This window comes from Hesperophylax consimilis, chromosome 4, assembly GCF_061612785.1.
Source record: "Hesperophylax consimilis isolate HC1 chromosome 4, BYU_Hcon_1.0, whole genome shotgun sequence".
Taxonomy (NCBI): Eukaryota; Metazoa; Arthropoda; class Insecta; order Trichoptera; family Limnephilidae; genus Hesperophylax; species Hesperophylax consimilis.
This window is the reverse complement of record NC_142839.1, coordinates 17,176,873-18,330,305: the sequence shown is the minus strand read 5'-3', so window position 1 is coordinate 18,330,305 and position 1,153,433 is coordinate 17,176,873. Positions and strand designations below refer to the sequence as shown.

The following is a 1,153,433-nucleotide window of genomic DNA, read 5'->3' as shown; positions in this document are numbered from 1 at the left end:
ATCCAAAAAGGAGGATTTTCTGTAAAAAAGGACATTCAGAAATTAAACGATTTTTTTATATTATTTTACTTTATTTTAATCATATTTAGCTGAGCTGCCAATTTTGGAAAGAAGTTCTCGGTTTTTTAACCAATAATTATAAAAATCTTCACATTTCATGTTTTTGAAGTTGTATGGAGTAAAAATTAAAGATTTAACTGATTGCACACTTACTATATTCCTCTCTTTGCTCCACTGAGTATTAATCAGTGAAAAAACTCTTTCCACATTTGCGTTATGTGCGCTTATACAAAAATAAAACTGGCAGATCTTGAGCAGTTCTAAGAAACAATTAATGTTTTTAACACTTTTGAAGTAGATTGTCCACTGCTCGTGCAACTTCAAATCATAATATGCCTAATCTTCATCTGATTTTTATTTAAGAAATGAAATCAAGTTACGTAGTTCGTAGCTACTAAAGCAATAGTGCCTTTAATAATAATAATAATAATAACATAGCATTTATATAGCGCAGTTTTGTGTTGTTTCACTTCAAGTGCGCTTAGCTATAATAAACTTAAAAATAAAATTTCCTATTGTGATCCTTTAAAAAAAATTATAACATAATATGAAATAAAGAATAAACGGTTTACACAGAAGCAGAGAATAAAATTTAACAATAACAGTGCTATTTTAGTAGAGGACAACAATAAAAGACAATAACAGTGCACGAAAAATAAAAACTTTAAAATTAAAATATTATATAAAACAGGAAAACATTAAAATATTACATAATAGGTGGACATTAAACATAAAAGTACAATAAGGAGGAAACCGAAACCAAACAACTACCGGAAACTTCAAAACCTGGCTTATTATAGTATATTGAAAAGAAGCTTAGATTCATGAGAGTGTAAATGATATGATTTTTTGAATAATTTTGTTTTTAAAACCCGTTTAAATTCAGCCAAATTTTCTATATTGGTAAGGGCTGGGGGAAGTTTATTCCAAATGAGTGGGCCAGCTACACAAAAAGAGCGATCATAGTAAACAGCTCGATTTGACCGAGAAAGTTCGATTAAACGATTGGTAACATCTAGATCTGCTGATCTCAGAGTAAGCTGTCTATCGCTTAGGTTTTGTCGGACACATAATTCCGATATATAGGCTGGCGCCATTCGCTGCAATGCTTTGAAGGTCATTAAGCAGATCTTGAACTCTATTCTTTCAGGGCATCGAAGCCAATGAATACGATCCCTTAGAAGCGGGGTTATACGACAATGCTTAGATTCACCAAAAATCATTCTCGCCGCAGCATTGAAAACGGACTGGATTCTGTTGAATTGTTTTTTTGGTAGGCCAGCATATGCACTATTACAATAGTCCATACGTGAGACAACGAACGAATTTATGAGTGATTTTGCTCCATCAGAGGGAAGGCATCTCCTAATTGATTTTATCTGCCTTAGATGGAAAAAGCCAGCACTTACAGTTTTTGAAATTTGCGATTCAAGAGAAAGACAATTGTCTAAAGTGAAAGTGATTTTATTTCCGTAGAAGGGATTATATTTGTATTCTGAATACGGATTGGACTGGAGTCGATGAGGGCTTGTCTTCCAGGAGAAGCTATCCAAATAAATTCCGTTTTGTCGGATTAAGTTTCAGTCTATTAACAGACATCCAACTTGAAACCGTGTCAATGAAACTAACCACCTCGTTTTTAAGGACGTCTTTTTCATCCGAGGAGCAAAACTTGAAAATCAAACGATCATCCGCGTAGCTTTGTGATTCAAAGCCAGCTGAGTGAATGAGTCGTTCGAGACGATTAGTATATAGAATGAAGAGAATGGGACCCAGTACAGAACCCTGGGGAACTCCGAATTCGATGGGAGTTTCAGGTGATGTATATTTATTGAAAGTTACTGAAGCTACTCGTCCAGACAGGTATGATGACATCCATTGGAGTACATCACCTCGAACGCCAAATTCGGTTTCAAGCACATTTAATAAAATACTATGATCTACAGCAGTGATGGGCAAAGTACGGCCCGCGGGCCAAGTCCGGCCCGCCAGGCTAGTCAATCCGGCCCGCGACATTGTTTTGAATAACCCTACCACAATTTACCATTTGAACAGAATGTATTTTCTACGTAGATAGAATAGAATACTTAACGGTTTCCTTCTCATTGTGTTTTAAGTACGGTATTATTTCATCTAATATTAGTTTGCATACAACCTAGCGCTTTGCAGATCGGTAGCATGGCGAATGCATGGCGATGTGAAGTGCAATGCGTGTGTTGCTCGGCTAAGTTCGGGACGAATCGGGCGCTACCATTTTCGTTTCCTCTGTTGTCAAGGTCAGTGTTCAATCGTTCAATGTTCATCAGTGTAGTTCGGACAGTCACGACGCGACGTCGCGTGCGTAGTCAGTGTCAAGTCACCTCTGCAGCTGTATGCCTAGCTTGTGTTTCTATGGTTGTGCTTTTTTGGTAGTGTTTTTGACAGTTTTGATCGTTACAATGGCAAGTAAAAAACGTAAAGTTGATTCAGAATGTCGTATTTTTAAAGATGAGTGGACTTGGAAATACTTTTTTATACATATTAAGGATAAACCTGTGGTCAGCAAAATATTTTTAAAAAACAAAGCTGTTCTCAAAAGCTAGCTACACATACCAGTTACGTTGTAGCATACAATATTGCAAAAAGTAACAAAGCATTTTCTGATGGTGAATTTCTAAAAACTTGTATGATCCAAGTATGTGACATTTTGTGTCCTGACAAAACAAAGAATTTTGAGACAGTAAGTTTGTCTCGAAAAACAATTTCTTCTAGAATTGAAGTAATTGATGAGCAGTTTGTCTCACAACTAGAGTCAAAGATAAGCGAGTTTAAATACTGTTCTTTTGCGTTGGATGAAAGTGTGGACATAATTGACACAGCTCAGTTACTGATATTTATAAGAGGTGTTGATGACAACTTTTGTGTTACTGAAGAATTAGCTTGCATGCGTTCATTAAAGGGAACGACCAAAGGATCAGACATTTTTCAAGAATTTCAAGAAACTATCACGTCTTTGAAAATACCTTTGACCAAAATTTGTAACATCACTACTGATGGAGCACCGAATATGACAGGAACGAAATCTGGTTTCGTAGGCATGTTTAAGGAATCATTTCCTGGGAACGTTTCTTCATTGTATCATACATCAAGAAGCTCTGTGTAAATCTGCTCTAGACATGAAACATGTGCTTGATGTTGTTATTAAGCTTTTTAATAGCATTCGTTCACGAGCACTCAATCATAGACAATTTCGAGAGTTTCTTGAATCATTGCAGTCTCAGTATTCTGATGTACTTTACTACACTAAAGTAAAGTGGCTCAGTGCAGGACGAGTTTTCGAACGAGTTTGGGATTTAAAAGACGAAATAATCTCTTTCATGGAAGAAAAAGGAATGGACGAATGTGAACATATGAAAGATATTATATAGCTTTCAGACTTTGCATTTTTTACAGATCTTCTCAGTCACATCAATAAATTGAACCTTAAACTCCAGGGAAGAAATCAATTAATCAATAATATTTGGGATCATATCAGGAGTTTTAAAATGCAATTAAATCTATTTTCTAAACAACTAGTCAAGAAAGACTTTACCCATTTTCCAAAACTATTGCAGTTAGGGAGGACCAACATAAGAACTATGAGAAAAGCGTGAAATATCTTTATGAAGAATTTGAACGAAGATTCCAAGACTCCAAAGTTATAGAACAGGACCTGGACATTTTTAGCATGCCATTTAATATGGATTGTGAATCAGTCAAACCAGAATTGCAGCTCGAATTGATTGAGTTGCAATGTGACACTGAATTGAAGCAACTGTTTCTCAACGTTTCCAAAATTGAGTTCTACAAGGCCCTGTCAAAATCAAGTTTCCCAAACCTGAAATCTCACGCTCAGAAGATAATTGCGATGTTTGCATCTTCCTACATCTGTGAACAGGTGTTTTCTACTATGAAGCTTCGCAAAAACAGTGTTAAGAACCGATTGTCTGACCACCTTTTAGTTTCACTACTGCGAATCAGCTCATCCCAGTTTTTACCAGATTATGATAAACTTTTAGATGCTCAGCCACAGTTTCATCTGTCACATACGCCTTCATACTCTTCAAAAGAATAATCAATTTTTGTTACTTTTTTACCATTTTAGCATATAATGTACTCAATATTATGCATGATGTAAAAATTAAAAAATAAAGTACTTATATCACTTATAAAAAATTATTTTATTAAATTTTTTTTCCGGCCCGCCTAGATATTTTTTTATTTTATCTGGCCCTTTCCTTAAAAAGTTTGCCCATCTCTGATCTACAGTGTCAAATGCCGCACTCATATCAAGAACAGATACCAAACCCAACTTACCTGCTTCCATCCCGATGATAAAATCTGAAATTACCCGCAAAAGGACAGTTTCCGTTGAATGAAACTGTCGATAACAGATTGATTTTTGGCAAATAGACCCGCCGAGTTCAAGTACCCCACCAATTGTTTGGCAACGATTTTCTCAAGCAGTTTTGACAGAAATGGTAGTTTAGATATTGGCCTGTAATTATTTGTATTGTCTGTGTCAAGATTTTGTTTTTTTAGAATCGGAGTTATAATTGATTTTTTAAGTGTTCCCGGTACAAGTGAATTTACTAGTGATTTATGGATAATTGCGGTAATTATAGGCGTTATATCCGGAAGACATTTCTTTAAGAGCCAGGTAGGTTTGGGGTCTTGTGTGCGTTGTTTATTAGGACAAGACATCACAGCACGCGTGACATCTTCTTCCGTTACAGCTGCGAAAGTAGTGAAGTCACCAGAGAGCGGACTTGGTGCTGCGACAGAAGGCGATCCTACTACACTGAGGGCCCGAATGTTTTCAACCTTATTTCTGAAGTGTGTTGCGAGGCTGTTTGCTTCAAGGGAGGAATCAACCTTGATGTTGCTCTCTCCAGACAAAGTCTTTATATTTTTCCAGAGCTTTCGAGGGTCCTTTTCTGACTCAATGACTTTTCTGACCTTTGTTGCCCACATCCACATGGCAGTCGTAAACAGAACATTTTTGGCGTCAAAGTCGTCTCGCCCGCTGGTAAAACATGGGTATTTGGCTGTTTTATTAATATTTCGGATGTTTAGCAAAAAGGAGGACTTACAGTAGGTAAGGAAGGACGGGAGGACAAAACATGGAAAAGGAGGACATGTCCTCCTTTTGGATACCATCTGGCAACCCTAATTGGAGGCAGTAGCGGCTCGTGACTTTTGGGTTACAAGAGTGCTAATATTACAAAAATGGCATTATTGATGTTGTTGTAGCTGAAAACGATATTTTTTTTTTCGAAAAATTGATTTTTTGTATGAAGATTTTCAGGAATTCCGTGCGGCGCACGGCTATACTGAAATTTCCTGAAAATCTTCATACAAAAAATCGATTTTCGAAAAAAAATAAAAAATCGTTTTCAGCTATAACAACAACAGAAATGCCATTTTTTTTTTAAATATTAGCACTCTAGTACACCCAAAAGTCACGAGCCGCCACTGATTGGAGGGGACCCACCGTTTCCCAACGGCTGTGTGAGGAAACTGATTGTTTAACCTCCTTAGCCGCACACGTCAGGACACTAATTTTTTTTGTAAAAAGAAGCTACATTTATTTTAAAACGATTCTAGATCCTCCAATGTCCCTGCATGCATGATTGTATGCATACTTACTTTAATAGTAACACAAAATAAGAACACATCAGAGATGTGTTCGCCTGGTGGTTTGGCATCTAAAATTAAATAATGAAGAAGGAAAACAATATTTACAAGTGGAAGTATGATTGACACATAAAAATATACAAGCTGCGTATCGAGGGCAGTTTACCCCACTATCACGGGGCAGTCCCGGCAAGAATGAGCGTGGCGAGCGGCCTGGACACAACGAGCCCAAGCACCCGCATCCCATAGCCAGTTTTCCGAGAGTACCCTCGAAGAAATGTAAATGGGGGGGTAGGGAGATACTCCCAAAGACCCTAGGGAATGAAGTGAGCCTCAGGTCACCGGAGGTAGGAAGGAAGGGGACCGGGCTCGCGCAAACATTCTCCAGGTCCGTTCATAATGCCCGGGGAGGCACCTGTGGTTCGTGGGACGGCCGCACCGGATTAATGTCACCTTAATGGATGCAGGAACAGGGTCTATCCGCCCCATGGTGGGGAAATGAACAACACAGTATGACAGAGTTCATTTTGGAGGAGGCCCACCACTTCCCCGCCCTGTTTTAGGTACTGATGGTACCCCTTCAGAGCTCTCGCAAGGACGCTAATTTTTTTGAAAAAATGAGTCTACATTTAAAATTTCAAAACAAGACCTCCAAAATGTCCATGCATACGATGTTATTCGCAGTATGCAAGTGCTGTGTTTTAATAATTTTAGTAAGTTCTATTCTACTTGGTTAATATAATAAAAACACATTTACAAAATGTCAACAATAGGTAGAGAAGAATTAAAATAATACACAAAAAGAACAAAAAAGAAAAATGGTAAAGTATGCGCCTCTTTCTGTGGTGAAGGGGGTGTCGATACCCACTAACAGGCAGACCTAGGGAGAGAAAGCTGGGCGTTGGATTGGCTTCACGAGAATCAGGTTCCGCGCCCCTAAGCCAGGAAACCGGTTGTGCCTCGACGAGAAGTGTGAGTTGGGGTTGGGAATATCCCGAAGACCATGAGGAGAAAGCGTCGGAATACCTGGAGGCAGGGCGGAAGGTTGCCGATCCACGTTCGGCCCATCCTCAGTCCAGTTCCTGACCTCAGGGGAGGCGCTGCGAGCAGACGATGACACAGACCCCTCATCGTGATTTGATCTTGAAGTTTGATATGCACGGACGAGGTCTTCTGTCATCCCAGAGTTGGGGTACGCCGGACTGACACAAGAAAAATATAAGTTCAGTGCTACTACCAGCAAGCAGGTCACTCTATAGTAGAAAAGAAAGAACAAGATACAAAGCAGTGTATAAAAATAAAAGAAAATCTTAAAAAAATTATAAGCAGAATCAGTCTGTTACAAAATATCCAAAATAACCTGCAATAAGAGATAGAAAGTAAACATTAGATGCAAATAATAAACATTAGTATAATCAGGAACAGAAAATTTGTAGAATGCTAATTAATACAGTAAATAAACAGAAAGAAAAGAAAAAAAAACAGTTATAAATATGTACATGAAAACAATTGTCTCGTAGTCCATTGTGTCCAGGAGCAACACCTGGCGTTAAAGCTATCGTTTTTAGTCTAGTACTCGACTCTAAGATCAGACCATCTCTCAACCCAGATCTTTGTATACTTCCTCAGACACTCGAAATTCACTTTGTTCGAGACGAGATCGGAGTTCCAAACCGGTCTCGTTGTTACTTCCAAACCGGCCAATAATTCATCTCTTGCATCCATCATAATCTCACAGTGCCACAAAATGTGCTCAGCGGTTTGATCAGAACTACCACACGCGCAGTTTGGATGTGGGGACAGGGAGAGTCTATGTAGTCTCCCCCTGAACTCACCATGTCCTGACAAAATTTGGGTCATGTGATGATCCAATTTAATGTGGGCTCCTTCCATTCTGATTTTAACTGATGGGAAGAAGGAGAAAGTCCATCTTCCCATATTCGACCTATCCCAGCGAGATTGCCACTCGTTGAGTGACAAATCACTCATTTGTCTAAGCAGTCCAGGAAGAGTCCCGACACCGCCTGGCGTAAGAGTTACGCCGAGATGGGTAGCGGGGAGTCCCCTGGTCAACTTTTTCTTCGTTAAAACCTCCCTAATTTCTAGATCGATTGGCAAAATACCGGCCAACACGGGCAAAGCGTCTGAAGCAACGGTTCTATAAGCACCGGAGAGCGCCAGCAAGGGGGTTCGCTGACCCCTCTTGAGAGCCGAGAGTATAAGCGAATTCCCCAAACGGTGCTCCCACACGGAGGCAGCATACGAGACTTGCGCTACATATATACCCCTATAAAGTAGTCGCAGCGCTGGGGATCGCAACCCCCACTCAGCTGTAGAGATTCTTCTCAGTTTCAAGAAGAGGGCCTGGGCCTTGCTGGAGACCTCTTTAACATGAGTTAAAAAGGAAGACGATCGATCTAGTGTTACACCAAGATATTTGACAGAGTCTGCAAATTGAATAGTGGAGGCTCCCATTCTGATGAAAGGATTTCTTCCTCTACTGAGGGTGCCTTTCATCAAGAGTCCCACGGTCTTTTGGGGGGCAAAGTTCAACTTGTTCCTCTCACCCCAACTGAGGATTGCTCGCAAACCTTCTTCAGCCTTTCTTTCCACTTCCCTTCTGCTGTCCCCCGAGACCAGATACAACTTATCATCAGCGTAGTCGACCGATGTGCATCCTTCAGGAAAGGGTAACCTGGAGGAGTCATCAAAATTTATATTCCAATATTTAGGTGCCAATATGGAGCCTTGTGGGCATCCCTTATCAACCTTACGCACTATTTTCTGATCACCATAAACGATCTCTATTGTGCGATCATTTAAGTAATCGCAGTTGATTTTAAAAAGGTCTGGTGGGCAGTCTCTATTTTTAATTTTGGTGATCAACATCGGCCACCACGCGTGATCGAAGGCACCAGTTATATCTAAGAAGATTCCAATGACATACTTCTTTGGACAGACCTTCACCCATTCAAGCGCATACATAATGGCGTGCTCGGTAGATTTCCCAGGGACGAAGCCAAATTGTCGCTCACATGCTGGTGAAAGATATTGCTGCAACCTGTTATTTATTAGTGTTTCCAAAATTTTGCTGAAAACAGGCAAAAGGGTGATTGGACGGTAGGCCTTCACGTCCGTCCTGAGTTTGTCGTTTCCCTTTGGGATAATCTTGAGCACACCTCTCTTCCATTCCGTAGGGAAAACTCCTCTACGCAGACATGTTTCCATAACCTGGAACAACTCTTCCTTGGCATGGATCCAGACGTTCTTCGCTATTATACCATTAAGACGATCGTGCCCTGGTGCCTTCTTCGGACCCAAACCCTTAATTATAACATCAATTTCAGCCTTAGTTACTTTTAGCGTTCAAACTCAATGCTGGTATGATCAAGTAAGCGTAGACAGTGATAAAGTAAATATTTGCATTTAAAAAATTCTATATCCGCTTTCCTTTCTATTTGATTCTTTTGTTATGATGCTGAAGAATTGAAAAGACATAAAAACAAAATTGTCGAATTGAATCGAATGAAGTATCTACGCATTTCTATGGGATTGTGGGAGAGTGTTCCAAAGTGGATTGAACCTCTTTGAAACATTCGATATTATCGGTGTGCAAAAATATTTGCCTGAACCTATCAATTATTACACTTGGGAGCTAGGTTTGGTGCTTTGGTGGTATTTATGTGAAAATTTGAAAATGAATATCTAATTTCGTTTAAGTAATAAAATGACTGAATCGATAACTGTACTCACTGTTTACGAATATTGTCCATGTAATCGATAATAAAATCCACGGCGGCCTTCCCGAATTCCCGGAACTGTTCACTATCCATATCGATATGGATGGTCACAAGACTACAGAGGAAAGAGCTACCAAGCGGGAGATGAGATGTCACAGCGCGCCCGTAATAGCGAATGAAGTTTCGGTGTTGTAGCACTTACTTTTTATACCACTGTCAAAGCGTAACGACACTTGCACACCAAAAAGGAAAATAAAAAACACTACGACACAAATACAGGTACATTACAGGGTCTGTGTTATTCAGGCTGTACCGACACTGTTCGTGATTGATATCTCAAATCCGTGATTTTTTTCGATTTGTTATAAAATGTATTTACTACTACAGCAACTTCAAAATAAGATACCAACAATCTTCATAGTTAACATTATTTTATTTCTTCTAAAATAGGCACATGCCACGTACTCCAAAAAAATATGAATAGTCCCAACTGCACCCTACAGCCTGGGGCCAGTGGGACTACATCAATATATGGGGTATTGCTGAAAGTAGTGAGGAGCGGGTATTCAGATGTCATCACCAAACATAGCTAAAGCCATTTCGATTTCGAATAGTGGAATTTCACCAGGGTGATGCTCAAAGTAATCTCTATATCCGATCATTGGATTTCCACTCAAGACGCCGTATGGCCGTATATCCTCTCAGCATACTTACTTTACCGATGAGGAAGTACAGAAAATATAATGCTTTGTCCGAGTAAACAACTGGCAGAGGGATCTACTGTCCGAGGAATCGACTGGCCAGAGGGGTAAACTGTTTGAGGGATCAACTGTCGGGGGATCAACTGTCGGGGGATCAACTGTCAAGGAATCGTTTATTTGTGCGCTCATGGCATTTAAAATCTCTGCAACTAGTGCAGGTGAAACAGGGTTAGATAAAAATAACAAATTTCGTGAATTCAGTAAACTTTACACGTACATCATCCGCCCAAAAAATTGACGAAACAACCCTCTAGGGGGAGGGGGAGGGAGAGGGGGAGGGAGAGGGGGAGAATATTAGAAAAATACACGTTTACATAGAAGGTCGAGTGAGGTATCGTGTACTAAGTTTTAATTCGTGCTTAATCTAACAAAACTGTATTTTTTATAATAATATTTATTATTGCAAAATAAAATTGATACCAATTAATAGAAAGAATAATCACCTTGAGACATAGTGGTTAACAGACGCCTAGATAGTGATCACTGTAATTGATAACATTTGGATGATTCGTGCTTTTTTGGGAAAATTATATAATGAGGGAAATGTTTATGTGCGATTAGTTTTCGAAGATTTGCTGAATAAAAATGTATAATTTTTAAAGCAGCTGTTAAAAAATATATATTTTCAAAAAATTGTTTCTGTTTTAAAAAGCCTAAGCAAAAAATAAATAAAGTGGCTCGTTTTGTGTCATCTGGAAGTATGTAGGTACTCATCACATAAAAAAGGGATTTACACCCATCCTATTATTTTGTATTACACATTGCATTTAAGGCATTTTGAAATTAAGTACATAATTTATTTTGCAAAATTTATTGAATTCATTATTTCTATTCAATTTTTTTCAAAAGGTTAGAAGGTCTTCCGTTTCGGAAAAAAACTGTTTTCTTAACTAAAAAATTTAAAAATATTAAAAAATAATTACATAGTTAGGAAAAACAAAACTTTAACAAAATCCTGTTAGAAAGTTTTTTTGCGACACACATAGGTATTGTTTCAAACTTCATCTCGCTAACGAATAACTTTATACTAGCAGTGTAAGCATCAAAACAAAGATGTCAGTAGTATCTGATTCCACATGCGTCGGTACGAATTGCATTATAATACATATAGGCTTTTTTATAGTTTGTGGGTTAGTTAGGTACAATATTAGGTGTTTCATAAATTTCAGATGAATCGATGTTGCGATTTTTTTATTGTTGTTGATTTCAACAGATTAATGTAATTATATACTGCCACCTATGAAACTTAATCCAAATCAAATGCATACTGCGTTGTGGTACGAGCGGTTTGCGTCCTAGACAATACTCATAATGGAGGAAAACTACTGTTCCTTGCACTGAAATAATTTATTTAAAAAGTATTTAGCGCTGAATTACAATATTATGACACAAAAACAAAATATGGAATTGATGTAAGAATGTTTTTTTTTGCTTTTCCACTATATATGCTTTTCCTAATTTCAGAAATAGTTAATTTGTTTCCTCACATTCTAGCTAAAAATACTTTTGACGATTTTTCTGAAGCACGAAGTATCAAAATGATAAATAATATATAGTTTAAACAAAATTAAAACGTTATGACAAACGAACCATTATAATAAAACTAATGCCTTTAAAAAAATATATTACGTGCGCTTAGAAAGATCGTCGAAATAGCAATTACGTTTCAGGCACAAAACGACGAAAGAATCTCTTCGTCTAATTTGTTCGCTTTTAGGGACAACTTATATAAATCGTATTAGAAAAATTATATTTTATCTAAATGGTAACAAAAAAGAGAAAATAATTCAAATCTAAAAGTTAACTACAGATATAGTAGTCTACAGATAGTTAATACAAATAATAATGATCTTTATTCCAGAAACTAATTACATCATGTATTATATATATTATAGCTCATTTTACTTACAATATATATATTTTTTTCCTACTTATCTTGATTCTGCGTAAAATACATCATGTAATATCTACAATAATATAATGTACACTCCTCTTCCAACCACAAGCTAATGCTTTTCTGGAAGAGTAGTATTAAATATTGTCATTTTTAATTGTAAACCTTATTACTAATATGTACTTTTTCCTTTAGTAAATAAATAAAAATTTAATAAAATATATAGATATATATATTAAAATCTACACCTCTATAAACATTTGTGAATTTTTTAATAATGACAAAAAGTGAAGTGGCAGTAATGTTGATACTATTTGTTTTTTTCGGTACTGATGTATTTTTAGTTAGTTATAATTAGAAAAAACGTAAGGTGAGCAATTTTCACAAGATTTTTACTTTTGTATTACAAAAAAATTATATGTTATAAAACTTATTTCTAATTATTATTAATTATTGCTAATAATAAAATTTGAAAGCGTATTTCACCACCTTTCGGAAACAGTTTTAAGTTTTCGGATGATTTTAGACATATTCCATTTATTTGGATTTTATTTCAAAGCTGAAATGAAATTGAAAGAATATGCCAGAGACCTGAGGAGTTAAATGACTTGATTATGTTTTATTGTTTTGTGTACCTATATATGGACCCTAAAATTAACTTTTTTAATTTAAGGCCGAGTGTAGTTTTTTATTAATTTAAAATAATGATTATATTATTAAGCAAATCGATTATGATAGTGTTTTCAACAAGTAAAAATTTTTTTATACATTTTTTAAATTAACATAGGCTTAGTAATTATCAAAATCAAATCGAAAATATGACCTTTTTCAGACCGTAATACGTGCGTTTTAAAAAATACTATTAAAGGCTGAATATCGTCAAAAAATACCTGAAGGGGTTTTCTTTAAACGTACAAAAAAAAAACTAAAAAATAAATAAAATAGGTTCGTAGTTTAATTTTTTCATAAACTCTAATTGTACTTGTTTTTAAAATGCAGATTGTAAAACTTTGGATACGTTTATTTAACAAAACTAAACGATAAATTACTGGTATTATATTTTTCCATTTTTTAAAGTTAATTTAATATTTTTTATACTACAATTTAAGAAAGAACTTTTAGATTTTTAAATTACTTTTAAAACAGGCCGTCTGCTGGCGCCTATTTGAAATTTTAAATACGGTAGAACATCGAACTAAAAGCTTCTTTTAAATATCCCAACAGATGGCGCTATCATGGTTCGCTATTGACTCTTCCCATGTCATAAGCCAATATTCAACGTATAAATCGGTTTCAGTTATTCAAGCCAAACGGCCACTGGCTTAGGTTATGCTATTCTGTACACTATACTGTAAAACTCTCGCCTCGAAGTTTGCGGGATCGAATATCGGAATGGGCAAGTAAATTTTATTTGGTTAATTTGTGTTATTCACAATTAATGAATTAATATACGTATGGTATATGCGCGGTACGTTCCATAGTGAAAGATACTCTCAGTATCGCCTGGTGTAAGACCACCATTCAGAATTGAAATGTTGCTTGAAATGGCTTTAGCCGTGTTTGGTGACCAAATCTGAATAGCCAGGTAGATTCACTTATTCAATAAATAATACCCGTTCTGCGGTCTAAATTTAAATAATGATTTGTGGTCTTTCATCGGGGCGATACTGACAGTATCTAACGCTCTGGAAAATGCCGCAAATATAATACTTATGTACATTGTGAAATAACACAAATTATTAAAATAAAATGTAGGTTGGTATTCGTGCACGCCAAGATTGTAACCCGCGACGTCACAGAGGTCGTCATCCTGTTGAGTCGGGCCATATCTCGATATTTATTATTGTTTTTGTAAATTATTCTAAAAAAACATGAATGAAAAGACAAAAAACAAATAACCTGACATTTTTAGGTCGGGATATCAATTTACCGTCCACTGTAAAACAACTTACAAAAATGTCCACCCGCGCAAGGCGCTTTTTAGTTCTGAGTGCTATGTGGCATCGTTGTAAATGAACTGAATGTTGCCAAATCTGAGGTTTTGCTTCACCAAGGACTGTTGAATACAAGCGAATTTTGGGCCCGATGGCGTTTCTGTGGCCCTTAGAAAACAATAATGTTATTTATAACGCTTATTGTTGACCGAGGTAGAACGAACAGAGGTACTCTGTTTTTTGACCAGATGTAGGTATATTTTTTACAATGCGTGCATCTGACGGCCGGCCTGTCCGGTGGTGAAGCTTTGGACTCCCATTCCGAAGGTCGCGGGTTCGAACCCGGTGTACGCAAATAAAGAAGTATTAGCATTTATATCTGAACCTAGATATTTATTCTGGACCACAGAATCAATAAAATTTTATTTTGTTAAAAGTATTTTGGTATTTAAAATTTTAAGTACTTAAAAAATTATTTATTTATATTATTTCATTTAATTCATTGTTATCTATTGAATTTAATGTGTTAATTATTGTGCATAAAACTATGTAAAACCAAATGCCAAAATGTTTTTAATAGAGATATACATAATTAAGAAATTGGCACATACATCATCATACATGTCATAATATGGAAAATCAGGACTAAAGATATATGAAGAAATAATAATAATATAAGCGATTAGTCATAATAGACCCGATATAGTTTTACATGAAAAAATTAAAAAAATTAACTAATATCATTGATGTCGCTATACTAAATTCCTGTAATATTCAAAAATCTGTTAGCGAAAAAATAAGAAAATACACAGATTTAGGAAATGAAATAAAAAGAATTTGGCATTCTCAGACTATAAAAATATTACCATTCGTTATTTCGGCTACTGGCATTATACCTAGCTCTCTAATTAAAAATTTAGGCGTATTAGATCTTTCAAAAAAATTATATATAAAGATGCAAAAGTCGGTCATTTTGAATACATGTAGGATAACAAAAGATTTTTTAAATATTTATGTTGAGGGATCAGTAGGATTTATAGGCCCTGTTAGAAGTTCTACCGAGCCGAACCCTCTGATATGAAAATATCTGGAGTCGGTGAATTATTTTCCCATTTGATCTTTTGTGAGTTGACGTGTTGTTCTTGTATTGTTTTGTATTTATTTTGCTTATATAATGCACTTACATAATGTTGATTGACTAGATGATCATTTGTGGAAAAGTGAGTGGAAGGGTTTAGTTTTTCCTATGGGGAAGATTTAACCCGGACAACAAAATCGGAAGCATAAAAAAAAAGAAATGTCAGGCTTTCTGTAAAAATATTAAAATACATACAATTATATTAAATGTTACCTTGTATATATTCGTTTATATTCTAATTAAATAAATAATACAAAAAAATAGTGCCATCTGGTAACTGAAATTCATAACTTTTATAACGAAGATTTACACTACCGCCATCTTACTGTTTTCAGGCAAACGTTTTTAAAATAAATTCTAGTTAGAAAAAATATTGTTTTGGAAATGAACAACAGAGTTCGTGTGTGTCGAAAATAGTTGATTTTGTCAGGTATACAATCACTCTTAAGACAACTGATAAACAACCATTAATGTATTATTAATGGTTGTTTATCAGTTGTGTAAAATGCAAAACAAGTTTATTAGTAAGGGGATAGGTCTATAGATAACTTCAACTCTAGCGAATATTATCAGCTTTCTGCAAATGCTCTGCGATCATTTCTTCCTGGTTCCACACAAAATCAGGCAGTAATATTGTATCCCACTACAAGACTCTAAGGACGGATTGTTTCACAAAATTAGAATAATCAAATTTCAAAGTTGTTTCACTTAACTGAAATAATAATAAAACTTAAATAAATTTCTAATTTGATGAATTGTTAAAATTCTGTGAAATAACTGACCGTAAGTAGTTTCGCAGAAATTCATGTGTGACAAAGTGATGGCCATTCACATCCATTTTGTTTTTTTGAAATATGAAAGGTCCCCGTTAACGTCGATTCTAGATGCGTTTCAGCTTTCTATCAAATTTAATAAGCTGAGATGGCTTAACAATCTGATAGTTGTCCTTTTCAGCTCATGACAATTTGTTCAAAACCCGAAACGGATCTAGAATTGGCATTTAACTTGACCATTTGAGGACAATGTTTCAACAAAAACTATGGAATTCAAACTTGCTTTCGATTTATGTGCCATTTTCAAAATTGTAACTGATTGTGTCAAGAATTCAGACAAGCGAATATCAGAAATTACATTTGAATATAAAGTACAATTGAATATGAATAACAATTTTTACGATAATATATTTTAACTGTCATTTTCAACTGATTTCTCAAGAATTTAGACTATGCCGTGATTATTCACGGGTCTGCGCTTGAATTAAATAAAATACAACGTTTTTCTTTATATTGATATTATTAAAATATAACGACATATGAAATAGGCATGATATAATACAACTCCTTCATACATACGTATATGTCTAGGAAATTCGCAAAATTAATATCATCTGTAGAAAATAGTAATAATTCTCTGCGTGTACAGGTTTTTGTTAATTTAATTAAAAACTATATAATATTGGATCACTAAATATCTATTTAGACTTCTCGTTCATATTGCTGTTAACTGCAAATCCGTTTGTTGGTTGGAACGTGTCGGCAGCATCCATTTTTTCTTGAACGCTGGTTTCCGTTTTTGTACCTAGAGCGAAGTCCGCCTGTGACTGTATTTCTTTCCACGCATATTCGATGTCTCTAACTTCACAAAGTCGACTGCAAACTACGAAACGAATAATGAATTTAGTTTTGTAGTGACAAGATACAACGAATATATTTTTCCTTTCCATTAACTTGTCCACCAATGCCTTTGATGAACTATTGTCACCTTTAAGTCGGAAACAGACGAGCCCCATACTGACAGTGAGTATTTCAAATCTGCTGTCTTTAAGAACAAGAGAAGCAAAGTTTTCTGCCAAGGAAATCTGTTTCCGGATATGATTTCTTAATCCACTCGCTCCATACAACCTAAGAACGGCCCACAACTTGATAGATCGGAATCTGCGCCCAAGAGGAATCTGCCAATGTCGGTAGTCAGGGATTTTCTGTGACTTGTTGTCTTTCAGGTATGACCTCTGGACATCGAAAGCATCCACCAAATAAGTGGCATCTTTGACCCACATGGCGGAGCAATCGAAGTTAACTAGCATCCACTTATGCGGATTGAAGTTGAATGAGTCAGCGTGCTCAACACCTGCCATAAGGTGTCTATATTCTGGGCAAATGAAAGCCGCTCCTGCGTAAGCAGCATCAATGTGAATCCACACGCCATATTTCTGGCACACTGGAACTATTTCTTCCAGGCAATCGAAAGCACATGTCCCTGTTGTTCCGAGATTAACAACGACGTAGCACGGTATAAGTCCCTTCTTCATATCTTCTTCCATAGCGCTTTCTAGTGCGTCTCCTCTCAATCTGCAGCCATCGTCTGTCGAAAGAAGTCTCATAGGAACTGCTGCGATAATTCCCGCCTTCTCCACTGAAGAGTTGGCGCCCTCCGATGTGTAGGCGACCAATTTTGCTCGCACAACGCCAAGGTCAATATCAGGGTTCTCATTTTTCATTCGGTTGAGCATCCTTTCCTTTGCGGCCAGGAGACCAACAAGCGTGCTTTCACTGGCAGATCCCTAAAACAAGAAGAAATAAATATTTATGTGATATTGATCAACCTTAATTTTATAACTAGTTGCAAATATTCACACAAAAGAGAGGCAATATTCACTTGAATAATTCCTCCTCCTGGACCGTCGGAGCAGTTGAGGAAGTCTTCAGGAAGGTCTAACAATTTTCCAAGCCAATTCATCATCTCAACTTCTAATTCTGTGCAAGCTGGTCCCGAAAGCTGTAAAGAAAAAAGACGATTCGAATTATTGATTTTTCAAATTTTGATGTAGAAATGAGCAACTAATATTTTTTTGCTTGCTTTAATCGTCACCAAAGTTCAAGTTACCGTTTTGTGTAATTTCGTGACTAACCTTAAGTGAGATAAGTCTTAGCTACAATAGTAACTAAATAAAAGTTCGTAAAATAGGTTGTGGGATCTTACCCAACTGAAGCCAATGGAGCCGAGACCAGCACTCAGCATCTCTCCTACAATTCCAGGGTAGCTGTTGGCCGTGGGATAGAAGGCATGAAACTGCGGGGAATGCCAATGAGTCATCTGGAAAAACAGAAACAAAATTATTAGTACACCTTTGACTCGTTTAAAGGAATTAATTTGGGAGAGGTAAAGGTTAAAGATATAAATACGTAGTGTGATAAATATAGTAGCTAGTGGAATACATTATGCCCTTCACCAGGAAATTACAGTTCAAGGAAGATGATATCTCGTTAGGTGAGATTGAAAAGGTTCCAAATGGTGTTGTCAAGTTACAACTGCGCCTAAATATTAAAATTAGATTACGTTTGGATTGATAACGATTCAACAACAGTCAAAACCTTATTTGGATCAAATAATCTAATGTTTAGTTCGATAAGGTTCTAACTAACTTCATTCAAAACTTAATTTTGTTTTTTAATCCAAAATTAATGATCTTTTATAAAATTAGAAGTACATGGAATTTTCTATTACGTCTTGCAAGCTATTTTGTATTTTTTGTTTTATTAATTTCAAAAGAGATCAGTGGCACATGTAAGTTTTTTTTACATTAGCTCCACACAGGAGGCCATTAGGAAAATAATTTTCCTCAGGGCCTATGTCATCTTTAGGGATGCTGTAAGGAGGCTTTTTTAAGGAAAAGGAAGGATAAGAGGTTCTGGGATGGATAAAGGTATGCGGATGAATCCATCCCTCCCACTGCAGTGCAAGGCAATGGATCGAGAGAATCTGACTGGAGAGGTGAAATGGTCTCCCGCAGCCGGCAACTCTGGGTGCCGTAGTGGTGGGCAGACGCATCCAAGAGCATCGTCAAGATCTGGACAAACCTCATCCCATGAACCAGGGTACCCCTACTAAAGGTTAACGTATCGGCGGTACCCATACGGCGGGTATGAAGTGCAATTGAAATTTATAGGCGATCATAATTTTGTTCTCTTTGTGCAACTTGAGATTTTTAATTTTTTAATTTTAATAATAGAAGATACAATATAATAAAATAATACATAACAATCTTAATTTACAAATTACAATTCCCGGTTAGTGGAGAATTATTCTCGAGTCTAACTGGGTAGGTATATTATAGATATTCACCGACTTAAGTTATCACCGTACAAGTACGCATAAATTATTATGTTTATGTTTAATTACAAATAATTAATCCCGGAAAAAGATAATTTGGAACCAGGGACACTTTCACCCTCAAAACTAAAAAAAATTAGCAGATAATATCTGTATTACAATTTTTATTATAAACCATCGGAAATTGCCTCCGTAAAATGCACTTGATCATCTTAATTTGATCAAAATCTAACGGGATGAAGGACAACGTTTCATGCAGAATTTAGAGTTATTTCTGATTAAAAAAATCATCAATGTTGGTTGCATACTCAAAATATCATTTTATCTCATTCAGATCTTTATCCTCTTCCAATATTGATAATTATACTCTTCCAATGCGAATGCAGAGGAATTCCTAAGAATAGGCCACAGCCGACTCCTTCCTAATCCCAACACAACACAAACAGACATGTACGTAATATATGACCCGATGATGCAAAAACATGCAATTTTAGTAGGGTTTTTTAGGAAACAATTTTTTCCCTACCGAGAAAACACAAGGCCTCTAAGTCTATAATAGCCAGGTAACATTTTAAACACCCATTTGAGGTAAAAATTGCGAGGCGCATACGACGCCGTTCTATTTGTAGAACAGTAACATTAAATTCAGTAAATTTAAATGATTCACCACTTCATGGAAAATAAGAATCTAGAAAATGAAAAACAAACAACTAGATTAAAAAAATATTTTTTCGCAAAGACGTTTTATTGTTGTATCGAATATTAAATATATTGCCTGTGCAGGCCTTACTATGGGACAAAATATTGATTTAGCATATATCTGAATCTGAATTTAAAAATAAATTGGAACATGAACATGATAGTAGGTTCACAAAGAATGGAGGCATGCTTGTTCGAAAATAAAACAATACATAGGACCAAAATGTTCAACATGTTGCTAAGTAACATCAAAAAATTGTAAATTCCCGAAGAGATTCAGATAAATGCTGAAAACATGGCTCATAAGTAGAAATACTTTATACTAATCATCACAGTCAATCAGTAGTTATTATTTATTAGCATGTAAATTAAGTGTTATTTTAGATTATGTGTGCCAATAAAAATTACAGTGAGTGGCAAGCATACGCACGACGGAAGTGATACTTTTAGTATTCTTTTCTCTCTATTTTCATTTCATATTATTATTATTATTCAGAATGCTGTTCATTATAGTTTTAAAAAACATAAATTTATTTATAGGCGTGTTGTTAACAAATGAACGTTTAACTAGATTCATAATATTGACATATTTATAAGTAGCATGTGATAAAAAAAAATTAAAAGTTATAAAAATATGGGATTCGAACCCGGGTCCTGCATAACGAATGTCGAACGCTCTGCCTCTAGACCGCGAGGAGAAGTATCTCACGCGACGAGAACCGCGTATACAACGTGTACCTACTCCTCTTTTTCGTTTTCGTTTTCAAACACGGCAAATGAATAATATCACATAACGTCTCGTTAACGCTTTATATAGGGTCGAATCGAAGATAATATCGGCAGTATGAAGTCATATCTGTCGTTTTTCAAAATATTTCCGTATATTTGTCCGTTTTGGAAAAGATCTATCGTGTTTTAACAGTCTCATACCCGTATGGAGTCTGAATTTGAAAAACATTTCTAAATTTTGAAAAACTCACTTACGGCTGTGTTTTTTACTAAAAAAACTTGTCACGCACGTCTGCGAGGGTAATTAGTCGCGTTATCGGCGTTGATTAGTAATTTTAATGATTCAAAATAAAAATAATTAATCAAAATACCGAGCGACTCTACCGGCTCGATTTGTAAGCTATATTTCGACCAAAATATCATATATGTAGTCAAAATATCTAAAAGTCGCAGCACGAGAGCATTTTATCACTTTTCCTCGTATTAAAAAAATCACAAAAAGAAAAAAAAAATTAAAGCGGGGATTGAACCTCGGTTCTTCACAACGTCAGTCGGGCGCTCTGCCTCTAGACCGCGAAGCTGAGTTTGGAGAGTGACCTAAACTAGGTTTACTAGGTAATATTAGCTAGGCTCCTATAGCGAAATGATCACGGTTTTTCGTGACGGTCATGAGTCGGTTTTACTCCGGTCCTCGAAATTGCATGACGCGCGTAAAGAAGTTTCACTTCAATAATAATCTGAATATCTTATAACTAGTAACAATATTATATAAATTTATAATTAGTAATAATATTATAAATACATATTTACATTGTAACTGAACATGTACATCCTGTTGAAAAATTGCTTAATTGTAGTTTAACGGGATAAAACTCTGAAGAACAATAAAACGAATTAATAAAAAACATTATAAATCTTGAAACATGATTGATTTTTTTAAATTTTCCCGAAAGAAATGGATTAAAAAATAGATACACATTTAGAAATATATATATTTTTTATAAATGTAAATTAACCATTTCTACACAAAAGATAGCAAAGTCGATCTTGGTACCTTTTGTGGTGTAATAATTTATAATTACTTACTATGGTTAATGTCATGTCATTACCGAGATAACTACCCGTACCCATCTCATTGAAATGTCAATAAAACCACGACCTTAGCACGAACAGGCAAACTAATTAGGTAGGTAATCTGTTGCCATTATTACCGAGGCAATCTTATTTTTTATAATTATTACGGCATACTTATTATTTCAATCTTGCATTGTGTAATATACACCTATATGTAGATCGATAATTTATTCTATTTCATGCACATTTCTTGTAAAATTGTTTTATAAAAGTTAATATTTTTATCTTTCGGCAGTTAATGTTTTATAGATGCTCTAATTACAATTTTCTCAAAACATATCTCATTGAAATAAAAGTTTTTTAGATTCTATGGGGGAACATTCCCGTGCTAAGTTAGCTACTACCAACCAGCTTTGTAAGTACTTGTAAACAAAATCCACTGCGAGTAATGTTAGGGGGTATTTCACCATCCTCTCGATAAGAACTATCCTTTGGATAACGTATTTTTATTTTTTATTTATAATATACACAAAAAGATAAACGAATTACAAATAAATATAATTACATATTATATGTATTTGATGTGTCCCCATAAATAAGCAGGGCTTGGCTTATATTTTTGAATTTCGATTTAATCGTTTATTTATGTACAAGGTTCGAATTTACAATTCGGAATGTGGCTATACGAGTATATATCGGATAAGTTAGTTAGTTCTACCTTTTTATATTACAATGGATAGCTATCGAGAAGATGGTGATATACTCCCTTAACCTACCTACCTATAAAATAGTAAGTAACATATTAGGTTAAAAATAATAATAATATATAATATAATCGAAGATTTCTTATATATTGAAATATTGAACGAATTGATACAATTTTATTGCTGTTTCTGGAAGTTTAACAATTTATGTCTATCGTGTAGATTTCATCAAGTGATTTAACAAAAAGACCGTCACCTCTACAGAAAGCTCCGGAAACCTAGCAAAGTAATTTGATTCTTCGAAATAGATTTATCAACGACTATCCCTTATAGTGTTAATTAAAATGTTTTTTATGAACATACCCCAGGCATGATGACTCTGTCCATGTCCTTCATGAAGTCCTGCCAAGTTTCTGGTTCCTCAGGCACTTCATCAGGGATGAGCTCCTTCATGTAGCCAGGCTCCACAGCGGGTAACACGGATCTTTAAACATTAAATTATCAACGTCAATTTTATTAGTTTAATTATTTCAACTTTTGCCTCGAAAAAAATATATGTTTGAGTAAATACAATTATTATTTCATGCGCTTAATAACAGCTGTAACTTTTTGTACAATATATATTTGAATTTCACATAAGAAATGTGTTTTCAAACATACCTGTCTCTCAAACTATCCATATAATCTGCGATGTAATCCACAGCCGCCTTACCGAACTCACGAAACTGTTCACTTTCCATTTTTAAGGGCAGAAATCCCAGAAAAAAAATTAATCACTGGTGAAACACTTGCGATGAAACTATGCAGATCAATTTATAAAGAATAATAATATAAGATGTTGGTGGGCCAGTTAGTCACCTCTGCGGAGAGCTTCTAACAGGTTGCTATTGAAGAACTTAAGGAGAATGCCTCTCCTCCGCTCCGGGAGGCCTTTATATGGGCGCGAATAAATCGCAACGCACGTCTCAGACTGATCTAATGCTTGTTCATCTGTGACCATTGTTTACGTTCTCAACTAAAACGCTTCGACATTTCCGGATGGCGATTCGTTTATTATATAACAACATTTTTTTTGTCACCCTGACCGCCGTCACTGCTAAGGTCTTGGCATCTGATTCTCGCTAGTATTAACGCAATGAAAAAAAAAGTTCGTGAAGAAATTTTTGTTACGTTTTTAAACAATGTTATAGTATTTGTGAGATAATCTGCAATAACGAGTCGTTAAGCGTTTGTATATTTTTATAATGCTACCGCATTGTTTATTTTTGATGGTGTACAATGTACAATGATTGTGTTTTGATTATTGTAAATATATTGTATTTATGTTAAGTTAGCTATGTAAAATAGCGATTAATTCCAGCTTTATAAAATGTGTTCTGGTTTCAACCGCTTAGTAAAAAGTGCCAATGGGTATCAGGAGGGTAGCAGTAGTTGATATTATGCAGTTAATTGCTGAAATATAAGACAAGACACCATAATATTGTGTCATAATTATTACAATATCGAGCAAAGCCTATAAGTTTGCCAGTCAGTTGATGAAACGTTGAAAATTTTTCCGAAAGAAAAAGATTAAACAAGATTACCGCCAAAGGGTCAAAGTAAAAACATTTTACGATTGTAGTAGAATAAGTTCGTTACTTAAAATGTGATGATTTTGAAAGGAAAATCTTTTCTACACAAGTTACAAAAACAAGAGGTATTCATCTATGAACAATTATCAAACAAGCTATTTTCAGCAACAAAATTATGCCGTCAGAATATGATAGCTATTTCATATTAATTATTATTTTTATTTATGTAGGTACATAATATTACAACATTAAAGCCTATGTAAAATTACCTAATTGGTTGTAAAAGTACCGTTGATATATGTTTACTCCATTACTTATAAACGTGTTTTAAATTTTACACAATTGATAAACTTTAATATTTAATATACACTTTATCTTACATTAATGATTGTTTATCATTTGCGTAAAATTTAAAACCCGTTTATTAGTAAGGCCCTTAGTCTTTTATTCTCTTTGTAGTTTTCAAAGAATACATCGAATTTGTCATCTAACATGTTTGGATAGCTGGTCACTCTTCCCTTGGGTGAATTTTGGTAAAGGTTTGAACAACTCGCTTTACAATACAATACGTATTTATAAGTTATGGCGAAGTCCCCAAATGTGAGACTCCGGCACAAATAGGTCGATTTGTGCCAGAATCATACAGTTCGATATGTGGATGATGATTTAAATATGTGTATATTTTAACGAAGCAAAAGATCTACATGTTTCCAGTGACTGGTAATTTGTCACACATAGAATATAATGAGATGATTGCAAATATGAATATGATCCATACAGGAAGAAAAATACAAAAAGGAAAATTTTACGAATTATTTCAACGTTTAAAATGTAAGATGATTCGTACATTTATGGGTATGTGTACACATTTAGTTAATTGATTCGTAAATTCAGAACGTAGTAGGTGAGTACATCCGATAATTAATAACAAAGTCACGTGAGACTCTGTTAACCAATGATAAATTAAACACGGCTTAGTTTTTCGTAACGAAGCAAGCGAGTACATCGACATTTAAGTGCTAAAAAAGTACTATTTAAAAATAGTTTCTGTTGTCGGTTTAGCAAGAGTATGGAAAAAATTATAACACATTTAATACACACAGATTCGAGACATTGTAGGAAGGTCAATCATTAAATATTCAATGTTGAACAGAAGTAGCGCAAATGATTCGAAAAAAACAATTATGCTTACCAAGAGAAGGGACTTTTCATTTAGTATTAAAAAACAAAGTATTATATTATGCTGTACGATTGAGAGATACGGATGTAGATCAACTATGCAAGATAAAGACATTAGTGGATAAATTTTATTTACTACGAAGATTTAAAAAAATACCATACCTAGGAATTTTTAATAATAGTACCAGTACACAATTCGAAAGCCAATAATATTGTTGCATTCGTGTTTTTATCCAATTGGTTGGCCTTTGTACAGAGTACAGAAACAGTTGGAGTGCTACTATTATTGGAGGGCTCTTGGGGGTAATTTGGTCACCCCATCTCGCCCCTCGGAACACTTATACTCACCCGTTTCTAGCTTTTTGTCTCCTTTGATGGATGCAGCTCTTGTCGGGTCTAATTATACAAGACACAGCGTACAAGATATATAAATCATCAATTCAATATTCTAAAAATAATCTCCAAATATATATATATATATATATATATTGGAGATTATTTTTAGAAGATTGAAATATTTTTTAAAACGGTACCAAACCGGTAAAAAACCAATTCACCTAAAAGTTTGGTGAGATGTAAGCAAACATTTCATATTTTATTATTCATATTTCAAACAACAGTTGATAAATTATGTTTCATCGTGGCAAAAAATACAAAATTCATAGAAAGTGCTAGTAAATTTCTCTCTAACTTTCACTGTAAATCTGCCGAGAAATCCGTGCGAACCCAGAAATAGGCGATACGTTCAACTCTGATCGTTATTACAACATAGACACATGTCATTATCACGAGGCTTCCTCGCGAGTTCATCTTCCGCTGCATATATGTACACGTATGAACCGAAACGCGGCCGAGCAACGGATTAAACGAACGAAATAATCGCAAGCGGCGCGGCGTTTCGCCCGTTTGCGATTGCTTCGTTCATTTCCCATAATTCATTGCTCGGCTCGCGTTTTGGTTCATACATCTACACGCAGCTTTATTGAAGCACATTTTACGAAGAACAAAACGATGCACACATGCGCTAAGTACAGTTTTAAGTAAAAATAATGTCGTGTTTTGAAAAGCATTTATCTAGATTACTTACTTCGTAAATAGATGTTTTGTCGGAAATTTACATTACTTATTTCATCTAGAATGGATAAAAAATGGATATTTATTTTGTCATATTTATTATATAATTATTTTGTAGCTTTAATTAACTGGAGTATTGTTATAAAATGAATTTTCAAATTGCACTTAACGCATGTGTTGGTTAGGCCATGGATAATATTATTTAATATGTAAAGCATTTATTCCCGGATCTTAACGTTCTCCGAATAGATTACAATGGAAATTGTGTTGACTTGTAAATTAATAAAGGCAATATACAATTTGTTACTTCTATTTATACAATAGTCGTGATACATTTATTATCACATTAAAAATGAATAATCTGCAATTTACAAATATTTATTATAATATAATCGTTATACATTTATTTAGTTCGTTTTGGAATAATTATAATAATTGAACAGGTAAAAAAACTCATAATATTATATAAAGCTACATCTTGTTAGATGTCTAGGCGTAGGTTTTTAAAAGTAACATAATGAATAATATTATACATATTATGACTATGGAAAGGAAAAACCCCGTTTCGAATCAAGGATTCAGGAGAACCACCCCAGATATCTTAGAAATGTGTTCCCCGCACACGAACCATTCGCAGGGCATTTAACGCCGACAGACTACAGACTACAGACTTAGTACAGGCTATAGAGGTTAGTTCTCACGCCCGCTCTCCTTGCCGGTGATTAAATTACTAATTCACAAGGGCGTCGTTTATCTTCCGGATCACAGGGGCCCTCCCCTGGCTGGGAGCAAGAAACTCAATTCAGGCTTATTTAATAAGCCGTTTCTGCCTGCTATCAACGCGTTGCGTCGTAAGCAAATTGTATTTTTGGCAATATTGTAATTTAAAATAATAAAATGATAAATACGTTTTTCCCTTGGTATTTACTTGAAATAGACGCTCAGTTAACATCGAATATGTTTTCTAGTTGCCATTTATACATAAATTAAAGACATTCAGTCTAAAACTGCTGGTAGGTAATAGCTCGAATGGTGTGAGTGGAAACGAGCACCGCGAGTATGAGAAGAAAATAAACACTTTTGCTGCCTTATTTTTCAATAATTTGAATGCCTGTCTATTACACAGAAATCTAAATCACAGAGAAAATCTTTAATAATGCAACAAAATTCAATGTGGTAGAAAGCTTGACATACTTATCTCTGAATTTGGACAACAGAGGATTATCGAAGAATCAAACTACAGGATTTTCCAATAAGAGGTGTTATTTTGATATTTAATCGTAAAAATCAATGGTTTCGTTGCTTGTGTGGCACGTAGCGCTGTCCTGTTGAAAGTAAACGTTATCTAGATTAATACCATTCGATTCCGACCATAAAAAATCATTAATCATCTCTCGATAGCGCAATCCATTCACCGTAACTTTTGCTCCAGCCTCATTTTCGAAAAAGTATGGTCCAATGACTCCGCCGGACCATACACCGCACCAAACAGTCACAAATTGAGGAAAGAGAGGCTTTTCAACAATAACTCTTGGGTTTTTCGAGCCCCAAATGCGACAATTTTGCTTGTTGACGAAGCCACCGAGGTGAAAATGGGATTCATCACTCAAAATGATTTTCATTTGATTCACTCACTTGAATTTTAATAATTTCAATGCGTTGTTGAAGCATGTATCGTTCCATTTTTATTAATGGCGTAGTTTCTACTTGTCAAATGTCAAAAAATGACAGCTTCAAAAGTAACATCTACCGAAATAGCGGGCTGTTCAAAATAACACCTCTTATTGGAAAACCCATTTTATAAAACAGTTTTAATTGCAGGTGAAAATATATTTCATTAATCCAATTTCTGGAAACATTCCAAAAATAACATAAAACTTTTGGATCAAATATAAAGTGTTATGTAATAATATTTATTGATTAGTTTAATTTTATACCGTGATGATGCTTGTGTTACGCAAAACTGGTCGGTCGTAATAAATAAATTAAATTCAAGGTCACAAACAAAGTTACAAATTATTGTTTTATTTCATTAAAACCTTTTCCTTTAAGGAAAAATGTAAGGCGCAGAAATTAAACCGCCTAAGTCTGCTAAACAACGTCTAAAAATTATGAATACTCGGATCTCGGGCGTTAGTTACTCATTCCAAAACTGTTATTTTATATTAGCGCAGGCCGGTGAATTATCACGGGACATTATAATTTCAGGATTTGTGAAGCTGAAAGTATTTATAAAATATTTGCCTTTCGAAAACAAATATGTTCAATTTTCTTTATATTATCTATAATTATATTTCTTTGTTGATAAATTATAGCCATCTAAAATTAACCTTTCGAAACAACACGGTTTTATATTATTCGCCAAATACACTTTCTTTAAATCTTTTTGAATTTCACTTTCCTTTTTTGGGAATGAATGAATGGATGAAAGCAACTCTTGAAAGCGATAATTAGCTCACTTTCCGATATTTGATCTACCTGAAACTCGGCATATATACTCGCTGTCGATAACAAAGCATTATATCACGCATACCTACACGGACATGTACGGCGTACGCATTTCTCTGGAATTGAATGAGATTGCAGCATTTAATAAATTAAATAAATGTCGGTCTTATCCAATCAGGATTTGGCGCAGTTGTCAGCACAGTTGACTCTAGTCCCTCGAGAGGAAGGTTCAATCCTCAGTCAAACCATTTTTTGTTCTTTGAAATTTGCTTCTAGCCGGCCCAAGAAATGGCGCAACTAGGTCGAAAATTGAAAATACATGTATCATAGTAAAAAAAAAACTTATCACATAGTCTGATGATGATTAAATGATGACATAAATACATTTTTGTATGATGTACCTGTGAGCAAAGCTTCTACTATGGGTTTATATTTCCAAAGTAATGGCTGTATAAGGTATAAAGCTAAGGGTGGAAAGGGTGTGGTTTGTTCAGCCAGGCTATGGGGCGAGGAGGAGAGTTTTCAGGGGTTTCCCAAGGATGGGAAGGGAGGGTGGTTTCCATGGCAACCAGCGTTATCCAGCTCTAAGCCGGATCGGCGGGTGGGTATGGCTTTATATGCTCATAGGTATGTTTAGTATGTATAGATGGGTACTAGTACTACTGCGTTTTACTCTTAAAAGTATTTATCTGAAATTGATCAAATAATATCGCATTAGAAAATCGTTAAGATCAGGCTGAAAATTTTTGGTCAGTCAAATTAGATCTCATGCAACAGTTTCATAGATCATAACATAAAATTATAACGTTTATTTAACACACGAAATTTGTGGCTGAGATAATTCTTTATTTATTACATATCAAGTAAAGTAATCGTCATTTATTGCCGTAATAAGAAATCGACTTAAGTTAAACCTAGTTAAAAATGCATTTTCTAACATTAATCTTTACATTTTTGCAATACGAGAGACAAGGTCAAAGTAGGTAAGACCTATGACGAGATAATATTTAGTGCTTAATACACTTAATGGTTGTTTATGCAAGTTACACGCCCGCATTTTATGATACCTACGTTAATGCAAATTGCAAAATACATTTTAATTAAAGATTTGATGCGAATATATTATTGTATATGCAGGTATAATAATATTACTCGAATACATGGAAATATTACCACGTGAAAGAAACGCTCTCAATCTATTTGCTGTAACAGTATCTTTTCAATAACAACATTTATGTTCAAAATTGTAAATGGTAGTATAGACAGTCCTGATTTAATTAACCTCATTGAATTTCATATACCCACGAGAGCTACTCGTTCTAAAATTTTGTTTAAATGCAACAATATCAGGACTGAGTATTCCAAACACTCGCTTGTACCTAGGTTGCATGAAGTTAGTAATAGATACGCAGATGTGGCAGATCTATTTAACTGCACGCAAGGTAGGTACAAGAGGGCTATGCTATCAAATCTTTTCAATCAATATTAATTTCATCTAATTCTACCTTATTTGCACTATAGAAACTTATGTACTTGTATCTCTTGTTTACTTACTTACTTACTCTCTAATGTCATTTCACAATCAAATGCCACATATATTTGTAATTCTTTTTTTAAAATATTTCTACGATTTTAACTGTGATATGTTATCATTGTTTATGGTATATTTATACCGTTGATATTAAATAAATAAATAAATAAACTTGCTACTGTACCTATAGGGAAGAGACATATAATATACAAAAGTGTAATACTCCCACATTTTCCGTTTATCTTAAATTATTAATTGTTTTAATGGTAATAATTTGATTTATTGATACTTACAACGGTTGTTCTAATGTCATTGTTGTGAAAACCATTTAAGTTAATCTTCAATAACAGGAAAAAAAATATTAATAAAATAAAATAAGCAAACATAAAACGGGCATTGCAGTAATATCGGGAAACAATTCCTAAAAATACCATTAAAATGTAACTGAAATTTAAAAATTAAAATCAGAAGTCTATAGGAGGGATCGCAGAAAATAACTCCACCGAATCATGCTCTTCCAAATACATACAAGAAAACTTACTAGTCAAACAAATTCCACGATGGTTTCAGCTTTGCACAATTCATTCCCAGCGTGTTGAAAATGAATAAATGAAGATGAGATATTATCAAAGATTTCTGTTGGGTTTGGGTTACAATGGTGGGCGGGGCGGCCAGGGCGGGGCGGGGCCACAGGGCGGGTGGCAGGGCGGGTGGGCGAAGGGCGGGATGCGGAGGCGGCGACCCGAAGCTACACTGCCCGGAACTGTCACCATGGCCGCATAGACCGAGCGTCGTGTTTTTCCACATTTTTCTTTCGACTTAGCTTTTTTAGAAACCGCTGCATTGTTTTGAATGTTTAGACACGGTGACCGGTTAACCTCAATAATGTGATTAAATGTCGGTAACCTGCCGTAGTGTAGTATGTAACGTATGCCTGTACATATTGAAGAAGAAAATTAATAAGTACGTACATAATTATCAAAATATATTTAGTTAAAGTTAGTGAGAAATGAGAAAAAACAACATATTTAAAAATAATTAAATTACCCCTGACATAAGTTGGGACAAAATTGTCAATTTGGTATAAAACCTTAAATCGATATATAATCAGAAAGTGAATCAAATAACAGAGTGTAAACGATAATCGTCGCAATTAGAGTTGATTTAATGGAAAACTTACATTTTTTGTGATTGAAAACGTTTTATAGACTAAAGTGACAAAAAGTGAAAAGATCAATTAAAATTCCACACCGTGTCAAAAAAAGCCTCAACCATTTTGGGCTCAGCGTATCCCTTGTCGGGGGCGGATGTGATAGGCGGCATCTACCGCTACAGCGTGCGGGGGCCCGAGTGCGCGACGTGCGGGGGCCTGGGCGGCTGCGGGGCGTGCGGCCCGGGCTCCACGGGCCCCCCACCGCCCCCTCCGCCCGGTCCGCCGCCACCACAGGGCGACCACCCTGACCCGGACCTGCTGCTGGCACTCATTGCGAGGAACAAAGCTTTAGAAGGTAAATTATTATGAAAAAAATATTGACAGAGTTGTAGAAATTATTGTAATTATTTATTTATTCACGTCTTGAAGGATTTTACATGTATACGCTGTTATAGGTAAGTTGTTAAGGAGTACAATAATGAGTGCATAGTACATAACAAATTATACTGTGAATGAAAGATATAAGCACGTACAATACAAGTTATAATAGAGAGTTGTGTTGGACAGAGAAGTTCTATAATTGCATATAATAACAAGAGTACAAAATTCAATTAAGAAGAGTACATAATTGAATAATTGTAAATAAAAACAAGAGTACAAAATTAGTATTTAAGGGACTATGAAATAGTAGCAGTTACAGAGCAATGTGTACTAATTTTGTTGATATTTATAAAAAATGAACATGAACAGTTTGTTGTATATCATGTTTCTATTCAGTAATCCTTCATTACGCCAGATTGGTTGTTTTAAAGAACGTAGCTAAATTAATACAGCGATCAAAGGTGCGTATGAAAAGTATGAAAAATATATTGAAAGTTTAAGAAAGGAGTTAAGTATGTGTGTTATAGTAATATAATAGGTAAGTTTAATAGTTTATTTAAGTTGTGTTGTAAAGCATTACAATTAAGTGAACTTTGTGGAGATGCCGGCATAGTCTTGCCGTTGAGAGCTCTTTTAAAACATCTCCGTCAAATACTTACTTCGATTGTGAATGTGAAATTTATGATTGAATAGATGATTTAACCGGTTGAATTGGGTACTTAATTAGATGTTCATATTGAATATCAAATTAAATTTTAATAAGAGTCTGGAAATCATTTCTTTGAGATTTAGTGTAAGATACCATCTTAATTTCGTCTTACTATTTTCGAAGGCACTTTCGTTTTTTTTTAAATATAAAATGACACTGAAATATTACTGTTAATTTCATTATAATTTTAAGCCTAATCATAATATAAATGGTATTATTTTAAAATGTATTAAATATAATGCTGGTTTAAGATTTTATGTTTGATGATGGAAGATATAAATGCGGTCTGGATTGCGAAAACTTATTGGCAATGTTTGATATACAGACTTATCGTGCAAACAATTATTTATGAAACGACCGATAAGGTTTCTTGAACTGATTCAGATAAAATAAGGAGAGTAAATAAAAATAAAACCTATTTGAAATACAGAAAAATATCTAGATTCACGTACATATGAACGAGCAAGCGTATTATAAGGTTTGTTTTGTTTGTAAAAAAAAATCACTGAACAATAATCTCATGTGACAGATGTTTGTTTGACTTCCAAAAGAGTTGTATTTTGTGCTGTGACAGATTTTTCACTTTTTTGGTACCCAGGAATCTACTTCTTCTTTGTGCCTAAGAAGAATTATGTTTTGTGCTGTTAAGGATTATTTCACTTTATGGCAACCGGGAGTCAATTTCTTTTGTGCATTACTTGAGTGCGATGTTTTTTTGTAGTTTTGTGAATATCTTCAGTGAGTAACTATTTTCTTTATCAAGGAAGTTGTATTTTGTGCTGTGCAAGGACTTAAGTTATACAAATGCTGAAGGAAATGATTCTGGAATTTATGGAATTAAAAAAAGGTATGACGGTTTTTTAAGGTTATAATTGAGTGGTTATTGAACTAATTGAAAACATAAGTGACGACCAAATTCATGGTAGATAATTTACACTTCATGTACTTTTGGTAAATATGCAAAGGCGCGCCTCATCCAATACGCGCAAATTATAAAAAAACACACACACACACAAAAGTTTGTTAGGTTCTATAAAAAAATAACCTTCCAAAATAGGTTCTAAGGTAAGTTAAAAAATATAAAAAACTAAATCCCATAAAATGTTATAACGAAGTAAAGGTGGCCGCAGATCGAATTTATTAAGAATCTCTTCAAATTATTCGTTATCCGGTTAAAATGAGATTGCAGGCCCATAACAAATGAATTGATAAGTTTCCTGAAAAACTATTGGTAAAATACAAATGATTTGTCACGATGCATAAACACATGTTTATAAAAATCGGAAAATGTTCGCATTTCGTCTGTCTTAACTATTGTTAAGACAAACTCAGGTGAATGAATATGTGTCTGGTATTCTTACGAATTTACTAAAAGTTTATCAGGAACCGACCTGCAGTCCCGTTTTTAACTAAATTACATAAAAATAAGAGGTTATAAAAATAAATCAGCAATACTCATTTTTCTGCGTGTGTGAACTGAATTATTTAATGTTTTTCCTTATTTTAATAAACAGATATTAATTTATGATTTGAAATTTTCACGGAAAAAGTTTTATTGTGATTTATTTTATGGGTATAGTGCCGTATTGCGCTACTCCTACTTTAGCCAAAGTTTCGGACAGCATATCAGTGTCCATTATCGCATCACACACTGATGCCATTTTTGTGAACAATCAGACGATATTTTATATTTATGAAACCTACAAACTAAAGAAAAATTATGAAATATAGATGCATTTATTGATTTTAAACGACAGTTAACAGTTTATCTATTTTCGTATCAATATTTGGAGGTGTAATTTTTTTAATTAACGCGTACGAATTCAAAACCAAACGTATGAAGAACTGCAGGGCTTAAAGCATTTTATTGTAAATCTCTAGGCGTGGAAGTTATTGAAATATTCATTAATTTTAATAATTTCGGAATGTTTTTTTATTTTTAACCCATATCTTTTATTAAAAAAAAACATCTACGTACATAATGTAAATGTCTTACTTATTTTCTAGTTAATAATTTCCTATTTTCTGCGTAAAGTAGGATATATGACACTTGTCTTCTTTTGCGTTGTTGTTTTTTTTTACTTACTTTACCTTTCGTTTGGATGTAAGATGTCTTATATCAAATTAAAATGTTTTTAGGTTTCAATTAAAATAAAAAAACTATAACCATAGCTTTATTGTTATTATAAAAACGATTAAAAATTGCAATAAACATTTTCATCTACTTAAAAAAAAATCACCAGGAAATATTTAAATAAATCTTCCCTCTCTCACATTATTAACATAATTAAAATTTTTATAAAATAATACTTTCAATGTTCGTTTGCTATTTAACAATATAATAAAAGATATGATAAGAAAGGAAATTCTTGAGGATTTGTGTTGAACACTAATTGCTATTAAACCACTCCAAAAATGTCTTTATTGTGAAATCCCGACAGATTCCAGATTCAAGCATCGCAGCACACTGGAGAAAGGTGTTGGCCCCGTCAATCTAATGTTTAATTTGTTATTTTTTATTATTTTCGTCACATTTCGTCATATTATTGTAATATTATTGTATTATTAATGTATATGTTTTATGGGTTGTATGGGATTGCACAAACCTCCACACATTCCGAAATAAACTGGTTATTATTATTATCCTATTAAACAACAAGGAAAAATAATTTGATATGCGTAGGATCATTTAAAAAAAAATTTTTTTACAACTTTGCAAATATAAGGCAGAAATTCTCGATATACTACTTTTTAGCAGTTTATCGGAACTTTATTGCACTATAATCTGTGAAAAAACATCACCTTGGAGAAACTATTTTTAATCAAATCCTTGCTCACACATTCTATTGCCACTATACAAAAATGGTATCGAATAAAATCTTTGAGGAACTATGTTTATTGATGATCAGAAAAATAAGATTAAAAAAACAGCATCTTCACGTTACATAAAATTTTAACTGACCATCTCATCTCTAAAAGAATGAATACTATTAAATAATACATAATGTCACATTCTAATATATTATCAAGGACGGGTTGTTACAGAGAATTTGAACAATTCTTCAAATTTTAAAGTTGATTTTCAAGTTCTGTGAAAGTTCTTTTCAAGTTCTGTTATTATTTCAGTTCTGTCATGTAACTGGTCTGTGATGATATAATGACAGAACTTAAATAGAATTCATTCACAGAACTCGCAAATGAAGGTTGAAACTTGATGAATTGTTCGAATTCTATGAAACAACCATCCTTAGTGTAGGTATGTAATTTATCATTATTATTATACAAGCTTGAACTAACGCCTTGACATTAAGGACAAGTTGTTTCGGAGAATTTAAACAATTCATCAAATTTCAACGACTTTAATTTACGTCGTTACTTTAACTATAGAATTGAAATTTTCAATTATTTACTATTTCAGTGCTATCAATGTTTTCTGGTGACTAGCGAATTTCTGGAGATTTTATTTCCCAACAAAATCCCCTGGAAATGTGAAAATTCAAAAATTTTAGTACTTTCTCTATGAATATCGGTAGAGTTTAGCTGATTTCTATAGATTTTTGGTAGATTTGATAGAAAATTTCGGTTGGTTTTCACAAATTTCGATAGATTTTAGCAAAAATCGGTAGATCGAAATTTCAGAAGGATCGATATCACTGGCCGCGCGGAGTACACAAATACAAGTGTCACTTGTGAATGACGCACGAACAATGTAAAAACGAACATATTAACATGTCCGTATATACGTGGCGTTATTTAAAAAGGGATTTTTGTTCGTTTTTACGTCTGTTTTTTTGACTAAAAAAATAATATTTTTTTGGCCAAAAAAATTTTTATAATATATATTTTTTTTAAATTTTGTATTGCGCAGAAGATGTATGTATGTCAAATGCATTGGTGGAAAAAAGACAAAAATGCATTTTCATTAGATGATCAAGTTTACTTAGGGACCGTCGATATATACAGTACATGCAGCATTTGGTTTCATGGATTTCTTTCTTAGATATGTTTCCATATAATTCATAAAAAGTTTTGACATATTTTCTACTATAGTTAATTTTAAGCAAAACAATTTATTGAATTGCCTTTTTTACAGATATTTACTTGATATGATCACCTCAAGATAAGATAAATCATGCTTGTAAAAGTTTTCGTTGTAATGACCTATCGTTTCACTGATAACGTTATAATATCAATGGGATTAACGATTTATTGATGCTACTGATTATTTATTATAGAGGCTTTGTAAGAGTGTTAGTATCGAAATAATTCTTTCATTACTGTGCATTTTTTAATATTTCTTATTGCCTGCATATATTTAGGTTTATACTCTCAATAATTAAATATATTTTGTACCTACACGGTGTTTTGTACCTACACGGTGAATTGTTTGTCTATGTAGATTTATTTAATCTTTGGGTTTCATTGATTTTCATGTTATTTTCTGTGAGTTTATGGTGATGATTTATTTATATTTATTTTACTACGAATCTTTGTTGAGCTTTTCAGATAACCGTCAACAGTTATCTTTCTGATTTGAAAAAATTCAAATTGTAAAATATAATAAAAATAATTCCAATCACAGTCGTAAAATTCGGATAATGTTATTAGTATTATGATGGCAAATAATAAAAATATATTTTGAACATGCCGAAGAAAAATAAACCAAATCAGAATTTTGACATACATTTAAAATAAATAAGTGCAGAGATGCGTGCATATTAAAATATAAATATCGTATTGTACAAAATATTACATATTACTAGGGAACATTTCTCTCTCTCCCTGTGTCAACTGGGGGTGGAGGTGAATAAATGAGGAGGTAACCTACCAGTGAGCGGGCTGCCTTTTGCTAAGGCTTTTTTTACCATAATGTTTATAGCGAATTGTACTTTTTTTGTCAATCTCTATTTCGTCAAACTGAAGATATAAGATGGAACTTGGGTGAGGTGGAGAGGCTGGGGTTCCAACGGCAGAGGTTGGAAATGGAGAGATTCGGGATTGATTCTAATTTTGAGATAAAGTGGAGGATTTTTTCTAAGAGATAACATATTAAGTAAATATGATTCACATGTTCTAAACAAAATAAAAATATGTTTTAAAATAAATAAAAATCTAAATTGAATGAAACAAATCAAATAAACCGACTTATTGCATAATTTATTGATAAAATAAATGTAGAAATAGTGTCGCTCACGTTTTTCCACCTCTATTTACACCTCCGACACGGTCTTTCCTATGATCTGGAAAATAACATACGTAAATTGCAGATATGCTAACTATATTTGAAAGTGTTTTAAAATAATCAATTATTCATTTTAAATAAGAAATCTAATTGATAAATAATAATGCCGACCTTCACAATTGTTTATACACCACACTTTTTATAAATCACAATTTTCTTCCATAAAAGTAATTTTTAAGCAAACTCAAAGACTGACCATAACTTAACAACACACGTACATCGGTCATGGGCATCGGCATCCAACGTGATGACGAACACTTTCTTCACAAGAATACATGAATGCCTTGCGCAATGCAAATGACTATCAGATTGTTCAAGAGACAGTTGATGACAACACTTAAGTAATAAATTCATTAGCTACTGGGCTTTTGCAAATATGTTTCAATTTGTATGACATGTGGTTTAGCCGGCTTAAGTTAATACTTAATTCGGGTTATTCATGAAAAAATACTTATAATTAGATTCGCCTCTCTGCCAAATGATAATAAAATGCAATAAAAAAATAAAAGCCATAAAAAGACTGCACAGTTTCCGAAGAACCGTGATAAAACCACAAAAAACACTGGTCTCCATAATCTTGAACCAGATAAGGAGCATTCATGGGTAATCAATCGGTTTGCCCAATGACGTCTTCTAGCCACTGATAATTTCTATCTGGAAATCTTTATCCATGTTTAGTAGCGCGTAAATTTGTGTTGTGATTAAACACGATGTAATTTATTGTTTATATTTATTTATCAATTCAATAAATTTCTTTCGCTGGACGTTGTGTACACGGCGAAAATTGTCGATTCGCCAAAATTTAAAGATATTTTTGTTAATCGAACGTTCTCGAATGGTGTACATTTTTTAGACGTGGAGTATTGGATTTGTGGAGTTAAAAGTGTTTTGTGAACATTCAAGCAATTAAAAGGCTGAAGGAGTGCATTCCACCAAAACGTGTTTTAATGTTAAGTGATAGATGAAATCTTGATAACGATTACAAAATGATAAAGAAACTTCAAGTTAAGCTTTTGAGGATCGAAGAAGACACATTGAATAATAGAAATCCAGGTGAGTTTCGTTAATTTATTCATTAGACTAATTGAAATGTGATCAAATGTTTTATAAATAATTTACAAAATTTTCAAATGCTTGAAATTGACGTTGAGGAATGTTTTTTCTTCAAGTTTATTAAAAAAGTGTTTAGGTATTTACTGAGAATATAACAACGAATGATTAAGGTTTAGGTATTTAACATAAAATTATTGATAATCTTCACGCATGGCATTATAGTATTACGAAGGGAGTTACTTATTTAAGCGTTATATTATAATCTTAGTGAAGGTGTCAGATTTAAGAAATCTAGGTAGGTAACAGAGAAGAAGGTGTATTACCTAGAAAACATAATTTAAATCACCGGTGACACAAACTTTCTTTGGAACTCTCTTAGCTTATGGACACCTTTTTTAATGTATTTATAAAATATTTGTTAATTTCGAGAAATTTCTTTTTTGGGTTCTCTATATACGTATCTGGACACCGTGTGTATTCAAAATTTACAAAATAATAATTCGCTTTCTACTGATGAAAAGTTCTATACGAATTATATGTTAACATAATGAATCTTTTTATATCTTGACTACGAAGTTGATTTAATGCCAAACACCTTAATATTAATAAAGAAGACTAATAAGATTTTATTTTAGTGTATTGGGGAATTAAACAGTTTTAAAATTTTATATAAATACTTACATTTTACATGTTGCATTAACCAGTAAAATTTCCATATAAAATTCACGTAACATACAGAAAAAACACAAATAAACAGAAAAACGTAAAAAACAAGTTAATGTAAATTAAACTGAGATAACTTCGATATCTTACACACCTTAATGAAAACACCTCAATAAAAATAACCTAGATATCTTGGATCTCTTACACACAGCAGGAGAAGAGGGTACGTAATTAACAATTTGATTTAATTTTCTCCAATATGCATTTAGTAAACTGAACCAAGGACAAGTGGAAAATATCGGAGTCTGAAAATATATTATTGTATTTTGTGCACGTTATTCTGAAAAATGAATGTTGTGTGTAGTTTGTTTTTGAGTTTGGGATGTGGAATAGTTTGTTTGACCGTGTGTTTCGAACTGGACCGTAGAAATGAACATTTTCCAGAAGATAGTCGTTGTCAACGTTACGGATAATTTAGAATAAAATTTTTGAGATAAACAGATTACACTATTTCTTAAATATGTATACTATATTAGACCGTTATATTAAAAACCGTTCGCTCTTTATTATTTCCCGAAGGCACCGCTCAAGTTTTACTTTTGGTAGTAACGTAATTCCAAGAGTCTAGATTTTGTCTTGACGCCATATTGTCGGAAACGTTTTCCCGGGAAATAAACAGCCATTCCCCGTCTGAGTTACGGCGCAGCCGGGAGGGGAGGAAATCTTTATACAGTCCCGGGAATATAGTGCACGAACGCAATTATTTAAAGAATTTACTCTCCAACTTAAAGCAGTTCAAAATAACAAGAGAAACACATTTATCGAAAAGTTATACAAAACCTCACCAATTCGAAATACGTAGATTCAATAACTTACAATATTCTGCTGCTTATATTTCCATATAAATTCGATAAACACAATGAATTCATCTGTAATATTTTACGTTTTTTTAACAACAATCAATCAGAATATGAATTATTAAGAAGTAAGTGAAATCAGCCCGAGCAAGGTTACACTGCTATTATGAATAATGAAGTGTCTATAAAATATAAATTAACACATATTCATGTGGTTTTGACTGAAATGAATATATAAACAAAATGCCAAATAAACGTAGAGATAGGACCGGCGAAGACCGCGATTAAGGTATTGATTGAGATGAATATGAGGTTCGTTCAAGCTCTAATCTCCTCCATAATATTTAACGGTGTGGAAGTATGGATATAATATCCTGCAGTAGGAAAATGTTTCGCCCTTGAAGGTTTGATGCTGATGAACAATGTTTTAGTTGAAGTTGGTTAACCTATTGGACTGATATTCTAATAACCTGTGCACATTACTACCAGACACCTGTATAATCACTTGTAAAGTGGTGGGAAAAACTACGGAAGATCGTTGAAATGATTTACACAATCTATATTAACAATCTTTCGGAACATAATGTATTGGGGGTGCCTGGGTCATCAGAGAGAGTAATACAGTGATCATTAGCCTGAAGAATGATAGAATTAACAGGTATTTTTTCAACAAAAATCACGCTTTACTTTAAAAATACATACAGAAATAAGGTTATTTTGTTGATCGTTTCAAACCATCGGAGCAGAAAGGGGCGAGTAACCTCGAGGTATTATTTTACCATTAAATAAACTGTTGTCGCCGCGTGTCAAGCGTCGCGGCCTCCCCTCGCGCTTCAGGCGGTCGCGTGCCTCTAAAAAGCACTCGAGTCGGTACCAAATTATTGGAACTTATCATAAAAACCCACCATCATTACGAGGACGTCCTCATACGTATCATATTTCCCGATAATATTTGTCTATATTACGGACTAAAAAATGTATGGGAAAGTAAGCTTTGATAGTGCAGCAGATGACTTAAGTGCCTTAGTAGGTAATATATATATATATTATATATTATATTCGACCGTAGTATGCTGTGTGCATCAAATTTATTTAAAAAAAAAACTATTTAGAATTTCGCATCTTGGACGCAATCACAATTATTATAAATCACTGTCATTCTTGCTCAAATGTGCCGACTATTATAAAACATGATATCCACCGTAGTATTCCGGATATATTTAGCGATAACCCACAGAACTTAACACTAAATTTCTCTTGTTCTCTCTTGACCTAAAGTTTATTGTATCTTAAGGCGATGCACTACGTCGTGTAATATTTTAAATTGAGTCGCTATCAATAATAACCCTTACATAGATGGGGATAAGGTTTAAATTCCCGCTTAACACCGTCCGCCTGTTTTGATTTATGCAAGAAAAAAACATGACCAAAAAGTGCCTTTTATTTTATTTTGTGGATGTTCAGATAAATATTTTTTTTTCGATCATTTTATAAATAACTTATTTGTCATATCATGCAATACAATCATTACCGAAAATGGGTTCGTAAGCAGGAGATTTTGAACTTTAAAGCAGTTTTCATAGGCCTAATGCATTTTTTTCTGAGCTTATAAAAAGACTTATCTAAAAAATACTCGATTAATTTAAAGGCCAAGATGTATTCTACTCGCAATATTTAATTAAAGCACCTGAAGCATTTCTAGGCGACCAAATTTTCAAATCAAAAACACATGATTTTGCATTACCACGTATGGCATCGCCTTAAACAACTATTTAAATTTTTTTCTCTCTCCAATGAATGAATAAATAAATTAACGAAAAAATAATAAAATTAAATCTAGGAAGTACTAATTAACCCACTTCCCGACTCGTTGTCGATGACAATGCATTCAATCAACTTTAGGTGGCACTCCCTCACATAAACGCGTACACATATGCTTTTCTCTGAAATATGACATTATATAAATATATAGCAGTTAATATGTGAAATAAATCACGGTACCATCCAATTAGGATTTGGCTAAAGTGATAGCGCGGTTTACTTATTTTAGTCAGTTCCTAGAGAGGAAGGTTCAACCCTTAGTCAAATATATATTTAAAGTTTTAAAATACATTTAAAAAGTTCACATCAGTCTCTGGGGAGGAAAGATCAATCCTCAGTCAAACAAAAATTACTATTATTTTTATATTTATTAATTAAAAAAGATGTAGGTATTATAGTAAAAAACTTATAATATGATTTTTTTTTGTTTTGCGTTTTGATATTTTTGTTGCTATTTTATTTTTTAATATTGTTTTGCACTACAATTGGATTTTTAGTATTTATTCTTTGTCAATTCTTGACAATACTTTAATGCGAATCCTCTTGTCTATTGTGTACCCTTAAAAATACATATATTTAAATTTCTTAATCTGAACCTTTCAAAACGACAAACAAAATGCGGTCTATGGTCTATAAATTTAAGAATACATATGTCCTATTTTCGTAATTTCGTGACACTTAGGTACTGTGCGTTCGCATGTATATCCAGGAATTAAAATTTATTGGCTCTGTAAAAACTGTTATTCCTAGCCCCTAATGTTCTCTTAGTAACTACATTCGTATGATAACAAGAGGGCTGTTTATAAATGGTAACTAAATATTTTTTAATCTGCGGAAGATCTGGGCCACGCCATGTCTGAAAACAATAATCAAATTTCTGGGTCACGTGGCCGCCTCTGGGATGCTGCGCCCTCCCAAATTACAGGGCGCTCCTCCCCGGACACGGGGTGGCCTTTGTTACTACTTGTTATATTCCATATCTGCTTTTAGACAAACAATGTCGCGTGAGAATATTTTACCAATAACAGTGTTTATAATGTACCTATATTATGCATAGAATAAATAAGAAAACTAGAAGTGCCTTGAATAAAAATTTAAATGAAAACAAATGTGCCACTGACTTCGTACCTTGGGGTTCTAGACCACTTAGTAAAAGGGTTGAAAAAATATAAAAGTAGGTTATTGAAATGTTTCAGAAATCTATTGATGGAGAAATCAAGATAGTAAACCTTATATCTGAACATATAGCCACTTGAGCCATTGGTTGTATACATATACATTTAACATATTATTTAATTAATATCGTTCCTCGAAAACCTTGGTTTAAAGGCAATGAATCTATCTAAAGTAATTTATCTCAAAATTTTAGGTTATATTAATTTGGTACATACAAGCGATCGCTCAAAAACGTGAGCTTGAACATGAACTTGAGAGTTCTAGAGATTCAAAGGTAGGAGATCTAGAGAATACGTGTTCTAGAAATTCAGATATGTAAAGATCCATTTATGTAGAGATCCGAAGATAGAGTTCTGGATTTCCAGAGATGTAGAGATCCGAGTTAATTTTTCAGGAGATTTTATTATGCGTTACAAAATAAGCTGAAGATTCTGAATAGATCTTTAGATAAATACTATCAACGATCAAAAAACATTGAAATAATATCTAAGCTATAATATAATCAGAGAGATTGTAATGAAAACATATTTTAAACCTAGCTACCGATGCGATGGAGCGATCAATAAACCGAGCAGTTATTTTTGTGGATTCAGTAATAGCACAATCAATCAAATGTAATCTATTTGATTATCTCAAGTGTATACTAAGTTTGTTAAAAGTTATGTTTTACTAGTTTAACAAATAGACGATGTTTTTTCATTATTGTAATGTATTTTATTAAATTAAAAAGTCACATAGATACGTAAATATAATCAGTAGTTAGATCGATCTGTAGCATAGACTAAAGTATTATACATCAACGATCTGTAGTCATCGATGACTACAGATCAGTTTAGTGGAAGCATATTTTTTTCTATTTTTGATGCTCACACTTAGTTATGAATTTCTATTATAAAACAATTTGGAAACTTTCAACCATTTTATTTTTATTTTCGACCGTTCACGATTTCACATAAAATTTATATTACGTATGATGTTTAAAATGTCACAGTTCTTACTTGGCAGTTAAAACCAAAGTTTTCAAGATAATCATACTGTACTGATTGAAGATCCATAAATATTATATATCTCCAAGTAAACATAATTCTTCGATACAGAAAGTTTGTGATGGTTATTTATTACTACCACAGACCCGTGAAAAACACGCGATTAGCAAGTGAAAAAATGTCACCGTAATTACGGCATTATTATTATTTTTGGGTGCCTTAAATGCCATAAAATTGAAGAAACAAAACAATTCATTTTGTTTACCTACATCGTTATTGTACGAAACTTGTATTAAGGACTTTTGCCAACAGATGGGGTTGTAGTGATCAGTGATCAGTGATCAGGGCCCTTGAAGCCCAAACCCTTTGTGGAACTTAGCTCTATGCATAAGGCACTCAACGGGCGGATCCCTTTGTAATTCTCAAGAGTCTTGAAACACAGAAGCTTACTGTAAATAGTCAATATTATGTTGAGTCGAATCAACGCCGATGTGATTTCGGGATAACAAATTATGATGGTTGTCCATATTTACATTCTTTGTATGTTATGTTAAATCAATATTCTACCTATTGTGTTTCACCTTCGAGTTAAATTCGGGAAAAAGCTTTCAGATGACACGTGGCAATTGTTGTCGAAAGAAAACAATTTTTTTTACCTTCACCTTTAAATGCTTAAAAAAAAGTGAAAACTACCACCCTAATTTTCACGGGAGCATTTTTAGGCTAAAGTAACGCCATAAAAGCCATTCAGAACCAGTTACCAAAGGAGGTTAAAGCCTTTTCGATTTCGAATTTAAACAGAGACATAATACACCGTTGCTGTTTCAGAGTGCCAAAATTTTACCTGTTAAGGCTATTCTATGGCAAAAAATCATAATTCAATATATATTTACCCCGCAGCATAAAGAAAAATTAGAACATAAATACAGTACTAGATTCACGCGCAATGACGGGTTAATAGTTCCGAAATTTAATAATAAATACGGACAGAGAATGTTTGAATACAACATACCGAAGATATTTAATTTATTACCTGACACTATAAAGCAATGTAAATCTATGAATAAGGTTAAATATATGGTGAAAAATTGGCTATCGGAAAACAAATATTTACTTTAATATGTATGAAAAATTGTATGAAAAAATTGTTGATTCTGTAGATATAAGATGTAAATTATAACTTATAAAATGTATATGAAACTAAACTTTAAGCACCTGTTGACTAGCCAATTCCATTGGCTTAGCAGGACTTGTTTTTTGATATGTATTAACTATTTATTCAATAAAAAATATTTTTTTTTTTTTTTTTTTTTTAAATAAAAAAAAATTCAAGGGATATTTTTTATATGTTTTGCTCTACCTAGATTATTTGTTAACTTTAAATATTAAGGATGAATAGAATTGTTTTCAAATAATTTCGGAAGTTCATAGTTTTTTTTCTCGAAGATGAACTACAAAAACATAAATTTTGGGTAGGTATTTGGTGCACATCAGTTTTCCGAACTTAACGCTATCCTACTTACAATATGATACATACCTTCTTGAAAAATGTACCTACGTATTATTTAAATTTAAAAAAAAAATCACATATTTTTTCATGATAATGACGATTGCATAGTTTAGGTAGGTACTTACGCTTATTGAAAAATTTAGATTATGAGAGTATCTTCTTGGGATGAATTCCATGATTGATTTCCAATTAGAGTTGTATGTGTATAAATAGTTATAGCTTAGAACCGATGGGTGGTGTGGAAACTCTCCCGAACTCATCCACCTCAGGGTGATCAATGAGCCCCCAAAAGCCGCTAAGCGAAAAGGTTTCCTGCCACGTGGCGGCACGTGGACCGCTGATTGTGGTTTCCGAATAATAAGTTCCGCAGCGCCGAATGTAAACACGGTGCTTATTAACTGAAAACGGTCGATTTATGGTTAGTAAGCAGATTTTTTCGGGAAATAAAAGGCTATTTAAAAAAAATTACTATCATTACTCGAAAACAATTGCATTTGGAATTTAAAAAAAACGTGGCATGGTTCTTGATAACAATCATTTTACTCCGGAGAACAAGAATATCAATAACATTTTATGTACACATAGGAGGGTACTGGAGGTTTAAAAAAGTGTTATACGAGTAGGTAATCGCTATTTTGTGAAAAACCTTTTAATAGGAATTGAATTACTAAACACTGAACTTCATTTTATTCCTATTTTTACTTTTTACTTAGTAGAAAAATCTAATCGCTACACTGGGCCTCGTAGTATAGGAAGAGTTTTTGCCCAAATGTTGTATTTGTAGTTTTGCCCAAATGTTGGATATATGTTTGACCCTGAGATCTGGTTTATCTGTTAGTTCGTTATTCAGTGTAAGTTGTTATTTCTTGTGTTTTGTATTTATGAATGTCAAGCAGTATTTTTTTAGAATAGAGTTGCGTGACATAATGTTAAGTTTGTTGAAGATTTCGTCAATAACTTTTAATATGGCTTTTTGGGTTTTAGTGAGTGATTTTACGATATTGTCATTTGCACTTCCCCATCCGATAAAACCGCCGGGGGTGAATGCAGCGGGCATTTGTTGATCACATTATCAAGACCCTACCTGTGCATCATGTGGGCACAGCGGCTGTGGGAGGTCCTTATCCTATTGATGGCGGACCACAGTTTATGTAGCAATACACGAGATGGGCATTTCGAACGTCAGTCGATTGCCACCGGAGTGAGAGGTAATCGGAGTAGTCTTTCTCCTTCCATCCAGAAGGGACTTTAATCAGCATTCAAGGTGAGAGACGACAATATCATCGTGTAAATATATTACGCTTGTAGGTAGATACTAAATACAACATCCACGCACTTACTAATAATTACCAATTCAATAAACGAGTAATCGTTTGTTTTTATTAAAAGTAGCTTTAAGGTAGTCGCCTATTAAATAATGAATGACCAATATTCCATCATTAATAAATCACACGAAGCATGCTTCAATCAGAATACAACATCACATGGATTCGCCATGGGGTTCGGAACAACAATAACTTCCTGCCGGCAGATGACTCCCTAGTATTCCAAATTGCTCCAACAAAAGGCACCTTTCCACGCAAATAGGGGTGTGAACAGCGAATCAAATATTTATTAACTTCCGGTTGCAACCGATTTCGTTGTGCTTCATATGAACATGATAATCACTGGCTTTTGATTGAATGATAAACAGATTTAAATGCACGGTGGTAAAAAATTAATTGGTGGGTAGTGGGGTAGTGGGTAGGTTATACTCAAAATCAAAAACCTTGCAAAAAGCTCTCGACGCTTTTTTCTGTGTTGTGATAATGCTAGTATAATATATGTTACTAGGATAGACGTGTGAAAAATCACGGGATATTATAATTCTAGGAATTGTTGAAGATTGAAAGGGAGGCGGGTTTGGCCGCCCCGGTAACTATTTATTGGACATCTAACACCTCTGCCATAGGTCACCTCAAGTTTGGTGATTTAGTTTGGTGGGTGTCCAGGTTTATTGCCCATCAGCTGCGTGGCATGCCAGATCGGGAGAGCCTGTTTTGAGAGCCAGTATCCACTCTGGAATGTGCCGCAAATAAACCGATTTCAAATGATTTTATCGTGAAATAACACAAATTAATCATTATTTTCTTGCACACGCTGAGATTTGAACAGGCGACATCCGGATTTCCAGTCGCGAGTCATACGCCTCAACTACGGAGTTACTAACTACTATTGGCATTTGTAAAAATTACAAATATTTGTGGGTAACATCAAATTTGATCTATTCCAACCAAAGACAATAGAATATAATAATTATATTATCTTGTATCATACTATATTATCTTTGATTCCTACCTTTTTAGTAGAATTTCTAATTCTGTCACGTGGTTCATTGGTAGACTGAATTGAACCCTCAACCCTGGGCGCCAACAAGGAGTTTTATTTTTCAAACCGTTTGATCACCGATCGTTAAACCGATCATTAAAAGTGATCCAGGTGCCCAGGTGGAGTTTTTGCCAGACTTAACGCGATCTGATTTATTTTACAATATTGCACCCATAGACATATGAATATATGTCTGTGATTGCACCCAACTTGAGAGCTATTTTTACATTATGCACATGGTGTTTGTAAATTAAAAGTTATGCTACCTAAGAAATATAAATGTACTATAAACTATAAAAGAAACATCTTTCAATTAAAACTTTAAAAAAATCAACCCATAAGTACGTTTATTAATTATTTATTTATTAAAACCACCTTTAAATACACAGAATAATTTTTTTTATAAAAAAGATTACCATAAAAATTACACAGTAGCCAATAATAAAATCCTAACTTATGTATTATTAATGCGAAAGTGTGTCTGTTTGTTTGTCCTTCTTTCATGTCGCATCACATCAGACCGACCGATCGCCGTGATTATTTTGTACAGGGGTAGTTTGTTAGAGGACTGGGAATTAACATATGCTTCTCCTCATCCCGGAAAAAAATAGATTTGGTGGTAAATTTCTTTGTAGAAATATTTCTTCTTAATATCACGCGAGCGAAACAGACAGTGCAAAGGCAGTGCTGTTTTGAAAGGCTATTAAAAAAACAGTGTAACTTACAAAAATGGGGTATATTTTGTTTTATTATACATCATGCAGTTTTATGCAGCAAGTCTTGAAGATTACATCAGAAAGATGATGGCCTCCAGCAGCGATACATTGATGAAGGCGATTTCTGAAGTTTTCTGCCGTATTTTGGCTCATCTCGACGGGTATAGCGGCGAGTTCCTCCCGAATTCGATTCTTGAGTTCTTCCATGGTGTGAGGCTGATGTTTAAAAATATTTACCTTATAAGGCGGGCTGGGTGGCGACGAAAGGGTTCTAGGTTCCCACCCTTAACGTTCGCCCTTCAAAATTGCACTGTCTGTTTTGCTGCAACCTGTATAATTATCCTACAAAAGAAATAAATCTTTCGGCGAGCCCTCATTTCTGTAGGAAATTTAAAGCCGATATTTTGTTCCCAATGTCATTACAATCATTAGTTATGCATATTTCCAATATCCATATTGGTAATTGTCTAGTAGGGTGTATCGATTTTTAACTTTTTTTTGGTTTTCAAATTCCAAGTTGAAAAAAAGTTGCTACTAGGTACCACAACTTACCACAAAAAGTTTTGGATTTTTTAAAAAATGTTTAGGTCTCCCGCACAAGGCCTAAAGTTTTAACTTTTTTCAAAAAATATCATTGTTTTTTAAATTTAAAAAAATAAAATCGTAACTTTTGTGTTTATTCCAAGTTAAAAAACAGTAATATTAGGGCATAAAAATAAGTAAGAAACGATTTTTTTTATAAAAAAAATGATTTTAGGTCTCCCGCACAAGCCCTAAAGTTTGTTAATTTTGATGAAATTTTGTAATTTTGTGTACATATAAAAACCATGTTTTTTTTAAAGTTTAAACTACCTATTTATTTTTATTCCCTAATATTACTGTTTTTTAACTTGGAATAAACACAAAAGTTACGATTTTATTTTTTTTAATTTAAAAAAAAATTGAAATTTTTTTGAAAAACATTAAAACTTTGGGCCTTGTGCGGGAGACCTAAACATTTTTTTAAAAATCCAAAAAATTTTTGTGGTAAGTTGTGGTACCTAGTCGCAACTTTTTTTCAACTTGGAATTTGAAAACAATTCCAAGTTAAAAATCGATACACCCTATTGTCTAGGAGACTTGTTTTTCAAATACATCTACGGTTTTTTTCCGACATTGATGAAATCTTGTACACTTCACCTTCAAAACCAGAGGAAGATTACTTTCTACATGAGAATTTTAAAAACCACGTAATGGGAAGATATTGAATATGTGTGGTGCCAGGTAATATTGATGTTTCTTGCGAAAGTTGATTTGATGTAGTGCTACCATCTTAAACTGGGATAAAATATTAAACATCCATTTTTAACAACAATGTTCGCGATTATTACCCCCATTCTACCTTAAAAATCATTCTTGTGGGTTGGTACATATCTGTCGTATTTGATACGTTAACCGTTAACCTATAAAAACAAATTCTAGCACCCTGTGCGATACAAATGGGCATATGGGTGTATGACTGGATGACCCTCAATTCGCCGTAACGCGTTACGCGGAGTCAGTGGACGCCGATCGGCCGATCGCATCTATTGTTTTTAGGGCCCCATAATGATAGCGGAGTAATTTGTTTAAAGTCATTCTGCTGCAATATATCTACAACAGCTGCAGGGGGACGGATCGATCCTGGTGATGAGCAAGGATGGATGACGCAATCGATTTGTTGATCGCCACGCAAGATATTTATGATTTTTTTTTGTAAAAAATTACAATTTACCGTCAAAAGAAAGAAAAGTTTGATTCACCCTTTGATTTGATTGATAAGAAAAAAATTTGAGGAAATTTTTTCGAAGTACTATAGTTAATATAATCTTAGCTTTAGACATAGTTTCTAAGTCAGATGAAATATAATTTAAATAACTGTTTTATAATCAATATCGTGTATATTGATAATTACGAGTATTACAGTATTTATTTTGCCTACTTAGCTTATTCCAGTACATTAATAAATTATTACCAAAAGATTTTGGTGTAGATTCTCAGTTATCAGTCAAATATTTTTATTAATTAAACGAAGAAAACATGCAATATTCTTTTAACATACCACTTTGAATTTTAAATCAACAAAAAAATGTCACGTGTCCTTCGCGTGTATTTTTCACAATAAAAGTACTTCGGTGTACTTGTTAAATTTGAGAATAAGACGTTTCTACGTCTGGTTCTTGTGCTCAACAGTTCGGCTCATACAAGTGGGTCTTGTCATTACCCAGATTCTCTCCTTCCTTTCCTCAGAAAGACCCTCCTCACAGCATCCCCAAATAAATTACTTCTCCCAGGATCTCCCGTAAGGAGATAAATAATATTAAAAAAATTTAATCTTTTCGATGTTTTACGGTTGAAAAAATTGTAGAAAAGTGCAAAGTTTTAATCACAAACTTTTGATACTAAAATGCCTAATTGTGATTAATTTAATGAGAATATCCGTGACAAATATTTATTGCCCCTCAAAACATTATTTTATTGATTTTATAAATCATTTTTCTTAATTCCTTGGAGAGTTGGTCCATGTTTATGAATCATATAAAACATAGCTATAGATCGGCATCACAAATTAAATAAAAAGAGGGTGACCGCGCCCCCAGGGCATGATATATCTTAGCGAGAGCATATTTTGAAATCACCATGGCATAACAATACGATGCATTTTTTAAAATACGTTATACTTTTTAAATTACAAATATATATATACATAGATCATATGAAATAATATAGTTAAAAATATATAAATTGGCGATTTTTTTAATTATACCAGAATAAAAATATATTTTTTAATGGTCGTTAGAAAAAACTGATAATATTTCGCCCACATAAAATTTACCAAATTAAACTTTGTGTCATAATAATAAATGTTTCAGTACCTTCCTTTTTTGTAACAAATAGAGATAACGATATTCTTACTGGGATCTCCCGTGCTGGGGATTTCATCTACATGTTATTAAAATTAAGTGGTATGAATAATATCAAGTAATTATAAATATGTTTTGTGTGGCTTTTTCTGTTATATATTACATGTTGTTTTTTTATGGGCAGTTGAGTGGTTTCGGTTTCAGACTGTTTATTTGGTTTGGTAGTAGTATTTTTTTCTATTTGTGATTTAAATGTATAATATTCCTGTGATTTTTGAATTAGAGTGGGATTTCCTTGTAGAGTTTAATACCATTATAGGATAGGAAGCTTTTTTGTCCAAATTTAATATTTGTAGTTGCTCGTTGGCTGTGTTTTGGGCCGTGAGATCTAGTGTTTCTAATATTATACGCATTAGTTTTTATTTCTTGTGTTTTGTATTTATGAATATAAAGGAGTAATTTTAAAGAATAGAGTTTGTTTCATTGGCATGATTATTGAAGGTTTCGTCAGTTCTAGTTCTTACAGGGACTTTCAGAATAATTTTCATTCTAAAAAGAGTGTATTTGGGTTTATAGCCAATTAGCACAGCGATCTACCACGCAGGTATAAATTTTCAATTATTTTTATATTTAAGAATTTTGACTACGAGCGAACATTAATATCAGTATGTAAGCAAGTTTTCAGTATCCGATTACAAACAATAACTTTACTGTTCATTTGGTCTGCTCAGTTGTAATCACCTACTGTTTTTGTTTGCAAAATGGAACACTTGTTACCGCGATGAAAGGATTCGAACAGTTGTACGGGCCCATTGACGTGACTTTAGGTGATCAGCGGAGCGTGTTGTGGAGTGCCCCATTAGGAGCCGGCCCCTCCGCCTAGACCGGCCGGCCCCGGCCCCAAACCGCCCCTGTTTCATCTGCGGCGCGGCGGGGGGCCCCATCTGCACCCGGCAATGCGAGGCACAGGATGATTAAATTAAATTACTCGTATACTTATTGAATTAGTATTCTTCATTTGATCTCTGGTAAAATACGAAGTTGAATTTAGACTTTGGAAATATGTGAGCAATCTGTGACAATGCTTTTAAATGACATTGTTATTGTTTGTACTTATATTTTAATGTATACTTTAGCCGCGTTAGCTTATAAGATAAGACTCACAAACATTTTATTAAGATATCTTTTTTTATTTGACTAAATAAGTTATTAACCATCACGCCATTTATCTGCGGAGGTAGGTAGAGCGGATATACCGTCACGCAACGTTTACATGCTCACACTCATTTATATTCATAATCGGCTCATGCATATTCTTCAGTTAATCGGACATCGACCGACTCAAGTATTTGATTAACTTATTATTATTTAATATAACAAAATCAGTGATGGAGATTTGTGCAAGTGAATTGTTATTTTCATTTCCCAAACAAAATTTCAAGTGTGCATAAAGTTTGCAAAGAAAATTCGAGATACAGTGGTGCCTCACACAACGAACGCCTCGCACAGCGAATGCTGCACACAACGAACTTCCTTTTCGTTCATTTCACGATTCATACAACGAACTTCGCTTCACACAACGAAGTCGCCCGATCTTCTACGATCACTGCCGATTAATTGCATCCTCCCGCGCAGGCAGTCGTTAGACTCGTTAGTCACTGCGTAGTACGCTTAACTTACGCACGTATCGCAGCAATCGTTCTTCATTACGAATTAAATCGCACACGTATCACGGCAGTCGTCCTTTTAAGATAAACTCAACATTTTTTTTATATGATGGGTTCTAAAAAAAGCAGGAAGGTGATTTCTCTTGAAATGAAACAGGAAATAATTAGAAGGAGTGAATGTGGGGTAAAACAGTGTGACCTCGTCAAAGAGTTTGGCCTCAACAAGACCACCATTTTCACCATTTTGAAAAACAAGGATGCAATAAAATCAGCCAAAGTAGCCAAAGGAGTATCAAAACTATTTAATGAAAAACATAGATCTTCAATCCACGAGGAAATGGAGAGGCTATTAGCGATTTGGATTAAGGACAGGCAGGTGAAAGGTGACGTAACAACCCAAGATATTATCTGTTACAAGGCCAAGATAATTTATGAAGATCTAAAGAAAAACATCCCTGGAAGTAGCAGCAATCAAGATAATAAAGAAGATTTCAAAGCCAGCAGGGGGTGGTTTTTTAGATTGTGAGGCTGGCAGTGCTGATAAAAAAGAAGCAGAAAAGTTCTCTATTAATTTTCAAAAATTTATTATGGATGAAGGATACTGCCCACAACAAGTGTTCAATGCCGATGAAACGGGTCTTTTCTGGAAAAGAATGCCGAGCAGAACATTCATTACAAAAGAAGAGAAGAAATTGCCAGGACACAAAGCCATGAAGGACAGACTTACCCTTATGATTTCGTCTAATGCCAGCGGAGACCTCAAGATCAAACCTCTATTGGTTTATCACTCTGAAAATCCAAGAATTTTTAAGAAAAATAACGTTATTAAGTCCAAATTGCCCGTCCATTGGAAGTCCAATCAAAAAGCCTGGGTGACCCAAGTTATCTTCAACGAATGGATTCTGGAAACCTTTGCTCCTGCCGTGAAGGAGATGTTGAAGAAAAGAGAGAAACAAACGACTTTGGACAGGTTTTTCACTGCACCATCGGCGGAAAATGGATGAAGATGTGCAAGATTCGATTATTTCTTAAAATTAAAAAATGTGTGTTTTTTTCATTATGTTTTTAGATGTATCTAAATAAAAATAATAACAAAAAAATTATCTTTTTTTTATGTCATCTTACCATATTTTATGCTACAGAACGAATTGTTTTTTTTAACATGTATTGTTATGGGAAAACGCGTTTCACATAACGAACTTTTCGCATAACGAACTTGCTCCTGGAACGAATTAAGTTCGTTGTGTGAGGCACCACTGTATCTATATTTTATTTACAAAATGTATTCTTGGGTGGCCCTCTTTTTTAAAGTTTCTGAATACAGCCTTCTTCTTCAAAAAATCATAAATAAAATGTAAAAGTAAAACGTCATAATTTAAAAATATCTCTTTTTTATATAGAGTAACGTGGTTATCGTGAATTTGAGGAACACACTGTGCGCTTGTTCAATAATCAACCCTTGTCCCAAAACACCCAGCTGAAATATAATTATTTATTGGCGTGCGCTATGATACGGTTATCTGTGTCCGGATGTGTATTGTAATGTTTCAAGTATCCTCCTCACCAGTCCATTGTTGATTTAGATCACAAGTAGTATCGAATCGATTAATGTTATACGTACTCCATTGCCGAGATCAAAAAGGCGATACATGTTGGTGGTCATTAGTTTTGAAAGATATATACACTCAATGTGTAAGTTTTTTATGTTATACCTAATTAATTTATTTTATTTTTCTTTTATTGACATTTAAAAAATAGTAACTATTTTTTTACTTATCAGTAGGTGTGTATTAACAACATTATATATACACCGCATTCCACGCTCTTACGGCGAAAGTTTGAGGGTACTTATTCATGATAATCTAAGAAAAAAAAATCTATTAAAGTAAAAAAATATATATAATTATCCAAAATCCAAAAAATTTTTATAGAAATTATCAAGGTAAAAATAGCTTTAATCTGTCTAATCTGTTTAACATGTCTAGAAACAGCGGCTATTCATTTGTAAACATGTTACATTTATCACAAGATAAATAAAAGAGTATATCTTCAAAATCAATATAATTTATTTTCAACAGGACAACAGTACAGCTGAAAATAATAATAAGAAAGGTATGTTTATACGGACGCTTATAACTCCCCTCGCTTATGACGCTGAAACGCAGAAAAATAAGAATTTTTTCTAAATAAAAAAAAACCTGGTCCATCACCCCCCCCCCTCCTCAAAGTTTCATCAGTAAAACTTGTTATCAATTCACCAACGTAATAGAGTTGTTCAATAGGTAGTCGTTAAAATTTGCTTCGTTTTCGAAAAAATGAATTTGGTTCATGGGGTTAGTTTTGTTTGAACAAACCCAACCTCGTGAACTCGGACACCCCTGCTAAGTCACAGAACGTAGCGAACTTCTCAGAGTGCCTATGGCAGATGTGGTGGTTGTCCAATAAATGGTTACCGGGACGGCGGGTATCTTCAACTATGTAATCTCATCAAAACATCAAATAACAAGATTACATGATAAACACCAAGCTTGATTTAAATATCTACAGATTTCAGTCTTGTGATTATATTAACATAACTTTATACATTTCACTTTCCCGGATATTTAATTCTTTTTTATTTATTCTATTCTGTTCTCGTACAAACATTTTTCAGGTGATTACAGTTTTCATAGATGATATACAGAAAATGTTCATAATCGAAAACTGCATGTAAATAGGTTTTTTTGTGTAAATTTTTAAATTTGATTTTAATGGTAAAGTGTGTACATGATGTAGGTATAAAGAATAATTTAAGTATACATTCTTTTTTTTCACAGTCCCCTCAGTGGGGTTTCTTGTTTTTAGGCGTTCTGTGGTTTTATAAACTTTTGTATTTAGTTTCAAGTTATCTTTACATCGTATTCATAATGTCTATAAGTTGATTATCACTTTGTTCTCTCAGCCATGTTTTTACGTGTGTTTTAAATATATTAATTTTTAAGAGATGTATTCAAACTCGGAGTAACGAGTTTATTTTGACAATTGATCTAGTTGAGTGTTTATGTTAGGCAGTGGAGTATTCAAATATATTTTTTATGTTTCAAATAAATATTTTTTTTATCAAGTTTTTGTAAATTGTAGACCTTAAAGTTTTTAAATATTTATTCTGTATGAGTTCTAATGAGAACTTTCTAAATTGTCTTTAGAACTCATTTTTGGGCTACATTAAGCCGCTCTGTGTGAGTGCTCAAGGCAGACCCCCATGCAGCTATCCCGTACTCTATTAGTGATTGACGCAAAGCGTAACATACCTACTTTGTAGTGTCATTTATGTTGTGGATATTACGGATGTTCCTAAAGAAGTATATGTACCTGGTGAGTTTTTTGTAACTGTTTCAATATGTGAGTTCCATCGGAGATAATCATCAATTTCATTTCAAAGATATTTGATGCTTTTGCAGTGTACCATAGTGATGAATACTATAGAGGCATGATATAACTTGATAATCTTGATTTAGATTCCTCGGAATGTATGTAATTTGAGATTAAAGTCATCCGGCAGCTGTTTATTGACATTAAGTGAGGATAGTTTTTCAACCAGTTTTGCGGGAGACCAAGTCCATGTACTCGTTTTTTTATAGGTACTTATCCAATCTCTTTCTTCAAATAAATTTACTGTATCGTAAACAAAACAAATGATTTTTTCCCCCTCGTTCCTAGTTTAAAGATATCATTGATATATATTAGAAAAAATATCGGTCCTATTACGCTTCCTTGCGGAACTCCATGGTAGAATAGGAGAGGTTTACTTATTCTCTGGTTAATTTGAATGCTCTGTGTGCGCTCCATCATACTATAGCTGTTTATTAAGAAACAGTTGTATTTGAAATACAATTTTTTGAACGTTCTATGAAGATTACCACCAATGTTTTTTCTCCACTGTCTAAACTTTCGGTGAACATATCTGTAATAGTTTCTATGGCGTCACCAGTACTTAAGGAGGATATAGGAGTTATTTTTGTTAGAACTCTCTCCAATGTTTATGAAAATGTATTGGCTTATTGGTGGATAGTTTTTTATGTCATTTTACATCCATGTTTAAATATTGGTATAATAATAGCATTTATGAGAGCGGTGGGTGAAAACGCTTTCAGTTTTAGACAGATTAACTAGGCATGTTAGAGGTACAATAAGTTCCTAACAGATATATTTCATTGTATTGGTTGTGATCACATCCCGAAGATACCTTTGATTTTAGAGAAGAAATTGTGTTTTTGATTTCAACAATTGTGATTTGTTTAAACTCCATCTTCTTTCCTTGCTCAGGAGGCTCATTTATTTATATTGCTTCGTCACATTGCGTAGCTTACCTGGCTAAATTCGATCCTATATTTATGAAAAATTATTGACATATTCAAGAATTTGGTCAGTATTTTCAGCGTATGTTATGGAGACATTGTTTATATTCAGCTCGTCAATTGATATAACGTCGGTAGATTTGAAAAAAATTATTGAATTTTTAATTTGCCACATTTGCATGGGATTTTGTTAACAATCTTCTATTTTTATCTCATAGTAGGTTTCTTTTTTAGCTGTGATGACTTTTTGCATATATTTCTATATCTTTTGTAGTATCTTGACATGTGTATATCGTATGGATTTAAAAAAAAAATCTTTAAAAACTTGTCTCTTTTTCTAAGATTTAAGTTTATAAGATTCTGTGTGATCCATGGTTTAATGTTAGCATTTTTATGTGAGTTTTTCTTTACAGTTTTTATGGTATTAGAGAAAATGTTATGCTGAATGAGTACTATGAAATAATTCCATGCCATGCATTTGTATTATTTTAACTTGCTAGTTTTTTTCAATCGGTACACTGTAGATTATGTTTAATGGAATTTATAGATAGTTTCTGTTGTTAGTGGTTTGGATGGCGATAAGGTTTAAATTCCCGCTTAACACCAGCCGCCTGTTTTGATTTATGCAAGAAAAAAACATCACCAAAAAGTGCCTTTTATTTTATTTTGTGGATGTTCAGGCATAAATATTTAATTTTTTTCGATCATTCTATAAATAACATAATTTTCCACATTAAACAATAAAATTATAACCGAAAAAGGGTTCGTAAGTAGGAGATTTTGAACTTTAAAGCAGTTTTCATAGGCCTTATACATTATTTTTTTCTGGGCTTATAAAAAGACTTATTTAAAAAATACTGGATTATTTCAAAGGCCAAGATGCATTCTACTCGCAGTATTTAATTAAAGCATCTGAAACATTTCTAGGCGACCAAATTTTCAAACCAAAAAACACATGATTTTGCATTACTACGTATGGCATCGCCTTAATTGAAAAAAAAATGCTACCGGACAGCAAAGTGCCCATAACATTTTTTACTCCAAATGTGCTAAGGAATAGCTGGTTAAAGTTTGTCGGGTACGTGCCGATACACCCTGTATATTTCGTGAAAAAAATATTTAATAAAATCTTATTATCTTGTTTATAATTCGATAGAACATGTTGATATTCCGCAATGTTTGATCTTTAATATTTCCGGTACCATCATTCGATAACTTTATTAGCTGAAAATATTAGCTTTGAAAGAGGGCACTCGAGCATTTATTACAATCACAAATATTTGTTGTTTACTCTGTGGGGTTCCCCCCCCCCTTCCCACATCCCTTCCACTCTCTTATTGCCCTTCCACAGCAGTCCTGTATCCCGCGGTGTCCCGCAGGAATACCATTACAAATAATAATATTGTTTACCATGACGGCAATCGGTACCATGGTGATCCCTCTGTTAAAGAATATACTTGCATTTTTATAATTTTAATTAATCTACATAACTTAATAACTGCCTACCCACAACACAAATTTATTTTTTATATATACGCTTAGGTGGCTTTTCGCAGGTCATTGTCACATTAATTCTATTCAATTCAATTTGGGAGGCGGGTCAATACTGCCGCCCGGGAACCATTCTAACCAGAACCACTCCAAGTGGTTCCCTACGTTTGGTGATTTAGCAGGGGTGCCCGGGTTTATCTGGTGAGGAGTGTTCAGGGTGCGCCTGCCCACCAGCTTAGTGGCTTGCCAGATCGGGAGAGGCTGGTTTGGGGAGTTCCTTTGTCCTCAGTGGAAGGGATGTATTAATTTGTCCGTAACTCTCACCTTTTATTTATCAGGGGAATAATTGAATCCATGCCATGACTCCAAATGTTCCTTTTTTTTCAGAACACATTTTTTTAGTTGAAAATTTGGAGCAAACAAAGCAGGCTTCATTCGCACTGCCTATATCATCATTTTTAGGAAATCGGGAATTTATTACCCAGTGACCAGGTACATTTACCTTGTAAGATTTATGTAGTTCTGGTCTTTTGGTATGTTTTCTGACAAATGGCGCATGCGCGCGGGTTGGCACCACCAGATATTTAACACAAGTATAGATTTTCTATAAATAGCTCTAACAACTTTTAAAAGTTCCGGAAAACCAACAAAAAACCCCAACTTTTTATTTTTATTTATTTACTCTTTTTATACGCCAATGGGGCTCTTACATTGGTTACATTGAAACGTTTACAATTTTTTACATAAAGATTATTAACAACGGTGACAAATACATATTTACTGACGGGAAGTTTATTAAAGTTATTAATCCTTCTCAGCAAAAATAGTAATGTTTGTAATGTGTTGTCTATTGTGTTTTCTATGTGGTCTATAAATTTTAGTTTTTCATCAAATATACCTCCGAGGTCTCTAATTTTAGTTAAGGCCTCCGTTTGAAAGGAAGATAAGTAAATACGAACGTTAGAGGGAGCGCGCTAATTTTAAAAAACGATAATAACTAAGCGAAAATGGTGAAAATATTTAATTAAACACGACTCGTTTGAAATAGAGCAAAAATCTCTCTACAAATCTACAAATGCTTTAGTTACATTTAAAGATACACTGCGACTTTTTTGCCTATAACACGTTAAATAACAGAAAAAAAGGTATTTTTAATAATTTTCTGAGCTAACTTTGCGATTTTTTTCTATAGAGGGATTTTCATATAATTAACGTTTCGGCAAAACAAATGTATAGATATTTTATTCAAAAATAACATACATTTTTTTAAACTTAAAAACTTAAAAAGTTAACGAGAAACTTATTATAAAACGGTAAAAATTGGGTATGTGGGGATTATTTATTAAAGTTATTGAATTAAATTTGTAAATATTTAGAAATAGATTGTTATTTACGCACTGGTTATATAATTCATTAAAATTTGATTGAAGTTAAAGGTTTATCAAAATTACATCGTAAATTGCCGCCATTGAAGACAAAATAATACATACTTTGCATCCCGATCCAATTGAATCAATAAGAATGAAATAGTACATATGTTAAAAAGTAGGTAAAATGGAGAAATAATATAATTTTCATCCTCTTCCATAACAAGGAAACACTCAATGTCTTCATTATCTTGGGTAATCATCTGATCAATTATTTACATTGCTTTTTCAATGTCATCGTCGTGCGGAACATTTTCGTGTGATTGACCAAAGCAATTCTTACAAACGATAGAGATAGATAAAATATAAAACCAAAAGGTCAAACGTCTAATCTTCATGCAAAAACTTTTGTTAATGATGTATGTGCAACTCTTTTAAAATTGTAAGTACCATAATAAAAAATATGTTAATGAAATAAATTGCACAAAATTTAGTGCTCTACAAAAAAAGTTAACGATGATTTTTTGGACAAACTTTTTAAGAGTTATTTAGCGAAAACTTAAAAAAGTGGCTATATATAGATTGAGACGACCAGCACGAGCGCGCCTCGCGCGATTGTCAGAAATATTGGACTTTTATGTACAACCTTAAGTGCATACAACATACCAAAAAACCAGAACCACATAACCATTTGCAAGTTAATCCCCTTTTTATACTTCATTATAATGAAACCATTTGCTAAGCTTATGCTTAGTACAGTTATTTTAGCCATTTCAATCAATGTTTCGATTGGTCAAACGTTGATTCAAACGATGGTCTCTCACTCGGGCGACACTGAGGGTGTACCATCCATTTTAATAGTTATATTTTACACAAATAATATACAAGTAATTTGGGATGCGGGTATGGATAAGGTCGACTCAGGAACTATTTATTGGATAACCAACACTCCTTTTATGAGTCACTCTAAGTGGTTCGCTGCATTTGGTGACTTAGCAGGGGTTCCCGGGTTCATGGGGTGATATAAGGGGTTTGTATAAGTTTTTGCAGCGGATGTGAGTGCCCACCTACTGTTTAGGGAGACCTTTTGACTTATCCAGCCGGACTCTCTCTCTCGACCCATCGCCTTGCACTGAAGTGGAAGGGACGGATTCGTACGTCCGTCACTCCTGGACACATTGACCCCCAAATTCCTACCAATTCCTCATATCTTTTATTCTCATAACTTTTTCAAGTTCTTAACAGAACTTCCTCTCCCTCCTTTCCCTAAAAAGACCCCCCACACAGCATCCCCAAAGATGAATAGGCACTGAGGGATTTGTTTTCATCTAGGCCTCCTGTGTGGAGCTAACGTAAAAAAAGCACGAAATCTTTTTGCCAAAAAATTAAAACGTTCATAAAGGGTTTTTTCGGTGTCAATCTGAAATCGCACTGGTGTAATTCTCTACACGTGTAATTCTCTACACGTGTAATTCTCTACACGTGTAATTCTCTACACGTGTAATTCTCTACACGTGTAATTCCGTCCATATGCATTTCTGGCAGTGTTATTTGCAGTTTTATCGATATGTGAAAATCACGACTCTGTAATTTCGTCCACTTTTTAAAAGTTACGAGAAACAGCTGTTTGGTCTATTGTATTGTTGTAAATATATATTTTTAATCAGGTACCAAAATGAATTTTCCGTCTTCCTGCTTCCTTTTTCCAAAATAGGCCCAATAAAAGATTATATCCATTGTAAATTCAATTATTATATTTGGGTTCGAGATGTCAGTATTTCCCTGAATGAAAAGAGCCAAACGGATCCGTTGTTGCATAAAGTGGTGTGGCTCGGCCATTAATAATAACATTGACGAGGGTTTAGTTCAGCTCATTCAGATATTATATTTTCACCAGTCATCGATTTAGTGCCATAATTGGTTGTTGAAATTATTTGATAATATTTCGTGGGCGCTGATGATCCATCAAAATCTAGGCCAAATTAGTAATTATTTTAAAAGCATTTCCATATTATACAGCATTAAACACAATAATGCATAGTTTTATTAAAAAGTTAGATAATATTTAAACCGAAAGAAAATTAATTTTCTTGGCACTGCGTCCATTATAAATGTATATTCATACGAAATGTATATTCATAGTAAATGTATATTCATACTAAATATATAATCATACTAAATGTATATTGATACTAAATGTATATTCGTACTAAATTTATATTCATACTAAATGTATATTCATACTAAATGTATATTCGTACTAAATGTATATTCATACTAAATGTATATTCATACTAAATTTATATTATATTCATACTAAATGTATATTCATACTAAATTTATATTCGTACTAAATGTATATTCATACTAAATGTATATTCAAACTGTATACTGTATTATTAGTCTACAGTATACTTTATACAGTATAATTTATACTGTATTTTAGTGAAGTTTTTTTCTTACTTTTATACTTACCTTTATATATTATTTAATACTTTTTTTACTTACAGGAATACTTATATTTTAGTTATATTTTTATACATTACACTTTATACTTGTAACTTTATTCTTATGTGTAAATAAGATAAAACTGTGTTAAACCAATAAATACATCGGATGTATTGTAAACTGTTGTAAAATGTTTGGCATTAAAATTAAAATTAAAATAACACTAATCAAATATTATGTTTGCAATCAAATGAAATGGGGCAAAAAGTTTCTGTTATGTTTCTTTACAAAATTAATGTTTTTATGAACCAGGGAACATGGTAGTCAAAAATTCACTGCAGAGACAACGACTTCAAATCTGAGTTTATTTGGACCGGATCTGTTTGACCTTGGGCATCTAGAGACAGTCTGGATAGTCGGATAGTACATTTCTTATCCCAGATATTTTCACGAATTTCACGAAAACCCACGGCAAGATCAACCTGCCATGTAGGATTACCCTACCCAGTGCCAGCAGCCCTGTATGTATTCAGTACAGAAGTACAGAAAACCCACGGCAAGATCAACCTGCCATGTAGGATTACCCTACCCAGTGCCAGCAGCCCTGTATGTATTCAGTACAGAAGTACAGAAAACCCACGGCAAGATCAACCTGCCATGTAGGATTACCCTACCCAGTGCCAGCAGCCCTGTATGTATTCAGTACAGAAGTACAGAAAACCCACGGCAAGATCAACCTGCCATGTAGGATTACCCTACCCAGTGCCAGCAGCCCTGTATGTATTCAGTACAGAAGTACAGAAAACCCACGGCAAGATCAACCTGCCATGTAGGATTACCCTACCCAGTGCCAGCAGCCCTGTATGTATTCAGTACAGAAGTACATAAAACGCACCCCCAGTAACGCTAGTTTCCCCGCACCCCTCGTTTTTTAATCAATCACAATGTTGGATTAAGGATCTCCATTGGAGGCTATTCGCCGGAGAAACCTCCGCAACTTTCTGTTCTTCGGGAACAATTATTATTTGTTCCTCGTAAACGTCATAAATTTTAAGATACTTCGACATCTTAAGGTTTCATTTTATTGCGAAGCTTAAAAATATTTTTCCGGGATATCTTTCAATGGGAATTTAATATGCCTGTGATGAGTTTGCGACCTTAAAAAATCCCATAAAAATGAATATTAGAATTTAATAATCAGCTGGGCCCGAGGAAGGTATGGGCAATCGTTAATGATAATTATAAATAAATAAATAGTGTCATCAGAATACTTAGTAGATGAGCGGATGTAATTTTTTTTCACGTGCGGTCACTGTCTGCCCGGGTTAGGTTTTTTTACAAGAACCTTTATTAATTTGCGCTGTTTATGTTAAAGCAGCAGAATGATACTTATATTTACTTATTTATTTATTTAAACGCCATAAAATGGCTCTTACAATAAAGTGATACATCGGAGTATAAGCATGCAGTGGTACACAGGAGAATATTAGTAATAAATTATAAAACAAGTAATGTGTGCAAAAATTTTATTGCAAGTGATACAGTTGTTAATAGAAGTGCAGTGAGATAATACATAATTAAAATAAATATCTACTAGTGTATTAATAGTTGAATGGATACTAGGTTTATTATATGTTATATAATATTATGACCGGTCAGTGGCTGAGTTAACATTGAGTTGGAGTCCCACACAATCATAATGAGTTCAATTCCTCGGATGGCTAAGTTTTCCATCACGACACAAGCAACATTTTCCGCTAACTGTTTTTGGTAATTCCATCAATTCCATTCAATTCCATTCAATTCCATCGATTCCATTCAATTCCATTAATTTCCATTCAATTCCATTCTGTTACATTGAATTCCATTCAATTCCACTCAATTCCATTCAATTCCACCCAATTTCACTCAACTATACTACTCATGTGTATGTAGTTATTCTACCTTTTTGCAAATAGACACCCGGTATATCTAGTGCCTGTGTGCAGAATAATATTGTAGGTATAGATTCTAATTGAAGTCATAAAAAATTGCTATGCATTTTAGTTTGTTTACAGAATGACAACAAGCTTGTCTAATATACATGCAGGAATCTGTTAATTTTTTGCCTTAAAAATGCCACAAGGTTAACGTGTACCTGTGTCTTTGTTGTTTTACGTGTGCATTTGAGACTTTCAAAGTTTATTTTTCACAGCAAAAAATACTGACTCTTTTCGGTAAAATACGAAAACGAAAAAATATACATTTTTTATTACTGTTTATTTCACAGCACGTTGCACTGCAATTCACTGAAGCGTGAAACATTGTGTTTGATAAGATAAGATTGCACTCAGTACATTTAAGAGGTGGTGGCTGAGCAGGAAGGTTTTGATAAAAATAATTTCTAAGATTTAAAAAAAAAATATTGAATAAATAATCAATGAAAACATTTGTTTTTTTTTTAAATAACTGTAGTTTTTAAAAGGTCGAATTTGTATATTTTAACCTATTGCAAAAAAACGACGGCAAAAATATATTTCGATTTTTTTTTTTTAATTTGTTAAAATTTTATAATAGCATCTTTTCGCCCGAGCTGCGCGTGTATTATATCTTACACGTTTTTACACAGGAAACCGCTTAAAAACAATAAAATAAATAAAAAAATCATTAGTTTTTCTGCAAGTAAGCGAATGCACCTTCATTTTATTTAATTTAATGAATACCAGTGAAATAAAAACTTTTTATAGTTTTTACAGAATGTAAGGAAAAATATTAAACTATATTATGTTAGTACTTTCCATATCCTTGGGCCCACGCTCAACCGCCCACCTATTGAGTTTTTTTTATTCTAAAGCTTATATTGTAGTTCAGGAACAACAGAGGCAGTTGGTTGTCTAGCGAGCGTTTGTATTTTGGCATATTAGCGTTTGATTACTTGGCTCCCCTCTCAGAATCTACTTTTCACGGTCGGGACGTAAGGATAAAGGCAGAGGTAGGTAATGAAGCGCCGGTTGTTGGGGCTGTAGTTGATTACTCCGAATTCATTCAATCAGATAACTCTTCAATGTACCTGCTGGTGCTTAATTAACGTCATATCTTCTGTGCTATGGTTCTAATTTGTGTTTATGGCTGTTCTAATATTTTTTAAATCCTATTATTCTTTTACATGCATTTTTAAAATAACAATTTACGCACGAATCCTTAAAAAAACTCCAATTGAAGTACTTTTTTACATTCATATAAGGGAATCTAGGAAATGGGAATCGTTGGAATTAAAAAATAATATTAATCAAGAAATTCATTTTACAGAGGTAGGTAATTATTTCAATCTCGTTTTCCATGAAAAAACTTTTCTGAATAAAGTCTTATTTGGTCCAGAAAATTTATAAAAACCAAATAATATATAAGGACAGTCTCTAAAGTGACGGCGAATGTTCTTCTTGTGATCAATGTTATATCACATTGTCAAGAGTTGAGAAAATGCCCTACAAAATACTACTAATACATAATGATATTCTGGCAATATTTTCTGCTGGCTTAAAATAAATATTTTAAGAGAAAAAAGTGAAGATAAACTACAAATAACATGAATAAAATTCTGTTGTCATGAATACATTTTGATTTAACTTTTGACTTTAAAACGCATAAACTGGTGAACCCACACTTGCACTTTGGCATTGTTTAACTTAAGTTCGGCCGTTAAAATTTAAGAGAGCATTATGATGTATATTTGATGCTGTAAGAAATCTGTGCGAGGCTTGGCTGGCAAGGGCGGGCATGGCTGGTGGGGGGCGGTAATGGTGGCCATTCCCGCCCAAGCTCAGGCGCAGGTGTGTTAGTCACTGGGACGGTAGAGGGTGAGGATTTGGTAAAAATATGTATTTTGGTTTCGTTTCCCAACTAGACAAAATCCCGATAGTCTTTTAAATAAATGAAAATATAGTGGCCTTTTTTATTGCAAGCGGTTCTCACTAATAAAGCATAAGCCTTAATAAGATTTAATATAGTTATGGATTTGACAATGTAATGGGTTCTTGTTATTACTGATTTGAATAAGCAATTTAGTAAAGAATATCTTGGAATTCAGCAAAGGAAAATATAACAACATGTATTAAATCATTGCAATATGCAATATCGTGTGATGTGCACAATCAATCGAATATTTAAATCATTGTAAAATAATATAATGTGTGATGTTAACAATCAAACGAAGATTTAAATCATTTTAATATAATATGTCGTGTGATATGCACAATTAATCGAAGATTTAAATCATTTTAATATAATATGTTGTATGATGTGCACAATCAATCGAATATTTAAATCATTGTAATATAATATATCATATAATGTGCACAATCAAACGAAGATTTAAATCGTTGCTATACAATATATTGTGTGATTTGTACAGTCAATCGAAGATTTAAATCGTTGCTATACAATATATTGTGTGATTTGTACAGTCAATCGAAGATTTAAATCATTATCATATATAATATATTGTGAGATGTGCACATTTATTCACATCAAAAAATTTTATTCTCAAGCTTGTAAACGCAAAAAGTTAATTGAATTGCACTTGGTTTTATTTTATGGACAGTTCTGAAAATCCGACCAACTTAAACACATTCTCCTTCAGTTGTGTTGAATCACCATGTATTGTGTAATTACACAATAAATCGGATCTGCGTTACACTTTTTAATTACACATCACATTTTGATTTTTACTTTATTATATCAATCAACTACCTAAATCCAACCATCACGTAAAACGAGTAGTATTGATAATTACATTATCATATCATAAACTACCTAAATTTAACCGTCACATAAAATGAGTAGTATTGATAATTATATTATTACATTAATCCAATCGTCACTTAAAATAAACTGCCTAAATCCAACCTCCACATAAAATAAACTACCTAAATCCAACCTCCACATAAAATAAACTACCTAAATCCAACCTCCACATAAAATAAACTACCTAAATCCAACCTCCACATGAAATGAGTAGTAAGGTCCAAGGAATAATACATATGGAAAATTAGTTTAGGTAAACGTTAAAAAAAGCTTACTCATTTTCGTTAGAGCTTTTATATTCGGGGCTTATCATAGTACTCGTATCGATGTATTTACAGTAATAGCCGATGTTTTTCATCACTTTCCTGTTATCGATAGGATGCTAGTTTAGGTACAAATAAGTACTTAGGAACATTAGTAAAATTAACCAAAATTTAAATAATCAGAAGCAAAAGCAAGATTTAAATAACCAAAAATTCTAACATTGTCTGTTTGCGTAACTCTTGTTCAATGAAGACAAAAGCGTTATTATTTACTAACTAAATAGTTTTGCTAGCATAATATCCCGAGATTTTTCAAGGATTTGCGGTAGTAATAAATTGAAACTTTTGTGAAATCAGAAGATGCTTTACACTTAACACGGAGTTCAGGTACATTTTAGGCACCTTCAAAGTTTCGCAAAGTTGATAAATTGGTTAGATAAGATTCATTGCAAATAAGGCAGTACCGGTGAATTTTTTAGCGTCATATTTAAATATTATTTTCCTGATGTTTTGCTTAAACGTTTAATAATTTCGAATTTTCATATGACAGTACAAAGCGAAACATTATTTTCAATTTATTAAAGCCCAACTTGCAGACTATCAATTATGCCTTGAAACGATAATAAAGGAGGACGAGTCGGTCTTTGATTACAGAAATAAGAATCCTTATGGATGCAAGAGAGGGCCTGTTGGAACTTTGAGAACAGAGAAGGACGGCGAAAGGAAAGCAGAGATAAAGAGGAAAAGGGAGGAAAATAAAGAGACGAGGGAAAACGGGCTTACGGGGAATAGAGGTTTGGTTTGGGTGGTTGGGGCAGAATGGGGGGTGTAATCAAGTAGAGTGCGGATCCACGCACCCTCGCTTCACTTTCCGAGAAACGCACGAATATTACTGTCTTATGTGCTACGCTATATTCACTACAGTTGGTCTACAAGTCTACCTTCGTAGTATACTCATGTTCGCAGTCATGTTCAGTGTTTTAGTTTGTAGGTTGCAGACTCAAGAAAGATGTAGAGTTAAGTATGTTAAGGTCATTCCATTTATCTACCTATCAAAATGAAAGAATATAATTTTAGCAGTATTATATTAAAGTTATATATTCAAGCTTCATTGATTTTATTTATAAACTAATATTTAAAAGAGAATTTTGTTCTTAAATTTCCGGAGCAGTTATTTAATTTGAATATTTATGAAGATAGGGTAAAAAATCTTCTATATATACAGAGACCGGTCAGTGGTTGAGTGGGCATAGCGCTTGGGTCTCACCCGAGCGTCGCGTGTTCGATTCCTCGGCTGGCTAAGTCCTCCATCACAACACAAGAAACATTTTCGGCTTTCTGTGATGGTAGTAGGAGATTTTCAAACATTGTTGGGTTATTCGTAACCCGGGAATGTTTGTCTTTCTTTAAAAAAAAAAAAAAATAAAATACATTAGTATTGTACTTGGAAGTTGTTTGAACGAATTTTTTGAAGTTATATAATATTTGTGCAGCCCTTTAGACTGAATATAATTTGTTCAGATGAGGGAGTAAGTCAGTGCATACTGCTAATATCGAATTCGATCCGTACTACTGCTAGCCGAGCGTCCTACCCATCTGGCTATCAACCAACTATCAATAAATAAAATTTAACTAGGCATCTGAAAATTTGAATGCACTAAGCGAGACGGAATTAGAATCAATCGCGCACCCCCAATAGAAATCATCTGAGGATATTCATCCGCTAATGTATTAAATCAACTCTTTCAGGATTTATTTGCCATATTAGGGTGGAATGACAAACGCGTTACCCTCCGTTTGGCGGGGACACTTACTCTAAGGGTTTATTTCGGTCGGCCGAACCTGTTATACGCACCTTCATACTATTCCCAGTAAATGTTGTTATTGATTGGCACATTCAGTCAGTGGTGATGGAATCGATTTATCGCCTGTTCCAATGACTAAAAATGATCGATCTTATAATCATTGTACCGAAATAATAATCATACCGGTTGACACATTACTGGATTATAAATCGCAGTGATTGAATATATTTGAAAAAATGTTCACCTTGAAGCCATTTCATGAAATCCACGAGGGAATCGATTGATAAAATATCTTATACACATATCTAAAATAAAAGTATTCTGATCGAGGAAAGCCATCTGCATTTAATGAATGATCTCTCGGTTGCTGATAATATTATACATTCCATCACGTAATAATAATAATAATAATATTGGACAATTTTTATAGCGCCGCTTTTGTGAGTTATCACCTCAGAGGCGCTTTACAGTTGATGCAGGTATTACAAAACATATAAATATTACCAAAATAAAGTGAAGTTAAGTAAAGTAAAATGAAGAACAGGAACAGGTGACACGAAGACAGAAGATGGAGACTCTGCAGCAAGAATCCTAGGTGGTGAAGATGCTGGACCAGCTGCTGCAGCGAGAGAGACTACCGCGTCCACCAACTGTGCCAGCACGAGGTTTGTCATCCATTCAGGTATGTGTCTGCTGCTAATAAAGCGTTGACACAATATCCTCACATAGATAACAGACCTTAGCAGCACCGCTGTGACGTTCGACGAAGATAGAAAATGGAGACTCTGCAGCAAGAATCCTAGGTGGTGAAGAAACTGGACAAGCTGTTGCAGAGAGAGAGTCCTCCGCGTCCACCAACAGTACCAGCACGAGGTTCGTCATCCGTTCAGGTAATTTAATTTATCCTCCAGTGATTGGTGTCATATATATAAATTTACCATATTATTTAATTATTATCATTCCTCAAAATATTTATATTAAAATATATAAAAAATGCTTACTGCGGTTTAAAGCTAATGAATCCACCTAGATTTTGCTGATATCCCATATTTTTAGGTTATATAAATATGGCACATTATGACAAGCAATCTGTCAAAACGTTTTAGAAAAATGAAAAAATTTGCCATAAAAAGTGATTACTCCATTGGTTATTGTTTCTTTATTAGTCTGGACTGTAATAATAAGTATTTACATATTTTTTATATACCATCATTTTTTACTTTTTTATTTTTATAATTATATTCAAATTAATTAAATTTTATTTACCTGTATTGTTTTTTTATTTATTCAAAATTATTTTTGTATAGATAATAATTATTATAAATTGCATGTTAAATTTTTTATCATACCAACTAAATATCAAATGAAGTCGAATTCTTGCTGCAACACAGCCCAAGCTTGCATGGCAAGTAGGGAAGATTAGTAAAATGAAACAAAAAATATAATGAAAGAATTAAATAAAAATGTAAATACCTCAGAACAGGTTACACCTGACGTAAATTTAATACTTGTGTTGCATGAAACCGTTAAAACAATATTTCCATAAACGCCAATGTATTGGTCCTGAAAATGGAAAAATATTTTTTTTTATATGAATGTACTTCTTAAATATTTGTTTGAATAGAAAACCTTAATTCTGTATGACATGCTTAAACGATTTGTACTTTTAAAATAAATATGCCCGTGTTCTTTTGATCGCACGGGGGATGATAAACAAAATACTGTCATTAGAGTGTACTTAGTATAATGAAACTCAATTTCTTTTATCAAAATACCCACCCGTTTTAAACACTCGAAAGCCATTTGCCGATTAAAGGTATACAAATAATTCCCCACCCTCGGCAGTAGGTGAGCATGGCTGGTAACAGAACGGTCTGGATTACCGTGACCATCGCGAGTTTTGTCGCCATGTGGGGAGGCGCATTACAATACCCGAACCATTTCAATTCATTACCCCACCTCCCCCCCCCCGGCGTGGCCAACCCTCGGAGTCAGCTTTGTCACCCTCCAATCCCTATAATGTCGCGCGGTACATCCATCATGGTATAACACTTCTCCGATACAGTCATAATGTCAGTGCCGTTTCAAGGCGTACAACCGACTCTGAAAAACCCTCCTGAAGTAAAATATTGATTTCAAATATAAGCCATATTCGTACTTGAGTGAGACATGTAGCAAGCTTTACAGATCTGGCAACAGTACGTGGACGTTATACAGGCCATGTGAAAGGTGTACACATATTATGAAATTTGAAAAAAAAAATTATTTACCTGTTTTGCCTTTCTTAATCGTGATCAGTAAACCAAGTCTACCTTGCGTTGAAATTGTTTGGTTCAATTTCATCTTGATTCGGTCGTAGATGATTTTACCATACAAACGCCTAAGTAAACCAATTCATATTGGGGTTTTTCAAGTACCTAAAGGTTATCTATATGCTGCCGCATTAACTTTTTCGTGCATTCTTATACATTTGAAATTTATGATTCGTATTTCGGCCATAAATATTTTCACCGTTTTCACCTCAGGGCGCTCATTTTTATATTTATTTTTAGATTAATCATTCTTATTTCGGCTATAAATGTTAATACTATTCACATACCTTAGTGAGATCGTTATATAATTATTTTAAAATACATACAAAATAAGCAACCCCCTAATTTTGGCCGCCCGTTTGCGTAGCACACGTAGCATATGATGATACAGCGCCCCTGATGTTCAACGTACAGTACTTACCCTGTTCAATGGGACACTGGCACTTGTTCCGCAAGATCGACTCGGCAGGTCAGCACCATTTCACGCTCCGCTCCTAAAAGGCTTTGGCCATATGGCGTGCCAACATTACCAACATTGCCAACAGAAGAAATGTCATCACGTTAATACGTCATTGTCTGCCGGAGAAATGTTTTTGCTCCCCGCGGCGACATAATGGACTGTAAGCGATAACAATAAGTTTTAATCTCTCCCATTCATGGCGTTTTTTATTTATTAGTGTTTTATCCACCTGTTTTTATTTGCAAACAATGCAAAATGGGGGAGGATGAATGAAGTGATGAAAAGTGATTTGTGATGGACATATCTTCTTTTTTACTGCTGAAATACGGAAATTATATACTTATAACTTATTATATCATTATTTCACTGATATTTATGCAAATATTTAAATGCCTTCGAAAACAAATGCGTTTTTTCTATCCTACGTAGAGGGCTTAATGTATTGAATGTAATAAATAATTAACCTTCTCGTATTTATTACTTTCACAGCAGAAACAAAAAAAAAATTGTAAGGCAAAGTTAACCCACAAACAATCTAATTACTTACATCAAAACAGTTAGGTAGAGTTAACCCATAAGCAATCTAATTACTTACATTAAAACAGAATACGTGTAATATTTTTACTACTTAATATTTATAAACAATCATTCCACATAATATGTACTTATTTAATTGTAAGCTTACGCTTTAATCTGCCGCGACCTAAAGCCATTGCCGTTAATAATTAATATGAGTACCATCCGGGTCTCCAGAAATTGTCAATAAATATGCTAGTGAGGACGTTAAAAGCTCTTAGAGAATTTTACGCCAATTGCCAGCAAGTGGGTTGTTAAGGCGGCTATACGAACTGCTAATCCGGGCTAAAGCTCTCGAGCGGTGTGAGGGTAGTTTCCACCCCCAGCCCCCATCCCCCATCCCTTCCGCCAATACAATTCCACCAGCGCCGCAAACCTTATGAATAAATTATTTGCCCATACCGCATCGCCTGTTTGCGCACACATTCATACAATGTTAATGGATTGTGGCTGTAAGGGTAAAAGGGGCTAAGATTTTAGTGACTGCTTAAAACATTCACCTTTTTAACTGCTAGTTAACGTTTACGGCGTACTGAGCTTAGATTTAATAAGGCGCACCGTATTTCCGTGAATAAATAATCAATGTGGCCCAATATTGCGGTTTAATCAGAGCGTTTGTTGATAAAGGATGTAAGTTGAATGGATTAAATCACGTCTTTTATTTCATTGCTATAAAGATAAGATATTAACTGGCATTGTCTTTTATGCATATTATTTCCTTCATCTGAGTCATGAAATTATTACTTAGAGCAAACTCATTACATAACATTATCGGATAATAATTTTGCATAGACCTTTGTAATGTTTAGCAACAAAATGCAATGATTGAAGGAGTGGAAATATAAATGGTATTGTTTAATCTGCCCCTCAGTTAACTGCTCTTTGATTTGTGTTAGGCATTTATCATGACCGGCAAAACTTCACTTTAATATTATTATTAGTGGAGGCAGCAAGTTATAAAGTTTTATTGATTTGTATTCTCCTCCTAAGGGAGCTGCAATGAATTAAAATCAAAGGGGTGCATTTAAATATTACTAGCAGAGTTTCCCAATCAGTTTAATATGTCGACTTAACTACTTTGTATTTATAAATAATTTAACCTCTAAAGCTTCTGACATTTTGCAATGTACCTCTCATATCTGAGGAGGCTTTGTGAACAATTATTTTGCAGAGAAAAACGCCGAGTACTATTTGGATGGATTGGAGAGATGGCAGCATTGCTGGGAGAAGTGTGTAGAGTTACAAGGAGACAATGTAGAAAAATCAAAAAAGACTTAAGAAAAAATTCTTGTTTCATTGTTCTGTCGGAAACTTTTCAGACCACCCTCGTAAACTGTCAGAATGCAGATTGCCGGAAAATATTTTCGCATTCCATTCGATTCCAGTTAAACACGCTGTTCAGTTATTCCAAAATAAAATAGAATTTTTTAAAGCAAATGAAAGACTCATTCAGATTTTAGTATTACAAATAGGCATATGTAATTATTTTTTTAACGCACACATAGATAAAGTGATCAAAGTTGCTTGTCGATGGATTTATCGTGTAAAATGGAATTGTCACTTTACAAAAAACAAAAAAAATATTTACCTAGACAAAGCTATTATAAAAGTTACCGTGAATTTGGTCAATTTTGGTATGCACACTGTAAGCGTGTTATAGACGCGAGATATATCTCCCAAATACCCTACGGCTGTTTGTTGACTATGAAGAATATATCACAAAATTACTCAAGGGGTTGACGTCTAATACTTACTTACTGCCGATGGCCACATACTCTTGAAAAGTTTCAGTCTTCTGTCAGTCATCATACCGTACTCCTTTTTGCTACAAGAAAACGTCCCACCTGAACTTCTCCAGGTCAGCCAACATTTTGTCCACGTTTTAGTCTGTCTTAAGGACTTACACCAAGTACCCTGGCTTTTTACAACATTTTTTGACATCAAACTCTTCTCCTTTCGACATATATGATCTACGATAACCAACTGGCTCTCACACCGCTAGTTTTATGGGCCAAGAAATATATTTGGATGCTCCTACGTTCCTTCGAAAATTCATATTTAATCTCGGGGCAAGGATCATACTTTACACTGCGATGTTTTCAAGCTAGAATTTTCTCTGTTGCTGTTGTAGAATCATAGTCCAAAATTCTGCATCATATTGTATAGTTATTATTTGACGTTTGACGTATGTGATGTTTAACGACTATGGTATTTTGTATTGTGCTTCCGAAATGATAAATTGTACAGATGAAAAGTATATTTTTTATAACAGTGAATGTTTTGGAACCTTCTCAGTGAAGCTGGTGAATGCTAAATAGATTTTCCGCCGAAGCCGGATAGTTTTTTCGGTCCGGCTGCGCCCCTACCGAGATGAATGCAATTATCACGGTGTATTTACAGCAATCTGCTTCCATCAGCGTTGGCCAGGGGTGTAAGCGATACTTGTGAGATATCGCTTTATTGTTTTTTCTCGTGCAACTTTTTGGCTGACTGGTTGTTTGCGTTACTTTTTGATTCCGATGGGGCTACTAAGTGGATCACTTTATGACGAAGTAAATATTGGGAGAAAAAATCGAGACTTGAGATGTGTTGTATCTTGTATCCTTTAGTCAAGTACTTGATTATTTACATAATAAAACATTTTACTGTGTATCCATCCACAATTATATTACTGATATATACTAATTTTTAAAACTATAATAAATCGTGATTCATTCTTGGAAATTTCCACGGAATTACAATATTTATACGCTTTGCCAATAAAAAAAATTGAGTGTTATCTTTAAAATCATAACAGACTAGCAGCAATAACAGAAGATTATATAGGCGTCGTAATATATAACCTACACAATATATTTCAATAAATTACGAACCTAGAAAGGAATATCTAAGTTGTTCTTGAAAATATAATCCCTACAATGGTCAAGTAGGGATGGATGGTATGGATTGGAAGAAAATCATAAAGTAAAGCAATTTATTCGTTTGTTTCATCTAAAAACAGCGGTGAAACATGCAAATTAAAATTTGATTATTTTTTAGGGAGAAGTCATTTAACAGCAGGTTTTATTAAGTTTTATAGTACAATTATGGCGGTTTCCTCATGGACCGGTAATAAATCGACATAAACCAAGTGCTGTAAGACCCTGCGCAGATAAAGATAAAAATACAAAAAGTAATCCTGCGAATGTAATCCTTCATGCATCCATCAAGGCCGCCTTTCCAGTATTTAAGAATTCTCAATGTCAGGAAATTATACCTCGAGGTGTAATCAATGTATATTGCCCATAGTTAAGACAAAAGAGCAAAAATACAAGTTAGATTTTTGGTACTGAAATATACGACAACCTTTGCTCAAAAACACCATATATACATATGTTTTATATATACAGCGCCTCACACATACAACAAACTGCCAATACAGACCATAGCAAAAACTAATACAACGTATTCCTTTAATAAAAACATCGCTGAGTGGCTATAAGAAAAGTTCACGAGTAAATTGAAGACCTTATGAAATAGAACTTTTAACTCTTTATGTATTGCTATCAGTACTGTCTTACATTTTCACTTTATGAAATATATATATCTTTTGTTTTTTTCTCTAAATATTACATAATTTTTATATTTTTGGTCATATTTAAAAATGAACTCCTTTTTCTTCTTCTTTTAAATACTACATATCTACCTTATTAACACTCCTTCAAAAATCTAAATTAACACAAGGTAATCTGTCAATAAAATTGCAATGAAATATTTTTACTGTACATTTTTATAACCTAACTCGGTATGTAATATAAAGCATGCAAATATATTACATATAAAATTAATTATGGTACCTAAAAATATTGTCGTTTGAAACTGTATAATTATATTTCAATATACGTCGACTTATCGGCACTGAGCTGAGCTGAACTGGATGAACTTCATAAAATCTTCAAATGAAATACATGAAATTATTCATCGTGAATAACCTTATATTCCATTGGAATAAATCAATAATTGATATAAAATATTTGCTGAAAGAAACACGTTTATAGTTTGTTATATAATTCGACCTTCAGCATTTGTAGGAATTTGCGACTGCAATAATTACAGTTGATAGAGTATAATGATTGTGCTCTATTGCACGAAAGTTTGCGTCATCTATAATTGCATTGTTCTTTATCTGAATTTCTTGTACAATGGGAGGAAAGAGGAGACGGATTAATGTGTGAATCAGGTAAAAATAACTGCTATGTTACAATCTTATAACAAAAATATAAACTCCCGTGATTTTTTCAATTTAATTAGCTAAGTTTTGTAAAGTTTCATCTAAAGTGCGTTTTAGCCCGTGCGTCGTCCCGCTGGTTCGGTAACGGTAAGGAATCTTCAAAAACCAAAACCCTGCACAGAAAAGTAAAGATCACTGCGGTTTTTCAGCGCAGCAATTGTCGGACATTTCAGCGCAGTCTCCGGTTATTGTTGATTCCTTACCGTTACCGAGCCAATGGACGGCCTTAGAATAATAACATAACATTTTTCGTATTGTACAGTTTCATGTTATTTCGCTTCAAATGCGCAAAGTAAGGTAGGCGAGATGATTTTGGTGGCTGAGCATTAAGTTCCTTGGCTTTAGAACAGAGGTCACGGGATTTGAATCCGGCACTAGCAAAGGTTTTTTGAAACATTTATGGCTTCTTTCATAAGTTTAGGTAGAATTGAAATTACTAATTTCATGTACCTATATTTGCATGTGGTCCCGAAGTGAAAGACAATTTCAGAATTGCCCCTGTGAGAGACCACCATTCATATCTAAAGTGTTGCTTAAACTACGCTTAAGAACAGATATATACTTTAAGCCATTCTTCCACCTCTCCTCCCTCAATTGCTTAATCCTCAATACTCCAGATTCTCTTTCGAATGAGAAATCATATCAAATCTATTAGCCGCAATTTAGTCTTATTGGACATTTCCGTCTAATAGGCAATAGGCAATAGGCATAGTCTATCTATCATAAATCTAGTTAGCTGTCGTGTGAATTGTTTATCTGGATTATTTCCCTATTCTGACAATTTCTGAAGATTTCTTATCTATTAGAGATAAGAAATCTTCTGTAAACTTTAGCAAATGAAGAAAAAAACGTGTCGGTAAACATTAACACCTAAATAAATATTTTTTTATGAAAAGTAAACAGCAGAAATTCGAATGCATTTGTATTTGTAACAAGTAGTGCGAAATCAATATACTTGCTCGTAGTATCGCAAACAATAACTTATCCAATACAGAAAAGCACATTTATTATTAGTCACTCCTTTTTTCCTCAAATGTTACAAAATAATAGAAAACATAAAAAATGGTCCTTTTACTATTATTGAGGAAACAAAAAGATTTTTGAAAGCTCGTTTTATAAATTTTGATTCCAGCTAAATAAATTTATATTTGTCTAGAAATTTCACAATGTAAAATCCACACAAAGTTCAAGACGTCAGAGCTCACGTTCCAGAGTTTGCGCTTCCTTAGATATTGCACAAATGGACTTTCTGCTGGAAATGTAAATTACTAAAACGTATTAATATGTAAACTTCATAAATATCCAGAGTTTAGATACCTACCTACATGTTGAGAAGGGAATCGGTTGATACATGAAGAAAACTAACTTATTTATTTATTTAATATCAACGGTATAAATATACCATAAACAATGATAACATATCACAGTTAAAATAGTAGAAATATTTTTAAAAAAGAATTACAAATATATGTGGCATTTGATTGTGAAATGATATTAGAGAGTAAGTAAGTAAGTAAACAAGAGATACAAGTACATAAGTTTCTATAGTGCAAATAAGGTAGAGTTAGATTAAATTAATATTGATTGAAAAGATTTGATAGCATAGCCCTCTTGTACCTACCTTGCGTGCAGTTAAATAAATCTGCCACATCTGCGTATCTATTACTAACTTCATGCAACCTAGGTACAAGCGAGTGTTTGGAATACTCAGTCCTGATATTGTTGCATTTAAACAAAATTTTAGAACGAGTAGCTCTCGTGGGTATATGGAATTCAATGAGGTTAATTAAATCAGGACTGTCTATACTACCATTTACAATTTTGAACATACATATTAAGTCGGATATAATTCTTCGATCTGAGAGTTTTAATAAATTTAGATTTTTCATCAAGTAATTATAATTTATATTTTCAATGGGAATACCGAGTTTAAAATTAATGTGTCCTAGGAATTTATGTTGAATTTTTTCGATTGAATCTGAATGTAATTTGTAGTGGGGGGACCAGATCGAGGAGTTATATTCGACTTGACTACGAACCAGGGATGTATACAAAATTTTTAATGTTGAAATATTCTTGAAACTTCTGGAATTTCTTATATGAAAAATTGTTAATTTATTAAAAATCTGGTCAAATGATTGGTTTTTCTGCTAAAAATGGGACTGCGTGCCTATAGCCAATAAATTCATAGAACAATATCAGTAAAGCAAGAATATGTTTTTCGAGATATGTGTTAAATATTAACACATATCTCGCTACGATATTTATTCCTGAGTTGACCACGTGAGATATGTTCTGAATAACTGATGTATTATTAGGAAATCGTCGGGCAGTCACATGTTTAGCAGTATCTTGTTAAAAAAAGCCGTATTCATTTTTCTCCGTGTAGGTACCCGGTGTGAGTATAAAACTTGACCCATTCGACTGCTAGCATAGCGTCCTACCCACCTGACTATCGACCACCTCAAATTTAACCCATTTCCACGAATTTTGGGCAGCGGTTACTAACCCAGTTCGAAATAATGGTCTATATACTTGAAAATTCTGAATTTTGGCGCACCTGTAAAACCAACCAGGCTAATAAATCAGGCCATTGATTGCCGCAACACTCCCAGGATGTGATCACTGTCAGGCGACCTAGCTGCCCAGTACTAGCCATTATCATCTACCAGCCATTGTATCTGGCCATCCGTTGTTATCATCCGGCCGCAGCGATTATCCAGCAAGGTGCGATGGGAAATGGGACGAACATTGTGTATTGATGACGCGGCTCAATGATGGACCGATGGCTCTATGAAATCTATGAAGGACATGGTATCTAGGTAAACTGATTAATGTATCGTTTTATTGTCAATGTTTTGAAGGTGACCTAGTTTTAAAAGTTGCATCCCACACACCTAGGAAATCGCAAAGCATTCGGATTGAAGAAAAATGCATTTCGTTAAATAATATTTACACGACGAATTATGAATTCCGGTCTTATTTATTGTTTTGCATGCCGATATCGCTCAACATCAACAGATGCGACTGAATATTATTTGAAGGTGGGACATGTTTTCACAATCAGCTCTTAGGATATTATTAGTATTACTGCTATAAGTGAAGGTTTCTTCAAATTATTTCATATCTAGTTTCGTCGTATAACTATTATCCACTGTTCCGCCTCCAGATCTGAATGAATATTTTGGCTTTCACACAAGCGATCTTTGCCATGTATAATATCAATTATTATTAATCTACCTTTTGTGTTTTTGTGGCGTGTCCAATTTCTAAGTATTATTAGTGTGGTAAGTGTTAAGACGCATGTTGCAGATAAATGGTACAGTTGACGAACCTGATTGAAATGCATTTTTCAACAGCCTGCGGTTTAGGATTTTGCTCGGTCATGCCTAGTTATCTCACGTGTAAAAATGATTAATATTTATTTGTCATTACATTGAGAACGGTTTCAAACACGATAAGTACAAGCAAGATACAAAGGTGAACTCGTAAAAAGAATCCCATTTCAGTCGTTTTGCCGCTAGCCTAATGCGTTACGAGCTACTATCTGTTACATAAAAAAACACACGCAAACAAGACCATCTCGCCTTTGAAGACTAGGCGAGCAGATAAAAACACAAAAACAAAATGACTGTTCTCTTTCCCGGTATTTCCAGTCAACGTACTCGTAAGATATAAATATGTTGTCGAAGTAGCCATAATAAAATGATTTTGTTATGGCCTAATTAACTTTAACTGGAAAAGCCTAGGTTTAAATAGTTGATTTAATAAAAATAGTTATGTGTCCTGTATTAAATGGGTGAGGTCACTTATGTTCATTTGTTATTGTTGGTATTCCCAAATTGTTTTTTTTTTTCTACAAACTGAACACTTAAATATTTTATTCGCAAACTACTTCAGGTATCTTTTTTAATGTTGTTGTCTTGTCCTGTCTAAATAAATCGCATTCATCGTTCAGCAATGTACGAGTATATTCTCTATACGGAAGCCAGATGGAGCACCACCCGCAGAAGTTTAGGGCAATAAATATTGCTTCCGTTCTTCCCGTGATCTAATTTGCACAGATTTGCCCCAAGGTTCCCTTCCCGCCAAGCCTCGGCCGGGCCAATAATTCTTCTCAATCTAGAAAAAGGTTACGCCGGCTCAGTAGTTGAGAGTTGATGTCATTATCAGAGTTCATCCTTTTGTCGCTATTCCGCACTGTTTTTATTTTAACCTCAGTCAGTTGGTTGTCATGGAAAGTTACTCTCGGAGTTATTCACTTTGTGGCCCTGTATCTGAAAAAGTCCACATATTTTTGGAACGGAATACTTTTTACCAGAAGATATTATTTCCGAATTTCATTTGTATCTGAATTTGATGTAGTGGTTTATAGTAAAAGATTTATTAACATTTTTAAAACGTGCGTGGTTTTCGATTGTCTAAAATCTTAAGATATTTTTCAGTAGTCAAAGTCAGTAGTATCAGATCTTTATACATCCTAAAAATATTATGGTTTTTTTTCTACAAGTCATACTAAAATGTTCATGTTGTATTATGTGTTGGTTCCGATTCTCGATCTTTAGATCTGTCCTTTTGTCAAACAGGTTTTTTATAAAAGGTACTTTTAGATATATTGTCATCGTAATAAATAATTGGCTATTATGGCTTATGGTAGTATTTATTTCTGCAAATCGTTAATTCGTTGGTCTTGAATCTCGCCGACTAAAAATCTATTATTTTTTCAGGCAGTTTAATACTTTTTACGACTCTGCAAATCATATTTTATTACTTTTTTTTAAACAGTAGACGTCGTTTTACGTAGATGTTTCGTTTTGATTTTTTTAATAAATTTCGTAAACAAACTTGTTATTTTAAGGTAACTTTTTAGTGCTGTTAAATTGGTATCTTATAAAAGTGATAACTGACCGAGCGAGTGTGGGGGCTGAATAAATGATTTTGTATACCTATAAACACGATTTTACACATAAACACCATAAAACATAGGCATGATGGTATGAACTTTACTAACAAGGCACTTTTTTACCTGTTCATTACACTGAAATGGTTCCGTAAATAACCATATGATTTAAACGATACGCGGTAGTGAGCGAGGAGGGTACGGGGTTTCGCTAACCGCGCCACGATGCTCGGTTTTTTCGGTAGTAGACGGCGGTCGGCGCTCTGCCGGGTGTAATGGACGATCATGCGTTTTATGCGCGGTCGATGTTTTACCTCATTTTCAGCACTGATACATTTTTCCTAATTTTTTTATACACTACACGTTTTTAAGATAAAAAAACAATTTTTTTAATTTTATTTCAGTACTTAAAACAGGCATGATGCCCAAACATTATTTTTATTTTTGAATAACTTAATGAGTAAAACCTCAAATTGTAATATTGAAGACAATATTCGCGATTTCTAAACGAAAATTTGAATCAGAAAAATCAGAAAAGGATACGGTCACATCTAGGACACGAACACTTACTACGTGAACTAATAGACAGACATATGTTATTGACTTAAATAACTTTCCTATGCAGTCAAGTTTAGAGATGGGTCTATATTGTTTTTACATGCCTACACATTTTGAAAAAAAGGTGAAAAACTATCAGGACCTGTACCCGATTGGTTCTCAAATTCTTACATTTACTATATATATTTAAAGGCGATACATTGAACCTTCCGAGGCTTCCGTTAAAGATATCTGTGGTTAATAGTTTGCATTGTATGATTTGTAAAAACATCGAAAGTGCCTATAAAAAAGCCCACAGATAACTTGACCTTGGATAGTCATTATATCAATTAGGTGCACATACGTATTTTGTTAAATAAAGGTATGTTAAGGGAACCCACAGAGGCACTGCATGTTTTTGAATATAGTAGATCACTAATTACCTCGGTATTAAGTGGTTTGTTAAGTAGACTGTTAGTTTTTATTATTGACTGATAAAAGTGATACGCACCTAATAACGTTGTTAACATAAAAAAACGATTTACATTTTTTTTAAATAACATTTCTATGGATTTCGTAAAGTTACTTGGTGTTTAGGAGGACTAAGAAAAACTTGAAAACTCATACGTACATAGGTGCCTAATTGTAATATAACAAATATAGTATGTATAACACATATACTGCCGTGGTAAGTAAATGCACAGTAATTCACATTGGAGTCATTCTCCAGAATCAGGGGTCAAAGTTTCAATCTTTTAGCATACTTATGCCTGGCCTAAGGTACTGATTTTTTGTCAAAACACTTGTAGACACTTGTAATATATTATCTATTTTAAAAAGTTAGTAAAATACATATCTGTTTAAAATATGCGTGTAATATGCAATATGTAGTCTAATTTTACTTACCAACTGTAGTGCCTGTAAGTAAAATAAAAAAGCATTATAAAAAGAATACGTCACAAGAGTCGCAACTCCTCTGAGCCAGTAAGACTATGGCAACCACGAATGGGTTATGTTGTAAGGTGAAAGGAGTGGGGAAGGGAAGGTATCACTTTTGACTTAACTTTGGGAAGTACTTAACTATTCAGATCTAGCCACCAAACACATCTAAAGTAATTTCAATCAACGTTTCAATTTCGTCTTTTAAATCTACCAACGTGCAGCAAATATATTTTATTTTATGTTATTGTTGTGGTACTTTTCGTAATAGTTGTTATTTGGTGGTTATGGTGGTGGTTTTGGTGGTGGTTATTGTGGTGGTTTTTGTGGTATCGTGGTTGTTTGGTGGTAGCGGTGGTGGTTGAGGTGGTGCTTATTGTGCTGGTTTTTGTATGGTGGTTTTGGTGGTGGTAATTGTGAAGGTTGTTGTGGTAGTAGTTGTTTGGCGTTTGTGGTGGTGGTTATAGTGGTGATTGTGAAGAGTTATTGTGTTTGTTGTTGTGGTGGTTGTTCTGCAGGTTTGGTGGTTGTAAGCTCAAAAATCTAGTATTAATAATTAATTGTTATTTCATACTGCGATAAAACACAATTATTTTAGACGTAGAGTAAAAGATAATGCAGCGTCAGTATGTATTTCAATACAAATCATATTAAACATAATATATAATGCGACGAATAAAAAAACAATTTAATAATTATTTTTTTTTAAATATATATATACATTATTATTTTTTTGATAAATTAATGTTTTAAAGACAAGATTTTATTTATGCATAGCACAAAGGATAACAATTATTTTTATAAGCAATAATTGTTCGCCTGAAACACTCATCCACATTGAAAAAATCTCCTGATAAAAAATACATGTTGGCGTCATGTATTTTTTATCAGGAGATTTTTTCAATGTGGATGAGTGTTTCAGGCGAACAATTATTGCTTATAAAAATAATATATATACATATTTATTTTTTCTTTCTTCACACGCCTCTGTAAAATTCAAAGGCAATATATTGTGTTTTATATATGGTGCTTATTCACTTAGTGTAACAGCCAATCTAGTAGTTAATAAGGAGTCTATGCCCCAACTACTGGCCGCTAAGTGCCACCTACCGACCAGGTGGGCAGGGGCGGATAGGGCTGGATAGCGGGTAGGTGCGGCCCGCGGCCCCTGGCGCCCGGGTTGTTGCTCTGATGATACCCATTGACATGCGATCAATACCGCGGCGAAGCTCATCATCTACCGAAGCATGGACATGGACAGCGGGTGGTATATAAAAGACTAAAGTCACAAATAATATGCTAAAAAAATACATTTTATGCATATGTATTGCGAAGCAAAATAATATTTAAAAAGTACGAACGTGTTTGAATTAAGAATAATTTTTTGTCGATGTTTGTTTTTTTACAACTTTTAGGTGTTATCTTTTGACGTGTAGATACACAGACATTCAAATTAATAGACTTGCCTTGACATGAAATCTGGGTATCATTTTGGCAAACCACATGACCACATTTTAGCACCGGTTGGGTTTGAGAATGTTTTAAATAAACTATGAAATCAACCATTGACCACCGAAGAAAATTGAAATAAACAGACCATGCGCATAAAAGTAATGTTCGTTAAAGTAGACAAAGGTTTACAGCGCTGTCTACTATGGGACTTTTCAGCGCAGGATCTGAATGTTGGTTTTTAAAAGAATCGGTTGGCGTAGAGACGCAAGAATTGAGTGATGGGTGGGTAAATTATAATGCATTTGTAAAAGTGTCTAACTTAACAGTGTAACAAAATATTAAATTTTGGAAACAAACCTGCACTTTTGTTTACCTAGTTAAATTTTTTACCCAGCTGGAAATTTGCGCACCATTGTAAAAATGAATAGTAATTCGAAAGCAGATTTTATTTTCGAGGACAGAATGGTGATATTACAATGAGAGTTCCCTGTATACAGTCAGATTCATTTATTGACAAATCGCCGTAAGTAAGTAGGACAGTCGCTCAATACAAGTTGTTTTTTCCCCCTTTCCCTGTTTGACTTGTCTATTAATTTTAATGTCTATGTGTATGTACATAAAAAATAGACCAAGATTATATAACTAATCTGTTAGAAGAACGAATTTTTTGCACGAGAATATAGTAGCTTTTACTGTACCCTGCCAAGAACATAGATTGATCAATATAAGAATATTAAAATACATTATCTAATGCTTTCATACAGGGGATACACAGTGTCGTAGCGACAGCCCGTTCAGCCCAACGCGACAGCCCGATAGCTTGTCAAGCTGGGACATCCCGGGAAACCGGTCTTTGGAAGAGCCCATGCTAAAACGCATTCGTAATTAATTATTATAATACTCACAAAGACATAATATGAAAAGAAAACCTATAATCTTCCTGTTTCTTGACCTTCAAGGTTAACATACCATCCGAAATCTTTTTTTTATGACAAGCGATATGCTTGCAGCATATTCTATAAGTTTTTAAATTTTTATTTTTATTATTGATACACTAATATAATATATTTTTTTTAGTAATGTGAGCCTCACTGGATGCTTTGCCCGTGCTGAGCCCCCCATTTTACAATTGTATGTTACAAATTATATGGGTAAATAAAAATGTACTGTGTTGAAATTATCTTAATTAAACAAATTTAAATGAAATATCAAGCAAAAAATAAAAGAAGTTCTATAAAATAAAATAAATACGGCCGTTATAAACACTATGCGATACTATGTAAATTGATGGTCGGTTGTGTATAACACGGTATAACTATATAACTAGGTCCAATGAAGCATTGTTTGCTTGGCGGGTGACCTACATAATAAATCATCATTTTCAGTTGTTTCTCTTTCTTTTCACTTTATATACAAAGCTTTTTCTTTTTTTTTTCAAATGTGAAGGTTAATTTCCTTTTAAACACGAGTAGTTATACTCTCGTGAAGGTAAATATGTTTTACACTGAGACAACTTCTTCATAAAACACATAGCATTAAAAAAATGTTTTAAAAATATCTTTAAATTATTCGCATTCCTGTTAAAAACAGTATTGTAGGCTACTAACGAATGAATTGATAGATATCCTAAAATCTTTATAAAATACTAATGTTTTGTCACGATGTCCGAACATGTGTTCTTAAGAGTCGTCACATTTTTACATTTCGTCCTGATATATTGTCATACATTTTCAATATGTCGTATAATAATATCACTCATTTTTACCATGTGATAAATCTAATAAGAGCAATTAGATTCGTAGATTTTATTGGATTCGTGGGACACGACGATACTGTTTTGCGTCAGAGAGATTTTTGATAAAATAAGAACAACATTCTTTTAATAATCAATATATTTGGCATATAAAGCCAGGGAGAGAGAAAAAGAGAGGAATTTTACGAACGCAAGTTCTTCTGGATTGCAGGAAGCACTCTCCTCCAAGCGTGTTCTTATAGGATCTCTTCTGGAACCATGGCAACGAGGTCCATCTCTCATGTCCGGGAATCAAGTGGCAAACCGTCTCCGATCTTTTCTCTGCCGAATGCGTACATATGAGCGAGACCATGACAGTGTGGCTCTCGGCACGATTTCAGGGCTTGTTTTCAACACCGATCGCGCATCCAACAAAAGAAACCCTGGCATCAACCATGGCAGCCATTTTTTCTAATATCAGTAGACAATGAACGCAGGAGAACACGCCGTCAGTGGGAGGAACCACGAACTTGTTTGAAAAGTCCTTTAAATGCCATCACTAGGTAGAAATAAAAACACTCCTTTTAAATCTGCATCGATATTCCAGGCAAAATCTGGCTTCAATCTCGCCAAAAACCTGAGCCAGACCGCAAAAACCCAAATTCACGTCCATCGCTATTTTGCCACTCTTCCGCTGTTCTCTCTTCGCCGATAAACTTGCCATGGCATAAAAACAAGGTGCATCAACATTTCTTGAAGTAACATTACAATAAATTTAAAAAAACGCAGGTGGATGAACACATGTTCCGATATAATAACGAATTTACTAAAAATCTATGAGGAAGCGGCCTACAGTCCCGTTTTTAACAGGATGACTAATAATTTGAATTGATTTTAATAAATTATCGTTACTCATTTTTCTTCGTGTTTAATCATAAGAAATACTGTATTATTGTGTTATTGTAAAAAATTACGTAGTAAATATTGATGAAAATAATTAGAAAAGACATTTTTTTCACCTATTTAAAAATAATAATATTCAACATTATTGAAATAAGTTGTAAAAATTGGAATTCTTTTTCGGGTTTGCCCGGGGGTTCCGTTGTCGCTACCGCACTTGTGCACCGGTGTTATTAATATAAAACCTACTCTGGTTTTTATAATATAAAACATCCATTGGTTTTTTCATGAGTTCCATGAAAAAGCGGTTAAACTCACGTGGATATGACAGATCTATATATTTTATTAATCATGGATGAAAACACCTGCCTGTTTATAAAAAGTTCTAGTAAATTGAAGGTGAACCACATTTGAATCCGCGTGCAAATCAGTAGTTACTAGCTAGGTATCATTAGTAGTCTTGCTGCTGTGTTTTATTTTTAGTTTTACATTGTAAATCTTCGTGCTCGAACAACACGTATTAACTCATGGCAGTAGATAAATACTGTATTAATATCTTGGAAAACAGAACAAAAATCACGTTTTTTTCCCTTTGCATCTGATTTGAAATGCTATTTTACTGGTTAATCGGGTATAAAAAGCAATTAACTTTGAATTAATATAGTTTCATACATAAATTTTTAAAGAGGTTAGCTTTTATGTGCCTAACAAGTACACTATTTCATAATGCACCAATCAACAGAGCAACTTAATTGATTAACGATTCTGTATTGACCATCGACATTTTCAACGTACAGACAGCTCAGCAACTATCTTTTGACGAATGTCACAAATTATTAAAACCGCCCCCATGACCTTTTTTGGTTATATGTACCTCAAATTTTTAATATATTGGTGTATTATCGTTTAATAGAGAACACGAAGAAATAAATTATGATACCATATAACTTACCCGAATTCCCTTGAACTTAAGTATGCCTTTAGTTGTTACTAACTGAACATTTGATACTATAACTTGGACAAACCCGGAGAAATCTTACTGATATAAAATATTGTTAATTTATAAAAATCTCTTCAAATTATTCGTATTCCTGTTAAAAACGGGACTGCAAGCCTTCAACGAATGAATTGAGAGATTTCCTAATAAATCAGAAAAACACGAATGTGTTATGGCGAAAACGTATTCGTAAAAATTCTAATATTATCGCATTTTATCACTATAGTAATTACACGTGTTTCGATATATTATGAAAATACTTATAATTTATAAGGAAATGGCCTGCTGTCATCTTCTTAACAGGATTTTAATAAATCAGCAATACTCATTTTTCTCCGTGTAGTTATATTTTTATGCATTTCGAAATCATCAATTTGATAAATCTAAGCATTTCGATATTAAGTAATTAGCTATTAAAGTACGTTAAAACATTTCGTTTTTAAGTAATTAGACATTAAAATAAATCAAACGTTTATATTAAAAAAACACAATCTATGTTATATATTTGCGTAAATTCGGAACATTTTGATTCGCTGCAATGAATAATCGACTATTCGAAGACAAGTCTACTACACTACATCGCAATATTGGTTTCATCGATTTTTAGAGAAATAATGCGGTATGAAATCAGCCGTTCAGCATTCTTGGTTTTTAGTAAATAAAAATAGGCAATGTAGTCCTAATCCGAGCTTTCCATTTTAAAGATCATTCGACAATCTAGTATTCAAATGTTTCATTTACCTTTGTATATCACTTGTTATAAGTTCCAACTACAAATCTTTGTTCCTGGCAGATTTCAATGGTCAAGGCCAATAAGTTTTTAATTAATGTAGTGGATCAAGAGACTGTCACTGAGAGTCCAATTTTGATCGAATTGATTTTATTTACATCTAAATGTACTACTACTAATGTCACTAATGACCAGATTTTAATAGACTTCCCCTCCCCGCCCTTCTCACCTTTCACATAATATAATTTAGATTCAGTCTTCACTATTTTTAAAGTATGTATTAGTGCAATCATTGGCATGTTTTGGAGGAGCAACGTTATAACTTTATGACGTATATAATTTATTTAATTAATTTATTTATAAAATATATTGAATCACCATACTAGGAAAATACCTGTTTCACGGTTACCAATACATTTAAGTTATTTTGAATAAAGGGTAAACAATACAGAGTAAGATTTTGGGACTTGCTAATAAACTGTACCCTATACAAATGATAACAAACCCTTAATGTACAGTAAATGGTTGTTTATCAGTTGCACAAAATCTAAAACACGCCCATTAGTAAGGGGGGTAAAATATTTAAAAAATTGGGAAAAATATAGTTTTGAATTAAAGTTTTAATATCTTCTTAAAAACGCCTTTGTCCAAAACTAAATAGGTGAAATATTACCTACTAAATAAAATTTTAAAAAAGTAATTGCCCTTTTTTTAATTAAAATGCTAAAATAAAAATTAGCATTTATAAAGAGAATAGGTGAATGTAATAATTAGATAATAACAAGATAAGTAATCATGCTGGAAAGAGATGAATGGAATTAATGTTTTTAAACAAAATAAACAAATATAATGAAATATGACGTATACAGTACGATATAAGTATACAATTTTTTATAAATTTTTGGAAAAGACATCATAAACATTTTGAATTGAGTCAATTCTTTAGAAAATAATATCTTGTTTGTATAACAGGCTTAGATCTTAGTCAGATTGGATAAAATAAGGTCTTAAGTTTGTTTCTGCGATACATTTTTCAATAGAATTCTTCTCAAAAATAAAGCTTAGCTATTGGTGAAATTTACTGGTGTCATCAAAAAAACACACTTTCCTTTGGTAAGAAGAGATCATAGCTGCCTATAGATTCTATACTATAGCATTTTATCTTAGGACTTAGAGAAATAAAACCAATAATAATATTCAAATTGTACTGACAAATTTATAAGCAAAGTGTCGGACTAAATATCTATAATAGCATTGGAAAAAATCAGTTCCAATTAAATTCAGTCAACCGGTTAGCTCCTGTAAGATAACTATTAGATTAGGTGTTAAATAATACTTCGAATGAAAAAACGTTGTCATTCCAATCCTACCATAACATGTTGTTATTGAATCTCACAAAATCAACAACCTTGACCGTGACTAGGTAGCAAGAGATGTGTTGTTGCCGCAGGCCCTTTGGTATAGAGATGGCTAATTATCAGGTAGGCAATCAGGCGTCAGAAGTGAGTCAGAGGGCCATCTGGTGAGGGCAGATGGGCTTATTCTGGGACCCTTTGCCCTTGCTCCAGGGATAGGGCACGCGCCGAAGCCCCGGAATATCGCGTGGGGCTTCTGACTCGACCTGGATACAATAAATTATATTATCTTATTTTACTATCTCAGAATATTTTAATCTATGTTTAACTTTACACCCTTTGGTCACTAAACAGAAAATCAACATTTGATTTAAAATGTAGGAATAAACATAAATGACTGAGCACAGCGAAATCCTGATTCAATCCGATAGTTTGTCATTTTATCCGTCTGAAAATTTGTTGGTACTAAAATCAGCCACATCCACTTTATTATTCAAGCAAGCCTTTCTTTGACTAGTTGGCTAACTTTGAATAGATAGTCGACTGATTAGGGTTTTCTAAAATCTGCTGTATCCACTTTATTATCCCAGAAAGCCTTACTTTTACCAGATGGCTAACACTGACTAGGTGGCAAACTTTTTTAGGGCTTAATAGCCGTAATCGTACCGTAATCGGTACCCGATGAAAGTTTGATAAAAGAATTGAGATATTGAGAAATAAACGTTTTTTTGGACAAATTGTATAAATACTTACTTGAAAATTAAAAAAAAAGTGATGCATGAAATATATGGTTTATTATTAAGGAGGTAGGAATTTAAGTACTGACTTATAAATTTTATGATTTCAGAGGAAAACTAGAAACATAAACTTTTTTGGACGCGATATCTACTGCTCAGTGTTCACAGAACTACTAGTATATTGTGATGTACTCAGCCAAAGAAGGTACACTGAGAAATACAACACAAGTTTTAATGCAATAATAGTTATTGTTTCCTGTAATATTTTGATTCAAAAATTTTAATTATCTTCAAAGCATTTACGCATGCACCTCGCTCGATTTTTTTGTGGTCAGTTATAATTGTATTAGTTTATTTCCATTTGATGGTATCTCTTTTATTAGCGCTGATTGCATTAGGAGCAAAAATATTTGGTTCTGTATTTTAATCAAAACTAGAAAATATATGTTTTCGTTTACTGATAATTTATCTGGAACAGGAAGTTCTTGCTTCATTAATTTTTAACAGCTTTTTCGTCTTGAAGCTTTAAAATTACAATTTGACAGCCAGTCAAGTTACTGTATTATTTTTCCACCTGATTGAAAAAATAATAGCAATGTTGAAGAAATAATAGCGATAAAAAGTGGATCAATTCAATCTGTGAGTATTTCATGCATAGGTATACTAGTTATAGGTATGTGAAAATCGAAATGCTTACTCGATTGGATAATGTATCTATAATCTATAATATTATTATGTTAGCGTCTGGACGGTCTAAGCCCTCTGATTGGTCGAATTCAAATCGTATGTTTCGGGTAAATTCCGCGTAGGGGGTCTGCAGGCAAAAAAATACCACTCTGGCCCTCAATTTTAACCAACCGTAAGGTTCATTTCGGTAATACGAGATTTCTTCGAAAACATCGTTTCTGATCATATAATTTTTGGATAATATCGAAGTAAATATATTTTAGAATGTTCATAATCCATCGGATTAATTAAATTACAGTGAAAATTATCCACACCTACGTTATTATGTTTGACGTTTATAAAAAATCACGCGTTCCTTGAATATGGCCGATACGCACGGCGGCTATAGATGGCCGACAGAGCGCACTTCTGGCGGTATATAAAAATGACCAATTAACAAGCGTTTAAGCGTTTTAAGATTTCTTCTGGAAGCTTATCAATTTGTGATGGCATTATTTATTTTATTAAAACACAAATAACTTTGTTTACATTACTTTATTATATACAACCTCTACATGTTTCATGAACGAAGTTCACCTCATCAGGAGTATACACTGAAGTCAAAAACTAAATATAGATTACAATTGGAAAGAAGAAGTGGAAGGAGGGAGGAGGGGTAAGAGTGAGCGGAGTTTATCAGAATTAAGAACTACAGTATCGTTAGACGGGAAATACCAGTTGAGTGGGAAAATATTTAAAATAGGGTTTATATATTTTTTTGCTTTTTAATTTATTTAATTATTTAATTTTTTTATTTTTTATTTAATTTAAAAAAAAAAAAAAAAGATTTTATATTGACATGTTTTCTAATTTCTAAAATTTCAAAATTATTTATTTGCGATGCTTTATATCCTGAGTGAAGTATTTTAAGACCTGAATTTTTATCGAAAGTATGATCACTATTCAAAAGATGATTTGCAAACTCATATTCACTATTTCCATTTAGAGCCCCGAGATGTTGTTTAGTTCTGACTTCAAAGTTGGTTCTACCTTTGTAAAAGAAATTACAATCATCCCAATTGAGTTTAGAAACTCCTGATTTTTTTGTTTGATTTTCGCTATCTTTATGATTAAGAATATATTTCTTCATTTTGTTATTAGTGTAAAATGCCGGTTGAATAGTACCAGGAATTTTTTTATATATAATTTTAGAAGTATCGTTATCCACAAATAGAATTCTACGCCATTGTTTATTTCTATCTTTATAAATAGGGTAAATATACCGTTTGAAGAGAATATGTTTAATTTTTTTTTTAGTATTTCAACTGTCAATTTATTAGAATAACCGTAATTTAATGCTATTTGTTTTATGAATATATTGTTTTACGGTTATATGCTATTTGTTTTTTCAGGTCTTAAAATACTTCACACAGGATATAAAGCATCGCAAATAAATAATTTTGAAATTTTAGAAATTAGAAAACATGTTAAAAAAAATAAATATAATTCACATGAATTTTTTTTACAAACTCTCTTTTAAATATTTTCCCACTTAACTGGTCTTTCCCGTCTACGATATTGTAATTCCTAATTCTTATAAACCCAGCCTACTCTTACCCCTTCCCTTCCTTCCACATCTTCTTTCCAATTGTAATCTATATTTAATTTTTGACTCCGGTGTATACTTACTCCTGATGAGGTGAACTTCGTTCATGAAACATGTATTGGTTGTATATAATAAAGCAATGTTAACAAAGTTATTTGTTTTTTAATAAAATAGAGTTTAATCGGATAACATTTTTTAAATTTTTTTTTTATTTATTATAAATTTTTAAAAATACAAGTTTTATGCAGTCCCACAAAGCTGTCACACATGACGGCTTATCTGTAGGTTCTACAAATAATATATATAAACATTTTTAATTTTTAATACATGTATGACACAAAATTATACAATAAACAATATCACAAAATAATATATCTCAAAGTACCTATCTATATACAAATTATTTAGGCAGGTACGTTGAGATGTTCAGGAATACATCAATAATAAAGTTCAGAGATACATTGATTCGTCGCTTATTAGCCAACGCTTAGTGTTTTTGGGGCAGGGTCTCTCATTATTCTGAGGTTTAAAAGAATTATTAAATTTATTGAAAATCTCTGGTGTTAAATATTTAAGCGTTCGGCTTCCATACTTATTTGTTACTCTTGGAATAATGAGGCCCTTATTTTCAGTGAATCTTGTTGTGTGATTATGCACCGGTTGCTTTTTATATTTGCTATCTCCCTCATTATCCATTATAATAATGTACCAAAGAAGACCCTTTATTGGAAGTAGGCCCTCAGAACCATACAGTAGTTTTATATTACTTCTTTGTCTGTAAATATTCGGTGGTACAATTTTTTTTTATTATAGCAATTTGTAAGTTTTGTATATATTTAATATAAATATTGCTTGAGTGCCCCCAAGTTCGTATGCCATATCTGAGTATGGATTCGACCATAGAAAAATAAATTATTTTAAGAGTACAATGAGGCAAAACAAATTTCAGTTTATAAAAATTACTTGCAAATGATCGGAGCTGGTTACAGATTTTAGCCACTTGTTTATCCCATTTAAATTTATTGTCTACTATTAGTCCTAGATAAGTATATTCGTTAGTAAAGTTAATTGTTTCACAGTGGCAAATATTTTCAATTTTTCTATGAATACATTCAGAATTATGAGCAATTATTTTGGGTATATTCCATATTCCCAGGCTTGGTGATTTTACATACATACATTTTGTTTTTTTAACATTAATAATTAAACCAACATCATGAGCCCATTTAAGTAGCTCGTTAAAGTCACTTTGCAATTGTTGAATAGCTATGATAGGATTTTCATTGGATACTACAAGTGCAGTATCGTCAGCAAAAATGAATCTAAAGGCCTTTTTAAAGAGTTTTGACATAACAATAACATATATAATGTACAATTTTGGACCTAAAATTGATCCTTGCGGTACTCCTGATTTAATATGTCTTCCTTTACTCATATCATTTAAAATCTTTACGTTCATTTTTCTATTAGTTAAGTAGTTTTTAAAAAATGAGAGGAGTTTACCCCGGATTCCAATATTTTCAAGAACCTTAATTAATTATGGCTGAGAGTGTCAAAAGCTTTTGAGTAGTCAATAAAAAGCACCAGTACATGTTTTTTAGAATTAAGTTGAGAATTTATAAAATCAGAAAATTTTTCCAGCAATTTATCACAACTTTTTTTTTCTGGAACCCGTACTGGCATTCATCTATAATATTCAAATTATTCAAATATTTATCTAAATTTATCGAAATATATTTTTCTAAAATTTTTTCTAGTGCCGGGAGAATAGAAATTGGCCTGTAATTGTTAATTTCGGAGTGATCTCCATTTTTGAAAATAGGCCTATTTCCGTTGTATATCAATGCATATGTACACAATAAAATGTAAACATTATATTTATTTATTGAACAATTTGCATAGCGCCGCTTTTGTGAGATATCACCTCAGGGATGCTATATTGTAATAATCTATCTTTACATATAGAATTTTAGTCTCCTGATGAAGGTGTATATATAATCTAACTTTAAACTTTATTAGATACAGTAACAGTTGTAGGTAAAGAATTACCATCAGTTGGAGTAAAAATAACACCTTTTAATTAAACCGACTGCTAATCTCATACTCTCCTTTTATTCATAAACACGGGTACAATTAATCAATATGTAATAAATAATAATCTATGGTTTCAGTCAACTTTGTATGGGACCTCAGCACGGATAAAGCACCCACTAAGGCTCACATTACCAAATCTATATAAATAAAATGTAAATGTTCGTTTGATCAAAATCTTATATCTTATACCGTTGCATTCGAATACGCGTATAAGCACTTATTCTGTTACATTAGTTACCTGTTATTAACTTAAGTAACATATTTTTTTGGAACAAATATATATTAAGGCGAAGCTTAGTGCTAAATCACTATTTTGATTCATTTTGTAACGAATTTGTGTACATTATGAATACCAAAAAATATTCTTTATATAAATTAAAGGTTTTCCTTTCGTTTTGCTTGAGTAGAATACAAATAAAAAAATAAATTACTCAATGAAAATATAAATGTAAACTACATAAATATTTTTTTCAATATAAATGTATGAACGCGTACAGGAAACAACTTATAAAATACAGTATTATAGCTAAGATTATCTTTGACAGTTTCACTTGGTTAACTTTTTTGCTTTCTTATAAAATTATTTACAAAATAAATAAAAAACAGTTTTATGATTGAAATCGAACGTTTCTAAACTCCGTTTGTGAAGTGATTTTAATGCATATTACCTACAATATAAGGTATACCAAGAATATACACATTTTTGGCTTGTATCTTCCTCTTAAGGAACAGATATATATTATAATCTTAAAACGTGCTTCTTTGTTATAAGTACAAGAACCAAGCAATAGCTTTTTTTAAAGAGATCATTGATGCGAAAATAGTCATGAATCTAAGTTGGTACCTATGTGTATAAAATAAAAGCGAATAAATGTGTATGTTTTTTAACGCGGAACAGACGGTTTATATTTTATTTCATTTACTAATCTTATTAAACTGTTTTATCAGGTTTATAACCACATAATATTTCCTATTGTCATGTCTCGATTTAATTTTTGCACTTTAAAGTAATAAATTAATATGACGTGCAATTTCGGGATATAAACTCAAGTTCGTTTGCATGTACATAATCGACTATATCTATACTTCATATTCCTGTGCCTTCTCCCATCAAAGATTGGCTAACATTTTCTTAGAATTTTAATTTTAATATATTTAAGAAACAAACAGTTGTATACAAATAATTTACTGGGTTGTTTATTGGGTTGGATAAACCAGTAAAGTTTCCGCATAAATCACATTTTTACAAAAATATATAAATGAAATATAGTATTAGTAATTATGAGGAAAAATTAAAAAAAAAAACAGATAAAAATAAAAATGTAAACACAATGAAAAAATATAAACAAAATAAAGAAAGATAAACAACACAAAGAAAGTCAGAAAAATAACTTTAGGATTTGCAGACAGCATTTTTTTTTAAATAGAAAATATCATCGTCTGAAAAGACATTATTTTATTCTGTGCATGTTTATCTGAAAAATTAGTGCTCTGTGTAAGTAGTTGGTTTTTGTAATGTGAGATTTGTAATTAAAAAAAAATATGTGAATACCGCACAAGAGTCCCATCTGGAGCCAGTGAGACTACAGCATCCCAAAATTGGGTATTTTGTGAGGCTGAAGATTGAGGGGAGGGGAAGGAAACAGAGAGGATTAAGGTGTGAGAGTACCTGGCTATTCAGATCTGGTCACCAAACAGAGTTAAAGCCAATTCAAGCAACGTTTCAATTCGGATTGGCGGTCTTATACCAGGGCGATACTGAGAGTATCGTATACAATTTTAGATATGAACTGAAATCGAGCAAGAATAGTGTTACACTAATTATGAGCATTATTACTTATTCATTTACTCGTAGAATTTTATATACATATTTTATCACACCTAAATAAATACAATGGAAAATTTTAACTTAAGCGAAATTGATAAAAATCTAAATATAGAAGAATACGTATGTGAAGCAGCCAGTGAATGCAATAAGATCTATGACAATATAATAAATAGACTAACAATCTTGCACCTAAACATTAGAAGTATAAATAAAAACATGGATGAACTTTTGGTATCCCTAAATACATTATGTTCACAGCCAGATTTCATAATACTATCCGAGGCGCACACACATGCAAACATAAATATACCAATCATCCCAAACTACAAAAATTACAATACAAATTATCAGATTAATAAAAATAGTGGAATTGTAGTATACGCTAAAGAAAAATTTACTGATATCAATATTACCGAAATACACATATGCAAAGCAAACTGTTTGTCATTAAATTTTGTTTTAAATAATATGCCATTCAATATAATCGCAATATATCGAACACACAGTTCTGATGTACCTTTATTTATAGAAGAATTAAAAAAAATACTATGTAACAAAAACCATCTAAATTGTATCGTAATAGGTGATTTAAATATTAATATTGGTCCTAATAACCACTGTAAAAATAAATTAGATTATATAAATGCTATGAATGAAATGAACTTTATATCATGTGTAAATAATTTCACAAGAGAATTTGCAAACCAATCGCCATCATGCCTGGACCACATATGGAGCAATATTAAACACACAGAAAAAATTAAATCTATTATATGGAAAAATGATATAACAGATCCATACAAATATTTTTATTTATGATTTCAATAAAAACTTAGGATTAAATGACTCTAGAAAAAATATTAACATAATTTCCAAATTGAACAATGTAAAATTAAACAATAAATTAAGTAACGAATCTTGGTCCTCAATACTAAATTGCCAAAACCCAGACATGTGCGCAAACTTCTTTGAAGAAACTTTAAATGCTCATATCGCAGACTGTACAACCTTTATAAATAATCAACCAAGTTCTAAATTAAGGCAAATCAAACCATGGATTACGCAAGGATTACTCATATCTATCCGGAAAAAAGAAAAACTTTTCATAGACACAAAAAAAAACCCTACCAGTAGCCAAGTAAAAAACGAATACAAAATATTCCGGAACAAACTCATTAAAATTATCAAAGACACAAAAGAAAAATATTACAGGGAGAAAATAATCCTCACAAAAGAAAACCCTAAAAAAACATGGAACACTATAAATGAAATAATGAATAAAAATAAGTCTACAATAAATGTCATAAACAATAATGGAACTAACATAAATGCTATCCGTGAACCAAAAATGTGCGCAAATATTTTCAACAAATTTTTCGCTACCGTCGGTCAAAAACTTGCATATAAAATTGACCAAAATTATCAACCTGATGACATACATGAAGATAAAATAACAAATAGCAATCTTTCAAATTTTAAACCGACTTCAGAAAAAAATATTGAAAACATAATACAATCACTTAAAAATGGTAGTGCGCCAGGATACGACGGTATAACTACAGAAATCTTGAAAAAATACTGCAATTTTCTAACCAAACCGATTACGCATATAATTAATGTAAGTACTAAATACGGAATATTCCCGTCTAACTACAAAAAAGCCATTATAATCCCAGTATATAAATCCGGAGATCCAAAAGAAGTAAACAATTACCGCCCAATATCCTTATTATCCAACATTGCAAAAATACACGAAAAAGTAATAAAAAAACAAATTACTGATTATACAGATAACCAAAAAAGTATTAACCCTAGTCAATACGGTTTTAGAGATAAACTTAGCACACAAGACGCAATTGCAGAATTAACTAAGATTATTTACAAAACATTAGATAGAGGCAAAAAATGCTTAAGTATATTCATTGACCTCAGTAAAGCTTTTGATAGTGTCTCACATTCAAAATTAATTAATAAAGTAAATAATATAGGAATTACTGGCAAAGCTAAAACATGGTTAAAAAGTTATCTCTATCAAAGAACTCAACAGGTTAAAGTAAACAACGAATTAAGTGAAATAGAAAATATAGATTTTGGAATTCCACAAGGAACTGTTTTGGGACCTTTACTTTTTATATTATATGTTAATGAACTTTTTCAACTCCCAATCATTGGAAACATCATATCTTACGCAGATGATACAGTTATAACTATTGAAGGAAATTCATGGAATGAGGTCGTAGTATCAGCTAATAATGCAATAAATATCGTTAAACTATGGTTTGACGAAAATTTATTGACACTGAATGTCGAAAAAACCCATTTTATACCTTATAGCCTAACAGGGAATAACTCAAATGTAAATCTAAACATAAAAATTCACGAAAGAAATTGCCTCCTTAAATTCGCACCCTGTAATTCAAACTGTATAAACATTAGTAGTAAAAAAGAAATAAAATATCTTGGAATAATTATTGATAATAACATTAAATGGAAAAGTCAAATAAATTCCACAGTAGACAGAATGAGAAAACTAATCTATATATTTTTTAGACTAAGAAATATTGTATCATTAAAAATACTAAAAGATATTTATTATGCATTGGCGCACTCTGTCCTACAATATGGAATCGTGGCTTGGGGGGGTGCATATAAATCATCCCTACTCCCACTGGAAACTATTCAAAAAATACTAATAAAAATCATCTTAAAAAAGCCATATTACTACCCAACTATAAATGTTTTTCAAGATTTCCCGGTTCCCCCACTTACAAAAATTTATGACAAAATTGCACTTTTACAAATACATAAAGATTTCTTTAGTCAAAATAATTTACCACAATTGAATATTAGCAAAAGAATAATATCTGTTGGAGGACTAACCGTGCCACTAGCACGAACCACAACAGCACAACATCACTATATATTCAAGGGTGTAAAATTATTTAATAAATTACCCCTTGATATACGATCGGAAGAAAACTACGAAAAATATAAAAAAAAAATTAAATTAAAATACTCTTGTACCACCTCATAACTTTACTTATTGTTTAGAAATATGTTTTTGCCTTTTAAATTCTTTGAATCATTTATTAACTAACCTATATTTTTATTACTTTTATTGTTATTTTTTGTGTTATTTTTTGTTTTATTACTAATATTTTTTGTTTGATTTAAACAAATGTAAAAATATTTTTGTTGTCCTCTCCTAAACACAAGCAGCTGCTTTATTAGGAGAGTGATTGATATATTTTTGTTTATATTGTTAAAAAAATTGTAACCTTGTTTATATGTTTCAATAAATAAAAAAATAAAAAATAAAAAAAATCTTCCACATTGAATAGTTGGTTTGGGCGTGTGCTGGAAAGTGGCAATTTTTATCTTGCACTACCTGGAACATTTATCAGAGTAAATGAAAGTAAGTTTCGAGACCGCGAAGTGATATTTCTTGAATGTATCTCTGTAAAGTCAAATAAATTGATTGTGTTGCTCCGTGAATATACACGTTTGTGGCGTCGAGAATAATCCATATTAAATAATTAAATAATTAATTAATTAACAAGTCGAAAGTTCGCGAATGATCCAGATCGAGCGAGTGTCTTCGATTTAGTTGCCACTTAACTACCTGCTGTCGCCACCGGCCGAACAATATAAATAGGCCCGACGCAGCGAGCATATTATCAGTGTTCAGTAACTACTATCGTTCGGCTGCACCTACCTACGATTTACTACGGCTTAGTCTCGCGCGCATTCCTAGTATTTGTACACAACAAACGCCAAATATTGTGATTGTAAAATCAGCTGACAATTTATCAATAAACGCTATACTGAGTGAGAGATCTTTTCATTTATACACCACGATAACCACACGTTCATCGATTATTGAATATTTGTGCCGTAATGCTTGAAGGTGAATTCGCTTCCCTTCGAATCAATACACCACAAGTGTATGGTATCGAGTATTTATTTGTCTTTAGGTCGTACACAGCTGAAGAACATTTGCGGTCGTTAATACAGAAACAATGGTCCAGAAGCAACATAATCAATTCGCCACAGATACACCGAGTTTTCTGAAATAACAAGAGGTGGATTCTGGCTACACACTTGGTGGTATATGAATTTGAACTTATGAAATTAAAGGTAGGTACTGCCTGCATTTTTATAATAAAATTGAGTACCTGAAGGTAATTATTTTGGGCCTCCTGTGTGGAGTTAACGTTATATTTTTTTTAAACGTTTGAAGGTTATAATCATTGAATAAGTAGATAATACTAATAATTTTAAATGAAATATAAAACAGAACAGGACACTTAAAATAAAAAAGGGAATGATCGCAACTGGGATTCGAACACAGGATATCTGTCTTACATAGACAACGCCACAATCCACTAGGTAACGTTATTTTTTTACGTCGTTTTTGTCGATTTCATATTTCAAATTCAGAATTGACAATATTATCTTTAATTTTTTCACATACACAATGACTGTTCGATTCTCATTTGCAACATTTTTTCATGTTTCTTTAGATTTATTAGTATTATCTTTTTCTTCAATGATTAAAATAAATACAAAATAATTGTTTGTCATTCCAAGAACGTCAGTAATTAGTTAGGTACCTACCTCCCATTACATATCTTAATTTTCTCTTTTCCCACCCCTTCACTTCTGCCGGCTTCTAAGCAATCCTAAATTGAGGTTGGATTAGTATATATCACCAAATACCTTAGAATACTCCATTAAAATACTTGTATTGGTTGGCTATTCTGACCGTATGAAAGGCTAGTGTAGCGAGGCACAATCATTTATAAAATCCTTTAAAATATATGAAATATATGTAGCTAACTGCCATCAACGCATGGGAATTGTCATATGTTACAAATCAGTGTATGTCGGAGGTATAACTACCATTTTACAGTATTTATTAGCTCTTAACCCGAGAAATTATGTAAAAAAATATTAGGGCAGGTATATCTAGTAAGTCATATTTTAAGTTTTTCGAAATCTGGATAGTAATTATTATAAATAGATAATGAACACAACTTTATGATGAATATTTTTTTTTATCAAATTGACACAATGTGCTTAACGATAAGAAAATCAACATTCAGGTTTTGGTTCAATGAGCTTAATACTCAAGAAACAATTAAATGCTTTGAAAGCATATTTTATTTATCCTTGATTAAATAAAACAAACTGATTAGAGACGCATTGCATTGAAATACTATTGAACAATGGTGACATGGTGAATTTATTTTTATTCTCACGCTGCGGTTAAAATTATGCAACGTTGACACAGGGAAATAACAATATTTATGTTCGATTTGTGTTTTTGCGTTATTAGGATCTGTGGCATTACTGAAGCAAAAAAAACACAAAGAATTAAGAGGTACGCTTGACCTTGGCTTTCATTGCACCTTGGTTTGTCAGACCAGGGGGAGAGGGTATAATACAGATGTTTTACAAATTAAAGGTGGTGAGTGGTGCATGTTTTGTTGCCTACTTTAGCGCATAGATGCAAAAAGAACTCTTGCTCAATTGTTCTTGACCAGAAACATTCGAATTTCATGGTCAATTGTGTATTATAGTCAATAGTGTACAATAGGCGATGCACCACGTCGTGTAACGCTTGGAATCGGGTCGCTAAGAATAACACTCCTTATGTAGATAGCGATAAGGTTTATATTCACGCTTAATCCTGTCAGCGCTTCATTAGCAGCAGACACATACCTGGACGGATGATGAACCTCGTACTGGTACTGTTGGTGGACGCGGTAGACTCTGCTGCAGAGTCCCCATCTTCTATCTTTGTTGAACGTCACAGCGGTGCTGCCAAGGTCTGTTATCTATGTGAGGATATTGTGTCAGCGCTTCATTAGCAGCAGACACATACCTGGACGGATGATGAACTTTGTGCTGGCACTGTTTGTGGACTCTCTCGCTGCAGCAGCTGGTCCAGTTTTTTCACCACCTAGGATTCTTGCTGCAGAATCTCTATATTCAATCTTCATGTCACCTGTTCTTGTTCCTCATTTTACTTCACTTCATCTTTGTAATATTTATATTTTTTGTAATACCTGCATCAACTGTAAAGCGCCCCTGAGGTGATATCTCACAAAAGCGGCGCTTTACAAATTGTCCAAATATTATTATTATTATTATTATTTATACCAGCCGTCTGTTTTGATCTATGCAAGAAAAAAACATCGCCAAAAAGTTGTGTTATTTCTTACAGATTTTAATTTGCCACATTATACAATAAAAACACACCGAAAAGGGGCTAGTTAGTAGTAGGTTAACATTAAAGAATTTTTTTAGGCCTTGTGTATTTGATAAGATGTATTTTATTCGCAATGTTTAATTAGCGCATCTAAAATATTTTATCTTAACTTTTTCAAACCAAGAACACATGATTTAGAATTACTACGTAGTGCTTCGCCTTAAGCAATATTATCGCATTAACCAAGAGTGGAGGATTCTGTAAGTATCGGCATGGTAAGAAACCACTATTCACAATATTGAAATTATGCTTTTAAAAATGTTTTTGTGATACTGCACAAAAAAAAACTTTCTGAAATAATTAGAACTAAGGCATTTTAATTTTAAAAATGTTGTGATCTTGAAGATAGTGGGAAAGCGGAAGAGAAGGTTGGAAGCTACTTGTCTATTCAAACAGATAAACACAGCTAAAAAATTCAAGAATTTCTGAGCCAAGGAGCCAACCGCTCCTTGAAAAATTTTCTTCGATTGGCATTATAAAACATAAAACTTTAGAAAGGAAGTGCAGGAGTTTGTTTTAGATTTTTTAAATTTCATGAAAAGACTGTTGAACATTTTTGGTGTATTTTTTCGCCCTTGCCTCTTGAACATGGCGGACGAAAAATAAAATACGCTTTATTAGAGAATGTAGGCTATAAAAATATAAAATCATTAAATAAAGTAGAGTAACCAGTATTGAATTGCTAAAAACTATCTAATCATGGCGTTTCCAAATTGAATTGATTCTTCTTTGTATGAAAAAGGATTGTGCTAATCAATATCAAATCTTCATTCCTTCCTACGGGTAAGTAGGTAAAAAATGTATATTTTATTTTATTTTATTAAGTTTGCCACAGTGTTATTATTAATGCATTAGCGCGATGACCTTCATAAAATGTAAGTACTTACTTAGGACGGGTTGTTTCGGAGAATTTGAACAATTCATCGAATTTCAACGTTCATTTTCGGGTTCTGTGAAAGTCCTATTCAAGTTCTGTTACTATATCATTGTAGGCTAGTTGCTTGAAAAAACTTAAATAAAAACAGAACTTGAAAAAATCTTTCACAGAGCTTGAAAATGAACGTTGAAATTTGATGAATTGTTCAAATTCTCCGAAACAACCCGTCCTTAGTGAATCAACAAAATTCGTTAATCGTAAAGATTTGTTAGAATGTTACAAAACAAGCACGGAACACTAAGGATTTCAACAATAATGACTTATGGGAGTTGGTGGTAGTTTTTAGAGGATGCATTACGATTGCACCAGGCTGGGTGTCGAGCCAGAACAAATGGTCGCCACGTGTCATGCACCTGACAGGCAGACTGCCGCTAAATGGAAAGGCTCGTCTAAAATCACCTCCCCTAACTAGCACCATGCACGCTACCCGCTACATACGCGCATCGCCATACGTGGCTTCGCGCAGGATTTCACTCCATATTTATGGCTTTCCAACCCCTTTCCAACGCCACATGCGAAAAGTCATGCTCTCAGATAAATTGGTGTTCTCCTTATTCACACATAAGTATGCTGTATTCACATTCGTCTTACTGAAAGCTTAACATTACTAGCAGTCTGGTACTATAACATAATGCATTATTCAATACAGTTTAGATTTATCGGATATTTACGGTAATATAAATTTTAACTGCTCTTGTGGAATTATTAATATTTGTAAGAGAATTTCTAGGCAGCCTTATTTACGTTGATTATGAAATGAATCCTGAATTTCTGAAAAACTGATAATTCATAACTAACGATTCCTTTAGTGGATTGTTCAATGTGATTCCGCCGAGTTGAAACTGCAAGGGGGCAGTGGATCTAGGGCACCCCATTTTTACTGATGATAAAGGATGCGAGAGGTGTAGAATAGAGAGAATAAGGTAGTACAATTTTTGAATATTCTGATCTGGTTACTAAACGTAGCTAAAGTCAATTTAGGAAATTCTTCGATTCTAAATAGCAGTCTCATTCTACAGCGATATAGTACTTTTCATTCCGAAACAAGTTGCAAACATAAAATAAATCTTATTTGCTTAAACCGCGCTGGGAAAATCCGAAACATTTGGGTTCAAAGCATATGTGCTTACCGCTCTTAGCGAAAATCTTTTAAAAACCCATTTAAGTAGAGATTTCCTACATTTAAATCTCATTTGAATTAACAAGCACCGTCCCTCTCACGAATGCTCACATCAAAATGATGACGTGGGCACGCGTCACCCGTTTCATATTCTGTTATTGCAACAGTCTATAAATTCGCCGTCGTCCGAAGCCAGATTATCTTTGTATCTGTCGTGTGATCACGAAGCCATTAAAACCTTATTTCTCCTTTGTTCTCCTTCCGAACCTCCCCGAGCCCGATTCCACCCAACCCCCTCCCCAACCCCTCGCAGCTCGCAGCCGACACGCGCCGCCGTGCGGCCACACTAATTGAAGTGCTTTTGCGGAATTACTGTTATTATATGTAAAGAGACTGGTGCCGTACAGCGGACGTGTAATTCTTTATCAGATAAACACACAAAACTGTGTGCTTTTGTGATTAGAACTCGAGTCAAAGAATGTTTTTGTATGCGACATAAAGGGACACATTAGGGCTAGATGTGTTTACTAGCTGAAGGAACGCGTGTCAAGTTTTGTTTATGATGATTGTCGTGGGATCTACAGAACACTTGAAGCTTTCAAATAGGTACATATTAAATATTTAAAAACTCTTATTATTGATGAATTGTCAAAAACAGGACAAAGACCCGCAATGTTTTTCATACATTTATCTTATTCTAGATACTTAATCAAACTTTTTAAACGATTACATTTTGCAACATGTGGGTATGTGCTATTGGTACGAGTATCATAGTTACAGCAACAAAACAACGATTTTAAAGATTATCGTTCACATTTAACATTGCACTATTTTCAAGGCCTTAATAAAAATAAATGCAATAACTCTGTGTGGAGCCATAATTATGATTATTGTATCAAGATTTGAGATTTCCGTGAGATAATACTATTATATAAATATTGCCTTGTAATAATTTGCGCTCACGCGATTTTTTTAGGGTCTAATAATGTCCTATATACATATTTTATTATTATTATATTTTTTAACAATAATTATAACAAATAATTGACGTGGTGAGGGATAAGCCAATATTAATAATTTTAATACTAATTTAGCAATACCGGGTACAAATCTCAGCGTGCGTAAATAAATTTTATTTGATTGTTTTGTATTATTTTATATTTTAATAATTTTAAATAATATTAGGTGTTTTCGCGACACGTCCCGGGGTGGAAGTTAATTTCCACCATTTAGCATTGAAACGTTGCTTGAAATGGCTTTAGCGGTGTTTGATGACCAGATCTGAATAGCAAAGTACTTTTCCACCTTCTTTCCATCTCTTTCTCCTCCTCCCTACCTCTAGTCTCATTTGGGAATAACATAGTCTCACTGGCTCCAAACGATTGGGAGCAGTTGGGACTCGTTTGCGGTGTTCACATAAAAAAAAATACAAAAAACGATGATTTAAAAAATATATATTTTGGTTTCTTAATTTTAGGAATGTGGAAATGTTAAGTTTCGTAAAAGGAGTTGTTTGCCTTTGTGTGAACGAATTTTTAATAGACATAATTAATATATTTAAAAATACTGCACACATTATAAATAAAGGTTTTATTTTAAATTATCTGGTATAATGGCTGATGAGAAATCACCTCAGTGGTCTCATTATAAAATAGTAAAACTATCTAAAGAATACCTGAGAAATTAAACCATGACTTAATCTGTGTTAACAATCTTTTTCATGATGAGTATTGCTAATTTATTGAGATTCTCTTCAAATTATTCGTAATCCAGTTAAAGCGGGATTGCAGTACCTTATCCAAATAATTGATTTGTTTTCTGTTAAACTTTTATTAAATGAGGAATATGTTATCACGATGTTGGACCACGTTTTCAACTATTTCCCACAAATAATAATAATAAATGTTTTATTAACTTTTTTTGTAACAAAACGATATCCGCACTGGGATCTCCCGTGCTGAGGATTTCATTTTCAGGATATTACGAATATGTACATGCACTCATATAACAGATTACATATGAAATATTTAAGAACTTACCACTTATAACATACAAATAGTGATGAAAACCAACAGTTGTTACCTTATCTCCCTTAAGGCGATGCCATACGTAGTAATGCAAAATCATGTGTTTTTGGTTTGAAAATTTGGTCGCTTAGAAATGTTTCAGATGCTTTAATTAAATACTGCGAGTAGAATACATCTTGGCCTTTGAAATAATCGAGTATTTTTTAGATAAGTCTTTTTATAAGCCCAGAAAAAAATTATGTAAAGGTCTATGAAAACTGCTTTAAAGTTCAAAATCTCCTACTTACGAACCCATTTTCGGTTATGATTTTATTGTACCTATAATGTGGCAAATAAAGTTATTTATAAACTGATCGAAAAAAAAAAAATTATTCCTGAAAATCCACAAAATAAAATAAAAGGCACTTTTTGGCCATATTTTTTTATTGCATAAATCAAAACAGGCGGATGGTGTTAGGCGGGAATTTAAACCTTATCACCATCTACGTAAGGGTTGTTATTGATAGCGGCTCAATTTAAAATACTACACGACGTAGTGCATCGCCGTAAAAATGAAATTATTATTTTGACACAAAACTAGGTTGATCAGTTCGGCACCGGTGCGTAGTCTGGAAACACGCCCAACTTTTATACACGGTTGACATTTGTCACATGAGAACGGGAAAGACCACAGACTTTTGAATATATAGACTAGAAATTAAAGATGAGGGGTAAAATCAACTGTTGAAGAACGAAGGGGGTAAAGCTGACTGTGATTCGTCAATAAATCGATCTGACAGTATATAGGCATCTCGCATTATAATAATACCATTTAGTTCTTAAAAGTAAAATCTGCTTTTGAATGAATAGACATTTTTACATGGGAGCGCAAATTACTCGCCAGGTTATGAACAAATTTGCGAAGTCCAAATTCGGCAAAAAAAATTCTTCTATTTTCAGAGTCGAATATTTCGTTTACGTATTTAGTTAAGACACTTTTATAAATGTTCATAATTTACTTCCCAGCAACCAACCAGCTTTGTGTTCAGACGTATCTCATTGTGATAGTATATGTTTCTACAACTGATTTATATTATACGATGTGAATATGCTTAAAATAAAGTAAAATAATGCTTATATATGGAATGTAATACGACAATTGGGTTTATTCTCTTTTTCACATCTATTTTTACAAGTTTTCATACCACAAGCAACCATTTTGCCGTGTTATTTCGTAAAATGCCTCGACCATAGCTCGACGCTAGTTCGAACAAGAATGATGACGTCACATTCTCAAGATTCACGGGAAGCCATACGCGAGCCCAGCCGGCTCCAATGGAACCGGTATGGGGAGTGGGGAATAATACGCTTTTAATCACTTAGGGCAGGTCTACTAAAATTCATATGTCTATGGGAAAGACTAAGTTGATTCTCAGTTCAACAGCTCGGCCGTTAAGCTATTTTTTGGTGGCTTCTGTGTTTTCTTCCTCCTGCAACAGAGCATAGACGGAAAAAAATGAGTATTGCTAATTTATTGAGTATCTCTTCAAATTATTCGTAATCCTGTTGCAAATAGAATTGCAGTCTCTTAACGAATGAATTGATAGATTTTCTGTTTAACTTTTACCTAAAGAGGAATGTGTTATCACGATGTGGAACACGTTTTCATAAAAATCATAATATTTTCGCATTTCGTTATTAAATATTATGAAGGCAAATGCAGGTGCATGAACGTGTTTCGATATATCTGGAATGTACTTAAAATTTTTCAGGAAACGACCTGCAATTCCGTATTGAACCGGATTACGAATTCTTTGAAGAGATTTTTAATAAATCAGCAATACCCATTTTTCTCCCTGTGAAGAGAACCAGAGTTAAAACAACTTAGACCTCACTTTTTACAATTCAATACCAGGTAGGGGTTGATTTATACAAAAAGCACTGGATATAAGGACATATAAATGTATGTATACATAGAAATAAGCCCCCATAGCTCAGTGGTCAGAGCTTTCGACCGGAAATCGAATGGACACGGGTTCGAGTCCCGTTGGCGTCATGTATTTTTTATCAGGAGATTTTTTCAATGTGGATGAGTGTTTCAGGCGAACAATTATTGCTTATAAAAATAACATATAAATGTGTTACTGACTGATGAAACAATCATGCGTATCTTCAATGGTTGTTTACGTATCGTAAATATTTGGTTTTAATAATTGTGAAATATTTTAAATACGTGTATTAGTAGGATAAGGAGGTGAACCTTTACCGATGACAAAAATATCTTTCAATAATGTTATAAGGATTTTCGAAAGCTATAAAATTCCTAAAAATGCAGTTCGCAGAACATAATAGTAGGTATATTTTGGTACTTACCCATACAATACGTACGAAAATGTACCCTCGTCTCCTATGGCCCATTAATGCCCCAATCCACTATCAATATTTTTATTTGCACTTGACTTAGCGGATCGCTTTTATTGGTATTTTTATTTCATTGATCACTACTTGCGCGTGGGATTTTATTGCAGCGCGGAATGAAGCATTGGGCATAAATCATTATAATTTTATTACTGCATTGTGCCATTTATTGCTCTCTCGTATGTAACGTTAAACGTGTTATGTCGTCTATATTTGAATATAGACTTTTATCATTTATGAAGAATAAATTTATATATTTGTGATTGAGATAAATTCAATAGCAAGTAAAAGGCATAATGATAGCTTATATACAGAGATTCTCGAAGCTCTACATACACGCATTTATTAAGAATCTCTTCAAATTATTAGTAATCCGGTTGAAAAAGGGATTGCGGCCCTTTAACGAATGAATTAACAGGTTTCCTGATAAGCTTTTAGTAAATATCGAATATATTATTACGACGAAATATTCCTCATTTATTAAATTAAATGCCCTGATAGGCTTTTAAATGATACATATTTTACATGATTTACTGCATAATACAGTGCCAACAAAAGGTTTGTATTTTATGAATGAACAAAAAGTTTTTCAGGAAATGGCCTGCAATCCAGTTTTTTAACAGTATTATCAATAATTTTAAGGGATTCTTAGTAAATTAGCAATACTCCTGTATCTCCGGATACCAAAGACAATCAGAGTGGATGATAGGTAGGTATCTAACTATTGCCTTGGTGAAAAACCACCATTTATAATAAAAACATTGATAGAAATTGCATTAGCCGTGTTAAATGACCAGATCTGAAATCCTAGTACTTTCTTAACTTACCCTCTACCCCTTTCCCTCCCCATTCCATTTAGCCGCACAATATACCCCAATTGAGGTTGCGGTAGTCACAGTCTTTCCGAGCAGTTGGACCTCACAGAAAATTAAAAACATAACAATACCTTAGAATTTCAAACATTACTTTATGTGCTACTTCTGTATACGAGTATATAACACATGTTGAACTGTCCAAAGTTAGTGGGATTGTGTCAACCCCCATCTGGAAAAGAAATTGGTCGAAAAGGAGAAGTACAAAGTAAAGCATTACTTGATTTAATCTTTTCGCTTAACAAAGCAACGGTTCGATACTGACTTATGATCTCTCACTGAGAAAGTACATACATAAATATTATTTCTGTAACTAAAAAGAGACAAGTGAGTTGACATCGCGTTTGGGTCCCACTGCTTGTGCGTATTCAATTCTTCTGCTGGGTAAGTTCTCCATCATAACACAAGCAACATTTTCCACCCTCTATGGTGGTAGTAGGAGATTTTCAAATATTGTTTGGTTATTCGTAACCAGAGAATGTTTGTCTTTCTAAAAAAAAATACTTATTTTGTTTATTAAACTTGTGCATGCGAAGAAAATTTTTACTAAATATGATTTGTTATCGGGTTATGAATCCGCGGCCTCGAGGCTGAGAGAAAATTATAAGGCCCATGGAAGATCATTTTAATCAGGGATTTAATTATCATAGTAGATAATTAGCTACATAGCTACTTTTAGTGCATTATTCGGAAATATGAATCTTGTACCATCACATCTCACCCCGAGAGTACTTGCAATATTCTCCTCTACCTTTATATTGTACTTTCCCAAGAAAGAAAAATACCGCGATATCGGGGGCGCATAAAGCCATATGATGCACTTGCTACGCGGCAGCGGTGGTGCCCGTGAGCGGCGCGGGCGGAGCGTCGCGGCGGCGGCCAATAGCAGCGTCCCGGCCACGGCGCCGCCCACTGCGGAAGGGATGAACTCGGGCGCCGCGATCAGTAGGGGACGCGCACGCGCCGCAGTAACCGACGTTCACAACGTCACGTCACCACTCGTGCTAAGCTTTAACGTGACATTGACGACGATATTAAATTTTAAAAGCTGTCAGATAGGTGTTACAATAAACGCGTTTTGAAAGAAGTGTTTCTTTAATATAATTAACCCCCTTTTTATTTTTTATATAATAAGTAATTTAGAAAAGGTATTTTGAATTAGAAAATTCTTTGTGATATCGGAACCAATGAAATTATGTGCAACGGGAGTGTTAATCGTCAAATAAACTAATTTTGTTAGCTTTCTTAATGTTAATGTTCGTATTTTTAAGAGTTGTTATTACCAAAAATGACAACATTGGCGATGTATCGTGGAGAAAGTCTGTCTTATTCGGATGATTTTCGGGTTCCACCGATCCAATTGGAACACATACCGGAAGTGTTGCTTTGTAAGACTATTTATTTAATATTATTTTTTGTTTTCATTCTTAACAATATATCCTGATGCTAATTGTTAATACACAACTGCAAGATATTTATTCTAAAAGAGTAAAGGCATTTATTCTATTTAGTGACATACTCAAACAAAACTCAAAGTTTCGTTATCTCTGAAAATGTACAGGTATATATGGGTTACAAGATACGCAATTGGTTGCAAACTTTGTGCTTTGGTTTAAACTGAAAGTTTTCAATAAAGTAATATTTATAATTATCGGTGATTGTTTTCTTCTACATATGTATGCATTGACACACAAAACAAAAGCTTCGAGGTCAAGTTTAAGTTTTAAAAAATGGCATGTTACAAAAAATACACAAATGAGTTAGAATATCATCAAACATACTAATTTCGGTTGTACGTATTTCTGTGATGTAAAACTGATTCCATGAACTCGGAATTGTTTTGATTTTTAGTGTCATTATTAAAACTAAAAATGATGTGTAAAGAATCCAAACGAACTATAAAGTGCCTAATTATTTTAATTCTGTATTTGAAATACGTATTTCTAAATTTTAAGGTTAATTTTGACAAGTAAAGTCAGATTTCGGGATTTTTCAATGGTCAGCGCCTTTTCCATTTTCAGGAAAACCTAATTATTTGCTGACAAAGAATATTTACCAAATAATTATATTTATATGCCATGATTTTTTGTAGGACTGCGCTAGTTTTAAAATAAAATAATAAAATTATTTTTAAATCAAAATTTTAATTCAACCAAATGTGGAGATAGCAAGCAGCATTTAAGGTCATTAATATGAGAATCCAGGATTAAGTTAACAGAATATTTTTTCTATATAAATCTCAAAAATTTTCCCCACCCTTGTCATTTTATTTGGCTTGACCTTGACCATTTTGGAATTATGAAGTTTTAAAGAAATTAACAAAAATGTTCTTTTGTTATTTCAGCGAGTATACCAAAATGCGGAGGCTGTCAGGAACTCATCTTAGACCGATTCATCCTGAAAGTCCTGGAAAGAACCTGGCACGCCAAATGCCTTCAGTGTGCAGAGTGCAGAGCGCAGTTGGCTGATAAGTGCTTTGCAAGAAACGGCCAGTTATACTGCAAAGACGACTTCTTTAAGTAAGTAGCATCCGTAATAGAGGATTTAGTTCTGTCCTCGTTTTTAATATTGTGTTTATTTAGTTTGATTGCACAATATTATAGTTTATCCTAAAACAAACCTCAATATTTAATAGAATAAAATATTTTTTATGTTTGTCAGATATCGTGATTTTTCAAGGGTGAGCGCCTTTTCCATTTTCAGGAAAACCTAATTATTTTCTAAGAAAAAATATTTACTAGCATTATTATATTTATGTACCGTGATGTTTTGTGGGTCTGCGCTAGTTTTAAAATAAAATCAGTGAACTTTTAATAACCTACCAGTACGCTCTTTTTCCGCGGGGGTAGGCAGAGATGATAGACCGCCACACGACTCTGTTATGGCACACACTTCTTGCTTCATTCACATTCTTACATCTTCTCTTGCATTCTCTCATGTTATTATGACTCTTGTCACGACTCAACACAAGGATTTGATTCACTTGATTGTGCTATACTATGTTAAACGTAACTTAATTTCTTTTAATATAATTTTAATCATCTGGCAATTCGCCAATTATATTCACAACTCACTTACATTAATGAGTTGTCATTTTGTGATTTTTGATTTTATCTATATTTTTTCATTCATTGCGTCATCTTAATGACAGTTGTTCTAAAAATACTTTTTAAACAATATTCGTGGACATTAAGTCATTTTGAGAATATACCACACTTAAATAGATCAATTAAGATGTCGGGGACGCCTCCAATAAAACATGGCATGATTAAACAAACTTTTAAAAAATAAATCTTCGCCAATATGGCTTTGCATGGAATAAATTTATTCTTTGAAATGATTAAACTCGTAGGTACTTATCTCTATGCAAATTTAGATGGTTGTTTATTGTTAAGTTAACAATGGGTTGACCCGCCTGATTAATCAGGGTCAAAGTTTCCGCCATGTTACCTAACACTTTACTTCATCCATTTCGATGAAGTAAATTTATTGAAACTCGAAAGTAACATTCGATAGTTGGAATATATCTAAATGTGTATACAAATTATATTATATCTGAAGTTTGATTGCCTTGCTAGCATATGAGGTTTACGAGAAAACATTAATGCATCTATGAAAGCTTATTGAACATAATTAAAGTTGCTTGTTTTAAATATTTACGGGTAAGTTGTTTCATAGAACTTGAACAATACCCCATTAAATTTTTAATTTAATATTCAAGTTCTGTGAAACAACTGACCCACAATACAACAGTAAAAGAACTTGAATAGAACTTTAACAGAATATTAATTTTATCTTTGAAATTTCACGAATTTTTCATGTTCTGAGAAAATACCCACCCTAACAAATACTTCAGGTGGCGTATTGAGATACTGAAAGAGCTTACATTATCAATAAAAAATGCCTATGTAAAGTGCAAAAAAAATCATCCCGTCAAAAACAAAGTTATTTTTTACTATAATACGTCTACTTTTATTAATGGATTTATTTAGAAATACGTATATATGCATATTTTGTTGTTGTTTGGGTGATGATTCGACCCCCAGAGACTGGCTCTTAACTGCTGTGAACTTTAAAACATTTAAAAATTAAATTTTTTGTTTGACTGCGGATTGTACCTTCTTCCACGGGCAACCGCACTTAAAACTAAGCCAAATCCCGATTGGTTAGAATCGACATTTATTTCGTATATTACCTGCTGTGTCATCCAATTTCAGAGAAATGCGTTTGTAAGCGTGATGGCACCAAAAGTTCAGCCTGCTGAGTTTCAGCTCGATCGCATGTCGAAAACTGAGTTTATTTACACTTCCAAGATTAAATTTCAGCCATATATTTAATCATGAAAACAAAATCAAATTCAAATAGATGTATTTAAAAATAAATTAAAATGTTCTCTGAAGTCTTATAATAATCCCATCTCTGTGAACAACTCACATTTTCCCCAATTCCTCTATTTTCAAAGCATATATTATTATACATGTAACAATATAAATAAAGTGCTATTGTGTGGTTGCGCTGTGGGTGCAGGCGGTTCGGCAGCAAGTGCGCCGGCTGCGCGCAGGGCATCCCGCCCACGCAGGTCGTGCGGCGCGCGCAGGACCACGTCTACCACCTGCCCTGCTTCGCCTGCGCCGTGTGCGCGCGCCAACTTAACACCGGGGACGAGTTCTACCTCATGGAGGACCGCAAGCTGGTCTGCAAGACGGACTACGAGGCTGCTCGGGCTAAAGGTAGGATCTCCTTCATGTGATAAGCTGCTTTAGTAGTATCCCGCCCACAAATTGTGAAAAAACTTCCCGAGAGATCCCTATAGAAACATCTGGGATTTTAGTAATACGTTCAACAGAAATAATTTAAATAGTCCCCACGGAAATTCAATTTGATAGTGCAAATTCGACCATAGGTCTGTCCATTACGCCGGGTTGCGCACCTAATATTGTTTTTACACGACTTTATCACTTATGTCGTTATGATTCCCATTTTATTTTAGAGATTTGTAAAAGCAAATTCAACTGTAGCGCTGTCCAATGCACAGGGCCGAGTGTCGCATATTTTTTGCATGGCTTCCTCATTTACATCGTTAAGATTATAAAAGTTATTTTAGGGTATTGTCTCATCTTTAGAAATTTAGAGATATATCAGACTCAGAGACAAAATACAAACCAAACGGTGCCACTGATGCTGGCTATTACAGTACGTAATCAATTGCATGACAATTTTTAAGGTTAAATTTAAACTTCACCATTATATTTAATTATTGAAAATAATACCTAGCAGCTCGCATTGAAAATATGAAAACATAATAAAATATTAAAAAAAATAATAATGATCGCATCCGAGACTCGAACCCAAATCATCTGGTTAGTCTAGTCTTATTGGAAGCAACACTCTACCAGTTGAATTTTTGATTCGTTCATTTTTATCGATCTTTTCATTTCAATTATTTGAGAATTTACTACTTACATTATCCAAAACTATTTTTTCCATTTCTTTGGAATGATTGCAAAGATCTTACCAGAATATATTTGCAACCTCCTCTCAGATAACCTAACCGACTTGTATTTCATTGGAAACTCCTTACTGAAGTATTTAGAAGTAGAAAAATATATATTCTGGTAGATGTAGTACCTATTGATAAACATAATTATATTCCACAAATGTACATGAAGAACATTGGTGGCGTGGTGGTCCACATATGTACTTATCTTTGATTACTGATTTGATTCCCAATGACAATGTAGGTAGGTAACTTGGTGTTTAATTTATTTTATATAATATAGAATATAGATAATGCCAAGTCTAGATGTAGAAAAGTTAATAAATTTATATTGTTTCTCTGAACCACGTCAAACATTTAAAAGTGTACCCACGAAAATAAATATTATTAAAAAAACATTATATGCATGTAATTTTGCGAATCTTCTTCTTATGAACCTTCTGGCATCATGCTTTCGATATGAACCACCCTCTATAAACCTATCTCATCCATCCAAAGCCGGAAATTTTTTTCCAATGGTAAGCCCAATTTCGACAAAGTCAATTTAATAGTAACGCATACTACAGTTATGTCATAATTACAAATGATATATGCACGGTGTCTAGAAACTCGTAGTACGAGCGGGAAACTGATGAATCCACAACACGTTTGGAGTCGTTTTTTTGTTTAAACTTTATTTGATATAAACTTTCGTTTTCAAGTAAATTAAGTCTCGGAAATTTGAATAGATATAAAATTTGAAAAAAAATCTGTTGCTAGGGAGTTAATATCAGCTGTTTTTCAAAATGTCTTAAAATGCGTCGATGCATTGACCCGGTTAGAAAAGTTTTTTTTTTAAACATTTATTATTTATTTTATTACCAATTAGAACTATTTGAATAATCACAACGGGGTACTTTCCCAAACTATGAATATCGTTAAAATGTGCCGAAGATTTAAAGTTTTTTTTTCCGATTCTATATAATAATTTAATTTAATAATGATTTAAAAACCCATATAAAACAGCACATTCCGAAACAATACCAACTTGTTAGAACGTCATTATGACGTAAAAATGCCATTGGCTGGTATGACGATTGTCACGGACGTTGGCCGGTGTGGCGTCAACAACGCCATATTCACGAACAAATCCAATGGCAAATCAAAAATGGAACATTTTAAATGTTTATTAAAAAAAATTTCGTCAGCAAAAAAATTAAATAAAAGTTTCTTAATTTTTCGAGACTAAAAGAAAACAGTGAAAAAATCTTATTGAAATCTCCCCGTTTTTGAGTAACTTTGAGAATCAGACTGCATTAATGTAATGTGTAAGGTGTTCTGATGCTAGATGGCGGCTCCCTGGACGGTGACTCGCCCAACAAGAGGCCGCGCACCACCATCACGGCCAAACAGCTGGAGACGCTCAAGAGTGCGTACAACAACAGCCCCAAGCCGGCGAGGCACGTGCGCGAGCAGCTCTCGCAGGACACGGGCCTGGACATGCGGGTGGTGCAGGTCTGGTTTCAAAACAGGTCAGTCTCAAATATACACTAATACACTAGAAAAATGATCATGTTAAAAAAGTGATACATATGAATATTTCCAGATAAAATATTAGTCATTCAGAATACATCGAGAACACGTGTTCTTTTCCTAGTAAATATCATGATGCAATGCGAAAATATCGGTATTTCAATATCAATATTTGTATGAACACGTGTTCCGCCGTCCTCATAATGCAATGCTTTTAACTGATTCTTACGTAAGTATGCTAAACAAACATCAGTTAACTTGTATGTTTTAATTTATTTTTTCTTTTAGTTCTCCTCTTTTTTTCTTTTCTCTCCTTCTTTGTGTACATATGTAATTTGTAAATATGTATGCTAATTCTTTAAATTTTGACTGTCCTAAAACGGGAATTCATCCTAGTTGGACAGTCAAAACATTTTATAAATGTATAATATGTATTTCCTGTACTAAATAAATAAAAATATTCCGAAATCAATTTTTTTTTAAAGTAGGTAATTAAATACCTACATTTTTTATTTGAAACGCACAAAGTCCCAACTACTCCCAACCGCCTGGAGCCAGTGAGACTATGGCACCCCAATTGTGGTATGTTTTGAGGATGCAGGTAGTGTCGAGAAGAAGGAGATGGGGAAGAAGAAGGAGATGGGGGAAGAAGAAGGTGGGGTAGTACCTATTCATATCTGGTCTCCTAATAAGAACGTTTCAATTGTGAATGGTTGTCTTTCATCAGGTAAGACCACCATTCGGTAAGCAGGTACTAGTTACCATAATATTAAAAAAAGTCCAATAGGAAAGTGCAAATACACACGACGATTTTACAATTTAAAAAAATAACCCTAACCTGACAATAGTCAAAGTTAACCATCTAGTTAGCCATGACGCAATTTTTTGCGCCATTCGAGCCAAATTCGGTTTCTTCGTTCCTTTACCATAATTCGTGGTTCAGCTCGCGTGTGTACCCTTATATTTTTTACATTTTAAAATATAAATATTAAAGAAATGTATAATATTTTTCTAGTGCTTCTCACTAAGAGTGCTGAGGCTGACTATGTTTTGAATAGTTTTCATTAGCTTTCATGACAATGTCCTTAAAATACTAGCCATCTCTTTTTCCGATAATTCCTTAAGGCGATGCACTACGTCGTGTAATATTTTAAATTGAGCCGCTATCAATAACACACCTTACGTAGATGGCGATAAGGCTTAAATTTCTGTATTTATTGTTTTTGTGTTTAATTCGTAGAACTCCATTTAATTTTTTTTATAAATTTAATTTAGATTAAATAATATTATCAAATTTAATCTAAATTAAATTTATAAAAAAAAAAAAAAAAAAAAAAAACTTAAATTTCTGCTTCACAACATCCACCTGTTTTGATTTATGCAAGAAAAAAACATGGCCAAAAAGTGCCTTTTATTTTATTTCGTGGATGTTCAGGCACAAATATTTAAATGTTTTTCGATAATTTTATAAATAACTTAATTTGCCACATTATACACAAAACAGAAAATGGGTTCGTAAGTAGGAGATTTTGAACTTTAAAGCAGTTTTCATAGGCCTTTACATTATTTTTTTCTGGGCTTATAAAAAGATATATCTAAAAAATATTCGATTATTTCAAAGGCCACTTTGTATTCTACTCGCAGTATTTAATTAAAGCATCTGAAACATTTCTAGGCGACCAAATTTTCAAACCAAAAACACATGATTTTGCATTACTACGTATGACATCGCCTTAAGCCGAGATTTGATGTACTCACTTAATTTAGTGATTTTTGATGGGTGGTAGTTTTTATGTAACTTTACCCAAAGAGATATTGATATTTTCCACAGTACCTTTAAACCTTTAAAAATTAATTAACCTTAGGTACAATGTATTTAAATCAAAACTGTTATTCTTTTATTTTTCTTATTATAATTTTTTGTTCTTAAACTATGTTAAATTATAACTTTTAATATCTACATGGTTCCTAATGTTTAACCAAAACACAGATTATTGTCATCTTTTTTATTTTATATTTCTCATTAAATGCAAAATTTATTCACATGTTACTGTATATTTTATGAATAAACTTAAATAATAATAATAATAACAAATTCACAGCTCAAAATTCAGAGCTTTTTTGTTCAAAGGTAGCATTAAACTTAAATATTTTTAGCTAATCTCACGTGATAATTTGAAGTGATTGCCTCTTTGTCTTTTTTTAGGTGACAAACCGTAATATTTTTGGGAAAGATTTTTCCTATACTTGAAACAACTGTTTAAATATTTTTGCTTAACAACGAAATTTCTTCGTATCGTCGTGATATAATCAAAACAAATGGACAAAAAATTCTAAAATAATTTGTTTTAATCAAACAATTTAAGAAGATGTAAACAAACGGTTAGTTAATCGTAGGCTAAGAAAAACTCCCATGAGGAGCTGAATATTTTCGATCCCCGGCTGATATATCCACAAATCTATCAAATAATACAAATTGTTAAAGATCAATTTGTACCAATGGTATTAGTGGTATACTTAAAATAAATCATATTCTGCCCTTTATAGACGTCAAATAAAAATACAATATTGGATTGAATCACCTATACAACATTGTACGCATATGCCTTACTTGAGAGAATTGAGTTTTTAGGCATACAAAACTATGTATTCATATCTCTATTGCATATGTACGTACGCCAACAAATAATTCGTCTTTATATTAAAGCATAACTTGCAAAAAATTTTTTTTTTCATAAAATAATAAAATTTACGCCATCTATGAATGCGTAGATTATAACGAACGGTACGTATGAACTTTATTACGTAAGTTGCGTATAAAATTATTTTTCCCAAAATATTTTTTATGCAAGTTGAGCAGCATGAGTATGCAGGTAAATAATATTATGCTGATACATAAATTTATCCTTAAATGTATAACAAAGATATTATACCAAATCCTAACAGCCACAATCAAACAGCGAGATTAACATAATATTACTATTGCTTATTTCACCAATTTTGCGTTGCACATCCAACAAAGCATAAATTGGCGCATTGTCTTGCATAAAATTATGAAAATTCTTCCTTTGTGTTGGAAGCTCAGGTTTCTATAAAGATTTCCCTCTACGCTGGCGTAAGGCGTACTCAGCCACCCACTCCTCCCCCCTTACAACCCCAACCTCTCCTCTCGTCCTGCAGACAACGCAATAAAAGCAGACGGAAGAAATGAAATGGGAGGGTTTATCGGGTACCAAACCAAACCGAAATGACAAAATGGCGGCTGATATTGATTTTCCTACGTGGAAGCGCGTAAGGTTTTATGTATCATGTACATTATTGTGGACCTGAATACAGAGGTGGTTCGTAAAGACTTTTCGGTACAATTTTCAGAATATTATCACAAAAGTTACCATGAAAATTTCTCGTACATAAGTTTTTCTAAGTACCTACTGATATTACGAGCAGGTTTAATATACCTACATGCTATTCTGAAAACGTCCATTTCGTCCGTTCAAAGTTAAAATAATGAACAGTGTGCTGAATGGATCGCCCAGGGTGTGTGTTTTTAAGATAAGATAAGTTATAAAAATCGACAGCTTTAAGTGAAAGCAATCGCTATCGAGTTTTCTGATATAAGTTGGACAAAAAACTATTATGGTATCTGTGCAATTATTGCTACTCTGTGATCTGTTGATGAACTGTTGTAGAAAAAGTTATAATATATTTTTATTAATTACGGCTTCTCTTAATTGTTGTTTTTCTTTCTTCTACAGACGAGCAAAAGAAAAGCGATTAAAAAAAGACGCTGGCCGCACAAGATGGAGTCAATACTTCAGGTCTATGAAGGGAGGGTCCTCACCCAGACATGATAAACTCCTGGATAAGGATGAACTCAAAGTGGACCTGGATAGTTATAGTCATCATGGTGAGTGCAGGATTTTATTATTCATTATGCGGAATTCATTGATGAAAACTTTGAGCCATTATTTCTACCCGCATTTATAACGGTATGGGCACTAAATACTATTTCTACAAATACTCGTTAAGTTCTCGATGAAAATCTTGTGATATATAGTAGATTCGTGTGCCTTGATGTATCTATATTATCATGGGGCATGGTCAAATCGATAACTTAACAATATCGGATCGACAGGCTTAACTTCCGACGATATTATATCGATATCGCGAAATAAATAAGAAATCCTTTTACGGTGGCAACACTGCCTAATCTCAACATGGATTGACATTCCTAAACGTCAAACGTCAAAGGGTTATGCAAAAAATTGACAATGTCGAATTGAAAAAGTAACTTTAATAAACATTGGTAGTCCGTATGTACTTTTGACACTGAAAAGGGGGTTAATTAGTTAGTAAGGTATTTAGCCATAACTTGTAATATTTAAACAACTTTCGTAACTCCAAGCTCGAACGGACAACACGAAAAGTTGTGTATATTGACAGTTAACCGAAGTTTATCTGACACCTAGGAGGCCGCGCTAAAAGCGGTGGCTTTTGTCTACCGACTATCGGTATCATGTGCTGACCGTGCTGCAAATATCGCCAACTGACCATAGTTAGCAAAAACGTGACTTGACAGTGACTAGACACTGACCATTATTAGGTAGATACTACAAGAAATGACTTTGAAAATCTGAAATGATAGTCCGACCTTTGTGCAAAATTGATTAAGATTTAATAACTGATTTAAGTTTTGTTTATTTATTGGTACAACGACAAACTGTGATTTCCGTCTCTTTTGCCGCATAAGTGATTCATTGACTTGTCATGTATAGTTTTGGAAAAACATTACTAATGCAGATACTTTTTTATGTCCAGATCTCAGTAACGACAGTTACAGCACCGTGCACATGGGCCTGGACGAAGGCGCGTCCCCGCACGCGCGCTACATGCCCGGAGGCGCTCACTCCCCGCCCTACGCGATGGGCGGCGCGCACTCCCCGCCCCTCCCGCTGGGAGGACACCCCTACGCCTACAGCGACCAGATCGTATACACATCTATCGGTAAAAAGCGCTTTATAACCATTATTAAATTTATACCTATTTATTAGGAGATATTATTATAGTATGCATAGATGTAATTATAATAATAGTTTAGATACTGTTTTAAATATAAATTGTGGAAGCAGAGCTCTTGAAAGATTGATTTTTGAATCGATTGGAGTGAAAAGCATCTATCTTGATCTTCCTTGAACCGTATTTCATACATACGTCTTTTGTTAGATCTGTTCTTCTCGTACCTACGTTTGGAGAGTATGTGCTAGAAAAACATTTCCAATGACACATTACAAAGAAAGGTCATTTTGCGACTGAAAATATTTTAAATTGACCGTTTATTATAATGACGTACCATCAGCCCTAATCATTGTATACTTTTATAAAATTCCGAAATTTTGTCTGTTTTCATACCTATCTAAACACCGTTGAACATGAATGACTGCATTGAAGTTGATTAATTTTAACTGTTTTGTATTTTACTGATTCAACCAAAATATTGAATTCCGAGTTAATATCATTGAACATACACAAATATGTACTTTGAGAAAGCACCAAAACAAACTTTCTTGACCTACATTGTATATTAATACAAAATATTTCGATTTCTGATTAGGGTTTTAGTTAAAAATATTACCTCATACAAAATTAAGCTCGTACAAAAATGATAACTAATTATATTCCTAATAATAAAATAATATCCTTACCTACTAAATAATATAGAATAAATTATCATCCTACTAAATTACATTCTCACAATATTAAATTTCTACTAAATTATGCTCCCACCAAATCATATTACTACTAAATTAGACACCAAGTAAATCATATTCTTACTAAGATTATAAATTTGTTCCAGGTCACTCCGGCGCCGGCGTCCACGGCCTGGGCGGCGGCTCTGACCTGAGCAGCGGCTCCAGCCCCCCGCACTACCCCGACTTCCCTCCCTCGCCAGACTCCTGGCTGGGCGAGGCCCCCGCGCCGCGCTACTGACCCCGCCCTGGGCTCCCCGGCCCGCCCAACTTCTACAGATAGTGCGCCACTGAACTCGATCCTGAATTTTCGTAGTTAACCGGGCGGCCCTCGAGCTCGTGCAGACAGTGCGCTACTGAACTCAAACCTATGGCTGGAATTTTAAACAATGATGAATAGTTACTCAAGTAATGAATGCACAATAGAGTAAATATTAAAATAATGTTTTAAATTTCATACAATTATTATTGCTGTCAATCAAACACTATTGTTAGAAAAGTGACTTTATTATTTTTATTTTTTTAATTGCTACAGAAAATTGCGTTCTCGGAGAGTTAAATAAAAAAATAATCAACGTTTAGTTTGCAGATGCATATTTTTAATTCTAATTTAAACATTCTAAAATTGTGAAGTGGTTTAGGCGCTGCCGTGATGTCGTGTTTTTTACCAACCTTATTTTATTTATTAGCTGACGAAGGTACAGTTTTGCTGAAATTGGTTGGTGTATTGATATAAAATAAAGTTATGTGGAAAAAGTAACTAATTTATAATTGTACTTGATCTTATCGACATAAGGTTTTAACCAAAAGTATATATTTTTCTCACATATTTTGTAAAAATTAAACGAAGATTCAATTGATGAGCACGTGTTTAAACAAATTACACAATTGGATGATATCTAGTCACGGTTTGAAATTATGTTTGTTGTGTAATTATAACTTTTATTTATTATTCACAATACTAAACAGCTAATAAACCAAATTATTTATATTTAAATATTATTTTTACCGTTATTGTAAAACAACCTATCGAAAATTCTTGATAGCGTATAAGCATGAGATAAAAAATTTACCACAAACATTCAGATATTAAAAAAAATATTATATCATGTATCTGAATAAATTGTAGATCCGCGGATTCTAAAACAACTCATTATTCCCAAAGAAAAAAACATCATTTGTATTGTATAAATAAGATCAAATTCGTACGTGACTATTCGCAATCAAACAATCTTTGACTTTAGTCTAAAGAAAATAAATAGGTCGGTTTAAAAATAAATGTTATACAATAGTACAAAAACGAAATTTTATCCAAGTCGGATGTACGAGTAATGTAGGTGTATAATCCATATTTCCGTCTTGATTACATAATAAAAATAGATTTTAACAATATTATTACATAAGTATTAATTTGTCACTCTCCTAGTCTAAGATGTGATTCTTAAAATATTTGTCGTCTGAGTGCTCGTCATATTATGAATTTTTGTACATGTAAATATTTTGCCATGTTATTGTTTTTAGGCTTATCTGTTACATAAATTGACATTCACCTTTACCTTGCAAACTATATGTATCAGTTTCATAATGTACATACAATAAATTATTGCTGTTTATAAAATATAATATATTGGTTGGTAGACATAATGATTTAGCACCAAACTTAACATAACTACTTATGTTTGTTTGTAAAGAGTGTCGAGAGTCAAAGAATTAAACCTCACTACGCACAGCATTGCATAAAATGTTTTCACTGTGTTAATGTAGATATAATATGTCCAAAGATTAAGTATCACAGCATAGACATTCAAGTTTTATTTGAACTTATCTAGTCGTATGAATAAAGAAAGGTTTCAATTCTAAAATATGTTTTATTTACATTATATTCACATTCATTATATACTAATCTACAAAACAACACTTTAGCAAATACGTATTTAACATCAGGAAGGTGTCTGTTTATAATTCCGTAGTAGCAACGCCCCAATATTGCTGCATTCTGCCATCTTGATCCAAGGAGTCCTGGGCCCCGCGTTCCTGAATAACTGCGAAGTCGTATTCCAAGTTGTAAGGCATCAGTCGCTGCAGTGATCCAAAGTAAGCAGCGTGTGGTCCACCGTTTAGCTGAGATCTTCCAGAACCAAAGCGCATCTCTGGCTTGAAAGCCATGGGGTTGTAAGATCTCGCGCTCCCGAAGTGCCTGGATAGCAATGGAGGCTGAGGGGGTGGCGGTGGCATAGTCAACTGCGGACTACTCGTAGACAGATTACGCAGGTTTCGAAGATTGGCGTTAGGGTTCCTCGTAAATCCTTTAGATAGCGTGTTTAGTTCCTTATCGAATAATAGCTGCGTGTTTTGTTCTAGCATGTATTCCCAGCATTTGAATTGTTCCTCCGAGACAGCTGAATCTGATTCTTCCCTTTCATTTTCTCTCTGTTCTTCTATACGCGCCCTTATGGCCCTGGCGACCCCTCTGTAGCTGCGCCGTTCGCTAGATATTTTACGCATGCTATTGTCTTGAATAAATAATGGAGGCGGAGGAGCTTTGGGGATTCCGGAAAGCTTTACTGTGCTCAAGTAGTGGTTCAGGTTTTTGGCATTACCGTTGATTTGTTTGTCCGGCTGCACCGATTTAATGGTCACTTCCGCTGTTTGATCACTTTGACCGCTTGGTGAAGATCTGTCACTTCCTTGGAGTTTCGTCGGTGTTTGGTTCAAACTATGACAGCAGTTGTTTTGATATTCGCAACAGCATCCGTTTTGACAAAGTGGTGGAGGGACACTATTGGCGAGTGACTTACTTTTCTTTATCGTGTGCCTTAATTCTCTCATCAGCTGATCTACGTCAGAACCGGGTCCGTTAAACTTCAAAACCATTATTGATAAATTCTCTTCCATCCCATAACCTTGAGCTAAGTCTTGAAGTCTTTTAGCGGCTAAAATGACATTGCTTTCAGATTTTACTTCTTCGATTGCTGATTCTACATCGATAACGTCCCATAACTTTTTGTTAGCTAAAATTAAAAATTCATCTGATTCCTGTAAAATAACTTGAATGATTTCTGGGTTTGGAACAACGTGAGGGTATCTGTCGGCATATCCCACACGATGGTAGGTGTGCTGAGGGGTAAGCTTGATTGGCCCCGATGGGCGGGATAATACTGCTGTGGCTTCCCCAACGCTTGCCACGCGGAGGACATAGCGCCTTGGCGTAGGTGCAAAACCCAATTCTTGTTGTGGTTTCAACCTCGAAATATGACAAAGCGTAACACACGCACCACTTCGTTGACCTTTTTCCTTCAACTCTCTATGTGCAGATAGAATTGTGTATTTCATGTAATCGTTCGCAGTTTCTTTTACCGCTCTTTCTTCAAGAATGATTCTTGGAATTGATTTCGCAACAATCAAAGGAACCTCGTTATCATCACCACCATCAAAAAGGCCAAAGAGTCCTTCGGTATTGCAAAATGCTGGAAGTCGCAGCTGAGATACACATAAATGTGATTTACTTCCAGAGGTTTCGGAAAATCCAACTTTCCAAGGTGGTTCTAGGCTCACTTCACCTCCTTCGTAGTTAGGCCAAGGTTGGGTTGGCAATGACGGCCTATTCTGACCTGACACATCAACTAAACTCATAGGTCTTTGAGATCGATACATATGAAATTGTTTCGGATCAACCCTTAGTTTAATGTTGCATGATAAATCTAGAAATTTAAGTTGTTTGGGTACAAGTGATACTAAGTTTATCACATCTAATTCATTATGTGCTAAATCTAAAACTTTCAATGATGAACTGTACGCAAACGTTGGAGTACTCTGTAGTCTATTGGAATGTATCCTTAAAACTTTTAGGTGTTGTAGTCCAGCTAAATTATTTGGTAGATGTTTAATATTATTTCCAGATAAGACTAATTCTTCCATTTCCGACCACGCCGCTATACAATGCTCTGCCAGGATTGTGAGGTTATTGTATGCAATATGCAGTACTCTCAGGCAGTGAAAGCTTCCTAAAGTTTCCATTACATTGTCATTCAAACAATTCGCTGTCAGATATAATTTCTCTATTTCTAAAGGTTCAACAATTCCCGGCAAGTGAGTGAGGCGATTGTTAGAAAGATTTAAAGACTTCAACTGATCACATGCGGCAAAAAAATTTGCGGGCAACGATTGTAGACAGTTGCTTTGTAAAAATATCTCTTGAAGCGGTATTCGTAGTCTGGGAACGGAAGGTAATGTGTGAAGTTTGTTGTATCCGAGGCGAAGCGTGTGGAGAGAACTGAGTTCGCTGCAAAATAAATGTTCGGGCAAGCTCGTGAGCTTGTTATGATTGGCAAACAGAATCCTTAATTCATGACAGCTTCCCAACCAATCAGGGAGGGTCGTGAATTCGTTATGAGACAAATCCATGTGCTGCAATCTTGATGGGGCAGGCTTCACATGTAACCTCTCAATACCTAGAAATATAAAACAAATAAATAATAGAATAATCTTCCCATTTTAAAGCTTATTAGGGGATAACAATATATGGATTCTCAAGTCTTACGATTGCAGTCAGCAACGAGTGATATCAAGCAGCGTCCATTAAGGAAGATTTCTTGTAACTGGTTTTTTGTGCACTGAACAACTTCCAAGTTTCCCAAAGCACTGAGGTCAAGCTTTTCAATGCAGTTTTCACTTACATCGAGTTGAGTTAGATTCTAAAACAGAAACACGTCAATTTTACAAACTCATCGAAATACAGACATTTTGACTTCCACACTAAATGGAAATAAATATTTATATCCATTACAGAAAGATCTTCACTATTACCCCGTAGTTGCCTAGAATGATGCTTCCTTTGAGCTGGTTGTCCCTGAGGTTGATCCTGCTGAGGGGCCGCGAATCCTCACTGTTGAGATTGTTCCCGGGGATGATTCCATTCTGGCAGTAATTGTTATTGTTATTGATGTGTTTCGCGCCATCCACCCTAGCGTTGTGGATATCCTAGAATGTGCAGAAAGATTATTTTAGTATTTTATTTATAATTATCTTCCAATGGCGTTATGTGATCACTATTGCTCCAATTATATTATAGTGGCCTAAAGACTCTTCGGCAATAACACACATTAATAACAACGGGAAGCAGAGAGAGAATTTTTACAATGGTAGATAGAAGATCTCCATTTGAGGGCAGAATCTGAACAGTGAACTTGCTGAAGGAGAATTGGAATGAACTTGTATATTACTAGCAGAATTCCATTTAATTATGACTGAAGATTAAGGCGATGCACTACGTCGTGTAATATTTTAAATGGAGCCGCTATCTATTGTCACGTAACGAATCGGACACGTTCAAAACTCCCGCGAATTCAAATTAGTCAGCGGTGAGTTGTTACCATTGTCGCTGTGCGCGCGCGCCTGCCTTGTGCACGGCCAAGTTGGTAAAACTGCTCTACGCTCGACACGCCGGCCATTCAAATCACCAACCGCACACTCACAATCTAGCCTTGGCCCTGTCAACATGTCTGTTTTGCTATCAACCAGGACGCCATGATTGCGCGCCTAAATTAACGGCCGCTTTGTACAAGTATTTTCGAAGCCTGTACCTAATCGCTGTGCCTACTCACCATGGAGAAATGTACGCGTAATAACGCGTACAGTACGGAAGATAACCCTCCTTTTGTGGTTCAACATGTACGCGAAACCTACTACAAATTCATGTAAGCGGATTAACTATCTTTACCTTTTATGTGCCTTTTGTGACTTGAATTATGCCTACACACACGCTTGCCAGCCAGAACCTAAATTATCAAGAGAGATTGTTCCTAACGAAACGCTAGGAATATTTAGGATGTAAATGACCCATCTCATTTGTGTATCTGTTTGTAATTGTGCTTTGTGAATATACTATCATACCCCATTAATGCGTTTCCTTTGACGAATTCGAAGTGGTTTGTTTGGCAATCAGTTCCCCGTGTAAAAGCCGTAGCTGACCTGACGCCTGATGATCATGATCTCAACCTCTACCACCTGAGCTAACGCCGATATGTACTAAGGCACCCTTTTTGCAATGGACCTCTCACAGGGAAATTGCGCCCTTTACACTATCTGCCCTTACGTAGATGGTGATAAGGTTTAAATTTCCGCTTAACACCATCCGCCTGTTTTGATTTATGCAAGAAAAAAACAAGCCAAAAAGTGCCTTTTATTTTATTTTGTGGATAAATATTTAATTTTTTTCCGATTATTTTATAAATAACTTAATTCACCACACAATACAATAAAATCATAACCAAAAATGGGTTCGTAAGTAGGAGATTTTGAACCTTAAAGCACGCCTTATATATTATTTTTTTCTGGGCTTATAAAAAGACATACCTAAAAAATACTCGCAGTATTTAATTAAAACATCTGAAACATTTCTAGGCGACCAAATTTTCAAACCAAAAACACATGATTTTGCATTACTACGTAGTGCATCGCGTTAATTAAAATGCAATTATATTGGTTATAAACGTAGTACCTGTTCATTGAAATTATTAGACATGTTCAATTTCTATGTTTTTAGGACAGAAATATTGATTGTTTTCACTTTTCTGAATGGTGATCGGAATAATTTAAGGGTTAGCTGGAAGCGTTAAGAAGGTTTGATGTACTGACCAGTAAGCCTAAGGTCCTCATATCTGTTTTGAAATACACCGGCAGCTTCTGAAGACGGTTGTGGGAAAGGTCCAGCGCCCTCAGACAGCCCAGCTGCTGGATCTGCTCCGGGATGCGAGTTATCTCATTTCTGGAGAGATGCAGTTCTTCAAGACTGGAAGTCAAGGTTAAAAAATTATGTTTCAAGTGATCGATATTTAAATTAATTTAATTGAAAAAAGCCCACAATACCTATTTTTGTGTTCTTTTACATTTTATCTTTAAGAGTGATTTAAGTATATTATGGCAATCTTCCGCAATCACCTTTAACTTTTGTTGAAATGATAATAGTTTTCGAAAATTTACATAATTTTTATCGATTTCTTTATGTCAAAATAATTTAGTTTATAACCTTGTAATCTAGATAAGTGATCATGAAACCTTCATGGTGTCTAATAATAATGTCTGAGAAAATGACGTACTGAAACGTTCACCAAAATTCAACATCCGAAATAACATACACACATACACATGTGTAGTAATTAATATATAGCCTAATAATATATAAGTGTCCGGAAGTATACATCCTTGTACTAGTGAGTACAAACTTGACAAGCGTTTTCTGAGATGTAATCAAAAAGACCTTGCATTTTCTTTTATTACTTTCCAGACATTCTTGTCTGCACACGCTGACAATAGTCAAGTGATTTGAGTCAGTATTGTGATAATTATAAATATTATCATAAATTAATCAAAATTTACATATTAATTCGCAACCAAGGAGATTTTATGCTTTCAAAGATTATGTTGATAAATTGAAAACAAATTTCCTAGAAAATATCAAGAACGTGAGAAAATGTTCGCATGTTTGATGTTTGAGAAATGCATGCAAACATCCAATGGCAAAATAATTTGTGTATTTTGGCAATGATTTGGTAAACACCGTATTTGTTATCAGAACAACGGCAATATTTCATTATCTCTCTACGTAATAATTATACATCCCTAGTTAGGTTAAGTGCAAGATATTGCAGTTAATTATTAGGTAATCATTCTTGACGTATGAACGGAATGGCCTTTTACGTAATGACGAAAACGAAAGTGGAAGTAAATGGAAGTAATTGGAAGAATAGGCGATATGAGCGGCGAACAATAGAATCAGAGATAGTGGATGATCCAAGCCTTAGTGTCGTAAGGAACCGTCGCAACGGTCAGTGCGCATGCGGGCCGCGGGCCGCCGCTTGGCTAACACCCGCACCTGCCGATTACCATCGCCAGCAATGGCTAGCTATGTGCTTGTACTTTACCTTACGCCTGCTTTTCATTTATGATTCTCGGAGACTCCGTTCTTACTCTTAGCTAAATACATTCCATATTGTAACCAATTAGCAAAAAACATTCGGAAAATGCAGTTGCATTATTTTGTCAAAACATGTGGTGGAGTTATTTATTTTCTAGTTTAAAAACAAAGACATAGGACACATTTAAAAAACTTCAAGTAGCCTTGTTTGTAGAATTTATTATTATTTTAATAAATATTGTATACAAACATTAGTTAGCTTTATGTTTTAATCCATTTTTTATTCTTTCTCTTATTCTCTTCTTTTTTTTCAATTTTGGTTTTGTACAAAATATGTAGGTATGCAAATTTATTCAAATTTGATTGTCCTAAAACGGGAACTCCTCATAGTTAGACAGTCAAAACAATTTACAAATGTATATCCTTTACGTAAAAGTCCACTGGGCGTAAAATAAAAAATAAATAAAAACAATTTTCAGAAACCCACAACCAAACACAACACAAATTAATTGGCACGTATTTTACGTTTTTAGTTCAACTAAATAGATTATTGTTGTATAATTATTTGATAATGTTAAAAAATACCTGTACTAATGTCGATAATCGTAATCGGAAAACCTGTGGTGAAGTTGGGACTTTGTTTTAAGTTTGTAAACATTAGAATATTATTATTAATTAAAATGCAAAACAAAACACAAATTGAAATACTCCTATTTTTCTGGTACAGCTATGAGTCTGCGTTCTTATTTCTTACCTAACTAGGTACCTAGTGCCTACTCAATGCTAATACTTCCATATTGAAGCAGTTAAAAACCTTTCAGAAAATAAGTTGCGATGTTCTTTTGTGAAAATAAGTGTGTGGAGTGGTGATATTTGTCTTTAGTTTACAACAACAGTGATACGACAACAAACTATGTTTAGTATTGAACTTGTAACAGTATTCCCGTGAAAAATTTTTTCAGTAAGAATTTTTATATTTGGTTCAACGCTGTTCGTTCGATTTTTGTCATTCTTGATTTCAGTCGTGCCCTGAGAGCAGTGCTGTAAAAAAACTCAAGGGCGCTGTATTAAGTATTGGGTATTATCATCTCCTTGGCTCCTTAGCGCCCCGGCAAGTCGGCGCCCGGAGCAGACTGCTCCAATTACACCTGCACTGGGCCGGCCCTGCCTAAAAGTGATGGCTAGCTATGTGCTTTGTACCGTAACTTAGGTTTACTTTTAATTTACAAAGCCCTGCAGAAATGCTCGTATGTACGAGTATGTTCTTACATAAGAATCTACTGCCTAAACTCAATGCTGATATTTAAATATGTTTTGCCAAACCTATGGTGGGGTGGGATTTTATTAACTTAACCAAATGCCGAAAATTTCAAAAAACACCGTAAACAATACATATACCAATTATTAGAAAAATACAGCAAATTACATTTTTGGAATTCTTAATTTTAAAGTGGCATAACATATATGTATATAGGTAATAATATATTATAGAATAATTTCCATAGTTAATAATAAGTAAAATATGGTGGAGTACTTTATGCTAAAAGGAATTTTTAATCCAAAAAATTATTTATCAGTACATTTCTTTGGTTATTTCGAAAAACCTTAGATGAAATTTCTCAACCCTCAAATTCCTCACAATAATAAATAAAAATTGTTTATCAACATTTTGAAAAACAAATGGATAATTTCTTATAAACTTCTAAACTCAAAAATAGTTTTACAAATCTCATATGATTTTTAGTTAGCAATACCAGCTAGCTAAAGGTACCGAGTCAAATCTCGATTGGTTTTATCGTGAATTTTCCATGATAATACCCATAATATGTTTTATTTATGATTTTTTTTAAATATTTATCCTGACAAAAAATTTATTGTTTTCAAACTAGAATAAACATCAAGGAAAATGAAGGCTTTTTCTGATTTTTTTCCAATGTTTTATTTCACTTATAAAAAACGAGTATATTTTCATGTTCCCGAATAATCTTTGATGTACAAAACATTGTTTCAAACAACCAATTCCTAGTAATTATCATTAAAGTTCGACGTTTCATGGTATGTGACAAAAAATTGTTTTCCATGAAATTCCAAAGTTCGTGCTGCAAAATTATAAAATATAGCCATAAATACTAACAAAAAGTGCTCAAAAATAACAAAAGCTGTGCAGTCATGCTCGAAAGTCTCACACATTCATACTTCGTATAATAGCCGAATAAATAAAAATAAAAACCAAAGCAGGTAGATACCTAACTGTTCAATTTTACCGTTTGTTATGATTCCATAAGGCACTCTGGCAATATGATGTGCGAATATCACGTCACTGGCTTATAAATAATAATAACAACTCCCATACTACATTATTGTTTACAGCAAAATGTTGCACTGGACTTGCGAATTGCAACCCTTTAATTGTCACGTCACATCTTTGATCGTAAATATGAATGGTTTGAAAATATATATTTTTGAAATTTTGTGTTAACTTGCTTATTTGTTTTATTTTTTTATATTTCCACTATGTTCAAAGTTCTCAAACTTTTTACGTTGTCCAATGGCCGACTCTTTGGGCTGGACTGTTACGCCGATAGCCAGTGCTTCCGTCGCGGGTCTACGCTCCCACCAGTCGCTTTAACGCAATATAAGCGGTAATAACTTGAAAACCGCCGGGTTTTGAGACAAAAGGCTTCCACAAGAACGTGGAGAGGAAGAGGTGAAGGGCTGGTTTATTAGGACCTTTGAATGCAGTGGCTGATTGTGGATGGTGGTCATCGTTCCACTCGATGCGCTCTGATTTAATCCGCCGGACGCTGCCCGCCTAATAGGATCTTCTTCTCCAGGCGATGCTTATGAAAACATGCTTGTTATATTTTTCACCGGTTTATGACAAATAGGGGTTTACCCCTTAAAGATAACCATACAGAAATGTTGGATCCCTTTTGGTACTTGTATACATTTGACGGCTATTATAATATAATAATATTTATATACAACACTATAATCATATTCTATTATTTATATTGGCCATGTATTTCCCACCTAGCAACGGTAGCTACTTACAGCTTTCTAATAAAAACCTCAATGCTAAATCACTATTTTGATTAATCTTTATTATAACGAATTGGTGTACATTATGAATACCAAAAAATATGCTTTAGATAAACTGAAGGTTTTCCTATCATTTCGCTTGAGAATATAAAAAAAAATGTAAGCTACTAAATAAAATATTTCTTCAATAGAAATGTATGAACGCGTAAAGGAAACAACTTTTTAAAAATTTAATATTATAGCTAAGATTATCTGTAACAGTTTCGCTTGATTAACTTTTTTGCTTTCTTATAAAATTATTTACAAAATAAATAAAAACTAGTTTTGTGCTTGAAAGACTCCGTTTGTCAAGCGATTTTAATGCCTATTACCTACAATATAAGGTATACGAAGAATATTCACATTTATGGCTTGTTTCTTCCGCTTAAACGGTGTTTTAGTTGCGAATTGAATAAATGCTGTAAAAGCTCTGTTTTAAATTCTTAGTAATAAATATGCGAGAGCGCATTTTATTTTATTTACCGCGTGAATTTAACGAGAATTCCATAGAATGTGGTTTGTTTTTAATATCATAAATGCCTAAGCATGTGTTGGTAAATATCAAATCACAATACGTTGTTACTTTAAGTATTGCTAATAGCGCCAGCTGTCGAGACGTGTAGGCACGGGAATATGTTCTAGTATTAGTACCAACGAAATTGAGACGTTTCATGTGTGTGTTGGGAAAGGGCGGACACTTTGGCGTAAGCGAAGACGTGCAGTAGTATTGGTTAATAAAATCGGCGACATACAGTTCCATAGAAAAAAACACTTAACAGCATATATCTTCTTGTATTCTAATATCTTAATCGAGTATTTTTTAGATAAGTCTTTTTATAAGCACAGAAAAAATAATGTATAAGGCCTATGAAAACTGCTTTAAAGTGCGAAATCTCCAACTTACGAACCCATTTTCTTTTATAATTTTATTGTGGCAAATTAAGTTATTTATAAAATGATCGGAAAAAATTAAATATTTATGCCTCAACATCCACAAAATAAAATAAAAGGCACTTTTTGCCATGTTTTTTTCTTGCACAAATCAAAACAGGCGGATGGTGATAAGCGGGAATTTAAACCGTATCGCCATCTATAGCAGTTCGATTTAAAATATTACACGACGTAGTGCATCGCCTTAAAAGTTAAAATATACGCGGTTTTGTGTTCCATCGTGTTTAGGTTTGAATTAAAAAGATTCCAATTTATAAATAATAAAATATAGTTCAAATAAGACTTCCTAAAAGGTAATTTTAACTCGTTTCTAAAATTTTATTTGTTTTTACTACATCAAAAAGAATAAATATATAGCAAATTCAAAATACCTTGGAAATATTTCGAAAATCGCTGAAAAATTTCACAATAGATAAAATTCCCTTTACAGCTCTATAAACAATAGGTAAAACTACGTAAGGCGGTTAAATATCAGTTTGGTCAATTTTAGTTCATCAGTAAAGTTTTTACATACACTGTTGTTCATTAATTGCATAGAATTTACACAACGTTTATTAGTAAAGCTGCCAGTAATTGAATAAGTTTTATGGGAACCTTCATCAGGGTATCTAGCACGGTTGATCGATAATTTCGATATCTTATATATAGAAACAACATTCCATTCGGAACGATGACAAGTTACCGACAAGATCCTTTATCGTCCGACCGTATACCCTGAAATACTTCACAAAAGAACAGTTTCAAAGGCAGAAACACATATACAGCAAACAAACAAATATTTTTTTCTGTTTTTTAACGGTAACATTTGTATGTCAACCTTGATTAAAAGTTGCAAGGGGATTCGTTCGATGTTGGGTAGGCACTAAAATATTATATAACATGTTATAATATTGTTTATGCACTCTTTCAGTACGTTAATAGTCGTTCAAAAAAATATTATTTATTTTGTTGACCCAATAACCGATAAACCCAAACAAACCATATACAATACTGCAAGTAATTATTACAGCAATTGCCTTATGAGACGACTAGATCCAAATCATAATAATTTGTGGAAATGAAGTGCTATAATTTTGAAGAACATCAATGACTGAAAACAGGTGTTGGGAAATATTTCAGAGGATGTTTTGCAAACTTTTGAGTGATTTCTTTTTTTTAATACCCACCACATCCGGCTAATTTAGAGAATCCAATAACATGACGATGGTTACGCAAGAAAGGTTAAATTTTACTACGCTTGTTGATTTTTTCTTCAATCAGCGTTTTAATCTTCTGTGTATTATATTATCTTAAACAAAATAAAACGTTTGAGAAGAATTTTTTGCCGATATAAGAATAAAAGTGTTTTTTTTTCGGTAAGGCTGTTAATAGATGCAGATCATAGGTTCTCAACTAATTGGTCGCGCCCCAAATGGGGTCGCTAAGGGATTTCTGCGGGGTCGCCGCCCGAAACAGTTAAATATAATTATGATATTTCATAAGGAATAATTATAAGTCTGAAACACCCATACACATTGAAAAAACTCTCTAGAGAAAAATACATGCCGCTGACGGGAATTAAAGCCGCAACATTCTGATTGCCGGTCAGCAGCTTTACCATTACGCTACGTCGGCTTATTCGAAACCCGCTATATATCAAAATCTACTCGGTGAAAATGGTTTAGAAAGAGTAATATTAGATGTGACTCGGGATGAAATATTGAATGGAAAAATATTAAATCATGTATTGATCATATTGCAATACGTAACCGCTATAACACTATATTGTCATGTATTGTAACTAATAAAATATCCGACTATTATGTAACAGGAGTAGCAATAGGGAAAGAGGAACTCAAAAAATATTTAAATTAAATTAGTTACAAAAATAATGATAATACCTTTGTATATTAAAACATTGTAAAAATTAGAGATTTCTTACAATCAAACTGATTAGGTACTATATACTCAGTTTTGAAGACACTGTAAAATAAAATAAAAAAATAAAAAATAACTGAATAAAGAAATCATAATTTTTTTAAATAACTATGTACTAGTATTTTTCATTCAACAATTATTGCTTTTTTGATTTTTTCACTTAAAAACAACCAACTTTATTTTTGTAGGAAAGGCATTGCTAATGCTAAATCTCCTACTTGATGGCGTCGAGACATATTATAGCTTCATTATATATCAAAGGATAACAATAATAGGATACGATAAATAGATAATAAAAAAACCTCGTCTTGTAAACATTGGTTTATCAATAAAAATAATTTTAAAATTTTTTAATTCGTTTTTAATCAGTGAGTACTTAGAAGTTTGAACAGCATGATCTAGCTAGGTTTATCTTTGCAGAAAATATTATGTTTATTCCGATGAAGGTGATGTAATCAGCAAACTGATCAATATTTACGCATGAAAAGACGCATCTACACCTTTATTATCATTCATGTCATCGCGTATAGCCGGTGAGGAGATAAACCATCCTACCAAAACAGTAAACAACAATTAAAACACAAAACTATGCATGTCCAGGTCATGCGGACGATCGTAATTACTCGGTATCTACAGGCTATAAAGTTTTAGTAAGAAAACCATGATTTTTCTATATCTAGTTAGACTATTAGTTATGTGTCCAAAATGCATCCAAGAAGTATTTTTCCAATTTTCTCCAAGTTAATAAATCAAAACCAAAATTTCCTCTGAAATCAAGACTGTAGATGTTTAGGTAAATACGTACCTACTTTATAAACCATTAATATTTTACGTAACATTTTTAAAAATTATAACGCATTACACACTTTTTCCGGCTGGTAGGTGCCATAATATTGATTATTAAGATTTGACAGCTCGTAGTAGAAGCCACGATCGAGGGATATTTGGCTTGGTAAAAAGGTCGTATCCAACAAGGCCGCCATCTTGAATCGGAAAAGAAACGTAACAATATTTCATCAACTGTTTACCCTGTAAATTTCTTTGAGCTATCTCTAGGCGTCATACATAAAATCCTTCGAAAGTTTGACAAGTCCAAAATACCCATTGAAAACTGTGAGTTAATAAAACGCAATAATAATTGTCATTATTATTACACTTTGGGATTCTACATTTTTTATGGCGCAATGGTTATCAGTTTTGTTACTACAAGACCTACTATTCAACTAATTTTTTAAAAAAATCGACCATGAATCTCAATCATTCATGTCTCTGTGACCAATAATCTCTTGTAAAAAATCATTACTCGAAAACCACAAAAAAATCGCCGAACACATGGGGGTGAGCCTGTAAATTTACACGGTGTCCGGGGGTAAGACCAAAAACTTCGGGGGTGAATTTGCATAATGGTACAAATAAAAAAGATATATAACTTTTCCCGAAATTCCGTTTACCACATTCTTTTTACCACACATAAATATTTTTCCATAGAATGATATTATTTTCTCCATACAAAAAATTCAACCTTTCTACCTGAAAACTACCTTAAAACGTTGAAGTATTGTAAAAAAGTTATTTTTTCTGTTTTCACGTAGAATTACTTCCTTCGGGAAAATAAAATTACTTCTTTCATTTGTGCGTCTTACCCTCGGACACGGTGTAAATATATATACAGAGTGTCCCAGAAATAGTGTCAAGCCACCAATTTACCACTGTAGTTTCAATTTAATGTACAGGTTTTTGGGGGGGTATAGTGCATAAAAAATTGTGCATAACTATCCCATGTAGTTTCCCCAGGACAGCTACATATATTCAGAGAAATGTTATTTTTCTCTTGAACGTGCGATGAATAAATACGAAAATATTCTTTAGTTTTAGGTTAGTATGAGGTAATACACAAGTATCATCATTCCTCATATTGCTTTTAAAATTAAGTGCACAGAAATCTCACGGTATCAGATCCTCTTTATAACCACAGTGTTTGGCGTCGTTTATACGAATACCATTCCTAAAATATTAATATGAAAATGTATGAAACAGCTTACTGCAGTTTAAAGCCTGTGATTCCTCCTATATTACACTGTTTATACCATATTTTTAGGCTCTAGGAGAATTATTACAAGCGATCTCTCAAAACGTTTTGCAAATTCATTCCAATGGATAAGGATGAAGATTACCTCCCTAAAAATGTATATTCCTAAGTGAATTCGTTTATTGCTTTTAATTGCCATGAACAGATAAAGGAAGATTTAGAATTCTTTGGAATCCACTGATCATAATTAGACGACTGCTCGCTGGAGGCAGAATAGCGGCGGTGGGCGGCGGTAGGCGGCGGTGGGCGGCGGGGCTGTGCAGCCTTGTCACGCGGTCGCGCTAGGGCGGCCGACCGGCACGGAAACGGAAATTATTATTGGCGGCACAAGCCTGGCGAGTGGCGAGTGGCAAGTGTAGGGACTTAAAATATTTCGCAACATTGAGCTCATTCTAGAACTAATTATTTGTTTACCCCAAGGGCCAATATGTTAACACTTTACAGCTATTCATTTTGCACAGCAAACTTCTATTAAGGTAAATACCTTTCCCAACAAGATCTAAATGGAACGTCCTGATTCCGTAACAAAACTGCAAATAACAACTAGCCACTTCAAAAGTTATTTTTTTATGATATTACGAGTAATATAACATACACGTAAAAACACAAGGGAAAATTAAAAAAAAATATGTTTATACATATACATACAGTTTGGGGCAAAAGTAATCACCCTATTAGAAAACGCTATAATTTTTGCAAATAGTGCCAAATGTCAATTCAGTTTTGACATTTGTGAAGTAAACAAACGCAGAATAAAAATCTACAAGACATAAATCGGTTAAGTTCGCAAGAAAGTTAAATAACAAGCAGTACCAAAGTTAATCATAAAAAAAATTACAGCAAAATAACATCGGGTGATTACCTTTGCCCCATCCTGTATAATGATTTTAACAACTAGTTTCATATTGATATAATAATAACCAAATGGAAATACCCATTCATACTTTTGGTAGTCTATTTTTGTAAGCAGGTTGATTTTTTGACGCAGTTAATATTTTTTATATATAATTGTGACATTGGCGAAACTGCGAAAATTAACTCAACCCTGTGACATTTCTGTGCTGCTTGTATTTTGTTCCTATCGACATGATCACCTTTTGACGTTTTATTTATTTAAAATACCTAGCAAAAATCACAGTATATTACAATTGTGGGATTAGTGAAGCTGGAAGAATTTATACAATATCTTTAAGAGCTTTGTCTTTCAAAAACAAATGCTGGCAACTTTATTTATCAGAAATTAACCTTTCGAATGAACACCGTTGGCAAACTTGATAAATCAGAATATCTGTTTGGTAATCTAAAAAAAAATTAAACAGAAGAAACACATATTTTAAAGAGAGAATTAATGAAAATAAAACAATTTTCTGTTTATAGGTAGGTACCTACTCGTTGACCTTAAAGCTTTGAGCTTTGGGCTCTGAACTCTAGCGAAAGAAAACATCTGAATTTGTTACAAAAAATTTCACGTCGTGTACATTGACTTTTTATTAAATTCAGCATTTTGTACCAGAGACACAAAATGTTGAGGTATTATGTTATTTAAATTCCCACTGACATTGACATTGGTTAATATGGATAAGTATAAAAAGATCAAAATTATTATTGAAATTCTATTGTCATGTTAACTAATTCGTTATTCGTGAAATACGCAATAAATTTACTGAATACTTAAATATTATATGTAATAATAATTACATCACTTTTATCAGAAACATAAAAAATGTTGATCTCGATATTGTCGTTTAAGCGGCAACACATGACTAATATAATCTAATGTTTTTAGTCTGCTGTCTGAGTTGCCATGAAAATTGGTCGTAATATCATGCCAAATAGTTGACTTGTGGTACCTCTAGCGGGAGTTTGTTGAAACTAAGTATACTGGTCGATACAGAAGGAAGCCACGAAATTTTTTGCAGACTTTTCACTGTTTGGTAAAAACGTGTACGTGTTATTAATTTCGGGATGAACCCTTTATTTGGATTTGTCTTTACTCAAAAATATAGGTAGGTAACATTTGAAGTACCTAACCCTTTGTTCACAAAGACATTTAACATCAAGTTTTATAAACCCTTAATAGAGGTAATGTGAACGTCAGGCTGTCACCATACTAGACCAAGATTGCTATGTAGCCGCGATTGAGAATTTATTGTTTCTCTAATGATATGTGAAAGGGAATACGCAATATGCTATCTGCCCAAGCGTTCATTTGTGTGAAATAAATTTTAGCTTGTGGTTTGAAATGAATACGGATGTTTCACGCTGCATGGTGGTGGTTTCTGATTTCCCTAATTACATCTTCCCGAAGAAAACGGTATAATTGATCGAATATGTAAATCATAACATAGGCCCGGTATATCAGTTGATTCTAAGTTTTTAATGCTTGCTTGGAATGTCGAGCTTAGCGTGGCTTGGAACATAATCCGTAATTGGTCGTAAGCTAATATCACTAATATTATACGCATTGTCTATGATTTTAATAGAGTATCGTATTTCTTTTTTCTTCGTTAAATCAAATTTCTGTCAACTCGAGTGGTATATCTATGCTTTATACTGTCACCGCGAAATCGCAATCTTTCAAAATGTAAACGATAGAAGCTGTTTATTTTTAGGCAGGTTCAATTTACGAGTTGATTTTTGATAAAGTTCCGCAATTCTATCAGCATGGGACTATTTGGGAGGATACTAATTTTAAATAGTATTTGTTTTGCTGGAGTCAGTGCACTCTTCGTGAAATTATGAAGAACTACCAACGAAAACAAACTGTCCTAGGTTGAAATTTTTAAAATCCCTCACCGACTAGATTAATTATCAATTAATAACTGCTGAAATATACGTACATTTTGGTGAATTGGAAATATGCATTTATTTAGGTAAATCTCTGATTTGACATGTGACTGTTAGCGTCGCGGTGTCTAAAAAGGAACATTTCTACGGTTTATCAAGGCTTGAGCAGCCAATTTAGCCCGCTAAAATTTGAGCGAGGAATGTCGTTCTCACATAGCGAGGATACGGACTAACTGATATATCGGGCCTTATTGTTCAAATTAAATGATAGGGAAAGGAACTTACTTTTTCAGAAGTCCAATTCCATCCGGGATCTTTCTTATCTGGTTATCCGCCAGGTTCAGGATTCTCAGGCAAGCCATGGTAATAAAAACTTCGGGAACTTTGGTGAAATTGTTGGCGTTCAGCTCGACAACTTTCAGTCTCTTTAGGTTTCCTAGATTGTCCAAGGAAGCTTGCCCCAAGGAGTTGTGGCCTGCAATGAACTCCTCCAGGTCCTGGTGCAGCAAGGATTCGTCTGGTAACTCCTCGAAACCAGCTTTGGTGATGTCCAGCTTTTGGGAACTGGACATGTGCTGGGTGGACTGTGAAATGTTAAATATATTTAAAATTTCTGTAATGTATACATATATAGCGTTTACATTTTTTTATAAATTCTTCTAAGCTTGTTATGAGTGTTTAAAAATCCTACTCTTCCTTCCTACTCTATCCTGCTCTAACCTTCCGATTTTCCTTCTAATCCATTTGTTAAACGAACTCAAACTTATCCGATATACCGATCCCAATATATTTAAGGTTTTAATAAAACCTTATTAATTAAAAGATAATAAATTCAAATGAATTTTGTGTTTTATTAATATTGTATATGGGAATTTGTACTCGCTAAGCTACAAGAGAAAATGAATAAAATACAAAATGTTTGACCGGTCGGTGGCTGAGTGGGTGGCTGAGTGGACATCGCGTTTGGGTCTTACCCAGGCTTAGTGTTTTCAATTCCTCGGCTGGCTAAGTCCTCCATCACGACACAAGCAACACTTTCCGCTTACTGTGGTGGTAGTACGAGATTTTCAAATATTGTCAGGTTATCCGTAGCCCTCGAATGTATGGCTTACTTAAAAAATAAATCTTCATCTCGTAGTCAATTTGTTGGCTTTTCGGAACAGTTCATATGGTCTCTTGTTAAATCGTTGTGCCTCCCTTGCCGTTATAATAAGAAAAATTAACTAAACGGTGTAAGAAAGAAAAACACAAATGCAGAAGTTAACCACAGAATAATTTAAATGTTCCTCTACGAAACCAAAGGTTATTACCGCATTTTGAAAAAAATTAGGAAACTTTGTGATTTTTTTATATGAAACGACAAAAAAGTGAGGTGGCAGTAATGTTTCTAAAACATACCTATGTCTAATAAAATATTTTTTTGTGTGTTTTAATGTGTTTGTGTTTTTTTGTTGTCAGTAATTTTCAGTTCAGTGTTTAGACGATAAAACGATAGGTGAGCTTTTTATGATAGATTTAAAAATATATATATAAAATGATTTTTATTTCTAATAATGAAATAGTATTTTATCACCATTAAAACCGTTTTTAGTTTGTTTTTTAAAAGATACATATAAGGGTGTATGTATATACAAACCATAGGTTTAGATTAATAGGTTCAATATAACATCGTCACCTCAACCTGACTAACGTATCACCCTACTGGCAAGCATCGAGCAGTGGTGTAATGCATAAAGTACGCACCTTGTTCGACATGACGATGGGTTCGAGGGAGTCCTGCTCCAAGCCAGAGGTGATGCTGAGGTCATCACACTCCAAGAACGTCACACGCGACTTCATCTTCATTCGCTCGACATGCACCGAGCAAACGGATAATAGCATATCCACCGACACCGACACTTTTTGTGTGGTTTTACTGTTCTACCACATTTTACCACTAACCATTATCACACCTCATACCCACTAAATATACATTATATCTAAATATGTAGGATTATACAACTAAATGCTGCTATGTGTTCATTTTTTTAAGATTATCCGACCGATATACACAGCCCATAGTGTAAATTTTCCAACATATTTATCTTATTTACATTCATATTTGTGATTTAAGATTCCCGTGATTTTTGTAGAATGCTTAAAAATATAACGTTTGTGTTGTTTGACCAAGTCGTTGAACCTAAGAGTTCACTTCTACAAACAATAATAACTTCTGACTTATCTTTGGTAGATATCAATGTTTCCGGTCCGCATACAATAGTCCACATTATTCATTTCCAATCAAACCGAGTTTTGGTTAGTTAACAATCATTTTCACGGATTAAGTAGCATGAATCATATGTTTTACTGTTTGGATTTTTAAAGTTACATCAGATTTAAAAACACCTTTTATCACGTCCTATCCAACTTTGATAATGAATCACAATCACAGAACTTTAATCAAAAGTCAAAGACAACACGTGAAATTTACTAATTGTGAAAATTTAAGTTTTTTTTTGCAAGTCGACCAATCTTTAACGGAAAATACCTCAAAACTAATTTGATACTATTGAACACGACACATTGAATAATATTCGGAGAGAAAATTGATTTTCAATTTTGCAATACATTAATTTTTATTAGTTGTAAAATATATCATTATTATTTGTCGTCTTTGCTTAGTTAACTGAGGAAGTTTGGTTACAGTCGGTTGTATCTTCGCTACTGACTCAACCTTCCTCAGTAGCTGTCACTGAAGGCGAATGTCACTGTTTATAATGACATCTCTGAACAATGCACATCTTCATATAAGTATGATGATCATAATATATGGGCTGGAATCTAATAGTCTCTACCGGGTGTATTCTATAATTCTAGATACTTGGTTTTATCGTCTAATACGATTTGCTTTTACTTTTGTGCAATATGAAATTATCAGTAGAATGCTCTATTGTTTCGTGAAACGTTCAATACATTGCAGTTAGATAAGTACTTATTGTTGAACATCAATCATAATTTAAAAATGTAAAAGAATGTGATCCGTTATCAAGACAAGATTAATTTACTTTTGCACGATAGATAAATTTCTGTTTTGGAATATTGGTACTCTCATTAGATTTAAAAAAATATATTTTAATGTATTCAAACCTTAAAAAATATAACAATATGATTTAAGATTTTCACGGCCAAAAGTATTTTTGCTATTTGTTTTTGGGGTGTTTTGCCGTGTTTCGCTAAACAGAAAAAGATTAGTTATTTTAAAAGATTAGTATATTATTATTTTAGCGAAACACGGCATAACACCCCAAAAACAAATAGCAAAAAAAAATAACAATATTCAATAAATTAGCTGAATTCTGGTGCACGCTTAATACTCAAAACAAATATAAAATGTACTTGGTTTCAACTTTATTACTACAAGACAAAACTATTTATGTCGTGGAAAAAAGATACATTAAAGCGCATTTTTTCATTCAAAGTTATGTTTGAAGGTTAGGAAATAACCTAAACTAATATCCTGAAAACTTATTTATGGATGGTTACTAAAAGTGTTGTTTTTTTAAATAGCTTTTGTATGCAGCGGAATTCGACAAATTTACCCAATATTCTTTGAAATTAGTAAATCACGAACATATGAAAACTTGCACAAACAAGCAATCTATTTAGACAATAGAAATACATTAGAAATTTATGATCACGGTCGTTTTTTTGTCTCCAAAATTATAGATATTCTAATATTACTCAACTCTGAAGTATATATATCCTCACCTCGGGAATAGGTAGGTATAGAGCTGCAGGCGATAATTAGATATATTGAAGATTCTTCAGGTAAGAAAAGTTTGTTGACTTTAGAAAATAATTGTTCATTTTGTGGTGAATATTATAGCCAATACATCAAAGACAAATTAATTTGTTGCAAAATAGCCATCATTGCGATTTGGGATCTTACCGATGTATGACTAAAAACGATGGAAAATATAAAATCAAAAAATAAAAACAAACAAAATACTATTTATCGCTCGATAAATTTAAATATAATTATTCATTAATCAAATTAATCCTCTCCACAAAAAAAAATCTGGAAGTTTTTACAGTCCTCAAACTGTTTACAACTCCATCACTGTAATCTGTACCTATCATAGGTTTGCAAAGGAAGATGAAACCTAGATCTAGCAAAGTACCCACTTAACTTTAACATCTAAAATGTATGCCGGGTAAAATTCATAACTATGAATCAATTTCATTTGCAAAATCTTGATGAATATGGAACAATAATCTGTAGTCACCCAATTGGAACTTGTTACTAATATTATAATGATATGAAGAGGAAAATGGATAGAAAATATTGAAATAAAATTTCTTTTCAAATTACCTACTTCTTTTTTGACCTTACGTTAAATTGGCAGAAAAATATAAATTGGCATGGGTACTCTCCTAACTGTATGGCGAATTTAAAATCTGGAGCAAAGCAATGATGACATTTGACACGCGTCACTGGCCAAAAATCACAATAATATATAGGTACAGTAAATAATATTATCTAAATGGTGGATGTTGTATGGTAGTTGATGTGAAACGGTAAAAAACGTATTTGTTTATTATTTATCAAAGTTCTTCACGATATCTCATAGTCAGCTCATGCAGCTTTGTGGCATAGCTGTATTTTATTTATGATCCAAAAACTATAAAACAAAACAAAAATGAGAAGTTTTAATCTGTTTTAGTGCTGCGCAGAAAATAATTTTAAACTACCCTCGAAAACACAAAGATTTAGTTTAATGTGATGTTTTTTTTATGTGTAGAATAAATAAAAACCTGCAGAGATGAACGTCTGAACTCGGACAATACATTTCGTTATAAGACTAATTATTATAAATGTAAAAAAAATGGTCAACCAATTGAAGACATTCGTGTTGAAAGTTAAATATACATATCGGTGAATTAAAATGAAAACTATAAAAAATTGATTGTCGAATATTTTTCATTAACTTTCGCATATCCCAAATGTACAATATAATATAAGTTTGAAGGGTTATGTTAGGAAAAATATTTATGTAGAATAATTCAAATTTTTTTTTTGTTATAACAAGATCGATAATGACAATATTATTAATATTTATATAAACATGTCGATGACAGAGATGCTCAATGTGCTACAATAACAACAAAAACAAAATAAAATAAAATATAAAAATCATTTTTTTAAAGTGTGAAACCGCACAAGAGTCCCAACTGCTCCCAACCGTCTGGAGCCAGTGAGAATATGGCATCCCCAATTGGGGTATGTTGTGAGGCTGAAGATAGTGGGGAGGTGAAGGAGAATGGGAAGGAGATTGACGTCAATATAAATGTCAATTTTTGAATGAACACGTGTTCCGCCGTCCTCATAAAACATTTACTTTTAAATGATACTTTGTAAGTAAGTCTGTAAATTCATTCGTTAAAGGCCTGCAGTCCCGTTTTTAACAAGAAAATTAATAATTCTAACCAGATTTTTAATAAATTAGCCATATAACAAAGCAATGATGTTATGAGGACGGCGGAACACGTGTTCATAAAAATACTAATATTGTCGCATTTCGTCATAATATTTATCAGAAAGAGGGCATCTCCATGAATAGGTGTTCCTAAATATTCTGAATGGAGTTATATTTTACAAGGAAATTAATTGTCATCACGTCTTTATCAGGATTTCAATAAATCATTTTTCTTCGTGTACAGACGATCTATTTATTATTACATGTAGGTACTTAAAATGAAAATCAAAATGATTCTATTTTTATAACGGTCTTGTAAACCGAATCCAGAGTGGAATGTACCCTCAGTATATTTCTGGTGAAAGACCAACACTCAGAATCGAAACGTCGAATATCTGATATTCTGATTCACCCTGTCCTTTTTTGTTGTTTTTTTAATTTTTAATTGATTTGCTTATGGTCAACGACATCTATGAAAATATTACTAAGCTAAACCATGTTTTAACTAACTCTGGCGGAATTATTTATAACTACATCACTAATTGCAAATGTTTTCTACTTAAATTCACAGATGGCACTAGTGAATGTTCTTCATAGTATTTTCAAATAATCTGAGAAACTTTACAGTCTGTTCTAAAAATACGTAAGTTTATATATTTATTATTTTAGACCAACTAATGAGATGCTAAATAAAGATAAATTATGAATAAATCTATTTTTTTTATTGTACAGTGTGCGAATATTTTATCCGACCAAAAAACAAACTCATTCGACAAAAACAATCATAACACTTGCAAATTTGACGGAGGCCATGACGTCATGAATTAACATTTAAGTATATTATGAATGAATATAAATGAATTATTATTACAATACCAACTTACTAACCAGACTTTTTTTGTTTGACTGAGGATTCAACATTCATCCCCAGGGATTTTAGTCAACCGTGCTAACAAATTCCAGTTGTGAAGGATTTATTTATGTTGTAATGTCATCCAATTTCAGAAAAATACGTATAAGTCCATATAAAGAAATAGTATATGCCGTGATAAAATGCAATATCATCGACAACGAGTATATCTGCCGAGTTTCAGCTCGATCGGATGTCGGAAAGTGGGTTCATTTCCATTCATTCATTCACGAAAACGAAATTCAAATACATGTATTTAAAGATGAATAAAATTCACCTCTTTAATCCATGCGAACCAGAGATTCCTCTCCCAGTAGTGATCGAACCCAAGAAAGACGTGCCTGTCCTTCTGGTTTAGGGGGGAGTTGGGTGCTGGCGGGGGCGCGGGGGGCGTGAGGCGCAGCACCAGGCGGCTCGAGCGGGGGCCCCGGAGCTCCACCTCCCCCCCGCCAAGCTCCACCACTTCGGGGGGGCCGTCTAGGCTACCTGGAAAATGGGTAAATAAATGGTAATGAGGTGATTGATTTTTTCTTAAACAGTTTTGATTCAGAATAATATGAATTTTCTCTATTCAATGGTTTATAAAGAATTTTGGATAATTAATCTTCTTAAATTATTTTGTGAAATTCAGCGAGTAGAACACATCTTTGCATTGTATCAAATTTAAAAAAATACATATTTTATAAACCTTCGAAAATCAAAATCAGGCCAATAAAAATGCTAAGAACCGTTGGATTTTCAACTAAACCCATCCTCCCGCACAGGGCCGGCCCTATGTGGGCGCAATTGGAGCAGTCCGCTCCGGGCGCCGAATTTTCAAGGCGCTGATAACCTAACCTAACAGTCCTAAAACATCGCGCTCTTGGGATTATTTTTCACAAAAACGGCGCTACACAAAAATACAAATCATCCTAATATTAATGATTTGAGTGATTACCTACCTAGGCGTCTACCGGTTTTGACTAGCGGCGCCAAAATTTTACTTGAGGCCGGTCTTGGTCGCACGGGTCTGTAAACAATCGACATAAGCCGAATGCTGCAAGACCCTGCACAGAAAATTCATTTCGCCATAGTAAGGCAGCGCAGTTCAGTGTGGAAGCACAGTTAATGCCGATTCCTTACCGACCCGTGGGACGACAAGCTAAGCTCAGGCTGAGATTGGGATTTGTCATCCGTAGACCATAGTACGGTAGGCTCTTTTGCCCAAATGTTATATTGCTAGTTGTTTTTGGATATGTTTTGGACTCCGTGATCTAGTGTTTCTAATGGCGTGAATACATTTGCAAGCCGAGCCTCGAATTATGGGAAAGGAACGAAACAACAATAGAAGTGCACGAAACGCCTTGCGGTTGCTTTGTTCCTTTCCCACAATTCCTTGTATTGCTTGCGTTTCGGCTCGCAAATGTATACGCAGCATTATGTATGTGTTAGTTGTTATTTCTTGTGGTTTGTATTTATGAATATATAGGAGAATTGTTTTAGAATAGAGTTGTTTAACAATTATTTTATAAGCAATAATTATTAGCCTGATCCACATTGAAAAATCTCCTGATAAAAGATACATGACGCCAACGGCACATGAACCCGTGTCCTTTCAATTTCCGGTCGACAGCTCTGACCACTCTCTTATCCGCGAAATAATTCAATATATACTAGTGTTTCATTCAACAATTACTGCTTGTTACTTTTTTTTTTCACCTGAAAACAACCAACTTTATTTTATATGGGAAAGGCATTGTAAGTGCTAACTCTCTCACTAGATGGTGTCGAGACAAATTGTCTACATTTTTAGGTGAAAATACTAGAACTTGTCAAATATTAATTATTATTTTTTTGGTAAACTAATGTTTAAGACAAGATTTTTTATGCATAGCTCAAAGGGTAACAATTATAATATAAGCAATAATTATTCGCCTGAAACACTCATCCACATTGAAAATCAGGAGATTTTTCAATGTGGATGAGTGTTTCAGGCGAATAATTATTGCTTATAAAATAATTGTTACCCTTTGTGCTATGCATAAAAAATCTTGTCTTAAACATCAGTTTACCAAAAAAATAATAGAGTTGTTTAATTGACATGGTGTTAAGATTGTTGAAGATTTCGTCATGCCAGTTCTCACAAGGACTTTCAGAATAATTTTCATTATGCCTTAGTGGTTTGAGGATATTTTAATTTTCACTGCCCCATCCGATAATACTGTATTCGAACTTCAATTTAATTACCGCGAGTAAGGACGGGTTGTTTCATAAAATTTGAACAATTCATCAAATTTCAAACTAGCCTATAATGATATGATAACAGAACTTCAATAGGACTTTCACAGAACCCGAAAATGATCGTTGAAATTTGATGTATTGAAAATAATAAATAAAATAAATATTTAAAAAAAAAAAAAAAAAAATTCTCCGAAACAACTGGCCCGGAAAATACATAGTAGGTAGGTACAGGTGAATCATTATATAGAGATTCTTGTGTTGAATACAAAATAATATACAAAATGTGTACAAAACATTTTTTTAAAGCTTGACATATGGACGCAAATGTAAACAAATTTGAAATAAATCTTAACTGTGCAAATAAAATTTGAAGAATGTGTATAGCTCGTAGGCTCACAGGTCATTATCTACCTACATTATATTTCTTAAATTTAACCCAATAAACGAAAAGTTAAAATTAATATTTGTTATAACTTTAATTAATATTTGGACTGTGGAAAAAAAGTGTAATTACACCTATACCTTCTGTAATCATACATACGTTCTCCAGCTGTTTTCTGTCGACCATCGTCTTGCATCGCAGGGGAAGGGATAGATTCATACGTCCGTCACTCCTGGACACACTTACCTCTAGATTTCTACCCACTCCTCACACCCTTTTCCTTCCCAGAAACTCCTCTCCTTCCTTTCCATAAAAAGACCCTCCACACAGCACTCCAAAGATGTCATAGGCTCTGAGGGAAATTATTTTCCCTATGGCCTCCTTTGTGGGTTTAGTGAAAAAAATATGTATAAATGTGTGTGTGTGTATATCGCGAGTCTAATTGTGCTGTCGAGAGGTGCTGATGCTAATATTAATAAAATAAATGCTTCTGATTCAATTATTATGTTTTCAAATCAACAGATTAATTAATAATCGTCACAACTTGCCCAGTATCTTTAAGCTACTGCGGGGAGGGTAAGAGGGTACTGGGGACAGTTGTTCCACACTATTTAGTTCCACAATTTTTATTTTTTTACTTTTAATACTATCGGTGTTTTAAATGTGAGCTCTTGTACATACAAAGCCATTTCAAAGGTGAGTTCTTGTACATATGAAGCTATTTCAAATGTGAGCTATTGTACACGAAGTCATTTGAAATATGAGCTCTTGTACATACAAAACCATTTCAAATGATAGCTCTTGTATATACGAAGCCATTTCAAATGTGAGCTCTTGTATACATATATGTATAAAGCAATTTCAAATGTGAGCTCTTGTACCTACATACGAAGCCATTTCAGGGTAAATTTAAAAATTTACTTCCTATTTGTATCGGGAAGAGTATTGTCGTATAAGCATACTTCTTTGCTTCAGGAAGGGTTTCAGAGAGTATAGAGAGTCTTTCTCTCCAACAGGATGTGGGAGAAAATACTGTAGTACGAGTACAGCCTTGAGAATCGGAGGCAATGCAACATAAAGGTTTTTTTATAGGTGGTTGAGGATCGAACATTTTTTGTTAATTTGGTAAGCAACAAAAACTTATCTACATTTTTTTAAATGTGTGGAGATACTTCATATTACAGAGAATATTATAAAGTGCAAAAAATATATATTATCATTCTTAATGTAATTTTTTATCAATTGCAACGCTTTAGCAATTTAATTCATTGGCGGTATCCTATTTTGAATAATAGATTGGACCCCCTCAATTTTTTAACCAAAAAATATTAGGAGAAAATTTTTTGCTTGGTTCAAGGCTTGAAGCATTCAAGGAACAACTAAAGTAAAACCTACTAATTGGTGGTGAACATAACTGTGAACATGTTTCCAGTTTAAAATATCCTACACGTTCCCTCCTCCTCCATGACCTATACATAAGACGAATAGTTTTGTCGCGTCCTCCAGATCTTATGAATGTTTCGAACGTGCTGAAAAATTCTTAGAACCCCTTTCTATGCCATGCAAAATGTACATATTATTGAAACACACTACACGCTTCTCGCTTCCTCAAAACATCCACAGATTGCATAATTAATATTATTCAGGGCCGCCACAATAATGTATTCGGTATATCTTTCCAGGGCCGACCCTGAGCAAACGCGCCGCCTGGCGCGATTAAAATTTCGACGTCAATTCCAGTAGACGCCAGGAAGGTGATCACGGTAATCAATAATATTCGGATGATTTATATTTTTGTTTAGAGCCGTTTTATTAAAAAAATAATCTCAATGGCGATATGTTCGGACTGTTAGGTGGTAGATATGATTAGCGCCTTGGCGCCTTAAAAAGGACTGCTCCATATTCACCCGCATAGGTCCGGCCCTTTACCTTGCTCACATGGACCTCTGATACCTAATTACCATAATTTTACAATTAGCTGAAAGTATTAAAATAATTTGTCTTAGCTCTTAGCATGTCAAAACCCTCAATATCATCAAAATGTTGGTTATTAATAATTATAATTGGATAACTTGTATAGCGTCGTTTTTGTGAAAAATGCTGTTGTATGTTCATTTTCAAAATTGTAAATTGATTGTGTGAAAAAATCTGACAAGCGATAGAGCGGGTACCACAGATATTTGAATGACTATAGTGGGTACCAACTACCTCTACCTACCTACCTGTAATATAATATTTTAACAAATTTCTTTTTCAAATTGGGAATTTTAAAATGTGATTTTTTGACGGTCTGCGCTAGATACAACCTACAAAAGTATTGATTTTATATGAACCCTATCACGTATAAAATGATTATTATTATGTATGTTTGACCACATTTTATTGTAAGAGCGTAGGTACCTGGTGTTTAGATTAACATAATAATCACGTTTTTGTGTGAATATTGTTATTATCTTTATACTCTCACTTTCACGACACGGTCAACTCTATTTCTGTGTTTCATTCGTGTGAAAGGAAACTCATTGCAAGTTGTACGACTACATTAACGTATTCGTCAGTGATTTGTTTTCATTGCCGAATGTTATAATTAATACGGACGACTTACATTGGTACTAAACGTATGTTTTTATATAATTTATTAATCTGTCTGAATCTGCGAGTAATGTGAGTAATCTTAGGTACTGATAGTTAAAAAACACACTTTAGCCAATGACTAAAATCGCTACCACGATGACCATTGGCGACAATTTTAAGAAGCTATTATTGAATAGGCCTAGAGGCAATTATATAAAGACTTCGGGTACTTTTAATGGCCAACTAATAATATGGTTTTGTTCGAAAATCTAAACATTCATATTTTCCATGTAATAAGGAATAGGGAAAATGTGGTTTGTCCATAAATGGTCTCCATTTGGCAATTTCCCGCTTTCCTCTGAAACTTACACACATTACTTGATTTTTTTATCAGAGCTTATATTTTGTTTTGTTATTTATGCTTAAAAAGATGTATGTGTGCTCTTTAAACTGGCGCTTTTTTCTCCACATTTCAAAAAGTGGCATTCTGTACATTTATTCTGTATACACAACAGGTACGCATTATTTTAAAGTAATGCGTACCTGTTGTGTTACTAAGTACCTAGTATAAAAACTGTTTCCAGTTCTAATCAACTAATGTTTCCGGACCAAACAACCTTCCAATAATTATGCTTTATAGCTACTCGTGTTCTCATCTACATGGTCATCTTAAACTACAACATTGTTTAGACATTTAAATATGTGCCATATAATTCCATATAATTTATCTACTACCACCAATACACAATTACCTGGATATAAAAGGAGCTTTGATCCAACCAGAGCAACTGGTCTGCGTTTCCAGTTGGGGAAGACTAGCCCCTTCAAGACCTGTAAGGGTGCCGATCTTGGAGCTACTGGTAGACCAGGAGGTGGTGGGGCCGGACCCCCATGGATCCGTATCAAGAAACGAAGATCCGGATCAATCCCCATCCTTGACCTCCTGGACATGTCGTGGAATCCGAGCTTAATCAAGAATTCATCTTGCAACTTCAGAGGACACTCGTGATCTGGGAGCCGTCTGGAAATTCCACTCCCATACTGAATCCAAATAGTCAAATTAGACGGAAGGAGTAAACTTTTGGCTACGGATTTAATATCTGAATCCCGATTTAGGTAAAGAAGCTGACTTTTCATGTCCGCAAAGGGGTCTGGTCCTGCGTATACCCTCACCCATCCAGACTGCTGAATTTCAGACTCTGATAGTTTTTCTTTAATATCCTCATCATAAGGAATTGATTTGAGTCCTCGCGTTGATGCTAATCTCCTCAAAGATTTCTTCCTCACTGGTAAGACACCTTCAACTGGCGCCACTCGTTCGTCCTTCATCACTGCGCTTGTAACTATTGTTATTGTATTGCACACCATTTCACCGGTCAGTTTACACAAGAATCTCGATTCAAATTTCACTTTTCTCCGACAAGATTTACATCTAGCAGATGCATTCTTGTCATGGTGCAGTAAGCAGAAACACACATGTATTAAATAAGGCACTTATAATTTCGATGCATTTTTTCACATCTCAATCGAACTCAGAACTCTGATTTAAAAAATCACAAAGCAGAATGTATTATTTAAAACATTTTTGAAAAGTAGTAACGCAATTAACAGTGTTACAAACAAGTGGTCTGAATGACGTAAGAGAAGTAATGGAACAATGGTAGAACTTGATCCAAAATTCCCATGCATTGAAGCAGAAGAGCAGTCAGGTTTGGCGGACTCAGACACGATATAAACAAAGCCATTCACAACTAGCAATGACCCCTCTCACACAGTCTACAGTCCACGGCGAGTCCAGTGGCAGGAGTGGTGTCTGTGCAGTGACGCGTGAGCAGAATACTGTTGCTGTTGGTGCTCGGACTCCAGGGGGGCGGAGGTGGGGAAAGGCAGGGGCTGCAGGTGCCTTGCTATTAGCGCCGGAAGTGGAAGAAGGTGCGGTGACTCAGTCTAAACCCTTCTATCACCCTCCTTCCGGTGGCCTTCAGAGAACTTTACAACGGAAGAAAGCTTCGTTCCCACACTATCAACATTGTGCTTTATGCTCGAAAGACGTACAACGCAATTATCATATGAACTGGTTTAGGAGCTTCCATCAACATTTTCATCAAACGTCTAATGTATATGTACGATAAAAGATTTTTTTACATTGTCCTTAAAAATCTATTAATTTTCGTAAATTGCGTCGGAAATGCTTTTAATAAATTATTTAATAAAACGAAATATTGTTTGGTGTAAATCTGAAAACGGGAACGTGTTTCACCTGTTTTAATTTTTTTTAGATATCTTTATATAAAGTACCTACCTACTCTATTCGTGTTTTATTATTATGACCAACAACCTGTAGCTTTTGTTTTGTTAAAATAATACTTTCATTCATATAAGTAAGAATGAGGCACGCTAAGAAGAGGAATAGTCCTTTCTACCAGTAGGTACCCCTTGATTCGAAATTGAATGCTTTTCATGTAGTTCGTATGGCTTTAATTACAAAAAGCGACGAGCATGATACTAGAAACAGAAAAGAACAATCAGAATCATACTTCATGTGTGTGTTTTGTTTTTTGAGTTCAGTCTTCCATCTAGGGTCCAATTGTCCAATATAATCCAGAATGGCGCTAAACCGAGCGGAACCCGTCGCGCCTTCCTGACCACCTCCAGTACTTGTCTATAATGTCTATACCACCCGACCCAAACCAGACCTCAAACCATTTATAGCCGAAGGGTTCTTCGTTATTCTTAATTTAAATATTTACTCCAGGTGCATTTCTCAAAGCCGCATAATTAAAAGCGTATAATATCACCGTTAAGTCCAAGTCGGCGCTTCAAGTAGGAACTTCCTAAATGTTTTTATATTTCTTTAAAATGTGTGTTCCTCCAGCCGTAAAGAGTTTTTTTTTGATTCCTTTGAGGCTTGACTTGAAATATTTAAGATTAAAGATTAACGGGTGGGTTTTAGAAACGGTAATTTTATTTACGTGTATACTTGCGTACTACAATTATTAATGTTTTTTCAAGATTAGTGCAGAATATAGAAAGATCCTTAAGTTTTCATGAAGGCGATATCAACAATTACCGTGAACGGGATTTCCGCGAGTTTCGCGTACGGTCACCGTTGCACAGGGAATCGAGGCTGCTAGCTCCTTCGAGCAGGCTCCATTGAAATACCTGTGGAACCGACTCAGCATACTTACATACTACATTGCGTCTGTGCATTAGGTGCACCGCCGTCCTTAGCACAGAACCATTCAGTATAGAATAATTTATTTATTTGGATTTACGCCCAGTCGGGCTTTTACATGGATTTTAAGAACAGAACCTACCTCGTGAGTTGTCCAAAATTATACAAAAAAAAATTAAAGCATGATATAACAGTAAACTGATAAACTGAATATGAATCAATATTAGTAAAACCTGTAACAGTAACATAAAATAATATATATAAGACAAATTACTAAAACTACATTACCAAATCTAATATAATTTATAGTATACAACAAAGTGCTGGTATAGATTACGCTTAGTTCTATAAATGAAGTCAATAAATACATATATCAATAGTACCCCCAAACTTGTTGCCCAGATCTTTCATCCTATTTGTTAGCGAGTGTGTCTGATAGTTAGTTGTGTATATATTGCAGAAGAATATTATATTGTTTTCTTGTATTCCTTGTCGGCACATGGAATTTAATAGTGGAAACAATGGCAGGACTATCAATTAATTTGTTAATGGCTCTGTGTAACACAACCAGGTTTGACATAAATCTCCTGTCAGACAGTGTTATTAGATGCAATTGATACATTCTGAGCTTAAAATTGAGTCTCCTGTAAAACTTTACCATTGTGGATAACGTTGTTTGACTTTTAAGCCCTAGTATTATAGTGAAGGTTACCCAAGGTATAAAAATATATTAAAAGCGTTATATAGTGACACAATACCATAATTATTTTTGGGTTATAGGTGCAACCTTGGCCTCTTTTTTTGATAATTACATGAATTTTAATTTTTCAAAATATTGTCAAGATAATCACTCCTTCGTCGTTAGCGGCAACAGATTGAAGGAAACAATCCGGAGGTCACTGCTAATGGAGGATGTTTGATAACATCGTAAATCACAATGTTACCGAATAATAAATTCGTCACAAAGTATATTTTTTGAGGAAATTAATTTGTCTCATGGCCTCTGGGAATGTGTGTGGATGATATTTTTAAGAAAAGGAACGAGAGGAAAATCTGGCATAGAAAATAATTGCAGCTTCCCAATACCGTTAACATCTTCAAAAATAATACATGTATACAAATTTTAGGTACAAAACATAAATCTTTGAAAAATAATTTTTTCTTTCAGAAATGTAGATACCTATCTACACATTGTGCTTGAAAATATTTTTAGATCGCTTCGGGCGTTGGAGCGTTGAAATATACATTTTTTCGCTAACAACAAACAAAATACGGTTCAAAATTGTTTGCTCCCTTTTCATTTGATTAGTAAGTTTTAAAAATCGATAAAGGGACTTTTTAGTGCTAAGCTGGAAAGTAACCTCCCGTGATTTGTAATTCCCATGAATATAGATATATATAAATATATATTTGTATATTTTTCAAATTGCGTCCGCACCTCAATATACCAACCTATTCAAGTAATATTTTTTCCATTAGTTAATAATAATGTGTAAATTCAAGTATTTTTCATAAATAAAAGTAAATTGAGTAAAAAGGCTTACACTTATCGGAAATCTTCGAGCGTTTCGATCCATTACATTAAATTTTATTATGGCCCATAAGCTAGATTCTCGGAAAAAGTATGTTTAAAAATATCAGCAAAACCAGTAAGCGATAATTATTAATATTAATTCGAAAAACCACCTTACCTACTAGAATCTTGTTTGCCTAGTAGAAGAAATAAGAAATTTAGTATCAGAAAGATATTTTAAAAGTCCTACCGCTGAGAGCTCCGTTGGATGTTCCTTTTGGGTACAAGCGTCGTTATTAAGGCGAAGCTTAGTGCCAAATCACTATTTTGATTAACCTTTATAACTAATTGGTGTACATTATGAATACCAAAAATATGCTTTCGATAAATTGAAGGTTTTCCTATCGTTTCGCTTTAGTTGAATACAAATAAAAAAATAAATTACTCAATTTAAAGGTAAACAACAAAAAAAAAAAAATTTCAATAGAAATGTATGAACGCATAAAGGAAACAACTTTTAAAAATACAGTATTATAGCTAAGATTATCTGTGACAGTTACAGTTGATTAACTTTTGAGCTTTCTTAAAAAATTATTTACAAAATAAATAAAAACCAGTTTTGTGCTTTAAATCGAACGTTTCTAGACTTTGTTTGTCAAGCGATTTTAATGCCTATTACCTACAATATAAGGTATACCAAGAATATACACATTTTTGGCTTGTAGCTTCCTCTTAAAAAATAATGAATACGGGTACTAACTGTCCGGAGCCAATGAGACTATGAGAACCCCAATCAGGGCATGGTAGTGAGAAGGGGAACACGATAAGGAAGAGGAAGGTAGGGTAGTACTGAAATAAAATATGACTTTTTTTAAGAACTGGTCCCTCAGGGCCTATGACATCTTTGGGGATGTGGTGTTGAGGGTCTTCTAGGAAAAGGTAGGAGAGAAAGTTCTGGGAAGGAAAAGGGTATAAGGGGAAGGTAGGAATCTGGGGGTCAAAGTGTCCAGGAGTGACGGACATATGAATCCATTCCTCCCACTGCGGTGCAAAGCGATGGGTCGAGAGAGAATCCGTCTGGAGAGGTTAAAAAGTCTCCATCAAACAGTCTCTCCTGATCCGACCCACCATCCAGAAGGGGGGCAAACGCTTCCACCCTCCAAGACCTAGACAAACCTCACCCCATGATCCCGGGCACGCCTGCTAAGTCACAAAACGTAGCGAACTTCTTGGGGTGACTTATGACAGTTTATTGATTATCCAATAAATGGTTCCTGGGGCGGCGGTACCCATACCTGCCTCCCAAATTGATGAAATAAAATTATTACCATGCACACTTTACATCAAATGTTTGTGATGTAGATACTTTATAATATAAAATATGTGCAAGTATTGAATAATATTGTACAATTTTGAAACTAAAAACGGTTTTTAGGCACGGTTTAGGTACAACGGAACTATCAGCAACGTGCCTTTAAAATAATAAAATGGTATAGTACCTAAGTACCTACCACAAAAAGAAGAGTTTTTCAGAACAAGATAAATTCTTAGATATAAGCTTCCTAATGTATTTTAAATTATCATTTCTCCATCACACTAGTTACAGCTTACAATTCTCTCCTAATGGTTTCTGAACATCATCTTGTCTGAAAAGCACGCAGGATTGAAGTTAAACCGTAGAACGTCAACCAATGCTGTGAACAGTGAGACTGTTGACCCCAGTTACACGAATCTGAAATTACGGAATCGGAATTTAAATGAATCTGCACCTACTTTCGGTATGAAATTACCTATTCAAGAGTGTTCTGGGATCACCATGTCGCGGCGTTAGGATATTTAATCTAAAATTGGATTGTCCTTTAAGCTCTTATTATTTGAAACCGCAATTATTATAATATTTATTTCTGTAAAAAGAGAGAGAAGTGAGGCATGGTTAATAAAGCATTTAAAGAAAAAGTTTGATAATAATGAGAACTAAGTATTTAACACTTTTATTATTATTTCCGAAAATGGAATATAATGAATTTAAATAATAATTTCGTTAAAATTAAAATCGATTGAAGAATAAAAAAATTCGTCTCTTTTTTAACCCAAAATAACCTTACAACCTTAAATACGTTATTGGGTTCGTAGTATGGATTAAATCAAAAAATAAAAACAAAAACTCTTCTAAAAAACTATTTTAATATTATTATTACGAAATTAAAATGCGATATTTTCCATTTTCGAATACTGAAATAGTTTTTTCTCATTGTTATCTAACTGACATTTTTTTAACAAAAAAACTTTTGCTAAAAATGTACATATTATCCTAACCGTGTGCTAAGTATTGGTTAAACCGGGAATCGAACCTGGTTATTAAATTGGCTAAGCTCAGATAAAATGGTAGAGAGATGAGGCTCGTGTACTATCAGGGGCGGGCAGCTTCTTTGGTCATCAGGCTCGTCCATCGGTTAGGAGGTCAAAGGGTAGGTTTATCACACAATAATTACACATGAGTAGTAAGGCACAAGGTATATTAATTGTCTCGAGAAATACAGGTTGACATAGATCTCCCTACTAACTCTCTCTACTAATTTGTGACGACCAGATAAAGCGTGGATTCTACATGAATTTACGAGAATTGAACACAAGAAAAGGGGGAAGGTTGAAAGCTTACGATTCGCCTTGAGATGTGGTACATCATGTTGACCCAGGTTTCCCGCGCTTAAAAGGCAGCGGTACTGATGGTGTGGTAATATGCACTCGGGATTTTACACGAGAACGGGACTCCATTGAGTTTAGTTCGAACCGAGATAATAAACATGACTGCTAGTTTGATGGCGAAATGTATCTAGTTAAACTGGAACGAGATCGCGTCCGTTATTGCGTAATCATGCAAGCCATGCCCGCGAGGGGTTTTCGCCATCGTGAGCGACCGTGTTGCTAAGACCAAGGTCGGATTTGCACTGCCGAAGCGCGCTTAGGGCCGCCCGTGTTGACCGCGAGCAGTCTGGGTGGTCCAAGTCGATCACGTATTTCGACCATCTGGTCGCGTGTGTCGCAACTAGTGAGGGGAAATTGGGGCTAGTGTGCATCCTTTTTATAGGGTAACTTGTATTACGTAACACATTCCCCCTCCGCCAGTAAAAGGCGACGTGGTAATGAAGCTTTAGGCACTAAAAATCCTCTTCATCTTGTCGTGAGGTGAGTAGAGAGAGAAAAAAACAGTGTTGATTTGCAAAAAAAACAAAGAGAAAAAAAAATATGGTTATGCAATGGTGAAAAGACAAAATACAAGGTTATGCAGTGATGACAAGAACAACATACAAGGTTATGCAGAGATGACAAGAACAACATACAAGTTATGCAGTGATGAAAAGACAAACATACAAGTTATGCAGTGATGAAAAGACAAACATACAAGGTTATGCAGTGATGAAAAGACAACAACCTGACTCTAAAATTTTCATTGGTCTGTAAGCTAAGTTTGAAGAGCGTAGTGTTCGTTGAGTACCAAGTAGACGTAATTTCACTGAAGTTATTAAAGTTACACTTTCACTGTAACTTGACCCATTTGAGATTGCACTCAAGTATCACTAGGGCCATAGAAATTGAACTGTGCTTCTTGGTTGTGGTTGAGAGATGGTGATGCTGAGGGCCAGAAGTATCCGGGTTCTGATGTTGTACCAGCGTGAATTCCATTATGCTGATGTGGTGGGGCAGTGGTTGTCAAGGTGAAATGAAGTTGGTAAAGACATGGAGTAATACCAGTAAGTTGATTGATGATTGATGCGTGTGATGGCTATTATGTTGAGTTTGCGCATCGGCAAGTGGTTGATTTGTACAATGGCCCGTAGTTGATTGTACGACGGCAAGTAGTTGATCTGTACAAATGGCAAGTGGTTGATTGCACAATGGCAAGTAGTTGATTGCACAATGGCAAGTGGTTGATTGCACAACGGCAAATAGTTGATTGCACAACGGCAAGTGGTTGTTGCTCAAACGGCAAATAGTTGATTGCACAACGGCAGGTGGTTGATTGCACAATGGCAAGTAGTTGATTGCACAATGGCAAGTGGTTGATTTGTACAAACGGCAGGTGGTTGATTGCACAGTGGCAAGTAGTTGATTTGCAGGAACATAGCTAACCTTGAGCTGGCATGCTCTGAGGTTGGTTCTTTTGAATGTGGTTTGAATGATGAGACAACTTGATTTGCTACTGCACGCACGACTCACACCTAATTTGGGTGCGGTCGGGTGTTTTTGGTACGCAGAGATTGGAGAGAAGTGAGTGATGGAAGTGAAGGCGGCAAAGAAGTGAAGCTCAGCTTGCAGGTGATGAGGAGGGCTGCTGGTCTTCTTTTTAATCCGGGGACAGGTTATTATTATAGTCAAAATTCTTGAAGTTTACCTGCCTGGTAGACCAATGATGAAAAAACGTTTGGAGAGAAACAAATTGTGTTCAAGAGAAAAGACAAAAAGATAAAAAACGTTGTTGGTTAGAGAGGAGAGAGTAGAGAGAGATCTAGTGTGCTGACTATACCATGAGTATCCCGAGATTGGGGAGACAAAAACTATCACGTCTAGCGTGAGGTTACCTATTTGATTTACAAGGTACAGGTTGGTGGTTGTGCCGTAGTAACACCAAGTTTCTGAAAGAAGTTGGCCTTCCATGGCCGGTGTTAGCGCTTGAGCGATAACAACTTACGACTTTCAAAATTACAAGAAATGTGTTGATTACCTAGGAATGGGGTGAAAAAGGAAATATTTGAAGCAAATTTCATGGATAAAGATTGTCTTAAAGACAGACGATACGCTATGTGCGTAGGGTACACCTTCCAGATTCATGAAATCAACCTCAAGAATAATGAGGGATGAGGAAAAAATGGCGTTGAGCGAGAAGGTCTGCTGGTGATGGAGCTAATTCTCCGTTCGATCTCTTTCAGAGAACGAAATGTGGTCGACCAGCAGATTTCTTAGCTCTTTACAAATATACATGAGTTTGATGGAAGGGTGAAGGATGGAGGGTTTGAGTAGCGAAAATTGATGGTGACTGAGCTAATTCTCAATTCGATCTCTATGTGAGGACGAAATATATCAACCAGCAAATTTCCTAACTCTTTACACATATACATGAATTTGATGAAAAGGTGAAGGAGAATACACAGTAATAACAATCTAATCTTTCACGTGTATTTGGTGAAAGATTAGGGGTCGTTTTTAATCTTCTACAGTTTGTGAGAACATGACAGACCCTTGCTCAAGCTTCACAAACCTGGGAGTTTTTCTTATTCGTCTCCCAGACAACGAGTTAGGTGGTTTTGTGTCACTGTCTCAATTAACTCCCACGACACGATACCTCATAACCAACAGTGAAGCTGATGGCTAGTCCATGGTCAATGGATAGTGGATGGTTCTTGGGTCCGCTTGACAAGAAGTCCACAGGTATCAGTTAGCGTAAAAAATTGCTGAATGCACAGCTTCATGTTTGTTTGAAGAGAACAAAAAATTCTCACTACAGTGAAGGACATTTCCCTCAGTGTCATGAGTAATACAAAAGGGTCCCAATTAAGGGCGACAAGTCAGGGTAAAATGATCTACGTCTGGTAGAACAAGTACATAGTGTCAACTTATTTAAAGAAAACAACAACAAGATATTGTATCGTTCGCACGAATCATGGTAAATATTATAACGTTTCCACGTCTCATGTAGAAATTGAACGAATTACGAAAGAACCCTAGTATTGAAAGGACGGTACAACATAGATATTTATAACCATTTATGGAACAAATTATCTCTTTGGCCACAGTGTATGTGAGCCAGTAAAAAAAGTAATTATAACGAACTTCTCGTATCACGGTAGATATTATAACATTCTCATGTATAGTGTTAGATTTTATAACGATCCCTCGTCTCATGGTGGATATTATAACATTCTCATGTATCATGAAAATAACATATCAACGTTCAATAATAAAAAAGTACCATTTCAATACCGGAAAAAAGATACATACACAATGTCAAAAACAATCAAGTAGTGGCTATTGGTATTATCAAAAAGACGATGGCATAACCTTTGGTTGGGTTTATGCTTTAGTTGGCAATAATACAAGACATATGCCTAAAGATGTCTTACACAAGACACACGGTATAGCAGAAGAGACCTATTTGGTTTTACTAACTCTTTGCTTACAATATGTTGAGATGGCATAACCCTTGGTTGGGTTTATGCTTTAAGTTGGCAATAATACAAAACATATGCCTATAAGGATGTCTTAAACAAGACACACATATAGCAAAAGAGACCTACTCGGTTTTACTTACTCTTTGCTTACAAAAAGGTTTGTAGTGGTTTATTTAAGACCTTTTTTAGGGTTTTACTTACTTAAAATGACCAAACACAAAACGGGGAACACACTTGGTGTTGCCAAAATTGCCACAAACACGAATGTTGTGAACTTTATGTTACAAGTAGATACAAGAGGCACCTAGAGACACAGGATGACTTAATATAAGTGACCTGGCTCGGTGTATTTGACAAGGCAAATTAATGTCATTTAAGTCAAAATATAGTACATAATATAACAAATTGGGGTCAGAAAGTTGAGATCTTAAGATTTTACATACTCAATGTGACCGAAAGGTGTTATTGTTATTGATGAGGAGGACAAAACGGCGTTTGTTCTCCTTTACAACAACCTTTTTCAGAATTGACGTGTCAATATCAAATTCTGAAAAAACAACAAATTAGAGCAAATGGGAATATTGAGCGCCATTCAATTTTTTAGACAAAACTGAAAAAACTTTAAAAAAGGTAATTGTAACTTTTATTTGTTACACCTTTGTAAACATGAATCAAATGACGATACCAAACTGGAATTTACACATGCATTATGATTACAAGTTACAGGGGTAGAAAATTCACCTCAATTGGGTGTATGTTGCAAGGGGTCATTGTTTAATGTACGATGGAGCCCAATGGAACAAATGTGACGAACAAATGTGAAAGAACAATGTGAAAAAACAATGTGAAAAACAATGTGAAAAAACAATGTGAAGAACAAAGAACATGAGAGAATTAAAAAAAGCATTTACATATAATGTTGTACGTGACTTTTTGTGGTAGTTATGACAAAAAAATAGTTATATACTTAGTGTCGTAAGTGTCAGAATGGTGACGACTAACAACTGATGTCCAGGGTCATGACTCCGGGAGCATCAATCGTTTTGGAGGTGGAAAAAATCTCTTGACTGGAATGATCAGTTCCAGAGAAGAATACGTACAAAATATGAGTACAATTTATATACATTACACGGTGAGGTGTGACAAAGAAACAAAAATAACAAAAGGTTTATACAAAAGAGCATAGTAGTACATGTATGGGTGAGAAATGATTAAAAGCCACAGTTGACACTTCTGTGTTTTTAGAAAAAATGAGAAGGTTACCTTGCAGAGGTCGAAATGCGAGTTTTTATATGAAACTAACGCGATAAGACATGCTGTTTGTCTGCACGAGGGCCAAATCTCGTGGGACAAAGGTAGAGCCAAAAGTTTGTTAGCTATGTGTGTGTGACCTAGTGAAGGTGGTGTCTATTGTGTCCACGCTTCCTAGTTTGACAATATCTTTCACATGGTAGTTACCGATGTGTTTACCAGAGGCGTCTGATAGGGTATACACTACATCTGAGATTTTTCTCAGCACTTTTGCTTTAACAAAGCGAGGAGCTAGTTTTGCAGAGAAGTACAAAGCACCTTGTGAAAGTGTGTTGTTGCGTCTCCAAACTGTGTCGTTTTCCTTAAAGGTAACATGTTTCCTGCGTAGATTGTGTCTGTTTGTGTCAGCAATTATACTGCCGGGTTGAAATTGCAGCCCTTTTATGTATTTCCTGTTGTGAAATGCTGCGTACTTAATCAGGACGTTTTTGGTTTTGTTGAAAGGAGAAATATTCCTGTCTTTTAATTCCTTTTCTAAACTTTGAGTACTTTGAGAGCAGATGTTGGCTATTATGCCTAAGGTGTTGTTTTGAGGATTCATTTTGTGGAAGTTGATTTAGACTTTGTGAGAAGAAAAAAGAATTGTCTGAGTGTGTGGCTGGTTGTTTTTCAAAAAAAATACCAGGGGTTTGCTTGTGATGGTTGGTGAAGAATTTTGTGAAATTTTTCAAAGTCCTAGTATGGAAAAAAAATGGCCAGCGGTTTCCTTGTGTTTTTGATGGAAAAATCCCTGAGATAGTGCGCTTTTGAAAAATTTCCGAAAAATTTTCAAAGTTCCAATTATGGAAAAAAAAATGGCCAGCGGTTTCCTTGTGTTTTTGATGGAAAAATCCCTGAGATAGTGCGCTTTTGAAAAATTTCCGAAAAATTTTCAAAGTTCCAATTATGGAAAAAAATGGCCAGCGGTTTCCTTGTGTTTTTGATGGAAAAATCCCTGAGATTGTGCGTTTTTGAAAAATTTCCGAAAAATTTCAAAGTTCCAATTATGGAAAAAAAAATGGCCAGCGGTTTCCTTGTGTTTTTGATGGAAAAGTCTCTGAGATTGTGCGTTTTTGAAAAATTTCCGAAAAATTTCAAAGTTCCAATTATGGAAAAAAAAAATGGCCAGCGGTTTCCTTGTGTTTTTGATGGAAAAGTCCCTGAGATTGTGCGTTTTTGAAAAATTTCCGAAAAAGTTCAAAGTCCTAGATGAGTGAAGAAAATTTTTGAAAAAAAATTTCCAAGTCTTTGATTTGAGAAAAAAAACGGCCAGGGGTCTCCTTGCAATTTTAGTGGAAAAGTCCCTGAGATTGTGTGTTTTGAAAAAAATTTCCGAAAAATTTCAAAGTCCCAGATGAGTGAAGAAAATTTTTGAAAAAAATTTCCAAGTCTTTGATTTGAGAAAAAAAACGGCCAGGGGTCTCCTTGCAATTTTAGTGGAAAAGTCCCTGAGATTGTGCGTTTTGAAAAAAATTTCCGAAAAAGTTCAAAGTCCTAGATGAATGAAGGAAATTTTTTGAAAAAAAATTTCTTCCGAAAAAAATTTCAAAGTGCAGATTTCGAGAGAGTATTGTTTGTTTCTTTCAACAATTAATTGGAGGGTTGTTTGTGATTCGAGACAAATTGTCTGAATTTAAGCAGAACCAGTGTTTGGTTATTTACTCGTAAAGATTCCCTTTCCCTTGGACAATCGACAGGCCATTGCGGAGAAGCGCCGAGGGTCCGGGTTTACGTCAATCGCGAATCTCAATTATATGTAAAGGGTAAGTCGGCTTTCAAGACTTTTCTTTCAAAAAGGATACTCTACCCACCTTTATTACATATAAAGCGGAATTATCAAATGACAGAAGGGCGTTAGTTTTCCTTGTCTATGTATTTTGCAGAACGATGCTGGCTTATGGCTCCACTAACAAGGAATTTATTTTGTATCATGTACAAGATTTGAAACTGTTGAATTGTAGATTATTGTAGTTCATTCTCTCTAATAGTTGCACTTGGAAAGTAAACCATTGTGGTTTTGGATCACTATGTGATGTTTGAGATGTCCGAAAAGAAGTAAATGTTGGTTGCGCACCTTGTGATGGAATACCGGTACTTAAAATTTTGTCGAGTGACGATTCGTAAAACTTGTAATTTGACACCGAATGGTTTTAATGTGACACGGTTGTTTTAAATTTGACGCGATGGTTTGTAGAATAGCTAAGATTTATTGGAAGAAAACATTGTTATTCAAAGGTTAATACAAAACAAGGCATGAAAACAGAGTGAAGGAGTACAAGATTATTTCCAATTTGACCTCCCGATGGACGATTAATTACCAAAAAAAACCACGTTTTTGCGCCAGTGCTAAGTATTGGTTAAACCGGGAATCGAACCTGGTTATTAAATTGGCTAAGCTCAGATAAAATGGTAGAGAGATGAGGCTCGTGTACTATCAGGGGCGGGCAGCTTCTTTGGTCATCAGGCTCGTCCATCGGTTAGGAGGTCAAAGGGTAGGTTTATCACACAATAATTACACATGAGTAGTAAGGCACAAGGTATATTAATTGTCTCGAGAAATACAGGTTGACATAGATCTCCCTACTAACTCTCTCTACTAATTTGTGACGACCAGATAAAGCGTGGATTCTACATGAATTTACGAGAATTGAACACAAGAAAAGGGGGAAGGTTGAAAGCTTACGATTCGCCTTGAGATGTGGTACATCATGTTGACCCAGGTTTCCCGCGCTTAAAAGGCAGCGGTACTGATGGTGTGGTAATATGCACTCGGGATTTTACACGAGAACGGGACTCCATTGAGTTTAGTTCGAACCGAGATAATAAACATGACTGCTAGTTTGATGGCGAAATGTATCTAGTTAAACTGGAACGAGATCGCGTCCGTTATTGCGTAATCATGCAAGCCATGCCCGCGAGGGGTTTTCGCCATCGTGAGCGACCGTGTTGCTAAGACCAAGGTCGGATTTGCACTGCCGAAGCGCGCTTAGGGCCGCCCGTGTTGACCGCGAGCAGTCTGGGTGGTCCAAGTCGATCACGTATTTCGACCATCTGGTCGCGTGTGTCGCAACTAGTGAGGGGAAATTGGGGCTAGTGTGCATCCTTTTTATAGGGTAACTTGTATTACGTAACACGTGTCACACTTTACTGTAGTTATTATTATTATAACAGTACAGATGGGAAATGAGCTAGGTTCAGATTTACAGTTATATATGTATATATACATTTTTTTTATTTCAATGGTAACAAAGTAGTTATCAGCATTTATTCCATCCATCTACTAAATATTTACAGTGTTCATAATTGTATTTTTAATAGTATAATTATCATTGTATTGACCATTCATTATTAAATAAAAATCATATCACTTTACACACATCTGTAGCTGTATTGTATTTTTTTATTTTTTTTGTGCTGACTGCCACGCTGCGTGGTCCACGGCCAAACAGGCAGCACTAGCGCGTACCTCTCTGGCTCTTATCTAATTTCAAGTTTTCATAATGGTTTTTACACACGGCTTGCAAAACGTCTCTGCCGATAAAAAATACCTCGTAGGCCTGCTTGGTTGATGGTACGCATCGAAAATAGCGAAGGTGTTATTATATTAGTGCAATTTAATTCACTTTTAAAAGGCGCCAAAATGCAAGCTTTTCCAGGCGTCATTTGCTTAAGGCCGAGATTGGTACACAATAATAATATAATCGATTGGAAATTACGACACGTACACAGTAACGTGCACGCCATGATCTACCAGCATCCTTTGAATGAATGGCAAAAAAGTTTTCCTGCATCCTGTAACAATTGCACACTTCTTTTAAATACTAATACCTGTACCCTATTTATTGGCATACAAATGATAAATTATGTTGTACAGGTATGTGAAGTGTGTAAGGTAATTGATTCTATAAAGTGCTTTCATAATATGACGTGTTGAACATCCACACGCACGTCAGTGGATATCGAAACCCTCATGCAATAATCGACAGAAAAAGCATATTAATTGTTGAATTCTTGCACATTTTTGTCCGTTTTCAGTACTGCAGCAAGACTAGCAGCGAGAGTTTTCAAAGATTCTTGCATAGTACAAGACCTTCGAAACCTTCATTGGCTTCAAGGCCTTGAGTCTTGAGTAGATTCAAATCAAAATTGTTGATTGGTTTTCAAGGCGATTCATGAACATTAAAACTTTTCTATCCAAATATCATTAAGACTAGGTAAGTAACTTTGTTAAACATCTTCATCAGTCGTACTTATGTAGACTCTCTGAACCCATACGGAAATCTTAACACAAAATTCGGAAACCGAGCTATCGATCTTTTTTCATATGAATACCGCACAAGCGTTCCAACTGCTCCCAACCGTCTGTGGCCAGTGAGACTATGGCATTCCCAATTATGAGGCTAATGGTAGTGGGGAGGGGAAGAAGAAGAGAAAGAGGAAGTTAGGGAAGGAGGTACATGGCTTTTCAGATCTGGTCACCAAACACGACTAAAGCCATTTCAAGCCATTTTTCAATTCTGCACGAAGAAAAATGAATAATGCTGATTTATTAAAAACATCTTCAAGTTATTGGTAATCTTGTTTAAAACGAGACTGCAAGCCGCTTCCTGATAAAGTGTTCTTCCATTTGCGTCTGTCTTAACAATATATCGAAACAACGGTGTCATTAAATTTTCTTTTTTGGGTTTAAATTTAATGTTATTATTATATTAAGTTTACATATAAGTATTTTTAAATGATGTAATTATAAAGCTGGACATCATTAAAAACTGTTTTGTGAAAAAAAAAAAAAAAATGTCATGACGAAATGCAAAAAAAATATGCAACGTGTGAACACGTGTTTGGACGTCGTGACAAAACATTAATTAGTTGATGGCCTACAATCCCGTAGCAAATAAATTAGCAATAATTATAAAATAATTTAGCTATCATTTTCAGTTTTTTTAAGAACCGTAGCAAGTTTTATTTACCAATTATCAAAAACGATTACTGCACGCCACTGCTAGATAAGTAAACTGACTATTATCTTCTTCATTTTATAATGTTTTGTGTACAGTATTTTTACGTCCTGTTATGTCAGTTGTATGCGGATATTTTAATATTCCGTATTATGATAAGTTGATTTATTCTTCATAAAATAATATTATTCAAGACAGGGCCGGCAATTAAGTATTTTCATTCCATGCCGCAACCACATCTTCCTGGAAAACACCGCCATTAAAAAAAACACAAATCAATAATAACGTTCAGAAGTGATAATCAGAAATTCAATCCGTGAGACGTATGTGATGTAAAAAAAGATTCACAAAGAAAACTGTTGAATTTACCTTAGTGGACACCAACGTTAAGAATCGAAACTTGGTTTGTTTAGGCGACATAAAGGTGATTTGTTCGACGCTCACATTTTGATTATCTCTGATTACTGTATTACTAAAATTTCGAATGTTTCTAGAGGGATCCCTATGAATGTGAGTTATTTTTATTTAGCATTAATAAAAACAGGACCTTACCATTAAAATGTTTTTATTTAAAACGGTTCGAAAATTTTATAAAATGTTTTTCAACTTTAATATTAGCGGTAAGAACCAGATTTAATTTTCTAGGCGATGAATGAGTTACTCGCCGAGGGATCCCTCTAGAAACATTTAAGATTTTAGTAATACGTTCATCAGAAATAATTCAAATAAACCGATTTGTTAACCGAATCGATGTTTCTGGGCCTGTTTGGGCAAAGTCGACCGCAGGTCCGTCCACTACGGCGGGCCGCCCGCCGATTATGGTTTTCACGCGACTTTATCACTTATGTCGTTAAGATTTCCACTTTATTTTAGAGATTTGATAGGGAAAATTCAACAGCAGGTCTCTACAATACATCAGGGCCGCGCGTCGCATATTTTTGTGCATGGCTGCTTCACTTACGTCGTTAAGATTCTGGATTTATTCTATGGTACTGTCTCGTTTTGATGGCTTTATCTGCTACTAGACTAGATTGACTAGACTGCTAGTGACTAGATGAGCCTCTCATTCCTGTCCCACACTTCCTTCAGACTCAAAATTTCACAAAATATATGTGCATACATATATCGTCCACAATAATATTGTCGTGCAGAATAATATACCATCTGTGAATATTTTTTCTTCATAATTCTGCAGCAATTGTCAGTGTTCTGACGTTTCAGCTTCATACATCCATTTATTAATACGGCTCCTACAATCCAGCTTGAATCTATCAATTGGTGCAGACTTCATGGTTTCCATCAGCGCAGTATATTATAGTATTCCTTTGTACATTAAACTGTTTAGCGTATTGGCTTACCTTTTTTGGTAGCCTAATTTCCTTGCACCTTCTTATATTATGTTTGTGAATGTCCTTGTTGTACATTAATTAAAAAGTAATTTGGTAATAGGTTATTTATTATTTTATACTTAAATATCATCGTGGTGAAGGTCAGCATCTGTTTCACTTAGACAATTTAGTTCCTTTAACATGTTAGTAACTTGTTTTATGTTGTTATATTAGTGCTTTATTTTGTTCTCCAAATTATAAGCAGATTAAATGGCAAGTGTTATTAACACGTTATCTGGAGCCTGATTAATTTTAGGCCTGATTAATTGAAAAACATAACAATATTTTGATTTATAACCTCTTTATGATCGAAGCATAATATGCAAAACTCTGAAATTATAATATCCCCTGATTTTTTATATATGTATATATATATATTTTTAAAGAAAGACAAACATTCCCGGGTTACGAATTACCTGACAAAATTTCCTACTACCACCACAGTAAGCGGAAAATGTTGCTTTTGTTGTGATGGACGACTTAGTCAGGCGAGGAATTGAACACACTACGTCTGGGTGGAACCCAAACGCAATGCGAACTCGGCTACTGACCGGTCTTATTAACATGATGGCATACTATAAAGCAAGAAGTTTAAGTCAGATTAAATTTACGAAGGTTTTCATTGTCTCTATCTATACTTACGTACCGTACGTGCCTTCTGCGGGAAACAGCTTTTGTTAGGTAGGTGGGCCAAAATGCTTAGACATAATCATTGGTTTCTCGTCTCGTAAGCGAAATAAAATGATAGGCCATTCTTTTAAAGTTTAATGGCTGTGTTCATTTCCTCTGAAGGTGGTTGCCTCACCGACTATTGATATGTACAAGTAAACCTACCTCTGAGTACGCACCAGCAGGAGTGCGGATACCCGGCTATAGCCGGTGCCACACCGGACACAATGCAGCCCTGCTTCAGCAAACCAACATTTAGCTGTCATGGTCCGCTTCTCCTGGTATTGTTAATGTTCAGTGTCCTTCGGTACAGCAATGGTTGTAATGGTTATTCGATTCGAGTAAGTGCTTTATATGAGTGATGTTTGATAAATCAACGTGAAAAGATTCTTTAAAAAATCAATCAGTCAAAAACAATTTATTTTACCATAATATACCAATCTATTTTCAATTTTCGACCAAGTATGCCATCTCTTGGGCCGTTTAGTAGCCAATTTCAAATATTTCAAAGGACCGACATTTATTTCGTATAGGTATTAACTGCTGTAATGTATTCCAATTTCAGAGAAATGCGTTTTATGTCCGCATACATGCGTGCGTGATTGCGAGTTGATAGAATGCATTGTCTTTGATAACGAGTCTATCTGCTTAATTTTAGCTCGAACAGATGTCAGGAAGTGGGTTAATTTCCACTTCCAAAATTTGCATTCATTCATTCACGAAAACAAAAATAAAATTCAAATAGATGTATTTAAAAGGGTAAAGGTTTGTTTATTAATAGCCAGTGATCGTGTTAGGTTAGGTTAGGCCTCAAAATATTGATAAAAAGATTAAATGCTTCTAAAATAAAAGGCCAACTCATATTACGCCAATTTTTATTTTTGCAACCTAGTCACAGATCAAATAATCTAGTATTATTTGTATCTCTAAAAATGTACGGTTTGTGGATTATATTAATATTATCTTGATATGTATGTAACAATTCTTGGATTTTTACATAAACCGATCAATTCGCTAATGATTTGTTTTAAACCTAATTATCTCAAACGAGTTTGCCGGGTTTTTTCTTATTAATTAATTTACATTACATAGTAATACACTAATAATAATATTTTAAAAAAACATAATGTAAAATTATAAATGTGTTTACTTACGTATTACATACGCAATTTATTTATTCAATTAAAACATCACATACATTAATCCTAAGTTAGTACATATTCTCAACACAGCATAGTTCTAATGTTTATTTAATGACAGCTGCAGGTTTGTGGCATATTCTTGGTGGATTAAAAAAAATTAGATTTGCACTTCTTACACACCATCAATAACATGTTTAATATAGTTTTACAGTAACAAACGAATATATGTTTTGTTTCACTCGCAGTTTAAACTCTTTTGCAAAACAACTCAAAGTACATACTATAATTAATTTATCAAACTATCAAGTCAAAACAAAATTTTTTAAGAACTTTCCTAGCTCAATTTTTTAATTTTCTATTTTAAATTAATAAAATAATAAAACCAACCTAGTGCTGGGACTAAAAACTAACGCAACAACGGAAATTATAATGTAGATACTAGATACCTATCCCTTGTGCTAAAGCCTAGGTAATCATCCGTGAAATAAAAAGTGCCTTCCTACCGGAAGGTACGCATATCAGATATTTTGCTAATATTCTCGGTTTCATGGTAACGATGTGTAAACTGAAACCATAATTTACAATTAAATTTTGTTTGTATCTGTTTCAAAGTGATAACGTACCTGGCAGAAAACTTAATATTTTTGAAGTGAAACTTCTTTAGCCGCGTAATGAATTTTCGGGAACGTAGTAAAACCGAGTCAAGATCGAAACGAAAAAGCGGGTACCCCCACCACCGCTCACCGTTCAGAAAAATGGTGTACAAAATTCGTTGTAATTATTAAACAAGTTAAATAACGTATTTTCGCACAATTTCGCAAGTCCAGTATGGTCTAGTGGCTAGGATACCTGGCTCTCACCCAGGAGGCTCGGGTTCGATTCCCGGTACCGGAAATTATTTTTGGTCAATTTTCTGAGATACTGTTTTATTTAATTTGTGTTTTGATTATTTCAGGTGATATTTTTAAGAATTCATTTTATTAAATACAAGCAGTGACTTGAAAAAAATCATAAAATTGTTAATTTTTCAATATGGACTTTTGGCAGCCGGGATGTATTTATAATTTCACAATTATTTTAGGAATGCGGAAGCACATCATGCAAGATTCCCATTCTTGCGACCCGGGTTCGATTCCCGGGCAGTGCACTCCTTTTTTATGGAGAATCATTATTTTTCAAAGGAAGGATATTTTTGATATAGTAAAATATAAATGCTTCTTAGCTCATCTCGACAACTGGCGTTGGTGGTGTAATGGTCAGCATAGTTGCTTTCGAAGCAGTTGATCCGAGTTCGATTCTCGGCCATGGAATATTATTTTTTTGTTTTTAAGGAATTTTTTTTTTTTAATGGTTGACCATAATATCAATCCACTAAGTAATATTTTAGGCCTGTAGCATAATTGAAAAGTTAAAGAATGATATAAAATTTTTTATGATGTTAACGATAAAAAAATGAAAAAAAACATAAAATTAAAATAAAAAATGGGCCAACGGCACGCGGTGTTCCCAAGCGGTCACCCATCCAAGTACTGACCGCGCCCAATGTTGCTTAACTTCGGTGATCGGACGAGAACCGGTGTGTTCAAAATGGTATGGTCGTTGGCAAAAGTTAAACAATATTAATTTCTATTCTACCTGCCAATAAATATATGAAAATTAGTATAAAAAAGCCCTAATAATATTGAAAAAATTAGCAAGGTGTGTGCGAGGTTGATAAAAATAATCATTACATACGCGCTTGAAAAAGATCGTAATTACATTAATAAGTTTGTAGGAATTTTTTTTTTCAATGGTTGACCATAATATCAATCCACTAAGTAATATTTTAGGCCTGTAGCATACTTGAAAAGTTAAAGAATTTTATGATATTATTAATTATAGTAATGATAAAAAAATAAAAAAAACATGAAATTAAAATAAAAAATAGGCCAACGGCACGCGGTGTTCCCAAGCGGTCACCCATCCAAGTACTGACCGCGCCCAATGTTGCTTAACTTCGGTGATCGGACGAGAACCGGTGTGTTCAACATGGTATGGTCGTTGGCAAACGCTAAACAATATTAATTTCTACTCTACCTGCCAATAAATATATGAAAATTAGTATAAAAAAGCCCTAATAATACTGAAAACATTAGCAAGGTGTAAATATTATATACCTAGTTTAACTCACTCTCCTAACTCATCTTCGCTGTCTACAGGCAGAGCGCACGACTGTGGTCGTGAAGAACCGAGGTTCGATCCCCGCTTTAACTAATTTTTTTTTTCTTTTTTTATAACTTTTAATTTTTTTTATCACATGCTACTTATAAATATGTCAATAGACAGAAAAAAAGAGAGAATGAAATGAAAAGAGAGAGAGAGAAGAATACTAGAAGTTTCACTTCTGTCTTGCGTAGGCTTGACACACCCATTTTTCTTAATTATTAATACTGAATCAGTTTATAAAATATTACTGTATAAACTCATACATATCAAGATATGTAGATATATCATTTAAACATAGATTTCGTTATTTAGTTAGTATGCTTAGGTACTAAAACCCCTCGATCAGTTGTACGTCCAGCTCCCTTGTCAACGACGACGTGCCAAATTGGAAATAAATAATATTATTGGTGTTGCTTTGGTATTCTTTCAAAGCCGGATGATTAATAAATTACAGGTATTCTTGGAACACCCTTGGAAGAGATCGTCTCAACTTTTTTAGCAAACCTTTAAAGTTTGTTGGTTCAATGACTATAATTAAACAGGGATGAACTGGGGATGAAAATTCTTGTAACGCACAATAATCCTCATCTTCGATATGACCTTTACCCTCACCACAGATTGCAAATATAACGTAATCATCGACTTATGTAAGTAATGAACTACGGATCAACGCCACGGTTTAAAAGAATGGGAACTATTGAACCTACGGTCTTTGAAGAGAGATTTTTTCCACAAATAATAAAAAAACGAATACCACAAATAATTTTCTAAAAGTACTCGTAATTATTTGAGCGCTTTTTGCGAATTTTTTAGGTAAGTTGCCCGATTTTTTTCTTATTTTTTTGCCAATTTCCCCAAAGAGGCCACATACACATATTTTAAGAACAGCTTGAGGTTGCAGCAGAGAAATTATTTTTTTTTCCAACATGCATTTATTTGAAATGATACATTTTATTGAAATATTCTGCGATTTGCATATTTTCAATAAATATTGTTACTTGAATCAGTATTTTTTTGCATGGACATTTTATCTAATTGGTACCGGGTATTGATTCTGAGATATTTTTATATATTAAGACGCCACAATACTCTAAAAACGAGGGTTGCTCAAGGCTCAAATTTTAATTATTTCGGAAGAATTTGAATTAAATAGAATTTTTTTCAGACGGATGCTCACGGGATGTAAGTTACTTATATTTAAGATTAATAAAAACAGTACCTTAACATTAAAATAAAAACGTTTTCAAAATTTTGAAAATTAGATGTAAGCATCAGATTTTATTTTTCTAGACGATGAATTAGTATCTTCCCGGGAAATTCGGTTAGAAACATCTGAGATTTTAGTAATACATTTTTCAGAATTAAATAAAATATGAACCACGGATAGTTCCATTTTATAGGACTGCTATGGCAAATTCGACCATAGGTCTGTCCGATACTAGCCTTCTTCACTTACGTAAATTACGAGTATTGTGTCCTCTTAATAATACGTTAACCGCAGATAAGTCAAACAGTTTTTTTTGCAAAAAAGGATAGTTAAGTTATTATAATGTATGGCTAAAATGTTTTTTTTTGTTTACGAGGCAATTGAAAAACAAAATCAACCGGTCGTAATTTTTTCAAAAATTTTCCGAGCTCATTTTAATTGTTAGTCTGTCGCTGAACAATTTCATTCTATAAAAGTGATTTTCGTTTGAATTGGTTTTAGATTTTAGTTTTGATAAAATAAAACTTATTTTCATTGCCAGTTCGCCTCTGCGTCAACTATTGCCATGTAATTAACCCTACCGCCACTCATGAATTTGATTTTTGCAGTTGCAAGTGGCCCTGCAATGGTTGAGTCGATCCTTGCCGCTCGGGGTTTTGGTGGCGCACAGCCAACCACGCCCGACGCGCATCAGCTCCTTGCAGTTGCTCCACTGGTCGGCGTATTTGCAAGGATTGGTGCACAGCTTGCCCACCTTGCAGGACTTGGGGCAGAGGCCGCACATCTTACCGCGCTTGTAGGGCCGCCCTAGCTTGTCGGCCCAATTCCCACTGCAAACATATTAAAAAATTACATTACTTCAAACATAATTTTGATTTTTTTTATATCACGTTTATTACTACAATATATTGTATATACATTATCTTCATATATATATAGGAAATATATTATTAATGTTATATTATTAACAATTAAAAAAAAACTCAATGATAATGAAATCACCAAACCCATCGTGGTATATAATATTAGACATTCCAGTGATAACAATGAAGAAAAAAATTCTTAAAATTCTAAAATTAAAAACAGATATATCTTATTTTCAGCACATAAAAATGATGATTTAATATAATAGTTGATGGGTGGTGTCAGCATGGTCGATCGGGGTTCGATTCTCGGCCGTGCGATTTAACTTTTAATTTTATTTTATATCCCGTGATTTTTCACGGGCGTGCGCTAGTAACTTATATACATTTTGTCACTTTTTTATGAAACTATTGAACATGGCGAATGAAAAAAAAAGATTTTTATATCGACTTCACTCCGGATTACGGTAGATAGGTACTTAAAAAATACTCATTAAGAGAAATTACGAATTACAGTTTATTAGAAAACTTAGTTTAATTATATTGTTTTCGCGGGCAATCTGTTGACACAATACGCCATGCAAACATCACTTTTACAATATGTGAAATAAAATAGGAGCTTCGAAATTCAGACGCCAGATGTCCAACATTTTCCTCACAAAGCCTCTATCAAGCTTCGCAAAAAAATCAATAGAGCCCGGAAATAATAATTTTTCCTAAAATTTTTCCGGGGAATCACTTATCAACATCTATAATTTTAGAATATCCTAAAATATGTAACTTACATGGGACAGTAGTTGCACACGTAGTTGAAGAAAGGTTTCCCACCTGGGCCCCCATAGGGGCACTTGGTGAAGCCGCAGCCTACTTCGTGTGTGGTAGCCCATACCATCTGTGTGTAGTGCCCAACAACATGTAGATTATTGTTTTGGGAACCGTAAGTGAAATTCTGGTGCTCTACAAACCAGGATTTAACGCCGAAAAGCCTGAAATAAACGTTAGAAAGCTGAATATAACACGTATGGACCTTTATTTAATTATATGTATATGAATGTTAACTTTGTGTCATATTTTTTCCTTGAGAATGGAGGGGATTAAATAAAGGCAAATAGAAGTTCCCATTGAACTTGTTGATCGATAAAATGTGATTCCAAAATATACCGATTATCTTGTTATAATAGTTTATTTATTTATTTACGCCCTAATGCGCTTTTACAAAAGTAGTTAACAAGTAATACAGTTGTGTTACATAGTTTATAATAAATTATGATTTTCGATTAAATTAAGGTAAATTCAAATTAATAGTGTGGATTACGGAAAGCTAAATATGTATTAAGGAACATATCCATATAAAAACAAAAGTGTATTCACTACGGAGTTGTGAATTCATACATCTCAGTAAAATGATTAAAAAGATTTCGTTTTATAACTAATACGGAATCTTTAAGCATGTCTACAATATTCCTAAATTTATTACCAAAATGATGTAGTCTATTTATAGGTGTATGAGCTTCATAGTTGGTTTTAAAATTGTCACAGAAAAATGTAGCACTTTGCCTCGTATTTCTAGTCGGTACGTAAAATTTTATTTTGGCGAGAATTTCAGGGTTGTCAATGGAATTATTAATAATTTTATTTAAAAGTACAAGGTCAGAGATGATCCGCCTATCTGATAGCGTTATTAAGTTAAGTTGTTTCATCAAAAGAACATAGTTAATATTTTGAATTGGAATATTCAGTTTAAAGTTAATAAATCTTAGAAATTTGTGCTGTACCCTTTCAATATTGTATTATTTATAAAAATAAAATAAAAATCAACTTTGATCTATATATTGGAGTATATTTTTTAATTGTAAAAAATTGTCTCGAATCAAAGGACACTAAAGAGCCCTGTTATTGCAGAGCTTTAATTTACCAATTACAATAAATGTAATTTTCATATATACATTAATAATTGCGATTCATATGTACATTACAACGGACAAATATTTCTTCCTAGAAAAGGGTTTTTATATCTCCTTAGCTGCCGCTTACCCGGCATTGCTCGGGGTTGTGAATCATTTGGAGTAATGTTTTGAAGTTGTGAATACTAAGACAAACATCGACTTTTCTCTACTTTATACATATATAACATGTATGTATCATAAACATAAACCTTCCGGAAAAAAAATCTCTAAATTATGGTGAAAACCCTATCAATATCTGTTGCGTAGTTTAAAAGAACTATGCTCAAAAACAGACAGACGCGGATGGCGACTTTATTTTATACTATTTAGAGATATTCCACCTGCATAGAATAAGCACATAAAGGGTGTTAGTAGAACACGTTTATTAGTAAAGGGGATAATATTTATTTAAGAAGTTACAGGAATTATTTTTATTCTTAAAATCAAAACATCTACTTCGATGCTAGTCAAAGATAAAACATTATCCAGGTGAAAGTAGAGCGAATCTATTTTCAGTATTATTTGTTTATTTTTACTAAATTGAATCTGCTTTCCGAGATGTTACACATAGATAAGGTATATGTATAATGGTATGATTATATGGCCTTGACCATCTCAGCGGACGGAAAATAAACATTGTTAACACGGTTGGCTAATGTCCGATAAATTGGCTTCTAATTATTAGATTACTGTATGTTTTGCACAACTTAATAAATATATTATTTTATACGACTCACAAGTAGTCTCATTCAATCTAAATCCATCCTAAACGAGTTTCGCAAAAAACCTTTCCATTCGTACTGACTACTGCTGTTACATTTTTTAATATTATAATCGACATGATGTAGGTATTTATCAATTTATTTTACAATAATATTCACAAGTAGTTGTAATATATAACTTCTCCTCTCCTGAGCACAAGCATCATCTTTATCAGGAATATCAGTCAATATTATTATGTTGTAATCAAATTTATTATGTTTGTAAGTAATAAAATTTTATGGAGAAATTAAAAACATATTATACATGTTAGTATGAATACTTTCACAAATAAAATATTTGATATCAATTATTATTGATGGGTGTCTCACAAGCTCTATTTTGTGCCTAGTAAAGAAATAAATTAAAAAACAACTCATCGGAATTGTATAGAATTGGCTGTAGTGTAAATTGTTGAGAAGCTAATAAATCAGTAAGGGAAGTGCGTGATCCAAATCCCCTACTGAGATTTAATAAAATCATGTTGTTTAAATTTCATTTATCTTTTCTCAGTAATATTCTATTACTTCCAAACATTCAATAACAAGTTTCCAGAAAAATATGTATTCAGAAGTGGGATAAACAAGTGGCAAAAATTTGTAACCAGCTCAGATTCTTAGCTTGTAACTTTTACAATTTAAAATTTATTTTACCTCATTGCACTCTTAAACTCTTCTATTTTTCTATGGTCGAATCCATCCTAAGATACGGAATTCGAACTTGGGGACACGCAAGCACTATTTACATTAAATATATTCAAAATTTACAAACTGCCATAATAAAAAACATTGTCACATCTAATATTTACAATCAGAGACATAACTTAAAAGTACTATATGGATCAGAGAGCCTGCTTACAATAAAAGGTCTCTTATGGTTCACTATTATTATGGATAACATGGGGGAAAGCTCATACAAACACCCACTGGTACACAAACATACCATAAGATTTAAAGAAGGAAAGGGTCTAATAACTCCTCGAATATTAAATATATATGGAAGCCGTACTATTCAATATGTAATTCCAGTGATTTTCAATAAAATCAATAAAAATCTTAAATTTGAAAAAAATGAGAGGCATTTCATGTATCCTTGAATTTTTTTTGATGTATCTACCTATATGTATAACTTGTTTTTAGTAGAATGTTTAATTGGTAGAACCTACAGACAAGCTGCCATATGACAGCTTTGTGGGATTACCTTAATTTTGTACAAAAATTGTTTCTATTTACTTAATAAATAAAAAAAAAGAAACCCGCTGGACGACAACCCTGGGCATGATCATAGTAATATGATAACATTGATGTATCACATTTGGATGAGGCATGAAGCGAAAAAATAGATTCCACTTTTTGACCTCCAACTGACCTCCAACTCTCCCAACGCTCTAACTAAAACTACCGATTCCGGTCTACATTCACCGCTTATCGCGTTCTAATGGTGGAACAAGTTTCAACGAGATATTAGTATGCAGTAGCGCGACTTATTTTAGCTCTATGTATGATAACAGAATTATAATCAACATATCTTATGCATAGATCGATTTTACATTTTGATACGAGCCTCCATTAATTCTATAATCTTTTCAGTCGGTCGAGATGATTTTATTACTATTTTATCCTTCATCGTAATCATTACTCATCGCAATTTAAATGAGAACAATATATTGCTTACCAAACAAAGTATATAGAATGGATGAATTGTATTCAGTCAATTTCCATACACTGGACGTTCGACAAATCTACGTCTATCAACACAATATTATTGTACGATAGTGTAACGTTTGTTAAATTGTCTAGAACGAGTGTTCGCGACATGACGCTGGTACACATTTGACATTTTAAATAAGAAGAATGACTTATATATGTATTCAATAGCCCCTCAGCTGTTCTTGACACGCAATATTACTCTCCTAATTATATCAGCTCAATCTATTATCATTTCTGATTTCTATATTTAAACAACAATTTTATAAGACTGATGTGACACGGACACGACAGATATTGAATAGTATTTTTCAGAACATTTCGCTATTGTTTTTATAACACATACAGAAAAGAAAACAAAAAAGGGTTTTTTTAAGTTTTTTTTGTTTAACGCATTTGATTTTGTTTCAGGTTGTTGAAGATTGCAGGTTCAAAATGTTGTTTTTTTGTTGTTGTTAAAGATAGATCAATACTTTTGGATTACGTGACATTTTTTAAAAATTCAACCAGCAGACGAGTGAACCCATGACTCCTGGGTGGAAACCTGACACATTTGTCTACACAGCAACTAACCGGTCAAATTTAATTTCATATGCGGGCATTGTTAGGTCTAGGAGTTGTGATGTTGCGTTGGTTGAGTTTGATGAATCTTACAAATAACACTTAACTGGGATTTTCGACAAATAATTAATAGCTAATATTTATCCATTTTTCCGTCAATTGATTCAAATATACCTATATAGAGATTGATAATGATTAAGCTTTTGTTTGTAGGTTCTTCTCTAATAGTGCAGTTTGGAATCTATTCTACAGTAAAGGCATGTAGAAATCAAATCTGTATTCAGTTGAATAATAAATCTCGACGTATGTCCGTGCGATGTTAGTCAATGCAAAGAACACATAAAATTAAGATAAAAACTATTTTTTTATATTTCTTTCAATCTTCTAACCATGTCACGTCAACAGTTTTTTAACTTTATTTTACATCAAAGTTTTCTAATGTAAAGTAAATAAATATTTGGATTTTTCGAGAGAGAATAGAATAAGTGAAGCTATTTAGTTGCTTGTTAGTATACTAAATTCCACACTTGTTTCCTATAAAGGGTAACAATTAATTAAATATAATAAAATATCTCCTATAAAGGGTCATTTAAATCTACTAAGAATTTATTAATAATCTCTTCAAATTATTATTAATCTTGTTAAAAACGGAAAATTTGAAGAGATTTCGAACAAATTATCAATACTAATTTTTCTTCGTGCGCACTACGTAGAATCTCATTATTTGTTTGCGGTTAAGTTTTCCTAAATATCACAAAACTTTTTTCTGGAAAATTGGCACGATTTACTAAAAATAATAAGAAGTATACAATATAGAGCAATTAATCACCAGGATGTGCGTTATAGGGAAATAATCATCGGATTAAAACATAATGTATGTGGTTGAACTGTTTGTGGTAAAAACATAGGTAAATCAAAATTATGTGTAAATATTAATTGTCAGACTTACTATCGTCATTAAAATAATATAATTGGGCCATATTTTATAACCTCCTATCAGATATTCCATTTGATGTTTTCCTCAAAAATAGGTATAAAAAAGTTTATAGTTTTGAGATAGGTATATTAGATTCAATAAAGTAAATAAAAATCTCCCAAATCAAAACGCTATAAAAAAGCGCCCTTATTGTGATTAAAAAAAAACGAAGCTGTTCAAATGATAAAATTATTATTATTTGATTTCTCATCTCGCATAATATCTCACCTGTTAATTTACAACTATGGGATTATTAAATATCACACAAACAATAAATGGATAGTTTGTTATTGAAGGGATGAACATTTCCTTTAAATGGCATCTGGTTAAAGGAATTCTTACCATGGCACTTGGTGTGATGAGACGAAGATGTTCTGTCCGCATGTTCCGTATTCCTCAACATGCCTACCGATTGGCGGGTCGTGGACCAAATACTGGCAAGCATCAGCCCACCTTTGGGCGGCACGAGCTGCTCCCTTGTGCCACTTCTGGAAGAATTCATTATAAGAAACAATGTGAATGCCTTGAAGACGGAAAGAAATGTGTATACGGGTTATATTTTCATGACTTGACTTATTTCACTACATCGTAGATCACGATATGGTGAAATAGGCCAAGCCATTATAGTATAGCGCGTGTGAAACTGGCATCATTCGTTATCTTATTACTTATTACTCATATGTAAGATTCTGAAGTCTGGCAAGTGTCTAGCGATGATTATGTTATTTGGTTTGGATGAGTAATGGTAAGTACCTACTTATGCACAATAATTGGTTTAATAATACTTGACCAATTATAACTACACTGTCATTTTAGTCAAAGGCGCTTACAAAAGCAAATAAATTATATAATATTTTTTGTAAATGTAAAATATTAATTTTCCTGATTTAAGATATTTTTATTTAACGAAAACCTGTATTACCGATTATGCGAATATGATAATTATTTTTTGTAAAGCTGGGGAAAGAGACATATCTATGAACGAATATAGATCAAATTTGAGAAAAAGAATTTAATATTTATTTTTCGGAATAACTTTATTGGGAAAAACCTCAAATTGTAATATTTAAAATATTGAAGACAATATTAGTGATTTCTAAACGAAAATCTGAAACAGAAAAATCAGAAATAAAGATAGTTGTCAATAAAAATGTGCGGTGAAAAAATGAAGACAATGTTAGTTGTTCTTATTCGAAGTATGATACAGTTAAAAGTGACCGAGGGGAATAGGGTCCCATTAGCTCAGTTGGTAGAGCACTGTCCCGGAAAGACAAGGGTCCTGGGTTCGAGTCCCAGATGTGACCGTTTCCTTTTCTGATTTTTCTGTTTCAGATTTTCGTTTAGAAATCACTAATATTGTCTTCAATATTTAAAAGAATTAAAATTTATATCGCGAAATGTTAAATTATAGGTCTTTTATCTTGTACCTAAAAGCTGTGTAGATCATTTTTAAGAAAAAAGTTATTCAGCTAATTATTTTATAGGAATTTTCTATCGCCCATAATAAAATATGGTTGTAGAAACACAAAATATTATTCAGCAATTAATGCAAGTAATGAGATATATCTAAATGACAATAAAATAGGAAATCATCATTGAAACAATTTACTTTAATAAAAAAAATATTATTACTCATTGTATCAGCGCATACGCAGAATGCCTGCGTATCATCGGCAGCCTTGCCCCTTGTATACACAATGGCATTATGTCCTACATTAATTATGACAATCTTTATAACAATCGCGAAAATTATTCGCCCAAGTGCTAACTGGGCTAGGGAGACGAGATGGGAAGATGACTGTCTCAGGTCTCAGGGCTGTGAGTTGGGTGGTCGCGGTCCATTAATGTGTTTGATTACGAAGATATTGAATGTGTCAGAGTAGAGCACAATAACCGCACATGATTTTTATTTTTATGCGTGGCGAATTGATCCTAAATAACAATATTTAATGTAGGTAACGTATACTTGCGTCCAGCTCCTCACATCGATCCTATCTGTCAAATTCCTAGATTTTTTGATGATAAATAACATCAAATAGTCACCGGAGATCAAAATTTCATTATATTTTCTACTCAAAATAATGCCAGGAATCACTGGTTAATTTAATTCAAGTACGTCCCTTTACACCCTGTATATTGTAAGCCTATGAAATTATACTTATTGTATATTATGCTCTGGTGGGTTTGAATCGAGGTAACCCACTTCTCGTTGAGAGAATTGTATGATCAAGAGATACATTTACTGCCATGGAATAAAATTGGTAGTGCTCAATTTTTATACTACATAAGACATTAGTCTCAGGTAGTATAGACACACTTAATAGTGTGTAAGAACAAATAATATGCAATATAAGCTGTGAGATGAGTGTAAATTGAAGAAGGTACCTGTGTGCGTTTTATTGGATTAATTTCAAGAGATTGTTCCACTTGTTAAGTGGAGCATACCACACCACAAAAATAATTGGATTTTGGAATTGCCTTGAGGAAAATAATTTCCCTCGTGGCCTATGTCATCTTTGGGGATGCTGTGTAGATGGGTCTATTTAAGGAAATGAAGCAGAAGATATTCTGGGAAGGAAAAGGGTATGAGGGGTGGGAAGGGAATCTAGTTATCAGCGTGTCCAGGAGTGACGGATGAATATATCCGAGACGATGGGTCGAGAGGCCAGCAGGAAAGGTCAAAGGGTCTCTCCAAACCAGCCACTCCAGATCTGGCACGCCATGCAGCTGGTAGGCAGGTGCATCAGCCCGGAAACCACTTCGGGTGATCTATGGGAGAGGTGTTTTTTATCCAATAAATGGTTCCCGGGGTGGCGGTACCCAAAACCGCCTCCAAAATTGTTTCCAGTAAAATAAAATAAAAACCTATTTTTTACTTCAACGGAATCGAGCTAGTAACATTTTTGTGCTGGCCTCAATTTTGATATACCTGCATACATAGTTTAGCAAATGAATATACCAATAATATCGACATTTTTAATGTAATAAATTCTAGCTTTGAAACATACATAAGGCTAGCTTTAGACTTTTGAAAATCCAATATGCCCATTGGCTAGAAGTCGTAAATTTACGAAAAAACTTACAAGTCTAAAGCTAGCGTAAGAAATAATTGTGGTCGCATAAAAAGAGTAAATAAATAAATTTAAAAATATCGGTCTTGGAAGGTAAATATTATTAAACAGTGTATTTACGATGTGGGTACATTTCATTACTGACAAAATGTTGTATAAATGTCGCAATACCTAGGTGTCTGTTATTATAATGATTTTATTGTTTTAGCAGCCTCAAGATCGCGATCAAGTAATATTATCACTTGCAACATTATGAAGTGACACTCTTCATTAGAATACTGTTTATTTTGGTCTTGGTAGTTGTAAAGCTTTAACTGGAAGTGATTGATGATTGCAGAAATATGGCTAATAGACTGGCGCTTCTACTTGAATATTTACACATGCTTAATTATTTCTAAACACTAGAAGCGCCAGATCAAACACCGAGATTCATAAATTATTGCTTTGTAAATAAATAAAGTTGAAACTTAAAGTGTGCAAAAAATACACAAACGAAGTGGTAAATAAGGGGGTTGTGGTTAGTGTTGAAGTGTGAAAAAAGTGTAGGATAAAAATTATGTTATCATAATTATTTTCTATTTATCATCATGCAATGCTGTAGTGCAAGGTGAATTTTTTAACATAATTAAACTTCAACGTGGACTGTTGTGTTAATTTTAATTTCTTCGTAGTGGTCTTTTTGAAAACTTCGAGATAAATTAACTGCAACGTATATATATTGTGTATACTAACCATTGTGAGCATGTTTGATGCCATTAATTATATATGTAAATATGTATTGTTTATACTAACCATTGTGAGCATGTTTGATGCCATTAATTATATATGTAAATATGTATTGTTTATACTAACCATTGTGAGCATGTTTGATGCCTTTAATTATATATGTATACAGGGTGTATCGGCACGTACCCGACAAACTTTAACCAGATATTCCTTAGCACATTTGGAGTAAAAAATGTTATGGGCACTTTGCTGTCCGGTAACATTTTTTTTTAATAAAAAAATATCATTCATATTTTCACCACATGTCACCAATGTTTTATCATTTGTCAAAGTTTGAAAACCCATCTGGCCATATTTTATTCGAGTTTCGTTGAATAATGTACGAACGTACCTACATTGGCGCGCTTTTACAATCACAACGTAATGGGATGGCACCATTCGTCTCATTTTTAACTATTATTATTTAGTGTGTATGAAAGAGCGAGGACGCACGAGAAACAATGCCAATGACAGTGACGGAGTGTGGATTTTTTTATAATTTTTTGTTTTTAATTGAAAAAAATTTTACCGGACAGCAAAGTGCCCATAACATTTTTTACTCCAAATGTGCTAAGGAATAGCTGGTTAAAGTTTGTCGGGTACGTGCCGATACAACCTGTATATGTATTGTTTATACTAACCATTGTGATCATGTTTGATGCCTTTAATTATATGTGTATTGTTTATAGTAACCATTGTGAGCATGTTTGATGCCTTTAATTATATATGTATTGTTTATACTAACCATTGTGAGCATGTTTGATGCCTTTAATTATATATGTATATATGTATTGTTTATAGTAACAATTGTGAGCATGTTTGATGCCTTTAATTATATATGTATTGTTTATACTAACCATTGTGAGCATGTTTGATGCCTTTGGGCGCACTTTCGTCCTGAAGAAGTTGTGGTAGAGCACTAGTTTCTTGATGACTTTAGAAGTGTTTGGTATCAACGCAGTGTTTGGAATTTTATCACCATAAACCTTTGGCCCTAAGAGGATAATTCATAATTAATTCATATATTTATAAATATTAAGCAGACGGTCGATTATGATATATTGATAACTTAAATAGAATTTCTTTTATTTTTGTACTAAAATTGCTACATAATTCAATTCCTGAATATCTAATAGTTTGAAATGAAGTAGGTATGTACCTTCATAGATATTTAAAATCATTATTGAAACTCATTATGCTCCTGCGGACAAATTATTTTAACGAACGAGAAAGAAAACGTAATTTGAAAAATTTATTACAAAACTATTTAATGATTTGGCTTACTTCTGTCATACCGCCAATTTTTCATATCACTGAGTGCTACAACACAGAAGAGCACCAACAAGATGGGAATCGTCTTGGACATCATAGTTTGTGTTATTCTGAAAATGAATGTTTTCAAATCAATTATATCTGTAGACACCTATATGTATATTCTATTTTTACCAATTTTTCTCTTCGCAGTATCAAGTTGATTAAAAAAATCATACGATTCACGTGTCTTTCAAGGCGGTGAGAATTTATGCGTAGTTCATCAAATTCCACGATAAAAAAACGTGTAAGAATTCAATATTTTATTTTTCCGTGGCAATCGAGTCTACAACCTCTAAAGAAAAAGCGTAGGTCGATGTTTTTCGAACCTGTTCTATCCACACTTTTCTCAAAGCAAATCAGGTAGTTAGGTAAGTAAAAATCGCGTATAATACATAATTACGAATTAGATGGTACCTATGCACAATTACAAATTACTTTTAATCTTTAATTAAAAAGGGTACCTCAATGCAGGTATAATAAGGTAGAAAAAAATAATTTGTGTGAATTAACCTAATTTAGTTTTTAATTGGGGCATTAAAACCAGCGCATTAAATGATTCACCAATCACCAGACTTTATATATGAACCTGATTACCGTTAAAACTCATCCACAAAATCTCGGACAATATTCATGAATTTGATTGTGCCCAGTTTGCTGGAATCCAGTGATTGAAACGGAATCTGTGCCATTTTAATCTTACTAAACCCCTTCACCCAATCACAAATAAATTACTCGACTGTATTTTGCATAAAGACTTTGCTTAAGGTTAAACGCGACGCTCGTTATATTCTACATGTTCACAGATGGGGTTAATTAATTTATTTTACTAAGATCCGCTTTTTGCAACGTATTGCTTTAAAATATTAACCAATTATTTGTTTGCACCCGTACATACGCCATATGAATATGAATAAATAGTTTTGTTCGTTTAAAAACTCAATTCTTTCGAGAGAGATACACAAATACAATATTGTACCGATGATTCAATCCAATATTGCATTTGTATGCCTTTCCTGAAAGAATTGAGTTTTTTTTTTAGAGATTCTGGGTTCAATTCCTAGTTGTGATCGTTATCTTTTTTGTTTTTTGTTTAGATTTATCAGTATTATCTTCATCTTCAATGATTAATTGTATTGCTTTGTAAAACGCTCTTTTGGGAACAGTTCAACTAGTTGAACTTCTTGTGGGAACACTTCAAAACGTTACCAATGACAAAGTGAAATACAACAAGACTAAGTCGCGTGACATTTGTAATCAGGCCGCTAACAATAACACTCCTTATGTAGATGGCCATAAGGTTTAAATTCCCGATTAACACCGGCCGTCTGCTTTGATTTATGCAAGAAAAAAACAAGCCAAAAAGTGTGTTTTATTTTGTGAAGTTCATGCCCAAATGTTTAATTTTTGAACGATCATTTTCTAAAGAATTTAATTTGCCACTTTATACAATAAAACAATAACCAAAAAAGGATAGTAAGTGGGACATTTTTAACTTGAAAACATTTTTTATAGGCCTAATACTTTATAAAGTATATAAAAAGACTTATTGAAAAAAAGATTACTTCAAAGGGCAAGATAGGTTCTACTCGCAGTATTTAATGAAAGCATCTAAATTATTTCTAACAGATCAAATTTTCAAAACAAAAACACACGATTTTGAAATACTACGTAGTGCTTCGCCTTAACATACTTGAGCCGCGCACGAAATATATAAACATCGTTATTTCACTTATTTTATCATTAATATTAATTTCATTATTTTTGGAAAAAATTTTCAGAGTTTGAAACATAAAATAATCAGACTTAAATCCAAACCTAGTCAACTTCAGCACAGGACCGCCCAGTGAAGCCTAGTCGATTACTTTTGTTTTACTGTACTACGTGGAATTTACATTTTCGTTATGGAAAAAAATCAGAATTTTTTGAATGACAATAATTTTCTGGAATTTCAGTCTTTTTATAGTTTTCAATAAATGTATGGCCATCGAAACACGGAAGCTTCTATTCAATCTTGAAATGTATCAAGAAATTTAAATAAAACGCCATTATTTAGTCTACAAAAATTAAAACATATTTTTTTAAATATCAATATCAGTATACGTGTCTATTATTTGGCGGTTCATTTATGTACTGAGTGAGGTGCAAACGAAATACATAAAATGATAACAAAGAAAGAAAAGAATAAGATAAAAAATTACATCTACGTCCAACATCCCTCCACTTGCATCACTGGGTCCATATCGATGTAGTAGGTACTTTGTTGCAATCGAGAAACGAGTTTCGATATTTGAGTTATCAGGACATCGACAAAATATTTACAGTAAAATACATTTAAATAAAATTAATTACGAACAAAGATTTTACGATGTGATTATACGACTCAAAATATTTCAAATCAATTCACAGTAGAACGGTTTACGACATACTCAAAATAGCAGATACTAGCGCAGACCAGTGAAAAATATGGAATAGTCAGAGAAGCGCTATGGCGTGCTAATATATCGTCGAAACGTGTTCCACTATCATTACGCGAGTAGCAGTGCGCGGGGACAGGATTCGGTAGTAAACGCAGAAAAAAGTATTTTTAATTAATATTCACATCGATTTTCTTTACAAAAACACATTTGATAAATTATATTGCTTAACATTCCGGGAAAGGTTGACAACTTTTAAAATAAGTCTCTAAAAATATTTAATTTGTTTCAAACTTTGTAAATTATTTCATATTTTCTCTTCGTCGGCATGATTGATTAAAAAATAAAATATTTACAAAATATCAGTATATTTATAAAAAAAGTCACACATTGCATTTTTTTCTGTGGGAATAGATTGCATAATAAGGTTCCAATAAATCCCATTTAAAAACAGTATATGGTGCATTCACCTCTTAGATTGTGAAAAATGTTAATTTCGCTAAAATTAAAATACCTGTCTTCAAAGCGTGAGATATAGGTACCTGCCAACATTTTGCACGATGGCATTAAATATAAATGTAAGCCAAAAATTAACTCTAGATTTCTGGCATTTATGGCAAGATTCAATTAGTACTTAATAATTTTTTTGTTGTTGTTATTTCGCAGATTTGGATGGGAAAAAACGGAAAACATATCCCTCTCCAAACACAAGAGCCTCGTCTCTTTATGGTGAGGAAATGTTATTTTTATTTTCCGTTATAACACTGCATAATACCGAAAAATTGTATATTTATTGTAAAAAGTCAAATACACAATATTATAATGACGAAAAATATTTTAAATATACCTATAATGTGAACTAAATGACAAAACATACCTACACATACGATAATTATATTACGTGAATTATTTTTAATGTAATAATATTACGTGAATTATTTTTATTGTAATAATATTATGTGAATCATTTTTAATGTAATAATATTATGTGAATTATTTTTAATCTAATAATATTGTGTGAATTATTTTTAAAATAATAACATTACTAGCTGACCCAGTTGCTCGAATTTTCACTACCTTTAATAAATACAATATCTATAAATCTATATATCTATAAACCTTCCGGAAGAAATCCTCTAAATGATAGTAAAACCCTACCAAACTCCGTTGCATAGTTTAGAAGAACTAAGCGCACAAACAGACAGATGCGGATAGTGACATTGTTTTATACTATTTAGAGATTATGTGAATTATTTTTAATATAATAATATTATGTGAACTATTTTAAATATAATAACATTAATCTGATTTTTTTTAAATATGAATGATATTATGTGAATTATTTTAATAATAATAATATTACGAGAATGAAGTGTAAAAACAAACATATTTATACATGGCATGTTTCTAAATACATTAATGTTATGTGAACGAAATGAAAAAAAACAATCATATTAATATATTGTATGTTTCAATATATAATAATATTGTGTGAAGGAAATTACAAAACAAACATATTTATACATGGTATGTTTCCAAATATAAAAAATATAACGTGAACAAAATGACAAACATACCTATACATGGAAGGAAAATAATATTACAATGAGAGGAATGAGATTATCTTCAATTTTAGCTATCAAGAAATTTCATATGAAATAAATTAGCTTTTGGGTAGGTATAAAAAAAAGAAGAATCTATAATTCTGAAATTTCTGGGTACATATACATATATGACACCTTTCAGCTCGCAACGTCATTTCTATAATTAGTTTTGAATATCCACCACACATTATCACAATAAATGTAAAAAAAATAAGACTTCATAATGTTTGTTAAATTATTATTCAATAGAAAGAAGAATTGGAGGAAAGTAAAGTTGAAATTCTAAACTCTGTCGAAGCGGGTAGAAAAGCTCATATACCATACAAATAATAATAATAATACTTACTAGTTACCCACCTTCTTTAGCAGACGAAGTTCACAAAGCACAGTAATGATAAAACTTTATTATTTTGTCAAAGTTAAAATGTATAACACAAAAGCGTCCGCAGCAGTGGCAGTCGTTAACCCATTATCAAATAGATATTCTCACAGTGATTCCAGGCTGATTACTGACTGACACTGATTACCTACTGGCCTTATCGATATGGCGATTTAATTTAGTGGCTCCGTTTGCCGCGCGCGCGAGTCTAACTCCATTTAGTGGCCCGATCGTCTGGTGCCTTCCCTTTTATACCGAAGAATGTATAAATGATGCATATTCATATGGTATGTATTATATAGATGGTAGTCACAGCCATGCTCCTCCGTTCAAATTAAGATTCGGAGAGTAACGTTCCCACAGACCAAGAGAAGGAAGCGTTCCCAATCAACACCTAAACATAAGATCGTGTTGTTGCACAGATTTTGAAAAATTTATAAAAAGTTCATGTTCAAGTTCTGTAAAAGTCCTATTGAAGTTCTGTTATTATCCAAGTACGGTGAAACCGGCCCACGGTGAAATAATAGCAAAACTTGATGTTTTATTGCTATCAAGTTTAATTTGTAAAACTCCAGTTTGTTAATGCCTTCAAAAGGCGGAACAGCTGTCACGCGTAATAATAATTACTCATCAGAACTTGTTCATATTTTTTTAATAAATATGTATACGTAAAAGAAAAACTTACAATTGAATAGAACTTTCATAAAATTTGAATTTTAACATTGAAATTTGATGAATTGTTCCAATTTCAAAGATAAAATTCAAGTTCTGTGAATGTTTTATTCATTATTTCATAGTGGACCGGTCACAGAACTAAATATTAAATTTGATAAATTATTCAAATTGCGTTAAATAACCCGTCCTAAGGAAGCTAACAGTTGAATTATTGCGAAGATTTTATTGGAAAATAAATCACGTGAGGTCAACGAGTAATTTGACACAAAAAATTAAAATTTTAAGTCGTAACCAATCATTAAAAATATAGTCTTAAAGAAAAAGTATTAACCCTATTTTGGAGTTTGCTGATGGTACACGGATAAAAATGTGTGTTGCTAATTTATGAAGAATCTAAAAAAATTGCATAAAGATTACAAATTATTGGTATCCGGTTAAAAACGGGACTTAATAAACTCTTAGTAAATTCCTAATATACTGGAACACGTGTTCTTACACCTGCATTTGCCTTGACAATATATAATGACGAAATGCAAAAAAAATATGATTTTTATGAATACTTGTTCCGAAATTGTTAGAAAACATTTGTATTTTACTAAAAACCTATCAATTCATTCGTTAAGGTCCTGCGTTTTAACCGTATTACGAATAGTTTGGAGAGATTCTTAATAAATTAGCAATACTCATTTTCCTCCATGTATGCTAATTAAATTATTCTATAAAGTAATATTTATTTTTTAACTAGTGTGAAAATTAATATCTGCGACTTTATCAGTTTTTCCTTTCGACTTGTTTATCCCACAAACTGAACCTTATCACAGTCCCCAACATTTGAAAACAAAATATTTTTCATATTTAAATGTAATCAGCTGAGAAAAAAAATAATTTAAGGGGATTCATTTAAAGGTATTTAATATTACACACACACAATAAATACGTATAATAAATAAACCGTTAATTAAATGTATCGAATATAACTGGAACGTAATAAATTTATCACAATATAATTCTAATTAACTGGAAATAGTAGGTAGGTACAAACACAAAAGTAAAGTTCCTTTAAATCAAAATAAATCACCGTTGATGCGATTTTTCATCAAAACAGCCCTTCAAATATACCTACCTACGTACCTACCTCATACTATAGGTACCCTTTCTTTCAAAAACAAGTTTACCAAGAAAGGGTTGTTTCACAGCATTTAAACAAATCATCAAATTTCAATTTAACATTTTGGTTCTGTTATTATTTAATGATTATTATGTAATCTTTGTAATTTGATGATTTTAATTTTCCATTTCATTTTTTTTCCGCAGACAAAATTTTAAAAGAAATTCTGTAATAAACAAAAATGTGATTAAAACAACTATAATTTGTAAGTATGATTGCATACTCAGAGGGGTTTATGTGATGCATTTAAAACTTTTGTTACAATTAACATAAAAATGATAGTTGGAATTAATAAATGGTACTTACCTACCTTCTAAGAATTTTGTTTCGTACAATACCTAGGCAATAGATAGGTATAGGTAAAAATAAAATGAATCAATTATTGTCCTTTTCAAAACGGAAAACCCTGCGGGAGATTTTAAATTATTTAAAATACATAATCAGTATATTTCTTATAATCTTTTTAAAAATTCGCTAACCTCAGCCAATCCAATTACATGTCGATTCCAAAGTTTTTTCAAAAAAATTCTTACTTTTAGTTTAGTTTTATTTTGTATAAGAGTTATAATATTTTATAATGTATGGTAAAATATCTATAATTATTCAACGAATAAAAGGTTTTCACTTGTGTACGGCAGTGAAGCATGGCACTGACAGAGGAAGGATGAAAGTAGACTGAAAGCTGAAGAAATGAGATCCCTAAGACGTAAGCGTGGTAAGTATGACTGTTACAAATGTGGAGATCCGGAATGAATGCAAGACTTTTTTATTATTATTAATTATACACTTTACAAATATAAGGTAAAAAAGTCCCGATAAACTGCTTTTTAGCAGTTTGTCTAACAAGTTTTTTCATTATAAATCTTATTATAGTGAGTTTACAGTTACATTTTTACAATTATATGTATAAAACAAAAAAATTAAAAATTTTACAGAAATATAGCAAGAGAAAAATTATAAAAAACATAAATAACAATTTTAAAAGTCTTTAGAATAATATATCATTGTAAATGATTGAAATAAGTCTTTCAGTAAGCCAAGTCTTCAGTAAGGTCACCAATTATTGTTTGTTTTGGGCACAGTTTTTAATTTCAGCAGGTAACATATTAAAACAACTGGGATGATGTAAGTTTAAGGACCATTAGATGATTTGGGATGAATAGTTTAGAATTAACGAAGAAAGGAGTGTAAGGATAAGATTATGACGCTAATGTTAATGGCAGAAGAGGTCGGGGACGCCCGAGGAAGACATGGCAAAATCAAGTGAAACAAATACAATGTAGTGCAAAAGTAGTGTCATAGTGTGAATGTGCCATAATTTTTTGCAAATGGCGTCAAATGTCATTGTGCTTTAACATTTATGTTGTAGTCAGATAGAGAATTAGTTGACAACAAGCAATGGAGCGATACACACCTGAAGAACGCGGAATTATTGTTACTTCTTATTTAACCAATTTCCTGTCTGTTGTTTGTGCGCCGTTTGTGTCACCATGTGCGCAAACAATTAAGTGTTTGCCAGAAAAAATATGTATAAATGTGAATGAAGCAAGTAGTATATGCCAAGGCCTGCGGTCCGTCCTCCCTGCCTAACCCTGCGGAGAAACCCGATGGTTTATCTCATTGGTTGGAACTTTTAGAAGGTTGGACTTAGACCAAACATTCGCGTTAAATTAATCTAAACGCCTACAGCGAATGTGCATACGTATGGAGTAACTTTTGACGACGGTAATATTTTATCTTGGTAATAACGTTATTATTTGTTAGTAGCTTGTGGTGATTTTATTATTTTGACCAAGTTCATTAAAAAATATATGGTCGTAACTTTGACGATTTTAACAAAAAAATCAATAAGAGATGTTATACGTAATACATTCTAAAATGGTCAGTAGAAATACTAACAGTAGATATAAACATTCTAGGTATAAACCTACTTGTAATTTTATTGATGGCACAACATACCTATTTTACCTACTGCAAGATTCAGCTGACAATTATTTAATCAAATTTGTAATAAAATAAAAATACCAACCCATATTTATTTTTTGGCTAAATTTTTTTTAGGCTTCCTATGATATTTAGTACCTTGTGACGTGACGTTATATTTCACTTTGGCGTAATAATAATATGTATAGTAGGTCAAAGGATCCGGAAGAAATAAGGAAATATTGAAAGGAAAAACATAAACAAAAAATCTTTTACATTGTATATTTTAGTTACTGCAAAATTACTAGAATTCCAGAAAGGTGATGATAAAAAACTAAATGTTTATGTACAATTTTAATGATTATCAAAGATCTTCTTTACTTTCTTAATAAAAAAAAACGAAAAGTTTTTACTTGCCCCCAGAGAGATTTGAACTCTCGACCCCTGGTTTACAAGACCAGTGCTCTGCCCCTGAGCTATGGAGGCACGGCCGGGAAGTGGCAAAAGTTGGCACATACCTACACTAAATAGGAAGAAAAAGCGATATTATTTCACAGGGGTTGGTTTTTTCATGAAAGCTTTTGAAGAGTTAAAATTTCGTATTTTTAAAAATGATATCGAATTACATTAGATTATAAATGAGTACAGTTTCATTAGAAATTCGATAAAAAAAAATTATTGGCTAGGTATAATATTGGGTACCTAGTTGCCTACACTAAAAATTCACATAGTCAAATTCTCTTGTCATTCGAAGAGTAAGTGAGAGTTTTTCATCATCTTGATTCCAGTTAGCTTTCGATAAATCAGGATCAATGGGGTGTGGAAGCTGTAAGAAGAGCTTGTGCGAAAATCCTGATAAATTAACGTCAGTTTTGGTCACATCTAATTCCAATGCGGTGAAGACTTCGCCGGGTAAATGTATGCTCAAAATCATGTCCTCACAACTGGCAGTTGCTGGGGTTTTGGCACCCATTTGCAAATAAATATCTTCAGGAGTGACGGCTTGCCTGTATTTTATTTCGTAGGTTGCTTCAGTTCTACCATCGAGAAGTGCTTGAGAAAATTCCCTTTCTTGTTGTAGTTCGTATTCCTCTATTGTTTTAGGCACTGGCGCTTGGTCAATTTTCAAATCCCTCCCTTGACGAGGGGGACTAGGTTTTTCGAGATGGTAGCCTAAAATGAAACGAACAAAAATGAAGTTGACAAATAAGCTTGCGAGTGCATTTAGTGATATTTTAGTAATGCGTACTTACCTGCTGTCGGCAAATCATCATTCTGTTGAATTATTACTTCTTCCTGTGTAGGTTTTAGTAACTCAGCAAGTTTAACTAGATCGATCCCACTTGAAAAGTCCATATTGAAACCATACACAAATAAACCTTATGTACTATATTGTTGAAAATCCATAATCAGTCAACAAATAATTATTTACTATGGAAACGTAACATCGACGATTGCCTTGGTAATTTGAATAAAACAAATTATACATCACTGCCATCTACATACCATGCTTCGTAATAAAATGCAAGTTCATTGGGTTTCGGGTAAGCACTCTTATAATACTTTCTCCCTCTGGCTTGCTCCCCAACTCCCAAGGTCAGGGGTCATAACCTTTCCTTTTTTGCAGTTGAACTACTAAACATCAATGTCATAATTTGTTTCGTAGATTATGAATGTGGAAGAAAGAGAACAACTTTCCAAAGAAGAAAGAGCACACTATTTTCCCAAATGTTGTTTTTTTTTAATTTAAGTTATTATAAACCGACATTTGAAAAATTCCAAACCGAACATGCACAGAAGTCGTTTTTGTATTAAAATCAGCATTGATAATATTTCCATAAGTGCATGAAGAAATCGACACAATATTGAATATAGGACATGTAAAACTTTGTTTTTATGACAATGTTCAACATATTTTCAAAATTATAATAATATGCACATGTAAAATGTGACAAAGGATTTGCCCTAGTTTATGTCTATCACAAGGACGGGTTGTTTAACAGAATTTGAAAAATTCATCAAATTTCAAAATTAAAATTCTGTGAAAGTTGTTATTATTTCATCATGGGCCGGTTGTTTCATAGAACTTGGATAATTACAGAACTGAATAGGACTTTCACAGAACTTCAATTTTACCTTTGAAATTTGACAAATTGTTCAAATTCTGTGAAACATTCCTCCCTTAATGTTAATACTGCACAAGAGTCTCAACTGTCCAGCGCAAGTGGGACTATGGCATCCCCAAATGGAGTATGTTGTGAGACAGTGGCCGAACCCGTGATGGTAAATACAAATATACCACTTGAGCGAAGGCGCTTTAAAAAAACCTACTTGAGCAATGGATATTTCTGGGCATTTGGTTTTGGATTCGGCTTCGCTCAATCAAAAAATCATACCTCCGAATATTAGGTAAACGTAATGAATGTTATAATCTACATGTTCATATGGCATTAATTTAATTATTTTATGAAATATGTACATTCTCAGAATGAATAAATAGTTTTGCCCATATTAAAAATCAATTATTTCAAGAAAGGCATACAAATACAACATTGGATTGATAGTGTGATCTATTTACTAATAATTTCTCATCTTCTTATAATTCTCCAACTTCTCCATCCTCTTCTTGCAACTCAAACTAGCTGTACATCATTTTTCTTTTTTATATTATAGTAATGTATAGATTCTATGTCCCGCAAACTGTAAAATTCACCCGCCATAACACAGGGTCATCCCTAGCATGGAGGGTGAGATATCACAAAAAAACCACATGTACCTACTCTCTAAATCATGAATCAATAAAATAAATAAATAAAAATCACCGATACTGTATGTATAGATATCCATCTCCATCTCTTAACTTACCAAGTATATTGTATTTCCTGCTTTATTTTTTATGTTTACTAATTGTACCCCCCTACGCGTTCCTGTGGCTCAGTGTGTCCGTGCAGATAGAGTAACAATAGATCGTTTTGTTTTATGTCCAAAAGATGGCACTGTTTTTTAAAAAAAAACATGTTTTTTCCTGTCACAGGTGACATCTATACAGGGTGTATCGGCACGTACCCGACAAACTTAAACCAGCTATTCCTTAGCATATTTGGAGTAAAAAATCTTATATGCACTTTGCTGTCCGGTAACGTTTTTTTTTTAATAAAAAATTTATTATTCATATTTTCACCACATGTCACCACTGTTTTATCCTTTGTCAAAGTTTGAAAACCCATCTGGCAAATATTTTATTCGAATTCCGTTGAATAATGCACGTGTGTACTTATATTGGCGCACTTTCACAATCACAACGAAATGGCACGGCACCATTCGTCTCATTTTTAACTATTATTATTTAGTGTGTGCGAAACAGCGAAGACGCTTTTTGACATACTTGCTTATAACAGCTGTTGAACACGAAACGCAATGCCAATAACAGTGATGTAGTGTGGAAATTTTAATTTTTTTTGTTTTTAATTGAAAAAAAAATGCTACCGGACAGCAAAGTGCCAATAACATTTTTTACTCCAAATGTGCTAAGGAATAGCTGGTTAAAGTTTGTCGGGTTAGTGCCGATACACCCTGTATAATATAGGTATATAAAAACACACGCGTATTTGAATGCAACTTTGTGTCAAAATTTCAAAGCAATCGGTAAAAAACTTTTGGAGATTTAAGATTTTGAACAAACAAACATTTACTATTTTATTTATATAGATAGATTGTGTTATTTTTAACTTAATTTTGTTAAGTTTAAGGTACTGTTGTTTTTAATTTAATTTATAATTATATTGTAAAAGCCCAATAAGGCGTTAATCTCTAAATAATACAAAATAAAGTCGCTATCTGCGTCTGTTTGTGCGCTTAGTTCTTCTAAACTACACAACGAATTTAGTTATGGTTTTCACTATCATTTAGAGAATTTCTTTTCAAAGTTCAAAAGTCTTTTCACAAAATAATTAAATTAACTACATGTTACACTACACTACATGAAAAATATAAAATGCATTTTGTCATTTAAAGCCATGTACCCACCCATATTGCATTGTTTATTGCATATTTGTTGGTTTATAAAAAATGATTTAATATCTTAAAATTCATAAATGTGTGAAATTTTTATGTTAGTTACAAGAAATCACCCTACCTTGAACTTATTACTGCATATTTATGAACATGTTTTTAAATTTCCTAAAATAACTATAAACAAGTTTAAAAATAAGACACAATATATCAATTACTTGTAGGTTTTAACCCTAAAAATTATCTTAAAACAATTAATGTATTCCTATGTAATCAATCTAACTAAATTAATATATAAAACTGCACAATTGTAAAAATAAATAAAACAAAATGCATGGCGCTCTTAAAAACAGAAAATCAACTTGACAATCTTGCACTTTATTTTCAATCCCAGAACACCAGGACGGGACTTTAAAATAACTTTAATTAAATAGAAAATTCAAAAATGAACACATCGATGTATAAAATGTAACAGAAATTAAGTAAACGTTCACACAGGTATAATCAAGCAATTTTTTTTTGTCATTTGCTGACATTGGCCATTAACTATTCCAGTACAGGACATCTTTTAAAACTCTAAAGAAACTGAATCAAGCTAGCAACTAAACATTTTAGCCGTTTGCGGGAAATTCAATTTAATTCATAAAAACCATTTACATACCTAAATTTAGGTAGACATCGCTCAAGGGCTAGAGCGGTGTGACCTAATTTTAGGTAGCCATCGTTTGACTAGCCATGATAAAGAATTCTTCTCACAATATTCTTTAGAGAGAACCACTTTGATATGCACTAATTATTTTATGGATACTCACCTAGCTCTTTTTGTGGACATTAAAGCCATGCACATAGTGTTTTTTCATCCAGCATCTGCGACATCATTTGTAGGCCAAGATTAAACTGTTATTTTGCAGTATTGCCCAATACTGATATATTGGTCTGCCGGCATTAAGAGGGTATTACAAGACGCAGCTAAAAATTGGTAATATTAAATCGAATTCTAGAAGTATCGATTCTTTTCTACAAAAAAAAAATTAATTTCGAAAGTTTGTTATTTTATCTAGTAAAGTCGCTATTTAAATTTTTAAAAATAATGTGACTTTTTATTATAATAAAATTATACCGTTGGTCATTACCACAGACATAGGAATTAATAGACGAGAAGATAATGGCGAGGGGTAAAATCAACTGTTGATGAACGAAGGGAGTAAGGCTGACTGTGATTGGTCATTAAATCAATCTGACAGTAAATAGGCATCTCGCATTATAATATCACCATTTACTTCAAAAGTAAAACCTGCTTTTGAATGAATAGACATTTTTACATGGGAGCGCAAATTACTCGCCACGGTATGAACAAATTTGCGAAGTCCAAATTCGGCAAAAAAATTCGGTTCCATTTTCAGAGTCGAATATTTCGTTTAAGTATTTAGTTAAGACACTTTTATAAATGTTCATAATTTACTTCCCAGCAACCAACCAGCTTTGTGTTTCGCGTCCAGACGTTTCTCGATGTGATAGTATATGTTTCTAAAACTGATCTATATTATACGATGTGAATATGCTTAAAATAAAGTAAAATAATGCTTATATATGGAATGTAATACGACAATTGGGTTTATTCTCTTTTTCACATCTATTTTTACAAGTTTTCATAGTACAAGTCAACATTTTGCCGTGTTATTTCGTAAAATGAACCGATGATGCCTCGACCATAGTTCGCACAAGAATGATAACGTCACGTTTTCAAATTTCACTTGAGGCCATACGCGAGCACAGCCGGCTCCAATGGAACCGGTATGGGGAGTGGGGATAATACGCTTTTAATCACTTAGGGCAGGTCTACTAATATTCATATGTCTATGGTCATTACGCTCTTTTTTAAATTTTAAATGTAATGTTGTATTAAAAAAATTATTCATGTCATATAATTATACAATATTATAAAATAACTAGCTGACGTGTTCCCGGCGTTGCTGGGAGATATCCTCAGAAGGTAGACATTTACCATCGCGGACTTTTCTGTAGGCTTTTTCAAGATATACAATTCTGTAATACGTTTGATGTATCTCATAAGGTTTAGCCAGGGTTGGCAGTGTAAGCGCCATAAAATGTATTTTTTACAATTTGATTACAAAACATCGACTTTTCTCTACTTTATATAAATATAATATGTTCCATTATATATACCAACCTTCCAAAAGAAATTCTCTAAATAATAGTGAAAACCCTATCAAAATCCGGTACGTAGTTTAGATAAACTAAGAGTACAAACAAACAGATGCGAAAAGCAACTTTATTTTATACTAATTAATTATTTGAGATAAATTATTTATCATTGGCATTTTTCAAAATTTTAATTTTACTCCAAATAAAATTATTATTAATGAAAGACGCATTTTGCGATTAAAATCCCTCAAACTATCTATTTATTTACGCACTTAGAAATTGATATAATTTAGATTTTTTTACACACATATTTTATTAAATTACATATTAATATTATTAAAAAATTATGACCAAAAAATTATTTTTAAAAGTATATTATTCTAAGGAATTTACAATTCGCGTTTACGCATTTTTTATTTGTATTTGCCGTGAGCAACACACGCTCGAAACACGCCATTATCCACCGGAATTCAGTGGCGACTGCTCGTGTGTTCGCGGCGCTCTTGTTAATCACATTTTAAAGATATTCCTTTGCTAAAAGATTAATCAGAAAATACAATTCACGATATCAAAAACATTTCTGGAAGAAATATTATGATAAAACAAAGATTAGTGATATTTAATTATCCATCAACAATGCATTTATACGGTACAGGGTCGTCTGAATGAATCAATGGTATCCAGTGTTGAGTACCTCATACAAGATGCACTACAAATGACCCATACAAAAACGTAAAATGTTCCATCATCTCACAAAATATATTTGTCCCAACTCTTTTTCTTTGTAATAATACAAAAGAGGTGAGGGAGGGTATTTTAATCATTTATTATTATGTGAATACCGCGCAAGAGTCCCAACTGATCACAGTGGTGGGGGGGAGGGGGGTTAGGCCAAGGTTTTATTTAATTTTTTTATATTGTTTATATGAGTACCGAATGGTCCCAACCTGAGTCGGAGCCAGTGACTGACTCAACACTACTCATACAACAGTAATACATACATTTGCAGCAAGAGGTGTTTTATGAAAACCCCCCCTTGTATTATCTCATACAAACTCATTCTGATATCACCCAACACTAATTCAGTCAGATTTATTCAATACACATATACACACACATATATATATTATAACAATAATATCTTATCTTAACAATTATTCTACATTAAAGGTAATTATAATTTTGTTCACTTATCTTACGATTGAAGTTTTTTTATAAATTTATTAATTCGAATCTCCGTTTCAGGAAAGATATTCTGTCGGGAAGGAGATTGCAAAGGAGTTTGTAATTTGTCAAATTCAATTTGCCTATTGCTTTCCGGTAGGTTGTGGAGGTATTTTTCCCTGTTATTATTTAAACACATTAATTTCAGTAATAATTATATATTTGAAATTATATATTTGTTTCGTTTAAATTTTCGTGAGTTGATTTCCAAGCGAGAAATGAAAATTTTTGACTTCTCTCTAATTTCTCGACAACAAAAAAATATCACTATCAAGTAAAACTTTAAAGGTAAGTATTAGAAATAAAATTTCCCAACAAAACTTATTATGAAAACAAATAAATATGTAAAAATTCTCATAATCACACTGATTATGTGTCAAGATCTAAGTAAAATACAATTTAAAAAAAAAGAAATTTATAAAAATTAGCCTCAGCCGGCCGCAGCATGGGTAAGCCATCCAGTACCTATATTATAATTTATAATAATTTGTACCTATTTTATAACATTTATTTATGTTTACGCACTTCCATGTCCAAGTTACAAAACTTATTTGGAAAAAAATCTGAAACCAAAAATTCAACATCTGAACCATACTGTAGATATCGCCAGTCGTGTTAAAGTGGAATGGATATAGTATTTCTATCACGCTCTAAAATTGTCCCAGCGAGAGATCAGTCTTTTAACGAAATCTGAGTTTCCGTCCGCTGGTTATTTGGCCTAAAGATATATTCACTATTCCCAGATATTAGGAAAATACATGAACGTGGTGGAAGCGTCCCCATGAGAGTCGCGGAATGAAGTGGCGTCTTTTGTCAACGCTTTCTATACAGTACGTAAATCAAAATGGTTAGTTGGGTGTCGTAGGTACTCGTTGTAATGAATAAATATAATTGTTTTTTTAGACATGATTATTACTTTTTTAAGAGCTTTCTTGATAGGGGCCGTTCAAGTATTATGTAAGCACTATAGGGGGGCAGGGGGTCTTTGCTTTGCTTATTTTTGATGACATGAGGTGGTCGAGATAGTGATTACGTCAGCACTGCTCAGCAGTAGTTATTTTTTTTTTACACATTGGCAACCCACACATTGTCTGTTTGAAAACCGAATACATATTGGGGGATTCCCACAAATAATTAATACGTTTAGGTACTCGCTTAAAAAACAGAAAAATGCATATAGGTACCAATTTTTACGTAAGCATGGGAGGGAGGGGGAGGTAAGAGCTTTGCTTACTTTTGGTGACAAGGGGGAAGAGGGGGTAAATAATTGTAATAAATCTGCTTACGTAATACTTGAACAGCCCCATACCAATAAAACTAATTGAATAAAAACTTCGAGTGGTGATTTTTTACAAAGACGACGTTGCATAGATCATCCAATTATCATAGATTGACCAAAAACAGGTTAATTTTTCCAAAACTAAAAAAAGTTTCCTGTAATTATTATGATTATTCATAAATAATAACCTTATATTGTAAATTCCTTTAGACTAACTAACCATCACGCAGTCCGCGAGGGTAGGCAGAGAGGACGGACCGCCAAACAACTCGGTCTTGGCACACACTCCTTGCCTCATTCACATTCATACATCGTCTCATACATACTCTTCTATTACTCTGACTCTTGACATGGCCCGACTCAAGTATCTGATTCACTTGGTCGTGCCATGTCTTCCTCGGGCGTCCCTGACTTCTGCTACCATTCACATTCACATTTTCCTTTAGACTCAATATGAACATAACAGCCTCAGATCTCAGAGCTAGTGTGCAAAAAAGGAGTTGGAACAATAGAGCGCCGATAATCAATATAAAATATTACACCGATACTAAATATTTTGCAATATCAGATATTATGGTGAATACTAAACCCTAATAACGGAGTAGGCAGCGTGGCGAACCCATTGCTCAGGGAGTGGAAACACAACCTGCAATAGCCATCCCAAGCTAAGGTGTGAGCTGCCATGCTCAGGCTGAATGACCTGGGGAACAGTGTCACGAACAGTGCCTCCGAAAAACAGGGTCGCATTTCGGAGTATTTAGACCTTACCCCAGCACTCGGGGCTCTGCTGGATTGGACTTTCTATTTCCCTAGATACTCGTGGAACGAAAACTGGCTCATTCGAAAACTCCCTCTTCCCTCGTGGGGCGTTCAGAGAACCAAGGGGAAGTGAACTCCTCCGTCGGGGGGCCTTCAAGGAACCAAGGAGGAGAGGACTCCTCCGTCAAGGTGCCTACAGGGAGCTAAGGAGGAGTGGAGAGGAGAGACGAAGCCCTCTTCCATCGTGGGGCCTTTAGGGAACCGAGAAGTGGAGAGGAGAGACAAAGTCCTCTTCCCTCGTGGGGCCTTCAAGCAACCGAGGGGGAGTGAACTCCTCCGTCGCGGGGCCTACAGGGAGCCGTGTAGAGGATTAGTGGAGTGTGTAGAGGAAAGACGAAGCCCTCTTCCATTGTAGGGCCTTCAGGGAACCAAGGAGGAGTGGAGAGGAGAGCTGAGGCCACCTCCATGAACTCTTCTCTAGTTGGGCCCTCAGGGAACCAAAAGTGAGTGGAGAGGAGAGATGAGGCTCTCTTCCCTCGTAGGGCCTTTAGGGAACCAAGGGGTAGTGGACTCTTCCGCCGTGGGGTCTTCAGGGAACCAACGGGAGTAGACTCTTCCCCCATGTGGCCTTGAGGAACCAAGGAGGAGTGGAGTGGAGAAATGAGGCCCTCTTCCCTTGTGGGACCTTAAAGAAACCAATGAAGAATGGAGAGGAGAGATGACGCCACCTCCAAGAACTCTTCTCTTGTGGGGCCTTCAGGGAACCAAAGGGGAGTGGAGAGGTGAGATGTGGCTTTCTTCCCTTGTGGGGCCTTCAGGGAATCAAGGGGGATTGGAGATGAGAGATAAGACCTGGGAAGACACATTGTGGAAACAGAAGACATAGCCACATATCCAGTGACAACCCTGTGGAACTTTACAAAATGGGACTGGGTGACTGTGAAAGGAATGAGGTAAAATGGGAGATAGCGGGAACTATATGTAAACCGTCTCCACTCTATAAATAAAATTTAAAAAAAACCCTGAATGCTATCAATATCAGAAAAGAATTCGATAAGCAACAAAACATATGTTTCCTTTTAACCACCCTTGGACGTAGGACCCGTGGCAAGGAAGCATGGTTCTCCCACTCTCAGAAATCTTTCGCATACCACAAAATATGTTTGTCTCTTTCACTCCCGTGGCATTCGGCAGTGGAGAATCGGCTCTCCCGCTTACACACTCGGAACGTATTCAGCAACTGATACCTGTGGATCCCGTATTCATACATTCGATATTGTGATATTTTCACCGTTACAAATATATTAGGCCCAGGCCTAATCATTTGGGATGTTATTAAAATATGTATTGATGTTTCAAATATCATTTATTTATTTTTTTCTTCTTAAATAATGTGAAAGTAAAAGTTAATTATTTCGAACACACTCATTACAAGATAATTTACAAATATATCAATTTGATGAGTTAACTAGTATATATACCTGTATATACATATACAAACAATCACAAATAGCATTTATTATGAACTAGATTTGTATTATTTACATTGACTATGAGTGTGCAGCCAGTGACTGAAGTGGTTGGTTGGTTGGTTGGTTGGTTGGTTCCAGGTGTCCAGTGTCCGGTACACAACAGTGTGAATCTGATCAGTGCTGGCTGTTTAACGTAACTTAACCCTGAGAACATCACTCAAACACAAGGATGGCTAAAAGAATAAAGGCGCGGCGCTAATGGCTGCGTACGTCTATTGTTTAAAACGTGTACGAGTAGATAGAGAGTATGGTGAAATTCATGGCAAAACACTTATGTTACCTAAAAAAGTCACTATAAAAATGGGAATAGTAATTTAAGAATTAGATCATTAATATAATAGTTAGTAGCCGTGATGATAATCTCTCTTGCTTAGGAAAACATTCAGCTCCCTTCATTGCCTACTCTATGAATAAATTTATTATAAAAACATAACTTACAAAGTATAAATTGATGTGTATATTGTATAAATAAGCATTTCTTGTTGTTGTTTAAATGGCTTCAAAAATAATAAATGCCCACACACAAAGCAAGTATTCTTCCAATTATCACCCTGATCATTAAGTCTTTGAGACATGAAAAATTTGATAACAAACATTAAAATATCTAAATCATCATTCCGCATTACGGTAGGTCCCATCGGCGATGAATAATATTCCGACGCAACTTATCTAATACATTTTGAACGATCAACAGGCAAAAATAAGATACATAACTAATAAAAACTTATTATTAACATTATTTGTCATTAGTATCCGGAGGGGCCGTACTGTAATCCAGCTGGTAGACGGTGGCCCGCGTCATGTCGTCGATGGAAGGCTCCTTGCAGTCTGCTCCAGAGTGGCCCGTAGCCCCGCAGTTCCAGCAGGACAGCTTGGGCCGGGCATACAGAGGCACGGGCAAGAAGCCCGGGGCGTAGGGCGGCGCCGGCAGGTAGCCTGTCTCCCCGTTGCCCGGGAAGGGGGAGGGGGAGTAGCCGGGTCTGTAGGACGGGGGGAAGTTGGAACGCATGAAGGGTGGTGCTGGCGATGGCACCTGGCGGGGCGGGGAGTGCGAGCCCGTGCTAGAGCCAGAGTCGCTGCCCGAGGACTGGTGTGGCAGACTGGAGCGCAGCTGCTGGGTGCTGCAGTATGTGTTACCCCCGCCTGAGCCCCCTCCCCCTCCGCCCCTACTGCCCCCTCCCCCTCGCCGACCACTTAATCGCCTGATTCCATTCTGGTTTTCTATGGACTGCAATTGCATTATTGCCTTCAACTGTAGCTCTGGATCCATGAGTGGTTTGTCTTCCTCCAAGTGCCTCTGAAATGAAAATATATCACATTTCAACTGTATTCCTTCACGGGATGTTTTCACCCATCGATTAGGTCTGGATAAAAAATATGTAAATCTTTTGGATAACCTGACAACATTTGTTAATATGTGATGAATGTATGGATTTTCTGAAATTTCTGGTAAAATTCGGGTTATGCCCTTCTGTTATCTTGTGAGATCTGTTGTGTCACTAAGTTCACTTATTATTAAAGCCGGGTACTTTTCCAACATCCTCCTCTCATCTTCTTCCCCTCCCCACTACCTTCAGCCTCACAACAATTGGGGATAATACAGTCTCACTGGATCCAGACTCTCGTGCGGTATTCCCATTTTGAATTATTTTAAGAAAAGGTTTTTTTTCTGTTTACTTATCAGCCTACAATGGAGGCAAAGCAATACCTACCAATTATTATAATTGATTGAAAAAATATAAACTTTGTATTTAATTACGTAGCAGCCAACCATATTTTCTGCAACAGCTGTGTGATGCTAGTTTTAAACATTTTTGGTGACAATATGCAAACTCAAATCAGGTATATTGACAGGATTCAAATTCACAATTTCCTTGCATACATAAGGTCTGCTTAAAAGCAAATATCAAAAACGCACTGTGGTGAGGGAAATATTTGTAGCCATGGATATAAAATGACTGTCAACTATTTGTTTTCCTAACTAACTAACCATCACGCCGTTTCCCCGCAGGGGTAGGCAGAGAGGACGGACCGCCAAACAACTCGGTCTGGGCAAACACTCCTTACCTCATTCACATTCATACATCGTCTCATACATACTCTTCTATTGTTCTGACTCTTGACATGGCCCGACTCAAGTATCTGATTCACTTGGTCATGCCATGTCTTCCTCGGGCGTCCCCGACTTCTGCTACCATTCACATTTGCATCGTATATTTTCCTTACACTCCTTTCTTCGCTCATTCGCTCTACATGCCTAAACCATCTAAGCGTCCCTTTCTTGATCTTACTCATTACGCTTACATCAGCCTTGCACTCTTTGCGGATCTCCACATTCCTCACACGATCATACATGGTTTTACCACACATACGCCTCAGAGATCTCATTTCAACAGCATTCAATCTACTTTCATCCTTTCTTTGCCAGTTCCATGCCTCACTTCCATACATCAGGGTAGGCACCAGCACTCCATTGTGGACTGCTAACTTCGATTCTTTGGACAATTTTTTGTTAGCGCCAACTGCGTTCAGTCCTCCATTAATGGAGTTACCTGCATTTACTCTTCTTTCAATATTTCTGTCAGCCTTCCCATCTCTCGTAAACATGCTTCCTAAATACACAAACTCATCCACCTGCTCCAAGTATTCCTCATTCACAGCTATATTGCACACTGTTTTCGTACTCTCTCTTTCAAACACCATTACTTTAGACTTACTTACATTCATCATTAACTCATTCTTCATGCATACTTCGTTCATCCTAGACACGAGAGACTGCAGATCATCCATACTATTAGCAATCAGCACCGCATCATCAGCATACAAGAGACAACATACTTTAAAATTACTCAAATTCGCGCCCAATCTCACCTCTTTCAATTCTTGCATACATGTATAGATTGAATAACCATGGTGACATTACGCAGCCTTGTTTAACACCTTTTGTGATATCAAACCACCCCGTAAAATCACCGTTCACCCTAACACATGCAACGCTTCCCTCATACAGAGACGCAATTGCCTGAGTCAGATTCGTATTCACTCCATACTTGGACAACACCTTCCATAGCTTTTTCCTGTCGACTCGGTCGTATGTTTTTTGTAGATCTACAAAGGCACAGAAAAGTTTCTGGTTTTTTGCCAGAAACTTCTCGGTGAGCATACGCAATGAGAAGATCTGGTCCATGCACCCCCTTCCACTCATAAAAGCACCTTGCACATCCCAAATTTTATCCTTTGTTTCCTTTTTTACCCTTTCAATCAAAATTCTACCATACAGCTTGCCAACTGAACTTAGCAGGCTAATAGCCCTATGATTCCCACATTCCATACGTGACCCTTTACCTTTGTATAATGGCCTGATCACTGCCCTTCTCCAATCTAAAGGCGTGTAAGCCTCCTTTAAACATTGGTTAAAAAGATTGCACAACCATGTAAGAATTATACGGCTACCTCCTTTAAAATATTCAGCAGCAATATTGTCGTAACCGACAGCCTTACCATTCTTCATACACTTAATTGATCTTTCTATCTCATCCATGCTAATTTCGGTAACATTCACTCCATCATCATTCATATCTGATTCGCCGCTGGAATCACTGTCACTCACTTCGCTTTCGAAGACTTCCTCGAAATACTTCATCCATCTCTCTTTTATTTTTTCCTCATTCGTCAACATTTTTCCATCTTTCGATTTTATCACTTTCATGTTTCCGTTTTCTGGGCCACACCGTGACCTTTTGACTTCCTTCCAAAACAACTTAATATTTTCTTGGAAATGGTTTGTCATTTTCATTCCTTTTTCCTCTTCCAGGCGTTTCTTTCGTTCTTTCACTCCAACTCTTACCTTTTTCTTACATTCCTTGTATACTTCTTTCGCTCGATCCTTCTCTTCACTGGAAGCACTTCCAGTCGCAATCAGACATAACCATGCTTTCTTCTTCTCTGAGACCAGTGCTTTAATCTCATCATCCCACCATGCATCACCTTTCTTCCTACCTTGCGTACTTATACCACAAACTTCTCTAGCAGATTCACAAAGACTCACTTTTATGTGGTTCCATGTTTCGTCTATGCTTAGGCCGTCCATTTTCTTCTCATTCAATCTCATCTCTGCACAATTCACATACTTACTTCTTTCCAAAGGATAAAAATGGTTTATATGTTTTCATGGATACAAACGATCCATTACAATGTACAAAAATTTATAAAGAATGGTGGTCTCTCCCTAGGATGTATATGTATCCACCACTCAATTAATAAGATCATTTTACATATATATTTATCTCAAATCACACGAGATATATGCGTTCATAAATTAACAACCCCCATTCAAGCATAACTTTTTATGGGGTACTAGTTAAAATTAATATAGATACAAAAGTATGCATAAAATAATTTTATATTGTAAATTGTATTTTTTTAATAAATAAATTTCTGATATTTCTTTTACAACCCTGCAAACCAGCGACCACTGAGTTTTACTGCTCTGCCAAGTAGGTCATCATTCATGATATAAGCAATACAGTAAGTTTACCTTGCTCTTAAACATTGTACGAAATACTCACAATATTGAAGGTTAACCCTAGAACGCTCATGCAATAATTTGTATGTTTTTGTTAACGTTGTTTGATGTCAAGCCCTTGATTATAATAATTAGGTTACAATGTAACTGCCTTAGAAAATCGATTAAGGACTTTTGCGCCACCTTGTACTTGTAAGTTAACTGACCTCGTTGATGGTCAGCGCGTTGAATCCGGTGACATAGTGGTGAGGGATGGGGTGTGGCTGGGGGTGCGAGTGCGGGGGCGGGGTGTCCAGCGAGGGGCGGCGGTGCGGCTGATGCAGGTGGGGTGGAGCGGGGGGCGCGGGGCGCAGCACTGGAGGAGACGCGGGGCGGCTGTCGCAGGGCGAGGAGGGCTGCGACAGCACAGGCGAGGGTGGCTGGTACGTCAGCATCTGGAAGTTGAGCTGAATTGACAGGACTGCTGTTAATCTTGTGCTCGGTGAGTACAAGATGAAGCGTATTCATTGTCCTCAAATAATAACAACAAATACTGGTAAATATGCAGCATTTAGACATATTCTTAACTAATTAATTAATTATGTAATTTTTATTTTACACAAGCACAGGCAGTGTCTTTATTGGTTCCCTTAACTTACGTTTTAACAATTCATATGTATGTAATAAAGTCATGAAAAGTGATGAAACAAAACTAGGTTAAATAAGTTACATAGATAACTTTTTTTTTTATATGTGTTTATTCAGTTTTTTTTTTTTTTGTCATTATTTTCTCTTACTTAGATCTTACGAAACTGATCAATCAGTTTAATTGTAAGAAATCTCTCACTTTTTCTATTTATTAGCTTATAATAATATATTTAATTTCAACTTGATATCTTGATCCACAATATTAATTATTTTTATGTTTGACGGAGGTAGAACGATCTAATTTTCGTTTTTATTTTTGAATAACATGTCTCATTTTTAATATCTTCTGGTAATGAGTTAAATAATTTCGGAATTTTATGTCTTTTTGTTCTATCTCCGTATACATTTTGCGATATTTTAATAATGAACATTTGTGCTTCTCTATGCCTAGTAGGGTAGTTATGGTTTACAGGTTTTTTGAATTCTGTGTTCCAGAATTCATCTAGCGTTAGTTGGTAATCTATCCTACTATGTATAGAGAGAACATTACACAAAGAAAATATTTTTTTATAATCGCCTTCACATAATTCTATTTTTTTTTTGCCTGATATCAATTTTAGGAAACGGATTTGTAATTGTTCTATTTTATTTAAGTACGTTTTATACGTTAATCCGTAACTATTTACTCCGTATCCTATAATTGATTCCGCTAATGCATTATATATACAGCCAACTATTAAACCTAGTTTTTGTTTCATTACTTTTAATGAATCTATATCACTTTTTAAAGGTGTGTTGAATTTTCATTTTGATGAAATATCATGGAACTGTAAATTTTTATCCTAAAATTATTGGGAAATAATAAAGGAAAGGAAAAAAAACTTCATAATTTCAATAAGAAACACCACAAAATATTGATTATTTCAGAGTTTTAAAATTTTGAAAATGAAACTTTGAACTTAGTTAGTTTTTTAGTAATGCCACAACTTAAAGCCACTTATGCTTATAATATAGGAAATATTTAACATGAAAACACACGCGAACACTTTTTGACCAGCTCGGGGGAATGACCTTTATAATTAAAAAATGTCTAATATACATACCTCAATGGGTTGATTTAATGAGGACATCATGACATGCCCCGGGGGTTGCCAGTGGCCCTGCCCCACGGGGTTGTACTCCATGGAGTAGTGCTGCATGGCAGCCATGCCCTGCATGGTGTGAACCCCCTCCGTGATGATTGAGTACATGGGTTCCGGAGGCATGGGCTGGTTGGCCATGCCCACCACTGGGTTTATCAGCTCACCCATCTGCTCGGAGACAATGGGCTGGCCCAGGAATTGCAAATGTTATTAAGATAAAGATATCATCAATTTTAAGGGATGAACCTAAAATGTTTACATAATTATGATCACTACAGGGCTATAAGTAGAAATATGAATTGATGTTTTAATTGGTATTTCTGTCGCCCTAAGTACCTACTAAAATAAAAATACAGTGAAACCTCTATCTATCGTTCCTCGAATAATCGTTTTCCCGGATGTATCATTTATTTCTTCTAGTCCGAAATCATTTCATACAAAAATAGATTGCATCGATCGTTTCTATGTCCACCATTTTCCCGCATTCATCGTAGGAATTACGTCGCGTATTTGATATATTTTGTCTATGTTTAAACGGCGCCCGACGGTACTCGTTACGATGCGCGAAACTTTTGAGAGAGAAAGAGAAAGAATAACAGTTTGTCACCGCCATCAGTCGCTAGTTGTCGTCAGTTGTCGCTAGATACCCGAACTTAGTGGAGTGTTTGCAGTTATCCTTTTGAGCTTTTAAACTATCTTCGAAATGAGCCGTTTGATGAAAAAAGTACGTTCTCTTACGTACGAAAAAAACCCCGCTGAAAAACGCGTCGACATAGCCAAGCGTTTAGGAATCGCGGCATCCACGTTAAATTCTATTTTCTTGAAAAAAAACGAAATTCGGGAGCAAATTCAAAAGTGCGGAAAATCTTCGAAAACTAGAAAAACCAGTAAAGAATCAAAGTTTAGCGAACTGGAGAAAATTCTTATCTCTTGGTACCAAATTTGACAAATTTTAACAATTTTGTTACTTTCGACGACAATATTCTAACTTGTGGGATAGAAACTATCGAAAGCTTGTGTGACGCAAGATTGACGGAGACAACAGAAGAGGTCGATATTGATGAAGAGGAGCCGCTGCCTGTACCTTCATTTTCAGAAGCATGCACCCTCTTTGAAAGATTGAAAACTTTCTACTACGCACACTCAATATCTGATGCCGAAAAAAATATCATTTGCAAAGCTGAAAATATACTGTTGACTTGCGGAAATAAAACAGTAAAAAAAACAAATGTCGATGAAAGATTATGTATTTACAATGCAATAAATTTTTTAAAAAAAATGGTTCTGTTTAGCTTTGTATTTTTTTAAATAAATACATTTATTTACATCTAAAACTTATTTTCTTCTTATAATTTTAATCTACCAACGGTTATGCAGATTGGGAGGACGGTAACTTTACTGGATCGTATCTCCTTGTGTTTTGTCCTCTTAATCCCGCATTCATTGTTTCCCCGCATTCATCATTTATTTCGATAGGTCCCTTTAAAACCAATAGATAGAGGTTTCACTGTAATTTATTTCAATGTATGTCATTTTATTTCAATCTCAAGGACAAAAACTTTTTGCAGTATCAAGATGACAATTCTGAAAAATATATTTTACTAGATATTTACATGATATTTTTTATGATAATGAAATTTTATTTAATTGACATTACGAGTAAAATTGTTTCCACCTAAGGATCGGATTAGTGGGAGTCAAGGAAATTATACCTTATTTATTGTAGTCACTGTTTAGGTGTATTAGTGGTGGTTACATGCTGATTGGACAGTAGTTCAGATGGACGATAACTATTCAATATACATATGTAAACGTGGAAGAAGTCGGGGACGTCCAAGGAACACATGGCACGATCAAGTGAATCAGATACTTGAGTCGGGTCATGTCAAGAGTCAGAATAATAGAGAGTATGTATAAAAGTGAATGAGGCAAGGAGTGTGTGCCAAGACCGAGTTGTTTGGCGGTCCGTCTTCTGGCTACTCCTGCGGGAAACGGCGTGATGGTTAGTTAGTTAGTTTGTTAAGCAGTTGTAAGAGTCTGGATGAATAGAAGTTGCTTTTGACTTGTCTTTCTTTATACCTAGCTTGATCATTTTTTAATTTGCCTGGCCGAGATAGGCTAATTAATTATCTAGTAATAAAACATAGGCTGTCATGCTGAAAAATTTGTTGTGATTATGGTACTGATGTACCTACTGACTACATTCTTGAGGTTTCATATATTGGGATAAGAAGCATATACCCCAATAAAAGTCTATTCATTTAAATAAATATGTTGATATGGCAAAATGTTAATAGACACAAAAAATGGTAAAAAAATATTTTTGAACGTAAAACAGGAACACAAAATAAACTGCATTTAAATGAAATTTTTTATTGACGAAATTGCAAGATTTTGTCCCCCCTGAACATTTTGACGAAGGTTCTTTTCAGGGTAAAATAATATTTAGATGATTTGTATAGCGCCGTTTTTGTGCAAAATATCACAAGGGCGATATCTATATATATATAGGTATATATTTTTTTTTTATCAATGCTTTTAGACACTTATATTTGCATCCTTTATTTTAGTTTCAGGATAGGAAAAACAAGACGATTTATTTGTGGTAACACAAGTATAATTGTTTACTTTATCGTCAATGAGAGATATAGGTAATCTTTGCAGTTCAAGATAAAATTGAAATTCTAATGAAAAAATAATACACAGTTATTACTGCTTACAAAAAAAAAGATTAGTAATAGTTTACTAAACACAATAAATGGGGTTAGTCTTTTTGGACAAAGGAACAGTAATATTAGAATTGAAGACATGGGAATATCTTACCTGTAGAGGAGGCGTCTTGACGTAAACTAGAGTATTCATGGGAGCTAACCCTGACACACTGGGTGGAGGGATGGAAAGGTTTGGCGCTACACTGGTATGTAAAATACAGCTATTGGTAGATTGTGCTATGTTGATGGTGACTGGTGGTGGATTGTATCGGTTCCTTTCATCTTCTAATTTGAGTTTTTCTAGGATTTCGCCAAAGTGAGTGTGCTGATCAAATGTAAATGCCGGATGGTGTAGAGCCATTGTGTATAATAATAAGAGCTCTTCCAAGGGATCCCCGTATACTCCTCCCAAAAGACCAGACTGTTCCAATCCAACCATCACATTGTAGAGGGTAGATGCACAAGCGTAGTTACACGACCGGAGTAGAGAGACATACAGTGCCATTTTTCGACGTGTTCTGTGATCTGTATTAGCTCCGCCAATGTCAGCAGCAAGATCTGCGTTGCTGTTGGCCCTGACTTCTGCCCCACGTAACTCCTGGAAATCCCGCTTTCCCAGCTCTTCTAGGTATGTGCCAATGAACCTTAATTCAAACGGGAGGCACATGTTTAAAAGACTACACATTGCATCGATACGTTTATAGCTTTCTAACTCTTTAAACCATGATACCACGTCCTCTTTGCAAACCATTTCCAGAACACATTGATACTTCAGGGTGAAAGTCTATAAAATATCCGTCAGCTCAAATTGAGATGTACTGATATTATTTAATGTCTCGAATCATGCAATCCAATACACCAAAAGATTTCAGAATTATTTTTCACTAAACATCAGTAAATGAACGACTTCAGACGAGCAAATAATGCTTGCCAGTATTGGTTACGCTAGTTTACTAGGCAGGCTGCATTTGGCCTTCACTTCATACCTTTTAAAATAATTTATCTATGGAATTTCAAGAATTTTTATTAACAATATGAACAGTTTAATATTTTATTTTGACAGAAGAAATATATAATCTATATCCTTAAAAAATATGTAGCTTTTTTTCATAGCGTTAGGAACAATCAGTGGTGTACACCAAGATCCCTAGTTTTCGCAGTTATGAATCCCTAAAAATATAATATTTTACAACATGATTGTTTTCTTTTTTTTATTTATATTATGTTCGTAGTACGTGTTGTACGTTTTTTATGCTTATCCATAAATAAACCACTCTTGCTTATCTCAAAAACTCAATCAACTTTATAAAGTACACACTAAATTTGTTTATATGTTTTCAAGTGTCGAGATAATCAACTAAAATTGAAATGTCTGCACCCGCTATTAGTAACCAGTAATTATTAAGAATGATGATCAAAATTATTATTGTTACAAAAATACAAAATTGTATACTGTGCACACCTGAAAAAAATATTATCGAGTTTTTTTACCTGTCCTCACAGGGCCTTTGTCATTTTTAGGGATGTGGTGTGGGGAATCTTTTTGGGAAGAGGAAGGAAATCCAGGAGTGACAGGTCAAAGGATATCTCTCAACCGACTTCTTCCGATCTTGCCCGCACGTAGTTGATAGATACTTTATGTAGTAGATTGTATAATGATTGTATAAATCGGATATAGCGGGTATAGAAATTATAGGATTCATATATATTATACATTAACACTCCTGCTACTTCACCAAACGTGGCAAACTACTTGGGGTGGCCTATAGCAGAAGTGCTAGATACTAACAAATGGTTTACGGGGCGGCGGTACGCATATACGCACTCCAAATAATTAGACTTTTCCAAATATTGTGTTAATACTCGCCACAAAAAATAGTAAATTAATAATACACAATTAGCTTAGTACGTAGAAAGGGAACTTTTTTTTTAGCAGGTAGTAAAAATGTACTTACAATAGGTGCTTTTATATTTTCTTGACATAATAAATGCTCGCACGCTCGCTAAGGGAAATATTTACGTATGTCAAGTTGCGCCCTGGTAAAATAAACCGAATTATACCATTGCTAAAAGTTACTGCTATACCGGCTCAAAGATCATTGAGTAGGTAGAGACTCCATATTTCAGTTGCGTACAGGACTGGTAAAAGACCAGGCAAGATATTATAAAGAAACCATAATAATACTGATAAACCGGTCCATAGTGGTACTTTTCCTTTTATCGTATTTTTTTAGTCGAGAGAAACCATTCGTTAAGAAAATATTTTTGTAAATGACGTTTATCCACGTACATCACTACGTTCCATAAAATATCATTGTCTATTACAACAAAAAATCTATGGTTCTTACATTGCAGTTTTTGACGTGATAGTTGTTTGTCATTCATCTTTCTTTTTCGCTTCTAATTCCAAGTAGAATCGACATTTTATGAAGTTTTTTGTGGAAATTAAACATATTTAGTCGCTTGTAGTTCTCATATAATTCGAACAATATGGGTGGTACCGAGGTTCAGGACGTGGAGATGAAGAATGTCGACAGCCCGATTCCTGTCGAAGTTGATCCCGCGGACGTCAAGCGCGACGCCGATGTCGTGAGTGTTCAGGATCTCAGGGAACATTCCCGACAAATCGACAAGGCTGTAACATCCAAGGAGCCCAGGTTCATTCTCAGGGTGCTGCGCTCTCTGCCTAATACTAGAAGGAAATTGAACGGCGTTGTTCTCCGTGGGATCATCTCTCAGCTGTATCCTGCAGGTTCAGACAAGGAATCTCTCTTGGCCTTTGTTGAAGAATTGCCTGCGGGAACCACTGAACCAGAAACACCGAGAGTGCGAAGTGCACCCAAGGTACCAGTACCAGAAGTGGATGCCTATATGCATTTACTCATTCTGTTGAGATTATTAGACACAAATAAATTACAAGAAGCTGTTACATGTTCTCAGCAGTTGATGTCTAAAGTTACTTCTCAAAATCGAAGAACTCTCGACCTTGTGGCTGCCAAATGTTATTTCTACCATTCACGTGTTGCTGAACTCACTGAGAAGTTGGATGGAATAAGAGGATTCCTCCACGGGCGTCTGCGTACATCTACTCTGCGAAACGATTTCGAAGGACAGGCAGTGTTGATCAACTGCCTTCTGCGCAATTACTTGCATTACTCTCTCTATGATCAAGCAGATAAGTTAGTGAGCAAGTCCGTGTATCCTGAGACAGCCAGTAACAACGAGTGGGCTCGTTTCCTGTATTATTTGGGGCGTATTAAGGCAGCCAGGTTGGAGTACAGTGAGGCCCATAAGCACCTCGTGCAGGCCATGAGGAAGGCCCCACAGACAGCGGCTGTTGGTTTCCGTCAAACTGTACAGAAGTTGGCCATCGTGGTGGAGCTGCTGCTGGGAGATATTCCCGAGAGACAAATCTTCAGGCAAGCCGCTCTCCGTCGAGCCCTCGCTCCTTATTTCCAGTTGACCCAAGCCGTCAGGTTGGGCAACCTTCAGAGGTTCGGCGAAGTGCTGGAAAGCTTCGGTCCTCAGTTCAGGGTTGATCACACATTTACTCTAATCTTGAGGCTGCGTCATAATGTTATTAAGACGGCTATTCGGTCTATTGGATTGTCTTATTCTCGCATTTCGCCTCAAGATATTGCCCGCAAACTGGGACTTGATTCAGCTGAAGATGCAGAGTTTATTGTTGCTAAAGCCATCAGGGATGGAGTCATTGAGGCGACTCTGGACCCCGAGCGTGGTTATATGAGTAGCAAGGAGAGTTCCGACATCTATTGCACTCGAGAGCCACAGCTCGCTTTCCATCAGAGGATCTCTTTCTGCCTGGATCTTCACAAGCAGAGTGTGAAAGCCATGCGTTATCCTCCAAAGTCGTATGGCAAGGAGCTTGAGAGTGCTGAGGAGCGTAGGGAGAGGGAACAGCAAGATCTTGAGTTGGCCAAGGAAATGGCCGAGGAAGACGATGATGGCTTCCCTTAAACATGCACCTATTCAATACCGCTGGTACCTACTAATATTTAACTTGTCTCAATTTAATGTAGTTTTGTTGCAATTGTACTGGACTACTTCCTGATAAGTTTGTATTTTGAGCATTATCAAATAATAAACTAAGATTTTAATAAAAATTATTTTATTATTGAAAATTTTAATATTGCCTGTATTCTTTGACTTTGTAACGAGGATTACAGGACATTTTAATGTATGTATATTATTTTTATTAACTTTGAAACATCCTCTGGCTTGGTGGAAATTTTTCTTTTTTATATGGACGATTGTTTGCGAGCATTTGTATGGATGTTTACATGTTGAGCATGTTTCGTCAGTACGAATGCATGTCTTGCACACTACTGCATCAAATAATAAATCCTGTTTAAATAATTTTTCTTATGTACTGGAAATAAATTTTATTACGATAAAATGATTGCTTGATTTGACAATGCTATTATTCCATTATGACATTCTGCTTGTTTCTTATTGCAACAGTGGTTTGAAAAAGTGGCGGTTTGAGCAATGAGGAAAGGGAGTCTGTGCCTCCCCTAAAAATTGAGGAGAAAGGAGAAAAAAGATATTTGTATACATACTTCCAAAACATACTTCAATTTAAATACTAATATTCTAATCTATTAATAAATTGTGTAAACCTTTTAAGATTAATTCAATTTAAATACAACCCATTTATATTTTAGTATTTCACTAGGACTGTTTTGTCTTTATATTATTGTGCAATTCATCATGCCGGCCGGTTAAGCGTGGATTTCCGCTCACCGAGTTGCACAATGCAGTACAAATGTAAGTAGTATTAACACAATGTTTGCGGGGGGTTTTTTAATCAATCTACGCCGTAAAGCGGGCAATTTTTATCATGTTCGCGCGCAAAATTCCGTTTCATGTAAAATAGCTATAACTTCTGAACTATTGATCAAATTTAAATAAAATTTTCAGTATTTTACCTTATTTGAAATTTTTTATTATGATCTGGTCACAATTTTTTATATTTTTGAAGAAACAATTACGATATATAAGTTTAAATTAAAAAAATTGAAAAAACTGCACTTTTGTCGTATTGTCTATTTAGTCATTTTATGCACATTCAACAAAGTACAGTGGTGCCTCACACAACGAACTTAATTCGTTCCAGGAGCAAGTTCGTTATGCGAAAAGTTCGTTATGTGAAACGCGTTTTCCCATAACAATACATGTTAAAAAAAATAATTCGTTCTGTAGCATAAAATATGGTAAGATGACATAAAAAAAAGATAAATTTTTTGTTATTATTTTTATTTAGATACATCTAAAAACATAATGAAAAAAACACACATTTTTTAATTTTAAGAAATAATCGAATCTTGCACATCTTCATCCATTTTCCGCCGATGGTGCGCAAAAGAGAAATCACCTTCCTGCTTTTTTTAGAACCCATCATATAAAAAAAATGTTGAGTTTATCTTAAAAAGGATGACTGCCGTGATACGTGTGCGATTTAATTCGTAATGAAGAACGATTGCTGCGATACGTGCGTAAGTTAAGCGTACTACGCAGTGACTAACGAGTCTAACGACTGCCTGCGCGGGAGGATGCAATTAATCGGCAGTGATCGTAGAAGATCGGGCGACTTCATTGTGTGAAGCGAAGTTCGTTGTGTGAAGCGAAGTTCGTTGTATGAATCGTGAAATGAACGAAAAGGAAGTTCGTTGTGTGCAGCATTCGCTGTGCGAGGCGTTCGTTGTGTGAGGCACCACTGTATATATATTTTTTTAAATACACACCACTAAACACTAATATTGTTTGAAAGTATGAAATCGTTGGAAACAATTCCCTTCATGTAAAGGTACATCATAGAATTTACACACGTACCGGGTTTCGCTAAGTATTTTGTGTACCGTGCACACACGACATCGCTTTCGCAGATTCTTATTTTTACCAGGGCCTTCAATCTTTTCCAATATATGTTTTCGCATATCCATCGATAGTACCGATAGTCTTCCTGGAGGATCAGATTTTGAAGATTTTTTTCGGATACCAGATGTTGATGGTGTTGGTTCCGAGTCTTGACTATTATCTGACGAAATCTGATCAGCCACCCAGTGCTCTGCGATTTCCTTAAAAAAATGATTATATTTTATTTTCCTTTCTTTTACGGAGTTGTACACAACAAATGAGTTGAATAATTCACAATTTGTTATATACATCGCTAGCCTTTTTGTCCATTTAGTGGTTTTTCGTAAAATAGAATAATACGAAAGATATTGGTCTGCTAGGTCAATGCCTTTCATATATTTATTGTAATCGATTATCATTACCGTAGTCCATTTTATAGGGTATTTTTTATGAAAAAATATCCCTTTATTATGTAACAAATAAATTTTCGAGCACAGCACACAAATACTTTGTACAAAATTTTTAAAGCGGAATGTAGACAGAAAAGAAAATAGAGAACGTCTTGAACGAAACAATATCGCTTTAACAATGAAGAAATATAAAGATTAAAAAAAAACGAAATATTTATCTTACAGTTATTTTATTTCAAGTGCATGTTTTATGACCACAGTCGGCCGTCCACCCGACTCAATTCCACGAATTGCCAGGTACCTAGTACACGTGTCACGAGAGCTGACGCATAATTTTTACTTCACAGAGTAACCAACATCATACGTTACTCGTAATATATTGTTACTCTAAGTGTACCTACAACGCATTTTGGCGTCTCCCGCGCTTTACCAATAGTGTACAAATACGAAAAACGCTTTTAAGCGTCTCCCGCTCTCTACCAACAGTACGCAAAAGACGCTTTTAACTCTTTGCACGCGGCCGTATCAACTGTAGTTACGGCAAAAAGTCTATACTCACACGCGGCTGTATCAACAGTTGATACGGCAACTTTGACGGCCGATATTCCCGCTCTCTTTCGTCATAAATGTATTTCTTGCTCACTTGGACATTTGTAGAACTATCACGATGCTGACATCTACAAGAATTTCTCAAAAATAAAATTGTATTTCATAAAAAAAGATCGATAACCAAGTGCGCCTCTTCGCGCCTTTTAGTCCTTTAGTTTACATTTTTGTCAACGGATGGCGTTAGTACTAGTTTGTCATTCACAACTTTTCATAACTAAGAATGATAAGTGATCATGGTGTCCCACTTGTGTCTATAAACACAGTGGCCTAAGTACACACACACCGAGAGTGGTTTATTTATGACGCCGAGTGAATGGCGGGACCACATTCAAAAGATACGGTACGTCTTTGTGTGAAATTTTATGTTTTTGTTTTTATAAACATCTAAGAGTGTTGACACACGAAGATTTGTTTTCATATTGTGGAGAATAATCTGTTCTGTCTATATCGTCCAATAAATCATGCCAGAATGCTATAATTTGACATTTAATTGCATGCATAGGTATTTGAAAATATGTACCGCGTACGGGTATAGATAAAACGGAGCAAATTAACGCGTTCAAAAGGTTAAGCGTCTCCCGCAAACAATGTGTTAAGTGAGGCATGTGTAGGGTCCGCCTCCTAGATCCTCTGATTTCAGGCAGGTGGAGGGAGGTGGGGAAGTTGCATGGAATCGAATTAAACGCTACCTGATATGGTTACGTGATGTTTAATTTGAGGCATTCTTCACAACACTTGCGAAGTAGCACCGATCATTTACGATAATTTTCTTTTTCTTTATTCAAGTGATGGTTTATTTTTTATTTTATTTATTAACATTCAAACCTGCTAAACTATGTACTTATGTAGTTTGTCAGCAGGTACATAATGACAACATTTTTTCAATAACATGGTACAATGGTAAACAGTATGTAGGTATGTATAATGTTGATGATAAATTAACAATAAATGGATAAGTTGGTTAAATTACAGAATTGTATAAATATAAATATGTAAGGCTAGCTTTAGACTTGTAAGTTTTTTCGTAAATTTACGACTTCTAGCCAATGGGCATATTGGATTTTCAAAATGCAATAATGCCCATTGGGTAGAAGTCGTAAATTTACGAAAAAATTACAAGTCTAAAGCTAGCCTAAGAAGCAGTATGAGCCTCATATAACAACACAAGCACAAATTAATTTAATATGAACAAATGAATATAATCAACAAGTACTTCTATGGTTTTAATATACATAAGGTAATACAAATTTATAACGATTTTCCATTTCCCTAGAATGTGAATTCCAATTAGGAAAACAAGGTCTTCAGTAGTGCATCAATATAAATCCTCATTATCTAATAGCCATTTCCTTAGATTATATTTGACTTTGGCTGTAAAAACGTTTATATTTTTAATTGTCATTGGTAGTTTATTAAATATTCTGGGTACAATAAAGTTTAGGGTTCTTTCACCGTATTTATTGGTACATTTCGGGACCACCAATCCTTCATTTTGGGTGAATCTTGTATTATGCTTATGGAAAACTCTTTCCCTATACAAGGAATCAGACAATATAAGATGTTGACTTACAATATTATAAAACAATAATCCTCTGACAGGTATATTACTTTACTATTATATTACTTGTATATTAATTTAGTGTCGCTTCTGTGTGCATTGGTATATTTATAGATTAACAATTTTGTAAGGGAGTTTTGTACTGTTTGGATATAACTTATATTAGTTTTACAAGAATGTCCCCAAGAAGTGATTCCATAACGTATTGTGGATTCAGCCAGAGATAGGTAGATTAATTTTAAAGTACTTATAGGCACAAAATATTTTATTTTATAAATTCTACCCACAATAGACCGTAGACGTTTACAAACATTATTAATGTATACATCCCATTTCATGTGGCAGTCAATAGTAACACCCAAATATACATAATTTTTTGACAAAATCGATGGTTTCACATGAACAGGGCTGTGCAACATTTCTATGTAAGCAGTCAAAAGTATGTGTATATAACGAAGGGATTAAATTGTATCTGGCGTGTGGTGATCTTATGTGCATAATTTTAGTTTTTTTGGCATTTATTATGAGACCCGCGTCATGAGACCATTTTAGGAGAGCAATAAAATCAAGCTGCATAAGGTTCATTGCAGTAATAAAATCCTCGTGTGATATTACGAGTGCCGTATCGTCTGCGTACACAAAATGTTTAACGAAAGAAAACAATTTACTCATAATTGAGACGTATATAATATACAGGGTTGGCCCTAAAATTGGCCCTAATTATTAAATTGTTTTGAATTTAAACCTCCATACTATGCGCATACCTGTGTTATGGCGATTGGATTAGTTTGCCGTTTGATTAACCACTGGAGCGTTCCGCTATATATGTAATCAATTTCTGCCTTGAGCGCTCTGATATATATATCCTACCCTCTTTCAAAAAAATCATACCTTCGAATTTTAATACGGCGACATATAAACTTCCTATAGTGTCAGAGAGCTATTGAATGTACCTATATTTGACCGTTAAACTCATATTTTTAGGATTCTTAAAAAACTAAAAAATCGTAAAACTTACAGGGCGCGTGAATTCTGCGTATTATTTACTTTAAACCTTTCAGGCCTCTGGCATATTGAGCGTTATATTTCTTGATGTTGTCAGAAAGTTGTAGAATTTGTGTGTTTTACCACTTATTAATAAAATCCAAATAAATGAGATTTCTGAAAGTATCCAAAAACTAAAAACTGTTTTGAAAGTTAATTAAATATGCTTTCAATTTTTATTAGTACAAAGAAACATATTCTTATTAAATATTTAAATTTTTAACCACCGCTTATGGTTGGTTCATTTCTTGCCTGTAATTAATGGTTCGGATCGCAAATGTATATGCAGCATTAAACGAGTAACTTAGGTTCACAAAAGACTTAAGATCTGGCTTCTGTCTGTATAGAATGAAAATATAGATCAATAAACGAAGTGATTGACTTTACAAATTAAGTTTTTTTAAAGACTATACATGATTTGATATTTTCACAGCCAAAAGTATTATGTATAGTGATTTATTTTTGGGGTGTTATGCCGTGTTGCACTACCTCCTTCAAGTTAAAGTTTCAGACATTCACTACTTTTTCAATTAGGACTATTCATTGTGCTTTTTTTAATTGCTCCAAGTTTTCAATTTTTGCAACAATATGAGAAATGGAGTTATTGAATGCAATGTAGTCATTAATTTTATGTTCTGCTTATGAAAAAAAAACTACCTGGTTACAAAGAATGATAATTTTCAATTGGCTTAAAATGATGGAATGCTTAACTTAAGAAAATGGAATTAAAAGATTATTAATTTAATTTTGATGACCTAATTAGGTTAGGAGTAAAATGATTAAATCCGCGATGCTCAGGTCGCTTCGAGTTTCGGTGCGTGACTAAAGTTCAAAGCTTAGATAAATTTTTTTGGGTTTTTATTATTTTTCATCATGATTTATTAACATAACTTTAAAATAACAATATGAAATACAATAAATCGAATTCTTAGAATCATTGTTTGTGTTTTTTATAAAATTTATAGCATCTGGTTTATTGTCCTTTGTAAGTCACCGAACCACACCTCCCATAGAAATCTGTCTCGGCTGATTGAAGCCAAATCTTCTCCTTCATTTTATAATAAGAAAAATAATAGCGTAGTGTCGAGTACTGAGTTGTGTTTCTGCCGGGGCTAGTGGCACAACTGTTGAATCCACTTAGAGCACTGCCTGTGTAGCAATCGGCTGACTATCGCATAGTGTGCCAGGATGCAGCCCAGTCCGATTGAACTATCGGCCGGTCGTTGAATCTGCAGCCCGTGGCCACTCAAATGAATGAAGAATTATTATTATGTAGGGTTTAATATAATTTTAAATTAAATAAAAGACAATTCGGTACAATTAACATTATTTGCTTTATTTAATTCTTATTGTAAATGTATACGGCTAGAAAATCACAGTTCAAATAAAAAAATACAAACATTAAAACACTAAATAAAAAATGATGGTAGAAATCTCAAACTAGAAGCACATGTTCTTTCGGAAGCAAAAGTAACTTACAACCTGCATTAATGCTGATATTTTAAAGAAATTTTCATAATTTTAATAAAATGTTTTAAAGTAACCCTTGAATTCTTGAACTACTCATCTGAATCAACAAATTCTCCAACTACTAATCGGATGTTATCTTTTGTGAAATACTTAGGCCTGTGTTCTAAAACTCTTTCCATTTAAATAAATGTTGCGTATGAGTAGGTGCTTGAGCGCATTTCTCGCTCGAGATTTTCTTTTAAGTTTCACATTTTCAATGAATAATACTTGCCATAATTTCTTTAGTTCTTGAATTAAGAGTTACTACAATGTGAAACTATATGCTAGAAATGGTAGAATGAAATAAAAAAATAAAATAGTGATGCTGGAACTATTTATCTTAATATCCATCGAATTGGCAGTGTAGACAAATAACATAATAACTGACGTTAACATTTACACCTTTAGTAAAATATTGAGGTTTTTATTGACTATTTCAATCTCGAGCAATCGTTACAAATTAACATTACTATATAAATACAGTAATTAAGTTGACATTGTACAAAATCATCTCTTCGGGTGCAATAATTCACTTAGGTCTAAATTGTGTTTTCTACTACATGTATGGATTCAAGACTTATGACTTATTTTGATTTATTATGTATTAAAATGTGTTGATAAAATCTCGCAAAAACCAACTTATACAAACATCCACTTGATTATGATCAGTCAAATTGTATTATCATTCTAAAAAACCATTCACACAAAGGAAATAAATCAGGGAAAACACAATAATATAATTCTTTATTAATTACAACTTTACAATAATATTAGTCTTAGCTTACAGAATATCAATACGCAGATCATTGTTTAGATTCTATAATAAATATTTCCGAGTGCCATCTATCAGTGTATTCGATTACATATTATTATGAATAAATAATTGAATAGGTGCAAACACTTTCCATCTACTTTTAACATTACAATATTTATCTAAAATAGTTGGCACTGGCTCTCGCAACACAAACATAATGATTATCAAATGACTGGTTCATTTCTTCAAAGTCTCATTCAAAGTCAACTTTCACACTAGAGAGCGAACCATACTTGACCAGAATAATACAATTAGGTCTTAGTGCAATAGTACTCACACGCAACGTTACTGTTAAACATCTATATACATAACTACACGTTTACCTACTACATTGTGTCCTAAAGTAAATGAGAATTATTGAAAGTCATTACTAAGTATAGTGCGCTCCAGACGGTCGCGGTTGTGCTCCTTCTGGCTCACAGTGAGTAGTAAGTAGTAATTAGTAATGGTATTGGATCTCTTTCTCCATCTCCATTTCCATACAACTGACAACTGGCAACAATTCAATTAACTACAACTTTAAGTGAATAATGAGATGCACCGTTGATGTTTTGCAGTCTTAAGGGCTAAGTTTTATACTGGCCTATCATACAAGTACAAAGCAAAATGATTTATATTCAGCATTTAAGTGAAAAAATTGTCTATCAAGATGACTTTTACTAATATCAAAAGATCTTATAACATTGCAAGTTATGTACTTTGAAATGTATTATATATATATACAAATGGATTGATTACATTAATATAATTAACTTAAGAAGATGTTTATTTGGTTGATGCGCAATGTGACGAATTGTCCATTTTCTACAGCTCCTCCTCAAGCTCTGTTTCCTGATGCGGGCCATACATGTCAGCCAGTTTGTCGAAACGCGGCCCCCACGCACCGAGGTAGTCGTACTCGTGTTGTTCATCGTCAGTTCCTGTGGATTGTACAATATAACTCGTTTATTGAGGGAAACCAATCTTACCAAGTACATATATACTTGCATCTCCAATCTACGTCAATCTTACCAGACGCCAGGGAACTCAGGGATCCTGCAGTGCTTCCGCCTCCTTCATAAGCGTAGTTGCGCAAGTCGTCAAATGGTGGAGCGTTGGGATCGCTATCAGCTCTCTTCTTGTGCTCCTCGATGAACATGCCGACATTCGGTTCCTGGCCAACTCCCAGCATAGGGACTGGAAACAATAACAAGTTATTTAGACAAACTCTCACAGAAAATAAAATACTATAACAAATACATACTTAATGTATCAGACGTAATCGTGTGACACACAAGACTGTAAGGGGGCCGGTGATCCCAATCTGTGGAGGCGGAAGGCGTCGTCCTTCAGTGGCGTGGAGGGGTAGAACGGGGCCGTCTCTGAAGCCGCTGTAGAGCTGGTCCGTTCGCTTGTCGCTTGTTCTTGATACTGATTCCGGGTCTGGTCCAAAGAGGTAGGCAAGTCCGTGGTCCAGGGTGAGGCGAGGGTCAGAGTGAAAGAAGGCGAGCAGAGGCAGAAGTCGGAGCGAGGTAGAGGGCAGAGCAGAGAGAGAGGTGTAGAGCTGGTGGTGGTTTCTGGAGATCTGACGTTTTGAGGGCCTGTTGCCCGTTTTATAGCCGCCAGCGGGCGCACGACGCGCACACGGGCTCACTTTCTCTTGGATTCCTGGAATCCGTGAGCCGTGTTTGCGACGCTATCGCGGCGCCCCGCCGCTCGGCCGGTAGTTTCGGGCCGTGGCCGAACGTGACCACGGCCTTCCTTTGGTGGGCACGATCCTCAGGACCGTGCCCGTGGGACGTAATGACGGCGTACCACCGGTCATTTGTGACGCTATGACGGCGCATGGCGCACGGCACGGCTTCCCACTACGTTTTGGCACGGTTCTAACAATCGTGCCCGAATTAAATTATGATTTTACCAGCTCTCACAATACTTCTCTGCCCGTATACCTCTAGCCAAGCTCCGACGTTCATTTATTATAAGATCACAAAAAACATTTTACATCATTTTACAAACAGAGGGTTATAACAATTTATCTTTTCACACATCAGCATTTTACATTCTTCAATTTAACAACAGGGCAAATATCAAATTTTAATATGGGGCGACCGCGGCCGAGCCCGGAGCAGTACGTCCGTTACACTTAATTATTAATTTATTTATTGACAGCCCAGTTTAGATTTTAAAATTGAGCATGTAGTAAATTAAGTAACACAATGGGTTGCTTTTGCACTTCATTAATGCATACCAGTTATGCACAACACTACTACACGTACACAGAGCTGAGATTAGAACTCCATTATAATATATATTTACTAAAATTTTAAAAATTATCTTAAACAATTACTAATTGTTAGCAACATATAATATACCAGATTAGTTTTCATATACTATTATTTAGTATATTAGTTTGATATTATATTAACTTTATTATTGTAACGGACGTACTGCTCCGGGCTCGGCCGCGGTCGCCCCATATTAAAATTTGATATTTGCCCTGTTGTTAAATTGAAGAATGTAAAATGCTGATGTGTGAAAAGATAAATTGTTATAACCCTCTGTTTGTAAAATGATGTAAAATGTTTTTTGTGATCTTATAATAAATGAACGTCGGAGCTTGGCTAGAGGTATACGGGCAGAGAAGTATTGTGAGAGCTGGTAAAATCATAATTTAATTCGGGCACGATTGTTAGAACCGTGCCAAAACGTAGTGGGAAGCCGTGCCGTGCGCCATGCGCCGTCATAGCGTCACAAATGACCGGTGGTACGCCGTCATTACGTCCCACGGGCACGGTCCTGAGGATCGTGCCCACCAAAGGAAGGCCGTGGTCACGTTCGGCCACGGCCCGAAACTACCGGCCGAGCGGCGGGGCGCCGCGATAGCGTCGCAAACACGGCTCACGGATTCCAGGAATCCAAGAGAAAGTGAGCCCGTGTGCGCGTCGTGCGCCCGCTGGCGGCTATAAAACGGGCAACAGGCCCTCAAAACGTCAGATCTCCAGAAACCACCACCAGCTCTACACCTCTCTCTCTGCTCTGCCCTCTACCTCGCTCCGACTTCTGCCTCTGCTCGCCTTCTTTCACTCTGACCCTCGCCTCACCCTGGACCACGGACTTGCCTACCTCTTTGGACCAGACCCGGAATCAGTATCAAGAACAAGCGACAAGCGAACGGACCAGCTCTACAGCGGCTTCAGAGACGGCCCCGTTCTACCCCTCCACGCCACTGAAGGACGACGCCTTCCGCCTCCACAGATTGGGATCGCCGGCCCCCTTACAGTCTTGTGTGTCACACGATTACGTCTGATACAATTATATTACATTAGTTTATTTTTATTTTTTCTCTTTCTTTTCATTTTATATGCATAACTAATTATATATTTTTTTCAAATATGTATATTAAGTCATAATTTTATTTCCCCTTTAGACGCGAGTGGTTTTCTCTCGTAAAGATAAATATGTTTTATTTATAATCTAAAATACTGTATTATTATGTTATTGTATTAACTTACATTGCAAATATTAAAAAAATAATTAAACAAAAAACAGTCAAAACAAAAATTACTTGATTAAGTACTGTAGAATAGTAATCTTTAAGTTCTGACTATCTCTCATCTATGGACATGGCGATTCTTTATTTAATTTTAGTTAATTATTTGCACTCTATGCATTTTTTTTAACCAGTCTTCAATAAACTCAGGATTTAAAAGATAAAAGTGGGTAATAGAAGAAGATTTAAAAGTACAAAATAGTGAAATAAGGTTGAAGGTATAACAGTAAATTCATTTTCAAACTGAATTGTACAGGAGTATGTACATATAGAGAACAAGATGTTGAATCTAATTTGAGCGAGTTCTGGGGGTTTAAAGTCTGTTACATTTCATATTTTTTTAATCGATTGTCTTATTGAATACTAACATGGTATCTTTGTAGGTGGATGGTCAGGTAGAGGTCCTCCAATGGGTATTTGCAGCGGAGTTATATCGAAAGCAGTCATATCATCCTCGCCGCCTCCCTCGTCATCGTAGTTGATGATGTTTTCACGCACATCGTCGTCCGGGCCTGGGTACTTGATGTGAGCCTCACGTCGGCGGTTGTACACAACAAACACGAGCACGAGAACTGCAAATTGGTATTGAAATTAATATTTACAAATAAAAAGGAACACGAAACTGTAATGGCTTATTTTTCAAAACGGTTTTTATGAGATCTAAAATGATCATCAAAATGGATATTGTTGACAGAGAATAAGACATTGTAAAAGTTTAGCAGTTTGGAAATGAATTTAATTGTATAAAGCATAGATAATGCTGCTTGTTTTTGCATTCGAATTTGTTCATTGGAATAATAATGATAATCTTTAATAATAAATTTGTGTATTCAAATTAATCTGTGCTGTCTAACACATAGTACAACTAACATTAAGATTTTTTCCTCTAAGAGGTTAAAACAAACGGTGGATATTTCAAAATCAACGGACTATCCCATTTATCTAGAAACTTTATTTTGAAAATAAACTTGCATTCGGGTAAAAGTTTTACAATGAAGATAGATGGGATGGCCATTAAATAATATTTTGTGCAAACCCTTCCATGCAATTTTTTCTCAACACAGTTAGAAAAATAGGTGTATTCACACCCTTTTTGCTATTTTGAAATTTTTTTCAAAATATATAAACTACAATGTAGGTACTGTGTCCAAATATGACTAGCCGTTGAAAATAATAGCTATATTCCTTCAACGCCCAACACTATTGAAAATAATAGCTATATTCCTTCAACACCCAACACTATTGAAAATAATAGCAATATTTCATCAACGCCCAACAGTGTTGAAAATAATAGCTATATACCTTCAACGCCCAACACTATTGAAAATAATAGCTATATTCCTTTAACGCCCAACACTATTGAAAATAATAGCTATCTTCCATCAACGGTCAACGCTATTGAAAGAAAAATGCGGCAACAGTTATAATATAATTCCTGTATCATTCTTGTCCAGAATTATGCCAGCATTTTCAATAAAATTCATATTTATTTAAAATTGAAAGAACACTCATACCGTAGATACCGTGTCGCTGACACATAAAAGATATTTAATTCAATTAACTCTATCAAATAATATGCCATATGTAATTAGCAAATAGTATTACATGCTGATATAGTAACAGATCATGAAACACATCTAAAGAAACATCTATCTCTTCACCTGGAGCCACCAGACGAGGAAATGACCGCCGCCAAGGAACTGCCTCAGTATTTATGTCCCCCCTCCACTGTTCACGGGATGGAATTTGAACTCTCAATAGCCAAAACCTTCAGCCAATCACAGCAAAGGAGAGTAATTACGAGTTTAAAATAACCATTTCTGATAACGTCGGACTAAATTACGGGAGACTGGTCCTAATTATGACCGGGAAATAAATATCAACATCAAAAAATTACTATAACAACGGGCTATAATAAAAAAATATAAATCACTAGAAATAAAATAACTCTATACTATAACTTATTTTCAATGGTAATTTTCAACAGTTGAAAATCTCCAACGAAATCAGCGTTGGTGCTGGACGGAATTATCTTCAACACCCAGTACTAGTAGATATTTTTGCACAATACTTATTCATTGAATTTTAATTACAAAATACAGATATGTTCTTCTTATGAGAAAAGAAATATAAAATAATTGTACATAGCAACAATTATGAATATTCTCCATTTAATAATTGCAAAATGTTTGATGAAAAAAATGCATGGTTACCCTCACATAATGTGTAATCTTTATTAAATAATTTTGATGCAATTTCACTTATTGCAAATTATATATTTAAGGAAACATGAAAAATAAATCATTGTGTGAGGTAGAAAGAAACAATGCATCAGAACTAGACCTGTCTAAACCAAAAGAGGACAATCAGTATTCTTTGATTCGTGATTTACTTTATTTGGCAATAGCAAAGTCTACCTCTGATCATCAGAAATGTGATAGCTAAATCATACTGACCCAATAAAAGGAACAAGCAAACAATAATAGCTATGATGAAATCCCTAGAGGGTGTAATGACTCCAGAAGCTAGCAATTCTAGTTCACAGTTATGCCCCGTGAATCCTGTAGGACAGATGCACTCGTAGCGCATTGGGATGTTCAAGTCAACACATTTCCCTCCGTTTTGACATGGACGCCATTCGCATTCGTCTTCGTTGACGCAAGTTGCTCCCGAGCTTTTCAGTCCGGCCGGACATCTGTTTTGATGAAGTTGTAAACAATGCAACAGTTAATACATATATTTACTTACCAAGTGGGTCCGCACTGAGTTGTTAGAGATACATTGTTTATCATGCAGATGTTAGTTATATGAATACACATTACATTTTAGTGTTACTACGAATACAGAAAATTCAAGAATATTATGGATTACTTAAGATGAATGAGAAGATATTCCAAAATGTAGAGGAGACTTTCATTCAGCAAAGTGAAAATGTTTATTCTCAAATTATTCTTAAGGAATCTTTAAACTCTTGAAGTTCTGTACATCTAACATCAAGAATAAAATATAATTTACATAAATTTACATGAATAGATGATAATGTGCGTAAAAGTAATGGTTCATGCAATTTGATAATAAGAATGTATACCAATATTTTAAGCTATATTTAATAGGATTATATTGTTTTGTAAGTGCTTCTGACTAATCACACTTTATTATATAATATACATGTTGCAATACATAAATATATTGTGTATATATTTTTAATAAATATTGATTTGGAGTGTTCAATATTTCAGAAATTGGTAAAACATAACTTTTTATAACCCTTGCATGAATGTGTATAGATGATTTTTCCATATCCTTCTATGAGAAATGCAGTGCAATGAGAAATTAGTGAGTATTTAGTGGATGAAGTCATTATGTCATATGAAAAATGGTGGGAACTAATGATCTAGCACAGCACATGGACTAAGAGTGGTTGAGTTGGTTGGTTGGTCTAGGTAGGTCCTCACTAAGTATGATGAGAAGACAGACGAGTATTGCAGCCAGGGCGCCCATGCTGAGCTTGAGGGTCTGCCCCTCCTGCACCAGCTCGCAGTTCTCCCCCCAGAACCCGTCGGGACAGATACAGCGGTATCGCAAGCGAGGATCTTGGTTGATACACGTTCCACCATTCAGACACGGTAGCTCCAAACACTCATTCTTATCGGTGCAACCTTTCCCGTCCGGTGCCATTATACGACCCTCTCCGCAGCTACATCAATATTGTTAGTTTTAAAGTACATATTATAATATATATGGAGCATGTTATGAAATGTAAAAAGTTTTAAATAAAATATATACAGATAAATAATTATTTTTAAATTAAAAATAAAATACAAAATAATCAATCAGGACTCAGTGCGGTTGTAAAGGTTACATATACTTGAAAAGGGGGATTTAAAAACATTAACGACATTAATAAATTTACACAAAAAATGAAGAAATTTGCTGATGGCAATAACATTGATATGTTTTTAAAAGAGAGCTTTGATTTGAATGAAATTTCAAAGATAAAATTCACTTAGAAAAAAGAATATAAAATAAACTTACGTGCACTCATACTCGTTCCACAGATCAACACATTCAAATGGTTCTGGGCAAATGACATTGATGCAAGGGCTGTTAGAAGCGCAGCCACGTTCTAGATTTCTAGCCATAGTTGCCTGACCCCACTGCGTACCATTCATGGCGGGTGGTAGAGGCAAGTGCTTTCCTTCCAAGCGAATGTCATCCAAACAACCCTTTTGGAAGTCCGCATAAACTTCAAATGTTCGAACTCCTGTGTATTCTGCCTTTCCACCAGCGTAGACACCTTCTTGCTTGTCTACCAACAGCCATTGATGTCCTTCAAAGCTGAATGTCTCGTTGAAACGTCTTCCTTCACCTCCATCTAGTTCCAGAGTGGCAGCACTTCCATGGCGGCTCACTTTAGCAACGTGCCACTGTCCGTCATCTACTCCAACTGCGCTCAACCAAACATCACGCTCCTCAGTCCTCAATGAATTCAGATTGTATCGGAAGTGCAGGCGGGCATCTTTAACTTCAAGTATTCCGTACTCCCTATTGTGTTGGTCACTGACACGGAATAATTCACCATGTGGCTCGCGGGTACGAAACCGTAGCTGGATCTGGGTGCTGAATCTATCGGGTTCAAAGCTGAGAGCAAACTTGACGTAACTCTGTGGCCTAAAAGTAGTTGGTATCGTAGGAGTAGCGCAAGCTGGTCCAGTCCAACCAGGTCTGCATTGGCAACGGGCTTCCGAGAAGCTTCCCACGCATGTTCCATGTTCCCAACAACGAGCTGTGTTTTCTCCCTGATTGCATACCTCCTCAGTCTGAGGACAGCCGGCTACTGAATTCCTCGACAAGCCTGGATGAGCCAAATCGTACAACTTACTATTGTGAACTAAATTCTTCAGACAGCCATCAAATCCTTTTCCAACGGGCATGTACTGCCAATGGTAATGTGTTGGATCAAATTGTTCAACATACAGTCCTCCAAGTTGAAGTGGGGCATTAACATTAAGATATTCATTAAATGGTGGGATTGTTCCACGGGCTTGACAACTTGTGTCATCAAATTCAGGTGGTGTTCCATCTTCCAACTCCTGAATATCAGCTGATTTACAGTAGTCCACAATCATGCGAACATTTTCAGTATCCCAGAATATGTCAAGCCTATGCCATTCTCCATCATCCAAACTCTTCTTAGTTTTGACTCTCAGTTCTAATGTTCCAGAGCCAAAGTCAATCAGAAGTCTCGGATAACCACGCTCTAACTCCACTGATATGAAGTCAGAAACCATAGTTTCATCAGCCTCAGGTGGTACTATAGGACCGTTATACAGTAAAATTCCATCAGATTTTCTTGTAATGAATTCAAAACTAAGATGTGAGTTGTCGCACATTTCTAGAGCAGGATACCAAGCCCACCCATTTCCTCGGAAGCTTCGGGAAGTTTGTTGACACCTTGGACCACTGTAGCCAGCAGGGCAAGAACACGATAGTCCATACTTGCCTTCGATACAACGACCTCCATTGTAGCATTGGTTAGTTCGGCATGATTCAAGCTTACTGAAGTTCCTAGCACCGCAAGTACATTCGGCTAGTACATCTACTCTTACTCCAACCAAAGCAGTTTTGTTTGCATTCACCATGTATGGAAGATTGCTGATATCCAATACATTTGTACATGATCCTTCACACATTTGGTTTTCATAAAGGCATTCGTCGATTCCAACCATCGTAATGTTAATTCCAACGTCTCTTTCAATTTCTTCACGGTGCATGAGGACAATACCATTGAGTCTTACTGGTTTGTAATAGGGAGAGCCATGGGCAGCGAACCTTATATCTGTAATTGGGGGATGTTTTCTTCTTAATTGTACACTGAAGACATCCACATTCTCTTTGTCAGTATTCAACAGATCAGCTAGCTTATCCCTAAATCGATCAGCCTTGCTACGAGTTAAGCTTTGCGTTCTATAGTTCCAAACTCTGATAAAGTCCTCGTCCGTGATACCGGCGATTCTAATGGATCCTGAATTCAACACAGCATCATGAGGTATTTCACGTACGGTAACTGTAACATTGGCAGGAACATCAGTTTGGGTATGCTTACGGTCATAAACTTTAAACCGCAAATGATATTTGCCATCCTTAGTGCCTTGTTTCATCTGTATCATACCAGTTTCTTCATTTAGTTTGAATCGTGGATGCTCAGTACCTTCCCAATAGAACTTCTTGTCTGGAAGATCCCAATCATCCAAGTCATATACGTAAACTCTTCCTATTTCGGTATCCGGTGCTTGCCCTTGATAATTATATACAAATATTTCTTTGGATCCTGGCTGCATTTTATTGTCATTAACATCACCTATAACTACAGTCAGAGTACTAGTGCCTGTCATGGCAGGGTTTCCGTGATCTTTGATGATAATTGGAATAAGGTATTCCTTCTGCTGCTCCCTGTCGAAGGACCGAAGTGATGCCACAATCGCCATACCATCGCCGTTAGCACCTTTCTGGTCTTGTTCTACTTTAAAGGAAGCTCTTATGATATCATCTGCTCCAGGATCGAGACGGAATTGGAAGGGAGGACCATTGCTCTTTGATCTATCATCATCATCAGTGGCTAATATTTCAACGACTTTCCTGGGAGGAACATGCTCTGGAAGAACAGGCCTGTAGTCTTTAAGGAATGTGGGAGCATTGTCATTGATATCTTGGACTATCACAGTGAGGGTGGCCGTAGCAGTTTTGGGAGGAACACCATCATCAATAGCCAATATTTTAACTTGATGTCTTGGTGTTTCTTCACGATCCAAAGTTCGTTGTATGCTGACAGTTCCTTCTTGGTTGATTGAGAATTGGCGCTTCCTGTCAGAAGATCTGTCAATAGCGTAAGAAACTTTACTTTTTCCTCCCTGATCTGGATCAGTTGCTTTGAAGGTTTCCAAACTTTTTCCTACTTCAGAATTCTCATAAACGGACACTTCAATATTAGGCCTTTCAAATTGAGGCTTGTTGTCGTTAATATCACGAAGCTTGACAACGACCCAAGAGTATGCCACGTGATATTTATCATTGTCATTATCTTCCCCTTTGTCATTGACTTGAATCCTAAATCTAAACCCATTACTTTGAAGCTGATCTTCATAATCTAACGGCTGAACTATTTTGAGAGATCCAGTACCGTCATTATTGCGCACCATGGTAAATTTATCAGCTCCATAACCACTATTCTCAATAACCTTGTACTGGAATTTGTTTGTTTCATCTTCGTCATGAACAGTTACTGTTAAAATGGGCATCTCTGGAAGATTGGTTCCATCAGTTTCATCAACTTCAGTGAACCATTCGTCTTTGGTAAACTGCGGTGGCATGTCATTGATATCTTTGACCCTTATAGATGCCGTCCCCGTGCCTTTTAACCCCCCTCCATCCATTGCAACAACTTGTATAGAGTAATCTGGAGTTCTCTCACGATCCAAGCAGCAGACAGCAGTTTTGATGACTCCTGTATCGGATTCAATTTCGAAAATTGGTGAGCCGGTTTCTTCTTCGATGACATTTTTTTCAATGGAATAAACTAATCTTGCATTTGTTCCTTCTGATGGGTCGTCATAGTCCACAGCTGTCATTGTCATTACAACCATTCCAGCAGTACCATTTTCTGTGACGTTTCCAAAATAGACTCCTTGAGGGAATATAGGAGCATTGTCATTGATATCCTTAAGGTTCACTTGAACATCAGCATAACCCACAAGGCCTTCTCCGCCTTCATCTTGAGCAAATACTGTAAATCTCCATTGTGGACGTCCATTGGGTTGATCTCTGTCAAGAGGCTGAAAATCAAATAAAGATAGAGTTAGCTCTTGGCAACATATGGTGATTATGATATTCACCTAACAAGGTTCATAAACAACAACATAAATAATGAGTTATTAAGTTTTAGGTTGTTGAGGAGAAGTTGGCCTGTAAAATATTAAAAATCCAGACAACCTTACCTTCAACACAAATATTTCTCCTGTAGTCCTGTTGATATCGAATTTGCTATTGGCTGGGTTATCGGGATCTATTCCCTGACCTGTGAGGAAATAGACAATGTTTTGCGGTCTATCTTTGTCTCCGTCTGTGGCTGTGACCTGTTTAAGTTCAAGTACAAATTCATTAGTACAGCAAAATGGATTATAAATCTCTAATTTTAAATATAATTTTCACAAAATTTGTTCTTCCAGAAAATATGCATTTCAAATGCAAATGAATTTAGATATTTTTTTTAGATATTGAATGAGTAGAATATATAAATATTATACGATTTGAAAAGAAAATAGAATTATGTAACATACTGAATTTTTAAATTCATTGTAGAAAAACAAAAAAAAAACGGCAAAAATACTACCTACGTACTGAAATGATATGTAGTTAATCAAAAAATAAAAAACGTGCTGAAATGTTAAATAAAACTGAAAGAAAGCATGCACACACTACGGCAGAGAGTTAATCAAATACCTACACAAATATACTATTTATATTCTAGGTTATTAATTATTCAAGTATACCTAAAGAAAATTGAATTTATTCTCGAACTTGAAAGAAGATAAGCTCACCTGCATTTATTATCTCAGATAATACTAGCTGTGGGTAAATTAATGTAGGTATGTAAGCATGTACCAGTGATGGTATGCCCAAAAATTTTATTTCCCTAGAATTTCCTCCAGAATATTTTGGGGATGGCTGGATGATTTCAGGAAAAAAATATTCCCCAGCTTAGGCTTGGCTAGGGAATTTTGAAAATTCCCCAGAATGTTCGAAATTTTAGAATATGCTCTAATTTCATATTATATAAATTTAATATTTTTCTCCCTAAACTAAATTTACTAAAAACTCTAACTAAATTTACCTAGACATCACATCACTGGCATGTATGGATGCATGTATTCTGTGTGTACAAAATGGAAGGCTTATTATATGATTAATTTATTGGTTTACCCACCAAATCTGTATTTCGGATTATTTATTCATAAATGCGTATAAAATGAAAATTTTATTCAATTCATATTTCAGAATTGGCTAATACTCTATTTAAAACATATCATCGAATTAAAAATATGATTTATTCAACAAGAATATAACCAATTTTTTGCTTTTCCCACATTTCACGCACAATTTAGTGAATTTTTGAATTTACAACTGAGTGAATTTAAAAAAATAATATTTTGTTGCGATAGTTATATGATTACATTTTGAAAGGAGATCATATTTTATTTTCCGATTGGTTAGTAGAGGATTTGAGGGTAAAATAAAAGAAAAGGACCTGCAGAAGACTATAGGGGTGCGGTCCTGGAAGTTCCTCCTGCACCAGGGTAGTGTAAGACTTCCGTTCGAATACTGGCGGGAGGTCGTTCACGTCGTCGATGTGTATTATCACCTTTGTGGAATTCTCGTTCAGGCTGTCCGACGCTACTAGGGTTAACTCGTACTGCCGTACAACACAAAATACTTAACTCAAAGAAATACCAAGCGGGACGAACAGGGTTAAACAATACTCAAAGAATAATGGGAAATTAAATCAAGGACAAAACAAGAACACAAATTAATATTGATCGAAAATAGCATACACAAACGATAAATTGTCAACTGCATTCTGCACTAGCCTAAGCCTAAACCTAGACTAAAACAAACACAAAAATATTTAAAAAAATAATCAGTGAGTTTTGATAAGTTTGAAGAGCGTGTTCTCGAGAGTGAAAGACTTTTTTTCTACTTGAAGTGATGCCCAGATTGTCCAGTGACAAAAGCATTTCGCGAAATTTGAACAAATAAGGGGAAACACTTTGGCAAAACAAGTACACGTGCTGCTCCACCAAAACGCTGATAAATCACTATTATGTAAGCGATTACTCTGGCAAATACTGTAATGGCTTGTTATAAGATAGCGGCCTACAGGCGTCGTGAATTTAAGACCATAATTCATTAGCCAAACAGCGTCGCGGCCGTGCCAATTCATCTGAGAATATTGTGTGATTGCCGAAAAGAAATTCTATTTATCATATCAAAGCCCCGACGAGAATACAAGCCTTGGCTTAGAAAACACGTTCCTCCCAGTCTGGAGTCTGGTGTGGAGGGACCGCGACTACCCACGAGGGGCAGGTGGGAGGGATTTCGTGGACACCCGCAAACAATCTCACTAAGATATCCAAGCTTTCACAAGTAAACAAAGCTTTTTTTAGTCACTTTAAATTCTTACAGCCAGATTTGATAAAAATACTTTTAAACGAAATTTATGGGCTTAGTTTTAATATTGGGGAAAAATAAGGGTCCACTCTGATCCAACCTTCAAAACAAACATCAATAATAACAAAAATAATGATTTAAAAATATCCCTAACTACGAAATAAATAATCAAATATTAAAAACTGGAACCTAAAAATGAAATGGAAAAAAATAGCAAAATCAACAAAAACAAGGCGGCTACTAAAAATGTAGAAAAGAAAATTGTTATTTTCAGCGATCGTCAAGTGGTTGACCTGAAGGACCCGCTTGGGCAGGTTGCGGTCGTCCTCCTCGGTGATTTGCGTGCGGTAGGTGGGTCGCTCGAACACCGGAGGGTTGTCATTCACGTCCTTCACGTGGATCACCACCGTGGTGTAGTTCTCCTTCAGGTTGTCGGACGCAGCCAGCCGCAACTCGTACTACAAATACATTCTCGGACATTGAATTCCAACATAATAATGTGATTACACATAGGGGCACCAAATCCTCATATGCGATGATTGCGGCGCACATGCAAGGCCGAACTAAGGCAATCAAGTCTTTGCACCGGCCGCCATTTCATTCGGCAGTCTTATCATCATTCATTTCGGATCAAATGTTATACAAAGGTGTACAGACATAATGTGTAAAACTATAAACAAATTTATATAACTATATACGACATTCACGTAGCGTACGTGCGGTAAATCCATTTATGACTGAAGTATGAATGTAAAGATTTAAAAAGACGTAATGATTCATGCAGATTAGAAAAGTCAAATTGGTCGTTCGCAGTTGAAGAACATTCACAATGAACAAATTTTACAATATTGCCAGATCTTCAAAGCTTGCGATAGCTGTCTCTCTCCTACATTTACTTATCTTTATTTTTATCTTAGAGCGGCTCTCTCACAAATTACACCCCCAATTAGCTTTACATAACATTTTTTACATAGGTAAACATAACATTTTCAAGTTTTGATAATCATTGTTCAATCGTGGCTGTAGATTGCAAACCTAAGACATTTTTGAAAGCAAAAACATTTCTGATTTCACCGATAATACCGCCTTTCCCGATTTCACGCCTACCGGAAAAAGGCATGGTAAGAACTGAAAATTATTGCGGTGATCGGAAGTGGCGAAATTGTCTTTGGCTACTGGCTAGCTAGTTTACAGTCCAATGCCACGGCAGAATACCACTTATTTGCGAAAATAATAATTGGCTTTAACGGCAACTGAATTGGTTAAGTCTCGGCGTCTAGACACGCAAAGGAATAGAGATATTAAATTGCATCGATCGGAAATATAGTAAATTAATGTTGTTCAATTTATTAATACGTACTATTTTCTATAAAGCACAAAATCTGTTCATGTTTCTGATGAAATTTGTGTAGTTTCAATACGCTACGTCTTTTTCATGAGAAAAATAGAATTGAAATATTAATAACTGTTCAAAAAAATAGGTTGTATATAGGTTGTTCCATAATAGACAAGATATCATATAGGTTGTTCAATAATAGACGAGACGTCATATGGGTTGTTCAATAATAGACAATACGTTATATAGGTGGTCCCATAATAGACAAGACGTTCCATAATAGGTTGTTACATAATAGACAAGACTTCATATAGGTTGTTCAATAATAGAAAAGACATCATATAGGTTATTCCATAATAGACAAGACGTCATATAGGTTGTTCAATAATAGACAAGACGTCATATAGGTGGTTCCACAATAGACAAAACGTCATATATGTGGTTCCATAATAGACAACACGTCATATAGACTGTTCCATAATTTTTATTAGTTCAAAAGGAAAGAGAGTGATAAAACTTGGGCAGTCAGGCAGCAACTGTTATTATTACATAAGAATACGTAAAATTGCTTCTAGTAAAATAATCAAGCTTCTTGTCATTTTTATAGAATGAAAACAAATATTTTAGGCATATTATCTAGTATTTTAAAATTCGTTGGGGTAGTCAAATAATAAAATAAGATGGCAGCAAAAGTTTTAAGTTCGTCTGATGAGGACTGCCGCTCTGAAAATTTGGTATTGCAGTGGCGTAAAGACAAACCCCCGGGTCCTTAGAGAGTTTGTTTGTAAACCAATATAATCATGAATGTAATTATATATAGAGAGTTCAATTTATAGAAGCCCAGGAGATGGTTGTCGTAAATCATCGACAAAGAATGTCATCATAGTAAATTCCTCATTATTTATTATCATCTCTCCCACTTATTTTAAATGAAAACGAAACATATATGAATATCCATCGTGTTTAAAGTTTCCAAAGTAAGTTATTTCTGATTCGTGATTTTTAAAACAGTCCGTTTTGTGCAGCAGATAACCCTGTATCTGAAGCATCATCACATTTAAGAAATCAACCTGCTCGCAATATTCTAAAAGTAATCGACCGATTTCGCAGAAAATTTTGTTCTTATTTATACCAGGAGTGTTTAGACAGTTTTTTTAATGTTAGAAGAAGTCGGGGACGCCCGAGGAATACTTAACACAATATCTCTGCACCGGAATGAGATACGGAGTCGAATTAAAACCGATGTAATATGTAATAATGGTATACAGAAGTGAATGGTGGAATAAGTCGGAGACGCCCGAGAAAGACATTAGCAATAGCGAAGCATGACGGGGTCCAATGGTAATTAATAAAGCTGTTAAAATGATGATTATGCGATGGCTTATGATGGATCTCTCTCAAATTCGTATTGCGCTGCAGGTGCAATTTTTCAACAATCATTCGCCTTGGGGAAAAATAATGGGGCTCAGGCTATCTAGAAAGTCGCTACGTCACTGTGACATTAAAATAAATGTGCCTAATCTTTTAATGACTTTGCTTTCGTAATTGCGTAGTAAATCTTGGAAATCTTCATGGCTACCAATTATCCCGGAAAATCTCTCAATAATTACGACACTTAATATAAGTATCTTGATAATAGATTGCGAAAAACCTTGATTTTAATAATTCATAGATAGAACGGGGGGTTATGATAGAAATGGAAAAAAGATTAAAACGTTGTGATTTCACCCCAAAGTTCAGATGGAATTCGTGCCCCAATTGGAGTGGAAAAATAATTGGTTGGGTGAATAGCACCGAAAATTGCACGTATTACAAGTTTCACCGAATTGGATAGGTAAATACTGTGATATGCGCGCGATTACTTGAACGTTTTTACAAATATTCTGCTAATAAACACGGTTGAACAAGAAAGTGAGAGCTTCGGAAAAGCTCTTTAATTCGCTTGATATAAAAATATATTTCACCAGCCGAACAAGTTGTACTTTTGGCTATTTTAACTCGTCTTTTAAGAAAGTCATATCCATAAATAGATAGGTATCTAATAGAGTTGAGTACCTTACATCAAAGCTAGATCGTAGTAAATTCACTAATATAGGTACATATCAAATATAATAGTTATTTTATCTTTGGTACATATATATTTTTGTAATAAAATTACGCCTTTTTAATTTTTAATTTTGACATTTTATCTCATACATAAAATAAATAAGAACCCAAGAAATGCGACGTGGGCGAGCTTTGTTATCCAAAAGTCTGGCCAATATAAAATTTACAATACAAATCTGCGATTCTTCTTCATCATGGAATCAAAATGGGATGGATATATACGATATCAGGCAAGTGGAAGTGGGACAGAGCGCGTGCTAAATGGACAGGCACCAAAAGGTAATAACTCAGTTACGGCATTGGTTTCCATTCGAATCTATTGTATGTTCATTCATCTCACAAATCCGAACATTTTATTAGTTCGCGTCATCATCTCTAGATATGTAATATTTGTAAATTCATTATATTGACTTACTGCCCTAATTCACAAATCCTCTAATCCAGGGGTTCCCAACCCCGTGCCCGCGGGCACCGTGGCGCCCGCGGAACGATTTGTATGTGCCCGCCACTATTCGACAGTGAAATAATTTTTTCATAAACATTAATTGAAAATGTGAATTATTTTTATTTATTTGTTAGAGTTTTAATTTTTTTGAGTGCCTAGGTTTATTAAATACGTTCGTATGTTTGCGATATTGTATGTATGAGTGGTTCCTTTGCTGACAGTACTTGTCGCAACCTGTCTAGCGGCGAGCCAGACTACACTTTTCACGCTAGCCTGGAACGGAGAGTTCTATTTGCACTTCACTCCTTGTACACTAAGAAAACCCGAAGTGAACGAACGCCACGAACTGAGCCGATGAACGCCGAAGGCACCAAAACACATGGCACATGGCTCTGCCAGCTCTGTCTGTCAGTGAAAGCAATAAGTATTGCCCCGACAGCCAAACTGACAGTAGTCGGCGATCATCGGCTCACTTCGGGTTTTCGGCGTGTACAAGGAGTGATGTGCAAATAGCATTCCCCGCCTGGAACCGCGTTGTTGTCATTTTGATTGCGATTGCTGCCCCGAGTTTGTCGATTAAAAATAGGTGGTGCCCGCCACCCTACCGATATTTTAGAATGTGCTCTAGAGTACAAAAAGGTTGGGAACTCCTGCTCTAATCCAATAAAAACTTGTAAGAACTTAAATCTGAAAGGTTGGACGTCACATTTGATAAATTTTTGAGGAAGGGGTTAGAAGTTTTTAAAGATTCAAATGTATCTCTAGAAGTAGAAGTTCAAATTTGAACAATTTTTTAACTACATATATATACAGGGCGTTAAGGGATGCACCTGACTTACTTTAACCAGTGATTCCTGAAATTATTTGGAGCACAAAAATGTAAATTAAATTTTTTGTCTCCCGTGACAATTTTGACGTTTTTTTTCAACTAGAAACATAGAAAATTGGGTCGATGTGAGGGTTTGGCGGTTACTCGGCTGAGTGACCAGTGACGACATAAAAATACCATCAAAAAATAGCAAACGTAAAACTTCTACAAGCTCTTATACAAGTGTGTTTTTCCGAAGTGACCTGCTAGGTAAGTATGTTTTCTAATTCTGTTTGTAAATGATAAATATAACAAGATAGAGCCCAAGAACAAAAAATAAGTTGTTCAGCGCCCTTGAGGTGATTTTTTACCAAAACGATGCTATACAAATTATCCAAGTATTAATATTATTACTATGGGATGTGTGGGATTGCCATAACCTCCCCACATCCTGGAATAAAGAATTTATTATTATTATTATATGTTTAAGTGAATTACTAGTAAAGTACCAATGCGCTACATGAATATAGATTTAAATTTCGGAAAGTTGCCTAATTAATTGAGTAACATAAGAAGAGGAAAGGAAATCCTTGGAGGAAAAACCCTTACATCCAATTTATATGAACCAGTACACCGCTCTGAATTCCACCCAGATAGCTCTGCGTAATTTCTTGAAAATAATTTAATTGAACAGAATTTTGCCTTTAATTCGTGGCAGAAAATATGTCGAACACAATCAGGAACCATGATAATTTAATAAGTAGATTTATACGAGCGGATGATATTCCCGCTCGTATCAATCAGGTATTTGAAGTTATTTAAGCGCACTTGAGGTGAACCATCACAAAACTGTGCTATTTAAATTAATCGTTATTTTTTATCATTATTACAAAGTTGATGTTGTCGTCCATGGAAACAAAAAATATTGGAATTAGTTTGCAACTAAATGGTTTATTTTCAGTATTGCCCTGGTAAAAGACAACGATTCAGAACAGAAATGTTGCTTGAAATGGCTTTATTCATGTTTTGTGATCAGATCTGAATTGCCAGTCCCTCGCCTCCCTTTTCCTAATCTCCTTCCTCTACCCACTACCTTCAGCCTCACAACATTCCACATTTGGGGATGCCATAGACCAATTGACACCAGATGGTTGGGAGCAGTTGAGACTCTTGTGCGATATTCACATGAAAAGGCTTTTCGTGTGTATCAAACCCACAGTCCACACAACCAAAGATGAATCAGTACATCACAGTGTATGAATTTCCACTTGATATTTTTATTAGGACGGACCTGATAAGCCTCAAAACCGCCTCCGCTAGACTAATGGTAAATATGATTTCGACATGTCATCATGCATTATACATCGTATCTTAAAAATGTTTTCAGTGGTTCGATAAGCGTGACAAGCTCATATGAAGTTCTTAAATAAATGTGAACTAGCCCTGCATGCATGCAAATATTAGCATCTCTGTTTGGGTGGGGAGATGGGGACTATGATATCTCTGGGAAAATAGAAACACACCAACTGAATGTTGGGGGGATGCGAGCGCGGAGTTTCGGGTATTTAAGAGTAAACTTTCCGATTCAAACTGCGGAGTACATATAAGGTCCCACCCACGTTATATTATGTGCTCCTCGTACACATGACTGTGTATCAGGAATATATGAACTGTAATGACAGAAGTTACGCCAAGTTTGAGTATATTTTAATTAAATAATGCTGTTTGAAAATGTTGAGAGCGAACCAACCGAATGAGCTAATAAAATAATTAAAAGCAAAATACAGATGGTAGTTAATAAAATTAGAGATTATATTATTGTTACCGTGTAACTGATACGGCATCATCGGAGAAAACAAAATATTACTATCAGTTCTGTAAACGACGTAATTTTGATTATTCTGATTTGACAGCACGTCTGCCAGAGTACATGAGCGCGCTCCGGCGGAATAAAAAAGTACAATCAAACACGGCTACCACATTGACAGGATTCACTAGACTCCTGCAAAGCGAAAGAGTTGAAACAGGACTTCGTTACTCTTAGTTAATAACTAATTGGAGTTTTGAATTCGCTGATATGTAGGATCTATCTTTTTTTTTCGACACGAAATGTTGATGCACGAACATATTGGAAAGCATAGAGTTAAGAAGAAAACCTTGTTTATATTAGCTAGCGTCTACTCCCATATTTTTTTAACAGAGAAAATTGAAAAAGTATTGAAAAATAATCATACATTCTTACCGTTTATTTAATTCACTGCCCACGAGTATCAATAACATTCACATCCATAAGGGTAGTTAATTTTTTTTTAATTTCTGGTAGCTAGGTACGTAAATGAATTAAAAAATGTCAAAATAGTACCTATCTATTCAAACACTAAGCAACCGTTATCTAAAAAAAGGCAAATAAAATTGTCAAAAAATAATGTTATGTTATATCTATATAAACACGTGATGTCTAAACATAACCATGAGAATATAATATTTGGTATTCATATAATTTGTGAGGCGGGTATGGGTACCGCCGCCCCGGGAAACATTTATAGGATAACAAATCCCTCTGCCATAGGTCACCCTAAAGTGATTGCCACGTTTGATGATTTAGTAGGGGTGTCCGGGTTCATCGGGTGAGTTGTTCGTCACACTGGTCCCTAGATTCCTACCCAACCCTCATTCCTTCCTCTATTCCTTTCCTTAAAAAGATCCTCCACACAGCATTCCATAAGATGACATAGGCCCTGAGGGAAATTATTTAATTTTATACTATTGACGTATGCGGTTGACACAATCTACCGGTTTAAACTATGCATTTTTATAATAACATGGAAAGTATCGTAGGTAATATATTATTATTTAATGAGCATGGAGCATTCCTCTGATGTGCTCATATCTGATTTCACTGTAATTTAAACAGTAATTAAGTTATGACAGCTTGTATAAGTTTGTTCCATGCATCCACAACTGTGTTTTCTAGGATTGCATGGAAAAGGTGTTTTATTGTTTTTTTTAGTGTCTACGGAGACTTGTATTTTTGTTGGTGGTGAAGATTTATTGGATGTCAGGGCAACTATAATGTCCAGATCAAATTTTATAGGTCTCAACCATGTCACCGATGTAATTATGTACTTTCAAAGAATTTCTGGAATGCTTTAAAAATCTACCTATTACAAGGTTTACCCCCCGGAGGTAAAGTAAAAAATATTAATAATATATTTCAACGTTTTAAGTTAGTTTTCAGGTAAAAAAGTTAAATTGTTTGTATAGAGAAAATAATATTCTTCTATGGAAAAATATTTTTGTATGGGAAAAATACAACGGAATTTCAAAAAAGTTTATATTCTTTCTTACTTCTACCATCATGTAGAATCACCTTCCAATGTTTGTGCACTTTACCCCCGGACACCCTGTATATTGCGTTATTTCAGGAATTATATTAATAACTGGATTTTTACTTCCTAAAAGCTTGAAAGGTCCAGTCTGAGTGGAAATTAAATGCTTAATATCACGAAATTCGCTGCATAAATGAAGGTTTATTAAAAGTTTCTGATAAAATAATAGGAATGCATATTCTTGGTACAGAATTTGACTGAATATTAGCATTTCCAGCAATCGCTGAATATTACGTGCAGAAAATAATATGTATAGCGGAAAACACCGCCGAACTAATGAAGGGTTACTTGATCGGCGGCGACGGACTAAATGAAGCGCATAATTAGGGAAAGGGGTGAGATGGGGAGGGTGTATGGTAGAGGGATGGATAAGGGGGGTGCGGAGGCTATGGTCCAGAGAGAACTGTACCAGATTAACCAAGAAACATGTACCGTTATAAACTTTACCGACCATTCTCCTGAAAAACTTATAGTAAGAAGTTTTTAAATAGAATTAAAATTGAGTATTAAGTTAGATAAAAGCCGGGCTCAGCAACTTTCCCCCATCGTTAATAAGTAAAACCAACAGTTAACTAAACAGATTACCGACACATATTTTACAACACTTTTAATTTTAAATGAAAAACCTGGGAAAATATCACCGCTAAACAAACGAACCGCGAACGAAGTGAATATTTAAGCAGCTAAAGTATCCAAAGATTCAACATCGCTAAGCAAAAACGAACTAAATTTCTTGAATATTGCTTCCACGTTTATCTCGACTGAATCAACACAAAATATTACAGTTTACATGCAAAATTGAACAGTTTTATGGTGTAGGAAACGGCCATCCATTTGAGTATTAGAGGATGTATCTGGAAAAGGTATTGGACCGGCGCCCATTTTCGGGGATTAAACACCTGAAAGGATTAATGTTTTTACGATGATCGCTATCACCAGCCACCGGCGATGTCATAAAAAGCGATATGTATTTTCTCCTCAACGCACCGGGAAACTGGAAATGTAATTGAAAACCTTTAGGAAGGCTTTTCAAAAAATACTCGCAGGTCTGTCTTGATAAATGAGTACGGGGAACGTACATTCCTTTCGCAAAATGTTAATAATTTTCGCCGTTAAAAAAATGATAAAAGGGCGATCCCTACTCCCTACGCGATTACTGTAAATTTCTTTTTCAGGTTTTCAGGAGGAATTATGAAAAAGGTATACTGAAAGCTTTAGCGTGCATGCCTGAAGGCTACATATCATATTTTATGACAGAAGCAATTGAAATTCGCGAGGTTAACTGTAGAAAAAAAAACGATTGATCAAAATGTTTCCGAATAATACAAATTCATCTTTAGGATCTACGATTTGATTTATTCCTGAAAGCTTAGTTAAATTTTCCCAGGATGGGTCATTTAACTATAGTTGATCTAAACCAGCTACACGGCCAAGCTGAGGTTTATCGGAGCAATAATTCAGGAACAATCCTCTTATTCTGTACTTCCTGGAATATTAAACCAAATGTTGTTTGGTAATCGCGGCATGTGCGGTGCACTGAGAAGCCGTGTGCTAGACCACGTCAACTGCTGAACGGAACATGGAGGAACCGTATAAAAAGTTTTAAATTCTACCCCTAAAGGTTAAATTCTTAATTTTAATAATGTAACCCTTTTTACTTTGGGCTTGCAACATGATCCTAGGATTAATTACTCAGGAACGAGGTTTGACGGAGCCACACTGTGCAGTATTGGGCGTTTGTGGCGCCGAATGTAATTTTCGGGGTTCGTTGTCATATATGCAATATAAAAAAGCTTGAAATGATAATTATTTATAAGTACACTTGAGAGATAAACACAATGGGAGAATGAACACAGCTTTCATTAAAGCGTTAGTACAACAGTTATAAATTATAACTCTGATGTTTACATGTTATATATATATTATATTAGCACACCTTCACATTTATTCAATAACTTATGAAGATGGGTTCTTATTGTTTCTTTATTCATTTCCTTTCTCTTACTTACAGTTTACATAATAAGTTCCACCAAAAATGTAAATAATCAGTAACTGTTTGGGTTATTAGTAGTGTTTTGTGTAACACTTACCTCACCAGAAAAACCTGTGCTGAGATGTTCGCAAAATTTATTTGTTATTGTTATTATTCCGTCATAAGTAAAAATACAGTATCGTTCTTGAGATTCTCAATGAGGATACTGTGGTACCACCCATTGCGACACTATTGTATATCAGGTTAGTAGCAGTGAAAGTACATAAGTCATTGTTTAAATTATGATTTTTTATTTAGGTTTGTGCATTGACCGGATTTACAAGGAAGTGCTTAAATACTCGCAATCGTAGGGATGTGAAAGGACTACTTTAATTATACAACACACGGAGCGTTGCGGCTTTTCAAACGTATGCATATCTAATAAGGGTTAAAAAGAAAGTTTGGTGCTCAGTGTTACTGAATAACGCATAAAGTCACCATCGTAACGGTTTTAGGTAACTTTTTGGAAACAATTGAAAAAACACTGTAATAGTATAACAGACTGTACCAGTACCATAATACTGCATTAATAATATTACATAATATAACTACATTATATAATTCACGCAAAGTAGGCTCCCAATAAAATGTTAGTAGTACTGGTAGAACACACCGAATACGATTATTTTATACAACATACGAAATATAAACGATTGGGCCATATATTTTATCGTGGGTAAATAAATACTCGTTAAGTTGTAACCCACAAAGTGTATTATTTAATTCACAATGTTGTTCACAACTCAACACACGAGTAGGAGTAGCAGCAGGCAGGTAATGTGGGTTCTTCCACTTCCTCGGCACTAATGGATGGGTCCTGCCCCATAACTTTGTTCTGAGTAGCAAGTATTATATTTGTACGTAGAATGGTACGCGGGAAAGCATTAAACTGGACGTAAATCAACTACGTGAGTCGGCAATGTAACTTACGATGATATTATTCAAAGACGGAAAAAATAAAACACGGAAACATACTTCTCACAAACAACCAAATTTAAATGAAACGATATAATGCATCTATAAAAAGTATTGTCTTATTCACGTATGAAAGAGGACAAGCGTGCTCAAAAAGGCAGGTTGCCGAGAATAAATTTCTGCCAAATGTGGAAGGTAGAAAAAATCAGGAAATCTTAGAAAAGGCTGGAATTTTTTCTTCTTTTTACTATCACCGTATTTCCATCAAGACGTAATTGAGTAAAAAAATAAAGAATGTATGGAACCCCACAAGTTTCTTGCTGAAAAAAATGTAAACGTAAATATGTATATTCGTACGTTCATTTAGGGGCAAGGAATTCTTGTTGTCAGCTGTCATATCTCGTTGTGACATTATGGCAAGCGTTGAAATGTATTCAACTCGAGGTTAACACTCTCTTTTTATTAAATTTTTAAGCACGCTGAAAACCTTCATTAATACGAATGAAGGTAACAACTTTGTCATCGTTTAGTTTAAAACTTTACTAATTTGAACATTTTTATTTACTCTCCGAAATTGAGAGCGGGTACGCACATGTAATATGGATACATCCCTTGATAAAAACACACTCACCCAGTAATTATTTACATATTCTGTTTCCACGGGTTTTGGAAAGAACCTCGAAAAACCGAGTACTTTAAACGATTTGTTGTTAAACACAAAAGCGTGTTGAGGCAAATTAGAAGGATTCCATTAAATTTCATTTCCATCTCCATGGAAGGGTGAAATGGGAGAATGGAAACTGAAACAGAGCATCGAGTATCTATCTATCTCGAGAAATCCCTTTAAAGTGGACAAAGTACGAAATTTTCCGCTGTGACTTGACCCGAGTTTACTCACAAGAACGGTAATTGACGCTAAACGACTTGAGCATACTTATTACCGAGCAGTGGCTTCATATTGACTTTCAGCAGAACCTACCTAGTGCCGACTGCTAAAATAGTGAGTATTAAATCTTTTGTCAAAGTTGTGGCTGACGGTCGCTATTGCCTACTGGTCTACGCCGTCTATATAGTATATAGAGCAGGGTAGCTAGCAAGGTCGATTCATAAAGGCTTTATCGATAATGTCGGTAACTTGTCATCGTTCCTAAGCTTGATTACAGATCGCCAATGAACACAGAACACTTAACAACGACTAAGTGATCTAAATTCATTCGACTAGTAGGTACTGTTGTTTGTACGTTATCTGTAGTCGTGCTTGGGCATGATGATACCCACAAATTATAAGGATGCGATTCTCTTAGCACTGAAAGAGTATTATTTATTGAATTTGACATAATATTTATAAATATTTGTTTATCGAATAGGTTCACCTAAAATAAATACAGGTCAACAGTTTTGTTTCTCTAAAAATAAATGACTTTATCATCAGAAAGTACCGTCTTTGAGATCTGCTTGTATCTAGTACGAGTATATACTATCCAACCTACATTGATGGCTCACTAGATTTTATATTTATGGATTGGCTTAGCCTAAGAGCCAAGCCAATGAATTCTTGTTTAAATATGGATGTAACAGATAAGGAATAATAACCTCCTAAAAGTCTGTTAACGGAAGTTTTATGGGTTTACGTAGCTCGCAAGTTGATATCCAGCCAACATTTATATCTGTATTTAATTAAAAGCACAACAAAAAATATTTTCAATTGAAAAAGGAGTAACTTTATGATAACCCTAACTAATATTGTAAATGCGAAAGTGTGTTTGTTTGTCCTTCTTACGCATGGCAACTGAGCGACCGATCGACGTGACTTTTTGCATAAGGATAGTTGGAGGGCTGAGAAGTGACAAAAGCTATTTTACATCCCTGAAAAGCATTTCATTCCCGTGGTAAAATGATTTGAACAGTAATTTCTCCCTAATACCATCGTTACGAATAACCTGAAAATATTTGAAAATCTCCTACTACTACCACAGTAAGCGAAAAATGTTGCTTGTGTTGTGGTGGAGGACTTAGCCAGCCGAGGAATTGAACACACTACGCCTGGGTGTGACCCAAACGCGATGTCAACTCAGCCACCGACCGGTCTTATTCCAACCATATTCTTAAACCTTTTGTTTACATCATACACGCATGTATTTTTATCTATTGTAATTTTAATATGATTATTTCTTTCTCATGTTAAAGTTATACTACTATTGACGTAAAAGCCCTCTGGGTGTTAAATAAATAAATAAGAATCCCCGACTTCTGCTACCATTCGCATTTGCATCATATATCCTCCTTACACTCCATTCTACGCTGAATCGCTCTATATGCCTAAACCATCTAAGCGTCCCTTTCTTAATCTTACTCATTACGCTTACATCAGCCTTGCACTCTTTGTAGATCTCCACATTCCTCACACGATCATACATGGTTTTACCACACATACGCCTCAGGGATCTCATTTCAACAGCATTCAATCTACTTTAATCCTATCTTTGCCAGTTCCATGCCTCACTTCCATTAATCAGGGTAGGTACCAGCACTCCATTGTGGACTGCTAACTTCGCTTCTTTGGACAATTTTGGGTTCATAATATAAAAATATGTGTTCATTACAATTATTATAATAATTATTTAAGGAATTCCATAATTTATTATTGTAGAAAGCAATCACTTTGTGGTTTGACATATTTAATAAAATAAAATACTTTTTTGTTTTAAAACCAGGATATTTATTAATTTAAGAACCGACCGGTTTCGCTTTACTTAAGCATCATCAGGGTACAAATTAATACTAGTATTAATTTTAGTTAGTTATTAGTATAAATTTGTACCCTGATGATGCTTAAGTAAAGCGAAACCGGTCGGTTCTTAAATTAATAAATATCGTGGTTTTAAAACAAAAAAGTATTTTATTTTATTAAATTCCATAATTTACTAAAGTGTAAATCGTGCCAAAAGGAATCAGGTCACTTTTCTAAACGAAAAACAAAATGTAATTTTGTGATATATGGTATTAAAAATACGTCTCTGGCCCATTCGTATGCGATGCATGTTCGGTGCAAATTGCTGGAGGCAGTAAGGGAGCGGAACACGAGATTATATCCGTGATGGGTGAGCTCAAGAGAGCGATACACCCGTAAAGCTCGTGCGCGGAAATATGACTGCATGCCGTATTCGTTTCTTTCAGGGGCTTATATTAGTTCAAGACATACATAAAGTTATGAAATGTTAACGTTTCGAAAAAACAAATACTTTATGTAAACACCCCTTTATGGTCCTACCGCTGAGATCTCTGTTGTCTGCTCCTTTCTGTTACAGGTGTGATATTTGTGGGAGAGAGATTGTCTCATATTTGCCATCTTAAGGCAGATGTTGTAGGAAGCGAACACAGAACCGATCAAATGGTAGGTATACGTTTGCGAACCAAAACGCGAGCCGAGCCACGAATTACGGGAAAAGAACATAGCAACTGCATGCGGCGTTTTGCACCATTTGCGTTACATCGTTCCTTTCCCATAAGTTGACGTTCAGTTCGGCTCGCGTATGTATACGTAGCATAACAATGGCACACCTTCTATTGGTGACTCATCCACCAATAGCGGACGTGACAACTGACAGTCTGACATGGTCTCCAGCATCGCGACGGGACTTAACAGTTTAAATAACAATATTAAATTATGTTTGTTAATTGATCATAACATATACCCGTAAATAACTTTGATGGCGTTCTTATTTGATGTAATATCACACAAACACCCATGTATTGTTTTTGTGATGGTTTGTTTTTTTTTTAAATAAATAAAATAAAATCTTCAAATATTATATAAACAGGGTTTTAAGGGACGTAAGTGACTTATTTTAACCACTGATTCCTGAAATTATTTGGTAAAAAGGTTAGTTAAATTATGAAATGCGGTGACATTTTTGATGATTTTTTATATGTAAAACATTATAAAAATTAGTAGTTGGAGAGTAAGGATCGGGGTCCGATGCAGAAGAAAATTTTGATCAAACTGGAAGAATTTTTTTGTTGATTTTGAAAAAAAATAAAAAAAGTCACCGGATACCAAAATATTGTCAAGAATCACTAATTGAAGTAAATCAAATACGTCACCTTAACACACTGCATTATTTATATTTCATCGACTTATTAATGTTTACGATATCTGTTCTAAAGCGTTAATTATACAGAAGGGTTTGATTAATATAAATGAATGAAATACAATTATTGTAATTAGCTTATAATACCCATATAATGTATATACAGCTGGGGAAGTAGTATTAAGTAAGGACACCCCTGAATAGATTCTCAGTTGATTTATAGTAAGTATGTATAGCTATAAGGATTCAGGGCGCTAGAGGTGAAATATCACTAAATGCGCTACACGGAGAAGACTTACTCATACAAAATATTTCCAATTTATTAAAAACCTGTTCAAATTATTCGTATTCCTGTTAAAAACGGGACTGCGGACCTTAAACGAATGAATTAACAGATTTCCTAACAAAATATACACCTGCATGAACACGTGTTCCGATATATTCTGAATAGACCAATATTTTATCAGGAACTAGATTCTCATAATTTTTTTACCGGGATCAAATCAAATCAGCCATATCTACTTATTTTTTTTCCGTGAAGGTATATAAAAATGTTGTTTTATTACAAATCCAAAAATTATTTTTGCCCTGAAGAATGTACGGTTTTTGTCCGAAACTAGTTGCCTTTGGGACATCAATAAAGTGGTGTGTTCGAAGATATAGATATTTATTTACTATATTTTTTATCAGCACTATTTTCCCCGATATTTTAAAACAAAGTAAAAATAATGAAGTTGTCGAATGACGCCTTTCAATTTAAAGTAAATGTAATAATAGCGGTATTCTTATTGATCAACCGAATAAAACAACGGTGAGGTAAAAAAAACCTTTAAATTATAGGACACACAAAAACGACTTTTGTAAAATGAACAGCCTTTCCTACAATTTATTTTATTGGAACCCATAAATCGAATAAAGATTAGGCACAATATATTAAATTCAGCTTCCTGTATCTGAAAAGAAAATATCATGGGACAGGAGTAGAGAAAAGTCAGGTGGTTGTGCAGGAACATTACTGGCGCCGAACAGCGGCACATTGGCATGGCGGAACATTGGCTCAGTGGTACGACGGAAATGTTCAGTGCCTAACTCCTTTGGGCGGGTGACGCGCTCCACTGAAATAACAGATTGATTAATGATGTCAGTAAAATCATTCCCTCGTCGGAAGAACAAAAAGCGATATTTTAATATTCATGGCAGAAATGACGGGGGTTGAATAGGCCTAAGTTGAATAGTTTTGACGAATATGTATTAATGTTACCAAAAGCAAAAGTGAAATTATCCGAAAGAGATTTTCTGTAAACGAGTTGGATATTCAGCTGAAACCATTTCCTTCCTTGTTTTGTAAGGTGTGGTACGTCGTTTCAATAAGCCAACCACAAATTCCAAGCTTTTATATTCCAAGAGCAAGACAAAACAATTTTTGAAACTTTTGGGGAGGTAAGCCATGTTGTTCTTCCTTATCGTTCTCGTGTTTGGGATAGCTTTGTAGTAGTCGTGATGAGAACTGATGTGATGCCAATGAGATGCACAACATTTGTCCCAATGATGGACACTGTTAGGCTTAGAAACGTGGGCTTAAAATTAAAAGGAAGATGAAAAGCAACACGTTTTTTTTTCAAATGCTTCAGTTTTTCGCCCCTCAAGGGTGTTCTACGCCATCACTTCAAATTATGGAGAGAGGGAACGTGAAGTTATATAATAATTTTATTTAAATGGCAAATGGCAAAAAGACGAGAAGCACGGCTTAATACCCCAAAAGTTGAAGAACATAATATACAAACTTTTTCATGGAAAAAAATTATAACTTTTATATTAAATTATATTAACTATTAGACTTTTTTATTAATTTCCAGACGTGTTTCACCTGATGACGTTTATCTTCAGACCGCTCAATGATGCAAAAGTGGAATAAAGTTATAAAGGTGATTTAATACATGAAACGTCGTATTAAAATGTAATACTACCAAGAATTTTATTAAAGGTATGAAAAATTATTATTAATAACAAACAATATTGGCTGTGAGAATCTCAAACCATATGAATATGAAAAGCTTCGTTGTCACTTTTATTAGATATAATAAAGCTGTGGGAAGGGTGTATATTGAAGAGAGGGAATTCATAAACTGACATCTTTGATAAAATTTCCAGAAATATTAATGTCACCATATCGGAGAACGAATACATTTAGTCGAATGCGAGTCTGCCGCACCTTCTGCTGTAAAATAATTCCAGTGAGTTTCTCGTGATTCAAGACTGTACCGTACTCCCTTAGCAACTTAATCTTTGATATCATAAATTATGCCCAAATCATAAATCTGTTGGAGTTATCAAGAGCGCGCACATAATCAGAAATGTAAGATTATTTCTGGTTCAAAATGAATGAATGTTGTTTTACACAAAACAGTAATTGATTATTTTCGCTCGCGAGGAAAATCTTACAAAATCACGAAGATACACAAAAATAAATGTTCCTTTGGTTATATTATCACAATGTTTTATTTATTAATATATTTTTCCTACAAAAAGTTTAAGGTTCTCGTATATTATAAGATTTAAATAAAATTGTGATAAATTCGACCACGAAATATTATACTACATTTGTTCGCTCAAACGACAAAGTGTCATTGTATCAAGCTGTCGAATTCTGGAGCCGTGGCTTAGCAGAAAAAGCTTCCCTTAATGATTCTATGATTTTGGATATAAATTATGAATCAATCAATCACGTAGTCATGAAGTCGGAGAAGAAAATTTACCGAATCATGTCAGGAAAATTGCTTCTGACTTCAGATCACATTATTTGTTGTAGCAATATTTTGCCTTCGGGGAGGTTAAAATGTAAGTTTGTTGTAAAGTTGCTTACCCTCTTTCTGGTTTCATAGTCGAGTGCTCCGGCCACATAGATAGCGCCTGTCATGTTTTTTACAGCGAAAGCTCCTCCTATGTTACCGCTCGTGATCTCGTATCGAATACGCGACGCTGAAATTAAACAATAACACCAAATAAGTAATATAATACAATATCAATTTTAAGTACCCAGAGTTACAATTTATTAAAATTTAGTAGGGAAAGGTGTAAGTTTATCAAGATTGGAGTAAAAAGGTTTTGTGTAGACAAAAATATTATGCGTTGTTTTATATAATATATTTGATTGATTTATTCTAAAAAATGTTTGTTTTTTTAAGAACACTTATATAAAGATTATATTACGACATAGATAACTATATACCCATTTAAAATATCACAAATAAATAAATACATCATAGCATAGATTAAAGGTCTTAATATTTTTTAGTATTAGGTACCAATCCTGTGAAAACTTAGTGGATTTAATATGCTGGCAAGGGTCCAAATGTTATTCAATTAAAGTTAATTAAATATCGTTTAAAAAAATGACTTGCACAATGGAAATATACATAATTTGCTTAACATAAAGACCCTGTACTCCATTTACTGCATGTGACATTGCAGAATGTTTATAAAAAAACATCACATGCTCAAGGGCCATATAAAGTTAAGACTTAAAATAAAATAAAAAGTTCATTTTTGCTTAAGTATGATAAGTGTGATTTGTTATAATTTTGCCGAGCTCTTACGCAGATATTACACTTTAATGAAAACATTCAGCCGCCGAGCCGGCGTGCAATTAAAGTTTGAAATTAAAGGCCACCGTGGAAGCCGCGATAGCAATGCTTTATGACAATGGGAAAAACAAAGTCCTCCGCAGCCGTATTTCATCTGACCCAGTCGTCATGAAATTCAAATGAAGTCCAACGGGTTCCACTTGGAACCAGCATTCTGTCCGGCTAGGCTGTGTAGCATCGTGGATTACCAGTAGTACCATTCCGACTTTCACAAGTCTCCGGTCTGAATTTCAGTTTTAAGACTATTGTCTTCGTGAGTTTCCAGGTCAAGAGACGATCCGAAAAAATCGAGATCAATGACAACGTGAGTAAATTATAGAAAAAATCTCGATCATTCTCCCGACTTTTCCATTGAAAATCTGCATATTTCAATGATATAAATTGTACGTAAATCGCGCAACTTTCTCCGTTATGCGAGTCTAGCGGTGGGTAAATTCGATTAAATTTAGATAGCAAAATTACCTACCTACGTTGTTTTATTACGTGGACTATATTGAATAAATGAATATACTCCATATCTAGGGTTCCGATAAAATGTTCTGCCCCAGAAATAATGCTATAATACATTAAATTTAATCGCGCGTGAATCCCAGAATGATGATGATAATGTTTTGAATATTTATATTAACACACAATATGAAAATTATCTGTCCGTTAAATACATAGAGGAAATTTAAATGCGAAAAGTAGCAAAACGTAGAGAGTCCTGATTCCAAATAAGATAGAAGGATTAATCTGATATGGTTCGGCAAGCAACCTCACCGTAGGCAATTCCGGAGTGATTAGGCAAGGAATTAGGGTTTAGGAGCCAAAAGGCTGTGAGACCAATCTTAAACCCGGAGAAACCTTCCGTTCCACAGATTGCTATATGAGGGAATGTTTAATGTGACTTTTGAACGCAATTGCTTAGTACGAGTATTGAAGGCGGACCAGTTAATGTAATTTCGGAGCCTGCTCCATGGTAAAATGATTAATCCATTTAGCGGATTGCTCCGTAAGAGAAATTCTATTTATATTCGATAACACACCTCAAAATAAGAGATAAAATTAACAGTTTAGTTGAATTGAGACCAATAACAGCAGTATAATCCCCACATTTTTAGAAATTGAGTTAATAATTTAAACTTTAAGGTTTACCTATTATGACAAAATGGGAAAAAAGACATAGTATCATAAACACTGCTTTTGTAATAGTGGTCTAACAACCAAAATATGCTTTAACTTTTTTTTTTCGTTATAATTTTTTTTTTAAAACATCTACAAAAAACCAGATTGACTACAAAGTAAGACTCCGATCAAAAAAAGGTTTCATTATCATGGGATTGAAAACATTAAATAAATTAAACCGATGAATTTTAAACAATTTAAAATTTATTGTGATCAACTTAAGATTGCTAGTTAAAGACTCCGATCAAAAAAAGGTTTCATTATCATGGGATTGAAAACATTAAATAAATTAAACCGATGAATTTTGAACAATTTAAATTTTATTTTGATCAATTTAAGATTGCTAGTTAACGACACGGTTGTGTCGAAACTGGTAGCAAAGTAAAAAAAAAGCACATTGGAAAATAAAACTCACTTAAATGTCTAGAAAAAGTTACATAGATAATGCCCAAGAAATAAAAAAATAAAACAATGAAACGTATGAATTCAATGAATTCAACAAAATCAATTAAATCAGTGATCGCAAACTGCGGCTCGCGAACTACATGCAGCTTTTTTGCTACCAGAGTGCGGCTCTTCGATGAACGACGCGTATAAAATAATTAATTAATGCATTTTTATTCAATAGTAAACCAATAAAATTTTCAGTTTGTGAGTAAAAATAAAATCCTGAAAGCAGTTTGCTATGAAATACATGATGATTTTTAACACCTGGAAATTCCGGGCTCATACAATCAGTGAAAAACTAGCATTTCCTCTTCCTTTACTATTCGGCTTTACATATTTATGCGGACAATCGTTTTCATCGAGAAGTCGTCTTATTGACGAGAACCTGGAATCGTGCCTAAAATTAAAAACATTAAAAAACATAACCTGACTTATCGAAACTGTCCAAGGAAATGCAAGGCCATTGTTCACATTAAGCATTAGAATGTTTTAATTTTAATAAAAAAAGTATTTTTATCAATTAATAAGATTATTATAAATCATGATTCACATAAAGTTTTATTCAATACTTATAGTTTTATTCGACTTCTAAAAACAGGGTTCTTGTATAGTAATTTGGCTCTAAAAGTTATATATCTAAATCGTTGCGCTGCTGACATTTGGCTCTTTTGACTAATGAATTTGCCAACCACTGAATTAAATGAATTATATGAATTAAATACGTTACCCACAAGATTCTTATACGCCGGTTCAACGTTGATATGGTAAAACCGTCCTGAAGCCTGGTTTAAAGCCATTTTAACTATACAAACGCCATGATAGTTCTGACCTCACGCGGAGCGTAATATTTACACCGCATTTACCTATAAGTACGGGGTAAGTAAATTAAATGCGACATTTAATTTAAAATATGATTCACATTACAATTGTCTGCTATAATAATTAACGTTATATTTGTTATTGAATGTACTTTCATTTTTAAAATATTTTAGTTAAATGTCAACGTCTGTTAAATCATTGGTAACGTGAGCAAACTCAAGTTTAATAAATAAATACGTGATTAATAAATAACATATTTTAATTTAGGGTTCGATTATTTTTGCAACCACTCATATATTCAGTTGCTTGAAAAAAATCGGACAATTGACTATGTTACAAAAGCGAATGAATAATAAACTAGAACGAGGAGTATCCATATAGAATGTAGATATCCCTAGTTATAAGGGCGTCGAAATCTCTTTGTGACATTATCAAAACGTTTTAACAATCGTAACAAGGCCGGCACGTTATTTGAATTGTGGGAAAAAGGGAACGTAACGCAAAGATCAAAGGGCCATTTGAGAATGTCGTGGCCAGACAGTCAGCCGTGGCGATAGCTGTATCACACCGCGTGGAGTGAGCAGTGAAGAGGTTAAATAAATTAGGCATCGCTAATGAGAAGGTCTGGAGTTAATACTTAATTCCGACGAGTGTTCTGTTTGATGCGCCCTTCAAAGGGAATTATTATTACTATCGCAATCACCACGGTACTTCAGTAAAATAATTAATGTTCGTATTTATTTAATCGCTTATTAAAATAACAATGTGTGAATAACGAGTAAATTGAAAACGCTTGATAAAAAATTGTAGTGTAAATATTTTTAGCTTTGCTCTGTGGCAATTAGTTTGTTAGATTCCCATTTCTTGACTGATTGTTATCATTCAATCATCGAGGACAGGGGGGAATACTGTTCAATCGGTATTTCAATGTAATATGCTCTGGAAAATTAGAGTAGGTAATTGATCGCTTCGACATCAGTGCACAGTCGAGTATCACACGCGCCCAAAATTCGTTTTTAAAATTTTTATTGTGGCTGTTCGTAAAAAAACATTAAAACTTTTTTTTCAAAATCATGAATAAATTTGTACTATAAAGCAGTAAATCTGTTTGCTGGAGCACAGTAAAAAATGAGCTCTGGCGTCATGAAATTGCCAGAAATTTCAGTCTGGAATATCTACATTAACTATTTATAGTCAGCCCTCGACGCTTTTTCCATCATGAGCTATAGAAATTGAAATATACGTTTTAATGTGAAAAAATAAGACGAAATTCAATATTGTTTGAAAGATGTTAGTCAATAAGCAAAAAGCAATCTCTGGCGAAGCCAGGTAGTAAAACAAGTTATTTTTAAAATGCAGAGCATGCTATCATTAACACGATACGTGATTATCTCAACGATAATATACTCTCTATTCGATGGATTATCTAATGCAAATCTATGGAATAGTTATTGAAAATGATAATTCAACTCAACATAAAAAGTGATAAGAAGTCATGAAAGTGATGAAACAATAAGTTAAGTAGGTAACTGAGTTATCATGAAACTGTATGTAAATGGCAATTGTGCCGTTGATTACAAAATATAAAATGAATGAATAAGTAAATTAATACAGGAATTACTATTTTTTCTTATCCATTTTATCGTGCATATTTATTGGTGCTCGTTATCTTAAATTTGGGAAAATGTATGTTTGTATGTTTTACTAAGAAATGGCTTTAATCGTGTTTGGTGACCATATCTGAATAGCCATTGACATTCCAACCTTCATTTTATCTATCTCCTTCCCAACTCCTCACAGTCTCACAACACACCCAATTAGGGATGGCATAGTTCCACCGGAGAGTTACAGGGAGCAGTTGTGAGGTATTTACCTAACCAACAAAAATAAAATGGTAAGCTTTGGAGTTATTAAATTTCCAGAGTTTTTCTCGCAATTTTCTCTGATCGCAAGTGTTGAACGAGATATAAATTTTGCTGCAAACTGTAGACAAAGATGCCATATTGTCTACATTACGTATTTTTCATCTGTTTCTACTCCAAAGTATACTAGTCCCAGTAAGAGATCATACATAACGTAACCGTTCTTATATCTGCTGTCTTTTTCGTTTTCAAACCAGACTTTGAGAAGAAAGAGGACGAACGTCGATAACGTCCGTACAGGCTTTCGCTGGGACTAGTTTACCAATTATAATTAATACCAATTACAATTAATAAGTAACCCACCTATAATAGTAATCTCGCAAGATATTAGTAGAGTATAAGAATATTTATCTTCCGATATGATTAAAATAATTTTAATTACCGAATGCAGAAGATAAATATTCCTTTACGTTGTGAGTAGCGTTGTACATATTTTAAGAATTTGTTTTTTAAATTATTTTTCCCGCTGAATAGAGTGAGGGCATAATATAAAACTTGACCAAAAATGCCTGTATTTTATAATGATAAATTTCCTACGAGTAAGTAATGTACGCCACGTAACTCGTTTAGCTGTAGAGCAGGAAACAATTTTCCGTTGCAATTAGACCTGATCAATATAGGGGTAGATAATACTGGTTTAAACCAGAGCGCAAAATGTTTTGGCGGTTAAACATAAAATGGCAACACCTGCGCGGGAGCCGTGGGAAGGTGCCGAGGAGAGGGGGAGGTAGCCACCCCACTATGGCGTAATTGTTTTGTCGGATAATTGCGTTACAGCATATGTAAAACACATTATCCGGGAATCTTGTAACACTGTGTAGCCGTTTAATTTATTAGGCGCGCTCAGCGCTATATAACTGTGTACAATACACTAAATGTCCTCTTTTAAAAATGTTAATCAGCTTGGTAGAAAATGCGAATTAAAGTACGGTAGGAACATTCCAGTTGAACAACTTAAATAAATAATTGCTCCGTAAAGTAAGATCGTTTGAAGTGTCTTGATAAACACCGATAAAACCTACAAACTTGGCAAAATACTTCAATTGCCTAAGAACTCGTATTTAAGTGATCGCTCGATAAAAAAAACTATAGGTACATTGGTCGATAATATAGGTTCCCCATGCAAAGTCGTATGTAGTAAGGTTCCATTCTAAAATATTACGTTAATTTTTTTACATTACCTCCTCACACGGGCCTACGTCATCTTCGAGGAAGCTGAATGGGGTATCTTTTTAAGGAAATTAAGTTTAGGGAAGGAAAAATATAAGAGTTGGGTAGGAATCTGGGGGTCGATGTGTCCAGGGGTGATGGACACATGAATCCATCCCTCCCACTGCGGTACAAGGCGACGGGTCAAGAGAGTCCTGCTGGAGAGGTCAAAAAGTCTCCCTAATCTCTCCCGATCCAGCCTGCCACGCAGTAGGTGGGCAGACGTTTTTGCCGCCAAGACCTAGACAAACCTGTAACGGGAACACCTGCTAAGTCACCAAACGTAGAGAGCCACTGGAGTCGACCTACAAGAGAGGTGTTGGTAATCCAATAAATGGTTCGCGGGGCGGCGATACTGATACCCGCATCCCAAATTGTATAATAATTTGACAACAAGACCGGAATCCACATAACCCACAGTCGAAAGGTTAACAATTCATTTGCTCCCAATGGATAATTTCCAATAGGAAATGGAATGTTTTGAAACGGAGAGATTTATTCTGAACCTTTCCCAAACATCCTCCGCCGAGCACAATGCACAGTTTTTCTCTTCTCATCCGACCATTTATCCCAATTCTTCTGTGCGCTGCGGAATATATCATACTTTAACAGGCGAGATAATCACGGGAAACGGGGAACGTTTATTGCGTAGTGAATGGGCGGTTAGTCTCCCCCCCGTCGGTCATATCCCTCAAGCTTTTAGTAATAGGGCTCAATTATTATTCTCTCTTCCCGTGAATTAAATATCACTTATCTAAGTGAAAACTGTAATGATTCAAGGGATGTAATAATCATCCTGCGGCGCATATTCAAACCCGCCGTTTAATTTGGGAGGCTGTTGCTTAGATTACTTTTAGTTGGTAATTAATGATTAAGCACTAAATACCTTGTTTGTTTAACATCCTGAACTCTTCCTTTATGATCCACAATAGTACAGTACCTAATTTATTGTAAATTAAATTATTATTAAAGAGCTGCAAAAGTAGAACATTATTCAGCGTTCTTATAAAACATGTTTTCGTGAGTATAGCAAATTTTATGTATACAAAATACTCCCAACTTTAATATTAATGAACCGACAGTTTTGAAAATGAAGTCTTAATTGCTGAATGCTACACGTAGGAGGCAGCAGAGTTTGACTCGAAAGTCACGTCCATCAATCGTGAAAGGTTATTGGAGCCAGGGCATGCTCGAGTATAATGAAATTCAAGTCAGATTGCAAGTAGGGCTCGATGACATCACCGTTCATACTCGATTATCCTCGAAATCCAATAATTCTCGGAGCCGCTCCTCACTTACGAGGGCGTTTCATACCAGTTCCGAATGTATAGACATTAACACAAGCAGTTGGCTTCCTATTACCTACGACTTATCTACCAACCAACCAATCGGGGGAATATTAAGAATACTATCATTATAGTTACCAGAACTTTGCTAATTACGTAACAGTCTACGAAATAGGTTACGAATAGTTTGCGGAAATGATGGGTTCAATTCTAGATGCAATACATTACTTTTCTTTTCGTATATGGGCAATATGAGCAATGACAGTTAGGGTGTCATAATATTGGTTCATGGAGCTTGTAAACATGATTTTACAGAAATGTAAAGGGACGTAATAAAAATTATACGTAGGTAATAAAGAGATTAACATTATTCCATAATACACTATTTCTTTTGGACCGTACAATGTACAAATTTGTACCATCGATAAATATACTCTTGCTGTATTTCATAAAGCGTTGCTTAATGTAAATAGTTTGTTTGCTATTATATAGCTTTGTAAAGCGCCTGTGAGGTGATATTTCACAAAAATTATTGTGTAAAAATCAGGTTGTATATTATTATTATCATCATTATACATGTTTTTTAAAGCAGCGAATAAATTTGTTTTAATTAAAGTTTTGTTATTTCACATTTAATTCAAAATAAATAATATATAGTAAATATTATACGTGCGGAACATTCCGGAGTAGTAAATACTCTCAGTATCACCCTGGTGAAAGGCCACCATTCAAAATCAAAATTTTGCTTAAAATGGCTTTAACCGTGTTTTGATGGCCAAATCTAAATAGGTTCTTCCCTACCTTCCTCTTCCCCAGTTCATTCCCATCCCTACAACCTTCAGTCTCACAACATACCCCAATTTTGGATTCCATAGTCTCACTGGCTCCGTTTAGGAGGTAGCAGTTGGGACACATGTGCAGTATTCATATTAAAAAATATATATATAAAGAACAACATTATATACTCCAAGTATACAAGAACAAGACAAATAGTATTACTTAACGAATTGAGTGCTTTCCAGTGGAGTATGTTCATAACGAGAAAACCGTTTTAAATTTCGTGGAAAACGGATAAAATATGTTTTGCATACATAAAACACGACACGGAAGACAAGCAGGAAATGTTTGTATCGCCTCAAAACATCCAAACTACACATCTGCTACACGCGGGAAGAAAGTGCAGTGGGGCGGTGAAGCTCACTACACGATTTACTTGGAACATTAAATTTTAAATTACCACTGAGAGTTTTCCGGGAAAAGGCATATGAAAACACTTGCGAGCGCGAGAGGGAAACATCCTCGATGTAAATAATAACTCAACAGAACTTATTGAGATTAACGTTCTTTTGTTTGTTAAGTACCTACCAACGGTTTTATTCAACATCCACATTTACGCTTCATAACTCGTAATCTAATGTTAATCGCAATTTTAGAAAGTAAAAGCGCTCTCATGATAAAAAAATATACATGGTAATTATTATGAAAAGAAAATAGGGTTATTATTAAAACGCAAATCCTAAATAAAGTTCCCACTTAATTTTAACTAAGCTTACTCGAAAGCGAGTAACTTAAAAAAACGGGCTACGGGTAGTTGTAAAACGTAATGATAAAATACAAATTAAAAAAAAAATGAACAAAAAATCTGTAATAATTTTTGTTCCTCCCTTTGTCTATTTAACAAAGGAAAATCGAAGTCAACGTTAAAAGGTTGAAAAAAAACGAACAATGTGGAGAATTTTAACGATCGCGCAAAATACCTGCATTCCATTTTCAAAATTAATATACTTTTTAACTTTTGTGTTAAAACAAAGTTTTGACGTTATTTAGCTGGAGCTTTAACCGCAATTTGTTATTATAGCGATGATCTATTGTATTGTATATGAAAAAAAGATTTTATACCCGGCTTTGCCCGTGTTTTATTCCCATTTATAACCTATCACTTAAAGCATAACGACCATATTGTTATATACGATTTATTTATGTTGTAACTAGTGATGTAGACCCGGGAATATTCCCCGACCTGAAATAAATTCCCGAAAACGGGGAATTTATTTTATTTTTAATAAAATGGTTTCTGCACTTCTCTTGGATGCTTTCTTGAGTGTTAGCATGTAAAGTAAGCCTGCAAACATTTGCAATAAACGAAGCTGCCTCATCTTTACCTCGTGATATGAAGAACAGCCTGTTGGACGATGATGTTTACTGGACAAGAGTGATATCATTAGCCGATGTTCTGCTACCGATTGTTTCCTGGATTACACAGCTAGAGGGAGACGATCCACTAACACACAAAGCATTGTATGCTTTTGAGGATATTGAGAGCAGTCTAAGTAAAACTCTTCCAGCGTCTCTACTGTCACATGCCGAAGAGAAGCAAATACTGGAAAAGGCGGCGCAGCGCAAAGAATTTGCTATTGCTCCAATACATATGGCTGCTGCTCTACTAGATCCAGGTTCCCAAGGACATCTGCTAAGCCACGCACAGCAACTTGAAGCACTTAAAGTTATTGACCAAGTAGCAAGTCATATGGAGACTGTTGATAGTGCAAATGATCTTGTTGATTTAGCCAATTATAGGGCTAAAGAAGAATCATGGAGCAAGGCATTCCTATGGAAGTGTGTTGATAAAATCACGCCAGTGACCTGGTGGAAGGGGATGTGCGGATGTTATGATTTGTCACAGGTTGCCATAACAATATTGACTGCTCCCATTACTTCAGCAGCCACTGAGAGATCTTTAAGCACGTTTAGTCGCATTCATACAACACGGAGGAATCGTCTAACAACTCAAAGAGCAAGGAAAATAACATCTGTGGCACATAATTGGAAACTTCTTTCCTCTGAAAGAGGCTCTCAAGTTGCTCCCAAAAAAACCCTTTCTTCCACGGATGAGCAGATTGCTTCGCATCATAACGTTTCAAACCTATCTGGTACTCGCAAACGCAAACATCCAATTGACTGTGCTGAGGAAGAAGAAAACTTAGATAATCCTGAGTCGGCAACAACTTCGTCCGGGTCGGATGAAGAAGAAGAAGAATATGAAGGTGTAAGTGGAAGCGAAGTTGATAGTGTCAGTGTCCAATCGGTATCATCAGATGAACAGTAACGATCTGTGAAGTTGTGTCATTTTTACAGTTTTACCTTTGATTTTTTATATGTACCGTTTACTAGCATAAAGTGTATATAGGCTACTAATACTGTACAGTATACAATTATAGAGATACTACTCACTTTAAAATAATTTTGATCGGTGTTTTTTTGTTATTTTTCTCTTGGATCCTATTCATATATATATGGGAATAGTTTTTTATGGATCTATCCTGCTCTATATGTACCATATGTGTGTATGTTTTATTTTTTATTTAATAAATACTATTCTTTTTGAGGTATTATGTTGTTAAAATCAAAATTCCTAAAATTCCCCGTCCAGGGGAATATTCCCGGGAATGTTCCCCAGAAATAAATTCCCGGGAATTTATACATCACTAGTTGTAACTTATATTGCCAATTATTCTATTGTTTCGTTCACCATAGCATGAAGGAATTTGAATGCTCTATCCGTGACAAAAAATATGACAATGGGAGAATAAATTTCTAATCGAAAAAATTGTATGTTATGTTAAATAATTCTTTCTTTATTCTAAATAATACTATTTGATTAAAATTGAACAAACATTGAATTATTTTACTTTTGAAAAATTGGAAATTTCAAAATATCTCCTGCGTTTGTGTGCGCTCGTAAAACTCGAAAATTAGTCGACTGATATCGCTGAAAAATTCAAAGTTTGTTCTTATTAGTGCGAGGAGTGTTTAGAGAGTTTTTTGAATGCTAAAAGAAGTCGGGGACGCGCGAGGAATACTTTACGCTATAGCTCTGCACCGGAATGAGATACGGAGTAGAATTAAAGTCGATATAATGTAGTTTTTAACAGTAACATTGTGGTATGCAGTAGTGAATGGTGGAAAAAGTCGGAGACGCCCGAATAATACATTAGCAATAGAGAAGCATTGCGGGGTCCACTAGTAGATTAATAATATACCAGCTTCAATCGAGAATATATGATGGTCTAATGTATTGGAACTGTTATATATCACATAGATCACGATAGAAATTATGTTTAGAGCAGAAAATTCGTTAATTTAAATATACTAAAAATTCATTAAGAAATAAATAAATAGTTTTATGATGACAAAGGTCACTGATTCGAGAGTTTTTGCTGCTTCAGAAAACCGATTTTTACATTTAGTCGAGTAGGTTTTAATTCTTATATTGAGTATCAGAAGCAAAATTCTGGTTGATAAAAACGTTTTAAACCCTAATAACAATAAAAAAATTCCACACGCAGTCGCATCTTAAATCTAAATTCCAAAGTTCGCTGACAATTAACGTATTTCCAGAAAATCTCTGCAGTTTCCCTTCCAAGGCGATTTCATTTAAATGCCGAGTTTGAAACATTAAGTTGGAGGCTGAAAAGATCGAAGATCGAACTTGAATTCGTGATTAAAACTATTAAAATGCGGCCAGAGTGCTTCACCAGCCAAAAACAACTCCTTAAAGGAAGATCAATAACGTTTTCCAATAACGTTTAAGGGCGGCTTGTGTAAGCACTTGCGTGTCTAGTTTTATGTGTATGAGCACTTGCTATCAATTTATTATTATGACTCCTAAAAAAAGCTTACGGTAAAGCATTTTTCTACCCTAAACACACAGAATCAAGGTAGCATTAACCGTGATAGAATCCATGATCACTATTGTTTTAAGTATCTAATTAAACTAAAAAAGATGTGCGCATGTAAAAAATTATAAAATTTAAATTATAAAAATGATATATTTAAAAAAAAATGAACAGGCAAGATGAAATAAATCACTTAGAGTGGTTCATTTAAAAAAAAAAAACCATATACATGGGATTAAAATAAATGATGATGTAAGAAGCACTTTATTCCTAAAGATACTAATATTATGCCTGTTGTGTACATTCCATTTTAAAAATGACAACGTATTTGGAACAAACGTTTCAACATAACATTAAAAAAACTTAACTCAGTAGAAGGTTGTAAACGAGAAAACACGACGTACTTCATGACGTAAAAATATATATTTAATTAGCTTATCCTGTTAAAGACATGCAACATATGCTTATGTTACCACAGAAAGAATTCCGGGAAAAGTCCTTGTTAAATTATAAAGAATTAACTGGAAAGAATACATAAGTATTGTGCACTGATCAACGCGAATAGTAAATGTATATCATCACTCAATTTAAAAACTCAAACCACATAATTTTTTTAGACTTCGTAATAAGAGAATGCCTATTTTTTATTGCGACATTATTTATTATAAGTAATAAAGTTGCATAGAATATAATAATTGGGACTTAAGCAATCCAGTCTAACAGGAAGATAAATGAGTTCGGACAAAGAGAAAACTCCAGCTTGATAATTTAAGGCGGAAAATAAAAAGAGAAGTAAGTTCCTGTAGGCGGCCGATAAATTGAAACCACAATTTGCTCCAAAATAATGTTTGGCCACAGTTTGGAAGAAAACAAGATAAAGCTTATGTGATAAAATAATTTGATAAATTCACCTGCCGAAAACCCAAAGCTGTTTACAAAAGATTATTATACTAATCGAGAAATTATTGGGAACAATATTTTGTGAGGATTTAATATAAAAAAAATAAAAGATATATATTTACGTGAAATGATTAATGGACCGTTTTCAAGTCGATTTATTACCTGCTGGTATATTTTTGATAAATCATATTATTTAATGTCGCAATAGAATTTATTATAAATATTCTGCAAACACTTTCAAATAACAAAGAAAAATAATATTCTTCCGAAAAACCTCAACTCGTTCAGGCGATACAAACATTTTTCTCGGTGTAAGAATGTAATTTTTCCTTTCGTGTTTTGCTGATAAATCTTATAGAAAAAGTGGCAGAGACTGACAAAAGAGAAGTTGAATACAGATCGGGGAACAGAGGGGCCGACCTTTTCATACTTGACTTATGACGAAGAGAGGTCCCGTCCTTTTTTGTCGGGTTCCCACCAAGACACGTACGGTATAAATCTTAGGTAATGTCTAAAGGTCTTCGACTGTGTTCACTACTTCACATTGTGACCTCTCCAGCTATAACCTCCGTGTATCACAGTATATATATATATATACGGCGTGTACCTCCAGTTGCCCTACCTGGCATCACCACCCTCCTCTCTCTATTCTATCTCTGCCCATCCGGATAAAAAACCCCGCAACCCGGGAATGTAATAAAGAATTTGCAATAAATTACCGAGCGAATGACGTTCGACTCGATACTGTTTTTGATTTATAAAACGGATACATTCGTACAGAGCTGATACAATTTTAACAGTTCTGATTAAAATCGTCTGCTCCAGAAGTTTCAAACGTCAAAAATATAAATCACGTTGTTCATTTTACAACCATTTTTATAGGACCTTTCACGGGATCGCAAAAATTCAGGTACAAGGATTATAAATGAGAACAAGAAAGAAATAAAGGCACAACAGAGAAACTAAACAATTTTCAAATATGCATTTTCCAAATGCAATTCACACTTAAAGGTGAAATACATTTAACAGAGAGTCTTTTGTCGAGTGATGTATTTATGTAAACATCCATACATACATATTACAGTCAATACGATTCCGAATGTTCATCCGAATAAAGCGAAGAAGAAACACAAAATAGTAGGTAGTAAGTAGTGATGTCTGCGTAGAACAGGATATACATAGTACATCCAAAAGTCATTCAGGCGAGAGCTAAACAAGATTACCCCGAGACGTGAGGAACAGTACCAGCACCAGTTCTACTCGAACCCAGCTTTATCGAAAACATTTATTGGGTTCCACTGTAAATTTTGCTCAGAAAACTTTCAAAATAAATCCTGGTAACATAAAAATTTTTGGATTAAATTTTACACTACGCCAGCGAAAGAAAACTACGGCATTCCTCAATTACTTTTATGGATGACATTGCGTGTACAGTGGATAACAAGGCAACGATGATTTACGTTACATTTATTCCGAGATTTTAGCTTTACTGGACACAGGGGGAAGCTGAAACTAATATATTAATCATACATATGTAAAGTTACCCACATTACAAGCGTGCTCTAAAACTCTATACACTCATGGTTTTATTTGAGGGGTATTATTTTGGAATAAATGAAATGGGGGTAGCTGGAATTGCCAAAAACGAAAACACACAAATTTACAAAATCAAATTTCTTCCCTCGGTCCACTGGCCATTTGCCTCGAACGGATGTAGTTTTATATTTGAATTATACTTATTTAGTTATTAAATGATAACAGTCTTCTCTTAAACCAAAAAAACTATCAGTGATCAGCCGAGAATTGAAGTAAATACTCACAATAGACGAACGCGTCGCGGGTTAAAAAGCGCAAATAATCAAATAATACGGTACAAAAAAGCCAAAGAGGTTTTTGACAAAAGAAATGAGTGAAGGACATTAGGCTTAATAAAAACGTGATTTATAGGAGTACGGGGCTTTGGGCCCCTTTGCAATGGAAGGCCGTCAAGAAAACAAATCTTTTCTCAAGCCTTGCAATTATTTATTGTGTATAAAATTCCCCCAAGATCTCCGAAATGACAATTAAAGGAAAATCTAAGAGTGGAAAACGGTTAGATGGGCTATAACGAGAGACATTCAACTCGGGGGAATTATTGGTTTAACTTTGACGAGGCTTTTACCAAAAAGAATCATAATTTATTGCGGTAACTTGTTATCCTCTAATATATTGTAAATTTATTAAAAACGTTTAACACACGTCGTACGGTAAAGTGATTTATTTACGAAAGCCACACGCAGGAGAAAAGTAACAACACAGTAGTAAAGTAGACAACTAACGACAAAACAGAATTATAAAAGTACCTACTCGTAAATAGCATTTTGCTATAAAATATCGAACTACCCGATACCTGTACGTTTATTTATTTTCGGCGAGTTTGCTCTCAGGTTGTTTTGCAGCACTTGGATTCTAAAACCCGGTGTTCCAAAGTGCAAGGAAAGGGCGGTATTAAATGGTGGCGCGCGGAGCACAGTGACTTTGGGAACTTTATTGTCATGGACTTGCCACATAAAATTGTCGGCACTTGGCGCCAAAAGGTTTGGGCGGAACCATCTTATCCAGAAACATACCTTTCAAAGCGAACACACTAACAACCCGTTTCCTTTGATTCTCATATCAAAAGATCTCAAAATTAATAATATCACGTTGAGAAAGCAAGTCACCTACATAATGAAAACGGAAAAGCAATGAATTAATCAGAAATTCTTTTGCCACTTTAGTAAGAGGTGTTCTCAATAAAGAATCATGTTTCCTACTCATAATGTTGTTACGAAACTTGGACGTAGGTAGGTACCCATTGTAAGATTTTCTTTTCATTTAAATGTGTTCTATTTATCAACTACTAAACAAAAGAAAAGACTTGATTTAACAGATGGATCTTTGGAGGGAAAAATACGAAAAGAGACGAATCTTACTTAAGAATACAATATACTTATACCAGTTTACTTTAAAATCATTTTGTATGCAAACCTACATTTGAGAGATAGTTTTTTTTGTGGCACATGATTGGCCGAATGAAAAAATCGGAAGCAAAGTATATGGCAGTCGAAAAGTAAAATTTCAAACAAAAATAATTTTTAATTTCTAGCACGATAAAAATTATAATATCACACCTTCGGTAAACATGAATCACATGGTAATTTATTACTCACGTAATTAACATGACACATAAATATAGGAAGTATTATTTTAAGAATATTATATACCTGCAGTGATGATTACTCCCTTTAAACAAAGCTACCTAAAATGAAAATACTGCGGTGTGTTAGTTCGCAGGTGTTTATTAAACATACCTTGAGTAATTCCATTCTACAACGATAATTAGTAATCATTAATTTAGGAAAATTAATTACTTGAATAGGGAGGGCTGAAACATTCTCGGCACGATAGCAAATACCCGAATATTATGAAAATGACTATCTGATCACAATATTTAGCAGTGAAAATAAACATTTCTTGCAACATTACCATGAAGAAATTATTTAGACTTTGGACCAATTTTAGTAAACGATTTTTTAATTACCGAAAGAGAAATACTTATACAAATTAAACAATATATATTTATTATTATATTTTTATATATCCTTACTTTCCTTAAAAAGGACCCTTCACACATCATCCCAAAAGATGAAAGTAAAGATATGAAGTTCTGGGAAGGTAAAAGGTATGATGGTTGGGATGTAGGGATTGGTGTGTCCAGGAGTGACGGAAGTATGAATATATCCCTCCCACTGCGGCGCAAGGCAATGGGTCGAGAGACATGTTGGAGAGGTCAAAGGGTCTCACCAAACCAGCCACACCCGATTTGGCAAGTGACGCAGTTGGTGGGCAGGCGCATCCTGAACACACCTCACCCGATGAACCCGGCCACCCCTGCTATATCACCAAACGTAGCGAACCACTTGGGGTGACTTGTGGCAGAGGTGTTGGTAATTCTATAAATAATTCCCGGGGCGGCGGTTCCCAAAACGCCTCCCAAACTGGGTTAGGTTAATGTATACTTCATGTAGATACTTACATTTCGGTTTAAGGTGGAAGCGTTTCACGAGTAAGTGTTTCTTTGCAACCGTATTGTGCTCTATTAGAACCATTTCCTAGGCCTAGTTACACGTTTTTTTAAACGGATATCCCAAAATCCATAAAACTGTTGCAACCGTTTCTGAACTTTAACACTTGAAACAAAAAACTGTTTCACCTTATTTTACTCACCTCTAGTTAGGAAGCAGATGTTATAGACACATTGCAATTGAAAGCTTTTGGCCAGTACATGAACACACTAACAAGTGCATTAAAACAATGTGTAAAGGATAATTTTTGACCTCCATTGGTGTTGCAGCGCGTCGCGATGAATTTTTGCAGACACTAGGGTGCATGCCTTGACGTGACACTGAGCAGCCGGGATGAGACTTCGCTACAAGAAGTCAGAGAATATAATAGCTTTTCCTGACTGTCAGCAAATGGCGTAGTTCTCCCATACACTAATGATGGATAATGTCGCTCAAGCCACCATGATGTTTGAAGTCTAATTAATTTTATTTTTTTATTGTTGTGTTTTATATTGTGTGCATTGATATATATATCAAGCGAACAAGGTATTACACCCATAAAGTAGTTTCTGTTGAAAAAACGTTTTTTTTGTTCGTATATTTTTCGGGTCGATTGTCAGTCTTTATTTTTTACCGTAGTATTAAAAACTTTTTTGTAAAAATATTCATCACTAAAAAAAATATGTATATAAGTCTACATAGAGTAAAGTGAAAGGAGGTGTTGTTCCTAGACATAAATACAGTGTGTAGGCTTTCTTGCGCATTAGTAAACATCTTGCTTATTTGGCTTAGTGTACTATACACAAATAAAAACCATAAAACGTAACACCTTCTACGTATGGGTGCGATCCCTCAATGGACGTAGCTGCAGACAGCGTATCAACACTGTTAACAAAGAATATTGGGCGGTTTTCAACAGAAAACAATTATTTTTAATATCTCCGCGAGTTTTCCATTAAAGTTAATAGTCGAAGGGAGAAAATAAATTTTAAAAGAGATAGAGATAAATTATTCTTCGGAACTCTACTGGGCACAATAAATTTATCTTATTCTGGACTAAGGAGGCGTAAGACAATGTGTCAACGTAATGTTTGGAACCGAAAAAAAAACAATACTAATCCCTTGATTTACGAGTTTACGGAAAAAATATCGTGTACCGAAATAAATGGGTCTGCAAGTATGTACATAGATATATACGATAGGCGGAATACACTTTTAAAAGGCTCCAATACTAAAGATTTGGTATCATATCATTTTTCTTCGTCTTGTTCATTGAGGTCCCTTTCCTTAGACGAAGAGATTGGCTGTCAGGAGAATCTTCATCATACAGTTTCTATCCCTAATTGATATATATAAATATAATGGCTCTAATAGAATAGATCTCAAGTAAAAAGTGTTCTCTTTCCAGTCACTTCAATTTTGGAGCCACGAGGGGCAGCGTTTTCCAACTATTTTGTTCTGTTTTATTTATATTTTATATTTTTAAATACACCTATCATTACAAAGGCACATCTTTTGGTATAAAACACATCACTGGGCTAAGTCCGTTTCAAGGTGGTAGAAATTAAATTGTATTTGCTTATAAGGAAATTCGAAGAAAAAAGAAATAAATTAAAGCAGTAGGAGAAACAGAAAAGAAATGAAAGAAAGAAATTAAAAAGAAAAGCTAAAGAAATGAGAAGAATGAGAAAAAAGAGAAAAATGTAGGAGTGAAGTTGTTATATTTTAGAAGTTCTGTGTATTTGTCCGCAGTAGATAATGCCGTTGTTTGCTATCCATTTATGCATTACGTGTTTAAGATTTACATTTGATGTTTTCAATTAAATTACATATTTTGGATAAATATTTTAATCATTTTTATGTCCATAGGTGGTATTTATCTTCTATGTATATATTTACGATCCAAAAACCCTTTCTCCCGATCTTTCCATCTTTCTATCTTGCCAAAATTAAAATTTTCGATTATTACGATTTGAAGTGTAATGACATTTATATAAGATTAAACATGGCAGGACTCGTGACGTGAAGTACAAATATAATTAAATATTTCCTCAGAATTGATACCTCCGTAGTATTTTCAATTTGCATTGTTTTAGGCGCAGTGTGTTGCACATTATGGAATGTCGTGGCATAGCTTTAAAACGCATTTTAATTATTCCCATGATTTTGCGATTCGGAGGAACAATGCTATAGAACGGGAGCCCAGTGCAAGAGCTATGGCAGAACTATAGAGTGTATAGAAATGTAGAGGAAACGACAATCCGGGAACAAAAGCCGCCGGAATAATGAAAAGGCGCCATATTTGTAGGGTCGTCAACTCGACAACATTTTGTCCTTCGGATAGCCATATATGATATGCAGGTATGTTTATAATATGCAATATTAAACCAGCTGCGAATAGGTGCTGAGGCTATCTACAACTAGATTATAGTCAAGGATTTAATAAATGACATTTTGACGAAAATCACCACATACCTCTTTGTAAGTCTTATAATCTTACAGCCTTACTAATAAAAGTGGTGTATATTTAATACAATTGATAAACAACCGTGTATGTGAAAACTTTACTAATAAAATAAAGTTGGATAAACTGATATTAAACAGGCATAAAAGTTATACACATTGTTTATACAGCGGAAGAAGGTAGTTTATTTGTTGCGTAAACTTGAAGTACTGGAAATGGAATATACGAGTATCTACAGTAAGTATTTTAAATGTCATATCTTTATTTTTTTTAATGTGTGGTATAATTTTAGAAACAAGATAAAATTAATTTTGTATTTGAAATATTCAGTAATATTTATAAATTGGAATATTTCATTTTATATTATATTTATATGTATTTCAAACAAGAAAAAAATGAAAAAACAGCTTAGCGCGCATGTTTTTACGCAAAATTAAACTTTAAAAAACACTTTCAATTTTTAAAATATTTCAAACAAAAACAATTTAAATTTAAAAAACACTTTCTTTTATTTAGAGAATCTGCAAGAGAACTGTCACTTCAATTTTTACATCGTTCATACAATAAATTTACTTAGAATTCTCAGTAATAACAAAAAAAATCCGAGCAAACGCGCATTCGTAAATCAGGCGGTGTTGCCAGTTAATTCGCAACACAGTCAAATAAAAAAAAATCTGTAAGAATTCAAAACAAAGTTTGTACAATATTTATTTGAAGCGTAACTAAAACACTGTTTAACGGTCAGGAAGTGCTTTTTTTATTCATTTATTAGTAAGGCGTTTGATTTTTGTAAACCTACCCATAAATATCAAACATTTACCATAGGTTGTTATAAATGAAAAGTAACTATAATTCTAGGAACACACTCTGTTCGTGGAAACAGGAAATAACAATAGCACGCAATTGTGCAGCGTATCGTATTTATGTATTGTAGTCTGTATTACATATTAGTGTAGATCTTTGTGCTCTCAAGAAACCTAGTTGAAAGTAGGACGGGTTCGTAGATAATTAAATAGCGCGAGACACAGCTGAAGCTACCGAGGAAGGTGGGTGGATGGGGAGGGGTGGAGAGGGGGGGGGGGGGTGGCTGAGAGAAAGATCCTGAAGCTGGCCAATATGTTGGCTGAACTCATCTCACGCTAGGGACGATTAACTACGAATCTAATGCTGTGTCGTCGTCTGAAACAGTTCATGAAAAGATCGCTGGCTGAACAATTGGAGACAGCTATGAGAAACGGACATTTGTCTGAAATCTAAGGAAAGTGAAAATGCCCTTCAGGCAATTTTTCACAAACGCTGCGCTACACAAATTATCCAAAAAAGTAATAAAAAGGGATTGAATACCATCTTAAGGGTTATACCTTTTTAGTGCGTGCCGTAAAATAATATAAAATGCAAAATTAATAAAAGCTTTGAGAAACAGACATTTGTCTGGAACCTAAGGAAAGTAAAAGTGCCCTTCAGGCAATTTTTCACAAACGCTGCGATATACAAATTATCCAAAAACGTGATAAAAAGGAATTTAATTCCTTCTCAAATGTTATTCATTTTTACTGCGTGCCGTAAAATAATACAAAATGCAAAATTAATTTAATTGAAATATTACAAGTTAATTGCTCAATAAAACGTATAATGGTCTCTTCAGCAGGATTGTGGAGGACATAAAAAGTGTTTAAAGATTCATAACAAATGACACTAAAATGAATGAAAAAAACGTTCTGTTTAAATAAAAAACGCGTAAAAATAGAATTTAATACCGCTTACATCGCAATTTTTCATCGAGCACAATGAGCAAGGTTTAATTCAAATATTGAGGATAAAATGCCGGTATTTGCCAACACTTTGCTAATACAGTTGTAAACGGCTGGGGATATGCGACGACGCGATGAAGGAAGCGCGATGGCCCTCGGGTGACTATGAATATTCAGGATTCTCGTCAATTCTCACATTGCTTCACCATCAAATTGAACTGTCTGTAGCCGTAGGTGGCTCCCACATTCCTACTCTCGATCGTGTTTTATCTCCGGTTACTGTTTAAACTTCCCCGATGATGTTCAAGTAATTCTCGGGGGGGTTTTTCATGAGCTGATTCAGCACAATTGAACGCCGGTCGCTTGTTGTCCAATTTTGAGGGGCGGAAATTCAAGTAGACATTTTAGTTTTGTTGTCAAAACACAAGTACCCACACAAATATATCACTTTATTATTTATTTATTACACGCCCTAGTGGGCAATTATTTAAAAAAAATACAAGCATTTTGTATCAGAGTAAACACTTAAAAATCAATACAATAAAGAAGAATGTAAACATAATGGCAAAAATGAATCCTCACGCATATAATTGAGTTTAAAAGATTCAACAAAACAAAATAGTAGACGCAGAGAAGTTATATGGGTACATAGGTCTATTTGTGTCTAGAAAAATAAAAGTGATAGAATATACAATACTTTGATGAGATTAGAATGGATAATTATAATGGGGAGATATTTGATTGCAGATTATTGAATTGCATGGAAAACACTAATAAAGAACCGTATTAAGGGATATAAAAATAACCTAACGGTTCATAATTTTAATAATTGATCAGTAAACATGTACCTCAAAATAAAAATAAAAAACATTTTGTGCGGCAAAACCTTACCGATCATAATCAATAAAATTCTTATTTACCGTAACAAATTTGTGTCATAGCTGTTGAAAATTATAACAATCCACAAAATATGGAGATAAAATATGCCCCATAAAATTTTATGACCTGAAAGCACGATCCCAAAAAATAGAGCTATTATTAAGCTATTTTTTTGTTATTGGGTAGGAACGTCACGCGAATACTCCACCTAGGACGGGTGTATGGAGTTCGCGCATAAAATGTCGATGGGAATTTTTTCAAAGTAATCATGAAAATATTCACCTAATTATGAATATTTAAATCATGCCATATACTGAAAAATGGATAAATGATAAAAGGTCCTTGGACCCTTAGTACGTGAATCGTCACTCCTTTACGAAAGAGGAATGCTTTGATAAGTCTAACGTTAACATTCATAGTTAAACAAGTGTAGATTTTACAGGCGGAGTCCGAGTCGGAGTCCGAGTCGGAGTCCGAGGTGGAGGCGGAGTCCCAACTCAAAATCGAAAAAAACGTGTAAACCTTATTAAGAAAAGACTAACTAGTTCAAATTTCAAAGAAGAGTTAAAAATAAGGATGAAGAGGACACTATTAACAACTCTTACTGAAACATAAATTATACAAAGACACAAAAACAAACCAAAATACCTCTTTTACATCCCAGTCGCGACCGCCAGCTTTTTATTCTTCTGTATCTTTATTTATTTCAAACATCACTGAGAGTTTTGAATATTATCTCCTTCACTGATTAAATTTGATAATGAGGTTTATATAAGCTCTTTTAAAACCCATCAGTACTTTCAAAACTTTTGTTCAGTTTGCAATGTTTTCTGTGTATTTCAAATGCGCTATATACATCGTATTTTTTTATTTTTTCGTAAAAACAGATACTGTTTTAGAAACTAAATAAAATTATGTTTCCGGTGTACCCATTTAAAATAAACATTATTATTGGTAAATAATAAAATTTTAATATCAAACTTGAAAAACGAAAAAAATACCACAATTTTACTTATTTTGTTACTCTAATCGTCAAAAATTGTGGGAACACGAAATTTCGAAAAAACGTTCATTTTGTTTGTGGAATTTGTAAGAACACTATAATTTCACTTTTTTAAATTATGAAAAAAAAATTTTTTAAAGTAAAACTGATTGTTACTATATCAGCGCGAAATATGAATTATTCATTTTGTCTATTTTTTAGGATTTTATTAATGGCATCCAGTATAAATATTTGAGGCAAACTGGAAAGAATTATAATTTTTCTTTTTAACGCCAATAAATTATGTATTTCCGCATGATAGAAAATAGATAAATAAATTTTATAAAATACGGATTCCCGGTCATATATAACCCTAAAACGCCGGAGGGGTTAATAAATTGAATAATAAAAGAAATCTAATTTCATTGATGACTAAAAATATACTGAAGACACAAGAACAAAACTAAATGCAAAAAATTGAATAAGCCAAGAAATGGTAGACAATGGAACCAAAGTCATCACAAGGGCAGAACCTACTTGGAAAATAATAGGCTACCTTATTGAGAAGCAATCGTAACAATCTCGAGCAAGACATGTTGCCTCGAGTTGGGAATATGCAAGGTCGAGGATTATTTGATACGAAATATGAATTTCAATATGTAATATAATATATTTTTTTAAACAACAAAGAAGACAATAAAACGTTTGTAAGCATATAAGATAAATTGGAATAAATTGCTTTACCCTTAAAGAAGCGATTTATCAAATTTAAGACAACATTTGCCACATATGCCCTAAGTTAAGGTAGTACATGGTATGAATTTGTCATCATCAGAAATAGAATCTCAAGGATATGTCAAAGTAAACTTTGATGCTGAGAAAGTAATTATATCTGAGTCGCATTAGGAGGTCCTGTCGTGGATGGCGGGGGTAACGAACACAGTTCCTATTGCCAAAGTTCCCTCAACAGGAAATCACAATATGTTCGCGAGCCGACTTCGGGGAAGCAAAATTTCAATAAAATATCACTGCCTACTTTACGTGAATATTTTATGTAGGCTATAAAAACTTTACGCACGGATCATGATTTGAATTTGATAGAAATGTTTTATATTTAAACTTTCGATTTTCAGTAGATGCTTTGATATTATTTATGAAGGTTTTGTTTTGATATATAATGAGAATGTCTCAATGTTAAAAATGTCTAGAATATTTTCTGGTTGTGCTTTTTCGCTTGATTGACTCTGTTAAGAGGGAACCGGAATCTATATGACACATCCCGATACGACGGAATAAGTAATGCCGGTCGAGGGTACGTTATATTGTAATGGAGTGTTTTCGAATAACAACCCTGGGAAAGTAGATTTATATTTTGGGGATGATCGCCCAGAAAGTGTAGAGAGACTATAATTAAAATGTTACTTTAATTGCATAGAACTTGTACAAACTCTTTGGTAAGGTATATGTAAGCATTTTGATAAAAAGTCTTGTTTTAGTAGCCAAGGGCGTCGTTGGACGTTGGACGTTGGACAGCCCCACGGATGAATACCGCTCCGGGGTTAAGCCGACCCGGTCCGCCCCAACAAGCCCAGGGACAAGATTAAAAAACTACCCTGCCGGAATTTTAAATGCCAAGGAAATCCGCCTTTCCGCACCAAACGAGAACAAATTAATTTCTTTTGTAACAAGGTCCGCCTGCCCCAATACCCCACGACGAATTACTTTAGCTAAAATTATTAATCACAATTCACATCTTTTATAGGAATACTTTCGCTTGTGCCAAGGAGTGTTTTCTTCACCCGATTCACAAACATTAAATTACTTCCAAGTGGAATATTATAAAATTTAGATTTCTTTATCATTCTCTAGACCTACAACTGCTTAAATATCTTAATGAGAAATGCTTTAATTGAAGTTCATCGTTTCTTTTATCGGAGGTGACACGAAATGAACAGCAAATATTATTTCAAAAGGTTACACGTTTTATCCTCCAAAGAACTTGAACTACCCACTTGAAGAATTTCATAAAATGGTATTAATACAAACAATTTTATCTAAGAATAAATTGAGGATATATACATACATGCCATGATCTAGTTAATTAGATAATTTAGTCAGGTCTTGTCAAAAGTCGGAATAATGAACGGAGAAATGGTATGATTATAGTGAAATAATAATTTGAGGTATAATTACGTATTGATTGCGTCTTAAATTCACAAAGCTACTAAAGGTAACATTTTATTATCTAATGTTCAGAATTTTTTAGTGAAATTACGTGCTGATATTATGGTATCTTTGTATAAAAATTTCCAAGACATACACATGAAGTAAGCCCTTCAAGGCGTGTGGCATATATAAAAACGCAACGTTGTAACATTAGCGCAGTTGTTCTGGGCAGTAACACTATGTAAAGTGTTAGCTTAGGCTAAACCTATATAGACTTTTTAACATGGCGACCCGACACCTCCGCATAGAGCAGTGCTTCTTGCTCATGCATATGCGATGGACCGCGTTGCTTATACACTGCACTCGGGGAATTACAACACCGCCGCTGCCCCTCTCACGCAAATATATTACTCAAGATTCTCTTACCTCCGTCGACTGTAGACTGTAGACACTGAATTAGTTTAAGTGGAAAACTGTGTTAGAAAACTTGCTATTGCAATGGATGTGGCGTGAGTAGGAAAACTTGCTGATAGATTTTCTATTCAACACAAAACTGCACTTCTGACCTACAAAAGCAGCAAAGAAATAGATGTTTATTTAGTAAAATATACCTATTACTATTTTTGGTATATCTTTCTTCATTTTTGTAATACTCGTACATAGATATTTTTGTAAAAACATTTAATTTTTTTTAGATTAAAAAAATATTAAAATATATACAGGGTGTCCGGAAACTCGTAGTACAAGCGGGAAACTGGTGAATCTACATCACATTTGGAGTCGATTTTGTGGTATATTTTTTTTTTATTTGAGCTTTCGTTATCGAGTAAATCGAGTTTGAAGTTGATTTTTTTTTTTTTTTTTTTTTAAATCAAATTCTTATAAATTATTACTGAAGATCAAAGTACCCAACTAATTAAAACTATTTGAAAGTAAAACAAATGAAGAAACTCGGATTTGAAGCATTATTTTGAAATCACCCTTCATTTAACTCAGTGTAATCATAAAATATTTCTGCTCTGCAGGGTTAAAACATCTGTTATTCAACACTAAACACCAGAAAAAACTTTAACCCTAAAATAGCCGAAAAATTTTTTTTTTTGGTTTTTTTTTTTTTTTGAAAATGCTCAAATCAAAAAACTTTATATTTTTTTGGGTTCCCCATGTGGTGTAGATTCTCCAGTTTCCCGCTTGTACTACGAGTTTCCGGACACCGTGTATAAAGGAAGAATGTAAAAAGGTAAAATTCTCACAAATTTAAGAATAAATAAATAACTTTGTTCCTAAATAATTATTATTCGCAAAAGGAAAAAAAATTGAACATTTAAGTATAACTTATGTAGGTATTAATATTAATGGATAGGTTAAAAAATCTCTTTGAATGGGTTTCCACTGTCTATAATATTAAGTAATATTTTTGTTAAGAATTCGCTGAGATTAAAGGCAAATGTGTATTTAGATACTTAATTAAAATGTTTCCCAATTAAAAATAATTGTGTCAACATGGAAGCAATGAAAGAAATGATTTTAATTACGCAGTTTGTATAGCTCAAAATTAAAACATCTTCGCCAACTATATAAATAAAGAGTATCACCGTCATAAAATAAATATATGAATTAATGTCATATGTAAAAAAAAGATTTTCAATCACTTATAATTTACTAATGGATACACTTTGCACTAAGTGCAGTACTACGATCATTTGCAAACTTGAGCCGAAAATATTAATTCACAGAGAATGAGAAATAGTAATGATATACGTTGTATGTATGTATTTGAAAGAAGGCTGTAAAATCTAATCTTACAGTTGAATACAAGTTATACAAATACCCACACATAAATAATTATTGCTTTGATTCGTCTTAGCAAACAAATAAATTTACAAGTTTGCAGCGAAACAATGTAGCAAATGCAGTCGACAAATCCTCCAAGACAAATAATTTATTCTTGTTGAGCTCCGTTATTTTTGCTAAAACTTGGCAGTGCTATCGTTCGCCAGAACATGCCACCGAAATCCAGAACAAAGTAATATAAAATACCACGTAGCCCAATGCGCCCGGCTGACAGCTACGGTAAAGGTACTACGTAGTACGTTCTACGAACCACAGAAGAGATAAGTAGCAGCTATACCCTTACACCAGAAGTAGTACTACGGATGCGCTTAGATACCAACGACGGCCATATCTCTCTTAAACTATTGATATCAGAGCAGCTCTCAAATATGATGTAAAATTTTGTTTTCTATCTGAAAATACTGGAGCATAAAGTGGAAACTTGGTTTATTATTGCCTGATCAAAACAACTTACTTACTTGAACATAAATCAGATAATATATTTGCACAGCGAAAACATTATTGCCCCATTTCCGGTGTACAAATTAAATGGTAAATTTAGAAATAAATAACGTGTTTGGAATTTGATAGCATCAGTATTATTAGTGATTCGCAGAAAATGAAATGAACAATGTCACGCATTTTTTTGTCGTGAGAATTGACATGATAACATGAAGCCTTGTTGAACCTTCTCAGGTTTGCGTGGGGATACTGCTACTGTCTTCAACCAGAGGGAAGAGGATCTCAACTTCCTTGTTAAATAAAATATTTAATTAAAGAACAAACTTTTAATAAAATATTAAAGCGATGTAAATTTTTTAGTGAATCCCGAGTAGAGACGATCATTTTTACAGACAGCTAAAAGTGTTTAGAAAAAAACTGTACCATAAGATTGGAATGGGTTGTTGGTAGTAGGCATATTTAGGAAACTATTGGAGTATAAGCCACACCTTAAAAAAGGGATTTCAATACGAGACATTTCATTATCAACTGTTCAAAACTCGAAGGAAACTTTTCTATAACATGTAAAACAAAGTTCTGTGTTCACGTTAAGCGGGTCTGGATAGGTTGGTAGTAGCGTAAGGTGCGGAGTCTTTGGAACTTTGCAGGATAACAAACACTTTGCAAGAATTGGGTTTCGGGAATCTTGCAAAAACCGTTCGTACTTTAGACCTCCTGCAAATACTTCTCTTTGTATCTTTTCCCCAAATCTGAAGAAACACTTTTTTGGAGTGTGCAACTTCTTTGTTTGGAAGAAAACTTATATAGGTACATACATTTAAAATATAATACTACCATTTAATATTTTTATTGATTTCCATAAAATATGTCCTAGACCAATACATTGAAGATAGGTTCACAAATTTAGAACATATAAAGGTATAGTAAATGACAGGTGAAAAAGAAAAAAAACGTAAAGAAGTAGTAGGTACCAAATAGTTAACAATGGAAGTAAGCAAATGACATGTGTACATTGAAAATTTAAAAAAACTAAAGACAAAAATATCAAGTGAATATGCAGAAGGTTACATGTGTATGTTACGTCGGCACAGCAAGAAAAGGTAATGCATACATAAAATCTCTGCTTTTTCATCAGAAAAAAACCGCCTTATGATTTAATCTTTGCACACTGTGGACCTTGTCATCAACTATAACAAATCTTTATCTAAAAGAAATTTATATCTATGGGAGGAAATAAAAAAACCGTCAAGTATGAAACAGAATACAAAAAAAAGCGTGAACTTGCTTAGGAATCTACTTTAGTACAGGTTTTTTAAAAATGTATTTTTAAACACAAGTCCATATTTTGTTCAGAATTAAGAAGTAATACGTTAATACAAGTGAGGAAAAGGAATCTGCGAATCCTTCTACGAAAAAGACCGACACATAATGTGTAGTTTAGGCATGTTAACGGAGCACCTTCATTTATTATTTTCAGTAAATTCGTAGAGATGCAATCCTTTGCTTTCGCAGTTAATGTGATACAAGTTGAGGATTTTATCGTTAAAAAAGGTGACACGAGGTTATAAATAATATACGTTTGGTATGGAGCCTTCGATCAAAACCTTTTTTAAATTTTGATGGGGAACTACATTTTTAATACGATCAGGAGCATCCCGTAAGATATTTATAAATGTATATGAATAAAAACACCACGGTAATCCGACTGCTGATGAAAACATGTTTTCAAAAACTGTAATGAATTTCGACACAAGCCACTAAACTATGGAAGTGGTCATACATTATCCTAAAAATACAAACTGATTGAGGCCTTGCGTTAAAAAATAAATATATGTGGTAAAAATATGAACATGTTAAGAGCTATTGGCAAGAATACCAGAAAAAATATGTTATGTAAAATATCACGAGCTGATTGAGGCCTTGCGTTAAAAAAGAAATATATGAGGTAAAAATATGAACATGTTAAGAGCTATTGGTAAGAATACCAGAAAAAATATGTTATGTAAAATATCACGAGCTCCTTGCGACCCCTGATCAATCGATTCCAGTCAAACAGATCGATTTTGGGAAATCTCAATGTGAAATTTGGTAGATAATAAGATAATTTCACGTAGTCTTAAATAAAATTAAACTATAATATGAAACAAACAAACAAAAAAACACGCGTCAGAAATACTTAAACACAATTAGATAAGTTATACTTCAGTGAATTTAGACACAGATATACGTTATAATTCGGTGAATTTAGACACCGAGATACGTTATACTTCAGTGAATTAAGACACAGATATACGTTATAATTCGGTGAATTTAGACACTGAGATACGTTATACTTCAGTGAATTTAGACACAGATATACGTTATAATTCGGTGAATTTAGACACTGAGATACGTTATACTTCAGTGAATTTAGACACAGATATACGTTATAATTCGGTGAATTTAGACACTGAGATACGTTATACTTCAGTGAATTTAGACACAGATATACGTTATAATTCGGTGAATTTAGACACTGAGATACGTTATACTTCAGTGAATTTAGACACAGATATACGTTATAATTCGGTGAATTTAGACACTGAGATACGTTATACTTCGGTGAATTTAGATACAGAGATACGCTATACTTCAGTGAATTTAGAGCAGAAATCCATGCGGTTTATTGAGATTATTATTTCAAAAATACTAAAAGCAATCCTGATTACAAGTGAAATGGATTTTCTTTACAAATTTGATTTTTATTCAAGTAAAATATTCATTAAATAATGAAAACTCGATTTGGAAACTTAGAGAGAGATGTTTAAATTAAGTCAGCATAAAACTTTAGAGCAGAGCCCAGAAAACATGACCTTACTGGTATTAAAAGTTAAAAGTAAGAAGATTTTGTTTATACATATTTATTTAAAGTTGCGTCCACGGAACTTAAAAGCGACTTAAATGAGCTTCAGAAAAGTATTCGCGAAAAGACTGCCTAACATTAGAAAGTCATGTTGGCGTTGTTATGAAAGAGAAGTTACTTACACTTTCATGGAAAAGCTTTGTGGCGGAGCATCTTTATTGTAAAAACACTTCCAGGGGTGTTTGGAATACTAAGAAATCCTAAACGTTAGAGATTTTGATGTCATCAGAGAAAGGCAGCGTTAAAACGTGGTACTTAATTAAATTGCAAATTGCGGCAAAGCTTACAGTGATCAAGATTCATATAAAATTCTCTAGATTTAGGAATAAGCAATTTTTTATTTATCTTTAAGAATAAGTAAAATTCTATTATTATAAATTTAGCCAAGCAGTTTTTGTTCAATTAATCAAACGAGTTTGTCAACGTTATATATATTATCAATATATATATACACCTAAATACAACGTTCATTTTCAATACTTAATTGAATTTTTGAAGTGCGTTATTTGATAATGTTTTTGTAGGTGGCTTTGGTGGGGGAAATAAATTTCACATTTGCTGCTGACTTTAATATTATGAAGAACCGTCAATAGAAATAAATCACTTATCATAACAAATGCCATAAAATGAATAGAAAAGGAGAAAATCAATTTCCGAAGAAAACGAAATCAATTGAGTCCATAGTGGAGGTCAAACAATTTAGTCGTCAGGCTAGCAAGGCGGAAAATCTCATATTAGTCGCCCGCAGGGTCCAAGGATTGCTTCCACTTTATTATGTCCTCTTCAAAGAGATCCATCAAAGCGAGACTACCAACCACCATGCTCCGCATTTTATTACAAGACTTTAAGCTTATGAAATTGTTATAAACATTCAGAACACATTTTTCTACTTTCTACTCTTTCTAACACGAGTCTCGTGTACCTATTCGTACAGCGCATAACATCTGTCTTTCTAGCAACGCTGATACGGTCAAAAGTGAATCAATTTTTCATCGTATTTTTTTACGTCTTATCGAAAAAAAGGCTTGAGAAAATTGTGTTACGTGTCTCGGTCAGAATAATATATCTCTTTGATAGATGATTAATATAATTTACAGGGTATTTTTCATGGAATATCTCCGATACTGTCTTCTGAATTTAAGGCCTGTGATATCTGATTAATCTTACAAAACATGATACTGATGACGCAAGCGTTAGAAAAGCTAGTATAATCAAATGTCATAATAAAGTTAGGGTAATGTTAGAATAAAAACTTAATCATCAAGTCTCAATAAATTTCTACATTGTTCCGACCTTTCTGATAAAGCGATATAGGATGACAATGTGGGTGAAATTGGATAAGCATTATGATAAGAATCCAGCAGTAATTAATCACTCCATTAGCTCATTAATCAGTATTCTCCGAGGTTTGCCAGGCGACAGATATGCGTATCAGCGGAAAGGAAATGATCATTTAGGAAGACGATCTTTGACGTGGAGATAAACGAAGACACGGAAGAAGATGACGAGGGGCCTATTACATTTGAAAGCTGCGGTATTAAAATGATCTTCAAAGCATGAGCTTAGGATGACTGTAAGGTGTTAATGGAAGGCAGATAATTTATTTTTTGTCTTTGAAACCAAGTAATACATAATCGTAACGGTTTGAAACACGCATCATATAATATTAAAAGCGGTTCTGAAAATGAAAGTTCCCAGATTTACAGATAAATTAAGATCCTTTCTAACTTTATAATATGAAGTGCGGTGTACTGGTTGTGCTTTAGGTGAAGCTTGAAATCAGATCGAAGATCGCCGAACCTAATTATCTGAACTAAATACGATAATGATCAAATTTAAAATAAATGTTGATGTTGGTTCATCATCCCCTGGAAAAATGTAAATTAAATTTTGAATGAAAAAGCAGATTTTTTTAAAAAGAAATCTTTTAATAATAATACCTAAGATTTAATATTTAAAAATAACTTTCAAATCACCACCCGCCACTTAAAATCGTTCAAAAATTTCTACTTAGTTTTTACTGAATTGTAATGCCCATTGATTTAAACATGGTCAGCAGCAGAAAGCGCCATTAGCAGCCTAGCAGAAACGTAAGACGTGGAATGGTTTCCGGTTGCAATGGCAAAACTTCTACCGCCTATCCATCGAGGAAGTAAACTTAAACCGATTTGCTGGTTACATCAATTTGTGTTTGAATCTTCAATAAATAGTTTTATTCGAAAAGATCGCCATCTGTTGAAGTAAAAGGAAAACGCGCTATTGTTACTTTATCTGGACAGAAAGACTGAGCCACATCAACGCTAGTATTAATAATAAATACATAAATAAAGGAAAAGTAGGTTCTCGTAGGTATAGGGAATTCGTATTACTGCTAATGGGATTTTCTTAATAACCTATATTCCGTGCATTAGTAACTAAAGATGATGTTTAATTAACCGAATAGAATATTGAAGGTGTTAGCTAATACATCGCATCTCTCTCGTGACATAAAAGCAAGCTTCCACTATTCAATATCTAAAATTTGATCAAATAATTCCCAGTAATGGTAGTTACGTCTGTTCAGGCGCTTAGGCGGCTGGAAATACGGCTGCATGCCGTATTATAATAACAATAATGTACGTAAAGTCTTAATCACCAGTCGGAGTAATGATCTAACTGTGAGAAGAGGATATCGGGGCAGGCTGGGGCCGTGAACCTTGCGCCTAATGCTACGTATACATCTGCGAGCCGAACTAAACCTCAACTTATGGGAAAGAAACGAAGCAACCGAAAATGGCAGTTGCTTCGTTTCTTTCCCGTAATTCGTGGTACGGTTCGCGTTTAGGTTCGCAAATGTATACGTACCCTAAGTATTCACCACGCGGGGAGCACACATCTCATGCATCCCTTGCTTCTGGCTTCCCAGCCATGATTTATGTTCGAGAATAATGTTTATAGACAGTCTAACTTCTGGCCTGTTTTATAGAACGAAATAAAGTTTTTTAATAAAGATTTTTACAGTCTAATTTCGTAACTGATAACTTACTTGAACACTTGAATTCCTGTACTTTCCAAACAATTTGCATAAGCTGTTAGTAAAAAAAACTTTAGTAAAATAATAAAAAGCAATAATATATTATGTACCTCCGATGAGTTGGAATGTAATAAACCCGTTTCAGGAAGGAAAATATCAAAAGCATCATAAAATGGAAAAAAATATGCAAATAAATATGAAGAAAAAAAAACAGCAGTAAACCTTATTAAGTAGGATACCAATACATTTTGTATGAAAAAATCGTAAAGTGGGAATATTTTCGAATTTAAGTTTTTGATTACAACGATTTCAATTTATAATTTAATGTAATATTATGTTGGGTGGTCGTGTTTTATGCTCAAGAACTGGTTTAGTTTTAAGTTTTAAATATTATTATTTTATAAAAAGTGGTTTATTAATCGAAGTTTCTTTTTCTGATCGTGATAAGGCTGATCTTAAAATAAATAATTTTAAAATTTGTGTGGGCCAGTAAGACTTATTTCCACAGTTTACTTATATAAGTACCATAATTTTCCACACTGAAATAAAACCTGACTTCTAGTATTATGTAGTTAATTTTATATAGAAATACCAAGTCAGTAAAAATCCTTCTGTCGGAAAATTTAAAATTTTTCACAAGACGCCCGTCCCGGTAAGACAAAAGATCTCGGGTTTGATTCCTAGTTGTAGCCGATATCTTTTTATTTTTTGTGACTGGTTCTGTTTCTTGTTTCGTTCAGATTTATTAGTATTATCTTCTTCTTCAATCATATATTACATGAATATTCATTTAGACTTTTAAAAAGTCAAGGTACTCCATATAAATAAAAATCGGATATGTTTATCTAAGACACTATCTTGGTTACAAACCAATTTCATAAGAAACTTTGTTTCCATTTAAAAAGGCAGATTCCAAAACACATGGGAAAAATTAGTTGCAAGATGATATTGTTAATTCTGAACTTGAAATATGACGCTTAATAAATAGGTCCCAATGGTCGAGTAGTTTAAGACAGCTGTCCCGGTAAGACAAGAGATCCTGGGTTCGATTCCTAGTTGTGACCGTTATCTTTTTATTTTCTTTGTCTTATTCTGTTTCGTGTTTTGTTTAGATTTATTAGTTTATCTTCTTCTTCAATGATATATTTATATAATTTAAAAGAGTGTTGTAGATCAACTAAATTGCTGGATTACCCATTTTAAAACTTAGAAAACGTAATAATTTATTTTGTATTCTTTCAATACTGTAATTTATTTAAATAATATACTGTACATGAATATTGTATTAACCTAGTTATGAATACAAACATTTGCAAGCCCTAGAAATTTACGTTATGTGGCTAACAAATGAAAAATATTAAGACGTCAAAAGAGTAACTAAAAACAGCACACTTTTTCAAAATATCGCGTTAATATTGAATTAGTTTTTGTTAAAGTTTTATTTATATATTATATATAATATATTTCAGATATTAAGTTTATTTTATAAATAGTTACTAAATGTAGACGACTGAAAATAATATAAAAACATATTTTTTTAGTGCTAGCTAAAAGTAGGCAAATCAATTGTATTTAAAAGATAACACATTTCATAATAGGTAGGTAAATCAATTATTTGTAAAAGATAACACATTTAATCAATATGTAGGTAAATCGATTATATGTAAAAGATATCACATTTAATCAGAAAAAATGTGTACCGATTGAATGATAATACTTGGAAACAAAATATTAGACGAAAATTCAATAAAAATGTTATTTTAAAGACTAAATAATTATTTTACTTGCGAGAGATTATTAACACTCCTTGGATTTTTAAAAGCAATTCTTTGAACAAAAACAAAAATTACATTTTTAAGGTCATAAATATCTAAAAAATATGCGTCAATTTTGATTGCTAAGAGTTTAAACTTAAACGCGTTTTAAGAATTTCGCTTCAAGGTAATATTATTTTGAAACGTGAAGGAACGAAAATCGACATAATATGTATTATAATTTTTACATTAAAGACATCGCGGTGATCCAAAAGCCAAGGCTGACCGATTTTGATACGTGACGTACGTACGTATAAATTTTGATACGTAGGTACGTCGTAAAGAGCGTAATACTCAAGAATCGATTAAAAATCCGTCACCTAAATCCCCGTTTAACACTAGTCGTCTATGCCAGATATTTTTCGGAATCATCGTAGAGATATTTTTCCATAAAATGAAGAGAAGGAAAATAATTTCACTGAACAAACGGAACAGACTTATAATATATATCTTAAGCCATTAAAAGGAACGGCTGCGCGACCTTTTTCATAAAAAGTTCAATTTTGGATTTGATGCTAAAATACTCATCAAAACTGAGTATTTTTTTTAAAAATAAACAAGTAAAGCATATATATATATTATTTGTGTTTTAAATTATAAAAAAAGACCATTACAGAATTAGATTTATCGTGCTTTGCAACTTTGGAAATTATTTACTAAATATTTAAAAATAATTATTTTGTCTTATCTACTATGAAAATATGACCAAATACATTATAGTACAAAAATAAACGGCATTAAAAAATCATTTCTTTGAAAATTCCCATAACTCACAAAAAAGCTAAGTTGCCTCTAAAATCATGAAAAACGAATTATTTAATGGCTCATATTATTTTATAATTTAAAACACAAATAAATACAATAGCTCATATCGGTACTAGATATTTGCCATATTAAATAATAAATGATTCAGTTCGATAGGGTATTTTGGTCTAACATCCAAAATGAAGTTTTAAGTAAAATCCGCGCAGCCGTTCCTCTTAAGTCAAAGCCGGCCGCGGCCTAAAAGGTTGCGATAAACCGTTCAATTGTCCGGAACATCTATTGTATAGTACCGGGCGCCGGTATTGTTCTCCTAAATTGAAAATATTCTATAAACTCGCGTATATTATTTATGAACCATTTCGAAAATTGTTTGAAACATGAAAACTTTTGGAATAACGATATAAAGAGGCAGCGTAGTGCGAAAATTAAAAATTACAGCTTTTCAATAAAGATGGGAAAACAAACAAATTGAATGTAGGCATTGTTAATTAGTCAATTAGCTAAAAGGTGTTGTTTATTTAAAGATTTATGGTAGTTTGCTCAAACATGAAAGTTGTAACTATTTACAATGTCGTACATAACAGCAATAAGATAAAAGTTTAGCGGACTTTAAAAAAATATGCTGCATTGTATTGAATCGATCCAAACAAGATGGATATTGTTTTGGAAACTTATTTTTAATATAAAGCTATAGCAAAAATTATTCCTTTTTATTTTATAAGAAACAAATAGTTTATATATTATATTTATATGTACATGGAGTTTAATAAGATTTAGACAGAATAGTATATTATATATAATAAGTTGCTTAGATAAGTGAGTTTTATTATCCTTTAAAACTAATAAGTAGGTAAGGAGGAGAGAAATACTAGTAAAGGATATGGGTAACCTAAAAAAACTTACATTTTACAGTCTTTTTCAAATATTTTTTCAGAGATAAATGTAGGTACTAACTTCAAGAGATATACAAATCTCTTAATTTATGTAAATAATTATTTTAAATTTGCGATGCCATACTGCATATCAATACGGTCTGAGAAGCCTTTCTGATTCAATAAATTTTGATCGAAAAACTTCACAATCATAGAAATGAGGAGACCATCCTTTGTGCAAACTAATCTGTTGGAGAATAGACAAAAACATTTTAGACAATTTCAGACGATGGTGCATGAACGAATAATAATGCATCCTGGTTATACGAAACTTCTGTTTGTAAGCAGTATTTTATTTTTTATTAAGTTTAAAAGAAATATACGTTTTCACTTTCTTAACTTAAATACACATCAAAAACATCTTAATATATTTGTTTACTACCCAAGTAACATTTTATTCTGATATACGTAAATTTTCATTTTGCTGACTAATTTTAAGGTTAAACAGTTTTTCTTCAATATGTTAATTCTTTTTTCTGTTTTCAGGATATCGGGAAGGAGATTGCATGTACACCCTCATGGCCTATGTTTATTTTACAATTTTCAGTCTTTACTAATATAGTGGATAATTTAGTACGTTGTTTTGTGTTTCGTTCATGTACTATGTTTTCATAAGTGTTGTGTTCGTGATTATAAATCCTTTTTGGATTTTGTAGATTATTAAGCACATGTTATATTCGTATAGTTTTCTGATTTTGAGTTTTAAGGTTTTTTTTAAGGATTATAGTTAAAATGCATTTTTATTACTTTATTGTGTTATTATACGTGATGTGCATATTTCTATTAGATAATTTTGTTGGGATTGGATTAAAATATAGTTCATTGCCCTCTTCACTTACGCTGGTAGAAGATGAGTTATTTTACCAAATAAACAAATTAGTGGGATATTTTTTCTGTTAGATTTTTTTCTATTCTTCTCCTTCTTATATGTAGTGTATAAATAATGAGTGTTTATCAGTGTGAAGGTCCAGGAATTTTTCATTATCTTAAAGGTGTAGGTTTTTTTCTATTTATAATGGTTTATGAGATATGCGTTAATAATACGAATAATTATCACTTACTGTTTGGACGCTTCTTGCATCATCAACACTAACTTCATAATTATTAGCGGTAAATATATCCTTACTATTTTTTTTTGGTAAACTAATGTTTAAGACAAGATTTTTTATGCATAGCGTCATGTATCTTTTACCAGGAGATTTTTCAATGTGGATGAGTGTTTCAGGCGAATAATTATTGCTTGTAAAATAATTGTAAATATATCCCTTTGCGGTCTTGTATGTGCTGCTTAAATGACTCATGTTTGCAAAAGTAAAATATAGCAGTACCATCTGCATACAAGAAGATTTCGTCATTAAGGTTTATTGACAGATATCATTTACACACATTTGAAATAAGGGTGGCCCGAATATGGATCTTTGAAGAACTCCCTTGTATATACTATTGAGTTGACAATTTTTGTTATTTAAACTAGAATTCAGTTGTTTACCTATTATTTAATGAGTCGGAGAGCAAAGCCATTTACACCGATTTTTTTAACAGTGTCTCATGCATCGATCGCTTTTTGAAGGTCTTCGAGGATTGCTATAGCACAATTTTCATTGTCTATAGTGGTTCTCAGTTTATTTATCAGGTTCTCTCTGTAATAAATAATTATGATATTGGAGGAGCCAATATTAGTTTGGATAGATTAAGTAATGTTTTACGTTTTAGTGCTCAGATTCAGCATTTGCATTTGGTTTAAGAGATAAATAATTCTATTTTTTTCGAGCTCCGTGGTGGGTTGAATGATATTATGCTCTAACGTTGTTTCATTAGCTGTATTATGTGTGGCGATTATTATTTATTTTATCAGCTAAGTAGGACCCAATGTTGCGAAAGAAGTAGTTGAAATGGTTGCATGTGAGTAGTGATCACAAGCTTCTATAGTACTTGAAATGATTGTATGTGGTTAGTGATCACAAGCTTCTATATTAAGATACATAAAGCGGTAGCCGCGTGATTTTCACATAAAATTATTCAATTATTACGTTAATTATCGTTCCTTCTAATGCATAATATTGCCGGATAAAAAATGCCGTAAATCAGTCGATCATCATTACCGAATTTCGGGAATAACTCAGACATTTTACAACTCCAATAAACCGATAACTTATTGGAAACCTGATAGACTCTTGCAGAAATGTGGTTCAGCTGGAAAAAAAATCAAGGATAATTACACCTCATGAATATAGAGTAAATGATTTTTTTCCTCACGATCACATTACTTGGAAGGCGGTGCCGTTAACGAACCGCACCTCACAAAGGGAGAATTTCATTTTTATTAAAAATTTTCACCGTTACGATAAGAAAAAAAAATTCGACATGCTTTAGTGGAAAGGATTTGAATATTGATCTTAGTAAAGTTATTAATCAACTTTAGTAAAGTTTCCAAGACTTATATGTGAAAGTACATTTGAAGGTGTAAAAACTAAACATTTTTTTTTGCGAAAGTTATTAAAAATATTGTATAATTCATGGACTTGGAAATTAATGTTTGTGTATTTTTTTGTTCAATGTAGGTACGGAGTCTTTATATTTTAAAGGTTTGACGATAAAGCAGCTATAAAAGAAAGTAACGTCTATATTGGCTATAATACCATAACATTATGTTAAAAAACCGAAACGAATGATACAGCTAGTTAACTTTTGACCGAATGGCATACCCGTCTAAGAAACTTTAACCCAGCAAAAGTACCATTTGATGAAAAGTACACTGCAAAGCGTAGAACGTTAAGCATTTTTACTTTTATTACGGTCATACTCGTGGAAATAACACGCCAGGAGCAATAATATCATATCATGTGAACAGAAAGATGTCGCTAGACCTTATTCAAAACTTGAACAAACTAAGTATGTAGGTAATGGTATTGGCAGCAATCCGGCGGGAAACGATTCTAAAGCTCAGTTTTATAGATCTGCTGAAGTTTAGAACGACTTCTAAAAATGAAAAGCTCCCAATAGTTGCGGTTCCAAGTTTCAGATGAACATAGAATGAAATTCATGACTGATAATGAATTATATTGAAATAGACGTTTCTACAACTTCATTTTAATTTATCTCCTATCACAGTGATAAAACCAATCAACTGAATGTTTTTGCTTCAACGGTAATCTATTTTTATGGCGGATTTAATTGCAAAAGCTATTGACTTTGATTATTTCGGAATTGTCTTCGCCGTAACTAATACATCTAATTTTATGGCTGGGCAAACATTTGGAAAGACGTTAAGCCAAATAAATTCACTTTCCGTGAAGGTTGAGGAAAAAGTGATTTTATTCATTGCATGTTGCTAATGTAATTTCTTACACGGTCGTTTCGCAGATGAGAATTTAGGAATAAATATTCTTCAGCGAGTCGTGAAATATTTTTTTAACGGGATTTAAGACTTGTTCGTTTCCTTTGTATAAAACTTGGTTCCGGAAAACTCCGAGTAGCGGCTTGTTACCATTCTCCCTTTCTCTCCTTTTTTCTCCCAACGAAAACATTTCCTCCTCTTCCAGGTAACAAAATTCCCTTTTCATCCATCTATCTTGGAAGAAAGTAAGAACAAAAGGCCGCGGCGGTTCTTAGACCTGACTTTTGTAAACAGGCTTTGGTTTTATTATTATTTAACTTTGTGTGAACTGCTTTTAAAAACTTATATATTTAATAAATATTCAGAAGCCCTTAATATAATGATATTTAATGGGTAGATTCGACAGTTAAATTCACCGTCCTTATTATTTACACTACAATTATTATAAGCCGTATTCAACAACAAAAAAGTGAACGCAACAATGTCCAGATTAAAAATATTTTAAACTGACGGGCTCGTTTCTACCCAAAAGTCTTTTTAAAAAATCCTTGAAAAACCAATATTCGATATATACGTTAAATTTACGGATAGTGGGAGTACTCCACACAATACATCGATAAGTAGTTTCTAATCATTGAAGACAATATTTGCTAACCTCAAATGAAAATTTGAAACAGAAAAATCAGAAAAAGATTCAATGGCATCTAGGAATTGAACCCAGGACCTCAGCCTTGCCGGGGCTTTACTCTAATACTGATCTAATTCGAACCTAGCCCTTTCAGTCATATTTATACTTCAACTAAGAACTATCAACATAATCTTTATTTACTTAACCCATATGTTTTATTAGCTGCCATCTTTATGTATGATTGCAAGATTCTGCCGAACTAAGCGCAATCTAGATAGTATATTAGATAAATATATCCACTTTAATTGTAATGTGCGACATCTGTTGACTCCTATAAGTGCTGATATATTAAAATATGTATTAACAAAAACACTCTGTTAAAGGCTACGATATAGTTAGTAATTGGCGCTATAGAAATATATTATATATTCGTACAGTACACTTGAGGTGATTTTTCTCAAAAACGGAGCTACACAAATCATCAAAACATAATTATTATTATTAGCGATGTGATTTTGAACAAAATCAGTCGAAGTCAGAGACAATAACTAGTTTTAATATAATCTAAATGTAATTTAATAAACTAATTTGTCGATTGTTTTTGGAAGCATTTCCAAAAAATATTTTTTCTTTAACTTTATCTTTTGGAAACTGAAATGATTTCCAGGAATGTACCTAATATTTTTTTTAGGGAAATGATTAGTTCAAAGCAGAATTCCTATAGCAAAGATGTAATCACATTATAGAGTTCTAGTGCGCACAATGTCTTCATATAATAAATAAATATAAACAGGCTTCTTAAATTCTTGAGGCTCCAAATTAATTCACAATAAAGAGGTAATAAATGAAATTGATGAGAATTCTATGAAAGCTATCGGAAGAAAACTCTGTTTCGCGAGTGTACTCGAAGAAGCTGAAGTATTGAAGCTTTCATTCGCCGAGGTAAGGCTTGTCTGATATGCCGGGAACACATGTTGTGGAGGAGCACTTGGACCCGCAAACGTTACAAGGCTACGTAAGGTCAGAAATCAGGACGAGGCATATTAAGTGGGGAAGCTATTCGGAGCCGGTGAAGAGCAAACTCAACATTGCTAACAAAGGGTATACATATATTTGACAACTGCTGTATTGTCTCTGCATCTTGAGAATGGGACAGATTTAAACCAAAAACATAAAATAATAAAAAAAAATACTGTCAACATTTGTTCAAGACAGATAATAGTCTCTTAAAAACATAAATCCGTAAAATGGTTTAAACCATACTTCAGAGCTAACCTTCCGTACCTATTCTACTTATAATATATATTTTTTTATTTTACAATTGTGCGAATTTGGAATTTTCGTCTTTGTAATTTTACAATTTATCTTAGGACCGGTTTGTATCGGTATTTGAACAATTCATCAAATTTCAACGGTCATTTTCGGGTTTTGTGAAATTCCTATTCAAGTTCTGTTATTATATAATTATAGGATAGTTGTTTGACATAACTGAAATAATAATGGAACTTGAAAAAATCTTTCACAGAACTTGATAATTAACTCAAATGATCCGAAACAACCCGTCCTTAGAGTCATAAAAAGAATGAAAATTTTAACTACAGTTTCAAGCTTTATCTTTTAGCTTCGAGAAACGTCCTTGAAATGTTGAGGTCATACATAAAAGGAAACTATTATTTTCATCTGTAATTCCAGGAATGAAATCATTGAACAAGAATAAACAAATGGATTATTATATTTGCATATTTTTGATGAATGATTTAATTTATTCTATGGAAGTGGCAAATACGGAAAATTCTCATTTCTAGAAACTACTCTAAGAAGATCATGACTGTAAATTTTTTGATCATGAAAATACTGAAAGATTTAGGCTTTTAATAGTTGGTTGTCTTTTGTTTAAATTTTTGATAGAACTATTTATTGAGGCGTTTTTACGCGCATGAATTTTTACATAGAAATGATTAGTTAAATTAACGAACAATAACTTTTGCTAAGCGGAAGGACTACATAAGTTTTTTTATTGCTTTGGAACCTTTCCGGAGAAGGTTAAGATTTTATACACAACATCGAACGCAAAGACTAATAAAACTCAATCTCAAAACAAAATAAACATCTAAGTGCCTCACCGGATCATTCTACAAAATTCTCAGGAGACAACAACAGCAAAACAGCTCTTATAAAGTAGGCAGGAACCACGCTGAGTAACTTATAATAATAAACAAAGAGCAAGAACTTAGACCCTCCATAAAACATTTATAATTCAACACTTTAACAGGAAAACGTTTATTTCGACAAACGTTAGTTAGTCCTCGTGTTTCAAAACGGTCTGGGAAACGCGATAAAATAAATAAAATTCGTGAAGAATCAAGGATTATAACGGTGCCGCAAAAAACACATTTTTTTAGTGATCCGTTTAAACTGTTCAGACATATATTAATTAACTACAGATTGATAGAATTTAAACGCCATTAGAATTAATTTCTAATTAATTTAATTGATCACCGGAATTCCGATAAGGCTCCAAAATAGAAATTTTATCCCAGAACGAGATAATTCACTTTAAATGAATAGGTTAGGTTAGTTTCATACTATTGTTTAAACAAACATAATAATTATATTACTTACATACATACTGGAATGTCTCAAACTCGTTCACATAAATTTGATGATCCCCCAAACGACGAACATTTTTAAATTTAGCGTTTGGTTCCCGTTAGAGGCCAATTTACCGGTTATTTTACTTTTGTTCAATTGTGACATTTGCTGATGCTGACAAATATAACAACATGGCTATTGTGCTAGGGAACTGACTGGGAATTTGATAAATATATGAAAGGTGTTAGGATTCTATATTCAAATGTCAAAAAATCTAAATGGCGCGGGCGCTGGACATCAAATGTGATGCGTGTTTGAAACACCTCAACCTTTTTTTTCATAAAAAAAAATTCCAGCAAGTTTCAATCTTTATTTTATTTTCTCCACCATGTTTGCCCACCTTCATAGATAAACCTTATTCATCCTTTTTTAATTTGTTAAAATGTGTGGTGTAGTCTTGTAATTATCGGGTTGTCTTCGTCACAAAGGCCTAGCCTGAAGTATTAATAAGGGTAATAATGAGGTACAGGAATAGAAGGAACTTACATTCATCGTGATCCTTGGCGGTGACAGTGAGCACGGTGTGTTGGATATCCTCATTCTCGTCCACCTCCGCCTCGTACAGCGCCTTGTCGAAGTATGGTGGGTTGTCGTTCTTGTCGGCGATGCCAATACGGATGAATTTCGTCACTGAAAACAAAAATTACAGCCATTTACCACAATGGTCAAAAAGGTACAACTTACGTTTAAATACACATGTATCGATTTTCTAATTCATTGGATAGACATCTCCAATAACTTAAAAGTTTAGAGCTATCGAGGATAGCAATATTCTTATAGTCACAATAAATAAATATTATTACTGTTTTTTCCTGTTGTATTAGTGATTTTTTTCCATGAAATATTGAATAGTTGAAAATATTAAGGTGTTACTATTGATAAAGATCTAAATTGGAAATCGCAAATAAATAAAACTATCTCTATATTCAGATATTTTACGTACATATTTTAAAGACTTAAAGAACTACTCAATATTGAAAAATTGAAAATGATCTATTTTTCTTTTTCACAGTCTTCAATCATTTAGTATTTTTCAACGTTTTAGGATGGGGGTGGTGCGCTTGATGCATTTTAAAGCTTTCACAAATAACTCAAAAGCATATTATTAAAGTTTTATATAAATGGAATAGAACCTTCTCTACTCGTTTTTTACACATAGACACTGAAATATTTAATATTCGTTATTTATTTATCCTGATAAAATATTTATTTAAAAGCAAAAATAATTTCGAAATAAAAGAAAAATGACCAATAATCTACCTTACATCCCCCAAATAAAAATCAAATTAATGCACACAGCAGTTTTATAGATCCGCATACATTTATTCTTCTACCAAAACAAATACAAAAGGCTACCAAAATATCATACTATGTAAAATAATGAAAATTATGGGAGAATGATTTGGATGTTGAAACACTATTCATATAAATTCTTTGCGAATCTTCAAGTTTCATTTTCACTACAGCATTAAAATAACTTCAAAATTTACATTATGTGTATACCTACTTGTTGAATGTTAAAAAAAAATAAACTTTATGTTTCACTTCTTCACAACAATATTACTATTTTTATTAATATTACATTACTATGCAGTAACTTTAAAATTTACATTACAACTATTTTATTTTGTTTAAAAAGTTACATTCTTATTTTGCAAGTATTTTTATTTTATATTACTGAAGCACAGGCATTGCCTTTGTGGGTTATTTTAACTTACCTTTTTTATAATTATACAGGGTGTATCGGCACGTACCCGACAAACTTTAACCAGCTATTCCTTAGCATATTTGGAGTAAAAATCTTATGTGCACTTTGCTGTCCGGTAACGTTTTTTTTTAATAAAAAAATTATTATTCATATTTTCACCACATGTCACCACTGTTTTATCCTTTGTCAAAGTTTGAAAACCCATCTGGCAATATTTCATTCGAATTCCGTTGAATAATGCACGTGTGTACCTATATTGGCGCACTTTTACAATCACAACGAAATGGCATGGCACCATTCGTCTCATTTTTAACTATTATTATTTGGTGTGTACGAAAGAGCGAAGACGCTTTTCGACATACTTGCTTATAACAGCTGTTGGACACGAAAAGCAATGCTAATGACAGTGATGTAGTGTGGAATTTTTTATTTTTTGTTTTTAATTAAAAAAAATGCTACCGGACAGCAAAGTGCCCATAACATTTTTTACTCCAAATGTGCTAAGGAATAGCTGGTTAAAGTTTGTCGGGTTAGTGCCGATACACCCTGTATACTTATGTATTTTTTATTCTAAAAATGTGTAACTTATTTGTAAAAAAAATATTGGGAAAAAATAAATAATAAATAACACTGGAGATATTCAACGAGTGTCCCAGAAATGTAAATCTTTTTTAAAAGTTTATCGGCATTTTAAATTATTTGGATGCATTTATGATTACAATCTGAGTATTGAACCAGATGGTGGGTACACTTTTACGTACAACTGCATATTAAAGATTTTTCGTGTTTTGGTATTTATCTGACTAATGAACTAAATGATCGACATGGTGTCCAAACTAATTAAAATAAGTTAGGAAAGGGCTGCCAGTGGATATTAATTAGAATGAACTCATTACTACATACCTAGTTATATAAAAACCATACAATTACGCCTAGTTCGGATGAGACCGTGTAAAGGTTACGGATAAATCAATATGGCAACTAAATAACTATCTATCAGGTATGATCAGGTATTTTTAAAGGGCCATTTTTGTGTCAAATCAATCCAAAGGGAACACGGTAAAAATGAAGTTTAAATGATATTTAAAATACTTTTGCCTTGCGTTTTGATTTAACGAGGCTTAATGAAATAAACAATATTTAGGATAAACTTTTTAGGAGGTGTCACCAACTGTGAAAAGTATAAAATAGGATAAACCAAAACAAAATATTATTCACGATTGGAAGGTACAACAAAATCATTTCGCAATTAATTTTCTCTTTTATGGTGGCTAGTTTACTGGTCGCGTGTTCAAATCCCGGCGTGAAAAGGTTAATTTTAATTGACTAAATTGTGTTATTTATCAATTTATTAATTAAAATTAGTACAAAGTGCGGCATGTTCCAGTGCGAAAGATACTGTCAGTATCGCCTTGGTGTAAGACCACCGAACTGAACTGAACTGAAACGTTGGTTAAAATGGCCTTAACAGTGTTTTCCGACCAGATCTTTTATGCTTATTTAAATCGACTAAGTAACATTCCCGTAATGTTATTATTATTAATATATTGAAGCACCAAAATTTCGAATAAAACATAGAATTTTTTTCACTTCCATAAATGGTGATATGATGAATGAAATTTATCAAAAGATAATTTAGGATTAATTAAATACAACATTTAAAAAACAATCTCATGACCAATAAACTACCATTTAACTAAGAATTTATACAGCACCCTTGATGTGATATTTTACCTAAAACGGCGAGATAAAAACAGTCAATCATATTTTTTTGTTATAAGTCTTCTCCATAGATGTTTAAAATTATATAAAACGTAACTTCATTGATTATCATCACCTGATGAAAAAATATTGTAAAACATAAACAATAATCAATATTTATAACAATTTTCCAATACATGCTGTATAAATGAACATGCCTCATAAATAAAAACCATGACATTCCCGATAAATAGTCTGCGGTGGATGTCAAATTGTCGAATGTAGATTCTAACTAATTAATTAATGTAGTTATGAATATTAAAATCAGTTCATTACCGGAACTGTGTTTGGAAACGTTTGCATATTTCAAAAACAATAAGCACAATTAATTATTATAAATGAGTTATTAAAAATTCTCAATGATCAGCAACGATGTTTTAATAAACTCGTAGGTGCGTGGTTATTTTATTATGTTTATTAATTGAATTATTTGCGACTCGGCGAGAACTAACTAAATATAAAATCCCACCCTTGCGGTATTCAACACTAATGCACAAAAATTTTGAAGGTTGACATTATTTATTCTCAACTTTTAGGTACCAGGGCTGCCACGGACGTTGGTAGTTATTTGGAATTACTAACTACCTACTGCTCGAGTTGTAAATTAATAAAAAAACAACAAAAGCTTCCGGCTTCCAGGGAAATCCCGGAGTGTAAAAGTTAGCTCGTAAATAAAAAGACTTTCGGAAGAAACTCATGTTATGATAAACTTGAATTTGCGTAGCATTATGAGTAGGTATCTACTGTATTTTATTAAAAATCTTCTTAAAGTAGAAAGACTGGGTGAATTCCGTGAAATTTTTGCGTTTCCGTGGTGGGGAGTCTAAAGAAATATTGCAACGTTCAGTGAAAAAATAACACGATTTAGAAATGAATGAAATAGGCTCATGTTTTTTGATTGATTTCAGATATAACGGAAACAATAGTCGAAGGAAAAACTGAAAATAAAATGCCATAACAGATTAATATCCGCTTCTCCGCCACCTATATCCAACAAAAACACCATACAGCCTGAAATCGTAGCCCCGGTTGCATTACACAATATTTCCTGCAGATCGTGATATTCAAAGACAGTTCGGAAGAGCGGCCAGTTCTGTAGCACGCTAACCTTACCCATATCGCTCTACAAACAGGCAACACAATTACGTACACTTCAGTAAGTTCTTCATTTTTTATACTCCTAATCTTATTCCGATATATCCCCGCGCTGAAAAACCGTCAAATAAATTTCGCTAGAATTTCGTGGGAAATTGAAAGGGATCATTGAAAATAAAAAAAATCACCTGGATAGAAATTTATAAAGCTCGACGAAAAATGAATTGATGTGGTTCCTATAAACGTTGGGTGCCAGGAAGTGCTGTGAGAACCAATTGAGCGGGGATATTCCCTGATAAAATAACACTTTTTTCTCCACCTGATTCGCAGTAGTCATTTCATATTTTTTAGCAGGTAGACTTTTCGATTATTTTTCATTTCAGTATTTTTTCTGTACGCTAGTGGAGTAAGCAATCCAATTTTTGGTAAAAGCGAAATGAAGAAAGTGCTTCTTGTTTTCTAAAAACCATTCGGATTGACCGAGAGTCAGAGAAATCCCATTTGAATAAGTTTTTCGATACACGGTAGAGTATTCATTGACTTTTATTAAAAGAAATTAGAATAAAAATATTCTTTTTTTTGCATAATTCCAAGATAAAAAAGAAATGTAATTTGATTAGTGAACAAAGTCACAAAATTTCATTTCAGATAATATTCGTTGATTATAGCAGTATGTTCTCAAATACAAAAAAAAATCGAAAATATATATAATAATGATTTTAATAATCTAATGTTTCGGACCAAGTAACATTCCCAAGTATGTTTCCTTTGTGTTCGTATAAAAGCAATTAACTTTTGCCGATGGAAGAAAAAAATACTTACCGATGTACCCACCTACTTTAGCAGAGTAAAACCTTGGTGGCTTTGCGTTGAATATCTGACTTAAAATAGCCCTGGGCGGGCGGACCTAATTTGTTTAAGATAACGACGTCTGTTTTTCACAGACGGAAAACCGCAGAAAGGTCACAACGTACCAAGGCGTTAGGATGGTAACTTTCCAGGAAAATTATCAGATACCATTCTCCTCGATAAAAAGAATAGGTTATCTTTGTGTTCGATTATTTGGAAAGCGGCCAGTGGCTAGCACTCTTTAATATAAATAGGAGTCACAAAAGTAGTGTTGAACATCCTGGTTGTGGAGACAAGAGGTCGAAGACTTTCATATAACTAACAACCCACATAAATATATTATATTATAATAGTCGGCCGCGCTTGACACACGGAAGCACTTTGTTGTGTGTGCTTTTGGGTAAAAATAGTGAACTAGAGGCAATTACATAAGGTACAGAGCCTGCTATCTTAATCGGATCACTCCTTCATTTATAGAAGGGAACCACCAATCATATTTTTATTAACTGTAAAGTTGTCATTTTGGTTCTATCTACGGAAAATTGAGCAATATTCTAGTAAATTTTAATGAATTACGAGTCAATACACAAAGATAGATTTTCAACGGTGCCTGGACGAAAATAATAATAAATAAAATAACTAATTTAGTTTTTATTTCTTTTCTGTTTATAATGGAGGAGTATTGAAGAGTACATAATTTCTACGAGCAATCTGACCGAGATAATTGAGTAATGCTTAAAAATGAGTACCCAAGTAAGAAAGATTGAACTTGGATTCGCTTTATTGTCTACATTACTTCTAATGTACACAGTTAGAACTGGTAACTTCTCAGGGTAATAAACAAGGAGGCCTGCCCTTCGACCTATCGACAAGTTAAACGTTAAAAAGTTTCTTAAAGCGTTAAATAAAATATATTGCCATTCTGCAAGGATAAAAAAATTAGGAAAACTCTTTTACCCCTCGACGTGATCTAGTTTGGAAGTTTTGGTTTCCGAAGGCCGTGAAGAGGTTGGTGGAAAGTTAGAGTTTCACCCAAGCGAAACGTCGACAGCAGGAAACAGTCAACGCCACAAACAGAATGTGTTGTCTATTGATAACATATTATTTATAGTTTTTAGGGGCTGTTTTAAAAGTATAAACTTATTTTATCTAAACTTGTGTTCAAAATCTTTGAGAAATCCATAAAATGTTACTCGCTTGGATTTAGTACGCACACCCATATGGGTGGATGAGTTCCAAATAAAATGAAATAAATTCCATCGTTCACAAATAATAATGAACCAAAACTTGGTTCAAAATAAGGTTTATGTATGCGTGTGTAAAGGAAAACTGTCCAAAGATTTCAATTTATATTAACTCCTCACGGTAGGTTATCTTTGTAAATATTCGAAGGGCCTATGCAAGGAAAGGACGAGTGAACCTGGATCTCGCAAAGACGAGAATTAAGAAGCAAAAAAGCCGGCTGAGTAACTTGAAATAATACGGCATATCTCAGTCAATACTCGCCGCCAATAAGAGACCAGTTAAACGCACACAGAAATATGAATTAATTATATTTGCGCCGAGTTTAAGTAGAGCATCTTAATTTTAACCTCTCAGACTTAGATTCTGGAGTACGGATTCCGAGTAGTGAGACGAACTGAAGCAGCGGAAAGTTTAAAGTAATGCTCAGCAGATTACCTGCTGGAAGTACCGCCGTGGCCGGGGCCTAATGCCTACAGACAACAAACATAACTCTAGAACATCGGTGCGGTGACGCACTTAACCAGGAATTGGGGTTTATTATAAATTCACTACAAGTTTCTCCGCGACTACTCCTACAGTGTACACGGCGCGGCGGTGTGATTTCTACCTGGATTCAAATTAATCATTTCTCATGCAATGGAGCAAACCTCATTTTAGTATAATGTCTGATATCATTTGAAGATTTTTACACAAAAAAAACAACTCAAGAGGGTTTTACAACGAATACAATCAAACCAAATTATATAATTCATTAGTTAGTATAACTCATCTAGCACTAATATGAAATTTCATATAAAACCTAATCATAACTATTGAAAATTTGAAAGATTAATTAGTAACACATCGCTACTACGAACTAATCAATCATCAAATAAAGTTATCTAGGCAATGTAGTTGATTAATGATATTGTATGCAATAGAACTCATTATTCATTCAGATTATTTAGGAAAACGGTAAATATCAATGGTCTATAATATCAAAAAACATAGAAAACTAAAAAAAAGGAGTCTTTGGAACAATTGAATCAGCTTGTATACTTATCTTATGTTCGCGACGAACGGGAAAGCTAATATAGACATGACAGAAGAGTGAATATAGGACAAACAAGTCATGGATAAACTAATGCAGTATTCGCTTATATGCAAGTTATCAAAGCAAGCAAGCCAGTAGTCCACATCGGAGTTCAGATCAACCCTGATGCGGCAGTGAGGTGTGGCATTGACGGAGGAAGGACTAAAACGGATTGAAAGCAGTGCAAATTATTCATTTCGTGACCGTAGCACAAATGCGACATTCAGACAAAACTAATTAAAATTTGCAAAATAGAGGAATTGGAAATAAATTTTCTGCGAGTGAGGATGAAGTATTTACATTTTATTTAATAAAAATGACAACCTTCCCTGGGTGACCCGGATAAGCTGACAATATTATTTAAATAATGATAAACGTCCCTGGGTAACCCGGATAATCTGATGATATTATTTACATCTCACTACTCTCATAAACAAAAAGTAATTGTCTCGAACATTTGGCATTTCAACTGTACGTAAATTTGTTCTTATGTTTCGTTTCCGGATTCGAAATTCCGGATTGACTAGATGGCTAACTTTACAACATTATGGTACCTAACTGCCTAAAAAACGTTTGAAAATAGTATTTTTATCGAGACAGTGAAGTTTCTTTGAAAAAAATTGTATAATTACCTATTTTAAATAAAAATTTAAATGAAACAGGTGCATAAAATCTTATATTTATTGTTCACATAAAGAAGGTGGGTATTTAAGTAACTACTTACAAATTGGAGGAAGTTTTGGTTTTGGTTAATTAATTGAGAGTAAATTAGGAACATATTTTTTTTTTTTTTTTTTTTAAAAAGAAAGACAAACATTCCCGGGTTACGAATAACCCAACAATGTTTGAAAATCTCCTACTACCACCACAGAAAGCCGAAAATGTTGCTTGTGTTGTGATGGAGGACTTAGCCAGCCGAGGAATCGAACACGCGACTCTCGGGTGAGACCCAAGCGCTATGCCCACTCAACCACTGACCGGTCATTATGGATACACTATAGGTCTACTGTTGACAGAACTATTAATTGTAGCTCGGACTATGATGCAGAATTACTGGCGCAAGTAAACCATGATGTCAACAGTTATAGCTCGGGCTATGATGCAGAATTACTGGCGCAAGTAATCCACGATGTCAACAGTTATAGCTCCGGCTATGATGCAGGACTTACTGGCGCTAGTGGCGCTTGCACCAGTAAACACGATGTCTACCGTTATAGCTCGGGCTATGATGCAGAATTACTGGCGCAAGTAAACCACGATGTCAACAGTTATAGCTCCGGCTATGATGCAGGACTTACGGGCGCTAGTGGCGCTTGCACCAGTAAACACGATGTCTACCGTTATAGCTCGGGCTATGATGCAGAATTACTGGCGCAAGTAAACCACGATGTCAACAGTTATAGCTCCGGCTATGATGCAGGACTTACTGGCGCTAGTGGCGCTTGCACCAGTAAACACGATGTCTACCGTTATAGCTCGGGCTATGATGCAGAATTACTGGCGCAAGTAAACCACGATGTCAACAGTTATAGCTCCGGCTATGATGCAGGACTTACGGGCGCTAGTGGCGCTTGCACCAGTAAACACGATGTCTACCGTTATAGCTCGGGCCATGATGCAGAATTACTGGCGCAAGTCAACCATGATGTCAACAGTTATAGCTCCGGCTATGATGCAGGACTTACTGGCGCTAGTGGCGCTTGCACCAGTAAACACGATGTCTACCGTTATAGCTCGGGCTATGATGCAGAATTACTGGCGCAAGTAAACCACGATGTCAACAGTTATAGCTCCGGCTATGATGCAGGACTTACGGGCGCTAGTGGCGCTTGCACCAGTAAACACGATGTCTACCGTTATAGCTCGGGCTATGATGCAGAATTACTGGCGCAAGTAAACCACGATGTCAACAGTTATAGCTCCGGCTATGATGCAGGACTTACTGGCGCTAGTGGCGCTTGCACCAGTAAACACGATGTCTACCGTTATAGCTCGGGCTATGATGCAGAATTACTGGCGCAAGTAAACCACGATGTCAACAGTTATAGCTCCGGCTATGATGCAGGACTTACGGGCGCTAGTGGCGCTTGCACCAGTAAACACGATGTCTACCGTTATAGCTCGGGCTATGATGCAGAATTACTGGCGCAAGTCAACCATGATGTCAACAGTTATAGCTCCGGCTATGATGCAGGACTTACTGGTGCTAGTGGCGCTTGCACCAGTAAACACGATGTCTACCGTTATAGCTCGGGCTATGATGCAGAATTACTGGCGCAAGTAAACCACGATGTCAACAGTTATAGCTCCGGCTATGATGCAGAACTTACTGGCGCTAGTGGCGCTTGCACCAGTAAACACGATGTCTACCGTTATAGGTCGGGCTATGATGCAGAATTACTGGCGCAAGTAAACCATTATGTCAACAGTTATAGCTCCGGCTATGATGCAGGACTTACGGGCGCTAGTGGCGCTTGCACCAGTAAACACGATGTCTACCGTTATAGCTCGGGCTATGATGCAGAATTACTGGCGCAAGTAAACCATGATGTCAACAGTTATAGATCCGGCTATGATGCAGGACTTACGGGCGCTAGTGGCGCTTGCACCAGTAAACACGATCTCTATCGTTATAGCTCGGGCTATGATGCAGCATTACTGGCGCAAGTAAACCACGATGTCAACAGTTATAGCTCCGGCTATGATGCAGGACTTACGGGCGCTAGTGGCGCTTGCACAAGTAAACACGATGTCTACCGTTATAGCTCGGGCTATGATGCAGAATTACTGGCGCAAGTAAACCATGATGTCAACAGTTATAGCTCCGGCTATGATGCAGGACTTACGGGCGATAGTGGCGCTTGCACCAGTAAACACGATGTCTACCGTTATAGCTCGGGCTATGATGCAGGACTTACTGGCGCAAGCGGCGCTTGCACCAGTAAACACGATGTCTACAATAAAGCAAATTACAATGAATCCAAATATGTTGACAAATACTATAAATCTGTGAAGGAGCTAAATGTTAGTTAGGATAATGATGAATATAAATTTGCACAAGTATCTATTTTTAATGTCTAAACACGAAAGATATTAAATTCGAACGATTAAGTATAGTTGTTTTCCATATTACAGACTCGCGAAAATAACTATTTATTTTAATTATTTTAAGGGCTTGGCGAAATTGAATAATTCATCTCCAAAAATACGTGTTAGTAAAATAGAAGATAATTCATTCGTCATGTCCGAAGTTATGGAAATTTTCTTCTAAACTAAGTGCTGGTGTGAAAGTAGAGTACTGTAGCAACAAAGGGTCAAAAGAGTTATTTGTTATTCTGCTCGAGTGCTCCGGTCTGTATCCGGACAGTATTTTCAATCAAATTAAAAGCGTCCATATTGTTTACTACAGTAGCCTAAAGAATTTGTAGATTCAAAATAGTAATAAAAAAAATTTCGAAATAATAAAGATAAACCATACCTAGATGATTAAAGGTAAAACGGTTTCCTTAATTTAAAAAAAAAACCTGAAGACTGGTTGGGAAAACTAAAGTTTTGTATTGAAATGCATGATGAATTTTCATGAAACATGGATTAGTTGAAAAACGTTAATTTAATGTTTTATCGAAATTGTGCAAATAATCTTTATAACAGAACGAACCTAATAATTTTATTACAAAACTGAAATAAATTATCTTTTTAAATGGTTACTTAAAATAAGTTTGCAAATTGTACGACTTGGAAAAAAGATATACAAATATCACAGGAAACTGGATTCGCGTAGTGGCGGTTTATGCGAACTGATAAACTGTAAAATTATATTCATATAGTGAAATTGTACAATAAGTCACTATGCGCTTTGTCCAGACAATCAGAAGCCATAACGCAAGTCGCATTCAGAAACGAAAAGCAAACTCCTAGCCAAACTCGTGAATTATTTACTAACATCCTTTGTGTCATTGTTAGCTCTATGAAATATTTCAATATTTACTCAAGTCGATGGATATAGGTACCTACTTGCTTAACAAATATTTTGAAAGTCGACAAAGGGCGGTAGGTGATGAAGAAAATGTATCATTTTATTTCCAGGTAAACTTGATGTGAAGTTTTGACTTGAATCAAATAAACTTCGTCGACTTTCCGTATAAATATAATCTCAATTTTCAATGAAGCAATATATTATAAAGTGGTAAAATATAAATAATTTGATAATCGAGCACAGAATGTATTGAGAGAGAGATTTATCTGGAATGATGACGTACCTAATATTAAATAAAAAGTGAAGGATTTAGAAAGAAATAAAGGTTTCTGTATTGACTTTTGTTGAAAAATATAATTTTATAGCCAAATGTGAAACAAGATAATAGAGGAAACCGCTCAGTTCAAATACATGGTAAGGATAATCGTGGGTCGGCAGAGAACAAACCAATCAGCACCTGACCTGTCCCTTAATCAGGCGCTTGAATAAAATAATTCCCAAGTTTTTTAGCTCCAGAATCAACTGCGAACCGGGTAAGCCAGAACAAAGAGACCTGTTTGCTGTTTGCCTTGACTCCGCGGGCGGCAGATGAAATAAAAGGCGATTGTGAGCGGCGCGAGACGGTGGCGGTGGATCGGGCGGGTGAAAAATGTGCGGAGAACGAATGTTTTTCCCTTTTTCAGAAAAAATATTTCATTGCCAAAGAAATTTTAAATTCATAATAATAGGCCTTGCATGAATTCTGTACTGTGAACGCTTGGGTTCGAATCAGTGGTACAACAGATCCAGAGTCAAATAAACAAACCCTCTACCGACATGGGGTACAAGGTAAAGCATTTTAAAAGAAAATGGAGCGAGGTGAAAGAGTGATTATTGTATTTTTACAAGGATTAAGTTAGGTAAACAGTAGTAGAAGGAGCGAAATAATGGTAAAATAGTCAGCGCTGCAGGTCACGGAAGCAGTGAATGGAGTTTTAAATTAGAAACATTCCCACTTTCCAAGAATTCCCACTGTAACCTTCCGGTAAAATCGTTACTTTTTTAAATGTGGTACCTTTCGAAGGGCTAAGTATATTACACAATCGGGTCTTATATTATTGTGGATAGAAATTAAGGTTTAAGTTGATTGGGGTCCTATTGAATAAAATGGTACAAAGGTTTCTTAAGGGAACGTATGAATTTCTACGAGGTTAAAAAGAGATTTCACCAAAGGAACACGTTTAGTAGATCAGACTTTGATAATCACACGGGTATACAGAAACGCTTTATTTTATTTCGTGGAAGATTTCGGAAAACAAATAAAACCATTTTCTCCATAACACGCACCAGCAATCAAATCCAAAGTATAGTCACGTGGGCCCTCTAAGTTGAAGAAGAAAAATGCTATGTTTAAATTGAAAATATTTGCCAAACTAATTTTTACGTTTATATTACGAAACAAATGTGCCTGGAATTCTAAACTAAAATACCTCCGAGAGGTTTAAAAAAAAACAATTTATTTCAAATAAATAATAAAAACACATAAATTTGTTTTTGACCACGATAGTTTTATTTTCACTCTACCGGTTTCGGAAGATCCCTTCCTTCGTCAGGAGAATATTTAAAACTCTCCTGACGAAGGAAGGGATCTTCCGAAACCGGTAGAGTGAAAATAAAACTATCGTGGTCAAAAACAAATTTATGTGTTTTTATTATAAATTATGATGAGCCACAAAGTGAATGCTTTTTACAATTACGTATTTCAAATAACTCTATAAAATCTACATAAGGAGAAAATATATGTAATATTAATCAGAACGTTCTTACAAGCGAAAAAAGTTTGGGAGAATTATACCATTTGTAGAATGTTCATATTAGTAAATAAAAGGTAAACTTATTTCAGAGGGAATATTTCTTAATAATAATAGTAGTAGTATGATTTATGTGAAAAATCACCTCAAGACCGCGGTACAATTTAAAATTTTTTTTATTTGTTTTTTCAAAACCATATATATTTATTTAAAATTCGAGAACGCGTATCTAAGACTCAATTGAAAGTAATATTATAATAATAATTAACTTATCCAGAAATGATCAAAATGGGTAAGGTCAGTCTGCTTAATGTTTTTGGTAAAGAGCTAAAGCTGTTTCTAAACTATCAATAGTTTATTCAATTTTAAAAGTTTCGAAACTGAAACTGAAAACAAAGCAGAGCACACATCGCGCGCACGAGGAATAATTTTATATTAAAAAAGTTAAATGGGCCTTTATTTTTAGCAAAGCATTCACGTTTCATTGATGCTTTTATTATCCTACAACGAATAGTAACAAAAAGGTCGAATATTACGGAATATGATGCAGAAATAATGATAAAATCTGATGGCAGTGGAAAACCAGTAAAAAAGTAAAATTGTAAAATTAGGTCATTAAAGAGAAAAAAAACTTTTACATTCGTGGTTCGTTCTGTATCCATGAAAACCAGATCTGATTCCGTCTAGCGATAGCAACATTCCACTGTTTCAGACTCTAGCTATCAGGAATCAGAGCAGATATAATTTAGCGATGGGATTTGCGATATGAATTTAATGTTTTGATTTGCGTTTTATTCGAATTAGATAAATATAATGCCAAATAGTGATGGAGCATAGATTGCAATTTATTGTAAATCAAAGCTAATGCTTATATTGATTATTTATCTACCGATCGTGAGCCGATACAGAGAATTCAATCAGTTTTTATAAACGAGAGGGAGGAAAATATTTATTCATTTTTTTTCAGTTTTTACGCGATAACTTTGGTGCAAAAAAATATTCAATAAACTCCTAAGCTGTTACATTATTTAATGTACATGCAAAGGACCGGATATTAGAGATATTTATGTAATGAGAAAATTTCATTTACCTAAAGTTGTACTAAGGGTATGATTAAAAGATGTTTATATATGTATAGTTTTCACCTTTCTTAGATTGTGGTAGTTTACGCCGATATTCGAAAGTGCAATCTCCAAACTTCGACTGTGCTTTTAATCCTTCATCCTTCTGACAGCTAATATAACGATGCTAAACTTTTCAACATTTATTTATTTATTTATTAAACGCCATAAAAGGCTTTTACAGTAATGTGAAACATGGGATTATAAGTACACAGTTCAGGGCTGTCAGAGACTTGACAATTAGAAATAGCATTTTTCATTAAAATAATACATCCACAAGCAGTTTTTATTGATGCTATACATATACATTTCACATATATGTATATATGTGGAATGTATATGTATAGAACACCATATATATGTTACACATAAAGAAGAACACAACAGTCAGTATGATGCAGTACAAACAGACATTTAACATTTCACAAACATATCAATTACATTCATAACCAAGTATTTTTGCCTTGATGCAAGACGGTGAGGTTTTGAAAATATCAAAAAGGTCTGTATACGTGTTGGCAGTGCGGTGAAAACGCGCCAACGGTGAATGATACAAATAGTTAGTGCTATGATTGTCACTGTGGAAAAGATGGTGGAGTCGAGTTGATTTAACAGGGACACGAAAATTTATAACACTTAACATTTGAGGGCAGTCTATGAGATTGTTCAGTAATTTAAAAAGTATAAGAATGTCATTAATAGTTCGCCGGGTAGAAAGAAGTGGTAGATTTAGACCAGACATTAATGTATTATAGCAGATATCAATTACAGGCTGTCTCAATTTGAATTGAACGTATCGAAGAAATTTTCTTTGTACTTTCTCCAAGCGGTGTAAGTTACAGGTATAAATCGGAGACCATACAGGAGATGCATATTCTAGGTGCGATCTCACAAGAGAGCAGTAGAGTAATTTAATTGACTCAATGTTTTGAAAAGTCCTTGTGTTACGCATTACAAAACCTAGAATTTGCATGGCCTTATTGGAAATTGTTTCACAGTGACGATCAAAGGTAAGTTTTCTGTCAAAAATAACACCAAGGTCTTTGATAAATGGTACTAATGCAATTTCATTATTGTTAATTGAATACGATATGGTTATTGGAGTCCGTGAACGGTAAAAACACATGTGGAAACACTTTTTTACGTTTAGGAATAATTTGTTTATTTCACACCAGCTAGCAAGTCTATCTATATTATGCTGAAGGATAAGTGCATCATTTAAACATTTTATAATCTTAAAAAGCTTTAGGTCATCTGCAAATAGAATGAATTTGACATTTTCGAAACATAAAGATAAATCATTTATAAACAATACGAAGAGAAGTGGGCCCAGATGAGAGCCTTGAGGAACTCCAGATGTTACTTTAAATTTATATGAGACTTTATTATTTAATTTTACCATCAGTTCGCGGTTACAGAGGTAACTATTCAACCATTTTAGGAATGATCCATGTATACCAAGGGCTTGCAGTTTCGCGAGAAGGATATTAATATTTAACTTATCAAAGGCTTTTGAAAAGTCAGTATATAAACTAAGAACATATTGAATTGATTTGAAAATAAAGTTTATAAAAGATTTATATTGTGAAGATTAAAGATTATTAAACGATTTATAACAATTTCTTTTCACATAACCTCATTTTCATGTTACTACAAAAATACATTATTCACTTTCCAAATAGTACCGAAGCAAGGATGAACGAAGTGTGTATGAAGAATGAGCTAATGATGAATGTAAGTAAGTTCATCGTTCTACTAGCTAGGTAACGGTACGAGATTGACAAAAACTGGAGACCCTGCGTATAAAAATCACACAATGGCTGCTTTGCAAACCGTGGTGAACTTTACTTTTCTGCGAACGGTCTCCGGTTTTTGTCGATTTCATACCGTTACCGACCCTGTGAGACGACGGGCTAGGACTAAAGTTATAGTGTTTGACAGAGAGAGTACGAAAACAGTGCGCAATTTAGTTGTGAATGAATACTTGGAGCAGGTGGATGAGTTCATGTATTTGGAAAGCATGTTTACGAAAGATGGGAAGACTGATATTGATAGAAGGCTAAATTCAGGCAACTCTATTAAGGTAGAACTGAACGCGGTTGACGCAAACACAAAATTGTCCAAGGGAGCGAAGATTGCATCCACAAAGGAATGCTGGTACCTCATCTGATGTGTGGCAGAGAGGTATGGGAACTGGCTTATATTGCTATCAGGACAATCTGATGGTTTGGATACGTAAAGCGAATGAACGAAGAAAAGAGAGTAAGGAGAATATATGACGCAAATGTGAACAGTACAAGAAGCCTGGGCTTTCCGAGGAAGAAGGAAGACATGGCATGGTCAAGTAAATCAAATACTTGCGTCGAGCCATGTTAGGAGTCAGAATAATGAAATAATATGTTTGGATGTGAATGTGGCAAGGAGTGTGTGCCAAGACCGAGGTCCGTCATTTCTGCAGACCCCCACGCTGAAACGGCGTGATGGTTAGACAGATAGTTTCAATTTATTTTATTTTAAGAAAGAAAATAAACAAAAGATAAATAGAACAAACAAAATACATTGATAAAACAATTGAAATTTTTGTAAGTGAGCGGGAGGGGGAGGGGCTCAATAAACAGAAGCTCAATGTTATTACGATAGACTATACAATATTACACAAATGGTAACTTAATTTATGGCAAAGGCCTGAGAAAGTTATTAAGATAAAATGTTTATTTTTTAAAACATGTTTATTTTACTGTTGAAGAAACTGGAGAGAAGGTTTTTTCAAATAAATCTAACATTTTTATTATTATCTTCCAGAAGGAAAGGACTGTTATTTTTAAATACTGTAAATTTAAGTGTCTTTTGCTTTGATAAAAACAAACAAAAAATTTTCGACTTCTTTCAATTTTATTTTTTACTCAAATAATAATAAAATATAAGATGTCTAAGTAAAAAAATGTGGCACTTTTATAAGTGAAAAACATCATATTATAACACTTTAAAGAACACTATCATTTTAAATTTTGAATAAACGGGGAACTTAATTTTTACCGAAATAAAGAAGTTTTCAAGTTCCATATTCACAGAACTGTATTTATTACTCACGTGAAGTGGAACTCCAAGTATCGAATGTTTGTTATTATAAAAACGACGGGAATATCGAATATCAGATTATGATAATATTAAGTCCCTTTGAAAAGAAAATCACGCAAAAAGAATGCTAATGATAGCAGTTTTTTCCTTTGTTCATTTTCTGCTTAGGAAGAAATGAAGCCTTATTATCTGCCAATCAGAGGCTGATCAGCCTGATGAGTTCACTAGCGGAATATTAGTAATATCTTGATGAAGCAAATAATGAACAGTTCACTTTCCAGATTTTTCCAACGTGGTCTAAAAGTATGTACAGAACAATCTGAAATTGATTGAAATGTTTAAAAAAATTACGAATCAATTTTTTTATTGTGTAATATGGATAATTAATAGTTGAGATGTTAATGAGATAATTGACACAGAACGGGAAAGGGAACAAACAATTTTATAAAAAAAATATTTTTAAACTCACCTAAATAAGTACTATTGGTTAAAACCCAAAAGATTTTAAGCGGGTCAAGCATCACAACACTAGTATTTGCCCAGAAACTGAGCTAACATCACTTGTGATCATTTCAATCTCAAACTTTTTTAAACGAACAACTTTTGTTCAGTTACAGAAATAATAAAAATTATTCCACATTTATGTAAACATTATTATTACATGCACTTCTTCGGGCTACACACATCATAAAAAACGAAAAACTTTTTTGTAACCGATTGTTTTGAAATTTCGGAGGAACAAAGAGACTGTTGCGATGGTCCCGGTGCTTGCACCACGCTGTCAACAAGGCCCGACGTGGAGTGACGACGGTTGGGAAGGAATGAGGGACGGCAGTGGCGTGGCGTGGTGTGGCAGGGCGCGTGGCGGGTGGCGGGCCGCCCGGCGGGAAGTGGCGGGCCAGTGCCACGGGCCCTGTGCCACGGGTTGTCCCGGCGTGGGAGTTGAGCGCCTGCGCCGCGACGCCATACATGTTCAACTCCAGCCACTATCCCGTCAGATTTTTCAAATTAGATTCTTTTTTTCGTAGGAAGAGTACTTTGATGTTTCAAGAGTGAATGTAATATCATCATGATGTGCTGATGAGTGGAATTAAAAGGACTGTTCTTTCGTTACTTTATTATTTTTTCGAAAATAAAACGAGTGACATTTTTTGTTTCAAAAAATATTCCTATCTACCTGTGGTTTTAAATTTGAGGTATTTCTTTACGTAACACGGCAATAAATAGTAAACAACTTATTAAAATGATTATTATTTGATATAAAGAAGAAAATAATCAGTAAGGGTATCGTTTTATAAAACCTAGACGAAATAAAAATAAACTATAAACATATCGGGATTTCCTTCGTTTACCTCGAGCCCATGTTTAACTTTTCCGAAGGCCTCCAGGCACATTTTAGCCAACAATATTTCTTACAAACGCAGCGTTGATTTATCGATACGTATTCATTTTGCTTTCATAACATCGTGAAATCGGATGACGTATAATATATCTCAGTGTTCGTAATATTTTAGAGCATTTAATTGAATTAAATGTACACATCAATAACTGGGAATGCCATTTAGCCAAAGTGAATTTGGGGATTTTCGGCGCTAGCAGAACCTTATTGATGGATAGCGGTTGCTTGAATTTCTCGGCCTGTGTTTATGGTCCATGTTGACGTTTTGAATTATACCTACGATCCATTGTCGGAGCAGACAGCTCGAGACACTCTTCGCCAAGAAATCCGCAGAGTAAACCGAGATAACAACAAACACACGGAGAATTAACACACCTTTATCCGCAGGGCGGGTGCGGGTGGGGGTGGAGTAGTGTCTGTAACAGAGACATTCTCGTCCGCACGCAAACACCTACACACATAAACACGCTACAAGACAATACAAATACCTGCTTGTATTTGTTACTTGGAAAACTTCATTTATATGCCTACAACAGTTACAGTAATCCAGATCAAAACTTTAGTCCGACAAATAGAATCGTGCACGCAAACTAAAATTATTATTTGAATTGTTTAGGCATTTAAAGGATGAGGCGTAAAAGCATCCCAGCAAATGTACATTATATTATAAAATATATTCTGTTCTTAGCTATTTCGAATATCTGTACAATCCATGTTTTCAACAAATTTCAATTTAACAAATGGCGTGTACCGTATTTACTCCGTGAAGATGTTACGAAAAAAACAACATCATACGTTTTCCATACCACGCCGTCATGTAAAATATATTATTACCTCACCCGAGAAGACAGATAGAAAAGAAAATGAGTAATGATAGAAATCTGTTTATTTTAGTTTAGAATACAATGATCCATACATTCAGATGTATAGAATAGAGGCCTAGCTGTGTAAATCGTTCCACATTAAAATTCAACAAACGTCCGTAATAAAACACCTGGAACGAATTCCGCTTAAGTAATGTTACAGAGATTTAATGGCAGCTATAGGCCATGAATCATTCCCGGATATTATTTTCTTTTCACACAGCGATTGAAGAGTTAAAGCGAGGCAAGGAAAATAAACGATATTATGATTTTCATGACGGTCCGTAAAAAAGAGAAAAGTTTATTTCTATAATTTCAAATGTCTCTCTGTTTAAATAAAAATCGAAACTTTTTATCGGCCGTAAAGCTGATGAATGTTGTTACGCATGATCAAGAAATACGTTTAATATATGAATAACGGACCAAATCTCGGCAAAGAATTTAAGCCAGTACAAAATAATTATCGCTGCAACTTTACTAAACAGATTATAAGTTTTAATAAGTGGCTGCGAGTTTTATACAGATAAAAATTCTTTATGAAACCAGAAACTTACTTTACGAGTCTCCGTGAATAAAAAGCGCGCTTCAAAACTTTCCAGATTGTCGCGGCGAGGAAAATTATTCTAGTTTGTTCCCACTTGTCGGGATGCACTACCCACGGTATATATCTGGACGAATTATACATTTCGGTGAACACGGAATTGAATCGAGGAATAAAGGAGGGCTTAAATGAAATCTCCGGTAAACCCCGCTGTACCTACGCGGAATTATCGGAGGCGAGTGGAAGTAGTTGGGCCAATTCCGCCGCGATGTATAACCAAACATAATCTCCGGAGATAATTTGCAAGCTAGTCCTGGTCTGGTAATAGAGCTGCACTCGTTTATTTCCTCGCAAGGATTAGGTTACTGAAAGAGGATCAAGAGATATGGCGCATTAGCTGTAAAACATTACCGTAATCCGCGGACCTATTTATTAAGAGACAGATTACGTTAACAAATGGAGTAAAGTGGGAAAAGAATGTGAATTAAGAGGTTTTTCGATGATCTGTTAACGACTGGATTGACTTTTGGTAAGTTTGCTAAAAGTTTTGAGCGATCGCTTGTAATAATGTACCTTATTTATAAAACCTAAAAATGTGGGATAAACGGATGATGTTTGCATAATAATTTTGAGTGGAATGAAATTAATTAAATAATCTGGTAAATGTATTTATATATATATATATATATATGTAACCAATCGCTGGAATGGCTATGAAGAAGTGATAAAACCCCATTTCAATAAATATTTAGATAAAATAGGAAGCGAAAAAAGCATTTCCATATTTAAATGAACTCGGTAGATTGAAATTGAAAGGTTTCGAAAAAATATATAAGCATGTTACTACGCCGAAAGCACTCTACGTAAAATAAACACATTTATATTAACAACGAAAACTCACAAACGATAAAACTAAATCTATCCCCATTGAATAATTAAATAATGGAGCGTTTGATAAGCGATCTATATCGCGTTTTTTCGTTCCGTTAACGTCATTAGGTCTATTCTTCTCAAACGCTTGTCCCAAGGCGATTATTCGTGCGAGGACTTAGGAGAACTCAATCTTATAAGAAGTCTCCATCATACGCACTGCTTATTGTGTTCTAGGAAGATAGATGCCAAAGAAGCGAGTATCTGGCACAAATCAGGCCGCGGCCACTTACCATTGAAGAGTAGCTCTCCACTCCAAATTTTCAGTCTTTGAAATAAAACTTCGGTACCCAGATACGAGTATAACGAGCCAAGCATCAATACGTATACTTCTTTATAGCGGTCTTATTATTGAAGTACACGACAATGTTCCATATTTGATTTTTACGACGGCATCCGACTTTACGGCATCGTAAATAATAGATGTGAAGTGAAAAAATGATAACAAAATATTCATTTTTCAAATGGCGAAATGATTTGATTTGCAGCACTCGAATGAAGAGTTGTTTATTCTGATTGAAATTTAACTTTTACGATTAATTTTTTATACAATGTAGTGCATAAAAAACAACGACAAACATTTTCCGTCGTTATTCGTTCATGTTCTATCCATGACACCGTATTATTCACTGGCTTCGATTTACGTAAAGAATCAAGTTTAAGCTTCGCTGAATGGTATTTCAAGTAATTATCTGAACGGAATTTTTACATCAGCAAAATCGTCAGATAAGGTGAAGGAACCAAAGTGTACCTACTCCAGATACTGAGTAAGGAGATCGCGCTTTCGAACTATCAAGCCGTAAATCTTGGAACAGAACACACGAACTTAGACCGATTAAACAGAATTCAAATGGAAACTTAAAACTCATCTTTACAGAAGGCTGTATACGTAAATAGACTATGACGGAGTTAAATAACTAACTATCACGACGTTTCATCGCAGCGCTAAGCTCAAAGGACAAACTGTGCAACAACTCGGTCTTGACACACAGTTTTTGTTTCATTCGCTTTCATACATCAACTCAAGTATTTGGTTCAACTGATCGTGCCATGTCTTCGTCGGGCGTCCCCGACTTTTTCTACCATTTACATTCACGTAATAAATATACTCCGTTCTTGATTCATCGTTCTACATGCCGAAACCATATAAGTTTCCCTTAATTAATCTTACAATGTAATGACATTGTGGACTGCTAGCTTCGCCACTTTAGAAAAAAAGTCAATGAAAACAAAGATGAAAAGCTTATTTTCATTGCAAGCCCCTAGTATGTAGGTATTCTCTTTTTGCACACTAACGCAAATCCGTATCTTCAGTAAAATATTTTTTCAACGCATTCATGGTCACAAGTAGCCTTGACCAGTTTACAGCCTACGACATTCGTAAATAATTGTATTTGTTGACTTTATAAATCATCGATTACTTCAATTAAATTTACGGAGAATTATAAACTATAGATTGTAAGAGACAATATATATTTATTTATGTAAATTAGAGAAACATTATTATTTGTATGAACCGTAATAATGAAGAGTTTGAACTCTCCCGTGGGAGATGAGGCTGCACAATTTGGATGGATAGCTGGAATTCCGGAAGGCCGGATCTGGTTGGCCAAGCATGATCGGAGGCAAAAGGCGTTCTATTGAGATGCAAATTATTGGCGTCCTATTTACCAGCGCTGTTTGTGGCATCATCTGACGCGACGGAGAAACGGACTGTAACCCATGAATTGAAGATGAGGCGGGCGCGAGGTTCGAAGCGCAGTTTATCACGTAAGGTTACTTCTCTAGATGGAAATAAACCGGGCTAAGGGCGCGCATTGTTGGAAGGTGTCACGCTCAGGTGTCTCAGCGTGATTTTGTCAAATTACCCTTTTTCAAAACCTTTATATTCTTTCAAATTGTGGCGTTGATATAGTAATAATAATACTTATCTGATTTATATAGCGCCGTTTTAGTGAAAAATGACCTCAAGGGCGCTGTACAAATATATGTATTGCATAATAAATAAAGCTGGCTTACCACTAGGATTCATTATAACTATTGACATAAATTTAAGACTTAAATCTAGTAAATTACGACTAAGGCTTATAGCTACTAATTAAAACCAGTGATTAAAATAAAAACTTATATCTGGTGACTTCCGACTAACCTTCTAATAGGTGATCTGTGTAAGAAGCAAACACAGAATTTTCAAAGAGGAACACTAATATAAAGGTTTAAGTAGGTCTAAATATAGTTGTTTTATGAGTGACTTTATTGAATGACAAAAAAAAAGTCAACGTTTTCTTAACATTTACACCTTATTTTTGTAGATAATCAAAAGGAAATAAACATTTCAAGGGATTAATTTGGCGTGCACGCTGAAACATTGAAACATTTAAGATTTTAGTAATACGTACATCAGAAATAATTAAAATGTGCGCATCGGGGCAAATCCCCGTTATCAGGGTATTGTGTCACCTTAAGGGATAATATTTTTTCTTGTTATGCGAGAGCTTATCGGTAAAATACCAGCAAATGGGGTATGTGAACGTAATTATTCCCATTGCGATATGGAGTAGGTGGCGGCTTTGTGAAATATCACAAAACTGCGCTGTGCAAACGTATGTAATAATTAATGAAGCAACTCGGTCTTGGCACACACTCCTTGCCTTATTCATACTCAATTTCGTTTCATATATACTCTTCTATTATTCTAACTGCCAACATGGCCCGACACAAGTATCTGATTCACTTGATCGTGTCTTCCTCGGTCGTCTCCGACTTTTTCTATCATTCAAATTTGCGTCATATTTTCTCCTTACACTCCTTTCTTCGTTCATTCGCTTTACATGCCCAAACCTTCTGAGCGTCCCTTTCTTAATCTTACTTAATAATACAGCAACAAAAAAGTTAAGTAAATTATAGATAAAATATTTAAAATTATTATTATTCCGAACCAAGTTTAAAAGAGACGAAAAACAAACATATTTTTAGCCCAGTTGAAAAGAAAGCAATGAAATAGACCCGGAGAGGTCATCGTTACCGATTTACTCCCTTCTTTCCTGGAAGTAGGTAATTGGGATGATAGAAAACAACAAAGCTTTTTGACTTGAAAACTCGGAACAAAGGGACCTCACGAAACTTAAGTCTTTCGCGGAAGAACAAGCGGGATGCCACATGAAAATGTTGTATTTTTTTAATTTGAAAAATTACAACGCCACACAGCCCATTACAGCGGGTGCACATTTATTATTTAGGATGGACGTTAATGACCGCTTGACTCGCAGAACGAGAAACTCGTAAAATTACCCGAAAGGGCAGGACCTTGTTAATATTATTATGATGAAATGTCACAGAAATTCTGTAATTTCCCCAAACGAAGCAAACAAAAATCATGCTTTTCCCCCTCTTATTTCGAGCTTTGTTCACAACCGAATAAGAGAGATTTAAATTAAATAAATTATGTTTTAACCACGCTGTTGCTTAATCTAATATTTGTAACGTTCTTTGAAATAATTAGATATTTGGCGGTGCATCCTTTCTGCATACCTCTGCGGTAAAACGGCATGGTTGTTAGTAAGTTACTTAGTTAGAAACAAGGAATTAAATTTAAAAAAAAACTGATGTTTCAGTAGAGGTTAAACAAAGATGTGCAACTCTTAATTCGCGCAGTACTTATACTAGAATTAAATTATAAATAAATATATGGGCTTAGTGAATTTAAGGAACGCTCTTTTAGACAGTTGATTCACATACTTCGAATTTTTACACAGTTTTAATAGCTTAAAAAATAACTAAAGTCAACCTATTTGACCCTACAATTAAAAGAACAAGATATAATATAAAATAGCAATAGAAAATAAAGTGAGGAAGAAAATTAATTTAACAATCCTCTCCTTCACCAAACCGACTACTAAATAAAGTTATGGAACACCCTTGGAGATAATTCGGACTTTTTTATGACTCAGACATATATAATTTATGTATCTATGTAACAGAGCACATGTTGTGCGTAAACAAGGGGGCCTTATATTATCACAACAAAGTCATATAAAACAGGCCCTACAAACACTGCCGCAATGTGCAACTATGGAGATGGTCTACCGTTGACATGGTTTAGTTTGTTAAATCAAATTTGCACACTCTACCGCAAATTTAATAAACAAAAACAGTGTTTCCTAGATCCCTCGATTAAATTAGTAGGTACATTTTTATTTATTTATATTTGAACCTTTGTGTCATTAATTAATCTCTGTCTGGAATTAAACACCGATTAATATCATACTCCAAGGTCCATCAATAATAAAGCATCCTTTGAGAATGATTAAATACATATTAATATTGTATAAATTGGTAACAGGCTAGAATTTAATTCATTTCAGGTATTAGTTTTATGTTCGATAAAGTTAAGGTCCCTTTTAAAGAGATATCGAATATTGTCAGTCATTTTATGAGTACCTACATAATTAGCAACGATCTTTAGGTAAAGCAAAACAAAATTACATTTTTTAAATAAACAAATAATTTGAATAAAGCACTATTTTGGATATTTTTAAGCGAATGCACTAAATAATATTTTAAGGAAGACCGGAAAAATAACAAATTCATTCCTCGAGCAAGGAAAAGTGGTAGTGAATCATTATAATAGGTTCCATTAGCTACTTTCCATGAACATATGCCAGCCATGAAAAGATTTTACGCATTCGGGAAGACATTATTTGCTGCTCCCGGAAGTGTTATCAACAAATAATATCTAGGTAGGAAGTATTCACAGACGAATTAAAATGGCTCGTGTTTTTCATGCAAACAACGGGTTCCCATTTTCAACTAGTACTTTTATTACCCAAAGGATAAACGTTGTTCATAGATTTTTTGTTGGTTTATTTCAACAACGTCTTCTTGGTGCCAAATTCTAGCGGATTACCAGCCACGTGCCGTGACTTTGTTTTTGCTATCCAGAACAAACAGTATTCGGTTGATATTTTTATGTCAGCTTTCTTCATAGAAAATATATTTTTGGTCATAAAAATACTTTCAGAAAATAGTTAGTTCTAGAAAAGTAAAGTCCCAACTGCCACTTAGAGTACTTTGAAGATATCGTACTTTTAATAACAAAATAAGGAAAACAGTACAGTTTTTATTATTTCTTTCAATAATATATCGATAGATTGAGGTGAATTTTTAATTAAGTGCTTTACTACATGTTTTATTTTACTTGTAAGTACTTCTATTTTATTATTGCCCAAACAATAGCATGGAAGCATAAAAATTCACCAGCAAATTAATTTATGTTTTTTAACAAGAGATAATCCTACATCCATAGGCATCGCCCTAATTGCATTTTCACGAAGTTCGTAATTTCGCACATCAAGAGGAATCGAAACCACATTCTGCAAATTCAGATTCATTTCCCTAAAAAATTAACTAGAGGGGTCGAATTATTATTAGATTGACCCTTACGGGAGGTACTTTAAATGAAAAATAATCTACCCTAATTCCATGAATATGAACGCAGGAGGCAAACAAAATTGAGGTTAATAATATTATCATGTCGGGTTAAAAGTTACAAATGGGCGAAATAACCGTTGGAGGGGTTAATGAGAGCAAATACAGCAAATGTACTGAGATTAAATGATAATAGGACTTTCATGAAACCTGAAATTCGCGGAACCCTAACAATGACTGAAGGCAGCTTTCCGATGCAATGTGAGTTGTTTGTAATGTCAGCACTCGACATCTTGTCCAAATTCAGACGTTCTACGTTCATTGCACGTCTAGCAAGTCAAATCGTAGGTGAGTTCATGTTCAGATTTCAGATATATGAATATTATGATATGAACTATTGATTAAATTAAAAATAAATATTCGTGCGTAGCAGCAGAAAAGTCCGAACTGTCTCAGCCAGTAGAACTATGATATGAGGCAAAAGGATGTTGTGGAGAGAAGAAGGAGAAATAAAGGAATTGTATATCTGATTAATCAAATATTATCAAATATAACATACATACTATATATAGTTGTACAAACTTTCTATTAAATGGTCTACTCTGAAACGAGTTGCAAATAAAAATATTTACCTAGTATCGTTAAATGGGATTTACAAAATTTGTAATTGCGAAATGTTATTTACCTACTTAGTTATATGGGATTTACATAGTGCAAAATATGTTATTTACCCACCATCGTTATTTCCTCATTTTATGGAATTTCCTCTCTTGAACCCTGGGACCAGTGTCGAGGAATTTGTCACTATAGTATACCTACAAGTCGTCGCACTATAAAACCTTACATGTGATGTTAAATAATGTAACGTTATAACTGTATTTTTTATACGTAGAAAAAATGTTAACAGGAATTGGAATATAAAAAAAAAAATTGGAACAAGCGTTCTAATTACATAAAAAACGTAAAAGACTCTTTTGTGTATGTCTCCTAGTAAACAGAATAGAGGGTGTTCAGCAGTAACATTAAATTTCGCAGGCTGATGGTTAGAGGGTGCGTGAAAATGACGAATAGTAATCCCTTGTTGTTACGCACATTGTGTGACCGACTTCTTTCGCCTGCGTGCATGCAAATGTCGTCATATTAATTTTAAGTGTTAAAATGTATGCCGTGTTTTAACGTTTCAGTTGAAGGATGTGCGGTGTTAACAGTCTCTATGGTTATTTTACTAAAATACATAAGACGGGTACTAAAATACGGGTGGAGTATCTGCGGAGTCTGCTGAAAAGCTTTACAAGGGGATTCAAATTGGTATTTTCATAGGGAATTCGTATCAAAATTGGAACAATAGTAGATAATGAACATCAAATAAAAATAAAATACAAAAACGTATAAAAATATTGCAGGGACCGGGATTTGACGAGATCTCGTGGTAACTAATCTCACGACTGAACTGTCTTAGCATTCTTCAGACCGGACAATAAACGTACGTTGTTATGGTGTTTTAAAAATAAAGTTATTATTAATGTGAAACAAAAGATTTTCAAACGGCTTTAAAATAATTTTGAACACCATACTACATGTTGAAAAATATTATGGAGAACAGTAACAGAAAAAAAAACAATGGTACTTAAGTAAAAACTACGACTATTCCGAATCAAAAATATAGTTTCTACGTTCTTCGATTAATGTAAAACGCAGCTAAGCATATAATGAACATTATATCTCCAACCTTCAACCGTAGGAACCCTAAAATTCAACTCTTGATGGGCGAACGATATTATAATATTTAGCCGCTCGTATGTATGAATTTAAATTGAAATTTCGCGAGAAGTTCTATGAAATTTAATACTGAGGCAGTGCAGAAGATTATGCACTTCGTGTTACCGTGAATATTTCCAGAAGGTCGGACAGGGTCGAATGTACTCGGATTATGTTCATAAGATTGAATCTGGGATACGTAGAACGTAGTACGAAGCGTTTACCAGTTCGCTGAGAAGAATAAATCTGTATTGGTAAGTTTTCGTAGAGAAAGTGCAAATAAAATACATTATTACCTAAGAATTAATTCGCATGAATTTGTAGAATTGTATTAGTCTCGGGTAAAGTACCTAACTTCTGAATTATTTCGTTTTCTATACTTTAATCACTTAAATCATTACACTGCTACATAAATTACTTCCGCATACTAATATTATATAACTAATATAAAGTTAAATCTTTTGGAAATTTGTAATGGAATATTATTAAATCAAACACAATTGCATGTTCATAAGTTTAATCGCTATTAGGCGTGAATAACAAAAATTATGGATGTTGGTACATATACAAAGTTCTGGTGTTTAATTTGAAATTAAATCGCTAAAATCTTTATTCTACCTATAATGTTGCATTATTCCAGCTTCTTTTCCGGGAAATTATTATTTAATATGTGAAAATTATATATACCTAATATATAAATTTCACAAATGTTTTTAGACGTTGATTAAATAGATACTAACATACTTAGTTGTCAAATTAATCGAAGACTTAAACAGGACGTGAATCATTTTTTTGTTTTCTGTGCATTGAACAAACTTGTAAATATTTCAAAACACAATACACGTACCATTTTTTTTGAGTATACATTAAACGGCACAAAACTCAGTGAGTTAGAATGTATCGGGGACCTTGGGGTAATGCCAGATGTTTAATTAAACTTTATCCAACACACCGATGAAGGAAACAACAAAGCCAAAAAAATGCTGGGATAAATCGTATATCAAATCCTATTCGCGACATAAAGGAACTGTATCCCTCTTACACCGAATATTGCAAACAGATCTAAACTCCTTTCTACCAAACCTATATTAAAAGAATAAATATGTATATATAAATTACAAACTAAACTTATACTTGTCAACATCGAATCCATTAAATTTCACAACTTCAACTCCCTTCATACACGACGTTTAATTTTGGATACAATTTCGTTATTAAATTTTTTTAATAGAGGCTCGGTCTCGTCAGAGTTTACCAATTCAATAATAAATCATTTGCTGTGAAAATCAACACAATAAACCAATTTATTTTATTTGCCAACAAGTAGAACCAACATTAGAAAAATATTACCAATTCCCCCACATGTGTGCAATATAAAACAAAATATTATAATAAAATATATCAGAAATATCGAACAGAAGTAGCGCTTGCGTTCGTAAATTAATAGGTAAGAACAGAATGTATTCGGAGCATCTCCTATCCTATATTCCTCTTTCTCTGTCCCATACCAAAAAAATATTTTAAGGCGATGCACTACGTCGTGTAATATTTTAAATTGAGCCGCTATCAATAAAAACCCTTACGAAGATGGCGATAAGGTTTAAATTGCCGGTTAACACCATCCGCCTGTTTTGATTTATGCAAGAAAAAAACATTGGCAAAAAGTGCCTTTTATTTTATTTTGTGGATGTTCAGGCATAAATATTAATTTTTTTTTAAATAACTAATCATTTTATAAATAACTTAATTTGCCACACTATACAATAAAATTATAACCGAAAATGGGTTCGTAAGTAGGAGATTTTGAACTTTAATACAGTTTTCATAGGCTTAATACATTATTTTTTTCTGGGCTTATAAAATGACTTATATAAAAAATACTCGATTATTTCAAATGCCAAGATGTATTCTACTCGCGGTATTTAATTAAAGCATCTGAAACATTTCTAGGCGACCAAATTTTCAAACCAAAAACACATGATTTTTGCATTACTACGTATGGCATCGCCTTAAGACACAATAAAACACCATCTCTAACACCTTTTAGCATAATTTTTATTTTTTATTTCAACTAACTACACATTGTATTTTCCCTTGTACTATTTATATTCAGTTGGTTCCATCAAAATAAATTATTTGTTACCGCACAAGATCTACTGAAATAATCAATGATTCCGTACTAAAATTAAGCATAAGCACCTATAAACGATCCTCATTATGGTTAATATGTATAAAATACAATAAGTTCAATACAAAAGTTCGTTGCAATGTGTAGAATAAAATTTATCTAATAGTTTCGTTTTGATTTCGCTTTTAACAAAAAAAAAATGTCACCGAAAATGTAGTATGGAAAAATATGTCATTAAACTCGGGTGTACGAGCGTCGTGTCACTCTTGAGGTTTTGACTGCGTGAGTTATGCAGATTATTCGTGAGATACACAGCTCTGGTAGACAGTACGCCCGGCAGACCAGATGCCTGAGCAGGCAAGCTAATGCTAATCCGACACACAGGTCTGGCTTTTCTGTTCAAAAACGTGGCCTGACCATTCATTACGAATAATGACGGATGCGGGTCTCGACATAAAAACGGGTAAATAAAATACCGTAGCTTTTCTTGGGTCACTTTTATTGTGCGAAGATGTAAACTGGTTTCGGTACAACTGCGCCAGTGTCAAAACAGATTTAAACTGATATCTGAAGGTGAATAAAATCGATTTTATATAAATAGTCAAGGTGTTTTTAGTAAAGTTTGATACTTGTTTCTGAATCAATAAAAAATTATTTCAACAAAAAAATGTTCCAATTACGAGATTAGATTAAATTATTAAGTGTTAGGGTCAGCTCACAGAATGTGAAAAATTCGTCAAATATCAAAGTTAAGGACGGGTTGTTTCGGAGAACTTGAACAATTCTTCAAATTTCAAAGTTAATTTTCAAGTTCTGTGAAAGATATTTCAGTTCTAGTTCTGTTTTTATTTCAGTTCTGTCAAGCAATTAGCCTATAATGATATAATAACAGAATTTGAATAGGACTTTCACAGAACCCGTAAATGAACGTTGAAATTTGATGAATTGTTCAAATTCTCCGAAACAACCCGTCCTTAGTTTCAAGTTCTGTGAAATTTCTATTCAAGTTCTGTTATATCGTTAGGGGCCAGATATCTCACAGAACTGAAATTGTTCAAATTCTATGAAATAACTGTCCTTTATAAATAAGGGCAGCCTCCGTGGTCGAAGGTATTATGAAATACTTTATTTCGCATACATATAAATTATTTAACTTGTTATAACTCGCCCCGTCATCATGTAAATAATCTATCATAAGACATACATTTTTATTTCCAATTAGCTTGCGATTCCGGTGAAAGCACTTTTTGAATGGGCACGATTTGGAAAACTGTGCGCGTTCGACGTGTCACAAGTAAAATCTTAAAAAAAGATGATTCGATATCAATCGGAACGTCAAGGGCGATGTGATTCAAATATTGTGTACAGTTGCAAGTAATTGAAATGTTGATAAAGTCAGTAGTTTTTAGTCTGCGGTAGTATCATAATTGGAATGGTGGACGAGAAACGCCATAGTGGATGACCAAGTTGATCGCTATTAGCGAAGTTTATCTCATCCATCGGGCAACTTACTTGCCGTAATCGTGAGTTGATCGCCACCCCCGGCTTTATGAGGTTACTTTTTATGGTTTCTGGAGCAGATCTTTAGAAAACTACCGACAACTTATGCATTAGAAATGCCCAGTAGCTGACTTGTTTTGACCGTCATATGACTCATTTACGATGACGGGTTCCCTGTATTTTCATCACCACCCATAGCCTTGCCGTGGAAAGCAGCTCCTGGCACTTCATCACCTTATCGGTTTGCCTGACGGCATAGTTGAATGTTTTTATTATTATAATATACTTATAACTTGTTACATGTGGCCCTGTGCCCTCACCTTGTCGTTGAATCTCATGCTTTACTACTAAAGGTTTAATCCTTATCAGGATTGGTGGCGCCATGTTTCTTTACTCTAAATTTTAACTAACTTAGCCTTCAGTCTAGTTCGGCTGTTTGGGGCCTATATCCACCTAACTTACTCAACTACTCCACTAAGAAGCGCAAAACATAAAATCTACCTATCAAGGGGTAAGGCTCTGTAAACCGAAGGTCGTGGGTTCGAATTCCGGTGTGCGCATTTAAATTTTATTTTTTTTATTTTTTGTTATTTCACAATTTATTAATTAAAAATAATATATATAAAAATAGTATACTTGAGGCACGTTCCAGAGTGGAATGTACTCTCAGCATAGCCCTGGTGTAAGACTCCGATTCTGAATTGAAAGGTTGATTGAAATAACTGTGTTTAGTGGCCAAATTTGAATAGTAGGCTACCCTCCCCCACCTTCCTCTCCTCCGTCTCCTTCTCCTCCTCAATACCTTGCAATGTACGCCAATTGGGGATGCCATAGTCTTTTGTTATGAATCCAACTTATGAATGAAAAGAAATTTCGATTAATTTTTAACGAATTTTTCGTTACAAAATTGATTAAATTTTCACCGCCAATAATGGCAAAAATCACGATCGAAAAAGTTTGTCGGTGGGGTTTTAGAATAGGTATTACCAATATTCCCGATAACCAAACAAGCAGAGTCGGAAGTCGCGCGGGCACGCATAACCCACCGCAGTTATTGGTCGTTGGGCGGCCAATCAGTATGCGGCTCACGGCGACCTGCGGCGACTGTCCGTGTCCCCTGCCTCCAGCCAGCCCTGGTATTTTTGTCGCAAGAGGCGCATTGGGGATTAACATCTGTATGATGCTGATACAATGCTGCAGCGAATTAGGGGTGCGCGAATGAATATGGAATTAGTAATGTGAAAAGGGTACAGGAACTTATTAGTTAACAATATAAAAATACAGTAAGCTGCATTAAAGCAGTAAGCTTATTGACTTTGCACACCGAGGTTTAAAAACACGTGGGATTTAAATAGCCAGCATTTGCAAAAAAGATAGTAAAATATTCAATTATTTTATTTGGGATACTGTTATCAATAATTTTGCAACTGCTAATTCGTGGCGGAATGATTTTTTTAATGAAATTATGATAAAACCTACAAAAGTAGTTATAATTGGTGCGCCCCGTTTCATTTGGAGATATTTTTAAGATCGTATTGATGGAAGACGTTGCTTAAAATAGTTTTATCATGTTTAGTTACTAAATTTGAACGGCAGATCAAACGTTTCCCAAATTTTGTATTTCGCTTCTTCTTCATAAATATTTATAACAAGAAACGCTCCTTAAATAGGAATGCCTTATGTCCAATGGCTCCAAATAGGACTATAGTGTGACTACAAATTTTTTTTTTTGTAATCATTTGGAAAACCAAATGTGAACCTACGTTTCTTAGAAAAGATACAAGCACAATAAACATAATAGATAAGAAAGACACTTCAAAAACATGCTATTATTAACATTTAAAAAAATAAATACAAAGTAGCATTTACTATAGATTGAAAATGTAACTTTTAACGCTAGTCCATAACATAACGGTACCGATAACATAACGTAGTTTTAGTATGGTAGTAATTCAATAGACATGATGAATAATGTCAACCTCCAAAAAAAATAATGATCGTCAGCAAACACAAGGTGACGCGATGGATAAAATAGTTTACGTTTATTTTGCTTTGTTATATTCTTTGTTAATATTCAACGGCAAAGACGTGAAAAATACATAAGTTAAGAAGATCCCCGACGCTGCACGTTGCCAGCGTTCAGCGGAAATTCTGGATTCTGACGTCCGGAATAGTAAGCGTCTTTTGACATGCTCAAATTAAAACGAAGTGCTGCGAGAATGTAATTAAAAAATAAAACAAAATGAGAACCAGGTCTAAGCGAGCGGTATTATGAATTAGTACGAGATGTTGGAACCAAAGAGCTTTATTACGATGCTTTTTAGAGTTTGTTTGGTGAAAAAATGTTAACTTCGCGTTTGTACAAAAAAGTCAACAAGGGCGTTTTCCTCAAAGGTTTTGCATTTATTTTGTTTTTAGTACGGATATTGTTAATTTATTCCGTGACTAATTGGCAGTATATTTATTTATTTACGACTCTGAAATTAAATATCAACGCTGTTAAAATAAGAATTAAAAATTCGAACCCAACGTTAAAGGTTCTTTACTATTTTGAACCATATTTTTAATTGTTTACCTATCTGAGGTTGACTATCATTAGGCGCTTTGCAGAATGCAACCAGACAAAATTATCATTAACTGCACTCGTACCAGTCACGTAAGATTCGACGACGTGAGGTGCGACGTCTTAAAGTAATCTTTCATAAATCCTCACCTAGATTTTCAGCTGGGTAATCTTATATTTATTTATCTTAAGAAACCATCGAAGTTTTCATAGTTTTATATCTAACATAATTTCTTCATATCTGTCAAAGCTATTTTGAGGATTTATAGATGGGTCCAATTATTATGTGTACATTCAGCTCCTTTTAACTGTGGGTATCTAGTAATAAATCATATTTCATCTCCAAAAAATGTTTTGTCCACAACGTCAACTATTATCATACTGATGAACTATCTTTATTTTCATTTTGTAAATCTGTCGGGAATGTTTCGGCATTTCGGATATCCGCCTGCTGCAGTAATGAAGTGTCCGACACACAGGGGCTAGCTAACTTCCAGTTCTGTGAAAGCGGAAGTCACTAGGCCTAGGCTACGATCAGCGCCGATACAAGCGGACAAACATGACCTTATGGCGCACAAGTGAGAAGGAAACAGCGCAGCGATGAAAATGAAATTAAATAATACAGAGATTATTAAGATGACTGTATTAATTGAAAAGAGTGTAACTATGAACATTAGTTTTAGTATCTGAAAAACTATAAATGGGTTAAAGTTGAACATTGAAAAAAAACCTTAACTTAGACACCGAAAAATTTGTGAAATTTCTTATGTTTTATGAGAGTGGTGGGAGGCAAACTTCGTAGGTCAACGTGCTCGCAACAAATAATGAAATTATAAATTTTTTAGTTCTGAATTGGAACCACAATCTCGCAAATAATATTATTGGGTTAAATTTGATAAAACTGGGAATATTATCAAAGGTATTAGAAAAAGGAAAACAAAACTATGTTTCCATTGGTACGGAGCGAGAACACAAACAAGTATTAAACTAACTAAACATTTAGGCTGAAAAGGCAGGCAGGATTGTTGATATTTAAAAATATATATATTTAAAAATATTTTTTTTATTAAATAATGCAAAAACCAAAACTATAGCAGAAATCTTTTTACTAATTATTGTTCAAACCAATCCTGATCTTTCACAGTTAAGTAGATTTTTTGCGTATTTCGGAAAAAAAAACGTTTGAATGTATCTGTCACGCGTAAAAACAAATATAGGTAATGGAACTTTGAAATCTATTTAATAGTATATTAAAGTATAAGTGGATAAACAGGTCTTTAAAACACGCGCGATTTTTCGAGCACGACTGCGTAGCCGAGTGCTCGAAATAAAGCAAGTGTTTTAAAGACCAGTTATCCACGAATACTTTACGCTATTTTTTTATTGGTACACTTTGAAAACATAAATATTGATATTATTATTAAAAATTTGGAAATAAGAACTATTAATGAATTCGTGATGTGACATCACAATATCTTCTTGTCATGGAAATGAAAATCACAAACATTAATTTGTAATCTGTCATGTCAGATTTATAGTTAAAAGTTGACATTTAGACTTCACATTTTGTTGATTTGTTGATGTTGCCATGGTAACTTTATAAACGCACGTTCCATAAAGTGCGATTTAAACACGCTAGAGCGTACTTTAAATGAGTATAAAAGGGCACCAATAAAAAAAAATAGTTTGATTCTGTTAAACAATTTTACAAGTGAAACGGAATTTTGCAATTCTGTGCACATAAATGGATTTAAAAATCTACAATTGCCAGGATTAGCATATCAGAATCATTATGCCCACGCATTTACGATTCATCCTCTGCTCCTCTACGAACTTAATAGTTTTTCGATCGCTGCACAAAACGTAGTTGATATTTTCGAGGTTGTTTTTCGGCAAGCGGGATTAACGAGCAGTCCGCTGTTTACCGCAAATTAAGAGCATACGTGACAACGAAGCGGACCCTGCCTTTTGAAATCCGCACATATTTCACGCGACTGAAATTAATATACGACGAAAAAAAGAATCGGGGTGAGTTTTAGTGGGAAATTAGCATTTTATTTTTAGTATCAAAAAATATTTCCACATAAAAAAACTAAAAACAATATATGGATGGCGCAATCTGCCCGCGTACGGTTCTTGCTTGTGTGGTTATATTTAGCCGCCTGTTAATTAAACTGTATATTTTCAATATTGATTTGAAAACCAGACATTGAATTAAGCAACCTTGCTTGCTAAAAAATTAATTAAAAAGAGTGCAAGACCTATTTTAGTTTAATTAGAAAGATTCAGAAAACCATTCTTAAATAATTTTAAAACGAACAGTGACTTGACGAAATGCCAGAAGTATGTTTATAATCATAAGCAAATTGATGGAAGAGGTCGGGAATACCCGTGGAATACGTGGAGTCTGGTCATGTTAAGAGTCTTAATACCAGAAGAGTGTGCATGAGAAGATGAAGCAAGGGGTACGTAAGAGAAAATAGTGTGACTTTCCATTCTATTTGCCTATTCCTTGAGAAATTGCGCGGTAGTTAGTTTGTTAGCCTTTTCATAATTTTTAATCAAAACGATAATGTTTTCAGTACATTCAATATGCTCACTGAATAAATAATTATTTATTCCACGAGCGTGCTCCATATTATTATATTATGATGTAATATTGAATATTATGACGTACTTAATTTGTTGCATCCGAAACTGCTTACGAATTACAGCTTCAGGTGAACATGAAAGTGGACTATAAATAATTTAAACGAAATGAAATGGAAGTTGTTGGAATTTGTGATAGAAATTAACAAGTTATGGAAGAAGGGAAAACGGGATTAAAAAATCACTCCACCGTATCTCTGCGATGGAGCACACAACACAATAACAATATAGAGAGAATATACCGCGATACCTCGATGTAAATTACCGCCACAACAGAACGAACGAGTACTTAAAACGATATTATGCACTATCAAGATAGTCAACTTTCTTATTTTTACTTTGAGATTATGTACACGAAAAACACCGTCCCAATCCTTCTGTTTTCAAAACAAAATGCACTCGATTACACTATGTTCTTGCCATTGTTCCAAATTTCAAATACTTTTCCAGCAAGGTGTGGTTAGAGATAGGTAGGAACTGGATAAATGAAATCCCGGTAGCTACTAAGCATATTCTCATTTCAAAACCAAACTGAATTCTTAGTAATATAATGTAATGTAATTCTAATAAGTAATTTCCAGCAAGGTGATGGTTTGGGATAGGTAGGAACTTGATAAATGACATCCCGATAGGTACCAAGTATACTCTCATTTCAAAACCTAACAGAATTCTTAGTAAAATAATGTAATGTAATTGTAGTTTACTCCAAATTAAACAACTTCTACTTAAACATAGCTGATGCATAAAACGAAATATTGAATTCAGAGAATATGTAATCAATTTCATTAGAGCTTAGGAGGTTCAAAATACGCCGTGGGAGGGTAATTCCTCATCTTGCGCATAAATTAGATAAGTCGCAAGTCAAACTTGTGGGCGGTTTTTTCATAGGCAACTTCTAGTCTATTTCTTTTCTGGTTTAGACAGGTCGCCGTGTCTAAACCAGAAAAGTAAAATGAAAAAAATTGAACAGTGAATTTAAAATTATATTTTTGTTGATACGTAAACACAGCTGTATTGTCTCAATGAAGAGTTAAAGTCAATTTAAAATTACTAATATAAATGACTATAGATAAACATCAGTTTCTACCTTAGAAACGATCAAAATCTGCCGAATGCTCGGCCGATTTTTCGGCTCGGAATGAGTCACCCGCTTTGTTACTTGGCCTAGCCTAGCAACTTATCGGAGAGTAGAGGTGATCAATTTTAGGAAAGATAGTGGGCGAGTCAGTTCATTGGGATTAATAAGTGCTGTTAACATGGTTTCGCGATGGAGGGAAAAGAGAAAAATTAAGATAGTTTGGCAAAAACAAAGTCAAACATTCCTCAAATATTCAAAATATTTTAAATTTTGAATTTTATTTTTTTCACTGACTGACTCGGCTGTTCGCACTGACCGAGTGGAGAGCGAGTAAAGTGCCGAGTAGAGTATGCAGGTGGAGGGGCTACTTACTGGACCAAGTCCTTTGGCCTTGCTGCTATCCACTGTCTCGCCTGAATTACTGGTCTGCTACTAGGCTGAGTATTGACCGTATTAATCACGCCAGCCGATCACCGAGTCGAATGCACTGTCTCGGCCGATCACTCGGCAGGTGTAATTCAGGCATTATATCAGTGCAATATCTGTTTACATCTATATATTCCATTTTTTATTTAAAAAAAACTGAATTTGGTTTTCAAACTTCGTTTTAATCATATTTATTTTTACTACTTATTATTTTTACCATATTTTGTACTCAAGGAAATATTATTATTTTTGTTCCTTTTTTGTTACTACCAGATTATATTAATGGTGTTTATTTGATTCAAGGATTTTTCACAAAATGCTGGTTTTCTCGAAATTTACGTAACTGGAGTTACACAATTATATTCAAACTAAGCTGCCGCGGGTGGAACACCTTGACTTGTTATTTTAATAAAACTTCGAAACCACTTGAAAATCTCAAGGATTAACATAAATAATATTAAAATTGAAAATAGCTGTATGTGCCCATGTAAGTAACTAAAATATTATCTGAGTAGGTTTGTTTTGCTTTCACTTGCAAAGACAAAAAGGGATCAGTATTAAAAACAAAAACCTACCAAATTTTTAGTTTATAAATAAATAAATATTATTTAGCTTTATAAATAATTATTTATTTGTATATAAACTTTGATAAGATTTTCTTAAAACACACAACATTAAGATTGTTTCTAGAGTAAGGCTTTTAGTGTCTAACATAGTTAGAGAAAAAAACAGGAACTTTCAAGAAAAAAGGGTTAAAAAACAAACAATGATCAGAAGTAATAAAGGTGTGTTAAATTTGTTCTGGCACAAACTAAACAAAGAAAAATGTTACCACTTCATTGTTTTGTTTTTAAAGTGAAAATTAGATGATGTCTTTGGAAATAATTAATTATTGCCCGTGTCATCAGAAACTACAAAAAACTTTAATTTAAAAAAAAAAATTAAAATTTCGGTATAAAATGTAGTTCAAAAATTTCCTACGAATAATTTTCGTTATTATATGTAGATAAGTCCATAAAAAGGCCAGGGAGCAATGTTACATCTAAAGAAGGAAGGGTATTTTAAATCAAACTGTCAAACTATTTATTCCAGACCATTTGTAACAGATTGTCTTAACATTAGAAGAAGCTGAGTACTTCTCTGTATCCTATTCTTCCTTCCCTCCGTCTTCTGATTAGTACGGAGCGATAAAAAGGGTATACGTCCAAAATTCGTAAAAAAACCTGAATAATATATGCTTTGAAGGGAAAATACATTGTGTTTATGAATTATGAATTCGCGAAATCTCTCGTGAATAAAAAGTCCCGCGAAAATATGTGAATTCTGTGCATGCAATATTTCACGTTAAAATATAAATAAAGAAACGTATCTTCAATGAAATAATTTTTAAAGATTTTTTTACGGAATATATTAATGCGCGGGTTTTTGTTTGAAATTGTTTTGTTGATATTATGTAGTTGATTTTTTAGATTTGAGGTAAACAAGGCCATTGTGATTTAATCATTACCAGATTCGACTTTCAATAGTAGTTGGCATAATATTAGATAAAAATTATTAGTTTGTGTTTTTCATAATACATTTTCAATGTTTAGTACAACTACCCTAACCTAAAAAAATCTTAAAAGTAATAATACATATTTTCATTACTAATCCGTCGTTGGAACGTTATTTTTCATTGTTTGTTAGCAAGGAAACAATTTATTTAATATTCTTTATATTCCTAGTTTAAACTATCAGAACCTTCAAATTTCTCCAATTATCTGAAAATTTTAATGCGTTAGATTTTATCCTAAGTATTATTGTATTATAACTCTTAAAGGAGAAGTTTTTTGATAGGTATTTAGGAGACATTGGAAATTTGAAACATTTCCCCATAAATATCAACTTAAATTTATCACAAATCTTTAAGCAAAGCTGATAAACCATTTCAAATTTACTTCGAAGCGAAAATAAATCAAAGTAAAATACAATAGCTTATAATGTTATACAGAAATTGTGTAAATTCCTAACTGATCAGTTTACTACTAAAAAATGTTAACTGATTCTATGTTCTATCAAACAATTAAGACAATTTATTTTCAGCTGGTAGATACTTTCAAAGTTACATTTCATTTTAAATTTTATGGTTTACTAGCGCTGACCCGTGAAAAGTCATGGGATAATCACAGAGACGCTATTGCATACTAATATCTCGTCGAAGCAGTGGAACCATTTTTTTATACATCGATGGGGAAAATCTTAACTCTCCATAAATTAGTCACAGTTTTGAAAATGGCAATTGTCTGTTGAAATATTAATTACGGGAATGTAGGTATCTCTAAGTAAGGTATCTCTAACGTAAGTTATGTACCAGGTAGGAACTGTAGCGCTATCACCAGGTAGGTGTTGTATCGCTATCGTATAGTATGAACCAGGTTGGTACTGTCTGTGTACTATCTCAAGTTATTTCAGGTAGGTACTGTATCTCTATCGTAAGGTATGTACCAGGTAGGTACTGCTAACGCTTATCTGAATTATTCAAACAATCAATTAAAATTTTAGAAATATGAAACATAATATATTCTAAGCAAAAGTCATTTATTTCAATAAACCAGAGTTAGAGACAGACAAATTTTAATTTCATAAGTCACGCACATAAAATATGATAAAAGCAAAATGATACTTATCTTATTATCTAAAAAATTCAGGCGTCTAAATTTCATCGCAATAATAATTGTAAAATACACCAAAGAAAACGTTGTTGGAACCAACCAAACCAAATTGGGCTGAAACAATAAGTTTGAAGTTTTGCCAGACTATGTTTCACTAACTTTAATTTATTACACCAGGTATCTACCTACTATTGAACTCTTGTCGAAAATTATGATAATTCACTAATGATGTTTTTAAAGTTTTGTGCAAATCATTTTGACCAAAAGATAGCATAAAATTTAACCAAACCATAGATATCTATGTGTGTGAACCAAGCCCATTATGGTCTACTTCTTTGGTTTGTACCAAAACTTGGACTGTGCGCCAGCCGCGGTGAGCTAATAGTTCGCTAAGGAAACTACACGGGCTCTTTAGCATACTTTAGTAGGGAGATAAAAGATGGCAAATGAATCTGAAAAATCTAAGGAAAAAAATGAATGTTAAATTTTAGAGTAAATCCGAGCAGTTTACAAATCAGTAACGTAAGCAAACATATAAAAAAATCGTCGGTAAAGATGCAATGTTCTAAATAGAACTAAGGCATTCAAGCCACGTTTTGATGTTAAATGATGGGGGCGATATACCCTAAATTTATTCCACATTTTCCAGTTGTTCAATATGAAAAAATAGAGTTGAAACTTAAGCGTACAGTGCTGGCTAGTATTCTGTAAAAATAAACGAAGTGAACACAAGTGATTTTTTCAACATAAAAAGTTAACTATTCAATCAGCAGGTAGCGTGGTAAACATTGTTTTCCTTGCGTAAATTGATTTATCACATTATACTCCATTGTGCTGTAACAGTCGCAGAACTTCACGGTGATAAATTACATGTGTAATCATTGCGGTCTGTCAGAACTCGAAACAAACGACAAACACGGACACCCTTGACAGAAGTGCATTTGTTTACCGAGTGCCGACTGCTTTGAAGTCCCCTTGCGTTTGGCAATCCACGTTCACACCGCTACGGTGTTTGTTCCGGATAATGACGCCCATCAACGTTTCTGCGATCCCGGTCGCCGTACGTGACCTGACAAACTAATACCCAAAGTACTGATTGCTCGTGCGCTCTTCGAATTACCCCAATGTCTTGATCCACATTGAATACTTAGCAAGACACGCTATTAGCCAAATGGTTAGCAGATAGAGATTTTTCTGTATAAAGGCTAAGATTTAATCTTTAGAAAAGAAAGACCAGCTACCGATATTCTTGTAGTAAAGTAAAATTGAGGGTGTTTTTTTATACGAGGTTGGTTTGAAATATTTTGTAAAAAATTATGTAAAACAGGTTTTTTTTTAGGAATTAACATTTTTTTCTCATCTTTGTGTTTTTTGAGGTCTCACTCTATGTCAAGCAACCCTGCATATTTGCGACCAGTTAAAGAAGTATTAATTTTCTCCAGATTCGTCGATATCAATCTTTCAGTTTTGGGTACAAGGAAAGTTTCATGGGTCATGAGAATATGGTGATTATCATTCCCATTTAAAATTAGTCGATCGTGATGATTCCTTGAAAATAAGTCCCACCTCTGGAACACAAGCGACGTGACCTTGCTAATGCAACCCCCTTAGCCTTCTTTGGCGCTGATTCACCTGTAGGTGATGAAGTGGACTAAAATATATCAGTATAAGATATTTTATTACATACATTTCCTAAATGCTTGCTGAACTGGTTAAATCACTATAGCAAGAAAATGTGTGTTCCGATCACCGATAACATGATTTAAACAAGGAACACCGTGTCGTGGAGTGCAAGACGTGCAGTCACTCGATGAAATGTGTTTGTCTCGATGCGTTCACGGAAAAAAGTTAATCTTGCAAACACGTTTAACAAGACAAACAACCCCTAAATTAATCACTAACTAATAAAAACGAGCCGTTAATAAGTTTTTATGGCATTTGTAAGAAACGATTCACCAGCTACTGATATTTCGGATAGCTGTTAAAGAGACATAAAGTTATATGTTCTTGATGATCATCAATTAATAGAAAATACATAAAAAGAGAAATTAAATTACTCAGAAACGAATACAATTGGGTTAGTTTTTATTACATTAGATAGATAATGAAACGAATGCGTGTTACGAAATGTTTGTAATTAATTAAGTGTCAATTAATTATTTATTTATAGTCAATTTTCAAGATGAAAATGTAGATGAAGATAATTCCAAAAGCAATACCTACCTACTTTGGAAGATGTAAGTTATTTTTTTTACGTTCCTAATAGAGATAGAGGAAAATAATATTATATAATACAACCTCCGTAATGAACTTCGTGGAGGTTTTAGGTTTGAATCTCGTGTATGAAATATATAAACTGCCAGGTCTTAATATTATGATTGACTGCCGAATAATATATCTGGTTTAGTAATTTTGTATAACCTACCTACGAAAAGCCTGTAAGTAGGTAGCCATCTTCTATAGAAATGGACATCGTAACTTCATAATGATTAAATATAATGCCGTGAAGCGGAATTAGGTCTATCTGTCAAGTGAATGTAATATAATATTATACATGTTTCCTTAAGCATTTAGGGTAATTTGCACTATTCTGTAAATAGGTAATGATAATGGATATTTTCTGAAGTAAAGAACTTTGTGGAAGATGCCTTCATTGTGAATGTAAATGAAGTTTAAATTGTGCGTAAGGGCATTAAGATGGTACGAGTTCATGAGTCTTACTGTACAATAGGAAGGTATCGTTAGTTTATCTTTTAAATTGTACTCTTGACTTTGAAAATTCCCTATCTTTACGGACGGTATATAGGTTTTAGAACATAGACGACAGGTGAGAATGTTATGCTTATTTTACTGGTATTTTAATGGAAGCTATTCTGGAGAGTTAACGTAATTTAATAAACTATTTGCTTTAAACCTGAATAAACTATTTGCTTGGTGTTCAGAAAATTATTTGCAACTAAACATTAGTAAATGCCAGATTATTAGTTTTTGCAAAGGTAAAAATCCTCCTCAGTTTTTTTATTTAATTAATGGCGCAAATCTACTTTGAGTTTCACAGATTCGTGATCTCGGTGTCTTATTCCACGAGAGTCTGCAATTTAGCTTACACATCGATGAAACTACAAGCGATGCGATGAGGATGCTCGGTTTTATTTTGAGAATGGGGGCAAATTTGAAAAATGTGTTAATAAACATCTATGTTGCTCATTAGTACGTAGTAAATTAGAATATAATTCAACAGTATGGTCACCATACTACAAAGTCCATTCACAAGCCTTAGAAAAGGTACAAAATAAATTCCTTCGGTACATCAATTCTAAAACGAATGTTTCCATAGAATTTATAAATTATAATAACTTACGTACCGAAACCAGACTTTTCAAACTATCAGATAGAAGAGTTTTAAAGAATATATTATTTTTATTCAAAATTATCAAATCTCTAATTGACAGCCCTGAATGATTGGAATTAATTAATATGAATGTACCTGCCAGACGAACTCGAAGCAGACACTTTTAAATGTAACAATAACCTCAATCCTGACTACTCTATTCACCAATTCGAAGAATTCATCACCTTGCAAACAAGCACTGTGAACTTATTGATTTATTTGGTGTTAATAATTTTGTGAGTTTCAAAAGGCAACTAATTTCAGACCTATTTGCTAATTATTAACTTGTATCATTTATAAGCTTTAAAAAAGTCTTGTTTCTATATCTTCCAACGTTTAAATCACATACTCCTTAGTTTATTTGTTTTTTTTTACACGCATATATATATTTATTTTTATATACCTTATGAGTAAACTATTTTCCTGTTTTCAGTTTAACTAGTTTGCAACAAACATGAATAATTGTATGCATATACGAATGTACAATGTACATACTTACCTGTATATGTAAAACTTAGCTTTATTTACAATATCAGGTGTTATTATTTGGATTTGATGTTAATCTTAGTATTAGCATTTGATTTTTAATTTTTTGTAAATAGTAATGCTATTTTCCATGTATTATGTTATTTAGTTCATACATAAAATGTCAACTTTCTCTGTGAAAGCCCGATAGGGCATTAATGAATAATAAATAATAATTTCGACAACGTTTCAGTCAGGAGATGCGCCAAACGCTTGCCTAATATTTGACACGGTTGGCATTGCCAGCTGAGATTTTACGACTTCATTTTTCCTAATAAATGCTAGGCTGTGATTTCCATGCTTTTATGTGTCCTCTCTTCAAGACCCAGGTTAACGTCTCCCTTTTCTTAAGACCTTCCACATAGCAACCAAAATGATGAAAAAGGCCATACGATTGCCTTGAGGGAAATCACAAAGAAACTGTAGAGGTTTATTTATTACCCGACAAAATCAGTAACATAAATAAAAATTAAAATGCAAATTATAAAAGTAAATAATGATAAAATAAAATAGCTGTCACTGGAGACCTGGTATGTGAAACATCTAAATTGATTTTTAATTGACGGAAATAACAGTAAACATGTCTTCATATTTTTGAAAAAACATATTTTTTATTATAATTAAAATAAAGACAAAGATAAATATAACAAATAAAAAATTCAACATCATTGCCAATTTTAGCAAAAATAGAAGCAAATTTAACCGCTCAGAGTTTTGGCGGCCGGGCGAAAAAAGACAATGTGTTGCTAGGCTCAATTAGGGTCGTTCCATTTCTGTGCAAGAGCGTCGTCCCGTCTTGCCACGCTTGGTACGCAAGAGTCGATATTATCTCTCAAGGCGCGCCAAAAGATGTCAGTAATGATATTTAAATAATGAAAGGAAGGTTGCTGAGACCAGAAGATAAGCGAGTTAAGGAAGTTTGAAAATATAATTTTCATCGAGACGTTTATTTAGCCGTATCAAATTATTCGTTGTGTTCGTACTTACAGGATCAAGTACGTGCCGAACTGCCGGCGAACGCGATATGTCGTCGAGTTTTTCCTTTCATCTTTCACAATACGAAAGCGTGTTATAAGCCATTACGCCAAACGGGTTTGAGTTTTCAATGCGAAGCCATAAAACCGGGATAGGCCGGGGTAGGCCGGGGTAGACCAGGGTAGACCGGGGTAGGCCGGGCCAGCAAGGCATAGCTTCCTGAATAACACACGTCCGGAAAATGGATGAGGAGTAAGATTGTAAAGGTTAATATATCGACAGTGACAGTAGACAGATATTTGACAAGCAGAAATGATATGGCTGGCGATAGAAGTGAAAATATTTTTTATTACATGAAAGAACCATTCGATATTGTTCTAAATTCAATAAAAATACATTCTAATAAAAATTAATTTTCTTCTAAAATATTCTCACATCACATAATCGATTTAATACTGGAAATCTTTGGCTAAGAAAACAAGCACTTTTACGGGTAGAGTTACAGGTGAATTGGTCTAGTAAGATTAACCTTACAATCTGGATATGTAATCGGATTCCAACTGCCATTTAGGAAATATTACACGTTTTGTGCAGGAATTCTAGAAGAAAAACGTTCAAGATGAAATATTATAAAGATCCATCTAATGATCTAGGAGAATGTCCAACTAATCTAACAATTGGTGGCATAAAATGACGGATTGGAATAATACATTAATATTTTATTTTGGATGTCACGAATCTTTTTAAGACTATGAAAGATGAATTATCGAGCGTTTTGCATATGAAATCCCATTGTTGACAGTAGATTTATCGCAGATAAAGTAAAATGTTATCGATTTGGGAGTATTTTAGCAAACGAAAAAATATTATTCTCATTTTCTCAAATAAATGGGGAAGTCGTTGTTCCGGGCGACAGAGAAAGGAAAGACACAATACATGCAAAGCATTTCTTTTGTAAGTCTTTCAGTGTTGACTTAGAATACAATGAGACTACTTCAGCCTAATACTCGGAGGCCTGGGCTACTTACTTATTTATTAAATACAAAAATACTGAAAGGATTTACAGAAGAAATCTACTAAAATATTTTCATAAGAGATGTAATACGTCACGCTGATTTTATTAGACCTAATGGAGAAAAATTGACGACTTACCAGGATATGACAGCTAAACATCAGAAATAAATTAGTTTTCTCAATGAAAGTTTAAGGGATTCGGATAAATAATCACGCGACGCATGTGTTAAGTATTTACCTTCCCGTTTAGATATTATTATAGGTTGTGTACCTGTATTAAACGAACGAATATGAATTTGTATGACTGGTGGAAAGGGTGAGGGTCCGTTAGCGAAACTGTGTTCCGGAATAAACACAAAAGAATGGAAATATCGACAATGGCATTTCCGCGGAAGGAAACAAAATGTAAACATTCACAGACTTTTATCAGTACTCAAATCCTCTTCTGCTCTTTAGCTGAGAGCAACACAAATAATGGCATACATTGAATGTTATTTGCATCTCGATCTCTTGTAACACAATTAGTTTTTAAAAACATGACAAATATACATACGAGTACATTAAGTTATATTCAAGTACAATTAAACAATAAAAAAATATTTGAAAAAAATCACTGAACAATTCAGTAAAAAATATTACTTTAAAATATGAAAACGGAATCAAGTTTAAGTTTTTTGTAGGGTCCCTCCGATAAACGAGAATAAAATTCGTACCTGATTCAATACTGGGATATATAATATATGTTTATACATTTTTTATTAGGTTCAATTTAAGCTAAATTTGAACTTGATTATTACTTAAGTGGTGATTACAATAAGTTTTTTTTTTGCATAAGAATAATGTCACAGTCCTCCTCACTCCTTCTAGGGTTTCCTGTTCTGAAGCGGCCATTAGTAGTTTTTTTTTGTAAATAATTGTATTCATGGTCTAGATGTCTTTACATTGTCTCTGTCATTGTCCTAATGTTTGCAAATTAATTATTACTCAGTTCTCTCAACCATGTTCCTATTTTAGTTTTTAATACAATAAAAAATGTTGTTATTTTTTGGTTATTTTGGTGGTGCATTATATAGTTACGCACCCTACAATTCAACACTTTTCAGTCCAAAAGATATATTAAAATTGGAAATAGCCAGTATATATTAGCTTATTGCTCAGGATCAGAGCTGAGGAGTATTCAGATACGTTTTTTGTAAGTTTAAATAAAACATTTTTTAAGACTGAGCGAAGATGGTTCTAGTGACAATAATTATGAACAGTTGTCGTTAAGGTAGATCGTTGGTTCTTTTAAGTAGTTTAAATATAGCATACCAAATTATACCTCTCGTCTGTTCTAAGGGCAGAGAGATTTAAGACTACAATATAAAGGACCTTTGCCCCCTGACTGTCTAAGCTCACCGCGATATTTCCTTCAAAATAAATTAGACAACGTTGTGAATAAGGAGTTTTATTTCTATATTAAAATCCAATAAATACGTATGAGCACATAAAACAAACTCCCGTACAGCGTAAAAGCTTTGCCAGCGGAAAATGCAGGCACGTACATTTTCACGGTAATCGCAGGAAAATGGTCCCGCTTTGGCAAAGCCGAGGGACTTTGAATAATCCAGTTAAACATTTTTGAAAGCGAAAAAGAAAACACACATGTGCCAACCTAAAATAATGCTTTAAAAACTTTACTTGTTACTCGGGTGATGAAATTTATTGAATATGGCTCACTTTAAGTTGTATTGAACTTTCAGTCCAGAAGTGTTAGGACCGGTTGTTTCGGAGAATCTGAACAATTCATCAAATTTCAACGTTCATTTTCAAGCTCTTTGAAAGATTTTTTCAAGTTCTGTTTTTATTTTAGTTTTGTCAAGCAACTAGCCTACAATGATATAAAAACAGAACTTGAATAAGTCTTTCACAGAACCCGAAAATGAACGTTGAAATTTGATGAATTGTTCAAATTCTCCGAAACAACCCGTCCTAAGTGTGTCACCTTTTCAAAGCGTCATAAAGATCCCCTTGTTCAAATTTTATTTATAAACTCTCCAATCCCCAACGGTTCTGAAGTTAAATTTTTGAGCGTAACATTTGATGGGAAACTAAAATGGTCTTCCCATATTCATAATATTGTTATTAAATGCGTAATTTTTGAAATATCATCAGATCGTTAACTAAAGTTTGGTGGGGTGCTCACCCTATTTGCATAATGTTGCTTTACAGTGCAATTATTCAAAACCATTTCGACTATGCGTGACCACTCTTTACACTGCATCAAAAAAGTACTCAATAAATTAGACAAAATTCAATTTAAATCTTTGCGAATAATAACTGGTATAACAATCGTAGCCCATAAATTTCTCTTCAAGTAGAATTTTCTAATCCCCATCTTTACATAAGGTGGCAACTTTTTTTGAGACACATTTATTCTTAACGCTTAAATTTAGATCTAGAGCTCGAACTAAACCTCCATTCGTAAAAAAATTCAGTATCTCTCAGATTTTCAAATTATCCAAAATGATCTTCTCTTAGAAATTGAAATATTGTCACGTAATTATAAAACCAACAATTTTAGAAGGGATCGGCATTCTTAAAAGCCATTCCAATCTCCTGGCCCGTACTGCCAATAATATTTTAATGACATTATTTCATCTAAATGGCACTCCTCCCTTTTATTTACCGATGGCTGCAAATCTCCAGACCCTTCTAACTATGGTTTAAGTATTAATGTGTACCACAATAATTCTAATGACAGGATATTTCATTCAATTTCAAACCGATTTTTAATATTTTCAGCCGAGTCCATTGCAATAATCGAATCCCTCAAATATATGAATAAATATAATTTCGAACCTTTTCTTGTTCTCTCTGACTCTCTCAGTTCCCTCCAAAAATCTAAATCCAGTCCTCTTCTTCATCTTGATGATCACTTTGTATGTCATTTTTAAGTGCTGATAGCCTCCATTCAAAGCTCTGGTAAAACTCTGATTTGGATTCCTAGATATGTTGGCATCGTGGGTAATGATGTAGCAAATTTCTTCACAAAACAAGGAGCATCCAACCCTATTGTTACCCTCGTAAATAAAATTCTTCTATCTGACATTTTATCCAGTCTCAACGATAGATCTCGTAAAGTTTGGTCAGATTATTGGCACATTGCTAGTCAATCCAAGGGAGCCTGCTATGCCTCAATACAAAGGACTATCCCATCAAATCCGTGGTTTCAAAAATTCTCCTATTTCATCAAAAAAATTTCCTCACTTATTCGAATGATGATTGTTCCTTCTAATCGTTTTAATATTCATATGCTTGACTCCTCAGATTGAAAATTTTGTAGTCTAAAAGTGGGAACTACTACATATTTTTACATACATCAATTTTTTTGGATATCCTGATTTCTAAACAAATATTCTCTTTTCTATCAAGCCTTATCTAAAATTGCCTCCCTTCCATCTGTTCAAAGTCAGAATTCGACTTCCATCTTAAAAAAATTAAAAAGTTAAAAATTTCTAATTTTTTCGCAATCAGCCTCGAAATATCTACATTTGTAAATTATTGTAATGTGTTTATATATTCAATAAAAAAAAAATAAAAAAAATCTTCGATATAATTTTAAATTTTTTTCGCATAACCAAAACCTTCACATTTACAAAACCTTTTTTATATTACACATACATGGGTGGTTTTCTGAAAATCAGCAGTTACGCAATGAGGTGATATTAAGTTAAACATTTATTAGTATTTTTAAAGTGTATTAAAATTATGTAATATATAAAATGCAATAAAAAGGTTCAACAAAATATACTAAAAAAACGATAAAAAATATAGTTTTAACACAACCATTAAATCAGCTCATAGTTAGGTTCACTCCGTTCAAGACGAATACATCCTTGGGGTGAAGTTCCCCGCTGAGGGGTAAATTTGCAAGTTTTGCTAATGATGCAGAAGTGGCGACTCCGCCGCTCCGCATCCTCATTTAAGTTTTCGATTGCAAGAGAAAGGAGCCTGACACGTCATAAAGTTAGCGTTAATTTGCCACACTCCAGATTTGGGAGAAACTTCGCGATTCTACCCTCGTCCCATCTATCTACCTAAATTATTCTGACTTATACCTACTGAAACAAACAAGTTGATCAAGTGAAAACAATTTACGCACAAATACAAATTGTTATTAATACTGAGCTTTTTAGAGCATATTTGTAATCACCACAAGGTCGATTTACAAAGCTAGAAAATTATTTAGGAATTATACTATTCTTATATTCTATTTAGATTAATCGAGGCTTTCAATATAGCAATAAAATTATATAATAAACTCCCTCTCAACATCAAATCTCAATAAGATGTAAATTATAACTTTAAAAAATGTATTTGAAACTAACTTTAAGCACCTGTTGACAAGCCAATTCAATCGGCTTAGCAGGACTTGTTTGTTGATATAATGTATTAACTATTTATTCAATAAAATAAAAAAAAAAAATAAAAAAAATAAATAAAACAAAAAACAAAGGAAAACGAAAAATAACTACATTAAGGACATCAAATCTTGGCTTAAGGAAATATCGGAAGAAGAACTAGCTAATATATTTAAAACATCATCTTAGTCGCTGAAAACGTATACTAACAAATATAGTCCCCCTCAGCACAGGATCTCCTAGTGAGGAGGACTTCAATGATCTGTTTTAATTTTATATAGATATTTTATTTCATGTGCCATACAAAAATGTACTTAATTATTTAAAAAAGTAACTAAATAAAAAAAAAATTAAAAATATTGAATGTAACTTACATATTTTCAGAAATGCGATTATTAATAACTACAAAGTTAAACTGTCAAAACGAAAGGTTAAGAAAAAAACATCAAAAAAGTTTTTATGTACCACAGTGCTCTGAAAAAATACTACCATAACTTTATTATGCATTTATGGAATTGGGTAAAGCGAACAAATAAAAATAACATCAAACCTCGCCATACAAATTATTACTATTGTAATTATAATTTGTTATTTTTTTTTAAAACCGCACAAGAGTCCCAACTGCTCCCAATCGTCTGGAGCTAGTGAGACTAAGAATTTAAGAATGGTGGTCTTACACCAGGGCGATACTGAGAGATCTTCCACTCTGAAACGTGCCGCAAATAAGAGTAATTTGTGAAATAACACAATTTTATCAAATAAAATTTACTTGCGCACACCGGGATTTGAATTTGCTAGTCGAGAGACTTACCCCTCCACTACGGAGGCTGACTGCCACGTAATAAAAATGGTTCCATGAGAACTCAACACAGTGACAATTCAACACACTTTTAAAAAGTGCTATATAGTTATTAGAAACGATGAAAAAAATTAAACCTAACCTAACTTACTTAACCCAGTTAATAAAGTTTTTGTTTCATCACTTTCCATGACTTTAACTTTTGAAATATTTGATGAATTATTATTTTGATGAGTTATCCGGTCACCAATAAAAACATACGTCATCAGGTCTTATTTCGTGGTACTCTATTCAAAGCCTTAGGGCCAAATACTCCGAAAACTCGGGCTGTGAACTCAACTTCTTGGTTATTATCATACATTTGGAAATACGACATGAAATAAATGTAATATTTTTTGTATTAAAAAAGCAGTAGGTAGAAAAAAACAACACCATGAAAACTTATTGTTGCGTATTTACAAGATGGGTATATTTTAATTTAAAAAATGAAATATTCACTCAAATAAGCTCGCGTATAATTTAATTTGCTTTCTTTATCTCCCACGCAAGCGGGTTACCCGAGTTGATTTTAAATGAAACATTTGATAAAGTTTGAGGTATTTGTATGACAGACAGAAGGGGATTGGATAATCACAAGCTGCCTATCCGCCTGACCCAACGTTTTAGGCTAATTCGAACGGCTGACTCTGCAAACTAATGCCAAGAGAACAGATACCCAGCTGATGGAAAAACCTGCACGGAGCAAGTAACATCAGTTTGAAAATTATTAAAGCCGTGTTTACAATTTTGATCTTTAAAATCTAGGTCCCCGTTGGTTTACGTGGCTTGAAGAGTTTCGATTTGAATAGTTTTGTTGAGATAAGTGTAAAAAATACATCGGAAATACCATAGACATCCAAATTGAAGGACTTGACAAACATGAAATATATATCATTTCGACGAGCTGGAGGCAAACCACGTGATCTTAAATTAATCGCCTAAAGTAGTGACGCTAAAATTGAATTAGGTGGCTAAATTATAACACATTTGTAAAAGTGTACAACTAAATGGTGTAACAAAATATTAAGTTTTGGAAACAAGCCCGAACTTTTGTTTGTTTTGTTTTGTGTTCCGATTTGGGATAAGTAGTTAAGTTTTTTAGGCAGCCAGCAATTTGCGGGCATTGTAAAAAGGATTAGTTATTCTCAGGCAAATTTTATTTTGAGGACCGAATGGTGATATTACAATGCGATTTTCCTGTTTAATGTCAGATTAATATATTAATAAAGTGGAACGGTCACGCCACCTCCCGCGCTCCTCGCAAGTGGTTTGTTCCCCTTTCCTTGATTGGCTAGTCTATTAATTTGAATATCTGTAGAAAATTCTAAATTAAAATAAAATTTTAATCGTTACCAAATTTGAAAAGCCTTCTCAGGTCAATTCCTAATATATCGGAACACGTGTTCATGCACGTGCAGTTGCCTTAATAAGATATACTGACGGAATGCGGAAATATTAATATTTTCATATACACGTGTTCCGAAATCGTGAAAATATATTCGTCATTTTTTTCTTGATGATTCAATTCGTTAAGGCCTGCAATCCGTTTTTAACCAAATTAAAAATAATTTAAAGAGATTCTAAATAAATTAGCAATACTTTCTCCGTGTATGTTAATAATTTAAAGGGGTTGGTTGGGTATCCCTAGCAGTTACATAATCATAATCTCAGCGATGGCCAGGAACATGTACAATGTACAGTGGTACGTAAAGGATAGACGCACATTCCCTTTCCCAGGATAACACAAAGGATAAGCGGTGAATCAAGTTTGACGCACGTCTGTGGTTCTGGAAACCTAAGATAGTTTAAGAGCTTCAGGATTACTGACTCTCAAATTACATACTCGTACATATGTGGAAAGCTGCTAGTCTACTTTTGCTTTGGACTCGGAACAAAGTTAAATCGATCGGAACAATAACGTATGCACGAAGTTGCGGAAAAATATAACTATTATGGCTTCGAATTTGTTCAAAAGTGTGGTCCGCGTTAAGATACGGAAAATTTGAATGAAACTAAAAGGCTTTAGGGCTTTTGGTTTAAACAAAACAAACTTTCAAATTATACACGAGGAAGTTGCTCAACTCTTTCTAAAATTTTCGTAGGAAGTTAAAATACGAATGAGCAAAATTATCTATGAAGCATGAAATCTGTGTTTATATAGCAGAAAAAAACGATAAGTGAGCTCAGGCGTCACGAAATTTAAAAATTGAAATTGTTTGATATTTATAAATAAAAAATATAATATAATTGAGTGACAAAATTAAGTGATGAAAAAAAAGTTGAAAAATTATGCCAAGTCACTTATTCTCATCAACGCTATTATTATATTAGTGAATTTAACTTGATATGAATAATATGCCAAAGACGGGAATATGTTGAGTCAGGCAAAATAAATCGTATTTTTGACTGTCCAAAAAAAACAACACTGTCTAAAAACTTCTCAGTTCAAAGTTCTCTAGGGAACGGTGGCTTTTGAACGCCAGTGATTTATCTCTTAGTTCAGCTGAGACCGTAAATCCTCCCTTAGCCATGCCGATAGTGGAAAATAGGTTTGGTGATTGATCAGTTTCCAGAGCGGTTCTTGAGTCTGGGATAGACATCATCAAGCTATTCGGTAAGCTACGAATAAAACTTACTAACGTCAAAACAATGAGAATGTTATCATTTTATGTCGATGGCTGATGAAAATATGTAGTAAAAAATATTTATCGTATTCTATCACATTCAAACTTTCATAAAACAGTCTAGTTTTACCTTAGCTATACTATTTGGTTTTGTCGAATTTTCCTACTTTATTTTCCAAAAATTATTTCTTATTAAAACGTCAATACCAGTGGTGGGTCGGGAATAACCCAGTCTTTGCAAAATTATTAATTACGAGTTAGATATTTCTTTAAGGCTGATTTCCTTTTAATCTAATCAAATTTTCAAACATTTTGATTTAAAAATTAATACAATCGGATAAAGATGAAGTGAATTATTACTATAATCGAAATATGTTTGACGTATGAGGAACTGGACAAAATCGCATTGAAAATTAAAGATATGGATAAAAATTCAGTTGAAAAGCAGTTAAATTCGGTTTTTTAGGTCTACCTGTACCCATCACCCAGGTTTGGGTTTTGTTTTGAACAACCGAAGTCGACGTGTTTTAAATTGATATTGTCAATAATTTACTATCAAAAAACTGAAAGCGTAAAAAAAATCATTTGGCATCCTGCTTTATTTTAACAGTAGAACGAATATTTCAAATCTCCATGCGTCCTAATTGAAATGAGTTGCTAGCTCAAAAAAGTTGATCAACACATTTCAGACACCTTTTTTCTTAGTGAACAGTTGAAAATTATGGAACAAATAACAAGGCGACTAGTTTTATTTTTTGACACTTCGACGACTATAATGGATATCATGTTGTTAGCCGAGTGGGGTGGTGAATGGTAATACACATTGCCTGACTATCTCCGTCCAAGAGTTTTTTACAGAAAAAAAAATCGTGAAGTATTCAGAAAAAAAAAACGATACAAACTTTATTATTGAAATGAATTTATGTAGAGGGACTGATTTATTTTTTAAGGAACAGGATCTTTGTGAATTTAATTAATGGTAGTGTTTTCGTAATTTACCTTTGTATTAAAATGTGTCCTACAGTAAAGCAAAACGGAGGAAGCTGACATCTAATCCGAGAAGGAACTTTAACACTTACGAAAGGTATTTTCGATTATCCCGGACGGAAGTAAGCGAAGAAACATTAAGGATTCCTCTTAGTGAGAGCGGAGAGATGCAACAAGGGTAGTTGGTGGTGGTGGGGGAGGGGCAATATCAAATAGTGATTATCCCTCATTAGGGATAAAGTGCAATGGTATTAGTATACCTAATCTAATCTGGGACATCAAATTACTCTCTCCACCCTAGTTAGAAACTATATCGACATAATATAGAAGTTAGGAGAATATTGTGCGCAGTAAGGAAAAAAATAGGCTGAAGGCTCCGGATATGAGATCTCTGAGGGATATGTGTGATAAAACAATGTATGTCCAAAATACGAATGAGTAGTGTAATCGAAACGGTTGATTAAGGAAAGCCCAATGGTTGGAACTAGTATATTGGGTAAAATATGAACGGTATATCAGAACAATAAATTACGCGGAAATAAATATTTTGGACACTTAAGGAAGACATGCCACGATTTAGGTAATCAAATGCTAGTGGGTCATGTCAAAAGTCGGAATAACAGAAGTATGTATGATTGTATGATACAAAATATGAATCCGAATGGAAGGAGTGTGTGACAGAGTTGTGTGCCGTTCCAATATCTCTGCCTACCTCTGCAGAAATTGGCGTGAATATGAGGCATTATTATAAAAAAAGATGCCAAAAACTGTAAGATTTATAGTAAAGTACGCTTCACTAGACATAGACCCACTACGAAAAATTACTATCCATGTCTATATCTTATTTCAACACTCTTTATAACTTTTTATTATTATTACTCAGTCTTACACTTGCTGTTAATAGCGGTAAAGAAGCATATAATTCTTATTTCAGACAGCATATATAATTTTTATTTCAGAAAATATTAAGATATTGTATGTAACAGGATCCGTCCAACCATTATACCGATCAAGCTCCCGATCACGTCAATGATGGTTAGTTTGCAAGATAAAAAAAATATTGAAAGTTTTTTCTCCGTACGACAATGATTGGGCTCGTAACTTTGTTATCTATCGGTGTTAAAAATAAATGGGTGAGAAAAATAAAAGTGTCATAATAAAGTTGAAACGCCACCCGACTTGAGGGCAAAGTTTCCAGATGTCATAATTCAAGTGCGGTGATCGTTCGAACAATTTTAGAAGTGACACTGCATCGTCTACGAACCGAAGAACGATTGAAATCGTCCACGGGGAACATTACTCCAGCCAAGTTTCGTCTTATAAATCCGCCCGGCGAGACAGGTGGAAAGTTACCGGGCGGAGAAAACACAACGCGCCGGGGAAATTCCCGAAGGATGGGCGACTGAAGTAGAAAAATTTAGACGAATTGCTAACGAAGTTCTGAATCAGCTAAAGAAAATTGATTCGTCGGAAATTGGTGAAGGATCACCTTCTCTCACTTTAACCGGGATACTTTTAGATTTATTGCTAATTGGTAAATGTAAAACACTATGATGCGTATTATTTGAGTAGTTTTTTAATAGTTGTTTTATGGTTTACCAGTAGTTTACTGTTTTCTCATTGAACAGATGAAAATTAACAAAATTTGTGATGTCTTGCTTTATATGTCGACAGTTATATAGATATTTTTAAGCTCGTGACGGCTATAACTTCGCCAGCTGAAAAAAGTTGCCTTGTCCTAGAAACTTTAGATATAAAAAAGCTGTTTACATGTCAAAACGTCAAAGTTCTCTGTCGGAGAGTTTTTGCTGCTTCAGCTCACAGATCTTCTCTTTTACACAGTTCAGAAGAGATTGTAATTAAATTTTGGCCTGTTGGAGCTTTTATCAAGTCAGGCATTTAAGATCTAATTTTCCAGAACCATTTAAGGATTTGGCGACTATAAGAACTAATGCTTTCTGAAATATTTTTGAAATTTGAACAATAAAGGCGTAAAGGCGCCTCCTGCGCTTTATTATGGCTGTTTGACAACAAAATAGCAGTCGAACATCGAGAATATAAAAACGTTACCACTACGAACAGCTAGGGAAACTTTTGCCATCTTGCATAAATATTCTACAGGTTTGAAACACAAAATTAATAGTTGCACTAAGAAGTTATGTTAATTTATTCACAGTGATAAATTATTGCCAATTTGCTGAATATTCTACGTTTTAAGTCCAGACAGTAATTTATATTTGAATTAAATAACATTTTCCCTCCCTTCTTCTAAGAAATCTTTTAGAAATTTAGAAAACCAACATTAGTATTGCACTCCCGAGTCATTCGGGACTCATTATGGTGAGTTAATATACGCAATTGAAGTAAAAAAACATGACATATACAACTGTTTCCTAAAAAATATCAATATTTTTTCAAAACCAATGGTTTCTTCATCAGGATATTTTGTAACAATTAATACATACAAGAATAGACCCACAGAGAAAAATGTTACAATAAGGGGTGATTAATTAGTTATAATTATAAAAATATTTATATGAATCAACATTTATTATTGTAAAATAAACATTGAATCAAACATTTAAAAGATTTAATTTGAAAACGTAAAATTTTAATGTAGAAATTTTTCTATGATAATTTTACATTATTTTTTATTAATAACTGATAAATTATCATAAGTAATAATTATAAGCCTGAAACACAAATATAAATTGAAAAAATCTTCCGAGAAAAAAAAAACCGCCTACGGGAATTGAACCCGCAACTTCCGATTGCTGGTCAGGTGCACGGAACCACTGAGCTACGTCGGTTATTTTTTAACCGCCAAATAATTCAATAAACACTAATAATTCAATAAACATTTCATTTAACAATGACGGTTTTTTGATTTTTTTCACCTGAAAATAACTAACCAGTTAACATAAGTTAACCTGTAATAAAAAATGATAAATCGCCGCTCATCGTAATAATTTCAAGAGGCAATTATTTGTTCATTCTTTTTTGTATTAAGCTTAAGTATAATTTGTATCCTGACGAAGAAACTATTGGTTTCGAAACATTTTAATCTTTTTTATTAAATAGCAGTGTAACAAAGCTTGTAATTTGATCAAATTAAAATGACGCCACAAGCTGATTATACTACTGTCGAAGAAGTCAAAATATATTAATTACGTAAGTAAAATATATGACTGACATGTACAAAATTATACATTAACTTTACACAAAAGGCATTACCCCATATTTCTCTAGAGGCCTTCTTCATCTTTACACAAGAGACCTCCTCATTTCCCTAGAGGTGTTCTTCATCTTTACACAAAAGGCCCCTGCATTTCCCTAGAGGCCTTCTTCATCTTTACAGAAGAGACCTCCTCATTTCCCTAGAGGTTTTCTTCATCTTTACACAAAAGGCCCCCGCATTTCCCTAGAGGCCTTCTTAATCTTTACACAAGAGACCCCTTCATCTCCCTTGAGGTGTTCTTCATCTTTACACAAGAGGCCCACGCATTTCCCTAGAAGTCTTTTTCATCTTTGGAAATGTGTAAAGAGACAGTAAATTATTTATTTATTTGTATATTTAAAACATGTTCAAACGGTATCGGAAAGTTGAACTAAAAATAACTTATAACTCAAGCTTCTCACTTGGATTAGTCATTAAACGTGACGATATACGATACATTGCCTATATATTGTAAACCTTTCATGAAATTACTAATTTTGCCGTTAGACTTTCTTTCATGCACTAACGAATAAAACATCTGCCTAAAAATTTCTAAATAACATTATATCACTAATCTGATTGACTTTAAACAACAGCCAACAGATTGAATGTTAGAATACAAATTACGTACAAAGTAAAAGTTGGAATAATCCCTCACTCTAAATAGAGCAATAATCCAGACAGCAAATCTGTGGTTTAAAGTAAAATGCACCTCGGTGGAGGTTTAAATGATCGGTGGCGTAATTTATCCGGTCGTAAAAAGCTCTTCACAAGTACTGCTACTGGTACTGGCGCAGCGTTCCACATAGAATGCGGCGCATCTCTAATCTACTCTCACCTCCTTGCTAGTACCTCGTAGCTCGTAGCTGCTGTTCTGCGTAGCGTCGACGCTCTACGTTCTGCGTACTCGGAACGTGAGCGAGATTTATTTATTTATTTTATTTAGTACTTCATAAGAAAAAAAAAAAAAAATTCAGTGGAATTCAAGAAATATTATGGCAAGTATATAGTGCAATGTGGTTTTGTAAATTTGTTCGGTTTATAAAAACGGTTAAACATTATGTTATTTACTTTCATTGTCAAGTGGTTTATATTAAAATTTAGGAAGATAAATCTGCTTTTTTCGAGGAAATTCAAAGTGCATGTTTCATGTCGATTGAAGAAATGTTTAAATAGGTTGCTATCTTTTTTAATACAACAGCATTTACTAAAAGCACGCATATTGTTTGCGCTGATATTTTAATTAAAAAAGTGATATCTTGTAAATATATTTCCATGCTACGAAAAAAAAGTAACCTCCAGACCAATATGTGAAGAACGGCCCCGGAAGGCAGTGCTCTTTAAGTATTCATACATCTAAGAAACAATTTCTCAAGAGCTTCAAATAAAGGTCAGAAAAAGTGTCATACCGTGACCTATAATATTTAATGATTAAGAGGAAAGAGTTGACAGATAAACAGCGGAAGCGGAGAGCGGATAAGGTCGCCGGATACTGGCGGGCATAAAAGGAAATCAGTTAGCAGCGCCAATGGGGGGGCAACGTTGCGTTTCACTGGATTCCAATTAACGGAAATACTAATGGGCAAATATCACCGGAATGCGGTAAACCAGATAAGCAACCATACAACTACATGCGAGGGATGGAAACAAAGATGCTGAAGAGTTTCGGACCATAAATCATTAATTGTAATTTCCTTTCATAATCTGACTTCACATAACCAAAACCTTCCCAGTGATTTTACTACAAACAGTGATATGCTTACGAGAAACTGATGCGCGACCTTTTCCAAAGAAAACATATTTATTTGGATTTAAGGCCAAAATACCCAACCAAACATTCAGTTTGGTCAAGTACTTGGCCTCAAATTCAAATTTAAGTTTTGAATAAAAAAGGCAGCGCAGTTCTCCCTCTGAAGAGGGATGAAAAATATTATTCAAGTTCGCATATCTGATATCCTATTACTAAGGCCGGAAAATCAGACCCATTGTCAAATATCTATTCTTTCTTCCGACATAAATTGAACCCACAATCTCTCGATCGGGAAGTGAAATCTTTTCTACAATGACTATTCAAAAACTATACAACAAAGCATATAGTACTTACTCATACAATCATAACACAAGGAAAATTCACAAACTCTATGGACCGGTTGTTTCACAGATTTTGAATAATTTATCAATTCTGTTACTATCCAAGTACTGTGAAAGAACCGGTTCATGGTGAAACAATATCAGAACTTGAATAGAACATTCACAGAACTTGAATTTTAACTTTGATGGATTGTTCAAACTCTGTGAAACAACCCGTCCTATTTTACTAGTGGTTGTATTTATATAATGTATTTAAAGATTCTTCCAGAGCATCTTAAGTAACCATTTCATTGGGTTGGTAAAGGTAAGGAATCGACATAAACCGAAGACCCTGAGTAGAAAACTCCCATAATGGCTACGCAACAAACCATAGCGAACTTTACTTTTCTGCGCAGGGTCTTACGGCACTCGGTTTACGTGGATACCTTACCGTACCGTGGGACAACGGGTTTATTGGCAGAAGATTTGCAGTACAAACCTGGATTAAAAACAACTTATGGCTTGGATCTATTCAAGTCTTTCATTCCTAATAGCACATAAGTGAATTCTGAAGTTGAGCAAGATGACTTATAATATAAGTCAATACAAAGGTAAGAACAGCCCAATGATTCCGTCTCCAGGAACTGTTTCTATTTCTCCAACTTATCAAAAATGTCTTTATAAAGACGTTTGATCCGGAAAACGTTATTCCATTGAAACGTGTTTTTATTTGTATCCCTACCCTAGCGGTACATTTTCCTAATTGCAGGATCTGAACATGAATGATGGACGTTATGATTAATTGCCAACTAAATATTCGTAGCCACGAATTCATAATATTTCACATACAAGAGTTCGAAAATTCATTTAGTGACCATTTTTTTCAACATATTTTTAATCGGTGAAATATTATAACAATGATAATTAAATTACTATAAATGTTGTCGTAATGATGTTTCAATCATTATAAAACATTTACGTTTTCAGCTCATCAAATAAATTAAAATAAACAGTAGTCAAAATTGTTATTTGATCATGAACGTTAATTGTATTTGCAATTAAAAACCCATCGCAAAATATTGAGAAATGGTTAGTTTCAGTAAATTAATCTGTTGTTACAGAGTTGGTTTTGTGTTTAACAGAGAATTGGGATCGTGTTGACAAAAAGCTATGCATTCGGCATCAGAATCGGATTTGTGTTCCAACATAAATACTGATATAGGGTTTGACGGAGTTCCGCTGCAATATATCGGTCGCAAAAACAAACAAACAGAAAGTAGGTAGCCGTTTGTTTCAGAAGTAGCTTAGGTTTGCAAAAAAACTGGAGGGGTCGATACGGATTACGAATACGAGTAGCGTAGTTGATATGGGATTAAAAGCTTTTTTCTTATAGTATGTACAAAGCACATGTTTGTTCAATAATTCATTTACGTAACTACTAAAACATATTTATCAACTGGAAGCTTGAACTAGAAATATATTTTTAAATATTTTTTATTACCGTGAATAAAGTATTGATGATAAAATATCAAAAAAAACATAGGCTTAAATTTGAATTTTTTGCAGAGGAAATTTTTGCAAACATCAAATTATTCAAAAAGTCAATTTTTTAGACTCGGCAGAGAATTGTTTTACGTTAACTAGGAAATATTTAATTACTGAAAGCTTAAACTTAAAATATATTTTTAACGTGATTGTTAATTGTTTCTTTATATGGTTACATTGTTTATATTTTAATTTTTAACCATACTGGACCCTGCCTGAGGTGAGATTCATAATTTTACAAAATAATAAAAATAACACAAAATTATATATGTATACTGAACGAAGAATTTTGCTTTTTGCAAATAATGGATACCTATTGAGCTGAAGGAAACTCAACAGGTTCAATAATAATAATTCAAAATTCAATAATTTAGCAAATATTTAGGATGGCAATGTGTTGATATTTGATTGGAAATAACATATTTTGTTATTCATTTAAAAGAATAAAGATGAAAAGTAAAAAAGTAATAATCTTTGCGACTAATTTAAAAGGGATAAGGTTCATAAAAAATACACAATAAATTTTGACGTAACTACCACGAACAACTTTCCACGCGCATTTTAAAACATTTTATAATTTGTTTGCAGCTGAATTGATATCTTGCGATGACAGGACTGACTGCCATGATTCCTCCTTTAATTTGACCTAAAAAAGATTGTCATCTATGACTGTTTTTAATTATTTCATTATCATTTGCTATTTTCGTTAGTCCAATATAATATAAGAGGTATGTTTTATATTGGTGATAAAATACTGAAAACAAAGTACTCTTAAATTGTAATTTCTTTCAGATGAAATATTTACAAAAAATATCTCAATAATTCCTTATCAATTGAATATTCATCCTGAAAATATATGTGCGCTGCTCCAGAATTGTGCCCGTAACTTCCTCACTCAAAGCAGTTTGTGTAAACGTAGTTAACTGTTCTATGAATTTTAGGTTTTTTTTTCTAAAGAACTGTCGTAATGAAACGTATGTTCCATTGAGTTGTTAAATGGATTACAAGATTTTATGGTTTACATCAAGGCCTAAAAGATTGCTCTCTGAGCAACGAGAATTGCTATTTTTACAGTCATTATAAATAAATGTTCTTCCGCTGCCAAAATAGCTGTGTTATTTGCCTAAAATAAACTCCATTCAACAGCGCATCACGTGACTTATTGGTCTGCAGTTTTGAATTCGGGGCACGAGTATTTTGTTGTTGCACGACTTGTCAAAAAGGAAAAAAATAGATGATACCAGACTTGTTAAAATGTACATGTCAGCAATCTCCGAGGGTGGGGCGTCAACGCGAAGGGTGGAGAGGGAGGCTGCTAGGGTGGTTGAAGAATTCACGGAACTTACCTGCAATAAAAAATACACAAATTAGAATGGGAAGACACTTACAGGAATCTCAATTTGATGAAATGAATTATGTTCATTGGAAAATTATTCAAAAAAGAAAAAGATTGTGACAGATTGTACGCAATTTATAAGATTTTTCGGCGAGAACATAAAATAAGATTTTCAAAGCTAGTGATGTAAAATCGCAAAGAAAACGTATTTATGTGATACCCTATAAAATACCAGAATTTTACGAGCTAGAAGGCTATAGCACTCTCAATCAGATAAATGGAGTCTAACTGAAGGATTAATACTAGAAATTTTATTGGGAAATGTTTTGAGGATGGTGGAGTGGGTAAAGGAGGTAATTTTAAATAGAAGGTGATTAAGAATGATCACATGGCTACGAAAATTTTGTTACTAAAATACATACATATGGAGCCATTAACGCAAGGCTTCGAATTGGAACGGCGAACTCTAATCAGGTGGATACTGAGAGTACCTTCCACTACGCACTCGGGGAAGTTATGAAGCGGAAGGCAATGGACGTGATCACTCACTAGAGGGCTAGGGTGTGTCTCCCACTCAGGATTTTCTGTTCATTTAAAAAAAAACAACAGTGCCTAATAACGGTAAAACTTTTAGCTATTAGGCACCATAAATTGAGCTTATTGCGCTACTAAAACAGAAAATCCATTTGCCTATTTTTTAAAAGGTTTCAATTGTTCCATCCACAATATGCAGTTTTTCTTTAATTAGTTTTTTTTCTATTGATATCATTGAAAGTGCAGTGAGCCTTTCCTAGTGTCATAGTGTTACGTTAAAAATGTTTTGACGTGTTTCAGACTAGTTGATCCTCCAACTTCTATCCTAAGTAACCAATTTATTGCCATAAATTTGACACTTAAAGCATTTGGCCGAAAACACAATGAAAGTATTATAGAATTCTCAATTATTGAACGATAATATTTATGCAAAAATGTAAGATAATTGCTTATAATACATATTATAACACTCGTAAACTGCCAATATACAACGATTAACGAACCCGAATATACTGTTGTCAATAATAATTGATGTTATGATTATCCTAGATCATAATATCGTTCCCATTTTTAATTTGTACGCGGAAAATTTATAAAACCAACGAAGTGGTGAGTTTTGCCAAATAGAGAACGAAAGGTCAGGCAAATAACCCAGCTTGCAATAGTAAATATGTATATATTTTTTTATACGAAGCCGCACAAAGGTCCTAAATGCTCACGACCGTCTGGATCCAGTGAGACTATGGCATCCCCAAATTGCGAGGTTGAAGGTAATGGGAAGGAAATGAGATGGGAAGAGGAAGGCGGGAAAGTACCTAGCTATTCAGATCTGGTCACCAAACATGGCCAACGTTTCAATTCTTATTGGTGGTCTTACATAAGGGTGATACTGAGAGTCTTTTCCAATCTGAAACGTGCCGCAAATATTCCATATATTATTTTTAATTAGTAATTTGTGAAATAACACAAATAAAAACGTATTTGCACAGGCCGGGGTGGAATCCGCGACCCCGGCTTGCTAGCAGATAGCAGTAATTAATTACATATCACAAAACGGCGAATGACTTCGCGGCAACAATATGAATTTGATTGCTTATATTTGAGGTATTTTATCATTTTAAGATTAGGCATATCTTAAAATATCGATAAATATTATCTACAAAATAAAGGACGAAAACTCTATATTTTAGAGCAGTTGGAAATTAATAAAATGTCTAATAATTCTAAAGCTAGTTTGATAAATGAACAAAAAATATAATTCCCTCACAGCCCCGAGATATATTTAAGCCGAGTTTAATTATTATAGAACACAAAAATGCAAGTTAGTATAATAATGTAGGGGAGTTTCTTCATTTAGCATATATCCCAGACGACAACCAAGACTCGATGAAAACATAACCATTCATAAATGTAAATCTATAAAAAAACTGCTTATGAAACCCACTAACACGGACACAGGTAATTTAATACTTAGGCATTTAGATTGACAACTATTTTAGATAAACAGAATAAATAAATAAAACAGCTGGTAAAGTTAGAAAACATATGTTTCTTTAAGAACATACGTAACATGAAACGAAGACTCTAAAAACAATATATTAAGCATGAGCCCAATCAATTATAACTCGCGGTATGATTGTTTGGGGTGGTGCTGCTAAAACTAATATGGACCCTCTTGACAAAGTTTAAAAAGCCTTAATTAAAGTTATCACAAAAAAACCTTACAGATTCTCGACAATACAGTTATTTAAGGACTTCACCATGCTGAACATACAGCAAATATACATAAAAATTATAACTCTATATTACTTAAATGACAAAATTAACCATTATACTGTACAATACAATTACGAAACAAGAAACAGACATCAACACATGACCACCAAGATAAATACCACCTATGGACAAACACATTTTCATAATCCGGCTCCAAAATTTTTCAATTTAATTGAAAAAGATATTAGACCTGGCAATAAGTGTAAATCTAAAACACAAAATTCACATAATATGGATAATCAACAAAGGCATTGTATACTGAGGACAGATAACATCTACAATATTGGAAATTATAACACACTCCACGCCTGTATTTTTCTCTTTTGTTCTCATTCATTTATTTGTATTTTCAATTCTTTCTGATGTTTTTTTTTTAATTTATACCTAATTATTTATCTTTTCTATGTACCTTTTTTATTTATCTTTTTTACGTATCTTTTAATTTATTTTTCTGGTGTAAATTCTCATTAAATAAAATTAGATTAAACTCCCGCCACCTCGGAACAGGCTCAGCCTAGAAAGGTGGATTATACAAAAAAAAATATTTTATTCGTTAATAAATAATAATAAAAAAACCCAAATCATTAATTTCGAAACACCTTATTTTAACGACGTTTCGTCAATTTAAAACTTTACATTTACTGGAAAAACATTATAGGGTAATTAATAATCGTTAATATTTTCCTATGTTTTACCCGGAAATCATAGGTAATCATCAGAAATACCGGAAAATTGGATATCAGATGGTTTGAATTATATTTTTGATTCATAAAACAAATGGCAATTTCGCGTTTTTTTATTTTTATTTACTATATAGAAATAATAAAAATAAATCATCTGTAAGTGGCTTCATCACATTATGATAATGTTTTCAGAGGGAAAAACAGCTGTCACAGCATTACACAGCAGAACTTTTTTAAAACTCTTTTTTAAAACTCTTTTTTATAAATTGATTTTCGATTTCCCGAAAATGAATAAATAAATAAATAAATAATACATATAACATGAACCAGTAAAGTTCCCGCATAAAATTCATGTATAATATAAATAATTGAAGAAAAATATAAAGTGACGTTGACAGATAATATTATTGAACATTGAAAATAAATATAAATAAATGAAATATTTATAAAGGCTGCGTGCACAAGAGCCTTTGTTGAATAACTGCCTCTAGTATTGCAAATATGTTAATTTACCTTCAAATACATTTTATTTGCACATCACTAAATTTGAACTCACGAGTCCAACGCCGCGCCGCTCTAACCAGTGTATCGCCAAGGTCGTAGAAGTAATACAAAGGTCTTTGATAAAGCTTTGGGAATGAATGTTGTGAAAAACAATGCCATAAAAGGATGTGTGTTTCTGTTTGTTTACCCAGCCTACAATAATGATCATTAGAGTAGAAATAAATTGAGAGGCTAGGAACTTCAAAAGGTTTATATAACAAAGTGTTCCAAATTTACATACGAATGGATATGAGGGGTTTAATTAATTAACACTTAGATATGAATAAATTATCCCCGTTCATAAATCTCCTCGTTGAAAATTATAATTCAGCAGTGGTTTCTGCTGATATACCTACAAACTGTTAGTGTCGAGAATAATTTCAAAGTTTGGAGACTTCATTACTTTGTGTTAAATAGCTGAATGAATAAATGTCCACATTGCTTACTATTAAAACAAAAACGCGGTACCTACACCTACATAATCGAAATACTAATTGGGTATCAGATGGTTTGAATTATATTTTTCATTCATAAAAAAATTTCGCGATTTTTAACCCTTTATAGGACAACTTTTTTTTAACGATACGCCCTTAATTGTTTTATTTATGTATTCTATATTCATTTTGATGAACAGAAAAAACAATTTTTTTTTTTGCTTTTTTTGTAATTTTCAATTTTCCAGCAGTCTTTTTTCTGACCGGTGTCCACATAGGTGAAAAAAAAAAAGATTAAAAATTTTTGTTTTCATTACAATAAGACAGGTCAGTAAGGAAAAATGTACTTTTATTTATTTGCGTTACAGGAGAATAACTGCTTTGATAATTTTATAGAGAAACTGACCAGGACACGGTTTTTGTAAATTTACGCAACATGTGCGAACTTCGGGGCGGTTGGTTCTATTCAAAACCTCTGTGCGTTACCACAGAATGATTACAACCCATAAGGGTATCGTAACTTGTAAACATAAAGAAATATAGACCTTAATGACCTTATAGACCTTAAAACCTCAAATTACATTCATGCCAAGGAATTTATCAAAAAAACCAAAGCTTATCATGCCTCTGTCCCACTATAGCACACTCCAAAAGCATCAAATATCTTGGAATTGAAATTGATGATAATCTCCGTTGGAACTCACATATAGATGTAATTACAAAAAAACTAACCAGGTACATATACTTCTTTAGAAACATTCGCAATATCCTCAATATAAACGATATTAAAAAGTATACTATGCTTTGTGTCAATCACAAATAGAGTACGGAATAACTGGATGGGGGTCTGCCTTGAGCACTCACACAGAGCGGCTCAATATAGCACAAAAAGGAGTATTAAAGACTATACTGAAAGTTCCGCTTAGAACTCCGACAGAAGAAATATTCAAAAACTTCAATGTTTACAATGTACAGAAACTATATTCAAAAAATATTTTATTTAAACTGAAAAAAAACATATCCGAATACTCTACTGCCCAACATAAATACACAACTAGGGCAAAAAGCGAAAATATCCTGATTACTCCCAGTTTGAACACATCCTTTGGACAGAGAAATAATAAATTCCATGCTATAAAATTGTTCAATGCTCTACCAAATGAAACCAAAAAAATAAACGAAATGAGTATATTTAAAACAAAAGTCAAAACATGGCTTAGAGATCAAAGTAATAATCAACTTACAAACATTATGAAGACAATGTAAAGACAATTCAAAACTAAATACAAAAATTTAAGAAAAACTACAGGCCGCCTCAGAACAGGAAACCCTAGTGAGGAGGACTGTGAAAAAAATACAAAAAATATACTTATAATTTACTTTAAACCTACATAATGTACAAATTTTGCTATTGATATTAATAAAAAAAAAAAAAAAAAATGTTGCTGGTCTCAAAACTATCCGTTTTTAGTTTATGACCTATAAAGGGTTGAAAATTTTATTTACTAGCTGTACCCCGCCACGCGTTGCTGTGCCTCAGTTTGTATGTGTAGATAGAGAAAAAATGGCGCTGTTTTTAAAAAAAGCATATTTTTACCCGTAAAAAGTGACATCTATATAATGTAGGTATATAAAAAGTAGTAGTAGCTTTTACGTCCAACAGATAGCATTATTTAAAAAAAATTTCAAGGCATTCGGTGAAGAATTTTCGGAGATTTAAGATAAAGAACAAACGAACATTTAAATTATTATTTATATAGATATATTGTTTGAAACATTTACAGAGTGATAACAGTTATTATATTAATGCAATTACCACTGGGATTTGCATAGATATTATTACAACCGAATTTAAAATTATCACAGCCTGCGTAAATTATGGTTTGTTGTTACTATGTACAGATGCTACCAGTGAAATTATATAAATAATAAGTAAAATAAAATATAAAACACCGTAAGTACAGAGAAAGAGAAAATAGAAAGAATGGAAATAATAACAAAGCATGTATAATATATAATACAGCAATTAAATCACATTGTTCAAGTAATTCTATTTACCATGACATCATATAAGCTTATAGCTAATACAATTAGCACATGTTTGTTTTTAAAAATACGAGGCTATTATTTATAAAGATGTCTATATAGTTACATTCTACAGAATTATACAATTTACACATTCGAGGTATTGGATAGAATTTTATAAATTCTCAGTGGTATGAGCCAGCTAAATTGGTTTTAAGAGTTACAAGTATATTAATTGACAGTTGATTTCTCTATCGAGTTGGGCATTAAAGCTAAAAATACAATATTTTTATGTATTGTTAATTTATTAAAAAACTGGTCAAATTATTAGTTTCTTGTTAAAAATGGAACGAATGAATTGAAAGAGTTCCTAATAAAGTCAAAAGCAAATGTATTGTTAGTGCGGCGAAAAACGTGTTCGTACAAATACTGATATTGATAACATATTTATATTGTATCATTCCGGCATGATATCTATTAGGAAAAGAACACGTGTTCTCGATATATTCTGAATGACTAATATTTTATCAGGAAGTTTGCGAGCTGTCACCTTTTTAATATGATCATTTCCCTTCGTGTAGGCAGTTAAAGCTGTGTCAAACTGTTAATGAGAAATTACGCTATATTGTTCCTGCCATATTTTGAAGTGTGTCCCCGGTTCAGGCAGGAGAGTAAAAATGAATACTCAATATAAATACTAGACAGAAAAAAATCTAATGATCGATACGCCATATAACATAATACATATAGAACATAAAGTTTCTATTCTCTAGCATAGCTGCCATGATAAGGGCGCTACGGTAGGAAATACCTACGTTCCGGGCGCAATTCATCTTTGTCATTGAGATTTCTTCCCAAAACGTGATCAAAAAATATTCCTTGGAATATTGAGGCGATAACGTCACCGTATGTTAAATGATGAATCGGTTCACAGAGCAAACACTTTTATTCCGATATTTTCAAAACTGTCAAAAAGGTATTCATCGATCGTAATATTTTCTATGTGTACATTAAAATTCAATAAATATAAATAAAGCTACCACAGTCTTCTTAGAAATAACGTTACGTATCTATTGGTTTTTAAAGCAAGTATGCCCATTGTCTTGCAAACTGTAGTAATGTCATCTGGTGGATATTTTATACCCGACGCAAACGATTATGCAAGTTGAGAGCCCTTTTTAAAAAAAAACTCATAGTAAAATCACCAGTGCCACCTTTAGTTAGTTTTCCGAAATAAAATGCTATGAAAATATTCTTTGAGACTCTATCGGTGAATGTTGAAACTACAGGAATGTTTTCAAGAAAACCATGCAGGATTTTCTCCCGAAGAAATTACAGCCCTCTATGAAAATTACAGAGCAACTAAGCTGAGCAATTTCTGGTGGTAGGATTCTTGGATAAATGGAAAATGAGGCACCCAAGACGCAAACCATCGAGTTGAAAAAATAATTCAATAGGGGATATGAAAATATATTTTTAAAGGGCTAAAAAACATCATGCAAAAATAGTACGTTACATCATATATATTCTAATATTTAGGTAAAGTAAAAAAATGGCAGCCGGAATTAAAAATATATCTTCAATCTAGGCTACGTCGAAAACAAAATCAACAAGTCCTCGATTTTCCTTGATGTCTTTAATTACGTAGTTCATTATGAGAAAAATATTTTCATATTAATTAGTTCATTTTTTTTTTTCAAGTAAATATGATGTCTGTTATTACAATAAATTGTAGGTATAGTTTATATTGTCATCCACGCTATCAAAAAACGGCACTGTTGGTGAACATTACTTTGAAAAACGGTCCTTAATGTTCGTGAATATAATCACATATTATGTATATTTATATTTGATTTTTTATCATAGAGCGGAGACGGTTTACATATAGTTCCCGTGCTCACTTAGGCCATAGGCCCATTGTGCTATCTCCCATTTTACCTCATTCTTTAACAGTCACCCGGTCCCTTTTATAAAGTTTACCCGGGTTTTCATTGGATATGCAGCTATGTCTTCTGGTTCTACAATGTGTCTTCCCAGGTCTCATCTCTCCTTACCAATCATACTTAGTTCCCTGAAGGCCCCACAAGGGAAGAGAGTCTCATCTTATCGTCTCATACATACTCTTCTATTATTCTGACTCTTGAAATGACCCGACTTAAGTATCTGATTCACTTAGTCGTGCCATGTCTTCCTCGGGCGTCCCCGACTTCTGTTACCATTCACATTTGCATCGTATATTCTCCTTACACTCTTTTCTTCACTCATTTGCTCTACATGCCCAAAATATCTAAGCGTCCCTTTCTTGATCTTACTCATTACGCTTACATTCTTGCACTCTTTGCGGATCTCTACTTTTCTCACACGATCACACATGGTTTTACCACACATACGCCTCAAGGATCTCATTTCTACAGCGCATATACATACCAACATTGGTTGAAAATGTCAGTAAGATCTCCATAGGAATACTGACAAGCAATGTTTTAATCTTTGAATTTTTTCTTCCCTCATAAAAACACGTACCTAATTGCTTCGTAAACGCGCAGAAGGGCATTGCTCGTTGTGCTGCAGTAGGCACGTAACTACGAGTACTAGAACTGATGTCTTTGGTATTACGACACGTTGACGGAATTCGAGAGCAAAGAGGAAAATTCCCGAGAAATGAATTGCGTGCACTCTAATTGCATTTCCGTACTTCAAGGCATTACAATATGACTCGGCAACAAACAATATTATTGTGGACCAAAACACATCATTATTCCGGTATAATATTTCTAAGTAACCTGATTTCATGAAAGAAAAATAACATATTTAAAAGAAACGAAAATAAATAACGTTATTTTTAATTTCAGCAAGTACGAGAAATTTTTTATCATTCCAAAACTTTTATTTAATTTTATTATATAATAAATTTATCTCGTAATTTAGTTTTTTTTATAATTGTAACATCTGTTTCAAAGCCACCATCAAAGTGGTTATGCCATATTGTGTATTTTCATGATTTTATTTACACCTCCGAAGTTTTTATTTTTAGTATGATGCTTAAAGTGATTTATTAGCATTTTTGGTGAAAACCGATTTACTCAGAAAATCCATAATTGTGAGTCGTTTATCGTTTTTTTCCCCCCTTTACTGATGGCAGATTTGTCTGAATTGTTTTATAATTACGTAAAAACTGGCAAAACTTATCTAATAATAACATTATAAAATTTGTCCTACTGAAAATTAGTAAAAAATTAAATGGTTTTACGCGAATTGAACACAATAACAACAAAATCAAATTTAAGAATATCTAACTATTAAATATGAAACATATTTATTTTCTTTGTCAAGTCACTGAATAATAGATACTCATATTTTATTTGCGCTTTGCAATCAATCTAATCGAATCGCAAATTGTAGAGAGCTACTGACGAAAGTTTGGTTGCAAATTATTGACCCTCCTGATGAGCAGCAAGGATAAGGGCAGCAAATTGATCGATGATAAGCCCGTCAATAATGACTAATGAATATGAAGAAGCTATTAATATGTACATTATATTCAGCACATTAATGGTTAATGGGTTTGTCTTTCGTTAGCTAATATAATTTGTTTTATTAAAATTTTGTTTGATTTTACGCCCAATATACAAGAATATACTTAATGAGCTATCGAAAATTATACACAAAGTTTTTAAAGCATGAAATAATATTCGAAAATTATACACAAAGTTTTTAAAGCATGAAATAACAGTAAAGTGATAAACTAAATATGAAAAATTATTTTCTTACACTCCTTTCTTTGTTCATTCGCTCTACATGCCCTCTATATCAGCTTTGCATTCTTGGATCTACACATTTTTCATGCGATCACCCATGGTTTTACTATACATACGCCACTTTGACAGCATTCAGTCCACTTTCATCCTTTCTCTGCCAATTTTTTTTTCTCACTGCCGTACATTAGGGCAAGAACCAGCACTCCATTGTGGACTGCTAGCTTCACTTTATAAGGCATTTTTTAGCTAGCGGTAACCGAGTTCAGTCCTCCACTAATATAGTTACCTGAATTTACCGTTCTTTCAATAGTTGTATCAGCCTTCCCATCTCTATTAAACATACTTACCAAGTACACAAACTCATTTAGCTGCTTCAAGTATTCATCATTCACATCTATGAGTATATTGCACACGGTTTTCGTACTATGTTTTTCAAACAATTGACTTTTCACCTTACATTCACCATTCTACATACATATTTCAATTATCCTCAATTCATCGTCATACATAATCAATAGTCATATTCCGCGTGTACATCCGCCAATAAATAAATTAAAGCATAACGTGCAATAAGTGTTTTTTTTTAATATTGTAAATTATAATGTCAAAGCCTTTTGAGTGATTGCGGAATACTCCAATGCACATTTCACCTCGTTATTTTTATAGTTTTTTTGTAGTAATCGATAACTAAAACAATGGTAAACTTTTATAAAAAATGTCTGCGTGACAGAATATGGATTAAACAATTTTTTAAATTTAAGTTTTGATGTCATTATTGGCAGTTTTGCATTTTAAAATGTTGGAAAATTTGAGAATTTTTTGTACAGTTAAAGTTAAAGCTACCAAATAATCATATTTTTGTCTCGTTATTGATTTGGCAGGTCAAGCGGTTATTTTTTAATGTTTTATCTATTTTAGTAATTTTACTTGGGGTTTTTGCGAATGTGTCAGAGATATTAAAAATAAATTATAAGGAAGACATAAATTTTTTTTAGTACACGTTTGTATACGTTTCATATCTAGGAAAAAGCACGGCGCCTAGTCGTAAAATTTTATAAAACGAAATCGTTGATTTCGTGTGGCTATAATATACTACCACTATTTTCAAATCTACATTACGAGCCAAATAGTTTTGAAAAGTAGTACAAATTTCAAATGTCACAGCACTCCCATGAAATATAACCGTTATGTACCTACCAACATCGGATTATAGAAAAAAACGGTTATGCTCGTTGAACCCACCCGTGCGACACAGAAATCCTCTGGGAAAAGGTCCAGATGTAGCTACCCCTGAAAGTAGTTGGAGAATGCAGAGTTACGGCCGCTGAATGTTCGCGAGATTATAATATTAAGGAGAACTTTATAAGTTTACGAGAGCTTCGGCTGCGCTAAGTTTCTCGGCCGGCTCGGCAGAAGGCGCGCGGGCCTGGCCGACTCTGCTCCCTGCTCTCTGCTTCGTGCTATCTGTTCTCGTGCCATTTGTACCCACTATTATCTGTATCCATCTCCACTGGAGCACAAACTTTTTACGAAACAACCGGCGCCGGTTAACCGAGAAGATCAGCGGGGAATATCTATTTAACCATTACGCCGATTTTCTGCAGCGGTAGGGAAATTTAATGGAACGCCAAACAATTTTATCCAGCCGCATTCAAACTGCTCCATTCACATACATTGTTTCATACCCTCTTTTCTGTTATTCTGTTGTGTCTTATGTCTTACTGCAATATCTAGACTTAGTGATCTCCATATATTTTTATTAAAATTCTTCAGATAACTTGAAAATAAATAATCAACCCGAAAGACTAAACTAAATACTAAATGCCATTAAGAGAGATTGAAAAAAGATAATTATCATCTCCAGATTAGGTATGTTTCAAGCTGTAGTAGATATGAATAACGAAATAAAATCAATTAACAGAAAATTGCGTAATATGTAAATAATGAAATTTACCTTCCTCCCCAAAGTTGTTTTAAAGTGAGTTATGATAATTGGAAATGTTTATGCAGTGTAATAAAACATAAATTCTTATCTTACGGGACAACACCCTCCCTATCACACAACAAGCTAAACGCCAATATGATCGGTGTGTTTATTTGCTGAGTATACATATTACTAAATACCCTATAATATCAATAATACGTCCAACTCCAGTGAAATAGTGGCAATTTAAACACTCTAGCCGCTAGTGTAGCACTTTGACTTTGACACTCCTATCAATGGCGGCAAATTGAATTTATGTAGTATTTCGTGGCGGGGTTTTAAATGATTTTGTTAATTCCTAGCAAATAAAATGTCCTTCATTACGTTAAACGTAAAATAAAAAATGAGAATATAATAGTAAAATATTTTAAGGTTAATTCAGCAAAGCTGTGTTTGTTCCATGTAGCATTCTGTATTCAAATCGATGTTATAATCATCAGTTGATGTTCAAAACACATTTTGTTTATTTTTATGTGACACCTCATAAGAGCGCCCCTGTCTGTACAGTATAATGGCAGGGGAGCTATGTCACCACCCGATTGGGCAGCCTTGTGAGGCGGGTTAAGGTATGGGATGTAGGATAGGGTTTATTAATAATAATAATATTAGTAACACAGGTCTGCAACGTTTTTTTTTTCTTTGAAATAAGAGATAATTCCCATGTATTTTTGGTTGCTGAATTCGGGAAAATTATCAAAAAAATTTCATCACGTAAGGTTTTTCCGCAAAACGCAAAATACTGTGGGATTGCCTATCTTAAGTCGCAAAACGGGGTTTATTGCCGAAATATATATTTTTTTATTATTTAAAACTTATTATAAGATAATATTAGGTTTTATAGACTGAAACAAAACATTTAGTAACTCATGACGATAAAATTAGTCAGCTTTGAATCATATATATTGGGAGAGAGCCTCGAAACCACAGCGATGACTGCTACTTTTGTTCGTGCAATGTGCAAGGGTATAGTACCAAAAATAAAAAAACAAATTTGTTACGCAAACATGGATTCAGCACTCCGCCCAGTCCCTCACGGACCTGGCATTCCTACACCACAAGAACCCCAAAGCCTGGACGATTTGCCATCATCAGAAAGTGAATCAGAAGAAAGTTCTAGTGACGAGTTTCAAGTAGGCGACTCCAGTGGACCTCAACAATTTTCTCAAGCTGAATTAAATGACATTTAAAATCTTGGTGCAGTTACTGATGACCAAGGTGAGAGGTTTCACCAAGATATCAAGGAAATGGAGAGAAGGTATCAAGGTCGATGGGATACAAATATGATGGGCGAATACTGCTGGATGCTGCATAGGGAAAATATAACGTCCCACAAACGAAAAAGCACAAAACGAAGCTTCCAAACTAAAAAAAGCATATTTTATAAAGATTTATAATTGCATATAATGTAAATAAAATATATTATGACTTAAAATTAATTAAATTTGTATAATTTTATGATTTTTTTTTCTTTTGAATATTCCCTACAGAAGTAGTGTAAGGCGGGTTTTGCCTATATTTTAATTTCCACTTTGCGGAAAATTCTTACGTGATGGGTCAACATGGATGGCATTCTCGAATTCAGCATTCCGAAATACATATAATTCAACCATTACCATTTAAAAAAAAATTCAAAAATGTCAATTTGCAGACCTGTGTAATTTACAATATTTTTGCAAAATTCCTCCCAATTATGTTAGTATTTTTTTACCTTTCTAAACCATCAAAGCCAGAGTTACTAGCCGCTTTAATATTTTTTTATGTATGAGCAAAAAATCAGTATGTGGGAATTCAAATTTAAAAAAAATTTTTCGACTTCCATAATTTATTAACGTAAAATGAAGAATGTTGTTTCACATCAAATCCATAAAAATGTATGAGAGAAAACCAAGGCGCACAACTCGTGCCGCTAGGAGGTGCTAGTGTAGCAGGTTACAATCAGAATCAACGGGAAACGTCAGAAGTTGGAGGTATTATTCATATTATAGGATATTTGATATTACTTACACGATAAATAAACAAACTTGTTTGAAACAATTGACCTTTAATGATTTGCACTCAGAACAGGTAATTTCATAATCTCCAGTGGCACGTGGTCAAGTTTCGTAGAAAATATTTAATATATTTAACAAGGTTAGCTCATCGAGGGGGTAGAGCGGTGATATATTTAGGCCAGTGGAACTATGGAGTTTCTCCCAATTTGGCGAATATCACAAGAATATTTATATATAAATTTAGTTAGAAACTTTCACTGTTTTAAAAAATAAATTCACAAAATACAGTTTTTAGTATTAACAAAGTGTGAAGCTTTTAAGCTCTCGCTGTGACCATAAATTGTTGGTTCTAGTGTGGGAAGGTTCTGTCACGGCCACTGGCCACTACACACTACACACTTCAACGACGCGGGCCAATGATATATCGGATTACAAATCCTGGACTATTCCACTTTCATCACCCACCCATATTGTATTCTATAAAAATGGTCACATAGATTTCCCACCCATTCCGGGTGATCAATATATATGAAAAACATTCATTTGAAAAATGCTCTGACGATTTTTTAATAAACTTACTTGTGATGTTAAAATAAAATAATAACTTAGTAAAAATACCACTTTTATTTTTATATGTAATGCCGACAGGGTTTCGCTAGTTTGATTTACGTTACTTTGATTGCTGATGACCATAACAACAAACAATCAAATCAACCCAAATAAAAGTCCAATGCTTTAATTGTTGTCTATTGGCAAAGACCTCTATCATCCTAGCACCTTACCTACTCATTTTCTTGCAACCTTAAGTGTAAGTTTAATATGTTGGTAACACATGTTATTTGTAGATTGTAGATTTAAAATGTAAAATTTAAGAATTCAAATCTCCAAGTATACAACCTTGAAGAAGTTACGGTTGTAGCGAAACCCGGTCGGCACTAAGTATAAAAAATAAAAATTGTGTGTACTAAGTTATTGTTTTATTTTGAATTGAAATTAGGTACTTGCATTCATGTGATTTGCGTACAATGGTTTGATGTTAAAATAATCATTTAGCTAATAAAATATTTAACATAGTTTAATTATTTTATGTGATGCATGTGTCGCATAAAATTACTTGAAAGTGTTACATTGCCATTTAGGGAATGTTATGATGCTAAATAAAGTGATAGAGGGTAAGAAGAGGTGAAACAGAAAGGTAAGGAACAATCCGCCTATTCAGACCATTTCAAGTAGTGTTTCGTTTTAACATTGTCATTTCTAACCAGGGCGGTAGTGAGTAGGTCTTCAACTCGAGATAATTCAATTAAGTGAACGGTGCAACAAAGATCAAAACAAAAACGACCAGAGAATGAGTCAATCTTATTTTTTTTTATAATTCCTCCATCTTTGCTCTTAAAAACATCTGGAAAGCATAAAAAAGATTGGTAAGAAAAGAGGAAGAAAAATAATATTAAATTATTTTCAATCCAAGCAGTGCTTCCAGATAAAGTTCAGATGGTTGACTGACTATTTCGTTTACAAAAACTTTTCCATCACAAGAGAAAACTGGAGAGAAAAACTAATAGATGTAACAAAATGAAAGCAAACCCAGAAATTCGATCCTCTCGTTTTGAAAGGAATCATCATATAAATAATAACCGAGTCAAAATTACTACATATCCATCAAATTAGATTTTATTAAATTACTAGATAGAGACGGAACGCTGATAAGAACATTAATATAATGGTTAATGAAAAAAACACAACTATATTACATTTTTCCTGATGACATACCAAACTATCGGGCTGACATAGTTAATAACATTGTGTTTGTGATTTTTTTTAAATAGTTGATAAAGGTATTGAAGTAATCTAGCAGTAGTCCATGACAGAGTTCTAAAACCAACCATTTCTGTTGCATTTATAATATATGAATATATTACAAAAATATGGCAGTGAAGCAAGCAAATACATAAGTGAAATTGAGGAAGGAGGACTACCTGTAATAAATATTTATTTACTTACGCCTAAATTGAGTTAATAATTTCAGAAAATTTAAGAAATTAATAAGGGCTATAATAATAAGTTTTTTATCAAAACATTTTCTTTAAAAGCACATATATATAAATAATATTTTATTTTATTTTATTTTAAATATATAAACGGCTATACTGCCTTTTATAAATATACATATAATAGAGTACAAAGTAAGACAAATAATATCATTACATTATAGTAGTTTTAAACTTAAAAATAACATACAATTATTTTGTGTATCACAACCAAAAATAACAAAAAAATAACAATGAGAAATATCATCATTTCATTTCAACATCTCCATATTGCGTATATAAAGTTACATTATGGAAAAATAATTTTTGAGTGCATATTTATATTGCGCTAATTTTAAGAAATAAATGTCGCCGATGTTGGCATGTTCATTTCCCAAAATGTGTAATCGACTGATTGGTGAGTAATAATGTGATAATGTATGTGTGTTATTATAGTAGAACGATAGAGTCAGTCTATTGTTAGCGCGACCAGGGCAATGAAATCGTATTAGTTCTATTAACCCTAGAATGCTAAACATCGCCTGTGAGGCGAAGCAATTTTTTTTTGGAGTGATATCTCCTGATCGCTCACTCGTATCAAAGCATGCGCTCGCGCCAACTCAGTTGAGTGTTGTACGAGCTAGCGCACAGACGTTTTTTGGATTTGCTCGGCTGCGTTGTTGAGATACAGACACGTGTGGCGCCTGTGAGGCGAAGTTTAGCATTAAAGGTAATTTTTTTGTACATATATGTTTGTGGTTTTTTTTTTGATTTTTTGCTAAAAATTAAAGTTTGAGTATAATTTTTATAGTTTTATGAAATGGCAACGTCTGAAGCGCAGCTACTTAAATGGCTGGAGGAAATATCGGTAGATGGAAGTGAAGAGGACGACGATTTAGGAGCGGATTTTGATTCAGATGACAGTGTGGATGACCCCAATTACGTCACTGAGTTAGACGATGACTTGCAGAATATTCATGTATCAAATCAAATTCATGTCGATGTACAATCCACACCGACTCATGTTCAGGAAGCTTTAGCCACGGCGCAAAATAGGGAGCAGCCGGCTTGTGAGAATCGGATAATTACGCCATCGGCATCGATTATGAGGGGAAAGAACAAATATATTTGGTCCTCAGAACCTTCTTCGTCACAACAAAAATCGAACAGAACTCCTTCGAGAAACATAGTCCATATTGTGCCAGGCCCAAAAGAAGGCGCCAAGGGCATTGTTGATCCCATGAAATGTTTTGAACTGTTTTTTACTTCGGAGTTGATGGACGAAGTACTTTTGCGGACTAATGAATATATTATACAAACAGCTACCAAGTATAAAATTCAGAATACTACTACATCACAGGTCAGAATAGAAGAGCTTCGTGCGCTTCTTGGCATATTTATCTTGAGCGGAGCGTTGAAAAATAATCACTTGACAACAAATGAGCTGTTTGATCCTACGATTTGTGGATCCCAAAATTTAGCTGCAATGAGCTGTGAACGGTTTGAGTTCCTTGTAAAGTGTCTGCGTTTCGATGATCGTAACACTCGAGACGACAGAAAAAAAACTGATAAGTTTGCGCCTATCCGAAATATTTGGGAAATTTTTATCAAGCAATGTAGAGATCTGTATAAACCAAGCTCATACGTGACAATAGATGAACAACTTTTGGCATTCAGGGGACGATGTCCATTCCGTATGTATATTCCTAATAAGCCGGCCAAATACGGAATAAAGATTGTTTTAGTGTGCGATGTTAGATCAAAATATATGTTTGATGCCTCACCGTATTTGGGAAAAAACCTCGGTACAGCTATAAACGAACCATTAGGCTCTTACTATTGTAAGCTGCTTACAAAGACTATACATGGCACAAATCGTAATTTAACTGCCGATAACTGGTTTACTTCTATACCGCTAGCTGAGCAATTGCTTCGACCACCATACAACCTTACTCTTATTGGAACAATTCGAAATAATAAGCAAGAAATTCCACCAGAGTTCAAACATAATTCATCACGCCCTGTTGGGACATCTCTTTTTGGATTCCACGAAAAGCTCACTCTTGTTAGCTACAAGCCAAAACCTCAAAAGACCGTTCTTTTGCTCTCTACGATGCACGACAAGCCTTCTGTTGACTCCGTTTCCGGTAAGCCGACAATAATTCATTCTTATAACGAAACAAAAGGTGCTGTGGATACTTTTGACCAGATGTGTGGTCACTCAAGCTGTAGCCGTAAAACTAGGCGTTGGCCACTTTGCATGTTCTATGGAATGTTGAATATGGCTCTACTCAATAGCTTTGTAATTTATGTATCCAATTGCGAAGCTTTGAAAATAAAGCCAATGTCAAGAAGAGAATTTCTCAAGATATTAAGCAAGAACCTATGCAGCGACTGGTGCGCCATCCGTTTGGAAGAAAGGCCACGTATGCAGAAAAGAGTCCGTTCTGCAATTCATGACGTGGTTGGTCATAATACTGACACTGATTCAGATGAACCATGCATAAAAAAGGGAAAAAGATCAATGTGTGACTTCTGCCCCCCGAAATTGAGGCGTATGAGTATTTATTTCTGCGCAAAATGCAAGTTAACATACTGCTTAGAACACCGGTCTCCAAACTGTTGCAAATGCGACAAAAAAAAGTAGGTGGAAAAAACCGAAACTTTATTTTGGTCTCAATGAATATTTTTAAGTTGTAAGCTGTTAAATATATTTTTATAGACTTAGTACATCTCAGGTCTATAAGACCCAGAAGTTTTTTTTTTATTTCCAATTGTGAATTTTTTTGATTTTTTTTTTTGTAAAAGATCTCTGTATACCACGAAACAAAATATATGATCTTAAAATAAGCTTTTAATATATTTAATGTATTTAAAAAATGAATTGTGTTATTTTTTTTTTGTTACCCAATATGTAATAAAAGTGTTTTTGTTTTTGTTTTAATATGTTGTATTTTTTTTAAGTAAAATATGGTTTTTTTTATAAAAGTCGCCTCACAGGCGAAGTTTAGCATTAATGGGCTAAAAAATATGTTTAGTATTCTAGGGTTAAATCAGGGGTATCCAGGACCGAGTGAATTATTTTATATAATATTAATAGATCACAGATTTTTCTGCGATCTGATAAATTTACGAGATTAGTCCAGTTCAATAACAAATTATAGTCCACGGATTCTCTTGGAATACCTAATTTAAAATTAATATACCTAAGGAATCTATGCTGGACTTTTTCAATCGCTTGAATATGGATATTGTAATGTGGAGCCCAAATCGTAGAGTTATATTCCAAAATGCTTCTCACTAGCGTTATGTATAAAATGCGAATAGTATCAATGTTACAAAATTGTTTGGTTATTCTAATAAAAAATCCTAAAATCTTCATTGTTCTATTAATAATATTAGTTATATGGCTAATTAATGTAAGTTTTGAGTTAAAAATAATACCTAGATCATTTATTGTTTCTACTGAGTTTAATATAATTTTGTCAAGATTGTATTCATAAATTGTCGGTTTCTTTATTTTATAAAATCTTATTATTTGACACTTACTAATGTTAAGTGCCAGTTTATTGCATATACACCAATTAAACAAGTTGTTTAAATTTTTTTGTAAAATTATGCAATCAGAAATATTTTTAATTTTTTTATATAATTTTAAATCATCAGCAAATAACAGGATATCAACATCGGAAAAAACGTCTACAATGTCATTAATAAATAAAATAAACAGTATTGGTCCTAAATGGGAGCCCTGTGGCACACCACTAGTGGCAGAAAAGGCATCTGATATTACGTCATTTAACTTTACAAAAATTTGCCTATTTGTTAAATAACTCTCTACCCATTTAAGAAAGTTCCCGGTTATACCCATACTCCTTAATTTATTTAACAATATTTTATGACAAACTTTATCGAACGCCTTGCTGAAGTCAGTATATATCGAATCTATTTGACATTTATCTGCAAAGGCATTCGCTATAAAGTTTTTATATATTAGTAGATTTGTCAGAGTTGATCTATTCTTCATGAAACCGTGTTGAAACCTTGTTATAATCCCATTTAATTTAAAACTAATTTTATCCAAAATAATTTTTTCAAATAGTTTTGGAATAGTTGACTGTATACACACAGGTCTATAGTTGCGTACATCGCATTTGTCACCTTTTTTAAATATGGGTGTGATGTAACTATTTTTCCATGCAATTGGAAAATATCCCGATGACAATGACATATTAAAAATTAAATAGAGGGGATACGACAAGGCATGTATACAGTGTTTCAATAGAATTGGTGGTATTTTGTCAGGACCCGAACTTTTTTATATCTAATTTGTTAATATGGGTTTTAATTTCATTTATATCTATGTGAATGTTAGAAATTTGTAAATTGATGTTAGATGAAAAAAAAGGAATTTCACTATTATCAATTGTGTTGTCATATACATCTTTAAAAAATGAAGCAAATAAATTAACAATAGTTTCTGCATTATTTCCATTTATGCCGTTATAATACATGCTAGCAGGTATATCTATTTCATTTCTTTTTAATGACTTTGAATACTTCCATAAAGTGTTGATGTCGTTATTTGCAATTGAATTTTCCACATTATTTAAGTATTCTTTGTAACAATTTTTAGAAAGATCGTGACATTGGCGTCGAATTGAATTGAATTGAATATAATCTTTAATTGATTTAGAATTTTTGTACTTTTTATGTATTTTCTTCTTCAATAGAGTCAAGTCAATTAAATCTTTATTGAACCATATAAAATGTAAAATAAAATTTAAAATATAAAATAATATAAACATATCGTCTGTAGGTGGCTTCACCACAGTTTGAGAATTCCTTCGGAAGCTGTCACGAGAAATAATAATTAGATCTTGTTTAGATCGTTTTATTTTTCAAATTCGAAAAAAAGAGTAAAAAAATCTGAAGCATTTGAAATCAGAAAATCTCTAAATAATAATTCAAGTATTTTGTATAACCAATTAAATTTTTCTATCTTGACGTATTTCCAGTAAGCCACTCCATTCTCCCCGCACCTCCCCTAACTACCCTTCACCTTTTTTGACCTCCCACTCTAACCCCAATATATATGTGTCAGTATTTTGTATTAGATATATCTTATATTAGATATTAGAATTAGATAGAATTGATTTTATTCATTAATTTCATTCATTTAACATATATATCCAGCTAACCATAAAACACCCTAATATAATGGAACTTCCTTCTTCTTCTGGCGTTAGTAAGATTAGATTGTTAATATTAATTTTAGTTGTAAGTTGCTAAATATGTAAATACTCGTATAAATGTCGTTAAGATAGTAGTTATAGGCCTTAGTCGTAAGTCACTAGATATAAGTCTTAGAGATAAGTCAGTAGTTCTAGTATTAACTATTTAAGAAATATATTTGTACAGCGCCCTTGAGGTGATTTAAGAAATATATTTGTACAGCGCCCTTGAGGTGATTTCTCACGAAAACGGCGCTATATAAATTAGCCAAATATTATTATTATTATTATTATTAGTTGATAGTGTGCTGATGAAGAAAGGGTAGAACAATATGAAGTCGATAGAGCAATGTATTAAAATAATTTTTTATCATATTTATGTATTTCTATCGTCGAATTAAATTTTTTTAGAATGACAATATGTACTATTAAACATGATAAATTTTTATATTCAATTATTATTATATTTAATTCCTTTATTCCTGCTACTTTAACATACAGGATAATGAGACCATATTTTGTCGGTGCCAGTACGACGCGCGACGAGGTGAAAATTGTCCCCCAGCCTAATCTAATAGAAGATCGCTATCCGGAGCTCGCTGAATGAAACTGAGAATTTGACAGATTGAATTTTAAAACCTGTTATAGGTAAGTACAAATAAAATTCAATTTACCAAAATTCTCATCCTTTATAATCGATCAAATTATTTTTAGTTATTGTTATAAGCCCTCAGATTTATACAGCGGTCTTTTCCTAACGTTATCGTAGGTAAAAACAACCTTATTGGAATTCAACATAATATGGGAGATTCATTCTAAATAGGTCGAAGTTAAAAAATATTGTTTTTATTGTTGGTGAAATATAGCTTTAAATCTCTAAAAAATTGTCTTAGAAATCAAATTTTCACCATTTTAGCGTATTTATCTGTGTTATAAATAGGGTCCTTTTAATTAAACTCTGTTATTGAGAGCAAACTGAATCACTTCATTTAACAATAAATATACACTACCGCATGATATGACTAGGCACTTTTTACAGTAAATACTCAGATACAGGCTAGTTCCTGTGGTTCTTTAGGAAAGGTGAAACCTTTGATTGTTTTTGAGCAAGAGAGAGTTTTTAAGGAAACCCAACCTTTTATATGACAAAGACAGTTGACAAACTTCAAATTAAAAAGGTCGCAAAACAGGATTCGGCCTTGCCGATGCGACTTAATTACAAACAAATAGCATAGGCGAGAAGCTTTCATAAATACTATTACCTAACCTTCATAGGTGTCACTAGTCGTACATAATTACTCTGAAAATTATACAATCTGTTCGCACACAGATGTCTAATCCAGTTCGCTGAAAAGTCACAAGCCGCGCCTGTTATTATGCATTACGCTGTCGTGATTTACAGTATTTGGTGGAAAAGATTAATCTTCTAGTCTCATTATCTCAAAATCAACTTTAATGGATTAGGTTCACTTTAGAACTGTGCCCCCACACTATAAAGAAATTTAATAAATTAGTAGTACATACGGAACTAGCTGCAGAGTGGGGGAAATTTTGAGTATCTCACTATCGCACTAATTTTAGTTATAAGTTTCTACATATGTAAATATATATTTTATTAAGATAGTAGTTGTAATTGATAGTAGTCGTAAGTCTCAGCGTAAGTCACTAGTTTTAAGTCAGTAGTTCTAGTGTTAACTATTTAAGAAATATATTTGTACAGCGCCCCCTTGGGGTAATTTCTCACGAAAACGGCGCTATATAAATTAGCCAAATATTATTATTATTATTATCGAAGCGGTACCTGAATTGACTCAGTAATGTTATATGAGATTTTGACGGCCAAAAGTATTAAAGTGATTTATTTTTGGGGTGTTATGCCGTGTTGCGCTACCTTCTTCTTTAGCCAACGTTTCGGATAACATTACAGTGTCCATCATCATGCAGATGTGTGACTGCCTGATAATGCAAGGCATAATATCCCAAAAATAAATCACTTTAATGACTAAGTAATGTTTACAGGAGAGACAAATATTTCACCTACCTCTTTCATTTCACTTCCTCTCTCCCACCGCTCTCATCGAAATTTTTTTTTCAAATGAAATTTGAACCAAAATTTTCGAATCAGCCGCTGGCGCTGGTATAGTCGGATACCATGCCAACAATCAGTCCTATGTAATGGCGAATTTTTTAAAGCTAAATGTGATAATAATAGTAATAAAGCTCTAATTAACTTACCGCTTTATTTTGATTTTATACTCCTCGATAACATCTTGACATTGGTTTCCAAGTAATGAACAATTAAGAAAAACATGTATTGTGCCTTAAAAATACATAAATATAAAGCAATAAAAAATTTCGTTAATGTTAATAAACCTAAGCATGGTCTAATTTGAGCAAAAAGCTATTTTATAGCAACATAAACATAAAGAAGCAATATTCAACCTCACTTTTCAAAATTTTGGCCCTAACTATTCTAAAAATTGTTATTTCTGTCATAAGCCGCCAACTGAAATTAAATAGCCAAATTTATTTCCCATCTTTTCTGTTAAAATTATTTGTTTATACATAAGGTCGTAGGAAGTCATTCTGAAATAGGTTGCGGCTATAAAAACACCAAATTTATCTTTTTCCTAACTAGTTTTGCATTTATATTTCAAAATTATTTATTTATGAACTCCCCGACACTGCAACCACCATATTTATGAACCATTGTTTTTAAACGCCTTTCGATCTTTAAAGCAATATATTTTAAAGCGTGTCACTTGCTGTCATGTCACGCAAATGATATCCAACCACACCAGCGTCGTCAGCTTCGAGCTTTCCAGGTTACCTGCCATTGAGGTACCCTGAGCCAGTGAAACTACTATTTGACTGATTCCAGGCAGTTCGGCGCGTTTCGTTTCTACTAAATTTAACTTGTTTTATAAAGTAAGCCGGTATCTTTTACGGGATTCAAACTCGATCAATCTGATTGCTAACTGAGCGTCCTACCCACCGGGCCATCGATCTCTTCATTACGTTAGTACTTCAATGTACTTTGACACCTCAGAAATGTATTGACGGTAATTGAATATAAAGTTCATACCAAAACACATTCTCTGGTGAATCGTGCGACAACACGTATGGTGTCAAAGGTCTTTCTCTAATCACTGCTGAACGGAACTCCTCTCAGGATCCAATTTACTCTGGGAACTCGAAACAACTTTATTCCACATAGTTATTATAAGCATGTTAGTTTTGGTTTGTGACTAACCTCTAATCAGGATGAAAGTGTTTTAAATGTATCCCACATAAATAGCAATAAATTATATATAAGAGATATAAAGCTTTCACTTTTTTATATGACTAGTCCCAACTGCTTCCAAAAATCTGGAGCCAGTGAGACTCTGGCATCTCTAATCGGGGTAAGTTTTGAGGCTGAAGGCAGTGGGATTTGCCTAAAAATGTTGTGATGCACCTACATACTAATCAGTAGTATATGTAGTTAATGCCTTGCACTATTCATTAGTTCCGCATGCTTATTCTAAAAACGGCTAACGACTTCATGTACATATTAGTTTATAAGTGATGAAGGATACTGAAACCGAAGCGGACACCTAGAGCCAGCGAAACAATGCGGATACATGCCCTCGAATTGTGGTGCTGGAGTAAAATGCTCAGGAATTCATGGATAACCAGGCGCACAAATCTATCCATTCTGGAAAAGCTAGGCATTAACAGCAGGGTTTCAACTGTCTACCTACAACGTATTTTACGATGCTTTGAACATGTTGCTCGCCAAACTGAGGAGAAGCAGAGGAAGGCTAACAATGCGCTGGACTGACCAAGTATACTGGTGTTCGGTTCATCACTGCCTGCAGATCTACACGTAACGCAGAACCGCGAGGAATACAGGGCCCGACATAATACCCTAAAATAAAGTCGGAATCGACGTAAGTTAAAAAACCATGCATAAATATATGCGACGCTCGGTCCTGTGTATTAGACAGACCTTCGATTGAATTCGCCCCATCAAATCTCTAAAATAAAGTAGAAATCTTAACGACATAAGAGATGAAGTCGTGTAAAAAGAATATTCAGCGCGCGGAATGGCGTAATGGTCGAATTTTCCCTAGCAGGCATAGAAAAATAATCTTTCCATGGGGCATATTTGAATTAATTTTGATGAATAAATTACTAAAATTTCAGATGTTTCTAGAAGAATACCTCGGAAAGTTACTAATTCATTGTCTACAATAATAAAATCTAATAATTGCTAATTTTACTGTCGATAAACGTTTTATAAAACTTTCAAGCCGTTTTACATATTTTAATGGTAAGATGTTTTTATTAATCTTAAACAAACACAACTTACTTCCGTAGAGTTCGCTGTAAACATGTATATTATCGTTACGAATTCGTCAGAATTAATTAAAATATAAGCCTTGAGCAAACCACCATTGTGTCACCTTCAGGAAATGCACTTCTATATAACACTTCTTATGTAGATGGCGGTAATGTTTAAATTCCCGCTTAACACCAGCCCCCTGTTTTCATTTATGTAAGAAATAAAAACATCAAGCGAAGTTCAAAAACCGATAATTTGCCACATTATACAATAAAACCATAACCGAAAAGGGGTTCGTTAGAAGGAGATTTTGAACTATAAAGCAGTTTCTTGATACTTAATTTTTTTCTGGGCTTATAAAATTTTTAAAAAATATGCTCGATTATTTCAAAGGCTAAAATATTTCTATGCGATCAAATTTTCGAAACAAAAACACACGATTTTGCAATACTTCGTAGTGTTTTGCTTTAAGAAGAATTTTCTATTCTTGCTACATGTCCTGCCCAGTTATATAACACTTTGTTCTTGACGGGTTTTTAAACAACAAAAGTAGAGCTAAGAGCACTAACCATACGAAAAGGCTTAGTTAAAATAAACTATGTTGCCTGTTGAGTAAGATAAATAATGTTTTTCAGGTGTGTTTTCTAAACATTTCCATTGCTTGCAGAAAAAGCAATTGGCGCGCCATGTTTGAATGATGAAGGTTGCGGTAAACAAATTGTATTTGGCTAGGAGGAAAATATTTCCCAATGGGGATGGATGCAGCGTAGAAATTGACGAATTAAGCCGTATGTTGAAGCAATTGTCACATTTAGAAGTCCTAAGGGATTTGGTCGACTAAGCGTAGAATGGAAGGTTTTCCTACAGATTATTTCATGAATACGGTTAAATGATTAAAGCATGTAACCAAAAAAATAAATTATTAAAATACGTCCTTTAAAATTTGACTTGATTTTAAATTTCAATAAATATATTTTTTTAAATTTTAGACAAGGTAACATCATCATTGTTTTAAATTATTGTACTGAAATCGGATTTAATATTTTCTGATATACGGTAGGTAAATTATGTAAGCTTGAATGATATATTTTTTGCGGTGTATGTTTATTTGAAAATACTTATACATAATCCCATTACATTGCACATAAATGAATAATTAAAATAATCTTACTTAAACCATTTTTATATTCATCAAAACTCGCATTATAAGTTAAGAAATAAAATATTCTACAAAAATACTTGTTACCAACTGAATGGGTAATGAAAAAAAAGAGTCAACAGCATTACAAAATTAGTGAAAATAAATAGAACGCCAATTGACCAAAATGTGGCAAAGTGGAAATAAATATAAGATAAAATTAAACAAAATAATGCATTCTTACTCTGTATATTAACAAATATTTAAGCTTAACAACACTTAAAATGTTAATAAGACCGAAAACAAAATAATTTGAACCGGCTAAATTAAAAAGTATATATTTAATATTTATATATACTCGTATATTATGGAATTCTACCATTTAAAGAACAAGAAAAAAGTAAAAAACACACCCTCTTTTAATCTTCCTACGTGAGTTTTTCCTATAAAACTGTTGGTTAAAAATTTACCGCATGGGACAACTGCATACAAAAAAGCACGAGATTGAATTTTATTTCGAGCTGTATTTTCCCAGAGAAAAATATATAAATTAACTTTACGGAATACATTTGGTTTGATGGGAGATTTAAGCCGGATTTTTATTTAAAGTTCACTTCAATATAAAAAAACACATACAAAAAATGCACTGGATGTTAGCTTAGGTCCTCAAGATAGTGAAAAAAAAGGAAAATGCCATTGCGTCAGAATCATAGGACAGAAAAAAACACGTGCAATCAAATAAATAACACTGATATTTGCAAAGCTTTTTTTCTAAGTTATTTTTATTAGTTAAAAGTGCGTGTGATTGTATGTGTAGGTACATAATACACCTGTATATGAGTTGCTTTTTTCTTCTTCTAAAGCCCTCGACGATCCATATAATGGCCATAATAGGACTGCATGGGAAATATAACTATTTTCCATTGCTTATTGGTGTTTTGGTAATTGAAACAATCAGTTTTATTCATACTCTAATTTTTTAGTGATAAACTAATGTTTATAAGACAAGGTTTTTATGCAAACTAAAATATAATAAGCAGTAATTGTCGATTGAAGTACTTATACACATTGAATTATTTAACGGGTTGGGAATAAGCCGACGTAGCTCAGTGGTCCAGAACACCTGACCGGACACCAGAAGGTGCGGGTTCAATTCCTGTCAGCGGCATTTATTTTTACTCGGGATATATTTTCAATTTGTTTAGATATCTCAGGCGAGTAATTATTGCTTATAATAATTTGTTACTCATACTCATTTACCATAATAATAAAAAACGAGATCGAAAAGTAGGGTGGGTAGTTATTTCGGTCGTGTGTAGAATTTAAATATTTTAAAGTACCTGTTCATCAGAAAATCGTGCACAATGACATCAGTGTTGAAAAAAAGGTCAATGTATTAATATTGCAAGGTATTTTTCCACAAAAACTACTCTATAAAAGAGATTATTATGAAAGTTCCTTACATAAAAGCAGATTATGTTAGTCTTATTGTATCAAGTCCCGTTTAAAGTGAAAGTACTTTCTGTCTTCCGCTGGCTTTTTTAGTAGCCTTACTTTTTTAGTACAAAATATTTTGGTAATAAAGGTAAACTTCCCCTATTCTAAGCGTCTTTTGTACCGGTCGGTGTTGGCGTTTTTGGCATTTTTGGCATTTTCCCAATGCCAATCCCAATGCCCTGTCTTTGTTACTTTAACAATACGCTTTGTTTAAAATAAATCAATATGACTCCCGATAAGAGCTTCAAATGATGTATAAAGCTCATGATCCTTATGTTTAATCATGCGTGTTTTTCGTATAAACACAACGAATTAATCAAAAATGGAATTACTAAGTATTTGTGGAATGGGGTTGTTAATTTGTTCCTTCACCAAACATGTTAGATATATTATTTAGACTTTTGAAAAAATTCCACATATGTTTAAGTTGAATAAACGATAAAATTATTTTGAAAGATAAAATTTCACTTCAAAAACAAAAATTCATGGAAATTAAAATTGACGCATCTTAGTTTAATATCTGTAACATGCTTTGATGAAAATTAGTTTTTAATTTGGAACACATTTTATCGGTTAAAAAATAATATTTGAGTAGGTACTGTAAAGATTATGAAAAGTAAGTATGTTACAATCTGATTAATTTCTGATACATAATATGCGCATATGATTGTGTCTAAGCATAAAGTTTGAAATGTTGACATACCTATAATTAGCCTGAGCAGGTTCGCCGCTAGCAGGCTGAGGTCCGGCGAGTGCCCCATGAGAGTGGTCAGGTCCCCTGAGATGGCCATCGGACCACGCCTATTCCTTGCGTCTCCATTACACATCCAACTACGTCATCGGACTGCGTCAAGAAGCACAGTGTCAGCGTTCACTATGTTCACTGTTAACCATTCACCACCCCAACATCATTCAGTTACGGAAGCGGGGAAACATGCTTTCCGGGAGTGCACGAGGCGCCAGTTACGAGCTTAAAGCTTGGAGCCTTGCACTACTGCTGCCAAACGGCACTTAGCATAATTAACAGAATACCGAGCAATTACGTTTTCGGAATGCGCTCGACAGTGTTATTAAATTTTAATTTAATATCAAAAATAACACTTTGTTTAAATACTTGTTGGAAATCTTTCACAAGTTTGAACACATATTTATAATTTTTGATTTAAATCACTGCAACTTTTATATTGGGTACACTCGCTGACTGTGAATTATACATTAATGGTTATAAATTGCAATTTTCTTCATTGAAAACAACGGTCATAATCTGTTATGAAATTGCATCTACTCTGCATTATTTCATTACTTACATGAGTTCTCTGAGTTTTGTTTTCTATCTGTTGAATAAACGCAGTTCATTCTGCAAAACGTAATCCTCGTTTCTCTGGCACTTTTTTTAGAGAAAAGAAAAAGAGATAAAGCAAATTGAAATAAATATTATTTTTAATGGCATTCAGTACACGCTAAATAGTAGGTATCTGTGTTTAACCGGTCCACATCTAATAGCTAATAGCGCACCGGTACACAAGCTAATAGCGCAATTTGAGCTTGTTTTAGCTTTCCTATTTAACGAAGATAGCTAAATCATTTATTTATTTATTAAAAAAAACAGTTTTCAACATAAAAAACGTACTCTGTACATCTCACTAGGGCATTCCTGTATCAAGATGTGCAGCATCATTACGTAAGCTGTATAGTTTAATTTACCGGAAATATATGTAGTATGGCGTTGGATAGTATTTTGACGTCTAGCACAAAGGAAATAAGTAAATTAACTTATTACTAAAACTAATAAATACAAAACACGTATTTATCTTTTTATCAATTTAGACCGCCTGGATTTAAAATCTTCAAACAAAAAAGATAAGACTTCTGTGTATTTTTTTTCGCTTCAGTGTTGTCTTTTCAGCTATAATACTAAAGCACTTACCTCATTTCAATCTTAATCCTAGATGAATAAAAGGTTATCGGTTGAAATTTTATTAGTATTACCTACCAATACTAGCCAAAAATATAATCATTACACGAAAATAAGATGTGTTCAGAAACTTTAATGAAATTTTGGCTGATTTTGGAAAGGTTGTTGTAAAAAATTAGCTATATGTTACTATCTCACTCAACACATAAGTCAGTATACGGAGATAATACTTGGCAAAGATGTAGAATGATTTTCCATATTAAGGAATATGATATAACTATTGTTGTTAATTCAAGTTTACGAAAACAGAGCTTGAAAATATCAAGTTTCTTTGATTTGGAAGGTAATTAATGAGATTCGTGGAAAATGAATGCTTTGGGTTGGTGTTACAATCTCGCAATTAAGAAACCTGTTTTGAATTTGAATCGGTGGCAACCCAGCAGTTGCCTATTTGGAAAGAAAGTGTGTGAGGCGTAACTATTTTTCATATTCCCCTTTGATTGATTGAAGAATCAACTTACCTACACTTGTATAAAAACAATAATGAAGATAGATCATGATAGATCCGGCAACACTGCCAAAAAATTTCCACCTTCTTAAATAATACAACAGAAAAAAAGGTTTCTTCATTGCTCTCAGCACGATACAAATGTTTTGATTCTCGTAATGTCGAATTGCACCGCCATCCAATTATAATGTAAATTCTGACACGCGTGAAACTTGCATACCTCCGCATACTAAATTGTAACTTCTTAAGGAGACTAATAAGTAGAATTCAACTACACAATAATCCCGTGAATATTCCTCCATTATTAGAAATAATGACATTTTATGCATAAAATCAAATTGTTCAAATGCATAAAAAATAACGGTATTATATTTTGCGAAAGACCTAACAGTTTCTAAGCTGAATGCATTATTGTTCCAAGTATGAGTTATTCACATAAACACATTTCAAGCATTCGAGACCTCAAACCTGTATTCTTATTGTAGTTAAACAGGATGGTTGCTTTTTATGAATGTATGTTATCCTAACGTTCATAATAAATATAGCAGAGGAACGTTTGTAAATTACTAAAGGAACGTCGCGATAAATATATTTGTTTTAAATGTGAATGGCGACTGGGTTGGCGAACAGTTTACAAACTTTGATAACAAAAAATGATGAAATTTCAAATTTTACTAATTCTTGGTTTTTATAGATAAAGAGCCATTTGAGCCTAACCTTAACCATCCGAAATGTGAATTCCTAAAAATATAAATTCACTCCGGTGAACTCTTATGCTACGTATACATCCGTGAGCCGAACTGCCAAACTGAACCTCAACTTATGGGAAAGAAACGACGTAAACGCCGCTTGGAGTTGATTCGTTCTTTTCCCGTAATTCGTGGTACGGTTCGCGTTTCGGTTCGCAAATGTATACGTACCATTATATGTAACAACAGACTTATCAGTACGGTTGTTAGCAATCAGTCTCCTCAGAAAGTCATGTTCGTTTTTTTACGGTTAATTACACATTTATCTTTTAATAAAGTTTTAGATTATGTGCTACCTCGTATAAAGCGTGAAAGTTGAGCTGATTATTGGAAAAAAGTAAGTAAAGGTATTAAAAATTACATATTATAGTATTTGTAATTTTTTACAGTTGCGGGGCTTGAAAATGTGTTGTTACTTTACTGACTATAGAGTAGCTTTGTCTTCGGCTAAAAATTATACCAATTATTTTTCCAATCGTCAAAGAGAACATCTGATGCTCCGGCTAATACTCGGATATGATTTAAGTACTCGGGTGTGATAAAAGATTGTGTAGGCGGACCTTCGGATGAACAGCTTCCTTATTAGATTACGCAGATATGACGCCCCATCAATCAAACGTTATTAACGGAGGAACAAGATAAGCAAAAATATTTCCGCCTCTGCAGTGATAATGAAACAATATTTTGTGTATCAAACGGGATCATGCCGTTTTCGACATAATTGTCAGATTAAATACACATCAATAGTGAATCTGTTAGACACAAGAATATCCATCAAACTAATTAAGGGGAAGACAGTCATATTTCGTGAAGACAATATAAATAATATACATACTTATATTATGAAATTCATATCTTCAGTGTTTTATTGTTACAAATAGCCTCGCTCGAAATTTTAACGCCCTTTCTTATTGAGTAAGTATTTGAAAAGATGAAAGAAACAATATGGTGGAACTTTATATTTTTGGCAGAAATTGTTGGAAAGCTTGACGTTTATGAGTTATTGCTGTTTCAGCATACAGTTTTTTTGCGTTATAGTTAAGATTAGAAATATGTATTATTATTGTTAGTTCTTGCAACAATAAACCAGTTAGTTTTGTAAAATATTACCTAAAGGGCAAAGATAGAAAATAAAAAAGCAATTCATTAAAAGTTAAGAGGGGACTTAATAAAAAAGAGTTGCGGTGTTTAAAAAAGTTCACATGTCTGTGATAAACTAGAATTAAAAATGTTGCAATATTCGGGAGGAGAATTTCTTTAGGTGTCAGGAAATCAATTGGTTAATAGTGATTAGATTGTTAGTAATAAGACGGCTTCCGTAGTCGAGGGGTAAGGCTCTCGACTAGCAAGCCGAATGTCACGGGTTCAAATTCCGGCGTGCGCAAGATTTTATTTGAGTAATTTATTAATTTTAAATAATATATAGAATACTTGCGGCACGTTCCAGTGTGGAAGATACTCTCAGTTTTGCAGTATGGTGTAAGACTATCATTCAGAGATAAATCATTGCTTGAAATGGCTTAAGCCGTGTTTGATGATCAGATATGAATAGCTAGGTACTTCAAAACTTTCCTCTTCCCCATCTTCTTCCCCTCTCTACTACTTTCAGCCTCAAAACATACCCCAATTGGGGATGCCATAGTGTTACTGTTTCCAGATGATTAGGAGCAGTTGTGACTTTTGTGCGATATTAACATAAAAAAATACTTCACTCTCTTGTGTCTCAATATCTGTTAAATCAAAATGCTTGGACCTTAAAGAAAGTTTCATAAAAAATAACAAAACCCTTTACAGCAAAATAAGAAAAGAGAAAAGGTAGCCCCAAATTGTCAAAAAAATGATGACGATACTTAATTGAGAAATTGATTCTGTCGGCAACTGTCTTTTATAAGCTGAAAATTTCCGTGTATTTTACGAAAACAGCAAAGGTAATTGAATTATAAAATACCTCCGATATTAGAAGCATGGGGTAGATGAGGCAAGAGTTATTTTTTAAAGATGTGAAACTGTGTAACGAGAAACCTGGTGAAGTGAAATGATTTGATTTTTTGAATTTCGCTTATCGTTTTAGATATCGCGTGGTAATTTAATCTACGGCAAAGAGTTTATGGGATTAAAAATGGTTACTTTACATGGAATGATCTCTAAATTCCGAGAAAATAAGCAGGTAGATTAAAAACCATAATTGTGTTGACAACTAGTAAAATTAAAGAAAAGTATGCCATTAATTTTGCCGGTAATAAAGGATTCTAGGGGGTCTAGCACAGTAAAGTCGATAACTTTACAATATAGGATCCATAAGCGTTTCTACCCATTTCAATCTTACTGTTGAATAGAATCAATTCGTATATGGACATTTTTTAGTTTTTTTTTTTTTTTTTTTTTTTTTTTAAATAAATTTAAAATAAATCAAATTTAATAATGTTAATTAATTAATAATCAAACAAAAATGATCAATTCTCCCCTGCTTAATATTTTCAAAAAACCCAAACAATATAATTCCTTAGCATTATCACCCACGTACCAACAATTAAGAAAACCCTTAGGTCATTAATTTTAACAAGTGTGCAAACACTGCTGGATTACCAAATATTTTGGTTATTCCAATTCTTAATGAATCTTTTTTGACCATTATAGAAATTTAAATGGGTGGGGATAAATAAAATCATATAAATATATAAGTCGTCGCCGTGTGGACATATCCACAGTTTGATAATGGCCTCAAAAGCCGAAACAGCTGTCACATTAAAAACTGTAAAAATAACAGAAATACTTGCAGAACTTAATAATTATTATAACATTATTAAATTTGATTTATTTAATTTATTTTAAAAAATTAAATGGAGTTCTACGAATTAAACACCAAAACAATAAATAGACATTTTTTAGCATTAACGAAGCTGCCTTTATAAGGCAAGTCATATTATTACAAGTATAGTTGATATACCCACTGTTTATATTTACGTAAGAATTGTTATTAGGAAATGTTTTAAAAAAAATGCATTAAAATGAATAATTTTATAATGTTTTTAAAATTAATAAACTGAATTGAATTGATTTTTCCGAGCACGATCGCGATGTTGATAACCAGACCGATATTGATAATGAAATACATAAGGGATCAATATACGCTTGCAACACTGGCACATCTGTCTATGAATTGACATTTCAAAACGTCAGACGGCTACGTAAAAGATAAAAAAATACCAATAAATTGACAATGTCTAATTGTAATATTACCTTTAACATACATTGGTAAAAATGGAGTTAATTAGTTCACGAGAATATAAGTCATAACTAACAACGTTTGTTTCTCGTAGCTGGAATGCAAGCTAAACATATAGTTATTTATATTTGATGAAGTTGTTAAACAACCATGTTCAATATTGTCTAACAACCTCCACAATCCCACGGTACTCAATTTGTGGACTTTTGATAGAGTGGCGTGTGAGTTTGTTCGACACCCTGTTATGCTTTGCATCCCGTCGGCGTCGGCTTGAATAGCCTATGATCGATCATCCTGTATCGTTGACGTTCCAAATACGTAATTTATGGATCACTCCTGGGATATTTATCGCACTTTAAAGCAGCTATTACAGTTAAATATGCTATGGATATATGCAATTTTTTTCGTAAATTGTGACGTAAAATAACATCAAGTACGTATAATTTATTATTATTTGATGGAAGTAGAAGCGACTACTAGTTTTTGATAGCTTATTGAGTATTTATTTAAAAACATACATTTCATATATTCATACATATAATGCATATTTTTAAAACGGATGATTTTTTTTATAGTGAATACCTCACAAGAGTCCCAACTGCTCCCGTCTGGAGCCAGTGAGACTATGGCATCCCCAATTGGGGGATTTTGTGAGGCTGAAGGTAAGTGGGGAAGGGAAAGAGGAAGGTGGGGAAGTACCTGGCTATTCAGATCTAGTCACTAAACACGGCTAAAGCCATTTGGAGCAACGTTTCAATTCTGAATGGTGGTCTTACACCAGGGCGATACTGGTAGTATCTTCCACTCTGGAACGTGCCGCAAATATACTATATATTATTTTAATTAATTAAATTGTGAAATAACACAAATTAATCAATAAAATTTATTTGCGCACGCCGGGTTCGAACCCGCGACCTTCGGAATAGCAGTCCAATGCGTTACCACTGGATTATGCCGGCCGTCGAATAATGGAAATAACCATTGTAGTGAACGATATACCATATAAGCAGCCGTTTTAAGAGTTATTTACGCTAGTAAAAATGAAATTACTGTAATAACGTCATCTCGAGTGTTTTTTTGATGCGTATAATTTGATTGTTTCATTTTAGGTTAAAATGGAAAAATAGCAATCAAATTAACTACACGTTTTCAACTTAACATCATAATAGTGTATCTAATTATTATGCAGCGTGACGTCAGTTACTAGTCAAGGTAAACCATGAAAAACCCAATGCATTATGATATGCATGTTCAAAAGCCATTATGTATTATTTGCATAGTGATATAATAGACTAGAAATTAAAGGTGAGGGGTAAAATCAACTGTTGAAGAACGAAGGGGGTAAAGCTGACTGTGATTCGTCAATAAATCAATCTGACAGTATATAGGCATCTCGCATTATAATATTACCATTTAGTTCTTAAAAGTAAAATCTGCTTTTGAATGAATAGACATTTTTACATGGGAGCGCAAATTACTCGCCACGTTATGAACAAATTTGCGAAGTCCAAATTCGGCAAAAAAAAATTCTTCTATTTTCAGAGTCGTATATTTTGTTTACGTATTTAGTTAAGACACTTTTATAAGTGTTCATAATTTACTTCCCAGTAAAAACGATGCGCACACTTGAGAATCTCTACATTCAACCAATGTTGGCTCGATGTGATAGTATATGTTTCTACAACTGATTCATATTATACGACGTTAATAGGCTTAAAATGATGCTTACATATGGAATGTAATACGACAATTAGGTTTATTCTCTTTTTCACATCTATTTTTACAAGTTTTCATATCACAAGCCACTATTTTGCCGTGTTATTTCATAAAATGCCTCGACCATAGCTCGACGCTAGTTTGAACAAGAATGATGACGTCACATTCTCAAGATTCACGGGAAGCCATACGCGAGCCCAGCCGGCTCCAATGGAACCGGTATGGGGAGTAGGGAATAATACGCTTTTAATCACTTAGGGCAGGTCTACTAATATTCATATGTCTATGTATAGTAACGAAATACTTCGACCATCCTCTAACCAATGGCAGCCAATGATAGTATCGTAAAAAATTTACGGTATGTAAACATAACTAATATCTACCCCTCGTATTTACCCCAAATGGTAAGGTTAAACAAGAATAATGTAATAAAGATACACCCTTAGAGCCGACTTAATCATTACTATCGGAGAATCGTTGGTGTCCGCTCGAGCCTTAAGTGTAAGTCATTTTGGAGCCAACCCTAAAGCCAATTAATGTAAAATTAGTGATAGCATAAAACGAAATGATGGCAAATTTAAAGCTCATAAAGTAAAAGACAAAGATACGTATAGCCGTTATTCAAGCGGGCTGAGGAGGCATTACGTGATCCTTAAAGGATTCCTTGGAATTAAGAGAATATTCCAAGAAACTCTTTGAAATCTCTTAATCAACAATTTACTTTTGTTCAGGGATTAAAACAGCCGTTCAGGTTCTAATACACTTAAATATTGAACATCAATTTAGCCATTTAGAAATGGTAATAATATTTTGATCTCAGGATAGATATTACGGGAGAGGGAATTCACCCCTTTCCAACGCACAGGTGTAATTAGAGAGGTAGTCGGATTCAGTCTCGGCGGATTGCTCTATCTTAATTGGAAAGAAGGCTTTGGGCGGTGGAGGTTCGATGGAGGCCGCAACGGATATCAGAACGTAGCCAACTTGTGAGAGCAATATTATATTTATAGATGAACCGCAAGGTACATCATTTACCCCAAAGTAATACGGAAAATCATTGAATTTCACAGATTTTAAATAATAAGTGTACTTAGACACACCAATTTTGGTTTAAACCTAGACAGAGTAAATACTTAGAATTTTGTTACTTGGAGAATTGTTAAGGCACAACCGAAACAGATATATATTTTTTGAAATAAGATATAAATATAGATTGCTTGTAAGTAGCTTACAGTAGTTTATTAATGACTTTGGAAGGCGAAATTGCTGTAGTAATGATAATTACCCAGCAGAACTTTTTTTATAAATAAACCATTTAAATTTTTTTTAAATAATAATATTATTAAAAAAATAAATTATACCTTTCTACCTGATTAAGGCATGATTGCACCGACAACAGTTCCTGCGAAAGCGAAGTTCACAAAATTATAATTAATTTGAAAACATTATTATTGAAATATTCACACCGATGGAAACAATTTAAAGTCGCGACAAAACTTTAGAAATAAGGAACTTTAGGTGGCAAACATTTGGAAATAAACCTATGCAAATTTGGTTCCAATTAAAAAGCCCTCAAACCGCTGGGAAACAATGCGGCGAACCACGTAGAGCCCAAAGTCTACACTGACACCTTGCGTGTGAATAATTACTCGCCCTAAGTGACAATAGAGCAAGGGCCATAACGCCGGAGTTTTCTAATTTATTATACTTGAGGTATTCTTCACTCGACTGGGTAGGTGGCGAACAGGAAAAATGGCAAAGAAAACGTTCCGGGTACGTCGCATTCCTTAGCGGGAACAATGACGCCCGTCTCCAACCGTACGACCAACTATGCCTAACTCAATAAAAGCTCTTATGGCGGTCCGTGAACCATTTGCCGATATTATGTACGAGTCCTAGCGGTTGGTGAGCTGTTAGCTGTGAGCTGTGAGCTGTGAGATGTTGGATGTTTACCCGTGGCAATAAAGCACAAACCAGGCTCCCTACAACATTTAGTTTGTAGTCCTGCTTAAGCACTATGAATAAAAGCGGCTCTTTTCAATTTCAATTAAAAAAACGCTTAGCAAATGTATAGACCTTTCTCCACAATCCTTCAAGCAGTGTACTTGTACATTTCTATTGAAATGTATGTGTATGTATGGCGATTTGAAACGATATGACGGGTTCCTGAAATGTGAGGTGATTGACGAGGGGTGTGATAAGTTGCAGAAACGTTGGATTTAAATGAATAATAAGGAATTTATTTCAAACGTTGAGTTTAACTTTGAGAAGTTTGAAATGAAAAAAATCTTAGTAAAATTACACGATAAAGGAGTGAAGTGTTTATTTACTAGTTTTTTACTCGGAGTTTTTTGAAATTAGATTTTCAACACAGCAATTTTCCTCTCATTTTGAACATCAAGCATCATGAAAGATGAAGGGTGGTTTTTGGAAATTTCATGTAGACAAATAACATTCTTCTTAGTTTGAAAGTCATGTTTGCAAATAATCTTCAATCTATGAATATATATTTTAAATAAAAGTAGAGTAATTATAGTGAAATAACTTCTCAAATGTAAATATCAGTTTTCTGCTGTACCAATGCAATAAAACCTGTAAGAGAGAACATGGAGTGTTCACAAAATAAACATTAAATTAAATCGTTGATTATATAGGAAAGCAGGAAGATAAAACTGCAAGGCATCACTTTTTCAAGCAAATTAACAAGACACGGAAGTACGTAAATAAAGAACAAAGCAGTTTACGGCATACTGATAGCTACTATCATTGTATTTCAATGAAATAAAGTGAGAAATTAGAATTTTGAGAAGAGTAACGAAGATGTCAGAAAAATTCAATGCACATGATACTACAGTTACAAGGGTTAAAGACACACAGGAAGTTTGTTATACCCTTTCTACTTACAATTACCCCTAAGGCGATGTAACGTGATGTTATGTATCTAAAGTAGGAATCAAATATGCCATCCGCGAGTGTTTATTGTAGGGATAGGACGGGAGAATAAGAAGTAAACTAGCGGAAGATTCATCGACAGCGAAACATAAGGGTTGTCAGGGTGTCATTTGTCAGCTGCGGGCCCGAGATAGTGCCACCTACTAGCTACCACCCCCTTCCACCGTACTCTTCCTGTCGGTGCCACCTATCACCTAGCAGCAACCAACAATCCCCGGAGGTAGTGGTTGGCTGTGCGATGCGCGTTCCCCTCCATGTTGATTTATTGCGCGGAAGCCTTCGGAAGCACTTCCGTCAGGGACACAATTGCCCGGAAGGAGCTACGACTTCCAATTAATCACCCATCGAGTCATGCATATCGATGGCCGCCGATCAAATGAAACGGCCACACCAAACACTTAACTAAAATATACCACAAGGAAAAACTTTTTCATAATATGATCGCAAAAGCGAAATCATAACATTTAAAACTAAATTATTAATCAAAGTCAAGGTCTTACTAGAGAGCAGAGATTATTTGAATATAATGTTTCCGTACACTAGTCTCAACCTGAAATCTATTCTACGTAAATCTATTTGCATTTTGAAAGACCCTCAAAAGAACACCAGATACGATTAGTATGATGTATTTTCTTGATTTTTATATGGGTTATCACCTTTCAGACAAGTTTTCTTTTTCATTTTATAGTACCCTAGATAATAGATCTCGGCTACCTGGTAAAGTCTTTCATAGCCATTCATATGCATAAAAAATAATGTAATGATATTTTGATGGCTCTATAAAAATGTGCGTACCAGGCATTTTGAATCGTGCTAAAGGGATCGGGTATCCTGAATACCAATCGAGAGCCAAATCACAAACAAGATTACCTTTTATTCGTGTAATCATTTCAATACGCTGGGATTTTTCTCCCCTCGGATGACGAGTAATTCGTAAATATCTACCGCAGAATTTACAGCCGTGAAGGTATGTGTTTTCCAATCAATTGGATGATTAAAATTCCACAAGAATACCCTGTGGTGTTATTTATGAAATTACGACTACGAAATTGTTGAAAATTTAAATGATAAGATTAAAAAACTAACTCAATTTGGAAGTTCGATATTCACTGAGTAGACATTCTGTATAAGACAAATAATGTATTTTAATCCATATTTATAATCAAACAAAAATATGTATTCAAAGAGAATATATGTACAAATTTTCAAGCAAAATAAGAACAGTTACGTTAAGTTTAGTTAAGAACGGTACTAATAAATTTTCAAAAAAACACTTATAACTAGAAAATATATATCAAAATTATCGGAGATAGGGTTAACATAAAACGGTTCTCTGATGTTCGACGTGAATGATTATATCTATGTTAAAAATGAGCAAAGGAAGTTAGATATTGTGTAGTCTTTGTGACTAGCAGTCTTATGTCATATATCTTTGTAGCTTTCATTCGATCCGAAGGTTCTGAAGTCTAACTAAGGTCGTACACAAATATTGAATGGGAGTTCGGAGCAAAGTGACACACACTAGACACAAATATTGAATGGGAGTTCGGAGCTAAGTGACACACACTAGACACAAATATTGAATGGGAGTTCGGAGCTAAGTGACACACACTAGACACAAATATTGAATGGGAGTTCGGAGCTAAGTGACACACACTAGACACAAATATTGAATGGGAGTTCGGAGCTAAGTGACACACACTAGACACAAATATTGAATGGGAGTTCGGAGCTAAGTGACACACACTAGCATGCCAAAATATTTCCCAGTAGGTTACTATGCTATAAATTACACATACCTACAGGTAATAATTTGATGGCGGTATTACTATTTACACTAAAAGCAAGACCCTTTGATAGGATAGATATACGATTAAGTGTGCATATTATATATTCATAATAACAATACTGTACGTTATGCTAGTAGAGAGCTGTAAGGTTGTTCAGTTTGTTTCTTTGGTAACATTCCTTGGTGATATTTCATTTCAAAGACCGACTAAGCGGCGAGGAAGAAAAACACGCCGTGATTGATTCAAATTCAAGGACCTTCGGGCTGTTGAAGGATTTTTTGAAATTTATTAGTTAAGGCCGTCGGTAAAATTGCGAAAGTTAAATTAAACAGTACGGTGAATAATGAAAAAGGGATCAGCAGAAATGTGGTTTTGCAAAAAAAAACGTCATACCGTAGGAACGGCGCAGAGGAATCTCCATTCACAAGTCGCTAGGGAAAAGTTTTAGAATTGTGCCAGGTCACGGCACGTATTTTGGACAAAAAATCCCCAAAATGACTGGACAAATATTTTGAAGTGCCATAATTATTTTTTCACCTTTTTTCAAAACTTGAGTGTTTCTGATATTACTTAGGTAGTAACACTATTGAATTTAATCTGTAGTTTTCATAATGGCTTTAATAACCTGCAAAGACTCTATACTAGCAGAACGTGTATTATATTTGCGTGTTCCTTTCGGAGACTTTCAAATGGTTAGTAATATCGAATTAAATTGTTTTGCTTTGCCATTGAATTTACACTTCGAAATATGAGATAGTACGTCATTATTTAAATTGATCAATATTAATATTAATTAAAATATCGAATCTTTGGCAAATCAAATACTTAGCAACAAATAACTATAGTCTTACGTAATCATTGAAAAAGAATATAATGTTAATAAATAAATATAATAATATTGTTCTATAAAGTTCTCAAGTTATTCAAAAAGTTATTCCAATCAAATAATAGTAATAATTTTTATTCGAGGATTTGGGAAGATATTATTATAATTGAAAAGCAATCGCAGTCATACCGTAGTTCATTTTGAAAATGTCAAGAGAGTTTAAACTAAGCTTAAAAATCTAATAACGGAAATACCGTCAGAGGCTTAAACTCCACCACCGTTTCCGACTCCGGTAATTTAAATGTCTTTATTGACTTTACAGTACAAAACAGAGTTAGTTAATATTTCATGAAAGAGAGTTGTAAAACTAAAAATTAATAAAACATTTAGAAAACAGAGTTTGTTAATATTTCATAAAAGAGAGTTGTAAAACTAAAAATTAATAAAATATTTAGAATTCAGAATAATATAGGAATAGGTATGACATTTCAAAAAGTAATTGTTCGCTTGATAAATGTTGGAATATACAAGGAAGTTTATATCCACTCGGAGACGATTGCGTATTCAAATGCGGGTTTGGCTGACTTGGTAGACAAGAGGTATTCATTCGAAGAGAATTCCTGAAATGCACCGCCTTCCCAGGATGCAATGCAATATAGGGATCGCAGAAGAATGAAAGTCGTGTCTACAGCAGTAAATAATAGTCGACTGCAGGACGGAGATGTTTTTAATAAAGATAGATACGTGGAAATAATACAAGAAAAAAAATGAGCGGTGATACAAAGCGAGCATTTTAAGGTCGTTTATACCTAAAAATGCACAACGACAAAGGGTCCATTCGTTACGCTTACTCAAAACAAAATAAATGCAAGATAGCTTTTAAGCAAACAAGTAACTGAGAAAAGGTCTAAATATCTAAATCCCGGGTACGTGCAACCCTTTGTCGCCCGGGTACCCTTCCCGACCCAAATGGTCGTGTTATTTTATAAATTGTCGCATTTATTCCCGACAAAAAGTTCACTGGTCCGCGAGATTTTTTTCTTGGTGACACAGCACACATAACACCCGTCCTAGTGTACAAACACAAATACATATACGTGTACATGAGTGGGTTTAAGGAATTGTTTGCCACCGGGACAAAAGCATTACAAGGAGGGAGGATTGGAATAGAAAATATATCGAGAAGGGAAGGCTTCTTTTACTAGAACTCAGTTACAATGAAAAAATAATAAAACACTAAGATACTTTTTTATTTTAAAAAATCACCATAAAAGATCATCTGCGTAAAAAAGCAATAAGGAGAAATAAATACAAGAAAAAGAAAAGCCTCTTAATGTAACGTTTTAATAAAAGGGTGCAATAAATTATTTTAATGTTGGAAATCGGTTTAAATTTCACAGAAATGAATTCCAACCAAGAAATCTCGGGAAAATACTAGTACGTTTAATGAAAAAAGTAGGCACAAAGTTACGCGGGAACCCATTACAGAGAGAACATTTGGGACATTAACGTTTAAGTGTGTCGTTTTCCAGGTGACTAAGTTTATTGTAGTTGTCCCTAGTAAAATGTATTAACGTTTAATAGATAAGCAACACCTTACTTGGATTATGTTAATGAAACCCAACTGTGACGAAGTAATTAGAAATACAAATAGGTAGTAATCTTAAATTTAGCACTGCAGATAAGCGGAATGGAGCTGCGGCGCGATCTTTAAATAATTAGACGGGATAATTAAAAGATTTACCAAACGTATTTTACCTGCCTGAACTTATAAAATCTGAACATAGAACGTAATGAACATGAATCCTTACGAACGGCCAAAGGATGTATCCGAAAAAAGTAGTAAATTTATGGCTTGTTATAATTATTATAATAAAAACACATATTTTTAATCGAAACCATTTTATGTTAATAAAGGAATGGCACTAATACATCACTTTAATACTTCCGAAACCGGTACATAGACCAATGTATTAAAATAAAGTGGTTTCGGTCAAAAGATGCTCTAGAAATATACGGATTGCCTGTTTGAACATTTTATTACGCTGGGTTAGTGCTAAAACCAAATTCAAAAGGGCGATATTCAAATTCACGAGGCGGTTTCAGATAAGAAGTACAACTTATGGAGGGAAATGTCGGTTTCGCAATGATACCCGGGAAATTTTCTAAAGCGTTGAAAATTTAAACATTTCCTAATAAAATATTTATATTTGATTCTGCTTTCAAGTAAAAAAATAAACAAGGTAATGTAAAAAAATATTTTTAACCCAAAAAGATACGTCTAAAAATGCAAAAAAAAGGTCGAGCAAACACTTGACTTAATAATTTTCATTTCAATTTAAGGTTATGTAAGTCAAGGCAGAATGAATAGTCCAAATAAAAGCCAGCAGGATTTATTACAAGCCGGCTTGTCCGGTATAAAACTGCGATTTATTTTGCGTACGTTCGTTTACTCTGTAGCAAGCCGGATACCTTCTACTGAACGCTCATTTTTAAAGACAAGCTTAGTCGTCATTTCCCATAAGAATATTCTTTTTGTACACATTTATAAATATTATCGTTTAAGCTCTAACATCCATGAAAACTTTACTTTGGAATTTAAAGACAAAAGATGTTAATTCTCTCTGAGAGCCAGATACCTTTAAAAAATATAAAGTTTAGTATTAAGAGCAGGCAAAGAATTGCTACAAAAGATTTTTTTCTCACTCAACATAATAATGTCACATTAATCGGGTGAGGCAACTGGATATTAATTTTAACCGTACTTTTATGGAAAAAGAATCATTCATACCAACTCACATTATGTTGGTTAGAGAAAGTACAAAAGAAAACATAAAAATCAATTCTTCTCGGAAATTTTATGAAAATAATACATCAGGAAATTCAACGGGATTATTTAAAATATTCAGGAAGTTTGGCGTTGTTTGTTTAAAAATTAAAATATTCTAAACAAATCATCAGGACCGCGCCCGCAGCGTCCGCGGAATACGGTATTTACAAAAATGAATTTATCTTTGGAGAAAACAAACGAAACTAATCCAATAACACAAAGTGAGTAAATAATAAAGACAATTCATATTCAGAGCGCAGAGCAGATGGTAGAGTAAGGTAGTAGGCAGCAGGCAGTGGGTATCAGGCAGTAGGCAGTACCGCAGGCACAGGCACTCGGCACCTGTGTTAGCCGTGCTGGTGTTTTTAATAACTCCGAAAAGGGCGAGTTTCTTGGACATTAGGTAGTGGAGTGAATGTAGGCTCTGGCGGTCGGCCAAGCAATTAATGCGGCGAAGCAGCCGCTAATATACGAGCTTTTTCATTTACCCAGAGAGGTATTTACCTGACGCGTTTCCCCACAATCCCGTGCGCGCTACACACACCACACACACTCCACTCCGCGAGTGCCAAAGCAAAACAGGAAAAGAGGTTTAAGAGCTTTTCCTGCCGTTTAAGGTTGTTAATCAGACTGAGTGATGAAAGACTGTAAAGTTGCAGAGTAATCGGCTGACTAAGGCTTTTCTAGTGGAAAACACATACATTACAGTAACATAGGTAAGTGTAGGAAGAATGGGAATCTCTCATTATATTATCATTAACATAATATTAATAAAACATGCGAAGTACATAATTTGCGTAAATGCCAGAATGCAAACAAAAACTCAGCATATACAATTTTAATTGGCCTATTATCATTTCTTCGAGTTTCTATCTCATCTTGTTTTTTTGGTCCCTGCTTATATTTTATTTTAATAATGATTCCGGAAATCAATCAGATTTCCCAGAAGTTACCGTTGGGAATACATTTTTGTAAACTTAGCAAATAATGTTAAGGCTCTTCGTTTACTATCGATTCTTCAAGATGAACGCACACACACTTGCGCACTTTTGTTCCCGTGGGAAACAGAATAAGCTTCACGTCATGAAATCTGAGATGAGTCAATTTTTCTTTTGATGTATTATTAATACGAAGGTTCCTGCGGAAAAACAACTTTTGAACAGCAAAAACCTTAAGAAAATCTGATTCTGTTTTACGCTTCCAGAAAATGAATTCCTACGAAGTTTGATTCTCTTTTTTATGACGAGGTTTATAGGCAGAAAAACTCACTTACTCAATTCTAACTGAATGTGCGGAGAAAACCATTTAGATTTTATGGATTTTGGGCAATAGTATATGGAAATATAAGCATAAGATAGAAGTTCAGAAACAAAATGTGACGAAATTCTCACCCGAAAACCATTTCGACTATTTGATATATGTTCAAGCATAGGGAATCAGACGCACGTTTAAATAAAATAATATCAATGGAATATTTATAAAATTTATAAACATTCATATAAATTAGTATGTATAAAAATATTGTTATACATATTTCATTATTAAATATGGGTACCCAAATTATTATTAATAATGCAGATATCCAACCGTTGTGAATTTGAATTAAGCTGGAGTTATATAACATCTTTTCAGCAATGTTCAATTTATACTCTTTGCTGACGACATAAAAAATTACAAAAATACTACCCATTGCAAGAGCTTTAATCGAATTTAAATAAATTAGTGTGTAAAATCTGTGTTTTCGTCATAATAATTGATAATCACCGATCACTTATTCCGTACACTGTCAGTGTGTGTCGTGTGTGTGTTTAAGCCGACTATATAAATCTGTGAGTCTATATAACATCCCGTAAATATTTCTCAATATCAGGTCCACTTGCCATATTACTACTTCATTTCGTGTTAAAATTTTCCATCCCTTGGAAATCTAGTTGGTTGACACATAAAACCACGGTCCTATGAATACAATCAGCACCCCTAAAATTGTTTGAATCCTGTGTTTAATTTATCCATCAGTACTAAAAGTAATAGATAAAAAAACAACACGGATTTGTTACTGGGGGGTCAACAGTAACTAACCTATTACTAACCAAAAACAAGTTGACGGTATCTATACAGACTTTTCAAAAGCTTTCGGCGAAGTATCCCACAAGTTATTACTCAGTAAACTGTATGCATTAGGACTGAGAGGCAAGTTGTTGGATTGGTTCTCGAGTAACTTGTCTAACAGAATCTTATTGGTCAATATTAAATATTTTAAATCAAAGTTATTTTATGCAACTTGCGGTCTACCGCAAGGAAGCATTACTAGCCCCATTCCATACCTTATATTTATAAATGATATCATAAGTTGTTTCGACGATGTAGAATATCTGCTTTTTGCCGATGATATCAAATTATAGAAAAAAATCCAATGTTACCGACTGCCTAATCTTACAGTCAAACACCGACAAATTATACAATTGCTAACAACTTATTCCTCAATGTTGACAAATATAAGACACTAACGTTGCCGAATCAAGACCCCCATATCATATAACTATACTATAGTAAGTTTACCAGTATTAAAGGCATAACTGAATGTTTTTTATGTGCATTATATTATTATTTAAGAGAATCGCGTAAAAGCAATTTAATCTACTTCTTATTTTACGTTACTAGTATTCACCAAATTGTAAATTGCGTATTATGAACCTTTACTATTATTTTTATGCCATCTGCACTTTTAAAACTGATTACAGATTTATTTATTTTTCTCTTTTTAAATATATACAAGTGTTGTGTACATTTAAATGCAACTTTATATGTACCATATATTTTGAAGTTTTTTTTTTGTTATTTAAACATTAAAACACTCCTGTTGCCACTGTATTATTCAGTAAATCTTGTAAAATATATGTCGTATAAAATCTCATCAGGGCGTTTTTAATGATTTTTTTTTTAGTTATTTATAAGTTAAAAGAAATACATATTTCGCTTTGTTGACTTAAGTATACATTGATTAAAGCAAAAATCATATATATATATATATTAATAATTATGGTTTACTACCTAAGTAACACATTTTTCTTAAGTAAGAGCATTTTGGTTTTGCTCATTGATCTTGAGGGCAAACAGTTTTTTCTTAAATATATTTACTCTATTTACGGTTGTCAGGGTATCGGGAAGGAGATTATATATGTGTACACCCTCATGGCTTATGTTTCTTTTACCACACTCTGTCTTTGCTGAATTTGTGTATAATTTATTATGTTGTCTTGTGTGGTGGTCATGTACTTGTGATGTTTTCATAAATGAAGTATTTGTGTGTATGAGGCCATTTTGGATTTTGTGAATTAATAGGCATATGTTGTATTCGTACAGTTTTCTAATTTTAAGTAAGTTAGTTTCTTGGTATACTCTTTTGGTGGGGGTATCTGGTCTATAGTTAATAAGTTTTTTTATAAATTTATTTTGTATTATTTGAATTTCGTTTAGATATGTGATGTTTTTGTTTGTATGTGGTGTTTAAAAGATAAGTGTTTATCGATATGAAGTCCCAGGTATTTTTCACTATCTGAAATTTGTAGGTTTTTTCCTTCTATTTGCAAAGGTTTATGAGACGGCGTTTTTATTTTTTGTGAACTTAAGGTCATTTAATTTGTTTTTTTTTTTGTGTTAATAGTTAATATATTTAGCCAGTTATTTAATTTATTAAGATCCAGTTGGGCTTTTTCAAGTAAGTTTTCTAAGTTTTTACCAAAGTAAAATATAGCAGTATCATCCGCGTATAAAAAATTTTCCCCATTTAGGTTTAACTGACAGATATCGTTAAATATTTGAAACAAGAGAGGCCCTAATATGGATCCTTGAGGAACACCATAATTTATATTATTTTGTTGACTGTTTTTGTTATCTAAACTGACATATTGCATTCTACATAGCCAAAAAGTGTATTTTATTTTATTTTGTGGATGTTCAGGCATAAATATTTAAATTTTTTTCGATCATTTTATAAATAACTTAATTTGCCACATTATACAATAAAACAATAACCGAAAATGGGTTCGTAAGTAGGAGATTTCGAACTTTAAAGCAGTTTTCATAGGCCATTACAGTAATTTTCTGGGCTTGTAAAAAGACTTATCTAAAAAAATCCCGATTATTTCAAAGGCCAAGATGTATTCTACTCGCAATATTTAATTAAAGCATCTGAAAAATTTCTAGGCGACCAAATTTTCAAACCAAAAACACATGATTTTGCATTACTACGTATGGCATCGCCTTAAAAGTAAATTTAATTTATTTGTGAATATTAAGAAATGTAAATCAATAAGTTTCTGACGAAAAGAAATTTCAATACTATTCAATTATTCGATAGACCATATATGTAATATGGATATATGAATTGAATTAATACCTGGATATATGAATTGAAACTAAGCTTCTCTTTCAAAATTTTATATTCAGACCTCGACTCTTGCGAACTACTAAATTTGTTCAATTTAAGAGTACCTACACAATTCAATTATGTGTCAGTCTCGCTAATTCCTCGCCCACAAGTTTAGCAAATGAATATACCAATGATATTGTCATTTTTAAAGTAACACATTTTATGTTTAAAACATACTTAAACAAATTTTATGTCAAGATATTATTATTCTGTTAATTTCAGTTTACAATTATTATTATGTAAACTTTGTCTAACCACTGAAATGTAAGAAATTATTTTTACGTATAAATTTTTCTTGCAACTACTGTTTATAATAAGCTTAAGCATTTCAATGTGCTCAATGTAAAAGCTCCATGAGCGTACAATAAGAGTAAATTAAATAATATATTTTAGAACTGGACGAAATATGGCACAAACATTCTCAACCGCCGGCGCCGTATTCCTTCAACACGTGTACATGTGGTCAACGAATGCCCGCTCCATTCATTCCCCGGCGGGATTGATGACGTCCACATGGCGACGCCTGAGGCTCTAGACTGGCTCGCAGACCTAGATGTCCCCCTCTGACCCCCCACCATACGAAAGAAGAAGAAGAAGACGTGTAATATGGTGCAGGAAAATGTTCTTTATTATCAACATCGTTATATAACCTTTATTTATTGAGGTGAGTTGGTTAAGTCACTAAATAACCGCTGGATGGGTCGACGAATTTCTTCCGGCATTCTTGTACTGTTTATTTCAAATTGTGCTAAATAACATTGAAATATGTATTGTAATTTTCTACAATTTAAAAAAAAAGTTTTCTGCATTTGTCATTTGATGTAGAGAGCATATAGAGGTAGTCAATTAATCACCGCTGGTTTATGCAATATTTTTTTTATGATTCAAAACAATTTCATGTTAAAGGATTTAATTCAATTAAAGCATTTTATAGGTTCCATATTGGCGCGAGCCGAATATGCATGCAAATACCGATTCAAAAGCTCTATGATGTTTACCAAAGTAATGCCGATATTAAAGCGGAACTATACTTTAAACATTGCTGTTTATATTTACATTCGATATTCAGCGGGAGTTTTATATTACTTTGATGGTTTTGGCCACAGAGCGGTTTAGGCGTGTTGCATTACGGAGGAGGGTAATTGTGTGGAAAATAGCGCGATTACCTTCCCCTCTGGCAGAATGAAACTCAGCTGGAAATTATTGAACAGTAATCACATCCAGTGGCGGTTTTCTCTAAGTGCGTTTGTGCGGTAAGCCCCCATTAAAAGATGAGAAATTTTATATATTTTACAAAAACTTTCATTATATCAGCACATTGTAAACATTACTCCATTAAAATTCTGCCTTTAAAATCCACGCGACCAAAAAGTCCGGTCGAAAAGCAACCCGATATTCACAACATATAACAGCATTAAATGATCGAAACAAAAAAATCATAACAATACAATCGGCCTAACGGTGTATGCTATGCCAAATTAAAACTATAATTGTGCGCCGCGAACCATTATGTTTGACCTCCGGATATTAATGGATGACGCAACAGGCCGGTCTTTGCATACAATAAGGATGCTCGTTAAATGTTATTTATTTTGTTTTTTTCTGGACTTTTTACAGTACTTGTAGTTAATTTTTTAAACATTATTTTCTTTTCATCTGTAAATCTACTACCATATTTAAATTTTAACCCTTTTTTAGATAAGATGATTCCTTAGTTAATTTTACGAAAGTTTTGGCAAATGTCGTATTATCTTAGTTGCTAGTTATACAATATTGTATTGAACTTACTCCAGTATACATCGACAATAACAGTAAGTATATTTTCATTATTTTCATTATTTATATCTTCGCTTGAATTTCTAAATCGCCGGATGAAACGACCACAAACCGCCACTGATCACATCTAACGCCCGGGGTCCCTCAACCCTTTATCGTCTATCCACTATATTATTATATCTGATGATATTAGCTCCGTACGTAAAAGAGTTATGCCAGAAAAAATATTATCGTAAAATTTATATTACTGCTCAGATCTCGTCTATTTATCACAAATATCGGTATTCAGCATAATCCAAAAGCTTTTCTTAAAGGGACTGTTCGGTTTAGTTCGCCTCCCTTTACTTAAAGTTACACTTTTACATATGAGAAATAATAGTTATCAAACTATTTTTTAAGTAATGTAATACATTTTCCAATTACGTAAATAACAAAAAATTTATATGAAAATCAAATAATTAGATTTTTATTAATTAAAAGCGGTTTAATTAAAGTGTTTCATTTTTATATAATTAAAATGACGCCACAAAGTAATTTTGCAACTATTGAAAAAAAAGATAATAATACTACTTTTTGTGTGAGTTAAAAAAAAATCCAACTACAGGCATTGGTTAGCGTACTTGGAAAATGATGAATATATACAAAAAAATGGTTGAAAGCAAACATAAAAGTGAATATCTTTACTTTAGAATAAATTTATTTTCTTTAGTCACCAGATTTGAACAAAAATTAAAAGAAGGGGCAATTCAGTCACAAGAGGAGACGGTCATTTGAAAACAATAAAGTATATCTCCAGCAGCTTCTTCAATATCCAGGGTAGCCCTGGAATTAATAATTATCCCTGAATAAGGTTTAACAGAAGCGTAAAGTTTCATTCAAATGAAATGGCCTTTCATTTAAAGCCATCAGAACAAATACCCTGCATTTCATAAATGAAACGGTGCAATACCGGGGATGTAATTGAATCACTCAACTGAAAGTTTGCCATTAGCCAGGGAATGAGAAATGCTTATTTCATTTACTAAATGCTTTAACATTCGCCATTCCCGAGATACGGTTCGTGCGTGTGAGCCCGAAGAGCTGAAAGGGCATGTTGTTGCATTGATTCGTTTACACATACATCATATATTACAGTGGAGCCTTTCAATGGTGTTACAGACACTCAAACCCACCGCTAGGTAATTACAAAGGTGAATGAATACTTTACAAATAACATTTTGTCGCAACTCAATTTTACGAATTTCGAATTTTACGAATTTTACGAATTTCGGCGAATTTTATAAAATTATAAATTTGTAGAATTTTTACCGTACGCTGTAAGTATATTATTAAAAATCATAATTTAATAATAAAAACTCCCAGCTGGTACCTTAAAAAAATTAATAGATTTATATACGAGTACTTTAAAACTTTTGCAATAATTACCATTTCCAAATTTACTGTATTTACGTGGATAAATCAGCATTCGTGCGAAAAAAATGATTATACCTATAGAAAATCTAGAAAAAGACAATCGGAATAATTTTATGTTGTAAAAAGTTTATAAAAGTTCATAAAATTTCAATGCCTTCAGTCGATTTTTTTTCATCGAATCTTGCCAAAAAGGAATATTCTAAGCGAATATTGAAATGTATATTGATAAATTGTTAATAATTTTTAGGAATGATGTCCCGTTCCAATAACACGAAACCCTCCTGGTAGTCTTTAAGTAAGTATTATTGAAGCAAGGTAAAGTAAAATAATAAATCAACAAACTCGTTTATCAATGTAACTTTCCGAAAACAGTATTTGAAAAGTTCTCCACGGGTGTAGTTATGATTTTTCAGAAAATCTTTTTCACTGTAATTGTGTTGTTGTTTGTATTATTTTAAAACGATTTGAATATTTGAATTTGAATTTGAAGAAAAAATGAAATATTTAATTTTTACTATTTATTTTTAACGCTTCATTTGTAAAATTGAGTTTTAATTTACTTTTTTATATTTCATGATATCATTATTTTTCAATAAAATAGTGTGTTTAGTAACAAGTTCTCGTATGTAATTTTTATTACTGCTGTTTTGATATCTTGAAACATATTTAAAACTTTTTTCACTTATTTTGTTTTTCAGTATCAAAAATATAAATATATTTAACAGTTGTTAAACTGTTAACAGTTGGAAATTTTTAAATATTATTATTAAATATGAAAATAAAAGTACGAACGTTAAAATTGAAATGTTTCATATTGAAAAATAAAGTATGAATAGAGAGAGACTCCTTGTCCTTAAAGGATTATAAAGACATAAATATGGTTTTAATATAATATTCAGAAAAAGATTAACGTGTAAAATAGAAATTACAAAAGCCAAACTTGAAACGGTTTACGAAAAAGAAACATAAATTGTGTGCAATGACTATATTTTAAATAGTTTAGTCTACCGGTTTAGACACGACCTACCTTCAGCGTGAGAATTCATAATATTCTCCTGATAAAGAAGAGTATTCAAACAAATTTATATGTAACTATAACCATCCTTAAAGTAAATACTTATTTCGTAGAAGCTTTGGGTCTGTGAGAGAAGCGTTTTTTTTAAGACAAAAATATAAGTCAATAGCGTTGAATACAGGCAAATAATAACGTAAATATTCTCAACATTTCATCTATAACCACCTCATTATTACGAAAGTTGACCATGTAGAGGAGCATTTTATGTTAAAAAAGGGTTGTAAAGGATTGGTAAAATGGGTAAATAGTGTGTCGATTCCTAAAGGTGGAATTAGGGGAGATAAATGGGGGTCAACCAAATTTCAAGTTAAGAGGGTACGTAGTTAAACAAATCGGATTCATTCAACGACATCCAATATCTTTTTCTGAGAAATTCAACAAAGTGCACTATTTCTCAGACCCTTTAAAAATTTGTTACAAATTGTAGAAGCAGATTGCGAAAATAATGTGGATGTTTTTTTCCGCTTGAGATGCGTTCTCTTCAAGTGAACGTTGTGAATGTTGTCAGCATCTTTTAGAAACATAGGAACATACATTTCTGGCCCGGCCGTTCTCACGGATAAATGACAAAAAAATATAGCCCGACCAAGAACTTTTTTAAAAATAAGCTCTACACAGAAGGCCGAGAGGAAAATATTTCCCCTCAGTGCCTATGCCAAATTTGGGGATGCTGAAAGTGGAGAAAGTTCTGGAAAGGAAAAAGGTATGAGGGTTGGGTAGGAATCTGGGGGTCGATATGTCCAGGAGTGACGGACGTATGAATGCGGTGCAAGGTTATGAGAGTCCTGCTAGAGAGGTCATAAGTTCTCCCTCAACCAGTCTCTGCCGATCCGACCTGCCACGCAGTTGGTGGGCAAACGTATCTGTCACCAAGACGCGGATAAACCTCACCCCATAAACCTTGGCACCGCTGCTAAGTAACCAAACTTAGCAAAATACTTGGGGTGATCTATGGCAGAGGTGTAAATTATCCAATAAATGGTTCCCGGGGCGGCGGTACACGCACCCGTCTTCCAAAATGATGACTGACGTTAAAATCAATAAAAATGAAGCAATGCACAAAACACATTAAAACGCAAAACAATAAATTTCTGTGAAAGGATGTCGATGATCTATAAAAGCTTCATTTAAATATTAAATAAGTGTCGAGTCTGTTTGAATATCCCAAAAAAACTAAAAAAAATGTGTTAAGAATTAAGTGAAGATTCAAACCAAATTAATTTTAATTTAGATATTGTTAAAAGATAAATAATTATTTTATTCAGTCATAGATGTCCGTATAAGCGATGTAATTTCCCATTCTCAAAGGGCTAATATGATTGATTATAAATTCAATGAATTTAATTTAATTCTCTCTCTCTACCAAAAGCCTCAAAGATATAACAATCATTTTGTCCGTTGGGCGGGGATTATATTTGAGTCAGTGTGATGGAAACAAGTAAAAAAAGTGCTAACAAACTGTATATTTTGTCTTGAAAAAAAGTGAGTTGATTGAAAAATCTTTCTGCCTAACCAACAAGTCCTAAATATTTTACAAATGTGTTCTGGGTTGATGAAATTCAAAAAATCGAACAATAAACTTGAAACTCGGAAAAATCCGGTTGTCAACAACCAGTTATTGAATGAATATATCCGTTGTTATGTTTCCAATATTTCATGAACTTTATTAGCACAGTAGTTTAAATCGATCCATTTTTATTAAATTCGTGTCACACATTATCCGAGAGAACATTAAATATTATTTTCATATTCAAGTATTTGTTACTTCCTGCTTTGAACGACAAAACAGCTACAGCTACATCCTAGTAGAAGTTCATATCGCCCTTCCGGAATTGCGAAACAAATAACCGGAACAGACAATCCTTAAGATCATTAAATGATGCTGCAAATAACAGGAACAGTGCTCCGCAATCAGAGCCTCTCATGGAGACGCAATAAATCTTTAGAAGGGAGACTTTAAGAGACGTTAAAAAAGTATCAAAACGCTTCTTGAAATTACGGTATTGCTCGATTTTGGATTTTTTTGGGTTGAAGGGTTGGACTAAAGACATTTACAGACATGCAACTGATAGCTTTGTTGTTACCTCTTGCTTTTTCTAATAAACGACGTCTGCAACTGAAAGGGTGGTGAAAACGGAGCTCTCAGAGGCAGAACAATTCAAACAACAAATTTGTAAAACTTAGACAACACTAAAGATAAACCGAGGCGGAATGAAATGATGGCAGGGAAGCAGTAGAGATGAGGAAGGATTGAAAGTAACTAAATAGTTATTCAGATATATTTACTTACGATACGTAGTTAATGTCATAACTGAATCTTTGGAGATAATACCTTTAACTTTTTTTCTTGGAAGTGCTTATATACTACAATATATTTATGCTATTATAATACAGTGCCACTCTGGAGGTCGCATGGACGTAATGTTTTTTTAAATCATAAGAATTTTTGAAATAACTTTGCCAAATTTTAAAGCCATGAGTTAAATATTAATAAATTCTTAATATTTATAGCAACAAACTATAACACTTCTCGAAAAGACAGCCAATTGGTGTAACCTGTACCTATATTTATACGCTATTTTCCATGGAGGTTTTATAATACTAAGCTTCAATTTTAACTTTTATCACTTTATTATTTAACTAAGTTGTGATGGGTTTTGTTAGGTACTAAATCTTGATACAAGCGCAATATTGTGTTATTTTATGTCGGGTCTTGCCGGTAATTAAAGAAGATCGAAATTTTTCCTCACAACATTAGTTATTACAATAAAGAGTATTTATACCATGAATGTTCTAACATTATACATGTTTATTACCATGCATAAATAGAAGGCAAAACAGTGTTATTAATTTTAATATGTAACTCGGTTGTTACTTTTGGGTAATTTATCATCTTAATTTAAAATTAAATACTACAATTTTTAGCTAATTTTTTGGTACAAATCGTTATCATAAGGTTTTGAAGTTTATTTGTATTAAATGATGTTTATGGGAATGAATTCTACAACTTAAATTATTAAATATATAAAAATATGTTACTTCTTTTTCTTCTCCTGCAAAACCACTCTCAACAAAAAGCTATCTTCAACACTTTGATACCCATCAATTGAAGGATGGAGTTTTCCACTCTTCCTTTCAGGAACAAATAAAATATTACTGTGTTCATCATCTTAATCCATCTGGATATAAATATGAAGAAGATTGTTGCTCTTAGATTTTATGTGTTAGATGGCTCTTTAAATGGTAATAAGTTTAATGTTGTGATCGAATGCGACAAATGTATAATAAATAATTAACGGTAGATGCCGCTCTTCAAGTTGTCTAATATCAAGGAACGAAACAATTTTCACAGTCCAATAACTTGCATACGAACATTTGAAGCCAGCGATGTATGCGGCGAGATTGAATTTGAGCCACTCTCAAGTGGGAAAGTTTGCGACCGTCAACTCAGCGACGCGTATTATTCCTTGAAGGTTATTAAACAATTCAAGTGGGAATCATTTCTTGAGGCGAAACTCGTAGCAGACTCGTGCTTGCGGGCGGCATGCACTATTCCTCTGTACTGTAAAGACTTGCGAGTCGAGAGATGACGAACTTTTTGACTGAGATATTATGGAAGATGAGATACTATTATACATTCTAATGATATAAAAACTGCGTCGGTGGATAAAAATCTAGTTTTGCCTACCAAATACATGTACTACTCGGTGAAGAAATAACTAATAATATATTACAAACCCTATAATAAGTGTAAAGGGCAATTATATGGAATTTTATTTACATTAGGTACGAGCACAGTTCAAACAATAGCAATTATAAAGAAATATATACATAACAATGTATATATTGCTTGTATGTATCTGTGTCTTGCTTTTAAAAGGGTCGAAGTCGGTTTTCGATACGTATATTTTTGCATGTTCTCCTCAAAATTGGGTTACCTATCGAATTCTAAAAGAACCTTTCGATTTCTGAACAGGATTTTTCCTTTGGGGCAGTGACAAATTCAAAAGTAAACAAGAAAATTGCTTTCGAAAAAATTAAAACAAGCTAAAAAGAGCGATATTCCACACAGCAAGGCATAATATGATTATCTCAGCTTTTGATTAAAAACGGTGGATTGTCAAAGATTGGTAAATACATAAATTGTCCGACGGTAATTTAAAAAATAGCGCTATACTCATACATTAAGGCAAACGGAGTATAAAACATACCATTCCAAACAAGGTAAGTAAACCACCCTTAACGGCTTACAACACTTCTCGGTAGGAAGGGAGGAAGGGTACACAACAAGGGAGGATGTGGCCAGCGGGGGTAGTGTGAGGTGCGGTGGTAGAGCAGGGCTAAGAGAACAGAGGCTCGGGCCAAAGGGCTAATTGAGATCAATGACTGTTATAGGCCACTTTACCAAAGCCAACCTTCCTATAGCCGTGTTGTTGAGAAATTGCCGTGTGGATTTAACGTGAGAAATATTCCTACCTCGCCTAGTTTTTTTCAATTCACCACGGCATTATTTATACTGTGAAGGTCGGAAAAATCCATTACAGCTCTAACGAAAACGGAAAGGTTATATCTTTTGTGTACTTTGGGGTTGAAGTGTTAAAAAAAACTTTGGGAATTATATAAATAAATTATTTGCTCGGCGGATTCGCGCGGGGGATAAAACTTTGAAGCTGCGCACTAAAACTAAAATAAAGGTAAATAATCACGTTATTTTCTTTTCTAGTCACTTCCTAATCGCTCCTGTATGGAATTTATATATTTTCAAAATTATTAATAATAGACAGAAATAGAAAACATTTCAAACTTTTTTTATGACCTGATATTTGAACACAGTAGTGTACGCAATATTTTTTTTCATTTTTTCATACAATAGTATGATAATAGTAATAATAGGGTGTAATGTGTGTAGAAGTAATTCGAACAAACTTCTTCTGCGGGTATATCCACCTGTTTCAAGCCATTTACAAGCGAAGGATCAGAGCATGCGGAATGGGGAGCCGTGTCTTATTATCGTGAGAAAACTTTGAATTGAATAGAACGAAAATAGAAAGAAAACTCCGTAGTAACTTAAAGTCATTTATATTTATCCAATGCATATTTTTGCCATTACCAAGTTCGCTAACTATAAATGCCCCTCAATGCTGGCCTACACCATATTTTTTGAATCACAACCCAAACAAAAGTTCGCAAAAAATCGTAAAAATAAATGGAATAAAAAGATTAAAAAAGCAATTCCAAAATTGAGAATGAATTTCAATCTTATTATGTCGTTTGCAGGAAAACCTTTTGTTTTCTGATTTCTTGGAAATGAGAAAAAAATCAGAATTACGGAATGTTCAAATTGTTATATTATTTATTTTCTTATTTTTATACATGAGTAAAAAAAACACAGGAATATATAATATATATCTGAAATGTGGAAATACGAGTATAACAAATTTTACGAATTTATTTGAATGGTAACCGGGTTAAATCTGCTCGGTATTCCGCTAATTCTATTTTTTAAACACGTTTGGGGTATCTGGGTTATGATTATAGGAACTAATATTCCAAAAAAACCTTAGTAGGTGTTCACGATTTAGTACGAAATTAATGATGCTGTAATCATTATAGTGCGCTACTGCAAAATAATATCCTTTTAAACGAAATTGAACTGTACCATGTTCCGGTAGATATTTATTTGTACCTATATTCCTACACACTTTGGCGATATTCTTATGATCGTCAAAGTCGCCCACTGTTTAGTAAATTACTTATTCCCGAATGATTTATTGGGCATAGTTTGAAATATAGTAAACGGGCTTTGTGTCAAAATTGATTATTTATTAGCCTCCTTTCAAAAATGAAGAATGAATTAAATTATCCTTGCCGATGTGGTTGGAGATATTACTGAACAATCGTATTTGTTACTTGCAGTAACCCAGCTGCGGTTTCAAGCCACTCCAAGGCAGATCACTTAAGACGAAACAGAATATTTGCTTTAAAAATAATATGAACATGAAACGTGGTGGCTTTGTGGGAACAAAGAAATTACCACACATAAATCAAAAACGACTAAGCTTAGTGTATATATTATATCACATCAATTTCAGCAACGCTTTTGCAAAACACACTTTTTTAATATTGTCATTCGGTGAGATGCTCATTAATTTTTTTTTATATAGTAAGCACGTACTCACACAAAGAAATTGCCATTTCCAATGCAAAAGTTGAGTAATGTCAGCTAATTAAAAAAATATATACATCGTTTGCGGAACTTTATCACATGAAAGAGTAATCCAATTCCGAAAAAATAATCTCGTTAAATTAAATTTATTTTTAATATCTGGAATAAAAAGAAAAACAGAAATGCTAATTAATTAATGGCGCTCAAGGGAACGGAAGTCAGGCCATGTCAGGAGTCAGTACAACTGAAGAGGATGTATGAATATGAATGAAGCTAGGACTGTAAGCCAAGATATAGTTCTGAGGAAATCCATTATTTGTACCAAACCACACGAAAAAATAGTTACATGGTTAGTAAGTTACTAGGGTTGGTAACATTTTATTGAGATCAACCATAAAATGGAATCCGGATACCCGATGTATGAATGTGAATGAAGCAAGAAGTGTGTGCCAAGACCGAGTTGTTTGGCGGTCCGTCACCTCCACCTACCCCTGCGGGGAAACGGCGTGATGGTTAGTTAGCTAATTGACATTCGACAAGAATGCATAGCCGCTGTTAGAGAAATGAACAAGATAAAGAAGAGTCGGTTAGATGGTTTTGAATTGTGAATGTAATCAATTGGAAGAAAAGAGAGTGAACAAACGTATTAAATGAGACAATGTATGAAAGTGTGTGTAAAGACAAGGTTGGGTGGCATTCCATCCTTTCTCCCCATGTTCGGCGTGGTGGTTGGTTAGTTAGTTAAATATAGTAATTTTTGATTGACATAAAATGCTAAGGGCAGAAAAAAGTATACGTTATTATAACAACCCATCACTCACGATGGACATTTACAAGAAAAAAATCTCTCGGTGATTTGCCGATGACAGTACAAATAAACTTTATAAAAAAGAGATTGATAAAGACACCGACCCTTCTAACACAACCTTGGAGCAGACGGGACCGATATGCCGGAACATCAATCATCCACCCTATGGAAACAGCCACGTGCCAAACACACACCGGAAAATACATTCCGCTAACAACTTGGACAACTTGAGTTCGCACTCGATTCGTAAAGGCTATCGCATTTCATAAAGGTAATGCGAAGGTAACAATCTGTGATTTTATCGATTTTCCTTAGATGTTATCGAGATAGACGATCGGAATTATGCTGAATAATATCCATAAGAAATAATACATCCAACTAAATCACTTCAGTCTGCACTTCATTCGTGATAGCTTACGCATGCAATGCAATCTGTGATCATCTCAGTAGTTTACGCGTGCAAGCGAAACTTACAATTAGCGAAAATAACAATCAGTGATTATCGCGACAGTTAAGTATGCCATAAAGGTAACAATAAAAGTGGTAAGAAGTCACAATCTGCGATTATCTATTATCCGTGAATTTTACTAATGGATTTGCCTTTGAACAACTTATTGAGAAGGACGCGGACGGTCAGAATTGTGCTGGATAATCTACCCAAGTGAAGTAAAAATAGAACATCGTCTGCTAAACACAGTTTAATGTCGAAAATAAAAATCTGCGAAAAATAAGGCTTCAAAATAATAAACTGATCAAATATTAAATACAAATTAAAGGGTATTTGAAAAATTATGTATTTTAAATGTTTGTTTAGTGTGTGGATCATGATATTAATCAAAAATATCATTTATATAACATATTGAGAATTTAGAACTAAAGATCATTTATTTTTAAATTAATGAATTGTGTAAATCAAAAATAATTGAAAAATTAAAACATAATTCTGAAAAATTAAAAAAAAAAACCATAAAAATATACAGTTACAAATCAGAAGATAATACGTGTGCTAAAGCAGCAAAAACTGTTAACATGCGCCATGATTTTCAATTTATTTATTATTTTATCGAAGTGAATTGGTTTTATAACAAATCATGTTTTGATTTAGAAGTATCAAGTAAAATATAATGGTAATTTGGGAGCTTACCTACGACAGCTATGCTTCAAAATATGATTTAAAACAAAAACAATGTTTGAATATATATTGTGATAAAGAACAAAAATTAAGAAAAGAAAAAATAAGCCAACGTTAAAAGCTTAATTTCATAATGACTCCTGGATGTAAAATGTAAACCTACTCAGTCTTTAGTGGTTCGCGGATTAAACATAAAATAATTCAACACATAAAGCCAAACTTTGTTCTAAACTTGCGTTCCACAAATGTAGGGGTGGAATAAAAAGTAATGAACAGATTCTGGCATAGTTAGGGCCAGTAGTAAATCGGTGATTACAACACTGTGGAACAACATAGAAACTAGAACCATTTATCAAAAAAGCGTCAAACTTGTCTACTTATGCATTTCGTTGGACTTTATTATTTTATAGAAGGAAACATGATGAAAAATTACGAAAATGAGAGAGATTTTCAAAAATGTTACAAAATTATTTCAATATTGCTTTATTGAGTAATTAATAGAATTAAAAAAATATCACGGAAAATTAGGTCTTCCGAAATTAATTTAAAGACAATATCTAAACAAATCAAATTGCAGATATCTAAACGATTAAAAGAAAATTGGAAGTTAATTGAAAGTAGGATCATTGAAAAATATGAAAAACAAATTAAGGATACGATAAAGGGTGAAACGTAGGGACGGGTGTTGGCGCCATACTGTCGGGCAGAGTACCAACCCTCGCAGATTCTTCTCACTGCCGAAACCCGCCTAAAATAATTCAAAGCAGAAATGTGCATAAATCTTTCCGAAGCTCGGAGACAATGTTCAATCGCCTTGGATGAGCAGATAAGCTTAATTTGAATTGAAATAGTTTGGGTGCTCTGAACTCGTAAAAGCTTTTCAAAGTACGTAAATAAATACAACTTGATTGAATACATGAAGTGGCGGTAAATTATGCAAACTAGTATGTAGTTTACAACAAACCAATAGTATCTCTTTCTGTACAATTGAAAACATATACATTCCACTGAACTGCCTTGGTGGGGCGTCTAATTTTTCGTTTAAATATTTAAAAAAAATATCGTTTTAAAAAAATATTATTGTGATAAGTGAAAAGTCAAGGATAAATGGTAAGTCAGGGGTCAACTAATTTTTAAAGTGATTTCAAGAAACAAGATTGAATTTTTTTAACAAACCAGTTTAATCTAGTTTATTTTTTTGCTCTTTGTACAATTCTTTTCATGAATAAGGGTGTGAGATAAATTACAATGTAATAAATAAAAATGATTTAATAAACTACAGTAAGACTTAGCCACTATGAGTTGATTGATTGGCGTTCAAGTAGGAAATTTTTCGCCCTCATAAAAAAATCATACCTCTGAATTTTAATACTGATATATATAAACTGATTATTCAAATATATTTAACCGTTTATCATATATTTTTAGAGTTTATAAAAAAATATAAAAATTCACGAATTCTGCGAGTCAAAAATGGCATATTATGGCGTTCGAACACTCAAGACGTTTTGAAAACTAGGCATAATATGCCAAAAATCACTCGAGTGGTTATACATAATACTTTCAAATAGAACATATTTAATTAATATTTTCATAAAATACGAATTAAAGCGACTTTTAAAACTTTTGCAAATAATTATCAGTCATTTATATTGACATATTTATACATTTTAGCGTATTACTATCGGAGTAGTTTCAGGATATCTATTATATCTACTAGATATAATATCTATTATAATATCTCAATATTGTATCGAGTACGTATCAATCTACCCTATTACTCTCTATCTACAAAACCGTATACTATAATTCGTATTATGGATGGGTATACCGTATATTCCATGTAAGGCAATTAATTTGCGAGGTATAATATTGAAAAAAAAATTGAAATTCTTAACAAAAGTTTTACAGACTAAGGCTCCGTAAAAGAGTATTATGATAGAAGCGTATCACTTAACAGATATGTACACTACCTAAAACCATCTATGAAGGAACTTTAAACTACCACCGTCAAAAGATGGAATCACAACGAACAATATTGGCACACGTACTCCCACACACGGGATTTGTCACAAACTTCTTATACCCGTGTAATTGTTGATTTATCGTTACATTTGAAATAAAAAGTTGTGCTTCTATCGTTTGGCAGATTACTTATTTGATAAAAGTAATTGTATTGAGTGTATTGGAACCAACTTAAAAGTTTTTATAATTTTGTAATTATTTTAATTATGAAATGAAATTTAAGCGCCACTACGTAGAATAAATTCAAATGATCCTGAATTATCTGGAAAACGGATGTCCGGCTTACTCCTTGGTTGAAGAACTAAGCGGAATATACGACAAAAAAATTAGAGAGGAATATTAAATCCTTTCAAATTTGATATAATAGGTTAAGAATTAGGTACTAATAAGTTACCTACTTACCTAGCTAAATACTTACTTGCTATTTGAAACAACGCAACGTTTTAAATATTTTCTGTTTGTTAATACAAAAGAATTTCGTAACACTGGGTACTAAATATCAGTTTTCAGCAACTCTAACGAGCAAAATAGCATTTCAGTCCCTAAACAAGTATTATAAAATTATAGCTAGAATAATAAAGAGTTTTAATCACAAAGAGAAAAAAGTAAGAAAATAAAAATTACAAAAGTATATTATTATAATATTGGTATGTAATATTAGACATGTGTTGTAAAAAAATAAGTTAGCTTTCATAATTCATGTATCAGTTGAAAAGTCTGCTAAAAGCTTGTTGTTCATTGATAGCTTTGTAGTAATATTAGTTATATGTCAAAATAAATAATAAATTACTGAATTATAGTTTTTTTTAGTTTATGGGTTGTATGGTTATCTAAGATAAGGGGTTTATGTCGTAGTTTACGAGTTTCCACGGCAAAAACTTAATGATTATTCGGTTAAAAGGCTTAGGAAATATTACTAAAAGAGTTTCAAATTAAATATCAGTTCTTTATTATTATACGCAAAATAAATAGTTGTAGCTGTTTTAAAACTAAAAATAATATTTATAGGTATATCATTCTATTTATTTACAGAAGTATGTGAATATTACTAAATGACACACAGCGTGAAAGACGCACACTGTTTGCTTCATCCACATGCATGAGTAAGATTTTTTCTGTTTTTTCGACTGTTGAAATAAACCAACTCAAGTACTTGACGCACCCCGGGTAATCAATCCACTTGCGCGTTATACTAAACTAAAAGCTCAGATTCTTGAACCGATTTTCTTGAACACGATGTTATTACATAAATGGATTAAACGGAAACTTTTGATATGTTCACTTTACCTAATTATTTCCACCCCTCATCCTAAAGGATTAGTAAAATCTGAAAATGCCTATCACAGTTAAGGGTTGTACGCAAATAAAATACAAGATTACACATTAATATGACATGAAATGCGGGTGGCAAGCAAGTCATTTGCCTTAAGGCGAAGCACTACGAAGTAATGCAAAATCATGGGTTTTTGGATTTAAGATATAATCGCTTAGAAATATTTCAGATGCTTTAATTAAATTCTGGCCTTTGAATAAATTAAGCGTTTTATAAGCCCAGAAAAATATAAAGTATCAGGCCTATAAAAACTGCCATACAGTTTAAAATCTCCTACTTATGCACACCTTTTTGGTTATGGTTTCAGTGTATGTATAATGTGGAAAATTAAGGTTTTAACAAAATGAGTCAAAACAGGCGGCTGGTGTTAAGCTGAAATTTAAACGGAGTAATTTATATGGAGTATTTCTGTTAGCGGCCCGATTTCAAATGTTATATGGTTTAGTGTATCGCTTGTTCTTGGTGAAAAATTACATAGTTAGGTACCTGCTCAGAAGATGGGTTGTATTGACGTGAACTAATGTAAATGTAAGATTATGTTAGTGTTAGTAAGTAATGCAGTATCTCCTGTCGTTAAGCGCACCTACAGATAGTGATATCGCCGTACAAACATGCCAACTAAGGGGGTATTTCACTATGTCGGGCTAAATATCTGACTAGCTATCCGTTGGCTGGCTTTAAATATCAGAATAACTTCGTTATTCAACGGCGACCGTTTCACCATTGTTTCGAGCTTCCGGATAGATAACACTCGAAATAGTCTGGCAATATCGCAAAATGTTTGCAGTTAGTCCATCTACTGCCACGGCTGTCATGCGTCACAGTCCGCACACCGCGAAGTGTGCATTTTTTTGGTTATGTTATGTTGATTATCAGGTCATTTTAGATAGATTCGTGTCGAATTAATACATTGTTTCTTATTTTGAACACAATCAAATAATTCAGGATGGATCATACAAGCATTCAAATTCATTCTACAAAATTCGACTCACTTCTCAGCTGTTAAACTCGGAATGTTTTGACGCCATCTTTGATTCGAGGAATAGCGCCTAACGTGAAGTTCGAGCACTGATTAGTCAAATCTAACTTTAACCCGAGCGTTAGCGTAATTCAGATATAGTGAAAACGAAAAAATGACTAATCCGCGGATTAGTGCTTGGTCAGAACATAATCAGAGATAGTGAAATACCCCCTAAGAGTTACACTGTAAAGAAGATTAAAGCGATCCAATACATCATGTGTTTTTTGCTTGAAAATTTGATCGCACAAAAAATTAAAGATGATTTAATTAAATACTTCGAGTAGAACACATCTTGGCCTTTGCCACAATTTAGATTTTTAAGCCAAGAAAAATAAATTAGGCCAATAAAAAGTGCAAAATCTCCTGATTGCGAAGCCTCTTTCGACCATGTTTTATATTAATAAAGTTAAGTTATTCACATTACGTTCTGAAACGTTTTAATATTTTTGCTGAACTTCACAAAAAAATGCATTTTGGTGATGTTATTTTACCGGCGGCCGATGTCAGGCGACACTTTCATCTTTACTGCTTAAGGAGTGCCTGACTTCGCCCGATTTACAAGTCGAGGTGAAAAGCTTTAATTTAAAATTACTCTTTGTTTTTTATGCACGCCACTGGGTGAAATTTAATAAAACAGAGTTTTATAATTTCGACGTAATGAAATTCTTAAGTAAACGACGTCCCTAATTAATTTTATATTGATTTTTGTAATATGCGTGAAAAACATTTTAAAATGTTTCCTAAAATTTATATTTTTTTGAGGAAAAATTTACTATTTAAAATGGCAATGAAACTCAAATAAAAAGTCTGGGAAAACTGATACAAGAGTCCCAACTGTTACAGACCGTCTGGAGCCAATGAGACTGTGGCATCCCCAATTGGGGTATGTTGTGAAGCTTGAAGTAGTAGGGAGGATAAGGAAATGGGGCAAAGGAAAGGAGGGAAGTACCTGAATATTCAGATCTGTCACCAAACACTGATAAAAGAATTTTAAACCGCGTATCAATTCTGAATGGTGGTCTTACACCAGGGCGATACTAAGAGTATCTTCGACTCTAGAACGTCCGTAAATATACTATACATTATGTTTTTAAATGAGTAATTTATTTAAAATTAAATATAATAAATAAAATTAACTTGCGCACGCCGGATTCTTAACCTGCGACCTTAGCTTGCTTGTTGAGAACCTAACCCCTCGACCACAAAGGCCGGTTTTGTTGGTTTTATTTTTACCATAAATTAGTAAATTTTATTAATTGCTTACATAATAAAGTAAAAACTCCACAATTCTTTCAAATACGTATTATTAATTATTTAAAAAATCTAACAAAGAAGAAGACAGATAAAATTAAAAAAGAGTAGCCGAGTTATGCTTGTTATTACAGTTATTACTTGTTTCTCCTTCATTTCAAACTTTCTGTCGTTATTTTATGATCAAATGTCACAGTTAATTGTTATTCTGCGACATGAATTATAATGTATGGTATATTTGTACCGTTGATATTAAATAAATAAATAAATGGATTATTAAAAAAACGAATTCAGTGAAAATTGTTGAAAAAAATTGGTGATTCATTAATAAAAACTAGAATGATATCAATGTTTTTAACAAAATATATTCTAGTTCGTTTGATAATTTATGAAGTGTTTGTGTACAGACAAAGTGAAAATTTGGTCTGATCCATCACAAAAGAAAAATGGCGATGGCAATTGGTAAATGAAATATTTCCTAAATATAAATTTGTATCAGAATGAAAAATATATCTACGGGACTGCAGTGTGATTTATCAATTCAGTTCAGCAGGAGGCCGGTCATTACGCGGCACGAACAAAGGCTTTTAATTTAAACCTTAACAAAAAAGTGACAACAAAAGAGGTGGTAATGAGTAATAACAACAAAAGTGTACATTATATGCATTCCTTTGAGCAAGAACGAATGGAACGCGTTGGTATTTTATACAAACAGTATTTTTTATCCATGAAAAAAGAAAAGCTTCCACATATTTCAACGTCTTAGAATAATCCATTATGGTTGCTGTCTGTTGGACACATTTACGTAATAAAATTACAGTGATGAGAGAGGTCAATTTGGCAACATGACAAAATATGAATAAGGGTCGTTGAAGTCCCTGTTTTACGTCTAGCTCTAATTGTATGGTTTTTGAAGGAAGTTCGCAAAAGAACCACGTATTTACCCGTAAAAATAAAATTCCTGAGCGGTATCACGAAATTAAAATATCTATGTAAATAATTTTGTTCAAAAATTTAATTATCAGTGGTTTTATAAATATCACATTCAAATTTGTAAATTTGCAGAACCATTATTTGGATAACAGCTATTTAAAAATTTCGACAGTAAAATTTTATTACATTCTGCAAGTTTCAGGTACTATGTAAATTTCTAGTGCTTTTTAAATTTCCGATAGCAATATTATAGAATGAATCAGATATGGTAAAAAAGTAAAGATTTATTCTTAATTTCTGCGTCAGGTCATAATGACTTTGAGCACGTGAAATAACAAAGGATTGAACGATTTAAAGGCGTGAGACGTGACTGATCGAAATAATCTTTCTCCGTCCTTCCAATCACTCATAAAGATTCGTGATGAGCGAAAAACAAACCCTACATACGTTGCCAAATGCTTGTGGAGTATTATTTACTTCCTGATGAAAATTCTTTTTAATAGATCAGAAGAAGGTGAAAGCTCGCTAGATGACATCGATGATCCATTGTGCGTTGTAACAAACGTTTCGATAAATGTTAAAATATGTAATTTTGGTACCTATATCAAACGTAATTTTGTTAAGATATATATTTTTTTAATAGTATAAGATAAAATATAAGAAAATAATACACAACAATCTTAATTAACTAATTACAATTCTCGGTTAGCGGAGAATTATTCTCGAGTCTAACTGGGTAGTTAGACAATTTACAATTTTTTTTGTACTCCCATAATAAGCATTTCGTGTGTATGGGATGAGGTATTATTTGTTTAGTTTTTTTGATTTATTTTTTAATTAATTTTTTAGTTTTTTTTATTGTTTTCAGTATATTTTTTTCATTGTGTTTTGAATTCTTTGAATCTATCATTAAGTGATCTTATATTTTTTGGCAATTTATTGAAGAAATTTGTTCCTAAATATTTGTAATTTTGTTGACCCTACGTTTTTTTACAAATCGGGATTGGTAACATGTATTTTTGCCTCAGATTTGCTGTGTTTTTGAATTGTAGGGTTTTGTTTAGGGTATCCTCTTTGTAAACTTGTAAGGTTGAGTGATACAGGAATAGAGTATTTAATTTTCAAATTACGTTTGATATAGGTACATAAGTAATACATTTTAACAAAATAAGTATTGTAAGTGTTTACTTTGGTTGTGTAAGCATCAGTTACTACTCGAATAAATTATTTGAAAATATGTCGAGCGAGACAACCCTGAGACAACACCTCACACCTCATACCTCATACCTCACACCTCACACCTGACACCTCGCACTTCACATCTCAACACGGAGAAGTAATGTTAAGTGCTCGCTTAATTATAAGCGAAAAGTTGGTAATGGTTGCAGCGGTTGGGAATGAAATAATGATAAGGCACGTTTCTCTATGGATAAAATAAAATATGCGCGAGTTCACTACAAACAGGGAAAACCAACGTGCCATTTTACCAACGAAATATCGGAATAATGTGCGCGGCACAGGAAAATAGTTTTATCTATTATAATAAGTCAGCAAAATGATAAACGCGGTGAACTGGAAAAAAAATGAACAATATATGAAGCACAACGTGTAACGTCAAATTTATTATCCTGCGCGTAAACTCGGGGTAATTTATGTATCTGAATATGAAAAAAATTAAAATTCAGTTCATTCTAAAATTTATGCAAAAATTGTTAAATCTAGGTTATTTTTATACGAATTAAATAGGTTAACAGAAAGAAAACATATTTGAAAAAAAGGGTAAAGAGATCGTACGTAAAATTATCGTTGTCGATAAATTCTAGTGCCGCTTGCGGCCACGATCAGTGTCAAAATAGAAATCGGTCGAGCGTTTCATTACGTGGACAAGAATGATAGGTTTCCTGGCAAATGTAGCTTCATAAATAATTGCTTTCGACCCGAATATGCGACCTATCTTTGAGGATAGCCCAAAAGGACTTATGCGTGACGTAGAGAATGAAAAATGAATAGATCCCGATCAATGTAAGAACACTAAAAATATTTTAATGAGAATTTTTCCGTTTCATGTGTCGTCATATTCAAAAGAAAGGATGTTTTTTTTTGTAAAATAAAAACTGGTAAGAGTCAAGTTCATATTTTTTTATCATATAGTCTTCTTCTTTTAAATATTTATAAAATAATCATTTTATAAATAGGTATCATGTTATTTTCATTTAGGTTATTTTGGGTTTTGCTCTTCGAAATCTATATCACGCTGTAATTGTATCAACATTAATATTAATTAAGAGCACAATTATTACAATAAGCTATATAATTTTAGTTGTGTATATATTACATTCAAAAATGTGTGCTTAATTATGAAAATTAAAAATACATAATACTTACACCCACTTGAGCGATTAATGTCATATATATATACACTGCATTATTTAAATAGTACCATTCCTCGAATATGGAAACATGAAACTGCTTACTGCTATTTAAAGTTAATGAGTTCACATAGATTTCAAGGCTTGTCACACATATTTAGGTTTTATAAATTTGGCTCATTATGGCAACAGATCGCTCAAAAGTTGTTGCACACTTGGCATAATATGCCAAAAATCGCTCAAGTGGATTTTCAGTACATTAATAAATAATGTATTCAGTCATTCTTAGAATAGTTGGTGTGTAAATGTCAGCGTAGTTGCCTTCCAAGCGTTTCCAAACATTAATTTTATTTTTATATCCCGTAATTTTCACTGGTCAGCGAAGATTGATTAATATAAAAAAAAAATACATTGGTACCTTACATTTAATTTGTGTACCTACTTGTAATTTTATTCGAGGGAAATACACAATTACGAATAGCAACAGCTTAACACAAAGATACCGTAAGTCCACACAAAATAAGGTAAGTATGATTCTTTCCAAAAACGTAAAATTATCAAAAAAAAGATTAATATAAATAAAAAAAGAGCCGAGCAAAATAAACAAAAAAAAACTCTTAAAAATGGGCATGGTAACGTTGATTTAAATATCACATTCTTGGAAAGCGTGTTTTATTCGCCTCCTCAAAACAGATTTATTTTATCTTTTATTTGACTTTTTATGTAACGATAGTTGTCAATAAAAGGATAAGAAAGCTCTCGAATACGAATCCGGATGTCGCGGCTTCAAATTCCAACAAGCGCAAGTAAACTTTATTTTTTTTTCACTTAAAACGACATGCAACATATTTGCGGCATGCTTCAGAGTGAAAGGTAAGCTCGCCGTATTGCCCTGGTGAAAGACCACCATTAAAAAATGAAACGTTGAATGAAATGCTATTAGTCGTGTTTGGTGATCAGATATCAATAGCCAGATACTTCTCCACCTTCCTCTTTCTCATCTTCTAAAAAATCGAGTAAGTTATGGATAGGATGTCAGCCTTGCATTTCAGTATTTCAACATTTTGAAAGATTGCTTTTGTAAATAAAAAATTCACTCTGATATTGTCAGTGGCTGGCAATCATTCAACAGGGCGCACAGAAAGACCCCACGCAGCGGGGGAGGGGCGGGGGGGGTAAATCGAGTTATTTTCCGTGTACTGGAATTAATTTGATATCTGTCTTTGTCCTTTTATTGAAATCTACTATATACATTAATACTGTTTATACGATTATCTGAATATTACTGTAAATCAAAAAACATTTTTTTCTATACTTGTGTTTCTTATGTGAAGGTTCATGCCGAAACGAAACCAGTTGGTTTACATTTTCAACTACCTGAAGTCCCGTTGCCCAGAAATTGGATATGGACAGCGACCTCCCTCTTGTTTTGAAGGTTAGGTGTACAAAATTTCATGACAGCTGGAAATAAAACTATAGATTTGAATAAAAATAAAATCCACGCCATCCTCCCGGTGTCCGCCACGCAGCCCCCCTCCACAGACAATCTTCATTATTATTTTATGGATTCCCATGAAAGTTATTTTTTTAATGTTTCGGCAAAACAAATCGAAAGGGGAGAATTAAACGATGAGTTGAAATCGACTGAAAACCAACTCGGGCAAAGCCGTATAACAAAGTAAGTAATTCATTAAACCAACGCTCATTACAGAACTTCTCAAAATAAGATAAAAAAATTATAATATCCTGTAGTAAAATAATAATAAATAATATTGTCACTTGCGCAGTGGCGATATCGTAACCAATGAGGTTTATCCGAGGTGCGATTATTGCTAGTTGAAAACTTTTTAATAAAATAATAATAAATAATATTGTCACACTAATTTAATTCAATATCAGCAGAAAGTTTATAATTGGCATAGATTCTATTCTTATTATTATATGTAAGTTATATTTTAAGATTTGCTGTCAACTTTCCGAAAAAACTAATTATTCTATTACTAATAATATCACATTCAAGTTCTACAATTATTTATTATTCAACTTGAGCACAAAACACGATAAAATATATGATGAATAAAAATTTATCGTGTTTAAAAACGATTAAATAAATTTATATGAGACACGTGCAAAGCTGGCTAGTAACTTCTACTCAAATAATAAAACAAGTTAGTTAGACCATAAAGACGAGATATTAATATAATAAAATATCATATTATGAAGAAGATAGGAATGTGTGCTTCGTTTTAATCCCCGTGATAGGAAGAGTAATATTTTAAGAGTATTACAGTCTAGAAGTTAAACAGCGAAAACGAACAGCGGCAAATATTTTTACGTAGAATTGTGTGGGGTAATATTTCCCGTGCGCTCAGTTTACATCAGTTTAGTTTTCCATCACGTGTATACAGCGGCACGTGACACGGGGAACATCACGTATGAATTAATGTTGTTTGATATTATTTTCTGCCGCTGCGGATGGCTTCGCGCATTTAGGTGTCTGTTGTATGCAAATAAGTTATCTTCCTGAACGCTGATCCCAGTAGAAAGGGGTAGTTGAGAGGGGATGAATTAGTAACAATTGTCCCCATGGCCGGACAACGTGACACAGTCAGTTCACGTACGTTGGGCGTGATCTGCGGAGCGTGGATGCAACACAGTCATACATTGTTTAATTTACGTGTTTTAGATAACGGATTTATCAATTCCATTGAAAGATAAGCGCTTTCAGAATAAACTGAAATGAATTATTGTTATTTATTTTTATTTGTATCTCACGCATAACAGTGTAATATAAACGCTTTGATAAGCTGGCTACTGTTTATTTTACAATATGGTTAGATTAAAAATATAGCTAATTTAGATAAAATACAATAATAGTTTAAGATAATATTATAGTGCCTTCTTCAGGGCAGACTCTATAATATAATCTAAATACAACCGGCATAAGAGAGGGAAAAAGAGATTGATACCGAAGAATCATGGATAAGATGAGGTAAGCGGGGAATACACGCATCATGCAAGCAAATTAGATTGCCAACAAGAAAGAAATCAAGCACCCAGAAATCTCTTATATACCAGGTCGTCAAACTTTATAACAAAATCCCGAATGAAATTGCTGAGATTGAAAATAATGATGAATTTTAAAAAGGAATTAATAAAGTATGTCTGCTTCAAATATTGATGTTTTGTGTGATCGAATATACTTAAATTTAAAGATATATTATGTTTGCCAAAAAATGTAAATTTTTATGTATCTTCATAGGTTTTTAAAATTATTAGCACACACGACGATGTGAGCTTACTTAAATAATATACGAGTTTGTAGGAAATAATGTAATAATAATAATATTACGTTAACAATGGATCTAATCATCGTGTTGAAATTTCTTCATGTCAAGTGCTTCGAAATAATTTTAAGAAATTTCTTCATGTCAAGTGCTTCGAAATTATTTTAAGAAATTTAATTTGCATCATGAAACTTCATGAAACATAAATATGTCCCCAAACATTTGCTCAACATCAATATATGTAGGTACATGTTTGAATTAAAATATTCCTTCCTATATAGTCATTTGTACTATCACCTGCCAAATCAAATTGAGAATCTGAATCCTTTGAGCCCGGAAATCTCTACACAAAGTTTGTAAAAAGGATAATTTGATCAGATTACAAAAAGTATCTTTTAAACTATCTCGAGAGTTTCAATTACATTACATTCCGAGGGAATAATATATTACGTAAAAAAAGGCAGAGAATGGTTCAACTCTTCATCCGGGCCTAATGCTGACCTGAACATTATCCAGAGATGGTAAGGAACTTCGGAGAACGTATTGTAATGTGCGGAAATGAAGTCTCTGGAGGCATTATCGGTCTATCACTGACTTAATGTCTGACGTTAATTGATTCAGCTTCTTTCATCCACGTTGTGGTTTTAATCGACCAGCGCACATAAGGCAAAATAATAAATCAAAAAGTATTTTGTGTTTTTTTGTTGACACAAAAATTTAATTAATTTTTGCAAAATCATTCGTATCAATCATTTTTGACACGAACGACTCTCGGTTAAGCCAAAATGATTGGATTTTATAAAGGGATAGTGGTTTATTACTGGAAAATGAAACCAATATACCAAGCACTATGTGCGTTTCGTTTGAGAAATGAACCACTTGTATTTATTTCTAAGAAAAATCTTTTACGTTATTACGCGGCTATTAGAAATAGTGAAAATAAAAGGTAAGGTATTAAACCAGAAACATGAAAATCGATATGATGCGATGCGATACGACAGTACGACTTTTACTTAAATCTTTGCGACCACCGTATGAATTTTGTACCGAATTTCTACAATTCCAAAATAAACGGCCAAATATTCGGCGGAACACGTATTTTCCGGGCATCTACGGCTGACAAATACATTTTTGAAATTCTAGTGTGTTAAATATATTACGGAACCGACAGGAACGCCATTACTTTCAATGTAGTTGACACATCATTGCTTCGATGATAATCGTACAATATTTATGTTGGTTGTACAGGAAAATTGTACCATTTGAATGCGATTTATTGTAGAATGAAGAACATGTACCTTTGTAAATCAGCGGTCCCTGGGGCCGCTCGTAATAAAAGCACCAAAGAGTAATAAATTAATTACGTCTGTAATTCTACCTGGATACAGCCCCAATTGCGTTCTATTGCGAACACCCTGAAGGGCCAATCAGAATACTTGTACTGCTGGAGTATCACCTCCATATGCTAATTCCGCGTTTACACCCATTGTAGCCCCTAATACGATTATTGCTTGATTAGAGGCTTTATCGCATTATAAACAACAATTAATGGCGATGCGAATATATCATTACTTCGCGAAAGTACTTAAAACATTATTAACCAATAACCAAGTATTCATGATTTGCTTTAAGATTTATTAACGGCCTGCGTTATAATGGCGTATTGCTCATTCTCCGAGTATTTTCAAGGTGATTAAATTAATTTCAGATATTTTCTGGTTTTGTAGCTTTTGAGGGTGATAATAATTTTCAAAAAGAGCACCATCAAAATTAGCCGAGTGTTAGGATTACTGTTAGTGTTATGGATTATTAATATTTATGTAATGTATCGAAATCCTTTCAACAAAAACTAATACCTCTTCAAGCCTTTAATAACATTATTTAATGAAAGATTAAAATCTGTTACCGCAGATATGCTCTATTAAATTTAATCAAACAAGGCTAAGCCGAATTTGAACAACTTCAAACACGAGCAGTAACTCCTTTATATATATTTACAATATTATGTATTTAAGTAATTGAGTGCTTATCGAAGTAAAATGAATATAACCTTACCAGTGTTGATTATAAAATTATGGAATTTACGTCCTAACGTGAGAAAAATCAATACCACTTAATTCCCCTTAAATTAATTTGAAGTGTTCTGAAAATAATTACGTTGCGTAATAACTAAAAATAGTTAATATATCACGTACCCACGAGCACCTATCAGGCTAATTCTGTTATTTCACAAAATGATAATAGGTTTTCACGCATCCCCCTTTGTCCTGTTATTATGAAAGGAATAAATGGTATGAATAATTGTTGAAGAAAAAAATAATATATCGTTATAAGGAACAAAATCATGAATAGGGTACAATTAATTTTCTTAAGAGACATTGTCCTCGAATATTCACCCTTTTCGTTAAATAAATTATAATTTTTTAAGTGGTCCAGAGAAGCTTTAATTTTTTTCTCAAATCGCACATTAATTGGTAACTATACGAGCAAATAAATGTATAAAGCATTATAAAGAAACTTCGGTGCATCATTCTCCACAAAAATAATTTTACTGCACTTATTAAAGTTAATATTATAAAATTAAACCATTTTAATAATTTGTCCAATTAATAATTTTACAATCAATAATTTATACAATTAATAATTATACAATTTAAAAATACACGATTAATAATTATATAATTAAAAAAATATACAATTATGCAATTAATAATGTACACAAATAATTAATTAATTTCACATGTTATTTTACGATGATGTTAATTGGAATCAGGTCTGGTATAGATTTTAACAGAATATAGGAGAATACACGATGCAAATATGAATGGTAGCAGAAGTCGGGGACGCCCAAGGAAGACATGGCACGACCAAGTGAATCAGATACTTGTGTCAGGCCATGTCAAGAGCCAGAATAATAGAAGAGTATGTATGCGACGATGAATGAATGTAAATGAGGCAAGGATTATGTGCCAAGACCGAGTTGTTTGGCGGTCTGTCCTCTCTGCCTACCCCTGCGGGGAAACGGCGTGATGGTTAGTAAGTTTGTTTAAATGAACCTATGTCGAGGGCTTTACTAATAAAATTGTTTAAATTTTTGCACAACTAATAGATAACCGCTTACCTCTCTTTTGTCATTCATAAATGGTTGTTTATCAGTTGTGTAAAATTTTAAACACGTGTATTAATAAGGGGTTTTAAATTTAAATGAAAATAATAAAAAAATTCTACGTGTTTTAAAACCAAAGATTTCTCCATCAAAATAAAAAAAATACATGGTAAATTGAGACATAAGTATAGACAAATAAGCATAGATAAATAAGTACACACGAACAAAAATATAACAATAAGCGGTGGAGGATTAATTACATATTTTTTAATGTTTTTTTAAAGACAACCCATCAAATAGTCGTAACTTTGTTCATAAAGATGAAACGTAGCACCATTCTACATGTTTTTTAAAAATATCGAATGATTATATTTAAATAAGAATTAATTCATGAAAACCATGTATTGCCAAAAAATAATATATTTGTTTTTCATCTGATCTTGAGTTGAACATACTTGTCGCATAAGACATTCTAATACAAAACTTTTTTTTTTACCAGAAAGACATAAAAAAACAATGAAATATTTCAAACCTATTTTATTTATACTCTATTGCCTGTAAAGTTCTATTCAGAAATACTACCAAGAAACTATTAATATAGTTAAACCAAACAACTTATTACGACTTGTGTCGTCGCATTGATGGTTAGTACTTAGTTCCATTTAAAGTAATTTTCGGACACGTATATGAATTATTTAAAAAAATAATACAATGTGATATGGATATAATAATTGAAGGCACGGACCTCATAAAAAATTTGTACAGTTGTCGCAAGGAATAAATTGAGATTGACGGTGCGGTACTTCATTTTTTTGTATTTTAGATGACAATCTGCGTATTGTTGAGGGAAATAGTGTTCTGAAGTCACAAAATGCTCGCAGATAAATTTTCCTTTATTGAATTTATAGGTGATTAAGAGTCAAAAATGTCGCCATACACTATACAACGCTTTGTAATCTGCTAAATTCTATACGGGTAATGCATGAGAAAAATGGTCAAACTGCAATCTTTTAAATTCTTTGAAATGCATACCAAAATGTCTATAAATAGGTGTAATTTTTTAAATCATTTTTCATTCGAACATTTTACTAAAATTTAAAGTACGTATTTTATGTAGAACTTCATAGCTTACCGTCGTAGAACTTTTTCATTCGAAACCTTATACACTTTACTAATTTTATAACTTACAGATAGTCAGTTCTTCACTTATTCGTAGTATTTTTCGAAGACTACAAAGGGTGTATTTTTTGGATGCTGAACGTTAATTATATCCAGTTCGTAATTTCCATTACGAACTATACACCTGTAAAACATTCAATACAGTCTTAAACATAAGTCCCGACGCAATATTATTTTATGCACATTTTACTGTTCAATGAGAAAGAAATCATTAAATCATTAATCATCCATTTAAGTCAATCGATAATCTGAATGTTTAAATAAATAGAAAAAAAGTTACACCTCATTTTTATATAAATAAAAAATAACTTATAATCATTTTTACAAGTTATCAAAAATACCCACACGAAATGTGCGAGATCATTTTTTTTCAATGCCGATAAATCGGCGTCTATGAAATATAAATGTTAATTTTCACACAAAATAAGAGATTAACATTATTAGAAGATACCATAAGTAATTATCTATATAATTTGATTGTATTTTTTACATTACCTACCTCACTAGGTGTGATCTGTTCTACGGTAGGTGACAGAAATGAGCAGTAAACATATTTCATTGCCATGTTAATGATAGAAAATTAGGAAATGTTAAATTTAGATATCAGCCGTATTGGCTTATTCGGTAACTATTGCAAACATCTTAAACTATGCAAAGAAATCATGGGATTGTTAAACCTTTATTGCTGACCCCATTGGTTTGCGACGTCGAAAGTGAAATAAGAAATAATCCACTTAAAAGAGGCCTCATCAGCACAAATACAATCGCAAGGAAATGTTCATTGTTTCCTTAATCGTTACACTGAAAACACTTTTTAACAAGTTCAAGCTAGAAGTATAAAAAAATCACAAAAAAGTTTTATAAATACGGCGGTATAAATTGAAATGATTTCGAATGACCTTTTAAAAATAATACGTCAAGTATCTTACATTTTGTAAGCGTTCAAGGTAGAAATTATTATTTTTTAAGTATGTACTGGTGTTACTCTATTGTACTTAGTTCAATTTAACATGAAAAAATCATGTCAAAGAGCTTTTACAAATAGTTCTAGATTAACGAAAACTTATAATAAAATTAATTCTATCACGGACATGCTAATTAGATAAGACTTGAAGTATGTCATTGAATTTTTTTAAAAGAATGAAGTTTTCATTACAAAGACCCAAAACGTTATTTAACTAGTATATTAAATTCATGGGAGGTTTTTTTATGAATATTTTAAATAAATTACAGTTGAATTAGTAATGTCACTCATTATTATTAGTTACATGTATTCGCTCCAGATGAGTCTAAGTGGTTATAAATAGTTTCGAATCACGTTCACAGACACGTGAGCTTTGTTTGAACGGAAGCGGTTGTTCGCGTGTTTGCAGTTCACCGCGGGGAGATCAACGCGGAACGGAGGCTGCTGTGGCACTGAAGGCTGCGAGGCGCCCCCGCTATCCTCCCTTCCTCCCGCGCCCTCGCAGCCTCCTAGCGCCAAATATCCCCCGCCCCATTTATTTATTAGGAGTATTCCACTGTCCGAATATCGTCAGTTTGATAGGAAAGCGCCAGGAATTTTACCAAACAGCCGGGAATTTCATGAAAGAGCTGGGAAATTCAAACGCTGCTTTAGGTAAATTCTCAATATTGGTGTGATGTTTTGTTCCGTGGTTTGTTTAGTTTACGGAATGGCACGCGTTGACTATTTATTTACTTCATCCTATATTTCCCACCATGGAATCCGCACTGTTGGATCACCATATATTATATAGCTGTGATTCACACACTAATGGTACCTCAAAGAAGCTGATAAAACTCATCTACTTCTACAAAAAATTACAAAAGATCTCGTCTATAAAATCTAAAGATGGTACATTATGCTTTATGCCACTCTCATTTGGAGTATGAATTTAATCACATAGCATAGAAATACAATTTAAAGGCCATTTTATAGGTCTTCGTTAAGACATTAACACAAAAAAAAACATTTATCAATTCGACGTTTCAAATATGCAAAAACAATGTGCATCCATCCATCCAGTTCAACATTAAAAAAAATGCAAATACTTTACATAAATCAAAAAATCAATAATGTTGAGCCATACAAGTCGCTCAAAGCCTTATATCCAAAACCTAGTTGGCCTCAAAAAAGGATTTCCTAATGAGGAGGACTGAAAAATAATCACGAGTAATTTCCATTTCACGTTTTATTCTTGAATTGATGAAATCACAAGCTACATTAGTCTTTTCAAATAGAAAAGAATCAGAGAGCGAAATAATACATAAAATATCACTTGGTCGCGACCGGGATTGAGCCCAAATCTTTCAACAATCTGGCCTCTTGCCAATTAAGTCATTAACTATCTATCATTCGCGAAAAACTCTTCGTTAAAATAAAATAATATAAATATTTAAGCATCTGAAAACCGAGACGTAGAATATTAGGTATTTACATTTTTTAAATATTTGCTAGTAACAATGATATCGAAAAGTGCCCTAAAATTAAAATTCACAACGATGTGGCCATAAAAAATGTTGTCTCTGCCCTTACCTACCAATAGAGAAATATGGGTCAAAATCATTATTCAAAACGAAGATGGGATAATCTCATCAGCTGTTAATATAAATTCGTGAACAGACGAATATAAACTTTGACTGTTGACTTTTCACATATACCTATAGATAGTATTATATTTTTTTAGCACTAACTTAAAGTCAAACAGTTAAGTGGTGCGAAACTGACCGGTTTTTCTGTGTTTACACTATTTAGTAAGGAAGTAGCGTAGTTTACAAAGATAGTGACAGGCGTGATTGGAAGGCTGCCAATGTTTTTGAATATTAGGAAATGGCGAAAACTAAATGTTTAAAGAATAGGCTGACAAAACGGTTAATAACGCTACCTCACGATTTAGATTAAGCTGTATTAAAGTTGAAGGACTTACAATATGTGATTGCTGTAAACCATAATTCATTTGAATTAAAGATGCCAGACAAATAATATTTCACGATATCTTCTGAGTTCTGTAAAATTTCCCCACGGAAATTTTCTCGGAAAGGAATTTTACTAAAACTAAATATTCGATTCCAAGAAACAATCTTCTTTGTTCAGACATTCGGCGAAGAGTTATCTTTGAAATTGTTTTGAGGAGAATATCGGTCACATAAGTAGATACTTTAAGATATGTGATATATCAAAGAACAAGTTCGGAAAAGTGCCGACGTCGCATTTCATGCACTTTTATGACATCGAAATCGCAAGTTGGTCATAACGTTCGCATTATGTAAATGCTTTCTTGGTAAACACAAAATTATCAAAAATTCAAATATATTATAATAAATCAAAAAAAAAAACCGAAAAGCGAAGAAATATTTTCACGAAAATGAATGTTGGTTTTATATTCTCAAAAGGATGCACGAAGTCTGTTACACTGAGTTACGTCACGTTAAATAAATGAAAGCCTAACTACTCCTTTGGGAAAAGCGGAATAAAACGAAAAATAATCTTGCCCCTTCTATTTCTGCTTAGGCTGCTTTATGAGATGTAATAATATCACATCTTGGGGGAAAAATACGACTGGTTATAATTTGGCATGAAAAGTTATCATAAAAAATCAGTGAGAAGATGAAGCAGAGTTTAAGGATGTCGCGCCCTGCTTGGGTGCGTCGCGCGTCGTTCTCTCGGATTGGGGAATGTACGAACGACTTATTTTAACTGATTCGGAAATTGAAATTCTTACAAAAAAGCTTCCACCATACTAGATAATAATAATTGTGACTCGTATAACACATAAAAAGGTAATTTATTTAATGAAGAGCGCCGTGTTATTTGCGCGGAAAACTTTCAGAATTATTACATAAGCGATGCCATCAAAATGCCATGTGAGTAAATCAAGTACTTACTCCAACAGAGTATTATGGCTAATTCACCTTATCGAATAATGTTTTAGACAAAGTGGTTTCCTGAGATGTATGTGCGGGTTTTATATTCATTCACGAACTTTCAAAGTTGACACGTAATAATTCTGTATTCATATTACATTGTTAACCGAGTTTGAGAACTTTCTGTACTTTGTGTTCTGTATTTTAAACACATATAAAACTTTATTATATAAAACGTAGTTTGTATTTTTCGAGATAAGTATGAAAATGATAAAATTCAGAAAATCAGCTTCTGAGTTCAAAAGATATCTTCTGTTTTCCCTAAAATTCAAATATAGTTTGAAAGTGAGTATTAACCGTTATGATTTAATAAAATAAAATGCAGTAAATGAAATCTCATTTCATTTCCGCATCAAAAACATCAGTGAAGTAGGGAGAATTTCAAGGATCAGAAACGAAATAAAAATGTAGAGCACATCGATGTTTATAACGAATAATAAATGTGATAAACTTCTTTAATAATAAGTACGTATACTAAGGACGGGTTGTTTCGAAGAGTTTGAAAAAAAAATTTTTTTCAAGTTCTGTTATTATTTCAGTTCTGGCAAACAACTAGCCTATAATGATATAATAACAAAACTTGAATAGGACTTTGACAAAACCCGAAAATGAACTTTAAATTTAGTGTTGTACTAATGAAGTATTCAATAAACCTATCCGATTCCCAAACCATTTACTAAATAACGAGTAGACGACACTATCCCACTATATATGATAAACAGCCATACATGTTAGGAAAACGGTTGTGCAAAATTTAAAACACAGATCCTATAAATTTTTACATTAATTTATTATAACCGGTCAACGTTGGAAATAATTTAAATTGTAAATAATTAAATTAGAAGTTTCGTTTTGTATGTTTATTAAATGTTTGAGCAGATTTTTATAAAGAATCATCGAGAGAATTTCCGTATTGTTATTTTATTTATTAATAAACTGCCTTTTAAGGGCTTTTACAAATAAATATTAAAAATAATACATTACTACATTACGTTTTTATTATACATAACTAAACTGCGTCAGTAACCATCTTTTGTATTTTTTGAGTGATAAATTAAAGATGTCCACTGATTCGATATAATTTTTCCCTCTATAAGTATTCTGGGCAATGAGATTCATATGGTAGTTAGTACAAGAATTTCTGTGCTGAAAAAAATCCAGACTTGTAGAATTACGTAGTGGAATCCGAAACAATGAATGTTATCTTTTGAAATAAACGAGTTATTCATAATGCCAACATTTGCAGACATTAAAAAGTGGTCAGATAGCGCCGATTAACCCCAACAATCACCATGTATAACAAGCCTAACCGTATGGTTCTGGTCTTGCTCCTAAAAGCTTCGTAGTAATCTCTTTTCTGTTTACATGTACTCTTTATTAGATAGAGTGAAAGGTTACTACGTAACTCTCGGCGGTAAGCCTACACACGAGATCCCCAGCGAGATAAAGGGCGAAGTAAAAACAATGAAAAGGTTTTAAGGCGAGATAACGCTAAAACCCTGTTTACATACATAATTATTTAAAACGCGTGCATATTCCAGTTCATTAAATAAAAGTTACGATATTATATATTTATATAAAGTAAATGAAAACTCTAAACACGGCTCTTAGGTGTGTGAATTTGAATTCTTTAATCTCACCACTGTTATAGTATTTTACATTACATTATTGCGAAGAGATAACTTTGCCAAGGACTGAAAGCCGGCTGTTTTAAAATATTGGAATGTTTAATGTTGCGTGAAATATATTCCATAGAAAGAAAATGTATTTGCGTCGTTGATCTTTATTAAATTCTACTCATACATTTGTAAAATAAGTTGTTTTTTTCAAGAAGCACTAATTGAACTGAACTTATATTAAGCCTGGATGGGAGACAGCTGACTACCAAGTAGGCTTCTCTCTAATAAGTCTGCAGGACTAAGCAGAGTTGGGAAACCTATGCTGAAAATAGTATATAATCTACCATTAACAGTTTCCCCAGAAGATTTCAAATATTTTTTTTGGTTATTTATATGGATACGGAGGCACTCGAGAGGTTTAACGGTACCAAACATGAGATTTTAACTCGACTTCAAATAGTATCGGAGAGTCCTACCCACCGGACTACCTGAGCACTTCATGTAATTATCTGATACCTGAATATGCAGGTATGTATGTATGTGATTCACTTACCTTGCAAATAAAATCGTCACTTACCTTACCAGCCAAACATTCTGAGAAACAATCCATCGAATTTCTTACCTGAAAAAAAGAAAAGAAAAGTGTTATTATAATATCAAAATATCTTGTGATTTATTTATAATTAATAATCGTAATTTCAAAATTCTGAGAGACTTCCCAAGTTCATAATAGAGAAAATTATTTAAATAATATTTATCTACAACGTCTTTAATTATTTAAATGATGGTTCCATAATAACTTAACACGATGACAATTCAACACACCGTTAAAAAGTGATACAAATTCAATAAAAGCAATGATTTTTTTTTTAATAAATACAAACCTAACCTACGTAACATATTTAGCCTAGTTTTTGTTTAAGATTTTTATGACTTTCATATACGGTTAACATTTCAAATACGAAAATTAGCAGCTGTCTCCAAATGAGGTCAAATTTCGTGACAGCAAAAATCAAAGTACCTACTTCGTGTCTAATAATAATTAATGGAGAAGAAGTCTCAATGCACAAAGCGGACGTCCGTCGGGAAGTTTTGTTTGGTGGGAAGATGTAAATAGTTTGCATGTCGACTGAACAGACAGGCGGTCAATGAATATTCATGGGCGATACCGACCCAGGCCCAGACAGATCCCGCTCAGCTTCCTTGATGCTTGAGATGGAGAGTTAAGAAGGGTCTAGTGCGGAAGATGGTCTCCAATAAGTCACTATTATTACTTGCGACAGCTAAGCTGCGAGGAACCCACAAACAAGACACGTTGATGACATATCGATGCTCGATGAAGAATAATTAAACTGCAATCAACGTTGAAGGAACGGTTGCCCGGCTTTTTGACGCTAAAATACCCTACAATACTGAATATTTAAATAAAACCTAAAAAGAACGGATATACTTTGTTTTATTTATTTATGTTATAAATTATAAAATATAGACCATAAAAGGATTTGATTTATCATTATTTAAGATAAAAACTTACACAATTATTTGTAACTTAATGATAATATTAAAACAGGTATTGCTCTACCTAATGCATAGGTAGAGCAATACTAATTACATAATACATATATATTTGATGAAATATATAACAAAAAAATGTTTAAACAAATATTATTCATTAGTTTCGTTTTTGACGCGTTTATTAAAATTTATACCCAAAAAAAGGAGATTGGGAAGAAGAAGTAAACTAGAATCATTCGTGCCATTTTTAGACGTAACGCCACTGACTACAAAACCCTAACGAAACTGGTTTCAAGGTCACCTTGGCTATTTTTTCACCTTCACACCACAGAATTTCATAAAGCGTTAAATCGAATTAGAACGTTACAGAAGTCATCGTAAACAATGCAGGGAAATTTTTGATTTTTTTTTTGGAAAGGTTAATAATTTTTTTTAAATTCCATTATCTTACACACCAAACCAATGAAAATCAATGTATACAGACCTAATATCTAGAAAAGGGTGTTAAAAATAATCTGTCAAAAGCGCGTAAATTCCTCATCAAAACCAATAACTTTTCCATGAGAAAAATAAATAATCTGAATAGCCCGATACGATACACCGATGAGTATAAAAGTCATTGAATATCATTTTTGTTGAATAATAAAAGTACATTAGCTCTCATAAAAGGTGAGTTATTTACAGGTCAAAAGATTCCAATAATGTTCCAAAACTGTCCGATATATTTTATGTTTTAAATCTATGTGTTTCGTATATTATCTTTAGTATGCGCTGTTTTTCCATTAAAAAATCATTGTCCGATATTATGGACAAACTCGAAGAAAAGTGAATGGAAAAAAAATTGGGGTGTCTGAGGCAAGAATGGCAAGAAATGGCAAGATGGAATGATAAAATAATGTAATTTTTAAGTCAGGTGAAGAGTTGCCGTAACCGGAGAATTGAGACAATTTATGAATTTGAACAAAGCAGGAAGTGTGCTATGAAATAGTTTTGTGTGGTCTATTACGTATAATATTATCTACGCCTCAAATCGGCAACCAATGGAAACCTAATGGCCCCAATTCACTGCGTATTATCGACCAATGTCAGCGCATGATCAAAGTTTGAAGAGCTGTCAAACACAACGGACACCTACACTTTTCTTAACAAAGCAGGATTTAGAGTTTGAAGCCTACATGAAAATCGGTGCTAATTGTACATTGTGGTCAGCCTACGCATTAAGAACAAATAGAGCTTTGGTTAAGAACACTATTTTTTACGTAATAATAATTTGACAATTTGTATTCGCCATCTTTGTGAAAAATCACCTCGAAGGCACTGTACAATTTATTATGAGTTCATAGTCTCTACCAAATTTTATTATTTACAAATAGATAAACACACTTTTATTAGAAAATTTACGACTTTAAACAAAGAGAACACTTTAGTAAAAACACTGGACAACTGGAAAAACTTGATTTGATATTTGTTATTGTTACCCTCCAATTCTATTGATATAACATTTATGAGAAGATTAGTGGCTTTAAAAATTCTGAAGAATAGGTCATTTGGCACTGTTTTTTATGGTTGAAAAAAATTACAATAATGAAGGTATTTTTTATTTTCAGATTAACAACTATAACGATTTAAAATGCGCCATTTTCGATTAGCCACCTAAACATGTTCGTTTTTATCCGTGAATTCAGCGGTGTTGACGTCACGCCGGTGGCGTCGGTGACAGCCATTTCACTAGACATTGGCGGTTCCTGTCAAAATGACGTTGTAGCCAGTTGGAACCGTTGGAATGTGCGGTTTTAGATCGTTTTTGAAATCGATTTAATGAAAATTTAAAATTACATATTTTGAGTACGGTAATCATAATCATAGAAAAACGTCAATCTTATACAAATTTTAAATGGTATTCATTATTATTATACCCTATTTAAGACTCTTTAGGACTGGAAAACTTTTATGAAAGCTTAGAAATTCTTAGTTGTTCACATTTTTTACACATTTAGTTGTTTACTACGTCAACCGATAGAGGGACCCATTAGGTATTAATATTCGAAAATAGTGGGTACCCTCAAAAGCACACTGCCGTTTTTTAAATGTATATGGAGAATTCAACGGAATGGCTTTATTAAAATGCCCGGAAACAGAAGATAAGTAAGTACCTGGGCTAACTAAATAACTACTAAAAGTGTAGACCTATTCATTAGAGCCGCCGGTGTATTAAAGTGCAATATGGAGAAGGCATAAACGGAATGGAAGAGTTCACTTTAGAGAGGGAGTGCATGAGGAGGAGGACTGTAATGAGCACAGAGGCAGTGGTGTGAGATTCAAAGGGTTAGGTTAGTTAGGGTACTGAATTATTTCGGCTAGAATAAAAGGCGAAAATTTTAGACTCGAGGCAATTAACGAGTAACATTAAATGTAATTATGAGAGAAGGAAATTTGTATTATAAATGTGTGAAAGAAGCACGCTATATGGAGATATCATAAGTAGGTAAATATTATTTTTTGCATTTTCTGCTAAACTATCTAATCTCATTAAGGTTCCGCCATATATATTCACATAAAGAAGAGGGTCTGTGGCGGGCGTGGATTTGATTTTTACACAAATTACAGTTTTATTCCGAGATCGATAAAATTTTGTATGGTTAATCTTTAAAACAAGTGGAAGGCCACGTCTACATACGATTTCGGGACTTCAACAAGTTCTTCAATAAACTATGCAATTGATTTTTTTTTATTCTAGGGTAACCATAAAAGATTTTTTTTAAATTAATCTAAATGAGAAAACTGGAAGTTATACATCGAAAGACACAACAATATAAAAATCCTAAAGAGTAAAGTTCTAACTTGTACTTACTCTAATCGCAAAAAGTTTTCCGAGAATCAAGCTCAGATAAGTAATGAAAAATACAGTTCTTATGGAGAAAGTTTCCAGCGGTTGTCGTCTCGTAACCTGTGAAGCGAGTGTTTTCAAGGACGGAATAGCAATCCCGAAGTCCGGGCATAGTTCCGTAGACTTTCGCAAGAGAATGATAAGGCACGTATTGGTATTGTTGGACACTGTGGGCCAGGGAGCCGTGGTCCTGGGACACTGTGGGTCTGGGAGCCGTGGGGGGCGGGCGGTGGGGTTTGCGGTGCAAACTATGGCGGAAACTTCATTAGCGCGCGCAACCGGAGGCGGAAATTGAAACTGGCCGCTGAAATGCGGCGGCGAAATGCTGCGGGACAATTTTCAGCGCTAAAAATAATGTTACTGAAAACATATCGTTAGAGTGCATTCAATTGATCCTGTGTGCTTGTCAATGGTTAAAGGTTTTGTTACTCATTCATTTGATTGTACCGATTTAAAAAGGTTTATATGCATATTGACGTGTAAACATAAACCATCATGCATTGCATTATTTTGTAACCGGGGATAATTCACTACTAATTTTAAGATTTTTTTGTTGTTGTAAAACAGCTTGTTAACTCTTATGCGTAACACAAAGGTTCTATCTTCAAAATTACTATCTGAGAAAATATGCTTCAATCGATTAGAGGAAAGCAATTTTCGCCACCATGTATATATTTTATATGTGTAATCTGATGGAGTGAGTACGCACTTGGGAGTTGTTTTGCGCCGGCTTCGTCAAAAGTTTTTTTTCCCTAGCTGGCTAGTAAAAACTATAGAGCCTAGAGTTAGCTAGACATCGATCTGAGCATCTGTGATTATCCACCAGCATTTCTTAATTTTTTATGTTCCAAATTCAACAAATTTTGATTTAATCGACTAAAATTTGCGATCATTTGTGAAAAGTCTAATATAAGCTGCTCGCGTATGTATTCTGACAAAAAGTGACTAGCATTAGTGTTAATAGCCGAACGCCAACTTCCCCGCCGTAAAAGTCTCCATTCCGAATATTTTTCTCCCAACTGAATGAAGTTCAGCCGTCTGAGAATATTTAACTTCATGACTGCAATATGTGGTGCTCTTTACTTTGGTATATCTCCTCTTGAGGAGAAACTATGAACTACTCGTACCAGCAACCAGGGAACATAAACTCGCATGTAAGAATGCTCCCAGAGTGCCAGTTCGCACGAGAATCCACGTTTTAAGTGTTTAAGTTTGTTCATTTTCGAAAAAAGCAAACTAGAGGCAGAAGTCGCTGTGCACTTCAAGATGAAAATAGATTGCTTTAGATATAATATTCACATGGGTTCTTAATGCTGAAAGTTGAACGCAAAAGACGTTTGATGAAATTATGTTAATACCCCTAAGAGGCTTTCCGCCTTCAGCGATAGGATTTCCATTGGACTGAATATTATTATAAATGCAGTCTCCGAACTAAGCCCACACAGTACCCGAACAGATACTAGCTACAAGGCTGTCAGATGGATCTCAGTTATTATATATCAAACTACAGAGGCTTACAACTTGATAGAAAATAGAACACGAAGGGTGGCTCGCAAATTTGATGCAGTCAATTAAAATGCACAGCTGCGCTTTCAACATTTCAAAGAAATTTCAAAGTACAAACAATATGATGAATTAATTTATTCCAATAAACTTTAAATCAGGTCTGATCCATGCTTGCCTCAGCACACTTTGCGAGAGAGCGCAATCTCAAATGCAAAATAATAATTTTACATAAAGTAAAAGCAACGACTCCCAAATGCACGTATCTGACAGGGTTATGGAAATAAACAAAGCTAGAGTGCACGTCCTGCATATCGTTTAATGTTTAAATACATTCTTATAGCTGCTATACTAAATGCGTCATTATGAAAACATCAATTGAATAAAAAGTATTATTGAATTCGTGCATACAAATTTCAATATTTATTTCCCGTAATACAACGGGATGGAATATCTTCGAAAACTCGTGTTATTTCATAGAAACCCAGCCGGAACGTCCATGCAGTGCTTATCGTGAATTTCAACAATGTCTTCCCTCGTGGGTTGATCACATATGCATATATTGTACATACAGATTAATGCTGCATGAATCGGGCACATAGAGATATCCCAGAGTTTAGAACTGGCTTGGCCGAGATGTGTGCACTCGTGTAGTGTATGGTGCTCGCATCAGACTATTACCGCCCGTCGTTACCGCTGTTTATTGTCCTCGGCTTTCAGCGAGTAAAACAACTGGATGACATTTAACTGCCACTAATACAAAAGTGCATTGCAATGCTTCTGCGCTCGTGTCATGTGCCCGGTACCGGAGGCGGCTGCATTACACTTTATGACGCAACGGTGCATCGAGCGGTTCCAGCAGATTGATAACATGGCTGAAAGTTGGTAAACTTAAACAAACGAATTATTCATTTGGACCAGAATTGTTCGCAAGTATAACACGAGACACAGCTGTGACAAATGACGTTCACATACTCAACAAACATACCATTGCGCTGAAAGTTTAGTTAGCCAACAATTAGTTGACATCATGGATCAAGTGTTAAATAAATTAACAGTTTCTTAAACTGTTGTGAAACAATGAAAATAAGCACGGTGGGTAAAGATTGAAACATAGAAAGGCTTTGGTTTAAACATCTTTTGAAGAATAAGGTTGACAATCTCTATAAAAAATGCTTTGTCGCTCTGAAAGACGTTAATAGTTTGGACGGTCGAGTAGTCAGATGTTATATGACCCCGGGGTGCAGTGTGCTTACAATTAGGAATAAAGAATGGGACATTAAAACATGGTTCAATCTCAGTCAACTCACTTTTAGTACTGTTTCAGGAAAGCGGTTGGTTGTTTTTAATGTAGTGATTTTATGGTATCTATTCGATTTTCAAGAGCAACCAATAATATTTTATATAAAAATGTAATGTATGTAATAAAATTCTACAATAAAGCAATATATCTAAAATATTTGCTGTTCGTAGGAAAATGTTAGATATTTTAAATTTTAACTAATTTTAATCTGTCTTTTCAAAAGATATGTTACCAGCGGGCGACTTCGCGCAATAATCTAAAAATTCAAACCTTTTACTCATCTTCTTTTTATCACACTCAAAACAAAAAAAATAAAAAAAAACATATTAATCAACACAGAACTGCCTATGGAGAACAATAACAAAATGCCAGTGTACTAATATAATATCAATGTCATTGTATTTTTGTTCCATATTACATTCGTACACGTAGTCGTTAAGCAAGACTCCGTAATCGTTTTCTAAGTGGTGGTAATAACAACCCATCGTCGTTATTACAAGTCGCTTATATTTCTCACTGCTTTCGTATAAAACTTACTGAAATAATGTAAGAGTTTCGCGTTTCTCTCCAAAATTCTAATTGAATTGCACGGTATCATAAATGATGTGTCTGAGCTCTAAATCAAGTTGTGTTTATATTGGATCGTTGACGGGTCTAACTCGCGTGCACCAGCTGGTGGCCACCTGCCGGTCCGCATGCAAGTTCGCGGCTTTACCGGAAATCCGAACTTCTGGTCCCGAAAGCACTCGCCCATCACCTAGCTCCGGTCGCGGCTTAATCCCGCCCGTAAAGTGCCCGGCACACTCAGCGCGGAACACCGTGTGACGAGCGCTCTGGGGATTTGGGACAGTGTCCATCGTTCAGAGTGTTCGGTGAGCTCGGTGTTCGCTTTAGCCAGTGTGCCTGTGCCTGGACATTTGCAAGTGCCTGTGACCGGTCGCCGCATATACTCCGCTTGCATGTTGGTACATATTAGCCCAAGTGCATGAATCTCGTTAATTCATTTGAATCTACGTACGAATGACAAAAAAATATTCAAAACATAACACAATTCACAGCAAAGCTCAACTCTTCATAAAATTATATCCATAAATGGCTAACCGGTTAGCACCTACGTACAGTCAATAAAAAGAATATAAATGATATTATGCAATAATGCGTAAATACCGCTAAACAAAAAATTAGCCGTCACGGGACGCCTGGTAGATGGAAAACGTCGAAATTGATTTTTATTGAAGGAAGTGAAAATGCGCGTAAACATAGCAGTGTTATACTTCTGAAACTAAAACAATTTTTTAATTTTTATTGAAATACACACAATGAAATATATTACAAATTAAAATTAAATACATTTATGCAATGCGGTTAATTTGTATCATCAGTTGTGTCGAAAACTAATCATTTTTCAATAAAGAAATACCACAGATTATTCAAGAATAATATTGATGATTTTAATGAAAACATTGAAATCAAAGAAAGTCTATCTGCGCAACAACAAACTTTAATTTGAAACGAAGAAAATATTTTAGATTATCTACAGGACAACAAAACATCCCACAAAGTTTACTCTCCGATGATTCTTCCTCGCACGGAGTTTTGGCAGCCGGGTGGAAAGAGTCTACGGGTTACGAGCGTCGTTCCGTACTAGAGCGTCGTCCAGAGTCGGTTTTACCCCCCTAGGCGCGCCAAACGATGTTTCTCATCAAAAGTACTTAATTAACGGTTTTTTAACCAACAAAAACAATTCGTCTTATCTCTACTCTGAATAATTATAAAAACAAACATATTTACCAGCGGCATTTTAGGAATATTAATTTCACCCCAAGTAGACTTTACTGTATACATTCTGTCCGTTAAAGTAAATTTGTAAAATCTACACGTTTAGCGAGATTTTACAGATTCATTCAATTACAAAGTAAATCCAATTCACCGCGTAGAATGTGTATAATATTATGAAGTGTAAAGTAAGAATGAGGTTGTACATTTTAAATGATTTAAAATATTTATATTCGTGAATAATTACTAGCTTAAAAACTTATCGAAGTTATTTAATTTAATACTAGTATTTCTGCATCAGCATGTACACTAATTATTCCAGAAACCTGCAAAGTATTTTATAATGTTGGTACTAGACTTAGAAGAGATTATATTTTACAAGTCGCTAGAATCACTGAAATATTTTATAAAATATAAACATAAATGAAAAAAAGGAAACAACAAAAACATTAAATAAAATAAGTTATATTGGTAGAAATGTGAACACTAAGAATAGAAATGAAAACTAAGAGATCACTCCGACGTATTCACCCCATACTTGATTTACTCTATAATTCACCGGTAATGATATTCAACATAACATAAATAGTAGAAGGTGTATACATACATCTATTTGTGCTCAGAAAAAAACAGCATTATTTTGAGGTGAAATAGATAAATGTGGAAATTCATTGTTTACAAAGTATTTACGTAGCACAAACAATCCACCCAACAAATTTGTTCAAATCGAATTTTGTTCAACGATAAACATAAAAAAAATGTTAAATCAATAAAATTTTTACTTTTCAAATTCTTTGATCAATCACCTAATTTTTAAAACACAAAATTCAACCACGGTTCAAAATATTTAATTTAAAATTTATCCAATGTGTTCTAGCACGACAATAATAACATAGATTATTATTATGTATCTTGTTTAAGATCTCTATACCTCTGTACCTCAATACACTCCGGCTAAAAACATCATTGTTGTTTCCGACGTTGTGTTACGTGAGCTCGTCGTCAGTTACGGCAAGACATCGAGCAAGTCGAGGGCCAAAGTTGTCGGAACGTTGTTAAGAGTTGGATGTGAAGTTAAGGGAGATGATGGGAGGATGGTCCGAGATGGCAACTACATAATGCTACATCACCATACTGGGGCAAGAACTGTAAATGTAAAGCCACATCCTCCGCTAATGTGGCTGACCAACATTATCACGCGAAAGCTCCGACGCCGGACTGGGAGGCTAAACTTTTTACTACGCACTCAGCGCAAACACAAACTCGTCGAGTTAGGGCTAAATACTAAACACAAAACAGGCAGTTACACAATAAGTAGATTAAATTATGCGCAAGAAAATTAGGTGTTAAGTCAGTGAATTGTGATGTCCAACAAAACCTTAATCGACCCTAAATTATGTCTATTTTTTTCACGATCTTTTTTTTTCAGATAAAGCAGATGGTTTGGGATGTGACATTATAATTAAACATACTAAACTCGGTTATCGGTAAATGAGTGCTTTTTTGAATTTTAAAGTTTTATTCCTGCGTAATGCATAAAATTCCATGATCAAGTTCCATGAACTTCTAATTTTCTAAATTGGAACTAATATGCATAAATCGTAATTTCGGAAAAAACGATAAAGAAGGTATAAAAATATTAATAATTGGTAATAATAATTCCATATTTGAAATGTGTATTTCTTATTTTTTTTCATTTTTTCAGATCTAATTCTGAATAACGATTCTTAAAGTTCACTAACGGTGTTCATTCGAATGATAGATTTCTGATCTTCTGTAATATATTTTTACTACTTTCAGCTATACTTTATAAATACTTTCAGCTACATAAATCTTACAATCATTAACCATGACTTTCACAGGACGCGCTAGTTTAAAAAAATAAAAAAATACTGTTTATGTACAGTTTGTATTTGATTCTATTTTTTGAAAAGTAAGAGTTAAATCTCCTTTATTTCTAATTGATGTAGCCAAGAAGTTGTTAATTTAGGAAGAACATCTGTGTTTTCCTTTTTCAAAGCATCAAGTATGAAGTTGTATAATTTTGGCCTTTGACTGATATGACTGACATATCGATGATATCATTATCTAGTATAATGAAACGGCCCTGAAGAAGCTACGGTAACAGCGAAACCCGGTCTGAAATAAATATAAAAATAAAAATAATGTAAGCGAATATACTTGTTCATTTTAAATTATTAATTAATACTATCGCGAAGCGACCTTCATTAAAACAAAACTTACATTTACATAGGCCAAAATACCCAACCAAACTGAGCAATTATTTTTTGAATTGAAAGATATATTAAATATCTAGTAACTACGGATATGTGCTACGTTATTTATTTGTCTATTAAATTATAAAATTTAGGCCATCGAAGGGTTTGATTTTTCTTGATTTTATAGACTACTTTTGCAATTATTTGTGAATTGAAATTTAAAAAAAAATTTTTTTGATTAATTTACCAGACATAATAATAATAATAATAACATAGCATTTATATAGCGCAGTTTTGTGTTGTTTCACTTCAAGTGTGCTAGACATGACGTCATACAATATTTAAAATCAAAATTGTTAAAAATAGCACTTTGATGGGAATTGTAACACAAATTTGCCTGTGATTCGTAACATTATTTGGAGTAAAAAATGATTTTTTTGATGTTTTTTTTTTTTTTACTTAAAACCTAAAGAATCAGTAGGTATTTGACACTTAGGATCGGGTCGGTTACTGGGCAGAGTGATGAGTGACGACATGTGGACAAAAAGGTACCGAATTCCAAAATTTCATTAACATTTTTTCCTCCAAATTGCATCCAGCGGTTCGTCACGAATACAAAACTACATTTACAATGCATTTGATTATTGAACGTGATGCTAGAATGCACATATATTATTATTAATATATCATGTATGTGGTGTACTGGATCAATCAATTAAATTTAAATGGAATTCATAAAAGTCGTGATGCACCAAGTATCTTTGGGTGTTTTCAAAGATTTTTCTGTTGTGCAAATACACTCAAACGTGTAAAATCTAATAAGTTAAATGGCTTAGTTCATAGGTGATTAACTTTATTTTGTTTCGTGTATACATTCCATTAAAAAGTATTTTACCTATACTTCATTTAAAGTAGCTCTTCATCTGTCGTAAATATTACGGATACAATTATAATAATTTTTAAAAGAATAACATAAGTTACTCATATAAAAAAGTTCATGCATGTACGTTGCCTCTACAATCACGATAAATCTAATTCTTTAACGGCATTTATTTTATAATTAAAAAAAGTTCATGCATGTACGTTGCCTCTACAATCACGATAAATCGAATTCTTTAACGGCATTTATTTTATAATAAAAAAATAAATAAATAAAATCTGTTAATATCCGTACTAGATATTTGCTGTACGTTTTGATTTAAAAAGTGATTGTTCAGTTTGGTTGGGTATTTTGCCCTCAAATCCAAAATTAGCTTTTTATGAAATAGAGTTCATAGGCGTTTCTCTTAAACAGCAGATATTTCTTATTATTTTTTTAACTGAAATAATTCATAAACACAAGTACACCTTAACAAGAAATCAAATTTTCTTTATAAAACCAACCAACCAACATGACTGACAGCTCCAACATACATATATATATATACACAACACACAGCGATGCAATACGTCGTGTAATATTTTAAATTGAGCCGCTATCAACAACAACCCTAATGTAGGTGGCGATAAGGTTAAAATTCCCGCTTAACACCATCCGCCTGTTTTGATTTTTGCAAGAAAAAAACATGGCCAAAAAGTGCCTTTTATTTTATTTTGTGGATGTTCAGACATAAATATTTATTTATTTTCCGATCATTTTATAAATAACTTAATTTTTCACATTATACAATAAAATCATAACCGAAAATGGGTTCGTAAGTAGGAGATTTTGAACTTTAAAGCAGTGTTCATAGGCCTTATACATTATTTTTTGCTGGGCTTATAAAAAAACTTATCTAAAAAATATTCGATTTACTTCAAAGGCTAGGATGTATTCTACTAGCAGTATTTAATTAAAGCATCTGAAACATTTCTAGGAGATCAAAAACACATGATTATGCATTACTACGTATGGCATCGCCTTAATTTGACGATCTCGTAACTGGACTGGGATCAAAGTCAACTGCGAAGAACATTACGCCACATAAAGAAACGGAGAAGTTTATATAAAATGTTGAATTTATTGCATTTCTGTGCTTTACCCACTTTGCTTATTTAAAAGAATATGTGTTATTACTTAGTAGCTTAACAAGGAAATAAAAGTTCACACAATACCACCTGATTTATATCATAGGTTTTATTATGTATTATCTTGCGGCATTACCTCCGGACAAAGAGGATCATTTAGACAGATTGTTGGAGCCGAGTACAAATTGTGAATAGTTCGTTAATCTCAATATGGAACTTTTTGATATGACGATAACAACCATCCTTGGAAAAATGCTCAGAAACAATGAACAAAATTAATTTATTTTTAACGTACTTGCTTCCGTTCTTAGTCCGGACGTGTGTTCTCGGTAGCCTCGCATAGCCGACATTCTAATGATAATATTTGAATGATTTGTATAGCGCCGTTTTTATGCAAAATCACCTCAAGGGCGCTGTGCAAATATATAATACATTTCTACAAATATACATACATTTTTATACTTATTTATTTATATTTTGTACAGGCTGATAATACACAGTACCATTCTTTCCTGGGAGCTCACTTGAGATTAACACTGTTTATTGTTTATGAGAGAAATTTAGATACGGTTTGCACGCACAGGACATAATTGGAATTTATGGTATTTATTTGAATAATATATATTAATCTTCTTTAATTAGCGTGTTTAGGAAAGGAAAAGCATGTTTTATGCTGAGCGGTACAAGGTTTTGATCGGAATTCAACTTTCTAAAGGTGATTCATCCTTCGGTATAATACAGATTTCGAATAATGTAAATCTAATATGAAAAGTAAATAAGCACTTAATTACCAGGCTAATACGAGACAGTTTTAATTGCAAAAAAACGGTTCTGAATTTCTGACGGTACACCTATTGATTTCTAGTATTTCTCCAAGGAAAATTTTAAAAGCTTCCATACTGAACATTCAGTAAATAAAGGTCAAATGTGACATTTCGTACTAGTGGTCATCGTTTTCAAAAATTAATATTAAATACTGCAAGAATATACCCAATTGGAAATATTAACCTGACCCAAACCTTACCTAACCTACCTTGACCGCCCTTATGTAACCTCTACGAAAGGTCGGAAATAGCCGAGTGAATAAAATTAACCAGTATGTTTGAAATATTTAACTTGATATATGATTTTATAGGAAAAGCAGCAATATTCGAAATATTAATTAAATTTAACGTTTTCAAGAAAATCTTGTCCCAAATCCTGAAAACATTTACATTTTCAGTATTTGAAACAAGAAATATGAATTTGAAGGTGACAGGAGAACTCATCGAAATGACAATTCAACACAACTTTAAAAAGTGATATAAAGTCATGAAAAGTGATGAAACAAAAACTAGATTAAATAGTTAATGTATTTATGTGACTTTACATCATTCCATAAACGTATGTTGAATTGTCACGGTGTTGAGTTATAATGGAACCATTTAACCTATAATCATTAGAACCTCTCGCCGTTCCAAATGTTAAAGTACTATACTACGGAACAACTTTTTCTTTTTAACTTATTTTCGAGGTTATATCCATCAATGTAAGATATCATTGAAGAAGAAGATAATACTAATAAATCTAAACGAAACATGAAACAGAACAAGACACTAAAAATATAAAAATATAACTCCATCAAAAAGTATTTTAGAGAATGTCACACTAAAAATCTTACTTGTTTTTCTTCTTACTGAATACATATATGTTTACATATTTTAGTTAACGGGTCTGATTGCCATGTGTCTATATTACCTACACATACATATATATTGAAATACATGATTATAGTAAATAGTAATTGTAATTATATGAAATGTATTAACTGTACACGTGACTTTATTTGTACATAATATGTGAAATGTTAACTCTTCTTCCATCCACAAGCTAAGGCTTTTAATGGAAGACCAGTAAAATTATAATATAATATATTATAACGGTCACATCTAGGAATTAAACCTAGATCACTTGTCTTACCATATAATATCGATATATTTATCATATCGTCGGTTAAATAATAGATCCCAATGGTCGAGAGGTTTAAGACGCCTGTCTCAGAAAGGCAAGAGATCCTGGGTTCAATTCCTAATCGTGACCATTATCTTTTTTATTTTTCTGTGTCTTATTCTGTTTCATGTTTATTTAATTGTTTAGGTTTAATAAAATTATTTCCTTCTTTATTAATCTATTATACTCCGTTTTACATATGCATATTTTTTCCGTTTTAATGTCCGGTTTAAATGTTCCCCACAGGAAAAACTAAACCCTACCACATAATTTTCCACAAATGATCATCAAGTCAATCCACATTATGTAAGAGCATTATATAAGCATAATAAATACAAAACAGTACAAGAACAAAACGTCAACTCACCAGAATGAATGGGAAAATAATTCACCGACTCCAGATATTTTCATATCAGAGGGTTCGGCTCAGTAGAACTCCTAACTGGAACTATAAATCTATAAAATATATATTATAATTATTTTTATATATATATTAGTTATTTTATTTTATACGGCTGACTTTGTATTGCACACACACCATACAACTACACTGGGATGAAAACCTAATCATTATTATTGAACATAATTTTAAGCGATCCAGGCTATTTAGAAAAGTTAGCCACACGTTGCCTAATATTAACATGCCTCTGATAAGTTATATTACTCCGTTTACAAGTTTAATCGAGCGAACCGAGGCAAATTCACCCCAAGTACCTAATTAAACTTCGGAAAATTTTGTGCACAGAGTTAACACTCAAATGATCAACCATTTTCAATTCCTGGCATTCCAATCACCAGCCTGCGTAAAAGCTTTCTGCTACAAAGCTCTCTGTAGCACAGTAAGCAGCAGCGTTATTAAATTGTGTTCTCGGGTACTTAATGAAGTAAAATGGGAAATAGATTTTCTGCAGTAATAATAATTCACCCACAAAAAAGAAGGCTAAATTATTTATTAAAATATATTGTGCATCACACATCGACCATAGTTCATACATCGATGGAATCACTTCTTGTTTCTGGTTTTTTCACTGAGCGTGAGAGAAAATACAAAATTACATGTCGAAAACTACCTACCACTATTGACGACATATTTGAATATAGTTTGATATTCTAAGCATACATCATGATTTACATAGCGTTTTAACGTGCACAGGAAATAACGTGTTAAGTTTTTGTTTTTGAAATTTGTTTCATTAATTTTCAAAGGACTGTAATCATTAAACACAAAAGTTTAATAGAGAAGTGTCCAGAACAACCAACTGAAATGTTTCAACCCGCGCTTCTTAGATAATTAAATGAAAACTTCATAAGGTGTCAATTTCACTTTAACACGTTTTCAGATATTTATTAAAATAGCACTCATTTACATAATTGAAGTAAATTTTCACGAATAGCAGTAATATATTATATGATTTAAACAACGCTGTTTACAGTACTAGGCGCGTGTATCGGCAACAGTATCGGATACACCATCAATATTTACGACCAATTACCCTACATAATGAGACGGTTTATAGTTCCTGTGACAAACGCAGGTGACTGCCTCTAGATTGGCCACTACACCTGCAAACACAGCGGATAATCGTGGCAGTTGTCCACGTTCAGCATACTTGTACCCGTATAACGTACATGGATCGTATACCTAAAGCTCACGTATTACATTAAACTAGAGTACCGACCGAAATTATGCAAGATACCTTAATGTATTGAGATACACTCGTACAAGACATGACTGTGCTCTTAAAATTCACCATGATAGAAGGAAGAATACGTAAATTCTTATTATAGTAAATACAGGGATGAAAATATTGAGCTGTTGGAAAGTTCGTCAAAAAATGACGATTGACTTCTTAGCATTAACTTTAATTCAACGATTGAAGATATTCAATGGTATTGAAGTCGCCAAATCAATTTAGAGGGGCGGTGTCGTTATTAAACGAGATTCCTCGGACTTTGTTGGATAGAGAGTCGAATGATAAAATCCTGATTTCTATTGAAATAGAATGAAAGATTTGTAATGTTTGATAGAAATCGTCTAAATCGTAAAATTGTCTAAAGGCCTCCTAGACGTCTCCGTCAAAATCAAACAAAAGGATACGTCTGAAAAATATTCGATTTTGTACTAACCAAAAATGTACGAACTTATGCACAATCCATAATTTACAAATGAATCAGTGCCTAAAAAAAATATTATGGAATAAGGGAAAATACAAAACTAGTCCCAAATAAATGAATGGAAGAATATAAATAAAAATCGAGAGGCAAAATTGTTTGGCAGAGTTTCAGAGATACCGAGATCTAGATTAAATTAATAAGATGAATTCATTTCTAAAGGTTAAAAGCCATCATTGTCCATGGCCGTACTTGTCTTTTTATAATATTTGTAACCATTCAATGTGAAAAAAACACTGAGGAGGTATAAATAGATATAGATAGTATGCACATGGTTATTTGTAATCATTATAATATAGCAATGTTGTTAAACATTTTATTATTTCGACAGAAATAGGCGCAAAGCATTGAATGGTGTTGTTTGATTAATTAAATTTTCAGTAGGAACGGTTTAAGTACTAAATTCACAGCATATTTAACTGAACTGTTAAGAAATATGTATGGAGTCGGGGGTGGCGAGTATACAGATTAAAAAAATATGAATATCTACGGAAATGTACACATATACGTTTTTACAACTGAAATAATAATAATAATTGGATGACTTGTATAGCGCCGTTTTTGTGCAAAATCACCTCAAGGGCGCCGTACAAACTTATAATACATCTCTACAGTGATCTATTTTATTACTTAACTATTTATGGAGATAATATACAGTACAATACTTACCTGGTAGGTCACTTGAGATTAACACTTAATTAACATTATATAATTGTTTGTTAGCGAAATTTAGATACAGCATTTAGGACATAATTGGAAAATTGAATATGACTGGACTTTTTCTTAGGAATGGTATATTTAATTTAAGGGTACGACAGCTTAAAAAGGTAAGTTTTTAGTTTAGACCTGAATTCTGTTGGACTTGTATGGATCTTAGTTCCGGAGGAAGTTTATTCCAAGCTTTCGGCCCAGATACTCCGAAAGCGCGATCACCAAACTTAGTATTTGGCTTGCGCATAGGTTCTATCAGTCTGCCTACAGCTGATGATGTTGCTGATCTAAGAGTTGACTGCCTCAGACCAGTGTTTTCCGGGACGCATAGTTCAGAGATATAGAGTGGGGCCATTTCATTGATGGATTTAAACACCATCCAGCACAGTTTGTACTGGATTCTTTCAGGGCACTTGAGCCAGTGAAGGTTACGAAGGTGTTCTGAAATGTGCGAATATTTTGAAACCCCGGTTATGAGCCTTACTGTTGCATTAAACACTGATTGAAGTTTGTCAATTTGATATTTTGGAAGGCTGGCATAAATTCCGTTGCAGTAATCGAGACGTGAGACTACGTAAGAGTTGATAAGTAGTTTTGTTGCTTCTGTAGGAAGGTTTGTTCGGACAGACTTGAGTTGTCTTAGGTGAAAAAAAACCGGTGCTTACAGTCCTATTTATTTGACTTTTAAACGAAAAGTCTGAATCTAAATTGTCACCGAGAAGTTTGACTGTTGTTTTTGGGATGATATCGCTGCCAGAAATAGTAATAGGTGAATAGTTTATGAAATGTTGACGTTTGTTTGTGGCTGCCCAGAGAAACTCAGTCTTAGATGGATTGAGCTTCAGCTTGTTTGAAGACATCCAACGAGTTATTGCTTCTAGACATTCAGTTATACGGATCTCGAGTAATGCACAGTGAATACATAACTTTTAAGCTCTGTAGAGTAACGATAAGTATCTATGAAAGTGATCGCCTTAAATTCTGAACAACAATATAACATGATGGTCATTTTCCTAGAAGGTCATAACATCAATGAATCATTTAGATTGTGCGTGTGTCCTACGTTACCTGTGGTTGAAGTTAACCGTGAAGAATAAAATTCGCAGAACTAAGTAATGCATCAAAATAATGGAAGAACTATGCAAAATGTTATCACGGTCGTTGTAATATAATTATAAATTTGATAAACGGAAGGGTGTATGTCAGAACTCTAAAAAGAGTCAATATCCATCGTACTTTGAGCGTCCTTGATTTATCTAAGGCTCCGCATTTCGTCGAATATCTTATTCAACCTGAACCTTTTTGATGAAAAATGAAACATATGTCTCCTGATTTCACAGGGCATATTGGACGTCTACAAAACGAAACATTATCAAGCAGAGACAATGAGCTCTGTCGGCAATTTTCCAAAGCTTACGGAGAGATTTTTCTAGAGCTTCTGTCTAACCCTTGGAATCTTCGGCAATATTTTTTTGGAAAAATATAATATTTATGATAACCTTTCACATTGGAAATCCTATGTGTTACATACCGGCGGCCGTGCGTCGTGTAGATTATTTATAATTACGCATAATTTTGATATATTTTCATTAATCTCGTAAGTCGGTGATATCCGTAATTTATTATAGCTTGACCACAAGCAAAAAAAGTTTGCAGTTGCCTTTGGGGTCTTACGTCGAGACATATTTTGATGCTGCACCAAGATGGGTAGGGTGGAGGGATGGGGAAGAAGAACCTGGTTATTCAGATCTGGTCAGTAGCTTAAGCATTAAAATAAACCTTTTGATTCTGAATGGTGATACGAAGAATCTCAAAAGTCAGGTCTTGGAAACGAGGCGTTTAATTTTTAATACACCACATTTGAATTTAGCAACTAAAAATAATAATAAAAAAATAATGTATTTGCCCCAGTCAACTTTTGAATCCATTACCTCTAGTCCCAATAACAGGAAGCTTACAGCTTTGTTGCGGAATTCACCCAAAATGATACGAATGACTAAATAAAAAATTGTATTACATTTAAACAAATATGTTAATTCTCAAAGAAAATATTCTATCGTGATGCTTTACAGTGAAAAAATTGCAAATTACGGTAAATGATAAATAAATAAAAAACAGTAACTTCTATACAAATATTAATGAAAACAAGAAAAAGTTAAATTTAGCCCAATATCCCAGGTCCCTGTTTCACTTGCATTCCCCTGACATCGTAGATCTACCTCTACCCCATTTGAATTTCGTGAACATAGTTTTGTATTGGAAATTAAAGTCTTGTTTGGGCACATATTTGGATCACGAAACACGCCCACAAGTCATTTTTAAAATTCTTTTTAATTCTACCCGTTTACTTCGACAGTATTGGGATTTTTTGTTGGTAGTAGAACTACCTCACCAAATATTTTGATTTTAAAGATATTGCTTGACCCAAGAGACCTTAAAATGGCGTTCAGCGTGTGGCTTCTTTGAAAATGTAATACGTAATACGTGTGAAACCCTTTCCGGAGGCTACGAGAGTAGAACTAGCAATAGTTACAGTTATTACTAAGTAGACACTATATAATGTGACAGGTAAAATGCCTCGAGAAATTGGAGTTCAATCATTTTCCTTCGGGGAACGAGGAACTGAAATAGGATCACGGCTGTATTTGGGTCACAAAACATGACAACTGAACTTCCAACTAAACTGGAATCAAGTCATAAAAAAGAGTTCTGAAGTGAGAAAGTTTATTGTATTTTAGATAAATTCATCCGATTTCTCACAATTGTTGACATCTTTTAGAGCGGAAACAGAAAAGGTATTAATATTTCTATTTTTGATACTGACTATTCGTGGTGTAAATCCATAAAAATGATATATTGAAGTAATTTAAAACTTTTTTCCACTTATTGGTCAAAAAATAAAATGGAAAAAAGTTTTTAAATTGTTTCAATATATCATTAGAATGGGTATTATAAGCTTATTTTCATATTTGTGTTGTTATTTGAAACATATGCAATTAAAACTAGGTGAATCAGATTAAAATGTGTGACATAGCACGCCTTATAAAGGCATTATCAAACATCATAAGAAGGCGAAAAAGTTTTATTTGAAAAGGAACTTTTCTGATACTTAAAATTTCAACATCATATTAACCATTTAAAAGAAAATAATTAACTGAATAAAATAGAATACATTCCTCGAGTAAATTTTCACAAAATATTCAACTGAAAAACGAAAATGGTGACTCAAGGAAATTCTTAAATTTGATGTACCATCACGTCCACGGATTAGATTTATTTATGCGAAGTCACTCTGAGAATGACGACGGCCTTTATTATTTACAGAGAAATTAGTACTATTTGTCTCATTTGTATTCATTCCCGCAAAGGTGAGTTGGAATTCTATGAGAAGAAAATATTAAAGTATGTTTGAATAATTTACGATGAAATTTCATTTCATGATAATCTTATGTTATATTAACAATTGAATTTAAATACCTACTGAATATCCCAAAAGTATTTAGCGGATTTAAATACAATTCCAACCAATCATAATTAATTTACATTAATATATATTGCGATGCAGAAATGTAATGCTTCAACTGTACCTATAATTCAACATTGTAAAGTTTACAGTCAAAGAAGACCAACCTTAACTGTTTATCTAATTATAAGGTATTTAGCGGATTTTTAATATTTTGAATATAACATTAAATTGTATCCAATTTTTACTTTAGCCTGTACAATTTTATTCAATATTTATTTACAATTAAATTACATTACATTAATAATATTGGTTAATAAAAGGAGAATTGATACAACATAGAATAAAAAAATAAAAAATATAAATACGAAATAATAGGGAACACAAAGACAGTAAAAATAATATCGAGTCAAGACAGGAACAAGGTTTTGATGAAGTTCACGACTTCCCCCAAAAAATAAAATGATAATCGGTTTCCATGATTGAAAATGATTCCTCGCAGTAAACAGATAAATTATTGGAAAATTATATTCAATCGAACTTATTTATCGCTTAAAATGTCATTCAGTATGTATATACCTGCACAACCACATAATTTTTGTGAATTTTAACAATTTCATGTGAAGCAAATCGCAAATAAAGGATTTCACGATAATTCCTCACAAAAAACTCTGATTCAATGTAAAATTATATTGCGTCGAAAAAATTAACAGGTTCACTGCCAAAATTAGCCAGTGATGGCTTGGAAATTTTCGACATGTAAGTAAACTTGGAACGCTCTGTCACCCATATTCAACATGCTAAAACTAAAGTAGGTAGCCAAAAACCGCTTTCGCACCATTTGTTTTGATTCTTTCAAACACTGGGCCACATAGAATATTATTACATCAATGCTGGGCCAGCATAAAAACACGTCGCAATAGTTGCCGGGTTTACACTGAGCATTGAATATTGTATTGAAGCACACGCCAATTGGCGGGTGCAGAATTTCGAACTCAGCCATATAACGGAGTTGGCAGTGAACTTGATAACGGCCATGAATCGATTGTTTAGGCTACTCAACCAAAATGTTGATAAAACCAACAAATAATCGAATGTCACAAAAAAATAAAAATAAAACACACACAAAACATAGTAGTGCTTTTGTGGTTTCGTGGAACAAAGCATTTTATATCACCTTCGCATTACCAACGCAGCCTCGTTTCGTATTGTGGGACAATAGATTCCGTCGCACCCGCCCAAGTGTGAAGGAATCGACCACGATTAATTTGTTTCGAGATTAAATTAGGGGCTAGCTCCTTTCTTCTTTATATACGGAACCGGAATGACCAAACGTAACATTACGGTTAAACCCTTTGTTCTTTAGCCGGCCACAGTGCAAGGAAGCCTGAAAATGGTTTTACCTCGCTGAAACGATCGGCAATACTCACGTAGTGTTTTTCACTCAAACCCTTTTTAAAAACTATTGGTATTTTAGCTTTTTTATTTATGATTTTTAGATAGATGTTAATAACGTTTGAAGTTAAAAAAACTGCAATGTTGGTTTACGATAGGAAAGTATATTGATTTTTCAAATTTCAACCGAATAAATTCAGGAAAATGCATAATTTTGTACAACATTTTAACACAATTGGCTTAACTTAACTTTATTTTGGGAACTTTAATAAATCTAACACATTAACTGTGTGTTTATCGCGTAAACAAACGCGGCAATCGGATTAATCGCGCTTTCATCAGGGAAAATAATGATTTATACCAATCGTAAAAGGCAGGTCTTTTATAACTTTTTGCGCCCGTGTACAGAATGCAGGTACTAATGGCGTTACCTTATCTCATTTTGTAGCTATAATCAAACCAACTAGAAGGGAGTCGCGCGTCATTAAATGTTTAATATGCTCAATTATTTCAGAATTATGCTCCTTCTCACACGTTTTGCATAAAAACGAAAAAGACAGAAAATACCAGATTTTCGAATATTTCTAATAAAACTTCCATAGAAATAAAAGAACACATGTTTTGATAGTGGAATTTAATTTACGAATGGCCAGTTTTAGCGAATTCCATAAAATATTAGTAATACCTACGTTCAGCTCCAGTGAAATAGTGGCAATATCACCAACTCTAGTCGATAGAGGCGTTGGTGTAGCACGTTGACTTTGACATTCCTATCAATGGCGGAAAATTGAATGAATTTAATACCTACTTAGTTGCAGTGTTTCGCGCTTTCTAATTTGTATTTTGATAACAATAGCCCCTTTAATATAGATAACGAGTGAGCAAAATAAAACAGTAAAATCGTACGTGGGTTACATTTTTTTCGATTTATCTAATTAACGTAAAATCTAAGATTAAAGTAATTTCAAAAAAATATTATATTCACATAAAATCTATAAATGTTTCCATCAGAATTTATGGGAAATGTCAGAAGTTGGAGGTGTTATTAATTTTATAGAGTATGTGCACTTAAGAATAACCTCTCTCTCAAGAGGTCTAATATGCCAGCTTTAATATAGCTTTCTTACAGAGCTTTTATAAACCCAATGATTTTTAAACTACATTATTTTATATCTACAAATAGTTTAATACATATATATTATCTGCAATGATGAAGGTCTCAAAAAGTGAACAAACAATCACTAATAAAAATATCTAGTAATGATCTCGAACAATTTTACAATTTTCTTGTACCGCAAAAATAATTGACCTACGACGTAATATACCACAGGCTAAAGGCACCAACGTTGACATACGGAAAGAAGAACCTAAACGACGTATTCGCAAATATGAACGCAATATCGCGATATTGAATTCATAGTTGTTCATTCCGCGGAATGAAGATATTGTATTTATGGCGATTTCAAAACGGTTCAAATTGGCCTGATTTGATTGATAACGTGTCCTGAATTTGAAATTGCACCCCGCGATGAAGTTAGTAACAGAAGCCAGTGACGAAAAGTAGTGGCAGGCAATCTGGCAAACTTAACGGTGTAGTATGAATCAAGTGTGCCATTATTAATTACGGGTTGTTTCACAGAATTTTAACTATTAATCAAATTTTAACGTTAATTTTCAAGTTCTGTGAATTTTCTATTCAAATTCTGTTATTATATCAACCTGGGTTTCACAGAACTGAAATAAAAACTGCACTTCAATAGCTCTTTCACGGAAATAGAATTTTTACTTTGAATTTTGAACTATTCATCAAATTTCAACGTTGATTTTCAAGTTCTGTGAAAGTCCCAACCAAGTTCTGTTATTAAATTATCATGGGCAAGTTGTTTCACAGAACTGAAATAATAACAGAACTTCCATAGAACTCTTACAGTACTTGGAAATTAACTTTGAAATTTGATGATTTTTTCAAATTCTGTGAATTCAAAAAACCCATCCTTAAAGTTAATGATATTAATTAATTTACGAGACTTTCGATTCTTTCAAGAGCAGCTCTCGCGTGATGGGCTTTTTTATCTGAAATTCAGCCATAAACACATCAATTTATAGCTCTTATTTCGGAGTATTTGAACAATTCATCAAATTTCAACGTTCATTTCTGGGATTTGTGAAAGTCCAATTCAAGTTCTGTTATTATATCATTGCAGGCTAGTTGCTTGACAGAACTGAAATAAAAACAGAACTTGAAAAAATCTTTCACGGAACTTGAAAATGAACGTTGAAATTTGATGAATTGTTCAAATACTCCGAAACAACCCGTCCTTAATATCGTTTCAATCATTAACAAGAGCGCATTGAAATAAACATTTAATGCTATTAAATATATGGGTGTTTTCGAAAGGTTGTTATTCGGGCGAGGGCGGGTAGTAACTAATTGTTTTATAATATATTCATTGCTAAAGTTAAATACTATACTGAAATAAATCACTTGTCATTGGTTTAAATCGAACCCCAGAGGTCGTTTCAAAGCACCGTTGCCACGGAAACGGACTACAAGTTGGAGATAAATAAAGTGCAAATAAATCTGTTTCGTAGTGTTGTCTGGCATCTTCGATTAACCTTGAGTGAAAATTTGTGCCATCGATCTTTAAAAATCGACATAATAAAAAAATGTTAATCTCGATAACTTGACTATCAATTTCAAGGGTCGTTTTTACTGTTAATAGTGTTCAAATGGGTTCCAAGCTAACTCAACACAGTGACTATGCAACACACCTTTAAAAAGTGATATAAAGACATTAAAAACGATGAAAAAAAATTAACATAACCTAACCTACTTAACCCAATTAATAAAGTTTTTGTTTCATCACTTTCAATGACTTTATATAACTTTTTAAAGATGTGATGAATTATAATTTTGATGATTTATCCGGTCACCGTTCAAATGATACAAAGAGATAAAATTTAACACCGATAATACTTTAAGGCCAAATATTGGATAAGCTATGGATTATATAACAAACCCAATATTTGATGTAACAAGAACATTATTTATCGTTATTTACAAGAAATGCGTGATTTATTTTATTATCATATGGTAAATCAGGGTGTTGCTAGTTTGGGTTTTCTTTGTTTTTGTAAAGTCTGATAAATTTTGAATGGCGTTACAGCAGATATGAGAAATAATAAATCAATTAAAACAATAGTTTCATCAGAAAGAGAAAAAAAAAAAATTAAACTAATGAGATCGACAAATAATTAAAAACTATCAGACACAAAAAACACAATAACGTATTATTGTAAAGTGCACATTAATATTATAATAAGAGAATTTCGAAAAAATTAGAAACTATGAAGAAATTTGAGGAAAAGGCAAATAATTTCCGATTTTATGTCCGGGTTAAATCGTCCCCAAAGGAAAAACTAAACCCTTCCACACACTTTTCCACAAGTGATCATCTAGTCTATCAAAATTATGCAAGTGCATTATATAAGCAAAATAAATACAAAACAATACAAGAACAACACGTCAACTCATCGGAGATCAAATGGGAAAACAATTCACCGACTCCAGATATTTTCATATCAGAGGGTTTGGCTCGGTAGAACTTCTAACAGGGCCTGTAAGTCCTACTGATCCTTCAACATAAACGACATAAACGGAGACTAGAGACTTTTGAGATGTGGTCCTATAGAAGACTGTTAGGAATTTCCTGGAGAGACCATATTACAAATGAGGAGATTCTCCAAAGAATCGAAGGAGGAAGGCACCTGCTCAGGAACTTGTCCGAAAGGCGTGCAAGATGGGTCGGCCATGATATACGACAAGAAGGCCTCTTGCATGTCATAATGGAGGGTATGACCGAGGGGACCAACTCTAGGGGACGCCCACGCCGAGAGTACCTGGAGGACCTGCTGGTGGACGTGCGCTGCTCATCATATGCAAAAGTCAAAAGAGCCGCACAAAACAGGGAAGAATGGAAGACGAGATCAGATGAAATTGCTGCAAACCAATCCCAGGATTGAAACCAGAGAGAGAGAGATTTAAAATGACTGATTTTTGCATTTTCAGATATAATTTTTTGATAGATTTAATACGCCTACACTTTTAATGAGATAGCTAGTTATAATGCCACTAGCCGAAATAATAAATGGTAATATTTTTATAGTCTGAGAATGCCAAATTATTTTTATCTCATTTCCTAAATGTGTTTTTTTTCTTATTTTTTCATTAACATATTTTTTAATTTTACACGAATTTGGAATAGCGACATCAATGATATAAGTTATATTTTTAATTTTGTCGTGTAAAACTATATCGGGTCTATTATGATTAATCGTTCGGTCTGTTAGTATAGTTCTATCATAATATATTTTATGAAATTCGTTTTCTAAAAATGAATTTGGTTCGTACTCATATTATGGTATTATATTACGGCATTCAATCAAGTTATGTTTAATTACCAAACTTTGGTGATTTATTATATCTTGATTGTGCCCAAATGTAGACTCGGACGGTGCTAATAAAGAACATCCCGATATAATATGTTCTATAGTTTCCGGAAAAACCAAAAATTTTCTACATAAATCATCAATTTGATTATATGCTTCCTATAATTTTTAGTATTAATGACTCTTTCCTGAATGGAAAGCATAAATCCTTCTATTTCTGCGCTCAAATCTCCAATACTCAACCATTTGTTTGACGAAAATTTGTCAACATACGTTTGGTTGAGATAATTAAAGTGTTTCTTTTGTAAAATTTATTCAACATACGTTTGGTTGAGATAATTAAAGTGTTTCTCTTGTAAAATTTTATTTGAACAGGAATCAAATAATTCCTGGTTGGGATTTATAAAAATGATGGCATTCTAGTCGTATAAATTTAAAGGCGTAATTTTTTTTTTTTATTGTACGACAGACAGGTAAGTCCAATTATGGTACAATTTTATTAAAACTAACAATATACTAAGTAATGTTTCTATCTGCCTCGCTAATTATTTTGTGCATTTCTGAGCTATGAGCTTTCCAATGGAAAAAAGTTCTTTCTACCTGATTATGTTTTAAAAAAGTTATTTTGACTATACCTTTACCTCCTAAATTTCTTGGTAAATTAATTCGTTCTATAGCTGAATTTGGATGATGGCAATTAAACTTTGTAAGCGTAGTTCTAATTAATCGTTCTAAGTTATCTAAATCTGTAATGGACCATTTAATTATGGCAAATGAGTACGTCAATAGAGTATTTATTGCTTTTACTAAATTTTTAGCAGATAGATTGCATTTTAAAATTTTCCTGATCCTAGTTTGAAATTTAATCCTCATATAATTTTTAATACTAGTATGGTCTAATATTATTATTTAATGAAGATGGAAATCAAACGAAGAGAAGAAAAACAGATTATTATTATTAGAGACCTTTTCCCAATAACATTACGAAGAAGTTTCATTCCCTAAACATTTCGTAATAAATACGGGTTATTTTGACCAAAATCTGTTTACTAAGTAATTTTCATAACAATAAGCTTTCAGAGCTCGGGTTGTAATACAGCCAAAATATTCCGCAAAGATCACATGTTAAATGTTGAGCATCATCGGATGAAATTGAAATATCATGTTTACTGTGTATAGGTAACAACCACGTTTGGAAGGAAAATACGAGAAAACCAAAGCCATAACAATTATTTTCATGTTTGAAATTAAATAAAGCAACGGTCACGGAATATGGAATACTCAATAAAAAAGTGTTTCTATTTTCGAAATTTATTTTTTTAAATGTATGCCAATCCAACAACGTCCACAAAACGCAGTTATTTTTTTTAAACATGAAAATCGTTTCATTTCTTTTCTTTAGTGAGTATAAATTTCGAGATCATAGTTTAAATAAATAATTTAAAAAAAACTAAATTTCGGTTGTGGCTCTGTCTGTAATTTGGGTTCAATGAACTCTAGAACTTTTGCTTCGAATTGAGTTTCATTCTCAAAATTGGAAGCGCTTGTTTGGAGAATTCAATAAAGTACCTACATAATAATACATTATTTTTTACAGAAAATTATATTAATTGCCATTTCAAAAATTGGAACTGATTTCTATACTAGATTATTAAGGCGCGTCTACGTTTATGGTAATGTAATTGGTTATCATTTTTCTTTTTTATTATTTGGTTGCCCACTCAGACAGGATGGCATTGTGAATTGACGTGCATTTCCACAAAAATCTACCAATATAAAGGTTTACATCTTCTAGCGAATAATACTATTAAATTATGCAATCAGTATACAGTAGTGTCATTTCATAAATATTCTTGCTTGTGTAGTAGTTTACTGTATCTGTACTACTTCGGCGTAAGGGGGTACTGCGGGCGGGTATTCCAAACTATTTAAAATCATTTTGAACCACTATCGTTGTGCACAAATATATTCAATATATGCGCTCTTTAAATGAATTGTCTGGCTAGAAAATATGTCAAACCAAAAGGATAAAATGTGTATTATTCAAAGAAACGTGACATATTTACTATAAACAAAGATAATACACGTTGGTAATGCTCAAAGCGAAAGATAATCCCATTTTTGACATTTTCACACCAATCTTTGACAAAATTTATTTTGAAACGTGTGCAAAGTTAATTAAAAAACAAAAGTGTTGACTGCTTTTAAACATCCAACACACATGAAATTTAATTATCTGTGTACAGTGCACAGTGCACAGTGCGCGGTGCTTTACCGTAACACGAGAATAAAATCACACGGACTGTCCGAGAAACATTTGCAGCGTTTAATATGGAGCCATTTTTAAATCCCGCAGATTTAGGCCGTCACGTACGTTCAATAAAAATGGCGATGCGTGCCCCGCATTTAGTTTGGGCAAGAACAGGAAATCCGGGTAGAGATCCACCCACAAAAGTAACTAGGAAGTAACGAGAGGTGAATACGGGGAAGTAAGGCCGGCAGTCGGCACCCCTACGGAAATCTAAAAACCTGATGAAATTCAAATAAGATTCAACCTTTCATAAAGGACCGCCCGGATATAGATGACAATCGCCAGTTAACCTTTCTTCCTCAAATTGAAAAGGTAGCACAATAGTTTTAACGTTAATTTTGATAAAATACAGAACACTGAACAAGGGCTATGTTTTATAAACAAGTAGTTTTATCAAATCGTTTAATTTTCCATTCATAAATTTATCTCATTGAAAGGCTTTATTAAAACTTGTCGTAAGGCGGGATATTGTACGTGCAGGACCTATTGTAATGATTGAGCTCGCTTACCTTTGTTGAAGTGAAACTTCTTTAGGCGCGTAATGGATTTTCGGGGACGGAGTAAAACCGAGTCAGGATCGACACGAAAATGCGGGTACCCCCACCACCGCTCACCGTTCACTGTCCCTCTCTCACCATATGCGCTTGTTGAGGTGGGGGAGCCGCTCACGAACGTTCTCTCTCTTCTCTTCTTTCCTCTCTCTCAGACACCAGCGAACTGCGCCACGCCAAGCATCAGCTGCTTGGTTAGTATACTGCGTCGTGAGAGTAATACGAGTGAAATACGTAATTGATTGTGGTTCATACGGTTTGGTACAGAATTTCAGTGTTAAAAATGAGTAGTGACGAGATAGAGGTGATGAACACATCAGTGGCACAAGAGGAAATATCCCCTGAGAATCACCAAAGAAGAGGAGAGTCTGATTCACACAGTGATGACATTAACATAAGGTAAATATAACCTATAAGAGTTGATAAATATTTCACAATATAGTAGTATTGTTGGAATAGGATTGTTTAATATATTGGCGAGATTATATTAACAGTGAAATATGATGTAGGAATGTCGTTACAATCAAAGCAATGGCCAACAGGCGGTACAGACAGCGGAAAAAAGAATTAAAGCCTCCCAAACCTCAAGAGAGAGAGGAATACTAGAAGTTTCACTTCTGTCTTGCGTAGGCTTGACACACCCACTTTTTTTGGAAACTCGGCTCCGTCGGAATGTAAGTGAAGAATAAATATTGTTTATTTATTTATCAACATACCTGTAAAAGGGAAATAATAAAAGGTTAATAACATAGACAAGGAATATAACATAGAAAATTAATTAAGTTAATAATTATCTAAGAATAAAAATCTGTTTAATGGTTTAAATTTTCTTCAAAAACAATTAGGAAGATTTTAAAAATTCTTTTTTTTTCAATATTAACTCCACACAGGAGGCCTTGAAGAAAATAATTTCCCTCAGAGCCTATGTCATCTTTGGGGATGCTGTGTGGAGGGTCTTTTTGTGGAGAGGAAGAAGTGAACATGGGTCTTGAAGAGTCCCATGTTGTAGGAGGGAGGAAACACAGAGGCCGGCAGTTCGTTCCACAGCCGAGCTGTTGAACTTAAGAACGAATCGTAGAAGCGACCCGTTCTCATGTGACAAAGGTCAACCGTGTACAAATGTTGGGCGCGCGTTTGGCGTGTATCCCGACTACGCACCGGTGCCGAAGGGATCAATGACGCTAGTTCCTCAGAGCATCTTCCATTGTAATACCGATAGAACAAGGACAGCATCCCTACCTGACGCCTGTGCTCTAAAGATTGCAGTCCGTTTGTTAAGATTGGGGAATCTATCAAACGGACCGCCCGTTTTTGCACAGAGTCAAGGGTTTTTTCAGGTATTTAGGGGCTCCGGACTGCCAAATTCGACAGTAGGGCGCACTTGCGATTTGTACCTACAGGGTCAGCAGTTGTGTACTATTAAAGTATCTGCGGGCCCTGTACAGTACGCCCAGCTTCTGAGAGGCCAACTTTACTCTGGCTTCGATGGAGCCCCCGTACCTGAGCTGGTCACTTATAGTTACACCAAGCATATCAATGGAAGGCCTGTTCGGAAGATTGCTTCCGTTGAAGGAGACTAGATTATCATTTGGATCCCTTTTAGACGTAATCAGACAGGATTGGGTCTTTGAAACATTAAATTCGACGACATTATTTTTACCCCAGGAGGAAATACTCTCGAGATAACCGTCCATTCTCTGCTTCAAAGCCCTCCGAGCCGTTGGAGTTTGTGTGCCCTTTGGGGGCTTGTCAAACAAAAAGCTATCATGAACTGTACTGTCATCCGCGTAACAATGAATCGGAGCACATGTCAAAAGGAAATTATTTATACTATTTGCAATTTTCGAGAATTCTGAAAAATGAACTAACTATGTACATCGTTTTTCCAAAAAATTGTGTTTAAACTCGGGTTATGTCGGAGAGTAAATGCTAGTAACACTGTAAACCAACCAAAAAAGTTTAAATAAAATTTGTCGTCCGGGTAGAAGACGAATCGGTATTTATAGAAAGTATTTAAGTACAACTGGTTGATTGGATTCCTTGGGTGACGTCATAGGGCGGAGAGTCGAAATGCAATAAGTTGGAAAGAGAAGTCAGTGAACGCTTCAGTAAGCCGAAGTAGCGAGATATTTCAAATCCGGTTAATGGAAGTCATCGAGGCTTGAGGCACGGGAAAGAAAAGCAATTCGCCAATGCGACAGGAAGAAAGACACACTTTCTCCTTAGCAAAGCTCAAAGAACAAAACAGGGAAACAAAGACATTATTTTAATCGAAACGTCGCTTTGAAATTGCAGAACAAAAAAAAACTTTTTGGGAGTAGTGTTTTACCCTGTAATACTTACATAGTAATTATTAATTAATTAGTTAGAAACTTAGGTCTATCGAATGATGATATTGCCATTCTGATAAATATGTAAACTGTCTGTATCGTCAGATAGATCAAATCCTCGAAAATTTTGTGATAAAAATACTTTTGAAATACCATTACTACCATGAAACCTGTAACTGAGAATAACTCTTGTAAATTTCGTATTAGCTTCAAAACTTATTTTCGTAACTGCCAAAAGGCAATGAAGGTATAATATTTGATAGATTGCTTTATCGTAGCTTCTAAAGGAAACTAAATTTCAAATAATAAATTTTAAACCAATTAAAAGTTTACTTGCTTCTTCCTTACATAGTATACATGAAAAAGTGGCCGACATATTCAAAAGATAAGTGTTATTTAAAGGAAGTACTAATGATTATTTGGAATAGACGCGAATCAAACATTTCAGCAAAAGTTTTTTAGGAAGCCATTATCCCAGCCAAATTGTGCAATATTACAATGATTACAGGCGTCTTCGATGTTAGATAACTGGCTTCACCTCACAGAGAACAGACCGAACTATAATTTGATATGCATGATATCGAGGTTAGGACGAAATTATACAGGCGTGAATTTCATGTAGCAATATAACACGGCCAGAATTACACACGGACGGAATTACACTCGTAGAGAATTACACCTCCCTTAATTAAGCCTGCCGGAAAAGACATATTAAAAAATAAAAGGTTTTCATTTTGAGGGTGTGCTAAATGAAAATCACATTATAAAATTAACTAACGTTAGTTTTAACGAAACAATCATATTTAAGTATTTTGGCGCTTATTTTTATTATTTAAATTTTCTGTTCATGAAAATTACGGATATAAGTTAATTCTGCATAGTTACTGATGTTGATATCTTTCTGAAGGTATACTTTTGGGAAATACCGATCCTAATCGGATTTCAAAATTCCAAGAAATTTTATATCCCAAAAAAAGTGTGTCGTCGTGTGTGAATATCGGTGAAATATTTATTGCTGTTATTTCAAATAAAATAATAGGATTAGAATCACCATTTCGAACCTTTATATTTCCCACGTTGTTTCAAGTAACCATTATGTTATTTTATCACTAAATCGATGGGTCATTAGTAACAGAATCTCATAAATGCTTACAATCTTCTATATAAAGAAATATATTAATATTCGTTTGTTTAAAATCATAAATCTCCGAAAGTTCTTCACCAATTGCTATGAAATTTTGACACAACGATGCATTAAAATACGTGCGTATGTATTATATACCTATATGTCAGGTAAAAACATGCTTTGAAAAAACAGCGCCATCTGCAGGACATAAAAGCAAAACGCGCTTTTGTTTCTCCATCTGCACAGACAGACAGAGTCACAGCAACGCGTGGCGGGGTACAAAAAGTTAAATAATATCAGGGCTCAATGTTTATACCATTTTTTGAAGATAAAAATAAGGCAAAAATGTTACTTTATTTTTATTTATTTATCAATTTACGAACTGGCTGGCTTATGGAGCCCGCTAGTTCGTGAATAGATAATTGAATGAATGAATAAATATATACACTAGCTTTTATGTGTCGCATAGATATTATGTTAATACAACTACCACCTAGTATGTACATATAAACTTAATATTTGAATAAACAATTTTCGTCTTTATACCTTAGAAGTAGGCATATTCTTATTTTCTTACAACAGACTTATACCTACAAACTATCATGTTTACATTTGCTTTTTGCTTGCTTTTATATGTCAAATGGTGATGGTTATATTATTACTCTTACTATTCTAAACTATGTAAAATATGTATGTAAAATGGCAGACCGGACGCCCTTGATTTAACAGGCCACGATAGCCTGTCTAACTCTCAAAAATTATTTCGTTAACTTTCTAATTCAAAGGCCCCATACACTATGTGTCGTATGATATCATGTTACTGCTGCCACGATCTAGTATGTACATATAAACTTTAAATTTATTTTTACTAATTTACGTTTGTATACCTTACGAGTAGGCATATTCTTATTTTTGTACAGGTTTATACCTACAAATAATTATTGTAGGTATGCATTTACTATTTACTTGCTGTTATAGTATGTCAAATGGATATGGTTATATGTATTATTACTGTTACTATTGTGAACTTACAATCTTCAAAATATTTTCTTTATTTACTATGTATTTAAAAGCCCAATGGGCGTATAAATACAAAAATAAAAAAAAAAACGAACAAAATTCATCAACCATTGTAGATTGAAGATAAAGTCTATACAGGTTTGCTCCGTATCGTCGGTACCGATTAAATAATATTATTCATCGTTCACTGAAAATAAAAATTGAGATAAAACCCGAACGGCTTAAGTTAAGCATTAACTCTTCTAATTAAACTGATTTATAGAAGCCTCAAGTTTTCTAAAGAGAAAACTTGAGGCGAAGTGTAATTTTAGTATTGCCTTGTTGCGAAACAAACGTTTAGTAAAGCCGCCCCCTCGCTTAAGGCTTTAATGTTTAGTGACTACATCAAAAATGCAAATGATTTTTTTTAATCTTTTGCTTTCCTTCGATCTCACACTGTACAAGTAAACGTTGAGATATATTTAATTCAAGGATGATCTGCTGGAAAAAAATGTATTATTACGAAAACAAGCCATTAATGATATCAGCAAAGAATTTTCTTTTACATTTTAAGTCGGGTAACGCTTTCAACGCTGATATTTCTACAAAATGTTTTAAACAGCTAATTTCTGACGCAAATTTAAGTCTTCAATAAATTAGGAATTCAAAACGTTAACTGTTTTTATGAACAACACTCATTAACGTAATAACCCTACAGAAATTGGGGCTATTCATAGAGTCTTTAAACGTATTGCTCCGCACACGATTCCACAAATTGCTCGGCGTTAATTGCGCGAGACAACAATAATAATAAAAGTATTTTTCTCAGAGCTTTTGGCTGGGGCCTGCAGGAACCTAATTTACTTTTCAAAACTGCACAAACAATTATGAAATTTGCAGTCTTCACTTTATGGATATTCTAACAGAAGGTTACGAAGAAGATTTATCTACTTCTTTAAAGTGAAGCGGCAGTAAAGCGAGGACTTCTAGAAGTGGGAGAAAATTAAATTGAATCTATTATCTACATTCTTTCTGTTCAATAAAAATAAAATTTGGAAGTTGCAAAATAATTGACGTTTTGGAAAAGAAGTAATCATTTTTTAAACGATTTATGGGGTGCTGTCTTTATTCGGTTCTGTCTTTGCCAAAAACAGTACTTGTTTTCGTCACAGTTCAATCAATTTACCAATAAAATGCATCGCATTCGTGATGGAACAAGGCAGTGAAAAATAGTAGAGGAACGGTTGAAAATTTTGAAATCCGATTAAATCAATAAATTCGGCAGTGATATTTTGATAATGTAATTTATTGTGGTATTGATTTTGTTTATTAGCTCCCTTTGCCTTCACCGATATCTCTCCTTTGATTTTATTTTATGAAAATTCAATATTGAAAAGACACTCTGTTTATTTAAAAACATTCTGAAATAGGAATAAACAAAACTTCGAAGAACTATTTGAAGTATAAACTGAATGTAGTATGAAGTAACGACTATGAATAACAGCCGATTAGAGTCACCAAAACAAGATCAAATATCCGGAAGATAGAAAGAAAAACTTACCTACTACCAGGGGCGGTTCTCCACTTAGATCGATTGGTGTTTGACCCCCAAAATTGTAAGAAAACAATAAAAATAAATTGCATAAAAAAATGCATAAAAACAATTGGTTTTTTCTTAATTTATTTGAAATTTACCGCAAAATAGCAGGGCTGCGAGCGATGGCGGTGAGTGACGAGCAGTAACATCTATTGTCTCTAATAGAAGTTTTCATTCACAAGTCCACACGATTCGCTAAGTCAATTTAAAGAATGTCCCCGGCTTTGGACTCTTCTGTCCCTAGGCGCGCCATTGAATAAACGAGATGGTATTTTCGTCTCAGTAAAAATTAGGCACCGAAGAAAGCTTAGAGACGTTTAGGTCATGGCAGTGAGGGAGACAGAACAATAAATATTATATGTTTTAAAGAAATGGTGACATAAACATATGTCGGTTTTTCATTTTACACGCTTGTCGTGTGTGGGACAGTGGTTGTTTTTCAATTGGACAGTTCGGGAAAGGTTTCGAATAATTCTTTATGTTGTTATCGATGTAGAATGAAGCTGAAGAATGAAAAAAAAAATGAAAAAAAACGTAAAAGATCATTATCAAATAGAATTGAAAGTTTAAATTTAAATTGATATCTTTGAATACTGTGGACCGGCGCGGGCGTTTTAAAATCTTATTTTATTTACTTTAATGTTGTGCACAACTACATTAAAACGTAATCTCTTTAAAATAACTTTCCATAAGTACATGGATTTTGTAGTTATTTCCAATATACCGACAATTTACGACTCACCTACGAATTGATATAGATACGTGGGAAATTTTCACAATATCAAATAAATATTAGTCACAATTTTTTTTCAAATGAGTAGGTCACCCCTGGATCCCTAGAGCCGCCTCTACCTACTACTAATAATATTTATAAATAATATATAATGTTCAACAACTAAATGGGAGAGCAAATAAATAGAATTAATCGAAAAAACGAAGGCACTCAACATTAGGTACATTTTACAAGAGAAGTGTTGTTTGGCTCATATTGTAGTTGTCATGTGCTTAATGCGTTTTTAACGAGCACCTGATGCAAATGCGGTGTGAATAATGTACGGTTTCACCAACCCAAAAATGTATAAAATTTCACCGAACTGTGGATAAAAACGGAGGAATATAATGACAACATTTTTAAACACGAAGTCTATAATTTGTCCTGAACGGCTGTCTTTACGTTATGATCTACGCATTGATTTGGGATGTTAGGTGTTCGATTCCAAGATTAATATAAAAATTATATTCTGTTTTTAAATTTAAAAAAGATAAAAAGCGGATAATCATAATAAATTAGTTGATTTACATCTTATAATTAACCTGAAATATTCTTATTTTTTGAATATTCAAATTGCACTTATTACTTGTGTACGCTGGGCCATCAATATTTAGGCTGGCCTGGTGACCAGATCTGGAAAGCCAATTTTTTGATTCATTTGATTGATTTTTTGATAGTTAATAGTTTCACTAGCTCTGTACAGAAAGTCTATTGTTCAGGGACTCTTACAACAAGAGATAGGTTACATAAAATATTTTTTTAAATCCCAGTTTACTGATTTTTATTTTTTTTTATTTTTTTTATTTTATTCACATTTAAACCCGCTAAACTACTTATGTAGTTTGTCAGCAGGGACATAGAGACAACATTTATAAAATCATAAGATACAATTTGAACGGTACATAATTACATAAATTGGTTACATTGCAGAAAAGTTTAAATAGCAGCATAAAAAGCCTTATATAATAAGCAAGTAAAAATAAATGTATGAACAAATTAGTATTATCAACAAGTACATCAATAGTTTCATAAATAGAGGTAGGTAGTCAGGTATTACAAAATAATTGTTTTTCCATTTTCTAACAATATGAATTCCATTTCAGGGGCATCAGTATAAATCATTATTATCCAATAACCATTTCCTTAGATTATATTTAACATTAGCAGTATACATGTTATTATTTTTAATTGTCATTGGTAATAGGTTAAAAATTTTGGGTACTATATAGTTTAAAGTTCTTTCACCATATTTATTAGTACATTTCGGAACTACCAGTCCTTCATTTTGAGAGAATCTTGTGTTATGTTTATGGCAAACTCTTTCCCTATACAATGAATCAGACAATATAACATGTTGACTTACAATATTATAAAACAATAATCCTCTGACAGGTAAAATATTCAGACACTTGTATATTAATTTAATGTTACTTCTGTGTTGATTGTCATATTTATGGATTAACAATTTTATAATGGAGTTTTGTAATGTTTGTATATAGCTTATATTAGTTTTACAAGAATGTCCCCAAGAAGTAATTCCATAACGTATAGTGGATTCAGCCAGAGATAAGTAGATTAACTTTAAAGTACTTATAGGCACGAAATATTTTATTTTATAAATCCTACCCACAATAGCTCGTAGACGTTTACAAACATTAGCAATTTGTACATCCCATTTCATGTAGCAGTCAATAGTAACACCCAAACATACATAACTTTTGACAAAATCAATGGTTTCACATGAACAGGGCTGTGCAACATTTTTATGTATGCAGTCAAATGTGTGTGTATATAATGAAGGAATTACATTACATCTGGCGTGTGGAGATCTGATGTGCATAATTTTAGTTTTTTTGGCGTTTATAAAGAGGCCTGCATCATGCGACCATTTCAGTAGGGCAATAAAATCATGTTGCATAAGGTTCATTGCAGTAACCAGATCTTCGTGCGATATTACGAGCGCCGTATCGTCTGCATATACAAAATGTTTAGCGAATGAAAACAATTTTCTCATAATTGAGACATAAATAATATAAAGGGTTGGCCCTAGAATTGACCCCTGTGCAACACCTGTTGAGATATATTTTCTTTTGCTAAATTTTTTAAGAATTTTTACTCTTATTTGTCGATCAGTTAGTAAATTTTTTAATAAAACTAGCAGCTTTCCTCTAATTCCTATTGCCTCCAGTGTTTCTAATAGTTTATTTGTATCAATGGTATCAAATGCCTTAGAGTTATCTATGAATAAAACCAACACTTGTTTTTTTAGATTTAATTCATAATTTATGTGATTTGAAAATTCCTGAAGCAGCATTTCCGTACTTTTTTTCTTTTGAAATCCATATTGGTTGGGATCCAACAAAGAGAAAGATTCTAGATATTTATTAAGTTTTATGGAAATGTATTTTTCAAGTATTTTTTCTAGGGCTGGCAATATGCTTATTGGCCTATAATTTTGAATATCTGTATGTTTGCCTCCTTTGTAAATTGGCCTAGTGATGCTACTTTTTAGTTCATCTGGTATTACTGCTTGCGATAAAATTAAATTGATAAAGTGTGTTATAACAGGCCCTAAAATATTAATATGTGTCTTAATGTCAAACATTCGAATGTTGTCAATCCCTGGTGACTTTGAATTGTTTAATTTGCTAACAATAATATTGATTTCTTGGCAGGTAGCTCTGGGTAGGTACATACTATGTTGCACTTCATTCGGCCTGACGGTCGATGCTAAATAATCACATTTATATATCATAGAGCTAACACTATTTGTCAAATATTCAACAAACTTATCTGCTACGGTTTCTTCATTATTCGTATTTAACATATATTTCGAGATTATTTCGTCACAACTACTTTTGGACTTGCGTCCTAATAATTTATTTATTTCATCCCAAGTTTTTTTTGTATTTCCAAAATAATCTTTGAATTTATTGTTAAAAAAGGTAGACTTACATTTAATCATTTCTTTTGTCACCTTATTTCTGAAAGTTTTATATTCCAATTCAAAGAATTGATTGCTAGGAAAATTCTTCCACCTTCTGTACAATGAATCTTTTTTTTTAATGTTTTCTAAGATATTAGAAGTTATCCAAGGTTTTATTGACAGAGGTCTTTTTTTGGGTTTATAATTCATAACGATTTTACTCTGTTCATACAAATTCTTAAAGTTGTTTTTAATTTTACTATATAGTATATTGCAATCTTGTTCCTCAAGCAAGGAGTGCCACTTAAAATTATGAATGTTTTTGTCGATTTTGTTTTGCGATAAAAACGAAATTCTTTCCCCGTGTTCTGGGGCTTCTTTCCTTGCACTATATTTAATATTAACTGCAGTTAAAAAGTGATCTGCTATAGTAATATTATTACATACACATGAGGAAAGAGAATCGCTTTGTTTACATCCACTGTTAAATCGGACAAATATGTGGTCTAAACAAGTACGAGTAACTTTTCCTGCTAAAACTGCTTCTCTAGTTACGTCACAAATACATTTGATTAAATAATTATCCGACATTATATTTTCATATGCCATAATAATAGGGTTTTGACAATTTAACAAGTCTAGATTAATATCTCCTATAAGTAAAACATTTTCTTTGGGGCTTATAGTATGCAGAATGGCAGATATTTCATTAAGAAATTGTGGTTGGCTACAGTTGGGGGGGCGGTATATTGCTATGATGTTTAAAATACTCTTGTTTGGAAGTGTCATAGAGCCAAGCACACATTCAAAATGATTTGTTTCTATTGTTTTCTGTTGAAATGTGAATTCATTTCGAACATATAGCAATATACCTCCTCCAGATTTTTTAGTTCGGCAATAGTTGTAACAATTAAATCCAGGAATATTATACAGACAGACAAGATTCGGTGTTATAGCTGTTTCACATAACATTAACACATGAATATGCTTCCAACAAGTATTTAAGTAGACATTCAAAGTATCCCAGTATTTATAAATCGATCTAACATTCAACTGAACAATATTAATATTTTCCATATTGTAGTTGCTATGAACCTTTAGCCAATCACAGAAATTATGAGTATTTTCATAATCTACCTCGTCATCTTCTTCAATGTAATTAGACGCCATAATCAATAGTTGCAAAGTCCTTGGCAAGGGCAGCCTTGTAGGCCGGGCAGGAGTCCTTGTCTCCAGTCGGATGTGCAGCGGGCTTCCCAAATCTTGTACAGGTGGCGCAGACAGGCTCGGCGGCGGCTTTTGGGCAGTTTATCCGGGCGTGACCTTCGCCTGCGCAGTGTCCACATCTTTGCTGGTCCTTGCAAAACTTGAAGGAATGTCCGATCATTTGGCACTTGGAGCACACTGTAAGTCCAATGAAGTCACGAACACGGCACACATTCCAGTCCACAAAGACTTTCCCCTGCTCCACCAGCACGTGACGAATGTGGGCAGGAACCTCGAAGACCCGGTGGCAAGTTGATCCAGTTCGAGCGCCAGCAAGGTGACTTAGCTTGCAACTTTTTACTGCGAAAATCTAGGCCTGCTTTGTCCTGGGTTCCTGCTAAGGCATTTTTCAGGAAGCACTCGTCCGTTAGGTCACGAGGAACGTTGAAGAAGATCACCCTTGGAAGCCGTTTTGTTGGTAATCGAGCGCTTAGAGTGTCCGAGTTTGCTAGACATGGGGTTTTCAGAATTTTATCCTGATCTTCTTGTGTTGCAGTATGAATTACAACGCCTTTGTTTCGAATGCTCCTAATGCCCGTCACACGGATTCCAAGTTCTGATGGTCGTAATGTATCTTTTAGTAGCTGTTTCGTATCGTCGCTATCTTTTGTAGAATCCAGCTTTGGGAAGATGCATACAGCAGGTTTGGGGGTCCCAACGTTAAGTCCTGAGCGGTTGATTGATGGTATCATCTTCTGTGGGCCATTTTTCACAATATCGGCAAATGATAGGCTTGCTTCCGTGGCATCGGCTACTATACGCATCACTGGTCCTAGATCCGACTCCAACTGCAATATTTTTTCTAATCTGTGTTGGTTCTCTGCTTTTTCAATCGCGATCTCTCCCTTTGCCACTATTAATTTGGCATTGACTGTTGCCAGATCAGCTTTGAAGCCCTCTCGTTCCAATAACAGCTGTGAAACTGATTTGAATACAGCGGATACATATGCGCTTATCCGCAGTTGTTGATCCTTTGAGACTCTAAATTATAATCTAATTGGCGGTTACGTGATAACTCATAAAAATGACAATTCAACACAACTATAAAAGTGATATAAAGTTATGAAAAGTGATGAAACAAATACAAGGTTAAATAGTTAGATGTGTAACCAATTTAACCTAGTTTTTGTTTCATCACTTTTCATAACATTATGGCACTTTTTAAAGGTGTGTTGAATTGTTATTTTAATGAGTTATCCGGTCACCCTAATTGGCATAAGTATATACTAGTTAATAATATTATATAGCTCTAACATTGGAGTAGGTACCTTATTTCCGGGTCCTTAGCCAGGAACGAACGCGTAAGCGCTAAAGCATGTCCGCCTACTGCCTAAGCGCTAGACACAGGATCAACTCAAATCCAGAAAAAGCCCCCTTCAACCTAATTTTATTTCGTATACACGTGCGATAAATTTAGCACAAAACTTTTAGAACGGCTCAATTCAAAACTAAGCCTTTTCGCTATCCGTGTTGGTTACAACATGTTTTTACACAAATGCTCTTTCAACTGCGATCATAGACTAAATCTGAGGTTAAAGAGTTTTATTTTCAAATACTGTTTTTGTTAACATTTGTTTTGTTGCATTTTTTTTTCATTTGAAAATAACGTACTTTGTTTCGACCATTGAAGTTAAGTTGGTAAAAAAACGGAGTAGATAGATATGTTTACTAGACAATGAATTTCTGAAGCAAATAGGAACAAAAGCAAAATGTATTTTATTTTTAAAAAACGCCACAATTTCAAATGTTAAAAATTAAACAAATTCTGGAAATTTACATAATTTTTATGACCAGAATTTGGTTAACTCGTTATTTTTATGAGGAGATAAGAAAATTTGAAATATTCAATGTGAAAAAAAGACAAGACGCAATTTTTTTGTTCCTTCTTTTCCAGTTTTCCAATAAGAAAAAAACAGTTAAAATAAACTAAAATCGCGGTGACTTGATTCATTTCGACTTGCTCAGTCATCCAGCCAAAATCATTCGGTAGTAAAATACAAGGGAAAATGAAAAAATGATATGCATAGATACAATAAGATAAAACTTAAGGCCATTTTCTCGGGTATACGAGTACTATGCAGAATGGTTCCATTATCGTAATCAATTTCTGAACGTATCAGATTACCAGGTGGCTGCGTTCCATCAGTTAATTGGATATTAAAACAAACCCCATAAACCCGAAACAATAACTGGCTGAACCCCACCGAGTAATCGTAGGCAAATCCTTTCAAGACCTCTCACATTAAGGCTAATTCTAAAAATCACTGCACTGCTCTGTGGCCGTTCCACTAACGACAATGATGCCATTCCACCCTAATCCGCTGACCCGTCTGCTGAATATTTTATAAGACCATTCCACGGATGTGACGCGTGTGGAAGACACCAGATTACAGAGCATTTTGAAAAGGGGAGGTTGCAGGCCCCAAAAATTTTAGTACTGTGTGTTTTTTTTAATCATAGCACATTTTTCTCAACGGATTTGAGGTGTAATTAATTGTGATCAAAGCTCTGAAACAATTGAAAACTCTTTAAACTACGAATAAAAACATTATTAAGTGCAATGTTTTGTATTTAGTTATGTCATAATTTGAACATTTTAATAGTTTGTGAGAAATTACGAAAAAACAAAAAAAGATAATCATTTTCCTAGTACACGGAGAAAAATGATCACGGATTTTTTTATCGAGATACTGTTAAAAATCCGACTGCATGACAATCACATGCTAGTCTTCAGTCCCGTTTTTAACAGGAAAACGAATAATTTGACCAAATTTTGAATAAATTAACAATATTTCAAATCAGTTAATTGTCTGTGTACAGCGAATGTATCGAACATGAAAAAATATTTTATTGATAATAAATAAATTGGCCTGCATAGTTTCCGAGGTTATAAGCCCTTTATGCCATCTCCCGTTTTCCATCTCAATCATTTAACAGTAAACATTCTTTTTAATGAAGATTAATTACATGTCTGTAGTAAAAACGAAAACAATGTTAAACTAGCAACATTATTTTTAATACATATTTATATTTTTCATACAGATACTTTCATGAAATCACATATACATTGTCCATGAAATTGTAAGTCAGGACATGAGACTTATACTTTTACTTATTGTGTCTTTTATGTACGGATTTCTTTATTTTAAGAGCGTTATGATCGCACTGAAAAATATCACGATGCCATAGAAAATCTGGTACGAAAAAGATAATAATTTATGGATATTAGACACACAATTAAAACCAGATGAAAGCATTTTAGAAAATTTCTGTTTTTAGAAAAAACGATTTTGCAAAAAAGCTTTATAAAAGTTGTGCAAAAAGTAAAAGGTGACAAAGAAATAAAATCGGATAACTACAGTCGGTATATTTTTATTTAAACCGGTTGGCGCGTTAATATATGTAAGTAGTTACCTAAGTAAAGTGGCACAAATTTACAAACTCATATATGCTCTCAGATAATGTGCTTAATACGAGTACTATATAGTTACATATTCCTTATGTACTATTTTAACCGCCTGCATTGTTCCAAGTTCCAATTTTTACCTTACACATTTAGGTAAGTACATAAGTTTGTGATCAAAACAGCATTTTTTTATTATTTACTACTGTTTTGTGAAAAATCAGCTCAAGGAAGCACTAATATTTACTCTGCAAGATCTTCAGCTAATGAAGTTGAATTCTAGTTTACGTACACAATCCCGAAATGGAATCAAACATGAAGTTCGTGGAATTGGTTGTACGAATGGAGGCAGCATCTTGTCAGCACAGATCAGGAGGGTAAGAGGTACATTTCAGGTTCAATCTGCCGGACGAACGAATGGGATGAAGCGAACAAGACAAACAATGTTTTAACTGTTCGGACTCTAACAAACAAATCCCTGTGTGCAATCAGTATGATTCCAAACTCGTTTTTTACACAGTTACCGGTTGGGTATTATTTATTTATTTATTTTGGAAAATCAACAGCTTACATTTATTTCAGTTTTGTACATAAGTATTATATAGCCAAAATAAAACCAAATATGGATTTCCTCCTTGTAACTTTACCTCTACTGGGACAGCATAATAAGGAATAGAAAATTAAAATTGTAAGAAAGTAATATGAATTCAAAAATTTATACGAAACAAAAAATTACATAAAAATATAAATATTATATTACATTTTGGCTTCACCTCGCTAATTATATATAAAAAAATCTGCATTTTTTTTTTCTAAATACACAAATTTGTTTTTTTAAATTATTTTGGTTTCCTTCACACCAAACATAAATGTAATAATTGAAGAGAATATTGGCGACTCTCAAACAAAAATTTGGAACAGAAAATCAAATAATCAAGGAATCTTCAATGATTAAAAAATAATACAATTTGATGTTTTACATAATTTTTATAAATATATAAATAAAAACGTATCTCTTTACCAAATTCACAAAAATATCTATATATTACTATTTGATCATATATATATATATATAGTATACCCTTTGGTCATATAACTGCTAACAACATTTATTGTACACTCCTTTTCCATCCACAAGCAAATTATATAGGAATAGGAGTACAAATCATAAAATTTGATACGTAAAACTCAATTTGGATTGTAAAACATAATGTTTAATTTAGGAGGCGGGAATGTGTACCACCGCCCCGGAAACCATATATGGATAAACGACACCTCTGCCATAGGTCACCCCAAGTGGTGCGCTACGCTAAGTGACTTAGCAGGGGTGCCCGGGTTCATGGGGTGAGGTTTTTCTAGGTCTTGACCTATCCTTGCCGGATCGTGAGACACTGTTAAGGGAAATCCTTTGACCCTTTCAGCAGGACTCTATCAACCTATCGCGTCGCACCGCAATGGGAGAAATGGATTCATACGTCCATCACTCCTGGACACACTGACCCCCCCCCAGATTACTACCTACCTCTCATACCTGTTTCCTCCTAAAAAATTCCTCTTAATTATTTAAATTGAAAATACCCTTCACACAGCCTCCCAAAAGATGACATAGGTCATGCGTGGAAATTATTTTCCTAAGGGCCTCCTGTGTGAACTAACTTTTAAAAAATTGTATGTAATATTAAAAAAAAAAAAAAACTAAAAAATATTTCCCGAGTTTTATTACTTAAAAAAACAAAACAGTTTTCTGCTTCACTTCTATTATCTAAGATAATAATTACGTTTAATCAATTTTAAAATGTTAGTGAAGACAAGACTTACATAACATTTTTTTTAACCTAATCAAATTACTTTATAAAACTGCGCGAATTTCACGGCACGTGATCTCCCCGTTTAATTTAGTAAATAGGGTAAAAAAACTATCTATTGTGGAAAAAAATCTTAGTGACTTAAAGGAGTAACTGACCGAAAAGTAACCGGAATGTATTTGATTTATTTTTACGTGACAACTATAAAGTAATGTTGTTTGATGCAATACACTTAGAGATTTTTTTCATTTCTCGAAAGAGTAATTAAACCCATCAATCCTGAAGCGATTCTTTAGAATTTCGTTTCACTTCTTGCACATCGGCAACACGTTTCCCTTCGAGGATTTTTTTCGTTTGGTAAAGCAAAAATATATCGCACCAGTTGATTCAAGTGAATGGGTAGTTTGAAGCACAGGGGTCGTGCTATTTTTGGCCTAAAAATAACAGAAAAAACAGCGCGGTGCGGGTGGGCGCATTGTAATAGTGGATGTACATTTCACCTGTTTGCCACAATGTGGGGCAATTCTTAAAAACTTCTGAAATAATACGCAGTTAGTGACAATGACAAGAACGTGTGCTGGCATGCTGATGCAGAAGGGTTCATAGATTTCTATCTTAGCAGGTGTTGTGTTAGAAAGTAAGTAAGGAAATAATTTAAAATTAATTTAATGAAATAACCGTAACTCCATTCTTTAAACATTTTTACAAAATTTCATTATTCCGAAATTCAGGCAACTGGAATAAATGGATCCACTAAGGTGTTGGAGTATTGTGAGATACAAAGCGCACAAGTCTAATAAAAAGTACTTCTTGGAAATTTCGTTCTCAGCAGCGTCGAGCTGTCTGCAGATGCAATGAGAAAATATATTTGAACCAGTTGTCTGCTTTTATTTGTTTTATAATATAAGGTTTAGAGTAGAGCTGAACACGTGGGTACTAACAGATAACGACATTGGGGCGGTCTTCAAAGATAAAACTAAATAATTGAGTCTCAGATATCGTTCTGGTCAGGAACCACCGTACAGAATCGAAGCGCACCATGAAATGGCTTTAACCGTGTATAGTAAGCAGATCTGATTAGTCAGGTATTTTTCAACCTTCTACTTTTACGTATCATTCCTCCAATTATTTGTTTCAGACTCATAACATTCCACGAATTGGACAACGAATGTGCTATAGTTCAGACAGCCTTACAGTTTCTAACAACAGCCCTGGTGATAATGCGTTAGCGCATTTAACACAGAACAGTGTGAAATATTTAAATAAACTAACTTTTATTACGATTCATAAGAGCGTGCTGCATTCATTGTAATGGAAGAATTAAAATCCAAACTCTTCATCACCGTGAAATGTTACATAGGAAAACTCAACTACATATAAAACCCCCTTGTAACATTATGAATTGAATTTATCTTTCTAGAACGAACAATGATGCTTGTTTGACATGTCCATCGGGATTGCACAGAAGATGGAGATATCCATGCTGAGAGCTTCCATTAGACTCGATCTGAATCAATCCAGTAACAAGGCTTCCAGTAAGAAGAACAAATTTATTCCAGGTTCCCTTTGGTACAGTAGGTATAGATATATATCCCCTTTCGTCGAAAGCGTAAGTTTTAAAGCGTCTCATTTTGACGGAATGGATTTTAGACAAATCCGAACATTCTGAACACGGGTCGAGTGCTAGTGGCGGAAACAGCGAACAGACTGAAACTTTCAAGGCAAAGCTTGAAATGTTCCGAAACGAGGACGTGACATTTATAATGGCCACAATATTAAACATTTAGAGAAATACACTAAATAAATATAGGAGATCGATTTATAAATTACTAAAGTAACATCCTTGTGAGGAAAAATCCTAACCGAAAATTTCCCGAGACCATATATCAGTGGAACTTGTATTTGTACACGTATTATCTAATAATCGAATCTTGTTGTCAATATTGTGAAGAAACAGTGGGACTATGGCATTCAAAACTGAGATTTGTTGTGAGGCTGAAGTTGGAAGGGAAAGATTTTGGGATAGAGGAAGGTTGGGAAGTACCTAACTATTCAGATCTAAACACCATGCACGAATAAAGCCCGACTTCACCCAGGTGATCTGAGAATATCTACCACTCGGAAAAAAATTACCATATTAAAGTGTATTACAAAAATTGTGACATTTCACCCTAAGGTTCATGCAGCTTATAGAGGCTGCAAAGCGGTGTATGACCCAATTTTTTCCATTGATCCACGATGACGTGTTAAATTTAAGGAAAATTATACACATTTTTAAGGAGCATACACAGTTTGGTAGTCTCTTTAAATTGAATACCCATGACCCCAAGTACAGATAAAATAGAAGCAATTATTTACTAAGAACAGAAATAAAGATAACTTTACTCATTAGAAACACAAATTTTGCCGACATTCAGAAGTTCTATAAATCTATCTCCAAAAATTAACAGTAGGTAAAGAGTAAAATCTTATTTTTTTTGACAGAAGATTAATCTGAAAAGATAGCCGAATAATCCTCAGAAATTGACTTTTATACAACTTTCGATAGTCGTGTGGGTGAGAAAACCTGATTTTCGTAACGGGGCGAATTAAGCCACCGCCGTCAAAGATTAAAAAACGGATTATTTAATTAAACGGAAATAATTCAACAGCGTTTCCCAGTTGAGTGCACACTTACGGGCTCGAGTTCAACTTAAGCCATTTCCCGGATAATGAATGGCGGATATTGAAATGTAGAAGAATCCAGCTTAAATAACACAGTGAAGGGGTATTTTTAATACCCATTCCAGTATCTTATGAATTAAAAATATGACCTCATTCTTTGCTACATCATTCTCAAAAGACTTTGCCTACCATTTTAAAGATTCTATACCTGTTTTCTTTAAAATTTGTTTCGTACTTAGACAAAAGTCCAAATACTCGTACGTGAATTAATTTATTTCATAATATTATGTGTACTTATAGTGTTTTAATAAAACTAGCTATTAATTTCTTATATCACTATTTAAAATATGAATTATATTTTAGAGATTTATTTTTGGGGTACTATGCCGTGTTGCGCTACCTCATTCTTTAGCCAACGTTTCGGATAGCATTACAGTATCTATCATCAAGGCAGGTGTGTACAGATTGTGGTGAGATAGCGCAACACGCCATAATACCCACTTTAATACATCACTTTAATACTTTTGGCCGTGAAATTGTCAAATCATACGATGAATATTTATCTATAATCACTCCTCTTTATATAAATAGATTGAATCTAATTTACCTACTCGAATTATGTATGTGCCTTGTACGTGCTTCCGAGCATACAACAACAAGGCAAAGTAAATCTGCACGAAGCTAAACATTTAACCGGAAACCTGATCTGGCGCTCACTTGTATTTATGTTGTTCGCCGTTAATTATCAATAAACAATTCATTACACGTAAACCCACATAGCAGAGATTAAACATATATAATTTAATATAACTAAATCGTGACTATATAACCTTTAAAAGTTATTAAAAAAATATTCCGACAAAATGTAATATTATCTACTGTTCTGTCTCATTTGCTAATTTAATGGTTCATAATTTGAAACAAAAATATCTTCAGAAGCGATTGATTATGAAAATGTTAAAAGAGAAGTGAAATGAAACTTTTTTATGGACACATAAAAATGCATGGCGATGCAGTAAAACCTTTCAGCCATTGTAGAAGAAAAACTTGAATGCGCGGATGGAAGTCTCAAGGAAGAGATGGAATAAGAATTGATTCATGCAGAGGCACTTAGCTCGGGATGGATTCGATATGTGTTCAGCAAGACGTGTTCACTAGAATCTGCAATTTTATACAGACGGCTTGCAAAGAAGATTTATACATTAAAATGATAAGTGTAGAGGGTAAGAAAATTTTTACTCATGAAATCGAAAATTCTTTCAATGCTTCTTCCTGTCACGGAATCGGCGAGAAAGCGCAAAGAAAACCGAAAATAATAATTCTTTATTCTCCAAAAGGAATACGTAATATATATAAGCAAAAACCCCTTTTTATTTATAGCCTGATAAGCCGTAATAAAATATTTTTATCTGTGTAAAAAGGAGGAAGAAAGCGTATTTATTACCAGGAACTACTTTTAGATAATTAAAACAACTTGTATAAATCTTGTAAGTAATAATAAAGGGCACAGTAACTCAAGTTTTATTGCGCGTACTTTGAAGCACTCCAGAGCGACTGTTATGGACAATTCTCTGAATATGGGATATCTAATGTACCTTCCTGTATGGGTAACTAAAAAAGAATACGTATCTATTCAAATGATCATAAAACTTTATTTAAAATAAAACAAATACTAAAAAACAATATTATCGTATTGTTTAACTTGCGCATTGCAAAACCAACAAAAATATCACATTAGGTACTCAATATGTTGACAATTTTAAAAGGTTAATTTTCTATAATTCAAATAAAAGTTAGCATGAATTCACAATTTGAACAATATGAGTGACAGTATAGGTAAAATTTGTTTCGTACATATTTTGCATGTTATCCCCACATGTTTATTTGATATAATTATTTTCACATAAGCATTTTATTTGGCCAACAAATATTTCAGACACATAACAGATTCAACTTAGAACTGCATTCACTGGGAAAATGATATTGTGTTTATTTGATTACATGATTTGACTGGCAATGTTATGTTTAAAGCTTTGTGAACATCGAGTTTCCGATTTCATGAATGGGATAATGTTTTGGTTTGTCGATTCCCCAAAAGAAAACATTTATTTAATAGCAGAATATTCATTGGCAACCATTAATAATTCACATTCATTTCCTTTGATTTACTAACGATTTGTAAATTGTAAAAAAATTAAAGTTAATTAGGTATGCATAAATGCAGTCGAGATAATTTCCGTGGAAGACTGGAAACAAAACAGGGTGAAAGACAAGAGAGCAACCAGGATCTCCCTATAAGGGGTGCTCGTTCCCCTCGTCGTACACAGGCTCCGGGCAATAGTAATATGACAGCAAACATGTTCCGTATACCGGCAGTAATACCTCAGTATTAGTGGCTGACAGATTTTTAATCCCCCCGACCCCCAGGATTAGGGACGTATTACTATCGTATTAAGACGGAGATCGCGGACTTTGGTAACAATCTGGTTGATTTGACAAATATCGATCGGTTTCGCAATGGAAAAAGCAGTAATGCCCATTGGTAGCACTATCGGAAGAATATTTTAAATCGATTTACCAAAACACATATACGAAACGCATAATCAAATTGGCCAAATATCGAATAAATTCAAAGCTTACGTCAGTGACATCGCAAATGTCATCTGAAGAAACGTGAAGTTAGTAAGTTAAAATATAAACGGGTGGTTTTCGTTTTTCAATTACTAACTGGCTTGGCGCGCTCTTTGTTATTGGATTTTAGCAACAAGTTTAGACGGAAGCCATTTTTATATTGTGAAATGTAATTTTTGTATTCAATCTTAACCGATTTTTTGTAAAACACGCTCTAGACCTAATTTTCTTTCAAATAGAAGCAGCAATAACTTTATAACCATTGAAAAAAAAAACAAAAAAATTCAATTTTTTCAACCATTAAATATGTGTTACCACTGCCAGTTTTAAATCAGGTCTGAAAGGGTTAAACATCTAATTGAAGTCATTATTTAATCGAACATTTAAAACTGTAACCTTCTTTTTGGACAATAAATTTTCATTATTTGCAAGATTCTCTTTCATTTATAACCCCAAAATATTAATTAAAGGTAAATAATAATTACTGGTTTTTTATACAAAGCCTTCAGATGCATGAAAGGATGAAATAAATAATTTTCACATTTAATGAAATGACCTTCTCCTGAGATGAATATACGATCTCTGGGGATATATTCGGTCAGGAATTTAATTAATCGTATTGTTTAAGTTGTAGAATAACCTAACAAATAAAATAAAGGGATACTGGAACTGGGTGTTAAATGATGATTTATTAAGGACCTACCCACTCTTTCGGGCAACCCTAGAAATTACTGGCGGTATTATGATAAAGGCCGGATCGGAAATATTTACTGTACTTAATCACTTCCCTCTAGTAGTACTTTGTTTCACGATGTACGAGTGTTGGAATGAACTTTCCTTAGAATTGAGCGATGCTTCCTGGGAAATAAACATTATTGTAGGTATTCGTTTGTTTCAAATGCTTCCTTAACACATTCACATATTATTATTATTCGTTGACTTCGTTAAAAATTACCTCAAGGGCGCTGTTAAACTTATTACGGATTCCTAGGCTCTATCTTATAGTATTATTTTCAAAGTGATACTGAAAATATACTTACCTGGCAGGTCTCATCAGATAAACACTTTTTTTTTAGAAAGTTTAAGTTGGAGAAGATGTTACTTTGCACGCAGAGGGCAATAAATTAAAAATACTTGAAATTAAATGATTTTACATTTGCTATTTTACCCCCATAAATAATAATTGATTTTACTTTTATTAGTAAATCGATGACGAAAGGAGAGCTTAGGACTGCAGATTTTTTTATGAAATGTCTAAAACGCGTAAATTTTTTAGTTTTTCATATTTTTTACACATTTCGTTATTTACAATGTCGCGGACTGTGAAGGTGAAAGGTTTCTGTCTATATGGATATGGCTGCCTGAAAGGTGATTTTTAAGTTTAGCTATAATTTCTGTCAATTTCTGTCTATTCCACGCTTTACATCCTGACACTCCACAAGCAGGCTCACTGAACTTAGTATCTGGTGTGCGCTTTGGTTCCTTCAACCAGTAGGAAGGTACTTAACCTGACACTCCACAAGCAGCCTCACCGAACCTCGTATCTGGTGTGCGCTTTGGTTCCTTCAACCAGTAGGAAGGTACTTAACCTGACACTCCACAAGCAGCCTCACCGAACCTCGTATCTGGTGTGCGCTTTGGTTCCTTCAACCAGTAGGAAGGTACTTAACCTGACACTCCACAAGCAGGCTCACCGAACTTAGTATCTGGTGTGCGCTTTGGTTCCTTCAACCAGTAGGAAGGTACTTAACCTGACACTCCACAAGCAGCCTCACCGAACCTCGTATCTGGTGTGCGCTTTGGTTCCTTCAACCAGTAGGAAATGAACTTAACCTCACACTCCACAAGCAGGCTCACCGAACTTAGTATCTGGTGTGCGCTTTTCAAACAATATGGAGGTACTTAACCAAATTATCACGATTTTGCATAATTTCCCTCACGAAGTGTAAACTGTTAACTCTTTTTCTTTATAATATGTACGAAGCCATTACGTTGAATCGCTGACTGGGTTGAATAATATTTGCATGTACCTAGATGTTATTTTGAAACTGTTTATTTAATAGTGTTGAGTGTTGAAGGAATATGGCTCTTATTTCCAACGGTTAATTATATTTTGCCGCAGCACTAATATATTTATATTCTAGCTCTGTTATTCCTTTGACATTAGAGACACATTTAAGAAAATATTGAAGTGCGAAACATTTTAAGAATACATTACAATTTTACTGTCATTCACTATATTTTAAAACTCGTTTCCACAAAGAGGTTCCGTATTCTGAACAAAAACAAGAAAAACTTGATAAAAAAAACCATTCGTACGAGATAAATTGACGATAAACAGTTCATGTTTCACCCTCGGAAAAGCAAAAACATTTTCATTATTTACTGTGGTATAAAGCGTCCATTTTCCATTATTTATAAGTTGGTTTCATGCCACGGGGAGGATGTTATTGTTTCCCCTTTTGCAAAATCAATTTCTTCTGCCAATCGAAACAATTATTTTCGGTGAAATGTTTTGAATATATTATAACAGTTACAAATAAACTTTAGATTTTTTAATGTTACTGGAAACAGACAATATTTTCCATTGGGAGCAGTACCTTCCTGAAATAACTACAAATTGGAAACAAAATATGAATATAGTGAAGCATTATAATAAAAGATTTTTTTGATTTTCCGTTCAAACAAAAAAAAGGTATTTTTATATAAATGTTAAATTATAATTTTTAGCTCGATTATTAGGTTTTCAACGAAATCATATTCTGCGGTTCTTAATCAGTATTAATGAATAAAATAAATCTTAGATGCATGTAACAATTATTTTTAATGTAGCTAGGTAAAGTATATTATTAAAATATTTTTTTTTATGAAATGTTACCCAATTGAATATTCATAAACAAGAAAACAATAAAAAATGCGCATAAGAAATAAACCCTCCTTGTATTTTATGCGAATGTCTGTTATTGTATATTTAAACGCAATTAAGCTTGAGACAGTACACAGAAAGGAGCGGAGGTAATTAAGGAAAGATGGAGAAAAAGTTCAAGAGAACAATGGAACCGCCATTTGTGTGTAGCGCAAGGAGTCGGGCACAGAGAAGAAGGGGAACAGTCCTATTCAAAGATAGGGCACATTTATTGAGAGGGCACATTTGCAGACAGTACTCATAAGGTGGGATTCAGAAGCAGATGGGGCGCTTCCGACGGTCGACTGGGGCTCAAGAGCTAAGGGTAGACGGGGCATTAGACGGTTGACTCCGGCCCAAGTGGCCCCGAGATAATGGGAGCGGCCGGGCATCTGATTGTCTCTAACGGAAATTGTTCCTGAAGGAGAACGAATGTGGTATGCTGGCTTTCTACCATCAAAACCTTAATCCCTCTTTCACCATATCGCCCCTTTGCCGATCAACTTTATTAACTTGAAAAGCTAACCCCAGAGACACGGAATTTAGTGTTTTATGTTTAGAAGGAGAATGTAGAGATACATTTAAATTGATAATTAAAGTGGGTGTTTTTTTTTTTAAATAATCGACTTAAACATAGAAGTTAGCATCAATAGCGACGAGCTCTACGCTTTGAAGTTTATCTGCAAACCTTTCAGTTAATTTCAGTTAATATTGAATTATCCTCAAATATTGGGATTTCTAATGAGATTGTAATACTGGTAAATAAATTAAAATAAATCATTTTTAAAATAAACATGGTAGTGCAGCTAAGTTTTGACCGGGTAATTGGTTTCATATGTTTTATTTCTCAGAAAAAAAGTAATAAATAAATTGGGAATCTTGAAAAAGATAAATATTGGGATTTCTAATGAGATTGTAATACTGGTAAATACATTAAAATAAATCATTTTTAAAATAAATATGGTAGTAATTGCAGCTTAGTTTTGACCGGATAATTGGTTTCATATGTTTTATTCAGAAAAAAAGTAATAAATAAATTGGGAATCTTGAAAAAGATTTAAATCAATTATAAATACGTCAGTTAAGGAGGAAAACATTTTGAGAGTTCAACTTGATTCCATAATTTCTCGTGAAAATGCTTACTTCAGAAATACATTTCAATACTTAAAGCTTTCCTCTAGCTAAGAAGCTTATATAATATGTGATTGTTTGAATTTTCCGGCAGGAGTATCTCTTAATTACCTATCTAACATATTCTCTCAGCCTGCGACTACAGATAATAATATTTTATGGTTTCCGGATCAGATGTACATACAGGCACATTATTTCCAGTGGATGGTCACACAACTAGAAAATAAACATTTGCATCGAAATAACATTGTTTTAATAATTGACTGGTTGGCGGTCAAAATCATTCATGGAATTTCATATTGTATCGATGTAATTATTCTGTTGAGTAACAAAATCAGTCATGGAATTTCAGAATGTATCAATGTAATTATTCCGTTGAATAATAAATTCCAATAAATTAATCAACATACGGTTCATCTCTTTGTGTACTGATCTTATGTTCATTAATAATTAATTGATATTTCGTGAAAAAACGGACATTAATAATTTTCGACGCCAATTTTCACGAGGCATTTTTACGCCATTAATATTTCAACGATTTGGGTAGGAAACGCCGGCAAATAATTATTAAGAGGAAATTACACTTTCGCTTTAAAAAGTTAGATAATTTTAATTAATGGACAGCTCGGAATATTTAAAAGTTTTAAAATAAATTACAACATATTATTTTATCGCGAAAAAAACTTCATAGATTAATTTTGAATTGAATCTTTGGAAAAAGTTTTTTAGGGACTTATTGAAATTCAAACATTAATTTTAATATATTGCTAAAGTTGGTAAGTCCAAAGGGTGTAGCATAACTCTGGGAAAGTGACGAACAAGCCTACACAAAATTAAGGGATTCTGGGTAGAAATATTCAAAATCCCATCCTCCCTCCGTATATCGTATCCACACGACAACACTTGGTTGAAATAGGTTTGAAAAATATAAGTGTTTATAAGAATCTCGGTATTTTAACCCTGGAAAAGTTCAGCTGAGTAGTGTTGTAAATTCGGTAGCAAACGATCAGGGAACCGACTCGAACGAGCTATCACCGAGTAGTGTTATAAATTCAGTAGCAGACGATCAGGGAACCGGCTCACACGAGCCATCACTGAGCAGGGTTGTAAATTCGGTAGCAAATGATCAAGGAACTGGCTCGAACGAGCTATCACCGAGTAGTGTTATAAATTCAGTAGCAGACGATCAGGGAACCGGCTCACACGAGCCATCACTGAGCAGGGTTGTAAATTCGGTAGCAAACGATCAGGGAACCGGCTCGAACGAGCCATCACTGAGTAGGGTTGTAAATTCGGTAGCAAACGATCAGGGAACCGGCTCGAACGAGCTATCACCGAGTAGTGTTATAAATTCAGTAGCAGACGATCAGGGAACCGGCTCACACGAGCCATCACTGAGTAGGGTTGTAAATTCGGTAGCAGACGATCAAGGAACCGGCTCGCACGAGCTATCACCGAATAGTGTTGTAAATTCGATAGCAAGCGATTAGGGAACCGGCTCGCACGAGCCATCACTGAGTAGGGTTGGAAATTCGGTAGCAGACGATCAGGAGACCGTCTCGTACAAGCTATTACCGAGTAGTATTGTAAATTCGGTAACAGACGATCAGGGAACCAGCTTGCACGAGCCATCACTGAGTAGGGTTGTAAATTCGGTAGCAGACGATCAGGGGACCGGCTCGCACGAGTCCTCAAGATGGGAATATAAAATAAATAATCACACGTAAAAATAACGTCCTCTTGAATATACATACTCATGTTAACTAACGAAATACAACAAACCAATTAAATGAGCGTGTAACAATTGTAAATAAATAATGTACACAAATAAATTGTTGTTAAGTAAACAAAAAAACTCATATAAATAATGAAGAAAAAAGTAATGATTCACGTCTCTGTATATTTTCACAATGAAGTGAGTGTGTTTGTTTTATTCCGAGATTGAAGAAATTTTGAACACCCGACTTTAAAAACTAAATAAAGGAAGATGAGATTTTGAAAAACCACCCCCACCCCTTGAAGCAGAATTTCTTGATGAAATTTTTAACATTTGACGTTCAAAATAAGTAAAATAACTTTCTGAATCCCGGGAAACGCCGGGAACATCAGCTAATATTAATATAAAGCGTGACTAGATTTTTCAACTTATTATTATAATATTTTTCTAGACGCGGTAAACGATTTCCACACGTAAACGTACGTCGCCATAAACTAGACGTCAAGATAAAAACTCTAATAATAGACAGAACTGCTGAATGAAACGTGACTGTTTTTATCGCATCATTTGCGATACACTGCAAAATGCATATGTCTTTAGGGAAGAAAGACACCTGAAAGCATTTCTCGTAAAACTTTAAACAACTTTAGAATCCTCCCAGACGCGTAAGGCACTCACAAGGCATTATTTGGCCACGTCGATTCGCGAGGAGACATTGTAGGGTACACAGGCAGGCATGGCGAGAATACTTTTCAAGCGAGAATACCTTTCAAGGGAAAAATGTACTATTTCAGAAACCTCTTTATATCTTCCTGACGATTTAATGAGATACATGAACCTGCACGATTGGGCTCTCTTTTAAATTTAAGATGAAAAAATATTTTATAAAAAGAATTTAGAAATTAAGTCATATACAGGTGGGGCAAAAGTAATCACCCGATGTTATTTTGCTGTAATTTTTTAATATTTTTTAAATTATAATGGAAACAATTATTCCGCATTCTTGCGGAGTAAACCGATTTATGTATTGTCAATTTGTATTCTGCGTTTATTTACTTCACAAATGTCAACCGAATTAACATTTAGAGCCATTTGTAAAAGTTATAGCGTTTTCCAATAGGGTGATTACTTTTGCCCCACCTTGTAGTAGCTAGGAAAGGGTAGTACTACCTTTTGTATTGCGTGGAAATCGTAGAACTAGAGTTATTTCGTGGAAAAACAAACCGAATAAAGTGTGGTGCATTTTCAATAAAAGCTTTGTACAAAAGGTTGAAATGACCGAAATATCTTTCGAGAATTCCTTTAAAAAATATTTCACAGACCATTCTTGTGCGGCAGCTGGGCGTGTAGATTGATATTTTGGAATTTTGTCGAATTCACATACATTCTTAGCTTTTTTCAAGGGAAGAAAGGTAATTTTTAATTCCTCTATATCACCAGCGTATAAAGTGTTTTATTTTATTATACACTTTCAAGACGTATCATGTCACATTACTAACTATTTTCAAAATCCGTATAAAATAAATTTGTATTTAGTGGACTATAAATTGGCATTTAGTGAACTATAAATTTATATTTAGTGGACTATAAATTTGTGTTTAGTGGACTGTAAATTTTTAAATAGTGGACTATAAATTTATATTTAGTGGACTATAAATTTGTATTTAGTGGACTGTAAATTGGTATATAGTGGACTATAAATTTGTATAAAGTGGACTATACATTTGTATTTAGTGGACTATAAATTTATATTTAGTGGACTATAAATTTGTATTTAGTGGACTGTAAATTGGTATATATTATAGTAGACTATAAATTTGTATATAGTGGACTATACATTTGTATTTAGTGGACTGTAAATTTGTATTTAGTGGACTGTAAATTAAAATTAGCATGTTATTAAAATATGTATTAATATTAGCATGTTGAAACTTTTTTTTCTTTATTGAAGCTGTTACCAACAAGTGTTTAGCAAACTTAGAATAATACGTATTTCGCAGAGTTCATGTTTCCTGATCTTTGTTTGAAAGTTTCAAATAATTGTCATTCCTTTATGCTGTGCGTCAAATTTGTTACATTCTAAATAGTATATAACGGTTTTTCTAATTTATTATTTGAAATTTATAACTAATGATAATAATTTATAACTAAGATTGATGTTATTTCCGTCGTTGCTTACTTGTCGTCCCCTCGTAATAATGATCGGAAAACAGTTTCATTTATTAGCCCCAATCATTAAATTAAAATAAATTGGGCCTAATACCGACTCCTGCGGAACTGAAATGTGGACGGGTTATGATGGGTTATTTTTGGTTCATCTAGAATTTTTTCATCAAATCTAATCTGTTGGATAGTTTTAGAATTTTTATTATCTAGTAAGCGTAAACTTTTAAAAATATTTTATAACAAACTGACCAATGGCACATAATCATATAAGGGTAGTTTATCATAAGATATTTTTTTTTACATTTGGAAACGTAAATAAGAATTTTATTTTATTGTATTTTTTATCTAGTCTTGAGCCATAGTTATTAGTCACATGTCATATTGGTGACCGGATAAATCATCAAAATGATAATTCATCACATCTTTAAAAAGTTATATAAAGTCATGGAAAGTGATGAAATAAAAACTTTATTAACTGGGTTTAGTAGGTTAGGTTAGGTTCAAACTTTTTTCATCGTTTCTAATGACTTTATATGACTTTTTAAAGGTGTGTTGATTTATCATGGAACCGTCATATTATAGCAGTATTGTGTATTAATATCCACTGGGTTTGTCTCAGTTTTAAGTCACCAGTATAAATCTAAAATTAAAAAGAGTTGTTAGTTATAAGTCTCAGTGATAGGGTATAAGTTATAGATATAAATACAGTTGTAAAGCGCCCTTGAGGTGATTTTTTTACAAAAACGGCGCTATAGAGTTGATCCAAACATTTTTAATTGTTTTTGTAGGTAATAATCCCAAGTAAGAATCGTGTACCATTAGATTGTTTTGAAGAACAATGTCAAACGTCGCAAAGATCTGTTTTATCGCAGATAAATTTTCGAAAGTTTACTAAAAAAGTGTGTAGTCTATTATCAGCACGCAGTTCCCAGTTCCCGGGCCTGCGTTGACACATACAGTTTCCTGTTATACGCCGCGCCGGGGCCGGGGGGATAAATCTGTCGCAGTTGTGGGGACCCAGCCTCTCCGGTCCCGCTTCTGTACTCACAGCCGACCCAGAGCGGCCGCTAATAAAACCACTCCACGGCCATTATCATATCCATAATAAATATAACTACACCCTCTGCTACACTTTGCATCCAGATTTCGAATGATACCACAATTATTGTTGATGTCAATAAACTGGAAAGTACTGATAATCAAAACAGAGTGGATTTTTTAACAAAAATGTGATACACACACGAATTCTAACTGCACTTGGCCAGTGGAACTATAGTTTATATTTTTTCTTTTGCATATTTTACAGTGTTATTATTCAATTTATAAACAAATTCTGCTGTTTAGTAATTACTACGCGCGACGGCTGTTTCGCTTTCTGAAGGCACTTGATAACAATAAATATATAAATATTTTTTTTAAATGATAAACTAATGTTTATCAGACAAGGTTTTTATGCATAGCACAAAGTAACAAATTATTATAAGCAATAGTTAGTAGCTTGAAATATTCATACGAATTGAAAATATCTCCCGGGTAAAAATAAATTCCCGCCGGCGGCATTTTTATTAGTTTGTTATCCTTTGTGCTATGCATAAAAAAATCTGTCTCTTAAATATTAGTTTACTATTAAAAAAAATATAATAATTGACAAGTCAAAATATTTCACCAAAAAATGTACATTTAATATATGTCTCGACGCCATCTAGTGGGAAATTTAGTACTAACAAAGCCTTTCTTACAAAATAAAGTGGTTGTTTACAGGTGGAAAAAAATAATAAGTAGTAATTGTTGATTAAAGTACTAGTACATATTGAATTATTTGGAATGTTGGAAACAAGCCAGTGGTCTCAGAGCACCTGATCGGACATCAGAAGGCGCGGGTTCATTTCCCGCTGGCGGCATTTAATTTTACTCGGGTAATATTTTTAATTTGTATGAATATTTCAAACGACTAATTATTGCTTATAATAATTTGTTAATAAATATATGTTTTCCCATATGTGAAATGTTCTGAAACTGGAGAAAGCAGGACAGGTGAAGAGGATGGTTAGGAAATTTCTGAATACGAGGTGTAAGTGGTCATACAAGTGGTGAGGTGTTGATATGTTACACTTTTTCAAAAAATATTACATATATTTTTGCATTAATGAAGGTGTTATGTTAGCTTTAAATAGTGTATGTCATTTGATAACCATTTTGACAAACTATTACTTGAATTGCCAAATTGCATTAAAAAACATACGGCAATTTACATTTTGACATTTTAATACAGGTAATACTTTCATCCTCACGTATCTGTTTCCAAATTAAGCCCTTTATGAATCTCACGTTGGCATCCGAATTGGATACATAAATTAACATAATGCGCCTAGTACACGTTGAACCAATGCATTGGGCCAATGCGCTGGCCCAACGTGCACAATACCACTTCACGTAACCACGCGTTGGACGCCAACGTTGGCCAACCAAACCGATTTTGTTGGATTTCGTACACAAATCAAAGGATATTGGAGCCGATCCACCAAGAGCATTTACACATTAGCCCCGTTTTCAGTTCGTAGTAGGCGTTCAGCAAAGACACTAGTGTTGATTATTACGTGAGTGATTATTTTCGTTTACGAGTTGATTGAGAATGATTCATAGTTAAAGGTGCTGTACCAAAAAATTTCCGCGGCTGTGATAATTTCCACGTCTATCCAGATTAAAGGAACAACGCAGAATAGGGTATTTTCACTGTTTTTTTGCTGTCGACAAAATAGGAAAGCAATGATAATGAAGGTATTAATGTTGAATTTTCATGTTGACAAATAAATAAACGTTTTTAAACATGCTGCTTAAACGACATGATCGATTTTTTGTGAATTCGATGGTATTGACGTCATGCCGGCGACATTGGTGATAGACATCTTACCAACCAGTGGCAGTTTCTACGTCATAATTACGTCGTAACCAGTTGGAAACGTTTGGGAAAGTGTGGTTTCAGTTCGTTTTTGAAATAAATAATTACGAATGAAAATATTACAATTACATATTTTTAGTACGTTAGTCGCAATCAGAAATAAACTTTAAATCTTCCACACATTTTTAACGGCATTCATAGTTTGTGAAAATACCCCATTGGCCAAGAGCATTGGCGCCCACGTGTACTAGGGGCATAATACAGCGCATAGTATTTTGAATGGAGTCCATAAAGCTGATAAGCATTACATGAATATGTCCGTAATATCAGAAAGTATTATGCTGTAGTTCGTAAAATAGGAACCAAGTCGTAAATCATTATTCCCCTAAAACGTGGTGCATACTTAATATTAGTGGCGGGCTTCACTCCAAATGGTATATATATATATATATATATATAAATAATACACATGCGATTTTTCCAAATTCGTTTAAAATTGTTTCTACTATTATTAGGTAGATTTTCCTTGTTAGGTTCTCAAGCTATTATAACCTAGTTTATATTATAGATATGTGCCAAGATTCTCTGCCTACACTTGTGGCGAAATGGCGTAAAGTTTATTCACCTCAAAAAGCTCATTAAATAATAAAATATATATTAGTAAAATGAATACCAGAATTAACAATGTCATTTCCAATTATGTCCTCTACTTGCGGACCTTATCTAAATTTCTCTAAGTTAATTAATCTCAAGTGACCTCTCAGGTAAGTATGGTCATGTTTATTATCTGCCTAAACATAATTTAAATAATAATAGATGTATATTGCAGTGTTACTTTCATTGGTTAAATACATTGAACATATAGTTTTGTATTAGTAATCGACGAATTGATGGATGAATTATGTTGGCATTAAGTTGTACAGTTGTACATTGTACAAATATAATATACATTTTAATAACGTCCTTAAGGTGCTTATTAATAATAATAAAATATGGATATTTGCATAGTTCATAGTTAATCAGTGTTGCCTAGATCTCTAGCGGCGATAGAATTGAGTAAGCGATGACAAATAAAATAACACCTTCAAACCAAGATAAAAAATAAAAATTGGGAACAAAAATAATATATTTCGATGATGGAGGAAGCGGTCGATCCGCATGCATACATAACAAAGGCATAAAAATATAACAGACCTCCTTTTATTCATAGAAGAAAATTGAAAAAACTCCATCGCCCTCTGTTGAACTCGACCCTTTCATCTTAGATTTTTTTTCACTCACCCAGATAATAGGCCGGTTATCGCCCAGTAAATTCTATCAAAAAACATGTTGTTGGACATTGGCTTCTTGCTTTCAAAGAATTCGGTACAGCAATAAATAAATATAGATGAAATGTGAATGAAATGAGCAACTGAGAGCTCTTGAGGTGATTTTCTCATGAAAACGGCGCTATTCAAACGTTACTATTATAATCAATAGTACATGTGCACTGATACTCGATTTTTTGAAAATCAAAATTGAAATTTTTAGAAATTGAACACCAAAATGAAATTGGGACACCATAAAACCGCATAGGTACCAATCATTATCAACGGTGGTAAATTATTTACTGGTTGTTATTTATTTAAGCAGTTGGAACGTACGTTCATGGCTCCAACAAAACAATGTTCCACAACATCACAAAGTGCCTCTGCTCGCTTCATATAATGGACCAACCAGACAGCCGTTGGTCCAATCCCCATTGGCCTTACTCGCGTTGACAAAGTCAAAACAATAGCGATATCGTCCGCCGTTCCAAAGAAAAACACAAAGAACGATGAAAAAAATCCCGGTGAAAATATTAAAGTGCAACAACCGGGACACGAAAATAAGACTGTGATTTGTTTGCTGCAGTTTGCAGTCGCTGTTACAGTTCGTACAAGGGAATGAGATATGCGAATGTCATCCGTTCAAAGGGGAAGCAGAGTTAAATCATACTCGTGCATATGATGCATGAATGTAATATTTGAATGTAAACAGCCAACCGTCCTTACACTGAAATGATCCCATCAAATTTCAAAGGTTATTTCTTAACAATGTCACTGCACTTCAAATACTTATTACTAATTTAACGTCAACAGAACGAGTACTTACTATTTTATGTTGATATTCTTTATTTTTGTATTTATTTAGTTAAATGTTATATTTTTTATGTGATACCTACTAAATGACTTCCGCGAGAGATTTCAAAATATTAATTGGTATTGAATATTCAATGCGGAGCCTTACCTTAATATAATGTCAAAAATCCATAAATAATCACGAAAATATCGTAGTAAATATTTTCATTCAACTAAAACTTCTAAACAGAAAATCACCGTTCCTACTTTTGAAACAGATTTTCTTCTGAAACAGTTAACTGTGAGTAGTAGGAAAATGCCATATCTAAGCTTGACTCCCTGTGAAGTGTATTTAATATTTATAGAGAATTTGAATTATTGCAATTCTTTTAATCCAAATAATAAATAACAACTATTCATGGATTTGAATCGAAGACTTGAAAACCAAATTTTGGCTGGTGTTTTAGATACGGGGTCCTTCATAAATATATTCACTTCATTATCCCACAAATCGCATTCACTTTGTTAATAAACCTACGGGATGGGATGGGATATGTCCCATACTTTATTCACAGTATCAATTTATAAATGAAAATATACCCAAGAATATAGAATATATACTGGCTGTATTATGATTCTAGTAATTTAATAAATAGAATACATAATCAAATTGAAAAATACATATTTTCAAATAAATTAAACTAACCATAACTGCATCACATAAAGTTTGCAGTTTGTTGTAATATACCTACATAGTATTCAGTATTAGCAGTCAGCAGTCACTCGCAAACTTCAAGATATAAACGGAAAGACTTACAAGCAAAGTATCATATATTTAATATGCCTTTTTTGATAAATAATCCATATTCATTGTAAAAAGTTAATATAATATACCGATTACCCTGGGAAAACTCTGCGTATATCAAATTGACGTAAAACATTAAAAATAAATTATCTTTCTTACGTATCTATTATTGAGAGTGATAACATATTACGTAGATCGACCTAATTCTAAATTTTGCCCTATTCTTCAAATGAAACAATTATGTAAATTTAATCCCTTTATTGAGTGTACACCTCCACCCTACAACCCCAGCCATGGCGAATTTTAATATTATGTTTTAAAAAAATCTTTACAACTACGTTTAATATATATATACAATAGCAATAAGTATATAATATCGGTTTGTAAAGCCATCTTACACAAATTCCCATGAATATGTTCCCTCTGTCCTTTGACCGCACAAATTGGCATGTCCTAAATACCCGGATTGATCCGGGAATAATTCTGTTGTAAAGCCACGTGAACATTCACAGGAGCGGAGTTCCACATCCAGGCTTAGGCATTCTGGAGAGTCCTGTCTTGCTTCCCGGAACAGGCAGCACCGAATCCAATGAATTATTCAATCATGAGAATATTCCATTACGAACAATCTGAGGCTTCGAGGCTCCCAAGCTTCCAGGCTCCATCTGCAGGCGTCTACTTATTGATACGTGAGGTCAGTGCTGAATGTAACTGCTTTCATTTTCAATTCAATAAAGAAAACTTTTAAATTATAATAAAAACGTTTTCTGTATGAAAACCCTTAAAATGTTTTGCGTAGCGTAAATAGATAAGTAACATCATAATTAATACTCACATTTAGCAAAAAAATTAATAAAGATACGCGGAAAAGGATGAAAAGTTTTATTTAATGCTAATGAATTGATTTGAGTGGAAATAACGTGCTTTTATTCTATCTTGAAAAGATTTGTCTTTGAACAAAACGTGGTATTAAAAGGGAAGAACAATTTACTTTCAGCTCGAACAAAAGGTTTCTGGGTATTTGGGAATAAAATAATGTTTATTGACCACAAAAGTTGGGATACATCACCAATTTCATGATATTATGAAAGGAGCGGATATAACGATGAGGCGGAATGGAAAAAAATAGCCTTAATCGGTCTCCAGAACCACGATTTTTTTTCAATGTTTATCCATGAAACTTTCTGCGAAACTTGATTTCACCCGAGTTGTTCAAAGAACTTTTCCTACAGAGAAAGTGATTAATACAGTTATACTTCCAAGTTGGCATTCTCATACGTTTTAACTGTGCGTACTTACTTCTTACTTAAGTCAAAGATTAATCGTGAGCACGTGACTCAGATCAGCAAACGATGAATTGAGTACACAAGAGCACCTTTAATTTTGTACGGATACATAAGAACAGTATTATAATATTGTGTAAGCAATATACAACGTAGCGATTAAAATATTAAGCCCATAAATTGGTCGCATAAAGGAAAATGTAAATTGAGACAAACTTCATCTATTAATGTAAAACAGTCACAAAATATGGCGGTTTAGTGAAAGAGAATTTATTACGTACCTATATTATACAATAATTAATTCTAACTGATCCTTCATGCTGGAATTATTGGATACATTATTTGAATTTGTAGAAATGAAGTCCCTATTAAAATTAAATACAAATACCACAATTAATCACGCAATTACACCAACTTGTGAAAAGTTTTTAACATAATAATATTATTATGACAGCTGCTTTGTTAAAATCCTGTATTCGTAAAATGTATAAAGATAGCGAAACAAATTACACCTACAGCAAATTAAATATAAAAGAAATCGTACATATAATTGTTAGAAATAAAAGCCCAAATCATTAATCAAAATGTGTTACCAAAATGTTTTATTTATATTTCATTTCATATCATTTGTCCTCTATCCTAAATTTATTCCCACGTTTCTTTGCGAGGATACTAGGGCCAGTTGATGTTGTCAATAATACAAAATATGAAAAGATTCACATGACGCAGTGTTAAAACAATAATAATAAACTGATATACTATTGGGATTGAGGGATAATCCTTTAGGCTCGATTTAAAGGAAATAGATAAATTGACCGAGGACAACAAATTTATAAATATTATTTTATGATGAGTTCGATCAGGTGAGTCTTTTATTATTACAGCAATTATGAAATAAAGATATTTACAGACGTCGTAAACATAATTTACCTGTTGAAATTGCAGGTGTGTGAATAGGAAGTAATGTTGGAATGTTCGAAACATCAGACTGTCGAGAGAAATCAGCCTTCAATGCAATATTTATAGTATGGTTGCGATCGGTCGTCAATTTGAAAATTAAACATAAATATTTCAATTATGTCAAAATGCTAAACGACACAGTGTTAAATAATTAAACAGTCATTTTAATTATACAGGTTGTCCGATGGGTAATTTTCCTATACAAACAATATACCATTTTTTACCTAAAAACTACCTTAAAAAATTGTAATTACGAATATTTTTATTGAATTTTTCACTTCTAAAATCATATAGAATCACCCCCTAAAGCTAGCGCACTTTACCCCCGGACACCCTGTAGTTAGGTATAGTAAAATATAGAAAAAACATGTGATGTCAGGTACCTTATCGGCAGTCACTTTTATTCAACCTATTTTTAATACTTTTTAAATACACCTATTTGAATATCGAGTTTGTGCTCTCGAATGAAGTAATGGATAAATAAATGAACGAGATGGAATTGTTGGATTCGACACTGTCAAAACTTGACAGATAGACTCGTTGTTGATGTCAATGCATTCTATCAACTTTTGGTGGTACTCACGCACACATACGCATTTCTCTGAAATTGGAAGACATTATAAAAAAATATAGCAGTTAATATACGAAATAAATAATAGTACCATCCAATTAGTATTTGACTTAAGTGATAGCACGATGCTTTTTATTCCATCGCGTAAATCACTATTATCTCATTTTCAAAACGTTAAATCATTTCTGTTATGTGGGAAATCGTTGTTCGTTATTTGATTACTTCTCGTGTAATTGAATTTATACCTATACTATACTTTATACCCACCTCATGTACAAACTTTGCAATTGCAATTAATATAAAGCAAAACACAAACCAGCAAGTATTTAAAAAAGTTAAATACATAATTAAGCTTTTTTTCAAGCTATTTCCAGATAAAATTTCACAAAAATGGCACCTTTGGAAAAATCCAAAAACTCTTATCACTTCAATAACTTCGGATTCGTAAGAATGACGGTCTTATCGCAGAGTTTTCAGGTTTCCTCATAGTGTCCTTTAACATATTATCTGCTGCACCTTACAGTTCACGCTATAAACTTTTTTTTAATATTATGTTAAGTTAAATAATAATAATAAACAACTTTTTGTAAATAATACCATACAAATTGAGAAAGGTTTTCCACTTATGTGGTAGATCTAGAATTGGGACATGAAATTTAAAGTAGAGGTTGCTCAATTGTGAGGATGAACGGTATTGAAATTCAATAAATTGGAATTGGAAGGCGTTTTGGGTAAATTCATCTAATTTGTTTTTCCACGCAAAAACAGGCTAAACGTTTTTTGGCTTTACAACAACTCGTTTGGTATCTCTTCAGCATGTATCAAGTGTTAAAGAAAATAATGAGAGCATATAAAGTACGTAGATCTTAACGTAAGTACTATGCTTGGACTAGTTTCCTCCAGGACCTGAGTCATCTTTGGGAGTGGATGTGTTTGGAAAGTAAGTTTACGAGAGATGAGAAGGGTGATAGAGATATTGAAATAACGGTAAATGTAGGTTAAAACTCCATTTAATGGAGGACTGAACGGGGTTGGAGCTAACAAAAAACTGCCCAAAGAAACGAAACCAGCAGTTCTCAATGGAGTGCTGGTACCTACCCTGATGTATGGCAGGGAGGGATGGAACTGCAGGAGTAATGGTGAAAGTAAACTGAATGCTGTAGAAATTAGATCCTTGAGGCGATGTGTGATAAAACCATGTATGATCGTGTGAAAAATGTGGAGATCCGCAAAAAAGGCAATGCTGATGTAAACGTAATGAGTGAGAAAGGGACGCTCATATATGGTTTGAGCATGTAGAGCAAATGAACGAAGAAAGGAGTGTAAGGAGTATGTATGACGCAAATATGAATGATAGAAGAAGTTGGGGACGCCAGAGGAAGACGCGGCACGATCAAGTGAACCAGATACCTGAGTCAGACCATGTCAAGAGTCAGAATAATAGAAAAGTATTTTTTTACTTTAGCTCCACACAGGAGGCAATGGCATCTTGGGGGATGATGTGTGGAGGGTCTTTAAGGAAAAGAAGGAAATTAAGTTCTGGGAAGGAGGAAGTAATGAAGGGAGGGGTAGGAATCTGAGGGTCAGTGGATCCAGGTGTGGCGGACAAGTGAATCAATCCTTCCCATTGCGGTGCAAGGTGATGAGTCGGAAAAGTCCTGCTAGAGGGGTCAATCCTCGATCCAGCCCGCCATGCAATAAATAGTCTGATAAATCCGCCACCGAGACCTAGAGAAATCTTTCGAGCGAACCACTCGGGGTGATTGTTATCCGATACGTTATCCGACATAGGTACGACATCCCGGGGAGGCTGTACCCTTACCCGCCTCTGTATTTCCCTTTCGGTGTTCAAAAGGAGGCAGTATTGCCTTCAAACACGCAAGGGCTTGTTACGTTAATTCTCTTTCCAAACCGATACACTACCCGCTTCCCAAATTAAGAGTATGTATGCGATGATATATGTATATGCCAAGACCGAGTTGTCTGGGGGTGGGTCCTATCTGCCTATCCCTGCTGATAAACGGCGTGATGGTCAGTTAATTAGTTCAGTAAATAAATGAGTGAACCAGTTGTAGCAGGGACAAAAGAGTCATTTCACAATCCAAAATCATGTGCAAGTTGTAAAAATGACGCGCTCTCGTGCGGAGAATGTAAATCCTACAAGTGTTTGTACACACGTATCTCCCGACAGTTACCTGTGCTAAAAGTGATCAATCGCGTTATTTACTGGAAGCATATTTCATTGAAATACCATTAGAACAGACACCAATAATCTTGGAGAATTTGAGAGCCTCTTGATTTACAAAAAAAAATAATAATTATCTATATATTACAATCACAATAATAAAAAGGCTGCATACGAACGAAATATTCTCGAATTGGCTGATCACACAGGAGCATGTTTTCATAGCACATATTAACTGCGTAAGTATATAATATATATTTCATTCTATACTCCTCTTGCGGCTCAGCTTCGTTCAAGCAAAATGTGCTTTTAAGGCCGTGGACATGTTAGACAAATGACTACGATCTCAGAACAGACATACAACATCGGGTAGTTGGTTCTACGTGCAACAATATAACAAATGAATATTGAGTTTGCTTCGCAGAAACCGACATATTTATGACCCCGGGTATGTGGCGATAAGACGTCTTTATTCTAAGGCTGTGGAAAGGAAGGAGATATATCCCGACAGGCAGCGGGAGGTAACAAATGTACGGCGCACGCACGCTCGAGCCTTGTTAGCATAAATCATCGCGTGCCGGAGACAATCCTAAGCCCCGCTGCCTACTCTGAGGATGCGACTCAAGCTCCCTTAAAACCGAAAAGAATGACTTGGTGGTACGCTGTGCTTGACGGTGTCTGCTGAATAATTCATCCCTTTCGGCGAGGTTTCTCGGCTGAAACGAGTGTTTGAAAAGTACGGATGAAGCCTAAGCTTTGGCCTGTGCTGGGAATATAGCCTACACTACTTCCAGAGCATTAATTTACATCGTGTCTCTTGTCTGCTATACATTATGATGTTATGCGTATTGATGACCGTGAATAATTGGGGAGTATGCTCGACTGCTCGGTTAGGTCATCTAACCGTGCATTACCAGTGACATGTGTTTGGTGGTGTACTCTGTCTTAATCCGTCATTCGATGATTCCAAGTACATACAATATGTCAGTAGGATCAGCTGTAAAGTTAGGGTGTAACAACATCAATAAAGAAGGATATCGAATCACAATATTGCGGAAATGCTTTTCTAATTAAGGAATATTCAGTGTGCTTAGGTGAAGCCGCTAGAATTAATTAAGGATGGCGGGATGAAACTCACATAAACTTTGTAGTAAGAATTGATGTGTTTTTTTTATAAATATTCTTCTTGTATTGACAGCGGTTAAAATATCTTTAACTTCATACAAATCGCAAGCACATTTTTCTATTTTACGATAACTTTATTTTCCTACTAATGATTCAGAAGCAATACAATTTACCTACAATCTATTACTAATGTAAGTCTTATCGTATTATGTAATCGTTCATAATGTATCAACCTTTAAAAATCTTTAAACCGCAATTCTTATCAGTTTTTGCGACATAACCAAAACACACCGAATAGTCTTTCATTAGGAAACCTGTCCCGCGATCGTTATTAGGATTTCAAAATATTAACACAAGGTAGAAGGTTTTCTGTTTTTAAAGCAATAACAAGTAAACTTTGAGAATAGAACTATTCATCCAATATAAGAATGCATGTATTCTTTACGTCTTTTATAGTGATTTCAACCTAGGAATTTTGAGGATAGAAAAATTCACCCAATATAAGAATGCGTGAATTATTTCCGTTCTTTATAGTGATTTCAACCTAGGAACATTAAGGATAGAACTATTCACACAATATAAGAATGAGAGTATTCTTTCCGATATTTATAGTGATTTCAAACTAGGAACTTAGAGGATAGAAATATTCACCAAATATAAGAATGCTCGTATTATTTCCTTCCTTTGTAGCAGAGGCGGTTCCTTGGTACGTGCATTTGTGCATTGCACTGCTTGTCTTCAATCTCCATATAATAAATTACAAAGACATCTGTGCCCCAGTGATCGATGTAAGAAATTCGTAATTCCCGTCGGGTCATTATTTGAGCTATCTTCTAGTAAAAAAATCCCGCACAAGAGCAAGCGGTCGTGCATACCCAGATATGCACAGAACCAACTTTTACCATACTACTAAAACAGCATCGGGCGGTATCGAGACAGCCCGAAGTAGCCGAAACGGTGACATGAGCGAGACAGATTACACTCTTGACGTCAAATTACGTGTTAGAGCAGTGCAGATACATAACCCATCCGTGCATTATCGAAGTGCTTTGACGGCGAGTGAATTTTGCATCACTTTGATCATGCGTAATCCAATGCGTTTGGAATGGATTCGCTTAGAAATACTAATGTTCAATGTTAACGCAACAACATTAACACATTGGAACTCGTTCGCGGTGAAATCAAACGGTTTCGCTATATTTTCAACGATGAATTGAGTGTCCTTTATTTTCGAGATAATTTTGTATTTTTGTATTATTTAATCAGTTATTTTACAAATATAACTTAGAAGATAGAATGAATTGCAGTAGGTGTTCCCATTCATTAATTTGCTCCACCTAAATTACAGACTAGGTACATTTTAAAAGTGAAATGCACTGCTGGTAATTACAGTCACGGGCCGCCTCTGCTTTGTAGTGATTTCAACCTAAGAACTTTTAGAAATGAACTGTTTCCACAATATAAGAATACGAGTATTCTTTGCGATCTTAATAGTGATTTCAACATAGGAACTTTGAGGATAGAACTATTCACCGAATATAAAAATTCGTGTATTCTTTACGTCTTTTATAGCGATTTCAACCTAGGAATAGTTACGTATTTCGTATCTAAAAAATATTGAGTTTTAAGTATGACGATAGTTACCAAATGAAGACTGCAAATTATTTTGGTATTAGGTTTAATTCGTTAAAAAAAATATTTGAAAATCTTGTGTGACCGACGTTTTATTTTACACGACTAGGTTTTGATGAAACCATCCATCGTAAGTTGTTACAGGTTTATACTCCACACCTGACGATGGATGCTGCTCTTGTTACGTCAAGTATTGTAATATTTTATGTCTAGCTATTTCGCAAAGTACGATATTACATTTCAGGAGTCAATTCAACCCTTTTTAAGGAAAATCAAATTGTCGGGCTAACCTAATCTCAAATTGATAAACATTATCTTCATCTGGAAAAAGATATTTCAGGAATGATAATATATCGGATAATCACGGAGTAACGGGATAAAACAAAAGCAAGTGGAAGTTCGTGGAACTTGAAGAAGATTCGAGGATTAGGTAGTGTTTATTTACAATGTGGCGTTTGAACTTTTGAAAGTTTAGGGTGACGCCTTGGAAGAAACTTTAAACTAAATTTAGGGATGGAATGAGGAGGACGTTATAAATGCGTATTTATTTTCAGAACCTGCAAAAGTTGCCATTGGTATTTAATTAATTCAAACAAAATTACGAAAATTAATTATGTCACTTGTGACATGTAGCTCGGGAATATTAATAAAGTTTAATGCTCCAAACATAATTCATAAACATAGGTATCTACAAGTATCTAAAATACAATCTAACGCATCGTAAAATTTAAATATAATGACGAATTTCACGAAAAACCAGGATAGCTCTTGGCTTTACAAAGCACCCTTGAGGTAATATTTCACAAATATGGCGGTTCAACCTACCTAAATTTTGATATATTTTGAGAAATATATTTTTTTTACTTTTTAGAAATGTCTAGTCTAAATATGCTAGTTCAAAAATAAAAGGAAAAATGGGAAAACATTCATAAAGTTCATCATTCACTATTGGAATAAAGATATATCACAAATATCATGTTTCTAAAATCGATTTATCACAAATATTTGTACTAAGTTTAGTGGGTTAAACAGCTAAAGCGAAGCACTTTGAATTTATCGCTGTTTCTATGATTGTAACCAAGATTAAATCCGACAATTCCTAGTCGACTCAATGCTACAATCAATGAGCAAGAGTAAATATTTTTAGTGTGGGACTGAATGTAGAAATACGGGCCGATAATCCTAACAATAAACAGATCTGCAGTGCTAGTTGCCCAATGTGGGGCCTAATACCCGCTTTAACTGGGACCTAGATAATACTTGAACAGGATCGGATCAGGATGTAAAAATAGGCCCAAAAAATGAGATGGAATCGGGACAAAATGAATTTGAGCCACAGGTAAACTTTTTGTGGAAAAAATCATGAGGAAATTGATAATTTACCCTGAAATTTTATTTCACGGAACCCGGTTGAAAAAAAGCGGTCATTCACATTATTCCGAAATATGGTGACCGCTACAACCCAGCCAACTACCGAACCTATCAATTCTATGCAAGGTGATGGAACTTGTAATCAATGACAAACTACTCAAATACCTCGAGAAGAACAAAATTATTAACAACCGTCAATACGGATTTCTGTGAAACCGCTCGCGCGGTGATCTTGTCGCGTATGTGATGCATGTTTGAGGTCGGTGCTCAGAATGTTACTGTGAGACCCAAATAGTTGCACTGGACGTTTCCAAGGCCTTTTGACCGGGTTTAGCACCGAGATGTTGTGAACAAACCTCGTTCTTATGGACCTCCAATATCCTCGCGTACGTGGATTGCGACTTTTTAAAGTAAAGGTCGATTCAGACGGTTGCTGACGGTTTCACCTCTTCCTCACATTCAATAAATTCTAGCATCCCACAGGGATCTGTTCTATCTCCGACGTTGTTTTCGTTGCGTATTAATGACCTCATGTGCACCAATTCATTGTTACGCGGATGACAGTAGTGTTCATTATAGCTTTTTGTTTTAAAGCCCCCAAATTATATACAAACTCTGAGGTTTTGATGTTGAGAATGGATGATTACCTGGAGAGGATTTCTTCTTGGGGTAAAAATAACTTAGTCGAATTTAATGTTTAAAAGACCCAAACGTGTTTGATTACATCTAGAAGGGATCGAAATGACAATCACTCGTTCATAAATTCAATAACTCGGCTGTGGAAAGATTTGCCGGCCTCTGTGCTTCCTCCCTCCAACCACATAGGTCTCTTTAAGTCCGATGTTAAAATAATAATGATTGGATTATTTATATAGCGCCGTTTTCGTGAGAAAATCACCTCAAGGGCGCTTAACAACTTAATTTATGCATTAATCACTTAGACTTAGTTACTTTTGGTTTATAACTAAGTTTAATAGATAGAGAGAGACTTATAACTAAGACTAATGTCGAGTGATTTACAACTAAGACTTTTAACTAATGACTTAAGCTATACATATTTTTATGACCAAGTGGGCATTTTTACACAATACCGCTACAAAACGACTTACAACTACGGCTTAAACTAGAGATTTACGACTAACATACATATTAAATTTATATTTACAAATACCGATTGTTATGATTTCTGCGCGTGGTGTCAGTTATAAAATATTTTTTTTAAAATTGTTTACGCGTAATAAACGGTTAATAGCGGGGAAAAAAAAAGTCAAATAGAAAATCCCCTGGACTGAGCAATGAAATACTACTGATGAATAAAACAATAAAAAAAGGTCATCATTCTGGATACGACAAGTTGAAAAGGTGAGTCTTTAGTTTTGCTCTGAACTCAGATGAGCTGTCGATCTTTCGCAAATATGAAGGGAGTTTGTTCCAAGCTGTTGGGCCTGCTACTGCAAAAGCTCGGTCTCCAAAATTGGTATTGTGATTGCGCATAGGTACTGAAAGTCTACCTATGGCTGTTGAAGATGCTGATCGAAGCGTTGCTTGCCTAACATTAACATCGTTTGGAATGCAGAGTTCCGACAAGTAGGGTGGCGCCATATGATGTACGGCTTTAAAAACCATCCAGCAGAGTTTGAATTGGATTCTCTCAGGGCACTTAAGCCAATGAAGGTTCCGCAAATGTTGTGAGATGTGGGAATATTTGGGAACACCAGTTATCAGCCTTGCCGCAGCATTGAAAACTGACTGAAGTCTGTCAGTGTATATTTTAGGGAGACTTGCGTATATGCCATTGCAATAGTCGAGTCGTGATACAACATAGGAGTTTACTAACATCTTTGTGGCGCTAGCCGGAATATTTATTTTTATAGATTTGATTTGACGCAGGTGAAAGAAACCTACGCTTACTGTTTTGTTAATTTGGGATTTGAGTGAGAGATCTTCATCTAGATGAACACCTAGGAGTTTAATGCCATTTTTAGGGATGATGTTGCAGCCAGAAGTAATGAGAGGAGTTTTGTCTAACATTGACTGGCGCTTTTTTGTTGCTGTCCAGAGAAATTCTGTTTTGGATGGATTTAGTCTAAGTTTGTTCGAAGACATCCACTCTGTTATGGCACCAATGCATTTAACAGTAATATCTTTTAATTTGTCTTTCTCATTCGGTGCACAGTAGAAATAGATTTGCTGATCGTCAGCATAGCAATGGGAAAGAAGTCCGAATGAATCTATAATTTTGGCAACATCGTTGATGAACAGAATGAAAAGTAGGGGCCCCAAGACTGAACCCTGGGGGACTCCAGAAGTCAGGGTCACGTAGGGAGAGTTTTTAACGCCCGCTTGTACAGATTGGGTTCGGCCACAGAGGTATGATTTTATCCACTTAATAATTTCACCACCTAGTCCAAAAGTTTTTTCCAGTCTGTCGATCAAGAAATTGTGGTCGATGGTGTCAAATGCTGCACTCAGATCTAATAGTGATAGCAAAGCTAGCTTACCTGACTCATTTGCAAGCATCAAATCTAACAACACGCGCAGTAATCCAGTCTCTGTAGAATGGTACCTCCTATAAGCTGATTGGTACTTTGACAGCAGTTCATTTTTCGCCAGATGGGCGGTTATCTGCCTGATCACAATTTTTTCTAGGATTTTTGAGATGAACGGTAGATTTGACACAGGACGATAATTACTTAAATCCTCAGAATCTAGTTGGGGTTTCTTTAGAATTGGTGAGACAAGGGCCTTCTTAAGCAGTTGTGGTACATCGCCTAAGTCAAAAGTTTTGTTATATAAGTAAACTAGGAATGGTACTATATGTTTCAGACACTTTTTCAGAAGCCACGTTGGGATTGGGTCTAAAGCACATTGTTTGTTTAGTGAACTGGACACTTCACTCCTTCATCTTCTCAAAAATACCCCCATACAGCATCCCCAAAGATGACATAGGCCCTGATGGAATTTATTTTCCTAAGGGCTTCTTGTGTGGAATTAATGTAGCAAAAAGCAATGAATATGAATATAAATAAATATGAAAGGGGAAATGATCTGTTTCATGCCAATGGTTGTCATCTAAACCCTAAGTCACAGGCGGCAGGTAGAGATATAAGTTATTTTTAAATGAATTTATGTGAAGTGTTTTTTTTTTTATTTTATTTTATTCGTAAGTACCCTTTTTGTCGAATGCTTTAAGGTATTTGGAGCACCGCCGAAATTTATTTTAAATCCTACATACGAAAAACGAACATAACAACAAAATAAAAATCATTCTTATTACCCTTTTATTTCAACCTTACCACGAAATAAGTTACACACCGCCACCGCTTTGAAACCCCTTAAAACTACTATGAATCCAAGGTACTAATCCAGTAAACCTGCAAAATCAATATGTGGGCGAAAGTTTTCAGTAACTACTGCCTGTCATTCTTAAATTGGATAACCCTGATATTTAAATGCTGATTCACTTTCATGTTCCTACCATTCGATCAAGGTTCCTTAGCATGTATTATTGTAACAATCATACTACGATTTTAGGCAACAACTCATATAAATATATTACACATGTAATATATTACAACTGTAATGTTATCTGATGTTTCTACTATGCCTCTATCGAAATATAAATCTGTACTGGTTAAACATCTTAGCAGTCCTTATATTAACGAGATCTCTACATAACAGGTTTTTTGTTTTTGTTTATTCATTATTTAATTCCAACTGATTAAATTTGCCAGCTTTGAACGTTAGAGTGGAATTAAAAAGATATATTTTTTGAAACACTACTGTTTTTCCATTGATAGATATTTCAATTATGTACCGCTTCAGTCATTTCACGGTCGGCTTTTATAGCATCTTATAATAATACTTTCCGTGTGTGTTCGGCTTGCTAACACAAGAAAATTAATCGTCCGGATAGTGCACCCCTGTATAACTAGGACTACAACGAGGCCCGGTTTCCTGCTGCGGAATCCGCAACCAGCCACCGATAAATAAACTTAATCCCGCCCTTTAGGACGAAGGGCGGCGGAGTACAACACCACCGCTGTTGAACTTTATTCCTCCATTCCCAATGGAAAAGTTTTCTCATTTTAATCGAACGCTCGTCTTTATTAAAACTCTTAATCACTTGCTAGCTTTGTTGTTGAGCTATACGCGGAATGAAATGGCATATACACGATGATTATTAAATTTGATAAGTAAACATATTGACGTAAGTAGGTGCTTCCAAAGTACTTGTCTGCTATTGTTGGATTTACATTATATCTGTAGTCTTAAGACAAGACATAAAATAACATCATGTTTCATGTACTTACTATTTTGTTTGATAGAACTTTAATATATATATATATATAAATAAACAAATTTCACCAAATAAATAAACAAAATAAAAAGATGATTTGAATTATATATCGCCACTTCAAAAGAAAAACGAAAGGTTATAAAATATTTTTAAAAGTCGTTCAGGTGGAAACGTCGCTTTTCAATTGTATTGGTACGACAAAGGAAAAGAATCTTTTGCTTGAAATTATCAACAGATATACGCGTAATGACGATTCTTTAACGATGTTCGTGGAACATTAAACCGAGATACATGAAGCTATATATTAACGGACTGTGAAAGTAAAGTGTGTTCGATGTAAAATGTAATCTCCCAGCGCAGTTTTTCTAAACCGACCTCGATAAATCTCGATACATTTCCATTCCGAAAAGTTTAATTTGCGGAGCTAGAATTCACAGCCGTCGCGTCCGCGTCCCGGTTACTACGAAACGCGGGAAATACGAAATAATACTAGTGTTCCGGCATTATACAGCCAAAGCGGTACAGCCTTTGCCGGACTTAACTATTTGCAAAAACTCAAAGGTAAAAGATAGACATCGATCGCCGGGCCGCCCTGCCCGCTTTGCTGACAATCCCTGCGGAAATTTACGGTGAATTAAAAAGCCTTTTTTTATTAAGTGCTGAATACAGAACTCAGGGGTGCGCGAAAACCCCGATTAATTGGAATGTTTTCTATTATTCGAACAATCCTTTGAAAGCACTTTGTGATGTTTAGTACAGGTTATTAATACTGAAAGGGTATACACTACTACACAGAAGTGTGCTTTTTTACACGAATCTGAATGGTATTGATACAGTATGGCAATCAAAATCTATCGATAATTGCATTTAAATAAACCCAAACGGTTTTTTTTTATTATTCAATCATAAAACTATGTTTTTAAGTTACCTACTGGTAAAGAGCTATGCTATAATATATTTAGCATTCACTAAATAAAGAAATTCTTACAATAAACATGGTAACAGACACTTACTTATTAATTAATATTGTTGATTTACGATTTGCTTTGATGCAATGTGTCAATTACAATATATAATGCTACGTATACATCCGCTAGCCGAAATGCCGAACTAGACCTCAACTTGTGGGAAAGAAACTAAGCAACCGCAAATGGCGCGAAACTCCACTTGCAGTTGATTCGTTCCTTTCCCGTAATTCGTGGTACGGTTCGCGTTTCGGTTCTCAAATGTATACGTACCATTATATACCTACAAGTGAAACATTTAAAAATATACAAAATTTACGTATTAGTTATAAACATGAAAAATAGTAAAATAATATCTTTGATGAACACAAGATTTTAGAATGAAAAGTGTACTTACAAAGATTATATATTATTACCAAACTAGCTGAAGCTCCAGAGTTGGCGAAGCTTAATTCTGCTTCATGGGGTGGGAAAAGGGGGTAGGGATGTTATTTCGAAATCTGGTGTACAACGTTACCTTCCTCTTATTTTGAGGGCCAAGTATGCAAAATTTTATCATTCTCCGAATAAAACTTTATTTTGTATAATAAACAAAGCCACTAAATCCACATTCACTTTTGAGACATAAATCCAAAATAAAAAACTGTGCTTTTATATGTAAACACAGTTTTTTATTATAATTTGAAAGAAACACGCCCACAAGGCTCTTTTTGAATTTCTATTTATTCTATGTATAGAACAGATAGTTTATAAAAACGCCTTTTAAAAGTTGTCGATGGAAAACGGATTTTTCTTCCCTTCCCAAGAGGATGACCTTCCGCTAAACGGGCGACTGCTCTAAGTCATTGAGCTACTGCTAGACTCAACATGGTTGGCAATAAAAGCGGCAATTAAATTCTCCGATATTCCGAAGTGTTGATAATGTGGTATTTTGCAATAAATTGAGGGAGACTTCGAACGGGCAAAGATCGAATCAGTATTAATATTTTAAAACAAAAATCGCTATCCCGAAGCAGTACAAACTTTGAACAATGGGCTTTCTTGTGCGAATTGTATATTTTATGACAACTTATTTTATTTTTTTTATTTTGTTTATTGTACAGCAGAACTTTCATTCCAGTTACAGTACAATTTTACATCATATCAGCATTTGGGTATTATTGTGACGATTGAGTTCGCTTACCTTCATTTTGCAAGCTCTGCTTGATTAAGATGTTGGTGGAGAATAAATGTTTATCAACATACCTGTGGAAAAGAAAATCAAAAGGTTAATAAAATAAAAATAAAAACATAATTGAGGTAATAAAATCATATTTTTTAATGTTAATGTCATTTATGAAGTTTATGAAAAAATATTTTTTCAATGTCTCCAAACATGTAAGTATCTACAAATACAAACATTAAGAGTAATAACGACTTTTAAAGTGGTTTTATTCAATAACTTAAATAGTTTGAATGAGAATGACCAAACTTTACGATCATTTAATGTCAAGCTTAAACCATATAACTTTTCTTATTAGATGCTAGTTTTCATTATGAAGTCAAAAGTTACCTATCGTGGTAACAAATTGGATGAATTTGGCCTATTAATGAAAATTTTCGCGTATTTGATGCTAAAATTAATGTGAGGCACATTTATTGAGCTTGCATATTTTACGGATAGCTCCAGAGTCGGGAGAAGAAACTTTATCTTTACGGAGTAACATTATAATGGGGTTGGAACATTTATATATCGACTTATCTCTTATTGCTTTTGTAAAAATAGCTAAAAACTACATTCGAAAACGTATTTAAAAAACATGTATTAAATGTATGAAGCACGCTTGAGGGTATACTTCGCAAAAACAGCGCTAAGCAAACCAATTATCATAATGAGAACTGATCAATGGAGAAAAATGTGGGGTGTGTTTGGTTCTTATTTGATTGATCGGTATTATCTTATTCGATTGATCAGTATTATCTTATTTTGTTTATCAGTATTATCTTATTCGATTGATCAGTAGTATGTTATTTGATTGATTCGTGTATTTTTTTATTCGATTGATCAGTATTATCTTATTTGATTGATCGGTATTATCTTACTAGATTGATCAGTTTACTCGCTGGATGGCCTCAAATAGATTGAAGCTGAATCTTTCGCTGGGTGGCCATAAGCAGATGTCAGCATAACATTGATAACTACCTCATAACCATTTCAGGAAGTGAAATAACTCCAAAAACATGTATCAAACTACTGGGTGTCAAATCTGAACGCCGATTTTTCCCTTAACACAAAATAGAAGTGCTTAAATTGCTAAACAATTCTCATATTGTTTCACATTTACATCATTGCAATCAAATTAACAAATTGCATTACGTTTATAACGTTGCGGCAAGACGAATCTAAATATTGCCACATTTCAGAGCATCTCAAAAATGTTCACGGGCTCAAATATTCTGAAAGAATCCAGTTCAAGCTCTTCCTGATCTACTGGAATTATTTAAGTCACTTAACGAAATGGCTCCGGATTACTTATCGGAAATGTGTATTCCGCAAAATACCAATTCACGACAGTCAAATCTTAGGTACGCAGCGTCATCAGCGATAAGAAGGTTGAAGAACCAAAGCACACACCAGAAACTAAGTTCGGTGAGCATGCTTTCGGAGTGTCAGGACCTAAAGCCTGGAATATACTGTCATATAATTTAAAAATAATCACAGACGCGACAGAATTCAGAGCTAAACTTACGACTCCTTTTTAGACGGTCATATTCATAAAATCAGAAACCTTTAATATTTACAGTCCACGACATTGTAAATAACTAAATGTATAAAAAATGAAATCAATTAATAATGTATAATCTTTTTAAGATTATTTCATTATCAATTCTACTCTTGCCACTAATCTTCTAATATATATAATATCGGTAGTAATGGAGGGTAAAATAGTGAATATAAAATCAACATCGAGTATTTTACTATAGTGTGTTCTGCTTGCAAAGTTGTATTCTTTTTAATACAATTGTAATTATTTGAAGTGACCTGCAGGGTATCTAAGTATATTTTTCTATATCTGTTTTGTAAATAATAAAACTAGGTAGAATCTAAGAACTCATAATAAATTGTACGGCGCCATTGAGGTGATTTTTCTGAAAAAGGCGCCATACAAATTATCCAATTATTATTATACGGAAACAAAAATGCTGGAAGGCAATGGCATTTATTATCAAGAAGATCCTTGACCGGAAATCGGTGAATAAAGGATTGTCTTAAGTATACGCAACCCAACACAAAAGTCGACAAAGCATTTTGTACTTAAGTGAGGGACCCAATCGACCCAATAAATAAAGAATTTTGGTTTCATGTTCGTTCTACGTGTAATGAATACTAACCAAAAAAAGAGAGTCTTCCTAAGTTATACGAAACAAAGAATATTAAAGAACAGCAAGCTTTAGCTTATGCTTTGCTTACACGGAGAAAACTTAGTGATACTTAAAAATCTGGTCAAATTATTCGTTTCCTGTCAAAAATGGGACAGGAGGTCTATGTATAACGAATGATTTGACAAATTTCATAATAAACTATCAGAAGAGAACTAATGTGTTATGAGGAAGTCGGAATACGTGTTCTTAAAAATAATAATAGTTTCGTAACTCGTCTATTACATTTAATCGGAGAAGGACACCTGCGTGAACACTTGTTTAAAATATTCTGAGTGACTAATATTTTATTGGTAAATGATCATTCAGTAACATTTTTAACAATAAATTAATAAAAAAGGGCGTACTCATTTTTCTCCGCGTAGATTACCCATGTGTAGTCCATAGAAGATATTATGTCGAAGGTATAATATACGTATTATTTCTAAAAAAATCATGCACGTCACTGTGACAAAATTAATCCTAAAAGGGAAATGAAAATCATCGATGTATCTGGTAAAATAGCCGCTTAGAGAAATAATCCTATTTCAATATGAAATAAGGTTCGATTCTTGAAGTTCGAAGGTCCAGTCACAGTGTAAATATTTGTATAAATCATTTCGTGCGAATGTTTTACATAGGTCGAGATATACATTTCATTCTCCGTGGAAAATTAATGAAATGTTTGCCCTTCGAAATTTAATTAAAATAATAATACACATGAAAGATGAGAGCAGAATATTGTTTCGAGTGTTTGTTTTCTTCCGGCGAATATTTGGCAAACAAGGAATCTGCGAAACGAAAAAGATCTTCGATCACCCTCAAAATTTTCTGTGAATTCAATTTACGTGAACACTGATTTAAAATCGGTTCGTGTTATATGGGCGTGTGTATAAAAAAACAACCCAGAAATCTTAGATGAATTAAAAGAGAAGATAGGTTACTGATACGCACGTGGTTTCACTAAACTAGGTCCAGTGGACATACTTGAGATTTAATGCGTTTAGTAAGTGCCACAAACACTTCGCTCTAGGCTCTTTTTGTGAAAAAAATGCCTCCCTGTGCTTTTGAGAGGTGCACAAATCAATTTTGATGGAATTTCTTTCCATTTGTATGTGCTCAAAAATCACTTTTTATTTCAATAAATACAATTATTCATACAATAATTGTATTTTTTAATTGATTTGTGTTACATACTCGACCGTCAGTCGGTCGCCGCATACAGAAACGACGGACGTTCATAATAATATAGCTGTTTCACCGGTACACACATATATATTTGAATGGCTATTTCTTTCTAATGCGTTCCGTTGCATGCTAGGCAGGCTGTTATTTGTAGATATTTAATCTATTTACGTATCTTTTTTTTCTCGTGTGTTTCGTTATTTCGCTTTTCATCTATAAACTGATATGTGCTATTTTTTTATTCGATTAGTTAGTCAATGCCAATTTTAATATTTATGTTAAGGCTAGAAATAGATTATGTGAGAAATATTTCTCTCTGTTTCTGAAGTAATGCTAGAAGAGTGTAACCTAATACTATCTGAATTACACAATACCCACGTTTGTCTCGAAGATATCAACAACCGAGCTATTACCCGCTAATCTGACTAATGCAGCTACTCCTAAAATTATAATATTACCGGTGAAACGAATCCACTAGACCGTCGTTTCTCAACTTGGGGGTCGCAGGTCACAATCAGAGAGAAAAAAAGTCACGTATATGAAAAGTTATTCTATCAAACAATGATTTTCAAGTTAAAATCAAGTGTTACAAATATGTAACTATGTTACATATAGGAATGCCTACATACTTTCTAATAAAACAAAACAGATGTCGTAATTAATTAATGTGATGGTTGAGTTTATTTTGCAACTAAAAGCTTTTCTATATTTTGATCGACACTTGAAATACACAAAAATTAAAAGTGATAATAGACGATATCTATTTAGATTTGACAGCCATTAAAGACGAGAATCTTTTATTGCACCAGTAATACGTGGTGAATGGGATCAATGTTAAATAAATCTAAATCTTGAAATAAAAAGAAATTGTAATTTTTTTTTGCCGATATTTCAATTTGTTGATTGTGAGTCTTTCATATTAAACAACTTGTTTTCAATAATGAAATTTTGATAAGCGTTAAAATGTGTAGTAAGTGGGTCGTAAGGTTTTTACTTTATTTTTTGGCCTGTAAGGAGGTATGATACTAAACAAAATTGAGAAACCATACACTAGACCACGCGTCGGCAGACTTTCACGTGAGAAGAACTAATTTTTCAAGGAAACAGGATAAATAATGTATCAGAGAGCCATGTAATGGTAGGTGGATAGGTGGGTAGGGGAGGGGGTATAACAGTGTATTTATCTGAAGTGATCTGGCAGGCGAAAATGTTTTCTGTAATTTGTTTGTAAAAAAATAAAGAGATAATAGGAAATCGTGTTTGTAGAGACCCTTAAGGTGATTTTTCACAAAAATGGCGCTAAACAATTCTACGGATTTCTTCTCACGGATTCTTCCGACCCCTGCAATATACGATTCACTATGCATTATCGCTCGCCACTTTGGGTCAATTATTGGAAATAATTATATCAAACAAGATTACCTTTCAACAAATCATGGTTGTTATCGATTTTTCATACATAGCTACGCAGCAACTACTAAAAAATGGAGAGAGTAAACTTGAATTTATAATTTTAGCGTGCTCTTGCATAATATAGTATTCTAGAATTAAAGGGAAGGAATCCCTAGGCGACTGGATAAATACATTCAATGCAACAGAACGAAATCGCTAAAATAAACTTTGGCGCTGTAGCTAATGAGAACAAAACAGCCGCGAAGCTCTGTACAGACAACCGAAACGGAGAAGTGCAACGTTATTAAGGAAATTGTTCTAAAGTAAAGAATTAACCCTCTGCGCGGAAGTTTCGAAAGATGTTTGGCTAAATCTAGGGAAATGCAAAAAGACAAATGTCGATTAGGATAATAATATATATTCAAGTTCTGAGCGTCTGTATGGAGAATGCAAACATCAGATACGATGCGCTTTGTAAGGTACTGTTTTCTTTCCATTTCCCATTAATCATCTTCTTACTTTGTGAGGAAATAGTTGTGGGGCAGGGAGATACAAGGAGATGCAAAGTACCCTTGTACACACACTACTATTCAACAAGAACCAATTTAAATCATAATTCAAATTGAGTGCTGCCAATGTATTTGAAGAGCAAGCAATATATTAGATTGAAAATAGCAATACACAATCCTTTCAATAGATGGGTACTTATTTTAGTTTTTTTTATTGACTGACTAATGGTTCCAAAAAACTTCGAGGAAGTGATTAAACTAACTAACCATCAAGCCGTTTCGCCGCAGGGGTAGGCAGAGAGGACGTACCACCAAACAACTCGGTATTGGCACACACTCCTTGCCTCATTCACATTCATACATACTTTTCTATTATCTGACTCTCGACATGGCCTGACTAAAGTATCTGATTAACTTGGTCGTGCCATGTCTTCCTCGGACGTCCCCGACTTCTGCTGGACGGCTTCTGCATATATGATGACCATTCACATTTGCATCATATATTTTCCTTAAACACCTTTCTTCGCCCATTCGTTCTACATGCCCAAACCATCTAAGCGTCCCTTTATTCAACTTACTCATTACGCTTAAATCAGCCTTGCACTCTTTGCGGATCTCCACATTTCTCACACGAGAATACCGTGTTTTACCATACATACACCTCAGGGATCTCATTTCTACTGTATTGAGTCTACATTCATCCTTTCTCTTAAGTTCCATCCCTCACTTCCATATTTCAGGGTAGGTAGCAGCGCTCTCCATTGTGGACTGCTAGCTTCGCTTCTTTGGACAATTTTTTGTTAGCGCCATCTGCGTTCAGTCCTCCATTAATGGAGTTACCTGGATTTACCCTTCGTGATTTAATAATATTAAAAACACAACAAAACACGTAGAAAATAATTATGCAACGTTCAGGATGATGATGGTAGTAGGTAGATCATGAAAAACTGAGTTATTGAAATTGGCGGACGCGATCAGACTTTTAACCGAATTCTGAAAAAACTTTTATATTAGTTTTTTTATCTCAAACGTTGCCCATAATTTCATATTCTTTGTTCGGCCAAAATACCCAACTGCGGGCTGGTTGGGTTATTCATTTTGAGCGATAAAGAGATAGGCTGTATACCGCCACCACTTTATTTAAACTTTGGCGGTCCCGTGCAAACAATGAAAACAATTTTAAAGGAAGGAGTTGCCTGAAAATCTGACACTCTTCCGCGTCTTTTCTATATTTTACGTGACTTTTTTGTCTGCAAATAAGATGATTCAATCATTACTTGCGTGCGGAAATGGCAAGACACGTATCTGTTATAAAACATTTAAATGCCTACACGTGGAAAACTTACTGATATAAAATACTGTATATTTATTAAAATTTTGGCCAAATTATTCGTTTTTTTATTAAAAACGGGACTGCGGGCCGTTAACGAAGGAATTGACAACTATCAGTTAAGAGCGAATGTTTATGAAGACGGCGAAGCACGTGTTCACACAAATATTGTGATATTGCCGCATTCTGTAATGATATTTATTAGGAAAATAATACGTGTTATCGATTTATTCCGAATGACTAATATCTTATCAGGAAATTGGCATGCTATCACATTTTTTAATAGGATCGTTTCTCTCCGTGTACCTAAAAGCATGTCATTACTAATATTACACGAAATCGAATATTGTTACATCGAAATGATATTAGAATAACATAAGAGAAGACGTATCATTATTAAAATACTTATGTGAAATGGAATACGTTCCATATCGACAGTGAAAAGGCAGAATTTATTATAAACATATCGATTAATTTTTAATCTTGGAAATGAAAAAAAAAAGTGTTTACGCGTTGAAATTCAATTCAGTAAGAAACAAATTAATAATGAGAGTTTTTTGAGAGACATAAAAATTACAATTCATCTGAGTGATATTTTCAGAGAAAAATGGCGATAACTTAACAGGTTTTGCACGTCATATTAATTATTCTCCTCGAGGTAGAGTCATGGGTCATATAAATGTAATTTTTTGAAACAATTAACTTTTTTTTAGTGGATAAACGTATTTATGTTTAACATTCATGAAATTTGAAACGGTTGCGCTGTGATAATCTCCTCCCGAATTATATATTAAATATTGGTAAAATTATATGATATTGTATTGCATCACACCAAAAGAAGAAAGGATGATGGGATAATACATTGATTTTTGCAAAAAAATTGCTTTATTTCACACTATATTCGCCAAGACTATATAATGTGTATGGCTTAAGAACATGACAAATTGGTGTTTGTCAAAGCAAATAATTTCACTCATGTGCAAAGCAGCCTGAGTAAACGATAGATGACTTTAGTGATGCAGAGCTACCGCAGCCTCCCTTATCCTCCTCATCCCCCAGAACCACCCACACGTGTCGCAGCTGTTACCAAATACAAAACAGGGATACGTGAAAGCTTGGGAAATGTGGCTCGCCTCAAATACGTTGGCTGTAAAACATCAAAACATCACTCTTGTGTTTGTTGACTTTTAGGGTGTTGAAAAGTCTCCTTCTTTTTCTCTATCTTTATACAATATGTGGTTACATGATAACTCAACACAATTACAATTCAACACACCCTTAAAAAGTGATATAAAAGCATTAAAAGCGATTAAAAAAACAAACTTAAACCTAAACTACGTAACCTATTTAACCTAGTTTTTATTTCATGACTTTATAACCCCTTTTAAAGGTGTGTTGAATTGTTATTTTGATTAGTTATCCGGTCACCATTTTGAGAAGGTATCCTTGAAGAGTTCGAAATCAAAACATAGGACAAAATATAAAACAATAGAAAAAGTCAATTGAACCCTTCGTAGAACTTCAAAACGTTTTCGATAAAACCGTTTTTTTTTGGTTTTAGTCTTACAAAACTACCCAAATAGTATAATTGTACCTACTAATAACCAAGACACAATTTTCTCTTACCCCACCAATTTCATTCTCAGCCATAGGACCTGTACTAATTTTCCCTTCATTGTGTTTGTGTCTTGTACTCAAAGCAGGAATATAAACTAACTAACTAACCATAATGCCGTTTAACCGCAGGGGTAGGCAGAGAGGACGAACCGCCAAACAACAAGGAATATTATATTAATGTAATTTATAGATACCTTTAAGTCACGGTTGTTCTAAAACTCCTTGATGTATTTCAAATAAATGCACACAAAGTCATTGTGCTTCATTCAAATTGTAAAAACAACCGAGACAATGTATTCCACAATATAAAATTTAAGACGAAATCCTAGTGTAGAAGACATTTTAAATGTTGTTATTAATAATCTTCTTTTAATGGATATTTTAAAATACAAAATTAACGACTGTATTTTTTTAAATTCGGACTAATCATGGCATATACCTGTATTGTAAGCAGATGTCGGTATCCACAGTACCAAACTTAGCAAATACATGTATTGTAAGCAAATGTAATTATCTACAGTACCAAACTTGGCATATACATATGTATAAATCTCTCTGTTTATTAGTTAAACAGCGTGTTAATATTTCCTATATTAACCCAATCAAAATTTATCGCAGCTAAACCAATTAGAAATTTTCCCAATTTTTATAGTTTATGTTACAAATATTCATAGTTTAACCATACTTAGTTATAACTTAAAGCTAAGCAAGTGTTTTATAAACAGTCACGTGCCGTGCTGCTGGAAGGCAGGATAGTGGTGGATAATGTAAAGAGGTGGCCTTGAGGTCTAGGAGAATTATAAAGGACTTTACATAAAATCTTCTTCAAATAGTTTGATTATGAACCAGATTTACGTAATTAATACGAGATAAATAAATATTTTATATTATTGTAGAAAGCAATCACTTTGTGGTTTGACATATTTAATAGGTTTCATTAGATGTACAACGTTGAGTTTTAAATTTAGGATTTGAAAAATAAATAAAGTTATTAAACATTACCAACTGAATTCTTTGAAAGTAGAGAGAACACTGTTAAAAATCGAGAAAATTCTTGTATTGTTATTTTTTTAAATAATTAACGGAGTGAAGTTTATACAGAAAGAGGCAGTGACTGTAATTCGCTATACCGCCTTATAACATTTTATATTTGCCATAATAAATCCTTTCTCCAGCACGCCTCCCAACGCTGCCCAACCGGATGGAAACATAATTTCCCTGTCTTTACCCTATACAGACATGGGCGTTCTTCTGAGAAATCACATAAAAAAATACCAGTAATTTACCACTGATACCTTGGAAGTTAAAAAAGCCTTGTAATATTATTTAAGCAAGCTAAATGGATCATAGAAATTAATCAAATGATTTTCAATAATGCAACTAACCTATAGCCAATCTTTGTAAGAAGTAAGCATCAAAATATGGAGAAAATATTATCTACAACGGGATACCAAGAAAGCTATAACAAATTAGGTGAATTTATTGGTAAAGGTTATTTGATTATTTTTGAACTCCGTAATAATAATTGACTTACGTGAATAATTGCGTTTTTGAGGAATATTCACTGAGGGCGCTTTGCAATCCAAGCAACTAAGAATTATAAAAATAATTTAATTGTAATACGAAAACTAATACTATTGATAAGTAATAACTTATAATTTGAAAACAAATTAATAACTAGAAGTGACTTTTCATAGGAATGGCGCTACACAATCCATCTTACCATTTTTTAACAACAAAAAAAGCTATTAATTTCTGTAAATGTGCGATATTTGTAAAATTCCTTACGACCACTAGGCATCTAAGCACGCCGGCCGGCTCTTAATTGCTCTTAATCTCAACAATCACGTGTTTACTAAGACAAACACAAACACAAAGTAGTCATTTACACGAAACTTGCTCACGGTAAATAACCCATTATTGTTCCCAGGAAGAAGTGGGTACTGGGTAGTGCTGTGCTGTGCTGTGTGCCAACCGGGATTGCATTACTATTTGCCGTTCGCTTGGATGCATTGTTAATTGCACTACCGCCCACGGATACACCTGGGATGCACTTTTTAACTGAGTAATGTCGTTATTTATTGAGCAATCTCTACGAACGAAAGAAATTAAATTAATCTTCTCCTCGACAAGAAAATAAGAGGAAAATTGTGGGGATTGTTATTAATTTTATGAAAATTGTGTAAGCAAAATGGAAAGAGAGTGATAAGCCGTATTACTCTGGTCCAAATCCCGACGTTAGTAAATAAAAGTAGATTCAACTTTTGCTTATTTTAGCATGGTTGTAGAGTTTTATTGTATTCACAAATGTGTTCTTTCTGAGGAATTCAACTTGGAGAAACTCATAGTTATTGGCAAAGTGTTTAGAAGAAGAAGCAGATAAAGGTCAACAATGCACTGGAGTGACCAATGCACTGGCTCTGCACGCAGCTCAGAATCGCTAGGAGTGGAGGGGTCACGACCCTTATCAATGGAACCGACTTAAAGAAGAATAGAAATTTGATCAATTTAATAGTCATGAGGGGAAGATTCTCCCAATATTGCCTTGGAAACCAGATGAGAAACTAAAGCCAATCAGAGGCGTAGCAACAAACTCACCCCTAGGCAAATCCTATCAATTTAAAGACTAATAATGTCAATGCAGGTTTTGCTACGGTTAAAACAAACAAAAATTTTGCGCCCTTACTAGTCGAAAATTCCACTTACTAACTAATTTTAACTACTTAGATGTATACGGAATGCATTTCTATTCCGGTTTAAACCAAGATACTTCTAACTTGGTTTAGTCGAGAGATAGCATCGATTAGATTAGATTCAATCTTAGATTTCGTTCGTACGGTAATAAAAGCGGAAAATGATTCGCTCTTTTTTTGGTTTTCTTTTAATATCTCGATATGGGTTATGTTGTGGCCCGACCTCCCATTCTTAAATATATTCATTTCATTTTCACTGAAAAGCAAAATAAATTGATGCGTGCAAGAAAAAGGGCCAAGACGATATCAGTACATTCTAACATATTTTTTAATACATTGGGAAAATATGAAATATACAATATTGCGCCTTGTCTTATTTTTTACACTAAAAAAATAAATTTCAAAACTCAATAATATCTTAAAAATAATCTTGCGCTCTGAGAAGAGCAGTGTTAAACTGAAAATTCCAAACAAAAAGAGATGTTAAAATTTTATGTCAGAACTAACCTTCCGAGAGTTTTGCAACTTCCAATAATCAAATATTATGTTCGCCTTGAGTGTAGGGAAAGGGATTTTGAATTTCATTGCTGTTATTTTTTTCAAGTGGTTTGGTTTAAATATTACAACGATGTCCTTTCGTGTTGTATAATATTCAAAATTTCTTAGTCGTTCATAAATTTATTTTAAGGCAAAAGAAGAAGAAGCGGTGGGGGAAAATTGACCGAAAACAAATGGAATTATTGACATAGCTATCTAAATCTAGTATAGGTTAAATAGTAGTGTGTATGTAAGATCTCGTTTATTGCCCAATACGACTTACGGTTTACAAACGAAATTTGATTAAATTATCTGCAGTTAGTATTATAGTACCTATCAAGTAGAACCGTGCTCCCCACTACGCGTCTTGCACAAAGGGAAATTGTGTTGAGGATATCAAAGATATTATAATCCTTTGACTGATCTACCCGGAAATTTACTCCGGGAGTATCTGGAACGTTCGCTTTCAATTAGCCACGGTGCGCCTGAAATACCTAACCGAAATAAATATGTTTAAACATTCCAAATATAGTTTCCTAGTTATATAAATACTTTGTAAACACAAGGCGTTAATCCCTCTGTGTTGAGATTATTATGAAAAGGTAAGGCACCACAACTGCTGAACCTGCACAAATCGCTATAAGTAGAAACTATTGAATTTGAAAGCCCCTTTAGTCTGTAGCAAGTGAAAATATATTGTGCAAAGACAAGCAATCTGTTAAATAGATTCGAATATCTTTCTAACGGATTATACTCGTAAGTGTTTAAATTCTGTTAGTATTTCAATGGAATGTGCCCCATTGCGCCATTGATCCTTTCGGTATCGGTGAACAACCTTTAAACATAAAAAAACGCGTAGCCAGCAAAATTACGGCTAATATTATGGGGATCTTCAGAACCAGGTTCAATATCATATAGAGCTTGTGTGGCGTTAATATAAAATGAAATAATCAAGAATACAAGCGTGCGTTTTTCGGCTCCGAAATCCACCCTGAGACAGTAAAGAAAAGGATGAAGAGTAAAATGAAATACGCAGACATAAAGATTTCTGGAAAATTTTCATTTTTCATAAAACGAGCAAAAATGCGAGACACAAATAAAGAATTCACCTAGTGCAACACAGCAGAAGACGGCATTACTAAATTGGCTCGAAACTTACGAGACTGCCAGAGACGCCAGACCGAGTAGGGGTTCAAGAATCTGCCTAGGCCAGAAGGAGGTTGCCTTCCCACACGCTACCCCTTTTCCTACTAAGGTGTGAATTTCATTGGGCTTTATGTCAATGGTTGTTTGCGTCTAGCGTAGCGCAATGCATCGGATACCTACCTCGCAGCTGCAAGCACGAGATATTCGCAGCTTATTTCTCTTTCAAAAAGCAGCTTTCATACATTTAAAAATATCAAGTAACCCATGTTTGAAATAAATAGAGTAGATAGAGGAGAATGAAAAAATCCGACAGTCAAGAAATAAAACATTGGCCATTTAATATAATTGAATCGGTCATCCAACATCAACAAAATTTAACATTTCAAAAAATAACTTCATAAGCATGGTATAATGCAATGAAAGTGGCAATTTTCATTTTGTATGGCAAAGAATACAGTATCAAATCAGCATGAAATTGTCGGGTTGGGCAACATTGGAATAATATTATCAATAGCTTTTCGAATTAATCAAAGAGTTATGGTAAAAGATTTTTAGAGATCAAAATAATGATAAATGGATACCAGGAAAAAATAGTAAACGTTTACGATAGATACTTTATTTAGTTGAGGTAAATTTAAATGACAGAATTTTGTTACAGAAAAGTCATTTTTTATGAATTATATAAAAGATGCATTTCAAGGAAAATAAATAAAGATGTTCATATTCTGGTATCTGAGACTGTTCCAAAGTTGACAGCAGACAAATTAAACGTCTCTGATTTGGATCGGATGTCGAGCTAAGTAATGCCTATCATTCCAAGTCCGGCAACAGGAATCCACCTCGACTTCCTGAAAAGAACGGCTAAGACCACGAACTTCCCACAGATGAACCAGTAAGAAGCAACACTCGACTCTAGATGGCTACACGACTAACACTAAAGAAAAAAAATATATTTGAAATATTCGTGTATAAAAGAGATAGCATGATTAGGCTCACCGGTTTTAATGGGTATTTATTCTGTTGTTTCTTGTCCTTTACCAGTAGCTTACTTCTAAGTAACATCTACCAGTAGTGCGGCAATAAACGTGTAAATAGTGTACCTACATTCAAGTAGTATTATTCCAAGTATACCCATCATTAATATACGAGATCATTCGAAGAATCACACTAAATATAATAAAAGATGAACCAGTCCATTACAAAGTGAAACAGAAAACTTTGATCATGGCAATATTGCCACGAACTTGTAAAAGTAAAAAGGCTATTTTTCACTTACCAAAAGATGATTTAAAAAAAAAAACTTGATTTTAAAATTTAAATTCAAACAACCTCCGCGATATCACGCAAAGCACATCCACTCAGTTAGACTAGATCGTAATACATTGCAAATATTGGAAACACCTCAATGTATTCCCTTTACAGAACAGTACATATTTTATAGCAACTTCAAGATGATTTTTTCCACAAACGGTGCAATAAAAATGATCCAATTATTATTATTCCGTCGTTACATAATTATTATTATACATATACTCATATTTGAAGTTCAAGTATGAGAACAAGCAAATTTTTCGCTATTTATGTCTTCGATGCAGTTACTGCGATATTCGAACGAGTTATTTTAAGAACACTCTGTAAAAATAAGCGAAATAGCTATTCGGGATAGCTATATTCCATTGGCACGAGAACCGAGGTTAAAGAATTAGATTTACATGCGGATACTTAAATTTACATATGAAAGGGGCCATCGGACGAAATATCGTGAAAATCCATTCATTTTCCGTCACACAGAACAGCGATTCGTTCGGAAAATCTGTATAAACATACGAAAATGCAGGGAAAGAGAAATAAATATCATATCTTCTTAGAAACATAATGTATTTTTTAATACTGTTCCGTTTTGTCCGGGCATTTCTTTAAACTTCATGTGGGTTATTCTATTTCGGGAAGAAAATAGAAAAATAAAACACGTCCGTTCAGAAAAAAAACACTGGAATTTTACGGCTTTCTTGCAAACCTGGAAAAGCAATAAAGCTTCTTGTTTGGGGTTAAGATTAACGATTCGATGAAATGTTTATTTGTTATTTGTGGCACAGATATTGCGTTTCGTGACATAATAAGTATTGGACAAAATGATAAGAAGACAAATACAATAACAAGTTTTCAATACCTATTAACCACGAATAGCAAATATATTTATTATTATGGGATCCGTAAGGAATCCGATTGCACAGCGCGGATGTGAACTGTGCGTCTTAAAGCTTATATTTAGGCTAAAGGAATTCAATGCTTCGTTTGTGTGAAACTACAATGAAACGATACATGATTAGTAATAATACTTAGCTCCATACTTACATAAAAATAAAACTTTTTAAAATAAAAATAAAAACTGACATCAAATTTATAATTTACAGATTGTAGTGGCTACCTATAATTATGTAGATTGATGCAACTGTAGGTGATATAAATTTATATTAAAATGTATTTTAAATTTATATTTTTAATTTTCTTTACGTTTTTCTACGCATATAGTATAAGTATAGTATATTCCATGCTTTACTAAGTATATTCCATGCTTCGGGGATTGATACTTCGAAAATTTTATCTCCAACTTACTTTTTGAGTTGCCTTCCTGTTTTCAGGAAGGTACATTTCGGATAAGTAATCAATTATGTTATGGTGGGTTTATTCTACCTATTGATTTAAAAGCTTAACTTGGACATTACACTTGAGGAGGTATCAAAGATTTTCAGAAGTGTACAAATATTTAGATACGCCGACGATGAGTAGTGCAAAGGCGTTGAATTTGCAAAATGTAATATATTATGACGGTATAATATAAAGTGGGGGGCCAAAACTCTAAATCGCACATTTATACTATTGATAACACTTTGAGTTGAAGACTAAAAACTTTAAAAGCTTTTGCATTATCATGTAAGTAAAATAATCTACTCGTTATTGGTGGGACAAAGCAAAAAGTATATAATAATAGATCATAATTTGTTAATTTAACACGAACAAGGAAGGCCACGAGTAAATAAACCGATACATTTCCTGGATCTGTTTAAATCCATTATATTTCTATTATATTGTACTTTTACCTTTTATCTATGTATTTATATAAAGAGATTGTCTGTGACGGGCAGGCGGGTGAGCAGCGTGACTTTGGTTTTCATACAGATATACAGTTTTATTCCGAGATTGATGAAATTTTGCACAGTTGCTCTTCAAAACTAGAGGGAGGTCCCTGTCTACATGAAATTTCTAATAATCTTCCCACCCCCCTTTTTCCACCCCTTGCAGCAGAATTCTGACACTTCTTGATGATATTATGGAGACTTAATAAGAGGAAAATTACTACTGTCTACATCTGGTATGAAATATTTCAGTATAATATATTTATGTATTCCTTCGATATTAACTTCTACCTTCAATGTAACAATTCGGTTGCATGTTTATTACGACTATTGTAATATATGTATACATGAAATGAATGATTTGCTGTAAATAAACACCTTTTGCATTCGAGGCACCACAACGTTTACAATAGGTAAAGGTAGGTAATTGATTTACGGAATAGAGATCCTGTGTTCTCGGTAAACGTAGACGGCGAACTTCCATTATCTTCAGTGCCATAGCTTTGACTTCGAAGTGTATTTAGTGCAGCAGAAGAGAATCATATTCAAGATAGTAATATAACAATCGCCGTCCCGTGACTTGCTTTCGATTGCATAATATATATGTTTGTAAAGGCATTGATAATATCACACTAAATTCGTTCTGCCAACAGAGGGATGAATTCAATACTCTTTGAACCCAATAACAACGAGATTCTGAAGTTGTCGCTAGTAGTAATATTAAACAATATTGCCTATATGTAACCGACATTAGTTTACTTGGAGGAAGGAATATGGGGAGGTAGATTTGGAACGAAGGCGAGAGCCAGTAATGGCTGCCTTCAACAGGCTGGGAAAAAAATAAATCACCTTAGGTACAACGGCATCCAAATATATATTTTTACGCGTGTTATGTTTTTAATTTGTGAGACGGGTTTATTATTTATTATATAACCGAAACCTCTGCCATAAGTCACCCTTAGTAGTTTGCTACGTTTGATGATTTAGCTGGGGTGCCCAGGTTCATCGGGAGAGTGTTCAGGATGCGCCTATCAACTTGCTGAGACCCTTTGACCTCTCCAAATGGTCTCTCTTGACCCATAGTCTTGCACCGCAGCGCGAGCGATAAATCATACGTCCGTCACTCCTGGACACACTGATCAATAGATTCCTACAGATCCTTTTGTTTCCTTCCCAGAACTCCCTCTCCTTCCTTTTCTTAAAGAGACTCCCACACATCCCAAAAAAAATGTTTATCCTCACTCATAGTTTTGAAACCATTGTATTTGCGCAAAGAGCGTCACAAAAACAATGGCGAAAATAGTAAACGAAATTATACATGTCAGCAAAAGTAACATAATTTGATAGTGTAAAGATGACCAAACGTATGGGTTCCTGAATCAATTAAATCGGGATTGGTGGACATAAAGAATGCACAAAGGGAGACTCCCAGAGAGTCCAACAAGTCTAAAGGAAGAAGATGCAGACCGAATGAGGATATCTTTAATTTCCAACATGAGACTGAAGGTGGATGACGATTGTGATAAGTTTTTACTAAATAGGTTATATTATTTATTTTTGACCTTAACAAAAGTTCAAAAATATTTACATTAAAAAAAATGAATTAGGTAGCCTGAATCCCATCCTCAACAAATCAAGCCAAGCGCATTTGGAGGCGGTACCTATTAACCAATATTAACAGTTTCAGAGATCTTGGTAAATATTCAGTAATATCACTGGTGGAAAACATTTTATTCATAAAAACGTATGGTAATTCCAGTTTGCTAGAGTCGTAAAATCGATAGAACATAAAACGTTAGTCATCTAGTGAAGGGGTAGGTTTCACGACGTGTCACGGATCAAAAGAGTTTCTGAAATGGCTGGGTTATTTAACTAGCGAGAATTTACTGCACGACCTCGGAAGAACATTAAAGATGAAAACTTTGTTTAAAGAGCTGTTGTTCTAGCAAAAATCGTAACAAAATTTCTAAAAACTTACATTTTATTTTTCCTGGATATCAGAAATAGTACGTATTGCTAAAAGGTTTTCGTGCTTTTTAGAAAGGACGGTTTCTCACGATATAATTTTTGTCAAACTCATAAAAGAAAAGTATCAGAAAATTAGACGGCTAAATAGATGTTGTGAAATGAAGAACTTTTATTATAGCAAATAAAGCTACAGCTAAATTTCTACCGCGTTATTTGAACTTTAGCAAACTAGTTTAGACAAAAAAGTATGATTTCAACGAGGCAGAAAATATATACAAACATTAAAATTTAAGGTTAACATAATAATTATAAAAAAATAGATAAGCAATGCCGGATCGAGTTAGGAAAGGGAAGGTGAAAAATAAAAACAAAAAGGTTTACTGAGAACACGTTCAACATTTGATAAGATTTAATTTATATTAATATTAATGATTCTATATTATTATTGGAAGGGTTTTTTGAAATTCGGCAAAGCAAAATAATAATGTACACAATAATCATGCAACTACATAGGTTAAAAATTAATTAATTAATTAAAATTAAACAATAAAAATATATTCAAGATTTTCATATAATTTCCATAGTGAAAGATGGTGACCGGATAAATCATCACAATAATAATTCATCACATCTTTAAAAAGTTATATAAAGTCATGGAAAGTGATGAAACACAACTTTATTAACTGGGTTAAGTAGGTTATGTTAGGTTAGGTTAAAAAAAAATATCGAAATTAATAAAATACTTCGTTTTTACCAGTTTTATTGTTTATTACCAACATGTTTCATGAAACGTGTTGGAAATAAACAATAAAAGTGGTAAAAACGAAGTATTTTATTAATTTCAATTAAAATGATGCCACAAAATAAGTTTGCTGTGTTCGAAGAAAAAAATTATCGGTTCTAATGACTTTATATCACTTTTTAAAAGTGTGTTGAATTGTCACTGTGTTGAGTTATTATGGAACCGTGAAAGATAATGCCAATATCGCCCCGGTAAGTTACAAACTTTCAGAATCGAAACAGCTTCGAAAGGTTTTAGCTATGTTTACTGAGCAATATCTGAATAACTAGATAACTACTTATACTCAACCATTGTCTTATCCATCTCCTTTCCTATCCCGCTTACTGCAGCCTCACAATACTACCCAAATGACAATGTACACGTTATTGTGTATTTAGTTGGTAGGTATATGAGGTGTATTAATCGTGATTGGCTTACGATCGACAATAATATTATCTCTGGGTTCGGTAACCATCGATAGGAGGTGTCTCTCAAAACCACAAATCACATGCATGTATTTACCGCTTGATTGTGGGTTATTATATTGTGGGTACACATTATGTATTCCTGCCTCCACGAGGGCAGGGCGTTTAATACCTTTGTTGGAAATAAGCAAACCATTGATTAGGACTAGAATAATGACGTGCAACGGATAATGTATCTCTTCACGGAATATATTATACGACTGGGCGTCACTAATAATATAATAGGACTTAACCTAGTTAACTATCTACAAGTGTTTACATGCAATTTCGTAATTTTAAGGTAATTTACCTATACTTTTAAATTTAATTGTGATAATAATTATTTTAATTCACGAAAAACGGTGAAAGAAATTTTGTATGCCAAAGAAAAGGGAAGATTAGTTGACTCTCGAAAGAAAGAAAAAACCTTTCGTTCTGATTCAACTATTAAAGAACAATATGGCGTTCTGCCCTATTTTCGAGACACAAATCTTACGATAGAAATGACTTTGAAATTTCAGACAGAAAAAACTATGTAAATTTCATGACGCCGGAAAAAAATGCATATCCAATTCGCCTAAAACCATATAGGCTAGGCAAATGGTGTAAAATATTAGCAAAAAATGATGGAGAGTCAAAATACGTCCACTAAAGTAAATTATTTAGGCGGCTCCCCCATGAGCCGGTAAGAAATCGACAAACTGTGTGCTGTAAGACCCTACGGAGAAAAATATTGTTCGCTAAAGTAAGGCAATGGTTTGCAGCGCAATCCATTGCGGGACTTTTTTGCTTAGGGTCTTACAGCACTCCGCTTATGTCGATTCTTACCGGCCCGTGAAGAGTGTTAGTAAGCGATTCGATTGAATACGTTATATGAAAGAATCTATATACTTAAAAGCTATTAGTGGTAAGGTTTTTTTGAGTTTTAAAATTCTAGAATGTTCTACCTTTCATTTTAAATCACTTATCAACTCCAACATATTACGGAATAGATATTTAAAATTAGGAAAAATCCTTTTGGTTTTGAGATGACTTCACACTTCACACATAGATCCTAAAATACTTACACATTAAAATGGCGAGAAAGCCTAATATGTAGGTACTTTATCCCATACATTGTGATACTTGTGATGTTTACTATAAAACTCGTGTCGCTCCCAAATAAGCAAGAAAGTGTACACAAGTGCTGGAGTGAAATTGAATTCGTAGAGGGAAAAGTTTAACGATAAATCTGTAAAATTGCGGCAGGTTGCACGTTGTGCCCCACGATCCCCGATTCTACTCCTATACATCTTACATCCTACATTCTACCCTAATCATCTGTAAACCAAAGATACGTGCGCAGGGAACAGCCAGCCCCAATCGTCTACCAGCCCCGCTGCACTCGTGTTCCTGAAACATTAGCCGCTTCGTGGAATCGCTTGCCCCTACCTCCCCTTCTACCAAATATTTATAGTACTAATAATATTTCAGAGCTTTTGAAACCTTTTTTATTAGTACGTGATAACAAAGCGTTCGCTTTAAGTACCGATCAGATAACCGTATCAGCATTTTATGCGAGATATAGCGAAGCTTTAATAACAGAAACACGTTCTACCGTAAGAATTGAATAGAGTACCTTACTACCCACACATGCATGCATAGAGCTACCATCATTAATGTATGCATGCAGCAAAGGAAGGTAGAATATCCACAATACTTAAAACACCCCATTAAACATAAACTTTATATCAAATGTTCCAAAAATTACATTCGCTTGTTTATTACTCAGGATGGGATGTATGTGGGGTTAATGTATTTAGCCATGTGAAAGATAGTTTGCGCAATACACCTACCGAAATAATAATTGACTATATTACAAGTATACTTGCAGAAATAAAACGTAGTTGGAAACCTTCAGTTTTGAAAACATCTCAAAATATACCAAAGACTTTAACATCAAATGGTACTAAAAAAACATTTGTCTGTTTATTATTCAGAAAATAATAATATTTAACAAGGTGGAAGATTGGCATTACAGAGTAATCAGGCTCGCGATGAAAACATTATGCATATTTATTTTCATAGAAATACCATTTAATATACATTTCAACCGGGCAATTAAACTTGGGAAATATAGAAACAAAACTCATCACTGACTTTGTCAAATTTAGAGCGAAACTTCAGAAGATCCATAATATTTCAAGTAAAGTAGTAAATGAAAAGTGCCCTATAAGAGGTATTCCCAAAAGTGTTGCAATATAAATTACCCCATTAATATTATACACAATCCAAAGGGATATTTTATGCCTTACCATTGCGTAATTACTACTTAGTATACCTTCATACTTTTTTCTGTAAAAACAAACATCTTTGCTGATTAACGATAGAAAATTTGCGATTTTTTTTGTAAAATCGTAATGTTGTGTTAAACATACAAAAAAAATACGAATTATATATAAACCTACAGTTATATCCATTATTTATATCACCAGACCCGTGAAAAATCACGGGATATTCTGATTTCTTGACAATTTTAATTTCAGTTTCGTTTCAATTTAGTTTTAATTTAGTTTTAATTTAGTTTCAATTTTAAAAATTAAAATTATTTAATTTTTATATATTATATTATATGTAGCCAGTTTATCGCTTGTCTGAATTTTTCGCAAAATCAGTTCCAATTTTTAAAATCACAGTTAAATTCAAAGCATATTCGAGTTCCAGAGTTCCTTGAACATGGAATCACGCACAACAGAAAATAGTATTTTTATTGATCATCGACATAAATTTTGAAACCTAAATATGAGAGAGGGGAGAATTATTTAAGTTTTGAGTGACCTAGTTACGGATGCATAGAAATAAAAGTTTAAAAACTACATTGGATTTTACACCAAACGATTCGAAATAATTTTCGTGGAAGACGAATAATGCGACCAAGATGATTTGCGGTACCTTTACTAATATTGGTTTATTTGTTTAAAATAATAAAACATGCATCATTGATTCATTCATATTAAATTGGTGGGTATTTACACATAAATAAACCGCTCAAAATAATTTTGTTGGAAGGCGATTGGCTCCTCTAACACGATTTGCGGTATTCCAGTTAAGTATTTGATCAAGACACTGGTTGGGGTAGTTGCTGTAAGGGTGGTTGAAGCCTACAGACTAGAACTTCTTTGATCGGGAATATCGGCGTCGTTATCTGAATTAATTCCAGATAGTTTCCCAGTAACGCACAATTTGTTAGTAGTTGGGAAGCAGGCGTGATTGGAGAAATGCTATCAGGACATGCCTTAGCATTTAGGCGAGATGGAACGAGGACTATCTTCATACAGATGTACTGCTGATAGGAATTTAAAATAAATGAACCGGACCGGAGAATATGGATGCAAACTACGAAGTTATGCAGATTCAATGATAGGACTGCTTACTAAGATCTCGGAGCTTTTGAGTGTATAAAAATAGTCAACAACTTTAATCCGTGCTTTTTTAAGCTTTGAAAGGTTCCGCTTCGTTGCGAGGCATATGTGGATTAATTGGATTGTAGATAAGCCTTACGTCGTACTCGTAAGCCTACATAAAATGTACGCTGTCAAGAATCAAGAATTTTCTTTTAACCAAGCTTTCTTTGGGCTTAGTAAAACTATATCTTTGTCTTACATCGACACAAAGCGTAAGTTTAGGCGCCCTTGAGGTGATTTTTTCCCAAAAACGGAGTTATAAGAATGATCCTATCATCATTATTATTAGTATTACACAACACCACCTACTACGGATTTTTTAAAGACGAATCAATCAAAAGGAATCAGAAAAATTTAATTGCATGTAAAATAATAATAATAATATTTGGATGATTTATTCAGCGCCCTTTTTGTACAAAATCACCTCAAGGGCAGAGAAGGGCAACAAGTGTATGTAGTATTATCTCTATTATGTATATATCCATATTCCTCTTCTATCTAGAATGGTGAATTTTATCGCCATGAAATTTGTACAACTTCTTATGTCTATAAAGACAACGTAAGCATTTTCAACTGGCAAGCTGTCTCCACTTTGAGCTATGAAGATTTGAAATATCCATTTAAAGGTCAAAAATTAAGAAAAAAAACTCCATCGTCGGTGTAGTGCAAAAAGTTATTAAATAACATTCAAAGAAAATATAAAGTCATCAAAGTAACTTGATGATTTCTATTTTTATAAAAAATATATTTTACACAATTAATGACTTCTTACCCCCAAAGCAGCCGTTCAGTAGTCAAAAGCATATTGATGACGCCTTCGTAGTTTTCATAATAAATAACTTATATTTTTTTCTAACTCGGTTTTACCAAAAATGTAACTAATGACTTCCTGCGCTATAACGACGTCATATTGTTTGTTTCTTATTTTTTTATCAATAAGAAAAAGTTTTGAATAAAAACTCGGGCAAAAAAGCAACCGCAGTCAATCTGTTAAAAGACGGAAAACTCGAAAAAGTAGAAAACAGTACCATTATCTTGTACATTTTCCAAATTTATTTGTCATGGTGGTTAGAGATTATAATATATATACACTATATCGTGTGCCAGTCGATTTCCAATCTGGACACTGTGGCTACCCATTCTGTGGGGGTGACATGTAGATACCGCTCGTATCGGGTAAAGCCGGATAAATGAGTCCGGTGAGGTAAGATGGTCAATAAAATGCGGCTGTGATACACACGGTCACACATTACGGGTAATAAGGGACACACCACCTGCCAAAGCTCTTATAAATGCTAATATCGACCTATCCTGATTGATTTAATTAACCTCATTGAATTTCATGTACCCATTAGAGCTACTCGTTCTAAAACCCTGTTTAATTGTAACAATTCCAAGACTGAGCATTTCAAACACTCGCTTGTACCTAGATTACATGAAGTTAGTAATAGGTACGCAGATGTAGCGGATCTATTTAACTGCACAGAAGCTAGGTACAAGAAGGCTTTACCATCATATCTTCTAAATCATTACTAATATAATGTAACCACTCATACTTGTTGATAATATTTTGTGTGTACTTGTTTCTCCTTCTAGTATTAATTTTATACTTTCTGTCGTCATTTTATGATCAAATGCCACAGTTAATTGTTATTCTGTGACATGAATTATGGTGTATGGTATAATTTATACCATTGATATTCAATAAATAAATAAATACAGAGTGAGGGTTTGAATTAGTTTCCCTGATTAACTATAAGTTCATGTGATTTCATATGGGTTAAAAAAAATCTTCTGAACGTGGATTTGCAAATGAATTGTTATTAAATTGCAACCGTAAAAAATACATTAAAAAATAAATACGAAGATAAAAAAAACTTAAATCCACTTTATTGTAATATAAAATCCCAATTTTCAACTTGATTAGCTAGCGACGCGAGAATAATATAATTGTGAAAACTGTACTTCAACCAGTTAAGATTTTTTCCCATGAAACTAATGCGTAGTTTGAAAAGAGTTCAGTAAATAAAACCCACGAAACGTTATAGCAAACGCGCGCACATCGCTTAAACGTTAATTAGTGAGCAAGATAGGGGTATTTGTTTAAGCCCAAAGACAGTACAGAGGATTATGGAAGTCTCCAGAAAAGCAAAAAACTGAAGTAGGTACATACATCCGTTGGGGCAATACAGATTTAAATTCATTTATAATGTTAAACCACAGAGAGATTGCTTTCTACCAAAGGATGAATATTTAAAATTGTATGCATTTTACATTTCCTATTTTAACCAACCCCGCATTTTCCAGTTATGAAAGTACCCTTACCACGTAATGCAAACACGTCCGCAGACAGTGAGTGAGCGAGTAAGATGATAAAAGATCCATCGCACACTGTACCTATATACTAAAGGACCTACTATTATTTTAGCCAGGGATCTCCAGACCTCTTGACACTGAAAAGCCAATCCCTAGAAGTGTGATCCAGATTCTATATTGATATGCCAGAAAACTATTTTCGCCAAATAGAGTAAGCTGTTTCGACCCCTTTTGCCCCATACAGGCCAATGAAATTGTTTATATGCTCCAGAAAGGAATTCGGTATTTAGAAATGTTTGAAAAATTTTCGCAGAAATACGTAAACATTGAGCTAAAGGTCGAATTAAACATGCCGAGTGCTCGGCCGAATCACTCGCTTTATTACACGGCCTAGCAACTTATTGGACAGTAGAGGTGATCACGAAAGTAGTTTATTAACATGTTTTCGCGATGGAGGAAAAAGAGAAAATATGAGAGTTTTATGAAAACAAACGGCACACACTAAAAAAATTCAAATTTTTTAAAATTCTTGATTCTTTTTTTCGTTCACTGACCGAGTGGACAGGCAGTGAAGGGCCGATTTGAGTATGCAGGTGGAGGGGGCACATACTTGACCGAGTCATTGGGTTTTGCTTCTATCCACTGTCTCGCCCGCTACTAAGCCGAGTACTGACTACTGATCACATCAGCCGAGCACTCGGCCGAATGCACTGTCTCGGCCGCGGCCGAGCAATAAGCAGGTATCGGGCATTACTTCAGGTATACAGACAAGTTCACAACATACTCCTGTCGCTCTTTTCAGTGTCTACTGACATTCTCATTCATATAACACACCTATTATTTCCTACCTACTAAAACGAAAATAATATGCTGTACCTATGTAAATAACAAACACTTCCCTAAAAGGATCAACATCCTGTAACGTATGTATAATGTAAAACTATATCCCACCTGCCCGAGGGGTTCCGTTGAATGGTTGTTTGAACTTACTGGCAGCTATAACCTATTTATTTATTTATTAAAGACTCCAAAAAATTAATTTTGAAGTTCAACCGTATGAAAAACTAATTAAAGAATCTTTGATGTGAATTACTCATATTATTATTTAATGCAAGTTAAATTATTACGTTAATTAAAATACTATTCAACAAAACTAATAAAGTAACATAATACGAAATATGAAAATGAATAATTAGTTTAGTTAAAAGCTTTTATAAATTGAAAAACACGTGAATTAATTTCTCAATGCATAATCAGCAAAGAGTCGATGTATGTGTTGCATTTATGGAACACAAATTGCCGGTAATATTTCTCAATTCATACCCAAATCACCTGAAGATTGAAGGAAAAAGAACCTACCAGGTATGTTCTATCTTGTCATAATAGTAAGAAAACACAACAAGATACAAAAATAAAACTAAATACCGAAGGTTAGTCGGCAAATGGTGGCCTAACTTTATCGAAGTTGTGTGATGAGCGATATTGTTACTAATTTGCAGCCGAGCTATATTATGAATTGAATCTTTCAGCTGGGAATGTATTTTCACGAAACCAAAACTGGAAGTTTTCGCAAACTTTCAAAATTATTTCTCGGAGCTTACTTCCGCCAAACGCCTTCACATATAAAGCTGGATCGCTCTTATATGATGCCAGACAATTTGCAAGTTAAATGGTTGCAGTAAATTTTAAATATCTAATAATAACAGAGATTCATACTATGTAACTAATATAATAACGTTTCATTTAACGGTGATATGAAATAAGCAGCTTGGTCTTAATATACTCGTAATACGTTGAAAGGGGAAACCGTTAGAAGAACAAACATATCGGACGTAATATTGTGTTCAACAAATGTTCGTCTTATTTTAAAATAGCTCAATCTGTGTAGATATTATTTATTATAACATCTTTTGTCATGATTCGAAGGTATCCGGATTTGTTACATATTGAGGTTTTATACAACGCAGATAGTCGAAAGTCTACAACTTCATTCAAAAAATAACATCCGCAGATTTTTTTGGAAAATAAGCCCCTATAGGATAAGTATTTCACTCAATATTTACAACTACGACTATAATAACAGGTTATTTTACCGACTCTACAACATATACGGCAATATTTCTTTACAAACAAGGTCAAATGTCTTCCGAGCACACCAAGGCACGGCGAAGACAAGGCGAGGGCACGGCGAAGACACGGCGAGGCCACAGAGAGAAGGAACAATGAAAGAACAACGAAATGAACAGTGAAGGAACAGCCCGACAAAGCCGCAAAAGGATAACCGTTCCCCGTTGACAGATGCGGGCAGGGCTTGAGAAATGAAAATGTAAATTACGAGAATGACTGCCTTTTATGTTCATCAATGTCCTTGGTTCAAAATAATTGGCTGCACTATTTTTGGGCAACTCGGAAGCTGGTGGTGGTTTAAAATACGACCTAATTTAGCATTTTACACTAAATATGTAAAACGTTAGCAGGAGATTCTAAATATTAAGTAGTATTTTTACAAAGCTGAGTAAGCCGTTTACACTGTAATTAAATTCCAGGCCGATAATGCAGCAAAGCTCGTTCAATAAAAAGCTTTTTCCGATATTCAAAACGAACAAAAAGTCAGGATTACGCTGAGTGCTTCCACGAAAATGATTGGAATTTGAGCCACTCTCCGAAATATTCAGTTATTTGGTGCTTTTAATTGGGATATATCACACTTTTTACGTCGAATCGAAGATTATAAAATAAGTTGACCTTTGTGATGGTGTAGTTGTATTATTTGGCAATTATTAATGGAATTCCGTCTGATTACTAACGAAATGTGCATTCCTAAAAACACTAGATTAAAATAAATTAACTCTTAAGCTGCGTATACGTTTGCGAGCCGAAAAGCGAGACTAACACATGTGCACATGAAGCATTAGAACAGTAATGTCATCGGAAGAAAGAAGGAACTAAAGGCGAAGCTTAATGTTAAATCACTATTTTGATTAATCTTTGTAACGAATTGGTGTACATTATGTATACCAAATATGCTTTAGATAAATTGAAGGTTTCCCTATCGTTTTGCTAGAGTAGAATACGAAAAAAATAATGAATTACTTAATAAAAAATATAAATAACTAACTAACTAACTAACTAACCATCACGCCGTTTCCCCGCAGGGGTAGGCAGAGAGGACGGACCGCCAAACAACTCGGTCCTGGCACACACTCCTTGCCTCATTCACATTCATACATCGTCTCATACATACTCTTCTATTGTTCTGACTCTTGACATGGCCCGACTCAAGTATCTGATTCACTTGGTCGTGCCATGTCTTCCTCGGGCGTCCCCGACTTATGCTACCATTCACATTTGCATCGTATTATAACTGCTAAAAAAATTTTTTTCAATAGAAATGTATGGACGCGTAAAGGAAACAACTTTTAAAACATACAGTATTACAGCTAAGATTATCTGTGACAGTTTCATTTGATTAACTTTTTTGCTTTCTTATAAAATTATTTTTAAAAATAAATAAAAACAAGTTTTGTGCTTGAAATCGAACGTTTCTTGACTCCGTTTGCCAAGCGATTTTAATGCCTATTACCTAAAATATAAGCTATACCAAGAATATACACATTTTTGGCTTGTAGCTTCCTCTAAAGCGCGGTTCGGAGTGTTAGGCCCGAATATGTAATAAACTCCCAAATGAAAAGAAGCTCTGAATTCAGAATGTAACTCAAAACTCACCAGAGATTAAATAAATAGCTGAAAGCAATAACTTCGGAGATATATTACCAAAATATAATAGACATAGACGGCGACATTTGACAATGGATCGGTAGGAACGTAAGTATTTATTTTCGATATCTTATCTGCGTGAATTACAGGGTTTTCCAATAAGAGGTGTTATTTTGATATTCAATCGTAAAAGATCAATGGTTTCGTTGCTTGTGTGGCACGTAGCGCCGTCTTGTTGAAAGTAAACGTTGTCCAGATCAATACCATCCAATTCCGGCCATGAAAAATCATTAACCATCTCTCGATAGCGCAATCCATTCACCGTAACTGATGCTCCAGCCTCATTTTCGAAAAAGTAAGGTACAATGACTCCGCCGGACCATAATCCGCACCAAACAGTCACACGTTGAGGATAGAGAGGCTTTTCAACAATAACTCTTGGGTTTTCCGAGCCCCAGATGCGACAACTTTGCTTGTTGACGAAGCCGCCGAGGTGGAAATGGGCCTCATTACTCAAGATGATTTGCATTTGATACACTGAATTTTAATAATTTCAATGCGTTGTTGAAGCGCGTATCGTTCCATTTTTATCATTTTTATCATGGCGTAGTTTCTACTTGTCAAATGTCAAAAAATGACAGTTTCAAAAGTAACATCTACCGAAATAGCGGGCTATTCAAAATAACACCTCTTATTGGAGAATCCTATATTTGAAATTTAATAACGTAATAAGTCACTATAGCCCATTTTTTAATCAGTATTGAACTTCTATTTAAAATGCCAGTATTTTTATTTTAACTTTAGTTTTCGAAGTTTACGATTTTAAATGTCAAGTAAAACATTAACTTTTGACTTCAGCCAACATAATTTTATATTATATATTTACACTAAACAACTTAACATAAGAAATACAATTATGTACCTATTTAGAAACTTTAACTCCAAGAATAATAAGAGAAGAATTATTATTATCATAATTTCGGTGGTTTGCTGTCGGTTTGCCCAGAATTATAATTAAATTTTTCCTTCATTAAAAATACTTTTTTGTGTTTTATTTTATTTTTATTTATGTATTTATTCCTTTAGATTTACACACAGTACAATATGATACAAGATATAATTAAAATATTTTAAGTGATTATAGATTATTGTACCTTATTAGGTCGAAATTATTGGTTCCTAACTAGGCAAATTGCCCGTTCCAAGGAACAAAAATATGTGAAAGTAAGTGTGTGATTTGTCTATGTCTATAATATATCTCATTAATGTTAAAATTGTGATGTTTAATCGTTACAATCTTATGATATAATCGAACTTGAGCTGTTGTGTATGTTTCAATTGTGTACGAGCAATAGTTAGAATAGTGGAAGATACATATAGTGTGTGATTAGTCTATGTGTATACCATGCAGAGGCGGCTCTAGGGATTCAGTCGTGGTAGGTCATTTGAAAAAAATGTGTGACTAATCTTTATTTGATATTGTGAAAAATGCCCATATATTATTAACTATATCAATTTGTTATAGAGTTTTAGAGTCGCGGACTCTAAATAAATATTATGTTAATATAATAAATTGGAAATAAATACACAATCCATGTACTTACGGCAAATTATTTTTAAGATATTAAGTTTTAATGTAGTTGTCCACAACATTAAAATAAATAAAATCAGTGTTTGATTCTATTTGACAATGATTTTTGACGTTTTTTGTTTTGTTTCATTCTAAATCGATAACAACATAAATAATTATTCTAATCCTTTCCCGAACTATGCAATTGAAAAACAACCATTGTTCCACACACTACAAGCGTGTAAAATGAAAAAACGACATTTGTTTATGTCACCATCTCTGTAAAACATATAATATTCACCGTGTTGTCTCCCCCACGGTCATGACCTAAGCGTCCCTAAACTTTCTTCGGAAGCTAATTTTTACTTCGACGAAAAATATAGTGCCATCTCGTTTATTCTATGGCGCGCGTAGGGACAGAAGATGCCAAATTGGACATTCTTTAAATTGACCCAGCGAATCGTGTGGACTTGTGAATGAAAGCTTCTATTAGAGACAACAGATGTCACTGCTAGTCACTCGCCGCCGCCGCTGTTTCGCGTTACATTTTAAATGTTTTGATGCACATAATTGATTATTATATTTATTATTGTTGTCTTATAATTTTGGGGGGTCAAACACCAATTGACCTAAGGGAAGAACCGCCACTGATACCATGTCCATTTCTTGTCGAAAATAGCCAATAGGGAAAGTAAGAATACATATGTAGTGTTATAAAATAACGGATAAAAGCATTTTATAAAACAAACATTAATGTACTTGATAGATTACACTTGATAGATTATAGAAGAATAATTTATATCTCGTGTACAATATCATGGTGGTGTTATGACTCATAAAACAAAAATAAAAAAACATTCGATCTAGATAATAATAATATTAGGTAGAGAGCGAGTACATTATTTTCAGTATCTGTTATTTTGTCTAAATTATCCATCAGGGAAAGTAAGAATACATATTGACTATTATTGAATAACGGATGAAAACATATTATAAAACAAACATTAATGTCTAATATAGTGGAGTGGTATAGCAACACAGTAATTTGTATCATTAGTCACAGTAATTGACGTTTTTCACGGTCCAAATCAGCAATATTATTTATTGGAATTGTCTTGGATGTATCAGATTTCCTCAAAAGAATGCGCCTTCTTATGGACCAAGCATGTTTATAATTATGGTCTCTAGCAATTTTTTTTGTTTGAGTTTTTGTTTGAAAAATTTTCCTTTCTGAGTTAATTGGTCGGATATATAAATGTGATTGGCGGTTTGCGATAATCCTAGGTCCCTTGTATTTATTTTGTTTGTCACATTGGTAGTGGATTTCTAGTAAGATTTGAATTTGGATAGGAACTCGTCCCGCGATGTTATTGTATTGAATGTCGCCACGATAGATCTTGGATTTTTGTCGGAGAACTTTGGTCCCATCCTGTTTATTTTTGTTATTACATAATGCACGTCGGTATTTTCGTAGTTGATGATATTACAGATTTTTTTTTGAGAACTTCTACATTATTTTCAATGTCAGACTCCGGGACACCTCTTATCTCGATGTTACAGATTTGGCTTAAATACTCCAATTTATCAATTTTTTCTTCTTGTTGAGAAATAGTATTGAGTAGTATATTATTATGATTTTTTTGTGCAATTAATTCATCGTTGACTATTTCTTGTGCTTTTTCGATAACATTTATCCGTTTTTTTAAGTCTTCTTGTTGATCTGTCATAAATTGTATAGATTTTATTATTTCGTTATTTTGTGAGATTAGAGTTTCATATTTATTTACATATTAATCAAATTTGTCTTCCACGAATTTCATTATAGATATTTTGAATTCAGTGAGCTCTCTTAAAAATAGTTGAGAGGTTAATGGACCATTAGCTCCATCTATATATGAGGTTGGTAAGCTTTCTGTGTTTGTTTGAATTGCGAGTTCAGGTTTTGGGGCTTGAGAAAACTGTTTTGCTTGTTTGGCGATAGATGGCGGTTCTTTTTCGTTGTTCAATGTTCTTTCACTATTCGCCTGCTTTGGTTTGATATTTTTATTATTTTTAATACATTTTTTGAATTTGAATCAGTAGAAAATACATTAACTGCCGCACACGTTCGTTTTAGTTCCGAACGGAACAAATTCCTTACGCACGTTCCGAATGCGAGCCGGCGCGTTCGGGGAAACCAAATGGAAAAAACCTAATGACGTCATGTGGAACGCAGCTATTGCATAGAGTTTGTTTGTGCCGACGCAAACGTACGGAAATTTCCGTTCGTAATTCAGTGTTGCCAACGGATCTTGACCTAATATCGCCGTTCCTCATACACAAGGTAGCGTAAAGTAGCCGAATTTGCTGTTAGGTGGGACATGTTTAAAATTGTAAAAATTTCGTGGGGGGGGGGGGGGTGGCTAGAGAATTTCAAAAAAATAAAATTTGTCCCCAGAAAATAAAAAAAATTCATGGGGAGGGTGGCTAGAGAATTTCAAGAAAATATAAAATTTGTCCCCAGAAAAATAAATTTCGAATTTCGGGAGAATGTTTAAAATTGATGTTTTTGAATTGGCGACCAGTCGCCTTTTAGTTTTTTTCGGCGCCGATTCTCGCTCTGAGTAGCCTAAATGGCGATATATCGCCCTTGTTGGCAACACTGGTACTGACGTTTATACATTCCGAATGAAGAAAAACGAACGTTTGCGCTAGTCTCACGGAATTCCGAATACGGAAAACGAATTCGGAAATCGAATACGGAAAACGTATGTATGCGGCCAGCCTTAATGTGATTGTGTTTTATTAATTTTTCAATAACGTTTTATTAATTTTACGTATAATTAATTATAAATGTAATAAAACGTGTTTGTTCGAAATCGGCGTTTGCTGTTCTATGTGTATATATATATATATATATATACATAGAAGATTATTAGATATATATATATATATATATATATCTAAAATAAAATAATAATAAAATGTTTAAGCCATAGTATTTTTCACTGAAGTTCCTTAGTAAATAATATTTTTGTTATTTTGTACTTAATTAATAATTATGCACAGTGTACGTGAGACGATATTTCACAACAATTGCGCTATAAATTAACCAAGTATTTTTAAAAGCATTGTGAAAACAATTTTCGGATATTTTAGTCGATTAAGTTCACAACTAAAACCAGTGGCGGATCCAGGGGGGGGGTCACGGTGGTCATGACCCCCCCCCTGGGCCCCAGCCCAGGGGGGGTCATGACTACCTAGGTCCTGGGCCCATCCAGGACCTAGGTGGACCACTAATTAAAATTGTTAAACATAATGTTTTTATATATTTTTTGTCACAATATAAATTTTATTCAAGTACTTTCAATATTTAATTAATTTAATATAATACTTTTTTTGACGGCAAACGCATTATTCGGGAACGAACACATCAAAAATTCGAATGTTGCGTCACCGCGCACCGCCACCGGCGCGCGCTTCGGCCGCCACCTTTCATATTATTATGACACATTTCGTGTAACCACGTGTGACGCTTGCGCGCGCTTTGTTTCGACTAACGTCTAGCGTCTAGCAAAACCTAACCTCAATCGGAACGACTAAACTTTATTAATAAAGTGTTTACTTTTATTTGTTTACTAAGTTAAAAAAAATAAGTTCCAATATAAGTAATAGTGTTCTTAAAAATTGTTGCTGCAAATTCAATTCATTACAAGAAATGGTAAGTAATCTAATCAGTTTCTTCATTATGCCAGGGTATGTGTATTTAAACTCAAATGTTATTTGTTAATGTTCTAAGGCTGGGGTTAGACTCGTAAGTTTTTTTCCTGTAAATCGCTCTTGAAGGCGAGTTTGGCCAAATTCCCAAATGTAAATGACACCAAAAGTCACTTAACGTAATTTTAGTAAGTTACAGAACTTATTCTTTCGGAAGTTTTTTGACAGGTCTGGACAGGTCTAACGCGCCCGCGCGAATTACCAGCCTTCCTATACTTCCTAAAGCAATTCTTAAGGCGAGACACAACCTCGTTCATCGAGGTTTTGCCCAAGGCTAACATTTTAATTTATTTCGGCGAAATTATAATTGAATTTAAAAAAAAAAAAATTATGCCGCACGAGGGATGCAAGTTATTTATATTTTAGATTAATAAAACAATACCTTACAATTACTATATTTTACGTTCAACGATTTTAAAACTTTATAACCCGTGTATAACTATAAAGTTAGCGGACTTAGCGGTAAGTACCAGATTTTATTTTTCTAGATGATGAATTAATAACTTCGGAAGTGGACACATTTTTAATATTTGTAACAAATTCTTCAGAATCAATTAAAATGAAGGCTAAAAGTGTGGATAGATTTTTTTACTAAGATTACGAAAACGTTAGTAATTTTTTTTAGAAATGCATAATATTATTTTTAATGATGGATTTTGAATGATTTACATGAAAATGTTCCGTCTCCGATTATGTAAATTCAGTATTGGTAGATCAGAGTTAATATTTTATAAGAATAATTTTTAAATATATGTAGCTGTGAGCTGTTCCTTGAAAATGTCTAATACTGAGATTTGTTTGCCGGGGTTCGAACCCGCGATATCTATTGTATTTGTTTTAATTATGCTCTTTTAGGATAAATTCAGAATAGCTAGATGCAAGTTATTTATTTTAACCTTTTTTTAAGTGTATGTATCCATAAATTGATGCATCTATTGTAGAATATATTTAAACCTAGCTGTGAGTTGTTCCATCATCATTTCTAATATTGAGATTGGTTTGTTGATTTGTTTCCAAAAAATTTATTTGTAAATAAATTTTACAAAAAATTTAGATGTGGAAATTTGATAAAGTGTATGTAAATTTGATAAAAGTACATATACCTAGTTTTGTAAAAGAACGTATTAGTTACATTTTGTTAATATATATACATATTATATTTAACTTAATCAAGTTTCTTTTTATTAATATTTATATGTACCTATTAATAATTCACTTTCAGAATATTTTTGTTTGGATTGTAAATAAATAAAATCAATTCAAATTTTATAAATATTTACTTTTATTAGCGTTCCCCATAGTTTGAGGATTGTCGATAATATTGACTACGCTGCCGGCTCGGCCGCTGCTGGCAAAATAGAATGGATGGTATTCATCCACCAGGTAACAAGGTATTAACAAGCGTATGGAAGCATCGGCGAACGGAGATCTCGCTGGGCGCTTCTTACGTATTGCAAGCACCGCGTCATGGCAACAATATTTATTTCAAATTACTTGCCTCGTGCAAATCAGGCCAAAATATGACGGTGCAAGGCGCTCGGTTTTAAAATTTATAAAGCACAAGAATCGAAATATTTCCAGCGTTTATATTCCTCTTAAATATGGAAGTACAGTACTTACATTTATTAATAACATTTGCTGCACACGATTGGTCCTAAAGGAGTTCAAATTTTTAATTCATTCGGCCTCACTATTGAGAAGAGCACGCTGGAAGGCATTATTCTACTCTTCGATAGACTGGATAGACACTTTATACCTACAGTGAATATTACAGTGGAACGATTCAAATTCTTTACCAGGAAGCAAAGAAATAACGGTCAACAAGCTGTTATTATTTGTCTATTTTGTCGTGACAAGCAAAGTGTTACAATAATAATGTCGAGTCAAATTCTGCAAATGCAGAATGCTACGGATATGGTTGGCGAGTGGAAACGTTTTAAGCAATCATTTCTTTTATATATGATGGCGAATAACTACAACGAGGAAAAGGAAATTCAAAAAGTTGCAAGATTCCTACACACAATACTATGTTGAAGACACACCTGACACCATGTTATATTGTGGTGAAATAAGAACACGATTAATAATTGTAATCTGTACTGTATTGGTTGACAATTGACATTACACGAGCCTACGCCGCCCGGGCTTGCGGAGCAAAAGACAATCTTAATGATATATCTAGAGTTACCATATCCAACAATACCTACTTTTTACTTGTATATATTATTATCAAAATTAAATTATAACTTCTTGTAACTGTAACTGACCGGACCTAAGTCCTCCATCACAACACAAGCAAGCATTTTCGGCTTTCTGTGGTGGTGGTAGGAGTTATTGTTGGGTTATTCGTAACCCGGGAATGTTTGTCTTTCTTAAAAAAAAAAAAAAACTTGACCACGACTACGTGACCCCCCCCTGGCGCCAAAGCTGGATCCGCCCTTGACTAAAACGCCGTGCGATGACGACGAAAATCGGCTAAAATTCTCTTCCTTGTTAACTATACATTTTTTAAAGGGATACTGGAAATGTGCTAATTTATTCCTACTGGAAAACACCATCTATTATTGAATACGAAAAGCACTTAGGATACTGTTTAGCTTACAGATTATTGTCAAAGTCTGTCATGTTTAAAACTTCAAAGACGTTGTAGAATATAATGGTGTTTTTGTGTAGAAGTTTAATTGAATTTTCGCAAGAAAGTTATGTAGGTAGGCATACAAGGCATGTAGGTAAGCATACCTAAGTAGGTAGATTTTCCTAGGAGCTAGAGAATTGAAGAGATTTATGGAAATGTCACCTTCAACTAAATAGCAACATTGAACTTTGACAGGATTTTAATAATATATGAAATCACTCAGCTGAAACAGATTCAAGGGTAAATGATTGGGTTTCTAGCACAAATAATAGGATATTATTAATTATTGGATTAAAAACTTGTATTTCTGCTATAAGTGTTTTCCAATAAATAAGTAGCTTGCATTAAATCTGTCCAATGTCGACCGGCAAAGTAATTAATTTTCCAATTTTCCAGGCGATTTCTACTAACATTTACAATACAAAAACATCTTTAAAATACTCTTTCTGTAAAACTGTATTTTGCATAATGAACTCATGAATATAATAAACGATATTTGAAGTAATACATCTAAACCAGAAGTCCCCAAAGTTTTTTGTCCCGTGGACCACGTTTTTTTCTATTTTGGGTAGATGGTAAGACTAGGAAATTTCGAGAAGAATAAATCCCAACAATATTACGTTAAAGTGCCGCACACACAATGAAAAAAATAGAAGGAACGTTGCATCCGACATCCGTTTTTTTTGTTTGTTAATTACATGTTTCGTAAACACCTTCACTAGGAGAACCTGTGCTGATGTGTTCACAAATGTGGTTTTTATTGTTTGTGACAAAACAATTTATTTATATTCACATTCCATGTGTACACCTGCCAACAGACGATTCATCTTCAAATATTAAAGCTACATCATGCAAAAATTGTTCTTTTATGAAAATTTTAAAATTAAAGCAATCTATTAACACAAACACAATGGGATAACCTTAAGTCAGTTATACGTGAAACCTGTGATGCAAATTTGAAAGTTGATAAGCAAATTAGAAAAAAGAATTGGATGACTGACCACATTTTGAACTTAATGGATGAGAGACGTAAACACAAACATAATGAGACACAATATAAAAACTTACAAAGAACGATTAGACGTGAAATTAAAAAAGCCAAAGAAGAATGGATGAAGTCACAGTGTGAAGAACTAGAATCGTACAGTCGTAGTCACAATGCATTCAAACTTCACAAAAAATTAAAGGAAATTACAGGCACTTCTAGAAGAATTACTCCATCATGTTTAGTTGACGATTCCAATAAATTAATATTGGATGAAAAAGATATTTTACAAACATGGGAAAAGTATATTCATGATACATTCAAAGATATTAGACCTGACATTAATATTCCCAATGATCAATTGCATGGACCATCGATTTTAAAATCAGAAATTCTTCATGCGATAAAGACTTCAGACAATAGAAAAGCGTGCGGACCAGACGATATTCCAGTTGAGGTGTTGAAGCTCTTTAATGATGAAAATGTTGACTACCTGTTGAGGTTATTTAATTCTATATACGACACAGGGAATATACCCCAAGATTGGCTAAAATCCACCTTCGTGACATTGCCTAAAAAACAATACCCTAAGAAGTGCAGTGACTATCGATTAATAAGCCTGATGAGTCATGTCCTTAAATTATTCCTCAAAATAATACATGCCAGGATACGCAATAAGTGCGAGCAGGACTTGGATGACACCCAGTTTGGCTTCAGAAATGCGTTTGGGACGCGTGAGGCATTATTGTCTATCGATGTACTATTGCAAAAGTGTCGTGACCAAAGAAAGGAAGTTTTTGCCTGTTTTATTGACTACGAAAAGGCATTTGACAGGGTAAAACATGCTGACCTAATGAAAATGCTTGCGGATTGTAACGTTGACACCAAAGACCAGAATTTCATAAAAAACCTGTATTGGTTCCAAACAGCAGAAATAAGACATGGGAATGAGAGATCTAATGCAATTGCCATTCAGCGTGGAGTACGACAAGGCTGTATCCTGTCGCCACTATTGTTTAATCTCTATTCCAACTATGTCTTTAAAAGAGCCCTAAGTAATACTGAGAAGGGCCTTAAGATCAACGGAGTTGTCATTAATAACATAAGATACGCAGATGATACTGTATTACTAGCTGACTGTATCGATGACCTCCAAGACCTATTAAATCTTGTTAATAATGCTGGTGAGCAACTGGGCCTAATAATCAACGTCAATAAAACAAAATGGATGACTTTTGGACGACTAGATCACTCTGAATCAGTGATACAGTTAAACGGTTGCAATGTCGAAAAGGTCGAAAGATTTAGATACCTCGGCAGTATTCTCACGGAGACTCTTGACCCAGATGTAGAGGTTAGGTGCAGAATTGAAGCAGCAAGAACTGCGTTCATTAAAATGAAATCCCTCTTCTGCAATGATAATATCAGCTTAAAACTAAGGCAGCGAATGCTAAAATGTTATGTGTGGTCGGTCTTGTTGTATGGATGTGAAACATGGACCTTGAAAGTAAATACCATGAACAGGTTAGAGGCTTTTGAAATGTGGCTTCACCGGAGAATACTCAAAGTACCATGGACCGACATGATCACCAACACAGAAATTCTCAGGCGGGCTAGAGCAGAGAGAGAACTGCTTAGATTAATAAAAATCAGGAAAATTTCATATCTGGGTCATGTACTTCGAGGGGAGAAGTATCACTTGCTCCAGTTAATTTTGAAAGGCAAGATAGAGGGTCGCAGAGGGCCTGGTAGGAGACAAATGTCTTGGCTGCGAAACATACGAGAGTGGACCGGCATTAGAAGTGTGGAGGAGCTATTCCGGGCAGCGCAAGACAAAGAGACATTTTCAAGAGTGATCGCCAACGTCGGGGGGACCTGATACGGCACATAAAGAAGAAGATTAACACAAAGTTTATGAATTATTTAGTTTACTCTTAATAATACGTATGGCATTATGAACATCAACAACAGCGTTGCCATCTTGTATTTCTTTGAACCATGTAATGTTAAAAGTTCGTTTCATTTAGGAATGTGTGTACTCCTACATTTCGACGGTCCCTACTTCTTCTTCTTCAATGGCGCTACAGCCCATTTCGAGCCTTGGCCTCCTTTAACATGAGCCTCCACCGCCCTCTGTCCTCGGCCGTCGTCTTCCAATCTGCAACATGGAGTAGTCCTCTGGCATCTTTCCTGACATCGTCCTCCCATCTCAGCCTAGGTCTGCCCGCCTTTCGTTTGCCTCCCGGGTGTCCTGTTAGAACCTTCTTTGGTACACGTGTGCTTGGCATTCGGTGCACATGTCCGGCCCATCTTAGTCTTTGGAGCCGTAAATGAGTAGAGAGTCTGGGAGCTTGGTAGATGTCATATAGCTCCTTATTGTGGCGGATTCTCCATGCCTCTCCCTCTCGCACCGCTCCTAAGATTCTTCGAAGTACCTTTCTTTCGAAGGTGTCCAGCCGTTCCGCAGACTTTGCTGTCAGTGTTCCCGCCTCACATCCATAGGCCAAGACCGTTCTAATAATTGTTTTATACAGGGTTATTTTGGTTTTCCTATGGACGTTTCGGGATTTGAACACTGGGAGCAACGCGAAGTAAGTGTTGTTAGCGGCTGTGATGCGCTTTCTTACTTCTACTGGGTCTTCGTTGTCCTGCGTTATGATGGAGCCCAGGTAGGCAAACTCTTCGACCACTTCAAAGTTATAGGAGTTTTTAAAATTCACTTTATCTTTTATTCTGCGGTGTGGGGTTCTGGTTTGCATCATGATTTTAGTTTTTTTCTCATTGATTTGCAAGCCCACCTCTCTTGCTGCAGTCTCCAAAGGGTCAAACACCTCTCTTACAGCCTGTAAGGATCTTCCAACAATGTTAAGGTCGTCTGCATATCCAACTATTTGATTGCTTTTGTAGCAAATGTTTGAGTCGGTAGCAATCATTGTCTTCCTCACGACGTGCTCCAGAACTATATTGAAGAGAGTGGGAGCTAAGCCATCACCTTGTTTCAGCCCCTGGGAGACGTTAAAATCCTCCGTTGTTTCACCTCCTATCCTTACTCGACATCGTGATCCAACCATCGTTGCTTTTACAAGCTTGACTATTTTGGGCGGTATACCAAAATTTAGGAGTATTTCATATATTTTCTCCCTATCTATACTGTCATATGCCTGTTTGAAGTCAACAAATAGTTGATATATATCTGTATCGAATTCCCAGCATTTTGTCAGGATTTGTCGAGTAGTAAAGAGTTGATCAGTGGTGGATCTCCCCCTCCTAAAACCTGCCTGATACTCTCCCAGCAAGTTCTCTGAATGACGTTCTAGTCTTTCTTTCAAAATTGTTGTGAAGATTTTATACGCTGTACAAAGTAACGATATTCCTCTATGATTTTCACATTTCAATTTGTCTCCCTTTTTATGTATGGGGCATATTATACTAGTTTGCCACTCTTCTGGTACTCTTTCGGCGGTCCATATTTTAACAATAAGATTGTGTAGCAGGTTTTTCAGATCTTCGTTTCCATATTTATAGAGCTCTGCCGGGATATTGTCTCCTCCCGGTGTTTTATTGTTTTTCAATTTATTTAGGGCAGCCCTTACTTCTGCCACCGATGGTGCTCTAGTCGTTTCATCATTATTTAGCTCCTCCGGAATGTGAGTTGGTTCGACTGTCAGGTTGTTATTGGGATTCAAGAGCTGTTGGAAGTATTCTTTCCACCTAGTTTTAATCTTTTCCTTATCTCCTATTATGTCTCCATTACTATCTCTGCACAGGGATGTGTTGGGTTTGAAGCCCTTTTTAAATACATTGACGCCTTTTTATGCCTCACGTGGATTGTTATTAACAAAATCATTTTCCATTTTCAACAATATGTTGTTAAAATATAGTCTCTTCTTTCTTTTAATCAAATGGTTAGCATCTCTTCGTGCTTGTTCGTAGGCTTGTCTTTTTGATCTTGTTCCTCTTTCTATACATAATTTTCTTAGCTCATTTTTCTTGCAGACGCTCTGTATGCACTCCTCATCGAACCAGGGATTTCTAACCTGCCTAGGTCTATTTCCAATGCCTGATTCTGCCGCTGTCAGCAGTGCATCTCTCAGACTGGTCCAATCCTCTTCTAAATCGTTTGAGGAGAGCTGATCACTCAGTTGGTTTGGTAGGTTTGTTGACAGTGAGTCGTGGTATCTATCAAATCCTTCTGGTGTTTTAAGAGCATCGATGTTTAGCTTTGGGATACTTGGCTGATTTCCTCTTCTATCTCTTGCTATTCTGCATCTATAGCTGGCTACTACCAAATAGTGATCCGAATCACAGTTAGCTCCTCTGTAACTTCTTACATTTGTGATACTGGTCGCCCCTCTTCTTTCAATTAGGATATGGTCTATTTGATTATGGTATCTGCCGCCAGGTGATGTCCATGTCCATTTATGTATATTCTTCCTTGGGAACTGTGTTGAAGCTATTATCATGTTTCGTGATTCTGCAAAGTCAATCACCCTTGATCCGTTGTTATTGCTTTCCATATGAAGACTGTTTTTTCCTGTAACGTGTTGGTGTGCCGGATCCTGACCGATTTTAGCATTAAGGTCTCCAATAACCATTTTAATATCATTGGATGGTATGGTGTCATATGTCTGCTCCAGTTTGTTATAAAATGTATCCTTAGTTGCTTCATCTTTGTCTTCTGTCTCAGCGTGAATATTTATGATGGAAATATTAAAGAATTTGGTTTTTATGCGGAGTATGCATATTCTTTCGTTTACAGCCTTAAAACCAATTACTTGATTCTTTAATCTTTGATTAACGATGAAGGCTACTCCGAACTCATGGTGTTTTTCATTGCCACTGTGCATTATTGTATGCGTTCTAGTATCAAATGTATCAGTGCCTATCCATCTAGTTTCCTGCACTGCTAGTATATCTATGTTGTACTTTTCCATTTCTCCAAGTACTTCTCCGAGGGCCCCACTTCTATACATCGTTCTTACATTCCATGTTGCCATTCTCAAGTCCATATTTTGATTGCCAAGTTGTCTGCCGGGTGTTTTCGCTGTCCGAGGCTTAGTTTCCGGTTTCGTAATAATGTTGTTTTTACAGGGAGTGGTTATTAGCCATTCGCCCAACCCCTTACTGGAGGCGAGGGTTTTTCTGTAGGGGTTTTCCTTCCCTTAGCTGGGGTGTTCTGGTTTTATGGCGCCAGAGTTTCGCCATTCGCCCCCTCTCTGTCGGCTATGACCTCGATGGTGGGATGGTCGTCCCACACCGGTGATCACATTGCCCAGGGATCGCGGGGCCATGATGACCGCTCGTGGACGCCAGAGAGTTGGACTTATATGGTAGTGCTGCTGATGCAGCTATGTCATTTGTAGCATTTCTTGAGGCGCGCATCATCCAGCTTGATGTGTCCCGCCACGACCTACCAACCCTTCGACCCCCCTACCAACCCTTCGACCCCCCTACCAACCCTTCGACCCCCCTACCAACCCTTCGACCCCCGGTCGACGGTCCCTACTTAAACCACCAAAAATGCATTTTTTACTTTTTTATATCAATCCATTTGAAATACTCTTCTATGCAATACAAAATTAAAAAAAGGGTTTCTTCTCTTTTTAGTCAAAAACACTGACATAAAAACGGACAAATACACCACTTATGTGTAAGTGTATAAGTGGCAGAGATGTGCAAAATGGGTACCCAAAACCATTTGAAATGCAAAATGGAAATGGGTCAAAACTTTTCCATTTGAAAATGCAAAATGCAAAATGGTTTTTAGAAAAGCATTTAAAATGCAAAATACCTATTTTCAAAATGCATTGAAAATGCAAAATGGTTTCTCAGGTCAAACAATCAAAATAATTATATAATTTTTAAACAATTTTGTCATTTAATCAACATAAATGTAGAACAAACATATTACATGATGGTAAATCCAAAAACACCACGACTACAGATTATGAAACCACAAAAATTTTGCGCGGGACTAATGTTGCCAATGTAAAAACATAGAAACTGCTATATAACATTTAATATTACAGCGTCATACAGTGTTTTGGCTTGCAGTGTAAATAAAATATTGTAAACTAGACAAAGCATACTCATATGTAAAGCATTTAAGCATTAAAATGAATCATCAACATAAACAAAAAAAAATTTCAACTTGAGGATCAAAAAAAAAAATCGCAAGTTGTGCCACAATACGAAGTATGTCAAAAAAATACAAATAAATAGTAGTATATCTTTGTGTGAGGATAGAATGGCCAACCTCATGATTCCAGAGATAGCCTCATTTTTAATGTCAGTGGCATACAAATTTTTCTTAAAAAAATGATAACTCCTTTATTTGTACACGCAATTGCTTCATATGAAATTTTATAGCATAGTAGTGATCAGCAGAATCCATTTCTAGCCAAAAAAATACCCTTTAAATTCAAGTCTCTATGTCTATGAAAGGCGATTTTCAGCCCACTGTGCGTCATGGCCCCATGTTCAGTATTTGAATCAGTATTTTTTGTAATGGTATCACTCAATTGCCAGGGCTCCTACCAGGAAGCAACTTGACAAATGTAAATTTTCTCTCATAGAGAGGTTGAGGACCGACTGATATTTGGGGCTTATGAAAAAAAGATGAGTGGAGAAAGAAGGAAGAATGTTGCAAAAAAGCATTTAAAATGGAAAATGCATTGAGAAAAGCATTTAAAATGCAAAATGCAAAATGGTTGTTAGAAAAGCATTTAAAATGCAAAATGGAAAATACCCATTTTGCATTTTGCATTTCCATTTGAAATGGATTTATTTGAAATAAAGCACATCTCTGATAAGTGGACATACTAATATGTCTGTTCGCTTCCTGCCGCGTAACCTGTGACAGTTGTCACAGTATTTTAGGTTAGTATTTTTTTTTTTTTTTTTATGCAGTTGTTGGCAGTTGTCTTTGTGTGCTCCGCGCGGCCAGTGATGCTATTCCTTCCGAAATGTCGTTAGATCTACCGATTTCAGCTAAAATCTACCGAAATTTATAAAATTTAACAGAATTTTTTTGAAAATTTTCAGAATTTCCTTGAAATCTATCGAAATCAACTAAAATATACCGATATTTATAGAGTTTCATAGTTGCTGGGAATTTCTAGAGAAATTAAACCTTCTGAAATTCGCTAGTAACCAGAAAATATTGGTAACAATTTAAATTCAATGGATAACGCACATCGATTACATTTTTTTTACTTTGATTATAGTTCAAGTTTAGCCAAGACTGTAAAAGAATAATTACGTAGCTACACTAAATACGCTAGAATGTGACATTATGTATTATTTTATTGAATTTCTTCTTTTACAAATGTGATGATGATGGGGTAAAATATTATGTAAAGTGAAGATGCTGATTTTAATTTATTTTGCTGATTAGTGATATAAATAGTTCCTCTAAGATGTTGTTTTTTTTTTTTTACTTATTTTTAATATTGTTTCATAGATTAGAGAGTGACAATAAAAATTAATGATCCTACGTAGATTCCCCTATTTTTTCTTTTCTTTTATTTTATTATTGTTTAGATGAGAGCAATTAGTTTCTCAAAGATTTTGTCTTTTGTCATATATTTTATATTGAAATTCCATTATAAATAATATTTATAGGTAAACAGAAAATTAATATTGGTAAACAGAAAACGAACATTGAGAAGCATTATTTTACACTACTTTTAATATTACCAATGTCTGAGAGAGCGATGATTGATTTCAATATTTCCCAGATAATGTTTTTAAACGAGATAAAAATGTTTTCTTCCATTTTTAAATGTTTTCATAACAACACTAATGCTATGGTTTTAGTTTAATTAATTCCTAAAAAACATTTTAATTTGAAGTAAGACATCTTACACAACTAATGACAACGAATTCGTGTCGTGTAGCAATAAGGTGCAGTCGTAGTGTCTTTGTAACGGACGTTGTTGGCCACATTTTTTAATTTTGTCAAAATATGTTTACATTTATAAAATGTGCCAACTCCACGCCACTGGCAAATTCCTCACTCCCCGCCACTGCTCATTTGTATTCCGTTTCGGCCGAAATGGCCTGAAAATTCTAACCCCGAAAAGCATCGGTACCGTATCGCGCACGTACCCCGGCCGAGCGGTACAATGTTCAGATATTTCTACGTACAAATTTACTAATAAATAACAATTTACTAAATGTTACTTGTACATCTCCTTGGCGGTAGTTAAATAAACACTATTTGCGATATGCTACCACTGAGGAGATATTTAAAATACCGTTTTTTAACGAATTTGTGTAACCATTTTTGTACAATTATTTTTACTTATTTGCCTCTACAAAAATCCAGAAACCTCCTAGCATAGTAAATCGGTTCTCTTTCTGAGCGCTATGTCACGGGGGACCTGCGACAAATACTACCTTAACCATTTTACAAATTTGATCGCTTCAAGATCATTTTTACACTTTTATTTTACAAACATTGCTTATTTTTTGTCATATCTTGACAAACTAAAAATCTAGTTGTCAAGATACACATTGTTATAACTGCTATGTAATTATAATACAGGCGAGCTTGCAAAATCTTTGCAAACTCCCAAATTCAAGCGTCTGCCTTCGGCTATACCACCGGCAAAATGAATATGCAACATTTTACGGTGGCCTATGTAAGCGTTTGTGGCGCGGATAGAATCCCCACCCTTTTTCGGTCGACAGCCAAATGTCGGCTGCGAGTCAGCCTTATAGAATATAAGCAGAAAAATTAAAAATATTGAATCAGTTCAACTTTACCACCAAAACAAGTGTTTTATTTTAACAAGTAACTCCTACCCACCAACTGCCTCACTTCGCCTAGTCTTCTGCTCCAAACCTTCTGGAGTTAACTCTTCAAGACCAGCCGGCCCTGCCTAGGAAAACCGCCAACACCAGAAGCGAGCAGAGACGACAGCACACCCAGTGCCCAACATTCACCGAGCGCCGGGTGCGGGAGGCAGATTGAAATAATTTCATACAACTATAATCATCATCGGCCGTAAAGGAGCATTCCCATCGGTTGAAGACACGGTTTGGAACCGGCGCCCAAATCTACAGTCTTGTCCGGACTCCCGTCCAGTACAGTCCTTGTTGTATTATTCTCATGCTTTGTGCTAAATATCAAAATCATATTAAAGATTATCTCGTTCCTTCATTCCACTTTTTCCCGTGATTTATTCAAAACAAATTGAATGAGCTCTTCATTGTCGTATTTATTGTGAATTTGATTTACAGTTCATTTACGTGTAATAGAATACGTTACACTGAGTGCTTGGCTACGCCCTCTCAATTTTACGTAAATATAAATTTCATTTGAAAATGTTGGCATAATTCTGGACACGTATATACAGGGGCGCTCTTGTGAGGTATCATATCAAAAAAATTAATAAATGAAAAAAAAATGAAAAAAGGGATGAAATACTCACTTATTTAAAAATTTTGATAGTCTATACCTACTCAATATCGGAAAATTTTAAACGATAGTGTTTTAATATTAATAATATGCAGAGATGTGCTTTATTTCAAATAAATCCATTTCAAATGGAAATGCAAAATGCAAAATGGGTATTTTCCATTTTGCATTTTAAATGCTTTTATAAAAACCATTTTGCATTTTGCATTTTAAATGCTTTTCTCAATGCATTTTCCATTTTAAATGCTTTTTTGCAACATTCTTCCTACTATCTCCACTCATGTTTTTTTCATAAGCCCCAAATATCAGTTGGTCCTCAACCTCTCTATGAGAGATAATTTACATTTGTCAAGTTGCTCCCTGGTAGGAGCCCTGGCAATTGAGTGATACCATTACAAAAAATACTGATTCAAATACTGAACATGGGGCCATGACGCTGTAATATTAAATAGCAGTTTCTATGTTTTTACATTGGCAACATGTCAACATTAGTCCTGCGCAAATTTTTTGTGGTTTCATAATCTGTAGTCGTGGTGTTTTTGGATTTACCAAAATGTAATATGTTTGTTCTACATTGATGTCCATTATTAAATGACAAAATTGTTTAAAAATTCTATAATTATTTTAATTGTTTGACCTGAGAAACCATTTTGCATTTTCAATGCATTTTGAAAATAGGTATTTTGCATTTTGCATTTGAAATGCTTTTCTAAAAACCATTTTGCATTTTGCATTTTCAAATGGAAAAATTTTGACCCATTTCCATTTTGCATTTCAAATGGTTTTGGGTACCCATTTTGCACATCTCTGATAATATGGCACAATGAAACTCAATATTTAAGTTGAATTTGAATCACAATATGATTTTTGCGCTTTAGGAGTCTTAAAACATTTGTTGTCATCCTTGAACTATGAATGATTGATGTAGGTATACCAACTAATTTTCTTTACCTATGTACAAAAAGTCACAAACTTTAAAATTGAGAAAAATTGCTAAAAAGAAGCCGTCACTGTAATTATTATTGAAGATGAACAGAACGATTGTCAATTCAACTCCTATGGGTGAGATCAGCACAGAAATCAATTCTGGACAATTATAAGTGATAAACAACGAAACCACTAACCTGAATTGGGTTGTGCGTTAGAGTTGGGGCGGGCAGATGGGGCTCCGTCCCTCGCCTCCACCTCCAGGGCGTAGGCCCCTTGCTTCTCCCTGTCAAAAACGATCTTGGTGAACACCTCGCCCGTCTGCAGGTTGATCTCAAAGAAATCCTTGCCCTCGTTCCTGGGAGAATCCACCACGTAGTAGTACACCTAGAAAGTCGTTGAGTTTAAGATGGGATGTATAAGTTGAATGTCAAACGCAAACACTAAGCATTTTCACAGATTCCATCAAAGAAGACAACCAAAAACGAAGATAATATTTCTGATGCTTATATTATAAGCACATTTTTACACGTAAAACATACATTCTTTCCTCAATCACAAATTACCAGTCAATATTTCAACTCATATCATTGAAAGCTGTAATTAAGACCTGAGGTTCTAGAAGAGGATGAAGAGACTCCAATTCACCTATGGTGCCAATTTACTGCCCTGGTGGGAACTAGGCTCAGATACCTGGGGAGACATATGGTAGAACCAGAAGACATAGCCACATACCCAATAACAATCCTGGTCAACTTTATTAAAGGGACTGGGTTGTTGTTAAAGGATTGAGGTAGAATGGAAGATAGCATAATGGACCTATGGTCTAAGTGCTCACGGGAACTACGTGTAAACCGTCTCTGCCCTTTAAAAATAAAAAAAAGTGTCGGATAAGCTGTCAATATGCAAGACTTTTTGGATAATGTCATTCTAATTAAAGAAAGGGGTGAACTAACTATACCCTTAAGTTGAAAGAAATTTTATTCACGATCCATGTCAAAAAGTACATGCGAACTGCCAATGTATATTATAGTATATTGTTTTGACAGTTACAGTAGGTGATTTTAGTTCCATGGCAACTCAGGACAGAGGCAGTTTGCAACAGAGAGTGTTGAAGTGTGTTGAATTACCACTGTCCTGAGTTTCTCGGTTACCGTAATTAAGGAATAGTGATTTAGGCAAATCCTTGGAAAATAAGGTACTTGTGCAGATAAATGTTTTAGTATAATAATGATTGCTATTATATTTTAGTCTACCTGATTGTTGGGGAATGTTCCATCTTTGTCAATAGCGTTAACTTGTGTCACTTTCGTTCCGATGGGTTCACCTTCGAGGACGGTCTCTTGTTCTCGTTCCGTGAATAGGGGAATCTCATCATTTACATCTTCCAGCATAATGTAGACCGTGGCTTCTGAGGCCAGTTGTTGGGCACCATTGTTCTAAAGGCAAAAATATTATATTCATTTATTAAGTTATTAAAACCTTTTTTTTACGTGAATACCGCACAAGTGTCCCAACTGCTCCCAACCATCTGGAGCCAGTTAGACTATGGCATCCCCAACTGGGGTATGTTGGGAGGATGAAGGGTAATGAGAGGGGAAGTAGATGGGTAAGAGGAAGGTGGTACCTGGCTATTCATATCTGGTCACCAAACACGGCTGAAGCCATTTCAAGCAACATTTCAATTCTGAATAGTGGTCTTACACCAGGGGATACTGAGAGTATATTCCACTATGGAACGTGCCACAAGTATACTATGTATTATTATTAATGAATAAATATTGAAATAACTCAAATTAATCAAATAAAGTTTAATTGCGCACGCCAGGATTTGAACCTGCGACCTTCGGCTTGCGAGTCGAGAGCCTTAACCCCCGGCCACGGAGGCTGTTACAAAGTAAAGAAGTTGAAATAAAAAATTAAAGTTTTTTTTTAAGTTGTCAAATATGCATTATACAGCACCCAGTGAGGTCCAAATTATCAAATAAAATTTAAATATTGAAGACAATATTAGTGATTTCTAAACGAAAATCTGAAACAGAAAAATCAGAAAAGGAAACGGTCGAAAAAGAAACGGTTCTTATTCGAAGTATGATACAGTTAAAAATGACCGAGGGGAATAGGGTCCCATTAGCTCAGTTCGTAGAGCACTGTCACGGAAAGACAAGGGTCCTGGGTTCGAGTCCCAGATGTGACCGTTTCCTTTTCTGATTTTTCTGTTTCAGATTTTCGTTTAGAAATCACTAATATTGTCTTCAATATTTAAATATTACAATTTGAGGTTTTACTCAATAAAGTCATTCCGAAAAATAAATAAAATTTACTTTGTTTTAGTAAAACCCTTCAAGCCACATTTTTTGGTAATGTTACTTTTCAATGGCTTCATATAAAACAGTCTTCAAAGTACAACACGTAATTTTTGCTGATTTAGATTTTGAAATTTCTCATAAATAAAATTGCAATATTTTATAGCAAAATTTTCAAAAACAAATAACCGCTTTCATATAAACTCCTAAGATTTTTTATTAGTTTCACAAATTTGTAAATATTAGTTTTTATCGTCTCCCGTAGAACTTTCATTTTGTCGTTTGAAGGGTTTTACCAAACCATAGTCGATATTTTAAAATAATGTTACTGTATCAATAAAAAATATTTTGAAGCAAACAAAGCGGTAGAACTAACCTCAACTCGAATGGTCAAATTGTATTCCTTGATACTCTCATAATCCAATGGGTGATTGACTTTTATGTCAGCCCATGTAAACCCGTTATCCGCTCTTTGTTGCAAATAAAATGTATGAAATTTATTTGTTTGCGCTGTCGATCCGGGCATTAACCGATAAAAAACGGTTGGGTTATTTTCTATTCCCGAGCTGTGGAAACCAAAAAGTATATTAGAAATTCTCATAGATGAGAGTTACACTTAACAAATTCTACCACTTTACATAACAACATTAAACTTGTATTCACGTTTACTACAACAAATTGGCAAAGGAAAAAACAGTGAAGTATTTCAAGATTTCAAAGCCTGGAAAACGGTCAATACATTAAAAATCTCTCAAAACCAATGTAGAAGTTGGTAATGAAAAAAGATGTGCTTCTATAATGTTAAAATTAGTGCTTTTGTAGTTTTCTGGAAGATTTGCGAAAAATATTTAGATAAAATCTTAACAGGAAGAAGTTTTTGAGGATCAATCAAACAAGTAAATGTTTAAGTTTGAAATGAAAGAATACATGCTTCTACAATGTGAACATTAATTTATACGTTTTGGAAGACTATCGAAATATGTCTAAATCCCAAAATACACAATACAAATTAAAGTGCACTGTAAGGAGTTTTTGTGGAGTGAACAATTCAATAAATTTAGTACATACATAGTAAGAAATTATCAGTAGAAGGAATCCAAATATGTATTTCTTAAATAATTGGATTTGAAAGAATGTTGAATAAGATGGGCGATTGAAATCTACTACTTTTATTTTGACCTCATATTTCTCAAAATCCTAATTTTAAGAGAATATAATAGTAATTGAATTTTAAAAATAAAATTTGAATGTGGTATTTAATCACAACAGATAAATTCTTCATACTTCACCCTTTTTTCCGTTGTCTTAAGCTTAACCATTAACTATTTATGTAATTCTATGCTGCTTGGCAATGATGTCTACTGCCAAAAATCAAGTGAAACATGTAAAAATTTAATGTATGTATAAGTCCAATTGAAAGGAAAAGATATTGAAGATAAATTATAGAAATTTAGAATGAAAGCAATCATTGAAAATATTGTGAATGCTAATATTTTGACACATTAATTTAAATGCAGTTTACTACAATAATATTGATTGCAAACAAATAGAAAAGTTGTATTTAAAAAGCTAAATTATGAAATTTTTTGTTTACGGAAAATATTTTTATTCACCAATTATTATCGTTAAATTGCTAGGGCTGTTCAAGTGCTTACCAATTAATAATTTTAGTCATTTAAGACCACTTTGAAAATTATGCTTAGATTCATTAAAATAAAACATAAAAGGTTTTTTCAGCTGGTTTATAATATACTACAGCGAAAACTTTGAAATCAAATAAATCAATAAACAAAACAAATTTGCTTGGAAGAAAAATAATGAAGACTAATGCAGTATGGTCTCTGTAATCCAAACCCAATATAATCCGAACCTCCAGTAATCCGAACCTTTGGTAATCCGAACCTCCAGTAATCTGAACCTCCAGTAACCTGAATCTCAAGTAATTCGAACCTCAAGTAGTCTGAACCTCTGGTAATCCGAACCTCCAGTTCTCTGAACCTCTAGTATTCCAAAACTACACTAATCCAAACCTCCGGTAATCTGAACCGACAGTGGCGGAGTGAGTTTGTTTTCTGCGGTTAGTTCATCATAATTTCATGAATAGGTAGTGCACTTACTCCAGCAAAACAAATACTATTTTTTAAACTTGTTAAAAATCAACTCATAAATGAAACTGGCGTAAAAATAAACCGCGGTCGTTTACATTTCGAAACATCACGATGATAGTAGTTCAGTTTTGCAAAGCAAAAAGAAAAATGTTCTTCCATCAAAATCATAGACAAAACGTGTAATATTGGTGATATCTATGTTTAGGACCTATAAATAGATATGTGTGCTAAGCTTGACATTCCAACCAAACTGAGCTTAAAAGCAACTGTTATTCCGGGCCATAGTGGAGAGAGTTGCACGAAGTTAGTGAGGTAATTTATCATTGGTTAATCCACAGTATCCAATTTGAAAGGTAAAAAGAATAAAATTTTCATCTATGTAGATATGTTCCTGAAAATCTAGCCGTTTCTTAAATATTCCAGTAGACCGAAAATTCATCAAACCGAATATGCTTGGTTTGTAACTGCTCAGATTACATAGACCATATTGTATTTGATATCAGATTTTTTTTAAAGAAGCAAACTATGTATGCAATATATATAGATATGTTTTTATAAAATCCTGAGTAAGGTTCAGATTGGAACAAAACCGGTTGGTTTTATATGAAAGATATGCACAATACAATAAAGTGGTATTCAAACTAACTTATTTTATTCTAATTATCAACATATATATTTTCTAATGTAATAGAAGAAAAAGCAATATTTAAATTACATTTTTTTGGCAATTTTTTTTTTTAAAACACAGAACAGCCCCCCCAATGTTTTTTGTATTGATAGCTTTTACTAATAATTAAAAATATATTATAGTTCGTGAAAATATGATAATCTAGATACTTATTTCTCTTTATAGCTCAGCTGCATGCTAATCTTATAAGTGTTGATGAAAATTGACAATTATATTCCCTACATGCATTTTCTGCTCATCTAAGAATGTGAATACATCATAAATCTTTACTATAGCCACAACAATGAATGAATTTAACCCTTTCCAAAGAGGATTTGTTGTGCAGAAAAGTTATTAACTTAGACTTTGTTGCAGGGCTGGCACATTACATCATGATAATTTATTGTTAACATTTGTTTTATGATTCAAATTAAGTAATGAAAATTATTATTTTTTAACGATAAATGTGCCAGAATGTTAAAATGATGAGCATACTTCCTGCCAACCCTGCAGATGAGAAATGCTAGTAATTAGTGAGGTTAGTAGTTTCAAACATTTGTATCCAACCAATGGTTTTATATTGTGGGCTTGGTTAGAATACGTGTTACCTCAATCGTGTTCCCAAAATTCGTTCATGAAGCAGTGCATCCGTTCTATGGTGGCTTGACAGTGGTTCGGGGGAATTCTTAAGGATTCATGTGTTTTATTTTTTGCAAGAATGAATGATCTTTTTATCGAAAATGCACGAGTACCGAATGAAAAGCGAATGAGAGGAAATAATAAAAGATCAAATGCTGTAGGGATAAAGCTCTTGCTGAATGTTGTTATTGGTTTGAGGTTGGTTGGTTTTAAGACACCCAAAGCTCCCAAGTGTTTGAGTGTAACAGTGCGTAACAACATTCAGTGAGCCGAGTGGGTGGAACAGTTGGAACAGTTAGGTAGAACGGCAGCTGAGCAGAGCTTACTTACTGCAGCGGCACTCGGCATCACAGTACTGCTGTGGCTAACATCTAATGACACTAGTAAGGTAAGTAAGTAAATATGTTTGGGTATGTATGTATGTTGGGACGGGATGGTAGATGGACGCCACACACCACACTGCGTGCAAATAGTGATGGGGCAGCGTGCGGTGCCCGTGCGCCATTGCCAAACACTGAGGCCACAGACCTGGCTTTGACCGACACGACCTTGGCCCCGACGGGCAAGTTCTCTCGAATGTAGATGGGCCCGTACACCACGTGGTCCCACACGGGCGGGTTGTTAGCGCGGTCCACTACATCTATCTGTACCTCCACAGTTCGGGACAAGGGAGGAAAGCCCTTATCTTGAGCCATGGCTTCCAGCTTGTACGTTTCTCGCTAAGGGGAATGGTCAATGGAAACAAAGAAAACCACGTCGTTAGTAGTGTTAGGGTCTGAAGAGCCGGGCGAGAGTCCGCGAGACGAGCTCGCGGGCCCTTGCCCAGGCGGTGATACCAACCTTGCCTTTACACAGGTCACTACAGTACCCACTGTGACATTCTCTTTGATGTGAACGGGGCCGTACGTGGTCTCATTCCACAGAGGAGGCTTATTGTTCCTGTCTACGACGTCTAACTCAACGTCCACGTCGGCGTGGGAGGGCGGCTCCCCCTGGTCTGCTGCGCGCACCCGCAGGCGGTATCTCTCTCGCTAGTAGCGGAACACGGGAGCGGAATCAAAGGTCAGCGGGGGGCAAACAAAATCATAACAACAACAAAATAACTCATAATTCACCCATTGCTAAGAAATGAATCAAATCATAAGAATATAATATAATAAAAAGTTACTCATTTAATGTCACACAAATAACCATGAAACAAATAGAATATCAATGATCTGCGATAAATTGACTTGTGAACATTTCAAGACAGTTAACTACCGTTCCGTGCCTCCACACTGGAACATAACAACACTCACACAGTTCACCATTCATCGTTAATGCTAGAAAAGGAAAATAAAATAACATAATATTTTACACTACTTAAACTACTGTACAGAACAATCATTCTAGTCGGTCAGTTGTAACTGATCTGCAACTGAACAGGTTATCCACTCACTATCATTGATATATCATGTACCTACTTACTGGATAACATCCCTGGATGTGGCCAATGCCGAAGAAACAATTGTGCAGTTGAAAAGAATAAACAAAAATGATGATGATAATTTACAAGTTTTCAAATATACACAAGAAATATGCAAAAATTACTAGTAAAATTTTATACAAAACTAAACTAAAAAATTAAAATTGAAAGCAGGCATTGCATGCGGAGCTTTGCATTCTCATAAATGGCAGGAAAAGGTCAGGATGTCAGAAAATAAAGTTATCTTGACCTCGCTTACTAATTTACAATGGAACGACACTCATTGAAATCAAAACAAAACGATGGACGTTCATATTGAAGTTAGTATATTACAGTACGTCGCCCCTTTCACAGAAGGAATATGTCACAACTTGCGGTGCACAGTCAGGGTACTTTCTCTTTTTACAATTTGTTGTAGTACCCTGACTGTACCCGAAACACATATATTTATACAAATATATATATATCATTTAAATCAGATTAATTCCACATCTCCTTCCCTGAAAACAAACCACCAAATGAAATATTATACAGTATGAGGCCTGGTGATGGCATGATGGCATGATGGCACGATGGCATGACGGCATGATGGCATTATGGTGATGAAGTATGTATGTAATGTACAAAAGGTAAGTAAGTAAGAAAGGCCATCTGAGGCCTGCTGAGAGTCAGAGCCCAAGCCCTCATGGGCGGATCTGCAGTAGCGACGCCCCTACACGGCCAGGGGTGCCCAGTGCCCAGTGCCAGTGACCAGTGCCAGGGGTGTAGCTGACTTGGCCAGAAGCCGTCCAACCGCACTGCACTGGCCACAACAAAGTAATCAATCAAATCATCACACGTTAGTAACAAAACATGTACATACAAAAGTATATCCAAAAGCTGAAAGCCTTTCAAATTATTTCAAAAAATAATCAATAACTATGTGTGCGCAGGATATACAGAAGTGCAGTTATACGTAAACTGTACATGTTTTACAACTAAACAAACAAAGTTGACAGTGAAATATTTACAGCAGTTGTTCATTTAGTTTATTTATAGTACATGGATTATTTTAGTAGAACGACAAGAGTTGTATGCAAGAGGTGCCGTAGAAATGAACTCATGGTAATAATAATATATAGTTAGTGTCGCCTGGTCCCACGAGACCAGGCCGCAACTGAAACTAAGAGTGCTGTAGGAAGAAAGAAGCTACCTAACGAGCTGGCTGTATGTACTGCGCCGGTCCATCTCACTCTGGTAGTTAGTTCATTCTTGGATGGATGATTGCTCGTAAGAACCAGGACCGGTAATTACAATAGCGATAAGCGGACTTGTTTAACTATACTATATTACAGTATTATTTTACAGGGCCACAACCAGTCAACTCAACTCAATCCTAGCTCCCGTAGCGTTCATTCACCAAAAATGTTTCCTAATGGAGGTTTGTTTGCATAGTCATTCACTTCTTGCGCACCTTTTCACACCTTCCTGAATCCTAGAATAAGCTGTTAGTTGTGAAGATAGTTGTCATTTTAGAATACTTACATCCAGGGGTTTTTTAAGAACAATCCACCCAGATTCAGCTTGAATTTCAAAATATTCAATGTCTCCGGGATTGTAAGGGGCGCTTAAGGTATAAACAATTGCACCATTATTGTCTGCATCTTCATCAGATGCAGATACCCTCAAAATATTAGTTCCAATGCTTGCATCTTGTTTAACATTTTCAACGTATTTCTGCAAACAAATAAAAAATATGTATAGCGGAAGCAAAAAATGCAAATTTTTGGAAAAAAATTTAAAGTTGTTTCACTTACCTGTCGGTCAAACAAGGGCGGATTGTCATTAACATCAGTAATTTCCACAGTAAAGGAGCATACTCCTTCTAGGGAAGGTTCTCCCTGATCAGTTGCCTTGACAGTTACAGACACAAATTTTCCATCATCACCTTCTCTGTCAAACACCTTGTTAGTAGACACTTCTCCCGTTTCTTCATCAACTGTGAATTTAGTTCCCTTCTGATTAGGCTGCTGCACTATGGAATATTTGACTTGCCCATTAACTCCTTTATCTTCATCAGTAGCGTGAACTTTGATAACAGGACTGCCATTTGGTGCACCCTCTTCAACCTTCGGGTAGTAGGTTCCACATTCTTTAAAAATGGGTTTGTTATCGTTTACATCCGTAATGAACACAACTACAACTGCAGTGGATGTGTGTATGGTAGCATCACCATTAACACAACACGCTCCGTCATCAAGAGCGGTGACATTCAGTTCGTACTTATCCCTGTCCAGAGAAATGGCCTTTCCATGTAATCGGATGACACCGGTAATTTCTTCAATGACGAACTGGCCAGAGTTTGTACCGCCTCCAACAAAACCAAAGCGCACATTGTCACCATCTTTATCTGATGCTACAACAGTAGTCACAAGAGTATTGGGCCCGGCATTTTCATCCACATTAGGAGTGTACACTTGTTGTGAGAATTTAGGTTCTTCGTCATTCTTGTTCTTTGTATATACTCGCACAGTTGCTGTGCCTGTCTTGGCAGGCTCTCCCTTATCTTTGGCGGTTACAACAAACTCATAGTAAGCATTATTGTTGTCGGCATCTAGTTGTTTATTGTTTGTAATAATGCCACTAGAATCTACGCTAAAGTGATCATCTGAAAACAATAATGGATTGTTTGATATGAATTCATCTCGATTGAACCTCAATACAGGCTTATTCCCGGTGAGGTTGATTTTTGTGAGAAAAACGTGATTTTTTCTATAGTGAGATACAATAAATAAATTATTTACCTCAAGGGTAAACGTAAAATACGTTATAATCTATGTGTTTATAGATGGCGTTAATTTAATTATTAGATTAAAATACACTTTTAGCAAGTAATGCCTTAAGGATAAACGCGACGTTTGTTATAATCTGGGTGTTCACAGGTGGTGTTAATTTAAATATTTTATAAAATACGCTTTTTAAAAGTTATGGTTTACAGTTTAAAACTGATGATTTGTTTGCGCCCGTACATACGCAATATGAACATGAATAAATATTTTTGTCCATGTAAAAACTCAATTCCTTCAAGAAAGGCATACAGATACAACATTGGACTGAATCACCGACACAATATTGTATATGTATGCCTTTCTTGAAAGAATTGAGTTTTTATATGGACAAAACTATTTATTCATATTCATATTGTGTATGTTCAGGTGCAAAAAAATAATAAGTCTTAATATTTTAAAGCATAACTTGCAAAAAGTGTAATTTAATAAAATAATTACATTAACGCTTTCTTTGAACGCGTAGATTATGAAATACATTGCGTCTTACCGGTTATATGTAGGGTTCGTTATGATCTACGCGTTCAAAACTGGTCTCAATTTAAATATTTTACTAAAATAGACTTTTGCATGTTATGCTTTAAAATATTAAGACAAATTACTTGTTTTGCGCTCGAGTTATGCTTTTCAATATTAAGTTAAATTATTTGGTTGCGCCCGTACGTAATATGAATATGAATAAATAGTTTTGTTTAAAATATGATTCTTTCAAGAATGGCATACAAATACAATATTGGATTGAATCATCAATAAAATGTACATAACATTGCAAAATGTGTATTTGAATAAAATTATTAAATTAACGCCATCTATGAACACGTAGGTTATAACATACGTTTACCCAAGTAATTTTTCTAAACTTTATTCCAATAAAATTTAAAATCTAACAATAATAATAATAATTGGATGACTTTTAAATCGCCGTTATTTTGATCAAATAAAGTATTCTCGGAAGAATTTTAATTTTGGAAATCGGAACAAAAATAATGTTTTCATGTTTTAAGCCTATTCAACAACAGATGGCGCTCTTTAAAGTAATTTTTGGTTCATTACTCGACTATTTACCATTGAGTTGTTACAAAAATTCGCATAGATGTCACTAATGATCAAATTTTCAATGTTCAGAGGCAATGATGTTTTCTTTTCGTACATGCTGGTAACTAAGACGAAAAAATAATAATATAAGAATTTGCGTACCTGAAACCAAGTACTCTATCTCAGCATTTTTTCCTGAATCAGAGTCCATGGCTTTAACTTTGAGAATACTGGTTCCAAGAGGAATATCTTCATCAACATTGTGAGCCTGGTAATCTGGTAACTCAAACTTGGGGGCATTATCATTCACATCAGTAACTCGAATGGTAAGCTGAAAATAAAATAATATTTATAAATATGTATAATATTATAAAAAGTAAGAAAAATGCCTATCATAACAATAAATCCTGATTTTTCGAAACGAGATCCTAATACACACAAGATCCTAACCATTTATCCTAATCACACCGAACTGTCAAAGTCAATGACATTAGATTATGTATTATCTTACAATATTTCTTTATATTTAATATATATATATTCTATGTATAATATGGAGCTCGTGGGATTGCACCACCCTCCCCGAGATCTGGAATAAAAAATTTAAAAAAAAAAAAAAAATTACAATGAAATAGATATATCCCACAAAATAACCCTAAAATATGGCAATAGCAAGAAACACTCTAGTTTCAAACACTCAGAAAATTCTTAATTCAAACATTGTTTATGTATAACGTAGAAAGAAATAATTCAAAGAAAATGTGTGTATGAACAAAATAGATATTACTTAGGACCAGGCAGCGTTTATGTACTTAAAAATTGCGGCGAATACTACATTCTACATCACGGGTGTGACTGAGATGACAAAATACGCTTACTTACAATAAGATGAATACGGTACGCTATATGAGACCATCTACTGCCAGTAGGTTGTCCTTATTTTATGTGTTGCTACATTCGCAATCTCTAATATATTTTTAACTCTTTGCACGCGGCCGTATCAACTGTTGTTACGGCAAAAAGTCTATACTCACACGCGGCTGTATCAACAGTTGATACGGAAACTTTGACGGCCGATATTCCCGCTCTCTTTCGTCATAAATGTATTTCTTGCTCACTTGGACATTTGTAGAACTATCACGATGCTGACATCTACAAGAATTTCTCAAAAATAAAATTGTATTTCATAAAAAAAAATCGATAACCAAGTGCGCCTCTTCGCGCCTTTTAGTCCTTTAGTTTACATTTTTGTCAACGGATGGCGTTAGTACTAGTTTGTCATTCACAACTTTTCATAACTAAGAATGATAAGTGATCATGGTGTCCCACTTGTGTCTATCACCTAAGTACACACACGCCGAGTGAATGGCGGGACCACATTCAAAAGATACGGTACGTCTTTGTATGAAATTTTATGTTTTTGTTTTTATAAACATCTAAGAGTGTTGACACACGAGGATTTGTTTTCATATTGTGGAGAATAATCTGTTCTGTCTATATAGTCCAATAAATCATGCCAGAATGCTATAATTTGACATTTAATTGCATGCATAGGTATTTGAAAATATGTACCGCGTACGGGTATAGATAAAACGGAGCAAATTAACGCGTTCAAAAGGTTAATGATGCTGAAAATCTTCAGGAAACGTTTATTTTTTATTTCCTTTATTTTTTACACTTAAGCTGTACACATTTTCAGAACAAAAAAATACATACGTATAAATGTTTAAAAACGGGAAGTTAAATAAACACACAAAGGCACTGCCTGTGCGTGGGTAATATAAATAATTATTAATAGTAAAAAAAAAATACAACGAATTTGTATGAATTTACATGAACAGTGTTTCAACAGCTAAATCATTCAGCCATAATTTTAGTTATTTTACATAGTTTTAAGCGCTCTTGAAGTGATTTTCTCACGAAAACGGCGCAGTAGAAATGATTTAATCATTATTTATAATATTAAATATTTGGTTGTGTTTACGAATGAAATGTTATTCCTCAGCTTTTTTAGTGTTTGTCGTTTAATGCAAACATTTTCACATGGTACATGAGGGCATTTTGGCACTTTTTATGGAATTCTGTTAGAGATTGGAACAACTTCATGTGACGCTTGACAGTTTAGTACTAAAAGTAATTAATCAAAAGCAATAAGATTATAATATACATATACCCCCTGTAGAAATATTAAAGTGGCAAGCAAATATATGTCAATTGTAGTGCTTTTGATTTTGTAGTTTTAGTACCAAACTGTCACGCTTCATACAACAATATACTAATTATAACCATAATTTTTTTTTCTTATAACATCATTAGACGAAAATTTGATTTTTTCTACGTGATATATGTCGCTGAGAGCTCCATTGTAAACTCACTTTCTTATATTATGCATCGGCTTATGTAAAAAGGGAGAAGTTAAAACAAATCTCTTTGCAGTACGTCTTTAAGTTATTTCAGTATTGCTAACCTCAACAGATGTTGAAAATCCACCAGAATCCTCAGTAGCAGTGACAACTAAAGAATAAACATGAGGCTGACGGAGGTCTTCAAAGTCCAATTCCTTAGCCAGCTTCACAATGCCGGATGTGGGGCCGATGTTGAAGGTTCCCGCCCCCTGTCCCGCAGCCTTCAAGGTGTAGCGGATTTCACGGTCAGCGAAAGATTTTGCCTTTACCGAAATAATGCTGAAAAATAGTTAAAAAGGTTAGTTTGAAGGAATGAAAAAAGAATAAAATACATTACATTCATATTTTTACTAGAGGTTCATAGGATATCCGGTAAGAAGTTTGCGGTGACAGGGTATGTCATCAAAATGACAATTAAAACACACCTCCAAAAAGTCATATAAAATCACGAAAAGTGATGAAACAAAAATTACGTTAAATAGGTTACATATGTAACTATTAAACCAAGTTTTTGTTTCATTACTTTTAATGACTCTATACCACTTTTTAAAATTGTGTTGAATTTTCATTTTGATGAAATATCATGGAACCGAAGTTTGCGTGTGATAATTTTTGGCAGTGGAATTCAATCAATTCTGAAATCATTTTTTGGTTGATTCTGTCCAAATTTTGATGCATATTATGGAATATGTTAATATTTTAGCTTATAAAAATTGGACGGAAGTTCTACCGAAATCCACGGGTATTGGAAAAAGGGGGAACTGCATTCATACTGAACTTTAAAGATTGTAAATAAAAAATATAACAGTAAACCCTGATGATCATGATGATGTTTATGATATTTTACAGATACAAATACTTATTCCAAAAACATTTTACTACTACATTGACTATTATACAGTAGTTAAGCACAATGCTGGCTGTTTTTGGGTTCTCGATTAGCATAACCCACATTAGCGGCTTATAACATGGTTTCACCGATAAACTTACGACACATCTGCCCTGATATTGGGCACAAAAAGGCTACAGAAACTTTGATTCAAGAATATTTCGCAACAACCCGAAAAACAACCAACATGAGATAAATCATAATAGATAATTACATTTATTATATTATGTACACGCATAACATTTTTAGATTTCTTTTGTGCGCTTATATTTACGTAATTATAGTACTCTTAGGAAGTTGATACTTACTCTGAGTCCTTCTTCTGATTTTCTGGAATTTCTGCCTCGTAGCTCGGCATGTAAAACTGTGGAGCACGTTTGCCTCCTACAATGGACAGGCGCTCTTCAGGAGTCGACTGGAATCTTCTCTCATCTACTCGGCCACTCTGGAATTGTTTTGAGATGCAGTTATAATTTTGGTAGACAACACCCACAGACATAGGAATTAATAGACGAGAAATTAAGGATGAGGGGTAAAATCAACTGTTGAAGAACGAAGGGGGTAAAGCTGACTGTGATTCGTCAATAAATCAATCTGACAGTAAATAGGCATCTCGCATTATAATATCACCATTTAGTTCTTAAAAGTAAAATCTGCTTTTGAATGAATAGACATTTTTACATGGGAGCGCAAATTACTCGCCACGTTATGAACAAATTTGCGAAGTCCAAATTCGGCAAAAAATTTCTTCTATTTTCAGAGTCGAATATTTCGTTTAAGTATTTAGTTAAGACACTTTTATAAATGTTCATAATTTACTTCCCAGCAACCAACCAGCTTTGTGTTTCGCGTCCAGACGTTTCTCGATGTGATAGTATATGTTTCTACAACTGATCCATATTATACGATGTGAATATGCTTAAAATAAAATAAAATAATGCTCATATATAGAATGTAATACGACAATTGGGTTTATTCTCTTTTTCACATCTATTTTTACAAGTTTTCATAGCACAAGTCAACATTTTGCCGTGTTATTTCGTAAAATGAACCGATGATGTTTCGACCATACTTCGCACAAGAATGATGACGTCACGTTTTCAAATTTCACTTGAGGCCATACGCGAGCACAGCCGGCTCCAATGGAACCGGTATGGGGAGTGGGGATAATACGCTTTTAATCACTTAGGGCAGGTCTACTAATATTCATATGTCTATGACAACACCGTATATTTGTACAAATCTAAAGATAAAAGCACACTTATTCGGCTATGTAGATATGTAAAATTAATGTTTTATAAGCACATCGGAATGAAACATACATGTAGGAATATCGATTAACTGTATACCAACACACATAAACATATTTTACGATTGCCTATCCTAAGACATTGGCTGGATCAAAAGGTTAAATCCACTTAATTTGTTTATCAAAATATTACATTAATCACACTATTCACAGTGACGCAGTGTAAGTATATTTTCCTTAGTTAATTTTCAGGTTAGCTTACGAAGAATACATTAGACAGAAAGCTTGGTTTCATTTTTATTAATTAGAAATGAATGCCAACCCACAACTATTTATTAACTTACTTTCTAGTAACAAGACAGGAAGCGATGAGCATTGAGCGGTGAGAGTATTTTGAAACTTTCAGACTAGTCTTTGTCAATTACCATTTAGAAATGAAAATTGTGTGAAAAATAAAAAATAAAACTACATTTGGGGATAAGAATTGAATTATGAGGATATTCCAACCTTCTCTTAGCCATCCTCCTCGACTTCCTGCCAAAACAATCCTTAAAATTAGGGGTACAATTCATGTAGCTTGAGGCAACTGAGACTTTTGTTTTATTACGGTTAGCCAGACTCTTGCAAACATTCTCCGTTCATTTTCCTCACTCCTTCCACATCTCATTCTTTCAACCCATTAAGGTATATAACCGGAGTAACGTGAGCATTCAAATTATGCCCAACATCATAGGACTAATTGGCAACATAGAGATAAGACATGCTTCAGTCGATTACAAGCACTCGCTGGGTTTGGGTCTATAGTGATAACTACAAAATGCCTACACATACGCTAAGATACCGCACAAGTCGCTCTGGAAAATATAGAAAAGTAGTGGTATAACCTCACATCGGTAAGTAGGGTTTTACCATAGGTACTCAAAATTTATGAAAATTTACACTTTTGTTTAAGAACTCAAAGACCACTAGTAACTCAAGTGCTCTGAGCTTCAGCGCATCGGTAAGCCACCGGTGACTCCGTTCGTTGAGTTTGTTCACTGTCGGAAGGATTCGGGTGACATTGACAGCCGCTACTTCCCGCATGGGAATGATATTTTTTTTAATATTGATTGATACCTCAATATTTCTACAACTCATTCCTTAAATTTTAGGGCGCCACTCCACTGACTCAAGGCAGTTAGGAATCTAACGTTAAAAATTATATTTGAGGGGTTTTCGTACATATATTTAGATATGTATATGTATAATAATATGTCAATTTACCTGATCTTCAGCCTTCACGTATAGCACATACTCCATATCCAACTGGAAGAGATCCGTTCCTCTCGTCCTCACCACCCCTGACCTCTCGTCGACCTCGAACCTTCCTCCGGTCCTGTCCCTCACGATGAAGTAGTGTATATTATGGTCTGTGTCAGGGTCACGGGCCTGCAGCGTGAACACGGGCGTGTTGGGCGGCGCGTTGAGTTGCACCACAGCCTGCATGGGCAGAGGGCGGTTGATGAAGTAGGGAGGCTCGTCATTGATGTCCTTCACATGGATGATCACCCGCTGGTTGTCAGTGTCTGGAATTGTTAAGGCTAACTTAGTACACAGGATGTTAATGTTAGGGTCAGGTTAATAAATCAATGATAAAACATAACAGTGACAAAATGGAACATTGAAAAAAGCTAAGTAAAAAAGTGATCTAATCTAATCTAACCTAACCTGACCTAATCTGTTTTATCCGGCTACCGATAATTAAATGTTATAAAGAAAAAACTCAACCGCAATTTCAATAATAACATAATTATTATGTTCACGACCTTCAGAATTGGGTGCCAATTTATTAAGTCACGGAATTTTTTCAGTGGTTGAATTATAAAATGATTAGGTTATTTGATCAAATCAAAATTACTGAAAAGTTACAAAAATTTTGTTTTTTAATAATCAATCATTTTTTAACATAAAACTGTTTTTATCAATAACCTTTAACATTTTGATATTTTTTCGGAAGAATCGGAAGTAAATCGACAATAAACTTTTAAGCCCTTCAAAATTGAATACGAATTCTAAAATCAATAATGAAGCATAAGTGTCATAGGACAGTAATATAATTAAGGACCGTTGTGTTTATAGATGAGAAAAAAATCCTTCTAAGAAAGTGTTGGTGTTTTTAAAAAAAATTAAATTTTCCCAATATGTGTTGGATTATTTTACTAGAAGTATTGGTTAGTTGAACATTGTAAACTAACTAACCATCACGCCGTTTCCCCACAGGGATAGGCAGAGAGAACGGACCGCCAAACAACTCGGTCATGGCACAGACTCCTTGTCTCATTCACATTCATACACCGTCTCATACATACTCTTCTATTATTCTGACTCTTGACATGGCCCGACTCGAGCATCTCGTTCACTTGGTGGTGCCATGTTTTCCTCGGGCGCCCCCGACTTCTGCTACCATTCAATGCTTTCATCGTATATTCTCCTTACACTCCTTTCTTCGCTCATTCGCTCTATATGCCTAAACCATCTAAGCGTCCCTTTATTCATCTTACTCATTACGCTTAAATCAGCCTTGTACTCGCGGATCTCCACATTTCTCACACGATCATACATGGTTTTACCACACATACGCCTCAGGGATCTCATTTATACAGCATTCACTACTTTCATCCTTTCTCTGCCAGTTCCATGCCTCACTTCCGTAAATCAGGGTAGGTACCAGCACTCCATTGTGGACTGCTAGCTTCGCTTCTTTGGACAATTTTTTGTTAGCGCCAACTGCGTTCAGTCCTCCATTAATGGAGTTACCTGCATTAACCCTTCTTTCAATATCTCCGTCAGCCTTCCCATCTCTCGTAAAAATACTACACAAACCTATGTAGATACAGAAACTCATCCACCTGCTCCAAGTATTCCTCATTCACAAAACTATATTGCACACTGTTTTCGTACTCTCTCTTTCAAACACCATGACTTTAGACTTAGATTCATCATTAACTCATACTTCATAATCGTACATACTTCGTTCATCCTAGACACGAGATACTGTAGATATTCCATTCTGTTAGCAATCAGCACCGCATCATCAGCATATAATAGGCAACATACTCTCAGATTACTCAAATTCCCGCCCAGTCGTACCTCTTTCAATTCTTGCATACAATTATCCATGTATAGATTGAATAACCATGGTGACATTACGCAGCCTTGTTTACCTTTTGTGATATCAAACCAACCCGTAAAACCACCGTTCACCCTAACACATGCAACACTTCCCTCACACAGAGACGCAATTGCCTGTGTGAGATGCGTTTTCACTCCATACTCGGACAACACTTTCCATATTTTTTTCCTGTCGAATCGGTCGTATGCTTTTTGTAGATCTACAAACCACAGAAAAATTTCTGGTTTTTTGCCAGGGAGCATACGCAATGAGAAGATCTGGTCCATGCACCCCCTTCCACTCATAAAATCACCTTGCACATCCTATATTTTATCCTTTGTTTCTTTTCAATCAAAATTCTACCATACAGCTTGCCAACTGAACAGGCTAATAGTCCTATGATTCCCACATTCCATTCGTGGCCTTTTACCTTTGTATAACGGTATGATCACAGCCCTTCCCCAATCTAAAGGCGTGTAACCTTCCTTTAAACATTGGTTAAAGAGATTGCACAACCATGTGATAATTATACGGCTATCTTCTTTAAAATATTCAGCAGCAATATTGTCGAAACCGACAGCTTTTCCATTCTTCATACATTTAATCGATCTTGTTATCTCTTCCATGCTGATTTCGGTAACATTCGCCCCATCATCATTCATATCTGATTCGCCGCTGGAAACAATATCACTCGGGTTACTTTCGAAGATTTCCTCAAAATATTTCATCCATCTCTCTTTTATTTCTTCCTCATTCGTCAACATTGTACTAATATAAAAGCCGGTTGTTGGTGTAATACTTACATTTTAATCCAGCTGGAGGAAAGCACGGAAGAAAATAATTGATTAGTACAAGACAAATTAACACATATATAATAATACATTATTTAGTAAGATATGAATTATTATTTAAAAGATGGGTGAGGTAGATAATACATCAGAAATATTAAGTATATAAACAGTTTGTTTTAGTGTGTTTGTAATTAATATAATTCTGGGGGGGGGGGGCTGTATTAAATAACGTGAAAATTGTTCAGGAGGTATTGTATACTGGAGGTAAAAAATGGGGATACATTATTTCACAATTTCATACATCTTGAGCTATTTACAGCATCAATATAAGGAAATTTGAGAGTAGATAAGTACCTACTTTATATTTACACACCCTTACTTATAATCCCAGTGTAAATATTACGCGGGGCGTAAGGCCGGATTGGTGAAAAACTTGACTTATTACCACGGCATAGGTATGGTCAAAACGGCCTATACCGGGGTTCATGTCTGTTTAACTACACCACCGTCAAACCTGCGCGTAAGAATCTAATAAGTAAGATGGACATTGTTTAGTTGTTTGTAATAAGTTATTGTACGTTCAAGTGTAACAATGCTAACTGATATAAAATATATATTTTTATAAGAAGGATAAAAAATATTTACAAAAAAAAGTAGACATGGAAGACAAGCCTTTCGGCAGGCAATATTGTATTTATTATGTTTACAAAGTGGCTTGATGTTTTGTATGGTACCTAGGGCTGTACTGTTACAAGTATGGAAGCGAATTAAAAAATTAAGCTTCTTACTGATTGTGATTAAAAAGCCATTGCTTTAATTAAAATCGTTTAGCACTTTGCGCGGCGTCATCCTGGAGGAGAATATACTTAGAACGAAAGACGACATCTCACTATTTCTTATAAGCAAGCAAACAACAGAAAGACAGGCTACAACGGAGCTCTCGGCGGCAGGATCAAGATATGCAATTACGTACTTATAATAGATATCTCTGTTGTAACTTCTCCCTCTTTCTCATAAACGACGATTTAAACAGAAAGACACGCTACAACATTGTTCTTAGTAGCAGGACCACGGTGGTACGTGACGTATTACATTTTTTTAATTTGCGTTCATTGAAAATTGATTCATTAAATCCTACACCAAAATTTAAAATAGGAAGATAGGTACTGTAGGCAGTACTGGTAATCATGGAAAAGATTGAAAAAACTGATTATTTCAGCGGATGTTTCTTCAACAATATTCTAGGAAAAATAGAAAGATAAATGAAATGGTTTTCAATATATGTGTTTGAAGCCGAGGTTCCAATTTCTGCGCCGACCCAAATTCTGTGGATACGGGACATTTTACGAGAATTTGGTGTCAGGCCCGTGTTTTTTTTGTCTCGGATATTTTTTGGGACACGATGTTTGCTGCCTGGAAATCTTTATTATTTATAAAACAAGAATGGTTTAGAATCCATTTATTGAAAGGAGACTTTTATGTCCGTGCTGCTATGTACTGGCTTTATAACTCGGCTTCGCCAAAGATTAGGATTGAAAAATAATGAATAAAGAAAATAGTGGCTAGTGTATTTTATAAAAGTTGAATGGGTACGGGTACCTATTTCAAAGCTTATGATAGAAAATATTCAAAGAAATTCAAGAAAGGAAAATTTACGAAAGTTTAACGTTTATTCTCAATGTTCGAGAGTTTTTGGTGCTTCATATACCTGCACACTGAATCTGACGCGATAATGAATGTGATTGAAGAAGGAGTTTACGCCGTACGGCAAGTGCCGATACAGAGTTGTGTGACGGTCTAGCCTTTAGGTATACCCATAACCTACTGTTTAAAAGAAATACATATTAATAAATTACATTTTTTTGTGATTTTCTCAACTTACTTATATACTAGGCCCATGCCCGTATCACGGTAGTCGTACATGATTTAAATTATAATGTGAGAACTAGAAAAATAATATTTTGTAGAAACAAATAATACAACAAAAGAAAAAAACGTATTTAAAGAGAAAACAAAAATAAATACATATATAAGCCAAAATAGAAATAAAACTAAAAATTAAAATTAAACTGAACGATAAAAAAGATATTTGAAAGAATATGTAAAAAAAAACAGTATATTTGTTGTTATTAAGTTTAATAATAATAATAATATTCGGCTAATTTATATAGCGTCGTTTTCGTGAAAAATCACCTCAAGGGCGCTGTGCAAATATATTTCTTAAATAGTTAATACTAGAACTACTGACTTAAAGTTGAGTGTTTAATTTGTAGAACTCGTTTTAATTTTAAGTTTTTCTCAATGTTAATGTTATGTTAATGCTTTCGGAAGGCGAAACAGATGTCACGCGTAATAACAATTACGCAGCAGAACTTGTTTATACAGACTGTTTTTTTTTGGTAAATTCAATAGTTATATAATTGAATATTTGAAAACAAAAACAAAAAAGTATAATGTTTTTTCTCGTGTCCTCATTTCCCTCGGGTTTGTTTCATTTTCCTACAAATTCATTTAAAATTGCCACTTTTATCATGGGTTAAACAAAGCATAGACAAACTTTATGCTATAACAATTTATTGTTCCTAGTGTGTCTTGCACATGTTTACAGAATAAATCCATTTATCCGGTCTATTATTCTCCAGATTGAGAGCGGAGTTTTTTTGCCGCACATCTGTATGAATTGTGTATGCCGAGCGGAAAGCAGCTCGAGACAAATAAATCTGTATTCCACAATAAACTACCGGCGCTATGTAACTAAAATAAAGGAATAGGAAACGTACGACGGTCGCTGTATTTATACAATATAACTGTACAGTTTCTACAGTTCTACAGCACTGCATAGTATCATGTGTAGAATCTACTGTAGATATGTGTTTATATGTTTACGTTTGGGGATACGTCGAACCATGCGAGATGGGCTTTTCAGAGAATGTCCATCTATTAATACCAAAATTAATGTAGCTAAGTACCGACAGTAGGAAGCAACTGAATCTGGTGATGTAAAAAAGTCCATATAAAATGGCGTTAAGAAATAACCTTCAAATTGTTAGAACGTGGATAATAATCGAAATAGGTATCTTTTTAATGTATGCTGTATGCAATGTTCACACTCGATAATCAATGTATAAATAAATCTTTTTCTGAACTTTATGATTAATCACGGACCTATTTAATTGTATTCGAATGTTTTGTTCGGTTGCCACTAGGAAGTTTTAAGTTTCATTGTTCATAGGTCATGGTTGGTTTTGTTTTACATATAAGTAAAGTGTTCAGGAACCTAGTTAATAGTTTGGCAACGATGTATTATTACCTTTCTTTATACTATTTATCATTATTTGAGTGAACGTTCGTATATTTTTTGTTTTGTTTTTGAATCTTTATTTAGATGAATGCAAATTAATATATCCTTATTGATGAATTATATTGTGATTGACGTGGTTGACGGCTCTTCTTCCTCACCGCACCAAATCAATGCGGGGGTGCCACAAGGATCTGTGCTGTCTCCGACGCTGTTTTTATTGCACATCAACGATCTCGTTGAATGTGCACCAATTCACTGCTACGCTGATGACAGCACCGTTCACGAGGGTTATCTTTTTGACAGGCCCCCTTCCACCTATGATGTCCGAACAGCTCGGGAAGTTTTGAAGCGAAAAATTGACCACCACCTAGAGATGGTTCGTGCCTGGGGTAAGGCCAACTTGGTCAGTTTCAACGTCTCAAAAACCCAAGCGTGTCTGATTTCGGCAAAGAGGGAGATCAATGACTGTCTGGTGCAATTTGATGAGAGCACTCTCCCCAATAAAGACTCCATTGAAATGCTTGGAGTTACTATATCAGACCAGCTCAAGTATCGGGGAACCATAGAAGCCCGAGTAAATCAGGCCTTTAAAAAGTTGGGCGTCTTGTACAGGGCTAGGAGATTCTTCAACAGTGACCAGCTGCTGACCCTGTACAAGTCTCAAGTCCGCCCAACTATTGAATTTGGGAGCCACCTTTGGGCTGGTGCCCCAAAATACTTGATAAACCTGCTTGAATCTGTGCAAAGGAGAGCGATCCGTCTGATTGACAATCCGTTGTTAACAGACCGATTGCCTTCTCTGATGCATAGACGCAATGTAGGCATGCTGTGTCTGTTCTACAGGTATTTCAATGGAGCCTGCTCCAAGGAGCTAGCAGCATTGATTCCTGATGCACCGGTGCACGTGCGCGAAACTCGACGGACACGAACTGAACACCCATTCACGGTTGACGTTGGCTTCATGAGAACGGGCCGTTTTTACGACTCGTTTTTGTGTAAGTCGGCTCGTATGTGGAACGAGCTACCGGCATCTGTTTTTCCTCCCTCCTATAATCCGAGCCTCTTCAAGGCCCGCATTAACAAATCCCTTCCTACAGCCCCTACCTTACTCCGCCTCACAACGCCGCCCAACCGGGTGGTGACATAGTTCCCCTGTCTGTGCACTGCACAGGCAGGGACACTCTTGTGAGGTGTCACATAAAAAAAAAAAAAAAAAGATGAGACATGAGGCGAAAAGATAGGTTCCGTTTTGTGACCTCCAATTGACCTCCAACTCTCCCAACTAAAACTACCGATTCCGGTCAAATAAAATAACGATATTCAAAATTTAAGATCGAAACAAAAATATAAAAGAGAAAATTGTATCTACTAAAGCTACAAAAAGGGGGTTTTTTTTAATTTTATATATTCTTACATTTAAAAACGGAAAGGGTGGCAATAATAAGAATAAGATGAAATTACGTTGTTATATTCAAACTGTTGAAAGCAAAAGGGAAATCTGATGAAGAAATTCAATAAAATAATAAGTTTTCTGTTATATTTATTCCTGTTCTGTCCATTAAATCTATTAAAGTTGCTACAACTTCTCACAAATACATTTTTAATGTAATTAGTATTGCACTTAGGAATATAAAATGTGGGGGAAATTAATATTTAGTAATAATAATATCAGGCTATTAATAAAATTTATTAATTATCTTAGGCATATTAGACGTTGATAAAATATTTAAGGTTCGTGGAGACAAAGTTTTCATCAGTTCGAATGCGATAAGAAACATATTTAAAAAAGATACACATTTACATCTTGTAAAAATGTTTTATTTTACTGGTAGACATACAATATTATAATCGATATTGGTTTTAAACTACACTTTCAACATCGAATAGAAAACCTTAACTTTGTTGATAGAAAGTAGTTGAGTGCAGGTATTTTCGAGTAAGTTCGATACACGAAATATATTAGCGGCGCCCAGCGGGTGCCTTGAGTAGCGGAGCTTTATGGAAAAATAACGTTGAATTTTCAGGGGCATAAAATCCAGCGCATCTGCCACCGTACACGTACATGATGGAGGTGTCGGTTGTTGTATATTTTATATGAATCGATCAAACAATATAATATAGTCTTATGAGGCATTCCTTTCGCGGCGCCACGAATTGGCTCATAAAACCAAACCTAACTCGGAATATAATAAAATACAAGACTATAAAATTATATTCGATCATTGCTGTTCAATGCATTTGAAAATATAATCAATACTTCAGGTTGATACTTTTTTCTTTGGGGGAGTTGGGTGAACATCTACATATGATAGTAAGCGTGCGTTAGAAAGAAAAATGATTAAAATGACTATTGCTAATTTACTAAGGATGTCAGGGTTAAAAACGGGATTGCAGGCCTCACGAATGAATTAACATTTGTTCGTGAAAATCGGAATATTTTTTAATCATTTTTTTTTATATCGTCAAGATATATTAGCAGAGCAAATCGATAATTAATTCTTAAGTGGATGTTTTATTAATAAGGCCTGCTAATTTATAGTGAGGCCAAAAATTGATTTTTATCCGATACGCCGCACGTGCAAAGAAACTACCTTTTAAAAGATGAAAAATTCGGAAAATTCATAAGCTCCGTTTTGTGTTTTTTACTTGTAATTTCATTGAAAGCGTAACATTTCCAAACCTTACGGTGAATCATAAACATTTCATCCAGATTACCACACTTAAAATTGAGCTACCAAAAGCGAAATAATTTTATTTGAACCCATTACGGTACTATGTCAATGTGCTCATTCGTGAAACGAATTACTTTAGGTAAATACTTAAATTTGTTTACAAACTTGAACACGGTAAAGCTAATATAATCTCACTAGTATGGAAAGTGGGTACCACTTTTTAGTTACTAATAAATTATGTCTTTTACGTGCAACAAGTAAATTGTTCAAGGAACACATTTGGCATTGAAGCTTTTATGGAATATAAGCTTTGCGAAAATCCCCTAAAAACCTGCATTTCGCTAAAATGAGCGTACTCGTAAAAGCTTTCTGCATTCTGCATTTCACATTTTAAATATTTAACAGACCATAATTTAAATTCACCTTCCCTACGGCTTAGTACGTGTGTTCTTGCTGAATTCTCCGTTTTAAAAAAACACGTGTAGAGCTGAAAATTATTTTTTTGAAAACTTTTAAAAACATTTACGGTGTAAAAAAATGTTTTAAAACATTAAAAAATAAAAATTAATTACTTTATAATTTCTTTTTAAATGTTTTAAAACGTGTACATGTTACCTTTCATTTTGAATAAAAATTATTGTTTTAAACAACAACAAAAAATCGACAGAAGTGGCGATTAAAAACGCGATTTCCGGCGAAAATAACTTTTCAAATTCAATTTGTGCCACACAAAAATTTTAGGGAGGATTTCCCAGCCCGGCAAATCATGCCTCTCGCCAAAAACTTTTTCCTGCGTCAAGTATTTTCTGCTTTTAAATTTGAAGTCTCTGGTCGTATATATTATATTTTCATCACGTTGAAGAGTTTAAAGGGTCAACTTGGGTTAAGGTATAAAAATATCAGATCATACTGGCTTCTTTTAGGGGTAGTAGCATCTGTATCTAGGGGAGTTTGGAAACAGGATCCGAGGGTGGATGGAGATAAAGATGATCAAAGGATTGAATAACAACAAATAATCCGAGCGTTCTAAGAAGCAAAGCAATTAAAAACGTAAGATTAAGTAGTTCTCGGAAGATGGGTAAGTATAAATTATGCCTTTATTATTTACCGTTGAATATTATTGTATTTATATTGAATAAATTAACGTTTTTGTATGAAAGATAATATATTTGAAAATTATGGTAATACTTTTGCGTTATGCATAGCATAGAGCGAAACTGAAAATTCATCTCTTCAAAAATTCTTGTCTGTAATGATAATAATACTTGGATGATTTGTAAAGCGCCATTTTTGTGAAAAATCACCTCAAGGACGCTGTAATAATATATTTCCAACAAGATCTATCGAATAACTAACTATAAACTAGACAAACTATTATAAAATTCAGATTGCATTCACTGGTTCACTAATACAAAACTATATGTACAATGCATTTGATAAATGAACGTGATGCTGCTAATGGACGTATATTACAATTTAATTACATTTTAAGTAAAAAGGCCGATAATATAGATACTGGACCATACTTACCTGGGAGCTCACTTGAAATTATCTCTGTTCATTGTTTTTTTAAGAATTTTATATACAGTTCACACGCAGAGGACATAATTGGAGCACGTGTAATTAATATTGGTATTTATTTAATTAATGTTATTCAATTGGCGTATTTAGGAGAGGAAAATCAACTATTATGTTGCTGTACTAAGAGGTATCTTTAAACTATCTTTAAAAGAATTCTTGGCACATTCATCTCGCGTGAAGGCTAGTTGAAGCCACATACAGATGTAAAAAGTGCCGTCAGGTATGGGTAAATTGAACTTTTTTACTACTATTAAATATACTAAATATATAACACATTATAGCTCGGAAGCATTCCAAAATTCCATGTAATTTCATCATGTCGCCGGGACTTACGGAAGTTAAAAAATATATTTTAAAGCCTGAAGGGTTAAAAGACTGGCAAGAAACCTTAACATGAAATTGAAGACATACTTAATATGTCATACATAAACCTTATTAATTATAATTATACGAGTAATATTTGTTAATGACAGAAGCTAAACACTCCGGGATCAATAAATCTCAAAACTCATGATGTATTTGCGATTTTAAAACTTTACACATTTTTCAGATTGAAAAACATAAGTTAGGAACTATTTCGCTGAACAATTTCTGCAGTTGTTTTGTGTGAAAGTTTATGTTGCTTTGCAAGTTTGTCGAACTAAGTGAAGTAGCATTCTGCAATGAAAACCTTAATTTATTAGCAAACATCTGCAAGTTTAATCAAGTGTAACGATAAACATAACAACATGTGTAACTAACTAACCATTACGCCGTTTCCCCGCAGGGGTAGGCAGATAGGACGAACCGCCAAACAACTCGGTCTTGGCACACACTTCTTGCCTCATTACTTTCATACATCGTCTCATACATGCTTTTTTAATATCCTGACTCTTGACATAGCCCGACCTGATACATTTGATCGTGCCATGTCTTCTTCGGGCGTCTCTGATTTCTTCTACCGTTCACATTTGCTCTCATATATTCTCCTGACATTCCTTTCTTCGTTCATTCGCTCTACATGCCCAAACCATCTAAGCGTCCCTTTCTTAATCTTATTCTTCACGCTTACATCTGATCATACATGGTTTTACCACACATGTGTTCACATAATGCTATGTATACATACGCGAGCCGAACTGCTGAACTGAACTTCAAATTATTGGAAAGAAACTAAGAAACCGCAAATGGCACGAAACGCCGCTTGCAGTTGCTTCGTTCCTTTCCCGTAATTCGTGGTTCAGTTCGCGTTTCAGTTCGCAAATGTATACATACCATAATAATACCATTTTTCAATTATTCTAAGAAATGATTATTATGAAAGTAATCATTTTCCATGATATCGGTGGCCAATGTAACTTTGGCACAAAACTGCAGGTCTTATGAATAAATTGCAATAAATTAGGTATCTATGATGACATTTCAATACTACTATAACTATTTGATGACATGTTTTAGTTTACATTAAGCTCCATTGTGCGAGATTGAAACCGTCATTTGTTTGAAATCAAGATTTTAATTTCGCTTTGATCAACTACATTTTATAATTTACAGCCGCTCTGAGCATATGAAATGATGTTGATAAACTCCTTAAGTGTATTTTTATGTACCATGTTTAATAGACCCATACAGACCACACCTTCACATTAATGTTAAGGGTTTATGATCGTAGTCACATAGATAAATTAATGCTGACGTGTTTTATAGTGTCACCTCTGCCTTTGATTATTGTTTATCAAGGGAGACCTTATTTGAACCCACCTCAAACCTGCCGCACTGGGCAATGGGCATTACAGATGAAATGGCCGTAACTAAATTATACACCACTAATATCTTTTCATATCAACTAGTCTAGACATGAAAATTCAAACACGAATTGATAATAAAATTTATAACTTGAGATATGTAACGTACTACGTAGAAGAGTAGATATCTACTTATCCTCCTTATAAATATATACAATTCTGACATCCTCGATGAATCTATTTTTGACGTTTTCATGGAAGGAGGATGGAGATTTTTTTAGTACAGTTTAAATGCGTATTTTAAAAGCTTCTTCGTACTTTATTCCACCACCCCTAATGCTCCAACTTTCTTCAATTTAAAAGAGATGGCTCAATTGCCGGGAACATTTAGAGATTGTTTCACAAAGTATTGTGTAAACTCGCTTCCTGCGCTACGCAGAGGTGTGTTAATTTTATTATGAGAGCAAACGAAACAAGTCCCATTTTAAGGGAAATAAGAAATAATGAAAAAAGGAATGCCGTGGTCCTTGGAGACGTTTAACAAAATTAACTCTGCCCCGCGGCAGATCAATCTTTCTGAGAACAAACACCTAAAGTTGCACGGCACTAAAGTAACCGCGGTAATTTTCATACCGGCATCATACTCGGAGCCAACTTTACTGCAAAAGATCGTTACGGCCTTTATGTGTTCACATTAGAGCTCAGTTAATTGCTTTACTAGGGGAGATTACAAGGATAACATAGACCTACCCGTCTTGGTCTTCTAGCAGGAGATTTACCGACCGGTTATCTGCAGTGAGTCATTTCATCTAATTTGCAATGGTTTTTCAGAAAAGAAGGAATAATTCGAAATTGTGCATATTAATCATAAATATTTAAGTAGAAGTGACTATTTTCGAGGAAATTGTGTATCCTGAGAGATGTAGGTATAAAACTTTACAGGGGTGCTTCGACACGACCCTGTGAAGTTTAGTTTTCTAAACTGATAGATTTATAAATTAGATATTGCAGAACTAGTCATTCATTTATTTATTATTAGATTTTAAGATGTACAGATTTACAAGGCACTTTATTTAGACGTTCTAGCACATCAATGTTATAATAACGTTGGATAAAAATAGGTTTTACGGCTTTCGTTGAAAGCATCGATAAATAATACCTAGAAAAACTAATATTAATATTCTATTCGGCTACATTTTGATATCCCGGTTTACTTCCGACGTTCATAAATTTCATGGCATGTTCCAAGTTCCAATAAACCGTGGTTTTAATCGAAACTGTTGATCAATCTCCATTTCCCTTGAATCTCGGAAAATCTTAAGACCTTGGAGGCGATATAAAAGACGTTGTTGGCAATATTGATGTCCCTCAACTCCTTCTCCCTCCCACAACCGACACTTTCCCGCCCTACGTGCTTCTCATAATAAGGGTAAATTGCCTCGGAAAGAGGGAGGACACTGATACGAGATACGACAGAAGAAAACAACCACTTAGAAAACAGCGTTTCGGATTTCGCTAAGAAAATATATCAAACTTCCTAAGAAAAACTATACAAAATCTTACTTAAGAACTTTTACAAGTAGGTCCTTCATGGGTACTTACGTAAATACCACATGTAGGTAGAAAAATACTCGCAAGCCTATTTTTTGATTTTATTAGTCATAAATATTGTGGTTAAGGTTTAAAATTATAGCTATAAAAATAGATACATAGAAGAACCCTAAACTAATTGTATTAAAAATTAACATTCATGGACTTTCCATGATTTGCATTATAAGATCTATAATGGCGAATTCTACATTTTACAAAAGTTTTGCGCAATACAGATGATAATAATAATAATACAATACAATCAGAGCTGTGGGTGGATTACACTTCATCCCAATGGCATAAGATAAAAGTTGCTTACAATAATGCATATCGCCAACTATTCTGCCTACCGAGATACTGCAACGCCACGGAAATGTTCCTGGAGGGACGAGTACACTCTTTCAGAGCGCTTCTCCGCCATCACGTGGGAAGCTTATGGCGCAGACTACGCCAATCTAGTAACAAAATCATCGCTTCCATGGTTGCCTGGATGGAGTCTCCTCTGATGGCCCTCTGGAGACGGGAGATGTGCAAATATCCCCCATAAACGGCTGTTCACGCTCATTTTTTGTGTTTATATTATATCTTTTTTCACTTAAATTCCGATTTTTTGTGTCTGTCGGAATCACCTATGTTATTACCAACCTTATCATTATTTTTATTACTTATTATGTATATTATTTCAAATATGGAATGTATTTCATTGCACTACCCCTGCATACATTCTGGAATAAATTATTATTATTATTAATACCAATACGCTTATCAGTTAATTTTCTTTATACTCTCGTAGTACCATATGCAACTATGCTTAATTGTTGCAATGTACAATACGTATAATATTTATAAAATTCAAAATAATTTTTCATATAAAAAGGTATTAACAAAATATTATGTCCTTGTAATAATATTCCACAACAAAGTGGCAAATTTTCAAAGAAAGGTTGAAAGAAATTTAAATTTGAAATTATGCAATAAAATTCTAATGCAAGCAGAACTGTTCCAGAATGAGCGGTGCGGAGTGAAAGTGAGGGGGTGTTAAGACTTCTTAGCTTGCTCGGTGTACAATAACCACTGAAGTTTTCTCCGAATAGAATAATAGGATTCTGTTACCGACGCAAACATTCTTTGATGTCTTTGCTTGTCGCAATATTTACTTTTTCCAAAATTTTCCAACTTTATTTCAATTCCAATTTTCGAATTCTCGGGTACAAATTAGATCGAGTTCGATTCCTACACATGGTGCACAGTGCATACTTACTCACTTTTCAGAACAAGTATTACGTAGTAAAATTGTATATAAAAAAATTGGGTTCATATTATGTGTTTAATCATATAACATACATCAATACCGAATGATCATTTTCAAAGTTTTTAAACAAGAAAAATCAAATAAATATTTTTTGCAGAATTTTCCCTAATCCCCATCAGTCTTTCAAAAAATCTAATTGAATACTGGCAAATATAAGACAAATCGGTTTTAACCAATTTAAAAAAAAATCCCTTTGAAATATTAATTAACTCATTAAAGCATCGTCTCGTCTACTAAAGTCCACAACAGGAATATCACCATTCAACAATTATGTACATATTTGTTTTATAAATAATTTATTAGAAACTCAAAGCTTTTGTCGCGAGTGACACGGGCGTATAAAATAACCCTGAATGCCAGAATAAATAACGAAAATCTACAAACCATAATGCTTTTATTTTTACTAAAATTAATTATTGTCGAAAATCTGATTGAGCGTCAAACTGTGCTATTTTTGACAACGTGGTATTTCTGCTCCCTTTTGTCCATAATTAATTGATTTCTAGGGAAACACAACCGCTTCAAAAGCCATTTCAATCGTGAGCTGTGAAGCTTTTGAACAACCATGTTACTTTAAATAAATAAGAAAAGGAGCAAAATATCGAGTGTAGAAATATACTGGCACGATGGTAAAATTATGATTTTAATTCGGCTATTTGATGTAAAACATCTTTTGGCGCACTTTCGGAGTAAAAACGACTCTTGCGTAGCAAGCGTGGCAAGACGCAATGATGATATTGCACGGAATGACTCTGCATTAGGCCAGCCTCGGCTTTTTCCGCCCAGCCGCCAAAACTCTGTGCCTCCATTTGCTCCTATTCTCACAAAAAAATTAAACGGATATATATTCTAAATGATGTTCATTTACAATATAATTATTTGCAAATATTTTAATAATAATCAAATAATTGTTTGGTTATCAAAAAATATAAAGACTTCTTTAATTTAATTTTCACTTCCTTCATTAAAAGTTAGTATCGATTTTTCATATCTGCCGTTACGGTTATTATGTTTGTCTTTCTTGTATCATTTTCTTCATCAGCTATTTTAAAATAATGAAATTTCAGAGAATTAACAAATTAAAATGGAATATTGCTAAACAAATCACAGGTAAGTCAGTTAAAAACCAATGTGTATTGTCATATTATTAAGCTTGGAAATGGTTTTGTAGACTGAAAATCACAGAGACTAAAAAGGTATTTCTGATTTCTTTATTGTAGGTGACTTCTGATTCATAGTTAGGTACGTGACTTTGAAATGTTTCCGATTCAAATGCAATTATTTCCAATATCAAAGCGTCTAGACACAACATCTTATAATATGTTCTAACTTTCATCCTTGCGGGATGCCACCCATTGTTCTAGCAGCGGGTGTAAAGTAACAATTCATTCGTTACATCGCCTTATACCGTTCACCCTGTACGATAACCCATCGCTGTGCCTTATTCCACCAACTCATGCTCCTAATTGCCACCAAGAGGTCCAATTAACTTTTCCAGGGCGCTTTTAAACCAGAATTATACTTTATTGATGTTTTGATAGTTATTGAAAAATCATTTTAATGGTGGTTTCTTACATATGATATACCCACCTATTCACATTCCAGATTTAGTTCAAGCCTATATCAAAACAACCAAAAATACCAAGATAAGACAAAATCAAAATTAAAATATTTAAAAATCTCTGTGATTCTACACGATTTATTTAAATGTGAAAAATGTATGTGAGTGACACTAGGAAACATTTTATTTTGAAATGTTCTACTAAGACGAAATAATGCAATTGAAAAAATATTGTGTAATAAAAAACATTACGTAAAACAATAGGTTATTAACATATGTTTCACCATAAGGAAACTAATTTTCAAAATCAAAATAAATATCAGTCAACAATAATTATGCGTAGTTTAATCTCGACCCGAACCTAATAAAACGGGTAAAGTAGAACGGTTTGTGACAGAATACCCATTACATACCTGCCTAGTGATGAATGTATTCGGGACCTACCTACTTCAAAGAGTTCACAAGCAGACCAATAATTAACAAGACTGTCCAAAATGATTTCACCCCCGAGAGTTAGGCTGTGATCATTAATAACTTTTTTCATATGCCCCGGAAAATGTTGATATCGGGTATTTATCATTTTTGTTCGGAAAAATTCCACTAAATTCGTATTAGAATTTTAGAGCAATAATTTATCGCCCAACACACAAACCCATGTTGGCCATTGGAGAACTCTAGTGGTGGTTTAATATTACGGTGTTTAGCGCCATCGCGTGACTTCATAAATGTTGGAACATAAATTCTGTACTCTGTTACCGTCCGAGAAGAATATAAAATGTGTATACATGCTAAGTAGTAAAGTGTAAAGAACTAAAAGCATATTTTATTCAGGATGTTTGACACCCTTAAAACCTTTTTACTAGGGGTTTGGAAACCTTCGCATTACAACGAATCGATCGCGCAGGGCACAGGTGGATAGATTAAGTAGAATGATTATCCGCCAAAAAAATGTACAAAAACTACCGTGTAGTGTGAATGTTTCTGCAGGAAACGAGCAAAACGATTTGCGAAACTGCAGAGCGAGTACTGAAAGATTAACTCGTCAGTATGAGTTCCAACTTTTGTAGGTATTTCGGTAGGCTCTCCGTGGGCTAGCGACACTCAGTAATTGAATGTGGTCAAGTTGGCCATAACGAGATATGCAGAGGATCATCGTTAATAAATTACGGCAAATTGCTCTACAAAAGCGTGAAAAGTTCTAAATATTTATTTTATTCGCGAATTTCGATATAATTTATGCAAATATTATGTATGCATACATGTATAATTTATGCATATAAACTTTAAAGCGAAGCATTATAAACTGGTGAATTCGATAAAAGATAAAAACACTGACTTTTTAAAACTGTGTTTTAGAGCCAAGATGATAATTATTAAAATAAATGATTCCAATTAAAATAAAACTAGATTAAATGATGATTACGTCTACGTTCACATATTTATTATATATTCAGGGCACATTTCGACAAAAAATATTCAAATTTATATCCGAACAATGAAAATGTCTTTCCGAAACAAACGCCTTACTAGGTAGTCGTTATAAAATGGTCGTAATATTCTACACAGTTTTCTTTTATGATAAACGACTTTCATTTTAGCACGTTGTTTGGATAAATTCGCTATTATTTAACAAAATTTGCACTTGAATGCAATGTAGTTCGTTAGTGTTGAAAAGTTATTCCATTTTACGAGAAGAGAATTTCGTATTTCATCTTTACGTCGCAATAATTTAAAAGTAATGGTTTGCCTAGTAATTTAAAATTATATTTATGAGGAATGCAGCTATTTAAAAGTAATTCAATTTCGCATCTTCGACAAAAGCTTAAGCTTATCTTTGTTGCTGGCCAAAATTGATTAATTCAAAAAATGCATTGTTTTGAAGTTCACATGCATTACGTATTACGTACAATTTGTATGATTGTATATATGTAGCAAATGATGGCTTCTTTGTATCTTGGAGAGCTGAAGTAATTTCATAAAAACTTCCTATTTACACAATCTTACTCATTAGTTGAATAGTATGTTGTATAGACCTAACTTGCATGTTATATAAAATAGAGTACCTAGGATGTAAGAGCCTCTGGATTTGTTGTGGCACATTAATTAAAACGCCAAGAAAACGGAGGAATTTCCATCATAAAGCAGTGTTTACATCCAAGATTAGGAAAACTTATATTTACGCCAGCTCCAAAACACAACCCGCAATTATGAAATCGTGGCTTTCCCCAAGGCTCGTGATATCTATGCCTGTAGCGTCTACACATAATTTACTAGAACCAACATAACGGCCCGTAGACATGCCATTGGGACATATTTAACATCTACAATTCCGATTTGGAATGATAACTCTTAGAATTTAACTATGGAATAAATTTATCATTATTTACTATAAATATAGTCCGGCAAATTAAATAAAAATATTATTGTTATTTTATGCAAGCATCAAAAGTTATAGGGATGGGAAATAGGCTCTGGTGCACAATCTGGAAACACGCCAACCGCTTGCCCAACATTCGTATACGGTTGGCAAATTCGTTGTGAAAACTGGTTGTGTTCACGCCTCGTTCTCGTACTGAACATTTCAATCCAGTGGAATAATTGCCGGCTTTAAGACTCAGGTTTACTTCTTATTTTCCCAAAAAGACCCTCCATGCATCATCCCAAAAAATTTCATTGGGTAGTGATAATAATAATAATTGAAGAATTTATACAGCGCAGCGCCCGTTTTTGTGAAAAATCACGTCAAGGGGATTATAAAATTTATTATGAGTTCTTGGGCTTTACTTAATTTTATTATTTACGAATAGATACAGAAAAGCATACTTACCTAGCAGGTTACGTTACTTTAGATAAACACATTTTAAATCAAAAGTTAAGGACTTTGCACGCAAAGGACACTATAGCTGTCGTACCCTTAAATTAAATATACCATTCCTAAGAGAAAGTCCAGTTATATTCAATTTTTCAATTAAGTCCTAAATCCTGTATCTAAATTTCGCCAATAAACAATTAGAAAATTTTAATTAAGTGTTAATCTCAAGTAACCTACCAGGTTAGTATTGTACTGTATATTTTCTCCATAAATAGTTAAGTAATAACATAGATCACTGTAGAAATGTATTATAAGTTTGTACAGCGCCCTTGAGGTGTTTTTGCACAAAAACGGCGCTATACAAGTCATCCAAGTATTATTATTATAGTAAAAACACTGGACATTGATTTTACATTTGCTCTCCATTTATGATTAGTGGCAAAAGCAGAGTTGATATTTCTTTTAAGGCAGGAGAATTTTCTACTCTTTAGGACTGGAGAATGTTTATGAAATGACCTGGTGTGGGGACACCCTCGGGAAACTTTGGGCCTTCTGTGTGGAGAATCATTTTTTTTAATATATTGATTATAGATACGTACTTTTGTTTTTAAACAAGAAAATCAATTATTAACTATGTTAATTCAATTTATCAGGATCCTAAGCCACAAAATGCGAACAAAAAGTCAGCCCTCTATACCACCATGGAGGTCGTCTAGAATATCTAAACCTATTTATAAATACTCGATCACTGTGAGCGGAAGATAAGCAAATTATATTTGAAGAAGGAAGGTGAAATGTAAAAAATGATAATGTGGTTGTTGTTTCAGAAAATCATTTCATTATGGGGTGAATGGCAGAATGAATGGTTAGCTGATATGCTCGTATTATTTACAATTCTATTATGACTCCCATTCAAATTGAATTGAAACAAGATAGGCGGAGAGCCGATTATGCAAATGTTATTATTACAGGTTATATAACTGGGAGATTAAACTATTGATTGATTGATACATGTAACTGTAAGGGGATTAAAGTCGTATTATGTTGGACTTTATTACTTCATTTGCATTGTTCACTTCCCTCCAGCGAATGTTCTAGAAATTGTTGAAACCTGCTGATTTTACTCAAGATTTTACTTGTAATAGATTTATTGATGGGCGATTTCAATTAGTACTTAGCCCCCGCATTCCCAATTTCTACCGATTTATAAGGTTTTATTTATATGTTTTTGAGGTCCAAAAAACTTATTTTTGAAGATAATATCTATACATTTGTTATGCCGAAACACTAATTATATAAAATTCCCTCAATAGAAAATAATCGCAAAGTAAGATCCGAAAATTATTAAAAACACGTTTTTTTCAGTTATTTAATATTTTATAGGCATGAAAAAATTCACAATGTATCTTCAAATGCAACTAAAGCATTTATCGAGAGATTTTTGCCCTATTTCAAACGAGTCATGTTTTATTAAATATTTTCACCATTTTCGCTTCATTGTTATCATTTTTTAATATTAGCACGCTCCCTCTAAAGCTACGTATACATACGCGAGCCGAACTGCCGAACTGAACCTCAATTTACGGGAAAGGACGAATCGCGACGCGAAGCACCGCTTGCAGTTGCTTCGTTCCTTTTCCGTAATTCGTGGCTCCGTTCGCGTTTCGGTTCGCAAATGTATACGTACCATTACATTCGTATTTACATACTCCCTTTCAAACCATCTTTGAACGCTTACTACGGGGCCTGAACTCCCGACATCAATGATGCTAAATATATTCTTGTATGCTTGGTGTAGAAACTCGTGATCGGTACACTCAAGTGGAACTATGCTGGGCACAAGTAGTATGACTTACAAGTGACCGTTAGAAAAAGAAATTAATCACAAATAAACAGATGGGATCGGTAAATAACCTAGAAAGACTTGCCTTATGGGTGAGTACCACGAAGAATCTGCAAAACTAGAGTAATTTAAAGGAGATCTATGTTTAATACAGGAGTAAAGGCTCAGAGAAAGAAAGATGCTTGAACTCCCCCCGCTGTACCAACAATGTATTTTCAACTATAAATCGGGGCCAATTTATATATACAACTTACACTCCGGTATGTCTCCACTAGCGCGTGAAGATGTTTACCATCCGGCGATTGAATTTTCGAACAACCTTCACGCAAACTATCACCATTGAACTAGGGCTAACAGAACTATTCAAAGAGAACTTTGAGTTGTTGAATAGTCCTCATTGGCAGGGTCGAAAGAGACGAAATGTATTGTAATACATGTCCTAATTGAATGAGGCACCACAACATCCTTTAAAATTTTATTTCAATATTTGATAAGCGTCTATTCCAGGATTTTTTTTCGAAATATTAAAAATCACATGTGCTTTTCTCGGAAAATTATGTAGGGCATACTGAAGTCATGAAGAGTTATTGTTCTACATAATTTTTCTGAACTCGCGAAAAATGTTTAAAGTGAAATCTAACCGACATTCTGAAATATTTCTTATTTATTGTACATTGATTAATTTGAAAAATATTGGTATATTTAAGAATTTCTCTTAATATATACCTTCTTCGAAATATGTACTTCGCTATAAGTGGCGATATCTTGTCTTCAAGCATATGTAAATGTTTGGAAGATTTAAAGTATATTTTTCTGATTACGATTATCGGACTAAAAATCAGTAATTTTCATTCATAATTATATTGATTTTTAAAACGATCTAAAATCGCATTTTCCGAAACGGTTCCAACTGGCTTCAACGTCGTTATGACATCGAAACCGTCAATTTCTGGTAAGACGGCTGTCATCAACGTTACACGGCGGCGCCGAAACCACAAATAAAAACGAAAATGTCTTTTGCCAGCAAATCGAAAATGTCACAATTTAAATCGTTTTGGAAAGTTTATTCTTCAACATGAAAAAATAAATAAAAAATACTACTACCGATGTATTATTTTCTTATTTTTTTCGAGAATAAAAAACAGTGAAAATACTCTGTTGGATGGTACCGAAATTTATTTCGTATATTAATCGCTATAATTTTTTATAATGTTATCCAATTTCTTAGAAAAGGGTTTTTTGTGCCCGTGTGAGTGCGTGAGTACCAACAAAAGTTGATAGAATGCATTGCCATCGACAACGAGTCTATATTTTTGAGTTTCAGCATGATCTGATGTCAGGAAGTGGGTTAATATCCACATCCAAGATTCCATTGCATCCATTCAATTATTTATTTTATCATTAAAAAAAAATCGAAATTCTAATACGAAGAAGTTCCCTATCAAATTCACTAAAAAATACTATGATCAGATAGTTGTGGTTATTTATTATTTTCTTTTAATGGTTTAAATGTACGCCACTGGCTACTTGAATATCCTAGTGAAAATATATTTACGTAATTTTATGAATAGGAAATTTCTTCGAGGTTCCACGTTAAGTGCATAGTTAACAATGCAAATGTGTTCCCCACAACGACACGTAAAATTATTATTCATAGTTTTTTCACAGTCATCCTCTTTTCTACAGCTATTTCAACTCTTTTTTTACGTTCGGTATAAACTTACGTCACCTAAATGCTAAGCAATCGTGAATAAAAAAGCTAATGTTGGAAAAATACCTACAATGAAGGCATATTATATTATTGACTTAGCCAAGCGAAATCTTGTTTTCTGACTCGACCGTTTTGCATTTCGTCTTTCTGTAAATTTGTTTATACGTTCCGTTTTCGTTTCAAAATGGTGGCTGCTTTAATGATTCAGTGAATGTTCTTTTATAAAATTTAAAACCGTCGTGTTTATTTAGACTTTCTAATTCGCATTTTTAAATATTTTGGTACCTATCATCTAAAGAATGTTTGAAAAAATAATTGTTATTGCGATGGTGACATTTCTTTGGACTTACTGGAAAATTCCTTATTTAAAATAAAGAAAAAAATACGAATAATTATGCGCTGGAGCTGGAGACTGTCAGGGGGTAGTAGAAGGCTCAAAGAAAATTAGGGGATGTTAAGGAAATCTAGTGGGACGACGGCAGACAAATTCCATCTTTAAAAATCCGACGGAATCTAGCGGAGTCACATAATAATGGTTTGTTTTAAGTAAACCACTAATAATGAAACATTATCTTTTGTATCACCGTCATTGGTTCCTCAAAGTTTATATGAAAAACTGTATCGGACTATCCACCTTCAGTTTGTAGCAAATAAGTTTTAATAAGTTTTTAATAAACAATGCGAGTTTTACAACCCTACATGAATTGACATGATTATGTTACTTGTTCCAACTTGCTCATACCCTATCTATCCTATCCATATAATAATGTGTGTCAAGAAATTATATTTGCAATAACTGTTTTTAAGACACGCAGCAGATGGTAATGTAATAAGGTAAGAAATATGGGTGGGCAACATAGACATATGAATATTAGTAGACCTGCCCTAAGTGATTAAAAGCGTATTATCCCCACTCCCCATACCGGTTCCATTGAGCCGGCTGGGCTCGCGTACGGCCTCAAGTGATATTTGAAAACGTGACGTCATCATTCTTGTGCGAACTATGGTCGAGGCATCATCGGTTCATTTTACGAAATAACACGGCAAAATGTTTACTTGTACTATGAAAACTGGTAAAAATAGATGCGAAAAAAGAGACTAAACCCAATTGTCGTATTACATTCCATATATAAGCATTATTTTATTTTATTTTAAGCATATTCACATCGTATAATATGAATCAGTTGATACTATCACATCGAGAAACGTCTGGACGCGAAACACAAAGCTGGTTGGTTGCTGGGAAGTAAATTATGAACATTTATAAAAGTGTCTTAACTAAATACTCTGAAACTAACTACGACTATGAATATAGAAGCTGCCTTACTTTGCCGAATTTGGACTTCGCAAATTTGTTCATAACGTGGCGAGTAATTTGCGCTCCCATGTAAAAATGTCTATTCATTCAAAGCAGATTTTACTTTTAAGAAGTAAATGGTGATATTATAATGCGAGATGCCTATTTACTGTCAGATTGATTTATTGACGAATCACAGTCAGCTTCACTCCCTTCGTTCTTCAAGAGTTGATTTTACCCCTCGCCTTTATCTTCTCGTCTATTAATTCCTATGTCTGTGGTGGGCAATAGATTTTATAAATCTCAAAGTGGGGAAATAAGTTTGAGAACCTGTGATATAGATCAATAAACGCTGATTTTGATTATATAAGTTTTGTTATATATTATCACACGTAGAATTTATAAATCGTTTTTAAATCGAATAAAACACATCGTTTGGTTGGTACGACCGAACTGCTGATTGATCACAACCAGTCTACGTGAATAATAATTCTATCGCCTATAAAATCTACACTAAGGTTGCCAGCTCGTGGAGAATTCCCCATATTGCGGGGAGTTGTAACGATTTTTCAAGGATTTGTTTTTTTGCGGGGAGAACCTTTTGGTGGGTAAAATGCACTTTGATCCAATACGATAACATTAGTGACGGTGTGATCCGAAAAATTAAAAGTGAAATTATAAACTATTTTAACTATTAAAACTAACTATAACAATAAAAAATATACAGGTAGTTATGTTAGAATGTCAATGATATATTTTTTAAATGGCAGTTCCTCATTAAATGAGTGTATTTAAGTACCTAATTACAAATCTTGTGATTTCAGAGGAAATTTTGGTTACGATTTATTAAATAAGAGAAAATTAGAAATATTCCTTTTAAGACGGGAAATCTAGTGTTAACAGAACTACTGGTATTTCATTTTGATTTGGATTTGGAGAAGACAAGTATTATATTAAACCTCTGTGAAGGACGAGCATGCACTGTGTTCGCATTATATTATCGTGTATATTGAGCTGGCTCGGGTGAAGGGTAGCTAGCCGTGGGGAAGTGAACGGAATACTAAAGCAAACGGCCATAGCCGCCCGGGGCAGTTTTTCTATTCAATTCCAACAATGATAGAGAATGGATGAAGAAGTATTGCGCAGGTAGGAAGGTACTGCGTACACAAGAGCGATATAAATTATACCCGGAACTCGATTTTCTATTGAACGGGAAAATTGTGAAATCGATCTGTTTTCAGTCTTTATTCGACGGATACACAGAAGAGATAATTCCTGAAAAAATATATGCTGAATTTACGTAAAGGTTAGCGAGGGTAGAAAAAGATAATAAATTGTATGGGTTGGAGGGTGAACGTCTAACATTAACAAGAGTGAGTTATTAATCTGAAGGGAGTTAGGAATAAACTAGGGTTGGTATTTAATGAACTATTTAGTATTTATTCGTTGTGGAGTCTAAACTAACTAAGTGTTGATTTTGCAATTTTAGAAGCACTTTCAACTGTACTCAGACTCAGACGTACAACTAGTTAACATTTGAATATAAAGTAGAAATTATGCATACAATTATGTATTATTTAAATTAATTAACACTTTCCGGATAGTATTTCGCCATAAGAAATAAAATATTTAATCTACAATATTAGATACTAATATATTATTTGCTTGACAGGTAGGTATGTAAACATTTTTTTAATTCTTTTGCAATGGGGTATATTTATTTCATATTATTCTTGTATTTAATGTCCATATGCATAATGATTGCTTTCTACGAAATCACGTTTTTTTAAACAATTTAAATGAATTAGTTAACAGTGCGGATCCGTGAAATATCACGGAATATTATAATTCCGATTGTGAAATAGATTTTTTTTAAAGTTGGCAACTATTTCCCTAACCGCCGCACTTTTGATATGCACAGATTATAGAAATAACACTTCGTTTCAACTTAATTACTACAAGAAACGACGATTTATGTCGGGGTAGATGGTAGAAGATGCATTATAATTACATTATTTTCAAACAATGTTCAAAATTTACCTTTTAATACGATCCCTATGCCGAAGATTGTGAAAGTTTCGTTTCAATCTAAATACGCATTAATTACCAATTAACTAATCCAAACGAAGAATCTAATAACCTATTTTGTGCATGTAAATAGTTATTTCTTGTAGTAATTGCTGAAACAAACAGTATTTTATTCTGTACCTAAAAGTGCGGCGGCTAAGGAAATAATTACCAAATGGTAATGGCCAAATTTTTATTTATTTCTCATCTCCTAATTAACATTGAATACCAGTACCTACAATTATAATTTCTAATCTCCTAATTAACATTGACTATCAGTACCTATTATTATAAAATTCATCACAAATAAAAATTAGTAACGCAATGCTATTTTTTAATCTTGACGTATTTTACACAGGAAAAAAGTAAATTTTTCGCTTCTAAGGGATAGGGAAGCAAACTTTGAATTTAAATTTTAATTAAGAACGTCCGATCGAGTAGCCCGAATTTTGTTATGTCATATTGAATTTGAACATCAAACTCAATAAGGATTGGAAGTGAATATTCAACACCCCAAAAAAAGACAAAATGTATTACTCAGTGAAGATGTCCATGCCTTTCCCGCCCCGGGGCACCCTATTCGTCCAAATGGGGAATTAATTAACAAGTTTAATGAGTTCTGTACCGCGGAGGGCTTGGCAGATTCAATCTAAATAAGGTGTCGGCCCGAAGCCCTTAACACTGGGGCTTAACAATATGCAGTCATCTTAGTCATCTTCCCCCCTCCTTTCTCCTTATTCTTTTATGGCCAAGACGGGAATCACTAAACGCGAATAACTTGATTTAATATTGGTTCACGTAATGAAGTGATCGATTTATCGGCATTTATGCTTAACTGCAGAGCAACAAAATCTTAATTCTAAGTAGAAAATCTGATGTTACCACTAAGAGCTCTTGAACGGAAAACTCTGGCGTCCTCAGCTTTTTCTGGTTGAAATTTCGAAGTTGACGCTACAATAATGATATTGAAAAGTCATTTCTACCATGAGCTGAGGAGTTATGAAAAAATCATTACTCATTTCACTGCCAAAGACGAAATATTGTTTGTTCCACATATAACTTTTGTTCAATAAGAAAAAAGATTCTTCAAAAAGAGCGAAGCTGGCTAATAAGTACTAGAATTTTAATTCATATGATGTATACCTAGTGAGTACGAAAACAGTGTTCAATATAGCTATGAATGAGGAATACTTGGAGCAGGTGGATGAGTTTGTTTATTTAGGAAGTATGTTTACGAGAGATGGGAAGGCTGACAGAGATATTGAAAGAAGGGTAAATGCAGCTAACTCCATTAATGGAGGACTAACGCAGTTGGCCCTAACAAAAAATTGTCCAAAGAAGCGAAGTTAGCAGTCCACAATGGAGTGCTGGTACCTACCCTGATGTATGGAAATGAGGCATGGAACTGGCAAAGAAAGGATGAAAGTAGATTAAATGCTGTTGAAATGAGACCCCTGAGGCGTATGTGTAGTAAAATCATGTATGATCGTGTGAGGAATGTGGAGATCGGCAAAGAGTGCAAGGCTGATGTAAGCGTAATAAGTAAGATCAAGAAAGGGACGCTTAGACGGTTTGGGCATGTAGAGCTAATGAGCAAAGAAAGGAGTGTAAGGAGAATATACGATGCAAATTTGAATGGTAGCAGAAGTCGGGGACGCCCGAAGAAGACATGGCACGACCAAGTAAATCAGATACTCGAATCGGGCCATGTCAAGAGTCAGAATAATAGAAGAGTATGTATGAGACAATGTATGAATGTGAATGAGGCAAGGAGTGTGTGCCAAGACCGAGTTGTATGGCGGTCCGTTATCTCTGCCCCTGCGGGGTTTCTTAGAATTCAGGCAGCGTTTTTGGGAGCTCAAAGCTAGCAATCCCTCTTACAGTCGTACATTACATACAACTTCATAACTTTTGATTAGTATTCATACGTACGAAAGCGAAAAACGATCAAATTCATAGCGCCAAGCATTTCATTTTGACGGAGAAAAGCCAAGAGGGAGAAAAATAATAAAATAATGAATTCGGAAAACTTTGTCATGCTAAACTTGGCAGTAAAGCGCCATAATGCTGAAAAACATTAAAGTATTTGAATACCAGTTTAATATTCGATAAACGAATCTCTGGCGAATTTACATAAGGAAAACTTTGATAAATAATACCTACTAAGTTATAAGTCGCGAAACTTTACCGTTGAGATACTCGCATTACTAACAAACCCTTAAAGTATGAACGAACCTAGGGAATATGTACTTTCCCTTTATTTGCCGAGGGGGGTACGGGAAACATTCGCAATAACTTGTGACGTTATTCTTAAGACCGTTCCCGCAGATAAGAAGAAATACGAAATAACTTCTGGGTCTCACTAACGACAGTTTTTTCAGAGAACAGAAACGTTGTAAACAGGGGATATTTCGAATGAGAACTTTGAAATTAATGGAATCAAAAAGCTTAATTACTGTGCAAAGGTTGTGTTCCATTTTACTTACGGGTAATTAATACAGTGGTGAATTTGTCTGATTGGTTAAATGACAATAGTGTTTAGTATTGAAACCGCTTTAGGACTATGCCAAATTTGAATGTATGTTAAATCATATATTCCACATCCCAAGGTCCCATCTTGAATATTGTCATCTCCCTTTTTATTCTCTTTCCTTCAAATTCTTACCTACTATCATGAATGAAGAAGAAGATTTAGAAAAAACTACATAATCGGCGAGATTAGATGGCAATTGTTACACATTCATAATGTAGTCGTTGTTAATTAATTAATTTATTGGACAATTTGTATAGCGCCGCTTTTGTGAGATATCACCTCAGTGGCGCGTTAGTGGTGGTTCATCTTATCTTATCTGTAGGCAGACTGATGGAACCTAAGCGCAAGGCAAAAACTAAGTTTGGTGATCGCGCTTTCGGAGTATCTAGGCCGAAGGCTTGGAATAACTCCCTCCAGAACTAAGATCCATAACAAGTCCAACAGAATTCAAGTCTAAACTAAAAACTCACCTTTTTAACCTGTCATACCCTTAAATTAAATATACAATTCCTGAGATAAAGTCCGGTTATATCTAATTATGTCCTATATCCTGTATCTAAATTTCTCCAATAAAAAATTACTTAATTTTAATTAAGTATTAATCTCAAGTGACCTACTAGGTAAGTATGGTACTGTATATTATCTCCATATATAGTTAGTAATAACATAGATCATTGTAGAAATGTATTATATACTTGTACAGCGCCCTTGAGGTGATTTTACACAAAAATGGCGCTATAAAAATCATCTAAATATTATTATTATTATTATTAACTTGCTACCTATAATCGAATCATTATTCTCGAAAATTGGCCATTTGGAATCGGGTAAATTGCATCCCATAGAGACTCTGTAATTTTTTTCACACATATGCCTATATGTGTTATAAAGTTGCTTTTTACTTCTGGGCTACACGTGTTAAATCGTATTTGCCCTAATGCATTTTGGTTATGGTTAAGATTTTCTTTTTAAACTTTTTATTTTGAAAACGGAAACCCTGACACTAAGTCTGGAGATAGAAGCAGTAATTGTATGTAGTTGAAATGTTTTCATGGATTGAATAAAATGTAACCCAACCCACTCGCTGAGCACATATTAGGAAGGAGTGTAGCACCACGTTTATGGTAAGTGCAGCGTACAACACACATTCCCTCCAGTAGAGACACCGTTTACTTAGCCTCTTTATAGTTTCAGCACGTTCAGTCCTGCAAGATATGCACATTTAATGGTCTCGTAGATACTGTTAAGGTACAAAACTACCCAGTTATGAACCTCACCCTAAAGAGGCACCATAGGGGTAGGTATCGTATATGTATTATCAGGAGATTAAAGTTCACATTCAACCGTATTTTGCCTAATCGTATGTAAAATATTAAGGGTGAATCGGTATTCCGTGCAAACTGTGGATAAATAATCAAATCCACCGAAAAAACAAATCGAAGAGTTAATCAAACAGTTTTTTTTTTTATTTCCACGTATTTAAAATTTAGCAATAAAAATATAATATGTTTTTGTATGAGGCAAATACTTTGGGATGTGACATCATAATATAAAATAAAATAACAACTTTGTAAAATTACTTTTAAGTGATATTTACATAGCAATTTTTTGTATGAGGCAGAGACTTTGGGATGTGACATCATTTTTATTTATTTATTGGAAAATTTGTATAGCGCCACTTTTGTGAGATATCACATACGCTTTACAGTTGATGCAGGTATTACAAAAATATAAATATTACAAATGTAAAGTGAAATTAAGTCAAATAAAATGAAGTACATAAACAGGTGACACGAAGATAGAAGATGGAGACTCTGCAGCAAGAATCCTAGGTGGTGAAGAAACTAATATAGAAAATTTAAAATAAAATAATAACTTCGCAAAATTACTTTTAAACCTGATATTTACAGAGCTATTTCATATTTTTAATAAATAACAATATTTGGATGATTTGTGTAGAGCCATTTTTGTGAAATATCAAGCAAGGAGCGCTGTGACTAATGTTTCATTTTGTGTCGATATTATCGACGTCTCGTGGCAACAAACCATATTTAACGAGTCATAAATAATAAAATAGGTATCAGATTGTTTGAAATTGACAATTACGAACAAACTACGAGGGTTAAAGTTTTCATCATTTATTTAACGTAATCCCTAATAAAGAAATAATGCTTCAAAGTATATTCGCACTTTTTACTTTAAATATTATCTAGGAAATATGGAAACCTTAGTGGAGAATTTTTCATTAAACTTAACCGAAACCAACTGTGGGGAAATATCCTGGGAAAAGTGTCAATTTTCGAAATGAGGTCGCACGACAGGGAGCAAGTCTGTAGGTGTGTATGGAGTTTCAAATGGTTTTCCTAAGAAATAGATATATAGCAAGTTGTAACATTTTTCCCTAAGGCTTTTGGAGTCGATGTTTATGCAAACTAACAGCCTATGAATATTCAAATTATGTTTTACAAAATAAATATCGAGTAACTATTCAATTGAGATGTTTTCACAAACGGAAATTTTAAAAAAATAACTATAACATTTTTTACACGTTAAATTTTAGAATAAAGATAAAATAATACACGGTCTTTAATAATAAATCGGCAGAATCATTGACGTACCGGTTTTCAGAATTTTTAAATTTACTTCGTGTTTGGAAAAAGCTGTGTGACTCCCCTGAGTAAACCCTATTACCCTTTCAGGAAGGAATATGAATGTTTTTTTATATACAAAATGGGATTTGATAAAGAATAATTAATTTGATTAAAAAAAACTGAAAACTGGAAAATCTGAAATGTCATAACACACTGCCGAGCAGAAGGTACATAATACCCTGAAAGATGGCGAGGTTATCTGTATTCAAAACTATTTTGCTCTATCCTCAAACAATGTGGTCAATTTAAAGTTTCAGTGTTTTACATTAATATGTTGAATAAAATACTTACTTAGGGCTTAGGTTACTAAAAATAAAAGAAACTCACAAGCTTAACATGGATTCAAAACACTGTTTTTAAGTGGGCTCGCCTACGGTCACGTGATGGCGTGTTCCGCTCTAGCTAATTTGAGTTCGAGTTTGTTACCCATTGGCGGCGAAGTTATATCGCAAATATCGATTAAATAATTATAAGGTTAAAATGAAAAAAAAATCGTTTTATATAATTATAAAAGTTTACAATGTCTCTAGGAACCGTGAAACAAAGAAAGGGCTTTTAATCGTCCTCTTAAGCAAGGCAACAACGTTGGAAACACGCATAGTGTAAAGTGTAGACGAGATGGTATCTTGATTATTAATGTGAAAAATGATTAAAATATATAAACATTGTTGGTGCCAACGATGTAAAGTATTATTAATAATAATAATAATAATAATTGGATAATTTGTAGAGCGCCGTTTTTGTGAAAAATCACCTCAAGGGCGCTGTACAGTTTATTTCCTAGGATCTACATTTGTTATTTAGACCAACTGTGCCAGCACGAGGTTCGTCAGAGTTAATACAAATTCTGCAGTCCGACATGCACGCATGGATGGCACCATAAATATGTGGGTGTAATTTGATGAAAATTCAGCTTTTTCTGCAGCTAACAAGTGTGTCAGACTTAGGGCGCACGCAGACGGGAGACTTTAGTCGCGGCGACAATTCCAAAATTCAAATTCTAAATAAAAATTTCTAGTTTTGCGTCGCTCGTTTGCGCACCTCCATATACCACAGTACTCGAAATGTAGTTTTATGTCGGCAACTGAAGCAATGTCGCAAATATCGACGCGAGTCTCTCGCCTGTGGGCGCTCTTATCGTCATTAGTTACTATTCATAATAATTGTATAAAACTTATCCTTATTGTTAGTCGTGTGTGTCCAATAATAGACTTCGAATATAAACATATAAGAATGTTATATTTGCAGATGGCCAAATAGCAAAGTTCGGTAACATGCTTTAAATAGAGCTGATATGGAATTATTTTGAAATGAAACGTCAGGAGGTCTAGCACAGACGATTAATAAAGCCATATTTCACTACAATGTCAGATAGCAAAATTTGCTAGCACGGTCAGAATTTGATTCCAATAGTCGGTACTTGAAGCGCGACCAGGGTGTCGGATAAGCTATAGTCAATATGCACGACTTTTTGGATGATTTTTTATGCAAAATAACTGGCTTATTAATCAATGGGGGTAGACTAACTAAGCTTTTAGAACTGAAAAAAATCGTGTACACGATCCATAGACTTAATTATTACATTAATGCATCTAACCACTCGAGTGATTTTCGGCATATTGTGCCAAATTTTGTAAAACGTCTCGAGTGATCGCATGGCAAAATATGTAATTTTTCTTTACCTTTTGTAAAATAATTGAATTTTTTCAAACATTCCCACGTATAAAAGTTATAATTAGTAGAAAGTTGATAAAATGCTTTCCTATTTTATCAATAGATGTCTAAATGAAGTAGACTGTTCTAAAATATATAGCTTTTTATTTCGTTCTGAACTGAAGATTTTTTCGAACGCGGGCTGTCAAAATGATGAAATTTTTTTTAATCATATATTGACACACCATTGCATTTGTAATTGAATTACAAATATATCTAACGCATTTTTAACTCACGTGAAGTGGTTTTCACTCAATATTTATCTAATCAAAGTGTGAATTCTCTTCCACGTGTTTATCTGTATAAAACCTTTTATCGAGGTAAATAAAGCAAGAATCGAGAATGTTTTGCCCGAAAATTTTATACAGTAAACGTATGCTTCTAAAACAATACCATTTTTGTGTAGTGAAAGTATTTAATATACTAATGTAGTGAATTCAATTTTGACAGTTGGCAAACCAAAGTTGATACAAGTTCTATAAAATATTTTATAAACTTTTACGGCCGCTGTTCCCAACTTTTTAATCGTTATCTAAGTTCAAATCTTTGTTTTTGCTCAGCCAAGCGATTTTTAAGCAATTTGTAGGGAACGTTCGATTTGTGTTGTTCCCAATCATTTTATCTTTGAAAATCTTAGGTAGCCCCACACACTACCGCACATTACCATAGACAATAAAATGACATCAAATTAAAAACTTTCTATGTTAAATTAATATTAAAGAGTTAATTATTGTAGCTCTTATTAATACACATTACTTCTTTTAAGTACCGTTATTCATAAACTGGTATTTCATATTTTTTAAACTAACGTATATCATATATTAAAAATAAAGTGACAACTTGAACGTGATGCCACAATCGGGACTTCCCATTTGATTTGACAGATCGACGTAAGTTTTTTCTCCGTGCGACAGCAAAACAAACCCAAACAAACCTTAAAATGGAGATCAAAGCAAAGCGTGCGAAGAACTTCACACAAAATGATAATGACAAATGCAACACAAAAAACTGGAAGGAGCGCGACTGTCGAATGTCAGAGTGATATTTGACCATTGATTCGCGGTATTTTTTTACTCTGTCGACACTTTTTGTAACTAGTTTTTTCCATAAATATTGCTTATGGCTAATCCAACTGTCCGGCTGGCTTAGACTGGGCGGCTTGCTTAAGCAATTATTGTGTGTTGGAATTACGTAGTGCAGTGGTGATTCGCTTAGAATTTGATTATTAGGATTGGGAACAGCGGCCGTTAGAATAGCTATTTATGATTAAAAAAATAAGTCTTGTGTTATATATTTATATCTGTTATTATCAAGTAGGCCATAAACAATACAAAGAAAAAGAAAATATTTAATGTTGACCCAAATAAGGGTAAAGTACGGCAATTTTAAAAGATCTAATAAGCGGAATCAAAGTGTTTATAATTTTATTAGCTAATGATTTTACCACTATATATTATATAAATCCTGAAAATATGGAATAAACAGTAAAATATGGGTAAATTCATTGGTTATATAGCATAACAATCAGTTTACATTCAGAGATATGATTTTTTGAATGAGGGCGGAAATTTTCAAAACGAATTCTTAAAAGTGCGTTGCGCTGGACACACATTTCGGTCAGTTTCATTAGCGATCACTTAACGACGCGATCAATTTATTTCGTTTCAGCATTAAAAAACAAAAGTTGTTATGTATGACTATATTGACCTCATGAATACAGTACTAGATTCACGCGCAATGACGGTTTAATAGTTCCGAGATTTAATAATAAATACGGACAGAGAACGTTTGAATACAACATACCGAAGATATTTAATTTATTACCTGACACTATAAAGCAATGTTAATCTATGAATAAGGTTAAATATATGGTGAAAAATTGGCTATCGGAAAAAAAATATTTACCCTAATATGTACGAAAAATTGTATGAAAAAAATGTTGATTCTGTAGATATAAGATGTAAATTATAACTTTTAAAAATGTATATGTAGCTAAACTTTAAGCACCTGTTGACAAGCCAATTCAATTGGCTTAGCAGGACTTGTTTGTTGATATGTATTAACTATTTATTCAATAAAAAAAAATAAAAAATAAAAATAAAAATAATAATAAAATCCCTTTTTAGTGTCAAAGAGTATATGCGGACTGCCAATGTATATTAAAGTTAATATTTCAATTCCACATTATGAATTTAATAGTATATTTAATTTTAGCGTAACCGTCTTACCTTTAGGGATAATTCATAGAGAAATGCACCCGTGTTGCCAGTTTATATCGAATTCTGATTTATTGCGTTATCAAAATCGGTCTGGATATCAATAGTGCGACCGTGCTTGGGAAATCGTTATAGCATCATCGGTAGTTGTGTTACATATTGTAAAGTTGTCGATTTCACAATGCTAGACCCCCTTGGTATTTGAAAATCGTCATATAGATAAGTGTGTTTTGTCAATATCAAAAAGGTAGATACCTCTACTTCGGTATCTAAGATGTAACTTCTGGAGGAGAAATCAATGATTTTATTGACATCGAAAATCCTGATAAATAGTTTTGGTAAATAATTTCGTTACAAAAGAAAGAAGACTAAGGATGGGTTGTTTCAAAAACTTTGAACAATTCAACAAAATTTAATGATGATTTTCAAGTTCTGTTACATTATTACGGACCAGTTATTTGACAAAACCAAATTAATAACAAAACTTGTATAAAACCTTCACAGAACTTGAATATCAACTTTAAAATCAAATGAATTGTTCAAATTATGTGAAACAACCGTCCTTACAATATCCTATTTTTGAAAATAATCCAATAACGTGATTCTTCACACTAATTTCTTTTGGAAAATCATTATAAAGTTGCATGTCCCGGTAATTTTTGCATGCTTGAATTTCCCATGCATTTTACATTTATCGTCCCTGCCCGTGTTCTTCATAATGTTATGATTTTAATTAACATTTACCTAAATAATAATCTTATTTGTGTTGTAACAAATAATGTTTTTACTGTTACGGAATTCATTTTCATAAAATTATGGGTATTTCTAATGGTACGTATACATTTACGAACCGAGCCACGAATTACAGGAAAAGAACGAAGCAACTGCAAGCGGCGTTTCGTGCCATTTGCAGTTATTTTGTTCCTTTCCCATAAGTTGAGGTCCATTTCAGCAGTTCGGCTCGCATATGTATACGTAGCATTATTTATTTATTTATTTTTTTATTGGATAATTTGTATAGCGCCGCTTTTGTGAGATATCACCTCAGGGGCGCTTTACAGTTGATGCAGGTATTACAAAAAATATAAATATTACAAAAATAGAGTGAAGTTAAGTTAAGTAAAATGAAGTATAGGAACAGGTGACACGAAGATAGAAGATGGAGACTCTGCAGCGAGAATCCTAGGTGGTGAAGGAATTGGGCCAGCTGCTGCAGCGAAAGAGTCCATCGCGTCCACCAACAGTGCCAGCACGAGGTTCGTCATCCGTCCAGGTATGTGTCTGCTGCTAATAAAGCGCTGATACACTATCCTCTCACAGATACCAGACCTTGGCAGCACCGCTGTGACGTTCTACGAAGATAAAAGATGGAGACTCTGCAGCAAGAATCCTAGGTGGTGAAGGAACTGGACCAGCTGCTGCAGCAAGAGAGTCCACCGCATCCAACAACAGCGTCCAGGTATGTATCTGCTGCTAATAATAAAGCGCTGACACCTCACATGGATAAGAGACCCTGGCAGCACCGCTGTGACGTTCGGCAAGTGCATCATTTATCTCCATGTAATCCTGTTCCTGGTAATTGTTGAAGTGGAGCATTCTGCCCGCAGTAAAAATCGACAGTTAATAAATTACCCTGGGCTTAGTAAAAAACTTGCCAGGGTCCAAACTTCCCCAGTTTCCGAGAATTACGTTGAAAACATCTGGAGTGCATTTACCGATCGCCGTTCGTTTCGAATGTCCACTATTTTTGAGCAAATGTCCGATTATTCACTTTTAAAACACTGCACTCAAATCACATATTATAAAGTTCTAATAATTATAAAGTTTAATTTTATTTAAGTTCAAATGTTGATTGATTGATTTTAAAAATAATTTCAAAGGAATGTTGCCTCATTTCCCTTCAAAATACTAAAAAAACACAAAGCGGTTGTAGGACGCGTTAGGACGCGTCCTGCTGCCACGAGGGACGCTATATGTATATGTCTTATTATAGTTAATTATTATCTGGGATAGATTTCAGACAAACATTGCCAGACGAACAGCAGCCATAAAAGGATGTGGAAGAATGGTAATTCGCAACACGAGTAGTATTCGCTTTAATCCATTAGCGCTCGAACAAAGAAAGAGTAATTTATAAATCAAAGATGATTGGCAAGTTGGTCGCAGGAAGCGATGACAACAGGATACAATGGATCGCCTACATCCGAATGCAATATGATTTGGAGCAGCATAATTGTTCGACTGTAGCCGATTGATAAAAATGTTGTGATATATGTGCACGCTGGCTTCGCTTGGCAGGACTTTTTGTTTACATCTGTACACACGAATAAAATAATTTCCCTCGGGTCCAATGTCATCTTTGGTGATGCTGTGTGGGGTTACTTTTTGAGGAGAGAAGGGAGTGAACAAGGGCCTCGACAGGGACCCATTTTGGAAGAAGGAAGAAACAAAGTAGCCGGAAAATTGTTTCACAGCTGAACTTCTGAGAGGCTAACTCGACTCTGGCTTCAATGGAGTCTCCGTGCCCGAGCTGATCACTTAGGACGGGTTATTTCACAGAATTTGAACAATTCATCAAATTTAAAAACCCTCCAAGCTATTGGAGTTTTTGTATCCTTTGGAAGCTTGTCAAAAAAAGCTTTCATGGACTGTACTCCATCCTAGTAACAATAAATTGGCGCATTCGATAAAAGGCCATTGATGTTTAACAAAAACAAAGTCGGAGTCGGAACCGATCCCTGTGAGACGCCAGCATTTATTGTATGTGAAGTGAAACCATCAGTAACCGTCTGAATCTACCACTCCCTCAAAAAGTCGATAATACACGTACACAGTCCGTGAGAATGCAGGTTTATTTATTTATTTATTTATTTATTATTGGATAATTTGTATAGCGCCGCTTTTGTGAGATATCACCTCAGGGGCGCTTTACAGTTGATGCAGGTATTACAGAAAATATAAATATTACAAAAATAGAGTGAAGTTAAGTTAAGTAAAATGAAGTATAGGAACAGGTGACACGAAGATAGAAGATGGAGACTCTGCAGCAAGAATCCTAGGTGGTGAGGAAACTGGGCCAGCTGCTGCAGCGAAAGAGTCCACCGCGTCCACCAACAGTGCCAGCACGAGGTTCGTCATCCGTCCAGGTATGTGTCTGCTGCTAATAAAGCGCTGACACACTATCCTCTCACAGATACCAGACCTTGGCAGCACCGCTGTGACGTTCTACGAAGATAGAAGATGGAGGCTCTGCAGCAAGAATCCTAAGTGGTGAAGGAACTGGACCAGCTGCTGCAGTAAGAGAGTCCACCGCGTCCAACAACAGCGTCCAGGTATGTATCTGCTGCTAATAAAGCGCTGACACCTCACATAGATAAAAGACCCTGGCAGCACCGCTGTGACGTTAGGCAAGTCCATCATTTATCTCCATGTAATCCTGTTCCTGGTAATTGTTGAAGTGGTGCATTCTGTCCGCAATAAAAACGGTTGGGGTAATAAACCCTGGGCTTAGTAAAAAAACTTGCACGGTCCAAACTTGCCCAGTTTCCGAGAATTTTGTTGAAGACATCCGGAGTGCATTTACCGATCGCCGTTCGTTTCGAATGTCCAATATTTTTGAGCAAATTTCAGAATATTCACTTTTAAAAAAAACACTGCACTCAAATCACATATTATAAAGTTCTAATAATTATTAAGTTTATTTTTATTTAAGTTCAAATGTTGATTGATTGATTTTAAAAATAATTTCAAAGGGATGTTGCCTCATTTCATTTGAAAATACTAAAAAAACACAAAGCTGTTGGAGGAAGCGGTAGGACGCGTCCTGCTGCCACGAAGGGCGCAATACAATCAGGTTGTTGACGAATCCTCGATTTCAAGGCCTTGCAAATGTCAAGTGCAACCGTTTGGTTTTCATTGTAACGTGCACCGCCCTCAAACATGCGTCACATACGCGAGAAGATCACCGCACGAACGGTTTCGCCGGAATGACACGATGCAAGGATTTTATTAATTGGGCTACAAAGAGGCTTACTTATAAAACAGCAGCAGCACGAATGAGTGTTGGGATACCCTGACTTCCTCTCAGGTGGCTGAACAGTGTGGAGGCAATAACTGGGGCATAAGGATAAGTGAGTCAAGCAGAGGAACGAGATATCCTATGTCTGCTGCTATATACACATGTGTGCTTGCATGCAAACATATTAAAAATTATATATATAATTATGTACATTTTTACAATCTAATGCTAATTTACTTCTTTCTCCTTTCTAATTTGTATCTTCTACTTTTTATTACAATTTTTACAAAATTTTAGCTGCATCTATAGTTACTAATTTCATATTTTTACACTCGATTTCATATTTCATACAAAGTAATTACACTCATGTCACCATGAAACAGGCAGCCGCCTAGTATGGTGATTCATTATATCTACTTTATGTAAATTTCAAAACAATGTAACATGTATTAAATAAATAAATAAATAAAAATCCTAATACCGATAGGAAGGGAGGAGTTTCTGAGAGGCGTGGTGGTCAAAACTCTCCAGGGGATGTAGCTACACTTATAATGATGTGATGCGCACTGGTGTTGATATTCAAACAGGTACATTTACATCAAGTAGGTACATACTGTTTCTTTGGTCCCTTTTGTCAATATAAAGTGAAAAATAATGATTTTTATTTAAATTATATTTTAATCCAATAATATATCCAATGATCTAGAACTAGTATATTCGAATTTAAATTTATGATTACAGAATGTAGAAAATAAAGTTATGAATATATTAAAGAAGACAAAATAATAATGAATAATGCGTTTTATTGATCTATTTTTTAATCAAATTGTGTTTCATCGTATCGATACATGTGATAATATTGTAGTATCGTTTGTAAAGTACATCCTTGTAACTGACCGTGTTGCTTTGATTGAGATGTTTAATTTTTCATTCTGATATTTACATATTTAAGCAATCAATGTTGGCGTTTCGTATAGGAGTGAAACATTCGGGTAATGGAATATTGATGTTTTATTTTTATTAAATCAATCTATCTGGGTTCCACAGATGTTATGAGTTGCTATGGGATGGCACTACCACTAGTTTAAAAATCCCTTACTTATATCTGATAAGTTTCGTGACGTCTGACATGAATCACAATAAGTACTGACACCGATGTAAAAATAGTAGGTTTGGATGGTTTGTTATTTTCACTGATTAGGTAAAGGAGTTTTAATTAGGGTGTATTTAACATCGAGGGGTTTAATATATAGGAGAGGATTAAAATATATATATTAATCCTCTCTCTATATATTTTTTTAATTAAATGAAACACGTAGTTCTTAACCACGAGTTTTTATTATTTTTCTCAACGACTGGTTTCGCTTAGACCAAGCTTCGTTAGGATATAAATAAAAAAACTTTGGTTATCTACAGCTACAGCTTTATCTAAAGGGAATCGGTCGATGTGAAAAATATTAAAAACTCGTCGTTAGAAACAAAGGGTTTACTTGAATAAAAAAAAATTAAATCAAAAGTTTAATATTTGATGAATCGCATAAATACACTGTTTACGTAGCGTGTATAAATGTGTGTTAGAAGGGCGACTTGTGACTTTCAAAGTCGGCGTATGAACTCGTTACCACAGGGGTCGCATGAAGGTACCTATAAAATAATTATTTTTCGCTCGATCGACTTTAGCTTATTATAACAACTATTCAGAAAGCAAAGGCTATTAAAAAGAGCTTGATTATTTTACAATCGATATTAAAATTCCCCAATAAACATTCATACCTCAGTAATTGACAAAGGTACAAAAGGTTTGTACACTGAACATTTCATGAAAAGTTCCAGCAACAAATCGTGCGAGCGAGCTTTTAATGGCTTCGTGTAAAAGCTCGGCTTAATAAGGGTGGACTAACCAGACCGAGTAAATATTTGAATACTATGTATAATGTACGGAAGAAAATATAGAGCGCACTTCTAGCGACGGTCACGTCATTTCTCCCTCAATCTTTATGAACCTTTAAAGGCAACATAATAAAGACTGCAATCGGCATTATTTCGTTACGTGAATGTTTTATTTTCAATTCCAGGTATTCGAAGCAATAATAATATTTCAATCGTAATTTAAGCACTGTCTTGGTGAAAAACGCTGCAAGAGCGCTACAAAGTGAAAAATATATACCTAATATAGTTTTGTCTGAGCGCTGCGTATTTATGTTCTGACTCGCTCGATTGACATTTCATCTCTCTGAAAATTTGTTTGTGTGTTCCGTTTCCGTTTTCGAAAATTTGCTGCACCCACTTTATTATTCATGTAAGCCTTACTTTGACTAGATTGCTAACTTTGACTATAATTCAGTTAAGAATCTTTACTGAGATGAAATCGTCGAGTTTATTTTCATTTCCTTATTCGCACATTTCAATTTTATGGTACCTACCTACCAGAAGAAAGGTTGAAAAAAGAAAGACATGAAGTTTTGACAAATTGTACAATATTCTGTTTTTTTTTTTTTTAAGTTACACAAAATATATTACGGTTTATATTTTAGTATTTAGATATTGTACCTACTTACAAATCTTATGATTTCAAAGGAATTTTGGTTTTAATTTATTAAAAAAGAGAAAAAAAAAAAAAAAAACTTTTTTGAAAACGTTGTCTAGCACTCAACTACTACGGTATGTAGGTAAATTAATTGCAATTGGAAACAGGAATAAATTATGTTTGCTTCAAATCTACTTGACAATGTATGCAATATGAAACTTTATATACAATATGAAAATTAACATGTAGATTATATACACATACGTAATTAGTATTCGCAGACAGATTATCGGTGTACTACGTACAATAATAGTAAAATAAAAATAATAATGGAATGTTTTATTTATTGTGGATGAGTTTAATTTGTACAACTCCATTTTAATTTTTTAATTTTAAGTTTTTCTTAAATTGATTAGTATAATTTTTTTCATAAATTGATTAATAATAATACTGACAATATAAAATAACAACTTAAGAAAAAGTACAATGTATTGAAATATTAACGAAGGGGAGTTCGTTTAATTGCCCCAAAAAATATTATGAAGAAATGGTGTTTTTTTTATTAATTTGTAACCTACAACAAAAATATAACATTATGAAATATATAAACCCCTGAAATAAAGAGTTCAGCTATAAAATGGTGATTTCGCTAAAGGAAGACAATTCTACATTGCATTAGTTTCGTTTCCACACCGATTTCGTTAACGCTATCAAATTAACACGACTTAATTCGATCCACGTACGATTATATCTTGTTAAATTAGCAGCTATTGCTGCGGAACTTCTCCTTCCTAGCAGTTATCCCAGAGCCAAGAGCTCGGAACCCAGACGAGAATGTCTGCCCCTTATCAGGTCAAGTGGGTTTAATTAATCCGCTGCTCCAACGGCTTGCACAAATGAATTACTTGCTGCGTTAGGCTACCCTGACGGAACTGATGTATGCAAATTTGTTACACGAAGCACTAACTAAGATTAACTTTGGTGAATGCTTACAAATGTGTTGGCTGGAAGCGGGCTTTTATAAATATTGATTAGCTGTGCTGAATATGTGATCTTCATTGAATATTAAAATGATACAATTTCATAACAGGATGATAAATTTTTTAATTTCAATCAAAACAAAAAACAACAAAGGTTTGCTTTTTTAGTTTTTAATAATTTAAATAATCTACGTGTAGATACTACTCTCAAGCAAAACATAATAATGTTGCATACGAGTACAATATCCAATTATTTTCCATATTTCACACATTTCACATGTTATTTTCCATTGCTGATTGATGGACTAGTAGTAATTTGTTAGTCGTAAGTTGTTATTAAATCGGTTATTGGTTTTCGATAGTAATGAGAAGGTTCTCAAAAATAATAAAGCTAGAAGGGAAAGTATCACCCCTCTCCCTATTCACCCAATTTGGCGCCCTCGGACTATTACCTTTTCCCTAAACTAAAGAAGTTTTTGGGTGGGAAATGTTTTTCCAACGATCAGGAGGTCGAGGAAGCTGTGAAGAAGTGGCTAAAAGAGCAAACAGCGGAGGTCTATGACATTGGCAAACAAAAGCTGATGTCCCGACTACAGAAATGTCTCGATTTCAATGGCGATTACGTTCAAAAATAGTTTAATATATTTGTGAAGTATCCCGTGAATTTCAATTAAATACAAGTATTTTTCGATAAATGTTTCAAACTCACTTTCAGGATGACCCTCGTGTATTATGTTCGAGATATATTTGTAAAATTAAGGTTTTTATAAAATCCCTACAAAAAATATCATATTATTATTATTATACTTTGGCACCTTTAACTTTCAAGGAAACTAATTACAATTACTATAGACTGGCATAATAGGGAATGCCAACACGCATGGAAAGATTAAAGAAATGGTAAGGGGAGAGTTCATTTAGAGACAGTGCAATGAAGTTTGGGGAAATTTAATTATAACAAAAATGCAAGTCCGCAAGACATTCCAAAGAATTATTTGAGATGGTAGTTATAAAGTTACGATAATTATAAGCATAAATAAATGATAATAATGTAGGGTCGCCCTGCCATTAAAAGAAGAGACGTTCCGCTGCATAAAATAGAATAAAATTTTATTTTTACCGTACGGACCATTGTTGAACATTAAGTACTTCCGCATTGCCAAGATAATAAAAAGTTATAATACGTTTAGATGGAGGGAAAAATATGTATTTTCTTTCTTTCAGTGGATGAAAAAGCAGCCATTACCGGAGATTTAAGTTGGAGGGAGGAAACAGAGGCCGGGGAGTGAAATGGGACAAAAAGAATTGTAACGATTACAAGGGAAATGATATCAGATAAACCAGTGGAATATGAATATTTTCATTTTATTTATTTTCACATAGCCACTTTACTTTCAGCAAGGAAAAAACAAACGGGAAGATTATGTTTTACGGTTATGAGTTTAATAAATTTCTTTGTTTTGAGAATCTCATCGATCTCAATAATCATTGTTTGTCGTTTTCAATTCCAATAAACAATTTTTTAGGTCACTGTTTTTTTAGGAAAAACATTTCTTATTTAGTTTGTGTACTGGAATTGTCGTGTATCCTTGCTCCAGGCCTATATGCCAGAAGCTTTTACGATGTGCCGGGATAATCTGGTTTGTATTAAAACCCAGTCCACGATCAGCCGTTGTATCATTTTACATATTTATAAAGAGGATATGGGATCATGAGGGATGCGGGGATTTACCAACCCTTCTCTAGAGAATGGTAGCAAAATACAACAAAACTTAGATAAAAGTTTTCTTTGAGATCATGTTTTGCTTATCTTTAATATTGGATAAATCATGTTTCAAAGACCTTACAATACCTTACCCAAAGGAATAACTTTGACATTGCGAAAGGGAGATTGAGATCGGTGGAAAATAAGTTTATTCTGGTGAATTAAGTTCGTAGTAGGTATCTAAGTGTAGGTAACACTTATTTAGTTGCATAGCAATCGCCTGGTTTACTAAAGCATGTGCCCAGGGGGTGAGTATAAACAAAAAGATTTAATAATCTTATAATTACGTATTTTAATAATGTAAAATAAATATTAATGTTTTGAGAGGTAAGGTCCCCATTTAGGAAAAAGCTGCTTGTCTTACAAGAAGTAATAATAATAACATGGCATTTATATAGCGCAGTTAAGTGTCATTTCACTTAAAGTGCGCAAAAGTAGTCTTGTAATAACATGGCATTTATATAGCGCAGTTTAGTGTAATTTCACTTTGCCTTGTCTTTGTACATTTGAAAAAAAATATAACAAAGTTGATTGTTAGATAAGGTTAGATTGGTTAGATTGTTAGATTGTTAGATAAGGTTTTCAATGTCACAGTGAAATAAAGAAACTTCATAACTTTTCCGAAATTTGATATATTATTTAGTTAAAATACAGTGCATCTTTACAATGTTATTCGAGCAATGTGTCACTACTTTTATTATTAAAATAACTATTTTTTTTAATTTTTTTTTTTTTAATTTAAAAAGAAAGACAAACATTCCCGGGTTACCAATAACCTGACAATATTTGAAAATCTCCTACTACCACCACAGTAAGCGTAAAATGTTGCTTGTGTTGTGATGGAGGACTTAGCCAGCCGAGGAATTGAACACACTACGCCTGGGTGAGAACCAAGCGCGATGTCAACTCGGCCACCGACCGTTTTTTTATACAAAAAGGTTGCTACGCTTTTGAAGGCTAGAAGTCCAATTTATCATAAAATGAAATGCCTAGCAAAAATAGACGCGCATCGAGAATATGAAAAACAAGGCGGATAAAAATTCCCGCTCGAAAAGGAAAAACGGCGAATAAGTGGATTCATTAATCATAGGATATTGTATGAATGGGAGGAGCATGTTTTCATTTACATACGAAAGTAAAGTCGACATTCACCACAAATATTTGCTGCCTCGCGAACGCTATTTGTATTGACACTACGCTGGGTGCCTCCATACAAACTACACAGTGTAGGGGTAGTTGTCGCGGGGGTAGAATTTTCGTTTCTCTCCCGGCGCTGTCGCTCGAGCACCAGTGTCGGACTTAGGGACTACACCTCCACACGGACCTGCATTTGAATTGCTAATACACTTGAACCGAAAAGCTTTGAAATTTCCTCGTTACGCGGTCAAACACGGGGCTAAACGTCGGCAATTCCGCGTCAACCGCCACAGCCTCTCATCCGCGCACACTCGTTTTAGAGTTTTGCATACAAATATGCGGCCAGGTCAAATTTTCTATCATAGACTATTCAATGATCCACTCTATACAAGGGTTTATTTGTCCGGTGATTGGCAAGTTGTGGCCGTGGGATAGTTAAATTTAAATTATATTTCGCACTATTTTTCATGGACGTATGTATATATTTGTATGCCCGTAATAGAGCGTTGTAAGCGAGCTGTTACGAAACCTATTGATAGTATAGTATAAGCTTCACCTAGCGGTACAAGGTGTGCGTCAAATAAGCTTTATAGAGAAAGCCGTCGAAATTAGATACCCGAGGCATTGGTACAGTATTTTTCGGACATGAATGTTCGGAGCGAATGTGGAGATCTGGATGGAATAACAAAAATTATAGTACTTACATTACTGGTTGTATAGCGCTGCTAGGGCTATACAACCAAAAAAAAATTTAAAAATGTAAAGCGGATTAACGGAGAAAGGAGAGTCAGGATAATATTCGACGTAAAAAACAAAATATCTTGACATATACCGGGGAAAAGTTAATCATATTATAAATACTATCTTTCAATGAATTCATATTCCGAGAAATCAAACTAGTAAAAATAATTGCACTGCTTGATTAGGGAATCCTTCGCAGATGCGAGGCGCGTCAAGGCAACCCTCCGTAGCAGGGTCGCATAAATTCCGAGCTTGTTGCTGCTAGTCACATTGACTCTAAAGCTGGGTCCAGACATGTTCTTTTCTCCGTACCGTACCTCCGTTTCGTATCAGCGTCGCGATCAAGAACGCTAGTTTGGACGCCCGTTCGGTACGGTACGGTGGTACGGCGTCTCGATACGGATAGAGGTACGCTCCGATCCATCGCGAGTCGGTTTTTCGACCCGTTCAAAGGCGATACGGTACGGGTCTGCGCCAGTCTGGACGTGTTCGCGGCGTCTTACATCTTTCTCTGTTTTTGAACAATTCTAACTCCCACCAACGTCGCCTTTTTTGTTTTTTTTTTCGTTATATTATTGTGAATAACAATGAAGGACGCGCAAGCAATCGTCAAATTCTCAAACACTTCCGCAGTCGACGACATGGTGGGAGGAAATGAACACGCGATGATCGCAGCGACGTTACGGAGATACGGGCTCTTGATCGCGACGCGGATACGAAACGGAGGTACGGTACGGACAAAAGATGATGCGTCCAGAGTTTTTGGATCGCGACGCTGGTACGAAACGGAGGTACGGTACGGACAAAAGAACATGTCTGGACCCAGCTTATTGCTACGTATACCTACATACACGAGCCAAACTGCCAAGCTGAAGCTGAGAAGAGAATGAAGCAACCGCAAATTGCTTCGTTCCTTTCCCGTAATTCGTGGCATTTCGGTTCGCAAATGTATACGTACCATTACAGTGTGCAATAGACCCCTGCCTCCAGCTGCAGCATTTTGTTTTTGTGCTTTTATTAGTTCTTATTTTTACTCTTAATTGTATATTATTTGAGTCAATAGTAAGTACGAGTACTTGCATACTACTTGTATAGTACTTGTATACTTGTACACCTGGTCTGGTCAGGTCAGGGTATGGAGGGTCTAGATTCGTCTCATATTAAATGTAGCTTCGTTTACACCAAAATAATTCTCGTTTCTTCATTCCTTTCCTTTTGAGAGCCTTGAAGGAGTAACCATCTATTACTTATACCGGGGGGGGGGGAAAGCGGTGGGCCACCTCCAATGGTCGCGTTAAAATCCTCAAAGAAGTGGTAAGAAGGTATAGGGATGTGGATGGGACATTATCACGCATTCATTACATGGTGTACAGTTGGTGAGGGGAACCCTCACTACGCCACTGTTCACGGGTTGACCAAAGGATTTTTTTGTTAAAAAATGGTCTCATCTTAAAAAGGCTTGCGCACCACTGGTCAATATAATTGAGTATGTAATTTCCAGAGGCAATGTTTTTTGATTATCACATTAAGGAATGCATAAAACATCTCACAGTAAGCATTGTTTCGATTGCTCAAGTTACAAATGTAGTGATAAAAAAACCCCTAATGTAATTATGATTGAAGGATTAAAAATAGAATAAAGAGTTTTTCTTTTGTACAAATATGCGGCTCGAGACAAATTGTTTCTCATTGATTGTTCAAAGAATCTCTCTTTATAAGGATGACTAAATAGTTCAAGTAGTATGAACAATTAAGTATTGTTTTGAATTAAAATACATAGTGTGGAATGTAATAAAATGTCTTAAAGTAAACATTTTTTGTATTTCGAGTAGCGTAGTAGCTGTTAAGTTTTGTAGGCAATCATAAAAAATGTAAAAAAGTGTTTGGGTAAAATGTAAATAATAATTTAAACTGACTAACCACCACGCCGTTTTCCCGTAGGGTTGGGTAGAGAGCTCGGACTGCCAATCGTTCTTGGTACACACTTCTTGCATCATTAACGTTAATACATCGTCTCATACATACTCTTCTATTATTCTGACTCTTGACATGGCCATCGCCTTACATTAGGGTAGGTATCATCACTCCATTGAGGACTGCTAGCTTCGCTTATTTGGACAACTTTTTGTTAGCACCAACCGCGTTCAGTCCTCCATCAATGGAGTTACCAGCATTTACCCTTCTTTCAATATGTCTAACAGCTCTTCCCAAATACACAAACTCATCCACCTGCTCCAAGTATTCATCATTCACAACTATTTTGCACACTGTTTTCATACTCTCTCTTTTAAACACCATGACTTTAGACTTACTTACATTCATCATGAACTCATTCTTTATACATACTTTGTACATCCTAGACACGAGAGACTGATAGTGATAATGAATGAAAACTCATCTATTCAGAAATTCTAATCCAAAAATAAATAGTAACTTTAAAAATCTTATTTCTCGAGCTTTTCTATAGTATCTACATTCTGTACAGCAATATTTTATTTTTGCAGTACAATTTATATGTTTTTAATTCTTGTAATTAAGTTTATCCCAATTTTTTACATTGAAACAGCTCGCGGCATTTGTAAATATGTAAATACCACTTTTCGCTAATTTCAAGAAGTTTCCTTTAATCTATATTTAGTGTCTACGTACTTTTAAAGTAATTAAGCTATAGTTTAAAGCTCTAGCTTTTTAAAGAAAATCTTGTCATAGTGTAGCGAAAAAAAACATCGCAGTGATGTTATTAACGAACTGGCAAAGTTAAAAAAAAATAATCAGTCGGTTTTCCAGTAATTATTCTGAATGGAGGCAAAAATAAATAAATAAATCATGACGGATCAAGTGGATATGCTGTAGGGTGAAGATACCTTCCGAATCTGACGGATTAATTGAATTAATTTTTTCTGAACACAATAGATTTTGACATCATAATGCGCGCTTCATTCACTTGACCCTGGCGACTCCGGATATTAATTCATAAGTTGCGCAACATTACTAAACGGTATTTTGATATACTATGAACAAAAGAATGATATGACCACAGACATAGGAATTAATAGACGAGAAGATAATGGCGAGGGGTAAAATCAACTGTTGAAGAACGAAGGGCGTAAGGCTGACTGTGATTCGTCAATAAATCAATCTGACAGTAAATAGGCATCTCGCATTATAATATCACCATTTACTTCTTAAAAGTAAAATCTGCTTTTGAATGAATAGACATTTTTACATGGGAGCGCAAATTACTCGCCACGTTATGAACAAATTTGCGAAGTCCAAATTCGGCAAAAAAATTCGGTTGTATTTTCAGAGTCGAATATTTCGTTTAAGTATTTAGTTAAGACACTTTTATAAATGTTCATAATTTACTTCCCAGCAACCAACCAGCTTTGTGTTTCGCGTCCAGACGTTTCTCGATGTGATAGTATAATATGTTTCTACAACTGATCTATATTATACGATGTGAATATGCTTAAAATAAAGTAAAATAATGCTTATATATGGAATGTAATACGACAATTGGGTTTATTCTCTTTTTCACATCTATTTTTACAAGTTTTCATAGTACCTACAAGTCAACATTTTGCCGTGTTATTTCGTTAAATGAACCGATGATGCCTCGACCATAGTTCGCACAAGAATGATGACGTCACGTTTTCAAATTTCACTTGAGGCCATACGCCAGCACAGCCGGTTCCAATGGAACCGGTATGGGGAGTGGGGATAATACGCTTTTAATCACTTAGGGCAGGTCTACTAATATTCATATGTCTATGGATATGACGGTATATTGGTACACGCCATATAATTTTTTAAAGTATACATTAAGTATATCCGAATACACGTTATTTTCATGTGGAGTTAAAAGTAGATACCGACATGTTTAACGTGATTGATTTCGCCGAAACGATTTGACCTTTCACCCGATAATATGCTATGATGCTATCTGGTGTCATGAGTGCCAGAAAAAGGCTATCGTCTACTGGTAAAGTAGTAAAGTAGAAGGTCTTTCGAAATCATAAACAGTAATAAATATTCATCTAGACTTGTACTCCTAATATTCATAAAAATACGAAGTATTGTAACTAGGTTAAAATATTTATTAATTATTTCCTCTGAATTGATATTTAGATAAAGATATAAACTTAATGTTCGATAAACTTTAATATAAATATATTCCTAACATTGTTCAGTTTCATCTTCCGTATACCTCATATAAAAGTAACGGAAAATAATAAATAAATTCAAGCCATAAAGTCTTTGAAGGGTGAAAGTCGTGCGGACCTTCCGCACAATCAGATTTTCATCTATATAACGAATAATGTGCAATATATCTGATATTTACGATCGCTTTTCCGCTTATTTTTCTAAAGCAGTAAGCCCGTTACACACTGAGAGGGAATAGGGTAGTTCTAACTCCCCACGTGTGTAGTATGCTCTAACTAAAGGGGAAGTACGTGACGGGAAGAATGATTCATACTTCACTCGGTTCACAATCCGATTAGCCCTCATCTCCCCCGTACAGAATCACTACAGCAAGCGCGTGCATATCGAGAAACTAAATAAATAATGAAGTTGGCAAAATAATTTAGAAAAACGATCGAAAAATAAATTTTTGTTCAAAATAACATTTTCTTACTGCAGAAGAAGTACTACTTAATAGAACTATAATATGAGAGAAGATCATATCTCTATTGTCAGCTAACTCCTTGCTAAGACCAGCAAACGAAATTAAACCAAATTATTTCCATCGTCTCGTCCCCATTCTGCGTTTATGATTAAAGTACCTATATCATATATGCACTATAATAGTAATACAGAATTATTTATTTAACATTGTCTGGAAGAGAATTATATCACTAAATCAGTAAATATTTTGCTTACCTTTGTTTTATAATTAAACTTTGGTATCTACATAGGTAAGTGATGGTAAAATTTTGATAGATATATATTTTTTAATCGTATTTATAGAAATACGTCTGTCATAAAAGCCCAACAAATAAAATATAAGAGGAAATTTTATTTTCTTGAGGTCTTAACCTAATTATGGATTGTATCGGCAGGCCAATAAGGGGTGGCGAGAGTTTGTCCAAGGCGAGGGAGCCGCGTGATTCACGCCCTTGGCAGTCAAACTCCCGTGGAAACTTAGTTATCTCAGAGGTTATTGGATAAAGCTGGCCGCGGGGGTTGCCATGGTAATCCTTCTTGTCTCTCCTCCTGTGCTCGGTACTCCTGATCCTTAGATAACAGAATTTTAAGGGTAAATGGTTGTCTTTGAGACTTATAAAGAAAAGTCTGTCTTGAGGTGACTGCACCTGTTTTATACGAAATTTATCAAATCAGAGTTGGTACTCGTAACTGAGTGATTTAGTACATAAATATTCCTGCGAGATGCTTAGTCAATACTAGTTAGGGACAGATTCTTTCAGAATTAATAAGGAACACTCGTCTATTGATCATTAATTTAACTATTGAATAACAAGGCCCGCATGTAGGTATTATAATATATTCTCGAGATGGTGCCGTTATTTAAGGTATTTTTAAACTAACTAGTAAACCATCACGCCGTTTCCCCGTAGGTGTAGGCAAACAACGCGGTCTTGACACACACTCCTTGCCTCATTCGCATTATTAAATAATCTTCTATATTTCTCTCTTGACATGGTCCGACTCAATTATCTGGTTTTCGGCCAGATTCTATAGCAATCATAAAGCCAAATTGGCCAATACATATCGATCGATCGCATTCCCTCCCAACTTCCCTAGCAACTAGCAACTAGAAATATAACATATCCTTTGTATTATGATAAGTAAAGTTCGTTTCAATGTCACCCACGGCGAGAGGAGAGAGATAATAGCGAAGAGGGTGCTCGAGGTGTAAGAATTATGTTCGTCGGACATCTCAGTAAGCGTTGCCAGAATTTATCAACCGAACGTACAATGTTCTAAACGTTCATAAGAGTCAATTGGCGAAAGTTTATTGAAAAAAATATTTTCCAATTCGTAAGAAATTACGAGAACAATATAAGTTCTGTATTATTCAAAATCTGAGAAATAACAGTAATGTGAAGAATCGAGATATTCATTTGACGGCCTCCGTGGTCGAGGGAGTAACTCTCGACTAGCAAGCTGGAGGTCACGGTTTCAAATAACGGCGCAAGAAAAATTAATTTGATTATTTTGTGTTATTTCACAAATTATTCATTTAAAATAATATATAGTACATTTGCGGCATGTTCAAGAGTGAAATATACTCTCAATATCACCACGGTGTAAGATCACTATTCAGAATTGAAACGTTGCTTGAAATAGCTTTGGCCGTGTTTTGTGACCAGATCTGAATAGCCAGGTACTTTCTCATCTTTCTGTTTCCAATTTCCTTCCCCTTACCACTACCTTCAACCTCATAACATAATCCGATTGGGGATACCATAGTCTCACTGGCTTCAGACGGTTGGGAGCAGTTGGGACTCTTGTGCCAACCTCACCATTAAAAAAAAACAGAAATTTCCATATTAATGGAAAATGGTATTTGACTTAGAAAATAATCAAAAAATGTATATATATTAAAGGGAAAGGTTAAACATGAAAAAAATACTTTGATGTTCCCAAAAGGCCGATTACAATCAAAGAGCGACATTATACGCAACGTGTCCTTGAATCTATAATACTAGATATTATTTTTGCTATCAAAATCGATCTCACTAACCCCGAACTACTCCTATATTGTGCCATTTGACTTAGCGTTCTCACTTAGGGGAGGCCACCATGAAATCATATAAAGGAGTGGATATTGAAAAATAAATTGTATTTTCACGCTAAGGCTTTTCTGATAAGGTGGAGAGCATCGGAGGGGAGGAGATTAAAAATTGTTCACTCGGAATAATGTTCTTTTCTATCTTCTTCAAAGAGTTATAGCAATATTGAGTTTTAAATGGGTTTTTCTTCTTTTCTCGGATATCTCTACAACAACTTAACTTAAAACTCATTATTTGAAAACAGAAAATATAAATTTGCGGTGATTATCTTCGCGCGCGTGCTGTGAATTTTATCACAAATCAATACAGAGTTGAATGATCTGTTTAGAATGAGAAAGGCTTTTTTACCCGATCTGGTTTTAAAAGGTTTATCGGAGTTAAAAAGCTTTTTTACGAAGGAATGAAATTTATTTTGACAGGCGTCGGAAAATATTATAGCAGCAAAGTGTAATATATGCACTGTCAAACAAAATGGTGACATGCATATTTCATGTTACATTTCAATATATTTTTTCTCAGTTGTGGCAGACATTTTTTACAAATTTGTCTTCGCTTTCCCCTTTTCCTTCCGTTGAATCAATGGCTTCCGGTTGTTCCAGGAAAATATTCTACATACGCAATAACGAGCAAAGTTATCTGGGATTCGTAGCTACTTATGTACATTCGTTTCATGCTCACAAAACATGAAAACATTTCTTTTTGGTTTCCATGCATTAATCTTTTTTATAAGTGGTATCATGATTTCAATGGTGACCGGATAAATCATCACATTTTTAAAAAGTTATATGAAGTCATGGAAAGATGAAACAAAAACTTTATTAACTGGGTTAAGTAGGTTTGGTTAGGTTAGGTTTAAATTTTTTTTTCATCGTTTCTAATGACTTTATATCACTTTTTAAAGGTGTGTTGAATTGTCACTGTGTTGAGTTATTGTGGAACCGATTTCAATACCTCTCTGTGGGTATAACCACGTAATTACGTTGAGTATCTTAAAACATTTAAATATATTGAAATTACAATTAGACAACTTTATCTTTTAGGGTGTACTACGGTATTAAATAGGAAAGATTCTATCCTGTATTTATATAATACCAAGATATCCGGAGAGCGAAAACGTATTATCTTTCGGCGTATTTTTTCATTAAAAAGCTGATATTATCACGTGTGAAACGTCTCTTTGAACAGAAGTGGTATCTTCAACGGTCGACGGGATTATCCGGCGCTGGCAAAAGAAAAATAAATGTTTCTTCGAGTAATGTACACTTATGTTCTATACAAATATAAGCGTGAACTTTCAAACGTGACTTTTATAACGTCATAGTAACTGTTCGATTTTGATCTTGTTAATTTTAGAAGGTTTTGTATAACTATCTAGAGATGCCTTGAGGTGATTTTGCACAAAAACGGCGCTATACAAATCATTAAATATTATACAAGCACCCCAGAAGATTAATTAATTTTCTGCGTGAACCAGCGCACTTGAATTCTGTTAATGAAACATTAAACGCTTTTTAGACCCGCTTCTGAACGCTAAAATACTATTATTATACTCAGAGCTATAATTATAGGCAATTTCGTGCAGCCTTTATGGAACTTCTGGATATTGAACATTTATTTAATAATTCTGGAAATAAATCTCTCTTTACCATTATGGCTTGCATAGCTTTTATTATTACTTCAGATTTCTTACTCTGGATATTTTGATAATTACCAGATAATGATGTATTTTTTGCATCTCTCTCGGTACCTTTTATAAATATAACATCAATTAAATTTTAAAAAAAAAGAAATGCAAACTGTAATCTAAACGCAGTCAATTAACCCTCAATAAGGCATGTGATTCATATGAGTCACACTGCGGGACACAGTGAACCCCGTGCATTTGCAATTGGATGAAGAAGTTTTCAAGCGCCAAAAGCAACTTTTATCGATTTAATTCATAGCATAATATTACAATCAATGTTCTCTGTTTGTACCTGTTTTACTATCCACACACAAATTTTGAAGCGTTCATGAGTAGAGAATAATTACATTTTGCCTTTTTAATTTGAAATGACCGGTCGGGCTAGTAGTACCGATTTGTCGGGGGATGGTTGTACCGGTACAATTGAATCAGAGAGCTAAAAATATTTTGTTTCGTCTACACGAAAAAGAAAATTTGGATGATTGAAGGTTAATAACATAAAATGATAAGTACTAGACCGGTGCTTTTGGCCAACTGCAAATGATTCCATACCCACAATGTTAGTTAAAGATGAAAATAGATTGCAATATTTACGCGTATTACTTAAAAATTAATAAAACTTAAAAGATTTCTAGGTTTACAGCCATCATCTATAAAATACTGCGAAAGCAAGATAATTTACTAAAGGAAGAATAAGGTATAGAAAGTTTAACTGTGGAACGAGAGCACGGAGCATAAAACGAAATCGTCAAAGCCTAAAGAGAGACGTAAACCGACTTTATGGCGAGCGGAATCGCTGCGTCTATTTTTGTTCCGGAGTTCACTAACACGACAGATCGCTAAAGGAGATTCATTGCTTGCCCATGCAGTAGTACATTATTTATTCACCGCCACTTCCTCCATTGGAAAACAACTTTGTTATCTAAAGACGAAATACAAAACCTCAGATTGACTACCGCTTTAATCAATAATTTCAGCCAGTCTAATAAAATAAAAACCTAATGAATTCAATGGAGACAAAGTAAACGTATTATTTATTTTACAAAATTCTTGAGTAAATTATAAAGGTAAACGATATTTTATTATTGAAATAATTGTGTAAAAAAAGCCGATTTTTTAATTTAATTTATGGGGTGATCTTGTATTTGACGCCACTCATTGACCTGGCAAAAGTTATTAATCAAAGTTTTGATAATATTATTAATCAAAACTTTCAGTTCATTTACTACAAAAACTAATGAGAAATTAGTGTTTTGAATACGAACAATATTCAAATGATTGATAAAAACCATTTTTGATGTAAAATACGGATGAATAAATCCGTTTTAACAGCGATATAGCACCTTCTGGCTTCTCATTCGCATACTCTATTTCGAGTGATCAAGTACTTGCTTATTCTTACTGAGTAGTACGTAAGTTGAACTCGTGTTGCAGACAGGAGACAGCTACTAGTGACTCATGAGGACGAATTAAATCAATACCCCTTCAAGTGTGGTGACTGGTGACTGATGAAATCTAACAGGCAATTACTTAATTGAACTACTTAAGAAGGTGGTTATTCGCGGAGGATAATCATCATTTCCCACGTGGATTCACATGGCCGATCAATATACTCGAGTAGAAAGTTTAAAATTTTACCGTAAGAAGAAAATGACACGTTTTCAGCTTTTTGTGATGTTTAAAAAAACTACTAAGCGAAAATAAATCTGACACCATTTATTCAACATGCATATCACATCATCTTACCACCTATTCAGATATTGTTACGAAACGTAGCCAAAAACGTTTCAAGCAAATTTCGCAAATATGAATAGTTGTCTCTCGTCGGTGCGGCATGGGAGTATTTTACACTCCTAATTGCGTTACAACCGTAAGTCGGTGAAAAACTAAAATAATTTAATACCGAACCCACCAATGAGTGCTGCAGAACTCATCCCCCTGATTGCCAAGAAGCATCAAGTCAGTGACAACAATTTGTGAGAATCCAGACAAGGTATGTTTTCATAATTAAAATTCAGTCAATTCTTGGAATTTCACCCATTGACATTATATTCTAATTACGAAAATCTTGACAGCAAATGGAATGCAATGAAACCCTTTTAATTAACACTCGCTGTCTACTAACTGATTGCCTTTCAAGAAAACAAATATTATAGGTACCTAAGAGAGGAGATTTAGGGCATATTGGATGAATAGCAGAGCCCTCACAGTTCTGAGAAACTGTAGCTTTGATAATGAGAACTGAACTACACGCATGGAACTCACACTTCTCGGAAACATACATACATCTTTGAAAAGAAAAAAACGAACTCTGCTGAAAAAATACTTTCGCCAAAAGCAAAGAAAACGTTCCGAAATAAAAATATACGTCTGGCAGTATTTCTAGGGTGTATGAAAATGAGATAATGCTAAAACGTATTTGAATGCCAAAAATTATTCCAGAAGGTTAAAAAATTGAATGTCATCGCAATTCAGTAAAATAAAGTGTAATGGTTGATTTATCGCGACCATTTTATGATAAATGGCTTTATTTTATACATTGTGAGGGAGATAAAAGGATCACACATACCATAAAACACAATGGTTAAAAAGAAACGTTAAATTCCAAACCCTTATGTAATATTTTTTTTAAACCCGTTAAAGTTAAACTAGGTATAAAAGTAATTCTAATTCCACGGGGGAACCCTTTTGTGAAACTGATGCACAGTTTGTGGAAAGAATTCCACCATGCATACACGAAGTAGGTAAGAGCTACTTGGAAAGAAAGATCAATAGTTTCGTCTCGCAGACTGCAGGAATTATTGTGGAAAATTCATGGCTTCATTATAGGCACATTCTCAGTTTGTTAAGTGTTTTTTAACTGAAAAACTCGAGGGTGGAATTTTACCAAATTATTGGAGATGGGCGTATTTCACAACCTTTCAGAAAGCTGTTCGTTGGCGCTTATATTATATTATAAGTTATTCTGCGAGCTAATGAAAAGCTTATTGAGCTAACTAACTAACCATCACGCAGTTTCGCAGATAGGGTGGAACGCCAAACTACTTCGTCTTGACACACAATCCTTGCCTCATTCACATTTATACATCGTCTCATACACACGTTTATTCTGACTCTTGACATAGCCCGACACAAGTATCCGATTCACTCGCTCGTGCCATGTCTTCCTCGGGCGTCCCCGACTTCTGCTGCCATTCACATTTGCGTCATATATTCTCCTTACACTCCTTTCTTCGCTCATTCACTCTACATACCCAAACCCTCTAAACGTCCCTCCTTAATCTCACTTATTACGCTTACATCAGCCTTGCATTATTTGTGGATCTCAACATTTTTCACACGATCATACATGGTTTTACCACTACAGCTTACATTCTATTTTATTATATCATTAATTTTAATTCTACAGCTTGGAGAGAGGTAGTGAAATTGCCTCATAAAGTCGGGAAAATAATAACACACCACTTTTTGTGAAAGTACCAGTATTACATTTGCCATAATTTCAGGTAATTTCGAAAAAAAATTCTTGATAATTTAATTTATATTTAAGGCAATGATTAAATAAACTAAGATCTAAGGGAAACAGATAACCTGCCTGTATAAAAAAAAAACTAATCACAATACCACCAACGTAATAACATTAACTTCCGCTCGTGCGCAATAATCCCTGTTCTAAAACCAAAAGTTTAATAAAATATGAAATTGGATTTTATTCAATTCATTGTAATGCGTCAGGGGCGAGTAAGACATGTCGAGCACAGGGTGCCCTTTCTTCCATCGGGAAAGGAAACATGACACGTGCCAAGGGGCACACCCTGTAGTCTAGGGGATATATTATGTGGGGTTTATAACCTTTCTCCGCAGTTTCTTTATAAAAATAATGGATATTTATGCACAATATCATCGGGAGATCAATGCAACGTTTAGAAACTAGATCTGGAGAGGCAGGTTTTTCACAAATCTCTTTCTCCAAACTCATTCGCAACATATAATTTGTATTTACCAGCATATATTTCAACCACACTATTTTTCGAGATCAAATGAAAAGCATTATTGAAAAGCAATTATGAAAAACGTAAATAAATTACAATTTTTGGAGACTACATGAATTAAACTTATGATACGTAACTTAGTTTGAGAGCTTTCGTGCGTAGAAATATGGCCTATGGCGAAAATCCCGCATAGCTGATCAGAACTCTAAACATCCTCGGTCTATTTTCTTAGGACGCAACGACCGTAGGGGTGAGTTTGGAAATTTTGAAACACTAATAAACTCATATCCCTAAAAGGTTAAACTAAACCTATTATTACAAACTTGCTCAGAAAAACAAATCATGTGTATTTTTGTACATATTTGAATTTAGAACAACGTGCTTCTTCAGTTCGACCGTAGTCGAATGCTTAACCTCCCCCTAGCAGACGCAGAGCGTTGGTTGCGATGGAAACACGGATCGGGGGAACAACGGGGGGACAAGGAGGGCACAACGGTACCAGCCATGCCTATCGCCTACAGTAAGTTGGGATAAGTTGGACAATCGCCTAGCAACACTGCCACGTGTGCGAGGATGCATGTCTGGCGTGAACATTACTTTCTGCTGCGTGTCGAGATGGCGAAATAGAGAAGTGAAGCTGCGATTTTTAATCCGTTGTGGCAAGATTAGCACGGTAAATGCCACTGTCAGGCACGACTGATGTTGTGACGGTTGGAAAGGTTCATAAATTGAACTGAAACGAATGTAATTGTTCGTACACACAATGTCAAGGTTTTCAGCTGCAATGTCAGAATCTTTCACTTGGGATGAATTACCCTATCATTTAACGTAGATCTATAGAAATGCAAAAATAAAACTATTTACTAAGTAGAAATAACATAATACGGAATATACAGAACAGAGGGAACGGAATTGGGAAAATGTGAATCAGGAGTCAATAGATCGGAGTATCTTTTTGGTGCATCTACTTAAAATACATTAAAAAGTTTTCGATAAAATCTTTACGTATATAAGTTATAAAAATATAATTTTATAAAAATTAAAGCATATAACAGAATGTTTCTGTGATTTTCAACCAACATATTTCTGAAAACAGCGTTCGACAAAGTCAATGACACAATATCGTTCCTCCTATATTATGTTAGAAAACACACGAAACATTGTTATTTGTTAAGGATAGTTATTCGGTGATTTAGCAGAATGTGGGTGAGCGTTTTATATTAGCTCCCTCATCATCCCCTAGCATCGCCGACCCGTGGGGTGCATCGCTGCAACTCATCAATACATTCGAATTCGGGAATTCAGGGGAGAAGGACTCAACATTCAGAACGAATTCTACCCTTAAGTTTTACTTCCACTATTCCACTAGGCATTGTGCGGCATTTTTTGTGAGTAGCGGCGGGGTGAGATGGTATTGATTTTAAGGGGGATAGAGTGCGCGTGTCTAGGGGCGAGTGCCAAGGAAGGTCCCGGTGGGGGATGTTGAGGTTCTGTATGATGTGCTCATGGAAGGATCAAAAGCCGGAGGAGAGAATTATGTTATTATTTATGAGAGCTTACAATTTGTTTAAATGCATAAATGTTTAAAGTTAAATTTGCCAGTAATATTATTAAATTGTGATGTGTTTATTTAATTAAAGACAAGCTACCTTATGGCAACTTTGCGTGACTTGTTTTGTAATTAATAAAATTCTAGTGATATTCTAGTAGTTTTGTTAAAAGATCTCAATGAAGTTCTATAAAATTAGAGTGGAAATTAATGAAAGTAATCTGCAAAGTCTTAAAATAGATGTAGCGAGTTATAACCTAACCTTACTTAACCTTCTTGGGCTATTTGACTGACTGTAGAATTGGTGATATTTCTTAAAAAGCTCTATTTAAACTTGTCAGGCATTACTATTGAGCACTTTTACTACCAATACGCTAATAATAATATTCAGTTTTTTTTATTATTTATATACAATTCATTTTTAATGTACAGTTTTGCTGCAGTAAGCGGTGAAGGTCGCCTTACTGAGCAAAGATTCTCTCAAGAATCAAAAGTTTATTCCTGTTGAATCAGAAATTCACTGCCATAAAACAACCAACGTCAAAAGCGATTCTATTCAGAAATAATGTTGAAGAGCTGGAAAATGATAATGTTATAAAATCAAATAATATTATCGCCGCTTACCATAAAATTCAATTCAAATTCAAAACCATTACTACTTACTGATTTATTAGTCTTTAATATTATTCATAATTAAACTTTTCATAATTACGATATCTCTGAAAAAAAAGAAAAATAAATAATAAAAAAGATTCCTACTTCATTCTGACGTTTCCACTTTTGATGAGTCGAAAAAGTACATTTATAACTTCTGTTACCAAAAATAGTTAGCAGATGGAGTTCTGTTTCGTGCCTTGTCTAACCCAAACAAAATCGTGGCTATAAATTGAACATATACGATTTAGGGATCAAAGATTCGACTTAAAATAACAGCATTCCAAGCGAGTCACAATGTTTAGAGTTTGTATTCCGAGACATACAAAAATATATATTCTAATTTTACACGTATGTAGTTAGTCCGCCTAACTAACATACATACGTGCCTGGTGTATATTCGATCAACAAATTTCTCATTTTGAATTTAAAGATGATTTCCAACGATCAATATTGGACATTTTTTTAATTTTTGGTTTTAAGTCATTTATCTCGATTTTACGTTATTTTAAAGAATACACAAACACACACATTTTTTTAAAACCACTTTATTTGTTATATCGTAATCGTGGCGAGACACAAAGTAAATGCTTTTTACGAAAACGTAGAAATAATTTTGTGAATTATAATAGTTGAAAAATAAGTCTACAGAATGAACGTAAAAGGATGAGGGAAATTAAGTTTCTTTTTAATGTTGCGATTTCAGCAATTTGGTTACAATAACGCTTCAGGCAGGCAATTCTCTCAATTGGACGTGTGCCAAATGGAATGTTATATATGCAAGAATAAGGGAGTATGTATTTAGTTTAGATATTGGATATTATTTGTACCATTTGCATGTTTGCTAACTTATTTATTAAGTAAGCAAATAAATTTAATTTATATTTTGGATATTATTTGTACCATTTGCATGTTTGCTAACTTATTTATTGAATAAAAAACAAAATACAACATTATAATTTAAATGAAAAATTACTTTGTTTTAAACTATTTTACTATAAAATTTTACAAATATTCAACTGTAAACTGATTATATTAATACATCAGTCTTGAAGAAGGTTAGTTATAACGAAAACTAATAGACTGTTTGTAAAATTATAATAATAATAATAATAATAATTGGATGACTTGTATTGCGCCGTTTTTGTGCAAAATCACCTCAAGGGCGCTGTACAAACTTATAATACATCTCTACAGTGATCTACAATAAAGAGGTTTAAAACAAAGTAATTTTTAATTTAAATTATAACGTCAAGTCAACGATTTTGGTTTTTCTTGTATGAAAATATTAATTTTTATGGGTAGGTTCTTTATTAAAATATTATCCATGACTAGTACAATGATTGGTTATTATGTACGAGGCTTAAAACAAAGTAATTTTTCATTTAAATTACAATGTCAAGTCAACGATTTTGGTTTTTCTTGTATGAAAAAATTATTTTTTATGAGTTGGTTCATTATTAAAATATTAAACATGACTAGTACAATGATTGGTTATTATGTACGTGTACGTGACAGACAATATTTCAATTTTAGGTATGTTAGTGCGTGTTAGTGTGTTTTATAAATGAAAGGCATATCAGTTCTTACCGACCAGTTAGTTTAGAACTATTTGTATGAAGTATTTGTATCCAGAGAATTCTTACCTGCAAAAAAAGAAAACATTTGATTAATAAAAATGAAATCAAATATCAGGGTTAGAATATTTATTCTTTACCCATAAGCACAAAATAACATAAAGAAGTGTGAGAAATAATTTAAAGTATTTTCGGGAAAGGAAACTTTCATATTGGACCCACTGAAAACATATTTCATTTTTCTGCAAAATAGTACTACCCCAAAATTCGGATATTTGTGCATAGGTACACAGAAAATTTGTCTGTAAAAGTGTTTATCTCATCAACATGAATGTAAATTAATATGGACAACCAACTAACTAACTAATCACGCCGTTTCCCCGCAGGGGTAGGCAGAGAGGACGGACTGACAAACAACTCGGTCTTGGCACACACTTCTTACCTCATTCACATTCATGCATTGTCTCATACATTCTCTTATATTATTCTGACTCTTGACATGGCCCGACTCGAGTATCTGATTCACTTGATCGTGCCATGTCTTCCTCGGGCATCCCCGACTTCTGCTACCATTCACATTTGCATCGTATATTCTCCTTATACTCCTTTCTTCGCTCATTCGCTCTACATGCCTAAACCATCTATGCGTCCCTTTATTGATCTTACTCATTACGCTTACATCAGCCTTGCACTAGTTGCGGATCTCCACATTTCTCACACGATCATAAATGGTAAATTTTTTTTTTTACTACACATACGCCCCAGGGATCTCATTTCAACAGCTTTCAATCTATTTTCATCCTTTCTCTGCCAGTTCCATGCCTCACTTCCAAACATCAGGGTAGATCCCAGCACTCCATTGTGGACTGCTAACTTCGCTTCTTTGGACATTTTTTTTGTTAGCGCTAACTGCGTTCAGTCCTCCATTAATAGACATATATGGACAATGTATTTAATAAATTATCAATATTGGATACCAACGAATTCTTTTGAAGAATTAATTCGTTTATTACTTATATTACTGATATGTAAAGAATATGTACCTTAGTAAGCGCCCCTGTTCATTCTGTATTCGTTTGAAAAAAACTAATATTGGAAATTTCCCAGATTTCTCCAATAAGCTGTAGGTAGTAGATTTCTAGGTTTATTACGCGTGACGTGAGCTGTGACTATGATACAGGACGTATTGAGAATATAGACTAGGTATGTGTGTACATACATATATCGAACAATGAACAGCCACGGCATAATATTGTGGAAAACGGAATATATCACTACTGAGGATTTTATCTGTTATTCGGGAATTCATGTGAATCAACCGAAAAATGCAAACAGCTGAAATATCAAAACGAAAAATATGACAGAATGGGATTCTTTAAATCTATAGATTTGCGAGAATGCTGTTGAACTATAATTTGATTCCTATAATATGTGGATTATTCAGCATTTCCTAACATCCTAGAAAGAAAATGATAGAGAAAACGTAAACTGACTATTTGAACTAATGAAATACGAGAAAGAAACCGTTGAGAACAAATAACAAAGGTGTGTTGAATTTTCATTTTGATGAAATATCATGGAACCGTTACTAATATCCAACATCTAAGTTTTCTGATAAACATTCTTAAAATTATTTAAGGATGTTTTATTGATTTGCCTTAATGGTATATCATGACGATACAAATAATATTCGTTGTAAAGCAAAAATATATGCGGATTTTCACGAACACATTTAAAAAAAAAAAAAATTATATTAACTCCACACAGGAGGCCCTGAAGAAAATAATTTCCCTCAGGGCCTATGTCATCTTTGGGGATGCTGTGTGGAGGGTCTTTTTGTGGAGAGGAAGGAGGGAACATGGGTCTTGAAGAGTCCCATGTTGTAGGAGGGAGGAAACACAGAGGCCGGCAGTTCGTTCCACAGCCGAGCTGTTGAACTTAAGAACGAATCGTAGAAGCGACCCGTTCTCATGTGACAAGTGTCAACTGTGTACAAATGTTGGGCGCGCGTTTGGCGTGTATCCCGACTACGCACCGGTGCCGAAGGATCAATGACGCTAGTTCCTCAGAGCATCTTCCATTGTAATATGTTAATAATGTTCGGACATTACCATAATATATCCGTAATTTATTAGGAAACCTGTTAATTCATTCGTAAGGCCTGCAATCCTGTTTTTAACCGGAATTGCCAATAATTCGAAGACATTCTTAATAAATTAGTAAAAATAATTTTTCTCTGTGTGCATGCTGGTATAATTCACCTATTTACTGAATATGATCATAAGTTTACTAATGTTTAGTAATAATAGAAAGAAGAGGATTCTGACTCACATAATGTTGAGACGACATTTACATGATGGATATTTGTACTCGAGACAGGAAAGATCTTTCTTTTTTAATGTTAAATGGTCTATTATCAAGATTAACTTAACAATCGTACACTGCGTATGATGAATAAGTAAATAGTTCATATTATAAAAAAGCTACCCCCATTTACATAAATTTTTAGCCCTCCAGACCCATAGACTTGTGAGTCCCTTGGAGGTATTTATGCAAGCAGACTATTGTGAGAACACACTGACGGAAGGCCATTACCAATTCTTCAACGATGTTAAAATGTCATGAATATATTACAAAGAGCAATCCGTCAATCCATTGTTGGTTTATGTACCGGATCCACTATTTAAAAGGCCTCGGAATAATGAATTGTGATTATTTAACGACGAACACCTCAATAGGACAGTTAAATAAGTAAATACCCCATGTTGAAATTACGCTTATAAGAATATTTAAAAGATTTACGAATAACTATAAAAATAATTCATTGTTAAACTTTAAAGCAGTTGTAGACAAAAATCCAGTAAAAAAATTGAGGTTAATATTTTACCATTTGTTAACATTGCACGAGAATATTTCGAATAAAATACTTGTATTCGATGTTTGAAAAGGGCAAAAAATGTATTGTTCATGACTTGATCTGGATTCTCTGTATTGCAAAAAGCTACGAAGTGCCGGCGTTCACGTACAGTGGAAAACTGTGTACTAAGTAGGCGGTGGCAGGGCAGGTGAATAGTCGTAGTACTCTATTCTTATACAACGTAGAAGGAAGTGTAATAAAGACAGTTGTATGAGTAGCCATATAACGCTGCTAGAAGCTACGTTATATATTACGATTATGTAGCGAGTAGCAAGTAGCTGAGGAGGGGGTCTATCGTCTATCGTGGCGTGTGCGAGCTCGCCTCTCGTCTCGAGTGGACTCGTGTGGGCTTCCTCCCTTACCGTCAGCAAGCCCCAGCCCAACCCACCCCGTCTCGACCGGCTTGAAAAACACAATAGGTGTCAACGAACGATGAACACGTTATTCACAACAAATTTGCCGTGTCGTGTTTGTTATGGAAAGGCTCGTTTGGCATTCATGGCAGGTTGTTCTTACTTTCGACCTCTTTTTCTTACACGGGTAAAGGTAATCCAAGTTGATGAATAAGCAAAAGGCGGATGAAAAATGGATTTATTAAAAAGAGAAAAAGGGGTGGTACGTGAGTAGAAAAAATGTTATAGATCATCCCACAACGTGGCAGAAAAAAATATTGTTTACTTATCATGTATTTATAATGGTGTTTCCATTTAAAATGGCTTTCCACTGATAGATTTATTATAATCTTTGATCCACTGTCCACTATCTACTATCATTATCCACTGATAAATACTCTCATAAACGACACTGTGCGAGCGGAAAATCATACTAAAGAGTTGTAGTGGGTATTCCAAATGATAAACTCCGAGTAAATTCAAGCTAGAGAAAAGAAGCGTCAATCAACGACAGCATTTGATGTCTTTCATTAGAGTATGTGTTATCCAGCAAATCAGTTATTATCATTTAATGAATGTACAAGTACAATCAAACCCTAATTATCTGTAAAGTAACTAACTAACCATCACACCGTTTCCCGGAGGGGTAGGCAGAGAGGACAGACCGTCTAGATCGTCTAATGTCTAATACATACAAATGACTATTATTCTGACTCTTGACATGGCCTGACTCAAGTGTCTGATTCACTTGATCGTGCCGTGTCTTCCTCGGCATCCCCGACTTCTACTACCATTCGTATTTGCATCATATAAAAGTATTCAACCGAATATATATTGGATATTAGATTATTATTTACACAGCAACAGCGCGACCAGATAAAATAGAGTATTGTATAAGATTGTAGCAGTTCTGTATCTGGTCGCCTGCTGACCACTTTTATTATTTTCAAGATATGATCTTGAATAATTTTTTATCCTGATTTGTTAAACTTTTTACATCGTTATTGTGCTTCTGTTTCAAGTAAGCACGGCTCATGGAGAGATTACGATCGGCTCTAAAACCCACTCTAAAATCGTTCTAGGAAATAAGCCATTGTTTTATTAAAGAGCCTAATTCTCCTCACATTTTTATTTTAAGCAAAAAATTTCGAATTCTAAGGTAGGTAGTTTGAAAATGTCCAAACAACAAGGACATGATATTAAAGTCAATAAATCTGATCAAAATAGTGCAATTACTAACTAAATAAACAAAGTTAAATGTTCGTTTACGGTGAATGAAGTACGTTTGATGTCATGATAAAACCCATAAAACTTACAAACATAACAATGAAGAATCATTGATGTAAAAATAATAATAATTGAATCTGAAGGATCATGCATGTTGGTAGGGTTGAATACACAAATAATTTCATAATCACTAAATCTACAATACACCCAATAAAAAATAAAAAAGACATAAATTTTAGAGTTTGTTAATTTGCAAGTTGTAGAAAAAAATTACAAAAAACATTGTAATAAAAAAAAATTGTATACATATACATCGCACTATTACAATAGCTGTACCTTTTTCGGGGCAGATATATTTATATAATATAAATATTCTAAAGGCCTACAGGGTCCTAAATTCGCCAGTCTCTTTCGTTTCTACGTTTGCCACCAAATTTCGAATAAATGTAATATCAATAGTAGTAGTCCAATCAATAATCTAAAATCAATATCTAGTATTTTTAGTATAGTGTGCGAAGTCGTAAAGTTTTAAGTAAAAGTGTGACCTGCCAGGTAAGTATGTTTTCTGTATCTGTTTGTAAATCATAAAATTAGATAGAGCCTAGGAACTCATAACAAAATTGTACAGCACTTGGGGTGATTTTTCAAAAAAAATGGCGCTATACAAAGTGTTGAAAAGTTCTTGTTGTTTTCATGTATCTTACATAAGGAATATTAATGGGTATAAAATGCGATAGATTCTGGTTTTCACGGATTATATTTTAGTTTAAATGGGTCACTCTGGTAAAGATGAAGATCTCCTCAGATGTATCTCGCACTTTGCGATTCTCGCATAATTTATGAAGCCTAAATGGAATGCTTAAACAAGACGGTGGCTGGCTGGATCCTCGGTTCCAACTTTAAATTGAATTGAAAAGTTTCCAGGGGTGTGAAAAGCTCCAGGTGTGTACTTACAGCCGATTTATAAATGATGGCTCATCAATAATAATCCCAGGAATTTATGAATAGGTAAGTCTAAAACCAGACGGCGGATGATTGGATATTTTTAATGAAATACACGGAGAAAAATGAGTAATTTAATAATATTGGACAATTTGTATAGCGCCGCTTTTGTGAGATATCACCTCAGGGGCGCTTTACAGTCGATGCAGGTATTACAAAAAATATAAATATTACAAAAATAAAGTGAAGTTAAGTTAAGTAAAATGAAGAACAGGAATAAGTGAGACTCTGCAGCAAGAATCCTAGGTGGTGAAGAAACTGGACCAGCTGCTGCAGCGAGAGTCTACCGCGTCCACCAACAGTACCAGCCCGAGGTTCGTCATCCGTCCAGGTCTGTGTCTGCTGCTAATAAAGCGCTGACACAATATCCTCACATAGATACCAGACCTTGGCAGCACGGCTGTGATAGAAAATGGAGACTCTGCAGCAAGAATCCTAGGTGGTGAGGAAACTAGTAGTGCTAATTTATTAAAAATCTCTTCTAATTATTAATATTCTGTTAAAAAACGGGATTGCAGGCCGTTTTTTGATAAACTTTTATTTCTAATATGTTAGAATACGTGTTCATGCACCTGCATTTGTCTTAACAATATATAATGGTAAAATCCGAAAACATTAGGATTTTTATGAACACGTGTTCCGACATCGTGATAGTACATTCGTATTTTACTAAAAGTTTATCAGTAAACCTATCAATTCAATCGTTAAGAGCTTAATCCCGTTTTTAACCGAATTAAGTATAATTTGAAGGGATTCTAAATAAATTAACAATTGAGGAATTGGTTAGTGAACTAAGTTTTTCTTTATTTATGCCTGTATTTTGGTAATCCTGTGTCCAAATACTGATCCACTACCAATAATATTAAATTTATAATATGCTAAAAACGCGTGATTTTATTTAAATGTCAATTAACCCGTAGGTACTGTTGCACACCTTGGTGACAATCAGTTTAGTTATTCCATTTGGGGAACATCGGAGCCTTAACCAACCCACAATATTTCATTAGTTCCAAAGGCTAATCAGTGGTGTCCAGTTTAGTCACGCTTTCAAATGCTTTAATCAATAAACCGAAAACGAAAATGATGTTTAAATGAGTTTAAAAGCATTAAATTGTGTAAATATCATGTGAACTCACATCCAAAATGCTATTTTCAAATACGCCTACGTTGTTGATTCAACTTCAACCTAAGATATTATCTGATAATATTATGTTTTGTAGGATGAGTATTTTCATTCTAAATGTCTCGAGCAAGTGGGTGTAATACGAATCAAACATATTATTGATTTTCATGTAATTAGTAATCGAGAGTTAACTACCACCGTTATTACTGAAAATGAGTCTCGATTTAATTAATTCAAGACTTAAAACATAAGTAAGTTTACTGGAGAGTTAATAATCTGCTTTCCACTCATTTCATTTCAACAAATATCTTTCTTCCAGAGTTCGATTACTTCAGTTTTCAATTTCAAGACGTCTACACTATCGAACTCTTTACTTTACTCAAAGTTTATATGCAATTTCTCCCTCTTTCTCATAAACGATCCGTGTAACAGAAAGAGAGGTTACAACGAAACTCTCAGTCGTAGAACCGTACAAATATCTATCGTCTAAAGAAACATTATACGTTGGGTACGAGCCGATGGCGAACCACTTCATTTTATTCAAACGGAGTGAGACGTATATACAGAATATAGAAAGAATTTAATCCATTTATGTCTGCCTGACCCCTCGGTGATCATTGGTTGGGTAGGTGCATTGGACAGGTAATATATGAATAAATAAAGTCTATGGACTTTGGCATTAAAACTGAGAACAGAATCGGAATTTATTTTATCTTATATTTTATTTATTTAAAATATGCAACAGAAAGAATAAATAATACCAACTGTCCAATAATTGTGAATGTATAAAATTATATGTAAAATTAAAACAATAAGTATTATTAAAAAAAAACAAGAGAAAATACCGATCAGTGACTGAGTTGGCATCCCAGGAATTGTGAGTTTAACTCATCGGCTGGCTAAGTCCTCCATTATGACACAAGCAACATTTTCCGCTTACTGAGCGTAAGTTGGAGATTTTGAAATAATTTTCAGATTATTCGTAACCCGGGAACGCTTGTCTTTCTTTTTAAGAATAATAAGTTTTGTTCTAGTGATTTCTAGTTAAATCTAGAGATACGAGAAATTAACATCTGAGGGTTATCGCCAAATATGACCAGAATCGTGTCATTACAATTTACATGGCCAATACATTCGGACGAGAGTTTGGAGAGGATTTAGTTGGTTCTTTGGAAAGGAATATGTAAGGTTTTGGGGTTTCTTAGTAGACGGCGATTGATACTGATTTTGAAGAGAGAAGATTGATATTCTTGAAAGATTTAGAAGAACTAAATAATATTGAAATAACTCGACTTTCAGAGTAAAAATCTCTCAAATTCAGAAAAAAACACATGAAGACTGAAATTTGAGTCGAACTAGCAACCTGCTGATTTAAATTTAAATGGATGGTCTATTTTGCTTTGGAGATTGTAGTAAAAAATTAAAACCAAAAGATGTTCTGAAAAATCGAAAATAAAAAACTTGTGTTACGATACACTCAAATATCAATATTATCTTATTACATGAGCTTCATCGGAATACTGTTAAGGGTGCATTGTCAGTGTCATTGTATTTTATTTCTTTAAACGTTAAACGACGTTCAAATTCTAAAATAACGAATTAAACCAAGGTGCAACATTTTTAAGAATAAAAGTTTATAATATTGACTAGTAAAAATAAATTTTAAATCATGCGGATAGGCGGCAAACTAAGTGCCCAATAATTCAATATGACAGCGGCGAGGATGAAAGGAAATTCATATTTCTCTGAAATATTTAGTGCTCAGTTTCGCGGGTCTGCGAATACTTGCTATGGAAAAGGAAGATGTAATAAATTTACTCATCATGATAACACTTTAAAATGTATTACTCAACCACTCAAAGATATCCGAAAGATCTTTAGAAACCAAACAAGATAGTTGAGATTTAATCTTGAAAAATATATATATTTTTTTTAAATGTTTTAAAGGATTACATTAAAAAAAGTATATGAAAGGGATAAGTTAATTTATTGAACAGGTGCGCTAACTTTTTTTATGAATTAAATACAAAAAGCTTTGATATTTTCCTCAATTCTTTTTAAAAATGATCGAACCATTTTCACCTTATGACGTCATCTACGACGAATTCAATTTTGACCGATTGGAATCATTACAAATAAATACACTAAAAAGTAAAGTAGGAGAAAAATTGATTTAAAAATTAGTGATTAATAATTATTCTTTACTTTTATGTAAAATAATATTAATTACATCTGTTTTATGTGAATACCGCACGGGCGTCCTAATTATTTATTTATTGGATAATTTGTATAGCGCCGCTTTTGTGAGATATCACCTCAGAGGCGCTTTACAGTTGATGCAGGTATTACAAAATATAAATATTACAAAAATAAGTGAAATTAAGTTAAATAAAAAGTACATGAACAGGTGATGAAGTACAGGAACAGGTGATACGAAGATAGAAGATGGAGACTCTGTAGCAAGAATCCTAGATGGTGAAGAAACTGGACCAGCTGCTGCAGCGAGAGAGTGCACCGTGTCCACCAACAGTGCCAGCACGAGGTTCGTCATCCGTCCAGGTATGTGTCTGCTGCTAATTAAGCGCTGATACAGTATCCTCACACAGATAACAGACCTTGGCAGCACCGCTGTGACGTTCGGCAAGGCCATCATTCATCTCCATGTAATTTTGTTCCTGGTGATTGTGTTAGTAGTGCATTGTGACCGCAATAAAAGGCGACGATAACTACTCCCAACCTTCCGAAGACAATGAGACTATGGCATCTCCAATGGTTGTATGTTGAGAGGCTGGAGGTAGGGAGGAGGGATATGAGATGGGAATAGAAAGGTGGGGGAAGTACATGAATTTTCTGATCTGCTAAAAACGGCTACGTTTAACGTAACGTTAACGTTTCAATTCTGAATGGCGGTCTTACACGAGGGTGATACTGAAAGTATACTAATAATTCAAATTTTTCGAATATTTAAAATAACAGAAAAAAAACTGATTGTTTTAAACCACTTTATTGAGTTATATAGGTCGACCGAAGAGTTTGCTTTCTTCGACAATATTTTAAATAATAATAAAATCCGCATTCATCTAACACACACTACAAAATATGGGATAAAATCTCTTAACTATATTGCCTACACACTCTATAACTGTTTTCCAGATATGTATATAAAAAGCCAGCATATAAAAAAATCAATTTAATGCTTTAAAAGAATATTTAAAAAAAAATGAAAATAGTATTTCTTGTCGTATTATATTTTGTCTCGTTTCTTTCTTTCTCTCCTTTTCTATCCCCTGTATTTGTAATCGAGCATAATCTATTTTAACCAATGTATTAGTATGTAAGTATCTTCTTGTAAATTCCTTCCTTGGCTTTGTGCATATGTGTATATCCCAGTCAGTTTCGTTTTTGTTTTTTCTTGTTTGTTCTTCTTAACCTCCCTTTTTCTATTTTTGTATGTGAAACTTATAATTATGATTATTTTTCTATTTTTGTACTGTTTCATATGTTAAACTTATAATTTTGATATCAAAATACCAATGTAAAATTGTACATATTTACTCCCATCTATGTATTGTAAGTTCCTCCCGTCCTTCAATGAGTTATGTAACTCATCGGGATTGTTCTAGCAAGAAAAAAAAATAACAAAAAAAAAGATTAAATTGTGAAATAACACAAGTTAATCAAATAAAATTTATCTGCCCTGGGATTTGAGATTTGAGTGGATGTAAATAGGAAATATAATAAAATATCAGATTGAAATGTAAACCGAAATCTTCGAGGAAAAAAACAGATTCAATCCAATTTTTCCATTGCTTTGTATCAATGGTGTATAAAATATCGACAAATTTATAAAATTATTTATCAAATCGTACAAATCCAACGGCAAAATATCAACATTTGGTTATAAAAAGGCAGGTGTTTTATTCTTGCTCTCTATACTATCAAAAAAACCAAGTTGAAGGTTCGAGATCTATAAGAAAAAATAAATAGGTTATTGTATCTAAACATCTTGTTGGCTCAGGGGATGTAGAGAATTATATACATTTATTCTCAGCGGGATATAAACCAGACGGATGATATAAAAAACCCACATTTTTTTAAAAATTATTAATTTATTCCGGTTCATAAACTGAACAATAGATCATCTAATCAACTATCAAAATCATTTCAAAGTTTATCTATTATTAGGTACTGTAAAAGAAGGTGTTTAGTGTGATTACAAACTGCCCGAAATCAGTTGTAATATGGTTTTTCTAGTTGGGTGTATATTATAAGCTTTTTTATTTATTTTTACATTAACTCCACACAGGAGGCCCCGAGGAAAATAAGAGGAAGATTGAGAACTACCTGGATAATCATAAATGATCACTACACACAGAGAACCATATCAAACAACGCTGCAATTATGAATGAACAGGACAGTTCTGAGAATATCTACCAATCGAGGATTACTATTTGTTATCTGTTAGTTCTTAATCCAATATTAAGAATGAAATTCTGTAATATGTATAATTTTTAACAGTGGGTTGTATCAATCTTCAAGTGCCCTAACTATCTGGAAGCTTTAAAATCACTTTGGAAAATTGTTCTAACCATGGAAGTTAGGAAGATTTAAATCCCATAGATGGCGGGATAGTTCCAGACGGCTTGAGAATAAAATGGGACTACAAAACGCAAAATAATGACAAATTGATCCGATGGCTTTGGAGAGGACAGCAACATTTTGAATTTGTTTAGAGATATTTCATTCTGAGCGGATGTAGCCAATACGAGGCGCCCGGGCCCGGGACAACATTGCAAGGGAATGATATTTGAATATATGTCTTGGAAAAGCAAAGCATTTATTCTCGGATTACGTCTGACATGAAATATTCTCAATTAAGTTCGTGCTGGATGATCGAGATGGTTTTACAAAGTTAAAACGCGATAAAATTTTTAGGTAGGTTACATTTTGATATTTCGAAATAAAGTATTTATAATTTTTTCAAATTCAACACTGTACCTATTCGAAACCATATTATTTATTAATTTCGACAGTTAACATTTAAAAAAGTCTATGGCTCACCAAAGAAATATTGATGCGCGCTGAAAAAAGATGCATTGACTTAAATTACAGACAGAAAATTCTGTGCAAATTTTGTGACGCCAGAGCTCACCGTTATTATGGACGCTGACGAATAAATTTTCTTATTTACGGTTAAAATACAAAAAGGTGAAAATTAGAAATAAACGAAAAATTTTCACTCCAAAAACCTACATAGGTACGTCTTATTTCCCTTGTCCTTGTTTATAAAACAACTAGAGATGTGCCGATTATGACTTTCGCCGACTAGCCGACTAGCCGATTAGTCGGTTGTAATAAGACCGACTAGTCGGCTAAGCCGATTACGGTTTCGGGGATTTCCGTAACGCTTCGTTTACGGCTGATTCGCGCGCAATCGCATACGCCGCCTGCGAGTGTGTCGGAACCACAGACATAGGAATTAATAGACGAGAAGATAAAGGCGAGGGGTAAAATCAACTGTTGAAGAACGAAGGGAGTGAAGATGACTGTGATTCGTCAATAAATCAATCTGACAGTAAATAGGCATCTCGCATTATAATATCACCATTTACTTCTTAAAAGTAAAATCTGCTTTGAATGAATAGACATTTTTACATGGGAGCGCAAATTACTCGCCACGTTATGAACAAATTTGCGAAGTCCAAATTCGGCAAATTAAGGCAGCTTCTATATTCAGAGTCGTAGTTAGTTTCAGAGTATTTAGTTAAGACACTTTTATAAATGTTCATAATTTACTTCCCAGCAACCAACCAGCTTTGTGTTTCGCGTCCAGACGTTTCTCGATGTGATAGTAACAACTGATTCATATTATACGATGTGAATATGCTTAAAATAAAATAAAATAATGCTTATATATGGAATGTAATACGACAATTGGGTTTATTCTCTTTTTTCGCATCTATTTTTACCAGTTTTCATAGTACAAGTAAACATTTTGCCGTGTTATTTCGTAAAATGAACCGATGATGCCTCGACCATAGTTCGCACAAGAATGATGACGTCACGTTTTCAAATATCACTTGAGGCCGTACGCGAGCCCAGCCGGCTCAATGGAACCGGTATGGGGAGTGGGGATAATACGCTTTTAATCACTTAGGGCAGGTCTACTAATATTCATATGTCTATGGTCGGAACATATTTTGTTTACTTCGCATTGTTCCTTCATTTTTGCTTGTGTAATGGTCGAGAGCGGTGTTTTAGTGTAAAAAGAGTGTGTTAATATAAAAATCTACTTTTTATTTTAATAATAAGAAATACTTATAAATGTTCATTGATGATAAGAAGATATTATGTTGTTTTTTTTGTTAATTAGGATAGGTACTAATTTTGTTCAATAAAGGTCAAAATTATGTTTTCTTTACAAGCAAGTAATTTTAAAAACTGATTACCAAAGGAAAGATTGCTTTACATTTTTTAATGTATAAGACTGATTATAAAATAAAAAAAATAATATTTAATCAAGGTTTTTATTTCATGTAGTTCCCCCGCATTCATATTATTGAAAAATACATACAACGTAAGAAGCCGGATAGTCGGCGCTCTTTGCCGATTAGTCGCCGACTAATCGACGACTACAATAGTGGCCGGATAGTCGGCTTTACCGACTAGTCGGGACATCTCTAAATAATTATACTTGCACTTATAATACGCATTGCATTCCTTAGTAAAAACATATTATAGTTGCGTTAACAAAATGTATAGCCAATGGATGTATTTGATTGTAATAATTTTGCATAGCAAATTACATATAGCTAAGTATCAAAATACTGTTTAAAATCACTTCATGTTGATGTATTTGATACAAATTTCGAACTGAGTACTATTCAAAGAGAGGTAAACAAATAATATGTTCAATTGCAATACGAATAGGTTCCGGGGACCTGAGCGGAAACGGTAAATCGGACCGGAAAGGGATACGGCTGTAACGGTTGCGTGGTAGGGGGGAGGGGAAGGAGATGGAAGGAATGGTCAATAAACGGGTTGGCACATTACGGCTATTTATGAAACCCTACAGTAGGGAGACAGCAGGATCCTTAGAGTAATAATATACGCAGGATCACAGGATTATCGAGTTGAGAAGCATTGTAAACAATTGTGGGAATGTTTCAGGATAACATTCGTAACAGACGTGAGTGACAGCACGCTCAATATCACTCGGATGGGACTAATTTGCATTTTTATTGGACGAATAAAGGGTTGAACTTTTATTTGTATGGCTGACTTGACTAGTACACGATGTTGCGAATAAAACAATGTAGACCTGTTTGATACAGGTCACTAGAAAATTAAACATCCCTGTATTATAATGTACCTAAGTATTAGAATTGTTGAAAATGGCAAAATTTACATATTCGCGAATGTGAATATTTAAATTCAATTTACCAAACGGACAGGCAAACAATTTGTCAGTGGGGCTGGCTTAATTAGATTTACTTTTTATAGCTCAAAATAACTTTATGATTACGAATACTTCGTTACGTTGCTAAATATTGTACCTCCTTCTTGTAATTTGGCAAATCGCTTGACAAATTATTAAATTATTCTTAAGATATTATTAAAATTTAAATATTAAAAATTAAAAAACCACCCCGAGGGTTCTGGTTTTATTAATAACATCGCTTTTCAATAAATATCAACTTTTTCTACACAAAGGGATTGCGCCTGAATGATTCACAGTAGATATCGAGAACGAAAGAATATCACACATATTCACAGAAATATATAACCCAATTGTAAAAAAATGAAGTGCAAGTGCAAATGTAGGTGCAAGAGCTGAATCAATAAAATGTGTTACAATTATATTCGTTAAGTCATGAGTAATGGGTATCTTAAAATCGAGGGATAAACAGTACACAATAATTACTTACAAGATATGAGATCGGTCACACAATTATTACGAAGTCGTCATTGGCCAATGAGGTTTACTATACCTCGTCATTGGCCCAATTTATATCTTCTATGAATAACGAGTTGAATTAAAAAAAGGGTGGAAGGTTTCGTGGATATAAAAAGATCACCCCAACGACAATGGTATTCTGAATCGAACTTCCATTGGAGTAGCACTTGGAAACCTCGGGTCTAGAGTAATGAGAAACTAATGAGGGATCGCGTCAAGTGCCAAGTGTCGAGTGCCTACGGTCGGAATCTTCAGTCGAGAAAAAACGTGGTACAAGTTCTTCGGGGGGTATAAAAACATATGGGCAAGTAAGGTGAGAATTTTTTAAGATTTTTAGATGGTTTTTAGATGTACCTACTGTTGTAAACATCATCCGAATTTCGGGTACAACATTTTGAAATGAATATTGCACGGAAATATTTTTTGTGATTTTTTATTGGTGATAAATTTAGAATTTTTTTAATCTGGTCATACCTCAGAGTGTACATACGAATTTTTAACAATTTTGAAAGCTTTTATTTTTTCACTCGAGTTGGAGGTATCTTTTGTTAACCCAAGTCTTTGAAAGTGACGTAAATACAAATATTTTTTTATGATGTTATTTTACTTACTTGATCTCACTTATTATATTAAAATTATAACGCTAACAACCTCTTAAAAATAATTTTAATATATTAAAAAAACTAACACTGTTATGGTAATCCGTCAGTAATTTGCTGTAATCACGGGATGCTATGAATCAGTATTCAGCATGGCCCATATTATACATAGCCACAGTACAGTTCGTTAGGTAAACTGTAAACTCGGAACCATATTCCACGAACCGTAGGCAGAGTACTTTAATCGATTATACCCTAAATTCGTTATTCGTCTATCAAAACAAGTTCGTTAGTAGCCTGCCTCCGAACGGCTACAGAACAACTAGAACGTAGATATTCATAGCATTTCTATTATTAAAGGTATTTTAAATAACACAAATGAAATGATCATATATCTTCCGAACAAGATAAACCGCCTGCGATAAATCATTAATCAGGTGATTTTAAGTTCACACAAGACATTACAATGCAAAATGAAATATGAAAGATTTTTTTTAGAAGAGGTTTATTATCTTTGGTTCACGAGCTGCAGAAGGTTGATGTTACCGACCATACCGCATTGGATTGTTCCTGCCATTGAAAAATATGTTGTAACCTCTCTTTTGATTAAATGCATCATTTATGAGAAATATATAGTGCGAAGATACAACAGATCTATCAGCGGTATTGAAAATATCACATGAAAAACGTAAAGGTTTTCTTTCAAAATCTAACTAAAAAAATTAACTCATATATATTCTTGCGAAGTCGTTTTTCATTTTCAAGTGATATTTTATGACCATATTGTTAAAGCGATGTTTGTGAGAAATACAAAACTAATAGTATTATTTTCATCCATAACAGAACCAACGTTCAATTTCCCGGATATTAGCTTGGTCTTTGGTTTTGAAAACAATATCTTGCACTTTAAAACTTCTCCATGAAAGCAAACGACCTTTCCTACTTTTTAATTTATTGCCTCCGTCTGCGTCGAGAAAGCACAGAAGGACGTCAGATTGCCAAAGTAATATAAAAGTCTTAGCGTTATTAAGTTATTACCCAATTCATTTTAGTTTTATGGCCATTTTGAAAGGTAAGATTGGTGCCTACCCACTTGCATGCCTATTTACTAGTTACTAGTAAGTAGAAACTTTTCCAAGATGGATTCTATTTTTTTTTTGCAAAATGTTCTAAATTAAATATGACAGAGGTTTTAGAAAAAGAAAATAAATAAACGTAGAAGGCTATGACCATCATTCAAAAATACGTCAGTTTGTTGAATTGTTGGTTTTATACCGCGTTGTGTTACTTGCTCTTCCTCGAGGCAGAGTTCCGGACAGCCATCGCATGTCCATCATCGGGACAGATGTGTAGACTACATTGGTGATAGATACTAGAAAGCCGTTCAAATCAATATATGTACATAAGATATTAAACAACACGTCTTCACTTTGAAGAGTGGCTATATATTGGTCGTAATCTTAAATGATAGGTACCGATAAGATTTTTTTTCTCATTTATGTAGAACATTATTTATTCCTCACGTTGATATCGATTAGTTTTTAGGCCGAATGTTCGCACAATAGAATTTTCATTATGTACCTACTTGCAGCTTGCTGCAAAGCTAATTTGGTAATGATACCGCAAATTATTATTTTTGCATCCCCATGTTCTTTTTTTAATTCCAAGAGTCAATTAATCCTTAAGGGACTAGGTGAGCAAAACTCACGTAAGTGACGTAGTAGGTCCCGGGGACCCACATTTTTCGAAACCACTTATTAAAGTAATAGTTATAGGTTATAATAATTCCTTTTTAAAATCTTAAATTATTAATCAAAAATCTTTGCAACAAATCAGAGATAAGATGCAAAATGACACAAAACAGTCGCATTTTCACTGTTGAAGACGGCTAAATTCCTTCCACAAAAACATTATACATACATAAACAATAATTAAAATCTACAACAAATATGTCATCTTCGTTACTAAAAACTAGGTTTCCTTATCATAAATGACAAACTTTTGAAACTTGTGTACCCAAAATAACAATAACTTTGAACATAAAAATAATAACAATAGGTAAAGTTACATGTATTTTGTTTCTAAGTAATATCGAAGATTTTAAGCACAACAACCCGTTATTTCGAATTATGTTCTTTAGACGAGGTCTCTCAAATTTATGTTTGTGGTTTGCTGTATGCAGCGTGAGGAAAACAATTTAACATGATTTCTTTAAAACCTAAATACAAAATAGCAAAGGCAATGATATTTGTGACGACTATTTTGATTACCTTCAAAGAGGTGGGCTCTTTATTCCAACCATATGCATCAAAATTAAAACTCGAGCCATTCAGGGAAAGAGGAATAAACCAAGTAGCGAGGAGCGCCATAGGCGGCGTGACCGACTCACTTTCGGTGATGTGCCAATAAATTAATCTACTCCACTCTCAGTATCACTTTAGGTAAGACCAACATTCAGAATTGAAACGTTGCTTTACATGGCTCTCGCCTTGTATGGTAACAAAATATACACACCCCACAGAATACTCCGATTAGGGATGATATAGTCTCACTGGCTCCAGATGGTTTAATCAGTTGTGCGGCATTCACTTAAAAGTAAAAAGTAATAAGAAAAAAACTTACGTTCACGTGAATAGCAATTATGTAGAGGTAGAGGATAAATTATTTTTATTATTATTATTGCTTCTGCGGGTATTCTTTTTATGTTGTTGTAACGCGCTTTCGAGGTCTTTTTCCACAAAAAACGGCTCTATAAAAATTATCAATTATTATGTTAACTTATAACTTAAACAAAAAATATAACTTTTAAGTAGCTTACTTTTTTTTTACTTCTGACAAATTTTCCAGGGAGGCAGCAATGGACGCATTAAATGCGTCGCAGATGTCTTCACATAACAACCGACGGATATAAAACGGACCTTTATAGCCCAACTGCAACACAGATGCCGTGTAAAGCATATTATCTACATTTCATGTTCCATGTTTATACACATCGAACCGCTGAACCCTGTGCTTGAGTGATACAATGCAGGATTACCAAATAAAAACGTGCATTTGTAAGAGTTACAATGGCAGAGAAAAGAGTAATGAAAGAAAACGTAACTTTATAAAATACATTGAGTGTGGTAGAAGAATATAGATACAAAAAGAAATAAAAATAAATCGAAATAACGACTAAATTATTGACATGTTACTGTCTGAAAGTTGCTCTTATATATATTAGCTTCTTCAGGGCACTAATAAAAAATAAAGACATTGAACATACACAAAGGAGTGAGACAGAATACGTAGGTACGCATTCGATAGTCCGGCCTATTTAAAATATAATAACGAACCGCAAATCTTTCTATGAAAAAGAAGAGAGTTATATTTAGAGATACTAAATTTAATCTCAAGTGACCTAGCAGGTGAGTATGGTACTGTATAATATCTGCCTAGTATATATAGTATATATTGTTTGACTAGTGTATAGTTAGTAGTAACATAGATCATTGAAGAAATGTATTATTTATATTTGTACATCGCCCTTGATGGGGTTTTGCACAAAAACGGTGCTATACTAATCATCCAAATATTATTTATAACTAAAGACCATAGTAATAACTAATATATATTTAAATATAAATTCATTTAACAAAAACATCACTAAGGACTAAGGAGAAAAGATCATAAGGAAATTGAAAACCTTATGAAATAGTTATTATTTATGCATTGCTAATAGTACAGTCATACATTTTCACTTTAAATTATTTTATTTCCTTATGAACTTGTCTTTTTTAACATTTATCTAAAATGGTACTCATTTTCTTGTTCCTTTAAGCACTACACACTTTATTAATTCTACTCCTTCAAATGATGCGAGGTTCCAAAAGCTAGAACCACATTCGCTCAACGACAATTCTGGTTCATCGCCCCTAAAATATATAACGCATTGAGCACCGATATAAAATCAACTAATAAGATATCCCTTTTTACAATAGGTGTTCAATGTTAAATATTTAAAAGGGTCCCTAAAACTATTAAAAAAAAATAATTAAAAAAAACATATATTGTATCTTCACCTTTATTTTCACATTGTATAATTTATATGACTACCATAACACGGGCAGTATGGTGGTTGAAAATTTTAATGTTTAAAAATCATGAAAATTAAAGAAAAAAAAGTTTTTTTTATAAATTTAACTATTCTTCTAAATCTGTAAATAACATTGCAGTGAAAATGTTTACTGTATATTCCTATCTCCTACCTCAGAACAGCCTAGTGAAGTAGATAAAGTAGAGCAAGCAATTAAATTAAATATATAAATCTAATTTTATTAGATAACTAATATTACTGTGTTTTGTATGTAATTGTAAAAAATATATTTCTATAACGCCGATTTATGGGCACTGAACTGAAAGTTATTATTGCGTGGCAAAATTCACAACTTGTAAAACTCAATTTTGTGGGATATCATCGAGGGAGCTTGTTACAAATTTACAATTGTCAATTTATTTTGAATTAGACTAAAATAAACATATAACCAGAGTCAAAGCAGTCAAAGCCTATTTCAACTTTACCCCGTTTTACGATTTTCAGAAATCCAGCGGATATGGCGTCACGAAACACAGTAACGAGCTATGCAAATAAACTCTCACGTCACGTCAGTTATTAAAGAGTTAAACTGAAGCTTTAACCGAAAGCGCTGTGCAAGGAGAAAACATAATAATCATCTCAACACAACTTCATGAAGCTTTCGATTTAAGTGCGTAAATTATGACTGCACATCCTTCATATCATATCACCTACTGTGCATTATCCTGGGAGCACCACTTATTGTGTGTGATGCCAATCATTTTATAAGCATGCTAATAATAATATTGAACTGTATACGCACTTAAATTGCTCGACTCCCACAGATGCAAGCAATTAGGCTCAGAATAACAAGGAATTTAACGTGTAATCTTTTTTTTTTAACTTTATGTGAATTCCGCGCAAGAGTACTAACTGTTCCCAACCGTCTGGATCCAGTGAGACTATGGCATCCACAATTGGGATATGTTAAGAGGCTGAAGGTAGTAGGGATGGGAAGGAGATAAGAGAGAGGAAGGTTGGGAAGTACCTGGCTATTTAGATCTGTTGACCAACAACGGTTAAAGTCATTTCAAGCAACGTTACATTTACAACGAGTGGTAGTCTTTCATCAGGCGATACTGGGAGTAGCTTCAACTCTGGAACGTTCCATAAATATATTGTTTATAATTTAATTTAATTTAATCAAATGAAATTTTCTGGCGCACATCGGGATTTGAGCCCGTGACTTAAATTTTTGTAAAAAGTTTCACGGTTTTTTCAATGATAGTTTTTTTCAATAATAAGATTAAAATAAACAATCCTTTTGTTTGAAATTATCAAAGAAAGCAACACTTTATGGATTGAAATTATATGATTTTTTTCTTTGTTTAGAACCACCTTATAAAGTTATATAGTTCGACCGGTTTCGGTTGCACTCAACCTCCTATAAACAGTAAATTCAAATAGTTTATATTTCCACTGTCCTGAAGAAGGTTGAGTGCAACCGAAACCGGTCGACAAAAACAAAGAAAAAAAACATTTGCCCTTGTTGTGCTCGTTCGAAGACTATTTTAATAGACGGTGCTCAAAAGAAATATCTTCATTGATCCCTTGCCGTTAACCACCGCGGGAGAAACGTCAAACGCGGGCCAAACATATTCCGAGGATGCTGCATTCAGCATCCCAAAAGATAATAATATTTAGATGTTTTGTATAGCGCCATTTTGGTGCAAAATCCCTTCAAGGGCGTTGTACAAATATATAATACACTTCTACAATAATCTATGTTATTACTAACTATATAATATACAGTACCATACTTACCAGATAGGTCACATAAGATTTACACTTAATTAACAGTAACTATGTAATTGTTTATTAGCGAAATTAAGATACAGGATTTAGGACATAATCGGGATATTGGATATAATTGGACTTTCTCTCAGGAATTGTATATTTAATTTAAGGATATGACAGCTTAAAAAGGTAAGTTTTTAGTTTAGACCTGAATTCTGTTGGACTTGTTATGGATCTTAGTTCGAGAGGGAGTTTATTCCAAGCCTTCAGCCCAGATGCTCCGAAAGCGCGATCACCAAACTTAGTATTTGGCTTGCGCTTAGGTTCCATCAGTCTGCCTACAGATGATGATGTTGCTGATCTATAAGTTGACTGCCTCAGACCAGTGTTTTCCGGGATGCATAGTTCAGAGATGTAGGGTGGGGCCATTTCATTGATGGATTTAAACACCATCCAGCACAATTTGTACTGGATTCTTTCAGGTCACTTGAGCCAGTGAAGGTTAAGAAGGTGTTCTGAAATGTGTGAATATTTAGAAACCCAGGTTATGAGACTTGCTGCTGTATTAAACACTGATTGAAGTTTGTCAATTTGATATTTTGGAAGGCTGGCATAAATACCGTTGCAGTAATCGTGACATGAGACTACGTAAGAGTTGATTAGTAGTTTTGTTGCTTCTGTAGGAAGATGATTATTGACCCTGAAGGCAACCTCAAGGCTATTTATGTGGAGTTAATGTTATAACCTTGTTTGTTAAATTAAATTTGCTCCTAAGGGAATAAGGGTTTTCGGAAACCGAAATCGAAAAATAATAAATTTTGTACAATGTTGTATAATTTTTCATTTACGTTAGCAGATAGGAATTGACTAATACACTTTGATAATGTGGTAGAGATTCAAATGCCTGTTACTTAGTTACAAGATGTAATTGAAATCAGAGACGATGGTCAAGAGTAATTTCAGAGGTCTCCGTTATCAGGTCATGTTGTCAAGTAAGTATTATGTGGTAATTAATTCAACTACGTGTATCCATTGACTACTGAGAAAAGACAAACATTGACATTATTATATCGTTCCATACGGTTTTCCTGTGAACATAAATGTACGTATAGTTGTTCTGCGAACAGTAGACCTCCAGTCCAAAAAGTATGTTTTTAATATTCGCTTATAAATAAACCAAAATTTTCTCTGAAATCTTAAGATTTGTAAGTACTTGTACCTACCCACATAATTAAAAGCCATATACATTTTGAGATTTTTTTTATTTCAAATAATGAATTATAGAATTTGTCCAAAAAAATCATAACCTCAATGACAATTCTTTTTTCAAACTTTGTAGGTAACAAAGTATGATAATTTATATTTGAGATGATAAAAACTAAAAATCCAACACGGCCGCCATTTTGAATCGAAACCTGAACGTAACAAACAAATTTACCGACAGATGAAATGTCAAATGGTATTTTTTATTTTTAAACTTGCAGCGATTTGAGATTTTCACGGATTTTCAAAGTCATTTATTTTTGGGGTATTATGCCGTGTTGCGCTACCTCCTTCTTTAGCCAACGTTTCGGACAGCAGTGTGACTATCATCAGGGTAAATAAATCAATATAACGATTTTATAGATATTTATTTTCGTCAAGTTGCTCTCTGGTAGAAACCCTGACAGGATCTAAGCCGACTGATAACATTCCTTAGTAATGAAATACAACGCACAGAGGGAAAACATTTATTTTTTATTGTTTGTTTACTAAAATAAAATCCACTCTGCGAAATCAGTATACCTTACTAACTTATTACTAACCATAGACTAGACAAACTATTATCAACTTATGGCTTGCAGATTGCATCCACCAGTTCACCGATCACTAATAGTATGTACAATGCATTTGACCAATGATGGCGATGCTGCATTAGAATGAAAATTTGTTTATATTTTGTACATACAGGACACAGGACCATACTTACCTGGGAGGTCACTTGACATTAACACTGTTCATTGTTTATTAGAGAAATTTATATACACCCAGAGGACATACGTACATAATTGGAACACATGTATTTGGAAATGCCATTAATTATTCTGGTACTTATTTTAATAATATGTATTTATGCTTTTTAATAAGTGTATTTAGGAGAGTAAAATAATTTTTATTTTGGGTGGTATAACAGTACAAGAATTTCATTATAATTTATCTTCCTAAATGTGATTCGTCCTTCTGTGTGAGACAGGTAAAACCAATAAGAAAAGTGTGATTAGGATAGACGATACAAGAATGTTATCTTAATTATCTTCTTTTGAAATCTTAAGAAAACTGCGTGATCCAATAACTTTGATATTCGATATCTCGCCTTCTAAAGTATGTTTCGATCATTATCATCGTTAATTTATTGGCCACACACTTTCGTGTTTTTTTAATTGATTTACTCCACGACAGTACTTGCGCGGCACGATATTATATTTTATACTTCTTACATTAAATTCGTAGGTCACAGCCTAAGAGTGAAAATCTTACTTTTCTTTAGATAAAGCGCCGGCCGTGTAAATAGTTTGTTAATTGGGCACCTACACGCTATATTATTCTCCAAGCGTCATCGCGAACACATAAAGAAAAACAAAATGGTTTATAAAAACAACTAAATCTGTTTAAATACATATTTTATCACATAAAACTGTTGTCCGTTTTCAGTATTTTAACTTCGAGAAATAATTTAATTATCAATCTTCTGACTGATTAAAAACTTTAACATTATTAGTCATGTATCAAGTTTTAAGTGAGGGTGATGTAATTTAAATTCATTACTTTTTTATGACTATTGGTAATAAATAATTAAAAAATATGTACATGGACAAATGTTAATTAAATATACTATGTAACGGGTAAGTTTAAACAAATAGCTTAAAGTCGCAAAAAAATCATATTTTTCCTTAGAAAACAATCAATATTTAAAAACGTAACAAAGCCAAGGTTCCACGATAACTCAACACAGTGACAATTCAACACACTTTTAAAAGGTGATATAAAGTCATTAGAAACGATAAAAAAATTACCTAACCTAACCTAACCTACTTTACTCAGTTAATAAAGTTTTTGTTTCATCACTTTCCATGAATTTATATAACTTTTTAAAGATGTGATGAATTATCATTGTGATGATTTGTCCGGTCACCCAAAGCCACAAGTATCTAATTTATAATAATACTTGGATGACTTGTACAGCGCCGTTTTTGTGCAAAACCACCTCAAAGTCCAGTTATATTCAATTTTTCAATTAAGTCCTAAATCCTGTATCTAAATTTCGCCAATAAACAATTAGATAATGTTAATTAATTGTTAATCTCAAGTGACCTACCAGGTAAGTATTGTACTGTATATTTTCTCCATAAATAGTTAAGTAATAAAATAGATCACTGTAGAAATGTATTATAATTTTGTACAGCGCCTTTGAGGTGATTTTGCACAAAAACGGCGCTATACAAGTCATCCAATTATTATTATTATTATTATTATTTATGTATCTACTGTACAAATTATTTTTGCATGAAAAAAAAAGTCTAATATTACGTATGCAAAAAATATTTACTCGACGACGTTGCCGACATACTACGAATTACGTAATACATATCCAGAATGCAATTCCAATGATATGCATAATAATGTGTGCTTCCAACTTCCTACTGAAAAGTTTAATCAGAGAAAAACTAAGTAGACACATACACAATGCGTTGCAATGGCAATCTTCTCGAGCAATCTTTCCACGTCCCCGACCTGATCTCCAACAGACTATTTTAAAATGCAATAGGTATATATTAGCAAACACCAACAGCGTGCGTTCTCAGAAGAGTGATTCGACTCCACCGTTAATTTTCATTTGTTCAACTTTAAAAGGAGTAACGCACGAATGCGGACTGTGACAAACCGTTTGCAAATGATGGCTTATGTTCTAACGGCTTTGGATTGATGGGGGAACTATCGAACACGAATTTGATTAAAGTAATGTTACAATAATTACTGGATAATTTACTGCAAGCTGTATTGTTAAATTGACATAATTACGTTATGCAGATAGGGTTGAGTAGTTTTACGATATAAAACAGCATATTTATGTAAAAAAATAACGCTAAAACATTGCGTTGCTTTTACCAGCTCCAATTAACATGGGTTTGCTAAATATAATTTCATATCTTCTTGTTAGTTTGTTCCTGATTATGTATGCAAACGGGACTATTTTGACTTTTGTTGCAGCTGCTATAAACAACTACCTATAGTTATTGAACAAGCGGCTGAACATGATGTTTGGTTGCTAACAGCCAGTTTTCCTATATCAACATTCTAGCATTGGCAGAAGTAGGATAAACGTATTCATAGACAGAATGAAAAGTAAGATCATATTCGATGGATCCACGAAAGAGGATGTGCGAAAAGTTGACAAGGCCGATGCTCATCTGAATAAGACTGAGATGGTAAGGTCATGTTAAAAACAAAACAAATGAATGCCACACAAGAGTCTCAACAGCTCCCAACGGTCTGGAGCCGGTGAGACCATGGCATCCCAAATTGGTTTATATTGTGGATGGGAAGAAAATGAACAAGAGGAAGGTGGGAAATCACCTCTCTATTCAGATCTGGTCACCAAACACGGCTAAAGCCATTTCAAGAAACGTTTCAATTCTGAATTTTGTCTTACACCAGGGCGATACTGAAAGTATCTTCCACCCTGAAACGTGCCCCAAATTTACGAAATAATATATGATTTGGGATTGAACTCGCGACCTCCGGATTGCTAATAGAGAGGCTTACCCTTCTCACACGGAGGCTGTTGTGTTGAGCGGATAGGTAATTAAAAGGCTAATAAATAAATTTATACATATATGGCGTGCAAGTCGGCGATAACCCATATAATATTATGGTGCCCCTGCAGAGAAATGGCGTGATGGTTAATTGATTATTACCAGTGGTTATTAACTTAGTAAAATTTCGAAGAGTGGAATTATTTTAATCAAATGAATTACACACATTCTCCCATATATTTTCATTTCCATAAACACTCCAGAGACCTAGAGATCTGTGGGGAATAACAATGATTTATTATTTCTCAAACTAATATGAAATTCAGTTACCTTTATTGCCTACTCGCCAGTCGGAACACAATAACCACTAACAAGCTTATTCACGAGCGCAATTTCTCAAAGAATAATTTGAGAAGCACTTGTCAGCCACGTGGGTACCATTTTCCAGTGGGGGAGTGAAACACCGCATCTGTCCAGAACCAATAAGGGCTCAAATTAATTATTCCCCGAACCCAAGGTCGGTGCGAACTGGTGGTACTAAGTACAGCCCTAATCAGGAGTAGACTGGAAGCTTTAAAACTGTCCCCTATGTTAAAAGTCGAACTATTCATAAATAGAATTTTCATATTCACGGTCATTTCATTGTTTTCAAGTTAATAAGTTATGTTATTGACATTCCAACATGGATAAATTTGTTCATACGTGGGAAACTGGTGAATCAAAATCATATTTAGAATCGATTTTGTAGTACAACTTTCTAATTTGAGCTTTCGTTTTCGATTAAATCGAACCCGAAGTCGGAATTTTATAATTTGAATGTGAAAACTCTGTAGATCATCTGTGTGTCGAAGCGTAGACCAGGCTCCAATTTTTTCAATCCTTTTGATGCCGAAAAAAACAAAAGTTTAAAAATAAATCGAAATTCTCAGATCAGTTTTTTTTGTTGTTGTCTACTCAACGTTGATTCTCCAGCTTAACACTTTTACTACGAGTTTCCAGACTCCGCGTATAGGCAATATTTCAATGCTACAAGTTCGCACGAAATCTGAAACAACTAATTCGTATGAAAATTAATCAAAATCTACACTCGCAGTTTACACCCGCGATGTCAAACGGGTTCCAAAATATTAATATTTTTCATGTTGAAATCCGACACCGGCCCTACTTCAACCCTCATTAGTCCGCCCCTGAGCCTTATTCTGTGCACCCTCCAAACCTACAACTTACCCCCTGTTGGTTACTCAATTGTTGCATTATTCTAATGCGAACAATCCCGAATCGGCTCAATAGGGTACAGAACACCGCACCCTCAAGTTTGCAAATACAAACCCATTCATATATAAAATATGGGACGAACCTGACTACGCTGCATTATTATTTAATTTAATCGTAAACGGAATGTATTCCCTCGATTAATTTTTATAACAAATGGTTCGATGTAACAAAATGGGGCGTTGTAGTTAATAACTTTCGGCATTTTTTATTGAAAATGATTACGCAAGGTTAAGGTTTCCGTGTGGTTGACTGCTGTCATAGGCAAAATATTGGATAGTGTTTGTAAAAATAGATGCATTATTCCTATATAGATATATTGGTTAACAGTAAAGTGTTCAATGCCCGGAGTAGCTAAATAACATTTAGTTTAATGTACCTGCTCGCTCCACACGCTTTTCCGTCATATTCATAATGGATTCATGTAAAACGAACTGTCAAGGGAATTCTCGCTTTAAAATATTATGTTAAATTTACACGATATCAAAAAAGAACATCTTTAATTGCGAGCTGAATAAATATTAAAAAGTCCATAAATAGTATTTTTACTGAAATTTCATAAGTAACCTTTGTGTTGTTATTGAAATAATACTGTTATGAATTTAAATTGTGTATGTCATATACACTTAGTAAATTATAATATTATGTTTTTTTTTTTACATAATTCGCTTAATATTTTACCAAAAAGAGGAAATCCGTTATCGATGTAATGTAAAAAAATTAACTGTTGATTTCAAAAGATTAATAAATAATTGAAATTTAAAAAAAAGAAACAGAATCACAATAATATTCAATATGACATAAATTAATAAAATTTCAATACAAACAAAATGAAAAAGGTTATTGAAGGTAATTATAAACTATATGGATTTACAATATTCGAAATCTGTCTTATACCGAGGGACGAATCACACTTAGGAAAGTGAATTCTGATCAAAACCTTGTTCTGTAGTACTGCCCAGCATAAAATTTCCTTTTTCTTTCCTAAACACGCTCATTAAAGAACATAAATATATATTATTCAAATAAATACCGCAAAGTCCAATTATGTGATGTGCGTGCGAACCGTATCTAAATTTCGCTAATAAACAAGTGTTAATCTCGTGTTACCTACCAGGTAAGTATGGTACTGTATATTATCGTCGTATATAGTTAGCGATAGCATAGATCATTGTAGAAATGTATTATATATTTGTACAGCGCCCTTGCGGTGATTTTGTTTAAAAATGGCGCCATACAAATCATCCAAATTTTTATTTATTTATTATTATTTAACATTATAAATGATAACAATATGCGGACTTATTTATATAATTTTTTCGTTATTATTCTATTTCTCCATAAGTTGAGCTCCAGGAGCTCGTGTTTATGGGAGTAAATATTATTATATCTTAAGTTCTTATGTTCATGAAATAAAGTATTGTTCAAGTCGTGATACACTTTGGTATATTATACGTTTTTGTTTAAAAGTTTATGTCAAAAATACATTGTAATTTATGTCTGTAGGGAAGTCTCACAAAAATAAATAACGAGACATGTTAATTCTTCATTAGCATCATACAAGACGTCTGCAGCTGAACAACAATGTAACTTACCCACCTACCATCTCTCTAAAAGTTATATTATATAAGTATAGTTCAGTGTTGTGATATACTCAATTGTACTTTTCGGTTGTAGACTTCTATTAAGAAACATGGTAATTTATGTAGACGTGTCTCATAAACTTAAATAACGAGACATGTAAATGCTTCATTGATAGTATTTAAGAAGTACCTACCTAATATCTCCACGGTTGTAAAGAATAGTCCAAATCGTGATATCCTATTGTACGTTTTGGATTAAAAGTTTAAAAATGTACCTGTGTCGGAAAAAACGTCATAAATTTTAGTATCATAAATATTAATAACTAGACATGTTAATAATTCCTCATTGGCATCGTTCAAGCAGCTGAATAACCGAGCACCAATATAAGAAACCTTTCAAAGTACGCTCTCATATTTCACACAATGCGGCTCTACTATTTGATGATCCTGTATTATAAATGTGCTTTAATAATGTTGTTAGTTATTTATTCGGAGTATAAAAGGGGGCACGCACCGCATACAATATCCGGTATGACGTCACGAAACCAAACAAAGCTGGATGCAAGCTTTCAAGCTTTGGCTTTCCGATCTGCGTTTGTTTTTTTCAACATCCGTTTGTGTTCTTTTATTCTCCAATTCAGCTCCATCCAGCTCCCGGACCCTTTCACCCTTCGACAATTACACTATTATTATTATTTGTTTATTATGATGACAGAAATAATCACGTCGGATGCGCGAGCACGCAGCACATTGTCTGGCCGCATTGTCAGCCACTTTGCCATGCTTCCATTCAATACGAATTATTTGGTATTTGTCGATGCATTTAGATTGTATCCATTAACGCGTTTAGTCAAATTGTTACCTTTTTTCTGTGTAGCTCACTTACAAATCGATCGAATATTAATACCTAAAATACAGAATAATATAAACTAACTAATCATTACGCCATTTTCCCGAAGCGGTTGGCCGAGAGGTTGAAACGCCACGTAACTCTGTCCCGTTACACAAACCTTGCTTCATTTATATTTTCGCCCAGCCCAACAAATATTATGTCGTAATGTTTTGTGTCTCAAGTAATTTATTGATTCATTTGATTTCGCTATGTATATCTTCCTATAAACCATAGACTTACACATCATATAGTATATTATACTCTTAATAGACCCTTATCCGCCCATAATGGTTCCATGATAACTCAACACAGTGACAATTCAACAAACTTTTAAAAAGTGATATAAAATCATTAGAAACGATTAAATTTTTTTAAACCTAACCTAACCTAACCTAACCTACTTAACCCAGTTAATAAAGTTTTTGTTTCATCACTTTCCATGACTTTATATAACTTCTTAAAGATGTGATGAATTATCATTGTGATGATTTATCCGGTCACCATGCATAATATGTCCAAATCTTCAAAATGTATACGAAATAATTAGTATATATACATATATGCAAAGTAGGACAGAAACCGGTTGGCGTATTAGTATAATGAAAGCAACGTACACAAAGATTCACGTGTTGTTTTATTATACAGGGTGTTGAAAAATGTTTTGAACTTTTTTTATTAAGTATTAATATATACCTACAGGGTGTTAAGAAACGTACTTGACTTACTTTAACCAGTGATTCCTAACATTATTTGGAGTAAAAAATGTCAATGAAGTTTTGTTCTCCATTTAAAAAAAAAAAAAATTAAAAACAATTTTTTAAAACGTTTTTCCAGATGTCGTCACTGGTCAGTTAGCCAAGTAACCGCCCAACCCTTCACATCGACCATATTTGTCCAATATGTACTGATTTTAAATATATTTTTAGTTGCAAAAAAGCGTCAAAAATATCACCGGAGACCAAAATGTCATTTAATTTTAATTAAAAATTTGTCAAAAATCACTGGCTAATGTAAGTCTGGAACGATCCTTAACACTCTGTATATATTAATAATTAATAAAAAAATGTTCAAAACAATAGAATTCATTTCAATTTTATGAAGATAAATGAATTGTATTCGGCTAAAGCGGCAGTAATTAGGAATAGTCACTCAAGAGAAATGATCACTTTTTAGATCGAATAATAATTAATCGCCTGTCAAATTTCAACGTTAAAAAATATTTAAACACTGCAAACTGTCAATAATGTTCAGCAAACTGTCAATTGAGATAACTGTAAAAAAAGGTGAACTTATCACCGTTGAGTGATTATTAGATTAATGCCGTACCAGGGTCAACGGCCCGTCATGATCCGTCATCAGATCCAGTAGTGGAGGAGTGACACTACGCTCTGATGAACATTTCTAGCAATTAGTCTAAATGAGCAGACTCATAAGCTCATCTGCCACGACTTGACGTGCATTCATTTTTTTAATAATCTGCATTAATTAATTTCGTGACAGTCACACGCAACTGCAAGATGCATTTAATTTAAATGAAGCTTGGAGATTAATTACAATAGCTAGCAAGTTACCATAAAGTACACGACCTAAGAAAGTGAGGTTAAAGCTTAGAAAATTTTTAAGATACAAAAAATCTGGATTTTCAACCAATACTCCGTTTCTATGTTAGAAAGTTATGCTGCGTATACATTTGCGAGCCGAGCCTCGAATTATGAGGAAGGAACGAAGCAACCGCAAGCGGCGTTTCGCGCCATTTGCTGTTGCTTCGTTCCATTCGCATAATTCGAGGCACGTCTCGCATTTCGGATCGCAAATGAATTCGCGCCATTAGAGTTCATAATGCAATTCAATTTTTTGACAAATTTATCGCCAGGATTAACTAACTAACCCTAGCCTTAAGGTGGGTATAAGCATGAAAAAAATTTGTCCTGTTTATGCGTAGCATTACAGGTTACATTGATTGACAAATGAATGTATCTGTGAATGCAGAAAAAGAGGGACTGATTGTAGGGATTATTATTATTATATCCGCAATAAAGCATTGAACGATCCTATAGTATTCTTTCCTTTTTTTAATCGATATAATTTTTTTATATATTATTATTATTTAATACATATAATATGTGTTCGAAAATATAGATATTTCTGCCAATAATCACAAAAATAGTATTTTAAAAAATCGGCCGTTTTCCGAATAGTTAAAAAATATCCTCTATATTCTAGATAGAAGGCGGTCCCCCTGTCATTAACCTAAGCGGTTTATCTATAGACCAGGGTTGCCAATTCGTGACCATTGAATATTAGAACACAACAACAAGTTGACGGCATTATTATGATATTACGATAACAACTTTAAATCGTCTCAAATGGTGTAGAAAACTCATGCGATTTGACAGTTCTTCGGAATGCAAATGCATCTAGGGGGCAAGTATCGTGTGAAAACGTCCCATTGAGAAACCAATTCTCACGTTTGGATTGGGAAGTAAAGCAATTATAAATAAGGTTCCAAATTGTACCGTCTTATCAGATTTATATATTTATAAAAATCGTATATAAACTATTCTATGTAGTTTCCCTAGGAATATACTTATATATTCAGAAAAATGTTTTTTTTTTCTCTCAAATGTAATAAAAAATAAATTTTATAATAAAGAAATACGAAAATAGTTTTTGTGTTTTACTGTTTTTTATAGCCCAAATAATCGTTTTTCACAGTTAAAATAAGTCGCATGAGGTTTCATATAAATAAATACAATACTTGCCAAGCAAATAAAATTTATTTTAGTTGGCTAGGAGAATTTTTTTATGTTTGAAAATGCCATAAAATCGATGGTGATCGTACTGTGAGCTACTAGCAAATACACGGTGGTTTCGATGGCATTCCAAGAGTTAATACACATGATATGTGGTTCTAAAGTTTGTCAATATTGTATGAAGTATGTACAAAATATAATATTGTTTATCTTTTCTGTGTATACACTGTACACACTTGATAAACATAAGAAGTTTCTTAGGTTTCCCATGCCAATGTATTCAGTATTTTTCATAGTATATTACAAAGGCTGTTTTTACTTAGATAAATAAAAAAATTTAAAAAAATTAAATCTGTAGAGATTAATGTGATTAGAAAACCTCCACAAAACTTGTGTCTTTCTAGGTATTTGGGATATAAACATGTATCTTAACTAAAAACCAATATGTTTCATTTTTAATATTTTGATTTGTTGGCACTGATTAGTTACCTGCCTAGTCATACATAATATAACTTGTTTAAGCTCTTTCAAGGTTGGAATCATTTCAAAGCATGTCAAAGTTAGCAGCAGACAATACTGGGACATAAACTAATTGAAACCAAAGTGATGAAATATCTAAGCAGAGAGGAGAGATAGCGTCTGCCTCTTCATAACTTGGAATCCGACGCCTTGTTCACTGAGGCGAATTCAGCCTAATTATAATTAGTCCATAATAATTATTACTCCTACGTACTTCATGGCATTCATGTGTCATTTCGATACGTAGACCCATAGAGAGGCTGACAACTCGATCACGTAACAAGACAGAATTAGGTTGACTTCAGATATAATAATACAATAATTATTACTCTGTACTCGTCTGCAAGCATCCATGTTATTACTTAAATTGCACATTAGATCTTTACTATGAAGCAGAAATCTGATCAGATCTGCGGTGGCAAAAACTCTTAAACAGTGAGCTTTTCCGTTACTATATTAGAAAAGATTTTTCCTTGGAATAGATATTCTGAGGAAGTTAAAATATATAAAAAATATCCGCCCATAATCTAACCGAACGCTTTATCCACCGAACTATTAGCACAAAATTTTCTAATAATAATTTCTAAATAAAAGCAATTACTTAAGCTAATCAGTATTTCTAATCTCTAAATAGTATAAAATAATGTCGCCATCCGCGTCTGTCTATTTGTGCGCTTAGCACTTCTAAACTACGCAACTGATTTTGATGGGGTTTTCACTATCATGTAGATAATTTTTTCCGGGAGGTTTGTATATATTATAATACATGCATATTAAATTTATAAAAAGTCGAGAAAAGTCTGTGTTTTTCCTAGAATTCAGAACCTCACAACTTTGCCCCAAATCATTCACAATCCCGAGCAACGCCGGGTTCACATCAGCTTCTTATTATATAAGCAGTCAGCAGCGTCCAGAGTTTGCGGAATAATACAACATCTTGAATCAGCTCACGTTTGCTCCGTTAACTCATAGTTGGGGAAAGGGGCAAAGTTTTTAGAAATTAATAATATTCTCCAAGGTGTTATAACAAGCGAAACTACTTTCCAAGCTTTGATCAATATTTTCAGTGGGTAAAGCAAAGAAGGAGCTTTTCTCCCTTCTGGTCTGCTCGTCGCCATATACCGCATTAAGTTCCTGCACGAATACCTTTATTATCATGCGTCACCAGACAAACAAATTACCGCCCACGTTATCGGTCTATAAATACAGCGGAGCATACAAGAGACGCGGGAGGTTGCCATGACGAAGTGTCTTAGAAACCTATCAAATTACGCCTAACCTGATGATACAAAAATGTCGGGTTCCTAATTATTCATTAAAAAATTATTACTGCATGAAATATAATATTAAGGGTACAAAAAATAAAATACTCGGGACTACTTAATATTATTTTATTCATTGAGTAGTAACCCAATTAAGGATAAAGCGTGGGAAAACTTTAAATAATTGATATACCTACTGTAGTAGGTTTATATTTTATCAGCAGAAATGACAATAAAACAATGCATTTATTTATAATTACAATACTTGGGTAATTTATTAAGATCGACCGGTTTTGCTTAGCACAATCATCATTAAGGTACAAAATCAACTAATCAAAAAATACACTCTGTAAAATAAGTATATAACTACCGAAATATTAAAAAAAAAATAATAAAAATAGACTAATGATATCGATGAACAAAAAATTTTAAATTATACAATACACAAAAAATTATATGATAATGAATAAGATACACGTATCCATCTTATTCTGGTGTCATCTTCTCATTATCGGGGACCTTCGGCACCACGAAACTGCAAAACTACACACGTACTAATAAAAAAAATTAAATATCTTGGAATCTAGAAGACACTATATCTTCCTCTGTCTTGAATCAATCTTCTCCAATTGGTTGAACTTTTATTTAGTGTCCCACCTCAATTAGGTCTACTTCAATTTCCAGATTTTTGCTCATTCGACTAAGAACCTACATTAGTCAATCCATTAGTCATACCTTGTACTAGGGTACTTCGGTCACCCCTAGGGTACTTCCAGGTTATATTATAGACCTACATTTTGAGAGATTACACACAAAGTTTTCACACCTCTCAGATGAACAGTAAAAATACAACACCAGTCCATTCATATTCTTAAAAGCTTAGAACATTAAAGGTTTTTTTTTACTTAAGTTTAAAAATGTTTTAAAAGTTTTGTAAAGCGCCCTTGACCAAGTAATATTATAAATCGTTTCAAGTCATCACTCCATACAGCACTTGAATGCAAACTTACAATGACATTAAAATCCGAAGATAAGAGAAAAAAGAAGAATATAATACTTGAACCACTTGACTAAATCTTTCATCGCCGGTCATGGCTGCGCCTTAATCCCATAACGTCTGTCAGGAAGATGATCGGGAGTAGCGAGCCACTGGAATGGTTAGACGGACAACCGTCTCAAATCCATAATCAAGATACCCTCTCATCCATACGCGTAACACTCATTACTGATCCACCAGTCTCACCACGACCACTCTCCACTCTCACCACACAGAATTACCGAAAGATATAAATCTTTGTCGGCGAGGTCAAACCATAACGAATAAGATATCGCTACTCGCAACCAGCCGGGAACGTGGTGATAATACGATTAAGAACATGGACTTGAGAAATTTCATCGTCCAGTGATTAATACGAAGCATGATCTAAGAACTTAATGACTTGTGTAATTAAGGAAAAATGATACTCACAAATGGATAAGGCGAGCCTACTATGTACCCTATCAACAGGAAAGTACATATTTCATTGGTAATTTCAGTAATAATGAAAGCAAAAGACTAGATAACTTAGAAGCCCTTGAAATCAAAAAATCCCTAAATAATAACGCTAGTAGGTATATTGAATAACCAAATTAATTTATCGTTTAGTCCCATTCTAGATATATTTCCAGTAAACCGCTCTGTTATTGCCGGAATTCCCGCAATTATCCGTCCCCCTTTGTTAACCTCCCACTCAAACACCTAAATTATATTTTTTGTGTCTGTCAATATTTTGTAGCATAGGTTAGTTTTAATATTCTCCTGACGAAGGAAGCTTGCTTCCGAAACCGGTAGAGTGCCATTAAAATTAAAGTGGTCTGAAACAAATTTATACCTTTTAATGTAAATTATGACGAGCCACAAAGTAAATGCTTATTACAAATAGATTCTTAATAAATTAGCAATACTCATTTTTATCCGTGTGCAAATGACATGTGAGTTGTGGTTGTTCATATGAGGTACACTAACTGTTCATAGCATAGATTAAAGAATAACTCAAGAACTGCGATGTGGGTATGTTTCGTGATCCAAAAGTATGACCATTATTTGCAATTTCCAATCCAGAAATCCTGTTTTTCAGCATAAATTGAAAATTAAATGGATTGGAAGTACAATTTCCGGCCGCGTAAGAGAGACAGAGTACGCATTGTATGTAATGTTGATTGGCTAACTCGATCTAATGCCAAAAGGTATAAACCTACTATATCATTGATTTCTATTCAAACTACTTGGAAAACATTTCTATTGGAAGGTATGTGCGTACCTTTTATACAGGATGTATCGGCACGTACCCGAAAAACTTTTACCAGCTATTCCTTAGCACATTTGGAGTAAAAAATGTTATGGGCACTTTGCTGTCCGGTAACATTTTTTTTAATAAAAAAATTATTATTAATATTTTCACCACATGTCACCAATGTTTTATCCTTTGTCAAAGTTTTAAAACCCATCTGATAATATTTTGTTCGAGTTTCGTTGAATAATGTACGTATGTACCTACGTTGGCGCGCTTTTACAATCACAACGAAATGGCACGGCACCATTCGTCTCATTTTTAGCTATTATTATTTAGTGTGTACGAAAGAGCGAGGACACTTTTTGACACACTTGCTAATAACAGCTGTTGAACACGAAAAACAATGCAAATGACAGTGACGGAGTGTGGATTTTTTATTTATTTTTTGTTTTTAATGGAAAAAAATGATACCGGACAGCAAAGCGCCCATAAATTTTTTTACTCCAAATGTGCTGAGGAATAGCTGGTTAAAGTTTGTCGGGTACTTGCCGATACACCCTGTATATTCAGTTGTAAGTATAAATATATGTATATCATAAATCAGAGAGAGAAATCAGAGTCCAGGAAATCTTTTTTTTTACTAACTAACCATCACGCCGTTTCCCCGCAGGGATAAGCAGATATGACGAACCGCCATACAACTCGGGCTTGGCGCAAACTTCTTGCCTCATTCACATTCATACATCGTCTCATACATACTCTTTTATTATCCAGACTCTCGACATGGCTCTACTCGAGTATCTGATTCACTTGTGCGTGTTTTCCTCGGACGTCCCCGACTTCTGCTACCATTCGAATTCGCATCATATATTCTCCGGTTACTTTTTTTTTGTACTCCAATTAGTATTTTTTCAAAGTAAATCAGTATTTTTTTATGACCATTAACTAGTTTGATTGGAAATATTCCAGTTCTTATATGAAAGGTAAAGATTATGAACTGGAAACATGTTAAAACTATGAAAACAAGTAGAAAACAAACAAACCCCACAGTTAACTCACACTCACACTTTACTTGTTTTGTGGAACCATGATTCGGCAGAATCCTATAATATAATTTACCAATGTGAACGCACTTTAAATCCGGCTGCCTGGCGAAAGTCCTGGGCCGCTAGTCGACAGACCCGTTTTTTTCTCATCTTCTAATCGACCCCTATCGTAAGAAACCATTCCGTTCATCCACTATTTCCATGACTGCGCGGAACCCTCCAAGAGGCGCACTGGCAGACCAGCTTTATTAGTCCTCCCATACCCAATTTCTACCGATTTATAACAAGTTTCTCGTTTACTCTTTAAGTTTTTAAGTTCCAAATAAAATATATTATTTTTGAAGATAATATCCAAACATTTGTTATGCCGAAACGCTAATTGTATAAAATTCCCTCATTCATAGGCATGAAAAAATTCACACTATCTTTAAATGCAGCTAAAGCATTTGTCGACAGATTTTTGCTCCATTTCAAACGAGTCGTGTTTTATTAAATATGTTCAACATTTTCTCTCAATTATTATCGTTTTTTTTTAATATTGGCGTGCTCTCTCTAACATTCGTATTTACATATCTCTATTTCAAACCATCTTTGAACGCTTACTACGGGGCCTTAAGGCTTACTGAAATTATCTGGTTATATTTGCTGTAGCGGGATCCCAGTCTGTAAAGAAGCACTTAAAACTGTATATACTCGTTACAATTATTAGACGTGGGGGACAAAAATTATTCGCATAAACAGGAGTGCAAGAAGTGAACAAAATAACTCTCGAGAACAAATAATGAACGAATTTAAACAATGTCAATTGAATGGGGTGTTCCAAAGACCGGAACGCAACAAACCATCGTAAATTCATTGATTTAATCAACAGTGAGCGAAAAGCCGGTGGAGGAACTGTCGGGGTAGGGGGTAGGGAGAAGGGTGTCTAAAGTTAATTAAAACCCCCCCCTGCCCCAGGAGATTTTTTTTGGGCGGTGACTGTTGAAAAATTGAGTGATTAAAGTAGGTAATATTCAAAGTACAGCCAGGATTGAGGAACCACTTCACGGGAACGGAATATTCTGCCCTGTTTTAATTGTGTTTTAAAAAAGTTTCAATATGTTTATTTACACACACCTACCCACACAGTAACGTTTAGGATGATTTTAATAATGGATAGTGAAGTAGTTTATTATTTAGAAACCTAATATTTTTACAGCGTATCGTTCAACCATGATGTAAACTCATAAACGTGGCATTAAATGGCTCTGGCGGTGTTTGGTACAGAGATTTTAGTGGTATACTTCCTCTTGTCCATTTTATTCCACTCCCCACTACTTCCTGCCTTAAAGCCATATCATAGTCCAATTGGCTACGGGTATATCAACTCTGAAATAAATATTTTTGAACGTTAATTTATTAACCATTATTCTTTACGACGCGATAGTTATAATGTCATTATTTAGGACTTAATTCTCAACAGAAAAATATGAATACTGGCAGCATTCATCTACTTATGTCTATATTACATAAGCATGAAAATATCTTCGAAAATATATTTCAGCTTTAAGTACTTACATGCAATGGGGATCGAACCGAAAACCTCCCGAATCTAGGTAAAACGCATAGAACATATCGCTAATGGAGGATATTATTTAAAACTATTATTATTACCTATGTACAACACAGAATGCAAAAGGCTTGTGCCATTATGTTAGAAAAATATTCACAAATGTCACGCTGAATTAGGTAAAACTCGAAGAAGCATGAAATGAGGCCATGCACAGTCGAAATTGTATAGGAGTATTGAGTACCATCTTGAAATGTTTCCTAGAACGTGAGTTATGCAATCGCAGGTAAATACCGTAGCTTGCTTTTTTACGTAAAATTTTTTTGTATGTTTCCATGCCGGATGCCATAGATCGATAGGAAGACGGTTCGTTATTCGTGTAAGTATTATGTTGTGCAAATGTGAAGAAATTTAGAAAGCAGTTAACTGTAACAATACATAATTCAATAACAAGAAAATAAGCCCACTGAAAAAAATGCCTATTTTTCCTTGCCTGAAGGAACGAGTGGCTAATTGATCTATTGCAAAATTAAAGAATAGAGTGAATAATAATAATAATTGAATTACTTGCATAGCGCTGTACAATTTATTAAGAATTCCTAGTCTTTATCTATTTAATTTTATTATTTACAAAAAGATTCAGAAAAATATTTTTATTATTTACAAACAGATAAATAATAATAATTGGATGACTTGTATAGCGCCGTTTTTGTGCAAAATCACCTCAAAGGCGCTGTACAAACTTATAATACATCTCTACAGTGATCTATGTTATTACTTAACTATTTATGGAGATAATATACAGTAGAATACTTACCTGGTAGGTCACTTGAGATTAACACTTAATTAACATTATATAATTGTTTATCAGCGAAATTTATATACAGGATTTAGGACATAATTGGAAAATTGAATATACTGGACTTTCTCTGAGGAATGGTATATTTAATTTAAGGGTACGACAGCTTAAAAAGGTAAGTTTTTAGTTTAGACCTGAATTCTGTTGGACTTGTTATGGATCTTAGTTCTGGAGGAAGTTTATTCCAAGCCTTCGGTCCAGATATTCCGAAAGCGCGATCACCAAACTTAGTATTTGGCTTGCGCATAGGTTCAGTCTGCATCAGTCTGCCTACAGCTGATGATGTAGCTGAAGATGAAGAGAAACATATTAACCTGGCTGGTCACTTCAACACATTTTATTCAAAAGTTAACCACTTTGCACGCAGATGACACTATAGTAAAAACACTGGAAATCGATTGTACATTTGCTATTTTACACTCCAATACTATTGATATTACCTTTATTAGTAGTTAAAGTAATGTTAATATTTCTTTTAAAAGACTGGAGAATTTTAATGAGATGTCCTTAAAAAGCTTACAAAGCTTACAAAAAATATAAAAAAATTTTGCACATTAAGTTATTTACAATGTCGCGGACTATGAAGGTAAAAAGTGTCTGACTTTATGGATATGTCTGTCTAAAAAGGTGAGTTTTAAGTTTAGCTCTGAATAGTGTTAAGTCTGAAATCATTCTTAAATTATGTGACTGTCCATTACAGGCTTTAGGCTTTGACACTCCAAAAGCAAGCTCACCGAACTTAGTATCTGGTGCGCGCTTTACTTCGACCTTCCGATAGCTGACGACCTTGCTGACCTAAGGGTTGACTGTCGTGAATTGGTATTTTCCGGAACTCACATTTCCGATAAGTAAGCCTGAGCCATTCAGTTCATTCATTTAAATACTATCCAACAGAGCTCGAACTGGATTCTTTCACGAGCCAGTGAAGATTTTTGAGGTGCTCTGAAATCCGAAAAAAGATTTAGATAGTCTATGCTATCTAATATATGATAAGATAAGTCTTGCCGCAGCGTTCAAAATGGATTGCAATTTGTTAATTTCATATCTGGAGATACTAATATATATTGCATTGCAATAATCTAGACGTGAAACAACGCATTGACTGGCAATTTGGTTGCCTCTGTTGGCAGGTGGTTTCTTCTCACTGCTTTAATTTGCCTTAATTGAAAGAACCCTGTGCATACAGTTCCATGCACTTGCGATTTAAGGGAAAAGTCCAGATTGACACCCAGTAGTTTGTTACATATCTTTGGAGTGATGTCACTTCCTGAAGTGTTTATTGGGAAGTTGTCAATGGTACGCTGACGTGTGTTTGTGGCCTTCCAGAGATACTAAGTCTTTGACAGATTCAGTTTCAATCTGTTTGAGGCCATCCAGCGAGTAATTGCTTCTAGACACTCAGTTATGTGAGTTTTCAGACTTTTTCTTCTGGTAAGCGGTAAAAATAAACTTGCTGGTCATCAGCGTAGCAGTGGGATGGAAGACCGAATGATGAAATTATTTTAGCGACGTCATTTGTGAAGAGGATGAAGAGTAGTGGGACCAGAACGTACCCCTGAGGTACTACAGATGAAAGGAGGGCATAATTTCATTGTTTTTGGCCAACCTTCACGGCTTATAAACGGTTGCCTAAATCCTATGTCAGTCAACTGTTAACGCCACCGTTTAAACTAAATGGTTCTTCTAGTCGTTTAAGTTATGATAATTTCTAGAGTTATGATAAAAGCGTCGACGGCAGAAACAGGGAACGCTAAGCATTTATTTGCTCCTGCTTGTAATACATAATGTTTATTATTATTTATTATTGTTAAAGAAATATAAATATTTAACATTCTAACTTACTACATGGGTAAATATAAGCTATGCTATTAACACAAGCTATTAAAACATAAAACAATAATAATTTTACATAACATAACAACAATAGGTGCATAATATCTTATGTTAATGATTTTTCTACATTAAACGTCATTATAACTTTGTTCACATTTCAAGATTTCTATTTTTTTTTCGATTCTTGTTTATCAGGATATTGAAAATATGTTCCTGTGTATTAGTCCGTTTTGAATTTTGTAGATAAAAAGGCATTTGTTATATTCTAACAATTTTCTAATTTTAAATTAGTACATTTCTAGGTATATTATCTTTGGTGGTGGTATCTGGGTTTATGTACTTTATTCTGTATTATTTGTAAATTGTTTAAGTGTGTAATGTGTGAGTTTCCCCATATGTCTATCTATATTGTCATCATCATTTAGAGTCACCGTATTTAAAATAAATAAAATTCAATTTTTCATTTTAAATCAATGTTACAGCTGCTAAAAATATCACCCAGTCTCCATTGATAAATCCTAGTTTTTTTTTACTTTTGCGCTTATTTTTAATACCGTCAAGAGTATTATGTGTAGCGTCAATTTTGGAAAACTATCAAATAGGAACCTTCTAAATTTATAAAAAATATATATAATTGGTATATCGCACCTAAGTACGCCAAATTTTAGTATTCAACCTATATAATAAGACAAATATTATTTAGGTTGACACATCGATTGATCTACACATTGACACAAAAACTATATTAAATAGGTTAGGTAGGTTATTATATGTTGTTTTATCGCTTTTAATGACCTTATATCACTTTTTAAAGTATATTGAATTGTCACTTTGATAAACTTTAATGGAACCGTACTTTGGTAATATTCATTGTTAGGCTAAATAATTTAATTACAAAGGCACAAATGGATTCTAGCCCAAGAGAAATAAACACTTAAGTTTATCTAGAATTAATAAGCACTTTACACCATTGTTAGAAAATAATTAGTCCAAATACATGGCTCTTTGAATAAACTCATTATTATGAAACAAAGAAAGCAATACAAGCAAATATATTTATGAGAACAAGACAAATTTTCACAACAGATACATCATCTGAAAGCCGTAAGAACATAATGATAAAAATATGGACACGTAGAAAACCAAAAATAAAAAGAAAAGAAAATATTAAAATAAAATAAAATATTACAAAGAAAATATTATGTAAATCCTGAAGCAAACTAGAGGTACGTACTTAACAATATTGTCAGTATTACCTCATGGGAGATATAGCGTGACAGTAAAACAACTAAAGCGAAACTCATGCAGTTGCTAGATTACGTTTACACTAATGATGCGCGTATGGCAAATGGCAACAGCAAATAGCGGGGAAATTCTATATTATTTAACTAGAATTGGACTGTTATTGGCACTTCCTTCCTGTCCGTTCTGTACCGCTAATTTACGTAGGCCACTTCAATGGGATAATTACCTAGTTTTTAAATACCAGCTCAGCGAACCGTGAAAATTATACGAAATGACTTATTTCATACTGGTACGTTGCTTTTCAAGTTCTTTCGGATGTTTTGACGTTATTGAATGTATTTTAAAATGCCATTGCATCTGCCGAAATAAGACAAGTAATTATGCAAGGTTTTGAGACATATTTTAGGTTTTATTTATTAAATCGGATTTGATTGAATAGTGCCTATTAACCGTTTATTATTGACTGAGCGTAGCGAAATTCTGTTTTACTCACCGCTTTGCATTTCGTCCGTCTGTAAATTTCTTTCCGTGTTTCGTGTCCGGTCATTTTTTTCCGCCGTGCGTATTCCACCATTCATAAATATGAATCAGAAAAAGACACAGTAAACAAAAAAGGTAACAGTCGGTACTGGGAATCGAACCCAGATCCTCTGTCTTACCGGGACAAAACTCTCCAAACTGAGCTACTGAGACCGGTATTATATTCGGTAATTTTAACGATCTCATATTTAAATATAACAGTATCTAAAATCATTTTAAAATGAGACAGAGGATCTTGTTTCTGGGAATGTGACGAAATGTCTAATAATTTGAATTCTTTTAAACTCCCGTGACAGATAATATTTTTATTTCTCACGTTTATGAGTTGAGGAATGAAAACTTACCGCCAATGCCAATAAAGTTATCAATAAACAGCTGTACGATTCTTCACAAAGGTCATCACTTCACGGCAAGGCTAATACCTACACCCATATTCCATATTAAACCGATTAGTTAAGAAATCAAAATTTACCGCCAATGCCAATAAAGCTATCAATAAACGGCTCTACGATTCTTCACGCAAGTCATCACTTCACATCAAGACTGATACCTACACCCGTACACCATACAAAACCATACTCAGAGGACATGCCGACGATATATTGGATTTCACGGATTATTCATAGGTATAGCCGAACCAAAGTCCACAAGACTAGACGGGCACGAATCCCCACACGTCTAAACAGGGCGTGCGTCGTCGCTTCATTAGCATAATAAATTTAGTTAAAGCTCCCATAATGTTAACGAGCGATACAAATTCGTCTGGACCAAAGGCAGAGTTATGCCAATGGCAAGGAGAATGCCGAAATACTATTATTATTATTGTATAGATAAATATGTTGTGGGGATTATTAATAATATGTCCTCGTTCTATTAGGGGTGATATTGGAACAAACTCCCTTCACATTTGCGAAAGATAGACAGCTCTTCTGAGTTCAGAGCAAAACTAAAGACTCACCTTTTCAACTTGTCGTATCCAGAATAAGGACCGCATTTTTTTGTTACTAGTATTTCATTGCTCAGGCCAGGGGATTTTTCTCCTTGACTACCCTTTTAATGTAATAACCATTTATTATGCTAAAACTATTTTTGTAATATTTATACCTCACCATTGACACCACGGGCAGAAATCATAACAATCTGTATTTTTAAACTTAAATATGTATGTTAGTCGTAAATCTCTAGTTTAAGCCGTAGTTGTGAGTCATAGCGGTATTTTAGCGGTATTGTGTAAATACCCACTCGGTCATAAAAATATCTTAGTTAGACAAAATCTTAGTTGTAAATCACTAGACATTTTCCACTAGTTATAAGTCACTACCAATGAAACTTAGTTATAAGCCACAAGTAATATGTTATAATTCTAAGAGATAGTAATAAATTAAATCAATAAATTAAGTTGTTCAGCGCCCTTAAGGTGATTTTCTCACGAAAACGGCGCTATACAAATAATCAAATAATAATAATTATTATTATTATTAGTTATGACTTACGAGTATCATAGTCAATGTATCAGATTCAATTACACGTGTTCTTTTCCCTGGTGTATGTATAAAGACACCGTCATACTAATTAGATTCTTACACGCCTATTCAACTTTAGTGTTTTAAAGCCGGCCTTGAGCCTGGTTTAATATCGTTTTAATCAAACAAACGTCTTGGTAATAAGTCAAGTTTTCACCGTCCCGAACTTATGCGCCGCGTAATATTTACACATTTTTAGTAAAGCTGACAAAGCATATATATCTTATTATATAAAGCAGCTAAAACACTGGAACGATGAGGTGCCATGAAATTTGCACAACTTTATTGTCACAAAATTTACACGTCAATGAAATTTAATTATTTTATTTTATTTATTTTTTTATTTTTAAAATATATTTGAATAAGTTTTTACATGCTTTTCGAATACCATGAATGAATTATTTATGAATTGTTACAGACAAAAAAATTGCGAGAAAATTAAGGGGGGTGATGGCGGGTAGAATTTCCATCTCCTTCCTCTCCCCGCTACTTTCAGCCTCAAAAGATACCCCAATCTGGGATGCCATAGCTTCACTGGCTCCAGACCACTAGGAGCAGTTGGGATTATTGTCTAGTATTCACATAAAAAAGTACTTACAGCTAGTGTTATATAAAACCATTAAATACATTTCAACAATTCTTTACGATTCGGTGAGCCATGCTCCGTTATTTTTGGATTATTGTTGTTACTGTCTCTAGCTAATACATATAATTAAATGAATCTAAGTAACCATCCATAGAACTGTAGCGCCTACAATCTATTTTAAAAAACCTAACTAGTATTGAATTGGAACGAAGTCTGTGCCCTTTGTGCTATTCGAAATTACTTTTAAAAACCGAATTTACGAGAGAAGGTATTATGTACAGATGGTGTCCCATAAAAGCTATTCATCCCTTCAAGGATTCCATCATGACATGGGTTGCCTAATGATTTCTCTGAAAACTCAAACGGCAGTAATTATTATTGATTGCGCACTTACTGGTGAGCAAATCGATTCGCACCGCAATGAAGCTATCTTCCCAAGTGCTATTGGAAAGTGAAAATACCTTACTTAAACGTTTTCCCCTAAGATTGAACTCGATTACATACTTTCAGTTGACGTACAATGTGAATGAATTGGATATAACGGAATCATTTTTCACAAAAAATCGTGTGGAAAAAATTCAGTTTGCCAATTTATATTTCAAATGAAAGTCTATTTACCTATTTCTAGCAAAAGTTACAAATATGGGAAGATAAATCATAGAAATCAAAGTTCAAGATTAATCAGCCAAAATAGAGCTGTGTGGCAATCCATCCTCTCTGTTCGTTAGATTGATAGTTACATTAATCAGAAAACAACAAAGCATTCAATGTAGTAATGTAAAAACAATTATATTTAAGTCCTGAATGATGATAACTTGTGCGAAAAATGACAAAATGTGAATTTTAAATGAAACGTCGAGTTTTATAAATCAAATTTTTGATGATAGATATTTTAAATATTATTTCAACGGATGTTGCCAGTTTTCCAGCTTTGCCATGCACCTTAGAGGAAATATTATTTTTAAAAGAAAAGTACGTATTATTATTGTTATTCGGTCAATGGCTGAGTTGACATCGCGTTTGGATCCCACCCAGGCGTAGTGAGTACTTCGGCTGGCTATGTCCTCAATCACGACAGAAGCATCATTTTCCGCTTACTGTGCTGGTAGTAAGAGATTTTCAAATATTGTCAGGTTATTCGTAACTCGAGATAACTCGAGAATGTCCGTCTTTCTTTAAAAAAATAAAAATATATATTTTTGATGGTGTAAGACAATCATTCGGAATTGAAACATTGCTTGAAATGGTTTTTAGCTGTGTTTGGTGACCAGAAATGAATAGCTAGGTACTTCCTTACACCGTCCCCGTCCCGATCTCTTTCCCCTCCCCACTACCTTTAGGTTCCCAACATACCTCAATTGGGGATGCCATAGTTTTAACTGGTTGCGGGCAGTTGGAAGCAGTTAGGATTATGAGTTGTGCGGTATTCTAAAGAACAATAAAATTATGTAAATGAAAAAAGAATACAGTTAAACAAAAAACGTATAACTATAATATAATAATATGCATAATGTACCTATGATAACGAAAAATCCAACTTGGACATAGCCATTTTTAACAGTAAACTAATCAGTAGTAATAATATTTGGATGATTTTTATAGGGCCGTTTTTGTACAGCATCAACTCAAGAGCGCTTTACAAATATATGATACATTTCTACAATTATCTATCTTACTACTAACTATAGACTGGTCAAACTATTATCAATTTATGGTAAGATTTTAACAGATTGCATCCACCAGTTCGTCGATCACCAATACAAAGCCATATGTACAATGCATTTGATTGATGAACGTGATGTTAAAATGTACATATGTACAGTAATAACAGTTGTAAAGGAATATACCTACATTTGGTCTTGCTTCTTCTTCTTGATTTTATAAGAAGAGGATCTTACATAATTTTTAGCTTCTCTGCCAAAATCTAAAAGCTCTGTCAGAAGAGTTTAAATTTACGGCTTTCGCTCCGGCAAAAGGTTCCGGGAAGGGGCTTCCCTAAATGTTTGACAGAATTCCTGGTTCTGGGAATGCGCCCCAAAGTGCTCTCCGCACCACACGTGGTCGGGATATGTTCTCTAGTCTCTAGTTCAGTTCAGTATTCCTGTCACAGAATGCACATGTTATTTCGCTTCTGTTCATGTCGCGCTGTTTTGTTGGCTGCGGTGGCTGCGGTTGTGGGCTTATTGGACGGACATAAAGCTTGAAAATGCTGCCCTCAATAAAATACCTACTTATTAAATTTAGTAATTCCTACTCGGCTAATTTTAAATGTGAATTCTGTTGAGCTGTTACTGTGAGATCATTACTAGTAATAATAATAATAATGACAACAGTTCATTTATACAGCCCATTGTTAAGGTTCACCTCAAGTGCGCTTAGACAGTGCGCTACATTTTAAATAACTTAATGTCTAAAAAATGTAAACAACTAAAAACTAGCAAGCTTTTTAAGGCGATGCAATACGTAGTAATGCAAAATCATGCGTTTTTTGTTTGAAAATTTCGTCGCCTACAATTGTTTCAGACGCTTTACCTAATTAAATACTGCAAGTGGAATACATCTCGGCTTTTGAAATAATCGAGTATTTTAAGCCCAGAAAAAAATAATGTTTAAGGATTATGAAAACTGATTTAAAGATCAAAATCTCCTACGTACGAACCCATTTTCGGTTATGATTTTATTGTATAATGTGGCAAATTAAGTTATTTATAAAATGATCGTAAAAAAATTAAATATTTATGTCTGAACATCCACAAAATAAAATAAAAGGCACTTTTTGGCCATATTTTTTTCTTGCATAAATCAAAACAGGCGGATGGTGTTAAGCGGGAATTTAAACCTTATCGCCATCTACGTAAGGGTTATTATTGATAGCGGCTCAATTTAAAATATTACACGATGTATTGCATCGCCTTAAGGTCAGTCTTCAAAAAATAATATCAATTCTATTTTTAATAATAATATTTATATTTGGATGATTTGAATAGTGCCGTTTTTGTGAAAAATCATTTGAAGGGCGCTGTGCAAATACATGATACATTTCTACAATTATATATCTTTTGCCACTAATCTTCTGATACATTTAATATCAATAGTAATGGAGGGTACAATAGCAAAAGTTAAATCATTGTCTAGTGTTTTTACTAAAGTTTCCTATGCGTGTAAAGTCGTAAACTTTTTAATAAAAGCGTGTTTATCTGAAGTAACCTGCCATGTCAATTCGTTATTTTGTATCTGTTTGTAAATAATAATATTAGATAGAGCCTAGGAACTCATGATAAATTGTATAGCGCCCTTGAGGTGACAAAAACTACGTTATACAAATTATGCAATTATTATTATTTATTAAACAATAACACACGTAACCTAATAAACGGCTCATGATGGGAGGTCCGCGAATTATTTAATTTTTAAACCTCCTTTAAGCATGTTGTGAAATTAAAAAAAGTTATTCGATATATTTTAATAATAAAAATAAATATGCATAAGTGTTGACAAAACACATATTAGGAGTCTGCTAATATCCACCAAATATGTGTTATTTTAGGGATGAGTATTATGTATATTAGAATGCCTTACTTGAAATAATTGAATTTTTTTACGGAAAAAAACTGTTTATTCATATTCATATTGCGTATGTACGGGCGCAAACAAATATTGTAAAGCAACCTTAAAAAATATATATTTTAGTAAAAATAAATTAATTAACGCCATCTGTAAAAAAGTAGAATATTACGAGCGTCGTGTTTAATGTTAACATAAAACGTATAAAATTTATTTAAGTCAACAATAATTTATAAACCAGGTTAAAATAACACGTTCATAGGGCTTATGAAGTTCGCCAAGTTCCAAATACTTATTGTCAAATACATCATTATCGATTAAATATTTGTTACCAAGGCTGTGTACATATTGTATTGTGGAATGTAAACCATAGTTGGAATGAGAATACATTAATAAATTGTTAATTCTGGTCTAGTAATTTATTTGTACAACGCCCTTGAGGTGATTTTTCACGAAATGGGCGCTATATAAATTAGCCAAATATTATTATTATTATTAGTCATTTGTTTAGGAGTGTGTATAATGTAGGAGTTCAGAACAATTGATTTAGAGTTTACTAATTTTAATAAAAAGGTTAGCTCGTTTGTTTTTCGTCTGTTTTCGAAAGGTGGAATATTTAAAATATTCATGATGAATACATAAATTTTGTGAAGCGTTGAAATTTTCTTTGGATTCTATGTACATTATAAATATTAACGAATTGTGTAGAAGGGCGATCACAATATGGAATTAATTAAATTATATATACTATAATTTAATTAATAAATTATAGTAGGTATATTTAATTTAATTAATAAATTATTTCCATAATAAATTAAAAATTTGGCTACTAACCAGGGATAATATTATTATGTTCAACAATTTAATGAGTTGCAAAGATTCAAAGTTTTTAATTATTCATTACAAATCCTAACGTTTTCATATTAATATATCTACTAGCTACAAAAAAACATAATGCTGTTTTTATGAAACATAAAATCAACATATAAATAGAAAAGAATAACTTGGCAATGGTTAGTTGTAAGGAATGACCGATGTGTAGTGGTGTTGTGTTGTGGTCCAAAGTGTCGGGTTCTCTATCAATAATGTATTATAATTATAAATAATTATTTCACCTTATTGTAGAGTATAGTATAAATAATTATTTCACCTTACTTATTTATTTATTTATTTATTTAGACGCCGTAAAAGGCTTTTACAATATACATGATTTATGTTTACAGTGGTTCACAGGAGCGAAACAGTATTATGTTAAACAGAATAATAATTACTGAGAAATTATGTTGAAAATTAAACAAGAATAACATCTGGTATACATAGGTACAATAGCATTTTTATTTTCAATCCGTACAGTAGTTTAGTATTGAGGTTATTGTTACCTTCAATATTGAATTTGGTTGAATTTGCTGAGAACTAAGAGTTAGCTCTATTGAATCAGGGCTGTCAGTAAGACATCTCATAACAATTCTCTCAATTCTCATGACTCTTGGAAGAAATCAGCATATTCAGATAAATAGGTAAATATCGCGTTTGAAAATAACACCTGGCTTATGAATTACCTAACCCGTTAGAGTTTAAAACACGAACGAATGGGAACACGTTAAGATTTGTAGGAACAAAATGTACATTTAGAGTTTTTTTACCAAGACGATAAGGTTTGAATTCCCGCTTAACACCAGCCGCCTGTTTTGTTTTATACAAGAAAAAAACATCAACAAGTGGTTTTTATTTTAATTCGAGGGGGTTCAGGCACAAATATTTAATTTTTTTACTATCATTTTCTAAAGAATAAATTTTAGTAAATTAGTAAATTAAAGAATACATTAAAATTTTAACCGAAAAATGGTTCATAAGTAGAAGATTTTAAACTTTAGATAAGTTTTTATGGGCTCACTTTTCTGAGCTGATAAAAAGGCTTATCAAAAAATGTTCGATTTTTATAAAGGCCAAGATGTGTTCTACACGCAGTATTTAATTAATGCATCTATATCATCTCTAAGCGATCAAAATTTCAAATCAAAAACACACGATTTTGCATTATTAGGGTATGTATACATTTGCGAACCGTACCACGAATTACGGGAAAGGATCGAATCATCTGCAAGCGGAGTTTCGCGTTTTCGAGTTTGGCAGTTTGGCTCGCGGATGTATACGTAGCATAGTATAGTGCTTCGCCTTAATGTGTAAATAACTACCTACAGTGTCGTAGAACTATGTACAAGAAAAGTAGGAAATGAAATTGAATAAGCTCCTCGGGAATGGTGTAACTTACTATTGAAATATGGCACATGTTAAGTTTTAGGATAAATAATTATAGAATGAATAATAATAATTAAATAATTTTTATAGCGCCCTTTCTGTGAAAAATCACCTCAAGGGCACTGTACAATTTATTATGAGTTCCTATGCTCTATATAATTTCATTATTTACAAACGTATATACAGTAGCAGGTCACTTCAGTTAAACAAAGTTTAAGCTTGGAGAAGTGACGCATAGAAAACCATATTAAAACATTGGACTTAACACGATTTGAAATTGCTATTTTACCTTTATTGCTATCAATTTTACATTTATTTGAAGATTAGTGGTAGTAGAGTTGATTTTTATTTTTAAAGATCGGAACATTTAGGATTCTTTAGGACTGGACAATTTTTATGAAACGATCTTAAAAACCTTACAAATACTTAAATATTTAAATTTTTTCACATTTATTAATTTACAATGTCGAAACTTTGAAGATAAAAGGTTTCTGACTTTAGGAATATGACTATCTGAAAAGGTAGGTTTTAAATTCTTTAAGAGTCTGTGATCATTCTTAAACCGTGTGACGTAATGATACCAACAAAAAAACAACTATTTCTTCTACCGGGTTGGACAAACCTACATATTTATTCGCAAACCTACTAGGTATAATACTTGTATGAGTATTAGCACTAAAAACACTTTGGCACGATATTTAAAAATAAATCATTTGCCTGGGTACCATATCATAAAAACGCAGCACCAACTACAGGAAGTTGCTTACACTTATGGTTTTATTTTTAATGTTGAAGGAGCACTTATTATACGTTCTTAGTACTTGTTTTATACAACATATTTATAACTCTCATGTAAATTTGCGTGTTTACATGTTACAAATGCACAGACCAAATAACATAATATTATGTCTTTCTTTAATGTTATGTTAGCCAGCGTAAGCAGCTTGCAAAAGAAGAAATTATTTGCACAATCATAAAAAAGGGTTAACATTTGATAAGAAGATCTCATATTGATCGATCGATATCGAATATATTTAACAGCATTGAAATCCAAGCCAATTGAAAAAAAAAACTTTTTTATTAACAAACTTTATTTTTATTAAATTTAATTTCCGGTATAAAATTCGGAACATGTATTCATAGTCAAATTATCTATTTTAAAATTGAAGGCAGAAAGCACGGACTGTTTAGCACAACGTTAACCCAAATCTTACCTTCCTTAGATGTAGCGGGCTGTACCTAAATATGTATAGTAATCAAATCAGAACTCGTCCGGAGGAGTTAAATATATGTATATTATTTTATTGTTTTCCAATCACAGGTTACAAATATTTTTAGTAGGTAGGTTGGCACTTAAAATAAAACAAGTAAGTAATTTATTATTTTTTCAAATCGTAAATTTACTTTATAGTGTCATTTTAATTTAAATAAAATATATATTTTTTTACGCACCACTATTTAATCAAAATTTAAAACCAATGATTTCTTCGTCAGAATAATATTATTATTATTATGATTATCCTGACGAAGAAACCACTGGTTTTGAAACATGTCAATTATTTTGGTGAGACATTTTTATTTAATTTAAATTTATTATTACGTTTTTTAAAATGATGCCACAAAGTAATTTTACAGTAATTATTGAAAAAGTGAAACTTACTTATTGAGGAACGATGCGTTTTTTTACTAAATGAATCTTTTATCTATCAATAAACTTGTTTATTCTGATTTCTTTAGGCACTTAACCGCTAGAGCAATTGGTATCATATTCAAAGTGGAGCAAAAGTAATGTCATAATGTGCGTTAAAACAGCAGACTGGAAATTAGTCAAATAAGCAGTAACAATAATTCCGCGTTCTTCAGGTGCGTTTCGCATTGCTTATTGTCAAAGCAAAATGACATATGACGCCCTTTGCAAAAATTGCTGCACATTAGTAAATACATTAACTATATTATTTAATTTATACCATTCCTCAACATATTAATATAGAAACAGCTTACTGCGGTTTAAAACCAATGAATTCACCAAAATTTTTCCTTTATATATTTTTAGGTTCCATAAATGTGGTACATAATAGCAAAAGATCGCTCAAAACGTTTTTGCAAACTTGTCATAATCTGGCTTCCTAGCTCCTAAAATCTTTAAGCTTATCCCTGAAAACCTAAAAACCGTGAGTCAACCCCATTCCTTTAAAAAACAAATTACGAAATGGATACTACACTCTATCAATTTAATCACCTTTCAGACAAAACATAATATATCCTTATTTCCTAACTTAGCGGTATAGTATGTACATAATTAATTAGTGTGATCTATATACTAATAATTTCTCAAATTTTTCATCTTCTTATAATTCTCTTCTTGCAACCCAAACTAGCAATACATCATTTTTCGTATTTTTCTTTTTTTTATATTATAGTAATTTATATATTCTATGTCCGCAAACTGTAAAATTCACCCGCCATAACACAGGGTCATCCCTAGCATGGAGGGTTAAATATCACAAAAAACCACATGTACCTACTCTCTAAATCATGTAACAATAAAATAAATAAATAATATGACAAAAATCGCTCGAGTGGTTAATGACCAATGAGTACCTATATCATTCTACGGATTTCCATAGTTTGGTATCAGAAGAAATGCACGCCGGTGCTTCCAAAATGAAATGCCAAGCGGATTTACGCTTAGAAACAAAATACTACGGTAGAACGAAAGCTGTGGAATGTCCCGCCATGCGGGGTTTTATATCCGTTTGTGTGTGAACGGCCGCAGAAAAAGCGGAGCTTTTTACACCCTTTCTCATCAAGATGGATAAAATTGGCTACACGTTTCGGAGTTCAATTCGTACGAAAAATAGAAGAGTATCGTATTAGCGTGCGCTGTTTCAAGAGAACCAAAAGGGGATTCGTAAAATAAGCTCAGAAAAAGAAAGAAAACCTTTATGCGGTAATAGTTTTCAGATTATCTACGAATTTCAGTGTTTTTTTGTTGTTGTTATTTTTGTTTTTGTTTCACTAAACGTGAACGTTATCTTATCTAAATGTACATCTTCAATAGTTTTTCTTCGTAACAACAACAAAAAATTATTAAGAACAAGTACAATTGAATTATACTTGTGAAAGTAGCTATAACTTTGTCGCTATCCATTATAAATAGATTAAACAAAATACATAGTAGCACATTAAAAACAAAAATACTTTATTTATTTTGCCCTGGGGAAGGAACGGATGTTCGAAAACTGGTCACGTTTGTAAAAAAAATAAATATATAGTGGTTTAAATAAAGTTACATTGTTTTATTTATTTGCAATGGAATTACTTTTCACTTTTCCCCAATTGTGAGGAGACCCGTATTGGAAGAAAGTCTGCTTGATTACGATCTTTAAAATAGAGGTTCGATAAATTTAACAGGAATTCATCGGTGTGTGCTCAGAGTCCTTTGGCCGGCGCTGGGAGATAAAATTGCCGCATGGCCAACAATTTATCCATGAGGTGAATAAAGAACGAAGAGTGGAGAATAGTTTAGTGCAGTGGGTGAGAGATGAGCGTGGAAAGTGGGTCAACTTCCATTGTCTGCTGCCCGCTTGTACCGGGCTTCATGTTGCACTAGAACCCAGACCGATCTACTAAATACCTAGCAGGAGCGGACTAAACATTTCTGAAGGGCCGAAGATTAACTAGGCCGAAATAAAAAAAATAATCAACAAACACCATTTACGATGTTAAAACTGTTTGAAAAGAGGCATTCTTGGAACAACTAAAAAGCAGTCTTGTAAGTTTAAAGTTATGCGGTACGACAACTATCTTTATCACGTCTATGAAAATTTTACTTACAGATTTAGAAAAATGTGAACTATTTATTAAATTGATCGACCTAATCAGTGTACAGTGCACAGGCAGTGCAGTGAACAATCTACAGGGTAAAGATTGCCCTGATTATAGCCATCCTCCTCGAAGGCACCCGAAAAAGAAGAATAAAAAAGTTAACCGTTATCACTTTTCAGAGCGATCGGTACCCTGTTTAAAAAAGATAATAATAATTCATATTTAAAATTTATTATTGTTTCTCGTACTTATTTAAATTTAAAAATTATTTCGTGCAGAAACAGTTTCTCCCTTCCAGGATATTCCAAAATTATTAAGGACATGAAAGTTTGCGTAAAAGCATTTTTGTAAACAGTTTTCCAGGCTTATTTTAAGTGCCAGTCCGGCCCAATTCCCTAGTGATGTGATAGCGTGCTTCCACTCGTTATCGCTTCTATAGCGCCGCTATTCCAACATTATCGTACCGATACGTTGCACATGAGAATAAGTGCCAGCCCTGTGGTGAAATGGCCTGAACTCTCGCATTGTTGTTCAGAAGATCAATCGGCATAATGGATAGATAAATTATTCAATTTCACACTTTTCATCCAAGAGCTATGTGATGTATCTGTATTGAATGTACAAGTTCAAAGTCTGAGAAGATACGCAAATAAGAGAGAAGGTGAGAAGGTGCTTAGCAATTAAGATTAATGATTGTGAAAGAAAATTGTAAAAATTATTATTATTTTAATTTGTGAATATGAGGTATGTAGAACTAATTCCCAGATTTGAGCCAAATTAAACCATTCTTTACGCATGGATGATACTGAGTAGGTTCCGCCAAGTGTGATACAGTATACGTCGTTGTGCGCCGCTAGTATCGGATCCACCCTCGGAGAATTTTGATGGAATACACATTATTAGTAGTAATAGAAAAATAAGGAACCTAAAAACAGCAAGATATATCGCATATTAATAACTTTTTCGCTGATAAAAGCACATAACTTTCTGGAGGGCCATATATCTGTATTAATGGTATAATACATGGTATAGTATAATATACTTAACAACTTCACAAGAAGGCATGGGACCCTTGTTTTTCCGCTATGCAGAACTAGCCTATTTATCATTTGTAATGCCGTTCGGAAAAATGATAAATATTAATGTCTCTAAAACAAAAGGTGTGAAACAGAAAAGACAGAAACATTCAGTCGCAACTAAAAAACGAACCCACGACCTCTTCCTTCCCGGGGAAGTGCTCTGACCTCTGAGTTAATTCGACCATATCAAATTACATCGTATGTAACTGTATCATACTTCGAATGCGAGCTACCAACATTATGCATTACTACTAAAAAAATGACAGTTTAGTACTTCCCCGGTACTTGTCGGCCATTACTCATTAAATAATATATAGTATATTTACGGAATGTTCAGAGTGTAGGACCACCATTCGAATTGAAGGGTTCCATGAAATGGCTTTATCTGTGTTTGGTGACCAGATCTGAATAGCCAGGTACTTCCCCAACTTTCCCTTCCCTATCTAATTCTCCTCCTCATTACCTTCGGCCCCACAACATACCCCAATCGGGGATGCCATAGACTTACTAGTACCAGACGATTGGGAGCAGTTGGGACTCTTGTGCGGTTTCACATAAAAAATAAAAACCGGTAATTTATAGATGCCACTGAATATTTTTTCTGGCTTTTCTGTTTCACATCTTTCGTTTGAGAGTCGTTAATATTGTCTTCAATGATTAAAGAATATACTATTCTATAACTCGTCCCCGATATACTTGCAGATATTTCTCAATTTTAAAAATTGTGTTAGTATTTAACTATGTATTATTTATGTGTATTATTGGTTATAATTACTGTAAATGAACATTTAAAACAATATTACAAATAATAAATACAGCATTACGAACGATAAAGTGTATGACGTGTATTCCCGCCGATCTTCGTCAGTAAAACGCCCTTGCTTTCAGCTCACCCTGATTCACACGTATTTGCTCCTCCGAAGATATATTCTTTACACCGTGGGCCCATAGTAAGTGCGGGATGCGCGAAGGGTAGGCAACAGAGTTCCAGCGGTAAAATAACGTTCGTATGAGTCGTGCACACGATATATGGCCAATTGGACACGTAAGTACCGTAGTATCCAGCGGGGAGAAAATAGAAATGGCCACATTTACTCCCAACTTCCCCGTGCACGACTCTCTGCACTTTATGGGCCGTATAATAAATGCTACGTCATGAAAGGGAGCATGAGAAATATTTGAGACAAATTGGATGAACACGAGACACCTTGTTCCACATTAGGGTCTGCTACACGTACACTTCAGAGCGGCGGTACCACGCGCCGCTCCAGGTCGCCGCACAGAAAAGTCTCACAATGGACTGCGCCGTGGCCTGGAGTGGCGCGTGGTACCGCCGCTCCGAAGTACAGGCAGAGCCTATTCATAAAAATTAATTCAAGGAATTAAAATAAATAAAAAATACAAATCATCCAACATCAATACATATTAACAATTTTTGCCACAGTCAACAAATCCGCTTATTAAATTGAAAATGCCACAAATTAATTTAGCTCTCGAGTCAGATTGTGGCTACTTAGTAAAACGATTTGTTTCCTGTTGGAGACGCAATAATTAAACGTCTAGTCATTTATATGAAAAGCGGGAATAAAACATGGAGAAAATTTAATTACAGGAATAATTAATTTCCCGTGTCCATGCAGTACCGTGGAAATTAGCTTTACCCCAGTAACTTTTCTCACGATTTTCAAGAACAGAGAATTTCGCATTGTTAACTTCTTCTCAAACATTTTTCATTTGCAATTTTATATAATGAGTTATTAAAATTTGATTAAAAAAAATTAAAGTGAGGTTTTATTATTTTGCATCCCACAAAAAAAAAGTCGTTGAACTTCCACCGCCTTCAAGATACAAAGTTTGTCAACACAGACCATTATGCTCCGCATCTAAACGGAATAAAAACATACAAAGGGAACGATCGAACCCCATTGATACACAAACGTCTCTTTCAAAATTTAATTTTGAAATACAGTGATAATTCCTACAAGCTAAATACAATGACATTTTTTCAACTTGCTTACGTGATTCCTTGTGGTTGCTGCATATATCGTACGGACGCACAATGCAACCATCCATATTGTATGTAACTTATATCAACTATTATTACAGTCAACAAAGGCATGGGACAAGTTGTACAGTAGAAGTATTTGATACTTTTGGTGACCATCTATTGTTGAGTTGTTATTCAACCTCGGAGGTCTGAAATAAACTAGTTTCGACGGTTGTCTCTGTGATGAAAGGTTGCGTAGACCTACTGCGAAAAAAATGAAACCAAAAATACGTAATTTAATATTATTTCACAACTTAAATATACAATTGAAGGGTAGCCGATGGCTGTCATTGGATCACACGAACTTCTATTTAATGATTTTACTTACACATTCAACACACAAACATGAAACCGGATTTACAAAAAACTGCTAATATCAAAAGCAAACAAAATTATAAACCAAAGGGCCCATGGCTATTTGGGTTAAAACAATAATTTACTAGAATAAAAAAAGTGAATAAAATAAAAATAAAATTGTAAGATTGTTAAGAAAAAATGTACGATGAACGTATTACAAAATAATATTGTGGGTGTGTATAATAATTTGATTGCCATAACTTTTTTTATTCTAGTAAATTATTGTTTTAACCCAAATAGCCAATAATTTACTAGAATAAAAAAAGTGAATAAAATAAAAATAAAATTGTAATATTGTTAAGAAAAAATATACGATGAACGTATTACAAAATAGTATTTTGGGTGTGTATAATAATTTGATTGCCATAACTAATTATTTACTTCTGTCGATAAGCAGCATAGAAAGACATTTTTTGTACTCAGTGTTGATTGATTGTTGTTGAATGAAAAAATAAAAAATTTTTTAGCTTGAATTGCTTTGTCTGGAATCGAAATATGAATTGACCTACGATTGATCGTCTTACAAACACAACCGTAATACCTTTCGAGGGGTAAAACTAGCACAGTACATTGTCAATATTCATTCTGGTCACAAAATCACCAAGAAACGAGATTAGAGACTGTCTTTGACTAGAAAATAAACCAGGAGTTTTTTAAATTCCAAAAAACGATAGAATTTATCATATTTGAGATAATCATCCCTTACACCCTGCATTAAGGGCCTTATTATACGTAATAAATCCTCTTGGGTTTGGTTACGTCTTATTTTAAGCTTTATGTGTCCACCAAATTATGTAAACACCGGCGGGTTGTTAAAAGAAATCATCAATCAAAATGTTTTGTGGAAATACAACAATGACACGCGTTTCCCAAAATACACATCATTCTATTAATCATTGCGTCTTTTGTTTCCAAGGGCTTGACATATTAAAAATGCGAGATAATGATCTACTGAATTCATATTATATTTGAGTCGTTGAATTATTGTTTAATTAAACATTATACATGTTACTGTACCCACGGTTCTGCGGTTCGATATGTATAAACATGGAATATGGAATGTAGGTAATATACTCTACACGGCTACCATAAATATAAGAAGGAAGCAGATGTATGTGCACGGAGAAAAATGAGTACGTCTTGTTTTATCAACACATTGTTAAAAATGTTGGTGCATGACCATTTCCTAGTAAAATATTAGTTATTCAGAATACACCCAAACACGTGTCCAACGCAGGTGGCCTTGTCCGAATAAATATATCTAATGGACGAGATGCGAAAATATTATTATTTTTAAGTACACGTGTTCCGAATTTCTCATACAAACATACTCGTGCTTAACTGTTTGTTTTTTGTCAAATAATTAATGAAAGGCCTCCAGTCCCGTTTTTAACAGGAAAACGAATAATTTTATAATTTTTTTAGTAAATTAACAATATTTCATCTAGTAAGTTTTCTCCGTGTGATAGCTCTACACAACAGTAAATATAATAAAAAAATTACTATTCACCCGCATGCACCCTATAGTTAATGTTCTATTTTCTAGGAGTCTGTGACCAAAAATATCTTTTACTACACTGATTGATTAGCATATATGCATTTAATGAACGTATTATTTGCTTGATGAACAATAAAAGTGGTTAAAATTGGCTTAAACTAGAATTGAATGGCCTTGTGGCCATTTTGTTTGTCGTCAAAATGTTTGCACAATTCACATCAATATATCATATTATTTGAATTTCGAAGTATTGTGACTAATTCATCTTCATTGGTGTGATTTAAGTTCGATCGGGCATTAACTTTAAAGGTTCGATAATGCGGCAGGAAGAAGAAGTTCCATCTACGAAAGGACAATTAAAAACTTAGGAATTATAATAGATAACATATTAAAAATTAACACTAACTTTGAAATGTTAACTAAAAAAATAGCAAGCAAAGTTAATTTCTTTATGTAGGATAAAGGGAAAACTGTACATTGAAATAAGAAAATTGGTGTACAACACCACTGTTGCATCCCACTGAACTACTGCAAAAAAATTATTTTTTTAATGGAAATAATTCAGAACAGAGGTATGAGGTTCATATTATATTCGTGTTTTAACAGTAACATTGTGGTATACAGTAGTGAATGGTGCAAGAAGTTGGAGACACCCAATAAAGACATTAACAATGGCGAAGCATTTCGGAGTCCACTATATCTACTAGTTTATTAAAAAGTTTTCAAAATGTTCAATGAACTCCCTTTAAAATGTTAAGGAAGCTAAAAGCTTTTCGTGTGTTGTGAAGTCCAAATATTAGTACGTAGTTATTAGAATATTATTATAGTAGTTTTAGAATAGGTATACACTAGATATAAAATGTAAAATTCTATAAGTTAATAAAATATATAATAACATTTCAACGATTTCACCAATGATCAATTCATACATCGATGAGCCTTATAAGCTTTTCGAAGTATTAGACAGATGGGCGTAGAAGATAATATCAATCTGGTTATATTAAATTGGCTGATGGTAACGGTAAAATCAATTGGTATATTAATTCGTTTATTCTATCCCGAATGCCAATAAGTGGCTTTGGTAGAATAGTTCGATTATGAAATCCCATTTAACGTTGTGATGTATGAAGGTAGGCACTCTTACAAGAGGTGCTCACTGCTCAGCCGTTAGCTTCAATTATTGATGTAATGATTTGAAAATTGAAGGAACAGCCATGTGACTGATCGAAGGCCTAGGTAGGATACCTTTCTGATTATCCAATAAAATCTGATATTGTGCGGCCTGTGAACAACATAGTTTGGGTTTACAGAAGTTTCATGATTTATTAGAGGATTTGCTTGTAAATGTCTATCAATTAAATTGCTGTAGTCATTAGTAGGGTTCGTCAATATTATTAAGTGAACCGTAATTTGACACAATGAGGAAGGTTCGGCGATAATATTAATTAAACTGAATGTTGTTATCGATTAAAAGCTCTCTATCTCACCGGATTAAATAATTTTGTGGGATAGGAAATGGCAAGTTTCATTTCTTATAAAGTAATTTCAGAAAACATATTATAAGTATTTTCCATTGATATATAATACTTGGTCGATGATATTTTCCGATCACGTTTATAGGTTATCGCACGTTGTCAGTAATCCTAATCAGAGAGACGACGCGCGACGGATCGTTATGAGCTACAAATCACATGGATGAACAATTATTTTAACATTTTAATACTTAATCATTATAAATAATAATAATAATATTTGGATGATTTGTGTAGCCCCGTTTTTGTGCAAAATCACCTCAAGGGCGCTATACAAATATATAGTGTATGTCTACAATGATCTTTCTTGTTACTAACTTATAGACAGTCAAACTATTATTATATTTTTATCAACTTATTGCATCTATCGGTTCGTTGATCAATAATACAAAACTAAATATACAATTTTGTTTGATTAATGAACGCGATGCTGCGTTAGAATGTACAAACTTACATAACATGTATTACTTACTTTTTAAAGATAGATAAACATTCCCGGGTTACGAATAACTTAATGACAAATATTTGAAAATCTTATATTACCACCACAGCAAGCGGAAAATTGAACACTTGTATTGTAAGTAATAACCAGAGATGTGCAAAATGGGTACCCAAAACCATTTGAAATGCAAAATGGAAATGGGTCAAAGCTTTTCCATTTGAAAATGCAAAATGCAAAATGGTTTTTATAAAAGCATTTCAAATGCAAAATGCAAAATACCTATTTTCAAAATGCATTGAAAATGGAAAATGGTTTCTCAGGTCAAACAATCAAAATAATTATAGAATTTTAAACAATTTTGTCATTTAATAATGGACATCAATGTAGAACAAACATATTACATGATGGTAAATCCAAAAACACCACGACTACAGATTATGAAACCACAAAAAATTTGCGCGGGATTAATGTTGCCAATGTAAAAACATAGAAACTGCTATCTAACATTTAATATTACAGAGTCATGGCCCCATGTTCAGTATTTTTTGTAATGGTGTCACTCAATTGCCAGGGCTCCTACCAGGGAGCAACTTGACAGATGTAAATTATCTCTCATAGCGAGGTTGAGGACCGACTGATATTTGGGGCTTATGAAAAAAAGATGAGTGGAGATAGTAGGAAGAATGTTGCAAAAAAGCATTTAAAATGGAAAATGCATTGAGAAAAGCATTTAAAATGAAAAATGATTTTTAGAAAAGCATTTAAAATGCAAAATGGAAAATACCCATTTTGCATTATGCATTTCCATTTGAAATGGATTTATTTGAAATAAAGCACATCTCTGATAATAACATTGTTTGGTGGGACCTACTGACTGGTGGTACAGCAGTACAGTAATTTTATTAGAATTCATCATCCTTGTGATTCGTCACTTGTGTGATTCGTCCCTCAGCATGAGACAGATTTCAAATAATATAGGTAGGTATGAATGATTACGATAGAAGAAGGAAAAATAATTTTGTACTTACAAATTTATAAATCAAAACTGTCGGCGGGTCAAAAAGAGAGAAGGGAAGGAGTTCCCACTGCTGCAATATAATTGATGCAGCAACATTGATAGAAGTGCTTATTACGAATCCCGATATCATCATGTGGATTTAGGTTTGGTACAACGCCGCATAAAGCATACGAGAAATATTCCTAGCTGTGTTGTAACGGGCAGCGCCCGCAATTAAATACAATTTGGTCCGCAGGTGTAATTTCGAAGGGTGAACCTTTTGAATTCGTGTGAAAGGAGGTTTTAATCTGTATTACTTAATCCTATGATTTAACTAGTCGAAATTGCCCACCGAATCCTTCTCATACGGGCTTAGAATAATAAATTACACGAAATCAATAGATGAACTGTAGGAATATTATCTAACTGGATCACATAATAATAATATGAAGCTTGGGAAAGTGAATGCAAATATTTTTATTAGCATGAAACAGAACTTCAACGGGACTTATAATAACAGTTTATTGTTTTTTTAGTTTTTGATTGCCGTATGAACGGAGAAAACTCACTGATAGTTTGTTATTTGTCAAACAATTCATTATAGGCCTCCAGTCCCGTTTTAACAGGAAAACGAATAATTTGTCTAGATTTTTAATAAATTAACAATATTTCATATCAGTAAATATTGTTAAAATTTTGTTGAAATTTTCGTGCATTTTTAACTCGATTACTAGCAATTTAAACAGATTTTTTAATAAATCAGCAATACTAATTTTTCTCCGTGTGCTCATCTCCACAATCTAAGCAATCCAGATAATAGTTGAATAATAACCTGTTAAAGCGACGGTTATAAAACGCTGTCTTGATATTTTGAAGTAACGAAATTAATTAGAAATTGTGCAGAGGCGGAACTCTCCGGTGGGTCCTCACGCACTTAAAAGAATAAACAGAACTTGAAGATGATGTTAACTCAAAATAAATAAAAATACCACTTATCCAAAACTTGAACGTCAATGCGAGGCGAAGGTGTTCACACTTCTCAAGTTGAAAGAATGTAGCGTAGAAGATAAAATGTTTAAGTATGTTACTAAACCTTACAAGGAAACATACTTAAAATTGAGAGATTTCAGCACCTACGAAAAATTGGATTCTTTACAAACACTTTTATCAATCAAGATTTATCTTCGGATTGAAACATAAAAATGCAATAGATAAGATGTACATTAAATATTGAAATACAATGACTAGTGAATATATTAGATTATGGCCATAGTCCTTTAAAAATAGATCAGTATTCGAGAATCTGTTCAGCGATACACGGCAGTTTATGGATGAAATGTCTTACCAGAGTCTGTTCCGCGATACACGGCAGTTTAGGGATGAAATGTCTTACCAGAGTCTGTTCCGCGATACACGGCAGTTTAGGGATGAAATGTCTTACCAGAGTCTGTTCCGCGATACACGGCAGTTTAGGGATGAAATGTCTTACCAGAGTCTGTTCCGCGATACACGGCAGTTTAGGGATGAAATGCCTTACCAGAGTCTGTTCCGCGATACACGGCAGTTTAGGGATGAGTGTAGATAAACTTACCTAAAACAAAAACAAAAAATATATTTATTCATAATTCACAATGGCGATTTTCAAAGTATAACACGGTATTACGCATAACATTGTTTCCTTCTTGACAGTTTATCCCATAAAACTAAACCCTCTCATAGCAACACAAATTTTGAGAATATTTAATATCCGATATGTAAATAGCTAAAGCATTTTAACGTAAAGCATTAAGATAGATTCTAATCATTCATTCATCCAACTAATTATGGTTATAATTCACTATTGTCCAGAACCTAGGAAATAAATTGTACAGCGCCCTTGAGGTGATTTTTCACAAAAACGGCGCTCTACAAATTATCCAATTATTATTATTATTATTATTGTCAACACAAGTAAAGACTTTGATTTTTTCAGTAAAAGTCTGAATGATTTCTATCGGTCACTAAACAAGTGAAGAAATATTATTTATATAAAAATTTGAACCGAATTTCTAGCGAAGTCTTGACTTGACTTGTGACTTAATTTTTTTTCTTTGATCATTTATGTCTTGATTTTCTTCTATTTCTCTTTTATTTACTTTTTTCAAATAAAATTTTGTGTAATTCTTTTGTAAATTGGACGGACGTCCGTAAATAAATAACGTCGTGAATTTCTTGTGATGATATTTTACGTCGAGAAAGCTCTATAAAAATTAGCCAAGGAAGTTTCGTAATTTATTAAAATGTCGAAGCGGTCACAACAAATCACAGTAAAATACATAGATTATATCTCGGCGACCGGATAGCGTAACGATAAACAATAATTATTTGTAATTTAATTAATACGTAAATAAACACTCGGATATACGGAAAGATCGGACAAGATCACGCCCAGAATCGTTGGACGCCTTATCGTCGTTCACGGCCATAAATTATTTGTTTAATCGCCGCAACTAATTTTGGTTTCATCTCCAACTTTGTGATATTTATTGCCCGACACTGATAATTGCTAACTAGACTAACAATTGTATAGGTACGATAGGCATGTAAATCAACTTAATAATCGGTTAGCCGATAACGCAATGCCATTCAAAACTTCTTTAATAAAATACAAAACTCTCGAAAATAGATAAAAGTTCTCGACTCTTTTATGACACCGACAAATCTTCGGAGAGCAAGAAACTTTCAATTGAAGTTCAAAAACCGATGAAATAACTCACAATATATTTCAACAAATATATATTATTAGTAAAATTATTTAATTGTATAACAGAACACAGAGAACGACTTAAAAAAAGTATCGTATTTTCAATGGTAGCAGAAGTCGGGGACGCCCGAGGAAAACATGGCACGATCAAGTGAATCAGATACTCGAGTCGGGCCATGTCAAGAGTCAGAATAAGAGAAGAGTATGTATGTGTATGAATGTGAATGAGGAAAGAAGTGTGTGCCAAGACCGAGTTCTTTGGCGGTCTGTCCTCTATGCCTACTCTTGATGGTTAGTTAGTTAGTTAGTTTGTATTTTCAATAATCTGATTTAAGTTATAATACAATCGTATATGTGAGAGGTCTGACATGAACATATTATCTCGGTAACTTTATTTTTGAGGTTACTGAAACATGAAACGCTACTTTACAGCGTTTTTGCGTTTAACAAGAAGCACGTGTTTACGACACTGAGAAAAACTACATTCAAAGTTATAAATAAATTAGCTTGAAATAACTATGCGTTGCACCAGTTTTTTCCCCTCGTATCCTTCAATAATAATTATTGTACAAAGTTTTCATATACTTACCAGCATAAGATGTTTTTCAACACAATCGTAAAGCCTTATAAAATACTTGTATATATTTTCACCAGAAAAAAATTGAAATTCATTAATTAACACAAAATTACTATTCAAAACCTGTCCTATTTGTTGTTGTCGATGGACACATTAAAATATCATAGCTTGGGAAATAAAGAAGAAAATTGAGGGGTGAGGAATTGACTATTTGTGAACAGGAGGTCAACATTCAGAAATAAAGTAGGAATTGGCCTTGAAACTGGAGGACTCGAGCAGATACGAGGATGAGTTTAGAATACTAACAGATCTGCTGTCAAGATGATATTGAAACGATTGTATGCCAAATAAAAATAATTTGACTGGCGAGATTGAATTCCGACGAGAGCTGTTCCGATTGACTGTTAAGATGAGATCTTAACAGTCAATCAGAAATCTGAAGATCCTTGGCGTGATAAAATTAAGCGATCTATCATCAGCGGGCATAATCAATATCTCCCATAAATCCCGACTGAGAGATTACCGAGCGGCTTAAAAAAATCTAGTCACGTTGTTCTTAAAATTATACGAGTCCATACAGTATACCAGCGAGTAGTCTTAGGTAGGTATAACCTTGTCGCTTTATTTAAGAATGAATAAGGAAGATAAAAAAACGCAGATATGTACTAAGTAGTTATACCTACCTACAGATGGATAAACTGTCTAAATTTTCCAGTCTGAACCTATAAATACCGACAAATATTGCTTGATTATTTTTTTAAGTTATGGGTTATGAAATATACTCGTATCAAGCCGTGTTTTATTTTTACTGGCGGTCCGTGTCCGGCGTTACCCAGGACTTTTTAAAACTTTTATACCTGCACTTATTTTGTAACTACCTAAATTTTTATGTGAATCTGTGTAGGCTCTTTTAATATGTACAAAAATTAAATGTAGGTACCAACTCAGTGTGTGTAGATTCCCAGATATTTGTAATGTTAAAGATTAATGATTAGTTACAAAAACATTTATTCAAATGTGAATACTTACAAAACTATATGAAAGATAACTTTTATTGCCATTAATCTTAATGATGTTACTATAGTATCAATAAAATTATTTACAAGTCTGTTTTTTTTTTTAAGTGACGATACTAAATCTAACATTCAAAATATGTTATGAAAAGTAATTTGTGTACAGCGAATCTGAAGTTCATCAATATTATTAATGAATGCAAAATTTAACCCGTTATCTGTTTATTATTTCACCTAAGTTCAGATAAGACTAAAAGTTAGGTGATCGTGTCAAGTCAAAGGTGGCATGGTTAATGATACCCGAGATTGGGTGACCTCTTTAGTAGGTACCTAATTGCTAGGCAACCGCTAGATACTTAATACTCATCTGTGAATTGATTTCACACTGAGCGAAACACGTTGTACCTATTACCTGTATTGCTTTTGTATCGATATTCTCTAAGCGTGGGAATCTACAATCTACCCACCATCTATCCCCCTCCCCCCTCCCCTAACACGATTAACTATCTCACCTTCGCCGGAAACATGGAACTAATCCAGTATCATCAATTTTGTTGAAAGGGTAGTACCATTCCGATGGGATTGAGATGCCTGAATTAATAAGCTTTGAATTGTTTTGATGAGTTGTCTGCATATTATTTCTAGTTTTATGTTGGGATGAGAATCTTCCATGTTGGAATCTGGATGGTAGTCGCATAATAATATTAGGGAAGTTATAATTACTTGGTAGGTATGTTGAAGCCCTTATTTGAGATGAAGCCCGTATAGACCTCCATGGTCGAGGGGGAAGCCTCTCGACTAGCAATTCGAAGTTCGCGGATTCAAATACAAATGGTATATTTGGGTCACGTTTCTGAGTAGAAGATACTCTCAGTATTGCCCTGGTGTAAGACCACCATTTAGAATTAAACGTTTCTTGAATTTTAGACATGTTTGGTGTCCAGATCTGAATAGCCAGGTACTCCCACACCTTCCTCTTCTCCATCTCCTACCTCACTATTTTCAACGTCACAACATACCCCAAATAGGGATGCCATAGTCTCACTGGCTTCAGACGGTTGGGAGCAGTGGGGACTCTTAAAAATAACCTGAATCCTATAGTACAAGTGAAATGTAAAAAAAACTAAGTTTGATTTTTCCAGTTAGATAGAATACTGCTAATCTTAATGTTCTTCATATTTATAAGAAGTTACTTTGGTATCACCTGCGTATTTGTATAAAGTTATTTTATTATTAACTTACTCTTTGCCTGTCAAGAAACACCTCGGTACCTACCCGTAAATGACCTACAATAATAATAATAATAAATTTAAAATATAATAAAAAAATTGGCTGATTTACGCATCACCGTTTTCGTGAGATATCACCTAAAGCGCGCTCTATGTATGTATTGAATAATAAATATTTATTAAATTATTTAATAAAAACTTCTATTAACTTACGACTAAGGTTTATAACTAACTTCTGACTAACTGAAAGCAACCTACAAGCCTCACTAGAGATAAAAATTAATCAATATGACTGGTTATGGTAAAGGTATATTTTTTGTTTGTTTATTTATTTCAAGTGTCAATATTTTACACTTCGTACCATTATGTGTAATTATAGTTTTATGGTTATATTATTTTTTTTAAATTGCCAAAAGAAAATGATCGGTGAGACGATAATTAAAACACATAACTGTAAATATTGCGGACTAGATGTATTCACATATATAAGGCTCTAATAACATGGTAAACTTCCTGTGTGAAATTTTATACGAATCGAATCGGAAATTGTCCAAGCCAACCAAAAACTTAAAAGATACTATCTACGTACATTTTTGTCGATCCAAATTAAAGCAGGTGTGTAAATGAGTTAGATATTTTATTCAGGCTGAAGTTGGTCTGTCAAATACAGGAAACAGTTGTAAAAAATTTAGTTAAAATTTTTTAAAAAACCCTTGTTTTTTTACATATTCAGTACAGTTTATTTTCCAACATTACGTTATATACATGATATTTTGTAAAACACTGGTTTATTTTTTTATTTAATTTTATTTGTAAAAAATTCCAGACTAAAATATACTTTTAGTATCGCCCTGGTGTAAGATCACCATTCAGAATTGAAACTTTGCTGGAAATGGCTTTGGCCGTGTTTGGTGACCAGATCTGAATAGGTAGGAATTTTCCCATCTTACTCATCCCCATCTTCTTCCCCTCCTTACTACCTTCAGCCTCACAATATAGTCCTATAGTCTCATTGACTCCAGATGGTTGGGAGCAGTTGGGAACCTTGTGCAGTTTCACATAAAAAAGGTGATGTTATAAGTTTTTTTTTAATGTTTTATTTATTTATTTGTTTATTTATTAATTTAAACGCCCTGATGGGTTTTTACATGTTACATATTTTACATAATTTACTGCATAATACAGTGACTTCAGAAGGTTTTTAGTTTTAAAACATTAACACAAAAATAACAATTTTTTATATGCATAACACACAATAGTTCCAAAAACTCCCAGTCGTCTGGAGTGAGACTATGGTATCCCCATTTGGGGTATGTTGTGAGGCTTAAGATGGTAGGGGGGTAGGTGACGGGAAGAGGAAGTTGGGAATGTACCTGGATATTCAGATCATGACACTTCAGATCATCAAAACGGCTAAAGTTATTTCGAGCAACGTTTAGATTCCAAATGGTTAACCAGGACGGTACTGAATGAATCTAATACTCTTGGGGTTAGTAGATTAATAGTTATATTATGTTACATTAGTTTTATAGTTGTTATTAGTCAAAGTTATAAGTTTCTTCGTTAAGTTTAAAAAAATTAAAATTAATTACTCTTGTGGACGTGCCAAAGACAATCAACTGATATATACCAGTCTTCCTGTCATTTGAATGAGTAGTAATTTTGTGTCATGGATTTTTAAAGAAAAAAAAAACGATCCAATTTGGAGGCGCCTGCTCAATTAATGAATATGTACTACGTGTCAAAATTAATTTCCCCTCTTCACTCTTCATAAATTTTAAATCAAGCAATTGTTATAGGTGGCAGTGCACGCTAACAAAATATACATGTTTTTCTCGGATATATTATAAAACTGTTTATTCATTTGTTAAATATCAATAATATTTTTAAATTCCTAGATCCATAATCATTTAAAGAAAGTTCAAAATTAATCTAAACTTTTCATGTTTGGGTAGGTAGGTACTCGTCAGACTGTAATATTAGTATAATTAATATCACAATAATGTTCTGCATAATGCCTTCGCTGTAGTAATCATAAGGAATGACATTAATATTTCCTTTGAAATATGAATTTAATGTAAATCATCAATAATCACATCATTTTTAACTAAGCAAATATTTCAAATACGTAGATCTTATGTCAATTATTGGTTAAGAAATTACAAGAGAAGAAAAATAATAAATCATCCTTTTAAAAATATGATAGCATGCTACCATCCTGATAAAATATTAGTCATTCAGAATATATCGCGAACACCTGTTCTTTTCCTAAAAAAATTCATGACAAAATATCAATATGTGTATGAACACGTGTTCCGCCGTCCTAAATAAAACATTCACTTTTGACTGATACTTTGCTACGAACACTGTCAATTCATTCGTTTATAGGCGGCAGACCAGATTTTTATTAAATTGACAGTATTTCATATCAGCAAGTTTTTTTTTCCTTGTAGGCAATCTGAAAGCAAGTCAAAACGTACATAGGAGTGGGTGTCAAATTAGGATAAAATTGATTCGCAATCTTTTGGGTCTGAAAACGTCTTACGAAGGGCTAACCCTTAGCACTAAAGCGTTGTATTTTAGGTCACATTCATGTGATTCATGAATTCACAAGCGATTCACCCAGACCGCAATTATGTATGGACTTGTAAAAAAACCTGAACACGAAAATGAGATAATATTTCCATGTGGAGATCAGGAGCAGATGAGCTCAGCCCGTATCATAAGGTAAAGCAGAAGTTACACACACCGGGTTCTCCGTCATCTTTCCCACGATGGTTTTAATTTTCAAATTAGAAATGTCTTCGCCAAACACGATTTACGTGCTGCCGTGTTTTACCGTGTTTTAGTCGTGATTGCTACAAGTAGACCTATAGCAGACTTAGGTATGCCAGGTAAACTGAGTAAAAAGCGAATAAATCAACATTGCGGGTCGCCTTAATGTAATTATTTGAATCAACATTTTTGCTGAGTGGCTGCTTTGCTAGCCAGTAAAGAGCCATGAATAGCTCAGAGCCACAAATTAAATCATATTAGAGTAGGTACAACTATTTAACTTCGAGGACGATTGACTTGGCTCATTTTCGTGTTGAAAGTTTTATGAACATCGCTGTAATGCTGGTACAAGCAGGTCCCAATTTATCAGAAGACTTGGATATAAATTGTATAATCTTACATCGATTCAAAACGTCACATAATAAAAACGCAACAAAAAATGAAGTACAAAATATTATTTTTTCGAATTTGGCATAATATTATAGATTTAGTGTAGGTAAAGGGTGTCCGCACAGAAAAAAAATAGTGATACAAAATATTGCTAATTTATTTTGAATCTCTTCAAATTGAAAATGCCACAAATTAATTTAGCTCTCGAGTCAGATTGTGGCTACTTAGTAAAACGATTCGTTTCCTGTTGGAGACGCAATAATTAAACGTCTAGTCATTTATATGAAAAGCGGGAATAAAACATGGAGGAAATTTAATTACAGGAATAATTAATTTCCCGTGTCCATGCAGTACCGTGGAAATTAGCTTTACCCCAGTAACTTTTCTCACGATTTTCAAGAACAGAGAATTTCGCATTGTTAACTTCTTCTCAAACATTTTTCATTTGCAATTTTATATAATGAGTTATTAAAATTTGATTAAAAAAAATTAAAGTGAGGTTTTATTATTTTGCATCCCACAAAAAAAAGTCGTTGAACTTCCACCGCCTTCAAGGTCCGCCTATTCGCGATACAAAACTTGTCAACACAGACCATTATGCTCCGCATCTAAACGGAATAAAAACATACAAAGGGAACGATCGAACCCCATTGATACACAAACGTCTCTTTCAAAATTTAATTTTGAAATACAGTGATAATTCCTACAAGCTAAATACAATGACATTTTTTCAACTTGCTTACGTGATTCCTTGTGGTTGCTGCATATATCGTACGGGCGCACAATGCAACCATCCATATTGTATGTAACTTATATCAACTATTATTACAGTCAACAAAGGCATGGGACAAGTTGTACAGTAGAAGTATTTGATACTTTTGGTGACCATCTATTGTTGAGTTGTTATTCAACCTCGGAGGTCTGAAATAAACTAGTTTCGACGGTTGTCTCTGTGATGAAAGGTTGCGTAGACCTACTGCGAAAAAAATGAAACCAAAAATACGTAATTTAATATTATTTCACAACTTAAATATACAATTGAAGGGTAGCCGATGGCTGTCATTGGATCACACGAACTTCTATTTAATGATTTTACTTACACATTCAACACACAAACATGAAACCGGATTTACAAAAAACTGCTAATATCAAAAGCAAACAAAATTATAAACCAAAGGGCCCATGGCTATTTGGGTTAAAACAATAATTTACTAGAATAAAAAAAGTGAATAAAATAAAAATAAAATTGTAAGATTGTTAAGAAAAAATGTACGATGAACGTATTACAAAATAATATTGTGGGTGTGTATAATAATTTGATTGCCATAACTTTTTTTATTCTAGTAAATTATTGTTTTAACCCAAATAGCCAATAATTTACTAGAATAAAAAAAGTGAATAAAATAAAAATAAAATTGTAATATTGTTAAGAAAAAATATACGATGAACGTATTACAAAATAGTATTTTGGGTGTGTATAATAATTTGATTGCCATAACTAATTATTTACTTCTGTCGATAAGCAGCATAGAAAGACATTTTTTGTACTCAGTGTTGATTGATTGTTGTTGAATGAAAAAATAAAAAATTTTTTAGCTTGAATTGCTTTGTCTGGAATCGAAATATGAATTGACCTACGATTGATCGTCTTACAAACACAACCGTAATACCTTTCGAGGGGTAAAACTAGCACAGTACATTGTCAATATTCATTCTGGTCACAAAATCACCAAGAAACGAGATTAGAGACTGTCTTTGACTAGAAAATAAACCAGGAGTTTTTTAAATTCCAAAAAACGATAGAATTTATCATATTTGAGATAATCATCCCTTACACCCTGCATTAAGGGCCTTATTATACGTAATAAATCCTCTTGGGTTTGGTTACGTCTTATTTTAAGCTTTATGTGTCCACCAAATTATGTAAACACCGGCGGGTTGTTAAAAGAAATCATCAATCAAAATGTTTTGTGGAAATACAACAATGACACGCGTTTCCCAAAATACACATCATTCTATTAATCATTGCGTCTTTTGTTTCCAAGGGCTTGACATATTAAAAATGCGAGATAATGATCTACTGAATTCATATTATATTTGAGTCGTTGAATTATTGTTTAATTAAACATTATACATGTTACTGTACCCACGGTTCTGCGGTTCGATATGTATAAACATGGAATATGGAATGTAGGTAATATACTCTACACGGCTACCATAAATATAAGAAGGAAGCAGATGTATGTGCACGGAGAAAAATGAGTACGTCTTGTTTTATCAACACATTGTTAAAAATGTTGGTGCATGACCATTTCCTAGTAAAATATTAGTTATTCAGAATACACCCAAACACGTGTCCAACGCAGGTGGCCTTGTCCGAATAAATATATCTAATGGACGAGATGCGAAAATATTATTATTTTTAAGTACACGTGTTCCGAATTTCTCATACAAACATACTCGTGCTTAACTGTTTGTTTTTTGTCAAATAATTAATGAAAGGCCTCCAGTCCCGTTTTTAACAGGAAAACGAATAATTTTATAATTTTTTTAGTAAATTAACAATATTTCATCTAGTAAGTTTTCTCCGTGTGATAGCTCTACACAACAGTAAATATAATAAAAAAATTACTATTCACCCGCATGCACCCTATAGTTAATGTTCTATTTTCTAGGAGTCTGTGACCAAAAATATCTTTTACTACACTGATTGATTAGCATATATGCATTTAATGAACGTATTATTTGCTTGATGAACAATAAAAGTGGTTAAAATTGGCTTAAACTAGAATTGAATGGCCTTGTGGCCATTTTGTTTGTCGTCAAAATGTTTGCACAATTCACATCAATATATCATATTATTTGAATTTCGAAGTATTGTGACTAATTCATCTTCATTGGTGTGATTTAAGTTCGATCGGGCATTAACTTTAAAGGTTCGATAATGCGGCAGGAAGAAGAAGTTCCATCTACGAAAGGACAATTAAAAACTTAGGAATTATAATAGATAACATATTAAAAATTAACACTAACTTTGAAATGTTAACTAAAAAAATAGCAAGCAAAGTTAATTTCTTTATGTAGGATAAAGGGAAAACTGTACATTGAAATAAGAAAATTGGTGTACAACACCACTGTTGCATCCCACTGAACTACTGCAAAAAAATTATTTTTTTAATGGAAATAATTCAGAACAGAGGTATGAGGTTCATATTATATTCGTGTTTTAACAGTAACATTGTGGTATACAGTAGTGAATGGTGCAAGAAGTTGGAGACACCCAATAAAGACATTAACAATGGCGAAGCATTTCGGAGTCCACTATATCTACTAGTTTATTAAAAAGTTTTCAAAATGTTCAATGAACTCCCTTTAAAATGTTAAGGAAGCTAAAAGCTTTTCGTGTGTTGTGAAGTCCAAATATTAGTACGTAGTTATTAGAATATTATTATAGTAGTTTTAGAATAGGTATACACTAGATATAAAATGTAAAATTCTATAAGTTAATAAAATATATAATAACATTTCAACGATTTCACCAATGATCAATTCATACATCGATGAGCCTTATAAGCTTTTCGAAGTATTAGACAGATGGGCGTAGAAGATAATATCAATCTGGTTATATTAAATTGGCTGATGGTAACGGTAAAATCAATTGGTATATTAATTCGTTTATTCTATCCCGAATGCCAATAAGTGGCTTTGGTAGAATAGTTCGATTATGAAATCCCATTTAACGTTGTGATGTATGAAGGTAGGCACTCTTACAAGAGGTGCTCACTGCTCAGCCGTTAGCTTCAATTATTGATGTAATGATTTGAAAATTGAAGGAACAGCCATGTGACTGATCGAAGGCCTAGGTAGGATACCTTTCTGATTATCCAATAAAATCTGATATTGTGCGGCCTGTGAACAACATAGTTTGGGTTTACAGAAGTTTCATGATTTATTAGAGGATTTGCTTGTAAATGTCTATCAATTAAATTGCTGTAGTCATTAGTAGGGTTCGTCAATATTATTAAGTGAACCGTAATTTGACACAATGAGGAAGGTTCGGCGATAATATTAATTAAACTGAATGTTGTTATCGATTAAAAGCTCTCTATCTCACCGGATTAAATAATTTTGTGGGATAGGAAATGGCAAGTTTCATTTCTTATAAAGTAATTTCAGAAAACATATTATAAGTATTTTCCATTGATATATAATACTTGGTCGATGATATTTTCCGATCACGTTTATAGGTTATCGCACGTTGTCAGTAATCCTAATCAGAGAGACGACGCGCGACGGATCGTTATGAGCTACAAATCACATGGATGAACAATTATTTTAACATTTTAATACTTAATCATTATAAATAATAATAATAATATTTGGATGATTTGTGTAGCCCCGTTTTTGTGCAAAATCACCTCAAGGGCGCTATACAAATATATAGTGTATGTCTACAATGATCTTTCTTGTTACTAACTTATAGACAGTCAAACTATTATTATATTTTTATCAACTTATTGCATCTATCGGTTCGTTGATCAATAATACAAAACTAAATATACAATTTTGTTTGATTAATGAACGCGATGCTGCGTTAGAATGTACAAACTTACATAACATGTATTACTTACTTTTTAAAGATAGATAAACATTCCCGGGTTACGAATAACTTAATGACAAATATTTGAAAATCTTATATTACCACCACAGCAAGCGGAAAATTGAACACTTGTATTGTAAGTAATAACCAGAGATGTGCAAAATGGGTACCCAAAACCATTTGAAATGCAAAATGGAAATGGGTCAAAGCTTTTCCATTTGAAAATGCAAAATGCAAAATGGTTTTTATAAAAGCATTTCAAATGCAAAATGCAAAATACCTATTTTCAAAATGCATTGAAAATGGAAAATGGTTTCTCAGGTCAAACAATCAAAATAATTATAGAATTTTAAACAATTTTGTCATTTAATAATGGACATCAATGTAGAACAAACATATTACATGATGGTAAATCCAAAAACACCACGACTACAGATTATGAAACCACAAAAAATTTGCGCGGGATTAATGTTGCCAATGTAAAAACATAGAAACTGCTATCTAACATTTAATATTACAGAGTCATGGCCCCATGTTCAGTATTTTTTGTAATGGTGTCACTCAATTGCCAGGGCTCCTACCAGGGAGCAACTTGACAGATGTAAATTATCTCTCATAGCGAGGTTGAGGACCGACTGATATTTGGGGCTTATGAAAAAAAGATGAGTGGAGATAGTAGGAAGAATGTTGCAAAAAAGCATTTAAAATGGAAAATGCATTGAGAAAAGCATTTAAAATGAAAAATGATTTTTAGAAAAGCATTTAAAATGCAAAATGGAAAATACCCATTTTGCATTATGCATTTCCATTTGAAATGGATTTATTTGAAATAAAGCACATCTCTGATAATAACATTGTTTGGTGGGACCTACTGACTGGTGGTACAGCAGTACAGTAATTTTATTAGAATTCATCATCCTTGTGATTCGTCACTTGTGTGATTCGTCCCTCAGCATGAGACAGATTTCAAATAATATAGGTAGGTATGAATGATTACGATAGAAGAAGGAAAAATAATTTTGTACTTACAAATTTATAAATCAAAACTGTCGGCGGGTCAAAAAGAGAGAAGGGAAGGAGTTCCCACTGCTGCAATATAATTGATGCAGCAACATTGATAGAAGTGCTTATTACGAATCCCGATATCATCATGTGGATTTAGGTTTGGTACAACGCCGCATAAAGCATACGAGAAATATTCCTAGCTGTGTTGTAACGGGCAGCGCCCGCAATTAAATACAATTTGGTCCGCAGGTGTAATTTCGAAGGGTGAACCTTTTGAATTCGTGTGAAAGGAGGTTTTAATCTGTATTACTTAATCCTATGATTTAACTAGTCGAAATTGCCCACCGAATCCTTCTCATACGGGCTTAGAATAATAAATTACACGAAATCAATAGATGAACTGTAGGAATATTATCTAACTGGATCACATAATAATAATATGAAGCTTGGGAAAGTGAATGCAAATATTTTTATTAGCATGAAACAGAACTTCAACGGGACTTATAATAACAGTTTATTGTTTTTTTAGTTTTTGATTGCCGTATGAACGGAGAAAACTCACTGATAGTTTGTTATTTGTCAAACAATTCATTATAGGCCTCCAGTCCCGTTTTAACAGGAAAACGAATAATTTGTCTAGATTTTTAATAAATTAACAATATTTCATATCAGTAAATATTGTTAAAATTTTGTTGAAATTTTCGTGCATTTTTAACTCGATTACTAGCAATTTAAACAGATTTTTTAATAAATCAGCAATACTAATTTTTCTCCGTGTGCTCATCTCCACAATCTAAGCAATCCAGATAATAGTTGAATAATAACCTGTTAAAGCGACGGTTATAAAACGCTGTCTTGATATTTTGAAGTAACGAAATTAATTAGAAATTGTGCAGAGGCGGAACTCTCCGGTGGGTCCTCACGCACTTAAAAGAATAAACAGAACTTGAAGATGATGTTAACTCAAAATAAATAAAAATACCACTTATCCAAAACTTGAACGTCAATGCGAGGCGAAGGTGTTCACACTTCTCAAGTTGAAAGAATGTAGCGTAGAAGATAAAATGTTTAAGTATGTTACTAAACCTTACAAGGAAACATACTTAAAATTGAGAGATTTCAGCACCTACGAAAAATTGGATTCTTTACAAACACTTTTATCAATCAAGATTTATCTTCGGATTGAAACATAAAAATGCAATAGATAAGATGTACATTAAATATTGAAATACAATGACTAGTGAATATATTAGATTATGGCCATAGTCCTTTAAAAATAGATCAGTATTCGAGAATCTGTTCAGCGATACACGGCAGTTTATGGATGAAATGTCTTACCAGAGTCTGTTCCGCGATACACGGCAGTTTAGGGATGAAATGTCTTACCAGAGTCTGTTCCGCGATACACGGCAGTTTAGGGATGAAATGTCTTACCAGAGTCTGTTCCGCGATACACGGCAGTTTAGGGATGAAATGTCTTACCAGAGTCTGTTCCGCGATACACGGCAGTTTAGGGATGAAATGCCTTACCAGAGTCTGTTCCGCGATACACGGCAGTTTAGGGATGAGTGTAGATAAACTTACCTAAAACAAAAACAAAAAATATATTTATTCATAATTCACAATGGCGATTTTCAAAGTATAACACGGTATTACGCATAACATTGTTTCCTTCTTGACAGTTTATCCCATAAAACTAAACCCTCTCATAGCAACACAAATTTTGAGAATATTTAATATCCGATATGTAAATAGCTAAAGCATTTTAACGTAAAGCATTAAGATAGATTCTAATCATTCATTCATCCAACTAATTATGGTTATAATTCACTATTGTCCAGAACCTAGGAAATAAATTGTACAGCGCCCTTGAGGTGATTTTTCACAAAAACGGCGCTCTACAAATTATCCAATTATTATTATTATTATTATTGTCAACACAAGTAAAGACTTTGATTTTTTCAGTAAAAGTCTGAATGATTTCTATCGGTCACTAAACAAGTGAAGAAATATTATTTATATAAAAATTTGAACCGAATTTCTAGCGAAGTCTTGACTTGACTTGTGACTTAATTTTTTTTCTTTGATCATTTATGTCTTGATTTTCTTCTATTTCTCTTTTATTTACTTTTTTCAAATAAAATTTTGTGTAATTCTTTTGTAAATTGGACGGACGTCCGTAAATAAATAACGTCGTGAATTTCTTGTGATGATATTTTACGTCGAGAAAGCTCTATAAAAATTAGCCAAGGAAGTTTCGTAATTTATTAAAATGTCGAAGCGGTCACAACAAATCACAGTAAAATACATAGATTATATCTCGGCGACCGGATAGCGTAACGATAAACAATAATTATTTGTAATTTAATTAATACGTAAATAAACACTCGGATATACGGAAAGATCGGACAAGATCACGCCCAGAATCGTTGGACGCCTTATCGTCGTTCACGGCCATAAATTATTTGTTTAATCGCCGCAACTAATTTTGGTTTCATCTCCAACTTTGTGATATTTATTGCCCGACACTGATAATTGCTAACTAGACTAACAATTGTATAGGTACGATAGGCATGTAAATCAACTTAATAATCGGTTAGCCGATAACGCAATGCCATTCAAAACTTCTTTAATAAAATACAAAACTCTCGAAAATAGATAAAAGTTCTCGACTCTTTTATGACACCGACAAATCTTCGGAGAGCAAGAAACTTTCAATTGAAGTTCAAAAACCGATGAAATAACTCACAATATATTTCAACAAATATATATTATTAGTAAAATTATTTAATTGTATAACAGAACACAGAGAACGACTTAAAAAAAGTATCGTATTTTCAATGGTAGCAGAAGTCGGGGACGCCCGAGGAAAACATGGCACGATCAAGTGAATCAGATACTCGAGTCGGGCCATGTCAAGAGTCAGAATAAGAGAAGAGTATGTATGTGTATGAATGTGAATGAGGAAAGAAGTGTGTGCCAAGACCGAGTTCTTTGGCGGTCTGTCCTCTATGCCTACTCTTGATGGTTAGTTAGTTAGTTAGTTTGTATTTTCAATAATCTGATTTAAGTTATAATACAATCGTATATGTGAGAGGTCTGACATGAACATATTATCTCGGTAACTTTATTTTTGAGGTTACTGAAACATGAAACGCTACTTTACAGCGTTTTTGCGTTTAACAAGAAGCACGTGTTTACGACACTGAGAAAAACTACATTCAAAGTTATAAATAAATTAGCTTGAAATAACTATGCGTTGCACCAGTTTTTTCCCCTCGTATCCTTCAATAATAATTATTGTACAAAGTTTTCATATACTTACCAGCATAAGATGTTTTTCAACACAATCGTAAAGCCTTATAAAATACTTGTATATATTTTCACCAGAAAAAAATTGAAATTCATTAATTAACACAAAATTACTATTCAAAACCTGTCCTATTTGTTGTTGTCGATGGACACATTAAAATATCATAGCTTGGGAAATAAAGAAGAAAATTGAGGGGTGAGGAATTGACTATTTGTGAACAGGAGGTCAACATTCAGAAATAAAGTAGGAATTGGCCTTGAAACTGGAGGACTCGAGCAGATACGAGGATGAGTTTAGAATACTAACAGATCTGCTGTCAAGATGATATTGAAACGATTGTATGCCAAATAAAAATAATTTGACTGGCGAGATTGAATTCCGACGAGAGCTGTTCCGATTGACTGTTAAGATGAGATCTTAACAGTCAATCAGAAATCTGAAGATCCTTGGCGTGATAAAATTAAGCGATCTATCATCAGCGGGCATAATCAATATCTCCCATAAATCCCGACTGAGAGATTACCGAGCGGCTTAAAAAAATCTAGTCACGTTGTTCTTAAAATTATACGAGTCCATACAGTATACCAGCGAGTAGTCTTAGGTAGGTATAACCTTGTCGCTTTATTTAAGAATGAATAAGGAAGATAAAAAAACGCAGATATGTACTAAGTAGTTATACCTACCTACAGATGGATAAACTGTCTAAATTTTCCAGTCTGAACCTATAAATACCGACAAATATTGCTTGATTATTTTTTTAAGTTATGGGTTATGAAATATACTCGTATCAAGCCGTGTTTTATTTTTACTGGCGGTCCGTGTCCGGCGTTACCCAGGACTTTTTAAAACTTTTATACCTGCACTTATTTTGTAACTACCTAAATTTTTATGTGAATCTGTGTAGGCTCTTTTAATATGTACAAAAATTAAATGTAGGTACCAACTCAGTGTGTGTAGATTCCCAGATATTTGTAATGTTAAAGATTAATGATTAGTTACAAAAACATTTATTCAAATGTGAATACTTACAAAACTATATGAAAGATAACTTTTATTGCCATTAATCTTAATGATGTTACTATAGTATCAATAAAATTATTTACAAGTCTGTTTTTTTTTTTAAGTGACGATACTAAATCTAACATTCAAAATATGTTATGAAAAGTAATTTGTGTACAGCGAATCTGAAGTTCATCAATATTATTAATGAATGCAAAATTTAACCCGTTATCTGTTTATTATTTCACCTAAGTTCAGATAAGACTAAAAGTTAGGTGATCGTGTCAAGTCAAAGGTGGCATGGTTAATGATACCCGAGATTGGGTGACCTCTTTAGTAGGTACCTAATTGCTAGGCAACCGCTAGATACTTAATACTCATCTGTGAATTGATTTCACACTGAGCGAAACACGTTGTACCTATTACCTGTATTGCTTTTGTATCGATATTCTCTAAGCGTGGGAATCTACAATCTACCCACCATCTATCCCCCTCCCCCCTCCCCTAACACGATTAACTATCTCACCTTCGCCGGAAACATGGAACTAATCCAGTATCATCAATTTTGTTGAAAGGGTAGTACCATTCCGATGGGATTGAGATGCCTGAATTAATAAGCTTTGAATTGTTTTGATGAGTTGTCTGCATATTATTTCTAGTTTTATGTTGGGATGAGAATCTTCCATGTTGGAATCTGGATGGTAGTCGCATAATAATATTAGGGAAGTTATAATTACTTGGTAGGTATGTTGAAGCCCTTATTTGAGATGAAGCCCGTATAGACCTCCATGGTCGAGGGGGAAGCCTCTCGACTAGCAATTCGAAGTTCGCGGATTCAAATACAAATGGTATATTTGGGTCACGTTTCTGAGTAGAAGATACTCTCAGTATTGCCCTGGTGTAAGACCACCATTTAGAATTAAACGTTTCTTGAATTTTAGACATGTTTGGTGTCCAGATCTGAATAGCCAGGTACTCCCACACCTTCCTCTTCTCCATCTCCTACCTCACTATTTTCAACGTCACAACATACCCCAAATAGGGATGCCATAGTCTCACTGGCTTCAGACGGTTGGGAGCAGTGGGGACTCTTAAAAATAACCTGAATCCTATAGTACAAGTGAAATGTAAAAAAAACTAAGTTTGATTTTTCCAGTTAGATAGAATACTGCTAATCTTAATGTTCTTCATATTTATAAGAAGTTACTTTGGTATCACCTGCGTATTTGTATAAAGTTATTTTATTATTAACTTACTCTTTGCCTGTCAAGAAACACCTCGGTACCTACCCGTAAATGACCTACAATAATAATAATAATAAATTTAAAATATAATAAAAAAATTGGCTGATTTACGCATCACCGTTTTCGTGAGATATCACCTAAAGCGCGCTCTATGTATGTATTGAATAATAAATATTTATTAAATTATTTAATAAAAACTTCTATTAACTTACGACTAAGGTTTATAACTAACTTCTGACTAACTGAAAGCAACCTACAAGCCTCACTAGAGATAAAAATTAATCAATATGACTGGTTATGGTAAAGGTATATTTTTTGTTTGTTTATTTATTTCAAGTGTCAATATTTTACACTTCGTACCATTATGTGTAATTATAGTTTTATGGTTATATTATTTTTTTTAAATTGCCAAAAGAAAATGATCGGTGAGACGATAATTAAAACACATAACTGTAAATATTGCGGACTAGATGTATTCACATATATAAGGCTCTAATAACATGGTAAACTTCCTGTGTGAAATTTTATACGAATCGAATCGGAAATTGTCCAAGCCAACCAAAAACTTAAAAGATACTATCTACGTACATTTTTGTCGATCCAAATTAAAGCAGGTGTGTAAATGAGTTAGATATTTTATTCAGGCTGAAGTTGGTCTGTCAAATACAGGAAACAGTTGTAAAAAATTTAGTTAAAATTTTTTAAAAAACCCTTGTTTTTTTACATATTCAGTACAGTTTATTTTCCAACATTACGTTATATACATGATATTTTGTAAAACACTGGTTTATTTTTTTATTTAATTTTATTTGTAAAAAATTCCAGACTAAAATATACTTTTAGTATCGCCCTGGTGTAAGATCACCATTCAGAATTGAAACTTTGCTGGAAATGGCTTTGGCCGTGTTTGGTGACCAGATCTGAATAGGTAGGAATTTTCCCATCTTACTCATCCCCATCTTCTTCCCCTCCTTACTACCTTCAGCCTCACAATATAGTCCTATAGTCTCATTGACTCCAGATGGTTGGGAGCAGTTGGGAACCTTGTGCAGTTTCACATAAAAAAGGTGATGTTATAAGTTTTTTTTTAATGTTTTATTTATTTATTTGTTTATTTATTAATTTAAACGCCCTGATGGGTTTTTACATGTTACATATTTTACATAATTTACTGCATAATACAGTGACTTCAGAAGGTTTTTAGTTTTAAAACATTAACACAAAAATAACAATTTTTTATATGCATAACACACAATAGTTCCAAAAACTCCCAGTCGTCTGGAGTGAGACTATGGTATCCCCATTTGGGGTATGTTGTGAGGCTTAAGATGGTAGGGGGGTAGGTGACGGGAAGAGGAAGTTGGGAATGTACCTGGATATTCAGATCATGACACTTCAGATCATCAAAACGGCTAAAGTTATTTCGAGCAACGTTTAGATTCCAAATGGTTAACCAGGACGGTACTGAATGAATCTAATACTCTTGGGGTTAGTAGATTAATAGTTATATTATGTTACATTAGTTTTATAGTTGTTATTAGTCAAAGTTATAAGTTTCTTCGTTAAGTTTAAAAAAATTAAAATTAATTACTCTTGTGGACGTGCCAAAGACAATCAACTGATATATACCAGTCTTCCTGTCATTTGAATGAGTAGTAATTTTGTGTCATGGATTTTTAAAGAAAAAAAAAACGATCCAATTTGGAGGCGCCTGCTCAATTAATGAATATGTACTACGTGTCAAAATTAATTTCCCCTCTTCACTCTTCATAAATTTTAAATCAAGCAATTGTTATAGGTGGCAGTGCACGCTAACAAAATATACATGTTTTTCTCGGATATATTATAAAACTGTTTATTCATTTGTTAAATATCAATAATATTTTTAAATTCCTAGATCCATAATCATTTAAAGAAAGTTCAAAATTAATCTAAACTTTTCATGTTTGGGTAGGTAGGTACTCGTCAGACTGTAATATTAGTATAATTAATATCACAATAATGTTCTGCATAATGCCTTCGCTGTAGTAATCATAAGGAATGACATTAATATTTCCTTTGAAATATGAATTTAATGTAAATCATCAATAATCACATCATTTTTAACTAAGCAAATATTTCAAATACGTAGATCTTATGTCAATTATTGGTTAAGAAATTACAAGAGAAGAAAAATAATAAATCATCCTTTTAAAAATATGATAGCATGCTACCATCCTGATAAAATATTAGTCATTCAGAATATATCGCGAACACCTGTTCTTTTCCTAAAAAAATTCATGACAAAATATCAATATGTGTATGAACACGTGTTCCGCCGTCCTAAATAAAACATTCACTTTTGACTGATACTTTGCTACGAACACTGTCAATTCATTCGTTTATAGGCGGCAGACCAGATTTTTATTAAATTGACAGTATTTCATATCAGCAAGTTTTTTTTTCCTTGTAGGCAATCTGAAAGCAAGTCAAAACGTACATAGGAGTGGGTGTCAAATTAGGATAAAATTGATTCGCAATCTTTTGGGTCTGAAAACGTCTTACGAAGGGCTAACCCTTAGCACTAAAGCGTTGTATTTTAGGTCACATTCATGTGATTCATGAATTCACAAGCGATTCACCCAGACCGCAATTATGTATGGACTTGTAAAAAAACCTGAACACGAAAATGAGATAATATTTCCATGTGGAGATCAGGAGCAGATGAGCTCAGCCCGTATCATAAGGTAAAGCAGAAGTTACACACACCGGGTTCTCCGTCATCTTTCCCACGATGGTTTTAATTTTCAAATTAGAAATGTCTTCGCCAAACACGATTTACGTGCTGCCGTGTTTTACCGTGTTTTAGTCGTGATTGCTACAAGTAGACCTATAGCAGACTTAGGTATGCCAGGTAAACTGAGTAAAAAGCGAATAAATCAACATTGCGGGTCGCCTTAATGTAATTATTTGAATCAACATTTTTGCTGAGTGGCTGCTTTGCTAGCCAGTAAAGAGCCATGAATAGCTCAGAGCCACAAATTAAATCATATTAGAGTAGGTACAACTATTTAACTTCGAGGACGATTGACTTGGCTCATTTTCGTGTTGAAAGTTTTATGAACATCGCTGTAATGCTGGTACAAGCAGGTCCCAATTTATCAGAAGACTTGGATATAAATTGTATAATCTTACATCGATTCAAAACGTCACATAATAAAAACGCAACAAAAAATGAAGTACAAAATATTATTTTTTCGAATTTGGCATAATATTATAGATTTAGTGTAGGTAAAGGGTGTCCGCACAGAAAAAAAATAGTGATACAAAATATTGCTAATTTATTTTGAATCTCTTCAAATTATTCACGTGTTAATAAAAATCCAAAAATTTTCGCATTAGTCATTATATATAATGAAGAAAAATTCGGGTGCATGAACACGTGTTCCTCTATTATTTCGAATTTACTTAAAGTTTATCACGAAATGCCCTGCATTCCCGTTTTTAACCGGATTACCAATAATTTGAGGATATTCTTAATAAAATAGCAAAACTCGGGAGATCAGGATTCTACATGATAGTAAATACAAATAAAATTTTTAAAATTTTTTTTGGATATTTTCAGGTTTTAAGGTAGTTTGCAGGTCAAAACGTAGAATTGTTATGGAAAATAAAATATTTTTGTATGAAAAAAACAAGGAATTTAGAAAAAGTTATTTATCTTTTAACTTCTACCTTCGTGTAGAAGCACCTCCCGAATTTATTGAAGTATACCCCCAGTCATCTGTACATATTATTATTATATTAGACATGGAGTAAAATGACCAATTATTTAATTTTGTTCGGTGACGCATATGAATAATCCATTAAAAATATTGTACAGAATTAATTAATAGGATCCCTAAAACATGACCGACAATAACAAAATAAAATAAATATTATGATGATTGATTATTTAGTGCCAAGTAATAATATAAAGTATTATCTATAAAAATAACATTAAATAATAATCATTGAATTTTATTACATGGATGAACAAGTCTCTGGTACGTATAACAAACTACATAATATATTATGTGTACAAATATAACATTGATCATTCATATTCTATTCAAGGATTTAAAGTCGAATATTTTCAGAGGCATAAAGGATCATATTTTAAAAATGACCATTGTTATGAACGTGCTTCTTATTATGTAGGACACGTTTGGACAATTTATCTTAAAATCTCATACATTTACCCAAATGAAATGCTTTTATCAACAAAAATAATATATGGATAACAATAACTAGAAGGCATTAACGTTGTCAAACTTCCAACCCGAACATAAGTAAAAATTTATATTGTACGCATAGATAATCATATCTCACAGCCTAGGCCGGTCCCATAATGAAGGTGACAGAATAAATTACACTTTATTACAAATTAAAGCTAGAGGGGTCCCGCCGATAGAAGAGCTTGGAACCCGAAAGATGGAAATTGACCCTTTCAGGCGAGACCCTTAGAAGAAGTAACTATGAATTCAAAGTGACTAAGGAATTCCGAATCTTTTAACGAGAAACCTTCGCATAATGCCAGAGCTAGGTGTCACGTTCTTCATCTTTTTAAAAACGAAATTCTCACCCGTGACGTATCGATAGGTCATAAAAGGTAGGATACTCGGAAACAAGCTTTTGAAGTTCTTTATGTTGGCACAATCGTCTGCCTTAGGGTGGGAATGCCGCGTGGATAAAAAACGTGTTTAATTGCCGAAGCCGAGGATTAGTGCCACGTTTTTTTCCCAAATAATGCAGTTCTTACTGCAGGGCCAACAGTCATGTCGACCGTTTGGCAATTGCCTGTAATAAACAGCTCTAAAAGCTCTTACTCTTTACACAGCTACACAGCGGCCGGTATCGGCATCCGTGCGAACTCTCTTACCTATATTTTTAGTTTATGGTGCTGTAAATTTTAAATTTTCTGTTCAATGTGTTAATCAGACCTACACAAAAGACAAAGACTGCGAACAGTAAATTAGAGCTGAGGCAATAAAGGAATATATTAGGATGTACTGGGTAAGTGAACCAAAAATATATTTCAGTTATATGAATGTGACTGAAGCAAGGAGTGCGTGCTGAGACCGAGTTATTTGGTGGTCCGTCTTCTCTGCCTACCCTGCGGAGAAAAGGCGTGATGGTTAGTTAGTTATCTAAGTAGCGAAGGAACAGAATGATGTATTCTTATCTTTATGCTTTTTAAAATTCATTATATTAGGTATGTTAAGAGAATATTTCTCTGATAGTTTGTGAATAATGTTATGTCTCTATTGTTTATATTTCTATTATGATTTGATTTATATCTACAACCTCTTTCCATGGCAATAAATGTATTGATAAATGTATTATTTTGTGAATTTTTCGTTTTATATAATCTTTTGTTTTGTATAATTTTTTAAATTCATATTCCTCTCTTACAAATTTAATTTACTTATTCCATATTATGCTGTCTCAGTAGAGGTAAAGTCACAAGGAGGAAATCCATAATTGGTTTTATTTTGGCTATATAATACTTATGTACAAACTGATTAAATGTAAACTGTCGATTTCCCGTAAATTAATAAAAAAATAATTTCAAAAAGTATTAACTTTGAAAGGTATTAAAGTTACTTTTTTGGCACTATGTTTTCGCATAATATAAATATTGACGGCCATCGTGGTCGAGGGGTAAGGCTCTCGATTACAAATCCGGAAGTCGCGGTTTAAGATCCGAGTATTACTATTATTTTAACCATCTTCTACGGGCAAATCCATGATTGGTTGTAACTTCACCCACCTGTCTTACGACGCTTTTAGAAATAGTTTACACCAGAACTCTCAGTGGAAGGACTCATTCGGTGGGAAATCAACGAGGAAACCGAGTTCTAAAATTTTACAACAGAATATAAAGAAGATCTATAGGTATTAATTTCGCCCCGGCTATAAAACCGGTAAAGGAGAATGATTAATGAGAATTTTATTATTTAATCACTTCACTCGTGTCCACCTATATCATCCGTAATATAATCTGACAGATCACCGTCAGATTTTGAAAAGGCAACGATGACAGCTCGGCACCTTTAGCGAGAACAATATTTATTCTACCCCATTAAATAAAATGTCTTAATAAGAAAGTCGATAAGATGGAACACCCTGATAGCATCGAGAGCCTCTCATCAAGGGTAGTTTCAGTTTCCGACACCTTACTTGAGGTAAAAATTTGACTCTCGAATCAAAATAAGGGGGCGAGCATACCTGCGTGTCTACAGGCAAAAAGGTTCAAGCTGACAGGAACTTCCGCAAAATGTTAATTTGATTAAAAGGCAGATTAACTAGTACAGTACAATAGCTGTTACCCTTTTGCTATTTCCGCTTGGTATTATGTGCTTCACTCTTCAGGTAGGCGTGGATTGTTCGTTCCCACAAGTGGCTTGTTATCTATCGGAGATCCCACCACCCTTTTACGGGGAGTAGGGGATTCCGTCTGTATCAAAGTAAACAATCAAACATTTTTATGTGATGCACTTAAAAATAATGGCGTTATTTCAACTGTTTTACAGCATGTTGTGATTAATAAAACAAAGAGACACCTCCTAAGTTTAACATAAACGTCATTGTTCATATATCAGGCGGGAATGAATATTACTTGTATGTTATTTATGATTTAACATATTTATTTTATGCACGAACTGGCGATGCCTATGTGGAATTTTTTGGTTAATCTGCTAAATGTATTATTCTTTACTTTTTAACTTTTATATAAAAAAAGTGTTTCCTTTATTGTAAAATTATACCAATGTATGTACCAGAAAAAATATTAATAAAAAATTAAAAAAAAAACCTTTTTCGGTTAAGTTAACGCTGTTCTATTCACCACTATCATTTTACTGGATTTATATTATTATACCTAATAATACCTAATACCGTAATACCAAGTTACGTAAGTTAAAAACCAGCCCACATTGATTCTGTGTGAAAATAAATGTATAGTAAATGTATCTTTGTCATAACATATTTCTGGTCATCCTTCGAAGGTATTACCAAACTGAAACTTAATGATTAATGACTTCGGTCTCGTAAATGTTTCAGTCTTTTCAGAGAATGAAACGACTGTAACGCCGGAAAACAATCGCGTCCAGGAACTTGCATCAGAAAACATAATCCTTATCTTGAACAAAAAAAACCTACAAAACATTAATAGCTATTATAGCGATAACTATTAACTATGTCCTTTTGATGAAATAACTTAACTTAATAACGCTGTCAGATAGGTGGATCATCTCTGACCTTGTACTATTAAATAAAATTATTAATAATTGCATTGTCAACCCTGAAATTCTCGACAAAATAAAATTTTAAGTACTGACCAGAAATACGAGGCAAAATGCTACCTTTTCTGTGACAATTTTAAAAATAACTTTGAAGCTCATACATTTATAAATAGACTAAATCATTTTGGAAATAAATTTGTGAATATTGTAGACATGTTTAAAGATTCCGTATTAGTTATAAAACGAAATCTTTTTAATCACTTTACCGAGATGTATGAATTCACGACTCCGTAGCGAATACACTTTTTATTTTTATATTTCTATGTTTCTTGATGCATATTTTGCTTTCCACAATCCACACTATTAATTCTAATTTACCTTAATTTAATCATAAATCATTATTTTTTGTATTATATGTACCTAACACAACTGTATTACTTTTTACCTATCTTTGTAAAAGCCCATTAGGGTGTAAATAAATAAAAAAATAACTCGCATTCCAATAGATTTTTTACTATTTGTTAGCGTTCTCCCCGACGAAGCAATCGGATTCTATGTATAATCTATACCGACATTCTAAATGGTATATGTTAAACGCCCGGTACATTTTTAGGTGTTGATGGGACAATTGCAAGTTTTCTTCAAATTAGGTTGGCTAATAGAAAAGTTCTGAACAAAATGAAGTCATCAATTCACCACTCTAATTCATTGCTGCCATGATTTACAAACACGTGTGGCTAAATTATTAGAAATTTGTCGAGTTTCTGTGTTAGTTTTATTTTTACATGCACTATTAAATTTCGTTTTCACGGTGTGTTATAAAGAGACAAGGGAAGATTTGTAACTCCATATCACATGAGATTTACAATTACCCAACCCTCTCGAGGAAATAAGGAAGAAAGTATAAAAAAAATTACTTCGCGGATCTTTAAATTCCTCACGAAAATGACATTGAATTTCTTAAATCATTTAGCTAAGAAGATAAATGAAGAAGTTTATGAAATATTAAAATATTTCAAAAAATCTGTCAGAAAAGAGTAGCCTTAAACTAACTAAAAAACTTTGGCTATTCATCATTTCGTTAATTCAGGGATTTCAATGAAGTTACAAAATAAATGAATCCCATAAATTACACAAAAAAACATAGATTCTATAATTAATCAATTCTCCTTTCGGTAATTCCCAGCGGAAAAAATACGTTTTCCGATGATCGTTTTTAAATAAATCTAGATACCGAAATAAACTTTGGTCTAAATCGTTAAATTATAAATGATTATCAATTATATATTTAAAGGAGCCAACATAATTTATATTATACTAACAACTATAATATTTCATTTATATGTTTAGCATTCCTTTACTGTTTATTTATTTGACGGGGTGAAGAAATCCACCTTAAACCCTTGAAAGTCCAATAAAAGTGTACTAACTAACTAAAAGGGTGATGTTTGTATTACATGATGTGCTTGGAAAGATAAATTAATTCAGATTTAGGAGACTCTTAAAACCTGCCATAAGAAGAGAGGAACTTTAAGTTTCACGAGGAAAGTTGTAAAGATGAAATTTACAATCGCGTTTCAAAGTTACGCTAAAGCATACTTCAAACTTTGGTTAATACACTTCTTGTTCTTTTATTTGGTACATTTATCATTATATTTTTTTACTTCTTATCAAAAATATTCTTTTCTCCCCTCAAAACCACTTCCAACTAACATTTCTAAAATATCGAATTAATCGTTTGGGACGCACTTGTTATCATCTTACATCAGATTTAATAGCTTATTTGACCAACTAATAATATCAACTGCATCAGACAACCGAACGTAGGTAGGTATCTTAATTCGTGACACACGACAAGTTGATAAAGGCAGTCAATTAACGAGAATTAAAAGGAAGCTGCGCACTTAATTGCAAAGGGTTCCCCTATGCATTCAAATCAATCAATTTGATCAATGAAATCATTTCCTGTTTCAATCAATGCAGTTTTAGGTATGGCAATTTGTAATGGATTTTAACATTACATTGTTTAACAAAGAGATTGTCAGCACGCTATTTTAACATGACGAGGAGTTTTTTTGACGTGAGATTTGAATTATCGCTCAGTGCCATCACAAAAACTCAGGCTTAATCAACTAGATACCTGTAAACACGGTGCGATTAGAATAAGACCGGTCGTAGAAAATTCAGTTACGAAGAGCAAGTCGTGGGATTAGTTGATAGACAAGCCATTTTTTTATGAAGGCCTGAGAATACAAGGAGAAAATGTCACACTTTTTGCAAAACTGAGTTATTCAATCACAAAAAGACCAGATCCATGATACCATGTGCAAAGTGAATGATAATACAACAGACCAGCGCAGTAAGGGCTAGCGCTAAAGAGCTTTGGAGCTACGCACTCTCTCAATTTCGGTGCATTTAAAAATAATAATACCAATACCAATAAAGCAATTAATAATGCTATAAAAATATTATTTAACCGTGTTGCGAGCTGATGCCATAACGCTCACCGAGAAATGTCATCTAGGAACATCAATTACCTATACCTACAGGCAGAGCGTGGATGTTGGCCATCGTATTGAATTTTCAACCAATGCATCAGAACCATCGATCAATTAGGATCACATCTATGAACGGAACTCTTCAGCGAGGCGGCAATACCAGACGATACTATTTAACTTCAACACTGTGTTTTGGTAAAACCCCTTAAGCCAAATTGTTTTGAGAAAGTATCTTTTCAGTGGTTTCGGATAGAATAGCCTTAAAAGTACAACATGGCGAAGAAATTTTAGGTCTGATTGTATTTTCACGCAAAATAATTTCGACAATATGAAAAATGTTACATCACAGAAAGAAAATCGAAATCATTAACAATAAACATAGACATCAGACCTCTTAGACCCTTGAAAAAACGAGAACATTGCTTAAATTTCTAAATTATTAGCTGGCTGCTTTTGTGGTTGCAAGTGAAACAATAACGATAATCGCAGCATCCCGACTGATGGGGGAACAAATTAAAGTGAATGGACCATTAGTTAGCCCTGAAGACAAATTGAAGAGCGTTTCATATCCACCCTCTTACTGCATTTTGAGAGGAAGACCTCTAGGCGTAAGAGCATACACGCTACAAACATATTATACTCACAGTCGTATATGGGAGGACTAACGGCTGATTGCTTTCTAAGAAATAAGCTCTGTGCATTTCTCCGTGCGTTATTGTGGTCGGGCAGAAGCACATTATTTATTTAAATAAGGGATATGCTATCCATATGAGCATTATAAGGGGGGAGAACTTGCTTTGTTTGACAGTGGTTTATTGCAAGGAAAGTAGCGAGGGCGTTATAGTGCAGTTTGGGGTAGATTAAATATTGATTTTATGAAAGAAAACATTACTCCGAACTAACTTCTGAAGATGGCAACTAAGAAGATTAGATGAGTAATCATATTAGTTTTACCTTTCAGTAACGGTGAACATATTATATCAATTCCCGCGCCGCCTTCACAACTCCATGTCAGGCAATTCATTAAATTTGACTAGAAACATGACTTAATCCTACGTACGGGGCATGGAACTAGGATTAAATATATCCATACTCTTTGGTACGGGGTAAAACGAGTAAGACGCAAATTTCTTTATCCTTATTTGGAGAAACTATCTATGCATATTTATTAAAACAACATATTATGTACTTAAAGGCAAACATTCCCGGATTACGAATAACCTGATAACATTTGAAAATCTCCTACTACCATCACTATCAACTGAAGATGTTTCTTGTGCAAAAATGTAGGACTATGCTAGCTGACGAATTGAACCCACTACTGTATGGGAAACTGGCGAATTTGTCAACTAAGCCACCGACAGGTCTAACACTAAAGTAAATTTCTGATGTATCAGTCTATTATGTTATATGTATTCCTCGTTTACTGCTAAACTTTTTTAGTTTTCACTAGCGTCAAGTCTACCCCAGAAAGTTAAGCAATTTTATCAAAAAACTTTTTTTTTTTAAATTGACAGTATTACATTTTTCAGTTTTGCAGTTATGTATAACTGTAGAGAAAAAAATATATATATATCCACAAACGTCGATTCTGATCCCACCAGGTAAGTATGGTACTGTATATTATCTCCATATATAGTTAGTAGATCATTGTAGAAGTGTATTATATATTTGTACAGCGCCCTTGAGGTGATTTTGCACAAAAAACGGCGTTATATAAATCATCCAAATACTATCAGTATTATTATTATTTTGCTTGGAATTAATAAAAACGTTATTTAAAAATGAATAAAACTCTATCACAACAGCTAGTGATGTCATAGCGTGTATTTGCGAGAAGATTCGTTCTTGATTTGAATAGTTTTTTTTATGTGTCGAGTTTGTTTTGATTTTAATTATGTACCATTCATAGTTTTAGAAACTTAATTTGGGTGTCTGTAGGTTCGATACTTGTTGGCAATATAAAAAAGCTTTATTAATGAAGTAAATTGGATATAATTTGAATAATTCATCGAATTAAAAGCTAATTTTCGAGTTCTGTGAAACTTCTAAGTTATGTTTTTTTTTAAATTTTTTTTTTTTTATTTCAGTGCTGTGAATAAAACAATAATTAATTAATGATTAATAATAATGTTGAATAGAACATGAAAATTATCTTTGATATTTGATCAATTATTGAGTTTTAAGTATTTTAAAAGTAATTCAAATAAATCATTGACGAATTATCAACAATTCTCGAGTTGCTTATTTTGTCGCATCAACAGTGTAGATGACTGCAGTATCTTCCTGTTATAAGTTATTTGAAGTTTAGTTGCTTATTATCATATTATCTAATTGAAATCATTTGTGTAAGATAGTAAGAATGTGTGAAGGTGTGAAATGAATAAACGTAATGCAATGTAATGTTGACTGTGTGTTTCCCAAATAAAATAAAACACAAAACAGACGAGAAGGGTAACTCAATTTGCAAATTAAACAAACACACATGTAGACTTTTATACGCTGGGAAAGTTGATTAACGAATAATGATTCAATCACAAGGCCATTTTTAATTTAATTACCGTTTTTAATGAACATTGTAATCATGTTTGGAATATAAATTAATAGTATCTATCTACTAATTTAAGTAACGTGGATTGCGGGCTCTAAAGTGAAACTACAGAATTCCAATTGTTCATCATCTTATATAATCTCATGACTTATCGATATCGACTCTTATTATGAACTAGTTTAATACCCATTTTTAAACCTCCTTTGTTCCTTGGGTCAATGCCATTATGAACAATATGTTACTATGTAGGTATGATGAGAATAGATGCTTTAAATAGAAAATTCCAGCCAAAAATTGTATAAATTTCATGGTTCCAGAACTTGTGAGATAGCGTATTGTTTGTAGTGACACATGCCTTTTTACCTTCTGCTACTATATAGATTGCCTAACAGCGCACACATGGAAATTTAAAAAATCATTTTAAAAACTCCATACTCAAGCTTGCTTTACATCTTATAATTGACTCGAGGTTAATTATAAGATGTAAAGCAACAAATTTAATATGAATATTTGCTTGTTATCCAGAGCTGGTCTCGAGTTAAACGGCGTCAGGCAGGAGTAAAATTTTGACACCGCTTGTCAAAACCAGTAGACACCCAGGTAGGTGGTGATCCCTGTAATCTCTAAATAGTATAAAATAAAGTCGCTATCCGCGTCTGTCTGTTTGTGTGCTTAGACCTTCTAAACTATGCAACGGATATTGATAGGGTCTTCACTCATCGTTCAGAGTCTTTCTAAAGGTTTTAATATATAATACATGCATATTATATTTATAGAAAGTAGAGAAAAGTGGATGTTTTGTAATCAAGTCGTGAAAAAATAACTTTTGGGAGCTTACATTGCTAACGCTGGTTAAACCTTGTGAAATACATCAAAATAATGTACTACAGAAGTATATATCTTCAAAAGGCCCACAGAAAAGTACGTCATGGAATATGTCTATCTCCTAAGGATAACTCCTGGCAACGCCGGGTACATGTCAGGTAGTTAATAATATTCGGTTAATATATGTCTTCTCTTCTCTTCTTCTCTGTCATCTTCTTCTCTGTCATCTTCTATGAAGTTTTCAATTAAGCAAGCAAATTTTTCGTCCTAAAAAAGTTTTAAAAATCGTTATCTACATTGTGATTTTCATACAAAAACTAATTGTATCACATTCAAAAAGTGGATCGTTTTCCGATTATTAAATAATCAAAGTGTGAACACATCTACTATAACAGTGATTCTAAAAACAAAATCTTATTTGCGTGACAAGTGACATTTAAAGCCATAGACATAAACCTAATGAAATATTGTTCTGGCTGTCACTGAAACCAGAGACAATATTTTGAATTTGAATTGAAGTGGGGGCATTTTTGAACCCAACTTTCTTGTAAACTGTGAACAAAATGTCTAATACCCAAACACGTAGCAATAAATCAAACCTTGATAAAGAGGACAAACAAACTATGGATAAAATTTTTGATTATATCGACAAAAAGTTTGATTCTTTAAAAAAGGATATAATTCAAAAAATTGAACGTCAGAATACGGAATCTATAAAAAGTATTGAGTACATAAGTGCTCAATATGACGAAATTATTAAAAAATTGGATACAAATAATAACCAAAATAAATCAATCCAAAACGAACTTGAAAATATAAAAAAAGAGCAAGTGGGAAAAAACGCTACAATAAAAAAAATTGAACTAAGACTAGATGAAATTGAATATACATCAAATCTGCACTACCTAGAAATTGCAGGAATTCCACAAAAAAATGGTGAACAACTGGAGGAAATTATAAAAAAAGTCGCATCTGCAGCTGGAGTTCAAATCAAACACGCTGATATAAACAATGTGACCAGAACTACAGACCGAAGACTTAATGCTCCGCCAAAAATCCTAGTAAAATTTACAGAAATTAAACTAAAAGAAATCCTTCTATCTAAAAAAAGAGAAATGGACCTTAATTTACTAAAGGATTTGACAAACGAAAAAGTGTACATAGGTGAAGTAATAAGTCCCTACAAAAAAGAGTTGCTTTGGAAAGCAAAGCAACTAGCCAAAGAAAAAAATTATTAATTTGTTTGGATCAAAAATGGGAAAATAATGGTTCGTAAAGGTCATGATCAAAAAATTTTGTACGTAAATCATCTGGACGACCTCGATAAATTAATATAACAAATCACTTACTTGAACAAACCAAACTGAAATACCTACTGAGAACATGGATAAGGAAACAATAACTACAAACAAACCAGATGAACTGCTAACTCTTAAAAACAATTTTAATATATTAAATAAAAATATACGAAGTATCAACAAAAACTTCGATGAACTTCAAATACTAATTAAGAATCTAAAAATTAATCTTGATATAATTATCCTCACTGAATGCTGGATAAAGGATAAATATTCACCCTTACATATTAATAATTACACCTCATATGCAACCAATTTGAATTACACAAAAAATGATGGTGTGATAGTGTACATTAAAGATGACACTAAAACTGAAGTCAATGAAATAAAATTCCCAAATGCAAACTGTTTGAAAATCAAAGTGGGTGATGAAACCACTATATTAGCTCTGTATCGATCACCAGCTACAACTAATATTAATCAGTTTCTTGAAACGCTTTCTAATGAACTCAATCTTCTAAAAAACAAAAAAAATGTCTTCCTCATCGGAGATATAAATATTGACATACTAGAAAACGGTCATCCAAATAGAACTGATTATCTGCAAACACTGGCCGCCCACGGACTTGAAAGTTTGATAAATAAACCTACGCGTGTTACAAATGACAGCAAATCTTGCATCGACCACATATTCAGTAAGACTGTTAAACCAACCAACTCTATCATATTCACCTCTACTATAACCGACCACTATACAACAATTTTATCTATTACAAAAAAGAAAATACAAAGATCGCAGCCCTACCCAATTATCGTGCAGAAGACAGAAACCATATGGAATGAAGTAAAACAACAATTACTAAATACAAACTGGATAAACCTACTGGAGAACCTTGATACAAATAGTGCCTGGAGTAAATTCATTGAATATATAACTCATACCATCATGTCAAATACCAAATCAATAGAAAAAAAGATTTCACATAAAAATCAACATCTTAAACCATGGATAACCCAAAGCGTTATAAATTGCATTAGAAAAAGAGATGAACTACACAGGAAAGTTAGTTTAAATCCTTGTGATATTTTTATACAACGATATTATAAAAGATACAGAAATATTTGCAAAAATGTTGTACGCAATGTCAAAGAAAATTATTATAAGAAAAAAATAGACGAATGTAACAATGACCCACGCAAATTATGGAAGATCATTAATGAAATTACAAGTGCAAAATCATCCCATAACAAAAGCATAGATGAACTAACAATTGAAAATACCCAAATCTCTTTCGAAAAGCATCCGGACAAAATTCTCGAATACGTAAACGAATTTTTTACAAATATAGGGTCAAAATTGGCAAAGCAAATCAGACATCCAAAAACTAGCATTTTACCAGAAGAAAAGGAAAGTATGAACCAGATAGATAAATTAAAGTTAACTAATGTAACTAATACTGAAATCAATGTTAATAATAAATCCCTCAATGTTAATAAATCATCGGGAAATGATATAATCTCAAATAAAACAATAAAACAACTCCAACATGAACTGACCTTCCCTTTGACATACTTGGTCAATCTGTCTATATCTACAAATGTATTCCCCTCATGCCTTAAAAAAGCAACAGTTATACCTATACATAAAAGTGGTAACAAAAAGGATATATATAACTACCGACCCATAAGTCTCTTAAGCTCCTTTTCAAAAATCTTGGAAACTGTAATGAAGAAGCAAATTGTTCATTTTCTTGAACAAAACAAATTATTATCACCATCCCAATATGGCTTTAGGGAAAATCTAAGCACCAATGATGCCATAGAAAATCTAACAAGCATAGCCATAAAAAACATAGATGAAGGGAAAAAGTGTTTGGCTTTATTCATAGATCTTCAAAAAGCTTTTGACACAATAGACCATAAAATATTACTAACTAAGCTAAAAAAAATAGGAATGGCCGAAACAACAATGAACTTATTAGAGTCATATATAACAGGGCGAGAACAACAAGTACAAATTGGCAAACAAAAGAGCAAACTACTATCTTTAAACTATGGCGTCCCTCAAGGAAGTGTACTGGGACCGATCCTATTCATTATCTATATCAACGATTTAACTAACCTTACCATTAAAGGAAACATAATCAGTTTTGCTGATGATACTGTTTTATTATTTCAAGAAGAAAATTGGACGGATACATTTAATGAGGCTGAAAAGGGGCTTAGTGCACTTCAAAATTGGCTTAAAATCAACTCGCTTACCCTTAATATAAGCAAAACAAAATATATAACATTTTCAATAAACGCAAGGAGCCAACCAATAAAATCACTAGAACTAAAACTACACGAATGCCATGGAAATAATATACAATGTTACTGCCCCGTCATCGAAAAAACACAAAACATAAAATATCTCGGAGTAATAATCGACGAAAATCTTAGATGGGACCTACACATCAAAGGTATTACGGAAAAACTCACAAGCCTTATATATTTCTTTAAAAATCTAAGAAACGTATTAAATAAAAAGGATATGAAAAAGGTCTACTACGCATTATGTCATTCTCGAATTGAATATGGAATCATAGGATGGGGATCTGCTACACATACGTACCTACACAACCTGAATACGATTCAAAAAGGAATCATAAAGACCATATTGAAAGTACCAATTAGAACGCCTTCAATTGAAATATTCAATTCCTTTGACGTACCAAATGTACAGCAAATATATGCCAAAAATATATTATTGAAGCTCTTCAAAAATAACAAATCCTCTACTAGACTGTGTATGCATAACACTAGATCGAACAAAAATGATATAAAAAATATTCCAAGTTATAAAACCACATTCGGACAAAGAAACTATACATACTTTGCAACAAAACTCCATAACATCCTTCCCCAAGACATAAAACTAATAAAAAATCCTAATGAATACAAATCATTAATAAAAATATGGCTGAAAGAGGTCAATGAAAAAACCCTAATGAAAACACTAAAAACGATATAGAAGACACTAAAAACGACATAGAAGACACTAAAAACGACATAGAAGACAAATAAACCATATTTATATAACTTTAGTCCGCCTCGGCACAGGACCCCCTAGTGAGGAGGACTAAGAATTACAATATTTTATACTTAATTTCACCATTATATTTTGTATGTAACAATTATTTTATATAGTCGCTAAAATAAAAAAAAAAATAAAAAAAATATATATTTGTGTAGCGCCGTTTTTGTGAAAAATAATCTCAAGGGCGATGTGTTAGGACCGTTAGGTGTTAGGTATTATCAACGCTTTGGCGCCTTGTTAATTCGGCGACCGGAGCGAAGAGCTCCAATTGCACCAGCGTAGGACCGGCTCTGTTGTTATCCATTCTAGATGAAATAAGTCATGTAAATTTCCCACTAAACATATATATTTACAAGATAAGTACCTACTCTTAATAAGTGCTTTTCAAAACATCTAATTGTTTTTTTTCTCTTAAATCTGGACTAAGCCATGATATATACTATACTAGTATCTGGTTACTATCCGGCTTCTTATTTGTTGGCAGAGAAAACTTTCTTTCCAAGCTCTGTAGCGCGTGATAGAAATGATGTCACGAGCTGAAAATAGTTAAAATGACTTCACTTCACCATTCGAGAGTGGGGCACACAAAAAAATAAAATATGAGAATATCAGAAGATGAACCGATTGTCATTTAGTATACCTGTAACTTTGTGTGTACGTTCCTTGTCTGGTTCAAGATGGTGACCTTGTTGGATACTACTATTTTATCCGTGTTGGATCCTTTCACGAACTGTCAAATCGGAATGATGATTATTATGGTACCTACCTGCCTGAAGAAAGCTTGAAAAATAATTGTCGTTAAGATAGTGAAGTTTCTTTGGAAAAATTGTATGAGTCCTTATTTAAAATAATAAAAAAATTGCATAAAACACATGGTTTACAATTAACGAAGTAGATTTTAAGTACCAACTAACACAAATGTAATGATTTTGGAAGAAATTTTGGTTATGATTTATTAAATAAGACAAAATTAGAAACTTACTTTTTTTGAACGCTTGGTCTGCTGTACACACAACCACTAGATAGCATTATTAATAACATATATGCGTACACCGTACACGAATTCATAAATTAAATACATTGTATAAAATGCCGTAAGATCTGCGGAGTCATCTTCATCAATTGGAATAACTCAAACGGGGAACAGGATTAGATACTTTTAATAATGAGTAAAAATTAAACCATTATTATAACTTCTTCTTCTTCTTTCGTATGGGGGGGAGGGTCAGAGAGGAACATCCAGAATAGTGAATCAGTCTAGAGCCTCAGGCGTCGCCCTGTGAAACTCATCAATCCCGCCAGGGAGTTAATGCAGCGGGCATTCTTAGACAACATTCTTCAGTGCCTACTTTGAAACTAAAGTCGGAAAACAAATATTTTCCATTTATGTTATTGAAATTGAATAATAGAATAGTTAACACTTTCTCAACCAGTTTCGATATTAATCACAAACACCTTCAAATTAGAATTAATTTAGTTTTCTTAAGGAGCAAGTAGGAAGGTATTGCATATACTATTAAGTTAAGTGATTTACATAAAAAATTTAGATCACACTGATTTTAGGATAAATTAAGTTGAAAATACCCCCGTCAACTTCAGATGTCAAATAAAAAAAAATAATGTACAGAAACGATCTTACACCGAAAAGGTAAATATGACGACACTAGTAGCCAGGAGCACTCCTGTCCCGGTGGGACCGGTACCCGGGGCACTGATTTGTTAGGACTTGAAACAAAAGCTCAGAGGATTGGACGTAGGTTGGTAACCTATTAAGCCAATATTTGAATAAAGAATGGGTCAATAAAGAAAGTTACTGAGCGGTTTTTTTTCATTCGTTATGTCTTCCGTCTTCTTGCCTCTTCTCGGCTCTTTTTAAATATTCTTGTTTATGTTCGGCCCTCCATAGTTCTTCTTGGATCTTCTTGTTTATTCTTGGCTCTTCTTGGCTCATCTTGTCACTTCTCGGTTGTTCTTGGTTCTTCTAGGCTCTTCTTGCTGGCACCACGAAGGTAAATATTACATATTTTTATTATCACTATGATTTTCATAACATTTAGAAGGCCTGCTTTGGTTTGAAAATAATTCTGTGGAGGTTCACTGCACATCCGCACATTAGAGAAGACCGCCTCTGGTGTAAAGATCCTATAATTTCATACTCACTCGATCAAATGGAGATATTACTTTTGTCGGTGGGTACTACGCTGATGGCAATATTTTGAATAAGTTCAACGATAAGTTCATGTTGAAAGTTTAGAAACATTTCGGACTTGTTTATTATTATTTCAATGTTTTTATAGAATAACATAAATATATGTTTCAACGGAGCTCCCAACGGCTGGACCATCTCACCCTAATATTATAACGTACCTAGTACTATGAATAAGGAGATAGAGGGGATAATAATATACGAGTGGATATTTCATTTATCATAAAGCTAATGCCCTTTTGTTGGAGAAATGAAACAAGTGCTTTAGTCAAATCTCCTAAGGTTGCATAGAAAATATTATAACGTTACGTTAAATAATAATATTATTTAAAGTGGAACGGAATACAAAATAAAGCAAAAAAATAATAAGATCTGTTATCAGTACAATTCTCGCACTCTTCTTTTAAAAAAGTTCCCCGTGTACAGATTTCATGGAAGGTGGATATTGAAATAACTAGTACGGGAAATTGCGAAGCTGGCTAATGGAAACATTTGATTTCCGCCCGATAAAACAATCGAATAACATCTGGCAAACGAACCTAAATGGGAATACGCACATTGTTGCAGACAGCACGCAAAGGAAGCTCTCTGTCAATATCGAAACAAAGAGAATATTACAAATAATTGGAATCACGCGAAGTTTAATATAATTGTACTGGACACCTACGCCAGTGACACCTTGGGTAATGATTTGCAATGAAACACAACTTCGTGAACTGACTGGTTGGGCCAGTTGTTTGCATATTTATTGGGTTAAAATACAGTTTCTATACGTGTTAATGTGTAGCAATTATTCTTATATCTAAACAGTAATATTACAATGCGTCATAGCGCCGAGAATTAATTAGTAAGGTCCCACAGTTTTGTCAGTAATTCATCCTTGAACTGGCGATATGACACGTGTAAGGTGATCTTATTAATATGACTCATGGTTCGAGATAAGCCTCAAAGGATTCGGCATCGTAAAATGTGTGATATCAGAATCATTTTTTTAATTATTCAATAATTATTAGGTACATCCATCTGCTGTCCGGTACAATAACTTTTTAGGTTATTCTGGAAAATCGAAGGGAAAACATTTTTATTAGTAAAAATCGGTAACGTGTAATCCATAGAACCTGTTAAAACAGATAAAACTATGAAACCTAATGACAGTTTATAACAAAATACCTATGCCTACGAAAAATTACACCCGCTTGTGCATAGGAAGAAATTTGCTATAAATCATTTTATAGTTGAGTGGTGGTGTAAATCAGTAGCGGTTCGTGGTCTAAATCCTTGGAAGTTTAACGTTAAAGCAATGCATAAAAGGAAAGTAAATCGTCTTTTTGTGAGCAGCTTTTCTTATTCATCAAATATATGGAGTCATTTCATTTAAAAAAATTGCGGATCTAGAAGACCGTTTCGGAAAGAATTATCACAATTATTTTTTTACGAAGGTTAAAAGTAATCGTAAAACAATACCAATAAGTGTACCTACTGCACTAGCGACTTGTGTAGTGTGCACATTGACTAATAAATTTGTGACTTGGGAATATGTATAAAAGAGTGGTATTGAATAAGGTAATTTTAAAAACGATAATAACAGGTAAATGCAGAAACAAGTAAATAATACGTATAATAACTTACTTGTTAAAAGTAAATCAAGTATTGAGATGAGCGTAATATTATTATAAAGGTGAATATATTTACGTAAGTGCGTATGTTCGAAGCCCACGAACAGATATGTCACCCGAATGCGTTCGGTAATGTTCGGTTCCGAGTCCAACAAAGCAATGGCGGCGTACACGAATAATGAATTTTGGTCCCTTTAGCTTCCTCGTGTGTTCCGGAATCCGCGCTAGGCCAGATTTCTGTTGGTGGAATTTTTTTACTACAATCCTGACGGGATGTTCATGCTAATGGTTGTTTTGTTTTACTATAGAGTAGTGGCGCGTTGTGTTAACTGTAGTAATATTATAATCCAAGTGAGTCTTGTTTGGCCTGGTTATTCTGTGGTGGTTCATTACACATTCGCACATTGGAGAAGACCGCCTCTGGTGTAAAGATCCTATAATTTCATACCTACTAGATCAAATGGAGATATTACTTATGTCGGCGGGTACTACGCTGATGGCAATATTTTGAATACGTTCAACGTTCATCACGGATCACTTACCTTCAATTTCTAACAATCCCGACACTATTTCTTTAAACAAAGTCGATCTCCCTATAAGACAGGTGTGACTGTATGCCTATTGTTCATACAGCCGTGAGATATGATCGTTTTAGTTCTTGTTGGTGTAAAGGAAATAATACAAAGAACTGGTCCGACAAAGGCGAAGCAGGAAGAGTTGTTTCTCATACATCATTCGGTAAATTCTACTTCGATCCATGAATTCCCACTCTTTTAGCATGAGTCTTAAGATAAGATTAAACATTATGATTAAAAGAAAGAGTGTTTGATTAGGTCACATTCTTATATCTCGCAAAGTATGCATCAAGTGGATAATTGTCTAAAATATGTTCTCTCTTCTTGAGTTTCAATGTCGTTGAAATGTTAGTCATGGGAGAAAAGTTAACGCAATCGATTCCACAGCATAAACACCAACGATTTCATTGATAGTCGTTTACCTACATTGGTACTCGTAATTTAATTCGTTTGATTCCAACAAACACGTTACAACACAGGTGTGCACGAATAACCATTATGATCCGTCATTGAGTTTATTATTTATAAGGTGAAAATTCTCTTGAGTTCATAAAACGGCAATTATTTTTACATTTGGAAACGCATCCTAAAACACTGAAGGCCATACTAAAGTAGATAAAGTCGTCAGAAGTTACAGCCACCGAAGCAAAAAACATATATTCGTTACAGATTCATTTAAAAAATACCATGGCTGAAAAACATCCACTTTGCGATCTCTACGTAGAGGTTGTAATATCAGCGCCTGTCGGCTAAAGTGGAGATTCCCAGGAAGCTACCACTTGAGTCGTCCAAGCGGTGACTATCTTACATTAAAGAGTAGACATAAACACTAAACACCGCGACAAAAAGTCCTCAACGGTATACATACTAGGTATATAGTATACCGTCAAGATCTAATGCGGAGCAAGCAACAAACAACTACACAAAAAGAGTTCAAGCAGGAACGCGAAGAGTTACACAAATGGAAGCAGGGCTTAGTCTTTTTTACGCGTTATCTGGCCGCGTACCTGTCGACGTCTGATCAAGATAATGTGGACTATATTATGAAATCGAGACCATTGTACAACACACATACAAAGGCCATTGAGACCCTGTCGCGGTGTAGAGACTGCAGCGCGCATTCATACCGAACTCCATCACTGGTGTACATCTCATTTGCATACTACGGTAGTAAGAAATGCGCGCGCAAACACTGAACTGCGCAGTGTCGCGAAAGCGCGGTAAGATGTCCCATTGTTTATTTTAGTGATGGCCGCATTAGGCTCTGCCACACGTACACTTCCAGGCCGCTGCGCAGAAAAGTAAGGTAACGGTTTACAGCGCAGTCCTTTGTGAGGCTTTTCTTACCGAGGCTCCGAAGAGTACGTGTGGTAGAGCCTATTGCGAATATTGTGACGCAGATCGCACAAATAAATAATTTATGAATAACTGAGAATTATTTAAATGGAGGAGTTCCTAATCCAAAAGTTATTGGATCTTGTGAGTTTGGCTGTTGGTTGGAGAGAAATAATAATTACAAAATGGTAATACGAGGTCCTTGACCAAAGTCAAAGGTTGAGATTGCTAACGGGTGAAATGGGAGAAAAGGTTTGGGGTTGGGAGGACGAAGACAGGTATATATCTGGGGAAACAATTATAAGGGTAGCAAATAATACAATTTCAGTTTACGGGTCACTAAGCGATGACTATTTGGTCCAGCTTTGGTCAAATAACTTCATTCAATAGAACAACAACTCTGCAAAAGGTTAGAACTGAATATGAGGCCAACATTACTTAATTGAAATATGAAATATTGTAAAAAAAATGTATCAACAATAAAAAAAAAAAAAAAATAAATAAAAAAAAAATGAAGATTCTAGAATTCTAGAAATAGTTAAAATGTAAAAATAGTGTTCCAAACCAAAAATGTAATGCAGTGTTTTTAGTATCCTAGTATCTAGCATCTAACATCTATAAATTCTTCAAATTCGTTAGGAACTTGAATCAATTATTGTATCTGGTTTTTTAATCTTATTAAATTTGCGCATCCATTATCGCTTGACTAACCGTGACGATAAACGGTTGAGGTTTTTTTGTTGGTGAGTCTTTTTTGGGATTTTAATGGCAAAATACTAGAAGACCACAAGACAAAAAATGCGAAAAGCATTCAGTACAAATATTTACGGCAGAAGAAACTAGTAATGCAAAAATGAATGAATAAAAAATGTAATTCAGGAATTCAAAGAAAATAAACATAAATGGTGTAAAAAAGAAAAAAAAGGTGTGTTGATGTATCATTTTTATATTGGCTGTGTATATACCAGTACGAAACGTGGTCACAGGAAGAAGAATAATGTCCCTATCACCTTCCAAACATTCATTCGACATTGGAAATAACTTTTATTTTACATGTTTTTGTCCAAACATAATTAAAACAGTGTCATAAAAATAATAAATATCATTACATACTTTATTTTACGATGGATTATGAACATTTCTCATGATACTATGAAATAACAATAAACGCACCTAAAGAGTTATGGCATTTTGGTGCAAGCCATTTTTTTCTGACAGAATTAAAGTTGAATACCACTTTATGTTAAAGGGACCATAACAGACTAAAAAGGTTAATCGCTGCACGAAGCAGGTATTGCGACATTGATGTTGCTATCTCCATCGCCCGGGACAGGTGAATATGCGGCAGAAAGAGATAGAAGTATATCGACTCTGGGTCATGAGATGTTGCTGTGAGTACTTCCGAGATGAAACGCCGAGTTGCGTAATTTGTAAAATGATAGGATCGAAGTACCCTCCCAGTCGGTGTACTCGCTTTGGTACGTAGCATCGTGAGATATGATTATGCAATAAATAGAATCGGCTTCACATTCAATAGATTTACTACCCAGCTTCGATCGATACTAAAATATTTTTTTTTCTTATGAACGGCCGAAAAATATTGAATGACATCAAGGCGTCCTGACTTACTTTTTGACAGTTAAAGGGACATTCAAAAGTTCAATAGCCATCGACCAAGTATTACCTAGATAAGGGTGTGTGAATTATTTTTATTGATAAACTACTGTTCATAAGAAAAGATTCTTTTATGTACAGCACAAAGGATAACAAATTATTATTAGCAATAAGCATTCGCCTGAAATACCCCTACAAATTGAAAATATCTCCAGAGTAAAAATAATTGCCGCCGACGGAAATTGAAGCAGCACAGGGTTCAATTTAAGGTTTAGTCAGAAGGGTGCGGGTTCGTTTCCCAGCGGCATTTATTTTTACTCGGTAGTAATTTTCAATTTGTATGGGTATTTCATGGCGAATAATTATTTGCGAATAATAATTTGTTATCCGGTGTGTGAATCAAAAAATTTTTCACCGAAACTAAAATATTGCTTTAAAAAAACATATCAAAAAGAAAGTGCATTATCTCGTAGACGATAGATCAAAAGAAACATTGCTTTTTACCCTTTTTTGGTCTGCATGGAGCAAATTTGTTTTCTAGCAAGTTCGTCCCAGGTCCCAAGATCTCAACCCTCACTACTAGCTTCGTGAAGATCATTTTTCACAAAATTGAGGCAAGCATTTTAGGTAGGTGCTATCCCAAACTTTATCAATCAGTTAGGTACATGAATATTTCAAAATATATATACATAATAGATAGCTTGGATAAAAGTAACAATTCATTATGTCAATATTTTATTGGTCCAACAAGTTCCTGCACTGATAAATAAGCCAAAAAATACTAGTTCGAGCAAGGGTCAGGTTAGTTGGTTTCGACAGGTGTCCGTACGGGGGGTCCGTGGAGTATAGATGGGTGCCTCATTAGGGCCCTAAATATTCCCCACAACTTCCTCATTCACCCGACCGCGACCTACTGGCCACTGAACTGTGCACTGACCAGTTACCATTGCACAATACAAAGGTATGAATGCTGCACCCAAATACATCATGTACACCGTACCAAACTCGAACAAAAATTCTGATACGGTAGTTGACAAAATTTGTGGCGCTTGAAATGCAAAAAGTTTTCTGTTGTTTTGTTTTCTTCCGTTTGGCTATTATTTCTCGTTTTTTTTTCAAACATTTTTATTTATTTATTCTACCCCTAACTAGTCGCATATTATTATTCTATTGACCTCTACACTAGGCTCATGCCCGTATCAAAATATAATATTGTTTATTTGTTTCTTAATTATTCATTATGTTAACTATATGAAGAATACTCGGTCGAATAGAAGTCTAAACATAACTAGAGGCTTAAACTTATTTTTTTAATATAACGACGCAGCGTTTAATTATTATGAACGCCCTATTATTTACACGATATATATTTTACATGAGTTACTGCATGATACATTGACCACTAGAATGTTTGAATGTTAAGAAAACAAAAAATAAATACAAGACGGATTCTTCAAAAATAAACATCATTCATGATAATAAGGTTGTATCTAAATGTATATAATACATATTAAAAGGGAAAGATATGTAGAAAAAATCAGAAACCAGTTTTAAAATTTCAGATTTCGATAGGTTCATAATATACATATACATAATTTACGTGAACAATAAGCATAAAATAAAAATAAATGTAATCATTCCTTTGCGCCACTCGTAAATAACAATATTATGCTATACCTATGTAAATAAACATTATTCAGGTCGATAATTAAATATGTCGATCTTTGAGGTGAATTGGTTTATTTTAATGTTTTATACATTATTATAATCTTTTATTATTAAATAATGTTATTTTTTATTAAATAATGGATAAAAATAGTTGATAAATTTCATAATCACGATTAAAACTTAGCTTCTATTACCCATATATAAGCAACTCTTGTCAAGGTACAAAGTACCCCGTTCTGAACGCTTAACTTTTTTTTTGCATTAAGCGTAAAAAAAATAGTGTAAATGCTCCACACAAGAGGCCCAGAGGAAAAAAATCCCTGAAGTCCCAAGTCATATTGGGGATACTGTGTAAACGGTATTTTAAGATTTTAAGGTAATGGAAGGAGAGGAAGGAAAAAGGTATGAGGGGTAGGTATGAATCTGAGGGTCTATGTGTGCAGGAGTGACGGACGTATGAATACATCCCTCCCACTGCGATGCAAGGTGATGGGTTGAGATATAGACCTTTTGACCTCTCCGGCTGGAGAGGTCAAAAGGTCTCCCTCAACGTTAGTCTCTCCGCATCACGCATCCGCCGCCAACACCGCTCGGACACCCCTGCTCAGTCACCAAACATAGAGGTCACGAACCATTTGAAGTGACCTGTAGCAGGGGTGTTGGTTATCCAACAAATGGTTCCCGGGGCGGAGGTACCCATACCCGCCTGCCAATTTGAAATTAATTTAATGAAAACATAACTTTTTTTTTCACAAGACGGATTCCACAGTCCAGAGCATAAATTTTACAACTTAACATAAAAATATAAAGGTTGTTGTCCTGTAGTGCTTGGTACCGATGGCTATTGAAGAAAATCAATCTAATTATACCAGACTCCATGACATCATGATAATCGTTAAATCTCACACAAAATGAACCGATCCGACGGAATTATTATTGGTAACTGTTATTGGATATTTAGGTATGTACATAAAAAAGATCACGGAGATATCGTGCGAACAGCAAATAAGATGCTATAAATATAAATACTACTACAAAAAACGTTACGTTTTCGGTTCAAGTGAAACAGAATGTCGATAACCAATTCAAAGAGCACGGGCAATCATTCCCAACCGGTTCACCTTGACAGGTGAACAGAAAAACGAAATAATCGCCCATTGTTGAAAAAGTAAACAATCATTTTTATTTGAATATAAAGCGGAAATAAAAAGCCGTGGATAAGTTGTTCTTTTCCTGCTCGTTAAAACCACTAAAAAGATTACCTATCAAATGATATTAATGAACCCAAAACAATTCTACACAAGACGCAATATTGCGAGTTTCGAACATTATACTACAGAATAAATCGCAATAAAGATAAATGAACTTTAAGTACTGAACAGAAATTCCACAGTAATTATGTATCTACAAAACACTACCGGGGAGGTATAACGTATGACGTAATAGAGATGTTCGATTTACGCTACAACTTTACTACACGACTTAAATCTACATGCAATTTACGAGTCTCGACGTAAATTGTAGGTAACAATGAATACGGGATCGTACATGAGCTCGTGAACGAAACATATTAAATATCTCGTTGTATTATATATTGGCGTGAACGTACATGGAGAAAACTTAATGTAATAAAGTACTGTTTTATTAGTTAAAATCTTGTCAATTTCTTGGTTTTCCTATTGAAAACGGGACTGCAGGCCTATGACGAATGAATGGACTGAGTTCCTAAAAGAGTTTCAGTTAAAAGCGAATGAGAATGGCGGAACACGTGTTCATGCAAATACTGATATTGATATTATCGCATTTTGTCATGATGTGTGTTAGGAAAAGAAAACATGTTTTCAGGAAATTGGCACTATTTATCACTTTTTTACTAGGATAATTTTTCTCCTCATAGTTTTACAACAGTAATGTTTAAGAAATTGATTGTCCGCAAGAAGTCAACCATAGAGTCAAATATTTTGATTCGTTAAATCCATTAAAGCTTATTATTACCTAACTAAGTATAATGTATATTTATTATTGGTTATGTCAACTGGTTTATTTATTTGAACGGTCAGGAACTGAGTTGGCGCCTGAGTTGGGTCCACCTAAGCGTCGTGAGTTCAATTTCTGAGCTGGCTAAGTCCTCCATCACGACACAAGCAAATATTGCATTTAGAATTTTCAAATATTGTTAGGTTATCCGTAACCTGGGAATGTTTGTATTTATTTAAAAAAAAAAAAAAAAACAAAAACAGAAATGTACATTTGAAATAAAAAAAATATTCGCCAAGACAATGGCACTGGAACCGGTACTGTGTCTGATATACGAGACATTTTTTACGCTCTGAATTAATACTAAGAGGTGTTTCATTACTCAAAGGCGTTTGTTTTAAATTTGTAAAGCAAAGCCGGCATTATTTGAGATTAGTGTACGCATTCCATTATGTAAGGTCCCTAGGCAGAGCTTTTCAAATAGACGCACATCCAGAGTAGATACGCCTCACGGCTTCGAATATAAATCCAAAAAGAAAACCTGTTTTAATTTAATGATCATTGGACGGAAGACCAGGTCGAAGTTGTTATTGATGGACGCCATGTTATCAGAATAATGAAATATCGGATCCAATGATAACATTCCGTGGATACCCTCAGATGTGCGCGGCCGGATAAGGTTCAACGATTTTAATTTGATGGAAATATCGACACGAACGACCCAAGATCCTAAGCGATATTTCAATGCGCATTTTATACCGTAGAATAATACTGTCAATAAATTAATGCTGATAAACTGAACTCGAGACACATTAATCCCACGAAGAAATGTAGGGAGCAAAGTAATTTTTAATTAAAACATTGATACAGTTTACTTAGGTAAGTAGGTTTTAATGCGAACGTTTTTGTTGGTTGATCATTTTATTTTGTAGAAAATAAAAGCTATCAATTTTAAACCGTGAAATTTAATCAAAATAAAGTAGAGCAAAAAACATGATAAGCGGGAAGTAAAAATAAACCCCAGTAGCCCAAAAAATACAAAGGACCTTAAAAATGGATCGAAAGGAATCTGCTACTGGTTTTGAGGTCCATTAATCATATCTCGCGTGACAAATTAATCACATTTATCTCAGATGAGGTACATCCCATTAAAAAGTCGACATGGGGATTAACTTACACATAATATTATATATTTTATAGAGCAAATGTTCAGAGCCAGTTGACCGAACAAACCACCCACAAGGATTATAAACATCCCATCTAGATCACCAGCGTGAAGATATTAAAACCTGACCTATTTTAGAGGTATATTATGTTCGGGTTAGATGCTCGTGCAGGTGAGCCCGTAATGGATTTCCTAACATCTTAGTCTGGGGAAGCTAATGGACTAAAATACTAAAACATCCTTGGCTATAGTATCCAACTGAGATTGGTATTTTATTTGGTATGCTCAACTGAATAGATTATATACATATTATTTAAATAAACAATAATTTATTACAAGCGCCTACAAAACAAAAAGCATGAACGGTAAGATTTATTTAAATTATAAACTCCTTATATTATACTACGGTAATATAATTAAAATCTTTGGGGATGCAAGGAGGATGTAAGGAGGGTATTTTTAATGAGATTAAGGAGAGACAATATATCTTGAATAAAATCATGTCGTAAGAGGTAGGAAACATAAAAGCCGGCAACTCATTACAAAGCTGTTGATAATTGACTCTTCCTTTTGTGGAAAATGTCAACTGATGTTTTGCATGCGTTAGGCGTGTCTCCCGAATATGCAACAGTCCACTAGAGATCATTAATTTAAGCTAGTTCTTCTGGGTACCTTTAATTGAAATACAAGTAGAAAAAACTCAGCATTATCATCGGATGTCCATGTTCTAAAGAATGTAATACTCATCTATGCTGTTCCCAAATGGGACGCACGTTTTTGCACCTAGTAAAGTAACGTAGCAGAGCAAATATTCAAATAAGTGGTTAATCGGATAAAAATTAGCGCGAGCTTAAAAGCTGGTCCGCAAAATTGTACGTACAAATTTCTATAGGGAATAGCGCCATGAATAGTTTTAGAGTACAGGCGAATTTCTCACCGTTTCCATTGTGAACCGTTTAAATCAGTCATACTCAACCAACGGTCCGTTAAGCTTTTATGTTTTAGATCTGAAAATCACAGTTTTAAAAAACTTGTGCGGGAATAATCATTCGGTTGGCATCAGGACGGCAGGGGCAACAACCCGCTAACCTGCCTCTTACTATTGATTGATGGGGTTAGTATTTTTGTTTTTTGTTTAACTTTTCGCTTAAATGTAAACAAAATAAGCATTATTATTTTGTAAATATAAGAAGCCGTAAGGTTGAGCTTGTCATCTCACTGGCTCGGTAACGTGACGAAATCGACAAAAACCGGAGACCGTTCGCAGAAAAGTAAAGTTCACCACAGTTTGCAGAGCAGCCATTGTGGGATTTTTCTGCGCAGGGTATTCGGTTTTTGTCGATTTCGTACGGTTACCGAGCCAGTGGGATGTTAGGCTAAAAAGTAAATGATGTAATTGCGGCCCGCGTAACATTGGAAACATTGGAATTAGGAATGCGGCTAGAGGAGAAAAAAGGTTGAGTATGGCTGTTTAAATACGTCCCGCTGCGGTGGGTAATCGGAAACAAAGTAACAATATTAGGAGCTTTCGGGAACATGTGCGGTGAACATTAGAACTAGAACTCGCGGTTCGACAGAGTTAGGACAACAATATGGGTTGCTTTCTGGAATAAAACAAGGACAACGCGATGCCGGCAAGTCGGTGAAGTTTAATGCTTTGAAGTTCCGATTCAAAAATAAAATAAATACAAAATTTCTAAACTACGGGATGCGGAAATTCTCTGCAAACAAATACGGATGTGTTATGATCCAAATATGCTGCATTCCAACAAATATGTAATTAATTCAGCGCGGAAACGAAATACAAACGGTATGTTTTGCGAAATAGTAGGTATACAAAGTGAAGTTATACTTTTATTTGTACATTTTTGATCTTTGTAGAGGTCCTACTACTTTCCCAGCGACGGTATAAAAAAATAATTATTCATCTCCTTCGTCATACATGTCAAGATTCTATTTTTTCATAAAACGAAGCTAAATTTAATTATTATTAACGACTCTAGACCCCCCAGATGCCCTGCGCACAGCGTTTTTTAATATATTATATATCTACAATAGCCGAATCTACAGATGAGCAAAAAAAAAAAGTGGGTGTGTCAAGCCTACGCAAGACAGAAGTGAAACTTCTAGTATTCCTCTCTCTCTATTTTCATTTCATCATCTCTATTTTCTCTCTTAGGTTAGTTTGAAAATTAGAGGTTAAATAATTCAACGACGAAGCATGGATTTGATAGGATATTTCCTCTTGTGCCACTGATGTGTTCATCACCTCTATCTCGTCACTACTCATTTTTAACACTGAAATTCTGTACCAAACCGTATGAACCACAATCAATTACGTATTTCACTCGTATTACACTCACGACGCAGTATACTAACCAAGCAGCTGATGCTTGGCGTGGCGCAGTTCGCTGGTGTCTGAGAGAGAGGAAAGAAGAGAAGAGAGAGAACGTTCGTGAGCGGCTCCCCCACCTCAACAAGCGCATATGGTGAGAGAGGGACAGTGAACGGTGAGCGGTGGTGGGGGTACCCGCATTTTCGTGTCGATCCTGACTCGGTTTTACTCCGTCCCCGAAAATCCATTACGCGCCTAAAGAAGTTTCACTTCAAAAAGAAAAAAGGTACAGAAAAAATTAACATGCACATTGAAAAAATAATAACAAGATAGCTAGAGCAGTTTACCTCACCGGCACAGGGCAGTACCATTTTGAATATGCGTTATAATACGCCTGGTAGCAAACAAATCAAACGCAGAAGTTCTGATCTGATAAGTATCGACCCTCGTGGCCAATTATATTTGCACCGTTTTCGAGAGATACTCTAAGCATCTTACTTGTGAGATACCAACATTCAGAATCAACGACGACATTCGGATTTAGCCATATTTAGTAGCGATATTTGAATATCAGGGTACCCTTAATCCTCCCCAATCTCCTTCAGCCTCTAAAAGGCTTTGTTAATTGAGCAAGTTTTATATGGAAATTTCTTGCCGGCATGTTATTGCCTGTATTGACTGAATTTCCTATATTCTTATCAACCTCGACTTGTCGTTGACGGTGAGTTCGCTTGGCTTCCGATATTAAGACAATATTGCCGGGCCAAATCTATTTCTTTCTCGTTCTATTAAACTCTACTTCACCGCTATAAAAACTGTCATATTTTAATTTGGCGATTTTGCTTCTAAGTTTATACAAGTTTTTGTAGGAGATCGTTTTATTGAGTTCTGAAGTTGTCTTATAAAAATATTATATCATATCTTGACGGGATACGGCAATGTTGAAGGCCAACATCTTTCTCGCCAAGAATCTTGACAGGCGAGACAATTGTACGGGCAATGGGCAATAACACTTTATCTTGCTTGATTACCACCAACTCAAGTATGAACGCTAAAGTTCGACTCTTCCGAGCATTTGAAACTCTTGCGCTTCTTCTTCCCTAGTTACCCATCATCAGAACAATTATCATGTAGGCTGCAGTTCAACTCAACTCAATAAAAAATAAGCATCACGAACAAAATAGCTAGATGCTAGCACATAAAATTAATTCTTCTAAGATAATGAATGTGTGACCAGTCTGGTAAATCACGATCGAGATAATGGTCTTTAAAATCTCTGCCGAACTGGCTTGGCTAGAGGACACGGCGTGATTGTTTATGTAGCGAGAGTAAACAAGGATCCTGTGAACCGGGTTCAGTGGATATACTGGGTACCGGGTACTGGGTACTGGGAAGAAGACGCTTCCCGCGTGGGCGTGTCAGGCGGTGTATACGCTCGCTCTCATTTCATCCCATCCCAACCCGAATACCTCAGTGTGGGTTGTTCAAGGATGCGCGCGCAAGGGGGACGCGTACTCACAAAATTACTTCGTAGTAGCATTACATTATATATTTAACCTTTTTTCAGATTTTTTTCATGAAACACCTCTCAAGAGCGCCCCTGTCTGTACAGTATAAAGATGGGAGAACTATGTCACCACCCGGTTGAGACAACAATTTATAACTTACGCATTATACATTCATCGCCTTTAATCACAACCACGTGAACACGTCAACACAGGTTCTACTAGTGAAGTGAAATGAAACAAATAAGTTTGCATTCACAGAATCACCTTCTCAAACCAACCTTATATCCACATTATAAAAAAACCATAAAAATCTCCTTTTCAACAAATATTATTATATAAAATGTTTATTTTTTTAATTATAACCTCAAAACACACTATCCAAGATTTGTCGAAACTATACCTACTTGATGTATATAATAGTTAACCTCGAATATCTTTGTCACATCATGAGATGACATGGACATAATAAGCCCTGGATGGAACTATTCAAGGTGAATTTGAAGCCGCGTGGTGAGGGAGAAGATGTATGAAAAATGTTAAAACTTGATTAATTTTTTTAATAACATACCCAATTCCCTATACCTTCAAATTCCTAAAAATATCATAAGCCATAATAATTTGCATTAAAAATAAAATTAAAAAAATAACAAAAATACCTATTCGCATTCCACAAGATTGTCATACAAGATGGCTGCCAGGCAATTTCTATCGCCCTAGATTTGGCTTCAATGTCATTCATATAAAGTCGCACTAATGCTCTGTCCAGGGCTTTATAGGTTCATGTAGGATGAAGTAGTAGAGGAAGAGTACAGTTCCGCTGACTTGTTTTGGACTTTAGAGTTAAAATTGTATTGTTGTAGTTGTATTTAGGTACTAAAACAAAAATGTGTGCTCCATGTTCATGTGTTACAAGAATCATAAATTATCTTGCAGGATATTTCCTAGCGAATGATTCGTTCGTTCGGAGTGGAGATTTCAAGGAAACGAAAAACGAAAAAACGAAAATCACGTGGAAGCACGATTTGCGATAGTAAGTTTAAGTTTATGACGTCATTGTTGGTAGTTTATTCGGATGTATGGTTGTATGGTTTATTATTGGATTCGACTCAATCACATTTTCAATACTCAATCAATTTATTTAACTGCAATTTTCGTTCATTGCTTGAATTTTGAATCGAATGGAATATTGAATTTTAAAATAATTAATAATTCAAAAATATAATGTTTTACTATTGGGAAATGTTTGTTAAAAAATTATCAAATTAATTCGTTGAAGCAATGAATATGAATGGCTGTTCAATTGTAGAACACGTAGTATATTAATTTGCCGGCTCCAATGCCTTGTCGTGAGTCACGGTCCAGCGTTCCAAGGAGAGGAATCTCTTGATCCTTCTAGACGAAAGATGCGCTCAGATATCGTCACGAGCAGAGCTGGGATTGCCAAACAGTAGAGGATCGGGATCTTCAAGGTCTATGAGCGTTTTAATATCTCTACATGGAAATTGACGATTTTATGACATATGTTTTTTGGATTTGAGCTTTCATTTTCTAGTAAATCGAGTCTGAATTGGATTTTTTTAGGCCAAATTTGATAGAAACGATCGTTAGGGGTAAACAATATAATTTAAAATAGGTTGCGTAGAACCGGCTCCAAAAGTATTTTAACCCGTTGGTCGCAGAAAAAAAAATATGACAAGCTCAGATCAATTTTTTTTGTGTGATTTTTTATTGTGATTTGCGAGTTTCCCGTTTGTACAACGAGTTTACGGACTATATTGGCCAATATAGTGAGGTGTTTGGCATTAAAACCGCTTTTATGATGTTTGGGGCATCTTGGGAATTCTTCTATGGTTTATTGACTTTCTTAGTCTGTGCTGGTAGACCGACCAAATTTCATGTAGAGCGTCTGTTGCTGGTGATTTTTCGCTAATTATCAATAATTTTGTCAGTTAGTGATATAGTCTGTGTATTGTAAGAAGGTTTGTCACAATCTTTCGTGTGGCACGATTTGAGGTTGAGGGATGGAATCACGCTGTCATCGGATCCTTGGTTGGGAAAAATAATCAATGGCCGCCCACATATGAAAAGTGCTGACGATTCGAAGAGGAATTGCAGGCTTCGTATGGGTGAGACCAGCCAAGGATCAAAATAAATTATTTTCCTCAAGGCACAAAAAAAAAGGATCGTAAAATCAGGAAAAAAATAAAGGAGGTCTGTAACCAAAGCTGGATGCTAGACGGTTCGTGAGGAAGAAGTGTCTCTCATAAGCTGTATTTTTTTAGATATATGCAGGATGTTGCAGTGTATCTTTTCGGTAAGCACCAACAAATCGTATTCTTTTGCCAAGCGGTAGGACAGATGTCGGATCTCTAGAAGGTTTCGGTTTAAGTTCAGACAAAATTTAATGTAATAAATTGGTATAATATTTAATAATAATATTTACCGTTTTTTTCCTGTCTTGTTCTTACACCATCTGTAATTTCAGCACAGTGCAATTTACATGCACGCAATTGTACAATAAGTCTTTTGAAATACTTATAATACCCACACTCAGGCTTCGCCTTCGTGGGATTTTTTTTTAATTATGTACATTTATTTCAATATTTTTTATACATTTTTCAATATTTTATGTAACCATGTATGTATAAAAAAAAATTCAATAAAAAAAAAAAAAAAAAAAAAAAAAAATTTAAAAAAGGTGAAGCTGCAGCCCGGGGGAAGACTTATTGATAAAATGTCACAGTGCAATGTGCAAGAGATTTATACTCAACAGCTTTAAGATCGAAGTTTTCAAGATATGGATGTCAGATAAAACGGTTGTTTGTAAATATATTAAATTACATGGATTAAATCAGTACTCATTAAATCGATTGTACTTGCATTCACGCTGTGCGTTTTACACATTTGGACAAACTTGTGGATAACAATGTTTTTAAAAGTTCATAACCAAACTTTACTATCCTGATCCGAATACGGCCCGGGGGATAAGATAGGTAGAGGATGAAAGCAAATTTTGAGAATTCAGTTCGAAACCAAGACCAGTCAGTGGCTGAGTTGACATCGCGTTTGGTTCCCACACAGGCATAGTGTGTTCAATTCCTCGGCTGGCTAAGTCCTCAAGCAATATTTTCCACTTACTGTGGCGGCAGTAGGAGATTTTCAAATAGTGTCAGGTTATTCGTAACCCGGGAATTTTTATCTTTCTTTCAATTTAAAAATAATATATATAAAAAAAAATAATTAAATTTTTAAATCTCCAATAATCCATATTAACGAAATCTTATTTTTATCCTCATAACCGTTTCCTTACTAAAATTATGATTACTTCAAAAAAGGATATTGTCTAAATATGCGAATAACAAAAAACATAATTAATCTAAATTTTTTCTTCCAGCAATGAGTAGAAATAGCAAAATTTACGATTAAAATAAAACTCGGTTTCATAAAATTACTGACAACCTACATTTATAATTTATCAACCCTGTCTGTTGAGCAAACAAATAAAAGCAACACTACATTACCACATGTGCGTTATTAAAAGCGGAAATGCCGAGTTATAACTTACAGGAATTCACAATTATCGTTTTTCATAATGTTTAATTAGACGATATACATAGAAAAATGTACGAGGGATCCATCATGAACTGAAAACATTATCATTTTCATGACATTGGCTTTAATTTGGCAATGTGTGTTGTGGTATGTTTATGTTACTGGTGGTATTTATAGAAAATTTCGTGTTCATTTTGAAAAGATGCTTTTAAAATCAATTTCATTAGAATTCAATTGTTTGCATATAAGACGTGTGTCCAGGAAGAGGAACCTAAGATCTCTCTCTGGGAAGGACCTGGATATTCAGATATGATCACTAAACAAAACGCAAAAATTAAGTTTTTTTTTTTAATTCATGATTAGTACCTACGAAAATTCCCGAACAAAGCCCGAACGAAATTATAAACATATATTTTTTACACAATTATTTTGTTTTGCTAAGCTATGCCATCCATTGAAAAACAATATCGGTATATTGTAGAACTTACAAATCCAGATCATATCTTTACGTGGGTATCTAATAAGTAATAAGTAACTTTCTTTTAATACAAGTGAAACATTGTGACGTAAGACCTGGCACTATATTATTCCATTTAACGGATTAAAATATTTGAACGTAATATCACATTTCATTGCATGCATTGAAAAGCCATCTTTATCTGTCTATCTGGGACGGATAAGTTAAAGCCATTGTGAAGGTATAGGTTTCAAATTTATTCAGTGCAAGATAATGATACCTACGAGTTTCATAACATTAACATTAGGTTCCTTAGCTTTGGGACGTGGAACACTCGGATACAGGTGGGTCGATCTGATAAACCACCTAGGCAAGGAGGATTTAATGAATAGGCTGTAAACTCGTGTATCGTGACAGCAGAACTAGTATGCACCACATCCAATACAATAATTCTATTTAATTTGAATTTTCGTTTCTAATAGCTCTAAATCGAGGTCATCAACTTCAGCAAAAATGTGGTTTACATATTGTTTTTAATTTATTTGAATTTCGATTTTGTTTTCTTGATTGATTGAATGAATGATGTGGAATCTTGGAAATGGAAATCAACCCACTTCCCGACAACCGATCAAGCTGAAACTCGGTGACAATGCATTCTGTCAACTTGGTGGCAATCACGCACACACACCTGGACGTATACGCATTTCTCTTAAATTGGATGACATTACAGCAATTAATATACAAAATAAATAGCGGTCCTACCCGATCGGGATTTGACTAGTTGTTAACTCGTATCTACCGATTTTCATTCTCGAGAAATGGTACCATTGCTCATTAGTCTCATGACTCACTTCCAAAACATTGACGGAGTTTTGGGCAAAAGAGTTCCCCTATTAATACTGTGAAAAATCAGAATTATTATATCAACATCCGATTGGGAAAAGTTGAGAAAGGGCTAAATTGCATTAACCTACATTTAAGTTCGTAGAGTTGTATTGTCTATGAATGTGATATGTTCTGTTAGGTGTCAATACGACCAATTCATTTATCTTCTGGGATAATAGTGACGTTTTTCATTTATACGCAAATTTATAAGGAGGTATAGGTATTTATATTTTCTAGGAATCTAAAAAAACTTAGAAGTCATTGCTGAAGCTTGAAGAAATTATTAAAACAAATCAAATTAGATACATATCAATTAAGTTTATCTTCACGTACCTACTCATATAAATAATAAGTTATAATAAATATTCAACGAATGTTTTATGTTTTCCGGAATTATCTTCCTAACATGTACATAGATCACTTCAAAATTGAGGTGAGTATGAAATATAGCTGCTCGTAAAACACTGGGTCCATTTCTCGCTTCGCTTCTAAGCTGTTCTAAGACAAAATTACATTAAATGACGTGTGAAAGATGAAACGTGAGATCTTCATACACAGATTGTGAGGTGGTTGTCTTTCATTTGTATACATATATTATACATTTATTGTATTTATTTGAGATGGAACGATGTGATGGCATGTTCAATGGAATGTTTTGATATCTAACTTTATATCTACCTCCATTAACCGAATAATAGTATGTGGACGAGAAAACAATGTACGGTGAAGGCGTGATATTCAATAAAATACCTGACAAAAGAATGTCAAAGACGTAAAAAAGAATGTTTACAGACCGTGAGCGAATGAAAATCAATAGCACCTCGTAGCCATTGGTGTTGCGCGACTTCTTAACTGATTTTTATTTAGGTTAAAATAACGCTTTAGGAATCAGGTGAGAAGAATAATTGTCATTATTTGCATGATAAAATAATGACGTTGTAAAGGAACGCATTGGTACATCTAAAAAATGTCTGATTTAGGTATCATATATTATTATCTGCATTCTGCTGATGCGCTCATATCTGTTTTCACAATAAGTGTAACAGTACGTAATTAAGTTATTTTAAATTTAAAACTCTTTCTTCTCTCAAAATAAGAATCTTATTCAGCTTTAAATTGGTTTAACTTAGTAGCATTGATGACATGTTGTGGAAATTTGTTCCATTCGCCCACTACTCTACTCTATGTGTAATAAAGCATTTCCTAGGATTAGATTCAAGAGGTGTTAATTTTTTGAGTGCCCATTGAGATTCATATTTTTGATGGTGGTGAAGATTATTTGGATGCCATGGCAACTATGTTGTCCCGATAATTTTTTTAAAGTCTCAATTCAGTCTAATTTTATTTTTTTTATTTTAATTAAAATCAAATTAAATAATATAATTATTAAGTTCTGCAGGTATTTTTTGGTTTTTGTTATTGTTACAGCTGTTTCGGCTTTCAAGGCCATTTTCAAACTGTCATTTCAAACGGCCTTGAAAGCCGAAACAGCTGTAACAATAAAAAAAAAAAAAAAAAATACTCGCAGAACTTAATAATTATATTATTAAATTTGATTTTAATTAAATTTAAAAAAAATTAAATGGAGGTCTACGAATTAAACACAAAAACAATAAAAAAATTACTTAATTACTTAATTCAGTCACCTCGTTCACTTCTTTCTTTTAACGTTGGTAATTTTAGTTCGTGATAATAATAAATTAGAATACATGTTTATTCTTCTGACTACTATGTTTCATTGGCGCAGCAGTTTTCACACAAAAAATATATAATTCTTACTTAAAGCTTAAAACGCTCCATTATGATACTAATGTTGGAAACAATGCAGCAACATTTCCATTTAGTGTGATGATAGTAGGAGATTTTAAAATATTGGCAGGTTAATCATAACCCGGAAACGATTGAATTTCTTAAAAACCAAATTGTTACTAATAGTTATTTTGCGTGTATATTTTGTGGTACTTATTTTATATATATATCCCGCTGAAATATAAATAATCAAAGTGATAAAGGAAATAAACAAAATTTTTCCCAAATATTGGAAGCTGAAAGGGCAATCATATAAAAATTAGTGCATTATAAACCTAAATTGAAATTTCCATTGTGTTTTATTGAAGGGACGACGTATCACCATTGCGCATTGAATTGGTGCGTATTTCACACGATTCTTTGTTAAAAAAAATTACGAGGTAATTTTATCGTTTATGAAGCTGTTATGTTTAAAAAATAATCGAAAGTCGTAAATATTCATTAAACATTGTGGATATACGACGAACAAAGCATTTAAAAGGGGTGCTCGGGGTCCGTAATATTATTTCAATGCATTACGGGCGTGTAATTACTACGTATAAAAGTTATTACGGGTCAGCAGAGGGTCGAGGTCAAACGTCATAAGAAGAAGAAGACGTTACTCTGAAGGCATGAGATGAACCAAGAACAAAAAAGCCATAAAATATTTCATAATGACCTGAAAGCGTACCCATCTAATTTGTTAATACAATGTAATGGAATCTTTGGCCCAGCGCTAATGGGGATTGAGATGTGGACATGACTCGGATCATTAATGGGGATTTTGGTGGTCTTGCGATTGCCGCATAAGATTAAATACTTTACAGAAGGATTTAACTGAGAACGTCCTGCTAATAGAACATACTACGCCTGAGTGGGACCCAAACGCGATGTCAACTCGGCCACCGACCTGTCAGTACACGGTTACAAAGTTTTGGAAAATGAAACCCAATATTTATTCATTTTTAACCCTCAGGAAACTAAAACATGAACACTACATAATTATTGGAATTGTATGTAATAATATGAATTACACTTGTTGTAATAATATAAAGTAAAATATTACAAATTCATTAATTAAATTAAAAACAGGGTCGAATGATGAAACATTTTTACTCCTGATTCATTTCTTTTCAACCCTTGGGGATTAGCAAATATTTTTTTTGAATAAGGGCGCATTAAAATTCACTTGATCCCTTGGGATTCATCTAAATGGCACGTAGTTAATTATTAATCTAGTATAAAAAATAAATCTCGTAACGCTCGGGAGTAATAATAATTTAAAGTGTGTGGAACCGTCCAAAACCAAAAAGACTCTAGTTCTAAGCAATGAGATTTATATTATATTAAAATAAAATGAGATTTTTGTATTTCCCAACTGAGTTGCGTTACTTATAGAATATTTCAATCGTATCACACATCACACGTATTCGAGTGATTAATTAGATCCGCGTTAGATCCTCCTGTCCCGGCGTGACCGGTACACCAGGGGGCACTGATTTGTTAGGACTAGGAAGATGTGCTAAGGGGTTAATTCTTATCACCTTCTTATACCTTCTTAGGTTGAAATTTAATAATCCGGTATACACAGAAACCAAGAGTCAATATGGGAATGTTGGATGAAGCAATGTTTTTTACTATATATTCATAACTGTTCTACATTACTCGGCCTTATTGCTGAGATCTGATTTTTCTTGATACTTTCTACTACTTTGAGTTTCGTGTTTTCTCGTCTGTATCTTCTGCTTGCCTGTCCTTTGAAGCTTAGGATTACAGGGGCCTATGTACAAAAAGGTGACCGGATAAATCATCAAAACGATAATTCATCACATCTTTAAAAAGTTATATAAAGTCATGGAATGTGATGAAAAAAAAAACTTTATTAACTGAGTTAAGTAGGTTAGGTTAGGTTTAATTTTTTTTTCTTAGTTTTTGATGACTTTATATAACTTTTTAAAGGTTTGTTGAATAGTCACTGTGTTGAGTTATCATGGAACCGTACAAAAACATGGTTTTGAGATAAAGGCAAATAAAGATTGGAATTCTCATATGCCCAACTGTAGGCTCAACCGATATGCGCAAAAGTATCTCTTAAATGGATGTATGTACGCGATAGAGCTTCGTGTCACTAATAATTATGATTATTGAATTACCAAAACCAAGCTTAACTCAAAACACAAGTTTTTTGTAGTTAGGCCCCTGTGATCCTAAGCCCACGCCTTGTTTAAAAATATTATTAAATTATTTTAATGTTTTGACTATTGAGACACCTCATTCAATTCTAAATGTAGATTTCGATTGTTACCGTCACCAGTTCCTACGAACTGTGAACAATAATTCCGTTTGTCATGCTCTCAGTTCAAAGCACGAACCCCAGTTGATTCAATTTCGGCTGAATTCGATGTGTTACAGTGTAAAAGTTACGCCCCTTGGCGCTTATTTGTGTGTAAAATCTACGCAGCTAGTCAAATTCAAATAGATACACTCACATACTAATATATTGCCGTACACTCTCTAAAACAAGCTGTACTGAATAAGAAACCCTCCACACACGATAATGTTTCGAAATTGGAACAGTTGTTTTTTAGTTATACTTACCTCACAATTTGAATGTGTTCGATTTTCAAAATAACTTGCTTGGAAAATAGTGCAGGGAATAGGTTTGATAATGGAAAATTTCTTGGAAAATTTGAAACGCGATAATTTTATGGTAGATAACTATAAGAAAATGGGGTTGAACCACTATTAATCGAAATTTCGATGGATCGAATATACGTATCCGACCTCATTAAACTTTTTAACATTCTTGCTTGTATTCTGCAATAGTGTTATGTCTGCAAAAACAATTCTTTATTTTGAAAAAAAAAAAATATTTCAACATACACAAAATAACACTAACAGACCAGTTAGACAAGCGTACAAAGAAAACATAAAAACTCCGACAGTAAATTCAAGTTTTGGACAAAGAAACTACCGATACCATGCTATAAAATCTTTCAACAGTGTAAAACTTGAAATTAAAATTGAGGAAAATAAAAATAAATTCACACACAAAATTACAAAATGGATTAAAGAACAAAAAATACAATATTACCAAAATGCCATAGCATAAAATAAAAATAAAACCTACACGTAATACACAAAACCAATATAAACACACATCACTCACAAACACACAAGATTATAATTTAAATGTATTATTTTCTCTTTAAATGTATTATGTAGATTATATTTTCACATTATAAAATAAGGCCTCAGCACGGGCAAGCCACCCAGTGAGGCCAACATTACTGGAAAACTTGAAATGTAAAAAATATTGTACCAAATAATAATAATAAAAAATAAAAATAAAACATATTTATTACCTAGTGATGATTCAACTATACAAAAACTTACCGAAGGAGAAAAGTGTATAATACGTTTGTGTATTTTTATATTCGTGTAACGTTTTTACCCATGCATCGTTGTAAGTCATGATTATGCAGGTAGATAATTAGATAGGTTAAATCAAAGGTAGAGAATGATAATCAGGAAACTGAAAAATTCCAAAATGACAGGAAACCAAACCCATAAACCAATTAAAAATCGTTTAATACAACATCAATTTAAATTTAACCGTAAATTAAAATTATTAATCGGCACGGTGACTCGTGATTCATGGTAATATAAATTTTGGCAGGAGTAGTAAATCGGCGAGCATGTGTGAAGTGAGAATATCGCTTACCGCCGAAACATATGTTCGGGCGTGTGACCCCTGCTAGAAAACTTTGCCTTCTAATGGTTTAATTTGTGGTTTGTTGCTGGCTACTATTAACATTCTCCCAACGCTCGAATCTATAGTTTTAACTTGCGTCTGAGAGAACCGTCAATTATGGAGCCGGCACAGTCAGGGGAGAATCGCCGCCATGACAGATATGTTATTAACACAAATATGAAAAATTTAACCCATGTTTCCGAGTGGCAATTATCTCAATTGTTGGGGCCACTAATTAATGACGCAGAGTTGAATTAGGTACTAAACATATTTTGTGGCACTCGATGTGAAATAAAACAAAACCTTGACATGTATGGTGAGCGGGAATTAATCGCAATTTAAACGTTTACTTTAAAGCCTGCGATTTAATTGTAGTTTTAATCGTGGGGTAAATTAAAATTGTGTTTAAAGTATTGTGGCACATACAAAGCATGAAAAGATTTATGTAATTATACGGGGAGTTATATATTTATATTTGATCCCCGAGATCTTTTTACCATTGAAATGTGAATTAAATAAATTAACATTAAACTGTACATAATATGAACAAACACACTAATAATAATTCCCAAAATACCTTTCCTACCATATTATTAAATTCTAGCACAGAGAAGTACCTGCCTCTATAAAAGTTGAAACCCTAAAAATTAATAGCGTATTTCATTCGTAAATCCCATAAAATTGGATAATTTTATTTTAATTTCAATACAAAATTAGATTGAACCCTCGCGAAAACATAAAACTGCCTATTGGTATTGATAGCAGTTTCCCTTGTGCTCATTTTCCTTGGCACCTGCTTTCAAAAAGAAACCTTAGTTAAACTTGACCACCAAAGTTCGTATTGTAATTTTGTGCCTTTAGCTACCAATAAACTACTATACAGAAGGTGAATAACCCACAGCGTACAAACCTACCCTCTTGCGCATGATATTTCCCAGCCAAACTTACATATTATTATACTAAATTGCTTGAATTATTCTCACGAAGTTTCCCTTCAATCAACTCAAATTTTGAGAATGGTCATTCAATCATGAAAGCACGAGTTGGTATACGTTCTAAACATAATTCAGTATTAAGTATGTTTCTTATACATCTGCCCTACATAATAACGTCGCACCGTGCCTCTGGCGCTGTATTGAAGCTAAAGCTTTTGACAATCTCGCCTGCATACGATAATATATACTGCATTACTGCATACTATTCCGTTTTACTCATAATGTAATACTGCATACTACTCGACAAACTTCTTCGTAACATTTCTCAGAATACGGCACACATGCACCGGAAACTGGACTATAAACAAATCAACCTCTAAGAACTCTCGGTTTGATATTTACCCAAGGGTACTTCTATTTACTGTTTTATACTGATCCGCCATATGAAATAACATATACCTTTCTGGGTTTTGTAAAATTCTATTCAACTTTTAGAAAATTAAGGGTTTAAGGCTTCAGAACCTACGCATTTAATTTTATTAAGAGCGAGAGCCGCGGTACCAGCTCAATATTTTCGAACAGCTCAAAGAGTCGACTAAATTGATCGTCGGCTCAATTGAACAAGAGCCGTGAGCTCAGAGCATATGAGCAATGAGAATAAAGTGCTCGCCCGATACAGTGTTTCTTTTCTAAAATATCTCCGGATAAAAAAATAGTAACCGTTCAATTCAGCCTTTGTACGACATATCGATAGTCATACAAATAAGGCTCATCAAAAAGAGCTAGCTCAATTTTGCGGCTCGCTCATGAACGGCTCATCGCTACTACACATACGTCAATAGAAAGAAATATGGCGATTTCGATTTTTCATATTGCAAGTAAAGAAGCTCCTGGTGACTTTTTCTAGCCAGTGAGAACTGCCGGGCAATAATAGTGACCGCTGGAGACCCATTTTTGAGGCTGCCTTTGGCCAGGAAAATATGCTGGAAACTTTTTGCTTTTCAATACGAAAGGAGTGAAAGTGTCAGCATGGTAGCAAATCGATACCAATCCGTTAACATGCGTAGTTCACAATGTGTTTTTCCTATAACACGTAGGTACACATACACATTCAGTTGATGGACCTTTAGACCTATTAGACCTACTGATAAACCAAAATCTCCTTGATAATTCATCTGATATGAGCTTGAAACTCCATAAGCATTCGTCGGAATTCGGAACAACCCTAATGTCAGAAACATAATCATTCGGGGGTATTTCCACAGAAATATCTCCACAATAGTAAACGTTAATATGTATAACGCCCCACAGGTTCAATTATTGCGGTTTAAGCTTGGTTTAAGTGAAAGCAGCACGCATGTTTGGTACCTACTTCAAACACAAATGTGTAATACCTACCCTGCACACACTTCGACCTCTGACCCTTTCACACGATGGGTAATAAGGGACATTTGAATGAAATGATTTTACGACTTCAGAAATAATTCTCTATAACGACAGGGTTAGCTTTAACCCTTTCGAGTGGACGGGGGTCAACACAGAGGACTTTCGGTGTCCGCTGACCGAATAATCACGGATTTGGGGAAAATATTAAACATTTTTGTGTACCAACACGAAATCGCAGTTTGTCACGCCAATATGCCTTTATACCGAGTAGGTAGCTATCACCCATAATGTAGTTTCTATAAGGGAATTAGTCGTGTTTGTATTGAACACTGGCGCAATTTACACCATTTTTTTACACAATTGGCACAATTTTTACTGTGTACCTAATCTGTATTTACGTATACAAGATAGAAGATAATCATCTTATCTAAATAATATTTAATCCAATACTGTTTCATTGAAGAATATTAAATAGAACAAGACATAGAAAATAAAAAGATAACGGTGACAACTAGGAATCGAACCCAGGATCTTTGTCTTACCGGGACAGCGTCTTTAGCCACTCGACCATATATGACGTTTAATAATTAGGTTTTACATGTATGCGTTATAACGGGTAGGTTGTACAAAGGGGTATAATAATAATTTTATAGTACATAACATCATAAATGACTGTGATAGATAGTAGTAAGTACAATACAAGTGTGAAGTTTCGTTATTATTGAATGTTGTACAACGAATTTCAATAAGTATGTATAAAAACAAGAGTACAAAAGAAGTAAGTAGGCACTATTAAAGTAGTTACAGCGCAATGTGTAAATCAATGCGCAATATATTTGAAGTTAAAACCACGGCACATCTGGAAAAATTCTGGCACATACAGGACAAACGAGCCTCATATAATGGGACACAGCGAGCGTACCTAGGCGAAACATTTCGCAAACTATTTTTTTGATGGGTTCAAATAAACGGGCCTACACGCCCACCTTGTGGAACTCCCGCTAATATCTGATCTTGGATAGGTCAGGTTCAATGACTATTCATGACTAATTCATGTAAGGCAGAATAAATGAAAACGAAAACAGACATGTGAGTAGGTACTATCTTAGCTCGGAGGCGTGGGATAAACATATTGGCTACGGCGAGTTGACTGTGTAGGAATTGTTCAGAGGATGAACATTTGTTGTGAATATTTCTTATAACGATTATTGTTTGAAAAATCATCTTGTTATTATTGTTTGTTTCTTATATCGATTATTGTTTGAAAAATCAGTACAACTACTATATATGCGTTTAATACTCCCTGAAGTTGTAATAAGAGAAATAACTTATTGAGTAAACCTAAAAAATTGTAATATTTAATAATTGAAGACAATTAACCACTCTCTAACGAAAAATGTGAAAAAGAAAAAAATCCTTGAGCTAATTCGATTATATCATCTTTCGTCATTTTTAACTGCACTGTCCTTGAGCAACTATAGTTTAAAAAATGATCTCTGTAGTTTTTCTGTTTAAAATTCTAGTCTTTCTTATAAGAAAATGTACTTTTTCGGTACCTTCTTTATTACATATTCAAAATTTGATGTGAAAGTTGGTTTTGAATCCAATATTACACATAGGTTTTGATTTAATTTCCTTTTAAAAATTTTTCATCATTATAGTTTTGAGAGAATAATTTTGAGAGAAGGAATGTGCACTTAGCTACACATGTTTTCAGTCTAGTTCGTGGAACAATCGTGTAGGTAGAACATCATTTTATGTTCCCAACAGTTATTTATCCCATTCACCGACAGCGATTGTTTTGTCTTTCAACCTGCAGGACTAACTTGCCAATGGCCGGTGACAGAATTAATTCGGATATCGACATATTTATCATCAATTAAGCTGTTTTTAAACGGTAAGCTTTAATACTGCTGATATAGTTGATACTACCTACATAAAAAAAAAAATTATTTTTACTTCTAAAAGTGTTTCTTGAAATGGCTTTAACCATGTCAGTGGTCAGATCCGAATAGCCAGATACTTTCCAACATCCCCCTCTACATTTCTTTTGTAACATAATATTATGTTGGGAGGATGATTCTAATGGCGGATGTCATGGTCTTAATAGCTTCGGGCAGTTGGAACTATTGCGTGATGTTCAAATTTAAAATGATATTTATTTACGGATGTGTTAAAAACTAAACAGTTATTATATTAAGAAAAAACTTAGTAAAGGAGTCAGATATAAAAATCAGCTGATCGAAATTCGGTGTTTGGTCGACAGTGCGCATCTCATTAGCAATACCTCCGGATAGTTTAAACCACGTCCGACGGTCCATTGTGCGCTGAAGCCTGACTGACCGCAGCTTCCCGTAGCGGTCGATCAGTGTGGAGATGGATATCTGCGATAGGTTGTCACTGCGGTTCCAGTTACCGGAGACCGTTGATGTGTCTAGAGATATTTTGAGGAAAAGAAACCGATTCCTTATAAATTAAAAATATTTTCACACTTTCTTAGAATTTTACACTAACATTTTTTCACTGTTGTTAAACATTCCAAAATGAACCAGTTTCAAAAATTACCGGTTCCTCAGAGAAATAATATCGACGGCTCCAGTGTAGCAAAGAAACCGGTTCCTTGTAACCGTGACAGGAATATCGACCATCTCTACCCATCAGTACGTTGTTCCGGCTGCATACCGAACCTTTGCTCTGGACTCTGGCCATTCAAACCAAACCAAACTCAAAGAATAATTAGATCTGTAAATATACTTAGAAAAAACAGAACACTGAAGAAAAATATGAAGAAAAGTGAAGGCAACAAAACACACCTGACGACCTGACCTAACCTATTTCTGTTTTGTCACAAAGTAATTTCATATAATAATATCTTAAAGTGCCCATAACATTTTTTACTCCAAATGTGCTAAAGAATAGCTGGTTAAAGTTTGTAGGGTTAGTGCCGATACACCCTGTATATACTTATTACTTTCCCGCGAAGCTACTGGAAGTAACTTGTCAACAGGAGCTTACTTAAACGGTGTTATATAAATTGAAATATATTTAAATGTACACTTTTTTAAAATTTTTACAATATCTTTTTCTATCGATTCCACTATAAGTTTATTATCAATTTTACGTTTTAGTAATGATGTGTCTTATGCCGAAACTTTAATGGTTTATGCAACCATGAAAAATACAATTTTTTAATATAATATGAATAACTGTTTGTTTCCCTAATAAAAAAAAAATAAAAATCATCAAAATAGCACCACAATAATATGACATGCATAGGAGAAGATGCGTATTGTGATCTATTCACAAAAAGTTGAAAAAACATAAAAAAAAGTGCAACAGTTTTATTATGGTGAGTCTGTTAAAACAAGTCGGGAAGACACTATTAGTTGGTTAAAAAACGTTTGGACCCAACAATTTGTTGACGATTAATTTTTTATTACATTTTCACCACCAGTTATAAAATATAGAGATCAACAATTTCACGGTACGTATTGGGTTTCTTGTATAAAGTTTATGTAGCAAAATGTACCCCACCATAAAAAACCTCCATACCCCAAAGGGAAAATACTCATTTATATTTGAATATTTACAAGTGTTTCCACAAATTTTTGCCGATAGAAAATATAGGAACACTTATTAAGCTCATGAAAATTTATTCAAGCGATATGTGTTCAAATTCAGAATTGAAGCGTTGTTTGAAATGGCTTTAACCGTGTTTGGTGACCAGATCTGAATAGCCAGGTAATCCTTTACCTTCCTCTTCCCTATCTCCTTCCCCTCCTCACTACATTCAGCCTCACAACATACCCGAATCGGGGATGCCATAGGGTTGAGAGCAGTTGGACAGATTCTTGTGCTGTATTTACATTTAAAAAATGACATTATATGTATATTATTATATCGGGTGTATCAGTCTATGGCTGTATCCGACTTCGGAGGTTTCCCTGCGATTCATAATCTCAGATCTACCACAGTCTACGCACTTGTGAACGTAGGTACTGTATGTTATCCAGACACAGATTCACGTGTGCAAAATAACAGCGGGCGTGATGTATGAATATGAAGTTTGAAATATTATGTTTGACATTTGAAAAGGGTTAGCGCGGTTACTTTTACTCAGCCGCCGTGGATGAAATAATAATAAATCTTACTTTTTTATTTATTCATTTTTTTGGGAAATCAACAGTTTATATTTTTACAGATTGTACATAAGTAAAATAGCCAAAATAAAACCAATTACGGATTTCCTCCTTGTGACTTTACGTAAGACAGCATTAGAAGAAATAATTAAATTTATGAGAAATGTGAAGTTATAATTATATAAAATAAAAGAATTGTATAAAATAATAGAACAAAATAATACAACAAAAATAACAAAAATAAAGGGGAAAAAAAAAAAAAACTAAAATTTATATAAAATAAAATATTATCGATACATTGGTAACCATAAGAATACAAACAATATTGTGCATATTAGTTGGTATGTAATTTATTTTAATATTGTTCAATATGTTGTAGAAGACGTCAGTTGCGGATTGAGTATTCAGATGGTTCAGATTATGATCCCAATCAATTTCGTTTAGTTTTGTGTTTATCATTGAATAATCTGCTTTTCTAAATTGTAATACTTGCTTTGTGTTAGTTTTCAGGTTTTTATTTTTATTTTTAATAGGAATTGAAATTAGCAGTGTTTTATGATAAATATCTTCTGGTACTAATGAAATGTTATTGTGAGTAATTTTCAGTTGTATGTTACTTAGAGCTAAATCAAGAATGCGATTATTTATATTATTACTCTGAGAGTTATATTGTTGCAGATTATTAAATGATAAAAATTCTATAAAGTTAAAATGGGCGGGATTTAATGAATTGATGGGTTCAGTGTACATATAATCACAGTTGTCATTTATTGGTAACCAAAGTAAGTGAGGTAGGTTGTAGTCTCCCACTGTAATGAAACTGTCATTATTGTTATCCGTCATAATCTGTGATACTTTGTTTATGTGAGAAGTAATATTTATAAGATGTTTATTGTCAGGTGGGATGTACGAAGTATATATGTGAATTTTTTTACCAGGAAGTGATATAGTTACCCATATGTCTTCCGCTTCAGAATCCCATTCTAGTTTTTGATCAGAAATTAATTTACTTTTGACTGCAATTAAAACTCCACCACCGCGATTTTGATTGAGGTTATGATAATCTCTATCTCGTCTGTAAATATGGTACCGTGGATCGAAAAGTTCCTCATTAAAGATTGAATTGTTAAGCCATGTTTCACTGAGACATATAATGTCATAGTTGTTTAATAATACATTTTGAAGAAAAATATGTGTCTTGGTTCTGAGACCTCTTAAGTTTTGATAGTATAATTCTAAAGATTCCATTGTATTAAGTATATAGTGCAGTTAATATAAAGTTGCTGGAAAGTTAGTTGATGGAAATATTGTATGTTTTTAGTTTTTCTAGATCATTATAATTATTTATGCAATGGTGATTTGTGTTTTCATTAAGTCTTACATAAATTACTTACTTACATTTCTTTAGAGCAAGGATATAACATTGGTATAGTTAAATAATATAAGTAGATAAATATTATCTATTATCTGTTGCTTAGCAGGGTTTTATCGGTGGATTACTTGGTTCTGTAATTTGTGCTCTGCAGAAAAATTGATATACAATAAACATGTGAGAAAAGTAGCAGTTTGACTACTTTTGAAAAAAGTTTGGAATAAGTTTCGGCGTGAATCTATGATAGATTTAAAAAAATGCTTTCAGTTTTTGAGTTGAGTACCTAACTACCTACCAACAAATGCAGTTTTGGTGGATGTCAAAACGAGAAAACTGTCATAAAAAACTCTTGCGTAATGTTTCAATTAAAGTGAATAAAAAAGGCCAATTCATTAGGTTCAGAATTAAGCACGAAACATTCGATGGAAGTTAAGACCTTTTGACTTTTGATTAATAAGTTGGCCCTGTTCTATGCTTTTAAGCTGTTTCATCGAGAAATATATTCCGTAAACACGCAATATTAGGCGCTTGATTGTATAGATATATTGGATATGGGTAAATAAACTAACCGGCAAGAACAACAACCGATGAAAAAAACTTTGGCCCGTATTAAATAAGTCGGCAAAGTTGAACGGGAACAACACATCCAATAACTTCCATAATACTCGCATAGCGCTATTACAATGCCTACTTACTGTTTTATTTACGACCAGCCGGAAAATATTATTATATTTATGAGTTTCAGGATATTTTCTTTACGCATCAATGTAGACAATGCTATTATTTCGAATCCGGAGCAGGAAGCTGACGAAAATTGGATATATAAGTAGTTAAACGTTTAGATAATGTAGGAAGGCAATTATTATTCCCAATATTGGTGGTACTTACTAAGCGAGAGCAGGCCGGGATCCAATCAGAGTGACTCGGACCTAAAATAATGGAACTAGCCTCTAATCCTCTCCTTGATTGAATTCTCCAAAGTTTGCCTTTGTGAGAGTTTCCTCTAGCGTTCGGGGAAATTTCTCTTGCACAAATACATAACTCCTTCCGCACCGGTGAGCGGGTTGCGAAAACTTTTTGGTTTGGTTTTCCGCGGCGGGTGAGTTTTCTTATTTGACCCCTCCGCCCCCTTCCCTAATCCGGGGGAGGTTTCTACCCGGAGCCACCCCCGCCTTCTCTAGGCAGCCGTAGCTATTGATTTTTCGCCACGCCCGGACTCGCTCCTGAAGGGGAGGGCTGCGGGGCGGGAGAGGGGTGGGTAGGCCAAAAGCAAGGGTACAAGATACGCTTTGGATCGGTTTTTTAGTGATTGTTTACATTTTGCTCTCGATTCATTTTACATTCTTTGTGATATTTTATAATTTTTCTTGCGTAAATTTATATGAAATTGGGGATTAAAGACTAATTTAAAATAAAAAGAGATAATATGCCCGTTTATAAAATGTATTATTTCTTCTTACGATGTACCTTGTACCCATGTCACGAATACGCTTGATGAAGTGTTTTCCTTTAAAAATCCGCGGTAAGGCGCTGAATAAATGAAGATGGTAACGTGGATGGATCGCGTATCGTTTGAGGATGAAAGGAAGTTAGGGGGTGGCAGTTGGAGGTTGGTGAGGGTAGGACCGAGGGAGGATCAAAGATACGAAGTACACCTACAATTATCCCTGATGGTGAAAGAGTGCAACATAATGCCTGAGTAACACCTTGAAAGTATTCTAACGTAATTTATTATCATGAATCGTAATATATTAGACGTTGTTAATAATTTAGTTAAATTGTTAATCCTTGACCACAATCCGATTTCGATCAATTTGATTCGATCACAGTGATTTTCCACAAGAACGGTGATATACAATTTGGGAGGCGGGTATGGGTACGGCCACCCCGGGAAGCATTTATTGGATAACCAACACCCCAAGTGGTTCGCTACTTTTGGTGATTTAGCTGGGGTACCTGGGTTCATGGGGTGAGGTTTGTCTACGTCTTGGTGGTGGATGCTTTAGATAACCTATCGCTTGGCGGGTCGGATAGGGAGAGACCGGTTGAGGGAGACCTTTTAACCTCTCCAGCCGGACTGTCTCTCGACCCATCGCCTTCCACCGCAGTGGGAGGGATTGATTCATACGTCCGTCACTCCTGCACACATTGATCTCAAGATTCCTACCCATCCCTAATACATTTTTCCTAACTAGATATTTGTCTCCTTCCTTTCCCAAAAAGACCCTCCACACAGCATCCCCAAAGATGACACAGGCCCCGAAGGATTTTTTTTCCTCAGGGCCACCTGTGTGGAGCTATTGTAAAAAAAAACAAATTATCCAATTATTATTATGATCTCAAAACTTCTCTCGGTATTCAATTAATTAGTAGAAAACCTTTTTCGAGAGTTAAAGGCGAAGGATTATCCAACTTCGAAAATATTATCACTTACCCAAAAAATACTTTCTCTCCCGATATAACATTTAGCCGGACGACTGACGGCTCGAAACCGCTGAGCTAATGAGGCAACCTTTCCGCGAATAGCCAATAACCGTTTTAGAAATATACATTATAAATATTGAAGTTTAGTTTTTTTGTACATATATCACAATCGAACACGTTATTGACATGAAATCGCTACTGGATGAGGTCGCCTAGTTTTATTGCTACTTTCGGTGGTATACGTTATAAAACCGTGTCCTATAAATAAGGACCTCTGGTTTATCAGGAAAAATATAATATCTTCTAAAACAATCCATCCGGAGAAACTAAAAAAAGCTTAAAACTTGTGAGCATTCCCGTTCGTACATTTAATTCCACGTTTGTTTTCGCGTCACGAGCATGTTTTTCATTCCGTTGACATGCTTCCACAGTTGTTGGGTAATGTTTTGACCACATGTGCTCGGGTTAGGCTCTCTTTACAAAATCCGCAATGTCAATAATATATTCCGGGGCGCGTAGCCAAGCGTTGTGAAGCCTTTGATATGGCAAATATACCCCCGTAGCTACGTCTGGGCGTGGAGCCACGTGCACGCTATGGAAATACTTGAATTACTTTGGTAAATGCCGGCGACAAGGCCCGCATATTGTTTTTTTAATCGCTTTTAGTTTCCAAGAGTTTTGTCGTCAATCTTATGTTATTACTTTACATTATATATGTATATTATATGCGGACAACAGTGGATTCAATTGAGCTGTTACATTTGGCGATTTTAAACGCCGTAATATTTACTAAATCAGAGTACAGAGCCCATATAATAAGAGTGATGGAGCCGCATTCATAACTAACCAATTTAAGGCCAAAAAATAGTATTGCTTTAACATTTTTAGCTACCATTTCGTCATTAGAAACATTTTTGTATATCTTCCCTCACCCTTGAAGAAGACGACTGAAAATGATGAAGGAATGCGTAGTACCAAAACACTTATCTAAATTATTATAAATGTAATGAAATCCAGAATGAACAAATAAATATCTACTTACCACCATTGCCAGCGTTTGTGATGGTCACCCAAAAGTCGATGGTTTTCTCGGGTCCTAGTTCCTCGAAGTCCCACTTCTTTTTCACTTTCACAACACCACTTGACTCAACGGTAACCCACACATTTTCATCGCGAATTTTAAAGGTTTCTCTATCCGTTTCCTTCTCTAACTGAAACACACTCCGACCTTCCGTCTCACCATCCGCTTCCGTGAACTCGATTCTCTTTGTGGGCCTCACGGCTCTGGTCACTCTTCGCTTCTTACGGCGGTGATCGTTTTGGCCAACTTCATTGGTCATCTCGACACCTTCGCTGACGATATCGGCAGGATGAACGAAATCTATGAATACTACGGCTGGGCTATTTGACTTCAGTGATGGGGTAGCAACATCGTGTGCTTCTACTTTGATTTCGATTTGTGACTCAGTCGGTTGTCCGGTCAACAGCATTTCTCCAGTCTGGGGAACAATGACGATCAAATTGCTCGGAGCTGAGAGGCTGTATGCAATCTTGTCTCCGTCTGCGTCTTTGGCTTCTACTTTGCCTATGGATGTAAATCGTTTCCAAATGACAGTTGCATTACCACTTCTGTCTAAAACCTTAGTTCCATTAACCTTAAATCGATAATATTTTCTCAAAAACACGGGTGCATTATCGTTATCATCGGTCACTTCAACTATTATCTTTGCAACAGTCTTTTTGACCCCTCGTTCATCGCTAGCTTGAATTCGTAAGACATACTCGTCTTTCTTTTCTCTGTCCAATGGCTTTCCGGTGACCAGCCACACGCCTCGGTTGGCGTACTCGACTGTGACGTTTGGCATGACTTTCAAAGTATCACTATCTTGTAGAGCAAAAGCGTTGTCGTCGTTGCCGGATATGAACTTGTAAATGATAGGTGTCGTATCAAATATCGAGGTGGCTAAGAGAATAGGAACATTTTCTACTTTCGTTCCCGGCGAGGAGTTTTCTATCACCTGCCCTTTCGCCTGCAGGACATCCGACTTGAACCGTAGTATATCTCTTCGGTCTAAAACGAACAGCGGCACTAGATGGGTTGCCGTGCTGTTCGGAGTCTGTTCGAGAACCACGAGATTAACGGCTTTGTTTATGAGTGGTGAGAGGTCGCAGGTGGTCATTACTAAACCGTCACCTAATACCGTGAAAAACTTTGAATATTCCTCATCTAAAATTCTAAAATTGAGATTGTTTTGTGAGTCGTTGGTTGCGAATTTCTTAATTCCAAACCCAGGATGCACATCATGCGGCAGTACCGACAGGGCCGTAGCAGTGCTGGTGAACAGCATCAGGGCTGCCACGAGGGCGGCTGCCCGCTTTGCGGGACTGGTCTCCATCCCTTCTACGATCCTGTGACTCTACGACGCAACACTGTCATCCTTTGCAACACCTGGAACAATAAATATCACTTTAATATAGGTATAATAATACAAATAAAACATCATCACCATCCTAATTTAGGATAATGTAATGTAATAATGTTAGCATTTCCATTTGCACTAGTAGTCCTATTTGGGAACGAAAATCAATAAAAAATAATAATATTCGCGCGAATGATTGACAAGAGACTGTAAAATTATTAACAATTATTTATACGTACAATCGTATACATATACAGGGTGTATCGGCACGTACCCGACAAACTTTAACCAGCTATTCCTTAGCATATTTGGAGTAAAAAATCTTATGTGCACTTTGCTGTCCGGTAACGTTTTTTTTTAATAAAAAATTTATTATTCATATTTTCACCACATGTCACCACTGTTTTATCCTTTGATAAAGTTTGAAAACCCATCTGGCAAATATTTTATTAGAATTCCGTTGAATAATGCACGTGTGTACCTATATTGGCGCACGTTTACAGTCACAACGAAATAGCACGGCACCATTCGTCTCATTTTTAACTATTATTATTTAGTGTGTGCGAAAGAGCGAAGACGCTTTTTGACACACTTGCTTATAACAGCTGTTTAACACGAAACGCAATGCCAATGACAGTGATGTAGTGCGGAAATTTTAAAATTTTTTGTTTTTAATTGAAAAAAAAATGCTACCGGACAGCAAAGTGCCCATAACATTTTTTACTCCAAATGTGCCAAGGAATAGCTGGTTAAAGTTTGTCGGGTTAGTGCCGATACACCCTGTATATATTTTTTTAATTGATTGGCTGTTTTTATTTATTGAATCTTAAAAACTTATAGACATCCATGTATTTAGTGCTTTCAGATAACAATAAAATTATGTAGTGTTCATGTAAGGAGAATTCCTAGCCTTTGTAGCTAAGAAGCTGGTGAATCTTTCTACCAGCGGTGTATGATAACTTCACTCTCTAAAGTGGTCCACGACAGTAGATATTATTCAAAGTTTACATTCTGCTGAAGATAAACGTCCCATTGAAGGCTAAGAAAATGGAACAAAGGGAAGCTTTTTGCTTTTAAAAGCGTAAAGGAAAGCTTTCATTTGAAATTCTCGCCTAAAACGAGCCCACAGTAAATATCATAACTCTACATAAAAGTCTAAGTGGGTGATGGACTCAATTAAATAATAAATCCGAAAACAAGGTAACCATCACTTTAAAACTTGAAAATAACCACTTTTGGTAGTGAGTAATATAGAAATCTTTCACGTATCAGCACAAAAGATCCTCAAACAGAAGCTCGTCAATAGCACATTCATCACAGATGTGTTCCGCCCCTCATACACAACCAAACGAGAGCAGCATTCTGTTGATGGTGAATCCCCGTATAGCAAAAACCCTCGTTAGGAACCGGCATCAAATCAAAATCAAATATCCAGCTAAATAGATTCGAAATAACACTGAACTAATGCCCGCGTCCTTTCACTGACTGTGTCTACATTTGTCACCCTGCCCTTGTTCGCTAGATTCATAAAAAATCATTATTATTTGTGTTTTCACGGACAACCGAAATAGAAGGCGAGGGGTTGGACTAAATTAACCCAGCTAATATATTATTTACAGTGAGCAAACACTCATACGTTATGCAGCTTCAAGAACCTATTGGCAGGAATGCAGTAATAAGAACTGAATTATTTAGCTGTAATATTGATGAACCCAATTATGAACCCTTTGTTACATTAATCGGATTGCTGCGGGATAGAGCGAAGCTTCTAGATATTTCGATACAATCCAGAGACCTGATTCGTTCCCCCAAAAACGATTCCATTATTCATAATGATCCCAAAATTTAAAAAAGATTTTTAGATATCGGTCGAAGGAACAATAAATAATGTCGATTTAATTCGAGTGTAAATCAATGGGTTCGAGTAAAAAAATCTAGCGCGCGATTGATTTATTTAATACCCACACCTATTAATCGATTTCAAATTCTTTACGCTTATATTCGTGGAATATTATTATGCATGAGTGGTCGATTGATTGATCGAGGAATGAATATGAGATCGATATATTTTGTAATGCTTTTGTTTCTCTATACCATAACCGTTGAAGTTGTAGTAAGATGGGGCCAAGGAATATCAAGAACCCAGATTTCAGATTTTTATTAGCTGAACCCAAGCTCTGTATAGTATGGTAGGATGGTTTTAGAACACAGGGTTTAAAGAGATATACCTGACTTACTTTAACCGGTTATTCCTGACAATATTTGGAGTTTATTGATGTTGTTTTTATTGTTTTAAACTGTAGAATATGCATTATCCATTGCAATCCCAAAAACGAGAAAAACGTTAGTTAAATGTTGGTCTCCGGTGACACCTTTTGTTATTGTTATTTAAAAAAATCAACAACATAATCACATATCACTCGACCCTAACTGTCAAATGCCGGCAGATGTGATGTTTTTGGGTGAAAAAAATAATCAAGTAATCGAATGTAGCATTTATTAGGTACTCCAAATAACCTCAGGAATTACTAGTAAGAGTAAGTCAGACACGTCTCTAACATCCTGTATAAAGCGGGTCACTGAATAGCTAATAAGCATAAGATTTTTTTTATTAGCTCCACACAGGAGGCCCTGAGGAAAAAAACTCTCAGGTTCTATATCATCTTTGGGGGTGCTGTATGGATGTTATTTTTACGGAAAGGAAATGGACGATGTTTTGGGAAGAAAAAATGTATGAGAGGTGGGTAGGAATCTGAAGGTCAATGTGTCCAGGAGTGACGGATGTATGAATCCATCCCTCCCACTCCGGTGCAAGGCGATGGGTCGAGAGAGACCAGTTCGAGAGGTCAAAAGGTCTCCCTCAACCAGTATCTCCCGATCCGGCATGCCACGTAGCAGGTGAGCAAACGCATCCGCTACCCAAGACCTAGACAAACCTCACCCCATGAACCTTGATTTCCTTGTAGATTTGAACGGAAGTCGACGTCGTCACTAACATAGTACCTTTTAGTTCTAGCCGATTTCGGACACCTTCTGTCCCTTTAACAGTGTTCGACATCGTACAGACCATTACATTTGACCGAAACGAAAATTTCATAATGATGATGACGAATGATCATAACGAACTTCTGAATTTGAAATTTAAACAAAGATTGGTCAGTCTTTTGGTCAACAGGCCCAAATCAAATTTCTTGTATTCTTGTTTATTCTATGACGCGGGTAGAAATGTATTCCATGGTATTTATGTAGGTGGTTAGCAGTAAAAGGTGAATTTCGCAAAAATGGAAGAAAATTGTTTTTTTGAACACATTCTCCAATTTTATTTTAATGCGAAACCCGAACAAGAGTTTAAATACCCGGAGCCAGAGAAATTGTATCCAAATTTTGGGTATGGTGTGAGATTGAAGAAAGTGGGAAAGTCAAGGCTACAATATAATTTATAGAAATTTATAATAGAATGGAAAATACTCTCAGTATCGCCCTGCTGTAAGACCAACATTCAGAATTGAAACGTTGCTGGTTAGTGCTTTTTAATGGCTTTAGCCGTGTTTGGTGACCGGATCTGAATAGTCATTTACTCCCCACCTTTCTCTCCCCATTTCCTTCTAATTAGGGAAACCATAGTCTCATTGGCTCCGGAAATGCCAATTCAGCACAGTCATCCTCTAGGTCAGCAGCGTCTTCAGCTATTGGAAGGTTGAAGGAATCAAGTTCGGTGAGTGTGAGTGTCTGTATCTAAAGCCTGGAATCACAGACATAGGAATTAATAGACGAGAAGATAATGGCGAGGGGTAAAATCAACTGTTGAAGAACGAAGGGAGTGAAGCTGACTGTGATTCGTCAATAAATCAATCTGACAGTAAATAGGCATCTCGCATTATAATATCACCATTTACTTCTTAAAAGTAAAATCTGCTTTTGAATGAATAGACATTTTTACATGGGAGCGCAAATTACTCGCCACGTTATGAACAAATTTGCGAAGTCCAAATTCGGCAAAAAAATTCGGTTCTATTTTCAGAGTCGAATATTTCGTTTAAGTATTTAGTTAAGACACTTTTATAAATGTTCATAATTTACTTCCCAGCAAACAACCACCTTTGTGTTTCGCGTCCAGACGTTTCTCGATGTGATAGTAACAACTGATTCATATTATACGATGTGAATATGCTTAAAATAAAGTAAAATAATGATTATATATGGAATGTAATACGACAATTGGGTTAGTTCTCTTTTTCACATCTATTTTTACAAGTTTTCATAGTACAAGTCAACATTTTGCTGTGTTATTTCGTAAAATGAACCGATGTTGCCTCGACCATAGTTCGCACAAGAATGATGACGTCACGTTTTCAAATTTCACTTGAGGCCATACGCGAGCACAGCCGGCTCCAATGGAACCGGTATGGGGAGTGGGGATAATACGCTTTTAATCACTTAGGGCAGGTCTACTAATATTCATATGTCTATGCCTGGAATGGGCTGCCACATGATTTAAGAATGATCACAGACTCGACAGAATTTAGAGCTAAACTTAAAACTCACCTTTTCACGCAGCCATATCCATAAATACAGACACCTTTCACCTTCACAGTCCGCGATATTGTAAATAACTAAATGTGTAAAATAATTATTTGAATATTAATGAATTTCAGCTTAAATTGAAAAATGACCTAAAACTAACATAAGAATCCGTAATTTCTGTTATTATTTTAAAAACTCTTAAAATCTGTTTTTGATAAATCTTGTGGTTTTTATTTATTAACAATGTTTTAATATTTGACATGCATTACACGATTTCATATAATTGAGCTAGAATTCCTTCACCAAACACAAGAACCTTATTTCTTTACGGTGAGGAAATGCAATATGTATAATCCGTTATAACATGTAACAAATGTATGTTTGTTGTAAGAAACATAAATATTAAATTTTGAAAAATTAAAAAATCATTTGTTGTTCAGTATTTTCCGAGCGTGCGTGGTATTTTCTCTTAAATCTCTGAAAGTTTTTCAATAATTGCTTTGAAATTTTGACATAACGTTGCATTCGAATATGCGTGTGTTTTTTTATACATATATTCTATATAGGTATAAAACATGCTTTTTTGAAAAACAGTGCAGTGCAAACTGCAAAAAATCTCTAATCCTTAAGAGTTCCTTAAGTAAATTTTTTAAAGTGCCATCTGTTGGACGAGAAAGCAACACCCGCTATTACCTCTTTATCGGCACAGACAGACTGAGCCATGGAAACGCGTGGTGGGTAAAGCTAGTTTGTAATATTATCTGAATTATCCGAAGTGAACTGCTAAGGTGTTTTCTGTATCAGTTTGTAAAAAATACAATTATATAAAACCCAGGAACTCATAATAAATTGTACAGCACCCTTGGAGTGATTTTCATAAAAAAGGCTCTAATTAACTCTGGTTCACAAAATTTGAATATTATACACAGATAAGCCCGCTCCCTCATAGGTCGGTAAGGGATCAACATAAGCCGGACAGAGTAAGAAAACGTGATACCACGTTCGCTGCTTTCCATATATTTCTATTGGCGCCCGTATACTGGTTAGTGCGGCATGGGAGCGATGTTGCGTACTCTTGTTGTACGCGGGCGATGTTGATTTCACAACAACCCGTGAGGGAGCCGGCTAAGTTTGTGTAAAGTTCTGTAGTTAAATATATAAGTTAGCGAAGTACTATTTACGGCTACTAGTTACGTAGGTATAGATACAGTTTATTGTTGGGTGCATCTTTGAAGGGAAAATCAACGTAAAAATGTTATAAAGTGGTATTCAAAAAATAAGCCAAATTCTGGAGGAAGTGGAATAAACTTTAGACAGTAAACGAAAGAATAACGTTCAGATTAATCTGTAGCCGATGTAGAAAAACGCTTTGAACATTATGAGGCAAAAATATCCTTTTAAGGCGATGCACTACGTCGTGTAATATTTTAAATTGAGCCTCTATCAATAACAACCCTTACGTAGACAGCGATAAGGTTTAAATTCCCGCTTAACACCATCCGCCTGTTTTGATTTATGCAAGAAAAAAACATGGCCAAAAAGTGCCTTTTATTTTATTTTGATGATGTTCAGACATAAATATTTTTTTTTCGATCATTTTATAAATAACTTAACTTGCCACATTATACAATAAAATCATAACCGAAAACGGGTTAGTAAGTAGGAGATATTGAACTTTAAAGCAGTTTTCATAGGCCTTATACATTATTTTTTCTGGACTTATAAAAAGACTTATCTAAAAAATACTCGATAATTTCAAAGGCCAAGATGTATTCTACTCGCAGTATTTAATTGAAGCATCTGAAACATTTCTAGGCGACAAAATTTTCAAACCAAAAACACATGATTTTGCATTACTACGCATGGCATCGCCTTAAGGTACGTCCCTTTCTTTGGCTTAATCTGTTGAGAAGGAGAATAACAAGTAGGTACCATTCAGTAATAGTTAATATAAATTTATGTTTTTTTGCGAATTCAAATATCAAATTTCAATCAATTAAATATAACATGACCATTTAGTTATGACATTTAGTTGACATTCCTTATTTAATGACATTAAGGACGAGTTGTTTCAGAGAATTTGAACAATTCTTCAAATTTCAAAGTAAATTTTCAAGTTTTGTGAAAGTTCTTTTCCAGTTCTGTTATTATTTCAGTTCTGTCAAGTAACTGGCCTATAGTAATATAATAACGGAACCAAAAAATGAACGTTTAAATTTGATGAATTGTTCATATTCTATGAAACAACCCATCCTAAGACGGAGAAGGGTTTTTAGTAATCCCTGCCCCGTTAAATTGATAAACTTTTTTTTTTTAAATGTGAATACCGCACAAGAGTCCCATCAGCTCCCAACCATCTGGAGCAGGGAAACTACTCCATCCCAAATTGTGGTGTATTGTGAGGCTGAAGGCTAGTTGATAAATAATAAATTGAATGTTTGGATCTGATCACCAAACAAGGCAAGTGGTCACGGTAGTCTTACATCAAGGCGATACTGAGAGTATATTTCACTATCTAACTTGCCGCAAATATTCAGTTATTATCTGGGAGAGGTTATAAGAATTGTAACGAGAGTTTATACAGTTTTTACCAGAGGGTTTGAGATTAGAAAGGAGTAAAATAGCAAATATAAATTTCACAATGACATAAGACGTAAGTAGAATTGAAAAACTATACATTATGAATTTTTTCGAAAGAATAAATTTCATTTCACTATTTATCATCAACGTGGAGGTTATAATAGAACTCTTGGCGGTAAGACCATCATTACAACTACAAACATATTTAAGCTTATTAAACTTATTTCGCATCTAGTTATTATATTATGTTCTGTGGCGAACACTAGACGGTGATTTTAAAAACAGCTGAGTAAATTCGATTGCGTAGAAATATTTATGGTACAATACGATTAGTGGCGTACACTGCTATATGACCAAATATAAGCTGTGAATCTTTCGTTGTGCAATAATGAGTAGTTTTAAGCTTAGCTTTAGCTTTTTTTACCTTTAGAAATAATAAATAAAATAAAAACAGTCGAAAACAGAATAGAAAAGCCAGGCATAGTGTTAATTTGTGAGTGACTTGCCCGATTTCTTGAGGAAGATACCTAGTATTTTGGCAGGTTGCAACTGAAATGTAAATCTGATAAGTAGAAACGATGTTAGGGTAGAATTTTATTTTATTGCGGCATAAAAAACTCTTCAAATACATGGAAAAAACATGTATTTACATTTATCGGACATTGTTTCTGTTTTGATTTAATTATGTTTACTCTCGTTTTTCTTAAGGAAGGCACAGCATTTCAGGATTTATGGACTGCACGCCTCTGAATACGATGTGAGTAAGGTAGCAAGTGGCATTGTAGAGAGAATGGGAAGATGATGGGGAGGAGGGGTCATTTTATTCCACGTGGCTAGCCAACCGCAGCAGCTAGACACGAGACACGAGATTGCCGCGTATTGTTACCCATCCAATCCTGACCTGACAGCTACTCATCTTAGATCTTAACTATATATGTGCATTGTCTCAACTAAACTGCTTGTTAAATTACATCCATTTTGTTAAATTGTCTAATCATTAGCGAGTAATCCCCTCAAATCTGGGACATATCAACTAATAATACGTAATATTAAGGTACGTATATATTGGCGAAACGAAACGCGAGCCCAAGGGAAAGGAACAAAGTAACAGCAAATGACGCGAAACGTCACTAGCGGTGGCTTCGTTCCTTTCCCATAATTCCAAGCTCGGTTCGAGTTTCGGTTCGAAAATGTATACGCAGCATTATATTGCTGTTTGGAATCTTATTGGGATCGTTTTGTAAATAAGATATTATTTCTTTGGTCATTTTCCATAAATTGAAACATGAAATAGATTTTATGCACACAGGAAGCCCTCAGCTTTTCGTCAGGGTCGATATCGTATTTGGAGATTCCGTGTAGAGGTTCTGCTTAATAATTATGAAATGAAGGGTTGAATCTTTGCCTTGAAAGGAGGGTAATTCACTTAATCCAAAAGATAGTTAAGAGATATGGGTTGATGAAGAATGAATTCATAATAAGCATTGTCTTCGAAATCCGGTAGAAGCGTCTAACGTGCAAAATTCTCTGCCGTCTCGGTTATTTTTCGCATTTATAATAATTATTAGTAAATTAATAATACACCGTGAGATGAAGTTGGGTATGAGAAATATCTGGATGGAATGCTTTGAGGAGGGTTTAGAACGGGAAGAATGCGAGGCCTACAGAGCTACAGGGCATAGGGAGGGTGTATCCCTTTCTCGAAGGCAATTTCAAACGCCTGCTCGTCAGTTGGGCTAACGCAAACTCGTGCAAGGGAACAAAAAAACTGAGTAGGCAATTCGGGATATCAAACACCCACATATCTACGAGTATTACCGAAGCTTGTATGTTGAGCTTATCTAGGATTAATTTTTTTTATTGGGAATAATTTATTCAGAATATCGCAGAATATGCTTGGAGCAGCCCTCACCTTTAAAATTCCGAAGTTTAAAACCAGACAGTCAGACATTTATTTTGGAGCATTGCAGTCTGCACATTGAATTTAAGATTTAGGATGTAATTATAAATATGTAACTGTTTTGGCTCGGCTACCAGGTAGGTACATACTTGGTTACATATTGTATAAACAAGTCATACAAATTGACTATTACTGCTGACTGCTTGCGTGGTCTATGGTCTCTAATGTAAATAATATCTATGATTTTGTCTGCAGCCATAATTTAGTTTTAAATTAGTACCTACCTACCTTTTACTTTAAATAAATATTTATATGAAAAATGTAGTTATATGAACTGATTTACGATACGAATAATATTATCAGAAAGAATGGTTATCAAAAGTTCTCGTTTAGGACAATTATTTGAATGCTTATTCACCGACTTTTTTCTTTCCGTAATTTTTGGAATGAAGCACTTTTTGGGACTTATATTTTTAATAGAGATAAGAAAAGAGACACAAACGTAATTTATAGGTGGATTGGAGCTGTTAATTAAAATACAAAAATGGACCACAGTCCGTCAATAACGAATGATATTTGAATAAAAAGTTTACTTACATGATTCACCTTTCGGATAAGAATTTAAAGCAACACAAGATTTAAAGTTTATAAGGTATGATTTATGCACCGCAGATCATAATTATTTTCACTACCATTTTCACGTGAATGAAAATCACCGCTACGTTTGTCATCTGTGGAACACTAGCGCCTCCTGGTGGGGGGCGGCGGCAGCCTTTCAACTTCCACCTTCGCAAAGAATCTGAGCTTATTTAAACATTGCAATTTTTGACAATTCTCTTTGAATTATCTATGGACTGGATAATGCGATCATTTTGTCGCTAAAATCTGATAAATTCCTAAAGCTTCGGTTATTTATAATTCCCGTGGCGGGATGTTATTAATAGGGCGCCGAGAGCGCCGCGACGGATCAATACTGGCGGCGCGCGTCACCCTCGTGCAAAGACCCCAAAATTAACAATCTTATTCCAAACGAATATTCAATATAACAAGCGCAATCGAGCTGCGATAATTACAAATGTGTCGATTAGGATTCATTATTTTGTTTTTATGTGAGGAAATGGAGGGAGAATTGAAAAATGTGACTATCGTCCGCCTTGCGCAGAAGTCGTCGCCAAAACACAACAAACATGGCAACCCATCGTCAGCGGAGAGTGCGTGAGAAAAATGTACACCAGAACACTTTATTCTCTTATTATCAATTCGGCGGTTCACAGACCTCGGAGGTCGGCGTTACGGGCAAACGCGCGGAATACAAACAAACAATAACACAACGAGATGATCGATCAATTCTGCTCAAATTAACAACAAACCCGTCAATTTCGCTGCTATTATTCACTGTTTACACATGTTTCACTAATGCGCGTTTAAATTTTGATGGTTGAATACTTACTTTATCACAAAATCGATGTATTATTTCGTCGGCGTGACAGCCGGGAAAACCGAACAATGCGCGACAAACTCCTCTCTCGACAGCCGGCAGCGGACTGAGCGGATTGGCGGAACGCGTATCGAGCGGGGAGCGCGCGCGCACGTGAACTGCTATCCCCCCACTACAAAAAGCTCCGCAAAGCTCAAAGCTACTCCGAAAAAGGGTTCCAAAACAACACCTACGTTATTCTAAGTACTTATACAACTGCTTTATGTTTTTTGGGTAGTGTGCTTATTTTGATATTAACTGAATTGCATTTTTGTACCCACCAGTCATTAGCGACCCTTGCGCGGGTAGTTTCCCTCCGCGTTGGGATGGCTTCTTTCCTACAAGCGGGCAGTCAACAAAATACACAGGTTGGTTCAGTAATTATTTTCTGAGAAAATATATTATCTATTTATTTATTTATATATACGCCTAAAAAGGCTTTTACATAGAAGTGATACATGATGCAGTGTACATCGGAGAATATCTGTATTATACAGGAGATACTGACAATGCAAACCCTAATTCATTTAATGTAGCTTAGCTGCTACAACAGAAAATTTCATCACTTTTTCCAGGTACATTTTATGGAAACCTGCAAAAGAAATCTCTCTAACCGTGAAAAATTAGGGAATATTTTTTATGAATGATGATTTCAATATGAAAAAAAAACAATATTTTCACTATACGCAGAAATTTTATTATATATCGTTTTAAATAGTTAAATAATCATCATATGTGCTACAAACCCTGGTCGCCCACAAATTGAACCTTTCTCAGTTATTTTTGCCTTAATATCGGATGTGTTGTTCACTTCCAAACCAACCACAGCGTCCATATTTAGGTCTACCGACACTCAGGGACATTAAGATCTAGAGACCCCGAGGCTGAACTTCTTCGGACCCTACCGGGGTGATCTTGGGGGTAATCCACAACCCCCAGCGAAACGTGGGGTGCTCCCTGGAAATGTTTATTTATTAACGCCCTATTGGGCTTTTCTTAACTAGGCTCGGCTCGCAAATGTATACCTTGCATGAAATGCTCGCCGCTCGAATGTTCGAATGTGTGTGTTGCCTCGGCAAGAGCCGATCAGATCCGCCGAGCATATCCATGTGTGAATTCTGCACTGCTTCCTACAGGCATATAATGCTGCGTATACAATTGTGAGCCGAAACGGGAAACTAGCCTCGAATTATGGTAAAGGAAGAAGCAACTGCAGGCGGCGTTTCGCGCAATTTACTATTGCTTACTTCCTTTCCCATAATTCGAGTACCGTTTCAGCTCGCAAGTGTATTCGTGCCATTAGAATCCTCTTTGATGGTGTGTCGTCTTCATACATTTTTTTTATGACTTCATACCTTTTTGCAACATAAATACATAAAAACGAAATAAAATAATGAGAAATTTGTCTATGACCACGAATTTATTTAATGTATTACGATCAACCAGTTTCGCTTAACGCAAACATCACCAGGGTACAAATCAACTTTCGTTGGTCGTAATAAATTAAATACATTTTGGGTTATAAACAAAGTTATTTTTGTTTTACTTCATTAATATTTCAAACCACAAAGTGACTGCTTTCTACCAAAATATAAATTCTCTGTTCTCCTTAACAGTGCGTATATCCGTATATCCGCCCCTAGTTACGACACTGCACACCGATCCTTTCGGATCGACTCCTTTCTACCAAGTCCATATTTAAAGAATAGAAAGATATCAAAAATTATTATAATCACATAAATTAAAAATTAAACATACACTTTACAAATCATATCGAATCCATTAAATTCCACAATATCAACTCACTTCAAACACGACATTTAGTTTTTAATAAAATCATATTATTTAAAATTCTGAATAATGGCTTAGACTCGCCTTAACTAATTTTATTAAAAAACACAAAACAAACTCAAGCCAACCTTTTTTAAAATTTTCCCACATGCAGAATATTGCAGAACTAATATTAGAAATATCCCCAATTCTCCTATATTATGTGCGCAGTATAACAGACAATTTCATAATATCGACATTCAGAAATATCTAATCGAAGTAATGTGTATGATCACAAATTAATGCACGAGTACAGACCATATCATATACTTATCCTTTTCAGAGATTTGCAAAATGGGTACCCAAAACCATTTGAAATGCAAAATGCAAAATGGTTTTTAGAAATGCATTTCAAATGCAAAATGCAAAATAATTATTTTCAAAATGCATTGAAAATGCAAAATGGTTTCTCAGGTCAAACAATTAAAATGATTAAAGAATTTTTAAACAATTTTGTAATTTAATAATGGACATCAATGTAGAACAAACATATTACATGATGGTAAATCCAAAAACATCACGACTATAGATTATGAAACCACAAAAAAATTGCGCGGGACTAATGTTGCCAACGTAAAAACATAGAAACTGCTATCTAACATTTAATATTACAGCGTCATGGCCCCATGTTCAATATTTGAATCAGTATGTTTTGTAATGGTATCACTCAATTGCCAGGGCTCCTACCAGGGAGCAACTTGACACATGGAAATTATCTCTCCTAGCGAGGTTGAGGACCGACTGATATTTGGGGCTTATGAAAAAAAGATGAGTGGAGATAGTAGGAAGAATGTTGCAAAACAGCATTTAAAATGAAAAATGCATTGAGAAAAGCATTTAAAATGCAAAACGGTTTTTAGAAAAGCATTTAAAATGCAAAATGGAAAATACCCATTTTGCATTTTGCATTTCCATTTGAAATGGATTTATTTGAAATAAAGCACATCTCTGATCCTTTGTTTCTCTTCCTCTCCCCTTTACGTTCTTATTAGTTTTAAGGCAAAATAAAATTCCTTTCTAGAGAAAGTTGTTGGTTAGAACCAACATTAGCGTATGAAACTTTTTTGCTTACCTAACCTTGTTTAACTTCGTGTATAATAATAATAAGAGTTTATTCCAGAATGTATGTAGGGGTGGTGCAATGCAATACATTCCATATTTTAAAATAACAGACAAATAATAATAAGAATACACAAATTGGCAAAGTGAAAAGTGGAGGATATTTGAACATCAGAGGGCCATCATGGGGGACTCCATCCAGGCAACCATGGCAGTGATGATCGTGTTATTTGATTGGCGTAGTCTATATACAAGCTTCCCATGTGGTGGCGGAGAAGCGCACTGAAAGAGTGCACTCGTCTCTCCAGGAACATTTCGGTAGCGCTGTAGTATCTCGGTAGGTAGAATAGTTGGTGTTATATCTCTGCTTACTAGCAGATTTCTGTGTTGGGAACTCTTGTGAAGAAGTAAAAGGTTCTTTACTATAATTGCGTTTTATTTACGTTACAATAACTAAGTCTGGATTTAGCTACACTGTTCATTACCCGAGGGTTGGTAATTCTCTGTTTCTAGAAGCTTGAAGTCTGACAAGGATACCCCACAGGCAATTGCTACACTCTAGAGACATCTGGACTCTGGAGTAAGCTTTCTGATTAGTGCCATCTATCGCTTGAATACCCAACTTATTACCATACATCACAGTTGGCGATAAGCATTATTTTAAGCGACTTTTAGCTTATGCCATTGAGCTGCAGTGTAATCTATACGCAGTTATGTCTTGTACAGCGAAGTGCAGAATGCGTTGAAAAGTATATTTATATATAATATATTTTTTACATTATTAATAAATTAAAATCACAAAATCTCACAAATTATCTCACAAAACATTATCTTATTTTCATGTGGACACAATAACGGAAAGGAAGTAAACGTGTGTGTCTTTCTGAAATGACGTGTGTTGAAATGGTCTGTGAATTTATTTTTCTAACTATGGCTCCTCTGGCCTAATTGATGCCTTTGAAAATGTGTCAAAATACGTGTTTTATTGAAAGCTTTACAATGCAATTGATTTTGCATTCAGTTAATAGTGGTAAAATGGTAGTAATAAAATATTTGTTGAGTTAATATGCTTAAGTTTGCAAGTTAATTCGATAGTACATAAAGGATTCATCAAAAATAAGACCCACCATATTTCACATTTGTTTATTGCTTGAAGATTGTTTGTGTTACCATAATTATGTCTCCAAACTCACACGGTCCGGGACAGCGGTGTTCGACCATTGGGACACTTGACGTACCACGGGGTGCCACGGATTGTCGAAAAGGTTGTGAGACACTGAACTCGGATAGCATTTGAATTGTAGACAGATTTAAGTTATGTTCAGAAATAGTTAATAGTAATGGCTGTTTTTATGCGCAATAGTCATGTAGATCATACGGATGGCGCCGCATAAGTGCATATTTATTTACTGGTGAATTTATTTATCTGAAGGCTTGGGCTGCTCAAAATTCTATCGCCCACTGACGTGCACATGATTACAGAGGGAAAAACGTGTTTGAGAAGAGATCTTATCAATTTAACTTTTTGAAATGTTTATCCTAATTTTTACTTTCTATTTTACTTCTTAAATATTTACTTAATTGTTCATAATCATGTTTATTTGTAGTCGGTTTTTACCTTCTGTTCAGTTGTGGATTGATTGTGAGTTGTGATTTCAGAACAAAATTCTTTATCGTACACAAATTTATCCACTCATATAATATTTTATTTGAATATTCATGAAGAAACAAGAAGAGCCAAAACAAAGCAAAAAGAGGCATGTAGAAGTAAGGGGGGAGGGGAGAAGAAGCAAGAGGAATAAAAAATAAGCGGGAAAGGGACGGAGGAGCCAAGAAAGACAAAGAAAGGACAGAATGGCGTGAAAGGTAAGAATAACCAAAAAGGACAAGAAAAAGCAGAGAGGATGGAGAAAATGCAAGAAAAGTCACTGGAAGTTGTATATTTTCTTAAATTTTTTAAAATTTATCCCCACACAGGAGGGCCTGACGAAAAAAATTTCCCTCGGGGAATATGACATCTTTTGGGATGCTGTGTCGAGTGTATTTATTAAGGAAATGAATGAGAGGAAGTTCTGGGAAGCTAGAAATCTAGGGATCAGTTTGTCCAGGAGTGTGGGACATATGAATATATCCCTTCCATTGCGGCGCAAGGCGATGTATCGAGAGACCAGTTGGAGAGGTCAAAGGGTCTCCCCAAACCAGTCGGAACCAATCTGGCACGCCAAGAAGCTACGGGCAGGGGCATCCTGAACACACCTCACTCGACAAACCCGGGCACCCCTTCTAAAACACGTAACGAACCACTTGGGGTGACCTATGGCTGAGGTGTTGGTAATCCAATAAATGGTTCCCGGGGCGGTATAAGTATAAGTAATAGATGGTTACTCCTTCAGGGCCCTCATAAGGACTCTAGACCTGCGAGTGTCCCTGTAAAGCAAGATGTTAGTAGCCTGTTTTTGAATGATTGGTTTGTACCAGGGTGAGCAAGGCGCAGAATTATAGTGAAACACTAATTTGAGAAAAGAGAAAAGGAAACCGTACAGATAATAAAATTAGAACTATACGGGATAAGTGCAAATAATCAGATATCAATGTAATTTTTAAAAAAGAAAGAAGGCGCGATAGCTGAAAGAAAATCAAGTGGGCATGAACAAGGATCTATTCTTTCCCTCGCCTTTGAGGTGACGGCACATTTATATATAATGTTCATAGAGACCTGCAAAGAATGCAAGATGTAAGCGTAATGTGAAAAATTTAGAAAGGTACGCTTATATTGTTTGGGCATGTAGAGCGAATGCGTGATGGTTAGTTTGTTACTTCATAAGTGAACCGACTAAGTATAGGTAACTTAATCCTGTTACGCAATTTAAGCACAAATTTAATTAAAAAAATATAAAATATGAAGAAAAAAACACAAAACGAAATTAATTCACAAAAGACAAGACCAAAAACACGAAAAAAAGAGAAAAAAATTCAATAATAATGTCATAAAATTAATGACAACCGTAGTCCTTCATCCTCACCTGCGTCTCAATAGAGGCGCATTGAGCTGGGCAACTTCTGTCCCCACTTTGGGCGCAATGGCGACATGGTATGACATTCTGAGTGCATGACTTGCTGACGTGCGTTGTGCATCTTGTTGCTTCCAAAAAATCCAGTGCACGACAGGAACTCCATTCAAAGAAACAGTGGTCGCCTATTAAGAAGGATGCCTTAGCTTTTGGATCCAACACTCGAGTTTGTATCTTTCTCATTTCCTCAGATGTGTTTCCTTCCGGGACTGAGGGTTAAAATACTAATATCGGTTGCAATGGGGGGGGGCGTCAATCGAGGGACTCGTTTCACAATTAGTTTCGTCGAATGATTACTAACAGCCATGGAGCCGTAAGTCTTTGCTGGTGGAATGGTGATGGTTGCGCCAGCCTCAATAGATGACAAGATACCAGTTTTATCTTTTTTTTGTGTCTGTGCTTGCTTTCGTTAACAATGGTAACAATACTGGCAGGTTTTACTCACAATGATAAAAAAAATCATCCTTGGGCGCTTCATTTTCTCTTGATTAGAATAAGGATTTCTCGTAATTAGCTCAGTTTGTTCATCTCTGGCGGTGACGAATATATACATGAGTAGAGAAGTGCTCGCAGTTGGGGCCGAAGGCGCGACTGTCTATTCAGGCCGACTTATAGACTTTATATTACGATGTCGTTGCAAATTATGGACCTCACCATATATTTTCTCTCAAGTCTCAAGATCCTTGGAGTATATTCGTTTCTGAGTGTGATTTCTTCAATAATCCGATCTGCTTCTTCAAAACTCCTTATCAAAGCCTTGTCCGTTTTAATATTCTTCCCGGTATACTTCTTTCGAAGAGAGCTCCTGGACGATGCCTCATCCTCTTCAGAAGATGGTTCACCAAAGTATTTTTCCATCTTATGTCAACATATATAAAACTAGTACATAATCTGTGAAATATCGGTAAAAACAAGGGGGGAAGGGATAAAAGAGTAAAATATGGGCTAATATTTTTTTTACGTGTACGTTAAAGAAATTATGACTTCTCATTAGAAAGTTTAAGCTTGGAGAAGATACGATTTTGCACGCAGAGGACAAGATATTAAAAACACTGCACATGCACATTACACAGTTTTACAGTTGAGTTGTTTTTTTAATAATAATAACATTTGAGTGATTTGTCGTGAAATAATCACCTGAAAGGCGCTGATTGCTATAGATATAATATTAATCAGAAGATTAATGGCAAAAGAAGAGTTGATATTTAGTTTAAAAAATAGTAGCGACCTTAAAATTCCACATTCGGAATAGATTTACTCAAAACGTAAGTTCAAATAAAAAATTTGTACAACAAAATCGTCTCCAAATGTGAAACTCCGCTTGTATCTACCACTATTTATGTTTTAATTGGTGGGTAGATATGGATTTTATAGTCTACCATTTGACGTATCTAATAATATCCGATTAGGCAGATATTTTTCAAGCTCTAAAAGCCACACATTGAAAACTTCACAGGATACGATAAATACGAATGTATTCGTATAAACAATAAAACAATCTGGACGATTAAATTATTATGATAGTGACTATTTGTTATTGAATAGTTGACAGGTCATGCCATCGCCCTGTCTGCGTCCATCCAGTAATGCCATATACACAAAAATGAAGAACCGTGTTTCTTTAGGGGTAAAATAACCTATATTTTTAATTAAGAAAACCCTATTTCGAAGGTCATTAACCATGTTTTATATGTTTCTAAGTTTTTTTAACTTAGAATTTAATAAAAGAAACAGCGGCACATATGTAAATTATGTAGATACAATGCTTTACGAAAATAATTATAACTAGCAGTTAAAAACCCGCTCCGCGGGTTTTTTTCTGCTAGGCCCTGCGGGCGGCTCTTGATTGGGCTTCGCCCATTTTAAGTGATATTAACAACAGTTACATTTAATAGATAGATATTAGAACATTCACAGAGAGAGGGTGAGTATATATATTGTTAAAACACGGAACAGGAAGGAGTTAATTAATAATAACATTCTAAATTTACGCATAATAAGAATGACAGTTGTTTGAATAAATGAAATTTTACGTATTTGTGATGGATTATTTCAAATGAAACACTATTATTGACTACATGTCTACAACTGATATTAACTGTTATCATACCTAATATAATTAGCTCATAGGAGACTTGCAGTGCTTAAATATGTGTTACAACCGTCAATGTCTATAAGTTGAATCAATATCGTTTAGTTTGTCACAATTAAAGATAGTTTTAACAAAGTTGACTTAAATAATAGATTATTACATATTGATTAATTGTACCCGTGTTTATGAATAAAAGGAGGGTAATTGTGCGATGACATTAGCAGTCGGTTTAATTAAAAGGTGCTAATTTTACTCCAACTGGTGGTAATTCTTTACCTACAACTGTTACTGTATCTAATAAAGTTTAATGCTAGATTATATATACACCTTCATCAGGAGAGTAAAAATCTATATATAAAGGTAGATTATTACAATATAGCGCCCCTGAGGTGATATCTCACAAAAGCGGCGCTATGCAAATTGTCCAATAAATAAATAAATATAATGTTTACATTTTATTGTGTATACACCGAAGTCAAAAATTAAATATAGATTGCAATTGGGAAAGAAGAAGTGGAAGGAGGGGGGAGGAGTAAGAGTAGGCTGGGTTTATAATAATTAGGAATTACAATATCGTTAGACGGGAAAGACCAGTTGAGTGGGAAAATATTTAAAAGAGAGTTTATAAAAAAATTCTTGTTAATTATATCTGCTTTTATATTAATATGTTTCCTCATTTCTAAAATTTCAAAATTATTTATAGTGAAGTATTTTAAGACCTGAAAAAAACAAATAGCATATAACCATAAAACAATATATTCATAAGACAAATAGCATTTAATAACGGTTATTCTAATAAATTGATAGTTGAAATACTAAATAAAAAAATTAAACACATTCTCTTCAAACGGTCTTTCTAAAGATAGAAATAAACAATGGCGTAGAATTCTGTTTGTGGATAACGATACTTCTAAAATTATATATATATAAACAATCCTGGTACCATTCAACTGGCGTTTTACACTAATAACAATGAAGAAATATATTCTTAATAATAATGATAGCAAAATTCAAACAAAAAAAACAGGAGTTTAAAAACTCAATTGAGATGATTGTAATATCTTTTACAAAGGTAGAACCAATAGAAACTTTGAAGTCAGAACTAAAGAATATCGCAGGGCTATAAATGGAAATAGTGAATCTGAGTTTGCAAATAATCTTTTAAATAATGATCACACTTTCGATAAAAATTCAGGTCTTAAAATACTTCACTCAGGATATAAAGCATCGCAAATAAATAATTTTGCAATTTTAGAAATTAGAAAACATGCCAATATAAAATCAGATATAATTAATAAGAAAAAAAAATATAAAAAATAATGATAAATGCCATTACAAAGTGATAAGCTTCCAGAAGAAATCTTCTTATAAAACGCTTGTTAATGGTAAGTAGTCAAGTATTGTTAGCTGCATATTTAAATATTCGCGCCAGGCATTTGGTTCGTTTTTAAACCGCCAGAGGTGCGCTCTGTCGGCCATCTTGAAGAAACGCGTGAATTTTTATAAACGTCAAACATAATCACGTAACTGTGGAGAATTTTCATTGTAATGTAATTAATCCAATGGATTATGAACTTTCTAAAACATATTTTCTTCGATATTATCCAAAAATTATATGAGCAGAAACGATGCTTATGAAGAAATCTCGTATTATTATGAGGCGATCCTAATTTAGTATGGAATTGTGTCTTAATATTCAAGTTACCCGAAACAGACAATTTAAATTTGACCAATCAGAGGGCCTACACCGTCCAGACGCTGGGACAATAATACTATCAGATAATTATAATTTTCTGTCGAACAATAAAAAATGTTTTTGAAAAAATAAAAATAAACACACCACAAATAAAAACAAAAAGTTTATTTTTATTTTTAAGAAGTTTTATTTGTAGGGCTTCAGAATCCATGGCCGGCCCGGTGAAGGCACATTTGGAGCAGTCCGCTCCGGGCGCTAACTTGCTACGGCGCTGATAATACCTAACACTTAACACAGTGCCCTCGAGATTTTTACTAGCGCCACGCGCCGTTTGGCTCTGGGTCGGCCCTGTGTACATAATATAATTCCGTATATCTGAATATAAGCTCCAAGATTTAAATTCTCCTGAAAGGGTAGTTCTTATACTAGTGTTCTTAAAGTGTGTCCTTATAAACTGTAGGAATAATTTTAAGAACATTACTAAATTACGGGTTTTTAAGTATGTTATAGATAAGCAAGCGTACTTGAAGTGAAATGACATATCATGGCCCGGTATATCGGATTTAAAGCTAGGCTTGGTAGGAATGTGCGGCTTGGAACTTAATCCGCATGTAGGTCGGAAGCCTAAATATTAGTAATGTTTTTTAAGCCCTCTTTAATTTGCTTGATCTCTCTTTTTTTTCTGAAATCAGACACGCTTTGGTTTTTGAGATGTTGAAACTGACCAGGTTGGCCTTACCCCAGGCACGAACGTTCCTGGGGAGGGTGGTCAACTTTTTGTTTCAAAACTTCCCGAGCTGTTTGGACATCATAAGTACAAGGGGACTTGTCAAAAAGTTAATCCTCGTGAACGGTGCTGTCGTCAGCGTAGCAATGAATTAGTGCACATCCAACAAGATCGTTGATGTGCAAAAAAAAAACAGCGTTGGTGACAGCACAGATCCTTGTGGCACCCCCAAATTGATTCGGTGCGGAGACTAAGAAGAGCCATTAACCACGGTTTGAATTGTTCTTCCCTTGAGAAAGTTCGCAATATTACTATGCGGGGTTGAATGGATCCCATGCGACGGTATCTTCCCGACAAGCGCCCGATGCCAGACCCTATCAAAGGCTTTGCAGATATCCAACCCGACAGTTTGAGTTTCTCCATAACGTTTCAAGTACCGTCTCCAAATATGCGTCTCATATCCAAGCAGATAGCCACACGATCGGCTTAGTGGAAATCCGTATTGCCAATCGCTTAGGGTGTTGTTATTCTCGAGGAATATGAGGAACGTGTTACTAACAACCCTTTCCAATACCACATGGAAGTGATGGCTACGGGGCGGTAATTCGAAGGATCGTAGCGGTCCTCCATCTTGTGGATTGGGTGGTGAAGATCTCATTCCACTGTTGTGTGATTTTAAATAATTTTAAGAGCACTCGAGTTAATTCGCAATGTGGCGCAAATTGGATGCAATCCTGTTCCAGCAATTCCTCGTTTAATTAAAAAATATATATATATGTTTGTTTACAAGAAGAATTTTAAGAATTTCGTAAGTTTAGTATTAAATTCACTAATGTTAATAATGTGTACCTACTGATTCGAACATTATGTGGTTAGATAATGTTATAAATTTAATAAAACCATCTCAGCCATATTATTCATACCTATTTGAAATGTACCTAATATAGGTCAATTTTTTCGGAACCTGGCCATTATCCAGGCATCTTTGAATGACAAAATACCTACCTGAATAATAAAAATTACTAGTTTCTGTCGTGTCTGTCTGTAACACCGGTTTTCTTACTAAAACTATAGAATTAGGATTTACGTAGAATTTAAGTGTAATTTTCAAAATTGGTAATGATTGAAAAAAAGTGATGAACTGATAAAGTACCTACCTATAACACAATATTTTTTTACCAAATTTTTTTTGTAGAAATTTCTTTAGTAAGAGGGCATTTTATTTTTTAATATGTAAATAAAGTAATACCTTTAATAATATAACGAAAAATACTAATTTCGGTTGTGTTTCTGTCTGAAACTTCGGTTCAATGAACCCTAGAACTTCAGACAAGCCATATTGTAGGTACCTACCTATGATATATCTAATTGTCTTTATTGTCTTCACCGTGATCCCATGTACAATCAAACATGGAGCTAAAAAGCCCTGGACAGAGCATTAGTGCGATTTTGTATGAATGGCAGTGAAGTCAAATCTAGGGTGAGGGGAAATTGCCTGGCAGCCATCTTGTATGACCAACTTTTGAACTGATTTGTATGCAAAGTGGTGCATAATGAACTATTATAATTTTATATTTACGTAGTGTTAATGGATATATAACAGCTAATGGTTTTTTCGTCATTTAATGAGACAAGGAATGGGAGACGTTATTAAAAAAAATTATTTAAGTATTGGTATTTTTTATACATCTTCCCTCTGACCCAGGGGCTTCAAATTGTTCTCGAAGTGCTTTCTTCCAAGGCTTTTTAGGTCCATGCAATCAACACACATCCACCGTTGGACCCGTAGATATACCACCATAAATTAACCACTCGCGTCGGACGGTGCGTCGGACCAGCTGTCAGTAGTGTAAGTACCAGTGATGGAATGCCCAACATTTTTATTTCTTAATTTCACTCCGAAATTTCCATAGATTTCCCTAGATATCAGAATGGGTTTTTATGAGATATTCTCCATTGTTCAGTACTGGATTTTAATATTTTTTCAAATCCAGGGAGGAATGTATATGAATGTACTATGTAGGAGGGGGGTTTGCTAGAGAATTTCAGAGAAGAATAATCCCCACAATATGTATTTTAAAGTTCATAATAATAGAAGAGTATGTATGAGAAAATGTATTAATGCGAATGAGGCAAGTATTGTGTGTCAAGACCGAGTTGTTTGGCGGTCCTTCCACTCTGCCAACCCCTGCGGGAAACGGCGTGATGGTTAGTTAGTTAGTTAGTAAATCCATGTGTTGGGGCTTTAGATAGGGAATTTCGGGAAGAATAATTCCCGACAAGATTTTCGTGTACTCTGATATATTTAAAAAAAATCAAAAATCTATGTTTCCCAAGACTATTTGAAATTTCCTCAGAATTTTCCCTCAATTTTTCAATATATTAGAATTTTTGTGCTTTTTCCCCTTTAGTACATTTTTCTCCTCTAGATTTAGGGAAATTTCCCTAGACATCACATCACTGGATTTAATTTTTTTTTGGATTAAGGCGATGCCATACGTCGTGTGACATTTTGAATCAAGCCGCTAACAATAACACCCCTTATGTAGATGGCGATAAGGTTTAAATTCCCGTTCAACACCATCCGACTTTTTTGATAAATACAAGAAAAAACATCGCCAAAAAGTGGCTTTTATTTTATTTTGCGGACGTTCAGGCACAAATATGTAATTGTTTTACGATCATTTTATAAAGAACTTAATTTGCCACATTATACAATAAAACCGTAACCGAAAATGCGTTCGTAAGTAGGAGATTTTGAACTTTAAAGCAGTTTTTATAGGCCTGATACATTATTTTTTCTAGACTTATTAAAAGACTTATCTAAAAAATACTGGATCATCTAGTAGGGCAAGATGTATTCTACTCGCCGTATTTAATTAAAGCATCTAAAACATTTCTAAGTGATCGAATTTTCAAACCAAAAAAACATGACTTTGCATTGCTACGTATGGCATCGCCTTAATAAATTTATTGTAAAACATGACTTAACACACAAGCGAAAGACTTCAGTTGCGGAGACAGTTATGTTGCAGCAGTTGGAGGAAGGAGAGGAACTCAGTAGGGGGAGTACGGATATTATCGGACGCATAGTGTTTTTCATTTGTATTTAGTTGTTATTGCTTCAATATACACGATTTATGAATCAATCATTAGTGGAAAGGACAGATCTACATGATATGCTAATTTTAAAAATCAATAACCTTCATTGTTCCCCAAAATATAGATTTTAAAATTACGAAATTTTCGTTAATTATCGGAATTCGACGGGTGTTATCGGACAAACTAGCTCCCTGGTTTAACACTGTATTTTATTTTATTTTATAATAAAACGGTTTCTAAACATTACATTTAAAAGACTTCACATATATCAACACAATATCTTTATTTAAAAAAAATACAATTAAGAGAAATACAAGAAAAAGGGTAACAAAGTATTTGAAAGAATTGTCTATTATCGGACATCAAAGGTGGTATCGGACACGAAAGTAAAAAAAAACAATCTTTTTTTTAATTAAAAAAAGGATTTTAAAAAAGTGGTAAAACCGTGTTTTTTTTTTTCAAAAAAAAATTTTCACAACACGTTATGATATACTGAAAATAATTATTATTTCTGGCACAATTCACATTTGTAAAAATGCTGGTAAGATTCAAGACCTGTACAATTTTCATGGGCCCATCCGTGACAACCTTGGCATTGAATCCAGTCCTCTTCGAAGCTTTCTCCACAGATTATGCAAACTTCATTTTTGTTGTAATCCTTATGTAGTTTTAGTTTATCTGCTTTCTTAAAATTGATGCTGTTAACATTATATTCTTTGTTGTGTTTGGGCGGATTCTTTTTTGATTTACCGATTTGAAAATCGTTTTGGCGTTTACTGTTTCCTGATAGCTTTTCTTGTATTGTTTTGATGGGGAGAACCGGTACTTGTATTTTCGCTTCATTCCTTACAATTTTGGAATTCTTTGGAAGTGCACTTAAATTCAACGGTTTTACGGAACTTCTTTTTATTTTGGTTTTATCTCCAGTTTTTTTCTCCTGCCCTACTTTTATACTTAAGTCTAATCTGAGTTTTTTGGCATCGCTCTTCTTTTTCCGTTCTTCCATTTTTCGCTCTTTGGCTAATTCCTTCGCCTTAGATTCATCGCGTTTATTTTCAAGTTCCCTTTTATAGGGGCTCAATGTCAAAATTTCTGAATTTGTGTAACGCCTTTTTCTGGAATTTGTAGCAGAAGAATCCAGATTAATTCATTAATAAAAACAGCTCGACGCTACTTAGGTACGTACTTGCTACTTGCTACTTAGGTACGTACTCGCAGTCGAAATCAAAACAGAGCAACCTACGTACTTCAAGCACCTACTTGTCTATTGGCGACAATACTATCGCAAATCCGTCTTTCACATTACGAGAACTCGCCAGAAGGTTCGAGTCTACCGCCTAGGCATAATTGCCGCGACGCCGAAAGTTCGCGAAAGGTCCAGATGGAGCGAGTGGCCTCGATTTAGTTGCCATTTAACTACCTTCTGTTGCCATCGGCCGTGTAATCAATTTGCCAAGATCGCCGTCCCTGGCAAGCGCTACTCGGATTACAAGCGCCCTGGTTCCAGCGTCTCTGACCAGCGCTTCTTCCTCGCCACCATGACCACATCTTCTGTAGCTGATTTATTTCATTCTGTGAAAAACTCTTCTGTAACTGATTTGTTTCATAATCAACGTCAGAAATATCTAAACCTTCCGATGGCAGATAGTCTATGTCTGTAAAAATATCAGGATTAAATGGTTCAATACCTGAAGCTGCGAAACCATTTATCGATATTTCCATTCGACATGTTTTGGCGAATGCAAAGTTGACTAGAGAAGCTATGTCATATTCAGATATTAGTACAAGCCACATCAAACATGTTTTTGAAAGGCTTCATGAAGGTGCGGTCTAGTGGTTGTAACCTATTTGACGTGTGATTTGGAATGTTTAGCATATGAACATGGTTTTCACGGGCAAAAATTATAACGTCATATTCCCTATGACTTCCGTGACCGTCTATTATCAATAGCACTGGATCTTGTGCTGTTGGTTTCACTATTTGCACGAATGATTTGAACCAACTCAAAAATATACCCCCATTCATCCATCCACTGGGTTGCGCATGGAACGTGCTTCCTGCCGGTGCACCCATTTTCAAACGTTCAGCAATCTTCACGCGGGGAAAAATGAAGTGTGGAGGGATGAAATGGTCACCAGCCGCATTGATGCAGAAAAGAAGTGTTATCGTCTTGCCTCTTTCTGCGGAAGTCATTTGCCTTTTACCCTTCGTGCTTAGAACTTTAAATGTGTTTTTATGCACGCAACTTATTCCCGTCTCATCAGCATTGTATTTATGAGCGGCTTATTAAATCCAACGGCCCTCGCAATACTGGTAGATTCTGGGGTGCGTAACGACAATTCTGGATGTCTCTTCAAAAATGAACAGTAGAATTCATTGCCAGCCTTTTTCTTTTCCATATTGAACCGATGAGGAATTTTCTGGGATTCAGCCAATTTAAATACAAGTTCTAAGAACTCATCTTTTGTTAACGGAATCAAGCGGTTATCCAAATCCTTTACATGATCGACTGAACAGTCTTCAAAAACTTTTGAAAATGTGGGTATATAACCACCCACACCGACTTGCAGCTCAATTGGGAATCCATTCTTCAATTTCAACAACCTGTCATTAAGTGTACTTTTAGGGACATCAAAAAATAAGGCAGCTTCTCGAATCGTCATCTTCTTTTCGTGAACATATTCCACTGCCGATTTCATATTGGAATCCTTCCATTCACACCGAGCCCCTGCTCCAACTTTTTTTTTGAATCTCGGCATTATCTGGAGAAATGGAAGAAAAACAGAATGAATTTTTGAAAATATTTTTTCAAAATCAATAATAGCAAACCCTTTGTACATAGTTTTCATCGTACAACATACTTTCATAATATATATTTGAAACACTTCATTTGGTGTTGGTATATTAATTTAAATAAATAAATAAAAAATAAGAATTAATTCGTGTGTCCGATACCATCCGTAACAGCCATGTCCGATATTATCCATACGACATGGAGTTAAAAAAATAACCGTCTACCTGGTATGGGACACAAATTTTAAAACAATAGATCGTCATTTGATTGCCACTGAAATGTAGTGTACCGCCTTATATACACAAAAGTAATTAAATTAATATCGTACCTTTTATTTGTCTTCGAATAAAGCTGAGGACACAATATCCGGGAGTCAAAGTTCGTTTTCTGGGCACAACACGACACAACCGGTCTTGGCGATAGCCATGCAAACACTGGACACGAGGAATTAGTGCAGCAATATTATGAACTAACTTGCATCGCCCTATCTATTCTCCAGGAAGAGAAATAACACTTGGACGATAATATACGTTGTCCGATAATATCCGTACTCCCCCTACTGCGAACTCTGCAAAAGGTATTACTGCCATCTATGAACAGATTTTTCTGCACAAGCTCAGTTGTTTTCTTACTCTTCATAGATGTCAGTAACAATTTTTTATGGAGGCTGAAGACGAACCAACATTGCCATTGATATTATATTATCCTATTCTATTTGATTTAAAGTTGTCTTCTTTTCATCCACTCTTGAATAAAACTTTGGGGCTCAGTTATGATTCTAGGAAACTTGAAGTCAGTACTGCGACATCACAAAGTTAACTTCACAGATGGCAGGCAATTTTAAAATTTGTTACTTATATTATTTTATTTTTTGTTTGGAATTTTAAACCTTTGTTTCCTTTTTTCGACAATTAAATGATTTATTACTACTTTGTCTTCCTGCAGTGCAAGATAAAAACATGAATCAACTATGTGGGTACTTATTCTATCCCACTGAGAGAGTGAGTTCTCTCTGCCTAGTAAACTCTGGTCTTAGGTAATAATATAAAAATAGAAAATAAGTTCCTTAAGGCAGAATATGTCAGGCCTCAAATTCGGAGAGGACCCTGGCTATGTGCCAATACGATACACATTGAGGACCCAGAACTTTTTAAAAGGGAAAAATGTTGCTTGTGTCATGATGGACGACTTAGCTATCTGACTTATATTGACTTACATTGACTTGTGATGCCTGGGTGGGAATCCAAACCCATTTTTAAAGTATTGTAGAAGATTTCCATTAAAGAAAAAACTGAAATATTTCTGTCTAGTATTGTGGAAATAATGTCTATCCGAAAAAAAAAAAATTAAAGCATTTATTGGTTTGACCTCCGACTTCGAAAAAAATTCGCCTGCTGCGCTTTCTCAGTGTCTTTGTGAAGTAATAATTCATATTCTATTTCCTTCTCCCACAAGACATCAGTACAGATGATCAGATTTTCCATATCTTTGTGAAAGTTTGGAAAAATTTCTGGAAATGAAATTTTTTGCATAAAAATCATATTCAAAATAGACTTTTTGCCCCCCCCCCCCTCCCTTCGATCGTTTGCTGACTGCCTTAGATCTGCCCTATCTAGGGCCACAGGCGTCGCCCTGTGGATCTAATTAATCCAACTGCACCGCATTAACACATCTTGGACTCTAAGGCCCCACCATGTGGGCAGTGGGCACAGTGGCTATGGGAGAACCTTATCATATTGATAGCGGACCAGAGTTAACGAGGCAGTGAGAACCCAGGCTGTCTCTTAATGGAGTCTCGTTCGAGATGGGTATTTCCCACGTCGCACATTACCGTTTCCTTCCTAGATGATAGCGCTATAATTTGCTGCTATTCGTATGTCAATTTCTGTAGTCCGTCGCGTTGACTGCCAAGCTTTGTACACGACAGTTACGACAGGATGGGTTATCTTACCCCCACACTCAGTTACTATGCTGTCACTGACCATTTTATCAGTCTTCAGGGTTAATTATTGTTGCGTTAGGAGAAATAATATATAGTATATTTGCGGAACGTTCTAGAGTGGAAGGTACTCTCAGTATCGCCCTGGTGTAAGACCACCATTCAGAATTGAAACGTTGCTTGAAATGGCTTAGACCTTATTCGGTGACCAGATCTGAATAGCTATGAACTTTCCCACCTTCCTCTTCCCCATCTCCTTCCTCCCTTCAATACATTCAGCCTCACAACATACCCCAATTGGGGATGCCATAGTCTCATAGGCTCCCTACGGTTTGTTTGGAACTCTTGTGCAGGTTTCACATTTAAAAAAAATTGCTTCAACATTATTACGACTAATTATTTGAATACACTTTTACTTTATAATACCCTTAAGAGTTAACGAAACAAAAAATAGATTTATCTTATAGAGGGTAAATGGGTTTTTATACAGACAAAACTATGTATTCACATTCATATTACGTATGTACGTTCGCAAATAAATAATTTGTATAAATATTTCAAAGCATAACTAATCAAATCTACTAAACGAATCACATAAAGTGTATGTTCATAAAATAATTAAATTAACACCATCTATGAGCGCGTAGATTATAACGTAAAATAAAACTCCTATCGCTAGACGGTAGAGATTCATATATTGCCATCTCAATAAATTCTCAATCTATGTCTGTAACACGGTCCATGGTACGTGATGAGTCAGAAGCTGGATGCGGTATTATATTTGGTCATTGGCTGAACTGGGCTGGACGTATTACTATCCAACAATATTGGTTTAAAAATATATTTTACTATTTTGGTATTTTTAATTTTTGCATTGAGTATTCATTTAATGAATTTATGGAAATTTGTTTCACTTTTTCCAAAAATTATACTTTACTAACTATAATTGTATTTGTAATGATACAATGATATCCAAATACACACTTAGTTCATACTGAACCTATCCTCCTATACTGGAAAAAGAAGAAAAAGATTTTTGTAACATTAACCCCACAAAGCCTATGTCATATTTTGGGATGCTGTGTGGAGATTCTTTTTAAGGTAAGGAAGGAGAGGAAGTTCTGGGAAGGTAAAAGGAATGAGGTTAAGAAGGTATGAGGGAAAATGGTCTCCCCAAAACAACCTCTCCTGATCTGGCACGCTTCAAAACTGGTGGGCAGCCGCATCCTGAACATATCTCACGCAATGAAACCGGACACCCCTGCTAAGTCACCAAATGTAGCGAATCACTTGGGGTGACCTACGACAGAGGTGTTGGTTATCCCCGGGCGGTGGTACCAAAAGCCGCCTCCCAAAATAAAAATAAAAAACATGATAATATTATTTAAATTAATGTTTGAAAATTGTTAAATTATTCTCATCTTGGAATGATTAATATTTTTATCATTTATTATTTCTTTATATGTATGTATAATTTTTACATACTATTATTCCATTCGTCAATGAATTCTATTACATTATTTAAAAAATACTAGGTAGGTAGGTATCTAAAACATTTTTTTCAAACGTCAATGAATATAAATAAATATTAACAATAATAATTCACAATTTCATTTTGATGGTTGAACCAATTTTAAAAAGATTATTTACAATATTAACACTTACTAAAACAAAATTACCGACTATTATCACATTACTTAGTTACATTTTATAGAAAAACAATGAAATTGAAATAATACGCATGACACATGAGACTATATTATAAATAATTTAATGACAACAGTTTTTATTGATATAATTATTATATGTATGTATAAAATATGTTCTTATCAACATTATTGGTAAAATTTTAATCGAAAAAAAAAAAGTACGAAAGATTTATTTTTTTGATATACCTACCTAAATAACTGAATAATTTGTTATTTGGGCTGCGTTTTTTAAAAAATGTTTTTCTTAACATCTGAGAAACATAGTCACTATTACATTGTAGTGTACATAATATTTTAGTTGCAGTCATTTTTTTATATGTATCGAGAAAATATTTTTGTTTATATGTACCGGGTGTCATAAAAGTCATCACCCGATGGGAAAATGGTCTTTTGCAAGTGGTCTCACGTCGTCATGACTTTGACATTTGTAAAGTAAACAATCCCTATTTATACTCCTAAAGAAATCAGAATAATTATTGATCGTGTTAGATAATAATAATCATTTTGCAAACAAAGTTACTGCATTGGGAAATCGAGTGATAACTTTAACGCCACCTTGTGTGTATTAAAAAATGAAATAACTAACCCCTTACTAATAAATGTCATAACTGATAAACAACCGTTTATCGTTCATCAATGGTTTTTTATCAGTTGTGTAATATTTGAAATACGTTTATTAGTAAGGAGTTTTGTTATGATAATTTATATTCTTCTGCTATTTTAAAGGAAAATAATTTTGTTTGATGAGTTTTCGTAATATGTACAGATAAGATGAGTCATTATTGTTGTGTTGTACACAAACTTAAATACCCTTAAAGAATCATCCATCATTCGGAAATAAAATTGAGATATTTTTTTTACCACATTAGAAATAAATTGATTCTATATTAGGTACATACAATACTTCAAAAGATGAATTTATAATTCGTGTATGCATATTTAAACACTTACATATAATTTTTAAATATTTTTTTTTCTGAAAAAGATTTTACCCTCTCCGGAAAGAAAGTAACATAATTAATTTTGCTTTCCGTAGGGTTAATTATACTTAAATGTTTAATCACTAAACTTCTTTTGTTTTACTAATTTCGTTTGTCTGTGCTGTGTGTTAGTTAGTCCTGTGTGAAATCTGGTTCAATGAACTCAAATTATCCATGAATTTTAGCATCATTTTCAAAATTGGATCTGATTTTTTGAAGAATTCAGTCTATCCCCTAATTTTTTACATGTCTGCATTAGTATATCATAACTTGTTTAATTTACAGTCTACAGAAAGAATACAACCATATAACGTCCACTAACTTCAATCAAAATTGTTTTGTAAATACACTGAAGTTTTTTATTTCCAATATTTAATAGATTTGTTTTCCAAAATTACAGTTGTAGGCAAATTGAATTTTTTTTTAGAACACCATATTTATTTCTTTCTATAGGCAGACAAGAAGTTTTCCTGATTTTTTACTCATTATTTCAGAATATGTAATGTATTAATAATTACAATTTTTTTATTTCCTCTACAAACAAACATATCAATTTATATCAATATTTTATCATAGGATGATGCATACCCAACTTCAGTCTGCTTATCGAATATGTACAAAGAGTATTAATCTCGATAAAACCTTAAATATAATGAATAATGTACATTTACAAAATTATTTCAATGAGAGTGAAAGCTGTATTACGCCAATATAGTTAAGCATAAAATAGTTGAAAGTTTAATGCATGAAATTAAACCAGCTTGACTTATGTAAATTTTACAATACAATAAAGTGTAAAAGTGACAATAATTGCTTTACATGATATTTTACATTTATCGAATACATTTATGTTTGTTAATCATTACACGATTTTTTGTGTGCACTGTAGTGCATACACTTCTATTACATTTGCTTAGATGCATATAACATAATTATTCCACCAAGCACATAGATTAATTTTATATGATTTTATTTACAACAGCTTGCAGTAGATTCAAATTAATTAAATGTTTTAACTTTCAAAAGTTAATAATAAATATATCTGGGCAACTTAGGATAACAAGAGATGATTTAGTATTATGATAACAAAAACAATACAGAGGAACATCTTAAAATATGATTGAGAAATTGCCAATGATAAATCGTGATAATATTTATATTTTAGGTACATATTCATCAAAGAAAATAAATTATTTATAGTCGTGCTGCTTTGCTAACTGACTGCAGATGTGTGCGCATTATATAACGAAGATAATATACAGAGTGCGCAAAAGCGGAGCTTGATTCAGCAGGAATATATTATGAAACAAATTATTTGTGTATATACCTAATTACTTTTGTTCTCTTTGGTAAAATAGGGTCTATCACAGTGCCTTACAACAACCGTGGTCAATTTTGTAAGATCTATTATAAATAACAATCGCACATAACTCTCGTATTATGTTATGAAAAGTATGCACAATTAGTGTTTATGTTGCAAAGGGAATCTTATATGCCACTTCAGCACCCTTTGTCATAACTCAACAACCATGCATCTGCAGACCAGACTTATGTTCAGAACAAATTTATAAATTAAATAATCTTATACATACGTCGATCCTCATAATATTTTAAGTCTTTTACAGTGTTATACCCTAAATAATATTGTCCCTGTCCTGATAGAAAAAGTTGACTGTTCTAGTAAAAAGTCAAAGTTTTCTGTTGGAACAGGATTGATATTTATTAAATACCGAAAGAAACGAAAGAGAAGCTAAACATTTCATGTGTCTTCAAAATCATTGTCTGGTGTTTGTTTGTACATTTCAGCCAGTTTCACAAAGTTTGGCCCCCATCCTTCTAAATATCTGTAGTCTTGTCTATCGTCGTCTGTTCCTGAAAATAAAAAGACTTTACTTAAGGGTGATAAAATACAAATCCAATGCTGATTTCTTAAGAACCAACCAATGACATTATAAAAATACAAAACACATTACATTTAATCGAACAAAAAATGTAGCACCGCTTATGAAAAGGAGCCATTCAAAAATTTGGGTCTACGAATGAAATAGGTATATGAGCGGCCCACTAAAGTATGATCTAGTTCAGTAAACCAGGCGCTTTGTCCCAGTATTGTATCTTCACTCTATTAATTCATTTAGGGAACCAACATAGGCATTGATTTGGTAATTCGCCCGGAGCAGACTGCTCCAACTGCGTCATAATATTATGCATCTTTACTACCGGGGGCGTCACCAGCCTCATCAGCTTGGGGGAGGGGGGTGGGGGTTAATTTTTTTAGAGGGAAGGAACAAAAAAGTAGTCAGAATAAACTAGAAATATTTACAAACAAGCGTATGCCTACCCGGAGTTACTCGGGGTTATGAAAAGGGCCATTTCAATCCGTAAAGGTGTAAATTAATAAAGGTGTAGATTACCTACATATATACAAAAAAGAGTTTTCGAAAAGAATTGCGAATATCGCACATTAGTACCAATTTCTTAATGATCTCGGAGCTCTGTGGTACTATGACACATTCAACTGGAGTAAGTGACGACAGTAGTGGAAAATTATTTACAACTTTCACAAAGCCATGAAAAAGCGCCACAGGCGAAATTTTTTCCATGGTATCCCCTTGGGGTAGATATGTGGTTTTGATGAAGGGAGTGGAATATGAATTATTACGTTCGTAAACACATGGAAAAGCACTGCTTTTGTGCAAAAATTATCTGCAGACGAAAATTTTTCTATGGTATTTCCAATTGGGGTAGGTATGTGGTGTGATATTTATTTGTTTATTTTTCGTAGTCAGTATCCAAACAAAATTTATACGAAAATTCTTTAGTATTTTCTTAAACGGAAATATTTTAGTATTGTCTAAAACAGAAACCTTTAAAACATATCAACTTGCACAAAAATTTGAAATATTCTGAGTTCTGTTTCTTCAATAATAATAATAATAAAATGGGGGCACGAGGGGGCAGCTGTCACCCTGCCCCTCCTGCCGACGCCCATGTTTACTACCTATTGTCATTAAACAATAAACAACATAATTTTCTTGTACTTAAATTTATATTTCAAATTACATTCCATTTTTCTGGGATATCAACTAATATTGCTCATAAAATAATCGAAGAATTTTGACTGGATAAAAGAAAATAATAATTATTTTTGATGATCTTGTTTTTATAAATTGAACATTAGAAAAAATAATACATTACCATTGACAATTAACTAACCTGAAGCAATTGAGCTCAAGGATCCTGCTATACTACCTCCACCTTCAAATGCATAATTTCTCAGGTCATCAAACGGGGGTGCGTTGGGATCACTGTCTGCGTGTCTTTTGTAATCCTCTAAGTACTGTTTTATACAAGGTTCCTTCCCAGCTGCCAAAACAGGAACTAAAAAGGAAAAACAACACTCACTCCTTCAGTAGGTAGCAATAATGGATTAAAAAATGTTTTGTAAAAACGTAGTCACGATTTACGTAACTTAAAAATAATTTGTTCCATCTTTTCTACCTACATGCTTTTACGTAGATAATATTTATGTACAGTGAAAATACAATTATTATTAAATATAATACACGATAATTTACAAAATAAAGATTCTACAATATGAAAACAAATAAAGGGAATTTCTAAAATCAGATAGCGCCACAGTAAAGTTCCTACCCTACTATTAAATGGTTTGTTTCCGTACTATCAATGAAGCAGATTTCTGTAATTTTTCGTTGTTTAGAAAAGTTAAATCTTTTCATTTATAGATGTCGCATGCAGTGAAACGAAAATAATAATATTATTGTTGTGAAATTATTTCTGCCATGTTCAGATAAAAAAAAGGGTGAATTATAATTTCTAGTGTGCGGAATCCGATGCTATCGAGCATTCAATTTTTAAATGTAATAACTTGTTAAAGTTACATGGAATCTTCATGGGCTGTTGAGGAGGAGGAGGGTCTCCAACTGGAATTTGAATAGTTTTAATATCAAAAGCAGTCATATCATCCTCACCGCCCCCTTCGTCATCGTAACTGATGATATTTTCCCGGACATCTTCGTCAGGACAGGGGTACTTGATGTGGGACTGTCTCCGGCGATTGTGCACCACCAGGATCACAATAAATACTGAAAACAAAAAATAATATTATATATTCTCAATTTTCATCGAGGGATCACACAAATAATGAAACTATTGGTAGGGAAAAATAAATGTATTGTGTAGACTAATAGAAAAATACTAATCAAAGAAAATATTTCATAATAATAACTAGCTGACATGTACCCGGCATTGTTCGACTTTTCTCTACTTGCTTTAAATATAATATAGGTATAAACTTTCCAGAAGAAATTCTTAAAGTGATAGTGAACCCTATCATAATCCGTTGCATAGTTTAGAAGAACTAAGCACACAAACATACAGTTGCGGATAGCGACTTGGTTTTTATACTACGTAGAGATAACATAAAATTTATATAGCGCAGATTTGAGTTATTTCACTTCAACTGCGCAAAAATAAAGCTTTTAAAACAACACTGACATGTTTTTTTATACATTATATAACATCATAATAACTCAAAGATTCTTTCTAGAAAGGTCTACAAATACAATATTGGAGAGAACCACCGAGAGAATATTGTATTCATACGCCTTTCTTGAAAGAATTGAGTTTCTATACGGAAAAAAATATTCATATTGCATATGTACCGGCGAAAACAAATAATTCGTCATAATAACTTGCATGATTTCATAAAATAGTTAAAATAACGACATCTATGAACGTATAGATAATAACTTACATTACGGCGTAAACTTAAGGTTAAACGCAACGCTCGTTGTATTCTACGTGTTCACAGATGGCATTAATTAATTAATTTTGTTTAAATACGCTTTTGCAAGGTATTACTTTACAATATTAAGACAAATCATTTGTTTGCGCCCGTATATACGCAATATGAATATGAATCAATAGTTTTGTTCGTTTAAAGACTTAATTCTTTCGAGAAAGGCACACAAATACAATATTTTACCGATGATTCAATCCAATATTGTATTTGTATGCCTTTCTCGATAGAATTGAGTTTTTATATGGACAAAACTATTTATTCATATTCATATTGCGTATATGAGGGCGCAAACAAATAATTTGTCTTAATACTGTAAAGCAATACCTTGCAAAAGCGTATTTAAACAAAATTAATTAATTAACGCCATCTGTGAACACGTAGAATACAACGAGCGTTGCGTTTAACCTTAAAAGAATTCGTAATCTGTTCTTTCATAGATGGCGCTAATTTAATTATTTCACTTGACTATGCGTTTTGCCAGTTATGCTTTAAAATATTGAGATGAATTATTTGTTTGCTCCCGTACATACGCAATATGAATATGAACAATAGTTTTGTCTGTAAAAAACCCCAATTCTTTCAAGAAAGGCATACATACACAATATTGTATACGTAAGTGAGAACATTTGTAAAAAAACAGTATAAATAAATAAATAAATTGGATTGAACCATCGGTATTTTACTTAATTAAATTATTTAACGCCGCCTATGAACACGTAGATTACAACAAGCGTTGTGCCTAAACGCCCTTAATAATAATAATACTTGGATGACTTGTATAGCGCCGTTTTTCTGCAAAAACACCTCAAGGGCGCTGTAAACACCTCAAGGGCGCTGGGAATTGCTCGGAATAACATTGCATCCAAAAACTTTTTTTTTATTAAAAGTAGGATAAATATTTCCGGGTTACGAATAACCTGAATATATTTTAAAATCCCCTACTACCACCACAGTAAGCGGAAAATGTTGCTTGTGTTGTGATGGAGGAATTAGCCAGTTGAGGAATTGAACTTACGACGCCGGAGTGGGAACCAGACACGATGCCAATTCAGCCGCTGACCAGTTTAATTTATTATTTTTTCAATCTTACTTTTTGAGAAAGATGAAAAACCTAAACCAGTTATGTTTCATTACATTTTATATTAAAAAAACCATAGAAACCATAACATAAAAGTTTTAAACGTGTGAAGAGTGGTGAAGAAAGAAAAAGTACTAGAATTCTAAAAATAACTAAACATTGAGAGTTTTCTTTGATACAACATTATTCTGGACAAGGGCTCGGTAATACTAATTTTTGGTTTTGGTTATCGGAACACATTTATTTGAAAAGGAATAGTTTTGCACGTTTTTAACATGCAGATATGGAGTATGAATATGAAAAAAAAAAAATTCTTTCAAGGAAGGGATACAAGTACAATATTGTATCAGTGATTCAACGGTACGCTTAAAATTATTATTCATTATCGGCCCGTTTGTAGATGGGTGTAATTTAAAAATTTTAGGAAAAAACACCTTTTGCAAGTAACGCTGAATTGTTTGTTTGCGCCTTTACAAACGGAATACGAATAAATAGTTTTGTCCAGATAAAAACACACTTCTTTCAAAGATGGCATACAAATACAATATTGGATGAATCACTGATAGAATATTGGATTGAATCACCGTTATAATATTGGATTGAATCACCGATACAATATTGGATTGAATCACCGTTATAATATTGGATTGAATCACTGATAAAATATTGTATAAAACAGAAGTTTTTTCTATTTCATTTCGAAAGAAAACTGATGTCACCGGCTTACATAAAACCTTTCGACTCCCGTGCCCATGAGCGGTCAGTGAAATTGATGATCTGTCCAAAAAAGAATTTCAGTATTCGAAAGTGTTTGATGAATCTCACAAGAAGTACGGAATGCGCTTAGTTTGTTCAGACGGATACGCCCACAACACAATTTTATCTCTTCAATGCTCATATCATTGTAGAATAGTTCAAGTAGTTTTGTACTTACTAACAATAAATCCCTTCAGTGGCAATAGGCAGATCGCTCACCGAAGAAGAGGTTGTCTCCTAAATTATGCATCTCTACCCACGATTGACACAAAAGATGGAGAAATGTTCCATGGCACTATTTACAAATGATACAATACGATATATTATATATACTTACAAAAAATAATAGTCAAGCACACGACAATAGCAGCGAGTGCTCCCATTCCCAGCTTCAGCGTTTGCTCTTCCTGCATCAACTCGCAGTTCTCACCCCAGAACCCATCGGGGCAAATACAACGGTAGCGCAGTTTTGGCTCCTGATTTATACATTTCCCTCCGTTGAGGCAAGGCTGCTCCAGGCATTCATTCTTGTCTGTACAACCTTTGCCATCTGGTGCCATTACACGTCCCGCACCACATCTGGAAATAACATAAACTTGAAGTTTTAGCGAATCAAAAACACATACCTGTATGCCAACACTTACTATGTCGGAAAGATAATTAATATGAATCCTATAATTTCTATACCCGCTATATCCGATTTTTTGACAAAATGATCTGAGTATGACATCTTGTTCACATTTTTGCGAGCAACAAGAGGAGCCTAAAATTGAGTTTCAAAACCCTCCTTATCATGACCAAAAACCATGTTAAAACTGCGAGTGAGAAACCAAATCCGCTATATCATACAGAAAGTCACTATCAAAACCCGCTATATCGGATTCAACGAATCACAAGCAGTTATTTTGCCAAAATACAATATGGCCGCCGCTCTGACGCCACGCTCGTATGTCAAAATGATCTACGCGTGAGTTTCTAAACCCGCCATGTCGCCTCAGTTGACTTTCAAAATCACGAAGTGAGTATCAAAATCCGCTATATCCATTTTATTTATCGAAATTACTTAATTATTGCTAGACATATATAGAAAAATAAATGCTTTTCGAAATTTTATTACTCCAATTCATTATATAAAAATTTTTAATGCATTTACTTATGTACGCTAGAGATGTGACAGTTTTTTGCGGTTTTCTCCAAATCAATGAAAGTTGATATAGCGGGTATAGAAATTACACGACTCATATGCAGATTTCCTACAATAATTTATTTACTGCCTAGAGGAACAATGTTATGTCACTGTATGAGGTCTTCTTAAATTATTTTTGACCTTTAGTAAAATTACTTACAATTATTCTCCGTTAAGTTAATTAATTTTATATAAACTATTGACTTTGTAGTTTTTTTTTATCTCTCACGAGCTTAATATTATTAAATTTGTTGATGATACTAGTTTGACATTTTTAAAAAGCAATTATAAATTATAATTATAAATGTACAAGCTAAAATAAATGAATTGTTCATCATAAATTTATTATTTGACATACCTATTCGAGTAGTAAAATTATGTTGTAGGAAAGCTGAAATAATGTACTTACGTGCATTCATATTCATTCCAAAGGTCCACACATTCAAACGGGTCAGGGCAGCTTACACTTATGCAAGGACTGTGTGAGGAGCATCCTCTTTCTAAATTCCTAGCCATTGTGGCCTGGCCCCATTGTGACCCGTTCATTGCTGGTGGTAGTGGCAGATGTTTGCCTTCAAACCGTATGTCATCGATACAACCCTTTTGAAAGTCGGTATTCACTTCAAATGTTCTTACTCCTGTATACTCAGCTTTTCCTCCAGCATATACACCTTCTTGTTTATCAACTATCAACCACTGATGACCTTCAAACCCAAAGGTCTCGTTGAACCGAAGACCTTCTCCTCCGTCTAGTTCCAATGTTGCTGCACTTCCATATCGATTCACTTTCACTACATGCCATTGCCCATCGTCAATACTCACTGTACTTAGCCACACATCCCTCTCTTCCTTTTTCTGAGAGTTCAAATTATAGCGGAATCTTAATCTAGCATCTCTTATTTCCAGTATACCATATTCTCTGCTGTGCTGATCGCTCACTCGGAACAATTCTCCAACTGGCTCCCTAGTGCGGAAACGCAGTTGTAACTGTGTACTAAAGCGGTCAGGCTCAAAACTTAGAGCAAATTTTACATAACTCTGTGGTTTGAATGTGGTTGGAATAGTTGGTGATAAACACGCTGGTCCCGTCCATCCTGGATCACATTCACACAGTGCATCGAAGAAACTTCCTACGCAAGTTCCATGTTCCCAGCACCTTCCAGTAAGTTCACTTTGATGGCATATGTCTTCTGTTTGTGGACATCCAGCTACTGAATTCCTGAAGAGTGCTGGATGAGCCAGATCATACAGCTTACTGTTGTGGACCAGGTTCTTGAGGCAACCATCAAATCCTTTGCCCACTGGCATGTATTTCCAATGATAGTGCGCTGGATCAAACTGCTCCACATAAAGTCCACCCAATTGAAGTGGTGTGTTGACATTTAAGTATTCATTGAAAGGTGGAATTAATCCCTGAGCTTGACAACTACTGTCATCAAATTCTGGTAAGGCTCCATCTTCAAGCTCTTCTATTGTAGCAGATTTACAATAGTCAACAATAATTCTCACCGTCTCTGTGTTCCAAAAGATATCAAGTCTGTGCCACTCTCCGTCATCTAGAGTTGCCTTTGTTTTGACACGTAATTCTAATGTTCCTGAACCGAAGTCCATCAGCAGTCTTGGATAACCTTTCTCTAATTCTACAGATATGAAGTCAGATACGACTGTTTCGCCTCTTTTAGGGGGGACAATTGGACCATTGTACAAAAATATTCCTTCAGGCTTTTGAGTGATGAATTCAAAACTCAGATGAGAATTGTCACAAATTTCCAAGGCTGGATACCACGACCATCCAATACCTCGAAAGCTGCGTGTAGTTTGCTGGCAGCGAGCTCCGGTATATCCCGTAGGGCAGGTACAAGATATACTATATCGCCCTTCCTTACAACGCCCTCCGTTCAAACACGGATTTACTCTGCATGTTTCCACTTTCGATATATTTCGAGCTCCACAGATGCACTTAGGGATTACATTAACCTTTACTCCTGCAAATGCAGTTTTGTTTGCATTTATCATGTATGGTGTATTACTTATATCTAGTACATTTGTACATGATCCTTTGCAAAACTGACCTTCAATGTGGCATTCATCAATACCAACCATGGTTATATTGATTCCAACTTCAATTTCTATCTCGCTTCGATGCATGAGAACTAAACCATTCAGTCTTTCTGGTTTATATTTTGGGATTCCCTTGATTGCAAACCTTACATCAGTTACGGGAGGATATTTTTTTTGTAATTGAACACTAAATATATTAATGCTATTTTTTTCTAAGTTTAATATTTTGGTTAGTTTGTTTCTGAGCAGATCGTACTTGCTAGGAGTTTGAGATTTAGTTTTGTAATTCCATATTCTTACAAACTCCTCTCCAGTAATTCCAGATAATCTCATGGAGCCGCCATTGGTGACAGCGTCATTACTCATTTCTCGAACAATAACTGTGACATTAGCACAAATGTCCGTTTGACCATGTGTTCGATCATAGACTTTGAATTTAAGCTGATATACTCCATTTCTTGTTCCCTGTTTCATTTGTATCATACCCGTTTCTTCATTGAGGCGAAAACGAGGGTGCTCATTTCCATCCCAATAAAATTTCTTGTCCGGTAAGTCCCAGTCATCGATATCATTCACAAATATGCTCCCAATATCTGTATCTGGTGATTGTCCTTGAAAGTTATACACAAGAATATCTTTGGAACCTGTCTCCATTTTATTATCGTTAATGTCACCGATTACCACCGTTAATGTACTTGTTCCCGTCATGGCAGGATTCCCATGATCCTTTATAATAATGGGAACCATATATTCTTTTTGCTCTTCTCTGTCAAAAGATCTCAGGGATGAAATAATTGCAATTCCATCTCCATTTTTGATATTTTGATCTTGTTCAACTTTGAACGAAGCTCTAATGATATCACTTGCTCCAGGGTCAAGACGAAATTGAAATGGGGGTCCATTTCCTTTTATTTTGTCGTCCTTATCAGTTGCTTGAATTTCTAACACCTTTTGGGGTAAGGAGTGTTCCGTAAGAACAGGTCGGTAATCTTTGAGGAATGTAGGAGCGTTGTCATTTATATCCAATACAGAAACAACTAATGTAGCGGTGGATGTTTTGGAAGGTGATCCATCATCGATGGCTAAGATTTTCAACTGATGTTGAGGTGTTTCTTCGCGATCCAAAGATCTCTGTATGCTAACTACTCCATCATTATTAATGAAAAACTGACGTTTTCTATCTGAAGCTCTATCAATAGCATAAGTAATTTTGCTCTTACCGCCGTGATCGGCATCAGTGGCCTTAAACTTTTCTAATATTTTCCCCACATCAGCATTCTCTTCCACCGACACATTCATTATTACTCTTTCGAACTGTGGAGCATTGTCATTGACATCCTTAATTTTAATAACAACCCATGAGTAGGCAATGTGATTTTTATCTTTATCATTACTATCTAGTTTATCGTTGACTTGTATTCGAAATCGGAATCCATTACTCTGCATTGTATCCTCAAAATCCAGGGGACTCACAATTTTCAGCGAGCCTGAACCATCAGGATTCATGATCATTTCAAATTTGTCAGCACCGAAACCACTGTTTTCAACAACTTTATAACTAAAAAAATTCGTTTCGTCTTCGTCTTGGACAGTAACTGTAAGGATAGGACTTTCTGGTAAGTTTACTTCATCTGTTTCTTCTACTTCTGTAATCCATTCGTCTTTCGTAAAGTGGGGTGGCATATCGTTGATATCTTGAATTCGGATAGAGGCAGTTCCTGTTCCCTTTAGTCCCCCGCCATCCATCGCCACAATCTGAATTGAATAATCTGGAGTCTTTTCGCGATCCAGGCAACAGACAGATGTTTTTATGACTCCCGTGTGTGAGTCAATTTCAAATATCGGTAGTCCTGACTCTTCTTCAATGACATTCTTTTCTATGGAATAAATGAGTTTTGCGTTATTTGCTTCTAATGGATCATCGTAGTCCACTGCACTCATCGTCATGACAATTGTTCCGGCAGTGCCATTTTCAGTTACATTCCCAACGTAAATGCCTTGAGGGAAGAGCGGGGCATTATCATTCACATCTTTAAGGTTTACTTGGATATCAGCATAGCCTACTAAACCTTCTCCATCTTCGTCTTGGGCAAATACCGTAAATCTCCACTGGGGACGTCCATGTGGTTGATCTCTGTCCAATGGCTGAAACATAATAATTTTCGTTTTTAATTAAATTTCTAGTGTTATTAATATGTAGTAATTATCGTAAAAACGATTCTACCACAATAGTAAAAAAAAAACAAAAATGCTAGAAAATATTGTAAATTTAGTAAAAGGATTTTTGCAGAGTCACGGAACCAAACAAACGATGACAAAGAAAAATGTATGCTCGTGGAAACCTGCAGTTAGAGCAGAATTGTTTTCTTTTGACAATAATATGGATTTGCAAATAATGATCAGTAGGTAATATAATATTTTTAGCACAAAGTTTTAATTAACATGTTATTTACCCTCAAAACGAAAATTTCACCAGTTGTTCTGTTGACTTCGAATTTGCTATTGGCAAGATTGTCAGCATCTATTCCTTGTCCGGTAGGAAAGTAGACTATACTGTGCGGTCTATCTTTATCTCCGTCTATTGCTGTCACCTGTTGAAAAAAGATAAGATTATTATATATATATATATATAAAAGATAAGATATATATACATATATATAAATTTAGACTTTATGTCCGGGTTAAATCTTCCTTACATGAAAAACTAAACCCTTCCACACACTTTTCCACAAATGATCATCTAGTCAATCCACATTATGCAAGTGCATTATATAAGCATAATAAATACAAAACAATACAAGAACAACACGCCAACTCACCAGAGATCAAATGGGAAAATAATTCACCGACTCAAGATATTTTCATATCAGAGGGTTCGGCTCGGTAGAACTCCTAACTGGACCTATAAATCCTACTGATCCCTTAATATAAATATTTTTAAAAAATTTCGTAATCCTACATGTATTTAAAATGATTGATTTTTACTAATTTTAGAAAAATCTTTGGTTAAATAACGAAAAGCGCCCACTTATATTGTACACAGGTTCCTATTTTTATAATTTTGTGATAACCTACTGTTTCCAGCTCTGTACCGTTTATGTTAAGTATGTTATGTTTATGTTATGTTATGTTATGTTATGTTATGTTATGTTATGTTATGTTATGTTATGTTATGTTATGTTATGTTATGTTATGTTATGTTATGTTATGTTATGTTATGTTATGTTATGTTATGTTATGTTATGTTATGTTATGTTATGTTATGTTATGTTATGTTATGTTATGTTATGTTATGTTATGTTATGTTATGTTATGTTATGTTATGTTATGTTATGTTATGTTATGTTATGTTATGTTATGTTATGTTATGTTATGTTATGTTATGTTATGTTATGTTATGTTATGTTATGTTATGTTATGTTATGTTATGTTATGTTATGTTATGTTATGTTATGTTATGTTATGTTATGTTATGTTATGTTATGTTATGTTATGTTATGTTATGTTATGTTATGTTATGTTATGTTATGTTATGTTATGTTATGTTATGTTATGTTATGTTATGTTATGTTATGTTATGTTATGTTATGTTATGTTATGTTATGTTATGTTATGTTATGTTATGTTATTTTATGTAATGTTATGTTATTTTATGTTATGTTATGTTATGTTATGTTATGTTATGTTATGTTATGTTATGTTATGTTATGTTATGTTATGTTATGTTATGTTATGTTATGTTATGTTATGTTATGTTATGTTATGTTATGTTATGTTATGTTATGTTATGTTATGTTATGTTATGTTATGTTATGTTATGTTATGTTATGTTATGTTATGTTATGTTATGTTATGTTATGCTATGTTATGTTATGTTTGGTTTATTTATGTTACGTTATGTTATGTTTATGATGTGTAATCAATTTTATTCTGTAATTTGTTGTATTTATTAATAAGAAAATATTAATTGTGTATGGCCAAGATCAATCAATGAACATTTGTAATCGGCGAATATTAAGTTTATAAATGAATTCTTGGATATACATACAAATGATATATGATTGAATTTTATATAATTAAAAAGTATTACAAATTTATCTGTCTCTTAACGCACACCAACGAGCATTACACTACAATTTTAGTGTTGAACTAAATGAATTCGGAAAAGGATAAACCTTATTCCTCTCCGCGGAAAGCGTAACGTGTGTCAGTAGTAAAGTGTGTACTCGGACTTAATCAGGGCGTTAACATTATTTATCCGTAGCTTTTCTAGTATAGCGTGAGCTTTGTGAAGCTTTTCTCGCTCGTGGTATTTATAAGCTCGTATTTATATATTGCGGGGGTGTACGGAGTGGCTTGATTTAATTAGTGGCTCGTCCGCTGGGATCAGTGCAGCGCTGCGGGAAGAGATCGGAGGGGATTTAATGAGTCTTGTCACCAGCGCTCGGTAAACTTGTAGGTAGTATAGCTGGCTGTACACTGCGCACAGTGCGCACTGCACAGCTGTATTGGGACATGCATTATTCAGCGTTCAAGTGACTTCATTTGAAGCTTGTCATCGCTTGTCACATCTCGTGTTCGCTGCAGCCTGCCCGACCCATCGGTCAAAGCTGTGATTTCCCAAGTGGTCGGTGGTGGCTTGGGGGATATTGAATGACTGTAAGAGGTGGTGGGGCAATTAATCCTGTTAAAAAGGTGACAACTTCCTGATAAAGTCATTCAGAATATATCGAGAACACGCATTCTTTTCCTAAAACATACCATGCGTTTCGCCGACCTCGTAAAACATTCGCTTTTGACCTATACTTTGTTAGGAGCTCTTTCAATTTATTCGTTATCGGCCTCTAGTCTCGTTTTTAACAAGAAAACGAATAATTTGACCAAATTTTTAATAAATTTACAATATTTCATATTGGTAAGTTTTCTCCGTGTAGTTCAAAGAATCATACATATGACCCACATACCAATAGGTAGTATATGTCTCAACACGGTTTTTTTCAAGGAAACGTATGTAATTCATTTTACAACAAATTGATTTTCAGGGCGGCAGGTCTTTAAATAAATTACACTTTCTACAAGTATGGTATCTTGCAAGGTTTACTCGCTGCGACGGGATTTCTATCTACAAAAAAGGTTTTTATTTGCTCGCCGTACTAACCAAGGAAATAAGCTGATAAACCTGAAATCATTTATTTTAAAATTGTTTCCGTATTACATGACAAGCAATTTGATACATTTAATTAATTTACGCAAGTTCAGCGAAATTTAAATATAATAAGAAAATTGGTAGGTAGGATGTCGTAGTCACATGACAAATTATTGAACGTACCCCGCCCGACAAAAACCACCTTAAGCCAAGCCGGGTCACTGAATAAAATCAGCCTCTTAATCTCTATGAGATCCTCCTGTAATATATGTAATTTTATAGGACTATATCGTAGAATTTAATAGGCTGGTTCAGTTCAGTGTCCCGGCCTTGCTTGAGGTGGTTTTGGCCCGACCCGCTTCTACGCTGCGTGGTTTCCGTTCATAAACGTATTTCATAGTGGAAGTGAACTGAGCAAAGCCCTGATTTATTCGCCATTTCAATCGAAAGACCAACCCGATTTTGTTATTGTATCAGCTATAATATTGATGTAAGGTTTCTATGGTTTCTCTTCAACTCAAGGCGAATACGGAGAAAGTACGATAAAGGTCAAAGTCAATTAGCTCGATCTTCCCAACCGTTCCATTCTATGTAAACATACCCTGAAGAAATATATCTCGATATGAATTGTACTAGATTAGGACTTAGTTGTCTAAGGGGGTATTTCGCCATCCGCTTGATAGCTGTCATACGCATTATTTATGGGATAACTTATATATTGGATTTACGAATTATTTATTTATAAAGTCCGACTTCAGTATTCTGTACTCGAACCTATAAATAGTGGCTATGTATAGGGTGTCCTGTAAGCTGCGGATCAATCGAATTGAGGTGAAGTGAGTGGAAGTTATTTGCAATTAAAATGACCAAACACGTGGTCGTCCAATTTTTAACTCTTTCAATATAACATTAATTTTTTTAAATACCCGTACTCCATCTAAAACAAATTTTCTTAAAAAATGCTGTACATTTTTTAAGGAAATTTGTTTTTTACTTTAATTTTTTTCTTCTAAATACACTCATAAATGATGTATCTATCCAACGAAAGCATTTTCATGAATTGTATATCCATATTACGAAAGCAAATCTTGTTTTTTGTATTTTTAAGTAAAACGTAGCGTTCGCATGAAGCTAACACACTAATAAATGTACCAGAGAAAGTTGAACCATAACTAAATAAACTTCTGCAGTTTTTAGCTCATTCCATAGTTATTAACAGTGTTATTCTCTAATAATAATAATTATTATTTTTAACATGAATATCCTAAAGCAGTACTTTAATGTTAGGAAGGTGAACAAAACATTTTAAAAGCATACATTTATTTTTTTCAATAAATGTACAAAATCTCTCCCTCCGATTCTTACGTACACCCCAAATCAATTATGTACAAACGAAATCGCTGTAAAAAAAATTTCAACCCTCTTAAAGCGCCCTCGTTTATTTTTTCTTCAAATCCTACCTCACATTATTTTTAATCGGATCTATGAATTATGAGCTTTTCCACATTGGAAAAGTGATGAAAGGATCCACAATACCCAAATGAGTCAAATTTTGTTGGTTTTACGTATTCAAAAAAACATAACGATTATATTTATTTATTTATTATTATTACACGCCCTAATGGGCTTTTACACACTACAAAGTTTGATAGTAGAGTATCACAGTTATTATAAATTCTACAAAATTAAAACAATAAAGGAAACATAATACAACGAAAAAAGAAAAAAATATTAAATGTTACAACAAAAGCATATAATAAAATAAGATACATTAGTAAAAATGATAAGAAGTCTCACATAAATAGATATTCAAAATAAAAATAAAAATATATGTATTGCGGAAATTATAGATGTCTATTTGTGTCTCGATATATAAAAGAATTGAAATAAAAATATTTATATTGATTATTTTTAAGATGAAATATATCTCCCAGATCAGAGTATTTATTTCCGAGACTGTGAAGTCTTGAAATCGGGGAATTTTGATAAGACAGTGTCCTGGTGTTGTAAAAATAAAAGGGTAGTAAATTTCGGCAAGATCTTTTGGGTATGTGGATGCTAATTAATTGGAGTAACTCAGGACAGTCAATTTTGTAATGAAGTATTTTATGTAGTACTATTAAATCTGTGTTTATTCTTCTTTCTGAAAGTTTTAATAGGGACAATTTATCTAGTAAGTAGTTATGATCAATTTTTTCTACAGGAATATGCAATATATAGTTTATATACTTCAGGAACTTATGTTGAATCTTTTCAATGTTATCGGAATGAATATTGTAAAAGGGAGACCATAACGTAGAGTTATACTCTAGTTAGCACCTAACAAGGGTTTTGTACAACATGATAAATGTGTCTAAATTATTGAAGTCTTTTGAAATTATTATTATATTATGTCTATTCTGAGTTGGTAGCAGTGGCGGCTCATGATTTTTGGGTTACTAGAGTTCTAATATTACAAAAAATTGCATTAATGATGTTTTTGTAGCTGAAAAGGATTTTTTTAAATCAATTTTTTGTATAAAGTTTTTCAGGAAGCCCGTGCGACGTGCACGGCCAAACTGAAATTTCCTGAATATCTTCGTACAAAAATCGATTTTCCGAAAATAAATAAAAAATCGGTTTCAGCCACAATAACATAAAAATGCAATTTATTATAATATTAAGACTCTAGTACACCCGAAAGTCACGAGCCGCCACTGGTTGGTAGGTACTATTTAATCCGCCAGCTGTCGCCCTCGTGATAACATCATTTAGGCTGTTATTTAATTGAATCCATCGGTTTGGAGTTGGACATTGGACCCAATTATTTGTATTTAGACTAGAGGCATTCAGAATTTCAGAGCATTCAGCCAAAACCGCATTTGATAAAATGCTCTTTGATTTTGTGACAGATGTGCCTAATATTATGTCCATCCGATCTTGTTTTAATCCTGAATTTTTGCTTCTGTGACTCGTGGTATTTAGTATGCACCTAAATATTTATCTTCCAAAAAGTCGAGTAAAATAAACTTTATTTTATAAAGTTTGACAATGCCTTTGGAAGTTATGAATATAATATATTTTTGGTATTAGCATTTTTAACAAGAATTAAATTTGATACATGAGAACGGGTCGTTTCCACGACGTTTCGTGTTCAACATCGCGGTTTTGGAATGATTTTCCGGCCTCTTTATTACTTCTCTTTTATAACAGGTTAGCTCCTTGAAACGATTATATCCCTAAAGATATCATGAACCTTGAGGGAAATCATTTCCCACAGAGCTTCCTTTGAAGAGCGAATATAAAAAAAAAAATTATTATCTAATTTATAAAATTCTGTTAGTTTTAAAAATTTGGGTTTTAGGGGTGACAGTTATTTCGCCGTCAAAATAAAGTGAATTAACTTGTAATGCCACCGGAAGGTGAAAAAGCAGGCACCTATATATGTAATTTAATATGAAACAAAAATTTCGTGAAAACACCCGCGCAACAACAAATGAATTAAAAGTTACGAATTTAAATTTAAATTTCCCCCATTGGAAAAACTGGTTACTCGACTTATTAATAAAATTATTTGCGAAATCTTTTTAGATTCGCAAATTTGCGATACAAAATTTACGGGCGCGCTTAGCGAAGCGGTGGGAATAGAGATTAAATTTAACATTCATTCGAGTTACCATGATACATTAATGTCAAATGGAGACACGGACAGATTTATGATTGAAAGTGGAAATTTTTTCAGCCGTCAAAACGTCGCTTGGAAACATACCTTCAGCAGTAAATCTAATTACGTAAATGTAAAGTGGTCTACGTAAAAAAATATTGCAGTATATAAAAATAAAATATCTCCCTCTGCAAAAATCACGATGAATTAGGCGTGGTAGAAAAATTGATTAATTATTTTCTTTTTTTACTAGACGCACTAATTCCGCTGATGGAGGGAGGTTTCAGAAAGTATCTTTTCCTCCCTTAATATGGTTGATTTTTCGCAGGACCTTGGTGTTACAGCGGTAAAAGTACCGTGTTCGACAACAAACTCCGTAATACTTTGGATATACATTAAAAAAAGATAAAATTTATTTATATATTTGGTATTGTGATTACTCCTTAGGTTGTCACCTACATAGAGAGCTGTATAAGGTCGCTTAGTGACTTACAAATTGATGAATAATTATTATTCAAATAACAAATTTCCAAACGCAATTGTTTCAAATATGATCCGAGAGGTTTCACAGTTAAAAGTTTTTAGTCAATTGTTATTAAAACTTTCATGGAAACCACTTTATTTCACCATTTAAGTAGCATTATCAAGATAAATACAGTAGGTATAATTCTATGAAATACAATTGGAGTGTGTTTAAATGGTAAACCTTGTTCATCTTTTTTTATTGCCGTATTATCGTATCGTCTAAACATTTTTCCTATACTAAAACTTTATTTGTATATCACAGAACATCATACTAGAGGATGTGAATTATTTTAACAAACATTATTTATACAGGAAAACTATTTGGAATTTCATTAAAAAGTGCTGCTCATCGAAAAGCTTATAATACGTAAGAAACTTTAAAGTTCAAGCAAAACGAAAGTAAAACTAACGTTAAAATAACGATAATACTTATTAGAGAATAACTAATGAGTATACCTTGCTGGAATAAGCATAAACTACAGAAATTCTTTTAGTAGGGGTTCAACCAAGGTTCAACTTTCTCTATTACATTTATTTTGTGAGTTAGATTCTTTCGAACGCTACTTTTTATTTAAAAAAGGCAAGTGAAAATATTATAAAAAACTAGATTTACTTTTGTAATATGGATACGCAGTTCATGAAAATGCTTTCATTGGATAGATTTATCACTTAACAGCATAATTAGAAGAAAAACAAATACTGGACGCTTTTTCGGGATATTTGTTTTAGATGGAATACTAATTATTTAAAAAAAATGTACATAACGAAACATCCCGCGTTGATAAGTTTTTTTTTAAATTAACTTCACTCAAATTTCGCTCTGGGCCTATCTCTGCCTTTATCTTTAAGGATGCTAGGTGGAGATTTTTGAGGAGAGAAAGGAGTTAATATGGTTCTTAAAGATAGACATATCATCATTCCACAACCGAGCTGTTGAACTCGAGAACAAGTCGTATAAACGACCCGCTCCCATGTGATACATGTCAATCGTGTACAATATGGCGTGTATCCCGACTACATATTATGTACCAGTGTTGAAGGGATCAACGACGCTAGTTCTTCGGATCATCTTCTATTGAGATATCGGTAGAATAACGACAGCATTCAAACCAGACGCCTGTGCTCTTAATATTTCAATCCGTTTATAAAGATAAGGGAATCTATCAAACGGACCGAACAGATGGGTTTTTTTTAAAAGAATTTTGGGGCTCCAGACTATGTAGACGTGGCTACCAAATTCAACACTGGGACAGAATTGCGATTTGTACAGGGTCAGCACTTGCGTACTATTAAAGAATCTGCGGGTGCTGTGCAGTACGCCCAGCTTCTGATAGGCTAACATGACTCTGACTTCTGTGCTCTTAGAATAATACAAGTATCACATATTGTTATTGACGTTTTTTCCTCGACTAAATTCCTATTTGCGTTAAATCTTGAATTGGCGTTAAATATTGTGACTTACCACCACCAACGTTACAAACATTCGTCATGGTAATTAGACAATTACGCTCCCTAGTTGCCACGAGCACCGATAGATTTGCATGTAACTACTTACATAGACAGGTAATTAACTGTAAACGAAATTTCATCTTCCGTTGGCAAATAATATATCGAACAGCTTAGTTTACCCAGGTACCAATTAGGCAGACTACCACTGTGGTGGATCCGATCATTAATGTAATAACTGACTCGGGTATTTCTGGTACAGTTTGTTGCCAAACCGATAAGCTGCTGCTAAATATCACTTGAATAATTTATTATTATTTATTGCAAACAATTAATAATAGGATTATCAGATCAAACGATCTTGAATAATAATTCAAATTAATGTAAGAATCTGTTTAGCTCTAAGAGGAAAGCAATATTTGGCAGCTTACAAATAGGATGAAATGTATTTATAATTTTTACAAATATGTCAAAATATTTTTTGATGTTTTATTTAGCTTTATTATTTGTAAGGTGGGTACTAAAGTAATTTTTTTAAATAGATTTCATTTATGGACTAACATTTTCAAAAACTTGTATTTTTAAAGTGAGCTGTTCATTTACTATGTTCATTACTAAAAAGAAGAGATTATAATTTTCCATGATGGTGCAAAACAAATTTTACCGAGTTAAAAAGCACGAATTAAATATTAATTTTCTCCCTCAGAATCAGAATAATGCATGTTCATAATACTTAACGCTTAATTACCGCGCATTGTTCGAATTTTATCGTGAATTTACGGATTTCGATCTGAAAATTATTTATTAAAATGCGTACCCAATTACCCCTTTTCAAAATCCACCAAAGGTATAATATTATATTAGGAAACACAATACATGCAGAGGAGCGTAGTTCCTTCGGTCCCACGAGAATTCAAATGGATAAGCTTACTAGGAAAATAATGATTAAGAATTTTTACGAACGGAAAATGTGAAAGAGGGCAGGTTTACTTTTATATTATTAGAAGCGTCTAATGGTTGAATCTTCTTTGATATCGGACTTCAGCTACTACAAGACTATTTCTATAAACATCTGGACTCTGTCTGATTGTCCAACCATCATGTTAAGAGTTTAATTTGCGAGGAATCTAAAAGTTGAATTACCTCAAGGACACATTCAACCAAATCGAATTTATGTATGTAATGCATGTATTTCTGCATTTAATAATAAAATAAATAGGCAATTAATCTTCCACAATTTGACATTCAAACCTAGTTTTCAGTATCCAGTTGTTACCCGTAACGAGATTCAGACTAAAATTTCGAGTATTTTCAGGAATTTCGTAGTTCAAAAGCCCACTCCAACAAACCGCATTTATTTCAGCAGGTTATGAGTATTGCTGTTCGGGAAGCATTTTAAAGGGAGCATTCTTTGGTCGGATCGTTTTGAAATATTATCTCCAGCTGTGCTGAAATTAGCGGTTTTGTAAATAATTCAAAAGCATGAAATAGTAATTATTCACCACGGTACAATGATGCGTTAGGTACTGCTCAAATAAATTTGAATTTGCGATGATATAAAATTTCTCATCGGTATTGATAAATACATAAATTACTATATATTGCATATTAGTAATTTATTTGCACAAAGCAATATTTATGGAATAATTCATACTGAAATGATTTTATATTTCTATTGGACTAAATTTGTGAGTAGAAACTATTTTTGATTACCCGTACATTTCTTTGAAATAATCGCGTTCACTATTTACGGCATTTACTAAACAATTTATTTTACCGACAACTTGCAGTTGTATCCATATATACGACATCTGTCGAAAATTTAGACAAAAGAAATACAGAATTTAAATATGGTACCGAATTGATACCACAATCAGTTCCAATTTTAAAAATTACGCTTATATTTTATTTATTTTATTTTATTAATACAAGACTTAGAGGGTACATATGGTTTTTGTGATATTTCACCCTCCATGCTAGGGATGACCAGGAAATTATTAACCATATTGAAAGCAATATTCAAGTTCTAGAGTTCAATGAACCTGAATTAGAGACAGAATTATAACCGAAATTAGTATTTTTAATTAATAAACATGGTGTACCGAAATAAATCGATTTGAAAGCGAGTTTCCAGTTCAGATATATCTTTGTTGTTATAATAAGAACTAGGGTATTATTGTTACATAAATGTGGTAACTAATATAATATATATATAATAAATTATATCTGTGTCGTGTTATGTAAATTTTATTAAATTAAATAATAGCGTAATATAATGAAAAACAAATGTCGATTTATATTACACGTTCCGTTGAAGCAATCCACTTGTTTTGCAAAGTTCTACCTATATACCTATATCTAATAAATTATTAAAATATGCAAAAACTGTGCATGTTTCTACGAGTATTACGCGACAACCTAAATGATGCACTCTTTGATTTGATACAACGTTTGCATTGCATGCGAAACACCTTTTAATTGTCGATTAAACATTATAGTTTATAAACCTGTTATCTCCTCTATTTTCAGCACAAAAACATTCTTGGGCAGGAAAAAATAAATAAAACATTTATATTTTTAAAGCAAGTTTGGTTCGCGTTCTGTGGAATATCTAGAAATTCCCTCACAACGCGATAAATTCTTATGTAAGTAAAAAGGAATTCTTGTTTTGAAAAGAAACAGCTCAAAGCCTTATAAATGCAGTTTCTGTTTCTAAACAAAGTTGTTTTAAAAATATTGCAAAGGCTTCTTATATTTCCTTCATAAGTCAATGTTTACCTTAGACTCAAGACTTTTACAGTATTGGCTTTTAAAAAAAGTTAAGATATATTATTACAATTTCTACTATTTTCATCGACATATGTGGACTTGTTATGTTGGTAACAAATTTAAACCTAACGAGTCTGTACATGATTTTGTAGGGTTATTGATCTTTGTACTTGATAATAGTAAGCCATTCTGCGATATGCCTCTTTGAAGCTCCGAATTGTCATAAAACTTGATAATAGCCGCAATAATTTTAAATTAACTATTAAATGTTTTACTTTTTCTGAAACACGTTTATATTCTCAATTTCAATACTTAAATTAAACTATCCATCCGTGAGTTTGGTTGAGCGAAATGAAAAAATGTTGTGGTGTAGTTATTTATGTAACTACCTACAAAGATTTTTGAATATACATTTTACGATATTTTTACCATGTTACCTACCTACCTATATAATATAAAATCAAGTTTTTAATTTTTATGTGAATACCGCACAAGAGTCCCAACTGCTCGCAACCGTTTGGAGCCAGTGAGACTATGGCATCCTCTATTGGGGTTGATTGATGTTGTGAGGCTGACGGGAATGGGGAGGGCAAATAGATAGTGAAGAGGAAGGTGGGGGGAGTACCTGGCTCTGATCTGGTCCCCAAACACGGCTAAAGCCATTTCAAGCAACGTTTCAATTCTGAATGGTGGTCTTACACCAGGGCGATACTGACAGTATCTTCCACACTATTTATATTATTTTAAATGATAGTAGCTATAATAAAATGTATAAGAACGACATTTTAACTACATCACCTTTAGATTTGATGTGATCGAACGCATTAAAGTGATGGGGTTGAGGGAAAAATAATAAATGAAATAACTAATTTTTGAAAACAGTTGGGTTTAAGAGCTGAAATGGATATTTCCGTTTCAATTTAGAGGTTATGAAGTTCTAAGGAGAATAGAAACTCATTTTTCTGAACCACCTTCTGTTTAGTGTTTACTTGGTGGAGGTAGGTTCCTACTTTGTACTTAGTGGCTTAAAGTCACGCAATTTGGGAACACACACGAAGTTCAAACATAAAGTCAAAACCCTTTACATATTTATGAAAGTAACTTCTGTCTTTTACATTTTCTCTGAGCTTCAAAGAACATTGTCTGAAAAAAGTAAAAAAATTATGAGTTTTATAAATTATTCTCCGAAAAAATTACGTTAACATGACACGATGTTTTATTCTGACAATCTGGTGTTTTTGTATGGCTTATCTTGACTATTTTTACAAATATTCGCAAATGATACATTTCGCAAGAGTTATTATATTGTGGAGGATACTCTCAGTATCGTCTTGGTGTAAGACCACCATTCAGAATTTAAACGTTGCTTAAAATGGCTTTAGCCGTGTTTGGTGACCAGATCTCATAATCAGGTACTTTCCTTTTTCCCATCTCCCACACCTCAACATTACATTCAGTCTCACAACATACCGATTTGGGATACCATAGTCTCACAGGCTCCAGATATTTGGGGGGCAGTTGGGAAGCTTGCGGGGTTTGTTTTCTTTGGCAATATATCTTTATTAAGAACTTAATAAGAATCTTCATGGAGAGACAACAAACTACCGTGTTTTCATAATTAAAATGATGAACGTAATAATAAGGTCCCGTCGTAAAAAAGTTTCATATCGTTAAAGAGAAAGATACCTTGGTTTATTACGTAAAAGTAAGGTTGTGGCATTAAAACGCTGGTAAACATGCTTGTTGGGTCTGCTAACAAACTACTAAGTATCGTCAGCTATTAAAATAACGTAGGTAGCATTTTCTTTTGTACGAAGAGACCATTTGTTATAGAGAGAAAACTTTTCGTGAATACAAATCATTTATTCTCGAACGTAGCAAAAATATAAAGCTCTTTTCCACTGAACAAGAGAGCTTTGTCAATATTATCAAAACAAAAATGATTTAAAAATATGTATAAAACTAATAATCTATTCAAAAATAAGTGTTTTTTTTATTATTGTTTGTATTGTGCGCCGACGTGTATTATTCATTTCTAATACTTTAAAAAGTCGTATTAATGCAAAGTCTCTTCTCTCTTCGTTTTTCTCAACAAATAAAAAAAAGATGAAAGGTAACTTTTCATAAAAACAAGGAGGCGCTTTGGAGGTAAGAAATCCGTAGTTTTAAGTTAGTTTGATCGAAATAGGGAATAATGTTGTATTATTGAAGTAATGTTCGCTTATACCGAAGTCAGCTGAGGTTAATAATTTTTCATTTATTAAATTATTATTATTATTATCATAATAATTGTTAAATAAAATAACTATTACTTCTGAACAAGGGCTTGTTTTGAAATAAATTCTTAACTTTCTCACCTCGAATTGATTTAAAAAAAAATAAAATTAAGACAAAATTTAACATAATATTATACTTGCAAACAATGTTTTCACTTTTTATCTGAAACCGGATCACTATTTTCATAATGTAGTACTTTGCTTTTAACCTTAGAGCTACATTTAGAGGCCCTACTGCGAACTAATATCTCATAAAAACTTGTTCCAGTATTAGAACAGCCGCGTTGACCGGATGGAATCGTAATTTTAAGACAAAGGACTATATGTATAATATATTAAATTGTTAAAGTAAAAGAAAAAAAGTAAAGTGAATTGTATGAAGTAAAAGTGAATTGTATGAACAACGTACGATATATTTACAAAAATCGTAATTTCAGAACAAACAGCTACATAGTATATTAAACTGTACCAATACTTTGGTTGGAAGAAATTACCACCAGGCAATTAAAACACCGTTATGCATGTTTTATAAATTTTGAAATATTTCTCTAGACTTTAAAAAACACTTAACATTGATCTGGAGGGATGCGGATTCGATTCACAGGGTAGTCAAAAATTATTCCCATTGTTTTTTCATCGTGGGTATTGTCGGTCAGGATGTTATACGGTGACGTTGATTTTTGGTTTTATGAACCTCGCACATGGATAAAGATCATGAATAATCCACCCAGTCCCCTGTTTAAAGTTGCAACTTTTAAATTGACAGTGTCAATTAATTGCCGTACTTCCACGTAACGAATTTTGAAGCATACAAAGAGAGGAAAATTAATTATGAAACCTAATTATTCATAAGAAAAGCAAAACATTATCTAACAGTCGTATATTACATGATGATAGAAATTCTTTTGACGAGCTGATAACGCCAAAGCAAATAATAATCAAGATGATTTTTTTCGAATAAATGAGAGAAGAAATATTATTTCCATAAAGTAATAAGATATAGGAGAAGGAGGGGAAAGATGTTGCGGTTACATGGGTTAGAACGATACGTATATAATATATACAATATAAAATATATCGGAAAAAACGTAAATAGTGTTATCTACGAACATAGACAAAGTCACCTATGAGTCTCCGTTTCAAAACCACAAGCGTTAGGTATTATAAATTTTCTCGATAATGACTTGCCTGTCCGTGGTGTGAAGATTCTAAATAGTGAGAAGTCAATGTTATCTTCGCAACCCATTTTTCTATTGTGCCCGTTATCGTCCTTTTCTAGCTTGTAACAGGGAACTAGTGTCACTCCACGTCTACACAGCCCTTTCTACCCAGTCGCTTCTAGCCTCTTATACGGGTGCTGCTCTTGATTAGATTTTATATTACCTTGATAATTATTATTCAAGCGCGCTGTGGGAAAACTCGTTGAATTTCTCAAATAATATTGTGTAACACTTTTGTAGATATAAATTGGCAAAAAAAAACTGGAAAAAACGATGAGAGTCCCATTTTTATGGGTGGTTCAATGTTAAATTAACATTTGGGTAACTTTGGACATTCTAATTTTATATTACAAAAATACTTGATTATAAACTAAGGACGGGTTGTTTCGCAGACTTTGAACAATTCATCAAATTTCAAAGTTGATTTTCAAATTCTATGAAGTTTTTATTCAAGCTCTGTAATAATATAACTTTGACCTGTTGTTTCACAAAACTGAAATGATGATATAACTTGAATAAGACCTTCACTAACAACTAGTCGAATCAACTATTAAATTGGATGAATATTTCGAATTCTGTGAAACAACCCGTCTTAAATAGTTTATGTAGTTTTTGAGAAAAAAAATATTAAAAACTTATTCCCCACTCCATACACAAAAAAAATCACCTTCAATGAAATATGCTGCTCCATCCTTGTACACTTGGTCAGCTTAAATACCCTTTTTACGTGTGCTCCATAGAGAACGCCACGACGAAAATAATTAGGGTAATCTTTGTGAATGCTGTGTGGAGTGTCTTTTTGAGGAAAAGAAGACGTTAACCTGGGCCTTTATGAGACCCATTATCATGTGACAAATGTTAACTGTACAAGTGTTGGGCGCGCGTTTGATGTGTTTCCCGACTGAGCGCCGGAGCCGAAGGGATCAACGACGCTAGTTCCTCGATCATCTTCCATTTAAATACCAGTAAAACAGGGACAGCATTTTCAACTAAAGTCTAAGCTTTAAAGCACGGGTTCTCAACCTGTGGGCCCAACCGAAGGGCTTTCCGTTGTGACACCGCGCCGCCCGGAAAAAAATGTTTAAGCATAAAAGAATCTGTCAAAGTTCTATGTAATATCACTATCGCCGATCACTTGATTTCTATTAAATTAAGGTGGCCATTCTTACTATGTTCAAAGTTACCCTGAATGAGGTTTTATCATGCCCAATTCAGATTTTGCTTGTTAATTGAGACAATTGGGTGATATGATTGCTTGTAAACTAAGTTTGAAGAATAAAATACTAGTTTTGAAGACAACTTACCTTCTTGACACACTGTGATAACAAAAAATGCTGAATTGAAAACCTCCATATTCAAAGCACCGCTATGGCGGTTGTTATGAATAAAAAAAAATAGTTTATAGTTTAATATGGCAAGTTATATTCAGCATCGAAAAGAGAAAAAATAGTTTTTTATGTACATCAATAACCATAATGTTGCCTGTAGGAAAAAAAATCACAACTACTCAGGTTTTGTCCGAATTTGTTGAATTCCAATGCTTTCCCAAATGACCGTATATTTTTAAATATTGATTTAAAAAGTTTCACGATGGGGTATTTTCACGAACCGTTTCCGTTAAAAATGTGAGAAAGATTTAAACTTTATTTTTTCTGATTATGATTATCGTAATAAAATATGATAATTTTAATACCTTCACAGACATAGAAAACGCCAAAGCCTGGTAAGACGGTTTTCACTAACGTCCCCCGGCGTGACGTCAACGCCGCCGAATTCGCAAATTAAAGCAATCGTATCGTTTTGGCGGCAAATTGAAAATGTTTTATTTTAAATCGTTACAGAAAATATATTCAACATAAAAATAAAATGAAAATACATTCATTTTATCATTTTATGCGAGAATAAAAATAAATGAAAATACCCCATAGTTAAACTTCAATAATTTTTTGCCTTTTACTTAAACATTTAAAAACATCACATCAATGTTGAATTTACATGGTTTATTTTACCCCCATTTATATGAGTGGGTTATATTTATCGATTTAAACCAACTCAAGGGTATTAGAAGTGGAAAATGAATATAATAATAGTTAAATCATGTTTTAAGTTATGTAAATCGTTATGCGATTACTTGTTTTTATTTAAATGTGTTGTAGCGAAGTAATGATCTGTGTGTGTTATTTTCCAATAATACAGAGAAGGGGAAGAAAATTGGCGAATTTCGCTTAAATATGTTGGTAAGGTCGCGACAAGATAATGTGTATTTTTCAATTATAATTTTCGAATAACAATAATATTTTTGTTGTTTGTTTTTGGGGTGTTATGCCGTGTTGCGCTAACTCCTTCTTTAGCCGACGTTTCGGACAGCGTTGCAGTGTCCATCATCAGGGCAGATCCGGTAGATCCGAAGATGTGCCGGATCTACCGGATCTGCCCTGATGATGGACACTGCAACGCTGTCCGAAACGTCGGCTAAAGAAGGAGTTAGCGCAACACGGCATAACACCCCAAAAACAAACAACAAAAATGCTTTTGGCCGTGAGAATCTAAAAACTTACAATAATATTATTGAAGCCGTTATTAATCAATATTTTTGATAATTTCATTATTTATATTTTTTTCCTATGGCATACCTCCCTAACCGAGAAATTCAATCCAATTTTTTTCATGTAAATGTTTTGTTTGTTATTGAAGTGAAACTTCTTTAGGCGCGTAATTCGGGGACGGAGTAAAACCGAGTCAGGATCGACACGAAAATGCGGGTACCCCCACCACCGCTCACCGTTCACTGTCCCTCTCTCACCATATGCGCTTGTTGAGGTGGGGGAGCCGCTCACGAACGTTCTCTCTCTTCTCTTCTTTCCTCTCTCTCAGACACCAGCGAACTGCGCCACGCCAAGCATCAGCTGCTTGGTTAGTATACTGCGTCGTGAGTGTAATACGAGTGAAATACGTAATTGATTGTGGTTCATACGGTTTGGTACAGAATTTCAGTGTTAAAAATGAGTAGTGACGAGATAGAGGTGATGAACACATCAGTGGCACAAGAGGAAATATCCCCTGAGAATCACCAAAGAAGAGGAGAGTCTGATTCACACAGTGATGACATTAACATAAGGTAAATATAACCTATAAGAGTTGATAAATATTTCACAATATAGTAGTATTGTTGGAATAGGATTGTTTAATATATTGGCGAGATTATATTAACAGTGAAATATGATGTAGGAATGTCGTTACAATCAAAGCAATGGCCAACAGGCGGTACAGACAGCGGAAAAAAGAATTAAAGCCTCCCAAACCTCAAGCTAAAACGGCAGCAGAACGTTGTAAAGCATACAGAGACCGTCAAAAACTTCGGCAATCTGCGGTAGCTGAAGCTATAACACCTGCTCCAGTTCCATCAAAAAAACGGAAAATCGTTCCAAATTCTACGTGTACTGCGAATTTATTGAGTCCCAATGATGGTCCAGAATACCCAATTATCACGACATTAGGAAATGATATTCATGAAATTGACAATGAAAATGGCACATGATTGGTAAATTGTCATTGTAATTTCTTTGTAATTTTTAATTGTAATATTGTTATTTATGTAATATTGTATACTTGTGAATAAATTGAAAATTTTTGGAACTATACATTAATCGAACGTCATTCATCTATAAGAAAATATTAGAAAAAGCAAATCCATGCTTCGTCGTTGAATTATTTAACCTCTAATTTTCAAACTAACCTAAGAGAGAAAATAGAGATGATGAAATGAAAATAGAGAGAGAGGAATACTAGAAGTTTCACTTCTGTCTTGCGTAGGCTTGACACACCCACTTTTTTTTAAAACCAGGGTGTTTGTTAAATGTCCTCTATTTATCTCTGTCGTTTCCGGAACGTTTAAAACTACTACCCCTTTTTATGGGCCTTTAGCATCACCTGCTAAATAAAGGTCTTGGACTTGATCGTTTACCCTCTTTATTTTCTCCAATAATGCTTTTTAGGAAATTATCATGTGAGAGTTTGTGTCCCGTCCATTTTCCAGGTTATTTAGACATTTTATCTATATTTTAAGAATACGTCAATTAGATTATATTTGACGGCACTCGTAGGTAGAATTTTTCCATCTCCAGGGATGTTTATAATTGAATATAAATGAATGATGTGATTTTACAGAAACTCGTATACAAAATTAAATACATGAAGCGATTCCTTCGAAGTATATACCTACCCTCCGTAGTTTTGATAGTTTCTAAAAGCACGCGCACGTATTAAATCAAAAGATCTCTACTGAATCTCTAACAGCAAATGATTAAATAAACACAAAGGATGCTTCATCGATCACTTGGAAACCTATTTCATGTGACAAGATCAAGACGGATGTGGTTATTATCATTAATGTATTATAATACAGAAAAGATCTCATCACCGAAAAACATATACACACAAACGCATACCTATCCCTATCAAGCGTGAAATTCCCTAAGAGATATTTGTTATTCGGGCACACGAGTTTAATAAATATGTTTTAGCAGGATCGTGCATTGAAATGAACCTTTTCAGAGCTTTGTAACAATGGGCAATTTGTGTAAATTGTTATATTGGCATCTAACTATAGTTTTTTAATCTCTGCTGTATTTTCTTCTCCTACGTGGAATGTAAAGTACGGAACAAATAATCTCGGTGTTCGCAATACACTCGAAAGAGAAACGTGACAAAATTAGAGAGTGGAATGCACAACGTATGTACTTACTAATAATGTATTGTGACGAATCAAATTTCGTCACAAGTAAATTTGAATTAATATGTGCAACCAAGGACAAAAAAATTGTTGATAGACGTGGATCAAAAAGACAAGAAGGAAGGATGACCGGGAAGAGTCATGGGTCCTACGAGTTCATAGAGGATAGACAGTCAAGTCCGGGACGGGAGAAAGAGAAGATCGGACGGGAGTAGTGATGGAACACCAAGCCCCCGCCCAGCGACGTGATGCTGGGCGGCGGATGAAGAAGTTACGGTCGAGATCGAGAAAGTGATTTCCAAGATATGTGTTAAAGTGCGATGACCAGACGCGGCCAGTGGCTAAAGCGTTGGTAGGAGACTCGGCTAGAAGGTTTGCGGGGGACTCCGCTAGAAGAGACCGAACCGCTGAACTGCAGAAGCTGCCATAGATGACTTCTGCCTTGAGCCCACGTAAAGAACAGAACAGTTATATTTTCCACGCCTGCAACTGTATAAGAATGATCTGAACCGAATCTCGGCTGGCCACAAACACTTTTATACTGGACACTGTTTCTTTAATTACTTTTATTTTGTAAGATCTTATCATATCTACATGGCGCCCTACTCTATTACTAAGGTTAGTTGATCTCTTGTGTTACTACGTCACTTTTACGAACTTGATTTGTTACACCGTTAATTCCATGCTGCCAGGGTTTTCTCATCGATCCTGGTACATAGCCCTGGGATATTCAATCCATTAATTTAAAGAATGTTAGTTTGCTTGATAATAAATATTTGTTAACCCTATTCTTTTATGTAAACTCCACAGTGGGTTATTCTAATGATGGGTTGGCGATTATTGAGATCATATCTAATAGCTAAAACCTTTTATTACAATGGCTAAATTTAAATAAGTTAAGTTTTAATTATTAGAAACTCAGTGACAACAGTGAAAAATAAGTGCCTTTAATAAACAATGATGATGTGAAAAATGGAGAAGCAACCCCGACCCATATGACAATCAGTTATGCTTTAGATATAAGTATAATTAAGATATACTTAAGAAAAAAAGAACATTTATTTTTCATAAAATATCCCAAAAATAATAAATTTTACATAAGTAGGTATCTACTTGGATATATGACAAAAAAAAGTTTAATTACAAACGGATAGTTAGATCTTACATGCAAAAAACTTACTGATATAATATATTGTTAATTTATTAAAAATCTGGTCAAATAATTCGTTTTCCTATTAAAACTGCAGGCCTTTAACGAATGAATTGACAGGTTTCATAACAAACTATCATTAAAGCATGAGTACTTTATGGGGAAGTCGGAACACATGTTCTTAAGAATTATAATGTTTTCGCATTTCGTCCATTATATTTATTGGGACAAGGCCACCGACGTCAGCAAGTGTTAATAAAAATTCTGAATGACTAATATTTTATTGAAAATAATAATTTTTAATAGAATTTCAATAAATCATCCATAATCATTTTTTCCGTGTAATAGATAACGTATTTTATTTGTTCAATGCTCTGATAGCTAAGTCCTTCAACACTGAACAAGCAACATTTCCGCAGTAATTATGGAATTAGGGGCGTTTCAAGGTTATTTCTAAGGTTAAATGAAAACCTGCAATATAAGTATACACATAAGATGTGGAAAATAAATTAAATGAGACTAGAAAAAAAAACCACCGTCAAAAGTCGTTGATGTACGGAACAATGAAGATATTTGGCGAATTACCACATATATTAAGAAATTTAAATTACGAAAACATATGATTAATTTTTTACCGAAAATGTATTACTTTTAATTTTTTAAGACGAAATATAAAAAAAATTCATCCGAATAGCCCTACTGCGATTCTGACATTCCAAGCCGATCTGACACTCGCTCAAGTCGCTCCGCTTTGTTTATAGTTTATCGATGATACACGTGTGCTTGTGCAAGTGTATGGAGTTCACATAATAAGTTTAATTAAGTGATGTATTCTGAAGTGAAGAAGTTGTAAATTTTATACCTGAAGGATTTTCTTGGGCAGGTTGCGGTCGTCCTCTTCAGTGATCTGCGTGCGGTAGGTGGGCCGCTCAAACACCGGAGGGTTATCGTTCACGTCCTTCACGTGGATCACCACCGTCGTGAAGTTCTCCTTCAGGTTGTCGGACGCAGATACTCGCAGCTCGTACTGGAAGTATACAAAGTACTGTGCTGTAAAACCGTAAAATACAAAGTTTATACAGATGTACCAAACATACCTTGATAGCTCTCATACTACCTCTTTTTCATAAATTGCTAGATGGCATGCAGTTGGCAATACATTTGCAAGACATAGCAGATATGATCAACCGCACGGAATATAGTTACAAGGAGGTTATTTATTTATTTCTACTTAGCGCACGAAGAAAATTTACTGGTATGAAATATTGATAATTTACTAAAAAATCTGGTCAAATTATTCGTTTTCTCCTTAAAAAATGGGACTGGAGGTCTTTAACGAATGCATTGACTATAACGTACCTTCAGTAAAGCACGAATTTGTTATTTGGAACACGTTTTCTTAAAAATAATGATATTTTGGCATCTCGATCATTATATATATTCGAACTAGGCCACCTGTTCAGATATATTCTAAATGACCAATATTTTACTAGGAAATGATCATGCAGTCACATTTTCAATAGTGTCATGAAGTGTTGATGAAAAAGCCGTATTCATTTTTCTCCGTACGATATTACTTTTAAATGTATTCAGGTAAAACATGCTATGGCGCTTAAGCCCCCGCATACCAAATTTCTACCGATTTATAACAAATTTCTAGTTAACTTCTTAAGTTTTTAAGTTCCAAAAAAATATACGTTATTTTTTAAGATAATATATACACATTTGTTATGCCAAAACGTTAATTATATGAAATTCCCTTCACAAGATCTTCATAGATTAACTAAGAAAATATTTAGCTATTTTCTTTATACTTACAAGCAGCACAATGGTTCTGGAATGATACTGTGTATTTATGTTATAATATTAAAAAAATAAACAAATATAATATAATTGGTAAATTAACTGTCTTCCCTACTTCGTTCCTAGCTTTTCCCGTTATTTGTTTATTTATCTTAAAATGGAAAATATTATTTTTTTATTTACGCCCACCGGCTTTAATATAAAACAAGTGCATTCAAATTTATTTATTTACGTAGAATTAACGGCACAAAGGCCATGTACATTCATGATAGTTATAAACAGTCATTGTATTATATGGAAAGAAAGGAAAATTTGTAAGTTTATATAAGTTGACAAGAAAAAATAATATATATATATATATATAATCTTACAAATTTTCCTTTCTTTCCATATAATACTATTACTGTTTATAACTTTCATGAATGTACATGGCAATTAGAATCAACATTAAAGAAAAACTTAATTATAAGTTAAATATTTTCGTAAAAAAATAAGTTACAGATCGTAAGTTGATAGTTAATTATTGATAGTTAATATAATAATCTTAACGAAACAAAATATTAGAAATTTGTGATTAAAATTTTAGTATGGGATAAATGAAAATATCAACGGAACTGAATTTATTTCCAAGCGTGGACTGGGGAATTAATAAATGTGCTAATATGAAAATCACAATATTATAAGCGATGTTGTAAAGTTAATTTACTATTTAAAATAAAATTTTCACATAACATTATTTAATATGACTGATTAATGTTATGTATTTCGTGCATAGTTAGGAAGCCTATAGTCAAAGATGCAAGGCAATTAATCAACATACTGAATAAATGTGATATTTTCCCGCTCGGACAAATCGAAAATTTCTTGAAAACTGACAACTGGATTAGCACGGCGAGTTGCTGGTTGAGTCGCCGTGGAATACTGGATTTTGGAAAGTTGCGCCTTTTAACCAATAAGGGCTATAAGGCTACAACAGCAAACTTCTTAAATAGATAGTAATTTAAACATAATTTTCAATGTTTGAAACTATCTCAAATTATGAACAAAGTTTCAACGCTGAAAGTAGGTACCCAATACAAAAATGACACGCTAACAATTTGAAAATATAACTCAAGAAACAAAGATGTAAAATTAATTACGTTTTGTTCACGAAACTATCCCCTTTGACAATAACAATATACTTCCTGGCAATTCGAAGGCAGAAATATAAGGATCAAAGTTATTGGAATAAAATATAAAAACAAACTCAACAAAACGAAGGAAACACCGGCAAAGATATCCGGTATGATTGGACCAAATGTTGCATCCGAAACTGCACTACAGCTTTAGATGCATTTGAAAATGTACTGTAAAAACTTCAAACGAAACGAAATGCGCAACCGAAAACCATAAAACCACACCAATTAATAAGTTGAAAATAGAACTTTTGAACTAAATTATAGCACAAGAATCATAAATAGAAACGATTAAAAAATATGTTTGATCTGTGGTACACGGTATCCGTTGTACAAGCAGATTTGTGGTAATCGATCTATGTCTTTGAAACTACGAGTTTAATAGCGGACTGTTTACGAAGATTGTGTACTAATAATCTACTTATTCATTTTTCTCCCATTTTATTATTTTCACTATGTACCTTTGTAGATGTTTTATTATCTTAGTTCTTTCTAAAGTCACATTAATCGCCTACGGGCAGTACGCACCTACCTACTAAGTACGTTGTGTTAGGGGATCAGGAATGGGCCAAAGTAAGCAATTTGTACAGGTCTCGAAGAGGCCCAGATTTAAAAAAGAGGGAAACAAATTCTTGTCATGCTTATGTGAAGTAAAAAAGCTCCCGTTGTATTTTATAGCCAATTAATTACTGTCACAAGACTGATCTCTCTTACCCCCAGAGAACTCGTGTAGTTATTTTTATTATATGATGGTAAACAACATTCACCCAACAGTTTTTTTTATTATTAACTAGCGCAGACCCGTGCAAAATAGGATTTGTGAACCTGAAAGTATTTGTAATAATAACATTTGCCTCAGATCAGAAATTTATCTTTCGAATAAACACTGTCAGTAAACTTAAAAACATCTGTCAAAAATTTGAGGGACAGAAATGGACATTTGAAATATTGAATTATTCATTAATTTATTAAAATAAATTAATTTGGTACTTGGTACTGGTTCTTCTTCGCTTATCTGAATTAATTTAATTTTGAAAAATAAACTTAAATTAGAGACGTAGAGATCATTGAATCTTAGTTACAGAAATAATGACAGCGGAATTTAGTGTTTTTAATTATTACACTTGATACTCAATGTTCTGGATAAAGTATTATAAGATAGAAGACGAATATTTGAATAGAAAAATCTTCTCTTACTTGGTTTTGGAAAAAATCTGAATATCACTGAAAGGTCTCCTGAAATTAGAGGCAATACTGAAATGCCTTAAGCCTAACCGCGGTCGCAAAACAAAACTTCTTTCGACCCTTAGATAGAGACACCTTTTTTGGAATAAACGATATCATTTTCAACCGTATATGCAACACTGTGATCTTGTTTTATTTCCTTTATTTATATCTTCACCCATAATATTGCCAAATAAATAAAATTATGAATATAAAAATATATTGTTTTTAATTATAAGTTTTAATGGTAATATATCCCACCCGCGTAAAACAAGTGCAGATTCAAGTAGTTATTGTAAATTCGTCGTTAAACGCCATTCCTCGCATGGTGGACAAAATAATACTCCAATTTTTACTTGCATGTAATAAAAAAGAGCTAACAAAAATGTGTTACAAAAATAATCTCATTATCTTCTATGTATGTTTCGCACTACCCGAACTAGACTACCCGAATATATGTACGCTCGATATCGCCGGCGACAAACTACGCTTTCTTCTAAATTAATCTTGCTTAATTCTTGCTTGGGCAACGGGAGGCTTGGGGGAGGCTGTGCCAGGTATTAGGAGGCACCTTTAACAAGTTATTTGAGCGCGTTTTTGTTAATGTTTAATGTTGGAATTACCCACGCAATAAAGACTAGGTGAAGGTTTATACTTCTTAAGTACCAGTGGTCTACATTGCTCTTTGACCAAGGGTAAGCCGATTTTAAGTGGCTTATGCGTAGCATATATTTCCATTTTTTGTTTTCGCATAATATTTTTTAATATTACAGACACAATTTACAATGGTTTACATATACCTACTGCTAATTAGTATTGATATATTCATAATGCAAGGGATAATATCTCTAAAGAGTTTTAAATTGCAAGATATGGAATATATTACAATAGCTTTAGTCCCTGGTGTTACCCGGGCATTACACGTTTTTCTAAATCATTAACCTTCCCGCAAAATTTCATCAATCTCGGAAAAAAACTGTAGATTTGTGCAAAATTCAAATCCACGCCTCCCTCCCGCCACTGAAAATCCTATATTTATTGATTATGTATCCGTATTATCCCAAAAACCGTGATCATTTTTTAAATGGCTCCACACAGGAGGCCCTGGAGAAAAGATTTTCCCTCAGGGCTTATACCATCTTTGGGATACAGTGTGGTTATAAAGAGTGGGCAGGAATCTGGGGGGTTAGTGTGTCTAGGAATGACGAACGTATGAATTCAACCCTCCCACGGCCGTGCGAGGCAATGGATCGAGGGTGTCCAGCTAGAAAGTCAAAAGGTCTCCCTCAGCTACTCTCTCCCGATCCTACTCGCCACGCAGTATGTGTGCAAACGCATCAGCCGCCAAGACCTAGAAAAACCTCACCCGATGAAACTGAGCATCCCTGCTAAGTAAATGAACGTAGCAAACCACAAGTGCACAGATTTACCTATCTTCGGGTATGCGGACACCCTCACAGCATACTTCTGCCATACTTATAACACTACAGATGAATCTCATTTACATGGCTTCCAAATGTATTTATCCTTTTCAGATAAGTTAATTAATTGAGTTTTCCATATTGATCATTCGCTACCGTTAAGCTTGTGTCAGACCACGCTATAAGCGCGCTATATTCTCGTCGCTTGGTCTATTTAAGCGTATCGTTCGTCATACATTCCCATTGGGATCCATATAGCGTAATCTGTCAGCCCCCTTAATTTAAGATCTATTATTAATCACTATTATTTTTATTAGTTAAATTTAGTGTTACTGCGTTTAAACTTCTTTGAAGACCGGAATTCAAAATATCAGCGGCGATTGAAAAAAAAATTTGAAAACTTAAAAATGTAAAAATGTAAATTCCCCATCCAATTTTGGTTATAAATGATATGCCATGTCACAAGGCAAGATTATAAAAGTCCACAAAATCTAATACTGGCTAAAATCTGTCTAAAAATGAATTCCCAATTCCTCCTAGCACCAAGTACACGTTATATTCTGGATTCACCGGGCGCAACGCCTCGCTGACAGGTATATATTGCAAAGGTTGCCAAAACTCAATTCAAAGAAAACCACTGGTATAACGATATCTGTTTTTATTAAAGTGCTGGCAACCCTTTCTTCCAACCCAAAATTACAAGACATAAAAATTGCGATTTTATCACCTCTTTCAAAGCAATACAACCCGTAACCTAATGAGTAATTTTCTGACGTAAGTATGATTTTGGAGTACAGTGCTTAAAGACGATTAATGGGTCCGAAAAACAAATTTCTCAGTCGTATGATTCAAGGCAGTGTGTCTTAACTAAGCAATAAAAATGTTCACTCAAACACCTAAATTATATTTTTTGTGTATATCTGTCAATATTTTGTATCATAGGTTAGTTTTAATATTCTCCGGGTGCTTCCGAAACCGGTAGAGTGCAATTAAAATTAAAGTGGTCTAAAACAAATTTATACCTTTTATTGTAATAAAAATGTTAGTGAAGACGTAGATTATTTTAATAAATCTAAGCGAAACATAAAACAGAACAAGTCACAGAATATTAGGAAGATAACCTTCTCAACTGGGATTCGAACCCAGGGTCTCTGTTTTTTTGTCGATCTCATATTTTAAATTTAGTATTTACAATCTTGCAACTAATTTTTTCCATATTTAAGGTACCCAAATGGGAAAAATTAGTTGCTAGATAATATTGTTAATTCTGAATTTGAAAAATGCGATCGACAACGATGAAGTTCAATAATTAGGTCCCATTGGTGGTGTGGTTTCCAAATATTCCCAAATTTCACAATATCTGCGGAACTTTCATTTGCTTGTGCCCTGAGAGAATCCAATTCGAACTCTGCTGGATGGTTTTCAAAGCTGTACATGACATGGCGCCACCCTACTTGTCGGAACTGTGCATTCGAAGCGATGTTAATATTAGGCAAGCAATCCTTCGATCAGCATCTTCAACAGCCATAGGTAGACTCTCGGTACCTATGCGCAATCCCAATACCAATTTTGGAGAACGAGCTTTTGCAGTAGCAGCTCCAACACCTTGGAACAAACTCCCTTCACATTTGCGAAAGATCGACAGCTCATCTGAGTTCAGTTCAAAATAAAGACTCACCTTATCAAGAATGACGTATCTAGAATAATTACAGATTTTGATTTTTTTCAGTAGTATTTTATTGCTCAGTCCTGGGGATTTTTCTCCATAACCACCTGCTTTAATGTAATAACCATTTATTATGCGTAAACCATTTTGTAATATTTTATACCTTACCACTGACACCACGGGCAGAAATCATAAAAATCTTTATTTGTAAACGTAAATATGTATGTTAATCGTAAATCTCTACTTTAAGCCGTAGTTGTAAAAATACTGGGTAATAAAAATATGTATAGTTTAAAGTTACTAGTTAAAAGTCTTAGATGTAAATCACTAGACATTAATCTTAGTTATAAGACACTAGTTATAAGTCACTAGCTATTACATTTAGTTACAAGCCACAAGTAATAAGTTATAACTGAGTTGTTAAGCGCCCTCTCTCACGAAAACGGCGCTATAGAAATAATCCAATCATTATTATTAAGGCATCCGGATGGTTTTTCGGGCTATTAGATATTTTTTTAGCTTTTGTGGAATCCACGTTACTGTGAAGTCCCGTGATAAGATAATGCACTGGGCGTGAAGTTAAACATCGTCACAACGAAACTCGTTCAAGATAGGTTAATAAATCAGTGTTGCGATAAGTTTACTGTAAGGCAATACCCGCATTCAGAGAAAATAGAAAAAAACTATTAAATCTCGCTCTAGACATTTTGCTAAATCCCTTATTTGGTCCTTCTGAAACCCCACCATTTCGAATATCACCTTTCAAAATTCAAGTTATAAACCATGGGCTGAATAAACACTGAAATTCGAGGAATTCCTTGCTTCTAGAAAAAAAGGAACTGTAAACTTAGAATGCAGGATTTTCTAATAACTAACTGGTTTGCTTCCAAAATGTATTTATACTAGCGTTTGATTTCAATACTCTGTTTAAAAAAAATCTTACTCGTCATTTTTTTCAGGTAGTTATTTTTCTTATTTTTTTTAGAGTAAATTGAAATTTCAAAGTTCACGTCGCTCAAGATAAAATGGCTATACGAAATGAACATTGTTGCATTGATCTAGAAAGAACAGAAATGTTTTAGATGAAGCGATTGTTACTGTTATGGAGTTGCTGCTTCAATTTAATAGTATTTCTACTTTACATATATTTAAAAAAAAAAATATTTTATGAAATATTCAGATGACCTGTGGTGATATCATTTGGAGAAAACCACATTATTTAAAAAAAAATTTCAATACGTAAATATGATTTGAGATTTGCACGACCAATTAGATTATTGTAAGTATCATAAATCATAAATTGATTATTATTAATAATTAGATTTACTATTATACTGTAACGCTGTGCGAAACTTTGACTAAAAAGGAAGTAGCGCAACACGGCATAATACCCCGAAAATAAATAACGATAATATTGTAAATAACATACTTCGTTGATATGTGAAATATTCTCAGAGGTATAAAGGGCGTTTGGGAAAAAAATCAATCACAGGATCGGCAAAATAGGTTGGTATGTTCATTGAAATTAGATGTCAAACTAAAAATAATGATGAAGTTCCCTTATGGCACTAGTCGATAGATGACAGGAGATTATGATTAAGTGGTTTTATTGAGCTGGAGCTACTTACATCGCGCACAAGATTCTGAAACTTTCCAACTTTGGTTAGATTTACGTTGTGGTTATAAAAAGGTTTTATAGGTGGAAAACGGGATTCTTCAATAAATATACCTTATTATATACCTACCAAAATATTTTTCGAAAACATTGCTTAGGATTTCTATTATATATCATTAAGGGAATGTTTAAAAAAATAATAATTTGAACTCGGCAAGCTTCTAACGACGCACTTGCGACTATTTGTAAAGAGTTTCTAAATTATTGTTAGCAACAATTTTATTCGTTCTTTATTAATATTATCGTTGATTTGGAGGATATTGAGAGATCACTATTTTTAATGTTACTTATTTGTATTTTATATTACCTATATTTTGTTAATGCTTTATTTTTAGTCCATTTTTATCAAAAAAGATGTACTGCATTACAAGTAAAAGCCCTTTGGACGTTTAAACAAAATAATAATATTTACATATCCTTTACATACATTGGTACGTAATTTTAGTTTTCGTACATTTGTATTTTCTATACCTACATACTTAATACTTACTACTTAAGTAATAAACATGCTTATTTAAAACCCTTTAAAGGAATGAGAATATAAGAAGAGTATAATTGCCACCACAGACATAATAAATAAGTTTCATTGTTAATATGTTTTTTCTTTATTGGGTAGTATTATTTTTGTGTACATATACTACATTTATTTGCAGTGTACAATTTTGTCCAATATTATATTCTTTCCTAATGTAGGCTGGTGCTTGTGTTTTAGGAAAGGAGTGCTCTTTAATATAAGAAAAAAGGCTGTACTTACAGATAATGTCCTATAATATTAGAAATTCGTGGACTCCAGTGAAATAGTGGCAATATCAACAACTCAAGCCGCTAGAGGCACGAAACGGATCATTTTCTATGTGACGCATCGCAAGAGCTTACTCGCTTAAAGTCAAGAGAACTTATTTTAACTAGTTAAATGGATGCTGCGATGCCGTTTGAGAAGGGATCTGTACGAAAGGGTGTGTTATTGTGGGTCTAGAAGACGTTCTGATTGAACTAAGGAGGAAACATGATTACCAAAAGCTTGTTTCACAATACCGTCTTCATAGAGCTAGAGTTTTTAAATCACAACACTTCACTCAGAATGGAGCGCCTATAACAATTACGGAAAGCAAAATTCTTTGAAAATAATGAAAAAACCCTGCCTGACGTTATTTTTAAATCAAATATTTACCAATCTTTCAAAACCACATTGTTGGCAAGCAAAATTATTATTTATGAACTCGTTTTACCCTAGGCGTCTGAAAAATACATGGAACAGTTTGCGTGACGCTTGACCTGACTTAATTAGTTATAATTGTTACTGCTGAAACTTAAATTTTGATTCACTTATGTAAAATATAATTATTACAGTAGCCCCCAATTGATGTTAATAAGCGTATCTACTTGTTGGCCTATACTCAGTTCAACTATTCTGCTAACGAATTTAACAAGTTTTGAGTGCTAACTTGTCCAAGTGGAAACTTTCAGAAAGATTACCATGTCAAAAGCATTAATATTCTGTGGACATATCACGAGGGAAAAATGAGGGGAAAAGGTGGCTTCGTCCTTTTGATGTTATTCTATGAAATGATTGCTCACAAAAAGTTGATGTTCAGAAACGATAGATATTAGTTTGTATTTAAAAGGTAAAAAATGGTGTTGTATTTGTTTAAATAACTTTTTTTAAAAGCGGTCAGCTATAGACAAAGACCCAAAATAATGTTTCGAATAAAAATGTTCTTAAAAGGACACTTTTAAATGGTATATCGAACATCATATCATGTAACTACATTAAGACTAGGTTATAACCACTAGGTGACCCAAATTAAACACCTGCGGGCTTATTGACTCCATTTTTCCTGGACAAAATTACAATAATGACAATATTGAAAATACTGACAGTACTCGAGTAATTTAATGCATCAAAATAACGGTTACTAGGCGATACAAGCCGAGACGAAGAAATTGTTTTTACAATCGAAGTAAGACAGTTGATCCCAATTTAACACCTGAGGGTTTGATGACCCCTTTTACAGGACAACAAAATATTATTGCAAACTATATTGAAACCTGCAAAAACGGGGAAAAACATGTTTTTTCAAGTCGTCGTAAAGCGTCATCGATTTATTTACCGATACCCCGAAATATTAATGTTATTCAAAATTTGCAACTGGTCGAGACAACACCCTATAAACGCGATCGTTTTTTAAAAACTGGACTTGCCGTCTCTTATTCTCAACTGAACCAACTGCGTCATCTACCACAGCCACCGCTGACGCCCTGGACATCTGAACCGGACTGCCCGCTACTTGGCTACGTACAACGAGCTACCTACGAAAGTTTATCTATCAAGACATTACAATAGTCGGGCCACAGCCACCGCTGACCCCCTGGACATCTGAACCGGACTGCCCGCTACTTGGCTACGTACAACGAGCTACCTACGAAAGTTTATCTATCAAGACATTACAATAGTCGGGCCACAGCCACCGCTGACCCCCTGGACATCTGAACCGGACTGCCCGCTACTTGGCTACGTACAACGAGCTACCTACGAAAGTTTATCTATCAAGACATTACAATAGTCGGGCCACAGCCACCGCTGACCCCCTGGACATCTGAACCGGACTGCCCGCTACTTGGCTACGTACAACGAGCTACCTACGAAAGTTTATCTATCAAGACATTACAATAGTAGGGCCACAGCCACCGCTGACCCCCTGGACATCTGAACCGGACTGCCCGCTACTTGGCTACGTACAGCGAGCTACCTACGAAAGTTTATCTATCAAGACATTACAATAGTCGGGCCACAGCCAACGCTGAAGTTCTGGACATTGGAGGTTGCCAACCACTTTCCCACGGCGTTGTGGTTTTCTCCTTCACCGTACACGAAAAGACTTTATTTTTTATGTATAAAGCTACTTTTTATAAAAATGACTCTAGACCCCCCACGTCCAGGCATACAGGGTTAGTGTGCAGTATGCGAGTGCGTACAGTTATATAACTGGACTACATCTCATCTCTGCCAATTGGTGTTGGAAAAATATTATTAAGAAACAGATAAAAAACGTTACAAGAATTTTAAGAAAGATATTAAAATGCGATTGTGACTTGACCAAAACAGCTAAGTTGCAGTCGTCTGGAAGTCCTACCAAGAATGAGCGAAGCAATCGGACCAACCGCAAGCAAGACTCGGAGCCCTTAGTCAGCTTACCGGTAAGCCCGCGAAGAATGTATTTGGATTGAGGGGGAAAGAAGCCGAAGACCCTTGGGATAAACATGACCATCTGCTGTGGCCGTCGCACAGTGGGCTGAAAATCGCCTTTCATAGACATAGAGACTTGAATTTTCAAGGGTATTTTTTTTGGCTAGAAATGGATTCTGCTGATCATTACTATGCTATAAAATGTCGTATGAAGCAATTGCGTGTACAAATGAAAGAGTTATAATTTTTTTAAGAAAAATTTGTATGGCGCTGACATTAAAAATGAGGCTATCTCTGGAATCATAAGGTTGGCCGTTCTATCCTTACACACAGATAATACAACTTTTTATTTGTATTTTTTGACATACTTCATATTGTGGCGCAAGGTGCAATTTTTTTTTTTAAATCCTCAAAGTTGAAAAAAACCCTTTTTAATGTTGATGATTCATTTTAATGCTTAAATGCTTTTAGGCTTGCAGTGTAAATAAAATATTGTAAACTAGACAAAGCATACTCATATGTAAAGCATTTAAGCATTAAAATGAATCTTCAACATAAAAAAGTTTTTTTTTCAACTTTGAGGATTTAAAAAAAAAAATCACAAGTTTCGCCACAGTACGAAGTATGTCAAAAAGATACAAATAAATAGTTGTATATTTGTGTGTAAGGATATAATGGTCAACCTTATGATTCCAGGGATAGCCTCATTTTTAATGTCAGTTCCATACAAATTTTTCTTAAAAAAATGATGACTCCTTCATTTGTACACGCAATTGCTTCGTACGATATTTTATAGCATAGTAATGATCAGCAGAATCCATTTCTAGCCAAAAAAATACCCTTGAAAATTCAAGTCTCTATGTCTATGAAAGGCGATTTTTAGCCCACTGTGCGTCGTTGACGCCGTCTGGGCGTAACTACGCCTTTGAGAGATACTGCCAAAAATCGATTACCTCTGTTTCTATTTGTGTATTACAATAATATTAAAGTACATACTCTGCTTATTGTGAATTAAGTTGGCTGTAAAAAATGGCGCGTACCTATAAGCTATACCCCATTGTACTTTCTGTGCACTAGTACGTTAAACGTAATTAAAATGTGAATTTTGATTTGAATCGTTTTTAATTTTATGATGATTTGGAAACAACATCTCAGGGTGTTTTATTTAAATCATTACACAGATCGAGGGTTGATGTGTGCCGGTGCTTAGTGTATACAATTTTTTTTTAAACAGACCCACATGTCTCGTACAAATGGAATATTATAAATACAGGGTGGCGCAGAACTACCGTTATGGTTTGAATGTTTAATAACTTTTTGAATTTATTTTAGCTTCACAATTTTGTGCAAAAAACTTGGGGAATTTGAAATGGAACACTACAGAAGAGAACAACGATCAACAAATGTTGAATTTTTTTTTGAAAGTCAACGGTCAATTGTTTTGACGCAGCGTGCTTATCGTCGTTTTTTTAATGTGCGTACTGGTCCTTCAGCACCAACAATAAACCGCCTGGTTGCAAATTTTCGTCAACATGGTACAGTAAGACACCTTCCATGTATTGGAAGACCATGTACGGTTCACAAGGAAGAAAATATCCAACGTGTTGTGGATAGTGTTCAGGACAGTCCAGAAACATCAACAAGACGACGTTCGGCACAACTGGGACTATTGTGGAGATCCGTTCAGAGGATTTTGGCTATATTGCACATGTTCCCATATAAGGTTTAGCTTGTGCAATAATTGAAGCCGATAGACTACCAACACCGGCTTGATTATGCCATTTCATTCCGACAAAAAGCAGAAGAAAATTGCGATTTCATTAACAATTTGATATTGAGCGATGAAGCCCATTTTCAATTGAATGGTTTCGTAAACAAGCAAAATTGCAAGATATGGGCCACGAAGAATCCAAGAACAGTTCATCAGCAGCAATTACATCCACTTAAGTGTAATGTTTGGTGCGGTGTATCGTCTGAAAGGATCATTGGTCCATATTTCTTTGAAAATGCACATGGCGCCTCAGTTACAGTTAATGGTGCTAAATATCGAACGATGCTGGACAATTTTTTAAAGCAAGTTGTAGAAAACTATCCAAAGTTGTGGTTCCAACAAGATGGAGCCACAGCCCACACTGCAAGGGACACAATGGCTCTGTTACGGGACCTCTTTGGCGAACGCATTATTTCGTGCAAAAGCGATTTCAATTGGCCCCCACGTTCACCGGATTTAACAGCGCCAGACTGTTTTCTTTGGGGTTATTTGAAAAAAGGGTATACGTAAATAAGCCAGTGACCATACCACAGCTAAAACAAAATATTTGCAATGAAATTCAAGCCATAACACCTATTTTTTACACTTTAGCCAAAAATATTCCATATTAATATACTGTATAAAAAAATAAAATAAGAATAATTAACCTTTAAATAAAAAAGTAATTACAAATTCAAACAATATCGGTAGTTTTGCGCCACCCTGTATAATCTTATAATAGTGTTAATAGATTGACTAGTTTTGCTACCCGGCATCGCCAGGTGTATATTTTATTTTGATTTCAGTAATTTTTTCGAAAACATTTACCTATTCATCCATTCTGGTTTTTGGAAATTTCAATTTTCATAGCTTAAAACGGAAATGCAAACTGAAAAGAGTTGATATAAAAAATCTGGTTACACACAGCTGTGTAAATTTAGATAGTTCAACGCTCGAGATGAGAGTGAAATATTATACCCCTTTTGTCGTACACTCGCTGTCCAGACTGGCTAGTTGATGACGTGCAGAATAATAGCAAATTAATTCTTGAGTCATTACTGTCATTAGTTTTTGTCACTCACAAACAGTAAGTAATAAGGTCGGATTGGATAGAACCATAAAATGTTTAATTTAATATTGGTATTAAAACCATAGTTTTTAAATTCTTTGGGCGAATCTTCTGTTTGTAAAGCTTCCTTACCGAAACGGGATTAAATAAAATGATCGATTTATAAATATAATTACTTAGATAAACGTAGGTATACGCAGATAAAACCCAAGGCATATTACCACCATTCTCTGCAAATTGCGCTCGCAAATTCAGAGACCATTCTTTCTCCTGTGCCACGGAGTTTTTTACTTTTTATTTTCCGAAAAATAATCAATCACAATTCTTTGACTGGTAAACAAATAATTCTTTAGATTGAGATCGTAAATTTTCCCAAGCAATCAGAACATCGGTGAATTCTAATAAAAACGATTCTCATTCAATGACAGAAAATTCTCTTGTTATTCCCATCCTTTGGTCGACCAGCTGCCACGTCTGAACTTCGTAGCCCCCCACTCTCTTTCCCTGTCCCCTCTCCGGTATATCCCTCGCTGCTTTTGTCCCTGATCTTCGAGCTCTTTTAGAAGTCAGTAGTGGAAAACCTAATAAACCTATAAAAAACATTACTCAACACTGAACTTTCATTTCATTTTTATGAATTGCACGTGAATCGTATAGTAAGTTTAATATTAATTTTATGAATTACACGTATCATATAGTAAATGTTACATAATTTATATGAAATACATGTTAATCGTATAATAACTTTTATATCAATTTTAAGAATCACATGTATCGTGTAGTAACTTTTTAATTTTTTTTTATCAATTACATGTATTGTAAAAAACTGTTGAAAATGCTGGTTAAAAAAGGAAGAAGCGCAACACGGCATAATAATCCAAAAGTGAATCACGATAATGTCTTACAGATAAGACTAAGGATGGGTTGTTTCATAGAATTTTAACAATTCATCAACTTTAAACGTTCATTTTCGGGTTCCGTGATGATCCTATTCAAATTCTGTTACTAAACTATTGTAGGCCAGTTACTTGACAGAACTGGTATGATAAAAGAACCTGAAAAGATCATTCACAGAACTTTAAAATTAACTTTGAAATTTGAAGAATTGTTTAAATTCTCTGAAACAACCCGTCCTAAATCTGCGATATTATAGAATAAATCTGCTTAATCGGGAATATAATATCCTAAACCAGTGGTCGGCAAACTCATTAGTCAAAAGCGATTTAGATTTGTTTTAGGATTCAAAGAAACTGGGCGTCTTGAATGGGGCTAGCAGTTTCTTCAATAGTAAATAAGTACGCACAACAATTGAAATGTGGGAGCCACTTCTGTGCAAAGGAAGGCAGTCCATCTGATTTACAATCCATTGTTAACATATCAATTGCCATCGATATTGCACAGACAAAATGTAAGCATGCTGAGTCTACAGGAATTTTACAGGTATTTTAATGGAGCCTTCTCTAAAGAGCTAGCAGCATTGATCCCCGGTTCATCAGTGCACGTGCGTGAAACTGGACGTATAACAGCGGAACACCCGTTCACAGTTGTTGGCTTCATGAGAACTGGCCGCTTCTTCGACTCTTTTTGTGTAAGACTGCTAGTATGTGGAACGAGTTAACGATATCTGCTTTTCCTCCTTCATATAGTCTGGGCCTCTTTAAGACCCGCATTTATAAATCTCTCCCTACAGCCCCTATCTTAACCCACCTCACAACGCTGCCCAACCGGGAGGTGACAAAGCCCAAAGACAAAGTATACAGTCAGGGGCGCTATTGTGAGGTATCACATAAAAAAATAAACGCTTCCATAGAAGAGCCGCACGTCACATGCGAACCAGAGTTTGCGACTATATGTCTAAACAATGTAAATTGTGTATTTTCTCGCAACAATTTACACTTTGTAATCAACAACTTTGAAAAAAAAAATCGTAACGTAATGATTCAGTAATCCTCTAAGGTTAATACATCGCTTATTGGCATAATAAAATATAATATTATGTACATTAAAGTCAATCCGTCACTGCTAGTAATTAAATCAAGACATTTAATCACTTTTAAATACTAATAAAATCATGGTTTTTCACTCCTGATCCAGACGTAATAAATATTTTAGCAAAACTTTAAAATGTACTAGTCTGAAGATGTCCGTAGCTGGGTGAAGTTGGTTTGGTTTCAAAGAAATAAATGGAACAAAGTTATAATGTTTTAAATCACAACAACTAGGGTATTTTCTTTAGTCATTGACAACAACGACCTATAAAATCCTCATTCTTTGTAATAAATATCAGAAAAACATTCTTGCCGAAATTCTTAAAACACAATGTTTTATACATTTTGTTTCATTTGATGTTGCCACTCTTGATTAAAGTTGGCTTAAAATTGGCACAGTGTTTTGTCAGAGTTTCAAATTTGATTACTTATATCTGTGGAATGAAAAGGGAAGGTTTCTTACCATCTCTGCCATTTACATGATTTATGAAACGTGTGACTATTTTCCATCAGCTATAATGACATTACTGTAGTAATATAAAAATGCTTTATTTTTTTACATTTCAAAATGTTAAGTAATATGATTTTCCAAAAATACCTTACATGAATTTTTTTATTTTTTTTTTTTAATGTGACACCTCACAAGAGTGTCCCTGCCTGTGCAGTGCACAGACAGGGGAACTATGTCACCACCCGGTTGGGCGGCGTTGTGAGGCGGAGTAAGGTAGGGGCTGTAGGAAGGGATTTGTTAATGCGGGCCTTGAAGAGGCTCGGATTATAGGAGGGAGGAAAAACAGATGCCGGTAGCTCGTTCCACATACGAGCCGACTTACACAAAAACGAGTCGCAAAAACGGCCCGTTCTCATGAAGCCAACGTCAACCGTGAACGGGTGTTCAGTTCGTGTCCGTCGAGTTTCGCGCACGTGCACCGGTGCATCAGGAATCAACGCTGCTAGCTCCTTGGAGCAGGCTCCATTGAAATACCTGTAGAACAGACACAGCATGCCTACATTGCGTCTATGCATCAGAGAAGGCAATCGGTCTGTTAACAACGGATTGTCAATCAGACGGATCGCTCTCCTTTGCACAGACTCAAGCAGGTTTATCAAGTATTTTGGGGCACCAGCCCAAAGGTGGCTCCCAAATTCAATAGTTGGGCGGACTTGAGACTTGTACAGGGTCAGCAGCTGGTCACTGTTGAAGAATCTCCTAGCCCTGTACAAGACGCCCAACTTTTTGGAGGCCTGATTTACTCGGGCTTCTATGGATCCCCGATACTTGAGCTGGTCTGATATAGTAACTCCAAGCATTTCAATGGAGTCTTTATTGGGGAGAGTGCTCCCATCAAATTGCACCAGACAGTCATTGATCTCCCTCTTTGCCGAAATCAGACACGCTTGGGTTTTTGAGACGTTGAAACTGACCAAGTTGGCCTTACCCCAGGCACGAACCATCTCTAGGTGGTGGTCAATTTTTCGCTTCAAAACTTCCCGAGCTGTTCGAACATCATAGGTGGAAGGGGGCCTGTCAAAAAGATAACCCTCGTGAACGGTGCTGTCATCAGCGTAGCAGTGAATTGGTGCACATTCAACGAGATCGTTGATGTGCAATAAAAACAGCGTCGGAGACAGCACAGATCCTTGTGGCACCCCCGCATTGATTTGGTGCGGTGAGGAAGAAGAGCCGTCAACCACGGTTTGAATTGTTCTTCCCCTCAGAAAGTCCGCAATCCAACTATGCAGGGTTGGGTGGATCCCATACGATGGTAATTTCCTGATAAGCGCCCGGTGCCAGACTCTGTCAAAGGCTTTGGAGATATCCAACCCAACGGTTTGGGTTTCACCAAAACGTTCCATGTACCGCCCCCAAATATGCGTTACATATCCGAGTAGATCGCCACACGATCGGTTTCGACGAAATCCATATTGCCGATCGCTTAGGATATTGTTATTCTCGAGATATGTGAGCAATTTGTTGTTAACCACCCTTTCTAATACCTTCGAGAGTATGGAAGTGATGGCTATGGGGCGGTAGTTAGAAGGGTCGGAACGGTCCCCCTTTTTTGGGATTGGGTGGACGATTGCCTTTTTCCAAAGATCTGGCACCTTTCCACCTTTGAGAGAGAGCCTAAATAATTTCGCGAGCACCGGAGTCATTTCTGCAGAACACCTCTTGAGGACCAAGGCAGGTATTCCGTCCGGCCCACTGGCTTTGTCGACTTTCAGCTCGTTCAAGACTCGGAGAACCTCTCTGTTCCGGATCTTCGGTTCCTCCATTTGAAAACCGCAGTGCGGAATGGAAGGGGGAGTCTCTCCGTTATCTTGAAGAGTTGAGTTTTCCGAGAAAATTTTGCCTAATAATTCAGCTTTCTCGCGGGCCGAGTTAGCCAGCCGACCATCAGGCTTGGTCAGAGGTGGGAAAGTGGTTCTGCAGAAATTTCTTCCGATCGAGCTAGCGAGTGACCAGAAAGCACGGCTACCAGTGGGGCAGTCAGCCAGCTTTTTCGCAATTCTCTGGTCGTGATCGCTCTTAGCTCTATTTAGAACTCTCTTACAATCCCTTGCCCGTTTTCGGTATTCCAAAAGGTTATTCATGGAGCTAATCTTCCGGAGTGCATTAAAAGCCGTATTTTTGAGTCTGACAGCTTCAGCACAGCGATGGTCAAACCACGGTTTTGTGCCCGCTCCAGAGGATTTGACGGAGAAGGGAATGTAGCAATCCATTGCTGATGTGATTACTTCTTCTACCTTGCGTGCACAAATTGATGGGTCCTCGGAGCTAAAGCATACAGTACTCCAAGGAAAAGCGCCGAAGAAAGACCGCATGCCGTCCCATTTTGCTGCCCTGTAGTGCCATACCTTCCTCTTTACATGTTTGTCGGGTTGACGGTTCATGGAGGATGGGACAGAGGTGGTAATCAGGCAGTGGTCAGAGGATCCTAAGGGCGCTGTCACCTCCACTCTGTACCCGAGTGGCTCACTAGTGAGAAACAAATCGAGTAGGTTAGCTCGATGTGATGGGATGTCTGGTATTCTGGTCGGAGATTCTACGAGTTGGCTTAGTCCATGGATAAGGGCAAAGGATTCCGCAGATCTACCGGCAGAGTTTGTTGGGCCCGAGAACTTCAGCCATTGTTCATTATGAACATTGAAGTCCCCCAGGATTACAAACTCGGCCGATGGGTAACGAGGCAAGAGAATATCTACAGTGTCACTCAAGTATTTAAACAACTCAACAGTGTCTGATTCGGCAAGGTTTGGTGAGCGATATAGGCACGCATAAATTCTCATCATACCGGTGAGATCCACACGTACCCATAACACTTCGTGTTTTGCGCTCTCGATATTTGCGAGACGAGCGCAGCTGATGTCAGCACGGCTGTAAAGGCAGACACCTCCTTTGGGCCTGAAAAGGCTTTCCAGATGATATCCTGGGCAGTTCAGATAGGAGGTATCTGGGGGCTCGGCAATCTGTGTTTCCGTAAGGAAGAGGAGATGGGGATTTTGTGAGAGAAGGTGGTGGTGGATGGGAGTTAGGTTGGTGTGCAGACCGCGAATGTTAGCGAAATTCACCTTCATCCTCGGTCCACACTGAGGACTCCTACTGTTCGCTGTCGCTGAGTTTATATTAATTTGTTGTGAGTTCATAGTTTTTAAGTTTGTTTTATTTGTTTGTGGGATTTAGGATGGGTTGGGAAGGATTAGGTTAAAAAGGTTGGGTGGGGAGTTGGAGAGTGGAGCAACTGGATACACCAAATGTAAGGTATGTTCTTCTGACTGCGGTTCTAGGCAATGGGCAGGAGAGTCCGGCTGTGGAGGTCGCCCAGTGCGCCCCAAACGCTAGATGCTGGGTCCTCACCGGTCACGAACCGGCACAACATCAGCGGCAGGGTTTTTTCGCTGGCTGATGGGGCAGCCCACCCTTGGTCGTGAGCCCAAGGGTCGGGCCCCTGTACTATCCAGCGGCCCGGACAGCGATAACCGGTTTACTGGATCTCCCTCAACCGGCCTCTCCCAGCCCGGCCCGCCCCGCAGTGAGTAGGCCGACCCATTCATCAGTGTGATCCAGAACGCACAACCCTCCATGAACCCGGGCACCCCTGCTAAGTCACCAAACGTAGCGAACCACTTCAGGTGACCTGTGGCAGAGGTGTTGGTAACCCAGTGTATGGTTCCCGGGGCGGCGGTACCCATTGACCACCTCCCAAATTAAAAAATATATATTAATATTATATTTAATTTAATAATTAAGAATATTAGATTTAATAATATTAAATTAATACCAGTGTCATAAATTTGTGATTTAGGTGTAATATTCGATGAATCCTTGATAGGCCAGTGCAATTAGTGCCAAAAAGGGGGTCGCGATCGAAGTAATTCCGGTAGTCCCAATTTTTTTATATGTTATATAAACTGATCTCCTGATGTAAAATCTGAGTTTCCGACCTTGGCGCACCTGTGCTCGCGCCGCCATTTTGAAAAAACTGGCCGAAATCGGGCCAAAATCTAGTTTTTCTCAAATATCTCATTTCCAATGCAAATTTCGGATAAAGTATTTTAACAAGTATAATAGAACATAAAATGACCTACAACTTTTGTTAAAATAAATTTCTTCTATCTCTAATAGGTACCGAGGTAGAAAGTCGTAAAGGTGCGTATATTTTTGAAAAAACAAGTTTTTTGCGCGACTAGGTTTGGTTTTTTATAAATACCTCGTTTCCAGTGGAATTTCATGAAAATTTTATTGATACCAATTATGTAGAACATAAAATTTTAAAAAAGGCTGTTTAGTTTTTATGTTTACATAGTTTTCTTTACCGATATAAAGAATAAACAAATCTAGGTAGGTACGCACAGAAAATCAATCACGGTTTATTATCACGTTATTATATTTTTGTTTGCATTTTTAAATACATACATCTATAAATTTACTAGAGGGCAATTCGGTATGGGTGGGGCTACCCCCCACCCTTCTACTCCTCCCTTCCGGTTCCCTTCACAGACAGTTCCATCCTTCGTTGGACTGCTGGATTCGTTTATCTGCATAACATTTGTGAGGGTATCGAGTCATTCTGTGGGATTGAATCAGAAACGTCAGAGCAACATGTAGAGATGAGGCCTACAAGAATTAGGAGGGATGATCGAGACGTTCAAACTCTCATTGATTGGTTTGCTTGCCATGAACCATTTTCTAAAACAAACGTGATTATTTCTATTAGCAGTGGCACAATCGGGGATAGCAAAGTTACTTGTCACATGGCTGAAAAGATGGGAAAATTAGCTATGTCTAAAGTTATCAACCAGAACTTTGGAAACCTACACTTAAAACGTAATGATGCGATAGTTTCTCTTGCGGCGGTGACCAGCAGTGTCAAAAATCAGGGTGTGACTATGGCAATAGATCCATTAATGCTATTCAATATGAACTCTCTCCTGTACCATTGTCTCTTTTCTCAGAGGAAGGCATGCGCAAATGAACGAAGTCTATATTTTATTCATCATTCAACCCTCTACCAAATAATACAGAACTGGGAATTAGTAAAATACACGTAATTGATTGAGGATATTTACTGCACAAAGTGTTATGGGGTCGTGCTCAACCTTTTTCAGTAATTTTCCAGCAATATGTCAGGTATGTACAAAATCATTATGGATCCAATGCAGTAGTGGTATTCGATGGATACCCAGATTCTATGGAAAAGAAAAGCACTAAAGGGGTGGAAAGAGCACGGCGTGCCAGAGTTACAACTTCTGCTGAAGTTTTGTTTTTTGAAAGCATGCACCCACAAGTGCCACAGGAAAAGTTTCTGGGAAATGAGAAAAACAAGTCTCGTTTTATTTCACTACTCAGAACCTCATTTGCACGATCCCACATAACGACAGTACAAGCTGAAGAGGATGCTGACGTTCTCATAGTGAACACAGCAAATTCATTGTCATTTCAACATGATGTAGTCATAATCGTTGGTCAGGATATTGATCTGCTGGTACTCCTCACAGCTCTCTCACCTCCCAACGTATATTACCAAAAAGTTGGAAAAAATAAATCACCTAACGCGTTGTACTCGAACAAATGTTTTAAACACCTTGAAATAGTTGAAAACATCTTATTCCTTCATGCCATAAGTGGTTGCGATACAACTGGAGCTCCGTTCGGTCAAGGCAAACACAAATTTTATAATACTCTTCTCAAGAACCACACAGTGAATGAACTTGTTCGTGTATTTCAAGACCACAAACAAAGACAGACACAATCACTTTGGCTGCCGAACAACTATTTGCACTTTTGTATGGCGGCAACGAGAAATCAAATTTGGAAAATTTAAGGTACATTATTTTTGTCAAAGGAGTAAAAAAGAACAAATTCAATTTATCCAGGCTACCACCCACCAAAGATGCAGTCCAGCAACACGCTTCAAGAACATACTTGCAAGTGCAGACTTGGCTTGGTCACGATAAAGATCCGACTGAATGGGGGTGGAAAAAGGATGCTGTTGGGTTACTTACTCCAGTAACAATGTTGAAGGAAGCTGCACCTCAGGCTCAACCTTAGTTCAGGGGGAGACTACATAGACTCTCCCTGTCCCCACATCCAAACTGCGCGTGTGGTAGTTCTGATCAAACCGCTGAGCACATTTTGTGGCACTGTGAGATTATGATGGATGCAAGAGATGAATTATTGGCCGGTTTGGAAGTAACAACGAGACCGGTTTGGAACTCCGATCTCGTCTCGAACAAAGTGAATTTCGAGTGTCTGAGGAAGTATACAAAGATCTGGGTTGAGAGATGGTCTGATCTTAGAGTCGAGTACTAGACTAAAATCGATAGCTTTAACGCCAGGTGTTGCTCCTGGACACAATGGACTACGAGACAATTGTTTTCATGTACATATTTATAACTGTTTTTTTTCTTTTTCTTTCTGTTTATTTACTGTATATTAGCATTCTACAAATTTTCTGTTCCTGATTATACTAATGTTTATTATTTGCATCTAATGTTTACTTTCTATCTCTTATTGCAGGTTATTTTGGATATTTTGTAACAGACTGATTCTGCTTATAATTTTTTTTAAGATTTTCTTTTATTTTTATACACTGCTTTGTATCTTGTTCTTTCTTTTCTACTATAGAGTGACCTGCTTGCTGGTAGTAGCACTGAACTTATATTTTTCTTGTGTCAGTCCGGCGTACCCCAACTCTGGGGTGACAAAAGACCTCGTCCGTGCATATCAAACTTCAATATCAAATCACGATGAGGGATCTGTGTCATCGTCTGCTCGCAGCGCCTCCCCTGAGGTCAGGAACTGGACTGAGGATGGGCCGAACGTGGATTGGCGACCTTCCGCCCTGCCTCCAGGTATTCCGACGCTTTCTCCTCATGGTCTTCGGGATATTCCCAACCCCAACTCACACTTCTCGTCGAGGCACAACCGGTTTCCTGGCTTAGGGGCGCGGAACCTGATTCTCGTGAAGCCAATCCAACGCCCAGCTTTCTCTCCCTAGGTCTGCCTGTTAGTGGGTATCGACACCCCCTTCACCACAGAAAGAGGCGCATACTTTACCATTTTTCTTTTTTGTTCTCTTTGTAGGTGGCTGTGTATTATTTTAATTCTTCTCTACCTATTGTTGACATTTTGTAAATGTGTTTTTATTATATTAACCAAGTAGAATAGAACTTACTAAAATTACTAAAACACAGCACTTGCATACTGCGAATAACATCGTATGCATGGACATTTTGGAGGTCTTGTTTTGAAATTTTAAATGTAGATTCGTTTTTTAAAAAATTTGCGTCCTTGCGAGAGCTCTGAAGGGGTACCATCAGTACCTAAAACAGGGCGGGGAAGTGGTGGGCCTCCTCCAAAATGCACCTCAGGCCTTGCTGAACTTCATATCATGTCAATGCAAAAAAGGTTGCGCTGGAAAGTGCACCTGCAGAAAGTCGGGTTTGAAATGTTCCTTACTCTGCATTCATTGCAATGGCAACTCCTACGAGAATGCTGTAGAAGCCTTTGTTGATGACGATGACGAGGAATATGATGACCCAGTCGCCACAAATTTGGGTGATGAGACAGATGAAGAAGCTATTCAGGGCCAGAAGTAAAAAACTATAGTCAAGTGCTCGTACTTCTGTCTAAACTGATCTACCATTAATTTTATTTTTTGTTATGCTGACAACTTAACTAATAAAGAAAATAATGTCAATAAATGTTAATTTTACGAAAATACCAATTTTTTATCTTTTTTATGTACCTTATCATCTTAATTGTATTAATAATCTTAAATGTATGTTGTGATTACGTTGATAGGCATGTCAGACCAAGCTGCGAGCACAAATGTAGTGGCTTGGCCAATTTTAGTGGTCTTCCCATTGGGAATGTATGGCGACCGATATGCTGAAATAGTCTATCTACTATATTTATATCTAGGTCTGACACAGGCATGACGATTGTTGTCAACGTATATGTTCTTAGAACAATAATTGTTAAAGAAAAATAAAATCAAGGAATGCCAAGTTTAAAACACCTAACCTCTGTTTCAATTTTTGGCCTGGTTTTGGTGGATTCGAGTTTGGATACGTAATAAAGATAAAAAATATAAATTATATACCTATTTCATTAACGAAATTTTATTTTCTACAAAATTATTATCAATAATTTTTTCACAAAATTGTACTGGAAACGAGGTATTTATAAAAAACCAAACCTAGTCGCGCAAAAAACTTGTTTTTTCAAAAATATACGCACCTTTACGACTTTCTACCTCGGTACCTATTAGAGATAGAAAAAAATTGTTTTTACAAAAGTTGTAGGTTATTTTATGTTCTATTATACTTGTTAAAGTACTTTACCCAAAATTTGCATTGGAAATGAGATATTTGGAAAAAACTAGATTTTGGCCCGATTTCGGCCAGTTTTTTCAAAATGGCGGCGCGAGCACAGGTGTGCCAAGGTCGGAAATTCAGATTTTACATCAGGAGATCAGTTTATATAACATATAAAAAAATTGGGACTACCGGAATTACTTCGATCGCGAATCGCTAATTGCACTGGCCTATGACGTTCGTTGCATACGTTAACAATATAATCAATAAGGCTTTAGATGCTTGGCTTCATTTACAGAATTTAAATTGATTTTTAGCCCTCGGATTGCATAAAAACTCTATATTTTATTAGTCAGAAGTTAAGTGGAATATAATTCTCCTATTTGGTCCCCTTTGTTTAAAGTAAACTCTAACAATATAGAACGAGGTCAGCACAAATTTCTCAGGTACATAAATTTTAAGCTCAAAATTCCAATTCAATACAATAATTATGTCAGTTTGATGAATCAATTAATCTAATAACGGTATCTGACAGGAGAATTATGTCAGACCAGAGGTTGTATTACACAGAGCAATTATCCTATAATATTAATAATAATACCTCAAGCTTCTGACATTTCCGATACATTCTGAAGGCAATATGCAGGGCCGGCCCTGAGCTAAGCGGCGCCTGGAGCAAGTAAAATTTTGGCGCCTACTGTCAAAATCAGTAGACTCCTAGGTAGGTGATCGCTGTAATCAATAATATTCGGATGATTTGTATCTTTATATGGCGCCGTTTTTATGAAAAATAATTTCCATGGTAATATCAGCGCCTTGGCAATTTGGCGCCGGGAACAAACTGCTCCAAGTGCGCCCCCACAGGACGGGCCCTGGCAACATGCTACACTAGCCGTAGGAGTTGTGCGCCTTGGTTTTCTTTCATACATTTTAAAGAAATCATGTGAATTAAATAAATTATTTCACATTAATAAATTATAGAAACCTTCATAAGACCTTACTGCTTTTTTTTGCTAATGTATAAAAAATATTTAAGCGGCTATTAACTCTGTCTTGCGTGATTGATGGCATAAGTAAAAACGAAAAATAACATTTTCGGAATACCGTTGTTTTTTTTCCGTACATAAATATTTTTCCATAGAAGAATATTTATTTTTCCACACAAACAATTCATCTGTTTTAGCTGAAACTATTCTGAAACTTTGGAATTTCCTAAAAAGTTATTTATATTTTTACTTCTACCATCATGTGGTGAACTTTACTTTTACATGATGGCAGAAGTAAAGTTTGTGCACCTTACCCGCAAAAATCTTGTATTCAACACATTGAGACATGAAGCGAGAAAATGGTTCCGCTTTTTTACCTCCAACTGACCTTCAACTCACCCAACGCTCTGCTAACTAAAACTACGGAATCCGGGATACGCGCACCGCTTATCGCGTTCTAATAGTGGAACAAGTTTTCACGAGATATTTTTTTATTTATTAAATAATTTTTATTCAATCAATTTACAGTATTATAGTATTACAGAGTATAATCAATAATGTTAACTAAAATAATTCGTACAATTAGTTTTCACTGCTTTTGATTTTTTAATGTTCCTCTTCCGCTGAAGTTGGCGCTTGTGTCTAAAAGAGTGGTGAGCACAAGATTAAGAATATTTAGTGTTTGTAAATTTATAATTAATTAAAAACACAGTTTTATCAGTACATTAGTACAGTACAGTTTCATTAGTACCCAGTAACTCTTTTAATTAATATTTATATTAATATTTCTTTTAATTAATTAAGCGCCCTTGAGGTGATTTCTCACGAAAACGGCGCTATATAAATTAGCCAAATATTATTAATATTAATTGTAGCTCTATGTTTGAACGCCAACATTGACGATGATTTACAACTTGAACAGAATGCCGCTTGGAACTAACACACCTTTTCTGAATAAACCTTAAATTTTTTGTAATTATATTTTTCGCGGCAAGAACATTTTATTTGTTAGGATTTGACGAACTCATGTTATATTTCACCAACTAACCTGTCGACGTTTTTTGGCAGCAAAGTTTTTTGGAAAAAACGGAGTGTGTTGTTATTTGTAATTATTACATCCTTAAACTGCACACACGGAACCTATTTTTAGGGACATTTTTTGAATATTTTTAATCAACATTGTTATAAATATGAATAACATATGAATAACATATTTTTAATCAAAATATGAATAAGAAAGTGCAAAACACAACCACTAAGTACTAAATAAATTCAAATTTTCACCATTGAAATGAATTCAACGTGCTATGCTAGCACCTCTAGCTGCCAGAGTTGTTGATATTGCACATTAACAATGTTATTGACAGCCATGCCATCGTCGCCTCTATTAAATTCCATGTACCGACTAGGAACACAAGACAAAATGTAACATTCTTCTGCAAGACATACACATCCAGCTATCAGACACACTCATGCATAATCTGGGGAACAAGTTTGGGGATTCCATTGATATATTTACTGACCATTTACCAGCACTTTGTTGGATCCTACAAATTATAATAGCGTAGGTAATGTAGTTTTAGTAGTTTATCTTATATGTAGTATTGTGTTTCTATTTTATTTTATGTTACATGTTTTACTAATGTGGTTTCATAACATTTCGTTTATCAGTTTAACGTTATTTCAAAACTGCTTGCACCGTTCAGAATCAAAACGTTGTGTTGCTTCAAAGGGCTTTAGCTATGTTTAAGATCTGAATAGTCTGGTATTTTTCAACCGACCTCTTCTTTGTGTAATTTCCACCACCACTTCTTCATAATTCTCTCCAAATGGGGATGCGATAGCTCCACTGGCTCCATTGCATTAAACAAAGGTGTAAAACTCGCATTTACGCTTTTCAAAATATCAATGGTCGTTTCAAGTAACAAGCAATTACTTTTTAAGTCCCGAAATAATTCAATTAAACTTATACAAATAAAGATTATGTCTTGCGTCATCAAAAAAATAATGGTCAGTTAAGAACGGAGGAAATTTAAAATCATCATTTTGTAATGCTTCCATAAATTATTATTAAATGTGGAGTAACTGTTCGCTTCATTAGGAACATGAAATTGAAAAACGAGTTAGGGGGTATTTAACCATCCTCTTGAAAGCTTATCCCTACATTTTTTTCGTCCATTATTTTTTACCAATCATTTTTTTTACAAATACACATTTAAAAAAACAATACATCACTCTAAAATGTTAAAAAATTTAAGTTTTTTGTGCATTACAGATTGATTCAATCCTATTACAATAAACATGAAATATACAAAGCTTTAAATGAAACATTTTACAAAAACCGATATTTTAGAGTTCTTGCCTAAAATGACTTTTGAAATCTTTAAGGCCAATGTTGAAAATGTCAATAGACCTAGAGGTATCATTTAGCAGCACCATACCTCTTGTCATGCTATGCTGGGCCATAACGTCCGTTCTTCCGTGTGGAATACAGAGCAAGTCGTTGCGTCGACCCTGACGGTAGTTGTTTGGTAAAAACAATTTATAGCATTCCAAGAGGCATGGGCTGTCAATATAATAGTTCATGATTTTAAAAGCTGTTACTTTAAGAGTCAATTTTTCAAGTTAAGGGAACCACCTACAAGACACTGCCTATTTGTGACATATAACCACCACGCCGTTTCTTAGCAAGGGTAAGTAGAAAGGATGAAATACGAGTATTATACATTTATTTCGTCATTCAAGCTTATAATACATCTCAGACATACTCTTCTGTTATTCTGCCTCTTGATATAACCCGGCTCAAGAATTTTATTTTGCCATGTCTTCCTCGGACGTCCTCGACTACTTATTGACACAGTTTTACATAAATTTCATAACAGTAGATTTCGCCATCAGTGACCACTAGTTTTTAAATCGAATGCTTATTTTCAAATTGGTGGGTGTGATTTGTACGAAGCGGCCACTACGAGAAACATCAAAGTAGTTAATGAATATAACTTGTAAATTCCTTGTAAAGTTGTATGTTTCATTTTTCACTACAAAATTGCATACATATATATATATATGTATATATATATATGTATGCAATGTAACATAAAAAAATCCATTAAACACTTGCTAAGTTGTATTTTTTAAAACATTAAGTCATGAATTATACTTATCGAGACCGGAAAGGCAAAAGGGCGTCAGCGACAATTTAGTCAAATATGAGATAAACAAACGGTTTTGATAAACATAAAATTTAATCAAAGATCTTCAAGTCAAGTTTGCAAAATCTCATTAACCTTGGAATGAAATTGTAGTTTTGTATACATATCAAAACCACACCGCCCGCCCGCCATATTAGATAGAAGAAAATGGCTGATGATGATAACACATACACATATCTGTCAATATCAATGTTTTTAATTAAAATTTTGTAAACTAACTTAGATCAAGTCCATCAACGGTGTGAAAAAAATATTTATTTTTAAATATTCATAATTGCCAAGTTATACGATTTTCCAAAACTCATTATAATATCTTCCATGAATATACATTAAATAATAATAAATTAATAATAGTGTTAGAAATTCGTGACTTGGGTGTAATATTCGATGAATACTTGCCATTCATTGCACACATGAACGATTTAACTAATAAGGCTTTAAAGATGCTTGGCTACCTTTGCAGAACCTTAACTGATTTTAATAGTCCTTAGATTGTATGAGAACCTCAAATATTTAATTAGTTAGAAGTCAAGTGAAATATAATTCACCTCTTTGGTCCGCCTTGCATAAGTTAACTCTAACAATATAAAAAGAGTTCAGCACAAATTTCTAAGTTAGGTAAATTTTAAGTTCAAAATTCCAATTGAATACATTAATTATGTCAGTTTGATGAATCAATTGCATCTAATAACGCTATCTGAGAGGAGAATTATGTCATACCTGGTTGTGTTACACAGAGTCATTAACAGCATAACAGCCATGTCATCGTTACCACTATTAAATTCCATATGCCGACTAGGAACACAAGACAAAATATAACATTTTTCTGCAATACATACACAGCTAACTATCAGACACACTCACTAACCAATAAGATGCATGATCTGGGGAACAAGTTTGGGGTACTATTGACATATTTACTTGTCTCCGTTTGTGAAGATGAAGTCAACTTAGGTTGACAGTCCCATACTGGTTCTGTTTGGTTATATGACCCACACACAGGTAGTCTATTGTTTTTTGTTTTGTTTATTGTTTGTTTACATTTTATCATTGTTAGGTACATTAGAATTTTTATCCTTACTAGTACAAGCCTGTGGTGAGGTTAATCATTTCACAAAATAATAAAAATAACATCTAAATTATATATTAGAGAATAATATTGTTACATTAATATTTCTGCAAATAATGGGTCCCTACAAGTACCTGCCTTACATTCAATTATATTTGGTACCTGCTAAGCTGATTCCAGCCAATTCATCATAATGTAATGTAGTAAACATGTAGGGTGACCATGTGAAGGTATTTGATTGGTAAATTAATCATAATTAACTATTAATTTAAAAGGAACAAAGATGAAAAAGAGAAAAAAAAGTTTAACATTATGCTATTGTAGACGGTACCTACCAGCGAACAGCATAAAATAATAATTAAGTTAATTTTCTTATTATGGCAACATTCTGTGTCCAAGACAACGGTCCGTCAGTCCGCTGACCGATTCATTCTTGATTTCTCGTTCGTCTCGACTGGTTGTGCCTTTTTGAATACCGTCTACATTCTAGAATCGTCCATGTAAAATTTATTGTCGCGTATAACAATGTGTTCAAATAAACTCAGTGAATTTCAATATTCTTTTATTAAAAACAACCTTCTGATATTGAGAGTCCTTTAGGATCTGTTTTACAGACAAAACAAGTAAAAATCCTAAACTATTAATTTTATAAGGACAAGGCTAGAAAAATATACATATTTTTCATTTCGCAGTGCCTTAGTGGGTTCCCACTACATGCGTTTAATTAATATTTTTTAGTATTATGTGTAAAAAAAAATGAAGGTATGTAGGTATCTACTTACCTTTGAAGGGAAAAAATAAAGAGTTACATTAAAATGTCTTCGTATCTTTTAAAGTTCAAAATCGTGATATTATCTACAAATGCGCTTTTTTATGGTGTATTTAACACGAATTCACTATTTATATTATGTTTGAATTTACCATTCCAAATAGGCTATAGATTCACTATTCACAGTAAGTTCAAATGTAATTTTTTACTTTATTTTCGTTAAATTTCAATAGGTATTCGCACCAGGTTTAATTAACGTAATATTTTAACTGTCTTGTTATTCGCGTGACTGATACTCGTATAACTAAAACCACTGTTCGCTGATAAAATACTTTTCTTTCAAATGGAAATAAATTAAGTTTATAATTTCCTCTGGAAGCTAGCCAAATGCAGGCGGAAATTTTGAATAGCAGGAAAACAAATAAAAAAACAAAAAAAAACTGGAAAAACTTTTTAGAGTTTAACTGTAAGACTTAAGTTTTATCTCAAAGAAAAGCGAAAGAACTTAAGGGAAATGAAAGTTAGACTAGAAGAAAGGTTTTCGTTTATGATACTCAGACTAGAATAACACTAAAATAAGAATTTTATGGTAGGTTTGGATTGGAAACTTCGAATTTTATATTTATTTGTTCACACAAACACGTGCATCGTAAATACGCATGGAGGTGAAGATTTCATAGCATTCGATATAAATAAACCCTAGAAACCAAACTAAATAACTCTTGATAAAAGATACCCTTATGATCGAAATGCTTTAACGTTTGGCTATTTGTTTTAAATGACTGAAATTTTGTTTATTATAAACTTTTTACTTCCTTAAGAAAGAAAAAACCAACCCATAAACACAAAGTTTTTTTTGTGACAGATTTTTTTTTTAAAATTTTTTTTATGGTTCAACTGAGGCTAAACCTTCCTCCCAGGGACTGGCGTCAACCACCATAACAACTGAGCCAAACCTCGATTGGGTAGGACCGACATTTATTTCGTATATTACCTGAAGTAATGTCATCCAATTTCAGAGGAATGCATATATGTACGCGTGTATATGTGTAATTGCTACCAAAATAACATATACGTTAATTGAATTGAAACGATTCTATCTGCCGATTTTCCGCGAGATTGGATATCGAAATGTGGATTAATTTCTACTTCCAAGAATTGTATTCATTCATCCATTCACGTAAACAAAATGGATATTCAAATATGTAGTTGTAGATATATTATAAAATAAACCTATTTATAAAGCGGATGGTATGTTTAGGTGAAGCAGTATTTCTGAGCAAATCTCTCAAACGGAGAGTTCCGGCGTCATAAAAATTTCACAAATTTTCTATGCAAATAAGTTTCTTGCAACTTGAATTTCCGTCATAAGCTATGGAACTAAAAAATATTCATTTCACTGCCAAAAAAGGTGACCGGATAAATCATCACAATGATAATTCATCACATCTTAAAAAAGATATATAAAGTCATGGAAAGTGATGAAACAAAAACTTTATTAACTGGGTTAAGTAGGTTAGGTTAGGTTATGTTAATTTTGTTTTTCATCGTTTCTAATGACTTTATATCAGTTTTAAAAAAGTGTGTTGAATTGTCACTGTGTTGAATTATCATGGAATCGTCAAAAAGGTACCGAAAACTAAACGAATATACCTAAAACAAGACTTATTTGACGACCTCTCTCGTCGAGGCGTAAGGCTCACGACTAGCAAGCTGGAGGTCGCAGGTTCAAACCCCGGAGTGCGCAAGTCAATTTTATTTGATAAATTTGTGCTATTTCACAAATTACTAATTTAAAATGTAATGTGTATTATATTTACGACACGTTCCAGAGTGAAAGATACTCTCAGTTTTGACCTGGTGTAAGACCATTCATTCAGAATTGAAAAGTTGCTTGAAATGGCTTTGGCCATGTTTGGTGACCAGATTTAAATAGCCAGGTACTTCCCGACTTTCCTCTTCCCCATCTTCTTCCTCTCCCCACTACCTTCAGCCTCACAAAATTTTCGAATAGGGAATGCCATAGTTTCACTGGCTTCAGACGTTTGTGCATATTCTCGCATAAAAAAAAAAAAAAAAATTGCTTAAATTATTTTTGTGTAAAATAACCACAAGAGCGAATGAAAACTTGTAACCCGATTTATGCAAAACCATTTTCACAACAATTGAAAATTAATAGCTCATTTAACAAAAACACCCGAACTACCAACCATGCCTGTATAAAATATAAATGATTGAGAAAAATAACATATGTACATTCTAGCGTCATGTTCATCAATCAAATGCATTGTACACATAACTTTGTATTAGTGATCGACGAACCGTTGGATGCAATCTGTTAAGAATAGTTTGACTAGTATATATTGAGTTATAACATAGATCATTGTAGACATGTATTACATATTTATACAGCGCCCTTGAGATTATTTTTCACAAAAACGGCGCTATGCAAATCATCCAAATATTATCATTTATCTACTCCTGAAAAAAAGATATTATATAGTTGATTTGATCAATATACCGTTTTAAAAATGTATGTAGTTGATTCGTGATTTATATTGCTTATGCAATAATTTTTTTGTAGGGACTCTAAGCAAAAATATTCATTTGCAAAAGTAATATTCTGAGATGTGAGGCCTTTTATGTTATCAACCTACGCCACTAAAATATAAATTTATTATGATGAATATTTCGAATTACATTTCCTAGTTTTAAAATGCAATTTTCTTAATTTAAAATAAATCTTAGTAAATTAACAAAAAAATTTCTTCACATCTTTTAAAAAATATTTTTTTCAAGGGCAATAATACGATTTTCTGTATGTATTTTAGAGTAAGAATTTTTATATGTTTGGTTTTCCGTTGGTTTTATGTTATTATAGGAACAATAAAATTTATTTCGCGTAAAACACTGGCGTGTAAGTAAGTAGGAACTAATAATTTTCAATACTGGCAATTTCTAGGATTGCAACACTGAGACGCATGCGCATACCAACGAACCAGCCAGTGATTTTGGCAAGTTTCCTAGAAACATTATTTTGTCTCGAACGCCTGTGTGTTCCACCCGTAATTCCTACCTTACCACCTCACGCGTTTTCTGAAAACTTTTGATAAAATCGCTATGTAATTCGTGTATTTAATAATGTAAATAAAAAAAATAATCGTTTAATTTAAGAACGCATCCACAGTAACAAGTATTAACCACATGGTCCACCTCTGCGTTATTATAAACATTTTTTTAACTTCATATCCATGACATGAAAGTTGGCATAAACAAAATAAAATTTCAACAAATTTTTATAAGCAATAATTAGTCAGAAGAAGTTCAGAAGGTGCGGGTTCATTTCCCATCGATATTTTTAATTTATATGGACATTTAAAGCCACTAATTATTGATTTCAATAATTTGTTATCCTTTGCTATGCATAAAAAACATTGTCTAATAAACATTAGTTTATCATTAAAAAAAAAAAAAAAAAAATTTGTTGCTATCAAAGAAAAAAAATGAAAAAAAAAACTTTTACAATTTACCCCAAGAAAGGCTTAAATCATTTTTCCTTGGTTGTTCCAGAATGCGGAATAATGACTATGCTGTCAGCGACCTTGTGTTTGCATATACATAAACCAAATATTATTATAATTATTTTTTAAAAACACGTAAGATTAATCGAGTAGGTATCATAAGAAAAAAATCAGTATTTTCTCAAAAATATATATCTCATCACATTGATTAATAATATTATGTGGTGATTTATTTGTTTTAAATAAAAACAAACGCATGACTTTTTTCAAACCTAAATATTTTTTTTACAAAGGGTTCAGAATTTAATACAAAAAATTTCTTTCTACTTAGTTCTTTTTGTCATTCTTTTCGAAAAGCCGCTCTTTTGATTATGACGGCACACGCAGTTTGCTTGCTACATAACAAATCTATTCATAATTTATTCAAAAAGAAATAATGGGGAAATTTGGTGCCAAGCGATGAAACAAAACAAGTTAAACAAGAAATAAAACACAACATAAATGCTAGAATATTATAATCTTATTATTAGGTCATTTACTAACCAGTAACAAATTTATTATTTTGACCAAGTCCTTGCCCACTCAATCATAAGAATGGATTGTATTTTTCTTGATCTTGTAAAAGGTTATTATTACGTAATAACATTATTACGGTTCCGGGAGCACACGAATCGATTGGGTAACGTCACACGAAACCCGCTGGGAGTTGAAGATCGTAATCTGCTGATTGTGATTGAGTAGGTCTTTGAATAGTTCTCGTACCGACAAAACCTGATTAATGATTTTCACAGAAATTTTACCTTTTGATGACTACATGTAATATTTATTACATACAACCTATATATTAATACTAAATAATGTCATTAAAAAAAAATATTTGTTTAGTAAAACTAGTTTCTTAGAATATACCTATTAGTTCTCGTACCAACTAAACCCAACTAATGATATTCATTTTAACTTCAACTGTTACCATTTTCAACTTTTACCATTCGATATCTTTATACATATTATATTTCATGCAAGCAACGTAATTATTAAAACTAAACAATTTCGTTTGCTGTCACTACATGAACCTCCCAAACATACTAGATGGAATATTTTATTTCAAAACAATAACAATAACAATTCAATTCAGTTATCGAGAGGGTACATAGGTTGGGCAATGAGTTTATAAATATCGCTGATATTTTTATTCTGATTCTAGACCCGCACAAATCCAAATCAGTTCAGCAATTTTCGGATCATGTAAATAACGAGTGGGTAATCATAATTAAGCATAATATGCTTAATTAAATATACATAATTTCTTTTATAATTTATTTTTATTTTGTATTACACGTATATAAATTTAAAGAGTTTCTTTTAAAGTTAATTGTGATAATAACTTAATTTAAGTTTAGTATATTTTATGCTTTATTATTTGTGTTATACTGTGGTTTTAAATTTATGTGGTGATCTTTATGTAAAAGCCAAGTAGGGTGTTGATAAAAAAATGTTATAATCTGCTGAAAATAGTATGTAATTAGGTACTTATTAAATACTTAACTTGTCTATGATATGGAATAAACTCTTCAGTTTTGACAGCCTAGCCAAGCACGTTTTTTTCATTTCCAAACCCTTAACAATGTCATATCAGAATAAAATAGTTGCTTTTGTACCAACAAAACCTGATGAATTTCATATAACTTATACCATTTGATGCCTTTATGTAGGTATAAAATAGTTCATAATTCATGAACATAGTTCATATTTTCATTAGGAATATTAAGTTTATAATGTTGAAGTCCTCAAAATTTGTGCTATACATATATGTTGCTTGCGTGATATTTCACATACATAAAGGCATCAAATGGTAAATGTTCTAATAAATTCTGTAGGTTTTGTTGGTATGAAACCAACTATTTTATTCCAATTAACTGGTCGAAACTAAACGAATCTCTTTCTATTTTGAATAAAATTGTTTAGTTTTAATAATAATGTCCATGAAAAATCTTAAATTAATAAAGCTGTCCGCTAGAAAATTGGTATCTGATGTCATTTTTCCTTTTAAAAGGAATGATTTTGCTATCGACAGCCCGGCATTTCTATTCATATTCCTAATAGAGTCACGCGAAGCACAAATATCTTTCGCTGCAACAATAATGGCAATACCTAAAATATTAGTCAGAATTTATCTGAACAAGTATTCACGTAAGTCCGAATCTCCAAATAAATATAATGGACGAGATGCGAAAATATTATAATTTTTAAGAACGCGTGTTCCAACTTCCTCATAACATATTCGTACTTTACTGATTATATATACTGTTATGAAATTCGTCAATTTGTTCGTTATAGCTTCCAGTCCCGTTTTAACAAGAAAACAAATAATTGGACCAGATTTTTTATAAATAATTTAATAATATTTTAAATCAATAAGTTTTTTCCTTGTAACCAATGTTCGGAAATAGCAGATATTTTTAATGGCACCAAAAGAACTTACAAAAAATATTTTATTTATATTATCTTTTAAAACAGTCCTCGCTTCCAAAGATATTTTTCTATTTTTTTCTCATTTAATTAACCAAAACCAAAATTTCCTCTGAAATCGTTTACCGAATACGATTTGTAAGTAGGCACTTTAAATAAAAAAAACTGCTTAATTATAAACCACATATTTTTCGTAACATTTCCTACAATTTCAAATAAGGAATTATACAATTTGTTCAAAGAAACGTCATGATCTGAATAATTCTTTTTTAAAACTTTTTTCAGGCTGTTATGTGCCAATAACTCAGTTAAAAGTAGCCATCTAGTCAAAGGGAACCGTCTAGTCAAAATAAGCTTGTTTGAATAATATATTGGATGCAGCAGATTTTCGAACTCGGAAAACGGAGTTAAAACAAGAATTTGCTACGCTCAGTCAAGAAAATATTTAAGTCCAGGGCCGGCCCTAAGCTGAACGGCGCCTGGCGCGAGTAATATTTTGTAGCCTCTTGTAAAATCCAGTAGACACATAGGTATGTGATTACTGTGAACAATAATATTCCGATGATTGTTTTTTTGTGCAGAGCCGTTTTTTAGAAAAAATATCTCAAGGGCGATGCGTCAAGACCGCTAGGTGTTAGGTATTATTAGCGCCTTGGCGCCTCGGCAATTCGGGGCCCGGAGCGGATTGCTCCAAATGCGCCCGTATAGGGCCGGCCTTGCATGAGTGTAATGTTGCGTATATATTTGCAAGCCGAAACGTGAGCCGAAACGCGAGCCGAGCCTCGAATTATGTGAAAGGAACGAAGCAAACGCAAGCGGCGTGTCGCGCTATTTGTTGTTGATCCCATAATTCGAGGTTCGGCTCGCAAATGTATTCGTACCATAAGAGCCTAAAGAGGCGTGAATAAATAAAAAGTGTAGTATTATATTGCCCTGACGAAGCTTCGGTGGTAGCGAAACCCTGTCATACATGCCAATCTGGCAATAAGTATAAAAATAAAAGTGTTGTAAACCAAGTTATTTATTTAGTCATATTTTGAAATGTTTTTTCTATGTGTACATTGTTTATACGTAAACATAATAAATAAGACAGTAAGATAAATTGTAGTCATAGACACAAATTAACGTTTGTATCTTATTTCTAAACGCAACTGATAAACAACCATTAATGTTGGGTGAATGGCTGTGTAAAATTTAATAAAACTTTATTAGTATGGAAGTATATGTTTAGAATCTGTAATATTGTCAACATCAGGTAGCCGTTGCTTCGCTTATTCTCGAGTCCTGTGTGAAATATTTTGAAATTCCAAAACAGTGTTCGTGCAAATAATAAGTATACGCCATTTCCGACGTTTTTACTTGTCAATTGACCATTTATAGACAACAAAGAACATTAAATTCTTTGTCCATGCATAGACAGAGTCCTCCATATTTCGATAGGTGAGGATTGTTACTTTGTTCAATTTCAAATTCTTTGCTTGATTCCTTTTCCGACTTTTATGGTGATTTATGCTGTGAGAAAAAAACATGTTTATTTTTTTTCGTTTTGATTAAATTCAATATTAAAAATGACTGGATTAAGAAAAATGATTTTTACAAAAGGGAATATCTATCGTCGATTCTAAATCCTGGAAACTGTTTGAGTTAGGTATTCCAATTCCGAAATGAAATTGAGAAACGTGCTTTCTTTGAGTTTTTCCTTCTTGCGTATGTTCCGTTTTTAAAGTGTACTAAATGAAAGCTGAGGTGCTGCTTTGACATATGAATTGTTGAAGAAAAAAGTTGCGGAACGGAAAAATAGTTGTGAAAGGCTGTGAGGAATAATAAATCAGATTATACAGGGTGTCTGGGGGTAAAGTGCTCTAATTTTAATATGTGATTCTACGTGGTGGTACAGGCTACAACTAGAACAGTATAGAAAGACTACGGGTCCAGTACAACAACGCCTTCCGCACAATGTTTTGTCTCCCCAGATACTGCAGCGCTTCCCGTATGTTCACGGAGGGGCGAGTTCCCGGATATGCAGCCCTTATTAGATCCAGGGTGGCAGGAATGAGGGAAAGGATAAGAAGCTCTGGAAATATCCTCACTATGGAAGCCCGCCTCACTCCATCCTCCAGCATTGACGCACACTGGAGAAAAATACTAGCTCCTAATATAGTCACGACTCCCTAAAGGCTTCAACTTTCTATTATTCTATTATTTTATCATTTTATTCTATTTTATTCTCAATTTATTCTGTTTTCTTTTCTTTGGTTTTCTGTTCTATCTTTTTGTTTTTGATTATATATTTTTTTGTATCTCTATATGGAATGTGTGGGACTGCACTAACCTCCCCACATACCGGAATAAACACTTTATTATTATTATTATTAATAATAATAGTGCTTTTCAAAATTATAGAGAAAAAAAAATTGTATGAAAAAACGATGGATTTTCCAAAAAAGTTCTTTTTCAATTCTATCATCGTGTATATGTAGGTGTAGAATCACTCCCCCAAGTTAGTGCACTTTACTTTCGGACACACCATGTTCATGTATATTATAAACTTTTAGAAAAGATTATATTAAGTAAAATCATGCATCAAATTAAACCAATTATATCAACATTTCAACATGGTTTTATGCCAGACAGATCTACGTCATCTAACTTATTGCTTTACAAAAATTTTATTTCTAATGCACTGTCCAAGGGTCTTCAAGTTTATACAATTTATACTGACTTTAGCAAAACCTTTGATACTGTTTCTCATCGCATTTTAATGGAAAAATTAGAACACTTGGGAATAAGCGGCAACTTTCTCGAATGGCTTAGAAGTTACTTATCATACAGAAAATTATCTGTAAAAATTACCTCCACAACTTCTTACACTTTTTTGCCTTAAGTGAGGTGCCCCAAGGTTCCCACCTAGGACCAATTCTTTTCCTACTATTTATTAATGACATTTCACTAATTTTCGATAATATTCACTTTCTTCTATTCGCCGACGATCTAAAGATGTTTAAATCGATCGGTAACTCTTCTGATTTTTTAACTCTACAAATGAACTTAAATAAACTTTATGGTGCATCGTAAACAAATTACATCTTAATATCAACAAATGCCAAATGATCAGTTTCCATAGATCTAAAACCACTTTATTATTCGACTACTCAATTAACAATGCCAATCTAAAAAGAGTTTTTGAATTCAATGACCTTGAGTTATCTTTGACTCCAAATTACGCTTCTTGAATCACATTAATAGCATTACCAGTAAGGGATTAGAAATGCTTGGATTTATTCTCAGAATCGCTAAAGACTTTAATAAAATAAAAACTATACAATTACTATACACGTCCATGGTTAGAAGTTAGGTTGAATACAATGCAACCATTTGTTGTCCTCATTTCAACTCTTATTGTTTACAAATTGAAAAAATTCAAAATAAATTTTTACGTTTTATTAATTTCAAAATTGGTATTCCTATTATTGAAATCAATTATATCAATTTACGCAGTAAACTTAACTTATCGAAATTATCTGAAAGGCGAACAATATTTGATTTTTTTTTATTATATAAAATTGTTCATTCATGGTTAGACTGCCCTGACACTATAAACTTGCTATCTTTACATTTAACTCCAAAATATACGAGACGGAATATTTTATTCTACAACAATAACTTCGCTACAAATTCTGTGTTAGAAAGAATAAATAGGTTGGGTAATGAACTAAGTGATGTCGCTGACATATTTAATTTAAACTTCAATACATTTAAAGCCAAATTGGTCCACCACTTTTTAAATGTAAATAATGTATGAGAAATCATTATATTTTATTTAGATTTGCTATTGTTTGTTTTATACTGTTGCTAAAAATGAAATTTGTAATTTTTATGTACTTAAAAACCCAATAAGGCGTCAATAAATAAATAAATAATATCTACTATACCTTTTATAACCTTTAGAGGGTATTTCACTGTCCTCTCGATAAGCACTATCCATTGGATAAAGAATACAAAATTTCGATTTAAAGGTTTATTTATTTATAAAATTGGAGTTTGCAATAAAATAGCTATTACTGTCCTCTATAAGCAATTGTTTTTGAACTTGACTAAATCAATGCAGTTTTTTTGTTGATGATAAAGCTCTCAAGATTCAATAATTTTATGTTGCTACTTGAAAAATATCAAGTCATTGTTTTTAATAAATAAGATGGGTTTAGTAGAACCTTCTTTCTTCCATTACCAACAGCAGAGCTAGCAGGTCCTTCCGACTACATAAGAGGCATCGGGCCTTTCTTAGTGCAGATATTTTAAATTATTATGTGCTTGTTCCATTGGAGTCAACGGAGTGTTTTTATTGAAGAGACCTGAAAACTTAACACAATTAACAGTGGCTACATAGATTATATCGGATAACTTAGCCTGTGTTTTCTACTTATCTAGAAAAATTATTAAGTATGATCTATAGTTATTGAAAGGATGGTGAAATGCCCCCTAAGTGTATAAATTTCTCTTATTTATGTACAAGTACATACTTGTCATGAAGTATTGATGTTATTACCTTCATATCATTTTAAAGCATCCTACTAAATAATTGTTGTATAAAATGGGGCCTTAGGATAAGGTACCTACCCCAATAAGGACAAATTTTTAAAATTTATTTTTTCTTTGTAATTTGTAAACTAATAAATAAAAAAAACCTTTAATCGCGTTTGAGTAAAAAATCAAGCGTGATTCTTTATTCGCTTTGTGTAGTACGATAAGGAGGTGGAAAAATGTGCCTTGATTATTTTTATTTAAACGATTTTAAACATGCAACAATACAAATAATTATTACAATTTCATAATTAGCGTGTTTATTTTATCGAATCAGTATTTATATAATCAAAATAGTGAATTCAAAAATAAGACTAGGAACATGGAATGTAAGAAGTTTATACAGCGGTAAATTGGATAATGCAATACAGGAAATGGAAAGATTAAAAGTAGATATTCTTGGAATTAGTGAACTGAGATGGACTGGCAGCGGCATACACCAACATGAGAAGGGAAATCTATACTACTCAGGAAGTGACCCACAGGACAGAAACCGTCGAAACGGAGTTGCTGTATTTGTCATGGAGAAGTATGTAAAATTTGTTAAGAATTTTGTACCCATCTCGGACAGAATAATATTATTACAATTACACTGTCAACCCATCAACATGAATATTATTCAAGTGTATGCACCAACAGCGGAAGTGAGATATGATGGTGATGTGGAATCTTTTTATGACTCACTAGCCAGTACATTGCAAAGTTTGAAAGGAGGAGAAGTCAATTTTGTCATTGGAGACTTAAATGCCAAAATCGGTGAAGGTCGCCGCTCTCATATAGTTGGTGAATATGGCTTAGGCATAAGCAATCAAAGAGGTGATAGACTATATGAATTCTGCCAGGATAAAAATATGGTTGTATTAAATACCTGGTTTAAACTCCCGAAAAGAAGGCTTTATACGTGGAGATCACCTCAGGATGGAACAATCTATGATATTGTCAGGAACCAAATTGACTATGTGTTAGTAGACCATAGATTCAGGAACTCCGTAAAGAGAGTCACCACGTACCCTGGTGCGGACATTGGTTCTGACCATGTTTTGTTAACTGCCGATATTGTTTTACGCTTAAAACAAATAAAAAAGCCCAAAACCAAAATTAAAATGGAAATCTCGAAACTCCATGAAGAAGTGGTCAGAAATAGGGTATCTCAGACTTTGAACGATAATATTAGGCTACTCCCTTGTGATCCATCGATAGAAATACAAACACAATGGGATAACCTTAAGTCAGTTATACGTGAAACCTGTGATGCAAATTTGAAAGCTGATGCTTTAAAAAACAATACCCTAAGAAGTGCAGTGACTATCGATTAATAAGCCTGATGAGTCATGTCCTTAAATTATTCCTTAAAATAATACATGCCAGGATACGCAATAAGTGCGAGCAGGACTTGGATGACACTCAGTTTGGCTTCAGAAATGCGTTTGGGACGCGTGAGGCATTATTGTCTATCGATGTACTATTGCAAAAGTGTCGTGACCAAAGAAAGGAAGTTTTTGCCTGTTTTATTGACTACGAAAAGGCATTTGACAGGGTAAAACATGCTGACCTAATGAAAATGCTTGCGGATTGTAACGTTGACACCAAAAACCAGAATTTCATAAAAAACCTGTATTGGTTCCAAACAGCAGAAATAAGACATGGGAATGAGAGATCTAATGCAATTGCCATTCAGCGTGGAGTACGACAAGGCTGTATCCTGTCACCACTATTGTTTAATCTCTATTCCAACTATGTCTTTAAAAGAGCCCTAAGTAATACTGAGAAGGGTCTTAAGATCAACGGAGTTGTCATTAATAACATAAGATACGCAGATGATACTGTATTACTAGCTGACTGTATCGATGACCTCCAAGACCTATTAAATCTTGTTAATAATGCTGGTGAGCAACTGGGCCTAGCAATCAACGTCAATAAAACAAAATGGATGACTTTTGGACGACTAGATCACTCTGAATCAGTGATACAGTTAAATGGTTGCAATGTCGAAAAGGTCGAAAGATTTAGATACCTCGGCAGTATTCTCACGGAGACTCTTGACCCAGATGTAGAGGTTAGGTGCAGAATTGAAGCAGCAAGAACTGCGTTCATTAAAATGAAATCCCTCTTCTGCAATGATAATATCAGCTTAAAACTAAGGCAGAGAATGCTAAAATGTTATGTGTGGTCGGTCTTGTTGTATGGATGTGAAACATGGACCTTGAAAGTAAATACCATGAACAGGTTAGAGGCTTTTGAAATGTGGCTTCACCGGAGAATACTCAAAGTCCCATGGACCGACATGATCACCAACACAGAAATTCTCAGGCGGGCTAGAGCAGAGAGAGAACTGCTTAGATTAATAAAAATCAGGAAAATTTCATATCTGGGTCATGTACTTCGAGGGGAGAAGTATCACTTGCTCCAGTTAATATTGAAAGGCAAGATAGAGGGTCGCAGAGGGCCTGGTAGGAGACAAATGTCTTGGCTGCGAAATATACGAGAGTGGACCGGCATTAGAAGTGTGGAGGAGCTATTCCGGGCAGCGCAAGACAAAGAGACATTTTCAAGAGTGATCGCCAACGTCGGGGGGACCTGATACGGCACATAAAGAAGAAGTATTTATATGAATTCCAGTTTACGTTTGTTCTATAAAGCTTTGTTTTTATCGAAAAATGTCTAGCTAAAAATATTTCATGCAGTCATACTGAGAACTATTTTTTTTGGCATTGTAAGTATAATTTATGTGATATTTCATGAAACTATTGCTGTACGATGACGCTGGAATTGTGACATCGGGGAAGAAAAAGGCGTTATCTTGCACACAATCGGCGATCACAATGAGAGTAAAACGGCGGTTTTTCTCTCCGGTCTTTTGTCGATGACGGTTGGATTGTTACTTGCCGCACTTTTTCTTGGTGCGTGCTTGTTTCGAGTACAAAGTCAAGCGCGGAGTTTTAATTCTTGCTTTGTAGGAGCAGAACAAAGCTGATAATGCCAGAAAAATGACAAGCGTTTTAACGAAACAAATGCTAAGGTAATTTGAATAGGTACCTATTCATCTTAATTAAAAAAAAAACAAAAAACCTTAATAAGCGTTTGGAAAGTATTGATAAAGAAAAATCCATTCATTTTGAAAAGGAAAAAGAAAAAAATATGAATTTTCTTTTAGCAGATACATTTCATTCTAAGTTCGCAAACTAGAAAACATGTTCGATTTACTCGTGCAACACTTGCGTCGTTAATAATATAATATATTGTTACATTGTACGATTTTATTGGACCTTCAGTGCGCTCACCTGCCCCGGGAAACCTGTGAAACCCGTAGTGAGTGAGCATTTATGACTGCAAGAATCAATTTATCATTTTTAATGGAATGGGGCCTATTGTCGGTCTTTGTGATTGATGACTTTTTCTAAATCAATTGAACGCCAACGTTACACGAATATTTGATCTCTGCACGCAGTCCTCATTTAAGTCCGTATTATTTTAATCGGAAAGCCTTTTTCTGCAGACTTGTTTATTTATTATCAACTCAATGAAAATCGACCGTGTAAATTTGATGTTAAATTTGAATGTGATCGTTTACTTTAATTTATAGATTCTATTCAATTAGCTAATGACGATGACCATGGCAGAGTTGCAAGTTCCTTGATTCTGAATTCTTTGGTAATTGGCAAATACAATTGTTTTTTTTCAGCTATTTAAAAACTTGCAAAACATTCGACGGTTTCATTTATTTCTTTTTTAGAATTGAAACTTAAGACATTTATAATTAATGTTTCAAAACTACGTTTCTCATTTGCAATGCTTGTGTTTAGAAAATATTACCTCTATAAAGTTACCGGATTAGTTTACAAAATAATGAAAAAAGAAAAATTAAATAAAAAACTAAAAAAAAAAAATAGCTATTGGTGAAGAGCACCATTCAGAATTGAACCGTTGCTTGAAAATTGCTTTAGCAATCTTTAGAGACCACATTTTAATAGTCAGGTAATTCCAACCTCCTTCTTCTCTATTCCTTCCTATTTAAATTCATTATAATAATATTCTTCCAATGGGAATGCCACTTTCTTCTGACTCCGGGCAGTTGGACTTTTTTGCGGTAGCACATAAAATAGCAATAAGTTTTGTGAAAAAGTACTTCACGTTTCTATATATCTTATCTTTATATTTCTTCTTTCCCTCGTATGGTGATAAACTTGGTTGATATTCTAATTCCGTACTAGTGAATATTTAATTTTCCTTAGTATGACGGGAAAGTCGTAAGAAAATTATACTCATCCTACTGATTCTACTCATAACTTGCTTCAGGTGAAAGAATTTTATTAAAAGCGATAAAAATAATTATCACAAATGCTCATACATTTTTACGCAGCATAAAATGTATTAATTCTACGTACTTCTACTGACTGTTTGAGCATATGGAAATCACAAGACTTGACTCCCGCTGCTGCAATATTAATAATTACTTTTGGTGCTAAAAAGTCGATAGTTATTAGTTGCAAATTAATCGTTTTAACTGATTTTAATGTTTCGAGTCACAAAAGGAGCTTGGGAACATTTGATTAAAGTCTTTGCAAATTGTTACATATTTAGAGAGCGGGATGGGTATATTTGATCGATTTTTGTAAATCAAGAAACCACACTACTTTTCATGATTTTTTAAACTTATTAGATGTATCTAGGTTGTAGGCTTTTCTGAGAAGGACGTTTTAGATGTACCTGTTCCGTCGACCCACAGACCCTACGTGCAACTCTGGCAATTTGCTAGTAAAATAGTAATTAAATGAATTCATTTTGTACAACGAACACGTTTAATTACTATGTTTAATTTTAAAAAGATTTTATTAATATCTAAAACTAACATGTAACCAATCCTTAATTCTTGCCAATACACAAGAGTTTGTAACAATAAAGTTTTGTCTAGTTTAAGTTAAGGTTAGAGTCGCGTAATGACAAACATGTAGCTGGTAGAATGTTTGGTACTCTGATGTCAATAGTCTAAAGATTTATGTAATTTTTTTTCTAACAGATCAGTGTTTTTTTAGATGCAAAATCACACAAACGCCATTATTACTTTAACAAAGTTCTCAAGAATATTTGAAAGTAAGATAACATCTGAAAACTTTTTAAAAGGTCAATTACTGATTTTGAAAAAACAATAATCAGTATTCTAAATCTGTGTCCGTTTTTTCATTTTAGTGTCAAGTCAAATCAATTAAGACCCTTTTTAATGGTATTCTGTTTGTATTAAAGGAAGATGTAAATGGCGTTTTAAAAATTTTCCGATGGTATAAAAATAACATATTGCCATTTCAGTAGCTAATTTATTAATACGCACGCACTTTTATCTAAAATCTTGAAATAAGTTTATCCTGCAAAAAACCGGCTTAGCGATCGCTGCCATCGAGACTCTTTGTTTACGACAAGCTATACCTACACTATGTAAATTTCTGAATAAGCCTAAACCAATTTTCCCTTTTTTCGTCTCCCCTTCTATCCAGCCACACGAAATATCGCAACATTTAGGGCGCAATAAAACTCTGGATCTAATTCTAAGAAGAATCCGTGTGCGGAATAAAAGGAATTCGTTTGTTTAAAATACCATGTGAAACGCTGAAATAATGTGTGTAATAATATGTAAGTTTCAGCCGGTATGAACATTGGTCTACTCACCCAGGCCACTCCTATAAGAAGCGCCTCTAGCTGGAGATGCATAGTTGCATGGACATCGTGATCGAATTTCTTAAATTTTTCTAAAAACTCTAAATAAAGTACAAATACACAACATGCTATCGTTGAAATTACCTAATTTTTTACCAATATTATGTACTGAATTGTGACGGACATCAAATTTTACCAAATATATTTAAACACGATCTGCGCGGCGGCCAGATTGTATATCTACAAATGGGTCTCTACACACCAAAGGTGACTTTACTATATGATCCTTGCTACTGCGTCTGAACGATGAAGTGTATTTTACTTTCGTTGCTGAAGCTGTCTTTGTTCTGATAAAACGTATCCCAAGGATGCTCATCGGCACTTCCTGGGCGCGTATTTCCTTTCCCGTGTTCAATAGGAGGCAGTACCAGAGTTTAGAAAGAGAATTAACATAACAAACCCGTGCGTATTTCGAGGCAGTACTACCGTACTGCCTCCTATTGAATAAAGAAAAAGAAACACGCTTCGTGGGCTGCGGTCACGACTAAACACCGAGTGGTGGAGAATCACCAAGTGCGTTTCCCGTAGAGTACGATGACTGCCTTTGTTATTGCTCCTTCGAAATTTTGAACTGGTAGAAGACAAATTAAATGCAATGGTTACCCAAAGACAACAACACATAGGTTAGACGTACACAAAGAGAACAAAAAAAATCATATTTTTTTATTGAACGAGTGACATGAGTACGTCTAGTAATTAATGATAATTGCTACGTAAACATGGTAATTACGTTTGGAAGCATTCATTTGGCTACTTAACTCTTGTATGTGATCTTAAACAAACAAAAAATCTTAAAATAAGATATCATTAAATGTAAACGACGTATTAGATACCTGTGTAGCTACAAGTTTTACTTTTATATAAATAAATTGCCGCGTCTTACACGATGAATCAAAAATGTCGTTTTATTATCCCAGAGTACATGAAAAAACTAGTTACATAATCATCCAAAATATCTAAAACTCGTTCGGTGTTGGTGCATATAAATCAAATCAATAAAAATATTGTTACCGAGATAGTTCACTTATATATAATAAAAATAATGTACTGTATTAACCCCTACAGCATTTGAGGGTCACATATGACCGGGCGACCATATTTTATAAAAGTATTTTTATATTTTTTCTGTCATGTGATAATAGATATTTTTTTAACGTGAGAAAGAGAAATAATAATTCTTTCAGTTTGATTCAATATACTGGAATCCATAAATAAAATCCTAAAATTAGCCAAAATGAATAATTCACATTTCGCGCCGCTATCGTAAAAATCGGTTTAACCTTAAAAATTATTTCTTATTTTTTTTTATATGATCGAGATAAAAGTGAAGTTAAAGTTTCCTTATAAATTCCCCAAACAAAACGTATATCTTTTCAAAATATCGAGTTCTGTCAAGAAGTGGAGAAAAAATTAAGAAAAAATGTGGTTAACGTTTTTGACAACATTTTTTACGTTTGATATTAAAATTTTATTATTTATTTATTTTGAATGCAAACACCAGAAAGGTATTTTTTTCTATATTTTTTAAAACAGTATTTTTTGACGGAAAATTAAAAAATAAGATGTATATAGCTCATTTGAAATACACAGAAATCATTACAAACTGAACAAATGTGATGAATGCACTGAAGATTTTCATGGCTAAAAGTATTTTTGTTATTTGTTTTTGAGGTGTTATGCCGTGTTACGCTAACTCCTTCTTTTTGGTATCCGGTAATTGACGGCTAAAAACGAAAAAAAACACTTTAAATAAAATATGATACGTTAATAACATTAACTTAATGTTAGCTCAGAGGGTTGGAGCTGGCAACACGGTATCACAACCTCATATATAAGCTCACATTTCACCACAACCTCAAATAACACATCACTCAACAAAAATGCAATGAAGGGTTAATTTATAATTTTTACTCTTCATTTGTAAAAGACCCTAAAAAGGACATTAATTAAGTAATAAATGAATAACTCAATAAACCAAAAATAAACAAATATTACTACCACAAAGATTTAGAAATATGTACTCGTATGAGATTACGTGATTAATATTCATGTTTATTACGCTGGTAATAAACTATCGCATATCATCATATCTATAAAACAGTAGTAAAAAACTGCTTATGCAGATGAAAATCATGACTGACTGTGAAGCGATGTGTGTGGTGTGACGTGTGGAGTGTGACCTACCTTTTTCCTCGTCTCGTAGTCTAGCGGCGCCGCGACGTGGATGGCGCCCGTGGTATTTCCGATGCCGAAAGCGCCGCCTACGTTCCCTCCCGTGATCTCATATCGTATACCCGACGCTGAAAAAAGAAAACAACCAGTGAGTATACGTCCAATGCTGAGGTGCTATGGTATGGTGCATCGCAGTTAATCGCACCCCGGAGAAGATGAGAGCTGCATTGAAGTCACAACCTCATTCTGGTTGAAATAAAATTTGTATTTTATTTTGTTCTCAGAGGTGATTTTTTATAAGGCCACTCCCTACCCAATATTTATTTTCATGTATTATGTAATAAAAATAAATGATCTTGTTTTTTGTAACAAATAGAAACAATGCTATCCTCACTGTAATCTCTCGTGCCGAGTATTTGATTTACATATTAAAGTTTATTAACAAGAATAATACAAAGTAATTATAAATACGTATATATTGTTTATAGTGCGGTTATATAGTTTTGGTTTCGGTCTGTATTTGGTGTCAGTATATTTTCTATTTCTGATCTCCCTGAAATTTTGTTGTGGATATACAATATTATAAGCTTTTTTGCCCAAATGTTGTATTTGTAGTATGTATACAATGAGATTTATTTGTTATTTTCATAATAACTATTCTAGAAGGAAAAAAAACTCTTATTCTATTCTAATCTTTTTTCACAAATTCGTTATGTTATTACAAATATATTTTAAATGAAATAATTTTTTCAGTGGATTTTTTTCGTATCGATCTTTTTCATGAAAATCACACATAATTTATTTGGCTAGTAACAGTTCTAAAAGATAATAAATTCATTGGGTTTGAACATTTATTCAATATATCCCTTCCGAATTGCGCTATATTACGAACCAACAAGAACAAATAAATAAAATCAAACTTTTTTTCCAAAAAAACTTATATTAAAAAAAATATATATACATATATTATTATATATTTTACACATAACATTGAATCTAAGTAAGAATCGTGGCTCCCTTATCAGGCACAAGAGCTCCTCTTTTCTGATAAGGTATACATGACCAATTATGAACCTTAATATTATATTTTGCAAAATATGTATGTATTAATGTAACCCATATGATCTATATTTAAAAAAAAAAATATATATATATATATTAGAATAATGTTCTCGGTTTACCCGCGTAAAGTAGTCCTTAAAAGGACTTTTTAATTTCTGACGTTTCGGACAGATCTCACTGTCCATCTTCAGAGGCCTTATGTCCTGAATTTCGTCTCAAACTGAACGCTTTACGCTTTTACTACTTTACGCGGGTAAACCGAGAACATTATTCTACATCTTACACCCGTGAAAACCTTAACCATAACATATATATATATATATATATATATAGGCTACTTGCATCATGTTTCAGAGTTATATATATATATATATATAGTTTACTTGCATCATGTTTCAGAGTGGAAAATACTCTCAGTCTCACCCTGGTGTAAGACGACCATTTAGAATTGAAACGTTGCTTGAAATGGCTTTAGCCATGTTTGGTAACGAGATCTGAATAGCCAGAAACTCCCCCACCTACCTAATTCCCGTCTCCTTTCCCTTCCCACTACCTTCAGCGTCACAACATATCCCAATTGAAGATGTCATAGTCTCATTGGTTCCAGACGGTTAGTTGGGACTCGCAAACAGTGCGGTTTTCACATAAAAAACATGTAGTTTTACTCTGCAAACAGCATCCCCATAAATAACAAAGGCCATGAGGGAAATTATTTTCCTCAGGCCAAGAGGTCACAATACATTTTATCTATAAAAACTGTGCGTTTTCTACTATTTTTCGTAGGAATATTAAAAATAAAAAAATTTAACTTATTAAATATAAATTTTAAATGTTAAAAGTAGAAGAATATCGTATAATTTTTTTTTCTATTTACAACGAATACCCGCGATAACTTTCTAGTAAAGGGAAATAGGTACCGTATATATTATATAGATAGAATACTGTCTGGTATTCTGGTAAGTTCCTTAGTAATTGTTATTGTGATTAGGTCATTGAAGATTCAGTTGATTTCTGATTATGTGGTTTAGCTGGCGGGAGCAGTTAGATTCCGTGTTCAGAATATTATCGGTTACTTAAAACCGGGACTTCTACATTTACAATTTGCATAGTTGTTACATGAATGCTGTCTTACGTAAAGTCACAAGGAGGAAATCCGTAATTGGTTTTATTTTGGCTATTTTACTTATGTACAATCTGTAAAAATATAAACTGTTGATTTCCCAAAAAAAAAAAAAAAAAATATATATATATATATAGTGTTTATAAATGTGAAAATGAACATGGAAAAAATAAATTGCTTATAAAAATTTCAATGTTTGCTAAAAAACCTTCGTAATAATAGTGGTATTCATTATCCAGTTCAATTGGCCGAATAATTAATTTATTCGCTGGAAAAATTAATAGTATTTATATCTATTCAACATCATTCAGAACAATTAATTAAAGCTTATAAACCTCATTGTAATATTTAATCATGGATGAAAATAATATAAACAAATCGCAATGAAAATAGGAAATACCAAATAGGTACCAGATAATATAGGATATATTTAATTTTATTTTTGTTGATAAATTTTAGAAATTACAATTTGTACCACCTACTAGGCTGATGCCCATGTTATGATAGTCGAACACGATTCAAATTATTGGTTCCATGATAACTCAACACAGTGACAATTCAACACACGTTTAAAAAGTGATATAAAGTCATTAGAAAGACGAAATTTTTATTTATCTAACCTAACCTTACGTACTTAACCCAGTTAACAAAGTTTTTGTTTCATCACTCTCCATGACTTTATATAACTTTTTAAAGATGTGATGAATTATCATTGTGATGATTTGTCCGGTCACCAAAATTATTATGTAGGAACTAGGAAAAAAATATATTTTGTAGAAAAAAATAATAAAACATAAAAAAAATATTTTTTTAATATCAACCCCATACAGGAGGCCCTAGGGAAAATAATTTCCCTCAGGGTCCATGAAATCTTTTGGGATGCTGTGTGGTAGATCTTTTTTAGGGAAAGAAAGAAGGGGAAATTCTGGAAAAGTAGAAGGTAGGAGGGTTAGGTAGAAATCTAGGGATCATTGTGTCCAGGAGTGACGTATATATGAATACATCACCCTCACTGCCGTGCAAGGCGATGGGTCGAGAGACCAGTTGGAGAGGTCAAAGGGTCTGGCACGCCAGGCGGCTAGTGGGCAGGCGCATCCTGAACGCACCTCACCCCATGAACCCGGACACCCCTGCTAAATCACAAAACGTAGCCAGCCACTTGAGATGACCTATGGCAGAGGTGTTGGATATCCAGTAAATGGTTCCCGGGGCGGCAGTACCTAAACCCGCTTCCCAACTTGTTAACATATAATATATTTTAAGGATAACAGACAAAAAAACACATATTAAACTGAATGATACAAACGATTTCATACTCGTATATCTATATATATATCTTATAGAGAATAGAAATAAAAATCCAAATATAACAAAGAAATATTAAAGTACATCATGTAAAATTACAGCAATTATTTAATATTCGGAATATTTTTATTGAAGGCTAAACATGGTACGTAACTATCCAGAAGAGTACATGTTTATGGTCATATTATCATGTAGTGAAAAATATAGAATGATAGAGTAAGAATTTTAATCAAATTTTTAATGAAAATTTTCTTTAAAAAATAATGTTATTTCTTCTAACTCAGCAAACTTATTTTGTGGCACCATTTTAATTAAAAATTAATAAAATACTTCGTTTTAACCACTTTTATTGTTTATTACCAACATGTTTCATGAGCAACGCTCACTTCTTCAGGGTTTTTGATAAAACTAATTATAAATAATAGACATAAACAATGGTGTCAATAGATAAAAAATAGACATAGACAATGGTGTCATTAAAAAATAATAGACAAAAACAATGACAACAATGAAAAGATAAAACGGATAGGGGAAAGAGAGGCAATATGGAACAATTTACAAAGGGAATAAGTTTAATATTGGGTCATTTAAAAATAATTTTTGATTGTTAATAATATTCAATTTTGCGTTCACACTCTTTCTAATCTCTAAAATTTCTAGTTTATCTAGAAAATCTGGAATTTATAAATTGAAGTGTAATGATTGTGGTTTCTTTTATATAGGAAAAACTTCGAGAAACTTTGAAATAAGAATTAAAGAACATATGAAATCTTTAAATAATAACAGTTTCTCGGAGTTTGCCAACCATTTGTTGGAAACTAGTCATACTTTTAACTTCAATACTGGAATAGAATTAATACATTGTAATGTCAATGGCATCCAGTTAGATAAACTAGAAATTTTAGAGATTAGAAAGAGTGTGAACGCAAAATTGAATATTATTAACAATCAAAAATTATTTTTAAATGACCCAATATTAAACTTATTCCCTTTGTAAATTGTTCCATATTGCCTCTCTTTCCCCTATCCGTTTTATCTTTTCATTGTTGTCATTGTTTTTGTCTATTATTTTTTAATGACACCATTGTCTATGTCTATTTTTTATCTATTGACACCATTGTTTATGTCTATTATTTATAATTAGTTTTATCAAAAACCCTGAAGAAGTGAGCGTTGCTCATGAAACATGTTGATAATAAACAATAAAAGTGGTTAAAACGAAGTATTTTATTAATTTTTAATAATGTTATTGTTTCAAAAATTGAAGTATTAGATTGATTAAAATGACGGAATGTAAAGTGTTTGCAATAGCTCGGTTAGTACAGTGCCAGTCCCGGTAAGATTAGAAGACCTGGATTCAAGTCCCAGTTGGAACCTGTACCTTTTTATTTTCTGTCTGTTTCAAATTTTATTGAGAGTTTTTAAGCTTATCAATGTCAATGATTAAATATTTATTAAAACAAAAGATAATTATTTAATGGCCACTAAATATTTTTATCTGCCCAGAGCCAGTGGAACGATGACAGTCCCAAATAGAGAAATTTTGAAAAGGGAACGAATGAAGAGAGGAGAAGTAAAAAGGTTGGGAATGCCTGATTAGTTGGGTAATTAGTTTTGTTTACTTAAGATCTTTAAGTTATAACAAGAAACGCTTCATTTCTGATTGGTTTTATTTCGCAAGTACAAATCTGAGAGCATCTGCAAACACAAAATAATGGTAGTATTTAAGTCATTGTTTCTCAACTTGGGAGTCGCAATCTTTAAAAAAAAGTTACATATTTATTTGAAAAATCCTTTTATTTATTAATGAATCTCAAGTTATAATTAAGAAAAAAGTGGCAAATGGGATCAATTTTTTCGAAGCATCAGTTTAAATTTTAGTTGATAGAGTTTTGTCAGCCGATATTTTAAAGAGTTGGTTGAGTCTCTAATAAAACCCAAGTAAATTAAAACTTTGATAAAAGTTAAGTATATGGTGAGGGGATCGTAAAGTTTTTTATTTTATTTTTTTACTTTTAAGGGAGTCGCGACACAGAAGGTTGAGAAAAAATGATTAAGGTAACATGCATCTTCATACCACTTTTAATATGATAAAAAAAAATTAACCCGTAATTTTTTTTTACTATAATCATCTGTTTTAAATGTTCGACGGTTGCGCCATCTTTTGGGCCGGCTAGTAGTAAAAATATTTTTTTTGGTTTGATCGAGGATTGATCCTTCCTCCCCATGGACTGTATTCATTTATTTTGTATATTTATTGCTGTAATGTCATCCAACTTCTGAGCAATGCGTATATGTTCACACGTGTATGCGTGATTATTACCAAAATTATGTGCTGGGTTTCATTTCGATCGGATGTCGGGAAGTGGGATAATTTTCGCATCCAAAATTTGCAAACAAAATATAAATTCAAATAGTATAATTATATAATTCAATATATATCAATTTTTCACCTCTACAGTTTGAAAATATTGATGGCTTTGTTGCGTAAGTTTTTGAGAGACACTTATTATTACGTCGTTATTTCGCGGCTTTCAATTTTCTTTAGTCTTCCTATAGTGTACCCATGTTTTTACGTACTTCCTATGTAAAACATGTTTCGAGTGAGAGGAAAAGTTTCCATGTCTTTATTCTAAGTATTTCAATTGCTATGCAAGCCATGCTTGTTTTTCTACCTCACAATGATTTTCTGACATGGAAGTTGGTCGCACAGGCAAAGTTTTTAATGCATAAATCTCTCACGCCACCCCGAAACCAAAATAGCGCTTTTACATGGAATAAGTTTTGAGCAAAGCTCATGGGTGATTAATTTTCTGGCGCAAATTTGTATCTAACTATTAATCATACATACATCTTTCTGTCCTAGAATAATGATTCTTTTTAATAAATCATATTCACGTTCAGTTACTCAAACTACTTATTATTTAACTATGTCGAGTACGGCGCCAGTCTTTATCATATTTGGCTGAAGCCGTGAATAACCGTACAAGAAAACCGCTACATATTTTTCAGGTTAACCCGATTTAATATTTTATGTTTATATGGAAATCTTGGAAGTGAGCGATATTTTGTATGCAGAAATTTTTCATAGACATCCGTTTCGTACGAGCATGAATCATCCGTGCCGACAATGTAGGTACAGAATAAAATTCAAACCTTTTCCGCTATTTTGATAATATTTTTCTGGCATGATTAATTTATTGTTGAAGCGAAGAAGAAAAACATGAAATATGAAGTAGGAATTAATTTAAAATTTAATTTAAAAATGGCTGGAACAGAAGATGCTGAAAACATTTAAAAAATACATTTCTAAAAGAACATCCCACCTTTATTATGAGAATTGAATTTGGGTGGAAGGTTCAGTTAACGTTTAAATTTAACCAGCAGATAATGTTATTCTATTACCATTGCTTTAACTAGCGGTTGATGTTAATCTCCTATTAAACAAACGACCTAAGGAAACAATAGATTTTTTTATGCTCTTTGGTTTTGAATAAGGAAATAACGCTCCGCTAAACACCGTAAAGAATAAATTCCTTTTTTGGGGACTATTTCATTGCGGACATATTTATAACATTCATGTATTTTATTTAGATGAAAAACGGTTCCACTTTATTCTCTTCAATTGACCTCCAACTCTCCCGACGCTCCAACTAAAACTACCAAATCCTCAAATACGTAGTAGCGCCTCTAACTGTAGCTCAATGATTTATACATATTTTTTTAAACTAACCTAACCTAACCTACTTAACACAGTTAATAAAGTTTTTGTTTCATCACTTTCCATGACTTTATATAACTTTTTAAAGATGTGATGAATTATCATTTTGATGGTTTATCCGGTCACCACTAGATAGGTACCCGGTTCCGCCCCATTTTGAAAGTTTTTTTTTTTTTAAATCGAACAATTTTTGCTTTTCATCGTTTTTAATGACTTTATATAACTTTTTAAAAGTGTGTTGAATAGTCACTGTGTTGAGTTAGCATGGAACCCTATCTAGTAGGTACTGAAATTTAATCAAAATAAATGTGTTTATTTTCTTTAAAAAAACCGAATAAATAGGAGCATCCGCTGGTTACTGATGCGCAGTGGGTACCTAAGATTAAACGATAAAGTGAGAATATAAATGACTAATTTAAAAGCCTTAAAAGTTTTTTAACGAGTGACTGCGTGAAAACTGGAGTAATGGCGAATAAAAGAGCTCACGAGCTCCTTGCCTCCACTTAACCTCCAAAGCAACCATTAAATCGATATGGCTATTTTATAGAAGATTTCAAATAGTACGTATTTTCCTTTTCTGCGTGCAGTAAAAGATAAAAACGATCAGTCACAATCAGGTGACATCTTTATATTGAAATTGGACAGCTTCACTAAATAGTTTGTTGATGTTTTGCAGGATTCGAATCTCGAACGTGAAATGTAAAATGTTGTTGGATCAATAATAACACAATACATTATGTAGCAGGATGAAGCCACCGCACGGGCAAGACATATAAGAGTGCCACCTGTATCGCGCACCGAGCAATACTAGAGTTATTGCGATCATAAATTGAACAGAGATATTGTAACTTTCTGAGCTTTCGTCGTAAAACAAGTCGATACTTTGCGTCAATACTGTGAGTTATTGCTAAGACTAACACTGTCCAATTATTTCTATGTCCATTGAAACAGCAATAAAAGTCTTTTCGCCGTAATTCAAAGGTGACTAGAATCGAAAGTTTTATTTAAAGTGTTCTTATCATCAAACTTCCTCATGAGAGCTGTGGCAATTTTTGTAAGCTTCTCAAAACTTAATAATCTTTACACGACGATACAAATAACATATTGAAATATCATATTATAATTATTGAAAACACTTTTTTTAGCGAAACGCAAGAGTTCTGTCTCTAAATTAGCGTAGGACGGGTTTGAAAACATATTATTATTTCAATTCAAAAATTGTAATTATGAAAACACTTTCAACAATGGATATACTTAAAAACGAAAAGGTTTTTTTTAAACTATAAAATCACAATAATCTGATAAACTGACCTCCTGTACAAAATGATTTAATGTTTTTATAAACTTTATTATTCACATCTGTATCTTCTCACCAGGGTAGTTTTTATTATGTAAAATAAAAAAATAATCAAAACTAATTTTAAAACTTACTGGACGTTTATGTTTACGTAAAACAATAGTAAATACATATTAAGAGTTAAATTAAATATGTGGTTATATCATAGCTCAAATGAACGCGAGTACCTAATTAGTTGGCATTTCTACAACTTTCTGTAAAGGGTATGGTCACTGTACAAATTGAAAGAACGGGGTGAAATGGACATGATGTGTGTGTTGGGGTAAACTGGGGTAGTGTGGTCAGTTTAACAATTATCGTGTTTGTAGCAGAGATAGATATTCGGCTTCGCAGGGAAATGCTGTGGTCTGCTTTAACCGTGCATAATTACTTAATAAATTCTATTTGAATTCCCTCAGAGAGTCTAGAAAATTAAACCATTTGTTTTGAAGACACGTGCTAAATAAATAGCTTAACGCTTAATGTTATTAAAGTTATTGACACTTTCAAATGACTTAATTTTATCAAATTAAGGCGATTGCCACCTGACAAAGCATTTGTTGAAATTAGTTGATTTTATTTCAGATATATATGATCGTTTATTGGTAACGGACGCACATAATTGTTGTACCCAGAGCATTATTTTTCGAGTAAATTATTTTCCCACTATATCTTTATGTAATCGATAATCGACAATCGATGTGTCTGCAAAGGAAGAGATATATTATTTACAATAAAAAACTTACACGTGTGCCTGGGCACTTGTTAAACGTAGTATTTTTAATTAGCGTTTTGTTAGATTAAAAAAAACACCAATCATATTTGATAACAAATTTGTCCAATTTATGTTTCCAATAAATTACACGAGTATCTCGTGGAGGATGCATTTTGTTACCGGCTCTTGAATGCCGTTCTTAAATTTTATTGCTTAATATGGTGAATGGAATTTGATACGAAATATTTAAAGATATTCATGCAAAATAATTTAAGTGAACACACACGGTCACTTCATAAGAACTAGGTAAGTATAAAATAAAATATTGAAACTTAAAACGGAAATCGGATAGATAACGGAATAATTCACCGTACCGCTGCGGAAAAAACAATCTAGGGGGGCCCTTAGTAGGTACTAATCTGTCGAGCACATCTGTAATGTATTTCTTGTTTAAAATTACGTACTTTTTCCAAGCCTCGCATGCTTATTTTATATTTTGAAAATGTCTTCAACAACGAGTAGGCGAAGACCCCGAGGCAAGAAGTTGTTAACTTACGTTGAATACATTCGGAGATATTTAGACTTTTGCGTTTCGCCTTATTATTATTTTTTATTTGACTGTTATATACAATGTACTGATATTTTGTGGTGTCGTAAACCAACCAAAAAATACATTACGTCTAGTAATATTAAATAGTTTTGCAGTCTAAAAGTTGAAATAAACTTGCTTTCTACAAAAAAATTTAGTTAACATGTTTATGCCATCTACAGGAATAGGCGAGGAAGAAGTCAAGAACATGTTAATTTCTTGTTATTTTATTCAACCAAAAAATTTAACTTTTTTATATGTAAAGTAACTAAGTATTAAAATTTTTTGATACAATTGGTATCACAAAGAAAATGTGTTTAAGGGAGATATAATTTTTCGAGACTGAAAACATCTCCGAAAAACCTCATCCAAGAATGGCAATGTTTTTTATCATCATTCCATTTGGCCGCATCGTTTTATTTGTTATATTTTTCTTTTGATATCAACATTGGCTGGGAAGATAATGTTTTACTTCGTTTTTTCTTCAGTTCTACTTCTTTCCAAGGCTCTTCATCAGAGAGCGATTCGTGATATTTATATATATCCCGAATTCCTCCACTCTTATGGGAATAAACTTATCAACCATCATTGTCACGATGGGTTTATATTTTGTACTATTCGACATCATTAAATTTACATATTCATCCACTGATTGAATTGACTGGCATTTGTAATTTTTTTTTCTACTGATGCACAATTTCTGTCGGTGTACATATACGAGTGACCAACCTCAAGTCCGACATTACAGCTAAGTTCGTCACTACACAATATAATATTACACTAAAATAACATAACACAATCATCTTAAAAAATTAAACAAAACCGTCAACAACCACAAACAATTCAAGAATGTTTAGCATTTTTACTGTAACACAGCAACAAACCTCTGAAAGTCTGAGGCCGTGATGTCATGATTCGATCAACCAATCACGGGCCGTTTAGTGCTGACCGTTTTCGAAATCAATAATTATCAATGAAAATATTTGAATTTCACATCATTCATAATCATAGTCGGAAAAAATAACTTTAATTCTTCCATTTATTTTAACGTTATCTCTAGTTCGTGAAAATACTCTATTCACACTATCTAAGCGTAACGCATAAGATTAAAAAAGTAAATTTAGATGTAGAGTGATGAAGAAAAACAGGAGTGCCAGGAGAATATAATATGATGACGTGGGAGTTAATGGCGATCGACGCCCGAGGAAGACACGGCACGAACAAGTGGATGAATTACTGGAATCAGGTTATGTCAAGAGTCAGAATAACAGAGGAGTATGTATTAGAGGAGTATGTGCCACGTCAAAAATATGTGACACTCTACCATCTCGGCCTACTCCCGCGGAAAGACTGTGGGAAGGTTAGTTAGTGCCTCAATACTTAAATGCTAAAATCAGTTTGCTTAGATAACCCTGTAATGGTACTCTGGAGGCGAAGTCATTTTAACCATTGAAGAAAATAAAAAGGTAACGGTTGCAACTGGGAATCAAACCTAAATCTTGTGTCTTACCAGGAAAATATTCTACCAATTGAGCTATTAACATCTCACATCTCAATTTTTAGATATACCTACCAATAATGTCTTAAATTAATTTCCATACTTTTGAAAGAAGTCATTTCAAATACAATGGTAAACCACCTTGATAATTAGATGTGATTTGCCTTGATTGTAACTAATATTGGGCTTACCTCTTCCTACCTGCTATTGTATGATCTCCGGGTCCAACGGGGTTTTAACCCTCAACCTATTGGCCCCAAGGCGGGTTTAGTATCACACGGAATGGCATTAATAATTATTCTACAAGTAGCGGTGTAAGTATTACACAGCTTATCGTAATTACACAGGGTCATCACGTATTTAATATTGTTGTGTACTTTATGATAGGAAACGTTAAAAAACGTTTCTTTACTCTGTTGTACGCCTATGGTGTTTTTTTTTATTGGGTAAACTAAGTGATAACATTTTTTTACACCAGGGTCGCTAATCAAATGGTTGCTATCGATAGTTACTAACATTACAACGGTTTATAATTTTAAAAATTACAATTATGTGCAACGAGCTATTTAATGCCGTCGCTCCATCAGCTGAGCCAGACGAATCTCATCATTACAATAGTGGGGCGTCTCCGTGTGCCGGCCCTTATAATCAAATGACCATGCCGCTGCTGACGTCCTGTTGGCTATCGACTGAACTGGCCACCGCTGTTAATTACCTAAAGGCTGGGCAATTCCTGCTGCTGCCGACTTCTGGTCACTGATGCTGACAACCTAAAGACTGGCCTATTCCTGCTGGCTACCGACTGCTGACCACCTATGTTAACACCTAAAAGCTGGACAATTCCTGCTGCTGCCCACTGCTGCTGATCACTTAAAGGCTGGCCAATTGCTGCTACTGGCCACTGCTGCTGATCATCTAAAGGCTGGCCAATCCCTGCTGCTGGCCATTGCTGCTGATCACTTAAAGGCTGGTCAATTCCTGCTGCTGCCGACTGCTGGTTGCCGATGCTGACAACCTAGAGGCTGGCCAATTCCTGCTGGCTACCGACTGAACTGGCCACTGCTGTAGCAGTCGCTTGCGCTACTTGTTGTATCGTATGGCGTGCTGATGCACTATGTGCTCCAATCTGAAATCATCGCTGAAAGCATTCCAATTGTCTCAGTTTCTATCTGTGTTTACCCAGTTGTATTGAAATACAAATAACTATTTCTTGTGAATTCGGTTGGCTGTAAGAAATAGTACCTATAAGCTACACCCCTTTGTACGATCTGTATACTAGTACAATACACGTAATTAAAATGTGAATTTTGTATTGTATCGTCTTTGTTTTATGATGGTTTGGATAGAACACCTCACGGTATTTTACTTAAATCATTACCCAGGTTGAGGGCTGATGTATGCCGCTGCTTATTATTTACAGTCTTTTCTTGTACAGGTAAACACGTCCCGTATATATATATTAAAATACATCCGTTTACTTATATATAACATTTTTAGAAAATTCGTTAATTGGCATAACTTGTCCCTAATATCAAAAATAACACAGAATTAAATCATAAATCCACATCTACAAAATACTTTTTTAAACAATCTTCACAAGATAATGTAATCCCCATTCATAGATACCTACCGAAAAGGAAAATCAATTTTATAATCGGCTATGTAAAACGGGGATTAATCGAGATTATTTTTTCTATCGAACTCTTGAATGTACCTATAGTGTAATTACCATATCAAGAGCCATTGAACAGATTGCACCTGCGAAATAGCCGAGGCACAAGTCAAAATTTCATTTTTGAGTTAAGTGTGCAGGTTCCTGGATGTCTTTTTTCTCCTGAAAAAAACGGCATAATTTTTGAGGCCTGAAAACCATGTCATGTGATCATTGTGCGATTGTTATTGCTGAACACATTGAACCCGAGATAGCAGAAGTTGTGCGAATGTGTTGGACATAAGTGGTTTTAATTCATAAGAATTAGTAATAGGTACTGAAATCGCGGTTAATTTGGATAATTAAGTATTTTACTAGGACAAGAAGCTATTTTTTTTGTATTTTGAGTTTTCTTTGTTCGAACAAAATTATATATGATTCGTAATATTGCTTTATTTATCATATGTTAATTTTTTTTTAAATATTTCAGCAATAATAACGGCAAAAAAACGATTTTTGTCATAAATACCTTCAAATTGGAAGAAATTTCAATAACTCTGATGAACAACTCCGTATTATTACTATCGCACTTCCTGTTATTCTCTAGTCAATGAACAGAACTGAAGCTGACTGAAAACTTAAGCGAAATATTCAAACTGCTCTCCTAAAAAAAGTAGTATTTTGAGTTGTGCCACTGTTATTCTCTGGGTGTGTGATTATCCCTAGAAAGGTTATTTATTTCAATATAATTGAAAATTGATGAGGTTAATTGACATAAGACATTCGATATTTGAAAATTTTTTATCAATTTCAGCAAGAAGTAATAAAACAATATGCTTATTTCGGGCAAACGGTCGCGCTCATAACACACTTCTACCGATGCACACCTCTTCAGTGTCCGCAGCATATTTGGGAGTAATAGGCACGGCCGACCGGGGAACCATTCATTTCATATCCAACTCATCTGACGTAGGTCATCCTAAATCGTTCGCTAAGTTTGGTGACTTAGCAGGGGCGTCCAGGTTCATGGGGCGAAGTTTATCCAGGTCTTGGCGGCGGATACGTTTAAATTTTACGATCCTTTGACATCTCCAGCCGGAATCTCTCGACCCATGATCATTATGGTGGGAGGAATAGATTCAAACATCAATTTCATTCATACTGGTTCAAAGTCCTGAAACAAATAAAGGATTTTGTCATTTTTCTGAATGTTCCCTTTCTTGAGTGTTCATTAGTATTGAATATAGTTTCAAATTACAAAATTATTCATCCATTCGCAAAACATATTTCGGGTTTTTGATTCCTACTAAATTTTTCACATGATCAACTGCGCACTTTTTTGTTCAACACAACTTATTAGTTCTCAGTATGAATTCATCCCCGAGCTACGATGATCCTTTGATAACATCCTAATTATAATTTAATTAAAAAAAAATGTTCTCTATTGTCAGAAATTTGATAATTAGAAAAGTTCAACTTGTTAAATATATATTTTAATGGTGTTTTAAGATGGTAGGAATCTTTACAGAATTATTTAAATCCATTTAAAAAAAACATTATAATGAAATCTTGTTTCTTAAGATAGTTATGTATCTAGGCAGCTAATTATTTTTAGAAAATAAAATGAAAACGAAAATTTTTTTTTTTTAAATTTCTGTATAAATATATTTAAAACATACCTACATGTCAATGTTGTAAATTCAAGTATTATGTCGGAATGTCATTAAATAATTAATCAATTGTTCGGAGTGATAATAGAACAACATATGAAGTGAAAGATTCACATATCTGTGAATTGGTTAAGCGTATCAGAAAGTGTGTATTTATATTCATAAGATTAAGAAATATTTTAAAAAGAAGTAACCTAAAAAGAGTATACTACGCACTAATCCAGTCGTTAATTCAATACGGAATTTTTGAATAGGGGGGGTCATACAATAAGATTCTAACCCCGATCAAAGTGGTCCACAAGCTAATCCTCAAAGTAATCCTCAAGAAACCCTTCACGTATCCGACAGAAACGCTATTTACAGATTTCGGGTTGCCCCGAGTAGAGGATATATTCAAGAAAAATGCAATTATCCAAATTCATAAAGATAATATAATTAAAAAATTTGAAACCCACCAATCTAAAAGTTATCAATACAATATCAAAATTCCAAAATGTAATAACAAACAAATGCAAAATAATTATACCTTTTTAAGAAATGAAATAAAGAAATGAAAGGATATTAACTTACTAAAACTAAAACTGAAGTTACACTTTCAGAAATAATTAACAAAATAATTGCCTGTTTTTCCTTTTATTTATATTTATTATCAGTCTATACTCATCTCCACTGTATTTAGATGTTGTCTCTTCATATATTGTTCCTATTATATATACTTACCTATAGCATAATGGTATTCTATTTTTCTTATAATCAGTGTAACTCTCTCACCAAGCACAAGAACCAGTTTCTTCACTGGTGAGATTGCGAACATAAATATATTTTGTAACCATATATACTCATATAACATCCTGTACTCACTTGTATATATTAAATAAAAAAAAAATAATTCCAGTTAAGAATTTTTAAAATCATTGATTATTATAAACATATATTAACAATGTGAAAATAATTGAGTACCTAATAACGATCAATTGGTCAAGTGTTAAAGAATATGATGTAAATGTCGACGAAGAATTTAAAAGGGCTAGGCTACACACGATAAAACAACAATAAGAATATTTACATATTATAAATTTATACTGAACATCATGATTAATTGTTGGGTTGTTATACGTCCCAGTAATTGTTCCTGTAATAATACATTTAGATCGCTTTAAAAATAATATTTTCATTTAGAATTCTCAGAGAATATGTTTTTGCTAAGCAAGGTATATTTGAGATATTTATTTTTTAACGTCGGAAAATATTATATTGAGCCCGGAAAGTTTTGTTAGAATTCGCGGTTATTGTTAAGTATTTTTATCCGAGAAACATAATTTGTAAAATGATCAAATAAGCTAAGCGTTGTGTATTTTGTCAGGTTTAAATTGAAATAAGTTATATTGAAAAGTAACTAGAAACCGTGAATTTATGGGAATGTTCGCAAGGTAAGATATAATGTAGAAGGTATGTCATTAATCTTGTCGGAACGACATTGACTAACTACTTTAAAAACGCATCATTAAAATGCGCATTGTAAAATAAGATTTATTTATTTATTTTTAATATTGAATTTTTTTTGATACATACGTGGATAGTTACATAAAATATTGAAAACTGTATGAAAAATATTGTAATAAATGTACGTAATTAAAAAAAAAATCCCACAAAGGCGAAGCCTGAGTGTGGGTATTATATGTATTTTTATCTTATTTCCATAATATCAAATAAAAATTTAAGGTATTTTAAAAGAGTTACAGTACAGATGCAATACAAGAAACTAAAGCATGAAATATGTAAGAGTTTTAAAATAACACAAAAAATAAGGTAAATACTAGTTTTTAAAGAAGACATCTTAAAAAGTGAATTAGAAGACAAAGCATGACAAACTATAAAATAAATCCAATGTTTTGTATGTATGTGAAATAATAAAAACTAATCTGTCTATAGATATAAATGATACAGATAGCTTTGCTAAAACTTATAAGAAAAAAATATTTAGTTCAGTGTTTTTTAGCCAAGATTTGATGTAGTTTTTAAAATATTGAAGGTTTACACAAGTGGCCCTTTTAAAGGTTGTACATAAAGAATTATACATTTTTGGAGCAATAAAACTAATATGCCTATAGGCAGATAAGATATTCCAACAAATAAAATTGTAAATGTTCGTTTGTTCAAACTTCTTCAACAATTGCTTGGAACAACGTTGCATTCGAATACGCCTGTGTTTTTATATACCGATATTATATACATGTCACTTGTGACAGGTAAAAATATGTTTTTTTTAAATAGCACCATCTGTTGGACGTAAATGTAGCAAGCACTATTTTTTCTATATCTTCACAGACTGAATGAGCCACAGCAACGCGAGGCGGGATATAGCTAGTACAAAATACAATTATATTCGGATTCGATTACATTTCAACACCGATTTTTCTTTTTGAACTATTTGAATATAACAACAAAGTGGAACAAGCAATGTGGCGTCTTGTTTTATATTTTGATTATTTTAATGAATTTACAAATTTTCATAGCTCACGTTGGAAATTTCTTTACGAAGTGAGTTGAAATTATTAAAAAAGAAGCTAAAAGCTCTGGTAATTGCATGACCCCAAAGCACAGTGACAGTTTTCACTTTATATTTTTCATCGATAAAATTAGATATTTGGTTATTATTAGGTTATAGGTTATTTCTCGATACATTATTGGTGTTAGTCTTAGCAATATTGTAATAAATGTTTCCAATTGTTTAAGACGCCATAGCGTGTTTCAACTGAAAACATTTAAAAATAATATCGCCTACTTTAGCCCCTTGACCCAGTTATGTCGACTGTATAATAAGATAGAGTATGCTGAAATAGACAATTTTATCTATAATTTATACAGATATAGAAAAAAAATGCTTCTGTTTAAAAAAATGTAACAATTGTTGATCTAGTTATATTATGAATCGATCATGTCTTTCTTTGTCTCTCGTGTCTCGTGTATTATTTGTCATTTGAGTGAGTTTTTCGATTTTGTGTAGATATTATGTATCTTTCGACTGAGTAGGTTTTCGTAATTTAATGTACCTATTATTTGTACAAACCTATTTTTTATTTTTTTTTTATTTAATTTAATTTTTTGTTTTTTTATTATTTGAAAAAAATATTTTTTTACATAGATAAGTATACAAGATATAAACAAGATATAAAACAATAGAAATTAAAGTAGCCTTTCCTCACCATAAAGAGAACTTTCCTTACCATAGGTAAGAAGGTACTATTACTAATAGCGGGTAGGAGATTCAGATATCAAAAGCTGGAAATATATAACATTTTTTAATAATTATCGTTTTTGCTTTTGGTGAAAAAATGTTAATGATTTATTAAAAAAAAAGAAATTCATTAATAAAAAAATATTCAAAGTAAACATGGATATACTTTTGTTTCAACACTACGCCTTATTGGAATCATATGAACATTCCTCTCTCCAAAAACATGTCCAATTTGTGGGAATGAAACAACTTCTGGGGAGGTGTGATTAATGCTTTAATCTTAATTCTTGATGTCGTGAGAAATTTGGCATACATCTCTGTTACCGCGGGCGCCGGGACAAAGGGAAGCCCGCCTGCTGCAGTATGCCGGGCGATGATATTTATCACTTCATAAGGTAAGTGTTTATTTACTCCGAAGTTGTTTTGCCCGCACAGCCTCGCAAACATTGGGAGATTTATCTGCTTGCGGCCAGGCCTGTAGTTTATTGACGATGCGCAGTGAAACGGAAGAAACGCTTTTGCTTTTCCCATCAGTTCGAAAAATATGTCCCCGTTAGACCCCCTTTATCAGCATTACTCGATTCCAGCTTTACGGGAAATTCGTAATTGTGTTTGCGCGATATTAAATCTTACCACCGTTTTAGTGATTCAAAAATACACTATTTAATATATAAGCACGACCAAAGAATCCCAACTACCCCGAAACCTTTCAGACTATGGTATCCCCCATTTGGGGTATGTTGTTTTGTTTTAAAAAAGGAAGGTATTGAAGTACGAGGCTATTCATGTCTGGTAACCAAACATGGCTAATGCCACTTCAGCAACGCAACGTTTCGATTCGAATGTTTGTCTTTCATCTGGGCGATACAGAGAGATAAATCGTTGGCTCGATAGGCACAATTTTTCTTCACAAAAATTATCAAACATTTTGAAATATCAGCTTTCTTTCTTGACCAGAATATCAATTTCATTGACCTGTTAGGGTATAGGAGTTTAAATAGGTTGTGTTAATTGGCGACATTATACAGTTACAGATCACATTTCTAGTAGTTATCTGTTCTTGTTATCTAGCATGGTCAATCGGTGAAGAATTTATCGTTAAAGTCGATAGCTTTCATGAATCCCGAACCCTGATGTCGAATAAATTAAGAACACTTAGATGTTGTGAACTGTCGATTATTCATTGGCGATCTGCAGTTATGGCCGGGAATAATGTTAAGTTACTGACATTATCGATCGATCATACTAGATAACTTGTTCAGAATAACACAAACATGTCAAAAACCGTTTGATTGTGTTTTGAAAATTATACTTCGAAGATTACCTCTCATGCGTTTTAATGAAAAGTTATTTTGGATACCGATTTTAATATTAACGGTACTGATGCCGATTTCGCAAAAACACATTGTTGTTAGCATAGATTAACTTATTATGGTTGTAAGTTGTAAGTAACCACAAATTATATAATTAAGTACCATTTACAACATTGCGGTAAAATATTATCTCTATTAATATTTTATATATCTTTGATTCCGTTCTACGTATCCTCGACTGTTGTAAAGATGATTATTTTTTTCTAAACATATAAATTAAATACGTCTTCTCTGAATAAAAGACTAATTAATATTTTATCGAAAAAAATCGTTTATGTAAGTTATGTAGATATGGCAAAGTCATACTTAAATCACTAAATATGCAAGGCCTCTGTGAGATTGCGAATTTAATTAAATTTTGAAATTAAGATGGGTTTGTAAAGACATTTAGATTTTTTTTTTACATTTCAAAGTAAAAACCAATTTGAATTCCAAATTACTGGTTCCACGATATTAGGCTGGGGATCTGATAGATTTATCAATTAAAATATATCTTATATTCATAGGATCTATTAAGCTTAAAGTATTTGATACAATTTTAAGTGAAATTCCGTATCATATTCCAGTACAATTCGAACCAGAGAGACAAAGAAATTCCGCATTGGGTTCTTGCCCAACGCCAAAGAGATAATTATTTTCCGTCAGTGGACATTGTTTCCCCCTTTGATGAATGTTTATGAATACTCCGCCGTCCATCTCATGATTATATTTGTATTTTTGTGCTGCAAACAGTGCAAACAATGAAACTTGAGCTAAAATCTGTAAAGTTTGATTGACCCTGATTTGCTTTGTTCTCTGTGCGTCGTACACTGTTAATAATAAGATTGATCAGTTCGTCAACAATAGTCGAACAAACTCTCTAGTTAACTTTTGCTACTTCCCGTCTAGATTTGTTAGCCAGTTCTAAAATTAATAATATAACTGAATAACCGTCAACTTAAACATTTACATTGGATAAGTATGTACAAAGAATGTTACAGCAAATGTCTAAAGAAAGTTTTGATTAATTATAACTTTGCAATATTCTATAAAGCGTTACACAGACATTTCTAGGAAAATGGGTTTCTACATTTTGATCATAATATAATTACGAAGACAAAATGATATTTTCAAATAATGTGGAGTAAAAGTAAATTCATTCTTGTTTATTGACATGATTAAAATATTAGAAATCTACCTCTTGGCACGAGGAATTACTTAAAGGAAACAGATGGTGCAACAAACCCAGTTATTATGGTAAAAAAAAATCTAAAATTTAAAATATTATATATGTATTCTGAAATGGTTAAAAACGTCTCTTTTCGAAATTTCAGGATTCTGAAAATGTTCGGTGAGTTAATATCATAATCTGGCAATGTAAAACATATCTCTGTTCCCCCAAACTTGGGAAATCAACATGATGTAGTTTTCCTAATGATGTAAACAAGAATAACTATTAACGTCGTAAGATTAGTAACTTTCGCATACATAGCACTTTAAAATATAAATCATACTAAGTCCGCATATTTATTACGTAGACGCTCGAACATACATGTCTCTCACTCTCGCTAGGCGTTGCGCCTCGTATCGCAGGGTTGGTGCTCGCAAACGGAAGAGAAAAACACCCGGATTATTTATCAACTGACATACCATCTTAGTTCTCTCGTTGGTTATTAAGGATTCTGAGATTAATCCCGTTAAATATAAATGTACACGGGTATGTATCACTCCCTCGAGTGCACGCTTTCATCCTTTTAACCTTCTGCTTTACAACACATCAGAGAAATAAAGAAAAAGCTTTGAATTGTAACTGCGTCACTAATCATTGTTTTGAATCTAGAGCAAGCTATCCGAAATCTTTTACTGCGGAGGCACAGAATGTATTAATAGTTTTCTGTTGCTACATAAGCTTCAATAAAGGACGTTAGCTCGTCTATTTTATGATTAAAGTTTAGTCATTGTTGTAATTAATGGCAAGTCTCCGGGAATAGCAGTAAGATAACTGTCAGAACACAAAGGAACCGACGTCTCTTTAAATCCGGATAATCTAGATATAATACTCACATTTTCCGATATTATCCGCTGTGGTAAATAACTCTGGATACTTTAATTAAGGGTGTACGTGATTTGATTACGGTTTACTTCTTTTAGGAATTTGGACCGTATTTATGACATAGCAAGTGAAAATAATATTGGTTTTCTGGAAATATTAACTTATTAAAGCAAAATAAAAATGAATAATTTACGCTTTGCTTTGCGCAAGCCAAGGTTTCAGCCAAGGTTTTGAAAAAAAAAACATAGATAAAAGTCATGATTTCAGATGAAACGACCTTGTTATGCAATTGATACCAAATGTGATCTTCTAACTAATTTCACATTGTTCATTCATGTTGAAGAAACCTTATAAACATTACAGATTCTGCCAGTGAGGTATTCGTATCATTTATTTTTATGCTTACCTAATTTGTCTAGTACGCATATGTATGCTTATACTTTTTTTAAATTTTACCATTGTAGTAAGCAATAAAAAATATATTTTTTGTTTTATTTCTTAGAACGATGGAACATGGAAATAAGATATTATTGATAATCGAATCTGTGCGCATGTTTCGAAGAGGAAATGAATTTGTCAAGACGTTTTGATACCGTTGGTGAGGCATTTCTACGTAAGTTTACGTTTCTCTATTATATATACGAGTATATTGACATCTACAGGTGTGAATAAATAAATAAGCAATGTTACCATTAACCTAACTGCTAACAACCCACTTACACTTACGCACAGCGCGCTGAATAATTAATATTGGATAACCCGCCTTTATTAAAGGCTCCGCGGGAGAGTATAAAATTACCAGGCGTTATCCTTTTCTGGGGATACGTGATACACTGCAAACACCTTCATTAAGCAATTCCTTCTTGGCAAACTGAGTCTTGGATTTATTTTTCATTATTGCTCACTCGAAAATACTTAATATAAAATTTTACATTTTGTAATAAGAACATATGAAGTTGATAAATATTCCACCATTTTAAAGACTATTGAAAATATTTAAAAGTTACAGACTTGAGCACCTTAACCCTTAGTGTGCCAAGAAATCCACCTTTGATATCTGACGTTTATACACGTAGTGCGCCGGCGAATCTACCGTGGATTCGGTAGAAGTTTTGTTGTATTTTTGTAATATAATGGTTTACTTAAATATTTTTTACCATACAGGAATCACGTGCAAATATATTAATTTCATATTTAAATTTTTATATTTGTGAAGTGAAAAATATTTCCATTTTTGTAGCAATAGTACTGTATTTATTTATAGGAAAGCCACATTTTTTGTGAAGATTACTTATTTAGCTCTAGGGAAAATATAATAGAAAGACGAAAAATTTAAAATAAACATAATTTTGCAAAGAAAAGGGGAAATGGTGTCAGGCGGCGTACTGGTATACTTAAAAGTACTAGGTCGACACTACAAAGGTTAAGCCACAATATTTTAACTTTTTCTCAAATATTCTCGTTAATTATACATAGAATTGCACTACTTCACTTGAATTTTTTTCCTATATTCATATGCTTTTTATCCCATTTACTCAAGGTGTTTAATTAAGTTTATAAATCATGAGAAATTCGTTATAATCGTCTCTTTAAAAGTTTATTTTGTGTGGCAGAGTTCGTCTATTTTTGTCCGTAGGTATAAACCAATTCAACCATTTTTAAACAAAACAGTGTAATATAACTTTCTATTGTGGGAATCAATCACTAATTATTATAAAAAAATCTTTTTGCGAATACATTTTTTCAGAATATTAAAACATGTGCATCAATAGCATAAAATAGTTACAAAATCTCACAATCATTGGGGTACATAAATTAAGCGATAGTGGTAATAATTTAGTATAAATAAATAAAAGACGGTCTAAAAGCTTAAACCGGCAACATTATAACTCTTATTATGATCAATAGATGCAGTGTTTTGATGAACCGAGCTTATGAAGGGTATCAATAATGTAAACATTTTGTCAAATATAGATATTGAGAATTTAATAAACCCGAGCAAATTCCACTCTGAAAGATCCGTGATTACAACTGCTGTAATAGTTTCAATATTCAAATACTTCTTTGGTACCGTGGTGGTCAAAGAGCTAAATCAAGGTTCCTCGACCAGTCTAAGGCCTCAGGCGATATTCTGTGGATCTCATCATTTCTACCGGAGAATGAATGAACGGACATTAGTGGACTACATAATTTATATACACTGTATCGTACATCTGACTGCATTTGCACATGGCTGTATCTTTTAAGATATTATATCAATGATTATAGTTGCTTTAAGTTGTTTGTGGCAATCGATGATATTTTTTTATGTTTTTCCCAATTCTTCATTTAAAAAAAATAATAATACCTCAAGTCTCAGTGGTATCAAGTATCGTAAAGTAAAGCCCACAAAATAAATCTAAACTTTATTTGAAGGCGAGCGGAGTGGGAAATCAGGCACGTCAATTAACATATGCAAATACTGTACGTATCTTTATTTTTTTTTTTTGTTTTTCTTAAGTTAAATCACATTTTACAAAAACCTTTGTTTAAAACCTTTCCTTATCTGTGGTGTGTATTTACTACACATTGCTTCTAATAACTTTAATAACTCTATAAATGTAATAAATTCTGGGTTCAGATTTTAGGTATTCCTCCGTTATACATTTATGCACTGAATTAAAAAATAATATTTTATATAGTTTTCAAATTCAATTAAAAATCAGAGATTTTTGTAAAAAATCGGAAACAAATACACCAATACAATCAACCGTGTGATACTGCTACGCGAAGAGTGTGCGAGGAAATGATACGCTATTGATGTCCCGTTTTAGTTTGCAACCGGGAACATGAGAAATCCACACGTCCGCAGTTGTATTTTGATTTAGACCATCGATACCTACGACCGCACAGCTGTGTGTGTGCCAGCCGCCAGCCGCCAGCCAGTCGGACATGGACCGTCGTTAGATGCGGACCCCTCGCACGTTTTTTTAGCATCTGCTGATGGTTTTTTCATGTTTTCAGCAATTAAATTACAATTATTATCACTTTTGATATAAGCGATAAGCTATGAATATTCATATTTTTCCGATATTAAATCGCTTATTTTGAGATGTGTATTGACTACACAGCACCGGAAAGCGTGGAACTTTTTAACACAGTAAGGGAAAGGTTAAAAACTTTCTTTTAAAATGTATGTTAAATGTCCAATTATGTTCATTGGATTTTCGTAACACAATTACACTGCTGTTAATAACCACTGGAGTGATTGGTGTAATACTCGTATATATACATTTTTCAAAATCTGATATTATTAATACTCCAGCGTCTGGACGGTGTAGGCCCTCTGATTGGTCAAATTTAAATTGTCTGTTTCGGTTAAATTCCGCTAACTTGAAAAGACACGATTTGAAAATTAAGACACGATGCTCATATAATTTTTTGATAATATCGAAGAGAATATGTTTTAGAAAGTTGACAATCCATTGGATTCATTACATTACAGTAAAAATTATCCACAATTACGTATTAAAATTTGACGTTTATCATTATTCACGCGAAAGACAGATTGTTCAGTGTTGCCAGCGTATATGGATTTCCAATCAATGTAAAAAACTTTTATAGCCAGTTAGTGTCAAGCAATGTACAATGTCAGTGTGATTATTTAATGTGAGATATATAATAATTATAAATAATAAATATAATATATAATTATAAATCCACCATTATAAATTAAATAAAAAATAACCAGTTCCACTCGATACTTATACGTAATTAATTATTTTTTGATATTACAACACCGACCCCATTCGCTGTCATCAGCTGTCATGTTTATATGTGATAATTACAGAATTATTATTGACGTGATAACCGTAGATATTTCTTTTAAAAACTATCGCTGTGAATCGCTAAAAAGAAATATTTTATTTTCAGATTATTATTTCAATTTAATTACTATGGCTAAAAGGTATGTGGGCAATATTTTACCAGAATTGGTCAAATTTCGGAATGTTCGAATGAGAGGGAAATTTACCAAGCGATTGAAGTGCCATATACCACAAATTTTAGCTTATCCTCCAGCACTTAACGAATGATTGACAGGAGATTGTAGTCAATCTAAAAACTTTAGGAATTTTGTTTGTCAATACAAATGCTACTAGATGTATACAGTGCTAATAGATTTGCCTCATTTGGAGCGCAAATAGCTAATATCCCAGGTAATGGTCCATATTGTTTAAAAAAATTTGGTTAGGTTTATCATCTGACTTCCAGAAGTATACAAGTTGCAGGTAAAATACCTTCCTATGCTCAGCTTTATCTATATGATCCTGATGAGACTGTTAGAGTGCGTATGAGTCATCCATGTTATGCCGATTGCTATAAAAATATAATGCAAATAATTGATGATTGAACTAAAAGAAGCTGTCGAGGAAGAAGAAATACGCATTGCGGCTGAGGGTGGGCAGGTGAGAGATATACGTCTATTATTTACACGTTCATCAGAGGTACAATGCTCCAACCAGTTCTCACGATATCGCCATGGTTTACGTAGCAGACAGACGGGAATTTGTCATCGGGTATAGATATCGCTGTTTAACCTAAAAATGTTGAAGGACCTCAAAGGATGGCAACTTTATCAAAGCATTTAGATCCCATGGTTTTCCCACTACTATTTCCATCAGGTGAATGTGGTTGGACTCCAGGCTTTCAGCATCATGCTGATTTCTGTACTGCTCAATGTCATACTGTAACTGCTATGTAGTTTTATGCAAGTAAATTAGCAGTGCGAAGAAACATATTTAATCCAATCCATTATGCGGGTAAACTTTTTCAACAGTATTTAATTCATGGCACTTACATTATTTACCAATCTGGTCGCCTAGATTACATTAGGAAAAACCAACGACACCTCAGAGTGGAATGCTATCAAGGTTTGCAAAACCATGTAAGAAATTTAGCCACCGATAGAGGAGTATGTGCAGGTAATACAGTCATTCTTCCATCTTCATTTACTGGTGGACCACGCCATGTGAATAAACTTTATCAAGTTTCAATGGCAATGGTACGTAAATTTGGTCGTCCTGTCGTCGTCATAACTTTTACATGCAATCCCTTTGGACAAGTATCTGATTTTAATGTAATTTCTGAAAACACTTTAGGTGAATTGATGGCTGCCAAACTCAATGACGTACAACTTCAAGCATATAATTCTATTTTGAATAAGTTTTTTCACATGAAAATGATGACAATGAATGTTTCTTCATTGATGGCCCAGGCGAAACAGGGAAAACATACCTTTACTAAACTTTAATTCACACTCTAAGACGAAAAGGTAAAAGAGTTTTATCATACTGCTTTTAATTTACCCATCAATTTACAGGACAATACAACATGTAAGGTCACATCAAAGAATCGGAAAATTATAACGGAAGCAGATATTATAATATGGGATGAAGCACCAGGTGTAGCTTTAGAAGTTATTGAGCGTACTATACGTGATATCATGGGAAGTGATTCTGTCTTTGGTAACAAAGTTATTGTTTTGGGCGGAGACTTTCGTCAGATCCTTCCAGTGTGTCGACATACTTCACGAGGACAATTAATTGCCGCTTGCATAAAAAGCAGCATACTTTGGTACCATTTGAAAACTTTTCAATTAAAAACAAATGTCAGAGCTTTAGAAAGTGAAAATATATTTTCTAAATGGCTTTTGGACTTGGAAGATGGCAAACTTCCTTCGATAGAAGGAACATTAGAATCATCTGTGCTTATTCCCAATGTAAATATTTGTCAAGATATTATTCACTATATATACAGTGAGACACATACAACTCCTGATGCCTTAGTGATGAGTCAACGTACCATATTGTGCCCTAAAAATAGTCATGTTTATGCTATCAATGAGGATGTACTTCAACGGAAAGCGCCCCTGAGGTGATATCTCACAAAAGCGGTGCTATAAAAATTTCAGCTGTAACTTAATTCAAGCCAAAATCATTACGGGGAACAGAAAAGGTACAGTACATTTCATTCCTAGAATTTAAAACACTTTTTCGGATGTTACAATTAGTCAAATTAGCTTATGCAATGACCATCAATAAATCTCAAGGACAAACTTTTGAACGGGGTGGACTGTTACTTCCTGAACCAGTATTTTCTCATGGACAGTTTGAGCGCAGTCATCGTTATTTATACAAATTCTGACTGATTGGTATACGGATAATATTGTTTATAAAGAGATTTTTTCCTAATGAAAGTGTATAATATTATGTTGTAGATTGTAAAAAATAAAAGTATAATAAAATGTACTTGCTTAAAAAGTTTTGTTTTTTGACTCAATTTATCCCACCTGTAAGGTTTTCAGCCTAAGAATTAAGAGAGTTTTGGTGTATTGACTTTGACAATCGTTAGGTAAGAGCGTAATATTATTTCACCCAAATATGTAGATTTTTAGGACATATCCCAATAAAATAATTCTTAATATATTTAAAAAAAATGTAATTACTTTGACAGTCTTTTGGTAAGAGTATATTATTTTACCAAAGTTATATGTAATATTGTAATATGTTGATATTTTTTTTTATTTTCAAATTACATATAAATATTTTGCAATTTAAGTTTCGATTTAAAAATTAAATCATTTCGGTGGTATGGAAGAGGAAACATTTTTCTCATTGACGAGATTTATTTTGGGGTGAGGGGTGTTTAATGGTTCAGAATGTCTTTCTATTATATATCTACCCATTGATCTAATATCTACCTATTAAATGTAACTGTTAGTATCACTCAAACTGGGCGAAGCCCAACGAAGTGCCGCCCGCAGGGCCTAGCAGCAAAAACCCGCGGAGCGGGTTTTTAACTGCTAGTTATTAAATTAATACCATTCCTCAAAATGTTAATAAGAAAATATATGATACTACTTACTGTGGCTTAAAGTCAATGAATCCACCAAGATTACGCCAGCTATCCTTTTTTTTAGGTTCTATAAATATGGCACATTATGACAAGCTATCTCTCTAAACGTTTTCAAAATGGCAAAATATGCCAAAAAATCACCCCGGTGGTTTTAAGGACTTTTTAAGCAATGAATCTATTTTTAGACTTGTGTCCGTATATTTCATGAATATTATTTATCTTCAATGAAAATTCTATCGACACATTATTCATTCTTCATTTCATATATTCTCATTTTTAAATTCGTCCTATATAATTTTATTTTTGATTTTTTAAATGCGTTCGAGTAATTTTTTTGCTTTTCACTCACTCGTGGTTTGATGAAAATAACAGAAAATTGATATTTTTTGTTCACAGCGGCGTACAGCTGCGATAAACTAGAAATATCATATATTAAGGAGTGCGTAAAGATGACCCTTGTTCTACACGATACAGTGAATTTGGTTCCACCAGGATGTATATCTTGAACCCCTACAATTTAGTCCACCCAATAAAGTTTGAACTGCCTTGGCCGGGGCCGGGGCGCGCGTTGGTGCCGAAATAGCTACTTATTATCGAATACGACATAAGTGCGCGCGTAAATCCAGGGGAACGTGTCTAACGAATAGCCTGGTCGGGGAATTACGCAGTGCTCGCAGCTCGAAGCTCGCAGTGGATATTAAATAAAACCCGGAAAAGACCGGAAAAATGTCGGTGTAAAGGTATAAGTGCGCGTTTTCAAAACCAAAGTTTTACTATCGAATTACGCTGACTTGTGCCGCATTTTTTTACATTTCTTAAAATATCCAAAGGATTTTCGTCATTCGATTTTCCTCAAAAAGGGTTTTAACTGAAAAAAATGTGATTCATGCTGCATTTACAGGAATCATTATTTCAACCATGAACCAAAAGCGTTGCGATATTTGCTAGTTTATGCCTCAATGCTGCGTTAAGCATGTTTTTGCATATGTCTGTTCTAAATGTTGCGGGATTAGATTATGATAAATAAAATATGATGTATTTTATAACTAAATAAAAAAATATGATAAAATATTAATCACAAAACAAACGCAGCTGCAAATTAGCCAATTGACCATGCTCTTGATATCTTCTATAGGATTTGCCTAAAGTCTAATATCCATATTTTTTCAGATTCACTGTTCACATTCAAATAGAGTATCATCTGCAATGATATAAACTGTGCAATGCGTATTAAAATCGCTCCACTTCTATACATATCCTCTTCTCACACCTATGAACACATAAAAAGAAACAAATCATAGGTTTTGGGGTAAATTTAGTATTTTTTCTAATCCGCAATCCCGCAAATCCCGCACATCAAATCGAACCAATTTTCGAATATCACTGAAATACCGCGGGATTGCGGAATGAATGATTGCAGGGTTTCAAATTCTAGAACCCACTACGAAATATTTTATATCTGTACATTGTTTCATCACTATACAGCATATGTGATTCCTAATTTATTGAGACCCTAGAAATGCTACCTTTTAACTTGCGTAATATATCTCTTCTCAAAATAATATTCCATTGATTCAAAACCACATTTTCAACAAGTCGAAGTTTATTTATGGGGATGTAAATTTAGCGACATATTTCTGGAACAAAGGAGTTTTTGAAAATCCTCGCTAACCGTCGTACTGTATGAGAGCACATAAAATTCTCAACCACGATATTAATTATATTTTAATATACGTACATCGCTTTATCAACAATATTTAGAGAGGATTCAGTCAATTCTTTATACAATATAATTTCGCATGTGATTTCAGTTTTAGAACTACGTATCTAATCCATATTTTTTGTTTATAAAATGACTTTATGCCGCCATTATTGCAAAATCTGGTGAGTACTGTTCAGCATCGTTTCCTTCCAATCAGTTAATCGGGGATCGATTCTCGGTTGTAATTTTAATTTTATTTCAAATTTTACGTATGACTAACTTGAACCATGTAAATTTTAATAAAATTTTTGTAATTATAACATTTTTAAATTTTAATGATTTTAAAGTCATAATATCCTGTGATTTTTCACGGGTAAACAAGTAAATAAAAATAATATATAAAACTATCTCAATATACCAATGACGAGTCGAGTTTATCTAAACAGGATTTGTAACTTCCAAAGCTGAAATATTTTCCCTAGGAAATCCAAGCGAAGTAGGTACTTTCTCACCACAGGCTTTCGTTGCACAGTACAATGTCCAATGTCGGTTGTCCATTAACCCCAACGGATGTGACCTGGAATGGTAGCGTGGTTTGAAAAACACGTGAATCACGACGTATCGTCTACACGAAATGATTCCGAAGATGACGTAGGTTAAAAGTTTAAACTACAAACATTCCGCTTGGAATTTTTTGTTTTTACTTTTAGAATGTGAGCCTTATCACTACTTCTCAAAAATAGACTAAAATAAAAATATCACGTCTATTCTTATTTTAATAATGTTTTTTAAGGCTCTTTGTTCATTATTGAAAGCACAATTGTCATCGTTTTTCAGAGTTATTGTCACGCCATTGACTACACTACAGCTCAGCGACAGATTTAAAAAAATGTTATGTTTTTATTTTTCACTAGTTTGAAAATTCACGGTAGGTACATATAATTTTAAAATATACCTATAACGTGTTTTAAAAAATAATAATAGTTTGGTCCGAGATTCGACCTCCGATCAACTCTTTGGGAGGCAACTATGTTCAAAATTACACCACCGGAGAGAGGACGTCACAAATTAATTGTGTACATTGAAAATGACAATTATTATTTTTTAATCTGTATTTGTATCTGAAATCGCGTTGTTCAATAACAATAAAAAATAAGGGATAATTAACAGTTTTTCAAAATGAAATGAAAATCAATTTAAACATTAATACAAATAAATTAGATTGAGTTCTACAAATGAAACTGCAATGCAAGCCACCATTTTGAAACACCTGTTGATTTTTCAACAACGTACAAAATAAATAAATTAAAAAAAAATCTTAGTTTTGGCTGCATAAAAATTAAAGTACAGAATTTTTCAACACCTATTTATTCCAAACGAAACATTACACAACATACGTGGTATGGAAATTAAAGAAATACATCAACTTTATAAAAAGTAATACTTTAACTCTCTAATATTTTTATATACGTATTAGTGATATTTTTAAATAAGTTTAAAAAATATTTTATTTTTCTTTTCTTCTTAATTGGTTTATTATTAACCTTGTTAAGTATATTTTCCTTTTTTATACATTGTTATTATATCTATATTCTTTTACGATGAGATTTAACTACTACTAACCTAATGCAATAACACTAAACTAAAAAAAATCAAAATACAATAACATACAATAATAACACATCTAATATGCAATAACACCAAATTAAAACAATGTCCAAAACATGCCAACTCCTCAGTTTCTTTTTATGTAAGTAGAAGTGTACACAAAACATTACTACTTACATTAAGTTACTGATTATTTTACACTCTACTACCATATTTTATATAAGGAATTATTTATTTACCTGCAAACTGTATATACAAGTATAAAAATAAATATATATATAGTAAATAAATATATAGAGTAGTAAATAGAAAAAAAATCTTTTGGTAAGGTAAAAGCGGTTGTCAAAAATCACAATTTATATTCCAAAGCCTTTTTTCCTGTGTAACTAACTGGAATAGAGAAACATTATTTTTCCTGATATTTTTGTCGTATTGACAAACAAACAATGAAATACACACAACGTGGCATTTTTTGGATACAAAAATCGGTTGGATATATTTAAAAAATGTAAAATTTTAGTTTGAAAATATCCTTCCGGGAAGGTACAGAATCATAGTCTATGATAATGATTTAAACATTCCAAACTGATTCGTGAAAAACGAACGCAACATCTGCTTAATGTGATATTTTACACCTGATTCATGTGGAGAATTTCCTGTCAGTGATGTGTTAGTTACGTTTAGTTGGAATCCAATTCAATTTTGCTAATACCAAGAATTTATTACTATCAATTATAATGTGAAACTAATAATAATTATATTTCGATCCCATTTCTGGATTTGCGTTTGAAGTTACACGCTTTCCAGGAGGGTTGAATTGGTTGAAGGACGGATAATTATAACACCAAAACACATATCATTACAAATTCATTCAAATATTAATTTTGCTGACAGAAAAGTTATTTGGATACTTAATATGGATTCTAATGTTATAAATAAAACGGGAAACCTAATATTTAATGATTTTAAATTAAAGTAAACTGTTATTCAATATTTTATTGAATTCGATATGATGGTCGTAATTTATTAGTTTATATCGCTCGCTTCCAAATAACATCATAAATCCACAATAACAATTAATCTAAAACTAGCTGATTAATACTACATAAATTGGTACCGTTCTGATAAATTTACAGGGGTACAGCTCTATTTTGTTTCGATCAATTATGGTTTTGATACCAGTTAATATTTTTGTACAAAGGGGCCTAGGCCAAATCATTTTCCAGCGGGGCCTGGGGCCTAACGTTTTACCAAAATTAATTCTGCCCAGGCCCCGGATTAAGGACAGATTGAGCCTCAATTTCTGTAAACCTTAATTTTTTCGACGACGACAAGGCCTTTAGGACATTAAAACGTGAGGTTTTAAACAATCCTCTTAAAGCATTGAATTCTCTGAATGAATATTCATATTAAAATTTATAACTGGTGGTTCATCCGATATCCACAACAAGGCTTTTCAGCAAAAACTCATAATCTTACTATTGTTACAAAAACTACGGTATTAATATTTTTTTATGTGACACTTCACAAGAGCACTCCTCAACCATGCGGTACAGTGTAAAGGCAGAGGAGCTATGGCACCATCCGGTTGTGAGGTATTGTGAGGTGGTTTATGGTTAGGGGCTGTAGGAAAGGCTTTATTAATGCGGGTCTTAAAGAGGCCCGGAGTATACGAAGGAGGAAAAACAGATTCCGGTAGTTCATTCCACATCAGAGCAGTCTTATACAAAAACGAGTAGAAGAAACGGCCCCTTCCCACGAAGGAAACATAAGTGTGAACGGGTGTTTCGCTCGTTTACATCAAGTTTCACGCACGTAAACCGGTGCATGTGGGTTCAATGCTGTTAGCTTATTAGGGCAGGCTACATTAAAATACCTGTATAACAGACTCAGCATGCCCACATTGCGTCCGTGCATTAGAGATGGAAATCGGTAGGTTAACAATGGATTGGCAATAAGACGGACCGCCCTCTTATATTAATGCTATATTACTTACATTTTCGTTAAAATCATATTAAAATATTTATTTAGTATGCCCTAAAAATACCCCAATGTATGACTTCGATGGGAACTTAAAACACAAATGCATGTTTATATTTATTATAAATATTTCACAAGGCGTTGCTAGCGAGCTAAAGTTAATTTTTTATTTTATTTTTTATTGCTTATACATTATTTTACAATATTTCATATTCTAATTCAGTAATGTTGGCCTCACTGGGTTGTTTTTTCCCGTGCTGAGGCCCCCATTTTATAATATAAGAATTTATACATTTTAAAAAAAGAAAAACAACATTAAAATAAAGATAAATTTAAACTAAAAATAAAGATTAAAAATAAAATATAATTATCACACTAAAAGAAAAATATTAAAAGAATTGTTCAAGTTTATTCTTGTAAATTCCTACCTTGGCTTTGTGCTTATGTGTACATCCCTGTCTGTTACCTTTTTTGTTTTTCCTCGCTTGTTCTACTCAACCTCCCTTTTTCTATTTTTGTACTGTTTTGTATGTGAAACTTACAATTTTAATATCAAAATACCAATGTAAAATTATACCTATTAACTTCCTCCTGTGTATTGTAAATTCCTTTCGCCCTACAATGAGTTTTGTAATTCATGGGGATTGCTCTAGCAAGATATGAAAATTGTAATTTTTAAAAAAGTCATTCGGTATAACGCGAATGTTTTGAATTTCTATCATTTCGACTTACAATCCTCGAAAACCATTAAGAACCCGCTGGATGAAAGCAACTGTTAATATAACATCACTATTAGGTTATAGGTAGGTACTTTATTGTTTGAAAGGATTCTTGAAACAATTGCTTCCAATTTTAAAAAAATGAAGCTTAAATTCAAATCAAACATTTTAGAGTTCATTGATTCGGAGTTACAGACTCAGGCACAATTAAAATTAATATATTTATAATTATTATTATTAAACAATATGATTTCGGAACGGTGTGTAAATAACAGTAACATTAAGATTGTATATACATAATATTTTAAATTCAATACTTCATTATTTTTATATTTTAGTAAATCTAATAATGAATATTTATTTAAGTCAATTGTTTAAACTTCGTGATAAACTCATATTATCTTTTGGTGACAACACTGCAATAATTCCCGAAAATAAGACATGGAACGAGATTACTAATGCAGCCAATCTATTATAACTCAACACAGAAAAACTTATTATATTCCCTTTTCTCTACAAAAAAATATGCCAAAAAATAATTAACATAAACATTAATTAAAAAATAAGGAATGCGCTTAACTAAATCGTAAATCTACTGTAACATATTATATAATTTTAATAGATAGATGTTAAATGGAAAGACCATATCAATCTCAATGGGAAAGAAATAAGAAAACTTATCTTTGTCTTCTATAGCATTCGTAACATATTAAACAAGAAAACTATCAAAAAGGCTATTATGCATTAATCCAGTTCCTATTGCACCAAAGCATTATTGGGATTATCAAAATTATCCCCGATACGTACGATACATACGACTTCCCTACTTTAGCGATATTTCATGAATTTAATGTAGAATTTTATATAAAAAAAAGCCTTTTATATTAATTTTTCAAGAATATTTCATAATAAGAATTCACCCCTTAGACAGCATAAGCAATGGATTGAAGAAAATGGCCTGATTGTCATCCCAATGCCAAGAACGATCACGTCTCATTTAGGTGTGCGATGGTACAATATATTATTGTTCAAAAACAAAATTAATGTAAGCGAAACTTTGAAATATAACCAATTCAAAAAGAAAATCGACTCCCTGAAATTGGATAATGAATTATTGCACTCTTAATGTACGTTTACTTAATCTGTACTACTTAGCATTAAAAAAACAACTTATTTTTCTAAAAATAATTCTCTAAAATTGCGTGTAATGAATTACGTTTGTAGTTGATTTGAATATTAATTTATGTTAATTTGTATGTTGAATTTCGTTTGTAGTTATTTAATAAGTCTTTGAAAATTGTTTACACATCGCCTTCTAAGTATTATTTTCTTTTGGTACGTAAATACTCTTTCTATAAAAACGAGCTACTGGAGCTCACATAAGAAGAGTAGAAAAATTAAACACGAGGCCCAGGAGGAGCTCACCTTAGAGGTGTAGAATGATTAAACACGAGCTGCTGGAGCTCACTTTAGAGAAGTAGGATAATTAAACACGAGATATTGGAGCTCACTTTAGAGGAGAAGAATGATTAAATACAAGCTACTGGAGTTCACCTTAGAGGAGTAGAATAATTAAACACGAGTTATTAGAGCTCAACTTAGAGGAGTAGAATGATTAAATACGAGCTGCTGGAGCTCACCTTAGAGGAGTAGAATAATTAAACACGAGCTATTGGAGCTCACCTTAGAGGAGTAGAATAATTAATTATATTTTACTTCACATTCCTCTGGAGCTTTTATTTTTTACTAGTTTGGATAACAATTTTGAAACATTTTATGTGAAGATATTTTTGGACATATTTTGAGATTTTTACGACCAAAAGTATTTTTGTATTTTTTTTGGGGTATGCAGTGTTGCGCTTCCTCCTTTTTTAGCCAACGTACCGAACAGCATCACAGTGTCCATCATTGGGGAAGATGTATGTAATGCTGTCCGAAACGTTGGCTAAATAAGGAGGTAGCGTAACACAACATACCCGAAAATTAAATCACAAAAGAAAAATAATATTGTAGTTTTTCGCGTCCTTACAAAGATGAAACAAAACAAAAACAACTTAACTACTTTATATTTCTAAATAGTATGAAACAAAGTCGATATCCGAGTTTGTCTGTTTGTGCGCTTAGTATGCAACGGAGTTTGATATAATTATATATATAATACATGGAAGGTTTGCATATAATTATATATATAATACATGGAAATTATATATTATATGTAGAGAAAAATTGAGCAACGCCAGGTACGGTCAGCTACAGAAAAACTATTTTCAAAACTAATTAAAAATAATATTTTTTTTAATAAAAGGTATTTGATATTGTGAAAAAATTTTGCTAAAATGGCACGTGAAACAGAATTCCGTAATAAAATATATGTTTTAATTCTACGAACAAATTTGTATTCAAGTATTTTAAATGAAGAATTTCCATTCGCTTTACCGAGAAATTCCTTAAATATTATTCATTTTTCATATTTTATGTAAATGAATGGTCTAGCTGTCATTTTTCATTACGAATAGGTAGATAATAATGCTTTGTACTCTTTCTCAGATTTGATGCCAAAAAAAATTTGGCAAGATATGAACAGATAAGAACATGTAGAATTGGCATAGATTTTTATGACGGTTAAATATGTGAAGAACTAATAAAATACAAATAACAATGATCAAAAGAAATACCGGGTATTTAATGTTGAAAAGAATTAGCGCTAATAATTGCAATTATTCCAAAAAGCCAAGCTGTCAGATGTAAGAAAAAATTATTGTCTACGATGCCTAAAATATATATTTTCCTAAAATTCTTTATTTCCCAAATACGAAAATAGCTTAGGTATATAAATATTATTCTCTGTTTTTTTCTGCCCAACTATGACTATGACATGATTATTTAATTGCTATATAAATTTATAGTATTAATAATTTAAGTCCAAAGAAATAATGTGTAAAAACATATCGACATCCGCACATACAAAAATGTCTTAAAAGCGTGGATTAAAAATGATAATAACTTTGATTAAAACCAATGATACTTATATGTGTACAAATTTTTTATCTTTATTTTTTTTTATGTTGTAATTCTGTAAATACGGATACTATTTTTTTTATATGTATGATTGTGTGTTCAAATAAAACCAATATGCATATACTGATATGAAAGGAGGTTCTGCTCCGGGCTTTGATGCAATTACAGTTATTATTTTAAAAAACATTAAAAAAAAGTGGGTGTGTCAAGCCTACGCAAGACAGAAGTGAAACTTCTAGTATTCCTCTCTCTCTATTTTCATTTCATCATCTCTATTTTCTCTCTTAGGTTAGTTTGAAAATTAGAGGTTAAATAATTCAACGACGAAGCATGGATTTGCTTTTTCTAATATTTTCTTATAGATGAATGACGTTCGATTAATGTATAGTTCCAAAAATTTTCAATTTATTCACAAGTATACAATATTACATAAATAACAATATTACAATTAAAAATTACAAAGAAATTACAATGACAATGATGTGTTCATCACCTCTATCTCGTCACTACTCATTTTTAACACTGAAATTCTGTACCAAACCGTATGAACCACAATCAATTACGTATTTCACTCGTATTACACTCACGACGCAGTATACTAACCAAGCAGCTGATGCTTGGCGTGGCGCAGTTCGCTGGTGTCTGAGAGAGAGGAAAGAAGAGAAGAGAGAGAACGTTCGTGAGCGGCTCCCCCACCTCAACAAGCGCATATGGTGAGAGAGGGACAGTGAACGGTGAGCGGTGGTGGGGGTACCCGCATTTTCGTGTCGATCCTGACTCGGTTTTACTCCGTCCCCGAAAATCCATTACGCGCCTAAAGAAGTTTCACTTCAAAAACTAATTTCCAAACCATTGATGCATATAATAAATACAAGTTTTCGAAGCGGAGTATTCCCATCAGTTTACAAACAAACTACCATTACACCAATATTTAAATCAGGTAATCCAGAAGAAGTAAACAATTACCGACCCATATCAGTCATCTCAAACATAGCAAAAATTTTTAAAAAATATTTAAAAAAAGAATGAGCCAATTTATAAAATGCAATGGTATAATTAATGAAAACCAGTTCGGTTTTATGGAAGGGAGAAGCACACAGGATGCAATTGCAAAATTGAGTAGCCTAGTATATAATTTTTTAGATAAATCATTAAAATGCCTTGGAATTTTCATAGATCTCAAAAAAGCATTTGATAGCATATCACATGACAAACTTATAAGTAAATTAAGAAACATTGGATTTAATGGTACAGCTCTAGAATGGGTAAAAAGTTACCTTTCCAAACGACCTCAAGTCGTAAAAATTAACAATGTGTTTAGCTTGCCAAAAACGAGTCAATTCGGCATACCGCAAGGTACAGTACTGGGTCCGTTACTGTTTATCATCTATATTAATGACATATTCATACAAAAACTAAACGGGAAAATAATATCGTATGCTGATGACACTGTCATAATAATCGAAGGTACGGATTGGAATACTGTTAATAACTTGGCAAATGCTGATATTAATATTCTGAAAATTTGGTTCGATAAAAATCTTCTCTCCCTAAACACAGAAAAAACAAAATTTATCCCATTTTCAATCAATAAATTTAAATCAGAACCAGATTTAAACATTATAATACACCAACACAAATGTGGCAGAACTAACTGCAATCAAACTTGTCCTATCCTTAGTCCAACATCCAAAATCAAATATCTTGGTGTATATATAGATCAATATTTTAAATGGAAAACACACATTTGTGAACTCGTCAAACGGATTAGGAAATGAATTTATATATTTATAAGACTTAGAAATATTCTTAGACTGGAAAACCTAAAAAGAGTGTACTATGCGATTGTTCAATCTATATTACAATATGGTATTATTGGTTGGGGAGGAACATATAATAAAATTTTGAACCCAATTAAAGTAGTTCAAAGATTGGTAATCAAAGTAATTTTGAAAAAACCATCAAAATTTTCTACCGAAATTCTTTTTACAATTTTCAAAGTACCTACAGTAGACAAAATGTATCAAAAATATTCAATACTTCAAATTTACAAAGAAATACAGTCAAATACTCATAACTTGCAATTCAATACATCAGCAAGATACCAGAAAACTATTAAAATCCCAAAATTTAATACTAAGCTCATTCAAAATACCTATCTTTATCTAGGCATAATTTAATTTTATAACCTTCCATTAAATTTAAAAAATATCGAAAATATTCAGGAATTTCACCTTAAATTAAAAAATTACCTTAAACTATTATAAGTCCAAAATACGTTTACTACTTACATCTAGAAGTAATATTGTTTAAATCTTGTGTTGTTTCTTTATAAATTATTTACCTTAATACTAACATGTACATAATTGAACTAGAATTCCCTCACCAAACACAAGAGCATTGTCTCTTTATGGTGAGGAAAGGCTACTTTAATTTCTATTGTTTTTATATCTTGTTTATATCCTGTATACTTATCTATGTAAAAATATATGTTTTCAAATATTAAATAAAAAAAAAATATATATATATATATTAGGGTGTCCCAAAAAAATTAAAGTTGTTATTTTTGAACGCATACCCTCTTATTTTGTTTTAATAATGACAAAACACTTATCAAAAAAAATTCGTTTACTTTGGACAACTGCAACCCGTGCCGACTTGCATCGAAAGATGTCAGTACTTGTACATTAAGACCCCAGCGAGCAAACGTGTTGATGAGCTTTTAGTAACTTGCTATTTTGTTAGTAAACGAAAATCACTCGTTAAGGCAAGATGTTGTTAGATTTAAGCACTTCTAAAAAGAGTATATTTTAGTAGAAGTCGTACAACACCAAATATCGGGTTCTAAACTGCCATCTAATGGACAAGTTCTTGAAGTTTTGTTCTACAATATCAGGAAAGTGAATTTAACTGTCAATATATACCAAATATAGCCATAGTTGGTTTTTAAAAGCTGTGTTTGAAGTAAAAATTAGTCAAGTGACTACAAGCCCTGACATACCACTTTTCAAAAAGTTTCGAGATAACTGTAAAAATGTTGATCCCGATAAAATTCTGTGCTACAGAGAAAATCTCACATTGCACCTAACCGCTTCCGAAATCGATGATTTGCTTGACTTTTACCGTACTGCACTGACAACAAAAATACTTGGAGATGACTATTGAGAGTTTTTAGAGCTTTGTGTGATAGTTTTAGGAGGAGATACAGCGAGAGAATTTAAGATTCGGCCACCAGGTGCTCGATGGATGGCAAAGGCGCTTTATTCCTTGAAAATATCATTAATTTGTTCGAAATTTAAAATTACCGCTAAGGATAAGGCGGCATTTTTAGACGTTTGCCTGTTCATAGTAACATCCTATGTCAAGCCATGGTTACAATGTATTATAGCAGTTAAAGCACCTTACCAGGACTTGTGCTTTTTGAAATCGATGAAGGCTTAAGAAAACATTGATGAAAACATCTCAATGGCAGCTTTATTTCTGTTCAGTAAGCAGTTATGGTATTTGACCGATAAATGATCTATTTTATCGCTGTTTGATGACGCTGTGGATCAAAAAACTAAAATAAAAATGCTCGAAATATCAAAAAAAAAAATATCAACCCATGACAAACGTTACATCCCATCGAAGGAAGATCTTGATGGTAAATTGTATAGTAAGTTTATTAAGTAGTTTAAATTATGTTTTGTATTGAGGTTTTTGTTCATATCATAATTTAGTGACTTTTGTTTCAGAGAAAAATATTTACGACTTCATTTCAGTCAAGAACAAGTATTTTTTTGATCGTCTGAACACAGATGCCAGTTTTCTTAACGAATTCCCTACGATGTGGTCAAATAATGCTTCGTATCAAGAAGTCAGAAAGAAGGTGTCGCCGCTGAGGGTAGTGAATGATACAGCTGAAAGAACTGTTAAGTTGATGCAAGATTTTCATGGCTTAATCTCACGGTCAAAGAGGAACAAAAATAATTTTTGTTATGATGCGTTCCAGAACACTGGAAGATTTATCCTGACTGTAAAAAACAAACTATGAAGAAAAAATTTAATCAATAAACCATTTTTAAATATAAAATACCACATAATTGAACATTTGTGCATTTTTAAATTTTATTTATCCGACAAAAATGAAAGTCGAAAATCCTTCCATATTAACTCTGTACCATATGTTTGGCATCAAGTCGGCACGGGTTGCCGGTGTTTAATCAAAATAATATTTATTATATGAGTTATTGGAATAAAATAAGAGGGTATGCATATTTAAATTCATGAAAAAAAAATTCTTCCTTATGTCCTGGGACACCCTAATATATATATATATAACTTGTGTATGTTTTAAAATATACAAATTTATTTATATCTCAATTCACACATGTGTAAGTCCACGCATACCCAATTTCTACCGTTTTATAACAAGTTTCTCGTTTACTCTTTAAATTCATAAGTTTCAAAAAAATTTTTGAAGAAGATAATATCTTTAATTTTTTTATGCCGAAACGTTAATTATATGAAATTTCATCGATAGAAAAAAGTAAGTTCCGAAAATTATTTAAAACACATTTTGTTCCGTTATTTAATATGTCATAGGCAGAAAAAGATTCAAAGTGTATCTTTAAATTTAAATAAAGCATTTGTGGAGAGATTTTTGCTCTATTTCAAACGAGTCGTATTTTATTGAATATTTTCACCATTTTCGCTTAATTATTATAGTTTTTTAACATTAGCGCACTCCCTCTAACATTCGTATTTACGTATCTCCCTTTTAAACTCTCCTTTGAACGCTCACTACGGGGCCTTAACTACCCTATACCCACGCACTGGCATTGCCGATATACCCACGCAATGGCATTGCCGATGTTGGAATTTTTTGTTAATTTCTTTCTCTTCATAGTATCTTTGTTTTTTTTCTTTCTATTGCCGCAAGAGAAGGCTTGTTTTGTTATTCTTGTGTTCTATTGATAAATGCAGATACATTATATGTAAGAAAATATTTATAACAAATTAACTATTTAACGAAAAAAACCGTTTTCACAGAACAGACTTTTAAAAAAAAATTATTAGTTGCAATTGCAAAGTTTGTACATGATGTAGGTATAAAGTATAATATAAAATAAATTCAATTTTTTTCACAGTCCTCCTCACTAGGGTTTCCTGTTCTGAGACGGCCTGTAGTTTTAAACTTTTGTATTTAGTTTCAAGTTGTATTTACATCGTCTTCATACTGTTTTTATGTTAAATATCACTTTGTTATATCAGCCATGTTCTTTTTGTTTTAAATATATTCACTTCCGTAATTTTTTTGTTTGATTAGGTAAAGCATTGTATAACATAGAATTATGGCATAGAATTCAATATTTTCCTGTACGAAAAATGTGTTCAAGCTGGGAGTAACCAATATATTTTGGCTTTTTGCTCTGGTTGAGTATTTATGTTGGGCAGTGTAGTATTTAAATATATTATTTTAATTTTAAATAAAAAAAAAATTATAAAGTTTTTGTACGTTTTAGACTTGGAAGTTTTTAAATATTTCTTTTGTTGGTGTTTTAACCGGAACTTTTAGAATTGTCTTTAGTCCTACTTTTTGGGATATGATGAACCGCTCTGTTTGAGTGCTCAAGGCAGACCCCCAACCAGTTATCCCGTACTCTATTAGAGATTAACACAAAGCGTATTACACTTTTTAATGTCGTTTATGTTAAGGATATTAGGGATGTTTCTAAAGAAGAATATGTACCTGGTGAGTTTTCTTGTAATTACGTCAAGGTGCAAGTTCCATCGGACATTTTCATCGATTTCGATTCCAATATATTTGATGCTTTCAGTGCAGCTTTTAGATTCTAGATCAACAAAATAATTTATTGCTTTTATTGCTTGATTAGTATTTAAATGAGATTTAGTAAATATTAAAAAGAGAAATTGTGAAAAGTTTCAATAGTAGTGAGTATAAAAAAATCACAGCAAAATATTTGTTTAATAAAATGTGCCTAATAAAAAAATATCGATATTTCTTAAAATGTGCAACATTAGAGTAAAAAGTGTAACATTTATTTTTTTATTTATTTTATTACAAGATAATACATTACAAAATGATAACAAAGTAATAATGTATTATTCCCAATGAGTTTATAAAACTCATTTCGGGAAAGACAACATAAGAAAGAACAAGGCAAATAAATAAAATACATTAAAATAAATACATTAAAATAAATAAACGCAGATGTTATTATAGAGTTCCAGAGAAAGATTGTGTTATTCATTAATGAAACTGCTAAGGAAATAGCTTTTAAGAGCTTTTGTCAATGTTTTTTTGTTCGTTGCCGGAAGTTTTAAATTACTGGGTAATGCGTTATATTGTTTATGTGCAATGTATTGTAAGGAGTTAATTCCAAATTTGGTCGTGTAAGTAGATGACAATAAATGTATTTTATTTTTTTTAATTTTTTTTAATTTTTTTTAAATTTATTTAGTACAGGTGATGATACAATGACACATGTAGATAAAAAATACTTTGACTGCCCAACTAGGAGGAATTCCCGTTTTAGGACAGTCAAAATTGAGTTAGTATTTGATTTTGTGATCGTGTTTTGTGCTGGTGTATGTCAGAATTAAAGACTGGTTTAGTGTTGGTGTGTGAGGAGTTTTGAATTATTTGTAGAATGGCAGTTGTGATGTTATACTTTGGCAAGACTGTAAAAGGAAGTATTTGTGTCTGTGAGTATATATCTTTGACATGTGTATCCCATGGCAGATTATATATATTACGTACGGCTTTATTTTGAATTACTTGTATTTCGTAACTTTTTTTTTTGGTAATGGTTCCCCAGATACTAACTAAATAACTCAGGTGGGAGTGGATCATAGCATAATAGGTTGCACGCAGTAAAGATGTGGGGAGCACACCTTGGAGTCGATAAAGTACACCTTGCTTAAAAACAACCAAAGGTTTCACCTTTCCTAAAGAACCACAGGAACTAGCCTGTACCCAGAGTATTTATTAAAAAGTGCCTAGTCATATCATGTGAAACTAGAGGTTTATTGTTGAATAAAAGTGATTCAGTTTGCTCTCAAGAACGGAGTTTTAATTTCAAGGACCCTAATTTATAACATTTTGATTATTATATTTGATTATTATACTTTGATAAATTTTTAGAAAAAAATCACAAGAATATATCACGTTTTACGCATTTTGGAAACCATATTTCATCCGAATCCATCTCAATGTTCTTTCACCAATAACCTTTACTTCTTTCGTAACATCCAGAAAAAAAATTACCATCTGCAAAAACTGAATCTCCAGTACCGAAATAATTGATGCTATTGATTGAAAAAACCATTTAACTAATTCAGAGTGAATATTAAAATGCCCGTAAATGTTCAATTTGCCGGTAAAATTCTATTTATGCCATATTAAGTTGCGCAAAGAGGGTCGAACTTTTAACCGTGATCTCAGGTAGTGGCTCTAGACAAGAAATTGTGTGCGATTTTTTTACGACGTGCTGTATTACCCACTAATGAAGGCACTGGGGATAAGGGTTTATTCCCCGGGTCAACAAGGAACGTTAGCCGTTTAAGGATCCGTAATCGCAACTATTTTTTTATTTTAAATAAATTCAGTCTATTTGCATAATGGAAAATCTGCTTTTTGCCCCACCTCCCAATATATCATTGAATAGGTTTTATACTAGAATAATTTTAAGAATTGCTAATATTCTTTATTTAAAAAATACAAAAAAATTGGTTGGTTTCGAGCATTATTTGTAAAATATTCCCCTACATGAGGCATGTGTGTTTTGCACGATATAAAAAGGTATTCGTCGTTTTTCTTCTTCTGCAGATGTTCTTAGTAAAATATAAATTCATGTTAATGTTTTTACGTAGACATACAAAACCTTTTATTCACAAATATTTTATTTATAAACGCCTAAGTTTTTCCTTCTCCGAACGAATGATACAAGCAAAATTTGACTTTTTCACGTTTTCCGAACGGTGGTTCTGCTATTGGCAGTTACAGATTTCCTTATATTCTCCAAAATTTATTCTGATCGGGGGACTGTCTTAAGATCACGCATCCCCATGAGAAAGATCACGAACATTTACATTTACTAATGGAACCCTTCATTTATAAAATTGAGTTTATGGAGGGCGTAAATGTCAGTTATTCTTGATGTTACTTTATTTAAGGTACTTTTTAAAGACAATTATTTTGTCACAAAAAGGCACAAAAAGGAAAGTTGTGTACACACATAAAATTTAAGTAAATGTTATCCGAGTGGTGCCCAGATATTTTTAATAAGCAACTTGTTTATGTTGTGATTTTTTTCTTCAAAATACTAAAATATGTTTCTTCTGCGAATATATAAATACCTTTATGCTTTTTAAAATAAACCACGAATCTTTTCTAAACTTTCCTTATTTATAGTGAAAATGTAAAATTCACTGCTTTTTGGATATTGGTATTTCATCTCTTTTCAGTTTTGCTGGTGGTGTGTATGTACATGTAGGTATGTACATCACCATTCTCTTTTGCGGGGGACAGTTTTTGCAACGACGCACTCACAACTAAAGATGCAATAACATAACACTGAATTTCAGTGTCAGTGACAAAGGAACGCTCAACGTAGTACACTCGGTGGTAAATTGAGTTAAATCCCAAATTCAGACAACTAGGTCTATCCGTTACATTCCACATCAAACTGTACGGCCTAGTACAATAAGCAATATAATACGTTCATTAGCAAAATGTGTCACTGAAATGCGATAGTAAGTGGCTTGTGGAATTTACACGGTAAACACTTTATAATATCATTATCTGGAAATGCAACAGGTTTCACAAACCGATATTATTCAATAAGCTCAAATAAATTTAAAAAAGTAATGGAGAAGGCAAATTTTCAATTGTAATCTGACACAATTTACAGCAGAAAAGGTTTTAAATCTCTCATGTACTAAATTAGCTATTTCCGCCTAAACTTTAAAAATGAACGTATCATTTTGGTAAACAGCTTAAAAAGAATACAAATATATTAAATAATCTTCAGGGTAGCTCAAAAATAGACAGTGAGTACATAGAATTTTGTCTGATAGCATTAGTATTTGAAATAGTATTAGAATATGAATGCCTGAACAGTTTTGATTTTTGTAGACGGAAGTGGCGCCCTCTGTTATTTTCAAAGAGAACCGTCGATGTTTTGAAGTTGAAATTTATGAAGTTGTAATTCACGGTGTCACAGATATACATGAAGTTGAATCTAACTTCATGTATATCTGTGACACCGTGCCGTATGCACAACCATTTTGGAACGTTGAGTTTTTAGACAGAAGTACTGTCGTAAATTGAAATGTACTTCTCGTAATTACTGTCAAAATGTAATGTTTTTCGGATAAATTCGCAGTTTTTAAAAGAAATTCTGTTTTAAACAAAACACACCTCTTGATTTTAATTAGTACAAATCGACATATGCTATTTTTCAAATGCTAAATATTGTTTTATAGTAGCTGGGAGATGTATCTCCCAAAAAGACTACTAAAGTGCGGTGCAGTGCAACATACCATGCAGTTTTGAAGGGCTATTAAAAAACAATGATGTAATTTACAGAAATAGGATTATTTTATTTTATTTGGTACATCAGGCCATTATAAGCATCAAGTCCTGAAGATGAAATTGAAAAGACGATGGCCTCCAAAGGAGATATATTGATAAAGGCGATTTCTGAAATTTTGGCCCCTTTTTTTCTCACCTCAACGTGTATATCGGCGATTTCCTTCCGAATTCGACACATGAGTTCTTCCAAAGAATAAGGCCAATGTTTAAAAGCATTTTTTTTTAGGTAGCCCGACAAGAAGAATTCGCAAATGGCAGCCGGAAGGCCCGCTGGGTGGCGACGAAAGATTATGTTAGATATTTCATGAGAATTGCCGGAAAACCGCAATATTTAAAGGAGAGGTGTTAATTTTTCAACCGTAAAACAATGTTCATATTTTGTTAATTTCTGGGTTATATATATTTCTCGATTTAAAAACAAATCATTTGAGTGAAATCAATCATCCCTTCCTAAACATGAGTAATTCTCAATTAGGGAGGTATTAATTGACATTTTATGCATATACAGGGTGTCCGGAAACTCGTAGTACAAGCGGGAAACTGGTGAATCTACATCACATTTGGAGTCGATTTTGTAGTATATTTTTTTTTATTTGAGCTTTCGTTATCGAGTAAATCGAGTTTGAAGTTGATTTTTTTAAATTTTTTTTTATCAAATTCTTATAAATTATTACTGAAGATCAAAGTACACAACTAATTAAAACTATTTGAAAGTAAAACAAATGAAGAAACTCGGATTTGAAGCATTATTTTGAAATCACCCTTCATTTAACCCGGTGTAGTCATAAAATATTTCTGCTCTGCAGGGTTAAAACATCTGTTATTCAACCCTAAACACCAGAAAAAACTTTAACCCTAAAATAGCCGAAAAATATTTTTTTTTGGTTTTTTTTTTTTTTTGAAAATGCTCAAATCAAAAAACTTTATGTTTTTTTGGGTTCCCCATGTGGTGTAGATTCTCCAGTTTCCCGCTTGTACTACGAGTTTCCGGACACCGTGTATAATATATTACCCTTTTGTAGATCATTTGAAATAACATACTGTTGTACACCGTCATTGGATGGTTGCTATACATAGTTTATAATTTTCTTAATATTAACCCTCTGCCTGCTGTACACTTAATGATGTTCTTACAGACTTATATCAATACGTATTATTTGTTATCACTCTGTATATTAAAAAAGAGTGGTATGGGAGAGGAAATATTTTTCTCTTTCATTCATTATTAAGAAGATACATTTTTTCTTCTATAATCATTAAAATCGATGAAAAAGATTTAAAGGGTGTCCCTCTCATTGTCCAATTGATTCATATAAGGATTTATTCCATTTATATCTGACTGTTAAACGCAAGTGTTCTGTAGTTCTATGTTCACAGTTTTTGGTTTTGCCCAATAAAAAGCCATCTGCAGGGTCTAGCACCAAAAACTGCGAGTTATATAATATTATCGTAGAGGCTGTTTATATTTTAGAATCTGCTGAAAATTATATTAAATTATCCAATATACCGTAAATTCAAAATCTAAAATACAAAATACTTTCTACATAGAAGGATGGAAAGGCTGGATTCTGAGTAACGGGAGTCCATAATTTTAGAATGCATAAATTTTAAATACGAAGAAATAATTTTCTCATCTCTTCAAAGAAAGATTTTTGCATGATTTAGATAAAATTATTTAAAAAAATCGAAAACACGTTTCTTTATCTTCCTACAACGCAACGATAATTGAATTTTCTCAAACAAATTAAGGTACATCTTTATTTGAGAATCTTAGGTATAATGGTGCAAATAAATTTGCGAGCCGAAACGCGAGCTGAGCCTCAAATTATGGGAAAGGAACGAAGCAACAGCAAATGCCGCGAAACGCTGCTCGCGGTTTGTTCGTTCTTTTCCCGCATTCGAGGCTCGGCTAGCGTTTTGGCTGGTATACGCAGCATTTTCACGAAATTAAGAATTTCACGTACGCCCGACGAATATAATTAAATCAATTATAATATTTTTACAATCTTTTTATGTTGACTTTAATTTTAATAATAACAGAATCTTTGAACTGTTTGCTACTCGTCACGAATATCAGGATTATAGATTTTGATAACATCTTGTTCGGATTGAATTGAATTGGAATTAAAATGTTAGATTTAACCAAAGAGCACAGTCATTGGCAATTTTTTTATAAGTAACTCTGTAAAATACCGCTTTAAACAGAGAAAATAAGAAATGAAAGAAAATGAATGCTTGCCATTTGAAACAACATTTTATGCATATTGGGAAACGACTTATGTTTGTAAATTATTTGAACATAAAATAAAAATACCCGAACAATGTAAATAAATTTAATTTAAATTAGATTTATAGGTTAGGTTGGGTTAGGTAAGGCCAGGTTAGGTTAGGCTAGGTTAGGGTTAGGTTAGATTAGATAAGGTTATAGATTAGATTAGGTTATAGATTAGGTTAGGTTAGATTATGGGTTAGGTTATGTTTGGTTGGGTTTGGTTAGGTTAGGTCATAAGTTGTCCGTTAGGTTAGGTTATGTTAATTGAATGTGTGTATGTTACACAGACACATTAAATTTTATTATTATTCAAAAAAAAATTCTTCAGCTCAATTAGTATGCATATAGGCATGTTTTTTATTTTTATTTTCGAAGAATTTTTAAAATACTGTTTGTACTTTCAACATTTGTCTTACTAAGAGATCCTTAGTTCGATTATTAGTATTATCTTCTTAGTAATGAAACTGAATCCAAGTATTTAAAAAAAAATCCGTATTCACCACGAAGCGAAATTCGGCCAATTTACCTTTCCAATTCATACATAATGAGTGGCAATAAAATGATGCGCACAGATTTTCTGCTATGTAGTAAATATGTTCTTGAAATATTATTACCTTCCACACTAGTTTTCTCTACGTTTAATTAAAATAGAGAAAACAAATATAAATCCACCGATTTCATCAATACAGCATTTATCATACGATACGTATCGACGTGATGTTAATTCGAATGAACATCAAGATGTGAGTATGTACTTGAAGAAGTAAACTAATTTCAGGATAAATTTATTTTCTAGATGAAAATAATATTTTAGATGTAGAATATTGTATGAAAAGTCAAATGTTATTAGCTGAATTCTCGGTTGTAAGGAATGATTATTATTATCTGTTTTGGATCATCGGATTTTGGGTTAGGTTTCAAAAATATTTATGTGGAAGACACATCGAAGACTTTAATGGTTTATTCATGGGTTGGTACCTATTTATACATGTGGCACAAGGCCACCTACGGGAGCCCCCATAATGCATATTTATTTGGTTTCCTTGGGAGAGAATTTCATTCCGAATTATTTGTGAACACATTCAGATTCGCAATGCATAATTCATGCATGAAGATAAAAATAAACAAAAAATCTGATCTTTTATCATCAGGATATTTTTTGTTAAACCTGCTATAACAAATTTTCACTTCAAAAGGAAAGTAGTTTTTCCGCTGGAAAATTACTTGGCATTTTCTCAAAATAATAAAAATATTTTAACAGGAAATTTCTAGGAAAGTGTCCGTTACGTAATATCCACAGTACCCTTGCTTCTAGATTATGGGTGGCCAACCTTTTCAGCAGCCGGGCCAGATTTTAGAAATTAGATTTCCCACCGGGCCGTACTAGAGGTGAGTCGTATTTATAATACTTGGAACAACTGGTACAAGTGTGAATAAATCCCTAGTCCAAATACCTGTTCCCTAGTATTTCGCACTTGTACTTACTTTTACATTTGCTTTGCGGATAATCCGTCTCCGCAGTACTCGCAAGAAGCGCAATACTGAGAGTTGAATCAATGTACTGAGATACTTCTATATACGAGTATATGATACAAACTACGAACGTTGGAATGTTTTTTTGGTGGTTTTATGTACACTAAAAGAAAAAAAAGTGTGCATATGCTCCGCGGGTCTCAGGTACACCCACCCCGCGGGTTGGCCACCCTTGTGTTGGATGATCTATTCAAACTATTCCGGAATTGTTTGTTACTTTAAAATAATCTATGGGTGGTGCTATTTTTTATCTCTTTCTAAGGTCACATTGTATATTTTTTTTATGAATTATTAACTAGGTTAGGTTTTTTCATTCACGTATGTACATAAAATAAACAACCTAAATTTATATATAGTTCAAAGCAAAAGCTAACAAAGATTTTATAAACATTAGTGTAATAGTTTCAGAGTTTAATAATGTTACAATAATAATAAGTGGTTATTTTGTTCGCTAAATTCGTGTCTATCATTGCAGAAAAGTTGTTTCTGTAGTCTACTAATTGATGTGCGGATTTCTTCCAATGGGTTTGTTTGGTTTTTGCTATATTAGTTGATTTCTTTATTATTTTACATATGTGTTGTGGATTATTATTGGATTCATCTATGTTCTGTGGTAATTTTGTTTAGCTGATTTAGTAAGATTAGAAAAGATGTTTCTATATTTTTGTAGAATAATTTCAGGGAAAGGTCGTAAGGACTGTTTTTTGCTTGTCGATGGAGTTTTTACCTTTTTTTACATACTTAAGTAGGCCAGGTGTAAACTAAACTTTTTTGATAGTTTTATTGTGTGGATACATGTAGATTTTTATTGATATGTGATTTTGTATTTTTGATTGAATGTGTTCAATAAATACTTTTCAAGAAACTTCTAGGTCTTCAGTTTTGTATAATGATTTCGGAGTTTCAGTTTGTAGTGAATTTTTCGAGTTGATGGACGATTGTTCTTTGAATTAATGCAAAGGATTAACAAGTAACGATCAGTGACAATGGATTGGTTTATTAAGGCAGTAAATAAAATTAATTTGCTTTTAGAGAACCAGTTAGAAGAGTTGCCATATATCAGTACTATTGAATACATCTTTTGGACACAGAAATATTAATTTCTATGCTACGAAACAATATAATGCTTTACCAAGTAAACCGAAAAAATAACGGAAAAGAAAATATTTAAACTAAAAGTAAAAACTTGGTTGAGAGAACAAAATGATAATGAACTAGCAAACATTAGGTAAAGACAACTTTAACAACAACTCAGCCTAGTGAGGTGGATTATACCAAAAAAAATGTATTTTAATTTATTGGTTAATAAATAATTTAAAAAAAAAAAAACTAGAAACTTAATACAAATATATAATACAGGCCGCCTCAGAACAAAAAAACCCTAGTGAGTATTGCGGAAGTTTTGAATTTATACTTATACCGTGTACAAAGATTGCCATAGAAACTAATAGAAAAAATATGTGGAAACCGAGCTTAAAATTCTCGGAGTTACTTATTGTTAACGTGAATATATTATAATATTATAATGATCCATGTACGCTTCATGTGCGCTGGTAATCTTTTTATGAACCTCTATTGATAAATTCATGATTGATATATATATTCGTAATAAATATTGTTTTTTTTTCGGATAATTTTTTTTCTGATATCTTTATATGTCATAAATAGGCGTTAGTAAAATGAAGATAATGTTGGTAGTTCTAAGTCGAAGAATGAGAGAGTTAAATATGACCGAAGGGGGTAGGGTCGTATTAGCTCAGTGGTAGAGAAAAGCCCCGGCAAGGCTGAGGTCCTAGGTTCAATTCATATATGCTTTACTTTTATGTTAACTACGGCCAATTCCGGTTCTACATAATGATGAGGTATATTCCTTGTCCTTCAGATTGAGACATTCTTGTTAAATGAAACAGAGTTATAATCACAGACACACAGTTGAAATTGAAACAGAGTTATAATATGTATTTTTGATTATATCCGTGAGATATTGTTTACAATTAAAAACATTTTTGTTGTAACGAATCTTTATCACACCCTGCGTATCGAAGAAAAGCTACAAATCCACTACACCGAGACAATTCGGAAAGCTTTTCAGTATTTTCTGGAACGTAAATAACGTAATTAAAGTTTGAGTGGGTCTGCACATATAATCTATCTACGATGACAGAACGACATAATTCACACCCAAGTCTTCAATTTATATTTTTATCACACACGCCTGGGATGGCATCCAGGCCGCCTTCAATTACGTATTAGTCGGCGTGTTACGGCGGCAAATTGAAATTGGTTTCGCTTTGTAACTAATGCGTAAAATCGAGTAGGTATCGGGGAATTGGTGAAAAACGGTAACGGCAATCTAAATAAATTGGTACGGGTAGAATGTTGATAAGAATCTGTCCATTATTGCTTGGTTCAAAATTGGAATGGCTAAACCAGTGATTTATTTCGTAAAATGTTTCGTATAAAACAACATGTTTTTTTGTCAAAGAGGATTATGATAATTTATGTGTGGATTAAGTTACCTGACTTCAATCATTTATATTTCATAGCCTGTTGACACCTTTAAATCGATGTTGACACACAGTTGTCGTAGTAATAAATAAATACCATAGAAAATATGATATCATTAGAACCGTATAATGTACTCGTACAAGTAAATGATTTGGTAGCACGAATCCCCTCCCATGTTGTGTGTGTGTTGGAAAGAGTTTTTCGGCTTTTGAGAACGTATTTTTACATGCATGAGATAATTTCATTGTTGGCGAAAGCCGATACTTTGGAACCATGAATTTCTGATTGCATTACACTATACTATAGGCCCACAGCACCACCACCTTAGCGATACCTATCCTATGTATATCTACCTACCATTTGGTAACTTCTTATATACGTTTGTAACATTCGTATATTAAAACATTTGGTAGCGAAAAAAAACATTCATAACTCAATTGCGTCTTTTAACATGTTGTTCTTTTGTTACAAAGAATCCCGTTAACGTGATGTGGTATTATTTTATAACACAAAAAGGAAACATAATAAAAATGGCAATACATCTTGCTTTTATCTGTAATTCCAAGATATAAAGCGCGTTTCTGACTGTCACGGCCATACTGCTGCTACCCGAATGTAGTACCTATGTAAAATTTGATTTGCAAACGTCATATCGCGTAAGGGGTGTTCCGTCTTGGTAATTTATCTGTGACGTGTTGTTATCAAGACGTAACCAAAATTCCGGGTTATCCGAAGCTACAAGAAAAGCGGCCGATAGGAAATTTTGGAGTTTGCAGTGGAATGATGTTAAGAATCCATGATAATTTATTTATAACATTTATTTTTGAACTGACTGAGATATTATATTAAATCGATTATTAGAATTGAATAAGTAGTTTACAACCTTTTTTACTGTGTACACTGAACAGTTTAATCATACGATTTCATATAAAATATCTGGATTCATGGGAACCTTGTAAAATGAATTATAGATTAGATTAAATCAGTGTCTTAAGGATAATGTTCTTGCAGATGCTAACCCAATGAATATCGAAAATAATATCATTCAACGACAGCTTTTTGGGTTAATTATTATGTTATTAAAATACGAAATAAACGCTATAGCGGATTTTCCATTTCCTTCTTACTCTGCGAAGTTACCTTAAAAAAGGAAATACAAAATTCAGCATTCGAAACAAGTTCCAACATATATTGCTATTGAAAAATAACAGTTGGTAGTGGTACATAATACCCAGTAAATTTGAGAGAAAACAAAATGCTACAACAGTAAGAAGACGAAGTGAAAAAAACCAATTTAGTGTGACCAATGGGAGGCTAGCAGCTATGCGGTATCAGAATAAAAATTTCCGCCACTCGAAGACCCAATAACTATGACACACAAATTTTTTCCTTTAATGCGAGGAACCATCCGGGGCAGATTGACGGTGCCATTTTACCAATGCCAATAAATACTTTTTCTCTGTCGCGTAAATTTATTTTTATATTTAAAATAACCTGGTTACGAATTACCTGACAATGTTTGAAAATCTCCTACTACCACAACAGTAGGCGGAAAATGTTGCTTGTGTTGTGATGGAGGACTTGAACACTTGGTCAGCAGAGGAATTGAACACTCTACGCCTAGGTGGGTCCCAAACGCGATGTCAACTCAGCCACAGAACGGTCGTAGTGTCTCAGTTTCCTATTACCCGTTTGTCATTAGAATGAGATTTGTATCACTCGAATAAATACACTGTCAAACATCACAATAACTCACTTGTACAACACATCCTTAATTCTTCTTCCGCCTTTCGAAAAGATTATTACACGTCGGAAAAGAAATGCGCCAAACTCGATTTGATGTTTACGTATCCTTTCAGCCTTTATGCGCGATATGCGGGGCTTACGGCCAGGGGCTTCGGCAAACTGGATGGGACAGGGCGGCAACCCGAGACGCTCCGCCTGAATGTTTCATACATTTATAAGTTTGCCTTGTGCCGAGTTTGACCCGGCTTTTAATGTCGACCACTATGAATATTGATTATTTATACCGACCTGTTTTTCTACGGCTCTCGACGTTTCACGCTTTGTTTAAATTTTAGAATTTTTAATGAGTGTTTTCAGTGTTTCTCTTCAAGGATATTTTGTTTATTTCCATGGTTTTGTAATATGGTTTCCTTACAATTCATCACTGTTGAACGATTCATGTTAAAGAAAAGTATCATCGTTGTTTTACTTTTTATTCTAACGATATGAAGTTTCTACCAAAATTGGTGAATGTAAATTTTAAATACATCTTTGATTAAAAGGGTTTCTTTCTTAATTTTTTTTCGGTTAATAAACTGTTACCCTAAAGGTGTGGCAGAAAGATTATTGCCATGAAGGTTGATGGGGTTGGGATGATTAATATCACTTTGTTATTCAGACATTGGTCCTTAGCATACTTCTTTACATTTTCATAAAAGTTATAGTTTTCACACGTTAATAACACCAACTGGTATTGAACGCAAATGGATTAATCCAAACTTAAAATTGTAGGACCTGATTTTTAATGAGATGCTGTGCTAATTTTGCGCTTGTGAATAATTAATTAAGTCAAACCAACTTCAGCAATAATAAAAAAAATGCAGTTTTGCTTCGGAAAAAGGCTTAGTCCACAACATTTTAAATAATAAAAACGTGATTCATCTCATAGATGTTTTTATATTTTCGCGTTTGTTTCAATTTACCCGAGGAAAAGCAGTGGAGTGGGCTAACCTCTACTGGGTGTAATATCTCGGTACTTGTTTTGTATGTAGGTAGATTAGAAAAAAATGTGCGTTTCTTTAGTGGTTGAGTTGGTCTTATAAATAAGACCCCCAGGACGCAATGAGGCACTTTCCTGGCTTTGCAACGATCCCAGACAGAACCTCGGTCGGCGTGGAGAATATCCGTAAGCGGCACTCGGCGAGCATGAAGTCAACTGTTGCCACGCAGAAATAACTAACAAATTTAAGTGTTAAAGCGGAAACACTGGATTTCAGGAGTGAAATTTTTCCACGCTCTACAACAACTTCACATTGCAAAGTAACAAGAAAGCCTTGGAAATTAATTCTTCTCCGAATTAAGAGCCTCGAACATGCTACGCACATTGTTAATTTTATTTTATATTTCCCACCGTGTAACTACGTAAAATGCAGGAAAAGTCCAACGCTTATAGAAATTTTTGCGTTGCGGATTTTTCGCATTTTTTTGTAGCAGCTTAATTATTTTACCACTTAGAACAGAGGCTTCCCGTTGCACGCGGTTATTCTTACTATAAAATACCAATTTCAATAACAATCACATTTTTTAATTGCTATTTGAAGTCACAATCGAAAATATGACAAATACTTGATCTGTTTTATACGCATAAATTGATTTATTTTCCAAGCCAGTAAAATACATATTAAGATTTCATATGGAAATTCAAAACTCTTCTTAATTTTTTTTAAAACTTTTATTACAGCCTACCTATGGATCACAGCACAATCTGCACTAATATATACACCGGTCTTCACCAAAAAGGCAGTCTGAAAAGCATCAAAGAGTTTTACTGAAAAATACATTAATTGAACATTCACTTTTATTTTTTATTCGGTTCCTTACACAATCACTTTTTAACAGTTTATTGTAAAATTTATTTGACATTATCGCATTTTGTTGGTGGACGTATTTCTTTCATTATAAATAAAGCGAGGCGCAAAAGTCATCACTCCGTCGTAAGGTGCTCTCATTTTTGTAAATGGCGTCTTATGTAATCCGGACTTAGACATTTGTGAAGAAAGCAAAATATTTTGATAAACCGTGGATCACTGTAAATCTTAATATGGCGGAATAATTGTAATATTATATTTTTTTAATTTGAAAACGATGTTACTGCCTTAAGAAATCGAGTGAGGTCTTTTGGGCCAACTTGTACACAAAAATACCAGCGGTAAATTGATAAAAAAACATAAAGGTGTTTTGGAACTACGTGTGATGAAATGATAAAAAGTTTCCTTCTCGAAAAGTCATTATAAGTTAGTTTATCAAAAAATGGCAGAAATAAATAATGCGACCTTACAGCCTTCCAGTGTTACCTTAAAGTCATGAAAATCAACATTCTGAGGGAATTTATAGAATGTTTTGAGTAAGGATTTCCAATTATTATGATACATTAAATCCAATTCGGAAAAGGGATAAACATTCGTTCAGTTATGATTTATCGATTATTGAGAAGCGCTGGTATTCCTCAATGATTTGCTTTTCAACTTTGTTTTCATATTCGTAACTTTTGTTTGGAAAAATTCAATTCACATTATATTGAATTAAAATATCGGTAAATATGCATAGAATCAAAAACTCGTTTGTTAATCTAAAAGTTTGTTGTTTATTAAACGTACGTGGAACAAATATTTTCCAAAAAGTATGTAAGGCGGTAAAAAAGGTGTTACTCACAGTAATTTAATGGAAATAAATTATCCTTTCCACAATACTTTATCAATATTTTTGGTGTGTCGAACTTTGACTGGGTTTTTGATAACCTTTTATTGGTATTATATTTTTAATGATAAACTGATGTTTATCAGACGAGGTTTTTTATGCATAGCACAAAGGATAACAAATTATTTTAAGCAATAATTAGTCACCTGAAATATTCATACAAATCGAAAATATCTCCCGAGTAAAAATAAATGCCGCCGACGAGAACTGAACCCGCACCTTCTGATGTCCGGTCAGGTGCTCTGGACCACTGAGCTACGTCGGCTTATTTCCAACACGCAAAATAATTCAATATGTCCTAGTAATTCAATCAACAATAACTGTTTTTTTTTTTTTTTTCACCTGTAAACAACCAACATTGTTTTTGTAGGAAAGGCTTTGTTAGTGCTAAATTTATCACTAGATGGCGTCGAGACATATTATATCTACATTTGTTGATGAAATATTTTGACTTAATATCAAATACTATTATTTTATTTAATGATAAAGTAATGTTTTTAAGACAAGGTTTTTTATGCACAGCGCAAAGGATAACAAATTATTATAAGCAATAATTATTCGCCTGAAATATAAATACAAATTGAAAATATCTACCGAGTAAAAAAAATATATATTTCATATAATAATATTAAATAAATATATATTCAAATCAATAAATTGATATTTCAGGCGACTAATTATTGCTTATTATACTTTTTTTATTGTTAATTTATTATTTAAAACAAATAATTATTATGAATAGTTTTCTCCTCTCTTCTCTAAATGAAGTTTTATTGATAAATGCAGGGGTTTAAAAAATAGCATTTCCAATCGAATTCTTAATATTTCGAATGACTTTATTATTGGGAACGGCTGTGCGGCCCTTTTAATACCAAAATTATATTGATTTAAGACCAAAATACCTAAAAATAACTAAACTGAATCATCAAATGGTACAGCAAATAAATAGTACGGACATTTGCTACATAATTTGTGGTTCAAATTATGAAATGTAGGTCATTAAATAATTCAATTTTGAATGATTTTAAAGCAACTTTGCTATTTTTGTGAAGTAATTATAAGTATTGAAAAATAATCATTTTCCCTGTAATATAATGAAAATATAATAAAAAATAAAGCATCCTAAAAAAACGTTTCTTTGGGTAGAAATTATAGTTTAAATTGTACGATATAATGCAATCTTATTTTTATAGTAAATAGTGCATTTTAAAAAAAATAATCATCGAATGATTGCCGAAGTTTACTCTAAAGAAAAAATGTATATTTCATAATTTAAAACACAAATAAATAAAATTGCACTTATCCGTAGATATTTGATATTCCTATTGATTTAAACAAATATTATTCAGTTTGACAAAGTATTTTGGCCTAAAATCCTAATTTAAAATTAGTTTGAAAAAGGGCGCGCAGCCGTTAGTCGAAACGTTCTACGAAAGATTTTAATGCACAAATGATTGTTCTTCGTCTATTCGTGTGTGATCTTCGATTTTGTATCCTTTTTTTGTTATTTCTTATAAACGGAAATTAAAGAAAATTCTAAATTAAAAAGGATATACGTCTGAAGCAGGATGGATTTATTGGCAGCTGAGTGTTAATTTATTTTAATTCATTTATGATCTTTAAACAGTAAATGTCTTGAAAAGTAAACAATACTTTGAAAAATTTCGAATATTATTTGTACAACATTTTGCAGACAGATGCAATTTCCACATTTAAGCTTTTATATAACGCACACACATATATTTTCGTTTTGTTTGGGGTAAATAAAATTTAATAATGTTACTACAGTTTAATAATGGCTTTGAAGGCCGAATAATAATAATAATAATAAAAAAACACTCCCAGAACTTAATAATACTAACTATGATGTATTTTATTATTTACTTTGAATATAGCTCCAAGAATTGCATAATAACAATAAACTTTAAAATACACCATCCTGAAAAAAATATTCAATGTATGGTTACTTACTATGGTGTGTTAAAAACGACTCACCAAAGGTTTTTTTTCTACGAACTGATTATTTTTACAATAATGGCTTCAATTCAGACCAAAACAATGACAAGGGGGAGCAATAACGCTGGAGTGGTAGTCAACATAATTAGCATAATGTTACGGAATCACTCGTCCTCTCGATTGTATATCAATGGTTCCACGTATTTTCCGGATAGAGGAACATTTTTTTAATATAACGTTAGAGCTGTGTGAGTATTTGTAAGCCAATAAAAAAGAAATAATGTAACAAAAAAGACGATAAAAAATGGAACATTTCAGAATTAATTTTGAATAAAGCGCTTTCCCGGGAAAGCTTTGTTGTTGACTGGGCAAATACGCATTTAAAAGACATTTTCACAGCCAGTTTGGGACGAAGACCAATATGTGGATGGTCTCGATAAAGCCGGAACAAATGGATACGCCAGATACAAAACAACGTGGCCGGAATCATGAAACTTTTCAGTCCTAACGGAATTCCGGGACTACATCGAGCTTTCCACAAAGATTGCGTAACTTTTACACCTTGGGGATTCGACACAATGATGAATAAATTCATTTTAAGCCCCTGAGTATGAACACACCATCGGAAAAAGTAGAGATTGGTGATGGTGGAAGCTGAGATGACCGGTCGCACGAACTTTCTAAATTATGATTATATCCGTATATTTATATACAATATTATCAGTATATTTTTAACATGAGGGGCAAACAGAGTTAGAAAATGTGGAACCTTGGAACTACAGCCAAACTTGCCAAAAACGAGGGAAGTAAATTCCTCTTCTACATGTACGACACGCAAGAGACCCCGAGGAAAATAATTTCTTTCAGGGCTAATGTAATCTTTGGGGATGCTGTGTGAAGGGTCTTTTTAAAGAAAGGAATGATTGAACTGGCTCTCGAGTCTCATTTCGTGGAAATCATTTCACAGCCGAGCTGTTGAACTAAAGAGCCGTAAAAACGACCTGTTTTCATTTGACATATTTGTACGAGTGAGTGTGTACAAATAATACTGGGCACCTTACTGTGCATGAGCTGTGCGCCGGTAGCTGCAAATTGTAACATAACACAGCTCGCATTGATACAAAAATATGAAGTTAAAAAATTTTCTTCTTCGATAATTGACGAAACAACTCTACTAAAATATTTCTGACTCTTTTCCACAGTTGCCAACAAAAAAATCAAACAACCTAGTAACTTGAATACAAAGAGGGTTTATCTAGGAATCACTACACTAACCATTGTATTGTCCCAGTTTCTCTGGGTTGCGATATTGTCTAAGGAATCTTTCTAGCGAAATATAACGGTACGGTTAAAATATAATTGTACCGCTTTTTCATAGCGGTAGTAGCGAGACGCTGTTCCGTTTCTGGAAGCACACACAACAAATAAGAACAATCCGTATTTCCGAGAAGAATTCTAATGAATGCAAAGAGCGATACCGAATTGCGTAAAAATATTTTCTCAAATTTATTAATATCTACGTTGCTTCCAAATAGATAAATAAAATCATACGAAAAAATACGCAAACGTTTTAACAATAATATAATATTGAAAATAATATCATATCTGTGTCAGTTTTAATGCTTTATTAGTTCCCACGATTTGCTGTCAAGTTCTAAACCTGCTTATATACAAAAAATAAAGAATGGTTCATAAAATAATTCTGTAGGAGGAATTTATTTGAATATCCCTATGACGACAGTGCCCTAAAATAGTTGGAATATTAACGACGTAAGTAAAAAAGACGTTTACAAAAATATTCGGCGCGCGGCCTGGTGTATTAGACGGATCTACTTCTTTGGAAAAACAGCTTTATTATTTAAAACTTCTATTAAAAAAGATTGTGTAGTGGTATTAAACAAACCTTAGGAGCAGAAATAAAATGTAGGTACGTCGCATAAAAGTGATTCTACTAATTTTTATGCACACAACATTGACTAAATACATACATCAATGGCAAACAATAATGTTTTTACTTTACAAGATGTAGGTACGCGCACAATATGTATCTACTTTGAAAACAAGATACGTGTTCTGCGAAGAATACAGTCTTTGTCTCGCAACGTAAACATTGTTGTCTAGATAACTTCAGAATTCCATTTCTACATCCCGAGGCTAAGTCAGAGTTCCACACATATTGTAAGAGGTTGGTGAGTAACTACTTCAAAGTGTACCCATGCGCTTGAGGTGAAAAAATAACATGAGATTTACAAGGTAACATGTGCTCGCTTATTCGCGCGCTTTGACATGAAATAATAATGGAACTTGCAGAGTGTTTAACCTTCGGCATGCCAAGATTCAAAACAAAATATTGGGTACCTTGAGGGGTGACAATGTGACCGTTCGGATTTTATAATTTTATTTATTTATTTATTTTTCATGTTCTCCGTAAAACGGTTATTCACCAATACATTATGGAGAAGAGATATATTACTATATTACCGCATACGCACGTATGTAATGAAAGCAAAGAATAATCATAATTAACAAATTGCTTAAAATTGTATTTAACTTATCTGTATCAGACCAGACCGTCTTGGAACCCATTTTTAAGGTTTTCTTAAGTTTAAATAGTAAATATTTCCAAAAATTTCAGAAAAAAATTAATTAGAAAGTCGTTATTTTAGCCTACTCCAATGTTAAATGTTGAATTATTAACGAAAATTCTTGTGAAATGTTAATACACTTTTTACAAAACATTTCTAAAAACCTGGAAAATCAATGATGAACAAGTGTTATTTGTATATAAATCTATTTTTTTTGTTTTTTTACATTGCTTTATACAAAACACGGCATGATACCACAAAAACAAATCTCTATAAGTTTTGTAGTTTTTTTTTTTAAAGAAAAATAAATATTCTTTCATGGAATAATATTTTTATAGAAGAAACCAACGGTATCTCAAAAACCAAATCATTCATTTTACTTCTACCATCACGAAAAATAATCTCACGAAGTTAGTGCACTGAACCCGCGGACACTCTGTACGTAAACTCTTTGCAAAAGCATTACTTGAAAATAAAGTGTTACCTACCTTAACATTTTTTTAATAATAAATAAGGCATATAGGTCTACATATTCACTTACTTAAAAGTTTTTTATTTAAGATATTAAAGCCTACAATATATAATATCATGAAATATAATAGATAGGTAGGTTACCTATCGCATAAAAGCACATAAAATCATTTGTTATCCACCCCTGTCACAAAAATGTACCGGTCTCAAGATGAACTTCATTGTTCGAAACAGTTTTAAAATGGTTTCATTGTACTAATCAAGACGGATTCCACCTAGTAGATATAATAAATTTTAAAGAAAAATCAAATGTCAAGGAGCATTTTGGGAAAAAAATATTAATTCGGACGCACGATTATGAAATAAATTGTCTTCTACTTTAAGGCTGTGGAGAACCATGAAACTGCCTCCTCTACCAAAAGAAAACAGAAAGCCTTAAAAAATTGGTATGCACCTGTATGAGAGAGAATCAGGAAGTCACCATAATGACAAAATTTCTGCGTCATATGCTCCTCAAACCATCAACCAAGTCGGTTTGATTTTTAATCTAAAACCACCATGAAAAATACTCTACGTTAAAAACTTGTTGCGAGAACGTGTTTTGGTTCCTAAGTGCAATTCCTGTTCACTGCGAGTGTCGGCGACACTAACGTTAACCGCCTTAAAGCGTTCAACTGTATCAACTCTAATGGATTTATAGGAGAAATGCGAAGCTATAACCACTTTAAAACAATCTTATTACCTCAAAATGTTCTGGGATATTGTAAAGATTTTACCAGAAGCATGGAACTACACTAAAAAAATATGAATAGTCTACTAGCGTCCTGCACGTCGCACCCAACGGAGGTGATTACATTTTAATAAAATATAAGGCACCTAATAAATATGATATTCAGGAGAAGTTGATTGGCGATAATAACTTAATTCAATAATAATAATTTAAATAGTGCATTTTAAAATAATAATGTGGTGTGAGCGGGTAGCGGCAGCATGCTGCCATTAAAAAATGTGGATTTAATTATTACTATTTTTCCTCGATAAAAATGTGTAAATTCCTTATAATAATTTATAAAAAAGATGTAAACAATATTTGGCAATGATAAGTCCAAAAAACATTAAATCAAAGGTATCAGATATTGATTAAATTTGAAAAATAATAAAGATAAAAATCGATTATCAACTTTTGCTTCTTATTCAAATAATTTATTTCTTCACATTTAAATGTGAAACTTGATAGTTCATTTTAAACAAACAATGGAAAATAAAATGACTAGAATTTTGAAACTTTTAATTTTGTTCTTTGAATCAGATTTTGTTTTATTTTGATTGAACATACATACGAATGGCTAGTAACATTAATTCAGAAATACGAAAAAATCGCCATTTATGTTATTATCCTCCTTGCAAAGCTTCAAATAGTAAAATAAACATTAAATGGTTTTAGAATATAGTGTAGAATCATTTCATTCGGAAAGTACTACTATGGTCTATTGATTACTACTCAACAACTAAAAAAATATGCGTATAAATAGGTAATAATATAGGTGGATTTTTAGTTAAACTCAACTTTGAGTTTTTTTTAAACATACTAGCATTTTTCTACGAGCCAGCTCAATCCTTCCATTGAACAATCGATTGAGCACAATTGATGTTCCGTCCATTATTAAATGGCATGGCAGACTGCATAAACACGTATTTACACTACAACCTGCAGTACACTTTTCAGTAGATCACACCTTACACTACGTATACTACCTTACACTTTTCAGTTCACTATTTCTCTTCATTACATTTTTAAGTAGGTATACTACGTGTTACATTACCTACATTACCTATACTATGCATTACACTAAACTATACAATACCCACCTACTACACTACACTGCACGTCACTTTACTTACGCTACCTACATTACCTATTCAACCAGTCATCATTTAGGGAATAATAAAGAAAAATAAATTCAATCAAGTATCGATATCATTTGGGAATAAAGACGAAATTTATTCACCTCCGTTGATTGCAATAGGCAAAATGCTAGTTATTTTTAATTTAGTAAGAAAATCATCTACTTAAATAAAGAATATTTCTTTTCTTCTTATTTCTATTTCGGTATAACTAGGGTCGATTAATATTTTTGGCAAACGAAATAACCAAGTATGTATTTATGAAGCGAAAAACACGTTTTCAATACAAATTCCACATTTTTGTCGACTGCATCTGAAAATATATCAACCATATTGATGATAGATGTAAGTATTTAGCATGTATTTATTAAAAATATTAAATCCTTCAAAATAATTCAAGTCTTATTTCAGAAAGGGTGAGGGAGGGGGCATGAAGACATGGCCACAAAAGGTGTCAGGACTGGTTTTATTAAATCTTTTGTAACGTCATGTTAGGAAATTAATTTTCTTCAAGAACTGGTGGAAACAAAATAATAAGACGTCGGACAGAACAGCGACAAGGAGCGATTACTTACGGTCAGATTTCTTTTACAAGAAATTAAAACAGAACCCAGAAAAAATCCAGGGATTATTTAGATTCTTACAAAGTTTGTAACGACGAATATTGAACAAGTTCTGAAATAGTCTGAAATGATTTAACAAGAATTTATGTGTTTATTTAACAATGTTTTAAAATTTACATGATTTTTTAGGTAAAAAAATACGCTATACCTACCAAAATATTATTCAAAGGAAAATTAAGACCTTTATCAGAAATGAAAGAAGAAGATATTTCTTTAGGATATTATAATATTTCCCAAATCAACATAATTATAAAAAAATAGATTAACATTAAAATAAGGTACATTTTAAATTGCATAATAATACAGGGTTTTCCAATAAGAGGTGTTATTTTGAATAGCCCGCTATTTCGGTAGATGTTACTTTTGAAACTGTCATTTTTTGACATTTGACAAGTATAAACCATTTTATTAATAAAAATGGAACAATACACGCTTCAACAATGTATTTAAATTATTAAAATTCACTTGAGTGAATCAAATGCAAATCATCTTGAGTGATGAGGCCCATTTCCACCTCGGTGGCTTCGTCTTCAAGCAAAATTGTCGCATCTGGGGTTCGGAAAACTCAAGAGTTATTGTTGAAAAGCCTCTTTATCCTCAACGTGTGACTGTTTGGTGCGGTTTATGGTCCAGCGGAGTCATTGGACCATACTTTTTTCTAAAATGAGGCTGGAGCAACAGTTACGGTGAATGGATCGCTATCGAGAGATGATTAATGATTTTTTATGAATGGAATTAGATGATATTAATCTGGACAACGTTAACTTTCAACAAAATGGCGCTACGTGTCACACACGCCACGAAACCATAGATCTTTTACGATTGAATATCAAAATAACACCTCTTATTGGAAAACCCTATATATTGTATGTAAATCTAACGTAATAAAAAGTACTCAAAAAATGAGTAATTTAATTTTTTGAAGTTAAAAAAATTATGTTCAAATAACAGTGCTGTGTTATTGCTTGGAAGAAAATAAATAATGATTATTTATTGAGTTTTACTCTTCTCGCTATCGCAAAAGAAAATTTCTCATAAATTATACGAACATAAAATCTTTTCATGCTAATGGCTGGAGTATTATCAATTTGTAGAGCAATCATTAAAATTTTTTTCACATTTGTATATTTCAATTTTTTTTAAAACGTGGTGGAATTTCGACGTAATAATAATGACGGCCTCGTGTATAATTTTATTTAACTGGTTTATTTTTGACCGGAACGTTTCCGCCTTTCAACTTTCATCTTCATTCTGGTTGGGAGATTAATTAATTAATAATATTTAATTAATTCTGACAATGTTATTTAAAACATATCATCTTTTATTTTTTAAATATAACTATTTTTTCTATAAGTTTTGAAAAATATATTAGCTAGTTATATTTTGATGCCATATTTGCAGTACACAATAACACAGCCAAGTGAGTCAAAAAACCATTCGAAGTAATTCACTCTAAAACATGAGGGAACCAAAATACATTATGAATATACAATTAGTAAAAAAGGCCCATTCCCAGCAATAAATCCATTATAATTATCAATCCAATTAAACTTAAGTACCGAACCTCTTCCATGTACACACGGAGTACAAAAAGGCAGAAAAATAATGTTTGTTTGGAAATTTAGGGCAGACATTGAAACTGGAACTGACAGCTAATGGGGAATCCAACGATATATATTTCCCAAATGTAAGCAATGTTGCATAAAAAAACCTAATTGTATCAACTAATGTTAATAAAGTTACCCTAATTGTATCAACTATTTTTAATAAAGTTACTCTAATCGTATAAAACTATTACTGAATGCGATGAAATTAAATATGAATGAAATAAAGCAACAAAAGTTCATATAAATAAAACACAATAGAAATCTCAAACACTTTTAGTTTTGACATATAACAAACGATACATTTTATTATGCAATACAATACAGTAGTCATTAAATCCAACTCAAATTGCAATCGAACATAACTACACAAAAATAAAAATTAACTGCAAATTAAAAAAAACTAATGGAAAAAATCTCGCAGTGTTTTTTAACGTCTGTTAATAATATTTGATTATTTTTACGAATTCCTACTATGAATTAAAATGATAATCTGGGTCTAGGTTCATTATTGTTCATCCATGTTCTATGTATTTATTTGACTAATATTCGTGCAATATTTTGTTCTCTACACGGTTCAAACTCACCCCAAAGTGAAACTAAATACCCGAAACTATACAACTCTCCTGCCTATAATCAGATTATGAAATCACCGATTTATCAACATATCCCATAAATGAGATACATACTTAGGTCTAATCTCCAAAGCTGAAATATTTGATCTGCTAAATCGATTATAACATCCACTGAAACTACCGTCAATGCTATGGGCAAACAAAACACCCAAAATTGTAGCTCATATTAAGGACTGGTTGTTTCACGAAATTTGAACTGTAAATCAAATTTCAAGTTAATTTTCAAATTCTGTGACAATTCTATTTAAGTATTGTTATTATTTCAGTTCTGGAAAGCAACTGGCTCATAATGATATGATAACAGAAATTGAATAGGACTTTCACAGAACTTGAAAATAAACGTAGAAATTGGATGAATTGTTGAACTTTTGTGAAACAACCCGTCCTAAGTGTGCTTAAATTAACTCTTGCTTTGAAGAAAACTATCTCAAGTTCATTTACCTTTTTGTTTTGTTTGTTTATGTCTTAAAAAGATTATTTTATTTGTTTATGTAGATTATATTTTCATATTATAAAATGAAGGCCTCAGCACGGGCAAGCCACCCAGTGAGGCCAACATTACTGGAAAATTTTAAAATGTAAAAAACTTGTAGCAAATAAAAAAAAGAAAAGAAAGACACACATTCCAGTGTTACGAATAACCTGACAATATTTGAAAATCTCCTACTGCATTTCCATTTTTTTATCTGTTCTTGCAGGCCTACTAATAAATGATTTATTTTATTTTATTTTCACCACTGATCAGTTGTGTAACATTTAAAACACGTTAGTAAGGCCCTTAATTTGCGTATTTAGATCAGTGTAATATATGGGTCTGTCAATTGTGTAAAGTATTGTTTTTCACCGCAACCCAAAATTAAAAATATTTGTTGTTAAGTATTATAAGTCTGTGTGGCAAGTTTCAAATAAAGTGTCCAGAATCGCTCTTTTCAAATATGTGATTATTTAAATATTGCTCGCAATTTGAAATGTTTTCTGTAAATGTCTAGATTAAAGTAACTATTTTCTGCTCATGTTTTGACTCTCAAAAATGCCAAATGAACAAAAAAACTAGGCAGTTTGTACGTTAGTTCATTGAAAACGAATAGGAAGAATTTATTTAAACTGTTTTTAGATTTCCCAATGGGAATAAAATTGCCGGGAAAATTTTACAGAGGAATAGTTTCTTTTATCAATTTATTATGTTAGGTTTTGAAATTATTTACCGTGTTTAAATAGCAGCACCGCAGTGGGGGGATGGATTCGTATGTTTGTCCCCCTGGACATATTGACTCCCAGATTCCTACCCACCTCTCATGCTTTTTTCCTTCCTAGAACTTCCCCTCATTCCCTCTATAAAAATACCCTTCGCGCAGCATCCCCAAATATGACATAGATCCTGAAGGAAATTCTTTTCCACAGGGCTTTCTGTGTGGAGCTAATGTAAATGCTAAAAATACAAATAATTTTAAATATTTACAAACCAAACCTTTATTATTACGTATTCAGATACGTGATCATAATATATTATACCTTTTATGCTACACAATTGTTAAGAAAAGGTTTAGGTAGGTACCTACTCGTTAATATTTAATACTTTTAATTGCTTCGTCAGCTGTGAAAAAATACTTGTTTCTGTTCTTAAGATTTGATTAATGCAGCTACTCTCTACTTTTAACTCTCACTAACAGAACTTTCCATTCGACATATAACGAATGTCTATAAATTCAACACAGTTTATTGGAACATTGTTTGTGATGAACAGTATGAACAATCGTCTCGGGATCCCATCGAGAGTTAACGTTGTGGTCAAATTCAAAGGATTCATTGAGCGCGAGCATTAGGAATATAATAATACTTTAACAACGAGAAGAGATGTATTATTTATAGGGACAGATGTAGATCCATTGTTTAACAAGAGTTAAATATTGATTTATTGTTTAGGGGACATATTATCCATTAAGAATAAAATACAAAAAATTCAATGCTTTATTCAAGTGGATAAGTCTTCACATTCTGGACAAAGAAAAATGGTATCCATAGTTAGAAGAGTGTTGATTGAGAACTTCCAATACAAAGCCTTAACTTATTTCTGCTACGCTACCCTAGTTTACCTCCATTACACGCCCATACCGAAGTTTTAATTTTAAATATAATATTTTTAAACTTTCCCCACCCTAAACGAACAATATGCTAGAATAAATAAATTGAATTAAAATCCAATAACAAAATAAAATTTTAAATTTAAAAAAAATAAGTATAATATTTTTAATCTGCTTCTATCTTGTTCTGATCTAATAACGACAAAATACGATTTTGCAGACATACTTAATTTATTCATTGTCTTTGGGTAGGTTCAAAATAATTAACTCGTGAACTTTGAGCAAACAATTTCCCGTTATTATTAATGAAAACGACAAGCCGGTATTTGCTACTAGCTACTATTTTCTTTGTTTTGAAACGTTAAACTAATACATCATACTTGGCTAATCTCCGCCTGAGGGACCTTTGTATCCGAAGGCAAGTTACACTCAAGTCGGCCAAAGGCTGATAAGTCTTAATAGGCTGATTGAGCCGTCGCACTTCAATTTTGCGAAATTTTCAGAGAAAATATTGAACCCATTGAGTCCGCATTTTTGTTAAGTAGAAATGAGAAAACATGTTATATATGGTAAAATTAGTTTTTCGATATCTGCAAAAATGTCAAAGTTATGAGCTTTCAAAGTGAACATGAGTAAGATAGTATGGTATGGTCGTATGGTGTCTCTTGACGTCATATGTATAATTCATAATTCGAATGGCGGTGCTGCAGTACCGCCGTGCATGCACCGTGATGTCACAAGGTTTTTGACGGGCACAAATTTCAAAATTTTGACGTCTAGGTACTATTAGGTTCTTTCCAAAAATTAAAAAGGTTACGTCCACGTATATATTTTATATCTACAAAATGTTACCTTTGGGAAAAACATGACATTTTGTTATAAGAAACGACATCATTTCCATAATTTATTATGTTCCAAGGCCCCTTAGTTAACAATAAATACTATGTAAACACATTTGTTTTTTGACGTTTTACATTTACTATAAATGCATATTATATATGCTGCTTATTCAAAACGGTGGCTATGTAAGCGGTCAAAAAAGAATTCAACATACTTTTAAAATCCATCTGGTTTTTTAAGAAGCACTTTCATTGCTGTGCTGGATCCTTGTAAAGAGCTTAGCTAGCATTATGTAGGGATGCATGATTTACAACGTTCTAGATAAAAATGCCACTGGTGGAGATATCGAAGTTTTTTGCCATCGAGATTTATTTCCGAGAGCTTGCACTTATGTTTTATCTCGAAGCAGCTTTACTTGTCACAATCCTGTTGCTCTCCGAGCAGCAGAAGCATTCTTACAGCCCCCCTAGGGATCTATACATTATAGTATAATGCAACTAGGAGTGTGTTTCGAATGGCCCGAGGTGACATGTCTCAAAGCAACATTTCCCTGCATTGCCATAGAACATTGAATAATCTTTTGATTTCCTGTTTCCAAACGTCGAATGGATTTGTTAAAAATTTTACTGAGTGTTCGAAAGCTTGGTCCAATTATTTGTGTAATTTTGCTTTCATTTTATCTGATGATATTTATATATTGCCAACAGCGGTCTTTTTCACATAAACTAATCTACATTTGTCAAAGAGTAGGTAATTAAATATAAATATCAAGGTTAAGGGTAAACGTAACGCACGTTTTATCGTCATTTCAATTGAATATTGTGTATGTATGCCTTTCTTAAAAGAAATTAGTTTTTATACGGACAAAATATTTATTCATATTTCAAACTGATCTCCACCCGTCAATTCGGGTTTCGAGCGAAAATGGGAACAGAAGACGCCTTATCGGAACTAACCACCTACATAGTGAAAAACCTAGATGGCGGTTCAAAGGTGTTAGGAGTGTTCTTAGACCTATCAAAAGCTTTCGACACCATCTCACACAAATTACTCCAACAAAAACTCAAAAACATTGGCATAACAGGTCCACCACTAAAATGGTTCATTAGCTACATTGAAAATAGACAACAAATTGTAAAAATAAATAATCAAGAAATGACAAAGTAGGCAACAGGTATGGAGTACCCCAAGGCAGCGTCTTGGGTCCCATACTGTTTCTCATCTACATTAACAGTCTAACTGAGATAAGACTAGGGAACATAGAGTACAAAGTAATCAGTTATGCAGATGACACTGTAATTTTATTCAAAGCCCAATCATGGGAAAACGTCTTCAAACACACGGAAACAGGGATGACTGAAGTAAATAGATGGCTAATAAATAATCTACTGACACTAAATATTTCTAAAACTAAATACTTAACTTTCAGTAAAACATTAGCTGGTCAGCCAGATAGTCGCCCACAACTTCATCTTCACCCCTGCACAGTTACCTCATTAACTAACTCACGCTGTGTTTGTGATAAAATTGATTATGCGCAAAATATTAAATATCTCGGTTTAACTGTTGACAATAACTTAAAATGGGATCTCCAAATCAACCTAATTACAAAAAAAATACGGAAACTCTCTTACATCTTCAAAACAATTCGAAACATTATGTCACTACCTCAGCTAAAAAATATATATTTTGCACTCTGTCAAAGTATTCTTATGTATGGTATTTCAGTATGGGGAGCAGCAGCAGAGACCCATCTCAAATCACTTAAAATTAATCATAAAACAATAATCAGAATTATGTTTAGAAAGCCTTATCTACATCCGACAGAACAGCTAATGATCAACAATAACCTATTAGACATAAATAAACTATTCATAAAGAAGATCATCTACAAAAACTGCATAAAAATATCACCACACTTCATAACTCACTCGCAAAACACAAGAGCAAACACACACAATCAATTACAAGTACCATATATCAAATCAAATTTTGCAAAAAAACATGAATCTTACTTGGCACCACATATATTCAATAAGTTTGTAGCCCAAACAAAGACCTACGTCGCATCTAATAATTTGAATTGGGTATTCAAAAGATTTTTAAACTGGTTGAATGTCAAAGAAAGAAGAGAGATAAGTAATATTCTTAATATCTAAAATTATATATTTTCTTTTTTCTACTCTGTTTTTAAATTCTGATTTTCCTCTTATTTTATTATTATTATTTTTACTATAATATATATATATATTTTTTTACCACTTATTTGTTTTTATGTAATTAGAAATTGTTAGTTACCAGCCTCAGAACAGACTTTGTCTAGTGAGGAGGGTAAGGAGAAAAATCATGTATTTTTTTTTTTTTTTTTTTTATATTTACTCCACACAGGAGGCCCTGAAGAAAATAATTTCCCTCAGGGCCTATGTCATCTTTGGGGATGCTGTGTGGAGGGTCTTTTTGTGGAGAGGAAGGAGTGAACATGGGTCTTGAAGAGTCCCATGTTGTAGGAGGGAGGAAACACAGAGGCCGGCAGTTCGTTCCACAGCCGAGCTGTTGAACTTAAGAACGAATCATAGAAGCGACCCGTTCTCATGTGACAAGTGTCAACTGTGTACAAATGTTGGGCGCGCGTTTGGCGTGTATCCCGACTACGCACCGGTGCCGAAGGGATCAATGACGCTAGTTCCTCAGAGCATCTTCCATTGTAATACCGATAGAACAAGGACAGCATACCTACCTGACGCCTGTGCTCTAAAGATTGCAGTCCGTTTGTTAAGATTGGGGAATCTATCAAACGGACCGCCCGTTTCTGCACAGAGTCAAGGGTTTTTTTCAGGTATTTTGGGGCTCCAGACCAGAGATGGCTGCCAAATTCGACAGTAGGGCGCACTTGCGATTTGTACAGGGTGAGCAGTTGTGTACTATTAAAGTATCTGCGGGCCCTGTACAGTACGCCCAGCTTCTGAGAGGCCAACTTTACTCTAGCTACTATGTATGTACATAACTAATAATAAATAAACGCCCGGGTTGCCGGCACTGAAATTGAAATTGAAAAATTTTGCGTATGTAAACGTCGGTTCTTTGCGGAACAAAAAAATTGTTTTAATATTATAATTTAATAATTTATTTAAACAAATAAAATATTTAATTAAAATTATTCCAACTATCGAACCCACTGAGAGACAGTTGTGGTTTTCACTACCACATGAACTTTGGAATTTATTTTATGACGTTTTTAATGTCTAAAAACGGGTTGTTAAACAGAACTTAAAAAATGTATCAAATTTTAAAACTGATTTTCAAGTTTTGTGAAGGTTCTATTCAAGTTCTGATACTATCCAGATTTTTTAAAAACTGAAATAATAACAGAACTTGAATTGAAACTTTACAGAACTTGAAAATTGACTTTGAAATTTTATGGAATGTTAAAATTCTATAAAACAACCGGTCCTAGGTCTAGGGCGATTTTTGAAAATTTCACTTTTTCTCATAAATAAAGTAGGTATTTAACAGAACGGTGTGTTACAATGGAGCCCTCAGACACAAAGAAAAAATCCTTCACAAAGAAAGTCTTTTGAAAGATTTGTCGAGAATTCAGACTATCCCAATTGATGCATTAGGAATGTTTATTTAGACATCAATTAGTCTAATTCGACCGCCAACTCTCCCAACTTTCAAACGCCGAACGACCGGAAACTATCGAATCCACTGCAACTCGGGTGATAATAGTGCAACAGATTTTGACGAGATATTTACTTATTTACGGTACCATCAATACACAAAATAAAAGAGAACAAATATACAGTGTAAACATATATGACTCAAATAAACGGGAATAATATTACCTCTGAAAATCATTTCCACGTTGAAACCGTGATTTTTACGGCCTTGTACTGATTATAATATAAAACATTTTTCCATTTAGCACAGAGAAGTAATTTTTTTAGATTTCTTGAACGTTCAAAAGCGATTATTTTAATTAAACGCAGTTTAAAATGCCGTTTGATAATAATGTAAAAATTATAAATAGTATAAAACAAATCTATTTGAAATTCATTAAAAAACTATTAAATGTTTGTTACCCTCGCTAACCAAAAGTTTAGGTCTTGGTTAAAAAAAAACGCTTGTCACCTTTTTAAGATGGAAAATTCACCCTGAAAAGAATCCCGTTTTAGAATTAGAAACCATCTCCTCTGAACTTTATGTTTACTTCATTAATTTATTGAAAGATGATTTAATTTTGTTAAATATCTTGAAGTGCAATCCAAATATTGGAGTGTTAAACTCGAAAAAAAATGTTCGTCCATCCCTATTACAATATAATTATAATACTGGGTGGTTGGGGGGAGCCGGTTAACTGGGGAAATGGAAGATTGAAAGTACCGGGTGAGATGTGGCAACTGGATCTAACTGTCACTTCCAATTAATTCAAATGGAAATGAATGTGCCCGTGATCCCGCACAAGCCCCTAATGGGGCGAGCGGCCGCTTATACTTCTGTTTTTGCTCGCTCTATTATACCGCCGAATGGTTTTTGCTTTGCGGTTTATTCATATAAATTTTATCGCTGAAATTTTACGAGACTGCATTTTTAATCGCTAGAAATTTTCTCGTGGGCGCGGCTAATGGTGATGGTCTCATGGTTTAGAATACTCGTTTGAGTTTCTTGTTCCGCAGAAATGTTTACATGCCTTCTTTGAATTTATCTGATTACATAATTTTATAAAATAACGAAAATTAGAAAAGTTAATTTACATAATGGCATTTATTTTGTTTTTCCAACTAACTTCATATTTACAAAGCGCGAGGTTTTAAAGTATGTATAATAAAGGCGGGTGTTATCCATAGGGTATTTTGGTGGAATGCATCCCGCACGGGCAATCTATATACCTAGTATTATCGATTATAAGAAAAAAATTGTAATATTATTTAAGTGGTTAGCAATAATATTGTTTGATACATAAAATAAATAATGTTAATACTGTTGCTGTAGCAAAGTACACGCCGAAAACATTGAAGTATATAGATAGAGCCAGCTTTGGCGATCGAATTATAGGCCACGCATATCGGGTTATTGTCCGATGTGATATTTCATGGGCATCACACGATTACAAGCACAGGTCTCCAACAATAACTTCAAAATGCCAACATGCACGCTGAGATAATGTGTAATGTAGAAGTCGTACTAAATATATATATATATATTGTAAAAAAGGTGCCTTTGTACGGAGTCTTACCGGTGTACATTTCGGCGTTAGCTCAGGTGGTAGAGAATAGAGTTCCATATCTTCAGGTTTTAGGTCAGCCAACGGGCTTTTACACGGGGAACAAATGCCAAGTCGACCACTCCATATTCGTCAAAAGAAACACAAAATGGGAGTATGAGAATATATTCACAAAGCACAATTACATTACAGATACACAAATGAGAAGGGTTATTAACATCCTAAATATTTCTAGCTGTTTGTTAGGAACAATCTCTCTCTATATTTAAGAGTTCTGGCTGGCGAACCTGGATGTTGACACGATTCTAATCATAAAACACACATAAGGAGAAATGGTAATTAATCAGCTTACATGAATTTGCAGGAGGAACAACACGTACATGTTGAATCACTAATATGGCGGGATATCTTCTGTACTGTACGCGCCATTGCGCGTGCAGTTCTCCATCGTAAATTGGTACAAAATTAGATACCGGTTTTCAAAGTACTTGCACAAAAATAACCGTTAATTAAGGCGCGCTACGGGAGCGTCTTTGTTAATTGCAAGGCCCACATGTTGTCAAGGCCGAGGTTAGATTTTAAGTGTGGGGGCCGTTGATGATTTCGTCAGCCAGCGTGCGCAAGCATTGTGTAGTTTGCCAACTTAACCCGTGCGCAATGCGAACGCATGCGCACAGCGAACAATGGTGACAACTGATAGCTAACTAATTTGAATTCGCGGGAGTTTTTAAACGTGTTGATTTGTTACGTGACAATATAGGGAAAGCAATGATTTAATTTTTCACCGGTAGGTAGGGTTTAACAATAATAATTAGTCGTGTTAATTGACTTATTAGTGTTAAAAACTTGTGGAGCAATTGCGAGGCGGCGCGACTCGTTTGCGTTCGGAAGGATTCGGGTGATATCGACAGCCACCACACCCCTCTTCCTACTACCCGCACGGCAACAATATTTAAAACTGATATTGTAATGAATGTAGACTCTATTTATTTATAACTCAATGGTCGAGAATTGTGTTTGTGAAAGAGTAGCCTATTCGTAATACGTATATTACTAGCACTAGCTGGTTAGGCATTGGTATTACGCCCACAGTGGCCAGCAAGAGAATTTTAATACATGAAAATAATTTTACTGTACTGGATGGTTGAAAAATAATTTTAAATGTTTGGTTGTTAAGAAGCTGAGTAATGAAACAAGAAAAAAACATAATAGGATCATTGTTAGATTAAATAGTAATTTTTTAAATTTTCGATACTATCGATGTGCACAATTACATTCCAATTTGTCTTCTTTAAAATGATTAGCCTATACTAAATCATTTAAAAAATAAAATTCTCACCAAAGTCTGTAAACATTTTAAGATATTAAATTATGTATCAATGAAATATGTGCCAACATAGAGTTATTTTGATCCCTCTATTAAATTTGGTAACCCTTCACAAATCCCTTTTCACAGCTCATTTCTCTCAAATATCTGGAACCTATTGAGATTGCGAGACAAAGCTCCTTGTCACTACACTTCCTAATAGTGCGGGAAGTTAACTGTTAAATAATGGCATTGCAAATATTCCAAAATACTTGTGAAAAACGTGACACATGAAAACTTAGTACTCTTTCTACTACCCTTGACCTGACACTATTCTCAGGAGACTTCAAGCTTTAAATACGAGTTTAAGTTCTGGGGCGGAACATAACACCTTAAAAATACTACTTATTTTATACACCAACAATGTTAAGTCCATTGTTTACTTTGGAACAGAGATATTCTGTTGTTCGTTTCCTTCCTAAGAGTTAATGATTTCGTTGTAATATTTCATAAAAAAATATTTTTCTTTGTTCTTATATTAGACTTAAAAATAAATTCTTAATGGTGTTGGTGAGAAAATTTTACCAAAGTTTTGAAAACTCGCAACTAATAATAAATTATCATGAAGTCGCAAATAAAAAAATTAAAACATCCTACAAATGAATAGCAATTCAATTGCTTGTAAATTTTATGTGCTGTTCATAAGTGAAAAATATAAAAATAATGTTTTCCCTCCTGTAAGGAGAATTATGCCGCCCAGGAAAATATTAATCGGTGAATAAATTTTCTCGAATATAAATTTTTAGAAAGCAATTGACATTTTTCAAGCTCTGTCGCTCCACTGAGTTAAATAATATTTTATGTCTATGCTTTTTACCCACTCGCTAATTGCTTATTATAAATTAAAATATTGTAAATTTCCGAGTAAAAAAAAAGATATTGCTGGAATTTGAAGGAGGTAAAAACTAAGAAAAATTCTAATAATAATTGATAGTTAGTTTTTTTCAAAGTAATCGGACTTAATTTGGAATTTAAAAAAATGAAATAAACAAGCTATTTAATATTATTTAACTAGCGCAGACCCGTGAAAACCCACGGGATAGACCAAATACTTAACGAATACAAAATGACAAGATACTAAACGACGTGAAAAATGAAGTGTTGTTTCAAGAGCCATTTAACGCTAATTCAATAAGAAAATAAGTGTCATTGACCAGAGTGCGAAGATTGTGTCCCAAAACAGGCTATTTGAAACAATTTGGAATTGAAAAAATATTTTCCGGTGATAAAATCTTATTTAGGGCGAATGAACATCTTATTTTATGGCGTCGTCAGCGTAATAGCGCTATCAGACCGAACTAATATTATCCGAGATATCTTTAAGTTTCTCCCCTTGTAAACGCCATTTTCACCAGGCAAAACTAACACTGTCGTTAAATGAAATTAAGGTAATTTTAAAAGCAGTTTATAACCGATAAAGGTTAAATAAAATCCTTATCTATTTTTATGACACTGAAATTGTAAAATCAAAACACAGTCTTCCGCTTTTGGATTCTTCGAATAATCAATAAAGTTCGGGCAATAACCAGTGAACTCACCCAAGTCTAGCAAATTTTGAATGAAATTTTTGTTTCCGTCTTCTTCTATTATAAATATATATTTTTTAAATTACTGTTCTTACGCATCTAATGTTACCTTAATTTATCTGCATGTTTATTTTCCTGTTATATTTTTATATTAGTTTTCTTATACATCTAATGTTACTTTGATTTATCTTATATTAGTTATATTTTTTTTTAGTTTTCTTATATATCTAATGTTACCTTGATTTATCTGCATGTTTATATTTCTGTTATATTTTTATATTACTGTTTTTATGTTACCTTGATTTATCTGCATGTTTATTTTCCTGTTATATTTTTATATTACCGTTCTTATGCATCTTATGTTACTTTGATTTATCTGCATGTTTATTTTCCTGTTATATTTTTATATTACCGTTCTTATGCATCTTATGTTACTTTGATTTATCTGCATGTTTATTTTCCTGTTATATTTTTATATTACCGTTCTTATGCATCTTATGTTACTTTGATTTATCTGCATGTTTATTTTCCTGTTATATTTTTATATTACCGTTCTTATGCATCTTATGTTACTTTGATTTATCTGCATGTTTATTTTCCTATTATATTTTTGATAATAAAACAATCAAAATAAAATCTTACTCTTCTGTCCAAATTCGAACTTTAACAATATCTGAATTCCTCTACACCTAGGAAAACTAAACTTATGGATCTGTCAATGAAATAATGTTATTCAGTCACGAAATTCACCCATTTTCTATATACACCCATCCCCCAATTCATGACCAATGTATTCATTCATGTGAATCACGTGGTTAAAGTCACGTTATTATTTCGATAACATAACATGACATTAAATACATACAGCTTTGATAATATCGTGCATTGAAACTATTTTAAGGCTGCCTTAAATGATATAATTTTAAAAATAGAATATAAATAGTTTTTTAAGTAACATGTATATTTTGTAACTATTCCAAAAGATGAAATTCTGTTAATTAGTTAACAAGCTTTCAGTAGGCTGATGTTCCGTTTTTAATTAGATAACCACCCGGTTCTTGAACTGAGCTAACGAATACAAATAATAATTATCGTGCCTTGGAGATATTGTCAGAGAATAGGCGTAAATAAGGCAATCCCGAGAAGAAACTCCCTGCCTAATATTTTATGAGATTCAATAATGTTATCGCGGGTGTACATCGTAATTACTGAGTAGCATCACTTTAATGTTAATTATGTGCCTATTGAGGGGTATAATGAGAGTCTTGATACTCTTGATTAGGAAAATTACTAATTTAAAAGTTGCTTTAAAAGAGGCTCAATTAATGAACAAAAAAAATTATTGCAAGTTTAGTAGAGACACAAAGAAATATTTAACTTATTTTTAAATGAAATACTCTAAGTTTTACGCTTTATTGTGATTTTATTTATTGAAATAAAGTTTTTTTTAACGGAATTCAAAGAATATGTCCTGTAAAATATATATAAAGTTCATGTATGTAAAATATATATAGTTAATGTATCATCGTATGCGGTCGAATTAACTCCTTTATTTTATTAATAATATCTTATTAATAAAAACCTAAGGTAAGGAATTGATTAAAAGAGTACAGACGCCGCATTAGTCATACTGCCATAATGAATTCATGAAATTCATGAAAATTGCCCTGACTATTCATTGCACGGAAGAGAATAACATACTCGAGCATAATTGAAAATATAAACGTTCTACGCAAACCGCCAGACCGCGTGGTAGGTAATCAAAGCTACTAGCATGCGGTATGAAGTCTACATCTGTATGTACTGTACATGTAGAATGTACAGTGTACATTCTACATTACTAACACGACGTTCTACAAGAACATCTTCGATCACGCAACAAGTCGGCTCATTTCCCAGCCACAATTTCTGTCTGGGAAATAAATAATAAACATTTCAGAATAAATAATTAGTACAATTATTGATTCGTTAAATTTGATGAACAATGAAACAAACCTTAAGAATGAAAACATGTTTTTTAAAGATTATTTCATATAGGTATCACCCACTTTTTTGTTATTTAACCCTTACTAAGATGTTATCGAAATTATATGAACGGTTAGTAATTTTCGGTATTTTATTTTTGTATAGTTAAAATAACGCCACAATTTAATTTTTAAACTGTTACTCTTGTTATAGAAAGCTTAATAATTTGATTACAATAATTTAAGCTTCATAGATTAATGGATGTTCATTGATCTAATTGTCCAAACTTGCACACACCAAAATAAACGTACTTCAATTCACTAATATCCCAGATAACTCACTCCAAAAACTTGGTGAAATGTATGACGGGCTTGATATAAGGACGCAAAATAATATAAATGCAGTAACTCACCTTATAACGCTGTACTTTCGCTATTTCGTCTCTTTAATGGATCGTAGTGGTACAACACTAACAGGAATGAAACAAACGACAGGAAACGACAAGACATGACATGACACGACACAGCATAACAGGACATGGATATGACACGATGCAACACGACCCGACACGATGCAATACGGCCCGACACACCACGACGGGTTATTTGATAATTATTCTGTTCACAACGTGAACTTTATATATATTTTACAGGACATATTCTTTGAATTCAATAAATAAAATCACAATAAAGCGTAAAGTTTAGAGTATTTCATTTACAAAATAAGTAAAATATTTCTTTTCCTCTCTACTAAACTTGCAATAATTTTTTTTTGTCAATTTATTGAGCCTCTTTTAAAGCAACTTTTAAATCAATAATTTTCCCAATCAAGAGTATCAAGATTCTCATTACACCCCTCAATAAGCACATAATTAACATTAAAGTAATGCTGCCGTATCTAATTTTCTAGTTTTGCGAGCACAAACTTGGGCAGGCTGAAGATTATGAATGAAATTGTGATTTTGTACCATAAAAAAATAACAGAATGCGTAGTATAATCTAGTGCACAAGAAGTCACAAGTAGGACAATTGAAATGTTCTACTAGTAACCTTGATGACATCAAGAATATTTTTTAAGAAATTTAATATGCATCATATAAATTCATTAGTATTAACGAAAATTGCGCAATTTTTTTTTTTTTGAGTAATAAAATGTTTAAAAAAATTATCCATTTTGCTTGTAATTCCACTTTTTTAAATTAACCCATCTTTACATAAAGAAAAAATAATGAGTGGCGGTATACTTAATTTTGAAGAAACGTTAGCGAACCATAAATTAGTCTATTGAATTTAAAAAATATATTTTTTACAGAATAATTATGATTTTAATTATTTAAATAGGTATTTTCTTTGAAGTAGATACATAATTGATCCATATTGCACTATTTATAAGTTCTCCACCTTTCCTTCGAACCAAACAATATTATTTAAGAAAGTTCTAGCTATGCTTGAGACCGTGTTAATTTTATTAATTTATTTTATTTACAATTATTCGTTATTAGGTATATTTTATAATGTTTTCCCTGCTGAAATTTTCCGTGCTGGGGAATACATTTTATATTTTCTGTATTTTATTTTATTCAATTTATATAATAGTTTAATCTAATACCTATTACACAAGTTAGGATGTGTATTACATTAATATTTACATAAATCTAAAAAGCTAACATAGTTTTGATTATACTTATATTAGTTGAATTTTTCACTGGTTGCCTCACTTCAATCAGTCTGTGTTCGTTTGCAATATTCTTTCAATTTCGTATCTCCCGTGTCCCAGATCATTTGTTACATGAATTTTTTGAAAATACATAGAATTATAAATATGTTTATGTAATACGTAACAACTATCAATCAAATAACTACCACCATGGATGAAACCACACTATCCTTCTTGAGTACCTCAATTACGATGATTTGTTTTTACTTGTGAGGGCATAATGACACCATTACACGCAAAAAACTCAGCAAAAGTTTGTATTAGCAAAAATTTTTAAAAAGCGATTAATAATAAAAAATATAAATAAATACGTATACCTAATACAAAACGTGAAAATATATCATTAAAACATTTTTCAAATGTGGTTTATTTGTGTATTTCACAAAAGCGGAGCCAAAAAACTTTATAGCAATAATAAATATTATAACAAATTACTATAAGCAATAATAATTAGCATGAAACACAAATACCAATTGAAAACATCTCTCGAGAAAAATTAATACCGCCGACGGGAATTGAACCCGTTCCTTCTGATTGCCAGTCAGATGCACGTAAGCACTGTTCTACGTCGGCTTATTTTTATAATTCAATAAATATTAATAAATTATTATAAGCAATTAGTCGCCTGTAAAAATAAGCCGAATCTGTAAAAATATATTTTTTAAATTCAATTGACTAATTTATGTTTCGCTCATGTTTCTCCGAAATTCATTCCGCCACTCATTCTATTTTCTTAATGTAAAGATGTGAATTGAAAAGTTGGAATTGCAAGCAAAATGGTACAAAATCACAATATCATTCAGTTCACAATTCAAGCCTGCGTAAGTTTGTGTTCGCAAAACTAGAAAAGTAGATCATAAAAGAAGTTTGTATTAATACCATGAGTGTTTAGAAAGTGGTTTGAATGATATGAATTGTCGGGGACGCTCGAAGAATACTTAACTATTAATATCGAATACCTGTGCACCGGAATGGGATACGGAGTTGAAATAAAGTTGATGTAATGTAGTAATAGTAAAGTTGTGGTATAAACTAGTGAATAGTGAAAGAAGTCAGAAACGCCCGAGAAAGACATTAGCCTAGCGAAGGATTGCGGGGTCCACTAGTATAACACTATTTATAACACGATTAATATAACCAAAATAACACAATTTTTCAGGGCGACCATAAAAATTATCTCAAAACTTAATAGTATTAATTTTGAGTTTTACTAATGATCTGAACGATTACATTGGTCTCTGTGATTTGTGTTATTTTGTTGTACTTCAAATAATTATTAATTACGCATACCAATTTCAGTTGTGAGTGCGTGTGATGTTTTGAATATCCACAAAAATAAACGATAAATAATAAACGAACGTGCTCAAAAAAATTTTTTGTTTAGACAACGACGGAAGATTTATTGACAGACAGGCCTGGAGTAAACAGATTCCCACGGGAAAGGAGAGACCGGAGGGACAGTCGAGTTTTGAACTTGGGTGCATTGACAGCCCCGAGAAATGGATACAAATCAGAAGTGTTGTTTGAAATTACAGTTAATTATTGAATTCAAATGGTATTAGAGAATATTGCGGAATATTGAATTAAAGTGAAAGATTATTGATCCGGTGTTTGTGTGAAGTGAAAGTGGTTCGACTCAGTGAGAGAACAATTAATAATAATGACAATAATAATAATTGGATAATTTGTAGAGCGCCGTTTTGTAAAAACCCACCTCAGGGGCGCCAGGTGTTGTGCAATCGCGATTGTGTTATAAAGTTGTGTTGATTTAAATGTGTAGTTCAAACTAAATTACTTGTCTTAAAAACATGAAAATAATAATAATAATGATTTCGTTTTTAAAACAGAGTGACCGTATATAAAGGCAGCAAGTTTTAATCGGACTAAGTTATTGATTTGGCGAGATGGCATTCTATCCACGGAGACCGAAAACCAGAGAATCAAATAGATTATTAACTGTGGGTTCGAATCCTAACAGATTAGGGAGGTACAATTTTATTTACAGGAATATTTAATTACCCTTTTATAAGCGTAGGGAGGAGGTCGAAAATTAAAGTGATTTAGCTATATAGTGTAACCAGGTAAGCTTCACGCTGAGAATGAGAGGTGACTAACTGGGTGAGTTTTTTATATTATTTATTAAATTTCAGAGGATCTTTTTAAAAGACGGATACAACCGAGGTACAGGAACTAAGTTTACGACACCTGCCGCCCAAATAATGTTATCATTAACAGGGATGTGCTAGGCGAACCGTCAATCAGCTGTGAGCGAGAGACGAGTCAAAGACCTTTTCATATATAGGACAAGGCGCGGTGTACAGTCAGTCAAAGGGGAAGTTTTGCTAGCGTATGCCGTCCCAAATTGAAAGCAATCGGATGCAACCAGACGGAACAAAATGAAAACTTTTCTTCTGTTATTTGACTTTCTAATTTAATACTTTTCATCTATTGTTTGACTTTCTAAGTTACGAATTGGGATGCACAAAAACAAATCTAAAGTCAAAAGAGGGAGATGGTAATCTCCGAAATAAAACTACCAACCGAACAACTTTTCTCAACAGGTACCTTTCGAGAGGTAGGCAGCCTCTTTAAATTAAATGCAAAAATCAAACCAATTATCCGTTTATACCTACCTGAGAGGATAGGTATTCAGTAGGAGTTACCCATACCTAATACACGAGGATGCTAGTAACCTCATAAAATAATTACTAGAACCGAATATTAAAATACAGACAGTCCTCATCCTAAATTTGGCATTTCGAGTAGACCTTACATATATCTCACATGATAATTGGCTGAATGGGTAGGCACACAACCTATCGTTAAAAAGCGGGCTAAATGTCGACAAGATCGTCGTGTGTTATCTATGTATTGACCTAGAAAGGGATGTAAATCCCCGACGGCGTGGGAGTTACAACGTTTTCTGGAGGTGGCACGTAACTTAGGACCTTGCGTGTCACATTTTCGCGACTAGATTCGTGACAAGGGATGTCATGGTTTTCCCCTTCTACACTCAGTAAAGTAGATTTTCCTGGAGGTGTTTGAGATTGGGGCAATTCTGAAATTGGTGATGAGACCTGGTTTTCTTTATTCTGGCGTGAAGGTTGCCGATTTGGAACAAGGGGAGACCCGGCCGGTTGTGATATCCAGACACGCAGATATCGATCGCCTTGCTCAAATTATCATCCATCAGTTTTGTTTGGTAAGAGGAGGAGTCAATCTTAGCTTGAAAAAAATTCATTTCCTTTCCTCTCCTTCCCCTCCCAAAATATATACATGGATGGCGCCGACAACTAACACCATAAACTTATCGTATGTATATCACATATATAAAATCTAACACTTTATTATATTCACATTACCCTACGATAGGTAGAATCGAGTAGCTAGTGGGGGGGGGAGCAGGCGACTTAGAAGATAAGGTTTATAAAATGGTTTTAAAACACAGCGGTAATGGATTCAACTCACTCTATCTCAAAAGAACCAAGGGATACCACACATACATAAATAACTAGGTTCCTAAACCGAGAAACAAAAAACCAACACAACGTTCGGTGAAGCCTTTTTATACTGAACCGTCACGTGAAATGAGTACGTTCAAGGTCGTACGTCACGTAGACAAACTAGGATGTACACTCTTGAAGGGGTGTGTAATAAAGAAAAGACGGCAGGGAGGACCTTCCCTCCCCGGATATATATATAACCAAAGCCTTATGGAAAAGTTACCTACGGGACTTAAGGAAAATTATCGTAGAAAGAAGAGAAGGAAAAGTTTGAAGTAAAAAGGGCAGATCATTACATGCGTTATATGATATATTCCTGGTAATGATTTTAAAAATAACAAGTTTTACACAGGAGGCCACATCTTGTCATCTCTATATAGTCTTTGGCGATTTTGTGTGGAGGGTCTTTTTGAGGAGAGTAGAAAGGAGGAAACACAAAGGCCTGAACAATGCATACAAGCTCCAAGTAGGCACCAAGATTATAAGATTATCTTATTTCACTAATTTTTTATATTTGAATTAAATTTTCGACAGATTTAAATCGGAATCACTAATGATTTTTTAAGTTTTTTTTCAATCGAAAGGTAATTCTGATCGTCCCTCTAAATAATTATCAACAAAAATGAATTTATACCATAAGAAAAACTTTTTAATTTTTTTAAAATATGATCGGCATAAATTTTTTCAAATCCAAAAAATTCGACAGTTCCAAAATCCCGTGATTTTTCACGGGTCTGCGCTGAAACAAATAAGAATAGAGAATAGCAAAAAATGTTTTTTTTTGGTGAATATACATTTTTTATAATTTTATTAAGGATGTTCAGAAAGGAATTTTTAATATTTAGGGCGGTGGTCATATTAATTTTTGAAACTAAATTAATTTTAAAATAATTTTTGTATTCGTTCTTGGAATTCGAATAATGTAATTTTCAGCTAACGGGTAGGTACTGCTTTTGGCCAGGCAAGACAGTTGATCAAGTTCATAAAAACAACAATTTAATAAAAAAATAGATCAATTCCATTGTACTTTTGACTTCACGTCTTCATTAACGTGAATGTCAGTCAGTGAGATATTTATGTCCTTATACGCTGGAAACATTTTGACATTTTCATCTATTAACGAATGAACGCGAATAATCAACCAGATATTGACAGGTGTCAGTCAGATGAAAGGTACAGATCAAAGGACCCTTTCTAGACTCATCACCCCGAGGTACCTGGTGTTGCTAGCCTGAAAAGGTGCAATTTATTACTTCACGAAGTTTGAACCTTTGTAGAAGGAGAGGTATTCATAAAACAGGTCACCTTATTAGTATAGACGTAGTTAACTCAGCTTTATACAAAATCATGTACAATTTAATTTATTGATTCACCACACATCGCGTATCAATAAAATACATTTTTGCGCTTCCGTGGGAACCAAACACGTAATATTAAGCGTTTAAGGTGATTGCGTAATGATCTACGTTGTTCATTATTTCTCATCAACAGCTGATTCACCAAAACAATAATAATATATATTTTAAAAGTTCTACGAACTGTGCACAAAAATAGGACAATTCTTAGGTTTTTCGTTTCAATGGAAACTGGTTTCATTTACTTCTCAACCAGTTGAAGTCCCGGCGTTGCCCAATTTTTAGAAATCTCCTGTAGACAGTTACCTTCCTCTCGTTTTGAAGGTCAAGTGTGCAAAATTTCACCAATTCTAAAAGAATGCGTACGTATTACGTCATCAGTGCATGATATATAAATGATAATTTATAAAACCCGAGAAAAATGTTATACCTATCTTACATTTTAACCATGTACACTATAAATTTTAGATTATAACGCATTAATTATGAATAAAGGTAAACGTATTAAATTCTGAGTTTAAAAAAAATGTTTCTTTTTGAAAATATTGATTTATTTCGGTAGAAACATTTATGAATAATTTTAAACCGGTAGTTATAGCGATATGCGCATTAGGACATATTAGGACTGATATTATTATTATTTTTAATATTATAAATCCCACGTTACATCGAACACAAATAATATGTAGTAGTAAAAACATAATAATAACACTCGTTTTTAAATTAAACTGTAAATGCAGTACAATATTTAAAGTTCGTAAAAAAATCAGTACATCCACTTTCAATTTTCAACTAAGTTCTCAACTGGATCAAATACAAACATTTTTTTGCTTTGACTGGGATTAAACATACATCTCCAGGGACTGACTCTTAACTGTAAAGTTGTGAACTTTTGAAATGTATTTTAAAACTTAAAACAATTTTTAAAAATTTAGGTAAGACTTTGTTTATTGATGATTAAGCCATCCTCCCCAGGGACTGACTTAAATAAGTGAACACCTAACCTAACCAAATCTAAGCCAAATATTAATTAGGAAGTATCTAGATTTATTTCGTTTATTAACTGCTGTAAATTTTTAAATGTAATGTCATATAATTTTTTTTAAATCGTTTGTGAGCGTGAATGCTACAAAAAGTTGATAAAAAGCTTCGTCATCGACAACGAATCTATCTATCGAGTTTCAGTTCGATCGGATGTCGGGAAGTGGGTTAATGTCCACTACCATGATTTGCGTTCATTCATTCAAAAAAACAAAATCTAAATTCAAATAGATGTACATATTTTATTAAATATATGTACATCAAAAATTTTTAACGGTTTAACACAATATTTAACATAATTACATAAAGAAGATAAAAGTATAATATGAAATAATTTTAATCAATGTAATAATAATTAATACAACATCTTAATAAAATCTAAAACAGCTTCAGCTAGCTTTACTGAAAATGATTTGCACAATAAGATGCGCGAAATCTGACGATGTCAACTCACTTTTGCGCTTGGCTGATGATTGGCGTTCAGTTCTAGCTGACATAACAGCTTAAACCGAACCAGAGATAAAGATAAACAGCTGCTGTTTAGTTTTCAAATTCATGGCAGCAGCACGTACAGTAATAAACTCTGCACGAAATTGGACTCATCTCCCTTGCCTTATGTTGTTAAGTGCTTATTTGTTAATATGCGGGCAAGTATCTGGTAGTATTAGTCAGAATTAGTACCCAACTACCTTAAGTTTTGATTACAAATTTTCCTTCCAAATATGTCTGAATACGAATTTTTGTATTTTTTTTACATGTTTCATGATAGACAAAGAAACACACTTTTGAAAAAAAAAAGTTAAATTGTTTTTTGTTGTTGTTGATATTTCGAAGGTACAGGGGAATACAAAGTTTACCATAAAATCAAAAAAAATCAGAGAATAAATTTTGTTTTGCCAATTTGCAGTTTTGCACATTTATCAAATTTTGACGAAATGTTTCAAAATGAATTTCTCGGTTTTTACTGGAAAGATGAGTACTTACGTTCGTTGTTCTTAACTTAAGACGTATCTTAAAACATGCATGTATAACATAAATGTTCAAACGTAAGAAAAAAAAATTGTTTCAGTATTATCTTATCGTAAATGGGTTATGGTGAAAACTATGTACGTTCATGTCTCGAGTGGGATTTCAGAAGTTGCGAGATCGATTTTAAAATAAATCATAATATACCTCTGGGCTTTTTATTTGTTGTAAATATGTAGGAACGTAAGTGTAGAAGGAATAACTTGTTTTTCGTTACTTAACCCTTCTGGTGCTAACAGGAGTACCAAAAACCGTTATTTAATGTTACTATCCTCCACGAATAATTTTAAATAAGGGCCTTATAGATTGTGGTATTTTTTGTATATTACCAGATATCTTTAAACAGACAATATAAGGTTAAAAATTAAACTTTATAAAGATCAAAACCCACTTCAGTATATACCATATTTACGACGATGAATTTCGGGCAACGCGAAATGGTTAGTAGAAGAGAAGACTTGTTATTTTACATATAATTCATCAACAATGTCACCGGTCAAATGACTGTTTTGAAAAATTCAATCAAATTCAATCGGTCAATTGAAACGAAAATGTGGGCACGACCAACAAATATATGAATCCACTGCTTTAATTTTTTCAGGAAGATTAAGAATAAGTATTTAGGTTGATTGGAATGAACCAGAAAATTCAAATTCTGCTGCAGATATCGAGGCTTTTTAAAGAGGTTTTGAGTTCACACGACATTACAAACAACAATGTAGGAAAATGTTTTAAATATGTCATTGATTTCATTTCATGACCATATAATATATTTTTTGTCAAAATGATTTTAGTGTTTCATGCTTACTAAATAATTTCTAGGCAGGGTGATACGGTCATCCATTTTTTTCTGTGGAAAGCGACTACCCCATAGTATTCAACGGAAAATAGCTCAGCGCAGTGCGCAGCGGAGCTTTAGCTTCTCTCGTCTTCCCGTCTTCACTCCTGAGGGAAGTCAAGGAGACCGACGACTTCTTCGGACTAAACCACTACTCCAGCTCATTATGTAACCTTGTTCCTGCCAGGATTATGTATTGTAATGCCGTATTGTATCGTAATTATATCCTGTAAGGATACTCAATCGTTTTAATACATTAATTATTTAACCTATTAAGTAGCTATAATTTACTATTTTGATGAAATAAAAATACTTAACATGTAACAGCGTTTTTCATTTTCTGTTACTAGCAGAGAAATATTAAAATTTGATGCTTCAAAACAGTAAACTTTTTATTTTTTAAATATTTTAGGCTAATGAATGGGGCAGTCGACGAATGAGAATGATATTGTCTATGGTCGCATATTTTTTTTTAATATAGGATAGGATAGTTTCCTCTATCCTCGTCGATGGTGTGAGTGAGGTAGCCAAGTTACACGAAAAACAAATGTTGGTATATATATGGTCAAACAGTTAATAGACTTGCTACGAACAAAAAGGACGGAGTAATCAATCCAGTGGGTGATTTATTTATGATGGTAGGTCTATGGTTATTTGATATTTTGATCTCAAACTACGCCGTTGTCGTGTAGTTTTGGCGGATTTTAATTTATTGTTTATCCAACGTTAGCGAGATGTCTGTCAGTTTGTGGCTCTCATTTCATTCGAAATAACTCGTTGCCAACAGTTAATCTTGACATCTCCAACATCAAATGGAACACGTGTTTGTAACCAAAAAACAGGTAAAAAACTCTCTTTGTTTAGTTCCTAATTTGCTAATTTGTAAAAGCCTTAATTTAACTTCACCGTAAAAAATTATCTAGTTTGCTTTTCAGACAGTATTCGTGCTCCTGCCAGGAATGTGCGTATTGTCTTGCTGAAATAAAAATGATTTTGACATTTCAAACAATTTTATTTTAAAAATATCTTAGGCTAATGAGTAGTTATCGAATGAGAATTATATTGTCTATGGCGGCGCATTTTTTTGAGTTTCCCCTGTCTTCGTCGATAATGTGTGACGTAGTTTTGTTGCACACATTTTTTTTCTAAATATTAGCATATCTATGGTAAAATACAGGACTAGTTTGTTTCGTAGAAAAAGCCCAAAGATGTCGATCTAGTGAGTGGTTTATTTATGGAATAACCCAAGCCGTCTTGGCCTTGAGGCCTTGTTTGGTTTTTTATGAATGAGTGGTTTTTTTGACTAAATTAAACATAATAAATATTTTAAACGAATTATTTAAATTCTTAAGCCATAAGAATAATTAACTATAAATGTATGAATTAAGGCGAAACAAGACTTTAATAATGGGGGTTTGTTTGAGGCTCGAATTTTAATTTATTCCGACGAATTCGTATCTATAACATCATTTTTTTCAGACCGATACTCACGAATGTACCATTAAAATATTTTTAGTACAATGTTTTAAAACATTTTCCAACAGTAAAATTACTGCTAAGCACCAGTTTATTTTTCTAAACGATGAATTATAAACATTGAGAAACATCTGAGATTTCAGTAATACGTTAATCAGAACTAATTAAAATAAACCCTGGTGAAAGATCAATTTTCTAGGCCTGCTAGGGTAAAATCGACAGGGCCGTGCACCGAGTATGTTTGTGCACGCCATATTTAAGATTTCAACTTTATTTAGGGTATTGTATCGTCTTAATGGGGAAAAGGCACTAGAATGACAAAATGCGTGGGTTTACAGTGTCACCCCTCAAGGTATCCAATTTTTTTTGAATCTTGGCATGCCGAAGGTTAAAAAATCTGCAAGTTCCATTATTATTTCGTGTCGAAGCGTGCGAATAAGCGAGCCCATGTTTCCTTCTAAATCTCATGTTATTTTTTCACCTAAAGCGCATAGGTACACTTTGAAGTAGTTACACACCAACCCCTTACAATATGTGTGGAACTTTGACCTAGCCTCGTGATGTTGATATGGAATTCTGAAGTTAACTAGACAACAATGTTTACGATGAGAGACAAAGACTGTATTCTTCGAATAACACGTATCTTAAGGCTTCAAAGTAGATACATAGTATACGTGTAGCACATCTCGCAAAGTAAAAACATTATTGTGTGCATAATAATTAGTAGAATAACTTTTGTGCGAGGTACCCAATTTTTATTTCTGCTACTAAGGTTTGTTTAATACTACTTCACAATATTTTTTAATAGAAGTTTTAAATGATAAAGCTGTTTTTCCAAAGAACGTGATGGGCTTTAAAATTGATCAACTACCCACCATAATAATGATAAAGTGGTCATTCATAAGAAAAATTATTTCAAGAATATCAACCACAGACCAGTTATTTTTAGCTTGAGGCCTTGATTTTATTGTTTTGTATTTATTTTGAAGATATCCTTTTGAATTTTTTTCATTTTTATTAAGATAAAGATGATAGCGAAATTCCGATTTAATCGAATTTTAAAAAGTCTTTACTAAAAATCATAGATTGCGCCCGTCGCAAATATTAATTCAAATAAAATATATTTTTTTCATTTCTATGCCCTTCATCAAATTTGTAAAGTAGAAAGTATAAAACACTTGCCGTGGTACCATTTTTTTTGTAAAAAAAATATTAAATTGCTTGCTGGACGTGTCCGTAAAAATGTTTTATTTTTATAGCCGACCATCATTGTCGAACAGTAAATCTACTGTGCATTTGTACAGGCAATGTACTCGAGGAACCGAGCCAACGTCTCTACAATGTGCTCGCAGATACACTGAAGAGAATTTTTTGTAATTTGAAAGCGATGCAACCGAGCAGAAAGAAAATCACGTCGTTATTACGGAACCGGGAAAATAAATTCCCATGCAATTCCTTTAAAGTATTCGTACGTTGTGAGTTTACGTAATGGCGGGACACACGTACTCGAATACACAGCTGAGTTTAGGTGCACGGGTTATGGAGATACATGAATTTAACAAACGATATAAATTTTTGTTACTGAGTTGTTTCCAAATGCTGCGCGATATACTGGAACATTTCTGTTATTTCCGAAAGCTCTGGTCGACTGGAGGCTGGGAACTTCTGGAAACGTGTCTCGGCTTGGCTGTTGTACGAGACATTCGGCTTTTTCCACGGGTGTTTCCTCGCCCCCGGGTGCTACACGGCTTTATTAATCTTTGCTCGGAGTCAACCACTCCGGGCGATCTTCCGCAATCATCGCTAGCCTCTCGCTCCACGAAATTGTATTTTTTTGCCACGGTTCGTTTTAGCTTTTTTAAATTGTACGTTTCAACGCCAGATTTTAATTAAAATACATCACAATGCAGTCTAAAAAACGCCTTTTCTTCCACTGTTCCCACAGATTAACGAGAAAATCTATTTACAGTTGGGCAATGCTAGAATTATTTTGTTTCTTGAGTCGGGTGTGGGGCGAATATTCCTTGTAATTAAAACATATTGTATAATATGATTAACGTCATTTCACTGTCAGTCGGCGTTCATACGCAGCATAGGTGGAGTCGACTGAACATAGGTAATTCTTTTGTCCATGAGAAAAAAAACACGTGAAGGCAACATTATACCAATTAATATTAATTATATTATGTTGCGGTCTATTTTTTTAGTTTTAAACAATTTTATAACGAAAAAATATGTCGGAACATATTTATCACATTACTTAGAGCAGTGAATGAGATTTGATGTTTTCAATAGAAATTCATAACGTCTAATACAATCCTCAAAGCCTCAATTTACATTTCGCAAAAATTCATATCGGATTCGCTCTATAGATTATTCTAAAGGTGTTGAGTTATACTGACTTCCGACAAGGGTTGTAAATAACATTTGATAAGTTTTTGAATATTTGAAATCTTTTAAGATCTATATACATCAAACCCTAAATTTACATTGTTTTACTGGCTGTGTTATTCATGTGAAAAATTAATGTTACTCATGTGAGAAATTAACGTTATTCATGTCAGAAATTCATGTTATTCATGTGAGAAATTAATATTATTCATGTAAGAAATCAATTTTAATTTCGTGTCAAATATTATTTTCATGTCTTTTATTTCTTCATTAAATAAAAAATAAATTAAATTCTACATTATTTCATGACTTGACACTTTTTTACATTGAGCATTAGTTTGTTTTTGATTAAATTAAAAACACAAATTTAATGAGATTCGATTGTTAGGAAATGTATTCATCAATATTGTTCATAATTCGGTAAATTTGAATCACAGTTTAGCTTTTCTCCTTTCTATCCTCTCGTTAACTGATGGAATCTCCCAACCAGCTGAATTATCGTGTAGCGATTTTTAACCAATTTTATCTCAAAATCGCGAAGGCTTTCTTGTCTTCACTAAATTTAACCCGCCGACGTGGTGCCTTTCTTCTTTGTGATCAAAGGCATTCTTGACGCAAACGACTACTTTAATGACCTGACACATATATTTTGCTAATAGGATAACTTGGATGCTTCATTATTTAAGATTTGCATCGCGCGAGACAATGAGTTTGCTAGCGCCGCCGTCACAAAGGAGTGACTGGGAACGTTAATTAAAAGGCAAGAGGGTTTGTAGCGGACAAGAGGTTGCTAAAGATTACCGAACACCTTCTTTAGTGACATAATAACGTGTTGTTTAACCATTTTAGATACTTGCATCTTAGCGAAATCTCTTTTTTTGCCTTAAAAGGTTTGTAAACTAAAGAAAATTCAAAATATGCTTCGGTAAAAGTTATTTAATTAGGGAAAATGCTTGCGAAATGTTTCTGAAAACCAATTATATTTTTAATATCTAACAATGCGTATAATTTTTCTCAACTTTTTTTTTCAACCCTACCCAGGAGGCCCTGAGGAAAATAATTTCCTTCAGTGTTTATGTAAAAGATTTGTCTTTGAGGGTATTTTTAGGAAAGAAAGGAGAGGAAGTTCTATGATTCAGTGTGTCTAAGAGTGACGGATAAATGATTTATCTCTCTCACTGCAACACAAGGCAATGGGTCCAAATTAACCAGTTGGAGAGGTCAATGGGTCTCCCCAAACAAGCTTCTCCCGATCCAGCAAGCCACGCAGCTGGTGGGACATTCAAAATTCAAATTGAAACAATAAGTAAAAATTTAAAATAATTTTGTAGGAGGTTGGGAAAAATGTGACATCTCCTATGTCAACTGGTGTGGTTAGTAAATGTATGAATATCACACATAACATATTATTCGTGTTTGTGCCTGAATAGCAAACATAATAGGTAGGTAGAAAACCTTCGAATTAGAATAATTTAAAAAAATACGTTTTTAATTGGTAGAAAAAATGAAAAATTGCTGTGGAATTCTATTGTATGAGTAATGACTAATACTTTTTTCCGTTTGTTTATTTTTATTTGATCAAATTTCGCTGTGCTACGGGGTTTTCAGAGCGGGTGAAACGGGTTTGATCGAAAATAAAATAAATATCGAGAATACTTTCCTGAATTACAGTGTTTTTAATTATATGTTGTAGGTATTTAATGAATTCATGATTAACTTCCACTCATATTCTGTTTCCTACTGTTTTGACAATTGATTTTACCTGTTATTTTAATAAGCGATTTGTTCTACAACGAATTCTACCTCATAGCATACATATTTTCTTTACCACTGTAAAAATATTTAGTAGTAAAAACGAATCATATAACTATACACCGTAATGATATAAATTGCATCTGGGCATTTTTTAACTACGTTCGTAAAATTTCGAGATCAAAACAATAAAGATTTGTGTTGATGACCTAAAAGTTTTGGTTTATTTTATGAGAATACGTGGTAATTTTAAATTGATTCGGGTGGCATTAATTAATTGATTTCTGGTCGAATCATAATTAGCGTTCTTATACTTTTCTAAACACGCACCTAATACCTAGATTCATCATGGCAATGCTTAGAATATCACACCGATACGTGCCTCTAATAAAAATAAAACTTGCAGACGCCGGAATTCGATTTGTTTTTTTTTTCCCACGAAAATTCTAAATTTACGTGACGAATGAAAATATGTACATAGGCACGCCATTCGCACCAGGCAAATTATATAAATAAAATAATAATATAATATTTATTCCAGAATGCAATAATGCAAGTGCATCTTTTACCTTCTTCTCGTTTTGTGACCCCTTCGTGTTGGACAGTATCTGTTTATTTTGTTCTGTGGATGTAGTTATTTAAACAACGAGATCATTATACAAATGTACTATACATAAATAAAGTAGCCTGGCTGAAGAATTAGGTATCGTAACCTACGGTTGAAGTAGATATAGTAGCTTACGATTGAAAAAGATATTGTAGCCTACAATTGAAGAAGATATCGTAGTTTTCGATTTAAGAAGATATTGTAGCCTACAGTTGAATAATATATCGTAGCTCACGATTGAAGAAAATATTGAAGCCTACAGTTGAAGAAAATATTGTAGCTCACGATTGAAGAAAATATTGAAGACTACAGTTGAAGAAAATATTGTAGCTCACGATTGAAGAAGATATTATAGCCTACAGTTGAAGAACATATCGTAGCTCATGATTGAAGAAGGTATTGTAGCATACAGTTGAAGAAGATATCGTGGCTCGCGTTTGATGAATGTACCGTAGCCTATGATTGAATGGTTCAATGATAACTCAACACAGTGACAATTCAACACACTTTCAAAAAGTGATATAAAGTCATTAGAAACGATGAAAAAATAAAAAAAATTAACCGAACCTAACCTACTTAACACAGTTAATAAAGTTCTTGTTTCATCACTTTCCTTGACTTTATATAACTTTTTTAAGATATGATGAATTATCATTGTGATGATTTATCCGGTCACAGATTGAATAAGACGTGTTGTTTACGATTCAAGAAGATATTTATCGTCGCCTAAAATGAAATATAATATCGAAGCCTACAATAAAAGAATATATCGTAGCTTGACTAAAAAACCTACTAGTCGTAGGTTCTTCAGCCAGGACGCGATTGGTCTAATGATTTTGTTTACTTCTAATTTAATTACAACAAACCGTTCAAGAACTTGTGTTAGTTATTCCTAAATGTGTGGCCGAATAATGTTCTCTTGGTAGTGATAGTAATAACTTAACTATAAAAAAGAAAAATCTGTGTAATCCAGTGGATTTTTTTGTGTAATTTTTCAAGTTTAACGCATTATTTTTTCAATTTGAAATAATATTTTCATCATTGGCTATGGACCTTCAAAGTATCTATAAGCTTGGGTAAGAAAAATAACCTTGAAAGTTGTTCAGTTTATTTTTCAATCCAAATATCTGGAGATGACTGTTAGTGAAACAAGTTAATGATACGACAAGATATCAAGAAACTTTTTATTTTGTATATATAACTCTACTTATTCAAGAAGCAATAGAGAAAAATAAACAATAACAATGGTATGAAGTTTTTGTAGTCCGGGTAACCTGATTGCAAATATTAGCAGTTATTATCAATTATTAGTGCTTTACCTTGGTCCGTATGGAATTGTGCAATAGCTGCATTATATGTAAGTACAGTGCTAAACAATTTTCCATTAGCTGGCCCGCCCGCCGCATCTCGCATGGGAATAACTGAACGCGAGCTAAAAGAGCATTTGGAAAATTGAAAACATACGATAGGTGCGATCATATGAACACAATGCAGCGACGGGAGAAGCGCGTTGGAGGGAGGCTGTAAGATATTAGTGGATAGTGCTGGCATGTATCGGGACATGGCAGTCGCTAGCCCTGGATAGTGGTAGCACTGCTACATCGGTAGGGTGGTAGGTTTGGTAGGGAAACCCCTCATGCTAATTGTGTTTCCCTCGGTCCAAGAGGGGCGGGGCGGATTCAGACTCGCATGAATATGCATGGCGGCAAATAATTCCCGGACATTCCTGTGATTATTCCTGATCCATTTTATGTTTGTCCTAATCTAATTGGGAGCGTGTGTCCGCTAGCGGATTAAAATCTATCAAGATCCTCTCGACCATGCTTAACTCCAGCTCTGAAGTTACGTTCTAAACTAGAGGTCTATGGTTTTGCGTTAAACTAAGGTCTATCTGTTGGTATTCGACTATAATGCCGTGTTCAGATTGGGAATAAAAAAACTCCCGGCTTCTTTTCCCAGCAGAAACGACCAATGAAAACGTCGCCTTTGTTACGTTGGGAATAATGGCTACCATTGGCGACACGCTTTACGCTAGAGAGTAGAAAAGGTTCCCGGAAGTTTTTTTTTAATACTGTGTGATTGAGGCTTCAATTTGACCATTCACAGAGTGGCTAAAACGTTTTATTACTTGTAAGAAATCAAACGAAATTTATTATTCGACACGCTACACACCATTGGCAGGTCGTGACTATTTTTTTTTTGATTTTCAGATATTACAGACCAAACAGTAAATATAAGTAGATGTAAATTCAAATTACGACTTTTATAAATAAAATTCAACTTCTGACTATCGATTTTTCCTGAGGTTTTTACGCGTTTAATAATACGTGTAATAAAAGGGAAGCCTACACTACAAAAATTTCTAAGAAAGTCACTGCGGTGACATCTGATAACAAAAGATACCTATTTTTTACTAAAATGATGATGGCAAATACATACCCGTATAATGCAAATGGCATTTTTTGCTGTAGAATAATGATTGCGTAAAATTGCTTTAACCTAATCTACTAAGAATTTAATAAGTGAAATTTTAAAAATTATTTTATATAAGTCTGGAGAAGTACCTACTTTAAATTATTTCGTTATTTTTTTAATGTTCGTTCGTCGTTCATACTAAATACGAAATATCGTTCTTACAGAAAAAAAATCGACTTTTTTTCTTGGAAAATTATATATTATTTAATTTTTTTTTTATATTAACTCGAAAATAATTTCCCTCAGGGCCTATGTCATCTTTGGGGATGCTGTGTGGAGGGTCTTTTTGTGGAGAGGAAGGAGTGAACATGGGTCTTGAAGAGTCCCATGTTGTAGGAGGAAGGAAACACAGAGGCCGGCAGTTCGTTCCACAGCCGAGCTGTTGAACTTAAGAACGAATCGTAGAAGCGACCCGTTCTCATGTGACAAATATCAACTGTGTACAAATGTTGGGCGCGCGTTTGGCGTGTATCCCGACTACGCACCGGTGCCGAAGGGATCAATGACGCTAGTTCCTCAGAGCATCTTCCATTGTAATACCGATAGAACAAGGACAGCATACCTACCTGACGCCTGTGCTCTAAAGATTGCGGTCCGTTTGTTAAGATCGGGGAATCTATCAAACGGACCGCACAGAGTCAAGGGTTTTTTTTAGGTATTTAGGGGCTCCGGACCAGAGATGGCTGCCAAATTCGACAGTAGGGCGCACTTGCATATCTCCTTAAAATACGAAATTTTTTTAATTATTTACAAAATTAAAAAAATATATATATACGTCTGGTGAAGGATGATATTATTATTTTTTGACAATAACATAAAATTATACATTGCGCAATTAAGGTTTAAACTAGTAGTTGTTACTAATAATCGATATGATTTTTTTTGTTATAGGTACTGTATACAGGTTATTTCACGCTCAGCTTTTATGGGATTTCCAGAGGAATTATGGAATTAACAATTTTCAGGGAAAATAAGAGGTGAAGGAGTAGTATATCAATAAAAGTTTTAAAACCTAAAAGAAAACTTACTAAAAAATATTTTTTTGTAAATAAAAAAATAATAAAGAACGGACGAGAAAGAGTGGTTGGCAATATAATTTGTTCAGCAATATCTGTTACACATTTACAAAAAATATGTTACAATGTATTTTGATAGTAGTAATGTTAAAGGAGTCTGCCAACATAACTGGAGCATACCATGACCATGCTATGAACGTATCAGGCACGAAAAGAAACAAGACACGCAAAACTGTGCCCACTGAAACGGATTGACAGCGTTCTATGCCACCGGCAAAATATTCTAGCCGTGGATTTGTTGAAGGTCCGGTCATGGCACGCTACGGTGTTGTCCGGTGATGGAACGATATTGTGGGCATTGTTTAATATTAACTCATAGAAATAATATTTTTTGTATGTGTCGATTCGATTTTGGTCATGGTACGTTGAAGTGAGCAGAGCACTTTATTTTAAAAACAGTTTATTACCAAATCAGTGTCATGTCAGCACAGACGCCAATAAAAATTGGGATGTAGGTCCTTTCATTTGTTTTCAACCTTTTACACAACTTATTTGTCATTTATTTCGTTGTTTATTGTTGAATTTTTTTAATGAATTGTTATTACTACAAACATGAATTTATATATGAGTGTTTTGGGCATCATGCCTGTCTTATATATTAAAATAAAAATAATTATTTTTCAATAGTTGGCACCATTTTAAACAATATAAAAATATCCCATTTTGAATCACGATGAAAAAACCTGAAGGTTTTTAAGCACGTTGATTATTTTTATTATAGGTAGGTAATGGCGTAAACAAAGTTGGTTATTTTCACTAAACAAATGTTTACCCATGTAAGACTTACCGCCTAAATAAGCTAAGCTTATTTTATGGGGTTGTGTTGTTTTATTATTGTTATTTGTTTAAATTTATATTTTAAGTGTTTTTTATATGAAATTTAAAATCTAAAAAATATAAAGTGTACACAAAAATTACATTTAAAAGAATTAGAATGTATCTCCATTGATCTTTACGTGGTGTAACAGCACGTACCTTAAGGACCAGCGATTCCTGAGCATATTTAAAGTAAAGAACGTAGACGTCATTTTGCTGTACGATGATATTTTTTTCAATAAAAAAAATGTATTTCTGTCACACGTCGCCACTGATCACACTACTACCCTTGCAACGGAATCTCTTCTGTAGCGTGTTGCTAGAGCGAGATGGCGTACGTATCACGTGACCCGCTATCTCAACGCGCCGCCCGTAGCACTATAATAAAATGTTTCCAAAGTGCGGGTCTTACATTCCACCGTGATCACGCGGAGGACTTAATTTTGCTCGTTGACAAATGACATTGGAAGGGCGCGCGTGGGTGGATTGGGCCATTTGCAAGATCATTAATTTATTTGCATACTAAAGTGACCACAGCTAATTTAGTAGCGTTATCTGTAAAGTGAGGACTGTAGACGTTGTGGTATTAATTAATTCCAACCATAGCTCAGGTATAATTCAACGATAAAATGAATTGTATTCTACAAATTTATTTAATACTAGCGCGGGTAGTAAAATTAAGCTATTAAAAATGTAAATTACATAACATAAAAATAAAAATAAAACAATTTTACTTTTAAATATAAGTTTTACCACAACTGTAAATCTATATATAAAGTATAATTATAAATGATTTTTGATTTGATTCGAAAATTGTTGAAAACTGGTATATATATTTTTCTTGGTCATTGAATGCTCCGGAGGTATCTAAATTGTGCTACATATACATATCTTATTTTTAAAGTTGTCGTAAAAAAAATCCATTTTAGAAACAATATAAAAATATCTTTGAAATATATGTATCTACTTTTTGTATTTAAGTAAAAATGAATGTTTGTTTGTTTGTTTGTCCTATATGGACTTAAAAACTAGAGGACCGATTTCGCTGAAATTTTCATAGTTTGTTTTTATTAGTGTCACGAGTGTTTAGATAGGGGTTTGAATAATAGAAAAAGTCGGGCAGACTTAACGCATCATCTATGAAATGGAATGAGAGACGGACTCGAATAAAAGTCGATAAATTGTAGTTTATTTAATAGTAACATTAGTCAATGGTAGAAAAATTCGTCGCCTATTTTTTGTGCATGGCTATTTCACTTTATTTTAGGGTATTGTCTCGCCTTAAAACATACAAAATCAATAGGTTATGGACAATAAGAGTCGGTGCGGGTGTTTAGACTGTTGCTAGGCTGAGTGATCAGACATAACTTGTCGAAGATTATTTTTGTTTTGTTTTGAAAAAGTAAAAAGACGTTTGCTTGCAAAATTTCAGTTACATTTTTAATTTCAAATAATGTCAGGAATCACAGGTTAAAGAATGTCAAGTACTTCCTTTAACACATGAATATCTAATTATTACAAAGATACATTTTTGCATAGACCTAAAAAACCCTGGACGGACCAATTCGAGAACAATTTGAAGCCGCGGGGTGAGGGAGAAGATTTATGAAAAGTGCCTAAACCTAATTATTTTTTTTAATGACGTATCCCAATTCTTGTCTCATCAAATACCCCAAAAAATCCTTAACAGTTAAATCAGTTTAAAAGTTAGTCATAAAAGATGGCTGACAGGCAATTTCCCCTCACCTTAGATTTGGCTTCAATTCCATTCATACAAAATCGCACTAATGCTCTGTCCAGGGTTTTTAGGTCCATGCATATATTCCATATTTGTCTGTATAAATAATACTTCGATATCTGATTTATTTAGACTGTGTGGTAGGACATAATTAATAAGAGAATAGAAAAAATTAGTTTTGGAATTCAGGGAAGGGATTAAACCACACATTTATTTCTATAGTTGGAAAATGTTACGCGAATCTCGCATTTTCTTTTATAGCAATATTCAAATGTCCCTGTTTCTTTATAAACAGTTTGTTACCACGAGAAATCTACGTCTTTACTTTCACAGGCTGCCATTAATTTTCATTTGTGTTCGCCAGCGGGAGTTCTTTTTAAATAATTTATACGGTTTTTTAAGAGATTATAATAAATTTGTAACATTTATTTTTCTTTTTGTTACTGCTTAGAAAATGTCTATTGGTAAACCGGCAGATACATAATAATTACGGCAGACGTATTTGTGAGGCCTTCTCCAATCTTACCTAGATACATAATTACGGTATTGATTAATTGAAAAATAATTCTAAGTTGATAAATTTTAAATCAACTCGATTTAAATAAAACTGAATTTATATTCATCCCAAACAAAGCGATTCGAATATAGATATCGACCATATTAGAATTCTTCATTAATTATGTATTTATCAATTTTTAACCGGACTTTTAACTGGAATCATTGATAAAAATGGATATTATATGAAGATTTGCCAATATTTAATTCAATTTAATTAGTTGTAGCATTTACAGTGGTGTAACAAATGAACCGTCTGTTACATGTGAAGTTCAACAACTTCCATTGAAATAGAATCATAAGACTACTCCAAATACAAAGCAGTTGTTGAAACATATTTTTCCAATACACGTAGTGCTTTAAAATGTATTAATTCAAATATCTAGGGACATATTATATTACCCATGTATAATCCATTTCCAAATCAGTTAGTGAAGGCAAATTTCTTCCCGTTTTTTTAATTCTGAAACTTACCCACATTACACACATACACTAAATAAAGGCATTTGACGGCCTCCGTGGTCGAGGGGTAAGGTTCTCGAAGGTCGCGAGTTCAATTTAAATTTTATTTCATGAATTGATGTTATTTCACCATTTATTAATTAAAAATATAATATATTGTGTTTGCGGAAGATACTTTTAGTATCGTCCTGGTGTAAGACCACCAATCAGAATTGAAATTTAGCTTAAAATGGCTTTTTCCGTTTTTCCGACAATATCCAAACAGCCAGATACTCCCTGACCTTCCTCTATCCCATCTCCTTCCCATCCCCACTACTTTCATCCTCACAACGTACCCCAATTGGGGATGCCATAGTTTGCCTGGCTCCAGATGCTTGCAAGCTGTTGATACTCTTGTACGGTATTCACATAAAAAAGCTTTTTATTCGTGACAATAGTGTTTGAATCCCATTGCAATGAAAAAAATCAAAAAAATATTTAGGCCACTAGTACGAGGTTTACAAAGTTGTTTTTTTAAATTTTTTTTTTAGTCCTAACAAAATGGCTCTCTAACTGTTGTAAAGCACAGGTTTCCATGAAAAAAAATATTTGCTTCCTTAACATGAGAAAAACGAGTTTTCAGAATTCAAAGGGGATATTATTCAGTGAGCTCTCAGAGGAAAATTGAATAATACTTGGCAACAGGAGAATACAAGAGAAAACACAGGGAGCTGAGAAAGTTCCGCTTGTCTTAGATATTCCCGAGTTCTCGAGTAAACTATTTTTCACATTTGCCAGAATCCTTGCCTGCGAGCGGTTAGAAGAAGACACGGCACAGAATTGTGTTAGGCTGCATGTAATATAGTAACAAGCCTAAAGGCCTGAACCGTAAATAAGCCCAACGTTGGCGAACTTATTTTCTGAAAATTCTCCAACGCGGCCTACACCACAATACCTACCTTCCGTTAATACGTACCTAGGGTCCTAAATCTCGTGGTTCTCACTACTCCAGAGTAACCACTCGATACGTATTATTATGATGTTGTAGTTATAATACCTCTATGCTAATTTAAATAATTCGTTCGGATTATGTGAGGCGCTTAGTTATGTTTTTTTTTTTTAAATATTTATTTACATTACACAGGAGGCCCTGAGGGAAATTATTTTCCTATGTTATCTTTGGGAATGCTGCGTAGACGGTATTTTTATAGAAATAAATCAGATGAAGTTCTGGGAAGGTGAAAGGTATGAGGGTTGGGTAGGAATCTAGGGGTCGGTGTGTCCAGGAGTGACAGATGTATATATATCTCCCTCCCACTGCGGCGCAAGGTGATTGGTCGAAAGACCAGTTGGAGGGTCAATGGGTCTCCCCAAACCAGCCACCCCCGATCTGGCAAACTACGAAGTTTGTGGGTAGACGCATTCTGAACACACCTCATCCGATGAACCCGGGCACCCCTGCTAAACACCAAACATAGTGAACCACTTGGGGTGACTTATGGCAGAGGTGTTGGTTATCCACTAAATGGTTCCCGGCGCGGCGTTACCCTAACGCGCCTCCCAAATTGTGTAACGCACTGATTGTATTATGCGCCTACGCGTACGTCTTCCGCACACCATCGGAGAAATATACGCATGTTGGGTATTTACTTACGAAAATGAATGAATTGAAACAATACAAACATAATAAAAAAATTTGGGGTTTAAACAACAACAAATAATTTATACCTTTTGCAAATAAGCATGCAAAGCATATTTCATAATTTTAAACATCACTCTTCCACGCTAATTCTAGGAAATGAGATCATGAATGCACGAAGTGAACAAAATATATTATGAATTTCAATTTTGTCAAACGCTTTGAAGACTTCCGACAGAATTCGCAAAGCAACTTGCCGCTACCGGGAAAATTAAATCTTAGCTGCAATATGAACGCAAATATATTACCTACAACAGAAAGACGTTGAATTTTACTTGTGCTGACAACTCTTACCGCTTGAGGTTTCTCTTAACTTTGTCCAACAAAGCCATAACTGTTAAATTCTTGCTCTAGCAGAGACATGACAAATTCATACATAACGTATGCTCTGTGCCTCGAGAAGGATTCGCGGATGAATTATGTAAATGTATGTAAATTAGAATGGCTAGAAGGGTGTACAACCGTATTTAATGGGTAATCTTTGAACTTTTATTTAAGCCAACAAAATGTGAAAACTTATTCATGATATCGCGTACACTTTGTAGGAATTACATTGCTTTCAACAAACGCGTGCAGACATGGTTGATGTATTCATATTTTCGCGTTTTTGTGGTCAATGGCTCGATTATGGGATGATAGTTAAACTTTTGTGTTTCCTACCTTCTACTCGCAACATAATTAAAAAAAAACCGAATCATCTTTTCCCTTTTTAAGGATACCTACTATGCACAGCTTTACTAGATATATTAGAAAATGTAGAGTTGAAATAAGAACAATCGATTAATTATGTCGATTTATATGTGCAACCTCAAGTAAGTAGGTACAATATAACACTTCAAAAGACACTAAAGAAGAAGAATATTGATTGCACAAATTAATTCTAGGATATGAAATGTTTTTGCATTATTAATGGGTATTTAATTCGGATGAAAGTGTTCAATTTAATATATAAAATAATTCGAAACGTGACTTCCCGAAATCTGTTGGTCGCTGGCGTAAAGACTAACCATATTTCACGAAATGTCTTTCAAATTTATCATATCACGCGGGAGATTATTTCGCCTGCTGGGCCTCTGATCCATAAAATGTCACGTAGCTAATTTTAACACCCAATTTCTTATCACTGGAAAAGCTGTCCAAGCTATAGAAAATTCTTTTTACCCCCTTTTAATGGAGGTACGCCGTAATTTTGCAAGAGCCACGGAAAATGTTAAACGAAATTTATCCCAATTCTTTGTAACAAAAAAACTCTTCATAATTTGAGGGTGATCCTATTTTTAACAAAATGTATTAAAGAGATGAGAATTTGGTAATAAATATACAAAAGGCGAGATATGAGAATAGACAAATTTATTGAACTCTCTTGTAAGGTAATCTGACCCCTGAATATGCATTATTTAATTAGTTAACTTCAGTATCTAACGTTCATTTTAACCACATGACACATCTTATCATAGTATTCAAAAAATTTATCATCTTATTTCATAAACAAAGTAAACAAAATCACATTCAATTTAGAGTGATAATTCATTTGATTCTGATTTACAAATAAAACCAGAATCCTCAGCGCTATTTTTTTTATTTTTATAGTCTCAATATTAATTATCACCATGATACACCGTTCAGCATAAAACTTGTGAAATATGTATTTTTTTGAAACATTGAAATCGAAAAAAAGCGAGAACAATAAACAAAGTAAACAAAATCACATTCAATTTAAAGTGATAATTCATTTGATTCTGATTTACAAGTAAAACCAGAATCCTCAGCGCTATTTTTTTATTTTTATAGTCTCAATATTAATTATCACCATGATACACCGTTCAGCATAAAACTTGTGAAATATGTATTTTTTTGAAACATTGAAATCGAAAAAAAGCGAGAACAATAAAAAAAATTAAAATTAAAAAAAATTTTAAATTTTAAAAAAAATTTAAAATTTAATAAATTTTTTTTTTTTTTTTAAATTAAAAAAGAAAGACACAAAACACGAAGGTGTAAATCTGAACAAAGCGGAGAAAACATCAAAAAGCAATCATGTAAATTTTTTTTAAAAATCTTTATATAATTATATTCGCTATCACGGTGACTATCGCTATTCGCTACCTCGGTCAATTTCCCAATCTGTAATATTATCTTTCTATATGATATCTTACAGAGTGGTCAAGATCAATGATTAATATATCAAAAACCTTGGAATACGTCAGCTAACCGTATTCCTTCAGAATGAACTAAATAGTAATTAATAATAAATTGCGAACATCATCAATATGAAAAAATCTTTATCTTGATTTTTACAGGTGATCATTGTGCAAAAGTGGTAATAAAATTATTATCTAACAAAGACATACCAACCAACCATCCAACTATTTATTTAACGGTGTAAGATAAATCTTAGATTAAAACCTATGTAGGTTATAAATAAGATGTAATATTATTTGAGTTATTTAAGTCCGCAGAAATAATCTCGTTCTTCTAGTATTTTTTTGTAATACATTTGAATGTAACCGCCCTGATAATCAAAGGAGACGTAAAGACAAACAAAGCGTATAATTTACGAAACTTTTTTTTATTTTATGAATATTTTTTGTGCATCGCTGTTCTTGCCCAAACCCCTTTTGAGTCCCCAACCTACAAGCGGTCGCTACGCCATACGCATACATAATATGAGGAATACATAATATAATATGCCTTCAGAGGACACACATCATGTAAATGTAATGACATAATCTGGCATAGAAACCGTACAATTTCAAGAATGACATATTAACTTCATGAAGCTTAAGGACCTACTTTTTCAGTTTTCCCTCTTCTTTTCTTGTATCTTTCTCCCTATCAACGGTTTAAAATAATGCGCTTCGCAGGGACACCGCAATGCGTACCTACTACCGAAAAAAAATGCCCAAACCACTGTATCTTTTGTGAGAAAAATTCGAACGTTTATCATTCTACAAAGCTAAATGCACCTACATTATTTTTTGTTCAATATTTGAAAGCACGGATTGATTCACTGGAAACCGTATAAAAAATTATAAAGAAGTAGTCGATAACCCGGCGGGTTCGACACACGGCTGGCAGTAGGGTGGATCAGGTTCAAATCCCAATGCGGGTATCAGTTTACATCCTTTTCAAAACGATTTATGCTTATTGAAAAAGCTGGTGCCATTAATTCAAGGCTTCGCAGTTTTTATGGCTAACTACCTGCGTAATCTTCTTCACATTTATGTTTACGAATCTTCGATATATAATATATGTTTGTCCAAAAAGAGCGCCGAAATTTAAATTTCAAGCCATTTTTAAATTATAATGATGGCAGCTCTAAAAATTTAATGTGTTTAATCTTCTGTTAACATTGCTATTAGTTATGGAACGCTACACGATAGAATAATTATTTATCATTTCTAATTAAAACTGTTTAGTTTTCTCACTTTTGTAATAAATCTTCGAATTGATGCGTTTGGATCATTATTTTGACCGAAAATTCCACAAAACTTAATAACCCGTTTTAGAAAAACTTTTCCCATTTTTTTTTTAAATTATAACGCGCTGTTGTTTCGTGTAGAGTTCCATATTACTAATCACAAGGTTGAAGAACGACATATATGACATTTTTAGATTTGACAAATTTATAATAAAAAAATTGCGTGAAATTTACATCCGGCAGTAGGGACACCCTATTTTATATTCAAAATTATTGCTTGTTCAGCGAAATTTTAGTTAAATTTCAAAGCAGGAAATTTTTTTTCTCGATACCTAGAAGTCACGGGTTAGGAACCCAGGGAGGGCGACAAAATATGACTTATAGTTTAGAATTGTTTTCAATTTATGTATTTATATCAAGTATCTTTGAAAATCATTCGAAAACATAGTTTTTTATAGCTGTATTGTTAAAAAAAACATTAAAAAATAAATAAAATTAAAATAAATAAATTAAAAAATATATCGAAGATTCTCTCAGTATAACCCTAGTGACAGAGAATTCTGCAACCTTACTTGAAATAGCTGAAACTATATTTAGTGACCAAAACTGATAATCTTTTTATCATAATCTTCATCTTTCATTTCCTCTTTTTGTACTTAAGCCACAAATATGTCTCAAGTGGGGATATAATAATGTCACAAGTTCAACTCATAATATTGTATCACGGAAAAAAAGAATCTACAAAATTTAATACAAAATGTCTCAAAAGTCGTATTATTTATTTGTGTGGCCGTGTATCCTCGTTAATTAACGAATAATCAAAATATGAATTCATTTCTAATTGAGTCATACTTGAACCATTGAAGCATCCACCTCATGATGATAAATGTTTATGATAAAATTCAAAAGCTTGATAAATCAAATGTCATTAAAATATTCTTAAATGTTAGATCACACACTCATATAATTACATATCTCAAAGTTTTAAAATATAATAAAACTTTTCTGCAACTTCTTCCAACCATGTTGTTGGAATTTATTCAGTCATTGGGTAGGTAGTGCACAGTTCTGCAAACCCGCAATTAAGAAAGGCCACACGCTAAAACTTTAAGCGTGCAAAATAAAAATAATACTAGTAGATTCAGAAATTTATGTTTGTGCCAGATGAGTATTTCAAACAAATAAATTAAATTAGAGTTTGCTTTAAGCAATCTAATAAATACTAAAGATTTAACAAATCCATTCATTTGTCACTCAATTTAATTAGTTTAGATTTTAAAAAATGCGTTCATTAATTAATCAATTTAAAAAATTACCACAGAAAAGTTTTTCTAACTGGTTATCACTTTATGATGGCATTATTTATTTTATTAAAAATATCTACGTCTTTCACGAACATTTTTCTCCTCACCAGGAATTAATCTACATCATCCATAGGGTATTTTCATATTTATTTTTTTTTTTAATTCTCGAAAACAATAGCGATAATGCCGTTTTTTTAAATTGATAAAAATTGTACAAAGATTTAAAATATGTCATTTTCAATTTGCTGCCGAAACAACATGCTTGTTTCTATTCGTCAATTTAGCGGCATTGACGTCACGCCGGGCAACATTAGTGACAGCCGTCTCTCTTAGTGGCGCTTTCTATGTCACAATTACGTTGTAGCCGGTTGAAACCGTTTAGGAGTGTGCGGTTTATTAAGTCAATAATTATGAATATGTATAATACAATTTTTAATTTTTATTACATATTTTATTATTACTATGGGGGAGTACCTTGCTATTCAGATCTGGTCACCTAAAATGGCTAAAGCCATTTCAAGCAACGTTTCAATTCGGAATTGTGGTCTTACACCAGGGCGGTACTGAGAGTCTACTCTAATATACAGAGAAAAGTGCCGCAACAATACTGTATATTATTTTAATTGAATGAATCGTGAATTAACACAAATTAATCAAATAAATTTTACTAGCGCACGCAGGGATTTGAACCCGTTACCTTCGGCTTGCTAATCGAGAATGCTTAAAAAATTTACGTTATTGTAGTTATATAAAATTATATGTACGGAAATAATGAAATTTAAATTTGAAATACATGATTGGTAGTTTTGATAGGAATGAAAACTCAGGTTTATGTAAGTTTAATGGAAAAACAGCCCTTTAACGGGTATTGGAAAAATATCAGTAAAAACTTTCAACGATGGGTAACCAAATCACGATGAATCTTATTTTCGCTAACGTGTTTTTCCATTTTAACCTAAGTTCTTTCTAGTTTTGGTTATAAATTCTCATGGAAAATCCATCTCTTTTCCATCTGAATTTCCATAAAAAATAAATTTACTTAGATCTTTAGTTTGCGTGCAAAAAACCACCTGATAAATGTATGCTTTTATGCCGAGATATAAAAGTCCATATTGTCGAAATGTATGGTACAAATTTGATCAAAGGAAGAAATATGACGAAACTTGAAAAAACTCTGTAATACTTTCAATGCTGTATTATTAGTGAGAATAGTAACTTTCCGAATTTCAGTGCTGTATCGATTGCTCATCTGCTTAGGGATGAAACTCAAGTAGCATCCGGCGGAAGTTGTAAGGGTTGTATGTAACGTGATGGTATTACCTCTGCCATAAAGTCGCTTGTTTTCATTACCCACCAAAATACCCAATGGAATGAATAGTTCTATTTCTCTCCCAACAGATAGCGGGCGCCATCCGATTTGTTTGGTGAGTGATATATCGATTGCTGAACTTACTTAGATGAGTTCTTCCAATTATCAATTTGTCATCGATTACCGAGGGGCTACTAAAAACACTCGGAATCGGAGCTGTATTTAATGAGGTACTGAGGTAGGTATTGAGGTAAACCATGTTTGAAGTAAACTGATTTATTTTTCTGTTATTATGCCGTGTTTCGTTACTTACTTTTTAGCCAACGTTTTGGACAGCATTAGATTGTCCATCACCAGGGTTGATGAATGATGTCAACAATGATGGATTCTGTAATGCTGTCCGAAATGTTGGCTAAAAAAGACGACATAATACCCACAAATTAAATCACTATATTAATTTTAGCCGTGAAAATCTCAAATCATTTATGTAGTGTTTAAGTTACGACCATCAAATTTGTATTACTAAAGAGAAAATATCTGTCGGAGCTTTTGGGGATCTGCCGAAATGAGATTCACGAGTTCACGTCAGAAGCACTACTATTCGATAAGCTCTCGGTATATCTCCCTTGCTAATCTTTATAGACAAATCCCAGATTAGGTCGCTTCGGTTTAGAGCTCAGGGTCGCTGCAGAGGGGCTACAAAACAGAACTCTTTCGGCCGTTCTTGACGAACAAAATCCAATTTGTTTATCCAGTACCAACCTAGGGAAAATAGAAGTGAAACTGTGGGAGGAGAGTTCGGAGGAGAGGTATGAGGACTGTGGAGGCACCTTACGGAAGCAACGAACGTTCAATGATGATGACATCTATCTTCTCCTAAATACTTAGGTAGATATAAATGTATGTATATTTATATCTATAATTTTTTTAATTGCTTATTCTTCACCCAACGTAGATATTATGGTTGCATTTATAAAATGCAGAGGCCTCACATTTCCATTGGTGTAACATGTATGAACAATAGTTGAGACCAAAGATGGTGTAGTTTATTGTGGTCGACGTTTTTGACGAAAACACAAGCTTTTATTTTTTCTAGACGATGAATTAGTAACTTCCCAAGGGATTCCTTTAGAAAATTTTGAGATTTTAGTTATACGTTCATCAGAAATAATTAAAATAAATCACACGAAAATATCGATTATTATCGATAGAGGCTTGCTAGTGCAAAGTCGACCGTGGGTCCGTTTACACGATTTCATTACTTATGTCATTAAGACTTCCTCTTTATTTTATAGATTTGAAGAAATTCAACTGCAGATCTATCCAACACACCCGGGCCTCACGTCACATATTTTTGTGCACGACCGCTTCACTTACGTCGTTAAGATTCTGGATTTATTTTAAGGTATTGTCTTGTCTTAAGCATTCAGACTAGAGTGGTATTCAATGTTACCACGTAGTCGAATCTTGTTGTGTAAAATCTTTTTATTCTCCGAGAAATGCATCTCCCATCTTTCAGTCTGTGAGAAGAAATCCGAAAGGACAAGAAGCCATGAATAGTTGAGATTATAGCTACAAATCCAATAAGTTTTCGTGTGCACTCTTGGTCCACACAGCGGCACAATATTCAACAACGGGATAAGCATTTCCAATCCTAGCAATTCTCTTTGTGGATTGGGTTGCTACGCCAGTAAGTTCCATATAATTTCCTTATCGTGTAATCGTATTTTAACTCTCTTTGTTGGAATTAAAGAACTTATTGTATTTTATATTGTATTTTCACTCTGTCCACATGTAGGTATTTAATTCGGTAGGCGGGTATGAGTACCGCCACCCTGGAAACCAATTATTGTATGCTCAACACCTCTGCCATAGGTTACCCCAAGTGGTTTGCAACTTTTAGTAACTTAGCAGGGGTGCCGGGTTCATGGGGTGATGTTTGTCCAAGGCTTGGTGGTGGGTGCGTCGGCTCACCTGCTGCGTGGCGGGCCGGATTGTAAGATACCTACCGGTTGAGGGAGACCCTTTACAACCGGTTACTCCTATCCGGGGTGCTTGGTAGTGCAGATGCCCGACCCTCAGGCGACGGGCTGTGTGATGCCCCATCAACGAATGTAAAAACATCCGCCACTGCTGTTGTGCCAGTTCGTGACCGGAGAAGACCTAGCAGCAGTGTTTGGGGCGCATTGGGCAACCTGTCCAGCCGGACTCTCCCAGCCCTGGGTGGACTGGATTCATACATTTATCACTCTTGAAACACTAATCCCCAGCTTCCTACCCACCCCTTATACCATTTCCTTCACAAACCTTTCTTTCCTCTCCGTAACCTTAAAAAAGACCTGGTGATACCCAAACGGTTGCACTAGACATTTCCAATGCCTTTGACCGGACTTGGCACCGAGAAATTATCAACAAATTGCCTTGTTACGCTAATTATAGTACAGTTCATGATAGCTTTTTGTTCGACAAGCCTCCAAAAGATACACTAATTCGAACAACTCGGAGGCCATTGAAGCAGAGATTGGACGGTTACCTCTAGAGGGTTTACTCTTGGGATAGGAATAACCTAGTAGAATTTAATATTTAAAAGACTCAATAATATATGATTACGTCTAAAAGAGACCGAAATTACTATCTAGAACTTCCCAACATGTTTTCCATTGATATTCTTGGTGTAACTCTAAGTGACCAGCTCAAGCACGGAGGATTCATCGAAGCCAGAGTCAATTTTGCCTTAGATAAAGCTGGATGTAGTATACAGGTACAGGTCCCGCAGATAATTTAACAGTACAGGAGCTCCAAAATACCAGGAATAAATCCTTGAATTTGTGCAGAAATAAGCGGTCCGTATATATTTTCCCTATCTTAACAGACGGATTGCAATCTTTAGAGCACAGGCGTCAGGTAGGTATGCTGTCTTTATTCTACCGGTCTTACAATGGAAGATGCTGCAAAGAACAAGCGTTATCGACCCCTTCGGCACTGGTGCATAATTGGGCATCATTTGTACACGGTTGACATTTATCACATGAGAACGGGTTGCTTCTACGACTTGTTCTTGAGTTCGACAGCTCGGCTGTGGAAAGATTTATCTGACTCTGACTTTCCTCCCACCTACAACATGAGTCTCTTCAAGACATGTTCACTCCTTCTCTACTCGAAAAAAACCCTCCAAACAGCATCCCCGGAGATGACATAGGCCTTAAGGGAAATCATTTTCCTCAGGGCCTCCAGCAAAAAGGGCTCGTGGGAAATTATATTGTATGACTTTTCTTTGTAAAATTACAATACAGCGATTATGCACGATCGAGTCATGTGATAAAAAGTTTCCTTTCTATCCCTTTTTTCTAGCATCGCAAATCGAATGATAAACATATAATGGCTGCCCAGTGTCCAGTTACTGCTGCTCCGTCTTTGTCTATCGAAGAACATCTTTATAGAGAGTGATTACTGTTGAAATCCCCTAGGTATATTACAGAAATGGCAATGTCTAAGATGGGCTCTTTGCTTATTTGGGTGGTTCATGGAAGACATAGACGTTTAAACGAACGAAATAAGATATTGGATCCCTACGAAAAATGGCATACTGGATTTTCCCTTCTTATATGACAAGGTACAAGTTTACCAGGAACCTGTTATTGGAGCTAGTATCCTTCTTTTATATATTTAGTGTTTAGAGCTCACGGAAGATTAAGATTTGTCTTACGCCCTCGACATCGCGTTTTGTGAACATGTCCGCCCGGTATTGTGAACATATCCGCCCGGTGTTGTGAACATATCCACCCGATATTGTGAACATGTCCAGCCGGTATTGTGAACATGTTCGCCCGGTACGGCGGCATACTGTGGCTTGTGACTTAAACTACTACCAACAACATTACTGAACTAGGCTACTTGAACCAATATTGAATAAAAGTTGTTTTACGTTACATAGAATCTATATGTATAAATTCATTAGGAAAAACGATTGATTTATATTCTATTTGCACATTCATTTTCATCAGTTTTTCATTACTTTCACCATTCACTGAAAAATTCTAAAGCTTTTTGTCATGAAAATATAGTCCCATGCAATCGAAAAATGTTGTTTCAGTAAGCAAAAACCTTGATTTCTAAAGTATCGAAATCAATTTTTCGTTAGGCGTTATTAGAATTCATTTTACGTTACTTTCAGATATTTCCATTTCAGCCTAATGTTTATTTTAACCGATTTCCTTTAAAAGGGAATGCCGTTACGTTTTATCGGAATTAATGTTTTAAAATAAAAGCAGATAGATATTCGTGAAGTTTCAGCTTTTCAGAATTTCTCCATAATATTCAGCACAAATTGTTATTTAAATAGTTTGAAAGGCAAATAATTGTGACTTTTACAATATAGTAACATCTTTCGAGAAGAGTGTACCAATACATATAGGAATTGAACACTTGAAATTTGAAATCTAAATCTTTTTAACTATCAGTCGTTCTCCTCGCCCTCCCCTGTTGTCCATCGTTTAGTATTTTCGTTTGTTTTTGGCATCAAAATTGATTTGAATTTGATTCTGCCAAAATTTAAAGTTATATAACCTCTGAAGTTTTGAATAAACGTCTGTAGACTTTGACCTTTGAGAACAGTTAATTTTATATTCACATATACCTACAATTATCGTCATACACAAATAAATTGTTAAAACCACCTCGAATACATAATAAATGTAACATCATATTTATAGCTCCTAAGAATAGGATTTTTATAAACTATAATGAATAGTTTTGTTGCCATTTATGTAGAATAAAAAATACAAGTATAATATCCATTTATGTGATAAGCAATAAAGGCACTAAAGCGTTGTTAAGAACAAAATGTCTTTTATTCATAAAATAATTACAATGTTTCATCATCCTAAATCATACATAAGGCAAATTAAGGTTGCCAAGTCGTATAGGTATCCGCGGAAAAACATAAATCGTCTTACTAATTAGATTCTTATACGCCCGTTCAACATTGGTGTTGTAAAGACGGTATCAAGCCAGGTTTAAGATCGTTTTAATCAAACAAACGCTACGGTAATAAGTCAAATTTTTCACTGCTCTGACCTTACGCGCCGCGTAAAATTTACACGACGTTTTTTTTAGTAAGGCAATTAATGTTTAAATTTTTGAAAGCTTTGTTTTTATTTATTTACGAACGTCTTAAATGATCACGAAAGTGAAAGGTTTTCAGTAATTAAAGTAGGGAAGTAGCTTTACTATCCACTTCACCCGAGCTTACATGAACTGTTTTTTCTTTTTTGTTGGATAGTAAGAAATTATTTTTTCTTTCTTGTTGGATTTTTTCTTCGCGATATTAAAATTAATTTGTATTAAGTAAATAGTATAATGATTGTGTTCATACAATCAGGCAGAAAAACTGTGCAAATAAAGTCAACAGAACTCACCTTCCGTTCTTCTTCCAATTCATACAAACAAGTAGCTGTTTTGCTATATAGTAATGGTGACCGGATAAATCATCAAAATGATAATTCATCACATCTTCAAAAAGCTATATAAAGTCATGGAAAGTGATGAAACAAAAAATTTATTAACTGGGTTAAGTAGGTTAGGTTAGGTTAGGTTTAATTTTTTTTTCATCGTTTCTAATGACTTTATATCACTTTTTTAAGGTGTGTTGAATTGTGACTGTGTTGAGTTATCATGGAACCAGTGATTCTCGGTTACCTAGAATGGGGCATAAGACTTGTGCTAACATTCCTCATGCACGCTCATAACGTTGCGGGAGGCGCCTGTAGGTCATGAAGTGACTGCTCCAGATTGTCTTAGCTCGAATGATTGCAGGGTCATGGTCTATCCATTCTCTTGAAAGGAAAAAGAGGATAGGACGTTAAAAAATAAAAATAAAAATAGTATAGGCGGGGACCGACTGTCGATAATACGCGAATAAAACTTTTGGCTCGACTGTCAGAGGTACTGAACGCAACACTAAACCAATTTATTAATAAAAATATCCACTAGCCGACCGACGTTTTGCCAGGGATGTTATTGAAAAATAGAAGAAACTTTAGTGCTTGCGGAATGTAAGGCAATAAAGAGATTTCCATGTCATAAACAAGGGGGATAATTCCACGAAACAAGTCTTCTTAGTGTTTAGTTTTGTATGTTGTTTTGTTTTCCTCTATTATTTGAATTTGTTTTTTTTTGTTTATTCTCATGCAGTTCTAAGAAAACAGGTTCGTTCAACTGTTTTATTCAATCAGTTATTTGTAATTTTCTTCCTTGCTTAACATTATATTATAAAATACTAAGCCCTAATAACTTCCAGTAATAAATATATACTGTTACATTATTAAAAGGATATACCCCTGAGAGATTTACTAGTTTCATAACTGTGTTGAATCACTCGGAGTATTTAGCCATGGACGATTAATCATAAATTTAATATTTGATTTAGACACAAACAGTTACTCAAAGCAATTTATCGTTTCCAGATTCATCGGAATCCACAAATGAAATTGATCCAGCCACAACATTATATAAAATGTTGTATTGTAAAGACATTAATTTGTGAAAAATTGACACATTCATTTGTGAAGAAAATGGACGAATTAATTGTAATTATTCCTAAACGTTTGTAAATCTTTAAAGCCTAAAGTAAAACTAACATTGTCTGTAAAACTGCACATGAAAGAACGTCCCTATCCCCGTCAGAAAGTTTTTATTTCCGTAGTGAAGTGGTTAGAAAAGTGGTCAGTATTTTTCACTCATCCATTTGCAATGAATATGGCAAACGACAAAACCACTGGCTGTCAACTAAAGGGTTGCTATCATTAAAGCTATCCTTAAGTCAAATCTGATAAAATATTTATCGTGATCTGATTGCTGGTAACTGTTGCGTTTTCTTCTGTAGGCTACACATTTGCCCCGATGATGGACATTGCAGCGCTGTCCAAAACGTTATCAGCCATCAAAATCTCAAATCATAATTTAAATAAATATTATATAATTTCTTCAGCATTATATTCCGCTTTGATCTAACACCCCACCCTTACCGGCTTTAAGGCAATTTCAAAAATGTTTGTAGTAAATATTTTCGCTTTCAAACTTTAAAAGTATTCTAAACCCATTGTTAACATGGGTAAGTTCCGAAAATTTGCTCCCATTATTACAGTTCCATAAAATCGCAAATATGTACGTTCATTTAAATCATCTATCTTTAAAAAATATGAAAAAACTGACGTCTTAAGTTACATATAAGACGTAAAAAATCCGAAATTCCGAAATTATTTAAATTTCTCTGTCACAAAACTAATCATGAAAATCATAAAAGTTTTAATTCCATTTCACAATGAATTCATTTGAGAAGATAAACATGAATGAATCTTATGATATACATACATTATAAACTATCTAAAACATTGAATAAACGTCCCAAACAGATAACGTTTCCACGGGCTTTTGCGAGGCATTCGACAAGGTATTACTCAAAAATATATGTCTGGTAATACTGGTTCAAAAGTTATATGTCACGGAGAGAGATTTTAGTTCAAATTTGGATTACATTTCAAAGCAATTTGAGGGTTCCAGTTTCCAGGTCCTTAAGGTTCTGACTTGGGACCTGTATTATTTTTAATATTTATCATTGATATCGTAACAATATATAAAGAAGTTAAGATACTCTTATTTGCCGATAACCTTAAGATTTTCAAAACATCTTCTCCATCAATGATTGACATATTCTTCAATCTAATCTGTATCTCGTACACGAGTGGTATAATTACAATGAATTATTTTTAAATGCAGAAAAGTCATGCCAGAAAGGATCTCACAGGAGCAATAATACGTCAAAGTATCAAAATATGTTTACACATCTGAGACCGAAATTACGTCAAAAAAATCTTCCCAGAAATAAACAATAAAATGTCCTACATCGGTCCAATAATAACTAAATAGTTGATACGCTTGGGTATGGGCTTGAGTAGGCTTTGGGTAGAGGGGAGTCTGAAAAACCTATTCATGAGACGCCTAGTAAAAGCTAGATAGTTTTAGTAAAAACATTATTTTTTACAGCATAATTCATTTGCCATTTTCAAGAGAATTTGGTTTCTTAGAACAAGTAATCCGTCTAACTAGGAACTAATATTGACCTGAAAAGACATAATAATACTTGTACATATTTAATTAAAATAAATTTATACGTGATAGTGAAAAATTGTTGCTTTAGATTGAAAAATTATGAAGACTAATATCAGGGTACTGTAACCTCTGGTTCTACTTTTGTATACATCCTCACGTTTTAGACAAGACTTTTTACACTGTAACTAGAAAAAACTAATGATATTGTTTGAATTGTGTATTTTATCAAAACCATGTTCGGAAATCATAACACTCACATAACAATTACATCCACTATGTATGTTGTTTTACAACCTGTCATTACGTTATTCAAGTGTAGCTAATTTAAATGTATGTACCTTCCGTTCTCTTTGTTGATTTATACTTTTTTCAATTCGTATTATACTATGCTTTGTACGGCTTTATTATTTGAAAATCGTCTGTACATAAATGTAATACAAATACTTTAAAGCACTTCAGCTAAATTAAGACAATTCAACACAAATTTGAAGGATCTGTAATTTGAAATTAAACAAACCCGTTGAATAATTTAATTATAATATATTATTTTAATTGATTTAACCGATTTATCTAGCAGACGAACCGACTGAGTGATCGACTTGGAACATTTATTCAAATTAGTTCTTCGATGGATGCACTTGACTTTTGACAAAGCTGATAACATTCCATGTACCGAATCATAACACAAAATTTTCACAGTTGTTCTTTGTTGATTCATCGAAAACAAACTATTTCATTAATTACCCAGTCCAAATACGCTTAGAACTAGATTAAATTCCCTTGAGATTTTCATTTCTTGCGTATCATTATGACGGGCTCCGTGGTCAAGGGGTAAGGCTCTCGACTAACAAGCTGGAGGTTACGGGTTTAAATCCTGGGATGCGCAAGTAAATTTTATTTGATTAATTTATGTTATTTCACAAAAGTTTAATTAAAATAACATATAGTATTTTTACGGCACGTTCGTATGGAAGATACTCTCAGTATCGCTCTGGTGTGAGACCACCAATCAGAATTGAAACGTTGTTTGAATTGACTTGGGCCGTGTTTTGTGATCATATCTGAATAGCCAGGGACTTCCCCACCTTTACTCTTCCCCGTATCCTCCCCTTACCACTACCTACAGCCTCACAACATACAACTAATTGAAATATAAAACAGAAATTTAAAAAATATTCTGTCACTAATGTACTATTGTAGCTATTTATATTTTATGTGACACTTCACAAGAGAGCCCCTGCTTGTTCAGTGTAAAGATAAGGAACAATAACGCCACCCGGTTGGGCGGCGTTGTGAGGTGGGTTAAGGTAGACGCTTCATGAAGGGATTTATTAATGCGAGTCTCGAAGAGGCCCGGATTTTAATAAGTAGGAAGAAAATATGCTTATTACTATTTTTCTTTTATTATTTTTACTATAATGTCTAAGACAATAGAAATCCACGCTAGTAGCTGGGAATATATTTACTCTTTAATTTTTTATGTGTTATGGAAATTTTATACAGCTAACATAATAAAGACATGGTTTTTTTATGAAAAAGCCCCAAGGACGTACATAAATAAATTCACTCAAATAAAATTCCGATTATACTTCTAATAAGGAGTTCGACGGAGATTTCTAAGCAATATCAAAATAAGTAATATTTACTCTCTTCTGTACTTACTCATCTTTATTAAAACAATAACTTATCGATGAAAATAAAATAATCTAAATCAAAATATTTATGAAGTCCTCCTGCCGATTTATAAAACCTTCTCACTTTGATTTATTTAGCATTAATGAAAATAAGGAATTAAATCGCCCCCAGCTACGTCCGAAAGTTAACAAGCCGGATGTTCTACTTTTAAGAATTCAAAAAATACACACAAAAGGAAAACTAAATTAGCTGATAATTAAAAAAAAATCCCCTTTGATCTAATTTCTTTGTTTTTCTTTTTCGTTTTTGCCATCGGCATTGACGATTTTTTTTAAAGAAAATAGTAAATTTCATGTTTTTTATGGTTTTGGATGGAAAAGTAGAACATAATTTTAAGAAGTTAAATGAGAAAAGACAAACTCTTGATCGCTTTACGGTAAATTCATAAAAAAGCCTGTTTTAATTAGAATCATAACAATTCTTTGTCTTAAAACGGTTCCCCATTATTTTTTAAAATCGAAATTCTATGAATGTAGAATTTGGGTTAATAATATTTTTTTGTATACACAAGGATTTTTTTTCGATAAACATCGTCAAATTTTTCTTTATCACCCTATAGAAGATGTTTATTTCAATATTAGCAAGTTTATTATTAAATAGCGAGTACTTCATATCTGTGAGATACAACCGCTGGATGGAGTCTTCATAAAAGCGGACGAAGCCGTTATTTGATTCTCTGAAATATTAATTTGAAATGTAGGGTGGACAAATGTGCATTTTTATAATTTCTGAATGTGATATCGCAAAGTTTCTCAACTACCCGGAGACAGCGATGCCAAATATTCTGAAATACTGTAATGGTAAAGCAAATGAAGGAGAAATAGAAATAGTTGTGTAGTACATTTCGTGACGTAGCGCCAGGTCAATCAATATAAATAAATTGAAGATGAAGTCTACAAAACATGAAGATGGGGAAATCAAAAAACAAAGTCAACAGATATGAAGATGAGGAAATCATAAATATTTTGATTTAACACCAAAACAATAATCTATTTAGGAATCCCTGGTGAGGAGGGATGTGAATACACTGTGTATATAGTAGTTATTTTCCCTTTTTTCATCCATTTCCTTAATAAAAAAATAAAAAAATATTACAATTTTATGTTTAAATATTGTCAAGTAACGATTAGATACTGAATTATGGTTTCCCACCAGGGTGAGAGGTTCTAATTTATACTATATTCTAATTACATAAAAACTATAAAATACTCTTCCATTTAATACTCATACTTAAACATAACTCTTGTTAATGCCCACGACCTCCAATATTGGTTCCATGGCCAAGAAGCCCAGCGCTATAACTCCCGGAGGTCTTCAAAATCAAAAGTTACCCTAATAAAACATTGCTGGTATCAATGGTAGTTAACGAAACCCAAGCGTAATAACATGGAAGAATTTTTTTCATCAATAATACATTAAAGTTTTAAAAATCTTATAATAAATACTTGGCTCCAACTCAACAAAATAACTTTTCTACTTGATTGTTGAAATTGTTGAGTTCAACAATCCATTGAAGTGGCGTAATGACTAAGAAACCCGTCAATAAGTTTTGAATGTCACGAAAGAATATAATATTTTTAATTTTAAACTCATAATGTTATCTCTTAAAAATAGTCATCGTTTTGTGTCATCTTATAATAATACCCTGCCACAGAAAAACTCGCTTTAGGCAAGTTGTTAACTAAAAGCCCAAAGTATCATTTTGTTCTTTACTGACCTCCATTTTCCGTCCCTATTATCTTGTAATGCTCTCCTGAACACAAAACCCGGAGTTAAAGATATGCAATGATACCACCAAATCAGGCGGAAATTGGTTTTTCAGCATCACTTACTTTCATAATAAAAAAGGGTATTACGTAAATAAAATATACTTTGTATTATGGTAACAATCGTCTAACCTAAGCCCTAAAAATACATATTGTTAAAACATACCGAATATTCAGTGATGTTGTTATTTTTTTCTACCATTATCAAACATAATATTATCGAAGAAAGCAAACACTTTGTGGCTTGACATTATACAAAATGAAACAAACACTTAGTTTTAAACCACTTTAATTTCGAGTTATATTAGTCGACCGGTTTCGATTGGACTCAATCTTCATCAGGACAATAAAATATAATACTAAATTATAATACAGAGTAAGGTATAAGGTAAACATAAAAGAAAGAGAAAGTATGTAGTAGAGGGAGAGAACATCAGAGACTGGTTGGTGGAGGGGATGGGGAAGGGATAGGGGGAGGGGTTGGGGGAGGACCAAAGGAAGGGTGGGGGTTATGGGTTAGGTTGGAGCAAGGAAACAACTTTAAAATCGGGCTGTTGGTTAATTCTATCTGTTTATTTAAAATTTGGGAATTATTTTTTTTCGTTGATTTAGAGATTTCCAAAGCTTCTAAGTTATTCAGGCATAATATTCTTAGGATGGTTTTCATCGTATATTTTGTAAAGATTTACGATCCATTTCGTAACATCATACTCGAACAGTTTTTTAATTTTTTTTAGATGTAGCATAAAAACTTATTATAATTATATGCTTGTGATTACTACCTAAAATAGATTATTGAGAATTGATAACCGATTGAGAATGATTTGTTATTTTTGACATGATTTTCGTATCCCATACGATTTATTTTTATTCATTAGCTCAAAATACAGGCAAAACCACGATAATTTTCAAAATAGAGTATATTTAATATATGTTACAAACTGTGTGATCAGTTGTCAAATGGTTCTGTTACCGAATTTTACATTTCTTGTGGCATAATTTTGTTCACAAACTGTCAACGAATATTGAATTAGTGGAACAATCTTAAGCATACCATGAATAATATGAAAAAAAACGTATAATTATTTCAAAATAGGAAAAGGTGTTTTTTTAGTTTCTTTCTTTATTTTTTTAATAGATATGTAATAGAATGTTAAGAGATTGGAGATTGTGAACTATAAATATAAATATCTTCTTTTATGCGAAATGCTCTTTATACAAAAAGAACATTGACTTTAAATTCAGTAAATTTAAACGATTCCACCACTTCATGGAAAACAAGAATCTAGTAAATCAAAAAAAAAAAACAAAATATGTGAAACTTGAAGATGGTTTTTATAATGATAATTCGTCAACCTCTCAGTTGTACACATGAAAGGGGATAAAGCAAGTAGGTAGTAATATCTAATAGGTATATATAAGGTGGAGAAAAAGTAATCACCCTATTGGAAAACGCTATAACTTTTGCAAATGGAGCTAAATGTTAATTCTGTATTACATTTGTGAAGTAAACAAACGCAGAATACAAATCAAAAAGACATAAATCGGTTTACTCCGCAAGAAATAATTGTTTCCATTTTTTTGCGCAACAATTCGTCGGTTGTGTTGGCGCAGCGTGAATTTTGTTGCAGATTTCCTGGTTGTCCCACACCAACTGGACAAATACTGCGGCGTTTGGCCACTTGCCTTGAAGATACTGAAAACACACGAGATGTTCCCAATGCTGGCCGCACCCGGAACAGCCGTTCTGCTGAGAACATCGCTGCTGTTGCCCAAGATGTCGAAGATGAGCCCGGAACATCGACCAGACGACGTGCCACTCAATTGGGCATTAGCCGGCGATCCCTACGCAGAACTTTGGTGAAAGATTTGAAGATGTTCCTTTACAAAGTGCAGGCAGTGCATCAGCTGTTATCTGTTGACTGCCAAACGCGTATAACCTACGCTCAAGCCATCCTGAATATCAACGAAGAGGTGGACGATTTTTCATCGAAAATTATCATGAGCGATGAAGCTCATTTACATCTTAGCGGTTACGTGAATAAACAAAAAAATCATTTCTGGGGCACCGAAAATCCGTGTATCACCCACAAAGAGCCATTACACACGCTCAAAGTTATTGCGTGGTGTGCTGTTTACGCTGGAGGAGTCATTGGGCCATTTTTTATAAGAACGCCGCGGGCCAAACGACGACTGTGGACAGCGCGCGCTACAAAGCCATGATTACCGAATTTTTTTTTCCTCCTTTGGATGAATTGGGACTGGAGAATATGTGGTTCTAACAGGACGGTGCAACGGCGCACACTGCTCGAGCCACAACCAATATTTTGAAGAAAGCATTTCCGGGTCGCCTAATTTTTCGTTTTGGTGATTTGCACTAACCGGCCAGATCACCCGATTTAACCGTTACAGACTTCTTTTTATGGGCTTTTTTGAAGTCGCGGGTTTACGTCAACAAGCCTCAGACTCTTGAAGCCCTTAAACCTATAAGCCTAATCTATTTTATAGGTACATAAAGTTTTAACATACGTCTCAGAGGCGTACACATGTAAATGACAGCCAGTAGGCCAAGATATACCTATTTGAACCCTATTTTTCGATGGAAAGTTAAGGTTGGTATGTGAACTAATAATAAAACACAGTTTTATCAATGAAAACTACTATCACAGGTATTAATTACAACGAATCAAAAGATTATGATTATATTAAAACAAAAAAATCATCTTCTTAAAAATCATCTTGAACAAATGTTTTTTTAAATAATTATATATTTATTTTTTCGGAATAACTTAATTGATTTTTTTAAGATTAATTTCTTATTCTTAGGGCAAACATTAAAGAATCATGCTTTTAATTACAAGCTATAATTTTAGAGCAATCTACACAGACATCAACTTTGTGCTAAAAAAATACTTACTTTTTGCACTTACAGCACACTAATTATGACATTCTCTTTTTTTAACAGCAAAAAGCGCAGTATTTACGTTTTTTGGGCTCTGATTCTCCTGCCGGAAGTTTATTACCTGAATCAGTAGGTTTTGCGAAAATTTGGCTTGTATTTTTAAGTCAGAGCTTCAAGTCTGAATCCAAGGCTTGACTGAATATGTGCTAAGTTGTTCAATAAATTCTCTTTTGTTTAAGAGTTTATTTGATCATGTTGTGGTCATAAATTGCAGCAGAATCAGCAAAAGCCATGTTTAAAATGCCATAGAAAACAGCCATTGACCATCTATAAGTTTTGCGGCTGCACGACATTGAGGCGCACATTTAATCAAAAGAATCTACTCCTCGTTTTGTTTGTTTCTAGAAATGAATCATGTCTGGTTTGCCACTTGAATTATTAATTATTGGATTTTCATCACAACAAGATAAAAGGGAAACCATATTTGCAAGTTTTGGCTTGTACGATAGAAGTGTAAGAGGGCCATCAAAACCAAACGTAAAACTGCCAACAGGTCGAGATCTCGAGTTCTTACATTTTTTGTGCATCTCCTGCTTATTTGATCGAATAGTGCCCACTAGATTTAATCTGTTATTTGAGCTGGTCCTTGGGAGGTGCGGACTTTATTCATAGCTGAAATTCTGTGAGATGATTGACCCTTGCTGACCAAACATCCCGCGTCCATTCTTACCGCGAAGAGTATTTCCAGTAATACGATAAATACGCACTGAGTTGGCAAATTGAGAAGCATCAGCAGAATCAGATGCTGGGTCAGCTTTTGAAATTTTGAGTCGGCTTCTTCAGTGGGAGCAGATTCTTGTAAAGGGAAAGCCTCTTCAGTTACATTGTTATTCTCATCTTCGCTTTGAATGTCGTCTAAAATGGCTGTCCTCGTCTTCAGGAGCTGATTTTCCGAGAGAAAAACTATCTTTTTGGTCTAAGATTTTCAAAAAATCGTTACTGTTTAATATGTTAGACCATGACATATTGGTATCTGAAACAATGCCAAAATAAACATAAAATGGACGAAAAATTAACGTAAGTAAAAACAAATAATCTTAGTTAAAAGTTACACAAAGCCTAAACATACGTCTCGCAGGCGTACTATACCTAAAAAACTCAAAAATGGCTGGACTTACCTTAGTGATACAGGTACCATCGGTGAGCTCCCGTCGGCCACTGGGTTGGTTAAAGAGCACGAGGCGCTAACTTCATCCGTTAGAAAGGGAAATAGAATTTACGATTGTGTGTACGCCTCGCAGGCGTAGATAAGGCTTCTAGGCTTAAAGAGAATATTCGCCAGGAATGCGAAAACCTGTCGCCTGAAGTTTTGGCAAGAGTGATGGTCATCAACTCGAGCGGCGGCCACTTGGCCGATATCATTTTCTCGACTTGATGGAATAAATTCTAATGGATTAAATAAACAAATTTCACAAGCAATACAAAAGTTTATCATAAAAAAATTACAGCAAAAGAACATCGGGTGATTACTTTTGCCCCATCTCGTATAAAGCAGGACTAGCTTTGACTGACCTAAAAAAATTCAAAAAAATTTTAAAAATCTTTTAATAAAATTTCAATAATCATTAAATTATTTTCAGCCCTATGTTATTATTTCAAATTAAGATGTAGAAGAATAGATATATATTTAATTGTAAAAAGTAAGACTCCAATTTTTCCTCGATAATTTTCAAATTACAATAATAAAAGTGATGAAACGTGTTAATTAATACTCGTGCGAACTTGGTTAGGAGGGTAAAACTAGCATAATTTATCTCATCTCTTTTGTAAGCAGATCCATATTGTGTATTGAATTGGGTAATTATTAATTAAGATTTTGTTGATAACGGCTAATGTTAGGTAATAAAGTTGTTGCCGCTTGGGTACCGCCTAGAGGGCGCTATTAAGCGAATATTTAAGGTTATGACCAATTTCAGTCGTGAGACTTGCCATCCACCCTCGTGTTTTCATTTTACTTTGGAAATACTTAGGATTATCCACTCTTCTATGGTTTCCCACCCCCTGAGTGAAATAGCGAACCCGAAGAGAGCTTAGTTCTGGGATTAAAAAGACCTGGCACAGTTAAAACGTCAGTTTAAATCCTATGGGTACGTGGGGCACAATTCCAGCTGCCCCAGACTAGAGGAGGCCCCAAAAGTGTATCTTAATTTTTTTCTAGCATATTTTTGGCTTTAAATAAGGGGCCCTAACTTAGTGCAGGGGCCCCAAGCTAAAGGAGATTCTGGAGGAATTTTTCTTCTTTATATACTCTAGCCACCCCCCTTCCGATACGAAAATGAGGGCCCTCCAAACTCAGTGTGCCCAAGGGCCCCCTCAAGACTTAACACGGCCCTGGGTGCCCCTTTATATAAGCATTGTATTCAATACTTATGAGTTTAATGTCGTCAATAAAACTTTCACGAGTATTATAATACATGTATATAAAAAAATGTATCCAGATATAAATTATGATAACTTAATTTAAATAATTTAGTTGACATGTTTTTCTAACCCGTTACGCAAAAAACTGTGAGTAAAAAGAGTAAAAACTCTTGAATGGTGAGCTGCGGTATCGCGAAATTTCAAATAGTTGTAGTCGTTGACTTTAAAGGTCAAAGAGGTTAACGCGTTTAATTTTTAATCGAGTTGTTGTTTCCATCACGAGCCAATAAATATCAATTTTAAGAAATGGAGCTAATACTGTTTGTGTTGAGACAGAATTACATTTAATTAAAAAAAAGTTTTTATTTTATTCATGTACAAAATATTACAGCATTAAAGATTATATCATGACAACGATTATTGTGAATAAACCGTTGAAACAATTATGTATGCAGTCCCCAATACAATGTAAACTCATTTTAGGTTATAAAGAATATCCGTAGAATTTTTCTTCTATCGTATTCAGATTTGCTCTCCCAGGCGAATTCAGATACAAATATGAATGACTCGCTCGACAATATGAGTTTATATAGTTTATATATATGAGTTTATATTTCAATATAAGTTTTGGCGACGTCCCCGGACTCCAGCTCAAATACTGTTGATTTATGCAAAAATACAAATAAATAAAAATAACACTTTCTTTCAATAATCGTAAATTCACTTTGTGGCGTCATTTTAATCTGTTTAAAATTAACACCTAGTCTAAACAACTATTAAATCAAACTAATTGACATGTTTCGAATCCAACGATCATCAATCGGGATAAACTTATACTAGAGAGACTAAGTTTGTTAGAAAAAACGTTAATAAATTGTGTGGCGGTCCTTGCATATTCTTACCACCGCGGGGACCGCACGTTTTTAAATTATTATATTTTTTTAAATATTTAGATTCATCATAACAAATTATGAGGTTTAAGAAAAATTCATAATATTTTTCTTAGTCCTCCTTACTAAGGGTTCCTGTGCTGAAGCGGACGAGATTTTAATTAAATACTGATTGTTGCTCTTATAGTATTTTTAACAAAATGTTGTAATTTTCATTTTTAAGCCAATTTTGGTTTGTCTTTTTAATCATTTATATTATCCTCGTTCTTTATTACTGGTGGAAGTGAAGCAAGTGAGCTTGATGGAGAAGTTGGATCATAGACATTAAACATATTAGACGAGCCAATCAGGGAAAGTAGAACAAACTAACTCGCGCGGAGCGCGGGAGGCGGCGTGACCTTCCCACTTTCGGTGATTTGTCAATAAATTAATCTTACAGTATATAGGCAACTCGCAATGTAATATCACTATTCGGTCCTCGAAAATAAAATCTGCTTACGAATTACTAGTCCTTTTTATAATGGAGCGCAAATTACTGGCTACATACATAAAAAACTTGAGTACATAATATCGCAAATCGAGTAAACAAAAGTTCGGGCTTTTTTCGAATATTTAATATTTTGATTTATTCTATTTAGTTATTCTATCAAAGTGTTATAATTTAGCCACCTCACTCAATGTTGGCGTCGCTACGCCAGGGGATTCGTAGAACGAAAATTCTGATCCTGCTCAGAAAAGTCCTACAATGGATAGCGCTGCAAACCTTTACCTTACGTAAGTAGCGCGTAGTTTCTTTATCCAAAAACAATTTTAAATTGGGTATATTCATTGTATCATTCTGGGTAACTCCGGTTCCTTTGTTTTTATTTGTGTACATTTTTAATAAAAACATTATTTGTGTACATATTTAGTATGTTTAGGACTACAAAAGATTAGAAGATTTCCTTTTTGGCGTCCTTTTGTAGGAGTTTTATGATGGTCTCCACATATAGTATCCTTTTGAGTTTTATACGATTAATGGCTGCAGATCTACATTCTATCATTCTAATACCTGTACCATTTTTGAGACTTGAATGGCATGGCGAGTGGTAAACCTTTTTAAATCGTCTTGGCGTAACATATTTCTAATGTGTATTTTGTAAGTTATTTAGTTAGTGATGACAAGGCCCTGAAGTGTTTGTTCAATTTTTTAAGTTTTTTTTAGAAAGGAGAAAAAATGAGAAAAAGATGCATCCTAGCAGCGCTGTTTTATTATAATTCGCGTAAATCTTAAGGAATATTTACAGTCGATGAATAACGATAGAAAAACATGCCTTCTCAAAATAATATTATTTTAAGTTTTTCTGCGAATTACTTTACACATTTTTAAACGAAACAATGAAAGTATTATATAAAGGTCTCAGCACGAGTAAGCCACTCAGTGAGGCCAACATTACTGGATAACTATGAAATGTAAAACATATTATACCAAAATAAAAATAAAGTATAAATTAATATAACGTTTTGATTTCACTTGAATACGCGTTCAAGTAAGACAACACAAAACGATAAATTGAAGAACATCAAATACTTCTGTTAAGTTTCTTTTCGTGTTTTATCCTCATCGTAACGTGGCATGAAAAATAGTTTATCCGATCCAAACAAATTCAACCGGGAAGTCTTAAAGCTGAAACAGTAAATTTTCTACCTACATAAAAGTCGTCCATGTCAACTGAAATTTATCTGTTCTCCATGAATCAGATTTAAAACAAAAGTCTCTGAAGCCCCTTTCACATTATATTTTATTTTATCTTCTTCGTCATAAATCTATAATTACTTAGATTGACATGTCTGCTGAAAAATATCATAATGGCATCGGTCCAGAAAATTAATAAAAGCATATCAGATGCCGATTAATTGGTATTTAGGGGAAGCTTACCGTCATTATACTCGCAATTCCGATCTAACTAATTCTGATTCTAATTGCCACCTGACGGTTTCTAAAAGCCAATCAATGAGTCAAGCTTTGAGGCTGTTTAACAGTGAAGAGGCGCTATTATTATTATCAGTATCTGGGCCGTGCCGGAGACCATGGGATATTAGATCAATAACAAGTTGGGTTACCCAGACGACCCGGCGCGACTTTAATATTAAATTTGTAATATAATATACAATGGATGATACCCGTTTAGTGCGGTCCCACGTCGTTAGAGTGTACCCTAATATGCCGATAGCGCGCCCGACTGATATAATGCTTTTTTGAGAACCAATAAATATGTTGGTATTATGTGCCACATAAAATCTGTAACAAATTATAAGCCAAAACAAACCGGCCAAGCAATACTTAACGGATAATGCTGATTTACGATCGAATTATATAAATGTATTTTACCACACACTGATCTCTTTTATCCTTTCCTAATGCTTTTATTTTCAAAGCGGACGTTACAAATAATACCATTTTGGAGATGGAAAACCAAATTTAGTACGGTAGGTAACAACAGATTTTTATGTTTTTTAAATACGTTCGGAATATACACCTGCCTTCAAATACTGATTCCTTTAACTAAAATGTAAATATATTATATATATTAAATAAAATATATTAATTAAAAATATATTTAATAAAAGGTTCCCGTGAGCACTTAGGTCATCGTCCCATTGTGATATCTCCCATTTTATCTCATTCCTTTAACAGTAACCCGGTCCCTTTTATAAAGTTCACCAGGGTTGTCATTGGATATGTGGCTATATCTTCTGTTTTTACATTATATATAATAAATTAAGATATATATTTGACTGTTTTTTTGTTGCGTTTATTTGGCATTTGTGTGGTTTTACAAAGATAACATTAATTTAAAATACGGTGATGTCTTATCTGCGTCAGGAATTGTTCTTTGCTTATTTTGTTACTCCCATTTCGCCTTTGCACTGCAAATGATCATGGGGGGAATTTGAGTGTGTTAAACCCTTTGTTTAATGGCCCCTAAGTATGTGATTGATGCTCTTATGGTATTAAAGGAAAGAAGAAAGAAGATAATCTTAGAATACGAACCGGGTAATTATGATTTATTTGATATGATTGGAAGAAGAGGGAAAATAAAGACATAGGAAAATGGATGGCCAATTCTAAGGAGTGCTTTGAAATCGTCATTTTATAACCTCTCAACCGATCTTTTTTTATACCCTTAAAGTGAATACACATTAAGATAAATTTATTGAAGCAAGAAGAAATTCTCTTTAAATAAACACAATAGTCATAATAGTTATAATATATAGTTATTATAAAAAAATCAATATTAATACATTAAGATCACGTTTCACTGTGTTCGTACGCGCTAATCTCCGAAACCACCCAAACCGATTTAAATGAAATTTTGTGAATGGGTATGGTTTCAGCTTGAAATATATGATAGCTTTAGACTCGATAGGTGGCGCTAGATGGTGACGAGATCTAAAAAGATTCATCATCCAAAAACACATACAATCACAAATTTTCAAATTTTTGCATAGAAGGCGGTCTGTTACAGGACAAAACGTTATATCATAAAATCCATTCCAAATGGTTGAGTTAAATTCTAACTGGTTTCTAATCTTAACATATAAAAATATTGCGTGCTTAGGTTTGTACTAGCAAAATTCGAAAAGTAGTCCAATACCGCTGAAATTTTTAAAGTTTGTTGTCATTAGTTCAAGGAGTGTTTAAATAAGTTTAAACGGTGGAATATGTCTTTATCAATATCTCTGTACCGTAATAAGATACGGAGTGGAATTAAAGTCTATTTCATAGTGGTATACAGTAGTGAATGATGGAAGAAGTCGGAGGCGCCGGGGAACCACTAGTCTACCTATATAATTATAGTAAATAGGTAGTTAACGTAAGGTATCTATGTTCTTTTTAATTTAAAAATTTGGATATTGGTTTCTTGAATGAATGAATAAATAAATCAATGTATGAATTAAATGCAATCTTGGAAGTTAAATTTATAAATACATTTTAAGTTTTAAAATACATTAAAAGCCAGTCCCCGGGGAGGAAGGTTCAATCCTTGATTAAATTGTCACTTTGTATAATGTTCTCTCTGACAATATAGAAAGAGTTCAGCACGAATTTCTAAGGTACGTAAATTTTAAGCTCAAAATTCCAATTGAATATATTCGTTATGTAAGTTTCATGAATCTTATAATAACACTGTCTGACAGGAGAATTATTTCATACCTGGTTGTGTTACAGGGAGTCATTAACAACTTAATTGACAGTCCTGCCATCGTTGCCACTGTTAAATTCCATGTGCCGAATAGGAAAACAAGACAAAATGTAACATTCTTCTGCAATACATACACAACCAACTATCAGACACTCGCACTAACCAAGAGGATGCATGATCTGGGTAACAAGTTTGGGGTACTATTGATATATTTATTGACTCCATTTATAGAACTATGCGTAATCTATATCAGCACTTTATTGAATCCTACAAATAAAAGTAGTACAAATTATTTTATGTTACTGTTACATGTTTTACTAATATTTTTTCATTTGCAGTTTAAAAGTTTACTGTTATGTGATGCTTTAGAATTTTTTTGTATAATTTTCGATAGCTCACTAGGCATATTCTGTTCTTAAAATCCATGTAAAAGCCCGGCTGGGCGTAAGACCAAATAAACAAAATCCTCAGTCAAACCAAAAAAAAAGTATTTTAAATCTTCTATTAATAAAAACAGATGCAGTATATTTAAAATACATTTTTTTTTTTAATTTCTAAAGAGGAATTTCAATGAATAAGTAAAATAATGTAAAGGTATAATCCGTAAAATGATTTTCACTATACCGATGTTTTTCTTTTTTTTAAAATGCACGTTAACATACAAAAAAGGTCTTGCATGTTATGTCCTCACAAAACGCAATGTAAACCATCAAGTCTCAAATAACGATAAATCATTTCAAACGGGACATAGAAGCGGCCTACTGCTTGTTTAGTCATTGGGCAATATAAAATTTAAATAGCCCTCTTTAAAGATCATCCCCGGTCAAAAGCTCGTTAATATTTTTCGTATTTACTTCGCCACAACAGTAACATGAGATTTATATTTAGAAGCTTACTCCTCGTGGTCATTGTGTCCGAATTAAAAGGTTTTGCGCGACAAAGCATTGTTAATACCTATGTGAACAGTATTTAAACGATACAATCTGGGGATTGCGGAATGTTATTAGCAGCTAAAGGAAGAATCACAAAAGATAGAGCTGGCCAGGAATGGCCCGGAATGGCTCAGAATGGCCTGGAACGGCCCTTACACGCCCGGCCGCATACGCATTGATCCAATTTGAATTTAAAATACTGTTTCAGCGCCAAAGCATTGCCACATGGTTCGGAGTCTTCGCTCACAACCGGTCAGCTTTATATTATTCCAGTCACGGGTGAAATTACAGGTCTCAAATAGAGTGCTAATTTAGTTCTTAGCAAAGATTTATTCTTGAATATGACTTGTGTACTGCTGATCTCCGAGATGTGTTTTGTCTCTCATTCTTGACTTTTCGGCGAATAACATTTCCTCTGACGCATGTTCAAGTTTTTTTTGACGACGCAAATGATAAACCTACATATCCGTAGAAAGATGACAGGAAGCAACAACGTGTTTTGCGCTACTTGGTATTTTGATGTTGCTCTCCGAATTTTATCTCTGCGTATTTTTAAGCTGTATTACTACGTGAGTTTAACCAAATTCAGAATTTTGATAAAATGATTTATTCACAAATGATTTTTGGCGATACCAATGAAATACGAGTAACTATACATTGAACTATTTACACGTAAGTCGTGCTCTTGGAACAAAAAGATTCCACATTATGTCATTTGCATGAAACTGTGATATTGATGCTCAAAGTTTGAACCTCGATTCAAATAATACATATTAAAATTTATGAGAAAGTTAATATAAAGAAGGTATTATAATTGAATTTTCTACATTTCACCAACACCAAAAGAAGAATATCCCAGTACCTCTACCCCTCGTCGGGGTCGCGGTCACTTGGCTTTTGTAAATAGGGATCGCGTTCCGATAGAAGTTGGGAACCACTGCATTAGAAGATGAATATAATCAGGTACATATTTTTCGTCCGATATAAATTTAAAAAACAAATAAAATCACGAAAAATAAGTTTCGAAGCGTTAAAGGTAGGTTATTGATAGTAAAAAATACACATTGTTAAAATGTTATTTAGAATAAATTGTACCAGTATTGGAGCTATGGCGTAAATATTACGTAAATAACTGGTCACAAGCTATCCATTTAACTGATTGTATAACTCCAGGAGTATATAATGAGAAAGATGAAAATGTCTCCACGTATTTGTGAAAGAAAATGCCAAGCAGCCTTGACGGCGTTTCTACTTCAGTTGGTAAAAACTTGGGATGTTTTCTACCACACGCATTTTGTTTTTCTTGTAATGGAACCATACGTTAGTTTTATCAGGAAAGCCAGACAAAAAATTCCCAGCGAGACAATCACTTATCCTTTGGATCATAAAACATTACTTTAGAGAAAGTTAAGTTTATTTTCTGGATTGTTTCATCTTAAATGTATCTCCCCAAAGTTTGTACATAAAACTATTTAAAGAAGTGAAAAAGAAATGAAGCAGAACAAATAAAGATAGATAACCTATCTTTTTGGAAGTTTTTTTTATTGATGCTACTAAAAACTCTGAATTGCAATAAATGTTATTCTTTGTAATAAAGAAAAATCATTGTTTCACGGTGGTGCTTAGTGCTTAAATAAAGTAGGCTTTTTAAGCAACAGAAAAACACGTCACCATAGACAAACATAGCATCTTGTACCCGCCTCTCTCATTTAACTAGTTTCCTTTAAGAAATGGAACCAGTTTGCTGGAAGCAGGTACAAATCGCGCAAATTACCTAAACGTATTGGATAAAGTCAATCGGCGATCAAATTAACTTTACGATCAAAAAGTAAGAGGACTCTTAGTTAAAAGCTTTCTGTAGATAATTACAAATTATGTACAACTCCTAATCAGCATATGTATTTCAACATTGTTAAAGTGACTGATATTTTCATCGATAAAGCTTATAAATTTACATTATATTTATAAAAGGAGAGAATTATTATTTTATAATAAATACATCAAATTATTCATGTAGAATATAAGTTATTCGCTATTCCGGGAGATATTATATTTTAGAAATTTAATCCCTACTTGAATTCCGGAGTACGATTACTGATATTTCAAATTGTTTCTTCATTTATCTTTTCATATGGACAAGACACTTAACGACCATTCCGCGTTCTGCTTTTATTTGTCAACACCATCTGGCGTGTGTCAAAATTGCCACAATCCTGGACAGAGGGGTTTAACTACCAGGACTTTTATTGTCGTCCACGTGGTATCTTTTAAGTCATAAAACTGAGGAAAAAATTCTGCGAGCCTTTTCTCGCACGTAAAATGACATCTGAAATGTAATTGAAGTATTTTTTAGCATATAAATGATAGAGAAAATGGTTCTTGGAACGAATTCTCCGAATGGCTTTGAAGCTAGGTGGTAAAAAAGTATAAAATTACACACTACATAATATTAAACGAGTTGGAAGCATTGTATAAAGTTAAGTTATCATACAATACTATCGTGCTGGAATACCGTAATTTGCGCGAATCTTCTAGGGCAAAATAGCCAACCAAATGATGTACTAAAGACTGTCATTAACCGCCTTTATACTATCACAGTTTGGGGAAATACTCTTGAAATGAATCGCTCTTGCTTTAAAATCTCATTTCATTAAATTAACTAAGAGTATATGTGAGAGTGCTCGCTTTTGTTTGCTGTGCTAATAATATCATATAATTCATTTAAATGATAATAAAATACAAAAAATATTTCTTTAAGTACAAAAATTGAGATTTTTATTGATTCTTGAACTCTTAAATGTCTTAATAGACGTGGGATAAATTACATATGAAAGTTTAAGCACTGATAAACTTAAAGTACAATACTTTATACATATTTGTATCGTTATTTTATTTAAGCCAGATATTGCGAAATGTTGCATTATTCAATAGTGGTATTATAACATTGAATCGTTCGACAAAAAGTTGTAAGGTTTAATGATCGTATACGATATTATTTGTTAAATATATATTGTTTATGAATAAATTCTATAGCGTGTAGTTCATTTTAGGGCCCGAAGAATATAAGACCTTCCGGCAACGGAAAGGCCAACATCTCGGCATTTCATTTCAGCAGTCAGGAATAACGGAGTATCCGGCACGAACAACACATATACCCACCGCGCAATAGAAGAAGAATAAATCGTTAAAGTAATGAAGTTGTATTAATTTAGTGTTTCTTGCGGTTGCCTTTAATTAAAGAACCGAAGCAAAGGGTTGTCGGAGTAAACCAGCTTTAGGCACATTTAGTACATCCAACATCGGTTCCAAAACGAAAGATTCGACGAACTTTCAGTTTACCCATGAAGAGACGAAACGTAGAGCCAAATCTCTTTGTGGTTTATATAGCTGGAGGGGATTCGAGGGGTGCTGTTTTATTACGTCAATAATGCTACGTCATAGATGTATTAGTTTTTCACACATCAAACCGTAGACAATACTTGCTCGGAAATACGAGTATCGTAATATGAAAATATTATGTTGTACTATCCATGTAAAAGTTGTTGAATTTATACGAAGAACAATAAATAACACTTTTTCTTTCGACGGAAGGAAATATGAGTGTATTGTAAATAACGTTTTTTTGTCAATGAGTTCTTTTTTTATACGTCACATGTAATACCTATGTACCTAGATGATTATTTTTCGTTTCCGCGCACTGCTTGAAAGAACACATTTTTATTATTTTCTCATTTGTGTTATTAGTAAGAAATAAAAAAATAGTTACTTTTTTAAGTAAGGAAATACGATGTATTGTAAATAATCCACTTTTTTCAGCAGACAATACATACTGGGATGATGTTTTATTAGTTATGTTTTATGAAAAATTATTATTTCTGATTTATTACAAATCTTTTTAAATTATTGGTAATCCGGTTTAAAACGAGACTGCAGGCCGCTTCCTGATATACCTAATTTCAGTAAATTCGTAATAATATCAGAACACGCAATGTACCTGCGTTTTTCTTAATAATATAAAATGACGAAATGCGAAAATCATAGGATTTTTATGAACACGTATTCCGATATTTACGAAACCTATACATTCATTCGTTAATGGCCTATAATCCAGTTTTTTACCCGGTAAGGAAAAATTTCAAGAGATTTTTGATAAATTGGCAATATTTTTTATCGGTAGGTTATTCATCTCCAAACTTTAATACTAAATATTATGCCTGTATTGATATCCAATACTTGGTATTTGTTTGTAGGTAAAACTGATTTATTTGTTCCTTGAAATCATAAGAAAATTTCTTAATTTTATGTGTTCCTTGTTCCTACTTCCTAATTGATGTTTTAAGAAAAAAAAACATTTACATAATATATATATATATATATATATATATATATATAAAACCTGTATATATATATATATATATATATATATATATATATATATATATATAATTTGTTTGTTGTGTCATGAGCGAATGTATGTACAGATTTGAACGACTCACTCGATAATACAAGTTGTGGCGACGTCCCCGATTGCGAGGCTCCGGCAAAATTTTGCTACGCGGCCGTTAGTTGATTTATTTTTATTAACAGAACCGAACGTCTACGGGTTTCTAGAATAAAATGCGATGGATATTAATGATATTGGACGCGTTCCAACTTAATTATGAATTCTTTTAATGTCAAAACTTAAGATGTTTCATAGTTCATGTTCCTAGATTATATAGTTCTCCTCCAATACACCTACAGCCTTAATAATAATTAAAAAAAAAAACACTTTCCAAAGTTTAACGGTATTTTTGCTATACATTGTACAAAGTCTGTACAATTTCTGTTTCGAATTACTAATAAAAATGTCTCGCAACTTTATATTTTGGCAGCATAGACTAAATTAGACTAGACACGGCATATTCATTTAAAAATAACCCCAACACAATTTTGGTTTGGTTCACATGCACATTTATGAAAAGGCCCACGCATTATGACGCAATGCGAAATGGGCACTGTGCATTGCGTTTTACCTTTTGTTGGTCTATTTTGCTTCTCAGCTATGCTGGGCAAGTTCATTTTTTCAATCACAAAAATAACCGAGCACCAAATATTTAAATTTGAATTATGTCCATATTACAACACCTCTGACAACAAATTCTCCGTGGTTTCGCTTACGAGTTTGAACGCTTGTACAAGGAGTTTAAACAGAGTTGGGTTGTTAAGATCATCTCCATATTTGTGACGTCTACGTGGCGTTATTTTAAAAATGAATTTAACTAGACAGGGCTAATCTAGTATAATACATCAATGTTTGGCAGTGATGTAATGTTACGAATTTATAACATAAATATATACATGATTTGATTTTTAGTTTGTTATTCAAAACACGTTTTTGTTAATATCTTCGATTGTAATTACCAATTCACTATAATAGAGGGATTCCTAGGGATGCAAGTTATTTATATTTAAGATTGATAAAAACAGGACCTTACCATTAAATTTATTATGTGAAATGGTTTGTAAATTTAAAAAACGTTTTTCAACTAAAAGATGAGCGGGAAGCACCAGATTTTATTTTTCTAGACGATGAATTAGTAACTTCCCGAGGAATACCTCTAGAAACAGTAGAGATTTTATTAATATATTCATAAGAATTAATTAAAATATACCACTCAGAAATATTCAATTTCTGGACAGATAAAGCAAACTCGGCCGTACGTTACTTCAATACTCGCGGCGTACGTTGTTAAATTTGTGTGCACGTCGGCAAGGACTTATTTACTTCGTATTTCTTCAGTCGCCGCTCAAATTTTCGCCGATAAGGTTCTCTGCCACCTGACCCGACGCTCCAGTTATTTCTTCTACGTTATTTTATTTTATTTAAAGGTTTTTTTGTATGTTTCACCAATATAAAATAATTCATTATTTTTTATAAATATTTTTTACTTTAAATGTGTACAGTGGTCAAGTTACAGAGAACTTTGGACATTGATAAAAATATATGAAAACAGTAGTTTGATTGGTATTTGTAATTGTTAGGCCTAAAAAGTATTATAAAGTAGAACACTTTTTCATGTAAAAAGTATTAATGTACATATTTTCTTTTTACATGTAAATTATCTTATTTGACTTTCAGTCACGCCAATTTTAGGACACTGAAATATTGGAACTGATTGTGAAGAATTGAGACATGCCATAAATACCTATCTATACCTGATATAATATTTTAACGAAAAATTGCTTCACTTTGAATTGTAAACTGATTGTTCGTGAATTCACAGGTTCTGCCCTAGTATAAGATATTACACAAAGTGACCGGCATAAAATTTTAGAAATTAGAAAGTTTTTTTCCATAAAACAAAAGTTCTACATCTAAATTTTTTCTCCGTACAAACAATTAGGCATATATTACCTATAAAGTACCTAAAGTCATTCGTATTTTAAAAAGAGTTATTCATCTTTTAAATTTCACAATCGTGTAGATTATTAGATCATTTAATGTAAATAGAATTGTACAATTATCTCCCCAAGTTACTGCACTCACGCTAAAATGATTTTTAAAAAATCGTTATAATTTAACCAAGTTATAGTAAATCTTTTGGATAATATACAGGGTGTCCGGAAACTCGTAGTACAAGCGGGAAACTGGTGAATCTACATCACATTTGGAGTCGATTTTGTAGTATATTTTTTTTATTTGAGCTTTCGTTATCGAGTAAATCGAGTTTGAAGTTGATTTTTTTTTAAATTTTTTTTTTTTAATCAAATTCTTATAAATTATTACTGAATATCAAAGTACCCCACTAATTAAAACTATTTGAAAGTAAAACAAATGAAGAAACTCGGATTTGAAGCATTATTTTGAAATCACCCTTCATTTAACCCGGTGTAATCATAAAATATTTCTGCTCTGCAGGGTTAAAACATCTGTTATTCAACCCTAAACACCAGAAAAAACTTTAACCCTAAAATAGCCGAAAAATATTTTTTTTTGGTTTTTTTTTTTTTTGAAAATGCTCAAATCAAAAAACTTTATGTTTTTTTGGGTTCCCCATGTGGATTCTCCAGTTTCCCGCTTGTACTACGAGTTTCCGGACACCGTGTATAAGTAAGTTTCAGTTAAATATGGGAAAACAGAAGACAAAAGGAGTTTTATCCCGAACAAAATGACGGCATCAAGGAAAATGCTTAACGGAATGGAGAAGGTACTACTTAAATACACACATAAAAGTAATTTTTTGGGATACGTTTTCTACAAAATATAATTGTACAATGTCAACTTAAATGATTTTATATTTTTAATTACATATGTAGGTATATACATATATACGCAGTCGGTAAACTTCCAGCGATTCCTGAGCATATTGGATTTGTAGTATAAGAAGTAGATTAATTTTGATTTCGGTTGACATATTTTTATTTTTACCGAAATGAATTTTTTGCATCAAACAAGCTGTGTAATTGCTGGTGAAAGTTTGTCGGGCACGTCTTAATACATCTCGAAGTATATAGGGAATAGAGACAACCTAAATAATTAACAAGTATTTATCATTTCAGAAATAATTCCGTAAGACATCATCCATATAATATTGCATTTAATAAAGAAAATACAAAATTTTTGTTAAACCCCATACCGACACTCAACATGGTAATTTGTACAAGTTCTGTAATTATAAATAAGTAAATAACATAAATTTTATATGATTTTTATAGTAGGAGTTTCATTTGTAAATATATTATATTTTTCTATATATATATTTTTTTTTAAATATTTTTTTATTTATTTATTGTTTTTGTGTTTAATTCGTAGAACTCCATTTAATTTTTTTTATAAATTTAATTTAGATTAAATTTGATAATATTATTATCAAGTTCTGCAAGTGTTTTAGTTTTTTATTATTGTGACAGCTGTTTCGGCTTACAAGGCCATTTTCAAACTGTGGTTAGTCCACATTGATATAAATACGTCGTCTCAATGTGGACTAACCACAGTTTGAAAATGGCCTTGTAAGCCGAAACAGCTGTCACAATAATAAAAAACTAAAACACTTGCAGAACTTAATAATAATATTATCAAATTTAATCTAAATTATATTTTTCTGTTTTATACTGTTCCGTATGTGGAACATATAATTTTGATATCAAAATACCAATGTAAATTTGTACTTATTAATTCACACCTATGTATTGTATGTAAGTTCCTCCCGTCCTACAGTGAGTTTTTATTTTTTTATTTTTTTATTTTATTTATTTAAACGCCCATTGGGCTTTTACATACATTGTTATTAGTGTTATTACATTAACTATGTGACATTTAAAAGTTTACGTACATATATAAATAAAATAGTTATTATAACTGTAGTACATAAATGTTTTACAAATAATACAGAATACCATTATGGAGAACAGTTTTTTTTTTTACTTACTTAGAAAAATAAATGGATTGAAATTAATCAGCATTTATAGGGACTTAAAATCATATTCGAATTGTTATTTAAATTACAATATTAATTTGTAAAGTTAAAACATATATATTAAAGTTAAAAAGTCATAAAAGAAAAGAGTGAAAAAACAGAAGCTAAAAAATGGGTTTTTCACTATGGAGTGGATAAGTCATACATTTCAGCAAAGTGTTTATGTAGATTTCGTTTAAGCACTGCTACGGAATCTCTAAATATATCAACAACATTACCAAATTTATTACCAAAATTTTGTATTCGATTTAACGATATGTGCGCTTGATAATTAGATTTGAAATTGTCACAGAAAAAGGTGGAATTTTGTCTCGTATTTTTGGAAGGTACAAATAATTTTATTGTGGCAAGAATTTCAGGGCTGTCGATTCTATAATTAATAATTTTATTTAGTAGAACAAGGTCGGAGATAATTCGCCTATCTGACAGCGTAATCAAATTTAGTTGATGCATGAGTTGGATATAATTTATATTTTGGATTGGAATATTCAGTTTAAAGTTAATAAATCTTAAAAATTTGTGTTGTACCCTTTCAATATTGTTGGAATGTACTTTATAAAACGGGGACCAAATAGGCGAATTATACTCTACTTGACTTCTTACTAAAGATGTGTACAGTGTGTTCAAACATTCTAGTGACTTGAAGTCACATGCGGTTCTACATATAAAACCAAGCATTTTTAGGGCTTTATTTGTGATTTCATTTATATGCGGATTGAATGTTAACTGTTCATCAAATATAACACCCAAGTCCCTGGTTTGAGTGACAGCTGTCAATTTTACATTATTAAGCGAATATTCATAAATTGTATGATTTCGTATTTTACAAAAACGAATGACCTGACATTTTTTAATATTAAGAAACAGAGAGTTGATGATGCACCAACGATATAGTTTATTTAAATTAAGTTGCAAAGTATAACAATCGTCTAGACTGCGTATTGTTTTATATATTTTCAAATCATCTGCGAAAAGAAGAACTTCTACATCTTTAAATATGCTAACAATATCATTAATAAATAACAAAAAAAGAATTGGTCCCAGGTGAGACCCCTGAGGGAACTCATCGGGATTGCTTTAGCAAAAAATATTAATAATTAAAAACATGCGAAACATTTTTTTTTGAACTTTCATTGGCCTCTATCAAAAGTGTCTACCAAATAAAAATACATTTACTAACCAAAAAAGGATTTGTGATTTATGATTATTTGGGATACCTTACATACTTTTTTCACCAAACGTAGATACCATGAATTTCACCATGCAAATTATGCAATTCATTAACTTATAAAATTTCAATTTTAATTATTATTATGGTACCGAAATTACATATTTATAAAACTTGTCCGTGTGAAATCAAACCATGTCATACTGTGCAATGTTTTGGCGAACGCGGCAGGCAAATAAAAATTTCACCACGTTTTTTAGTAAGACCGATAGTAGGTAGATAATAGCGAGTTATAAAGGAGACCTAATATTAGTGGGTTATAGAATGAGTGAAAAATGCCAATGAAAAAGTCTAGCTGCTTACGTGCTCTACTGCATAAATCATTTATGTGATCGAAAAATCTCAATTTATTGTCGAAAATAACTCTTAGATATTTTATTCGAGTAAAGTGACATATTAGAGTTGGTTAAATGTTCAAATATGATCGCATGTTTTGCTCTTGGGTATGTGGCGACATTGCATTTTGTGTTTCCAAGCTTACACAGTTTAATAGTATAAATGTTTTAAGTTTAAACCAATTTGCAGAATGACGCATTTGACAAGGTTATTGATTAAATATTATGTGTATTTAATAATGTAATATAGAATGAGTGATGACAGAAATTGTACCGTTAATAAAAATCAGAAGCGTAATTTTGTGGAAAACTAAACGCAGCCAGCTCATTAAGAAAAACATTGATATCAATCCAGTCAAAACCTTGCTCAAGGAAAAAACAAGAAACATCAAAATGGTAAAATGCTAAATGCAAAAATGTCTAGAGTTCAGGTTAGGAAATCTGAGATGCTTGGACGATTTGTTTTACATAAACCCCATACAGGAGGCTCTGAGGCAAATAATTTCGCTCAGGGCTTATGTCATCTCTGGGGATGCTATGTAGTGGGTATTTTTAAAGAAAGGAAATAGAGGTAGTTCTGAGAAGCCTATTTACTTCCCAGAACTTCCTCTTCTTCCTTTCCTTAGGGGTGAGTAGGAATCTATGGATCAGTGTATCCAAAAGTGACGGACTAATGAATATATCCCTCCCACTGTGGAGCAAGGCAATGGGTCGAGAGACCAGTTGAAGACGTCAATGGGTATCCAAAAAACCAGCCTCTACCGATTTGGCACGCCACGCAAATGGTGGGTAGGTACATCCTGAAAACACCTCACCTGATGAATCCCCTCTGCTTAATCACCAAACGTAGCGATCCACTTAGGATGACCTATGACAGAGGTATTGGTTATCCAATAAATGTTTCTCTGGGCAGCCTGCTCCCAAATTGTTAGATTACTGGCATCAGGGCACAGTGAAATCGATATCTTTACATTATCGGATCGATAGGGGTAACTAACGACGATTTTAAACCGATTTCCCGAGCATAGTTGCGATGATTGATATCCAGACCGATCTTGGTAACGCAATAAATCAGAATCGATATACATTAGCAACACAGGTACATCTTTCTATGAATTAACATTCATAAACGTCAGCCAGCTACACAACAGTTAAAAATATTAATAAAATGACAGATGTCGAATTGAAATATTAACTTTATACACAATGACAATCGGCATGTACTTTTTGACACTAAAAAAGGAATTAATAGTTCATCGGGTTATTAGCCATAATTAGTATATTTTGTTTAAAAAAGCAGGAAAGAAATTAATTGATCTCGTCTTGGTGAATTAATTAAGATTATGGATCGTGTATACGATTTTTTTCAGTTCTAAGAACCATTCTTGGCCCCCCTATTTATTACGAAGCCTGTTTTTTGCGTAACGAACGACATTATCCAAATACCGCTAACTGACCGTAAATGACGTATTTCATCAATATCGTATTGACGTGGGGCTTTATCAATCGTCCGTGCTAGACCTTCTGGACTCTAAATCCGTGTTGACGATGGTCAAGAAGTGTCTGAACATGGTTTATATTTTCGTAAAATTTTCTCGAATATTTTCGTTAATAGTGAGAATGGCAGCTGGTCGGTAATTTTGTATTGTTCATTTGTCACCTTTTTTGTGAATATGGATGATTTTAAATAATTTTTAGATGTCTTGGACTAATAACTAATAAATAATAAGATGTATTAAAACGGAATTAAAAGACGACATAAAAATGATCAGAAATCCTTAAAGTATTTAAGTTAAAATATTGTCAGGCACAACAAAGTTTGGTTTTTTAAAACAGGAATCTCATTTCTGTAATACTGACCAGGTCAAATGAAGAACCAATCTATTCTTAAAGAAACGTGAAATTCAAATAAGAAAGTTGGTTGGACATTTTTGTAAACAGAGGAAAAAATGGTTGCAAAACTATTTCCGATTTGTCGTAAGTAGGTATTTAATTCCTTTCCGTCAAATGACAAACATTTAAAAGAATTATTTAATTTTTTAAAGATTCTTTTTATATTTCTAAATTTTTTAAAATTGTAATGCATTTCTTCAATGAATACTCGCCTCAGTATTTCCTTCCAACGTTGTAAAACCATTTTTTTTAAATTCTCTTCGCACTCTATATACTCGTTTACATTAAAACAAAGGCTGGGCAGAAATTGAATCACAGACATTAAAAAGATTGCAAAAAACATTAGTGACGAACAGTAAAAATTTTTTCATGGAATATCACACAAGAATTTTAATACTATGTTGACAAACTACTAGTAACCCCAGCATTCTAAAATCAATTACCTAGTTAAGTTTTACATTGGTTTCAACACTGAAGCAATAAATAACGTCCTCAGTAGTATTGATTTGGATGCAGAATTTTAAACCTATCAACCAATACTGCAATTGACCGCTTTTATGCAATTTTATATGAAATCATTCGATTAAACGTCCCATCAAAGGAAGTTCATATTAATAATTCTTATCCCTATTGGTTTAGTGCAGCCCTAATAAAACTGACGAAGGAAAAATATAAAGTGTTTAAAATGTGGTCCAATCCTTTAGACTATCATGAATTCTGTATCCTTCGATCAAGGCAAAAGAAATTGTCTAGAGAATGTCTTACACAATTTATAACAAACGCTGAACTTAATAAATCTCGTGACCCTAAAAACTTTTGGTTTTATTTTAAAGGAAAAAGAAATAATTCTGGTTTACCTCATGTTATGAAACTGGGCGAAGTGACTGCTGAAAATCCTTTCGCAATATGTAACCTGTTCTCACAGCACTTCGTCTCCACCTTTAATTACAACACTATTTCCGATGTACACTCTACCAACTATCATTTTGACAATCAAGTTAATATCTCCTCGATATCAGTTTCAAAACAAAAAATAGAAAAAAATAATCGATACTATTTCTAGCTCACTGGGTGCGGGTAGTGATAAAATTCCGGCTTTCTTTATCAAAATATGTAGCAAGGTAATCTCGAAGCCTCTATTATTGCTCTTTCAATCCTCATTGAAAGAAGGTATCTTTCCTGATCGTTGGAAGAGTGCTCTCATCACACCAGTTTTTAAGTCTGGGGCTAAAAATGATGTCCAGAACTATCGACCGATATCTAAATTACCAATCTTTAGTAAAATTTTTGAAAAAATTGTTCATGAACGACTATATAAATGCATCGAGTCTGTAATACTCGTGAACCAACATGGCTTTATGAAAAAAAATCGGTTGTATCTTATCTTGCCATTTTCATTGAAAATATTACTAAATCAATGGACCATCAAATCCAAGTTGACGTAATCTATACAGACTTCTCAAAAGCGTTTGATAAAATTGGCCACAGTCTTCTTTTTTCCAAATTACTAGGGAATTCATGGGGATTTATATAGATGGTTAGTCTCCTATCTTAATGGGCGCACTCGGGGAGTAACAATAAATGGCTTCATCTCTGAGATTGTAAATATACCCTCATGTGTGCCCCAAGGATCTCACCTGGGACCGTTACTGCTTACAATTTTCATCAACTACATAATAAAATGCTTTAATTATGCAAATGTTATACTTTTCGCTGATGATATGAAAATATTCCTGCCTATTAATTCTATAATTGACTGCTTTAAACTACAAGAAGATTTTTATAGGCTTAGTGATTATTGTATCCTTAATCGTCTCAACATGAACACTTCTAAATGTTATGTGATTACCTTCACTGGAAATAAAATCAAATTTGACCATAATTATCATATAGCTGGCAAACTACTCAAAAAAGTTACACAAATTCGTAATCTAGGTGTTATACTTGACAGTAAACTTACATTTGAGGCTCATATTGATATGATTGTTAAGAAAACCCTTAGAATGCTAGGATTCTTATTCCGTATTGAGAAAATAATTTAATAATATGAAAACACTCAAAATATTGTATTTTTCTTATGTTTGCTTCTCCCATATGGAATCCTCAATATAATATTTACATAAATCGCATTGAAGCCATCCAAAGGAAATTTGTCCATCGTTTAAATTTAAAATTAAATACAAACCTTGACGTAAACAGCTCGATGGACCTTTATGGACTTAAGCCATTAAAAAATAGAAGAGACTCCGCAGATATAATATATCTCCATAAAATTATCAATGGCTTTATCGATTGTTCTCCCCTTCTGTCTGAAATTAATTTTAGAGTCCCGAGCGTTACAACTAGAGAAAAATCAATTTTTCACCTCCATAAATGTTCTACTAATATCAGACAAAATGCGTTTATATTCAGAGCCTGTAGTATATTTAATAAGAATTTTAATGATATGGACATATTCACATGTAATTTAAGAACCTTTAAAAGATATGTAATAACTAACATTAAATAATTTTAAATATTCTACTGGAAGTTATCATGTTGTTGCTTTGAATCCTTTCCAGTTACTTACCTTCCAATTTATACTACTTATTTATTATATTGTTATTGTTGCTATTGTGTAGTGTTTTTATTGATTGCTGCTGTGTAGAAATTTTACAATACACTATGTTTTGAATTTTAGCTGGTTATTAGTATATCAGTTAACTTTAAATTTTTGAAATTATTAGTTATTAGTATATCAGTTAACTTTATTTTTTTTTAAATTTAGCTGGTATTTATTATATCAGTCAACTTTATTTTTTTATTTGTGTTTTTACGTCTTCTATTATTTTTTATTTTACGATTTTCCCAAATAAATAAAATAAAATAAAATACAATAAAATAAAATAAAATAAAATAAAATAAAATTAAATTAAATAAAAATAAAGGTACAAATTAATGTTAAAAAAATTTGTTAATATAATACTGGGAGAGTTTCAAAACTATTGTAGTTCTGTTGTGTCATACTTTCAACGATTCTATTATAAAGTATAATAATTTTAAAAAGTGATATAACGTCATTAAAAGGTATAAAAAAAATTAACCTAAAAATCCACCTCCGACAGAACTAAATTGACGCAGTGTTTTTCATCTATTTTCAAAACTCTTTTGAAATCTCGTAATCTCATTGAATAATAATTACACTGTCTATTACAGTATTTTAGTTGAAGTAAATAATGTCAATAATTTTAATCGTTATGGATAAATAATTATTTTCGATTCCTAATTTGTAAATAATAGTTCTATACACTTTATGTTGCTTTCTAATGGTGGAGAAATCTCTCAAAACTATGCCACAAAAGACGTTTGAATTCTTGTACTAAAAATAACAAACTTCACAGAAGAGAAACCTGAGGAGTATTTATGTTATCGTTTTCTTATAAATCTATTAATGTTTCCAACTAATAACGGTGAGCTCTGGGCTCATAAAAATATTTCAATTACAAGGTTAAATATTATTTTCTTCTTTTTTATTGTTCAATAATAAACAGGGTGTCGTGGAAGAGTGTTGAAAGGCGTGCGAGGCCGGGTTGTATCTACTGATATTGTTGTCGTAGATATATTACGTACTAACGCTACATCCGTCTTCGTGAAACTGGACACAGCCAAGTATACCAACGAGACCAAGTATTTCCAAAAGGTTGTTATCCGACCATAAAAGCTTGGTTTGCGTGTAACTGGAGTGAGGAGAATTCTGTAAAGGGTGTCACCATTCAAAGAGCTAAAGAGAAATATAAGAAAATTAATTCTACCGCTCTGGTAAATTCTGTTCCGCAAGTGCCCGAATGCCATCCGAGCGGTTCTGGGCGTTATTTTCTTCAATGACGCTGGATTTGAGATACCTTAGGACTATGGAGTGCTATTATACTAGGCATCCTGAAGATAGCATATAGGCGTACCACTGATAGATCCGTTGAACCATATTTCTGTCTCCTATGTATTTTGTGAGAAAGAGGAGAAATTAATAACATATCATTTTTACCTCATCATGGGCTGAAGTAAGTTTCCTGAAATGATAGCGAAGTAAATATGAAATGCATATTTTGATTGGACGCAATATCATGTTATGTTCCTGCAACATTTATTTATTCCTAGTGGCAATGAAGGCTAACAATAAAGATTATCTACACAAAATTTTTAGGTATTATCGATATAGTAGGAGAGTTACTTTTCGCTGTACAGGTGTTTTCGCACCTTTTTTGGAGTATTAATGGAATATTTCCAACTATAGCACAATACATATTACACGAAGTTAGGACAACGAGAAATGATAAACTTTAGAATAAAAAACTACAGCTATGACAAAATAATGAATGTCAAGTGATTTTGTACTCTCTCTCTTATTTGCTGTACAAAATTTGATGTGATTTTATATATACTCTATTATTTGTTGCATAGTAATAATAATATGCAATACAATAATAGGCAAATACAAAAAAGTATGATTGAACAAGCAAAAATTATTTTTTTAAGCACAGTATATAATTTTATGCAAATAATTACAGTTTTTTTCAATTGCTAACTTAAAAAAATATATTCGCCTTCCCGGAACGAGCTTATTCTAATTCTAAGGAATGTAATTTACATTTCGTTTTATGTTATGTTATGTTAATCAATATTATGAAAAAACTTATTGTCCTTCCTGGAATGATTTACTTTCCAAGTTATTGGGAATATATGCATGTTACAAAATAATGTAAGCATCTACATTATTAAAGTAAATATGTATTATGCAAATCATTGAAAAATAAGCACCAAATGTGTTTTTTCTTTTATAATTTAAGATGAATGTTTTCCAAGATACATTTTCAACGCAATAACTTGTTGCCATTTTCGCTGTGATAATTAAGCAAATTTTCATTTCTTGCACCGGGATACGGTTTATTTTTCTTTCGCTAAATGAGATAGAAGTCATTAGGGCACTAATTATACAGGAGATGTAATAAAAGATCGGAATCATTTAGAACGTCTGCTTGAAACAAAATAAAAGTCAACATTTATTTTACGGAATGGAACCCACGGGGACCTGCTAAATAATTTTATAACTTACCAAATTGACACAGGATAGTATAGATACTAGAAACAAAGGGATATAAATCTGAAATGAAAGCATTCTGAAATTCGCTGAGCATGGACTATCAAAGCGGCAGACCCAATAAAGTCATACTTTTAATGTGTAGATAGAAACAAAGTAGAAAAAAAACAAAAGTAGTGCGTCGATGCGTTTATCAGTAGTTTGGGTGAACGATCTTAGCGACAATTTTGTTTGTGCGGTTTCATACTAATACTAGTTCATGGCCCGTCTCCCCTGTTTGTGTTGTTCATGCACGATAATCTGTGTATTTGTTTAATATCTACTACACGGAAACTTGGGGTTAAAATGCAATGCTGTAACACATCTGAAGGGTTCCGATACCAATAAGCAGGCAGCTAAGATACAATGCCATAACACATCTAAAGGGTTCCGATACCAATAAGCAATAAGCTCAAACCAAATAAACACTCACCATTTCGGAATGGAACTAGTTTTCTCGCTATAATAAATTGACAATCGAAACTATTCATCATTTGTAATTGCTTAAGTTGTTATATTTGAACTGCCAGACCCTATCCTATTTCTTTTTTTCTCAGTGTCTCTTATACGTCTATTGTATTGTAGATTGCACGAAAGAACAAGCGTCATTAATCCCTTTGGCACTCAATAGAACACAGCACGAAGACAAGCCAAACGTGTACCCATTATTTGTATACGGTTGACATTTAGCCGAGTAAAAATATATATTTTTTACGAAATGCTCAACATTCCAGCTCTGAAAAGACTGTTAACCTGGCGATATCAAGAGTGTCTTTAAAACCTGGGTTCACTCCTTTGTGTCATAAACAGACCTTCTCAGATGACCTAGTATTAATGTCAGAGTATACCTCAGAGACAGTGTGGAGTCTAAATTTATTTTAAAAATTAATGTTCTTTTCCTTCCTTCTCAAATTTAACAACCGGTGATGCCATAATACCACTGGCTTTAGGCAGTGAGCGTCCCAATGTGTGTTCATACATAAAACCACAAAAAACATGAAAATAGAGAAAATTGGCAGCACACATTCTCCAGCCTTGTATTATGAGAATATTAAATTAAACGATGCCAGCATGGTGCGATGCCACGATAAAACAAAGAACTCCAATTTATAATAATACCAGGGGAAATATTTTTTAAAACTATTCGGCGTTTTATTAGTTTGTCTTTTCTTCGAAGCTTTTTGCGAATAAGACGTAACAAAATGGTTGAAAATCACGCGATTCCGGTTTCGGAATTCCTTATACAAGAAGTTATAATATTATGTACCTATCAACATATGCGAAATGACAGCTCGCTATCTGAAATCATTTCTTATGAAATTTTATCGATAAAATTAGGAACACAATTTAGTTTTGAAAGTTTAATTTAAAATGAGTTGTTTTATTTCAGAATGGAAAATCAACATCAATTCTGTTTCCGTATACCGCACGAAAATGATTTTATTTTTAATTTTAAAATAATCTTTTATGGTTTTATTTAGGTACTGTATTTGTCTGGTGATAATTTTAAACTCACAAGCCTTAAGTTTTGTAAACGGTTGGTTTTTATTTTTTTACAATGTCTCTGAAAATCTTGATAGGCGCTATGATGAAATTAGTCGAAAAATATTTATTGAAATTTCTTACGCCTCTGTGGAGGCGGATAGTGACGTTATTTATATTTTAGAGGTCTGCATTAAATAATGCAAATCTGTATAATTTTTCCCGTATCCCCATATAACTCGTCTTCCTATCGGAGAATAAGACATTTATTTTAAAACAAGATCAATACTACATAAAAAAATGAAATTATATAATTTTATTTTTATTTTATGATTTATATTCAGGAAAAATAATTTACAGAATAAGCATATATTTTTTAACAGTAATTTAAAATCTCCCTATTTGAGAATAACTCGTGAGAAGGGAAGGAGGGATTGTCAACATATTTATATTTCCTGTGGTGGTAAAATTAATATCAAATAGCTTGAAGTAGTTTTTCATAGCTTGAAATTAAATCCAAGGCCACTATTACCCTGTTTACTCTCTCACCTCTTTCACTACGTGGTTAAATACACACCAAATAATCTTAAGAAACGAATTGAAACTACCTCTATTTCACATACATCTTGGTTCCTATAGACAAAGTGACAAGGCAAAGTTGAATGTGATTACAATACACCGAAAAAAATAATTGACTTGTTAGTCCAATCAAGGAATAAGGAATAAGACAAAATACCTACGATAAAAAAGTTATACCAATGGACAATATCAGTGGAAACATAACACGTTAATCGGTTTAATTGTTGACAGATGTATCATCTAAATGCGGTAAAGATCGACGATTCATCTGTCAACAATTATAACACGTCAACCGGTTTAATTGTTGACAAATGAATCATCTAAATGCGTCAAAGATTGACGATTCATCTGTCAACAATTATAGCACGTCAACCGGTTTAATTGTTGACAGATGAATCATCTAAATGCGGTAAAGATCGACAATTCATCTTTTAAAAATTATAACACGTCAACCGGTTTAATTGTTGACAGATGAATCATCTAAATGCGGTAAAGATCGACAATTCATCTTTTAAAAATTATAACACCTCAACCGGTTTAATTGTTGACAGATGAATCATCTAAATGCGGTAAAGATCGACGATTTATCTGTCAAAAATTATAGCACGTCAACCGGTTTAATTGTTGACAGATGAATCATCTAAATGCGGTAAAGATCGACAATTCATCTTTTAAAAATTATAACACGTCAACCGGTTTAATTGTTGACAGATGAATCATCTAAATGCGGTAAAGATCGACGATTTAACTGTCAAAAATTATAGCACGTCAACCGGTTTAATTGTTGACAGATGAATCATCTAAATGCGGCAAAGATCGACGGTTAATTTCATTCATTCACGCCATTTAATTAAAAAACTCATGTATACTTTTCTATAAATCCATCACCATTGGGCGCATTTTGCACCCATGTTCTAAAATTAATTATGAAGCTCCCTAATATTACAGAAATTCCTTCCTCTTCTTGCGCTAGTAAAATAAGTATTTATCTATGTATTTTTAAATGTAAGTATGTAAGCCGTTTTTACATATGTAAATGTATATGTCATTAAGACAGTAGTTATAGGCCTTAGTCACAAATCACTAGATATAAGTCTTAGATGTAAGTCACTAGCTTAAAGTCAGTAGATTTAGTATTTTTATTTAATAAATATATTTGTACAGCGTGTTTGCGGTGATTTTTCACGAAAACGGTGCTATGTAAATTAGCAAATTATTATTACCATGAATATATACATAATAATATCGTAACGATACTTGTTGTTAGGTAAGTGTCAGTAGAAAGGGGTAAACTTGTTCAAAAATCCTTAAACAGTAAAACTTCCTGCTAGAGTCGTTGTATGGAGTAGCGGTTACATCAGAGGTCAGCCCAACTTTGCGGATATTGTTTGTAATATCCAGCAGGATACCATACATACATCAATCACCCACAAGACTTCGCATTGAGAATTCCTGAAATTTGCATGTTACTCAAAGCTGGGCAATATGTAGATATTTATACACAGATGATGGTGTGCTCAAGTAACTGTCGTAAAAAATAGTAGGAAAAGAGAAGAGAGTTAATTTTGTACTTTTTCTACTTTTCTAGTCAACTTTTCAAACCTAATTAACCGCCTACTAACAACTCTCTAAGTTATTTTCCTTTAATGTTGACCTATTACACCATTTGGTGTGCGATGCATAGAGAATTCAGGTCAAGCTACAAACTCAACTACCTAGTTGGAGTCAGGAAAGGATTGCTTTCATTAGATTATCACTAACCAAGACACTACTCGACCATATGTAGCGTCCGTAACTGAATTGGCCTTAGAAGTAGTCTTTAGTTTCAAATGAATAGACTCTCCTTTAAATTTGCATGGAACTTTCAAGATGCAGTTACCGTATCTGGGAAGATCTTGCCCGCTGGAATTATCCCAATGCTGCCGCCAAGTCAGTCAGTCAACCTGAAGGAAGTTCTACGCGAGCTCGCCACCCCACAACCCTACCGGATAACGGGACAATATCCCAGATTACCAAGTCTCAAGGGACTTGTACCCAATTGACTATGGCGACCAACTACAATTATAACCGATTATTGCGACATTTTCTACAAGCTAAACCATCTTCAATTTCAACGACTAGATTGTTTGTTTTCTTAAATTCAGTTACAGAGGTTTCAAAAATATATTTATCATAAATCTCATAGGTACAGAAAAATTACTGAATTTGCTAAGCAGATATTAATTATTAATAGGTACGCAGATGTAGCAGATCTGTTTAACTGCACAAAAGCTAGCTTCAAAAAGGCTTTAATATTATATCTTTTCAATCATGACCAATAAAATGAAAGTCTACTCATACTTACGTAAAAAGTCAAATACGTAGAAAATTGGTATTTTTGTGAACTCTTTGCTTTTTATATCCTCTTTTGTTTTCTTTTTGTCATAAATATGAAACCTCTATCATATACTCTAATTATCTAACTAAAAAATTTAAATATTTTAAAACTTTTTTTATTTAAATTATGATAATATTCATATATTGATGTATAATTATTTTAGAGAAATTCGCGGAAAAATATTTAAAATAACTATTTTACTATATCTGTGCTTGAGTGGCATAATCCTAGGTTCTGGCCCTAGAGGTAGTGGTTTCGAAACCAATTATAAATCAATGTTTTTATCAGTCAACGACATAATGTAGGTTATTAAACTCGCTTAGTCGTCAGGATTTTTGACCTTCGTACCATTGACCTAATATAAATTTAATATACCTACATTATCGTACTCCTGAACAACTTACCTACAATAATGTTTGCGTGTAAAAGCCTTCAAGACGTGAATAAATAAAAAAAAAATTTAATGAAAGAATTAGAATTCTCCGACTTAATATTTATGTTCAAAATCGTAAATGGTAGTATAGGCAGCCCTAATTTACCTAAACCGCAATGAATTTCATGTACTTGCGCGAGCTATTCGTTAAATAATAATGTGTAAATGTATCAATACCAGGGTTGACCATTGAAAATACTCACTTATACCTAAATTACATGAAGTTAGTAATAGATAAGCAGATGTGGCGGATCTATTTAACTGCAAAAAGGCTATAATATCATATATTTTCAATAAATATTAATTAAACCTAGAAAGTCTACTTAGAAGTTTTGCGTGTACCTGCATCTCTTACTTTAATATCATATAGAGTTTCTGATCATTGTATACTTTCTGATGTCATTGTATTTGATTTATTGTTTATGGTATATTTATACCGTTGTTATTAAATAAATAAATTTCTCTGAGTCTTGGAGATCTTTTCTGAAAAACTGCTCCACGAGGGAGGACGCTACATCCGACCTGCCGTAACCTGACATTTCACACGTTTCGCCTTTCCACATACCATTACGTCAAACATCAACGAGATACAGCGCACAACTCAACCGGTACTGGCATTTACCTCGTTGAGAAAAATCGGTGAAATACCGAAAACCTCCACGCCACTTCGACGGACAATACCCACGCTTCTCAGAAGTTAAACTGGTTACACGTAAGGATGCAATTGGGTTCGTGTGAGTAATACTCTTTTACTAATAATGCGTTTAAGATGAGGTAATACCATATATAACATCGGGATCTTAACGACTTTATTGGTCAGACCTACGTTTGAATCTGCCTTAGAAAATCTCTAAACTAAATTGGGAATGTGATATAGTCGTGTAAAAGCAAAAGTGTACGGTCGACTTTGCCCTAGCAGGCCTAGAAAATTGATCTGTCCGGGGAGGTTTATTTTAATTATTTCTGATGAACGTATAATCCCAAATGTTTACAAAGGGATCCACTGGGAAGTTACTAATACGCCGTCTTGAAAAAAAAATCAGGTGTTTACCACTAATTTTTTATTTCTCGTCAGAGCAATCCCGATGACTTATAAAACTCATTGTAGGATGAGAAGAACAACAATACATAGGTGGAAGTTAATATGTACAATTTTACATTGGTATTTGGATATCAAAATTATAAGTTTCACATACAAAACAGTACAAAATTAGAAAAAGGGAGGTTAAGAAGAACAAACAAGAAAAAACAAAAAAGGAAAGAGACAGGGATACACATAAGTACAAAACCAAGGTGTGAATTTACAAAAGGGTACTTACCCACTAATACATTGGTAAAAATAGATTATGCTCGATTACAAATACAGGGGATAGGAAAGGAGACAGAAAGAAACAAGACAAAATACAACACGACAAGAATTACGTATTTTTGTTTTTACAATTGAAAGACATTTTATACATTTTTCAATCCGCTGTACAAAAAATATTTTTATTAATCTTAAATATAAACAACTTACATCCGTAGGTATCGCTCTAAAAATATATATTTTACGAATTCGTCGGAATTAATTAAAATGTGAGCCTCGAGCAAACCCCCGTTATGAGTTATTAGTAAACAACTGACAAACAACCATATATTATACATTAATGGTTGTATATCAGTTGAGTAAAATCTGATATCCGCTTATTGTGAGTGTAGGTGCAGTTAGTAGAGAATGTTTCAAGATACTTGGGCAGTCGCTGAGACTGGTTAATGTAACATGTAAAATGTAGTTATTTCTATAAAATTGTTTGTTTCTCCAACACACTAAAATAAAATAAAAAATTGAATCCTAAATTGATAATTTTACTCCCTGCAAATGTAACAATTATTGACAAACTAAATTATCGAAGAAGTATAAAAAAGTTTATTTTTGCGTAACAAATTAATTTAACACTGTTTAGTTCTGACGGCTGAGGTGCGTAGTTAGAAACTTCTTACATTATTTTGATTTGCTGCTGATAATATCAACAAATCAAACAAGTGAATTTATAACAAGCTATCAAATAATTTATTCATATCCAACTTATGAACAACCCCAAACAATTACGGTTGTTTGACCGAAAGGGATTTATAATGTAGAGTTGGATACCTTCGCAAGTGACACCGATGGTAAAAAGTTTTCGACCACTGTCAGTCATGGCTGCGGCTTTATCCAGTTTAGTTTGGTGTCTACCTGGGACCTTAGGTGGGTCGAGTGTCACTTCGCAGCCGCAGAGAAATGTTTGCTTCGTCATTTTAGCCCACGACTTACCGATGGGCAATAAAAGTCACGGAAATTACTCGGCCGACAGGGACCTTCCAAAATTCACAAAGGGCGAGTAATTCATGACGGTAATGATGTGAATCTTTTTGGAAGGTTCATATTTATGAAAATGTGTAGTAAAGTGAAAGCCGTTGGTTGAAGTCATGATAATATCGGAATAACCGAGTCTTTAGGATTTTAATGGTAGGTTTATAAAACTTCCAACTTATGTGGGCGTAACTACCTAGTACTTATAAAAGGGGAAGTTAAATAAAATAATTACGGTGCAAAAACTGTGTATCTTTTAAAATAATCAAACATTAAAATCTTATCTCGCGGAAAGCGATAGATTTATAGATCGAAATCTGTTGGTTTACCAAAATCGTAGTTTTTGAAAAATGCTTTGAGGGCCGTCTGTTTCAACGCTTGCTAGATTAAAAGTAATCAATAATATTAAATTTCACTAAGATGCGTTTTTTAATCAATTTAACTGCTTGTTTTACGTAACTTTTTAGCTTTTACTTTCCGAAAACCGATAGTTACTCCGCCATTTTGACAGTTTTGTTGGCGGGTACGCTTCAGCATTACTTACGATTATTAATCATAAATAATATTACAGAATATGATGATAGTGAAAATGAATTCTTTATCCAATAAGTGCTAATAATATTCAATTTAGGATGATTTTCGATTAATGGCACCATATCATATATGTCGAAAGATCTATTGTCACTTGGTGACGGTGGGAGAGGTAGAAAAAGGCATAAATTAATAAATTGTTTTACTATAACCTTTGTGATTTTATTATATTCCATTTCCTATCCTCAAATTAGTTACGATGCATTATTATTTGTTCCATGTGTTTTACTTGTAATTTAAAAAATAGTTATCTCCACAAAGCCGAATAGTAACTAGTATATTTATTACGTAGGTACAAATGAAGCAAAAGCAAGTTCCGTTAAAGATTTCTTTATTACAAGCAAAACTAATAATATATTTGTGTTGTATCATCGATTTTTAAAGTATAGTTAAGACCAGTGGCGGCTCGTGAATTGAGTGTACTAAAGAACTAATATAACGAAAATGGCTTTATTGATGTTGTTGTAGCTGAAAAGCTGGCCGAGCTGAAATTTCCTGAAAATCTTAATACAAAAAAACGAAATTAAAAAAAAAAAATCGTATTCAGATACAACAACATCGATAATGCTTTATTTTTATAATATTAGTACTCTAGTACACCCAAAAGACACGAGCCGCCACTGGTTAAGACACCTACCACACTATCATTTCAGCGGAAAATTATTTTATGGAAGATTCGAAAATATGAAAGTGAAATGCAGAGATCTAGCGTTATGATCAAGTTCTTTCAACCTTGTACTAGGGCTTTATACGCGAATTAATAGGCACCTACTCGTTTGATAATAATTTATATTTATGCCGTGTGAGCACAAAGTCAAATAAACCAAGTAATCATAAATAATTAAAGCGAGAGTAAATACGCAGAACGCGCCTGGCATAACGTTAAATTTATACAATTTTAAGTGAAATAATGATAATCATACCTTTATAATAAAGGTACGTAGCTGGATAAGAGGACTTCAGAGTGAAACTCTGAATAAACAGTCCTTCGTGGCATATTTATTACTAACCTATTAGAAGCTAGGAACATTATATGTAAGGGATATGTGTAATAAACTACCGTGCGATTGATAAACTGGAACTGTCTTACAACAAAATCTAGGTACATCAATGTTATCCAAAGTACCTTCTTTTAATTAAAATAACGGACATTGAATACGAAGAATCTCTCTGAGTGATCAAACTAATAACATTGTTGATAACAAGAACAAAGTGATGACAAACAAAAAGCATCCATGGTAGTTAAAACAAACAAATTGTCAAAAGCACTCTCGATACTGCTTTGTTAGTACATTTAATTTTAGCTGTATTAAATTGGACTACATGACAAAAAATGCTTTTATATCGTGGAAATGGAAAAGTTGAAATATATTTTACGATTTCTGGCGTTTTTTAAAATATTAGTTATCAATAAAGTTATAAAGATTTCGGAAAAGTTTGTTACTGGCAATCCATTTGCTTTTATAATACCGTCGCCCAATAATTTGGTCTGTTTCATATTCAGAATTTCAAAGTAGCAACAGCTAACTTCAGGCTCACCGGGGTTCGCCCTGAGCTATTCTCGGCGCGCGCATTCTCTCTGAGATTACAGGAAGCCTAGGAAGTACCTACCTACATATTATTATGATCATAATGCGGGACATATCATCAAATTGGACCAATTTTAAACCTTTCTTCATTAGTAAAACGTAGAAATATTCGTTGATTTAATTTGCACGGGTATTTAAAATTTTCTACAGTATTAAAATATATTATGGTGCTCCTATTCCGCCGATACCTAGAAGAAATAGTGACGAAAATATAATCTTGGAGCGAAAAAATCATCAAGACTATTTCCAGTATTTTGTCTCGGTTCCATATTTTTTGTGAACATTAAAAAAAAACTTTTTTTTTCCATGTTTTAAGAAACACGTCCTATTCCAAAATATAAGTAGGCACGTACATAATTTGAAAAAAATCGCCAAATGTGTCATATAATCAACAAACGCTTTCAAAGGAATCTACCACAGAGGAAAGAATTTAATTTGGTATAAATATAAATATATTTACTTTGGGTATTATATATTTTCCCTTAGGATGAATCAAATGATTGTTTATTTTTAAATGCGTGTTAAAAACGGTAGTCGTAGGTAAATATTAACCTTACTTTGAAGTGAAAAAAATATGAATATTAACTTCAAATCACTTTTTAAATAGTTATTTAAATATTTTGTTGATATTGTATGGAATAGGTTTAAGAAGTAAAAAATCAAATGTACGTTTTAACTCATGGAATAAAGATTAATACAAGGAGTGCTTTGTCACAACATTTGTGTGACACATATGGACGGCGTTGTGAGGCGGAATAAGGTAGGGGCTGTAGGAAGGGATTTGTTAATGCGGGCCTTGAAGAGGCTCGGATTATAGGAGGGAGGAAAAACAGATGCCGGTAGCTCGTTCCACATACGAGCCGACTTACACAAAAACGAGTCGTAAACACGGCCCGTCCTCATGAAGCCAACGTCAACCGTGAACGGGTGTTCAATTCGTGTCCGTCGAGTTTCGTGCACGTGCACCGGTGCATCAGGAATCAATGTTGCTAGCTCCTTGGAGCAGGCTCCATTAAAATACCTGTAGAACAGATACAGCATGCCGACATTGCGCCTATGCATTAGAGAAGGCAATCGGTCTGTTAACAACGGATTGTCAATCAGACGGATCGCTCTCTTTTGCACAGATTCAAGCAGGTTTATTAGGTATTTTGGGGCACCAGCCCAAAGGTGGCTCCCAAATTCAATAGTTGGGCGGACTTGAGACTTGTACAGGGTCAGAAGCTGGTCACTGTTGAAGAATCTCCTAGCCCTGTACAAGACTCCCAACTTTTCTGAGGCCTGATTTACTCGGGCTTCTATTATTTAACTATATATAACACAAATTAAACAATGTGTTGCTCTGAAATAAAAAGAAACGAGATTTAATGTTTATTTGTCGATCTTTTTTATACTAAACAAATTAAATATATCAATCACTCAAATGTCAGCCACATAGCGAGAAAACAATAATGCTGTTTAATGTGTAACCAAGACAACACATTAATGTCATTTGAGAAGCGTATAAAATAAAATAAAAAACGTAATTCAAACACAAAGGAATCCTAGGCATTTCTAGATAGGTACTTATTAGTACTTATTCCATTACAAAAATATTGAGTGATTTTATATAATGTAATAAAAATTCACAAGGAAGACACCTGATCCGGGAAAACCGTAAGTCGCAAATATTCTATTTAAGACTACTTGTCAATATTATGACATTTTAATCAAAATAACATTATTTGCATGTCAGTAATACCGCTAACTTAATCAATTTCCTATCAGAGAGGGCTGGCGCTACGTCTTGAAGATTTTGATCAATTAATCAAGATTCAGTTCTTAGTCTGACTGACATTTACTCTATCACAGGATTCAATATAATTATTGCCAAATCCCCAGCCGTTAAACATCAGCCCTATAAACCGAATACAAGCTAAGTTTCTAAGTTCATTGATATAAACTTGATAAACTAGTTGGCCTTAATTTCAGTTACATGAAATTAAATAGTATTAATGTCTTACAATGTACTAAGTTTATAAATTGTAACACAATATGTATTATTTTTTCAAGTTTTTTTATGCCAAACCAACGTTTGAAGCCTTTTTTCTCCAGGACATATATTGTGCTTTTGAAATAATTATTAGCAATGTAAGTTTTTAGATTCTCACGGCCAAAAGCATTTTTGTTGTTTGTTTTTGGGGTGTTATGCCGTGTTGCGCTAACTCCTTCTTTAGCCGACGTTTCGGACAGCGTTGCAGTGTCCATCATCAGGGCAGATCCGGTAGATCCGAAGATGTGTAAAAAATGCAATGTTTTAATGTATTCCCCCAGATACACTTACCCACATATTACATTAGGCAAGAACTGTTCATATTTCTATCATGGTAGATACACGATCTTACTAAAAATATGGTCAATATTTTATTCAATTGATAAACGAACGTGTATTTGAAAACCTGAACAATTGAAACGAAAAATAGAAACGGACATAAAATAGTTTATGGAAAGATAAATACATTGCACAACCAGCCAATGAAAGTTGTTTATCTGTTGTATAAACTTGAAATAATAATAATTTCTAATTTAATTTCAGAATATTTCTAAGGTATTTTAAATTATCTACATATTTCCTCATTTTAAGGACGTTATGAAAACAAATAGCATTTTAGAAACAAGCTAAAAATTACTTTTTGAACTTTTGTATTTAAAATGTACTTTAAGGTTTAAACATTGCAATATTTTAATGTCGAGAGTAAAAAAAAATGTAAAAAATAGCCTTATTCAAAAGTTTTTATTTTAAGCACAAAAACATTCAGAAAATTCAAAAAGCAGTATATTTATTTAAATATTTTGTTAGATAACTTACACTTTACTTTTTATCTCGTGGATACAATTAAAAATGATTACAAATAATAATAATAATTTCCAGAACCATTTTTTAACCAGAAAAATCAACATTTTGGATCAAGTTTATCACATTATATACGTAATTTTTTTAAAGCTTTGTATTTACCTACACGTGCATACGGGATTTAGGTTACTTAAGATCATTAATTGAATGGATGTTTTATTAAATACACGCGGTAAAAGTAAATTAAAAAAATAATAAGTCCGACATTCGTTCGTCCTCGTTTTTTCCGATAAGATGAAACTATCTTCACTTAATATGACATTATTAATGGATTAAAACTGACGAAAAATAAAACAAATATATTGAATTATACTAATATAATAATTTAATTAGTCATTAGAATAGAAATTATTACAAAAAATACATGATTTAAATTACAAATGACAAATCAACACCATAATTGGCGAAAATCTGACGTTCGTGGCGCATGGGTAAAAGTAGCGCATAAGTCTGCAAAAACGAAAGGTTGCGAGACATTCTTTTTGGTAATAATTCGTAATTTAAATTGTACAGTCTTTGTACAATGTGCAACAAAACCACCGTTTAACGGGTTTAAATTGATTTTTTATTAGTAAGACGGTAAAAGTACAAGTGAAAAAGTATCATTTCAGTTTATTTAATGTTTTTCAATCTCTGGAACAAAATCTTAAGGATGTATCAAAATAAAAAAAATCTCAAAATATATTTGAATTCAAAAGAGGGAAAATTTTATGATAATAACAATATTATATTTTTTTGTTGATATTCAGCAATTCAGCAACTGTTCAAATACATTTTCTAGAATATGTTTGAAAAATTAAATTAAATCACCCACTAAAATTAGTTCTGTGAATTATTATTGTATTCAACTAAGTCCAGTAAACACTTTTTATTATATAAAATATATAATACCAAAAAATACTTGCAGAACATAATAATTATAAAATTAAATTTGATTTAAAAAAAATTAAATGGAGTTCTACGAATTAAACACAAAAACAATAAATACTTTTTATTAAGGTAAATGACATTGACAGAGGAAACGTTAAGATAAGTAGATAACATAAATTTTTCTAGATACCATCTTTTTTTTTCTTCCCTTATTTTATTTTTTGTTTATCAGCTGAAATTTCCTTAATAGGCATGATCGCTCATTAAAAACCAACGGGATTCAATAATTATGAATTTTATAAAGGGCAGTATTTAATTTTGGGCAAAATTTTAGTTGAGGTTCTACGAATGAAACAAAATTTACACAAAATAATACCAGATTTACTTTCAAATATTAAGTCGATATTAAAATACCAAGAAATATAATAATAACAGCTCTTTGAAATATACAGTCGCTGATTTTGTGAAAAACACCCCGGTTCGAAACGGCTAAAAATCGTAATGTCAATACAACTACCATCATTCATATGAATTTTCCCTTCCCATCCGCAGTATTTTTATTATCATTAGCGGTAGAGAAGATTAAAGAAGAAATGAGGAAGAAGTAACAATGAAGCAAGGATAATGTGTAGCGCGAAAAGGAAAGCTAAAGTCTGGGGCATCCGAGGAAGACGTGGCAGGATCAAGTAAATCGAATACTTGAGTTGTGTCACATCAAGAGAGAGAAGCATGGAGTGCGTTACAAGACATGGTTGTGTGGTGATCCATTATATCTGCTTTCTCCTGCGGTAAACGACGTGATTGTTAGTTAATTCGCTACAAAATTATCAGAGCTTATAAAGCTTTAGTACTTTTCTTTAAGTTAAAGGAGATGTTTCTAATTTTAAGTTTAACAACAACAAACAGTTAAGTACGACTTTAAGATTAAGAATACATACTCTAATGAGAATCGCTTCATTAGGCTCCACTTCTGAAATTATAGTAACATTCTGAGAATGAAACGTAATATTTTTGAGAAAAGTTTTCTTCTCAAGGGAAGGCATTTAAATATTCAATAAGTATAGCTCGGCTCAGAGGAAGTTTTCGGGGGCAAAGTTCTAGCAAAGATATTTCATAGTCGTACGGTGTTCTTGGTTTCATCGGAAATGATAGATCCGCGGGATCTTTCCGGTTCATTAGCAGCCAACGGAAGAAACAATGAAGAATTCAGGAATAGGAATTTTGGAAAATATAAGGTAACACTTTTATCTCCCGATGTAGAACGTTTACTTTCTATAACGTGTAACTAAAAGTGGAAGATTATTAGGGTTATAATGTTCTAATGATTACGTTGTGATGGCTCACAAAAGAGGTAATCTAAACTAGAAACTCTTTTGATTCGTCATTGACTAAATAATTGATTTTATTCTTGAATTTCTTATCGAAAACTAGTATATATTGGACCAAGAAATTACCCATTTCAAATTTTTACTACGTGGTAACCGTTTTCTAAAGCAAAACGTAAAATTAAATATGCTTTCTGATCAAATTAAAAATAAAGGACCAAAACTCACTGATATGAAACATTGTTAATATATTATGTTAAAAAAGAGACTTTTAACGAATGATTTGACAAATTTTACAAATCCATTAGTAAAGCACGAATATGTTGTGAGGAAGTCGGTACAAGTATTCTTCAAAATAATAATAGTTTCGCATATCATCCATTACATTTATTCGGAAAAGGGTATCTGCGTAAAAACGTGTTCAGATATATTCTGAATGACTAATATTTGAAAGGGCTAATCTAGTAAAAAATGCCGTACTCATTTTTCTCCGTGTACATGGGGGTACCAGGGTACTGGTATTACCGATATATATATTTTATTTTATTTTAGACGAATAATCTAATTTTGCGGAAAATCGATAAATAGTAGATTACAAAATATATACGAAATAGAACACATTCATCTGAAAATGTTTGAATTTCGGTGGTATGTTCGTGATATGTTGATAACACATGAAACACGTGTTCTGTTACACACGTACGTACAAGGAAATTTTATTATATCATATAATGCGATCAAACGTTTTATTATATCACTTATAATACGATCACAGGTTTTATTAAATCATCTAATGTGATCGAAGGTTTTATGATATCATCTAATGCGATCAGAGGTTTTATTATATCATCTAATGCGATCAAAGGTTTTATTATATCATCTAATGCGATCAAAATTTTTATTAAATCATCTAATGCGATTAAAGATTTTATTATATCATCTAATGCGATCAAAGGTTTTATCATATCATCTAATGCAATCAAAGGTTATATTATATGTATCATCTAATGCGATCAAAAGTTTTATTATATCATCTAATGCGATCAATGGTTTTATAATGTCATCTATAGCGATCAAAGGTTTTATTATGTCATCTATAGCGATCAAAGGTTTTATTATATCATCCAATGCGATGAAAGGTCGTTTACAGTCAACTTACTATACGATAAATTTGCAAACACACACTAGAATTAATGGTATATTTTCATAGGCCATATTGGTAAAACACTCGGTTTAGCAAATAATTGAACTAGCAAAATAAATTTAATTGTACTTAAGCAGTTTTTTTTATTTATAATTTTCTTTTATATAAACAATCAAAGCTTCTTAAAGCTATATAAGGCCTACCTCAAAGCTGCCCCGAAGTAGTGCTAGTGGTAGTGTTCATATTATCATATTGAAATGTTTCTGTGAAATGGAATCCACAAGATCCCGAAATGTAGCCAAATACTTATACTATTGCGTAGCCGAGGCCACTTTATTCAATAAAGTGAAATTTTATTGTAAAACGGTCTCCGTCTAATATTTTCGAATGTTCCTTCAAACGCCAACCGTGTTTTCGAAAAATAATTGTAATTTTTTCCTCAAGGCCAATAAATTTTCTTGGGACAGATTTATAAATTACCCTCTTCTGGTATTGAATCACAATTTTACCGAAAATGATTCATGGTTTTTTCCTTTTCGTTGAGCCCAAAAATAAGGGTGTTGAAAATAAAGCTGTTTCACGGAAAAGGTGCTGAATTTTTAAAGGATCATCTTTTCACTGTAATATAATTCTGTTTATAATACTCCGAAATTCAATTGGTTGCTACTTGTTTCAATTTTCATCGTATGATAAAAAGGTATTCAGGCTAGATCCCATGCACTTAAAACGCCCCAATTGAATTATTTATTTTTATCGCAGGAGTGTATTGAATATTCTAAAACAATGTACCATAATTAATATCAACTTTTAAAAGAAAAATGAAACATTAATTAAAATAAAATAGAAAAATTAAAACCTTTGCATTAATTAAATTAATGTTACACTGACGAAGAAATCGTTAAATTCGAAACATGTAAATTATTTTGCGGAAAAATTAGAAAACAGTGCATACAAAGTTTTTATTTTATATTTTCACATAGTTAAAATGACACCATTGAGTGAATTTTCGAAGATTGAAGAAAATATAAATAACCAATATAAATTCGTAGAAGTATTCTGATTTTAACAACCCATAAAAAGATATGATTTTAAACGCTTCTCTGAAATTCGTTTTTACTATTCAGGAAGTGAAACAGGTTAATGTTTAGAGAAAAAAAGGTTTATTTTTTAAAATTCTCTCTTCAAATTTCATAATGCCAGGACTAACAGTTGAGTTTTGTGACGCTCAAAAGAACTTCTGTTTAAAATTAAGATTACGAGTATGAAGTGCAAGACGCTTGGGTCATACAATGATGAACGATAGATTTAAGTGGGTGCTCTTACTGTTCGTTCGGGTATATTGACAGAAATTGAAGTGGTGTTAGACTTTGAAATTACTTTGTGGCGTCATTTTAATTATATAACAATAAAATACTTTATACCACTATTTAATTAAAAATATCGACAAGTTTCGAAACCAATAGTTTCTTCATTAGGGTAAACATAGTACCATGAACAAATTATTTACGAAAGTTGTACTAAACGAATGAATAAATTTGTGAAGAAAAATGTTACATTAATAATTTTTTAGTTACATGTTCCGGAACTCAATGAAACTGAAAAATCAAGCGTTTTACTGCTTTTCACAACATCGGTATAACCTTTCAGTTAAGTAGGACTTATGTTCAAAGCATCAATGAAGCATATAAAAACTCGATTGTTGAATCAATCCTAAACACGCACAAAAATCAAATTTCAAACGTCGAATAGAAATATTTCTAACCATTTTTTCTTTCTCAATTTATTGTATCAGTAAAGTAGGTATTTCCTTTATATTATAGTGTATGGCTTAGAATACATAAGATTTTGATCTTATTCCGCCGAGTTCCCAATAAAGGGTTGGAATCCGTAAGACGAGAAACCTCGGCGCTCAAGGCAAAGCCTATTTACAAGATTTTTTACCTGGCATCGATTGATTCCGACGAGGGAGAGATTGCACAAAATCTGAGTAGTTTATATTCAAACGCAGATTATTTTCTATGAAAACCTGATTTAACGTTCACTGAAATGGGAGTCAGTGTAGGTTAAATATTAATACACATCATTACTTCTCAGTAAGTAGGTATAAGATACTGTGTTTTTCATTTTTCTTTTCTCCTTTATCTGCCGGGTAGTGTTAACGTCTGCTACCCACATTTCCATTCTTTACTATTTTGAACTAGAGTTTGCTATTTTATCTCATCATCACTTCTATGTCTTAGCTTCAGAAAATTATAATCAATAGGATATTAATTATTTACGAATAGTCAGTAGTTGGGCACTTTGCAAATACGATGATATTGCAAGGAACGTGATTCTAAAGGCATGAGAGAGACATCCATGTGTGAATGAGACGGCATGATTAAACAGAAGTAAATAGGCATATCTTTTTTTTTTTTTTAAACTTTAGCTCCACACACGTGGCTCAGAGGAAAATAATTCCATATGTAATCTTTAGGAATGCTGTGAGGAGGGTTATAAGAATAATTTTAAATATAAAATTATGTGGTTAGCGTCTTGAAAAAAATCGCACACAATTTATTGAAGCGTATTCAAATGAAGTGATAATTAGTTTACGTTACAATAGAGAAAAAAGAGGTTGAAAACAAAAAGTTACATTTTTTGTCAGTGGTTTTGCGGGTGCAATAAAATGAACGCATAGGTGCTTTTGCTTTCATTGTTTACTTTTTAAATCTACTTGGACAATTAACAATGGATTGACGTTGGACTTCGCGATTTAAAAAAAATAATAGGAAAAGATCTTGTAAAAGAAAAAATACATTCATTAATTATATTTGTAAATAATTTTAAATTAAACAATATTTTATTACCGGCTTCAAAATATGAGATTAGCGTCAAATTAATTATATACATTGGCGTTTTTATAATATTCACTACCAATTCATGCATCAATTATCATTGAACTTCCACTTCTGGACTCCTAGAGCCGCCCTTGCCCTTAGTAGTACTCGGAACTCTGAATCCGGGTATTTTCTAAAAGCCATAATATGTGTATTTACATTAACAAAGATTGACTAATGACCATAATGCCACTTATATACGTAACGTTACGTAATTTGACTGCAAGATTTACGATAGCTAGAAGAGTGAGAATAGCATGTAAGCTAAACAAAATTATTAATTTATGGTCATTTTATCATACTTATGAAAAAAAAAATCACGCGTTGCTGCAATGATTCACGAGAGTCTACTTTACCGATTTAAAAAAATGAACACATGGATAACGATGAAATATAAATTTAAAAAAAATCGAAACCTTGAAATGAAAGTGCCTAAGGCCCTTTAAGTTTGTGGCTTGGTGTATCTTAATTGGGTCAGTTTGGTTCAACTTCCCAAACCCAGAGGTGATAGTATAATACCCACCGCTTCTTCTCACAGCTCTTATGTGTCACGGCCACCGACTTTAGCGTTCTATTGTGCAGTTTTCAATTTAGTAGTATTAATATTAACGGGGGCTTTACTATCATAAAGACGCAGGACTGCTTAAACTAGTCCCAGAAGTGCGGTGCGCGTGGTTTGCGGGGCGCAGCGGCTGTAACGTGATAAATTTAACCACGTTACCTACTCCGCCTTCGGGTTAACGTAGACTGCTCGATGTTCGTGGAATATTTTGAAAGAAAAACCTACGTCCTTGTGATTTCCAAAGTGTGTGGTTGCGACCTCCGGAGGCAATATAGTCAATGAGGTAGAAGACACGTTCCGGAACGCTGATCATTGCAAAAAATAATCGATAGTGGATTAAACAAAGTTACTTATTAACAGTTGTAATAATCATGGTTTTGATAGCACTATTGATATGTGTAGTAGTGCAGCTGGTACAATGATAAACTTTGGAGTTTGCTGATTCTATTCCCAACTGACTCAAATATAAATCCTAACCAAACAACACTAACCCGTTACGCAATATAGTTTAATCATAATAACGACCACCGCAAATACAAATTAGAGAATTGTAATTGGAGATGAGTTTATGTTGTAGATTCACGGGTGCGGAAATACAAATGGTTCTGGAATCACATCTCAATAATTCGAACATACGTTAATACCTACCTCTATGGCAGAGTGGTTAGACCTTGAACCGTGAATCACAGGTTCAAAAGCCGACAAGACAAAACATAATGTACTATGATATTCAATTTGTGTGGGTATTTTTCACGAATTTCTATTACCTACGTACGTCTTTCAAATACTCTTGCAGAACTGTACCTGACACACGCAGTTTAATTATTATATTTTAGAAGTTTTGTGACTTTTAAAAAATATTTTTTCACCAATACGTAACATTTCAATTTTGTATTGAAAATTAAATATCTCGCCTGTGCAGGCCTTACCATGGGACAAAATATTGATTCAGCATATATTTGATACCGAATATACAAAGAAATTTGAACATGAACACAACACTATGTTCATAAAGAATGAAGGCATGCTTCTTCTAAAATATATCAACAAATACGGACGGCGAATCCTAAAACATAGTGTTGTGTTCATGTTCAAATTTCTTTGTTTATTTGAACATGAACACAACACTATGTTCATAAAGAATGAAGGCATGCTTCTTCTAAAATATATCAACAAATACGGACGGCGAATTCTAAAACATAGTGTTGTGTTCATGTTCAAATTTCTTTGTATATTTGAACATGAACACAACACTATGTTCATAAAGAATGAAGGCATGCTTGTTTCAAAATATATCAATAAATACGGACGGCGAATCTTATAACATAACGTGCCCAAAATGTTCAACAAAGTAACATAAAAAATTATAAATTCCCAAATAGGTTCAGATGTATGCTGAAACCATGTTTCATAAGTAGAAATACTTTATGCTAGTCGTTACTCTGAACCAATAGGCGATATTTATTAGCGTGTAGATTTAGTTATTGAAGACAATATTAGCGATTTCTAAACGAAAATTTGACACAGAAAAATAGGACTCGAACCCAGGACCCGTGCCTTGCCGTGGCACCGCTCTACGGAAGGCAAGGCAAGGATACTGGGTTCGAGTCCTAGATGTGACCGTATCCTTTTCTGATTTTTTTTGTTTCAGATTTTCGTTTAGAAATCGCTAATATTGAATTCAATAATTAAATATTACTCAATAAAGTTATTCCTAAAAAAATAAATGTAGATTTAATGTTATTTGAGATTATGTGTGCTAATAATAATAATCTAAATATCTTAAAAGTAGTAAAAATATCATGTTTGTTTATAATTAGTAATAATATTATTAATACATATTTACATTGTAATTAAACATGTACACCCTTTTGACAAACTACTTCATTATAGTTCAACGGGATAGTACTTAAAAAAAGAAGAAAAATAAAACCATAAAAAATAGGTCCCAATGGTCAAGTTGGTTAAGACAAGAGATCCTGGGTTCGATTCCTAGTTGTGAATGTTATTTTTTTAAAATCTCTGTGTCTTGTTCTGTTTCAGTTTCGTTTAGATTTATAACTATTATCTTCTTCTTCAATGATATGTTATATTGCGCCGTCGAGGTGATTTTTCATAAAAAACGGCGGTATACAAGTTATCCAATTATTATTATTGACGGGTATAATCTTCAAAAGTAGTTAAAAAGAAAAAAGTGTTATAAAAATATTTGTTTTTATTTTTATATCTACTGTATACCTACCTTCATAAATATAGTGATATAAAATTTGTCATGTATCTAACTTAGATTTCAAAAAAAAAAAATCAAGGGCGATGTTTTAGAACTGTTTGGTGTTAGGTTTTATCAGCGCCTTCACAATTCGGCGCCCGTAGCGGACTGCTCCGATTGCGCCTGCATAGGGCCGGCCCTATTTGCTCATCAAACATGGCCAAAGCCATTTCAAGCAAAGTTTCAATTCATTCAACGTAATAAATCTATATATTTTTCCAATATTTTTTAGTTCAATATCACAATTCTCAACTGTCACTGCACGATTCGTATAAATCAGTTGGTCCGGAATTTTCATTGAGTAGTCATTGAAAAAGTAATGAATGCTACTAGAACGTATTTTTAGACGCGATCGACCTTATTTATGAGCCCATTGAAGTCTAGTCTCATTGCCGTAATGTAACCCAAAATTTATATTCAAGTAGCATCGTGAACCTAAAATAAATCACCTCTAAGCCCTTCATAAAGCCGATTAATGATTAATATGTCTTGAAATGGTTAGGTGACTTAACTAGATAATTACATTAAGGACATACGATTAACTATCATTCTTACTATACGGATTCCCACGTTTAATACATATGTTCATAGTATTGTTGATCGATGAAGGAGCTGTGACAACTTTTTACTCTAGGTTAGAAGTCATTTTTACAAATAGCTTCAGTTAAAATGGATGTAATCAAACAAGGAATTAAATAAATTAACTTCGTTCTGGAGATATTGGACGTCAGTATCGTCCTGATAGAAACAAAATGTTATAATAAAATATATGATTTTTTTTTAATTCCTATTTTTCCCAATTTTTACATTAATTACATACAATATTATATAAATTAAAACGAATGATGAGAACCCACTAAGGCGCAGCCTGTGCGTGGGTAATAAATTTAAGTTATTATATTATTGTACCTAGAAATAAATATACTGCGGGCATATAAAACATAAACAAGATTACATTTTGTCTAAGCGGTTTTTATAAAAAGTGTTTTCAATAGTGTATATTGAAGTTATAAGTGTTTAGTGTAATATTTGGTGAATATTTTATGAGAACCATAAATTGATACAAATGAAATTTAAAAAAAATTCAACTGCTGTATCGAAAAGCCATAATTTTAACTTTTTTAAATATTGAGGAAGTTGAGTAATCACTTGAATATTTTTCGGTAAAAGATTGAAAGTGCGAGGTCCAATGAAACTGCAGTGTGTTTGCATTTGTTTTGTGTTCGTTTGGGGAGTATAAAATACATTATTATTTCTAATGTTTATTCTGTTTTCATTTATTTAGAATTTATTTTTGTTTTTAAAGATGTATTTCATAGTTTGCAAAATAAATAGTTTACGGAGACAGAATAGTTTAGATTCTTTGTATAACTATAAAATGTTCTTTTCCGATTATACATAACATTGATGATATAATTTTGAGTTATTTGTAAAGGTTTTATATGTGCATGAAGCGCACCGCCCCATCCTATTGTTCCGTATATGAGTGAAGATTGCACCAAAGGAAAATAAATAATTTTCAGTTTTTCAATATTGGGCACTTCTTTTAGTCTGTAAATTGTCTATGTAAGATATCTTAATTTACAGACGGTATTATTAATTTGTGACTGCCAATTTAATTTTGTATCAATGATAATACCTAAATATTTCATCTTTTCAACTTTTCCGAGTTCAAAGCAAGATGAGCATATTTCTTGATTACAGTTAACATTATGTATTCTAATTTCAAGGTTATTGGGGGTTTATTTTTACTATTTTTTATAAAAAGTTAGGTAAAATGTTTTATTATAGTTTAAGAAGAGTCTATTACTTTTTAGCCATGATGAGATATATGTAATACATTTTGTTGCCTTCAAAAAAGTTTAAGGCCAGGATTTTCCATTCACTATTATTGCTGTATCATCAGCGTAAGATACAATTTTACCAGGGATCATAACATCACATAAATCGTTTATGTATATTAGAAAAAGAATTGGGCTAAGAACAGTTCCCTGTGGTACTCCATTTTTTATTCCTGTTTCAGTAGTATAAAAATCCCCTATTTTTGTTTTTTTTTCTGTCTTTGAGATAGCTAGTAAGAATTTTTAGTGTATCATTTATGATACCTATTTGATTCATTTTTTTTATAACTAGATTGTGATTTACCGTATCAAAAACTTTTCTCAAGTCTAGAAATATAGCTAAACTCTTTTTATTTGGATCAACAGATGTGTAAAATTTTTTAGTCAGATCGAATATAGCATCTTCAGTGCTTAGTTTTGTTCTGAAGCCATATTTATTTTGGGACAGATTTTTTTTTTGTTCTAGGTAATTCTGTATTCTATTTTTGATACATTTTTCAAATATTTTTGAGGGGTTTGAGACCAAGGAAATAGGTCTGTAGTTGTTTAATATGTGCGTTTCTCCCGATTTGTGAATTGGTATCATAATAGAGATTTTTAATTGTTCGGAAAAATGTCCCTTTTTTTAAGGATATATTAAAAATATGTAGCAATAGAGTTAAAATGTAATGTTTTATTTTTTAGTGTGTTACCTGATAAACCATCGAGTCCTGTAAATTTTTTTGATTTTAGATCGTCAATGTGTTAATCAATTTCATTTGTTGCGATGGGTGAAAAATATTCGAAGGAGTTAATTGAATTGTTGTTGAGACTAAGTGTAAAGATGAGTCTACCGGTATTGTATTACCAATTTTACTAAAAGATTCAAGTACTTGATCTACTACATTTGTAAAAAAGTTGTTAAAGTTTTCTGCAATAGCCGATTTGTCAGTTATAATATTTTCATTTATTATAATCTCATTGACATCGGTTGATACTTTTCTTTTTGTTCGTGATTTCGTTAATAATATTCCATGTTTTTTTGGTATAATTTTTTGCACTATCAATTTGTTTACAATAATATTTCTTTTTACAATTTCTAATTAACCTATTTAGTAAATTTCTATACATTAAATATTTCGTTTTCATAAAAGGCATAATTCTTGTTTTTTGACAAGCTTTTTGATAATTTAACATCTCTCTGTTTAATAGAGACTATTGGTCCTACAGTGATCCGAGGCTTAATTTTTTTATAATTTCTCTTAGCGATAGCAATTTTATTTGTACTCTTCGAAATATAAGCTTGTAGAGTTTTATAAAATAATTCTAATTCTGTATTTGGGTTAGCTATTGATAGTATGCTGTCCCATTTTTCTGAATGTAGTAAATTGTTTAATGTGATGTAATTAATTTCTTTTATTTCAACAGTGTTAGAGTATACTTTTGAATTTGTGGTTAATATGTTGTGTCCGTAGAATGTTGGGTAGTGGTCAGTAATATTTGTTTTTAAAGTTGAAGATTTAGTTATAACGTGTTTGTGTGTTTTGATAAGTAAGTGATCTAGAGTCGTGGAATAATTCAAATTTTCTCTTGTTGGTGAGTTTATGTATGATTGATATTCTGCATGTGACAAAAAATCTAAGTATTCATTTATACATTTTGTTTTTTTGTGGTTTTCATTTATGTTTATATTAATATCACCAGTTAATATTGCAAAGTTAAAGTAATTTCAGTTAGTCATTTTTAAAAGCCAATTAAGTTCATTATTGAATAGAGATTCATTTAAGGAAGGTGATCTATAGAAAGCTAATAGCAAGTAAGCACAATTACTGTGGGTAAATGTTAATTTAATTGCATTAGCTGTTTATTATTATTATTGTTATAAAGTCTAGAATTTCGAAGGCAGGTTTTTAAGACATTTTTTTACAAATACAGTGATTCCATCGTGACCAGTATATTTACATTCAGATGAAATAGTTACATACCCTGGCAGGTTAAAGGGGATTACTTCTTTCATTTGTGTTTTTGTTAAAATAACAATACTAGGATGTTTCATCACGTTTTTCAATATTAAATCATAAGTTATGAATAGCAAGATAATGAATAGAGGGACCTTTTCGTCACTGACCGGGTAGCTTGTACTCAGTTTTTAGTGGACACGGGATGTGTGCCTGGTCTAAGGACGCGCTCCCAAGCGTTCCAAGTATGTGGAAGAGCTATTGTCCGTTGGCAGCACCGCCATCACCACACACGACAGCCTGACGCTCACCTTGAATCTAGGACTACGGCGCGACTTTACATGTAGCTTCATTATTGTTGACGTCTCCAGGCCTATCATTGGAGTGACAACATTTACGCTGCTAGCGGAAATCCGCTAGAGGCAGTTGCCGGACCATGTGATGAACCTGACAACGACACGCTATCTTACATCACATCAAAACTACTCCGTGCCCTCCAGTTGCCAAACGAACCCGCCGCCTCCCTCTTGATAAACTCAAGCTAACCAAGGAGTTTAAGATTACTCTCATGAATGGGTCATTCCCCGCAACATGATCTTTACCACAAAAGTAAGTTTTCTGGAGCTAGAAAAACTTTCTATAGCTTTTCATTTTAGGTCAATGTAGTAATCAATGCTCGTAATTATATTACGATAAGGAATATGAATGCTTTAAATCACTTACAATTATTATTATGGTTGTTGGCCGTGAGCGTGAGTACCGTGTTCTGCAAGTCTTCGTTCTCGTCCACCTCCGCCTCGTACAGCGCGCGGTCGAAGTAGGGAGCGCTCTCATTCTTGTCGGCTATTCCAGTTCGGATGAACTTCGTCACTGAAAGACAAAAACATACTGATTAGTTCACCAATCAACTAGTAGTTCTAAGAAAGTCAATTTTTTTATAGGAAATACGAACCTTTTCGGGTTAATTATCGGACAGTAATTTTAAAATCTACTACTACAACTACTTAGTTGAAAGTGTTGCTGTTGGAGGAGTTATATTGTGTCATGAGGATTGGGCTAACGACGCCTGAAACAGACGCGATGCCCACTCAGCCTACTACCGGATTATTCAGATATGACAGGGAGTAACAATAAATGGCTTCATCTCTGAGATTGTAAATATACCCTCAGGTGTGCCCCAAGGATCTCACCTGGGACCGTTACTGTTTACAATTTTCATCAACGACATTATAAAATGCTTTAATTATGCAAATGTTCTACTTTTCGCTGATGATATGAAAATATTCCTGCCTATTAATTCTATAATTGACTGCTTTAAACTACAAGAAGATCTGTATAGGCTTAATGATTATTGTATCCGCAATCGTCTCAACATGAACACTTCTAAATGTTATGTAATTACCTTCACTAGAAATAAAATTAAGTTTGACCATAATTATCATATAGCTGGCCAACTACTCAAAAAAGTTACACAAATTCGTGATCTAGGTGTTATACTTGACAGTAAACTTACATTTGAGGCTCATATTGATATGATTGTTAAGAAAGCCCTTAGAATGCTAGGATTCTTATTCCGTATTGGAAAAGAATTTAATAATATCATAACACTTAAAATATTGTATTTTTCTTATGTTCGCAGTCATCTTGAATTCGCTTCTCCCATATGGAATCCTCAATATAATATTTACATAAATCGCATTGAAGCCATCCAAAGAAAATTTGTCCATCATTTAAATTTCAAACTAAATTCAAACCTTGACGTAAACAGCTCGATGGACCTTTATGGACTTAAGCCATTAAAAACTAGAAGAGACTCCGCAGATATAATATATCTCCATAAAATTATCAATGGCTTTATTGATTGTTCTCCCCTTCTGTCTGAAATTAATTTTAGAGTTCCGAGCGTTAGAACTAGAGAAAAATCACTTTTTCATCTCCATAAATGTTCTACTAATATAAGACAAAATGCGTTTATATTCAGAGCTTGTAGTATATTTAATAAGAATTTTAATGATATGGACATATTCTCAAGTAATTTAGGAACCTTTAAAAGATATGTAATAACTAACATTAAATAATTTTAAATATTCTACTTGAAGTTATCATGTTATTGCTTTGAATCCTTTCCAGTTACTTACCTTCCAATTTATACTCATGTGTTCAATTTAGTTGTAGGTATACATTTATTATATTGTTATTATTGCTATTGTGTAGTGTTATTGATTGCTGCTGTGTTGAAATTTTACAATACATTTTGTTTTGAATTTTAGTTGGTTATTAGTATATCAGTTAAATTTAAATTTTTGAAATTTAGCTGGTTATTAGTATATTATTTGTGTTCCTAGATCTGTTATTATTTTTTATTTATTATTTACAATTTTGTATTTTTTGTAAATTTCTCAGGCCACGGGTACAGAACCCTTAGTTTCTTGTTTTAATATTTTTTATTATTATTATAATTTTAAGTGAAAATCTGTTATTGGATTTTATCTTTATTATTTAGTTTATTCTTATATATGTAAATAATCTGTTGATTTTCCAAAATAAATAAAAATAAAATGACAGAAGGTAAGTCTCACGTGAACTCTGGCTGAGTAAAAGGTACTAACCAACACGGCTGCTATCGCAAGTTTGATCGGACATGAAAAACACAAACAAATTTACAGACAGACCCAAATGCAAAGCGCCCGCGATAATACAGAACCGCTACGCTCAGTCAAATAATTAGACGTTCGTAGAAATTCGTAAGAAATACGTTCGTATTTAAGTTATTGTATTGAAGTTTATAGGGATTATAGGGGAACTGCACCTGCCTAGTAAATGATAATGGCAGGTAATCATGAAGATTTTACTTCATAGATCACATCTAAATTAGTTGTGCATCCTTTAGCCATACGGCATTGATTTATTGATAATTTTATTTTTTTTCTTCACTTCTTAAAGGCTTTTACATGACGTATACATTATTAAAGGTTAGTTGTTCTGGGTCTCTATTCTCCACGAACAATCAAAAAGTCTATATATTATTAAGTCAAATATTTTCTATGTTTCTGAGGTTTTTGACGTTTCTATGGTGATAATTTGAAATGTCAAAACAAAATGCAACGAAAGGAAAAAAAAATACTAGTATAAACATCTAATGGAAATATTTTTTAATGAACAGCTACTAAATCTGTGTTAATTCTGTTAGCAGCTCCTGGCCCACACTCAGCAGCCATTCCACCAGCAATCAGTCCTAAATCTAGATTATGATCAATTAGGTTTTCTGGAAGATCAACTTTATCATATTGATGCATGAATTGATAATGTTGACGCCTTTGACGCGGGAGTTTAATCGAGAACTATGTGTTAACAAAGGTACCGTTATCTTATTTTTAAAACATTACTACAAGCCGACGTACTAAGGCTTTGATAAGCCTAAAATTCCTGACGAAGTCTTCGTCTGTCAAATTAGCGAAATAATCGACCCTATGACGAAACGTTCTTGTCAGTCTCAAAGCAGCAACTTCAGCTTGCACTACATTGTGTATTGCAGCCAATCAGCCATTATATGGGACCTTAAAATAATTTATAATATATAATGAATAGTTTTTTTAAATTATAAACTAATGTTTGTAAATCAACGTTTTTATGCATGGCACAATGGATAACAAAGTATTATAAGCAATAATTATTCGCGTGCAATATCCATACAAATCGAAAATATCTCCAGAGTAAATAAAGTATAAAGTATAAAAAGATAAAGTTGGTTGTTTACAGGTGAAAAAAATATAATTTGCAATAATTGTTGAATGAAATACTTGATATTTTGTGGGTTGGGAATGAGCCGACGTAGATTAGTGGTTCAGAGCACCTGACCGGCAATCAGAAGGAGCGGGTTCAATTCCCGTCGGCGGCGTTTATTTTATTTTTACTCTGGAGATATTTTCAACTTGTATGGTTATTTCAGGCGAATAAATAATTATTGCTTATAATAATGTAGGTATAATACAAGTTATATTAGGGAGTTCTGTTGTAAAAAGGAGTTGTATTATTATTATAAGAAAAATTGTATATAATAACAAGAGTACAAAATAAGTACTTTGAAAAATGTGTGAAATAAAATCATGCCAAATAGAGTAGGGCTTGTTTGTATAGTTGATGTTTGGGATGAATGTAAAATGTTTACAGAAGATTTTAAAAAGCCGTATTTTTTTTAATTTCTATAAAATTTCCCATGCATGTTTGTTCAAATACAAACATACGTTTATTGCAGTATTTTTTTCATTAAATTTTTTTTTTATTTTAAGCAAATGCGTTGAATATCCCATGTATGATAAAATGATCAAATGTTTATTTTCACAATAAAATAAAACAAAATTTTGAATGAAAGCATCGATGAAAAGATAAATGGGTTTGATTTAAAAAAACCGTTTTGCATTTAAATGAGAAACGTAAAAAGAGGTATGCATAGTTTGTAAGCAAAAAAATTGAATGATTTTGTTGAACTTGGAGATAAAACAAAATTGAGGTTTTCTTTTTCTGCCGATAAAATATTCTACTGAGCCGCTAACATAGAAAAATCTTATCGTTACTAACCGAGATGTTTTTTAAGGCCGAGACAAGTTGCTAATAATCTGAACCATCCCATCAGATTTATTCATTGGGATATATATTTATTAACTCGTACATTTGTACACGTATTTATCTTTTAATTTATTTATGTAAGAAAGCTTGTTGTGGTTTTCAAATTTATTTTAATAAGGGTTGATTTTGGTAAGATTTTGTTTGAAAAGTTAACGGCCTCCGTGCTTGGGGTGTAATCAGTCGACTATGAATCGGGAGGGCGCGGGTATAAGCCCCAGCGTGCGTAAGTAAATTTTATTCAATTGTTTCACAATTTTTTTCTTAAAAATAATACTCCTTTTCTATATTTGTTGCACGTTCCAGAGAGGAAGACACTCTCAGTTTCGCTCTGGTGAAAGACATTGACAATTGGGGCGCTTGTGAGGTACACGGAGAAAATGATACAGTTAAAAAAGTGATATCATGCCAACTTCCTGTTAATATATTAGTTATTCAGAATATATGGAGAACACGTGTTCTTTTTCTAATAAATCCATGACGGAATGCGACAATATCAGTATGTCAACAGCAATATCAATATTTGTATAAACACATGTTCCGCCGTCCTCATAAAACATTCGCTTTTGACTGATACTTTGTTAGAAGCTCTGTCAATACATTCGTCAAAAGCCTACAGTCCTGTTTTTAACAGGAAAATAAATAATTTGGTCAGATTTTTAATAAATTCACAGTATTTGACATCATTAAGTTTTATCAAACGTAATTTTTGAAAAATTGTAATTTTGTAGATGCTTTTACGGGAGCTCTTTCTATATTAGATCCTCAAATTAATGTTGCAACGTTATTGAGGCACGAACCTGTTTCAACGTGGATTTTCCTAATTATCCGTTCGTTGCATTTCTAATTTGTAACCAAAGCAGAGATATCACGTTGAACATTATGAAAGCGGATACTGTCCAATGAAAGGAAAAGCTTAAATGGATTATGGTATGACGTCATTGTGATTTATAAATATAATGATGTAACTAATTAGGGTAATTCGCAGGAGAATAAAAGAAAGCGAAATTCGTTGTCTGTGTAAGACCATAACCGGGTTTTAAGTGATTATTAAAAAAATGCATTTGCCAATGACATCTAATTAAAAAGGTGTTTATTGTTTGCCCTAGAGATAATACGATGAATTATCGAATCTAAAATCAATGTACGTAATTTAAAATAATTTTACTAATGACATGATTTTAGATTTTCACGGCCAAAAGCATTAAAGTGATTTATTTTTGGGGTATTTTGAGGTGTTGCGCTACATTCTTCTTTAGCCAACGTTTCGGACAGCATTACAGTGTCAATCACGAGAACAGAAATTTAAATATATATATATATATCACTTTAATTTTATTAATATTTTCCGTAAGATTCTTTTTCCGAGATTCAAATCAATTTTCTATTAACATGAAGATACTGACTTTCACTTTTCCAACGATTTATAAAAGTACCATGTAAAAATTATTTACATGATAACTTTTATCTCGAAGGTTGAACTTTTAATATCAATTTAAATTTAGTTTCTAGGATACCCCACGGTCTATTCTTACACTTTTCATATGTTTGGCATAATATCGTGAAATAATACAAATTTTCACTTAATATTAAAAAAATATGCATTCACGTTGCTACGTGTTTAAATAAATTACCCGTATGATTAAAAATTACTTTTGATATACACATTTCATAAAATCTTACAACGCAGATTCATTTTAGTGCATAATGAAGCCTAAGATATATTTTATTCTGCGTATCACTCTGGGATGAGATAGAAGGTTTATAAGGGATGGAAAATGAGTACGTACCCAATCATCAATTAAATAGATTTCTACATTCTATGTAGAAGTTTTCATTCGGGTAAACATTACAAAGGGAAGTCCTATTACTTATTTCATTGAATTGGTATTATGTTTCTAAGAAGACCCTTTCTCATAATACGTTTAGATGCGATTGCTTTTACTTTTACTATTGAAAGCAATTATGATTTTAGTGTATTTAACGCTGCGTTCATTTTATGATGAGTTGATTCTCGAGATTCAATGAAAATATTTCGCTTGCTTTGATTCTATCCTGAGGAAAAACAACTCTGATCTTAATTAATACGTCTTCATAAATCTCTTACCAAAACGTTGCTAGAATCCTCCGAAATGATCAAGAGGGACGTGACATAATTTAGGTTGTCTGTATTCAAGAGGGACAAGGCAACAAGAGAAGCTATTGAGCAGACACGTTCTTCAGCCAATCACCAAAACTAAAATATGCAATTCCAGGAGAAAAACCACTAAAGTCTAACTTACATTTAATAACACATCGGTTTACGAAAACAATTAACATTTCTAGCACATTTTTTTTTATCCCTGCGATCATTATTTTGACTAAACACAAATTTATTATAAGGATAAATATTAATTTAGGTACTTACTAGCAATCAATTTTATTTTCGTGTGGTTTGGTCATTTTAAAAGTACTGTTGCATGAAGGATAAGTAACCTTTATGGATGTGATGACGTAATATTAAAATATGGATACGTTTTTTTTACAATCGAGTCATACAAAAAAAGCCTGCTAAAGTCAGAAAAACGCACAAGTCACGCACTGGTCACACCGACTAAGCACGAGTAAAATATTGTCGAGGGAGACATTACACGTCATTATAATATTTTTTTTATTTATATGCAATATCCTTCATCCCCTTTTTCGGGGAATTGAAAAGAACGCAAGTAGACAAGTACCAACCTAAATAGCTCTTTTTAACGACATTCTGAAAAAAATATATTTCCAGGGCTTTTGGGAAATTGTAAAAAAAGGTCACGACATCTTTCTGGGCGAAGGGTTGCTCTAAAATACAGAGTTATAAATTAATTCTACAAACCAAAGGCTTTTCCAAGTGAGGGTAGATCAACCTTGCTTTTCTGGGGAAAAATAATGAAGAACTCTTCTGAAATCGTTGGCGATTCGATAAAGGTTCGTAATCCGCCGTAGCACAACAATATATCGACTAGTTTTCTTTCATTGCGTAAATGGTCGAGTTTTGTGAAAATTATTCGTAATTTAGTTCAACCATACAATAATTGATTAACACTTGTTGCAAAGAACATTTTGTAATAAAGCATATGTGTGAGTATTGATGATTCCTTATGGATTGCGAACTAAGAACGGAAAAGAGCAAATCCTATGGGAACTCATTCTTTTTGAACTATTCAATTGATATTATGCAACTCACCCTCAGGTTTATGAAACAAATTACGTTATGTATAAGGGTGCTTATATACACCTGAGCCGAACCACCGAGCTGAACGAAGCAACCGCAAATGGCCTGAAAAGTGGATTGCGATTGCTTCGTTTCTTTTCCGTAATTCGTGGCCTGGGCTCGCGCGTTTTTTCGTGTCTATACGTAGCATAACGTCTCACTTCTCGAAAAACATACAATTATGCCAGACCGATCGATGCAGAATGTAGTTGTTTTAGAAGCAAGAATAAAAGAACATTGCTAAAAGCTTTTGCTTTTATTATCAAAAGACTAAAAAATAATAAAATAAAATATAACAATTAATCTTAAAGTTAAACATGTTATTGTGCTGGTACCTAAAGAGTCAGTGTATAACAACCGAACCAACTGGCTTCTTGGCAACTATTGTAAAGGTTAAAGAGGGTTTAACCCCCGAATATCCGAGAGAAAACTTTACCTCAAAGGTAAAGGACATCACAAAATTTAATTGTTTTATCACAATATAAAAAAGTCTTGGTACTTTTCCGCCGTAGATACTTTGTTTTCAGCTAATGGAATTTTTTAACAAGTTTGTATTTGTATTTAACAAAAACGCTTTTCATCCAAAACGGACAACCTTTTAAAAGTAAAAGATTTAAAAAACCACTACCATTTAAATTTGGTAAATGGAAATAAAATCATTCCAGATTGCATTGGGGTAGAAAATTCTTTTTAGCAAATTTTCATCTACAAAAACGCACTAGATTTTTTTTTGTTAGAATGGTTTTTGTCCTGAATAGAATTTTTTATATTTAAGTTTTTTTAATTATTGAAGTCAATATAAGCGATTAGCTAATATTGTTTTCAAAAATTAAATATTAAAATTCGAGGTTTTACTCACCAAGTTATTCCAAAAAATAAATATAAGTTTTTTTTTAAATATTCCTTGTTGGTATTGAAGAAATATTATACACATTAAACTGCAACATGGTCTTTTCGAAAGTCAGTATTTGGATAAACGTTTGAGGAAGGGACCACACACGTTTTATTATATACTCTTTACAGAGGCTGAGAGCTTGTTTTCCGCGACATTATTTTATGCTTGCAATCCGTACTCTTATTCTGAAGGACAGAGAAAATAGAAAGCCGAGAATGAAACTGTGTTTGTTATCATCGCCAGCATTCATAACTTTAAGTGTGGACAAGCAAAGCACTATCACGTGGCGCAATGTAACTTTTGAAAGCTGTTATAAACGTGCCTGGGAATCTTGTTGCCTCCAAGAAAAAAAATATTGTCCGGCACCTTGACACAAAGAAAACGATCTGAAGCGGAAACATTTTTAAATATAATTGGGGTTCAAACCCTTACAAATACTTCCTCGTATTGGGAGCCCTTTTCAGAGTTTTCCTCGTTTCATTTGTTATTTGAGTGTTAAAAAATGTTAAAAGACGAAGTTTAAAAAAAATCAGAAATACAAGTATTATATCAAAATCTTTTCCTTCAAAATCGTTATCTATTCATATTTGCAAACACGCTCAACATCTAGACATGCACCACATCTCTCTCCTGACAAGCAATTTAGCTTTCAACACTGTCAATTTTCCTGACAGTTTCGACCGGCGCAGCGAGAGCGGCCGACGTTTTCTCGTTTCAACACTTGCTTTCTAGAGTTTACGGCAGACTGTCGCTAGGTTTTACCACTATCAATATTTGCCACAAACATTTTTTGAACTGGTCTTTGATATAAAATGTGCGAAGGCCTAATACCAAATTCCCACATAATGTGAAAGTGTTTTTTCACAGAATTACGTATTCCACCCTTACTCACCTAGTGCCCTATTACTCTTGTTTGACTTCGACAGAGGTCATATAGAACACTTTGTTTGGGCCGTTTTACAAAGCAGAAAGGATATGATTTACGCGAGAAACAACAGCACGCTGATATGGCAGTATATTTGTTTATCTGACTACAGTAAAACAAATGTTTTATTTATTAATTGAACTTGTTACCGCTCTTTGTCGTTTCGTCGAAAAATATATTCTATTTATTCGTCAAAGAACTTTGTAAAACAAGCATCGCGAATCATGCATACAATTTGCGATACACATGTGGTCGGTGCCGTGACACTGTTTTGGTACAGTTTTACAAACTGCTGCATACAAATTCTTCTTGTTGGTAATCAGTATACATTCTAAATTCAGTCCGAAAAACGTTGCTATTTCACACTGCAGGAGTCTTCCACGGAAAGTTGAAATTGAGTTACTACGGAGGTTAAATATGTTGAGGTTACTAGACACTCGAACAGAGATGTTTACTAAATATTTTAACATACGACTAATTTACTGTAGTTTTTTTCTGTAACATTTTCTAAACATCGCAACATTACAAAGCAGCTGGCTCAACATATTTAATTAGTCCGTAGGTACATAAAATTCTAACGTGGGCGATTTAATTTAAGTTTTTTTATTAATCCATACACAATATATTATGATAAAGGTGATAAGGTATATTAAATTGTACATGGTTTAAGTACTTGTTGAAGTCCACATAATATCAGTAATTTCTAATGTAATTAACCTCAATAGTTAATATACGAGTAGTATTAATAAAAAGGAGGAAAGAAGTGGAGAGATAAAGCGAAATTTGAAATCAAGAATTACACGCACAAGAAATGAAAGTTTGTAATAACTGTAATTAACTGCCAATAAACGTTTAATGAAAAATTAAGATTATTAATGGTTGCTGAAAGTAACACTATGTAGATTTGTAGGTCGATTATTGAATAAAAAGCGCGATATAATAGTCGAACATTCAAAAGTTGGGTTGGAACATTCGCACAGTTTTGGCCGTAATGACTTCAATTATTCAAGTAAGACAAAAGCTTTCGGCGGTGATCGAAGCAGCTAAAAGGAGCGAGGGTGCTATTTAATTTGTATAGACACAATAAGCCTCAATGCCAGAGTCCTACCACAGTAAAAATCATGGCTATAATTCCATAGCTTTGCGTTGAACCCAACATACAATGGATGGCGAAAAAAGGGGTGAATCCCATTAGAGGAAAAAGTACAGTAATACTCGTAATTAAATAAAAGTAAGCAACTACAATTTCAAAATGCATTTGCGATTCTGATTCAGTTAGAAGTGTTTGTTATTTTTACCTTAGCTAAACACAGGAGGACATTTGGAAAATAGTTTCTTTCTGGGCCTCTGTCGTCTCTGGGAGTGCAATGTGGATGGTATTTTACGGAAATGTGGGAGATGATCTGGGAAGGAAAAAGGGTATGATCGGTGGGTAGAAATCTGGGGCTCAGTGTCCAAGAGTGACAGACATATAAATCCATCTCTTCAACGGAGGTGAAAGGTTTTGAATTAGAGATTCCGGCTGTCGGACAAACCTCACCCCAAGAGGTAACAAACTTAGCTAACCAGAAAGTATTCAAGAAATCAACAACCATTCAAAATAACGTTCTGAACTAGACTTTTGTTGTGATATCTAATGCTGGATTAAACCAGTTCTTTCAAACTGGTTTGTTTTGTAGTGATAACTTGGACACAAAATTTCCCTGTTTGTTTCATTTATTCAGTTGGAATGAGTTTACCTGATTTTATAATATATATTTTATTATTACATCCAATACCATTAAAATATCCAAAATTATGTGAATACCGCGCACAAGTGTCAACTGCTCCCAACTACCTAGAGCCATGAGAGATTATAATGACATACCCAATCGGGGTATATAGTGGGGGAGGGGGAGCATATCAGGAAGTGGAAGCTGGGGAAGTACCTAACTACATGTGTATTTGCTGTAGTGAGAACGTAACAGTTAGAAAGGATGGTATATGTGGTGCTAGTGTAATTAGCATTATCGTATCTAAAATAACGTATAATTAAGAATTATGCATATTATTAGATGAGACAACTAACAAACAAATTGGTTCCACCTTTTGACCTCCGATTGTAATCTGACGCTCCCAACGCTCAAACTAACGGCGACCTAACAGGAAACTACTGAAAATACTCCCCACACCGTTCTAGCGTGTTAACAGTCAAACAATTTTCTACGAGATATTAGTACGTAACAGCGTCTTTAATTACAAATGTCTATGTTCTATATAAGAGGATAAATTGTTGATTATTCAAAATAAATTAGATACAGGATATTTTTAAGATTAATTCAAGTGGAAACACTATTTTTGATAAGAATGTCTATTTTTTGTATTTCTTTGGCATTCACTATGTAACAATTTCTAGACATTTTTTGTTTTTAATGAGTTTTATTATTCACAATGAACATTTGTTTCGTATAAATTTTATACATTAGCGACCGGTTTCGACACGTCCGTGTCATTAACTAGCTATTTTGAAACCGGTCACTAATTAATAAAATTTATACGTAACAAATGTACATTGTGAATAATAAAACTCATTAAAAACAAAAAAAAGAATGTCTATACCTACACTTATAACTTAATTTTGGGTCAGGGCCTATGTCATCTTTGGGGATGCTGTGTTGAGGGTCTTTTTGTGGAGAGGAAAGAGTGAACATGGGTCTTGAAGAGTCCCATGTTGTAGGAGGGAGGAAACACAGAGGCCGGCAGTTCGTTCCACAGCCGAGCTGTTGAACTTAAGAACGAATCGTAGTTCCTCAGAGCATCTTCCATTGTAATACCGATAGAACAAGGACAGCATACCTACCTGACGCCTGTGCTCTAAAGATTGCAGTCCGTTTGTTAAGATTGGGGAATCTATCAAACGGACCGCCCGTTTTTGCACAGAGTCAAGGGTTTTTTTCAGGTATTTAGGGGCTCCGGACCAGAGATGGCTGCCAAATTCGACAGTAGGGCGCACTTGCGATTTGTACAGGGTCAGCAGTTGTGTACTATTAATTCGTTAAATAGATCATACAACACGAATCACTATAGGTGCTTAGAAGTGTGATAAAAACCGTTTTATAAGAAATCAGATGTGAATGATTATTAAAAAAAACCTAGAGACCTATTTTAGAGAAAATCGATATTTGAAAATGTTGATGAATTTTATCAGAAAAGAAAAAAAATAGCTTGATTTGGGCCAACAGGTACGCCTAAAACACGGTTTATTTCTTCAATACTATCATCGATATATGGCTGTCTATGAAGGAGTGATATATGAAAAGGTTTACCGTTCAATTGTTTCAAATGAAGTGAAAACATGCACTATTTATTAACAAGTCCATTCAAAAGCAATAAGCCTATTTGCGCTGACCGCAGTGATTGACGTATCGGCTCTTACTACCTACTGGTTAATAACAGTAGGGGTACTTATTAGTGGCGTGCATTGCTCTGTGAACAAAGGTATGCTGTGAATAGTTTTTTATTTTTTTATTCGTACTGTCACAATTTTTCAAATCTTATGTTGGTCAAAATATGTTAATTATGTGGAAGCCCCGTACCGCCGCCCCAATATAAACTATCCCAACGCCATAGTTCACATCGAGTGATTTACTGCGTTTAGTGATTTAGCGGGGGAACTCGGGTTTATCGGGTGAGGTGTGTTCAGGATGCATCTGCCCACTAGCTGTGTGACGTGCCAGATCGGGAGAGGCTGGTTTAGGGAGACCGTTTGACCTCTCCAACCGGTCTCTCGACACATCGCCTTGTACCGCAGCGGGAGGGATATGATCATATGTCCGTCACTCCTTGATACACTGTTCCCTAGATTTCTACCAAACCATAATCTATTTTACCTTCCCAAAACTTCCTCTCCTCCTATTCCTTAAAAAAACCCTCAAAGAAGCATCCCAAAATATGACATAGGCCCTGAGGGAAATTATTTTCCTCAGTGAATCATCGATCTAGAATTACTAGAAGTTACTTTAGATGTACGTAAACCGAACGGCTAATTGGGTAGTAGTAGAAAATACTTTGAAAACACACTCAATTGATAAAGAAATAGGTTAATAAAGCGTTCATAAATGTTATTACGCGATAACAGTAATAAGTAATACTTTTTAAGGTTAAGGATTTGTTAATACGTGTTTTCCCACACAGATGGGGGTATTGCAAAAATCATTGTTCGTTGTAGGCAGGACTTGAGACTTGAATTGCAAAAGTTGCGCTCATCATAATCCATTATGGTATAGGAGACCGGGGATAGTTGTACCAATTTGACTTTTACCATTTTCTACGTCTTAGATATGTATATTGTATAATGTAGATCGATCATAACATGAAAAAATATTCTCAAATTAAAGAAAAAACTAAATTTTGATCAGAGGTATGTTGTAGTTTTTCTATTTTTTCTTCTTTTCAAGGTTTGTTTTTCTCAGGGTAGGCACATCTTTCAGTCTTGCACGCCACTGGAAGAGGTGTATGTGGAGAGTAGGTATATAGGTACATCATGTCAGAACAGATATTGCATTCCTTTCCACGGCTACTTGTGCATACTGCGTAGCTCATTAGATTAAGTAATTAGGGATATAACTCAATTCTGATCTGAGTAACTGGCTCAAGTCCTTTATTATGGACCATATACTAACTACTTATGTCATTGTAATAATTAATGACAGTAATTAACTAAATGATTTTGTTTTATGGTATAAAAACGTTTTTAAAATTTTTGTAACAACACATTTGTCGTCAACAACAACATTTCAATCATTCTTAATAATCCAATAAAATCGTTCATGTGTCTCATTTACAACTCGTGCTCTGTGAGCTCTAGTATTTATTATTAATTTACATCATTAGCTAAGATCTTTTCAATTCATTATTTGACTGTCAAAACACGCTTTTTTGTTTGATTCACTTCTTTAAATTCTCTATGAATAGAGGATTTCAGAATTATTGATGCTCAAATTTACCGAATATCGTGAATACTGGACTTGTTTTAGTTTTTTCAATCATTCGTTTTTCTTTTATAAGAGTATAAAGAATGATGAAACGAATTAATTGGAATTATCATGAATATCAGAAAGACTGCCTTAGAAAATCAGAATTGACAATAGAAATTTGATGGCCTCTCGAAGCAATCCGAAGGTCGATGGTTCCAATCCCGGCGTGCGCAAGTAAATTTTATTTGTGTTATTACACGATTCATTAAATTAAAATAATAGGTATATTATATACTTGCGACACATTCAAGAGTGGAAGAAACTCTCAGTATCGCCCTGGTGTAAGACTACCATTCATAATTGAAACGTTGCTTTAAATGGCTTTAGCCGTGTTTGGTGAAAATATGTGAATAGCCAAGTACTCCCTAACCTTCCTCTTCCCTATCTGCTCCCCCTCCACATTACCTTCAGCCTCACAACGTACCCCGATTGTGGATGCCATAGTGTCACTGGATCCGGACGGTGGGGAGCAGTTGAGACTCTTGTTTGGTAACCACATAAAATATATTTCAATTTTATCTTCTAATGTAAATAAACTACAAATGATTTGTACCTACCATGAATTATATATTTGGAAACTCTTTTGAATAGTGTTCAAATATACGTAACTACCTATAAACTGTGGTGAACCATGGTATTGTAGTGATAAATTGAAAATGCCTGGTACATCGCAGACAAACTTGGGGAATGTGTTAAGCTCACACAAATAATGCGGTCATATTCTGTATTTTACCAACACCAAACTTTCTTGCTTTCCTCCTGCTCTGATTAACGTCCTCAATATTTGGGTTGAAATTTAGTTTGTTTAAATCTACTTATGGGCGGAGAAATGCTCCACCTATTGAATTAAGATAAATTAATACCCTGTGTTGTGGAATTATATTTAATGCTACTTACTGCCGTCGGCGAATTGGTCTATTACCAAAAGCAAACAACGTTATTTCATTTTCGGGATCAAAACGTAAAATGGATAATATCTTTATTAATTTTATGAAAACAAAATGATTCATGTTTATACACAGAATATTGTGTTAATAGAGTAGATAATGAAGATTACCTTGATATTCTTCAAATTTATAACTATTTTTTTATGATAGTCAATGTCTGATTCGAGAGGATGCCAAAAAAGAAATCTTTAATATTTGCACTTGACTTTTACCCGGTATTTAGTAACGATATATATATAAGTGCAAATATTAAAGATTTCTTTTTTGGCATCCTCTCGAATCAGACATTGACTATCATAAAAAAATGGTTATAAATTTGAAGAATATCAAGGTAATCTTCATTATCTACACTCTACATTTGGTAATTGCGAGATCCATACTACCCGGAACTGAAATGGCACCATTCACACAGGTTTTGAAGCAAACAGCTAAATAAAACCCAATCTACAATGCTTTACAAGAGATACCTGTGTTTTTGGTTTTATTGTAACACACATTTTATACCGAAATATTGAAATTAATAACATAAGCAAATAAAATAAATAACACGTAAGTGCATTTTTAGCACTTAAGTTATTCGCAGAACTAAAAACAAAATATCACCCATTTAACTACTACTCCAAATATGGTGTATTTTTTCAAAGAAGTATATACCTATATTAATTCCCACTGTAATATTAATTTGACTTTATTAGATTTCCTGCTTGGCAGAAAATAATCGTTGATACTCCGAAAAGTTTAAAAGTAATTCACATGAGAGAGAAGAACGTGTAAGCTTGCTGTCAATGTTAGTTTCCTCAATTTTACTCTCTGTTGGCTCTGAAGAATATTTCATCACCTTAACTTTAGAGAGGGTCGAAAAATCGTTGATAAATAAGACACAACATCATGAGCGTTTGTACCTGGAATCATTCTATTGCTGAGCACGTACGAGGACATAAATTAAGGCAATAAAGCCAGTCCCTTCCAAAGGCAGACGGACCCAATCAATCGAGAATCTATTTTCTACCAGCACTTGACACAAATAACTCGAGCTAAGGGTTAGACTTGCTTATCTATTTTCACGATGGCGTTAAAAGTTTTGTTTTCAAGTTACGCAGCCTAACAAACGAGTGGTAATCACCTGCTCAAGTGCTCAGCCGATAATTCGAGCTTTGGGAAACGGACAACATCTAACGGTTTTATTTAATCCAGTAAGAAGATTATTTATGTACTATGTTTTACTGTAGGTAAGTAATCCTTAATAATAATTTATTAAAATTATGAATATGAAAATATTTTCAGATCTTGACTCAGAAGGATCGTCACGTAATTATATTTCGTGAGCATAAAAGAAAAAGTGACAAAGTCCAATCATCCTTGTTTGTTACCAATGATGATTGAAGTTTTTATATAAATCATAAAACACCATGATTTACACATCTCCCTGATGATGGACCCTCTTATGCTTTCCGAAATGATGGCTTAAGAATGAGGTAACGCAACACGGCATAGTACCCCAAAAATAAAACACCATTATGTAACTATAAAAAACTGGCGTTTTACACTAATAACAATGCAGAAATATATTCTTAATAATAAAAATAGCAAAATTCAAACAAAAAAATCATGAGTTTGAAAACTCAATTGGGATGATTGTAATTTATTTTACAAAGGTGGAACCAATAGAAACTTTGATCTCAGAACTAAAGAATATCGCAGGGCTCTAAATGGAAATAGTGAATCTGAGTTTGCAAATCATCTTTTGAATAATGATCACACTTTTGATAAAAATTCAGGTCCTAAAATACTTCACTCAGGAAATAAAGCACCGCAAATAAATAATTTTGAAATTTTAGAAATAAGAAAACATGTCAATATAAAATCAGATATAATTTAATATTAATAAAGATAAATATATTAATAAACAAAAAAAAATATAAATAATAATGAAAAATGCCATTACAAAGTGATAAGCTTCCAGAAGAAATCTTCTTATTAAACACTTGTTAATGGTAAGTAGTCAAGTATTTTGAGCTGCATATTTAAATATTCGCGCCAGTCATTTGGCTCGTTTTTATACCGCCAGAGGTGCGCTCTGTCGGCCATCTATAGCCGTGCGTATCGGCCATATTGAAGGAACGCGTGATTTTTTTTAAACGTCAAACATAATCACTTAACTGTGGATAATTTTTATTGTAATGTAATTAATCCAACGGATTATGAACTTTCTAAAACATATTTTCTTCGATATTATGCAAAAATTATATGAGCAGAAACGATGCTTTTGAAGAAATCTCGTATTATTATGAGGCAATCCTATTTGAGTATGAAATCGTGTCTTAATTTTCAAGTTAGCGGAATTTACCCGAAACAGACAATTTTAATTTGACCAATCAGAGGGCCAACATCGTCCAGACGCTAGGAAAATAATACTATCAGATGAAACATGAAACAGAACAACAGAACTAGGAATCGAACCTAGGATCTCTTGTCTTACCAGGATAGGCGTCTTAAGCCACACAATCATTGGGACGTTTCATCGAAATAGATCATTCTTCAATGATGTGTTACATTGATAGACACAACCTTCAAAATAAGTTAAAAAAAATTGTTTCTAATAACTAATTAATTAACTTCTCCCACCTATTTGTCTATTCCTATATATTTTAATTTTCAGTGTAGTTTGTGTATTGATGAAAAACTCATTGGTTTTGTTTGATGTTTTCAATGTAGTAGCTCGTATTTATGGGACGAGTATTTACGTACAGAAAGATAATTATAGTGCTTAAAAGTCGATGTGTTAACAATATTCAAAAACTAAATTTAATATAACTACAAAGGTAAATCAATGGATACAATTTTAGAGACTTAGTTTTAGAAAGATAATAGCAGAATATTTGCGTGGGTCGAAGGCCAAATATTAGATTTTTTAATAATTAAACGATCTAAATTCACAAACGAAGATGAAATGACACAAGTTATTTCGGAAAAATAACCTTTACGCAACTTGTCTCTCGTACTTGTCAATAAAGAATTTACAGACTTTACCTTGACATTACGAAAGCTGTAAAACAACGACGTGTCGTGACTGTGTTTCCGATGGTTGCGATTATCCCGACAAACGATTTTGGTTGGTTGGTTTGGTTGAACAGAGTCGGAATTTTATTTGCCATTTTTTTTTTTAATATTTCTCCTTCATGACGGAGATAACGTATTTTAGATTAAACATAATTCTACGCATGGTAACTAACCAAATAATTAATCATCACGCCGTTTCCCGCAGAGTTAGGCAGAAATGTTGGACCACCAAATAACTCGGTCTTGGCACATACTCCTAGCTTAATTCATATTCATACATCGTCTCATATATACCCTTCTCTTATTCTGACTCTTGATATGGTCAGACTTAAGTATTTGGTTCATTCGATAGTGCCGTTAGGCGTCCCCAACTTCTTATATCATTGACACTATCCTTCTATATAATTTCATCCTTCCTTGGCCATTTATATGAATCTATCCTAAATCAGGTTTGGTATCAGCACTCCATTATGAACGGCTGGCTTCTTTTCTTTAGACAATTATTCTTCTTTGGACAATACCGCAAAGAATATCTGTGAGTAACGTAAAGGCAACGAAACTTCCCTCCTTTTGTTTGTCTAAATAATGCACTAGTCATTTTCTATTGACTTCTTTCTAAAATATTCTTATACTTTTGACTTACTTCGGCATACATTGAACCCGTTTATTTCCAAATAATGATACTATAGCAATACTACGGAAACATACGTATACATATACGTTATACGTAAACAAATAATCAATATAAATATATTTTATGAATTCGAATTGATACGGAAAAAAGTGATGAATTTCGAAAAGGTATCTTTCACCTAAATTGCATAACAAATACAACCTTAATGACGTCGAATCAGCCATCACACAAAAAATAAAATAATATTTTTAAAGATAACAAACTCGAACCTAATGCAATAAATAAGCACACAGCATTAATTTGGATTATCTTGGGGCATATTGATTGAAACGTGATTCGATTTACAAAAAATATGAAACTTTTTCAGTAATTCAATCCGCAAAACAAATATCCTTGGGTTGATAGGCATATTAAATAATGGACTTATTACGCATAGAGGATAAAATAAATTGAAATCTTTGAGTCAGGGAATCATATCTGTCGAAATATTTTTCATTTTCAATATTGTTGAGGCTTTGTTTTCTATGTTAATCGAAATTAATTCAGAAAAGCGAAGCTTATCTTTTACGTAAGTTAAAATATTTTCATTGCAGGATACTGCTTAGTCAGATTATCGAATGGAAACGTCTACTTTTTTATATATCAAAGTTACAAAAAAAACTACGTACAAGAAATAAACGACTATGAATGGACTGTAATCAATTAAATGTTAAAAAATATTTTTAACAATAAAATTTTTAATGTTTTTTTAATTGATAATTTAAGTATCGTTATTTTAATAAACTGTCCAACTGTACACTCTTATAAATCAAATATTAATATATTACAACTAATCTCAACATACAACCAACATTGAATAACTATAAAAAATATTAAAAGTAACTTTTTTTTAATATCTCTTTCAAGCTAGTAAAGAATCACTTTAGTAAATTGTGTTGGTATTAGTTGAAATATCATCTAATTTTCACCATAATATTTACAGTTCTTTCAAAGAAGACATTTAAAGTAAAGAAAAGTATTTAATCTTTAAACCTCCCTCCTGCATACTTTGTCATTCTGCTTTGGCCGAACAGCGACGGAATATTCGTACAAAGACGTCTGTGAATTCACTGGGGCATCGAATTTATTTGACCTAATAAACGGAAACTGGAATGAAATTGCTACATTAGTCGTAAGACATCGCTTCAACCCCGTTTCTAGATTATCTAAACAAACACTAGACTTACAACTCTAAAATAGTTTATGTTAGCTTAAGTAATGTTGAGCGAAATACAAAAATAATAAACTTACAAGTAGGGTAACTGTTTGCTTCGAGAAAGTATTCAACTATGCGAATGGGCTCCAAGGGTAAAATCCTCTTGATTTGTTGAATCTCAGAAAAACACAATGATAGCAAAAACCGAGGGTTATATTTTACGTTGGTTGAAAGCTCGAAAACTTTTTCAGTGGGGTGCGTTGAATATTATAAAAAATGTTTCCATGTTTCGGTTTATTACTTGGCTCGAATCAATTGGCGTGCCTTCGTTTGTAATATATTTTTTATTAAGCTATTATTTTGGAAAAAATAACCTCAAGGACGCTTTTATTTAAAAATTATTTATTTATTTATTTATTCATACATGCCATATTACGCAAGTATAAATTTATTACGTAAAATAATAATGAAATAAATAAATACAAATTTTAGCATAATGATGTATGGCATCAAAGAATATACAAAATTAGCATAATGATGTATGTATGGCATCAAAGAATATACAAAATTAGCATTATGATGTATGGCATCAAAGAATATACAAAATTAGCATAATGATGTATTGCATTAAAGAATATACAAAATTAGCATAATGATGTATTGCATCAAAGAATATACAAAATTAGCATAATGATGTATTGCATCAAAGAATATACAAAATTAGCATAATGATGTATTGCATCAAAGAATATACAAAATTAGCATAATGATGTATTGCATCAAAGAATATATAAAATTAAAATATTATGAATTTTAAGATTTACATACAAATTTAGTTACATATTATATAATTTAATAATGTTAGCGAAACAAAATGTTAGAAAATTTCTGATTTCAATTTTAGTATGGGATAAATGAAAATATCAAAGGAACTGAATTTATTTTCAAGCTTATGTAGCCTTTGGACTGGGGAATTAATAAAATAATTGGTTTTAGATGAATGAAGAAAGAACAACTCAGGAAGGATCGTGGTTCGATTTAGTACTCGGAGCGTTAATAGCTTAGGTCAGGTGCATCCATTACGCCATTTACTAATTTGAATACAACTTCTAAATCGCTCATGTTTCTTCTGTAAGATAAATAATTGTTTAAATCCATCAATTTCATTCAATTCAATCAATGGGTATAGATAGTTTAAAATTGATAAACTTTAAAATTGTGTTGAACTTCTTAGATTTTCATTAGATGTTCTTTTTAGTATGGGTACCAGATAGTGGAATTGTATTCTAAATTTAAAATTACCAAGGTAGTGAAGAATACGTTGAATACCAAAAAAACACTGTTTTCAAAATCCTTGTGAATATTTTTCTTTTATATTTATTTTTACGCTTTACAGCTACTTCGCCTTCTGCAGATATTTTCTTTCGTTTTGAATTCAATTTTCTTAGTAAATTTTCAGAAAAATAATATTATAATAATGGAGTTCTTTAAAAAATACGGCAAAAATCATGAATATTTACTGTATTTTAATAACAGGAGTATCTTTCTACCTATTAAAATAAGTTGTACTTATTTTGTATCAATTTTTTTATTATGAATAAAATACCTGGTATTTTATATGAATACAAAATTGTATTCTATCAATGATTCATTTCGCATTCCAGTAATGCAAAATTTAAATTATAAAAATGTGAAATGTTAGCACTCATTCTGACAGTCGAATTTATTTGGCGTCCTGACATAAAAAAAATTGAATCACAAACTCAAACACAAATAACTTTTTTTAGCGATTTGCATACGCACAATTGAAATTCGGAATATGCAAATTCGACGCCATGTTTCACAGTTTCCGTTTTGCTAACCTACCCCGCCAGCCCATACAATATACAATATTACACGCAGCGTGGTCGCGGAGGGATGTTCGGCGCAGGGTCCAGGGCACCCATCTCCGTCACACTCTGTCAAAAAAAATAAAGAGAAAAGTTATGAACACATAATAACTAATGGAGGGTGTTTCTATAAATCACCAAAATCGTTGGCCACCGTGATGGACCCTTTCAATGAATCATTATTTATTTTGACAAAATGATATTTATATTTTCGGCGGGGATAAAGATTTTTAGCAGCATTTTTTGGTTTATTATTTGGAGTAACGTAATAAAATGTCAAACAGTTTTCGATTAATTGAAATTTGTATCAAAGGCCTCTGTGGATTAGCAGCGGAGCGTTGAAAGCCCATTTCGGAGATCACATCACGGACATGGCTTAATCCTGTCATAACAAACAACATTTTCCACAAAGCGTTAGCGTTAAAAAAATGCCTTTACCTGTCTTTGTGTGATCATGAGTGTTACTATTCTTATTGATTGAGATATTATTTCGACTTAAGACCGGTCAGTGGCTGAGTTGGCATCGTATTTGGGTCCCACCCCGACGTCGTGAGTTTAATTCTTACTAGCTGGCTAAGTCGTCCATCAAAACACAACCAACATTTTCCGCTTACTCCGGTGGTAGTAGGATACGTTCTAATATTTCAGGTTATACGGGGGAATGTTTGTTTATCATTATTTTATGTATTTATTAAAATCAATTAAGTAGGATAAACATTGTTGCTGAGCGGTAATAATAGTTTAAGTTGTGAGCAGGCTCAAAATCCTGAGAGGTAAAATTATATTGAATGTTTTTTTATGAAATTCGTCGTTTTGAACGTCGTAGTTTTCAAAAATTTGCTTGTAATTGACACTCATTGTTCCAGCGGATCAGGTTCTTTAACTTTTACGATTTTAGACTGTCGTAACTTTTTTTGAAAAAGTCGTAGTTACCTGAAATTTCGCAACATTCAGCACAATTAAAAAAAAAATCACCCGTTGCCGAATCAGGGAATTGATTTGTTTGTACACGTAGTGGAAGATATTCCCAGGATCACTGTGGTGTAAGACTACCATTCAAAATTGAAAGGTTCCTTGAAATTGCTTTAGCCGTGTTTGATCAGATCTGAATAGCCAGGCACTCCCCCAACTTACTTTTACACATTTCATTTCCCTCCCCACTACTTTTAGCCTGACAACATACTTCAATTGGTAATGCCATAGTCTCACTGGCTCCAGATGGTCGAGAAACGACATTTTTCAAGTTCTGTTAAAGTCCTATTTAAGTTCTGTTATCATATCACTATGGGCCAGTTGTTTCACATACCTGAAGTATTAACAGAATTCGAGTAGAACTCTCACAGAACATGAAAATTAACCTTGAAATTAGATGAATTGTTCAAATTCTGTCAGTCAACCCATCCCAAGTTAGAATTTTGAAGTGAAACTTCTTTACGCGCGTCATGCAATTTCGAGGACCGGAGTAAAACCGACTCATGACCGAAACGAAAATGCGGGTACCCCCACCACCGATTAAAGTTCATTTGATCTAGTCAAAGTTTTGAAGTAACATATAAATGCTTCTTAGCTCATCCCGACAACTGGCGTTGGTGGTGTAATGGTCAGCATAGTTGCCTTCCAAGCAGTTGATCCGAGTTCGATTCTCGGCCATCGCACATTATTTTTTTGTTTTTAACGCCTTTTTCATTCAATATCTTATTTTTTAGTAGGTCAGAACATTTTTTAAAAGAAAATAATATTGCAAAATAATAAAAACACTTATCTCACTGTGATAAAACATTACTCCGCTAGAGCGCGCTTTGCGTTATTGTGTTGGATTAAAATTATTATCTAATCCGTATATTATGATAATTGTATTACATTTATTTAATTAATTTATTTATTTTGATAATATGTAATAATTTACAGAAAAAAAAATTAAAACTATCTCCCTCTGATAAAATATCCGTTCGCTAGAGCGCACTACGCGATCTTGTGTGGGATTCTATTTCTGTACATTGTACATTATTTTTAAAAATATATTATATTTTGGGTGTGATGTAGGTAACATTATAAAACATAACAAGCTCTCATATTTTCAGAACCTACATAATATAATCAATTTATGCGGCTTTGCTTACAGTTGGTGCTCAGCGTGGTTGGCTTTCAATCAGTTAAGCGAGGTTCGATTCTCGGCTGTGGCATTTTTGAAGTGAAACCTTGTTGAGGTGGGGGAGCCGCTCACGAACGTTCTCTCTCTTCTCTTCTTTCCTCTCTCTCAGACACCAGCGAACTGCGCCACGCCAAGCATCAGCTGAAACTAGAAGTTTCACTTCTGTCTTGCGTAGGCTTGACACACCCACTTTTTTTTTATTTCTCACTAGTAACACATGTTATCTACCTACACTGACAAGAAGACACAATTGTGCCTATGCCGCTGGCAAGGTGTTAATATATAGTCGTCAAAAATATCTAAGCAACCAGCTTTTTCCTTTTCCCGGCTAACAACATTACCGAAATGGTTCAATTGTCCCACTTCTTGTCTCAGACAGTAGGGCTGTGGCTTGCCCAACAGTTGAGCAGGTTGTTAAGCAAGGAAATGAGGTTAGGAATAATGGAAGGACGTAGAAGCTTGATAGGAATGGCTGGGAGACTTTTTTCATAGAAAAAAATATTTTGCATTTGAGGCCAAAATAACAAACATTTAATAAAAAATAAATCAAAATGATTTTAGAGGCAAGTTTTGCAATTTTTTGTGAGTTAATAGTGCATAAAAAAAGATTTTCTCTCCCGACCTATTATGTTAATAACCAAAATGAAACTGTCAAAAAGCTTTCGGTTATTGATACGTTAACGGATAGTGGTTAATGGTTAAGAAATGCTTTTATTGGTTCGTCTTAATCTCCATTTTCATATCTTGCCTTGGGGTCTCAGGATAAAAAAGGAACAGCTTCTATATTTAAGGTTGCCGTCCCATGAGTCGGCAAGGAATCGGGTGCTGCAAGACCCTGCGCAGAAAAGTGCCAGAATAGATTGTGCTGCAGACCGTTATATCATACTTTAGCGAGCTTCACTTATATGCGTAGGGTCTTACAGCACTCGGTTTATGTCGATTACTTACCGACACATGGGGCGATGGCCTTAGACACATCATATTATAACAGTTGCTGTTTAACCAACACTGGTGCACAGCCTATTATATAGTATCTGAATACTGTATATTTGTAATCTTACACTTTGGATACCCATAAAGGATTTTCATATTATTAATATTTCTATAAATAATAACTATTCATTCGATGATCACTTTGAGATTTTTTTACATCGAATTGTAAAAATATTGCTTTTAGACGCGCATTGGTTAAGCTATGTTTTCTAAAAAAAATAATTCAATGTCTTTAAGTGAATTTTAAAAAGTCTATTTGTTTGGATTTTGTGCGTTGTTTTGGTAAAGCCGCAGTTATATTTAAGATGTGGGTATATTTTTATTTACTGAGTGTTAGATTATATTGCAAAATACTTATCGTTATTTAAAAGGTTGGAATAATTTTCACGTAAATTTGAGTTTGTAATGTCTTTGATGTGTGTACGCCACGGCCAAGCATAGCATTTTGTAGTATTCCGTACTCATTTTTTATATTGAATTCCGCAAAAATTTGACGATGGTTATGCAAATACATAATTCTAATTTCCGCACAAGAGCGTTGAACACATTTTTCAGTGGAAAAGAAATTATAACGCACATGAATGATACCTTAAAGGCCTCTATTAAAATTATTTTTTGTGAATTATTTATTTATTACTTATTACTTTTTTTTATTAATTTGACGTAGAAAATGTTTTCTTTTCGTCGGTCTATAAGCATGTTATTGCCGTCGTAACTGGCCAAATATCAAATAAATATGAATGTGAATCAACGGGGGCCGTTGAGAGTTGAAACCTGCTTGACCTACGTCTGCTATGAATGAGTTAGCATAAAAGGTAAACGTCTCCCGCAGAATCCTGTCGAGTTGTCCCTTTAAAAATATTTTCTTTGCACAGATCAGCTTATCCCTGACACTAGAAAAGGATAAACTCGCAGGTTTAATTTATTTTTTTGTTTTATTCCGGCTTAACAAAAATATGGTGTTCATAATTATATCACTGTTTTGAAAAGATAACACCTCGAGGGTGTTAACAATTAAAATTATATTTAACACTTTGAATTATACTTTTGAATTTAGCTACAGCTCTGTGGTTATCCACGATAGATAAATGAAACAATATTACTTTGTTTGAACCACAAACCCTGTATATATATATATACATATACAGGGTTTGTTGGGTACGGCCGAATGGTTGCTCTCAGAGGGTGGGGTCGACCTTGATTTGTCTGTTAAACTGAGAAGTTTTGTGTCGTGGAACCTAGAGCACAGTGATGTCATTCCTATCATAATTTCTGTAGATCTACCGATTTCGGTAAAAATCTACCGATTTCGATAAATATCTATCCTTAGGAAATCTACCGATATTTGTGGATTTGTGAAAATCGTAATTCAAAGGCTCTGTTACTGTCTAAACTCCAGATATGGCAATATTTACTGGTCTCCTCGCTCTCTTCATATAAGCTTATGTGGAGATATCTCAAGTCCCGTATATATGTTAAGTATAAGTCAGACTGCTTACGTATATGGCCAACATCTGAGCGACGGCGACGTGATCTTCATAACACCAACGGCCAACAAAAAATTCCCAACTTACACTATGTTTTGTCATAAATAAAATAAATTTAAAGCAAAACTGACCGGGTACATCTTATTTGAAAACCACACGATTTTTTTTATGAACCCTATATATCTTTTAAAAATATATACACCGTACGAGTATATGTATTTAACCCCGGGAAGGAACGGTTGTTCCAAAACCGGTCAACTTATTAAAAAAATATATATGTATAGTGGTTCAAAAAAAGGAATATTGCTTAATTTATTTACTTTATTTAATTGTGTGATAAATGGTAAGTTTTAAAATTTTAAAAGAGCACCGATTCGTTGATTATTGTTTGCACAATACATACAAAGTAAGTGTATATTTGAAAATGATACTCCGCAATAAATACGAGAAGATAAATGATGTTTACAGTGGGACAATTGTAATAAAGCTAATATTTAATCAATAAAAAAATCATAACAACTGACAAACAGTAGCCTGAAGCTATTGAGACCGTGGTAAAAAAATAGTTAGAGAAAGAAGAAGGTACCCACTCAAATTTCGTCACTAAACTTAACTAAAACTATTTCAAGTAAAGTACGGTTTTTATTTTGAACGGTTAGTGAGTATCTTGCACTTTAAAAAATGTGTAAATAAGTATTTGATTTAATATAACCAAAATGTTCATTATTTGACAAAAATTATTTCAATACAATCGATGGCTTAAAGTTAAAATATTGTATCTCCATAAAACATAATATTGAGAAAACTAAGTCTGATGATTTCCAAACCTGGAAACATTAGACTTTATGATTTAAAAATAAGGTTTTAGTTCCGTATTATAGTATCTGTTACTTACGCATATACAATATTTTGGTATGAACTTACATTTAGCACAAAGATACATTTGATTATTAAGGAGATAATATCTGTGCTCTAGAAACATGGCCAGGCGAATTTGCAATATATTTTAATACGTTTTTATCTTTGGGACGGTAGGTTAAGGGAATGCAATATTTGAACTTTGTACAATGTTTCAGTACTTTATTCATTTTCGGCCAAAATTGGATATACTTACTATGTTTTAACTCTAAGCCATCGGACATACTTATAATAAATGTGACTTGCATTTCGCCTGGTTTTGAACCTGCGACCTTTGGGCCCAGAGCCAAAGCTTTTTGGCACCCAGCTTTTTGCTCCAATGCTTCACTTTTGATGAGTATATGTAGCTATATTGAAGTAAAATCCAAATTAAATCGAAATATGAACCGAAACGCTCACTACTTCTGAAGTTGGAATAATATCTACTACAATTAAGTAACTACTTTTGTAGTTGAAATTATATCAAGTACGATTAAGAAACTACATTTGTAGTTACTATTATATCTACTACCATTAAGTGACTACTTCTGTAGTTCGAATTATATTTACCACGATTAAGTGACTACTTTTGTAATTGGATTTATATCTATTACAATCAAGTGACTACTCTTGTAGTAAGAATTATTTATCACGATTAAGTGACTACTTTTGTAGTTGGAATAATATCTACTACTATTAGTGAATTACGGTTTTTTTTTATCATTTATTAACTTTCAAAAATACATTTTTTTATTATTAAGTCCCGTTAAACTGATTGATATCAGTTTGTCAACGGATTTTTTTTAACAATTACTTTTTAAATATATATACAATTTAAACAAGTACATAAAATTTTAAATTTTTAAATTTATTTATTTCTATACATACATTACAGTGTCTACCAAATATTTACATTTGTATATAATACATAAATTTAGAACTCATTTTATGCTGGGTGTGAGGTAGGTTTGAGTAGGTGACACTGTGGTGGGTAATGTTATATGTTTCGTGAACACCTCACTGGGAGAACCTGTGCTGAGGTGTTTACGTGGTTATGATTAAATGGTACATGTATTTATGTGTATTGGTTAAATTTTTTTATATAAGTGTAAGTTGAGATTTTAATTTTTTTTTTTTTTTAAATGGTTATTGTACATTGTTATTTAAAGAAAAAAGGATTTTTTTTTTATTTATACGCACATATATATATATACACCCATGTATACATACATTTATATATATATATATATATATATATATGCTTGCATACACACATATAAGTAAACACATGCACACATACATACATACACATTCATCAATGATTATGTTTGGTTTGGTTTTATAATTTTTTGTATAAAATGGATATCTTGTTTTTTGATCCAGGCTGTGATCAGTTTTTTGTGAATGTTTGTGTATGTATTTCCCATTAGTAGTAGTTTCAGAGTGGAGGGCATAAAATTAAAAAGTTTTGTAGCGTAATACTGGAAGTGTCTTTGTCCGTGTGTGGTGTATGTTATCGGTATGTTCAGGGTATTGTTTGTTGTCGACCTTGTTTTACAAATAATTACATAAATACAAAAAAACTTTCACATAACCGTTTTTTTAACATACATTTCCTTCTGTGAGTCAATTCACAGCCTTTTAATGAGTTTGGTAACATGTTGTAAATTATTGGAACGAGGTATTCTAGAGTTCTTTGACCGTATTTATTCAGGTATCTGGGAACTACAAGTCCATCGTTTGCAATCAGTCTTGTATTATGAACATGTGTCACTATTTTATTATGTTCAGATTGAGATGTATGCTGACTTGCAATTTTAAGCCACAATATAGCACGAACAGATAATAAATTTACAGAATTGTATAGTAATGACTTTGGTACGTCATTTCTTTGTTCGTATTTTGTTTTGTTTAATAATAATTTTACCAAAGAATATTGTACATTTTGGACTGAAAGAAGATTTGTTTTTGTTGAATGTCACCATGAAGTTATTCCATATCTTATTAGGGATTCCGCCAATGACAGGTATACTATTCAAAGGGTATTTGGTGGAACAAAAAACTTCAATCTATAAAGTTTGCTCACTATAGCTCTAAGCCGTGTGCAGACTTTTTGTATATGTATATCCCATTTAAAATTCCAATCAATTGTTAAGCCTAGATATACGTATTTTGAAACAAGTTCAATATTTTTACATGAGCATGGTTGTATTACAAAGTTATGGATGCAATTAAAAACATGAGAAATAATTTTAGGAGTTATGGTGATGTTATTATGAGGAGATTTGATGTGCATAAGCTTAGTTTTTTTAGCATTGATTATTAAACCTACATCATGTGACCATTTTTGAAGAGTGACAAAGTCAATTTGCAGTAAAGTACTCGCTATTAATAAATCCTCATGTGAAATAACTTATGCAGTATTGTCAGCATAAACATAATGTTTTACATGAGAAAAAATAAATTTCATTGCAGTAACATATATTATATACAAGGTAGGGCCTAGTATGGACCCTTGTGGTACGCCTGCGAAAACAATATTTTTTTTGCTAAAATGATCAAAAAATTTTACACAAATCTTTCTATTTTGAAAGTAGTTAACAAATAATTTATGTAGGTTTCCTGTAATTCCAATTGTTTCTAGAGTTTTGAGTAATTTACTATGATCAATCGTATCAAAAGCCTTTGAATTATCAATAAATAATACGAGTACCTACATGTTTTCTTTTGTTAAGATCATTATTAATTTTATTTTAAAATTCTTGAAGTAGTAGATCTGTGCTTTTTTTTGGAAACCCTATTGATTGGTATCAATAATAAAAAAAATTTCTAGGTACTTTATTACTTTTTACAGATATATATTTTTCTAGGATCTTTTCAATTGCATGTAAAATACTTATCGGTCTATAGTTTTCAATTTCACTGTGTTTACCACCTTTTTAAATGGGTCGGATTATGCTACATTTGAGATCTTAGGGTATTTGAGATCTTCGGGTAATGTTAATGTACATATGCGCACCGTATTTTAAGTATTCAAATTTATTGCATGGGTAATTTATATTATAAGAGGCCCCGAGGTAAAATGGCAAAAAATATTTTCTTCGATAAGTACTTACCTAAGTAATTCCTTTTTATTTTGTCTTTCCATATAATGTAAAAAATCTATATTGATATTACGCTTGCATCTGCCGTACGCATTGATTATATGTTACTGTATTTTTATATAAATGATATTTTATATAACTGATCAACTGGGATTTCTCGGATTAAGGTAAACGTCAAATATCAATTTAATTTATAATTGATTACGGTCATTGTAGAGTGGACAAATGTGGTTCAAATATAGTTACATTTGAATAAACTGTAGGATGGACACGTTAGAAAAAAAATACAGTAAATACTCATTTCGTCCATTCAGAAATTTATTTGAAGGTTTATTTTGTCTAAAGGTTTGTATTCTGCTTTGCATATTTCGACAATTTTCTAGGAGAATCATTAACAGTGAGTTGCGTTGCGCGAACAACAGGGAATAAAATACCTCCACAGTTTAACAAAAAAAATCCTGTAAAATCTAAAGAATAACATTTAAACCAACATATTAAACAAAAGATAGAATCAGTGGAGTGAATCAGTGAATTCCAAAAACAAATAATAGTCCCTTTAACAGCATAAAAACCTGGTACAATAATACTTAACCTAAAAGTTGAGCGGTCAACTGTAAGTCAACGACTATACCTTAAAAATAAAAGTGAAACCAGCGAATATAATATCACATGAATATAGTGTTAATTAAACATTAATCAAGTGATATGTATGCGGAAAAAATATCACTTTAAACCGAATCTAATATAATAATAATATTATAATTAATCTACCTACTTAGTGCAGTTAACACCTGTCAAAATATCTCCCGATCTTTAGTTTAAATTGAAGTCATTTAACGTATAAAAAAAAAACTTTAATAGTGAATAATCAAAGTTTAATACATAAAAGAGTGAATTTCAAATAAACAATAATAAAAATTCAAAAACTTTACTCAACAAACCTAACGGTCTTCCGATATCTAATTTGTCAACACCATTGTTTTCAGTTTAAAATAGTGCAAAAACAAAAAAAAAACAACAGTAGAAATGAACAAAACAGTGTTTCCCTGATAAATTCAACATAAATAAAATAAAATAACAATTAAAAACTTTATCTAACTACCCTAAAACTGATCAAGAACATTATCTAGTGTCAAATAGTGTTTCATATATTAAATAGATCGCAAAAAGTGATTCTCAAAGCAAAATCCATGTGATCTTAAATTATATTCTGATACATTCAACAACAATATAAAAAAGCGACACTTAAAAAAAAAAAAAAAATCATAAATAATTCGTTATAATTTAAATAATTATTTATAATTTGTCGTACTACACCATCTATCGACAAATGGACCAAGCGAAACCAGTCACCTACCGAGCAATATCTTTCAAAAACTAGAAGTAAACCAATAGATGTCACTACAGTGTTAATTTAATATATTTTTACTACTGTTATTAAATAAATCAATTACCATTATCAAATAAAATCAAGAAACCTCGCATAAAAGACAAATATACAGAAACCGAATAAATAAATACATTATTACAATAAACGTAAATAATAACAAAAATGGACTGCTATAGTTGCGATAATATTATTAGTCCAAACAAGAGCATAAAATGCAGCATATGCTTAAATGCATTTCATTACACCTGCATAAATAGCACCGCAGAAAAATTTAAAAAAATGTCAAAAACACTCAGAGACAACTGGAAATGCAAAGAATGTAAAACATTGGATCCTAAAACTCAATCACAATCCAATTACACTCCTTCTTCTAGTAAGAACTTTCGGCCTTCCGACTCAACACACACTGAAAACCCAGAAAATATGAATTACATTATAAATTACATCGACAAAAAATTCTATGAAATGAAAACAGTGATTTTAAACAAGATAGAAACGGAATCTGCGGACAATAAAAAATCGCTTCAATTTATAAGCGACCAATACGATACATTAATAAAATCTATTGAAAAAATTCCACAGTTAGAAAAAGAAATATCTGAAATAAAAAATGAACTAGAACAAAAAAACAAAGAATTCAATAGTATTTTAGTAAAAACAACAGAAATGGAACAGGCGACACTGGAAGAGTATCTCGAAATATCAGGTATCCAAAATAATGATCCTAAAATGACAAAAAACATAATAAAGGAAATAACTGCTGCGTGCGGAGTTCAAACTGAAGACACAGAAATTTCGAATATAAATCACATCCAAGATCGCCGACTAAACCACCCACCGAAAATAACTTTCAAATTAAATAACAAAAATAAAAGGGATGCCATACTATCATCAAGAAAAGGTCTCACCACGGAGGCAATACACCAGCCCGGAAAACAAAACATTTACATTGGAGAAGTAATGACGCCATATTACAAGCAACTAATGTGGAAATTAAAAAACCATTCAAAAATAATTAACTACAAATTTGTATGGTTTCGAAGAGGCCATCTATTAACCAGGAAGACCCCGGAAGGCAAAATTTTCAATATTAAACATTGTGATGACATTAACAAACTAACATAAACACAACTCCACACGTAAATACACTTCACATCATATACTTTCACAATTAATCACCAACATGGCGGATTACATGGAATATACAGACTCGGACAACCAACACTACTGTGTAAGTACAAACGATTTTAATATATGGACAAACATCACAAAAGAAAAAAATAGAATCAAAATATTACACCAAAACATTAGGTCAATTAATAAAAATTTTGATGAATTTACGATATACCTACAACAGCTTGATAATAATTTTGATATAATTGTGCTGACAGAATGCTGGTTGAACGATAAATATGTACCAAAAACAATAGAAAACTATAACACACACCACACAAAAAAACACAAAAATCAAAATGATGGCATAGTCATATACATCAATGATAAAATAAATACAATCGTCAAAGAAATACTCATAATAGACTCCAACTGCATACACATAGCATATGATAAAGAAACGTGTATTCTTGCGATGTACAGATCTCCATCCAAAAACGACATCACACATTTCCTAACTGCACTTAACAATACTTTAAAAGAAATCAACAAAAATAAAAATATCATCATCATTGGAGATCTAAACATAAACATCTTACAAAACGGACACCCACAAAACATAGAATACCTAACACTACTAGCACAGCATGGACTGGAGCCAACGATAAAGATTCCAACACGAGTCACACAAAACACAAAAACTTGTATAGATCATATAATGATCAAAACAAAACTAAAAACCAAAACCGTAGTACTTGAAAGCACTATCACAGATCACTACATGAATATGATAGCAATAGACACCGAAAACACAAAACCCAACCAAGACAAAATATTCACAAAAAAAATAATTAACTACGCAAACTTGAAAGAAAAACTCAAACAAATAGACTGGAGTACAATATACCAAATAGAGAACGTGGAGGAGGCCTGGGATAAATTTCATAACATGTTAGCACAAGAAATAAATAAAAACACTATCATAAAACAAGTAAAACTCACACACAAAGCTAAAAAAATTAAACTATGGATAACACAGGGAATATTAAACTGTATTCGTAAACGAGACAAAATTCACAAACAAATTAAATATACACCCTACGACATGGAACAACTTAACTACTATAAAAGATATAGAAACATCTGCACCAAAATTATTAGAGTGGCTAAGGAATTATATTATGGCGAAAAACTTAAAAAAGAAAAAAATAACCCAAAGGAATTATGGAAAATATTAAAAGAAGTCACATACACACAAAAATACAAACAGAAAAATACTATTGAAAATCTAAATATTAACTCCAAAAAATTAGATGTCAATACAAATACAGAAACTATAGCAAATCATGTGAATAACTTCTTTGCAAATATAGGAAAAGTTTTAGCGAACCGTAAATTGCATAACACAAACACACTAACACAAACAAATAGATCAAATATCAATAAAAAACCGACACAACACAGATTTACAATAAAAACAACCTCGGAAGAGGAAATTAACAAAATAATAAACACATTAAAAAACCGAATTGCTCCTGGATTAGATGAGATAACAACGGATTGCATTAAGATATTAAAAAATGAAATTTTGAAACCTATAACACACTTAATCAACCTTAGTATAACACACTCCTGCTTTCCTAGTACTCTTAAAAAAGGACTAGTTATCCCCATTTATAAATCCGGAGACAAAATGGAAATAACTAACTATAGACCAATCACTCTGTTAAACTCGCTATCAAAGATTTTCGAAAGAGTATTAAAAAACCAAATTATAAAATACCTTGAAGAAAACAAATTAATCTCGGATAACCAATATGGATTTAGAGACAAAATAGGCACAAGAGAAGCTTTAGCATGTACAGTAGATTATATACATAGCAACTTAGATCAAGGGTACAAATGCATAGCGATATATCTAGATTTAGCTAAAGCCTCTGCCACAATTCACTTTTTAAAAAATTAGAAAACATGGGTATCAAAGGCAAGGAACTTCAACTATTTAAAAGTTATATGAGTAACAGAACTCAACAAGTCAAAATTAACAACCATACTAGTAAACCACTGCCGATTACATATGGAGTTCCACAAGGAAGCATACTAGGGCCCGTTCTTTTTACTATTTACATAAATGAACTTTGCAGCATGAAAATAGACGGTGAAATAGTTAGCTATGCTGATGACACAGTTTTACTTTTCAAATCTAAGGATTGGAATAATGTATATAACATAGCGAATTTGGGAATCTCGCAAGTGAAAACATGGCTAGACTCAAACATACTTACACTTAACATATCAAAGACAAAATTCACAACATACAGTATAAATAGCACGGGACAGCCAAAAAACAATACAAACACCATAAAAATACACGAATGTTTAAACACCAACATCTGCGATTGCCCTCCTCTAGAAAAAACAGAACAAATAAAGTATCTAGGAATCGTAATTGACCATAACCTTAGATGGATACCTCACATCAAACATATCACAAATAAACTTCTCAAAACAATCCACATTTTCCTTAACATAAGAAACATATATAAAATAAAACAATTGAAAACAATATATTTTGCACTCTGCCAATCAATAATAGAATATGGAATTATTGCTTGGGGAGGAGCAACAAACTCGGCTATCAATTACATAGAAACCGCACAGAAAACGATCTTAAAGGTAATACTAAAAAAACATAGACTGACCGATACAGACCAAATATTCAACAGCTGTGACGTACTAGATATACGCCAATTATACGTTAAAACACTACTAAACTACATTTTTAACAAAAAAAAAAAATTTCAACATACACAAAATAACACTAACAGACCAGTTAGACAAGCGTACAAAGAAAACATTAAAACTCCAACAGTAAATTCAACATTTGGACAAAGACACTACCAATACCATGCTATAAAAGCTTTCAACAGTCTAAAAATTGAAATTAAAATTGAGGAAAATAAAAATAAATTCACACACAAAATTACAAAATGGATTAAACAACAAAAAAGACAATATTACCAAAATGTCATAGCATAAAATAAAAATAAAACCTACACGTAACACACAAAACCAACATAAACACACATCACTCACAAACACACAAGATTATTTTCATTGTATTATTTTTTTAATTTTAAATGTATTATTATGTATTTTTATTTTTAATTTTAAATTTATTATTTTCTTTTCAAATTTACTATCTTCTCTTTAAATGTAATATGTAGATAAGATTTTCATATTATAAAATGAAGGCCTCAGCACGGGCAAGCCACCCAGTGAGGCCTACATTACTGGAAAACATAAATTGTAACAAAATAATGTACCAAATAAAAAATAAAAAAAAATAAAAAAAGAATTATTATTTTCTCAAATTGTATTACATATTTTTTTAATAACGTAAATTGAAAAATTGGAAACGTTTGCTATGTTATTTTTAATAAATCATATAAATTAAAGGCATTTTAAAAGTTTAGAGTAGTTAAGAGCCAGTTCATTTGGGAGAATGGTTCACTCTTAAGTCAGAACAAGAAAATGTGTTTATATATATTTAATATTTAAAAAATAAATTCTAGGAGTTCTTTTTTTTGTTTTTTCTAATAAAACGGATAGAATCCTTAAATAGTATAATACCTATGTTTAAAAAAACAACGGAAAAAACATATGATATATAGGTAAATATGACAACGGAGCAACATGTATGGAGTGGAATAAATTAATGTTTTTCATTTTCCCTGAACATGCTACCGATGCTAAAACAACTTCTTTCAAAATCAAGTTTATTGTTTCTTAAGCTTCTTTCTTACATATTTAGTCATAAATGCAAACAAAATAAATATCCTAACATTGTTTCCGAGTAATCAGTATTTCATTATAATAAGTAGTAGGCTTAAAATCATCAATGTCCTTAAAAAAATAGTACAGAATATTCTTACTTGCCAATTGAATTTAAACCCGAACAACTCGGCTTAATTGCAACCAACTGTGAAAATCATGCAATGTAAATTAACAACTTTTAAGTAAATAAAGTGGCGTGGCTACTTTGAAGGAACGAGTTGTAATTTGTTCGTAACTTAAGTTTTAAATTAACGTAATTCATGCTTTAAATATTTTCAAATATGTCACAAGCAGGTGTTCGTTGAACTCCATTGCGTTTATCATATGTTCTTATTGTAATATGATAAAAAAATTGAAAATAAACTAGGTAGGTTAATAGGAAGCGTGTTTTAAATTAAAAATAGGTTAAAAAAGATTCCTAATACAAATCTCGGGAACCTATATTCAAGAAATAACAAAATTGGACATATTTAAAAAAAAAAACTAAGCTCTGTTAACTAATCATTCGCAATCTTAGCTATGAAGCGAAATATATGTGTATATGAAGCATTCAAACATCTTGATGAGTGAGTTCCTAAAAATTTTCGCTACTTATTCAGTCTAATAACTAAACATTTGAGACTAAAGACGCAATTACAATAATCAGTTACGAAGCTTTGTAAAACCTGTTTTATAAAAATAAATAATAAGCCGCAATTATTTATTGGTTAAACCGTATTTTTTAACACGTTGGAAAAATTTAATAACAAAAAAAGTGTAGAGAAAAGAGTATTAAATCTCTTAAGAAACGGGGACAAAACAAATTGAATTATAAAATGCACTATTTTTCGATGGCTTAGAGTTAAAATATTGTATCTCTAATATCTATCTATAGTATCTATAATAGTATTGAGAAAACCGAAAAACGAAAATTTGCAAATCTTAAGACATTAGGTTTTGTGATAAAAAATAAGTTTTCAATTCTATATAGTAGTATCTGTAAATGATGTAAATACAATACAATACAAATACATTGAAGGCTTGCACTTTCGTTTATCACACAGATAATTATTTTTGCTGTACAAATATGTAGAAAATTGGTATTTTTGTGAACTCTTTGCTTTTTATATCCTCTTTTGTTTTCTATTTGTCATAAATATGAAACCTCTATCATATACTTTAATTATCCAACTAAAAAATTTCAATTTTTTAAAACATTTTTTATACAAATTATGATAATATTCATATATTGATGTATAATTATTTTAGAGAAATTCGCAGAAAAATATTTAAAATCACTATTTTACTATTTCTGTGGTTGAGTGGCATAATCCTAGGTTCTAGCCCTAGAGGTAGTGGTATCGAAACCAATTATAAATCAATGATTTTATCAGTCAACGTCATAATGTAGGTTACTAGACTCGCTTTGTCGTCAGGATCTTTGACCCTCGTACCTTGTATTTATCAGTCAACGTCATAATGTAGGTTACTAGACTCGCTTTGTCGTCAGGATCTTTGACCCTCGTACCTTGTATTTATCAGTCAACGTCATAATGTAGGTTACTAGACTCGCTTTGTCGTCAGGATCTTTGACCCTTGTACCTTGTATTTATCAGTCAACGTCATAATGTAGGTTACTAGACTCGCTTTGTCGTCAGGATCTTTGACCCTCGTACCTTGTATTTATCAGTCAACGACATAATGTAGGTTATTAAACTCGCTTAGTCGTCAGGATTTTTGACCTTCGTACCATTGACCTAATATAAATTTAATGTACCTACATTATCGTACTCCTGAACAACTTACCTACAATAATGTTTGCGTGTAAAAGCTTTCAAGACGTGAATAAATAAATAAATATTTAATGAAAGAATTAAAATAATTAAAATTCTCCGACTTAATAATATATTTATGTTCAAAATCGTAAATGGTAGTATAGGTAGCCCTAATTCACTTAAACCTCAATGAATTTCATGTACTTGCGCGAACTACTCGTTTCAAAATAATATTTAAATGTAGCTATACCAGGGTTGAGCATTGAAAATACTCACTTATACCCAAAGATATTAGAAGAACGAGATGTGCTATGCGCAGTTCGTACTGAGTGGAATTGTTTTGCCGAGTGTCGCCGGTTTTGTTCACCAATACTACTGCACACCTTCGCTTGCGCTAAGGTATCCGCACTAATACATAGAACAGATTTCTGTGCGTACACGTCCCGATACCGTTCAAAGTACCCTAATTAGGTAGTACTCCGGCTACGGTCCGGCGGCCAACATAGCATATCTCGTTCTTCTAATATCTTTGCTTATACCTAAATTACATGAAGTTAGTAATAGATAAGCAGATGTGGCGGATCTATTTAACTGCAAGAAGGCTATAATATCATATATTTCCAATAAATATTAATTAAACCTAGAAAGTCTACTTAGAAGTTTTGCGTCTACCTGCATCTCTTACTTTAATATCATTATAGAGTTTCTGATCATTTTATATTTTCTGATGTCATTGTATTTGATTTATTGTTTATGGTATATTTATACCGTTGTCATTAAATAAATAAATAAATAAATAAATCTATCCGCTCACAAAAACATTGCCTAGAAGACTTATAATATTTTTTAATATGTTCATAACTCTGGGATGGTAGGTTTAGGAGATGCTATATATATATCAACCCCAAAAAATATCGGCCATCTTAAGTACATTTCTAGTACTCAAGTCATTTAAATCATAGTTTTGTAAATTACCTACTTTCCGTTCGAAAATGGATCGAATTGTAGTTGATCGACTCCAAAACAATAAACAATGTACGAACTCTACGAGAGAAGCTGGAAACTGAATAAATCACATTGCTATTGCGAAGTAAAATAACTTGAGAATATCACACTTATTCGATCCGTAACGAGTTCCGTCTCACGGCATTATTTGTGTATGATCCCCGAAGGGATGGAAAGCGGAGACAAAAGAATAAAATGACAGATCAATGTGGGCGGGAAGACTTTGTTTGATTGATTGTATTATAAAGACAACGACAATTCTAAATTTAATTGTCGGTTGGGGGAAGATTAATAAATGATTTGAGGTTTACACCAATAGTAGTCAGTCGTAAACCAATTTAAACGGATTTTATAATTCACGATTTGTAGGCAGGAATACTCATAACAACCTACTTAGAACTATTTTAAAACATCTTAATCCTGCTTGATTATATGCGCATTACATTAATTTTTAAAAAATTGAATCGAATATAGTTTAATTGCCGGGAGTCCGAAGAACTACGGCACCCCCTACGTGAGAAGTGTTGTGCAACTCCTTGTCCTTTAGATCTGCTTAATAAACATGGTTAAAGTATTTCATCTATCTTCCGATTCCTGATAGTAATGACTCGGTATCAGCTTATTACTAAGAACACCCCAAATGAGGGGCCAATGTACTTACTTCAATTATTTAATTTTTTATTTTTACTTTAGCTTCATATCATTTTTGGAGATACTGTTTGGAAGATCTATTGAGGAAATGGAGGAGAGGAGGCTCTAGGTAGGAAAAGGCATGAGGGGTGGGTTAGAATCTGAGAGTCAGTATATCCGGGAGTGATGGAGTGTAAGGCGATGGGTCGAGAGTGTGCGGTTGGAGAGGTGAAAGGGTCTCTCTCAATCGGTCTCTTCAATTCCGGCCCACCACGCAATTGGTAGGCAGACGCCTTCGTCGCCAAGACCTGGACAAACCTCACGCCATGAACCCGGGCATCCCTGGTAAGTTACCAAATCTAATGAACCACTGGTGGTGATCTATGACTGGCAAAGGTATTGGTTATCCAATTATTGGTTCTCGGAGCGGCGATACCCTATGATCAGAGGCGGACCCGTACCTGCCTCCCAAAATGAGTTTATTTGTTAAATTATGATATTTTTTGCATATATCCGTTTTGGATCCGCAACATATGGGAATCCGTAATATATCAAAAGAAAATGCATTAGCAAATAATAATTATTGAAATAAATTTAATACATACACAATATGCGAATATTATTTAGTTCAGTTAGTGGACTCAGAAGTTTAGTGGTGTCATCCGCAGATAGTTTTTGCTCGTGACTGTCCTCGCCCTATAGTAAAGTCTCTGAAGAGTTCGAACTCCCTATCCTTGTCCTTTATAATATAATGACGGAGAGCAAGAACTGCACCTCGATTTGTTCAAGCTGGTATCGTATCTTCACATTGCTGAAATTCTCCAATCGGCTGCTAGTGTTCTTCAGGCGTATTATTATTATTAAAAATACTAATTTCGGTTGTGATTCTGTCAGTAACATCGGATCGATGAAGATTCGCCTCAAATATACTCTTCTGTTATTTTGATTCCTGACATGCCCCGTCGCAAGTACCTATCTGATTCACTTGATCTTGCCATGTCTTCGATAATATAATGTATTTTGCTAGCTCCGTATTGTATTCTGTCATTCAAGATGATCATCATATTATGTACGTCTGATATAATAACATTTAATTTTTTTCTTCTGTTTGATACTGAGATTTCATACCGTACTGTCAATATTTGATTAATATATTCAGGAGGCAATGGAATTTTCCTCATGACTTCACCTTTGAGTATCATATTTAAATGAATATTTAAACGAGGAGAGATTCGATGGATCTAGGGAGTAAATTATATTTCTGAAATAATAAAATTCTTTAATTTATGTAATGGTATGTTGAGATTTTTGCGTACGTTTTTCTTTTGTTCTTACGTTTTTTGCTGGTAATCTCTATATGCGAACACAAGCTATCATTATTTTGGCACCTTTATTTGTCTCCATTAAGTTACATTTAAAATAGGTCGACAAAATTTTTGATTAAAAAGTCACAACCTACATTGATAAAAAATCTTTACGGGGGCGCGGGCGGGTAGCGAATTGAAAATATGTTATGTGAACGATTTTTTTTATTAGGAAAGGAATGCTTCCAAACATCTTAGTTAAACCATCAAAGAAAATCAAATAACACTGAAACGTTACCAAATTACATTACTTTTTTGGTGGTAAAAGATCAAAGTCGTTTCTGGAATATACAATATGGTCTCTAGTTACAAATAGGTAGAAAGTTTAGCTTGCTTTACCGAATTCAATTATTTTTTTCTTTCAAATATTAACTCACATATTCCAATTACGTTTGAAATAAATAAGCGTACCTTATTTAAATGCGGAAAAAAGCAAATGACAAAGGGCAGGATACATCACTCGCTGGAGAGATAGCCGATGGACATTTGACATATCTCGTTATTCGAGAGGAAACCAAAGGGTTCAAAACCACCCTAAACCTTCTGAATCGACAGTACAGTAAAATGTGGAAACATATGTTACAGTATAACAGAGAAGAGAAAAAAAACAGTTGGAGATCGTCTTTAATAGTGGACATAATTCTTTGATAAATTGATCATGCTTGTTTTGAATTACAAAATATTCAATGTACTCGTACCTACGTGGCTAACAATTTTAATTTCTTTAACACAATATTAATGATGCTCAAACGACAGATGTAAAACAGAAAAGCTCCGTCCAGTGATCTAATTCAACCATATTAACTTGCGTCATTTTAAACTGTATCATACTTCGACTGAGAGATACCAACCTAATCTTCATTTCTGAACGATTTTTTTTAGCTGGCATCTTTATGTAAATCTTTCGTTTGATAGTCGTTAATATTTTCTTCAATGATTAAATATTAAAATTTGCTGTTTTACTCATTAAGTTATTCTACTACAAAAATATTTTAATTCGTTTAATAATTTTCTACTGCAAAAGTGTTGAAAAGAGCACATACATATAAAAACTATTTAATTGACTTTACATCCTTATGTACCACAACAATAACCTCACTGGGATGCCACTTCTTATTAGTTCATTATTTCGGAGAGAAGTCGAGAAGTGGACGACAAAGTTCCATAACACTTGGTGCCTAAAGACTTAACCCCCTTTCTACAAGTGGAGATTCCACAATAATAACTTTTGGCAGATTATTGTAATCCAGAAACTTTGTTCAAAGTGCAGTAAAAGAAAGCTTTTGTCATCTTTAATTATTCGCCCTGAAAATATAAATATACAATATTTCGAAGACATTTTTTTGCGTCTGCATGTCAGTTAAAAAGGCAATTTTAATTAAGTGAGGTTAAATTCAATCAAAGGGTAATATTTCGTAAAGTGTGGTTAAAGAAATTTGCAAATTATTTAATTAAAGTGAACTTAATTAAAGCAAGCGTTTTTTCCCAATCACAAATTGAATCCATGATTGGAAGATAAAAATTGTAATTCAACTAAATTAGTGAATAAATTTGACTTAAGCGGATCATCCACTTTTGTGAAGTAAACATTGCAACCAATCTTACTTCAAATGTCTTAAGAAGGCGCCTTGAAGTCTGCCTTTAGTGTTTGACAGATATTGAAACAGTTTTGTAGCAAAACTGATCTATAAAAAATGAATGACATCTTCCGAAATTTAAGATTCTCGTCGAAATCTTGAAAACTGTTTTTTTTTTATTTTTTATAAATTATCATAAATTGTATTTTGGAAAAGTAAAGGATTTCACCCTTTCTAAGTTTTTTCGGATTCTGTAACGATCATATATAAAGTAATACCTACTATTCAGGTCAAGTTCTAGGTTGGCACTTTTCATTTAGTTCTAGGGAACTACTGCTACTTACCGTTCTTTGAGAACTTGCCGTCTCGGCAACCTAAATAAAGATTCAGGCATTTTATTTAGAGATTACTCAGGCATGGCAGCAGCCTAAGTTCTTTTTTATTCAGCAAATTGAGTAAAATGTTAGGTTTATTCCGGAGGAGAGTTTACGATAAGTACTTATTATAAACCACACACATGCATAATACATACACACATACATACACACTCACACACACAAACACACTCACACACAATACATAATATATTTTCTAAATAGTCACGGGCGCACAACAATCAACGGTGGATCCCTTTTATCGAGATAACTTACCAACCATTACACTATTTCTTCCCAGGGGTAGGCGGAGAAGATAGACCGCCACACAATTCTTGTCTTGGCAAACACTCTTGACTTTATTCAGATTCAATCGTTTTTTCATTCATTATCTTCTGGTACGTTTTCCAACTTTTGACTTAATTTGGTAGGTACATGCCTCTGCTATTTTATAGGATGGCTCATGTGAGTCAAAACTCTTTGGCGATGTTTATATTGTACCCATTCTCATTAATATGTACCCCAAGAGAATATTTGAAAAAGACTTAAGACAGTCAGACTCGTACCTTATTAAAAAAAGTATTCTGTGGCCTGAAAGCTTGAACTGGAGATTCTAGCCAAATAAAAAATGTTCTTTCAGTCTTCGTTATCTATCTTTTATCATCAAACAAGGTAAACCATGTATATTCCATTTTGGTCCAAATATGGTTTATTATTAATAAACAGCCTAAAATGATAAGATATCTCAGCCTCATTATCAATAAAAATTTGAAATAAAAAAAAGTATTTTCTTTGTTTCTCAATGTGCTTTTCGCTTTTTTAATGTAAAAATATTCTATGGCATCCCCAATAGAAGTATGTTGTGAAGGTAAAAGAAGTGAGTAGGGGAATGAAATGGGTAATAAGAAGGTGAGAGAACACCCGGCTATTCAGATCTGGTCACCAAATACGGCGAAATCTATTTTAAGCAACGTTTCAGTTCTGAATGGTTGTCTTTTTTTATAAAATTTTGCTCTTATAAAAAATGGTGGTCTTTTTCAAAATATTTTTTTAGTGAAATTAATTGCCAAACAACAGAAATTTATTAACAATAAAATTTACTTGTGCATTCCAGGATTTGATCTCGCATCCCTCGGATTCGTTGTCAAGAGATTTACCACTCGACCACCTTTACCTCCCGAAAATTTGATTTTGATACATATGTAATCGAATCAAGGGATGTGGGCTATAAATCTAGAAACATTATTTATATGACTACTACTGCAAATCGCATACATGCACAGCGACGTACCCCCATTGCTTCTACCTATACACCAAACGCATAGCCATCGTTTACTCCACAGTGACAGTCGACACGCTTTCATGCCATATCTCGTAAAATACTGGTTATATACGAACAGATACCTACGCTTTTCAATAAGCATAACTTTAGGGGAAAAGGTAATGAGCACATTTAGCTAATTACGAATGCATATTGGTGTATTTGCGGGTATTTCTGTTGCCAAGAGTCAGCGATGGGATCACACAATTTAATTGTAATTATTATTCAGAAATACAAGCCCACACAGCTTTCAACCTAAGTTTGCTAAGCTTTGAACAATGCGCTCTATGCAGTCTGGATTCGAAACAGCCATGAGTGGCCACTATTAGTTAATATTTGTGTTATATTATTAAACAACAGTTTTGTAAACCTTCGAATTTCACACATACGCCTTAAAGGTAAACCTAACGTACGTTATAATCTACGTTTTCATAGATGGTGTAAATTTAATAATTATTTAACATTGTTTTATGATTCAATCCAATTTTGTATTTACTTGCGTTTCTTGAAGGGATTAAGTTATTAAACAGACAAAACTATTTATTCATATTCATTTTGTGTATGTATGGGCGCAAACAAATAACTCGTCAATATTTTAAAGCATAATTTGATAAAAATATATTTTCATAAAATAATTTAATTTACGTAGATTATAACGCACGTTAGGTTTTTACCATAATTGCTATTATATTATTTTTTTAATTATATCTGTAAACCATAGTTTTTTTTAAAATTTTTTTTTGAATATTTACCTTTTTTAAAAGATTTTATAATATTTGTACCATTTGGCTTCGTCGAAGAATTTTGTTTTTTCTCTTTGTATATTTTAACTGTTATTCAAAATAATTGAGAAAAAATTGATAAAAAATATGACTTCTTGTCAAAATGGATAATTCTGGATATTTAGAATCTCATCGGTCGCTGGATAAAATTACAAATTTTAGAGAAGAAAATCTGTTCCAAATTTTATCACGCTACATCTCAAAGTAGTCGCTACTTCACATAGCAGTGCTTTCGCTGGTTCATATATCAGAGATCTAGCTTTTATTTCGGACGACAGATTATCTGATGAATGGTTATTGGTAACTTTCTGGTGATAATTGCTTATTTGATACAGCTGGCCGATTTTAATCGTTTCTTCCTTTCAGGTCCGCACATCATTTATATTACTGGATATGTATTGCGTGCGAGTGAATAATCTTCATTTGTGAAAAAAGGATATGGCCATATTGTCTTAAAACGAATAGCCAAGAAAAGCGATATATCCTGAGTTCGCGATCTTTTTTTTCGGTCCCTACGTCTGCAGTGAGAAATAGGGATTAAGCGGGTATTCTACCCCAAAAATAAGCCCCAACCCATTTTCCTATTCTACGCTAAGCGCCGGTCATTGTTATCAAGCTTTCCCAAGAGATTTTAAACGTAAATGGAGAAGATTTTTTTCTGCACAGACATTGATTTTTCAAGGCAAATAAAAATAACTAAAAGCAGTTTATCGTTCAAACGTGTTTGAATATGAAGATATTCGTATTGCAAGGCGATATCTCTACCCGGGAGCAATAGAAGCTATTAAATTGCTCCCGCGTAGAGATGAATTTGAGTGAACCTGTTTATCATGAATTTAAAAATAGAGAACAAAAAAACTTTAAACTTGTGTTAACCTCTCAGTTCAATACTGTCTCTACTTACTAGGTCTATCATTGGTATACAACAAAAACTGAAAACAACTGTTTTATATTGATTTAAATAAATAATAATCAAAATTCACATGTCGAATATTCAAAATGGCGACGGTCATTGATTTGATCGTCAGTCAATTAAGACGAAGTTTGAACATCCAAACGAGTTAACAAGTTAAAGAGAAAATTTTCAAAATTAAAACCAAAAAACCCTTTCGTAAAACAACACTTTATTTCGCTTGGTAATGTAGGCTTGAGAAAAATAAAAGAGAATATAATTTCTCGAATATGGGGCATCTGCCTAACTGAGAAAAAAATGAGAATTCCAACTATTTGGAAACTTTTTTTCCCTTCAATTGTTAAATTACGTCTATCACAACGTAATATGGACAACATTAATTCTTTCCAGTGACCAAAACCTTCGCCCAAAAATATTTTTTTTCGAAAACACCGCTTAAAAATTAAAGATGTCAATACAAACATTTTTTTGGGTATAATAATATGCATTTTTGTGTTTGCTTTGAAAACTATCAAGTTTTCTATAATGTGGTTTATTTTATAAAAACTCTTCTTTTTTACTTTGAAGGTAAAGTTTTACAACAAGAAGGATTATTATTATTCTTATTTCAGAAGACCATCGTAATGTTTCACCATTCTTGAGTGATAAAATGAGGGGACAATTTCCTACGCAGGTCTTAAAATCACTAAAATTAAGTCCAGTATGATTTCACCCTCAAGCTTGTAATGCAAAAACTTGTTCGTTTATAATCTATGTCAGTTTTTAACGCATCAAACAGTGAATTTGTGTATCCCATATTTAACGCCATTCCGCGAAAATTGTTCTTAAAGCGCTACCAACAAATTGTTATTTAATTATATTTTTTACAAAACCTCACCTTACTTGAAATATTTTCGCAAAGTAATTATATTTTCAGGCTTATTACAACTTTTTTAATAAAACCAATAAATTTAAAATTTATGCCAATTAATACAAGTTTGTGCCAATAAGTACAAGTTTATGCCATAATAATAAATCATGTGTCTCACCCAGGTATGTACTGTTGGTTAGTACCCAAAATATCTTAAGTGGATCCACCATCGCCACAGCGGTAAGTCCCGGAAATAACTGTCATTACACGTCACACACGCGATGAGGAAAAATATCAAGTGTCAACTTGTCACAACTGCCAAAAGTCACTCTACTATAAGAAACTAAATAATAAATTGCGAAAAACTTTTCCGCGAAACTTCAAAATTCGATTCTGGCAAAAAAAAACAAAGCTGAATTAAAGTTTAATCAGAATTGATCAATTTTCATAAAATGTTTTATGGTGATGGCAAACTTTTTAGTATTATTTTGGTGTTTGATACAGTTTTCGGCAATTTCATCCACGGAGCGCAGGAGCGCGGAGGAGGTTGTGTTACCGAGCAGTGTACGAACAGTAACTGATAAAGTGTATCGGGAAACGTCTCGGTGCGCAGGCGCCTACTCTCGGCCCCTGGACCTTTCAAAACTAATTCGAAATGAATCTAGTTTTCTGATAAATTCAAGTGGAAATTTAACCGTGTGAAATTTCGATTTCGTCAAGAAAGGGTGTCAAGATTAATGAATTAACGTCTGAGAAAACTTTTCCATCAAATCTCGCGCAATAATCGCTGTATTCTTCTCAGTAATTGCTTAAATACCTACGCTAAATATTACCGGATTTACAATTTAAGAAAATTTGTACACAATTGATCAAATAATACATATCAATCAAAATAAATAGTGATTGAGGACCAAGGGTTTAAAGGCTTTGTGCTGTTGGATCGTTTCCTTTTGTACTATATTTTTATTAAAAAAGGATCTCTCTCTCTCTGGTTTCAATTCTGGGATTGGTTTGCAGCAATTTCATCTAATCTCCTCTTCCATTCTTCCATGTCTTGTGCGGCTCTTTTGACTTCTGCATATGATGAGCAGCGCACGTCCACCAGCAGGTCCTCCAGGTACTCTCGGCGCGGGCGTCCCCTAGAGTTGGTCCCCTCGGTTATACCCTCCATTATGACATGCAAGAGGCCTTCTTGTCGTATGACATGGCCGATCCATCTTGCACGCCTTTCGGAGAAGGTCCTGAGCAGGTGCCTTCCTCCTTCGATTCTTTGGAGAACCTCCTCATTTGTAATATGGTCTCTTCAGGAAATTCCTAACAGTCAACTATAGGACCACATCTCAAAAGCCTCTAGTCTCCGTTTATCTCTTTCGGATAGGCACCATGTTTCGCAGCCGTACATCAAGATACTCCATACATAGGTCTTGATGAGGAGTATTCTTAGTTTTAGGTCTATATTATTCGATTCTATTATTACAAAAGGATATGAAATGATAAATTGAGTACCTAAGAAACAGAATGTTTGGTATACCAACCCTTTTTGATAACATTTTCCTAAATGAAGTTTCTTTATGATTTTCTCAGAAAATCGTAACGTTCTTAATAATCACACGTAATCTTTGCTACGAAAAACGCACATAGGTGATTAATCTTCAGATCCGCGCTTATAAGTTAAGTAAAATCTGCAAGCGTGTTTCACAAGCGTATTTCACAAGACTCAAGTAATTGAATTTTTGAAAAGAATTTATTTACCTGTCAAAAAAATTCTCTTAATACTGTGTTCATTCCCAGTTAAAGACTTCTGATACCAAAGTGTGCCAATACCGTACTCGCTTTCCAAAAATAAAATTTAATCAAAAACTTTATTGAATCCGAGTGGTTTAACCGACGAAATAGCTCCCAATGCAAAGCTTTGTATGTTAATCGGTATAACTTCTCGCCACTTTGCAGTACCTACGCTGGGGAACACCAGATATCTTTCACTGGAGGGACTTTCATACGGTGAGAACTTCCTTTCCCGAAACCTTATTATTACGCCGGCAGACTCTGCTTTCCGAAATAAGATATCAAGCCCTTAAATCTGTTGAACTAAACTAATATCAATAACAATTTCTGTTATATTTAACAGATAGTTGACCAATTATTATAATTCAAATGTGAATTAATGAAAATCTTCCATCAATGTACATAATATAGACACATATCCTTGCTAATTTTCATTATCGTAGTAATAATAATAATCTTGGATATTTTTTATAATCACAATAATCTTTGCTAATTTTCATTATAATAATATAACACTTAAAAAATAAATGTAATAAATTTAATTATGGAAAATATTTATTTTAAAGATAACATATAAATAGCTTTTAATGTCAAAACATTAAAAAATGTTTCTCTCGATGAAACCTTTATTAAAGTTTACTATAAATATGCGTTTTTGAATCAACCTAATTTCGTCAAAAGGAAAAAATATTCTTCAAGAAAAGCATAATTTAATTTTTTTATTAATAAAAATTATTTATAAATAAAATGTATTTTTGTGTCTTTGTCAGATATTTACTTAACAATAACCAATTCCGACCTCTATCAATAATAAACAGACCACTGGAGTGTTTCTTACATCAATGCGAAAGTTCGATAATAAGGATAACAATAGATGATTAATTGATCTAGCATTGTGCTCATTACTGTGTAGCATAACCTGCCGTTGATCTTAAGGGATTCAATAATTTTACTATACAAGAGGGAATTAGTTATGTAGAGCATGACTATCCTTTTCCGCTAAACGAAAAGAGAGTAAAGTGAAAGAAAATACGCATTTCTATTCAAAAATATTTTATTATGTTGGTGTGTACTTGCCTTGAGACTTAGAGTTAAAATATTGGTCATCCATTAATCAGAATATTGAGTAAAGAGAAAGTTCGCAAACCTTCTAAAACTAGACTTAGTAACATAAAATTGAGTTTTAAGTTCCACATTAACAACAGATATAGTATGTGTATCTGATGTAAATGCAATATTTTGGCATGGAATTTCAATAAGCTTAGATCAATATACTAGGAGATACAATAAAAAAATATTGTATAAAAATATTGTATATGCAGGAAATATTGTATATGCAGGATATATAATTTTTTATGTATCTTTGTGACGGTTAGTTTAGGAGATGCAATATTTTATACAAAAAAAATATAGATTTTATTTGATACAATTCAGATCTCATTTTTGACAAAGGTGATACAAAATTTTTGTTCTAAGATATCGATTTGTTTGACAATAAATAAAAACGTCGCGTCGCAACGCTGCCCGACGTTGGAATTTCTCATGCAACTAATTTTGGAATGCTTCCGAGATATCTTAAATGTGCTGTAATATTCTGTTTCTTCCTTTTTTATTTGTGGTATAAACTAATACCATTTTAGAAAAAGATAAAATAGTTGTAAATTTAATTTACATTGATGTTTTTAAACAATAGTATTTTTCAAACTTGAATCATTTTGTCGAAAAAGCATTCAAGAAAAATTTTATACCAAACAAAAAAAAAACAAATTCCATTTGTTTAAGGAATTTTTTAGGAAATTTTCACGTAATTTTTCATGTTGTTTATACAAATAAAAATAAGTAATAATTTATAAAGTAATGGTAATTCTCAAGAAAATAACAAAAATATGTCATTATTTTTTCGCACATAACATATATAAACTTAAATGATTTTTTTAATGTAATTTAATAATAACACACAATTCAAACAAGCATAACAATATGCTAATACCAATTTAGAGGAATTATGCATTAATGTAATATTACCTATTTGATTACTCATTTCTTTTAAATTAACAAAAAAAAAAACTTTTTTTTTTAAATTTGCAATACAGTCCTAATTGAGATGCTATAACCAATCGCCAGAGTAAAAAAATGTCATGCGATATAGATTTGATCTTATTTTCGCCAGCGTTGTTTATGGGAATAAAAAGTCAATGTCGGAAGTTTTACTAATTAAATTACTAATCAACTTTAAAAAAAACATAATAGTATAATGGTTTTAACTAAAATCTAGACACAGGATCAAGATTGCGTCATTGTTAGTAATTGCACTTGAGTTACATGCTGATGCAATCCTTTTAAATAACTTATTTATTCAATCATGTAAGTGAGTCTGTATTCCTGATAATTTCAAGTTTTTTTTTGGTAATTTACTATTATTTACCCATCAAATTTTTGGTACTAAAGTCATTTTTTCTATAAACGATGTTCCTCTAAACTTATGCTTTTATCCTTGTCATGTTCCACATCAAAACTATATAAATAAAAGACACATAAACTTAAACGACCTATTTTAAAAATACGTTTCTTTTTCATTTTGCTTTTAATCGTCCTTGTTCAAATATCTAAAAGTCAATTACGTTCTTCAATTAAAAAGCTGATCGCAGTTGACTTCATTTAAAAATTTATTAAAAGATTGCTAGAGATTTAAATTGAACACGGTAAGTACCTATATTGCGCCCTTAAATGAGACCATCGTGATTTTACCAAATCTTTTCTTCTGCCGCATTTCGTATAATTTATTTTCCTCTGATTAATACTTTTTATGAGCCGCCCTTTTAAAAGATCGGACGTTACAAACAGTTTTCATAATTATCGCGTATTATCGCTTAATTTTTTCTCACAAAAAACTTGATTAATTAAAATTTACCCACTCGTGGAACTTTTTTTTTAAATTTCCTATTTGTATCCGTTCGTTTGTACAAATATTGTTTTGAAATTTCTATTTTCTTTACAGCTTCCTTAACAAGTTTATTCGCTGGTTTGTACAATTTTAATTTCATTAGTACTTGCAATATTGAGATTCCCCATTGAGTAGACACAGTGCCAATTTATTGACTTTTTTGGATAAAAAGTTAACACGGTACAACACATCGGCCCGGCAGAATGGCGCATCAGAAAGAAACATGATTGATGAAATTTTAGAACAACCATTGTTGCCTTTAATATGCGAATACATCAAAGTCACCACTACTATCATGCTGTTCAGTTCAGCTGGCACAAAACGGCCGGACTGGACTGTCAGCCATTTTTCGAGTGGATAATTTCAATTATTATAGTAATTTTTAGTATTAGATACGTTATTGTAGCTCACATGTAGACGGAAGCATGTAACAATATTTGGAAATCGGTATTTAAAGGGGTACAGTCTGTATTCTTTTTTACATTATTGCGAATGCTGGGTGGAAGGGTATTTATAAAAAGAAATAAAATTTTCCTACATTTTTCTGATATTTCTCTTTTCCCTCTTTTTCCTCAACTAGATCTATGAAATATTCCCTAGACATTACTGCTCCTTATCAACCTGGTCCACAATTTTTTTACTAAGAAAAAAAAACGTTTTTTTAGTTTTTAAAAACCGTACATCAAAATCGTTTTTTTTTGTCAAAATCTGAAGTCGATACCTTTGGTAAAGCTCCATAATATGTTCCACATGTCGAAGATCATTACATAAATATCGACGCGAAACAAAAATAGTTACTTTGACCTTGGTATTCCAAATACAAAATTTAATTTCAAAAGTGTGGTTCACAAAACACACAAACTGGTTTTCTGTTGAGAAAACATGTTATTTCTTGAAAACCGACCATTTGTTACTTTTTAACTTTATTTCACGGTTTTCTGTTCTGGAAATGTCTCAGGAGACTAACCCACGTAATGTTTACTTACCAATCAATTTAAGAATTTAAAAAAGTACTTTCCATTTAAAAATAATGCTATCGACTATATTTTTGTTCAATTACCTTTGTTGCCGGCAATTCGAGCACTTATTTTGAAATGCAATAAAATAATTTCCACCTCACGAGACAATGTCTGTTTTGGGACGGGTAACTGAATTTTACATGTCATTTAAAAAAAATTAATATAAGTATATATTCTTTGTAACACGTGGACATTCGCTTTTTTACAAAAACAGTATTTTTACTTTACTCGCCGAGAGCTAAATGATTATATGAAATATGAGCCAAGATTCGAGTATAGTGTAAGAAAAACTAGTATTAATTATTGTGTGAGAAAAAGTGGCAAAATGGGCTGTTTTCACTGTCTTGCCAGCTCAACTCTGTAAACGTAGGCGGAGGTTTGCTTGATTTGCGGGCGTAGGAATTTCCCGCGCGGAAACGCGAGTTAAATTGACCGTCGGCGGACGAAACAGGGAAGAAAAGGCAGTATTATAATACGGGGTGGGGGAGTCGACGCCAAATATTTGCCTGAAGGCTGTCAACATTTCTACACGTACACATTATTATGTGTTCGAGACTGTACATGGAGCGGATTGTTCAGCAGAATAAATTTCGTGATCATTTGAACGTGGTGTTATTTTGAATATGATTGAAAACTATAACAGAACGTTAAAAGCAAGTGAATGCATAAAGAGTTTCAATAATAAAAAATATGTCCATTGTTTTCCAACTCACTCTTATTTTTAATATAATTGTATACACCACAGAAACCATTCGTAACATAATACTGCCTTCACCATCATTTAGGTAGTTTATTCTGGAAATAACTACAAAATCAAAGAAATACGCTTTAATTTATAAAAATATTACATATATACACACATTTATATTTTTTAAAGAAAGACAAACATTTCCGAATTACGAATAACCTGACAATATTTGAAAATCTCTTACTACCATCACAGTAAGCGGATAATGTTGCTTGTGTTGTGATGGAGGACTTAGCCAGCTGAGGAATGTAACACACTACGCCTGGGTAGGACCCAAACGCGATTTCAACGCCACAGACAGGTCAATAATATATAATAATGTTGTTATTATAACGACGTGATGTATAATTTATATGAGATATTATTTTTGTGATTATAATGCCAACAAACGTTTACACTGAAAATATAATGGTGACTAGCTAACAAAGTTACTTGTATTTTTTTCCACTCAAGCCGTTATAATGGGCCTAATACATACATCTACTTAAGGTGATATAATCATAAATAATGTACCTTTTTTATGGTATTCCTCAACAGCAACGTTGTCAGGGCTACACATAAATAAACCACCTACTTTATGGCATTCCTTATCAGCAACGTTGCCAGGGCTCTACATAAATAATGTACCTACTTTATGGCATTCCTTAACAGCAACTTTGCCAGGGCTTTACATAAATAACGTACCTACTTTATGGCATTCCTTGATAGCAACATTGCCAGGGATTTACATAAATAACGTACCTGCTTTATGGCATTCCTTAACAGCAACGTTGCCAAGGCTTTACACGGAGTTTTTCGAAATCAGATTTAGACAGTAATTTTTCTCATTCTTTTAACGTCACATGTCCAAAATATCATACTTCTGCTTTTAGGGGTGGGCATAGAGGAATGAAGAAGGTTTTTCAAAATATCACATAAACTCAGACCTTCTTTACGCTTTGAAGGTAAAATAAGCTAAATCAATCTCTAAATAAAACTGATTTTCGCCCGCCACGAACACAAACGGGAAACCTTCTTCTATTGAATTATTAATGTGTTATTAGCAATTTTTAGAAACACGACCCCCAGTAACTATTTCATAAATTATGTTGTTGCGCGCAAGTTTTATTATATTTTTAATAGGGGCAGTGTAGCAGTTTCAGGAACGTAGTCAGTTAAAATGCTTCATTTTAAAACGAATGAATATGTTTTATTCAGCCATGGTAAAAAAATACTAATATCCTCGTATTTTACGCTAAGCTGTGAAATAAAGTCAGCTTAGGTGAAATAATACCAAACTTGTTTTATGCCTGTTAAAATATTTATGTTTATTTAATTTCATTTAATTTTTTAAATTTTTATTTGAAAGCTCGAGTCAAAAATCAAGCTCTACGAAATGGACATATATTTAAATATTTTTTTTACACTAACCCCATACAGTAGGCCTTAAAGAAAATTATTTTATGGGGATTAGGGGTGGGTAGGTGTGTAGGGAATGACAGGCGTATGAATCTATCCCCACTACTACCACAAGACGAAGGGTCTAGAGAGATCAGATGGTGAAGTCAAAGGTTCCCCCTAAACCGGCGTCTCCCTTACCGATTACCCCTGCTAAGTTACCAAACATAGCAAACTACCATACCCCACAAGCTTTCAACCGTCTAGAGCCACTGAGACCCTGGCATCCCTAATTACTGTGTGTTGTAAAACTGGAGGTAGCGGTGAAATTAAATAGATTTAGGAGAGGACGGTGGGGGGTTATTCTTTGTATTCACATCTGATCACCAATCACGGCTAAAGTCATTTCAAGCAAAGTGTCAATACTGAATGGTGATCTATCGCCTGGACGATACTAACAACATTTTGTGTTCTGGAGCGTGCCGCTAATATTCTATATAATATTTTAAATGATTTAATAAATTTTGCAATAACACACAACAATAGGCCACTTGCATCATATTTTTTAATTGTTTTTTCCGGTTAAGGAAAATATTCTAAGACATTCTGTATTATTATTATTTTTTTAATGGTATTTTTGAAACCCTGGGGATTTATTGAAAATTTCAATCCGAAAAATCAGACCTTTTTTTATAAACCGGAAAGACGGGACATAATTTTATAGGTGAGAAAAAACAATGATTACATAGCCGAAAATCATTTAAAAAAAGAACGTTTTCCACACGAATGACACAGCAGAATAACGAGGCATACCAAAAATATTACATCTCATAAATATTTTTTTCCTTGATCCATCTTATTGATCATAAATCGTTATTATGTACAACGTCTATATTAATAAATCCAATGTAATATACTTGTACTTGTAAATTATAATAATGATAAGAATATTATAAAATTTGATTTTGATAACATCAGCACCATAACCATTATACCTCTAAAACACGTACCGACATCTAAATTGTACGGGGTTCTCTTCACATCTGTCAAAAATTCAAACCAAATGAAAAGTTCGCAGAGAACAAACAATAAATCTAGTGAACGAATTAAAAAATTCGCCTGAAATCAAAGTGATGCCATATAAAAAAATTAAATCAGTGTGGAATTTTACAAAATTAATAGGAACATTTTCAGTAGACGGGACATTTTCATGTAGTGACGACACGAGCCCAAATATTGGATTTATTTATTTAAAAATAAAAATAAATGTACATTTCTACAAAATTTTACTAACATTTTCGTAATCTTAGTAAAAAGATCTATCCACACGATTTTTTCCAAGTCGTTATGAAATCCATGCAAGTGGCCTATTCAATAAAATTTACTTGTGTAGGCTGGGAATCGAAACCGCGATCATATGATTCGTAGTCAAGCGCCTTACTCCTCGACCGCGGAAGAAGTCAAAAGGGCTTCTTTTATTATTTTAGTAATTATTGGCCAACGAGAATAAAAAGATGAACGTCAAAACAAACACTCTCATTCGAAAAAATCTATGTTTAACCTATGACCACTTTTAAAAAAAAACTTGCTTTATACATATTTTTGTATAATGATATTTTGTTTATTAAGAAAATCTTTTCGGGGTAGTGGTACTGTCGATAATTTCTTTTCTTGTATCAGAAAACTTCCTATCTAAGCTGTTAGCATGACTCCTAAACGCCTTTTATAATGATTAATATTTTACAAAATAATGAGAATATACATCCTTCAGAGAAATTCAAATTTCGTTCGAGATAATAATTAACACGAAAATGGCTTTGATCATCTGATAGTCAAGCCTGTTCTGGTTGAAGGAGGCTTAGATTTTGGAAACTTTACAGTAGAAAATTCATAAAACACCTGTTATAATCGGTACGAAATAACAAAATTTGAAAAGCTGAAGCTCTTAACGATTTCCTTTTATCCCCTTTCCGTTCTGGTTCCCCTCTCCTATTTAATCCTGCCGCCTAATAATTCTCGAGCATTTATATGCCATCGAACACAGCACAACTGGCCAGCTAATTAAAGTCTGTAAAGCTCTCTGTACTGGCATTATCAAGACCAAGATGGAATTGACAACTAACGTGCTTTGACAGCGCTGGAACTTGTGTCATGTATTTTTATTTTCTCGGTTTTTATCCCGTTGGTCCATTTGCTAGTTGGTCCGAGGGTCGGGACCCTCGCCGCTTCAAGCGAATGATGGTAATAAAAAAAGCCCTGGTTTGTCATGATTAACCGAGAGTTTTTTAAAACTCAAGTAAACCATCCATAAACTTTGAAATAACGCCGCATCTTCCGGAGAAGAGGTATTTCTTAACGATGTATTTTTAGAAAATCTACGCAATTAGCAATTGTTTTAAATTTTGTCGAAAATCGTTTTACTTAAAAATATTTTTGATTTTGAAAAGTTAAAGGTTAACGAGATGTGGTAATGCGTTACAAATTTTGGCTTAGAATATCATTTTATAAAGACCATTTTTTTAAGCAAAACATAAAAGAGAACAGAAACAATAACGAAATTAACTCGCTAGTCATGGCAAAAGGGGCCATCTGCACTTTTTTCCGTTGTCAATGTTTCTTCCACAAAAGTTTTAAAATACTCTTACCTAAACGGCTTATCTCGGCTGTAGCATACGGATACTTCTTACCTCTGTTAATAGACTACAATAAATGTTAGAAAAGAACCAAATAAACATTTGAACAAATAAAAATTTGTGTCTTATTAACCATTAATAAATCTCAATTGAATAATACATTAATATTGATTTTAACAGATGTCCCCTTTTGCCATATGACTACCAAAATTTTGCATCGAATTAAAATGCATTTATACTAAATTCCCCACTCCCTTCTGCAATACACTCTAAACGATTTTACATCTAACCAGGCAAATGCTCTACCAATAGCCGGTAATTCCCGCAATTCAATTTCTAACCAAATTGCCGAATAAATCTTGAAATGCTCTAATCAATATCTCTGGAAAAGGATGTCATGAAGCCAAGCTACAATTCCTGAATTTTTTGCTACCTTACCAAGAAAATGCTGAATGCGGTGATTCCAATCAATGATATTGAATGCACTGTGTTGGATTTACAATCTAGTTTAGACTCTCTCTCTCAGTATTTATCAGGGATAGTAATGTGATTATTGTAAAGAAAAATACGTTTTTTTTGGAAACCAATCATATTCTTTATTGTTGGTGTTTTTTAGTGATTATGCATTTAATGTTACTTCTATTGTTTGCAGTATGACGACTGATTTTTACTATGCAAATTTATCACTATTTAAATACGCGTATTAATGAAATTAATAACCAATTGTGCTTCTAGAATAATAATTATTCAAAATGTTCCGCATCCCTGCCTCTAAGAGTGAAATCGGGCGAGAATCTTGCGGAAGTAACAGTAATAATACTAATCATTATTAAAATATTTTAATTTTTTCCGTCTCCCAAAATAACAAATTTGTTTTTTTGTTATTTGTTTTTGGGGTGTTATGCCGTGTTGCGCTAACTTCTTCTTTAGCCAACGTTTCGGACAGCATTGCAGTGTCCATCATCAGGGCAGATGTGTTATCTGAGGTTGTGGTGAAATGTGAGCTTATGTATGAGGATGTGATACCGTGTTGCCAGCTCCAACCCTCTGAGCTAACATTAACGTATATTTTTTTAAGTGGTTTTCTTCGTTTAGCTCTGGTGTAGCAATTTTGTTCACTTTGTAACGTATAGTATATCACGTATTAATAAAACTTACGTATCACCAGTTATTTGCTCTACTTAACTTGCAGCAATATGGGGAATGAAATGAATACAGCTTATTAATTGTGATAAACAACAAAGGGTATATTTGAGATTTAACTTGAATACAAGAGCAATACTTCTATTTAAATCATCAGGGGTGGTTGACTACTAGACAGCCAACGTAAATTGAATTCGGCCTCGATGTTTAACTCGTATGATTAAATTAACTATGCATCTAAAATAAAACATCACCACTGAGCGCCAGTCTAGACAGCTTATCTAAACAAATTTATATTCATGGTGATATCTAAGAGATGTGTCTAATTCATGTGGATTAATCAAATTTGTCTCACGTGTGCGTATTAATCTCCGACAATCAAGCAACCCGATCTCGATGTCCTCTCGCCACCTGCCACGAAACCAACTGACGGCTTCTCTGGAATTCCACGCTCGGCTCTTGAAATCAACGAGTGGCGGCTTGAAATTCTATGGCAACGCGTGTCTAGAAATCTTGTTAAGTGAGCGGACAGTTCCTACCGCTACAACTTCCCTTCGCGAAAGAGTTTGACATAAAATTATTGTGATTTTCATTCTGGAGTGAAATAAATTACGTCAATTATTTTTTCTAAGTATCAAATAATACTATATGCATCAAAACGAGAAATTTACAAGTTTACAACTTGTGTAATTATTTGTTCGCGTGAAAAGAAAATCTTGATTTTGTATTATTAGTAACATTTTAGTTTTAATGCGATGCCATACGTAGTAATGCAAAATCATGTGTTTTTGGTTTGAAAATTTGGTCGCCTAGAAATGTTTCAGATGCTTTAATTAAATACTCCGAGTAGAATACATCTTGGCCTTTGAAATAATCCAGTATTTTTTAGATAAGTCTTTTTACAAGCCCAGAAAAAATAATGTAAAGGCCTATGAAAACTGCTTTAAATTTCATAACCTCCTACTTACGAACCCATTTTCGGTTATGATTTTATTGTATAATTTGGAAAATTAAGTTTTTTATAAAATGATTGAAAAAAAAATTAAATATTTATGCCTGAACATCCAGAAAATAAAATAAAAGGCACTTTTTGGCCATGTTTATTTTTGCATAAATCAAAACAGGCGGATGGTGTTAAGCGGGAATTTAAACCTTATCGTCATCTACGTAAGGGTTATTATTGATAGCGGATCAATTTAAAATATTACATAGGTGCATCGCCTTAAGCAGATTACTGTTTTGACTTACAATGATTACTATATTTACAGATTACTTGTTTTCATCAAGATTTGACAACATTTCTTGCACATGATATGTTGATAAAGCTTCGTTTAAAACTCTTATACTATTCTAGGTCTATTTTTATTTATCTATTTTAGGAGAAAAAACAGATACAGACAGTAATTAAAAGATAATTTTGTAAAACAATAA

At 33.6% G+C, this 1,153,433-nt stretch overlaps 9 protein-coding genes and 4 non-coding genes across 23 annotated transcripts; 3 read left to right on the top strand and 10 right to left on the bottom strand.

The window, feature by feature from the left end:
• Nucleotides 1-16,456: 16,456 nt before the first annotated feature.
• LOC149424311 (aromatic-L-amino-acid decarboxylase-like) lies at nucleotides 16,457-23,388 on the bottom strand. The gene is made up of 5 exons (XM_089651435.1): nucleotides 23,159-23,388; nucleotides 22,862-22,982; nucleotides 18,162-18,275; nucleotides 17,838-17,957; nucleotides 16,457-17,742 (listed from the first exon to the last, which is right to left on the bottom strand). The coding sequence occupies exons 1-5, from the start codon at nucleotides 23,236-23,238 to the stop codon at nucleotides 16,654-16,656; spliced, it is 1,524 nt and encodes a 507-aa protein (XP_089507561.1). The 5' UTR covers nucleotides 23,239-23,388; the 3' UTR covers nucleotides 16,457-16,653.
• An 89,598-nt stretch (nucleotides 23,389-112,986) lies between these two features.
• On the top strand, nucleotides 112,987-124,692 carry Lim3 (Lim3 homeobox protein). Its single transcript, XM_089631274.1, has 7 exons — nucleotides 112,987-113,083; nucleotides 114,040-114,214; nucleotides 116,193-116,425; nucleotides 118,505-118,703; nucleotides 122,460-122,611; nucleotides 123,523-123,708; nucleotides 124,559-124,692. Exons 1-7 carry the CDS (start codon nucleotides 112,999-113,001, stop codon nucleotides 124,690-124,692), a joined length of 1,164 nt encoding a protein of 387 aa, XP_089487400.1. The 5' UTR covers nucleotides 112,987-112,998.
• Nucleotides 124,693-126,362: 1,670 nt separating this feature from the next.
• On the bottom strand, nucleotides 126,363-156,449 carry Phlpp (PH domain leucine-rich repeat protein phosphatase). The gene is made up of 7 exons (XM_089631273.1): nucleotides 155,486-156,449; nucleotides 149,835-150,043; nucleotides 143,477-143,775; nucleotides 131,088-131,241; nucleotides 129,258-129,431; nucleotides 128,992-129,145; nucleotides 126,363-128,902 (listed from the first exon to the last, which is right to left on the bottom strand). The coding sequence occupies exons 1-7, from the start codon at nucleotides 156,099-156,101 to the stop codon at nucleotides 126,408-126,410; spliced, it is 4,101 nt and encodes a 1,366-aa protein (XP_089487399.1). The 5' UTR covers nucleotides 156,102-156,449; the 3' UTR covers nucleotides 126,363-126,407.
• A 20,071-nt stretch (nucleotides 156,450-176,520) lies between these two features.
• Nucleotides 176,521-176,639, bottom strand: LOC149424308 (5S ribosomal RNA). The gene has a single exon (XR_016302140.1). It is a non-coding gene; the product is annotated as a 5S ribosomal RNA (ribosomal RNA).
• Nucleotides 176,640-176,961: 322 nt separating this feature from the next.
• LOC149424307 (5S ribosomal RNA) lies at nucleotides 176,962-177,080 on the bottom strand. Its single transcript, XR_016302164.1, has one exon. It is a non-coding gene; the product is annotated as a 5S ribosomal RNA (ribosomal RNA).
• A 1,752-nt stretch (nucleotides 177,081-178,832) lies between these two features.
• Nucleotides 178,833-195,012, bottom strand: LOC149424306 (serotriflin-like). Of its 2 annotated transcripts, none has more exons than XM_089631270.1 (6): nucleotides 194,773-195,012; nucleotides 190,379-190,476; nucleotides 189,952-190,088; nucleotides 185,601-185,746; nucleotides 180,096-180,296; nucleotides 178,833-179,277 (listed from the first exon to the last, which is right to left on the bottom strand). In XM_089631270.1, exons 2-6 carry the CDS (start codon nucleotides 190,461-190,463, stop codon nucleotides 179,025-179,027), a joined length of 822 nt encoding a protein of 273 aa, XP_089487396.1. In that variant the 5' UTR covers nucleotides 190,464-190,476; nucleotides 194,773-195,012; the 3' UTR covers nucleotides 178,833-179,024. The 2 variants fall into 2 exon arrangements, with proteins under 2 accessions (XP_089487396.1, XP_089487397.1); XM_089631271.1 differs by having other exon boundaries at nucleotides 194,784-195,012.
• Nucleotides 195,013-198,985: 3,973 nt separating this feature from the next.
• TRNAT-UGU (transfer RNA threonine (anticodon UGU)) lies at nucleotides 198,986-199,057 on the bottom strand. Its single transcript has one exon. It is a non-coding gene; the product is annotated as a tRNA-Thr (tRNA).
• Nucleotides 199,058-199,286: 229 nt separating this feature from the next.
• On the bottom strand, nucleotides 199,287-199,927 carry Dnaaf6 (Dynein axonemal assembly factor 6). The gene is made up of 2 exons (XM_089631269.1): nucleotides 199,825-199,927; nucleotides 199,287-199,744 (listed from the first exon to the last, which is right to left on the bottom strand). Exons 1-2 carry the CDS (start codon nucleotides 199,925-199,927, stop codon nucleotides 199,287-199,289), a joined length of 561 nt encoding a protein of 186 aa, XP_089487395.1.
• Nucleotides 199,928-209,296: 9,369 nt separating this feature from the next.
• Nucleotides 209,297-219,492, bottom strand: LOC149424303 (uncharacterized). Of its 2 annotated transcripts, none has more exons than XM_089631267.1 (4): nucleotides 218,660-219,492; nucleotides 215,798-216,022; nucleotides 214,274-214,513; nucleotides 209,297-210,839 (listed from the first exon to the last, which is right to left on the bottom strand). In XM_089631267.1, exons 1-4 carry the CDS (start codon nucleotides 219,296-219,298, stop codon nucleotides 210,279-210,281), a joined length of 1,665 nt encoding a protein of 554 aa, XP_089487393.1. In that variant the 5' UTR covers nucleotides 219,299-219,492; the 3' UTR covers nucleotides 209,297-210,278. The 2 variants fall into 2 exon arrangements, with proteins under 2 accessions (XP_089487393.1, XP_089487394.1); XM_089631268.1 differs by having other exon boundaries at nucleotides 214,274-214,501.
• A 1,393-nt stretch (nucleotides 219,493-220,885) lies between these two features.
• On the top strand, nucleotides 220,886-222,671 carry Rpn3 (regulatory particle non-ATPase 3). Its single transcript, XM_089631266.1, has one exon. The coding sequence runs from the start codon at nucleotides 221,038-221,040 to the stop codon at nucleotides 222,523-222,525; it is 1,488 nt and encodes a 495-aa protein (XP_089487392.1). The 5' UTR covers nucleotides 220,886-221,037; the 3' UTR covers nucleotides 222,526-222,671.
• A 6,709-nt stretch (nucleotides 222,672-229,380) lies between these two features.
• Nucleotides 229,381-812,400, bottom strand: CadN (neural cadherin). 8 transcript variants are annotated; one of them, XM_089651425.1, is made up of 21 exons: nucleotides 812,307-812,400; nucleotides 800,475-801,881; nucleotides 599,496-599,797; nucleotides 597,292-597,428; nucleotides 596,157-596,373; nucleotides 593,852-594,020; nucleotides 591,626-592,476; nucleotides 591,354-591,545; nucleotides 589,205-589,395; nucleotides 585,327-585,516; nucleotides 583,901-584,083; nucleotides 582,842-583,031; nucleotides 306,468-306,611; nucleotides 262,110-262,225; nucleotides 244,418-244,582; nucleotides 241,895-242,032; nucleotides 237,936-241,732; nucleotides 237,356-237,597; nucleotides 234,269-234,472; nucleotides 231,380-231,544; nucleotides 229,381-231,288 (listed from the first exon to the last, which is right to left on the bottom strand). In XM_089651425.1, exons 2-21 carry the CDS (start codon nucleotides 801,826-801,828, stop codon nucleotides 231,173-231,175), a joined length of 9,063 nt encoding a protein of 3,020 aa, XP_089507551.1. In that variant the 5' UTR covers nucleotides 801,829-801,881; nucleotides 812,307-812,400; the 3' UTR covers nucleotides 229,381-231,172. The 8 variants fall into 8 exon arrangements, with proteins under 8 accessions (XP_089507551.1, XP_089507556.1, XP_089507553.1 ...); XM_089651430.1 differs by lacking the exon at nucleotides 237,356-237,597 and adding an exon at nucleotides 236,357-236,595; XM_089651427.1 differs by lacking the exon at nucleotides 244,418-244,582 and adding an exon at nucleotides 243,205-243,369.
• On the top strand, nucleotides 442,490-442,629 carry LOC149424301 (U4 spliceosomal RNA). The gene has a single exon (XR_016302153.1). It is a non-coding gene; the product is annotated as a U4 spliceosomal RNA (small nuclear RNA).
• A 21,623-nt stretch (nucleotides 812,401-834,023) lies between the features above and the next one.
• Nucleotides 834,024-1,140,608, bottom strand: LOC149424299 (neural-cadherin-like). 2 transcript variants are annotated; one of them, XM_089651433.1, is made up of 10 exons: nucleotides 1,140,532-1,140,608; nucleotides 1,093,116-1,093,262; nucleotides 916,428-916,543; nucleotides 867,009-867,173; nucleotides 845,693-845,830; nucleotides 841,588-845,384; nucleotides 840,330-840,571; nucleotides 837,236-837,439; nucleotides 836,550-836,714; nucleotides 834,024-835,205 (listed from the first exon to the last, which is right to left on the bottom strand). In XM_089651433.1, the coding sequence occupies exons 1-10, from the start codon at nucleotides 1,140,581-1,140,583 to the stop codon at nucleotides 835,093-835,095; spliced, it is 5,139 nt and encodes a 1,712-aa protein (XP_089507559.1). In that variant the 5' UTR covers nucleotides 1,140,584-1,140,608; the 3' UTR covers nucleotides 834,024-835,092. The 2 variants fall into 2 exon arrangements, with proteins under 2 accessions (XP_089507559.1, XP_089507560.1); XM_089651434.1 differs by having other exon boundaries at nucleotides 837,326-837,439.
• Nucleotides 1,140,609-1,153,433: the final 12,825 nt, after the last annotated feature.

Excerpts from the sequence above, each read along its gene's own strand:
- LOC149424311 (XM_089651435.1), bottom strand. The coding sequence starts at position 23,238 with ATGGAAAGTGAACAGTTTCGTGAGTTCGGTAAGGCGGCTGTGGATTAC. Across the intron at positions 17,958-18,161 it reads GCTCCATTGGCTTCAGTTGG|CTTTCGGGACCAGCTTGCAC; the intron begins GTAAGATCCCAC and ends TTTTCTTTACAG. Across the intron at positions 17,743-17,837 it reads CAGGAGGAGGAATTATTCAA|GGATCTGCCAGTGAAAGCAC; the intron begins GTGAATATTGCC and ends TTCTTGTTTTAG.
- Phlpp (XM_089631273.1), bottom strand. The coding sequence starts at position 156,101 with ATGGTGTGCAATACAATAACAATAGTTACAAGCGCAGTGATGAAGGAC. Across the intron at positions 150,044-155,485 it reads AAAGCTCCTTTTATATCCAG|GTAGCCTAGACGGCCCCCCC; the intron begins GTAATTGTGTAT and ends CCCATTTTCCAG. Across the intron at positions 143,776-149,834 it reads GGTTCGCATGGATTAAAGAG|TCCACCCAGCACATGTCCAG; the intron begins GTGAATTTTATT and ends AACATTTCACAG.
- LOC149424299 (XM_089651433.1), bottom strand. The coding sequence starts at position 1,140,583 with ATGGTGGATCCACTTAAGATATTTTGGGTACTAACCAACAGTACATAC. Across the intron at positions 836,715-837,235 it reads ACAGCCCATGAAGATTCCAT|TTCCTGTTTTGGCAGCTGGG; the intron begins GTAACTTTAACA and ends TTTCCTTTTTAG. Across the intron at positions 835,206-836,549 it reads CTTGAGCTCAATTGCTTCAG|GAACAGACGACGATAGACAA; the intron begins GTTAGTTAATTG and ends TTTTATTTTCAG.
- Lim3 (XM_089631274.1), top strand. The coding sequence starts at position 112,999 with ATGTATCGTGGAGAAAGTCTGTCTTATTCGGATGATTTTCGGGTTCCA. Across the intron at positions 114,215-116,192 it reads TGCAAAGACGACTTCTTTAA|TGCTATTGTGTGGTTGCGCT; the intron begins GTAAGTAGCATC and ends ATATAAATAAAG. Across the intron at positions 118,704-122,459 it reads CAGGTCTGGTTTCAAAACAG|ACGAGCAAAAGAAAAGCGAT; the intron begins GTCAGTCTCAAA and ends TTTCTTCTACAG.
- Rpn3 (XM_089631266.1), top strand. The coding sequence starts at position 221,038 with ATGGGTGGTACCGAGGTTCAGGACGTGGAGATGAAGAATGTCGACAGC.
- LOC149424306 (XM_089631270.1), bottom strand. The coding sequence starts at position 190,463 with ATGATGTCCAAGACGATTCCCATCTTGTTGGTGCTCTTCTGTGTTGTA. Across the intron at positions 185,747-189,951 it reads CATCAAACATGCTCACAATG|AAGTGGCACAAGGGAGCAGC; the intron begins GTTAGTATAAAC and ends GAATTCTTCCAG. Across the intron at positions 179,278-180,095 it reads GTGTGCAACTACTGTCCCAT|TGGGAATTGGGCCGACAAGC; the intron begins GTAAGTTACATA and ends ATATGTTTGCAG.
- LOC149424303 (XM_089631267.1), bottom strand. The coding sequence starts at position 219,298 with ATGGTTTGCAAAGAGGACGTGGTATCATGGTTTAAAGAGTTAGAAAGC. Across the intron at positions 216,023-218,659 it reads TCAAGACGCCTCCTCTACAG|CCCATTGTCTCCGAGCAGAT; the intron begins GTAAGATATTCC and ends TTCCTGGGCCAG. Across the intron at positions 210,840-214,273 it reads ACGCGCTGACCATCAACGAG|AGGCACTTGGAGGAAGACAA; the intron begins GTCAGTTAACTT and ends TTTTCATTTCAG.
- CadN (XM_089651425.1), bottom strand. The coding sequence starts at position 801,828 with ATGGAGACCAGTCCCGCAAAGCGGGCAGCCGCCCTCGTGGCAGCCCTG. Across the intron at positions 583,032-583,900 it reads GAACATTCCCCAACAATCAG|GTGTACTACTACGTGGTGGA; the intron begins GTAGACTAAAAT and ends ACGACTTTCTAG. Across the intron at positions 241,733-241,894 it reads GAGAAATATTTGTGTTGAAG|CCTCTTGACAGAGATCAACC; the intron begins GTAAGGTTGTCT and ends TTTGATTTTCAG.
- Dnaaf6 (XM_089631269.1), bottom strand. The coding sequence starts at position 199,927 with ATGGACTTTTCAAGTGGGATCGATCTAGTTAAACTTGCTGAGTTACTA. Across the intron at positions 199,745-199,824 it reads TGATGATTTGCCGACAGCAG|GCTACCATCTCGAAAAACCT; the intron begins GTAAGTACGCAT and ends GTTTCATTTTAG.